Genomic DNA, 852,116 nt, shown 5'->3' with positions numbered 1-852,116 from the left:
TACCACGCAGACTTTATATCTGGTAAGCACTCTACCCCCATTCATCTCGCTCTTCTCTGCACTACCACACACACACACACACACACACACACACAGACACACACACACACACTCACACACCCACACACACACAGGAACATAGAGCAAAATATTCTGAATGGTCAGGGGCAGTCATTGCCTTCCCCAGCCTGTCCCAGCCACTGCCTGGAAATCTGCCTGCTGTCTAGAGCTCCATTCCCAGGGCCCATCCTACAGTCTCCAGGGCCCTGGGCCTGGTAGGAGCTACTGGGCTCTAATCTGGGGCAGAGGCCTCTAGCTGGAGCTCTGGGGGTCCACCCCTCTCCCAGGGCAAGCTACTCGCCTACATTTAATGCACGCAGGCACCACGTGGCCCGTGGCTCTCAGAGCTCCCCGCAGGACCCTGAGGACATTTCTCACCCCCGCTCACGTGGTCTCAGTCTCTGGAAAACCCTTCCCTTCCCTTGATCTCCTTTGGGAAATTCTTCCTGTAGAAGGAATAAAACCTCCTTGCTTTCAATATGACACCATCCCTAGACAAACAATCTTCTTTCAAAGTACATTCCACTTGTCAAGATATTTTTCAACAGGGCCTTCAACTCATGGGGCTTCTCTTTCCACTTTGGTAAAAGAGGCCAAGCAACTCATGGGTCTCTCTCAGCATCCTTGCATCCTTCACATCCCCCACCTCATGACCCCAGGGAAAGATCCAAGAGAATAAGAGAGAAATCGGGATCTGAGAAAAGCTGCACCTCTAGGTCTGTGCAAGCAGGATGCAGCCTGCTATGAGTCCAACAAAGCTCCAGGCCCGGCTGCCCCAGGAGAGAGTCCTCAGACCAGCGGAGCTGACCTCCCATCTCCCAGGGGGCATCTGGCCGTTCTGTGCCGTCTCACACCACAGGGACCCTCTGGATAGATACGGCAGCATCAGTGAGACAAGGTCTCTCGCTCCCTGCTTCACAGGTGACACGTTCTCAGTCCCCCGCTTCCTAGAGAAGCTTCAGTTTGGCAGAAACCCATGTGCCCCAGACAAGTTGCCCCCCACATACCTCCTCCATTCTCGGCAGTTTCCTGGGACTCTTCATTTTCCAGATGTTTCCTCTTTTGTCGCCGTTCCATCGTACCAACTAGAAGTCTCCCTTAGAAGATGCCTCAAGAGATGTCCAACTCCTCCTCTTCCCTACAGGTTGGCCCTTCTTGGCTCTTGGGCAATCCGTTGAAATGATTCAATACAAATAAAAATGGTCAAGTCTCCTAAATGGCTGAAAAACTTGTACCACTTAGTGAACCAGCAGTACTGCCTAGTGCTCACCAGGGCTGTTATGTTTGCAAGGTTGCCAGGCGCACAGTGGAATTCTGTGACCTCAGTGATGACATCAGAGCATTCGGTGGACCTAGGTTGAGCACAGTGTCTGCAGTAGCACAGGCCCCATTTTCAAGAACAATTCCTTTTTCCCAGCCGAAGCTTTCCCGTGAAAGGGAAAGGTTCATACCGTATCTATTATATATTGTATCATACCATGTCTATTATAAAATTCACATTTTGATTGGAGATCTTTTAATGTCTTTTCTAGAGAGATTTAATATGAATATTTTAAATGGTCTCCAGTTTCCCACTGGATTATTGACATTTTAAACTCTGCACTTCAATTTTCCCTCAATACGTGTAATTTTGTCACGGCTATTTCTGTACTTAAAGATGAGGAACTATATAACTGATTTCTTCATTTTTTCCCCATCTCTTTCCAAGGTACTGCATTTGATTGTGTCTTGCAACTGAGTGAAAAATGCTAGTCCTTGAGTCAGGACATTGGGCCCTTTAGCAAGTAACTCAACCTATCTGGGCTTCAGCTTCTGTATGTGCGATCAAGAGGCTTGGACTAGCTGACTTTTCAAATGCTGTGTTTCTTTGATTCACTCTCACTTACTGATCTGCTCCTTCAGAAGAGGGTCTGTTCTCATAAAGTAACAACAGTCTTTTCCTAACCTTGGGTTGGGCGGAGTTTATCTGTTCGTACTCAGTTTGTTAGTTATATTGCCTTCTACATATGCTTAGCTCTGAATAATTTATATGGCTCTTGTGACAATTTTTAGATCTTCTTTTTTTATTATTTTTCTTTTACAGATTCTAATTTGTTATCGCCAGTGTAGAGGAGCCTGATTGACTTTTAAAATTTATTGATCTTGTATGTGTGTGCCTTGTTGAACCGTCTTATTAGTTCCTGCTAGTTTATCTGTGGGTTCTTTTGGGTCTCCTAGATAAATGAGCATATTAAATGTAAATAATGTGTTCTTTGGATAAAGTTTATTTTCTTGCATCTCTATGTATAGAAACAATATGTTGAATTGATTTAAATATTTAAATACTTACATACCTGTTATCACAATCTAACATTCTTTATCTTATTTTCTTTCAATCAATATTATGTTTTCAAGATTTATCCACGTGAATCCATATAGATCTAGGTCTTTGATTTTTGACTGTTTGATATTATTTGATCCCATGCATATAGCATCATTTATTTTCCATTCAAGCATTATTGGACAATTGGATTGTTTCCCTCCCTTCTCTAGAACAAACAACATTTCCTAGAATATCCCTGAAGATGTCTGACAGTCGAGAAGGGCCAGGCTGCCCGAAGGATTGCTACTTGCTTTTAGCCACCTTCCAACAGGCCGTCTCCAGCCAGCAATTTGAAGCACAGCTGAAATGAGAACTGCCCCAAATGTGAAGATCTTAGGAGCTTCCTAGAAGGTGGGAGGTTAATGATAGGCATCCTGCTGGGATCCCAGGGGAGTCTGAGCTGGCCTGAAGCTCATCTTCCTCCTCCACCTCTCAAGAGAAATGTGGAGGAAAGAAGACTTCAAAAACTGTGAGCAGGCAGAGGGAGAGATATTGGGGGCCGAAGCTGTAACTGAGGTCTTGGAGTGGGCTGTGAGCACGCAGAGCCTCTAGAGAGCCAGGCTCTGCCTTCTGAGAACTTCTCCCCTAAGGCTGCTCATAATTCACGTGATACCAGCCATATAGAGCCGACTTGGCCCACACTGTCACAGAAAGCCTTATCAGAATCTCTTCTTCTTCATACACTCTTGTGTCTGTTACTTGGTTATTGCCTTTGGTACTCCACTGATGTGAACCACAGTCGCCGGGGGATGGAGGACACTAGTGACCCATCTTGCTCTGTGGCCTCCGTCCACAGCTTGAGGGTAAGGGAAGAGGCCAAATGAAGGTCAAGAAGGAAAGATGGAGTTTGAAGAGAAGACCTGAGTTAAGGGTGTCTTCTCAAGTCCTGATGACTGAAATGTAGCTCCAGTACCTGAAGTCCTGCTTGTTCTCAAGGCTGACCGCGGGGCTGGGTGCACTCAGTGAAGGAACCGTATACACTTAGTATTTCCTTGCTTGCTCACACTTGCCCTCCTCTGATACACACTCTGCAAGACTGACCTTCCCCTGAAACAACTTTCCACCTGCTACTGTCATCTCATGAACATTTGCTTCCCCTTCCTAGTGCCCCCCTAGAATGCCATTGCAGCCAATTCATAATTTGATAATTATGTTGCTTACCATAGTCTCAGCAACTTCTGATAAATTTTATTCACTTTATTCCATAGTCTTCACCCATCAATCATCTTCCTTAACTTCCTAGCTGCAGGTTAAACCATTCGGCATCATTACTTTTTCTTTCTCTTCTTTGCCAAATCCTTTCTATCTTTTAAGGTCTTTTTCTTGTCTCTCTACCATCCTGCCTTCCTGAACTTCTTTTTTTTCCGTTTAAGTAACCTTTCAATCTCCTTCCCCAGTTTCCTCATAAACATTGAGAGTTTATTCCTCACACGTTAGACAGCGGTTTATGAATGGCCAGGCATAACGGACTCAGAATGAGTTGGCACCCCCTAGGTACCTGTCTTGCTGGGGAGCCACAGGTGAAGGGCTGGCTGCTGGACACATATTTGCATGGAGTCAGGCTGAGTGGCCTCAGGGTGTTTGCCCTGCACTTGTGTGTGTTTCTCCCTCGTTGGTTTCCTTGTCCAGCCACCTGTGACCTCCCTCCATCCAACCCAGGGAATCCTTCTCATCACAGGGGTAGGATGTTTGTCTCATTTTCCATCACATCCTTTCCCCAAAGTTTGGTTGTGAGTTGTTCCCATTCCAAAGACCTTTCCTCTTTGAAGAGAAAAGAGAACATCTTTTCTCTCCTTTCCTCTCACTTCACTTCTGCTCTATTATCTCCTCCGTCCAGAATGGCCCACTGACTCAGATGGGTGTAGATCCGAAGATGGCAAGAACTGCCAGCAATTCTGAGATAATAATACGGATGGATCAGGAAAACTTGAAAACCTTTATCCCGCCACATAAAAAAAAATTGCACTTCCAATGTATTCAGAGTCTCAGTGTAGAAACACAAATGATAGAGAAATTGAATGACACTCAAGTTTTTCTTTCCTCCTTTCCTGATTTATTCTAATCCTCCATGCTAACATGATGAACTATTTGTTAGGTAAAGTTTCAGACATTTTCTACCCATGCACACTTTTCTTCTTTTCACATAAGAGTGTGAACTAGGTCACTTTCAACATGCTGTGATTCTGTGATTCACTGTCTCCCACCGAGTCATCCACTGATCAAGTCATCTGTTTCACGGAGAACTATTTCCAATAGCTAATAGCCAATGTCTGTGGAGTGCTTACTCTGTGTCGGTTTCTTGTAAGTACTTTACAGATCATTTGTACAACGTACCCATGGACCAGGTACAATTATGACCCCCAAGTGACAGATAAGTGCAGATAAGTACAAATACATACAGAGGCCAAGTGACTTGCCCAAGACACTGGAGCAAATCAAAATCCATGCCTCTGTAAGCATTTTGCTCTATTGCCTCTGTCTGGGAGGCTTGATGATTTGGCAACTAAAACCTTAAATATCATGTTCCATTTTTATATCTGTGACACAAGCGTGGGGCTGTGATATGGGGTAACTAACCTGACTACTTTTGAAAACCCTTATGCACCTGGATGAAAGTAAGCCAGGGACTGCAAGCTATAGATTTAAGGTTTCCTACCAACTTTTAAAAATAGCTTCTTGAATGCAATTTACGTAGTGTCAAGTCTAGGATGTAGTCCAAATAGTAACAGAAAAATGGAGATATGTAGAAAAATACTTAAAGTTGACAAGTATTGGGAGTGTAGTATTTTGGGGGCCAGTGTGTAGACCACAGGAAAACTTGCTGTTTCCTTCCCAAAGGGAAGAGCCCTACGTTGCAACTGCCAAGGTCCCTGGGGCAGCAAGTGTGCTCACTGCCTAGTAAAGAAGCATCCTCAGTTTGATAGAATCATATGGGAGCCTTACATTTGGTTAGCAGTTCTACATTCTTGATGTAATAATATTTTCAGGGTGTGGGAGGGTATCAAGCTCTGAAAATACCCTTGGAGAGATTTGCTTATTAAGTTTGGCTTTTTCAATCTCCCTACTACTTCTTGACTAAACACCAGGCGGTTTCCTTCACTTTTCAGAACCATGTTGTTTTTCCCTTGTCTAATGAACTTTGAAATACTTTTGGATGAGCTATTAAGTTTGGGAGAAAATAAACATCTCTTTAAAATAAGGAAGATAATAACAATGACAAGTAGAAAAAGCTCTAAAACAGAGAATATCCTCCATTCTAGCCAATGACTGGGAGTGGAAGGTGCGTGCTCGCTGTCCAGGACGTAGAAATAAAAGCGGAGGAGGCGCTGAGGCGTCTCCTGGATCTCTATGAGCCTCCATCATTTCTGAAGGGTAGGGTTGACAGATAAAATATAGGCTGTTTAGTTAAATATGAATGTCAGAAAAACAACAAGTATATTTTTAAGATAAGTATGCCCCAAATAGTTCATAGGATCTACTTATACTAAAATTAATGACTTATTATTCATGTGAAGTTCAAGTTTAACTGGGTATCCTGTACTTTTATTTACTAAATCTGACAGCCCTACTGATGATCCACAATGGAGGCAGTTGAGGAGCGGTACATGCTGGCTCTCGGACAGTCAGAAATGGCTTCAGCAGATCCAGGTACAGTATGAAATTCTTTTTGGATGTAGCTCAGAAGCCATGGCCAGCCCTTGACTGCAAGTACTGCCTCGGGTTTCCCTGAGGTGGGGTAAGCCTTCCTCTTAATGGCCTTTTGGTAAGTCTGGAAGACCATATCCAAGGGGAGCCCCAAAGTCAGTTTCATCCTCACAACCATGTTTCCAATTCCTGGAATTGGCTGCATGTGACTCACAAGAGCTGAGGAGGTTTGTGGAAATTGGGAGTGTCATAGCTTGAACCCTTTGTAGGTAAAGTTTTGCTGTTGTGAGAGTTTTAACAGGAGCAATGTGAAAGACTCCAGGTCCCCAGGTAGAGAGAAATAATTCTACCTGTGTGTATGTGACAAGTCTCTAATTGTTCAGAGAGCAAGTATCTGGTCTTAGAAAGACTGATCCAAGCTTGGATGTTTCTGGTGACAAGGCAAGGTCCTGAGTTTCAAGTTCACTTTTATGGTTGAGGAGACAATAAGGTGGTCAGAAGGGAAATCATGGAGGAGACCTTGGCTTCATCCATTGTGCAGGCTTGTATATGTGGTTCTATGTAAATTGTGTTTCAAAGGTGGAGCTTGTTTACAACTATGAACATTCTCCGATGTGCTTTTTGGACCTTCATTCCCAGAGCGTGAGCAGTGCCGAGGCTCTAGAAATGCCATGGATATTCTGAGCTGTCAGTGGCATTTCCCACGTACTGTTCCCCTGGTGCCGCTCCTTGAAATGTCCAAAGGGATTATCATCTGTCTTGTGGCGGGTCCTAGCATTGTGAAAGGAAGCTGCTGCACCTGGCTCAGAGGATTTCGGATGTGGTGGGAGGAGGAGTAGTACTACGACTATAAATTGTATCACAGCATATCTATTCCATCTTGAGAGTGGGGTTGGGGGGTTATGAAGGGGGGCTTTTATTGTACTTTTATACACTGTACCCTTGAAACTAATTCAATTTTTTAAAATTAATTAATTTATTTTGGGCTGCATTGGGTCTTTGTTGCTGCTAGCGGGCATTCTCTAGTTGCAGTGAGCCGGGGCTCCTCTTGGCTGTGGTGCACGGGCTTCTCATTGCAGTGGCTTCTCTTGTTGCGGAGCATGGGCTCTAGGCACGCAGGCTTCCGTAGTCGTGGCACGTGGGCTCGGTTGATGTGGCACACGGGCTCTAGAGCGCAGGCTCTGTAGTTGTGGCCTGCGGGCTTAGTTACTCCGTGGCACGTGGGATCTTCCCAGACCAGGGCTCGAACCCACGTCCCCTGCATTCACAGGCATATTCTTAACTACTGCTCCACCAGGGAAGCCCAATAATTCAGTTTTTTATAAAGAGAAGATTCCTAATATTATTCCAAAATTTTAAAAATATGTAGTTGGATAACACTATGAAAAATTAACTGGTATATTCTTTTATTATTTCTCTTTGCTCCCTGGATTTTTTTTCCTCATCCAGTCAGCTAGGCACTGTGAGCTCACTGCATTAGGAAGGTAAAGACTCAGCAGAAATGAGGGAGAGAAAAAGAAAATTCTCAGCTTTGGAATGTTCACAACGGAGGCTACAGTTAAACAGGTGAGAATTCTGTGAACAAAAACTAAATGTCGTCTCAAATGCAAAAAAGTATTCTCTGCACTGGGAGGCAGGAGAGGGAGGGAGGGAAGGACTGAAGGAGAGAGATCAGTGTGGCCAGGGACATGGAAACTGTGCTTGAGGACGATATGCGCAGGAAGAGAATCAGAATCTGGAGAAGATTCAGCCTGCACGTGATCATTGCCTCCAGCCAGCACCCTCATCTCAGACGTTGGGAAATTCAGAGAGAGAGTGGGAGTACGTCAGCAGGGCCACGTGCAGAGTCTGTGTGGCAGGGGTTTTGGCCGTTCCCTATTTGTGAGGAGTCCCCAGCAATTTGCAGGCCTCTTCTGGAAAATGCAGGCGGACGTCTCTAGTGCTTATGTGAAAGCTTGTTCACAAACCTTGAAAGATACAGATGTAGCTGACAGATAGATGCATAGATAGAAAAATGTCATTAAATCAAAGCTCCAGGAAAGGTTTGGAAAATGCCCTTTATTGCATAGGACGCTTCTATGGTCATATGATGTTAGACTGAGTGCCGGTCCCTTCATCCTCCTTCAGACCACGGCATTCTGTCTGCTACTCTCCCGAGGGTCCTTTCTTCTCCCTGGAAGGGATAAAGCAAATGAGGTAGAACAGGAAGAGACAAGAAGCACTCCAAGCTCTGCTGGTCAGGGTTACCCTCCAGCATTGCCTTAATGCTCAGAGCCACACACACCACAGTGAGCTTGGCTCCAGATCAACTACCACGCCACGAAGGTTCTGGAACATTTCCATATCTCGGGGGACCTCATTTCCACGTGACTCTCTTTCCTATTCCCCTTTGTCACAGAAGGCTAGGTACAGTGGTCAGGGTGAGATCTCGGCTCAGGCCCAAGGCTCTCAGACCTCAAAGTTCTGGTCCTGCAAGGGCCCCTGTCCTCTCTTGAGACCACTCCTGGCTCTCTCTGCCGAGAAGGAGCTGCTGGCAGTACGTCCTCTAAGAGTTGAGGTCCATCGTGCAGACCCTGAGAAAACTCCTAGGAAAAGGCTCCACCTTCTTGTTTACGTCAACAGAGGTCAATGCCTTTGTTAGTGCTGGGTGTGTCCCATTTGATGCAACTGCAGAGCCATTAGGTCAACCAGCACATGTGTGCGGCCCCTTCCCTTAGACTCCTCTGGGCCCTCGTGACATAGGCTCAGAAGACTGCCAGCCTCAAGCCTTACCTCTTCCAAGGGACGGCCACACGGTCTTCCAGGATCTCCTGTCCCATGAATCTCAGTTGCTGTTTGGAACTCAAAGGAGAGAAAAGACCCTGCCTGCGTGGTCTCTTTGGGCTGGGGCCTTCCCCCGTGGGCTGCTCTCCCTCATTCTCCTTTTCTTCTTTCTTCTCTTCATCCTCCTCCTCCTCCTCCTCCTCGTTCCCCTCCTCCTCCTCCTCGTCCTCCTCCTCAGGGGTGCTCTCGGATTCCACATTGCCCATCCACTGGGCCATGTTGAGATGAAAGACACGGCAGCTGAAGCCCTGCAGGACGCCAAACTTCACGTGCTGCTGGAGGATCTCCAAGGTGGGGAAGACCCGGCAGCAGGCCATGCACCTGAAGCCGGTCTCCATGGTCAGCATCCAGTCCGCTGTCTTGGCGCTGGGTCTCTCCTCGATGGCAGGTGGCCCTGATGGGCTGCCTGGCTCTGCTCTTTCCTCATACTCTTTCTCCTCCCCAGTGGGCTTACTGTCAGACAGGAGGCTTTCGGTGGACACATCAGAAGAGGGGTCAGTCGCTACTGCGCACACATCCTCAGGAAGGGTCACTTCTTCTATCGTCAGCTGCTTTTCAGGCAACTCCAAGGGTTTCTTTGTCTTCCAGGAGACAGCGACACCCTTGTTCACTTGTACCTGCATGTAGTATATTTTCATGCCCCTTTCCTCTTTGTCTGGGTGCAGATAGTTCTTACAGGGTGAAGAGGGTGAGGAGGAGACACAGTGTGATGGGGAAGCGGTCTCTCCTTCTTCCTGATCCTGGGCTAGGGGTGGTCTAGGCTGGGCAGTGTCTCGATGAAATCTCCGGATTCCTGAAAAAGGAAATGAAAATCATAATAACATGCATGGGCCATGCCGGAAGCTGAGGGAGCAGGTGTGGTAGACGAGAGAGGGACATTGGCACGACATAGCTATGTCGTGAGCTTGGTGTCTGTTGGCCGTAGGACGGAGTGGTGTATCGGGTGTCATCTGTGGGCTTTTCATGTGCGTGGGGGGGGGATACTGGAGCGGTGTCTGTATACAGGGGTGTGGAGTATGGTGGTGAGGGCTGTAGTATGTGAGGGAGGCGGCTGGATGCGTGTACGACGAGGAGTGTGAGTTTGGGAATATCGGTGGTGCATTCCTTGTGGAATGGGGCTGTGGTGCAGGAGAGTACTGTGGAGCACGTGCTTGGGGTTGATGTGCACTGAGAAGGGCTGTGCCTGGAGGGCGCGTGTATGTGTGAGCTGTGTGCACCTGAGCTGGATGGTCCTGCTCTCAGGCTGGAGGTGTATGATGCAGAACTCTGTCCTTCTCTGGAAGCAAAGGCAAAGACAAAGCCTACATTTTCCTCTGAAGATGCTTAATCTGGTCCCTCTTCCCTCCACCTCAAGCCCAGACCTTTCCGGCCCCTGCTCCTTGACATCCCCACCATGGTAGTAGCAGTATTCACACACACACCCCCAGACTCAGCTGGCATCCACACCCTCGGAACTGCTCAGGCATCCTGCCCAGGCTCCTCCACAGAGGCCTCATCACCTCTGATGACCCTGGATTTCCTCTCAGCCTCCCTGGGATCTGTGTGCCTCCTGCCTCACAGCCAAGCACCCCCTCACCTGAGGAGCCCCGCGCCCTTACCAGCGTAGCTGAGCTTGCGCAGAGTAGAAGTACAGAAGAAGTATTTAGAGGCAGAGGAGACCTCCCCTGCCCCTGGGCTGCAGCCTTGGGCCACCACAGTGGATCCAAGCCGAGGGGGATCCTCTTGTGACTTTGAGAGTCCTGAGGGAGGAATGAAAGGCTCAGGGTGGGTTCATCAGTCCTCTGTCCACAAATATTTACTGAGTGTGTGACACGTGTCAGGTGCAGTGAATACACACAGTTGAGAGTGTGGTTGCCAGTGGATCCTCCAGGATTTAATTCCAATCAATACTTATTCTCTCACTGTCTAGTTGGTAATGTAGGCCTCGGTGGTGACTGTGAGTGTGTGGGAAGAGTGAGTGATGTGTATCAGTTAAGTCTGTGGTAAGTGTGGGGTTGGCATGGGGAGCACAGTGCAGACGTGTCTATCTGTGTCTGTGGCCTTTGTGTGCATGGTTTCTGTTCACAAGTCAGGAATTCTGGGACATGTAACTTTTCCTCATTACATGGTGTGGCTTGTATTTATGGTGCGTGTTCATTCATTCATTCACCAAGATTCAGTAAGCAGCTACTCCTGTGTATCCGGCACTCTTCCATTGTTGTAGTCTTTGGTAACGCTGCACATTCTAGTAGGGGAAGACACACACTAAACAAAACTACAATAAATATATAATACATCAGCTGGTGGTAAGTATATAAGGGTTGCCAGACTTAGCGAACAAGAATACAAGGCACCCAGTTAAATTTCAGTTTCAGATAAACCCAGAATAATTTTTTAGTGTAAGTATTCCCATGCAGTATTTGGCCTGACTTAGTTTTAGTGTAAGTATGGCCCATACAATATGTGGGACATACAGATACTGAAAAATTACATGTTGTTTATCTGGAATTCAAATTGAACTGGATAGCCCATATTTTCTCTGGGAATCCTGACATGGGTTACTGAGACTGTGGTTTACTGTGGTTTTTACAAAGCGGGTCTGGCATTACTCAAGAATGTGTTAAAAGTGTGGTGTGTATGACACGTGACTGGTTCTTATAGAGGTATTTAGAGATGGCTGAAGTTAGCTGTGTTTGTGCAAGAGTTGAGGAGATACATGTATATATAGTGTGTGTGTGTGTGTGTCCTATATATATAGTGTGTGTGTCTATATACATATCTCATCTCCAGCGTTTGGTGTTGGAGGAGAGGATTGTGATACAGGTGGGTTGTATGAGAACGTAGTATAGGAGGGATGCGTGTATATACCTCCATGTGCTGTGTGTGGTTTACTAAGGAAGTTATATGTGGGGTGTGTGATAGTTTTGCTGTATCAGAGTGTACATGTGTGTATGAGTTACTGTCTCATAAAACACCCCTAACAAGAATTCTGTATACACTCTTACGTACACCGAGTGTTAGCCTGGTCCAGGCAGGGTGACAAGAACTTTACCACGCAGACTTTATATCTGGTAAGCACTCTACCCCCATTCATCTCGCTCTTCTCTGCACTACCACACACACACACACACACACACACACACAGACACACACACACACACTCACACACCCACACACACACAGGAACATAGAGCAAAATATTCTGAATGGTCAGGGGCAGTCATTGCCTTCCCCAGCCTGTCCCAGCCACTGCCTGGAAATCTGCCTGCTGTCTAGAGCTCCATTCCCAGGGCCCATCCTACAGTCTCCAGGGCCCTGGGCCTGGTAGGAGCTACTGGGCTCTAATCTGGGGCAGAGGCCTCTAGCTGGAGCTCTGGGGGTCCACCCCTCTCCCAGGGCAAGCTACTCGCCTACATTTAATGCACGCAGGCACCACGTGGCCCGTGGCTCTCAGAGCTCCCCGCAGGACCCTGAGGACATTTCTCACCCCCGCTCACGTGGTCTCAGTCTCTGGAAAACCCTTCCCTTCCCTTGATCTCCTTTGGGAAATTCTTCCTGTAGAAGGAATAAAACCTCCTTGCTTTCAATATGACACCATCCCTAGACAAACAATCTTCTTTCAAAGTACATTCCACTTGTCAAGATATTTTTCAACAGGGCCTTCAACTCATGGGGCTTCTCTTTCCACTTTGGTAAAAGAGGCCAAGCAACTCATGGGTCTCTCTCAGCATCCTTGCATCCTTCACATCCCCCACCTCATGACCCCAGGGAAAGATCCAAGAGAATAAGAGAGAAATCGGGATCTGAGAAAAGCTGCACCTCTAGGTCTGTGCAAGCAGGATGCAGCCTGCTATGAGTCCAACAAAGCTCCAGGCCCGGCTGCCCCAGGAGAGAGTCCTCAGACCAGCGGAGCTGACCTCCCATCTCCCAGGGGGCATCTGGCCGTTCTGTGCCGTCTCACACCACAGGGACCCTCTGGATAGATACGGCAGCATCAGTGAGACAAGGTCTCTCGCTCCCTGCTTCACAGGTGACACGTTCTCAGTCCCCCGCTTCCTAGAGAAGCTTCAGTTTGGCAGAAACCCATGTGCCCCAGACAAGTTGCCCCCCACATACCTCCTCCATTCTCGGCAGTTTCCTGGGACTCTTCATTTTCCAGATGTTTCCTCTTTTGTCGCCGTTCCATCGTACCAACTAGAAGTCTCCCTTAGAAGATGCCTCAAGAGATGTCCAACTCCTCCTCTTCCCTACAGGTTGGCCCTTCTTGGCTCTTGGGCAATCCGTTGAAATGATTCAATACAAATAAAAATGGTCAAGTCTCCTAAATGGCTGAAAAACTTGTACCACTTAGTGAACCAGCAGTACTGCCTAGTGCTCACCAGGGCTGTTATGTTTGCAAGGTTGCCAGGCGCACAGTGGAATTCTGTGACCTCAGTGATGACATCAGAGCATTCGGTGGACCTAGGTTGAGCACAGTGTCTGCAGTAGCACAGGCCCCATTTTCAAGAACAATTCCTTTTTCCCAGCCGAAGCTTTCCCGTGAAAGGGAAAGGTTCATACCGTATCTATTATATATTGTATCATACCATGTCTATTATAAAATTCACATTTTGATTGGAGATCTTTTAATGTCTTTTCTAGAGAGATTTAATATGAATATTTTAAATGGTCTCCAGTTTCCCACTGGATTATTGACATTTTAAACTCTGCACTTCAATTTTCCCTCAATACGTGTAATTTTGTCACGGCTATTTCTGTACTTAAAGATGAGGAACTATATAACTGATTTCTTCATTTTTTCCCCATCTCTTTCCAAGGTACTGCATTTGATTGTGTCTTGCAACTGAGTGAAAAATGCTAGTCCTTGAGTCAGGACATTGGGCCCTTTAGCAAGTAACTCAACCTATCTGGGCTTCAGCTTCTGTATGTGCGATCAAGAGGCTTGGACTAGCTGACTTTTCAAATGCTGTGTTTCTTTGATTCACTCTCACTTACTGATCTGCTCCTTCAGAAGAGGGTCTGTTCTCATAAAGTAACAACAGTCTTTTCCTAACCTTGGGTTGGGCGGAGTTTATCTGTTCGTACTCAGTTTGTTAGTTATATTGCCTTCTACGTATGCTTAGCTCTGAATAATTTATATGGCTCTTGTGACAATTTTTAGATCTTCTTTTTTTATTATTTTTCTTTTACAGATTCTAATTTGTTATCGCCAGTGTAGAGGAGCCTGATTGACTTTTAAAATTTATTGATCTTGTATGTGTGTGCCTTGTTGAACCGTCTTATTAGTTCCTGCTAGTTTATCTGTGGGTTCTTTTGGGTCTCCTAGATAAATGAGCATATTAAATGTAAATAATGTGTTCTTTGGATAAAGTTTATTTTCTTGCATCTCTATGTATAGAAACAATATGTTGAATTGATTTAAATATTTAAATACTTACATACCTGTTATCACAATCTAACATTCTTTATCTTATTTTCTTTCAATCAATATTATGTTTTCAAGATTTATCCACGTGAATCCATATAGATCTAGGTCTTTGATTTTTGACTGTTTGATATTATTTGATCCCATGCATATAGCATCATTTATTTTCCATTCAAGCATTATTGGACAATTGGATTGTTTCCCTCCCTTCTCTAGAAAAAACAACATTTCCTAGAATATCCCTGAAGATGTCTGACAGTCGAGAAGGGCCAGGCTGCCCGAAGGATTGCTACTTGCTTTTAGCCACCTTCCAACAGGCCGTCTCCAGCCAGCAATTTGAAGCACAGCTGAAATGAGAACTGCCCCAAATGTGAAGATCTTAGGAGCTTCCTAGAAGGTGGGAGGTTAATGATAGGCATCCTGCTGGGATCCCAGGGGAGTCTGAGCTGGCCTGAAGCTCATCTTCCTCCTCCACCTCTCAAGAGAAATGTGGAGGAAAGAAGACTTCAAAAACTGTGAGCAGGCAGAGGGAGAGATATTGGGGGCCGAAGCTGTAACTGAGGTCTTGGAGTGGGCTGTGAGCACGCAGAGCCTCTAGAGAGCCAGGCTCTGCCTTCTGAGAACTTCTCCCCTAAGGCTGCTCATAATTCACGTGATACCAGCCATATAGAGCCGACTTGGCCCACACTGTCACAGAAAGCCTTATCAGAATCTCTTCTTCTTCATACACTCTTGTGTCTGTTACTTGGTTATTGCCTTTGGTACTCCACTGATGTGAACCACAGTCGCCGGGGGATGGAGGACACTAGTGACCCATCTTGCTCTGTGGCCTCCGTCCACAGCTTGAGGGTAAGGGAAGAGGCCAAATGAAGGTCAAGAAGGAAAGATGGAGTTTGAAGAGAAGACCTGAGTTAAGGGTGTCTTCTCAAGTCCTGATGACTGAAATGTAGCTCCAGTACCTGAAGTCCTGCTTGTTCTCAAGGCTGACCGCGGGGCTGGGTGCACTCAGTGAAGGAACCGTATACACTTAGTATTTCCTTGCTTGCTCACACTTGCCCTCCTCTGATACACCCTCTGCAAGACTGACCTTCCCCTGAAACAACTTTCCACCTGCCACTGTCATCTCATGAACATTTGCTTCCCCTTCCTAGTGCCCCCCTAGAATGCCATTGCAGCCAATTCATAATTTGATAATTATGTTGCTTACCATAGTCTCAGCAACTTCTGATAAATTTTATTCACTTTATTCCATAGTCTTCACCCATCAATCATCTTCCTTAACTTCCTAGCTGCAGGTTAAACCATTCGGCATCATTACTTTTTCTTTCTCTTCTTTGCCAAATCCTTTCTATCTTTTAAGGTCTTTTTCTTGTCTCTCTACCATCCTGCCTTCCTGAACTTCTTTTTTTTCCGTTTAAGTAACCTTTCAATCTCCTTCCCCAGTTTCCTCATAAACATTGAGAGTTTATTCCTCACACGTTAGACAGCGGTTTATGAATGGCCAGGCATAACGGACTCAGAATGAGTTGGCACCCCCTAGGTACCTGTCTTGCTGGGGAGCCACAGGTGAAGGGCTGGCTGCTGGACACATGTTTGCATGGAGTCAGGCTGAGTGGCCTCAGGGTGTTTGCCCTGCACTTGTGTGTGTTTCTCCCTCGTTGGTTTCCTTGTCCAGCCACCTGTGACCTCCCTCCATCCAACCCAGGGAATCCTTCTCATCACAGGGGTAGGATGTTTGTCTCATTTTCCATCACATCCTTTCCCCAAAGTTTGGTTGTGAGTTGTTCCCATTCCAAAGACCTTTCCTCTTTGAAGAGAAAAGAGAACATCTTTTCTCTCCTTTCCTCTCACTTCACTTCTGCTCTATTATCTCCTCCGTCCAGAATGGCCCACTGACTCAGATGGGTGTAGATCCGAAGATGGCAAGAACTGCCAGCAATTCTGAGATAATAATACGGATGGATCAGGAAAACTTGAAAACCTTTATCCCGCCACATAAAAAAAAATTGCACTTCCAATGTATTCAGAGTCTCAGTGTAGAAACACAAATGATAGAGAAATTGAATGACACTCAAGTTTTTCTTTCCTCCTTTCCTGATTTATTCTAATCCTCCATGCTAACATGATGAACTATTTGTTAGGTAAAGTTTCAGACATTTTCTACCCATGCACACTTTTCTTCTTTTCACATAAGAGTGTGAACTAGGTCACTTTCAACATGCTGTGATTCTGTGATTCACTGTCTCCCACCGAGTCATCCACTGATCAAGTCATCTGTTTCACGGAGAACTATTTCCAATAGCTAATAGCCAATGTCTGTGGAGTGCTTACTCTGTGTCGGTTTCTTGTAACTACTTTACAGATCATTTGTACAACGTACCCATGGACCAGGTACAATTATGACCCCCAAGTGACAGATAAGTGCAGATAAGTACAAATACATACAGAGGCCAAGTGACTTGCCCAAGACACTGGAGCAAATCAAAATCCATGCCTCTGTAAGCATTTTGCTCTATTGCCTCTGTCTGGGAGGCTTGATGATTTGGCAACTAAAACCTTAAATATCATGTTCCATTTTTATATCTGTGACACAAGCGTGGGGCTGTGATATGGGGTAACTAACCTGACTACTTTTGAAAACCCTTATGCACCTGGATGAAAGTAAGCCAGGGACTGCAAGCTATAGATTTAAGGTTTCCTACCAACTTTTAAAAATAGCTTCTTGAATGCAATTTACGTAGTGTCAAGTCTAGGATGTAGTCCAAATAGTAACAGAAAAATGGAGATATGTAGAAAAATACTTAAAGTTGACAAGTATTGGGAGTGTAGTATTTTGGGGGCCAGTGTGTAGACCACAGGAAAACTTGCTGTTTCCTTCCCAAAGGGAAGAGCCCTACGTTGCAACTGCCAAGGTCCCTGGGGCAGCAAGTGTGCTCACTGCCTAGTAAAGAAGCATCCTCAGTTTGATAGAATCATATGGGAGCCTTACATTTGGTTAGCAGTTCTACATTCTTGATGTAATAATATTTTCAGGGTGTGGGAGGGTATCAAGCTCTGAAAATACCCTTGGAGAGATTTGCTTATTAAGTTTGGCTTTTTCAATCTCCCTACTACTTCTTGACTAAACACCAGGCGGTTTCCTTCACTTTTCAGAACCATGTTGTTTTTCCCTTGTCTAATGAACTTTGAAATACTTTTGGATGAGCTATTAAGTTTGGGAGAAAATAAACATCTCTTTAAAATAAGGAAGATAATAACAATGACAAGTAGAAAAAGCTCTAAAACAGAGAATATCCTCCATTCTAGCCAATGACTGGGAGTGGAAGGTGCGTGCTCGCTGTCCAGGACGTAGAAATAAAAGCGGAGGAGGCGCTGAGGCGTCTCCTGGATCTCTATGAGCCTCCATCATTTCTGAAGGGTAGGGTTGACAGATAAAATATAGGCTGTTTAGTTAAATATGAATGTCAGAAAAACAACAAGTATATTTTTAAGATAAGTATGCCCCAAATAGTTCATAGGATCTACTTATACTAAAATTAATGACTTATTATTCATGTGAAGTTCAAGTTTAACTGGGTATCCTGTACTTTTATTTACTAAATCTGACAGCCCTACTGATGATCCACAATGGAGGCAGTTGAGGAGCGGTACATGCTGGCTCTCGGACAGTCAGAAATGGCTTCAGCAGATCCAGGTACAGTATGAAATTCTTTTTGGATGTAGCTCAGAAGCCATGGCCAGCCCTTGACTGCAAGTACTGCCTCGGGTTTCCCTGAGGTGGGGTAAGCCTTCCTCTTAATGGCCTTTTGGTAAGTCTGGAAGACCATATCCAAGGGGAGCCCCAAAGTCAGTTTCATCCTCACAACCATGTTTCCAATTCCTGGAATTGGCTGCATGTGACTCACAAGAGCTGAGGAGGTTTGTGGAAATTGGGAGTGTCATAGCTTGAACCCTTTGTAGGTAAAGTTTTGCTGTTGTGAGAGTTTTAACAGGAGCAATGTGAAAGACTCCAGGTCCCCAGGTAGAGAGAAATAATTCTACCTGTGTGTATGTGACAAGTCTCTAATTGTTCAGAGAGCAAGTATCTGGTCTTAGAAAGACTGATCCAAGCTTGGATGTTTCTGGTGACAAGGCAAGGTCCTGAGTTTCAAGTTCACTTTTATGGTTGAGGAGACAATAAGGTGGTCAGAAGGGAAATCATGGAGGAGACCTTGGCTTCATCCATTGTGCAGGCTTGTATATGTGGTTCTATGTAAATTGTGTTTCAAAGGTGGAGCTTGTTTACAACTATGAACATTCTCCGATGTGCTTTTTGGACCTTCATTCCCAGAGCGTGAGCAGTGCCGAGGCTCTAGAAATGCCATGGATATTCTGAGCTGTCAGTGGCATTTCCCACGTACTGTTCCCCTGGTGCCGCTCCTTGAAATGTCCAAAGGGATTATCATCTGTCTTGTGGCGGGTCCTAGCATTGTGAAAGGAAGCTGCTGCACCTGGCTCAGAGGATTTCGGATGTGGTGGGAGGAGGAGTAGTACTACGACTATAAATTGTATCACAGCATATCTATTCCATCTTGAGAGTGGGGTTGGGGGGTTATGAAGGGGGGCTTTTATTGTACTTTTATACACTGTACCCTTGAAACTAATTCAATTTTTTAAAATTAATTAATTTATTTTGGGCTGCATTGGGTCTTTGTTGCTGCTAGCGGGCATTCTCTAGTTGCAGTGAGCCGGGGCTCCTCTTGGCTGTGGTGCACGGGCTTCTCATTGCAGTGGCTTCTCTTGTTGCGGACCATGGGCTCTAGGCACGCAGGCTTCCGTAGTCGTGGCACGTGGGCTCGGTTGATGTGGCACACGGGCTCTAGAGCGCAGGCTCTGTAGTTGTGGCCTGCGGGCTTAGTTACTCCGTGGCACGTGGGATCTTCCCAGACCAGGGCTCGAACCCACGTCCCCTGCATTCACAGGCATATTCTTAACTACTGCTCCACCAGGGAAGCCCAATAATTCAGTTTTTTATAAAGAGAAGATTCCTAATATTATTCCAAAATTTTAAAAATATGTAGTTGGATAACACTATGAAAAATTAACTGGTATATTCTTTTATTATTTCTCTTTGCTCCCTGGATTTTTTTTCCTCATCCAGTCAGCTAGGCACTGTGAGCTCACTGCATTAGGAAGGTAAAGACTCAGCAGAAATGAGGGAGAGAAAAAGAAAATTCTCAGCTTTGGAATGTTCACAACGGAGGCTACAGTTAAACAGGTGAGAATTCTGTGAACAAAAACTAAATGTCGTCTCAAATGCAAAAAAGTATTCTCTGCACTGGGAGGCAGGAGAGGGAGGGAGGGAAGGACTGAAGGAGAGAGATCAGTGTGGCCAGGGACATGGAAACTGTGCTTGAGGACGATATGCGCAGGAAGAGAATCAGAATCTGGAGAAGATTCAGCCTGCACGTGATCATTGCCTCCAGCCAGCACCCTCATCTCAGACGTTGGGAAATTCAGAGAGAGAGTGGGAGTACGTCAGCAGGGCCACGTGCAGAGTCTGTGTGGCAGGGGTTTTGGCCGTTCCCTATTTGTGAGGAGTCCCCAGCAATTTGCAGGCCTCTTCTGGAAAATGCAGGCGGACGTCTCTAGTGCTTATGTGAAAGCTTGTTCACAAACCTTGAAAGATACAGATGTAGCTGACAGATAGATGCATAGATAGAAAAATGTCATTAAATCAAAGCTCCAGGAAAGGTTTGGAAAATGCCCTTTATTGCATAGGACGCTTCTATGGTCATATGATGTTAGACTGAGTGCCGGTCCCTTCATCCTCCTTCAGACCACGGCATTCTGTCTGCTACTCTCCCGAGGGTCCTTTCTTCTCCCTGGAAGGGATAAAGCAAATGAGGTAGAACAGGAAGAGACAAGAAGCACTCCAAGCTCTGCTGGTCAGGGTTACCCTCCAGCATTGCCTTAATGCTCAGAGCCACACACACCACAGTGAGCTTGGCTCCAGATCAACTACCACGCCACGAAGGTTCTGGAACATTTCCATATCTCGGGGGACCTCATTTCCACGTGACTCTCTTTCCTATTCCCCTTTGTCACAGAAGGCTAGGTACAGTGGTCAGGGTGAGATCTCGGCTCAGGCCCAAGGCTCTCAGACCTCAAAGTTCTGGTCCTGCAAGGGCCCCTGTCCTCTCTTGAGACCACTCCTGGCTCTCTCTGCCGAGAAGGAGCTGCTGGCAGTACGTCCTCTAAGAGTTGAGGTCCATCGTGCAGACCCTGAGAAAACTCCTAGGAAAAGGCTCCACCTTCTTGTTTACGTCAACAGAGGTCAATGCCTTTGTTAGTGCTGGGTGTGTCCCATTTGATGCAACTGCAGAGCCATTAGGTCAACCAGCACATGTGTGCGGCCCCTTCCCTTAGACTCCTCTGGGCCCTCGTGACATAGGCTCAGAAGACTGCCAGCCTCAAGCCTTACCTCTTCCAAGGGACGGCCACACGGTCTTCCAGGATCTCCTGTCCCATGAATCTCAGTTGCTGTTTGGAACTCAAAGGAGAGAAAAGACCCTGCCTGCGTGGTCTCTTTGGGCTGGGGCCTTCCCCCGTGGGCTGCTCTCCCTCATTCTCCTTTTCTTCTTTCTTCTCTTCATCCTCCTCCTCCTCCTCCTCCTCGTTCCCCTCCTCCTCCTCCTCGTCCTCCTCCTCAGGGGTGCTCTCGGATTCCACATTGCCCATCCACTGGGCCATGTTGAGATGAAAGACACGGCAGCTGAAGCCCTGCAGGACGCCAAACTTCACGTGCTGCTGGAGGATCTCCAAGGTGGGGAAGACCCGGCAGCAGGCCATGCACCTGAAGCCGGTCTCCATGGTCAGCATCCAGTCCGCTGTCTTGGCGCTGGGTCTCTCCTCGATGGCAGGTGGCCCTGATGGGCTGCCTGGCTCTGCTCTTTCCTCATACTCTTTCTCCTCCCCAGTGGGCTTACTGTCAGACAGGAGGCTTTCGGTGGACACATCAGAAGAGGGGTCAGTCGCTACTGCGCACACATCCTCAGGAAGGGTCACTTCTTCTATCGTCAGCTGCTTTTCAGGCAACTCCAAGGGTTTCTTTGTCTTCCAGGAGACAGCGACACCCTTGTTCACTTGTACCTGCATGTAGTATATTTTCATGCCCCTTTCCTCTTTGTCTGGGTGCAGATAGTTCTTACAGGGTGAAGAGGGTGAGGAGGAGACACAGTGTGATGGGGAAGCGGTCTCTCCTTCTTCCTGATCCTGGGCTAGGGGTGGTCTAGGCTGGGCAGTGTCTCGATGAAATCTCCGGATTCCTGAAAAAGGAAATGAAAATCATAATAACATGCATGGGCCATGCCGGAAGCTGAGGGAGCAGGTGTGGTAGACGAGAGAGGGACATTGGCACGACATAGCTATGTCGTGAGCTTGGTGTCTGTTGGCCGTAGGACGGAGTGGTGTATCGGGTGTCATCTGTGGGCTTTTCATGTGCGTGGGGGGGGGATACTGGAGCGGTGTCTGTATACAGGGGTGTGGAGTATGGTGGTGAGGGCTGTAGTATGTGAGGGATGCGGCTGGATGCGTGTACGACGAGGAGTGTGAGTTTGGGAATATCGGTGGTGCATTCCTTGTGGAATGGGGCTGTGGTGCAGGAGAGTACTGTGGAGCACGTGCTTGGGGTTGATGTGCACTGAGAAGGGCTGTGCCTGGAGGGCGCGTGTATGTGTGAGCTGTGTGCACCTGAGCTGGATGGTCCTGCTCTCAGGCTGGAGGTGTATGATGCAGAACTCTGTCCTTCTCTGGAAGCAAAGGCAAAGACAAAGCCTACATTTTCCTCTGAAGATGCTTAATCTGGTCCCTCTTCCCTCCACCTCAAGCCCAGACCTTTCCGGCCCCTGCTCCTTGACATCCCCACCATGGTAGTAGCAGTATTCACACACACACCCCCAGACTCAGCTGGCATCCACACCCTCGGAACTGCTCAGGCATCCTGCCCAGGCTCCTCCACAGAGGCCTCATCACCTCTGATGACCCTGGATTTCCTCTCAGCCTCCCTGGGATCTGTGTGCCTCCTGCCTCACAGCCAAGCACCCCCTCACCTGAGGAGCCCCGCGCCCTTACCAGCGTAGCTGAGCTTGCGCAGAGTAGAAGTACAGAAGAAGTATTTAGAGGCAGAGGAGACCTCCCCTGCCCCTGGGCTGCAGCCTTGGGCCACCACAGTGGATCCAAGCCGAGGGGGATCCTCTTGTGACTTTGAGAGTCCTGAGGGAGGAATGAAAGGCTCAGGGTGGGTTCATCAGTCCTCTGTCCACAAATATTTACTGAGTGTGTGACACGTGTCAGGTGCAGTGAATACACACAGTTGAGAGTGTGGTTGCCAGTGGATCCTCCAGGATTTAATTCCAATCAATACTTATTCTCTCACTGTCTAGTTGGTAATGTAGGCCTCGGTGGTGACTGTGAGTGTGTGGGAAGAGTGAGTGATGTGTATCAGTTAAGTCTGTGGTAAGTGTGGGGTTGGCATGGGGAGCACAGTGCAGACGTGTCTATCTGTGTCTGTGGCCTTTGTGTGCATGGTTTCTGTTCACAAGTCAGGAATTCTGGGACATGTAACTTTTCCTCATTACATGGTGTGGCTTGTATTTATGGTGCGTGTTCATTCATTCATTCACCAAGATTCAGTAAGCAGCTACTCCTGTGTATCCGGCACTCTTCCATTGTTGTAGTCTTTGGTAACGCTGCACATTCTAGTAGGGGAAGACACACACTAAACAAAACTACAATAAATATATAATACATCAGCTGGTGGTAAGTATATAAGGGTTGCCAGACTTAGCGAACAAGAATACAAGGCACCCAGTTAAATTTCAGTTTCAGATAAACCCAGAATAATTTTTTAGTGTAAGTATTCCCATGCAGTATTTGGCCTGACTTAGTTTTAGTGTAAGTATGGCCCATACAATATGTGGGACATACAGATACTGAAAAATTACATGTTGTTTATCTGGAATTCAAATTGAACTGGATAGCCCATATTTTCTCTGGGAATCCTGACATGGGTTACTGAGACTGTGGTTTACTGTGGTTTTTACAAAGCGGGTCTGGCATTACTCAAGAATGTGTTAAAAGTGTGGTGTGTATGACACGTGACTGGTTCTTATAGAGGTATTTAGAGATGGCTGAAGTTAGCTGTGTTTGTGCAAGAGTTGAGGAGATACATGTATATATAGTGTGTGTGTGTGTGTGTCCTATATATATAGTGTGTGTGTCTATATACATATCTCATCTCCAGCGTTTGGTGTTGGAGGAGAGGATTGTGATACAGGTGGGTTGTATGAGAACGTAGTATAGGAGGGATGCGTGTATATACCTCCATGTGCTGTGTGTGGTTTACTAAGGAAGTTATATGTGGGGTGTGTGATAGTTTTGCTGTATCAGAGTGTACATGGGTGTATGAGTTACTGTCTCATAAAACACCCCTAACAAGAATTCTGTATACACTCTTACGTACACCAAGTGTTAGCCTGGTCCAGGCAGGGTGACAAGAACTTTACCACGCAGACTTTATATCTGGTAAGCACTCTACCCCCATTCATCTCGCTCTTCTCTGCACTACCACACACACACACACACACACACACACACACAGACACACACACACACTCACACACCCACACACACACAGGAACATAGAGCAAAATATTCTGAATGGTCAGGGGCAGTCATTGCCTTCCCCAGCCTGTCCCAGCCACTGCCTGGAAATCTGCCTGCTGTCTAGAGCTCCATTCCCAGGGCCCATCCTACAGTCTCCAGGGCCCTGGGCCTGGTAGGAGCTACTGGGCTCTAATCTGGGGCAGAGGCCTCTAGCTGGAGCTCTGGGGGTCCACCCCTCTCCCAGGGCAAGCTACTCGCCTACATTTAATGCACGCAGGCACCACGTGGCCCGTGGCTCTCAGAGCTCCCCGCAGGACCCTGAGGACATTTCTCACCCCCGCTCACGTGGTCTCAGTCTCTGGAAAACCCTTCCCTTCCCTTGATCTCCTTTGGGAAATTCTTCCTGTAGAAGGAATAAAACCTCCTTGCTTTCAATATGACACCATCCCTAGACAAACAATCTTCTTTCAAAGTACATTCCACTTGTCAAGATATTTTTCAACAGGGCCTTCAACTCATGGGGCTTCTCTTTCCACTTTGGTAAAAGAGGCCAAGCAACTCATGGGTCTCTCTCAGCATCCTTGCATCCTTCACATCCCCCACCTCATGACCCCAGGGAAAGATCCAAGAGAATAAGAGAGAAATCGGGATCTGAGAAAAGCTGCACCTCTAGGTCTGTGCAAGCAGGATGCAGCCTGCTATGAGTCCAACAAAGCTCCAGGCCCGGCTGCCCCAGGAGAGAGTCCTCAGACCAGCGGAGCTGACCTCCCATCTCCCAGGGGGCATCTGGCCGTTCTGTGCCATCTCACACCACAGGGACCCTCTGGATAGATACGGCAGCATCAGTGAGACAAGGTCTCTCGCTCCCTGCTTCACAGGTGACACGTTCTCAGTCCCCCGCTTCCTAGAGAAGCTTCAGTTTGGCAGAAACCCATGTGCCCCAGACAAGTTGCCCCCCACATACCTCCTCCATTCTCGGCAGTTTCCTGGGACTCTTCATTTTCCAGATGTTTCCTCTTTTGTCGCCGTTCCATCGTACCAACTAGAAGTCTCCCTTAGAAGATGCCTCAAGAGATGTCCAACTCCTCCTCTTCCCTACAGGTTGGCCCTTCTTGGCTCTTGGGCAATCCGTTGAAATGATTCAATACAAATAAAAATGGTCAAGTCTCCTAAATGGCTGAAAAACTTGTACCACTTAGTGAACCAGCAGTACTGCCTAGTGCTCACCAGGGCTGTTATGTTTGCAAGGTTGCCAGGCGCACAGTGGAATTCTGTGACCTCAGTGATGACATCAGAGCATTCGGTGGACCTAGGTTGAGCACAGTGTCTGCAGTAGCACAGGCCCCATTTTCAAGAACAATTCCTTTTTCCCAGCCGAAGCTTTCCCGTGAAAGGGAAAGGTTCATACCGTATCTATTATATATTGTATCATACCATGTCTATTATAAAATTCACATTTTGATTGGAGATCTTTTAATGTCTTTTCTAGAGAGATTTAATATGAATATTTTAAATGGTCTCCAGTTTCCCACTGGATTATTGACATTTTAAACTCTGCACTTCAATTTTCCCTCAATACGTGTAATTTTGTCACGGCTATTTCTGTACTTAAAGATGAGGAACTATATAACTGATTTCTTCATTTTTTCCCCATCTCTTTCCAAGGTACTGCATTTGATTGTGTCTTGCAACTGAGTGAAAAATGCTAGTCCTTGAGTCAGGACATTGGGCCCTTTAGCAAGTAACTCAACCTATCTGGGCTTCAGCTTCTGTATGTGCGATCAAGAGGCTTGGACTAGCTGACTTTTCAAATGCTGTGTTTCTTTGATTCACTCTCACTTACTGATCTGCTCCTTCAGAAGAGGGTCTGTTCTCATAAAGTAACAACAGTCTTTTCCTAACCTTGGGTTGGGCGGAGTTTATCTGTTCGTACTCAGTTTGTTAGTTATATTGCCTTCTACGTATGCTTAGCTCTGAATAATTTATATGGCTCTTGTGACAATTTTTAGATCTTCTTTTTTTCTTATTTTTCTTTTACAGATTCTAATTTGTTATCGCCAGTGTAGAGGAGCCTGATTGACTTTTAAAATTTATTGATCTTGTATGTGTGTGCCTTGTTGAACCGTCTTATTAGTTCCTGCTAGTTTATCTGTGGGTTCTTTTGGGTCTCCTAGATAAATGAGCATATTAAATGTAAATAATGTGTTCTTTGGATAAAGTTTATTTTCTTGCATCTCTATGTATAGAAACAATATGTTGAATTGATTTAAATATTTAAATACTTACATACCTGTTATCACAATCTAACATTCTTTATCTTATTTTCTTTCAATCAATATTATGTTTTCAAGATTTATCCACGTGAATCCATATAGATCTAGGTCTTTGATTTTTGACTGTTTGATATTATTTGATCCCATGCATATAGCATCATTTATTTTCCATTCAAGCATTATTGGACAATTGGATTGTTTCCCTCCCTTCTCTAGAAAAAACAACATTTCCTAGAATATCCCTGAAGATGTCTGACAGTCGAGAAGGGCCAGGCTGCCCGAAGGATTGCTACTTGCTTTTAGCCACCTTCCAACAGGCCGTCTCCAGCCAGCAATTTGAAGCACAGCTGAAATGAGAACTGCCCCAAATGTGAAGATCTTAGGAGCTTCCTAGAAGGTGGGAGGTTAATGATAGGCATCCTGCTGGGATCCCAGGGGAGTCTGAGCTGGCCTGAAGCTCATCTTCCTCCTCCACCTCTCAAGAGAAATGTGGAGGAAAGAAGACTTCAAAAACTGTGAGCAGGCAGAGGGAGAGATATTGGGGGCCGAAGCTGTAACTGAGGTCTTGGAGTGGGCTGTGAGCACGCAGAGCCTCTAGAGAGCCAGGCTCTGCCTTCTGAGAACTTCTCCCCTAAGGCTGCTCATAATTCACGTGATACCAGCCATATAGAGCCGACTTGGCCCACACTGTCACAGAAAGCCTTATCAGAATCTCTTCTTCTTCATACACTCTTGTGTCTGTTACTTGGTTATTGCCTTTGGTACTCCACTGATGTGAACCACAGTCGCCGGGGGATGGAGGACACTAGTGACCCATCTTGCTCTGTGGCCTCCGTCCACAGCTTGAGGGTAAGGGAAGAGGCCAAATGAAGGTCAAGAAGGAAAGATGGAGTTTGAAGAGAAGACCTGAGTTAAGGGTGTCTTCTCAAGTCCTGATGACTGAAATGTAGCTCCAGTACCTGAAGTCCTGCTTGTTCTCAAGGCTGACCGCGGGGCTGGGTGCACTCAGTGAAGGAACCGTATACACTTAGTATTTCCTTGCTTGCTCACACTTGCCCTCCTCTGATACACCCTCTGCAAGACTGACCTTCCCCTGAAACAACTTTCCACCTGCTACTGTCATCTCATGAACATTTGCTTCCCCTTCCTAGTGCCCCCCTAGAATGCCATTGCAGCCAATTCATAATTTGATAATTATGTTGCTTACCATAGTCTCAGCAACTTCTGATAAATTTTATTCACTTTATTCCATAGTCTTCACCCATCAATCATCTTCCTTAACTTCCTAGCTGCAGGTTAAACCATTCGGCATCATTACTTTTTCTTTCTCTTCTTTGCCAAATCCTTTCTATCTTTTAAGGTCTTTTTCTTGTCTCTCTACCATCCTGCCTTCCTGAACTTCTTTTTTTTCCGTTTAAGTAACCTTTCAATGTCCTTCCCCAGTTTCCTCATAAACATTGAGAGTTTATTCCTCACACGTTAGACAGCGGTTTATGAATGGCCAGGCATAACGGACTCAGAATGAGTTGGCACCCCCTAGGTACCTGTCTTGCTGGGGAGCCACAGGTGAAGGGCTGGCTGCTGGACACATGTTTGCATGGAGTCAGGCTGAGTGGCCTCAGGGTGTTTGCCCTGCACTTGTGTGTGTTTCTCCCTCGTTGGTTTCCTTGTCCAGCCACCTGTGACCTCCCTCCATCCAACCCAGGGAATCCTTCTCATCACAGGGGTAGGATGTTTGTCTCATTTTCCATCACATCCTTTCCCCAAAGTTTGGTTGTGAGTTGTTCCCATTCCAAAGACCTTTCCTCTTTGAAGAGAAAAGAGAACATCTTTTCTCTCCTTTCCTCTCACTTCACTTCTGCTCTATTATCTCCTCCGTCCAGAATGGCCCACTGACTCAGATGGGTGTAGATCCGAAGATGGCAAGAACTGCCAGCAATTCTGAGATAATAATACGGATGGATCAGGAAAACTTGAAAACCTTTATCCCGCCACATAAAAAAAAATTGCACTTCCAATGTATTCAGAGTCTCAGTGTAGAAACACAAATGATAGAGAAATTGAATGACACTCAAGTTTTTCTTTCCTCCTTTCCTGATTTATTCTAATCCTCCATGCTAACATGATGAACTATTTGTTAGGTAAAGTTTCAGACATTTTCTACCCATGCACACTTTTCTTCTTTTCACATAAGAGTGTGAACTAGGTCACTTTCAACATGCTGTGATTCTGTGATTCACTGTCTCCCACCGAGTCATCCACTGATCAAGTCATCTGTTTCACGGAGAACTATTTCCAATAGCTAATAGCCAATGTCTGTGGAGTGCTTACTCTGTGTCGGTTTCTTGTAACTACTTTACAGATCATTTGTACAACGTACCCATGGACCAGGTACAATTATGACCCCCAAGTGACAGATAAGTGCAGATAAGTACAAATACATACAGAGGCCAAGTGACTTGCCCAAGACACTGGAGCAAATCAAAATCCATGCCTCTGTAAGCATTTTGCTCTATTGCCTCTGTCTGGGAGGCTTGATGATTTGGCAACTAAAACCTTAAATATCATGTTCCATTTTTATATCTGTGACACAAGCGTGGGGCTGTGATATGGGGTAACTAACCTGACTACTTTTGAAAACCCTTATGCACCTGGATGAAAGTAAGCCAGGGACTGCAAGCTATAGATTTAAGGTTTCCTACCAACTTTTAAAAATAGCTTCTTGAATGCAATTTACGTAGTGTCAAGTCTAGGATGTAGTCCAAATAGTAACAGAAAAATGGAGATATGTAGAAAAATACTTAAAGTTGACAAGTATTGGGAGTGTAGTATTTTGGGGGCCAGTGTGTAGACCACAGGAAAACTTGCTGTTTCCTTCCCAAAGGGAAGAGCCCTACGTTGCAACTGCCAAGGTCCCTGGGGCAGCAAGTGTGCTCACTGCCTAGTAAAGAAGCATCCTCAGTTTGATAGAATCATATGGGAGCCTTACATTTGGTTAGCAGTTCTACATTCTTGATGTAATAATATTTTCAGGGTGTGGGAGGGTATCAAGCTCTGAAAATACCCTTGGAGAGATTTGCTTATTAAGTTTGGCTTTTTCAATCTCCCTACTACTTCTTGACTAAACACCAGGCGGTTTCCTTCACTTTTCAGAACCATGTTGTTTTTCCCTTGTCTAATGAACTTTGAAATACTTTTGGATGAGCTATTAAGTTTGGGAGAAAATAAACATCTCTTTAAAATAAGGAAGATAATAACAATGACAAGTAGAAAAAGCTCTAAAACAGAGAATATCCTCCATTCTAGCCAATGACTGGGAGTGGAAGGTGCGTGCTCGCTGTCCAGGACGTAGAAATAAAAGCGGAGGAGGCGCTGAGGCGTCTCCTGGATCTCTATGAGCCTCCATCATTTCTGAAGGGTAGGGTTGACAGATAAAATATAGGCTGTTTAGTTAAATATGAATGTCAGAAAAACAACAAGTATATTTTTAAGATAAGTATGCCCCAAATAGTTCATAGGATCTACTTATACTAAAATTAATGACTTATTATTCATGTGAAGTTCAAGTTTAACTGGGTATCCTGTACTTTTATTTACTAAATCTGACAGCCCTACTGATGATCCACAATGGAGGCAGTTGAGGAGCGGTACATGCTGGCTCTCGGACAGTCAGAAATGGCTTCAGCAGATCCAGGTACAGTATGAAATTCTTTTTGGATGTAGCTCAGAAGCCATGGCCAGCCTTTGACTGCAAGTACTGCCTCGGGTTTCCCTGAGGTGGGGTAAGCCTTCCTCTTAATGGCCTTTTGGTAAGTCTGGAAGACCATATCCAAGGGGAGCCCCAAAGTCAGTTTCATCCTCACAACCATGTTTCCAATTCCTGGAATTGGCTGCATGTGACTCACAAGAGCTGAGGAGGTTTGTGGAAATTGGGAGTGTCATAGCTTGAACCCTTTGTAGGTAAAGTTTTGCTGTTGTGAGAGTTTTAACAGGAGCAATGTGAAAGACTCCAGGTCCCCAGGTAGAGAGAAATAATTCTACCTGTGTGTATGTGACAAGTCTCTAATTGTTCAGAGAGCAAGTATCTGGTCTTAGAAAGACTGATCCAAGCTTGGATGTTTCTGGTGACAAGGCAAGGTCCTGAGTTTCAAGTTCACTTTTATGGTTGAGGAGACAATAAGGTGGTCAGAAGGGAAATCATGGAGGAGACCTTGGCTTCATCCATTGTGCAGGCTTGTATATGTGGTTCTATGTAAATTGTGTTTCAAAGGTGGAGCTTGTTTACAACTATGAACATTCTCCGATGTGCTTTTTGGACCTTCATTCCCAGAGCGTGAGCAGTGCCGAGGCTCTAGAAATGCCATGGATATTCAGAGCTGTCAGTGGCATTTCCCACGTACTGTTCCCCTGGTGCCGCTCCTTGAAATGTCCAAAGGGATTATCATCTGTCTTGTGGCGGGTCCTAGCATTGTGAAAGGAAGCTGCTGCACCTGGCTCAGAGGATTTCGGATGTGGTGGGAGGAGTAGTAGTACTACGACTATAAATTGTATCACAGCATATCTATTCCATCTTGAGAGTGGGGTTGGGGGGTTATGAAGGGGGGCTTTTATTGTACTTTTATACACTGTACCCTTGAAACTAATTCAATTTTTTAAAATTAATTAATTTATTTTGGGCTGCATTGGGTCTTTGTTGCTGCTAGCGGGCGTTCTCTAGTTGCAGTGAGCCGGGGCTCCTCTTGGCTGTGGTGCACGGGCTTCTCATTGCAGTGGCTTCTCTTGTTGCGGACCATGGGCTCTAGGCACGCAGGCTTCCGTAGTCGTGGCACGTGGGCTCGGTTGATGTGGCACACGGGCTCTAGAGCGCAGGCTCTGTAGTTGTGGCCTGCGGGCTTAGTTACTCCGTGGCACGTGGGATCTTCCCAGACCAGGGCTCGAACCCACGTCCCCTGCATTCACAGGCATATTCTTAACTACTGCTCCACCAGGGAAGCCCAATAATTCAGTTTTTTATAAAGAGAAGATTCCTAATATTATTCCAAAATTTTAAAAATATGTAGTTGGATAACACTATGAAAAATTAACTGATATATTCTTTTATTATTTCTCTTTGCTCCCTGGATTTTTTTTCCTCATCCAGTCAGCTAGGCACTGTGAGCTCACTGCATTAGGAAGGTAAAGACTCAGCAGAAATGAGGGAGAGAAAAAGAAAATTCTCAGCTTTGGAATGTTCACAATGGAGGCTACAGTTAAACAGGTGAGAATTCTGTGAACAAAAACTAAATGTCGTCTCAAATGCAAAAAAGTATTCTCTGCACTGGGAGGCAGGAGAGGGAGGGAGGGAAGGACTGAAGGAGAGAGATCAGTGTGGCCAGGGACATGGAAACTGTGCTTGAGGACGATATGCCCAGGAAGAGAATCAGAATCTGGAGAAGATTCAGCCTGCACGTGATCATTGCCTCCAGCCAGCACCCTCATCTCAGACGTTGGGAAATTCAGAGAGAGAGTGGGAGTACGTCAGCAGGGCCACGTGCAGAGTCTGTGTGGCAGGGGTTTTGGCCGTTCCCTATTTGTGAGGAGTCCCCAGCAATTTGCAGGCCTCTTCTGGAAAATGCAGGCGGACGTCTCTAGTGCTTATGTGAAAGCTTGTTCACAAACCTTGAAAGATACAGATGTAGCTGACAGATAGATGCATAGATAGAAAAATGTCATTAAATCAAAGCTCCAGGAAAGGTTTGGAAAATGCCCTTTATTGCATAGGACGCTTCTATGGTCATATGATGTTAGACTGAGTGCCGGTCCCTTCATCCTCCTTCAGACCACGGCATTCTGTCTGCTACTCTCCCGAGGGTCCTTTCTTCTCCCTGGAAGGGATAAAGCAAATGAGGTAGAACAGGAAGAGACAAGAAGCACTCCAAGCTCTGCTGGTCAGGGTTACCCTCCAGCATTGCCTTAATGCTCAGAGCCATACACACCACAGTGAGCTTGGCTCCAGATCAACTACCACGCCACGAAGGTTCTGGAACATTTCCATATCTCGGGGGACCTCATTTCCACGTGACTCTCTTTCCTATTCCCCTTTGTCACAGAAGGCTAGGTACAGTGGTCAGGGTGAGATCTCGGCTCAGGCCCAAGGCTCTCAGACCTCAAAGTTCTGGTCCTGCAAGGGCCCCTGTCCTCTCTTGAGACCACTCCTGGCTCTCTCTGCCGAGAAGGAGCTGCTGGCAGTACGTCCTCTAAGAGTTGAGGTCCATCGTGCAGACCCTGAGAAAACTCCTAGGAAAAGGCTCCACCTTCTTGTTTACGTCAACAGAGGTCAATGCCTTTGTTAGTGCTGGGTGTGTCCCATTTGATGCAACTGCAGAGCCATTAGGTCAACCAGCACATGTGTGCGGCCCCTTCCCTTAGACTCCTCTGGGCCCTCGTGACATAGGCTCAGAAGACTGCCAGCCTCAAGCCTTACCTCTTCCAAGGGACGGCCACACCGTCTTCCAGGATCTTCTGTCCCATGAATCTCAGTTGCTGTTTGGAACTCAAAGGAGAGAAAAGACCCTGCCTGCGGGGTCTCTTTGGGCTGGGGCCTTCCCCCGTGGGCTGCTCTCCCTCATTCTCCTTTTCTTCTTGCTTCTCTTCATCCTCCTCCTCCTCCTCCTCCTCGTCCCCCTCCTCCTCCTCCTCGTCCTCCTCCTCAGGGGTGCTCTCGGATTCCACATTGCCCATCCACTGGGCCATGTTGAGATGAAAGACACGGCAGCTGAAGCCCTGCAGGACGCCGAACTTCACGTGCTGCTGGAGGATCTCCAAGGTGGGGAAGACCCGGCAGCAGGCCATGCACCTGAAGCCGGTTTCCATGGTCAGCATCCAGTCCGCTGTCTTGGCGCTGGGTCTCTCCTCGACGGCAGGTGGCCCTGATGGGCTGCCTGGCTCTGCTCTTTCCTCATACTCTTTCTCCTCCCCAGTGGGCTCACTGTCAGACAGGAGGCTTTCGGTGGACACATCAGAAGAGGGGTCAGTGGCTACTGCGCACACATCCTCAGGAAGGGTCACTTCTATCGTCAGCTGCTTTTCAGGCAACTCCAAGGGTTTCTTTGTCTTCCAGGAGACAGCGACACCCTTGTTCACTTGTACCTGCATGGAGTATATTTTCATGCCCCTTTCCTCTTTGTCTGGGTGCAGATAGTTCTTACAGGGTGAAGAGGGTGAGGAGGAGACACAGTGTGATGGGGAAGCGGTCTCTCCTTCTTCCTGATCCTGGGCTAGGGGTGGTCTAGGCTGGGCAGTGTCTCGATGAAATCTCCGGATTCCTGAAAAAGGAAATTAAGATCATAATAACATGCATGGGCCATGCCGGAAGCTGAGGGAGCAGGTGTGGTAGACGAGAGAGGGACATTGGCACGACATAGCTATGTCGTGAGCTTGGTGTCTGTTGGCCGTAGGACAGAGTGGTGTATCTGGTGTCATCTGTGGTCTTTTCATGTGCGTGGGGGGGGATACTGGAGCGGTGTCTGTATACAGGGGTGTGGAGTATGGTGGTGAGGGCTGTAGTATGTGAGGGATGCGGCTGGATGCGTGTACGACGAGGAGTGTGAGTTTGGGAATATCGGTGGTACATTCCTTGTGGAATGGGGCTGTGGTGCAGGAGAGTACTGTGGAGCACGTGCTTGGGGTTGATGTGCACTGAGAAGGGCTGTGCCTGGAGGGCGCGTGTATGTGTGAGCTGTGTGCACCTGAGCTGGATGGTCCTGCTCTCAGGCTGGAGGTGTATGATGCAGAACTCTGTCCTTCTCTGGAAGCAAAGGCAAAGACAAAGCCTACATTTTCCTCTGAAGATGCTTAATCTGGTCCCTCTTCCCTCCACCTCAAGCCCAGACCTTTCCGGCCCCTGCTCCTTGACTTCCCCACCATGGTAGTAGCAGTATTCACACACACACACCCAGACTCAGCTGGCATCCACACCCTCGGAACTGCTCAGGCATCCTGCCCAGGCTCCTCCACAGAGGCCTCATCACCTCTGATGACCCTGGATTTCCTCTCAGCCTCCCTGGGATCTGTGTGCCTCCTGCCTCACAGCCAAGCACACCCTCACCTGAGGAGCCCCGCGCCCTTACCAGCATAGCTGAGCTTGCGCAGAGTAGAAGTACAGAAGAAGTATTTAGAGGCAGAGGAGACCTCCCCTGCCCCTGGGCTGCGGCCTTGGGCCACCACAGTGGATCCAAGCCGAGGGGGATCCTCTTGTGACTTTGAGAGTCCTGAGGGAGGAATGAAAGGCTCAGGGTGGGTTCATCAGTCCTCTGTCCACAAATATTTACTGAGTGTGTGACACGTGTCAGGTGCAGTGAATACACACAGTTGAGAGTGTGGTTCCCAGTGGATCCTCCAGGATTTAATTCCAATCAATACTTATTCTCTCACTGTCTAGTTGGTAATGTAGGCCTCGGTGGTGACTGTGAGTGTGTGGGAAGAGTGAGTGATGTGTATCAGTTAAGTCTGTGGTAAGTGTGGGGTTGGCATAGGGAGCACAGTGCAGACGTGTCTATCTGTGTCTGTGGCCTTTGTGTGCATGGTTTCTGTTCACAAGTCAGGAATTCTGGGACATGTAACTTTTCCTCATTACATGGTGTGGCTTGTATTTATGGTGCGTGTTCATTCATTCATTCACCAAGATTCAGTAAGCAGCTACTCCTGTGTATCCGGCACTCTTCCATTGTTGTAGTCTTTGGTAACGCTGCACATTCTAGTAGGGGAAGACACACACTAAACAAAACTACAATAACTATATAATACATCAGCTGGTGGTAAGTATATAAGGGTTGCCAGACTTAGCGAACAAGAATACAAGGCACCCAGTTAAATTTCAGTTTCAGATAAACCCAGAATAATTTTTTAGTGTAAGTATTCCCATGCAGTATTTGGCCTGACTTAGTTTTAGTGTAAGTATGGCCCATACAATATGTGGGACATACGGATACTGAAAAATTACTTGTTGTTTATCTGGAATTCAAATTGAACTGGATAGCCCATATTTTCTCTGGGAATCCTGACATGGGTTACTGAGACTGTGGTTTACTGTGGTTTTTACAAAGCGCGTCTGGCATTACTCAAGAATGTGTTAAAAGTGTGGTGTGTATGACACGTGACTGGTTCTTATAGAGGTATTTAGAGATGGCTGAAGTTAGCTGTGTTTGTGCAAGAGTTGAGGAGATACATGTATATATAGTGTGTGTGTGTGTGTGTGTGTGTCCTATATATATAGTGTGTGTGTCTATATACATATCTCATCTCCAGCGTTTGGTGTTGGAGGAGAGGATTGTGATACAGGTGGGTTGTATGAGAACGTAGTATAGGAGGGATGCGTGTATATACCTCCATGTGCTGTGTGTGGTTTACTAAGGAAGTTATATGTGGGGTGTGTGATATTTTTGCTGTATCAGAGTGTACATGGGTGTATGAGTTACTGTCTCATAAAACACCCCTAACAAGAATTCTGTATACACTCTTACGTACACCGAGTGTTAGCCTGGTCCAGGCAGGGTGACAAGAACTTTACCACGCAGACTTTATATCTGGTAAGCACTCTACCCCCATTCATCTCGCTCTTCTCTGCACTACCACACACACACACACACACACACACACACACACACACACACACACTCACACACCCACACACACACAGGAACATAGAGCAAAATATTCTGAATGGTCAGGGGCAGTCATTGCCTTCCCCAGCCTGTCCCAGCCACTGCCTGGAAATCTGCCTGCTGTCTAGAGCTCCATTCCCAGGGCTCATCCTACAGTCTCCAGGGCCCTGGGCCTGGTAGGAGCTACTGGGCTCTAATCTGGGGCAGAGGCCTCTAGCTGGAGCTCTGGGGGTCCACCCCTCTCCCAGGGCAAGCTACTCGCCTACATTTAATGCACGCAGGCACCACGTGGCCCGTGGCTCTCAGAGCTCCCCGCAGGACCCTGAGGACATTTCTCACCCCCGCTCACGTGGTCTCAGTCTCTGGAAAACCCTTCCCTTCCCTTGATCTCCTTTGGGAAATTCTTCCTGTAGAAGGAATAAAACCTCCTTGCTTTCAATATGACACCATCCCTAGACAAACAATCTTCTTTCAAAGTACATTCCACTTGTCAAGATATTTTTCAACAGGGCCTTCAACTCATGGGGCTTCTCTTTCCACTTTGGTAAAAGAGGCCAAGCAACTCATGGGTCTCTCTCAGCATCCTTGCATCCTTCACATCCCCCACCTCATGACCCCAGGGAAAGATCCAAGAGAATAAGAGAGAAATCGGGATCTGAGAAAAGCTGCACCTCTAGGTCTGTGCAAGCAGGATGCAGCCTGCTGTGAGTCCAACAAAGCTCCAGGCCCGGCTGCCCCAGGAGAGAGTCCTCAGACCAGCGGAGCTGACCTCCCATCTCCCAGGGGGCATCTGGCCGTTCTGTGCCGTCTCACACCACAGGGACCCTCTGGATAGATACGGCAGCATCAGTGAGACAAGGTCTCTCGCTCCCTGCTTCACAGGTGACACGTTCTCAGTCCCCCGCTTCCTAGAGAAGCTTCAGTTTGGCAGAAACCCATGTGCCCCAGACAAGTTGCCCCCCACATACCTCCTCCATTCTCGGCAGTTTCCTGGGACTCTTCATTTTCCAGATGTTTCCTCTTTTGTCGCCGTTCCATCGTACCAACTAGAAGTCTCCCTTAGAAGATGCCTCAAGAGATGTCCAACTCCTCCTCTTCCCTACAGGTTGGCCCTTCTTGGCTCTTGGGCAATCCGTTGAAATGATTCAATACAAATAAAAATGGTCAAGTCTCCTAAATGGCTGAAAAACTTGTACCACTTAGTGAACCAGCAGTACTGCCTAGTGCTCACCAGGGCTGTTATGTTTGCAAGGTTGCCAGGCGCACAGTGGAATTCTGTGACCTCAGTGATGACATCAGAGCATTCGGTGGACCTAGGTTGAGCACAGTGTCTGCAGTAGCACAGGCCCCATTTTCAAGAACAATTCCTTTTTCCCAGCCGAAGCTTTCCCGTGAAAGGGAAAGGTTCATACCGTATCTATTATATATTGTATCATACCATGTCTATTATAAAATTCACATTTTGATTGGAGATCTTTTAATGTCTTTTCTAGAGAGATTTAATATGAATATTTTAAATGGTCTCCAGTTTCCCACTGGATTATTGACATTATAAACTCTGCACTTCAATTTTCCCTCAATACGTGTAATTTTGTCACGGCTATTTCTGTACTTAAAGATGAGGAACTATATAATTGATTTCTTCATTTTTTCCCCATCTCTTTCCAAGGTACTGCATTTGATTGTGTCTTGCAACTGAGTGAAAAATGCTAGTCCTTGAGTAAGGACATTGGGCCCTTTACCAAGTAACTCAACCTATCTGGGCTTCAGCTTCTGTATGTGCGATCAAGAGGCTTGGACTAGCTGACTTTTCAAATGCTGTGTTTCTTTGATTCACTCTCACTTACTGATCTGCTCCTTCAGAAGAGGGTCTGTTCTCATAAAGTAACAACAGTCTTTTCCTAACCTTGGGTTGGGCGGAGTTTATCTGTTCGTACTCAGTTTGTTAGTTATATTGCCTTCTACGTATGCTTAGCTCTGAATAATTTATATGGCCCTTGTGACAATTTTTAGATCTTCTTTTTTTATTATTTTTCTTTTACAGATTCTAATTTGTTATCGCCAGTGTAGAGGAGCCTGATTGACTTTTAAAATTTATTGATCTTGTATGTGTGTGCCTTGTTGAACCGTCTTATTAGTTCCTGCTAGTTTATCTGTGGGTTCTTTTGGGTCTCCTAGATAAATGAGCATATTAAATGTAAATAATGTGTTCTTTGGATAAAGTTTATTTTCTTGCATCTCTATGTATAGAAACAATATGTTGAATTGATTTAAATATTTAAATACTTACATACCTGTTATCACAATCTAACATTCTTTATCTTATTTTCTTTCAATCAATATTATGTTTTCAAGATTTATCCACGTGAATCCATATAGATCTAGGTCTTTGATTTTTGACTGTTTGATATTATTTGATCCCATGCATATAGCATCATTTATTTTCCATTCAAGCATTATTGGACAATTGGATTGTTTCCCTCCCTTCTCTAGAACAAACAACATTTCCTAGAATATCCCTGAAGATGTCTGACAGTCGAGAAGGGCCAGGCTGCCCGAAGGATTGCTACTTGCTTTTAGCCACCTTCCAACAGGCCGTCTCCAGCCAGCAATTTGAAGCACAGCTGAAATGAGAACTGCCCCAAATGTGAAGATCTTAAGAGCTTCCTAGAAGGTGGGAGGTTAATGATAGGCATCCTGCTGGTATCCCAGGGGAGTCTGAGCTGGCCTGAAGCTCATCTTCCTCCTCCACCTCTCAAGAGAAATGTGGAGGAAAGAAGACTTCAAAAACTGTGAGCAGGCAGAGGGAGAGATATTGGGGGCCGAAGCTGTAACTGAGGTCTTGGAGTGGGCTGTGAGCACGCAGAGCCTCTAGAGAGCCAGGCTCTGCCTTCTGAGAACTTCTCCCCTAAGGCTGCTCATAATTCACGTGATACCAGCCATATAGAGCCGACTTGGCCCACACTGTCACAGAAAGCCTTATCAGAATCTCTTCTTCTTCATACACTCTTGTGTCTGTTACTTGGTTATTGCCTTTGGTACTCCACTGATGTGAACCACAGTCGCCGGGGGATGGAGGACACTAGTGACCCATCTTGCTCTGTGGCCTCCGTCCACAGCTTGAGGGTAAGGGAAGAGGCCAAATGAAGGTCAAGAAGGAAAGATGGAGTTTCAAGAGAAGACCTGAGTTAAGGGTGTCTTCTCAAGTCCTGATGACTGAAATGTAGCTCCAGTACCTGAAGTCCTGCTTGTTCTCAAGGCTGACCGCGGGGCTGGGTGCACTCAGTGAAGGAACCGTATACACTTAGTATTTCCTTGCTTGCTCACACTTGCCCTCCTCTGATACACACTCTGCAAGACTGACCTTCCCCTGAAACAACTTTCCACCTGCTACTGTCATCTCATGAACATTTGCTTCCCCTTCCTAGTGCCCCCCTAGAATGCCATTGCAGCCAATTCATAATTTGATAATCATGCTGCTTACCATAGTCTCAGCAACTTCTGATAATTTTTATTCACTTTATTCCATAGTCTTCACCCATCAATCATCTTCCTTAACTTCCTAGCTGCAGGTTAACCCATTCGGAATCATTTCTTTTTCTTTCTCTTCTTTGGCAAATCCTTTCTATCTTTTAAGGTCTTTTTCTTGTCTCTCTACCATCCTGCCTTCCTGAACTTCTTTTTTTTCCGTTTAAGTAACCTTTCAATCTCCTTCCCCAGTTTCCTCATAAACATTGAGAGTTTATTCCTCACACGTTAGACAGCGGTTTATGAATGGCCAGGCATAACGGACTCAGAATGAGTTGGCACCCCCGAGGTACCTATCTTGCTGGGGAGCCACAGGTGAAGGGCTGGCTGCTGGACACATGTTTGCATGGAGTCAGGCTGAGTGGCCTCAGGGTGTTTGCCCTGCACTTGTGTGTGTTTCTCCCTCGTTGGTTTCCTTGTCCAGCCACCTGTGACCTCCCTCCATCCAGCCCAGGGAATCCTTCTCATCACAGGGGTAGGATGTTTGTCTCATTTTCCATCACATCCTTTCCCCAAAGTTTGGTTGTGAGTTGTTCCCATTCCAAAGACCTTTCCTCTTTGAAGAGAAAAGAGAACATCTTTTCTCTCCTTTCCTCTCACTTCACTTCTGCTCTATTATCTCCTCCGTCCAGAATGGCCCACTGACTCAGATGGGTGTAGATCCGAAGATGGCAAGAACTGCCAGCAATTCTGAGATAATAATACGGATGGATCAGGAAAACTTGAAAACCTTTATCCCGCCACGTTAAAAAAAATTGCACTTCCAGTGTATTCAGAGTCTCAGTGTAGAAACACAAATGATAGAGAAATTGAATGACACTCAAGTTTTTCCTTCCTCCTTTCCTGATTTATTCTAATCCTCCATGCTAACATGATGAACTATTTGTTAGGTAAAGTTTCAGACATTTTCTACCCATGCACACTTTTCTTCTTTTCACATAAGAGTGTGAACTAGGTCACTTTCAACATGCTGTGATTCTGTGATGCACTGTCTCCCACCGAGTCATCCACTGATAAAGTCATCTGTTTCACGGAGAACTATTTCCAATAGCTAATAGCCAATGTCTGTGGAGTGCTTACTCTGTGTCGGTTTCTTGTAACTACTTTACAGATCATTTGTACAACGTACCCATGGACCAGGTACAATTATGACCCCCAAGTGACAGATAAGTGCAGATAAGTACAAATACATACAGAGGCCAAGTGACTTGCCCAAGACACTGGAGCAAATCAAAATCCATGCCTCTGTAAGCATTTTGCTCTATTGCCTCTGTCTGGGAGGCTTGATGATTTGGCAACTAAAACCTTAAATATCATGTTCCATTTTTATATCTGTGACACAAGCGTGGGGCTGTGATATGGGGTAACTAACCTGACTACTTTTGAAAACCCTTATGCACCTGGATGAAAGTAAGCCAGGGACTGCAAGCTATAGATTTAAGGTTTCCTACCAACTTTTAAAAATAGCTTCTTGAATGCAATTTACGTAGTGTCAAGTCTAGGATGTAGTCCAAATAGTAACAGAAAAATGGAGATATGTAGAAAAATACTTAAAGTTGACAAGTATTGGGAGTGTAGTATTTTGGGGGCCAGTGTGTAGACCACAGGAAAACTTGCTGTTTCCTTCCCAAAGGGAAGAGCCCTACGTTGCAACTGCCAAGGTCCCTGGGGCAGCAAGTGTGCTCACTGCCTAGTAAAGAAGCATCCTCAGTTTGATAGAATCATATGGGAGCCTTACATTTGGTTAGCAGTTCTACATTCTTGATGTAATAATATTTTCAGGGTGTGGGAGGGTATCAAGCTCTGAAAATACCCTTGGAGAGATTTGTTTATTAAGTTTGGCTTTTTCAATCTCCCTACTACTTCTTGACTAAACACCAGGCGGTTTCCTTCACTTTTCAGAACCATGTTGTTTTTCCCTTGTCTAATGAACTTTGAAATACTTTTGGATGAGCTATTAAGTTTGGGAGAAAATAAACATCTCTTTAAAATAAGGAAGATAATAACAATGACAAGTAGAAAAAGCTCTAAAACAGAGAATATCCTCCATTCTAGCCAATGACTGGGAGTGGAAGGTGCGTGCTGACTGTCCAGGACGTAGAAATAAAAGCGGAGGAGGCGCTGAGGCGTCTCCTGGATCTCTATGAGCCTCCATCATTTCTGAAGGGTAGGGTTGACAGATAAAATATAGGCTGTTTAGTTAAATATGAATGTCAGAAAAACAACAAGTATATTTTTAAGATAAGTATGCCCCAAATAGTTCATAGGATCTACTTATACTAAAAATAATGACTTATTATTCATGTGAAGTTCAAGTTTAACTGGGTATCCTGTACTTTTATTTACTAAATCTGACAGCCCTACTGATGATCCACAATGGAGGCAGTTGAGGAGCGGTACATGCTGGCTCTCGGACAGTCAGAAATGGCTTCAGCAGATCCAGGTACAGTATGAAATTCTTTTTGGATGTAGCTCAGAAGCCATGGCCAGCCCTTGACTGCAAGTACTGCCTCGGGTTTCCCTGAGGTGGGGTAAGCCTTCCTCTTAATGGCCTTTTGGTAAGTCTGGAAGACCATATCCAAGGGGAGCCCCAAAGTCAGTTTCATCCTCACAACCATGTTTCCAATTCCTGGAATTGGCTGCATGTGACTCACAAGAGCTGAGGAGGTTTGTGGAAATTGGGAGTGTCATAGCTTGAACCCTTTGTAGGTAAAGTTTTGCTGTTGTGAGAGTTTTAACAGGAGCAATGTGAAAGACTCCAGGTCCCCAGGTAGAGAGAAATAATTCTACCTGTGTGTATGTGACAAGTCTCTAATAGTTCAGAGAGCAAGTATCTGGTCTTAGAAAGACTGATCCAAGCTTGGATGTTTCTGGTGACAAGGCAAGGTCCTGAGTTTCAAGTTCACTTTTATGGTTGAGGAGACAATAAGGTGGTCAGAAGGGAAATCATGGAGGAGACCTTGGCTTCATCCATTGTGCAGGCTTGTATATGTGGTTCTATGTAAATTGTGTTTCAAAGGTGGAGCTTGTTTACAACTATGAACATTCTCCAATGTGCTTTTTGGACCTTCATTCCAAGAGCGTGAGCAGTGCCGAGGCTCTAGAAATGCCATGGATATTCTGAGCTGTCAGTGGCATTTCCCACGTACTGTTCCCCTGGTGCCGCTCCTTGAAATGTCCAAAGGGATTATCCTCTGTCTTGTGGCGGGTCCTAGCATTGTGAAAGGAAGCTGCTGCACCTGGCTCAGAGGATTTCGGATGTGGTGGGAGGAGGAGTAGTACTACGACTATAAATTATATCACAGCATATCTATTCCATCTTGAGAGTGGGGTTGGGGGGTTATGAAGTGGGGCTTTTATTGTACTTTTATACACTGTACCCTTGAAACTAATTCAATTTTTTAAAATTAATTAATTTATTTTGGGCTGCATTGGGTCTTTGTTGCTGCTAGCGGGCGTTCTCTAGTTGCAGTGAGCCAGGGCTCCTCTTGGCTGTGGTGCACGGGCTTCTCATTGCAGTGGCTTCTCTTGTTGCGGAGCATGGGCTCTAGGCACGCAGGCTTCCGTAGTCGTGGCACGTGGGCTCGGTTGATGTGGCACACGGGCTCTAGAGCGCAGGCTCAGTAGTTGTGGCCTGCGGGCTTAGTTACTCCGTGGCACGTGGGATCTTCCCAGACCAGGGCTCGAACCCACGTCCCCTGCATTCACAGGCATATTCTTAACTACTGCTCCACCAGGGAAGCCCAATAATTCAGTTTTTTATAAAGAGAAGATTCCTAATATTATTCCAAAATTTTAAAAATATGTAGTTGGATAACACTATGAAAAATTAACTGATATATTCTTTTATTATTTCTCTTTGCTCCCTGGATTTTTTTTCCTCATCCAGTCAGCTAGGCACTGTGAGCTCACTGCATTAGGAAGGTAAAGACTCAGCAGAAATGAGGGAGAGAAAAAGAAAATTCTCAGCTTTGGAATGTTCACAACGGAGGCTACAGTTAAACAGGTGAGAATTCTGTGAACAAAAACTAAATGTCGTCTCAAATGCAAAAAAGTATTCTCTGCACTGGGAGGCAGGAGAGGGAGGGAGGGAAGGACTGAAGGAGAGAGATCAGTGTGGCCAGGGACATGGAAACTGTGCTTGAGGACGATATGCCCAGGAAGAGAATCAGAATCTGGAGAAGATTCAGCCTGCACGTGATCATTGCCTCCAGCCAGCACCCTCATCTCAGACGTTGGGAAATTCAGAGAGAGAGTGGGAGTACGTCAGCAGGGCCACGTGCAGAGTCTGTGTGGCAGGGGTTTTGGCCGTTCCCTATTTGTGAGGAGTCCCCAGCAATTTGCAGGCCTCTTCTGGAAAATGCAGGCGGACATCTCTAGTGCTTATGTGAAAGCTTGTTCACAAACCTTGAAAGATACAGATGTAGCTGACAGATAGATGCATAGATAGAAAAATGTCATTAAATCAAAGCTCCAGGAAAGGTTTGGAAAATGCCCTTTATTGCATAGGACGCTTCTATTGTCATATGATGTTAGACTGAGTGCCGGTCCCTTCATCCTCCTTCAGACCACGGCATTCTGTCTGCTACTCTCCCGAGGGTCCTTTCTTCTCCCTGGAAGGGATAAAGCAAATGAGGTAGAACAGGAAGAGACAAGAAGCACTCCAAGCTCTGCTGGTCAGGGTTACCCTCCAGCATTGCCTTAATGCTCAGAGCCACACACACCACAGTGAGCTTGGCTCCAGATCAACTACCACGCAACGAAGGTTCTGGAACATTTCCATATCTCGGGGGACCTCATTTCCACGTGACTCTCTTTCCTATTCCCCTTTGTCACAGAAGGCTAGGTCCAGTGGTCAGGGTGAGATCTCGGCTCAGGCCCAAGGCTCTCAGACCTCAAATTTCTGGTCCTGCAAGGGCCCCTGTCCTCTCTTGAGACCACTCCTGGCTCTCTCTGCCGAGAAGGAGCTGCTGGCAGTACGTCCTCTAAGAGTTGAGGTCCATCGTGCAGACCCTGAGAAAACTCCTAGGAAAAGGCTCCACCTTCTTGTTTACGTCAACAGAGGTCAATGCCTTTGTTAGTGCTGGGTGTGTCCCATTTGATGCAACTGCAGAGCCATTAGGTCAACCAGCACATGTGTGCGGCCCCTTCCCTTAGACTCCTCTGGGCCCTCGTGACATAGGCTCAGAAGACTGCCAGCCTCAAGCCTTACCTCTTCCAAGGGACGGCCACACCGTCTTCCAGGATCTTCTGTCCCATGAATCTCAGTTGCTGTTTGGAACTCAAAGGAGAGAAAAGACCCTGCCTGCGGGGTCTCTTTGGGCTGGGGCCTTCCCCCGTGGGCTGCTCTCCCTCATTCTCCTTTTCTTCTTGCTTCTCTTCATCCTCCTCCTCCTCCTCCTCCTCGTTCCCCTCCTCCTCCTCCTCGTCCTCCTCCTCAGGGGTGCTTTCGGATTCCACATTGCCCATCCACTGGGCCATGTTGAGATGAAAGACACGGCAGCTGAAGCCCTGCAGGACGCCAAACTTCACGTGCTGCTGGAGGATCTCCAATGTGGGGAAGACCCGGCAGCAGGCCATGCACCTGAAGCCGGTCTCCATGGTCAGCATCCAGTCCGCTGTCTTGGCGCTGGGTCTCTCCTCGACGGCAGGTGGCCCTGATGGGCTGCCAGGCTCTGCCCTTTCCTCATACTCTTTCTCCTCCCCAGTGGGCTCACTGTCAGACAGGAGGCTTTCGGTGGACACATCAGAAGAGGGGTCAGTGGCTACTGCGCACACATCCTCAGGAAGGGTCACTTCTTCTATCGTCAGCTGCTTTTCAGGCAACTCCAAGGGTTTCTTTGTCTTCCAGGAGACAGCGACACCCTTGTTCACTTGTACCTGCATGGAGTATATTTTCATGCCCCTTTCCTCTTTGTCTGGGTGCAGATAGTTCTTACAGGGTGAAGAGGGTGAGGAGGAGACACAGTGTGATGGGGAAGCGGTCTCTCCTTCTTCCTGATCCTGGGCTAGGGGTGGTCTAGGCTGGGCAGTGTCTCGATGAAATCTCCGGATTCCTGAAAAAGGAAATTAAGATCATAATAACATGCATGGGCCATGCCGGAAGCTGAGGGAGCAGGTGTGGTAGACGAGAGAGGGACATTGGCACGACATAGCTATGTCGTGAGCTTGGTGTCTGTTGGCCGTAGGACGGAGTGGTGTATCTGGTGTCATCTGTGGGCTTTTCATGTGCGTGGGGGGGGGATACTGGAGCGGTGTCTGTATACAGGGGTGTGGAGTATGGTGGTGAGGGCTGTAGTATGTGAGGGATGCGGCTGGATGCGTGTACGACAAGGAGTGTGAGTTTGGGAATATCGGTGGTGCATTCCTTGTGGAATGGGGCTGTGGTGCAGGAGAGTACTGTGGAGCACGTGCTTGGGGTTGATGTGCACTGAGAAGGGCTGTGCCTGGAGGGCGCGTGTATGTGTGAGCTGTGTACACCTGAGCTGGATGGTCCTGCTCTCAGGCTGGAGGTGTATGATGCAGAACTCTGTCCTTCTCTGGAAGCAAAGGCAAAGACAAAGCCTACATTTTCCTCTGAAGATGCTTAATCTGGTCCCTCTTCCCTCCACCTCAAGCCCAGACCTTTCCGGCCCCTGCTCCTTGACTTCCCCACCATGGTAGTAGCAGTATTCACACACACACACCCAGACTCAGCTGGCATCCACGCCCTCGGAACTGCTCAGGCATCCTGCCCAGGCTCCTCCACAGAGGCCTCATCACCTCTGATGACCCTGGATTTCCTCTCAGCCTCCCTGGGATCTGTGTGCCTCCTGCCTCACAGCCAAGCACCCCCTCACCTGAGGAGCCCCGCGCCCTTACCAGCGTAGCTGAGCTTGCGCAGTGTACAAGTACAGAAGAAGTATTTAGGGGCAGAGGAGACCTCCCCTGCCCCTGGGCTGCAGCCTTGGGCCACCACAGTGGATCCAAGCCGAGGGGGATCCTCTTGTGACTTCGAGAGTCCTGAGGGAGGAATGAAAGGCTCAGGGTGGGTTCATCAGTCCTCTGTCCACAAATATTTACTGAGTGTGTGACACGTGTCAGGTGCAGTGAATACACACAGTTGAGAGTGTGGTTCCCAGTGGATCCTCCAGGATTTAATTCCAATCAATACTTATTCTCTCACTGTCTAGTTGGTAATGTAGGCCTCGGTGGTGACTGTGAGTGTGTGGGAAGAGTGAGTGATGTGTATCAGTTAAGTCTGTGGTAAGTGTGGGGTTGGCATGGGGAGCACAGTGCAGACGTGTCTATCTGTGTCTGTGGCCTTTGTGTGCATGGTTTCTGTTCACAAGTCAGGAATTCTGGGACATGTAACTTTTCCTCATTACATGGTGTGGCTTGTATTTATGGTGCGTGTTCATTCATTCATTCACCAAGATTCAGTAAGCAGCTACTCCTGTGTATCCGGCACTCTTCCATTGTTGTAGTCTTTGGTAACGCTGCACATTCTAGTAGGGGAAGACACACACTAAACAAAACTACAATAACTATATAATACATCAGCTGGTGGTAAGTATATAAGGGTTGCCAGACTTAGCGAACAAGAATACAAGGCACCCAGTTAAATTTCAGTTTCAGATAAACCCAGAATAATTTTTTAGTGTAAGTATTCCCATGCAGTATTTGGCCTGACTTAGTTTTAGTGTAAGTAGGGCCCATACAATATGTGGGACATACGGATACTGAAAAATTACTTGTTGTTTATCTGGAATTCAAATTGAACTGGATAGCCCATATTTTCTCTGGGAATCCTGACATGGGTTACTGAGACTGTGGTTTACTGTGGTTTGTACAAAGCGGGTCTGGCATTACTCAAGAATGTGTTATAAGTGTGGTGTGTATGACACGTGACTGGTTCTTATAGAGGTATTTAGAGATGGCTGAAGTTAGCTGTGTTTGTGCAAGAGTTGAGGAAATACATGTATATATAGTGTGTGTGTGTGTGTGTCCTATATATATACTGTGTGTGTCTATATACATATCTCATCTCCAGCGTTTGGTGTTGGAGGAGAGGATTGTGATACAGGTGGGTTGTATGAGAACGTAGTATAGGAGGGATGCGTGTATATACCTCCATGTGCTGTGTGTGGTTTACTAAGGAAGTTATATGTGGGGTGTGTGATATTTTTGCTGTATCAGAGTGTACATGGGTGTATGAGTTACTGTCTCATAAAACACCCCTAACAAGAATTCTGTATACACTCTTACGTACACCGAGTGTTAGCCTGGTCCAGGCAGGGTGACAAGAACTTTACCACGCAGACTTTATATCTGGTAAGAACTCTACCCCCATTCATCTCGCTCTTCTCTGCACTACCACACACACACACACACACACACACACACAGACACACACACACACACTCACACACCCACAGACACACAGGAACATAGAGCAAAATATTCTGAATGGTCAGGGGCAGTCATTGCCTTCCCCAGCCTGTCCCAGCCACTGCCTGGAAATCTGCCTGCTGTCTAGAGCTCCATTCCCAGGGCCCATCCTATAGTCTCCAGGGCCCTGGGCCTGGTAGGAGCTACTGGGCTCTAATCTGGGGCAGAGGCCTCTAGCTGGAGCTCTGGGGGTCCACCCCTCTCCCAGGGCAAGCTACTCGCCTACATTTAATGCACGCAGGCACCACGTGGCCCGTGGCTCTCAGAGCTCCCCGCAGGACCCTGAGGACATTTCTCACCCCCGCTCACGTGGTCTCAGTCTCTGGAAAACCCTTCCCTTCCCTTGATCTCCTTTGGGAAATTCTTCCTGTAGAAGGAATAAAACCTCCTTGCTTTCAATATGACACCATCCCTAGACAAACAATCTTCTTTCAAAGTACATTCCACTTGTCAAGATATTTTTCAACAGGGCCTTCAACTCATGGGGCTTCTCTTTCCACTTTGGTAAAAGAGGCCAAGCAACTCATGGGTCTCTCTCAGCATCCTTGCATCCTTCACATCCCCCACCTCATGACCCCAGGGAAAGATCCAAGAGAATAAGAGAGAAATCGGGATCTGAGAAAAGCTGCACCTCTAGGTCTGTGCAAGCAGGATGCAGCCTGCTGTGAGTCCGACAAAGCTCCAGGCCCGGCTGCCCCAGGAGAGAGTCCTCAGACCAGCGGAGCTGACCTCCCATCTCCCAGGGGGCATCTGGCCGTTCTGTGCCGTCTCACACCACAGGGACCCTCTGGATAGATACGGCAGCATCAGTGAGACAAGGTCTCTCGCTCCCTGCTTCACAGGTGACACGTTCTCAGTCCCCCGCTTCCTAGAGAAGCTTCAGTTTGGCAGAAACCCATGTGCCCCAGACAAGTTGCCCCCCACATACCTCCTCCATTCTCGGCAGTTTCCTGGGACTCTTCATTTTCCAGATGTTTCCTCTTTTATCGCCGTTCCATCGTACCAACTAGAAGTCTCCCTTAGAAGATGCCTCAAGAGATGTCCAACTCCTCCTCTTCCCTACAGGTTGGCCCTTCTTGGCTCTTGGGCAATCCGTTGAAATGATTCAATACAAATAAAAATGGTCAAGTCTCCTAAATGGCTGAAAAACTTGTACCACTTAGTGAACCAGCAGTACTGCCTAGTGCTCACCAGGGCTGTTATGTTTGCAAGGTTGCCAGGCGCACAGTGGAATTCTGTGACCTCAGTGATGACATCAGAGCATTCGGTGGACCTAGGTTGAGCACAGTGTCTGCAGTAGCACAGGCCCCATTTTCAAGAACAATTCCTTTTTCCCAGCCGAAGCTTTCCCGTGAAAGGGAAAGGTTCATACCGTATCTATTATAAATTGTATCATACCATGTCTATTATAAAATTCACATTTTGATTGGAGATCTTTTAATGTCTTTTCTAGAGAGATTTAATATGAATATTTTAAATGGTCTCCAGTTTCCCACTGGATTATTGACATTTTAAACTCTGCACTTCAATTTTCCCTCAATACGTGTAATTTTGTCACGGCTCTTTCTGTACTTAAAGATGAGGAACTATATAATTGATTTCTTCATTTTTTCCCCATCTCTTTCCAAGGTACTGCATTTGATTGTGTCTTGCGACTGAGTGAAAAATGCTAGTCCTTGAGTCAGGACATTGGGCCCTTTAGCAAGTAACTCAACCTATCTGGGCTTCAGCTTCTGTATGTGCGATCAAGAGGCTTGGACTACCTGACTTTTCAAGTGCTGTGTTTCTTTGATTCACTCTCGCTTACTGATCTGCTCCTTCAGAAGAGGGTCTGTTCTCATAAAGTAACAACAGTCTTTTCCTAACCTTGGGTTGGGCGGAGTTTATCTGTTCGTACTCAGTTTGTTAGTTATATTGCCTTCTACGTATGCTTAGCTCTGAATAATTTATATGGCTCTTGTGACAATTTTTAGATCTTCTTTTTTTATTATTTTTCTTTTACAGATTCTAATTTGTTATCGCCAGTGTAGAGGAGCCTGATTGACTTTTAAAATTTATTGATCTTGTATGTGTGTGCCTTGTTGAACCGTCTTATTAGTTCCCGCTAGTTTATCTGTGGGTTCTTTTGGGTCTCCTAGATAAATGAGCATATTAAATGTAAATAATGTGTTCTTTGGATAAAGTTTATTTTCTTGCATCTCTATGTATAGAAACAATATGTTGAATTGATTTAAATATTTAAATACTTACATACCTGTTATCACAATCTAACATTCTTTATCTTATTTTCTTTCAATCAATATTATGTTTTCAAGATTTATCCACGTGAATCCATATAGATCTAGGTCTTTGATTTTTGACTGTTTGATATTATTTGATCCCATGCATATAGCATCATTTATTTTCCATTCAAGCATTATTGGACAATTGGATTGTTTCCCTCCCTTCTCTAGAACAAACAACATTTCCTAGAATATCCCTGAAGATGTCTGACAGTCGAGAAGGGCCAGGCTGCCCGAAGGATTGCTACTTGCTTTTAGCCACCTTCCAACAGGCCGTCTCCAGCCAGCAATTTGAAGCACAGCTGAAATGAGAACTGCCCCAAATGTGAAGATCTTAGGAGCTTCCTAGAAGGTGGGAGGTTAATGATAGGCATCCTGCTGGGATCCCAGGGGAGTCTGAGCTGGCCTGAAGCTCATCTTCCTCCTCCACCTCTCAAGAGAAATGTGGAGGAAAGAAGACTTCAAAAACTGTGAGCAGGCAGAGGGAGAGATATTGGGGGCCGAAGCTGTAACTGAGGTCTTGGAGTGGGCTGTGAGCACGCAGAGCCTCTAGAGAGCCAGGCTCTGCCTTCTGAGAACTTCTCCCCTAAGGCTGCTCATAATTCACGTGATACCAGCCATATAGAGCCGATTTGGCCCACACTGTCACAGAAAGCCTTATCAGAATCTCTTCTTCTTCATACACTCTTGTGTCTGTTACTTGGTTATTGCCTTTGGTACTCCACTGATGTGAACCACAGTCGCCGGGGGATGGAGGACACTAGTGACCCATCTTGCTCTGTGGCCTCCGTCCACAGCTTGAGGGTAAGGGAAGAGGCCAAATGAAGGTCAAGAAGGAAAGATGGAGTTTCAAGAGAAGACCTGAGTTAAGGGTGTCTTCTCAAGTCCTGATGACTGAAATGTAGCTCCAGTACCTGAAGTCCTGCTTGTTCTCAAGGCTGACTGCGGGGCTGGGTGCACTCAGTGAAGGAACCGTATACACTTAGTATTTCCTTGCTTGCTCACACTTGCCCTCCTCTGATACACACTCTGCAAGACTGACCTTCCCCTGAAACAACTTTCCACCTGCTACTGTCATCTCATGAACATTTGCTTCCCCTTCCTAGTGCCCCCCTAGAATGCCATTGCAGCCAATTCATAATTTGATAATCATGTTGCTTACCATAGTCTCAGCAACTTCTGATAAATTTTATTCACTTTATTCCATAATCTTCACCCATCAATCATCTTCCTTAACTTCCTAGCTGCAGGTTAACCCATTCGGCATCATTACTTTTTCTTTCTCTTCTTTGCCATATCCTTTCTATCTTTTAAGGTCTTTTTCTTGTCTCTCTACCATCCTGCCTTACTGAACTTCTTTTTTTTTCCGTTTAAGTAACCTTTCAATCTCCTTTCCCAGTTTCCTCATAAACATTGAGAGTTTATTCCTCACACGTTAGACAGCGGTTTATGAATGGCCAGGCATAACGGACTCAGAATGAGTTGGCACCCCCGAGGTACCTGTCTTGCTGGGGAGCCACAGGTGAAGGGCTGGCTGCTGGACACATGTTTGCATGGAGTCAGGCTGAGCGGCCTCAGGGTGTTTGCCCTGCACTTGTGTGTGTTTCTCCCTAGTTGGTTTCCTTGTCCAGCCACCTGTGACCTCCCTCCATCCAGCCCAAGGAATCCTTCTCATCACAGGGGTAGGATGTTTGTCTCATTTTCCATCACATCCTTTCCCCAAAGTTTGGTTGTGAGTTGTTCCCATTCCAAAGACCTTTCCTCTTTGAAGAGAAAAGAGAACATCTTTTCTCTCCTTTCCTCTCACTTCACTTCTGCTCTATTATCTTCTCCGTCCAGAATGGCCCACTGACTCAGATGGGTGTAGATCCGAAGATGGCAAGAACTGCCAGCAATTCTGAGATAATAATACGGATGGATCAGGAAAACTTGAAAACCTTTATCCCGCCACATTAAAAAAAATTGCACTTCCAATGTATTCAGAGTCTCAGTGTAGAAACACAAATGATAGAGAAATTGAATGACACTCAAGTTTTTCTTTCCTCCTTTCCTGATTTATTCTAATCCTCCATGCTAACATGATGAACTATTTGTTAGGTAAAGTTTCAGACATTTTCTACCCATGCACACTTTTCTTCTTTTCACATAAGAGTGTGAACTAGGTCACTTTCAACATGCTGTGATTCTGTGATTCACTGTCTCCCACCGAGTCATCCACTGATCAAGTCATCTGTTTCACGGAGAACTATTTCCAATAGCTAATAGCCAATGTCTGTGGAGTGCTTACTCTGTGTCGGTTTCTTGTAACTACTTTACAGATCATTTGTACAACGTACCCATGGACCAGGTACAATTATGACCCCCAAGTGACAGATAAGTGCAGATAAGTACAAATACATACAGAGGCCAAGTGACTTGCCCAAGACACTGGAGCAAATCAAAATCCATGCCTCTGTAAGCATTTTGCTCTATTGCCTCTGTCTGGGAGGCTTGATGATTTGGCAACTAAAACCTTAAATATCATGTTCCATTTTTATATCTGTGACACAAGCGTGGGGCTGTGATATGGGGTAACTAACCTGACTACTTTTGAAAACCCTTATGCACCTGGATGAAAGTAAGCCAGGGACTGCAAGCTATAGATTTAAGGTTTCCTACCAACTTTTAAAAATAGCTTCTTGAATGCAATTTACGTAGTGTCAAGTCTAGGATGTAGTCCAAATAGTAACAGAAAAATGGAGATATGTAGAAAAATACTTAAAGTTGACAAGTATTGGGAGTGTAGTATTTTGGGGGCCAGTGTGTAGACCACAGGAAAACTTGCTGTTTCCTTCCCAAAGGGAAGAGCCCTACGTTGCAACTGCCAAGGTCCCTGGGGCAGCAAGTGTGCTCACTGCCTAGTAAAGAAGCATCCTCAGTTTGATAGAATCATATGGGAGCCTTACATTTGGTTAGCAGTTCTACATTCTTGATGTAATAATATTTTCAGGGTGTGGGAGGGTATCAAGCTCTGAAAATACCCTTGGAGAGATTTGCTTATTAAGTTTGGCTTTTTCAATCTCCCTACTACTTCTTGACTAAACACCAGGCGGTTTCCTTCACTTTTCAGAACCATGTTGTTTTTCCCTTGTCTAATGAACTTTGAAATACTTTTGGATGAGCTATTAAGTTTGGGAGAAAATAAACATCTCTTTAAAATAAGGAAGATAATAACAATGACAAGTAGAAAAAGCTCTAAAACAGAGAATATCCTCCATTCTAGCCAATGACTGGGAGTGGAAGGTGCGTGCTCGCTGTCCAGGACGTAGAAATAAAAGCGGAGGAGGCGCTGAGGCGTCTCCTGGATCTCTATGAGCCTCCATCATTTCTGAAGGGTAGGGTTGACAGATAAAATAGAGGCTGTTTAGTTAAATATGAATGTCAGAAAAACAACAAGTATATTTTTAAGATAAGTATGCCCCAAATAGTTCATAGGATCTACTTATACTAAAATTAATGACTTATTATTCATGTGAAGTTCAAGTTTAACTGGGTATCCTGTACTTTTATTTACTAAATCTGACAGCCCTACTGATGATCCACAATGGAGGCAGTTGAGGAGCGGTACATGCTGGCTCTCGGACAGTCAGAAATGGCTTCAGCAGATCCAGGTACAGTATGAAATTCTTTTTGGATGTAGCTCAGAAGCCATGGCCAGCCCTTGACTGCAAGTACTGCCTCGGGTTTCCCTGAGGTGGGGTAAGCCTTCCTCTTAATGGCCTTTTGGTAAGTCTGGAAGACCATATCCAAGGGGAGCCCCAAAGTCAGTTTCATCCTCACAACCATGTTTCCAATTCCTGGAATTGGCTGCATGTGACTCACAAGAGCTGAGGAGGTTTGTGGAAATTGGGAGTGTCATAGCTTGAACCCTTTGTAGGTAAAGTTTTGCTGTTGTGAGAGTTTTAACAGGAGCAATGTGAAAGACTCCAGGTCCCCAGGTAGAGAGAAATAATTCTACCTGTGTGTATGTGACAAGTCTCTAATAGTTCAGAGAGCAAGTATCTGGTCTTAGAAAGACTGATCCAAGCTTGGATGTTTCTGGTGACAAGGCAAGGTCCTGAGTTTCAAGTTCACTTTTATGGTTGAGGAGACAATAAGGTGGTCAGAAGGGAAATCATGGAGGAGACCTTGGCTTCATCCATTGTGCAGGCTTGTATATGTGGTTCTATGTAAATTGTGTTTCAAAGGTGGAGCTTGTTTACAACTATGAACATTCTCCGATGTGCTTTTTGGACCTTCATTCCCAGAGCGTGAGCAGTGCCGAGGCTCTAGAAATGCCATGGATATTCTGAGCTGTCAGTGGCATTTCCCACGTACTGTTCCCCTGGTGCCGCTCCTTGAAATGTCCAAAGGGATTATCATCTGTCTTGTGGCGGGTCCTAGCATTGTGAAAGGAAGCTGCTGCACCTGGCTCAGAGGATTTCGGATGTGGTGGGAGGAGGAGTAGTACTACGACTATAAATTGTATCACAGCATATCTATTCCATCTTGAGAGTGGGGTTGGGGGGTTATGAAGGGGGGCTTTTATTGTACTTTTATACACTGTACCCTTGAAACTAATTCAATTTTTTAAAATTAATTAATTTATTTTGGGCTGCATTGGGTCTTTGTTGCTGCTAGCGGGCGTTCTCTAGTTGCAGTGAGCCGGGGATCCTCTTGGCTGTGGTGCACGGGCTTCTCATTGCAGTGGCTTCTCTTGTTGCGGATCATGGGCTCTAGGCACGCAGGCTTCCGTAGTCGTGGCACGTGGGCTCGGTTGATGTGGCACATGGGCTCTAGAGCGCAGGCTCAGTAGTTGTGGCCTGCGGGCTTAGTTACTCCGTGGCACGTGGGATCTTCCCAGACCAGGGCTCGAACCCACGTCCCCTGCATTCAAAGGCATATTCTTAACTACTGCTCCACCAGGGAAGCCCAATAATTCAGTTTTTTATAAAGAGAAGATTCCTAATATTATTCCAAAATTTTAAAAATATGTAGTTGGATAACACTATGAAAAATTAACTGATATATTCTTTTATTATTTCTCTTTGCTCCCTGGATTTTTTTTCCTCATCCAGTCAGCTAGGCACTGTGAGCTCACTGCATTAGGAAGGTAAAGACTCAGCAGAAATGAGGGAGAGAAAAAGAAAATTCTCAGCTTTGGAATGTTCACAACGGAGGCTACAGTTAAACAGGTGAGAATTCTGTGAACAAAAACTAAATGTCGTCTCAAATGCAAAAAAGTATTCTCTGCACTGGGAGGCAGGAGAGGGAGGGAGGGAAGGACTGAAGGAGAGAGATCAGTGTGGCCAGGGACATGGAAACTGTGCTTGAGGACGATATGCGCAGGAAGAGAATCAGAATCTGGAGAAGATTCAGCCTGCACGTGATCATTGCCTCCAGCCAGCACCCTCATCTCAGACGTTGGGAAATTCAGAGAGAGAGTGGGAGTACGTCAGCAGGGCCACGTGCAGAGTCTGTGTGGCAGGGGTTTTGGCCGTTCCCTATTTGTGAGGAGTCCCCAGCAATTTGCAGGCCTCTTCTGGAAAATGCAGGCGGACGTCTCTAGTGCTTATGTGAAAGCTTGTTCACAAACCTTGAAAGATACAGATGTAGCTGACAGATAGATGCATAGATAGAAAAATGTCATTAAATCAAAGCTCCAGGAAAGGTTTGGAAAATGCCCTTTATTGCATAGGACGCTTCTATTGTCATATGATGTTAGACTGAGTGCCGGTCCCTTCATCCTCCTTCAGACCACGGCATTCTGTCTGCTACTCTCCCGAGGGTCCTTTCTTCTCCCTGGAAGGGATAAAGCAAATGAGGTAGAACAGGAAGAGACAAGAAGCACTCCAAGCTCTGCTGGTCAGGGTTACCCTCCAGCATTGCCTTAATGCTCAGAGCCACACACACCACAGTGAGCTTGGCTCCAGATCAACTACCACGCCACGAAGGTTCTGGAACATTTCCATATCTCGGGGGACCTCATTTCCACGTGACTCTCTTTCCTATTCCCCTTTGTCACAGAAGGCTAGGTCCAGTGGTCAGGGTGAGATCTCGGCTCAGGCCCAAGGCTCTCAGACCTCAAAGTTCTGGTCCTGCAAGGGCCCCTGTCCTCTCTTGAGACCACTCCTGGCTCTCTCTGCCGAGAAGGAGCTGCTGGCAGTACGTCCTCTAAGAGTTGAGGTCCATCGTGCAGACCCTGAGAAAACTCCTAGGAAAAGGCTCCACCTTCTTGTTTACGTCAACAGAGGTCAATGCCTTTGTTAGTGCTGGGTGTGTGCCATTTGATGCAACTGCAGAGCCATTAGGTCAACCAGCACATGTGTGCGGCCCCTTCCCTTAGACTCCTCTGGGCCCTCGTGACATAGGCTCAGAAGACTGCCAGCCTCAAGCCTTACCTCTTCCAAGGGACGGCCACACCGTCTTCCAGGATCTTCTGTCCCATGAATCTCAGTTGCTGTTTGGAACTCAAAGGAGAGAAAAGACCCTGCCTGCGGGGTCTCTTTGGGCTGGGGCCTTCCCCCGTGGGCTGCTCTCCCTCATTCTCCTTTTCTTCTTGCTTCTCTTCATCCTCCTCCTCTTCCTCCTCCTCGTTCCCCTCCTCCTCCTCCTCGTCCTCCTCCTCAGGGGTGCTCTCGGATTCCACATTGCCCATCCACTGGGCCATGTTGAGATGAAAGACACGGCAGCTGAAGCCCTGCAGGACGCCAAATTTCACGTGCTGCTGGAGGATCTCCAAGGTGGGGAAGACCCGGCAGCAGGCCATGCACCTGAAGCCGGTCTCCATGGTCAGCACCCAGTCCGCTGTCTTGGCGCTGGGTCTCTCCTCGACGGCAGGTGGCCCTGATGGGCTGCCTGGCTCTGCTCTTTCCTCATACTCTTTCTCCTCCCCAGTGGGCTCACTGTCAGACAGGAGGCTTTCGGTGGACACATCAGAAGAGGGGTCAGTGGCTACTGCGCACACATCCTCAGGAAGGGTCACTTCTTCTATCGTCAGCTGCTTTTCAGGCAACTCCAAGGGTTTCTTTGTCTTCCAGGAGACAGCGACACCCTTGTTCACTTGTACCTGCATGTAGTATATTTTCATGCCCCTTTCCTCTTTGTCTGGGTGCAGATAGTTCTTACAGGGTGAAGAGGGTGAGGAGGAGACACAGTGTGATGGGGAAGCGGTCTCTCCTTCTTCCTGATCCTGGGCTAGGGGTGGTCTAGGCTGGGCAGTGTCTCGATGAAATCTCCGGATTCCTGAAAAAGGAAATTAAGATCATAATAACATGCATGGGCCATGCCGGAAGCTGAGGGAGCAGGTGTGTTAGACGAGAGAGGGACATTGGCATGACATAGCTATGTCGTGAGCTTGGTGTCTGTTGGCCGTAGGACGGAGTGGTGTATCTGGTGTCATCTGTGGGCTTTTCATGTGCGTGGGGGTGGATACTGGAGCGGTGTCTGTATACAGGGGTGTGGAGTATGGTGGTGAGGGCTGTAGTATGTGAGGGATGCGGCTGGATGCGTGTACGACGAGGAGTGTGAGTTTGGGAATATCGGTGGTGCATTCCTTGTGGAATGGGGCTGTGGTGCAGGAGAGTACTGTGGAGCACGTGCTTGGGGTTGATGTGCACTGAGAAGGGCTGTGCCTGGAGGGCGCGTGTATGTGTGAGCTGTGTACACCTGAGCTGGATGGTCCTGCTCTCAGGCTGGAGGTGTATGATGCAGAACTCTTTCCTTCTCTGGAAGCAAAGGCAAAGACAAAGCCTACATTTTCCTCTGAAGATGCTTAATCTGGTCCCTCTTCCCTCCACCTCAAGCCCAGACCTTTCCGGCCCCTGCTCCTTGACTTCCCCACCATGGTAGTAGCAGTATTCACACACACACACCCAGACTCAGCTGGCATCCACGCCCTCGGAACTGCTCAGGCATCCTGCCCAGGCTCCTCCACAGAGGTCTCATCACCTCTGATGACCCTGGATTTCCTCTCAGCCTCCCTGGGATCTGTGTGCCTCCTGCCTCACAGCCAAGCACCCCCTCACCTGAGGAGCCCCGCGCCCTTACCAGCGTAGCTGAGCTTGCGCAGTGTACAAGTACAGAAGAAGTATTTAGGGGCAGAGGAGACCTCCCCTGCCCCTGGGCTGCAGCCTTGGGCCACCACAGTGGATCCAAGCCGAGGGGGATCCTCTTGTGACTTCGAGAGTCCTGAGGGAGGAATGAAAGGCTCAGGGTGGGTTCATCAGTCCTCTGTCCACAAATATTTACTGAGTGTGTGACACGTGTCAGGTGCAGTGAATACACACAGTTGAGAGTGTGGTTCCCAGTGGATCCTCCAGGATTTAATTCCAATCAATACTTATTCTCTCACTGTCTAGTTGGTAATGTAGGCCTCGGTGGTGACTGTGAGTGTGTGGGAAGAGTGAGTGATGTGTATCAGTTAAGTCTGTGGTAAGTGTGGGGTTGGCATGGGGAGCACAGTGCAGACGTGTCTATCTGTGTCTGTGGCCTTTGTGTGCATGGTTTCTGTTCACAAGTCAGGAATTCTGGGACATGTAACTTATCCTCATTACATGGTGTGGCTTGTATTTATGGTGCGTGTTCATTCATTCATTCACCAAGATTCAGTAAGCAGCTACTCCTGTGTATCCGGCACTCTTCCATTGTTGTAGTCTTTGGTAACGCTGCACATTCTAGTAGGGGAAGACACACACTAAACAAAACTACAATAACTATATAATACATCAGCTGGTGGTAAGTATATAAGGGTTGCCAGACTTAGCGAACAAGAATACAAGGCACCCAGTTAAATTTCAGTTTCAGATAAACCCAGAATAATTTTTTAGTGTAAGTATTCCCATGCAGTATTTGGCCTGACTTAGTTTTAGTGTAAGTAGGGCCCATACAATATGTGGGACATACGGATACTGAAAAATTACTTGTTGTTTATCTGGAATTCAAATTGAACTGGGTAGCCCATATTTTCTCTGGGAATCCTGACATGGGTTACTGAGACTGTGGTTTACTGTGGTTTGTACAAAGCGGGTCTGGCATTACTCAAGAATGTGTTATAAGTGTGGTGTGTATGACACGTGACTGGTTCTTATAGAGGTATTTAGAGATGGCTGAAGTTAGCTGTGTTTGTGCAAGTGTTGAGGAGATACATGTATATATAGTGTGTGTGTGTGTGTGTCCTATATATATAGTGTGTGTGTCTATATACATATCTCATCTCCAGCGTTTGGTGTTGGAGGAGAGGATTGTGATACAGGTGGGTTGTATGAGAACGTAGTATAGGAGGGATGCGTGTATATACCTCAATGTGCTGTGTGTGGTTTACTAAGGGAGTTATATGTGGGGTGTGTGATATTTTTGCTGTATCAGAGTGTACATGGGTGTATGAGTTACTGTCTCATAAAACACCCCTAACAAGAATTCTGTATACACTCTTACGTACACCGAGTGTTAGCCTGGTCCAGGCAGGGTGACAAGAACTTTACCACGCAGACTTTATATCTGGTAAGCACTCTACCCCCATTCATCTCGCTCTTCTCTGCACTACCACACACACACACACACACACACACACAGACACACACACACACTCACACACCCACACACACACAGGAACATAGAGCAAAATATTCTGAATGGTCAGGGGCAGTCATTGCCTTCCCCAGCCTGTCCCAGCCACTGCCTGGAAATCTGCCTGCTGTCTAGAGCTCCATTCCCAGGGCCCATCCTACAGTCTCCAGGGCCCTGGGCCTGGTAGGAGCTACTGGGCTCTAATCTGGGGCAGAGGCCTCTAGCTGGAGCTCTGGGGGTCCACCCCTCTCCCAGGGCAAGCTACTCGCCTACATTTAATGCACGCAGGCACCACGTGGCCCGTGGCTCTCAGAGCTCCCCGCAGGACCCTGAGGACATTTCTCACCCCCGCTCACGTGGTCTCAGTCTCTGGAAAACCCTTCCCTTCCCTTGATCTCCTTTGGGAAATTCTTCCTGTAGAAGGAATAAAACCTCCTTGCTTTCAATATGACACCATCCCTAGACAAACAATCTTCTTTCAAAGTACATTCCACTTGTCAAGATATTTTTCAACAGGGCCTTCAACTCATGGGGCTTCTCTTTCCACTTTGGTAAAAGAGGCCAAGCAACTCATGGGTCTCTCTCAGCATCCTTGCATCCTTCACATCCCCCACCTCATGACCCCAGGGAAAGATCCAAGAGAATAAGAGAGAAATCGGGATCTGAGAAAAGCTGCACCTCTAGGTCTGTGCAAGCAGGATGCAGCCTGCTGTGAGTCCGACAAAGCTCCAGGCCCGGCTGCCCCAGGAGAGAGTCCTCAGACCAGCGGAGCTGACCTCCCATCTCCCAGGGGGCATCTGGCCGTTCTGTGCCGTCTCACACCACAGGGACCCTCTGGATAGATACGGCAGCATCAGTGAGACAAGGTCTCTCGCTCCCTGCTTCACAGGTGACACGTTCTCAGTCCCCCGCTTCCTAGAGAAGCTTCAGTTTGGCAGAAACCCATGTGCCCCAGACAAGTTGCCCCCCACATACCTCCTCCATTCTCGGCAGTTTCCTGGGACTCTTCATTTTCCAGATGTTTCCTCTTTTGTCGCCGTTCCATCGTACCAACTAGAAGTCTCCCTTAGAAGATGCCTCAAGAGATGTCCAACTCCTCCTCTTCCCTACAGGTTGGCCCTTCTTGGCTCTTGGGCAATCCGTTGAAATGATTCAATACAAATAAAAATGGTCAAGTCTCCTAAATGGCTGAAAAACTTGTACCACTTAGTGAACCAGCAGTACTGCCTAGTGCTCACCAGGGCTGTTATGTTTGCAAGGTTGCCAGGCGCACAGTGGAATTCTGTGACCTCAGTGATGACATCAGAGCATTCGGTGGACCTAGGTTGAGCACAGTGTCTGCAGTAGCACAGGCCCCATTTTCAAGAACAATTCCTTTTTCCCAGCCGAAGCTTTCCCGTGAAAGGGAAAGGTTCATACCGTATCTATTATATATTGTATCATACCATGTCTATTATAAAATTCACATTTTGATTGGAGATCTTTTAATGTCTTTTCTAGAGAGATTTAATATGAATATTTTAAATGGTCTCCAGTTTCCCACTGGATTATTGACATTTTAAACTCTGCACTTCAATTTTCCCTCAATACGTGTAATTTTGTCACGGCTCTTTCTGTACTTAAAGATGAGGAACTATATAATTGATTTCTTCATTTTTTCCCCATCTCTTTCCAAGGTACTGCATTTGATTGTGTCTTGCGACTGAGTGAAAAATGCTAGTCCTTGAGTCAGGACATTGGGCCCTTTACCAAGTAACTCAACCTATCTGGGCTTCAGCTTCTGTATGTGCGATCAAGAGGCTTGGACTAGCTGACTTTTCAAGTGCTGTGTTTCTTTGATTCACTCTCGCTTACTGATCTGCTCCTTCAGAAGAGGGTCTGTTCTCATAAAGTAACAACAGTCTTTTCCTAACCTTGGGTTGGGCGGAGTTTATCTGTTCGTACTCAGTTTGTTAGTTATATTGCCTTCTACGTATGCTTAGCTCTGAATAATTTATATGGCTCTTGTGACAATTTTTAGATCTTCTTTTTTTATTATTTTTCTTTTACAGATTCTAATTTGTTATCGCCAGTGTAGAGGAGCCTGATTGACTTTTAAAATTTATTGATCTTGTATGTGTGTGCCTTGTTGAACCGTCTTATTAGTTCCCGCTAGTTTATCTGTGGGTTCTTTTGGGTCTCCTAGATAAATGAGCATATTAAATGTAAATAATGTGTTCTTTGGATAAAGTTTATTTTCTTGCATCTCTATGTATAGAAACAATATGTTGAATTGATTTAAATATTTAAATACTTACATACCTGTTATCACAATCTAACATTCTTTATCTTATTTTCTTTCAATCAATATTATGTTTTCAAGATTTATCCACGTGAATCCATATAGATCTAGGTCTTTGATTTTTGACTGTTTGATATTATTTGATCCCATGCATATAGCATCATTTATTTTCCATTCAAGCATTATTGGACAATTGGATTGTTTCCCTCCCTTCTCTAGAACAAACAACATTTCCTAGAATATCCCTGAAGATGTCTGACAGTCGAGAAGGGCCAGGCTGCCCGAAGGATTGCTACTTGCTTTTAGCCACCTTCCAACAGGCCGTCTCCAGCCAGCAATTTGAAGCACAGCTGAAATGAGAACTGCCCCAAATGTGAAGATCTTAGGAGCTTCCTAGAAGGTGGGAGGTTAATGATAGGCATCCTGCTGGGATCCCAGGGGAGTCTGAGCTGGCCTGAAGCTCATCTTCCTCCTCCACCTCTCAAGAGAAATGTGGAGGAAAGAAGACTTCAAAAACTGTGAGCAGGCAGAGGGAGAGATATTGGGGGCCGAAGCTGTAACTGAGGTCTTGGAGTGGGCTGTGAGCACGCAGAGCCTCTAGAGAGCCAGGCTCTGCCTTCTGAGAACTTCTCCCCTAAGGCTGCTCATAATTCACGTGATACCAGCCATATAGAGCCGACTTGGCCCACACTGTCACAGAAAGCCTTATCAGAATCTCTTCTTCTTCATACACTCTTGTGTCTGTTACTTGGTTATTGCCTTTGGTACTCCACTGATGTGAACCACAGTCGCCGGGGGATGGAGGACACTAGTGACCCATCTTGCTCTGTGGCCTCCGTCCACAGCTTGAGGGTAAGGGAAGAGGCCAAATGAAGGTCAAGAAGGAAAGATGGAGTTTGAAGAGAAGACCTGAGTTAAGGGTGTCTTCTCAAGTCCTGATGACTGAAATGTAGCTCCAGTACCTGAAGTCCTGCTTGTTCTCAAGGCTGACTGCGGGGCTGGGTGCACTCAGTGAAGGAACCGTATACACTTAGTATTTCCTTGCTTGCTCACACTTGCCCTCCTCTGATACACACTCTGCAAGACTGACCTTCCCCTGAAACAACTTTCCACCTGCTACTGTCATCTCATGAACATTTGCTTCCCCTTCCTAGTGCCCCCCTAGAATGCCATTGCAGCCAATTCATAATTTGATAATCATGTTGCTTACCATAGTCTCAGCAACTTCTGATAAATTTTATTCACTTTATTCCATAATCTTCACCCATCAATCATCTTCCTTAACTTCCTAGCTGCAGGTTAACCCATTCGGCATCATTACTTTTTCTTTCTCTTCTTTGCCAAATCCTTTCTACCTTTTAAGGTCTTTTTCTTGTCTCTCTACCATCCTGCCTTCCTGAACTTCTTTTTTTTCCGTTTAAGTAACCTTTCAATCTCCTTTCCCAGTTTCCTCATAAACATTGAGAGTTTATTCCTCACACGTTAGACAGCGGTTTATGAATGGCCAGGCATAACGGACTCAGAATGAGTTGGCACCCCCGAGGTACCTGTCTTGCTGGGGAGCCACAGGTGAAGGGCTGGCTGCTGGACACATGTTTGCATGGAGTCAGGCTGAGCGGCCTCAGGGTGTTTGCCCTGCACTTGTGTGTGTTTCTCCCTAGTTGGTTTCCTTGTCCAGCCACCTGTGACCTCCCTCCATCCAGCCCAAGGAATCCTTCTCATCACAGGGGTAGGATGTTTGTCTCATTTTCCATCACATCCTTTCCCCAAAGTTTGGTTGTGAGTTGTTCCCATTCCAAAGACCTTTCCTCTTTGAAGAGAAAAGAGAACATCTTTTCTCTCCTTTCCTCTCACTTCACTTCTGCTCTATTATCTCCTCCGTCCAGAATGGCCCACTGACTCAGATGGGTGTAGATCCGAAGATGGCAAGAACTGCCAGCAATTCTGAGATAATAATACGGATGGATCAGGAAAACTTGAAAACCTTTATCCCGCCACATTAAAAAAAAATTGCACTTCCAATGTATTCAGAGTCTCAGTGTAGAAACACAAATGATAGAGAAATTGAATGACACTCAAGTTTTTCCTTCCTCCTTTCCTGATTTATTCTAATCCTCCATGCTAACATGATGAACTATTTGTTAGGTAAAGTTTCAGACATTTTCTACCCATGCACACTTTTCTTCTTTTCACATAAGAGTGTGAACTAGGTCACTTTCAACATGCTGTGATTCTGTGATTCACTGTCTCCCACCGAGTCATCCACTGATCAAGTCATCTGTTTCACGGAGAACTATTTCCAATAGCTAATAGCCAATGTCTGTGGAGTGCTTACTCTGTGTCGGTTTCTTGTAACTACTTTACAGATCATTTGTACAACGTACCCATGGACCAGGTACAATTATGACCCCCAAGTGACAGATAAGTGCAGATAAGTACAAATACATACAGAGGCCAAGTGACTTGCCCAAGACACTGGAGCAAATCAAAATCCATGCCTCTGTAAGCATTTTGCTCTATTGCCTCTGTCTGGGAGGCTTGATGATTTGGCAACTAAAACCTTAAATATCATGTTCCATTTTTATATCTGTGACACAAGCGTGGGGCTGTGATATGGGGTAACTAACCTGACTACTTTTGAAAACCCTTATGCACCTGGATGAAAGTAAGCCAGGGACTGCAAGCTATAGATTTAAGGTTTCCTACCAACTTTTAAAAATAGCTTCTTGAATGCAATTTACGTAGTGTCAAGTCTAGGATGTAGTCCAAATAGTAACAGAAAAATGGAGATATGTAGAAAAATACTTAAAGTTGACAAGTATTGGGAGTGTAGTATTTTGGGGGCCAGTGTGTAGACCACAGGAAAACTTGCTGTTTCCTTCCCAAAGGGAAGAGCCCTACGTTGCAACTGCCAAGGTCCCTGGGGCAGCAAGTGTGCTCACTGCCTAGTAAAGAAGCATCCTCAGTTTGATAGAATCATATGGGAGCCTTACATTTGGTTAGCAGTTCTACATTCTTGATGTAATAATATTTTCAGGGTGTGGGAGGGTATCAAGCTCTGAAAATACCCTTGGAGAGATTTGCTTATTAAGTTTGGCTTTTTCAATCTCCCTACTACTTCTTGACTAAACACCAGGCGGTTTCCTTCACTTTTCAGAACCATGTTGTTTTTCCCTTGTCTAATGAACTTTGAAATACTTTTGGATGAGCTATTAAGTTTGGGAGAAAATAAACATCTCTTTAAAATAAGGAAGATAATAACAATGACAAGTAGAAAAAGCTCTAAAACAGAGAATATCCTCCATTCTAGCCAATGACTGGGAGTGGAAGGTGCGTGCTCGCTGTCCAGGACGTAGAAATAAAAGCGGAGGAGGCGCTGAGGCGTCTCCTGGATCTCTATGAGCCTCCATCATTTCTGAAGGGTAGGGTTGACAGATAAAATATAGGCTGTTTAGTTAAATATGAATGTCAGAAAAACAACAAGTATATTTTTAAGATAAGTATGCCCCAAATAGTTCATAGGATCTACTTATACTAAAATTAATGACTTATTATTCATGTGAAGTTCAAGTTTAACTGGGTATCCTGTACTTTTATTTACTAAATCTGACAGCCCTACTGATGATCCACAATGGAGGCAGTTGAGGAGCGGTACATGCTGGCTCTCGGACAGTCAGAAATGGCTTCAGCAGATCCAGGTACAGTATGAAATTCTTTTTGGATGTAGCTCAGAAGCCATGGCCAGCCCTTGACTGCAAGTACTGCCTCGGGTTTCCCTGAGGTGGGGTAAGCCTTCCTCTTAATGGCCTTTTGGTAAGTCTGGAAGACCATATCCAAGGGGAGCCCCAAAGTCAGTTTCATCCTCACAACCATGTTTCCAATTCCTGGAATTGGCTGCATGTGACTCACAAGAGCTGAGGAGGTTTGTGGAAATTGGGAGTGTCATAGCTTGAACCCTTTGTAGGTAAAGTTTTGCTGTTGTGAGAGTTTTAACAGGAGCAATGTGAAAGACTCCAGGTCCCCAGGTAGAGAGAAATAATTCTACCTGTGTGTATGTGACAAGTCTCTAATAGTTCAGAGAGCAAGTATCTGGTCTTAGAAAGACTGATCCAAGCTTGGATGTTTCTGGTGACAAGGCAAGGTCCTGAGTTTCAAGTTCACTTTTATGGTTGAGGAGACAATAAGGTGGTCAGAAGGGAAATCATGGAGGAGACCTTGGCTTCATCCATTGTGCAGGCTTGTATATGTGGTTCTATGTAAATTGTGTTTCAAAGGTGGAGCTTGTTTACAACTATGAACATTCTCCGATGTGCTTTTTGGACCTTCATTCCCAGAGCGTGAGCAGTGCCGAGGCTCTAGAAATGCCATGGATATTCTGAGCTGTCAGTGGCGTTTCCCAGGTACTGTTCCCCTGGTGCCGCTCCTTGAAATGTCCAAAGGGATTATCATCTGTCTTGTGGCGGGTCCTAGCATTGTGAAAGGAAGCTGCTGCACCTGGCTCAGAGGATTTCGGATGTGGTGGGAGGAGGAGTAGTACTACGACTATAAATTGTATCACAGCATATCTATTCCATCTTGAGAGTGGGGTTGGGGGGTTATGAAGGGGGGCTTTTATTGTACTTTTATACACTGTACCCTTGAAACTAATTCAATTTTTTAAAATTAATTAATTTATTTTGGGCTGCATTGGGTCTTTGTTGCTGCTAGCGGGCGTTCTCTAGTTGCAGTGAGCCGGGGCTCCTCTTGGCTGTGGTGCACGGGCTTCTCATTGCAGTGGCTTCTCTTGTTGCGGACCATGGGCTCTAGGCACGCAGGCTTCCGTAGTCGTGGCACGTGGGCTCGGTTGATGTGGCACACGGGCTCTAGAGCGCAGGCTCAGTAGTTGTGGCCTGCGGGCTTAGTTACTCCGTGGCACGTGGGATCTTCCCAGACCAGGGCTCGAACCCACGTCCCCTGCATTCACAGGCATATTCTTAACTACTGCTCCACCAGGGAAGCCCAATAATTCAGTTTTTTATAAAGAGAAGATTCCTAATATTATTCCAAAATTTTAAAAATATGTAGTTGGATAACACTATGAAAAATTAACTGATATATTCTTTTATTATTTCTCTTTGCTCCCTGGATTTTTTTTTCCTCATCCAGTCAGCTAGGCACTGTGAGCTCACTGCATTAGGAAGGTAAAGACTCAGCAGAAATGAGGGAGAGAAAAAGAAAATTCTCAGCTTTGGAATGTTCACAACGGAGGCTACAGTTAAACAGGTGAGAATTCTGTGAACAAAAACTAAATGTCGTCTCAAATGCAAAAAAGTATTCTCTGCACTGGGAGGCAGGAGAGGGAGGGAGGGAAGGACTGAAGGAGAGAGATCAGTGTGGCCAGGGACATGGAAACTGTGCTTGAGGACGATATGCGCAGGAAGAGAATCAGAATCTGGAGAAGATTCAGCCTGCACGTGATCATTGCCTCCAGCCAGCACCCTCATCTCAGACGTTGGGAAATTCAGAGAGAGAGTGGGAGTACGTCAGCAGGGCCACGTGCAGAGTCTGTGTGGCAGGGGTTTTGGCCGTTCCCTATTTGTGAGGAGTCCCCAGCAATTTGCAGGCCTCTTCTGGAAAATGCAGGCGGACGTCTCTAGTGCTTATGTGAAAGCTTGTTCACAAACCTTGAAAGATACAGATGTAGCTGACAGATAGATGCATAGATAGAAAAATGTCATTAAATCAAAGCTCCAGGAAAGGTTTGGAAAATGCCCTTTATTGATTAGGACGCTTCTATTGTCATATGATGTTAGACTGAGTGCCGGTCCCTTCATCCTCCTTCAGACCACGGCATTCTGTCTGCTACTCTCCCGAGGGTCCTTTCTTCTCCCTGGAAGGGATAAAGCAAATGAGGTAGAACAGGAAGAGACAAGAAGCTCTCCAAGATCTGCTGGTCAGGGTTACCCTCCAGCATTGCCTTAATGCTCAGAGCCACACACACCACAGTGAGCTTGGCTCCAGATCAACTACCACGCCACGAAGGTTCTGGAACATTTCCATATCTCGGGGGAACTCATTTCCACGTGACTCTCTTTCCTATTCCCCTTTGTCACAGAAGGCTAGGTACAGTGGTCAGGGTGAGATCTCGGCTCAGGCCCAAGGCTCTCAGACCTCAAAGTTCTGGTCCTGCAAGGGCCCCTGTCCTCTCTTGAGACCACTCCTGGCTCTCTCTGCCGAGAAGGAGCTGCTGGCAGTACGTCCTCTAAGAGTTGAGGTCCATCGTGCAGACCCTGAGAAAACTCCTAGGAAAAGGCTCCACCTTCTTGTTTACGTCAACAGAGGTCAATGCCTTTGTTAGTGCTGGGTGTGTCCCATTTGATGCAACTGCAGAGCCATTAGGTCAACCAGCACATGTGTGCGGCCCCTTCCCTTAGACTCCTCTGGGCCCTCGTGACATAGGCTCAGAAGACTGCCAGCCTCAAGCCTTACCTCTTCCAAGGGACGGCCACACCGTCTTCCAGGATCTTCTGTCCCATGAATCTCAGTTGCTGTTTGGAACTCAAAGGAGAGAAAAGACCCTGCCTGCGGGGTCTCTTTGGGCTGGGGCCTTCCCCCGTGGGCTGCTCTCCCTCATTCTCCTTTTCTTCTTGCTTCTCTTCATCCTCCTCCTCTTCCTCCTCCTCGTCCCCCTCCTCCTCCTCCTCGTCCTCCTCCTCAGGGGTGCTCTCGGATTCCACATTGCCCATCCACTGGGCCATGTTGAGATGAAAGACACGGCAGCTGAAGCCCTGCAGGACGCCAAATTTCACGTGCTGCTGGAGGATCTCCAAGGTGGGGAAGACCCGGCAGCAGGCCATGCACCTGAAGCCGGTCTCCATGGTCAGCACCCAGTCCGCTGTCTTGGCGCTGGGTCTCTCCTCGACGGCAGGTGGCCCTGATGGGCCGCCTGGCTCTGCTCTTTCCTCATACTCTTTCTCCTCCCCAGTGGGCTCACTGTCAGACAGGAGGCTTTCGGTGGACACATCAGAAGAGGGGTCAGTGGCTACTGCGCACACATCCTCAGGAAGGGTCACTTCTTCTATCGTCAGCTGCTTTTCAGGCAACTCCAAGGGTTTCTTTGTCTTCCAGGAGACAGCGACACCCTTGTTCACTTGTACCTGCATGTAGTATATTTTCATGCCCCTTTCCTCTTTGTCTGGGTGCAGATAGTTCTTACAGGGTGAAGAGGGTGAGGAGGAGACACAGTGTGATGGGGAAGCGGTCTCTCCTTCTTCCTGATCCTGGGCTAGGGGTGGTCTAGGCTGGGCAGTGTCTCGATGAAATCTCCGGATTCCTGAAAAAGGAAATTAAGATCATAATAACATGCATGGGCCATGCCGGAAGCTGAGGGAGCAGGTGTGGTAGACGAGAGAGGGACATTGGCACGACATAGCTATGTTGTGAGCTTGGTGTCTGTTGGCCGTAGGACGGAGTGGTGTATCTGGTGTCATCTGTGGGCTTTTCATGTGCGTGGGGGGGGGATACTGGAGCGGTGTCTGTATACAGGGGTGTGGAGTATGGTGGTGAGGGCTGTAGTATGTGAGGGATGCGGCTGGATGCGTGTACGACGAGGAGTGTGAGTTTGGGAATATCGGTGGTGCATTCCTTGTGGAATGGGGCTGTGGTGCAGGAGAATACTGTGGAGCACGTGCTTGGGGTTGATGTGCACTGAGAAGGGCTGTGCCTGGAGGGCGCGTGTATGTGTGAGCTGTGTACACCTGAGCTGGATGGTCCTGCTCTCAGGCTGGAGGTGTATGATGCAGAACTCTTTCCTTCTCTGGAAGCAAAGGCAAAGACAAAGCCTACATTTTCCTCTGAAGATGCTTAATCTGGTCCCTCTTCCCTCCACCTCAAGCCCAGACCTTTCCGGCCCCTGCTCCTTGACTTCCCCACCATGGTAGTAGCAGTATTCACACACACACACCCAGACTCAGCTGGCATCCACGCCCTCGGAACTGCTCAGGCATCCTGCCCAGGCTCCTCCACAGAGGTCTCATCACCTCTGATGACCCTGGATTTCCTCTCAGCCTCCCTGGGATCTGTGTGCCTCCTGCCTCACAGCCAAGCATCCCCTCACCTGAGGAGCCCCGCGCCCTTACCAGCGTAGCTGAGCTTGCGCAGTGTAGAAGTACAGAAGAAGTATTTAGAGGCAGAGGAGACCTCCCCTGCCCCTGGGCTGCGGCCTTGGGCCACCACAGTGGATCCAAGCCGAGGGGGATCCTCTTGTGACTTCGAGAGTCCTGAGGGAGGAATGAAAGGCTCAGGGTGGGTTCATCAGTCCTCTGTCCACAAATATTTACTGAGTGTGTGACACGTGTCAGGTGCAGTGAATACACACAGTTGAGAGTGTGGTTCCCAGTGGATCCTCCAGGATTTAATTCCAATCAATACTTATTCTCTCACTGTCTAGTTGGTAATGTAGGCCTCGGTGGTGACTGTGAGTGTGTGGGAAGAGTGAGTGATGTGTATCAGTTAAGTCTGTGGTAAGTGTGGGGTTGGCATGGGGAGCACAGTGCAGACGTGTCTATCTGTGTCTGTGGCCTTTGTGTGCATGGTTTCTGTTCACAAGTCAGGAATTCTGGGACATGTAACTTTTCCTCATTACATGGTGTGGCTTGTATTTATGGTGCGTGTTCATTCATTCATTCACCAAGATTCAGTAAGCAGCTACTCCTGTGTATCCGGCACTCTTCCATTGTTGTAGTCTTTGGTAACGCTGCACATTCTAGTAGGGGAAGACACACACTAAACAAAACTACAATAACTATATAATACATCAGCTGGTGGTAAGTATATAAGGGTTGCCAGACTTAGCGAACAAGAATACAAGGCACCCAGTTAAATTTCAGTTTCAGATAAACCCAGAATAATTTTTTAGTGTAAGTATTCCCATGCAGTATTTGGCCTGACTTAGTTTTAGTGTAAGTAGGGCCCATACAATATGTGGGACATACGGATACTGAAAAATTACTTGTTGTTTATCTGGAATTCAAATTGAACTGGATAGCCCATATTTTCTCTGGCAATCCTGACATGGGTTACTGAGACTGTGGTTTACTGTGGTTTGTACAAAGCGGGTCTGGCATTACTCAAGAATGTGTTATAAGTGTGGTGTGTATGACACGTGACTGGTTCTTATAGAGGTATTTAGAGATGGCTGAAGATAGCTGTGTTTGTGCAAGTGTTGAGGAGATACATGTATATATAGTGTGTGTGTGTGTGTGTCCTATATATATAGTGTGTGTGTCTATATACATATCTCATCTCCAGCGTTTGGTGTTGGAGGAGAGGATTGTGATACAGGTGGGTTGTATGAGAACGTAGTATAGGAGGGATGCGTGTATATACCTCCATGTGCTGTGTGTGGTTTACTAAGGAAGTTGTATGTGGGGTGTGTGATATTTTTGCTGTATCAGAGTGTACATGGGTGTATGAGTTACTGTCTCATAAAACACCCCTAACAAGAATTCTGTATACACTCTTACGTACACCGAGTGTTAGCCTGGTCCAGGCAGGGTGACAAGAACTTTACCACGCAGACTTTATATCTGGTAAGCACTCTACCCCCATTCATCTCGCTCTTCTCTGCACTACCACACACACACACACACACACACACACAGACACACACACACACTCACACACCCACACACACACAGGAACATAGAGCAAAATATTCTGAATGGTCAGGGGCAGTCATTGCCTTCCCCAGCCTGTCCCAGCCACTGCCTGGAAATCTGCCTGCTGTCTAGAGCTCCATTCCCAGGGCCCATCCTACAGTCTCCAGGGCCCTGGGCCTGGTAGGAGCTACTGGGCTCTAATCTGGGGCAGAGGCCTCTAGCTGGAGCTCTGGGGGTCCACCCCTCTCCCAGGGCAAGCTACTCGCCTACATTTAATGCACGCAGGCACCACGTGGCCCGTGGCTCTCAGAGCTCCCCGCAGGACCCTGAGGACATTTCTCACCCCCGCTCACGTGGTCTCAGTCTCTGGAAAACCCTTCCCTTCCCTTGATCTCCTTTGGGAAATTCTTCCTGTAGAAGGAATAAAACCTCCTTGCTTTCAATATGACACCATCCCTAGACAAACAATCTTCTTTCAAAGTACATTCCACTTGTCAAGATATTTTTCAACAGGGCCTTCAACTCATGGGGCTTCTCTTTCCACTTTGGTAAAAGAGGCCAAGCAACTCATGGGTCTCTCTCAGCATCCTTGCATCCTTCACATCCCCCACCTCATGACCCCAGGGAAAGATCCAAGAGAATAAGAGAGAAATCGGGATCTGAGAAAAGCTGCACCTCTAGGTCTGTGCAAGCAGGATGCAGCCTGCTGTGAGTCCGACAAAGCTCCAGGCCCGGCTGCCCCAGGAGAGAGTCCTCAGACCAGCGGAGCTGACCTCCCATCTCCCAGGGGGCATCTGGCCGTTCTGTGCCGTCTCACACCACAGGGACCCTCTGGATAGATACGGCAGCATCAGTGAGACAAGGTCTCTCGCTCCCTGCTTCACAGGTGACACGTTCTCAGTCCCCCGCTTCCTAGAGAAGCTTCAGTTTGGCAGAAACCCATGTGCCCCAGACAAGTTGCCCCCCACATACCTCCTCCATTCTCGGCAGTTTCCTGGGACTCTTCATTTTCCAGATGTTTCCTCTTTTGTCGCCGTTCCATCGTACCAACTAGAAGTCTCCCTTAGAAGATGCCTCAAGAGATGTCCAACTCCTCCTCTTCCCTACAGGTTGGCCCTTCTTGGCTCTTGGGCAATCCGTTGAAATGATTCAATACAAATAAAAATGGTCAAGTCTCCTAAATGGCTGAAAAACTTGTACCACTTAGTGAACCAGCAGTACTGCCTAGTGCTCACCAGGGCTGTTATGTTTGCAAGGTTGCCAGGCGCACAGTGGAATTCTGTGACCTCAGTGATGACATCAGAGCATTCGGTGGACCTAGGTTGAGCACAGTGTCTGCAGTAGCACAGGCCCCATTTTCAAGAACAATTCCTTTTTCCCAGCCGAAGCTTTCCCGTGAAAGGGAAAGGTTCATACCGTATCTATTATATATTGTATCATACCATGTCTATTATAAAATTCACATTTTGATTGGAGATCTTTTAATGTCTTTTCTAGAGAGATTTAATATGAATATTTTAAATGGTCTCCAGTTTCCCACTGGATTATTGACATTTTAAACTCTGCACTTCAATTTTCCCTCAATACGTGTAATTTTGTCACGGCTCTTTCTGTACTTAAAGATGAGGAACTATATAATTGATTTCTTCATTTTTTCCCCATCTCTTTCCAAGGTACTGCATTTGATTGTGTCTTGCGACTGAGTGAAAAATGCTAGTCCTTGAGTCAGGACATTGGGCCCTTTACCAAGTAACTCAACCTATCTGGGCTTCAGCTTCTGTATGTGCGATCAAGAGGCTTGGACTAGCTGACTTTTCAAGTGCTGTGTTTCTTTGATTCACTCTCGCTTACTGATCTGCTCCTTCAGAAGAGGGTCTGTTCTCATAAAGTAACAACAGTCTTTTCCTAACCTTGGGTTGGGCGGAGTTTATCTGTTCGTACTCAGTTTGTTAGTTATATTGCCTTCTACGTATGCTTAGCTCTGAATAATTTATATGGCTCTTGTGACAATTTTTAGATCTTCTTTTTTTATTATTTTTCTTTTACAGATTCTAATTTGTTATCGCCAGTGTAGAGGAGCCTGATTGACTTTTAAAATTTATTGATCTTGTATGTGTGTGCCTTGTTGAACCGTCTTATTAGTTCCCGCTAGTTTATCTGTGGGTTCTTTTGGGTCTCCTAGATAAATGAGCATATTAAATGTAAATAATGTGTTCTTTGGATAAAGTTTATTTTCTTGCATCTCTATGTATAGAAACAATATGTTGAATTGATTTAAATATTTAAATACTTACATACCTGTTATCACAATCTAACATTCTTTATCTTATTTTCTTTCAATCAATATTATGTTTTCAAGATTTATCCACGTGAATCCATATAGATCTAGGTCTTTGATTTTTGACTGTTTGATATTATTTGATCCCATGCATATAGCATCATTTATTTTCCATTCAAGCATTATTGGACAATTGGATTGTTTCCCTCCCTTCTCTAGAACAAACAACATTTCCTAGAATATCCCTGAAGATGTCTGACAGTCGAGAAGGGCCAGGCTGCCCGAAGGATTGCTACTTGCTTTTAGCCACCTTCCAACAGGCCGTCTCCAGCCAGCAATTTGAAGCACAGCTGAAATGAGAACTGCCCCAAATGTGAAGATCTTAGGAGCTTCCTAGAAGGTGGGAGGTTAATGATAGGCATCCTGCTGGGATCCCAGGGGAGTCTGAGCTGGCCTGAAGCTCATCTTCCTCCTCCACCTCTCAAGAGAAATGTGGAGGAAAGAAGACTTCAAAAACTGTGAGCAGGCAGAGGGAGAGATATTGGGGGCCGAAGCTGTAACTGAGGTCTTGGAGTGGGCTGTGAGCACGCAGAGCCTCTAGAGAGCCAGGCTCTGCCTTCTGAGAACTTCTCCCCTAAGGCTGCTCATAATTCACGTGATACCAGCCATATAGAGCCGACTTGGCCCACACTGTCACAGAAAGCCTTATCAGAATCTCTTCTTCTTCATACACTCTTGTGTCTGTTACTTGGTTATTGCCTTTGGTACTCCACTGATGTGAACCACAGTCGCCGGGGGATGGAGGACACTAGTGACCCATCTTGCTCTGTGGCCTCCGTCCACAGCTTGAGGGTAAGGGAAGAGGCCAAATGAAGGTCAAGAAGGAAAGATGGAGTTTGAAGAGAAGACCTGAGTTAAGGGTGTCTTCTCAAGTCCTGATGACTGAAATGTAGCTCCAGTACCTGAAGTCCTGCTTGTTCTCAAGGCTGACTGCGGGGCTGGGTGCACTCAGTGAAGGAACCGTATACACTTAGTATTTCCTTGCTTGCTCACACTTGCCCTCCTCTGATACACACTCTGCAAGACTGACCTTCCCCTGAAACAACTTTCCACCTGCTACTGTCATCTCATGAACATTTGCTTCCCCTTCCTAGTGCCCCCCTAGAATGCCATTGCAGCCAATTCATAATTTGATAATCATGTTGCTTACCATAGTCTCAGCAACTTCTGATAAATTTTATTCACTTTATTCCATAATCTTCACCCATCAATCATCTTCCTTAACTTCCTAGCTGCAGGTTAACCCATTCGGCATCATTACTTTTTCTTTCTCTTCTTTGCCAAATCCTTTCTACCTTTTAAGGTCTTTTTCTTGTCTCTCTACCATCCTGCCTTCCTGAACTTCTTTTTTTTCCGTTTAAGTAACCTTTCAATCTCCTTTCCCAGTTTCCTCATAAACATTGAGAGTTTATTCCTCACACGTTAGACAGCGGTTTATGAATGGCCAGGCATAACGGACTCAGAATGAGTTGGCACCCCCGAGGTACCTGTCTTGCTGGGGAGCCACAGGTGAAGGGCTGGCTGCTGGACACATGTTTGCATGGAGTCAGGCTGAGCGGCCTCAGGGTGTTTGCCCTGCACTTGTGTGTGTTTCTCCCTAGTTGGTTTCCTTGTCCAGCCACCTGTGACCTCCCTCCATCCAGCCCAAGGAATCCTTCTCATCACAGGGGTAGGATGTTTGTCTCATTTTCCATCACATCCTTTCCCCAAAGTTTGGTTGTGAGTTGTTCCCATTCCAAAGACCTTTCCTCTTTGAAGAGAAAAGAGAACATCTTTTCTCTCCTTTCCTCTCACTTCACTTCTGCTCTATTATCTCCTCCGTCCAGAATGGCCCACTGACTCAGATGGGTGTAGATCCGAAGATGGCAAGAACTGCCAGCAATTCTGAGATAATAATACGGATGGATCAGGAAAACTTGAAAACCTTTATCCCGCCACATTAAAAAAAAATTGCACTTCCAATGTATTCAGAGTCTCAGTGTAGAAACACAAATGATAGAGAAATTGAATGACACTCAAGTTTTTCCTTCCTCCTTTCCTGATTTATTCTAATCCTCCATGCTAACATGATGAACTATTTGTTAGGTAAAGTTTCAGACATTTTCTACCCATGCACACTTTTCTTCTTTTCACATAAGAGTGTGAACTAGGTCACTTTCAACATGCTGTGATTCTGTGATTCACTGTCTCCCACCGAGTCATCCACTGATCAAGTCATCTGTTTCACGGAGAACTATTTCCAATAGCTAATAGCCAATGTCTGTGGAGTGCTTACTCTGTGTCGGTTTCTTGTAACTACTTTACAGATCATTTGTACAACGTACCCATGGACCAGGTACAATTATGACCCCCAAGTGACAGATAAGTGCAGATAAGTACAAATACATACAGAGGCCAAGTGACTTGCCCAAGACACTGGAGCAAATCAAAATCCATGCCTCTGTAAGCATTTTGCTCTATTGCCTCTGTCTGGGAGGCTTGATGATTTGGCAACTAAAACCTTAAATATCATGTTCCATTTTTATATCTGTGACACAAGCGTGGGGCTGTGATATGGGGTAACTAACCTGACTACTTTTGAAAACCCTTATGCACCTGGATGAAAGTAAGCCAGGGACTGCAAGCTATAGATTTAAGGTTTCCTACCAACTTTTAAAAATAGCTTCTTGAATGCAATTTACGTAGTGTCAAGTCTAGGATGTAGTCCAAATAGTAACAGAAAAATGGAGATATGTAGAAAAATACTTAAAGTTGACAAGTATTGGGAGTGTAGTATTTTGGGGGCCAGTGTGTAGACCACAGGAAAACTTGCTGTTTCCTTCCCAAAGGGAAGAGCCCTACGTTGCAACTGCCAAGGTCCCTGGGGCAGCAAGTGTGCTCACTGCCTAGTAAAGAAGCATCCTCAGTTTGATAGAATCATATGGGAGCCTTACATTTGGTTAGCAGTTCTACATTCTTGATGTAATAATATTTTCAGGGTGTGGGAGGGTATCAAGCTCTGAAAATACCCTTGGAGAGATTTGCTTATTAAGTTTGGCTTTTTCAATCTCCCTACTACTTCTTGACTAAACACCAGGCGGTTTCCTTCACTTTTCAGAACCATGTTGTTTTTCCCTTGTCTAATGAACTTTGAAATACTTTTGGATGAGCTATTAAGTTTGGGAGAAAATAAACATCTCTTTAAAATAAGGAAGATAATAACAATGACAAGTAGAAAAAGCTCTAAAACAGAGAATATCCTCCATTCTAGCCAATGACTGGGAGTGGAAGGTGCGTGCTCGCTGTCCAGGACGTAGAAATAAAAGCGGAGGAGGCGCTGAGGCGTCTCCTGGATCTCTATGAGCCTCCATCATTTCTGAAGGGTAGGGTTGACAGATAAAATATAGGCTGTTTAGTTAAATATGAATGTCAGAAAAACAACAAGTATATTTTTAAGATAAGTATGCCCCAAATAGTTCATAGGATCTACTTATACTAAAATTAATGACTTATTATTCATGTGAAGTTCAAGTTTAACTGGGTATCCTGTACTTTTATTTACTAAATCTGACAGCCCTACTGATGATCCACAATGGAGGCAGTTGAGGAGCGGTACATGCTGGCTCTCGGACAGTCAGAAATGGCTTCAGCAGATCCAGGTACAGTATGAAATTCTTTTTGGATGTAGCTCAGAAGCCATGGCCAGCCCTTGACTGCAAGTACTGCCTCGGGTTTCCCTGAGGTGGGGTAAGCCTTCCTCTTAATGGCCTTTTGGTAAGTCTGGAAGACCATATCCAAGGGGAGCCCCAAAGTCAGTTTCATCCTCACAACCATGTTTCCAATTCCTGGAATTGGCTGCATGTGACTCACAAGAGCTGAGGAGGTTTGTGGAAATTGGGAGTGTCATAGCTTGAACCCTTTGTAGGTAAAGTTTTGCTGTTGTGAGAGTTTTAACAGGAGCAATGTGAAAGACTCCAGGTCCCCAGGTAGAGAGAAATAATTCTACCTGTGTGTATGTGACAAGTCTCTAATAGTTCAGAGAGCAAGTATCTGGTCTTAGAAAGACTGATCCAAGCTTGGATGTTTCTGGTGACAAGGCAAGGTCCTGAGTTTCAAGTTCACTTTTATGGTTGAGGAGACAATAAGGTGGTCAGAAGGGAAATCATGGAGGAGACCTTGGCTTCATCCATTGTGCAGGCTTGTATATGTGGTTCTATGTAAATTGTGTTTCAAAGGTGGAGCTTGTTTACAACTATGAACATTCTCCGATGTGCTTTTTGGACCTTCATTCCCAGAGCGTGAGCAGTGCCGAGGCTCTAGAAATGCCATGGATATTCTGAGCTGTCAGTGGCGTTTCCCAGGTACTGTTCCCCTGGTGCCGCTCCTTGAAATGTCCAAAGGGATTATCATCTGTCTTGTGGCGGGTCCTAGCATTGTGAAAGGAAGCTGCTGCACCTGGCTCAGAGGATTTCGGATGTGGTGGGAGGAGGAGTAGTACTACGACTATAAATTGTATCACAGCATATCTATTCCATCTTGAGAGTGGGGTTGGGGGGTTATGAAGGGGGGCTTTTATTGTACTTTTATACACTGTACCCTTGAAACTAATTCAATTTTTTAAAATTAATTAATTTATTTTGGGCTGCATTGGGTCTTTGTTGCTGCTAGCGGGCGTTCTCTAGTTGCAGTGAGCCGGGGCTCCTCTTGGCTGTGGTGCACGGGCTTCTCATTGCAGTGGCTTCTCTTGTTGCGGACCATGGGCTCTAGGCACGCAGGCTTCCGTAGTCGTGGCACGTGGGCTCGGTTGATGTGGCACACGGGCTCTAGAGCGCAGGCTCAGTAGTTGTGGCCTGCGGGCTTAGTTACTCCGTGGCACGTGGGATCTTCCCAGACCAGGGCTCGAACCCACGTCCCCTGCATTCACAGGCATATTCTTAACTACTGCTCCACCAGGGAAGCCCAATAATTCAGTTTTTTATAAAGAGAAGATTCCTAATATTATTCCAAAATTTTAAAAATATGTAGTTGGATAACACTATGAAAAATTAACTGATATATTCTTTTATTATTTCTCTTTGCTCCCTGGATTTTTTTTCCTCATCCAGTCAGCTAGGCACTGTGAGCTCACTGCATTAGGAAGGTAAAGACTCAGCAGAAATGAGGGAGAGAAAAAGAAAATTCTCAGCTTTGGAATGTTCACAACGGAGGCTACAGTTAAACAGGTGAGAATTCTGTGAACAAAAACTAAATGTCGTCTCAAATGCAAAAAAGTATTCTCTGCACTGGGAGGCAGGAGAGGGAGGGAGGGAAGGACTGAAGGAGAGAGATCAGTGTGGCCAGGGACATGGAAACTGTGCTTGAGGAGGATATGCCCAGGAAGAGAATCAGAATCTGGAGAAGATTCAGCCTGCACGTGATCATTGCCTCCAGCCAGCACCCTCATCTCAGACGTTGGGAAATTCAGAGAGAGAGTGGGAGTACGTCAGCAGGGCCACGTGCAGAGTCTGTGTGGCAGGGGTTTTGGCCGTTCCCTATTTGTGAGGAGTCCCCAGCAATTTGCAGGCCTCTTCTGGAAAATGCAGGCGGACGTCTCTAGTGCTTATGTGAAAGCTTGTTCACAAACCTTGAAAGATACAGATGTAGCTGACAGATAGATGCATAGATAGAAAAATGTCATTAAATCAAAGCTCCAGGAAAGGTTTGGAAAATGCCCTTTATTGATTAGGACGCTTCTATTGTCATATGATGTTAGACTGAGTGCCGGTCCCTTCATCCTCCTTCAGACCACGGCATTCTGTCTGCTACTCTCCCGAGGGTCCTTTCTTCTCCCTGGAAGGGATAAAGCAAATGAGGTAGAACAGGAAGAGACAAGAAGCTCTCCAAGATCTGCTGGTCAGGGTTACCCTCCAGCATTGCCTTAATGCTCAGAGCCACACACACCACAGTGAGCTTGGCTCCAGATCAACTACCACGCCACGAAGGTTCTGGAACATTTCCATATCTCGGGGGAACTCATTTCCACGTGACTCTCTTTCCTATTCCCCTTTGTCACAGAAGGCTAGGTACAGTGGTCAGGGTGAGATCTCGGCTCAGGCCCAAGGCTCTCAGACCTCAAAGTTCTGGTCCTGCAAGGGCCCCTGTCCTCTCTTGAGACCACTCCTGGCTCTCTCTGCCGAGAAGGAGCTGCTGGCAGTACGTCCTCTAAGAGTTGAGGTCCATCGTGCAGACCCTGAGAAAACTCCTAGGAAAAGGCTCCACCTTCTTGTTTACGTCAACAGAGGTCAATGCCTTTGTTAGTGCTGGGTGTGTCCCATTTGATGCAACTGCAGAGCCATTAGGTCAACCAGCACATGTGTGCGGCCCCTTCCCTTAGACTCCTCTGGGCCCTCGTGACATAGGCTCAGAAGACTGCCAGCCTCAAGCCTTACCTCTTCCAAGGGACGGCCACACCGTCTTCCAGGATCTTCTGTCCCATGAATCTCAGTTGCTGTTTGGAACTCAAAGGAGAGAAAAGACCCTGCCTGCGGGGTCTCTTTGGGCTGGGGCCTTCCCCCGTGGGCTGCTCTCCCTCATTCTCCTTTTCTTCTTGCTTCTCTTCATCCTCCTCCTCTTCCTCCTCCTCGTCCCCCTCCTCCTCCTCCTCGTCCTCCTCCTCAGGGGTGCTCTCGGATTCCACATTGCCCATCCACTGGGCCATGTTGAGATGAAAGACACGGCAGCTGAAGCCCTGCAGGACGCCAAATTTCACGTGCTGCTGGAGGATCTCCAAGGTGGGGAAGACCCGGCAGCAGGCCATGCACCTGAAGCCGGTCTCCATGGTCAGCACCCAGTCCGCTGTCTTGGCGCTGGGTCTCTCCTCGACGGCAGGTGGCCCTGATGGGCCGCCTGGCTCTGCTCTTTCCTCATACTCTTTCTCCTCCCCAGTGGGCTCACTGTCAGACAGGAGGCTTTCGGTGGACACATCAGAAGAGGGGTCAGTGGCTACTGCGCACACATCCTCAGGAAGGGTCACTTCTTCTATCGTCAGCTGCTTTTCAGGCAACTCCAAGGGTTTCTTTGTCTTCCAGGAGACAGCGACACCCTTGTTCACTTGTACCTGCATGTAGTATATTTTCATGCCCCTTTCCTCTTTGTCTGGGTGCAGATAGTTCTTACAGGGTGAAGAGGGTGAGGAGGAGACACAGTGTGATGGGGAAGCGGTCTCTCCTTCTTCCTGATCCTGGGCTAGGGGTGGTCTAGGCTGGGCAGTGTCTCGATGAAATCTCCGGATTCCTGAAAAAGGAAATTAAGATCATAATAACATGCATGGGCCATGCCGGAAGCTGAGGGAGCAGGTGTGGTAGACGAGAGAGGGACATTGGCATGACATAGCTATGTTGTGAGCTTGGTGTCTGTTGGCCGTAGGACGGAGTGGTGTATCTGGTGTCATCTGTGGGCTTTTCATGTGCGTGGGGGTGGATACTGGAGCGGTGTCTGTATACAGGGGTGTGGAGTATGGTGGTGAGGGCTGTAGTATGTGAGGGATGCGGCTGGATGCGTGTACGACGAGGAGTGTGAGTTTGGGAATATCGGTGGTGCATTCCTTGTGGAATGGGGCTGTGGTGCAGGAGAGTACTGTGGAGCACGTGCTTGGGGTTGATGTGCACTGAGAAGGGCTGTGCCTGGAGGGCGCGTGTATGTGTGAGCTGTGTACACCTGAGCTGGATGGTCCTGCTCTCAGGCTGGAGGTGTATGATGCAGAACTCTTTCCTTCTCTGGAAGCAAAGGCAAAGACAAAGCCTACATTTTCCTCTGAAGATGCTTAATCTGGTCCCTCTTCCCTCCACCTCAAGCCCAGACCTTTCCGGCCCCTGCTCCTTGACTTCCCCACCATGGTAGTAGCAGTATTCACACACACACACCCAGACTCAGCTGGCATCCACGCCCTCGGAACTGCTCAGGCATCCTGCCCAGGCTCCTCCACAGAGGTCTCATCACCTCTGATGACCCTGGATTTCCTCTCAGCCTCCCTGGGATCTGTGTGCCTCCTGCCTCACAGCCAAGCATCCCCTCACCTGAGGAGCCCCGCGCCCTTACCAGCGTAGCTGAGCTTGCGCAGTGTAGAAGTACAGAAGAAGTATTTAGAGGCAGAGGAGACCTCCCCTGCCCCTGGGCTGCAGCCTTGGGCCACCACAGTGGATCCAAGCCGAGGGGGATCCTCTTGTGACTTCGAGAGTCCTGAGGGAGGAATGAAAGGCTCAGGGTGGGTTCATCAGTCCTCTGTCCACAAATATTTACTGAGTGTGTGACACGTGTCAGGTGCAGTGAATACACACAGTTGAGAGTGTGGTTCCCAGTGGATCCTCCAGGATTTAATTCCAATCAATACTTATTCTCTCACTGTCTAGTTGGTAATGTAGGCCTCGGTGGTGACTGTGAGTGTGTGGGAAGAGTGAGTGATGTGTATCAGTTAAGTCTGTGGTAAGTGTGGGGTTGGCATGGGGAGCACAGTGCAGACGTGTCTATCTGTGTCTGTGGCCTTTGTGTGCATGGTTTCTGTTCACAAGTCAGGAATTCTGGGACATGTAACTTTTCCTCATTACATGGTGTGGCTTGTATTTATGGTGCGTGTTCATTCATTCATTCACCAAGATTCAGTAAGCAGCTACTCCTGTGTATCCGGCACTCTTCCATTGTTGTAGTCTTTGGTAACGCTGCACATTCTAGTAGGGGAAGACACACACTAAACAAAACTACAATAACTATATAATACATCACCTGGTGGTAAGTATATAAGGGTTGCCAGACTTAGCGAACAAGAATACAAGGCACCCAGTTAAATTTCAGTTTCAGATAAACCCAGAATAATTTTTTAGTGTAAGTATTCCCATGCAGTATTTGGCCTGACTTAGTTTTAGTGTAAGTATGGCCCATACAATATGTGGGACATACGGATACTGAAAAATTACTTGTTGTTTATCTGGAATTCAAATTGAACTGGGTAGCCCATATTTTCTCTGGGAATCCTGACATGGGTTACTGAGACTGTGGTTTACTGTGGTTTGTACAAAGCGGGTCTGGCATTACTCAAGAATGTGTTATAAGTGTGGTGTGTATGACACGTGACTGGTTCTTATAGAGGTATTTAGAGATGGCTGAAGATAGCTGTGTTTGTGCAAGTGTTGAGGAGATACATGTATATATAGTGTGTGTGTGTGTGTGTCCTATATATATAGTGTGTGTGTCTATATACATATCTCATCTCCAGCGTTTGGTGTTGGAGGAGAGGATTGTGATACAGGTGGGTTGTATGAGAACGTAGTATAGGAGGGATGCGTGTATATACCTCAATGTGCTGTGTGTGGTTTACTAAGGGAGTTATATGTGGGGTGTGTGATATTTTTGCTGTATCAGAGTGTACATGGGTGTATGAGTTACTGTCTCATAAAACACCCCTAACAAGAATTCTGTATACACTCTTACGTACACCGAGTGTTAGCCTGGTCCAGGCAGGGTGACAAGAACTTTACCACGCAGACTTTATATCTGGTAAGCACTCTACCCCCATTCATCTCGCTCTTCTCTGCACTACCACACACACACACACACACACACACACACAGACACACACACACACTCACACACCCACACACACACAGGAACATAGAGCAAAATATTCTGAATGGTCAGGGGCAGTCATTGCCTTCCCCAGCCTGTCCCAGCCACTGCCTGGAAATCTGCCTGCTGTCTAGAGCTCCATTCCCAGGGCCCATCCTACAGTCTCCAGGGCCCTGGGCCTGGTAGGAGCTACTGGGCTCTAATCTGGGGCAGAGGCCTCTAGCTGGAGCTCTGGGGGTCCACCCCTCTCCCAGGGCAAGCTACTCGCCTACATTTAATGCACGCAGGCACCACGTGGCCCGTGGCTCTCAGAGCTCCCCGCAGGACCCTGAGGACATTTCTCACCCCCGCTCACGTGGTCTCAGTCTCTGGAAAACCCTTCCCTTCCCTTGATCTCCTTTGGGAAATTCTTCCTGTAGAAGGAATAAAACCTCCTTGCTTTCAATATGACACCATCCCTAGACAAACAATCTTCTTTCAAAGTACATTCCACTTGTCAAGATATTTTTCAACAGGGCCTTCAACTCATGGGGCTTCTCTTTCCACTTTGGTAAAAGAGGCCAAGCAACTCATGGGTCTCTCTCAGCATCCTTGCATCCTTCACATCCCCCACCTCATGACCCCAGGGAAAGATCCAAGAGAATAAGAGAGAAATCGGGATCTGAGAAAAGCTGCACCTCTAGGTCTGTGCAAGCAGGATGCAGCCTGCTGTGAGTCCGACAAAGCTCCAGGCCCGGCTGCCCCAGGAGAGAGTCCTCAGACCAGCGGAGCTGACCTCCCATCTCCCAGGGGGCATCTGGCCGTTCTGTGCCGTCTCACACCACAGGGACCCTCTGGATAGATACGGCAGCATCAGTGAGACAAGGTCTCTCGCTCCCTGCTTCACAGGTGACACGTTCTCAGTCCCCCGCTTCCTAGAGAAGCTTCAGTTTGGCAGAAACCCATGTGCCCCAGACAAGTTGCCCCCCACATACCTCCTCCATTCTCGGCAGTTTCCTGGGACTCTTCATTTTCCAGATGTTTCCTCTTTTGTCGCCGTTCCATCGTACCAACTAGAAGTCTCCCTTAGAAGATGCCTCAAGAGATGTCCAACTCCTCCTCTTCCCTACAGGTTGGCCCTTCTTGGCTCTTGGGCAATCCGTTGAAATGATTCAATACAAATAAAAATGGTCAAGTCTCCTAAATGGCTGAAAAACTTGTACCACTTAGTGAACCAGCAGTACTGCCTAGTGCTCACCAGGGCTGTTATGTTTGCAAGGTTGCCAGGCGCACAGTGGAATTCTGTGACCTCAGTGATGACATCAGAGCATTCGGTGGACCTAGGTTGAGCACAGTGTCTGCAGTAGCACAGGCCCCATTTTCAAGAACAATTCCTTTTTCCCAGCCGAAGCTTTCCCGTGAAAGGGAAAGGTTCATACCGTATCTATTATATATTGTATCATACCATGTCTATTATAAAATTCACATTTTGATTGGAGATCTTTTAATGTCTTTTCTAGAGAGATTTAATATGAATATTTTAAATGGTCTCCAGTTTCCCACTGGATTATTGACATTTTAAACTCTGCACTTCAATTTTCCCTCAATACGTGTAATTTTGTCACGGCTCTTTCTGTACTTAAAGATGAGGAACTATATAATTGATTTCTTCATTTTTTCCCCATCTCTTTCCAAGGTACTGCATTTGATTGTGTCTTGCGACTGAGTGAAAAATGCTAGTCCTTGAGTCAGGACATTGGGCCCTTTACCAAGTAACTCAACCTATCTGGGCTTCAGCTTCTGTATGTGCGATCAAGAGGCTTGGACTAGCTGACTTTTCAAGTGCTGTGTTTCTTTGATTCACTCTCGCTTACTGATCTGCTCCTTCAGAAGAGGGTCTGTTCTCATAAAGTAACAACAGTCTTTTCCTAACCTTGGGTTGGGCGGAGTTTATCTGTTCGTACTCAGTTTGTTAGTTATATTGCCTTCTACGTATGCTTAGCTCTGAATAATTTATATGGCTCTTGTGACAATTTTTAGATCTTCTTTTTTTATTATTTTTCTTTTACAGATTCTAATTTGTTATCGCCAGTGTAGAGGAGCCTGATTGACTTTTAAAATTTATTGATCTTGTATGTGTGTGCCTTGTTGAACCGTCTTATTAGTTCCCGCTAGTTTATCTGTGGGTTCTTTTGGGTCTCCTAGATAAATGAGCATATTAAATGTAAATAATGTGTTCTTTGGATAAAGTTTATTTTCTTGCATCTCTATGTATAGAAACAATATGTTGAATTGATTTAAATATTTAAATACTTACATACCTGTTATCACAATCTAACATTCTTTATCTTATTTTCTTTCAATCAATATTATGCTTTCCAGATTTATCCACGTGAATCCATATAGATCTAGGTCTTTGATTTTTGACTGTTTGATATTATTTGATCACATGCATATAGTATCATTTATTTTCCATTCAAGCATTATTGGACAATTGGATTGTTTCCCTCCCTTCTCTAGAACAAACAACATTTCCTAGAATATCCCTGAAGATGTCTGACAGTCGAGAAGGGCCAGGCTGCCCGAAGGATTGCTACTTGCTTTTAGCCACCTTCCAACAGGCCGTCTCCAGCCAGCAATTTGAAGCACAGCTGAAATGAGAACTGCCCCAAATGTGAAGATCTTAGGAGCTTCCTAGAAGGTGGGAGGTTAATGATAGGCATCCTGCTGGGATCCCAGGGGAGTCTGAGCTGGCCTGAAGCTCATCTTCCTCCTCCACCTCTCAAGAGAAATGTGGAGGAAAGAAGACTTCAAAAACTGTGAGCAGGCAGAGGGAGAGATATTGGGGGCCGAAGCTGTAACTGAGGTCTTGGAGTGGGCTGTGAGCACGCAGAGCCTCTAGAGAGCCAGGCTCTGCCTTCTGAGAACTTCTCCCCTAAGGCTGCTCATAATTCACGTGATACCAGCCATATAGAGCCGACTTGGCCCACACTGTCACAGAAAGCCTTATCAGAATCTCTTCTTCTTCATACACTCTTGTGTCTGTTACTTGGTTATTGCCTTTGGTACTCCACTGATGTGAACCACAGTCGCCGGGGGATGGAGGACACTAGTGACCCATCTTGCTCTGTGGCCTCCGTCCACAGCTTGAGGGTAAGGGAAGAGGCCAAATGAAGGTCAAGAAGGAAAGATGGAGTTTGAAGAGAAGACCTGAGTTAAGGGTGTCTTCTCAAGTCCTGATGACTGAAATGTAGCTCCAGTACCTGAAGTCCTGCTTGTTCTCAAGGCTGACTGCGGGGCTGGGTGCACTCAGTGAAGGAACCGTATACACTTAGTATTTCCTTGCTTGCTCACACTTGCCCTCCTCTGATACACACTCTGCAAGACTGACCTTCCCCTGAAACAACTTTCCACCTGCTACTGTCATCTCATGAACATTTGCTTCCCCTTCCTAGTGCCCCCCTAGAATGCCATTGCAGCCAATTCATAATTTGATAATCATGCTGCTTACCATAGTCTCAGCAACTTCTGATAAATTTTATTCACTTTATTCCATAGTCTTCACCCATCAATCATCTTCCTTAACTTCCTAGCTGCAGGTTAACCCATTCGGAATCATTTCTTTTTCTTTCTCTTCTTTGGCAAATCCTTTCTATCTTTTAAGGTCTTTTTCTTGTCTCTCTACCATCCTGCCTTCCTGAACTTCTTTTTTTTCCGTTTAAGTAACCTTTCAATCTCCTTCCCCAGTTTCCTCATAAACATTGAGAGTTTATTCCTCACACGTTAGACAGCGGTTTATGAATGGCCAGGCATAACGGACTCAGAATGAGTTGGCACCCCCGAGGTACCTGTCTTGCTGGGGAGCCACAGGTGAAGGGCTGGCTGCTGGACACATGTTTGCATGGAGTCAGGCTGAGTGGCCTCAGGGTGTTTGCCCTGCACTTGTGTGTGTTTCTCCCTAGTTGGTTTCCTTGTCCAGCCACCTGTGACCTCCCTCCATCCAGCCCAGGGAATCCTTCTCATCACAGGGGTAGGATGTTTGTCTCATTTTCCATCACATCCTTTCCCCAAAGTTTGGTTGTGAGTTGTTCCCATTCCAAAGACCTTTCCTCTTTGAAGAGAAAAGAGAACATCTTTTCTCTCCTTTCCTCTCACTTCACTTCTGCTCTATTATCTCCTCCGTCCAGAATGGCCCACTGACTCAGATGGGTGTAGATCCGAAGATGGCAAGAACTGCCAGCAATTCTGAGATAATAATACGGATGGATCAGGAAAACTTGAAAACCTTTATCCCGCCACATTAAAAAAAAATTGCACTTCCAATGTATTCAGAGTCTCAGTGTAGAAACACAAATGATAGAGAAATTGAATGACACTCAAGTTTTTCCTTCCTCCTTTCCTGATTTATTCTAATCCTCCATGCTAACATGATGAACTATTTGTTAGGTAAAGTTTCAGACATTTTCTACCCATGCACACTTTTCTTCTTTTCACATAAGAGTGTGAACTAGGTCACTTTCAACATGCTGTGATTCTGTGATTCACTGTCTCCCACCGAGTCATCCACTGATCAAGTCATCTGTTTCACGGAGAACTATTTCCAATAGCTAATAGCCAATGTCTGTGGAGTGCTTACTCTGTGTCGGTTTCTTGTAAGTACTTTACAGATCATTTGTACAACGTACCCATGGACCAGGTACAATTATGACCCCCAAGTGACAGATAAGTGCAGATAAGTACAAATACATACAGAGGCCAAGTGACTTGCCCAAGACACTGGAGCAAATCAAAATCCATGCCTCTGTAAGCATTTTGCTCTATTGCCTCTGTCTGGGAGGCTTGATGATTTGGCAACTAAAACCTTAAATATCATGTTCCATTTTTATATCTGTGACACAAGCGTGGGGCTGTGATATGGGGTAACTAACCTGACTACTTTTGAAAACCCTTATGCACCTGGATGAAAGTAAGCCAGGGACTGCAAGCTATAGATTTAAGGTTTCCTACCAACTTTTAAAAATAGCTTCTTGAATGCAATTTACGTAGTGTCAAGTCTAGGATGTAGTCCAAATAGTAACAGAAAAATGGAGATATGTAGAAAAATACTTAAAGTTGACAAGTATTGGGAGTGTAGTATTTTGGGGGCCAGTGTGTAGACCACAGGAAAACTTGCTGTTTCCTTCCCAAAGGGAAGAGCCCTACGTTGCAACTGCCAAGGTCCCTGGGGCAGCAAGTGTGCTCACTGCCTAGTAAAGAAGCATCCTCAGTTTGATAGAATCATATGGGAGCCTTACATTTGGTTAGCAGTTCTACATTCTTGATGTAATAATATTTTCAGGGTGTGGGAGGGTATCAAGCTCTGAAAATACCCTTGGAGAGATTTGCTTATTAAGTTTGGCTTTTTCAATCTCCCTACTACTTCTTGACTAAACACCAGGCGGTTTCCTTCACTTTTCAGAACCATGTTGTTTTTCCCTTGTCTAATGAACTTTGAAATACTTTTGGATGAGCTATTAAGTTTGGGAGAAAATAAACATCTCTTTAAAATAAGGAAGATAATAACAATGACAAGTAGAAAAAGCTCTAAAACAGAGAATATCCTCCATTCTAGCCAATGACTGGGAGTGGAAGGTGCGTGCTCGCTGTCCAGGACATAGAAATAAAAGCGGAGGAGGCGCTGAGGCGTCTCCTGGATCTCTATGAGCCTCCATCATTTCTGAAGGGTAGGGTTGACAGATAAAATATAGGCTGTTTAGTTAAATATGAATGTCAGAAAAACAACAAGTATATTTTTAAGATAAGTATGCCCCAAATAGTTCATAGGATCTACTTATACTAAAAATAATGACTTATTATTCATGTGAAGTTCAAGTTTAACTGGGTATCCTGTACTTTTATTTACTAAATCTGACAGCCCTACTGATGATCCACAATGGAGGCAGTTGAGGAGCGGTACATGCTGGCTCTCGGACAGTCAGAAATGGCTTCAGCAGATCCAGGTACAGTATGAAATTCTTTTTGGATGTAGCTCAGAAGCCATGGCCAGCCTTTGACTGCAAGTACTGCCTCGGGTTTCCCTGAGGTGGGGTAAGCCTTCCTCTTAATGGCCTTTTGGTAAGTCTGGAAGACCATATCCAAGGGGAGCCCCAAAGTCAGTTTCATCCTCACAACCATGTTTCCAATTCCTGGAATTGGCTGCATGTGACTCACAAGAGCTGAGGAGGTTTGTGGAAATTGGGAGTGTCATAGCTTGAACCCTTTGTAGGTAAAGTTTTGCTGTTGTGAGAGTTTTAACAGGAGCAATGTGAAAGACTCCAGGTCCCCAGGTAGAGAGAAATAATTCTACCTGTGTGTATGTGACAAGTCTCTAATAGTTCAGAGAGCAAGTATCTGGTCTTAGAAAGACTGATCCAAGCTTGGATGTTTCTGGTGACAAGGCAAGGTCCTGAGTTTCAAGTTCACTTTTATGGTTGAGGAGACAATAAGGTGGTCAGAAGGGAAATCATGGAGGAGACCCTGGCTTCATCCATTGTGCAGGCTTGTATATGTGGTTCTATGTAAATTGTGTTTCAAAGGTGGAGCTTGTTTACAACTATGAACATTCTCCGATGTGCTTTTTGGACCTTCATTCCCAGAGCGTGAGCAGTGCCGAGGCTCTAGAAATGCCATGGATATTCTGAGCTGTCAGTGGCGTTTCCCACGTACTGTTCCCCTGGTGCCGCTCCTTGAAATGTCCAAAGGGATTATCATCTGTCTTGTGGCGGGTCCTAGCATTGTGAAAGGAAGCTGCTGCACCTGGCTCAGAGGATTTCGGATGTGGTGGGAGGAGGAGTAGTACTACGACTATAAATTGTATCACAGCATATCTATTCCATCTTGAGAGTGGGGTTGGGGGGTTATGAAGGGGGGCTTTTATTGTACTTTTATACACTGTACCCTTGAAACTAATTCAATTTTTTAAAATTAATTAATTTATTTTGGGCTGCATTGGGTCTTTGTTGCTGCTAGCGGGCGTTCTCTAGTTGCAGTGAGCCGGGGCTCCTCTTGGCTGTGGTGCACGGGCTTCTCATTGCAGTGGCTTCTCTTGTTGCGGACCATGGGCTCTAGGCACGCAGGCTTCCGTAGTCGTGGCACGTGGGCTCGGTTGATGTGGCACACGGGCTCTAGAGCGCAGGCTCAGTAGTTGTGGCCTGCGGGCTTAGTTACTCCGTGGCACGTGGGATCTTCCCAGACCAGGGCTCGAACCCACGTCCCCTGCATTCACAGGCATATTCTTAACTACTGCTCCACCAGGGAAGCCCAATAATTCAGTTTTTTATAAAGAGAAGATTCCTAATATTATTCCAAAATTTTAAAAATATGTAGTTGGATAACACTATGAAAAATTAACTGATATATTCTTTTATTATTTCTCTTTGCTCCCTGGATTTTTTTTCCTCATCCAGTCAGCTAGGCACTGTGAGCTCACTGCATTAGGAAGGTAAAGACTCAGCAGAAATGAAGGAGAGAAAAAGAAAATTCTCAGCTTTGGAATGTTCACAACGGAGGCTACAGTTAAACAGGTGAGAATTCTGTGAACAAAAACTAAATGTCGTCTCAAATGCAAAAAAGTATTCTCTGCACTGGGAGGCAGGAGAGGGAGGGAGGGAAGGACTGAAGGAGAGAGATCAGTGTGGCCAGGGACATGGAAACTGTGCTTGAGGACGATATGCCCAGGAAGAGAATCAGAATCTGGAGAAGATTCAGCCTGCACGTGATCATTGCCTCCAGCCAGCACCCTCATCTCAGACGTTGGGAAATTCAGAGAGAGAGTGGGAGTACGTCAGCAGGGCCACGTGCAGAGTCTGTGTGGCAGGGGTTTTGGCCGTTCCCTATTTGTGAGGAGTCCCCAGCAATTTGCAGGCCTCTTCTGGAAAATGCAGGCGGACATCTCTAGTGCTTATGTGAAAGCTTGTTCACAAACCTTGAAAGATACAGATGTAGCTGACAGATAGATGCATAGATAGAAAAATGTCATTAAATCAAAGCTCCAGGAAAGGTTTGGAAAATGCCCTTTATTGCATAGGACGCTTCTATTGTCATATGATGTTAGACTGAGTGCCGGTCCCTTCATCCTCCTTCAGACCATGGCATTCTGTCTGCTACTCTCCCGAGGGTCCTTTCTTCTCCCTGGAAGGGATAAAGCAAATGAGGTAGAACAGGAAGAGACAAGAAGCACTCCAAGCTCTGCTTGTCAGGGTTACCCTCCAGCATTGCCTTAATGCTCAGAGCCACACACACCACAGTGAGCTTGCCTCCAGATCAACTACCACGCAACGAAGGTTCTGGAACATTTCCATATCTCGGCGGAACTCATTTCCACGTGACTCTCTTTCCTATTCCCCTTTGTCACAGAAGGCTAGGTCCAGTGGTCAGGGTGATATCTCGGCTCAGGCCCAAGGCTCTCAGACCTCAAAGTTCTGGTCCTGCAAGGGCCCCTGTCCTCTCTTGAGACCACTCCTGGCTCTCTCTGCCGAGAAGGAGCTGCTGGCAGTACGTCCTCTAAGAGTTGAGGTCCATCGTGCAGACCCTGAGAAAACTCCTAGGAAAAGGCTCCACCTTCTTGTTTACGTCAACAGAGGTCAATGCCTTTGTTAGTGCTGGGTGTGTCCCATTTGATGCAACTGCAGAGCCATTAGGTCAACCAGCACATGTGTGCGGCCCCTTCCCTTAGACTCCTCTGGGCCCTCGTGACATAGACTCAGAAGACTGCCAGCCTCAAGCCTTACCTCTTCCAAGGGACGGCCACACTGTCTTCCAGGATCTTCTGTCCCATGAATCTCAGTTGCTGTTTGGAACTCAAAGGAGAGAAAAGACCCTGGCTGCGGGGTCTCTTTGGGCTGGGGCCTTCCCCCGTGGGCTGCTCTCCCTCATTCTCCTTTTCTTCTTGCTTCTCTTCATCCTCCTCCTCCTCCTCCTCCTCCTCGTCCCCCTCCTCCTCCTCCTCGTCCTCCTCCTCAGGGGTGCTCTCGGATTCCACATTGCCCATCCACTGGGCCATGTTGAGATGAAAGACACGGCAGCTGAAGCCCTGCAGGACGCCAAACTTCACGTGCTGCTGGAGGATCTCCAAGGTGGGGAAGACCCGGCAGCAGGCCATGCACCTGAAGCCGGTCTCCATGGTCAGCATCCAGTCCGCTGTCTTGGCGCTGGGTCTCTCCTCGACGGCAGGTGGCCCTGATGGGCTGCCTGGCTCTGCTCTTTCCTCATACTCTTTCTCCTCCCCAGTGGGCTCACTGTCAGACAGGAGGCTTTCGGTGGACACATCAGAAGAGGGGTCAGTGGCTACTGCGCACACATCCTCAGGAAGGGTCACTTCTTCTATCGTCAGCTGCTTTTCAGGCAACTCCAAGGGTTTCTTTGTCTTCCAGGAGACAGCGACACCCTTGTTCACTTGTACCTGCATGTAGTATATTTTCATGCCCCTTTCCTCTTTGTCTGGGTGCAGATAGTTCTTACAGGGTGAAGAGGGTGAGGAGGAGACACAGTGTGATGGGGAAGCGGTCTCTCCTTCTTCCTGATCCTGGGCTAGGGGTGGTCTAGGCTGGGCAGTGTCTCGATGAAATCTCCGGATTCCTGAAAAAGGAAATTAAGATCATAATAACATGCATGGGCCATGCCGGAAGCTGAGGGAGCAGGTGTGGTAGACGAGAGAGGGACATTGGCACGACATAGCTATGTCGTGAGCTTGGTGTCTGTTGGCCGTAGGACGGAGTGGTGTATCGGGTGTCATCTGTGGTCTTTTCATGTGCGTGGGGGGGGGATACTGGAGCGGTGTCTGTATACAGGGGTGTGGAGTATGGTGGTGAGGGCTGTAGTATGTGAGGGATGTGGCTGGATGCGTGTACGACGAGGAGTGTGAGTTTGGGAATATCGGTGGTGCATTCCTTGTGGAATGGGGCTGTGGTGCAGGAGAGTACTGTGGAGCACGTGCTTGGGGTTGATGTGCACTGAGAAGGGCTGTGCCTGGAGGGCGCGTGTATGTGTGAGCTGTGTACACCTGAGCTGGATGGTCCTGCTCTCAGGCTGGAGGTGTATGATGCAGAACTCTGTCCTTCTCTGGAAGCAGAGGCAAAGACAAAGCCTACATTTTCCTCTGAAGATGCTTAATCTGGTCCCTCTTCCCTCCACCTCAAGCCCAGACCTTTCCGGCCCCTGCTCCTTGACTTCCCCACCATGGTAGTAGCAGTATTCACACACACACACCCAGACTCAGCTGGCATCCACGCCCTCGGAACTGCTCAGGCATCCTGCCCAGGCTCCTCCACAGAGGCCTCATCACCTCTGATGACCCTGGATTTCCTCTCAGCCTCCCTGGGATCTGTGTGCCTCCTGCCTCACAGCCAAGCACCCCCTCACCTGAGGAGCCCCGCGCCCTTACCAGCGTAGCTGAGCTTGCGCAGAGTAGAAGTACAGAAGAAGTATTTAGAGGCAGAGGAGACCTCCCCTGCCCCTGGGCTGCAGCCTTGGGCCACCACAGTGGATCCAAGTCGAGGGGGATCCTCTTGTGACTTCGAGAGTCCTGAGGGAGGAATGAAAGGCTCAGGGTGGGTTCATCAGTCCTCTGTCCACAAATATTTACTGAGTGTGTGACACGTGTCAGGTGCAGTGAATACACACAGTTGAGAGTGTGGTTGCCAGTGGATCCTCCAGGATTTAATTCCAATCAATACTTATTCTCTCACTGTCTAGTTGGTAATGTAGGCCTCGGTGGTGACTGTGAGTGTGTGGGAAGAGTGAGTGATGTGTATCAGTTAAGTCTGTGGTAAGTGTGGGGTTGGCATGGGGAGCACAGTGCAGACGTGTCTATCTGTGTCTTTGGCCTTTGTGTGCATGGTTTCTGTTCACAAGTCAGGAATTCTGGGACATGTAACTTTTCCTCATTACATGGTGTGGCTTGTATTTATGGTGCGTGTTCATTCATTCATTCACCAAGATTCAGTAAGCAGCTACTCCTCTGTATCCGGCACTCTTCCATTGTTGTAGTCTTTGGTAACGCTGCACATTCTAGTAGTGGAAGACACACACTAAACAAAACTACAATAAATATATAATACATCAGCTGGTGGTAAGTATATAAGGGTTGCCAGACTTAGCGAACAAGAATACAAGGCACCCAGTTAAATTTCAGTTTCAGATAAACCCAGAATAAATTTTTAGTGTAAGTATTCCCATGCAGTATTTGGCCTGACTTAGTTTTAGTGTAAGTAGGGCCCATACAATATGTGGGACATATGGATACTGAAAAATTACTTGTTGTTTATCTGGAATTCAAATTGAACTGGATAGCCCATATTTTCTCTGGCAATCCTGACATGGGTTACTGAGACTGTGGTTTACTGTGGTTTGTACAAAGCGGGTCTGGCATTACTCAAGAATGTGTTATAAGTGTGGTGTGTATGACACGTGCCTGGTTCTTACAGAGGTATTTAGAGATGGCTGAAGTTAGCTGTGTTTGTGCAAGAGTTGAGGAGATACATGTATATATAGTGTGTGTGTGTGTGTCCTATATATATAGTGTGTGTGTCTATATACATATCTCATCTCCAGCGTTTGGTGTTGGAGGAGAGGATTGTGATACAGGTGGGTTGTATGAGAACGTAGTATAGGAGGGATGCGTGTATATACCTCCATGTGCTGTGTGTGGTTTACTAAGGAAGTTATATGTGGGGTGTGTGATATTTTTGCTGTATCAGAGTGTACATGGGTGTATGAGTTGCTGTCTCATAAAACACCCCTAACAAGAATTCTGTATACACTCTTACGTACACCGAGTGTTAGCCTGGTCCAGGCAGGGTGACAAGAACTTTACCACGCAGACTTTATATCTGGTAAGCACTCTACCCCCATTCATCTCGCTCTTCTCTGCACTACCAAACACACACACACACACACACACACAGAGACACACACACACACTCACACACCCACACACACACAGGAACATAGAGCAAAATATTCTGAATGGTCAGGGGCAGTCATTGCCTTCCCCAGCCTGTCCCAGCCACTGCCTGGAAATCTGCCTGCTGTCTAGAGCTCCATTCCCAGGGCCCATCCTACAGTCTCCAGGGCCCTGGGCCTGGTAGGAGCTACTGGGCTCTAATCTGGGGCAGAGGCCTCTAGCTGGAGCTCTGGGGGTCCACCCCTCTCCCAGGGCAAGCTACTCGCCTACATTTAATGCACGCAGGCACCACGTGGCCCGTGGCTCTTAGAGCTCCCCGCAGGACCCTGAGGACATTTCTCACCCCCGCTCACGCGGTCTCAGTCTCTGGAAAACCCTTACCTTCCCTTGATCTCCTTTGGGAAATTCTTCCTGTAGAAGGAATAAAACCTCCTTGCTTTCAATATGACACCATCCCTAGACAAACAATCTTCATTCAAAGTACATTCCACTTGTCAAGATATTTTTCAACAGGGCCTTCAACTCATGGGGCTTCTCTTTCCACTTTGGTAAAAGAGGCCAAGCAACTCATGGGTCTCTCTCAGCATCCTTGCATCCTTCACATCCCCCACCTCATGACCCCAGGGAAAGATCCAAGAGAATAAGAGAGAAATCGGGATCTGAGAAAAGCTGCACCTCTAGGTCTGTGCAAGCAGGGTGCAGCCTGCTGTGAGTCCAACAAAGCTCCAGGCCCGGCTGCCCCAGGAGAGAGTCCTCAGACCAGCGGAGCTGACCTCCCATCTCCCAGGGGGCATCTGGCCGTTCTGTGCCGTCTCACACCACAGGGACCCTCTGGATAGATACGGCAGCATCAGTGAGACAAGGTCTCTCGCTCCCTGCTTCACAGGTGACACGTTCTCAGTCCCCCGCTTCCTAGAGAAGCTTCAGTTTGGCAGAAACCCATGTGCCCCAGACAAGTTGCCCCCCACATACCTCCTCCATTCTCGGCAGTTTCCTGGGACTCTTCATTTTCCAGATGTTTCCTCTTTTGTCGCCGTTCCATCGTACCAACTAGAAGTCTCCCTTAGAAGATGCCTCAAGAGATGTCCAACTCCTCCTCTTCCCTACAGGTTGGCCCTTCTTGGCTCTTGGGCAATCCGTTGAAATGATTCAATACAAATAAAAATGGTCAAGTCTCCTAAATGGCTGAAAAACTTGTACCACTTAGTGAACCAGCAGTACTGCCTAGTGCTCACCAGGGCTGTTATGTTTGCAAGGTTGCCAGGCGCACAGTGGAATTCTGTGACCTCAGTGATGACATCAGAGCATTCGGTGGACCTAGGTTGAGCACAGTGTCTGCAGTAGCACAGGCCCCATTTTCAAGAACAATTCCTTTTTCCCAGCCGAAGCTTTCCCGTGAAAGGGAAAGGTTCATACCGTATCTATTATACATTGTATCATACCATGTCTATTATAAAATTCACATTTTGATTGGAGATCTTTTAATGTCTTTTCTAGAGAGATTTAATATGAATATTTTAAATGGTCTCCAGTTTCCCACTGGATTATTGACATTTTAAACTCTGCACTTCAATTTTCCCTCAATACGTGTAATTTTGTCACGGCTATTTCTGTACTTAAAGATGAGGAACTATATAATTGATTTCTTCATTTTTTCCCCATCTCTTTCCAAGGTACTGCATTTGATTGTGTCTTGCAACTGAGTGAAAAATGCTAGTCCTTGAGTCAGGACATTGGGCCCTTTAGCAAGTAACTCAACCTATCTGGGCTTCAGCTTCTGTATGTGCGATCAAGAGGCTTGGACTAGCTGACTTTTCAAATGCTGTGTTTCTTTGATTCACTCTCACTTACTGATCTGCTCCTTCAGAAGAGGGTCTGTTCTCATAAAGTAACAACAGTCTTTTCCTAACCTTGGGTTGGGCGGAGTTTATCTGTTCGTACTCAGTTTGTTAGTTATATTGCCTTCTACGTATGCTTAGCTCTGAATAATTTATATGGCTCTTGTGACAATTTTTAGATCTTCTTTTTTATTATTTTTCTTTTACAGATTCTAATTTGTTATCGCCAGTGTAGAGGAGCCTGATTGACTTTTAAAATTTATTGATCTTGTATGTGTGTGCCTTGTTGAACCGTCTTATTAGTTCCTGCTAGTTTATCTGTGGGTTCTTTTGGGTCTCCTAGATAAATGAGCATATTAAATGTAAATAATGTGTTCTTTGGATAAAGTTTATTTTCTTGCATCTCTATGTATAGAAACAATATGTTGAATTGATTTAAATATTTAAATACTTACATACCTGTTATCACAATCTAACATTCTTTATCTTATTTTCTTTCAATCAATATTATGTTTTCAAGATTTATCCACGTGAATCCATATAGATCTAGGTCTTTGATTTTTGACTGTTTGATATTATTTGATCACATGCATATAGCATCATTTATTTTCCATTCAAGCATTATTGGACAATTGGATTGTTTCCCTCCCTTCTCTAGAACAAACAACATTTCCTAGAATATCCCTGAAGATGTCTGACAGTCGAGAAGGGCCAGGCTGCCCGAAGGATTGCTACTTGCTTTTAGCCACCTTCCAACAGGCCGTCTCCAGCCAGCAATTTGAAGCACAGCTGAAATGAGAACTGCCCCAAATGTGAAGATCTTAGGAGCTTCCTAGAAGGTGGGAGGTTAATGATAGGCATCCTGCTGGGATCCCAGGGGAGTCTGAGCTGGCCTGAAGCTCATCTTCCTCCTCCACCTCTCAAGAGAAATGTGGAGGAAAGAAGACTTCAAAAACTGTGAGCAGGCAGAGGGAGAGATATTGGGGGCCGAAGCTGTAACTGAGGTCTTGGAGTGGGCTGTGAGCACGCAGAGCCTCTAGAGAGCCAGGCTCTGCCTTCTGAGAACTTCTCCCCTAAGGCTGCTCATAATTCACGTGATACCAGCCATATAGAGCCGACTTGGCCCACACTGTCACAGAAAGCCTTATCAGAATCTCTTCTTCTTCATACACTCTTGTGTCTGTTACTTGGTTATTGCCTTTGGTACTCCACTGATGTGAACCACAGTCGCCGGGGGATGGAGGACACTAGTGACCCATCTTGCTCTGTGGCCTCCGTCCACAGCTTGAGGGTAAGGGAAGAGGCCAAATGAAGGTCAAGAAGGAAAGATGGAGTTTCAAGAGAAGACCTGAGTTAAGGGTGTCTTCTCAAGTCCTGATGACTGAAATGTAGCTCCAGTACCTGAAGTCCTGCTTGTTCTCAAGGCTGACCGCGGGGCTGGGTGCACTCAGTGAAGGAACCGTATACACTTAGTATTTCCTTGCTTGCTCACACTTGCCCTCCTCTGATACACACTCTGCAAGACTGACCTTCCCCTGAAACAACTTTCCACCTGCTACTGTCATATCATGAACATTTGCTTCCCCTTCCTAGTGCCCCCCTAGAATGCCATTGCAGCCAATTCATAATTTGATAATCATGTTGCTTACCATAGTCTCAGCAACTTCTGATAAATTTTATTCACTTTATTCCATAGTCTTCACCCATCAATCATCTTCCTTAACTTCCTAGCTGCAGGTTAACCCATTCGGCATCATTACTTTTTCTTTCTCTTCTTTGGCAAATCCTTTCTATCTTTTAAGGTCTTTTTCTTGTCTCTCTACCATCCTGCCTTCCTGAACTTCTTTTTTTTCCGTTTAAGTAACCTTTCAATCTCCTTCCCCAGTTTCCTCATAAACATTGAGAGTTTATTCCTCACACGTTAGACAGCGGTTTATGAATGGCCAGGCATAACGGACTCAGAATGAGTTGGCACCCCCGAGGTACCTGTCTTGCTGGGGAGCCACAGGTGAAGGGCTCTCTGCTGGACACATGTTTGCATGGAGTCAGGCTGAGTGGCCTCAGGGTGTTTGCCCTGCACTTGTGTGTGTTTCTCCCTAGTTGGTTTCCTTGTCCAGCCACCTGTGACCTCCCTCCATCCAGCCCAGGGAATCCTTCTCATCACAGGGGTAGGATGTTTGTCTCATTTTCCATCACATCCTTTCCCCAAAGTTTGGTTGTGAGTTGTTCCCATTCCAAAGACCTTTCCTCTTTGAAGAGAAAAGAGAACATCTTTTCTCTCCTTTCCTCTCACTTCACTTCTGCTCTATTATCTCCACCGTCCAGAATGGCCCACTGACTCAGATGGGTGTAGATCCGAAGATGGCAAGAACTGCCAGCAATTCTGAGATAATAATACAGATGGATCAGGAAAACTTGAAAACCTTTATCCCGCCACATTAAAAAAAATTGCACTTCCAATGTACTCAGAGTCTCAGTGTAGAAACACAAATGATAGAGAAATTGAATGACACTCAAGTTTTTCTTTCCTCCTTTCCTGATTTATTCTAATCCTCCATGCTAACATGATGAACTATTTGTTAGGTAAAGTTTCAGACATTTTCAACCCATGCACACTTTTCTTCTTTTCACATAAGAGTGTGAACTAGGTCACTTTCAACATGCTGTGATTCTGTGATTCACTGTCTCCCACCGAGTCATCCACTGATCAAGTCATCTGTTTCACGGAGAACTATTTCCAATAGCTAATAGCCAATGTCTGTGGAGTGCTTACTCTGTGTCGGTTTCTTGTAACTACTTTACAGATCATTTGTACAACGTACCCATGGACCAGGTACAATTATGACCCCCAAGTGACAGATAAGTGCAGATAAGTACAAATACATACAGAGGCCAAGTGACTTGCCCAAGACACTGGAGCAAATCAAAATCCATGCCTCTGTAAGCATTTTGCTCTATTGCCTCTGTCTGGGAGGCTTGATGATTTGGCAACTAAAACCTTAAATATCATGTTCCATTTTTATATCTGTGACACAAGCGTGGGGCTGTGATATGGGGTAACTAACCTGACTACTTTTGAAAACCCTTATGCACCTGGATGAAAGTAAGCCAGGGACTGCAAGCTATAGATTTAAGGTTTCCTACCAACTTTTAAAAAGAGCTTCTTGAATGCAATTTACGTAGTGTCAAGTCTAGGATGTAGTCCAAATAGTAACAGAAAAATGGAGATATGTAGAAAAATACTTAAAGTTGACAAGTATTGGGAGTGTAGTATTTTGGGGCCCAGTGTGTAGACCACAGGAAAACTTGCTGTTTCCTTCCCAAAGGGAAGAGCCCTACGTTGCAACTGCCAAGGTCCCTGGGGCAGCAAGTGTGCTCACTGCCTAGTAAAGAAGCATCCTCAGTTTGATAGAATCATATGGGAGCCTTACATTTGGTTAGCAGTTCTACATTCTTGATGTAATAATATTTTCAGGGTGTGGGAGGGTATCAAGCTCTGAAAATACCCTTGGAGAGATTTGCTTATTAAGTTTGGCTTTTTCAATCTCCCTACTACTTCTTGACTAAACACCAGGCGGTTTCCTTCACTTTTCAGAACCATGTTGTTTTTCCCTTGTCTAATGAACTTTGAAATACTTTTGGATGAGCTATTAAGTTTGGGAGAAAATAAACATCTCTTTAAAATAAGGAAGATAATAACAATGACAAGTAGAAAAAGCTCTAAAACAGAGACTATCCTCCATTCTAGCCAATGACTGGGAGTGGAAGGTGCGTGCTCGCTGTCCAGGACGTAGAAATAAAAGCGGAGGAGGCGCTGAGGCGTCTCCTGGATCTCTATGAGCCTCCATCATTTCTGAAGGGTAGGGTTGACAGATAAAATATAGGCTGTTTAGTTAAATATGAATGTCAGAAAAACAACAAGTATATTTTTAAGATAAGTATGCCCCAAATAGTTCATAGGATCTACTTATACTAAAAATAATGACTTATTATTCATGTGAAGTTCAAGTTTAACTGGGTATCCTGTACTTTTATTTACTAAATCTGACAGCCCTACTGATGATCCACAATGGAGGCAGTTGAGGAGCGGTACATGCTGGCTCTCGGACAGTCAGAAATGGCTTCAGCAGATCCAGGTACAGTATGAAATTCTTTTTGGATGTAGCTCAGAAGCCATGGCCAGCCCTTGACTGCAAGTACTGCCTCGGGTTTCCCTGAGGTGGGGTAAGCCTTCCTCTTAATGGCCTTTTGGTAAGTCTGGAAGACCATATCCAAGGGGAGCCCCAAAGTCAGTTTCATCCTCACAACCATGTTTCCAATTCCTGGAATTGGCTGCATGTGACTCACAAGAGCTGAGGAGGTTTGTGGAAATTGGGAGTGTCATAGCTTGAACCCTTTGTAGGTAAAGTTTTGCTGTTGTGAGAGTTTTAACAGGAGCAATGTGAAAGACTACAGGTCCCCAGGTAGAGAGAAATAATTCTACCTGTGTGTATGTGACAAGTCTCTAATAGTTCAGAGAGCAAGTATCTGGTCTTAGAAAGACTGATCCAAGCTTGGATGTTTCTGGTGACAAGGCAAGGTCCTGAGTTTCAAGTTCACTTTTATGGTTGAGGAGACAATAAGGTGGTCAGAAGGGAAATCATGGAGGAGACCTTGGCTTCATCCATTGTGCAGGCTTGTATATGTGGTTCTATGTAAATTGTGTTTCAAAGGTGGAGCTTGTTTACAACTATGAACATTCTCCGATGTGCTTTTTGGACCTTCATTCCCAGAGCGTGAGCAGTGCCGAGGCTCTAGAAATGCCATGGATATTCTGAGCTGTCAGTGGCATTTCCCAGGTACTGTTCCCCTGGTGCCGCTCCTTGAAATGTCCAAAGGGATTATCATCTGTCTTGTGGCGGGTCCTAGCATTGTGAAAGGAAGCTGCTGCACCTGGCTCAGAGGATTTCGGATGTGGTGGGAGGAGTAGTAGTACTACGACTATAAATTGTATCACAGCATATCTATTCCATCTTGAGAGTGGGGTTGGGGGGTTATGAAGGGGGGCTTTTATTGTACTTTTATACACTGTACCCTTGAAACTAATTCAATTTTTTAAAATTAATTAATTTATTTTGGGCTGCATTGGGTCTTTGTTGCTGCTAGCGGGCGTTCTCTAGTTGCAGTGAGCCGGGGCTCCTCTTGGCTGTGGTGCACGGGCTTCTCATTGCAGTGGCTTCTCTTGTTGCGGACCATGGGCTCTAGGCACGCAGGCTTCCGTAGTCGTGGCACGTGGGCTCGGTTGATGTGGCACACGGGCTCTAGAGCGCAGGCTCAGTAGTTGTGGCCTGCGGGCTTAGTTACTCCGTGGCACGTGGGATCTTCCCAGACCAGGGCTCGAACCCACGTCCCCTGCATTCACAGGCATATTCTTAACTACTGTTCCACCAGGGAAGCCCAATAATTCAGTTTTTTATAAAGAGAAGATTCCTAATATTATTCCAAAATTTTAAAAATATGTAGTTGGATAACACTATGAAAAATTAACTGATATATTCTTTTATTATTTCTCTTTGCTCCCTGGATTTTTTTTCCTCATCCAGTCAGCTAGGCACTGTGAGCTCACTGCATTAGGAAGGTAAAGACTCAGCAGAAATGAAGGAGAGAAAAAGAAAATTCTCAGCTTTGGAATGTTCACAACGGAGGCTACAGTTAAACAGGTGAGAATTCTGTGAACAAAAACTAAATGTCGTCTCAAATGCAAAAAAGTATTCTCTGCACTGGGAGGCAGGAGAGGGAGGGAGGGAAGGACTGAAGGAGAGAGATCAGTGTGGCCAGGGACATGGAAACTGTGCTTGAGGACGATATGCGCAGGAAGAGAATCAGAATCTGGAGAAGATTCAGCCTGCACGTGATCATTGCCTCCAGCCAGCACCCTCATCTCAGACGTTGGGAAATTCAGAGAGAGAGTGGGAGTACGTCAGCAGGGCCACGTGCAGAGTCTGTGTGGCAGGGGTTTTGGCCGTTCCCTATTTGTGAGGAGTCCCCAGCAATTTGCAGGCCTCTTCTGGAAAATGCAGGCGGACGTCTCTAGTGCTTATGTGAAAGCTTGTTCACAAACCTTGAAAGATACAGATGTAGCTGACAGATAGATGCATAGATAGAAAAATGTCATTAAATCAAAGCTCCAGGAAAGGTTTGGAAAATGCCCTTTATTGCATAGGACGCTTCTATTGTCATATGATGTTAGACTGAGTGCCGGTCCCTTCATCCTCCTTCAGACCACGGCATTCTGTCTGCTACTCTCCCGAGGGTCCTTTCTTCTCCCTGGAAGGGATAAAGCAAATGAGGTAGAACAGGAAGAGACAAGAAGCACTCCAAGCTCTGCTGGTCAGGGTTACCCTCCAGCATTGCCTTAATGCTCAGAGCCACACACACCACAGTGAGCTTGGCTCCAGATCAACTACCACGCAACGAAGGTTCTGGAACATTTCCATATCTCGGCGGAACTCATTTCCACGTGACTCTCTTTCCTATTCCCCTTTGTCACAGAAGGCTAGGTCCAGTGGTCAGGGTGAGATCTCGGCTCAGGCCCAAGGCTCTCAGACCTCAAAGTTCTGGTCCTGCAAGGGCCCCTGTCCTCTCTTGAGACCACTCCTGGCTCTCTCTGCCGAGAAGGAGCTGCTGGCAGTACGTCCTCTAAGAGTTGAGGTCCATCGTGCAGACCCTGAGAAAACTCCTAGGAAAAGGCTCCACCTTCTTGTTTACGTCAACAGAGGTCAATGCCTTTGTTAGTGCTGGGTGTGTCCCATTTGATGCAACTGCAGAGCCATTAGGTCAACCAGCACATGTGTGCGGCCCCTTCCCTTAGACTCCTCTGGGCCCTCGTGACATAGGCTCAGAAGACTGCCAGCCTCAAGCCTTACCTCTTCCAAGGGACGGCCACACCGTCTTCCAGGATCTTCTGTCCCATGAATCTCAGTTGCTGTTTGGAACTCAAAGGAGAGAAAAGACCCTGCCTGCGGGGTCTCTTTGGGCTGGGGCCTTCCCCCGTGGGCTGCTCTCCCTCATTCTCCTTTTCTTCTTGCTTCTCTTTATCCTCCTCCTCCTCCTCCTCCTCCTCGTCCCCCTCCTCCTCCTCCTCGTCCTCCTCCTCAGGGGTGCTCTCGGATTCCACATTGCCCATCCACTGGGCCATGTTGAGATGAAAGACACGGCAGCTGAAGCCCTGCAGGACGCCAAATTTCACGTGCTGCTGGAGGATCTCCAAGGTGGGGAAGACCCGGCAGCAGGCCGTGCACCTGAAGCCGGTCTCCATGGTCAGCATCCAGTCCGCTGTCTTGGCGCTGGGTCTCTCCTCGACGGCAGGTGGCCCTGATGGACTGCCTGGCTCTGCTCTTTCCTCATACTCTTTCTCCTCCCCAGTGGGCTCACTGTCAGACAGGAGGCTTTCGGTGGACACATCAGAAGAGGGGTCAGTGGCTACTGCGCACACATCCTCAGGAAGGGTCACTTCTTCTATCGTCAGCTGCTTTTCAGGCAACTCCAAGGGTTTCTTTGTCTTCCAGGAGACAGCGACACCCTTGTTCACTTGTACCTGCATGTAGTATATTTTCATGCCCCTTTCCTCTTTGTCTGGGTGCAGATAGTTCTTACAGGGTGAAGAGGGTGAGGAGGAGACACAGTGTGATGGGGAAGCGGTCTCTCCTTCTTCCTGATACTGGGCTAGGGGTGGTCTAGGCTGGGCAGTGTCTCGATGAAATCTCCGGATTCCTGAAAAAGGAAATTAAGATGATAATAACATGCATGGGCCATGCCGGAAGCTGAGGGAGCAGGTGTGGTAGACGAGAGAGGGACATTGGCACGACATAGCTATGTCGTGAGCTTGGTGTCTGTTGGCCGTAGGACGGAGTGGTGTATCTGGTGTCATCTGTGGTCTTTTCATGTGCGTGGGGGGGGATACTGGAGCGGTGTCTGTATACAGGGGTGTGGAGTATGGTGGTGAGGGCTGTAGTATGTGAGGGATGTGGCTGGATGCGTGTACGATGAGGAGTGTGTGTTTGGGAATATCGGTGGTGCATTCCTTGTGGAATGGGGCTGTGGTGCAGGAGAGTACTGTGGAGCACGTGCTTGTGTTTGATGTGCACTGAGAAGGGCTGTGCCTGGAGGGCGCGTGTATGTGTGAGCTGTGTACACCTGAGCTGGATGGTCCTGCTCTCAGGCTGGAGGTGTATGATGCAGAACTCTGTCCTTCTCTGGAAGCAAAGGCAAAGACAAAGCCTACATTTTCCTCTGAAGATGCTTAATCTGGTCCCTCTTCCCTCCACCTCAAGCCCAGACCTTTCCGGCCCCTGCTCCTTGACTTCCCCACCATGGTAGTAGCAGTATTCACACACACACACCCAGACTCAGCTGGCATCCATGCCCTCGGAACTGCTCAGGCATCCTGCCCAGGCTCCTCCACAGAGGCCTCATCACCTCTGATGACCCTGGATTTCCTCTCAGCCTCCCTGGGATCTGTGTGCCTCCTGCCTCACAGCCAAGCACCCCCTCACCTGAGGAGCCCCGCGCCCTTACCAGCGTAGCTGAGCTTGCGCAGAGTAGAAGTACAGAAGAAGTATTTAGAGGCAGAGGAGACCTCCCCTGCCCCTGGGCTGCAGCCTTGGGCCACCACAGTGGATCCAAGTCGAGGGGGATCCTCTTGTGACTTCGAGAGTCCTGAGGGAGGAATGAAAGGCTCAGGGTGGGTTCATCAGTCCTCTGTCCACAAATATTTACTGAGTGTGTGACACGTGTCATGTGCAGTGGATACACACAGTTGAGAGTGTGGTTCCCAGTGGATCCTCCAGGATTTAATTCCAATCAATACTTATTCTCTCACTGTCTAGTTGGTAATGTAGGCCTCGGTGGTGACTGTGAGTGTGTGGGAAGAGTGAGTGATGTGTATCAGTTAAGTCTGTGGTAAGTGTGGGGTTGGCATGGGGAGCACAGTGCAGACGTGTCTATCTGTGTCTGTGGCCTTTGTGTGCATGGTTTCTGTTCACAAGTCAGGAATTCTGGGACATGTAACTTTTCCTCATTACATGGTGTGGCTTGTATTTATGGTGCGTGTTCATTCATTCATTCACCAAGATTCAGTAAGCAGCTACTCCTGTGTATCCGGCACTCTTCCATTGTTGTAGTCTTTGGTAACGCTGCACATTCTAGTAGGGGAAGACACACACTAAACAAAACTACAATAACTATATAATACATCAGCTGGTGGTAAGTATATAAGGGTTGCCAGACTTAGCGAACAAGAATACAAGGCACCCAGTTAAATTTCAGTTTCAGATAAACCCAGAATAAATTTTTAGTGTAAGTATTCCCATGCAGTATTTGGCCTGACTTAGTTTTAGTGTAAGTAGGGCCCATACAATATGTGGGACATACGGATACTGAAAAATTACTTGTTGTTTATCTGGAATTCAAATTGAACTGGATAGCCCATATTTTCTCTGGCAATCCTGACATGGGTTACTGAGACTGTGGTTTACTGTGGTTTGTACAAAGCGCGTCTGGCATTACTCAAGAATGTGTTATAAGTGTGGTGTGTATGACACGTGCCTGGTTCTTACAGAGGTATTTAGAGATGGCTGAAGTTAGCTGTGTTTGTGCAAGAGTTGAGGAGATACATGTATATATAGTGTGTGTGTGTGTGTCCTATATATATAGTGTGTGTGTCTATATACATATCTCATCTCCAGCGTTTGGTGTTGGAGGAGAGGATTGTGATACAGGTGGGTTGTATGAGAACGTAGTATAGGAGGGATGCGTGTATATACCTCCATGTGCTGTGTGTGGTTTACTAAGGAAGTTATATGTGGGGTGTGTGATAATTTTCCTGTATCAGAGTGTACATGGGTGTATGAGTTGCTGTCTCATAAAACACCCCTAACAAGAATTCTGTATACACTCTTACGTACACCGAGTGTTAGCCTGGTCCAGGCAGGGTGACAAGAACTTTACCACGCAGACTTTATATCTGGTAAGCACTCTACCCCCATTCATCTCGCTCTTCTCTGCACTACCACACACACACACACACACACACACACAGAGACACACACACACACTCACACACCCACACACACACAGGAACATAGAGCAAAATATTCTGAATGGTCAGGGGCAGTCATTGCCTTCCCCAGCCTGTCCCAGCCACTGCCTGGAAATCTGCCTGCTGTCTAGAGCTCCATTCCCAGGGCCCATCCTACAGTCTCCAGGGCCCTGGGCCTGGTAGGAGCTACTGGGCTCTAATCTGGGGCAGAGGCCTCTAGCTGGAGCTCTGGGGGTCCACCCCTCTCCCAGGGCAAGCTACTCGCCTACATTTAATGCACGCAGGCACCACGTGGCCCGTGGCTCTCAGAGCTCCCCGCAGGACCCTGAGGACATTTCTCACCCCCGCTCACGTGGTCTCAGTCTCTGGAAAACCCTTCCCTTCCCTTGATCTCCTTTGGGAAATTCTTCCTGTAGAAGGAATAAAACCTCCTTGCTTTCAATATGACACCATCCCTAGACAAACAATCTTCTTTCAAAGTACATTCCACTTGTCAAGATATTTTTCAACAGGGCCTTCAACTCATGGGGCTTCTCTTTCCACTTTGGTAAAAGAGGCCAAGCAACTCATGGGTCTCTCTCAGCATCCTTGCATCCTTCACATCCCCCACCTCATGACCCCAGGGAAAGATCCAAGAGAATAAGAGAGAAATCGGGATCTGAGAAAAGCTGCACCTCTAGGTCTGTGCAAGCAGGATGCAGCCTGCTGTGAGTCCAACAAAGCTCCAGGCCCGGCTGCCCCAGGAGAGAGTCCTCAGACCAGCGGAGCTGACCTCCCATCTCCCAGGGCGCATCTGGCCGTTCTGTGCCGTCTCACACCACAGGGACCCTCTGGATAGATACGGCAGCATCAGTGAGACAAGGTCTCTCGCTCCCTGCTTCACAGGTGACACGTTCTCAGTCCCCCGCTTCCTAGAGAAGGTTCAGTTTGGCAGAAACCCATGTGCCCCAGACAAGTTGCCCCCCACATACCTCCTCCATTCTCGGCAGTTTCCTGGGACTCTTCATTTTCCAGATGTTTCCTCTTTTGTCGCCGTTCCATCGTACCAACTAGAAGTCTCCCTTAGAAGATGCCTCAAGAGTTGTCCAACTCCTCCTCTTCCCTACAGGTTGGCCCTTCTTGGCTCTTGGGCAATCCGTTGAAATGATTCAATACAAATAAAAATGGTCAAGTCTCCTAAATGGCTGAAAAACTTGTACCACTTAGTGAACCAGCAGTACTGCCTAGTGCTCACCAGGGCTGTTATGTTTGCAAGGTTGCCAGGCGCACAGTGGAATTCTGTGACCTCAGTGATGACATCAGAGCATTCGGTGGACCTAGGTTGAGCACAGTGTCTGCAGTAGCACAGGCCCCATTTTCAAGAACAATTCCTTTTTCCCAGCCGAAGCTTTCCCGTGAAAGGGAAAGGTTCATACCGTATCTATTATAAATTGTATCATACCATGTCTATTATAAAATTCACATTTTGATTGGAGATCTTTTAATGTCTTTTCTAGAGAGATTTAATATGAATATTTTAAATGGTCTCCAGTTTCCCACTGGATTATTGACATTTTAAACTCTGCACTTCAATTTTCCCTCAATACGTGTAATTTTGTCACGGCTATTTCTGTACTTAAAGATGAGGAACTATATAATTGATTTCTTCATTTTTTCCCCATCTCTTTCCAAGGTACTGCATTTGATTGTGTCTTGCAACTGAGTGAAAAATGCTAGTCCTTGAGTCAGGACATTGGGCCCTTTAGCAAGTAACTCAACCTATCTGGGCTTCAGCTTCTGTATGTGCGATCAAGAGGCTTGGACTAGCTGACTTTTCAAATGCTGTGTTTCTTTGATTCACTCTCACTTACTGATCTGCTCCTTCAGAAGAGGGTCTGTTCTCATAAAGTAACAACAGTCTTTTCCTAACCTTGGGTTGGGCGGAGTTTATCTGTTCGTACTCAGTTTGTTAGTTATATTGCCTTCTACGTATGCTTAGCTCTGAATAATTTATATGGCTCTTGTGACAATTTTTAGATCTTCTTTTTTTATTATTTTTCTTTTACAGATTCTAATTTGTTATCGCCAGTGTAGAGGAGCCTGATTGACTTTTAAAATTTATTGATCTTGTATGTGTGTGCCTTGTTGAACCGTCTTATTAGTTCCCGCTAGTTTATCTGTGGGTTCTTTTGGGTCTCCTAGATAAATGAGCATATTAAATGTAAATAATGTGTTCTTTGGATAAAGTTTATTTTCTTGCATCTCTATGTATAGAAACAATATGTTGAATTGATTTAAATATTTAAATACTTACATACCTGTTATCACAATCTAACATTCTTTATCTTATTTTCTTTCAATCAATATTATGTTTTCAAGATTTATCCACGTGAATCCATATAGATCTAGGTCTTTGATTTTTGACTGTTTGATATTATTTGATCACATGCATATAGCATCATTTATTTTCCATTCAAGCATTATTGGACAATTGGATTGTTTCCCTCCCTTCTCTAGAACAAACAACATTTCCTAGAATATCCCTGAAGATGTCTGACAGTCGAGAAGGGCCAGGCTGCCCGAAGGATTGCTACTTGCTTTTAGCCACCTTCCAACAGGCCGTCTCCAGCCAGCAATTTGAAGCACAGCTGAAATGAGAACTGCCCCAAATGTGAAGATCTTAAGAGCTTCGTAGAAGGTGGGAGGTTAATGATAGGCATCCTGCTGGGATCCCAGGGGAGTCTGAGCTGGCCTGAAGCTCATCTTCCTCCTCCACCTCTCAAGAGAAATGTGGAGGAAAGAAGACTTCAAAAACTGTGAGCAGGCAGAGGGAGAGATATTGGGGGCCGAAGCTGTAACTGAGGTCTTGGAGTGGGCTGTGAGCACGCAGAGCCTCTAGAGAGCCAGGCTCTGCCTTCTGAGAACTTCTCCCATAAGGCTGCTCATAATTCACGTGATACCAGCCATATAGAGACGACTTGGCCCACACTGTCACAGAAAGCCTTATCAGAATCTCTTCTTCTTCATACACTCTTGTGTCTGTTACTTGGTTATTGCCTTTGGTACTCCACTGATGTGAACCACAGTCGCCGGGGGATGGAGGACAGTAGTGACCCATCTTGCTCTGTGGCCTCCGTCCACAGCTTGAGGGTAAGGGAAGAGGCCAAATGAAGGTCAAGAAGGAAAGATGGAGTTTGAAGAGAAGACCTGAGTTAAGGGTGTCTTCTCAAGTCCTGATGACTGAAATGCAGCTCCAGTACCTGAAGTCCTGCTTGTTCTCAAGGCTGACTGCGGGGCTGGGTGCACTCAGTGAAGGAACCGTATACACTTAGTATTTCCTTGCTTGCTCACACTTGCCCTCCTCTGATACACACTCTGCAAGACTGACCTTCCCCTGAAACAACTTTCCACCTGCTACTGTCATCTCATGAACATTTGCTTCCCCTTCCTAGTGCCCCCCTAGAATGCCATTGCAGCCAATTCATAATTTGATAATCATGTTGCTTTCCATAGTCTCAGCAAATTCTGATAAATTTTATTCACTTTATTCCATAGTCTTCACCCATCAATCATCTTCCTTAACTTCCTAGCTGCAGGTTAACCCATTCGGCATCATTACTTTTTCTTTCTCTTCTTTGCCAAATCCTTTCTATCTTTTAAGGTCTTTTTCTTGTCTCTCTACCATCCTGCCTTCCTGAACTTCTTTTTTTTCCGTTTAAGTAACCTTTCAATCTCCTTCCCCAGTTTCCTCATAAACATTGAGAGTTTATTCCTCACACGTTAGACAGCGGTTTATGAATGGCCAGGCATAACGGACTCAGAATGAGTTGGCACCCCCGAGGTACCTGTCTTGCTGGGGAGCCACAGGTGAAGGGCTGGCTGCTGGACACTTGTTTGCATGGAGTCAGGCTGAGTGGCCTCAGGGTGTTTGCCCTGCACTTGTGTGTGTTTCTCCCTCGTTGGTTTCCTTGTCCAGCCACCTGTGACCTCCCTCCATCCAGCCCAGGGAATCCTTCTCATCACAGGGGTAGGATGTTTGTCTCATTTTCCATCACATCCTTTCCCCAAAGTTTGGTTGTGAGTTGTTCCCATTCCAAAGACCTTTCCTCTTTGAAGAGAAAAGAGAACATCTTTTCTCTCCTTTCCTCTCACTTCACTTCTGCTCTATTATCTCCTCCGTCCAGAATGGCCCACTGACTCAGATGGGTGTAGATCCGAAGATGGCAAGAACTGCCAGCAATTCTGAGATAATAATACGGATGGATCAGGAAAACTTGAAAACCTTTATCCCGCCACATTAAAAAAAATTGCACTTCCAATGTATTCAGAGTCTCAGTGTAGAAACACAAATGATAGAGAAATTGAATGACACTCAAGTTTTTCTTTCCTCCTTTCCTGATTTATTCTAATCCTCCATGCTAACATGATGAACTATTTGTTAGGTAAAGTTTCAGACATTTTCTACCCATGCACACTTTTCTTCTTTTCACATAAGAGTGTGAACTAGGTCACTTTCAACATGCTGTGATTCTGTGATTCACTGTCTCCCACCGAGTCATCCACTGATCAAGTCATCTGTTTCACGGAGAACTATTTCCAATAGCTAATAGCCAATGTCTGTGGAGTGCTTACTCTGTGTCGGTTTCTTGTAAGTACTTTACAGATCATTTGTACAACGTACCCATGGACCAGGTACAATTATGACCCCCAAGTGACAGATAAGTGCAGATAAGTACAAATACATACAGAGGCCAAGTGACTTGCCCAAGACACTGGAGCAAATCAAAATCCATGCCTCTGTAAGCATTTTGCTCTATTGCCTCTGTCTGGGAGGCTTGATGATTTGGCAACTAAAACCTTAAATATCATGTTCCATTTTTATATCTGTGACACAAGCGTGGGGCTGTGATATGGGGTAACTAACCTGACTACTTTTGAAAACCCTTATGCACCTGGATGAAAGTAAGCCAGGGACTGCAAGCTATAGATTTAAGGTTTCCTACCAACTTTTAAAAATAGCTTCTTGAATGCAATTTACGTAGTGTCAAGTCTAGGATGTAGTCCAAATAGTAACAGAAAAATGGAGATATGTAGAAAAATACTTAAAGTTGACAAGTATTGGGAGTGTAGTATTTTGGGGGCCAGTGTGTAGACCACAGGAAAACTTGCTGTTTCCTTCCCAAAGGGAAGAGCCCTACGTTGCAACTGCCAAGGTCCCTGGGGCAGCAAGTGTGCTCACTGCCTAGTAAAGAAGCATCCTCAGTTTGATAGAATCATATGGGAGCCTTACATTTGGTTAGCAGTTCTACATTCTTGATGTAATAATATTTTCAGGGTGTGGGAGGGTATCAAGCTCTGAAAATACCCTTGGAGAGATTTGCTTATTAAGTTTGGCTTTTTCAATCTCCCTACTACTTCTTGACTAAACACCAGGCGGTTTCCTTCACTTTTCAGAACCATGTTGTTTTTCCCTTGTCTAATGAACTTTGAAATACTTTTGGATGAGCTATTAAGTTTGGGAGAAAATAAACATCTCTTTAAAATAAGGAAGATAATAACAATGACAAGTAGAAAAAGCTCTAAAACAGAGAATATCCTCCATTCTAGCCAATGACTGGGAGTGGAAGGTGCGTGCTCGCTGTCCAGGACGTAGAAATAAAAGCGGAGGAGGCGCTGAGGCGTCTCCTGGATCTCTATGAGCCTCCATCATTTCTGAAGGGTAGGGTTGACAGATAAAATATAGGCTGTTTAGTTAAATATGAATGTCAGAAAAACAACAAGTATATTTTTAAGATAAGTATGCCCCAAATAGTTCATAGGATCTACTTATACTAAAATTAATGACTTATTATTCATGTGAAGTTCAAGTTTAACTGGGTATCCTGTACTTTTATTTACTAAATCTGACAGCCCTACTGATGATCCACAATGGAGGCAGTTGAGGAGCGGTACATGCTGGCTCTCGGACAGTCAGAAATGGCTTCAGCAGATCCAGGTACAGTATGAAATTCTTTTTGGATGTAGCTCAGAAGCCATGGCCAGCCCTTGACTGCAAGTACTGCCTCGGGTTTCCCTGAGGTGGGGTAAGCCTTCCTCTTAATGGCCTTTTGGTAAGTCTGGAAGACCATATCCAAGGGGAGCCCCAAAGTCAGTTTCATCCTCACAACCATGTTTCCAATTCCTGGAATTGGCTGCATGTGACTCACAAGAGCTGAGGAGGTTTGTGGAAATTGGGAGTGTCATAGCTTGAACCCTTTGTAGGTAAAGTTTTGCTGTTGTGAGAGTTTTAACAGGAGCAATGTGAAAGACTCCAGGTCCCCAGGTAGAGAGAAATAATTCTACCTGTGTGTATGTGACAAGTCTCTAATAGTTCAGAGAGCAAGTATCTGGTCTTAGAAAGACTGATCCAAGCTTGGATGTTTCTGGTGACAAGGCAAGGTCCTGAGTTTCAAGTTCACTTTTATGGTTGAGGAGACAATAAGGTGGTCAGAAGGGAAATCATGGAGGAGACCTTGGCTTCATCCATTGTGCAGGCTTGTATATGTGGTTCTATGTAAATTGTGTTTCAAAGGTGGAGCTTGTTTACAACTATGAACATTCTCCGATGTGCTTTTTGGACCTTCATTCCCAGAGCGTGAGCAGTGCCGAGGCTCTAGAAATGCCATGGATATTCTGAGCTGTCAGTGGCATTTCCCACGTACTGTTCCCCTGGTGCCGCTCCTTGAAATGTCCAAAGGGATTATCATCTGTCTTGTGGCGGGTCCTAGCATTGTGAAAGGAAGCTGCTGCACCTGGCTCAGAGGATTTTGGATGTGGTGGGAGGAGGAGTAGTACTACGACTATAAATTGTATCACAGCATATCTATTCCATCTTGAGAGTGGGGTTGGGGGGTTATGAAGGGGGGCTTTTATTGTACTTTTATACACTGTACCCTTGAAACTAATTCAATTTTTTAAAATTAATTTATTTATTTTGGGCTGCATTGGGTCTTTGTTGCTGCTAGCGGGCGTTCTCTAGTTGCAGTGAGCCGGGGCTCCTCTTGGCTGTGGTGCACGGGCTTCTCATTGCAGTGGCTTCTCTTGTTGCGGACCATGGGCTCTAGGCACGCAGGCTTCCGTAGTCGTGGCACGTGGGCTCGGTTGATGTGGCACACGGGCTCTAGAGCGCAGGCTCAGTAGTTGTGGCCTGCGGGCTTAGTTACTCCGTGGCACGTGGGATCTTCCCAGACCAGGGCTCGAACCCATGTCCCCTGCATTCACAGGCATATTCTTAACTACTGCTCCACCAGGGAAGCCCAATAATTCAGTTTTTTATAAAGAGAAGATTCCTAATATTATTCCAAAATTTTAAAAATATGTAGTTGGATAACACTATGAAAAATTAACTGGTATATTCTTTTATTATTTCTCTTTGCTCCCTGGATTTTTTTTCCTCATCCAGTCAGCTAGGCACTGTGAGCTCACTGCATTAGGAAGGTAAAGACTCAGCAGAAATGAGGGAGAGAAAAAGAAAATTCTCAGCTTTGGAATGTTCACAACGGAGGCTACAGTTAAACAGGTGAGAATTCTGTGAACAAAAACTAAATGTCGTCTCAAATGCAAAAAAGTATTCTCTGCACTGGGAGGCAGGAGAGGGAGGGAGGGAAGGACTGAAGGAGAGAGATCAGTGTGGCCAGGGACATGGAAACTGTGCTTGAGGACGATATGCCCAGGAAGAGAATCAGAATCTGGAGAAGATTCAGCCTGCACGTGATCATTGCCTCCAGCCAGCACCCTCATCTCAGACGTTGGGAAATTCAGAGAGAGAGTGGGAGTACGTCAGCAGGGCCACGTGCAGAGTCTGTGTGGCAGGGGTTTTGGCCGTTCCCTATTTGTGAGGAGTCCCCAGCAATTTGCAGGCCTCTTCTGGAAAATGCAGGCGGACGTCTCTAGTGCTTATGTGAAAGCTTGTTCACAAACCTTGAAAGATACAGATGTAGCTGACAGATAGATGCATAGATAGAAAAATGTCATTAAATCAAAGCTCCAGGAAAGGTTTGGAAAATGCCCTTTATTGCATAGGACGCTTCTATTGTCATATGATGTTAGACTGAGTGCCGGTCCCTTCATCCTCCTTCAGACCACGGCATTCTGTCTGCTACTCTCCCGAGGGTCCTTTCTTCTCCCTGGAAGGGATAAAGCAAATGAGGTAGAACAGGAAGAGACAAGAAGCACTCCAAGCTCTGCTGGTCAGGGTTACCCTCCAGCATTGCCTTAATGCTCAGAGCCACACACACCACAGTGAGCTTGGCTCCAGATCAACTACCACGCAACGAAGGTTCTGGAACATTTCCATATCTCGGCGGAACTCATTTCCACGTGACTCTCTTTCCTATTCCCCTTTGTCACAGAAGGCTAGGTCCAGTGGTCAGGGTGAGATCTCGGCTCAGGCCCAAGGCTCTCAGACCTCAAAGTTCTGGTCCTGCAAGGGCCCCTGTCCTCTCTTGAGACCACTCCTGGCTCTCTCTGCCGAGAAGGAGCTGCTGGCAGTACGTCCTCTAAGAGTTGAGGTCCATCGTGCAGACCCTGAGAAAACTCCTAGGAAAAGGCTCCACCTTCTTGTTTACGTCAACAGAGGTCAATGCCTTTGTTAGTGCTGGGTGTGTCCCATTTGATGCAACTGCAGAGCCATTAGGTCAACCAGCACATGTGTGCGGCCCCTTCCCTTAGACTCCTCTGGGCCCTCGTGACATAGGCTCAGAAGACTGCCAGCCTCAAGCCTTACCTCTTCCAAGGGACGGCCACACCGTCTTCCAGGATCTTCTGTCCCATGAATCTCAGTTGCTGTTTGGAACTCAAAGGAGAGAAAAGACCCTGCCTGCGGGGTCTCTTTGGGCTGGGGCCTTCCCCCGTGGGCTGCTCTCCCTCATTCTCCTTTTCTTCTTGCTTCTCTTCATCCTCCTCCTCCTCCTCCTCCTCGTCCCCCTCCTCCTCCTCCTCGTCCTCCTCCTCAGGGGTGCTCTCGGATTCCACATTGCCCATCCACTGGGCCATGTTGAGATGAAAGACACGGCAGCTGAAGCCCTGCAGGACGCCAAATTTCACGTGCCGCTGGAGGATCTCCAAGGTGGGGAAGACCCGGCAGCAGGCCATGCACCTGAAGCCGGTCTCCATGGTCAGCATCCAGTCCGCTGTCTTGGCGCTGGGTCTCTCCTCGACGGCAGGTGGCCCTGATGGGCTGTCTGGCTCTGCTCTTTCCTCATACTCTTTCTCCTCCCCAGTGGGCTCACTGTCAGACAGGAGGCTTTCGGTGGACACATCAGAAGAGGGGTCAGTGTCTACTGCGCACACATCCTCAGGAAGGGTCACTTCTTCTATCGTCAGCTGCTTTTCAGGCAACTCCAAGGGTTTCTTTGTCTTCCAGGATACAGCGACACCCTTGTTCACTTGTACCTGCATGTAGTATATTTTCATGCCCCTTTCCTCTTTGTCTGGGTGCAGATAGTTCTTACAGGGTGAAGAGGGTGAGGAGGAGACACAGTGTGATGGGGAAGCGGTCTCTCCTTCTTCCTGATCCTGGGCTAGGGGTGGTCTAGGCTGGGCAGTGTCTCGATGAAATCTCCGGATTCCTGAAAAAGGAAATTAAGATCATAATAACATGCATGGGCCATGCCGGAAGCTGAGGGAGCAGGTGTGGTAGACGAGAGAGGGACATTGGCACGACATAGCTATGTCGTGAGCTTGGTGTCTGTTGGCCGTAGGACGGAGTGGTGTATCGGGTGTCATCTGTGGTCTTTTCATGTGCGTGGGGGGGGGATACTGGAGCGGTGTCTGTATACAGGGGTGTGGAGTATGGTGGTGAGGGCTGTAGTATGTGAGGGATGCGGCTGGATGCGTGTACGACGAGGAGTGTGAGTTTGGGAATATCGGTGGTGCATTCCTTGTGGAATGGGGCTGTGGTGCAGGAGAGTACTGTGGAGCACGTGCTTGGGGTTGATGTGCACTGAGAAGGGCTGTGCCTGGAGGGCGCGTGTATGTGTGAGCTGTGTGCACCTGAGCTGGATGGTCCTGCTCTCAGGCTGGAGGTGTATGATGCAGAACTCTGTCCTTCTCTGGAAGCAAAGGCAAAGACAAAGCCTACATTTTCCTCTGAAGATGCTTAATCTGGTCCCTCTTCCCTCCACCTCAAGCCCAGACCTTTCCGGCCCCTGCTCCTTGACTTCCCCACCATGGTAGTAGCAGTATTCACACACACACACCCAGACTCAGCTGGCATCCACGCCCTCGGAACTGCTCAGGCATCCTGCCCAGGCTCCTCCACAGAGGCCTCATCACCTCTGATGACCCTGGATTTCCTCTCAGCCTCCCTGGGATCTGTGTGCCTCCTGCCTCACAGCCAAGCACCCCCTCACCTGAGGAGCCCCGCGCCCTTACCAGCGTAGCTGAGCTTGCGCAGAGTAGAAGTACAGAAGAAGTATTTAGAGGCAGAGGAGACCTCCCCTGCCCCTGGGCTGCAGCCTTGGGCCACCACAGTGGATCCAAGCCGAGGGGGATCCTCTTGTGACTTCGAGAGTCCTGAGGGAGGAATGAAAGGCTCAGGGTGGGTTCATCAGTCCTCTGTCCACAAATATTTACTGAGTGTGTGACACCTGTCAGGTGCAGTGAATACACACAGTTGAGAGTGTGGTTCCCAGTGGATCCTCCAGGATTTAATTCCAATCAATACTTATTCTCTCACTGTCTAGTTGGTAATGTAGGCCTCGGTGGTGACTGTGAGTGTGTGGGAAGAGTGAGTGATGTGTATCAGTTAAGTCTGTGGTAAGTGTGGGGTTGGCATGGGGAGCACAGTGCAGACGTGTCTATCTGTGTCTGTGGCCTTTGTGTGCATGGTTTCTGTTCACAAGTCAGGAATTCTGGGACATGTAACTTTTCCTCATTACATGGTGTGGCTTGTATTTATGGTGCGTGTTCATTCATTCATTCACCAAGATTCAGTAAGCAGCTACTCCTGTGTATCCGGCACTCTTCCATTGTTGTAGTCTTTGGTAACGCTGCACATTCTAGTAGGGGAAGACACACACTAAACAAAACTACAATAACTATATAATACATCAGCTGGTGGTAAGTATATAAGGGTTGCCAGACTTAGCGAACAAGAATACAAGGCACCCAGTTAAATTTCAGTTTCAGATAAACCCAGAATAATTTTTTAGTGTAAGTATTCCCATGCAGTATTTGGCCTGACTTAGTTTTAGTGTAAGTAGGGCCCATACAATATGTGGGACATACGGATACTGAAAAATTACTTGTTGTTTATCTGGAATTCAAATTGAACTGGATAGCCCATATTTTCTCTGGCAATCCTGACATGGGTTACTGAGACTGTGGTTTACTGTGGTTTGTACAAAGCGGGTCTGGCATTACTCAAGAATGTGTTATAAGTGTGGTGTGTATGACACGTGACTGGTTCTTATAGAGGTATTTAGAGATGGCTGAAGTTAGCTGTGTTTGTGCAAGAGTTGAGGAGATACATGTATATATAGGGTGTGTGTGTGTGTGTGTGTCCTATATATATAGTGTGTGTGTCTATATACATATCTCATCTCCAGCGTTTGGTGTTGGAGGAGAGGATTGTGATACAGGTGGGTTGTATGAGAACGTAGTATAGGAGGGATGCGTGTATATACCTCCATGTGCTGTGTGTGGTTTACTAAGGAAGTTATATGTGGGGTGTGTGATATTTTTGCTGTATCAGAGTGTACATGGGTGTATGAGTTACTGTCTCATAAAACACCCCTAACAAGAATTCTGTATACACTCTTACGTACACCGAGTGTCAGCCTGGTCCAGGCAGGGTGACAAGAACTTTACCACGCAGACTTTATATCTGGTAAGCACTCTACCCCCATTCATCTCGCTCTTCTCTGCACTACCACACACACACACACACACACACACAGACACACACACACACTCACACACCCCCACACACACAGGAACATAGAGCAAAATATTCTGAATGGTCAGGGGCAGTCATTGCCTTCCCCAGCCTGTCCCAGCCACTGCCTGGAAATCTGCCTGCTGTCTAGAGCTCCATTCCCAGGGCCCATCCTACAGTCTCCAGGGCCCTGGGCCTGGTAGGAGCTACTGGGCTCTAATCTGGGGCAGAGGCCTCTAGCTGGAGCTCTGGGGGTCCACCCCTCTCCCAGGGCAAGCTACTCGCCTACATTTAATGCACGCAGGCACCACGTGGCCCGTGGCTCTCAGAGCTCCCCGCAGGACCCTGAGGACATTTCTCACCCCCGCTCACGTGGTCTCAGTCTCTGGAAAACCCTTCCCTTCCCTTGATCTCCTTTGGGAAATTCTTCCTGTAGAAGGAATAAAACCTCCTTGCTTTCAATATGACACCATCCCTAGACAAACAATCTTCTTTCAAAGTACATTCCACTTGTCAAGATATTTTTCAACAGGGCCTTCAACTCATGGGGCTTCTCTTTCCACTTTGGTAAAAGAGGCCAAGCAACTCATGGGTCTCTCTCAGCATCCTTGCATCCTTCACATCCCCCACCTCATGACCCCAGGGAAAGATCCAAGAGAATAAGAGAGAAATCGGGATCTGAGAAAAGCTGCACCTCTAGGTCTGTGCAAGCAGGATGCAGCCTGCTGTGAGTCCAACAAAGCTCCAGGCCCGGCTGCCCCAGGAGAGAGTCCTCAGACCAGCGGAGCTGACCTCCCATCTCCCAGGGGGCATCTGGCCGTTCTGTGCCGTCTCACACCACAGGGACCCTCTGGATAGATACGGCAGCATCAGTGAGACAAGGTCTCTCGCTCCCTGCTTCACAGGTGACACGTTCTCAGTCCCCCGCTTCCTAGAGAAGCTTCAGTTTGGCAGAAACCCATGTGCCCCAGACAAGTTGCCCCCCACATACCTCCTCCATTCTCGGCAGTTTCCTGGGACTCTTCATTTTCCAGATGTTTCCTCTTTTGTCGCCGTTCCATCGTACCAACTAGAAGTCTCCCTTAGAAGATGCCTCAAGAGATGTCCAACTCCTCCTCTTCCCTACAGGTTGGCCCTTCTTGGCTCTTGGGCAATCCGTTGAAATGATTCAATACAAACAAAAATGGTCAAGTCTCCTAAATGGCTGAAAAACTTGTACCACTTAGTGAACCAGCAGTACTGCCTAGTGCTCACCAGGGCTGTTATGTTTGCAAGGTTGCCAGGCGCACAGTGGAATTCTGTGACCTCAGTGATGACATCAGAGCATTCGGTGGACCTAGGTTGAGCACAGTGTCTGCAGTAGCACAGGCCCCATTTTCAAGAACAATTCCTTTTTCCCAGCCGAAGCTTTCCCGTGAAAGGGAAAGGTTCATACCGTATCTATTATATATTGTATCATACCATGTCTATTATAAAATTCACATTTTGATTGGAGATCTTTTAATGTCTTTTCTAGAGAGATTTAATATGAATATTTTAAATGGTCTCCAGTTTCCCACTGGATTATTGACATTTTAAACTCTGCACTTCAATTTTCCCTCAATACGTGTAATTTTGTCACGGCTATTTCTGTACTTAAAGATGAGGAACTATATAATTGATTTCTTCATTTTTTCCCCATCTCTTTCCAAGGTACTGCATTTGATTGTGTCTTGCAACTGAGTGAAAAATGCTAGTCCTTGAGTAAGGACATTGGGCCCTTTACCAAGTAACTCAACCTATCTGGGCTTCAGCTTCTGTATGTGCGATCAAGAGGCTTGGACTAGCTGACTTTTCAAATGCTGTGTTTCTTTGATTCACTCTCACTTACTGATCTGCTCCTTAAGAAGAGGGTCTGTTCTCATAAAGTAAGAACAGTCTTTTCCTAACCTTGGGTTGGGCGGAGTTTATCTGTTCGTACTCAGTTTGTTAGTTATATTGCCTTCTACGTATGCTTAGCTCTGAATAATTTATATGGCTCTTGTGACAATTTTTAGATCTTCTTTTTTTATTATTTTTCTTTTACAGATTCTAATTTGTTATCGCCAGTGTAGAGGAGCCTGATTGACTTTTAAAATTTATTGATCTTGTATGTGTGTGCCTTGTTGAACCGTCTTATTAGTTCCCGCTAGTTTATCTGTGGGTTCTTTTGGGTCTCCTAGATAAATGAGCATATTAAATGTAAATAATGTGTTCTTTGGATAAAGTTTATTTTCTTGCATCTCTATGTATAGAAACAATATGTTGAATTGATTTAAATATTTAAATACTTACATACCTGTTATCACAATCTAACATTCTTTATCTTATTTTCTTTCAATCAATATTATGTTTTCAAGATTTATCCACGTGAATCCATATAGATCTAGGTCTTTGATTTTTGACTGTTTGATATTATTTGATCCCATGCATATAGCATCATTTATTTTCCATTCAAGCATTATTGGACAATTGGATTGTTTCCCTCCCTTCTCTAGAACAAACAACATTTCCTAGAATATCCCTGAAGATGTCTGACAGTCGAGAAGGGCCAGGCTGCCCGAAGGATTGCTACTTGCTTTTAGCCACCTTCCAACAGGCCGTCTCCAGCCAGCAATTTGAAGCACAGCTGAAATGAGAACTGCCCCAAATGTGAAGATCTTAAGAGCTTCGTAGAAGGTGGGAGGTTAATGATAGGCATCCTGCTGGGATCCCAGGGGAGTCTGAGCTGGCCTGAAGCTCATCTTCCTCCTCCACCTCTCAAGAGAAATGTGGAGGAAAGAAGACTTCAAAAACTGTGAGCAGGCAGAGGGAGAGATATTGGGGGCTGAAGCTGTAACTGAGGTCTTGGAGTGGGCTGTGAGCACGCAGAGCCTCTAGAGAGCCAGGCTCTGCCTTCTGAGAACTTCTCCCCTAAGGCTGCTCATAATTCACGTGATACCAGCCATATAGAGCCGACTTGGCCCACACTGTCACAGAAAGCCTTATCAGAATCTCTTCTTCTTCATACACTCTTGTGTCTGTTACTTGGTTATTGCCTTTGGTACTCCACTGATGTGAACCACAGTCGCCGGGGGATGGAGGACACTAGTGACCCATCTTGCTCTGTGGCCTCCGTCCACAGCTTGAGGGTAAGGGAAGAGGCCAAATGAAGGTCAAGAAGGAAAGATGGAGTTTGAAGAGAAGACCTGAGTTAAGGGTGTCTTCTCAAGTCCTGATGACTGAAATGTAGCTCCAGTACCTGAAGTCCTGCTTGTTCTCAAGGCTGACCGCGGGGCTGGGTGCACTCAGTGAAGGAACCGTATACACTTAGTATTTCCTTGCTTGCTCACACTTGCCCTCCTCTGATACACACTCTGCAAGACTGACCTTCCCCTGAAACAACTTTCCACCTGCTACTGTCATCTCATGAACATTTGCTTCCCCTTCCTAGTGCCCCCCTAGAATGCCATTGCAGCCAATTCATAATTTGATAATCATGTTGCTTTCCATAGTCTCAGCAAATTCTGATAAATTTTATTCACTTTATTCCATAGTCTTCACCCATCAATCATCTTCCTTAACTTCCTAGCTGCAGGTTAACCCATTCGGCATCATTACTTTTTCTTTCTCTTCTTTGCCAAATCCTTTCTATCTTTTAAGGTCTTTTTCTTGTCTCTCTACCATCCTGCCTTCCTGAACTTCTTTTTTTTCCGTTTAAGTAACCTTTCAATCTCCTTCCCCAGTTTCCTCATAAACATTGAGAGTTTATTCCTCACACGTTAGACAGCGGTTTATGAATGGCCAGGCATAACGGACTCAGAATGAGTTGGCACCCCCGAGGTACCTGTCTTGCTGGGGAGCCACAGGTGAAGGGCTGGCTGCTGGACACTTGTTTGCATGGAGTCAGGCTGAGTGGCCTCAGGGTGTTTGCCCTGCACTTGTGTGTGTTTCTCCCTCGTTGGTTTCCTTGTCCAGCCACCTGTGACCTCCCTCCATCCAACCCAGGGAATCCTTCTCATCACAGGGGTAGGATGTTTGTCTCATTTTCCATCACATCCTTTCCCCAAAGTTTGGTTGTGAGTTGTTCCCATTCCAAAGACCTTTCCTCTTTGAAGAGAAAAGAGAACATCTTTTCTCTCCTTTCCTCTCACTTCACTTCTGCTCTATTATCTCCTCCGTCCAGAGTGGCCCACTGACTCAGATGGGTGTAGATCCGAAGATGGCAAGAACTGCCAGCAATTCTGAGATAATAATACGGATGGATCAGGAAAACTTGAAAACCTTTATCCCGCCACATTAAAAAAAATTGCACTTCCAATGTATTCAGAGTCTCAGTGTAGAAACACAAATGATAGAGAAATTGAATGACACTCAAGTTTTTCTTTCCTCCTTTCCTGATTTATTCTAATCCTCCATGCTAACATGATGAACTATTTGTTAGGTAAAGTTTCAGACATTTTCTACCCATGCACACTTTTCTTCTTTTCACATAAGAGTGTGAACTAGGTCACTTTCAACATGCTGTGATTCTGTGATTCACTGTCTCCCACCGAGTCATCCACTGATCAAGTCATCTGTTTCACGGAGAACTATTTCCAATAGCTAATAGCCAATGTCTGTGGAGTGCTTACTCTGTGTCGGTTTCTTGTAAGTACTTTACAGATCATTTGTACAACGTACCCATGGACCAGGTACAATTATGACCCCCAAGTGACAGATAAGTGCAGATAAGTACAAATACATACAGAGGCCAAGTGACTTGCCCAAGACACTGGAGCAAATCAAAATCCATGCCTCTGTAAGCATTTTGCTCTATTGCCTCTGTCTGGGAGGCTTGATGATTTGGCAACTAAAACCTTAAATATCATGTTCCATTTTTATATCTGTGACACAAGCGTGGGGCTGTGATATGGGGTAACTAACCTGACTACTTTTGAAAACCCTTATGCACCTGGATGAAAGTAAGCCAGGGACTGCAAGCTATAGATTTAAGGTTTCCTACCAACTTTTAAAAATAGCTTCTTGAATGCAATTTACGTAGTGTCAAGTCTAGGATGTAGTCCAAATAGTAACAGAAAAATGGAGATATGTAGAAAAATACTTAAAGTTGACAAGTATTGGGAGTGTAGTATTTTGGGGGCCAGTGTGTAGACCACAGGAAAACTTGCTGTTTCCTTCCCAAAGGGAAGAGCCCTACGTTGCAACTGCCAAGGTCCCTGGGGCAGCAAGTGTGCTCACTGCCTAGTAAAGAAGCATCCTCAGTTTGATAGAATCATATGGGAGCCTTACATTTGGTTAGCAGTTCTACATTCTTGATGTAATAATATTTTCAGGGTGTGGGAGGGTATCAAGCTCTGAAAATACCCTTGGAGAGATTTGCTTATTAAGTTTGGCTTTTTCAATCTCCCTACTACTTCTTGACTAAACACCAGGCGGTTTCCTTCACTTTTCAGAACCATGTTGTTTTTCCCTTGTCTAATGAACTTTGAAATACTTTTGGATGAGCTATTAAGTTTGGGAGAAAATAAACATCTCTTTAAAATAAGGAAGATAATAACAATGACAAGTAGAAAAAGCTCTAAAACAGAGACTATCCTCCATTCTAGCCAATGACTGGGAGTGGAAGGTGCGTGCTCGCTGTCCAGGACGTAGAAATAAAAGCGGAGGAGGCGCTGAGGCGTCTCCTGGATCTCTATGAGCCTCCATCATTTCTGAAGGGTAGGGTTGACAGATAAAATATAGGCTGTTTAGTTAAATATGAATGTCAGAAAAACAACAAGTATATTTTTAAGATAAGTATGCCCCAAATAGTTCATAGGATCTACTTATACTAAAATTAATGACTTATTATTCATGTGAAGTTCAAGTTTAACTGGGTATCCTGTACTTTTATTTACTAAATCTGACAGCCCTACTGATGATCCACAATGGAGGCAGTTGAGGAGCGGTACATGCTGGCTCTCGGACAGTCAGAAATGGCTTCAGCAGATCCAGGTACAGTATGAAATTCTTTTTGGATGTAGCTCAGAAGCCATGGCCAGCCCTTGACTGCAAGTACTGCCTCGGGTTTCCCTGAGGTGGGGTAAGCCTTCCTCTTAATGGCCTTTTGGTAAGTCTGGAAGACCATATCCAAGGGGAGCCCCAAAGTCAGTTTCATCCTCACAACCATGTTTCCAATTCCTGGAATTGGCTGCATGTGACTCACAAGAGCTGAGGAGGTTTGTGGAAATTGGGAGTGTCATAGCTTGAACCCTTTGTAGGTAAAGTTTTGCTGTTGTGAGAGTTTTAACAGGAGCAATGTGAAAGACTCCAGGTCCCCAGGTAGAGAGAAATAATTCTACCTGTGTGTATGTGACAAGTCTCTAATAGTTCAGAGAGCAAGTATCTGGTCTTAGAAAGACTGATCCAAGCTTGGATGTTTCTGGTGACAAGGCAAGGTCCTGAGTTTCAAGTTCACTTTTATGGTTGAGGAGACAATAAGGTGGTCAGAAGGGAAATCATGGAGGAGACCTTGGCTTCATCCATTGTGCAGGCTTGTATATGTGGTTCTATGTAAATTGTGTTTCAAAGGTGGAGCTTGTTTACAACTATGAACATTCTCCGATGTGCTTTTTGGACCTTCATTCCCAGAGCGTGAGCAGTGCCGAGGCTCTAGAAATGCCATGGATATTCTGAGCTGTCAGTGGCATTTCCCACGTACTGTTCCCCTGGTGCCGCTCCTTGAAATGTCCAAAGGGATTATCATCTGTCTTGTGGCGGGTCCTAGCATTGTGAAAGGAAGCTGCTGCACCTGGCTCAGAGGATTTCGGATGTGGTGGGAGGAGGAGTAGTACTACGACTATAAATTGTATCACAGCATATCTATTCCATCTTGAGAGTGGGGTTGGGGGGTTATGAAGGGGGGCTTTTATTGTACTTTTATACACTGTACCCTTGAAACTAATTCAATTTTTTAAAATTAATTAATTTATTTTGGGCTGCATTGGGTCTTTGTTGCTGCTAGCGGGCGTTCTCTAGTTGCAGTGAGCCGGGGCTCCTCTTGGCTGTGGTGCACGGGCTTCTCATTGCAGTGGCTTCTCTTGTTGCGGACCATGGGCTCTAGGCACGCAGGCTTCCGTAGTCGTGGCACGTGGGCTCGGTTGATGTGGCACACGGGCTCTAGAGCGCAGGCTCAGTAGTTGTGGCCTGCGGGCTTAGTTACTCCGTGGCACGTGGGATCTTCCCAGACCAGGGCTCGAACCCATGTCCCCTGCATTCACAGGCATATTCTTAACTACTGCTCCACCAGGGAAGCCCAATAATTCAGTTTTTTATAAAGAGAAGATTCCTAATATTATTCCAAAATTTTAAAAATATGTAGTTGGATAACACTATGAAAAATTAACTGATATATTCTTTTATTATTTCTCTTTGCTCCCTGGATTTTTTTTCCTCATCCAGTCAGCTAGGCACTGTGAGCTCACTGCATTAGGAAGGTAAAGACTCAGCAGAAATGAGGGAGAGAAAAAGAAAATTCTCAGCTTTGGAATGTTCACAACAGAGGCTACAGTTAAACAGGTGAGAATTCTGTGAACAAAAACTAAATGTCGTCTCAAATGCAAAAAAGTATTCTCTGCACTGGGAGGCAGGAGAGGGAGGGAGGGAAGGACTGAAGGAGAGAGATCAGTGTGGCCAGGGACATGGAAACTGTGCTTGAGGACGATATGCCCAGGAAGAGAATCAGAATCTGGAGAAGATTCAGCCTTCACGTGATCATTGCCTCCAGCCAGCACCCTCATCTCAGACGTTGGGAAATTCAGAGAGAGAGTGGGAGTACGTCAGGAGGGCCACGTGCAGAGTCTGTGTGGCAGGGGTTTTGGCCGTTCCCTATTTGTGAGGAGTCCCCAGCAATTTGCAGGCCTCTTCTGGAAAATGCTGGCGGACGTCTCTAGTGCTTATGTGAAAGCTTGTTCACAAACCTTGAAAGATACAGATGTAGATGACAGATAGATGCATAGATAGAAAAATGTCATTAAATCAAAGCTCCAGGAAAGGTTTGGAAAATGCCCTTTATTGCATAGGACGCTTCTATTGTCATATGATGTTAGACTGAGTGCCGGTCCCTTCATCCTCCTTCAGACCACGGCATTCTGTCTGCTACTCTCCCGAGGGTCCTTTCTTCTCCCTGGAAGGGATAAAGCAAATGAGGTAGAACAGGAAGAGACAAGAAGCACTCCAAGCTCTGCTGGTCAGGGTTACCCTCCAGCATTGCCTTAATGCTCAGAGCCACACACACCACAGTGAGCTTGGCTCCAGATCAACTACCACGCCACGAAGGTTCTGGAACATTTCCATATCTCGGGGGAACTCATTTCCACGTGACTCTCTTTCCTATTCCCCTTTGTCACAGAAGGCTAGGTACAGTGGTCAGGGTGAGATCTCGGCTCAGGCCCAAGGCTCTCAGACCTCAAAGTTCTGGTCCTGCAAGGGCCCCTGTCCTCTCTTGAGACCACTCCTGGCTCTCTCTGCCGAGAAGGAGCTGCTGGCAGTACGTCCTCTAAGAGTTGAGGTCCATCGTGCAGACCCTGAGAAAACTCCTAGGAAAAGGCTCCACCTTCTTGTTTACGTCAACAGAGGTCAATGCCTTTGTTAGTGCTGGGTGTGTCCCATTTGATGCAACTGCAGAGCCATTAGGTCAACCAGCACATGTGTGCGGCCCCTTCCCTTAGACTCCTCTGGGCCCTCGTGACATAGGCTCAGAAGACTGCCAGCCTCAAGCCTTACCTCTTCCAAGGGACGGCCACACCGTCTTCCAGGATCTTCTGTCCCATGAATCTCAGTTGCTGTTTGGAACTCAAAGGAGAGAAAAGACCCTGCCTGCGGGGTCTCTTTGGGCTGGGGCCTTCCCCCGTGGGCTGCTCTCCCTCATTCTCCTTTTCTTCTTGCTTCTCTTCATCCTCCTCCTCCTCCTCCTCCTCGTTCCCCTCCTCCTCCTCCTCGTCCTCCTCCTCAGGGGTGCTCTCGGATTCCACATTGCCCATCCACTGGGCCATGTTGAGATGAAAGACACGGCAGCTGAAGCCCTGCAGGACGCCAAACTTCACGTGCTGCTGGAGGATCTCCAAGGTGGGGAAGACCCGGCAGCAGGCCATGCACCTGAAGCCGGTCTCCATGGTCAGCATCCAGTCCGCTGTCTTGGCGCTGGGTCTCTGCTCGACGGCAGGTGGCCCTGATGGGCTGCCTGGCTCTGCTCTTTCCTCATACTCTTTCTCCTCCCCAGTGGGCTCACTGTCAGACAGGAGGCTTTCGGTGGACACATCAGAAGAGGGGTCAGTGTCTACTGCACACACATCCTCAGGAAGGGTCACTTCTTCTATCGTCAGCTGCTTTTCAGGCAACTCCAAGGGTTTCTTTGTCTTCCAGGAGACAGCGACACCCTTGTTCACTTGTACCTGCATGTAGTATATTTTCATGCCCCTTTCCTCTTTGTCTGGGTGCAGATAGTTCTTACAGGGTGAAGAGGGTGAGGAGGAGACACAGTGTGATGGGGAAGCGGTCTCTCCTTCTTCCTGATCCTGGGCTAGGGGTGGTCTAGGCTGGGCAGTGTCTCGATGAAATCTCCGGATTCCTGAAAAAGGAAATTAAGATCATAATAACATGCATGGGCCATGCCGGAAGCTGAGGGAGCAGGTGTGGTAGACGAGAGAGGGACATTGGCACGACATAGCTATGTCGTGAGCTTGGTGTCTGTTGGCCGTAGGACGGAGTGGTGTATCTGGTGTCATCTGTGGGCTTTTCATGTGCGTGGGGGGGGATACTGGAGCGGTGTCTGTATACAGGGGTGTGGAGTATGGTGGTGAGGGCTGTAGTATGTGAGGGATGCGGCTGGATGCGTGTACGACGAGGAGTGTGAGTTTGGGAATATTGGTGGTGCATTCCTTGTGGAATGGGGCTGTGGTGCAGGAGAGTACTGTGGAGCACGTGCTTGGGGTTGATGTGCACTGAGAAGGGCTGTGCCTGGAGGGCGTGTGTATGTGTGAGCTGTGTGCACCTGAGCTGGATGGTCCTGCTCTCAGGCTGGAGGTGTATGATGCAGAACTCTGTCCTTCTCTGGAAGCAAAGGCAAAGACAAAGCCTACATTTTCCTCTGAAGATGCTTAATCTGGTCCCTCTTCCCTCCACCTCAAGCCCAGACCTTTCCGGCCCCTGCTCCTTGACTTCCCCACCATGGTAGTAGCAGTATTCACACACACACCCCCAGACTCAGCTGGCATCCACACCCTCGGAACTGCTCAGGCATCCTGCCCAGGCTCCTCCACAGAGGCCTCATCACCTCTGATGACCCTGGATTTCCTCTCAGCCTCCCTGGGATCTGTGTGCCTCCTGCCTCACAGCCAAGCACCCCCTCACCTGAGGAGCCCCGCGCCCTTACCAGCGTAGCTGAGCTTGCGCAGAGTAGAAGTACAGAAGAAGTATTTAGAGGCAGAGGAGACCTCCCCTGCCCCTGGGCTGCAGCCTTGGGCCACCACAGTGGATCCAAGCCGAGGGGGATCCTCTTGTGACTTCGAGAGTCCTGAGGGAGGAATGAAAGGCTCAGGGTGGGTTCATCAGTCCTCTGTCCACAAATATTTACTGAGTGTGTGACACCTGTCAGGTGCAGTGAATACACACAGTTGAGAGTGTGGTTCCCAGTGGATCCTCCAGGATTTAATTCCAATCAATACTTATTCTCTCACTGTCTAGTTGGTAATGTAGGCCTCGGTGGTGACTGTGAGTGTGTGGGAAGAGTGAGTGATGTGTATCAGTTAAGTCTGTGGTAAGTGTGGGGTTGGCATGGGGAGCACAGTGCAGACGTGTCTATCTGTGTCTGTGGCCTTTGTGTGCATGGTTTCTGTTCACAAGTCAGGAATTCTGGGACATGTAACCTTTCCTCATTACATGGTGTGGCTTGTATTTATGGTGCGTGTTCATTCATTCATTCACCAAGATTCAGTAAGCAGCTACTCCTGTATATCCGGCACTCTTCCATTGTTGTAGTCTTTGGTAACACTGCACATTCTAGTAGGGGAAGACACACACTAAACAAAACTACAATAAATAGATAATACATCAGCTGGTGGTAAGTATATAAGGGTTGCCAGACTTAGCGAACAAGAATACAAGGCACCCAGTTAAATTTCAGTTTCAGATAAACCCAGAATAATTTTTTAGTGTAAGTATTCCCATGCAGTATTTGGCCTGACTTAGTTTTAGTGTAAGTAGGGCCCATACAATATGTGGGACATACGGATACTGAAAAATTACTTGTTGTTTATCTGGAATTCAAATTGAACTGGATAGCCCATATTTTCTCTGGCAATCCTGACATGGGTTACTGAGACTGTGGTTTACTGTGGTTTGTACGAAGCGGGTCTGGCATTACTCAAGAATGTGTTATAAGTGTGGTGTGTATGACACGTGACTGGTTCTTATAGAGGTATTTAGAGATGGCTGAAGTTAGCTGTGTTTGTGCAAGAGTTGAGGAGATACATGTATATATAGGGTGTGTGTGTGTGTGTGTGTCCTATATATATAGTGTGTGTGTCTATATACATATCCCATCTCCAGCGTTTGGTGTTGGAGGAGAGGATTGTGATACAGGTGGGTTGTATGAGAACGTAGTATAGGAGGGATGCGTGTATATACCTCCATGTGCTGTGTGTGGTTTACTAAGGAAGTTATATGTGGGGTGTGTGATATTTTTGCTGTATCAGAGTGTACATGGGTGTATGAGTTACTGTCTCATAAAACACCCCTAACAAGAATTCTGTATACACTCTTACGTACACCGAGTGTCAGCCTGGTCCAGGCAGGGTGACAAGAACTTTACCACGCAGACTTTATATCTGGTAAGCACTCTACCCCCATTCATCTCGCTCTTCTCTGCACTACCACACACACACACACACACACACACACACACAGACACACACACACACTCACACACCCACACACACACAGGAACATAGAGCAAAATATTCTGAATGGTCAGGGGCAGTCATTGCCTTCCCCAGCCTGTCCCAGCCACTGCCTGGAAATCTGCCTGCTGTCTAGAGCTCCATTCCCAGGGCCCATCCTACAGTCTCCAGGGCCCTGGGCCTGGTAGGAGCTACTGGGCTCTAATCTGGGGCAGAGGCCTCTAGCTGGAGCTCTGGGGGTCCACCCCTCTCCCAGGGCAAGCTACTCGCCTACATTTAATGCACGCAGGCACCACGTGGCCCGTGGCTCTCAGAGCTCCCCGCAGGACCCTGAGGACATTTCTCACCCCCGCTCACGTGGTCTCAGTCTCTGGAAAACCCTTCCCTTCCCTTGATCTCCTTTGGGAAATTCTTCCTGTAGAAGGAATAAAACCTCCTTGCTTTCAATATGACACCATCCCTAGACAAACAATCTTCTTTCAAAGTACATTCCACTTGTCAAGATATTTTTCAACAGGGCCTTCAACTCATGGGGCTTCTCTTTCCACTTTGGTAAAAGAGGCCAAGCAACTCATGGGTCTCTCTCAGCATCCTTGCATCCTTCACATCCCCCACCTCATGACCCCAGGGAAAGATCCAAGAGAATAAGAGAGAAATCGGGATCTGAGAAAAGCTGCACCTCTAGGTCTGTGCAAGCAGGATGCAGCCTGCTGTGAGTCCAACAAAGCTCCAGGCCCGGCTGCCCCAGGAGAGAGTCCTCAGACCAGCGGAGCTGACCTCCCATCTCCCAGGGGGCATCTGGCCGTTCTGTGCCGTCTCACACCACAGGGACCCTCTGGATAGATACGGCAGCATCAGTGAGACAAGGTCTCTCGCTCCCTGCTTCACAGGTGACACGTTCTCAGTCCCCCGCTTCCTAGAGAAGCTTCAGTTTGGCAGAAACCCATGTGCCCCAGACAAGTTGCCCCCCACATACCTCCTCCATTCTCGGCAGTTTCCTGGGACTCTTCATTTTCCAGATGTTTCCTCTTTTGTCGCCGTTCCATCGTACCAACTAGAAGTCTCCCTTAGAAGATGCCTCAAGAGATGTCCAACTCCTCCTCTTCCCTACAGGTTGGCCCTTCTTGGCTCTTGGGCAATCCGTTGAAATGATTCAATACAAATAAAAATGGTCAAGTCTCCTAAATGGCTGAAAAACTTGTACCACTTAGTGAACCAGCAGTACTGCCTAGTGCTCACCAGGGCTGTTATGTTTGCAAGGTTGCCAGGCGCACAGTGGAATTCTGTGACCTCAGTGATGACATCAGAGCATTCGGTGGACCTAGGTTGAGCACAGTGTCTGCAGTAGCACAGGCCCCATTTTCAAGAACAATTCCTTTTTCCCAGCCGAAGCTTTCCCGTGAAAGGGAAAGGTTCATACCGTATCTATTATACATTGTATCATACCATGTCTATTATAAAATTCACATTTTGATTGGAGATCTTTTAATGTCTTTTCTAGAGAGATTTAATATGAATATTTTAAATGGTCTCCAGTTTCCCACTGGATTATTGACATTTTAAACTCTGCACTTCAATTTTCCCTCAATACGTGTAATTTTGTCACGGCTATTTCTGTACTTAAAGATGAGGAACTATATAATTGATTTCTTCATTTTTTCCCCATCTCTTTCCAAGGTACTGCATTTGATTGTGTCTTGCAACTGAGTGAAAAATGCTAGTCCTTGAGTCAGGACATTGGGCCCTTTAGCAAGTAACTCAACCTATCTGGGCTTCAGCTTCTGTATGTGCGATCAAGAGGCTTGGACTAGCTGACTTTTCAAATGCTGTGTTTCTTTGATTCACTCTCACTTACTGATCTGCTCCTTCAGAAGAGGGTCTGTTCTCATAAAGTAACAACAGTCTTTTCCTAACCTTGGGTTGGGCGGAGTTTATCTGTTCGTACTCAGTTTGTTAGTTATATTGCCTTCTACGTATGCTTAGCTCTGAATCATTTATATGGCTCTTGTGACAATTTTTAGATCTTCTTTTTTTATTATTTTTCTTTTACAGATTCTAATTTGTTATCGCCAGTGTAGAGGAGCCTGATTGACTTTTAAAATTTATTGATCTTGTATGTGTGTGCCTTGTTGAACCGTCTTATTAGTTCCTGCTAGTTTATCTGTGGGTTCTTTTGGGTCTCCTAGATAAATGAGCATATTAAATGTAAATAATGTGTTCTTTGGATAAAGTTTATTTTCTTGCATCTCTATGTATAGAAACAATATGTTGAATTGATTTAAATATTTAAATACTTACATACCTGTTATCACAATCTAACATTCTTTATCTTATTTTCTTTCAATCAATATTATGTTTTCAAGATTTATCCACGTGAATCCATATAGATCTAGGTCTTTGATTTTTGACTGTTTGATATTATTTGATCCCATGCATATAGCATCATTTATTTTCCATTCAAGCATTATTGGACAATTGGATTGTTTCCCTCCCTTCTCTAGAACAAACCACATTTCCTAGAATATCCCTGAAGATGTCTGACAGTCGAGATGGGCCAGGCTGCCTGAAGGATTGCTACTTGCTTTTAGCCACCTTCCAACAGGCCGTCTCCAGCCAGCAATTTGAAGCACAGCTGAAATGAGAACTGCCCCAAATGTGAAGATCTTAAGAGCTTCCTAGAAGGTGGGAGGTTAATGATAGGCATCCTGCTGGGATCCCAGGGGAGTCTGAGCTGGCCTGAAGCTCATCTTCCTCCTCCACCTCTCAAGAGAAATGTGGAGGAAAGAAGACTTCAAAAACTGTGAGCAGGCAGAGGGAGAGATATTGGGGGCCGAAGCTGTAACTGAGGTCTTGGAGTGGGCTGTGAGCACGCAGAGCCTATAGAGAGCCAGGCTCTGCCTTCTGAGAACTTCTCCCCTAAGGCTGCTCATAATTCACGTGATACCAGCCATATAGAGCCGACTTGGCCCACACTGTCACAGAAAGCCTTATCAGAATCTCTTCTTCTTCATACACTCTTGTGTCTGTTACTTGGTTATTGCCTTTGGTACTCCACTGATGTGAACCACAGTCGCCGGGGGATGGAGGACACTAGTGACCCATCTTGCTCTGTGGCCTCCGTCCACAGCTTGAGGGTAAGGGAAGAGGCCAAATGAAGGTCAAGAAGGAAAGATGGAGTTTGAAGAGAAGACCTGAGTTAAGGGTGTCTTCTCAAGTCCTGATGACTGAAATGTAGCTCCAGTACCTGAAGTCCTGCTTGTTCTCAAGGCTGACCGCGGGGCTGGGTGCACTCAGTGAAGGAACCGTATACACTTAGTATTTCCTTGCTTGCTCACACTTGCCCTCCTCTGATACACACTCTGCAAGACTGACCTTCCCCTGAAACAACTTTCCACCTGCTACTGTCATCTCATGAACATTTGCTTCCCCTTCCTAGTGCCCCCCTAGAATGCCATTGCAGCCAATTCATAATTTGATAATCATGTTGCTTTCCATAGTCTCAGCAACTTCTGATAAATTTTATTCACTTTATTCCATAGTCTTCACCCATCAATCATCTTCCTTAACTTCCTAGCTGCAGGTTAAACCATTCGGCATCATTACTTTTTCTTTCTCTTCTTTGCCAAATCCTTTCTATCTTTTAAGGTCTTTTTCTTGTCTCTCTACCATCCTGTCTTCCGGAACTTCTTTTTTTTCCGTTTAAGTAACCTTTCAATCTCCTTCCCCAGTTTCCTCATAAACATTGAGAGTTTATTCCTCACACGTTAGACAGCGGTTTATGAATGGCCAGGCATAACGGACTCAGAATGAGTTGGCACCCCCGAGGTACCTGTCTTGCTGGGGAGCCACAGGTGAAGGGCTGTCTGCTGGACACATGTTTGCATGGAGTCAGGCTGAGTGGCCTCAGGGTGTTTGCCCTGCACTTGTGTGTGTTTCTCCCTCGTTGGTTTCCTTGTCCAGCCACCTGTGACCTCCCTCCATCCAGCCCAGGGAATCCTTCTCATCACAGGGGTAGGATGTTTGTCTCATTTTCCATCACATCCTTTCCCCAAAGTTTGGTTGTGAGTTGTTCCCATTCCAAAGACCTTTCCTCTTTGAAGAGAAAAGAGAACATCTTTTCTCTCCTTTCCTCTCACTTCACTTCTGCTCTATTATCTCCTCCGTCCAGAATGGCCCACTGACTCAGATGGGTGTAGATCCGAAGATGGCAAGAACTGCCAGCAATTCTGAGATAATAATACGGATGGATCAGGAAAACTTGAAAACCTTTATCCCGCCACATTAAAAAAAATTGCACTTCCAATGTATTCAGAGTCTCAGTGTAGAAACACAAATGATAGAGAAATTGAATGACACTCAAGTTTTTCTTTCCTCCTTTCCTGATTTATTCTAATCCTCCATGCTAACATGATGAACTATTTGTTAGGTAAAGTTTCAGACATTTTCTACCCATGCACACTTTTCTTCTTTTCACATAAGAGTGTGAACTAGGTCACTTTCAACATGCTGTGATTCTGTGATTCACTGTCTCCCACCGAGTCATCCACTGATCAAGTCATCTGTTTCACGGAGAACTATTTCCAATAGCTAATAGCCAATGTCTGTGGAGTGCTTACTCTGTGTCGGTTTCTTGTAACTACTTTACAGATCATTTGTACAACGTTCCCATGGACCAGGTACAATTATGACCCCCAAGTGACAGATAAGTGCAGATAAGTACAAATACATACAGAGGCCAAGTGACTTGCCCAAGACACTGGAGCAAATCAAAATCAATGCCTCTGTAAGCATTTTGCTCTATTGCCTCTGTCTGGGAGGCTTGATGATTTGGCAACTAAAACCTTAAATATCATGTTCCATTTTTATATCTGTGACACAAGCGTGGGGCTGTGATATGGGGTAACTAACCTGACTACTTTTGAAAACCCTTATGCACCTGGATGAAAGTAAGCCAGGGACTGCAAGCTATAGATTTAAGTTTTCCTACCAACTTTTAAAAATAGCTTCTTGAATGCAATTTACGTAGTGTCAGGTCTAGGATGTAGTCCAAATAGTAACAGAAAAATGGAGATATGTAGAAAAATACTTAAAGTTGACAAGTATTGGGAGTGTAGTATTTTGGGGGCCAGTGTGTAGACCACAGGAAAACTTGCTGTTTCCTTCCCAAAGGGAAGAGCCCTACGTTGCAACTGCCAAGGTCCCTGGGGCAGCAAGTGTGCTCACTGCCTAGTAAAGAAGCATCCTCAGTTTGATAGAATCATATGGGAGCCTTACATTTGGTTAGCAGTTCTACATTCTTGATGTAATAATATTTTCAGGGTGTGGGAGGGTATCAAGCTCTGAAAATACCCTTGGAGAGATTTGCTTATTAAGTTTGGCTTTTTCAATCTCCCTACTACTTCTTGACTAAACACCAGGCGGTTTCCTTCACTTTTCAGAACCATGTTGTTTTTCCCTTGTCTAATGAACTTTGAAATACTTTTGGATGAGCTATTAAGTTTGGGAGAAAATAAACATCTCTTTAAAATAAGGAAGATAATAACAATGACAAGTAGAAAAAGCTCTAAAACAGAGAATATCCTCCATTCTAGCCAATGACTGGGAGTGGAAGGTGCGTGCTCGCTGTCCAGGACGTAGAAATAAAAGCGGAGGAGGCGCTGAGGCGTCTCCTGGATCTCTATGAGCCTCCATCATTTCTGAAGGGTAGGGTTGACAGATAAAATATAGGCTGTTTAGTTAAATATGAATGTCAGAAAAACAACAAGTATATTTTTAAGATAAGTATGCCCCAAATAGTTCATAGGATCTACTTATACTAAAATTAATGACTTATTATTCATGTGAAGTTCAAGTTTAACTGGGTATCCTGTACTTTTATTTACTAAATCTGACAGCCCTACTGATGATCCACAATGGAGGCAGTTGAGGAGCGGTACATGCTGGCTCTCGGACAGTCAGAAATGGCTTCAGCAGATCCAGGTACAGTATGAAATTCTTTTTGGATGTAGCTCAGAAGCCATGGCCAGCCCTTGACTGCAAGTACTGCCTCGGGTTTCCCTGAGGTGGGGTAAGCCTTCCTCTTAATGGCCTTTTGGTAAGTCTGGAAGACCATATCCAAGGGGAGCCCCAAAGTCAGTTTCATCCTCACAACCATGTTTCCAATTCCTGGAATTGGCTGCATGTGACTCACAAGAGCTGAGGAGGTTTGTGGAAATTGGGAGTGTCATAGCTTGAACCCTTTGTAGGTAAAGTTTTGCTGTTGTGAGAGTTTTAACAGGAGCAATGTGAAAGACTCCAGGTCCCCAGGTAGAGAGAAATAATTCTACCTGTGTGTATGTGACAAGTCTCTAATAGTTCAGAGAGCAAGTATCTGGTCTTAGAAAGACTGATCCAAGCTTGGATGTTTCTGGTGACAAGGCAAGGTCCTGAGTTTCAAGTTCACTTTTATGGTTGAGGAGACAATAAGGTGGTCAGAAGGGAAATCATGGAGGAGACCTTGGCTTCATCCATTGTGCAGGCTTGTATATGTGGTTCTATGTAAATTGTGTTTCAAAGGTGGAGCTTGTTTACAACTATGAACATTCTCCGATGTGCTTTTTGGACCTTCATTCCCAGAGCGTGAGCAGTGCCGAGGCTCTAGAAATGCCATGGATATTCTGAGCTGTCAGTGGCATTTCCCACGTACTGTTCCCCTGGTGCCGCTCCTTGAAATGTCCAAAGGGATTATCATCTGTCTTGTGGCGGGTCCTAGCATTGTGAAAGGAAGCTGCTGCACCTGGCTCAGAGGATTTCGGATGTGGTGGGAGGAGGAGTAGTACTACGACTATAAATTGTATCACAGCATATCTATTCCATCTTGAGAGTGGGGTTGGGGGGTTATGAAGGGGGGCTTTTATTGTACTTTTATACACTGTACCCTTGAAACTAATTCAATTTTTTAAAATTAATTAATTTATTTTGGGCTGCATTGGGTCTTTGTTGCTGCTAGCGGGCATTCTCTAGTTGCAGTGAGCCGGGGCTCCTCTTGGCTGTGGTGCACGGGCTTCTCATTGCAGTGGCTTCTCTTGTTGCGGACCATGGGCTCTAGGCACGCAGGCTTCCGTAGTCGTGGCACGTGGGCTCGGTTGATGTGGCACACGGGCTCTAGAGCGCAGGCTCAGTAGTTGTGGCCTGCGGGCTTAGTTACTCCGTGGCACGTGGGATCTTCCCAGACCAGGGCTCGAACCCATGTCCCCTGCATTCACAGGCATATTCTTAACTACTGCTCCACCAGGGAAGCCCAATAATTCAGTTTTTTATAAAGAGAAGATTCCTAATATTATTCCAAAATTTTAAAAATATGTAGTTGGATAACACTATGAAAAATTAACTGGTATATTCTTTTATTATTTCTCTTTGCTCCCTGGATTTTTTTTCCTCATCCAGTCAGCTAGGCACTGTGAGCTCACTGCATTAGGAAGGTAAAGACTCAGCAGAAATGAGGGAGAGAAAAAGAAAATTCTCAGCTTTGGAATGTTCACAACGGAGGCTACAGTTAAACAGGTGAGAATTCTGTGAACAAAAACTAAATGTCGTCTCAAATGCAAAAAAGTATTCTCTGCACTGGGAGGCAGGAGAGGGAGGGAGGGAAGGACTGAAGGAGAGAGATCAGTGTGGCCAGGGACATGGAAACTGTGCTTGAGGACGATATGCCCAGGAAGAGAATCAGAATCTGGAGAAGATTCAGCCTGCACGTGATCATTGCCTCCAGCCAGCACCCTCATCTCAGACGTTGTGAAATTCAGAGAGAGAGTGGGAGTACGTCAGCAGGGCCACGTGCAGAGTCTGTGTGGCAGGGGTTTTGGCCGTTCCCTATTTGTGAGGAGTCCCCAGCAATTTGCAGGCCTCTTCTGGAAAATGCTGGCGGACGTCTCTAGTGCTTATGTGAAAGCTTGTTCACAAACCTTGAAAGATACAGATGTAGATGACAGATAGATGCATAGATAGAAAAATGTCATTAAATCAAAGCTCCAGGAAAGGTTTGGAAAATGCCCTTTATTGCATAGGACGCTTCTATTGTCATATGATGTTAGACTGAGTGCCGGTCCCTTCATCCTCCTTCAGACCACGGCATTCTGTCTGCTACTCTCCCGAGGGTCCTTTCTTCTCCCTGGAAGGGATAAAGCAAATGAGGTAGAACAGGAAGAGACAAGAAGCACTCCAAGCTCTGCTGGTCAGGGTTACCCTCCAGCATTGCCTTAATGCTCAGAGCCACACACACCACAGTGAGCTTGGCTCCAGATCAACTACCACGCCACGAAGGTTCTGGAACATTTCCATATCTCGGGGGAACTCATTTCCACGTGACTCTCTTTCCTATTCCCCTTTGTCACAGAAGGCTAGGTACAGTGGTCAGGGTGAGATCTCGGCTCAGGCCCAAGGCTCTCAGACCTCAAAGTTCTGGTCCTGCAAGGGCCCCTGTCCTCTCTTGAGACCACTCCTGGCTCTCTCTGCCGAGAAGGAGCTGCTGGCAGTACGTCCTCTAAGAGTTGAGGTCCATCGTGCAGACCCTGAGAAAACTCCTAGGAAAAGGCTCCACCTTCTTGTTTACGTCAACAGAGGTCAATGCCTTTGTTAGTGCTGGGTGTGTCCCATTTGATGCAACTGCAGAGCCATTAGGTCAACCAGCACATGTGTGCGGCCCCTTCCCTTAGACTCCTCTGGGCCCTCGTGACATAGGCTCAGAAGACTGCCAGCCTCAAGCCTTACCTCTTCCAAGGGACGGCCACACCGTCTTCCAGGATCTTCTGTCCCATGAATCTCAGTTGCTGTTTGGAACTCAAAGGAGAGAAAAGACCCTGCCTGCGGGGTCTCTTTGGGCTGGGGCCTTCCCCCGTGGGCTGCTCTCCCTCATTCTCCTTTTCTTCTTGCTTCTCTTCATCCTCCTCCTCCTCCTTCTCCTCGTTCCCCTCCTCCTCCTCCTCGTCCTCCTCCTCAGGGGTGCTCTCGGATTCCACATTGCCCATCCACTGGGCCATGTTGAGATGAAAGACACGGCAGCTGAAGCCCTGCAGGACGCCAAACTTCACGTGCTGCTGGAGGATCTCCAAGGTGGAGAAGACCCGGCAGCAGGCCATGCACCTGAAGCCGGTCTCCATGGTCAGCATCCAGTCCGCTGTCTTGGCGCTGGGTCTCTCCTCGACGGCAGGTGGCCCTGATGGGCTGCCTGGCTCTGCTCTTTCCTCATACTCTTTCTCCTCCCCAGTGGGCTCACTGTCAGACAGGAGGCTTTCGGTGGACACATCAGAAGAGGGGTCAGTGGCTACTGCGCACACATCCTCAGGAAGGGTCACTTCTTCTATCGTCAGCTGCTTTTCAGGCAACTCCAAGGGTTTCTTTGTCTTCCAGGAGACAGCGACACCCTTGTTCACTTGTACCTGCATGTAGTATATTTTCATGCCCCTTTCCTCTTTGTCTGGGTGCAGATAGTTCTTACAGGGTGAAGAGGGTGAGGAGGAGACACAGTGTGATGGGGAAGCGGTCTCTCCTTCTTCCTGATCCTGGGCTAGGGGTGGTCTAGGATGGGCAGTGTCTCGATGAAATCTCCGGATTCCTGAAAAAGGAAATTAAGATCATAATAACATGCATGGGCCATGCCGGAAGCTGAGGGAGCAGGTGTGGTAGACGAGAGAGGGACATTGGCACGACATAGCTATGTCGTGAGCTTGGTGTCTGTTGGCCGTAGGACGGAGTGGTGTATCTGGTGTCATCTGTGGGCTTTTCATGTGCGTGGGGGGGGATACTGGAGCGGTGTCTGTATACAGGGGTGTGGAGTATGGTGAGAGGGCTGTAGTATGTGAGGGATGTGGCTGGATGCGTGTACGACGAGGAGTGTGAGTTTGGGAATATCGGTGGTGCATTCCTTGTGGAATGGGGCTGTGGTGCAGGAGAGTACTGTGGAGCACGTGCTTGGGGTTGATGTGCACTGAGAAGGGCTGTGCCTGGTGGGCGCGTGTATGTGTGAGCTGTGTGCACCTGAGCTGGATGGTCCTGCTCTCAGGCTGGAGGTGTATGATGCAGAACTCTGTCCTTCTCTGGAAGCAAAGGCAAAGACAAAGCCTACATTTTCCTCTGAAGATGCTTAATCTGGTCCCTCTTCCCTCCACCTCAAGCCCAGACCTTTCCGGCCCCTGCTCCTTGACTTCCCCACCATGGTAGTAGCAGTATTCACACACACACCCCCAGACTCAGCTGGCATCCACACCCTCGGAACTGCTCAGGCATCCTGCCCAGGCTCCTCCACAGAGGCCTCATCACCTCTGATGACCCTGGATTTCCTCTCAGCCTCCCTGGGATCTGTGTGCCTCCTGCCTCACAGCCAAGCACCCCCTCACCTGAGGAGCCCCGCACCCTTACCAGCGTAGCTGAGCTTGCGCAGAGTAGAAGTACAGAAGAAGTATTTAGAGGCAGAGGAGACCTCCCCTGCCCCTGGGCTGTGGCCTTGGGCCACCACAGTGGATCCAAGCCGAGGGGGATCCTCTTGTGACTTTGAGAGTCCTGAGGGAGGAATGAAAGGCTCAGGGTGGGTTCATCAGTCCTCTGTCCACAAATATTTACTGAGTGTGTGACACGTGTCAGGTGCAGTGAATACACACAGTTGAGAGTGTGGTTCCCAGTGGATCCTCCAGGATTTAATTCCAATCAATACTTATTCTCTCACTGTCTAGTTGGTAATGTAGGCCTCGGTGGTGACTGTGAGTGTGTGGGAAGAGTGAGTGATGTGTATCAGTTAAGTCTGTGGTAAGTGTGGGGTTGGCATGGGGAGCACAGTGCAGACGTGTCTATCTGTGTCTGTGGCCTTGGTGTGCATGGTTTCTGTTCACAAGTCAGGAATTCTGGGACATGTAACTTTTCCTCATTACATGGTGTGGCTTGTATTTATGGTGCGTGTTCATTCATTCATTCACCAAGATTCAGTAAGCAGCTACTCCTGTGTATCCGGCACTCTTCCATTGTTGTAGTCTTTGGTAACGCTGCACATTCTAGTAGGGGAAGACACACACTAAACAAAACTACAATAACTATATAATACATCAGCTGGTGGTAAGTATATAAGGGTTGCCAGACTTAGCGAACAAGAATACAAGGCACCCAGTTAAATTTCAGTTTCAGATAAACCCAGAATAATTTTTTAGTGTAAGTATTCCCATGCAGTATTTGGCCTGACTTAGTTTTAGTGTAAGTAGGGCCCATACAATATGTGGGACATACGGATACTGAAAAATTACTTGTTGTTTATCTGGAATTCAAATTGAACTGGATAGCCCATATTTTCTCTGGCAATCCTGACATGGGTTACTGAGACTGTGGTTTCCTGTGGTTTGTACAAAGCGGGTCTGGCATTACTCAAGAATGTGTTATAAGTGTGGTGTGTATGACACGTGACTGGTTCTTATAGAGGTATTTAGAGATGGCTGAAGTTAGCTGTGTTTGTGCAAGAGTTGAGGAGATACATGTATATATAGGGTGTGTGTGTGTGTGTGTGTCCTATATATATAGTGTGTGTGTCTATATACATATCTCATCTCCAGCGTTTGGTGTTGGAGGAGAGGATTGTGATACAGGTGGGTTGTATGAGAACGTAGTATAGGAGGGATGCGTGTATATACCTCCATGTGCTGTGTGTGGTTTACTAAGGAAGTTATATGTGGGGTGTGTGATATTTTTGCTGTATCAGAGTGTACATGGGTGTATGAGTTACTGTCTCATAAAACACCCCTAACAAGAATTCTGTATACACTCTTATGTACACCGAGTGTCAGCCTGGTCCAGGCAGGGTGACAAGAACTTTACCACGCAGACTTTATATCTGGTAAGCACTCTACCCCCATTCATCTCGCTCTTCTCTGCACTACCACACACACACACACACACACACAGACACACACACACACTCACACACCCACACACACACAGGAACATAGAGCAAAATATTCTGAATGGTCAGGGGCAGTCATTGCCTTCCCCAGCCTGTCCCAGCCACTGCCTGGAAATCTGCCTGCTGTCTAGAGCTCCATTCCCAGGGCCCATCCTACAGTCTCCAGGGCCCTGGGCCTGGTAGGAGCTACTGGGCTCTAATCTGGGGCAGAGGCCTCTAGCTGGAGCTCTGGGGTGACCACCCCTCTCCCAGGGCAAGCTACTCGCCTACATTTAATGCACGCAGGCACCACGTGGCCCGTGGCTCTCAGAGCTCCCCGCAGGACCCTGAGGACATTTCTCACCCCCGCTCACGTGGTCTCAGTCTCTGGAAAACCCTTCCCTTCCCTTGATCTCCTTTGGGAAATTCTTCCTGTAGAAGGAATAAAACCTCCTTGCTTTCAATATGACACCATCCCTAGACAAACAATCTTCTTTCAAAGTACATTCCACTTGTCAAGATATTTTTCAACAGGGCCTTCAACTCATGGGGCTTCTCTTTCCACTTTGGTAAAAGAGGCCAAGCAACTCATGGGTCTCTCTCAGCATCCTTGCATCCTTCACATCCCCCACCTCATGACCCCAGGGAAAGATCCAAGAGAATAAGAGAGAAATCGGGATCTGAGAAAAGCTGCACCTCTAGGTCTGTGCAAGCAGGATGCAGCCTGCTGTGAGTCCAACAAAGCTCCAGGCCCGGCTGCCCCAGGAGAGAGTCCTCAGACCAGCGGAGCTGACCTCCCATCTCCCAGGGGGAATCTGGCCGTTCTGTGCCGTCTCACACCACAGGGACCCTCTGGATAGATACGGCAGCATCAGTGAGACAAGGTCTCTCGCTCCCTGCTTCACAGGTGACACGTTCTCAGTCCCCCGCTTCCTAGAGAAGCTTCAGTTTGGCAGAAACCCATGTGCCCCAGACAAGTTGCCCCCCACATACCTCCTCCATTCTCGGCAGTTTCCTGGGACTCTTCATTTTCCAGATGTTTCCTCTTTTGTCGCCGTTCCATCGTACCAACTAGAAGTCTCCCTTAGAAGATGCCTCAAGAGATGTCCAACTCCTCCTCTTCCCTACAGGTTGGCCCTTCTTGGCTCTTGGGCAATCCGTTGAAATGATTCAATACAAATAAAAATGGTCAAGTCTCCTAAATGGCTGAAAAACTTGTACCACTTAGTGAACCAGCAGTACTGCCTAGTGCTCACCAGGGCTGTTATGTTTGCAAGGTTGCCAGGCGCACAGTGGAATTCTGTGACCTCAGTGATGACATCAGAACATTCGGTGGACCTAGGTTGAGCACAGTGTCTGCAGTCGCACAGGCCCCATTTTCAAGAACAATTCCTTTTTCCCAGCCGAAGCTTTCCCGTGAAAGGGAAAGGTTCATACCGTATCTATTATATATTGTATCATACCATGTCTATTATAAAATTCACATTTTGATTGGAGATCTTTTAATGTCTTTTCTAGAGAGATTTAATATGAATATTTTAAATGGTCTCCAGTTTCCCACTGGATTATTGACATTTTAAACTCTGCACTTCAATTTTCCCTCAATACGTGTAATTTTGTCACGGCTATTTCTGTACTTAAAGATGAGGAACTATATAATTGATTTCTTCATTTTTTCCCCATCTCTTTCCAAGGTACTGCATTTGATTGTGTCTTGCAACTGAGTGAAAAATGCTAGTCCTTGAGTAAGGACATTGGGCCCTTTAGCAAGTAACTCAACCTATCTGGGCTTCAGCTTCTGTATGTGCGATCAAGAGGCTTGGACTAGCTGACTTTTCAAATGCTGTGTTTCTTTGATTCACTCTCACTTACTGATCTGCTCCTTAAGAAGAGGGTCTGTTCTCATAAAGTAACAACAGTCTTTTCCTAACCTTGGGTTGGGCGGAGTTTATCTGTTCGTACTCAGTTTGTTAGTTATATTGCCTTCTACGTATGCTTAGCTCTGAATAATTTATATGGCTCTTGTGACAATTTTTAGATCTTCTTTTTTATTATTTTTCTTTTACAGATTCTAATTTGTTATCGCCAGTGTAGAGGAGCCTGATTGACTTTTAAAATTTATTGATCTTGTATGTGTGTGCCTTGTTGAACCGTCTTATTAGTTCCTGCTAGTTTATCTGTGGGTTCTTTTGGGTCTCCTAGATAAATGAGCATATTAAATGTAAATAATGTGTTCTTTGGATAAAGTTTATTTTCTTGCATCTCTATGTATAGAAACAATATGTTGAATTGATTTAAATATTTAAATACTTACATACCTGTTATCACAATCTAACATTCTTTATCTTATTTTCTTTCAATCAATATTATGTTTTCAAGATTTATCCACGTGAATCCATATAGATCTAGGTCTTTGATTTTTGACTGTTTGATATTATTTGATCACATGCATATAGCATCATTTATTTTCCATTCAAGCATTATTGGACAATTGGATTGTTTCCCTCCCTTCTCTAGAACAAACAACATTTCCTAGAATATCCCTGAAGATGTCTGACAGTCGAGAAGGGCCAGGCTGCCCGAAGGATTGCTACTTGCTTTTAGCCACCTTCCAACAGGCCGTCTCCAGCCAGCAATTTGAAGCACAGCTGAAATGAGAACTGCCCCAAATGTGAAGATCTTAAGAGCTTCCTAGAAGGTGGGAGGTTAATGATAGGCATCCTGCTGGGATCCCAGGGGAGTCTGAGCTGGCCTGAAGCTCATCTTCCTCCTCCACCTCTCAAGAGAAATGTGGAGGAAAGAAGACTTCAAAAACTGTGAGCAGGCAGAGGGAGAGATATTGGGGGCCGAAGCTGTAACTGAGGTCTTGGAGTGGGCTGTGAGCACGCAGAGCCTCTAGAGAGCCAGGCTCTGCCTTCTGAGAACTTCTCCCCTAAGGCTGCTCATAATTCACGTGATACCAGCCATATAGAGCCGACTTGGCCCACACTGTCACAGAAAGCCTTATCAGAATCTCTTCTTCTTCATACACTCTTGTGTCTGTTACTTGGTTATTGCCTTTGGTACTCCACTGATGTGAACCACAGTCGCCGGGGGATGGAGGACACTAGTGACCCATCTTGCTCTGTGGCCTCCGTCCACAGCTTGAGGGTAAGGGAAGAGGCCAAATGAGGGTCAAGAAGGAAAGATGGAGTTTGAAGAGAAGACCTGAGTTAAGGGTGTCTTCTCAAGTCCTGATGACTGAAATGTAGCTCCAGTACCTGAAGTCCTGCTTGTTCTCAAGGCTGACCGCGGGGCTGGGTGCACTCAGTGAAGGAACCGTATACACTTAGTATTTCCTTGCTTGCTCACACTTGCCCTCCTCTGATACACACTCTGCAAGACTGACCTTCCCCTGAAACAACTTTCCACCTGCTACTGTCATCTCATGAACATTTGCTTCCCCTTCCTAGTGCCCCCCTAGAATGCCATTGCAGCCAATTCATAATTTGATAATCATGTTGCTTTCCATAGTCTCAGCAACTTCTGATAAATTTTATTCACTTTATTCCATAGTCTTCACCCATCAATCATCTTCCTTAACTTCCTAGCTGCAGGTTAAACCATTCGGCATCATTACTTTTTCTTTCTCTTCTTTGGCAAATCCTTTCTATCTTTTAAGGTCTTTTTCTTGTCTCTCTACCATCCTGCCTTCCTGAACTTCTTTTTTTTCCGTTTAAGTAACCTTTCAATCTCCTTCCCCAGTTTCCTCATAAACATTGAGAGTTTATTCCTCACACGTTAGACAGCGGTTTATGAATGGCCAGGCATAACGGACTCAGAATGAGTTGGCACCCCCGAGGTACCTGTCTTGCTGGGGAGCCACAGGTGAAGGGCTGGCTGCTGGACACATGTTTGCATGGAGTCAGGCTGAGTGGCCTCAGGGTGTTTGCCCTGCACTTGTGTGTGTTTCTCTCTCGTTGGTTTCCTTGTCCAGCCACCTGTGACCTCCCTCCATCCAGCCCAGGGAATCCTTCTCATCACAGGGGTAGGATGTTTGTCTCATTTTCCATCACATCCTTTCCCCAAAGTTTGGTTGTGAGTTGTTCCCATTCCAAAGACCTTTCCTCTTTGAAGAGAAAAGAGAACATCTTTTCTCTCCTTTCCTCTCACTTCACTTCTGCTCTATTATCTCCTCCGTCCAGAATGGCCCACTGACTCAGATGGGTGTAGATCCGAAGATGGCAAGAACTGCCAGCAATTCTGAGATAATAATACGGATGGATCAGGAAAACTTGAAAACCTTTATCCCGCCACATTAAAAAAAATTGCACTTCCAATGTATTCAGAGTCTCAGTGTAGAAACACAAATGATAGAGAAATTGAATGACACTCAAGTTTTTCTTTCCTCCTTTCCTGATTTATTCTAATCCTCCATGCTAACATGATGAACTATTTGTTAGGTAAAGTTTCAGACATTTTCTACCCATGCACACTTTTCTTCTTTTCACATAAGAGTGTGAACTAGGTCACTTTCAACATGCTGTGATTCTGTGATTCACTGTCTCCCACCGAGTCATCCACTGATCAAGTCATCTGTTTCACGGAGAACTATTTCCAATAGCTAATAGCCAATGTCTGTGGAGTGCTTACTCTGTGTCGGTTTCTTGTAACTACTTTACAGATCATTTGTACAACGTACCCATGGACCAGGTACAATTATGACCCCCAAGTGACAGATAAGTGCAGATAAGTACAAATACATACAGAGGCCAAGTGACTTGCCCAAGACACTGGAGCAAATCAAAATCCATGCCTCTGTAAGCATTTTGCTCTATTGCCTCTGTCTGGGAGGCTTGATGATTTGGCAACTAAAACCTTAAATATCATGTTCCATTTTTATATCTGTGACACAAGCGTGGGGCTGTGATATGGGGTAACTAACCTGACTACTTTTGAAAACCCTTATGCACCTGGATGAAAGTAAGCCAGGGACTGCAAGCTATAGATTTAAGGTTTCCTACCAACTTTTAAAAATAGCTTCTTGAATGCAATTTACGTAGTGTCAAGTCTAGGATGTAGTCCAAATAGTAACAGAAAAATGGAGATATGTAGAAAAATACTTAAAGTTGACAAGTATTGGGAGTGTAGTATTTTGGGGGCCAGTGTGTAGACCACAGGAAAACTTGCTGTTTCCTTCCCAAAGGGAAGAGCCCTACGTTGCAACTGCCAAGGTCCCTGGGGCAGCAATTGTGCTCACTGCTTAGTAAAGAAGCATCCTCAGTTTGATAGAATCATATGGGAGCCTTACATTTGGTTAGCAGTTCTACATTCTTGATGTAATAATATTTTCAGGGTGTGGGAGGGTATCAAGCTCTGAAAATACCCTTGGAGAGATTTGCTTATTAAGTTTGGCTTTTTCAATCTCCCTACTACTTCTTGACTAAACACCAGGCGGTTTCCTTCACTTTTCAGAACCATGTTGTTTTTCCCTTGTCTAATGAACTTTGAAATACTTTTGGATGAGCTATTAAGTTTGGGAGAAAATAAACATCTCTTTAAAATAAGGAAGATAATAACAATGACAAGTAGAAAAAGCTCTAAAACAGAGAATATCCTCCATTCTAGCCAATGACTGGGAGTGGAAGGTGCGTGCTCGCTGTCCAGGACGTAGAAATAAAAGCGGAGGAGGCGCTGAGGCGTCTCCTGGATCTCTATGAGCCTCCATCATTTCTGAAGGGTAGGGTTGACAGATAAAATATAGGCTGTTTAGTTAAATATGAATGTCAGAAAAACAACAAGTATATTTTTAAGATAAGTATGCCCCAAATAGTTCATAGGATCTACTTATACTAAAATTAATGACTTATTATTCATGTGAAGTTCAAGTTTAACTGGGTATCCTGTACTTTTATTTACTAAATCTGACAGCCCTACTGATGATCCACAATGGAGGCAGTTGAGGAGCGGTACATGCTGGCTCTCGGACAGTCAGAAATGGCTTCAGCAGATCCAGGTACAGTATGAAATTCTTTTTGGATGTAGCTCAGAAGCCATGGCCAGCCCTTGACTGCAAGTACTGCCTCGGGTTTCCCTGAGGTGGGGTAAGCCTTCCTCTTAATGGCCTTTTGGTAAGTCTGGAAGACCATATCCAAGGGGAGCCCCAAAGTCAGTTTCATCCTCACAACCATGTTTCCAATTCCTGGAATTGGCTGCATGTGACTCACAAGAGCTGAGGAGGTTTGTGGAAATTGGGAGTGTCATAGCTTGAACCCTTTGTAGGTAAAGTTTTGCTGTTGTGAGAGTTTTAACAGGAGCAATGTGAAAGACTCCAGGTCCCCAGGTAGAGAGAAATAATTCTACCTGTGTGTATGTGACAAGTCTCTAATAGTTCAGAGAGCAAGTATCTGGTCTTAGAAAGACTGATCCAAGCTTGGATGTTTCTGGTGACAAGGCAAGGTCCTGAGTTTCAAGTTCACTTTTATGGTTGAGGAGACAATAAGGTGGTCAGAAGGGAAATCATGGAGGAGACCTTGGCTTCATCCATTGTGCAGGCTTGTATATGTGGTTCTATGTAAATTGTGTTTCAAAGGTGGAGCTTGTTTACAACTATGAACATTCTCCGATGTGCTTTTTGGACCTTCATTCCCAGAGCGTGAGCAGTGCCGAGGCTCTAGAAATGCCATGGATATTCTGAGCTGTCAGTGGCATTTCCCACGTACTGTTCCCCTGGTGCCGCTCCTTGAAATGTCCAAAGGGATTATCATCTGTCTTGTGGCGGGTCCTAGCATTGTGAAAGGAAGCTGCTGCACCTGGCTCAGAGGATTTCGGATGTGGTGGGAGGAGGAGTAGTACTACGACTATAAATTGTATCACAGCATATCTATTCCATCTTGAGAGTGGGGTTGGGGGGTTATGAAGGGGGGCTTTTATTGTACTTTTATACACTGTACCCTTGAAACTAATTCAATTTTTTAAAATTAATTAATTTATTTTGGGCTGCATTGGGTCTTTGTTGCTGCTAGCGGGCATTCTCTAGTTGCAGTGAGCCGGGGCTCCTCTTGGCTGTGGTGCACGGGCTTCTCATTGCAGTGGCTTCTCTTGTTGCGGACCATGGGCTCTAGGCACGCAGGCTTCCGTAGTCGTGGCACGTGGGCTCGGTTGATGTGGCACACGGGCTCTAGAGCGCAGGCTCAGTAGTTGTGGCCTGCGGGCTTAGTTACTCCGTGGCACGTGGGATCTTCCCAGACCAGGGCTCGAACCCATGTCCCCTGCATTCACAGGCATATTCTTAACTACTGCTCCACCAGGGAAGCCCAATAATTCAGTTTTTTATAAAGAGAAGATTCCTAATATTATTCCAAAATTTTAAAAATATGTAGTTGGATAACACTATGAAAAATTAACTGGTATATTCTTTTATTATTTCTCTTTGCTCCCTGGATTTTTTTTCCTCATCCAGTCAGCTAGGCACTGTGAGCTCACTGCATTAGGAAGGTAAAGACTCAGCAGAAATGAGGGAGAGAAAAAGAAAATTCTCAGCTTTGGAATGTTCACAACGGAGGCTACAGTTAAACAGGTGAGAATTCTGTGAACAAAAACTAAATGTCGTCTCAAATGCAAAAAAGTATTCTCTGCACTGGGAGGCAGGAGAGGGAGGGAGGGAAGGACTGAAGGAGAGAGATCAGTGTGGCCAGGGACATGGAAACTGTGCTTGAGGACGATATGCCCAGGAAGAGAATCAGAATCTGGAGAAGATTCAGCCTGCACGTGATCATTGCCTCCAGCCAGCACCCTCATCTCAGACGTTGTGAAATTCAGAGAGAGAGTGGGAGTACGTCAGCAGGGCCACGTGCAGAGTCTGTGTGGCAGGGGTTTTGGCCGTTCCCTATTTGTGAGGAGTCCCCAGCAATTTGCAGGCCTCTTCTGGAAAATGCTGGCGGACGTCTCTAGTGCTTATGTGAAAGCTTGTTCACAAACCTTGAAAGATACAGATGTAGATGACAGATAGATGCATAGATAGAAAAATGTCATTAAATCAAAGCTCCAGGAAAGGTTTGGAAAATGCCCTTTATTGCATAGGACGCTTCTATTGTCATATGATGTTAGACTGAGTGCCGGTCCCTTCATCCTCCTTCAGACCACGGCATTCTGTCTGCTACTCTCCCGAGGGTCCTTTCTTCTCCCTGGAAGGGATAAAGCAAATGAGGTAGAACAGGAAGAGACAAGAAGCACTCCAAGCTCTGCTGGTCAGGGTTACCCTCCAGCATTGCCTTAATGCTCAGAGCCACACACACCACAGTGAGCTTGGCTCCAGATCAACTACCACGCCACGAAGGTTCTGGAACATTTCCATATCTCGGGGGAACTCATTTCCACGTGACTCTCTTTCCTATTCCCCTTTGTCACAGAAGGCTAGGTACAGTGGTCAGGGTGAGATCTCGGCTCAGGCCCAAGGCTCTCAGACCTCAAAGTTCTGGTCCTGCAAGGGCCCCTGTCCTCTCTTGAGACCACTCCTGGCTCTCTCTGCCGAGAAGGAGCTGCTGGCAGTACGTCCTCTAAGAGTTGAGGTCCATCGTGCAGACCCTGAGAAAACTCCTAGGAAAAGGCTCCACCTTCTTGTTTACGTCAACAGAGGTCAATGCCTTTGTTAGTGCTGGGTGTGTCCCATTTGATGCAACTGCAGAGCCATTAGGTCAACCAGCACATGTGTGCGGCCCCTTCCCTTAGACTCCTCTGGGCCCTCGTGACATAGGCTCAGAAGACTGCCAGCCTCAAGCCTTACCTCTTCCAAGGGACGGCCACACCGTCTTCCAGGATCTTCTGTCCCATGAATCTCAGTTGCTGTTTGGAACTCAAAGGAGAGAAAAGACCCTGCCTGCGGGGTCTCTTTGGGCTGGGGCCTTCCCCCGTGGGCTGCTCTCCCTCATTCTCCTTTTCTTCTTGCTTCTCTTCATCCTCCTCCTCCTCCTTCTCCTCGTTCCCCTCCTCCTCCTCCTCGTCCTCCTCCTCAGGGGTGCTCTCGGATTCCACATTGCCCATCCACTGGGCCATGTTGAGATGAAAGACACGGCAGCTGAAGCCCTGCAGGACGCCAAACTTCACGTGCTGCTGGAGGATCTCCAAGGTGGAGAAGACCCGGCAGCAGGCCATGCACCTGAAGCCGGTCTCCATGGTCAGCATCCAGTCCGCTGTCTTGGCGCTGGGTCTCTCCTCGACGGCAGGTGGCCCTGATGGGCTGCCTGGCTCTGCTCTTTCCTCATACTCTTTCTCCTCCCCAGTGGGCTCACTGTCAGACAGGAGGCTTTCGGTGGACACATCAGAAGAGGGGTCAGTGGCTACTGCGCACACATCCTCAGGAAGGGTCACTTCTTCTATCGTCAGCTGCTTTTCAGGCAACTCCAAGGGTTTCTTTGTCTTCCAGGAGACAGCGACACCCTTGTTCACTTGTACCTGCATGTAGTATATTTTCATGCCCCTTTCCTCTTTGTCTGGGTGCAGATAGTTCTTACAGGGTGAAGAGGGTGAGGAGGAGACACAGTGTGATGGGGAAGCGGTCTCTCCTTCTTCCTGATCCTGGGCTAGGGGTGGTCTAGGATGGGCAGTGTCTCGATGAAATCTCCGGATTCCTGAAAAAGGAAATTAAGATCATAATAACATGCATGGGCCATGCCGGAAGCTGAGGGAGCAGGTGTGGTAGACGAGAGAGGGACATTGGCACGACATAGCTATGTCGTGAGCTTGGTGTCTGTTGGCCGTAGGACGGAGTGGTGTATCTGGTGTCATCTGTGGGCTTTTCATGTGCGTGGGGGGGGATACTGGAGCGGTGTCTGTATACAGGGGTGTGGAGTATGGTGAGAGGGCTGTAGTATGTGAGGGATGTGGCTGGATGCGTGTACGACGAGGAGTGTGAGTTTGGGAATATCGGTGGTGCATTCCTTGTGGAATGGGGCTGTGGTGCAGGAGAGTACTGTGGAGCACGTGCTTGGGGTTGATGTGCACTGAGAAGGGCTGTGCCTGGTGGGCGCGTGTATGTGTGAGCTGTGTGCACCTGAGCTGGATGGTCCTGCTCTCAGGCTGGAGGTGTATGATGCAGAACTCTGTCCTTCTCTGGAAGCAAAGGCAAAGACAAAGCCTACATTTTCCTCTGAAGATGCTTAATCTGGTCCCTCTTCCCTCCACCTCAAGCCCAGACCTTTCCGGCCCCTGCTCCTTGACTTCCCCACCATGGTAGTAGCAGTATTCACACACACACCCCCAGACTCAGCTGGCATCCACACCCTCGGAACTGCTCAGGCATCCTGCCCAGGCTCCTCCACAGAGGCCTCATCACCTCTGATGACCCTGGATTTCCTCTCAGCCTCCCTGGGATCTGTGTGCCTCCTGCCTCACAGCCAAGCACCCCCTCACCTGAGGAGCCCCGCACCCTTACCAGCGTAGCTGAGCTTGCGCAGAGTAGAAGTACAGAAGAAGTATTTAGAGGCAGAGGAGACCTCCCCTGCCCCTGGGCTGTGGCCTTGGGCCACCACAGTGGATCCAAGCCGAGGGGGATCCTCTTGTGACTTTGAGAGTCCTGAGGGAGGAATGAAAGGCTCAGGGTGGGTTCATCAGTCCTCTGTCCACAAATATTTACTGAGTGTGTGACACGTGTCAGGTGCAGTGAATACACACAGTTGAGAGTGTGGTTCCCAGTGGATCCTCCAGGATTTAATTCCAATCAATACTTATTCTCTCACTGTCTAGTTGGTAATGTAGGCCTCGGTGGTGACTGTGAGTGTGTGGGAAGAGTGAGTGATGTGTATCAGTTAAGTCTGTGGTAAGTGTGGGGTTGGCATGGGGAGCACAGTGCAGACGTGTCTATCTGTGTCTGTGGCCTTGGTGTGCATGGTTTCTGTTCACAAGTCAGGAATTCTGGGACATGTAACTTTTCCTCATTACATGGTGTGGCTTGTATTTATGGTGCGTGTTCATTCATTCATTCACCAAGATTCAGTAAGCAGCTACTCCTGTGTATCCGGCACTCTTCCATTGTTGTAGTCTTTGGTAACGCTGCACATTCTAGTAGGGGAAGACACACACTAAACAAAACTACAATAACTATATAATACATCAGCTGGTGGTAAGTATATAAGGGTTGCCAGACTTAGCGAACAAGAATACAAGGCACCCAGTTAAATTTCAGTTTCAGATAAACCCAGAATAATTTTTTAGTGTAAGTATTCCCATGCAGTATTTGGCCTGACTTAGTTTTAGTGTAAGTAGGGCCCATACAATATGTGGGACATACGGATACTGAAAAATTACTTGTTGTTTATCTGGAATTCAAATTGAACTGGATAGCCCATATTTTCTCTGGCAATCCTGACATGGGTTACTGAGACTGTGGTTTCCTGTGGTTTGTACAAAGCGGGTCTGGCATTACTCAAGAATGTGTTATAAGTGTGGTGTGTATGACACGTGACTGGTTCTTATAGAGGTATTTAGAGATGGCTGAAGTTAGCTGTGTTTGTGCAAGAGTTGAGGAGATACATGTATATATAGGGTGTGTGTGTGTGTGTGTGTCCTATATATATAGTGTGTGTGTCTATATACATATCTCATCTCCAGCGTTTGGTGTTGGAGGAGAGGATTGTGATACAGGTGGGTTGTATGAGAACGTAGTATAGGAGGGATGCGTGTATATACCTCCATGTGCTGTGTGTGGTTTACTAAGGAAGTTATATGTGGGGTGTGTGATATTTTTGCTGTATCAGAGTGTACATGGGTGTATGAGTTACTGTCTCATAAAACACCCCTAACAAGAATTCTGTATACACTCTTATGTACACCGAGTGTCAGCCTGGTCCAGGCAGGGTGACAAGAACTTTACCACGCAGACTTTATATCTGGTAAGCACTCTACCCCCATTCATCTCGCTCTTCTCTGCACTACCACACACACACACACACACACACAGACACACACACACACTCACACACCCACACACACACAGGAACATAGAGCAAAATATTCTGAATGGTCAGGGGCAGTCATTGCCTTCCCCAGCCTGTCCCAGCCACTGCCTGGAAATCTGCCTGCTGTCTAGAGCTCCATTCCCAGGGCCCATCCTACAGTCTCCAGGGCCCTGGGCCTGGTAGGAGCTACTGGGCTCTAATCTGGGGCAGAGGCCTCTAGCTGGAGCTCTGGGGTGACCACCCCTCTCCCAGGGCAAGCTACTCGCCTACATTTAATGCACGCAGGCACCACGTGGCCCGTGGCTCTCAGAGCTCCCCGCAGGACCCTGAGGACATTTCTCACCCCCGCTCACGTGGTCTCAGTCTCTGGAAAACCCTTCCCTTCCCTTGATCTCCTTTGGGAAATTCTTCCTGTAGAAGGAATAAAACCTCCTTGCTTTCAATATGACACCATCCCTAGACAAACAATCTTCTTTCAAAGTACATTCCACTTGTCAAGATATTTTTCAACAGGGCCTTCAACTCATGGGGCTTCTCTTTCCACTTTGGTAAAAGAGGCCAAGCAACTCATGGGTCTCTCTCAGCATCCTTGCATCCTTCACATCCCCCACCTCATGACCCCAGGGAAAGATCCAAGAGAATAAGAGAGAAATCGGGATCTGAGAAAAGCTGCACCTCTAGGTCTGTGCAAGCAGGATGCAGCCTGCTGTGAGTCCAACAAAGCTCCAGGCCCGGCTGCCCCAGGAGAGAGTCCTCAGACCAGCGGAGCTGACCTCCCATCTCCCAGGGGGAATCTGGCCGTTCTGTGCCGTCTCACACCACAGGGACCCTCTGGATAGATACGGCAGCATCAGTGAGACAAGGTCTCTCGCTCCCTGCTTCACAGGTGACACGTTCTCAGTCCCCCGCTTCCTAGAGAAGCTTCAGTTTGGCAGAAACCCATGTGCCCCAGACAAGTTGCCCCCCACATACCTCCTCCATTCTCGGCAGTTTCCTGGGACTCTTCATTTTCCAGATGTTTCCTCTTTTGTCGCCGTTCCATCGTACCAACTAGAAGTCTCCCTTAGAAGATGCCTCAAGAGATGTCCAACTCCTCCTCTTCCCTACAGGTTGGCCCTTCTTGGCTCTTGGGCAATCCGTTGAAATGATTCAATACAAATAAAAATGGTCAAGTCTCCTAAATGGCTGAAAAACTTGTACCACTTAGTGAACCAGCAGTACTGCCTAGTGCTCACCAGGGCTGTTATGTTTGCAAGGTTGCCAGGCGCACAGTGGAATTCTGTGACCTCAGTGATGACATCAGAACATTCGGTGGACCTAGGTTGAGCACAGTGTCTGCAGTCGCACAGGCCCCATTTTCAAGAACAATTCCTTTTTCCCAGCCGAAGCTTTCCCGTGAAAGGGAAAGGTTCATACCGTATCTATTATATATTGTATCATACCATGTCTATTATAAAATTCACATTTTGATTGGAGATCTTTTAATGTCTTTTCTAGAGAGATTTAATATGAATATTTTAAATGGTCTCCAGTTTCCCACTGGATTATTGACATTTTAAACTCTGCACTTCAATTTTCCCTCAATACGTGTAATTTTGTCACGGCTATTTCTGTACTTAAAGATGAGGAACTATATAATTGATTTCTTCATTTTTTCCCCATCTCTTTCCAAGGTACTGCATTTGATTGTGTCTTGCAACTGAGTGAAAAATGCTAGTCCTTGAGTAAGGACATTGGGCCCTTTAGCAAGTAACTCAACCTATCTGGGCTTCAGCTTCTGTATGTGCGATCAAGAGGCTTGGACTAGCTGACTTTTCAAATGCTGTGTTTCTTTGATTCACTCTCACTTACTGATCTGCTCCTTAAGAAGAGGGTCTGTTCTCATAAAGTAACAACAGTCTTTTCCTAACCTTGGGTTGGGCGGAGTTTATCTGTTCGTACTCAGTTTGTTAGTTATATTGCCTTCTACGTATGCTTAGCTCTGAATAATTTATATGGCTCTTGTGACAATTTTTAGATCTTCTTTTTTATTATTTTTCTTTTACAGATTCTAATTTGTTATCGCCAGTGTAGAGGAGCCTGATTGACTTTTAAAATTTATTGATCTTGTATGTGTGTGCCTTGTTGAACCGTCTTATTAGTTCCTGCTAGTTTATCTGTGGGTTCTTTTGGGTCTCCTAGATAAATGAGCATATTAAATGTAAATAATGTGTTCTTTGGATAAAGTTTATTTTCTTGCATCTCTATGTATAGAAACAATATGTTGAATTGATTTAAATATTTAAATACTTACATACCTGTTATCACAATCTAACATTCTTTATCTTATTTTCTTTCAATCAATATTATGTTTTCAAGATTTATCCACGTGAATCCATATAGATCTAGGTCTTTGATTTTTGACTGTTTGATATTATTTGATCACATGCATATAGCATCATTTATTTTCCATTCAAGCATTATTGGACAATTGGATTGTTTCCCTCCCTTCTCTAGAACAAACAACATTTCCTAGAATATCCCTGAAGATGTCTGACAGTCGAGAAGGGCCAGGCTGCCCGAAGGATTGCTACTTGCTTTTAGCCACCTTCCAACAGGCCGTCTCCAGCCAGCAATTTGAAGCACAGCTGAAATGAGAACTGCCCCAAATGTGAAGATCTTAAGAGCTTCCTAGAAGGTGGGAGGTTAATGATAGGCATCCTGCTGGGATCCCAGGGGAGTCTGAGCTGGCCTGAAGCTCATCTTCCTCCTCCACCTCTCAAGAGAAATGTGGAGGAAAGAAGACTTCAAAAACTGTGAGCAGGCAGAGGGAGAGATATTGGGGGCCGAAGCTGTAACTGAGGTCTTGGAGTGGGCTGTGAGCACGCAGAGCCTCTAGAGAGCCAGGCTCTGCCTTCTGAGAACTTCTCCCCTAAGGCTGCTCATAATTCACGTGATACCAGCCATATAGAGCCGACTTGGCCCACACTGTCACAGAAAGCCTTATCAGAATCTCTTCTTCTTCATACACTCTTGTGTCTGTTACTTGGTTATTGCCTTTGGTACTCCACTGATGTGAACCACAGTCGCCGGGGGATGGAGGACACTAGTGACCCATCTTGCTCTGTGGCCTCCGTCCACAGCTTGAGGGTAAGGGAAGAGGCCAAATGAGGGTCAAGAAGGAAAGATGGAGTTTGAAGAGAAGACCTGAGTTAAGGGTGTCTTCTCAAGTCCTGATGACTGAAATGTAGCTCCAGTACCTGAAGTCCTGCTTGTTCTCAAGGCTGACCGCGGGGCTGGGTGCACTCAGTGAAGGAACCGTATACACTTAGTATTTCCTTGCTTGCTCACACTTGCCCTCCTCTGATACACACTCTGCAAGACTGACCTTCCCCTGAAACAACTTTCCACCTGCTACTGTCATCTCATGAACATTTGCTTCCCCTTCCTAGTGCCCCCCTAGAATGCCATTGCAGCCAATTCATAATTTGATAATCATGTTGCTTTCCATAGTCTCAGCAACTTCTGATAAATTTTATTCACTTTATTCCATAGTCTTCACCCATCAATCATCTTCCTTAACTTCCTAGCTGCAGGTTAAACCATTCGGCATCATTACTTTTTCTTTCTCTTCTTTGGCAAATCCTTTCTATCTTTTAAGGTCTTTTTCTTGTCTCTCTACCATCCTGCCTTCCTGAACTTCTTTTTTTTCCGTTTAAGTAACCTTTCAATCTCCTTCCCCAGTTTCCTCATAAACATTGAGAGTTTATTCCTCACACGTTAGACAGCGGTTTATGAATGGCCAGGCATAACGGACTCAGAATGAGTTGGCACCCCCGAGGTACCTGTCTTGCTGGGGAGCCACAGGTGAAGGGCTGGCTGCTGGACACATGTTTGCATGGAGTCAGGCTGAGTGGCCTCAGGGTGTTTGCCCTGCACTTGTGTGTGTTTCTCTCTCGTTGGTTTCCTTGTCCAGCCACCTGTGACCTCCCTCCATCCAGCCCAGGGAATCCTTCTCATCACAGGGGTAGGATGTTTGTCTCATTTTCCATCACATCCTTTCCCCAAAGTTTGGTTGTGAGTTGTTCCCATTCCAAAGACCTTTCCTCTTTGAAGAGAAAAGAGAACATCTTTTCTCTCCTTTCCTCTCACTTCACTTCTGCTCTATTATCTCCTCCGTCCAGAATGGCCCACTGACTCAGATGGGTGTAGATCCGAAGATGGCAAGAACTGCCAGCAATTCTGAGATAATAATACGGATGGATCAGGAAAACTTGAAAACCTTTATCCCGCCACATTAAAAAAAATTGCACTTCCAATGTATTCAGAGTCTCAGTGTAGAAACACAAATGATAGAGAAATTGAATGACACTCAAGTTTTTCTTTCCTCCTTTCCTGATTTATTCTAATCCTCCATGCTAACATGATGAACTATTTGTTAGGTAAAGTTTCAGACATTTTCTACCCATGCACACTTTTCTTCTTTTCACATAAGAGTGTGAACTAGGTCACTTTCAACATGCTGTGATTCTGTGATTCACTGTCTCCCACCGAGTCATCCACTGATCAAGTCATCTGTTTCACGGAGAACTATTTCCAATAGCTAATAGCCAATGTCTGTGGAGTGCTTACTCTGTGTCGGTTTCTTGTAACTACTTTACAGATCATTTGTACAACGTACCCATGGACCAGGTACAATTATGACCCCCAAGTGACAGATAAGTGCAGATAAGTACAAATACATACAGAGGCCAAGTGACTTGCCCAAGACACTGGAGCAAATCAAAATCCATGCCTCTGTAAGCATTTTGCTCTATTGCCTCTGTCTGGGAGGCTTGATGATTTGGCAACTAAAACCTTAAATATCATGTTCCATTTTTATATCTGTGACACAAGCGTGGGGCTGTGATATGGGGTAACTAACCTGACTACTTTTGAAAACCCTTATGCACCTGGATGAAAGTAAGCCAGGGACTGCAAGCTATAGATTTAAGGTTTCCTACCAACTTTTAAAAATAGCTTCTTGAATGCAATTTACGTAGTGTCAAGTCTAGGATGTAGTCCAAATAGTAACAGAAAAATGGAGATATGTAGAAAAATACTTAAAGTTGACAAGTATTGGGAGTGTAGTATTTTGGGGGCCAGTGTGTAGACCACAGGAAAACTTGCTGTTTCCTTCCCAAAGGGAAGAGCCCTACGTTGCAACTGCCAAGGTCCCTGGGGCAGCAATTGTGCTCACTGCTTAGTAAAGAAGCATCCTCAGTTTGATAGAATCATATGGGAGCCTTACATTTGGTTAGCAGTTCTACATTCTTGATGTAATAATATTTTCAGGGTGTGGGAGGGTATCAAGCTCTGAAAATACCCTTGGAGAGATTTGCTTATTAAGTTTGGCTTTTTCAATCTCCCTACTACTTCTTGACTAAACACCAGGCGGTTTCCTTCACTTTTCAGAACCATGTTGTTTTTCCCTTGTCTAATGAACTTTGAAATACTTTTGGATGAGCTATTAAGTTTGGGAGAAAATAAACATCTCTTTAAAATAAGGAAGATAATAACAATGACAAGTAGAAAAAGCTCTAAAACAGAGAATATCCTCCATTCTAGCCAATGACTGGGAGTGGAAGGTGCGTGCTCGCTGTCCAGGACGTAGAAATAAAAGCGGAGGAGGCGCTGAGGCGTCTCCTGGATCTCTATGAGCCTCCATCATTTCTGAAGGGTAGGGTTGACAGATAAAATATAGGCTGTTTAGTTAAATATGAATGTCAGAAAAACAACAAGTATATTTTTAAGATAAGTATGCCCCAAATAGTTCATAGGATCTACTTATACTAAAATTAATGACTTATTATTCATGTGAAGTTCAAGTTTAACTGGGTATCCTGTACTTTTATTTACTAAATCTGACAGCCCTACTGATGATCCACAATGGAGGCAGTTGAGGAGCGGTACATGCTGGCTCTCGGACAGTCAGAAATGGCTTCAGCAGATCCAGGTACAGTATGAAATTCTTTTTGGATGTAGCTCAGAAGCCATGGCCAGCCCTTGACTGCAAGTACTGCCTCGGGTTTCCCTGAGGTGGGGTAAGCCTTCCTCTTAATGGCCTCTTGGTAAGTCTGGAAGACCATATCCAAGGGGAGCCCCAAAGTCAGTTTCATCCTCACAACCATGTTTCCAATTCCTGGAATTGGCTGCATGTGACTCACAAGAGCTGAGGAGGTTTGTGGAAATTGGGAGTGTCATAGCTTGAACCCTTTGTAGGTAAAGTTTTGCTGTTGTGAGAGTTTTAACAGGAGCAATGTGAAAGACTCCAGGTCCCCAGGTAGAGAGAAATAATTCTACCTGTGTGTATGTGACAAGTCTCTAATAGTTCAGAGAGCAAGTATCTGGTCTTAGAAAGACTGATCCAAGCTTGGATGTTTCTGGTGACAAGGCAAGGTCCTGAGTTTCAAGTTCACTTTTATGGTTGAGGAGACAATAAGGTGGTCAGAAGGGAAATCATGGAGGAGACCTTGGCTTCATCCATTGTGCAGGCTTGTATATGTGGTTCTATGTAAATTGTGTTTCAAAGGTGGAGCTTGTTTACAACTATGAACATTCTCCGATGTGCTTTTTGGACCTTCATTCCCAGAGCGTGAGCAGTGCCGAGGCTCTAGAAATGCCATGGATATTCTGAGCTGTCAGTGGCATTTCCCACGTACTGTTCCCCTGGTGCCGCTCCTTGAAATGTCCAAAGGGATTATCATCTGTCTTGTGGCGGGTCCTAGCATTGTGAAAGGAAGCTGCTGCACCTGGCTCAGAGGATTTCGGATGTGGTGGGAGGAGGAGTAGTACTACGACTATAAATTGTATCACAGCATATCTATTCCATCTTGAGAGTGGGGTTGGGGGGTTATGAAGGGGGGCTTTTATTGTACTTTTATACACTGTACCCTTGAAACTAATTCAATTTTTTAAAATTAATTAATTTATTTTGGGCTGCATTGGGTCTTTGTTGCTGCTAGCGGGCATTCTCTAGTTGCAGTGAGCCGGGGCTCCTCTTGGCTGTGGTGCACGGGCTTCTCATTGCAGTGGCTTCTCTTGTTGCGGACCATGGGCTCTAGGCACGCAGGCTTCCGTAGTCGTGGCACGTGGGCTCGGTTGATGTGGCACACGGGCTCTAGAGCGCAGGCTCAGTAGTTGTGGCCTGCGGGCTTAGTTACTCCGTGGCACGTGGGATCTTCCCAGACCAGGGCTCGAACCCATGTCCCCTGCATTCACAGGCATATTCTTAACTACTGCTCCACCAGGGAAGCCCAATAATTCAGTTTTTTATAAAGAGAAGATTCCTAATATTATTCCAAAATTTTAAAAATATGTAGTTGGATAACACTATGAAAAATTAACTGATATATTCTTTTATTATTTCTCTTTGCTCCCTGGATTTTTTTTCCTCATCCAGTCAGCTAGGCACTGTGAGCTCACTGCATTAGGAAGGTAAAGACTCAGCAGAAATGAGGGAGAGAAAAAGAAAATTCTCAGCTTTGGAATGTTCACAACGGAGGCTACAGTTAAACAGGTGAGAATTCTGTGAACAAAAACTAAATGTCGTCTCAAATGCAAAAAAGTATTCTCTGCACTGGGAGGCAGGAGAGGGAGGGAGGGAAGGACTGAAGGAGAGAGATCAGTGTGGCCAGGGACTTGGAAACTGTGCTTGAGGACGATATGCCCAGGAAGAGAATCAGAATCTGGAGAAGATTCAGCCTTCACGTGATCATTGCCTCCAGCCAGCACCCTCATCTCAGACGTTGGGAAATTCAGAGAGAGAGTGGGAGTACGTCAGCAGGGCCACGTGCAGAGTCTGTGTGGCAGGGGTTTTGGCCGTTCCCTATTTGTGAGGAGTCCCCAGCAATTTGCAGGCCTCTTCTGGAAAATGCTGGCGGACGTCTCTAGTGCTTATGTGAAAGCTTGTTCACAAACCTTGAAAGATACAGATGTAGCTGACAGATAGATGCATAGATAGAAAAATGTCATTAAATCAAAGCTCCAGGAAAGGTTTGGAAAATGCCCTTTATTGCATAGGACGCTTCTATTGTCATATGATGTTAGACTGAGTGCCGGTCCCTTCATCCTCCTTCAGACCACGGCATTCTGTCTGCTACTCTCCCGAGGGTCCTTTCTTCTCCCTGGAAGGGATAAAGCAAATGAGGTAGAACAGGAAGAGACAAGAAGCACTCCAAGCTCTGCTGGTCAGGGTTACCCTCCAGCATTGCCTTAATGCTCAGAGCCACACACACCACAGTGAGCTTGGCTCCAGATCAACTACCACGCCACGAAGGTTCTGGAACATTTCCATATCTCGGGGGAACTCATTTCCACGTGACTCTCTTTCCTATTCCCCTTTGTCACAGAAGGCTAGGTCCAGTGGTCAGGGTGAGATCTCGGCTCAGGCCCAAGGCTCTCAGACCTCAAAGTTCTGGTCCTGCAAGGGCCCCTGTCCTCTCTTGAGACCACTCCTGGCTCTCTCTGCCGAGAAGGAGCTGCTGGCAGTACGTCCTCTAAGAGTTGAGGTCCATCGTGCAGACCCTGAGAAAACTCCTAGGAAAAGGCTCCACCTTCTTGTTTACGTCAACAGAGGTCAATGCCTTTGTTAGTGCTGGGTGTGTCCCATTTGATGCAACTGCAGAGCCATTAGGTCAACCAGCACATGTGTGCGGCCCCTTCCCTTAGACTCCTCTGGGCCCTCGTGACATAGGCTCAGAAGACTGCCAGCCTCAAGCCTTACCTCTTCCAAGGGACGGCCACACCGTCTTCCAGGATCTTCTGTCCCATGAATCTCAGTTGCTGTTTGGAACTCAAAGGAGAGAAAAGACCCTGCCTGCGGGGTCTCTTTGGGCTGGGGCCTTCCCCCGTGGGCTGCTCTCCCTCATTCTCCTTTTCTTCTTGCTTCTCTTCATCCTCCTCCTCCTCCTTCTCATCGTTCCCCTCCTCCTCCTCCTCGTCCTCCTCCTCAGGGGTGCTCTCGGATTCCACATTGCCCATCCACTGGGCCATGTTGAGATGAAAGACACGGCAGCTGAAGCCCTGCAGGACGCCAAACTTCACGTGCTGCTGGAGGATCTCCAAGGTGGAGAAGACCCGGCAGCAGGCCATGCACCTGAAGCCGGTCTCCATGGTCAGCATCCAGTCCGCTGTCTTGGCGCTGGGTCTCTCCTCGACGGCAGGTGGCCCTGATGGGCTGCCTGGCTCTGCTCTTTCCTCATACTCTTTCTCCTCCCCAGTGGGCTCACTGTCAGACAGGAGGCTTTCGGTGGACACATCAGAAGAGGGGTCAGTGGCTACTGCGCACACATCCTCAGGAAGGGTCACTTCTTCTATCGTCAGCTGCTTTTCAGGCAACTCCAAGGGTTTCTTTGTCTTCCAGGAGACAGCGACACCCTTGTTCACTTGTACCTGCATGTAGTATATTTTCATGCCCTTTCCTCTTTGTCTGGGTGCAGATAGTTCTTACAGGGTGAAGAGGGTGAGGAGGAGACACAGTGTGATGGGGAAGCGGTCTCTCCTTCTTCCTGATCCTGGGCTAGGGGTGGTCTAGGCTGGGCAGTGTCTCGATGAAATCTCCGGATTCCTGAAAAAGGAAATGAAAATCATAATAACATGCATGGGCCATGCCAGAAGCTGAGGGAGCAGGTGTGGTAGACGAGAGAGGGACATTGGCACGACATAGCTATGTCGTGAGCTTGGTGTCTGTTGGCCATAGGACGGAGTGGTGTATCGGGTGTCATCTGTGGTCTTTTCATGTGCGTGGGGGGGGATACTGGAGCGGTGTCTGTATACAGGGGTGTGGAGTATGGTGGTGAGGGCTGTAGTATGTGAGGGATGCGGCTGGATGCGTGTACGACGAGGAGTGTGAGTTTGGGAATATCGGTGGTGCATTCCTTGTGGAATGGGGCTGTGGTGCAGGAGAGTACTGTGGAGCACGTGCTTGGGGTTGATGTGCACTGAGAAGGGCTGTGCCTGGAGGGCGCGTGTATGTGTGAGCTGTGTGCACCTGAGCTGGATGGTCCTGCTCTCAGGCTGGAGGTGTATGATGCAGAACTCTGTCCTTCTCTGGAAGCAAAGGCAAAGACAAAGCCTACATTTTCCTCTGAAGATGCTTAATCTGGTCCCTCTTCCCTCCACCTCAAGCCCAGACCTTTCCGGCCCCTGCTCCTTGACTTCCGCACCATGGTAGTAGCAGTATTCACACACACACCCCCAGACTCAGCTGGCATCCACACCCTCGGAACTGCTCAGGCATCCTGCCCAGGCTCCTCCACAGAGGCCTCATCACCTCTGATGACCCTGGATTTCCTCTCAGCCTCCCTGGGATCTGTGTGCCTCCTGCCTCACAGCCAAGCACCCCCTCACCTGAGGAGCCCCGCGCCCTTACCAGCGTAGCTGAGCTTGCGCAGAGTAGAAGTACAGAAGAAGTATTTAGAGGCAGAGGAGACCTCCCCTGCCCCTGGGCTGCGGCCTTGGGCCACCACAGTGGATCCAAGCCGAGGGGGATCCTCTTGTGACTTTGAGAGTCCTGAGGGAGGAATGAAAGGCTCAGGGTGGGTTCATCAGTCCTCTGTCCACAAATATTTACTGAGTGTGTGACACGTGTCAGGTGCAGTGAATACACACAGTTGAGAGTGTGGTTCCCAGTGGATCCTCCAGGATTTAATTCCAATCAATACTTATTCTCTCACTGTCTAGTTGGTAATGTAGGCCTCGGTGGTGACTGTGAGTGTGTGGGAAGAGTGAGTGATGTGTATCAGTTAAGTCTGTGGTAAGTGTGGGGTTGGCATGGGGAGCACAGTGCAGACGTGTCTATCTGTGTCTGTGGCCTTTGTGTGCATGGTTTCTGTTCACAAGTCAGGAATTCTGGGACATGTAACTTTTCCTCATTACATGGTGTGGCTTGTATTTATGGTGCGTGTTCATTCATTCATTCACCAAGATTCAGTAAGCAGCTACTCCTGTGTATCCGGCACTCTTCCATTGTTGTAGTCTTTGGTAACGCTGCACATTCTAGTAGGGGAAGACACACACTAAACAAAACTATAATAAATATATAATACATCAGCTGGTGGTAAGTATATAAGGGCTGCCAGACTTAGCGAACAAGAATACAAGGCACCCAGTTAAATTTCAGTTTCAGATAAACCCAGAATAATTTTTTAGTGTAAGTATTCCCATGCAGTATTTGGCCTGACTTAGTTTTAGTGTAAGTAGGGCCCATACAATATGTGGGACATACGGATACTGAAAAATTACTTGTTGTTTATCTGGAATTCAAATTGAACTGGATAGCCCATATTTTCTCTGGCAATCCTGACATGGGTTACTGAGACTGTGGTTTACTGTGGTTTGTACAAAGCGGGTCTGGCATTACTCAAGAATGTGTTATAAGTGTGGTGTGTATGACACGTGACTGGTTCTTATAGAGGTATTTAGAGATGGCTGAAGTTAGCTGTGTTTGTGCAAGAGTTGAGGAGATACATGTATATATAGGGTGTGTGTGTGTGTGTGTGTCCTATATATATAGTGTGTGTGTCTATATACATATCTCATCTCCAGCGTTTGGTGTTGGAGGAGAGGATTGTGATACAGGTGGGTTGTATGAGAACGTAGTATAGGAGGGATGCGTGTATATACCTCCATGTGCTGTGTGTGGTTTACTAAGGAAGTTATATGTGGGGTGTGTGATATTTTTGCTGTATCAGAGTGTACATGGGTGTATGAGTTACTGTCTCATAAAACACCCCTAACAAGAATTCTGTATACACTCTTATGTACACCGAGTGTCAGCCTGGTCCAGGCAGGGTGACAAGAACTTTACCACGCAGACTTTATATCTGGTAAGCACTCTACCCCCATTCATCTCGCTCTTCTCTGCACTACCACACACACAAACACACACACACAGACACACACACACACTCACACACCCACACACACACAGGAACATAGAGCAAAATATTCTGAATGGTCAGGGGCAGTCATTGCCTTCCCCAGCCTGTCCCAGCCACTGCCTGGAAATCTGCCTGCTGTCTAGAGCTCCATTCCCAGGGCCCATCCTACAGTCTCCAGGGCCCTGGGCCTGGTAGGAGCTACTGGGCTCTAATCTGGGGCAGAGGCCTCTAGCTGGAGCTCTGGGGTGACCACCCCTCTCCCAGGGCAAGCTACTCGCCTACATTTAATGCACGCAGGCACCACGTGGCCCGTGGCTCTCAGAGCTCCCCGCAGGACCCTGAGGACATTTCTCACCCCCGCTCACGTGGTCTCAGTCTCTGGAAAACCCTTCCCTTCCCTTGATCTCCTTTGGGAAATTCTTCCTGTAGAAGGAATAAAACCTCCTTGCTTTCAATATGACACCATCCCTAGACAAACAATCTTCTTTCAAAGTACATTCCACTTGTCAAGATATTTTTCAACAGGGCCTTCAACTCATGGGGCTTCTCTTTCCACTTTGGTAAAAGAGGCCAAGCAACTCATGGGTCTCTCTCAGCATCCTTGCATCCTTCACATCCCCCACCTCATGACCCCAGGGAAAGATCCAAGAGAATAAGAGAGAAATCGGGATCTGAGAAAAGCTGCACCTCTAGGTCTGTGCAAGCAGGATGCAGCCTGCTGTGAGTCCAACAAAGCTCCAGGCCCGGCTGCCCCAGGAGAGGGTCCTCAGACCAGCGGAGCTGACCTCCCATCTCCCAGGGGGCATCTGGCCGTTCTGTGCCGTCTCACACCACAGGGACCCTCTGGATAGATACGGCAGCATCAGTGAGACAAGGTCTCTCGCTCCCTGCTTCACAGGTGACACGTTCTCAGTCCCCCGCTTCCTAGAGAAGGTTCAGTTTGGCAGAAACCCATGTGCCCCAGACAAGTTGCCCCCCACATACCTCCTCCATTCTCGGCAGTTTCCTGGGACTCTTCATTTTCCAGATGTTTCCTCTTTTGTCGCCGTTCCATCGTACCAACTAGAAGTCTCCCTTAGAAGATGCCTCAAGAGATGCCCAACTCCTCCTCTTCCCTACAGGTTGGCCCTTCTTGGCTCTTGGGCAATCCGTTGAAATGATTCAATACAAATAAAAATGGTCAAGTCTCCTAAATGGCTGAAAAACTTGTACCACTTAGTGAACCAGCAGTACTGCCTAGTGCTCACCAGGGCTGTTATGTTTGCAAGGTTGCCAGGCGCACAGTGGAATTCTGTGACCTCAGTGATGACATCAGAGCATTCGGTGGACCTAGGTTGAGCACAGTGTCTGCAGTAGCACAGGCCCCATTTTCAAGAACAATTCCTTTTTCCCAGCCGAAGCTTTCCCGTGAAAGGGAAAGGTTCATACCGTATCTATTATAAATTGTATCATACCATGTCTATTATAAAATTCACATTTTGATTGGAGATCTTTTAATGTCTTTTCTAGAGAGATTGAATATGAATATTTTAAATGGTCTCCAGTTTCCCACTGGATTATTGACATTTTAAACTCTGCACTTCAATTTTCCCTCAATACGTGTAATTTTGTCACGGCTATTTCTGTACTTAAAGATGAGGAACTATATAATTGATTTCTTCATTTTTTCCCCATCTCTTTCCAAGGTACTGCATTTGATTGTGTCTTGCAACTGAGTGAAAAATGCTAGTCCTTGAGTAAGGACATTGGGCCCTTTAGCAAGTAACTCAACCTATCTGGGTTTCAGCTTCTGTATGTGCGATCAAGAGGCTTGGACTAGCTGACTTTTCAAATGCTGTGTTTCTTTGATTCACTCTCACTTACTGATCTGCTCCTTAAGAAGAGGGTCTGTTCTCATAAAGTAACAACAGTCTTTTCCTAACCTTGGGTTGGGCGGAGTTTATCTGTTCGTACTCAGTTTGTTAGTTATATTGCCTTCTACGTATGCTTAGCTCTGAATAATTTATATGGCTCTTGTGACAATTTTTAGATCTTCTTTTTTATTATTTTTCTTTTACAGATTCTAATTTGTTATCGCCAGTGTAGAGGAGCCTGATTGACTTTTAAAATTTATTGATCTTGTATGTGTGTGCCTTGTTGAACCGTCTTATTAGTTCCTGCTAGTTTATCTGTGGGTTCTTTTGGGTCTCCTAGATAAATGAGCATATTAAATGTAAATAATGTGTTCTTTGGATAAAGTTTATTTTCTTGCATCTCTATGTATAGAAACAATATGTTGAATTGATTTAAATATTTAAATACTTACATACCTGTTATCACAATCTAACATTCTTTATCTTATTTTCTTTCAATCAATATTATGTTTTCAAGATTTATCCACGTGAATCCATATAGATCTAGGTCTTTGATTTTTGACTGTTTGATATTATTTGATCACATGCATATAGCATCATTTATTTTCCATTCAAGCATTATTGGACAATTGGATTGTTTCCCTCCCTTCTCTAGAACAAACAACATTTCCTAGAATATCCCTGAAGATGTCTGACAGTCGAGAAGGGCCAGGCTGCCCGAAGGATTGCTACTTGCTTTTAGCCACCTTCCAACAGGCCGTCTCCAGCCAGCAATTTGAAGCACAGCTGAAATGAGAACTGCCCCAAATGTGAAGATCTTAAGAGCTTCCTAGAAGGTGGGAGGTTAATGATAGGCATCCTGCTGGGATCACAGGGGAGTCTGAGCTGGCCTGAAGCTCATCTTCCTCCTCCACCTCTCAAGAGAAATGTGGAGGAAAGAAGACTTCAAAAACTGTGAGCAGGCAGAGGGAGAGATATTGGGGGCCGAAGCTGTAACTGAGGTCTTGGAGTGGGCTGTGAGCACGCAGAGCCTCTAGAGAGCCAGGCTCTGCCTTCTGAGAACTTCTCCCCTAAGGCTGCTCATAATTCACGTGATACCAGCCATATAGAGCCGACTTGGCCCACACTGTCACAGAAAGCCTTATCAGAATCTCTTCTTCTTCATACACTCTTGTGTCTGTTACTTGGTTATTGCCTTTGGTACTCCACTGATGTGAACCACAGTCGCCGGGGGATGGAGGACACTAGTGACCCATCTTGCTCTGTGGCCTCCGTCCACAGCTTGAGGGTAAGGGAAGAGGCCAAATGAAGGTCAAGAAGGAAAGATGGAGTTTCAAGAGAAGACCTGAGTTAAGGGTGTCTTCTCAAGTCCTGATGACTGAAATGTAGCTCCAGTACCTGAAGTCCTGCTTGTTCTCAAGGCTGACCGCGGGGCTGGGTGCACTCAGTGAAGGAACCGTATACACTTAGTATTTCCTTGCTTGCTCACACTTGCCCTCCTCTGATACACACTCTGCAAGACTGACCTTCCCCTGAAACAACTTTCCACCTGCTACTGTCATCTCATGAACATTTGCTTCCCCTTCCTAGTGCCCCCCTAGAATGCCATTGCAGCCAATTCATAATTTGATAATCATGTTGCTTTCCATAATCTCAGCAACTTCTGATAAATTTTATTCACTTTATTCCATAGTCTTCACCCATCAATCATCTTCCTTAACTTCCTAGCTGCAGGTTAAACCATTCGGCATCATTACTTTTTCTTTCTCTTCTTTGGCAAATCCTTTCTATCTTTTAAGGTCTTTTTCTTGTCTCTCTACCATCCTGCCTTCCTGAACTTCTTTTTTTCCGTTTAAGTAACCTTTCAATCTCCTTCCCCAGTTTCCTCATAAACATTGAGAGTTTATTCCTCACACGTTAGACAGCGGTTTATGAATGGCCAGGCATAACGGACTCAGAATGAGTTGGCACCCCCGAGGTACCTGTCTTGCTGGGGAGCCACAGGTGAAGGGCTGGCTGCTGGACACATGTTTGCATGGAGTCAGGCTGAGTGGCCTCAGGGTGTTTGCCCTGCACTTGTGTGTGTTTCTCCCTCGTTGGTTTCCTTGTCCAGCCACCTGTGACCTCCCTCCATCCAGCCCAGGGAATCCTTCTCATCACAGGGGTAGGATGTTTGTCTCATTTTCCATCACATCCTTTCCCCAAAGTTTGGTTGTGAGTTGTTCCCATTCCAAAGACCTTTCCTCTTTGAAGAGAAAAGAGAACATCTTTTCTCTCCTTTCCTCTCACTTCACTTCTGCTCTATTATCTCCTCCGTCCAGAATGGCCCACTGACTCAGATGGGTGTAGATCCGAAGATGGCAAGAACTGCCAGCAATTCTGAGATAATAATACGGATGGATCAGGAAAACTTGAAAACCTTTATCCCGCCACATTAAAAAAAATTGCACTTCCAATGTATTCAGAGTCTCAGTGTAGAAACACAAATGATAGAGAAATTGAATGACACTCAAGTTTTTCTTTCCTCCTTTCCTGATTTATTCTAATCCTCCATGCTAACATGATGAACTATTTGTTAGGTAAAGTTTCAGACATTTTCTACCCATGCACACTTTTCTTCTTTTCACATAAGAGTGTGAACTAGGTCACTTTCAACATGCTGTGATTCTGTGATTCACTGTCTCCCACCGAGTCATCCACTGATCAAGTCATCTGTTTCACGGAGAACTATTTCCAATAGCTAATAGCCAATGTCTGTGGAGTGCTTACTCTGTGTCGGTTTCTTGTAAGTACTTTACAGATCATTTGTACAACGTACCCATGGACCAGGTACAATTATGACCCCCAAGTGACAGATAAGTGCAGATAAGTACAAATACATACAGAGGCCAAGTGACTTGCCCAAGACACTGGAGCAAATCAAAATCCATGCCTCTGTAAGCATTTTGCTCTATTGCCTCTGTCTGGGAGGCTTGATGATTTGGCAACTAAAACCTTAAATATCATGTTCCATTTTTATATCTGTGACACAAGCGTGGGGCTGTGATATGGGGTAACTAACCTGACTACTTTTGAAAACCCTTATGCACCTGGATGAAAGTAAGCCAGGGACTGCAAGCTATAGATTTAAGGTTTCCTACCAACTTTTAAAAATAGCTTCTTGAATGCAATTTACGAAGTGTCAGGTCTAGGATGTAGTCCAAATAGTAACAGAAAAATGGAGATATGTAGAAAAATACTTAAAGTTGACAAGTATTGGGAGTGTAGTATTTTGGGGGCCAGTGTGTAGACCACAGGAAAACTTGCTGTTTCCTTCCCAAAGGGAAGAGCCCTACGTTGCAACTGCCAAGGTCCCTGGGGCAGCAATTGTGCTCACTGCTTAGTAAAGAAGCATCCTCAGTTTGATAGAATCATATGGGAGCCTTACATTTGGTTAGCAGTTCTACATTCTTGATGTAATAATATTTTCAGGGTGTGGGAGGGTATCAAGCTCTGAAAATACCCTTGGAGAGATTTGCTTATTAAGTTTGGCTTTTTCAATCTCCCTACTACTTCTTGACTAAACACCAGGCGGTTTCCTTCACTTTTCAGAACCATGTTGTTTTTCCCTTGTCTAATGAACTTTGAAATACTTTTGGATGAGCTATTAAGTTTGGGAGAAAATAAACATCTCTTTAAAATAAGGAAGATAATAACAATGACAAGTAGAAAAAGCTCTAAAACAGAGAATATCCTCCATTCTAGCCAATGACTGGGAGTGGAAGGTGCGTGCTCGCTGTCCAGGACGTAGAAATAAAAGCGGAGGAGGCGCTGAGGCGTCTCCTGGATCTCTATGAGCCTCCATCATTTCTGAAGGGTAGGGTTGACAGATAAAATATAGGCTGTTTAGTTAAATATGAATGTCAGAAAAACAACAAGTATATTTTTAAGATAAGTATGCCCCAAATAGTTCATAGGATCTACTTATACTAAAATTAATGACTTATTATTCATGTGAAGTTCAAGTTTAACTGGGTATCCTGTACTTTTATTTACTAAATCTGACAGCCCTACTGATGATCCACAATGGAGGCAGTTGAGGAGCGGTACATGCTGGCTCTCGGACAGTCAGAAATGGCTTCAGCAGATCCAGGTACAGTATGAAATTCTTTTTGGATGTAGCTCAGAAGCCATGGCCAGCCCTTGACTGCAAGTACTGCCTCGGGTTTCCCTGAGGTGGGGTAAGCCTTCCTCTTAATGGCCTTTTGGTAAGTCTGGAAGACCATATCCAAGGGGAGCCCCAAAGTCAGTTTCATCCTCACAACCATGTTTCCAATTCCTGGAATTGGCTGCATGTGACTCACAAGAGCTGAGGAGGTTTGTGGAAATTGGGAGTGTCATAGCTTGAACCCTTTGTAGGTAAAGTTTTGCTGTTGTGAGAGTTTTAACAGGAGCAATGTGAAAGACTCCAGGTCCCCAGGTAGAGAGAAATAATTCTACCTGTGTGTATGTGACAAGTCTCTAATAGTTCAGAGAGCAAGTATCTGGTCTTAGAAAGACTGATCCAAGCTTGGATGTTTCTGGTGACAAGGCAAGGTCCTGAGTTTCAAGTTCACTTTTATGGTTGAGGAGACAATAAGGTGGTCAGAAGGGAAATCATGGAGGAGACCTTGGCTTCATCCATTGTGCAGGCTTGTATATGTGGTTCTATGTAAATTGTGTTTCAAAGGTGGAGCTTGTTTACAACTATGAACATTCTCCGATGTGCTTTTTGGACCTTCATTCCCAGAGCGTGAGCAGTGCCGAGGCTCTAGAAATGCCATGGATATTCTGAGCTGTCAGTGGCATTTCCCACGTACTGTTCCCCTGGTGCCGCTCCTTGAAATGTCCAAAGGGATTATCATCTGTCTTGTGGCGGGTCCTAGCATTGTGAAAGGAAGCTGCTGCACCTGGCTCAGAGGATTTCGGATGTGGTGGGAGGAGGAGTAGTACTACGACTATAAATTGTATCACAGCATATCTATTCCATCTTGAGAGTGGGGTTGGGGGGTTATGAAGGGGGGCTTTTATTGTACTTTTATACACTGTACCCTTGAAACTAATTCAATTTTTTAAAATTAATTAATTTATTTTGGGCTGCATTGGGTCTTTGTTGCTGCTAGCGGGCGTTCTCTAGTTGCAGTGAGCCGGGGCTCCTCTTGGCTGTGGTGCACGGGCTTCTCATTGCAGTGGCTTCTCTTGTTGCGGACCATGGGCTCTAGGCACGCAGGCTTCCGTAGTCGTGGCACGTGGGCTCGGTTGATGTGGCACACGGGCTCTAGAGCGCAGGCTCAGTAGTTGTGGCCTGCGGGCTTAGTTACTCCGTGGCACGTGGGATCTTCCCAGACCAGGGCTCGAACCCATGTCCCCTGCATTCACAGGCATATTCTTAACTACTGCTCCACCAGGGAAGCCCAATAATTCAGTTTTTTATAAAGAGAAGATTCCTAATATTATTCCAAAATTTTAAAAATATGTAGTTGGATAACACTATGAAAAATTAACTGATATATTCTTTTATTATTTCTCTTTGCTCCCTGGATTTTTTTTCCTCATCCAGTCAGCTAGGCACTGTGAGCTCACTGCATTAGGAAGGTAAAGACTCAGCAGAAATGAGGGAGAGAAAAAGAAAATTCTCAGCTTTGGAATGTTCACAACGGAGGCTACAGTTAAACAGGTGAGAATTCTGTGAACAAAAACTAAATGTCGTCTCAAATGCAAAAAAGTATTCTCTGCACTGGGAGGCAGGAGAGGGAGGGAGGGAAGGACTGAAGGAGAGAGATCAGTGTGGCCAGGGACTTGGAAACTGTGCTTGAGGACGATATGCCCAGGAAGAGAATCAGAATCTGGAGAAGATTCAGCCTTCACGTGATCATTGCCTCCAGCCAGCACCCTCATCTCAGACGTTGGGAAATTCAGAGAGAGAGTGGGAGTACGTCAGCAGGGCCACGTGCAGAGTCTGTGTGGCAGGGGTTTTGGCCGTTCCCTATTTGTGAGGAGTCCCCAGCAATTTGCAGGCCTCTTCTGGAAAATGCTGGCGGACGTCTCTAGTGCTTATGTGAAAGCTTGTTCACAAACCTTGAAAGATACAGATGTAGCTGACAGATAGATGCATAGATAGAAAAATGTCATTAAATCAAAGCTCCAGGAAAGGTTTGGAAAATGCCCTTTATTGCATAGGACGCTTCTATTGTCATATGATGTTAGACTGAGTGCCGGTCCCTTCATCCTCCTTCAGACCACGGCATTCTGTCTGCTACTCTCCCGAGGGTCCTTTCTTCTCCCTGGAAGGGATAAAGCAAATGAGGTAGAACAGGAAGAGACAAGAAGCACTCCAAGCTCTGCTGGTCAGGGTTACCCTCCAGCATTGCCTTAATGCTCAGAGCCACACACACCACAGTGAGCTTGGCTCCAGATCAACTACCACGCCACGAAGGTTCTGGAACATTTCCATATCTCGGGGGAACTCATTTCCACGTGACTCTCTTTCCTATTCCCCTTTGTCACAGAAGGCTAGGTCCAGTGGTCAGGGTGAGATCTCGGCTCAGGCCCAAGGCTCTCAGACCTCAAAGTTCTGGTCCTGCAAGGGCCCCTGTCCTCTCTTGAGACCACTCCTGGCTCTCTCTGCCGAGAAGGAGCTGCTGGCAGTACGTCCTCTAAGAGTTGAGGTCCATCGTGCAGACCCTGAGAAAACTCCTAGGAAAAGGCTCCACCTTCTTGTTTACGTCAACAGAGGTCAATGCCTTTGTTAGTGCTGGGTGTGTCCCATTTGATGCAACTGCAGAGCCATTAGGTCAACCAGCACATGTGTGCGGCCCCTTCCCTTAGACTCCTCTGGGCCCTCGTGACATAGGCTCAGAAGACTGCCAGCCTCAAGCCTTACCTCTTCCAAGGGACGGCCACACCGTCTTCCAGGATCTTCTGTCCCATGAATCTCAGTTGCTGTTTGGAACTCAAAGGAGAGAAAAGACCCTGCCTGCGGGGTCTCTTTGGGCTGGGGCCTTCCCCCGTGGGCTGCTCTCCCTCATTCTCCTTTTCTTCTTGCTTCTCTTCATCCTCCTCCTCCTCCTTCTCCTCGTTCCCCTCCTCCTCCTCCTCGTCCTCCTCCTCAGGGGTGCTCTCGGATTCCACATTGCCCATCCACTGGGCCATGTTGAGATGAAAGACACGGCAGCTGAAGCCCTGCAGGACGCCAAACTTCACGTGCTGCTGGAGGATCTCCAAGGTGGAGAAGACCCGGCAGCAGGCCATGCACCTGAAGCCGGTCTCCATGGTCAGCATCCAGTCCGCTGTCTTGGCGCTGGGTCTCTCCTCGACGGCAGGTGGCCCTGATGGGCTGCCTGGCTCTGCTCTTTCCTCATACTCTTTCTCCTCCCCAGTGGGCTCACTGTCAGACAGGAGGCTTTCGGTGGACACATCAGAAGAGGGGTCAGTGGCTACTGCGCACACATCCTCAGGAAGGGTCACTTCTTCTATCGTCAGCTGCTTTTCAGGCAACTCCAAGGGTTTCTTTGTCTTCCAGGAGACAGCGACACCCTTGTTCACTTGTACCTGCATGTAGTATATTTTCATGCCCTTTCCTCTTTGTCTGGGTGCAGATAGTTCTTACAGGGTGAAGAGGGTGAGGAGGAGACACAGTGTGATGGGGAAGCGGTCTCTCCTTCTTCCTGATCCTGGGCTAGGGGTGGTCTAGGCTGGGCAGTGTCTCGATGAAATCTCCGGATTCCTGAAAAAGGAAATGAAAATCATAATAACATGCATGGGCCATGCCAGAAGCTGAGGGAGCAGGTGTGGTAGACGAGAGAGGGACATTGGCACGACATAGCTATGTCGTGAGCTTGGTGTCTGTTGGCCATAGGACGGAGTGGTGTATCGGGTGTCATCTGTGGTCTTTTCATGTGCGTGGGGGGGGATACTGGAGCGGTGTCTGTATACAGGGGTGTGGAGTATGGTGGTGAGGGCTGTAGTATGTGAGGGATGCGGCTGGATGCGTGTACGACGAGGAGTGTGAGTTTGGGAATATCGGTGGTGCATTCCTTGTGGAATGGGGCTGTGGTGCAGGAGAGTACTGTGGAGCACGTGCTTGGGGTTGATGTGCACTGAGAAGGGCTGTGCCTGGAGGGCGCGTGTATGTGTGAGCTGTGTGCACCTGAGCTGGATGGTCCTGCTCTCAGGCTGGAGGTGTATGATGCAGAACTCTGTCCTTCTCTGGAAGCAAAGGCAAAGACAAAGCCTACATTTTCCTCTGAAGATGCTTAATCTGGTCCCTCTTCCCTCCACCTCAAGCCCAGACCTTTCCGGCCCCTGCTCCTTGACTTCCGCACCATGGTAGTAGCAGTATTCACACACACACCCCCAGACTCAGCTGGCATCCACACCCTCGGAACTGCTCAGGCATCCTGCCCAGGCTCCTCCACAGAGGCCTCATCACCTCTGATGACCCTGGATTTCCTCTCAGCCTCCCTGGGATCTGTGTGCCTCCTGCCTCACAGCCAAGCACCCCCTCACCTGAGGAGCCCCGCGCCCTTACCAGCGTAGCTGAGCTTGCGCAGAGTAGAAGTACAGAAGAAGTATTTAGAGGCAGAGGAGACCTCCCCTGCCCCTGGGCTGCGGCCTTGGGCCACCACAGTGGATCCAAGCCGAGGGGGATCCTCTTGTGACTTTGAGAGTCCTGAGGGAGGAATGAAAGGCTCAGGGTGGGTTCATCAGTCCTCTGTCCACAAATATTTACTGAGTGTGTGACACGTGTCAGGTGCAGTGAATACACACAGTTGAGAGTGTGGTTCCCAGTGGATCCTCCAGGATTTAATTCCAATCAATACTTATTCTCTCACTGTCTAGTTGGTAATGTAGGCCTCGGTGGTGACTGTGAGTGTGTGGGAAGAGTGAGTGATGTGTATCAGTTAAGTCTGTGGTAAGTGTGGGGTTGGCATGGGGAGCACAGTGCAGACGTGTCTATCTGTGTCTGTGGCCTTTGTGTGCATGGTTTCTGTTCACAAGTCAGGAATTCTGGGACATGTAACTTTTCCTCATTACATGGTGTGGCTTGTATTTATGGTGCGTGTTCATTCATTCATTCACCAAGATTCAGTAAGCAGCTACTCCTGTGTATCCGGCACTCTTCCATTGTTGTAGTCTTTGGTAACGCTGCACATTCTAGTAGGGGAAGACACACACTAAACAAAACTATAATAAATATATAATACATCAGCTGGTGGTAAGTATATAAGGGCTGCCAGACTTAGCGAACAAGAATACAAGGCACCCAGTTAAATTTCAGTTTCAGATAAACCCAGAATAATTTTTTAGTGTAAGTATTCCCATGCAGTATTTGGCCTGACTTAGTTTTAGTGTAAGTAGGGCCCATACAATATGTGGGACATACGGATACTGAAAAATTACTTGTTGTTTATCTGGAATTCAAATTGAACTGGATAGCCCATATTTTCTCTGGCAATCCTGACATGGGTTACTGAGACTGTGGTTTACTGTGGTTTGTACAAAGCGGGTCTGGCATTACTCAAGAATGTGTTATAAGTGTGGTGTGTATGACACGTGACTGGTTCTTATAGAGGTATTTAGAGATGGCTGAAGTTAGCTGTGTTTGTGCAAGAGTTGAGGAGATACATGTATATATAGGGTGTGTGTGTGTGTGTGTGTCCTATATATATAGTGTGTGTGTCTATATACATATCTCATCTCCAGCGTTTGGTGTTGGAGGAGAGGATTGTGATACAGGTGGGTTGTATGAGAACGTAGTATAGGAGGGATGCGTGTATATACCTCCATGTGCTGTGTGTGGTTTACTAAGGAAGTTATATGTGGGGTGTGTGATATTTTTGCTGTATCAGAGTGTACATGGGTGTATGAGTTACTGTCTCATAAAACACCCCTAACAAGAATTCTGTATACACTCTTATGTACACCGAGTGTCAGCCTGGTCCAGGCAGGGTGACAAGAACTTTACCACGCAGACTTTATATCTGGTAAGCACTCTACCCCCATTCATCTCGCTCTTCTCTGCACTACCACACACACAAACACACACACACAGACACACACACACACTCACACACCCACACACACACAGGAACATAGAGCAAAATATTCTGAATGGTCAGGGGCAGTCATTGCCTTCCCCAGCCTGTCCCAGCCACTGCCTGGAAATCTGCCTGCTGTCTAGAGCTCCATTCCCAGGGCCCATCCTACAGTCTCCAGGGCCCTGGGCCTGGTAGGAGCTACTGGGCTCTAATCTGGGGCAGAGGCCTCTAGCTGGAGCTCTGGGGTGACCACCCCTCTCCCAGGGCAAGCTACTCGCCTACATTTAATGCACGCAGGCACCACGTGGCCCGTGGCTCTCAGAGCTCCCCGCAGGACCCTGAGGACATTTCTCACCCCCGCTCACGTGGTCTCAGTCTCTGGAAAACCCTTCCCTTCCCTTGATCTCCTTTGGGAAATTCTTCCTGTAGAAGGAATAAAACCTCCTTGCTTTCAATATGACACCATCCCTAGACAAACAATCTTCTTTCAAAGTACATTCCACTTGTCAAGATATTTTTCAACAGGGCCTTCAACTCATGGGGCTTCTCTTTCCACTTTGGTAAAAGAGGCCAAGCAACTCATGGGTCTCTCTCAGCATCCTTGCATCCTTCACATCCCCCACCTCATGACCCCAGGGAAAGATCCAAGAGAATAAGAGAGAAATCGGGATCTGAGAAAAGCTGCACCTCTAGGTCTGTGCAAGCAGGATGCAGCCTGCTGTGAGTCCAACAAAGCTCCAGGCCCGGCTGCCCCAGGAGAGGGTCCTCAGACCAGCGGAGCTGACCTCCCATCTCCCAGGGGGCATCTGGCCGTTCTGTGCCGTCTCACACCACAGGGACCCTCTGGATAGATACGGCAGCATCAGTGAGACAAGGTCTCTCGCTCCCTGCTTCACAGGTGACACGTTCTCAGTCCCCCGCTTCCTAGAGAAGGTTCAGTTTGGCAGAAACCCATGTGCCCCAGACAAGTTGCCCCCCACATACCTCCTCCATTCTCGGCAGTTTCCTGGGACTCTTCATTTTCCAGATGTTTCCTCTTTTGTCGCCGTTCCATCGTACCAACTAGAAGTCTCCCTTAGAAGATGCCTCAAGAGATGCCCAACTCCTCCTCTTCCCTACAGGTTGGCCCTTCTTGGCTCTTGGGCAATCCGTTGAAATGATTCAATACAAATAAAAATGGTCAAGTCTCCTAAATGGCTGAAAAACTTGTACCACTTAGTGAACCAGCAGTACTGCCTAGTGCTCACCAGGGCTGTTATGTTTGCAAGGTTGCCAGGCGCACAGTGGAATTCTGTGACCTCAGTGATGACATCAGAGCATTCGGTGGACCTAGGTTGAGCACAGTGTCTGCAGTAGCACAGGCCCCATTTTCAAGAACAATTCCTTTTTCCCAGCCGAAGCTTTCCCGTGAAAGGGAAAGGTTCATACCGTATCTATTATAAATTGTATCATACCATGTCTATTATAAAATTCACATTTTGATTGGAGATCTTTTAATGTCTTTTCTAGAGAGATTTAATATGAATATTTTAAATGGTCTCCAGTTTCCCACTGGATTATTGACATTTTAAACTCTGCACTTCAATTTTCCCTCAATACGTGTAATTTTGTCACGGCTATTTCTGTACTTAAAGATGAGGAACTATATAATTGATTTCTTCATTTTTTCCCCATCTCTTTCCAAGGTACTGCATTTGATTGTGTCTTGCAACTGAGTGAAAAATGCTAGTCCTTGAGTAAGGACATTGGGCCCTTTAGCAAGTAACTCAACCTATCTGGGTTTCAGCTTCTGTATGTGCGATCAAGAGGCTTGGACTAGCTGACTTTTCAAATGCTGTGTTTCTTTGATTCACTCTCACTTACTGATCTGCTCCTTAAGAAGAGGGTCTGTTCTCATAAAGTAACAACAGTCTTTTCCTAACCTTGGGTTGGGCGGAGTTTATCTGTTCGTACTCAGTTTGTTAGTTATATTGCCTTCTACGTATGCTTAGCTCTGAATAATTTATATGGCTCTTGTGACAATTTTTAGATCTTCTTTTTTATTATTTTTCTTTTACAGATTCTAATTTGTTATCGCCAGTGTAGAGGAGCCTGATTGACTTTTAAAATTTATTGATCTTGTATGTGTGTGCCTTGTTGAACCGTCTTATTAGTTCCTGCTAGTTTATCTGTGGGTTCTTTTGGGTCTCCTAGATAAATGAGCATATTAAATGTAAATAATGTGTTCTTTGGATAAAGTTTATTTTCTTGCATCTCTATGTATAGAAACAATATGTTGAATTGATTTAAATATTTAAATACTTACATACCTGTTATCACAATCTAACATTCTTTATCTTATTTTCTTTCAATCAATATTATGTTTTCAAGATTTATCCACGTGAATCCATATAGATCTAGGTCTTTGATTTTTGACTGTTTGATATTATTTGATCACATGCATATAGCATCATTTATTTTCCATTCAAGCATTATTGGACAATTGGATTGTTTCCCTCCCTTCTCTAGAACAAACAACATTTCCTAGAATATCCCTGAAGATGTCTGACAGTCGAGAAGGGCCAGGCTGCCCGAAGGATTGCTACTTGCTTTTAGCCACCTTCCAACAGGCCGTCTCCAGCCAGCAATTTGAAGCACAGCTGAAATGAGAACTGCCCCAAATGTGAAGATCTTAAGAGCTTCCTAGAAGGTGGGAGGTTAATGATAGGCATCCTGCTGGGATCACAGGGGAGTCTGAGCTGGCCTGAAGCTCATCTTCCTCCTCCACCTCTCAAGAGAAATGTGGAGGAAAGAAGACTTCAAAAACTGTGAGCAGGCAGAGGGAGAGATATTGGGGGCCGAAGCTGTAACTGAGGTCTTGGAGTGGGCTGTGAGCACGCAGAGCCTCTAGAGAGCCAGGCTCTGCCTTCTGAGAACTTCTCCCCTAAGGCTGCTCATAATTCACGTGATACCAGCCATATAGAGCCGACTTGGCCCACACTGTCACAGAAAGCCTTATCAGAATCTCTTCTTCTTCATACACTCTTGTGTCTGTTACTTGGTTATTGCCTTTGGTACTCCACTGATGTGAACCACAGTCGCCGGGGGATGGAGGACACTAGTGACCCATCTTGCTCTGTGGCCTCCGTCCACAGCTTGAGGGTAAGGGAAGAGGCCAAATGAAGGTCAAGAAGGAAAGATGGAGTTTCAAGAGAAGACCTGAGTTAAGGGTGTCTTCTCAAGTCCTGATGACTGAAATGTAGCTCCAGTACCTGAAGTCCTGCTTGTTCTCAAGGCTGACCGCGGGGCTGGGTGCACTCAGTGAAGGAACCGTATACACTTAGTATTTCCTTGCTTGCTCACACTTGCCCTCCTCTGATACACACTCTGCAAGACTGACCTTCCCCTGAAACAACTTTCCACCTGCTACTGTCATCTCATGAACATTTGCTTCCCCTTCCTAGTGCCCCCCTAGAATGCCATTGCAGCCAATTCATAATTTGATAATCATGTTGCTTTCCATAATCTCAGCAACTTCTGATAAATTTTATTCACTTTATTCCATAGTCTTCACCCATCAATCATCTTCCTTAACTTCCTAGCTGCAGGTTAAACCATTCGGCATCATTACTTTTTCTTTCTCTTCTTTGGCAAATCCTTTCTATCTTTTAAGGTCTTTTTCTTGTCTCTCTACCATCCTGCCTTCCTGAACTTCTTTTTTTCCGTTTAAGTAACCTTTCAATCTCCTTCCCCAGTTTCCTCATAAACATTGAGAGTTTATTCCTCACACGTTAGACAGCGGTTTATGAATGGCCAGGCATAACGGACTCAGAATGAGTTGGCACCCCCGAGGTACCTGTCTTGCTGGGGAGCCACAGGTGAAGGGCTGGCTGCTGGACACATGTTTGCATGGAGTCAGGCTGAGTGGCCTCAGGGTGTTTGCCCTGCACTTGTGTGTGTTTCTCCCTCGTTGGTTTCCTTGTCCAGCCACCTGTGACCTCCCTCCATCCAGCCCAGGGAATCCTTCTCATCACAGGGGTAGGATGTTTGTCTCATTTTCCATCACATCCTTTCCCCAAAGTTTGGTTGTGAGTTGTTCCCATTCCAAAGACCTTTCCTCTTTGAAGAGAAAAGAGAACATCTTTTCTCTCCTTTCCTCTCACTTCACTTCTGCTCTATTATCTCCTCCGTCCAGAATGGCCCACTGACTCAGATGGGTGTAGATCCGAAGATGGCAAGAACTGCCAGCAATTCTGAGATAATAATACGGATGGATCAGGAAAACTTGAAAACCTTTATCCCGCCACATTAAAAAAAATTGCACTTCCAATGTATTCAGAGTCTCAGTGTAGAAACACAAATGATAGAGAAATTGAATGACACTCAAGTTTTTCTTTCCTCCTTTCCTGATTTATTCTAATCCTCCATGCTAACATGATGAACTATTTGTTAGGTAAAGTTTCAGACATTTTCTACCCATGCACACTTTTCTTCTTTTCACATAAGAGTGTGAACTAGGTCACTTTCAACATGCTGTGATTCTGTGATTCACTGTCTCCCACCGAGTCATCCACTGATCAAGTCATCTGTTTCACGGAGAACTATTTCCAATAGCTAATAGCCAATGTCTGTGGAGTGCTTACTCTGTGTCGGTTTCTTGTAAGTACTTTACAGATCATTTGTACAACGTACCCATGGACCAGGTACAATTATGACCCCCAAGTGACAGATAAGTGCAGATAAGTACAAATACATACAGAGGCCAAGTGACTTGCCCAAGACACTGGAGCAAATCAAAATCCATGCCTCTGTAAGCATTTTGCTCTATTGCCTCTGTCTGGGAGGCTTGATGATTTGGCAACTAAAACCTTAAATATCATGTTCCATTTTTATATCTGTGACACAAGCGTGGGGCTGTGATATGGGGTAACTAACCTGACTACTTTTGAAAACCCTTATGCACCTGGATGAAAGTAAGCCAGGGACTGCAAGCTATAGATTTAAGGTTTCCTACCAACTTTTAAAAATAGCTTCTTGAATGCAATTTACGAAGTGTCAGGTCTAGGATGTAGTCCAAATAGTAACAGAAAAATGGAGATATGTAGAAAAATACTTAAAGTTGACAAGTATTGGGAGTGTAGTATTTTGGGGGCCAGTGTGTAGACCACAGGAAAACTTGCTGTTTCCTTCCCAAAGGGAAGAGCCCTACGTTGCAACTGCCAAGGTCCCTGGGGCAGCAATTGTGCTCACTGCTTAGTAAAGAAGCATCCTCAGTTTGATAGAATCATATGGGAGCCTTACATTTGGTTAGCAGTTCTACATTCTTGATGTAATAATATTTTCAGGGTGTGGGAGGGTATCAAGCTCTGAAAATACCCTTGGAGAGATTTGCTTATTAAGTTTGGCTTTTTCAATCTCCCTACTACTTCTTGACTAAACACCAGGCGGTTTCCTTCACTTTTCAGAACCATGTTGTTTTTCCCTTGTCTAATGAACTTTGAAATACTTTTGGATGAGCTATTAAGTTTGGGAGAAAATAAACATCTCTTTAAAATAAGGAAGATAATAACAATGACAAGTAGAAAAAGCTCTAAAACAGAGAATATCCTCCATTCTAGCCAATGACTGGGAGTGGAAGGTGCGTGCTCGCTGTCCAGGACGTAGAAATAAAAGCGGAGGAGGCGCTGAGGCGTCTCCTGGATCTCTATGAGCCTCCATCATTTCTGAAGGGTAGGGTTGACAGATAAAATATAGGCTGTTTAGTTAAATATGAATGTCAGAAAAACAACAAGTATATTTTTAAGATAAGTATGCCCCAAATAGTTCATAGGATCTACTTATACTAAAATTAATGACTTATTATTCATGTGAAGTTCAAGTTTAACTGGGTATCCTGTACTTTTATTTACTAAATCTGACAGCCCTACTGATGATCCACAATGGAGGCAGTTGAGGAGCGGTACATGCTGGCTCTCGGACAGTCAGAAATGGCTTCAGCAGATCCAGGTACAGTATGAAATTCTTTTTGGATGTAGCTCAGAAGCCATGGCCAGCCCTTGACTGCAAGTACTGCCTCGGGTTTCCCTGAGGTGGGGTAAGCCTTCCTCTTAATGGCCTTTTGGTAAGTCTGGAAGACCATATCCAAGGGGAGCCCCAAAGTCAGTTTCATCCTCACAACCATGTTTCCAATTCCTGGAATTGGCTGCATGTGACTCACAAGAGCTGAGGAGGTTTGTGGAAATTGGGAGTGTCATAGCTTGAACCCTTTGTAGGTAAAGTTTTGCTGTTGTGAGAGTTTTAACAGGAGCAATGTGAAAGACTCCAGGTCCCCAGGTAGAGAGAAATAATTCTACCTGTGTGTATGTGACAAGTCTCTAATAGTTCAGAGAGCAAGTATCTGGTCTTAGAAAGACTGATCCAAGCTTGGATGTTTCTGGTGACAAGGCAAGGTCCTGAGTTTCAAGTTCACTTTTATGGTTGAGGAGACAATAAGGTGGTCAGAAGGGAAATCATGGAGGAGACCTTGGCTTCATCCATTGTGCAGGCTTGTATATGTGGTTCTATGTAAATTGTGTTTCAAAGGTGGAGCTTGTTTACAACTATGAACATTCTCCGATGTGCTTTTTGGACCTTCATTCCCAGAGCGTGAGCAGTGCCGAGGCTCTAGAAATGCCATGGATATTCTGAGCTGTCAGTGGCATTTCCCACGTACTGTTCCCCTGGTGCCGCTCCTTGAAATGTCCAAAGGGATTATCATCTGTCTTGTGGCGGGTCCTAGCATTGTGAAAGGAAGCTGCTGCACCTGGCTCAGAGGATTTCGGATGTGGTGGGAGGAGGAGTAGTACTACGACTATAAATTGTATCACAGCATATCTATTCCATCTTGAGAGTGGGGTTGGGGGGTTATGAAGGGGGGCTTTTATTGTACTTTTATACACTGTACCCTTGAAACTAATTCAATTTTTTAAAATTAATTAATTTATTTTGGGCTGCATTGGGTCTTTGTTGCTGCTAGCGGGCGTTCTCTAGTTGCAGTGAGCCGGGGCTCCTCTTGGCTGTGGTGCACGGGCTTCTCATTGCAGTGGCTTCTCTTGTTGCGGACCATGGGCTCTAGGCACGCAGGCTTCCGTAGTCGTGGCACGTGGGCTCGGTTGATGTGGCACACGGGCTCTAGAGCGCAGGCTCAGTAGTTGTGGCCTGCGGGCTTAGTTACTCCGTGGCACGTGGGATCTTCCCAGACCAGGGCTCGAACCCATGTCCCCTGCATTCACAGGCATATTCTTAACTACTGCTCCACCAGGGAAGCCCAATAATTCAGTTTTTTATAAAGAGAAGATTCCTAATATTATTCCAAAATTTTAAAAATATGTAGTTGGATAACACTATGAAAAATTAACTGATATATTCTTTTATTATTTCTCTTTGCTCCCTGGATTTTTTTTCCTCATCCAGTCAGCTAGGCACTGTGAGCTCACTGCATTAGGAAGGTAAAGACTCAGCAGAAATGAGGGAGAGAAAAAGAAAATTCTCAGCTTTGGAATGTTCACAACGGAGGCTACAGTTAAACAGGTGAGAATTCTGTGAACAAAAACTAAATGTCGTCTCAAATGCAAAAAAGTATTCTCTGCACTGGGAGGCAGGAGAGGGAGGGAGGGAAGGACTGAAGGAGAGAGATCAGTGTGGCCAGGGACATGGAAACTGTGCTTGAGGACGATATGCCCAGGAAGAGAATCAGAATCTGGAGAAGATTCAGCCTTCACGTGATCATTGCCTCCAGCCAGCACCCTCATCTCAGACGTTGGGAAATTCAGAGAGAGAGTGGGAGTACGTCAGCAGGGCCACGTGCAGAGTCTGTGTGGCAGGGGTTTTGGCCGTTCCCTATTTGTGAGGAGTCCCCAGCAATTTGCAGGCCTCTTCTGGAAAATGCTGGCGGACGTCTCTAGTGCTTATGTGAAAGCTTGTTCACAAACCTTGAAAGATACAGATGTAGATGACAGATAGATGCATAGATAGAAAAATGTCATTAAATCAAAGCTCCAGGAAAGGTTTGGAAAATGCCCTTTATTGCATAGGACGCTTCTATTGTCATATGATGTTAGACTGAGTGCCGGTCCCTTCATCCTCCTTCAGACCACGGCATTCTGTCTGCTACTCTCCCGAGGGTCCTTTCTTCTCCCTGGAAGGGATAAAGCAAATGAGGTAGAACAGGAAGAGACAAGAAGCACTCCAAGCTCTGCTGGTCAGGGTTACCCTCCAGCATTGCCTTAATGCTCAGAGCCACACACACCACAGTGAGCTTGGCTCCAGATCAACTACCACGCCACGAAGGTTCTGGAACATTTCCATATCTCGGGGGAACTCATTTCCACGTGACTCTCTTTCCTATTCCCCTTTGTCACAGAAGGCTAGGTACAGTGGTCAGGGTGAGATCTCGGCTCAGGCCCAAGGCTCTCAGACCTCAAAGTTCTGGTCCTGCAAGGGCCCCTGTCCTCTCTTGAGACCACTCCTGGCTCTCTCTGCCGAGAAGGAGCTGCTGGCAGTACGTCCTCTAAGAGTTGAGGTCCATCGTGCAGACCCTGAGAAAACTCCTAGGAAAAGGCTCCACCTTCTTGTTTACGTCAACAGAGGTCAATGCCTTTGTTAGTGCTGGGTGTGTCCCATTTGATGCAACTGCAGAGCCATTAGGTCAACCAGCACATGTGTGCGGCCCCTTCCCTTAGACTCCTCTGGGCCCTCGTGACATAGGCTCAGAAGACTGCCAGCCTCAAGCCTTACCTCTTCCAAGGGACGGCCACACCGTCTTCCAGGATCTTCTGTCCCATGAATCTCAGTTGCTGTTTGGAACTCAAAGGAGAGAAAAGACCCTGCCTGCGGGGTCTCTTTGGGCTGGGGCCTTCCCCCGTGGGCTGCTCTCCCTCATTCTCCTTTTCTTCTTGCTTCTCTTCATCCTCCTCCTCCTCCTTCTCCTCGTTCCCCTCCTCCTCCTCCTCGTCCTCCTCCTCAGGGGTGCTCTCGGATTCCACATTGCCCATCCACTGGGCCATGTTGAGATGAAAGACACGGCAGCTGAAGCCCTGCAGGACGCCAAACTTCACGTGCTGCTGGAGGATCTCCAAGGTGGAGAAGACCCGGCAGCAGGCCATGCACCTGAAGCCGGTCTCCATGGTCAGCATCCAGTCCGCTGTCTTGGCGCTGGGTCTCTCCTCGACGGCAGGTGGCCCTGATGGGCTGCCTGGCTCTGCTCTTTCCTCATACTCTTTCTCCTCCCCAGTGGGCTCACTGTCAGACAGGAGGCTTTCGGTGGACACATCAGAAGAGGGGTCAGTGGCTACTGCGCACACATCCTCAGGAAGGGTCACTTCTTCTATCGTCAGCTGCTTTTCAGGCAACTCCAAGGGTTTCTTTGTCTTCCAGGAGACAGCGACACCCTTGTTCACTTGTACCTGCATGTAGTATATTTTCATGCCCTTTCCTCTTTGTCTGGGTGCAGATAGTTCTTACAGGGTGAAGAGGGTGAGGAGGAGACACAGTGTGATGGGGAAGCGGTCTCTCCTTCTTCCTGATCCTGGGCTAGGGGTGGTCTAGGCTGGGCAGTGTCTCGATGAAATCTCCGGATTCCTGAAAAAGGAAATGAAAATCATAATAACATGCATGGGCCATGCCAGAAGCTGAGAGAGCAGGTGTGGTAGACGAGAGAGGGACATTGGCACGACATAGCTATGTCGTGAGCTTGGTGTCTGTTGGCCATAGGACGGAGTGGTGTATCGGGTGTCATCTGTGGTCTTTTCATGTGCGTGGGGGGGGATACTGGAGCGGTGTCTGTATACAGTGGTGTGGAGTATGGTGGTGAGGGCTGTAGTATGTGAGGGATGCGGCTGGATGCGTGTACGACGAGGAGTGTGAGTTTGGGAATATCGGTGGTGCATTCCTTGTGGAATGGGGCTGTGGTGCAGGAGAGTACTGTGGAGCACGTGCTTGGGGTTGATGTGCACTGAGAAGGGCTGTGCCTGGAGGGCGCGTGTATGTGTGAGCTGTGTGCACCTGAGCTGGATGGTCCTGCTCTCAGGCTGGAGGTGTATGATGCAGAACTCTGTCCTTCTCTGGAAGCAAAGGCAAAGACAAAGCCTACATTTTCCTCTGAAGATGCTTAATCTGGTCCCTCTTCCCTCCACCTCAAGCCCAGACCTTTCCGGCCCCTGCTCCTTGACTTCCGCACCATGGTAGTAGCAGTATTCACACACACACCCCCAGACTCAGCTGGCATCCACACCCTCGGAACTGCTCAGGCATCCTGCCCAGGCTCCTCCACAGAGGCCTCATCACCTCTGATGACCCTGGATTTCCTCTCAGCCTCCCTGGGATCTGTGTGCCTCCTGCCTCACAGCCAAGCACCCCCTCACCTGAGGAGCCCCGCGCCCTTACCAGCGTAGCTGAGCTTGCGCAGAGTAGAAGTACAGAAGAAGTATTTAGAGGCAGAGGAGACCTCCCCTGCCCCTGGGCTGCGGCCTTGGGCCACCACAGTGGATCCAAGCCGAGGGGGATCCTCTTGTGACTTTGAGAGTCCTGAGGGAGGAATGAAAGGCTCAGGGTGGGTTCATCAGTCCTCTGTCCACAAATATTTACTGAGTGTGTGACACGTGTCAGGTGCAGTGAATACACACAGTTGAGAGTGTGGTTCCCAGTGGATCCTCCAGGATTTAATTCCAATCAATACTTATTCTCTCACTGTCTAGTTGGTAATGTAGGCCTCGGTGGTGACTGTGAGTGTGTGGGAAGAGTGAGTGATGTGTATCAGTTAAGTCTGTGGTAAGTGTGGGGTTGGCATGGGGAGCACAGTGCAGACGTGTCTATCTGTGTCTGTGGCCTTTGTGTGCATGGTTTCTGTTCACAAGTCAGGAATTCTGGGACATGTAACTTTTCCTCATTACATGGTGTGGCTTGTATTTATGGTGCGTGTTCATTCATTCATTCACCAAGATTCAGTAAGCAGCTACTCCTGTGTATCCGGCACTCTTCCATTGTTGTAGTCTTTGGTAACGCTGCACATTCTAGTAGGGGAAGACACACACTAAACAAAACTACAATAAATATATAATACATCAGCTGGTGGTAAGTATATAAGGGTTGCCAGACTTAGCGAACAAGAATACAAGGCACCCAGTTAAATTTCAGTTTCAGATAAACCCAGAATAATTTTTTAGTGTAAGTATTCCCATGCAGTATTTGGCCTGACTTAGTTTTAGTGTAAGTAGGGCCCATACAATATGTGGGACATACGGATACTGAAAAATTACTTGTTGTTTATCTGGAATTCAAATTGAACTGGATAGCCCATATTTTCTCTGGCAATCCTGACATGGGTTACTGAGACTGTGGTTTACTGTGGTTTGTACAAAGCGGGTCTGGCATTACTCAAGAATGTGTTATAAGTGTGGTGTGTATGACACGTGACTGGTTCTTATAGAGGTATTTAGAGATGGCTGAAGTTAGCTGTGTTTGTGCAAGAGTTGAGGAGATACATGTATATATAGGGTGTGTGTGTGTGTGTGTGTCCTATATATATAGTGTGTGTGTCTATATACATATCTCATCTCCAGCGTTTGGTGTTGGAGGAGAGGATTGTGATACAGGTGGGTTGTATGAGAACGTAGTATAGGAGGGATGCGTGTATATACCTCCATGTGCTGTGTGTGGTTTACTAAGGAAGTTATATGTGGGGTGTGTGATATTTTTGCTGTATCAGAGTGTACATGGGTGTATGAGTTACTGTCTCATAAAACACCCCTAACAAGAATTCTGTATACACTCTTATGTACACCGAGTGTCAGCCTGGTCCAGGCAGGGTGACAAGAACTTTACCACGCAGACTTTATATCTGGTAAGCACTCTACCCCCATTCATCTCGCTCTTCTCTGCACTACCACACACACACACACACACACACAGACACACACACACACTCACACACACACACACACACAGGAACATAGAGCAAAATATTCTGAATGGTCAGGGGCAGTCATTGCCTTCCCCAGCCTGCCCCAGCCACTGCCTGGAAATCTGCCTGCTGTCTAGAGCTCCATTCCCAGGGCCCATCCTACAGTCTCCAGGGCCCTGGGCCTGGTAGGAGCTACTGGGCTCTAATCTGGGGCAGAGGCCTCTAGCTGGAGCTCTGGGGTGACCACCCCTCTCCCAGGGCAAGCTACTCGCCTACATTTAATGCACGCAGGCACCACGTGGCCCGTGGCTCTCAGAGCTCCCCGCAGGACCCTGAGGACATTTCTCACCCCCGCTCACGTGGTCTCAGTCTCTGGAAAACCCTTCCCTTCCCTTGATCTCCTTTGGGAAATTCTTCCTGTAGAAGGAATAAAACCTCCTTGCTTTCAATATGACACCATCCCTAGACAAACAATCTTCTTTCAAAGTACATTCCACTTGTCAAGATATTTTTCAACAGGGCCTTCAACTCATGGGGCTTCTCTTTCCACTTTGGTAAAAGAGGCCAAGCAACTCATGGGTCTCTCTCAGCATCCTTGCATCCTTCACATCCCCCACCTCATGACCCCAGGGAAAGATCCAAGAGAATAAGAGAGAAATCGGGATCTGAGAAAAGCTGCACCTCTAGGTCTGTGCAAGCAGGATGCAGCCTGCTGTGAGTCCAACAAAGCTCCAGGCCCGGCTGCCCCAGGAGAGAGTCCTCAGACCAGCGGAGCTGACCTCCCATCTCCCAGGGGGCATCTGGCCGTTCTGTGCCGTCTCACACCACAGGGACCCTCTGGATAGATACGGCAGCATCAGTGAGACAAGGTCTCTCGCTCCCTGCTTCACAGGTGACACGTTCTCAGTCCCCCGCTTCCTAGAGAAGGTTCAGTTTGGCAGAAACCCATGTGCCCCAGACAAGTTGCCCCCCACATACCTCCTCCATTCTCGGCAGTTTCCTGGGACTCTTCATTTTCCAGATGTTTCCTCTTTTGTCGCCGTTCCATCGTACCAACTAGAAGTCTCCCTTAGAAGATGCCTCAAGAGATGCCCAACTCCTCCTCTTCCCTACAGGTTGGCCCTTCTTGGCTCTTGGGCAATCCGTTGAAATGATTCAATACAAATAAAAATGGTCAAGTCTCCTAAATGGCTGAAAAACTTGTACCACTTAGTGAACCAGCAGTACTGCCTAGTGCTCACCAGGGCTGTTATGTTTGCAAGGTTGCCAGGCGCACAGTGGAATTCTGTGACCTCAGTGATGACATCAGAGCATTCGGTGGACCTAGGTTGAGCACAGTGTCTGCAGTAGCACAGGCCCCATTTTCAAGAACAATTCCTTTTTCCCAGCCGAAGCTTTCCCGTGAAAGGGAAAGGTTCATACCGTATCTATTATATATTGTATCATACCATGTCTATTATAAAATTCACATTTTGATTGGAGATCTTTTAATGTCTTTTCTAGAGAGATTTAATATGAATATTTTAAATGGTCTCCAGTTTCCCACTGGATTATTGACATTTTAAACTCTGCACTTCAATTTTCCCTCAATACGTGTAATTTTGTCACGGCTATTTCTGTACTTAAAGATGAGGAACTATATAATTGATTTCTTCATTTTTTCCCCATCTCTTTCCAAGGTACTGCATTTGATTGTGTCTTGCAACTGAGTGAAAAATGCTAGTCCTTGAGTAAGGACATTGGGCCCTTTAGCAAGTAACTCAACCTATCTGGGTTTCAGCTTCTGTATGTGCGATCAAGAGGCTTGGACTAGCTGACTTTTCAAATGCTGTGTTTCTTTGATTCACTCTCACTTACTGATCTGCTCCTTCAGAAGAGGGTCTGTTCTCATAAAGTAACAACAGTCTTTTCCTAACCTTGGGTTGGGCGGAGTTTATCTGTTCGTACTCAGTTTGTTAGTTATATTGCCTTCTACGTATGCTTAGCTCTGAATCATTTATATGGCTCTTGTGACAATTTTTAGATCTTCTTTTTTTATTATTTTTCTTTTACAGATTCTAATTTGTTATCGCCAGTGTAGAGGAGCCTGATTGACTTTTAAAATTTATTGATCTTGTATGTGTGTGCCTTGTTGAACCGTCTTATTAGTTCCCGCTAGTTTATCTGTGGGTTCTTTTGGGTCTCCTAGATAAATGAGCATATTAAATGTAAATAATGTGTTCTTTGGATAAAGTTTATTTTCTTGCATCTCTATGTATAGAAACAATATGTTGAATTGATTTAAATATTTAAATACTTACATACCTGTTATCACAATCTAACATTCTTTATCTTATTTTCTTTCAATCAATATTATGTTTTCAAGATTTATCCACGTGAATCCATATAGATCTAGGTCTTTGATTTTTGACTGTTTGATATTATTTGATCCCATGCATATAGCATCATTTATTTTCCATTCAAGCATTATTGGACAATTGGATTGTTTCCCTCCCTTCTCTAGAACAAACAACATTTCCTAGAATATCCCTGAAGATGTCTGACAGTCGAGAAGGGCCAGGCTGCCCGAAGGATTGCTACTTGCTTTTAGCCACCTTCCAACAGGCCGTCTCCAGCCAGCAATTTGAAGCACAGCTGAAAGGAGAACTGCCCCAAATGTGAAGATCTTAGGAGCTTCCTAGAAGGTGGGAGGTTAATGATAGGCATCCTGCTGGGATCCCATGGGAGTCTGAGCTGGCCTGAAGCTCATCTTCCTCCTCCACCTCTCAAGAGAAATGTGGAGGAAAGAAGACTTCAAAAACTGTGAGCAGGCAGAGGGAGAGATATTGGGGGCCGAAGCTGTAACTGAGGTCTTGGAGTGGGCTGTGAGCACGCAGAGCCTCTAGAGAGCCAGGCTCTGCCTTCTGAGAACTTCTCCCCTAAGGCTGCTCATAATTCACGTGATACCAGCCATATAGAGCCGACTTGGCCCACACTGTCACAGAAAGCCTTATCAGAATCTCTTCTTCTTCATACACTCTTGTGTCTGTTACTTGGTTATTGCCTTTGGTACTCCACTGATGTGAACCACAGTCGCCGGGGGATGGAGGACACTAGTGACCCATCTTGCTCTGTGGCCTCCGTCCACAGCTTGAGGGTAAGGGAAGAGGCCAAATGAGGGTCAAGAAGGAAAGATGGAGTTTGAAGAGAAGACCTGAGTTAAGGGTGTCTTCTCAAGTCCTGATGACTGAAATGTAGCTCCAGTACCTGAAGTCCTGCTTGTTCTCAAGGCTGACCGCGGGGCTGGGTGCACTCAGTGAAGGAACCGTATACACTTAGTATTTCCTTGCTTGCTCACACTTGCCCTCCTCTGATACACACTCTGCAAGACTGACCTTCCCCTGAAACAACTTTCCACCTGCTACTGTCATCTCATGAACATTTGCTTCCCCTTCCTAGTGCCCCCCTAGAATGCCATTGCAGCCAATTCATAATTTGATAATCATGTTGCTTTCCATAGTCTCAGCAACTTCTGATAAATTTTATTCACTTTATTCCATAGTCTTCACCCATCAATCATCTTCCTTAACTTCCTAGCTGCAGGTTAAACCATTCGGCATCATTACTTTTTCTTTCTCTTCTTTGGCAAATCCTTTCTATCTTTTAAGGTCTTTTTCTTGTCTCTCTACCATCCTGCCTTCCTGAACTTCTTTTTTTTCCGTTTAAGTAACCTTTCAATCTCCTTCCCCAGTTTCCTCATAAACATTGAGAGTTTATTCCTCACACGTTAGACAGCGGTTTATGAATGGCCAGGCATAACGGACTCAGAATGAGTTGGCACCCCCGAGGTACCTGTCTTGCTGGGGAGCCACAGGTGAAGGGCTGGCTGCTGGACACATGTTTGCATGGAGTCAGGCTGAGTGGCCTCAGGGTGTTTGCCCTGCACTTGTGTGTGTTTCTCCCTCGTTGGTTTCCTTGTCCAGCCACCTGTGACCTCCCTCCATCCAGCCCAGGGAATCCTTCTCATCACAGGGGTAGGATGTTTGTCTCATTTTCCATCACATCCTTTCCCCAAAGTTTGGTTGTGAGTTGTTCCCATTCCAAAGACCTTTCCTCTTTGAAGAGAAAAGAGAACATCTTTTCTCTCCTTTCCTCTCACTTCACTTCTGCTCTATTATCTCCTCCGTCCAGAATGGCCCACTGACTCAGATGGGTGTAGATCCGAAGATGGCAAGAACTGCCAGCAATTCTGAGATAATAATACGGATGGATCAGGAAAACTTGAAAACCTTTATCCCGCCACATTAAAAAAAATTGCACTTCCAATGTATTCAGAGTCTCAGTGTAGAAACACAAATGATAGAGAAAGTGAATGACACTCAAGTTTTTCTTTCCTCCTTTCCTGATTTATTCTAATCCTCCATGCTAACATGATGAACTATTTGTTAGGTAAAGTTTCAGACATTTTCTACCCATGCACACTTTTCTTCTTTTCACATAAGAGTGTGAACTAGGTCACTTTCAACATGCTGTGATTCTGTGATTCCCTGTCTCCCACCGAGTCATCCACTGATCAAGTCATCTGTTTCACGGAGAACTATTTCCAATAGCTAATAGCCAATGTCTGTGGAGTGCTTACTCTGTGTCGGTTTCTTGTAACTACTTTACAGATCATTTGTACAACGTACCCATGGACCAGGTACAATTATGACCCCCAAGTGACAGATAAGTGCAGATAAGTACAAATACATACAGAGGCCAAGTGACTTGCCCAAGACACTGGAGCAAATCAAAATCCATGCCTCTGTAAGCATTTTGCTCTATTGCCTCTGTCTGGGAGGCTTGATGATTTGGCAACTAAAACCTTAAATATCATGTTCCATTTTTATATCTGTGACACAAGCGTGGGGCTGTGATATGGGGTAACTAACCTGACTACTTTTGAAAACCCTTATGCACCTGGATGAAAGTAAGCCAGGGACTGCAAGCTATAGATTTAAGGTTTCCTACCAACTTTTAAAAATAGCTTCTTGAATGCAATTTACGTAGTGTCAGGTCTAGGATGTAGTCCAAATAGTAACAGAAAAATGGAGATATGTAGAAAAATACTTAAAGTTGACAAGTATTGGGAGTGTAGTATTTTGGGGGCCAGTGTGTAGACCACAGGAAAACTTGCTGTTTCCTTCCCAAAGGGAAGAGCCCTACGTTGCAACTGCCAAGGTCCCTGGGGCAGCAATTGTGCTCACTGCTTAGTAAAGAAGCATCCTCAGTTTGATAGAATCATATGGGAGCCTTACATTTGGTTAGCAGTTCTACATTCTTGATGTAATAATATTTTCAGGGTGTGGGAGGGTATCAAGCTCTGAAAATACCCTTGGAGAGATTTGCTTATTAAGTTTGGCTTTTTCAATCTCCCTACTACTTCTTGACTAAACACCAGGCGGTTTCCTTCACTTTTCAGAACCATGTTGTTTTTCCCTTGTCTAATGAACTTTGAAATACTTTTGGATGAGCTATTAAGTTTGGGAGAAAATAAACATCTCTTTAAAATAAGGAAGATAATAACAATGACAAGTAGAAAAAGCTCTAAAACAGAGAATATCCTCCATTCTAGCCAATGACTGGGAGTGGAAGGTGCGTGCTCGCTGTCCAGGACGTAGAAATAAAAGCGGAGGAGGCGCTGAGGCGTCTCCTGGATCTCTATGAGCCTCCATCATTTCTGAAGGGTAGGGTTGACAGATAAAATATAGGCTGTTTAGTTAAATATGAATGTCAGAAAAACAACAAGTATATTTTTAAGATAAGTATGCCCCAAATAGTTCATAGGATCTACTTATACTAAAATTAATGACTTATTATTCATGTGAAGTTCAAGTTTAACTGGGTATCCTGTACTTTTATTTACTAAATCTGACAGCCCTACTGATGATCCACAATGGAGGCAGTTGAGGAGCGGTACATGCTGGCTCTCGGACAGTCAGAAATGGCTTCAGCAGATCCAGGTACAGTATGAAATTCTTTTTGGATGTAGCTCAGAAGCCACGGCCAGCCCTTGACTGCAAGTACTGCCTCGGGTTTCCCTGAGGTGGGGTAAGCCTTCCTCTTAATGGCCTTTTGGTAAGTCTGGAAGACCATATCCAAGGGGAGCCCCAAAGTCAGTTTCATCCTCACAACCATGTTTCCAATTCCTGGAATTGGCTGCATGTGACTCACAAGAGCTGAGGAGGTTTGTGGAAATTGGGAGTGTCATAGCTTGAACCCTTTGTAGGTAAAGTTTTGCTGTTGTGAGAGTTTTAACAGGAGCAATGTGAAAGACTCCAGGTCCCCAGGTAGAGAGAAATAATTCTACCTGTGTGTATGTGACAAGTCTCTAATAGTTCAGAGAGCAAGTATCTGGTCTTAGAAAGACTGATCCAAGCTTGGATGTTTCTGGTGACAAGGCAAGGTCCTGAGTTTCAAGTTCACTTTTATGGTTGAGGAGACAATAAGGTGGTCAGAAGGGAAATCATGGAGGAGACCTTGGCTTCATCCATTGTGCAGGCTTGTATATGTGGTTCTATGTAAATTGTGTTTCAAAGGTGGAGCTTGTTTACAACTATGAACATTCTCCGATGTGCTTTTTGGACCTTCATTCCCAGAGCGTGAGCAGTGCCGAGGCTCTAGAAATGCCATGGATATTCTGAGCTGTCAGTGGCATTTCCCACGTACTGTTCCCCTGGTGCCGCTCCTTGAAATGTCCAAAGGGATTATCATCTGTCTTGTGGCGGGTCCTAGCATTGTGAAAGGAAGCTGCTGCACCTGGCTCAGAGGATTTCGGATGTGGTGGGAGGAGGAGTAGTACTACGACTATAAATTGTATCACAGCATATCTATTCCATCTTGAGAGTGGGGTTGGGGGGTTATGAAGGGGGGCTTTTATTGTACTTTTATACACTGTACCCTTGAAACTAATTCAATTTTTTTAAATTAATTAATTTATTTTGGGCTGCATTGGGTCTTTGTTGCTGCTAGCGGGCGTTCTCTAGTTGCAGTGAGCCGGGGCTCCTCTTGGCTGTGGTGCACGGGCTTCTCATTGCAGTGGCTTCTCTTGTTGCGGACCATGGGCTCTAGGCACGCAGGCTTCCGTAGTCGTGGCACGTGGGCTCGGTTGATGTGGCACACGGGCTCTAGAGCGCAGGCTCAGTAGTTGTGGCCTGCGGGCTTAGTTACTCCGTGGCACGTGGGATCTTCCCAGACCAGGGCTCGAACCCATGTCCCCTGCATTCACAGGCATATTCTTAACTACTGCTCCACCAGGGAAGCCCAATAATTCAGTTTTTTATAAAGAGAAGATTCCTAATATTATTCCAAAATTTTAAAAATATGTAGTTGGATAACACTATGAAAAATTAACTGATATATTCTTTTATTATTTCTCTTTGCTCCCTGGATTTTTTTTCCTCATCCAGTCAGCTAGGCACTGTGAGCTCACTGCATTAGGAAGGTAAAGACTCAGCAGAAATGAGGGAGAGAAAAAGAAAATTCTCAGCTTTGGAATGTTCACAACGGAGGCTACAGTTAAACAGGTGAGAATTCTGTGAACAAAAACTAAATGTCGTCTCAAATGCAAAAAAGTATTCTCTGCACTGGGAGGCAGGAGAGGGAGGGAGGGAAGGACTGAAGGAGAGAGATCAGTGTGGCCAGGGACATGGAAACTGTGCTTGAGGACGATATGCCCAGGAAGAGAATCAGAATCTGGAGAAGATTCAGCCTGCACGTGATCATTGCCTCCAGCCAGCACCCTCATCTCAGACGTTGGGAAATTCAGAGAGAGAGTGGGAGTACGTCAGCAGGGCCACGTGCAGAGTCTGTGTGGCAGGGGTTTTGGCCGTTCCCTATTTGTGAGGAGTCCCCAGCAATTTGCAGGCCTCTTCTGGAAAATGCTGGCGGACGTCTCTAGTGCTTATGTGAAAGCTTGTTCACAAACCTTGAAAGATACAGATGTAGATGACAGATAGATGCATAGATAGAAAAATGTCATTAAATCAAAGCTCCAGGAAAGGTTTGGAAAATGCCCTTTATTGCATAGGACGCTTCTATTGTCATATGATGTTAGACTGAGTGCCGGTCCCTTCATCCTCCTTCAGACCACGGCATTCTGTCTGCTACTCTCCCGAGGGTCCTTTCTTCTCCCTGGAAGGGATAAAGCAAATGAGGTAGAACAGGAAGAGACAAGAAGCACTCCAAGCTCTGCTGGTCAGGGTTACCCTCCAGCATTGCCTTAATGCTCAGAGCCACACACACCACAGTGAGCTTGGCTCCAGGTCAACTACCACGCCACGAAGGTTCTGGAACATTTCCATATCTCGGGGGAACTCATTTCCACGTGACTCTCTTTCCTATTCCCCTTTGTCACAGAAGGCTAGGTACAGTGGTCAGGGTGAGATCTCGGCTCAGGCCCAAGGCTCTCAGACCTCAAAGTTCTGGTCCTGCAAGGGCCCCTGTCCTCTCTTGAGACCACTCCTGGCTCTCTCTGCCGAGAAGGAGCTGCTGGCAGTACGTCCTCTAAGAGTTGAGGTCCATCGTGCAGACCCTGAGAAAACTCCTAGGAAAAGGCTCCACCTTCTTGTTTACGTCAACAGAGGTCAATGCCTTTGTTAGTGCTGGGTGTGTCCCATTTGATGCAACTGCAGAGCCATTAGGTCAACCAGCACATGTGTGCGGCCCCTTCCCTTAGACTCCTCTGGGCCCTCGTGACATAGGCTCAGAAGACTGCCAGCCTCAAGCCTTACCTCTTCCAAGGGACGGCCACACCGTCTTCCAGGATCTTCTGTCCCATGAATCTCAGTTGCTGTTTGGAACTCAAAGGAGAGAAAAGACCCTGCCTGCGGGGTCTCTTTGGGCTGGGGCCTTCCCCCGTGGGCTGCTCTCCCTCATTCTCCTTTTCTTCTTGCTTCTCTTCATCCTCCTCCTCCTCCTTCTCCTCGTTCCCCTCCTCCTCCTCCTCGTCCTCCTCCTCAGGGGTGCTCTCGGATTCCACATTGCCCATCCACTGGGCCATGTTGAGATGAAAGACACGGCAGCTGAAGCCCTGCAGGACGCCAAACTTCACGTGCTGCTGGAGGATCTCCAAGGTGGAGAAGACCCGGCAGCAGGCCATGCACCTGAAGCCGGTCTCCATGGTCAGCATCCAGTCCGCTGTCTTGGCGCTGGGTCTCTCCTCGACGGCAGGTGGCCCTGATGGGCTGCCTGGCTCTGCTCTTTCCTCATACTCTTTCTCCTCCCCAGTGGGCTCACTGTCAGACAGGAGGCTTTCGGTGGACACATCAGAAGAGGGGTCAGTGGCTACTGCGCACACATCCTCAGGAAGGGTCACTTCTTCTATCGTCAGCTGCTTTTCAGGCAACTCCAAGGGTTTCTTTGTCTTCCAGGAGACAGCGACACCCTTGTTCACTTGTACCTGCATGTAGTATATTTTCATGCCCTTTCCTCTTTGTCTGGGTGCAGATAGTTCTTACAGGGTGAAGAGGGTGAGGAGGAGACACAGTGTGATGGGGAAGCGGTCTCTCCTTCTTCCTGATCCTGGGCTAGGGGTGGTCTAGGCTGGGCAGTGTCTCGATGAAATCTCCGGATTCCTGAAAAAGGAAATGAAAATCATAATAACATGCATGGGACATGCCGGAAGCTGAGGGAGCAGGTGTGGTAGACGAGAGAGGGACATTGGCACGACATAGCTATGTCGTGAGCTTGGTGTCTGTTGGCCATAGGACGGAGTGGTGTATCGGGTGTCATCTGTGGTCTTTTCATGTGCGTGGGGGGGGATACTGGAGCGGTGTCTGTATACAGGGGTGTGGAGTATGGTGGTGAGGGCTGTAGTATGTGAGGGATGCGGCTGGATGCGTGTACGACGAGGAGTGTGAGTTTGGGAATATCGGTGGTGCATTCCTTGTGGAATGGGGCTGTGGTGCAGGAGAGTACTGTGGAGCACGTGCTTGGGGTTGATGTGCACTGAGAAGGGCTGTGCCTGGAGGGCGCGTGTATGTGTGAGCTGTGTGCACCTGAGCTGGATGGTCCTGCTCTCAGGCTGGAGGTGTATGATGCAGAACTCTGTCCTTCTCTGGAAGCAAAGGCAAAGACAAAGCCTACATTTTCCTCTGAAGATGCTTAATCTGGTCCCTCTTCCCTCCACCTCAAGCCCAGACCTTTCCGGCCCCTGCTCCTTGACTTCCGCACCATGGTAGTAGCAGTATTCACACACACACACCCAGACTCAGCTGGCATCCACACCCTCGGAACTGCTCAGGCATCCTGCCCAGGATCCTCCACAGAGGCCTCATCACCTCTGATGACCCTGGATTTCCTCTCAGCCTCCCTGGGATCTGTGTGCCTCCTGCCTCACAGCCAAGCACCCCCTCACCTGAGGAGCCCCGCGCCCTTACCAGCGTAGCTGAGCTTGCGCAGAGTAGAAGTACAGAAGAAGTATTTAGAGGCAGAGGAGACCTCCCCTGCCCCTGGGCTGCAGCCTTGGGCCACCACAGTGGATCCAAGCCGAGGGGGATCCTCTTGTGACTTTGAGAGTCCTGAGGGAGGAATGAAAGGCTCAGGGTGGGTTCATCAGTCCTCTGTCCACAAATATTTACTGAGTGTGTGACACGTGTCAGGTGCAGTGAATACACACAGTTGAGAGTGTGGTTGCCAGTGGATCCTCCAGGATTTAATTCCAATCAATACTTATTCTCTCACTGTCTAGTTGGTAATGTAGGCCTCGGTGGTGACTGTGAGTGTGTGGGAAGAGTGAGTGATGTGTATCAGTTAAGTCTGTGGTAAGTGTGGGGTTGGCATGGGGAGCACAGTGCAGACGTGTCTATCTGTGTCTGTGGCCTTTGTGTGCATGGTTTCTGTTCACAAGTCAGGAATTCTGGGACATGTAACTTTTCCTCATTACATGGTGTGGCTTGTATTTATGGTGCGTGTTCATTCATTCATTCACCAAGATTCAGTAAGCAGCTACTCCTGTGTATCCGGCACTCTTCCATTGTTGTAGTCTTTGGTAACGCTGCACATTCTAGTAGGGGAAGACACACACTAAACAAAACTACAATAAATATATAATACATCAGCTGGTGGTAAGTATATAAGGGTTGCCAGACTTAGCGAACAAGAATACAAGGCACCCAGTTAAATTTCAGTTTCAGATAAACCCAGAATAATTTTTTAGTGTAAGTATTCCCATGCAGTATTTGGCCTGACTTAGTTTTAGTGTAAGTAGGGCCCATACAATATGTGGGACATACGGATACTGAAAAATTACTTGTTGTTTATCTGGAATTCAAATTGAACTGGATAGCCCATATTTTCTCTGGCAATCCTGACATGGGTTACTGAGACTGTGGTTTACTGTGGTTTGTACGAAGCGGGTCTGGCATTACTCAAGAATGTGTTATAAGTGTGGTGTGTATGACACGTGACTGGTTCTTATAGAGGTATTTAGAGATGGCTGAAGTTAGCTGTGTTTGTGCAAGAGTTGAGGAGATACATGTATATATAGGGTGTGTGTGTGTGTGTGTGTCCTATATATATAGTGTGTGTGTCTATATACATATCTCATCTCCAGCGTTTGGTGTTGGAGGAGAGGATTGTGATACAGGTGGGTTGTATGAGAACGTAGTATAGGAGGGATGCGTGTATATACCTCCATGTGCTGTGTGTGGTTTACTAAGGAAGTTATATGTGGGGTGTGTGATATTTTTGCTGTATCAGAGTGTACATGGGTGTATGAGTTACTGTCTCATAAAACACCCCTAACAAGAATTCTGTATACACTCTTACGTACACCGAGTGTCAGCCTGGTCCAGGCAGGGTGACAAGAACTTTACCACGCAGACTTTATATCTGGTAAGCACTCTACCCCCATTCATCTCGCTCTTCTCTGCACTACCACACACACACACACACACACACACACAGACACACACACACACACTCACACACCCACACACACACAGGAACATAGAGCAAAATATTCTGAATGGTCAGGGGCAGTCATTGCCTTCCCCAGCCTGTCCCAGCCACTGCCTGGAAATCTGCCTGCTGTCTAGAGCTCCATTCCCAGGGCCCATCCTACAGTCTCCAGGGCCCTGGGCCTGGTAGGAGCTACTGGGCTCTAATCTGGGGCAGAGGCCTCTAGCTGGAGCTCTGGGGGTCCACCCCTCTCCCAGGGCAAGCTACTCGCCTACATTTAATGCACGCAGGCACCACGTGGCCCGTGGCTCTCAGAGCTCCCCGCAGGACCCTGAGGACATTTCTCACCCCCGCTCACGTGGTCTCAGTCTCTGGAAAACCCTTCCCTTCCCTTGATCTCCTTTGGGAAATTCTTCCTGTAGAAGGAATAAAACCTCCTTGCTTTCAATATGACACCATCCCTAGACAAACAATCTTCTTTCAAAGTACATTCCACTTGTCAAGATATTTTTCAACAGGGCCTTCAACTCATGGGGCTTCTCTTTCCACTTTGGTAAAAGAGGCCAAGCAACTCATGGGTCTCTCTCAGCATCCTTGCATCCTTCACATCCCCCACCTCATGACCCCAGGGAAAGATCCAAGAGAATAAGAGAGAAATCGGGATCTGAGAAAAGCTGCACCTCTAGGTCTGTGCAAGCAGGATGCAGCCTGCTGTGAGTCCAACAAAGCTCCAGGCCCGGCTGCCCCAGGAGAGAGTCCTCAGACCAGCGGAGCTGACCTCCCATCTCCCAGGGGGCATCTGGCCGTTCTGTGCCGTCTCACACCACAGGGACCCTCTGGATAGATACGGCAGCATCAGTGAGACAAGGTCTCTCGCTCCCTGCTTCACAGGTGACACGTTCTCAGTCCCCCGCTTCCTAGAGAAGGTTCAGTTTGGCAGAAACCCATGTGCCCCAGACAAGTTGCCCCCCACATACCTCCTCCATTCTCGGCAGTTTCCTGGGACTCTTCATTTTCCAGATGTTTCCTCTTTTGTCGCCGTTCCATCGTACCAACTAGAAGTCTCCCTTAGAAGATGCCTCAAGAGATGTCCAACTCCTCCTCTTCCCAACAGGTTGGCCCTTCTTGGCTCTTGGGCAATCCGTTGAAATGATTCAATACAAATAAAAATGGTCAAGTCTCCTAAATGGCTGAAAAACTTGTACCACTTAGTGAACCAGCAGTACTGCCTAGTGCTCACCAGGGCTGTTATGTTTGCAAGGTTGCCAGGCGCACAGTGGAATTCTGTGACCTCAGTGATGACATCAGAGCATTCGGTGGACCTAGGTTGAGCACAGTGCCTGCAGTAGCACAGGCCCCATTTTCAAGAACAATTCCTTTTTCCCAGCCGAAGCTTTCCCGTGAAAGGGAAAGGTTCATACCGTATCTATTATATATTGTATCATACCATGTCTATTATAAAATTCACATTTTGATTGGAGATCTTTTAATGTCTTTTCTAGAGAGATTTAATATGAATATTTTAAATGGTCTCCAGTTTCCCACTGGATTATTGACATTTTAAACTCTGCACTTCAATTTTCCCTCAATACGTGTAATTTTGTCACGGCTATTTCTGTACTTAAAGATGAGGAACTATATAATTGATTTCTTCATTTTTTCCCCATCTCTTTCCAAGGTACTGCATTTGATTGTGTCTTGCAACTGAGTGAAAAATGCTAGTCCTTGAGTAAGGACATTGGGCCCTTTAGCAAGTAACTCAACCTATCTGGGTTTCAGCTTCTGTATGTGCGATCAAGAGGCTTGGACTAGCTGACTTTTCAAATGCTGTGTTTCTTTGATTCACTCTCACTTAATGATCTGCTCCTTCAGAAGAGGGTCTGTTCTCATAAAGTAACAACAGTCTTTTCCTAACCTTGGGTTGGGCGGAGTTTATCTGTTCGTACTCAGTTTGTTAGTTATATTGCCTTCTACGTATGCTTAGCTCTGAATCATTTATATGGCTCTTGTGACAATTTTTAGATCTTCTTTTTTTATTATTTTTCTTTTACAGATTCTAATTTGTTATCGCCAGTGTAGAGGAGCCTGATTGACTTTTAAAATTTATTGATCTTGTATGTGTGTGCCTTGTTGAACCGTCTTATTAGTTCCCGCTAGTTTATCTGTGGGTTCTTTTGGGTCTCCTAGATAAATGAGCATATTAAATGTAAATAATGTGTTCTTTGGATAAAGTTTATTTTCTTGCATCTCTATGTATAGAAACAATATGTTGAATTGATTTAAATATTTAAATACTTACATACCTGTTATCACAATCTAACATTCTTTATCTTATTTTCTTTCAATCAATATTATGTTTTCAAGATTTATCCACGTGAATCCATATAGATCTAGGTCTTTGATTTTTGACTGTTTGATATTATTTGATCACATGCATATAGCATCATTTATTTTCCATTCAAGCATTATTGGACAATTGGATTGTTTCCCTCCCTTCTCTAGAACAAACAACATTTCCTAGAATATCCCTGAAGATGTCTGACAGTCGAGAAGGGCCAGGCTGCCCGAAGGATTGCTACTTGCTTTTAGCCACCTTCCAACAGGCCGTCTCCAGCCAGCAATTTGAAGCACAGCTGAAAGGAGAACTGCCCCAAATGTGAAGATCTTAGGAGCTTCCTAGAAGGTGGGAGGTTAATGATAGGCATCCTGCTGGGATCCCATGGGAGTCTGAGCTGGCCTGAAGCTCATCTTCCTCCTCCACCTCTCAAGAGAAATGTGGAGGAAAGAAGACTTCAAAAACTGTGAGCAGGCAGAGGGAGAGATATTGGGGGCCGAAGCTGTAACTGAGGTCTTGGAGTGGGCTGTGAGCACGCAGAGCCTCTAGAGAGCCAGGCTCTGCCTTCTGAGAACTTCTCCCCTAAGGCTGCTCATAATTCACGTGATACCAGCCATATAGAGCCGACTTGGCCCACGCTGTCACAGAAAGCCTTATCAGAATCTCTTCTTCTTCATACACTCTTGTGTCTGTTACTTGGTTATTGCCATTGGTACTCCACTGATGTGAACCACAGTCGCCAGGGGATGGAGGACACTAGTGACCCATCTTGCTCTGTGGCCTCCGTCCACAGCTTGAGGGTAAGGGAAGAGGCCAAATGAAGGTCAAGAAGGAAAGATGGAGTTTCAAGAGAAGACCGGAGTTAAGGGTGTCTTCTCAAGTCCTGATGACTGAAATGTAGCTCCAGTACCTGAAGTCCTGCTTGTTCTCAAGGCTGACCGCGGGGCTGGGTGCACTCAGTGAAGGAACCATATACACTTAGTATTTCCTTGCTTGCTCACACTTGCCCTCCTCTGATACACACTCTGCAAGACTGACCTTCCCCTGAAACAACTTTCCACCTGCTACTGTCATCTCATGAACATTTGCTTCCCCTTCCTAGTGCCCCCCTAGAATGCCATTGCAGCCAATTCATAATTTGATAATCATGTTGCTTACCATAGTCTCAGCAACTTCTGATAAATTTTATTCACTTTATTCCATAGTCTTCACGCATCAATCATCTTCCTTAACTTCCTAGCTGCAGGTTAACCCATTCGGCATCATTACTTTTTCTTTCTCTTCTTTGGCAAATCCTTTCTATCTTTTAAGGTCTTTTTCTTGTCTCTCTACCATCCTGCCTCCCTGAACTTCTTTTATTTCCGTTTAAGTATCCTTTCAATCTCCTTCCCCAGTTTCCTCATAAACATTGAGAGTTTATTCCTCACACGTTAGACAGCGGTTTATGAATGGCCAGGCATAACGGACTCAGAATGAGTTGGCACCCCCGAGGTACCTGTCTTGCTGGGGAGCCACAGGTGAAGGGCTGGCTGCTGGACACATGTTTGCATGGAGTCAGGCTGAGTGGCCTCAGGGTGTTTGCCCTGCACTTGTGTGTGTTTCTCCCTCGTTGGTTTCCTTGTCCAGCCACCTGTGACCTCCCTCCATCCAGCCCAGGGAATCCTTCTCATCACAGGGGTAGGATGTTTGTCTCATTTTCCATCACATCCTTTCCCCAAAGTTTGGTTGTGAGTTGTTCCCATTCCAAAGACCTTTCCTCTTTGAAGAGAAAAGAGAACATCTTTTCTCTCCTTTCCTCTCACTTCACTTCTGCTCTATTATCTCCTCCGTCCAGAATGGCCCACTGACTCAGATGGGTGTAGATCCGAAGATGGCAAGAACTGCCAGCAATTCTGAGATAATAATACGGATGGATCAGGAAAACTTGAAAACCTTTATCCCGCCACATTAAAAAAAATTGCACTTCCAATGTATTCAGAGTCTCAGTGTAGAAACACAAATGATAGAGAAATTGAATGACACTCAAGTTTTTCTTTCCTCCTTTCCTGATTTATTCTAATCCTCCATGCTAACATGATGAACTATTTGTTAGGTAAAGTTTCAGACATTTTCTACCCATGCACACTTTTCTTCTTTTCACATAAGAGTGTGAACTAGGTCACTTTCAACATGCTGTGATTCTGTGATTCACTGTCTCCCACCGAGTCATCCACTGATCAAGTCATCTGTTTCACGGAGAACTATTTCCAATAGCTAATAGCCAATGTCTGTGGAGTGCTTACTCTGTGTCGGTTTCTTGTAAGTACTTTACAGATCATTTGTACAACGTACCCATGGACCAGGTACAATTATGACCCCCAAGTGACAGATAAGTGCAGATAAGTACAAATACATACAGAGGCCAAGTGACTTGCCCAAGACACTGGAGCAAATCAAAATCCATGCCTCTGTAAGCATTTTGCTCTATTGCCTCTGTCTGGGAGGCTTGATGATTTGGCAACTAAAACCTTAAATATCATGTTCCATTTTTATATCTGTGACACAAGCGTGGGGCTGTGATATGGGGTAACTAACCTGACTACTTTTGAAAACCCTTATGCACCTGGATGAAAGTAAGCCAGGGACTGCAAGCTATAGATTTAAGGTTTCCTACCAACTTTTAAAAATAGCTTCTTGAATGCAATTTACGTAGTGTCAAGTCTAGGATGTAGTCCAAATAGTAACAGAAAAATGGAGATATGTAGAAAAATACTTAAAGTTGACAAGTATTGGGAGTGTAGTATTTTGGGGGCCAGTGTGTAGACCACAGGAAAACTTGCTGTTTCCTTCCCAAAGGGAAGAGCCCTACGTTGCAACTGCCAAGGTCCCTGGGGCAGCAAGTGTGCTCACTGCCTAGTAAAGAAGCATCCTCAGTTTGATAGAATCATATGGGAGCCTTACATTTGGTTAGCAGTTCTACATTCTTGATGTAATAATATTTTCAGGGTGTGGGAGGATATCAAGCTCTGAAAATACCCTTGGAGAGATTTGCTTATTAAGTTTGGCTTTTTCAATCTCCCTACTACTTCTTGACTAAACACCAGGCGGTTTCCTTCACTTTTCAGAACCATGTTGTTTTTCCCTTGTCTAATGAACTTTGAAATACTTTTGGATGAGCTATTAAGTTTGGGAGAAAATAAACATCTCTTTAAAATAAGGAAGATAATAACAATGACAAGTAGAAAAAGCTCTAAAACAGAGAATATCCTCCATTCTAGCCAATGACTGGGAGTGGAAGGTGCGTGCTGGCTGTCCAGGACGAAGAAATAAAAGCGGAGGAGGCACTGAGGCGTCTCCTGGATCTCTATGAGCCTCCATCATTTCTGAAGGGTAGTGTTGACAGATAAAATATAGGCTGTTTAGTTAAATATGAATGTCAGAAAAACAACAAGTATATTTTTAAGATAAGATGCCCCAAATAGTTCATAGGATCTACGTATACTAAAAATAATGACTTATTATTCATGTGAAGTTCAAGTTTAACTGGGTATCCTGTACTTTTATTTACTAAATCTGACAGCCCTACTGATGATCCACAATGGAAGCAGTTGAGGAGCGGTACATGCTGGCTCTCGGACAGTCAGAAATGGCTTCAGCAGATCCAGGTACAGTATGAAATTCTTTTTGGATGTAGCTCAGAAGCCATGGCCAGCCCTTGACTGCAAGTACTGCCTCGGGTTTCCCTGAGGTGGGGTAAGCCTTCCTCTTAATGGCCTATTGGTAAGTCTGGAAGACCATATCCAAGGGGAGCCCCAAGGTCAGTTTCATCCTCACCACCATGTTTCCAATTCCTGGAATTGGCTGCATGTGACTCACAAGAGCTGAGGAGGTTTGTGGAAATTGGGAGTGTCATAGCTTGAACCCTTTGTAGGTAAAGTTTTGCTGTTGTGAGAGTTTTAACAGGAGCAATGTGAAAGACTCCAGGTCCCCAGGTAGAGAGAAATAATTCTACCTGTGTGTATGTGACAAGTCTCTAATAGTTCAGAGAGCAAGTATCTGGTCTTAGAAAGACTGATCCAAGCTTGGATGTTTCTGGTGACAAGGCAAGGTCCTGAGTTTCAAGTTCACTTTTATGGTTGAGGAGACAATAAGGTGGTCAGAAGGGAAATCATGGAGGAGACCTTGGCTTCATCCATTGTGCAGGCTTGTATATGTGGTTCTATGTAAATTGTGTTTCAAAGGTGGAGCTTGTTTACAACTATGAACATTCTCCGATGTGCTTTTTGGACCTTCATTCCCAGAGCGTGAGCAGTGCCGAGGCTCTAGAAATGCCATGGATATTCTGAGCTGTCAGTGGCATTTCCCACGTACTGTTCCCCTGGTGCCGCTCCTTGAAATGTCCAAAGGGATTATCATCTGTCTTGTGGCGGGTCCTAGCATTGTGAAAGGAAGCTGCTGCACCTGGCTCAGAGGATTTCGGATGTGGTGGGAGGAGGAGTAGTACTACGACTATAAATTGTATCACAGCATATCTATTCCATCTTGAGAGTGGGGTTGGGGGGTTATGAAGGGGGGCTTTTATTGTACTTTTATACACTGTACCCTTGAGACTAATTCAATTTTTTAAAATTAATTAATTTATTTTGGGCTGCATTGGGTCTTTGTTGCTGCTAGCGGGCGTTCTCTAGTTGCAGTGAGCCGGGGCTCCTCTTGGCTGTGGTTCACGGGCTTCTCATTGCAGTGGCTTCTCTTGTTGTGGACCATGGGCTCTAGGCACGCAGGCTTCCGTAGTCGTGGCACATGGGTTCGGTTGATGTGGCACACGGGCTCTAGAGCGCAGGGTCTGTAGTTGTGGCCTGCGGGCTTAGTTACTCCGTGGCATGTGGGATCTTCCCAGACCAGGGCTCGAACCCACGTCCCCTGCATTCACAGGCATATTCTTAACTACTGCTCCACCAGGGAAGCCCAATAATTCAGTTTTTTATAAAGAGAAGATTCCTAATATTATTCCAAAATTTTAAAAATATGTAGTTGGATAACACTATGAAAAATTAACTGATATATTCTTTTATTATTTCTCTTTGCTCCCTGGATTTTTTTTCCTCATCCAGTCAGCTAGGCACTGTGAGCTCACTGCATTAGGAAGGTAAAGACTCAGCAGAAATGAGGGAGAGAAAAAGAAAATTCTCAGCTTTGGAATGTTCACAACGGAGGCTACAGTTAAACAGGTGAGAATTCTGTGAACAAAAACTAAATGTCGTCTCAAATGCAAAAAAGTATTCTCTGCACTGGGAGGCAGGAGAGGGAGGGAGGGAAGGACTGAAGGAGAGAGATCAGTGTGGCCAGGGACATGGAAACTGTGCTTGAGGACGATATGCCCAGGAAGAGAATCAGAATCTGGAGAAGATTCAGCCTGCACGTGATCATTGCCTCCAGCCAGCACCCTCATCTCAGACGTTGGGAAATTCAGAGAGAGAGTGGGAGTACGTCAGCAGGGCCACGTGCAGAGTCTGTGTGGCAGGGGTTTTGGCCGTTCCCTATTTGTGAGGAGTCCCCAGCAATTTGCAGGCCTCTTCTGGAAAATGCAGGCGGACGTCTCTAGTGCTTATGTGAAAGCTTGTTCACAAACCTTGAAAGATACAGATGTAGCTGACAGATAGATGCATAGATAGAAAAATGTCATTAAATCAAAGCTCCAGGAAAGGTTTGGAAAATGCCCTTTATTGCATAGGACGCTTCTATTGTCATATGATGTTAGACTGAGTGCCGGTCCCTTCATCCTCCTTCAGACCACGGCATTCTGTCTGCTACTCTCCCGAGGGTCCTTTCTTCTCCCTGGAAGGGATAAAGCAAATGAGGTAGAACAGGAAGAGACAAGAAGCACTCCAAGCTCTGCTGGTCAGGGTTACCCTCCAGCATTGCCTTAATGCTCAGAGCCACACACACCACAGTGAGCTTGGCTCCAGATCAACTACCACGCCACGAAGGTTCTGGAACATTTCCATATCTCGGGGGACCTCGTTTCCACGTGACTCTCTTTCCTATTCCCCTTTGTCACAGAAGGCTAGGTCCAGTGGTCAGGGTGAGATCTCGGCTCAGGCCCAAGGCTCTCAGACCTCAAAGTTCTGGTCCTGCAAGGGCCCCTGTCCTCTCTTGAGACCACTCCTGGCTCTCTCTGCCGAGAAGGAGCTGCTGGCAGTACGTCCTCTAAGAGTTGAGGTCCATCGTGCAGACCCTGAGAAAACTCCTAGGAAAAGGCTCCACCTTCTTGTTTACGTCAACAGAGGTCAATGCCTTTGTTAGTGCTGGGTGTGTCCCATTTGATGCAACTGCAGAGCCATTAGGTCAACCAGCACATGTGTGCGGCCCCTTCCCTTAGACTCCTCTGGGCCCTCGTGACATAGGCTCAGAAGACTGCCAGCCTCAAGCCTTACCTCTTCCAAGGGACGGCCACACCGTCTTCCAGGATCTTCTGTCCCATGAATCTCAGTTGCTGTTTGGAACTCAAAGGAGAGAAAAGACCCTGCCTGCGGGGTCTCTTTGGGCTGGGGCCTTCCCCCGTGGGCTGCTCTCCCTCATTCTCCTTTTCTTCTTGCTTCTCTTCATCCTCCTCCTCCTCCTCCTCCTCCTCGTTCTCCTCCTCCTCCTCCTCGTCCTCCTCCTCATGCGTGCTCTCGGATTCCACATTGCCCATCCACTGGGCCATGTTGAGATGAAAGACACGGCAGCTGAAGCCCTGCAGGACACTGAACTTCACGTGCTGCTGGAGGATCTCCAAGGTGGGGAAGACCCGGCAGCAGGCCATGCACCTGAAGCCGGTCTCCATGGTCAGCATCCAGTCCGCTGTCTTGGCGCTGGGTCTCTCCTCGACGGCAGGTGGCCCTGATGGGCTGCCTGGCTCTGCCCTTTCCTCATACTCTTTCTCCTCCCCAGTGGGCTCACTGTCAGACAGGAGGCTTTCGGTGGACACATCAGAAGAGGGGTCAGTGGCTACTGCACACACATCCTCAGGAAGGGTCACTTCTTCTATCGTCAGCTGCTTTTCAGGCAACTCCAAGGGTTTCTTTGTCTTCCAGGAGACAGCGACACCCTTGTTCACTTGTACCTGCATGGAGTATATTTTCATGCCCCTTTCCTCTTTGTCTGGGTGCAGATAGTTCTTACAGGGTGAAGAGGGTGAGGAGGAGACACAGTGTGATGGGGAAGCGGTCTCTCCTTCTTCCTGATCCTGGGCTAGGGGTGGTCTAGGCTGGGCAGTGTCTCGATGAAATCTCCGGATTCCTGAAAAAGGAAATGAAAATCATAATAACATGCATGGGCCATGCCGGAAGCTGAGGGAGCAGGTGTGGTAGACGAGAGAGGGACATTGGCACGACATAGCTATGTCGTGAGCTTGGTGTCTGTTGGCCGTAGGACGGAGTGGTGTATCTGGTGTCATCTGTGGGCTTTTCATGTGCGTGGGGGGGGGATACTGGAGCGGTGTCTGTATACAGGGGTGTGGAGTATGGTGGTGAGGGCTGTAGTATGTGAGGGATGCGGCTGGATGCGTGTACGACGAGGAGTGTGAGTTTGGGAATATCGGTGGTGCATTCCTTGTGGAATGGGGCTGTGGTGCAGGAGAGTACTGTGGAGCACGTGCTTGGGGTTGATGTGCACTGAGAAGGGCTGTGCCTGGAGGGCGCGTGTATGTGTGAGCTGTGTGGACCTGAGCTGGATGGTCCTGCTCTCAGGCTGGAGGTGTATGATGCAGAACTCTGTCCTTCTCTGGAAGCAAAGGCAAAGACAAAGCCTATATTTTCCTCTGAAGATGCTTAATCTGGTCCCTCTTCCCTCCACCTCAAGCCCAGACCTTTCCGGCCCCTGCTCCTTGACTTCCCCACCATGGTAGTAGCAGTATTCACACACAGACACCCAGATTCAGCTGGCATCCATGCCCTCGGAACAGCTCAGCCATCCTGCCCAGGCTCCTCCACAGAACCCTCATCACCTCTGATGACCCTGGATTTCCTCTCAGCCTCCCTGTGATCTGTGTGCCTCCTGCCTCACAGCCAAGCACCCCCTCACCTGAGGAGCCCCGCGCCCTTACCGGTGTAGCTGAGCTTGCACAGAGTAGAAGTACAGAAGAAGTATTTAGAGGCAGAGGATATTTCCCCTGCCCCTGGGCTGCAGCCTTGGGCCACCACAGTGGATCCAAGCCGAGGGGGATCCTCTCGTGAATTCGAGATTCCTGAGGGAGGAATGAAAGGCTCAGGGTGGGTTCATCAGTCCTCTGTCCACAAATATTTACTGAGTGTGTGACACGTGTCAGGTGCAGTGAATACACACAGTTGAGAGTGTGGTTCCCAGTGGATCCTCCAGGATTTAATTCCAATCAATACTTATTCTCTCACTGTCTAGTTGGTAATGTAGGCCTCGGTGGTGACTGTGAGTGTGTGGGAAGAGTGAGTGATGTGTATCAGTTAAGTCTGTGGTAAGTGTGGGGTTGGCATGGGGAGCACAGTGCAGACGTGTCTATCTGTGTCTGTGGCCTTGGTGTGCATGGTTTCTGTTCACAAGTCAGGAATTCTGGGACATGTAACTTTTCCTCATTACATGGTGTGGCTTGTATTTATGGTGCATGTTCATTCATTCATTCACCAAGATTCAGTAAGCAGCTACTCCTGTGTATCCGGCACTCTTCCATTGTTGTAGTCTTTGGTAACGCTGCACATTCTAGTAGGGGAAGACACACACTAAACAAAACTACAATAACTATATAATACACCAGCTGGTGGTAAGTATATAAGGGTTGCCAGACTTAGCGAACAAGAATACAAGGCACCCAGTTAAATTTCAGTTTCAGATAAACCCAGAATAATTTTTTAGTGTAAGTATTCCCATGCAGTATTTGGCCTGACTTAGTTTTAGTGTAAGTAGGGCCCATACAATATGTGGGACATACGGATACTGAAAAATTACTTGTTGTTTATCTGGAATTCAAATTGAACTGGATAGCCCATATTTTCTCTGGCAATCCTGACATGGGTTACTGAGACTGTGGTTTACTGTGGTTTGTACAAAGCGGGTCTGGCATTACTCAAGAATGTGTTACAAGTGTGGTGTGTATGACACGTGACTGGATCTTACAGAGGTGTTTAGCGATGGCTGAAGTTAGCTGTGTTTGTGCAAGAGTTGAGGAGATACATGTATATATAGTGTGTGTGTGTGTGTGTGTGTGTGTCCTATATATATAGTGTGTGTGTCTATATACATATCTCATCTCCAGCGTTTGGTGTTGGAGGAGAGGATTGTGATACAGGTGGGTTGTATGAGAACGTAGTACAGGAGGGATCCGTGTATATACCTCCATGTGCTGTGTGTGGTTTACTAAGGAAGTTATATGTGGGGTGTGTGATATTTTTGCTGCATCAGAGTGTACATGGGTGTATGAGTTACTGTCTCATAAAACACCCCTAACAAGAATTCTGTATACACTCTTACGTACACCGAGTGTCAGCCAGGTCCAGGCAGGGTGACAAGAACTTTACCATGCAGACTTTATATCTGGTAAGCACTCTAACCCCATTCATCTCGCTCTTCTCTGCACTACCACACACACACACACAGACACACACACACACACAAACACACAGGAACATAGATCAAAATATTCTGAATGGTCAGGTGCAGTCATTGCCTTCCCCAGCCTGTCCCAGCCACTGCCTGGAAATCTGCCTGCTGTGTAGAGCTCCATTCCCAGGGCCCATCCTACAGTCTCCAGGGCCCTGGGCCTGGTAGGAGCTACTGGGCTCTAATCTGGGGCAGAGGCCTCTAGCTGGAGCTCTGGGGTGACAACCCCTCCCCCAGGGCAAGCTACTCGCCTACATTTAATGCACGCAGGCACCACGTGGCCGGTGGCTCTCAGCTCCCCACAGGACCCTGAGGACATTTCTCACCCCCGCTCACGTGGTCTCAGTCTCTGGAAAACCCTTCCCTTCCCTTGATCTCCTTTGGGAAATTCTTCCTGTTGAAGGAATAAATCCTCCTTGCTTTCAATATGACACCATCCCTAGACAAACAATCTTCTTTCAAAGTACATTCCACTTGTCAAGATATTTTCAACAGGGCCTTCAACTCATGGGGCTTCTCTTTCCACTTTGGTAAAAGAGGCCAAGCAACTCATGGGTCTCTCTCAGCATCCTTGCATCCTTCACATCCCCCACCTCATGACCCCAGGGAAAGATCCAAGAGAATAAGAGAGAAAACGGGGACTGAGAAAAGCTGCACCTCTAGGTCTGTGCAAGCAGGATGCAGCCTGCTGTGAGTCCGACAAAGCTCCAGGCCTGGCTGCGCTAGGAGAGAGTCCTCAGACCAGCGGAGCTGACCTCCCATCTCCCAGGGGGCATCTGGCCGTTCTGTGCCGTCTCACACCAAAGGGGACCTCCGGATAGATACGGCAGCATCAGTGAGACAAGGTCTCTCGCTCCCTGCTTCACAGGTGACACGTTCTCAGTCCCCCGCTTCCTAGAGAAGGTTCAGTTTGGCAGAAACCCATGTGCCCCAGACAAGTTGCCCCCCACATACCTCCTCCGTTCTCGGCAGTTTCCTGGGACTCTTCATTTTCCAGATGTTTCCTCTTTTGTCGCCGTTCCATCGTACCAACTAGAAGTCTCCCTTAGAAGATGCCTCAAGAGATGTCCAACTCCTCCTCTTCCCTACAGGTTGGCCCTTCTTGGCTCTTGGGCAATCCGTTGAAATGATTCAATACAAATAAAAATGGTCAAGTCTCCTAAATGGCTGAAAAACTTGTACCACTTAGTGAACCAGCAGTACTGCCTAGTGCTCACCAGCGCTGTTATGTTTGCAAGGTTGCCAGGCACACAGTGGAATTCTGTGACCTCAGTGCTGACATCAGAGCATTCGGTGGACCTAGGTTGAGCACAGTGTCTGCAGTAGCACAGGCCCCATTTTCAAGAACAATTCCTTTTTCCCAGCTGAACCTTTCCCGTGAAAGGGAAAGGTTCATAACTTATTTATTATAAATTGTATCATACCATGTCTATTATAAAATTCACATTTTGATTGGAGATCTTTTAAAGTCTTTTCTAGAGAGATTTAATATGAATATTTTAAATGGTCTCCAGTTTCCCACTGGATTATTGACATTTTAAACTCTGCACTTCAATTTTCCCTCAATACGTGTAATTTTGTCATGGCTATTTCTGTACTTAAAGATGAGGAACTATATACTTGATTTCTTCATTTTTTCCCCATCTCTTTCCAAGGTACTGCATTTGATTGTGTCTTGCGACTGAGTGAAAAATGCTAGTCCTTGAGTCAAGACATTGGGCCCTTTAGCAAGTAACTCAACCTATCTGGGCTTCAGCTTCTGTATGTGCGATCAAGAGGCTTGGACTAGCTGACTTTTCAAATGCTGTGTTTCTTTGATTCACTCTCACTTACTGATCTGCTCCTTAAGAAGAGGGTCTGTTCTCATAAAGTAACAACAGTCTTTTCCTAACCTTGGGTTGGGCGGAGTTTAACTGTTCGTACTCAGTTTGTTAGTTATATTGCCTTCTATGTATGCTTAGCTCTAAATAATTTATATGGCTCTTGTGACAATTTTTAGATCTTCTTTTTTTCTTATTTTCTTTTACAGTTTCTAATTTGTTATCGCCAGTGTAGAGGAGCCTGATTGAGTTTTAAAATTTATTGATCTTGTATGTGTGTGCCTTGTTGAACCGTCTTATTAGTTCCCGCTAGTTTATCTGTGGGTTCTTTTGGGTCTCCTAGATAAATGAGCATATTAAATGTAAATAATGTGTTCTTTGGATAAAGTTTATTTTCTTGCATCTCTCTATATAGAAGCAATATGTTGAATTGATTTAAATATTTAAATACTTACATACCTGTTATCACAATCTAACATTCTTTATCTTATTTTCTTTCAATCAATATTATGTTTTCAAGATTTATCCACGTGAATCCATATAGATCTAGGTCTTTGATTTTTGACTGTTTGATATTATTTGATCACATGCATATAGCATCATTTATTTTCCATTCAAGCATTATTGGACAATTGGATTGTTTCCCTCCCTTCTCTAGAACAAACAATATTTCCTAGAATATCCCTGAAGATGTCTGACAGTCGAGAAGGGCCAGGCTGCCCGAAGGATTGCTACTTGCTTTTAGCCACCTTCCAACAGGCCGTCTCCAGCCAGCAATTTGAAGCACAGCTGAAATGAGAACTGCCCCAAATGTGAAGATCTTAGGAGCTTCCTAGAAGGTGGGAGGTTAATGATAGGCATCCTGCTGGGATCCCAGGGGAGTCTGAGCTGGCCTGAAGCTCATCTTCCTCCTCCACCTCTCAAGAGAAATGTGGAGGAAAGGAGACTTCAAAAACTGTGAGCAGGCAGAGGGAGAGATATTGGGGGCCGAAGCTGTAACTGAGGTCTTGGAGTGGGCTGTGAGCACGCAGAGCCTCTAGAGAGCCAGGCTCTGCCTTCTGAGGACTTCTCCCCTAAGGCTGCTCATAATTCACGTGATACTAGCCATATAGAGCCGACTTGGCCCACACTGTCACAGAAAGCCTTATCAGAATCTCTTCTTCTTCATACACTCTTGTGTCTGTTACTTGGTTATTGCCTTTGGTACTCCACTGATGTGAACCACAGTCTCGGTGGGATGGAGGACACTAGTGACCCATCTTGCTCTGTGGCCTCAGTCCACAGCTTGAGGGTAAGGGAAGAGGCCAAATGAAGGTTAAGAAGGAAAGATGGAGTTTGAAGAGAAGACCTGAGTTAAGGGTGTCTTCTCAAGTCCTGATGACTGAAATGTAGCTCCAGTACCTGAAGTCCTGCTTGTTCTCAAGGCAGACCGCGGGGCTGGGTGCACTCAGTGAAGGAACTGTATACACTTAGTATTTCCTTGCTTGCTCACACTTGCCCTCCTCTGATACACCCTCTGCAAGACTGGTCTTCCCCTGAAACAACTTTCCACCTGCTACTGTCATCTCATGAACATTTGCTTCCCCTTCCTAGTGCCCCCCTAGAATGCCATTGCAGCCAATTCATAATTTGATAATCATGCTTCTTACCATAGTCTCAGCAACTTCTGATAAATTGTATTCACTTTATTCCATAGTCTTCACCCATCAATAATCTTCCTTAACTTCCTAGCCGCAGGTTAACCCATTTGGAATCTTTTCTTTTTCTTTCTCTTCTTTGACAAATCCTTTCTATTTTTTAAGGTCTTTTTCTTGTCTCTCTACCATCCTGCCTTCCTGAACTTCTTTTTTTTCCATTTAAGTAACCTTTCAATCTCCTTCCCCAGTTTCCTCATAAACATTGAGAGTTTATTCCTCACACGTTAGACAGCGGTTTATGAATTGCCAGGCATAATGGACTCAGAATGAGTTGGCAACCCCGAGGTACCTGTCTTGCTGGGGAGCCACAGGTGAAGGGCTGGCTGCTGGACACATGTTTGCATGGAGTCAGGCTGAGTGGCCTCAGGGTGTTTGCCCTGCACTTGTGTGTGTTTCTCCCTAGTTGGTTTCCTTGTCCAGCCACCTGTGACCTCCCTCCATCCAGCCCAGGGAATCCTTCTCATCACAGGGGTAGGATGTTTGTCTCATTTTCCATCACATCCTTTCCCCAAAGTTTGGTTGTGAGTTGTTCCCATTCCAAAGACCTTTCCTCTTTGAAGAGAAAAGAGAAAATCTTTTCTCTCCTTTCCTCTCACTTCACTTCTGCTCTATTATCTCCTCCGTCCAGAATGGCCCACTGACTCACATGGGTGTAGATCCGAAGATGGCAAGAACTGCCAGCAATTCTGAGATAATAATACGGATGGATCAGGAAAACTTGAAAACATTTATCCCGCCACATTAAAAAAATTTGCACTTCCAGTGTATTCAGAGTCTCAGTGTAGAAACACAAATGATAGAGAAATTGAATGACACTCAAATTTTTCTTTCCTCCTTTCCTGATTTATTCTAATCCTCCATGCTAACATGATGAACTATTTGTTAGGTAAAGTTTCAGACATTTTCTACCCATGCACACTTTTCTTCTTTTCACATAAGAGTGTGAACTAGGTCACTTTCAACATGCTGTGATTCTGTGATTCACTGTCTCCCACCGTGTCATCCACTGATAAAGTCATCTGTTTCACGGAGAACTATTTCCAATAGCTAATAGCCAATGTCTGTGGAGTGCTTACTCTGTCTCGGTTTCTTGTAACTACCTTACAGATCATTGGTACAACGAACCCATGGACCAGGTACAATTATGACCCCCAAGTGACAGATAAGTGCAGATAAGTACAAATAAATACAGAGGCCAAGTGACTTGCCCAAGACACTGGAGCAAATCAAAATCCATGCCTCTGTAATCATTTTGCTCTATTGCCTCTGTCTGGGAGGCTTGATGATTTGGCAAATAAAACCTTAAATAGCATGTTCCATTTTTATATCTGTGACACAAGCGTGGGGCTGTGATATGGGGTAACTAACCTGACTACTTTTGAAAACCCTTATGCACCTGGATGAAAGTAAGCCAGGGACTGCAAGCTATAGATTTAAGGTTTCTTACCAACTTTTAAAAATAGCTTCTTGAATGCAATTTACGTAGTGTCAAGTCTAGGATGTAGTCCAAATAGTAACAGAAAAATGGAGATATGTAGAAAAATACTTAAAGTTGACAAGTATTGGGAGTGTAGTATTTTGGGGGCCAGTGTGTAGACCACAGGAAAACTTGCTGTTTCCATCCCAAAGGGAAGAGCCCTACGTTGCAACTGCCAAGGTCCCTGGGGCAGTAAGTGTGCTCACTGCTTAGTAAAGAAGCATCCTCAGTTTGATAGAATCATATGGGAGCCTTACATTTGGTTAGCAGTTCTACATTCTTGATGTAATAATATTTTCAGGGTGTGGGAGGGTATCAAGCTCTGAAAATACCCTTGGAGAGATTTGCTTATTAAGTTTGGCTTTTTCAATCTCCCTACTACTTCTTGACTAAACACCAGGCGGTTTCCTTCACTTTTCAGAACCATGTTGTTTTTTCCCTTGCCTAATGAACTTTGAAATACTTTTGGATGATCTATTAAGTTTGGGAAAAAACAAACATCTCTTTAAAGTAAGGAAGATAATAACAATGACAAGTAGAAAAAGCTCTAAAACAGAGAATATCCTCCATTCTAGCCAATGACTGGGAGTGGAAAGTGCGTGCTCGCTGTCCAGGATGTAGAAATAAAAGCTGAGGAGGCGCTGAGGCGTCTCCTGGATCTCTATGAGCCTCCATCATTTCTGAAGGGTAGGGTTGACAGATAAAATATAGGCTGTTTAGTTAAATATGAATGTCAGAAAAACAACAAGTATATTTTTAAGATAAGTATGCCCCAAATAGTTCATAGGATCTACTTATACTAAAAATAATGACTTATTATTCATGTGAAGTTCAAGTTTAAATGGGTATCCTGTACTTTTATTTACTAAATCTGACAGCCCTACTGATGATCCACAATGGAGGCAGTTGAGGAGCGGCACATGCTGGCTCTCGGACAGTCAGAAATGGCTTCAGCAGATCCAGGTACAGTATGAAATTCTTTTTGGATGTAGCTCAGAAGCCATGGCCAGCCCTTGACTGCAAGTACTGCCTCGGGTTTCCCTGAGGTGGGGTAAACCTTCCTCTTAATGGCCTTTTGGTAAGTCTGGAAGACCATATCCAAGGGGAGCCCCAAAGTCAGTTTCATCCTCACAACCATGTTTCCAATTCCTGGAATTGGCTGCATGTGACTCACAAGAGCTGAGGAGATTTGTGGAAATTGGGAGTGTCATAGCTTGAACCCTTTGTAGGTAAAGTTTTGGTGTTCTGAGAGTTTTAACAGGAGCAATGTGAAAGACTCCAGGTCCCCAGGTAGATAGAAATAATCCTGTTCTACTTCTGTGTATGTGACAAGTCTCTAATAGTTCAGAGAGCAAGTATCTGGTCTTAGAAAGACTGATCCAAGCTTGGATGTTTCTGGCGACAAGGCAAGGTCCTGAGTTTCAAGTTCACCTTTTATGGTTGAGGAGACAATAAGGTGGTCAGAAGGGAAATCATGGAGGAGACCTTGGCTTCATCCATTGTGCAGGCTTGTATATGTGGTTCTATGTAGATTGTGTTTCAAAGTTGGAGCTTGTTTACAACTATGAACATTCTCCGATGTGCTTTTTGGACTTTCATTCCCAGAGCGTGAGCAGTGCCGAGGCTCTAGAAATGCCATGGATACTCTGAGCTGTCAGTGGCATTTCCCAGGTACTGTTCCCCTGGTGCCGCTCTTAGAAATGTCCGAAGGGATTATCATCTGTCTTGTGGCGGGTCCTAGCATTGTGAAATTAAGCTGCTGCACCTGGCTCAGAGGATTTCGGATGCGGTGGGAGGAGTAGTAGTACTACGACTATAAATTGTATCACAGCATATCTATTCCATCTTGAGAGTGGGGTTGGGGGGTTATGAAGGGGGGCTTTTATTGTACTTTTATACACTGTACCCTTGAAACTAATTCAATTTTTTAAAATTAATTAATTTATTTTGGGCTGCATTGGGTCTTTGTTGCTGCTAGCGGGCGTTCTCTAGTTGCAGTGAGCCGGGGCTCCTCTTGGCTGCGGTGCACAGGCTTCTCATTGCAGTGGCTTCTCTTGTTGCGGAGCATGGGCTCTAGGCACGCAGGCTTCCGTAGTCGTGGCACGTGGGCTCGGTTGATGTGGCAAACGGGCTCTAGAGTGCAGGCTCAGTAGTTGTGGCGCGCGGGCTTAGTTACTCCGTGGCACGTGGGATCTTCCCAGGCCAGGGCTCGAACCCATGTCCCCTGCATTCGCAGGCATATTCTTAACTACCGCTCCACCAGGGAAGCCCAATAATTCAGTTTTTTATAAAGAGATGTTTCCTAATATTATTCCAAAATTTTAAAAATATGTAGTTGGATAACACTATGAAAAATTAACTGATATATTCTTTTATTATTTCTCTTTGCTCCCTGGATTTTTTTTTCCTCATCCAGTCAGCTAGGCACTGTGAGCTCACTGCATTAGGAAGGGAAAGACTCAGCAGAAATGAGGGAGAAAAAAAGAAAATTCTCAGCTTTGGAATGTTCACAACGGAGGCCACAGTAGAAGACGTGAGAATTCTGTGAACAAAAAATAAATGTCGTCTCAAATGCAAAAAAGTATTCTCTGCACTGGGAGGCAGGAGAGGGAGGGAGGGAAGGACTGAAGGAGAGAGATCAGTGTGGCCAGGGACATGGAAACTGTGCTTGAGGACGATAGGCCCAGGAAGAGAATCAGAATCTGGAGAAGGTTCAGCCTGCCCATGATCATTGCCTCCAGCCAGCACCCTCATCTCAGACGTTGGGAAATTCAGAGAGAGAGTGGGAGTACGTCAGCAGGGCCACGCGCAGAGTCTGTGTGGCAGGGGTTGTGGCCGTTCCCTATTTGTGAGGAGTCCCCAGCAATTTGCAGGCCTCTTCTGGAAAATGCTGGCGGACGTCTCTAGTGCTTATGTGAAAGCTTGTTCACAAACCTTGAAAGATACAGATGTAGCTGACAGATAGATGCATAGATAGAAAAATGTCATTAAATCAAAGCTCCAGGAAAGGTTTGGAAAATGCCCTTTATTGCATAGGACGCTTCTATTGTCATATGATGTTAGACTGAGTGCCGGTCCCTTCATCCTCCTTCAGACCACGGCATTCTGTCTGCTACTCTCCCGAGGGTCCTTTCTTCTCCCTGGAAGGGATAAAGCAAATGAGGTAGAACAGGAAGAGACAAGAAGCACTCCAAGCTCTGCTGGTCAGGGTTACCCTCCAGCATTGCCTTAATGCTCAGAGCCACACACACCACAGTGAGCTTGGCTCCAGATCAACTACCACGCCACGAAGGTTCTGGAACATTTCCATATCTCGGGGGACCTCATTTCCACGTGACTCTCTTTCCTATTCCCCTTTGTCACAGAAGGCTAGGTCCAGTGGTCAGGGTGAGATCTCGGCTCAGGCCCAAGGCTCTCAGACCTCAAAGTTCTGGTCCTGCAAGGGCCCCTGTCCTCTCTTGAGACCACTCCTGGCTCTCTCTGCCGAGAAGGAACTGCTGGCAGTACGTCCTCTAAGAGTTGAGGTCCATCGTGCAGACCCTGAGAAAACTCCTAGGAAAAGGCTCCACCTTCTTGTTTACGTCAACAGAGGTCAATGCCTTTGTTAGTGCTGGGTGTGTCCCATTTGATGCAACTGCAGAGCCATTAGGTCAACCAGCACATGTGTGCGGCCCCTTCCCTTAGACTCCTCTGGGCCCTCGTGACATAGGCTCAGAAGACTGCCAGCCTCAAGCGTTACCTCTTCCAAGGGACAGCCACACCGTCTTCCAGGATCTTCTGTCCCATGAATCTCAGTTGCTGTTTGGAACTCAAAGGAGAGAAAAGACCCTGCCTGCGGGGTCTCTTTGGGCTGGGGCCTTCCCCCGTGGGCTGCTCTCCCTCATTCTCCTTTTCTTCTTGCTCCTCTTCATCCTCCTCCTCCTCCTCCTCCTCCTCGTTCTCCTCTTCCTCCTCCTCGTCCGCCTCCTCAGGCGTGCTCTCGGATTCCACATTGCCCATCCACTGGGCCATGTTGAGATGAAAGACACGGCAGCTGAAGCCCTGCAGGACACTGAACTTCACGTGCTGCTGGAGGATCTCCAAGGTGGGGAAGACCCGGCAGCAGGCCATGCACCTGAAGCCGGTCTCCATGGTCAGCATCCAGTCCGCTGTCTTGGCGCTGGGTCTCTCCTCGACGGCAGGTGGCCCTAATGGCTGCCTGGCTCTGCCTTTTCCTCATTCTCTTTCTCCTCCCCAGTGGGCTCACTGTCAGACAGGAGGCTTTCGGTGGACACATCAGAAGAGGGGTCAGTGGCTACTGCACACACATCCTCAGGAAAAGTCACTTCTTCTATCGTCAGCTGCTTTTCAGGCAACTCCAAGGGTTTCTTTGTCTTCCAGGAGACAGCGACACCCTTGTTCACTTGTACCTGCATGGAGTATATTTTCATGCCCCTTTCCTCTTTGTCTGGGTGCAGATAGTTCTTACAGGGTGAAGAGGGTGAGGAGGAGACACAGTGTGATGGGGAAGCGGTCTCTCCTTCTTCCTGATCCTGGGCTAGGGGTGGTCTAGGCTGGGCAGTGTCTCGATGAAATCTCCGGATTCCTGAAAAAGGAAATGAAAATCATAATAACATGCATGGGCCATGCCGGAAGCTGAGGGAGCAGGTGTGGTAGACGAGAGAGGGACATTGGCATGACATAGCTATGTCGTGAGCTTGGTGTCTGTTGGCCGTAGGACGGAGTGGTGTATCTGGTGTCATCTGTGGGCTTTTCATGTGCGTGGTGGGGGATACTGGAGAGGTGTCTGTATACAGGGGTGTGGAGTATGGTGGTGAGGGCTGTAGTATGTGAGGGATGCGGCTGGATGCGTGTACGATGAGGAGTGTGAGTTTGGGAATATCGGTGGTGCATTCCTTGTGGAATGGGGCTGTGGTGCAGGAGAGTACTGTGGAGCACGTGCTTGGGGTTGATGTGCACTGAGAAGGGCTGTGCCTGGAGGGCGCGTGTATGTGTGAGCTGTGTACACCTGAGCTGGATGGTCCTGCTCTCTGGCTGGAGGTGTATGATGCAGAACTCTGTCCTTCTCTGGAAGCAAAGGCAAAGACAAAGCCTACATTTTCCTCTGAAGATGCTTAATCTGGTCCCTCTTCCCTCCACCTCAAGCCCAGACCTTTCCGGCCCCTGCTCCTTGACTTCCCCACCATGGTAGTAGCAGTATTCACACACACACCCCCAGACTCAGCTGGCATTCATGCCCTCGGAACAGCTCAGGCATCCTGCCCAGGCTCCTCCACAGAGCCCTCATCACCTCTGATGACCCTGGATTTCCTCTCAGCCTCCCTGGGATCTGTGTGCCTCCTGCCTCACAGCCAAGCACCCCCTCACCTGAGGAGCCCCGCGCCCTTACCAGCGTAGCTGAGCTTGCGCAGAGTAGAAGTACAGAAGAAGTATTTAGAGGCAGAGGATATTTCCCCTGCCCCTGGGCTGCAGCCTTGGACCACCACAGTGGATCCAAGGCGAGGGGGATCCTCTCGTGACTTCGAGGTTCCTGAGGGAGGAATGAAAGGCTCAGGGTGGGTTCATCAGTCCTCTGTCCACAGATATTTACTGAGTGTGTGACACGTGTCAGGTGCAGTGAATACACACAGTTGAGAGTGTTGTTCCCAGTTGATCCTCCAGGATTTAATTCCAATCAATACTTATTCTCTCACTGTCTAGTTGGTAATGTAGGCCTCGGTGGTGACTGTGAGTGTGTGGGAAGAGTGAGTGATGTGTATCAGTTAAGTCTGTGGTAAGTGTGGGGTTGGCATGGGGAGCAGAGTGTAGACGTGTCTATCTGTGTCTGTGGCCTTTGTGTGCATGGTTTCTGTTCACAAGTCAGGAATTCTGGGACATGTAACTTTTCCTCATTACATGGTGTGGCTTGTATTTATGGTGCGTGTTCATTCATTCATTCACCAAGATTCAGTAAGCAGCTACTCCTGTGTATCCGGCACTCTTCCATTGTTGTAGTCTTTGGTAACGCTGCACATTCTAGTAGGGGAAGACACACACTAAACAAAACTACAATAAATATATAATACATCAGCTGGTGGTAAGTATATAAGGGTTGCCAGACTTAGCGAACAAGAATACAAGGCACCCAGTTAAATTTCAGTTTCAGATAAACCCAGAATAATTTTTTAGTGTAAGTATTCCCATGCAGTATTTGTTCTTACTTAGTTTTAGTGTAAGTATGACCAATACAATATGTGGGACATACGGATACTGAAAAATTACTTGTTGTTTATCTGGAATTCAAATTGAACTGGATAGCCCATATTTTCTCTGGCAATCCTGACATGGGTTACTGAGACTGTGGTTTACTGTGGTTTGTACAAAGCGGGTCTGGCATTACTCAAGAATGTGTTATAAGTGTGGTGTGTATGACACGTGACTGGTTCTTATAGAGGTATTTAGAGATGGCTGAAGTTAGCTGTGTTTGGGCAAGAGTTGAGGAGATACATATATATATATATATATATATATATATATATATATATATATATATATATATATATATATATATAGTGTGAGTGTGTGTGTCCTATATATATAGTGTGTGTGTCTATATACATATCTCATCTCCAGCGTTTGGTGTTGGAGGAGAGGATTGTGATACATGTGGGTTGTATGAGAACGTAGTACAGGAGGGATCCGTGTATATACCTCCATGTGCTGTGTGTGGTTTACTAAGGAAGTTATATGTGTGTTGTGTGATATTTTTGCTGCATCAGAGTGTACATGGGTGCATGAGTTACTGTCTCATAAAACACCCCTAACAAGAATTCTGTATACACTCTTAGGTACACCGAGTGTCAGGCAGGTCCAGGCAGGGTGACAAGAACTTTACCAAGCAGACTTTATATCTGGTAAGCACTCTACCCCCATTCATCTCGCTCTTCTCTGCACTACCACACACACACACACAGACACACACACACACAAACACACAGGAACATAGAGCAAAATATTCTGAATGGTCAGGTGCAGTCATTGCCTTCCCCAGCCTGTCCCAGCTACTGCCTGGAAATCTGCCTGCTGTCTAGAGCTCCATTCCCAGGGCCCATCCTACAGTCTCCAGGGCCCTGGGCCTGGTAGGAGCTACTGGGCTCTAATCTGGGGCAGAGGCCTCTAGCTGGAGCTCTGGGGTGACCACCCCTCTCCCAGGGCAAGCTACTCGCCTACATTTAATGCACGCAGGCACCACGTGGCCCGTGGCTCTCAGCTCCCCACAGGACCCTGAGGACATTTCTCACCCCCACTCACGCGGTCTCAGTCTCTGGAAAACCCTTCTCTTCCCTTGATCTCCTTTGGGAAATTCTTCCTGTTGAAGGAATAAATCCTCCTTGCTTTCAATATGACACCATCCCTAGACAAACAATCTTCTTTCAAAGTACATTCCACTTGTCAAGATATTTTTCAACAGGGCCTTCAACTCATGGGGTTTCTCTTTCCACTTTGGTAAAAGAGGCCAAGCAACTCATGGGTCTCTCTCAGCATCCTTGCATCCTTCACATCCCCCACCTCATGACCCCAGGCAAAGATCCAAGAGAATAAGAGAGAAATCGGGGACTGAGAAAAGCTGCACCTCTCGGTCTGTGCAAGCAGGATGCAGCCTGCTGTGAGTTCGACAAAGCTCCAGGCCCGGCTGCCCCAGGAGAGAGTCCTCAGACCAGCGGAGCTGACCTCCCATCTCCCAGGGGGCATCTGGCCGTTTTGTGCCGTCTCACACCACAGGGGCCCTCCAGATAGATACGGCAGCATCAGTGAGACAAGGTCTCTCGCTCCCTGCTTCACAGGTGACACGTTCTCAGTCCCCCGCTTCCTAGAGAAGGTTCAGTTTGGCAGAAACCCATGTGCCCCAGACAAGTTGCCCCCCACATACCTCCTCCGTTCTCGGCAGTTTCCTGGGACTCTTCATTTTCCAGATGTTTCCTCTTTTGTCGCCGTTCCATCGTACCAACTAGAAGTCTCCCTTAGAAGATGCCTCAAGAGATGTCCAACTCCTCCTCTTCCCTACAGGTTGGCCCTTCTTGGCTCTTGGGCAATCCGTTGAAATGATTCAATACAAACAAAAATAGTCAAGTCTCCTAAATGGCTGAAAAACTTGTACCACTTAGTGAACCAGCAGTACTGCCTAGTGCTCACCAGGGCTGTTATGTTTGCAAGGTTGCCAGGCACACAGTGGAATTCTGTGACCTCAGTGCTGACATCAGAGCATTCGGTGGACCTAGGTTGAGCACAGTGTCTGCAGTAGCACAGGCCCCATTTTCAAGAACAATTCCTTTTTCCCAGCCGAACCTTTCCCGTGAAAGGGAAAGGTTCATACCTTATCTATTATAAATTGTATCATACCATGTCTATTATAAAATTCACATTTTGATTGGAGATCTTTTAAAGTCTTTTCTAGAGAGATTTAATATGAATATTTTAAATGGTCTCCAGTTTCCCTGTGGATTATTGACATTTTAAACTCTGCACTTCAATTTTCCCTCAATACGTGTAATTTTGTCACGGCTCTTTCTGTACTTAAAGATGAGGAACTATATAATTGATTTCTTCATTTTTTCCCCATCTCTTTCCAAGGTACTGCATTTGATTGTGTCTTGCGACTGAGTGAAAAATGCTAGTCCTTGAGTCAGGACTTTGGGCCCTTTAGCAAGTAACTCAACCTATCTGGGCTTCAGCTTCTGTATGTGCGATCAAGAGGCTTGGACTAGCTGACTTTTCAAATGCTGTGTTTCTTTGATTCACTCTCACTTACTGATCTGCTCCTTAAGAAGAGGGTCTGTTCTCATAAAGTAACAACAGTCTTTTCCTAACCTTGGGTTGGTCGGAGTTTATCTGTTCGTACTCAGTTTGTTAGTTATATTGCCTTCTATGTATGCTTAGCTCTAAATAATTTATATGGCTCTTGTGACAATTTTTAGATCTTCTTTTTTTCTTATTTTTCTTTTACAGATTCTAATTTGTTATCGCCAGTGTAGAGGAGCCTGATTGACTTTTAAAATTTATTGATCTTGTATGTGTGTTCCTTGTTGAACCGTCTTATTAGTTCCTGCTAGTTTATCTGTGGGTTCTTTTGGGTCTCCTAGATAAATGAGCATATTAAATGTAAATAATGTGTTCTTTGGATAAAGTTTATTTTCTTGCATCTCTCTATATAGAAGCAATATGTTGAATTGATTTAAATATTTAAATACTTACATACCTGTTATCACAATCTAACATTCTTTATCTTATTTTCTTTCAATCAATATTATGTTTTCAAGTTTTATCCACGTGAATCCATATAGATCTAGGTCTTTGATTTTTGACTGTTTGATATTATTTGATCCCATGCATATAGCATCATTTATTTTCCATTCAAGCATTATTGGACAATTGGATTGTTTCCCTCCCTTCTCTAGAACAAACCACATTTCCTAGAATATCCCTGAAGATGTCTGACAGTCGAGATGGGCCAGGCTGCCTGAAGGATTGCTACTTGCTTTTAGCCACCTTCCAACAGGCCGTCTCCAGCCAGCAATTTGAAGCACAGCTGAAATGAGAACTGCCCCAAATGTGAAGATCTTAAGAGCTTCCTAGAAGGTGGGAGGTTAATGATAGGCATCCTGCTGGGATCCCAGGGGAGTCTGAGCTGGCCTGAAGCTCATCTTCCTCCTCCACCTCTCAAGAGAAATGTGGAGGAAAGAAGACTTCAAAAACTGTGAGCAGGCAGAGGGAGAGATATTGGGGGCCGAAGCTGTAACTGAGGTCTTGGAGTGGGCTGTGAGCACGCAGAGCCTCTAGAGAGCCAGGCTCTGCCTTCTGAGAACTTCTCCCCTAAGGCTGCTCATAATTCACGTGATACCAGCCATATAGAGCCGACTTGGCCCACACTGTCACAGAAAGCCTTATCAGAATCTCTTCTTCTTCATACACTCTTGTGTCTGTTACTTGGTTATTGCCTTTGGTACTCCACTGATGTGAACCACAGTCGCCGGGGGATGGAGGACACTAGTGACCCATCTTGCTCTGTGGCCTCCGTCCACAGCTTGAGGGTAAGGGAAGAGGCCAAATGAAGGTCAAGAAGGAAAGATGGAGTTTGAAGAGAAGACCTGAGTTAAGGGTGTCTTCTCAAGTCTTGATGACTGAAATGTAGCTCCAGTACCTGAAGTCCTGCTTGTTCTCAAGGCTGACCATGGGGCTGGGTGCACTCAGTGAAGGAACCGTATACACTTAGTATTTCCTTGCTTGCTCACACTTGCCCTCCTCTGATACACCCTCTGCAAGACTGATCTTCCCCTGAAACAACTTTCTACCTGCCACTGTCATCTCATGAACATTTGCTTCCCCTTCCTAGTGTCCCCCTAGAATGCCATTGCAGCCAATTCATAATTTGATAATCATGCTGCTTAGCATATTCTCAGCAACTTCTGATAAATTTTATTCACTTTATTCCATAGTCTTCACACATCAATAATCTTCCTTAACTTCCTAGCTGCAGGTTAACCCATTCGGATTCATTTCTTTTTCTTTCTCTTCTTTGGCAAATCCTTTCTATCTTTTAAGGTCTTTTTCTTGTCTCTCTACCATCCTGCCTTCCTGAACTTCTTTTTTTTCCGTTTAAGTAACCTTTCAATCTCCTTCCCCAGTTTCCTCATAAACATTGAGAGTTTATTCCTCACACGTTAGACAGTGGTTTATGAATGGCCAGGCATAATGGACTCAGAATGAGTTGGCACCCCCGAGGTAACTGTCTTGCTGGGGAGCCACAGGTGAAGGGCTGGCTGCTGGACACATGTTTGCATGGAGTCAGGCTGAGTGGCCTCAGGGTGTTTGCCCTGCACTTGTGTGTGTTTCTCCCTAGTTGGGTTCCTTGTCCAGCCACCTGTGACCTCCCTCCATCCAGCCCAGGGAATCCTTCTCATCACAGGGATAGGATGTTTGTCTCATTTTCCATCACATCCTTTCCCCAAAGTTTGGTTGTGAGTTGTTCCCATTCCAAAGACCTTTCCTCTTTGAAGAGAAAAGAGAAAATCTTTTCTCTCCTTTCCTCTCACTTCACTTCTGCTCTATTATCTCCTCCGTCCAGAATGGCCCACTGACTCACATGGGTGAAGATCAGAAGATGGCAAGAACTGCCAGCAATTCTGAGATAATAATACGGATGGATCAGGAAAACTTGAAAACCTTTATCCCGCCACATTAAAAAAAATTGCACTTCCAGTGTATTCAGAGTCTCAGTGTAGAAACACAAATGATAGAGAAATTGAATGACACTCAAGTTTTTCTTTCCTCCTTTCCTGATTTATTCTAATCCTCCATGCTAACATGATGAACTATTTGTTAGGTAAAGTTTCAGACATTTTCTACCCATGCACACTTTTCTTCTTTTCACATAAGAGTGTGAACTAGGTCACTTTCAACATGCTGTGATTCTGTGATGCACTGTCTCCCACCGAGTCATCCACTGATCAAGTCATCTGTTTCACGGAGAACTATTTCCAATAGCTAATAGCCAATGTCTGTGGAGTGCTTACTCTGTGTCGGTTTCTTGTAACTACTTTACAGATCATTTGTACAACGTACCCATGGACCAGGTACAATTATGACCCCCAAGTGACAGATAAGTGCAGATAAGTACAAATACATACAGAGGCCAAGTGACTTGCCCAAGACACTGGAGCAAATCAAAATCCATGCCTCTGTAATCATTTTGCTCTATTGCCTCTGTCTGGGAGGCTTGATGATTTGGCAACTAAAACCTTAAATATCATGTTCCATTTTTATATCTGTGACACAAGCGTGGGGCTGTGATATGGGGTAACTAACCTGACTACTTTTGAAAACCCTTATGCACCTGGATGAAAGTAAGCCAGGGACTGCAAGCTATACATTTAAGGTTTCCTACCAACTTTTAAAAATAGCTTCTTGAATGCAATTTACGTAGTGTCAAGTCTAGGATGCAGTCCAAATAGCAACAGAAAAATGGAGATATGTAGAAAAATACTTAAAGTTGACAAGTATTGGGAGTGTAGTATTTTGGGGGCCAGTGTGTAGACCACAGGAAAACTTGCTGTTTCCATCCCAAAGGGAAGATCCCTACGTTGCCACTGCCAAGGTCCCTGGGGCAGCAAGTGTGCTCACTGCTTACTAAAGAAGCATCCTCAGTTTGATAGAATCATATGGGAGCCTTACATTTGGTTAGCAGTTCTACATTCTTGATGTAATAATATTTTCAGGGTGTGGGAGGGTATCAATCTCTGAAAATACCCTTGGAGAGATTTGCTTATTATGTTTGGCTTTTTCTATCTCCCTACTACTTCTTGACTAAACACCAGGCGGTTTCCTTCACTTTTCAGAACCATGTTGTTTTTTCCCTTGTCTAATGAACTTTGAAATACTTTTGGATGAGCTATTAAGTTTGGGAGAAAAGAAACATCTCTTTAAAATAAGGAAGATAATAACAATGACAAGTAGAAAAAGCTCTAAAACAGAGAATATCCTCCATTCTAGCCAATGACTGGGAATGGAAGGTGCGTGCTCCCTGTCCAGGACGTAGAAATAAAAGCTGAGGAGGCGCTGAGGCATCTCCTGGATCTCTATGAGCCTCCATCATTTCTGAAGGGTAGGGTTGACAGATAAAATGTAGGCTGTTTAGTTAAATATGAATGTCAGAAAAACAACAAGTATATTTTTAAGATAAGTATGCCCCAAATAGTTCATAGGATCTACTTATACTAAAAATAATGACTTATTATTCATGTGAAGTTCAAGTTTAACTGGGTATCCTGTACTTTTATTTACTAAATCTGACAGCCCTACTGATGATCCACAATGGAGGCAGTTGAGGAGCGGTACATGCTGGCTCTCGGACAGTCAGAAATGGCTTCAGCTGATCCAGGTACAGTATGAAATTCTTTTTGGATGTAGCTCAGAAGCCATGGCCAGCCCTTGACTGCAAGTACTGCCTCGGGTTTCCCTGAGGTGGGGTAAGCCTTCCTCTTAATGGCCTTTTGGTAAGTCTGGAAGACCATATCCAAGGGGAGCCCCAAAGTCAGTTTCATCCTCACAACCATGTTTCCAATTCCTGGAATTGGCTGCATGTGACTCACAAGAGCTGAGGAGGTTTGTGGAAATTGGGAGTGTCATAGCTTGAACCCTTTGTAGGTAAAGTTTTGCTGTTGTGAGAGTTTTAACAGGAGCAATGTGAAAGACTCCAGGTCCCCAGGTAGAGAGAAATAATCCTGTTCTACCTGTGTGTATGTGACAAGTCTCTAATAGTTCAGAGAGCAAGTATCTGGTCTTAGAAAGACTGATCCAAGCTTGGATGTTTCTGGTGACAAGGCAAGGTCCTGAGTTTCAAGTTCACTTTTATGGTTGAGGAGACAATAAGGTGGTCAGAAGGGAAATCATGGAGGAGACCTTGGCTTCATCCATTGTGCAGGCTTGTATATGTGGTTCTATGTAGATTGTGTTTCAAAGGTGGAGCTTGTTTACAACTATGGACATTGTCCGATGTGCTTTTTGGACCTTCATTCCCAGAGCGTGAGCAGTGCCGAGGCTCTAGAAATGCCATGGATATTCTGAGCTGTCAGTGGCATTTCCCATGTATTGTTGCCTTGTGCCGCTCCTTGAAATGTCCAAAGGGATTATCATCCGTCTTGGGGCGGGTCCTAGCATTGTGAAAGGAAGCTGCTGCACCTGGCTCAGAGGATTTCGGATGTGGTGGGAGGAGTAGTAGTACTACGACTATAAATTGTATCACAGCATATCTATTCCATCTTGAGAGTGGGGTTGGGGGGTTATGAAGGGGGGCTTTTATTGTACTTTTATACATTGTACCCTTGAAACTAATTCAATTTTTTAAAATTAATTAATTTATTTTGGGCTGCATTGGGTCTTTGTTGCTGCTAGCGGGCGTTCTCTAGTTGCAGTGAGCCGGGGCTCCTCTTGGCTGTGGTGCACGGGCTTCTCATTGCAGTGGCTTCTCTTGTTGCGGAGCATGGGCTCTAGGCACGCAGGCTTCCGTAGTTGTGGCACGTGGGCTCGGTTGATGTGGCACATGGGCTCTAGAGCGCAGGATCAGTAGTTGTGGCGTGCGGGTTTAGTTACTCCGTGGCACCTGGGATCTTCCCAGACCAGGGCTCGAACCCATGTCCCCTGCATTCACAGGCATATTCTTAACTACTGCTCCACCAGGGAAGCCTAATAATTCAGTTTTTTATAAAGAGAAGATTCCTAATATTATTCCAAAATTTTAAAAATATGTAGTTGGATAACACTATGAAAAATTAACTGATATATTCTTTTATTATTTCTCTTTGCTCCCTTGATTTTTTTTCCTCATCCAGTCAGCTAGGCACTGTGAGCTCACTGCATTAGGAAGGTAAAGACTCAGCAGAAATGAGGGAGAAAAAAAGAAAATTCTCAGCTTTGGAATGTTCACAACGGAGGCCACAGTAAAACAGGTGAGAATTCTGTGAACAAAAAATAAATGTCTCAAATGCAAAAAAGTATTCTCTGCACTGGGAGGCAGGAGAGGGAGGGAGGGAAGGACTGAAGGAGAGAGATCATTGTGGCCAGGGACTTGGAAACTGTGCTTGAGGACGATATGCCCAGGAAGAGAATCAGAATCTGGAGAAGATTCAGCCTGCACGTGATCATTGCCTCCAGCCAGCACCCTCATCTCAGACGTTGTGAAATTCAGAGAGAGAGTGGGAGTACGTCAGGAGGGCCACGCGCAGAGTCTGTGTGGCAGGGGTTGTGGCCGTACCTTATTTGTGAGGAGTCCCCAGCAATTTGCAGGCCTCTTCTGGAAAATGCTGGCGGACGTCTCTAGTGCTTATGTGAAAGCTTGTTCACAAACCTTGAAAGACACAGATGTAGATGACAGATAGATGCATAGATAGAAAAATGTCATTGAATAAAAGCTCCAGGAAAGGTTTGGAAAATGCCCTTTATTGCATAGGACGCTTCTATTGTCATATGATGTTAGACTGAGTGCCGGTCCCTTCATCCTCCTTCAGACCACGGCATTCTGTCTGCTACTCTCCCGAGGGTCCTTTCTTCTCCCTGGAAGGGATAAAGCAAATGAGGTAGAACAGGAAGAGACAAGAAGCACTCCAAGCTCTGCTGGTCAGGGTTACCCTCCAGCATTGCCTTAATGCTCAGAGCCACACACACCACAGTGAGCTTGGCTCCAGATCAACTACCACGCCACGAAGGTTCTGGAACATTTCCATATCTCGGGGGACCTCGTTTCCACCTGACTCTCTTTCCTATTCCCCTTTGTCACAGAAGGCTAGGTCCAGTGGTCAGGGTGAGATCTCGGCTCAGGCCCAAGGCTCTCAGACCTCAAAGTTCTGGTCCTGCAAGGGCCCCTGTCCTCTCTTGAGACCACTCCTGGCTCTCTCTGCCGAGAAGGAGCTGCTGGCAGTACGTCCTCTAAGAGTTGAGGTCCATCGTGCAGACCCTGAGAAAACTCCTAGGAAAAGGCTCCACTTTCTTGTTTACGTCAACAGAGGTCAATGCCTTTGTTAGTGCTGGGTGTGTCCCATTTGATGCAACTGCAGAGCCATTAGGTAAACCAGCACATGTGTGCGGCCCCTTCCCTTAGACTCCTCTGGGCCCTCATGGCATAGGCCCAGAAGACTGCCAGCCTCAAACCTTACCTATTCCAAGGGACGGCCACACCATCTTCCAGGATCTTCTGTCCCATGAAACTCAGTTGCTGTTTGGAATTCAAAGGAGAGAAGAGTCACTGCCTGCGGGGTCTCTTTGGGCTGGGGCCTTCCCCCGTGGGCTGCTCTCCCTCATTCTCCTTTTCTTCTTGCTTCTCTTCATCCTCCTCCTCCTCCTCTTCCTCCTCCTCCTCCTCCTCCTCGTTCTCCTCCTCCTCCTCCTCGTTCTCATCCTCAGGGTTGCTCTCGGATTCCACATTGCCCATCCACTGGGCCATGGTGAGATGAAAGACACGGCAGCTGAAGCCCTGCAGTGCGCTGAACTTAAGGTGCTGCTGGAGGATCTCCTAGGTGGGGAAAACCTGGCAGCAGGCCATGCACCTGAAGCCGGTCTCCATGGTCAGCATCCAGTCCGCTGTCTTTGCGCTGGGTCTCTCCTCAACGGCAGGTGGCCCTGATGGGCTGTCTGGCTCTGCTCTTTCCTCATACTCTTTCTCCTCCCCAGTGGGCTCACTGTCAGACAGGAGGCTTTCGGTGGACACATCAGAAGAGGGGTCAGTGGCTACTGCGCACACATCCTCAGGAAGGGTCACTTCTTCTATCGTCAGCTGCTTTTCAGGCAACTCCAAGGGTTTCTTTGTCTTCCAGGAGACAGCGACACCCTTGTTCACTTGTACCTGCATGGAGTATATTTTCATGCCCCTTTCCTCTTTGTCTGGGTGCAGATAGTTCTTACAGGGTGAAGAGGGTGAGGAGGAGACACAGTGTGATGGGGAAGCAGTCTCTCCTTCTTCCTGATCCTGGGCTAGGGGTGGTCTAGGATGGGCAGTGTCTCGATGAAATCTCCGGATTCCTGAAAAAGGAAATGAAAATCATAATAACATGCATGGGCCATGCCGGAAGCTGAGGGAGCAGGTGTGGTAGATGAGAGAGGGACATTGGCACGACATAGCTATGTCGTGAGCTTGGTGTCTGTTTCCGTAGGACGGAGTGGTGTATCTGGTGTCATCAGTGGGCTTTTCATGTGCGTGGTGGGGGATACTGGAGCGGTGTCTGTATACAGGGGTGTGGAGTATGGTGGTGAGGGCTGTAGTATGTGAGGGATGCGGCTGGATGCGTGTACGACGAGGAGTGTGAGTTTGGGAATATCGGTGGTGCATTCCTTGTGGAATGGGGCTGTGGTGCAGGAGAGTACTGTGGAGCACGTGCTTGGGGTTGATGTGCACTGAGAAGGGCTGTGCCTGGAGGGCGCGTGTATGTGTGAGCTGTGTACACCTGAGCTGGATGGTCCTGCTCTCAGGCTGGAGGTGTATGATGCAGAACTCTGTCCTTCTCTGGAAGCAAAGGCAAAGACAAAGCCTACATTTTCCTCTGAAGATGCTTAATCTGGTCCCTCTTCCCTCCACCTCAAGCCCAGACCTTTCCGGCCCCTGCTCCTTGACTTCCCCACCATGGTAGTAGCAGTATTCACACACACACACCCAGACTCAGCTGGCATCCATGCCCTCGGAACAGCTCAGGCATCCTGCCCAGGCTCCTCCACAGAGCCCTCATCACTTCTGATGACCCTGGATTTCCTCTCAGCCTCCCTGGGATCTGTGTGCCTCCTGCCTCACAGCCAAGCACCCCCTCACCTGAGGAGCCCCACGCCCTTACCAGCGTAGTTGAGCTTGCGCAGAGTAGAAGTACAGAAGAAGTATTTAGAGGCAGAGGAGACCTCCCCTGCCCCTGGGCTGCAGCCTTGGGCCACCACAGTGGATCCAAGCCGAGGGGGATCCTCTTGTGACTTCGAGAGTCCTGAGGGAGGAATGAAAGGCTCAGGGTGGGTTCATCAGTCCTCTGTCCACAGATATTTACTGAGTGTGTGACACGTGTCAGGTGCAGTGAATACACACAGTTGAGAGTGTGGTTCCCAGTGGATCCTCCAGGATTTAATTCCAATCAATACTTATTCTCTCACTGTCTAGTTGGTAATGTAGGCCTCGGTGGTGACTGTGAGTGTGTGGGAAGAGTGAGTGATGTGTATCAGTTAAGTCTGTGGTAAGTGTGGGGTTGACATGGGGAGCACAGTGCAGACGTGTCTATCTGTGTCTGTGGCCTTTGTGTGCATGGTTTCTGTTCACAAGTCAGGAATTCTGGGACATGTAACTTTTCCTCATTACATGGTGTGGCTTGTATTTATGGTGCGTGTTCATTCATTCATTCACCAAGATTCAGTAAGCAGCTACTCCTGTGTATCCGGCACTCTTCCATTGTTGTAGTCTTTGGTAACGCTGCACATTCTAGTAGGGGAAGACACACACTAAACAAAACTACAATAAATATATAACACATCAGCTGGTGGTAAGTATATAAGGGTTGCCAGACTTAGCGAACAAGAATACAAGGCACCCAGTTAAATTTCAGTTTCAGATAAACCCAGAATAATTTTTTAGTGTAAGTATTCCCATGCAGTATTTGGCCTGACTTAGTTTTAGTGTAAGTAGGGCCCATACAATATGTGGGACATACGGATACTGAAAAATTAAATGTTTATCTGGAATTCAAATTGAACTGGATAGCCCATATTTTCTCTGGCAATCCTGACATGGGTTACTGAGACTGTGGTTTCCTGTGGTTTGTACAAAGCGGGTCTGGCATTACTCAAGAATGTGTTATAAGTGTGGTGTGTATGACACGTGACTGGTTCTTACAGAGGTATTTAGAGATGGCTGAAGTTAGCTGTGTTTGTGCAAGAGTTGAGGAAATAGATGTATATATAGTGTGTGTGTGTGTGTGTGTTTGTCCTATATATATAGTGTGTGTGTCTATATACATATCTCATCTCCAGCGTTTGGTGTTGGAGGAGAGGATTGTGATACAGGTGGGTTGTATGAGAACGTAGTATAGGAGGGATGCGTGTATATACCTCCATGTGCTGTGTGTGGTTTACTAAGGAAGTTATATGTGGGGTGTGTGATATTTTTGCTGTATCAGAGTGTACATGGGTGTATGAGTTACTGTCTCATAAAACACCCCTAACAAGAATTCTGTATATACTCTTATGTACACCGAGTGTCAGCCTGGTCCAGGCAGGGTGACAAGAACTTTACCACGCAGACTTTATATCTGGTAAGCACTCTACCCCCATTCATCTCGCTCTTCTCTGCACTACCACACACACACACGCACACACACACACACACACACAGTCACTCTCTCACACACAAACACACAGGAACATAGAGCAAAATATTCTGAATGGTCAGGGGCAGTCATTGCCTTCCCCAGCCTGTCCCAGCCACTGCCTGGAAATCTGCCTGCTGTCTAGAGCTCCATTCCCAGGGCCCATCCTACAGACTCCAGGGCCCTGGGCCTGGTAGGAGCTACTGGGCTCTAATCTGGGGCAGAGGCCTCTAGCTGGAGCTCTGGGTTGACCACCCCTCTCCCAGGGCAAGCTACTCGCCTACAGTTAATGCACGCAGACACCACGTGGCCCGTGGCTCTCAGAGCTCCCCGCAGGACCCTGAGGACATTTCTCACCCCCGCTCACGCGGTCTCAGTCTCTGGAAAACCCTTCCCTTCCCTTGATCTCCTTTGGGAAATTCTTCCTGTTGAAGGAATTAAACCTCCTTGCTTTCAATATGACACCATCCCTAGACAAACAATCTTCTTTCAAAGTACATTCCACTTGTCAAGATATTTTTCACCAGGGCCTTCAACTCATGGGGCTTCTCTTTCCACTTTGGTAAAAGAGGCCAAGCAACTCATGGGTCTCTCTCAGCATCCTTGCATCCTTCACATCCCCCACCTCATGACCCCAGGGAAAGATCCAAGAGAATAAGAGAGAAATCGGGGACTGAGAAAAGCTGCACCTCTTGGTCTGTGCAAGCAGGATGCAGCCTGCTGTGAGTCCGACAAAGCTCCATGCCCGGCTGCCCCAGGAGAGAGTCCTCAGACCAGCGGAGCTGACCTACCCTCTCCCAGGGGGCATCTGGCCGTTCTGTGCCATCTCACACCACAGGGACCCACCGGATAGATACGGCAGCATCAGTGAGACAAGGTCTCTCGCTCCCTGCTTCACAGGTGACACGTTCTCAGTCCCCCGCTTCCTAGAGAAGCTTCAGTTTGGCAGAAACCCATGTGCCCCAGACAAGTTGCCCCCCACATACCTCCTCCATTCTCGGCAGTTTCCTGGGACTCTTCATTTTCCAGATGTTTCCTCTTTTGTCGCCATTCCATCGTACCAACTAGAAGTCTCCCTTAGAAGATGCCTCAAGAGATGTCCAACTCCTCCTCTTCCCTACAGGTTGGCCCTTCTTGGCTCTTGGGCAATCCATTGAAATGATTCAATACAAATATAAATGGTCAAGTCTCCTAAATGGCTGAAAAACTTGTACCACTTAGTGAACCAGCAGTACTGCCTAGTGCTCACCAGGGCTGTTATGTTTGCAAGGTTGCCAGGCGCACAGTGGAATTCTGTGACCTCAGTGATGACATCAGAGCATTCGGTGGACCTAGGTTGAGCACAGTGTCAGCAGTAGCACACGCCCCATTTTCAAGAACAATTCCTTTTCCCCAGCCGAACCTTTCCCGTGAAAGGGAAAGGTTCATACCTTATCTGCTATAAATTGTATCATACCATGTCTATTATAAAATTCACATTTTGATTGAAGATCTTTTAATGTCTTTTCTAGAGAGATTTAATATGAATATTTTAAATGGTCTCCAGTTTCCCTGTGGATTATTGACATTTTAAACTCTGCACTTCAATTTTCCCTCAATACGTGTAATATTGTCACGGCTATTTCTGTACTTAAAGATGAGGAACTATATACTTGATTTCTTCATTTTTTCCCCATCTCTTTCCAAGGTACTGCATTTGATTGTGTCTTGCGACTGAGTGAAAAATGCTAGTCCTTGAGTCAGGACATTGGGCCCTTTAGCAAGTAACTCAACCTATCTGGGCTTCAGCTTCTGTCTGTGCAATCGAGAGGCTTGGCCTAGCTGACTTTTCAAATGCTGTGTTTCTTTGATTCACTCTCACTTACTGATCTGCTACTTAAGAAGAGGGCCTGTTCTCATAAAGTAAGAACAGCGGTTTTTTAATCCTTGGGTTGGGCGGAGTTTAAGTGGTCTTACTCAGTTTGTTAGTTATATTTACTTTTACGTATGCTTAGCTCTAAATAATTTATATGGCTCTTGTGACAATTTTTAGATCTTCTTTTTTTCTTATTTTCTTTTACAGTTTCTAATTTATTATCGCCAGTGTAGAGGAGCCTGATTGAGTTTTAAAATTTATTGATCTTGTATGTGTGTGCCTTGTTGAACTGTCTTATTAGTTCCTGCTACTTTATCTGTGGGTTCTCTTGGGTCTCCTAAATAAATGAACATATTAAATGTAAATAATGTGTTCTTTGGATAAAGTTTATTTTCTTGCATCTCTATATATAGAAGCAATATGTTGAATTGATTTAAATATTTAAATACTTACATCCCTGTTATCACAATCTAAGATTGTTTATCTTATTTTCTTTCAATCAATATTATCTTTTCAAGATTTATCCACATCAGTCCATATAGATCTAGGTCTTTGATTTTTGACTGTTTGATATTATTTCATCAAATGCGTATAGCATCATTTATTTTCCATTCAAGCATTATTGGACAATTGGATTGTTTCCCTCCCTTCTCTAGAACAAACAACGTTTCCTAGAATATCCCTGAAGATGTCTGACAGTCGACAAAGTCCAGGCTACCCGAAGATTCCTACTTGCTTTTAGCCACCTTCCAACAGGCCATCTCCAGCCAGCAATTTGAAGCACAGATGAAATGAAACCTCCCCCAAGTGTGGAGATTTTAGGAGCTTCCTAGAAGGTGGGAGGTTCATGATAGGCATCCTGCTGGGATCCCAGGGGAGTCTGAGCTGGCCTGAACCTCATCTTCCTCCCCCACCTGTCAAGAGAAATGTGGAGGAAAGAAGACTTCAAAAACTCTGAGTAGGCAGAGGGAGAGAGATTGGTGGCCGAAGCTGCAACTGAGGTCTTGGAGGGGGCTGTGAGGACGCAGAGCCTCTAGGGAGCCAGGCTCTGCCTTCTGAGCACTTCTCCCCTAAGGCTGCTCATCCTTCAGGTGATAGCAGGCATATACAGCCGACTCGGCCCACACTGTCACAGAAAGCCTTATCAGAATCTCTTCGTCTTCATACACTCTTGTGTCTGTTACTTGGTTATTGCCTTCGGTACTCCACTGATGTAAAGCACAGTCGCTAGGGGATGGAGGACACTAGTGACCCATCTTGCCCTTGTGTCCTTAGTCCACAGCTTGAGGGTAAGGGAAGAGGCCAAATGAAGGTCAAGAAGGAAAGATGGAGTTTGAAGAGAAGACCTGAGTTAAGGGTGTCTTCTCAAGTCTTGATGAATGAAATGTAAATGAATGTAAATGAACTGATCGTTGGTTTCTTATTCACCACATTTCCGTCTAGGTTTTGATGTGATTGTCTCCCAAGGGTTTTAGCATTACTTTCATCAAGACTTCTTAAGTAGAGAAAAGAGGCTGTTTGAAGTAGATTACTTTTGTCAAGTTCTCTATCTCCTTACTCCTCTCTGGCCTGAGATAAAAAGAAAAAAATTATTTGTTGAAATCTGGTAATTTCATCAAACATATTTATTCAACGACTGACTTGCACACTTTTTCCTAGCGGTGGATTGAAAAATTGATTTTCAAAGTGAAGTTGCTGAGTACATATCAAAACATAGAACGTGCATCCCTTTGATATAGAACTCACAGAATAGGACCTTATAATTAGGAAATTCAAATAGAAAAGGTGAGTAGCATGTCAATGTTACTAAATTTTGTAAAAGTGAAATATTCAATAGGAATGTCTTTATATTTTAAGATAGTTATGTAATAACAGGTCTGTTAAAATGATGGCTTAAACTTAATGACAGAAGCATGTAACAGTTTAATGTATTTTAGGTAGGTACATCACATACCTTAATCAAACATGTATGTGTGTGTGTTAATGCATCCTATCATCTGTAAAGGGATATTCACCCTTATGTAAACAGTGGCAAGGTTTTCAGGGATTTTTTCCACATGTAACTTCCATATTTTAAATTTTTCATTGAGCATCAATTTTCCAGTAAAATACTGTTACTTTTATAGTAACATAGGTAGTAAAATAATGTAAAATATAATATTAAAAATTACTAAGAACATATTAATCCCTCACAGTAAGAAATCCTATCATCATGAGGTCTACATATATATGGCCAAAATTAAGGAATAGACCTCTAGAAATCAGTTATAAAAAGAAAAAATGTATATGGTTATTCAAAGATACAGAATAGTAGTCAGTGTAACGGTCTATTTATAATTAATGCATTTGAAGTTTAGGATAAATCCATGCAGCCCAGAATATTCTGTTTTAATTCCAACAGTAGAAATTTACACATCCTAGTTCTCCTCATCAGGCTTCCTTACTGGGTGAATGGATGGATAGCTCGGGGTACCGGCTTGTCCTTTCAAGTGCTTGGTCTGACTGGAGAAGTAGCTGGGTCGTTCCAGACACTATGACACACAGAACCATTAGCTGTGGGAAAAAAGGAATTTACCCCCCAAAAAACTTTTTTAAATTGTTTACAAAGTAACAGTGATTGGGCAAATCCTGAAGATAGAGAGTGGAAATAGGTAAGTTTTAGTGGTAAAATTTATCAACGATTCCCTAAGGAAAAATGTGCATAGGGAAGAAACCTAGAATGATGGGAACAAGTTGTTAAGGAGGAGGTTTGCATACCATTTCCTACTTCTTAGTCATTTCACTGATGTTTAACACTTACTTGGTTAAAGGGCTTTACTCAGCAAAAGATGTATTTAATGTGAGAGGCAGGTTTCCAAGATTGGTTTCCTAGACCACACCTTCACATGTGTATGTAAAGTCCATGCTACCTCAAATTGCATTGCATTAGATGTCAGAAATCCTAGGGCTTTCTTGTTTGGTTTGGTTTGGTAGCTATCAAACCACCAACTCTCAAGGTAATTTGTAGTTTAGTGAGTTAAGTCAAGGGCTGGAAAACTACCTCCTGTGAGCCCAACCTGGCTCATTGCCTTTAAAGCTTTATTGGAACATAAAAGCTCTTTATTGGCCCATCCATTTATTTACCATCTTTGAGTGTTTCCCATTGTGCTGACAGTGTTCAGTGGTTGTGACGAGCACTGATGGCCCACAAAACCTAAACTATTTACTTTCTGGCCCTTGAGAGAAAAAGTCTGTTGATCCCCTGTGGTAAGCCCAAAAGGTTTGTCTCTGTAAGTGAAAGACCACAAGTAGAGCAGAACTTAGACTTGGTTCAGTGAGGATTCCAGAGAGGTTTCCTTTTTGATTCTCATATCTGCCCTTCTGGTTGACCTTGTTCTTTAGTTTGGTTCAAAGACAGTGGTAGCAACTAGGGACTACCTGTTTCTTTCTTCACATTCAATGAAAGAGCTGCTCTTCCATTCTTAGTGTTGAGTAGTTCACAACTCACTCCCAGTGCATGGCTTCCTCTAACCTTGACTCCCACCTATGCTAAAGACTAAATCTTTAGCTTTGTATCCAGTTCCATTGGCCTTTGTAGGGCCTTCAGTTTCAACTCCCAGTTGATAGCTTGAGCTCGAAATCTGTTTTTACCGTTGGGGATTTTCTGTCTTAGCTTTGAGCTTGGCTACATAGCAACACTTTGGGGGACTTGTTATAATCAGCATTTCTATCTTTCTTTCCTTCCTTTTTATTTATTTATTTTTTTAAGGGGATCCAAAGTCAAATTCAGTCAGTGGCTGAATGAAAACACATTGATTCACAACCTTGTAGATTCTCTTATGTCCTAGGGCATCAGTGGGAAGGAGTAGAATCCTGGAAATTTGAGGTGGAAATACATGGGCAGATTCCAACAAAGCTGAGGCCTGTGACCTCTGACCTGTGACCTCTTAGATGAGCCTGCTGAGCTATTAGAAGGAAGTCTGCCTCTACTCTGAGATAGTTTCCTTGCAGGGGTCTGTGGATCCTCAAGACTTGCCTCCACTACCTCTCGTTTTTCCAGACCTAGTAATCAGACTAGAGTCCTTGAAATGGGGATGGGAGCAGGGAAGGGGTGGGTACCCACCAGGTATAAAGGATGACCATGAGGAGACACTATCTGCTAAAATAAGGAATTGTATAATTTATATCAATAGAAACCTGAGAAATAATGTGTGTGGATTTTGTAGGTATTGAAGCAGGTGGGAGTAATGTAATATTGGGTTAGGCTGGATTTGTTGATACGAGTGCATTCAACACCCATTCCAGACTCAGCGTGTTAGCTTGGCTACCTGGGAATGCCTTCAACAGTTTGCTCAAATGACTGACACCTGTACCCAAAGTTAGCGTATGCTAAAGTCAAAATGCCAGGACTTTCTAAGTATGTTGTAGCAAAATTTCTTGACGTTGGCATGACTGACATTTTGAACTGGATAGCTCTTTGTTGTTGGGAGCTGTCCTGTGCAATGTAAGATGGGCCAGTGGCACATACTCTTCCCTGCCACCCTAGTTGTAACAATAAAAAGTGCCTTGAGGGCTTCCCTGGTGGCGCAGTGATGGAGAGTCCGCCTGCCGATGCAGGGGACACGGGTTTGTGCCCCGGTCCGGGAAGATCCCACATGCCGCGGGGCAGCTGGGCCCGTGAGCCATGGCTGCTGAGCCTGCGCGTCCAGAGCCTGTGCTCTGCAACGGGAGAGACCACAACAGTGAGAGGCCTGCGTACCAAAAAAAAAAAAAAAAAGTGCCTTGATACATCCATGTGCACCAGCCACGTGGGGCTCATTCATAACAGCTCCTTAAAGAAAAAAGTCTCAAGGGGCATACCTGGTGGCGCAGTGGTTGAGAGTCCGCCTGCTGATGCAGGGGACATGGGTCCGTGCCAGGGCCCGGGAAGATCCCACATGCCGTGGAGCAGCTAGGCCCGTGAGCCACGGCCACTGAGCCTGTGCATCCGGAGCTTGTGCTCCACAACAGGAGAGGCCACAACAGTGAGAGGCCCGTGTACCACACACACAAAAAAATGTCTCAAGACACTGCCACATATTTCCTGGGAGGGGGGACCAAAAGTGTCCCCAGCTGAGAACCACCACTGTAGAAGGTTTACAAAGGCATAGGAATGCCAGACCACTGGAGTGGGTTTATCACATAAGATCTGCTCACCCAAACCCCCTATGTGCCCTGGGAGGGCTCAGAGGACACTTCCTTGGCCAGAAGTTTAAGAAACGTATTGGTGAGGGGAGCGTTAGCAGTCTTGGAATGCTCTGTAGCTGCTCTTCTCTGCAGGCCAGGAATGAGAGGGAAATTATGTCATCATAATGGGCTCCCTAAATTCAGTGAGGCTAATGGGATCGTGGGGCATCATGGGTCAAGTGGAAACACTTCATTGGCAGAGATAAAGTGAGCGTGTTTTTCACAATGAACAGCAAAATGAAAGGGCTCATTAGAATGCTTTGATACACAGAGATTTTTTATATTTGCTCATGTGCTATCTCTAGGGCTGAAATAAATGGGAAGTCTACTAATACCCTACTTGATTTGAATCAGGAGAAAAGCTCTAGGTCTGATGAACATGTCTGACCGGAATCAACATGGGAGTTGTGCTCCCTCAGCCAATTCGATAACATGAGTCAGTTCCCATTTCCAGAGCATCTTGAATGAAGGGCAGGCCGGGTCCCCTTGAGGGAGAATATACCCTGGTTTACTACCAACTATCCCGAGGGTGCTTTCTTCTCCCTGGAAGGGATAAAACAACTGAGGTAGAACAGGAAGAGACAAGAAGCACTCCAAGCTCTGCTGGTCAGGGTTACCCTCCAGCGTTGCCTTAATGCTCAGAGCCACACACACCACAGTGAGCTTGGCTCCAGATCAACTACCACGCAACGAAGGTTCTGGAACACTTCCATATCTCGGGGGACCTCATTTCCACGTGACTCTCTTTCATATTCCCCTTTGTCACAGAAGGCTAGGTCCAGTGGTCCGGGTGAGATCTCAGCTCAGGCCCAAGGCTCTCAGATCTCAAAGTTCTGGTCCTGCAAGGGCCACTGTCCTCTCTTCAGACCACTCCTGGCTCTCTCTCCCAACAAGGAGCTGCTGGTGGTACGTCCTCTAAGAGTTGAGGTCCATCGTGCAGACCCTGAGAAAACTCCTAGGAAAAGGCTCCACCTTCTTGTTTAAGTCAACAGAGCTCAATTCCTTTGAAAGTGCTGGGTGTGTCCCAAGTTGATGCAACTTCACAGCCATTAGATCAACCAGCACATGTGTGCGGCTCCTTCCCTTAGACTCCTCTGGGCCCTCGTGACATAGGCTCAGAAGACTGCCAGCCTCAAGCCTTACCTCTTCCAAGACCACACCGTTTCCAGGATCTTCTGTCCCATGAATCTCAGTTGCTGTGTGGAAATCAAAAGAGAGGAAAGAGCCTGCCTACGGGGTCTCATTGGGCTGGGGCCTTCTTGTTTCTCTTCCTCCTCCTCCTCGTCCTCCTTGTCCTCCTTGTCCTCCTCCTCGGGGTGATTTCGGATTCCACATTGCCCATCCACTGGGCCATGTTGAGATGAAAGATACGACAGCTGAAGCCCTCCAGGACGCCGCCCTTCACATGCTGCTGGAGGACCTCCAAGGTGGGGAAGACACGGCAGCAGGCCATGCACCTGAAGCCGGTCTCCATGGTCACCATCCAGTCCGGTGTCTTGGCCCTGGGTGTCTCCTCGATGGCAGGTGACCCTGATGGGCTGCCTGGCTCTGCCCTTTCCTCATACTCTTTCTCCTCCCCAGTGGGCTCACTGTCAGACAGGAGGTTTTCGGTGGACACATCAGAGGGGTAAGTGCCTACTGTGCACGCATCCTCAGGAAGGGTCACTTCTTCTATCCTCAGCTGCTTTTCAGGCAACTCCAAGGGTTTCTTTGTCTTCCAGGAGACAGCGACACCCTTGTTCACTTGTACCTGCATGTAGTATATTTTCATGCCCCTTTCCTCTTTGTCTGTGTGCAGATCGTTCTTACAGGGTGAAGAGGGTGAGGAGGAGACACAGTGTGATTGGGGAGCGGTCTCCCCTTTTTCCTGAACCTGGGCTAGGGGTGCGGTAGGCTGGGCAGTGTCTCGATGTGATATCCGGATTCCTGAAAAAGGAAATTAAAATCATAATAACATGCATGGGCCATACCAGAAGCTGAGGGAGCAGGTGTGGTAGACGGGAGAGGGACATTTGCATGACGTAGCTATGTCGTGAGCTTGGTGTCTGTTGGCCGTAGGAGGCAGTGGTGTATCTGGTGTCATCTGTGGGCTTTTTTCTGCATGTTGGGGGATACTGGAGCTGTGTCTGTATACACGGGTGTGGAGTACGGTGGTGAGGACTGTGGTATGTGAGGGATGCAGATGGATGCGTGTATGACGAGGAGTGTGAGTTTGGGAATATCGGTGGTGCATTCCTTGTGGAATGGGGCGGTGGTGCAGGAGGAGAGTACTGTGGATCATGTGCTTGGGGTTCATGTGTGCACTGAGAAGGGCTGTGCTTGGAGGGCGCATGTGTGTGTGAGCTGTGTGGACCTGAGCTGGATGGTGCTGCTCTCAGGCTGGAGGTCTATGATGCAGAACTCTGTCCTTCTCTGGAAGCAAAGGCAAAGAGAAACCCTACATTTTCCTCTGAAGATGCTTAATCTGGTCCCTCTTCCCTCCACCTCAAGTCCAGACCTTTCCGGCCCCTGCTCCTTGACTTCCGCACCATGGTAGTACCAGGATTGACACCCGCCCCCCACCCCTGACTCAGCTGGGATCCACGCCGTCGTAACAGCTCAGCCATCCTGCCCAGGCTCCTCTACAGAGCCCTCATCACCTCTGATGACCCTGGGTTTCCTCTCCGCCTCCCTGGGATCTGTGTGCCTCCTGCCTCACAGCCAAGCACCCCCTCACCTGAGGAGCCCCGTGCCCTTACCGGCGTACATGAGCTTGCACGGAGAAGAAGCACAGGAGAAGTGTTTAGGGGCAGAGGAGACCTCCCCTGCCCCTGGGCTGCAGCCTTGGGCCACCACAGTGGATCCAAGGTGAGGGGGATCCTCTTGTGACTTCGAGATTCCTGAGGGAGGAATGAAAGGCTCAGGGTGGGTTCATCAGTCCTCTGTCCACCGATATTTACTGAGTGTGTGACACGTGTCAGGTGCAGTGAATACACACAGTTGAGAGTGTGGTTCCCAGTGGATCCTCCAGGATTTAATTCCAATCAATACTTATTCTCTCACTGTCTAGTTGGTAATGTAGGCCTCGGTGGTGACTGTGAGTGTGTGGGAAGAGTGAGTGATGTGTATCAGTTAAGTCTGTGGTAAGTGTGGGGTTGGCATGGGGAGCACAGTGCAGACGTGTCTATCTGTGTCTGTGGCCTTTGTGTGCATGGTTTCTGTTCACAAGTCAGGAATTCTGGGACATGTAACTTTTCCTCATTACATGGTGTGGCTTGTATTTATGGTGTGTGTTCATTCATTCATTCACCAAGATTCAGTAAGCTGCTACTCCTGAGTATCTGGCACTCTTCCATTGTTCTAGTCTCTGGTAATGCTGCACATTCTAGTAGTGGAAGACACAGACTAAACAAAAATACAATAAATATATAATACCTGAGCTGCTGGTAAGTATATAAGGGTTGCCAAACTAAGCGAAGAAAAATACAGGGCACCCAGTTAAATTTCAGTTTCAGATAAACCCAGAATAATTTTTTAGTGTAAGTATTCCCATGCAGTATTTGGTCTTACTTACTTTTAGTGTAAGTATGGCCCATACAATATATGGGACATACGGATACAGAAAAAATACTTGTTGTTTATCTGGAATTCAAATTGAACTGGATAGCCCATATTTTATCTGGCAACCCTGACATGGGTTACTGAGACTGTGGTTTACTGTGATTTGTACAAAGCGGGTCTGGCATTACTCAAGAATGTGTTATAAGTGTGGTGTGTATGACACGTGACTGGCTCTTATAGAGGTACTTAGCGATGGCTGAAGTTAGCTGTTTTTGTGCGAGAGTAGAGCAGATACATATATATATAATGTGTGTGTGTGTGTGTCCTATATATATAGTGTGTGTGTCTATATACATATCTCATCTCCAGCGTTTGGTGTTGGAGGAGAGGATTGTGATACAGGTGGGTTGTATGAGAACGTAGTATAGGAGGGATGCATGTATATACCTCCATGTGCTGTGTGTGGTTTACTAAGGAAGTTATATGTGGGGTGTGTGATATTTTTGCTGTATCAGAGTGTACATGGGTGTATGAGTTTCTGTCTCATAAAACACCCCTAACAAGAATTCTGTATTCACTCTTACGTACACCGAGTGTCACCCACGTCCAGGCAGCGTGACAAGAACTTTACCACGCAGACTTTATATCTGATAAGCACTCTAACCCCATTCATCCTGCTCATCTCTGCACTATGACACACACACACACACAGACACAGTCACACACACACACACACAGGAACATAGAGCAAAATATTGTGAATGGTTAGGGGCAGTCATTGTCTTCCCCCGCCTGTCCCAGCCACTGCCTGAAAATCTGCCTGCTGTCTAGACCTCCATTGCCAGGGCCCACCCTATAGTCTCCAGTGTCCTGGGCCTGGTAGGAGCTACTGGGCTCTAATCTGGGGCAGAGACCTCTAGCTGGAACTCTCGTGTGAGCACCCGCGCCCAGGGCAAGCTACTCGCCTACATTTAATGCACGCAGGCACCCCGTGGCCCGTGGCTCTCAGAGCTCCCCGCAGGACCATGAGGACATTTCTCACCCCCGCCAACATGGTCTCAGTCTCTGGAAAACCCTTCCCTTCCCTTGATCTCCTTTGGGCAATTCTTCCTGTTGAAGGAATAAAACCTCCTTGCTTTCAATATGACACCATCCCTAGACAAACAATCTTCTTTCGAACTGCATTCCTTTTGTCAAGATACTTTTCCACAGGGCCTTCAACTCATGGGGCTTCTCTTTCCACTTTGGTAAAAGAGGCCAAGCAACTCATGGGTCTCTCTCAGCATCCTTGCATCCTTCACATCCCCCACCTCATGACCCCAGGGAAAGATCCAAGAGCATAAGAGAGAAATCGGGGACTGAGAAAAGCTGCACCTCTAGGTCTGTGCAAGCAGGATGCAGCCTGCTGTGAGTCCGACAAAGCTCCAGGCCCCGCAGCCCCAGGAGAGAGTGTCCAGACCAGCGGAGCTGACCTCCCATCTCCCAGGGGCATCTGGCCGTTCTGTGCCGTCTCACACCACAGGGACGATCCGGATGGCTACGGCAGCATCAGTGAGACGAGGTCTTTCGCTCCCTGCTTCACAGGTGACACGTTCTCTGTCCCCCCCATCCTAGAGAAGGTTTAGTTTGGCAGAAACCCATGTGCCCCAGCAAGTTGCCCCCCACATACCTCCTCCGTTCTCGGCAGTTTCCTGGGACTCTTCATTTTCCAGATGTTTCCTCTTTTGTCGCCGTTTCATGGTACCAACTAGAAGTCTCCCTTAGAAGATGTCTCAAGAGATGTCCAACTCCTCCTTTTCCCTACAGGTTGGCCCTTGTTGGCTCTTGGGCAATCCGTTGAAATGATTCAATACAAACAAAAATAGTCAAGTCTCCTAAAAGGCTGAAAAACTTGTACCGCTTAGTGAACCAGCAGTACTGCCTAGTGCTCACCAGGGCTGTTATGTTTGCAAGGTTGCCAGGCGCACAGTAGGATTCTGTGACCTCAATGATGACATCAGAGCATTCTGTGGACCTAGGTTGAGCACAGTGTCTGCAATAGCACAGGCCCCGTTTTCAAGAACAATTCCTGTTTCCCAGCCGAAGCTTTCCCATGAAAGGGAAAGGTTCATACCATATCTATTATAAGTTGTATCATACCATATCTATTATAAAATGAACATTTTGATTGGAGATCTTTTAATGTCTTTTATAGAGAGATTTAATATGAATATTTTAAATGGTCTCCACTTTCCCTGTGGATTATTGACATTTTAAACACTGCACTTCAATTTTCCCTCAATACGTGTAATTTTGTCACAGCTGTTTCTGTACTTAAAGATGAGTAAGTATATAATTGATTTCTTCATTTTTTCCCATCTCTTTCCAAGGTACTGAATTTGATTGTGTCTTATGAATGAGTGAAAAATGCTAGTCCTTCAGTCAGGACATTGCGCCCTTTACCAAGTAACTCAACCTGTCTGGGCTTCAGCTTCTGTCTGTGCGATCGAGAGGCTTGGCCTAGTTGACTTTTCAAATGCTGTGTTTCTTTGATTCACTCTCACGGACTGATCTGCTACTTAGGAAGAGGGCGTGTTCTCATAAAGTAAGAACAGTCGTTTTCTAATCCTTGGGTTGGGCGGAGTTTAAGTGGTCGTACTCAGTTTGTCAGTTTTATTTACTTTTATGTATGCTTAGTTCTAAGTAATTTATATGGCTCTTGTGACAATTTTTAGATCTTATTTTTTTCTTACTTTCTTTTACAGTTTCTAATTTGCTATCGCCAGTATAGAGGAGCGTGAGTGACTTTTAAAATTTATTGATCTTGTATGTGTGTTCCTTGTTGAACTGTCTTATTAGTTCCTGCTAGTTTATCTGTGGGTTCTTTTGGGTTTCCTAGATAAATGAACATATTAAATGTAAATAATGTGTTCATTGGATAAAGTTTATTTTCTTGCATCTATATATATAGAAGCAATATGTTGAATTGATTTAAATATTTAAATACTTACATACCTGTTATCATAATCTAAGATTCTTTATCTTATTTTCTTTCAATCAATATTATGTTTTCAAGATTTATTCACATCAGTCCATATAGATCTAGGTCTTTTATTTTTGACTGTTTGGTATTATTTCATCACATTCGTATAGCATCATTTATTTTCCATTCAAGCATTATTGAACAATTGGATTGTTTCCCTCCCTTCTCTAAAACAAGCAATGTTTCCTAGAATACCCCTGAAGATGTCTGACAGTCGAGAAGGGCCAGGCTGCCCAAAGGTTCCTACTTGCTTTTAGCCACCTTTCAACAGGCCATCTCCAGCCAGCAATTTGAAGCACTGATGAAATGAAAACTCCCCCAAGTGTGGAGATCTTAGGAGCTTCCTAGAAGGTGGGAGGTTCATGATAGGCATCCTTCTGGGATCCCAGGGGAGTCTGAGCTGGCCTGAAGCTCATCTTCCTCCTGCACCTCTCAAGAGAAATGTGGAGGAAAGAAGACTTCAAAAACTGTGAGCAGGCAGAGGGAGAGAGATTGGGGGCCGAAGCTGTAACTGAGGTCTTGGAGAGGGCTGTGAGGACGCAGAGCCTGTAGAGAGCCAGGCTCTGCCTTCTGAGCACTTCTCCCCTAAGGCTGCTCATCATTCAGGTGATAGCAGGCATATACAGCCAACTCGGCCCACAGAAAGCCTTATCAGAATCTCTTCTTCTTCATACACTCTTGTGTCTGTTACTTGGTTATTGCCTTTGGTACTCCACTGATGTGAACCACAGTCGCCATGGGATGGAAGACACTAGTGACCCATCTTGCTCTGTGGCCTCAGTCCACAGCTTGAGGGTAAGGGAAGAGGCCAAATGAAGGTCAAGAAGGAAAGATGGAGTTTGAAGAGAAGACCTGAGTTAAGCGTGTCTTCTCAAGTCTTGATGACTGAAATGTAGCTCCAGTACCTGAAGTCCTGCTTGTTCTCAAGGCTGACCACGGGGCTGGGTGCACTCAGTGAAGGAATCGTATACAATTAGTATTTCCTTGCTTGCTCACACTTGCCCTCCTCTGATACACCCTCTGCAAGACTGATCTTCCCCTGAAACAACTTTCCACCTGCCACTGTCATCTCATGAACATTTGTTTTCCCTTCCTAGTGCCCCCCTAGAATGCCATTGCAGCCAATTCATAATTTGATAATCATGCTGCTGACCATAGTCTCAGCAACTTCTGATAAATTTTATTCACTTTATTCCATAGTCTTCACCCATCAATAATCTTCCTTAACTTCCTAGCTGCAGGTTAACCCATTCGGAATCATTTCTTTTTCTTTCTCTTCTTTGGCAAATCCTTTCTATCTTTTAAGGTCTTTTTCTTGTCTCTCTACCATCCTGCCTTCCTGAACTTCTTTTTTTTCCGTTTAAGTAACCTTTCAATCTCCTTCCCCAACTTCCTCATAAACATTTAGAGTTTATTCCTCACAAGTTAGACAGCGGTTTATGAATGGGCAGGCATAATGGACTCAGAATGAGTTGGCACCACCGTGGTACCTGTCTTGCTGGGGAGCCACAGGTGAAGGGCCCACGTCAAAATAGCAGCTTTCAAACTTTTTTCCCCCCAGTGATTGATTCCTTTTACAAATATAATTTTCTCTAGAACTCCAAAGTATAAACTATATTATGAAAATACTGATTTGACAGGCAGGTAGCTGAAAATGGTAATGGACTGCTGTGTGCTCTCAGGACACTCTGCAGTTATTATTTACCCAGAAACCCATGGGAGGTATAGTAAGAAATCCCATTTCAAAATTGCATCACCAACAATGCCTAACTACTGCCTGTATTTTTTTTTTCATTTTTATATTTTGCGGTACTCGGGCCTCTCACTGCTGTGGCCTCTCCCTTTGCGGAGCACAGGCTCCGGACGCGCAGGCTCAGCGGCCATGGCTCACGGGCCTAGCCGCTCTGCGGCATGTGGGATCTTCCCAGACCGGGGCACAAATGCGCATCCCCTGCATCGGCAGGCGGACTCTCAACCACTGCGCCACCAGGGAAGCCCTTGTATTTCTTATCATAAGCATCAAAGTCAGGGAAGAAGCACACAAAACTTCTAATAAGTACTAAAAGATTTATAACTAAGTAATATTAAAACATTATCTGTTAGAAATTAGTTATTGAGTAATTGACTATTATGTGATAAGACTGGGTTCCAGGTAGATGAGTCTGAATTTTACATGGTATAGAAATTGGAGGGGCATGTTATTGTAGAAGTGGGTTACTGATAGGGGAAAACGGAATTCTCTTATTATATAAATCTTAGAGAAGGGACAGTTTACCGTGATAAACTTAGATGATATGTACTTAGCCAATTGTACCAATAGGCCAGTCTGTGCGATGTTCAAGGAACATGGATGTTCCATTCTCTGAGGTCCTATCCAGTTGCATGAAACCCAGAATGGTGTCTCATCTAACCCTTTATGATCCTGAAAACTGTTTGTCACCCTGAAAATCCAGCATGATTCCCCAACATGATTGCAAAATCTGCCATTAATCAAGCAGCCCTTGTAACCTGGCTCTAGCAGTTTCTCACTATACCACTAGCACCATCTTGCCTCATTGCCCAAAGGTTGCATGATAAGACTAGGTACTGCACATGCCCCATATGGACTGGTTTAGCATGTAGGCTTTGACAAAGGCTTTCACAGACATGAGGACTTGATTACACATCTTTAGAAATGAGAGCAAACCAGGTACTGCTGTTTTAAAAAAATGACCAGGGCCAATCTACACACTTACTAATCAATAACATATTTAAAGTAAGGTCATTTATATACACACATTTGGTAGGAGTCTTACACTGAGATTTGCAGACAAGAATGAGTTAACCAGACATGCCTTGCAAGGGGGTTCACCAAAATGTGTTAAAACCTAATATATATCACTTGTGAGTCAGTGACTCCTAGAATATTCCCACAGTGTTAAAATATACATTAAAAATAAAAAATTTGGACTAAATTATTTGTATGTAACACCTGAAACAACTATGCAGAATTTTAGGGCTTCTAGAAACATAGCTTAAAAATAAATCCTAAAATGAGGTCCCTGGCTTGGAGAATTTGGATTATTGCCATTTTACCAATGGAGAAAAAGCAAACAAATCAAAAAATGACTTAGGCATGATTACATAGTAACTCAATGGCAGGCCTGAAGAGTGGAACTCAGGGTTTCTGTGCTGAAATCCAGGAATCCAATGAGCTAAACTTCCAGGAAGTAGAGTATAGCACTGAAGTTCCAGACGACAGCTATATCATTGAGTTTGGTGTAAAATAAAATTCATTTCATTCAAGTGAGAACTGTTAGTTGCTCAAAAATAATATTGGGATATAACTTCCTATTACTTTGACTTTGCTCCTAATCCATGTCTGATGGCTTGGTAATGATAAAAAATCAAAGTGTAAAGTTATGTGCAGGAATACTCATTAGACTTGGAGGACAGAACCAGTAATGGGAAGGAATTGTAGGCTACTGTCTTAGGCTGTGAAGTCATTCATAATAAGCTTCTTATTAGCTTTTGGGCCACCATGTTGTACTGAATATCAAGCGTTAATCAACTCAGCTTGTAGACTGTAAAGTGTCTATAGGAAACAGTGTCATTTGATTTTCCCTAAAGTGATGCTGAAGCACATTGGCAATAGATTAACATTTTAAAGGACCATCATTTAAAGAAATGCTTTTCCTCAAAGAGTGAAATTCAGAACAACCTATTCTAGCCTTAAAGTTCGGATGGCTCTTTGTTTGCATCCAACTTCATTCTGATGGAAAATTTTGGACAGTCCCCTTCCCTCATTGTGGAGAGTCAGGGGGAGCTCAGATAAGGTGTTCGCCTTGAAAATGCATGATGAAGTTTGTGTAGTGAAGGAAGATGTAGGGGTGAGTATTCACTAAAGGCATTTAGTTTTCTCATTCAGAAGATAAGTTCAGATTTTCCCAAAAGGTAGGAAAAGATCTAGAAATGGAAGACAAAGCTGAGAGTAGAAGTAGGACAATGTGAGATCAGGTGGGCATGGAGCATGGAAGGATCTCTTTTTCTCTTTGTTGATTTTCAACTGGTTTATTGGCTTTATTGGTGTATTAGTTTTGGAGAGAAGGTGTGAATGTAGGCTTTGTGTATGTACAATCTTCTCATTTCCTTTTACTGAGAATCTCTGGTACAGGGTGGGATTAGGATCAGTGATAGTGGGTATGAGTCAGCAGAGGAACAGATCTCAAGAAATAGTTCAATTGAAGCATTTTAATAACGAACTAATAATTTCATAAGAAGATAGGGCATGTTTCAGCCCACAAAGGGAATATTTTATTGAAAAATACACTCTCTCCATAGTATGTGCTTGTACCCACTGGGGTAATTCTGGGAGTTAGATAATGCTTTGAAGTTAGTTGGGTGGTTTGAAGGTTTCTACCACTCTGTTCCTGAAAAGGTGTTTTTCATCTTTCTTTTGGATAATAATGCTTACAGGCTTTGTAGAGTAGATACAATGATGCAGAATAAACTCAATAGATAGAACAAATAGGTAGCTAAAATACCTCTCAATGGAAGGGGACCAAATGCATTGTGAATAACCAAGTGTTCATTTTATTCCAAGGAGGGGGTTGGGTAAATGACCCTGGTTCTGTGCCAGATGTTGTTTCAAAACTGGAGCTAGTGGCGATGGAGTCTTGCTGTGTCACTTCAGAAAGGACGTGTTGACTACCATTGTCAGTCTATCTGGTGACAGTCTTTGTCGTCATTCGCCACAGCCGAGAAGGCAGGCGTCTCACACAAAGTTGTTTAGTTGACAGATGTTTCTTGCGTGGAAGCTCCGAGTTAGCTACCTTTGTAGAGTTTCCTATCCAGCTCAAGCTGGGACTATAGGAACCATTCAGCAAATGAACACTGACTCTACCAGCTGTTCCATCTACAGCACACGGAGGCTTTTCAGCTTGTCTGAAGCCTGGTACAATTTGTCTGCACAGGTGCTGCAGGTGGAAAGGTATTTTAGACTCTCATTAATGCTGGCATTTCACTAGAGGCATTCAAGCCTCCCAGAGCTGGAAAGGGTTGCACTCTTAAATGTTAGGATTCAAAGGACATTCAGATCTTAAGGAGAGAAGCAGGGACATGTAGGCAATGGCCCTCTTTGTTTATAATGTCTCCTTGGTTTCTGAACTCATTCAGTGTTTTGTCCTCCCCTGCCGCTCTGGATGCTGCCGTGCCAGATTCATTAACTGATTAACCCCCCTTTTCATTTTCATGTGAAATGATTCTAACGTTTAAGTAATGAACCCTGGTCTCACTGGTGTGCTGCTGACCTTGGGCTTGTTTTGAGTTTGCTAGCTGGCTGCAGTTTACTCTTCAAGCCTTGCCTAAAGTTATCATTCTGTGATGAGATATGAAGAAAATCGGTTAGAAATGGTCCAAAAGACTGAACCAATACAGGAATGGATGATTTTTTTTCACCCAAACAGAGACGGAAGAGAGGGAAGTAGGATAACTGCATCTTGGTGGGACATGGCATGTCTGAAGTGAGTGGGAAAGGGAGACGAATATGGAAATTCTTTAGCCCTTGCAGTAGAGACTGGGGGTAGAGGGATAGCTTTAAGTTCCCTTTAGTTTATTTAAGAAATGATTTTATCCTCACATCTGAATGGTCTGAGTACAAATCCAAGTTAATTACAGTGGAACCCGTTGGACTCCTGATGTTATGGTGGGAGTCCTATACCTGCTTTATGAGTTGGCTGCATAAGATGGGTCTTCGATTCTATTCTGTGTTTCTGTTAGAAAGGATGTTAGGATAGTGACGTATCTTAGGGGTATCAGTGCATTGTGCTGTGATACTCCTTCTTTTCTTTCCTTCTCTCCCCACCTTCTTCCTTCTCCTCAGCACATATAGAAGCCAGAAATGTCCTAACCTCTTTTTACCTTCAATTTTTAAAACATTGGCCCTGTCCCTGGCTCTGTGCCAGGTAATGTTGATTCATTACCCCATTTAATATCCTCAGCAAGCAGCAGAAGTAAGCATTATCAGCACCATGTTACAGACAGAAAATTGAGGCTCAGAGAGGTAACGACACTAATGTCAGGTCATGTAACTAATAAGTGATAAGGCTGAGATTCAGATCCATATCTCACTACAAAAGCCACCTTTCCCCCACATGACTGATGTGCATTGACTTTCAATCCGTGTTTTCTTTAAAAAACTTTGGAGAGAGACCAAGTCCTTGACTTGGGTTAGAAAGGAGTTTCATAGACCTGAATCTCAAAATGCTTAAATTACTGAAATAACAAACAGTAAGAAGTCCAGACCTTCTCCACATTTGGAATCGTTGTTCTTCCCATAGTCTTGTGTCTGTTTCATCAAATATGAGTTGATTATGTTTCAATAAGAAAGGCCACTGAAACATAAAGCTGGGTGATTTAAAGTCATCTTTCGAGGCTTGACAGTCAGTGAATGTTTTATTCTCCTCTGTTGCTATGTCACAAGGACAAACGTAGATCTGATTATAAAATGCAATTGTGTTCCTCTCCGTATTCTACACAGAAAGTGTTATTAAGCCGTGGTGACCTTTACTCACAAGAAACGTGGTTGGCGAGTCACAGAAAGTGTGAGCAATTGCTCCCCCATGAAGCCCTGCTCCTGTGAATGGAGAGACGTCTTTCGGTAAAATGTAGCCATCTGGGAGGATTTAGGAAGGTTGAATACTGAGAAGTAAAGTGATGTGGGTCTTACGGATGGTTGTTGTGAAGTAGATCATTTGTCTAAATCCCAAACCCTGAAATGGCTATCTCTATGAAATGGAACATAGCTTTTATGATATGAATATTCAGTGACCTGACATCAATAAAAAGAGGAATAAAAAGAAGAAAAGCACATAGGTCAATTACATTTTTCCCACCTGGAGAGGTCTTTGCCGCTGAAGCTTGGCATGTCTCTGGACGCAGAGCATCCTTCTGGTGTGTGCTTCAGGCATTGTGCACAGGTGTCTGGTTCCCATTGTGCTGCCAGTGGGCTGGGGGGCCACTTGCTGATGGAGCTCATTGGCAGCTCTTTGTGTATCTTCCTGCTCCCACGAAGCATCATGTCTTTGTCTTCTTCCCTCACTGCCTACCTCAGGCACAGCAGGGGGATTGGATCCTCTAGCACCACCATGAACTTGAGAGCTTTGCCTCTGCTCTTAAATCTTGCCAAAAGCTTAATTGACACGTTTTCTTGAAAATTCTTTTTTACGTTATAACTAAATCTTTTGGAGCTTTTTCCAGGTTCCTTTGTTGGAGCTTTCTCTTACTTGCTGTGAATTTGCTCTTAGTTCTCAATTCGTGGAAGTATCAAATTTGGTCTGTCTTTTATTCATGGTTAATTTTACATTATTCATTATCCGTTGATATTGTAACTCCTTTAAGCATATTTAATGGTGGTACACGTCATGCCAAACACGTCTGAGTTTCTCAGATCCATCTGAAGCAGAGAGGATGAAAAAAAAATCAGCATCTTCACTTTTCCAGAGGAAGGGGGGCCAGACCTTCTAATATTGTAAAATGTGTGAAATCATTGCTGTCTCCAACCGCAAGATTGTTTCAGCATCCATGAGGCAATTTTATGTGTTTTTGGAATGAGATCCTTTAGTTTCTCTCTGTATTACATTTAGTGTCTGATAAACAGTCCCTACTGTCTACACTTTTGTCCTGTTAGTAGTCTAAAGACTTCATTCTCACAAACTGTACCAGTTGACTTTTATCTCCCCTGTTATAATAAGTAGTTTGATGTCTGTTATAAGTAGCCTTGCCAGTAATGTTCGAGAATCATCAGGTTCACTAAAATCCCTTTGGGCTGAAATGTTTTCAGTATTCCTGCTCACCTCATTGTGTTCAACCAGCCCTTCTAAGCTTTCTTTAATGTTTCCATTGATTTCCTTCCTAAGTCACAGTCCCTATGACCAGTCCTGCCATTGCAGGTGCACTCAGAGTTCACCCTGGTGGATCACAGGTTCTCATGTCTATCAAATGAAGTGGGATGATATTGTAAAGAAGAAATACGTTAAGTCCGTATGGCTGGCATCTCATGAAACTCACTTGGCATGTGGGCTAACATGCTTTCATGATTTTATAGTCTTTGTTTTTAAAAAATGTTTGAAAACATTGTGGTAAAATATACATAACATGTAATTTACCATTTTAACCATTTTATAAAAAGGTATACACTTCAGTGGCATTCACACTGTTGTGCAACCATCACTACTATCCACTTCGAGGACTTTTTTCATCTCGTAAGATGGGAACCCGGTACTCATTAAACAATAACTCCTCTTTCCTCCCTTCCCCCAGCCCCTGGCAACTAGCATTCTACTTTCTGTCTCTATGAATTTGACTATTCTAGGTATCGTGTATAGGTGAGGTAATATACAGTATTTGTCCTTTTGGGACTGGCTTATTTCACTTCACATACTATCTTCAAGGTTCATCCATGTTGTAGCATGTGTCAGAATTTCTTTCCTTTTTAAGGTTGCATAATACTTCACGCTAGGTGTATACCACATTTTCTTTATCCATGCATGCGTTGGTGCACAATTGGGTTGTTTCCTCCTTTTGGCTATTGTGAATACTACTGCTATGAATGTGGGTGGGCAAATATCTTTTCACATCCTTGCTTTCAATTCTTTTGGGTATATATCCAAAAGTGGAATTGTTGGATCAGATAGTAATCCTATTTTTAATTTTTTGAGGAACTGCCATACTACTTTCCACAGTGTTGCACTGTTTTATATTCCCACCAGCAGCGCACAAGAGTTCCGATTTCTCCGCATCTTCACCAATAGTTATTTTCCGTTTTTTTGATAATAACCATTCTGACGAATGGGAAGTGGTGTCTCACTGTGGTTTTGATTTGTATTTCCCTAATATTAGAGATGTAAAGCCATCTCTTCATGCACTTATTAGATATTTGTATATTTTCTTGGAAGAAATTCCTATTCAAGTCCTTTGCCCATTTTTAAATTGAGTTGTTTGTTTGTTTTGTTGTTGAGTTGTAGGAGTTCTGTTTATATTCTTGATATTAACCCTTTGTCAGACATATAATTTGCAAATATTTTGTTTCATTCCAAGAGCTGCCTTTTCACTTTGTTGATAGTACAAAAGTTGGATGCATAAAAGTTTTAAATTTTGATATAGTCCAATTTACCTATTTTTTTCTTTGGCTGCTTCTGCAGCCTTTGTCTTTTTAGATTCAATCTTTTATAGTGTTTTTATCTTGAAAGAATAATCTTGGTTATTTTACTCTTTCCTCAAGATTCATGTTATAGACCTTTACTTAACCTCACTGCTAAGCATGCTTTTCATTCTCACAGACACTAAAATCTAGCCTGGAGTGATGCTCCACGTGGAAGGTGAGTGGGCAGGCTGCAAGGGACCTTACATCCCCATGCTTTTACTTAGGCTTTCTCTAGGTTGAAGTTGTGTTATAAACAATAACGTATGATTTGGTTTGTTGGATAGCCTCAGAATTCCACTTTCTTTTCCATCCATGTATTCACTGTTCATTGGTGCTTGTATTTTCTATTTGTGCAGTTACTTTTCTATTAGTGTTATCTGAAAAATTAATGAGTATTCTAGATACCCTCATCTAGGTCAGGGTTTTTTTAACTTCTTTCTTTAAAGCACTTGAACCCCTTTTCTAACAAAAGCTTAAGTAGAAGCTCAATACAGTGGGTAAGAGCAGTGGTTACTCAGGAGCAGGGAATGAAGATGTTCAGCTCACTGCTTTCCCTCCTCCAGCCCTTGAACCTTTCCCTTTGAACCTGGATGGAGGCTCTGTGGAGCCGAGTTTGCTCAGGACAGAAAAGCCTGTTGATAAGGCAGGAGATGAATTACAGTCATTCACTTCCCACTTCTCCAGTCCTACTTACATCAAAGCAATTCAACTTTTGTATGGTAAATGTATTTAGGAATCCATGTACTATTCAGCTTAAACTACAGGGTTCTCTCAAACTGGAAATCAAATAAACAAACATCCCCCCACCCCCTCAAAACAACCAGGTTTCTCTGCCTGAAATTGTTGTTCAGAAACCTCCAATCGACTTTACTGACCAAAACGATAACCCACACATGCCAAGGACTTGTAACCATGATACATGATACACTTCTTGGGACACCCCATTGTGCATAGTGACCCATTTTATTGATGAGTATTTCACATAGGAAGATTCAAAAGCCAGAGGAGAGTCCCCTGGTAAGGAGGCCACCTACTGAGACACAGGAAACTTAATTTTGATCCACAGACATTTTAAACTAGAAAGGAACTTGGAGATCGGTAGCCCAAGAGGCAGCAAGAGTGGTGTGTTTGGTTTGCACAGAATTTAAAAAATTAGTTGCCAGCATTAAAAAAAAAAACCAGCAGTGTTTATATAAACATTACAAATAAAGATAAAAATCTTGATTTTAGCCTGTCTTGGAAAAATCATAACATGTGACACTAGGCCCATGGTCCTGTATGGCACTGATGAATTACAGGAGGCCTTTAAAAACTCCCAGTGTCGGGCTTCCTTGGTGGCGCAGTGGTTGAGAGTCCGCCTGCCGATGCAGGGGACACGGGTTCGTGCCCCGGTCTGGGAAGATCCCACATGCCATGGAGCGGCTAGGCCCGTGAGCCATGGCCGCTGAGCCTGCGCCTCTGGAGCCTGTGCTCCGCAACGGGAGAGGCCACAACAGCGAGAGGCCCGTGTACCGCAAAAAAAAATTTAATAAAATAAAATAAAATCCCAGTGTCCAGTCTGCATCCCAGACAAATTAAATGATATTCTCTGTGGTTAGCACTCAGACGTCAGTATATATTTAAAAAATTGTACTAAAAACACATGACAGTGATTATCATCTAAGTCATTTTAAGCGTACAGTTTAGTGTTTTAAGTGTATTCACATTGTTGTGCAACAGACTTCTAGAACTTTTTCATCTTGCAGAACTGAAGCTCGATACCCATTAAACACTAATTCCCCCACCCTCCTTCTTCCAGCCCTTCCTTGGCAACCACTTTTCTACTTTCTGTTTCTATGATTTTGAGTACTCTACATACTTCATATGAGAGGAATCATACAGTATTTGTCCTTTTGTGACTGGCTTATTTTGCTTAGCATCATGTCCTGAGGATTCATCCATGTTGTAGCATTTGACAGGATTCCCTTCTTTTTTTTTAAGGCTGTATAATATTTCATTGTTTGTATGTCCATTCATCTGTGAAGGAATATTTTGTTTGCTTCCACCTCCTGACTATTGTGGATAATGTTGCAGAGTGTGCAGATTTATTTCTGAGATCCTGCTTTGAATTATTTTGCATATAAACCCAGAAGTGGGATTGCTGGATCATATGGTAATTTTATTTTTAATTTTTTGAGGAACTTCTGTACTATTTTCTATAGTGGCTGCACCATTTCTCATTCCCAGCAAGAGGGCACAGGGTTCTAACCTCTCCGTGTCCTCTCCAACACTTGTTATTTCTGTTCTTTTGACAGTGGCCATCCCAATGGGTGTGAGATAATGTCTCATTGTGGCCTTGATTTGCATTTCTCTTAAGTTTAGTGATGTTGAGCATCTTTTCATATGCTTGTTGGCCATTTGTATATCTTCACTGGAGACTTGTCTATTCAAGTTCTTTGCACTTAAAAAATCAGTTATTTGTGGGTTTTTTTGTTGAGTTGTGGAAGTTCCTCAGATATTTTGGATATTAATCCCACATTAGATATAAGATTTTCAAATATTTTTTCCCATTCCAATAGGTTGCCTTGTCATTCTGTTGATTGTTTCCTTACCTGCATGGAAGTTTTAAAATTTGATGTAGTCCTATTTGTCTACTTTTGCATTGTTGTATGTGCTTTTAGTATCGTATCCCAGAAATTATTGCCAAATGTAATGTCCTAAAATTTTTACCCTATGCTTGCTTCTAGGAGTTTTATAGTTTTGGTCCTGTACTTCTTTCTTTCTTTTTTTTTTTGCGGTATGCGGGCCTCTCATTGTTGTGGCCTGTCCTGTTGTGGAGCACAGGCTCCACATGCGCAGGCTCAGCAGCCATGGCTCATGGGCCTAGCCGCTCCACGGCATGTGGGATCGTCCTGGACCAGGGGAACGAACCCATGTCCCCTGCATCAGCAGGTGGACTCTCAACCACTGCGCCACAGGGAACCCCTGTACTTCGTTCTTTAATTTATTCTTTTGCAAGTAGATATCCAGTTTTCCAATATCATTTGTTGAAGAGATTGTGTTTTCCCCATTGTGTATTTTTGGCACCTTTGTCAAAAATCGTTTGGCCATATAAGCAAGGGTTAATTTCTAGGCTCTCTACTCTGTTAAACTGGTCTAAATGTTTTTCTACAAGTACCATACCACTTTGATTGCTGTTGCTTTGTACTGTGTTTTGAAATCAGGAAGTGTGAGGCTTCTAACTTTGTTCTTTTACAAGATTGTTATGGCTACTTGAGGCTCCATAAGAATCATAAGATATTTTTCTGCTACTGGGATTTTGATCGGAATTGCATTCAATTTGTAGATTTCTTTGGGTAGCGTGGCCATTTTAACGATATTCCAATCCTTGAGCATGGGATGTCTTTCCATTTATATACAAATACAATCTTCCTTGATATCTTTAAGCAGTGTGTTGTAGTTTTCAATGTACAAGTTCTTCCCCTTCTTGGCTAATTTTATACCTAAGCATTTTCTCCTTCTTGATGCTGCTGTAAGTGAGATTATTTTCTTAATTCTCTTTCAGATTGATCATTGTTAATGTATAAAAATGCAACTGCATTGTGTTTGTTAATTTTGTATTCTGCAACTTTGCTAAAATTATTTCTTGGGTTCAGCAGGTTTGTTTGTGTGTGTGTGTGTGTGTGTAATCTTTAGGAATTTTTGTGCCTAATATGTCATCTGTAAACAGAGGTCATTTTACTTCTTCCTTTCAAATTTGGATGCCTTTTATTTTTTTGTGTGTCTGATTTCTCTGGCTAGGACATTTAGTACTATGTTGAATAGTAGTGATGAGAGTGGGTATCTTTTCCGTCTTCCTGGTCTTAGAGGAAAAGCTTTAAGTCTTTCACTGCCGAGTATGACGTTAGCTGTTGGTTTTTCATATATGGCTTTTATTATGTTGAAGTACTTTCCTTCTATTAATAGTTCACTGTGTTTTTATCAGGAAAGGGTATTAAACTTTTGTCAAATGTTTTTTCTACATCAGTTGATATAATCACGTGGTTTTGTCTTTCCTTCTGTTAATTTGCTGTATTACAATGATTGATTTTCATATGTTTCATCATCACTGCATTTCATTTGGGCATGGTATATAGTACTTTTGTTTTTTTTTTTTTTTGCAGTATGTGGGCCTCTCACTGTTGTGGCCTCTCCCGTTGCGGAGCACAGGCTCCGGACGCACAGGCCCAGCGGCCATGGCTCACGGGCCCAGCCGCTCCGCGGCACGTGGGATCCTCCCAGACCGGGGCACGAACCCGCCTCCCCTGCATCGGCAGGCGGACGCTCAACCACCGCGCCACCAGGGAAGCCCGTATAGTACTTTTAATGTGCTGTTAAATTCAGTTCTCAAACTTTTTGGGGTTGTGAATCCCATTGAGAATCTATGAAAGACATAGACTCTCTCTCGGGTAAATGAATTTCAGCACATAGAGTATTTTAGAAATAACTTGGAAGGCTTCGTAGAGTGCCCGGAAGTTCTTCTTGGGGTCCTCTAAGGACAACTAACCTTTGTTGTCTGATTACCATGCTAAGAACTATGTGATGCATGTTACCTGAGTCATCTCAATTAATTCCAGCAATGACCTGATGAGACAGGTTCTATGTTATACTCATTCTATAAGATGAGGAAATGGAGGAAGTAAGCAGAGGAGCTGAGATGAAAACCTAGACAGTCTGGTGCCAGAGCTGGAGACCCATGGAGTTCAGTTTGAGACCCCTTGGTTTGGAGAATTTGATTTGATTCTAGGCTGAATTCTAATCTGAAGGAGCATCAAGAGTATTGGACAATTATGGGGGTTCTGAGTCACCAAGGGACTCAACGGTGTGATCCATAGATCAGCAGCTTTTGACATCACCTGAGTGCTTGTTACAAATGCAAGCACTCAGTTAACACCCCAGAACTCTAGAATTTTAACAAGATCCTTCAGGAGATTTGTGTGCACATTAAAGTTTGAGAAGCATTGGCTTAGGCCCTGCAGCATTAACAATTTTGACACCCTCTGAGACCATTTCGAACTTAAAATTAAATTTTTGGTAGCTTTGGGTGATGTTGCTTATTGGTTCCTGGTGAACTGACTGATAGTGATGGTTGTGGGGAAGGTGATATCGGGAGAGGTGGAGTCAGCCCTAAATGAGCGTGTGTGACAGCAACATACTTGCACCCAGTATGTCCCCCTTCTCCGAGGTCACTGTAAGATCTCTTTCGAATATTCTTTTAAAATGATAGCATTCTAGAATCGAGAAACAAATGGATGAAAGTGCCATTCTCACTTGTTAGCTGCATGCCTTCCAGCAGCACAGGCTGATTCTGGGTAGTACTAGGCTATGGAGAGCCATCAAAGCTTCAAAAGGAAAAGCTTTCATCTCTCGTGAATATTTCCTGCCAGGCACCATTGCTGTGGTGGGTCTTTAAGGACCAGTGGGGGTGTGTCACTCCTGGGGAGCAGGTGTCCTCTGAGCTGATTGCCTGCGGCCCCCTCCTGATACCCTTACTCTATGACCCGATTTCTGACCTCCAATGTTGGCTATTGTCTTAGAGCCCTGCTCAGCTTTGGCGTCAGTGCCTCCCTTGGAATCAATTGCCTCTTGGATTGTTAGCATCTTCAGTTGGATTCTGCAAGTAATCCCTTTCTTGTTTTTGAACTATAATAAGTTGAACTTCCTATGGCTAAGTGATGGCATATCCCTAAGCCAGAGCTTTTACCAAGCAGTAGTTCTTACACTCAGATCTCTCCTCATGTGGGACCTTCTTTGTCATCGAGAGCAGTCATTATGATTAATTCAGAGGATCACAGGAAAGGACTTTTTTTAACCCTTTCAGGTACATTCTGGAATGTAGGAACATCCTGTAGAATAGTGAGGTTAAATGAGTACAGTGTCCTCACAGACAGGCTTTTTTGATGAGACCTCGAGTCCAGCAAAGAGTTTGTAGTTAATTTAATAGGTTCTGGGATAGAGATTGGACCTTTGTGATGATGAGTGAAGAGATTATCATTTGGGTACTAGGAGAGCTGTGTGTGCTTTTCTTTCTCTGAGCGTGGAGCGTGAAATCTATTTAGAGGTGCAACCATGAGCCCCAAATGAGAAGTCTCTTAGAACAAGAAACAAAAAAGGCACCGCTAATCATTGTGATTCCTGTACCGAGAGTGCTCTGTGAAAGTGGTGCTAAGAATTCCCCTTTACAAGCATCATATGTCAGTAGATTTTAAAGTTCAGTACAACTTCCTCAACTGATACAGCTGGAGGACACACTGTTTCAGAATGTTTAAGATGGGGTTCTATATTTGAGGTAACTAGACGGGGAACACAGAGAGAAAATTGAAATTATAGACATCGATATGATTACCACTGAAGTATATTGATATTTGGCATGGAAATATTATCCCCTAAAGTGCAAGGAAATGCACATCCTGGACATGAGACAAACACAGATACCATTGAATATGTGGGTCCTGAGAATTTTGCTTTTCCTTTAATTACTCATTTGAAACAAGTGATGACTGAAAGAGTAGGCAATATGTAGTCAGCTCTTCAGCTGGGGGAATATTTCAGTGTGAGATGTGGATCCATTAAGGTCTTTTGATGTGTAGATTAATTTTTTTTATTAATTAACCATTGTGCAGAAGTCAGAGCAAATGGCTGTTTTCCACAGGAATAGAGGAACCAGTGCAAACCTTGGAAATGTCAATGTGCCAACCACCTTGAAAAGGTTGTTCAATGGAAGGTCTTTTTTAAAAGAAATTTCGGTATAGTTGATGTACAATATTATATAAGTTATGATGTAGTGTTTCACGATTTTTAAAGGTTATCCTCATTGACACTTATCATAAAATATTGGCTATATCAATGGGAGATCCTAAATTGCAAGTTTACTTACAGTGCCTGGGAATGTTTCTTCATTGGGAAACACCTAATATAATTAAACTAAACTAAATTAATTCATACTCGGCTTAGTTCCAAAGAAGAGTCAAGCTGTTACAGATGTTGCTTTCCTAAAACATAGGATAATTCAAGGTTGCCTAAGGAGACAAAGTGCATCAGTTGTGGAATCATCTATGTGTCATCTGCTGATGTTTCACTAGTGATCATTGAATCATTCAGAATTCTATAAACAATATTCTTCCACCAGGGTAAAGAAGTCCGCACTGCAGTTCACTGTTTCTTGGCAGTTGTGAAAAATGCAATCGGAGAAGTTGTCAGGGACCTTAATTAAAGCTCCCTGAGTGAATCTTTTGCATATGCAAATTATCCTCACTGGAGAAGCCTCTGTTTACATACTGAAGGGTCTGACAAATACTGATTGCAACTGTCCGTGTATTTTGGGGTGTTTGTCTCAAGTACCACAAACACGTTTATTCTGGTGATATTCTGAAGGGAATGGTATGAAAATAAACTCTCTAATGTTTCACAAGCTGATGTGTCAGCAGCCTTGAAATTGAGAAAAATGAGCTTTGAAAGGAAGAAATGGGTGTAGTTGGAGCAGGTGATTGGGGACCAGGAACAAGGGAAAGATAAAACATCAGTGAGTCACAGTGGTGGAAGGGCACTGACATTTTAATGGAAGAGAGTCCAAGAAAAAAGGAAATTAGAGAAACAAAGATAAATGAACAGAGAAGAAGTATTTGTCAATTTTTTCATCAGGATTTAAACTTTTTAAAAAGTATTTTTCTTTCCTTTTTGCGTTAATGTTCATAAGCACTTGTTGATGCAACTGGCACTGTGCTAGATGCTTTATTTTAAATTTTATTATTACAGCCCTGTGAGGAGGCTAATAGTGTTTAAATGTGTTTAATAATGATTAAATGTGTGAGCCCTAGAGTTTGATCGTCTGGGGTTGGAATACCTGAGGTGTCACCTATTGGCTCTATGATCTTGGGCATAGTAAGCTTTTTGTACCCCAGTTTCTTCATCTGCAGAATAGTGGCAATAATAATAATATATAATAATTATTATTATTAATAATAGAATACCAACATTATCATAGTATTATGATATACTATATAACTATATATTATTATTAACCTAATCTCTTAATATTATTATATTAGTAATACTATTATTATTATGAATATTATTATTACTATATCTCGCTTTCCGGGCGGCTGGGACGCAGGTGGGCCTGGCGGGTCCGCGCGGCCTCGGGGCCGGAACCCGGGGTCCCCGCCCACCCCAGCGTCCGCCGCGCGCCCGCCGCGCGCCGAGCCCCACGCCCCGCGCTTCCGTCCTGGGTCGCGGTGGCCGGAGGCGCATCCGGGTCCGCGGGACAGGCAGGCGCCGAGGTCGCTTGTGTTGGGGGTAGTGGTGCGGCGAGGATCCGGCGCCTCCGCGGAGCATGGCGGGTCGGGGGCTGGGGGCGCCGCGCCTTGCTCTGCCCTCCGCACTTTCCCGGCTCTGAAGCCTCGAGAATACGGCCAGGCAGCGGTAGTTGAACGGGGAGTTTGCCTGCTGGGAACTAGGGGCCTGCTGGGGTCTCAGTTCTTGGCTGGCCCCGAACACGAGGTTGCCAAGCGTGTGACGGCAGCAGGTAGGAGTGAGCCGCTGGTGCAGTGATGAGCAGGGAAGGAAGGACACTGGCTGTTGGCCTGTGAACCTAGACAAGAATGACCAGCCAACACAATCCAGACCAAGGTCCGTGGGCCCAGCTCGGTCCTGTGCGGCTGGTCAGTGGAATAGACCTGCAGGTGTGGCTCTTGTCACTCTAGGGCTGGCTTCAGGACAGATGAGGCCAGGGAACCGTCCTGGATTCTCCAGGAGGGTGCTCCGGAGTGGAGCCGGGGGGGGTGTTTGCCCGGCTCAGCACGGTGGCCACGCACGTCCAGTCTGCCGGCAAGGGCAGTGGGGAGCCGGGGGAAGTCATGGCCTTGGGAGTCTCCTCCTGCTGTAAAAGAACCCGCAGGCTTATAAAATAACTTTTGTGTGGAACGTTGGTGGGTTGAAAAGCAGTTCTGTGTGCTTTTCCCCCTTGGTGTGGATCAGCAGTGCTGAGGCAGCAGGCGTGACACAGAAGTGTGAGCAGAGAGCGTCTGGAATCCCCGAGCTCCAGGGAAACTAGAGGCGACAGCCAGCCTAGTGAAGAGGACAGGAGCTGGGGGCGGGGGCGCTGGCAGCAGCCCAGCAGGCGCCCCTCGTCTCAGGGCCCTAGTCCTGGATCCAGCCGGGTGGTCAGGGGAGCTGCAAGGTCTTCTGGGTGAGCAGAGCCCACAGTCCTGAGCTGTTCTTCGCTGTGTTTGCGTCGTCTCCCCCCATCCAAGGGGAGAAATCTAGATGAGGTTTAAGAATCAGTGCTTTAAGAATGTGGATCTCATAGGTGAAACCTCGGAACACATGTTTTCAGCACAAGGTGTTAAAGTGAATGGAAGGATTCAATGCCTTTTCCAGGAGAGTGTCTCCATGTGGGCAGAATTAGAGAATAAATGGGTCTTGAATTAAATATATATATATATATATATATATATATATATATATATATATATATATATATATATATATCTCATAAGGTTACGGTGAGGATTAGAAGGTTAACATATGCAAAGAGTGTACACATGGAAGCACTCAATAATGACTGGCCATTGTTATTACCATTTATATTAATATTCCAGTTAAGTGGTTGAGCATCAGAAGAATCAAGTCACATTCTTAAGGTACACCAGTTAGTTTGAGACCCAGTTGAATGTGACTTTAGTGCCTGTGCTTTTAATCACATCCCATAAGGAGACAGCAGAGCTATTTTCTAACTGCAATGTTAACTGACTCTTTTTTAAGTTACTTAAACTCTCTGATTTTGTTTGGGTTCCCCCCTAAAGCAGATTCTATGACAAGGGCTTGATGAATGGTCCCTAGGGAATGTGATTTTTCTTGAAGTGTATATTAACGATTTATTAATTAACGACTGTAGCCAAATCTGATAAAGCAGGATAAGCACAGCAGATTGGGAAGAGTGGAACAGGGAAGAAAGGAAGCCAATCCAAGGATGCAGTTTTAAGAGGGTGGCCGGGTGCAGCTGGGGCTCAATGCTAGCAGGGCCGCACTGGAGTTATACAGAATATGCCTCAGAATCGTCCACCAGGGATGGGGAAAGGTGAGTGTTTATTTCCCAGTTCCTATCCTATGTTAATCAAGCGTTGCTCCAGGGGTGTTAATTTCCTTGTACTTACAGTTTTGCACATGACCCATCACAGCCCAGAATCTCAGTGGACAGAGAAGCTTGGGCCAGAAAGCAAGTGACGGGCAGTGCAGCAGAGGTGTGTCATTTTGTCAAAGGTTATATCTGCGGCACAGCTGGTTGCCACAGCCATTTGAGCAAAGCCGTGCGCCAAGGGGTTATAAAGGTGTTTAGCACCTTCTGCCTACAGGAATACACATATTGATTCCATGAGATATTTGCTTCACGTTTGCATAGGTAAATTTTCTGTCATTCACACTCAGTTATTGAGGTGATTCAATGAGATGTGTGTACAAGTGCTCTGAAAGCTATGTCATGTAGACTATTACACTACCCATGTGATATTGAGATCTCCAAAGCTGAAGGTCAAGCAGTGGTTGAACAATTTTTTTAACCCATTAGTCTGTAGGTACTTTTGAACTCAATACCTCTCATTTCATGTAAGTAATAAACCTTTCATACCTTCTTGTTGTGTGTCATCAGTCTTGACTTTCCAACCAGATTTTGGGTGGGGGGTTTATTCTGTTTCTTCAGAGTGGTTACAACACAGAGAAATCTGGATTTCAGCCGAAAAAAAATCACCTCAAGACCGCAACAGGGCATACTTCACTGAATTCCAAACTGATTGCTGATGTGATCCTTTGGATTGGAAAAGTCCAAACAGTTCATCTGCCCCATCCCTGGTCATTTGGCTACTGGCTGTCTTGGATGCTGGACCCTAATATTCTAAGGTAAAAATAGAAGAGCAGAGAATAAAAGTTTATGCTGACTAGGTTAAAATCTGAGCCAGTCTGGTACTTTCTGTCTTGAGTGGAAATCAATCTGTGTTCTAGTTTCAGAGCTAAAATACAGTTATGAAATGTTGAATTTTCTTTTTTAAAAAAATATCTGTCTGTCTATTTATTTGGCTGTGCCAGGTCTTAGTTGTGACCTGCAGAGTCTTTGTTGCAGCGTGTGGGATCTTTTAATTGCGGCATGCGGGATCTAGTTCCCTGACCAGGGATTGAACCTGGGGCCCCCGCACTGGGAGCAAAGAATCTCAACCGCTGGACCACCAGGGAAGTCCCGAAATGTTGAATTTTCAATGTTATTTTTCTGCTTTGTGTTTGAATTCTCACTTCTTCACTTACCTGCTGTGGGATGTTGGTCACATTACTTCACCTCTTTGGGCTTCAATTTCCTCATTGCAAACTTGAGATAATAGTAAATCCAAAGAACTGTTACGAGGATGACTGTAATGTGTTTGGAACATAAAGACATTCAATTCATGTTAGCTGCTAATATTATTGTTATTATCATTATATGTTTTGACAAAGATCTGTAGGTTTATTTTTTGAGTGTTTAAATGTAATGGTTATTTCTATTAATTGAATTTAGTGATGAGCTGCTCTAATCTGACATTTTTATGAAATACAGAGGCTCTTAGAATTATCTTGATGTCTTGACTGAGAGAGAAGTTTAAATGCTTTTGACCCTCTGGGGAGCCCTCTGACATCATGAAATCACATATCCTTTCTAAAGTTGATTTTCTAAACAGAAAATTGATAGCCCGGTCCATAACTGATTTAGAAACAATTGGAAAATGTCAGGTAACTTGCAAAGGAATAATGATTTTGCTGCTGCTACTGTGTATTAATAGAGGTTGTTTCCCACTTAAAGAGCTGGAAGTGCCTTGTGTTCTTATTCCAGGTACTTGACATGTACCCTGTGAAGGTGATTTGGGCACACATGGTACCTATGTAACAGATCTCTATCTCATAGACTTATGTAAAAGAATGTAAGTGTAGCCCAGTGTAATAGTCTGACCGCATTTGTAAAGCATTTTAATTAATTTATTTTGATTTTTTAAAATTAAAAATACTTTTAAAAATTTAAATTTTTTTCTATTTTTAACGATTTTTAAATTAAACAAATTTTAAAAATATTTTAGATTTTATTTACTTTAAATTTTATCTGACCCCATTTATTTGATGTTTGCTGACATCTTAAACCTCATCCTTCCCTCCTCCCCTTGTGCCCCACTTCCGGGAAATCTGATAAGAAAGTCTGAGTGAGGGCTTCCCTGGTGGCGCCAGTGGTTGAGAGTCTGCCTGCCTATGCAGGGGATGCGGGTTCATGCCCCGGTCCGGGAAGATGCCACATGCCGTGGAGCGGCTGGGCCCGTGAGCCATGGCCGCTGAGCCTGCGTGTCCGGAGCCTGTGCTCCGCGACGGGAGAGGCCACAACAGTGAGAGGCCTGCATACCACACACACACAAAAAAAAAAAACAGAAAAAAAAAGAAAGTCTGAGTGCTTCCACCTTTGGTGTTGATGGGAAGTTCAAGCCACACAAGCCCCTGCCTGTGCACAGAGGCCCTCATACCAGCCTCACCCTCTAACCACCATAAAAGCCCCCGCAGGTCTTCTTCCAGCTCTCACAAACCATTTTCAGTCCAGCTTATGAAGACTACCCTGCTCTCCCCAGAAAGCCTCATTAAGTAAGTAATAAACCTTTCATACCCTCTTCCTGTGTGTCATCAGTCTTGACATTCCAACCAAATTTGGGGTGGGAGATCCATTCTGTTTCATCAGAGTGGTTACAACGCACAGATATTGGCGTGTACTGAAAGGAACCAGGGTTTCTTGGAGAACTAAGTCCAGGTTTGGGGCAAGGACAATACAAGGTAAGTCTGGGATATCTTGTCATACTGTAAAGCAGGGAAGTGCTCCAAGACTAATGGGATCATGTCAAAAGAATAACAGAAGCCAGGATGAAGGGGCTTCCACTTGTCAAAATGGGACAATTTGAGCATTGAAAAGAATAATGATGGTACGAGATTATATCACATTGAACATAAATCTAGAGTGATAGAAAGAAGAGGGGAAAGAGAGGGAGAGAGAAGAAATAAGTAGGAAAGCTCTTCTTTACAGAAGATTATAGTAAATGTAGAAAAAGGAGAGAATTTTTTTAAAAATCACCATTTTGCACCTGAATGCAATTCAAGCAAAGATCATCAAAGAATACTAAAACTTTTGAGTAAAATGTTGTTGGAGGTGGCAAGAGGTATTATCCCATGGATTATGTGTTTCCATTGCCAAGGAAAATTAACCTTTAGAATAGATACCTGACACAATGGGAGGCATACAGTGTCCCCTGTGTGCTATGTAGTACTTATGCCAAAATATTTAACCTGATTCTTGTGGTGAAGAACAATTAAATATAGAATGTGGGGCATAATATAGGACAACTGTCCTGAATTTTTCAATGTTGTGAAGATAGAAACAGAAACAAAAAGAATGCTCTTCAGGAAAAGATGTAAGATACTAAAAGACAGGGCTTCCCTGGTGGCGCAGTGGTTGGGAGTCCGCCTGCCCATGCAGGGGACACGGGTTCGTGCCCTGGTCTGGGAAGATCCCACATGCCGTGGAGCGGCTAGGCCTGTGAGCAATGGCCGCTGAGCCTGCGCGTCTGGAGCCTGTGCTCCGCAACAGGAGAGGCCACAACAGTGAGAGGCCCGTGTACAGCAAAAAAAAAAAAAAAGATAAGATACTAAAAGACATAATCAAAGGCAATGTGTGAACCTTGATTTGACCCTAGATTGAAAAAGTAAAACAATTAAAAAAAACAATTTTGGTCAACTGGGGAAATTTGAATGTGGATATATGAAAGTGATACTCTGAATATATAGGAGAACACTCATTCTTAGCAGATGTGTGATATTTAGGGATGAACTGTCATGGTGTCTGGAACTTATTTTCAAATGGTAGAGCAAGAAAGTATATATATATATATATATATATATTTTTTTTTTTTTTTTTTTTTTTTTTTTTTGCGGTACACGGGCCTCTCACTGTTGTGGCCTCTCCCATTGCGGAGCACAGTCTCCACACGTGCAGGCTCAGCGGCCACGGCCCACAAGCCCAGCCCCTCTGCGGCATGTGGGATCTTCCCGGACCAGGGCATGAACCCGCGTCCCCTGCATCGGCAGGCGGACTCTCAACCACTGCGCCACCAGGGAAGCCCTGAGTATATAATTTTGAAAAGCTCCTCCCATCCAAGGAGTTTCTTCAGACCCCGAGGAAAAGTCTCTAGTTGGGAGGGGAGATGTTTTCCCGTACATGTATTGAGCACCTCATATGTAACAGGTGCAAGTCACCATTCAAAGCGTCCTTTATGTGTGTCATTTAATCCTTATTGATGATAACACACACTTGTATAGAACTTCCTCTGTGCCAGACTCTGTTCTAATTAGTTTACATACATTCACCCATTTAAATCCTCATCACGAAGTGTATGAAGTTGGTAATATAATGATCTTCCTTTTGCAGGTGACCACTGAACCTTAAAGGAGAAACAAACATAGTGCCCTATGGCCCAGGGCTGATCTCAATATTCATAAACCAGCACAGGACAATCACCTTCTCTTGACAGATGAGGAAGATGGGGCTCTAACAGGCTAAGGAAAACTGCCCACAGTCACAGAACAAGTAAATAGCACACTTGGAAATCAAACTCACGTCTGATTTGTTCCAGAGCCCCCATTCTTTCCATTTTGCTGCTTTGCCTCCCAGAGACGTTTTTGCTTTGTCATAAACCGCAGAGCAGAGTGTGGCACTTTCAACGAAGGAAGAGTTTGCCAAATGAAAAGCAGATTAATGAGATATTTGGGATGCTTTGCAGTAAATAAATCTCTTTCAGAATTCTCATGTTCTCCCACTCACATCGTTAAAGCCATAACAGTAACAATTACCTCAGCCTGGTTGAGGCCGTGTGGGAGTGTCTGTCGCCCTGGGAAGACACTGGGGACCCACAAAACTTTCCTTGAGCTGACTGAGCCATAGGTCAGAAATTGGATATATCAGAGGTTGGCTTTCCCCGTCAGAGCCTCGTCTTGCCCCTCCTGTTTCTGGCTGTGTCTTGAAACGCGGTTACCTGAGGAGAGGAATAGAGCTTAAAGTTGGGTCAACATTAAGAATATTAGAAATGTCAATGTCAACCTGTTCTCCGAGACTTAGAGCACCATTTGAACACGATTGCCCGAGACTTGAGTAGAGTCTATCTTTTTTCTTTTTAATAATAGGTAATCTTAGCTATTCCCTGGGAATTAAAAAATACCCCTTTGAAACTGAGAGGCCAGAGCAGAAATGTAATTATTTCTAGATGATACACAACTGAATTTAAAGCCAAATGCTCGCATTTATATTCAAGAGGAATGTGTGTCTACTTAACGCTGGTGTTGAGGGTCTGGGGGATGTGAAGACAAGCAAGTCCCAGGCCCTTTGTCTAAGAGCTGGGAATCTACTAAGGGAAATGGGGTGTAAGCTGTAATAATCTGTGCTGCGAGGGGAAATGTAGCATTTACTGCCCATCCGCCACAGGCCAGGCATTGTGTCAAGTACTTTATACAAGGCCATGGCAAGATGGATGTATTAGCCCCATTTCTAGGGGAGGAAAGCAAGACTCAGAGTAAGTTGTCCTGGGCCAACAGCACTTTATGAATATGGCTGAGATTCAGACTCAGGTGACTCTAATGACAGACCTGCACTCTTTCCCCTAGGATTTGCTGTTAATTAGGCAGGATCCACTTAATGGTCTAACGTATTAGGTATCCTTCATGGGATTTAAAGATTCACGAAATTAGCTCACCGAGTTGCATAACGTTTTGAGATGACAATTTTTGACGTGGGGTATTTTTTTTTCTTTCTTTTTTTTTTTTTTTGTGGTACGCGGGCCTCTCACTGTTGTGGCCTCTCCCGTTGCGGAGCACAGGCTCCGGACGTGCAAGCTCAGCGGCCATGGCTCACGGGCCCAGCCGCTCCGTGGCATGTGGGATCTTCCCGGACCGGGGCATGAACCCGTGTCCCCTGCGTCGGCAGGCGTACTCTCAACCACTGCGCCACCGGGGAAGCCCCTGACCTGGGGTATTTTGAGGAGTCTTGGGCGAATCAAATAATTTTCAGCTTTTTCCAAGGAAAGTACAAAACAGAAAACTTTACCCATTTCTTGTGCTTTTATGTTGGTGGGGTGAGGCTTATGGATGGTCTTTGGGTGAGGGATAGAAGAGGTCTGGATAACCCAGATAGCTCCATTACTTGGTGAGAAATAATGGTTTTGAAGTATGACTTGGCTACTTTAAAGTGGCTGTATCAGCTCAGTAGGAGTTAGCAGTTTGATGTGGCTACCAAAAAGCCAGTCTTAAGAGAAGTATCTCTGGTGGGGGAGGTAAGAACCCCACTCTACTTTGCCTTGGTCAGACCTTAGTTGGAATACTGTGTTAAGTTCTGGGGACTGTAGACTAAGATAAATCTAAAGCAACTAGGACCCACATTCAGGAGAAAGTTTGGATCACAATGAGGAAATGAAATCTGGACGTTTAGGGAAATAGGGCTGTGCAGCTGAAGAAAAGACTTGAAGGGCTGAGATAACAGTCTTCAAATATTAGAAGGATTGTCTTGTGGAAGAGGAATGTTGATTTTTTTTCTCTGTGGCCCTAAAAGATGCAACCAGAAGCCACAGGCTCTGGGGAAGTGGATTTGTCCTTACAAGGAAGAATTTTTTGTTCTATCTGCCTAAATATGTTTTATCTGCCTAAATATGTTGAGTTTTGCTGTTGTTTTAGAAAGTGGTGGATTCCCAGTCCCTGAAGGTCCTAGGACATGTGCCAAGTAATTACTTGGTGGAGCCATGGCAGAGGAAATTCAAAGGTGGATTGGATTTCACAAGCATCAAAGTCCTTCCCAACCCTGAGCATCTCAGTACCTGTGGACTGTCCTTCCAGGCTTTGCCTCCACCTTTGTCACTAGGGTTGGGGTATGTTTTGGGGGGATGGATAGATGGATGGGTGACGGGGAATAGGAAGAATGTACAATGACAAAGCAGTTACTTGGTCCATTCAAGTTTGGTCTGCCATTTTTAAATTTTGCCTTTCCTATATACTCATTTGCTTGCCCTAAACTCTGGGCACCTGGAGGCCTTTGCTGTAACTGCTTGTGATCCTCAACATCGTACCCCATCTCATGCAATTGGGTTCTTATAAATGTTATTTGACAGTGATTTTTATCAGGTATCAAGTATTGTCAGGCTCCAATAGTAAGCGAATCTAACTTCGCTGTATGTACAAACGCTAGGTCTGTAAAGCTTGTGGCTGCCTCCCCTCTCTGGGGAAAGACAGAACCTGAATTCTTTTCCAAATTTCAGTGAGATGGAAATTTTGGGACACCCATGAGACAGAGAACCAGTCAAAGGGCTTCACACTTAAAAGTAGCCTTAAAAATTACCCATATGCCAGTTGCACTACTCCCAGCCCCCCCCGTCAGGTAGCAATCTTCAACTGTTTTGAAAGATCTCTAGCTCTTTTTATCCAATTAAGGACTGAAAGTGATTGACAGAAGGTTTTTGCTCATAGTCTACAGCTGAACTCTTGTGTCAACAGTAAATATTCCAGCAGAAGGAGTGGGGGTTTGATCATTTTACTGCTTTCTGCAGGGCAGACTCTGTGGGCTCATGGCAACATCTAATCTTCAGTGACCCCAGTTGTCACACCCAGGAGTAGGTTTCTCTCTAATCCTTTTCAGAGCTATGAACAGCAGGGAAACATGATTTATAGACCAAGAGGCATTTTCATCATGGGATTTGTGAGCATTTCATATCCCTTTCCTCATTATGGATACACTGCCCATCCTTTGGAAGAGACACTAAGGTGTTGGTCAGATCCTGTTAACCTCATTTACTTCCATGAATTCATGTCAAGTGTATTATGTTCATGGAGGAGATTTTCAAAACCCTACCAAATGGGGTTAGAGGAAGATGGGGCTAACTTCAGATGACTTCTTTAGGCCAGAGGTTTTCCTAGGCACCAGTAATCATCTGATTCTGCTTTCTAAGGCTGCTTCCCTTACTTACAATTCATACATAGAAGCTAAGTCCTTGATGCAAAGATGTTCTTTACAGCTGTGGGTTTTACCTCAATCTCTGGGCTCCTTTAAAAATAAACTTCGAATATTCTTCTCAACCCTAGTTATTTGAACTCTCTGAGTCTCAGCTCAGTTTATTAACATGATTAATTTGCAGTGGATCTCTGTGTCTTATGTCCTTAATACATTGCTTCACACAGGGGCACCAGCTCAGGAAGATTTTGTCTGTTGCAAATTTATGAGGAAGTTGAATATTTATTTTTAGTACTTTTTCACCACCTCCCCAACATCTACCTCCTGATCAGATACCATTTCTTCTTCTTCCTGTCTCTACATTTCCAATGCCATTAAAAAATGGCCCAATTCTCAGCCTGTTTTCCCCTAGTCCTTGCTAAAACAGTGGCTGATGATGGTGTAAGTTAAGGCACCACTTCTCATGAGGTTACTTGTATTTTAATAAAAATCTTTGAAGGGTAAACATTCAAAGTCCTGATTCTCTATGGTTAAATTTTAGGGAGTGTAAAAAATAGTTTTAGATGGAGACGAAGGGAGTTGGGTGGATTACACAGGACATGGGATGAACAGGGCTGTCACTTTTTTTGTTTTTTGCGGTACGCGGGCCTCTCACTGTTGTGGCCTCTCCCGTTGCGGAGCACAGTCTCCGGACGTGCAGGCCCAGCGGCCATGGCTCACGGGCCCAGCGGCTCCGCGGCATGCGGGATGCTCCCGGACCGGGGCACGAACCCGTGTCCCCTGCATCGGCAGGCGGACTCCCAACCACTGCGCCACCAGGGAAGCCCGAGGGCTGTCACTTTTGTTCAGTTACATGAACATGGTGACAGGCAAGCATAAATGCAGAGATGGCATTCCTGTGCTGGTATGGGGAAAAGGAAGAGAGGCCACTGGTCAGGACATTGTTTTGCCTAGGGAGGAAGAAGATCCAGTACTTTGGTAATTTATTTAAGCTTTTGTTTTTTTTTTGCGGGATAGAGGAGCAAGTAGGGGAGCTCATACTTGAAGCCGAATCCGGCCTCCATACCCTGACACTGAATTAAATCTCAAGACAGAGTTGTGGGTGAAGTAGAAAAGAATAGCTTTATTGCTTTGCCAGGCAAAGGGGGCTAGAGCAGGCGATTGCCCTCAAAACTCTGTGTCCCTGACCTGGAGAGGGTAGTGAGGAGTTTTATAGTAATCGTTCAAAGAGGAGAGCATGATCAGCTCATGGACATTTCTCTGATTGGTTGGTGGTGTGGTAAGTGGGTGTCAGCATCATCAACCTTACGGTTCCAACTGGTTCTGGGGTCTGCGTGTTTGTGGGTAGCACACCATTAACTTCTCCCACCTAGTGGGGGTTTCAGTATCTGCAAAACAGCTCAAAGATATTGTTATGTGTATCCCTTAAGGGGGAACCAAGACCCTGCCCGAAGGCTGCACTAGTGTTTCTTTTGACTATTCCTCCCTTGTCTCGCATCCCCTCCCTTCTCTAATTAGCAACTGTTTGAACCTGCTCCTTGGAACTCAGGGAAGGTCATGGAGGCTGAATGAAGCCTATTTCCTGTAATCAAGAAATGGGGGACACCGATACAGGCTTTGTGCCCAGGAGCCCACAGGGTCCTGCTAGGGATCATCCTCAGTGCAAGGAGATGTGGAAAATCCAGAGATAAGGAATCATGGCCTCTTACTTTCCAAGGGCTCCTACTCTATGTTGTGGGGGAAATCAGACGCATTCATTAAGAGTCTGCCCGATTGAAGGATGTGAAAAGAGTTATCACAGAGGTACAACTAACATGCTGGGAAAATGTGTGGTCCATTCTCACTGGGATATCTGGAAGGGCTTCCTGTAGAAAGTGGGATTTTAATTGAACTTAAAAACAATTTGTACTTTGAAAAATTATGCTCTTGAAAGAAATGAGTTGAGCAAGCGCCTGTCCTCTGATGGAGGGAGAGAAGTCTGGCCTAGTTGAGTGGAGGCGGGAAGGTGAGTGTTACGCTTAGTCTGGAAAACTCGGCAGGGTCTTCAACCCTACGGGGCTTTGAACGTTCGGTTGACTCTTTTCGGTTTTCTTCTTCTCGCACTGGGAAGCCATTTAAGATTTAAGCAGGGGAATAATATTCTTAAAGAAAATAACTATGACCAGGATGAATTGAAGGGAGGGAGAAACGACATACTCATTTACCTACAATTTGGGGAAGAGAGGAAGATTATCTCTAATTCATTAGATGTGCATTGTATCAGCAGGAGGGAAATAAGCAGCATATCTTGATACACAAATCCTCCTCCCATATATGCATTCTTTTTCACCAGGGAGCAAGTATTTGGCAGCCAAGTTATCTTTAAAGTAATAATAAGAAAGCTATTTGGAATAAATGTTTCAGAACCATTTGTTACTTTACACAGACCTATGAGCAAGTAGGATTGAGCTAAAGCATTTACAGTGGTATGTGGTTCTGCAGGGGCCGCCACCCTATTATATATACTTATATCTTGGCTAAACTCCAGCTGTTGCCACTGCTATTAGTCAAAGAACTGAAGTGTCAACGAGCTAATCAAAATAACAAAGTGGGAGTCAAGAGTTTTTCCGCCTGTTTCCTAAAGTCTTAGGAAGATTGTTTCCTTTTTATTCCTTATATTCAGAACATAAAAGCCTCCCAGACATCTAATCTTTACTAGGTCAAACATTTCAAAAGGCAGTGGGATTATTTTCCAGTTGCTTTTCAGTTTAAGGCAAGTGTTTTAGGGGCTTCCAAAGCCTCCCTCCTGAATCCATTTATGAAAAAAAAAAAAACAAAAACAAAAAATGAAAGGCATTATTAACCCAACTACATTGTCTTGGTGTAAAAATCCTAACATATAGCATAGTGGGCAAAGGTTCTGAATCATGACCTAAGAGATGTGAGTTCTAGACCCAGTTTTGTGAATGCATAGCTTGGTGGTTTTGTCAAGTCTCCTATTTAACAGGGAGGGATTAGAATTTTTCTGTATCGTTTCTGTACTATTCAGTAGTATTGTTCACAATTACTTTTGCCTAAGGAGTTTAGAAAATGGAGAGACACATGATAATGTTGCAGGAAGAGGGACCTCTTCCAGGGCCCAAGAGTGGGCTCTTGTCTACCACTCAGAAAAGAATTTTCTGAGGAGACACACGTGCTGACAAAGCAACAGACTTTATTGGGAAGGGGGTGTCCGGGTGCAGAGCAGGAGGGGAAGGGAACCCAGGAGAACTGCTCTGCCATGTGGCTCGCAGTCTCAGGTTTTATGGTGATGGGGTTAGTTTCTGGGTTGTCTCCGGCCAGTCATTCTGACTCAGGATCCTTTCTGGTGGTGCACACATTGCTCAGCTAAGATAGGTTCCAGAGAGAAGGATTCTGGGAGGTTGGTAGGACATATGGACAGGAGTCTCCTCTCTCCTTTTGACCTTTCCCTAATTCTTCCGGTTGGTGGTAGTTGGTTAGTTCCGCGTTCCTTACCAGGACCTCCTGTTTTAAGATAACTCGTGAAAGTGGTTACTGTCGGGCCTGGTCAGGGCAGGCAGTTTTGGGCAGTGGTTTCCCTAAAAATAAGATTGTGGTCAACAATTTTGGGTGGAAGTGATGTGTGTTACTTTTGGGCGAGAACTCACACTGCCAGTGTGAGGCTCCAGAATTCTTTCTCTCTACAAAGATGACTGAGAGAGGTGGCTTTGTCAAGCTGGGGGCAGGAATAAGGAAAACGAAGAGCAGAACCCCTAGGCAGCCCATGATGGGCATGTACAACGAGCGGGAAATGAAACTTTGTTGTTTTAAACCACTGAGATTTGGAGGAATTATTCAAGCTTATTCCTTTTTGTTTGTTTGTTTGTTTGTTTGTTTTGCAATATGCGGGCCTCTCACTGCTGTGAGAGGAAGATAATAACAATGACAAGTAGCAAAACCTCTAAAATGGAGACTATACTCCATTATAGCAAATTAATGGGAGTGGGAAGCTCGGGCTCACAGTCCAGGACATAGAAATAAAAGCTGAGGATGCTCTGAGGCATCTCTTGGATCTCTATAAGCCTCCAGCATTTCTGCTGAGTAGGGTTGACAGATAAAATATAGGCTCTTCAGTTAAATATGAATGTCAGAAAAACAACGAGTACAGTTTTAAGGTAAGTATGCCCCAAATAGTTCATAGGATCTACTTATACTAAAAGTGATGACTTATTATCCATGTGAAGTTCAAGTTTAACTGGGTATCCTGTATTTTTATTTAGTAAAGGTGACAGCCCTACTGATGATCCACAATGAAGGCAGTTCAGGAACGGTACATGCTGGCTCTTGGACAGTCAAAAATGGCATCAGCAGATCCAGGTACAGTATGAAATTCTTTTTGGATGTAGCTCAGAAGCCATGGCCAGCCCTTGACTGCAAGTACTGCCTCGGGTTTCCCTGAGGTGGGGTAAACCTTCCTCTTAATGGCCTTTTAGTAAGTCTGGAAGACCATATCCAAGGGGAGCCCCAAAGTCAGTTTCATCCTCACAACCATGTGTCCAATTCCTGGAATTGGCTGCATGTGACTCACAAGAGCTGAGGAGGTTTGTGAAAATTGGGAGTGTCATAGCTTGAACCCTTTGTAGGTAAAGTTTTGGTGCTCTGAGAGTTTTAACAGGAGCAATGTGAAAGACTCCAGGTCCCCAGGGAGATAGAAACAATCCTGTTTTACTTCTGTGTATGTGACAAGTCTCTAATAGTTCACAGAGCAAATATCTGCTCTTAGAAAGACTGATCCAAGCTTGGATGTTTCTGGTGGCAAGGCAAGGCCGTGAGTCTGAAGTTGAACTTTTATGGTTGAGGAGACAATAAGGTGGTTAGAAGGTCAATCATGGAGGAGACGTTGGCTTCATCCATTGTGCAGGCTTGTATATGTGGTTCTATGTAGATTGTGTTTCAAAGGTGGAGCTTGTTTACAACTATGAACATTCTCCGATGTGCTTTTTGGAACTTCATTCCCAGAGCGTGAGCAGTGCCGAGGCTCTAGAAATGCCATGGATATTCTGAGCTGTCAGTGGCATTTCCCAGGTACTGTTCCCCTGGTGCCGCTCCTTGAAATGTCCAAAGGGATTATCATCTGTCTTGTGGCGGGTCCTAGCATTGTGAAAGGAAGCTGCTGCACCTGGCTCAGAGGATTTCGGATGTGGTGGGAGGAGTAGTAGTACTACGACTATAAATTGTATCACAGCATATCTATTCCATCTTGAGAGTGGGGTTGGGGGGTTATGCAGGGGGGCTTTTATTGTACTTTTATACATTGTACCCTTGAAACTAATTCAATTTTTTTAAATTAATTAATTTATTTTGGGCTGCATTGGGTCTTGTTGATGCTAGCGGGCGTTCTCTAGTTGCAGAGAGCGGGGGCTACTCTTGGCTGTGGTGCACGGGCTTCTCATTGCAGTGGCTTCTCTTGTTGCGGAGCATGGGCTCTAGGCATGCAGGCTTCTGTAGTTGTGGCACGTGGGCTCGGTAGATGTGGCACACGGGCTCTAGAGCGCAGGCTCAGTAGTTGTGGCGCGTGGGGTTTGTTACTCCATGGCACGTTGGATCTTCCCACACCAGGGCTCGAACCCATGTCCCCTGTATTCCCAGGCATATTCTTAACCCCTGCTCCCCCAGGGAGGCCCAATAATTCAGATTTTTATAAAGAGAAGATTCCTAATATTATTCCAAAATTTTAAAAATATGTAGTTGGATAACACTATGAAAAATTAACTGATATATTCTTTTTTTATTTCTCTTTGCTCCCTGGATTTTTTTCCTGATCCAGTCAGCTAGGCACTGTGAGTTCACTGCATTAGGAAGGTAAAGACTCATCAGAAATGAGGGAGAAAAAAAGAAAATTCTCAGGTTTGGAATGTTCAAAACAGAGGCCACAGTAGAACAGGTGAGAATTCTGTGAACAAAAAATAAATGTCGTCTCAAATGCAAAAAAGTATTCTCTGCACTGGGAGGCAGGAGAGGGAGGGAGGGAAGGACTGAAGGAGAGAGATCAGTGTGGCCAGGGACATGGAAACTGCTTGAGGACGATATGCCCAGGAAGAGAATCAGAATCTGGAGAAGATTCAGCCTGCACGGGATCTTTGCCTCCAGCCAGCACCCTCATGTCAGACCTCGGGAAATTCAGAGAGAGTGGGAGGAAGTCAGGAGGTCCACGCGCAGAGTCTGTGTGGCAGGGATAGTTGCCATTCCCTATTTGTGAGAAGTCCCCAGCAATTCCCTGGCCTCCTTCTGGAAAATGCTGGCGGACGTCTGAAGCGCTTATGTGAAAGCTTGTTCACAAACCTTGAAAGATACAGATGTAGCTGACAGATAGATGCATAGATAGAAAAATGTCATTAAATAAAAGCTCCAGGAAAGGTTTGGAAAATGCCCTTTATTGCATAGGACGTTCCTATTGTCATATGTTGTTAGACTGAGTGCCGGTCCCTGCATCCTCCTTCAGACCATGGCATTCTGTCTGCTACGCTCCCGAGGGTCCTTTCTTCTCCCTGGAAGGGATAAAGCAAATGAGGTAGAACAGGAAGAGACAAGAAGCACTCCAAGCTCTGCTGGTCAGGGTTACCCTCCAGCATTGCCTTAATGCTCAGAGCCACACACACCACAGTGAGCTTGGCTCCAGATCAACTACCACGCAACGAAGGTTCTGGAACATTTCCATATCTCGGGGGACCTCATTTCCACGTGACTCTCTTTCCTAGTCCCCTTTGTCACAGAAGGCTAGGTACAGTGGTCAGGGTGAGATCTCGGCTCAGGCCCAAGGCTCTCAGACCTCAAAGTTCTGGTCCTGCAAGGGCCCCTGTCCTCTCTTGAGACCACTCCTGGCTCTCTCTGCCGAGAAGGAGCTGCTGGCAGTACGTCCTCTAAGAGTTGAGGTCCATCGTGCAGACCCTGAGAAAACTCCTAGGAAAAGGCTCCACCTTCTTGTTTATGTCAAGAGAGGTCAATGCCTTTGTTAGTGCTGGGTGTGTCCCATTTGATGCAACTGCAGAGCCATTAGGTAAACCAGCACATGTGTGTGGCCCCTTCCCTTAGACTCCTCTGGGCCCTCGTGACATAGGCTCAGAAGACTGCCAGCCTCAAGCCTTACCTCTTCCAAGGGATGGCCACACCGTCTTCCAGGATCTTCGGTCCCATGAATCTCAGTTGCTGTTTGGAACTCAAAGGAGAGAAAAGACCCTGCCTGCGGGGTCTCTTTGGGCTGGGGCCTTCCCCCGTGTGCTGCTCTCCCTCATTCTCCTTTTCTTCTTGCTTCTCTTCCTCCTCCTCCTCCTCCTCCTCCTCCTCCTCCTCCTCCTCAGGGGTGCTCTCGGATTGCACATTGCCCATCCACTGGGCCATGTTGAGATGAAAGACACGGCAGCTGAAGCCCTGCAGGACGCCGAACTTCACGTGCTGCTGGAGGATCTCCAAGGTGGGGAAGACCCGGCAGCAGGCCATGCACCTGAAGCCGGTCTCCATGGTAAGCATCCAGTCCGCTGTCTTGGCGCTGGGTCTCTCCTCGACGGCAGGTGGCCCTGATGGGCTGCCTGGCTCTGCCCTTTCCTCATACTCTTTCTCCTCCCCAGTGGGCTCACTGTCAGACAGGAGGCTTTCGGTGGACACATCAGAAGAGGGGTCAGTGTCTACTGCACACACATCCTCAGGAAGGGTCACTTCTTCTATCGTCAGCTGCTTTTCAGGCAACTCCAAGGGTTTCTTTGTCTTCCAGGAGACAGCGACACCCTTGTTCACTTGTACCTGCATGTAGTATATTTTCATGCCCCTTTCCTCTTTGTCTGGGTGCAGATAGTTCTTACAGGGTGAAGAGGGTGAGGAGGAGACACAGTGTAATGGGGAAGCGGTCTCTCCTTCTTCCTGATCCTGGGATAGGGGTGGTCTAGGCTGGGCAGTGTCTCGATGAAATCTCCGGATTCCTGAAAAAGGAAATGAAAATCATAATAACATGCATGGGCCATGCTGGAAGCTGAGGGAGCAGGTGTGGTAGACGAGAGAGGGACATTGGCACGACATAGCTATGTCGTGAGCTTGGTGTCTGTTGGCCGTAGGACGGAGTGGTGTATCGGGTGTCATCTGTGGGCTTTTCATGTGCATGGAGGTGGGATACTGGAGCGGTGTCTGTATACAGGGCTGTGGAGTATGGTGGTGAGGGCTGCAGTATGTGAGGGATGCGGCTGGATGAGTGTACGACGAGGAGTGTGAGTTTGGGAATATCGGTGGTGCATTCCTTGTGGAACGGGGCTGTGGTGCAGGAGAGTACTGTGGAGCACGTGCTTGGGGTTGATGTGCACTGAGAAGGGCTGTGCCTGGAGGGCGCGTGTATGTGTGAGCTGTGTACACCTGAGCTGGATGGTCCTGCTCTCAGGCTGGAGGTGTATGATGCAGAACTCTGTCCTTCTCTGGAAGCAAAGGCAAAGACAAAGCCTACATTTTCCTCTGAAGATGCTTAATCTGGTCCCTCTTCCCTCCACCTCAAGCCCAGACCTTTCCGGCCCCTGCTCCTTGACTTCCCCACCATGGTAGTAGCAGTATTCACGCACAGACACCCAGATTCAGCTGGCATCCATGCCCTCGGAACAGCTCAGCCATCCTGCCCAGGCTCCTCCACAGAGCCCTCATCACCTCTGATGACCCTGGATTTCCTCTCAGCCTCCCTGGGATCTGTGTGCCTCCTGCCTCACAGCCAAGCACCCCCTCACATGAGGAGCCCCGCGCCCTTACCAGCGTAGCTGAGCTTGCGCAGAGTAGAAGTACAGAAGAAGTATTTAGAGGCAGAGGAGACCTCCCCTGCACCTGGGCTGCAGCCTTGGGCCACCACAGTGGATCCAAGCCGAGGGGGATCCTCTTGTGACTTCGAGATTCCTGAGGGAGGAATGAAAGGCTCAGGGTGGGTTCATCAGTCCTCTGTCCACAAATATTTACTGAGTGTGTGACACGTGTCAAGTGCAGTGAATACACACATTTGAGTGTGGTTCCCAGTGGATCCTCCAGGATTTAATTCCAATCAATACTTATTCTCTCACTGTCTAGTTGGTAATGTAGGCCTCGGTGGTGACTGTGAGTGTGTGGGAAGAGTGAGTGATGTGTATCAGTTAAGTCTGTGGTAAGTGTGGGGTTGGCATGGGGAGCACAGTGCAGACGTGTCTATCTGTGTCTGTGGCCTTTGTGTGCATGGTTTCTGTTCACAAGTCAGGAATTCTGGGACATGTAACTTTTCCTCATTACATGGTGTGGCTTGTATTTATGGTGTGTGTTCATTCATTCATTCACCAAGATTCAGTAAGCAGCTACTCCTGTGTATCCGGCACTCTTCCATTGTTGTAGTCTTTGGTAATGCTGCACATTCTAGTAGGGGAAGACACACACTAAACAAAACTACAATAAATATATAATACATCAGCCGGTGGTAAGTATATAAGGGTTGCCAGACTTAGCGAACAAGAATACAAGGCACCCAGTTAAATTTCAGTTTCAGATAAACCCAGAATAATTTTTTAGTGTAAATATTCCCATGCAGTATTTGGTCTGACTTAGTATTAGTGTAAGTATGGACCATACAATATGTGGGACATACGGATACTGAAAAATTACTTGTTGTTTATCTGGAATTCAAATTGAACTGGATAGCCCATATTTTCTCTGGGAATCCTGACATGGGTTACTGAGACTGTGGTTTACTGTGGTTTGTACAAAGCGGGTCTGGCATTACTCAAGAATGTGTTATAAGGGTGGTGTGTATGACACGTGACTGGTTCTTATAGAGGTATTTAGAGATGGCTGAAGTTAGCTGTGTTTGTGCAAGAGTTGAGGAGATACATGTATATATAGTGTGTGTGTGTGTGTGTGTGTGTGTCCTATATATATAGTGTGTGTGTCTATATATATATCTCATCTCCAGCGTTTGGTGTTGGAGGAGAGGATTGTGATACAGGTGGTTTGTATGAGAACGTAGTATAGGAGGGATGCGTGTATATACCTGCATGTGCTGTGTGTGGTTTACTAAGGAAGTTATATGTGGGGTGTGTGATATTTTTGCTGTATTAGAGTGTACATGGGTTTATGAGATTCTGTCTCATAAAACACCCCTAACAAGAATTCTGTATACACTCTTACGTACACCGAGTGTCAGCCAGGTCCAGGCAGGGTGAGAAGAACTTTACCACGCAGACTTTATATCTGGTAAGCACTCTACCCCCATTCATCTCGCTCTTCTCTGCACTACCACACACACACACGCACACACACACACACACACACACTCACTCTCTCACACACACACACACAGGAACATAGAGCAAAATATTCTGAATGGTCAGGGGCAGTCATTGCCTTCCCCAGCCTGTCCCAGCCACTGCCTGGAAATCTGCCTGCTGTCTAGAGCTCCATTCCCAGGGCCCATCCTACAGTCTCCAGGGCCCTGGGCCTGGTAGGAGCTACTGAGCTCTAATCTGGGGCAGAGGCCTCTAGCTGGAGCTCTGGGGTGACCACCCCTCTCCCAGGGCAAGCTACTCGCCTACATTTAATGCATGCAGGCACCACGTGGCCCGTGGCTCTCAGAGCCCCCCGCAGGACACTGAGGCCCTTTCTCACCCCCGCTCATGCGGTCTCAGTCTCTGGAAAACCCTTCCCTTCCCTTGATCTCCTTTGGGAAATTCTTCCTGTTGAAGGAATAAATCCTCCTTGCTTTCAATATGACACCATCCCTAGACAAACAATCTTCTTTCAAAGTGCATTCCACTTGTCAAGATATTTTTCAACAGGGCCTTCAACTCATGGGGCTTCTCTTTCCACTTTGGTTAAAGAGGCCAAGCAACTCATGGGTCTCTCTCAGCATCCTTGCATCCTTCACATCCCCCACCTCATGACCCCAGGGAAAGATCCAAGAGAATAAGAGAGAAATCGGGGACTGAGAAAAGCTGCACCTCTAGGTCTGTGCAAGCAGGATGCAGCCTGCTGTGAGTCCGACAAACCTCCAGGCCGGGCTGCCTCAGGAGAGAGTCCTCAGACCAGCGGAGCTGACCTCCCATCTCCCAGGGGGCATCTGGCCGTTCTGTGCCGTCTCACACCACAGGGGACCTCCCGATAGATATGGCAGCATCAGGGAGATAAGGTCTCTCGCTCCCTGCTTCACAGGTGACACGTTCTCAGTCCCCCGCTTCCTAGAGAAGGTTCAGTTTGGCAGAAACCCATGTGCCCCAGACAAGTTGCCCCCCACATACCTCCTCCGTTCTCGGTAGTTTCCTGGGACTCTTCATTTTCCAGATGTTTCCTCTTTTGTCGCCGTTCCATCGTACCAACTAGAAGTCTCCCTTAGAAGATGCCTCAAGAGATGTCCAACTCCTCCTCTTCCCTACAGGTTGGCCCTTCTTGGCTCTTGGGCAATCCGTTGAAATGATTCAATACAAATAAAAATGGTCAAGTCTCCTAAATGGCTGAAAAACTTGTACCACTTAGTGAACCAGCAGTACTGCTTAGTGCTCACCAGGGCTGTTATGTTTGCAAGGTTGCCAGGCGCACAGTGGAATTCTGTGACCTCAGTGATGACATCAGAGCATTCGGTGGACCTAGGTTGAGCACAGTGTCTGCAGTAGCACACGCCCCATTTTCAAGAACATTTCCTTTTTCCCAGCTGAAGCTTTCCCGTGAAAGGGAAAGGTTCATACCATATCTATTATAAATTGTATCATACCATGTCTATTATAAAATTCACATTTTGATTGGAGATCTTTTAATGTCTTTTCTAGAGAGATTTAATATGAATATTTTAAATGGTCTCCAGTTTCCCTGTGGATTATTGACATTTTAAACTCTGCACTTCAATTTTCCCTCAATACGTGTAATTTTGTCATGGCTATTTCTGTACTTAAAGATGAGGAACTATATAATTGATTTCTTCATTTTTTCCCCATCTCTTTCCAAGGTACTGCATTTGATTGTGTCTTGCGACTGAGTGAAAAATGCTAGTCCTTGAGTCAGGACATTGGGCACTTTAGCAAGTAACTCAAACTATCTGGGCTTCAGCTTCTGCATGTGCGATCAAGAGGCTTGGACTAGCTGACTTTTCAAATGCTGGGTTTCTTTGATTCACTCTCACTTACAGATCTGCTCCTTAAGAAGAGGGTCTGTTCTCATAAAGTAACAACAGTCTTTTCCTAACCTTGGGTTGGGCGGAGTTTATCTGTTCGTACTCAGTTTGTCAGTTTTATTGCCTTCTACATATGCTTAGCTCTAAATAATTTATATGGCTCTTGTGACTATTTTTAGATCTTTTTTTTTCTTATTTTTCTTTTACAGTTTCTAATTTGTTATCGCCAGTGTAGAGGAGCCTGATTGACTTTTAAAATTTATTGATCTTGTATGTGTGTGCCTTGTTGAACCGTCTTATTAGTTCCTGCTAGTTTATCTGTGGGTACATTTGGGTCTCCTAGATAAATGAGCATATTAAATGTAAATAATGTGTTCTTTGGATAAAGTTTATTTTCTTGCATCTCTATATATAGAAGCAATATGTTGAATTGATTTAAATATTTAAATACTTACATACCTGTTATCACAATCTAACATTCTTTATCTTATTTTCTTTCACTCAATATTATGTTTTCAAGATTTATCCACGTGAATCCATATAGATCTAGGTCTTTGATTTTTGACTGTTTGATATTATTTGATCACATGCATATAGCATCATTTATTTTCCATTCAAGCATTATTGGACAATTGGATTGTTTCCCTCCCTTCTCTAGAACAAACAACATTTCCTAGAATATCCCTGAAGATGTCTGACAGTCGAGAAGGGCCAGGCTGCCCGAAGGATTGCTACTTGCTTTTAGCCACCTTCCAACAGGCCGTCTCCAGCCAGCAATTTGAAGCACCGCTGAAATGAGAACTGCCCCAAATATGAAGATCTTAGGAGCTTCCTAGAAGGTGGGAGGTTAATGATAGGCATCCTGCTGGGATCCCAAGGCAGTCTGAGCTGGCCTGAAGCTCATCTTCCTCCTCCACATCTCAAGAGAAATGTGGAGGAAAGAAGACTTCAAAAACTGTGAGCAGGCAGAGGGAGAGATATTGGGGGCCAAAGCTGTAACTGAGGTCTTGGAGTGGGCTGTGAGCACGCAGAGCCTCTAGAGAGCCAGGCTCTGCCTTCTGAGAACTTCTCCCCTAAGGCTGCTCATAATTCACGTGATACCAGCCATATAGAGCCGACTTGGCCCACACTGTCACACAAAGCCTTATCAGAATCTCTTCTTCTTCATACACTCTTGTGTCTGTTACTTGGTTATTGCCTTTGGTACTCCACTGATGTGAACCACAGTCGCCAGGGTATGGAGGACACTAGTGACCCATCTTGCTCTGTGGCCTCCGTCCACAGCTTGAGGGTAAGGGAAGAGGCCAAATGAAGGTCAAGAATGAAAGATGGAGTTTGAAGAGAAGACCTGAGTTAAGGGTGTCTTCTCAAATCCTGATTACTGAAATGTAGCTCCAATACCTGAAGTCCTGCTTGTTCTCAAGGCTGACCGCGGGGCTGGGTGCACTCAGTGAAGGAACCGTATACACTTAGTATTTCCTTGCTTGCTCACACTTGCCCTCCTCTGATACACCCTCTGCAAGACTGATCTTCCCCTGAAACAACTTTCCACCTGCCACTGTCATCTCATGAACATTTGCTTCCCCTTCCTAGTGTCCCCCTAGAATGCCATTGCAGCCAATTCATAATTTGATAATCATGCTGCTTACCATAGTCTCAGCAACTTCTGATAAATTTTATTCACTTTATTCCATAGTCTTCACCCATCAATAATCTTCCTTAACTTCCTAGCTGCAGGTTAACCCATTCGGAATCATTTCTTTTTCTTTCTCTTCTTTGACAAATCCTTTCTATCTTTTAAGGTCATTTTCTTGTCTCTCTACCATCTTGCCTTCATGAACTCTTTTTTTTTTTTTTTCGTTTATGTAACCTTTCAATCTCCTTCCCCAATTTCCTCATAAACATTGAGAGTTCATTCCTCACCCGTTAGACAGCGGTTTATGAATGGCCAGGCATAATGGACTCAGAATGAGTTGGCAACCCCGAGGTACCTGTCTTGCTGGGGAGCCACAGGTGAAGGGCTGTCTGCTGGACACATGTTTGCATGGAGTCAGGCTGAGTGGCCTCAGGGTGTTTGCCCTGCACTTGTGTGTGTTTCTCCCTAGTTGGTTTCCTTGTCCAGCCACCTGTGACCTCCCTCCATCCAGCCCAGGGAATCCTTCTCATCACAGGGGTAGGATGTTTGTCTCATTTTCCATCACATCCTTTCCCCAAAGTTTGGTTGTGAGTTGTTCCCATTCCAAAGACCTTTCCTCTTTGAAGAGAAAAGAGAAAATCTTTTCTCTCCTTTCCTCTCACTTCACTTCTGCTCTATTATCTCCTCCATCCAGAATGGCCCACTGACTCACATGGGTGTAGATCCGAAGATGGCAAGAACTGCCAGCAATTCTGAGATAATAATACGGATGGATCAGGAAAACTTGAAAACCTTTATCCCGCCACATTAAAAAAAATTGCACTTCCAGTGTATTCAGAGTCTCAGTGTATTAACACAAATGATAGAGAAATTGAATGACACTCAAGTTTTTCTTTCCTCCTTTCCTGATTTATTCTAATCTTCCATGCTAACATGATGAACTATTTGTTAGGTAAAGTTTCAGACATTTTCTACCCATGCACACTTTTCTTCTTTTCACATAAGAGTGTGAACTAGGTCACTTTCAACATGCTGTGATTCTGTGATGCACTGTCTCCCACCGAGTCATCCACTGATAAAGTCATCTGTTTCACGGAGAACTATTTCCAATAGCTAATAGCCAATGTCTGTGGAGTGCTTACTCTGTGTCGGTTTCTTGTAACTACTTTACAGATCATTTGTACAACGTACCCATGGACCAGGTACAATTATGACCCCCAAGTGACAGATAAGTGCAGATAAGTACACATAAATACAGAGGCCAAGCGACTTGCCCAAGACACTGGAGCAAATCAAAATCCATGCCTCTGTAATCATTTTGCTCTATTGCCTCTGTCTGGGACGCTTGATGATTTGGCAAATAAAACCTTAAATAGCATGTTCCATTTTTATATCTGTGACACAAGCGTGGGGCTGTGATATGGGGTAACTAACCTGACTACTTTTGAAAACCCTTATGCACCTGGATGAAAGTAAGCCAGGGACTGCAAGCTATAGATTTAAGGTTTCCTACCAACTTTTAAAAATAGCTTCTTGAATGCAATTTACGTAGTGTCAAGTCTAGGATGTAGTCCAAATAGTAACAGAAAAATGGAGATATGTAGAAAAATACTTAAAGTTGACAAGTATTGGGAGTGTAGTGTTTTGGGGGCCAGTGTGTCGACCACAGGAAAACTTGCTGTTTCCATCCCAAAGGGAAGAGCCGTACGTTGCAACTGCCAAGGTCCCTGGGGCAGCAAGTGTGCTCACTGCTTAGTAAAGAAGCATCCTCAGTTTGATAGAATCATATGGGAGCCTTACATTTGGTTAGCAGATCTACCTTCTTGATGTAATAATATTTTCAGGGTGTGGGAGGGTATCAAGCTCTGAAAATACCCTTGGAGAGATTTGCTTATTAAGTTTGGCTTTTTCAATCTCCCTACTACTTCTTGACTAAACACCAGGCGGTTTCCTTCACTTTTCAGAACCATGTTGTTTTTCCCTTGTCTAATGAACTTTGAAATACTTTTGGATGAGCTATTAAGTTTGGGAGAAAATAAACATCTCTTTAAAATAAGGAAGATAATAACAATGACAAGTAGAAAAAGCTCTAAAACAGAGAATATCCTCCATTCTAGCCAAAGACTGGGAGTGGAAGGTGCGTGCTCGCTGTCCAGGACGTAGAAATAAAAGCTGAGGAGGCGCTGAGGCGTCTCCCGGATCTCTATGAGCCTCCATCATTTCTGAAGGGTAGGGTTGACAGATAAAATAGAGGCTGTTTAGTTAAATATGAATGTCAGAAAAACAACAAGTATATTTTTAAGATAAGTATGCCCCAAATAGTTTATAGGATCTACTTATACTAAAAATAATGACTTATTATTCATGTGAAGTTCAAGTTTAACTGGGTATCCTGTACTTTTATTTACTAAATCTGACAGGCCTACTGATGATCCACAATGGAGGCAGTTGAGGAGCGGTACATGCTGGCTCTCGGACAGTCAGAAATGGCTTCAGCAGATCCAGGTACAGTATGAAATTCTTTTTGGATGTAGCTCAGAAGCCATGGCCAGCCCTTGACTGCAAGTACTGCCTCGGGTTTCCCTGAGGTGGGGTAAACCTTCCTCTTAATGGCCTTTTGGTAAGTCTGGAAGACCATATCCAAGGGGAGCCCCAAAGTCAGTTTCATCCTCACAACCATGTTTCCAATTCCTGGAATTGGCTGCATGTGACTCACAAGAGCTGAGGAGGTTTGTGGAAATTGGGAGTGTCATAGCTTGAACCCTTTGTAGGTAAAGTTTTGTTGTTGTGAGAGTTTTAACAGGAGCAATGTGAAAGACTCCAGGTCCCCAGGTAGATAGAAATAATCCTGTTCTACCTGTGTGTATGTGACAAGTCTCTAATAGTTCAGAGAGCAAGTATCTGGTCTTAGAAAGACTGATCCAAGCTTGGATGTTTCTGGCGACAAGGCAAGGTCCTGAGTTTCAAGTTCACCTTTTATGGTTGAGGAGACAATAAGGTGGTCAGAAGGGAAATCATGGAGGAGACCTAGGCTTCATCCATTGTGCAGGCTTGTATATGTGGTTCTATGTAGATTGTGTTTCATAGGTGGAGCTTGTTTACAACTATGAACATTCTCCGATGTGCTTTTTGGACCTTCATTCCCAGAGCGAGAGAAGTGCCGAGGCTCTAGAAATGCCATGGATATTCTGAGCTGTCAGTGGCATTTCCCAGGTACTGCTCCCCTGGTGCCGCTCCTTGAAATGTCCAAAGGGATTATCATCTGTCTTGTGGCGGGTCCTAGCATTGTGAAATGAAGCTGCTGCACCTGGCTCAGAGGATTTCGGATGTGGTGGGAGGAGTAGTAGTACTACGACTATAAATTGTATCACAGCATATCTATTCCATCTGGAGAGTGGGGTTGGGGGGTTATGAAGGGGGGCTTTTATTGTACTTTTATACATTGTACCCTTGAAACTAATTCAATTTTTTAAAATTAATTAATTTATTTTGGGCTGCATTGGGTCTTTGTTGCTGCTAGCGGGCGTTCTCTAGTTGCAGTGAGCCGGGGCTCTTCTTGGCTGTGGTGCACGGGCTTCTCATTGCAGTGGCTTCTCTTGTTGCGGAGCATGGGCTCTAGGCACGCAGGCTTCCGTAGTCGTGGCACGTGGGCTCGGTTGATGTGGCACACGGGCTCTAGAGCGCAGGGTCAATAGTTGTGGCGCGCGGGCTTAGTTTCTCCGTGGCACGTGGGATCTTCCCAGACCAGGGCTCGAACCCATGTCCCCTGCATTCGCAGGCATATTCTTAACTACTGCTCCACCAGGGAAGCCCAATAATTCAGTTTTTTATAATGAGAAGGTTCCTAATATTATTCCAAAATTTTAAAAATATGTAGTTGGATAACACTATGAAAAATGAACTGATATATTCTTTTATTATGTCTCTTTGCTCCCTGGATTTTTTTTCCTCATCCAGTCAGCTAGGCACTGTGAGCTCACTGCATTAGGAAGGTAAAGACTCAGAAGAAATGAGGGAGAAAAAAGAAAATTCTCAGCTTTGGAATGTTCACAACGGAGGCCACAGTAAAACAGGTGAGAATTCTGTGAACAAAAAATAAATGTCGTCTCAAATGCAAAAAAGTATTCTCTGCACTGGGAGGCAGGAGAGGGAGGGAGGGAAGGACTGAAGGAGAGAGATCAGTGTGGCCAGGGACATGGAAACTGTGCTTGAGGACGATAGGCCCAGGAAGAGTATCAGAATCTGGAGAAGGTTCAGCCTGCACGTGATCATTGCCTCCAGCCAGCACCCTCATCTCAGACGTTGGGAAATTCAGAGAGAGAGTGGGAGTACGTCAGGAGGGCCACGCACAGAGTCTGTGTGGCAGGGGTTGTGGCTGTTCCCTGTTTGTGAGGAGTCCCCAGCAATTTGCAGGCCTCTTCTGGAAAATGCTGGTGGACGTCTCTAGTGCTTATGTGAAAGATTGTTCACATACCTTGAAAGATACAGATGTAGATGACAGATAGATGCATAGATAGAAAAATGTCATTAAATCAAAGCTCCAGGAAAGGTTTGGAAAATGCCCTTTATTGCATAGGACGCTTCTATTGTCATATGATGTTAGACTGAGTGCCGGTCCCTTCATCCTCCTTCAGACCACGGCATTCTGTCTGCTACTCTCCCGAGGGTCCTTTCTTCTCCCTGGAAGGGATAAAACAACTGAGGTAGAACAGGAAGAGACAAGAAGCTCTCCAAGCTCTGCTCGTCAGGGTTACCCTCCAGCATTGCCTTAATGTTCAGAGCCACACACACCACAGTGAGCTTGGCTCCAGATCAACTACCACGCAACGAAGGTTCTGGAACATTTCCATATCTCGGGGGACCTCATTTCCACGTGACTCTCTTTCCTATTCCCCTTTGTCACAGAAGGCTAGGTCCAGTGGTCAGGGTGAGATCTCGGCTCAGGCCCAAGTCTCTCAGACCTCAAAGTTCTGGTCCTGCAAGGGCCCCTGTCCTCTCTTGAGACCACTCCTGGCTCTCTCTGCCGAGAAGGAGCTGCTGGCAGTACGTCCTCTAAGAGTTGAGGTCCATCATGCAGACCCTGAGTAAACTCCTAGGAAAAGGCTCCACCTTCTTGTTTACATCAACAGAGGTCAATGCCTTTGTTAGTGCTGGGTGTGTCCCATTTGATGCAACTGCAGAGCCATTAGGTCAACCAGCACATGTGTGCGGCCCCTTCCCTTAGACTCCTCTGGGCCCTCGTGACATAGGCTCAGAAGACTGCCAGCCTCAAGCCTTACCTCTTCCAAGGGACGGCCACACCGTCTTCCAGGATCTTCTGTCCCATGAATCTCAGTTGCTGTTTGGAATTCAAAGGAGAGAAAAGACCCTGCCTGAGGGGTCTCTTTGGGCTGGGGCCTTCCCCCGTGGGCTGCTCTCCCTCATTCTCCTTTTCTTCTTGCTTCTCTTCATCCTCCTCCTCCTCCTCCTCCTCCTCCTCCTCAGGGGTGCTCTCAGATTCCAGATTGCCCATCCACTGGGCCATGTTGAGATGAAAGACACGGCAGCTGAAGCCCTGCAGGACACCGAACTTCATGTGCTCCTGGAGGATCTCCAAGGTGGGGAAGACCCGGCGGCAGGCCATGCACCTGAAGCCGGTCTCCATGTTCAGCATCCAGTCCGCTGTCTTGGCGCTGGGTCCCTCCTCGACGGCAGGTGACCCTGATGGTCTGCCTGGCTCTGCGCTTTCCTCATACTCTTTCTCCTCCCCAGTGGGCTCACTGTCAGACAGGAGGCTTTCGGTGAACACATCAGAGGGGCAAGTGCCTACTGGGCACGCATCCTCAGGAAGGGTCACTTCTTCTATCGTCAGCTGCTTTTCAGGCAACTCCAAGGGTTTCTTTGTCTTCCAGGAGACAGCGACACCCTTGTTCACTTGTACCTGCATGTAGTATATTTTCATGCCCCTTTCCTCTTTGTCTGGGTGCAGATTGTCCTTACAGGGTGAAGAGAGTAAGGAGGAGACACAGTGTGATGGGGGAGCAGTCTCCCCTTCTTCCTGAACGTGGGCTAGGGTTGCTGTAGGCCAGGCAGTGTCTCGAAATCTCCGCATTCCTGAAAAAGGAAATTAAAACCATAATAACATGCATGGGCCATGCCGGAAGTGAGGGAGCAAGTGTGGTAGACGAGAGAGGGACATTTGCATGATGTAGCTATGTCGTGAGCTTGGTGTCTGTTGGCTGTAGGATGGAGCGGTGTATCTGGTGTCATCTGTGGGCATTTCATGTGCGTGGGGGGGATACTGGAGCGGTGTCTGTATACAGGGGTGTGGAGTATGGTGGTGAGGGCTGTGGTATGTGAGGGATGCGGCTGGATGCGTGTACGACGAGGAGTGTGATTTTGGTAATATCGGTGGTGCATTACTTGTGGAATGGGGCTGTGGTGCTTGGGGTTTATGTGTGCTCTGAGAAGGGCTGTGCCTGGAGGGCAGATGTATGTGTGAGCTGTGTGGACCTGAGCTGGATGGTCCTGCTCTAAGGCTGGATGTGTATGATGCAGAAATCTGTCCTTCTCTGGAAGCAAAGGCAAAGACCAAGCCTGCATTTTCCTCTGAGGATGCTTAATCTGGTCCCTCTTCCCTCCACCTCAAGCCCAGACCTTTCCGGCCCCTGCTCCTTGACTTCCCCTCCATGGTAGTAGCAGTATTCACACCGCCCCCACAGACTCAGCTGGCATCCACACCCTCGGAACAGCTCAGCCATCCTGCCCAGGCTCCTCCACAGAGCCCTCATCACCTCTGATGACCCTGGATTTCCTCTCAGCCTCCCTGGGATCCTTGTGCCACCTGCCTCACAGCCAAGCACCCCCTCACCTGAGGAGCCCCCCACCCTTACCAGCGTAGCTGAGGTTGCGTGGAGTAGAAGTACAGAAGAAGTATTTAGAGGCAGAGGAGACCTCCCCTGCCCCTGGGCTGCAGCCTTGGGCCACCACAGTGGATCCAAGCCGAGGGGGATCCTCTTGTGACTTCGAGATTCCTGAGGGAGGAATGAAAGGCTCAGGGTGGGTTCATCAGTCCTCTGTCCACAAATATTTACTGAGTGTGTGACACGTGTCAGGTGCAGTGAATACACACAGTTGAGAGTGTGGTTCCCAGTGGATCCTCCAGGATTTAATTCCAATCAATACTTATTCTCTCACTGTCTAGTTGGTAATGTAGGCCTCGGTGGTGACTGTGAGTGTGTGGGAAGAGTGAGTGATGTGTATCAGTTAAGTTTGTGGTAAGTGTGGGGTTGGCATGGGGAGCACAGTGCAGACGTGTCTATCTGTGTCTGTGGCCTTTGTGTGCATGGTTTCTGTTCACAAGTCAGGAATTCTGGGACATGTAACTTTTCCTCATTACATGGTGTGGCTTGTATTTATGGTGCGTGTTCATTCATTCATTCACCAAGATTCAGTAAGCAGCTACTCCTGTGTATCCGGCACTCTTCCATTGTTGTAGTCTTTGGTAACGCTGCACATTCTAGTAGGGGAAGACACACACTAAACAAAACTACAATAAATATATAATACATCAGCTGATGGTAAATATATAAGGGTTGCCAGACTTAGTGAACAAGAATACAAGGCACCCAGTTAAATTTCAGTTTCAGATAAACCCAGAATAATTTTTTAGTGTAAGTATTCCCATGCAGTATTTGTTCTTACTTAGTTTTACTCTAAGTAGGGCCCATACAATATTTGGGACATACTGATACTGAAAAATTACTTGTTCTTTATCTGGAATTCAAATTAAACTGGATAGCCCATATTTTCTCTGGCAATCCTGACATGGGTTACTGAGACTGTGGTTTACTGTGGTTTATACAAAGCGGGTGTGGCATTAATCAAGAATGTGTTACAAGTGTGGTGTGTATGACACGTGACTGGTTCTTACAGAGGTATTTGGTGATGGCTGAAGTTAGCTGAGTTTGTGCGAGAGTTGTGGAGATACATATATATATATATAGTGTGTGTGTGTTTGTCCTATATATATAGTGTGTGTGTCTATATACATATCTCATCTCCAGCGTTTGGTGTTGGAGGAGAGGATTGTGATATAGGTGGGTTGTATGAGAACGTAGTATAGGAGGGATGCGTGTATATACCTCCATGTGTCGTGTTTGGTTTACTAAGGGAGTTATATGTGGTGTGTGTGATATTTTTGCTGTATCAGAGTGTACATGGGTGTATGAGTTACTGTCTCATAAAACACCCCTAACAAGAATTCTGTATACACTCTTACGTACACCGAGTGTCAGCTAGGTCAGGCAGGGTGACAAGAAATTTACCACGCACACTTTATATCTGGTAAGCACTCTACCCCCATTCATCTTGCTCTTCTCTGCACTACCACACACACACACACACACACACACACACACACACACACACACAGGAACATAGAGCAAAATATTCTGAATGGTCAGGGGCAGTCATTGCCTTCCCCAGCCTGTCCCAGCCACTGCCTGAAAGTCTGCCTGCTGTCTAGAGCTCCATTCCCAGGGCCCATCCTACAGACTCCAGGGCCCTGGGCCTGGTAGGAGCTACTGGGCTCTAATCTGGGGCAGAGGCCTCTAGCTGGAGCTCTGGGGTGACCACCCATCTCCCAGGGCAAGCTACTCGCCTCCATTTAATGCACGCAGAAACCACGTGGGCCGTGGCTCTCAGAGCTCCCCGCAGGACCCTGAGGACATTTCTCACCCCTGCCCATGCGGTCTCAGTCTCTGGAAAACCCTTCCCTTCCCTTGATCTCCTTTGGGAAATTCTTCCTGTTGAAGGAACAAATCCTCCTTGCTTTCAATATGACACCATCCCTAGACAAACAATCTTCTTTCAAAGTGCATTCCACTTGTCAAGATATTTTTCAACAGGGCCTTCAACTCATGGGGCTTCTCTTTCCACTTTGGTAAAAGAGGCCAAGCAACTCATGGGTCTCTCTCAGCATCCTTGCATCCTTCACATCCCCCACCTCATGACCCCAGGGAAAGATCCAAGAGAATAAGAGAGAAATCGGGGACTGAGAAAAGCTGCACCTCTAGGTCTGTGCAAGCAGGATGCAGCCTGCTGTGAGTCCGACAAAGCTCCAGGCCCGGCTGCCCCAGGAGAGAGTCCTCAGACCAGAGGAGCTGACCTCCCATCTCCCAGGGGACATCAGGCCGTCTGTGCCGTCTCACACCACAGGGACCCTCCGGATAGATACGGCAGCATCAGTGAGACAAGGTCTCTCGCTCCCTGCTTCACAGGTGACACGTTCTCAGTCCCCCGCTTCCTAGAGAATGTTCAGTTTGGCAGTAACCCATGTGCCCCAGCCATGTTGCCCCCCACATACCTCCTCCGTTCTCGGCAGTTTCCTGGGACTCTTCATTTTCCAGATGTTTCCTCTTTTGTCGCCGTTTCATCGTACCAACTAGAAGTCTCCCTTAGAAGATGCCTCAAGAGATGTCCAACTCCTCCTCTTCCCTACAGGTTGGCCCTTCTTGGCTCTTGGGCAATCCGTTGAAATGATTCAATACAAATAAAAATGGTCAAGTCTCCTAAATGGCTGAAAAACTTGTACCACTTAGTGAACCAGCAGTACTGCCTAGTGCTCACCAGGGCTGTTATGTTTGCAAGGTTGCCAGGCGCACAGTGGAATTCTGTGACCTCAGTGATGACATCAGAGCATTCGGTGGACCTAGGTTGAGCACAGTGTCTGCAATAGCACAGGCCCCATTTTCAAGAACAATTCCTTTTTCCCAGCCGAACCTTTCCCGTGAAATTGAAAGGTTCATACCATATCTATTATAAATTGTATCATACCATGTCTATTATAAAGTTCACATTTTGTTTGTAGATCTTATAATGTCTTTTCTAGAGAGATTTAATATGAATATTTTAAATGGTCTCCAGTTTCCCTGTGGATTATTGACATTTTAAACTCTGCACTTCAATTTTCCCTCAATACGTGTAATTTTGTCACGGCTATTTCTGTACTTAAAGATGAGGAACTATATACTTGATTTCTTCATTTTTTCCCCATCTCTTTCCAAGTTACTGCATTTGATTGTGTCTTGCGACTGAGTCAAAAATGCTAGTCCTTGAGTCAGGACATTGGGCCCTTTACCAAGTAACTCAACCTATCTGGGCTTCAGCTTCTGTATGTGCGATCAAGAGGCTTGGACTAGCTGACTTTTCAAATGCTGTGTTTCGTTGATTCAGTCTCACTTACTGATCTGCTCCTTAAGAAGAGGGTCTGTTCTCATAAAGTAACAACAGTCTTTTCCTAACCTTGGGTTGGGCGGAGTTTAACTGTTCGTACTCAGTTTGTTAGTTATATTGCCTTCTACATATGCTTAGCTCTAAATAATTTATATTGCTCTTGTGACAATTTTTAGATCTTCTTTTTTTTCTTATTTTCTTTTACAGTTTCTAATTTGTTATCGCCAGTGTAGAGGAGCCTGATTGAGTTTTAAAATTTATTGATCTTGTATGTGTGTGCCTTGTTGAACCGTCTTATTAGTTCCTGCTAGTTTATCTGTGGGTTCTTTTGGGTCTCCTAGATAAATGCGCATATTAAATGTAAATAATGTGTTCTTTGGATAAATTTTATTTTCTTGCATCTCTATATATAGAAGCAATATTTTGAATTGAATTAAATAGTTAAATACTTTCATACCTGTTATGACAATCTAACATTCTTTATCTTATCTTATTTTCTTTCAATCAATGTTATGTTTTAAAGATTTATAAACGTGAATCCGTATAGATCTAGGTCTTTGATTTTTGACTGTTTGATATTATTTGATCACATGCATATAGCATCATTTATTTTCCATTCAAGCATTATTGGACAATTGGATTGTTTCCTTCCCTTCTCTAGAACAAACAACATTTCCTAGAATATCCCTGAAGATGTCTGACAGTCGAGAAGGGCCAGGCTGCCCGAAGGATTGCTACTTGCCTTTAGCCACCTTCCAACAGGCCATCTCCAGCCAGCAATTTGAAGCACAGCTGAAATGAAAACTCCCCCAAATGTGGAGATGTTAGGAGCTTCATAGAAGGTGGGAGGTTAATGATAGGCATCCTGCTGGGATCCCAGGGGAGTCTGAGCTGGCCTGAAGCTCATCTTCCTCCTCCACCTCTCAAGAGAAATGTGGAGGAAAGAAGACTTCAAAAACTCTGAGTAGGCAGATGGAGAGAGATTTGGGGCCGAAGCTGTAACTGAGGTCTTGGAGTGGGCTGTGAGGACACAGAGCCTCTAGAGAGCCAGGCTCTGCCTTCTGAGAACTTCTCCCCTAAGGCTGCTCATAATTCAGGTGATACCAGCCATATAGATCCGACTTGGCCCACACTGTCACAGAAAGCCTTATCAGAATCTCTTCTTCTTCATACACTCTTGTGTCTGTTACTTGGTTATTGCCTTTGGTACTGCACTGATGTGAACCACAGTCGCCAGGTGATGGAGGACAGTAGTGATCCATCTTGCTCTGTGGCCTCCGTCCACAGCTTGATGGTAAGGGAAGAGGCCAAATGAAGGTCAAGAAGGAAAGATGGAGTTTGAAGAGAAGACCTGAGTTAACGGTGTCTTCTCAAGTCTTGATGTATGAAATGTAGCTCCAGTACCTGAAGTCCTGCTTGTTCTCAAGGCTGACCACGGGGCTGGGTGCACTCAGTGAAGGAACCGTATACACTTAGTATTTCCTTGCTTGCTCACACTTGCCCTCCTCTGATACACCCTCTGCAAGACTGATCTTCCCCTGAAACCACTTTCCACCTGCTACTGTCATCTCAGGATCATTTGCTTCCCCTTCCTAGCGCCCCCCTAGTATGCCATTGCAGCCAATTCATAATTTGATAATGATGCTTCTTACCATATTCTCAGCAATTTCGGATAAATTTTATTCGCTTTATTCCATAGTCTTCACCCATCAATAATCTTCCTTAACTTCCTAGCTGCAGGTTAACCCATTCGGAATCATTGCTATTTCTTTCTCTTCTTTGGCAAATCCTTTCTATCTTTTAATGTTTTTTTCTTGTCTCTCTACCATCCTGCCTTCCTGAACTTCTTTTTTTTCCGTTTAAGTAACCTTTCAATCTCCTTCCCCAATTTCCTCATAAACATTGAGAGTTTATTCCTCACACGTTAGACCGCGGTTTATGAATGGCCTGGCATAATGGACTCAGAATGAGTTGACACCCCCGAGGTACCTGTCTTGCTGGGGAGCCACAGGTGAAGGGCTGTCTGCTGGACACATGTTTGCATGGAGTCAGGCTGAGTGGCCTCAGGGTGTTTACTCTGCACTTGTGTGCGTTTCTCGCTAGTTGGTTTCCTTGTCCAGCCACCTGTGACCTCCCTCCATCCAGCCCAGGGAATCCTTCTCATCACAGGTTTAGGATGTTTGTCTCCTTTTCCATCACATCCTTTCCCCAAAGTTGGGTTGTGAGTTGTTCCCATTCCAAAGACCTTTCCTCTTTGAAGAGAAAAGAGAAAATCTTTTCTCTCCTTTCCTCTCACTTCACTTCTGCTCTATTATCTCCTCCGTCCAGAATGGCCCACTGACTCACATGGGTGTAGATCCGAAGATGGCAAGAAATGCCAGCAATTCTGAAATAATAATACGGATGTATCAGGAGAACTTGAAAACCTTTATCCCGCCACATTAAAAAAAATTGCACTTCCAGTGTATTCAGAGTCTCAGTGTAGAAACACAAATGATAGAGAAATTGAATGACACTCAAGTTTTTCTTTCCTCCTTTCCTGATTTATTCTAATCCTCAAAGTTAACATGATGAACTATTTGTTATGTAAACTTTCAGACATTTTCTACCCATGCACACTTTTCTTTTTTTCACATAAGAGTGTGAACTAGGTCACTTTCAACTTGCTGTGATTCTGTGATTCACTGTCTCCCACCGAGTCATCCACTGATAAAGTCATCTGTTTCATGGAGAAAGATTTCCAATAGCTAATAGCCAATGTCTGTGGAGTGCTTACTCTGTGTCAGTTTCTTGTAACTACTTTACAGATCTTTTGTACAACGTACCCATGAAACAGGTACGATTATAACCCCCAAGTGACAGATAAGTGTAGATAAGTACAAATAAATACAGAGGCCTAGTGACTTGCCCAAGACACTGGGAAGGGCTTCATGTGGAGCCTGAACCTCGACATGCATCGGAAGGTCCCCACAGGAGAGAAACCATATACGTGTGGGGAGCGTGGTAAGCACTTCAGTCAGGCCTCAAGTCTTCAGCTTCATCAGAGCATCCACACTGGAGAGAAGCCATACAGATGTGATGTGTGTGGTAAAGTCTTTAGTCGGTGTTCACAGCTTCAGTATCACAGGCGAGTTCATACAGGGGAGAAACCTTACCAGTGTGAGACGTGTGGTAAAAGCTTCAGTTGGTGCTCCAATCCTATAAGTCATCACAAAATGCATACTGGGGATACATTTTATGAAAGCAGCGAGAGTGGTAAGAACATCAAGGAACCGTCAGAGGATAGAAGTTCTACAAAATGTTGTTTTCAAAAAACTCACGTGCAACGTGAATTCTTGCAAGCGTCAGGTCTCATAGGAGAGAAAGTATTTTAAATTAGTTGGTGTTGAAGCAGTAGCTAAACAGATCCTAGTGTTCAGCAGAGCACACAGCAGAGATCCCTTCTGAGTGGTGCAGTAAGGGCTGCATTCAGAACTTTGACATTTATCAGATGTCACTTAGGAGATAGCACTTAGAAAGGAAAAGAGTTTGGTCTGGGCTTTAACAAAAGTGTAAGGATGAGCTAGTCAAAATTGATTTCCATGAGAATGTGCGCTCCATGAGGGCAGGGACTTGGCTGCTGAATCTACACAACCTTATCATTGACTAGTGCTTTTAGGTGTGCTCAGTACTTGTGTTTTAATTAAACCAAAAGGGGGAAATGTATAATATATGAAAGTTGTATCCAGATGGGGAAACCTGCAAAATAAAATTAATTCAGGACATGAACTTTTGTTGAAATACTGAAAACCACTGCAGAAAACCAATCTGCAATATATATTTTTTTAATTTATTTTTGGCTGCCTTGGGTCTTTATTGCTGCACGCAGGCTTTCTCTAGTTGCAGTGAGTGGGGGCTACTTTTCATTGCAGTGTGTGGGCTTCTCATTGCAGTGGCTTCTCTTTGTGGAGCACGGGCTCTAGGTGTGCAGGCTTCAGTAGTTGTGGCACGCGGCTGAGCTGCTGTGCAGCATGTGGGATCTTCCTGGACCAGGGCTCAAACCCGTGTCCCCTGCATTGGCAGGCAGATTCTTAACCACTACGCCACCAGGGAAGGGAAGCCCCCCAGTCTTCAATATTAATATGCTATTAGCCTATCGCAACTGGCTCCTTGCCTCCCGCAGCCTCTGTTCTCAAGTTGGGTGGTTATTTGAGACCCCGTCTAGTTTTCCAAGGACTGTGTTCAGTAGAAATTGAACTACTTTGTGATTTTTTTTTCTGATGGTACAGAGTGAAAAAACATGATTAACTTTGCAACAACAGTAACTGCATGGTATACAATTGATTTTTTGTCTGTCAATATTAAGGCAGGGTTTACTGTAACACTTTGAAAGTGTCACAAAAATTGTTTGTCCCTAGAAAAAAAATTTTTAGTTGACCTTGAACTTACTGATTTCTAATTCTCTGCATTTTCATCCAGACTTTGAAATGTTTGCCTTCTAATTATTGTAGCATTTCTTCTAAACTTCTCAGGTAGGGGCTATGCCATATTCTTCCCCCACATCCATGAGGCAAATACCCAGAAAACTTGTAGGAATTTGATAAAATTATCCAGTGTATTATTGAGACAAGACTGACATTTATGTGCTTTTCCCTATTGGTTGCAGTAAAGCATGGTTTCAGGAAAGGAGTATATATATCAGAATATATTAGATCTCTTTGATTTAGAAATCATAGAATTGGAAGTTATTGATTATGAGATTAAAATACCAAAAAGATGAACACCACATCAATGATGTCACTAAATTTTTTAATGGAAATTAGTGTACAGCTGTAAGAATTTGAGTTTTGATAGATTCCTATATTAATCTGAAGCCGGTAAAATGATGACAGGGACTTCCCTGGTGGTACAGTGGCTAAGAATTCGCCTGCCAATGCAGGGGACACGGGTTCGAGCCCTGGTCCAGGAAGATCCCACATGCTGTGGAGCAACTAAGCCCGTGTGCCACAACTACTGAGGCTGTGTGCCACAACAACTGAAGCCTACGTGCTTAGAGCCTGTGCTCCGCAACAAGAGAAGCCACTGCAATGAGAAGCCCGCGCACCGCAATGAAGAGTAGCCCACACTCACTGCAACTAGAGAAAGCCCGCACGCAGCAACGAAGACCCAATGCAGCCAAAAATAAATTAATTAAATAAAAATTTATTTTAAAAATTTATGACATATCATAATCGCAGGAGATACACAATATGGGCTTTGAGAGGTCACAGATTGTAGCCTTCATAGTATAATCAACCATAAATCTTTGTTAGTGTTTGTGTATGTGTGCATGTGCACACATGTATGTGTACATGCATAAGATCATGTGTAAAGGGATACTCTTCCAGAGTGGTTTTCCTAGGCAAGGAGCATTTTGTGATATTTTTCCATTTTATAACTTCATGTTATATTTTTTTCATTGAATAGTGGGTATTGCCAAAGCAGGAAATTATTTTAATAGAATTTGAAAAAGTATTAAATAATTATCCCTTGCAGTTAAGACCTCATATGATTGTTCTATATTGTCATAAGGCATATAAGATCAAAATTATGGTATGAACTCTGGAAGCCAATTTCAAAAACAAAACAGTTCTCAGATTATTTTGCATACACAGAAAAATTCATGAGTTTCAACAGTTGAAGCTTTATTATTTATGCTGTGCTTTAACTACAGATCCATAATAGGGAGAGGGAAAATCCTGGAGCTAGAAACAAAAGTGGATATACCTACATTGTGGAGGTTTAAAAAAAAAAGTCTCTCTTGTTGAAAAGATGCACATGAGGAGAGAACTGAGCATAATAGCAGAGGACCCTCTGGATGTGGAACCAGTAAGGACAAAGCAGGTTTGGATGGCATTCCATACGCAGACCAATGGTGGTATTTTTAATATAGTTGGTTAAAGGGCTTTATTTAGCAAGTTACAGTTGACCCTTGAACAATATGGGTTTGAACTGGGCAGGTCCACTTATATGCAGGGTTTTTTTTAATAGTAATTACTACAGTACTACATGATCTGTGGTTGGTTGAACCCATGGTTGCAGAATTGCAGATACAGAGGAACCACGGATATGGAAGTCTGACCATAAGTTATTTATACAGATCTGTCTACCCATCCATCCATCCGTCCACCCATCTGTAGAGAGAGAGAGGGAGTGAGTGCACGTGCTAGGTATTTACAGAAGTAGATATGGAAGTGCGAGGATATACAAACACACACATGTGCATGTGATGTATATAAGCATGTATATCCACGTTTCTATTTCAGGGCTGGAGCAAGGAAAGTGTAGAATGATCCTGGAGAAAATTTACTGTGCCAGAAAGTAGGAAAGAGTGGTGGGACGTGTAAAAAGATCCAGCTTGAAGAGACTCACACTGGGTAAATCTGAGCAATTTGACCCTAAAATAAATAATTATCATACAGAATATGAATAAAAAAAGAGGAAGGGAGGGAAGGAAGGGCTCTCATAATAGAATGCCAAACCATAAATATATAGAAGGAATGACGTAATGTAAAAATCATTATTTACAACCATCATAGTAATGATAGGTTCTGGCAAGAGTAATCAATGAATTATAAAACTACTGGTTGAAAGTTTACAAGGAGCAGGATGCTACAAAACCCAAAATATCTCTCCACAAAGTATTGATCACAACAAGAAATAGAGTAGGTATAAATTTGGTGAACACTACCTTAGCCAAGAGGTGAACATTATCAATAACAGAACAAACGAACGTTTTAGATCTCTGGGGTATGATATACTGAGAAGGACGCAACGTTGCTTCAGTATTATTTCTGACAGAAATAAACAACCCGATCTTATCACAAGGAAGCATCCACGTTGAGAGTCTCCTGTTTCACAGTTATGACCACAGGGAGCATAACTGGCCAAAGGTCCCAGCTGCTGCTCTTAAATCCATCACCACGTTTGCCTGGAGGCCGGCCTTGCCCCTGATTGCTCCTAGTCAGCACAGCAGGGATCCTAAGGCAGGCCATTTCTTGGAGACCAGGATTCCTCTGTCCAGTGACCTTCTTTCAAGGACTCTGACAGCCTTGAAGGATTTTACGTAGATGACAAGGCAGTCTCGGATGATTTACCAAATCTTTCTTCCAAATCTTCACTCAGGGTCAGACTTGCACTATGCGCTGATAGTTCTGCCAGCCTTCCAGAGCTCCCTGCCATTTTCTCTCCGATGTTTCCCCTAATGAAATATTTGTTCATTAAAGTCTTTCTCAGCACTTTGCCGTCTAGTTCTTGGAGGACCAGGACAAACCCCAAACCCTAGAAGCATCCCTTTTTGGCTCTTTCTAGTAACCTTCCTTTCCATATGGTAGCCACTAGTTTGTAATGGTGTAGATTCACTTAGCCTATTTTGTACTTGATATAAATGGAGTCATGTAATAGGTGCTATTTTGTGTTGGCTTCATTTGCTCCACAGTATATCCATGACATTTATCCATATTGATGGGAGTGGATACCGTTGATTCATTTTCATTGGTGGATATTATTGCAGTGTGTAAACATATCAAAATCTATTTATTAATCCCATTATTGGTGGGTATTGGGTACTTCCCCATTCTTGGCTATCACAGTTAGTGGTGATGTGAGCAATCTAGAATGTGCCTTGTGCACTTGTTTGAGGGATATTTCTATGGGTGGAACCAAAGGGTTATAGGGTATATGTTCAACTTTGGTAGATACAGTTGACCCTTGAAGAATGCATGGGCATGAGGGATGCATCTGAGTCTTTTATTCCATAGATGTTTTTAAAATCTCTCTCACTTTTGGCCAAAGAGTGCTGCGTTTGGGTTTACGGTGTTTCTTAACTTTGAAATAGTCTAATTTTTCAATTTTTTCTTTCACAGTTGGTGATTTTTTTGGTCTTAAGAAATTCTTCCTACTCCAAGGCAAAAAGGCTGTTATCTTACGTTTCTTTCCTAAAGCATCATTGTTTACTTTTCAAATTTAAGTCTGCAGATCTTCTGGAATTTATATTTTTATATCCTTTGCAGTAATGATTAATATTTTTCCCATATGGATATCCAGCTGACTGAGAACCAATAGTTGACCCTTGGACAACATGGGTTTAAACTACACAAGTGCACTTATACGAGGATTTTTTTTTTTTTTAAAGAAGATGTTGTGGGTAGGAGTTTATTAATTAATTTATTTATTTTTGCTGTGTGCTCTTCGTTTCTGTGCGAGGGCTTTCTCCAGTTGTGGCAAGTGGGGGCCACTCTTCATCACGGTGCGCGGGCCTCTCATTATGGCGGCCTCTCTTGTTGCAGAGCACAGGCTCCAGACGCGCAGGCTCAGTAGTTGTGGCTCACGGGCCTAGTTGCTCCATGGCATGTGGGATCCTCCCAGACCAGGGCTCGAACCCGTGTCCCCTGCATTAGCAGGCAGATTCTCAACCACTGCGCCACCAGGGAAGCCCGAGGATTTTTTTTTTAATAGTAAATACTGCACTACTACACGATCCAACGTTGGTTCAATCCTCAGATGCAGAATTGCCGATTATGGAGGAACCATGTACGTACAGAGGACTGGCTATAAGTTATACTTGGATTTTCAACTTAGCAGAGGGTTGGCACCCCTAACCCCCTTGAACCCTAGTTCAAGGATCAACTGTATTAACAAGAGTTCTTTCCCCTCTCTGCTGCAGTGTTTTCTTTTCTTTCTTTTTTCTTTTGGCCGTGCTGCGTGGCTTGCAGGATCTCAGTTCCCTGACCAGGGATTGAACCAGGGTCACCACAGTGAAAGCACCAAATCCTTACCACTAGACCACCAGGGAGTTCCCTGCAGTGTTTTCTTTTTACACGTTGTTATAATGTCTGTTTCAACATGGATTTTGATGTGTATTATCTTGTCTATCCTTGAGCAAACACCAGACTATCTTATATTGTAGATTTATAGTAAGATTTAATGTGACTCATATCTTTCTTTTCATTCTTCTTTCAGATTGTCCCAGCTCTTCTTTTATTTTTTATTTTTATGTTTTTTTAGATGTTGGGGGTAGGAGTTTATTTACTTATTTTTGCTGTGTTGGGTCTTCGTTTCTGTGCGAGGGCTTTCTTTAGTTGTGGCAAGCGGGGGCCACTCTTCATCGTGGGGGCCACTCTTCATCATGGTGCGTGGGCCTCACTATCACGGCTTCTTGTTGGGGAGCACAGGCTCCAGACGCGCAGGCTCAGTACGTGGCTCACGGGCCTAGTTGCTCCGTGGCATGTGGGATCTTCCCAGACCAAGGCTCAAACCCGTGTCCCCTGCATTAGCAGGCAGATTCTCAACCACTGCGCCACCAGGGAAGCCCCCAGCTCTTCTTGTAGCTCTTTGCTTTCCCACATAATATTTGTAAACATCTCATCAATTTCCAAGGGAAAAAATGCTGATGTTTTTATTGGGGTTTGATTGAGCCTATAGATCATTTTGAGGATTACTGATATCTTTGTAATATTGAACCTTCAAGCCATGAATATCACTATTTTTAAGAATTTCTCTTGGAGAAAAATAAAAGTGGATCCCATGTAATAAAATGTACATAAATAGACTCCAAAATATTTAAAGGACCTACATGTGAAAGATAAGTCTAGAAAGTTAATTTTTAAAAGGTAGAAATATATTTTTTCACCTGAGGAGTTTCAGAAGCACAGATATGAAGAAATTATTGGTTGATTATCTTATAATTAAAGATTTCTATTCCATGAAGAACACAATAGAAAAATTTTAGAAACACGTGCCCAATTAGGAAAGGATACTTGTAATTGGTAAAACTGAAAAGGTATTAATAATCAGAATATGTAATAGAAATGAGGAAGAAAAAGATAGCATCCACATTAGAAAATGGGGCAAAAGTTGTAAGTAGACACTTATAGATGAAGCTACCAAGCATTTGAAAAAAAGATCAAACTTATTAGAAATCAGAGAAATTTAACTAAAACAAGATACTACTATACATTTAATACACTAGCAAAATGGTGATGAGTCGTCCAAATGAAGGTAAGTAGTTGCACAAAAACCTGACGTGCAACTCTTTGATAATCTGGACTGGTGTAGCCGTTCAGGAAGTCAATCTGGCTATATTATTAAGGTATACATATTTGCTATGAAATAATTTCCCTCGGGTATGTACTCCAAAGAAATTCTCAGATACGTCTATAAACAAATGTAAGAAGATGTTTATTTTATTATCATTGGCATGGCAGTTGGAAGAGTACAGGTAAAATGTGGGTGCAGAAAATGGAACTCTATGAAACAAATTAGATAGATGGGTGAATGTTTTTTTGTTTGTTTGTTTTTCTGCGGTACGTGGGCCTCTCGCTGTTGTGGCCTCTCCCGCTGCGGAGCACAGGCTCCGGACGTGCAGGCTCAGCAGCCATGGCTCACGGGCCCAGCTGCTCCACAGCATGTGGGATTTTCCCAGACTGGGGCGTGAACCCGCGTCCCCTGCATCGGCAGGCAGACTCTCAACCACTGTGCCACCAGGGAAGCCTGGATGGGTGAATCTTAAAAATATACTCCTGAATGAAGGAAATAAACACCAGAATGAATTTTATGACACAATATTATTTATATGAATTGAAACTATACACAAGTGCACATTTTGCACAAGAACACACCCAAAAGAAAACACATCAAACAAATTAGAATGGTAGCTTACGGGGTAGAGAAGGGAGTGGAGGGTGCCATAGGGAACAGGAGGTGAATAAATAAAACTTAATCATGTTACCGTATTTCATCATGCTATATCCAGGATTTCACTTTACTTGTAGTGGAAAGAAATCCTGTGTGCTATGTTGGCTTAAGTCAGGAATAGTTCTTGGAGGATATTCTCCTGAAAGAATTTGGAACACATTTTTGAAAAAATCTTTGTTTATACTATGGATGATCTTTTTTTGTTTGTTTTGTTTGTTTCTTTAATTTCTGTTTTGTGGGGGTGTGTGGGATCTACTTTATTTTGTATTTCATTCATCTGATCTTATATTTTTCCATCTGCCTTCTTCAGTTTTATTATTCATTTATTAATTTCCTGAAATGGATGTTTTCTGAATCAATTTTCAACTTCCTTTCTACTTTGTTTTGTTTTGTTTTGTTTTTGTTTTCCTTGCTGTACGCGGGCCTCTCACTGTTGTGGCCTCTCCCGTTGCGGAGCACAGGCTCCGGACGCCCAGGCTCAGCGGCCATGGCTCACGGGCCCAGCCGCTCCGTGGTATGTGGGAACTTCCCGGACCAGGGCACAAGCCCGTGTCCCCTGCATCGGCAGGCGGACTCTCAACCACTGCGCCACCAGGGAAGCCCCCCTTTCTACTTTAATATATGCTTTTAAGGCTCAACATTTCCCTCTATGTATGTGTTCAAATCTCCAGATCCAATTATGAATTTGAATGTTTCTCTTCATGGTTCTGTCAATGTTTGCTTTATAAAGTATCAGCTGAAGTTATTAGTTTCTGAGAATTTGAAACTTTTATGACTGTGAAGTGTCCCTCCGTATGTCAAGTAATGCTTTTTCCTTCCCCTTAAAGTTCACTTGGTCAAATAGCAATGTCACAGATTTTATAATTACAGAAATAACTTGAGACCTAGGATGTTGATGTCTGTCTCTAGAAAGGATTTTCCCTTGCTTCTGCACGGGTTGTAAGATGCTAACAAAACACGTTCACCTTTACACAATTTCAGGGAATGAGGTGTTTTGGCGTTTGGCTTCAGTCCCTGCCAAAGAAAGCCCAGTTTCCTTCTCCCCTTATTCCAATGGTGAAACTCTTTGGGGTTTACCAGGAAGCCTTCGTGGCTGGTAATGCTTTTATGTCGCTTAGCCTCTGGAAGACGTCCAAAATTCTACTGAGTTTGTACGCCTTTCAATGAACAGAATCTACACTCTTCTGAGGCCTACACAGTAGAACGGCAAGACGGCCTGAGACCTTCTCAGGGATTCCGGAAAGTGAAAACCAGAGTGAAAACATGTAGTCCAGAGCTCGTGCCGGTAGACACCCCCGCACCCACCCTTGCATTCTGGGACATGTAGTCCAGAGCTCGTAAACTCGTGTAGTCCCATATACTGCAGCTACAGTAACGCCTCGCTGTAAAGGTTTACCCGCGGAATTCTGGGAAATGTGGTCCAGGAGTTCCGGGTTAGTCGCAGGCACTTCCGCCCCAGGAGGACACGCAGCAGCCATGTTTTGCCTGATGACGGTGTTTCAGGTCCGCTCTTCACGACCCATTCAAGCTTCCCCTTTGCAGACCTTTCATTTGGGGAGAAAGAGGAGGAGCGGCTAAAAGCGGAGGTTTGAGGGCCTGGAGTGGTGATGTACGTCCCGCGGGCGGAGCTTCTTTGCGTTTGGTAACGTACCCGGGATGGGGTGGGCTCAGGTCGTGCCTCCTGGGGTTTGAGGGTCTCCCCGGTTTTCTTCACCCCTAACCTGACCCCGTCCCCCACCTATGAGCTAGCCCTACCGCTTCATACGGCGTCACACTGGGTGAGTTGCTTAACTCCTCTGTGCCTCCGTTGCTGTTCGGTAAAAGGGGGGAAAAAGGAACGCCTTGTTAATATAGTGTTGTGAGAAGAAACGAGATAGCACAAGTAAAAGGTCTACAACTGCCTGATACATTGTTGGTATTAATACTACGCTAATTCGGGAGGCACCCATTTCGCAGCGGGATTCTGTGAGCCCAGGAAGCTGAATTGTCCTGGACTCCTGGCCTGTTTTGGGAGGAGAGGACTTGTAGCTGGTACGGGGGCGGAAGGGGGTGCGGTATGAATTAGTGGGGATGGAAACACAGCCCTGGTATTTCACAGTCTCCTTTCCTTCCCCAGCCCTGGCTTCTCACAAAGCACTGCACGGAGGAAGAGGCAACAGAGCCCCACGTGAGTAGGACTTGGCATTCTTCTCCTTAAGGTATTCCTATAAATTGTAGAACGTATGAGACATGGGTAACGATGATAACTGAGCCTTGGTCACTAATTTCCATTCTAAAAGCTTTATGCAAATGAACACTTTTCCATCAGGCGGTGGCTCTGTGAATTGGTACTGCTGTTTTCTCTACTTTAAGGCTGAGGAGCTGGGGGCAGGGAACACAACCCTGTTGGCCCATCCTCACCCAGATGGTAGGAGGCAGAGCTGGGGTTGGGACCCAGGCAGTTTGAGTCCAGCAGCTGAGTTTGCTAATCCCTTTGGTATATTCTCTTTGAGCATAGGGTACTGGCTAGAATCATATCATGAAAGGAGGTCGGGACTTAATTGTGGGGACCTTGAGAGCAAGGTGTAGGCTATTTTATGAGTTTTTAAGATAGTTTTCTCAACTGGGTCATTTATTTTATTTCAAATAATATGTATATCATAGAAGTAGCATAATCATTATGGAAAAATGCAGATATATACATAAAGAAAAATTTTAATTATCTGTAACTTTAGGATGTAAAGATACCAGTTGTTAATGTTTTCGTGCCTTTTTGTCTGGTTACTCTTTGTGTATGTTTCTGTGTAGTGGAGGCTGTTTTTTGTGGGACTGATGTTACACTGCAGGGCTACTCAAATTGTGGTCCACAGACCAGCGGCCTTGGCATCACTTGGATAGAAGTGCCCAGCCTTGAGCCCCATTCGAGACCTTCTGATTTATAATTTCTGCGTAGGGGGTCCAGGAGGCTGCGTTCCAACAAGATCCCGCAGTAATTCACATGCACCTGAAAATTCGAGAAGCTCAAGAGAGGGTCTTTTCTGGAAACTGAGGCCGAGGAAATTGACCCTGCTGGATGTCACAGATAAAACTGAGCTGGATTCACCAAAGGCCTACTTAGTCCAATGATTTTATTCCCCCACTAATTATTGTCAACTGTCAGGGCCCCTTTCAGAATCCTGAATTGAGCAGAAGACAGCTAGCAAGTGTAGAGTCAAAATGGAGGTCGTTAGAAGTTGTGACGATATCTCTCTCCCAAGCTTTGGGGAGTGGAATCATTGCCATCTTTTGTACTAGATCGAACCCGGGCCCCCTGCATTGGGAATGTGGAGTCTTATCCACTGCACCACCAGGGAAGTCTCCCATTTATTTCTTAAACTTTCCTATATTTATAATGATATAATTACAATTCAGATTCCTGTCTTTTTTTCATTTGAATTAGGTATGGACTGTCAAACTATTTTTTACTGTTGTTGCAGAATCCTGGCTTTTATTAGTTCTCTTTACCTCTGTGCATAATTGTCAAAAGGGTACTTCCTGTTTAAAAAGAAACTTAACGTCTTTTTATACCTTTTGTAAAAAGTTGTCCATGTCAATTTAAATATTATTGTTGCAGTCACAAAATCTTTAGGAAGACAAGCAGAGATTTTCGGAAGTCTATAAAGACTCTCACATAACAGGGCAACAACGTAGGACCTCCACATGTCTGACAGTCTTCTGTTGGTAGAAATCACATCTCTAAGGATAATTTCTCACTAAAATATCATCTGCTTTACCGCAGTTGCTAAGAAATAAGAAACCCTGACAGTGGTGTTCTCAGAGCTTCCTACCTTATGACGATCTCACGAGGTGGATGCCCGTGTTCTCCCCTACTGGCAGAGGACAGAACTGAGGCGAAGAGATGTGAATAACTTGCCCAGGGTGACACTGCTCGTGAATGGCGTAGCCTGATCAGAGCCCATGCATATTGACTCCAAAACCTACTCTGACTTACATGGTCTCTGTTTACACCATACCCAGAATAAGAATGACCCCTGTGGAAGCTGCAGGCACCCTGTGAGGGGGCCACTGTGTATGGCTGGGCAGGTCATTCCTCACACAGCCACTGAGGGGGTTCACGGGGGCATCTGGTATCTGCGTGGGGCTCTGCTCATCAAGCATAGTCAGCTGTAGCCACCCCGAGGACTGGGAGCCTTGGTAATTCACAATGAGCACCACGTGGGTTAGTGACTTCTTTTTCTTTAAACCAGTTTCCAGTTTGACTTCTTCTTTCCCTGTCTGTCTTGCTAGGACTCTGCACTGCCCCAGAAGGAGAGAGAAAATGAGCACATTCCAGGTGAGTAGAGCTTGCCTTTCTTGCTGTTAAAAACGCCATTTTTGTACTCAGGTTGGACACAGGTTTTCCTCCTTTTTTCTTTTTCTTTTTTTTTTTTTTGATTGGAGTATAGTTGATTTACAATGTATTAATTTCAGGTGTACAGCAAAGTGATTCAGTTATACATATATATACATATATTTTCAGATTCTTTTCCCTTATAGGTTATTACGAAATATTGGGTATAGTTCCATATGGGTTTTCTCTTTCAAGGAGAGTCTAAGCATATGAGGAACTGAGTGTGCCATGTGTGCTTTTTTTAAAATTCCTGTTAAATGTAATTGGTTTCGGTTTTAATTTGTTTTATTTCATCATTTTTTAATTTTACAAGTAAAAGAAAAATTAAGGGAAATGAAGGACATCTTCCAGTCTACTGCTTACCTGCTTACAAATTAGCTGCTTTTATATTTCTGTAATCTCTTCATCATATGTATTCATGGATGTGTATTTGTATTTATAACATAGATACAGTTTTAAATTGTTTTTTTCATTTAATACTAGCTAACATTCACTTTTAATTGTTTTATCATGTTCCTGCAAACTTATGCACCTATTTTTTTTTTTCTGGTATGCGGGCCTCTCACTGTTGTGGCCTCTCCCGTTGCGGGGCACAGGCTCCGGACGCGCAGGCTCAGCGGCCGTGGATCACGGGCCCAGCTGCTCCGCGGCATGTGGGATCTTCCCGGACCGGGGCACGAACCCGTGTCCCCTGCATCGGCAGGCGGACTCTCAACCACTGCGCCACCAGGGGAGCCCTGCACCTATTTTTTAAACTATGCTTTATTCACAGACATTTAGTTTAAAGACTTCTCCTGTTTCAGGAGCACTACAGTGACGGTTTTCCTGATTTAACCTGTTTCTCAAAATATCTGTTCTGAAGAATATTGCCCCTTTTTGCCCTTAACATAGTAGGTTTAGGTATTCAGAATTTAAGAGGTATGTTTTACATGTGGTGCCTTGGATGTTTTTTGGTAGAATATCCAAATACGGCAGAGCACAGCAGGATCAAACTGCTGCTTCACGCAGAAAAAGTCATGTATTGTTAGAAGTTTTCTCTCGACCAGAGTTAGATTCAGTCTTCCCCATGCTTGAGTCAGACCCTTTGTGTATTTTATTTACTGGTTTGTTTCTTTTTCCATCTTATATTTTTTTCTAATCAGAGTAATACATGACCTTAGTTGAAAAAGTCCAGTGGTACTTAAAGCACTTGTCACTGCATAGACAGCTCAGAACAGTTGTATAAAGAGGTGCTTGGTTTCATCTTTGTTTTAAATATAAAGAATCGGGGTTGTGAGAAAAGGAGGAACCAACTCAGACTCACCCAGAAAACCAAGGGTCTGGAGTCAGAGTATTGCATTCAAGCGAAAGACAGGAACGGGGAAAGAGAGAGTTTTCATTCAGAGACCTGGCACGGCCTTTTGGTTAGTTTCCACATATAACACTCCTTCTCAGCTGGTTCCCACCTCAGTGAGAAAGCAGGTGCCATCAAATACTGCCAGGACTAAATTGGTAACTGTTTCTGGGGCACTTGGCAATAATAATTAAAGAGTGAAAGCTTTTTAGTTCAGGATCCAGTGGTTAGAATTCTAGGGAGTTTACTTATGAGTTGTCTGAGAGCCCCAGGTAAATACACAAAGCTTTCTCTTTCATAGCTGCACGTCCGGTGAGGCTGAGGAAAGTCAGTGTGTGGCATTGGCAGGATGGAAGGAGGGGGTGCTGGGAAGTCTGCACACCTCACAGGAGCCGGAGCAACTTCCCATCCTCCTCGTCTCCTCGGGGCTGCCCCTCTTCCACTGGCCACTGGGTATAAGATTGAGGTGGTGTTGTTTGTCGTAGGAGGCGGTGACCTTCAAGGACGTGGCCGTGGCCTTCACAGAGGAGGAGCTGGGGCTGCTGGACTCGGCCCAGAGGAAGCTGTACCAGGATGTGATGGTGGAAAACTTCCGGAACCTGGTCTCAGTGGGTGAGGACAGCCTTTCTCTGCGAGTGTCTTTGTGACCTTGGTGTTTCAAGGCTTTGGGCCTCTTGAGGTGGTTCCCTGAGTTTGGGGACCAGACTTTTGCAATTCCTGTGGGACACGAGAGGATGTCTCTGGTCTTTCCAAACAGTGTGTTTCAGGTCCTTTTCAATTATTTTGTAAAAGAACTGTAAATCGACAGTATCTTGCTGTACCTTGTGTATTCTTCTTCAGATTTCCCTCCCCGCCATTAGTGGATCATAAAGCCAATTTATTGAGCCCTACGTGTGATTTTTTAATGAAATAAAATAGTATAGAAAATATCAGAGTTTCTTAGGAAGAGTACAACACATTGCAGCAGAAACTCTGGGCGATGGCATGAGTGGTGTGAGAGCCAGTGGGAACAGATTTCATGAAAGGAGACATTGGTTAGATATAGGTCATTCAAGCTTCGTTTTAGTAATGTATACTTTTCTACCTGTGTATCTAGGTTGTGAAATAAATGCTGTTTCTTCAGTGGGTCGTGATACAAAGTTTGAAAAACACAGCTTTCAATACCTTGAATATGCAGTTGGAACTCAAATTTCTAGTAAACTTTCGCTCTAGCCCGTTCATGTGAACTTGTGACTTTGCATGTTCTCATTCTTCAAACGAGATACAAAACATATAGAAAGAGAAGAGAGGCTTTGGTTGATGAATTCAGCAACCCAGATAGAAATTTAGGTGAGAACCAAGCAGCCGTGAGTTCCTGTGGTTAGCTCTCTATCTGTTTTGCTTCTCACCAGCCCTGTGCTGCCCATCACCTGGTCCCAGTTGGAAATCTCTTTCCAGGATTATTGCATAGTCTTTGTACTGGTCACCTGTTGCCACCCTTCTACTCCCACAGTTTGTTCTTTAGGTGGCAAAGTGATCTTTTGTAACTTTAAGTCAGGTTATGTTCTTGTTTCAAAATTCTCTTGTGGCTTCTTTTACTTAGAATAAAAACCACTTAAAGTGGCTTCTAGAGCCTTCTGTGGGCTGCTGTTCGTTCTCCACCACCTCCCTGAATACACCACCTCTCCTCCCTCTTACCCTATCTTTTCCAGACCTGCAAAGGATGCTTCTGCCACAGAGCCTTTTCCTGGTCCTTCTCTCTGCCTGGAATACTCTTTCACCTGTAATCTTTTAGGCCTCTACTTCTTTCAGTCAGTCACCTTAAAGATGAGGAGGTGGCTGTCCTCTGACCACCCTATGGAAAATACAGTCCTCTCTTTCTTACTCTCTCTGCCCTGCCTTGTTTTGTCTCTAAGCGTTTCACTCATGTACATTTTGTTCACCCGTTTCTCACCTCTCTGTCTTCCACTGGAGGGTAATCCAGGAGTGCAGGAGGAATTCGGGCTGTTATATGTTTATTGCTCACTAGCCTCAGTGCTTAGCATAGTCTTGGTACATGACAGGAACTCTTAAATATTTCTTGAATAAACGAATGAGTTAATGGATAGAGAAATTAGCCTTCCATGAAAATAGCTAGTAGGCGGTGAACAAATCCGAGTGAATAAGGGATATTGCTAAATGTTTTTTTGTCTTCAAATGAATTCCTAGCCTAATTCTAACTTCTCAGGTGCCCATGATGTGTGTATGTGTGTGTTTGCCTTTCTGTACAAGTTGGCCCTCATCAACTTGCACAAAAAATATGTATAGAACCTGTAATTATAACCAAACTGAGTAAAATGCTTTCCCTGTGACTTTCCTTGAGCTCTCAGTAGCAGAGCAAATTCATTTGGGGAGGAAATAGTGTTTGGAATGAGGATTCTTATGTCTACTTCTTAGGTAACCCTCCCATAGAAGGAAAGAAATTTCTATTTCCTTATCCCTTATACCAGGGGAGAACAGGTCTCAGAAAACAGCCAGCTGGTGAGTTAGCCTTTCCCTTAAAAGATTTGCCCCGCTGCGTCCCATTTGCCTCCTCCAAAGCCCACCTCACTAATAAGAAATCGATCTTTGTTAGCTCTACAAACATTTTGTGTGTGTGTGTGTGTGTGCATTTGTATGTACCTTGTAGAAGGCATTTTAGATAATGTCACCTTGAGTGCTTTGATCATTCTTTAATAGTTTCTAGTCTGTTTCTTCTCAATACTTATCACAGGCTATGGAATTTATTCCCAGCTCACTCATAAAGCCCATTCTTCACTTTGGAACTCATTCTTGTTAAAGACCAATGTATCTGTGTCCAAAAATTTTCCATGCTGTTTTTAAAGAGACAGCATTCTTCCCTAGCCTCTAAATTTTGACTCCTGCTTGGCAGGGGGAGTGGAGGAACATATTAGGCAGCACAAATGCCTGAGAAGGATCCAGTGCATAGGTCTTCATGCTCTTTTTTAACCCCACTGATTCTTAGACCCTTTTTTAAAATTAATTAATTGTTGGTTGCATTGGGTCTTCGTTGCTGCATATGGGCTTTTCTCTAGTTGTGGTGAGTGGGAGCAGCTCTTGGTTGTGGTGCGCAGGCTTCTCATTGCAGTGGCTTCTCTTGTTTCAGAGCACGGTCTCTAGGAACGTGGGATTCAGTAGTTGTGGCACGTGGGCTCAGTAGTTGTGGCTCATGGGCTTAGTTGCTCTGCGGCATGTGGGATCTTCCCGGACCAGGGCTCGAACCTGTGTCCCCTGCACTGGCAGGCAGATTATTAACCACTGTGCCACCGGGGCAGTCCCGGTTTTTAGCCCCTTTCATATCCTCCTCAGCACTAACCCCCTTGGTGTGCTGCCGCCTCGGGTGCAGCCTTTCAACTTAAGCAAAACTGTACTTTCCAGTCCTTTTCCTGTATCTGATACCTGACTTGTAAAAGCTGTTTCGCTTCTCTGACTTGGTTCAAACTTAACCTGGGATTCAGAATTGTAGAGAATCCTAGAAATCAAACTGAGTTCACCTGTGCATGCATTTCTTGAGCCCTGACTAACTGCTAGGCACTGTTAAAGCTGTGAGCACAGCAAAATGCTTGTCTTTATTGATACTGTGTTATGGTAGGAATGACATGTAATTTTTGAAAGATGATTTAAATAGTATGTCAGAGTAGTCATTTGGTTTTAAATGGGTTTCATTAATGCTAAGTATTTGGGAGTTTAACAGACCATCTCTTGGTTTCTGTTAGTATATAAACCAGAGAACTTCATTTGTCGTGCGAAAGATAAGCTGAACCATCCTGAGGCTCATTAAAGTCTCACACTGTGTCTTAAGTGTAAAATCTTGAATCTTTGAACAAAGCTTTCACGTGTCCACATCTCTGAATTCTCTGTCCTTCTAGAAGAAAACAATCAAAGTGAGTTGAGGGCCGTTCAAGACAGAGGATCACGTGAAGAGCTTGCCTGCTGGCAAATCTGGCAACAAATTGCAAATGACTTAACCAGATGCCAAGACTCCATGATAAATAGTTGTCAGTTCCACAAACAAGGTGATTCCCCCTGCCAGATTGGGGCAGGACTCTATTCAAATTTCTGAAGGTGAGAACCGTATATGAAATGATAAAGCAGGTGATCCCAGTAGTACTGGAAATGCAAGGCTTGCAACTTTGAGAGCCCAGGATTCTTGGAGGAAAACTTCATTGGCTGAGTCACAGAATGATCAGAATAGACACCAGCAAATTTCCATGAAAAATAAACTGTGTCAGTGTAAAGAGGATGTTGACACCATCAGTTGGATTTCACACCACCTTGATGCTCATGGAGTACACAAGGGTCAAAAATCTTACGGCTACAGTGATTATAGAAAAGATAGCACGAGGGTTTCAACACTGGATCAGAATACCATGATTCACACAGGACAAAAACCTTACCAGTGTAATGAACGTAAAGAAACCTTCACCGACCTCTCCACCTTTGATCTTCACCAGCAATTGCACTCAAAAGAGAAGTCTCATACGTGCAGTGAGTGTGGAAAAGGCTTCCGTTACAGCTCGGTTCTTCATATTCATCAGAGAGTTCACGCGGGAGGAAAACATAGTGAGTGTGATGAGTGTGGCAAGGAGTTCAGTCAGAGCTCACAGCTGCAGACTCCTCAGAAAGTCCACACTGTAGAGAAACCATTCAAATGTGGGGAATGTGGGAAAGGCTTCAGCCGTAGGTCAGCACTTAACTATTCATTGTAAAGTCCACACGGGAGAGGAACCTTATAATTGTGAGGAGTGTGGGAGGGCCTTCAGTCAGGCCTCTCACCTTCAGGACCATCAGAGAGTCCACACTGGGGAGAAACCATTCAAATGTGACACATGTGATAAGAGCTTCAGTCGGAATTCACACCTTCAGTCCCATCAGAGAGTCCATACGGGAGAGAAACCGTACAAATGTGAGGAGTGTGGGAAGGGCTTCATTTGTAGCTCAAATCTATACATTCATCAGAGGGTCCACACAGGAGAAAAACCCTACAAATGTGAGGAATGTGGGAAAGGCTTTAGTCGGCCTTCAAGTCTTCAGGCCCATCAGGGAGTCCACACTGGAGAGAAATCATACATACGTAATGTGTGTGGTAAAGGCTTTACTCTGAGTTCAAACCTTCAGGCACATCAAAGAGTCCATACAGGAGAGAAACCATACACATGTAATGAGTGTGGGAAGAGCTTCAGGAGGAACTCCCATTATCAAGTTCATCTGGTTGTCCACACAGGGGAGAAGCCCTATAAATGTGAGGTATGTGGGAAGGGCTTCCGTCAGAGTTCATATCTTCAAATCCATCAGAAGGCCCACAGTGTAGAGAAACCTTACAAGTGTGAGGAGTGTGGGCAGGGCTTCAATCAGAGTTCACGACTTCAGATCCACCAGCTGATCCATACCGGTGAGAAACCATACAAATGTGAAGAGTGTGGGAAGGGATTCAGTCGTAGAGCAGATCTTAAAATTCATTGCAGAATCCACACCGGAGAGAAACCGTATAATTGTGAGGAGTGTGGGAAAGTCTTCAGGCAGGCTTCAAATCTTCTGGCCCATGAGAGAGTCCACAGCAGAGAAAAACCATTCAAATGTGAAGAGTGTGGGAAGAGCTTTGGTCGGAGTTCACACCTTCAAGCCCATCAAAAAGTCCACACTGGAGAAAAGCCATACAAATGTGAGGAGTGTGGGAAGGGCTTCAAGTGGAGCCTGAACCTCGACATGCATCAGAGGGTCCACACAGGAGAGAAACCATATAAGTGTGGGGAGTGTGGGAAGCACTTCATTCAGGCCTCAAGTCTTCAGCTTCATCAAAGCGTCCACACTGGAGAGAAGCCGTACAGATGTGACAGATGCAGTAAGGTCTTCAGTCGGCCTTCACAGCTACAGTCTCATCAAAGAGTGCACACAGGGGAGAAGCCTTACAAGTGTGAGACCTGTGGTAAGAGCTTCAGTTGGCGCTCCAGTCTAACAGTTCATCACAGAATCCATGCTGCTGATAAATCCTATAAAAGTGAGAGGAGTGGTAAGACCATCAGAGAGCCCACACACGAGAAAAGTTCCATAAAATGAGTAAAACAAAAACAAAAACAACTCAGGTGTCATGTGAATTCTTCCCGTCATCAAGTTCAAAAGAAAAAAAAAAATCATTTGTTTCATTAAAGTCGGTGTTTCAGCCATAGCTCAACATGTCCCAGTAGTCAGGAGGCCACACGGCAGAGAACTCTGGTAAATGGTGTAGTAAGTTGGAACTTTGACCTCTATTAAATATTAGGGGAGAAGCCTTAGTGTGAGTTTTAGCAGGCCTTGTACAAAAGTATGATGAACATGCCAAAATGTATGCCCATTACAACGTAAATGCCACGAATGCAGCGACGTTTGTTCTGAATCTACAGTCTGAACATTGTCAGCTACTTTGTAGGTGCTCGATATTTGTTCAGTTAATGAATGAGGAAAAACTTTTTGAAAATTATGTTGCAATCCCCTCCAAAATTTCATAAAAATTTGTATTCAGAGCAGTTAACCTAAATCTGGCCTTAAAAGTAATTCAGGGAGACAAAAATTTGAAGTGTTAGAAAACCACTCAGTATTGCAATTTGTAATATTAATGTGGCATCGTCCTGTTATGATGAGCTCCATTTGTCTCCCCCCAGCCTCGCTTCAAGTTGGATCTTATCTTGGACTTCGTCTATCTAATATTCTGTGAATCTTATACAGTACAAATTTAGTTATCTTTTGTGACAGTATAGACTTACTGAAAATGGATTGTTCATCTTGCAATACAGAAAGCATACTGTTGACCCTTTTTTCAAGAATGTCAAGGCAGAGGTTTAAGTGTCAGAAAGAGTTACTAATGACAGTGACAGAGGACAAACATTTCTTAGTAAATGAACTGATCGTTGGTTTCTTATTCACCACATTTCCGTCTAGGTTTTGATGTGATTGTCTCCCAAGGGTTTTAGCATTACTTTCATCAAGACTTCTTAAGTAGAGAAAAGAGGCTGTTTGAAGTAGATTACTTTTGTCAAGTTCTCTATCTCCTTACTCCTCTCTGGACTGAGATAAAAAGAAAAAAATTATTTGTTGAAATCTGGTAATTTCATCAAACATATTTATTCAATGACTGACTTGCACACTTTTTCCTAGCGGTGGATTGAAAAATTGATTTTCAAAGTGAAGTTGCTGAGTACATATCAAAACATAGAACGTGCGTCCCTTTGATATAGAAATCACAGAATAGGACCTTATAATTAGGAAATTCAAATAGAAAAGGTGAGTAGCATGTCAATGTTACTAAATTTTGTAAAAGTGAAATATTCAATAGGAATGTCTTTATATTTTAAGATAGTTATGTAATAACAGGTCTGTTAAAATGATGGCTTAAACTTAATGACAGAAGCATGTAACAGTTTAATGTATTTTAGGTAGGTACATCACATACCTTAATCAAACATGTATGTGTGTGTGTTAATGCATCCTATCATCTGTAAAGGGATATTCACCCTTAGGTAAACAGTGGCAAGATTTTCAGGGATTTTTTCCACATGTAACTTCCATATTTTAAATTTTTCATTGAGCATCAATTTTCCAGTAAAATACTGTTACTTTTATAGTAACATAGGTAGTAAAATAATGTAAAATATAATATTAAAAATTACTAAGAACATATTAATCCCTCACAGTAAGAAATCCTATCATCATGAGGTATACATATATATGGCCAAAATTAAGGAATAGACCTCTAGAAATCAGTTATAAAAAGAAAAAATGTATATGGTTATTCAAAGATACAGAATAGTAGTCAGTGTAACGGTCTATTTATAATTAATGCATTTGAAGTTTAGGATAAATCCATGCAGCCCAGAATATTCTGTTTTAATTCCAACAGTAGAAATTTACACATCCTAGTTCTCCTCATCAGGCTTCCTTACTGGGTGAATGGATGGATAGCTCGGGGTACCGGCTTGTCCTTTCAAGTGCTTGGTCTGACTGGAGAAGTAGCTGGGTCGCTCCAGACACTATGACACGGAGAACCATTAGCTGTGGGGAAAAAGGAACTTACCCCCCAAAAAAACTTTTTAAAATTGTTTACAAAGTAACAGTGATTGGGCAAATCCTGAAGATAGTGGAAATAGGTAAGTTTTAGAGGTAAAATTTATCAACGATTCCCTAAGGAAAAATGTGCATAGGGAAGAAACCTAGAATGATGGGAACAAGTTGTTAAGGAGGAGGTTTGAATACCATTTCCTACTTCTTAGTCATTTCACTGATGTTTAACACTTACTTGGTTAAAGGGCTTTACTCAGCAAAAGATGTATTTAATGTGAGAGGCAGGTTTCCAAGATTGGTTTCCTAGACCACACCTTCACATGTGTATGTAAATTCCATGCTACCTCAAATTGCATTGAATTAGACGTCAGAAATCCTAGGGCTTTCTTGTTTGGTTTGGTTTGGTAGATATCAAACCACCAACTCTCAAGGTAATTTGTAGTTTAGTGAGTTAAGTCAAGGGCTGGAAAACTACCTCCTGTGAGCCCAACCTGGCTCATTGCCTTTAAAGCTTTATTGGAACATAAAAGCTCTTTATTGGCCCATCCATTTATTTACCATCTTTGAGTGTTTCCCATTGTGCTGACAGTGTTCAGTGGTTGTGACGAGCACTGATGGCCCACAAAACCTAAACTATTTACTTTCTGGCCCTTGAGAGAAAAAGTCTGTTGATCCCCTGTGGTAAGCCCAAAAGGTTTGTCTCTGTAAGTGAAAGACCACAAGTAGAGCAGAACTTAGACTTGGTTCAGTGAGGATTCCAGAGAGGTTTCCTTTTTGATTCTCATATCTGCCCTTCTGGTTGACCTTGTTCTTTAGTTTGGTTCAAAGACAGTGGTAGCAACTAGGGACTACCTGTTTCTTTCTTCACATTCAATGAAAGAGCTGCTCTTCCATTCTTAGTGTTGAGTAGTTCACAACTCACTCCCAGTGCATGGCTTCCTCTAACCTTGACTCCCACCTATGCTAAAGACTAAATCTTTAGCTTTGTATCCAGTTCCATTGGCCTTTGTAGGGCCTTCAGTTTCAACTCCCAGTTGATAGCTTGAGCTCAAAATCTGTTTTTACCGTTGGGGATTTTCTGTCTTAGCTTTGAGCTTGGCTACATAGCAACACTTTGGGGGACTTGTTATAATCAGCATTTCTATCTTTCTTTCCTTCCTTTTTATTTATTTATTTTTTTAAGGGGATCCAAAGTCAAATTCAGTCAGTGGCTGAATGACAACACATTGATTCACAACCTTGTAGATTCTCTTATGTCCTAGGGCATCAGTGGGAAGGAGTAGAATCCTGGAAATTTGAGGTGGAAATACATGGGCAGATTCCAACAAAGCTGAGGCCTGTGACCTCTGACCTGTGACCTCTTAGTTGAGCCTGCTGTGCTATTAGAAGGAAGTCTGCCTCTACTCTGAGATAGTTTCCTTGCAGGGGTCTGTGGATCCTCAAGACTTGCCTCCACTACCTCTCGTTTTTCCAGACCTAGTAATCAGACTAGAGTCCTTGAAATGGGGACGGGAGCAGGGAAGGGGTGGGTACCCACCGGGTATAAAGGATGACCATGAGGAGACACTCTCTGCTAAAATAAGGAATTGTATGATTTATATCAATAGAAACCTGAGAAATAATGTGTGTGGATTTTGTAGGTATTGAAGCAGGTGGGAGTAATGTAATATTGGGTTAGGCTGGATTTGTTGATACGAGTGCATTCAACACCCATTCCAGACTCAGCGTGTTAGCTTGGCTACCTGGGAATGCCTTCAACAGTTTGCTCAAATGACTGACACCTGTACCCAAAGTTAGCGTATGCTAAAGTCAAAATGCCAGGACTTTCTAAGTATGTTGTAGCAAAATTTCTTGACGTTGGCATGACTGACATTTTGAACTGGATAGCTCTTTGTTGTTGGGAGCTGCCCTGTGCAATGTAAGATGGGCCAGTGGCACATACTCTTCCCTGCCACCCTAGTTGTAACAATAAAAAGTGCCTTGAGGGCTTCCCTGGTGGCGCAGTGATGGAGAGTCCGCCTGCCGATGCAGGGGACACGGGTTTGTGCCCCGGTCCGGGAAGATCCCACATGCCGCGGGGCAGCTGGGCCCGTGAGCCATGGCCGCTGAGCCTGTGCGTCCGGAGCCTGTGCTTCGCAACGGGAGAGACCACAACAGTGAGAGGCCCACATACCAAAAAAAAAAAAAAAAAGTGCCTTGATACATCCGTGTGCACCAGCCACGTGGGGCTCATTCATAACACAGCTCCTTAAAGAAAAAAGTCTCAAGGGGCATCCCCGGTGGCGCAGTGGTTGAGAGTCCGCCTGCCGATGCAGGGGACATGGGTCCGTGCCAGGGCCCGGGAAGATCCCACATGCCGTGGAGCAGCTAGGCCCGTGAGCCACGGCCACTGAGCCTGTGCGTCCGGAGCTTGTGCTCCACAACAGGAGAGGCCACAACAGTGAGAGGCCCGCATTCCACACACACAAAAAAAAGTCTCAAGACACTGCCACATATTTCCTGGGAGGGGGGACCAAAAGTGTCCCCAGCTGAGAACCACCATTGTAGAAGGTTTACAAAGGCATAGGAATGCCAGACCACTGGAGTGGGTTTATCACATAAGATCTGCTCACCCAAACCCCCTATGTGCCCTGGGAGGGCTCAGAGGACACTTCCTTTGCCAGAGGTTTAAGAAACGTATTGGTGAGAGGAGCGTTAGCAGTCTTGGAATGCTCTGTAGCTGCTCTTCTCTGCAGGCCAGGAATGAGAGGGAAAGTATGTCATCATAATGGGCTCCCTAAATTCAGTGAGGCTAATGGGATCGTGGGGCATCATGGGTCAAGTGGAAACACTTCATTGGCAGAGATAAAGTGAGCGTGTTTTTCACAATGAACAGCAAAATGAAAGGGCTCATTAGAATGCTTTGATACACAGAGATTTTTTATATTTGCTCATGTGCTATCTCTAGGGCTGAAATAATTGGGAAGTCTACTAATACCCTACTTGATTTGAATCAGGAGAAAAGCTCTAGGTCTGATGAACATGTCTGACCGGAATCAACATGGGAGTTGTGCTCCCTCAGCCATTTCGATAACATGAGTCAGTTCCCATTTCCAGAGCATCTTGAATGAAGGGCAGGCCGGGTCCCCTTGAGGGAGGATATACCCTGGTTTACTACCAACTATCCCGAGGGTGCTTTCTTCTCCCTGGAAGGGATAAAACAACTGAGGTAGAACAGGAAGAGACAAGAAGCTCTCCAAGCTCTGCTGGTCAGGGTTACCCTCCAGCGTTGCCTTAATGCTCAGAGCCACACACACCACAGTGAGCTTGGCTCCAGATCAACTACCACGCAACGAAGGTGCTGGAACATTTCCATATCTCGGGGGACCTCATTTCCACGTGACTCTCTTTCCTATTCCCCTTTGTCACAGAAGGCTAGGTCCAGTGGTCCGGGTGAGATCTCAGCTCAGGCCCAAGGCTCTCAGACCTCAAAGTTCTGGTCCTGCAAGGGCCCCTGTCCTCTCTTGAGACCACTCCTGGCTCTCTCTGCCGAGAAGGAGCTGCTGGCAGTACGTCCTCTAAGAGTTGAGGTCCATCGTGCAGACCCTGAGAAAACTCCTAGGAAAAGGCTCCACCTTCTTGTTTACGTCAACAGAGGTCAATGCCTTTGTTAGTGCTGGGTGTGTCCCATTTGATGCAACTGCAGAGCCATTAGGTCAACCAGCACATGTGTGCGGCCCCTTCCCTTAGACTCCTCTGGGCCCTCGTGACATAGGCTCAGAAGACTGCCAGCCTCAAGCCTTACCTCTTCCAAGACCACACCGTCTCCAGGATCTTCTGTCCCATGAATCTCAGTTGCTGTGTGGAAATCAAAAGAGAGGAAAGAGCCTGCCTACGGGGTCTCTTTGGGCTGGGGCCTTCTTGCTTCTCTTCCTCCTCCTCCTCGTCCTCCTCGTCCTCCTTGTCCTCCTCCTCGGGGTGATTTCGGATTCCACATTGCCCATCCACTGGGCCATGTTGAGATGAAAGATACGGCAGCTGAAGCCCTCCAGGACGCCGCACTTCACGTGCTGCTGGAGGACCTCCAATGTGGGGAAGACCCGGCAGCAGGCCATGCACCTGAAGCCAGTCTCCATGGTCACCATCCAGTCCGGTGTCTTGGCCCTGGGTGTCTCCTCGACGGCAGGTGACCCTGATGGGCTGCCTGGCTCTGCCCCTTCCTCATACTCTTTCTCCTCCCCAGTGGGCTCACTGTCAGACAGGAGGTTTTCGGTGGACACATCAGAGGGGTAAGTGCCTACTGTGCACGCATCCTCAGGAAGGGTCACTTCTTCTATCGTCAGCTGCTTTTCAGGCAACTCCAAGGGTTTGTTTGTCTTCCAGGAGACAGCGACACCCTTGTTCACTTGTACCTGCATGTAGTATATTTTCATGCCCCTTTCCTCTTTGTCTGTGTGCAGATCGTTCTTACAGGGTGAAGAGGGTGAGGAGGAGACACAGTGTGATGGGGGAGCGGTCTCCCCTTTTTCCTGAACCTGGGCTAGGGGTGCGGTAGGCTGGGCAGTGTCTCGATGTGATCTCCGGATTCCTGAAAAAGGAAATTATTAACATAATAACATGCATGGGCCATGCCGGAAGCTGAGGGAGCAGGTGTGTTAGACGAGAGAGGGACATTGGCACGGAATAGCTATGTTGTGAGCTTGGTGTCTGTTGGCCGTAGGAGGCAGTGGTGTATCTGGTGTCATCTGTGGGCTTTTTTCTGCGTGTTGGGGGATACTGGAGCGGTGTCTGTATACACGGGTGTGGAGTACAGTGGTGAGGACTGTGGTATGTGAGGGATGCGGATGGATGCGTGTATGATGAGGAGTGTGAGTTTGGGAATATCGGTGGTGCATTCCTTGTGGAATGGGGCGGTGGTGCAGGAGGAGAGTACTGTGGATCACGTGCTTGGGGTTCATGTGTGCACTGAGAAGGGCTGTGCCTGGAGGGCGCATGTGTGTGTGAGCTGTGTGGACCTGAGCTGGATGGTCCTGCTCTCAGGCTGGAGGACTATGATGCAGAACTCTGTCCTTCTCTGGAAGCAAAGGCAAAGAGAAACCCTACATTTTCCTCTGAAGATGCTTAATCTGGTCCCTCTTCCCTCCACCTCAAGTCCAGACCTTTCCGGCCCCTGCTCCTTGACTTCCCCACCATGGTAGTACCAGGATTCACACCCGCCCCCCACCCCTGACACAGCTGGCATCCACGCCCTCGTAACAGCTCAGCCATCCTGCCCAGGCTCCTCCACAGAGCCCTCATCACCTCTGATGACCCTGGGTTTCCTCTCAGCCTCCCTGGGATCTGTGTGCCTCCTGCCTCACAGCCAAGCACCCCCTCACCTGAGGAGCCCCACGCCCTTACCGGCATAGATGAGCCTGCGCGGAGAAGAAGCACAGGAGAAGTGTTTAGGGGCAGAGGAGACCTCCCCTGCCCCTGGGCTGCAGCCTTGGGCCACCACAGTGGATCCAAGGTGAGGGGGATCCTCTTGTGACTTCGAGATTCCTGAGGGAGGAATGAAAGGCTCAGGGTGGGTTCATCAGTTCGCTGTCCACAAATATTTACTGAGTGTGTGACACGTCTCAGGTGCAGTGAATACACACAGTTGAGAGTGTGGTTCCCAGTGGATCCTCCAGGATTTAATTCCAATCAATACTTATTCTCTCACTGTCTAGTTGGTAATGTAGGCCTCGGTGGTGACTGTGAGTATGTGGGAAGAGTGAGTGATGTGTATCAGTTAAGTCTGTGGTAAGTGTGGGGTTAGCATCGGGAGCACGGTGCAGATGTGTCTTATCTGTGTCTGTGGACTTTGTGTGCATGGTTTCTGTTCACAAGTCAGGAATTCTGGGACATGTAACTTTTCCTCATTACATGGTGTGGCTTGTATTTATGGTGTGTGTTCATTCATTCATTCACCAAGATTCAGTAAGCAGCTACTCCTGTGTATCCGGCACTCTTCCATTGTTCTAGTCTCTGGTAATGCTGCACATTCTAGTAGTGGAAGACACAGACTAAACAAAAATACAATAAATATATAATACCTGAGCTGCTGGTAAGTATATAAGGGTTGCCAAACTAAGCGAAGAAAAATACAGGGCACCCAGTTAAATTTCAGTTTCAGATAAACCCAGAATAATTTTTTAGTGTAAGTATTCCCATGCAGTATTTGGCCTGACTTAGTTTTAGTGTAAGTATGGCCCATACAATATTTGGGACATACTGATACTGAAAAATTACTTGTTGTTTATCTGGAATTCAAATTGAACTGGATAGCCCATATTTTCTCTGGCAACCCTGACATGGGTTACTGAGACTGTGGTTTACTGTGGTTTGTACAAAGCGGGTCTGGCATTACTCAAGAATGTGTTACAAGTGTGGTGTGTATGACACGTGACTGGTTCTTATAGAGGTATTTAGCGATGGCTGAAGTTAGCTGTGTTTGTGCGACAGTTGAGCAGATACATGTATATATAGTGTGTCTGTGTGTGTGTGTCCTATATATATAGTGTGTGTGTCTATATACATATCTCATCTCCAGCGTTTGGTGTTGGAGGACAGGATTGTGGTACAGATGGGTTGTATGAGAACGTAGTATAGGAGGGATGCGTGTATATACCTCTATGTGCTGTGTGTGGTTTACTAAGGAAGTTATATGTGGGGTGTGTGATATTTTTGCTGTATCAGAGTGTACATGGGTGTATGAGTTACTGTCTCATAAAACACCCCTAACAAGAATTCTGTATTCACTCTTATGTACACCGAGTGTCACCCACGTCCAGGCAGGGTGACAAGAATTTTACCACGCAGACTTTATATCTGATAAGCACTCTACCCCCATTCATCCTGCTAATCTCTGCACTATGACACACACACACACACACACACAGATACAGTCACACACACACACACAGAAACATAGAGAAAAATATTCTGAATGGCTAGGGGCAGTCATTGCCTTCCCCAGCCTGTCCCAGCCACTGCCTGGAAATCTGCCTGCTGTCTAGACCTCCATTGCCAGGGCCCACCCTACAGTCTCAAGTGTCCTGGGCCTGGTAGGAGCTACTGGGCTCTAATCTCGGGCAGAGGCCTCTAGCTGGAACTCTGGTGTGAGCACCTGCGCCCAGGGCAAGCTACTCGCCTACATTTAATGCACGCAGGCACCCCGTGGCCCGTGGCTCTCAGAGCTCCCCGCAGGACCCTGAGGACATTTCTCACCCCCGCTCACGCGGTCTCAGTCTCTGGAAAACCCTTCCCTTCCCTTGATCTCCTTTGGGAAATTCTTCCTGTTGAAGGAATAAAACCTCCTTGCTTTCAATATGACACCATCCCTTGACAAACAATCTTCTTTCGAACTGCATTCCACTTGTCAAGATACTTTTCAACAGGGCCTTCAACTCATGGGGCTTCTCTTTCCACTTTGGTAAAAGAGGCCAAGCAACTCATGGGTCTCTCTCAGCATCCTTGCATCCTTCACATCCCCCACCTCATGACCCCAGGGAAAGATCCAAGAGCATAAGAGAGAAATCGGGGATTGAGAAAAGATGCAACTCTAGGTCTGTGCAAGCAGGATGCAGCCTGCTGTGAGTCCGACAAAGCTCCAGGCCCGGCAGCCCCAGGAGAGAGCCCCCAGACCAGCAGAGCTGACCTCCCATCTCCCAGGGGCATCTGGCCGTTCTGTGCCGTCTCACACCACAGGGACGCTTCGGATGGATTTGGCAGCCTCAGTGAGACGAGGTCTCTCGCTCCCTGCTTCACAGGTGACACGTTCTCAGTCCCCCCCATCCTAGAGAAGGTTTAGTTTGGCAGAAACCCATGTGCCCCAGCAAGTTGCCCCCCACATACCTCCTCCGTTCTCGGCAGTTTCTTGGGACTCTTCATTTTCCAGATGTTTCCTCTTTTGTCGCCGTTTCATGGTACCAACTAGAAGTCTCCCTTAGAAGATGCCTCAAGAGATGTCCAACTCCTCCTCTTTCCTACAGGTTGGCCCTTCTTGGCTCTTGGGCAATCCGTTGAAATGATTCAATACAAACAAAAATAGTCAAGTCTCCTAAATGGCTGAAAAACTTGTACCACTTAGTGAACCAGCAGTACTGCCTAGTGCTCACCAGGGCTGTTATGTTTGCAAAGTTGCCAGGCGCACAGTGGAATTCCGTGACCGCAGTGAGGACATCAGAGCATTCGGTGGACCTAGGTTGAGCACAGTGTCTGCAATAGCACAGGCCCCGTTTTCAAGAACAATTCCTGTTTCCCAGCCGAAGCTTTCCCGTGAAAGGGAAAGGTTCATACCATATCTATTATAAGTTGTATCATACCATATCTATTATAAAATGAACATTTTGAGTGGAGATCTTTTAATGTCTTTTATATAGAGATTTAATATGAATATTTTAAATGGTCTCCAGTTTCCCTGTGGATTATTGACATTTTAAACTCTGCACTTCAATTTTCCCTCAATACGTGTAATTTTGTCACAGCTATTTCTGTACTTAAAGATGAGTAACTATATAATTGATTTCTTCATTTTTTCCCATCTCTTTCCAAGGTACTGAATTTGATTGTTTCTTATGAATGAGTGAAAAATGCTAGTCCTTGAGTCAGGACATTGGGCCTTTTACCAAGTAACTCAACCTGTCTGGGCTTCAGCTTCTGTCTGTGCGATCGAGAGGCTTGGCCTAGTTGACTTTTCAAATGCTGTGTTTCTTTGATTCACTCTCACGTACTGATCTGCTACTTAGGAAGAGGGCGTGTTCTCATAAAGTAAGAACAGTCGTTTTCTAATCCTTGGGTTGGGCGGAGTTTAAGTGGTCGTACTCAGTTTGTCAGTTTTATTTACTTTTACGTATGCTTAGTTCTAAGTAATTTATATGGCTCTTGTGAAAATTTTTAGATCTTATTTTTTCTTATTTTCTTTTACAGTTTCTAATTTGCTATGTCCAGTATAGAGGAGCGTGATTGACTTTTAAAATTTATTCATCTTGTATGTGTGTGCCTTGTTGAACCGTCTTATTAGTTCCTGCTAGTTTATCGGTGGGTTCTTTTGGGTTTCCTAGATAAATGAACATATTAAATGTAAATAATGTGTTCATTGGATAAAGTTTATTTTCTTGCATCTCTATATATAGAAGCAATATGTTGAATTGATTTAAATATTTAAATACTTACATACCTGTTATCATAATCTAACATTCTTTATCTTATTTTCTTTCAAACAATATAATGTTTTCAAGATTTATCCACGTGAATCCATATAGATCTAGGTCTTTTATTTTTGACTGTTTGGTATTATTTCATCACATTCGTATAGCATCATTTATTTTCCATTCAAGCATTATTGGACAATTGGATTGTTTCCCTCCCTTCTCTAAAACAAGCAATGTTTCCTAGAATATCCCTGAAGATGTCTGACAGTCGAGAAGGGCCAGGCTGCCCAAAGGTTCCTACTTGCTTTTAGCCACCTTTCAACAGGCCATCTCCAGCCAGCAATTTGAAGCACTGATGAAATGAAAACTCCCCCAAGTGTGGAGATCTTAGGAGCTTCCTAGAAGGTGGGAGGTTAATGATAGGCATCCTGCTGGGATCCCAGGGGAGTCTGAGCTTGCCTGAAGCTCATCTTCCTCCTTCACCTCTCAAGAGAAATGTGGAGGAAAGAAGACTTCAAAAACTGTGAGTAGGCAGAGGGAGAGAGATTGGTGGCCGAAGCTGCAACTGAGGTCTTCGAGTAGCCTGTGAGGACGCAGAGCCTGTAGAGAGCCAGGCTCTGCCTTCTGAGCACTTCGCCCCTAAGGCTGCTCATCATTCAGGTGATAGCAGGCATATACAGCCAACTCGGCCCACACTGTCACAGAAAGCCTTATCAGAATCTCTTCTTCTTCATACACTCTTGTGTCTGTTACTTGGTTATTGCCTTTGGTACTCCACTGATGTGAACCACAGTCGCCAGGGGATGGAGGACACTAGTGACCCGTCTTGCTCTGTGGCCTCAGTGCAGAGCTTGAGGGTAAGGGAAGAGGCCAAATGAAGGTCAAGAAGGAAAGATGGAGTTTGAAGAGAAGACCTGAGTTAAGGGTGTCTTCTCAAGTGTTGATGACTGAAATGTAGCTCCAGTACCTGAAGTCCTGCTTGTTCTCAAGGCTGACCACGGGGCTGGGTGCACTCAGTGAACGAATCGTATACAATTAGTATTTCCTTGTTTGCTCACACTTGCCCTCCTCTGATACACCCTCTGCAAGACTGATCTTCCCCTGAAACAACTTTCCACCTGCCACTGTCATCTCATGAACATTTGCTTCCCCTTCCTAGTGTCCCCCTAGAATGCCATTGCAGCCAATCATAATTTGATAATCATGCTGCTTACCATAGTCTCAGCAACTTCTGATAAATTTTATTCACTTTATTCCATAGTCTTCACCCATCAATCATCTTCCTTAACTTCCTAGCTGCAGGTTAACCCATTCGGAATCATTTCTTTTTCTTTCTCTTCTTTGGCAAATCCTTTCTATCTTTTAAGGTCTTTTTTTTTTGTCTCTCTACCATCCTGCCTTCCTGAAATTCTTTTTTTTCCGTTTAAGTAACCTTTCAATCTCCTTCCCCAACTTCCTCATAAACATTTAGAGTTTATTCCTCACACGTTAGACAGCAGTTTATGAATGGGCAGGCATAATGGACTCAGAATGAGTTGGCACTCCCGAGGTACCTGACTTGCTGCGGAGCCACAGGTGAAGGGCTGTCTGCTGGACACATGTTTGCATGGAGTCAGGCTGAGTGGCCTCGGGGTGTTTGCTCTGCACTTGTGTGTGTTTCTCCCTAGTTGGTTTCCTTGTCCAGCCACCTGTGACCTCCCTCCATCCAGCCCAGTGAATCCTTCTCATCACAGGGGTAGGATGTTTGTCTCATTTTCCATCACATCCTTTCCCCAAAGTTTGGTTGTGAGTTGTTCCCATTCCAAAGACGTTTCCTCTTTGAAGAGAAAAGAGAAAATCTTTTCTCTCCTTTTTTCTCACTTCACTTCTGCTCTATTATCTCCTCCGTCCAGAATGGCCCCCTGACTCAAATGTCTGTAGATCCGAAGATGGCAAGAAATGCCAGCAATTCTGAGATAATAATACGGATGGATCAGGAAAACTTGAAAACCTTTATCCCGCCACATTAAAAAAAATTGCACTTCCAGTGTATTCAGAGTCTCTGTGTAGAAACACAAATGATGTAGAAATTGAATTACACTCAAGTTTTGCTTTCCTCCTTTCCTGATTTATTCTAATCCTCAAAGATACCATGATGAACTATTTGTTATGTAAACTTTCAGACATTTTCTACACATGCACACTTTTCTTTTTTTCACATAAGAGTGTGAACTAGGTCACTTTCAACATGCTGTGATTCTGTGATTCACTGTCTCCCACCGAGTCATCCACTGATAAAGTCATCTGTTTCATGGAGAAATATTTCCAGTAGCTAATAGCCAATGTCTGTGGAGTGCTTACTCTGTGTCGGTATCTTCTAACTACTTTACAGTTAATTTGTACAACATACCCATGGACCAGGTACAATTATGACCCCCAAGTGACAGATAAGTGCAGATAAGTACAAATAAATACAGAGGCCAAGTGACTTGCTCAAGACACTGGAGCAAATCAAAATCCATGCCTCTGTAATCATTTTGCTCTATTGCCTCTGTCTGGGAGGCTTGATGATTTGGCAACTAAAACCTTAAATATCATGTTCCATTTTCATATCTGTGACACAAGCGTGGGACTGTGATACGGGGTAACTAACCTGAGTACTTTTGAAAACCCTTATGCACCTGGATGAAAGTAAGCCAGGGACTGCAAGCTATAGATTTTTGATTTCCTACCAACTTTTAAAAATAGCTTCTTGAATGCAATTTATGTAATGTCAAGCCTAGGATGTAGTCCAAATAGTAACAGAAAAATGAAGATATGCAGAAAAATACTTAAATTTGACAAGTATTGAGACTGTAGTATTTTTGGGGCCAGTGCGAAGACCACAGGAAAACTTGCTGTTTCCATCCCAAAGGGAAGAGCTCTGTGTTTCAACTGCCAAGGTCCCTGGGGCAGCAAGTGGGCTCACTGCTTACTAAAGAAGCATCCTCAGTTTGATAGAATCATATGGGAGCCTTACATTTGGTTAGCAGGTTCTACCTTCTTGATGTAATAATATTTTCAGGGTGTGGGAGGGTATCAAGCTCTGAAAATACCCTTGGAGAGATTTGCTTATTAAGTTTGGCTTTTTCAATCTCCCTAATACTTCTTTACTAAGCACCAGGCGGCTTCCTTCGCTTGTCAGAATCATGTTGTTTTTCCCTTGTCGAATGAACTTCCAAATACTTTTGGATGAGGTATTAACTTTGGAAAAAAATATACATCTCTTTAAAATAAGGAAGATAATTACAATGACAAGTAGAAAAGACTCTAAAATGGAGAATATACGCCATTACAGGCAATTAAGGGGAGTGGGAAGCTCGGGCTCACTGTCCAGGACATAGAAATAAAAGCTGAGGATGCTCTGAGGCATCTCTTGGATCTCTATAAGCCTCCATCGTTTCTGCTGAGTAGGGTTGACAGATAAAATAGAGGCTCTTCAGTTAAATATGAATGTCAGAAAAACAACGAGTACATTTTTAAGATAAGTATGCCCCAAATAGTACATAGGATCTACTTAAACTAAAAGTGATGACTTACTATTCATGTGAAGTTCAAGTTTAACTGGGTATCCTGTATTTTTATTTAGTAAATCTGACAGCCCTACTGATCATCCACAATGGAGGCAGTTCAGGAACGGTACATGCTGGCTCTCGGACAGTCAGAAATGGCTCCAGCAGATCCAGGTACAGTATGAAATTCTTTTTGGATGTAGCTCAGAAGCCATGGCCAGCCCTTGACTGCAAGTACTGCCTCGGGTTTCCCTGAGGTGGGGTAAACCTTCCTCTTAATGGCCTTTTGGTAAGTCTGGAAGACCATATCCAAGGGGAGCCCCAAAGTCAGTTTCATCCTCACAACCATGTTTCCAATTCCTGGAATTGGCTGCATATGACTCACAAGAGCTGAGGAGGTTTGTGAAAATTGGGAGTGTCATAGCTTGAACCCTTTGTAGGTAAAGTTTTGGTGCTCTGAGAGTTTTAACAGGAGCAATGTGAAAGACTCCAGGTCCCCAGGTAGATAGAAATAATCCTGTTCTACCTGGGTGTATGTGACAAGTCTCTAGTAGCTCACAGAGCAAATATCTGGTCTTGGAAAGACTGATCCAAGCTTGGATGTTTCTGGTGACAAGGCAAGGTCGTGAGTTTGAAGTTCACCTTTTATGGTTGCGGAGACAATAAGGTTGTCAGAAGGGCAATCATGGAGGCGACGTTGGCTTCATCCATTGTGCAGGCTTGTATATTTGGTTCTATGTAGATTGTGTTTCAAAGGTGGAGCTTGTTTACAATTATGAACATTCTCTGACATGCTTTTTGGACCTTCATTCCTAGAGCGAGAGCAGTGCCGAGGTTCTAGAAATGCCCTGGATATTCTGAGCTGTCAATGGCCTGTCCCAGGTACTGTTCCCTTGGTGCTGCTCCTTGAAATGTGCAAAGGGATTATCATCTGTTTTGTGGTGGGTCCTAGCATTGTGAAAGGAAGCTGCTGCTCCTGGCTCAGAGGATTTGGGATGTGGTTGGAGTAGATGGGCCAAATTTAGGTAACTGGTGTTACTATAGACAAGGACAACAAATTATTGGAAGTGGTGTTGTCTGGGATGGGAATGATGTTGCAATTTCACAAATGCTCCAGGACCAAGGAAGTCAACCAGAAGTACTGGGATTGTTTTAGGTTGCAGGTAAGGGACAGAGGGATGGACTAGAGATTGAGCTCATACAGCTGGTTAGTGTGTTGTTCATTCGTTCATTCATTCATTCATTCATCCAACACGTATTTACTGAGTTACTATCATGTGTCAGTTAGTCTGTTAGGTTTTGTGATACGATAGTGAAGGAAACAACTTCTCGGTCTTTAAGGAGTGTATAGTTCAGTCAGAGAGACTGATAAAGAAATAGGTAATTACAACATAGGAAATAAGTCATTTGATAGAGGAAGTAGGTGTTTGTGGGTGTAAACAGGAGGGTAAATTTAACTAAGTCCAGTTGTGGAGGTAGGGAATGGGAGACCCAGAGGGACTTCTTGAACGAAGTGATAGTGGAGATCAGCAGGGTGAGTAGCAATTTTCCAGGACCTTCCCAGGCAAAGATGGAAGGAAGGAAGGAAGTTTCAGGCAGAGGGACCACTCTGTACAAAATCCTTAAGATAAAGAGGATATTGTATGTTCTTCAGCATGGCTGGGACATGAACTCTGAGAAAGGGGGTTGATAGGAGATATGGCTGGAACGAGAGCCATGGCTCTGTCATTTAGACTTTGTTCTGTAATCAATGGGGATTCATTGAAGGTGAAGGCAGAGGAGTGCCTCCATCAGACTGTGTCCTAGAAAAGCCACTTAGGTGACTGTGTATAGGGTGGGTTTAACTGAGCATGAGCGTGGACAGTAAGCTCAAATTTTTCTGTGTGGGACCAGTGTCACACATGGGACTATGTAGGGCACCAGATTCAATGGGGCAATGAATGTTTTTTGGTTTTTTCCTCCTTTTTTATATGAGGCTAGGCAGATGATGCCATGCCTTCGTTCCATTAAGAGCAATGTGAAATCAGTGAAATCTCCTAAGATTCTGCAAGGCAGATTTTTCTTTGTATGATTTTAAATTCCCTCAAGACCTGAAAGGGCCATTGCTGTAGAAAAGGGGTCTGGTACATGTAACACCTGGATGGAAATAACAGCTTATGGGAAAACATGGAATTTGAGGAATTCTGGGGCAGGATGCTGGAAGTAGATGACTGCAAAAGGCCTTTCCAAGTCACAGCCTTATAGCTCCTGGTCCTCTTTACCTTCTCCTCTTCCTGACCCCAACCTCATGAGGATGAAAGTGTACTCTAGAGACCTTTGATCAAATCCTGCCCACAACAGTCTGTGGTTTGAAAGTTACAAAATTCCCTGAGAATTGGTAAGCTCTCTATCTTCCTCATTAGTCATTTAGTACCATTTATAATTTCCAAACAGCTACTGTTTCTAGAGCCCTTGCTTTCCATTTCTGAGTGTGTTTTGTCATTATTCTTTTTGATCTTGAAAATGTAATCTTTAACAAACCACCAATTAACCATGAAATGTCACTGCAGCAAAACATCAGTATTCTCCATGGGGTTTGTTGTACTTGGATTTGACCTTCATTGTTCATTCTTGGACTGTCTTCCCAGTTTGTGGCTTATTTGGATTCGCATTTCTTCTTTTTGTTGATTACTTGAAAGCTTTTGTGTAGAAATTAAGCTGGTAAAATAACATAGAAGGCTTTTCCCCTATGATAGTCCCTTTCTTTTGATACCAGTAATTAAAAGTGTGCTGTGATAGCATTAGAGGACTTAAAGTTTGAAGGTTTTAAGAATGACTTGGAGACTCAGGAGTGAAAAGGGACTAATACAAGTGAGCATGAATTATTATTTTGCTCAAAATACTATTTAAAAGAGATTAGAATTTAGGTTTATTGAAGAAAATGGTTATATTTGAGCTATTTGAAGTTCTAACAGTCAGATATTCTTTGAAAATCTATTTTAAAGTTCTAACTGGTGATCGTAGAATAAAATTGCCACTTGATGGAATGTGGAATGTGAAGAGGTGAAAGAAAAGTCAGACTGGAATGATGCTACAAAAAAAGAAACTTCCCATCATGACCAGGCAGAGCAAATGGAAATCAGGTGGGAAAGGACATAGAAGCAGAGATGGTTTTGTGATTCCTGGAGCCTGCAGCCCTTTGAAAGTGCTAACCACCATGGGGCAGGTGCAGAGCACCAAATGAGAGCCTCTCGTAAAAGTCCACGCGGCAGAGATGACAGGGGCACCAGGTGGGAAGTCTCTCCATGTTTGGTACACAGGCTGGAATTTCCAAGATATGAAGACACAGGTCTTTCTCTGAAAGGGGAGGACTGTGACGTTTTTTAGATAGAATTTCCAGAGCTAATGACATACTCAAGCTAAAGAAAATATATCTGTCCATCTAGGGACGCTGAAAACAGTGGGAGGCAGAAAGAGAAAATATTTTGGCAACTGAGAGACCTGGGCTGGTGTCTGTTACTTGAGTAAATTACTTAATGCCCCTGAGTCCAGCTTCCTCATCTATAAACTGGTGATGTACTAATAAGATTGTTGTGGGCATTAAATGAGATCATGGACGTTGGGCCATTGGTACAGTACCTGGCACATAAGAACTGTTTAATAAATGGAAACCAGCACTCATTATTCAAATGATAAGAATAGTGCATCTCAGGCTCTTGTTGAGAGAGGTTTCTTATTATCTATTCTAATTGCTAAGATGACTTGTGAAGCCCTCTGAATTTGCATTTGCCAGTTGCCTGCTATTGGCAATTTGTTCAATGTCCCTCCTATATTTCTTAGACCCTACCATTTTGTGCATGTGGCAAACTTTCAATTGCCATTATTTGGCATTTTCCAGCCCAGGAACTTCTGAAGCTGTTGAAGTCTGCTCTGCCTGTGTAGATGGCAGGAAGGAAGTGAGGGGAATTAATAGCTTCCCAGCAGCAGTCCTCAACCAAGGACTGATGGGAGTGGGCATCTAAATGCCCCAGCTCCCTGGCCCTTCAAGTTGGAAGCTTGTGTTTCCCAGAGTTTGTCTGTGGATTACCTCCACTTTTCCACACTATTACCTGGCTATAACACAGTATTTAATGCTTGCCTTCTCTTCCCTATCTCACTTTCCTATTGGAGTTTCTTCCATTTCTCATATTAACTATTTGAACTGGAATGTTTATGACTGGGTTTGATTCTGGGAGAACCCATAGGAAGTCATTTTCTTGAGAGAAAACAGTTGTCAAGTTGCCTTCTATGAAAAGATATTAAATAATAGAAAAACTTAAGCTTTCTTTATGGTCGATTCATTTTTCCCTATGCACATTAATTGGCTACAGTATTGTTTAAATAATGATATAATATAGAAGTGATACAAAAAGCAAAAGGACACTGCTGATTTTAGAATATTTGTTTTCATGTTAAGCATCTAAGACACATCAGTTATGTGAAATGAAAACATGATGACCCAAAACCTATGGGATGCAGCAACTGCAGTTCTAAGAGGGAAGTTTATAGCGATACAATCCTACCTCAAGAAACAGGAAAAATCTCAAATAAACAACCTAACCTTACACCTAAAGCAATTAGAGAAAGAAAAACAAAAAAGCCCCAAAGTTAGCAAAAGGAAAGAAATCATTAAGATCACATCAGAAATAAACAAAAAAGAAATGAAGGAAACAGTAGCAAAGATCAATAAAACTATAAGCTGGTTCTTTGAGAAGAGAAGCCAAATTGATAAACCATTAGTCAGACTCATCAGGAAAAAAAGGGAGAAGATGCAAATCAACAGTTAGAAATGAAGAAGAAGTAACAACTGACACTGCAGAAATACAAAGGATCGTGAGAGATGACTACAAGCAACTCTATGCCAATAAAATGGACAACCTGGAAGAAATGGACAAATTATTAGAAAAGCATAACCTTCCGAGACCGAACCAGGAAGGAATAGAAAATATAAACAGACCAATCACAAGTGCTGAAATTGAGACTGTGATTAAAAATCTTCCAAGAAACAAAAGCCCAGGACCAGACGGCTTCACAGGCAACTTCTGTCAAACATTTAGAGAAGAGCTAACACGTCTCCTTCTCAAACTCTTCCAAAATGTAGCAGAAGGAGCAACACTCCCAAACTCATTCTACAAGGCCACCATCACCCTGATACCAAAACCAGAAAAATATGTCACATTGATAGAAAACTACAGGCCAATATCATTGATGAACAGAGATGAAAAAATCCTCAACAAAATACTAGCAAACAGAATCCAGCAGCACATTAAAAGGATCATACACCACGATCAAGTGGGGTTTATCCCAGGATGCAAGGATTCTTCAATATACACAAATCAATCATTGTGATAAATCATATTAACAAATTGAAGGAGCAAAACAATATGATCATCTCAAGAGATGCAGAAAAAGCTTTTGACAAAATTCAACACCCATTTATGATAAAAAGCATCCAGAAACTAGGCATAGAGGGAACTTACCTCAGTATAATAAAGGCCATGTATGACAAACCCATAGCTAACATTGTTCTCAATGGTGAGAAACTGAAACCCTTTCCTCTAAGATCAGGAACAAGACAAGGTTGTCCACTCTCACCACTATTATTCAACATAGTTTTGGAAGTTTTAGCCGCAGCAATCAGAGGAGAAAAAGAAATAAAAGGAATCCAAATTGGAAAAGAAGTAAAGCTGTCACTGTTTGCAGATGACATGCTACTTTACATAGAGAATCCTAAAGATGCTACCAGAAAACTACTAGAGCTAATCAACGAATTTGGTAAAGTAGCAGGATACAAAATGGGCAGAAACCTCTTGCATTCCTGTACACTAATGATGAAAAATCTGAAAGAGCAATGAAGGAAACACTCCCATTTACCATGGCAACAAAAAGAATAAAATACCTAGGAATAAACCTACCTAAGGAGACAAAAGACCTGTATGCAGAAAAGTGTAAGACACTGATGAAAGGAATGAAAGATGATTCAAATAGATGGAGAGGAATACCATGTTCTTGGATTGGAAGAATCAACATTGTGAAAATGACTATACGACCCAAAGCAATCTACAGATTCAGTGCAATTCCCATCAAACTAGCAATGGCATTTTTCACAGAACTAGAACAAACATTTTCACAATTTGTATGGAAACACAAAAGACCCTGAATAGCCAAAGCAATGTTGAGAAAGAAAAACGAGCTGGAGGAATCAGGCTCCCAGACTTCATACTATACTACAAAGCTACAGTAATCAAGACAGTATGGTACTGGCACAAAAACAGAAATATAGATCAGTGGAACAGGACAGAAAGCCCGGAGATAAAGCCACGCACATATGGTCACCTTATTTTTGAGAAAGGAGGCAAGAATACACAATGGAAAAAAGAGAGCCTCTTCTATAAGTGGTGCTGAGAAAACTGGACAGCTACATGTTAAAGAATGAAATTAGAACAGTCCCTAACACCATACGAAAAAGAAAGTCAAAATGGATTAATGACCTAAATATACAGCCAGACACTATAAAACTCTTCAAGGAAAACATAGGCAGAACAGCCTATGACATAAATCACAGCAAGATCCTTTTTGACCCACCTCCTAGAGAAATGGAAATAAAAATAAACAAATGGGACCTAATGAAACGTAAAAGCTTTTGCACATCAAAAGAAACCCTAAACAAGATGAAAAGACCACCCTCAGAATGGGAGAAAATATTTGCAAACGAAGCAACTGACAAAGGATCAATCTCCAAAATTCACAAACATCTCATGCAACTCAATATCAAAAAAACAAAGAACCCAATCCAAAAATGGGCAGAAGGCCTAAATAGACATTTCTCCAAAGAAGATATAGAGATTGCCCAGAAACACATGAAAGAATGCTCAACATCACTAATCATTAGAGAAATGCAAATCAAAGCTACAATGAGGTATCACCTCACACCACTCAGGATGGCCATCATCAAAAAATCTACAAACCGTAAATGCTGCAGAGGCTGTGGAGAAAAGGGAAGCCTCTTGCACTGTTGTTGGGAATGTAAATTGATACAGCCACTATGGAGGTCAGTATGGAGGTTCCTTAAAAAACTAAAAATAGAGCTACCATACGACTCAGCAATCCCACTACTGGGCATATACCCTGAGAAAACCATAATTCAAAAAGAGTCATGTGCCACAATGTTCATTGCAACTCTATTTACAACAGCCAGGGTATGGAAGCAATCTATGTGTCCATCGATAGATGAATGGATAAAGAAGATGTGGCACATATATACAATGGAATATTACTCAGCCATAAAAAGAAACAAAATTGAGTTATTTGTAGTGAGGTGAATGGAGCTAGAGACTGCTATACAGCGTGAAGTAAGTCTGAAAGAGAAAAATAAATACCCTATGCTAACACGTATATATGGTATCTAAAAAAAAAAAGGTTCTGAAGAACCTAGGGGCAGGATAGGAATAAAGACACAGATGTGGAGAATGGACTTGAGGACACGGGGAGTGGGAAGGGTAAGCTGGGATGAAGTGAGAGAGAGGCATGGACATATATACACTACCAAATGTGAAATAGATAGCTAGTGGGAAGCGGCCGCATAGCACAGGGAGATCAGCTCGGTGCTTTGTTACCACCTAGAGGGGTGGGATAGGGAGAGTGGGAGGGAGACACAAGAGGGAGGAGATATGGTGATATATGTATATATATAGCTGATTCACTTTTTAATAAAGCATGAACTAACACACCATTTTAAAGTAAGTATAACCCAATAAAGATGTTAAAAAAGAAAAGAAAAGAAAAGATTGAATCTGACCAGAACCCATGTGTAATCACAGCTCGGCGTTTAACAACTGGTTTAATTCCTTATCATAAATATACAACCAGGCCAGAGGCATCCAATATTTATAATAAATATCAGTGACATGATAGTATCATCATGAGACCTCTGTGTATTCTTTCTGATTCAGATGAAACCCAAATTTTCTGTCTCCCCACAAAACTTACTTTTTCTATTTTCATGCATTGACTGCATAATTGATTTTGGAGAGCTGTTCCATCTGTGTTTTGAGTTGGGCTGAAGTAAGCAGTCTCCCTCTCAGTGGGTATGCCTACTCATAACTCAGACAAAATACAACATGGAATACACGTTGGATGTTTTGGTTTTATCTATCAGGTTGATTTACAAATGATGCCAGCGGTTGTATCGTCAAAATAGCAGCTTTCAAACTTTTTCCCCCCCAGTGATTGATTCCTTTTACAAATATAATTTTCTCTAGAACTCCATAGTATAAACTATATTATGAAAATACTGATGTGACAGGCAGGTAGCTGAAAATGGTAATGGACTGCTGTGTGCTCTCAGGACACTCTGCAGTTATTATTTACCCAGAAACCCATGGGAGGTATAGTAAGAAATCCCATTTCAAAATTGCATCACCAACAATGCCTAACTACTGCTTGTATTTTTTTTTTTTCATTTTTATATTTTGCGGTACGCGGGCCTCTCACTGCTGTGGCCTCTCCCTTTGTGGAGCACAGGCTCCGGACGCGCAGGCTCAGCAGCCATGGCTCACGGGCATAGCCGCTCTGCGGCATGTGGGATCTTCGCAGACCGGGGCACAAGTGCGCATCCCCTGCATCGGCAGGCGGACTCTCAACCACTGCGCCACCAGGGAAGCCCTTGTATTTCTTTTTTTTTTTTTTTTGCGGTATGCGGGCCTCTCACTGTTGTGGCCTCCCCCGTTGCGGTGCACAGGCTCCGGATGCGCAGGCCCAGCGGCCATGGCTCACGGGCCCAGCCACTCCGCGGCATATGGGATCATCCCAGACCGGGGCACGAACCCGTATCCCCTGCATCGGCAGGCGGACTCTCAACCACTGTGCCACTAGGGAGGCCCAGCCCTTGTATTTCTTATCATAAGCATCAAAGTCAGGGAAGAAGCACACAAAACTTCTAATAAGTACTAAAAGATTTATAACTAAGTAATATTAAAACATTATCTGTTAGAAATTAGTTATTGAGTAATTGACTATTATGTGATAAGACTGGGTTCCAGGTAGATGAGTCTGAATTTTACATGGTATAGAAATTGGAGGGGCATGTTATTGTAGAAGTGGGTTACTGATAGGGGAAAACGGAATTCTCTTATTATATAAATCTTAGAGAAGGGACAGTTTACCGTGATAAACTTAGATGATATGTACTTAGCCAATTGTACCAATAGGCCAGTCTGTGCGATGTTCAAGGAACATGGATTTTCCATTCTCTGAGGTCCTATCCAGTTGCATGAAACCCAGAATGGTGTCTCATCTAACCCTTTATGATCCTGAAAACTGTTTGTCACCCTGAAAATCCAGCATGATTCCCCAACATGATTGCAAAATCTGCCATTAATCAAGCAGCCCTTGTAACCTGGCTCTAGCAGTTTCTCACTATACCACTAGCACCATCTTGCCTCATTGCCCAAAGGTTGCATGATAAGACTAGGTACTGCACATGCCCCATATGGACTGGTTTAGCATGTAGGCTTTGACAAAGGCTTTCACAGACATGAGGACTTGATTACACATCTTTAGAAATGAGAGCAAACCAGGTACTGCTGTTTTAAAAAAATGACCAGGGCCAATCTACACACTTACTAATCAATAACATATTTAAAGTAAGGTCATTTATATACACACATTTGGTAGGAGTCTTACACTGAGATTTGCAGACAAGAATGAGTTAACCAGACATGCCTTGCAAGGGGGTTCACCAAAATGTGTTAAAACCTAATATATATCACTTGTGAGTCAGTGACTCCTAGAATATTCCCACAGTGTTAAAATATACACTAAAAATAAAAAATTTGGACTAAATTATTTGTATGTAACACCTGAAACAACTATGCAGAATTTTAGGGCTTCTAGAAACATAGCTTAAAAATAAATCCTAAAATGAGGTCCCTGGCTTGGAGAATTTGGATTATTGCCATTTTACCAATGGAGAAAAAGCAAACAAATCAAAAAATGACTTAGGCATGATTACATAGTAACTCAATGGCAGGCCTGAAGAGTGGAACTCAGGGTTTCTGTGCTGAAATCCAGGAATCCAATGAGCTAAACTTCCAGGAAGTAGAGTATAGCACTGAAGTTCCAGACGACAGCTATATCATTGAGTTTGGTGTAAAATAAAATTCATTTCATTCAAGTGAGAACTGTTAGTTGCTCAAAAATAATATTGGGATATAACTTCCTATTACTTTGACTTTGCTCCTAATCCATGTCTGATGGCTTGGTAATGATAAAAATTCAAAGTGTAAAGTTATGTGCAGGAATACTCATTAGACTTGGAGGACAGAACCAGTAATGGGAAGGAATTGTAGGCTACTGTCTTAGGCTGTGAAGTCATTCATAATAAGCTTCTTATTAGCTTTTGGGCCACCATGTTGTACTGAATATCAAGCGTTGATCACCTCAGCTTGTAGACTGTAAAGTGTCTATAGGAAACAGAGTGTCATTTGATTTTCCCTAAAGTGATGCTGAAGCACATTGGCAATAGATTAACATTTTAAAGGACCATCCTTTAAAGAAATGCTTTTCCTCAAAGAGTGAAATTCAGAACAACCTATTCTAGCCTTAAAGTTCGGATGGCTCTTTGTTTGCATCCAACTTCATTCTGATGGGAAATTTTGGACAGTCCCCTTCCCTCATTGTGGAGAGTCAGGGGGAGCTCAGATAAGGTGCTTGCCTTGAAAATGCATGGTGAAGTTTGTGTAGTGAAGGAAGATGTAGGGGTGAGTATTCACTAAAGGCATTTAGTTTTCTCATTCAGAAGATAAGTTCAGATTTTCCCAAAAGGTAGGAAAAGATCTAGAAATGGAAGACAAAGCTGAGAGTAGAAGTAGGACAATGTGAGATCACGTGGGCATGGAGCATGGAAGGATCTCTTTTTCTCTTTGTTGATTTTCAACTGGTTTATTGGCTTTATTGGTGTATTAGTTTTGGAGAGAAGGTGTGAACGTAGGCTTTGTGTATGTACAATCTTCTCGTTTCCTTTTACTGAGAATCTCTGGTACAGGGTGGGATTAGGATCAGTGATAGTGGGTATGAGTCAGCAGAGGAACAGATCTCAAGAAATAGTTCAATTGAAGAATTTTAATAATGAACTAATAATTTCATAAGAAGATAGGGCATGTTTCAGCCCACAAAGGGAATATTTTATTGAAAAATACACTCTCTCCATAGTATGTGCTTGTACCCACTGGGGTAATTCTGGGAGTTAGATAATGCTTTGAAGTTAGTTGGGTGGTTTGAAGGTTTCTACCACTCTGTTCCTGAAAAGGTGTTTTTCATCTTTCTTTTGGATAATAGTGCTTACAGGCTTTGTAGAGTAGATACAATGATGCAGAATAAACTCAATAGATAGAACAAATAGGTAGCTAAAATACCTCTCAATGGAAGGGGACCAAATGCATTGTGAATAACCAAGTGTTCATTTTATTCCAAGGAGGGGGTTGGGTAAATGACCCTGGTTCTGTGCCAGATGTTGTTTAACAACTGGAGCTAGTGGCGATGGAGTCTTGCTGTGTCACTTCAGAAAGGACGCGTTGACTACCATTGTCAGTCTATCTGGTGGCAGTCTTTGTCGTCATTCGCCACAGCCGAGAAGGCAGGCGTCTCACACAAAGTTGTTTAGTTGACAGATGTTTCTTGCGTGGAAGCTCCGAGTTAGCTACCTTTGTAGAGTTTCCTATCCAGCTCAAGCTGGGACTACAGGAACCATTCAGCAAATGAACACTGACTCTACCAGCTGTTCCATCTACAGCACACGGAGGCTTTTCAGCTTGTCTGAAGCCTGGTACAATTTGTCTGCACAGGTGCTGCAGGTGGAAAGGTATATTAGACTCTCATTAATGCTGGCATTTCACTAGAGGCATTCAAGCCTCCCAGAGCTGGAAAGGGTTGCACTCTTAAATGTTAGGATTCAAAGGACATTCAGATCTTAAGGAGAGAAGCAGGGACATGTAGGCAATGGCCCTCTTTGTTTATAATGTCTCCTTGGTTTCTGAACTCATTCAGTGTTTTGTCCTCCCCTGCCGCTCTGGATGCTGCCGTGCCAGATTCATTAACTGATTAACCCCCCTTTTCATTTTCATGTGAAATGATTCTAACGTTTAAGTAATGAACCCTGGTCTCACTGGTGTGCTGCTGACCTTGGGCTTGTTTTGAATTTGCTAGCTGGCTGCAGTTTACTCTTCAAGCCTTGCCTAAAGTTATCATTCTGTGATGAGATATGAAGAAAATCGGTTAGAAATGGTCCAAAAGACTGAACCAATACAGGAATGGATGATTTTTTTTTCACCCAAACAGAGACGGAAGAGAGGGAAGTAGGATAACTGCATCTTGGTGGGACATGGCATGTCTGAAGTGAGTGGGAAAGGGAGACGAATATGGAAATTCTTTAGCCCTTGCAGTAGAGACTGGGGGTAGAGGGATAGCTTTAAGTTCCCTTTAGTTTATTTAAGAAATGATTTTATCCTCACATCTGAATGGTCTGAGTACAAATCCAAGTTAATTACAGTGGAACCCGTTGGACTCCTGATGTTATGGTGGGAGTCCTATACCTGCTTTATGAGTTGGCTGCATAAGATGGGTCTTCGATTCTATTCTGTGTTTCTGTTAGAAAGGATGTTAGGATAGTGACGTATCTTAGGGGTATCAGTGCATTGTGCTGTGATACTCCTTCTTTTCTTTCCTTCTCTCCCCACCTTCTTCCTTCTCCTCAGCACATATAGAAGCCAGAAATGTCCTAACCTCTTTTTACCTTCAATTTTTAAAACATTGGCCCTGTCCCTGGCTCTGTGCCAGGTAATGTTGATTCATTACCCCATTTAATATCCTCAGCAAGCAGCAGAAGTAAGCATTATCAGCACCATGTTACAGACAGAAAATTGAGGCTCAGAGAGGTAACGACACTAATGTCAGGTCATGTAACTAATAAGTGATAAGGCTGAGATTCAGATCCATATCTCACTACAAAAGCCGCCTTTCCCCCACATGACTGATGTGCATTGACTTTCAATCCGTGTTTTCTTTAAAAAACTTTGGAGAGAGACCAAGTCCTTGACTTGGGTTAGAAAGGAGTTTCATAGACCTGAATCTCAAAATGCTTAAATTACTGAAATAACAAACAGTAAGAAGTCCAGACCTTCTCCACATTTGGAATCGTTGTTCTTCCCATAGTCTTGTGTCTGTTTCATCAAATATGAGTTGATTATGTTTCAATAAGAAAGGCCACTGAAACATAAAGCTGGGTGATTTAAAGTCATCTTTCGAGGCTTGACAGTCAGTGAATGTTTTATTCTCCTCTGTTGCTATGTCACAAGGACAAACGTAGATCTGATTATAAAATGCAATTGTGTTCCTCTCCGTATTCTACACAGAAAGTGTTATTAAGCCGTGGTGACCTTTACTCACAAGAAACGTGGTTGGCGAGTCACAGAAAGTGTGAACAGTTGCTCCCCCATGAAGCCCTGCTCCTGTGAATGGAGAGACGTCTTTTGGTAAAATGTAGCCATCTGGGAGGATTTAGGAAGGTTGAATACTGAGAAGTAAAGTGATGTGGGTCTTACGGATGGTTGTTGTGAAGTAGATCATTTGTCTAAATCCCAAACCCTGAAATGGCTATCTCTGTGAAATGGAACATAGCTTTTATGATATGAATATTCAGTGACCTGACATCAATAAAAAGAGGAATGAAAAGAAGAAAAGCACATAGGTCAATTACATTTTTCCCACCTGGAGAGGTCTTTGCCGCTGAAGCTTGGCATGTCTCTGGACGCAGAGCATCCTTCTGGTGTGTGCTTCAGGCATTGTGCGCAGGTGTCTGGTTCCCATTGTGCTGCCAGTGGGCTGGGGGGCCACTTGCTGATGGAGCTCATTGGCAGCTCTTTGTGTATCTTCCTGCTCCCACGAAGCATCATGTCTTTATCTTCTTCCCTCACTGCCTACCTCAGGCACAGCAGGGGGATTGGATCCTCTAGCACCACCATGAACTTGAGAGCTTTGCCTCTGCTCTTAAATCTTGCCAAAAGCTTAATTGACACGTTTTCTTGAAAATTCTTTTTTACGTTATAACTGAATCTTTTGGAGCTTTTTCCAGGTTCCTTTGTTGGAGCTTTCTCTTACTTGCTGTGAATTTGCTCTTAGTTCTCAATTCGTGGAAGTATCAAATTTGGTCTGTCTTTTATTCATGGTTAATTTTACGTTATTCATTATCCGTTGATATTGTAACTCCTTTAAGCATATTTAATGGTGGTACACGTCATGCCAAACACGTCTGAGTTTCTCAGATCCATCTGAAGCAGAGAGGATGAAAAAAAAATCAGCATCTTCACTTTTCCAGAGGAAGGGGGGCCAGACCTTCTAATATTGTAAAATGTGTGAAATCATTGCTGTCTCCAACCGCAAGATTGTTTCAGCATCCATGAGGCAATTTTATGTGTTTTTGGAATGAGATCCTTTAGTTTCTCTCTGTATTACATTTAGTGTCTGATAAACAGTCCCTACTGTCTACACTTTTGTCCTGTTAGTAGTCTAAAGACTTCATTCTCACAAACTGTACCAGTTGACTTTTATCTCCCCTGTTATAATAAGTAGTTTGATGTCTGTTATAAGTAGCCTTGCCAGTAATGTTCGAGAATCATCAGGTTCACTAAAATCCCTTTGGGCTGAAATGTTTTCAGTATTCCTGCTCACCTCATTGTGTTCAACCAGCCCTTCTAAGCTTTCTTTAATGTTTCCATTGATTTCCTTCCTAAGTCACAGTCCCTATGACCAGTCCTGCCATTGCAGGTGCACTCAGAGTTCACCCTGGTGGATCACAGGTTCTCATGTCTATCAAATGAAGTGGGATGATATTGTAAAGAAGAAATACGTTAAGTCCGTATGGCTGGCATCTCATGAAACTCACTTGGCATGTGGGCTAACATGCTTTCATGATTTTATAGTCTTTGTTTTTAAAAAATGTTTGAAAACATTGTGGTAAAATATACATAACATGTAATTTACCATTTTAACCATTTTATAAAGAGGTATACACTTCAGTGGCATTCACACTGTTGTGCAACCATCACTACTATCCACTTCGAGGACTTTTTTCATCTCGTAAGATGGGAACCCGGTACTCATTAAACAATAACTCCTCTTTCCTCCCTTCCCCCAGCCCCTGGCAACTATCATTCTACTTTCTGTCTCTATGAATTTGACTCTTCTAGGTATCGTGTATAGGTGAGGTAATATACAGTATTTGTCCTTTTGTGACTGGCTTATTTCACTTCACATACTATCTTCAAGGTTCATCCATGTTGTAGCATGTGTCAGAATTTCTTTCCTTTTTAAGGTTGCATAATACTTCACGCTAGGTGTATACCACATTTTCTTTATCCATGCATGCGTTGGTGCACAATTGGGTTGTTTCCTCCTTTTGGCTATTGTGAATACTACTGCTATGAATGTGGGTGGGCAAATATCTTTTCACATCCTTGCTTTCAATTCTTTTGGGTATATATCCAAAAGTGGAATTGTTGGATCAGATAGTAATCCTATTTTTAATTTTTTGAGGAACTGCCACACTACTTTCCACAGTGTTGCACTGTTTTATATTCCCACCAGCAGCGCACAAGAGTTCCGATTTCTCCGCATCTTCACCAATAGTTATTTTCCGTTTTTTTGATAATAACCATTCTGACGAATGGGAAGTGGTGTCTCACTGTGGTTTTGATTTGTATTTCCCTAATATTAGAGATGTAAAGCCATCTCTTCATGCGCTTATTAGATATTTGTATATTTTCTTGGAAGAAATTCCTATTCAAGTCCTTTGCCCATTTTTAAATTGAGTTGTTTGTTTGTTTTGTTGTTGAGTTGTAGGAGTTCTGTTTATATTCTTGATATTAACCCTTTGTCAGACATATAATTCGCAAATATTTTGTTTCATTCCAAGAGCTGCCTTTTCACTTTGTTGATAGTACAAAAGTTGGATGCATAAAAGTTTTAAATTTTGATATAGTCCAATTTACCTATTTTTTTTTCTTTGGCTGCTTCTGCAGCCTTTGTCTTTTTAGATTCAATCTTTTATAGTGTTTTTATCTTGAAAGAATAATCTTGGTTATTTTACTCTTTCCTCAAGATTCATGTTATAGACCTTTACTTAACCTCACTGCTAAGCATGCTTTTCACTCTCACAGACACTAAAATCTAGCCTGGAGTGTTGCTCCACGCGGAAGGTGAGTGGGCAGGCTGCAAGGGACCTTACATCCCCATGCTTTTACTTAGGCTTTCTCTAGGTTGAAGTTGTGTTATAAACAATAACGTATGATTTGGTTTGTTGGATAGCCTCAGAATTCCACTTTCTTTTCCATCCATGTATTCACTGTTCATTGGTGCTTGTATTTTCTATTTGTGCAGTTACTTTTCTATTAGTGTTATCTGAAAAATTAATGAGTATTCTAGATACCCTCATCTAGGTCAGGGTTTTTTTAACTTCTTTCTTTAAAGCACTTGAACCCCTTTTCTAACAAAAGCTTAAGTAGAAGCTCAGTACAGTGGGTAAGAGCAGTGGTTACTCAGGAGCAGGGAATGAAGATGTTCAGCTCACTGCTTTCCCTCCTCCAGCCCTTGAACCTTTCCCTTTGAACCTGGATGGAGGCTCTGTGGAGCCGAGTTTGCTCAGGACAGAAAAGCCTGTTGATAAGGCAGGAGATGAATTACAGTCATTCACTTCCCACTTCTCCAGTCCTACTTACATCAAAGCCATTCAACTTTTGTATGGTAAATGTATTTAGGAATCCATGTACTATTCAGCTTAAACTACAGGGTTCTCTCAAACTGGAAATCAAATAAACAAACATCCCCCCACCCCCTCAAAACAACCAGGTTTCTCTGCCTGAAATTGTTGTTCAGAAACCTCCAATCGACTTTACTGACCAAAACGATAACCCACACATGCCAAGGACTTGTAACCATGATACATGATACACTTCTTGGGACACCCCATTGTGCATAGTGACCCATTTTATTGATGAGTATTTCACATAGGAAGATTCAAAAGCCAGAGGAGAGTCCCCTGGTAAGGAGGCCACCTACTGAGACACAGGAAACTTAATTTTGATCCACAGACATTTTAAACTAGAAAGGAACTTGGAGATCGGTAGCCCAAGAGGCAGCAAGAGTGGTGTGTTTGGTTTGCACAGAATTTAAAAAGTTAGTTGCCAGCGTTAAAAAAAAAAACAGCAGTGTTTATATAAACATTACAAATAAAGATAAAAATCTTGATTTTAGCCTGTCTTGGAAAAATCATAACATGTGACACTAGGCCCATGGTCCTGTATGGCACTGATGAATTACAGGAGGCCTTTAAAAACTCCCAGTGTCGGGCTTCCTTGGTGGCGCAGTGGTTGAGAGTCCGCCTGCCGATGCAGGGGACACGGGTTCGTGCCCCGGTCCGGGAAGATCCCACATGCCATGGAGCGGCTGGGCCCGTGAGCCATGGCCACTGAGCCTGCGCCTCTGGAGCCTGTGCTCCGCAACGGGAGAGGCCACAACAGCGAGAGGCCCGCGTACCACAAAAAAAAATTAAAAAAAATAAAATAAAATCCCAGTGTCCAGTCTGCATCCCAGACAAATTAAATGATATTCTCTGTGGTTAGCACTCAGATGTCAGTATATTTTTAAAAAATTGTACTAAAAACACATGACAGTGATTATCATCTAAGTCATTTTAAGCGTACAGTTTAGTGTTTTAAGTGTTTTCACATTGTTGTGCAACAGACTTCTAGAACTTTTTCATCTTGCAGAACTGAAGCTCGATACCCATTAAACACTAATTCCCCCACCCTCCTTCTTCCAGCCCTTCCTTGGCAACCACTTTTCTACTTTCTGTTTCTATGATTTTGAGTACTCTACATACTTCATATGAGAGGAATCATACAGTATTTGTCCTTTTGTGACTGGCTTATTTTGCTTAGCATCATGTCCTGAGGATTCATCCATGTTGTAGCATTTGACAGGATTCCCTTCTTTTTTTTTAAGGCTGTATAATATTTCATTGTTTGTATGTCCATTCATCTGTGAAGGAATATTTTGTTTGCTTCCACCTCCTGACTATTGTGGATAATGTTGCAGAGTGTGCAGATTTATTTCTGAGATCCTGCTTTGAATTATTTTGCATATAAACCCAGAAGTGGGATTGCTGGATCATATGGTAATTTTATTTTTAATTTTTTGAGGAACTTCTGTACTATTTTCTATAGTGGCTGCACCATTTCTCATTCCCAGCAAGAGGGCACAGGGTTCTAACCTCTCCGTGTCCTCTCCAACACTTGTTATTTCTGTTCTTTTGACAGTGGCCATCCCAATGGGTGTGAGATAATGTCTCATTGTGGCCTTGATTTGCATTTCTCTTAAGTTTAGTGATGTTGAGCATCTTTTCATATGCTTGTTGGCCATTTGTATATCTTCACTGGAGACTTGTCTATTCAAGTTCTTTGCACTTAAAAAATCAGTTATTTGTGGGTTTTCTTGTTGAGTTGTGGAAGTTCCTCAGATATTTTGGATATTAATCCCACATTAGATATAAGATTTTCAAATATTTTTTCCCATTCCAATAGGTTGCCTTGTCATTCTGTTGATTGTTTCCTTACCTGCATGGAAGTTTTAAAATTTGATGTAGTCCTATTTGTCTACTTTTGCATTGTTGTATGTGCTTTTAGTATCGTATCCCAGAAATTATTGCCAAATGTAATGTCCTAAAATTTTTACCCTATGCTTGCTTCTAGGAGTTTTATAGTTTTGGTCCTGTACTTCTTTCTTTCTTTTTTTTTTTTGCGGTACGCGGGCCTCTCATTGTTGTGGCCTGTCCTGTTGTGGAGCACAGGCTCCACATGCACAGGCTCAGCAGCCATGGCTCATGGGCCTAGCCGCTCCGCGGCATGTGGGATCGTCCTGGACCAGGGGAACGAACCCATGTCCCCTGCATCAGCAGGTGGACTCTCAACCACTGCACCACAGGGAACCCCTGTACTTCGTTCTTTAATTTATTCTTTTGCAAGTAGATATCCAGTTTTCCAATATCATTTGTTGAAGAGATTGTGTTTTCCCCATTGTGTATTTTTGGCACCTTTGTCAAAAATCGTTTGGCCATATAAGCAAGGGTTAATTTCTAGGCTCTCTACTCTGTTAAACTGGTCTAAATGTTTTTCTACAAGTACCATACCACTTTGATTGCTGTTGCTTTGTACTGTGTTTTGAAATCAGGAAGTGTGAGGCTTCTAACTTTGTTCTTTTACAAGATTGTTATGGCTACTTGAGGCTCCATAAGAATCATAAGATATTTTTCTGCTACTGGGATTTTGATCGGAATTGCATTCAATTTGTAGATTTCTTTGGGTAGCGTGGCCATTTTAACGATATTCCAATCCTTGAGCATGGGATGTCTTTCCATTTATATACAAATACAATCTTCCTTGATATCTTTAAGCAGTGTGTTGTAGTTTTCAATGTACAAGTTCTTCCCCTTCTTGGCTAATTTTATACCTAAGCATTTTCTCCTTCTTGATGCTGCTGTAAGTGAGATTATTTTCTTAATTCTCTTTCAGATTGATCATTGTTAATGTATAAAAATGCAACTGCATTGTGTTTGTTAATTTTGTATTCTGCAACTTTGCTAAAATTATTTCTTGGGTTCAGCAGGTTTGTTTGTGTGTGTGTGTGTGTGTGTAATCTTTAGGAATTTTTGTGCCTAATATGTCATCTGTAAACAGAGGTCATTTTACTTCTTCCTTTCAAATTTGGATGCCTTTTATTTTTTTGTGTGTCTGATTTCTCTGGCTAGGACATTTAGTACTATGTTGAATAGTAGTGATGAGAGTGGGTATCTTTTCCGTCTTCCTGGTCTTAGAGGAAAAGCTTTAAGTCTTTCACTGCCGAGTATGACGTTAGCTGTTGGTTTTTCATATATGGCTTTTATTATGTTGAAGTACTTTCCTTCTATTAATAGTTCACTGTGTTTTTATCAGGAAAGGGTATTAAACTTTTGTCAAATGTTTTTTCTACATCAGTTGATATAATCACGTGGTTTTGTCTTTCCTTCTGTTAATTTGCTGTATTACAATGATTGATTTTCATATGTTTCATCATCACTGCATTTCATTTGGGCATGGTATATAGTACTTTTTTTTTTTTTTTTTTTTTTTGCAGTATGTGGGCCTCTCACTGTTGTGGCCTCTCCCGTTGCGGAGCACAGCCTCCGGACGCACAGGCCCAGCGGCCATGGCTCACGGGCCCAGCCGCTCCGCGGCACGTGGGATCCTCCCAGACCGGGGCACGAACCCGCCTCCCCTGCATCAGCAGGCGGACGCTCAACCACCGCGCCACCAGGGAAGCCCGTATAGTACTTTTAATGTGCTGTTAAATTCAGTTCTCAAACTTTTTGGGGTTGTGAATCCCATTGAGAATCTATGAAAGACATAGACTCTCTCTCGGGTAAATGAATTTCAGCACATAGAGTATTTTAGAAATAACTTGGAAGGCTTCGTAGAGTGCCCGGAAGTTCTTCTTGGGGTCCTCTAAGGACAACTAACCTTTGTTGTCTGATTACCATGCTAAGAACTATGTGATGCATGTTACCTGAGTCATCTCAATTAATTCCAGCAATGACCTGATGAGACAGGTTCTATGTTATACTCATTCTATAAGATGAGGAAATGGAGGAAGTAAGCAGAGGAGCTGAGATGAAAACCTAGACAGTCTGGTGCCAGAGCTGGAGACCCATGGAGTTCAGTTTGAGACTCCTTGGTTTGGAGAATTTGATTTGATTCTAGGCTGAATTCTAATCTGAAGGAGCATCAAGAGTATTGGACAATTATGGGGGTTCTGAGTCACCAAGGGACTCAACGGTGTGATCCATAGATCAGCAGCTTTTGACATCACCTGAGTGCTTGTTACAAATGCAAGCACTCAGTTAACACCCCAGAACTCTAGAATTTTAACAAGATCCTTCAGGAGATTTGTGTGCACATTAAAGTTTGAGAAGCATTGGCTTAGGCCCTGCAGCATTAACAATTTTGACACCCTCTGAGACCATTTCGAACTTAAAATTAAATTTTTGGTAGCTTTGGGTGATGTTGCTTATTGGTTCCTGGTGAACTGACTGATAGTGATGGTTGTGGGGAAGGTGATATCGGGAGAGGTGGAGTCAGCCCTAAATGAGCGTGTGTGACAGCAACATACTTGCACCCAGTATGTCCCCCTTCTCCGAGGTCACTGTAAGATCTCTTTCGAATATTCTTTTAAAATGATAGCATTCTAGAATCGAGAAACAAATGGATGAAAGTGCCATTCTCACTTGTTAGCTGCATGCCTTCCAGCAGCACAGGCTGATTCTGGGTAGTACTAGGCTATGGAGAGCCATCAAAGCTTCAAAAGGAAAAGCTTTCATCTCTCGTGAATATTTCCTGCCAGGCACCATTGCTGTGGTGGGTCTTTAAGGACCAGTGGGGGTGTGTCACTCCTGGGGAGCAGGTGTCCTCTGAGCTGATTGCCTGCGGCCCCCTCCTGATACCCTTACTCTATGACCCGATTTCTGACCTCCAATGTTGGCTATTGTCTTAGAGCCCTGCTCAGCTTTGGCGTCAGTGCCTCCCTTGGAATCAATTGCCTCTTGGATTGTTAGCATCTTCAGTTGGATTCTGCAAGTAATCCCTTTCTTGTTTTTGAACTATAATAAGTTGAACTTCCTATGGCTAAGTGATGGCATATCCCTAAGCCAGAGCTTTTACCAAGCAGTAGTTCTTACACTCAGATCTCTCCTCATGTGGGACCTTCTTTGTCATCGAGAGCAGTCATTATGATTAATTCAGAGGATCACAGGAAAGGACTTTTTTTAACCCTTTCAGGTACATTCTGGAATGTAGGAACATCCTGTAGAATAGTGAGGTTAAATGAGTACAGTGTCCTCACAGACAGGCTTTTTTGATGAGACCTCGAGTCCAGCAAAGAGTTTGTAGTTAATTTAATAGGTTCTGGGATAGAGATTGGACCTTTGTGATGATGAGTGAAGAGATTATCATTTGGGTACTAGGAGAGCTGTGTGTGCTTTTCTTTCTCTGAGCGTGGAGCGTGAAATCTATTTAGAGGTGCAACCATGAGCCCCAAATGAGAAGTCTCTTAGAACAAGAAACAAAAAAGGCACCGCTAATCATTGTGATTCCTGTACCGAGAGTGCTCTGTGAAAGTGGTGCTAAGAATTCCCCTTTACAAGCATCATATGTCAGTAGATTTTAAAGTTCAGTACAACTTCCTCAACTGATACAGCTGGAGGACACACTGTTTCAGAATGTTTAAGATGGGGTTCTATATTTGAGGTAACTAGACGGGGAACACAGAGAGAAAATTGAAATTATAGACATCGATATGATTACCACTGAAGTATATTGATATTTGGCATGGAAATATTATCCCCTAAAGTGCAAGGAAATGCACATCCTGGACATGAGACAAACACAGATACCATTGAATATGTGGGTCCTGAGAATTTTGCTTTTCCTTTAATTACTCATTTGAAACAAGTGATGACTGAAAGAGTAGGCAATATGTAGTCAGCTCTTCAGCTGGGGGAATATTTCAGTGTGAGATGTGGATCCATTAAGGTCTTTTGATGTGTAGATTAATTTTTTTTATTAATTAACCATTGTGCAGAAGTCAGAGCAAATGGCTGTTTTCCACAGGAATAGAGGAACCAGTGCAAACCTTGGAAATGTCAATGTGCCAACCACCTTGAAAAGGTTGTTCAATGGAAGGTCTTTTTTAAAAGAAATTTCGGTATAGTTGATGTACAATATTATATAAGTTATGATGTAGTGTTTCACGATTTTTAAAGGTTATCCTCATTGACACTTATCATAAAATATTGGCTATATCAATGGGAGATCCTAAATTGCAAGTTTACTTACAGTGCCTGGGAATGTTTCTTCATTGGGAAACACCTAATATAATTAAACTAAACTAAATTAATTCATACTCGGCTTAGTTCCAAAGAAGAGTCAAGCTGTTACAGATGTTGCTTTCCTAAAACATAGGATAATTCAAGGTTGCCTAAGGAGACAAAGTGCATCAGTTGTGGAATCATCTATGTGTCATCTGCTGATGTTTCACTAGTGATCATTGAATCATTCAGAATTCTATAAACAATATTCTTCCACCAGGGTAAAGAAGTCCGCACTGCAGTTCACTGTTTCTTGGCAGTTGTGAAAAATGCAATCGGAGAAGTTGTCAGGGACCTTAATTAAAGCTCCCTGAGTGAATCTTTTGCATATGCAAATTATCCTCACTGGAGAAGCCTCTGTTTACATACTGAAGGGTCTGACAAATACTGATTGCAACTGTCCGTGTATTTTGGGGTGTTTGTCTCAAGTACCACAAACACGTTTATTCTGGTGATATTCTGAAGGGAATGGTATGAAAATAAACTCTCTAATGTTTCACAAGCTGATGTGTCAGCAGCCTTGAAATTGAGAAAAATGAGCTTTGAAAGGAAGAAATGGGTGTAGTTGGAGCAGGTGATTGGGGACCAGGAACAAGGGAAAGATAAAACATCAGTGAGTCACAGTGGTGGAAGGGCACTGACATTTTAATGGAAGAGAGTCCAAGAAAAAAGGAAATTAGAGAAACAAAGATAAATGAACAGAGAAGAAGTATTTGTCAACTTTTTCATCAGGATTTAAACTTTTTAAAAAGTATTTTTCTTTCCTTTTTGCGTTAATGTTCATAAGCACTTGTTGATGCAACTGGCACTGTGCTAGATGCTTTATTTTAAATTTTATTATTACAGCCCTGTGAGGAGGCTAATAGTGTTTAAATGTGTTTAATAATGATTAAATGTGTGAGCCCTAGAGTTTGATCGTCTGGGGTTGGAATACCTGAGGTGTCACCTATTGGCTCTATGATCTTGGGCATAGTAAGCTTTTTGTACCCCAGTTTCTTCATCTGCAGAATAGTGGCAATAATAATAATATATAATAATTATTATTATTAATAATAGAATACCAACATTATCATAGTATTATGATATACTATATAACTATATATTATTATTAACCTAATCTCTTAATATTATTATATTAGTAATACTATTATTATTATGAATATTATTATTACTATATCTCGCTTTCCGGGCGGCTGGGACGCAGGTGGGCCTGGCGGGTCCGCGCGGCCTCGGGGCCGGAACCCGGGGTCCCCGCCCACCCCAGCGTCCGCCGCGCGCCCGCCGCGCGCCGAGCCCCACGCCCCGCGCTTCCGTCCTGGGTCGCGGTGGCCGGAGGCGCATCCGGGTCCGCGGGACAGGCAGGCGCCGAGGTCGCTTGTGTTGGGGGTAGTGGTGCGGCGAGGATCCGGCGCCTCCGCGGAGCATGGCGGGTCGGGGGCTGGGGGCGCCGCGCCTTGCTCTGCCCTCCGCACTTTCCCGGCTCTGAAGCCTCGAGAATACGGCCAGGCAGCGGTAGTTGAACGGGGAGTTTGCCTGCTGGGAACTAGGGGCCTGCTGGGGTCTCAGTTCTTGGCTGGCCCCGAACACGAGGTTGCCAAGCGTGTGACGGCAGCAGGTAGGAGTGAGCCGCTGGTGCAGTGATGAGCAGGGAAGGAAGGACACTGGCTGTTGGCCTGTGAACCTAGACAAGAATGACCAGCCAACACAATCCAGACCAAGGTCCGTGGGCCCAGCTCGGTCCTGTGCGGCTGGTCAGTGGAATAGACCTGCAGGTGTGGCTCTTGTCACTCTAGGGCTGGCTTCAGGACAGATGAGGCCAGGGAACCGTCCTGGATTCTCCAGGAGGGTGCTCCGGAGTGGAGCCGGGGGGGGTGTTTGCCCGGCTCAGCACGGTGGCCACGCACGTCCAGTCTGCCGGCAAGGGCAGTGGGGAGCCGGGGGAAGTCATGGCCTTGGGAGTCTCCTCCTGCTGTAAAAGAACCCGCAGGCTTATAAAATAACTTTTGTGTGGAACGTTGGTGGGTTGAAAAGCAGTTCTGTGTGCTTTTCCCCCTTGGTGTGGATCAGCAGTGCTGAGGCAGCAGGCGTGACACAGAAGTGTGAGCGGAGAGCGTCTGGAATCCCCGAGCTCCAGGGAAACTAGAGGCGACAGCCAGCCTAGTGAAGAGGACAGGAGCTGGGGGCGGGGGCGCTGGCAGCAGCCCAGCAGGCGCCCCTCGTCTCAGGGCCCTAGTCCTGGATCCAGCCGGGTGGTCAGGGGAGCTGCAAGGTCTTCTGGGTGAGCAGAGCCCACAGTCCTGAGCTGTTCTTCGCTGTGTTTGCGTCGTCTCCCCCCATCCAAGGGGAGAAATCTAGATGAGGTTTAAGAATCAGTGCTTTAAGAATGTGGATCTCATAGGTGAAACCTCGGAACACATGTTTTCAGCACAAGGTGTTAAAGTGAATGGAAGGATTCAATGCCTTTTCCAGGAGAGTGTCTCCATGTGGGCAGAATTAGAGAATAAATGGGTCTTGAATTAAATATATATATATATATATATATATATATATATATATATATATATATATATATATATATATCTCATAAGGTTACGGTGAGGATTAGAAGGTTAACATATGCAAAGAGTGTACACATGGAAGCACTCAATAATGACTGGCCATTGTTATTACCATTTATATTAATATTCCAGTTAAGTGGTTGAGCATCAGAAGAATCAAGTCACATTCTTAAGGTACACCAGTTAGTTTGAGACCCAGTTGAATGTGACTTTAGTGCCTGTGCTTTTAATCACATCCCATAAGGAGACAGCAGAGCTATTTTCTAACTGCAACGTTAACTGACTCTTTTTTAAGTTACTTAAACTCTCTGATTTTGTTTGGGTTCCCCCCTAAAGCAGATTCTATGACAAGGGCTTGATGAATGGTCCCTAGGGAATGTGATTTTTCTTGAAGTGTATATTAACGATTTAGTAATTAACGACTGTAGCCAAATCTGATAAAGCAGGATAAGCACAGCAGATTGGGAAGAGTGGAACAGGGAAGAAAGGAAGCCAATCCAAGGATGCAGTTTTAAGAGGGTGGCCGGGTGCAGCTGGGGCTCAATGCTAGCAGGGCCGCACTGGAGTTATACAGAATATGCCTCAGAATCGTCCACCAGGGATGGGGAAAGGTGAGTGTTTATTTCCCAGTTCCTATCCTATGTTAATCAAGCGTTGCTCCAGGGGTGTTAATTTCCTTGTACTTACAGTTTTGCACATGACCCATCACAGCCCAGAATCTCAGTGGACAGAGAAGCTTGGGCCAGAAAGCAAGTGACGGGCAGTGCAGCAGAGGTGTGTCATTTTGTCAAAGGTTATATCTGCGGCACAGCTGGTTGCCACAGCCATTTGAGCAAAGCCGTGCGCCAAGGGGTTATAAAGGTGTTTAGCACCTTCTGCCTACAGGAATACACATATTGATTCCATGAGATATTTGCTTCACGTTTGCATAGGTAAATTTTCTGTCATTCACACTCAGTTATTGAGGTGATTCAATGAGATGTGTGTACAAGTGCTCTGAAAGCTATGTCATGTAGACTATTACACTACCCATGTGATATTGAGATCTCCAAAGCTGAAGGTCAAGCAGTGGTTGAACAATTTTTTTAACCCATTAGTCTGTAGGTACTTTTGAACTCAATACCTCTCATTTCATGTAAGTAATAAACCTTTCATACCTTCTTGTTGTGTGTCATCAGTCTTGACTTTCCAACCAGATTTTGGGTGGGGGGTTTATTCTGTTTCTTCAGAGTGGTTACAACACAGAGAAATCTGGATTTCAGCCGAAAAAAAATCACCTCAAGACCGCAACAGGGCATACTTCACTGAATTCCAAACTGATTGCTGATGTGATCCTTTGGATTGGAAAAGTCCAAACAGTTCATCTGCCCCATCCCTGGTCATTTGGCTACTGGCTGTCTTGGATGCTGGACCCTAATATTCTAAGGTAAAAATAGAAGAGCAGAGAATAAAAGTTTATGCTGACTAGGTTAAAATCTGAGCCAGTCTGGTACTTTCTGTCTTGAGTGGAAATCAATCTGTGTTCTAGTTTCAGAGCTAAAATACAGTTATGAAATGTTGAATTTTCTTTTTTAAAAAAATATCTATCTGTCTGTCTATTTATTTGGCTGTGCCAGGTCTTAGTTGTGACCTGCAGAGTCTTTGTTGCAGCGTGTGGGATCTTTTAATTGCGGCATGCGGGATCTAGTTCCCTGACCAGGGATTGAACCTGGGGCCCCCGCACTGGGAGCAAAGAATCTCAACCGCTGGACCACCAGGGAAGTCCCGAAATGTTGAATTTTCAATGTTATTTTTCTGCTTTGTGTTTGAATTCTCACTTCTTCACTTACCTGCTGTGGGATGTTGGTCACATTACTTCACCTCTTTGGGCTTCAATTTCCTCATTGCAAACTTGAGATAATAGTAAATCCAAAGAACTGTTACGAGGATGACTGTAATGTGTTTGGAACATAAAGACATTCAATTCATGTTAGCTGCTAATATTATTGTTATTATCATTATATGTTTTGACAAAGATCTGTAGGTTTATTTTTTGAGTGTTTAAATGTAATGGTTATTTCTATTAATTGAATTTAGTGATGAGCTGCTCTAATCTGACATTTTTATGAAATACAGAGGCTCTTAGAATTATCTTGATGTCTTGACTGAGAGAGAAGTTTAAATGCTTTTGACCCTCTGGGGAGCCCTCTGACATCATGAAATCACATATCCTTTCTAAAGTTGATTTTCTAAACAGAAAATTGATAGCCCGGTCCATAACTGATTTAGAAACAATTGGAAAATGTCAGGTAACTTGCAAAGGAATAATGATTTTGCTGCTGCTACTGTGTATTAATAGAGGTTGTTTCCCACTTAAAGAGCTGGAAGTGCCTTGTGTTCTTATTCCAGGTACTTGACATGTACCCTGTGAAGGTGATTTGGGCACACATGGTACCTATGTAACAGATCTCTATCTCATAGACTTATGTAAAAGAATGTAAGTGTAGCCCAGTGTAATAGTCTGACCGCATTTGTAAAGCATTTTAATTAATTTATTTTGATTTTTTAAAATTAAAAATACTTTTAAAAATTTAAAATTTTTTCTATTTTTAACGATTTTTAAATTAAACAAATTTTAAAAATATTTTAGATTTTATTTACTTTAAATTTTATCTGACCCCATTTATTTGATGTTTGCTGACATCTTAAACCTCATCCTTCCCTCCTCCCCTTGTGCCCCACTTCCGGGAAATCTGATAAGAAAGTCTGAGTGAGGGCTTCCCTGGTGGCGCCAGTGGTTGAGAGTCTGCCTGCCTATGCAGGGGATGCGGGTTCATGCCCCGGTCTGGGAAGATGCCACATGCCGTGGAGCGGCTGGGCCCGTGAGCCATGGCCGCTGAGCCTGCGTGTCCGGAGCCTGTGCTCCGCGACGGGAGAGGCCACAACAGTGAGAGGCCTGCATACCACACACACACACAAAAAAAAAAAAACAGAAAAAAAAAGAAAGTCTGAGTGCTTCCACCTTTGGTGTTGATGGGAAGTTCAAGCCACACAAGCCCCTGCCTGTGCACAGAGGCCCTCATACCAGCCTCACCCTCTAACCACCATAAAAGCCCCCGCAGGTCTTCTTCCAGCTCTCACAAACCATTTTCAGTCCAGCTTATGAAGACTACCCTGCTCTCCCCAGAAAGCCTCATTAAGTAAGTAATAAACCTTTCATACCCTCTTCCTGTGTGTCATCAGTCTTGACATTCCAACCAAATTTGGGGTGGGAGATCCATTCTGTTTCATCAGAGTGGTTACAACGCACAGATATTGGCGTGTACTGAAAGGAACCAGGGTTTCTTGGAGAACTAAGTCCAGGTTTGGGGCAAGGACAATACAAGGTAAGTCTGGGATATCTTGTCATACTGTAAAGCAGGGAAGTGCTCCAAGACTAATGGGATCATGTCAAAAGAATAACAGAAGCCAGGATGAAGGGGCTTCCACTTGTCAAAATGGGACAATTTGAGCATTGAAAAGAATAATGATGGTACGAGATTATATCACATTGAACATAAATCTAGAGTGATAGAAAGAAGAGGGGAAAGAGAGGGAGAGAGAAGAAATAAGTAGGAAAGCTCTTCTTTACAGAAGATTATAGTAAATGTAGAAAAAGGAGAGAATTTTTTTAAAAATCACCATTTTGCACCTGAATGCAATTCAAGCAAAGATCATCAAAGAATACTAAAACTTTTGAGTAAAATGTTGTTGGAGGTGGCAAGAGGTATTATCCCATGGATTATGTGTTTCCATTGCCAAGGAAAATTAACCTTTAGAATAGATACCTGACACAATGGGAGGCATACAGTGTCCCCTGTGTGCTATGTAGTACTTATGCCAAAATATTTAACCTGATTCTTGTGGTGAAGAACAATTAAATATAGAATGTGGGGCATAATATAGGACAACTGTCCTGAATTTTTCAATGTTGTGAAGATAGAAACAGAAACAAAAAGAATGCTCTTCAGGAAAAGATGTAAGATACTAAAAGACAGGGCTTCCCTGGTGGCGCAGTGGTTGGGAGTCCGCCTGCCCATGCAGGGGACACGGGTTCGTGCCCTGGTCTGGGAAGATCCCACATGCCGTGGAGCGGCTAGGCCTGTGAGCAATGGCCGCTGAGCCTGCGCGTCTGGAGCCTGTGCTCCGCAACAGGAGAGGCCACAACAGTGAGAGGCCCGTGTACAGCAAAAAAAAAAAAAAAGATAAGATACTAAAAGACATAATCAAAGGCAATGTGTGAACCTTGATTTGACCCTAGATTGAAAAAGTAAAACAATTAAAAAAAACAATTTTGGTCAACTGGGGAAATTTGAATGTGGATATATGAAAGTGATACTCTGAATATATAGGAGAACACTCATTCTTAGCAGATGTGTGATATTTAGGAATGAACTGTCATGGTGTCTGGAACTTATTTTCAAATGGTAGAGCAAGAAAGTATATATATATATATATATATATATATATATATATATATATATATATATATATATATATATATATTTTTTTTTTTTTTTTTTTTTTTTTTTTTTTTGCGGTACACGGGCCTCTCACTGTTGTGGCCTCTCCCGTTGCGGAGCACAGTCTCCACACGTGCAGGCTCAGCGGCCACGGCCCACGGGCCCAGCCCCTCTGCGGCATGTGGGATCTTCCCGGACCAGGGCATGAACCCGCGTCCCCTGCATCGGCAGGCGGACTCTCAACCACTGCGCCACCAGGGAAGCCCTGAGTATATAATTTTGAAAAGCTCCTCCCATCCAAGGAGTTTCTTCAGACCCCGAGGAAAAGTCTCTAGTTGGGAGGGGAGATGTTTTCCCGTACATGTATTGAGCACCTCATATGAAACAGGTGCAAGTCACCATTCAAAGCGTCCTTTATGTGTGTCATTTAATCCTTATTGATGATAACACACACTTGTATAGAACTTCCTCTGTGCCAGACTCTGTTCTAATTAGTTTACATACATTCACCCATTTAAATCCTCATCACGAAGTGTATGAAGTTGGTAATATAATGATCTTCCTTTTGCAGGTGACCACTGAACCTTAAAGGAGAAACAAACATAGTGCCCTACGGCCCAGGGCTGATCTCAATATTCATAAACCAGCACAGGACAATCACCTTCTCTTGACAGATGAGGAAGATGGGGCTCTAACAGGCTAAGGAAAACTGCCCACAGTCACAGAACAAGTAAATAGCACACTTGGAAATCAAACTCACGTCTGATTTGTTCCAGAGCCCCCATTCTTTCCATTTTGCTGCTTTGCCTCCCAGAGACGTTTTTGCTTTGTCATAAACCGCAGAGCAGAGTGTGGCACTTTCAACGAAGGAAGAGTTTGCCAAATGAAAAGCAGATTAATGAGATATTTGGGATGCTTTGCAGTAAATAAATCTCTTTCAGAATTCTCATGTTCTCCCACTCACATCGTTAAAGCCATAACAGTAACAATTACCTCAGCCTGGTTGAGGCCGTGTGGGAGTGTCTGTCGCCCTGGGAAGACACTGGGGACCCACAAAACTTTCCTTGAGCTGACTGAGCCATAGGTCAGAAATTGGATATATCAGAGGTTGGCTTTCCCCGTCAGAGCCTCGTCTTGCCCCTCCTGTTTCTGGCTGTGTCTTGAAACGCGGTTACCTGAGGAGAGGAATAGAGCTTAAAGTTGGGTCAACATTAAGAATATTAGAAATGTCAATGTCAACCTGTTCTCCGAGACTTAGAGCACCATTTGAACACGATTGCCCGAGACTTGAGTAGAGTCTATCTTTTTTCTTTTTAATAATAGGTAATCTTAGCTATTCCCTGGGAATTAAAAAATACCCCTTTGAAACTGAGAGGCCAGAGCAGAAATGTAATTATTTCTAGATGATACACAACTGAATTTAAAGCCAAATGCTCGCATTTATATTCAAGAGGAATGTGTGTCTACTTAACGCTGGTGTTGAGGGTCTGGGGGATGTGAAGACAAGCAAGTCCCAGGCCCTTTGTCTAAGAGCTGGGAATCTACTAAGGGAAATGGGGTGTAAGCTGTAATAATCTGTGCTGCGAGGGGAAACGTAGCATTTACTGCCCATCCGCCACAGGCCAGGCATTGTGTCAAGTACTTTATACAAGGCCATGGCAAGATGGATGTATTAGCCCCATTTCTAGGGGAGGAAAGCAAGACTCAGAGTAAGTTGTCCTGGGCCAACAGCACTTTATGAATATGGCTGAGATTCAGACTCAGGTGACTCTAATGACAGACCTGCACTCTTTCCCCTAGGATTTGCTGTTAATTAGGCAGGATCCACTTAATGGTCTAACGTATTAGGTATCCTTCATGGGATTTAAAGATTCACGAAATTAGCTCACCGAGTTGCATAACGTTTTGAGATGACAATTTTTGACGTGGGGTATTTTTTTTTCTTTCTTTTTTTTTTTTTTTTTTGTGGTACGCGGGCCTCTCACTGTTGTGGCCTCTCCCGTTGCGGAGCACAGGCTCCGGACGTGCAAGCTCAGCGGCCATGGCTCACGGGCCCAGCCGCTCCGCGGCATGTGGGATCTTCCCGGACCGGGGCATGAACCCGTGTCCCCTGCGTCGGCAGGCGTACTCTCAACCACTGCGCCACCGGGGAAGCCCCTGACCTGGGGTATTTTGAGGAGTCTTGGGCGAATCAAATAATTTTCAGCTTTTTCCAAGGAAAGTACAAAACAGAAAACTTTACCCATTTCTTGTGCTTTTATGTTGGTGGGGTGAGGCTTATGGATGGTCTTTGGGTGAGGGATAGAAGAGGTCTGGATAACCCAGATAGCTCCATTACTTGGTGAGAAATAATGGTTTTGAAGTATGACTTGGCTACTTTAAAGTGGCTGTATCAGCTCAGTAGGAGTTAGCAGTTTGATGTGGCTACCAAAAAGCCAGTCTTAAGAGAAGTATCTCTGGTGGGGGAGGTAAGAACCCCACTCTACTTTGCCTTGGTCAGACCTTAGTTGGAATACTGTGTTAAGTTCTGGGGACTGTAGACTAAGATAAATCTAAAGCAACTAGGACCCACATTCAGGAGAAAGTTTGGATCACAATGAGGAAATGAAATCTGGACGTTTAGGGAAATAGGGCTGTGCAGCTGAAGAAAAGACTTGAAGGGCTGAGATAACAGTCTTCAAATATTAGAAGGATTGTCTTGTGGAAGAGGAATGTTGATTTTTTTTTCTCTGTGGCCCTAAAAGATGCAACCAGAAGCCACAGGCTCTGGGGAAGTGGATTTGTCCTTACAAGGAAGAATTTTTTGTTCTATCTGCCTAAATATGTTTTATCTGCCTAAATATGTTGAGTTTTGCTGTTGTTTTAGAAAGTGGTGGATTCCCAGTCCCTGAAGGTCCTAGGACATGTGCCAAGTAATTACTTGGTGGAGCCATGGCAGAGGAAATTCAAAGGTACCGTGGATTGGATTTCACAAGCATCAAAGTCCTTCCCAACCCTGAGCATCTCAGTACCTGTGGACTGTCCTTCCAGGCTTTGCCTCCACCTTTGTCACTAGGGTTGGGGTATGTTTTGGGGGGATGGATAGATGGATGGGTGACGGGGAATAGGAAGAATGTACAATGACAAAGCAGTTACTTGGTCCATTCAAGTTTGGTCTGCCATTTTTAAATTTTGCCTTTCCTATATACTCATTTGCTTGCCCTAAACTCTGGGCACCTGGAGGCCTTTGCTGTAACTGCTTGTGATCCTCAACATCGTACCCCATCTCATGCAATTGGGTTCTTATAAATGTTATTTGACAGTGATTTTTATCAGGTATCAAGTATTGTCAGGCTCCAATAGTAAGCGAATCTAACTTCGCTGTATGTACAAACGCTAGGTCTGTAAAGCTTGTGGCTGCCTCCCCTCTCTGGGGAAAGACAGAACCTGAATTCTTTTCCAAATTTCAGTGAGATGGAAATTTTGGGACACCCATGAGACAGAGAACCAGTCAAAGGGCTTCACACTTAAAAGTAGCCTTAAAAATTACCCATACGCCAGTTGCACTACTCCCAGCCCCCCCCCCCCGTCAGGTAGCAATCTTCAACTGTTTTGAAAGATCTCTAGCTCTTTTTATCCAATTAAGGACTGAAAGTGATTGACAGAAGGTTTTTGCTCATAGTCTACAGCTGAACTCTTGTGTCAACAGTAAATATTCCAGCAGAAGGAGTGGGGGTTTGATCATTTTACTGCTTTCTGCAGGGCAGACTCTGTGGGCTCATGGCAACATCTAATCTTCAGTGACCCCAGTTGTCACACCCAGGAGTAGGTTTCTCTCTAATCCTTTTCAGAGCTATGAACAGCAGGGAAACATGATTTATAGACCAAGAGGCATTTTCATCATGGGATTTGTGAGCATTTCATATCCCTTTCCTCATTATGGATACACTGCCCATCCTTTGGAAGAGACACTAAGGTGTTGGTCAGATCCTGTTAACCTCATTTACTTCCATGAATTCATGTCAAGTGTATTATGTTCATGGAGGAGATTTTCAAAACCCTACCAAATGGGGTTAGAGGAAGATGGGGCTAACTTCAGATGACTTCTTTAGGCCAGAGGTTTTCCTAGGCACCAGTAATCATCTGATTCTGCTTTCTAAGGCTGCTTCCCTTACTTACAATTCATACATAGAAGCTAAGTCCTTGATGCAAAGATGTTCTTTACAGCTGTGGGTTTTACCTCAATCTCTGGGCTCCTTTAAAAATAAACTTCGAATATTCTTCTCAACCCTAGTTATTTGAACTCTCTGAGTCTCAGCTCAGTTTATTAACATGATTAATTTGCAGTGGATCTCTGTGGCTTATGTCCTTAATACATTGCTTCACACAGGGGCACCAGCTCAGGAAGATTTTGTCTGTTGCAAATTTATGAGGAAGTTGAATATTTATTTTTAGTACTTTTTCACCACCTCCCCAACATCTACCTCCTGATCAGATACCATTTCTTCTTCTTCCTGTCTCTACATTTCCAATGCCATTAAAAAATGGCCCAATTCTCAGCCTGTTTTCCCCTAGTCCTTGCTAAAACAGTGGCTGATGATGGTGTAAGTTAAGGCACCACTTCTCATGAGGTTACTTGTATTTTAATAAAAATCTTTGAAGGGTAAACATTCAAAGTCCTGATTCTCTATGGTTAAATTTTAGGGAGTGTAAAAAATAGTTTTAGATGGAGACGAAGGGAGTTGGGTGGATTACACAGGACATGGGATGAACAGGGCTGTCACTTTTTTTGTTTTTTGCGGTACGCGGGCCTCTCACTGTTGTGGCCTCTCCCGTTGCGGAGCACAGTCTCCGGACGTGCAGGCCCAGCGGCCATGGCTCACGGGCCCAGCGGCTCCGCGGCATGCGGGATGCTCCCGGACCGGGGCACGAACCCGTGTCCCCTGCATCGGCAGGTGGACTCCCAACCACTGCGCCACCAGGGAAGCCCGAGGGCTGTCACTTTTGTTCAGTTACATGAACATGGTGACAGGCAAGCATAAATGCAGAGATGGCATTCCTGTGCTGGTATGGGGAAAAGGAAGAGAGGCCACTGGTCAGGACATTGTTTTGCCTAGGGAGGAAGAAGATCCAGTACTTTGGTAATTTATTTAAGCTTTTGTTTTTTTTTTTGCGGGATAGAGGAGCAAGTAGGGGAGCTCATACTTGAAGCCGAATCCGGCCTCCATACCCTGACACTGAATTAAATCTCAAGACAGAGTTGTGGGTGAAGTAGAAAAGAATAGCTTTATTGCTTTGCCAGGCAAAGGGGGCTAGAGCAGGCGATTGCCCTCAAAACTCTGTGTCCCTGACCTGGAGAGGGTAGTGAGGAGTTTTATAGTAATCGTTCAAAGAGGAGAGCATGATCAGCTCATGGACATTTCTCTGATTGGTTGGTGGTGTGGTAAGTGGGTGTCAGCATCATCAACCTTACGGTTCCAACTGGTTCTGGGGTCTGCGTGTTTGTGGGTAGCACACCATTAACTTCTCCCACCTAGTGGGGGTTTCAGTATCTGCAAAACAGCTCAAAGATATTGTTATGTGTATCCCTTAAGGGGGAACCAAGACCCTGCCCGAAGGCTGCACTAGTGTTTCTTTTGACTATTCCTCCCTTGTCTCGCATCCCCTCTCTTCTCTAATTAGCAACTGATTGAACCTGCTCCTTGGAACTCAGGGAAGGTCATGGAGGCTGAATGAAGCCTATTTCCTGTAATCAAGAAATGGGGGACACCGATACAGGCTTTGTGCCCAGGAGCCCACAGGGTCCTGCTAGGGATCATCCTCAGTGCAAGGAGATGTGGAAAATCCAGAGATAAGGAATCATGGCCTCTTACTTTCCAAGGGCTCCTACTCTATGTTGTGGGGGAAATCAGACGCATTCATTAAGAGTCTGCCCGATTGAAGGATGTGAAAAGAGTTATCACAGAGGTACAACTAACATGCTGGGAAAATGTGTGGTCCATTCTCACTGGGATATCTGGAAGGGCTTCCTGTAGAAAGTGGGATTTTAATTGAACTTAAAAACAATTTGTACTTTGAAAAATTATACTCTTGAAAGAACTGAGTTGAGCAAGCACCTGTCCTCTGATGGAGGGAGGGAAGTCTGGCCTAGTTGAGTGGAGGTGGGAAGGTGAGTGTTACGCTTAGTCTGGAAAACTCGGCAGGGTCTTCAACCCTACGGGGCTTTGAACGTTCGGTTGACTCTTTTCGGTTTTCTTCTTCTCGCATTGGGAAGCCATTTAAGATTTAAGCAGGGGAACAATATTCTTAAAGAAAATAACTATGACCAGGATGAATTGAAGGGAGGGAGAAACGACATACTCATTTATCTACAATTTGGGGAAGAGAGGAAGATTATCTCTAATTCATTAGATGTGCATTGTATCAGCAGGAGGGAAATAAGCAGCATATCTTGATACATAAATCCTCCTCCCATATATGCATTCTTTTTCACCAGGGAGCAAGTATTTGGCAGCCAAGTTATCTTTAAAGTAATAATAAGAAAGCTATTTGGAATAAATGTTTCAGAACCAGTTGTTACTTTGCACAGACCTATGAGCAAGTAGGATTGAGCTAAAGCATTTACAGTGGTATGTGGTTCTGCAGGGGCCGCCACCCTATTATATATACTTATATCTTGGCTAAACTCCAGCTGTTGCCACTGCTATTAGTCAAAGAACTGAAGTGTCAACGAGCTAATCAAAATAGCAAAGTGGGAGTCAAGAGTTTTTCCGCCTGTTTCCTAAAGTCTTAGGAAGATTGTTTCCTTTTTATTCCTTATATTCAGAACATAAAAGCCTCCCAGACATCTAATCTTTACTAGGTCAAACATTTCAAAAGGCAGTGGGATTATTTTCCACTTGCTTTTCAGTTTAAGGCAAGTGTTTTAGGGGCTTCCAAAGCCTCCCTCCTGAATCCATTTATGAAAAAAAAACAAAAACAAAAAATGAAAGGCATTATTAACCCAACTACATTGTCTTGGTGTAAAAATCCTAACATATAGCATAGTGGGAAAAGGTTCTGAATCATGACCTAAGAGATGTGAGTTCTAGACCCAGTTTTGTGAATGCATAGCTTGGTGGTTTTGTCAAGTCTCCTATTTAACAGGGAGGGATTAGAATTTTTCTGTATGGTTTCTGTACTATTCAGTAGTATTGTTCACAATTACTTTTGCCTAAGGAGTTTAGAAAATGGAGAGACACATGATACTGTTGCAGGAAGAGGGACCTCTTCCAGGGCCCAAGAGTGGGCTCTTGTCTACCACTCAGAAAAGAATTTTCTGAGGAGACACACGTGCTGACAAAGCAACAGACTTTATTGGGAAGGGGTGTCCGGGTGCAGAGCAGGAGGGGAAGGGAACCCAGGAGAACTGCTCTGCCATGTGGCTCGCAGTCTCAGGTTTTATGGTGATGGGGTTAGTTTCTGGGTTGTCTCCGGCCAGTCATTCTGACTCAGGATCCTTTCTGGTGGTGCACACATTGCTCAGCTAAGATAGGTTCCAGAGAGAAGGATTCTGGGAGGTGGGTAGGACATATGGACAGGAGTCTCCTCTCTCCTTTTGACCTTTCCCTAATTCTTCCGGTTGGTGGTAGTTGGTTAGTTCCGCGTTCCTTACCAGGACCTCCTGTTTTAAGATAACTCGTGAAAGTGGTTACTGTCGGGCCTGGTCAGGGCAGGCAGTTTTGGGCAGTGGTTTCCCTAAAAATAAGATTGTGGTCAACAATTTTGGGTGGAAGTGATGTGTGTTACTTTTGGGCGAGAACTCACACTGCCAGTGTGAGGCTCCAGAATTCTTTCTCTCTACAAAGATGACTGAGAGAGGTGGCTTTGTCAAGCTCGGGGCAGGAATAAGGAAAACGAAGAGCAGAACTCCTAGGCAGCCCATGATGGGCATGTACAACGAGCGGGAAATGAACCTTTGTTGTTTTAAACCACTGAGATTTGGAGGAATTATTCAAGATTATTCTTTTTTGTTTGTTTGTTTGTTTGTTTGTTTTGCAATATACGGGCCTCTCACTGCTGTGAGAGGAAGATAATAACAATGACAAGTAGCAAAACCTCTAAAATGGAGACTATACTCCATTATAGCCAATTAATGGGAGTGGGAAGCTCGGGCTCACTGTCCAGGACATAGAAATAAAAGCTGAGGATGCTCTGAGGCATCTCTTGGACCTCTATAAGCCTCCATCATTTCTGCTGAGTAGGGATGACAGATAAAATATAGGCTCTTCAGTTAAATATGAATGTCAGAAAAACAACGAGTACATTTTTAAGGTAAGTATGCCCCAAATAGTACATAGGATCTACTTATACTAAAAGTGATGACTTATTATTCATGTGAAGTTCAAGTTTAACTGGGTATCCTGTATTTTTATTTAGTAAAGGTGACAGCCCTACTGATGATCCACAATGGAGGCAGTTCAGGAACGGTACATGCTGGCTCTCGGACAGTCAGAAATGGCATCAGCAGATGCAGGTACAGTATGAAATTCTTTTTGGATGTAGCTCAGAAGCCATGGCCAGCCCGTGACTGCAAGTACTGCCTCGGGTTTCCCTGAGGTGGGGTAAACCTTCCTCTTAATGGCCTTTTGGTATGTCTGGAAGACCATATCCAAGGGGGGCCCCAAAGTCAGTTTCATCCTCACAACCATGTTTCCAATTCCTGGAATTGGCTGCATGTGACTCACAAGAGCTGAGGAGGTTTGTGGAAATTGGGAGTGTCATAGCTTGAACCCTTTGTAGGTAAAGTTTTGGTGCTCTGAGAGTTTTAACAGGAGCAATGTGAAAGACTCCAGGTCCCCAGGTAGATAGAAACAATCCTGTTCTACCTGTGTGTATGTGACAAGTCTCTAATAGTTCACAGAGCAAATATCTGGTCTTAGAAAGACTGATCCAAGCTTGGATGTTTCTGGTGACAAGGCAAGGTCCTGAGTTTCAAGTTCACTTTTATGGTTGAGGAGACAATAAGGTGGTCAGAAGGGAAATCATGGAGGAGACCTTGGCTTCATCCATTGTGCAGGCTTGTATATTTGGTTCTATCTAGATTGTGTTTCAAAGGTGGAGCTTGTTTACAACTATGAACATTCTCTGACATGCTTTTTGGACGTTCATACCCAGAGCTAGAGCAGTGCCGAGGCTCTAGAAATGCCATGGATATTCTGAGCTGTCAGTGGCATTTCCCCGGTACTGTTCCCCTGGTGCCGCTCCTTGAAATGTCCAAAGGGATTATCATCTGTCTTGTGGCGGGTCCTAGCATTGTGAACGGAAGCTGCTGCACCTGGCTCAGAGGATTTCGGATGTGGTGGGAGGAGTAGTAGTACTACGACTATAAATTGTATCACAGCATATCTATTCCATCTTGAGAGTGGGGTTGGGGGGTTATGAAGGGGGGCTTTTATTGTACTTTTATACATTGTACCCTTGAAACTAATTCAATTTTTTAAAATTAATTAATTTATTTTGGGCTGCATTGGGTCTTTGTTGCTGCTAGCGGGCGTTCCCTAGTTGCAGTTAACGGGGATTACTCTTGGCTGTGGTGCACGGGCTTCTCATTGCAGTGGCTTCTCTTGTTGCGGAGCATGGGCTCTAGGCACGCAGGCTTCCGTAGTCGTGGCACGTGGGCTCAGTAGTTGTGACACACGGGCTCTAGAGCGCTGGCTCAGTAGTTGTGGCGCGCGGGCTTAGTTTCTCCGTGGCACGTGGGATCTTCCCAGACCAGTGCTCGAACCCATTTCCCCTGCATTCGCAGGCATATTCTTAACCACTGCTCCACCTGGGAAGCCCGATAATTCAGTTTTTTATAAAGAGTATGTTCCTAATATTATTCCAAAATTTTAAAAATATGTAGTTGGATAACACTATGAAAAATTAACTGATATATTCTTTTATTATTTCTCTTTGCTCCCTGGATCTTTTTCCCCATCCAGTCAGCTAGGCACTCTGAGTTCACTGCATTAGGAAGGTAAAGACTCAGCAGAAATGAGGGAGAAAAAAAGAAAAGTCTCAGCTTTGGAATGTTCACAACGGAGGCCACAGTAGAACAGGTGAGAATTCTGTGAACAAAAAATAAATGTCATCTCAAATGCAAAAAAGTATTCTCTGCACTGGGAGGCAGGAGAGGGAGGGAGGGAAGGACTGAAGGAGAGAGATCAGTGTGGCCAGGGACATGGAGACTGTGCTTGAGGACGATATGCCCAGGAAGAGAATCAGAATCTGGAGAAGGTTCAGCCTGCACGTGATCATTGCCTCCAGCCAGCACCCTCATCTCAGACGTTGGGAAATTCAGAGAGAGAGTGGGAGTACGTCAGCAGGGCCACGTGCAGAGTCTGTGTGGCAGGGGTTTTGGCCGTTCCCTATTTGTGAGGAGTCCCCAGCAATTTGCAGGCCTCTTCTGGAAAATGCTGGCGGACGTCTCTAGTGCTTATGTGAAAGCTTGTTCACAAACCTTGAAAGATACAGATGTAGCTGACAGATAGATGCATAGATAGAAAAATGTCATTAAATCAAAGCTCCAGGAAAGGTTTGGAAAATGCCCTTTATTGCATAGGACGCTTCTATTGTCATATGATGTTAGACTGAGTGCCGGTCCCTTCATCCTCCTTCAGACCACGGCATTCTGTCTGCTACTCTCCCGAGGGTCCTTTCTTCTCCCTGAAAGGGATAAAGCAAATGAGGTAGAACAGGAAGAGACAAGAAGCACTCCAAGCTCTGCTGGTCAGGGTTACCCTCCAGCATTGCCTTAATGCTCAGAGCCACACACACCACAGTGAGCTTGGCTCCAGATCAACTACCACGCCACGAAGGTTCTGGAACATTTCCATATCTCGGGGGACCTCATTTCCACGTGACTCTCTTTCCTATTCCCCTTTGTCACAGAAGGCTAGGTCCAGTGGTCAGGGTGAGATCTCGGCTCAGGCCCAAGGCTCTCAGACCTCAAAGTTCTGGTCCTGCAAGGGCCCCTGTCCTCTCTTGAGACCACTCCTGGCTCTCTCTGCCGAGAAGGAGCTGCTGGCAGTACGTCCTCTAAGAGTTGAGGTCCATCGTGCAGACCCTGAGAAAACTCCTAGGAAAAGGCTCCACCTTCTTGTTTACGTCAACAGAGGTCAATGCCTTTGTTAGTGCTGGGTGTGTCCCATTTGATGCAACTGCAGAGCCATTAGGTAAACCAGCACATGTGTGCGGCCCCTTCCCTTAGACTCCTCTGGGCCCTCGTGACATAGGCTCAGAAGACTGCCAGCCTCAAGCCTTACCTCTTCCAAGGGACGGCCACACCGTCTTCCAGGATCTTCTGTCCCATGAATCTCAGTTGCTGTTTGGAACTCAAAGGAGAGAAAAGACCCTGCCTGCGGGGTCTCTTTGGGCTGGGGCCTTCCCCCGTGGGCTGCTCTCCCTCATTCTCCTTTTCTTCTTGCTTCTCTTCATCCTCCTCCTCCTCCTCCTCCTCCTCTACCTCCTCGTTCTCCTCCTCGTCCTCCTCCTCAGGGGTGCTCACGGATTCCACATTGCCCATCCACTGGGCCATGTTGAGATGAAAGACACGGCAGCTGAATCCCTGCAGGACGCCGAACTTCACGTGCTGCTGGAGGATCTCCAAGGTGGGGAAGACCCGGCAGCAGGCCATGCACCTGAAGCCGGTCTCCATGGTCAGCATCCTGTCCGCTGTCTTGGCGCTGGGTCTCTCCTCGACGGCAGGTGGCCCTGATGGGCTGCCTGGCTCTGCCCTTTCCTCATACTCTTTCTCCTCCCCAGTGGGCTCACTGTCAGACAGGAGGCTTTCGGTGGACACATCAGAAGAGGGGTCAGTGGCTACTGCACACACATCCTCAGGAAGGGTCACTTCTTCTATCCTCAGCTGCTTTTCAGGCAACTCCAAGGGTTTCTTTGTCTTCCAGGAGACAGCGACACCCTTGTTCACTTGTACCTGCATGTAGTATATTTTCATGCCCCTTTCCTCTTTGTCTGGGTGCAGATAGTTCTTACAGGGTGAAGAGGGTGAGGAGGAGACACAGTGTGATGGGGAAGCGGTCTCTCCTTCTTCCTGATCCTGGGCTAGGGGTGGTCTAGGCTGGGCAGTGTCTCAATGAAATCTCCGGATTCCTGAAAAAGGAAATGAAAATCATAATAACATGCATGGGCCATGCCGGAAGCTGAGGGAGCAGGTGTGGTAGACGAGAGAGGGACATTGGCACGACATAGCTATGTCGTGAGCTTGGTGTCTGTTGGCCGTAGGACGGAGTGGTGTATCTGGTGTCATCTGTGGGCTTTTCATGTGCGTGGGGGGGGATACTGGAGTGGTGTCTGTATACAGGGGTGTGGAGTATGGTGGTGAGGGCTGTAGTATGTGAGGGATGCGGCTGGATGCGTGTACGACGAGGAGTGTGAGTTTGGGAATATCGGTGGTGCATTCCTTGTGGAATGGGGCTGTGGTGCAGGAGAGTACTGTGGAGCACCTGCTTGGGGTTGATGTGCACTGAGAAGGGCTGTGCCTGGAGGGCGCGTGTATGTGTGAGCTGTGTGCACCTGAGCTGGATGGTCCTGCTCTCAGGCTGGAGGTGTATGATGCAGAACTCTGTCCTTCTCTGGAAGCAAAGGCAAAGACAAAGCCTACATTTTCCTCTGAAGATGCTTAATCTGGTCCCTCTTCCCTCCACCTCAAGCCCAGACCTTTCCGGCCCCTGCTCCTTGACTTCCCCACCATGGTAGTAGCAGTATTCACACACACACACCCAGAATCAGATGGCATCCACGCCCTCGGAACAGCTCAGCCATCCTGCCCAAGCTCCTCCACAGAGCCCTCATCACCTCTGATGACCCTGGATTTCCTCTCAGCCTCCCTGGGATCTGTGTGCCTCCTGCGTCACAGCCAAGCACCCCCTCATCTGAGGAGCCCCGCGCCCTTACCAGCGTAGCTGAGCTTGCGCAGAGTAGAAGTACAGAAGAAGTATTTAGAGGCAGAGGAGACCTCCCCTGCCCCTGGGCTGCAGCCTTGGGCCACCACAGTGGATCCAAGCCGAGGGGGATCCTCTGGTGACTTCGAGATTCCTGAGGGAGGAATGAAAGCCTCAGGGTGGGTTCATCAGTCCTCTGTCCACAAATATTTACTGAGTGTGTGACACGTGTCAGGTGCAGTGAATACACACAGTTGAGAGTGTGGTTCCCAGTGGATCCTCCAGGATTTAATTCCAATCAATACTTATTCTCTCACTGTCTAGTTGGTAATGTAGGCCTCGGTGGTGACTGTGAGTGTGTGGGAAGAGTGAGTGATGTGTATCAGTTAAGTCTGTGGTAAGTGTGGGGTTGGCATGGGGAGCACAGTGCAGACGTGTCTATCTGTGTCTGTGGCCTTTGTGTGCATGGTTTCTGTTCACAAGTCAGGAATTCTGGGACATGTAACTTTTCCTCATTACATGGTGTGGCTTGTATTTATGGTGCGTGTTCATTCATTCATTCACCAAGATTCAGTAAGCAGCTACTCCTGTGTATCCGGCACTCTTCCATTGTTGTAGTCTTTGGTAACGCTGCACATTCTAGTAGGGGAAGACACACACTAAACAAAACTACAATAACTATATAATACATCAGCTGGTGGTAAGTATATAAGGGTTGCCAGACTTAGCGAACAAGAATACAAGGCACCCAGTTAAATTTCAGTTTCAGATAAACCCAGAATAATTTTTTAGTGTAAGTATTCCCATGCAGTATTTGGCCTGACTTAGTTTTAGTGTAAGTAGGGCCCATACAATATGTGGGACATACGGATACTGAAAAATTACTTGTTGTTTATCTGGAATTCAAATTGAACTGGATAGCCCATATTTTCTCTGGCAATCCTGACATGGGTTACTGAGACTGTGGTTTACTGTGGTTTGTACAAAGCGGGTCTGGCATTACTCAAGAATGTGTTATAAGTGTGGTGTGTATGACACGTGACTGGTTCTTATAGAGGTATTTAGAGATGGCTGAAGTTAGCTGTGTTTGTGCAAGAGTTGAGGAGATACATGTATATATAGTGTGTGTGTGTGTGTGTCCTATATATATAGTGTGTGTGTCTATATACATATCTCATCTCCAGCGTTTGGTGTTGGAGGAGAGGATTGTGATACAGGTGGGTTGTATGAGAACGTAGTATAGGAGGGATGCGTGTATATACCTCCATGTGCTGTGTGTGGTTTACTAAGGAAGTTATATGTGGTGTGTGTGATATTTTTGCTGTATCAGAGTGTACATGGGTGTATGAGTTACTGTCTCATAAAACACCCCTAACAAGAATTCTGTATACACTCTTACGTACACCGAGTGTTAGCCTGGTCCAGGCAGGGTGACAAGAACTTTACCACGCAGACTTTATATCTGGTAAGCACTCTACCCCCATTCATCTCGCTCTTCTCTGCACTACCACACACACACACACACACACACACACACAGACACACACACACACTCACACACCCACACACACACAGGAACATAGAGCAAAATATTCTGAATGGTCAGGGGCAGTCATTGCCTTCCCCAGCCTGTCCCAGCCACTGCCTGGAAATCTGCCTGCTGTCTAGAGCTCCATTCCCAGGGCCCATCCTACAGTCTCCAGGGCCCTGGGCCTGGTAGGAGCTACTGGGCTCTAATCTGGGGCAGAGGCCTCTAGCTGGAGCTCTGGGGGTCCACCCCTCTCCCAGGGCAAGCTACTCGCCTACATTTAATGCACGCAGGCACCACGTGGCCCGTGGCTCTCAGAGCTCCCCGCAGGACCCTGAGGACATTTCTCACCCCCGCTCACATGGTCTCAGTCTCTGGAAAACCCTTCCCTTCCCTTGATCTCCTTTGGGAAATTCTTCCTGTAGAAGGAATAAAACCTCCTTGCTTTCAATATGACACCATCCCTAGACAAACAATCTTTTTCAAAGTACATTCCACTTGTCAAGATATTTTTCAACAGGGCCTTCAACTCATGGGGCTTCTCTTTCCACTTTGGTAAAAGAGGCCAAGCAACTCATGGGTCTCTCTCAGCATCCTTGCATCCTTCACATCCCCCACCTCATGACCCCAGGGAAAGATCCAAGTGAATAAGAGAGAAATCGGGATCTGAGAAAAGCTGCACCTCTAGGTCTGTGCAAGCAGGATGCAGCCTGCTGTGAGTCCAACAAAGCTCCAGGCCCGGCTGCCCCAGGAGAGAGTCCTCAGACCAGCGGAGCTGACCTCCCATCTCCCAGGGGGCATCTGGCCGTTCTGTGCCATCTCACACCACAGGGACCCTCTGGATAGATACGGCAGCATCAGTGAGACAAGGTCTCTCGCTCCCTGCTTCACAGGTGACACGTTCTCAGTCCCCCGCTTCCTAGAGAAGGTTCAGTTTGGCAGAAACCCATGTGCCCCAGACAAGTTGCCCCCCACATACCTCCTCCATTCTCGGCAGTTTCCTGGGACTCTTCATTTTCCAGATGTTTCCTCTTTTGTCGCCGTTCCATCGTACCAACTAGAAGTCTCCCTTAGAAGATGCCTCAAGAGATGTCCAACTCCTCCTCTTCCCTACAGGTTCGCCCTTCTTGGCTCTTGGGCAATCCGTTGAAATGATTCAATACAAATAAAAATGGTCAAGTCTCCTAAATGGCTGAAAAACTTGTACCACTTAGTGAACCAGCAGTACTGCCTAGTGCTCACCAGGGCTGTTATGTTTGCAAGGTTGCCAGGCGCACAGTGGAATTCTGTGACCTCAGTGATGACATCAGAGCATTCGGTGGACCTAGGTTGAGCACAGTGTCTGCAGTAGCACAGGCCCCATTTTCAAGAACAATTCCTTTTTCCCAGCCGAAGCTTTCCCGTGAAAGGGAAAGGTTCATACCGTATCTATTATAAATTGTATCATACCATGTCTATTATAAAATTCACATTTTGATTGGAGATCTTTTAATGTCTTTTCTAGAGAGATTTAATATGAATATTTTAAATGGTCTCCAGTTTCCCTGTGGATTATTGACATTTTAAACTCTGCACTTCAATTTTCCCTCAATACGTGTAATTTTGTCACGGCTATTTCTGTACTTAAAGATGAGGAACTATATAATTGATTTCTTCATTTTTTCCCCATCTCTTTCCAAGGTACTGCATTTGATTGTGTCTTGCAACTGAGTGAAAAATGCTAGTCCTTGAGTAAGGACATTGGGCCCTTTACCAAGTAACTCAACCTATCTGGGCTTCAGCTTCTGTATGTGCGATCAAGAGGCTTGGACTAGCTGACTTTTCAAATGCTGTGTTTCTTTGATTCACTCTCACTTACTGATCTGCTCCTTCAGAAGAGGGTCTGTTCTCATAAAGTAACAACAGTCTTTTCCTAACCTTGGGTTGGGCGGAGTTTATCTGTTCGTACTCAGTTTGTTAGTTATATTGCCTTCTACGTATGCTTAGCTCTGAATAATTTATATGGCTCTTGTGACAATTTTTAGATCTTCTTTTTTTCTTATTTTTCTTTTACAGATTCTAATTTGTTATCGCCAGTGTAGAGGAGCCTGATTGACTTTTAAAATTTATTGATCTTGTATGTGTGTGCCTTGTTGAACCGTCTTATTAGTTCCCGCTAGTTTATCTGTGGGTTCTTTTGGGTCTCCTAGATAAATGAGCATATTAAATGTAAATAATGTGTTCTTTGCATAAAGTTTATTTTCTTGCATCTCTATGTATAGAAACAATATGTTGAATTGATTTAAATATTTAAATACTTACATACCTGTTATCACAATCTAACATTCTTTATCTTATTTTCTTTCAATCAATATTATGTTTTCAAGATTTATCCACGTGAATCCATATAGATCTAGGTCTTTGATTTTTGACTGTTTGATATTATTTGATCCCATGCATATAGCATCATTTATTTTCCATTCAAGCATTATTGGACAATTGGATTGTTTCCCTCCCTTCTCTAGAACAAACAACATTTCCTAGAATATCCCTGAAGATGTCTGACAGTCGAGAAGGGCCAGGCTGCCCGAAGGATTGCTACTTGCTTTTAGCCACCTTCCAACAGGCCGTCTCCAGCCAGCAATTTGAAGCACAGCTGAAATGAGAACTGCCCCAAATGTGAAGATCTTAGGAGCTTCCTAGAAGGTGGGAGGTTAATGATAGGCATCCTGCTGGGATCCCAGGGGAGTCTGAGCTGGCCTGAAGCTCATCTTCCTCCTCCACCTCTCAAGAGAAATGTGGAGGAAAGAAGACTTCAAAAACTGTGAGCAGGCAGAGGGAGAGATATTGGGGGCCGAAGCTGTAACTGAGGTCTTGGAGTGGGCTGTGAGCACGCAGAGCCTCTAGAGAGCCAGGCTCTGCCTTCTGAGAACTTCTCCCCTAAGGCTGCTCATAATTCACGTGATACCAGCCATATAGAGCCGACTTGGCCCACACTGTCACAGAAAGCCTTATCAGAATCTCTTCTTCTTCATACACTCTTGTGTCTGTTACTTGGTTATTGCCTTTGGTACTCCACTGATGTGAACCACAGTCGCCGGGGGATGGAGGACACTAGTGACCCATCTTGCTCTGTGGCCTCCGTCCACAGCTTGAGGGTAAGAGAAGAGGCCAAATGAAGGTCAAGAAGGAAAGAGGGAGTTTCAAGAGAAGACCTGAGTTAAGGGTGTCTTCTCAAGTCCTGCTGACTGAAATGTAGCTCCAGTACCTGAAGTCCTGCTTGTTCTCAAGGCTGACCGCGGGGCTGGGTGCACTCAGTGAAGGAACCGTATACACTTAGTATTTCCTTGCTTGCTCACACTTGCCCTCCTCTGATACACACTCTGCAAGACTGACCTTCCCCTGAAACAACTTTCCACCTGCTACTGTCATCTCATGAACATTTGCTTCCCCTTCCTAGTGCCCCCCTAGAATGCCATTGCAGCCAATTCATAATTTGATAATCATGTTGCTTACCATAGTCTCAGCAACTTCTGATAAATTTTATTCACTTTATTCCATAGTCTTCACCCATCAATCATCTTCCTTAACTTCCTAGCTGCAGGTTAACCCATTCGGAATCATTTCTTTTTCTTTCTCTTCTTTGACAAATCCTTTCTATCTTTTAAGGTCTTTTTCTTGTCTCTCTACCATCCTGCCTTCCTGAACTTCTTTTTTTTCCGTTTAAGTAACCTTTCAATCTCCTTCCCCAGTTTCCTCATAAACATTGAGAGTTTATTCCTCACACGTTAGACAGCGGTTTATGAATGGCCAGGCATAACGGACTCAGAATGAGTTGGCACCCCCGAGGTACCTGTCTTGCTGGGGAGCCACAGGTGAAGGGCTGGCTGCTGGACACATGTTTGCATGGAGTCAGGCTGAGTGGCCTCAGGGTGTTTGCCCTGCACTTGTGTGTGTTTCTCCCTAGTTGGTTTCCTTGTCCAGCCACCTGTGACCTCCCTCCATCCAGCCCAGGGAATCCTTCTCATCACAGGGGTAGGATGTTTGTCTCATTTTCCATCACATCCTTTCCCCAAAGTTTGGTTGTGAGTTGTTCCCATTCCAAAGACCTTTCCTCTTTGAAGAGAAAAGAGAACATCTTTTCTCTCCTTTCCTCTCACTTCACTTCTGCTCTATTATCTCCTCCGTCCAGAATGGCCCACTGACTCACATGGGTGTAGATCCGAAGATGGCAAGAACTGCCAGCAATTCTGAGATAATAATACGGATGGATCAGGAAAACTTGAAAACCTTTATCCCGCCACATTAAAAAAAAATTGCACTTCCAATGTATTCAGAGTCTCAGTGTAGAAACACAAATGATAGAGAAATTGAATGACACTCAAGTTTTTCCTTCCTCCTTTCCTGATTTATTCTAATCCTCCATGCTAACATGATGAACTATTTGTTAGGTAAAGTTTCAGACATTTTCTACCCATGCACACTTTTCTTCTTTTCACATAAGAGTGTGAACTAGGTCACTTTCAACATGCTGTGATTCTGTGATTCCCTGTCTCCCACCGAGTCATCCACTGATCAAGTCATCTGTTTCACGGAGAACTATTTCCAATAGCTAATAGCCAATGTCTGTGGAGTGCTTACTCTGTGTCGGTTTCTTGTAACTACTTTACAGATCATTTGTACAACGTACCCATGGACCAGGTACAATTATGACCCCCAAGTGACAGATAAGTGCAGATAAGTACAAATACATACAGAGGCCAAGTGACTTGCCCAAGACACTGGAGCAAATCAAAATCCATGCCTCTGTAAGCATTTTGCTCTATTGCCTCTGTCTGGGAGGCTTGATGATTTGGCAACTAAAACCTTAAATATCATGTTCCATTTTTATATCTGTGACACAAGCGTGGGGCTGTGATATGGGGTAACTAACCTGAGTACTTTTGAAAACCCTTATGCACCTGGATGAAAGTAAGCCAGGGACTGCAAGCTATAGATTTAAGGTTTCCTACCAACTTTTAAAAATAGCTTCTTGAATGCAATTTACGTAGTGTCAAGTCTAGGATGTAGTCCAAATAGTAACAGAAAAATGGACATATGTAGAAAAATACTTAAAGTTGACAAGTATTGGGAGTGTAGTATTTTTGTGGCCAGCGTGTAGACCACAGGAAAACTTGCTGTTTCCATCCCAAAGGGAAGAGCCCTACGTTGCAACTGCCAAGGTCCCTGGGGCAGCAAGTGTGCTCACTGCTTAGTAAAGAAGCATCCTCAGTTTGATAGAATCATATGGGAGCCTTACATTTGGTTAGCAGTTCTACATTCTTGATGTAATAATATTTTCAGGGTGTGGGAGGGTATCAAGCTCTGAAAATACCCTTGGAGAGATTTGCTTATTAAGTTTGGCTTTTTCAATCTCCCTACTACTTCTTGACTAAACACCAGGCGGTTTCCTTCACTTTTCAGAACCATGTTGTTTTTCCCTTGTCTAATGAACTTTGAAATACTTTTGGATGAGCTATTAAGTTTGGGAGAAAATAAACATCTCTTTAAAATAAGGAAGATAATAACAATGACAAGTAGAAAAAGCTCTAAAACAGAGAATATCCTCCATTCTAGCCAATGACTGGGAGTGGAAGGTGCGTGCTCGCTGTCCAGGACGTAGAAATAAAAGCGGAGGAGGCGCTGAGGCGTCTCCTGGATCTCTATGAGCCTCCATCATTTCTGAAGGGTAGGGTTGACAGATAAAATATAGGCTGTTTAGTTAAATATGAATGTCAGAAAAACAACAAGTATATTTTTAAGATAAGTATGCCCCAAATAGTTCATAGGATCTACTTATACTAAAAATAATGACTTATTATTCATGTGAAGTTCAAGTTTAACTGGGTATCCTGTACTTTTATTTACTAAATCTGACAGCCCTACTGATGATCCACAATGGAGGCAGTTGAGGAGCGGTACATGCTGGCTCTCGGACAGTCAGAAATGGCTTCAGCAGATCCAGGTACAGTATGAAATTCTTTTTGGATGTAGCTCAGAAGCCATGGCCAGCCCTTGACTGCAAGTACTGCCTCGGGTTTCCCTGAGGTGGGGTAAGCCTTCCTCTTAATGGCCTTTTGGTAAGTCTGGAAGACCATATCCAAGGGGAGCCCCAAAGTCAGTTTCATCCTCACAACCATGTTTCCAATTCCTGGAATTGGCTGCATGTGACTCACAAGAGCTGAGGAGGTTTGTGGAAATTGGGAGTGTCATAGCTTGAACCCTTTGTAGGTAAAGTTTTGCTGTTGTGAGAGTTTTAACAGGAGCAATGTGAAAGACTCCAGGTCCCCAGGTAGAGAGAAATAATTCTACCTGTGTGTATGTGACAAGTCTCTAATAGTTCAGAGAGCAAGTATCTGGTCTTAGAAAGACTGATCCAAGCTTGGATGTTTCTGGTGACAAGGCAAGGTCCTGAGTTTCAAGTTCACTTTTATGGTTGAGGAGACAATAAGGTGGTCAGAAGGGAAATCATGGAGGAGACCTTGGCTTCATCCATTGTGCAGGCTTGTATATGTGGTTCTATGTAAATTGTGTTTCAAAGGTGGAGCTTGTTTACAACTATGAACATTCTCCGATGTGCTTTTTGGACCTTCATTCCCAGAGCGTGAGCAGTGCCGAGGCTCTAGAAATGCCATGGATATTCTGAGCTGTCAGTGGCATTTCCCACGTACTGTTCCCCTGGTGCCGCTCCTTGAAATGTCCAAAGGGATTATCATCTGTCTTGTGGCGGGTCCTAGCATTGTGAAAGGAAGCTGCTGCACCTGGCTCAGAGGATTTCGGATGTGGTGGGAGTAGGAGTAGTACTACGACTATAAATTGTATCACAGCATATCTATTCCATCTTGAGAGTGGGGTTGGGGGGTTATGAAGGGGGGCTTTTATTGTACTTTTATACACTGTACCCTTGAAACTAATTCAATTTTTTAAAATTAATTAATTTATTTTGGGCTGCATTGGGTCTTTGTTGCTGCTAGCGGGCGTTCTCTAGTTGCAGTGAGCCGGGGCTCCTCTTGGCTGTGGTGCACGGGCTTCTCATTGCAGTGGCTTCTCTTGTTGCGGACCATGGGCTCTAGGCATGCAGGCTTCCGTAGTCGTGGCACGTGGGCTCGGTTGATGTGGCACACGGGCTCTAGAGCGCAGGCTCAGTAGTTGTGGCCTGCGGGCTTAGTTACTCCGTGGCACGTGGGATCTTCCCAGACCAGGGCTCGAACCCACGTCCCCTGCATTCACAGGCATATTCTTAACTACTGCTCCACCAGGGAAGCCCAATAATTCAGTTTTTTATAAAGAGAAGATTCCTAATATTATTCCAAAATTTTAAAAATATGTAGTTGGATAACACTATGAAAAATTAACTGATATATTCTTTTATTATTTCTCTTTGCTCCCTGGATTTTTTTTCCTCATCCAGTCAGCTAGGCACTGTGAGCTCACTGCATTAGGAAGGTAAAGACTCAGCAGAAATGAGGGAGAGAAAAAGAAAATTCTCAGCTTTGGAATGTTCACAACGGAGGCTACAGTTAAACAGGTGAGAATTCTGTGAACAAAAACTAAATGTCGTCTCAAATGCAAAAAAGTATTCTCTGCACTGGGAGGCAGGAGAGGGAGGGAGGGAAGGACTGAAGGAGAGAGATCAGTGTGGCCAGGGACATGGAAACTGTGCTTGAGGACGATATGCCCAGGAAGAGAATCAGAATCTGGAGAAGATTCAGCCTGCACGTGATCATTGCCTCCAGCCAGCACCCTCATCTCAGACGTTGGGAAATTCAGAGATAGAGTGGGAGTACGTCAGCAGGGCCACGTGCAGAGTCTGTGTGGCAGGGGTTTTGGCCGTTCCCTATTTGTGAGGAGTCCCCAGCAATTTGCAGGCCTCTTCTGGAAAATGCAGGCGGACGTCTCTAGTGCTTATGTGAAAGCTTGTTCACAAACCTTGAAAGATACAGATGTAGCTGACAGATAGATGCATAGATAGAAAAATGTCATTAAATCAAAGCTCCAGGAAAGGTTTGGAAAATGCCCTTTATTGCATAGGACGCTTCTATTGTCATATGATGTTAGACTGAGTGCCGGTCCCTTCATCCTCCTTCAGACCACGGCATTCTGTCTGCTACTCTCCCGAGGGTCCTTTCTTCTCCCTGGAAGGGATAAAGCAAATGAGGTAGAACAGGAAGAGACAAGAAGCACTCCAAGCTCTGCTGGTCAGGGTTACCCTCCAGCATTGCCTTAATGCTCAGAGCCACACACACCACAGTGAGCTTGGCTCCAGATCAACTACCACGCAACGAAGGTTCTGGAACATTTCCATATCTCGGCGGAACTCATTTCCACGTGACTCTCTTTCCTATTCCCCTTTGTCACAGAAGGCTAGGTACAGTGGTCAGGGTGAGATCGCGGCTCAGGCCCAAGGCTCTCAGACCTCAAAGTTCTGGTCCTGCAAGGGCCCCTGTCCTCTCTTGAGACCACTCCTGGCTCTCTCTGCCGAGAAGGAGCTGCTGGCAGTACGTCCTCTAAGAGTTGAGGTCCATCGTGCAGACCCTGAGAAAACTCCTAGGAAAAGGCTCCACCTTCTTGTTTACGTCAACAGAGGTCAATGCCTTTGTTAGTGCTGGGTGTGTCCCATTTGATGCAACTGCAGAGCCATTAGGTCAACCAGCACATGTGTGCGGCCCCTTCCCTTAGACTCCTCTGGGCCCTCGTGACATAGGCTCAGAAGACTGCCAGCCTCAAGCCTTACCTCTTCCAAGGGACGGCCACACCGTCTTCCAGGATCTTCTGTCCCATGAATCTCAGTTGCTGTTTGGAACTCAAAGGAGAGAAAAGACCCTGCCTGCGGGGTCTCTTTGGGCTGGGGCCTTCCCCCGTGGGCTGCTCTCCCTCATTCTCCTTTTCTTCTTGCTTCTCTTCATCCTCCTCCTCCTCCTCCTCCTCGTTCCCCTCCTCCTCCTCCTCGTCCTCCTCCTCAGGGGTGCTCTCGGATTCCACATTGCCCATCCACTGGGCCATGTTGAGATGAAAGACACGGCAGCTGAAGCCCTGCAGGACGCCAAAATTCACGTGCTGCTGGAGGATCTCCAAGGTGGGGAAGACCCGGCAGCAGGCCATGCACCTGAAGCCGGTCTCCATGGTCAGCATCCAGTCCGCTGTCTTGGCGCTGGGTCTCTCCTCGATGGCAGGTGGCCCTGATGGGCTGCCTGGCTCTGCTCTTTCCTCATACTCTTTCTCCTCCCCAGTGGGCTCACTGTCAGACAGGAGGCTTTCGGTGGACACATCAGAAGAGGGGTCAGTCGCTACTGCGCACACATCCTCAGGAAGGGTCACTTCTTCTATCGTCAGCTGCTTTTCAGGCAACTCCAAGGGTTTCTTTGTCTTCCAGGAGACAGCGACACCCTTGTTCACTTGTACCTGCATGTAGTATATTTTCATGCCCCTTTCCTCTTTGTCTGGGTCCAGATAGTTCTTACAGGGTGAAGAGGGTGAGGAGGAGACACAGTGTGATGGGGAAGCGGTCTCTCCTTCTTCCTGATCCTGGGCTAGGGGTGGTCTAGGCTGGGCAGTGTCTCGATGAAATCTCCAGATTCCTGAAAAAGGAAATTAAGATCATAATAACATGCATGGGCCATGCCGGAAGCTGAGGGAGCAGGTGTGGTAGATGAGAGAGGGACATTGGCACGACATAGCTATGTCGTGAGCTTGGTGTCTGTTGGCCGTAGGAGGCAGTGGTGTATCTGGTGTCATCTGTGGGCTTTTCATGTGCGTGGGGGGGGATACTGGAGCGGTGTCTGTATACAGGGGTGTGGAGTATGGTGGTGAGGGCTGTAGTATGTGAGGGATGCGGCTGGATGCGTGTACGACAAGGAGTGTGAGTTTGGGAATATCGGTGGTGCATTCCTTGTGGAATGGGGCTGTGGTGCAGGAGAGTACTGTGGAGCACGTGCTTGGGGTTGATGTGCACTGAGAAGGGCTGTGCCTGGAGGGCGCGTGTATGTGTGAGCTGTGTACACCTGAGCTGGATGGTCCTGCTCTCAGGCTGGAGGTGTATGATGCAGAACTCTGTCCTTCTCTGGAAGCAAAGGCAAAGACAAAGCCTACATTTTCCTCTGAAGATGCTTAATCTGGTCCCTCTTCCCTCCACCTCAAGCCCAGACCTTTCCGGCCCCTGCTCCTTGACTTCCCCACCATGGTAGTAGCAGTATTCACACACACACCCCCAGACTCAGCTGGCATCCACGCCCTCGGAGCAGCTCAGGCATCCTGCCCAGGCTCCTCCACAGAGGCCTCATCACCATGGATGACCCTGGATTTCCTCTCAGCCTCCCTGGGATCTGTGTGCCTCCTGCCTCACAGCCAAGCACCCCCTCACCTGAGGAGCCCCGCGCCCTTACCAGCGTAGCTGAGCTTGTGCAGAGTAGAAGTACAGAAGAAGTATTTAGAGGCAGAGGAGACCTCCCCTGCCCCTGGGCTGCAGCCTTGGGCCACCACAGTGGATCCAAGCCGAGGGGGATCCTCTTGTGACTTCGAGAGTCCTGAGGGAGGAATGAAAGGCTCAGGGTGGGTTCATCAGTCCTCTGTCCACAAATATTTACTGAGTGTGTGACACGTGTCAGGTGCAGTGAATACACACAGTTGAGAGTGTGGTTCCCAGTGGATCCTCCAGGATTTAATTCCAATCAATACTTATTCTCTCACTGTCTAGTTGGTAATGTAGGCCTCGGTGGTGACTGTGAGTGTGTGGGAAGAGTGAGTGATGTGTATCAGTTAAGTCTGTGGTAAGTGTGGGGTTGGCATGGGGAGCACAGTGCAGACGTGTCTATCTGTGTCTGTGGCCTTTGTGTGCATGGTTTCTGTTCACAAGTCAGGAATTCTGGGACATGTAACTTTTCCTCATTACATGGTGTGGCTTGTATTTATGGTGCGTGTTCATTCATTCATTCACCAAGATTCAGTAAGCAGCTACTCCTGTGTATCCGGCACTCTTCCATTGTTGTAGTCTTTGGTAACGCTGCACATTCTAGTAGGGGAAGACACACACTAAACAAAACTACAATAACTATATAATACATCAGCTGGTGGTAAGTATATAAGGGTTGCCAGACTTAGCGAACAAGAATACAAGGCACCCAGTTAAATTTCAGTTTCAGATAAACCCAGAATAATTTTTTAGTGTAAGTATTCCCATGCAGTATTTGGCCTGACTTAGTTTTAGTGTAAGTAGGGCCCATACAATATGTGGGACATACGGATACTGAAAAATTACTTGTTGTTTATCTGGAATTCAAATTGAACTGGATAGCCCATATTTTCTCTGGCAATCCTGACATGGGTTACTGAGACTGTGGTTTCCTGTGGTTTGTACAAAGCGGGTCTGGCATTACTCAAGAATGTGTTATAAGTGTGGTGTGTATGACACGTGACTGGTTCTTATAGAGGTATTTAGAGATGGCTGAAGTTAGCTGTGTTTGTGCAAGAGTTGAGGAGATACATGTATATATAGTGTGTGTGTGTGTGTGTCCTATATATATAGTGTGTGTGTCTATATACATATCTCATCTCCAGCGTTTGGTGTTGGAGGAGAGGATTGTGATACAGGTGGGTTGTATGAGAACGTAGTATAGGAGGGATGCGTGTATATACCTCCATGTGCTGTGTGTGGTTTACTAAGGAAGTTATATGTGGGGTGTGTGATATTTTTGCTGTATCAGAGTGTACATGGGTGTATGAGTTACTGTCTCATAAAACACCCCTAACAAGAATTCTGTATACACTCTTACGTACACCGAGTGTTAGCCTGGTCCAGGCAGGGTGACAAGAACTTTACCACGCAGACTTTATATCTGGTAAGCACTCTACCCCCATTCATCTCGCTCTTCTCTGCACTACCACACACACACACACACACACACACACACAGACACACACACACACTCACACACCCACACACACACAGGAACATAGAGCAAAATATTCTGAATGGTCAGGGGCAGTCATTGCCTTCCCCAGCCTGTCCCAGCCACTGCCTGGAAATCTGCCTGCTGTCTAGAGCTCCATTCCCAGGGCCCATCCTACAGTCTCCAGGGCCCTGGGCCTGGTAGGAGCTACTGGGCTCTAATCTGGGGCAGAGGCCTCTAGCTGGAGCTCTGGGGGTCCACCCCTCTCCCAGGGCAAGCTACTCGCCTACATTTAATGCACGCAGGCACCACGTGGCCCGTGGCTCTCAGAGCTCCCCGCAGGACCCTGAGGACATTTCTCACCCCCGCTCACATGGTCTCAGTCTCTGGAAAACCCTTCCCTTCCCTTGATCTCCTTTGGGAAATTCTTCCTGTAGAAGGAATAAAACCTCCTTGCTTTCAATATGACACCATCCCTAGACAAACAATCTTTTTCAAAGTACATTCCACTTGTCAAGATATTTTTCAACAGGGCCTTCAACTCATGGGGCTTCTCTTTCCACTTTGGTAAAAGAGGCCAAGCAACTCATGGGTCTCTCTCAGCATCCTTGCATCCTTCACATCCCCCACCTCATGACCCCAGGGAAAGATCCAAGTGAATAAGAGAGAAATCGGGATCTGAGAAAAGCTGCACCTCTAGGTCTGTGCAAGCAGGATGCAGCCTGCTGTGAGTCCAACAAAGCTCCAGGCCCGGCTGCCCCAGGAGAGAGTCCTCAGACCAGCGGAGCTGACCTCCCATCTCCCAGGGGGCATCTGGCCGTTCTGTGCCATCTCACACCACAGGGACCCTCTGGATAGATACGGCAGCATCAGTGAGACAAGGTCTCTCGCTCCCTGCTTCACAGGTGACACGTTCTCAGTCCCCCGCTTCCTAGAGAAGGTTCAGTTTGGCAGAAACCCATGTGCCCCAGACAAGTTGCCCCCCACATACCTCCTCCATTCTCGGCAGTTTCCTGGGACTCTTCATTTTCCAGATGTTTCCTCTTTTGTCGCCGTTCCATCGTACCAACTAGAAGTCTCCCTTAGAAGATGCCTCAAGAGATGTCCAACTCCTCCTCTTCCCTACAGGTTCGCCCTTCTTGGCTCTTGGGCAATCCGTTGAAATGATTCAATACAAATAAAAATGGTCAAGTCTCCTAAATGGCTGAAAAACTTGTACCACTTAGTGAACCAGCAGTACTGCCTAGTGCTCACCAGGGCTGTTATGTTTGCAAGGTTGCCAGGCGCACAGTGGAATTCTGTGACCTCAGTGATGACATCAGAGCATTCGGTGGACCTAGGTTGAGCACAGTGTCTGCAGTAACACAGGCCCCATTTTCAAGAACAATTCCTTTTTCCCAGCCGAAGCTTTCCCGTGAAAGGGAAAGGTTCATACCGTATCTATTATAAATTGTATCATACCATGTCTATTATAAAATTCACATTTTGATTGGAGATCTTTTAATGTCTTTTCTAGAGAGATTTAATATGAATATTTTAAATGGTCTCCAGTTTCCCACTGGATTATTGACATTTTAAACTCTGCACTTCAATTTTCCCTCAATACGTGTAATTTTGTCACGGCTATTTCTGTACTTAAAGATGAGGAACTATATAATTGATTTCTTCATTTTTTCCCCATCTCTTTCCAAGGTACTGCATTTGATTGTGTCTTGCAACTGAGTGAAAAATGCTAGTCCTTGAGTAAGGACATTGGGCCCTTTACCAAGTAACTCAACCTATCTGGGCTTCAGCTTCTGTATGTGCGATCAAGAGGCTTGGACTAGCTGACTTTTCAAATGCTGTGTTTCTTTGATTCACTCTCACTTACTGATCTGCTCCTTCAGAAGAGGGTCTGTTCTCATAAAGTAACAACAGTCTTTTCCTAACCTTGGGTTGGGCGGAGTTTATCTGTTCGTACTCAGTTTGTTAGTTATATTGCCTTCTACGTATGCTTAGCTCTGAATAATTTATATGGCTCTTGTGACAATTTTTAGATCTTCTTTTTTTCTTATTTTTCTTTTACAGATTCTAATTTGTTATCGCCAGTGTAGAGGAGCCTGATTGACTTTTAAAATTTATTGATCTTGTATGTGTGTGCCTTGTTGAACCGTCTTATTAGTTCCCGCTAGTTTATCTGTGGGTTCTTTTGGGTCTCCTAGATAAATGAGCATATTAAATGTAAATAATGTGTTCTTTGCATAAAGTTTATTTTCTTGCATCTCTATGTATAGAAACAATATGTTGAATTGATTTAAATATTTAAATACTTACATACCTGTTATCACAATCTAACATTCTTTATCTTATTTTCTTTCAATCAATATTATGTTTTCAAGATTTATCCACGTGAATCCATATAGATCTAGGTCTTTGATTTTTGACTGTTTGATATTATTTGATCACATGCATATAGCATCATTTATTTTCCATTCAAGCATTATTGGACAATTGGATTGTTTCCCTCCCTTCTCTAGAACAAACAACATTTCCTAGAATATCCCTGAAGATGTCTGACAGTCGAGAAGGGCCAGGCTGCCCGAAGGATTGCTACTTGCTTTTAGCCACCTTCCAACAGGCCGTCTCCAGCCAGCAATTTGAAGCACAGCTGAAATGAGAACTGCCCCAAATGTGAAGATCTTAGGAGCTTCCTAGAAGGTGGGAGGTTAATGATAGGCATCCTGCTGGGATCCCAGGGGAGTCTGAGCTGGCCTGAAGCTCATCTTCCTCCTCCACCTCTCAAGAGAAATGTGGAGGAAAGAAGACTTCAAAAACTGTGAGCAGGCAGAGGGAGAGATATTGGGGGCCGAAGCTGTAACTGAGGTCTTGGAGTGGGCTGTGAGCACGCAGAGCCTCTAGAGAGCCAGGCTCTGCCTTCTGAGAACTTCTCCCCTAAGGCTGCTCATAATTCACGTGATACCAGCCATATAGAGCCGACTTGGCCCACACTGTCACAGAAAGCCTTATCAGAATCTCTTCTTCTTCATACACTCTTGTGTCTGTTACTTGGTTATTGCCTTTGGTACTCCACTGATGGGAACCACAGTCGCCGGGGGATGGAGGACACTAGTGACCCATCTTGCTCTGTGGCCTCCGTCCACAGCTTGAGGGTAAGAGAAGAGGCCAAATGAAGGTCAAGAAGGAAAGAGGGAGTTTCAAGAGAAGACCTGAGTTAAGGGTGTCTTCTCAAGTCCTGCTGACTGAAATGTAGCTCCAGTACCTGAAGTCCTGCTTGTTCTCAAGGCTGACCGCGGGGCTGGGTGCACTCAGTGAAGGAACCGTATACACTTAGTATTTCCTTGCTTGCTCACACTTGCCCTCCTCTGATACACACTCTGCAAGACTGACCTTCCCCTGAAACAACTTTCCACCTGCTACTGTCATCTCATGAACATTTGCTTCCCCTTCCTAGTGCCCCCCTAGAATGCCATTGCAGCCAATTCATAATTTGATAATCATGTTGCTTACCATAGTCTCAGCAACTTCTGATAAATTTTATTCACTTTATTCCATAGTCTTCACCCATCAATCATCTTCCTTAACTTCCTAGCTGCAGGTTAACCCATTCGGAATCATTTCTTTTTCTTTCTCTTCTTTGACAAATCCTTTCTATCTTTTAAGGTCTTTTTCTTGTCTCTCTACCATCCTGCCTTCCTGAACTTCTTTTTTTTCCGTTTAAGTAACCTTTCAATCTCCTTCCCCAGTTTCCTCATAAACATTGAGAGTTTATTCCTCACACGTTAGACAGCGGTTTATGAATGGCCAGGCATAACGGACTCAGAATGAGTTGGCACCCCCGAGGTACCTGTCTTGCTGGGGAGCCACAGGTGAAGGGCTGGCTGCTGGACACATGTTTGCATGGAGTCAGGCTGAGTGGCCTCAGGGTGTTTGCCCTGCACTTGTGTGTGTTTCTCCCTAGTTGGTTTCCTTGTCCAGCCACCTGTGACCTCCCTCCATCCAGCCCAGGGAATCCTTCTCATCACAGGGGTAGGATGTTTGTCTCATTTTCCATCACATCCTTTCCCCAAAGTTTGGTTGTGAGTTGTTCCCATTCCAAAGACCTTTCCTCTTTGAAGAGAAAAGAGAACATCTTTTCTCTCCTTTCCTCTCACTTCACTTCTGCTCTATTATCTCCTCCGTCCAGAATGGCCCACTGACTCAGATGGATGTAGATCCGAAGATGGCAAGAACTGCCAGCAATTCTGAGATAATAATACGGATGGATCAGGAAAACTTGAAAACCTTTATCCCGCCACATTAAAAAAAAATTGCACTTCCAATGTATTCAGAGTCTCAGTGTAGAAACACAAATGATAGAGAAATTGAATGACACTCAAGTTTTTCCTTCCTCCTTTCCTGATTTATTCTAATCCTCCATGCTAACATGATGAACTATTTGTTAGGTAAAGTTTCAGACATTTTCTACCCATGCACACTTTTCTTCTTTTCACATAAGAGTGTGAACTAGGTCACTTTCAACATGCTGTGATTCTGTGATTCACTGTCTCCCACCGAGTCATCCACTGATCAAGTCATCTGTTTCACGGAGAACTATTTCCAATAGCTAATAGCCAATGTCTGTGGAGTGCTTACTCTGTGTCGGTTTCTTGTAACTACTTTACAGATCATTTGTACAACGTACCCATGGACCAGGTACAATTATGACCCCCAAGTGACAGATAAGTGCAGATAAGTACAAATACATACAGAGGCCAAGTGACTTGCCCAAGACACTGGAGCAAATCAAAATCCATGCCTCTGTAAGCATTTTGCTCTATTGCCTCTGTCTGGGAGGCTTGATGATTTGGCAACTAAAACCTTAAATATCATGTTCCATTTTTATATCTGTGACACAAGCGTGGGGCTGTGATATGGGGTAACTAACCTGACTACTTTTGAAAACCCTTATGCACCTGGATGAAAGTAAGCCAGGGACTGCAAGCTATAGATTTAAGGTTTCCTACCAACTTTTAAAAATAGCTTCTTGAATGCAATTTACGTAGTGTCAAGTCTAGGATGTAGTCCAAATAGTAACAGAAAAATGGAGATATGTAGAAAAATACTTAAAGTTGACAAGTATTGGGAGTGTAGTATTTTGGGGGCCAGTGTGTAGACCACAGGAAAACTTGCTGTTTCCTTCCCAAAGGGAAGAGCCCTACGTTGCAACTGCCAAGGTCCCTGGGGCAGCAAGTGTGCTCACTGCCTAGTAAAGAAGCATCCTCAGTTTGATAGAATCATATGGGAGCCTTACATTTGGTTAGCAGTTCTACATTCTTGATGTAATAATATTTTCAGGGTGTGGGAGGGTATCAAGCTCTGAAAATACCCTTGGAGAGATTTGCTTATTAAGTTTGGCTTTTTCAATCTCCCTACTACTTCTTGACTAAACACCAGGCGGTTTCCTTCACTTTTCAGAACCATGTTGTTTTTCCCTTGTCTAATGAACTTTGAAATACTTTTGGATGAGCTATTAAGTTTGGGAGAAAATAAACATCTCTTTAAAATAAGGAAGATAACAACAATGACAAGTAGAAAAAGCTCTAAAACAGAGAATATCCTCCATTCTAGCCAATGACTGGGAGTGGAAGGTGCATGCTCGCTGTCCAGGACGTAGAAATAAAAGCGGAGGAGGCGCTGAGGCGTCTCCTGGATCTCTATGAGCCTCCATCATTTCTGAAGGGTAGGGTTGACAGATAAAATATAGACTGTTTAGTTAAATAGGAATGTCAGAAAAACAACAAGTATATTTTTAAGATAAGTATGCCCCAAATAGTTCATAGGATCTACTTATACTAAAAATAATGACTTATTATTCATGTGAAGTTCAAGTTTAACTGGGTATCCTGTACTTTTATTTACTAAATCTGACAGCCCTACTGATGATCCACAATGGAGGCAGTTGAGGAGCGGTACATGCTGGCTCTCGGACAGTCAGAAATGGCTTCAGCAGATCCAGGTACAGTATGAAATTCTTTTTGGATGTAGCTCAGAAGCCATGGCCAGCCCTTGACTGCAAGTACTGCCTCGGGTTTCCCTGAGGTGGGGTAAGCCTTCCTCTTAATGGCCTTTTGGTAAGTCTGGAAGACCATATCCAAGGGGAGCCCCAAAGTCAGTTTCATCCTCACAACCATGTTTCCAATTCCTGGAATTGGCTGCATGTGACTCACAAGAGCTGAGGAGGTTTGTGGAAATTGGGAGTGTCATAGCTTGAACCCTTTGTAGGTAAAGTTTTGCTGTTGTGAGAGTTTTAACAGGAGCAATGTGAAAGACTCCAGGTCCCCAGGTAGAGAGAAATAATTCTACCTGTGTGTATGTGACAAGTCTCTAATAGTTCAGAGAGCAAGTATCTGGTCTTAGAAAGACTGATCCAAGCTTGGATGTTTCTGGTGACAAGGCAAGGTCCTGAGTTTCAAGTTCACTTTTATGGTTGAGGAGACAATAAGGTGGTCAGAAGGGAAATCATGGAGGAGACCTTGGCTTCATCCATTGTGCAGGCTTGTATATGTGGTTCTATGTAAATTGTGTTTCAAAGGTGGAGCTTGTTTACAACTATGAACATTCTCCGATGTGCTTTTTGGACCTTCATTCCCAGAGCGTGAGCAGTGCCGAGGCTCTAGAAATGCCATGGATATTCTGAGCTGTCAGTGGCATTTCCCACGTACTGTTCCCCTGGTGCCGCTCCTTGAAATGTCCAAAGGGATTATCATCTGTCTTGTGGCGGGTCCTAGCATTGTGAAAGGAAGCTGCTGCACCTGGCTCAGAGGATTTCGGATGTGGTGGGAGGAGGAGTAGTACTACGACTATAAATTGTATCACAGCATATCTATTCCATCTTGAGAGTGGGGTTGGGGGGTTATGAAGGGGGGCTTTTATTGTACTTTTATACACTGTACCCTTGAAACTAATTCAATTTTTTAAAATTAATTAATTTATTTTGGGCTGCATTGGGTCTTTGTTGCTGCTAGCGGGCGTTCTCTAGTTGCAGTGAGCCGGGGCTCCTCTTGGCTGTGGTGCACGGGCTTCTCATTGCAGTGGCTTCTCTTGTTGCGGACCATGGGCTCTAGGCACGCAGGCTTCCGTAGTCGTGGCACGTGGGCTCGGTTGATGTGGCACACGGGCTCTAGAGCGCAGGCTCTGTAGTTGTGGCCTGCGGGCTTAGTTACTCCGTGGCACGTGGGATCTTCCCAGACCAGGGCTCGAACCCACGTCCCCTGCATTCACAGGCATATTCTTAACTACTGCTCCACCAGGGAAGCCCAATAATTCAGTTTTTTATAAAGAGAAGATTCCTAATATTATTCCAAAATTTTAAAAATATGTAGTTGGATAACACTATGAAAAATTAACTGATATATTCTTTTATTATTTCTCTTTGCTCCCTGGATTTTTTTTCCTCATCCAGTCAGCTAGGCACTGTGAGCTCACTGCATTAGGAAGGTAAAGACTCAGCAGAAATGAGGGAGAGAAAAAGAAAAGTCTCAGCTTTGGAATGTTCACAACGGAGGCTACAGTTAAACAGGTGAGAATTCTGTGAACAAAAACTAAATGTCGTCTCAAATGCAAAAAAGTATTCTCTGCACTGGGAGGCAGGAGAGGGAGGGAGGGAAGGACTGAAGGAGAGAGATCAGTGTGGCCAGGGACATGGAAACTGTGCTTGAGGACGATATGCCCAGGAAGAGAATCAGAATCTGGAGAAGATTCAGCCTGCACGTGATCATTGCCTCCAGCCAGCACCCTCATCTCAGACGTTGGGAAATTCAGAGAGAGAGTGGGAGTACGTCAGCAGGGCCACGTGCAGAGTCTGTGTGGCAGGGGTTTTGGCCGTTCCCTATTTGTGAGGAGTCCCCAGCAATTTGCAGGCCTCTTCTGGAAAATGCAGGCGGACGTCTCTAGTGCTTATGTGAAAGCTTGTTCACAAACCTTGAAAGATACAGATGTAGCTGACAGATAGATGCATAGATAGAAAAATGTCATTAAATCAAAGCTCCAGGAAAGGTTTGGAAAATGCCCTTTATTGCATAGGACGCTTCTATTGTCATATGATGTTAGACTGAGTGCCGGTCCCTTCATCCTCCTTCAGACCACGGCATTCTGTCTGCTACTCTCCCGAGGGTCCTTTCTTCTCCCTGGAAGGGATAAAGCAAATGAGGTAGAACAGGAAGAGACAAGAAGCACTCCAAGCTCTGCTGGTCAGGGTTACCCTCCAGCATTGCCTTAATGCTCAGAGCCACACACACCACAGTGAGCTTGGCTCCAGATCAACTACCACGCAACGAAGGTTCTGGAACATTTCCATATCTCGGCGGAACTCATTTCCACGTGACTCTCTTTCCTATTCCCCTTTGTCACAGAAGGCTAGGTACAGTGGTCAGGGTGAGATCTCGGCTCAGGCCCAAGGCTCTCAGACCTCAAAGTTCTGGTCCTGCAAGGGCCCCTGTCCTCTCTTGAGACCACTCCTGGCTCTCTCTGCTGAGAAGGAGCTGCTGGCAGTACGTCCTCTAAGAGTTGAGGTCCATCGTGCAGACCCTGAGAAAACTCCTAGGAAAAGGCTCCACCTTCTTGTTTACGTCAACAGAGGTCAATGCCTTTGTTAGTGCTGGGTGTGTCCCATTTGATGCAACTGCAGAGCCATTAGGTCAACCAGCACATGTGTGCGGCCCCTTCCCTTAGACTCCTCTTGGCCCTCGTGACATAGGCTCAGAAGACTGCCAGCCTCAAGCCTTACCTCTTCCAAGGGATGGCCACACCGTCTTCCAGGATCTTCTGTCCCATGAATCTCAGTTGCTGTTTGGAACTCAAAGGAGAGAAAAGACCCTGCCTGCGGGGTCTCTTTGGGCTGGGGCCTTCCCCCGTGGGCTGCTCTCCCTCATTCTCCTTTTCTTCTTGCTTCTCTTCATTCTCCTCCTCCTCCTCCTCCTCGTTCCCCTCCTCCTCCTCCTCGTCCTCCTCCTCAGGGGTGCTTTCGGATTCCACATTACCCATCCACTGGGCCATGTTGAGATGAAAGACACGGCAGCTGAAGCCCTGCAGGACGCCAAATTTCACGTGCTGCTGGAGGATCTCCAAGGTGGGGAAGACCCGGCAGCAGGCCATGCACCTGAAGCCGGTCTCCATGGTCAGCATCCAGTCCGCTGTCTTGGCGCTGGGTCTCTCCTTGACGGCAGGTGGCCCTGATGGGCTGCCTGGCTCTGCCCTTTCCTCATACTCTTTCTCCTCCCCAGTGGGCTCACTGTCAGACAGGAGGCTTTCGGTGGACACATCAGAAGAGGGGTCAGTGGCTACTGCGCACACATCCTCAGGAAGGGTCACTTCTTCTATCGTCAGCTGCTTTTCAGGCAACTCCAAGGGTTTCTTTGTCTTCCAGGAGACAGCGACACCCTTGTTCACTTGTACCTGCATGTAGTATATTTTCATGCCCCTTTCCTCTTTGTCTGGGTGCAGATAGTTCTTACAGGGTGAAGAGGGTGAGGAGGAGACACAGTGTGATGGGGAAGCGGTCTCTCCTTCTTCCTGATCCTGGGCTAGGGGTGGTCTAGGCTGGGCAGTGTCTCGATGAAATCTCTGGATTCCTGAAAAAGGAAATTAAGATCATAATAACATGCATGGGCCATGCCGGAAGCTGAGGGAGCAGGTGTGGTAGACGAGAGAGGGACATTGGCACGACATAGCTATGTCGTGATCTTGGTGTCTGTTGGCCGTAGGACGGAGTGGTGTATCTGGTGTCATCTGTGGGCTTTTCATGTGCGTTGTGGGGGATACTGGAGCGGTGTCTGTATACAGTGGTGTGGAGTATGGTGGTGAGGGCTGTAGTATGTGAGGGATGCGGCTGGATGCGTGTACGACAAGGAGTGTGAGTTTGGGAATATCGGTGGTGCATTCCTTGTGGAATGGGGCTGTGGTGCAGGAGAGTACTGTGGAGCACGTGCTTGGGGTTGATGTGCACTGAGAAGGGCTGTGCCTGGAGGGCGCGTGTATGTGTGAGCTGTGTACACCTGAGCTGGATGGTCCTGCTCTCAGGCTGGAGGTGTATGATGCAGAACTCTGTCCTTCTCTGGAAGCAAAGGCAAAGACAAAGCCTACATTTTCCTCTGAAGATGCTTAATCTGGTCCCTCTTCCCTCCACCTCAAGCCCAGACCTTTCCGGCCCCTGCTCCTTGACTTCCCCACCATGGTAGTAGCAGTATTCACACACACACACCCAGACTCAGCTGGCATCCACGCCCTCGGAACTGCTCAGGCATCCTGCCCAGGCTCCTCCATAGAGGCCTCATCACCTCTGATGACCCTGGATTTCCTCTCAGCCTCCCTGGGATCTGTGTGCCTCCTGCCTCACAGCCAAGCACCCCCTCACCTGAGGAGCCCCGCGCCCTTACCAGCGTAGCTGAGCTTGCGCAGAGTAGAAGTACAGAAGAAGTATTTAGAGGCAGAGGAGACCTCCCCTGCCCCTGGGCTGCAGCCTTGGGCCACCACAGTGGATCCAAGCCGAGGGGGATCCTCTTGTGACTTTGAGAGTCCTGAGGGAGGAATGAAAGCCTCAGGGTGGGTTCATCAGTCCTCTGTCCACAAATATTTACTGAGTGTGTGACACGTGTCAGGTGCAGTGAATACACACAGTTGAGAGTGTGGTTCCCAGTGGATCCTCCAGGATTTAATTCCAATCAATACTTATTCTCTCACTGTCTAGTTGGTAATGTAGGCCTCGGTGGTGACTGTGAGTGTGTGGGAAGAGTGAGTGATGTGTATCAGTTAAGTCTGTGGTAAGTGTGGGGTTGGCATGGGGAGCACAGTGCAGACGTGTCTATCTGTGTCTGTGGCCTTTGTGTGCATGGTTTCTGTTCACAAGTCAGGAATTCTGGGACATGTAACTTTTCCTCATTACATGGTGTGGCTTGTATTTATGGTGCGTGTTCATTCATTCATTCACCAAGATTCAGTAAGCAGCTACTCCTGTGTATCCGGCACTCTTCCATTGTTGTAGTCTTTGGTAACGCTGCACATTCTAGTAGGGGAAGACACACACTAAACAAAACTACAATAACTATATAATACATCAGCTGGTGGTAAGTATATAAGGGTTGCCAGACTTAGCGAACAAGAATACAAGGCACCCAGTTAAATTTCAGTTTCAGATAAACCCAGAATAATTTTTTAGTGTAAGTATTCCCATGCAGTATTTGGCCTGACTTAGTTTTAGTGTAAGTAGGGCCCATACAATATGTGGGACATACGGATACTGAAAAATTACTTGTTGTTTATCTGGAATTCAAATTGAACTGGATAGCCCATATTTTCTCTGGCAATCCTGACATGGGTTACTGAGACTGTGGTTTACTGTGGTTTGTACAAAGCGGGTCTGGCATTACTCAAGAATGTGTTATAAGTGTGGTGTGTATGACACGTGACTGGTTCTTATAGAGGTATTTAGAGATGGCTGAAGTTAGCTGTGTTTGTGCAAGAGTTGAGGAGATACATGTATATATAGTGTGTGTGTGTGTGTGTCCTATATATATAGTGTGTGTGTCTATATACATATCTCATCTCCAGCGTTTGGTGTTGGAGGAGAGGATTGTGATACAGGTGGGTTGTATGAGAACGTAGTATAGGAGGGATGCGTGTATATACCTCCATGTGCTGTGTGTGGTTTACTAAGGAAGTTATATGTGGTGTGTGTGATATTTTTGCTGTATCAGGGTGTACATGGGTGTATGAGTTACTGTCTCATAAAACACCCCTAACAAGAATTCTGTATACACTCTTACGTACACCGAGTGTTAGCCTGGTCCAGGCAGGGTGACAAGAACTTTACCACGCAGACTTTATATCTGGTAAGCACTCTACCCCCATTCATCTCGCTCTTCTCTGCACTACCACACACACACACACACACACACACACACAGACACACACACACACTCACACACCCACACACACACAGGAACATAGAGCAAAATATTCTGAATGGTCAGGGGCAGTCATTGCCTTCCCCAGCCTGTCCCAGCCACTGCCTGGAAATCTGCCTGCTGTCTAGAGCTCCATTCCCAGGGCCCATCCTACAGTCTCCAGGGCCCTGGGCCTGGTAGGAGCTACTGGGCTCTAATCTGGGGCAGAGGCCTCTAGCTGGAGCTCTGGGGGTCCACCCCTCTCCCAGGGCAAGCTACTCGCCTACATTTAATGCACGCAGGCACCACGTGGCCCGTGGCTCTCAGAGCTCCCCGCAGGACCCTGAGGACATTTCTCACCCCCGCTCACATGGTCTCAGTCTCTGGAAAACCCTTCCCTTCCCTTGATCTCCTTTGGGAAATTCTTCCTGTAGAAGGAATAAAACCTCCTTGCTTTCAATATGACACCATCCCTAGACAAACAATCTTTTTCAAAGTACATTCCACTTGTCAAGATATTTTTCAACAGGGCCTTCAACTCATGGGGCTTCTCTTTCCACTTTGGTAAAAGAGGCCAAGCAACTCATGGGTCTCTCTCAGCATCCTTGCATCCTTCACATCCCCCACCTCATGACCCCAGGGAAAGATCCAAGTGAATAAGAGAGAAATCGGGATCTGAGAAAAGCTGCACCTCTAGGTCTGTGCAAGCAGGATGCAGCCTGCTGTGAGTCCAACAAAGCTCCAGGCCCGGCTGCCCCAGGAGAGAGTCCTCAGACCAGCGGAGCTGACCTCCCATCTCCCAGGGGGCATCTGGCCGTTCTGTGCCATCTCACACCACAGGGACCCTCTGGATAGATACGGCAGCATCAGTGAGACAAGGTCTCTCGCTCCCTGCTTCACAGGTGACACGTTCTCAGTCCCCCGCTTCCTAGAGAAGGTTCAGTTTGGCAGAAACCCATGTGCCCCAGACAAGTTGCCCCCCACATACCTCCTCCATTCTCGGCAGTTTCCTGGGACTCTTCATTTTCCAGATGTTTCCTCTTTTGTCGCCGTTCCATCGTACCAACTAGAAGTCTCCCTTAGAAGATGCCTCAAGAGATGTCCAACTCCTCCTCTTCCCTACAGGTTCGCCCTTCTTGGCTCTTGGGCAATCCGTTGAAATGATTCAATACAAATAAAAATGGTCAAGTCTCCTAAATGGCTGAAAAACTTGTACCACTTAGTGAACCAGCAGTACTGCCTAGTGCTCACCAGGGCTGTTATGTTTGCAAGGTTGCCAGGCGCACAGTGGAATTCTGTGACCTCAGTGATGACATCAGAGCATTCGGTGGACCTAGGTTGAGCACAGTGTCTGCAGTAACACAGGCCCCATTTTCAAGAACAATTCCTTTTTCCCAGCCGAAGCTTTCCCGTGAAAGGGAAAGGTTCATACCGTATCTATTATAAATTGTATCATACCATGTCTATTATAAAATTCACATTTTGATTGGAGATCTTTTAATGTCTTTTCTAGAGAGATTTAATATGAATATTTTAAATGGTCTCCAGTTTCCCACTGGATTATTGACATTTTAAACTCTGCACTTCAATTTTCCCTCAATACGTGTAATTTTGTCACGGCTATTTCTGTACTTAAAGATGAGGAACTATATAATTGATTTCTTCATTTTTTCCCCATCTCTTTCCAAGGTACTGCATTTGATTGTGTCTTGCAACTGAGTGAAAAATGCTAGTCCTTGAGTCAGGACATTGGGCCCTTTACCAAGTAACTCAACCTATCTGGGCTTCAGCTTCTGTATGTGCGATCAAGAGGCTTGGACTAGCTGACTTTTCAAATGCTGTGTTTCTTTGATTCACTCTCACTTACTGATCTGCTCCTTCAGAAGAGGGTCTGTTCTCATAAAGTAACAACAGTCTTTTCCTAACCTTGGGTTGGGCGGAGTTTATCTGTTCGTACTCAGTTTGTTAGTTATATTGCCTTCTACGTATGCTTAGCTCTGAATAATTTATATGGCTCTTGTGACAATTTTTAGATCTTCTTTTTTTCTTATTTTTCTTTTACAGATTCTAATTTGTTATCGCCAGTGTAGAGGAGCCTGATTGACTTTTAAAATTTATTGATCTTGTATGTGTGTGCCTTGTTGAACCGTCTTATTAGTTCCCGCTAGTTTATCTGTGGGTTCTTTTGGGTCTCCTAGATAAATGAGCATATTAAATGTAAATAATGTGTTCTTTGCATAAAGTTTATTTTCTTGCATCTCTATGTATAGAAACAATATGTTGAATTGATTTAAATATTTAAATACTTACATACCTGTTATCACAATCTAACATTCTTTATCTTATTTTCTTTCAATCAATATTATGTTTTCAAGATTTATCCACGTGAATCCATATAGATCTAGGTCTTTGATTTTTGACTGTTTGATATTATTTGATCACATGCATATAGCATCATTTATTTTCCATTCAAGCATTATTGGACAATTGGATTGTTTCCCTCCCTTCTCTAGAACAAACAACATTTCCTAGAATATCCCTGAAGATGTCTGACAGTCGAGAAGGGCCAGGCTGCCCGAAGGATTGCTACTTGCTTTTAGCCACCTTCCAACAGGCCGTCTCCAGCCAGCAATTTGAAGCACAGCTGAAATGAGAACTGCCCCAAATGTGAAGATCTTAGGAGCTTCCTAGAAGGTGGGAGGTTAATGATAGGCATCCTGCTGGGATCCCAGGGGAGTCTGAGCTGGCCTGAAGCTCATCTTCCTCCTCCACCTCTCAAGAGAAATGTGGAGGAAAGAAGACTTCAAAAACTGTGAGCAGGCAGAGGGAGAGATATTGGGGGCCGAAGCTGTAACTGAGGTCTTGGAGTGGGCTGTGAGCACGCAGAGCCTCTAGAGAGCCAGGCTCTGCCTTCTGAGAACTTCTCCCCTAAGGCTGCTCATAATTCACGTGATACCAGCCATATAGAGCCGACTTGGCCCACACTGTCACAGAAAGCCTTATCAGAATCTCTTCTTCTTCATACACTCTTGTGTCTGTTACTTGGTTATTGCCTTTGGTACTCCACTGATGGGAACCACAGTCGCCGGGGGATGGAGGACACTAGTGACCCATCTTGCTCTGTGGCCTCCGTCCACAGCTTGAGGGTAAGAGAAGAGGCCAAATGAAGGTCAAGAAGGAAAGAGGGAGTTTCAAGAGAAGACCTGAGTTAAGGGTGTCTTCTCAAGTCCTGCTGACTGAAATGTAGCTCCAGTACCTGAAGTCCTGCTTGTTCTCAAGGCTGACCGCGGGGCTGGGTGCACTCAGTGAAGGAACCGTATACACTTAGTATTTCCTTGCTTGCTCACACTTGCCCTCCTCTGATACACACTCTGCAAGACTGACCTTCCCCTGAAACAACTTTCCACCTGCTACTGTCATCTCATGAACATTTGCTTCCCCTTCCTAGTGCCCCCCTAGAATGCCATTGCAGCCAATTCATAATTTGATAATCATGTTGCTTACCATAGTCTCAGCAACTTCTGATAAATTTTATTCACTTTATTCCATAGTCTTCACCCATCAATCATCTTCCTTAACTTCCTAGCTGCAGGTTAACCCATTCGGAATCATTTCTTTTTCTTTCTCTTCTTTGCCAAATCCTTTCTATCTTTTAAGGTCTTTTTCTTGTCTCTCTACCATCCTGCCTTCCTGAACTTCTTTTTTTTCCGTTTAAGTAACCTTTCAATCTCCTTCCCCAGTTTCCTCATAAACATTGAGAGTTTATTCCTCACACGTTAGACAGCGGTTTATGAATGGCCAGGCATAACGGACTCAGAATGAGTTGGCACCCCCGAGGTACCTGTCTTGCTGGGGAGCCACAGGTGAAGGGCTGGCTGCTGGACACATGTTTGCATGGAGTCAGGCTGAGTGGCCTCAGGGTGTTTGCCCTGCACTTGTGTGTGTTTCTCCCTAGTTGGTTTCCTTGTCCAGCCACCTGTGACCTCCCTCCATCCAGCCCAGGGAATCCTTCTCATCACAGGGGTAGGATGTTTGTCTCATTTTCCATCACATCCTTTCCCCAAAGTTTGGTTGTGAGTTGTTCCCATTCCAAAGACCTTTCCTCTTTGAAGAGAAAAGAGAACATCTTTTCTCTCCTTTCCTCTCACTTCACTTCTGCTCTATTATCTCCTCCGTCCAGAATGGCCCACTGACTCAGATGGATGTAGATCCGAAGATGGCAAGAACTGCCAGCAATTCTGAGATAATAATACGGATGGATCAGGAAAACTTGAAAACCTTTATCCCGCCACATTAAAAAAAAATTGCACTTCCAATGTATTCAGAGTCTCAGTGTAGAAACACAAATGATAGAGAAATTGAATGACACTCAAGTTTTTCCTTCCTCCTTTCCTGATTTATTCTAATCCTCCATGCTAACATGATGAACTATTTGTTAGGTAAAGTTTCAGACATTTTCTACCCATGCACACTTTTCTTCTTTTCACATAAGAGTGTGAACTAGGTCACTTTCAACATGCTGTGATTCTGTGATTCACTGTCTCCCACCGAGTCATCCACTGATCAAGTCATCTGTTTCACGGAGAACTATTTCCAATAGCTAATAGCCAATGTCTGTGGAGTGCTTACTCTGTGTCGGTTTCTTGTAACTACTTTACAGATCATTTGTACAACGTACCCATGGACCAGGTACAATTATGACCCCCAAGTGACAGATAAGTGCAGATAAGTACAAATACATACAGAGGCCAAGTGACTTGCCCAAGACACTGGAGCAAATCAAAATCCATGCCTCTGTAAGCATTTTGCTCTATTGCCTCTGTCTGGGAGGCTTGATGATTTGGCAACTAAAACCTTAAATATCATGTTCCATTTTTATATCTGTGACACAAGCGTGGGGCTGTGATATGGGGTAACTAACCTGACTACTTTTGAAAACCCTTATGCACCTGGATGAAAGTAAGCCAGGGACTGCAAGCTATAGATTTAAGGTTTCCTACCAACTTTTAAAAATAGCTTCTTGAATGCAATTTACGTAGTGTCAAGTCTAGGATGTAGTCCAAATAGTAACAGAAAAATGGAGATATGTAGAAAAATACTTAAAGTTGACAAGTATTGGGAGTGTAGTATTTTGGGGGCCAGTGTGTAGACCACAGGAAAACTTGCTGTTTCCTTCCCAAAGGGAAGAGCCCTACGTTGCAACTGCCAAGGTCCCTGGGGCAGCAAGTGTGCTCACTGCCTAGTAAAGAAGCATCCTCAGTTTGATAGAATCATATGGGAGCCTTACATTTGGTTAGCAGTTCTACATTCTTGATGTAATAATATTTTCAGGGTGTGGGAGGGTATCAAGCTCTGAAAATACCCTTGGAGAGATTTGCTTATTAAGTTTGGCTTTTTCAATCTCCCTACTACTTCTTGACTAAACACCAGGCGGTTTCCTTCACTTTTCAGAACCATGTTGTTTTTCCCTTGTCTAATGAACTTTGAAATACTTTTGGATGAGCTATTAAGTTTGGGAGAAAATAAACATCTCTTTAAAATAAGGAAGATAACAACAATGACAAGTAGAAAAAGCTCTAAAACAGAGAATATCCTCCATTCTAGCCAATGACTGGGAGTGGAAGGTGCATGCTCGCTGTCCAGGACGTAGAAATAAAAGCGGAGGAGGCGCTGAGGCGTCTCCTGGATCTCTATGAGCCTCCATCATTTCTGAAGGGTAGGGTTGACAGATAAAATATAGACTGTTTAGTTAAATAGGAATGTCAGAAAAACAACAAGTATATTTTTAAGATAAGTATGCCCCAAATAGTTCATAGGATCTACTTATACTAAAAATAATGACTTATTATTCATGTGAAGTTCAAGTTTAACTGGGTATCCTGTACTTTTATTTACTAAATCTGACAGCCCTACTGATGATCCACAATGGAGGCAGTTGAGGAGCGGTACATGCTGGCTCTCGGACAGTCAGAAATGGCTTCAGCAGATCCAGGTACAGTATGAAATTCTTTTTGGATGTAGCTCAGAAGCCATGGCCAGCCCTTGACTGCAAGTACTGCCTCGGGTTTCCCTGAGGTGGGGTAAGCCTTCCTCTTAATGGCCTTTTGGTAAGTCTGGAAGACCATATCCAAGGGGAGCCCCAAAGTCAGTTTCATCCTCACAACCATGTTTCCAATTCCTGGAATTGGCTGCATGTGACTCACAAGAGCTGAGGAGGTTTGTGGAAATTGGGAGTGTCATAGCTTGAACCCTTTGTAGGTAAAGTTTTGCTGTTGTGAGAGTTTTAACAGGAGCAATGTGAAAGACTCCAGGTCCCCAGGTAGAGAGAAATAATTCTACCTGTGTGTATGTGACAAGTCTCTAATAGTTCAGAGAGCAAGTATCTGGTCTTAGAAAGACTGATCCAAGCTTGGATGTTTCTGGTGACAAGGCAAGGTCCTGAGTTTCAAGTTCACTTTTATGGTTGAGGAGACAATAAGGTGGTCAGAAGGGAAATCATGGAGGAGACCTTGGCTTCATCCATTGTGCAGGCTTGTATATGTGGTTCTATGTAAATTGTGTTTCAAAGGTGGAGCTTGTTTACAACTATGAACATTCTCCGATGTGCTTTTTGGACCTTCATTCCCAGAGCGTGAGCAGTGCCGAGGCTCTAGAAATGCCATGGATATTCTGAGCTGTCAGTGGCATTTCCCACGTACTGTTCCCCTGGTGCCGCTCCTTGAAATGTCCAAAGGGATTATCATCTGTCTTGTGGCGGGTCCTAGCATTGTGAAAGGAAGCTGCTGCACCTGGCTCAGAGGATTTCGGATGTGGTGGGAGGAGGAGTAGTACTACGACTATAAATTGTATCACAGCATATCTATTCCATCTTGAGAGTGGGGTTGGGGGGTTATGAAGGGGGGCTTTTATTGTACTTTTATACACTGTACCCTTGAAACTAATTCAATTTTTTAAAATTAATTAATTTATTTTGGGCTGCATTGGGTCTTTGTTGCTGCTAGCGGGCGTTCTCTAGTTGCAGTGAGCCGGGGCTCCTCTTGGCTGTGGTGCACGGGCTTCTCATTGCAGTGGCTTCTCTTGTTGCGGACCATGGGCTCTAGGCACGCAGGCTTCCGTAGTCGTGGCACGTGGGCTCGGTTGATGTGGCACACGGGCTCTAGAGCGCAGGCTCTGTAGTTGTGGCCTGCGGGCTTAGTTACTCCGTGGCACGTGGGATCTTCCCAGACCAGGGCTCGAACCCACGTCCCCTGCATTCACAGGCATATTCTTAACTACTGCTCCACCAGGGAAGCCCAATAATTCAGTTTTTTATAAAGAGAAGATTCCTAATATTATTCCAAAATTTTAAAAATATGTAGTTGGATAACACTATGAAAAATTAACTGATATATTCTTTTATTATTTCTCTTTGCTCCCTGGATTTTTTTTCCTCATCCAGTCAGCTAGGCACTGTGAGCTCACTGCATTAGGAAGGTAAAGACTCAGCAGAAATGAGGGAGAGAAAAAGAAAAGTCTCAGCTTTGGAATGTTCACAACGGAGGCTACAGTTAAACAGGTGAGAATTCTGTGAACAAAAACTAAATGTCGTCTCAAATGCAAAAAAGTATTCTCTGCACTGGGAGGCAGGAGAGGGAGGGAGGGAAGGACTGAAGGAGAGAGATCAGTGTGGCCAGGGACATGGAAACTGTGCTTGAGGACGATATGCCCAGGAAGAGAATCAGAATCTGGAGAAGATTCAGCCTGCACGTGATCATTGCCTCCAGCCAGCACCCTCATCTCAGACGTTGGGAAATTCAGAGAGAGAGTGGGAGTACGTCAGCAGGGCCACGTGCAGAGTCTGTGTGGCAGGGGTTTTGGCCGTTCCCTATTTGTGAGGAGTCCCCAGCAATTTGCAGGCCTCTTCTGGAAAATGCAGGCGGACGTCTCTAGTGCTTATGTGAAAGCTTGTTCACAAACCTTGAAAGATACAGATGTAGCTGACAGATAGATGCATAGATAGAAAAATGTCATTAAATCAAAGCTCCAGGAAAGGTTTGGAAAATGCCCTTTATTGCATAGGACGCTTCTATTGTCATATGATGTTAGACTGAGTGCCGGTCCCTTCATCCTCCTTCAGACCACGGCATTCTGTCTGCTACTCTCCCGAGGGTCCTTTCTTCTCCCTGGAAGGGATAAAGCAAATGAGGTAGAACAGGAAGAGACAAGAAGCACTCCAAGCTCTGCTGGTCAGGGTTACCCTCCAGCATTGCCTTAATGCTCAGAGCCACACACACCACAGTGAGCTTGGCTCCAGATCAACTACCACGCAACGAAGGTTCTGGAACATTTCCATATCTCGGCGGAACTCATTTCCACGTGACTCTCTTTCCTATTCCCCTTTGTCACAGAAGGCTAGGTACAGTGGTCAGGGTGAGATCTCGGCTCAGGCCCAAGGCTCTCAGACCTCAAAGTTCTGGTCCTGCAAGGGCCCCTGTCCTCTCTTGAGACCACTCCTGGCTCTCTCTGCTGAGAAGGAGCTGCTGGCAGTACGTCCTCTAAGAGTTGAGGTCCATCGTGCAGACCCTGAGAAAACTCCTAGGAAAAGGCTCCACCTTCTTGTTTACGTCAACAGAGGTCAATGCCTTTGTTAGTGCTGGGTGTGTCCCATTTGATGCAACTGCAGAGCCATTAGGTCAACCAGCACATGTGTGCGGCCCCTTCCCTTAGACTCCTCTTGGCCCTCGTGACATAGGCTCAGAAGACTGCCAGCCTCAAGCCTTACCTCTTCCAAGGGATGGCCACACCGTCTTCCAGGATCTTCTGTCCCATGAATCTCAGTTGCTGTTTGGAACTCAAAGGAGAGAAAAGACCCTGCCTGCGGGGTCTCTTTGGGCTGGGGCCTTCCCCCGTGGGCTGCTCTCCCTCATTCTCCTTTTCTTCTTGCTTCTCTTCATTCTCCTCCTCCTCCTCCTCCTCGTTCCCCTCCTCCTCCTCCTCGTCCTCCTCCTCAGGGGTGCTTTCGGATTCCACATTACCCATCCACTGGGCCATGTTGAGATGAAAGACACGGCAGCTGAAGCCCTGCAGGACGCCAAATTTCACGTGCTGCTGGAGGATCTCCAAGGTGGGGAAGACCCGGCAGCAGGCCATGCACCTGAAGCCGGTCTCCATGGTCAGCATCCAGTCCGCTGTCTTGGCGCTGGGTCTCTCCTTGACGGCAGGTGGCCCTGATGGGCTGCCTGGCTCTGCCCTTTCCTCATACTCTTTCTCCTCCCCAGTGGGCTCACTGTCAGACAGGAGGCTTTCGGTGGACACATCAGAAGAGGGGTCAGTGGCTACTGCGCACACATCCTCAGGAAGGGTCACTTCTTCTATCGTCAGCTGCTTTTCAGGCAACTCCAAGGGTTTCTTTGTCTTCCAGGAGACAGCGACACCCTTGTTCACTTGTACCTGCATGTAGTATATTTTCATGCCCCTTTCCTCTTTGTCTGGGTGCAGATAGTTCTTACAGGGTGAAGAGGGTGAGGAGGAGACACAGTGTGATGGGGAAGCGGTCTCTCCTTCTTCCTGATCCTGGGCTAGGGGTGGTCTAGGCTGGGCAGTGTCTCGATGAAATCTCTGGATTCCTGAAAAAGGAAATTAAGATCATAATAACATGCATGGGCCATGCCGGAAGCTGAGGGAGCAGGTGTGGTAGACGAGAGAGGGACATTGGCACGACATAGCTATGTCGTGATCTTGGTGTCTGTTGGCCGTAGGACGGAGTGGTGTATCTGGTGTCATCTGTGGGCTTTTCATGTGCGTTGTGGGGGATACTGGAGCGGTGTCTGTATACAGTGGTGTGGAGTATGGTGGTGAGGGCTGTAGTATGTGAGGGATGCGGCTGGATGCGTGTACGACAAGGAGTGTGAGTTTGGGAATATCGGTGGTGCATTCCTTGTGGAATGGGGCTGTGGTGCAGGAGAGTACTGTGGAGCACGTGCTTGGGGTTGATGTGCACTGAGAAGGGCTGTGCCTGGAGGGCGCGTGTATGTGTGAGCTGTGTACACCTGAGCTGGATGGTCCTGCTCTCAGGCTGGAGGTGTATGATGCAGAACTCTGTCCTTCTCTGGAAGCAAAGGCAAAGACAAAGCCTACATTTTCCTCTGAAGATGCTTAATCTGGTCCCTCTTCCCTCCACCTCAAGCCCAGACCTTTCCGGCCCCTGCTCCTTGACTTCCCCACCATGGTAGTAGCAGTATTCACACACACACACCCAGACTCAGCTGGCATCCACGCCCTCGGAACTGCTCAGGCATCCTGCCCAGGCTCCTCCATAGAGGCCTCATCACCTCTGATGACCCTGGATTTCCTCTCAGCCTCCCTGGGATCTGTGTGCCTCCTGCCTCACAGCCAAGCACCCCCTCACCTGAGGAGCCCCGCGCCCTTACCAGCGTAGCTGAGCTTGCGCAGAGTAGAAGTACAGAAGAAGTATTTAGAGGCAGAGGAGACCTCCCCTGCCCCTGGGCTGCAGCCTTGGGCCACCACAGTGGATCCAAGCCGAGGGGGATCCTCTTGTGACTTTGAGAGTCCTGAGGGAGGAATGAAAGCCTCAGGGTGGGTTCATCAGTCCTCTGTCCACAAATATTTACTGAGTGTGTGACACGTGTCAGGTGCAGTGAATACACACAGTTGAGAGTGTGGTTCCCAGTGGATCCTCCAGGATTTAATTCCAATCAATACTTATTCTCTCACTGTCTAGTTGGTAATGTAGGCCTCGGTGGTGACTGTGAGTGTGTGGGAAGAGTGAGTGATGTGTATCAGTTAAGTCTGTGGTAAGTGTGGGGTTGGCATGGGGAGCACAGTGCAGACGTGTCTATCTGTGTCTGTGGCCTTTGTGTGCATGGTTTCTGTTCACAAGTCAGGAATTCTGGGACATGTAACTTTTCCTCATTACATGGTGTGGCTTGTATTTATGGTGCGTGTTCATTCATTCATTCACCAAGATTCAGTAAGCAGCTACTCCTGTGTATCCGGCACTCTTCCATTGTTGTAGTCTTTGGTAACGCTGCACATTCTAGTAGGGGAAGACACACACTAAACAAAACTACAATAACTATATAATACATCAGCTGGTGGTAAGTATATAAGGGTTGCCAGACTTAGCGAACAAGAATACAAGGCACCCAGTTAAATTTCAGTTTCAGATAAACCCAGAATAATTTTTTAGTGTAAGTATTCCCATGCAGTATTTGGCCTGACTTAGTTTTAGTGTAAGTAGGGCCCATACAATATGTGGGACATACGGATACTGAAAAATTACTTGTTGTTTATCTGGAATTCAAATTGAACTGGATAGCCCATATTTTCTCTGGCAATCCTGACATGGGTTACTGAGACTGTGGTTTACTGTGGTTTGTACAAAGCGGGTCTGGCATTACTCAAGAATGTGTTATAAGTGTGGTGTGTATGACACGTGACTGGTTCTTATAGAGGTATTTAGAGATGGCTGAAGTTAGCTGTGTTTGTGCAAGAGTTGAGGAGATACATGTATATATAGTGTGTGTGTGTGTGTGTCCTATATATATAGTGTGTGTGTCTATATACATATCTCATCTCCAGCGTTTGGTGTTGGAGGAGAGGATTGTGATACAGGTGGGTTGTATGAGAACGTAGTATAGGAGGGATGCGTGTATATACCTCCATGTGCTGTGTGTGGTTTACTAAGGAAGTTATATGTGGTGTGTGTGATATTTTTGCTGTATCAGGGTGTACATGGGTGTATGAGTTACTGTCTCATAAAACACCCCTAACAAGAATTCTGTATACACTCTTACGTACACCGAGTGTTAGCCTGGTCCAGGCAGGGTGACAAGAACTTTACCACGCAGACTTTATATCTGGTAAGCACTCTACCCCCATTCATCTCGCTCTTCTCTGCACTACCACACACACACACACACACACACACACACAGACACACACACACACTCACACACCCACACACACACAGGAACATAGAGCAAAATATTCTGAATGGTCAGGGGCAGTCATTGCCTTCCCCAGCCTGTCCCAGCCACTGCCTGGAAATCTGCCTGCTGTCTAGAGCTCCATTCCCAGGGCCCATCCTACAGTCTCCAGGGCCCTGGGTCTGGTAGGAGCTACTGGGCTCTAATCTGGGGCAGAGGCCTCTAGCTGGAGCTCTGGGGGTCCACCCCTCTCCCAGGGCAAGCTACTCGCCTACATTTAATGCACGCAGGCACCACGTGGCCCGTGGCTCTCAGAGCTCCCCGCAGGACCCTGAGGACATTTCTCACCCCCGCTCACATGGTCTCAGTCTCTGGAAAACCCTTCCCTTCCCTTGATCTCCTTTGGGAAATTCTTCCTGTAGAAGGAATAAAACCTCCTTGCTTTCAATATGACACCATCCCTAGACAAACAATCTTTTTCAAAGTACATTCCACTTGTCAAGATATTTTTCAACAGGGCCTTCAACTCATGGGGCTTCTCTTTCCACTTTGGTAAAAGAGGCCAAGCAACTCATGGGTCTCTCTCAGCATCCTTGCATCCTTCACATCCCCCACCTCATGACCCCAGGGAAAGATCCAAGTGAATAAGAGAGAAATCGGGATCTGAGAAAAGCTGCACCTCTAGGTCTGTGCAAGCAGGATGCAGCCTGCTGTGAGTCCAACAAAGCTCCAGGCCCGGCTGCCCCAGGAGAGAGTCCTCAGACCAGCGGAGCTGACCTCCCATCTCCCAGGGGGCATCTGGCCGTTCTGTGCCATCTCACACCACAGGGACCCTCTGGATAGATACGGCAGCATCAGTGAGACAAGGTCTCTCGCTCCCTGCTTCACAGGTGACACGTTCTCAGTCCCCCGCTTCCTAGAGAAGGTTCAGTTTGGCAGAAACCCATGTGCCCCAGACAAGTTGCCCCCCACATACCTCCTCCATTCTCGGCAGTTTCCTGGGACTCTTCATTTTCCAGATGTTTCCTCTTTTGTCGCCGTTCCATCGTACCAACTAGAAGTCTCCCTTAGAAGATGCCTCAAGAGATGTCCAACTCCTCCTCTTCCCTACAGGTTGGCCCTTCTTGGCTCTTGGGCAATCCGTTGAAATGATTCAATACAAATAAAAATGGTCAAGTCTCCTAAATGGCTGAAAAACTTGTACCACTTAGTGAACCAGCAGTACTGCCTAGTGCTCACCAGGGCTGTTATGTTTGCAAGGTTGCCAGGCGCACAGTGGAATTCTGTGACCTCAGTGATGACATCAGAGCATTCGGTGGACCTAGGTTGAGCACAGTGTCTGCAGTAGCACAGGCCCCATTTTCAAGAACAATTCCTTTTTCCCAGCCGAAGCTTTCCCGTGAAAGGGAAAGGTTCATACCGTATCTATTATAAATTGTATCATACCATGTCTATTATAAAATTCACATTTTGATTGGAGATCTTTTAATGTCTTTTCTAGAGAGATTTAATATGAATATTTTAAATGGTCTCCAGTTTCCCTGTGGATTATTGACATTTTAAACTCTGCACTTCAATTTTCCCTCAATACGTGTAATTTTGTCACGGCTATTTCTGTACTTAAAGATGAGGAACTATATAATTGATTTCTTCATTTTTTCCCCATCTCTTTCCAAGGTACTGCATTTGATTGTGTCTTGCAACTGAGTGAAAAATGCTAGTCCTTGAGTAAGGACATTGGGCCCTTTACCAAGTAACTCAACCTATCTGGGCTTCAGCTTCTGTATGTGCGATCAAGAGGCTTGGACTAGCTGACTTTTCAAATGCTGTGTTTCTTTGATTCACTCTCACTTACTGATCTGCTCCTTCAGAAGAGGGTCTGTTCTCATAAAGTAACAACAGTCTTTTCCTAACCTTGGGTTGGGCGGAGTTTATCTGTTCGTACTCAGTTTGTTAGTTATATTGCCTTCTACGTATGCTTAGCTCTGAATAATTTATATGGCTCTTGTGACAATTTTTAGATCTTCTTTTTTTCTTATTTTTCTTTTACAGATTCTAATTTGTTATCGCCAGTGTAGAGGAGCCTGATTGACTTTTAAAATTTATTGATCTTGTATGTGTGTGCCTTGTTGAACCGTCTTATTAGTTCCCGCTAGTTTATCTGTGGGTTCTTTTGGGTCTCCTAGATAAATGAGCATATTAAATGTAAATAATGTGTTCTTTGCATAAAGTTTATTTTCTTGCATCTCTATGTATAGAAACAATATGTTGAATTGATTTAAATATTTAAATACTTACATACCTGTTATCACAATCTAACATTCTTTATCTTATTTTCTTTCAATCAATATTATGTTTTCAAGATTTATCCACGTGAATCCATATAGATCTAGGTCTTTGATTTTTGACTGTTTGATATTATTTGATCACATGCATATAGCATCATTTATTTTCCATTCAAGCATTATTGGACAATTGGATTGTTTCCCTCCCTTCTCTAGAACAAACAACATTTCCTAGAATATCCCTGAAGATGTCTGACAGTCGAGAAGGGCCAGGCTGCCCGAAGGATTGCTACTTGCTTTTAGCCACCTTCCAACAGGCCGTCTCCAGCCAGCAATTTGAAGCACAGCTGAAATGAGAACTGCCCCAAATGTGAAGATCTTAGGAGCTTCCTAGAAGGTGGGAGGTTAATGATAGGCATCCTGCTGGGATCCCAGGGGAGTCTGAGCTGGCCTGAAGCTCATCTTCCTCCTCCACCTCTCAAGAGAAATGTGGAGGAAAGAAGACTTCAAAAACTGTGAGCAGGCAGAGGGAGAGATATTGGGGGCCGAAGCTGTAACTGAGGTCTTGGAGTGGGCTGTGAGCACGCAGAGCCTCTAGAGAGCCAGGCTCTGCCTTCTGAGAACTTCTCCCCTAAGGCTGCTCATAATTCACGTGATACCAGCCATATAGAGCCGACTTGGCCCACACTGTCACAGAAAGCCTTATCAGAATCTCTTCTTCTTCATACACTCTTGTGTCTGTTACTTGGTTATTGCCTTTGGTACTCCACTGATGTGAACCACAGTCGCCGGGGGATGGAGGACACTAGTGACCCATCTTGCTCTGTGGCCTCCGTCCACAGCTTGAGGGTAAGAGAAGAGGCCAAATGAAGGTCAAGAAGGAAAGAGGGAGTTTCAAGAGAAGACCTGAGTTAAGGGTGTCTTCTCAAGTCCTGCTGACTGAAATGTAGCTCCAGTACCTGAAGTCCTGCTTGTTCTCAAGGCTGACCGCGGGGCTGGGTGCACTCAGTGAAGGAACCGTATACACTTAGTATTTCCTTGCTTGCTCACACTTGCCCTCCTCTGATACACACTCTGCAAGACTGACCTTCCCCTGAAACAACTTTCCACCTGCTACTGTCATCTCATGAACATTTGCTTCCCCTTCCTAGTGCCCCCCTAGAATGCCATTGCAGCCAATTCATAATTTGATAATCATGTTGCTTACCATAGTCTCAGCAACTTCTGATAAATTTTATTCACTTTATTCCATAGTCTTCACCCATCAATCATCTTCCTTAACTTCCTAGCTGCAGGTTAACCCATTCGGAATCATTTCTTTTTCTTTCTCTTCTTTGACAAATCCTTTCTATCTTTTAAGGTCTTTTTCTTGTCTCTCTACCATCCTGCCTTCCTGAACTTCTTTTTTTTCCGTTTAAGTAACCTTTCAATCTCCTTCCCCAGTTTCCTCATAAACATTGAGAGTTTATTCCTCACACGTTAGACAGCGGTTTATGAATGGCCAGGCATAACGGACTCAGAATGAGTTGGCACCCCCGAGGTACCTGTCTTGCTGGGGAGCCACAGGTGAAGGGCTGGCTGCTGGACACATGTTTGCATGGAGTCAGGCTGAGTGGCCTCAGGGTGTTTGCCCTGCACTTGTGTGTGTTTCTCCCTAGTTGGTTTCCTTGTCCAGCCACCTGTGACCTCCCTCCATCCAGCCCAGGGAATCCTTCTCATCACAGGGGTAGGATGTTTGTCTCATTTTCCATCACATACTTTCCCCAAAGTTTGGTTGTGAGTTGTTCCCATTCCAAAGACCTTTCCTCTTTGAAGAGAAAAGAGAACATCTTTTCTCTCCTTTCCTCTCACTTCACTTCTGCTCTATTATCTCCTCCGTCCAGAATGGCCCACTGACTCAGATGGGTGTAGATCCGAAGATGGCAAGAACTGCCAGCAATTCTGAGATAATAATACGGATGGATCAGGAAAACTTGAAAACCTTTATCCCGCCACATTAAAAAAAATTGCACTTCCAATGTATTCAGAGTCTCAGTGTAGAAACACAAATGATAGAGAAATTGAATGACACTCAAGTTTTTCTTTCCTCCTTTCCTGATTTATTCTAATCCTCCATGCTAACATGATGAACTATTTGTTAGGTAAAGTTTCAGACATTTTCTACCCATGCACACTTTTCTTCTTTTCACATAAGAGTGTGAACTAGGTCACTTTCAACATGCTGTGATTCTGTGATTCACTGTCTCCCACCGAGTCATCCACTGATCAAGTCATCTGTTTCACGGAGAACTATTTCCAATAGCTAATAGCCAATGTCTGTGGAGTGCTTACTCTGTGTCGGTTTCTTGTAACTACTTTACAGATCATTTGTACAACGTACCCATGGACCAGGTACAATTATGACCCCCAAGTGACAGATAAGTGCAGATAAGTACAAATACATACAGAGGCCAAGTGACTTGCCCAAGACACTGGAGCAAATCAAAATCCATGCCTCTGTAAGCATTTTGCTCTATTGCCTCTGTCTGGGAGGCTTGATGATTTGGCAACTAAAACCTTAAATATCATGTTCCATTTTTATATCTGTGACACAAGCGTGGGGCTGTGATATGGGGTAACTAACCTGAGTACTTTTGAAAACCCTTATGCACCTGGATGAAAGTAAGCCAGGGACTGCAAGCTATAGATTTAAGGTTTCCTACCAACTTTTAAAAATAGCTTCTTGAATGCAATTTACGTAGTGTCAAGTCTAGGATGTAGTCCAAATAGTAACAGAAAAATGGACATATGTAGAAAAATACTTAAAGTTGACAAGTATTGGGAGTGTAGTATTTTTGTGGCCAGCGTGTAGACCACAGGAAAACTTGCTGTTTCCATCCCAAAGGGAAGAGCCCTACGTTGCAACTGCCAAGGTCCCTGGGGCAGCAAGTGTGCTCACTGCTTAGTAAAGAAGCATCCTCAGTTTGATAGAATCATATGGGAGCCTTACATTTGGTTAGCAGTTCTACATTCTTGATGTAATAATATTTTCAGGGTGTGGGAGGGTATCAAGCTCTGAAAATACCCTTGGAGAGATTTGCTTATTAAGTTTGGCTTTTTCAATCTCCCTACTACTTCTTGACTAAACACCAGGCGGTTTCCTTCACTTTTCAGAACCATGTTGTTTTTCCCTTGTCTAATGAACTTTGAAATACTTTTGGATGAGCTATTAAGTTTGGGAGAAAATAAACATCTCTTTAAAATAAGGAAGATAATAACAATGACAAGTAGAAAAAGCTCTAAAACAGAGAATATCCTCCATTCTAGCCAATGACTGGGAGTGGAAGGTGCGTGCTCGCTGTCCAGGACGTAGAAATAAAAGCGGAGGAGGCGCTGAGGCGTCTCCTGGATCTCTATGAGCCTCCATCATTTCTGAAGGGTAGGGTTGACAGATAAAATATAGGCTGTTTAGTTAAATATGAATGTCAGAAAAACAACAAGTATATTTTTAAGATAAGTATGCCCCAAATAGTTCATAGGATCTACTTATACTAAAAATAATGACTTATTATTCATGTGAAGTTCAAGTTTAACTGGGTATCCTGTACTTTTATTTACTAAATCTGACAGCCCTACTGATGATCCACAATGGAGGCAGTTGAGGAGCGGTACATGCTGGCTCTCGGACAGTCAGAAATGGCTTCAGCAGATCCAGGTACAGTATGAAATTCTTTTTGGATGTAGCTCAGAAGCCATGGCCAGCCCTTGACTGCAAGTACTGCCTCGGGTTTCCCTGAGGTGGGGTAAGCCTTCCTCTTAATGGCCTTTTGGTAAGTCTGGAAGACCATATCCAAGGGGAGCCCCAAAGTCAGTTTCATCCTCACAACCATGTTTCCAATTCCTGGAATTGGCTGCATGTGACTCACAAGAGCTGAGGAGGTTTGTGGAAATTGGGAGTGTCATAGCTTGAACCCTTTGTAGGTAAAGTTTTGCTGTTGTGAGAGTTTTAACAGGAGCAATGTGAAAGACTCCAGGTCCCCAGGTAGAGAGAAATAATTCTACCTGTGTGTATGTGACAAGTCTCTAATAGTTCAGAGAGCAAGTATCTGGTCTTAGAAAGACTGATCCAAGCTTGGATGTTTCTGGTGACAAGGCAAGGTCCTGAGTTTCAAGTTCACTTTTATGGTTGAGGAGACAATAAGGTGGTCAGAAGGGAAATCATGGAGGAGACCTTGGCTTCATCCATTGTGCAGGCTTGTATATGTGGTTCTATGTAAATTGTGTTTCAAAGGTGGAGCTTGTTTACAACTATGAACATTCTCCGATGTGCTTTTTGGACCTTCATTCCCAGAGCGTGAGCAGTGCCGAGGCTCTAGAAATGCCATGGATATTCTGAGCTGTCAGTGGCATTTCCCACGTACTGTTCCCCTGGTGCCGCTCCTTGAAATGTCCAAAGGGATTATCATCTGTCTTGTGGCGGGTCCTAGCATTGTGAAAGGAAGCTGCTGCACCTGGCTCAGAGGATTTCGGATGTGGTGGGAGTAGGAGTAGTACTACGACTATAAATTGTATCACAGCATATCTATTCCATCTTGAGAGTGGGGTTGGGGGGTTATGAAGGGGGGATTTTATTGTACTTTTATACACTGTACCCTTGAAACTAATTCAATTTTTTAAAATTAATTAATTTATTTTGGGCTGCATTGGGTCTTTGTTGCTGCTAGCGGGCGTTCTCTAGTTGCAGTGAGCCGGGGCTCCTCTTGGCTGTGGTGCACGGGCTTCTCATTGCAGTGGCTTCTCTTGTTGCGGACCATGGGCTCTAGGCATGCAGGCTTCCGTAGTCGTGGCACGTGGGCTCGGTTGATGTGGCACACGGGCTCTAGAGCGCAGGCTCAGTAGTTGTGGCCTGCGGGCTTAGTTACTCCGTGGCACGTGGGATCTTCCCAGACCAGGGCTCGAACCCACGTCCCCTGCATTCACAGGCATATTCTTAACTACTGCTCCACCAGGGAAGCCCAATAATTCAGTTTTTTATAAAGAGAAGATTCCTAATATTATTCCAAAATTTTAAAAATATGTAGTTGGATAACACTATGAAAAATTAACTGATATATTCTTTTATTATTTCTCTTTGCTCCCTGGATTTTTTTTCCTCATCCAGTCAGCTAGGCACTGTGAGCTCACTGCATTAGGAAGGTAAAGACTCAGCAGAAATGAGGGAGAGAAAAAGAAAATTCTCAGCTTTGGAATGTTCACAACGGAGGCTACAGTTAAACAGGTGAGAATTCTGTGAACAAAAACTAAATGTCGAATCAAATGCAAAAAAGTATTCTCTGCACTGGGAGGCAGGAGAGGGAGGGAGGGAAGGACTGAAGGAGAGAGATCAGTGTGGCCAGGGACATGGAAACTGTGCTTGAGGACGATATGCCCAGGAAGAGAAACAGAATCTGGAGTAGATTCAGCCTGCACGTGATCATTGCCTCCAGCCAGCACCCTCATCTCAGACGTTGGGAAATTCAGAGATAGAGTGGGAGTACGTCAGCAGGGCCACGTGCAGAGTCTGTGTGGCAGGGGTTTTGGCCGTTCCCTATTTGTGAGGAGTCCCCAGCAATTTGCAGGCCTCTTCTGGAAAATGCAGGCGGACGTCTCTAGTGCTTATGTGAAAGCTTGTTCACAAACCTTGAAAGATACAGATGTAGCTGACAGATAGATGCATAGATAGAAAAATGTCATTAAATCAAAGCTCCAGGAAAGGTTTGGAAAATGCCCTTTATTGCATAGGACGCTTCTATTGTCATATGATGTTAGACTGAGTGCCGGTCCCTTCATCCTCCTTCAGACCACGGCATTCTGTCTGCTACTCTCCCAAGGGTCCTTTCTTCTCCCTGGAAGGGATAAAGCAAATGAGGTAGAACAGGAAGAGACAAGAAGCACTCCAAGCTCTGCTGGTCAGGGTTACCCTCCAGCATTGCCTTAATGCTCAGAGCCACACACACCACAGTGAGCTTGGCTCCAGATCAACTACCATGCAACGAAGGTTCTGGAACATTTCCATATCTCGGCGGAACTCATTTCCACGTGACTCTCTTTCATATTCCCCTTTGTCACAGAAGGCTAGGTACAGTGGTCAGGGTGAGATCGCGGCTCAGGCCCAAGGCTCTCAGACCTCAAAGTTCTGGTCCTGCAAGGGCCCCTGTCCTCTCTTGAGACCACTCCTGGCTCTCTCTGCCGAGAAGGAGCTGCTGGCAGTACGTCCTCTAAGAGTTGAGGTCCATCGTGCAGACCCTGAGAAAACTCCTAGGAAAAGGCTCCACCTTCTTGTTTACGTCAACAGAGGTCAATGCCTTTGTTAGTGCTGGGTGTGTCCCATTTGATGCAACTGCAGAGCCATTAGGTCAACCAGCACATGTGTGCGGCCCCTTCCCTTAGACTCCTCTGGGCCCTCGTGACATAGGCTCAGAAGACTGCCAGCCTCAAGCCTTACCTCTTCCAAGGGACGGCCACACCGTCTTCCAGGATCTTCTGTCCCATGAATCTCAGTTGCTGTTTGGAACTCAAAGGAGAGAAAAGACCCTGCCTGCGGGGTCTCTTTGGGCTGGGGCCTTCCCCCGTGGGCTGCTCTCCCTCATTCTCCTTTTCTTCTTGCTTCTCTTCATCCTCCTCCTCCTCCTCCTCCTCGTCCCCCTCCTCCTCCTCCTCGTCCTCCTCCTCAGGGGTGCTCTCGGATTCCACATTGCCCATCCACTGGGCCATGTTGAGATGAAAGACACGGCAGCTGAAGCCCTGCAGGACGCCAAACTTCACGTGCTGCTGGAGGATCTCCAAGGTGGGGAAGACCCGGCAGCAGGCCATGCACCTGAAGCCGGTCTCCATGGTCAGCATCCAGTCCGCTGTCTTGGCGCTGGGTCTCTCCTCGATGGCAGGTGGCCCTGATGGGCTGCCTGGCTCTGCTCTTTCCTCATACTCTTTCTCCTCCCCAGTGGGCTCACTGTCAGACAGGAGGCTTTCGGTGGACACATCAGAAGAGGGGTCAGTCGCTACTGCGCACACATCCTCAGGAAGGGTCACTTCTTCTATCGTCAGCTGCTTTTCAGGCAACTCCAAGGGTTTCTTTGTCTTCCAGGAGACAGCGACACCCTTGTTCACTTGTACCTGCATGTAGTATATTTTCATGCCCCTTTCCTCTTTGTCTGGGTCCAGATAGTTCTTACAGGGTGAAGAGGGTGAGGAGGAGACACAGTGTGATGGGGAAGCGGTCTCTCCTTCTTCCTGATCCTGGGCTAGGGGTGGTCTAGGCTGGGCAGTGTCTCGATGAAATCTCCAGATTCCTGAAAAAGGAAATTAAGATCATAATAACATGCATGGGCCATGCCGGAAGCTGAGGGAGCAGGTGTGGTAGATGAGAGAGGGACATTGGCACGACATAGCTATGTCGTGAGCTTGGTGTCTGTTGGCCGTAGGACGGAGTGGTGTATCTGGTGTCATCTGTGGGCTTTTCATGTGCGTGGGGGGGGATACTGGAGCGGTGTCTGTATACAGGGGTGTGGAGTATGGTGGTGAGGGCTGTAGTATGTGAGGGATGCGGCTGGATGCGTGTACGACAAGGAGTGTGAGTTTGGGAATATCGGTGGTGCATTCCTTGTGGAATGGGGCTGTGGTGCAGGAGAGTACTGTGGAGCACGTGCTTGGGGTTGATGTGCACTGAGAAGGGCTGTGCCTGGAGGGCGCGTGTATGTGTGAGCTGTGTACACCTGAGCTGGATGGTCCTGCTCTCAGGCTGGAGGTGTATGATGCAGAACTCTGTCCTTCTCTGGAAGCAAAGGCAAAGACAAAGCCTACATTTTCCTCTGAAGATGCTTAATCTGGTCCCTCTTCCCTCCACCTCAAGCCCAGACCTTTCCGGCCCCTGCTCCTTGACTTCCCCACCATGGTAGTAGCAGTATTCACACACACACCCCCAGACTCAGCTGGCATCCACGCCCTCGGAACAGCTCAGGCATCCTGCCCAGGCTCCTCCACAGAGGCCTCATCACCATGGATGACCCTGGATTTCCTCTCAGCCTCCCTGGGATCTGTGTGCCTCCTGCCTCACAGCCAAGCACCCCCTCACCTGAGGAGCCCCGCGCCCTTACCAGCGTAGCTGAGCTTGTGCAGAGTAGAAGTACAGAAGAAGTATTTAGAGGCAGAGGAGACCTCCCCTGCCCCTGGGCTGCAGCCTTGGGCCACCACAGTGGATCCAAGCCGAGGGGGATCCTCTTGTGACTTCGAGAGTCCTGAGGGAGGAATGAAAGGCTCAGGGTGGGTTCATCAGTCCTCTGTCCACAAATATTTACTGAGTGTGTGACACGTGTCAGGTGCAGTGAATACACACAGTTGAGAGTGTGGTTCCCAGTGGATCCTCCAGGATTTAATTCCAATCAATACTTATTCTCTCACTGTCTAGTTGGTAATGTAGGCCTCGGTGGTGACTGTGAGTGTGTGGGAAGAGTGAGTGATGTGTATCAGTTAAGTCTGTGGTAAGTGTGGGGTTGGCATGGGGAGCACAGTGCAGACGTGTCTATCTGTGTCTGTGGCCTTTGTGTGCATGGTTTCTGTTCACAAGTCAGGAATTCTGGGACATGTAACTTTTCCTCATTACATGGTGTGGCTTGTATTTATGGTGCGTGTTCATTCATTCATTCACCAAGATTCAGTAAGCAGCTACTCCTGTGTATCCGGCACTCTTCCATTGTTGTAGTCTTTGGTAACGCTGCACATTCTAGTAGGGGAAGACACACACTAAACAAAACTACAATAACTATATAATACATCAGCTGGTGGTAAGTATATAAGGGTTGCCAGACTTAGCGAACAAGAATACAAGGCACCCAGTTAAATTTCAGTTTCAGATAAACCCAGAATAAATTTTTAGTGTAAGTATTCCCATGCAGTATTTGGCCTGACTTAGTTTTAGTGTAAGTAGGGCCCATACAATATGTGGGACATACGGATACTGAAAAATTACTTGTTGTTTATCTGGAATTCAAATTGAACTGGATAGCCCATATTTTCTCTGGCAATCCTGACATGGGTTACTGAGACTGTGGTTTACTGTGGTTTGTACAAAGCGGGTCTGGCATTACTAAAGAATGTGTTATAAGTGTGGTGTGTATGACACGTGACTGGTTCTTATAGAGGTATTTAGAGATGGCTGAAGTTAGCTGTGTTTGTGCAAGAGTTGAGGAGATACATGTATATATAGGGTGTGTGTGTGTGTGTGTGTCCTATATATATAGTGTGTGTGTCTATATACATATCTCATCTCCAGCGTTTGGTGTTGGAGGAGAGGATTGTGATACAGGTGGGTTGTATGAGAACGTAGTATAGGAGGGATGCGTGTATATACCTCCATGTGCTGTGTGTGGTTTACTAAGGAAGTTATATGTGGGGTGTGTGATATTTTTGCTGTATCAGAGTGTACATGGGTGTATGAGTTACTGTCTCATAAAACACCCCTAACAAGAATTCTGTATACACTCTTACGTACACCGAGTGTTAGCCTGGTCCAGGCAGGGTGACAAGAACTTTACCACGCAGACTTTATATCTGGTAAGCACTCTACCCCCATTCATCTCGCTCTTCTCTGCACTACCACACACACACACACACACACACACACACAGACACACAGACACACACACACACTCACACACCCACACACACACAGGAACATAGAGCAAAATATTCTGAATGGTCAGGGGCAGTCATTGCCTTCCCCAGCCTGTCCCAGCCACTGCCTGGAAATCTGCCTGCTGTCTAGAGCTCCATTCCCAGGGCCCATCCTACAGTCTCCAGGGCCCTGGGCCTGGTAGGAGCTACTGGGCTCTAATCTGGGGCAGAGGCCTCTAGCTGGAGCTCTGGGGGTCCACCCCTCTCCCAGGGCAAGCTACTCGCCTACATTTAATGCACGCAGGCACCACGTGGCCCGTGGCTCTCAGAGCTCCCCGCAGGACCCTGAGGACATTTCTCACCCCCGCTCACGTGGTCTCAGTCTCTGGAAAACCCTTCCCTTCCCTTGATCTCCTTTGGGAAATTCTTCCTGTAGAAGGAATAAAACCTCCTTGCTTTCAATATGACACCATCCCTAGACAAACAATCTTCTTTCAAAGTACATTCCACTTGTCAAGATATTTTTCAACAGGGCCTTCAACTCATGGGGCTTCTCTTTCCACTTTGGTAAAAGAGGCCAAGCAACTCATGGGTCTCTCTCAGCATCCTTGCATCCTTCACATCCCCCACCTCATGACCCCAGGGAAAGATCCAAGAGAATAAGAGAGAAATCGGGATCTGAGAAAAGCTGCACCTCTAGGTCTGTGCAAGCAGGATGCAGCCTGCTGTGAGTCCAACAAAGCTCCAGGCCCGGCTGCCCCAGGAGAGAGTCCTCAGACCAGCGGAGCTGACCTCCCATCTCCCACGGGGCATCTGGCCGTTCTGTGCCGTCTCACACCACAGGGACCCTCTGGATAGATACGGCAGCATCAGTGAGACAAGGTCTCTCGCTCCCTGCTTCACAGGTGACACGTTCTCAGTCCCCCGCTTCCTAGAGAAGGTTCAGTTTGGCAGAAACCCATGTGCCCCAGACAAGTTGCCCCCCACATACCTCCTCCATTCTCGGCAGTTTCCTGGGACTCTTCATTTTCCAGATGTTTCCTCTTTTGTCGCCGTTCCATCGTACCAACTAGAAGTCTCCCTTAGAAGATGCCTCAAGAGATGTCCAACTCCTCCTCTTCCCTACAGGTTGGCCCTTCTTGGCTCTTGGGCAATCCGTTGAAATGATTCAATACAAATAAAAATGGTCAAGTCTCCTAAATGGCTGAAAAACTTGTACCACTTAGTGAACCAGCAGTACTGCCTAGTGCTCACCAGGGCTGTTATGTTTGCAAGGTTGCCAGGCGCACAGTGGAATTCTGTGACCTCAGTGATGACATCAGAGCATTCGGTGGACCTAGGTTGAGCACAGTGTCTGCAGTAGCACAGGCCCCATTTTCAAGAACAATTCCTTTTTCCCAGCCGAAGCTTTCCCGTGAAAGGGAAAGGTTCATACCGTATCTATTATAAATTGTATCATACCATGTCTATTATAAAATTCACATTTTGATTGGAGATCTTTTAATGTCTTTTCTAGAGAGATTTAATATGAATATTTTAAATGGTCTCCAGTTTCCCACTGGATTATTGACATTTTAAACTCTGCACTTCAATTTTCCCTCAATACGTGTAATTTTGTCACGGCTATTTCTGTACTTAAAGATGAGGAACTATATAATTGATTTCTTCATTTTTTCCCCATCTCTTTCCAAGGTACTGCATTTGATTGTGTCTTGCAACTGAGTGAAAAATGCTAGTCCTTGAGTCAGGACATTGGGCCCTTTAGCAAGTAACTCAACCTATCTGGGCTTCAGCTTCTGTATGTGCGATCAAGAGGCTTGGACTAGCTGACTTTTCAAATGCTGTGTTTCTTTGATTCACTCTCACTTACTGATCTGCTCCTTCAGAAGAGGGTCTGTTCTCATAAAGTAACAACAGTCTTTTCCTAACCTTGGGTTGGGCGGAGTTTATCTGTTCGTACTCAGTTTGTTAGTTATATTGCCTTCTACGTATGCTTAGCTCTGAATAATTTATATGGCTCTTGTGACAATTTTTAGATCTTCTTTTTTTCTTATTTTTCTTTTACAGATTCTAATTTGTTATCGCCAGTGTAGAGGAGCCTGATTGACTTTTAAAATTTATTGATCTTGTATGTGTGTGCCTTGTTGAACCGTCTTATTAGTTCCCGCTAGTTTATCTGTGGGTTCTTTTGGGTCTCCTAGATAAATGAGCATATTAAATGTAAATAATGTGTTCTTTGGATAAAGTTTATTTTCTTGCATCTCTATGTATAGAAACAATATGTTGAATTGATTTAAATATTTAAATACTTACATACCTGTTATCACAATCTAACATTCTTTATCTTATTTTCTTTCAATCAATATTATGCTTTCCAGATTTATCCACGTGAATCCATATAGATCTAGGTCTTTGATTTTTGACTGTTTGATATTATTTGATCACATGCATATAGTATCATTTATTTTCCATTCAAGCATTATTGGACAATTGGATTGTTTCCCTCCCTTCTCTAGAACAAACAACATTTCCTAGAATATCCCTGAAGATGTCTGACAGTCGAGAAGGGCCAGGATGCCCGAAGGATTGCTACTTGCTTTTAGCCACCTTCCAACAGGCCGTCTCCAGCCAGCAATTTGAAGCACAGCTGAAATGAGAACTGCCCCAAATGTGAAGATCTTAGGAGCTTCCTAGAAGGTGGGAGGTTAATGACAGGCATCCTGCTGGGATCCCAGGGGAGTCTGAGCTGGCCTGAAGCTCATCTTCCTCCTCCACCTCTCAAGAGAAATGTGGAGGAAAGAAGACTTCAAAAACTGTGAGCAGGCAGAGGGAGAGATATTGGGGGCCGAAGCTGTAACTGAGGTCTTGGAGTGGGCTGTGAGCACGCAGAGCCTCTAGAGAGCCAGGCTCTGCCTTCTGAGAACTTCTCCCCTAAGGCTGCTCATAATTCACGTGATACCAGCCATATAGAGCCGACTTGGCCCACACTGTCACAGAAAGCCTTATCAGAATCTCTTCTTCTTCATACACTCTTGTGTCTGTTACTTGGTTATTGCCTTTGGTACTCCACTGATGTGAACCACAGTCGCCGGGGGATGGAGGACACTAGTGACCCATCTTGCTCTGTGGCCTCCGTCCACAGCTTGAGGGTAAGGGAAGAGGCCAAATGAAGGTCAAGAAGGAAAGATGGAGTTTGAAGAGAAGACCTGAGTTAAGGGTGTCTTCTCAAGTCCTGATGACTGAAATGTAGCTCCAGTACCTGAAGTCCTGCTTGTTCTCAAGGCTGACCGCGGGGCTGGGTGCACTCAGTGAAGGAACCGTATACACTTAGTATTTCCTTGCTTGCTCACACTTGCCCTCCTCTGATACACACTCTGCAAGACTGACCTTCCCCTGAAACAACTTTCCACCTGCTACTGTCATCTCATGAACATTTGCTTCCCCTTCCAAGTGCCCCCCTAGAATGCCATTGCAGCCAATTCATAATTTGATAATCATGTTGCTTACCATAGTCTCAGCAACTTCTGATAAATTTTATTCACTTTATTCCATAGTCTTCACCCATCAATCATCTTCCTTAACTTCCTAGCTGCAGGTTAACCCATTCGGAATCATTTCTTTTTCTTTCTCTTCTTTGCCAAATCCTTTCTATCTTTTAAGGTCTTTTTCTTGTCTCTCTACCATCCTGCCTTCCTGAACTTCTTTTTTTTTCCGTTTAAGTAACCTTTCAATCTCCTTCCCCAGTTTCCTCATAAACATTGAGAGTTTATTCCTCACACGTTAGACAGCGGTTTATGAATGGCCAGGCATAACGGACTCAGAATGAGTTGGCACCCCCGAGGTACCTGTCTTGCTGGGGAGCCACAGGTGAAGGGCTGGCTGCTGGACACATGTTTGCATGGAGTCAGGCTGAGTGGCCTCAGGGTGTTTGCCCTGCACTTGTGTGTGTTTCTCCCTAGTTGGTTTCCTTGTCCAGCCACCTGTGACCTCCCTCCATCCAGCCCAGGGAATCCTTCTCATCACAGGGGTAGGATGTTTGTCTCATTTTCCATCACATACTTTCCCCAAAGTTTGGTTGTGAGTTGTGCCCATTCCAAAGACCTTTCCTCTTTGAAGAGAAAAGAGAACATCTTTTCTCTCCTTTCCTCTCACTTCACTTCTGCTCTATTATCTCCTCCGTCCAGAATGGCTCACTGACTCACATGGGTGTAGATCCGAAGATGGCAAGAACTGCCAGCAATTCTGAGATAATAATACGGATGGATCAGGAAAACTTGAAAACCTTTATCCCGCCACATAAAAAAAAATTGCACTTCCAATGTATTCAGAGTCTCAGTGTAGAAACACAAATGATAGAGAAATTGAATGACACTCAAGTTTTTCTTTCCTCCTTTCCTGATTTATTCTAATCCTCCATGCTAACATGATGAACTATTTGTTAGGTAAAGTTTCAGACATTTTCTACCCATGCACACTTTTCTTCTTTTCACATAAGAGTGTGAACTAGGTCACTTTCAACATGCTGTGATTCTGTGATTCACTGTCTCCCACCGAGTCATCCACTGATCAAGTCATCTGTTTCACGGAGAACTATTTCCAATAGCTAATAGCCAATGTCTGTGGAGTGCTTACTCTGTGTCGGTTTCTTGTAACTACTTTACAGATCATTTGTACAACGTACCCATGGACCAGGTACAATTATGACCCCCAAGTGACAGATAAGTGCAGATAAGTACAAATACATACAGAGGCCAAGTGACTTGCCCAAGACACTGGAGCAAATCAAAATCCATGCCTCTGTAAGCATTTTGCTCTATTGCCTCTGTCTGGGAGGCTTGATGATTTGGCAACTAAAACCTTAAATATCATGTTCCATTTTTATATCTGTGACACAAGCGTGGGGCTGTGATATGGGGTAACTAACCTGACTACTTTTGAAAACCCTTATGCACCTGGATGAAAGTAAGCCAGGGACTGCAAGCTATAGATTTAAGGTTTCCTACCAACTTTTAAAAATAGCTTCTTGAATGCAATTTACGTAGTGTCAAGTCTAGGATGTAGTCCAAATAGTAACAGAAAAATGGAGATATGTAGAAAAATACTTAAAGTTGACAAGTATTGGGAGTGTAGTATTTTGGGGGCCAGTGTGTAGACCACAGGAAAACTTGCTGTTTCCTTCCCAAAGGGAAGAGCCCTACGTTGCAACTGCCAAGGTCCCTGGGGCAGCAAGTGTGCTCACTGCCTAGTAAAGAAGCATCCTCAGTTTGATAGAATCATATGGGAGCCTTACATTTGGTTAGCAGTTCTACATTCTTGATGTAATAATATTTTCAGGGTGTGGGAGGGTATCAAGCTCTGAAAATACCCTTGGAGAGATTTGCTTATTAAGTTTGGCTTTTTCAATCTCCCTACTACTTCTTGACTAAACACCAGGCGGTTTCCTTCACTTTTCAGAACCATGTTGTTTTTCCCTTGTCTAATGAACTTTGAAATACTTTTGGATGAGCTATTAAGTTTGGGAGAAAATAAACATCTCTTTAAAATAAGGAAGATAATAACAATGACAAGTAGAAAAAGCTCTAAAACAGAGAATATCCTCCATTCTAGCCAATGACTGGGAGTGGAAGGTGCGTGCTCGCTGTCCAGGACGTAGAAATAAAAGCGGAGGAGGCGCTGAGGCGTCTCCTGGATCTCTATGAGCCTCCATCATTTCTGAAGGGTAGGGTTGACAGATAAAATAGAGGCTGTTTAGTTAAATATGAATGTCAGAAAAACAACAAGTATATTTTTAAGATAAGTATGCCCCAAATAGTTCATAGGATCTACTTATACTAAAAATAATGACTTATTATTCATGTGAAGTTCAAGTTTAACTGGGTATCCTGTACTTTTATTTACTAAATCTGACAGCCCTACTGATGATCCACAGTGGAGGCAGTTGAGGAGCGGTACATGCTGGCTCTCGGACAGTCAGAAATGGCTTCAGCAGATCCAGGTACAGTATGAAATTCTTTTTGGATGTAGCTCAGAAGCCATGGCCAGCCCTTGACTGCAAGTACTGCCTCGGGTTTCCCTGAGGTGGGGTAAGCCTTCCTCTTAATGGCCTTTTGGTAAGTCTGGAAGACCATATCCAAGGGGAGCCCCAAAGTCAGTTTCATCCTCACAACCATGTTTCCAATTCCTGGAATTGGCTGCATGTGACTCACAAGAGCTGAGGAGGTTTGTGGAAATTGGGAGTGTCATAGCTTGAACCCTTTGTAGGTAAAGTTTTGCTGTTGTGAGAGTTTTAACAGGAGCAATGTGAAAGACTCCAGGTCCCCAGGTAGAGAGAAATAATTCTACCTGTGTGTATGTGACAAGTCTCTAATAGTTCAGAGAGCAAGTATCTGGTCTTAGAAAGACTGATCCAAGCTTGGATGTTTCTGGTGACAAGGCAAGGTCCTGAGTTTCAAGTTCACTTTTATGGTTGAGGAGACAATAAGGTGGTCAGAAGGGAAATCATGGAGGAGACCTTGGCTTCATCCATTGTGCAGGCTTGTATATGTGGTTCTATGTAAATTGTGTTTCAAAGGTGGAGCTTGTTTACAACTATGGACATTCTCCGATGTGCTTTTTGGACCTTCATTCCCAGAGCGTGAGCAGTGCCGAGGCTCTAGAAATGCCATGGATATTCTGAGCTGTCAGTGGCATTTCCCACGTACTGTTCCCCTGGTGCCGCTCCTTGAAATGTCCAAAGGGATTATCATCTGTCTTGTGGCGGGTCCTAGCATTGTGAAAGGAAGCTGCTGCACCTGGCTCAGAGGATTTCGGATGTGGTGGGAGGAGGTGTAGTACTACGACTATAAATTGTATCACAACATATCTATTCCATCTTGAGAGTGGGGTTGGGGGGTTATGAAGGGGGGCTTTTATTGTACTTTTATACACTGTACCCTTGAAACTAATTCAATTTTTTAAAATTAATTAATTTATTTTGGGCTGCATTGGGTCTTTGTTGCTGCTAGCGGGCGTTCTCTAGTTGCAGTGAGCCGGGGCTCCTCTTGGCTGTGGTGCACGGGCTTCTCATTGCAGTGGCTTCTCTTGTTGCGGAGCATGGGCTCTAGGCACGCAGGCTTCCGTAGTCGTGGCACGTGGGCTCGGTTGATGTGGCACACGGGCTCTAGAGCGCAGGCTCAGTAGTTGTGGCCTGCGGGCTTAGTTACTCCGTGGCACGTGGGATCTTCCCAGACCAGGGCTCGAACCCACGTCCCCTGCATTCACAGGCATATTCTTAACTACTGCTCCACCAGGGAAGCCCAATAATTCAGTTTTTTATAAAGAGAAGATTCCTAATATTATTCCAAAATTTTAAAAATATGTAGTTGGATAACACTATGAAAAATTAACTGATATATTCTTTTATTATTTCTCTTTGCTCCCTGGATTTTTTTTCCTCATCCAGTCAGCTAGGCACTGTGAGCTCACTGCATTAGGAAGGTAAAGACTCAGCAGAAATGAGGGAGAGAAAAAGAAAAGTCTCAGCTTTGGAATGTTCACAACGGAGGCTACAGTTAAACAGGTGAGAATTCTGTGAACAAAAACTAAATGTCGTCTCAAATGCAAAAAAGTATTCTCTGCACTGAGAGGCAGGAGAGGGAGGGAGGGAAGGACTGAAGGAGAGAGATCAGTGTGGCCAGGGACATGGAAACTGTGCTTGAGGACGATATGCCCAGGAAGAGAATCAGAATCTGGAGAAGATTCAGCCTGCACGTGATCATTGCCTCCAGCCAGCACCCTCATCTCAGACGTTGGGAAATTCAGAGAGAGAGTGGGAGTACGTCAGCAGGGCCACGTGCAGAGTCTGTGTGGCAGGGGTTTTGGCCGTTCCCTATTTGTGAGGAGTCCCCAGCAATTTGCAGGCCTCTTCTGGAAAATGCAGGCGGACGTCTCTAGTGCTTATGTGAAAGCTTGTTCACAAACCTTGAAAGATACAGATGTAGCTGACAGATAGATGCATAGATAGAAAAATGTCATTAAATCAAAGCTCCAGGAAAGGTTTGGAAAATGCCCTTTATTGCATAGGACGCTTCTATTGTCATATGATGTTAGACTGAGTGCCGGTCCCTTCATCCTCCTTCAGACCACGGCATTCTGTCTGCTACTCTCCCGAGGGTCCTTTCTTCTCCCTGGAAGGGATAAAGCAAATGAGGTAGAACAGGAAGAGACAAGAAGCACTCCAAGCTCTGCTGGTCAGGGTTACCCTCCAGCATTGCCTTAATGCTCAGAGCCACACACACCACAGTGAGCTTGGCTCCAGATCAACTACCACGCAACGAAGGTTCTGGAACATTTCCATATCTCGGCGGAACTCATTTCCACGTGACTCTCTTTCCTATTCCCCTTTGTCACAGAAGGCTAGGTCCAGTGGTCAGGGTGAGATCTCGGCTCAGGCCCAAGGCTCTCAGACCTCAAAGTTCTGGTCCTGCAAGGGCCCCTGTCCTCTCTTGAGACCACTCCTGGCTCTCTCTGCCGAGAAGGAGCTGCTGGCAGTACGTCCTCTAAGAGTTGAGGTCCATCGTGCAGACCCTGAGAAAACTCCTAGGAAAAGGCTCCACCTTCTTGTTTACGTCAACAGAGGTCAATGCCTTTGTTAGTGCTGGGTGTGTCCCATTTGATGCAACTGCAGAGCCATTAGGTCAACCAGCACATGTGTGCGGCCCCTTCCCTTAGACTCCTCTGGGCCCTCGTGACATAGGCTCAGAAGACTGCCAGCCTCAAGCCTTACCTCTTCCAAGGGACGGCCACACCGTCTTCCAGGATCTTCTGTCCCATGAATCTCAGTTGCTGTTTGGAACTCAAAGGAGAGAAAAGACCCTGCCTGCGGGGTCTCTTTGGGCTGGGGCCTTCCCCCGTGGGCTGCTCTCCCTCATTCTCCTTTTCTTCTTGCTTCTCTTCATCCTCCTCCTCCTCCTCCTCCTCGTCCCCCTCCTCCTCCTCCTCGTCCTCCTCCTCAGGGGTGCTCTCGGATTCCACATTGCCCATCCACTGGGCCATGTTGAGATGAAAGACACGGCAGCTGAAGCCCTGCAGGACGCCAAACTTCACGTGCTGCTGGAGGATCTCCAAGGTGGGGAAGACCCGGCAGCAGGCCATGCACCTGAAGCCGGTCTCCATGGTCAGCATCCAGTCCGCTGTCTTGGCGCTGGGTCTCTCCTCGACGGCAGGTGGCCCTGATGGGCTGCCTGGCTCTGCTCTTTCCTCATACTCTTTCTCCTCCCCAGTGGGCTCACTGTCAGACAGGAGGCTTTCGGTGGACACATCAGAAGAGGGGTCAGTGGCTACTGCGCACACATCCTCAGGAAGGGTCACTTCTTCTATCGTCAGCTGCTTTTCAGGCAACTCCAAGGGTTTCTTTGTCTTCCAGGAGACAGCGACACCCTTGTTCACTTGTACCTGCATGTAGTATATTTTCATGCCCCTTTCCTCTTTGTCTGGGTGCAGATAGTTCTTACAGGGTGAAGAGGGTGAGGAGGAGACACAGTGTGATGGGGAAGCGGTCTCTCCTTCTTCCTGATCCTGGGCTAGGGGTGGTCTAGGCTGGGCAGTGTCTCGATGAAATCTCCGGATTCCTGAAAAAGGAAATTAAGATCATAATAACATGCATGGGCCATGCCGGAAGCTGAGGGAGCAGGTGTGGTAGATGAGAGAGGGACATTGGCACGACATAGCTATGTCGTGAGCTTGGTGTCTGTTGGCCGTAGGATGGAGTGGTGTATCGGGTGTCATCTGTGGTCTTTTCATGTGCGTGGGGGGGGGATACTGGAGCGGTGTCTGTATACAGGGGTGTGGAGTATGGTGGTGAGGGCTGTAGTATGTGAGGGATGCGGCTGGATGCGTGTACGACGAGGAGTGTGAGTTTGGGAATATCGGTGGTGCATTCCTTGTGGAATGGGGCTGTGGTGCAGGAGAGTACTGTGGAGCACGTGCTTGGGGTTGATGTGCACTGAGAAGGGCTGTGCCTGGAGGGCACGTGTATGTGTGAGCTGTGTGCACCTGAGCTGGATGGTCCTGCTCTCAGGCTGGAGGTGTATGATGCAGAACTCTGTCCTTCTCTGGAAGCAAAGGCAAAGACAAAGCCTACATTTTCCTCTGAAGATGCTTAATCTGGTCCCTCTTCCCTCCACCTCAAGCCCAGACCTTTCCGGCCCCTGCTCCTTGACTTCCCCACCATGGTAGTAGCAGTATTCACACACACACCCACAGACTCAGCTGGCATCCACACCCTCGGAACTGCTCAGGCATCCTGCCCAGGCTCCTCCACAGAGGCCTCATCACCATGGATGACCCTGGATTTCCTCTCAGCCTCCCTGGGATCTGTGTGCCTCCTGCCTCACAGCCAAGCACCCCCTCACCTGAGGAGCCCCGCGCCCTTACCAGCGTAGCTGAGCTTGCGCAGAGTAGAAGTACAGAAGAAGTATTTAGAGGCAGAGGAGACCTCCCCTGCCCCTGGGCTGCAGCCTTGGGCCACCACAGTGGATCCAAGCCGAGGGGGATCCTCTTGTGACTTTGAGAGTCCTGAGGGAGGAATGAAAGGCTCAGGGTGGGTTCATCAGTCCTCTGTCCACAAATATTTACTGAGTGTGTGACACGTGTCAGGTGCAGTGAATACACACAGTTGAGAGTGTGGTTCCCAGTGGATCCTCCAGGATTTAATTCCAATCAATACTTATTCTCTCACTGTCTAGTTGGTAATGTAGGCCTCGGTGGTGACTGTGAGTGTGTGGGAAGAGTGAGTGATGTGTATCAGTTAAGTCTGTGGTAAGTGTGGGGTTGGCATGGGGAGCACAGTGCAGACGTGTCTATCTGTGTCTGTGGCCTTTGTGTGCATGGTTTCTGTTCACAAGTCAGGAATTCTGGGACATGTAACTTTTCCTCATTACATGGTGTGGCTTGTATTTATGGTGCGTGTTCATTCATTCATTCACCAAGATTCAGTAAGCAGCTACTCCTGTGTATCCGGCACTCTTCCATTGTTGTAGTCTTTGGTAACGCTGCACATTCTAGTAGGGGAAGACACACACTAAACAAAACTACAATAACTATATAATACATCAGCTGGTGGTAAGTATATAAGGGTTGCCAGACTTAGCGAACAAGAATACAAGGCACCCAGTTAAATTTCAGTTTCAGATAAACCCAGAATAATTTTTTAGTGTAAGTATTCCCATGCAGTATTTGGCCTGACTTAGTTTTAGTGTAAGTAGGGCCCATACAATATGTGGGACATACGGATACTGAAAAATTACTTGTTGTTTATCTGGAATTCAAATTGAACTGGATAGCCCATATTTTCTCTGGCAATCCTGACATGGGTTACTGAGACTGTGGTTTCCTGTGGTTTGTACAAAGCGGGTCTGGCATTACTCAAGAATGTGTTATAAGTGTGGTGTGTATGACACGTGACTGGTTCTTATAGAGGTATTTAGAGATGGCTGAAGTTAGCTGTGTTTGTGCAAGAGTTGAGGAGATACATGTATATATAGTGTGTGTGTGTGTGTGTCCTATATATATAGTGTGTGTGTCTATATACATATCTCATCTCCAGCGTTTGGTGTTGGAGGAGAGGATTGTGATACAGGTGGGTTGTATGAGAACGTAGTATAGGAGGGATGCGTGTATATACCTCCATGTGCTGTGTGTGGTTTACTAAGGAAGTTATATGTGGGGTGTGTGATATTTTTGCTGTATCAGAGTGTACATGGGTGTATGAGTTACTGTCTCATAAAACACCCCTAACAAGAATTCTGTATACACTCTTACGTACACCGAGTGTTAGCCTGGTCCAGGCAGGGTGACAAGAACTTTACCACGCAGACTTTATATCTGGTAAGCACTCTACCCCCATTCATCTCGCTCTTCTCTGCACTACCACACACACACACACACACACACACACACACACACACACAGACACACACACACACTCACACACCCACACACACACAGGAACATAGAGCAAAATATTCTGAATGGTCAGGGGCAGTCATTGCCTTCCCCAGCCTGTCCCAGCCACTGCCTGGAAATCTGCCTGCTGTCTAGAGCTCCATTCCCAGGGCCCATCCTACAGTCTCCAGGGCCCTGGGCCTGGTAGGAGCTACTGGGCTCTAATCTGGGGCAGAGGCCTCTAGCTGGAGCTCTGGGGGTCCACCCCTCTCCCAGGGCAAGCTACTCGCCTACATTTAATGCACGCAGACACCACGTGGCCCGTGGCTCTCAGAGCTCCCCGCAGGACCCTGAGGACATTTCTCACCCCCGCTCACGTGGTCTCAGTCTCTGGAAAACCCTTCCCTTCCCTTGATCTCCTTTGGGAAATTCTTCCTGTAGAAGGAATAAAACCTCCTTGCTTTCAATATGACACCATCCCTAGACAAACAATCTTCTTTCAAAGTACATTCCACTTGTCAAGATATTTTTCAACAGGGCCTTCAACTCATGGGGCTTCTCTTTCCACTTTGGTAAAAGAGGCCAAGCAACTCATGGGTCTCTCTCAGCATCCTTGCATCCTTCACATCCCCCACCTCATGACCCCAGGGAAAGATCCAAGAGAATAAGAGAGAAATCGGGATCTGAGAAAAGCTGCACCTCTAGGTCTGTGCAAGCAGGATGCAGCCTGCTGTGAGTCCAACAAAGCTCCAGGCCCGGCTGCCCCAGGAGAGAGTCCTCAGACCAGCGGAGCTGACCTCCCATCTCCCACGGGGCATCTGGCCGTTCTGTGCCGTCTCACACCACAGGGACCCTCTGGATAGATACGGCAGCATCAGTGAGACAAGGTCTCTCGCTCCCTGCTTCACAGGTGACACGTTCTCAGTCCCCCGCTTCCTAGAGAAGGTTCAGTTTGGCAGAAACCCATGTGCCCCAGACAAGTTGCCCCCCACATACCTCCTCCATTCTCGGCAGTTTCCTGGGACTCTTCATTTTCCAGATGTTTCCTCTTTTGTCGCCGTTCCATCGTACCAACTAGAAGTCTCCCTTAGAAGATGCCTCAAGAGATGTCCAACTCCTCCTCTTCCCTACAGGTTGGCCCTTCTTGGCTCTTGGGCAATCCGTTGAAATGATTCAATACAAATAAAAATGGTCAAGTCTCCTAAATGGCTGAAAAACTTGTACCACTTAGTGAACCAGCAGTACTGCCTAGTGCTCACCAGGGCTGTTATGTTTGCAAGGTTGCCAGGCGCACAGTGGAATTCTGTGACCTCAGTGATGACATCAGAGCATTCGGTGGACCTAGGTTGAACACAGTGTCTGCAGTAGCACAGGCCCCATTTTCAAGAACAATTCCTTTTTCCCAGCCGAAGCTTTCCCGTGAAAGGGAAAGGTTCATACCGTATCTATTATAAATTGTATCATACCATGTCTATTATAAAATTCATATTTTGATTGGAGATCTTTTAATGTCTTTTCTAGAGAGATTTAATATGAATATTTTAAATGGTCTCCAGTTTCCCACTGGATTATTGACATTTTAAACTCTGCACTTCAATTTTCCCTCAATACGTGTAATTTTGTCACGGCTATTTCTGTACTTAAAGATGAGGAACTATATAATTGATTTCTTCATTTTTTCCCCATCTCTTTCCAAGGTACTGCATTTGATTGTGTCTTGCAACTGAGTGAAAAATGCTAGTCCTTGAGTCAGGACATTGGGCCCTTTAGCAAGTAACTCAACCTATCTGGGCTTCAGCTTCTGTATGTGCGATCAAGAGGCTTGGACTAGCTGACTTTTCAAATGCTGTGTTTCTTTGATTCACTCTCACTTACTGATCTGCTCCTTCAGAAGAGGGTCTGTTCTCATAAAGTAACAACAGTCTTTTCCTAACCTTGGGTTGGGCGGAGTTTATCTGTTCGTACTCAGTTTGTTAGTTATATTGCCTTCTACGTATGCTTAGCTCTGAATAATTTATATGGCTCTTGTGACAATTTTTAGATCTTCTTTTTTTCTTATTTTTCTTTTACAGATTCTAATTTGTTATCGCCAGTGTAGAGGAGCCTGATTGACTTTTAAAATTTATTGATCTTGTATGTGTGTGCCTTGTTGAACCGTCTTATTAGTTCCCGCTAGTTTATCTGTGGGTTCTTTGGGGTCTCCTAGATAAATGAGCATATTAAATGTAAATAATGTGTTCTTTGCATAAAGTTTATTTTCTTGCATCTCTATGTATAGAAACAATATGTTGAATTGATTTAAATATTTAAATACTTACATACCTGTTATCACAATCTAACATTCTTTATCTTATTTTCTTTCAATCAATATTATGTTTTCAAGTTTTATCCACGTGAATCCATATAGATCTAGGTCTTTGATTTTTGACTGTTTGATATTATTTGATCCCATGCATATAGCATCATTTATTTTCCATTCAAGCATTATTGGACAATTGGATTGTTTCCCTCCCTTCTCTAGAACAAACAACATTTCCTAGAATATCCCTGAAGATGTCTGACAGTCGAGAAGGGCCAGGCTGCCCGAAGGATTGCTACTTGCTTTTAGCCACCTTCCAACAGGCCGTCTCCAGCCAGCAATTTGAAGCACAGCTGAAATGAGAACTGCCCCAAATGTGAAGATCTTAAGAGCTTCCTAGAAGGTGGGAGGTTAATGATAGGCATCCTGCTGGGATCCCAGGGGAGTCTGAGCTGGCCTGAAGCTCATCTTCCTCCTCCACCTCTCAAGAGAAATGTGGAGGAAAGAAGACTTCAAAAACTGTGAGCAGGCAGAGGGAGAGATATTGGGGGCCGAAGCTGTAACTGAGGTCTTGGAGTGGGCTGTGAGCACGCAGAGCCTCTAGAGAGCCAGGCTCAGCCTTCTGAGAACTTCTCCCCTAAGGCTGCTCATAATTCACGTGATACCAGCCATATAGAGCCGACTTGGCCCACACTGTCACAGAAAGCCTTATCAGAATCTCTTCTTCTTCATACACTCTTGTGTCTGTTACTTGGTTATTGCCTTTGGTACTCCACTGATGTGAACCACAGTCGCCGGGGGATGGAGGACACTAGTGACCCATCTTGCTCTGTGGCCTCCGTCCACAGCTTGAGGGTAAGGGAAGAGGCCAAATGAAGGTCAAGAAGGAAAGATGGAGTTTGAAGAGAAGACCTGAGTTAAGGGTGTCTTCTCAAGTCCTGATGACTGAAATGTAGCTCCAGTACCTGAAGTCCTGCTTGTTCTCAAGGCTGACCGCGGGGCTGGGTGCACTCAGTGAAGGAACCGTATACACTTAGTATTTCCTTGCTTGCTCACACTTGCCCTCCTCTGATACACACTCTGCAAGACTGACCTTCCCCTGAAACAACTTTCCACCTGCTACTGTCATCTCATGAACATTTGCTTCCCCTTCCTAGTGCCCCCCTAGAATGCCATTACAGCCAATTCATAATTTGATAATCATGTTGCTTACCATAGTCTCAGCAACTTCTGATAAATTTTATTCACTTTATTCCATAGTCTTCACCCATCAATCATCTTCCTTAACTTCCTAGCTGCAGGTTAACCCATTCGGCATCATTACTTTTTCTTTCTCTTCTTTGGCAAATCCTTTCTATCTTTTAGGGTCTTTTTCTTGTCTCTCTACCATCCTGCCTTCCTGAACTTCTTTTTTTTCCGTTTAAGTAACCTTTCAATCTCCTTCCCCAGTTTCCTCATAAACATTGAGAGTTTATTCCTCACACGTTAGACAGCGGTTTATGAATGGCCAGGCATAACGGACTCAGAATGAGTTGGCACCCCCGAGGTACCTGTCTTGCTGGGGAGCCACAGGTGAAGGGCTGGCTGCTGGACACATGTTTGCATGGAGTCAGGCTGAGTGGCCTCAGGGTGTTTGCCCTGCACTTGTGTGTGTTTCTCCCTAGTTGGTTTCCTTGTCCAGCCACCTGTGACCTCCCTCCATCCAGCCCAGGGAATCCTTCTCATCACAGGGGTAGGATGTTTGTCTCATTTTCCATCACATCCTTTCCCCAAAGTTTGGTTGTGAGTTGTTCCCATTCCAAAGACCTTTCCTCTTTGAAGAGAAAAGAGAACATCTTTTCTCTCCTTTCCTCTCACTTCACTTCTGCTCTATTATCTCCTCCGTCCAGAATGGCCCACTGACTCACATGGGTGTAGATCCGAAGATGGCAAGAACTGCCAGCAATTCTGAGATAATAATACGGATGGATCAGGAAAACTTGAAAACCTTTATCCCGCCACATTAAAAAAAAATTGCACTTCCAATGTATTCAGAGTCTCAGTGTAGAAACACAAATGATAGAGAAATTGAATGACACTCAAGTTTTTCCTTCCTCCTTTCCTGATTTATTCTAATCCTCCATGCTAACATGATGAACTATTTGTTAGGTAAAGTTTCAGACATTTTCTACCCATGCACACTTTTCTTCTTTTCACATAAGAGTGTGAACTAGGTCACTTTCAACATGCTGTGATTCTGTGATTCACTGTCTCCCACCGAGTCATCCACTGATCAAGTCATCTGTTTCACGGAGAACTATTTCCAATAGCTAATAGCCAATGTCTGTGGAGTGCTTACTCTGTGTCGGTTTCTTGTAACTACTTTACAGATCATTTGTACAACGTACCCATGGACCAGGTACAATTATGACCCCCAAGTGACAGATAAGTGCAGATAAGTACAAATACATACAGAGGCCAAGTGACTTGCCCAAGACACTGGAGCAAATCAAAATCCATGCCTCTGTAAGCATTTTGCTCTATTGCCTCTGTCTGGGAGGCTTGATGATTTGGCAACTAAAACCTTAAATATCATGTTCCATTTTTATATCTGTGACACAAGCGTGGGGCTGTGATATGGGGTAACTAACCTGAGTACTTTTGAAAACCCTTATGCACCTGGATGAAAGTAAGCCAGGGACTGCAAGCTATAGATTTAAGGTTTCCTACCAACTTTTAAAAATAGCTTCTTGAATGCAATTTACGTAGTGTCAAGTCTAGGATGTAGTCCAAATAGTAACAGAAAAATGGAGATATGTAGAAAAATACTTAAAGTTGACAAGTATTGGGAGTGTAGTATTTTGGGGGCCAGTGTGTAGACCACAGGAAAACTTGCTGTTTCCTTCCCAAAGGGAAGAGCCCTACGTTGCAACTGCCAAGGTCCCTGGGGCAGCAAGTGTGCTCACTGCCTAGTAAAGAAGCATCCTCAGTTTGATAGAATCATATGGGAGCCTTACATTTGGTTAGCAGTTCTACATTCTTGATGTAATAATATTTTCAGGGTGTGGGAGGGTATCAAGCTCTGAAAATACCCTTGGAGAGATTTGCTTATTAAGTTTGGCTTTTTCAATCTCCCTACTACTTCTTGACTAAACACCAGGCGGTTTCCTTCACTTTTCAGAACCATGTTGTTTTTCCCTTGTCTAATGAACTTTGAAATACTTTTGGATGAGCTATTAAGTTTGGGAGAAAATAAACATCTCTTTAAAATAAGGAAGATAATAACAATGACAAGTAGAAAAAGCTCTAAAACAGAGAATATCCTCCATTCTAGCCAATGACTGGGAGTGGAAGGTGCGTGCTCGCTGTCCAGGACGTAGAAATAAAAGCGGAGGAGGCGCTGAGGCGTCTCCTGGATCTCTATGAGCCTCCATCATTTCTGAAGGGTATGGTTGACAGATAAAATAGAGGCTGTTTAGTTAAATATGAATGTCAGAAAAACAACAAGTATATTTTTAAGATAAGTATGCCCCAAATAGTTCATAGGATCTACTTATACTAAAAATAATGACTTATTATTCATGTGAAGTTCAAGTTTAACTGGGTATCCTGTACTTTTATTGACTAAATCTGACAGCCCTACTGATGATCCACAGTGGAGGCAGTTGAGGAGCGGTACATGCTGGCTCTCGGACAGTCAGAAATGGCTTCAGCAGATCCAGGTACAGTATGAAATTCTTTTTGGATGTAGCTCAGAAGCCATGGCCAGCCCTTGACTGCAAGTACTGCCTCGGGTTTCCCTGAGGTGGGGTAAGCCTTCCTCTTAATGGCCTTTTGGTAAGTCTGGAAGACCATATCCAAGGGGAGCCCCAAAGTCAGTTTCATCCTCACAACCATGTTTCCAATTCCTGGAATTGGCTGCATGTGACTCACAAGAGCTGAGGAGGTTTGTGGAAATTGGGAGTGTCATAGCTTGAACCCTTTGTAGGTAAAGTTTTGCTGTTGTGAGAGTTTTAACAGGAGCAATGTGAAAGACTCCAGGTCCCCAGGTAGAGAGAAATAATTCTACCTGTGTGTATGTGACAAGTCTCTAATAGTTCAGAGAGCAAGTATCTGGTCTTAGAAAGACTGATCCAAGCTTGGATGTTTCTGGTGACAAGGCAAGGTCCTGAGTTTCAAGTTCACTTTTATGGTTGAGGAGACAATAAGGTGGTCAGAAGGGAAATCATGGAGGAGACCTTGGCTTCATCCATTGTGCAGGCTTGTATATGTGGTTCTATGTAAATTGTGTTTCAAAGGTGGAGCTTGTTTACAACTATGGACATTCTCCGATGTGCTTTTTGGACCTTCATTCCCAGAGCGTGAGCAGTGCCGAGGCTCTAGAAATGCCATGGATATTCTGAGCTGTCAGTGGCATTTCCCACGTACTGTTCCCCTGGTGCCGCTCCTTGAAATGTCCAAAGGGATTATCATCTGTCTTGTGGCGGGTCCTAGCATTGTGAAAGGAAGCTGCTGCACCTGGCTCAGAGGATTTCGGATGTGGTGGGAGGAGGAGTAGTACTACGACTATAAATTGTATCACAACATATCTATTCCATCTTGAGAGTGGGGTTGGGGGGTTATGAAGGGGGGCTTTTATTGTACTTTTATACACTGTACCCTTGAAACTAATTCAATTTTTTAAAATTAATTAATTTATTTTGGGCTGCATTGGGTCTTTGTTGCTGCTAGCGGGCGTTCTCTAGTTGCAGTGAGCCGGGGCTCCTCTTGGCTGTGGTGCACGGGCTTCTCATTGCAGTGGCTTCTCTTGTTGCGGAGCATGGGCTCTAGGCACGCAGGCTTCCGTAGTCGTGGCACGTGGGCTCGGTTGATGTGGCACACGGGCTCTAGAGCGCAGGCTCAGTAGTTGTGGCCTGCGGGCTTAGTTACTCCGTGGCACGTGGGATCTTCCCAGACCAGGGCTCGAACCCACGTCCCCTGCATTCACAGGCATATTCTTAACTACTGCTCCACCAGGGAAGCCCAATAATTCAGTTTTTTATAAAGAGAAGATTCCTAATATTATTCCAAAATTTTAAAAATATGTAGTTGGATAACACTATGAAAAATTAACTGATATATTCTTTTATTATTTCTCTTTGCTCCCTGGATTTTTTTTCCTCATCCAGTCAGCTAGGCACTGTGAGCTCACTGCATTAGGAAGGTAAAGACTCAGCAGAAATGAGGGAGAGAAAAAGAAAAGTCTCAGCTTTGGAATGTTCACAACGGAGGCTACAGTTAAACAGGTGAGAATTCTGTGAACAAAAACTAAATGTCGTCTCAAATGCAAAAAAGTATTCTCTGCACTGAGAGGCAGGAGAGGGAGGGAGGGAAGGACTGAAGGAGAGAGATCAGTGTGGCCAGGGACATGGAAACTGTGCTTGAGGACGATATGCCCAGGAAGAGAATCAGAATCTGGAGAAGATTCAGCCTGCACGTGATCATTGCCTCCAGCCAGCACCCTCATCTCAGACGTTGGGAAATTCAGAGAGAGAGTGGGAGTACGTCAGCAGGGCCACGTGCAGAGTCTGTGTGGCAGGGGTTTTGGCCGTTCCCTATTTGTGAGGAGTCCCCAGCAATTTGCAGGCCTCTTCTGGAAAATGCAGGCGGACGTCTCTAGTGCTTATGTGAAAGCTTGTTCACAAACCTTGAAAGATACAGATGTAGCTGACAGATAGATGCATAGATAGAAAAATGTCATTAAATCAAAGCTCCAGGAAAGGTTTGGAAAATGCCCTTTATTGCATAGGACGCTTCTATTGTCATATGATGTTAGACTGAGTGCCGGTCCCTTCATCCTCCTTCAGACCACGGCATTCTGTCTGCTACTCTCCCGAGGGTCCTTTCTTCTCCCTGGAAGGGATAAAGCAAATGAGGTAGAACAGGAAGAGACAAGAAGCACTCCAAGCTCTGCTGGTCAGGGTTACCCTCCAGCATTGCCTTAATGCTCAGAGCCACACAGACCACAGTGAGCTTGGCTCCAGATCAACTACCACGCCACGAAGGTTCTGGAACATTTCCATATCTCGGCGGAACTCATTTCCACGTGACTCTCTTTCCTATTCCCCTTTGTCACAGAAGGCTAGGTCCAGTGGTCAGGGTGAGATCTCGGCTCAGGCCCAAGGCTCTCAGACCTCAAAGTTCTGGTCCTGCAAGGGCCCCTGTCCTCTCTTGAGACCACTCCTGGCTCTCTCTGCCGAGAAGGAGCTGCTGGCAGTACGTCCTCTAAGAGTTGAGGTCCATCGTGCAGACCCTGAGAAAACTCCTAGGAAAAGGCTCCACCTTCTTGTTTACGTCAACAGAGGTCAATGCCTTTGTTAGTGCTGGGTGTGTCCCATTTGATGCAACTGCAGAGCCATTAGGTCAACCAGCACATGTGTGCGGCCCCTTCCCTTAGACTCCTCTGGGCCCTCGTGACATAGGCTCAGAAGACTGCCAGCCTCAAGCCTTACCTCTTCCAAGGGACGGCCACACCGTCTTCCAGGATCTTCTGTCCCATGAATCTCAGTTGCTGTTTGGAACTCAAAGGAGAGAAAAGACCCTGCCTGCGGGGTCTCTTTGGCCTGGGGCCTTCCCCCGTGGGCTGCTCTCCCTCATTCTCCTTTTCTTCTTGCTTCTCTTCATCCTCCTCCTCCTCCTCCTCCTCGTCCCCCTCCTCCTCCTCCTCGTCCTCCTCCTCAGGGGTGCTCTCGGATTCCACATTGCCCATCCACTGGGCCATGTTGAGATGAAAGACACGGCAGCTGAAGCCCTGCAGGACGCCAAACTTCACGTGCTGCTGGAGGATCTCCAAGGTGGGGAAGACCCGGCAGCAGGCCATGCACCTGAAGCCGGTCTCCATGGTCAGCATCCAGTCCGCTGTCTTGGCGCTGGGTCTCTCCTCGACGGCAGGTGGCCCTGATGGGCTGCCTGGCTCTGCTCTTTCCTCATACTCTTTCTCCTCCCCAGTGGGCTCACTGTCAGACAGGAGGCTTTCGGTGGACACATCAGAAGAGGGGTCAGTGGCTACTGCGCACACATCCTCAGGAAGGGTCACTTCTTCTATCGTCAGCTGCTTTTCAGGCAACTCCAAGGGTTTCTTTGTCTTCCAGGAGACAGCGACACCCTTGTTCACTTGTACCTGCATGTAGTATATTTTCATGCCCCTTTCCTCTTTGTCTGGGTGCAGATAGTTCTTACAGGGTGAAGAGGGTGAGGAGGAGACACAGTGTGATGGGGAAGCGGTCTCTCCTTCTTCCTGATCCTGGGCTAGGGGTGGTCTAGGCTGGGCAGTGTCTCGATGAAATCTCCGGATTCCTGAAAAAGGAAATTAAGATCATAATAACATGCATGGGCCATGCCGGAAGCTGAGGGAGCAGGTGTGGTAGACGAGAGAGGGACATTGGCACGACATAGCTATGTCGTGAGCTTGGTGTCTGTTGGCCGTAGGATGGAGTGGTGTATCGGGTGTCATCTGTGGTCTTTTCATGTGCGTGGGGGGGGGATACTGGAGCGGTGTCTGTATACAGGGGTGTGGAGTATGGTGGTGAGGGCTGTAGTATGTGAGGGATGCGGCTGGATGCGTGTACGACGAGGAGTGTGAGTTTGGGAATATCGGTGGTGCATTCCTTGTGGAATGGGGCTGTGGTGCAGGAGAGTACTGTGGAGCACGTGCTTGGGGTTGATGTGCACTGAGAAGGGCTGTGCCTGGAGGGCACGTGTATGTGTGAGCTGTGTGCACCTGAGCTGGATGGTCCTGCTCTCAGGCTGGAGGTGTATGATGCAGAACTCTGTCCTTCTCTGGAAGCAAAGGCAAAGACAAAGCCTACATTTTCCTCTGAAGATGTTTAATCTGGTCCCTCTTCCCTCCACCTCAAGCCCAGACCTTTCCGGCCCCTGCTCCTTGACTTCCCCACCATGGTAGTAGCAGTATTCACACACACACCCACAGACTCAGCTGGCATCCACACCCTCGGAACTGCTCAGGCATCCTGCCCAGGCTCCTCCACAGAGGCCTCATCACCTCTGATGACCCTGGATTTCCTCTCAGCCTCCCTGGGATCTGTGTGCCTCCTGCCTCACAGCCAAGCACCCCCTCACCTGAGGAGCCCCGCGCCCTTACCAGCGTAGCTGAGCTTGCGCAGAGTAGAAGTACAGAAGAAGTATTTAGAGGCAGAGGAGACCTCCCCTGCCCCTGGGCTGCAGCCTTGGGCCACCACAGTGGATCCAAGCCGAGGGGGATCCTCTTGTGACTTTGAGAGTCCTGAGGGAGGAATGAAAGGCTCAGGGTGGGTTCATCAGTCCTCTGTCCACAAATATTTACTGAGTGTGTGACACGTGTCAGGTGCAGTGAATACACACAGTTGAGAGTGTGGTTCCCAGTGGATCCTCCAGGATTTAATTCCAATCAATACTTATTCTCTCACTGTCTAGTTGGTAATGTAGGCCTCGGTGGTGACTGTGAGTGTGTGGGAAGAGTGAGTGATGTGTATCAGTTAAGTCTGTGGTAAGTGTGGGGTTGGCATGGGGAGCACAGTGCAGACGTGTCTATCTGTGTCTGTGGCCTTTGTGTGCATGGTTTCTGTTCACAAGTCAGGAATTCTGGGACATGTAACTTTTCCTCATTACATGGTGTGGCTTGTATTTATGGTGCGTGTTCATTCATTCATTCACCAAGATTCAGTAAGCAGCTACTCCTGTGTATCCGGCACTCTTCCATTGTTGTAGTCTTTGGTAACGCTGCACATTCTAGTAGGGGAAGACACACACTAAACAAAACTACAATAAATATATAATACATCAGCTGGTGGTAAGTATATAAGGGTTGCCAGACTTAGCGAACAAGAATACAAGGCACCCAGTTAAATTTCAGTTTCAGATAAACCCAGAATAATTTTTTAGTGTAAGTATTCCCATGCAGTATTTGGCCTGACTTAGTTTTAGTTTAAGTAGGGCCCATACAATATGTGGGACATACGGATACTGAAAAATTACTTGTTGTTTATCTGGAATTCAAATTGAACTGGATAGCCCATATTTTCTCTGGCAATCCTGACATGGGTTACTGAGACTGTGGTTTCCTGTGGTTTGTACAAAGCGGGTCTGGCATTACTCAAGAATGTGTTATAAGTGTGGTGTGTATGACACGTGACTGGTTCTTATAGAGGTATTTAGAGATGGCTGAAGTTAGCTGTGTTTGTGCAAGAGTTGAGGAGATACATGTATATATAGTGTGTGTGTGTGTGTGTCCTATATATATAGTGTGTGTGTCTATATACATATCTCATCTCCAGCGTTTGGTGTTGGAGGAGAGGATTGTGATACAGGTGGGTTGTATGAGAATGTAGTATAGGAGGGATGCGTGTATATACCTCCATGTGCTGTGTGTGGTTTACTAAGGAAGTTATATGTGGGGTGTGTGATATTTTTGCTGTATCAGAGTGTACATGGGTGTATGAGTTACTGTCTCATAAAACACCCCTAACAAGAATTCTGTATACACTCTTACGTACACCGAGTGTTAGCCTGGTCCAGGCAGGGTGACAAGAACTTTACCACGCAGACTTTATATCTGGTAAGCACTCTACCCCCATTCATCTCGCTCTTCTCTGCACTACCACACACACACACACACACACACACACACACACACAGACACACACACACACTCACACACCCACACACACACAGGAACATAGAGCAAAATATTCTGAATGGTCAGGGGCAGTCATTGCCTTCCCCAGCCTGTCCCAGCCACTGCCTGGAAATCTGCCTGCTGTCTAGAGCTCCATTCCCAGGGCCCATCCTACAGTCTCCAGGGCCCTGGGCCTGGTAGGAGCTACTGGGCTCTAATCTGGGGCAGAGGCCTCTAGCTGGAGCTCTGGGGGTCCACCCCTCTCCCAGGGCAAGCTACTCGCCTACATTTAATGCACGCAGACACCACGTGGCCCGTGGCTCTCAGAGCTCCCCGCAGGACCCTGAGGACATTTCTCACCCCCGCTCACGTGGTCTCAGTCTCTGGAAAACCCTTCCCTTCCCTTGATCTCCTTTGGGAAATTCTTCCTGTAGAAGGAATAAAACCTCCTTGCTTTCAATATGACACCATCCCTAGACAAACAATCTTCTTTCAAAGTACATTCCACTTGTCAAGATATTTTTCAACAGGGCCTTCAACTCATGGGGCTTCTCTTTCCACTTTGGTAAAAGAGGCCAAGCAACTCATGGGTCTCTCTCAGCATCCTTGCATCCTTCACATCCCCCACCTCATGACCCCAGGGAAAGATCCAAGAGAATAAGAGAGAAATCGGGATCTGAGAAAAGCTGCACCTCTAGGTCTGTGCAAGCAGGATGCAGCCTGCTGTGAGTCCAACAAAGCTCCAGGCCCGGCTGCCCCAGGACAGAGTCCTCAGACCAGCGGAGCTGACCTCCCATCTCCCACGGGGCATCTGGCCGTTCTGTGCCGTCTCACACCACAGGGACCCTCTGGATAGATACGGCAGCATCAGTGAGACAAGGTCTCTCGCTCCCTGCTTCACAGGTGACACGTTCTCAGTCCCCCGCTTCCTAGAGAAGGTTCAGTTTGGCAGAAACCCATGTGCCCCAGACAAGTTGCCCCCCACATACCTCCTCCATTCTCGGCAGTTTCCTGGGACTCTTCATTTTCCAGATGTTTCCTCTTTTGTCGCCGTTCCATCGTACCAACTAGAAGTCTCCCTTAGAAGATGCCTCAAGAGATGTCCAACTCCTCCTCTTCCCTACAGGTTGGCCCTTCTTGGCTCTTGGGCAATCCGTTGAAATGATTCAATACAAATAAAAATGGTCAAGTCTCCTAAATGGCTGAAAAACTTGTACCACTTAGTGAACCAGCAGTACTGCCTAGTGCTCACCAGGGCTGTTATGTTTGCAAGGTTGCCAGGCGCACAGTGGAATTCTGTGACCTCAGTGATGACATCAGAGCATTCGGTGGACCTAGGTTGAGCACAGTGTCTGCAGTAGCACAGGCCCCATTTTCAAGAACAATTCCTTTTTCCCAGCCGAAGCTTTCCCGTGAAAGGGAAAGGTTCATACCGTATCTATTATAAATTGTATCATACCATGTCTATTATAAAATTCACATTTTGATTGGAGATCTTTTAATGTCTTTTCTAGAGAGATTTAATATGAATATTTTAAATGGTCTCCAGTTTCCCACTGGATTATTGACATTTTAAACTCTGCACTTCAATTTTCCCTCAATACGTGTAATTTTGTCACGGCTATTTCTGTACTTAAAGATGAGGAACTATATAATTGATTTCTTCATTTTTTCCCCATCTCTTTCCAAGGTACTGCATTTGATTGTGTCTTGCAACTGAGTGAAAAATGCTAGTCCTTGAGTCAGGACATTGGGCCCTTTAGCAAGTAACTCAACCTATCTGGGCTTCAGCTTCTGTATGTGCGATCAAGAGGCTTGGACTAGCTGACTTTTCAAATGCTGTGTTTCTTTGATTCACTCTCACTTACTGATCTGCTCCTTCAGAAGAGGGTCTGTTCTCATAAAGTAACAACAGTCTTTTCCTAACCTTGGGTTGGGCGGAGTTTATCTGTTCGTACTCAGTTTGTTAGTTATATTGCCTTCTACGTATGCTTAGCTCTGAATAATTTATATGGCTCTTGTGACAATTTTTAGATCTTCTTTTTTTCTTATTTTTCTTTTACAGATTCTAATTTGTTATCGCCAGTGTAGAGGAGCCTGATTGACTTTTAAAATTTATTGATCTTGTATGTGTGTGCCTTGTTGAACCGTCTTATTAGTTCCCGCTAGTTTATCTGTGGGTTCTTTTGGGTCTCCTAGATAAATGAGCATATTAAATGTAAATAATGTGTTCTTTGCATAAAGTTTATTTTCTTGCATCTCTATGTATAGAAACAATATGTTGAATTGATTTAAATATTTAAATACTTACATACCTGTTATCACAATCTAACATTCTTTATCTTATTTTCTTTCAATCAATATTATGTTTTCAAGATTTATCCACGTGAATCCATATAGATCTAGGTCTTTGATTTTTGACTGTTTGATATTATTTGATCCCATGCATATAGCATCATTTATTTTCCATTCAAGCATTATTGGACAATTGGATTGTTTCCCTCCCTTCTCTAGAACAAACAACATTTCCTAGAATATCCCTGAAGATGTCTGACAGTCGAGAAGGGCCAGGCTGCCCGAAGGATTGCTACTTGCTTTTAGCCACCTTCCAACAGGCCGTCTCCAGCCAGCAATTTGAAGCACAGCTGAAATGAGAACTGCCCCAAATGTGAAGATCTTAAGAGCTTCCTAGAAGGTGGGAGGTTAATGATAGGCATCCTGCTGGGATCCCAGGGGAGTCTGAGCTGGCCTGAAGCTCATCTTCCTCCTCCACCTCTCAAGAGAAATGTGGAGGAAAGAAGACTTCAAAAACTGTGAGCAGGCAGAGGGAGAGATATTGGGGGCCGAAGCTGTAACTGAGGTCTTGGAGTGGGCTGTGAGCACGCAGAGCCTCTAGAGAGCCAGGCTCAGCCTTCTGAGAACTTCTCCCCTAAGGCTGCTCATAATTCACGTGATACCAGCCATATAGAGCCGACTTGGCCCACACTGTCACAGAAAGCCTTATCAGAATCTCTTCTTCTTCATACACTCTTGTGTCTGTTACTTGGTTATTGCCTTTGGTACTCCACTGATGTGAACCACAGTCGCCGGGGGATGGAGGACACTAGTGACCCATCTTGCTCTGTGGCCTCCGTCCACAGCTTGAGGGTAAGGGAAGAGGCCAAATGAAGGTCAAGAAGGAAAGATGGAGTTTGAAGAGAAGACCTGAGTTAAGGGTGTCTTCTCAAGTCCTGATGACTGAAATGTAGCTCCAGTACCTGAAGTCCTGCTTGTTCTCAAGGCTGACCGCGGGGCTGGGTGCACTCAGTGAAGGAACCGTATACACTTAGTATTTCCTTGCTTGCTCACACTTGCCCTCCTCTGATACACACTCTGCAAGACTGACCTTCCCCTGAAACAACTTTCCACCTGCTACTGTCATCTCATGAACATTTGCTTCCCCTTCCTAGTGCCCCCCTAGAATGCCATTACAGCCAATTCATAATTTGATAATCATGTTGCTTACCATAGTCTCAGCAACTTCTGATAAATTTTATTCACTTTATTCCATAGTCTTCACCCATCAATCATCTTCCTTAACTTCCTAGCTGCAGGTTAACCCATTCGGCATCATTACTTTTTCTTTCTCTTCTTTGGCAAATCCTTTCTATCTTTTAGGGTCTTTTTCTTGTCTCTCTACCATCCTGCCTTCCTGAACTTCTTTTTTTTCCGTTTAAGTAACCTTTCAATCTCCTTCCCCAGTTTCCTCATAAACATTGAGAGTTTATTCCTCACACGTTAGACAGCGGTTTATGAATGGCCAGGCATAACGGACTCAGAATGAGTTGGCACCCCCGAGGTACCTGTCTTGCTGGGGAGCCACAGGTGAAGGGCTGGCTGCTGGACACATGTTTGCATGGAGTCAGGCTGAGTGGCCTCAGGGTGTTTGCCCTGCACTTGTGTGTGTTTCTCCCTAGTTGGTTTCCTTGTCCAGCCACCTGTGACCTCCCTCCATCCAGCCCAGGGAATCCTTCTCATCACAGGGGTAGGATGTTTGTCTCATTTTCCATCACATCCTTTCCCCAAAGTTTGGTTGTGAGTTGTTCCCATTCCAAAGACCTTTCCTCTTTGAAGAGAAAAGAGAACATCTTTTCTCTCCTTTCCTCTCACTTCACTTCTGCTCTATTATCTCCTCCGTCCAGAATGGCCCACTGACTCACATGGGTGTAGATCCGAAGATGGCAAGAACTGCCAGCAATTCTGAGATAATAATACGGATGGATCAGGAAAACTTGAAAACCTTTATCCCGCCACATTAAAAAAAAATTGCACTTCCAATGTATTCAGAGTCTCAGTGTAGAAACACAAATGATAGAGAAATTGAATGACACTCAAGTTTTTCCTTCCTCCTTTCCTGATTTATTCTAATCCTCCATGCTAACATGATGAACTATTTGTTAGGTAAAGTTTCAGACATTTTCTACCCATGCACACTTTTCTTCTTTTCACATAAGAGTGTGAACTAGGTCACTTTCAACATGCTGTGATTCTGTGATTCACTGTCTCCCACCGAGTCATCCACTGATAAAGTCATCTGTTTCACGGAGAACTATTTCCAATAGCTAATAGCCAATGTCTGTGGAGTGCTTACTCTGTGTCGGTTTCTTGTAACTACTTTACAGATCATTTGTACAACGTACCCATGGACCAGGTACAATTATGACCCCCAAGTGACAGATAAGTGCAGATAAGTACAAATACATACAGAGGCCAAGTGACTTGCCCAAGACACTGGAGCAAATCAAAATCCATGCCTCTGTAAGCATTTTGCTCTATTGCCTCTGTCTGGGAGGCTTGATGATTTGGCAACTAAAACCTTAAATATCATGTTCCATTTTTATATCTGTGACACAAGCGTGGGGCTGTGATATGGGGTAACTAACCTGAGTACTTTTGAAAACCCTTATGCACCTGGATGAAAGTAAGCCAGGGACTGCAAGCTATAGATTTAAGGTTTCCTACCAACTTTTAAAAATAGCTTCTTGAATGCAATTTACGTAGTGTCAAGTCTAGGATGTAGTCCAAATAGTAACAGAAAAATGGAGATATGTAGAAAAATACTTAAAGTTGACAAGTATTGGGAGTGTAGTATTTTGGGGGCCAGTGTGTAGACCACAGGAAAACTTGCTGTTTCCATCCCAAAGGGAAGAGCCCTACGTTGCAACTGCCAAGGTCCCTGGGGCAGCAAGTGTGCTCACTGCTTCGTAAAGAAGCATCCTCAGTTTGATAGAATCATATGGGAGCCTTACATTTGGTTAGCAGTTCTACATTCTTGATGTAATAATATTTTCAGGGTGTGGGAGGGTATCAAGCTCTGAAAATACCCTTGGAGAGATCTGCTTATTAAGTTTGGCTTTTTCAATCTCCCTACTACTTCTTGACTAAACACCAGGCGGTTTCCTTCACTTTTCAGAACCATGTTGTTTTTCCCTTGTCTAATGAGCTTTGAAATACTTTTGGATGAGCTATTAAGTTTGGGAGAAAATAAACATCTCTTTAAAATAAGGAAGATAATAACAATGACAAGTAGAAAAAGCTCTAAAACAGAGAATATCCTCCATTCTAGCCAATGACTGGGAGTGGAAGGTGCGTGCTCGCTGTCCAGGACGTAGAAATAAAAGCTGAGGAGGCGCTGAGGCATCTCCTGGATCTCTATGAGCCTCTATCATTTCTGCTGAGTAGGGTTGACCCATAAAATATAGGCTGTTTAGTTAAATATGAATGTTTGAAAAACAACGAGTACATTTTGAAGATAAGTATGCCACAAATAGTTCATAGGATCTACTTATACTAAAAATAATGACTTATTATTCATGTGAAGTTCAAGTTTAACTGGGTATCCTGTACTTTTATTTACTAAATCTGACAGCCCTACTGATGATCCACAATGGAGGCAGTTGAGGAGCGGTACATGCTGGCTCTCGGACAGTCAGAAATGGCTTCAGCAGATCCAGGTACAGTATGAAATTCTTTTTGGATGTAGCTCAGAAGCCATGGCCAGCCCTTGACTGCAAGTACTGCCTCGGGTTTCCCTGAGGTGGGGTAAGCCTTCCTCTTAATGGCCTTTTGGTAAGTCTGGAAGACCATATCCAAGGGGAGCCCCAAAGTCAGTTTCATCCTCACAACCATGTTTCCAATTCCTGGAATTGGCTGCATGTGACTCACAAGAGCTGAGGAGGTTTGTGGAAATTGGGAGTGTCATAGCTTGAACCCTTTGTAGGTAAAGTTTTGCTGTTGTGAGAGTTTTAACAGGAGCAATGTGAAAGACTCCAGGTCCCCAGGTAGAGAGAAATAATTCTACCTGTGTGTATGTGACAAGTCTCTAATAGTTCAGAGAGCAAGTATCTGGTCTTAGAAAGACTGATCCAAGCTTGGATGTTTCTGGTGACAAGGCAAGGTCCTGAGTTTCAAGTTCACTTTTATGGTTGAGGAGACAATAAGGTGGTCAGAAGGGAAATCATGGAGGAGACCTTGGCTTCATCCATTGTGCAGGCTTGTATATGTGGTTCTATGTAAATTGTGTTTCAAAGGTGGAGCTTGTTTACAACTATGGACATTCTCCGATGTGCTTTTTGGACCTTCATTCCCAGAGCGTGAGCAGTGCCGAGGCTCTAGAAATGCCATGGATATTCTGAGCTGTCAGTGGCATTTCCCACGTACTGTTCCCCTGGTGCCGCTCCTTGAAATGTCCAAAGGGATTATCATCTGTCTTGTGGCGGGTCCTAGCATTGTGAAAGGAAGCTGCTGCACCTGGCTCAGAGGATTTCGGATGTGGTGGGAGGAGGAGTAGTACTACGACTATAAATTGTATCACAGCATATCTATTCCATCTTGAGAGTGGGGTTGGGGGGTTATGAAGGGGGGCTTTTATTGTACTTTTATACACTGTACCCTTGAAACTAATTCAATTTTTTAAAATTAATTAATTTATTTTGGGCTGCATTGGGTCTTTGTTGCTGCTAGCGGGCGTTCTCTAGTTGCAGTGAGCCGGGGCTCCTCTTGGCTGTGGTGCACGGGCTTCTCATTGCAGTGGCTTCTCTTGTTGCGGAGCATGGGCTCTAGGCACGCAGGCTTCCGTAGTCGTGGCACGTGGGCTCGGTTGATGTGGCACACGGGCTCTAGAGCGCAGGCTCAGTAGTTGTGGCCTGCGGGCTTAGTTACTCCGTGACACGTGGGATCTTCCCAGACCAGGGCTCGAACCCACGTCCCCTGCATTCACAGGCATATTCTTAACTACCGCTCCACCAGGGAAGCCCAATGATTCAGTTTTTTATAAAGAGAAGTTTCCTAATATTATTCCAAAATTTTAAAAATATGTAGTTGGATAACACTATGAAAAATTAACTGATATATTCTTTTATTATTTCTCTTTGCTCCCTGGATTTTTTTTCCTCATCCAGTCAGCTAGGCACTGTGAGCTCACTGCATTAGGAAGGTAAAGACTCAGCAGAAATGAGGGAGAGAAAAAGAAAAGTCTCAGCTTTGGAATGTTCACAACGGAGGCTACAGTTAAACAGGTGAGAATTCTGTGAACAAAAACTAAATGTCGTCTCAAATGCAAAAAAGTATTCTCTGCACTGGGAGGCAGGAGAGGGAGGGAGGGAAGGACTGAAGGAGAGAGATCAGTGTGGCCAGGGACATGGAAACTGTGCTTGAGGACGATAGGCCCAGGAAGAGAATCAGAATCTGGAGAAGGTTCAGCCTGCACGTGATCATTGCCTCCAGCCAGCACCCTCATCTCAGACGTTGGGAAATTCAGAGAGAGAGTGGGAGTACGTCAGGAGGGCCACGCGCAGAGTCTGTGTGGCAGGGGTTGTGGCCGTTCCCTATTTGTGAGGAGTCCCCAGCAATTTGCAGGCCTCTTCTGGAAAATGCTGGCGGACGTCTCTAGTGCTTATGTGAAAGCTTGTTCACAAACCTTGAAAGATACAGATGTAGCTGACAGATAGATGCATAGATAGAAAAATGTCATTAAATCAAAGCTCCAGGAAAGGTTTGGAAAATGCCCTTTATTGCATAGGACGCTTCTATTGTCATATGATGTTAGACTGAGTGCCGGTCCCTTCATCCTCCTTCAGACCACGGCATTCTGTCTGCTACTCTCCCGAGGGTCCTTTCTTCTCCCTGGAAGGGATAAAGCAAATGAGGTAGAACAGGAAGAGACAAGAAGCACTCCAAGCTCTGCTGGTCAGGGTTACCCTCCAGCATTGCCTTAATGCTCAGAGCCACACACACCACAGTGAGCTTGGCTCCAGATCAACTACCACGCAACGAAGGTTCTGGAACATTTCCATATCTCGGCGGAACTCATTTCCACGTGACTCTCTTTCCTATTCCCCTTTGTCACAGAAGGCTAGGTCCAGTGGTCAGGGTGAGATCTCGGCTCAGGCCCAAGGCTCTCAGACCTCAAAGTTCTGGTCCTGCAAGGGCCCCTGTCCTCTCTTGAGACCACTCCTGGCTCTCTCTGCCGAGAAGGAGCTGCTGGCAGTACGTCCTCTAAGAGTTGAGGTCCATCGTGCAGACCCTGAGAAAACTCCTAGGAAAAGGCTCCACCTTCTTGTTTACGTCAACAGAGGTCAATGCCTTTGTTAGTGCTGGGTGTGTCCCATTTGATGCAACTGCAGAGCCATTAGGTCAACCAGCACATGTGTGCGGCCCCTTCCCTTAGACTCCTCTGGGCCCTCGTGACATAGGCTCAGAAGACTGCCAGCCTCAAGCCTTACCTCTTCCAAGGGACGGCCACACCGTCTTCCAGGATCTTCTGTCCCATGAATCTCAGTTGCTGTTTGGAACTCAAAGGAGAGAAAAGACCCTGCCTGCGGGGTCTCTTTGGGCTGGGGCCTTCCCCCGTGGGCTGCTCTCCCTCATTCTCCTTTTCTTCTTGCTTCTCTTCATCCTCCTCCTCCTCCTCCTCCTCGTCCCCCTCCTCCTCCTCCTCGTCCTCCTCCTCAGGGGTGCTCTCGGATTCCACATTGCCCATCCACTGGGCCATGTTGAGATGAAAGACACGGCAGCTGAAGCCCTGCAGGACGCCAAACTTCACGTGCTGCTGGAGGATCTCCAAGGTGGGGAAGACCCGGCAGCAGGCCATGCACCTGAAGCCGGTCTCCATGGTCAGCATCCAGTCCGCTGTCTTGGCGCTGGGTCTCTCCTCGACGGCAGGTGGCCCTGATGGGCTGCCTGGCTCTGCCCTTTCCTCATACTCTTTCTCCTCCCCAGTGGGCTCACTGTCAGACAGGAGGCTTTCGGTGGACACATCAGAAGAGGGGTCAGTGGCTACTGCGCACACATCCTCAGGAAGGGTCACTTCTTCTATCGTCAGCTGCTTTTCAGGCAACTCCAAGGGTTTCTTTGTCTTCCAGGAGACAGCGACACCCTTGTTCACTTGTACCTGCATGTAGTATATTTTCATGCCCCTTTCCTCTTTGTCTGGGTGCAGATAGTTCTTACAGGGTGAAGAGGGTGAGGAGGAGACACAGTGTGATGGGGAAGCGGTCTCTCCTTCTTCCTGATCCTGGGCTAGGGGTGGTCTAGGCTGGGCAGTGTCTCGATGAAATCTCCGGATTCCTGAAAAAGGAAATGAAAATCATAATAACATGCATGGGCCATGCCGGAAGCTGAGGGAGCAGGTGTGGTAGACGAGAGAGGGACATTGGCACGACATAGCTATGTCGTGAGCTTGGTGTCTGTTGGCCGTAGGACGGAGTGGTGTATCGGGTGTCATCTGTGGTCTTTTCATGTGCGTGGGGGGGGGATACTGGAGCGGTGTCTGTATACAGGGGTGTGGAGTATGGTGGTGAGGGCTGTAGTATGTGAGGGATGCGGCTGGATGCGTGTACGACGAGGAGTGTGAGTTTGGGAATATCGGTGGTGCATTCCTTGTGGAATGGGGCTGTGGTGCAGGAGAGTACTGTGGAGCACGTGCTTGGGGTTGATGTGCACTGAGAAGGGCTGTGCCTGGAGGGCACGTGTATGTGTGAGCTGTGTGCACCTGAGCTGGATGGTCCTGCTCTCAGGCTGGAGGTGTATGATGCAGAACTCTGTCCTTCTCTGGAAGCAAAGGCAAAGACAAAGCCTACATTTTCCTCTGAAGATGCTTAATCTGGTCCCTCTTCCCTCCACCTCAAGCCCAGACCTTTCCGGCCCCTGCTCCTTGACTTCCCCACCATGGTAGTAGCAGTATTCACACACACACCCACAGACTCAGCTGGCATCCACACCCTCGGAACTGCTCAGGCATCCTGCCCAGGCTCCTCCACAGAGGCCTCATCACCTCTGATGACCCTGGATTTCCTCTCAGCCTCCCTGGGATCTGTGTGCCTCCTGCCTCACAGCCAAGCACCCCCTCACCTGAGGAGCCCCGCGCCCTTACCAGCGTAGCTGAGCTTGCGCAGAGTAGAAGTACAGAAGAAGTATTTAGAGGCAGAGGAGACCTCCCCTGCCCCTGGGCTGCAGCCTTGGGCCACCACAGTGGATCCAAGCCGAGGGGGATCCTCTTGTGACTTTGAGAGTCCTGAGGGAGGAATGAAAGGCTCAGGGTGGGTTCATCAGTCCTCTGTCCACACATATTTACTGAGTGTGTGACACGTGTCAGGTGCAGTGAATACACACAGTTGAGAGTGTGGTTCCCAGTGGATCCTCCAGGATTTAATTCCAATCAATACTTATTCTCTCACTGTCTAGTTGGTAATGTAGGCCTCAGTGGTGACTGTGAGTGTGTGGGAAGAGTGAGTGATGTGTATCAGTTAAGTCTGTGGTAAGTGTGGGGTTGGCATGGGGAGCACAGTGCAGACGTGTCTATCTGTGTCTGTGGCCTTTGTGTGCATGGTTTCTGTTCACAAGTCAGGAATTCTGGGACATGTAACTTTTCCTCATTACATGGTGTGGCTTGTATTTATGGTGCGTGTTCATTCATTCATTCACCAAGATTCAGTAAGCAGCTACTCCTGTGTATCCGGCACTCTTCCATTGTTGTAGTCTTTGGTAACGCTGCACATTCTAGTAGGGGAAGACACACACTAAACAAAACTACAATAACTATATAATACATCAGCTGGTGGTAAGTATATAAGGGTTGCCAGACATAGCGAACAAGAATACAAGGCACCCAGTTAAATTTCAGTTTCAGATAAACCCAGAATAATTTTTTAGTGTAAGTATTCCCATGCAGTATTTGGCCTGACTTAGTTTTAGTTTAAGTAGGGCCCATACAATATGTGGGACATACGGATACTGAAAAATTACTTGTTGTTTATCTGGAATTCAAATTGAACTGGATAGCCCATATTTTCTCTGGCAATCCTGACATGGGTTACTGAGACTGTGGTTTCCTGTGGTTTGTACAAAGCGGGTCTGGCATTACTCAAGAATGTGTTATAAGTGTGGTGTGTATGACACGTGACTGGTTCTTATAGAGGTATTTAGAGATGGCTGAAGTTAGCTGTGTTTGTGCAAGAGTTGAGGAGATACATGTATATATAGTGTGTGTGTGTGTGTGTCCTATATATATAGTGTGTGTGTCTATATACATATCTCATCTCCAGCGTTTGGTGTTGGAGGAGAGGATTGTGATACAGGTGGGTTGATTGAGAACGTAGTATAGGAGGGATGCGTGTATATACCTCCATGTGCTGTGTGTGGTTTACTAAGGAAGTTATATGTGGGGTGTGTGATATTTTTGCTGTATCAGAGTGTACATGGGTGTATGAGTTACTGTCTCATAAAAAACCCCTAACAAGAATTCTGTATACACTCTTCCGTACACCGAGTGTCAGCCATGTCGAGGCAGGGTGAGAAGAACTTTACCACGCAGACTTTATATCTGGTAAGCACTCTACCCCCATTCATCTCGCTCTTCTCTGCACTACCACACACACACACACACACACACACACACACACACACAGACACACACACACACTCACACACCCACACACACACAGGAACATAGAGCAAAATATTCTGAATGGTCAGGGGCAGTCATTGCCTTCCCCAGCCTGTCCCAGCCACTGCCTGGAAATCTGCCTGCTGTCTAGAGCTCCATTCCCAGGGCCCATCCTACAGTCTCCAGGGCCCTGGGCCTGGTAGGAGCTACTGGGCTCTAATCTGGGGCAGAGGCCTCTAGCTGGAGCTCTGGGGGTCCACCCCTCTCCCAGGGCAAGCTACTCGCCTACATTTAATGCACGCAGGCACCACGTGGCCCGTGGCTCTCAGAGCTCCCCGCAGGACCCTGAGGACATTTCTCACCCCCGCTCACGTGGTCTCAGTCTCTGGAAAACCCTTCCCTTCCCTTGATCTCCTTTGGGAAATTCTTCCTGTAGAAGGAATAAAACCTCCTTGCTTTCAATATGACACCATCCCTAGACAAACAATCTTCTTTCAAAGTACATTCCACTTGTCAAGATATTTTTCAACAGGGCCTTCAACTCATGGGGCTTCTCTTTCCACTTTGGTAAAAGAGGCCAAGCAACTCATGGGTCTCTCTCAGCATCCTTGCATCCTTCACATCCCCCACCTCATGACCCCAGGGAAAGATCCAAGAGAATAAGAGAGAAATCGGGATCTGAGAAAAGCTGCACCTCTAGGTCTGTGCAAGCAGGATGCAGCCTGCTGTGAGTCCAACAAAGCTCCAGGCCCGGCTGCCCCAGGAGAGAGTCCTCAGACCAGCGGAGCTGACCTCCCATCTCCCACGGGGCATCTGGCCGTTCTGTGCCGTCTCACACCACAGGGACCCTCTGGATAGATACGGCAGCATCAGTGAGACAAGGTCTCTCGCTCCCTGCTTCACAGGTGACACGTTCTCAGTCCCCCGCTTCCTAGAGAAGGTTCAGTTTGGCAGAAACCCATGTGCCCCAGACAAGTTGCCCCCCACATACCTCCTCCATTCTCGGCAGTTTCCTGGGACTCTTCATTTTCCAGATGTTTCCTCTTTTGTCGCCGTTCCATCGTACCAACTAGAAGTCTCCCTTAGAAGATGCCTCAAGAGATGTCCAACTCCTCCTCTTCCCTACAGGTTGGCCCTTCTTGGCTCTTGGGCAATCCGTTGAAATGATTCAATACAAATAAAAATGGTCAAGTCTCCTAAATGGCTGAAAAACTTGTACCACTTAGTGAACCAGCAGTACTGCCTAGTGCTCACCAGGGCTGTTATGTTTGCAAGGTTGCCAGGCGCACAGTGGAATTCTGTGACCTCAGTGATGACATCAGAGCATTCGGTGGACCTAGGTTGAGCACAGTGTCTGCAGTAGCACAGGCCCCATTTTCAAGAACAATTCCTTTTTCCCAGCTGAAGCTTTCCCGTGAAAGGGAAAGGTTCATACCGTATCTATTATAAATTGTATCATACCATGTCTATTATAAAATTCATATTTTGATTGGAGATCTTTTAATGTCTTTTCTAGAGAGATTTAATATGAATATTTTAAATGGTCTCCAGTTTCCCACTGGATTATTGACATTTTAAACTCTGCACTTCAATTTTCCCTCAATACGTGTAATTTTGTCACGGCTATTTCTGTACTTAAAGATGAGGAACTATATAATTGATTTCTTCATTTTTTCCCCATCTCTTTCCAAGGTACTGCATTTGATTGTGTCTTGCAACTGAGTGAAAAATGCTAGTCCTTGAGTCAGGACATTGGGCCCTTTAGCAAGTAACTCAACCTATCTGGGCTTCAGCTTCTGTATGTGCGATCAAGAGGCTTGGACTAGCTGACTTTTCAAATGCTGTGTTTCTTTGATTCACTCTCACTTACTGATCTGCTCCTTCAGAAGAGGGTCTGTTCTCATAAAGTAACAACAGTCTTTTCCTAACCTTGGGTTGGGCGGAGTTTATCTGTTCGTACTCAGTTTGTTAGTTATATTGCCTTCTACGTATGCTTAGCTCTGAATAATTTATATGGCTCTTGTGACAATTTTTAGATCTTCTTTTTTTCTTATTTTTCTTTTACAGATTCTAATTTGTTATCGCCAGTGTAGAGGAGCCTGATTGACTTTTAAAATTTATTGATCTTGTATGTGTGTGCCTTGTTGAACCGTCTTATTAGTTCCCGCTAGTTTATCTGTGGGTTCTTTTGGGTCTCCTAGATAAATGAGCATATTAAATGTAAATAATGTGTTCTTTGCATAAAGTTTATTTTCTTGCATCTCTATGTATAGAAACAATATGTTGAATTGATTTAAATATTTAAATACTTACATACCTGTTATCACAATCTAACATTCTTTATCTTATTTTCTTTCAATCAATATTATGTTTTCAAGTTTTATCCACGTGAATCCATATAGATCTAGGTCTTTGATTTTTGACTGTTTGATATTATTTGATCCCATGCATATAGCATCATTTATTTTCCATTCAAGCATTATTGGACAATTGGATTGTTTCCCTCCCTTCTCTAGAACAAACAACATTTCCTAGAATATCCCTGAAGATGTCTGACAGTCGAGAAGGGCCAGGCTGCCCGAAGGATTGCTACTTGCTTTTAGCCACCTTCCAACAGGCCGTCTCCAGCCAGCAATTTGAAGCACAGCTGAAATGAGAACTGCCCCAAATGTGAAGATCTTAAGAGCTTCCTAGAAGGTGGGAGGTTAATGATAGGCATCCTGCTGGGATCCCAGGGGAGTCTGAGCTGGCCTGAAGCTCATCTTCCTCCTCCACCTCTCAAGAGAAATGTGGAGGAAAGAAGACTTCAAAAACTGTGAGCAGGCAGAGGGAGAGATATTGGGGGCCGAAGCTGTAACTGAGGTCTTGGAGTGGGCTGTGAGCACGCAGAGCCTCTAGAGAGCCAGGCTCAGCCTTCTGAGAACTTCTCCCCTAAGGCTGCTCATAATTCACGTGATACCAGCCATATAGAGCCGACTTGGCCCACACTGTCACAGAAAGCCTTATCAGAATCTCTTCTTCTTCATACACTCTTGTGTCTGTTACTTGGTTATTGCCTTTGGTACTCCACTGATGTGAACCACAGTCGCCGGGGGATGGAGGACACTAGTGACCCATCTTGCTCTGTGGCCTCCGTCCACAGCTTGAGGGTAAGGGAAGAGGCCAAATGAAGGTCAAGAAGGAAAGATGGAGTTTGAAGAGAAGACCTGAGTTAAGGGTGTCTTCTCAAGTCCTGATGACTGAAATGTAGCTCCAGTACCTGAAGTCCTGCTTGTTCTCAAGGCTGACCGCGGGGCTGGGTGCACTCAGTGAAGGAACCGTATACACTTAGTATTTCCTTGCTTGCTCACACTTGCCCTCCTCTGATACACACTCTGCAAGACTGACCTTCCCCTGAAACAACTTTCCACCTGCTACTGTCATCTCATGAACATTTGCTTCCCCTTCCTAGTGCCCCCCTAGAATGCCATTACAGCCAATCCATAATTTGATAATCATGTTGCTTACCATAGTCTCAGCAACTTCTGATAAATTTTATTCACTTTATTCCATAGTCTTCACCCATCAATCATCTTCCTTAACTTCCTAGCTGCAGGTTAACCCACTCGGCATCATTACTTTTTCTTTCTCTTCTTTGGCAAATCCTTTCTATCTTTTAGGGTCTTTTTCTTGTCTCTCTACCATCCTGCCTTCCTGAACTTCTTTTTTTTCCGTTTAAGTAACCTTTCAATCTCCTTCCCCAGTTTCCTCATAAACATTGAGAGTTTATTCCTCACACGTTAGACAGCGGTTTATGAATGGCCAGGCATAACGGACTCAGAATGAGTTGGCACCCCCGAGGTACCTGTCTTGCTGGGGAGCCACAGGTGAAGGGCTGGCTGCTGGACACCTGTTTGCATGGAGTCAGGCTGAGTGGCCTCAGGGTGTTTGCCCTGCACTTGTGTGTGTTTCTCCCTAGTTGGTTTCCTTGTCCAGCCACCTGTGACCTCCCTCCATCCAGCCCAGGGAATCCTTCTCATCACAGGGGTAGGATGTTTGTCTCATTTTCCATCACATCCTTTCCCCAAAGTTTGGTTGTGAGTTGTTCCCATTCCAAAGACCTTTCCTCTTTGAAGAGAAAAGAGAACATCTTTTCTCTCCTTTCCTCTCACTTCACTTCTGCTCTATTATCTCCTCCGTCCAGAATGGCCCACTGACTCACATGGGTGTAGATCCGAAGATGGCAAGAACTGCCAGCAATTCTGAGATAATAATACGGATGGATCAGGAAAACTTGAAAACCTTTATCCCGCCACATTAAAAAAAAATTGCACTTCCAATGTATTCAGAGTCTCAGTGTAGAAACACAAATGATAGAGAAATTGAATGACACTCAAGTTTTTCCTTCCTCCTTTCCTGATTTATTCTAATCCTCCATGCTAACATGATGAACTATTTGTTAGGTAAAGTTTCAGACATTTTCTACCCATGCACACTTTTCTTCTTTTCACATAAGAGTGTGAACTAGGTCACTTTCAACATGCTGTGATTCTGTGATTCACTGTCTCCCACCGAGTCATCCACTGATCAAGTCATCTGTTTCACGGAGAACTATTTCCAATAGCTAATAGCCAATGTCTGTGGAGTGCTTACTCTGTGTCGGTTTCTTGTAACTACTTTACAGATCATTTGTACAAAGTACCCATGGACCAGGTACAATTATGACCCCCAAGTGACAGATAAGTGCAGATAAGTACAAATACATACAGAGGCCAAGTGACTTGCCCAAGACACTGGAGCAAATCAAAATCCATGCCTCTGTAAGCATTTTGCTCTATTGCCTCTGTCTGGGAGGCTTGATGATTTGGCAACTAAAACCTTAAATATCATGTTCCATTTTTATATCTGTGACACAAGCGTGGGGCTGTGATATGGGGTAACTAACCTGAGTACTTTTGAAAACCCTTATGCACCTGGATGAAAGTAAGCCAGGGACTGCAAGCTATAGATTTAAGGTTTCCTACCAACTTTTAAAAATAGCTTCTTGAATGCAATTTACGTAGTGTCAAGTCTAGGATGTAGTCCAAATAGTAACAGAAAAATGGAGATATGTAGAAAAATACTTAAAGTTGACAAGTATTGGGAGTGTAGTATTTTGGGGGCCAGTGTGTAGACCACAGGAAAACTTGCTGTTTCCATCCCAAAGGGAAGAGCCCTACGTTGCAACTGCCAAGGTCCCTGGGGCAGCAAGTGTGCTCACTGCTTCGTAAAGAAGCATCCTCAGTTTGATAGAATCATATGGGAGCCTTACATTTGGTTAGCAGTTCTACATTCTTGATGTAATAATATTTTCAGGGTGTGGGAGGGTATCAAGCTCTGAAAATACCCTTGGAGAGATCTGCTTATTAAGTTTGGCTTTTTCAATCTCCCTACTACTTCTTGACTAAACACCAGGCGGTTTCCTTCACTTTTCAGAACCATGTTGTTTTTCCCTTGTCTAATGAGCTTTGAAATACTTTTGGATGAGCTATTAAGTTTGGGAAAAAATAAACATCTCTTTAAAATAAGGAAGATAATAACAATGACAAGTAGAAAAAGCTCTAAAACAGAGAATATCCTCCATTCTAGCCAATGACTGGGAGTGGAAGGTGCGTGCTCGCTGTCCAGGACGTAGAAATAAAAGCTGAGGAGGCGCTGAGGCATCTCCTGGATCTCTATGAGCCTCTATCATTTCTGCTGAGTAGGGTTGACCCATAAAATATAGGCTGTTTAGTTAAATATGAATGTTTGAAAAACAACGAGTACATTTTGAAGATAAGTATGCCACAAATAGTTCATAGGATCTACTTATACTAAAAATAATGACTTATTATTCATGTGAAGTTCAAGTTTAACTGGGTATCCTGTACTTTTATTTACTAAATCTGACAGCCCTACTGATGATCCACAATGGAGGCAGTTGAGGAGCGGTACATGCTGGCTCTCGGACAGTCAGAAATGGCTTCAGCAGATCCAGGTACAGTATGAAATTCTTTTTGGATGTAGCTCAGAAGCCATGGCCAGCCCTTGACTGCAAGTACTGCCTCGGGTTTCCCTGAGGTGGGGTAAGCCTTCCTCTTAATGGCCTTTTGGTAAGTCTGGAAGACCATATCCAAGGGGAGCCCCAAAGTCAGTTTCATCCTCACAACCATGTTTCCAATTCCTGGAATTGGCTGCATGTGACTCACAAGAGCTGAGGAGGTTTGTGGAAATTGGGAGTGTCATAGCTTGAACCCTTTGTAGGTAAAGTTTTGCTGTTGTGAGAGTTTTAACAGGAGCAATGTGAAAGACTCCAGGTCCCCAGGTAGAGAGAAATAATTCTACCTGTGTGTATGTGACAAGTCTCTAATAGTTCAGAGAGCAAGTATCTGGTCTTAGAAAGACTGATCCAAGCTTGGATGTTTCTGGTGACAAGGCAAGGTCCTGAGTTTCAAGTTCACTTTTATGGTTGAGGAGACAATAAGGTGGTCAGAAGGGAAATCATGGAGGAGACCTTGGCTTCATCCATTGTGCAGGCTTGTATATGTGGTTCTATGTAAATTGTGTTTCAAAGGTGGAGCTTGTTTACAACTATGAACATTCTCCGATGTGCTTTTTGGACCTTCATTCCCAGAGCGTGAGCAGTGCCGAGGCTCTAGAAATGCCATGGATATTCTGAGCTGTCAGTGGCATTTCCCACGTACTGTTCCCCTGGTGCCGCTCCTTGAAATGTCCAAAGGGATTATCATCTGTCTTGTGGCGGGTCCTAGCATTGTGAAAGGAAGCTGCTGCACCTGGCTCAGAGGATTTCGGATGTGGTGGGAGGAGGAGTAGTACTACGACTATAAATTGTATCACAGCATATCTATTCCATCTTGAGAGTGGGGTTGGGGGGTTATGAAGGGGGGCTTTTATTGTACTTTTATACACTGTACCCTTGAAACTAATTCAATTTTTTAAAATTAATTAATTTATTTTGGGCTGCATTGGGTCTTTGTTGCTGCTAGCGGGCGTTCTCTAGTTGCAGTGAGCCGGGGCTCCTCTTGGCTGTGGTGCACGGGCTTCTCATTGCAGTGGCTTCTCTTGTTGCGGACCATGGGCTCTAGGCACGCAGGCTTCCGTAGTCGTGGCACGTGGGCTCGGTTGATGTGGCACACGGGCTCTAGAGCGCAGGCTCAGTAGTTGTGGCCTGCGGGCTTAGTTACTCCGTGGCACGTGGGATCTTCCCAGACCAGGGCTCGAACCCACGTCCCCTGCATTCACAGGCATATTCTTAACTACTGCTCCACCAGGGAAGCCCAATAATTCAGTTTTTTATAAAGAGAAGATTCCTAATATTATTCCAAAATTTTAAAAATATGTAGTTGGATAACACTATGAAAAATTAACTGATATATTCTTTTATTATTTCTCTTTGCTCCCTGGATTTTTTTTCCTCATCCAGTCAGCTAGGCACTGTGAGCTCACTGCATTAGGAAGGTAAAGACTCAGCAGAAATGAGGGAGAGAAAAAGAAAATTCTCAGCTTTGGAATGTTCACAACGGAGGCTACAGTTAAACAGGTGAGAATTCTGTGAACAAAAACTAAATGTCGTCTCAAATGCAAAAAAGTATTCTCTGCACTGGGAGGCAGGAGAGGGAGGGAGGGAAGGACTGAAGGAGAGAGATCAGTGTGGCCAGGGACATGGAAACTGTGCTTGAGGACGATATGCCCAGGAAGAGAATCAGAATCTGGAGAAGATTCAGCCTGCACGTGATCATTGCCTCCAGCCAGCACCCTCATCTCAGACGTTGGGAAATTCAGAGAGAGAGTGGGAGTACGTCAGCAGGGCCACGTGCAGAGTCTGTGTGGCAGGGGTTTTGGCCGTTCCCTATTTGTGAGGAGTCCCCAGCAATTTGCAGGCCTCTTCTGGAAAATGCAGGCGGACGTCTCTAGTGCTTATGTGAAAGCTTGTTCACAAACCTTGAAAGATACAGATGTAGCTGACAGATAGATGCATAGATAGAAAAATGTCATTAAATCAAAGCTCCAGGAAAGGTTTGGAAAATGCCCTTTATTGCATAGGACGCTTCTATTGTCATATGATGTTAGACTGAGTGCCGGTCCCTTCATCCTCCTTCAGACCACGGCATTCTGTCTGCTACTCTCCCGAGGGTCCTTTCTTCTCCCTGGAAGGGATAAAGCAAATGAGGTAGAACAGGAAGAGACAAGAAGCACTCCAAGCTCTGCTGGTCAGGGTTACCCTCCAGCATTGCCTTAATGCTCAGAGCCACACACACCACAGTGAGCTTGGCTCCAGATCAACTACCACGCCACGAAGGTTCTGGAACATTTCCATATCTCGGCGGAACTCATTTCCACGTGACTCTCTTTCCTATTCCCCTTTGTCACAGAAGGCTAGGTCCAGTGGTCAGGGTGAGATCTCGGCTCAGGCCCAAGGCTCTCAGACCTCAAAGTTCTGGTCCTGCAAGGGCCCCTGTCCTCTCTTGAGACCACTCCTGGCTCTCTCTGCCGAGAAGGAGCTGCTGGCAGTACGTCCTCTAAGAGTTGAGGTCCATCGTGCAGACCCTGAGAAAACTCCTAGGAAAAGGCTCCACCTTCTTGTTTACGTCAACAGAGGTCAATGCCTTTGTTAGTGCTGGGTGTGTCCCATTTGATGCAACTGCAGAGCCATTAGGTCAACCAGCACATGTGTGCGGCCCCTTCCCTTAGACTCCTCTGGGCCCTCGTGACATAGGCTCAGAAGACTGCCAGCCTCAAGCCTTACCTCTTCCAAGGGACGGCCACACCGTCTTCCAGGATCTTCTGTCCCATGAATCTCAGTTGCTGTTTGGAACTCAAAGGAGAGAAAAGACCCTGCCTGCGGGGTCTCTTTGGGCTGGGGCCTTCCCCCGTGGGCTGCTCTCCCTCATTCTCCTTTTCTTCTTGCTTCTCTTCATCCTCCTCCTCCTCCTCCTCCTCGTCCCCCTCCTCCTCCTCCTCGTCCTCCTCCTCAGGGGTGCTCTCGGATTCCACATTGCCCATCCACTGGGCCATGTTGAGATGAAAGACACGGCAGCTGAAGCCCTGCAGGACGCCAAACTTCACGTGCTGCTGGAGGATCTCCAAGGTGGGGAAGACCCGGCAGCAGGCCATGCACCTGAAGCCGGTCTCCATGGTCAGCATCCAGTCCGCTGTCTTGGCGCTGGGTCTCTCCTCGACGGCAGGTGGCCCTGATGGGCTGCCTGGCTCTGCTCTTTCCTCATACTCTTTCTCCTCCCCAGTGGGCTCACTGTCAGACAGGAGGCTTTCGGTGGACACATCAGAAGAGGGGTCAGTGGCTACTGCGCACACATCCTCAGGAAGGGTCACTTCTTCTATCGTCAGCTGCTTTTCAGGCAACTCCAAGGGTTTCTTTGTCTTCCAGGAGACAGCGACACCCTTGTTCACTTGTACCTGCATGTAGTATATTTTCATGCCCCTTTCCTCTTTGTCTGGGTGCAGATAGTTCTTACAGGGTGAAGAGGGTGAGGAGGAGACACAGTGTGATGGGGAAGCGGTCTCTCCTTCTTCCTGATCCTGGGCTAGGGGTGGTCTAGGCTGGGCAGTGTCTCGATGAAATCTCCGGATTCCTGAAAAAGGAAATTAAGATCATAATAACATGCATGGGCCATGCCGGAAGCTGAGGGAGCAGGTGTGGTAGACGAGAGAGGGACATTGGCACGACATAGCTATGTCGTGAGCTTGGTGTCTGTTGGCCGTAGGACGGAGTGGTGTATCGGGTGTCATCTGTGGTCTTTTCATGTGCGTGGGGGGGGGATACTGGAGCGGTGTCTGTATACAGGGGTGTGGAGTATGGTGGTGAGGGCTGTAGTATGTGAGGGATGCGGCTGGATGCGTGTACGACGAGGAGTGTGAGTTTGGGAATATCGGTGGTGCATTCCTTGTGGAATGGGGCTGTGGTGCAGGAGAGTACTGTGGAGCACGTGCTTGCGGTTGATGTGCACTGAGAAGGGCTGTGCCTGGAGGGCACGTGTATGTGTGAGCTGTGTGCACCTGAGCTGGATGGTCCTGCTCTCAGGCTGGAGGTGTATGATGCAGAACTCTGTCCTTCTCTGGAAGCAAAGGCAAAGACAAAGCCTACATTTTCCTCTGAAGATGCTTAATCTGGTCCCTCTTCCCTCCAGCTCAAGCCCAGACCTTTCCGGCCCCTGCTCCTTGACTTCCCCACCATGGTAGTAGCAGTATTCACACACACACCCACAGACTCAGCTGGCATCCACACCCTCGGAACTGCTCAGGCATCCTGCCCAGGCTCCTCCACAGAGGCCTCATCACCTCTGATGACCCTGGATTTCCTCTCAGCCTCCCTGGGATCTGTGTGCCTCCTGCCTCACAGCCAAGCACCCCCTCACCTGAGGAGCCCCGCGCCCTTACCAGCGTAGCTGAGCTTGCGCAGAGTAGAAGTACAGAAGAAGTATTTAGAGGCAGAGGAGACCTCCCCTGCCCCTGGGCTGCAGCCTTGGGCCACCACAGTGGATCCAAGCCGAGGGGGATCCTCTTGTGACTTTGAGAGTCCTGAGGGAGGAATGAAAGGCTCAGGGTGGGTTCATCAGTCCTCTGTCCACAAATATTTACTGAGTGTGTGACACGTGTCAGGTGCAGTGAATACACACAGTTGAGAGTGTGGTTCCCAGTGGATCCTCCAGGATTTAATTCCAATCAATACTTATTCTCTCACTGTCTAGTTGGTAATGTAGGCCTCGGTGGTGACTGTGAGTGTGTGGGAAGAGTGAGTGATGTGTATCAGTTAAGTCTGTGGTAAGTGTGGGGTTGGCATGGGGAGCACAGTGCAGACGTGTCTATCTGTGTCTGTGGCCTTTGTGTGCATGGTTTCTGTTCACAAGTCAGGAATTCTGGGACATGTAACTTATCCTCATTACATGGTGTGGCTTGTATTTATGGTGCGTGTTCATTCATTCATTCACCAAGATTCAGTAAGCAGCTACTCCTGTGTATCCGGCACTCTTCCATTGTTGTAGTCTTTGGTAACGCTGCACATTCTAGTAGGGGAAGACACACACTAAACAAAACTACAATAACTATATAATACATCAGCTGGTGGTAAGTATATAAGGGTTGCCAGACTTAGCGAACAAGAATACAAGGCACCCAGTTAAATTTCAGTTTCAGATAAACCCAGAATAATTTTTTAGTGTAAGTATTCCCATGCAGTATTTGGCCTGACTTAGTTTTAGTGTAAGTAGGGCCCATACAATATGTGGGACATACGGATACTGAAAAATTACTTGTTGTTTATCTGGAATTCAAATTGAACTGGATAGCCCATATTTTCTCTGGGAATCCTGACATGGGTTACTGAGACTGTGGTTTACTGTGGTTTGTACAAAGCGGGTCTGGCATTACTCAAGAATGTGTTATAAGTGTGGTGTGTATGACACGTGACTGGTTCTTATAGAGGTATTTAGAGATGGCTGAAGTTAGCTGTGTTTGTGCAAGAGTTGAGGAGATACATGTATATATAGTGTGTGTGTGTGTGTGTCCTATATATATAGTGTGTGTGTCTATATACATATCTCATCTCCAGCGTTTGGTGTTGGAGGAGAGGATTGTGATACAGGTGGGTTGTATGAGAACGTAGTATAGGAGGGATGCGTGTATATACCTCCATGTGCTGTGTGTGGTTTACTAAGGAAGTTATATGTGGGGTGTGTGATATTTTTGCTGTATCAGAGTGTACATGGGTGTATGAGTTACTGTCTCATAAAACACCCCTAACAAGAATTCTGTATACACTCTTCCGTACACCGAGTGTCAGCCATGTCGAGGCAGGGTGAGAAGAACTTTACCACGCAGACTTTATATCTGGTAAGCACTCTACCACCATTCATCTCGCTCTTCTCTGCACTACCACACACACACACACACACACACACACACACTCACACACCCACACACACACAGGAACATAGAGCAAAATATTCTGAATGGTCAGGGGCAGTCATTGCCTTTCCCAGCCTGTCCCAGCCACTGCCTGGAAATCTGCCCGCTGTCTAGAGCTCCATTCCCAGGGCCCATCCTACAGTCTCCTGGGCCCTAGGCCTGGTAGGAGCTACTGGGCTCTAATCTGGGGCAGAGGCCTCTAGCTGGAGCTGTGGGGTGACCACCCCTCTCCCAGGGCAAGCTACTCGCCTACATTTAATGCACACAGGCACCACGTGGCCCGTGGCTCTCAGAGCTCCCCGCAGGACCCTGAGGACATTTCTCACCCCCGCTCACGCGGTCTCAGTCTCTGGAAAACCCTTCCCTTCCCTTGATCTCCTTTGGGAAATTCTTCCTGTTGAAGGAATAAAACCTCCTTGCTTTCAATATGACACCATCCCTAGACAAACAATCTTTTTCAAAGTACATTCCACTTGTCAAGATATTTTTCAACAGGGCCTTCAACTCATGGGGCTTCTCTTTCCACTTTGGTAAAAGAGGCCAAGCAACTCATGGGTCTCTCTCAGCATCCTTGCATCCTTCCCATTCGCCACCTCATGACCCCAGGGAAAGATCCAAGAGAATAAGAGAGAAATCGGGGACTGAGAAAAGCTGCACCTCTAGGTCTGTGCAAGCCGGATGCAGCCTGCTGTGAGTCCGACAAAGCTCCAGGCCCGGCTGCCCCAGGAGAGAGTCCTCAGACCAGCGGAGCTGACCTCCCCTCTCCCAGGTGGCATGTGGCCGTTCTATGCCGTCTCACACCACAGGGGCCCACCGGATGGATACGACAGCATCAGTGAGACAAGGTCTCTTGCTCCCTGCTTCACAGGTGACACGTTCTCAGTCCCCCGCTTCCTAGAGAAGCTTCAGTTTGGCAGAAACCCATGTGCCCCAGACAAGTTGCCCCCCACATACCTCCTCCGTTCTCGGCAGTTTCCTGGGACTCTTCATTTTCCAGATGTTTCCTCTTTTGTCGCCGTTCCATCGTACCAACTAGAAGTCTTCCTTAGAAGATGCCTCAAGAGATGTCCAACTCCTCCTCTTCCCTACAGGTTGGCCCTTCTTGGCACTTGGGCAATCCGTTGAAATGATTCAATACAAACAAAAATAGTCAAGTCTCCTAAATGGCTGAAAAACTTGTACCACTTAGTGAACCAGCAGTACTGCCTAGTGCTCACCAGGGCTGTTATGTTTGCAAGGTTGCCAGGCGCACAGTGGAATTCTGTGACCTCAGTGATGACATCAGAGCATTCGGTGGACCTAGGTTGAGCATAGTGTCTGCAGTAGCACAGGCCCCATTTTCAAGAACATTTCCTTTTTCCCAGCCGAACCTTTACCGTGAAAGGTAAAGGTTCATACCATGTCTATTATAAATTGTATCATACCATGTCTAATATAAAATTCACACTTTGATTGGACATCTTTTAATGTCTTATCTAGAGAGATATAATATGAATATTTTAAATGGTCTCCAGTTTCCCTGTGGATTATTGACATTTTAAACTCTGCACTTCAATTTTCCCTCAATACGTGTAATTTTGTCATGGCTATTTCTGTACTTAAAGATGAGGAACTATATAATTGATTTCTTCATTTTTTCCCCATCTCTTTCCAAGGTACTGCATTTGATTGTGTCTTGCAACTGAGTGAAAAATGCTAGTCCTTGAGTCAGGACATTGGGCCCTTTAGCAAGTAACTCAACCTATCTGGGCTTCAGCTTCTGTATGTGCGATCAAGAGGCTTGGACTAGCTGACTTTTCAAATGCTGTGTTTCTTTGATTCACTCTCACTTACTGATCTGCTCCTTCAGAAGAGGGTCTGTTCTCATAAAGTAACAACAGTCTTTTCCTAACCTTGGGTTGGCCGGAGTTTAACTGTCCGTACTCAGTTTGTTAGTTATATTGCCTTCTACGTATGCTTAGCTCTAAATAATTTATATGGCTCTTGTGACTATTTTTAGATCTTCTTTTTTTCTTATTTTCTTTTACAGTTTCTAATTTGTTATCGCCAGTGTAGAAGAGCCTGATTGATTTTTAAAATTTATTGATCTTGTATGTGTGTGCCTTGTTGAACCGTCTTATTAGTTCCTGCTACTTTATCTGTGGGTTCTTTTGGGTCTCCTAGATAAATGAGCATATTAAATGTAAATAATGTGTTCTTTGGATAAAGTTTATTTTCTTGCATCTATATATATAGAAGCAATATGTTGAATTGATTTAAATATTTAAATACTTACATACCTGTTATCACAATCTAACGTTCTTTATCTTATTTTCTTTCAATCTATATTATGTTTTCAAGATTTATAAACGTGAATCCGTACAGATCTAGGTCTTTGATTTTTGACTGTTTGATATTATTTCATCACACACGTATATCATCATTTATTTTCCATTCAAGCATTATTGGACAATTGGATTGTTTCCCTCCCTTCTCTAGAACAAACAACGTTTCCTAGAATATCCCTGAAGATGTCTGACAGTCGGGAAGGGCCAGGCTGCCCGAAGGATTGCTCCTTGCCTTTAGCCACCTTCCAACATGCCATCTCCAGCCAGCAATTTGAAGCACAGCTGAAATGAAAACTCCCCCAAATGTGAAGATCTTAGGAGCTTCCTAGAAGGTGGGAGGTTAATGATAGGCATCCTGCTGGGATCCCAGGGGAGTCTGAGCTGGCCTGAAGCTCATCTTCCTCCTCCACATCTCAAGAGAAATGTGGAGGAAAGATGACTTCAAAAACTGTGAGTAGGCAGAGGGAGAGAGATTGGGGGCCGAAGCTGTAACTGAGGTCTTGGAGTGGGCTGTGAGCACGCAGAGCCTCTAGAGAGCCAGGCTCTGCCTTCTGAGAACTTCTCCCCTAAGGCTGCTCATAATTCACGTGATACCAGCCATATAGATCCGACTTGGCCCACACTGTCACAGAAAGCCTTATCAGAATCTCTTCTTCTTCATACACTCTTGTGTCTGTTACTTGGTTATTGCCTTTGGTGCTCCACTGATGTGAACCACAGTCTCTCGGGGATGGAGGACACTAGTGATCCATCTTGCTCTGTGGCCTCAGTCCACAGCTTGAGGGTAAGGGAAGAGGACAAATGAAGGTCAAGAAGGAACGATGGAGTTTGAAGAGAAGACCTGAGTTAAGTGTGTCTTCTCAAGTCTTGATGACTGAAATGTAGCTCCAGTACCTGAAGTCCTGCTTGTTCTCAAGTCTGACCACGGGGCTGGGTGCACTCAGTGAAGGAACCGTATACACTTAGTATTTCCTTGGTTGCTCACACTTGCCCTACTCTGATACACCCTCTGCAAGACTGATCTTCCCCTGAAACAACTTTCCACCTGCTACTGTCATCTCAGGAACATTTGCTTCCCCTTCCTAGTGCTCCCCTAGAATGCCATTGCAGCCAATTCATAATTTGATAATCATGCTGCTTACCATATTCTCAGCAATTTCGGATAAATTTTTTTCGCTTTATTCCATAGTCTTCCCCCATCAATAATCTTCCTTAACTTCCTAGCTGCAGGTAAACCCATTCGGAATCATTTCTTTTTCTTTCTCTTCTTTGGCAAATCCTTTCTATCTTTTAAGGTCTTTTTCTTGTCTCTCTACCATCCTGCCTTCCTGAACTTCTTTTTTTTCGTTTAAGTAACTTTTCAATCTCCTTCCCCAATTTCCTCATACACATTGAGAGTTTATTCCTCACACGTTAGACAGCGGTTTATGAATGGCCAGGCATAATGGACTCAGAATGAGTTGGCACCCCCGAGGTACCTGTCTTGCTGGGGAGCCACAGGTGAAGGGCTGTCTGCTGGACATATGTTTGCATGGAGTCAGGCTGAGTGGCCTCAGGGTGTTTACTCTGCCCTTGTGTGTGTTTCTCGCTAGTTGGTTTCCTCGCCAGCCACCTGTGACCTCCCTCCATCCAGCCCAGGTAATCCTTCTCATCACAGGGGTAGGATATTTGTCTCGTTTTCCATCACATCCTTTCCCCAAAGTTTGGTTGTGAGTTGTTCCCATTCCAAAGACCTTTCCTCTTTGAAGAGAAAAGAGAACATCTTTTCTCTCCTTTCCTCTCACTTCACTTCTGCTCTATTATCTCCTCCGTCCAGAATGGCCCTCTGACTCACATGGGTGTAGATCCGAAGATGGCAAGAAATGCCAGCAATTCTGAAAGAACAATATGGATGTATCAGGAGAACTTGAAAACCTTTATCCCGCCACATTAAAAAAAATTGCACTTCCAGTGTATTCAGAGTCTCAGTGTAGAAACACAAATGATAGAGAAATTGAATTACACTCAAGTTTTTCTTTCCTCCTTTCCTGATTTATTCTAATCCTCAAAGTTAACATGATGAACTATTTGTTTTGTAAAGTTTCAGACATTTTCTACCCATGCACACTTTTCTTTTTTTCACATAAGAGTGTGAACTAGGTCACTTTCAACATGCTGTGATTCTGTGATTCACTGTCTCCCACCGAGTCATCCACTGATAAAGTCATCTGTTTCATGGAGATATATTTCCAATAGCTAATAGCCAGTGTCTGTGGAGCGCTTACTCTGTGTCAGTTTCTTGTAACTACTTTACAGATGTTTTGTACAACGTACCCATGGACCAGGTACAATTATAACCCCCAAGTGACAGATAAGTGTAGATAAATACAAATAAATACAGAGGCCAAGTGACTTGCCCAAGACACTGGGAAGGGCTTCATGTGGAGCCTGAACCTCGACATGCATCGGAATGTCCCCACAGGAGAGAAACCATATAAGTGTGGGGAGCATGGTAAGCACTTCAGTCAGGCCTCAAGTCTTCAGCTTCATCAGAGCATCCACACTGGAGAGAAGCCGTACAGATATGATGTGTGTGGTAAAGTCTTTAGTCGGTGTTCACAGCTTCAGTATCACAGGCGAGTTTATACAGGGGAGAAATCTTACCAGTGTGAGACGTGTGGTAAAAGCTTCAGTTGGCGCTCCAATCTTATAAGTCATCACAAAATGCATACTGGGGATACATTTTATGAAAGCAGCGAGAGTGGTAAGAACATCAAGGAACTGTCAGAGGATAGAAGTTCTACAAAATGTTGTTTTCAAAAAACTCACGTGAAACGTGAATTCTTGCAAGCGTCAGGTCTCATAGGAGAGAAAGTATTTTAAATTAGTTGGTGTTGAAGCAGTAGCTAAACAGATCCTAGTGTTCAGCAGAGCACACAGCAGAGATCCCTTCTGAGTGGTGCAGTAAGGGCTGCATTCAGAACTTTGACATTTATCAGATGTCACTTAGGAGATAGCACTTAGAAAGGAAAAGAGTTTGGTCTGGGCTTTAACAAAAGTGTAAGGATGAGCTAGTCAAAATTGATGTCCATGAGAATGTGCACTCCATGAGGGCAGGGACTTGGCTGCTGAATCTACACAACCTTATCATTGACTAGTGCTTTTAGGTGTGCTCAGTACTTGTGTTTTAAATAAACCAAAAGGGGGAAATGTATAATATATGAAAGTTGTATCCAGATGGGGAAACCTGCAAAATAAAATTAATTCAGGACATGAACTTTTGTTGAAATACTGAAAACCACTGCAGAAAACCAATCTGCAATATATATTTTTTTAATTCATTTTTGGCTGCCTTGGGTCTTTATTGCTGCACGCAGGCTTTCTCTAGTTGCAGTGAGTGGGGGCTACTTTTCATTGCAGTGTGTGGGCTTCTCATTGCAGTGGCTTCTCTTTGTGGAGCACGGGCTCTAGGTGTGCAGGCTTCAGTAGTTGTGGCACGCGGCTGAGCTGCTGTGCAGCATGTGGGATCTTCCTGGACCAGGGCTCAAACCCGTGTCCCCTGCATTGGCAGGCAGATTCTTAACCACTACGCCACCAGGGAAGGGAAGCCCCCCAGTCTTCAATATTAATATGCTATTAGCCTATCGCAACTGACTCCTTGCCTCCCGCAGCCTCTGTTCTCAAGTTGGGTGGTTATTTGAGACCCCGTCTAGTTTTCCAAGGACTGTGTTCAGTAGAAATTGAACTACCTTGTGATTTTTTTTTTCTGAAGGTACAGAGTGAAAAAACATGATTAACTTTGCAACAACAGTAACTGCATGGTATACAATTGATTTTTTGTCTGTCAATATTAAGGCAGGGTTTACTGTAACACTTTGAAAGTGTCACAAAAATTGTTTGTCCCTAGAAAAAAAAAATTTTAGTTGACCTTGAACTTACTGATTTCTAATTCTCTGCATTTTCATCCAGACTTTGAAATGTTTGCCTTCTAATTATTGTAGCATTTCTTCTAAACTTCTCAGGTAGGGGCTATGCCATATTCTTCCCCCACATCCATGAGGCAAATACCCAGAAAACTTGTAGGAATTTGATAAAATTATCCAGTGTATTATTGAGACAAGACTGACATTTATGTGCTTTTCCCTATTGGTTGCAGTAAAGCATGGTTTCAGGAAAGGAGTATATATATCAGAATATATTAGATCTCTTTGATTTAGAAATCATAGAATTGGAAGTTATTGATTATGAGATTAAAATACCAAAAAGATGAACACCACATCAATGATGTCACTAAATTTTTTAATGGAAATTAGTGTACAGCTGTAAGAATTTGAGTTTTGATAGATTCCTATATTAATCTGAAGCCGGTAAAATGATGACAGGGACTTCCCTGGTGGTACAGTGGCTAAGAATTCGCCTGCCAATGCAGGGGACACGGGTTCGAGCCCTGGTCCAGGAAGATCCCACATGCTGTGGAGCAACTAAGCCCGTGTGCCACAACTACTGAGGCTGTGTGCCACAACAACTGAAGCCTACGTGCTTAGAGCCTGTGCTCCGCAACAAGAGAAGCCACTGCAATGAGAAGCCCGCGCACCGCAACGAAGAGTAGCCCACACTCACTGCAACTAGAGAAAGCCCGCACGCAGCAACGAAGACCCAATGCAGCCAAAAATAAATTAATTAAATAAAAAATTTATTTTAAAAACTTATGACATATCATAATCGCAGGAGATACACAATATGGGCTTTGAGAGGTCACAGATTGTAGCCTTCATAGTATAATCAACCATAAATCTTTGTTAGTGTTTGTGTATGTGTGCATGTGCACACATGTATGTGTACATGCATAAGATCATGTGTAAAGGGATACTCTTCCAGAGTGGTTTTCCTAGGCAAGGAGCATTTTGTGATATTTTTCCATTTTATAACTTCATGTTATATTTTTTTCATTGAATAGTGGGTATTGCCAAAGCAGGAAATTATTTTAATAGAATTTGAAAAAGTATTAAATAATTATCCCTTGCAGTTAAGACCTCATATGATTGTTCTATATTGTCATAAGGCATATAAGATCAAAATTATGGTATGAACTCTGGAAGCCAATTCCAAAAACAAAACAGTTCTCAGATTATTTTGCATACACAGAAAAATTCATGAGTTTCAACAGTTGAAGCTTTATTATTTATGCTGTGCTTTAACTACAGATCCATAATAGGGAGAGGGAAAATCCTGGAGCTAGAAACAAAAGTGGATATACCTACATTGTGGAGGTTTAAAAAAAAATGTTTCTCTTGTTGAAAAGATGCACATGAGGAGAGAACTGAGCATAATAGCAGAGGACCCTCTGGATGTGGAACCAGTGAGGACAAAGCAGGTTTGGATGGCATTCCATACGCAGACCAATGGTGGTATTTTTAATATAGTTGGTTAAAGGGCTTTATTTAGCAAGTTACAGTTGACCCTTGAACAATATGGGTTTGAACTGGGCAGGTCCACTTATATGCAGGGTTTTTTTTTTTAATAGTAATTACTACAGTACTACATGATCTGTGGTTGGTTGAACACATGGTTGCAGAATTGCAGATACAGAGGAACCACGGATATGGAAGTCTGACCATAAGTTATTTATACAGATCTGTCTACCCATCCATCCATCCGTCCACCCATCTGTAGAGAGAGAGAGGGAGTGAGTGCACGTGCTAGGTATTTACAGAAGTAGATATGGAAGTGCGAGGATATACAAACACACACATGTGTATGTGATGTATATAAGCATGTATATCCACGTTTCTATTTCAGGGCTGGAGCAAGGAAAGTGTAGAATGATCCTGGAGAAAATTTACTGTGCCAGAAAGTAGGAAAGAGTGGTGGGACGTGTAAAAAGATCCAGCTTGAAGAGACTCACACTGGGTAAATCTGAGCAATTTGACCATAAAATAAATAATTATCATACAGAATATGAATAAAAAAAGAGGAAGGGAGGGAAGGAAGGGCTCTCATAATAGAATGCCAAACCATAAATATATAGAAGGAATGACGTAATGTAAAAATCATTATTTACAACCATCATAGTAATGATAGGTTCTGGCAAGAGTAATCAATGAATTATAAAACTACTGGTTGAAAGTTTACAAGGAGCAGGATGCTACAAAACCCAAAATATCTCTCCACAAAGTATTGATCACAACAAGAAATACAGTAGGTATAAATTTGGTGAACACTACCTTAGCCAAGAGGTGAACATTATCAATAACAGAACAAACGAACGTTTTAGATCTCTGGGGTATGATATACTGAGAAGGACGCAACGTTGCTTCAGTATTATTTCTGACAGAAATAAACAACCTGATCTTATCACAAGGAAGCATCCACGTTGAGAGTCTCCTGTTTCACAGTTATGACCACAGGGAGCATAACTGGCCAAAGGTCCCAGCTGCTGCTCTTAAATCCATCACCACGTTTGCCTGGAGGCCGGCCTTGCCCCTGATTGCTCCTAGTCAGCACAGCAGGGATCCTAAGGCAGGCCATTTCTTGGAGACCAGGATTCCTCTGTCCAGTGACCTTCTTTCAAGGACTCTGACAGCCTTGAAGGATTTTACGTAGATGACAAGGCAGTCTCGGATGATTTACCAAATCTTTCTTCCAAATCTTCACTCAGGGTCAGACTTGCACTATGCGCTGATAGTTCTGCCAGCCTTCCAGAGCTCCCTGCCATTTTCTCTCCGATGTTTCCCCTAATGAAATATTTGTTCATTAAAGTCTTTCTCAGCACTTTGCCGTCTAGTTCTTGGAGGACCAGGACAAACCCCAAACCCTAGAAGCATCCCTTTTTGGCTCTTTCTAGTAACCTTCCTTTCCATATGGTAGCCACTAGTTTGTAATGGTGTAGATTCACTTAGCCTATTTTGTACTTGATATAAATGGAGTCATGTAATAGGTGCTATTTTGTGTTGGCTTCATTTGCTCCACAGTATATCCATGACATTTATCCATATTGATGGGAGTGGATACCGTTGATTCATTTTCATTGGTGGATATTATTGCAGTGTGTAAACATATCAAAATCTATTTATTAATCCCATTATTGGTGGGTATTGGGTACTTCCCCATTCTTGGCTATCACAGTTAGTGGTGATGTGAGCAATCTAGAATGTGCCTTGTGCACTTGTTTGAGGGATATTTCTATGGGTGGAACCAAAGGGTTATAGGGTATATGTTCAACTTTGGTAGATACAGTTGACCCTTGAAGAATGCATGGGCATGAGGGATGCATCTGAGTCTTTTATTCCATAGATGTTTTTAAAATCTCTCTCACTTTTGGCCCAAGAGTGCTGCGTTTGGGTTTACGGTGTTTCTTAACTTTGAAATAGTCTAATTTTTCAATTTTTTCTTTCACAGTTGGTGATTTTTTTGGTCTTAAGAAATTCTTCCTACTCCAAGGCAAAAAGGCTGTTATCTTACGTTTCTTTCCTAAAGCATCATTGATTACTTTTCAAATTTAAGTCTGCAGATCTTCTGGAATTTATATTTTTATATCCTATGCAGTAATGATTAATATTTTTCCCATATGGATATCCAGCTGACTGAGAACCAAGAGTTGACCATTGGACAACATGGGTTTAAACTACACAAGTGCACTTATACGAGGATTTTTTTTAATAGTAAATACTGCACTACTACACGATCCAAGGTTGGTTCAATCCTCAGATGCAGAATTGCCGATTATGGAGGAACCATGTACGTACAGAGGACTGGCTATAAGTTATACTTGGATTTTCAACTTAGCAGAGGGTTGGCACCCCTAACCCCCTTGAACCCTAGTTCAAGGATCAACTGTATTAGCAAGAGTTCTTTCCCCTCTCTGCTGCAGTGTTTTCTTTTCTTTCTTGTTTCTTTTGGCCGTGCTGCGTGGCTTGCAGGATCTCAGTTCCCTGACCAGGGATTGAACCAGGGTCACCACAGTGAAAGCGCCAAATCCTTACCACTAGACCACCAGGGAGCTCCCTGCAGTGTTTTCTTTTTACACGTTGTTATAATGTCTGTTTCAACATGGATTTTGATGTGTATTATCTTGTCTATCCTTGAGCAAACACCAGACTATCTTATATTGTAGATTTATAGTAAGATTTAATGTGACTCATATCTTTCTTTTCATTCTTCTTTCAGATTGTCCCAGCTCTTCTTTTATTTTTTATTTTTATGTTTTTTTAGATGTTGGGGGTAGGAGTTTCTTTACTTATTTTTGCTGTGTTGGGTCTTCGTTTCTGTGCGAGGGCTTTCTTTAGTTGTGGCAAGCGGGGGCCACTATTCATCGTGGTGCGTGGGCCTCACTATCACGGCCTCTTGTTGGGGAGCACAGGCTCCAGACGTGCAGGCTCAGTACGTGGCTCAGGGGCCTAGTTGCTCCGTGGCATGTGGGATCTTCCCAGACCAGGGCTCAAACCCGTGTCCCCTGCATTAGCAGGCAGATTCTCAACCACTGCGCCACCAGGGAAGCCCCCAGCTCTTCTTGTAGCTCTTTGCTTTCCCACATAATATTTGTAAACATCTCATCAATTTCCAAGGGAAAAAATGCTGATGTTTTTATTGGGGTTTGATTGAGCCTATAGATCATTTTGAGGATTACTGATATCTTTGTAATATTGAATCTTCAAGCCATGAATATCACTATTTTTAAGAATTTCTCTTGGAGAAAAATAAAAGTGGATCCCATGTAATAAAATGTACATAAATAGACTCCAAAATATTTAAAGGACCTACATGTGAAAGATAAGTCTAGAAAGTTAATTTTTAAAAGGTAGAAATATATTTTTTCACCTGAGGAGTTTCAGAAGCACAGATATTAAGAAATTATTGGTTGATTATCTTATAATTAAAGATTTCTATTCCATGAAGAACACAATAGAAAAATTTTAGAAACACGTGCCCAATTAGGAAAGGATACTTGTAATTGGTAAAACTGAAAAGGTATTAATAATCAGAATATGTAATAGAAATGAGGAAGAAAAAGATAGCATCCACATTAGAAAATGGGGCAAAAGTTGTAAGTAGACACTTATAGATGAAGCTACCAAGCATTTGAAAAAAAGATCAAACTTATTAGAAATCAGAGAAATTTAACTAAAACAAGATACTACTATACATTTAATACACTAGCAAAATGGTGATGAGTCGTCCAAATGAAGGTAAGTGGTTGCACAAAAACCTGACGTGCAACTCTTTGGTAATCTGGACTGGTGTAGCCGTTCAGGAAGTCAATCTGGCTATATTATTAAGGTATACATATTTGCTATGAAATAATTTCCCTCGGGTATGTACTCCAAAGAAATTCTCAGATACGTCTATAAACAAATGCAAGAAGATGTTTATTTTATTATCATTGGCATGGCAGTTGGAAGAGTACAGGTAAAATGTGGGTGCAGAAAATGGAACTCTATGAAACAAATTAGATAGATGGGTGAATGTTTTTTTTGTTTGTTTGTTTTTCTGCGGTACGTGGGCCTCTCGCTGTTGTGGCCTCTCCCGCTGCGGAGCACAGGCTCCGGACGTGCAGGCTCAGCAGCCATGGCTCACGGGCCCAGCTGCTCCACAGCATGTGGGATTTTCCCAGACTGGGGCGTGAACCCGCGTCCCCTGCATTGGCAGGCAGACTCTCAACCACTGTGCCACCAGGGAAGCCTGGATGGGTGAATCTTAAAAATATACTCCTGAATGAAGGAAATAAACACCAGAATGAATTTTATGACACAATATTATTTATATGAATTGAAACTATACACAAGTGCACATTTTGCACAAGAACACACCCAAAAGAAAACACATCAAACAAATTAGAATGGTAGCTTACGGGGTAGAGAAGGGAGTGGAGGGTGCCATAGGGAACAAGAGGTGAATAAATAAAACTTAATCATGTTACCGTATTTCATCATGCTATATCCAAGATTTCACTTTACTTGTAGTGGAAAGAAATCCTGTGTGCTATGTTGGCTTAAGTCAAGAATAGTTCTTGGAGGATATTTTCCTGAAAGAATTTGGAACACATTTTTGAAAAAATCTTTGTTTATACTATGGATGATCTTTTTTTGTTTGTTTTGTTTGTTTCTTTAATTTCTGTTTTGTGGGTGTGTGTGGGATCTACTTTATTTTGTATTTCATTCATCTGATCTTATATTTTTCCATCTGCCTTCTTCAGTTTTATTATTCATTTATTAATTTCCTGAAATGGATGTTTTCTGAATCAATTTTCAACTTCCTTTCTACTTTGTTTTGTTTTGTTTTGTTTTTGTTTTCCTTGCTGTACGCGGGCCTCTCACTGTTGTGGCCTCTCCCGTTGCGGAGCACAGGCTCCGGACGCCCAGGCTCAGCGGCCATGGCTCACGGGCCCAGCCGCTCCGTGGTATGTGGGATCTTCCCGGACCAGGGCACGAGCCCGTGTCCCCTGCATCGGCAGGCGGACTCTCAACCACTGCGCCACCAGGGAAGCCCCCCTTTCTACTTTAATATATGCTTTTAAGGCTCAACATTTCCCTCTATGTATGTGTTCCAATCTCCAGATCCAATTATGAATTTGAATGTTTCTCTTCATGGTTCTGTCAATGTTTGCTTTATAAAGTATCAGCTGAAGTTATTAGTTTCTGAGAATTTGAAACTTTTATGACTGTGAAGTGTCCCTCCGTATGTTAAGTAATGCTTTTTCCTTCCCCTTAAAGTTCACTTGGTCAAATAGCAATGTCACAGATTTTATAATTACAGAAATAACTTGAGACCTAGGATGTTGATGTCTGTCTCTAGAAAGGATTTTCCCTTGCTTCTGCACGGGTTGTAAGATGCTAACAAAACACGTTCACCTTTACACAATTTCAGGGAATGAGGTGTTTTGGCGTTTGGCTTCAGTCCCTGCCAAAGAAAGCCCAGTTTCCTTCTCCCCTTATTCCAATGGTGAAACTCTTTGGGGTTTACCAGGAAGCCTTCGTGGCTGGTAATGCTTTTATGTCGCTTAGCCTCTGGAAGACGTCCAAAATTCTACTGAGTTTGTACGCCTTTCAATGAACAGAATCTACACTCTTCTGAGGCCTACACAGTAGAACGGCAAGACGGCCTGAGACCTTCTCAGGGATTCCGGAAAGTGAAAACCAGAGTGAAAACATGTAGTCCAGAGCTCGTGCCGGTAGACACCCCCGCACCCACCCTTGCATTCTGGGACATGTAGTCCAGAGCTCGTAAACTCGTGTAGTCCCATATACTGCAGCTACAGTAACGCCTCGCTGTAAAGGTTTACCCGCGGAATTCTGGGAAATGTGGTCCAGGAGTTCCGGGTTAGTCGCAGGCACTTCCGCCCCAGGAGGACACGCAGCAGCCATGTTTTGCCTGATGACGGTGTTTCAGGTCCGCTCTTCACGACCCATTCAAGCTTCCCCTTTGCAGACCTTTCATTTGGGGAGAAAGAGGAGGAGCGGCTAAAAGCGGAGGTTTGAGGGCCTGGAGTGGTGATGTACGTCCCGCGGGCGGAGCTTCTTTGCGTTTGGTAACGTACCCGGGATGGGGTGGGCTCAGGTCGTGCCTCCTGGGGTTTGAGGGTCTCCCCGGTTTTCTTCACCCCTAACCTGACCCCGTCCCCCACCTATGAGCTAGCCCTACCGCTTCATACGGCGTCACACTGGGTGAGTTGCTTAACTCCTCTGTGCCTCCGTTGCTGTTCGGTAAAAGGGGGGAAAAAGGAACGCCTTGTTAATATAGTGTTGTGAGAAGAAACGAGATAGCACAAGTAAAAGGTCTACAACTGCCTGATACATGGTTGGTATTAATACTACGCTAATTCGGGAGGCACCCATTTCGCAGCGGGATTCTGTGAGCCCAGGAAGCTGAATTGTCCTGGACTCCTGGCCTGTTTTGGGAGGAGAGGACTTGTAGCTGGTACGGGGGCGGAAGGGGGTGCGGTATGAATTAGTGGGGATGGAAACACAGCCCTGGTATTTCACAGTCTCCTTTCCTTCCCCAGCCCTGGCTTCTCACAAAGCACTGCACGGAGGAAGAGGCAACAGAGCCCCACGTGAGTAGGACTTGGCATTCTTCTCCTTAAGGTATTCCTATAAATTGTAGAACGTATGAGACATGGGTAACGATGATAACTGAGCCTTGGTCACTAATTTCCATTCTAAAAGCTTTATGCAAATGAACACTTTTCCATCAGGCGGTGGCTCTGTGAATTGGTACTGCTGTTTTCTCTACTTTAAGGCTGAGGAGCTGGGGGCAGGGAACACAACCCTGTTGGCCCATCCTCACCCAGATGGTAGGAGGCAGAGCTGGGGTTGGGACCCAGGCAGTTTGAGTCCAGCAGCTGAGTTTGCTAATCCCTTTGGTATATTCTCTTCGAGCATAGGGAACTGGCTAGAATCATATCATGAAAGGAGGTCGGGACTTAATTGTGGGGACCTTGAGAGCAAGGTTTAGGCTATTTTATGAGTTTTTAAGATAGTTTTCTCAACTGGGTCATTTATTTTATTTCAAATAATATGTATATCATAGAAGTAGCATAATCATTATGGAAAAATGCAGATATATACATAAAGAAAAATTTTAATTATCTGTAACTTTAGGATGTAAAGATACCAGTTGTTAATGTTTTAGTGCCTTTTTGTCTGGTTACTCTTTGTGTATGTTTCTGTGTAGTGGAGGCTGTTTTTTGTGGGACTGATGTTACACTGCAGGGCTACTCAAATTGTGGTCCACAAACCAGCGGCCTTGGCATCACTTGGATAGAAATGCCCAGCCTTGAGCCCCATTCGAGACCTTCTGATTTATAATTTCTGCGTAGGGGGTCCAGGAGGCTGCGTTCCAACAAGATCCCGCAGTAATTCACATGCACGTGAAAATTCGAGAAGCTCAAGAGAGGGTCTTTTCTGGAAACTGAGGCCGAGGAAATTGACCCTGCTGGATGTCACAGATAAAACTGAGCTGGATTCACCAAAGGCCTACTTAGTCCAATGACTTTATTCCCCCACTAATTATTGTCAACTGTCAGGGCCCCTTTCAGAATCCTGAATTGAGCAGAAGACAGCTAGCAAGTGTAGAGTCAAAATGGAGGTCGTTAGAAGTTGTGAAGATACCTCGCTCCCAAGCTTTGGGGAGTGGAATCATTGCCATCTTTTGTACTAGATCGAACCCGGGCCCCCTGCATTGGGAATGTGGAGTCTTATCCACTGCACCACCAGGGAAGTCTCCCATTTATTTCTTAAACTTTCCTATATTTATAATGATATAATTACAATTCAGATTCCTGTCTTTTTTTCATTTGAATTAGGTATGGACTGTCAAACTATTTTTTACTGTTGTTGCAGAATCCTGGCTTTTATTAGTTCTCTTTACCTCTGTGCATAATTGTCAAAAGGGTACTTCCTGTTTAAAAGGAAACTTAACGTCTTTTTATACCTTTTGTAAAAAGTTGTCCATATCAATTTAAATATTATTGTTGCAGTCACAAAATCTTTAGGAAGACAAGCAGAGATTTTCAGAAGTCTATAAAGACTCTCACATAACAGGGCAACAACGTATGACCTCCACATGTCTGACAGTCTTCTGTTGGTAGAAATCACATCTCTAAGGATAATTTCTCACTAAAATATCATCTGCTTTACCGCAGTTGCTAAGAAATAAGAAACCCTGACAGTGGTGTTCTCAGAGCTTCCTACCTTATGACGATCTCACGAGGTGGATGCCCGTGTTCTCCCCTACTGGCAGAGGACAGAACTGAGGCGAAGAGATGTGAATAACTTGCCCAGGGTGACACTGCTCGTGAATGGCGTAGCCTGATCAGAGCCCACGCATATTGACTCCAAAACCTACTCTGACTTACATGGTCTCTGTTTACACCATACCCAGAATAAGAATGACCCCTGTGGAAGCTGCAGGCACCCTGTGAGGGGGCCACTGTGTATGGCTGGGCAGGTCATTCCTCACACAGCCACTGAGGGGGTTCACGGGGGCATCTGGTATCTGCGTGGGGCTCTGCTCATCAAGCATAATCAGCTGTAGCCACCCCGAGGACTGGGAGCCTTGGTAATTCACAATGAGCACCACGTGGGTTAGTGACTTCTTTTTCTTTAAACCAGTTTCCAGTTTGACTTCTTCTTTCCCTGTCTGTCTTGCTAGGACTCTGCACTGCCCCAGAAGGAGAGAGAAAATGAGCACATTCCAGGTGAGTAGAGCTTGCCTTTCTTGCTGTTAAAAACGCCATTTTTGTACTCAGGTTGGACACAGGTTTTCCTCTTTTTTTTTTTTTGACATTTTTATTTTTTTATTTTTTTTTTTAAATTATTTTATTTATTTATTTATTTTATTAGTTTCTGCTTTATAACAAAGTGAATCAGTCATACATATACATCTGTTCCCACATCCCTTCCCTCATGCATCTCCCTCCCTCCCACCCTCCCCATCCCACCCCTCCAGGCGGTCACAAAGCACCGAGCTGATCTCCCTTTGCTCTGCGGCTGCTTCCCACTATCTATCTACCTTACACTTGGTAGTGTATATATGTCCATGCCTCTCTTTCGCTTTGTCACAGCTTACCCTTCCCCCTCCCCATATCCACAAGTCCATTCTCAAGTAGGTCTGTGTCTTTATTCCCGTTTTACCCCTAGGTCCTTCATGACTTTTTTTTTTTTTTTTTAATTCCGTATATATGTGTTAGCATACGGTATTTGTCTTTCTCTTTCTGACTTACTTCACTCTGTATGACAGACTCTAGGTCTATCCACCTCATTACAAATAGCTCAGTTTCGTTTCTTTTTATGGCTGAGTAATATTCCATTGTATATATGTGCCACATCTTCTTTATCCATTCATCCGATGATGGACACTTAGGTTGTTTCCAGCTCCGGGCTATTGTGAATAGAGCTGCAATGAACATTTTGGTACATGTCTCTTTTTGAATTATGGTTTTCTCAGGGTATATGCCTAGTAGTGGGATTGCTGGGTCATATGGTAGTTCTATTTTTAGTTTTTTAAGGAACCTCCATACTGTTCTCCATAGTGGCTGTACCAATTCACATTCCCACCAGCAGTGCAAGAGTGTTCCCTTTTCTCCACACCCTCTCCAGCATTTATTGTTTCTAGATTTCTTGATGATGGCCATTCTGACTGGTGTGAGATGATATCTCATTGTAGTTTTGATTTGCATTTCTCTAATGATTAATGATGTTGAGCATTCTTTCATGTGTTTGTTGGCAGCCTGTATATCTTCTTTGGAGAAATACCTATTTAAGTCTTCTGCCCATTTTTGGATTGGGTTGTTTGTTTTTTTGCTATTGAGCTGCATGAGCTGTTTATAAATTTTGGAGATTAATCCTTTGTCAGTTGCTTCATTTGCAAATATTTTCTCCCATTCTGAGGGTTGTCTTTTGGTCTTGTTTATGGTTTCCTTTGCTGTGCAAAAGCTTTGAAGTTTCATTAGGTCCCATGTGTTTATCTTTGTTTTTATTTCCATTTCTCTAGGAGGTGGGTCCAAAAGGATCTTGCTGTGATTTATGTCATAGAGTGTTCTACCTATGTTTTCTTCTAAGAGTTTGATAGTTTCTGGCCTTACATTTAGGTCTTTAATCCATTTTGAGCTTATTTTTGTGTATGGTGTTAGGGAATGATCTAATCTCAAACTTTTACATGTCCCTGTCCAGTTTTCCCAGCACCACTTATTGAAGAGGCTGTCCTTTCTCCACTGTACATTCCTGCCTCCTTTATCAAAGATAAGTTGGCCATATGTGCGTGGGTTTATCTCTGGGCTTTCTATCCTGATCCACTGATCTATCTTTCTGTTTTTATGCCAGTACCACGCTGTCTTGATTACTGTAGCTTTGTAGTATAGTCTGAAGTCAGGGAGCCTGATTCCTCCAGCCCCGTTTTTCGTTCTCAAGATTGCTTTGGCTATTCGGGGTCTTTTGTTTTTCCAAACAAATTTTGAAATTTTTTGTTCTAGTTCTGTGAAAAATGCCACTGGTAGTTTGATAGGGATTGCATTGAACCTGTAGATTGCTTTGGGTAGTAGAGTCATTTTCACAATATTGATTCTTCCAATCCAGGAGCATGGTATATCTCTCCATCTATTTGTATCATCTTTAATTTCTTTCATCAGTGTCTTATAATTTTCTGCAAACAGGTCTTTTGTCTCCTTAGGTAGGTTTATTCCTAGATATTTTATTCTTTTTGTTGCAATGGTAAATGGGAGTGTTTTCTTGATTTCATTTTCAGATTTTTCATCATTAGTGTACAGGAATGCCAGAGATTTCTGTACATTAATTTTGTATCCTGCTACTTTACCAAATTCATTGATTAGCTCTAGTAGTTTTTTGGTAGCATCTTTAGGATTCTCTATGTATAGTATCATGTCATCTGCAAACAGTGACAGCTTTACTTCTTCTTTTCCAACTTGGATTCCTTTTATTTCCTTTTTTTCTCTGATTGCTGTGGCTAAAACTTCCAAAACTATGTTGAATAAGAGTGGTGAGAGTGGGCAGCCTTGTCTTGTTCCTGATCTTAGTGGAAATGGTTTCAGTTTTTCACCATTGAGGACAATGTTGGCTGTGGGTTTGTCATATATGGCCTTTATTATGTTGAGGAAAGTTCCCTCTATGCCTACTTTCTGCAGGGTTTTTATCATAAATGGGTGTTGAATTTTGTCGAAAGCTTTCTCTGCATCTATTGAGATGATCATATGGTTTTTCTCCTTCAACTTGTTAATATGGTGTATCACATTGATTGATTTGCGTATATTGAAGAATCCTTGCATTCCTGGAATAAACCCCACTTGATCATGGTGTATGATCCTTTTAATGTGCTGTTGGATTCTGTTTGCTAGTATTTTGTTGAGGATTTTTGCATCTATGTTCATCAGTGATATTGGCCTGTAGTTTTCTTTCTTTGTGACATCCTTGCCTGGTTTTGGTATCAAGGTGATGGTGGCCTCGTAGAATGAGTTTGGGAGTGTTCCTTCCTCTGATATTGTTTGGAAGAGTTTGAGAAGGATGGGTGTTAGCTCTTCTCTAAATGTTTGATAGAATTCGCCTGTGAAGCCATCTGGTCCTGGGCTTTTGTTTGATGGAAGATTTTTAATCACAGTTTCAATTTCAGTGCTTGTGATTGGTCTATTCATATTTTCTATTTCTTCCTGAGTCAGTCTTGGCAGGTTGTGCATTTCTAAGAATTTGTCCATCTCTTCCAGGTTGTCCATTTTATGGGCATAGAGTTGCTTATAGTAATCTCTCATGATCTTTTGTATTTCTGCAGTGTCAGTTGTTACTTCTCCTTTTTCATTTCTAATTCTATTGATTTGAGTCTTCTCCCTTCTTTTCTTGATGAGTCTGGCTAATGGTTTATCAATTTTGTTTATCTTCTCAAAGAACCAGCTTTTAGTTTTATTGATCTTTGCTATCGTTTCCTTCATTTCTTTTTCATTTATTTCTGATCTGATTTTTATGATTTCTTTCCTTCTGCTAACTTTGGGATGTTTTTGTTCTTCTTTCTCTAATTGCTTTAGGTGCAAGGTTAGGTTGTTTATTCGAGATGTTTCCTGTTTCTTAAGGTGGGATTGTATTGCTATAAACTTCCCTCTTAGAACTGCTTTTGCTGCATCCCATAGGTTTTGGGTTGTCGTGTCTCCATTGTCATTTGTTTCTAGGTATTTTTTGATTTCCTCTTTGACTTCTTCAGTTATCACTTCGTTATTAAGTAGTGTATTGTTTAGCCTCCATGTGTTTGTATTTTTTACAAATCTTTTCCTGTAATTGATATCTAGTCTCATAGCATTGTGGTCAGAAAAGATACTTGATACAATTTCAATTTTCTTAAATTTACCAAGGCTTGATTTGTGACCCAAGATGTGATCTATCCTGGAGAATGTTCCATGAGCACTTGAGAAAAATGTGTATTCTGTTGTTTTTGGATGGAATGTCCTATAAATATCAATTAAGTCCATCTTGTTTAATGTATCATTTAAAGCTTGTGTTTCCTTATTTATTTTCATTTTGGAAGATCTGTCCATTGGTGAAAGTGGGGTGTTAAAGTCCCCTACTATGATTGTGTTACTGTCGATTTCTCCTTTTATGGCTGTTAGTATTTGCCTTATGTATTGAGGTGCTCCTATGTTGGGTGCATAAATATTTACAATTGTTATATCTTCTTCTTGGATCGATCCCTTGATCATTATGTAGTGTCCTTCTTTGTCTCTTCTAGTAGTCTTTATTTTAAAGTCTATTTTGTCTGATATGAGAATTGCTACTCCAGCTTTCTTTTGGTTTCCATTTGCATGGAAATGGAACCAGTCTCATCAAAGAGTGCACACAGGGGAGAAGCCTTACAAGTGTGAGACCTGTGGTAAGAGCTTCAGTTGGCGCTCCAGTCTAACAGTTCATCACAGAATCCATGCTGCTGATAAATCCTATAAAAGTGAGAGGAGTGGTAAGACCATCAGAGAGCCCACACACGAGAAAAGTTCCATAAAATGAGTAAAACAAAAACAAAAACAACTCAGGTGTCATGTGAATTCTTCCAGTCATCAAGTTCAAAAGAAAAAAAAATCATTTGTTTCATTAAAGTCGGTGTTTCAGCCATAGCTCAACATGTCCCAGTAGTCAGGAGGCCACACGGCAGAGAACTCTGGTAAATGGTGTAGTAAGTTGGAACTTTGACCTCTATTAAATATTAGGGGAGAAGCCTTAGTGTGAGTTTTAGCAGGCCTTGTACAAAAGTATGATGAACATGCCAAAATGTATGCCCATTACAACGTAAATTCCACGAATGCAGCGACGTTTGTTCTGAATCTACAGTCTGAACATTGTCAGCTACTTTGTAGGTGCTCGATATTTGTTCAGTTAATGAATGAGGAAAAACTTTTTGAAAATTATGTTGCAATCCCCTCCAAAATTTCATAAAAATTTGTATTCAGAGCAGTTAACCTAAATCTGGCCTTAAAAGTAATTCAGGGAGACAAAAATTTGAAGTGTTAGAAAACCACTCAGTATTGCAATTTGTAATATTAATGTGGCATCGTCCTGTTATGATGAGCTCCATTTGTCTCCCCCCAGCCTCGCTTCAAGTTGGATCTTATCTTGGACTTTGTCTATCTAATATTCTGTGAATCTTATACAGTACAAATTTAGTTATCTTTTGTGACAGTATAGACTTACTGAAAATGGATTGTTCATCTTGCAATACAGAAAGCATACTGTTGACCCTTTTTTCAGGAATGTCAAGGCAGAGGTTTAAGTGTCAGAAAGAGTTACTAATGACAGTGACAGAGGACAAACATTTCTTAGTAAATGAACTGATCGTTGGTTTCTTATTCACCACATTTCCGTCCAGGTTTTGATGTGATTGTCTCCCAAGGGTTTTAGCATTACTTTCATCAAGACTTCTTAAGTAGAGAAAAGAGGCTGTTTGAAGTAGATTACTTTTGTCAAGTTCTCTATCTCCTTACTCCTCTCTGGCCTGAGATAAAAAGAAAAAAATTATTTGTTGAAATCTGGTAATTTCATCAAACATATTTATTCAACGACTGACTTGCACACTTTTTCCTAGCGGTGGATTGAAAAATTGATTTTCAAAGTGAAGTTGCTGAGTACATATCAAAACATAGAACGTGCGTCCCTTTGATATAGAAATCACAGAATAGGACCTTATAATTAGGAAATTCAAATAGAAAAGGTGAGTAGCATGTCAATGTTACTAAATTTTGTAAAAGTGAAATATTCAATAGGATTGTCTTTATATTTTAAGATAGTTATGTAATAACAGGTCTGTTAAAATGATGGCTTAAACTTAATGACAGAAGCATGTAACAGTTTAATGTATTTTAGGTAGGTACATCACATACCTTAATCAAACATGTATGTGTGTGTGTTAATGCATCCTATCATCTGTAAAGGGATATTCACCCTTCGGTAAACAGTGGCAAGATTTTCAGGGATTTCTTCCACATGTAACTTCCATATTTTAAATTTTTCATTGAGCATCAATTTTCCAGTAAAATACTGTTACTTTTATAGTAACATAGGTAGTAAAATAATGTAAAATATAATATTAAAAATTACTAAGAACATATTAATCCCTCACAGTAAGAAATCCTATCATCATGAGGTATACATATATATGGCCAAAATTAAGGAATAGACCTCTAGAAATCAGTTATAAAAAGAAAAAAATGTATATGGTTATTCAAAGATACAGAATAGTAGTCAGTGTAACGGTCTATTTATAATTAATGCATTTGAAGTTTAGGATAAATCCATGCAGCCCAGAATATTCTGTTTTAATTCCAACAGTAGAAATTTACACATCCTAGTTCTCCTCATCAGGCTTCCTTACTGGGTGAATGGATGGATAGCTCGGGGTACCGGCTTGTCCTTTCAAGTGCTTGGTCTGACTGGAGAAGTAGCTGGGTCGCTCCAGACACTATGACACAGAGAACCATTAGCTGTGGGGAAAAAGGAACTTACCCCCCAAAAAAACTTTTTAAAATTGTTTACAAAGTAACAGTGATTGGGCAAATCCTGAAGATAGAGAGTGGAAATAGGTAAGTTTTAGAGGTAAAATTTATCAACGATTCCCTAAGGAAAAATGTGCATAGGGAAGAAACCTCGAATGATGGGAACAAGTTGCTAAGGAGGAGGTTTGCATACCATTTCCTACTTCTTAGTCATTTCACTGATGTTTAACACTTACTTGGTTAAAGGGCTTTACTCAGCAAAAGATGTATTTAATGTGAGAGGCAGGTTTCCAAGATTGGTTTCCTAGACCACACCTTCACATGTGTATGTAAAGTCCATGCTACCTCAAATTGCACTGCATTAGATGTCAGAAATCCTAGGGCTTTCTTGTTTGGTTTGGTTTGGTAGCTATCAAACCACCAACTCTCAAGGTAATTTGTAGTTTAGTGAGTTAAGTCAAGGGCTGGAAAACTACCTCCTGTGAGCCCAACCTGGCTCATTGCCTTTAAAGCTTTATTGGAACATAAAAGCTCTTTATTGGCCCATCCATTTATTTACCATCTTTGAGTGTTTCCCATTGTGCTGACAGTGTTCAGTGGTTGTGACGAGCACTGATGGCCCACAAAACCTAAACTATTTACTTTCTGGCCCTTGAGAGAAAAAGTCTGTTGATCCCCTGTGGTAAGCCCAAAAGGTTTGTCTCTGTAAGTGAAAGACCACAAGTAGAGCAGAACTTAGACTTGGTTCAGTGAGGATTCCAGAGAGGTTTCCTTTTTGATTCTCATATCTGCCCTTCTGGTTGACCTTGTTCTTTAGTTTGGTTCAAAGACAGTGGTAGCAACTAGGGACTACCTGTTTCTTTCTTCACATTCAATGAAAGAGCTGCTCTTCCATTCTTAGTGTTGAGTAGTTCACAACTCACTCCCAGTGCATGGCTTCCTCTAACCTTGACTCCCACCTATGCTAAAGACTAAATCTTTAGCTTTGTATCCAGTTCCATTGGCCTTTGTAGGGCCTTCAGTTTCAACTCCCAGTTGATAGCTTGAGCTCGAAATCTGTTTTTACCGTTGGGGATTTTCTGTCTTAGCTTTGAGCTTGGCTACATAGCAACACTTTGGGGGACTTGTTATAATCAGCATTTCTATCTTTCTTTCCTTCCTTTTTATTTATTTATTTTTTTAAGGGGATCCAAAGTCAAATTCAGTCAGTGGCTGAATGACAACACATTGATTCACAACCTTGTAGATTCTCTTATGTCCTAGGGCATCAGTGGGAAGGAGTAGAATCCTGGAAATTTGAGGTGGAAATACATGGGCAGATTCCAACAAAGCTGAGGCCTGTGACCTCTGACCTGTGACCTCTTAGTTGAGCCTGCTGTGCTATTAGAAGGAAGTCTGCCTCTACTCTGAGATAGTTTCCTTGCAGGGGTCTGTGGATCCTCAAGACTTGCCTCCACTACCTCTCGTTTTTCCAGACCTAGTAATCAGACTAGAGTCCTTGAAATGGGGACGGGAGCAGGGAAGGGGTGGGTACCCACCGGGTATAAAGGATGACCATGAGGAGACACTCTCTGCTAAAATAAGGAATTGTATAATTTATATCAATAGAAACCTGAGAAATAATGTGTGTGGATTTTGTAGGTATTGAAGCAGGTGGGAGTAATGTAATATTGGGTTAGGCTGGATTTGTTGATACGAGTGCATTCAACACCCATTCCAGACTCAGCGTGTTAGCTTGGCTACCTGGGAATGCCTTCAACAGTTTGCTCAAATGACTGACACCTGTACCCAAAGTTAGCGTATGCTAAAGTCAAAATGCCAGGACTTTCTAAGTATGTTGTAGCAAAATTTCTTGACGTTGGCATGACTGACATTTTGAACTGGATAGCTCTTTGTTGTTGGGAGCTGTCCTGTGCAATGTAAGATGGGCCAGTGGCACATACTCTTCCCTGCCACCCTAGTTGTAACAATAAAAAGTGCCTTGAGGGCTTCCCTGGTGGCACAGTGATGGAGAGTCCGCCTGCCGATGCAGGGGACACGGGTTTGTGCCCCGGTCCGGGAAGATCCCACATGCCGCGGGGCAGCTGGGCCCGTGAGCCATGGCCGCTGAGCCTGTGCGTCCGGAGCCTGTGCTTCGCAACGGGAGAGACCACAACAGTGAGAGGCCCACATACCAAAAAAAAAAAAAAAGTGCCTTGATACATCCGTGTGCACCAGCCACGTGGGGCTCATTCATAACACAGCTCCTTAAAGAAAAAAGTCTCAAGGGGCATCCCCGGTGGCGCAGTGGTTGAGAGTCCGCCTGCCGATGCAGGGGACATGGGTCCGTGCCAGGGCCCGGGAAGATCCCACATGCCGTGGAGCAGCTAGGCCCGTGAGCCACGGCCACTGAGCCTGTGCGTCCGGAGCTTGTGCTCCACAACAGGAGAGGCCACAACAGTGAGAGGCCTGCATACCACAAAAAAAAAAAAAGTCTCAAGACACTGCCACATATTTCCTGGGAGGGGGGACCAAAAGTGTCCCCAGCTGAGAACCACCATTGTAGAAGGTTTACAAAGGCATAGGAATGCCAGACCACTGGAGTGGGTTTATCACATAAGATCTGCTCACCCAAACCCCCTATGTGCCCTGGGAGGGCTCAGAGGACACTTCCTTTGCCAGAGGTTTAAGAAACGTATTGGTGAGAGGAGCGTTAGCAGTCTTGGAATGCTCTGTAGCTGCTCTTCTCTGCAGGCCAGGAATGAGAGGGAAATTATGTCATCATAATGGGCTCCCTAAATTCAGTGAGGCTAATGGGATCGTGGGGCATCATGGGTCAAGTGGAAACACTTCATTGGCAGAGATAAAGTGAGCGTGTTTTTCACAATGAACAGCAAAATGAAAGGGCTCATTAGAATGCTTTGATACACAGAGATTTTTTATATTTGCTCATGTGCTATCTCTAGGGCTGAAATAAATGGGAAGTCTACTAATACCCTACTTGATTTGAATCAGGAGAAAAGCTCTAGGTCTGATGAACATGTCTGACCGGAATCAACATGGGAGTTGTGCTCCCTCAGCCAATTCGATAACATGAGTCAGTTCCCATTTCCAGAGCATCTTGAATGAAGGGCAGGCCGTGTCCCCTTGAGGGAGGATATACCCTGGTTTACTACCAACTATCCCGAGGGTGCTTTCTTCTCCCTGGAAGGGATAAAACAACTGAGGTAGAACAGGAAGAGACAAGAAGCTCTCCAAGATCTGCTGGTCAGGGTTACCCTCCAGCGTTGCCTTAATGCTCAGAGCCACACACACCACAGTGAGCTTGGCTCCAGATCAACTACCACGCCACGAAGTTTCTGGAACATTTCCATATCTCGGGGGACCTCATTTCCACGTGACTCTCTTTCCTATTCCCCTTTGTCACAGAAGGCTAGGTCCAGTGGTCCGGGTGAGATCTCAGCTCAGGCCCAAGGCTCTCAGACCTCAAAGTTCTGGTCCTGCAAGGGCCCCTGTCCTCTCTTGAGACCACTCCTGGCTCTCTCTGCCGAGAAGGAGCTGCTGGCAGTACGTCCTCTAAGAGTTGAGGTCCATCGTGCAGACCCTGAGAAAACTCCTAGGAAAAGGCTCCACCTTCTTGTTTAAGTCAACAGAGCTCAATTCCTTTGGAAGTGCTGCGTGTGTCCCATTTGATGCAACTTCAGAGCCATTAGGTAAACCAGCACATGTGTGTGGCCCCTTCCCTTAGACTCCTCTGGGCCCTCGTGACATAGGCTCATAAGACTGCCAGCCTCAAGCCTTACCTCTTCCAAGACCACACCGTCTCCAGGATCTTCTGTCCCATGAATCTCAGTTGCTGTGTGGAAATCAAAAGAGAGGAAAGAGCCTGCCTACGGGGTCTCTTTGGGCTGGGGCCTTCTTGCTTCTCTTCCTCCTCCTCCTCGTCCTCCTCGTCCTCCTTGTCCTCCTCCTCGGGGTGATTTCGGATTCCACATTGCCCATCCAGTGGGCCATGTTGAGATGAAAGATACGGCAGCTGAAGCCCTCCAGGACGCCGCCCTTCACGTGCTGCTGGAGGACCTCCAAGGTGGGGAAGACCCAGCAGCAGGCCATGCACCTGAAGCCGGTCTCCATGGTCACCATCCAGTCCGGTGTCTTGGCCCTGGGTGTCTCCTCGACGGCAGGTGACCCTGATGGGCTGCCTGGCTCTGCCGTTTCCTCATACTCTTTCTCCTCCCCAGTGGGCTCACTGTCAGACAGGAGGTTTTCGGTGGACACATCAGAGGGGTAAGTGCCTACTGTGCACGCATCCTCAGGAAGGGTCACTTCTTCTATCGTCAGCTGCTTTTCAGGCAACTCCAAGGGTTTGTTTGTCTTCCAGGAGACAGCGACACCCTTGTTCACTTGTACCTGCATGTAGTATATTTTCATGCCCCTTTCCTCTTTGTCTGTGTGCAGATCGTTCTTACAGGGTGAAGAGGGTGAGGAGGAGACACAGTGTGATGGGGGAGCGGTCTCCCCTTTTTCCTGAACCTGGGCTAGGGGTGCGGTAGGCTGGGCAGTGTCTCGATGTGATCTCCGGATTCCTGAAAAAGGAAATTAAAAACATAATAACATGCATGGGCCATGCCAGAAGCTGAGGGAGCAGGTGTGGTAGACGAGAGAGGGACACTTGCATGACGTAGCTATGTCATGAGCTTGGTGTCTGTTGGCCGTAGGAGGCAGTGGTGTATCTGGTGTCATCTGTGGGCTTTTTTCTGCGTGTTGGGGGATACTGGAGCGGTGTCTGTATACACGGGTGTGGAGTACAGTGGTGAGGACTGTGGTATGTGAGGGATGCGGATGGATGCGTGTATGATGAGGAGTGTGAGTTTGGGAATATCGGTGGTGCATTCCTTGTGGAATGGGGCGGTGGTGCAGGAGGAGAGTACTGTGGATCACGTGCTTGGGGTTCATGTGTGCACTGAGAAGGGCTGTGCCTGGAGGGCGCATGTGTGTGTGAGCTGTGTGGACCTGAGCTGGATGGTGCTGCTCTCAGGCTGGAGGTGTATGATGCAGAACTCTGTCCTTCTCTGGAAGCAAAGGCAAAGAGAAACCCTACATTTTCCTCTGAAGATGCTTAATCTGGTCCCTCTTCCCTCCACCTCAAGTCCAGACCTTTCCGGCCCCTGCTCCTTGACTTCCCCACCATGGTAGTACCAGGATTGACACCCGCCCCCCACCCCTGACTCAGGTGGGATCCACGCCCTCGTAACAGCTCAGCCATCCTGCCCAGGCTCCTCCACAGAGCCCTCATCACCTCTGATGACCCTGGGTTTCCTCTCAGCCTCCCTGGGATCTGTGTGCCTCCTGCCTCACAGCCAAGCACCCCCTCACCTGAGGAGCCCCGCGCCCTTACCGGCGTAGATGAGCTTGTGCGGAGAAGAAGCACAGGAGAAGTGTTTAGGGGCAGAGGAGACCTCCCCTGCCCCTGGGCTGCAGCCTTGGGCCACCACAGTGGATCCAAGCCGAGGGGGATCCTCTTGTGACTTCGAGATTCCTGAGGGAGGAATGAAAGGCTCAGGGTGGGTTCATCAGTCCTCTGTCCACAAATATTTACTGAGTGTGTGACACGTGTCAGGTGCAGTGAATACACACAGTTGAGAGTGTGGTTCCCAGTGTATACTCCAGGATTTAATTCCAATCAGTACTTACTCTGTCACTGTCTTGTTGGTAATGTCGGCCTCGGTGGTGACTGTGAGTATGTGGGAAGAGTGAGTGATGTGTATCAGTTAAGTCTGTGGTAAGTGTGGGGTTAGCATGGGGAGCACGGTGGAGATGTGTCTTATCTGTGTCTGTGGCCTTTGTGTGCATGGGTTCTGTTCACAAGTCTGCAATTCTGGGACATGTAACTTTTCCTCATTACATGGTGGGGCTTGTATTTATGGTGTGTGTTCATTCATTCATTCACCAAGATTCAGTAAGCAGCTACTCCTGTGTATCTGGCACTCTTCCATTGTTCTAGTCTCTGGTAATGCTGCACATTCTAGTAGTGGAAGACACAGACTAAACAAAAATACATTAAATATATAATACCTGAGCTGCTGGTAAGTATATAAGGGTTGCCAAACTAAGCAAAGAAAAATACAGGGCACCCAGTTAAATTTCAGTTTCAGATAAACCCAGAATAATTTTTTAGTGTAAGTATTCCCATGCGGTATTTGGTCTTACTTACTTTTAGTGTAAGTATGGCCCGTACAATATTTGGGACATACAGATACTGAAAAATTACTTGTTGTTTATCTGGAATTCAAATTGAACTGGATAGCCCATATTTTATCTGGCAACCCTGACATGGGTTACTGAGACTGTGGTTTACTGTGGTTTGTACAAAGCGGGTCTGGCATTACTCAAGAATGTGTTATAAGTGTGGTGTGTATGACACGTGACTGGTTCTTATAGAGGTATTTAGAGATGGCTGAAGTTAGCTGTGTTTGTGCGAGAGTTGAGCAGATACATAAATATATAGTGTGTGTGTGTGTGTGTCCTATATATATAGTGTGTGTGTCTATATACATATCTCATCTCCAGCGTTTGGTGTTGGAGGACAGGATTGTGGTACAGATGGGTTGTATGAGAACGTAGTATAGGAGGGATGCGTGTATATACCTCCATGTGCTGTGTGTGGTTTACTAAGGAAGTTATATGTGGGGTGAGTGATATTTTTGCTGTATCAGAGTGTACATGGGTGTATGAGTTACTGTCTCATAAAACACCCCTAACAAGAATTCTGTATTCACTCTTACGTACACCGAGTGTCACCCACGTCCAGGCAGGGTGACAAGAACTTTACCACGCAGACTTTATATCTGATAAGCACTCTACCCCCATTCATCCTGCTCATCTCTGCACTATGACACACACACACGCACAGACACAGTCTCACACACACACACACAGAAACATAGAGAAAAATATTCAGAATGGTTAGGGGCAGTCATTGCCTTCCCCAGCCTGTCCCAGCCACTGCCTGAAAATCTGCCTGCTGTCTAGACCTCCATTGCCAGGGCCCACCCTATAGTCTCCAGTGTCCTGGGCCTGGTAGGAGCTACTGGGCTCTAATCTGGGGCAGAGGCCTCTAGCTGGAACTCTGAGGTGAGCACTCCCGCCCAGGGCATGCTACTCACCTACATTTAATGCACGCAGGCACCCCGTGGCCCGTGGCTCTCAGAGCTCCCCGCAGGACCATGAGGACCTTTCTCACCCCCGCCCACGCGGTCTCAGTCTCTGGAAAACCCTTCCCTTCCCTTGATCTCCTTTGGGAAATTCTTCCTGTTGAAGGAATAAATCCTCCTTGCTTTCAATATGACACCATCCCTAGACAAACAATCTTCTTTCAAAGTGCATTCCATTGTCAAGATATTTTTCAACAGGGCCTTCAACTCATGGGGCTTCTCTTTCCACTTTGGTAAAAGAGGCCAAGCAACTCATGGGTCTCTCTCAGCATCCTTGCATCCTTCACATCCCCCACCTCATGACCCCAGGGAAAGATCCAAGAGAATAAGAGAGAAATCGGGAACTGAGAAAAGCTGCACCTCTAGGTCTGTGCAAGCAGGATGCAGCCTGCTGTGAGACCGACAAAGCTCCAGGCCCGGCTGCCCCAGGAGAGAGTCCTCAGACCAGCGGAGCTGACCTCCCATCTCCCAGGGGCATCTGGCCGTTCTGTGCCGTCTCACACCACAGGGACGCTCCGGATGGATACGGGAGCATCAGTGAGACGAGGTCTCTCGCTACCTGCTTCACAGGTGACACGTTCTCAGTCCCCCCCATCCTAGAGAAGGTTTAGTTTGGCAGAAACCCATGTGCCCCAGACAAGTTGCCCCCCACAGACCTCCTCCATTCTCGGCAGTTTCCTGGGACTCTTCATTTTCCAGATGTTTCCTCTTTTGTCGCCGTTTCATGGTACTAACTAGAAGTCTCCCTTAGAAGATGCCTCAAGAGATGTCCAACTCCTCCTCTTCCCTACAGGTTGGCCCTTCTTGGCTCTTGGGCAATCCGTTGAAATGATTCAATACAAACAGCCTAAATGGCTGAAAAACTTGTACCACTTAGTGAACCAGCAGTACTGCCTAGTGCTCACCAGGGCTGTTATGTTTGCAAGGTTGCCAGGCGCACAGTGGAATACTGTGACCTCAGTGATGACATCAGAGCATTCGGTGGACCTAGGTTGAGCACAGTGTCTGCAGTAGCACAGGCCCCATTTTCAAGAACAATTCCTTTTTCCCAGCCGAAGCTTTCCCGTGAAAGGGAAAGGTTCATACCATATCTATTATAAATTGTATCATACCATGTCTATTATAAAATTCACATTTTGATTGGAGATCTTTTAATGTCTTTTCTAGAGAGATTTAATATGAATATTTTAAATGGTCTCCAGTTTCCCTGTGGATTATTGACATTTTAAACTCTGCACTTCAATTTTCCCTCAATACGTGTAATTTTGTCACGGCTATTTCTGTACTTAAAGATGAGGAACTATATAATTGATTTCTTCATTTTTTCCCCATCTCTTTCCAAGGTACTGCATTTGATTGTGTCTTGCGGATGAGTGAAAAATGCTAGTCCTTGAGTCAGGACATTTGGCCCTTTACCAAGTAACTCAACTTATCTGGGCTTCAGCTTCTGTATGTGCGATCAAGAGGCTTGGACTAGCTGACTTTTCAAATGCTGTGTTTCTTTGATTCACTCTCACTTACTGATCTGCTCCTTAAGAAGAGGGTCTGTTCTCATAAAGTAACAACAGTCTTTTCCTAACCTTGGGTTGGGCGGACTTTAACTGTTCGTACTCAGTTTGTTAGTTATATTGCCTTCTATGTATGCTTAGCTCTAAATAATTTATATGGTTCTTGTGACAATTTTTAGATCTTTTTTTCTTATTTTCTTTTACAGTTTCTAATTTGTTATCGCCAGTGTAGAGGAGCCTGATTGACTTTTAAAATTTATTGATCTTGTATGTGTGTGCCTTGTTGAACCGTCTTATTAGTTCCTGCTAATTTATCTGTGGGTTCTTTTGGGTCTCCTAAATAAATGAGCATATTAAATGTAAATAATGTGTTCTTTGGATAAAGTTTATTTTCTTGCATCTCTCTATATAGAAGCAATATGTTGAATTGATTTAAATATTTAAATACTTACATACCTGTTATCACAATCTAACATTCTTTATCTTATTTTCTTTCAACCAATATTATGTTTTCAAGATTTATCCACGTGAATCCATATAGATCTAGGTCTTTGATTTTTGACTGTTTGATATTATTTGATCACATGCATATAGCATCATTTATTTTCCATTCAAGCATTATTGGACAATTGGATTGTTTCCCTCCCTTCTCTAGAACAAACAATATTTCCTAGAATATCCCTGAAGATGTCTGACAGTCGAGAAGGGCCAGGCTGCCCGAAGGATTGCTACTTGCTTTTAGCCACCTTCCAACAGGCCGTCTCCAGCCAGCAATTTGAAGCACAGCTGAAATGAGAACTGCCCCAAATGTGAAGATCTTAGGAGCTTCCTAGAAGGTGGGAGGTTAATGATAGGCATCCTGCTGGGATCCCAGGGGAGTCTGAGCTGGCCTGAAGCTCATCTTCCTCCTCCACCTCTCAAGAGAAATGTGGAGGAAAGGAGACTTCAAAAACTGTGAGCAGGCAGAGGGAGAGATATTGGGGGCCGAAGCTGTAACTGAGGTCTTGGAGTGGGCTGTGAGCATGCAGAGCCTCTAGAGAGCCAGGCTCTGCCTTCTGAGGACTTCTCCCCTAAGGCTGCTCATAATTCACGTGATACCAGCCATATAGAGCCGACTTGGCCCACACTGTCACAGAAAGCCTTATCAGAATCTCTTCTTCTTCATACACTCTTGTGTCTGTTACTTGGTTATTGCCTTTGGTGCTCCACTGATGTGAACCAGAGTCGCCGGGGGATGGAGGACACTAGTGACCCATCTTGCTCTGTGGCCTCAGTCCACAGCTTGAGGGTAAGGGAAGAGGCCAAATGAAGGTTAAGAAGGAAAGATGGAGTTTGAAGAGAAGACCTGAGTTAAGGGTGTCTTCTCAAGTCCTGTTGACTGAAATGTAGCTCCAGTACCTGAAGTCCTGCTTGTTCTCAAGGCTGACCGCGGGGCTGGGTGCACTCAGTGAAGGAACCGTATACACTTAGTATTTCCTTGCTTGCTCACACTTGCCCTCCTCTGATACACCCTCTGCAAGACTGATATTCCCCTGAAACAACTTTCCACCTGCTACTGTCATCTCATGAACATTTGCTTCCCCTTCCTAGTGCCCCCCTAGAATGCCATTGCAGCCAATTCATAATTTGATAATCATGCTTCTTACCATAGTCTCAGCAACTTCTGATAAATTTTATTCACTTTATTCCATAGTCTTCACCCATCAATAATCTTCCTTAACTTCCTAGCTGCAGGTTAACCCATTTGGAATCTTTTCTTTTTCGTTCCCTTCTTTGGCAAATCCTTTCTATTTTTTAAGGTCTTTTTCTTGTCTCTCTACCATCCTGCCTTCCTGAACTTCTTTTTTTTCCGTTTAAGTAACCTTTCAATCTCCTTCCCCAGTTTCCTCATAAACATTGAGAGTTTATTCCTCACACGTTAGACAGCGGTTTATGAATGGCCAGGCATAATGGACTCAGAATGAGTTGGCAACCACGAGGTACCTGTCTTGCTGGGGAGCCACAGGTGAAGGGCTGGCTGCTGGACACATGTTTGCATGGAGTCAGGCTGAGTGGCCTCAGGGTGTTTGCCCTGCACTTGTGTGTGTTTCTCCCTAGTTGGTTTCCTTGTCCAGCCACCTGTGACCTCCCTCCATCCAGCCCAGGGAATCCTTCTCATCACAGGGGTACGATGTTTGTCTCATTTTCCATCACATCCTTTCCCCAAAGTTTGGTTGTGAGTTGTTCCCATTCCAAAGACCTTTCCTCTTTGAAGAGAAAAGAGAAAATCTTTTCTCTCCTTTCCTCTCACTTCACTTCTGCTCTATTATCTCCTCCGTCCAGAATGGCCCACTGACTCACATGGGTGTAGATCCGAAGATGGCAAGAACTGCCAGCAATTCTGAGATAATAATACGGATGGATCAGGAAAACTTGAAAACCTTTATCCCGCCACATTAAAAAAAAATGCACTTCCAGTGTATTCAGAGTCTCAGTGTAGAAACACAAATGATAGAGAAATTGAATTACACTCAAGTTTTTCTTTCCTCCTTTCCTGATTTATTCTAATCCTCCATGCTAACATGATGAACTATTTGTTAGGTAAAGTTTCAGACATTTTCTACCCATGCACACTTTTCTTCTTTTCACATAAGAGTGTGAACTAGGTCACTTTCAACATGCTGTGATTCTGTGATTCACTGTCTCCCACCGAGTCATCCACTGATAAAGTCATCTGTGTCACGGAGAACTATTTCCAATAGCTAATAGCCAATGTCTGTGGAGTGCTTACTCTGTGTCGGTTTCTTGTAACTACTTTACAGATCATTTGTACAACCTACCCATGGACCAGGTACAATTATGACCCCCAAGAGACAGATAAGTGCAGATAAGTACAAATAAATAGAGAGGCCAAGTGACTTGCCCAAGACACTGGAGCAAATCAAAATCCATGCCTCTGTAATCATTTTGCTCTATTGCCTCTGTCTGGGAGGCTTGATGATTTGGCAAATAAAACCTTAAATATCATGTTCCATTTTTATATCTGTGACACAAGCGTGGGGCTGTGATATGGGGTAACTAACCTGACTACTTTTGAAAACCCTTATGCACCTGGATGAAAGTAAGCCAGGGACTGAAAGCTATAGATTTAAGGTTTCCTACCAACTTTTAAAAATAGCTTCTTGAATGCAATTTACGTAGTGTCAAGTCTAGGATGTAGTCCAAATAGTAACAGAAAAATGGAGATATGTAGAAAAATACTTAAAGTTGACAAGTATTGGGAGTGTAGTATTTTGGGGGCCAGTGTGTAGACCACAGGAAAACTTGCTGTTTCCATCCCAAAGGGAAGAGCCCTACGTTGCAACTGCCAAGGTCCCTGGGGCAGCAAGTGTGCTCACTGCTTAGTAAAGAAGCATCCTCAGTTTGATAGAATCATATGGGAGCCTTACATTTGGTTAGCAGTTCTACATTCTTGATGTAATAATATTTTCAGGGTGTGGGAGGGTATCAAGCTCTGAAAATACCCTTGGAGAGATTTGCTTATTAAGTTTGGCTTTTTCAATCTCCCTACTACTTCTTGACTAAACACCAGGCGGTTTCCTTCACTTTTCAGAACCATGTTGTTTTTTCCCTTGCCTAATGAACTTTGAAATACTTTTGGATGAGCTATTAAGTTTGGGAAAAAACAAACATCTCTTTAAACTAAGGAAGATAATAACAATGACAAGTAGAAAAAGCTCTAAAACAGAGAATATCCTCCATTCTAGCCAATGACTGGGAGTGGAAGGTGCGTGCTCGCTGTCCAGGACGTAGAAATAAAAGCTGAGGGGGCGCTGAGGCGTCTCCTGGATCTCTATGAGCCTCCATCATTTCTGAAGGGTAGGGTTGACAGATAACATATAGGCTGTTTAGTTAAATATGAATGTCAGAAAAACAACAAGTATATTTTTAAGATAAGTATGCCCCAAATAGTTCATAGGATCTACTTATACTAAAAATAATGACTTATTATTCATGTGAAGTTCAAGTTTAAATGGGTATCCTGTACTTTTATTTACTAAATCTGACAGCCCTACTGTTGATCCACAATGGAGGCAGTTGAGGAGCGGCACATGCTGGCTCTCGGACAGTCAGAAATGGCTTCAGCAGATCCAGGTACAGTATGAAATTCTTTTTGGATGTAGCTCAGAAGCCATGGCCAGCCCTTGACTGCAAGTACTGCCTCGGGTTTCCCTGAGGTGGGGTAAACCTTCCTCTTAATGGCCTTTTGGTAAGTCTGGAAGACCATATCCAAGGGGAGCCCCAAAGTCAGTTTCATCCTCACAACCATGTTTCCAATTCCTGGAATTGGCTGCATGTGACTCACAAGAGCTGAGGAGGTTTGTGGAAATTGGGAGTGTCATAGCTTGAACCCTTTGTAGGTAAAGTTTTGCTGTTGTGAGAGTTTTAACAGGAGCAATGTGAAAGACTCCAGGTCCCCAGGTAGATAGAAATAATCCTGTTCTACTTCTGTGTATGTGACAAGTCTCTAATAGTTCAGAGAGCAAGTATCTGGTCTTAGAAAGACTGATCCAAGCTTGGATGTTTCTGGCGACAAGGCAAGGTCCTGAGTTTCAAGTTCACCTTTTATGGTTGAGGAGACAATAAGGTGGTCAGAAGGGAAATCATGGAGGAGACCTTGGCTTCATCCATTGTGCAGGCTTGTATATGTGGTTCTATGTAGATTGTGTTTCAAATGTGGAGCTTGTTTACAACTATGAACATTCTCCGATGTGCTTTTTGGACTTTCATTCCCAGAGCGAGAGCAGTGCCGAGGCTCTAGAATGCCATGGATATTCTGAGCTGTCAGTGGCATTTCCCAGGAACTGTTCCCCTGGAGCCGCTCTTAGAAATGTCCGAAGGGATTATCATCTGTCTTGTGGCGGGTCCTAGCATTGTGAAATGAAGCTGCTGCACCTGGCTCAGAGGATTTCGGATGTGGTGGGAGGAGTAGTAGTACTACGACTATAAATTGTATCACAGCATATCTATTCCATCTTGAGAGTGGGGTTGGGGGGTTATGAAGGGGGGCTTTTATTGTACTTTTTTACATTGTACCCTTGAAACTAATTCAATTTTTTAAAATTAATTAATTTATTTTGGGCTGCATTGGGTCTTTGTTGCTGCTAGCGGGCGTTCTCTAGTTGCAGTGCGCCGGGGCTCCTCTTGGCTGCGGTGCACGGGCTTCTCATTGCAGTGGCTTCTCTTGTTGCGGAGCATGGGCTCTAGGCACGCAGTCTTCCGTAGTCGTGGCACGTGGGCTCGGTTGATGTGGCACACGGGCTCTAGAGCGCAGGCTCAGTAGTTGTGGCCTGCGGGCTTAGTTACTCCGTGGCACGTGGGATCTTCCCAGGCCACGGCTCGAACCCATGTCCCCTGCATTCGCAGGCATATTCTTAACTACCGCTCCACCAGGGAAGCCCAATGATTCAGTTTTTTATAAAGAGAAGTTTCCTAATATTATTCCAAAATTTTAAAAATATGTAGTTGGATAACACTATGAAAAATTAACTGATATATTCTTTTATTATTTCTCTTTGCTCCCTGGATATTTTTTCCTCATCCAGTCAGCTAGGCACTGTGAGCTCACTGCATTAGGAAGGTAAAGACTCAGCAGAAATGAGGGAGAAAAAAAGAAAATTCTCAGCTTTGGAATGTTCACAACGGAGGCCACAGTAGAACAGGTGAGAATTCTGTGAACAAAAACTAAATGTCGTCTCAAATGCAAAAAAGTATTCTCTGCACTGGGAGGCAGGAGAGGGAGGGAGGGAAGGACTGAAGGAGAGAGATCAGTGTGGCCAGGGACATGGAAACTGTGCTTGAGGACGATAGGCCCAGGAAGAGAATCAGAATCTGGAGAAGGTTCAGCCTGCACGTGATCATTGCCTCCAGCCAGCACCCTCATCTCAGACGTTGGGAAATTCAGAGAGAGAGTGGGAGTACGTCAGGAGGGCCACGCGCAGAGTCTGTGTGGCAGGGGTTGTGGCCGTTCCCTATTTGTGAGGAGTCCCCAGCAATTTGCAGGCCTCTTCTGGAAAATGCTGGCGGACGTCTCTAGTGCTTATGTGAAAGCTTGTTCACAAACCTTGAAAGATACAGATGTAGCTGACAGATAGATGCATAGATAGAAAAATGTCATTAAATCAAAGCTCCAGGAAAGGTTTGGAAAATGCCCTTTATTGCATAGGATGCTTCTATTGTCATATGATGTTAGACTGAGTGCCGGTCCCTTCATCCTCCTTCAGACCACGGCATTCTGTCTGCTACTCTCCCGAGGGTCCTTTCTTCTCCCTGGAAGGGATAAAGCAAATGAGGTAGAACAGGAAGAGACAAGAAGCACTCCAAGCTCTGCTGGTCAGGGTTACCCTCCAGCATTGCCTTAATGCTCAGAGCCACACACACCACAGTGAGCTTGGCTCCAGATCAACTACCACGCCACGAAGGTTCTGGAACATTTCCATATCTCGGGGGACCTCATTTCCACGTGACTCTCTTTCCTATTCCCCTTTGTCACAGAAGGCTAGGTCCAGTGGTCAGGGTGAGATCTCGGCTCAGGCCCAAGGCTCTCAGACCTCAAAGTTCTGGTCCTGCAAGGGCCCCTGTCCTCTCTTGAGACCACTCCTGGCTCTCTCTGCCGAGAAGGAGCTGCTGGCAGTACGTCCTCTAAGAGTTGAGGTCCATCGTGCAGACCCTGAGAAAACTCCTAGGAAAAGGCTCCACCTTCTTGTTTACGTCAACAGAGGTCAATGCCTTTGTTAGTGCTGGGTGTGTCCCATTTGATGCAACTGCAGAGCCATTAGGTCAACCAGCACATGTGTGCGGCCCCTTCCCTTAGACTCCTCTGGGCCCTCGTGACATAGGCTCAGAAGACTGCCAGCCTCAAGCCTTACCTCTTCCAAGGGACGGCCACACCGTCTTCCAGGATCTTCGGTCCCATGAATCTCAGTTGCTGTTTGGAACTCAAAGGAGAGAAAAGACCCTGCCTGCGGGGTCTCTTTGGGCTGGGGCCTTCCCCCGTGGGCTGCTCTCCCTCATTCTCCTTTTCTTCTTGCTTCTCTTCATCCTCCTCCTCCTCCTCCTCCTCCTCATGCGTGCTCTCGGATTCCACATTGCCCATCCACTGGGCCATGTTGAGATGAAAGACACGGCAGCTGAAGCCCTGCAGGATGCCGAACTTCATGTGCTGCTGGAGGATCTCCAAGGTGGGGAAGATCCGGCAGCAGGCCATGCACCTGAAGCTAGTCTCCATGGTCAGCATCCAGTCCGCTGTCTTGGCGCTGGGTCTCTCCTCGACAGCAGGTGGCCCTGATGGGCTGCCTGGCTCTGCCCTTTCCTCATACTCTTTCTCCTCCCCAGTGGGCTCACTGTCAGACAGGAGGCTTTTGGTGGACACATCAGAAGAGGGGTCAGTGGCTACTGCGCACACATCCTCAGGAAGGGTCACTTCTTCTATCGTCAGCTGCTTTTCAGGCAACTCCAAGGGTTTCTTTGTCTTCCAGGAGACAGCGACACCCTTGTTCACTTGTACCTGCATGTAGTATATTTTCATGCCCCTTTCCTCTTTGTCTGGGTGCAGATAGTTCTTACAGGGTGAAGAGGGTGAGGAGGAGACACAGTGTGATGGGGAAGCGGTCTCTCCTTCTTCCTGATCCTGGGCTAGGGTTGGTCTAGGCTGGGCAGTGTCTCGATGAAATCTCCGGATTCCTGAAAAAGGAAATGAAAATCATAATAACATGCATGGGCCATGCCGGAAGCTGAGGGAGCAGGTGTGGTAGACGAGAGAGGGACATTGGCACGACATAGCTATGTCGTGAGCTTGGTGTCTGTTGGCCGTAGGACGGAGTGGTGTATCGGGTGTCATCTGTGGGCTTTTAATGTGCGTGGGGGGGTATACTGGAGCGGTGTCTATATACAGGGGTGTGGAGTATGGTGGTGAGGGCTGTAGTATGTGAGGGATGCGGCTGGATGCGTGTACGACGAGGAGTGTGAGTTTGGGAATATCGGTGGTGCATTCCTTGTGGAATGGGGCTGTGGTGCAGGAGAGTACTGTGGAGCACGTGCTTGCGGTTGATGTGCACTGAGAAGGGCTGTGCCTGGAGGGCACGTGTATGTGTGAGCTGTGTACACCTGAGCTGGATGGTCCTGCTCTCAGGCTGGAGGTGTATGATGCAGAACTCTGTCCTTCTCTGGAAGCAAAGGCAAAGACAAAGCCTACATTTTCCTCTGAAGATGCTTAATCTGGTCCCTCTTCCCTCCACCTCAAGCCCAGACCTTTCCGGCCCCTGCTTCTTGACTTCCCCACCATGGTAGTAGCAGTATTCACACACACACTCCCAGACTCAGCTGGCATCCATGCCCTCGGAACAGCTCAGCCATCCTGCCCAGGCTCCTCCACAGAGCCCTCATCACCTCTGATGACCCTGGATTTCCTCTCAGCCTCCCTGGGATCTGTGTGCCTCCTGCCTCACAGCCAAGCACCCCCTCACCTGAGGAGCCCCGCGCCCTTACCAGCGTAGCTGAGCTTGCGCAGAGTAGAAGTACAGAAGAAGTATTTAGAGGCAGAGGAGACCTCCCCTGCCCCTGGGCTGCAGCCTTGGGCCACCACAGTGGATCCAAGCCGAGGGGGATCCTCTTGTGACTTCGAGATTCCTGAGGGAGGAATGAAAGGCTCAGGGTGGGTTCATCAGTCCTCTGTCCACAGATATTTACTGAGTGTGTGACACGTGTCAGGTGCAGTGGATACACACAGTTGAGAGTGTGGTTCCCAGTGGATCCTCCAGGATTTAATTCCAATCAATACTTATTCTCTCACTGTCTAGTTGGTAATGTAGGCCTCGGTGGTGACTGTGAGTGTGTGGGAAGAGTGAGTGATGTGTATCAGTTAAGTCTGTGGTAAGTGTGGGGTTGGCATGGGGAGCACAGTGCAGACGTGTCTATCTGTGTCTGTGGCCTTTGTGTGCATGGTTTCTGTTCACAAGTCAGGAATTCTGGGACATGTACCTTTTCCTCATTACATGGTGTGGCTTGTATTTATGGTGCGTGTTCATTCATTCATTCACCAAGATTCAGTAAGCAGCTACTCCTGTGTATCCGGCACTCTTCCATTGTTGTAGTCTTTGGTAACGCTGCACATTCTAGTAGGGGAAGACACACACTGAACAAAACTACAATAAATATATAATACATCAGCTGGTGGTAAGTATATAAGGGTTGCCAGACTTAGCGAACAAGAATACAAGGCACCCAGTTAAATTTCAGTTTCAGATAAACCCAGAATAATTTTTTAGTGTAAGTATTCCCATGCAGTATTTGGCCTGACTTAGTTTTAGTGTAAGTAGGGCCCATACAATATGTGGGACATACGGATACTGAAAAATTACTTGTTGTTTATCTGGAATTCAAATTGAACTGGATAGCCCATATTTTCTCTGGCAATCCTGACATGGGTTACTGAGACTGTGGTTTCCTGTGGTTTGTACAAAGCGGGTCTGGCATTACTCAAGAATGTGTTATAAGGGTGGTGTGTATGACACGTGACTGGTTCTTACAGAGGTATTTAGAGATGGCTGAAGTTAGCTGTGTTTGTGCAAGAGTTGAGGAAATACATGTATATATATAGTGTGTGTGTGTGTGTGTCCTATATATATAGTGTGTGTGTCTATATACATATCTCATCTCCAGCGTTTGGTGTTGGAGGAGAGGATTGTGATACAGGTGGGTTGTATGAGAACGTAGTATAGGAGGGATGCGTGTATATACCTCCATGTGCTGTGTGTGGTTTAATAAGGAAGTTATATGTGGGGTGTGTGATATTTTTGCTGTATCAGAGTGTACATGTGTGTATGAGTTACTGTCTCATAAAACACCCCTAACAAGAATTCTGTATACACTCCTAGGTACGCCGAATGTCAGCCAGCTCCAGGCAGGGTGACAAGAACTTTACCACACAGATGTTATATCTGGTAAGCACTCTACCCCCATTCATCTCGCTCTTCTCTGCACTACCACACACACACACGCACACACACACACACACACACTCACTCTCTCTCACACACACACACAGGAACATAGAGCAAAATATTCTGAATGGTCAGGGGCAGTCATTGCCTTCCCCAGCCTGTCCCAGCCACTGCCTGGAAATCTGCCTGCTGTCTAGAGCTCCATTCCCAGGGCCCATCCTACAGTCTCCAGGGCCCTGGGCCTGGTAGGAGCTACTGGGCTCTAATCTGGGGCAGAGGCCTCTAGCTGGAGCTCTGGGGTGACCACCCCTCTCCCAGGGCAAGCTACTCGCCTACATTTAATGCACGCAGGCACCACGTGGCCCGTGGCTCTCAGAGCTCCCCACAGGACCCTGAGGCCATTTCTCACCCCCGCTCACGTGGTCTCAGTCTCTGGAAAACCCTTCCCTTCCCTTGATCTCCTTTGGGAAATTCTTCCTGTTGAAGGAATAAATCCTCCTTGCTTTCAATATGACACCATCCCTAGACAAACAATCTTCTTTCAAAGTGCATTCCACTTGTCAAGATATTTTTCAACAGGGCCTTCAACTCATGGGGCTTCTCTTTCCACTTTGGTAAAAGAGGCCAAGCAACTCATGGGTCTCTCTCAGCATCCTTGCATCCTTCACATCCCCCACCTCATGTCCCCAGGGAAAGATCCAAGAGAATAAGAGAGAAATCGGGGATTGAGAAAAGCTGCATCTCTAGGTCTGTGCAAGCAGGATGCAGCCTGCTGTGAGTCTGACAAAGCTCCAGGCCCGGCTGCCCCAGGAAAGAGTCCTCAGACCAGCGGAGCTGACCTCCCATCTCCCAGGGGGCATCTGGCCATTCTGTGCCATCTCACACCACAGGGACCCTCCGGATAGATACGGAAGCATCAGTGAGACAAGGTCTCTCGCTCCCTGCTTCACAGGTGACACGTTCTCAGTCCCCCGCTTCCTAGAGAAGGTTCAGTTTGGCAGAAACCCATGTGCCCCAGACAAGTTGCCCCCCACATACCTCCTCCGTTCTCGGCAGTTTCCTGGGACTCTTCATTTTCCAGATGTTTCCTCTTTTGTCGCCGTTCCATCGTACCAACTAGAAGTCTCCCTTAGAAGATGCCTCAAGAGATGTCCAACTCCTCCTCTTCCCTACAGGTTGGCCCTTCTTGGCTCTTGGGCAATCCGTTGAAATGATTCAATACAAATAAAAATGGTCAAGTCTCCTAAATGGCTGAAAAACTTGTCCACTTAGTGAACCAGCAGTACTGCCTAGTGCTCACCAGGGCTGTTATGTTTGCAAGGTTGCCAGGCGCACAGTGGAATTCTGTGACCTCAGTGATGACATCAGAGCATTCGGTGGACCTAGGTTGAGCACAGTGTCTGCAGTAGCACAGGCCCCATTTTCAAGAACAATTCCTTTTTCCCAGCCGAAGCTTTCCCTTTGAAATAGAAAGGTTCATACCATATCTATTATAAATTGTATCATACCATGTCTATTATAAAATTCACATTTTGATTGGAGATCTTTTAATGTCTTTTCTAGAGAGATTTAATATGAATATTTTAAATGGTTTCCAGTTTCCCTGTGGATTATTGACATTTTAAACTCTGCACTTCAATTTTCCCTCAATACGTGTAATTTTGTCACGGCTCTTTCTGTACTTAAAGATGAGGAACTATCTAATTGATTTCTTCATTTTTTCCCCATCTCTTTCCAAGGTACTGCATTTGATTGTGTCTTGCGACTGAGTGAAAAATGCTAGACCTTGAGTCAGGACATTGGGCCCTTTAGCAAATAACTCAACCTATCTGGGCTTCAGCTTCTGTATGTGCGATCAAGAGGCTTGGACTAGCTGACTTTTCAAATGCTGTGTTTCTTTGATTCACTCTCACTTACTGATCTGCTCCGTAAGAAGAGGGTCTGTTCTCATAAAGTAACAACAGTCTTTTCCTAACCTTGGGTTGGGCAGAGTTTATCTGTTCGTACTCAGTTTGTTAGTTATATTGCCTTCTACGTATGCTTAGCTCTAAATAATTTATATGGCTCTTGTGACAATTTTTAGATCTTCTTTTTTTCTTATTTTCTTTTACAGTTTCTAATTTGTTATCGCCGGTGTAGAAGAGCCTGATTGACTTATAAAATTTATTGATCTTGTATGTGTGTGCCTTGTTGAACCGTCTTATTAGTTCCTGCTAGTTTATCTGTGGGTTCTTTTGGGTCTCCTAGATAAATGAGCATATTAAATGTAAATAATGTGTTCTTTGGATAAAGTTTATTTTCTTGCATCTCTATGTATAGAAGCAATATGTTGAATTGATTTAAATATTTAAATATTATATACCTGTTATCACAATCTAACATTCTTTATCTTATTTTCTTTCAATCAATATTATGTTTTCAAGATTTATCCACGTGAATCCATATAGATCTAGGTCTTTGATTTTTGACTGTTTGATATTATTTGATCACATGCATATAGCATCATTTATTTTCCATTCAAGCATTATTGGACAATTGGATTGTTTCCCTCCCTTCTGTAGAACAAACAACACTTCCTAGAATATCCCTGAAGATGTCTGACAGTCGAGAAGGGCCAGGCTGCCCGAAGGACTGCTACTTGCTTTTTGCCACGTTCCAACAGGCCGTCTCCAGCCAGCAATTTGAAGCACAGCTGAAATGAGAACTGCCCCAAATGTGAAGATCTTAGGAGCTTCCTAGAAGGTGGGAGGTTAATGATAGGCATCCTGCTGGGATCCCAGGGGAGTCTGAGCTGGCCTGAAGCTCATCTTCCTCCTCCACCTCTCAAGAGAAATGTGGAGGAAAGAAGACTTCAAAAACTGTGAGCAGGCAGAGGGAGAGATATTGGGGGCCGAAGCTGTAACTGAGGTCTTGGAGTGGGCTGTGAGCACGCAGAGCCTCTAGAGAGCCAGGCTCTGCCTTCTGAGGACTTCTCCCCTAAGGCTGCTCATAATTCACGTGATACCAGCCATATAGAGCCGACTTGGCCCACACTGTCACAGAAAGCCTTATCAGAATCTCTTCTTCTTCATACACTCTTGTGTCTGTTACTTGGTTATAGCCTTTGGTGCTCCACTGATGTGAACCAGAGTCGCCGGGGGATGGAGGATACTAGTGACCCATCTTGCTCTGTGGCCTCCGTCCACAGCTTGAGGGTAAGGGAAGAGGCCAAATGAAGGTTAAGAAGGAAAGAAGGGGTTTGAAGAGTAGACCTGAGTTAAGGGTGTCTTCTCAAGTCCTGATGACTGAAATGTAGCTCCAGTACCTGAAGTCCTGCTTGTTCTCAAGGCTGACCGCGGGGCTGGGTGCACTCAGTGAAGGAACCGTATACACTTAGTACTTCCTTGCTTGCTCACACTTTCCCTCCTCTGATACACCCTCTGCAAGACTGATCTTCCCCTGAAACATCTTTCCACCTGCTACTGTCATCTCATGAACATTTGCTTCCCCTTCCTAGTGTCCCCCTAGAATGCCATTGCAGCCAATTCATAATTTGATAATCATGCTGCATCTTCAGAGGAAAATGTAGGCTTTGTCTTTGCCTTTGCTTCCAGAGAAGGAAAGAGTTCTGCATCATACACCTCCAGCCTGAGAGCAGGACCATCCAGCTCAGGTGTACACAGCTCACACATACACGCGCCCTCCAGGCACAGCCCTTCTCAGTGCACATCAACCCCAAGCAGGTGCTCCACAGTACTCTCCTGCACCACAGCCCCATTCCACAAGGAATGCACCACCGATATTCCCAAACTCACACTCCTCGTCGTACACGCATCCAGCCGCATCCCTCACATACTACAGCCCTCACCACCATACTCCACACCCCTGTATACAGACACCGCTCCAGTATCCCCCCCCACGCACATGAAAAGCCCACAGATGACACCAGATACACCACTCTGTCCTACGGCCAACAGACACCAAGCTCACGACATAGCTATGTCGTGCCAATGTCCCTCTCTCGTCTACCACACCTGCTCCCTCAGCTTCCGGCATGGCCCATGCATGTTATTATGATTTTCATTTCCTTTTTCAGGAATCCGGAGATTTCATCGAGACACTGCCCAGCCTAGACCACCCCTAGCCCAGGATCAGGAAGAAGGAGAGACCGCTTCCCCATCACACTGTGTCTCCTCCTCACCCTCTTCACCCTGTAAGAACTATCTGCACCCAGACAAAGAGGAAAGGGGCATGAAAATATACTACATGCAGGTACAAGTGAACAAGGGTGTCGCTGTCTCCTGGAAGACAAAGAAACACTTGGAGTTGCCTGCAAAGCAGCTGACGATAGAAGAAGTGACCCTTCCTGAGGATGTGTGTGCAGTAGCCACTGACCCCTCTTCTGATGTGTCCACCGAAAGCCTCCTGTCTGACAGTGAGCCCACTGGGGAGGCGAAAGAGTATGAGGAAAGGGCAGAGCCAGGCAGCCCATCAGGGCCACCTGCCGTCGAGGAGAGACCCATCGCCAAGACAGCGGACTGGATGCTGACCATGGAGACCGGCTTCAGGTGCATGACCTGCTGCCGGGTCTTCCCCACCTTGGAGATCCTCCAGCAGCACGTGAAGTTTAGTGTCCTGCAGGGCTTCAGCTGCCGTGTCTTTCATCTCAACATGGCCCAGTGGATGGGCAATGTGGAATCCGAGAGCACGCATGAGGAGGAGGACGAAGAGGTGGAGGAGGAGAACGAGGAGGAGGAGGAGGAGGAGGAGGAGGAGGAGGAGGATGAAGAGAAGCAAGAAGAAAAGGAGAATGAAGGAGAGCAGCCCACGTGGGAAGGCCCCAGCACAAAGAGACCCCGCAGGCAGGGTCTTTTCTCTCCTTTGAGTTCCAAACAGCAACTGAGATTCATGGGACAGAAGATCCTGGAAGACGGTGTGGCCGTCCCTTGGAAGAGGTAAGGCTTGAGGCTGGCAGTCTTCTGAGCCTACGTCACGAGGGCCCAGAGGAGTCTAAGGGAAGGGGCCGCACACATGTGCTGGTTGACCTAATGGCTCTGCAGTTGCATCAAATGGGACACACCCAGCACTAACAAAGGCATTGACCTCTGTTGACGTAAACAAGAAGGTGGAGCCTTTTCCTAGGAGTTTTCTCAGGGTCTGCACGATGGACCTCAACTCTTAGAGGACGTACTGCCAGCAGCTCCTTCTCGGCAGAGAGAGCCAGGAGTGGTCTCAAGAGAGGACAGGGGCCCTTGCAGGACCAGAACTTTGAGGTCTGAGAGCCTTGGGCCTGAGCCGAGATCTCACCCTGACCACTGGACCTAGCCTTCTGTGACAAAGGGGAATAGGAAAGAGAGTCACGTGGAAATGAGGTCCCCCGAGATATGGAAATGTTCCAGAACCTTCGTGGCGTGGTAGTTGATCTGGAGCCAAGCTCACTGTGGTGTGTGTGGCTCTGAGCATTAAGGCAATGCTGGAGGGTAACCCTGACCAGCAGAGCTTGGAGTGCTTCTTGTCTCTTCCTGTTCTACCTCATTTGCTTTATCCCTTCCAGGGAGAAGAAAGGACCCTCGGGAGAGTAGCAGACAGAATGCCGTGGTCTGAAGGAGGATGAAGGGACCGGCACTCAGTCTAACATCATATGACAATAGAAGCATCCTATGCAATAAAGGGCATTTTCCAAACCTTTCCTGGAGCTTTGATTTAATGACATTTTTCTATCTATGCATCTATCTGTCAGCTACATCTGTATCTTTCAAGGTTTGTGAACAAGCTTTCACATAAGCACTAGAGACGTCCGCCAGCATTTTCCAGAAGAGGCCTGCAAATTGCTGGGGACTCCTCACAAATAGGGAACGGCCACAACCCCTGCCACACAGACTCTGCGCGTGGCCCTCCTGACGTACTCCCACTCTCTCTCTGAATTTCCCAACGTCTGAGATGAGGGTGCTGGCTGGAGCAATGATCACGTGCAGGCTGAATCTTCTCCAGATTCTGATTCTCTTCCTGGGCCTATCGTCCTCAAGCACAGTCTCCATGTCCCTGGCCACACTGATCTCTCTCCTTCAGTCCTTCCCTCCCTCCCTCTCCTGCCTCCCAGTGCAGAGAATACTTTTTTTGCATTTGAGACGACATTTATTTTTTGTTCACAGAATTCTCACCTCTTCTACTGTGGCCTCCGTTGTGAACATTCCAAAGCTGAGACTTTTCTTTTTATCTCCCTCATTTCTGCTGTGTCTTTACCTTGCTTATGCAGTGAACTCAGAGTGCCTAGCTGACTGGATGGGGAAAAAGATCCAGGGAGCAAAGAGAAATAATAAAAGAATATATCAGTTAATTTTTCATAGTGTTATCCAACTACATATTTTTAAAATTTTGGAATAATATTAGGAATATTCTCTTTATAGAAAACTGAATTATCGGGCTTCCCTGGTGGGGCAGTGGTTAAGAATATGCCTGCGAATGCAGGGGACATGGGTTCGAGCCCTGGTCTGGGAAGATCCCACGTGCCACGGAGTAACTAAGCCCGCACGCCACAACTACTGAGCCTGCGCTCTAGAGCCCATTTGTCACAACTACTGAGCCCACGTGCCACAACTACGGAAGCCTGCGTGCCTAGAGACCATGCTCCGCAACAAGAGAAGCCACTGCAATGAGAAGCCCGTGCACCGCAGCCAAGAGGAGCCCCGGCGCACTGCAACTAGAGAACGCCCGCTAGCAGCAACAAAGACCCAATGCAGCCCAAAATAAATTAATTAATTTAAAAAAATTGAATTAGTTTCAAGGGTACAATGTATAAACGTACAATAAAAGCCCCCCTTCATAACCCCCCAACCCCACTCTCAAGATGGAATAGATATGCTGTGATACAATTTATAGCCGTAGTACTACTACTCCTCCCACCACATCCGAAATCCTCTGAGCCAGGTGCAGCAGCTTCATTTCACAATGCTAGGACCCGCCACAAGACAGATGATAATCCCTTTGGATATTTCAAGTAGTGGCACCAGGGGAACAGTACATGGGAAATGCCACTGACAGCTCAGAATATCCATGGCATTTCTAGAGCCTCGGCACTGCTCTCGCTCTGGGAATGAAGGTCCAAAAAGCACATCGGAGAATGTTCATAGTTGTAAACAAGCTCCACCTTTGAAACACAATCTACATAGAACCACATATACAAGCCTGCACAATGGATGAAGCCAAGGTCTCCTCCATGATTTCCCTTCTGACCACCTTATTGTCTCCTCAACCATAAAAGGTGAACTTGAAACTCAGGACCTTGCCTTGTCGCCAGAAACATCCAAGCTTGGATCAGTCTTTCTAAGACCAGATACTTGCTCTCTGAACTATTAGAGACTTGTCACATACACACAGGTAGAACAGGATTATTTCTATCTACCTGGGGACCTGGAGTCTTTCACATTGCTCCTGTTAAAACTCTCACAACAGCAAAACTTTACCTACAAAGGGTTCAAGCTATGACACTCCCAATTTCCACAAACCTCCTCAGCTCTTGTGAGTCACATGCAGCCAATTCCAGGAATTGGAAACATGGTTGTGAGGATGAAACTGACTTTGGGGCTCCCCTTGGATATGGTCTTCCAGACTTACCAAAAGGCCATTAAGAGGAAGGCTTACCCCACCTCAGGGAAACCCGAGGCAGTACTTGCAGTCAAGGGCTGGCCATGGCTTCTGAGCTACATCCAAAAAGAATTTCATACTGTACCTGGATCTGCTGAAGCCATTTCTGACTGTCCGAGAGCCAGCATGTACCGCTCCTCAACTGCCTCCATTGTGGATCATCAGTAGGGCTGTCAGATTTAGTAAATAAAAGTACAGGATACCCAGTTAAACTTGAACTTCACATGAATAATAAGTCATTATTTTTAGTATAAGTAGATCCTATGAACTATTTGGGGCATACTTATCTTAAAAGTATACTTGTTGTTTTTCTGACATTCATATTTATCTAAACAGCCTATATTTTATCTGTCAACCCTACCCTTCAGAAATGATGGAGGCTCATAGAGATCCAGGAGACGCCTCAGCGCCTCCTCAGCTTTTATTTCTACGTCCTGGACAGCGAGCACGTACCTTCCACTCCCAGTCATTGGCTAGAATGGAGGATATTCTCTGTTTTAGAGCTTTTTCTACTTGTCATTGTTATTATCTTCCTTATTTTAAAGAGATGTTTATTTTCTCCCAAACTTAATAGCTCATCCAAAAGTATTTCAAAGTTCATTAGACAAGGGAAAAACAACATGGTTCTGAAAAGTGAAGGAAACCGTCTGGTGTTTAGTCAAGAAGTAGTAGGGAGATTGAAAAAGCCAAACTTAATAAGCAAATCTCTCCAAGGGTATTTTCAGAGCTTGATACCCTCCCACACCCTGAAAATATTATTACATCAAGAATGTAGAACTGCTAACCAAATGTAAGGCTCCCATATGATTCTATCAAACTGAGGATGCTTCTTTACTAAGCAGTGAGCACACTTGCTGCCCCAGGGACCTTGGCAGTTGCAACGTAGGGCTCTTCCCTTTGGGATGGAAACAGCAAGTTTTCCTGTGGTCTACACACTGGCCCCCAAAATACTACACTCCCAATACTTGTCAACTTTAAGTATTTTTCTACATATCTCCATTTTTCTGTTACTATTTGGACTACATCCTAGACTTGACACTACGTAAATTGCATTCAAGAAGCTATTTTTAAAAGTTGGTAGGAAACCTTAAATCTATAGCTTGCAGTCCCTGGCTTACTTTCATCCAGGTGCATAAGGGTTTTCAAAAGTAGTCAGGTTAGTTACCCCATATCACAGCCCCACGCTTGTGTCACAGGTATAAAAATGGAACATGCTATTTAAGGTTTTATTTGCCAAATCATCAAGCCTCCCAGACAGAGGCAATAGAGCAAAATGATTACAGAGGCATGGATTTTGATTTGCTCCAGTGTCTTGGGCAAGTCACTTGGCCTCTGTATTTATTTGTACTTATCTGCACTTATCTGTCACTTGGGGGTCATAATTGTACCTGGTCCATGGGTACGTTGTACCAATGATCTGTAAAGTAGTTACAAGAAACCGACACAGAGTAAGCACTCCACAGACATTGGCTATTAGCTATTGGAAATAGTTCTCCGTGAAACAGATGACTTTATCAGTGGATGACACGGTGGGAGACAGTGAATCACAGAATCACAGCATGTTGAAAGTGACCTAGTTCACACTCTTATGTGAAAAGAAGAAAAGTGTGCATGGGTAGAAAATGTCTGAAACTTTACCTAACAAATAGTTCATCATGTTAGCATGGAAGATTAGAAAAAATCAGGAAAGGAGGAAAGAAAAACTTGAGTGTCATTCAATTTCTCTATCATTTGTGTTTCTACACTGAGACTCTGAATACATTGGAAGTGCAAATTTTTTTAATGTGGCGGGATAAAGGTTTTCAAGTTTTCCTGATCCATCCATATTATTATCTCAGAATTGCTGGCAGTTCTTGCCATCTTCGGATCTACACCCATGTGAGTCAGTGGGCCATTCTGGACGGAGGAGATAATAGAGCAGAAGTGAAGTGAGAGGAAAGGAGAGAAAAGATGTTCTCTTTTCTCTTCAAAGAGGAAAGGTCTTTGGAATGGGAACAACTCACAACCAAACTTTGGGGAAAGGATGTGATGGAAAATGAGACAAACATCCTACCCCTGTGATGAGAAGGATTCCCTGGGCTGGATGGAGGGAGGTCACAGGTGGCTGGACAAGGAAACCAACTAGGGAGAAACACACACAAGTGCAGGGCAAACACCCTGAGGCCACTCAGCCTGACTCCATGCAAACATGTGTCCAGCAGACAGCCCTTCACCTGTGGCTCCCCAGCAAGACAGGTACCTCGGGGTTGCCAACTCATTCTGAGTCCATTATGCCTGGCCATTCATAAACCGCTGTCTAACGTGTGAGGAATAAACTCTCAATATTTATGAGGAAATTGGGGAAGGAGATTGAAAGGTTATATAAACGAAAAAAAAAAAAGAGTTCACGAAGGCAAGATGGTAGAGAGACAAGAAAAAGACCTTAAAAGATAGAAAGGATTTGCCAAAGAAGAGAAAGAAAAAGAAATGATTCCGAATGGGTTAACCTGCAGCTAGGAAGTTAAGGAAGATTATTGATGGGTGAAGACTATGGAATAAAGTGAATAAAATTTATCAGAAGTTGCTGAGAATATGGTAAGCAGCATGATTATCAAATTATGAATTGGCTGCAATGGCATTCTAGGTGGACACTAGGAAGGGGAAGCAAATGTTCATGAGATAACAGTGGCAGGTGGAAAGTTGTTTCAGGGGAAGATCAGTCTTGCAGAGGGTGTATCAGAGGAGGGCAAGTGTGAGCAAGCAAGGAAATACTAAGTGTATACGGTTCCTTCACTGAGTGCACCCAGCCCCGCGGTCAGCCTTGAGAACAAGCAGGACTTCAGGTACTGGAGCTACATTTCAGTCATCAGGACTTGAGAAGACACCCTTAACTCAGGTCTTCTCTTCAAACTCCATCTTTCCTTCTTAACCTTCATTTGGCCTCTTCCCTTACCCTCAAGCTGTGGACTGAGGCCACAGAGCAAGATGGGTCACTAGTGTCCTCCATCCCCCGGCGACTGTTGTTCACATCAGTGGAGTACCAAAGGCAATAACCAAGTAACAGACACAAGAGTGTATGAAGAAGAAGAGATTCTGATAAGGCTTTCTGTGACAGTGTGGGCCAAGTCGGCTCTATATGGCTGGTATCACGTGAATTATGAGCAGCCATAGGGGAGAAGTCCTCAGAAGGCAGAGCCTGGCTCTCTAGAGGCTCTGCGTGCTCACAGCCCACTCCAAGACCTCAGTTACAGCTTCGGCCCCCAATATCTCTCCCTCTGCCTGCTCACAGTTTTTGAAGTCTCCTTTCCTCCACATTTCTCTTGAGAGGTGGAGGAGGAAGATGAGCTTCAGGCCAGCTCAGACTCCCCTGGGATCCCAGCAGGATGCCTATCATTAACCTCCCACCTTCTAGGAAGCTCCTAAGATCTTCACATTTGGGGCAGTTCTCATTTCAGCTGTGCTTCAAATTGCTGGCTGGAGACGGCCTGTTGGAACGTGGCAAAAAGCAAGTAGCAGTCCTTCGGGCAGCCTGGCCCTTCTCGACTGTCAGACATCTTCAGGGATATTCTAGGAAATATTGTTTGTTCTAGAGAAGGGAGGGAAACAATCCAATTGTCCAATAATGCTTGAATGGAAAATAAATGATGCTATATGCATGTGATCAAATAATATCAAACAGTCAAAAATCAAAGACCTAGATCTATATGGATTCACGTGGATAAATCTTGAAAACATAATATTGGTTGAAAGAAAATAAGATAAAGAATGTTAGATTGTGATAACAGGTATGTAAGTATTTAAATATTTAAATCAATTCAACATATTGCTTCTATATAGAGAGATGCAAGAAAATAAACTTTATCCAAAGAACACATTATTTACATTTAATATGCTCATTTATTTAGGAAACCCTAAAGAATCCTCAGATAAACTAGCAGGAACTAATAAGACGGTTCAACAAGGCACACACATACAAGATCAATAAATTTTAAAAGTCAATCAGGCTCCTCTACACTGGCGATAACAAATTAGAAACTGTAAAAGAAAATAAGAAAAAAAGAAGATCTAAAAATTGTCACAAGAGCCATATAAATTATTTAGAGCTAAGCATACATAGAAGGCAATATAACTAACAAACTGAGTACGAACAGTTAAACTCCGCCCAACCCAAGGTTAGGAAAAGACTGTTGTTACTTTATGAGAACAGACCCTCTTCTTAAGGAGCAGATCAGTAAGTGAGAGTGAATCAAAGAAACACAGCATTTGAAAAGTCAGCTAGTCCAAGCCTCTTGATCGCACATACAGAAGCTGAAGCCCAGATAGTTTGAGTTACTTGGTAAAGGGCCCAATGTCCTGACTCAAGGACTAGCATTTTTCACTCAGTCGCAAGACACAATCAAATGCAGTACCTTGGAAAGAGATGGGGAAAAAATGAAGAAATCAAGTATATAGTTCCTCATCTTTAAGTACAGAAATAGCCGTGACAAAATTACACGTATTGAGGGAAAATTGAAGTGCAGAGTTTAAAATGTCAATAATCCACAGGGAAACTGGAGACCATTTAAAATATTCATATTAAATCTCTCTAGAAAAGACATTAAAAGATCTCCAATCAAAATGTGAATTTTATAATAGACATGGTATGATACAATTTATAATAGATAAGGTATGAACCTTTCCCTTTCACGGGAAAGGTTCGGCTGGGAAAAAGGAATTGTTCTTGAAAATGGGGCGTGTGCTACTGCAGACACTGTGCTCAACCTAGGTCCACCGAATGCTCTGATGTCATCACTGAGGTCACAGAATTCCACTGTGTGCCTGGCAACCTTGCAAACATAACAGCCCTGGTGATCACTAGGCAGTACTGCTGGTTCACTAAGTGGTACAAGTTTTTCAGCCATTTAGGAGACTTGACTATTTTTGTTTGTATTGAATCATTTCAACGGATTGCCCAAGAGCCAAGAAGGGCCAACCTGTAGGGAAGAGGAGGAGTTGGACATCTCTTGAGGCATCTTCTAAGGGAGACTTCTAGTTGGTACGATGGAACGGCGACAAAAGAGGAAACATCTGGAAAATGAAGAGTCCCAGGAAACTGCCGAGAACGGAGGAGGTATGTGGGAGGCAACTTGTCTGGGGCACATGGCTTTCTGCCAAACTGAACCTTCTCTAGGAAGCGGGGGACTGAGAACGTGTCACCTGTGAAGCAGGGAGCGAGAGACCTTGTCTCACTGATGCTGCCGTATCTATCTGGAGGGCCCCTGTGGTGTGAGACGGCACAGAACGGCCAGATGCCCCCTGGGAGATGGGAGGTCAGCTCCGCTGGTCTGAGGACTCTTTCCTGGGGCAGCCAGGCCTGGAGCTTTGTTGGACTCACAGCAGGCTGCATCCTGCTTGCACAGACCTAGAGGTGCAGCTTTTCTCAGTCCCCGATTTCTCTCTTATTCTCTTGGATCTTTCCCTGGGGACATGAGGTGGGGGATGTGAAGGATGCAAGGATGCTGAGAGAGACCCATGAGTTGCTTGGCCTCTTTTACCAAAGTGGAAAGAGAAGCCCCATGAGTTGAAGGCCCTGTTGAAAAATATTTTGACAAGTGGAATGTACTTTGAAAGAAGATTGTTTGTCTAGGGATGGTGTCATATTGAAAGCAAGGAGGATTTATTCCTTCAACAGGAAGAATTTCCCAAAGGAGATCAAGGGAAGGGAAGCGTTTTCCAGAGACTGAGACCGCGTGAGCGGGGGTGAGAAATGTCCTCAGGGTCCTGTGGGGAGCTGAGAGCCATGGGCCACGTGGTGCCTGTGTGCATTAAATGTAGGCGAGTAGCTTGCCCTGGGAGAGGGGTGGTCACCCCAGAGCTCCAGCTAGAGGCCTCTGCCCCAGATTAGAGCCCAGTAGCTCCTACCAGGCCCAGGGCCCTGGAGACTGTAGGATGGGCCCTGGGAATGGAGCTCTAGACAGCAGGCAGATTTCCAGGCAGTGGCTGGGACATGCTGGGGAAGGCAATGACTGCACCTGACCATTCAGAATAGTTTGCTCTATGTTCCTGTGTGTTTGTGTGTGTGTGTGTGTCTGTGTGTGTGTGTGTGGTAGTGCAGAGAAGAGCGAGATGAATGGGGTTAGAGTGCTTACCAGATATAAAGTCTGCATGGTAAAGTTCTTGTCACCCTGCCTGGACCTGGCTGACACTCGGTGTACGTAAGAGTGTATACAGAATTCTTGTTAGGGGTGTTTTATGAGACAGTAACTCATACACCCATGTACACTCTGATGCAGCAAAAATATCACACACCCCACATATAACTTCCTTAGTAAACCACACACAGCACATGGAGGTATATACACGGATCCCTCCTGTACTACGTTCTCATACAACCCACCTGTATCACAATCCTCTCCTCAAACACCAAACGCTGGAGATGAGATATGTATATAGACACACACAGTATATATATAGGACACACACACACACACACACACTATATATACATGTATCTCCTCAACTCTTGCACAAACACAGCTAACTTCAGCCATCGCTAAATACCTCTGTAAGATCCAGTCAAGTGTCATACACACCACACTTGTAACACATTCTTGAGTAATGCCAGACCCGCTTTGTACAAACCCCAGTAAACCACAGTCTCAGTAACCCATGTCAGGATTGCCAGAGAAAATATGGGCTATCCAGTTCAATTTGAATTCCAGATAAACAACAAGTAATTTTTCAGTATCCGTATGTCCCACATATTGTATGGGTCATACTTACACTAAAACTAAGTAAGAACAAATACTGCATGGGAATACTTACACTAAAAATTATTCTGGGATTATCTGAAAGTGAAATTTAACTGGGTGCCTTGTATTCTTGTTTGCTAAGTCTGGCAACACTTATATACTTACCACCAGCTGATGTATTATATATTTATTGTAGTTTTGTTTAGTGTGTGTCTTCCCCTACTACAATGTGCAGCGTTACCAAAGACTACAACAATGGAAGAGTGCCGGATACACAGGAGTAGCTGCTTACTGAATCTTGGTGAATGAATGAATGAACACGCACCATAAATACAAGCCACACCATGTAATGAGGAAAAGTTACATGTCCCAGAATTCCTGACTTGTGAAAAGAAAAAATGCACACAAAGGCCACAGACACAGATAGACACGTCTGCACTGTGCTCCCCATGCCAACCCCACACTTACCACAGACTTAACTGATACACATCACTCACTCTTCCCACACACTCACAGTCACCACCGAGGCCTTCATTACCAACTAGACAGTGAGAGAATAAGTATTGATTGGAATTAAATCCTGGAGGATCCACTGGGAACCACACTCTCAACTGTGTGTATTCACTGCACCTGACACGTGTCACACACTCAGTAAATATTTGTGGACAGAGGACTGATGAACCCAACCTGAGCCTTTCATTCCTCCCTCAGGAATCTCGAAGTCACGAGAGGATCCCCCTCGGCTTGGATCCACTGTGGTGGCCCAAGGCTGCAGCCCAGGGGCAGGGGAGGTCTCCTCTGCCTCTAAATACTTCTTCTGTACTTCTACTCTGCGCAAGCTCAGCTACGCTGGTAAGGGCGCGGGGCTCCTCAGGTGAGGGGGTGCTTGGCTGTGAGGCAGGAGGCACACAGATCCCAGGGAGGCTGAGAGGAAATCCAGGGTCATCAGAGGTGATGAGGGTTCTGTGGAGGAGCCTGGGCAGGATGGCTGAGCTGTTACGAGGGCATGGATGCCAGCTGAATCTGGGTGTCTGTGTGTGAATACTGCTACTACCATGGTGGGGAAGTCAAGGAGCAGGGGCCGGAAAGGTCTGGGCTTGAGGTGGAGGGAAGAGGGACCAGATTAAGCATCTTCAGAGGAAAATGTAGGCTTTGTCTTTGCCTTTGCTTCCAGAGAAGGACAGAGTTCTGCATCATACACCTCCAGCCTGAGAGCAGGACCATCCAGCTCAGGTCCACACAGCTCACACATACACGCGCCCTCCAGGCACAGCCCTTCTCAGTGCACATCAACCCCAAGCACGTGCTCCACAGTACTCTCCTGCACCACAGCCCCATTCCACAAGGAATGCACCACCGATATTCCCAAACTCACACTCCTCGTCGTACACGCATCCAGCCGCATCCCTCACATACTACAGCCCTCACCACCATACTCCACACCCCTGTATACAGACACCGCTCCAGTATCCCCCCCCACGCACATGAAAAGCCCACAGATGACACCAGATACACCACTCTGTCCTACGGCCAACAGACACCAAGCTCACGACATAGCTATGTCGTGCCAATGTCCCTCTCTCGTCTACCACACCTGCTCCCTCAGCTTCCGGCATGGCCCATGCATGTTATTATGATTTTCATTTCCTTTTTCAGGAATCCGGAGATTTCATCGAGACACTGCCCAGCCTAGACCACCCCTAGCCCAGGATCAGGAAGAAGGAGAGACCGCTTCCCCATCACACTGTGTCTCCTCCTCACCCTCTTCACCCTGTAAGAACTATCTGCACCCAGACAAAGAGGAAAGGGGCATGAAAATATACTACATGCAGGTACAAGTGAACAAGGGTGTCGCTGTCTCCTGGAAGACAAAGAAACACTTGGAGTTGCCTGCAAAGCAGCTGACGATAGAAGAAGTGACCCTTCCTGAGGATGTGTGTGCAGTAGCCACTGACCCCTCTTCTGATGTGTCCACCGAAAGCCTCCTGTCTGACAGTGAGCCCACTGGGGAGGCGAAAGAGTATGAGGAAAGGGCAGAGCCAGGCAGCCCATCAGGGCCACCTGCCGTCGAGGAGAGACCCATCGCCAAGACAGCGGACTGGATGCTGACCATGGAGACCGGCTTCAGGTGCATGACCTGCTGCCGGGTCTTCCCCACCTTGGAGATCCTCCAGCAGCACGTGAAGTTTAGTGTCCTGCAGGGCTTCAGCTGCCGTGTCTTTCATCTCAACATGGCCCAGTGGATGGGCAATGTGGAATCCGAGAGCACGCATGAGGAGGAGGACGAGGAGGTGGAGGAGGAGAACGAGGAGGAGGAGGAGGAGGAGGAGGAGGAGGAGGAGGATGAAGAGAAGCAAGAAGAAAAGGAGAATGAAGGAGAGCAGCCCACGTGGGAAGGCCCCAGCACAAAGAGACCCCGCAGGCAGGGTCTTTTCTCTCCTTTGAGTTCCAAACAGCAACTGAGATTCATGGGACAGAAGATCCTGGAAGACGGTGTGGCCGTCCCTTGGAAGAGGTAAGGCTTGAGGCTGGCAGTCTTCTGAGCCTACGTCACGAGGGCCCAGAGGAGTCTAAGGGAAGGGGCCGCACACATGTGCTGGTTGACCTAATGGCTCTGCAGTTGCATCAAATGGGACACACCCAGCACTAACAAAGGCATTGACCTCTGTTGACGTAAACAAGAAGGTGGAGCCTTTTCCTAGGAGTTTTCTCAGGGTCTGCACGATGGACCTCAACTCTTAGAGGACGTACTGCCAGCAGCTCCTTCTCGGCAGAGAGAGCCAGGAGTGGTCTCAAGAGAGGACAGGGGCCCTTGCAGGACCAGAACTTTGAGGTCTGAGAGCCTTGGGCCTGAGCCGAGATCTCACCCTGACCACTGGACCTAGCCTTCTGTGACAAAGGGGAATAGGAAAGAGAGTCACGTGGAAATGAGGTCCCCCGAGATATGGAAATGTTCCAGAACCTTCGTGGCGTGGTAGTTGATCTGGAGCCAAGCTCACTGTGGTGTGTGTGGCTCTGAGCATTAAGGCAATGCTGGAGGGTAACCCTGACCAGCAGAGCTTGGAGTGCTTCTTGTCTCTTCCTGTTCTACCTCATTTGCTTTATCCCTTCCAGGGAGAAGAAAGGACCCTCGGGAGAGTAGCAGACAGAATGCCGTGGTCTGAAGGAGGATGAAGGGACCGGCACTCAGTCTAACATCATATGACAATAGAAGCATCCTATGCAATAAAGGGCATTTTCCAAACCTTTCCTGGAGCTTTGATTTAATGACATTTTTCTATCTATGCATCTATCTGTCAGCTACATCTGTATCTTTCAAGGTTTGTGAACAAGCTTTCACATAAGCACTAGAGACGTCCGCCAGCATTTTCCAGAAGAGGCCTGCAAATTGCTGGGGACTCCTCACAAATAGGGAACGGCCACAACCCCTGCCACACAGACTCTGCGCGTGGCCCTCCTGACGTACTCCCACTCTCTCTCTGAATTTCCCAACGTCTGAGATGAGGGTGCTGGCTGGAGCAATGATCACGTGCAGGCTGAATCTTCTCCAGATTCTGATTCTCTTCCTGGGCCTATCGTCCTCAAGCACAGTCTCCATGTCCCTGGCCACACTGATCTCTCTCCTTCAGTCCTTCCCTCCCTCCCTCTCCTGCCTCCCAGTGCAGAGAATACTTTTTTTGCATTTGAGACGACATTTATTTTTTGTTCACAGAATTCTCACCTCTTCTACTGTGGCCTCCGTTGTGAACATTCCAAAGCTGAGACTTTTCTTTTTATCTCCCTCATTTCTGCTGTGTCTTTACCTTGCTTATGCAGTGAACTCAGAGTGCCTAGCTGACTGGATGGGGAAAAAGATCCAGGGAGCAAAGAGAAATAATAAAAGAATATATCAGTTAATTTTTCATAGTGTTATCCAACTACATATTTTTAAAATTTTGGAATAATATTAGGAATATTCTCTTTATAAAAAACTGAATTATCGGGCTTCCCTGGTGGGGCAGTGGTTAAGAATATGCCTGCGAATGCAGGGGACATGGGTTCGAGCCCTGGCCTGGGAAGATCCCACGTGCCACGGAGTTACTAAGCCCGCGCGCCACAACTACTGAGCCTGCGCTCTAGAGCCCATTTGTCACAACTACTGAGCCCACGTGCCACAACTACGGAAGCCTGCGTGCCTAGAGCCCATGCTCCGCAACAAGAGAAGCCACTGCAATGAGAAGCCCGTGCACCACAGCCACGAGTAGCCCCCGCTCACTGAAACTAGAGAACGCCCGCTAGCAGCAACAAAGACCCAATGCAGCCCAAAATAAATTAATTAATTTAAAAAAATTGAATTAGTTTCAAGGGTACAATGTATAAACGTACAATAAAAGCCCCCCTTCATAACCCCCCAACCCCACTCTCAAGATGGAATAGATATGCTGTGATACAATTTATAGCCGTAGTACTACTACTCCTCCCACCACATCCGAAATCCTCTGAGCCAGGTGCAGCAACTACCTTTCACAATGCTAGGACCCGCCACAAGACAGATGATAATCCCTTTGGACATTTCAAGGAGCGGCACAAGGCAACAGTACCTGGGAAATGCCACTGACAGCTCAGAATATCCATGGCATTTCTAGAGCCTCGGCACTGCTCACGCTCTGGGAATGAGGGTCCAAAAAGCACATCGGAGAATGTTCATAGTTGTAAACAAGCTCCACCTTTGAAACACAATCTACATAGAACCACATATACAAGCCTGCACAATGGATGAAGCCAAGGTCTCCTCCATGATTTCCCTTCTGACCACCTTATTGTCTCCTCAACCATAAAAGGTGAACTTGAAACTCAGGACCTTGCCTTGTCACCAGAAACATCCAAGCTTGGATCAGTCTTTCTAAGACCAGATACTTGCTCTCTGAACTATTAGAGACTTGTCACATACACACAGGTAGAACAGGATTATTTCTATCTACCTGGGGACCTGGAGTCTTTCACATTGCTCCTGTTAAAACTCTCACAACAGCAAAACTTTACCTACAAAGGGTTCAAGCTATGACACTCCCAATTTCCACAAACCTCCTCAGCTCTTGTGAGTCACATGCAGCCAATTCCAGGAATTGGAAACATGGTTGTGAGGATGAAACTGACTTTGGGGCTCCCCTTGGATATGGTCTTCCAGACTTACCAAAAGGCCATTAAGAGGAAGGTTTACCCCACCTCAGGGAAACCCGAGGCAGTACTTGCAGTCAAGGGCTGGCCATGGCTTCTGAGCTACATCCAAAAAGAATTTCATACTGTACCTGGATCTGCTGAAGCCATTTCTGACTGTCCGAGAGCCAGCATGTACCGCTCCTCAACTGCCTCCATTGTGGATCATCAGTAGGGCTGTCAGATTTAGTAAATAAAAGTACAGGATACTCAGTTAAACTTGAACTTCACATGAATAATAAGTCATTATTTTTAGTATAAGTACATCCTATGAACTATTTGGGGCATACTTATCTTAAAAATATACTTGTTGTTTTTCTGACATTTATATTTAACTAAACAGCCTATATTTTATCTGTCAACCCTACCCTTCAGAAATGATGGAGGCTCATAGAGATCCAGGAGATGCCTCAGCGCCTCCTCAGCTTTTATTTCTATGTCCTGGACAGCGAGCACGCACGTTCCACTCCCAGTCATTGGCTAGAATGGAGGATATTCTCTGTTTTAGAGCTTTTTCTACTTGTCATTGTTATTATCTTCCTTAGTTTAAAGAGATGTTTGTTTTTTCCCAAACTTAATAGCTCATCCAAAAGTATTTCAAAGTTCATTAGACAAGGGAAAAAACAACATGGTTCTGAAAAGTGAAGGAAACCGCCTGGTGTTTAGTCAAGAAGTAGTAGGGAGATTGAAAAAGCCAAACTTAATAAGCAAATCTCTCCAAGGGTATTTTCAGAGCTTGATACCCTCCCACACCCTGAAAATATTATTACATCAAGAATGTAGAACTGCTAACCAAATGTAAGGCTCCCATATGATTCTATCAAACTGAGGATGCTTCTTTACTAAGCAGTGAGCACACTTGCTGCCCCAGGGACCTTGGCAGTTGCAACGTAGGGCTCTTCCCTTTGGGATGGAAACAGCAAGTTTTCCTGTGGTCTACACACTGGCCCCCAAAATACTACACTCCCAATACTTGTCAACTTTAAGTATTTTTCTACATATGTCCATTTTTCTGTTACTATTTGGACTACATCCTAGACTTGACACTACGTAAATTGCATTCAAGAAGCTATTTTTAAAAGTTGGTAGGAAACCTTAAATCTATAGCTTGCAGTCCCTGGCTTACTTTCATCCAGGTGCATAAGGGTTTTCAAAAGTAGTCAGGTTAGTTACCCCATATCACAGCCCCACGCTTGTGTCACAGATATAAAAATGGAACATGATATTTAAGGTTTTAGTTGCCAAATCATTAAGCCTCCCAGACAGAGGCAATAGAGCAAAATGATTACAGAGGCATGGATTTTGATTTGCTCCAGTGTCTTGGGCAAGTCACTTGGCCTCTGTATTTATTTGTACTTATCTGCACTTATCTGTCTCTTTGGGGTCATAATTGTACCTGGTCCATGGGTACGTTGTACAAATGATCTGTAAAGTAGTTACAAGAAACCGACACAGAGTAAGCACTCCACAGACATTGGCTATTAGCTATTGGAAATAGTTCTCCGTGACACAGATGACTTTATCAGTGGATGACTCGGTGGGAGACAGTGCATCACAGAATCACAGCATGTTGAAAGTGACCTAGTTCACACTCTTATGTGAAAAGAAGAAAAGTGTGCATGGGTAGAAAATGTCTGAAACTTTACCTAACAAATAGTACATCATGTAGCATGGAGGATTAGAATAAATCAGGAAAGGAGGAAAGAAAAACTTGAGTGTCATTCAATTTCTCTATCATTTGTGTTTCTACACTGACACTCTGAATACACTGGAAGTGCAAATTTTTTTAATGTGGCGGGATAAAGGTTTTCAAGTTTTCCTGATCCATCCGTATTATTATCTCAGAATTGCTGGCAGTTCTTGCCATCTTCGGATCTACACCCATGTGAGTCAGTGGGCCATTCTGGACGGAGGAGATAATAGAGCAGAAGTGAAGTGAGAGGAAAGGAGAGAAAAGATGTTCTCTTTTCTCTTCAAAGAGGAAAGGTCTTTGGAATGGGAACAACTCACAACCAAACTTTGGGGAAAGGATGTGATGGAAAATGAGACAAACATCCTACCCCTGTGATGAGAAGGATTCCCTGGGCTGGATGGAGGGAGGTCACAGGTGGCTGGACAAGGAAACCAACTAGGGAGAAACACACACAAGTGCAGGGCAAACACCCTGAGGCCACTCAGCCTGACTCCATGCAAACATGTGTCCAGCAGACAGCCCTTCACCTGTGGCTCCCCAGCAAGACAGGTACCTCTGGGGTGCCAACTCATTCTGAGTCCGTTATGCCTGGGCATTCATAAACCTCTGTCTAACGTGTGAGGAATAAACTCTCAATGTTTATGAGGAAACTGGGGAAGGAGATTGAAAGGTTACTTAAACGGAAAAAAAAAAGAAGTTCAGGAAGGCAGGATGGTAGAGAGACAAGAAAAAGACCTTAAAAGATACAAAGTATTTGTCAAAGAAGAGAAAGAAAAAGAAATGATTCCAAATGGGTTAACCTGCAGCTAGGAAGTTAAGGAAGATTATTGATGGGTGAAGACTATGGAATAAAGTGAATAAAATTTATCAGAAGTTGCTGAGACTATGGTAAGAAGCATGATTATCAAATTATGAATTGGCTGCAATGGCATTCTAGGGGGACACTAGGAAGGGGAAGCAAATGTTCATGAGATGACAGTAGCAGGTGGAAAGATGTTTCAGGGGAAGATCAGTCTTGCAGAGTGTGTATCAGAGGAGGGCAAGTGTGAGCAAGCAAGGAAATACTAAGTGTATACGGTTCCTTCACTGAGTGCACCCAGCCCCGCGGTCAGCCTTGAGAACAAGCAGGACTTCAGGTACTGGAGCTACATTTCAGTCAACAGGACTTGAGAAGACACCCTTAACTCAGGTCTTCTCTTCAAACTCCATCTTTCCTTCTTGACCTTCATTTGGCCTCTTCCCTTACCCTCAAGCTGTGGACTGAGGCCACAGAGCAAGATGGGTCACTAGTGTCCTCCATCCCCCGGCGACTCTGGTTCACATCAGTGGAGTACCAAAGCTAATAACCAAGTAACAGACACAAGAGTGTATGAAGAAGAAGAGATTCTGATAAGGCTTTCTGTGACAGTGTGGGCCAAGTCGGCTCTATATGGCTGGTGTCACGTGAATTATGAGCAGCCTTAGGGGAGAAGTCCTCAGAAGGCAGAGCCTGGCTCTCTAGAGGCTCTGCATGCTCACAGCCCACTCCAAGACCTCAGTTACAGCTTCGGCCCCCAATATCTCTCCCTCTGCCTGCTCACAGTTTTTGAAGTCTTCTTTCCTCCACATTTCTCTTGAGAGGTGGAGGAGGAAGATGAGCTTCAGGCCAGCTCAGACTCCCCTGGGATCCCAGCAGGATGCCTATCATTAACCTCCCACCTTCTAGGAAGCTCCTAAGATCTTCACATTTGGGGCAGTTCTCATTTCAGCTGTGCTTCAAATTGCTGGCTGGAGACGGCCTGTTGGAACGTGGCAAAAAGCAAGTAGCAGTCCTTCGGGCAGCCTGGCCCTTCTCGACTGTCAGACATCTTCAGGGATATTCTAGGAAATGTTGTTTGTTCTAGAGAAGGGAGGGAAACAATCCAATTGTCCAATAATGCTTGAATGGAAAATAAATGATGCTATATGCATGTGATCAAATAATATCAAACAGTCAAAAATCAAAGACCTAGATCTATATGGATTCACGTGGATAAATCTTGAAAACATAATATTGATTGAAAGAAAATAAGATAAAGAATGTTAGATTGTGATAACAGGTATGTAATATTTAAATATTTAAATCAATTCAACATATTGCTTCTATACATAGAGATGCAAGAAAATAAACTTTATCCAAAGAACACATTATTTACATTTAATATGCTCATTTATCTAGGAGACCCAAAAGAACCCACAGATAAACTAGCGGGAACTAATAAGACGGTTCAACAAGGCACACACATACAAGATCAATAAATTTTAAAAGTCAATCAGGCTCTTCTACACCGGCGATAACAAATTAGAAACTGTAAAAGAAAATAAGAAAAAAAGAAGATCTAAAAATTGTCACAAGAGCTATATAAATTATTTAGAGCTAAGCATACGTAGAAGGCAATATAACTAACAAACTGAGTACGAACAGATAAACTCCGCCCAACCCAAGGTTAGGAAAAGACTGTTGTTACTTTATGAGAACAGACCCACTTCTTACGGAGCAGATCAGTAAGTGAGAGTGAATCAAAGCAACACAGCATTTGAAAAGTCAGCTAGTCCAAGCCTCTTGATCGCACATACAGAAGCTGAAGCCCAGATAGGTTGAGTTATTTGCTAAAGGGCCCAATGTCCTGACTCAAGGACTAGCATTTTTCACTCAGTCGCAAGACACAATCAAATGCAGTACCTTGGAAAGAGATGGGGAAAAAATGAAGAAATCAATTATATAGTTCCTCATCTTTAAGTACAGAAATAGCCGTGACAAAATTACACGTATTGAGGGAAAATTGAAGTGCAGAGTTTAAAATGTCAATAATCCACAGGGAAACTGGAGACCATTTAAAATATTCATATTAAATCTCTCTAGAAAAGACATTAAAAGATCTCCAATCAAAATATGAATTTTATAATAGACATGGTATGATACAATTTATAATAGATACGGTATGAACCTTTCCCTTTCACGGGAAAGCTTCGGCTGGGAAAAAGGAATTGTTCTTGAAAATGGGGCGTGTGCTACTGCAGACACTGTGCTCAACCTAGGTCCACCGAATGCTCTGATGTCATCACTGAGGTCACAGAATTCCACTGTGCGCCTGGCAACCTTGCAAACATAACAGCCCTGGTGAGCACTAGGCAGTACTGCTGGTTCACTAAGTGGTACAAGTTTTTCAGCCATTTAGGAGACTTGACCATTTTATTTGTATTGAATCATTTCAACGGATTGCCCAAGAGCCAAGAAGGGCCAACCTGTAGGGAAGAGGAGGAGTTGGACATCTCTTGAGGCATCTTCTAAGGGAGACTTCTAGTTGGTACGATGGAACGGCGACAAAAGAGGAAACATCTGGAAAATGAAGAGTCCCAGGAAACTGCCGAGAACGGAGGAGGTATGTGGGGGGCAACTTGTCTGGGGCACATGGGTTTCTGCCAAACTGAACCTTCTCTAGGAAGCGGGGGACTGAGAACGTGTCACCTGTGAAGCAGGGAACGAGAGACCTTGTCTCACTGATGTTGCCGTATCTATCCGGAGGGTCCCTGTGGTGTGAGACGGCACAGAATGGCCAGATGCCCCCTGGGAGATGGGAGGTCAGCTCCGCTGGTCTGAGGACTCTCTCCTGGGGCAGCCGGGCCTGGAGCTTTGTCGGACTCACAGCAGGCTGCATCCTGCTTGCACAGACCTAGAGATGCAGCTTTTCTCAGTCCCCGATTTCTCTCTTATTCTCTTGGATCTTTCCCTGGGGACATGAGGTGGGGGATGTGAAGGATGCAAGGATGCTGAGAGAGACCCATGAGTTGCTTGGCCTCTTTTACCAAAGTGGAAAGAGAAGCCCCATGAGTTGAAGGCCCTGTTGAAAAATATCTTGACAAGTGGAATGCACTTTGAAAGAAGATTGTTTGTCTATGGATGGTGTCATATTGAAAGCAAGGAGGATTTATTCCTTCAACAGGAAGAATTTCCCAAAGGAGATCAAGGGAAGGGAAGGTTTTCCAGAGAGTGAGACCGCTTGAGCGGGGGTGAGAAATGTCCTCAGGGTCCTGCGGGGAGCTCTGAGAGCCACGGGCCACGTGGTGCCTGCGTGCATTAAATGTAGGCGAGTAGCTTGGCCTGGGAGAGGGGTGGTCACCCCAGAGCTCCAGCTAGAGGCCTCTGCCCCAGATTAGAGCCCAGTAGCTCCTACCAGGCCCAGGGCCCTGGAGACTGTAGGATGGGCCCTGGGAATGGAGCTCTAGACAGCAGGCAGATTTCCAGGCAGTGGCTGGGACAGGCTGGGGAAGGCAATGACTGCCCCTGACCATTCAGAATATTTTGCTCTATGTTCCTGTGTGTTTGTGTGTGAGAGAGTGACTGTGTGTGTGTGTGTGTGTGCGTGTGTGTGTGTGGTAGTGCAGAGAAGAGCGAGATGAATGGGGGTAGAGTGCTTACCAGATATAACATCTGTGTGGTAAAGTTCTTGTCACCCTGCCTGGAGCTGGCTGACACTCGGCGTACCTAGGAGTGTATACAGAATTCTTGTTAGGGGTGTTTTAGGAGACAGTAACTCATACACCCATGTACACTCTGATACAGCAAAAATATCACACACCCCACATATAACTTCCTTATTAAACCACACACAGCACATGGAGGTATATACACGCATCCCTCCTATACTACGTTCTCATACAACCCACCTGTATCACAATCCTCTCCTCCAACCCCAAACGCTGGAGATGAGATATGTATATAGACACACAGACTATATATATAGGACACACACACACACACACACGCTATATATACATGTATTTCCTCAACTCTTGCACAAACACAGCTAACTCCAGCCATCTCTAAATACCTCTGTAAGAACCAGTCACGTGTCATACACACCACCCTTATAACACATTCTTGAGTAATGCCAGACCCGCTTTGTACAAACCACAGGAAACCACAGTCTCAGTAACCCATGTCAGGATTGCCAGAGAAAATATGGGCTATCCAGTTCAATTTGAATTCCAGATAAACAACAAGTAATTTTTCAGTATCCGTATGTCCCACATATTGTATGGGCCCTACTTACACTAAAACTAAGTCAGGCCAAATACTGCATGGGAATACTTACACTAAAAAATTATTCTGGGTTTATCTGAAACTGAAATTTAACTGGGTGCCTTGTATTCTTGTTCGCTAAGTCTGGCAACCCTTATATACTTACCACCAGCTGATGTATTATATATTTATTGTAGTTTTGTTCAGTGTGTGTCTTCCCCTACTAGAATGTGCAGCGTTACCAAAGACTACAACAATGGAAGAGTGCCGGATACACAGGAGTAGCTGCTTACTGAATCTTGGTGAATGAATGAATGAACACGCACCATAAATACAAGCCACACCATGTAATGAGGAAAAGTTACATGTCCCAGAATTCCTGACTTGTGAACAGAAACCATGCACACAAAGGCCACAGACACAGATAGACACGTCTGCACTGTGCTCCCCATGCCAACCCCACACTTACCACAGACTTAACTGATACACATCACTCACTCTTCCCACACACTCACAGTCACCACCGAGGCCTACATTACCAACTAGACAGTGAGAGAATAAGTATTGATTGGAATTAAATCCTGGAGGATCCACTGGGAACCACACTCTCAACTGTGTGTATCCACTGCACCTGACACGTGTCACACACTCAGTAAATATCTGTGGACAGAGGACTGATGAACCCACCCTGAGCCTTTCATTCCTCCCTCAGGAATCTCGAAGTCACAAGAGGATCCCCCTCGGCTTGGATCCACTGTGGTGGCCCAAGGCTGCAGCCCAGGGGCAGGGGAGGTCTCCTCTGCCTCTAAATACTTCTTCTGTACTTCTACTCTGCGCAAGCTCAGCTACGCTGGTAAGGGCGCGGGGCTCCTCAGGTGAGGGGGTGCTTGGCTGTGAGGCAGGAGGCACACAGATCCCAGGGAGGCTGAGAGGAAATCCAGGGTCATCAGAGGTGATGAGGGCTCTGTGGAGGAGCCTGGGCAGGATGGCTGAGCTGTTCCGAGGGCATGGATGCCAGCTGAGTCTGGGAGTGTGTGTGTGAATACTGCTACTACCATGGTGGGGAAGTCAAGAAGCAGGGGCCGGAAAGGTCTGGGCTTGAGGTGGAGGGAAGAGGGACCAGATTAAGCATCTTCAGAGGAAAATGTAGGCTTTGTCTTTGCCTTTGCTTCCAGAGAAGGACAGAGTTCTGCATTATACACCTCCAGCCTGAGAGCAGGACCATCCAGCTCAGGTCCACACAGCTCACACATACACGTGCCCTCCAGGCACAGCCCTTCTCAGTGCACATCAACCCCAAGCACGTGCTCCACAGTACTCTCCTGCACCACAGCCCCATTCCACAAGGAATGCACCACCGATATTCCCAAACTCACACTCCTCGTCGTACACGCATCCAGCCGCATCCCTCACATACTACAGCCCTCACCACCATACTCCACAACCCTGTATATAGACACCGCTCCAGTATACACCCCCACGCACATTAAAAGCCCACAGATGACACCCGATACACCACTCCGTCCTACGGCCCACAGACACCAAGCTCACGACATAGCTATGTCGTGCCAATGTCCCTCTCTCGTCTACCACACCTGCTCCCTCAGCTTCCGGCATGGCCCATGCATGTTATTATGATTTTCATTTCCTTTTTCAGGAATCCGGAGATTTCATCGAGACACTGCCCAGCCTAGACCACCCCTAGCCCAGGATCAGAAAGAAGGAGAGACCGCTTCCCCATCACACTGTGTCTCCTCCTCACCCTCTTCACCCTGTAAGAACTATCTGCACCCAGACAAAGAGGAAAGGGGCATGAAAATATACTACATGCAGGTACAAGTGAACAAGGGTGTCGCTGTCTCCTGGAAGACAAAGAAACCCTTGGAGTTGCCTGAAAAGCAGCTGACGATAGAAGAAGTGACCCTTCCTGAGGATGTGTGCGCAGTAGCCACTGACCCCTCTTCTGATGTGTCCACCAAAAGCCTCCTGTCTGACAGTGAGCCCACTGGGGAGGAGAAAGAGTATGAGGAAAGGGCAGAGCCAGGCAGCCCATCAGGGCCACCTGCTGTCGAGGAGAGACCCAGCGCCAAGACAGCAGACTGGATGCTGACCATGGAGACTAGCTTCAGGTCCATGGCTTGCTGCCGGGTCTTCCCCACCTTGGAGATCCTCCAGCAGCACGTGAAGTTCGGCGTCCTGCAGGGCTTCAGCTCCCGTGTCTTTCATCTCAACATGGCCCAGTGGATGGGCAATGTGGAATCCGAGAGCACCCCTGAGGAGGAGGAGGAGGAGGAGGAGGAGGAGGAGGAGGAGGAGGAGGATGAAGAGAAGCAAGAAGAAAAGGAGAATGAGGGAGAGCAGCCCACGGGGGAAGGCCCCAGCCCAAAGAGACCCCGCAGGCAGGGTCTTTTCTCTCCTTTGAGTTCCAAACAGCAACTGAGATTCATGGGACAGAAGATCCTGGAAGACGGTGTGGCCGTCCCTTGGAAGAGGTAAGGCTTGAGGCTGGCAGTCTTCTGAGCCTATGTCACAAAGGCCCAGAGGAGTCTAAGGGAAGGGGCCGCACACATGTGCTGGTTGACCTAATGGCTCTGCAGTTGCATCAAATGGGACACACCCAGCACTAACAAAGGCATTGACCTCTGTTGACGTAAACAAGAAGGTGGAGCCTTTTCCTAGGAGTTTTCTCAGGGTCTGCACGATGGACCTCAACTCTTAGAGGACGTACTGCCAGCAGCTCCTTCTCGGCAGAGAGAGCCAGGAGTGGTCTCAAGAGAGGACAGGGGCCCTTGCAGGACCAGAACTTTGAGGTCTGAGAGCCTTGGGCCTGAGCCAAGATCTCACCCTGACCACTGGACCTAGCCTTCTGTGACAAAGGGGAATAGGAAAGAGAGTCACGTGGAAATGAGGTCCCCCGAGATATGGAAATGTTCCAGAACCTTCGTGGCGTGGTAGTTGATCTGGAGCCAAGCTCACTGTGGTGTGTGTGGCTCTGAGCATTAAGGCAATGCTGGAGGGTAACCCTGACCAGCAGAGCTTGGAGTGCTTCTTGTCTCTTCCTGTTCTACCTCATTTGCTTTATCCCTTCCAGGGAGAAGAAAGGACCCTCGGGAGAGTAGCAGACAGAATGCCGTGGTCTGAAGGAGGATGAAGGGACCGGCACTCAGTCTAACATCATATGACAATAGAAGCGTCCTATGCAATAAAGGGCATTTTCCAAACCTTTCCTGGAGCTTTGATTTAATGACATTTTTCTATCTATGCATCTATCTGTCAGCTACATCTGTATCTTTCAAGGTTTGTGAACAAGCTTTCACATAAGCACTAGAGACGTCCGCCAGCATTTTCCAGAAGAGGCCTGCAAATTGCTGGGGACTCCTCACAAATAGGGAACGGCCACAACCCCTGCCACACAGACTCTGCGCGTGGCCCTCCTGACGTACTCCCACTCTCTCTCTGAATTTCCCAACGTCTGAGATGAGGGTGCTGGCTGGAGGCAATGATCACGTGCAGGCTGAACCTTCTCCAGATTCTGATACTCTTCCTGGGCCTATCGTCCTCAAGCACAGTTTCCATGTCCCTGGCCACACTGATCTCTCTCCTTCAGTCCTTCCCTCCCTCCCTCTCCTGCCTCCCAGTGCAGAGAATACATTTTTGCATTTGAGACGACATTTATTTTTTGTTCACAGAATTCTCACCTCTTCTACTGTGGCCTCCGTTGTGAACATTCCAAAGCTGAGAATTTTCTTTTTTTCTCCCTCATTTCTGCTGAGTCTTTACCTTCCTAATGCAGTGAGCTCACAGTGCCTAGCTGACTGGATGAGGAAAAAAAATCCAGGGAGCAAAGAGAAATAATAAAAGAATATATCAGTTAATTTTTCATAGTGTTATCCAACTACATATTTTTAAAATTTTGGAATAATATTAGGAAACTTCTCTTTATAAAAAACTGAATTATTGGGCTTCCCTGGTGGAGCGGAAGTTAAGAATATGCCTGCGAATGCAGGGGACATGGGTTCGAGCCCTGGCCTGGGAAGATCCCACGTGCCACGGAGTAACTAAGCCCGCGCGCCACAACTACTGAGCCTGCGCTCTAGAGCCCGTGTGCCACATCAACCGAGCCCACGTGCCACGACTACGGAAGCCTGCGTGCCTAGAGCCCATGCTCCGCAACAAGAGAAGCCACTGCAATGAGAAGCCCGTGCACCGCAGCCAAGAGGAGCCCCGGCTCACTGCAACTAGAGAACGCCCGCTAGCAGCAACAAAGACCCAATGCAGCCCAAAATAAATTAATTAATTTTAAAAAATTGAATTAGTTTCAAGGGTACAATGTAAAAAAGTACAATAAAAGCCCCCCTTCATAACCCCCCAACCCCACTCTCAAGATGGAATAGATATGCTGTGATACAATTTATAGTCGTAGTACTACTACTCCTCCCACCACATCCGAAGTCCTCTGAGCCAGGTGCAGCAGCTTCCTTTCACAATGCTAGGACCCGCCACAAGACAGATGATAATCCCTTCGGACATTTCTAAGAGCGGCACCAGGGGAACAGTACCTGGGAAATGCCACTGACAGCTCAGAATATCCATGGCATTTCTAGAGCCTCGGCACTGCACTCGCTCTGGGAATGAAAGTCCAAAAAGCACATCGGAGAATGTTCATAGTTGTAAACAAGCTCCACCTTTGAAACACAATCTACATAGAACCACATATACAAGCCTGCACAATGGATGAAGCCAAGGTCTCCTCCATGATTTCCCTTCTGACCACGTTATTGTCTCCTCAACCATAAAAGGTGAACTTGAAACTCAGGACCTTGCCTTGTCGCCAGAAACATCCAAGCTTGGATCAGTCTTTCTAAGACCAGATACTTGCTCTCTGAACTATTAGAGACTTGTCACATACACAGAAGTAGAACAGGATTATTTCTATCTACCTGGGGACCTGGAGTCTTTCACATTGCTCCTGTTAAAACTCTCACAACAGCAAAACTTTACCTACAAAGGGTTCAAGCTATGACACTCCCAATTTCCACAAACCTCCTCAGCTCTTGTGAGTCACATGCAGCCAATTCCAGGAATTGGAAACATGGTTGTGAGGATGAAACTGACTTTGGGGCTCCCCTTGGATATGGTCTTCCAGACTTACCAAAAGGCCATTAAGAGGAAGGTTTACCCCACCTCAGGGAAACCCGAGGCAGTACTTGCAGTCAAGGGCTGGCCATGGCTTCTGAGCTACATCCAAAAAGAATTTCATACTGTACCTGGATCTGCTGAAGCCATTTCTGACTGTCCGAGAGCCAGCATGTGCCGCTCCTCAACTGCCTCCATTGTGGATCATCAGTAGGGCTGTCAGATTTAGTAAATAAAAGTACAGGATACCCAGTTAAACTTGAACTTCACATGAATAATAAGTCATTATTTTTAGTATAAGTAGATCCTATGAACTATTTGGGGCATACTTATCTTAAAAATATACTTGTTGTTTTTCTGACATTCATATTTATCTAAACAGCCTATATTTTATCTGTCAACCCTACCCTTCAGAAATGATGGAGGCTCATAGAGATCCAGGAGACGCCTCAGCGCCTCCTCAGCTTTTATTTCTACGTCCTGGACAGCGAGCACGCACCTTCCACTCCCAGTCATTGGCTAGAATGGAGGATATTCTCTGTTTTAGAGCTTTTTCTACTTGTCATTGTTATTATCTTCCTTAGTTTAAAGAGATGTTTGTTTTTTCCCAAACTTAATAGCTCATCCAAAAGTATTTCAAAGTTCATTAGACAAGGGAAAAAACAACATGGTTCTGAAAAGTGAAGGAAACCGCCTGGTGTTTAGTCAAGAAGTAGTAGGGAGATTGAAAAAGCCAAACTTAATAAGCAAATCTCTCCAAGGGTATTTTCAGAGCTTGATACCCTCCCACACCCTGAAAATATTATTACATCAAGAATGTAGAACTGCTAACCAAATGTAAGGCTCCCATATGATTCTATCAAACTGAGGATGCTTCTTTACTAAGCAGTGAGCACACTTGCTGCCCCAGGGACCTTGGCAGTTGCAACGTAGGGCTCTTCCCTTTGGGATGGAAACAGCAAGTTTTCCTGTGGTCTACACACTGGCCCCCAAAATACTACACTCCCAATACTTGTCAACTTTAAGTATTTTTCTACATATGTCCATTTTTCTGTTACTATTTGGACTACATCCTAGACTTGACACTACGTAAATTGCATTCAAGAAGCTATTTTTAAAAGTTGGTAGGAAACCTTAAATCTATAACTTGCAGTCCCTGGCTTACTTTCATCCAGGTGCATAAGGGTTTTCAAAAGTACTCAGGTTAGTTACCCCATATCACAGCCCCACGCTTGTGTCACAGGTATAAAAATGGAACATGCTATTTAAGGTTTTATTTGCCAAATCATCAAGCCTCCCAGACAGAGGCAATAGAGCAAAATGATTACAGAGGCATGGATTTTGATTTGCTCCAGTGTCTTGGGCAAGTCACTTGGCCTCTGTATTTATTTGTACTTATCTGCACTTATCTGTCACTTGGGGGTCATAATTGTACCTGGTCCATGGGTACGTTGTACCAATGATCTGTAAGGTAGTTACAAGAAACCGACACAGAGTAAGCACTCCACAGACATTGGCTATTAGCTATTGGAAATAGTTCTCCGTGAAACAGATGACTTTATCAGTGGATGACACGGTGGGAGACAGTGAATCACAGAATCACAGCATGTTGAAAGTGACCTAGTTCACACTCTTATGTGAAAAGAAGAAAAGTGTGCATGGGTAGAAAATGTCTGAAACATTACCTAACAAATAGTTCATCATGTTAGCATGGAGGATTAGAATAAATCAGGAAAGGAGGAAAGAAAAACTTGAGTGTCATTCAATTTCTCTATCATTTGTGTTTCTACACTGAGACTCTGAATACACTGGAAGTGCAAATTTTTTTAATGTGGCGGGATAAAGGTTTTCAAGTTTTCCTGATCCATCCATATTATTATCTCAGAACTGCTGGCAGTTCTTGCCATCTTCGGATCTACACCCATGTGAGTCAGTGGGCCATTCTGGACGGAGGAGATAATAGAGCAGAAGTGAAGTGAGAGGAAAGGAGAGAAAAGATTTTCTCTTTTCTCTTCAAAGAGGAAAGGTCTTTGGAATGGGAACAACTCACAACCAAACTTTGGGGAAAGGATGTGATGGAAAATGAGACAAACATCCTACCCCTGTGATGAGAAGGATTCCCTGGGCTGGATGGAGGGAGGTCACAGGTGGCTGGACAAGGAAACCAACTAGGGAGAAACACACACAAGTGCAGGGCAAACACCCTGAGGCCACTCAGCCTGACTCCATGCAAACATGTGTCCAGCAGACAGCCCTTCACCTGTGGCTCCCCAGCAAGACAGGTACCTCGGTGTTGCCAACTCATTCTGAGTCCGTTATGACTGGCCATTCATAAACCGCTGTCTAACGTGTGAGGAATAAACTCTCAATGTTTATGAGGAAATTGGGGAAGGAGATTGAAAGGTTACATAAAGGAAAAAAAAAAAAAAGAGTTCACGAAGGCAAGATGGTAGAGAGACAAGAAAAAGACCTTAAAATATAGAAAGGATTTGCCAAAGAAGAGAAAGAAAAAGAAATGATTCCGAATGGGTTAACCTGCAGCTAGGAAGTTAAGGAAGATTATTGATGGGTGAAGACTATGGAATAAAGTGAATAAAATTTATCAGAAGTTGCTGAGAATATGGTAAGCAGCATGATTATCAAATTATGAATTGGCTGCAATGGCATTCTAGGGGGACACTAGGAAGGGGAAGCAAATGTTCATGAGATGACAGTGGCAGGTGGAAAGTTGTTTCAGGGGAAGATCAGTCTTGCAGAGGGTGTATCAGAGGAGGGCAAGTGTGAGCAAGCAAGGAAATACTAAGTGTATACGGTTCTTTCACTGAGTGCACCCAGCCCTGCGGTCAGCCTTGAGAACAAGCAGGACTTCAGGTACTGGAGCTACATTTCAGTCAACAGGACTTGAGAAGACACCCTTAACTCAGGTCTTCTCTTCAAACTCCATCTTTCCTTCTTAACCTTCATTTGGCCTCTTCCCTTACCCTCAAGCTGTGGACTGAGGCCACAGAGCAAGATGGGTCACTAGTGTCCTCCATCCCCCGGCGACTCTGGTTCACATCAGTGGAGTACCAAAGGCAATAACCAAGTAACAGACACAAGAGTGTATGAAGAAGAAGAGATTCTGATAAGGCTTTCTGTGACAGTGTGGGCCAAGTCGGCTCTATATGGCTGGTATCACGTGAATTATGAGCAGCCTTAGGGGAGAAGTCCTCAGAAGGCAGAGCCTGGCTCTCTAGAGGCTCTGCGTGCTCACAGCCCACTCCAAGACCTCAGTTACAGCTTCGGCCCCCAATATCTCTCCCTCTGCCTGCTCACAGTTTTTGAAGTCTTCTTTCCTCCACATTTCTCTTGAGAGGTGGAGGAGGAAGATGAGCTTCAGGCCAGCTCAGACTCCCCTGGGATCCCAGCAGGATGCCTATCATGAACCTCCCACCTTCTAGGAAGCTCCTAAGATCTTCACATTTGGGGCAGTTCTCATTTCAGCTGTGCTTCAAATTGCTGGCTGGAGACGGCCTGTTGGAAGGTGGCTAAAAGCAAGTAGCAATCCTTCGGGCAGCCTGGCCCTTCTCGACTGTCAGACATCTTCAGGGATATTCTAGGAAATATTGTTTGTTCTAGAGAAGGGAGGGAAACAATCCAATTGTCCAATAATGCTTGAATGGAAAATAAATGATGCTATATGCATGTGATCAAATAATATCAAACAGTCAAAAATCAAAGACCTAGATCTATATGGATTCACGTGGATAAATCTTGAAAACATAATATTGATTGAAAGAAAATAAGATAAAGAATGTTAGATTGTGATAACAGGTATGTAAGTATTTAAATATTAAAATCAATTCAACATATTGCTTCTATATAGAGAGATGCAAGAAAATAAACTTTATCCAAAGAACACATTATTTACATTTAATATGCTCATTTATTTAGGAGACCCAAAAGAACCCACAGATAAACTAGCAGGAACTAATAAGACGGTTCAACAAGGCACACACATACAAGATCAAGAAATTTTAAAACTCAATCAGGCTCCTCTACACTGGCGATAACAAATTAGAAACTGTAAAAGAAAATAAGAAAAAAAGAAGATCTAAAAATAGTCACAAGAGCCATATAAATTATTTAGAGCTAAGCATACATAGAAGGCAATATAAGTAACAAACTGAGTACGAACAGTTAAACTCCGCCCAACCCAAGGTTAGGAAAAGACTGTTGTTACTTTATGAGAACAGACCCTCTTCTTACGGAGCAGATCAGTAAGTGAGAGTGAATCAAAGAAACACAGCATTTGAAAAGTCAGCTAGTCCAAGCTTCTTGATCGCACATACAGAAGCTGAAGCCCAGATAGGTTGAGTTACTTGGTAAAGGGCCCAATGTCCTGACTCAAGGACTAGCATTTTTCACTCAGTCGCAAGACACAATCAAATGCAGTACCTTGGAAAGAGATGGGGAAAAAATGAAGAAATCAAGTATATAGTTCCTCATCTTTAAGTACAGAAATAGCCGTGACAAAATTACACGTATTGAGGGAAAATTGAAGTGCAGAGTTTAAAATGTCAATAATCCACAGGGAAACTGGAGACCATTTAAAATATTCATATTAAATCTCTCTAGAAAAGACATTAAAAGATCTCCAATCAAAATGTGAATTTTATAATAGACATGGTATGATACAATTTATAATAGATAAGGTATGAACCTTTCCCTTTCACGGGAAAGGTTCGGCTGGGAAAAAGGAATTGTTCTTGAAAATGGGGCCTGTGCTACTGCAGACACTGTGCTCAACCTAGGTCCACCGAATGCTCTGATGTCAGCACTGAGGTCACAGAATTCCACTGTGTGCCTGGCAACCTTGCAAATATAACAGCCCTGGTGATCACTAGGCAGTACTGCTGGTTCACTAAGTGGTACAAGTTTTTCAGCCATTTAGGAGACTTGACTATTTTTGTTTGTATTGAATCATTTCAATGGATTGCCCAAGAGCCAAGAAGGGCCAACCTGTAGGGAAGAGGAGGAGTTGGACATCTCTTGAGGCATCTTCTAAGGGAGACTTCTAGTTGGTACGATGGAACGGCGACAAAAGAGGAAACATCTGGAAAATGAAGAGTCCCAGGAAACTGCCGAGAACGGAGGAGGTATGTGGGGGGCAACTTGTCTGGGGCACATGGGTTTCTGCCAAACTGAACCTTCTCTAGGAAGCGGGGGACTGAGAACGTGTCACCTGTGAAGCAGGGAGCGAGAGACCTTGTCTCACTGATGCTGCCGTATCTATCTGGAGGGCCCCTGTGGTGTGAGACGGCACAGAACGGCCAGATGCCCCCTGGGAGATGGGAGGTCAGCTCCGCTGGTCTGAGGACTCTCTCCTGGGGCAGCCGGGCCTGGAGCTTTGTCGGACTCACAGCAGGCTGCATCCTGCTTGCACAGACCTAGAGGTGCAGCTTTTCTCAGTCCCCGATTTCTCTCTTATTCTCTTGGATCTTTCCCTGGGGTCATGAGGTGGGGGATGTGAAGGATGCAAGGATGCTGAGAGAGACCCATGAGTTGCTTGGCCTCTTTTACCAAAGTGGAAAGAGAAGCCCCATGAGTTGAAGGCCCTGTTGAAAAATATCTTGACAAGTGGAATGTACTTTGAAAGAAGATTGTTTGTCTAGGGATGGTGTCATATTGAAAGCAAGGAGGATTTATTCCTTCAACAGGAAGAATTTCCCAAAGGAGATCAAGGGAAGGGAAGCGTTTTCCAGAGACTGAGACCGCGTGAGCGGGGGTGAGAAATGTCCTCAGGGTCCTGTGGGGAGCTGAGAGCCACGGGCCACGTGGTGCCTGTGTGCATTAAACGTAGGCGAGTAGCTTGCCCTGGGAGAGGGGTGGTCACCCCAGAGCTCCAGGTAGAGGCCTCTGCCCCAGATTAGAGCCCAGTAGCTCCTACCAGGCCCAGGGCCCTGGAGACTGTAGGATGGGCCCTGGGAATGGAGCTCTACACAGCAGGCAGATTTCCAGGCAGTGGCTGGAACAGGCTGGGGAAGGCAATGACTGCACCTGACCATTCAGAATATTTTGCTCTATGTTCCTGTGTGTTTGTGTGTGTGTGTGTGTCTGTGTGTGTGTGTGTGGTAGTGCAGAGAAGAGCGAGATGAATGGGGTTAGAGTGCTTACCAGATATAAAGTCTGCATGGTAAAGTTCTTGTCACCCTGCCTGGACCTGGCTGACACTCGGTGTACGTAAGAGTGTATACAGAATTGTTGTTAGGGGTGTTTTATGAGACAGTAACTCATACACCCATGTACACTCTGATGCAGCAAAAATATCACACACCCCACATATAACTTCCTTAGTAAACCACACACAGCACATGGAGGTATATACACGGATCCCTCCTGTACTACGTTCTCATACAACCCACCTGTATCACAATCCTCTCCTCCAACACCAAACGCTGGAGATGAGATATGTATATAGACACACACACTATATATATAGGACACACACACACACACACACACACACACTATATATACATGTATCTCCTCAACTCTTGCACAAACACAGCTAACTTCAGCCATCGCTAAATACCACTGTAAGATCCAGTCACGTGTCATACACACCACACTTGTAACACATTCTTGAGTAATGCCAGACCCGCTTTGTACAAACCACAGTAAACCACAGTCTCAGTAACCCATGTCAGGATTGCCAGAGAAAATATGGGCTATCCAGTTCAATTTGAATTCCAGATAAACAACAAGTAAGTTTTCAGTATCCGTATGTCCCACATATTGTATGGGCCCTACTTACACTAAAACTAAGTAAGAACAAATACTGCATGGGAATACTTACACTAAAAATTATTCTGGGTTTTTCTGAAACTGAAATTTAACTGGGTGCCTTGTATTCTTGTTCGCTAAGTCTGGCAACCCTTATATACTTACCACCAGCTGATGTATTATATAGTTATTGTAGTTTTGTTTAGTGTGTGTCTTCCCCTACTAGAATGTGCAGCGTTACCAAAGACTACAACAATGGAAGAGTGCCGGATACACAGGAGTAGCTGCTTACTGAATCTTGGTGAATGAATGAATGAACACGCACCATAAATACAAGCCACACCATGTAATGAGGAAAAGGTACATGTCCCAGAATTCCTGACTTGTGAACAGAAACCATGCACACAAAGGCCACAGACACAGATAGACACGTCTGCACTGTGCTCCCCATGCCAACCCCACACTTACCACAGACTTAACTGATACACATCACTCACTCTTCCCACACACTCACAGTCACCACCGAGGCCTTCATTACCAACTAGACAGTGAGAGAATAAGTATTGATTGGAATTAAATCCTGGAGGATCCACTGGGAACCACACTCTCAACTGTGTGTATTCACTGCACCTGACACGTGTCACACACTCAGTAAATATTTGTGGACAGAGGACTGATGAACCCACCCTGAGCCTTTCATTCCTCCCTCAGGAATCTCGAATTCACGAGAGGATCCCCCTCGACTTGGATCCACTGTGGTGGCCCAAGGCTGCAGCCCAGGGGCAGGGGAGGTCTCCTCTGCCTCTAAAGACTTCTTCTGTACTTCTACTCTGCACAAGCTCAGCTACGCTGGTAAGGGCTCGGGGCTCCTCAGGTGAGGGGGTGCTTGGCTGTGAGGCAGGAGGCACACAGATCCCAGGGAGGCTGAGAGGAAATCCAGGGTCATCAGAGGTGATGAGGGCTCTGTGGAGGAGCCTGGGCAGGATGGCTGAGCTGTTCCGAGGGCATGGATGCCAGCTGAGTCTGGGAGTGTGTGTGTGAATACTGCTACTACCATGGTGGGGAAGTCAAGAAGCAGGGGCCGGAAAGGTCTGGGCTTGAGGTGGAGGGAAGAGGGACCAGATTAAGCATCTTCAGAGGAAAATGTAGGCTTTGTCTTTGCCTTTGCTTCCAGAGAAGGACAGAGTTCTGCATTATACACCTCCAGCCTGAGAGCAGGACCATCCAGCTCAGGTCCACACAGCTCACACATAAACGCGCCCTCCAGGCACAGCCCTTCTCAGTGCACATCAACCCCAAGCACGTGCTCCACAGTACTCTCCTGCACCACAGCCCCATTCCACAAGGAATGCACCACCGATATTCCCAAACTCACACTCCTCGTCGTACACGCATCCAGCCGCATCCCTCACATACTACAGCCCTCACCACCATACTCCACACCCCTGTATACAGACACTGCTCCAGTATCCCCCCCCCACGCACATGAAAAGCCCACAGATGACACCAGATACACCACTCCGTCCTACGGCCAACAGACACCAAGGTCACGACATAGCTATGTCATGCCAATGTCCCTCTCTCGTCTACCACACCTGCTCCCTCAGCTTCCGGCATGGCCCATGCATGTTTTTATGATCTTAATTTCCTTTTTCAGGAATCCGGAGATTTCATCGAGACACTGCCCAGCCTAGACCACCCCTAGCCCAGGATCAGGAAGAAGGAGAGACCGCTTCCCCATCACACTGTGTCTCCTCCTCACCCTCTTCACCCTGTAAGAACTATCTGCACCCAGACAAAGAGGAAAGGGGCATGAAAATATACTACATGCAGGTACAAGTGAACAAGGGTGTCGCTGTCTCCTGGAAGACAAACAAACCCTTGGAGTTGCCTGAAAAGCAGCTGACGATAGAAGAAGTGACCCTTCCTGAGCATGTGTGTGCGGTAGCCACTGACCCCTCTTCTGATGTGTCCACCGAAAGCCTCCTGTCTGACAGTGAGCCCACTGGGGAGGAGAAAGAGTATGAGAAAAGGGCAGAGCCAGGCAGCCCATCAGGGCCACCTGCCGTCGAGGAGAGACCCAGCGCCAAGACAGCGGACTGGATGCTGACCATGGAGACCGGCTTCAGGTGCATGGCCTGCTGCCGGGTCTTCCCCACCTTGGAGATCTTCCAGCAGCACGTGAAGTTTAGTGTCCTGCAGGGCTTCAGCTGCCGTGTCTTTCATCTCAACATGGCCCAGTGGATGGGCAATGTGGAATCCGAGAGCATGCATGAGGAGGAGGACGAGGAGGAGGAGGAGGAGAACGAGGAGGAGGAGGAGGAGGAGGAGGAGGAGGAGGAGGATGAAGAGAAGCAAGAAGAAAAGGAGAATGAGGGAGAGCAGCCCACGGGGGAAGGCCCCAGCCCAAAGAGACCCCGCAGGCAGGGTCTTTTCTCTCCTTTGAGTTCCAAACAGCAACTGAGATTCATGGGACAGAAGATCCTGGAAGACGGTGTGGCCGTCCCTTGGAAGAGGTAAGGCTTGAGGCTGGCAGTCTTCTGAGCCTATGTCACGAGGGCCCAGAGGAGTCTAAGGGAAGGGGCCGCACACATGTGCTGGTTGACCTAATGGCTCTGCAGTTGCATCAAATGGGACACACCCAGCACTAACAAAGGCATTGACCTCTGTTGACGTAAACAAGAAGGTGGAGCCTTTTCCTAGGAGTTTTCTCAGGGTCTGCACGATGGACCTCAACTCTTAGAGGACATACTGCCAGCAGCTCCTTCTCGGCAGAGAGAGCCAGGAGTGGTCTCAAGAGAGGACAGGGGCCCTTGCAGGACCAGAACTTTGAGGTCTGAGAGCCTTGGGCCTGAGCCGAGATCTCACCCTGACCACTGGACCTAGCCTTCTGTGACAAAGGGGAATAGGAAAGAGAGTCACGTGGAAATGAGGTCCCCCGAGATATGGAAATGTTCCAGAACCTTCGTGGCGTGGTAGTTGATCTGGAGCCAAGCTCACTCTGGTGTGTGTGGCTCTGAGCATTAAGGCAATGCTGGAGGGTAACCCTGACCAGCAGAGCTTGGAGTGCTTCTTGTCTCTTCCTGTTCTACCTCATTTGCTTTATCCCTTCCAGGGAGAAGAAAGGACCCTCGGGAGAGTAGCAGACAGAATGCCGTGGTCTGAAGGAGGATGAAGGGACCGGCACTCAGTCTAACATCATATGACAATAGAAGCATCCTATGCAATAAAGGGCATTTTCCAAACCTTTCCTGGAGCTTTTATTTAATGACATTTTTCTATCTATGCATCTATCTGTCAGCTACATCTGTATCTTTCAAGGTTTGTGAACAAGCTTTCACATAAGCACTAGAGACGTCCGCCAGCATTTTCCAGAAGAGGCCTGCAAATTGCTGGGGACTCCTCACAAATAGGGAACGGCCACAACCCCTGCCACACAGACTATGCGCGTGGCCCTCCTGACGTACTCCCACTCTCTCTCTGAATTTCCCAACGTCTGAGATGAGGGTGCTGGCTGGAGGCAATGATCACATGCAGGCTGAATCTTCTCCAGATTCTGATTCTCTTCCTGGGCATATCGTCCTCAAGCACAGTCTCCATGTCCCTGGCCACACTGATCTCTCTCCTTCAGTCCTTCCCTCCCTCCCTCTCCTGCCTCCCAGTGCAGAGAATACTTTTTTGCATTTGAGACGACATTTAATTTTTGTTCACAGAATTCTCACCTCTTCTACTGTGGCCTCCGTTGTGAATATTCCAAAGCTGAGACTTTTCTTTTTATCTCCCTCATTTCTGCTGTGTCTTTACCTTGCTAATGCAGTGAACTCAGAGTGCCTAGCTGACTGGATGGGGAAAAAGATCCAGGGAGCAAAGAGAAATAATAAAAGAATATATCAGTTAATTTTTCATAGTGTTATCCAACTACATATTTTTAAAATTTTGGAATAATATTAGGAATATTCTCTTTATAGAAAACTGAATTATCGGGCTTCCCTGGTGGGGCAGTGGTTAAGAATATGCCTGCGAATGCAGGGGACATGGGTTCGAGCCCTGGTCTGGGAAGATCCCACGTGCCACGGAGTAACTAAGCCCGCACGCCACAACTACTGAGCCTGCGCTCTAGAGCCCATTTGTCACAACTACTGAGCCCACGTGCCGCAACTACGGAAGCCTGCGTGCCTAGAGACCATGCTCCGCAACAAGAGAAGCCACTGCAATGAGAAGCCCGTGCACCGCAGCCAAGAGTAGCCCCCGCTCACTGCAACTAGAGAACGCCCGCTAGCAGCAACAAAGACCCAATGCAGCCCAAAATAAATAAATTAATTTTAAAAAATTGAATTAGTTTCAAGGGTACAATGTATAAAAGTACAATAAAAGCCCCCCTTCATAACCCCCCAACCCCACTCTCAAGATGGAATAGATATGCTGTGATACAATTTATAGTCGTAGTACTACTACTCCTCCCACCACATCCGAAATCCTCTGAGCCAGGTGCAGCAACTACCTTTCACAATGCTAGGACCCGCCACAAGACAGATGATAAACCCTTTGGACATTTCAAGGAGCGGCACAAGGCAACAGTACCTGGGAAATGCCACTGACAGCTCAGAATATCCATGGCATTTCTAGAGCCTCGGCACTGCTCACGCTCTGGGAATGAGGGTCCAAAAAGCACATCGGAGAATGTTCATAGTTGTAAACAAGCTCCACCTTTGAAACACAATTTACATAGAACCACATATACAAGCCTGCACAATGGATGAAGCCAAGGTCTCCTCCATGATTTCCCTTCTGACCACCTTATTGTCTCCTCAACCATAAAAGGTGAACTTGAAACTCAGGACCTTGCCTTGTCACCAGAAACATCCAAGCTTGGATCAGTCTTTCTAAGAACAGATACTTGCTCTCTGAACTATTAGAGACTTGTCACATACACACAGGTAGAACAGGATTATTTCTATCTACCTGGGGACCTGGAGTCTTTCACATTGCTCCTGTTAAAACTCTCACAACAGCAAAACTTTACCTACAAAGGATTCAAGCTATGACACTCCGAATTTCCACAAACCTCCTCAGCTCTTGTGAGTCACATGCAGCCAATTCCAGGAATTGGAAACATGGTTGTGAGGATGAAACTGACTGTGGGGCTCCCCTTGGATATGGTCTTCCAGACTTACCAAAAGGCCATTAAGAGGAAGGTTTACCCCACCTCAGGGAAACCCGAGGCAGTACTTGCAGTCAAGGGCTGGCCATGGCTTCTGAGCTACATCCAAAAAGAATTTCATACTGTACCTGGATCTGCTGAAGCCATTTCTGACTGTCCGAGAGCCAGCATGTACCGCTCCTCAACTGCCTCCATTGTGGATCATCAGTAGGGCTGTCAGATTTAGTAAATAAAAGTACAGGATACTCAGTTAAACTTGAACTTCACATGAATAATAAGTCATTATTTTTAGTATAAGTAGATCCTATGAACTATTTGGGGCATACTTATCTTAAAAATATACTTGTTGTTTTTCTGACATTCATATTTAACTAAACAGCCTATATTTTATCTGTCAACCCTACCCTTCAGAAATGATGGAGGCTCATAGAGATCCAGGAGACGCCTCAGCGCCTCCTCAGCTTTTATTTCTATGTCCTGGACAGCGAGCACGCACCTTCCACTCCCAGTCATTGGCTAGAATGGAGGATATTCTCTGTTTTAGAGCTTTTTCTACTTGTCATTGTTATTATCTTCCTTAGTTTAAAGAGATGTTTGTTTTTTCCCAAACTTAATAGCTCATCCAAAAGTATTTCAAAGTTCATTAGACAAGGGAAAAAACAACATGGTTCTGAAAAGTGAAGGAAACCGCCTGGTGTTTAGTCAAGAAGTAGTAGGGAGATTGAAAAAGCCAAACTTAATAAGCAAATCTCTCCAAGGGTATTTTCAGAGCTTGATACCCTCCCACACCCTGAAAATATTATTACATCAAGAATGTAGAACTGCTAACCAAATGTAAGGCTCCCATATGATTCTATCAAACTGAGGATGCTTCTTTACTAAGCAGTGAGCACACTTGCTGTCCCAGGGACCTTGGCAGTTGCAACGTAGGGCTCTTCCCTTTGGGATGGAAACAGCAAGTTTTCCTGTGGTCTACACACTGGCCCCCAAAATACTACACTCCCAATACTTGTCAACTTTAAGTATTTTTCTACATATCTCCATTTTTCTGTTACTATTTGGACTACATCCTAGACTTGACACTACGTAAATTGCATTCAAGAAGCTATTTTTAAAAGTTGGTAAGAAACCTTAAATCTATAGCTTGCAGTCCCTGGCTTACTTTCATCCAGGTGCATAAGGGTTTTCAAAAGTAGTCAGGTTAGTTACCCCATATCACAGCCCCACGCTTGTGTCACAGATATAAAAATGGAACATGATATTTAAGGTTTTAGTTGCCAAATCATCAAGCCTCCCAGACAGAGGCAATAGAGCAAAATGATTACAGAGGCATGGATTTTGATTTGCTCCAGTGTCTTGGGCAAGTCGCTTGGCCTCTGTATTTATGTGTACTTATCTGCACTTATCTGTCACTTGGGGGTCATAATTGTACCTGGTCCATGGGTACGTTGTACAAATGATCTGTAAAGTAGTTACAAGAAACCGACACAGAGTAAGCACTCCACAGACATTGGCTATTAGCTATTGGAAATAGTTCTCCGTGAAACAGATGACTTTATCAGTGGATGACTCGGTGGGAGACAGTGCATCACAGAATCACAGCATGTTGAAAGTGACCTAGTTCACACTCTTATGTGAAAAGAAGAAAAGTGTGCATGGGTAGAAAATGTCTGAAACTTTACCTAACAAATAGTTCATCATGTTAGCATGGAAGATTAGAATAAATCAGGAAAGGAGGAAAGAAAAACTTGAGTGTCATTCAATTTCTCTATCATTTGTGTTAATACACTGAGACTCTGAATACACTGGAAGTGCAATTTTTTTTAATGTGGCGGGATAAAGGTTTTCAAGTTTTCCTGATCCATCCGTATTATTATCTCAGAATTGCTGGCAGTTCTTGCCATCTTCGGATCTACACCCATGTGAGTCAGTGAGCCATTCTGGACGGAGGAGATAATAGAGCAGAAGTGAAGTGAGAGGAAAGGAGAGAAAAGATTTTCTCTTTTCTCTTCAAAGAGGAAAGGTCTTTGGAATGGGAACAACTCACAACCAAACTTTGGGGAAAGGATGTGATGGAAAATGAGACAAACATCCTACCCCTGTGATGAGAAGGATTCCCTGGGCTGGATGGAGGGAGGTCACAGGTGGCTGGACAAGGAAACCAACTAGGGAGAAACACACACAAGTGCAGGGCAAACACCCTGAGGCCACTCAGCCTGACTCCATGCAAACATGTGTCCAGCAGCCAGCCCTTCACCTGTGGCTCCCCAGCAAGACAGGTACCTCTGGGGTGCCAACTCATTCTGAGTCCGTTATGCCTGGGCATTCATAAACCTCTGTCTAACGTGTGAGGAATAAACTCTCAATGATTATGAGGAAACTGGGGAAGGAGATTGAAAGGTTACTTAAACGGAAAAAAAAAGAAGTTCAGGAAGGCAGGATGGTACAGAGACAAGAAAAAGACCTTAAAAGATACAAAGTATTTGTCAAAGAAGAGAAAGAAAAAGAAATGATTCCAAATGGGTTAACCTGCAGCTAGGAAGTTAAGGAAGATTATTGATGGGTGAAGACTATGGAATAAAGTGAATAAAATTTATCAGAAGTTGCTGAGACTATGGTAAGAAGCATGATTATCAAATTATGAATTGGCTGCAATGGCATTCTAGGGGGACACTAGGAAGGGGAAGCAAATGTTCATGAGATGACAGTAGCAGGTGGAAAGATGTTTCAGGGGAAGATCAGTCTTGCAGAGGGTGTATCAGAGGAGGGCAAGTGTGAGCAAGCAAGGAAGTACTAAGTGTATACGGTTCCTTCACTGAGTGCACCCAGCCCCGCGGTCAGCCTTGAGAACAAGCAGGACTTCAGGTACTGGAGCTACATTTCAGTCATCAGGACTTGAGAAGACACCCTTAACTCAGGTCTTCTCTTCAAACTCCATCTTTCCTTCTTGACCTTCATTTGGCCTCTTCCCTTACCCTCAAGCTGTGGACTGAGGCCACAGAGCAAGATGGGTCACTAGTATCCTCCATCCCCCGGCGACTCTGGTTCACATCAGTGGAGCACCAAAGGCTATAACCAAGTAACAGACACAAGAGTGTATGAAGAAGAAGAGATTCTGATAAGGCTTTCTGTGACAGTGTGGGCCAAGTCGGCTCTATATGGCTGGTATCACGTGAATTATGAGCAGCCTTAGGGGAGAAGTCCTCAGAAGGCAGAGCCTGGCTCTCTAGAGGCTCTGCGTGCTCACAGCCCACTCCAAGACCTCAGTTACAGCTTCGGCCCCCAATATCTCTCCCTCTGCCTGCTCACAGTTTTTGAAGTCTTCTTTCCTCCACATTTCTCTTGAGAGGTGGAGGAGGAAGATGAGCTTCAGGCCAGCTCAGACTCCCCTGGGATCCCAGCAGGATGCCTATCATTAACCTCCCACCTTCTAGGAAGCTCCTAAGATCTTCACATTTGGGGCAGTTCTCATTTCAGCTGTGCTTCAAATTGCTGGCTGGAGACGGCCCGTTGGAACGTGGCAAAAAGCAAGTAGCAGTCCTTCGGGCAGCCTGGCCCTTCTCGACTGTCAGACATCTTCAGGGATATTCTAGGAAATGTTGTTTGTTCTAGAGAAGGGAGGGAAACAATCCAATTGTCCAATAATGCTTGAATGGAAAATAAATGATGCTATATGCATGTGATCAAATAATATCAAACAGTCAAAAATCAAAGACCTAGATCTATATGGATTCACGTGGATAAATCTTGAAAACATAATATTGATTGAAAGAAAATAAGATAAAGAATGTTAGATTGTGATAACAGGTATGTAATATTTAAATATTTAAATCAATTCAACATATTGCTTCTATACATAGAGATGCAAGAAAATAAATTTTATCCAAAGAACACATTATTTACATTTAATATGCTCATTTATCTAGGAGACCCAAAAGAACCCACAGATAAACTAGCAGGAACTAATAAGACGGTTCAACAAGGCACACACATACAAGATCAATAAATTTTAGAAGTCAATCAGGCTCTTCTACACCGGCGATAACAAATTAGAAACTGTAAAAGAAAATAAGAAAAAAAGAAGATCTAAAAATTGTCACAAGAGCCATATAAATTATTTAGAGCTAAGCATACGTAGAAGGCAATATAACTAACAAACTGAGTACGAACAGATAAACTCCGCCCAACCCAAGGTTAGGAAAAGACTGTTGTTACTTTATGAGAACAGACCCTCTTCTTACGGAGCAGATCAGTAAGTGAGAGTGAATCAAAGAAACACAGCATTTGAAAAGTCAGCTAGTCCAAGCCTCTTGATCGCACATACAGAAGCTGAAGCCCAGATAGGTTGAGTTATTTGCTAAAGGGCCCAATGTCCTGACTCAAGGACTAGCATTTTTCACTCAGTCGCAAGACACAATCAAATGCAGTACCTTGGAAAGAGATGGGGAAAAAATGAAGAAATCAAGTATATAGTTCCTCATCTTTAAGTACAGAAATAGCCGTGACAAAATTACACGTATTGAGGGAAAATTGAAGTGCAGAGTTTAAAATGTCAATAATCCACAGGGAAACTGGAGACCATTTAAAATATTCATATTAAATCTCTCTAGAAAAGACATTAAAAGATCTCCAATCAAAATGTGAATTTTATAATAGACATGGTATGATACAATTTATAATAGATATGGTATGAACCTTTCTATTTCAAAGGGAAAGCTTCGGCTGGGAAAAAGGAATTGTTCTTGAAAATGGGGCGTGTGCTACTGCAGACACTGTGCTCAACCTAGGTCCACCGAATGCTCTGATGTCATCACTGAGGTCACAGTATTCCACTGTGCGCCTGGCAACCTTGCAAACATAACAGCCCTGGTGAGCACTAGGCAGTACTGCTGGTTCACTAAGTGGACAAGATTTTCAGCCATTTAGGAGACTTGACCATTTTTATTTGTATTGAATCATTTCAACGGATTGCCCAAGAGCCAAGAAGGGCCAACCTGTAGGGAAGAGGAGGAGTTGGACATCTCTTGAGGCATCTTCTAAGGGAGACTTCTAGTTGGTACGATGGTACGGCAACAAAAGAGGAAACATCTGGAAAATGAAGAGTCCCAGGAAACTGCCGAGAACGGAGGAGGTATGTGGGGGGCAACTTGTCTGGGGCACATGGGTTTCTGCCAAACTGAACCTTCTCTAGGAAGCGGGGGACTGAGAACGTGTCACCTGTGAAGCAGGGAGCGAGAGACCTTGTCTCACTGATGCTGCCGTATCTATCCGGAGGGTCCCTGTGGTGTGAGATGGCACAGAATGGCCAGATGCCCCCTGGGAGATGGGAGGTCAGCTCCGCTGGTCTGAGGACTCTCTCCTGGGGCAGCCGGGCCTGGAGCATTGTCGGACTCACAGCAGGCTGCATCCTGCTTGCACAGACCTAGAGATGCAGCTGTTCTCAGTCCCCGATTTCTCTCTTATTCTCTTGGATCTTTCCCTGGGGACATGAGGTGGGGGATGTGAAGGATGCAAGGATGCTGAGAGAGACCCATGAGTTGCTTGGCCTCTTTTACCAAAGTGGAAAGAGAAGCCCCATGAGTTGAAGGCCCTGTTGAAAAATATCTTGACAAGTGGAATGCACTTTGAAAGAAGATTGTTTGTCTAGGGATGGTGTCATATTGAAAGCAAGGAGGATTTATTCCTTCAACAGGAAGAATTTCCCAAAGGAGATCAAGGGAAGGGAAGGGTTTTCCAGAGAGTGAGACCGCGTGAGCGGGGGTGAGAAATGGCCTCAGTGTCCTGCGGGGAGCTCTGAGAGCCACGGGCCACGTGGTGCCGGCGTGCATTAAATGTAGGCGAGTAGCCTGCCCTGGGAGAGGGGTGGTCACCCCAGAGCTCCAGCTAGAGGCCTCTGCCCCAGATTAGAGCCCAGTAGCTCCTACCAGGCCCAGGGCCCTGGAGACTGTAGGATGGGCCCTGGGAATGGAGCTCTAGACAGCAGGCAGATTTCCAGGCAGTGGCTGGGACAGGCTGGGGAAGGCAATGACTGCCCCTGACCATTCAGAATATTTTGCTCTATGTTCCTGTGTGTGTGTGTGTGAGAGAGTGAGTGTGTGTGTGTGTGTGTGTGTGCGTGTGTGTGTGTGGTAGTGCAGAGAAGAGCGAGATGAATGGGGGTAGAGTGCTTACCAGATATAACATCTGTTTGGTAAAATTCTTGTCACCCTGCCTGGAGCTGGCTGACACTCGGCGTACCTAGGAGTGTATACAGAATTCTTGTTAGGGTTGTTTTATGAGACAGTAACTCATACACCCATGTACACTCTGATACAGCAAAAATATCACACACCCCACAAATAACTTCCTTATTGAACCACACACAGCACATGGAGGTATATACACGAATCCCTCCTATACTACGTTCTCATACAACCCACCTGTATCACAATCCTCTCCTCCAACCCCAAACGCTGGAGATGAGATATGTATATAGACACACACACTATATATATAGGACACACACACACACACACACTATATATACATGTATTTCCTCAACTCTTGCACAAACACAGCTAACTTCAGCCATCTCTAAATACCTCTGTAAGAACCAGTCACGTGTCATACACACCACCCTTATAACACATTCTTGAGTAATGCCAGACCCGCTTTGTACAAACCACAGGAAACCACAGTCTCAGTAACCCATGTCAGGATTGCCAGAGAAAATATGGGCTATCCAGTTCAATTTGAATTCCAGATAAACAACAAGTAATTTTTCAGTATCCGTATGTCCCACATATTGTATGGGCCCTACTTACACTAAAACTAAGTCAGGCCAAATACTGCATGGGAATACTTACACTAGAAAATTATTCTGGGTTTATCTGAAACTGAAATTTAACTGGGTGCCTTGTATTCTTGTTCGCTAAGTCTGGCAACCCTTATATATTTACCATCAGCTGATGTATTATCTATTTATTGTAGTTTTGTTCAGTGTGTGTCTTCCCCTACTAGAATGTGCAGCGTTACCAAAGACTACAACAATGGAAGATTGCCGGATACACAGGAGTAGCTGCTTACTGAATCTTGGTGAATGAATGAATGAACATGCACCATAAATACAAGCCACACCATGTAATGAGGAAAAGTTACATGTCCCAGAATTCCTGACTTGTGAACAGAAACCATGCACACAAAGGCCACAGACACAGATAGACACGTCTGCACTGTGCTCCCCATGCCAACCCCACACTTACCACAGACTTAACTGATACACATCACTCACTCTTCCCACACACTCACAGTCACCACCAAGGCCTACATTACCAACTAGACAGTGAGAGAATAAGTATTGATTGGAATTAAATCCTGGAGGATCCACTGGGAACCACACTCTCAACTGTGTGTATCCACTGCACCTGACACGTGTCACACACTCATTAAATATCTGTGGACAGAGGACTGATGAACCCACCCTGAGCCTTTCATTCCTCCCTCAGGAATCTCGAAGTCACAAGAGGATCCCCCTCGGCTTGGATCCACTGTGGTGGCCCAAGGCTGCAGCCCAGGGGCAGGGGAGGACTCCTCTGCCTCTAAATACTTCTTCTGTACTTCTACTCTGTGCAAGCTCAGCTACGCTGGTAAGGGCGCGGGGCTCCTCAGGTGAGGGGGTGCTTGGCTGTGAGGCAGGAGGCACACAGATCCCAGGGAGGCTGAGAGGAAATCCAGGGTCATCAGAGGTGACGAGGGCTCTGTGGAGGAGCCTGGGCAGGATGCCTGAGCTGTTCCGAGGGCATGGATGCCAGCTGAGTCTGGGAGTGTGTGTGTGAATACTACTACTACCATGGTGGGGAAGTCAAGGAGCAGGGGCCGGAAAGGTCTGGGCTTGAGGTGGAGGGAAGAGGGACCAGATTAAGCATCTTCAGAGGAAAATGTAGGCTTTGTCTTTGCCTTTGCTTCCAGAGAAGGACAGGGTTCTGCATTATACACCTCCAGCCTGAGAGCAGGACCATCCAGCTCAGTTGTACACAGCTCACACATACACGTGCCCTCAAGGCACAGCTCTTCTCAGTGCACATCAACCCCAAGCACGTGCTCCACAGTACTCTCCTGCACCACAGCCCCATTCCACAAGGAATGCACCACCGATATTCCCAAACTCACACTCCTCGTCGTACACGCATCCAGCCGCATCCCTCACATACTACAGCCCTCACCACCATACTCCACACCCCTGTATATAGACACCGCTCCAGTATCCCCCCCCCACGCACATTAAAAGCCCACAGATGACACCAGATACACCACTCCGTCCTACGGCCAACAGACACCAAGCTCACGACATAGCTATGTCGTGCCAATGTCCCTCTCTCGTCTACCACACCTGCTCCCTCAGCTTCCGGCATGGCCCATGCATGTTATTATGATTTTCATTTCCTTTTTCAGGAATCCGGAGATTTCATCGAGACACTGCCCAGCCTAGACCACCCCTAGCCCAAGATCAGGAAGAAGGAGAGACCGCTTCCCCATCACACTGTGTCTCCTCCTCACCCTCTTCACCCTGTAAGAACTATCTGCACCCAGACAAAGAGGAAAGGGGCATGAAAATATACTACATGCAGGTACAAGTGAACAAGGGTGTCGCTGTCTCCTGGAAGACAAAGAAACCCTTGGAGTTGCCTGAAAAGCAGCTGACGATAGAAGAAGTGACCCTTCCTGAGGATGTGTGCGCAGTAGCCACTGACCCCTCTTCTGATGTGTCCACCGAAAGCCTCCTGTCTGACAGTGAGCCCACTGGGGAGGAGAAAGAGTATGAGGAAAGGGCAGAGCCAGGCAGCCCATCAGGGCCACCTGCTGTTGAGGAGAGACCCAGCGCCAAGACAGCAGACTGGATGCTGACCATGGAGACTAGCTTCAGGTGCATGGCTTGCTGCCGGGTCTTCCCCACCTTGGAGATCCTCCAGCAGCACGTGAATTTCGGCGTCCTGCAGGGCTTCAGCTCCCGTGTCTTTCATCTCAACATGGCCCAGTGGATGGGCAATGTGGAATCCGAGAGCACCCCTGAGGAGTAGGAGGAGGAGGAGGAGGAGGAGGAGGAGGAGGAGGAGGATGAAGAGAAGCAAGAAGAAAAGGAGAATGAGGGAGAGCAGCCCACGGGGGAAGGCCCCAGCCCAAGAGACCCCGCAGGCAGGGTCTTTTCTCTCCTTTGAGTTCCAAACAGCAACTGAGATTCATGGGACAGAAGATCCTGGAAGACGGTGTGGCCGTCCCTTGGAAGAGGTAAGGCTTGAGGCTGGCAGTCTTCTGAGCCTATGTCACGAGGGCCCAGAGGAGTCTAAGGGAAGGGGCCGCACACATGTGCTGGTTGACCTAATGGCTCTGCAGTTGCATCAAATGGGACACACCCAGCACTAACAAAGGCATTGACCTCTGTTGACGTAAACAAGAAGGTGGAGCCTTTTCCTAGGAGTTTTCTCAGGGTCTGCACGATGGACCTCAACTCTTAGAGGACGTACTGCCAGCAGCTCCTTCTCGGCAGAGAGAGCCAGGAGTGGTCTCAAGAGAGGACAGGGGCCCTTGCAGGACCAGAACTTTGAGGTCTGAGAGCCTTGGGCCTGAGCCGAGATCTCACCCTGACCACTGGACCTAGCCTTCTGTGACAAAGGGGAATAGGAAAGAGAGTCACGTGGAAATGAGGTCCCCCGAGATATGGAAATGTTCCAGAACCTTCGTGGCGTGGTAGTTGATCTGGAGCCAAGCTCACTGTGGTGTGTGTGGCTCTGAGCATTAAGGCAATGCTGGAGGGTAACCCTGACCAGCAGAGCTTGGAGTGCTTCTTGTCTCTTCCTGTTCTACCTCATTTGCTTTATCCCTTCCAGGGAGAAGAAAGGACCCTCGGGAGAGTAGCAGACAGAATGCCGTGGTCTGAAGGAGGATGAAGGGACCGGCACTCAGTCTAACATCATATGACAATAGAAGCATCCTATGCAATAAAGGGCATTTTCCAAACCTTTCCTGGAGCTTTTATTTAATGACATTTTTCTATCTATGCATCTATCTGTCAGCTACATCTGTATCTTTCAAGGTTTGTGAACAAGCTTTCACATAAGCACTAGAGACGTCCGCCAGCATTTTCCAGAAGAGGCCTGCAAATTGCTGGGGACTCCTCACAAATAGGGAACGGCCACAACCCCTGCCACACAGACTATGCGCGTGGCCCTCCTGACGTACTCCCACTCTCTCTCTGAATTTCCCAACGTCTGAGATGAGGGTGCTGGCTGGAGGCAATGATCACATGCAGGCTGAAACTTCTCCAGATTCTGATTCTCTTCCTGGGCCTATCGTCCTCAAGCACAGTCTCCATGTCCCTGGCCACACTGATCTCTCTCCTTCAGTCCTTCCCTCCCTCCCTCTCCTGCCTCCCAGTGCAGAGAATACTTTTTTGCATTTGAGACGACATTTAGTTTTTGTTCACAGAATTCTCACCTCTTCTACTGTGGCCTCCGTTGTGAACATTCCAAAGCTGAGAATTTTCTTTTTTTCTCCCTCATTTCTGCTGAGTCTTTACCTTCCTAATGCAGTGAGCTCACAGTGCCTAGCTGACTGGATGAGGAAAAAAAATCCAGGGAGCAAAGAGAAATAATAAAAGAATATATCAGTTAATTTTTCATAGTGTTATCCAACTACATATTTTTAAAATTTTGGAATAATATTAGGAAACTTCTCTTTATAAAAAACTGAATTATTGGGCTTCCCTGGTGGAGCGGTAGTTAAGAATATGCCTGCGAATGCAGGGGACATGGGTTCGAGCCCTGGCCTGGGAAGATCCCACGTGCCACGGAGTAACTAAGCCCACGCGGCACAACTACTGAGCCTGCGCTCTAGAGCCTGGGTGCCACATCAACCGAGCCCACGTGCCACGACTACGGAAGCCTGCGTGCCTAGAGCCCATGCTCCACAACAAGAGAAGACACTTCAATGAGAAGCCCGTGCACCGCAGCCAAGAGGAGCCACGGCGCACTGCAACTAGAGAACGCCCGCTAGCAGCAACAAAGACCCAATGCAGCCCAAAATAAATTAATTAATTTAAAAAAATTGAATTACTTTCAAGGGTACAATGTATAAAAGTACAATAAAAGCCCCCCTTCATAACCCCCCAACCCCACTCTCAAGATGGAATAGATATGCTGTGATACAATTTATAGTCGTAGTACTACTACTCCTCCCACCACATCCGAAATCCTCTGAGCCAGGTGCAGCAACTACCTTTCACAATGCTAGGACCCGCCACAAGACAGATGATAATCCCTTTGGACATTTCAAGGAGCGGCACAAGGCAACAGTACCTGGGAAATGCCACTGACAGCTCAGAATATCCATGGCATTTCTAGAGCCTCGGCACTGCTCACGCTCTGGGAATGAGGGTCCAATAAGCACATCGGAGAATGTTCATAGTTGTAAACAAGCTCCACCTTTGAAACACAATTTACATAGAACCACATATACAAGCCTGCACAATGGATGAAGCCTAGGTCTCCTCCATGATTTCCCTTCTGACCACCTTATTGTCTCCTCAACCATAAAAGGTGAACTTGAAACTCAGGACCTTGCCTTGTCACCAGAAACATCCAAGCTTGGATCAGTCTTTCTAAGACCAGATACTTGCTCTCTGAACTATTAGAGACTTGTCACATACACACAGGTAGAACAGGATTATTTCTATCTACCTGGGGACCTGGAGTCTTTCACATTGCTCCTGTTAAAACTCTCACAACAGCAAAACTTTACCTACAAAGGGTTCAAGCTATGACACTCCCAATTTCCACAAACCTCCTCAGCTCTTGTGAGTCACATGCAGCCAATTCCAGGAATTGGAAACATGGTTGTGAGGATGAAACTGACTATGGGGCTCCCCTTGGATATGGTCTTCCAGACTTACCAAAAGGCCATTAAGAGGAAGGTTTACCCCACCTCAGGGAAACCCGAGACAGTACTTGCAGTCAAGGGCTGGCCATGGCTTCTGAGCTACATCCAAAAAGAATTTCATACTGTACCTGGATCTGCTGAAGCCATTTCTGACTGTCCGAGAGCCAGCATGTACCGCTCCTCAACTGCCTCCATTGTGGATCATCAGTAGGGCTGTCAGATTTAGTAAATAAAAGTACAGGATACCCAGTTAAACTTGAACTTCACATGAATAATAAGTCATTATTTTTAGTATAAGTAGATCCTATGAACTATTTGGGGCATACTTATCTTAAAAATATACTTGTTGTTTTTCTGACATTCATATTTATCTAAACAGCCTATATTTTATCTGTCAACCCTACCCTTCAGAAATGATGGAGGCTCATAGAGATCCAGGAGACGCCTCAGCGCCTCCTCAGCTTTTATTTCTACGTCCTGGACAGCGAGCACGCACCTTCCACTCCCAGTCATTGGCTAGAATGGAGGATATTCTCTGTTTTAGAGCTTTTTCTACTTGTCATTGTTATTATCTTCCTTATTTTAAAGAGATGTTTCTTTTCTCCCAAACTTAATAGCTCATCCAAAAGTATTTCAAAGCTCATTAGACAAGGGAAAAACAACATGGTTCTGAAAAGTGAAGGAAACCGCCTGGTGTTTAGTCAAGAAGTAGTAGGGAGTTTGAAAAAGCCAAACTTAATAAGCAGATCTCTCCAAGGGTATTTTCAGAGCTTGATACCCTCCCACACCCTGAAAATATTATTACATCAAGAATGTAGAACTGCTAACCAAATGTAAGGCTCCCATATGATTCTATCAAACTGAGGATGCTTCTTTACTAAGCAGTGAGCACACTTGCTGCCCCAGGGACCTTGGCAGTTGCAACGTAGGGCTCTTCCCTTTGGGATGGAAACAGCAAGTTTTCCTGTGGTCTACACGCTGGCCACAAAAATACTACACTCCCAATACTTGTCAACTTTAAGTATTTTTCTACATATCTCCGTTTTTCTGTTACTATTTGGACTACATCCTAGACTTGACATTACATAAATTGCACTCAAGAAGCTATTTTTAAAAGTTGGTAGGAAACCTTAAATCTATAGCTTGCAGTCCCTGGCTTACTTTCATCCAGGTGCATAAGGGTTTTCAAAAGTAGTCAGGTTAGTTACCCCGTATCACAGCCCCACGCTTGTGTCACAGATATAAAAATGGAACATGATATTTAAGGTTATAGTTGCCAAATCATCAAGCCTCCCACACAGAGGCCATAGAGCAAAATGATTACAGAGGCATGGATTTTGATTTGCTCCAGTGTCTTGGGCAAGTCGCTTAGCCTCTGTATTTATTTGTACTTATCTGCACTTATCTGTCACTTGGGGGTCATAACTGTACCTGGTCCACGGGTACTTTGTACAAATGATCTGTAAAGTAGTTACAAGAAACCGACACAGAGTAAGCACTCCACAGACATTGGCTATTAGCTATGGAAATATTTCTCCATGAAACAGATGACTTTATCCTTGGATGACTCGGTGGGAGACAGTGAATCACAGAATCACAGCATGTTGAAAGTGACCTAGTTCACACTCTTATGTGAAAAGAAGAAAAGTGTGCATGGGTAGAAAATGTCTGAAACTTTACACAACAAAGAGTTCATCATGTTAACTTGGAGGACTAGAATAAATCAGGAAAGGAGGAAAGAAAAACTTGAGTGTCATTCAATTTCTCTATCATTTGTGTTTCTACACTGAGACTCTGAATACACTGGAAGTGCAATTTTTTTTAATGTGGCGGGATAAAGGTTTTCAAGTTTTCCTGATCCATCCGTATTATTATCTCAGAATTGCTGGCAGTTCTTGCCATCTTTGGATGTACACCCATGTGAGTCAGTGGGCCATTCTGGACGGAGAAGATAATAGAGCAGAAGTGAAGTGAGAGAAAAGGAGAGACAAGATTTTCTCTTTTCTCTTCAAAGAGGAAAGGTCTTTGGAATGGGAACAACTCACAACCAAACTTTGGGGAAAGGATGTGATGGAAAATGAGACAAACATCCTACCCCTGTGATGAGAAGGATTCCCTGGGCTGGATGGAGGGAGGTCACAGGTGGCTGGACAAGGAAACCAACTAGAGAGAAACACACACAAGTGCAGAGCAAACACCCTGAGGCCACTCAGCCTGACTCCATGCAAACATATGTCCAGCAGACAGCCCTTCACCTGTGGCTCCCCAGCAAGACAGGTACCTCGGGGTTGCCAATTCATTCTGAGTCCCTTATGCCTGGGCATTCATAAACCTCTGTCTAACGTGTGAGGAATAAACTCTCAATGATTATGAGGAAACTGGGGAAGGAGATTGAAAGGTTACTTAAACGGAAAAAAAAAGAAGTTCAGGAAGGCAGGATGGTAGAGAGACAAGAAAAAGACCTTAAAAGATAGAAAGGATTTGCCAAAGAAGAGAAAGAAAAAGAAGTGATTCCAAATGGGTTAACCTGCAGCTAGGAAGTTAAGGAAGATTATTGATGGGTGAAGACTATGGAATAAAGTGAATAAAATTTATCAGAAGTTGCTGAGAATATGGTAAGCAGCATGATTATCAAATTATGAATTGGCTGCAATGGCATTCTAGGGGGACACTAGGAAGGGGAAGCAAATGTTCATGAGATGACAGTGGCAGGTGGAAAGTTGTTTCAGGGGAAGATCAGTCTTGCAGAGGGTGTATCAGAGGAGGGCAAGTGTGAGCAAGCAAGGAAATACTAAGTGTATACGGTTCCTTCACTGAGTGCACCCAGCCCCGCGGTCAGCCTTGAGAAAAAGCAGGACTTCAGGTACTGGAGCTACATTTCAGTCATCAGGACTTGAGAAGACACCCTTAACTCAGGTCTTCTCTTCAAACTCCATCTTTCCTTCTAGACCTTCATTTGGCCTCTTCCCTTACCCTCAAGCTGTGGACTGAGGCCACAGAGCAAGATGGGTCACTAGTGTCCTCCATCCCCTGGCGACTGTGGTTCACATCAGTGGAGTACCAAAGGCAATAACCAAGTAACAGACACAAGAGTGTATGAAGAAGAAGAGATTCTGATAAGGCTTTCTGTGACAGTGTGGGCCAAGTCGGCTCTATATGGCTGGTATCACGTGAATTATGAGCAGCCTTAGGGGAGAAGTCCTCAGAAGGCAGAGCCTGGCTCTCTAGAGGCTCTGCGTGCTCACAGCCCACTCCAAGACCTCAGTTACAGCTTCGGCCCCCAATATCTCTCCCTCTGCCTGCTCACAGTTTTTGAAGTCTTCTTTCCTCCACATTTCTCTTGAGAGGTGGAGGAGGAAGATGAGCTTCAGGCCAGCTCAGACTCCCCTGGGATCCCAGCAGGATGCCTATCATTAACCTCCCACCTTCTAGGAAGCTCCTAAGATCTTCACATTTGGGGCAGTTCTCATTTCAGCGGTGCTTCAAATTGCTGGCTGGAGACGGCCTGTTGGAAGGTGGCTAAAAGCAAGTAGCAATCCTTCGGGCAGCCTGGCCCTTCTCGACTGTCAGACATCTTCAGGGATATTCTAGGAAATGTTGTTTGTTCTAGAGAAGGGAGGGAAACAATCCAATTGTCCAATAATGCTTGAATGGAAAATAAATGATGCTATATGCATGTGATCAAATAATATCAAACAGTCAAAAATCAAAGACCTAGATCTATATGGATTCACATGGATAAATCTTGAAAACATAATATTGATTGAAAGAAAATAAGATAAAGAATGTTAGATTGTGATAACAGGTATGTAAGTATTTAAATATTTAAATCAATTCAACATATTGCTTGTATATATATAGTTGCAAGAAAATAAACTTTATCCAAAGAACACATTATTTACATTTAATATGCTCATTTATCTAGGAGACCCAAAAGAACCCACAGATAAACTAGCAGGAACTAATAAGGGTCCATCAAGGCACACACATACAAGATCAATAAATTTTAAAAGTCAGTCAGGCTCCTCTACACTGGCGATAACAAATTAGAAACTGTAAAAGAAAATAAGAAAAAAAGATCTAAAAATTGTCACAAGAACCATATAAATTATTTAGAGCTAAGCATATGTAGAAGGCAATATAACTAACAAACTGAGTACGAACAGTTAAAGTCCGCCCAACCCAAGGTTAGGAAAAGACTGTTGTTACTTTATGAGAACAGACCCTCTTCTTAAGGAGCAGATCAGTAAGTGAGAGTGAATCAAAGAAACACAGCATTTGAAAAGTCAGCTAGTCCAAGCCTCTTGATCGCACATACAGAAGCTGAAGCCCAGATAAGTTGAGTTACTTGGTAAAGGGCCCAATGTCCTGACTCAAGGACTAGCATTTTTCACTCAGTCGCAAGACACAATCAAATGCAGTACCTTGGAAAGAGATGGGGAAAAAATGAAGAAATCAATTATATAGGTCCTCATCTTTAAGTACAGAAATAGCCGTGACAAAATTACACGTATTGAGGGAAAATTGAAGTGCAGAGTTTAAAATGTCAATAATCCACAGGGAAACTGGAGACCATTTAAAATATTCATATTAAATTTCTCTAGAAAAGACATTAAAAGATCTCCAATCAAAATGTGAATTTTATAATAGACATGGTATGATACAATTTATAATAGATATGGTATGAACCTTTCCCTTTCATGGGAAAGCTTCGGCTGGGAAAAAGGAATTGTTCTTGAAAATGGGGCCTGTGCTACTGCAGACACTGTGCTCAACCTAGGTCCACCGAATGCTCTGATGTCATCACTGAGGTCACAGTATTCCACTGTGCGCCTGGCAACCTTGCAAACATAACAGCCCTGGTGAGCACTAGGCAGTACTGCTGGTTCACTAAGTGGTACAAGTTTTTCAGCCATTTAGGCTGTTTGTATTGAATCATTTCAACGGATTGCCCAAGAGCCAAGAAGGGCCAACCTGTAGGGAAGAGGAGGAGTTGGACATCTCTTGAGGCATCTTCTAAGGGAGACTTCTAGTTGGTACCATGAAACGGCGACAAAAGAGGAAACATCTGGAAAATGAAGAGTCCCAGGAAACTGCCGAGAACGGAGGAGGTATGTGGGGGGCAACTTGTCTGGGGCACATGGGTTTCTGCCAAACTAAACTTTCTCTAGGATGGGGGGGACTGAGAACGTGTCACCTGTGAAGCAGGTAGCGAGAGACCTCGTCTCACTGATGCTGCCGTATCCATCCGGAGCGTCCCTGTGGTGTGAGACGGCACAGAACGGCCAGATGCCCCTGGGAGATGGGAGGTCAGCTCCGCTGGTCTGGCGACACTCTCCTGGGGCTGGCGGGCCTGGAGCTTTGTCGATCTCACAGCAGGCTGCATCCTGCTTGCACAGACCTAGAGGTGCAGCTTTTCTCAGTCCCCGATTTCTCCCTTATGCTCTTGGATCTTTCCCTGGGGTCATGAAGTGGGGGATGTGAAGGATGCAAGGATGCTGAGAGAGACCCATGAGTTGCTTGGCCTCTTTTACTAAAGTGGAAAGAGAAGCCCCATGAGTTGAAGGCCATGTTGAAAAGTATCTTGACAAGTGGATTGCAGTTCGAAAGAAGAGTGTTTGTCTAGGGATGATGTCATATTGAAAGCAAGGAGGTTTTATTCCTTCAACAGGAAGAATTGCCCAAAGGAGATCAAGGGAAGGGAAGGGTTTTCCAGAGACTGAGACCACGTGGGCGGGGGTGAGAAAGGTCCTCATGGTCCTGCGGGGAGCTCTGAGAGCCACGGGCCACGTGGTGCCTGCGTGCATTAAATGTAGGTGAGTAGCATGCCCTGGGCGGGAGTGCTCACCTCAGAGTTCCAGCTAGAGGCCTCTGCCCCAGATTAGAGCCCTGTAGCTCCTACCAGGCCCAGGACACTGGAGACTGTAGGGTGGGCCCTGGCAATGGAGGTCTAGACAGCAAGCAGATTTTCAGGCAGTGGCTGGGACAGGCTGGGGAAGGCAATGACTGCCCCTAACCATTCTGAATATTTTTCTCTATGTTTCTGTGTGTGTGTGTGTGACTGTGTCTGTGCGTGTGTGTGTGTCATAGTGCAGAGATGAGCAGGATGAATGGGGGTAGAGTGCTTATCAGATATAAAGTCTGCGTGGTAAAGTTCTTGTCACCCTGCCTGGACGTGGGTGACACTCGGTGTACGTAAGAGTGAATACAGAATTCTTGTTAGGGGTGTTTTATGAGACAGTAACTCATACACCCATGTACACTCTGATACAGCAAAAATATTACTCACCCCATATATAACTTCCTTAGTAAACCACACACAGCACATGGAGGTATATACACGCATCCCTCCTATACTACGTTCTCATACAACCCATCTGTACCACAATCCTGTCCTCCAACACCAAACGCTGGAGATGAGATATGTATATAGACACACACACTATATATATAGGACACACACACACACACACACTATATATATATGTATCTGCTCAACTCTCGCACAAACACAGCTAACTTCAGCCATCTCTAAATACCTCTATAAGAACCAGTCACGTGTCATACACACCACACTTATAACACATTCTTGAGTAATGCCAGACCCGCTTTGTACAAACCACAGTAAACCACAGTCTCAGTAACCCATGTCAGGGTTGCCAGATAAAATATGGGCTATCCAGTTCAATTTGAATTCCAGATAAACAACAAGTAATTTTTCAGTATCTGTATGTCCCAAATATTGTACGGGCCATACTTACACTAAAAGTAAGTAAGACCAAATACCGCATGGGAATACTTACACTAAAAAATTATTCTGGGTTTATCTGAAACTGAAATTTAACTGGGTGCCCTGTATTTTTCTTTGCTTAGTTTGGCAACCCTTATATACTTACCAGCAGCTCAGGTATTATATATTTAATGTATTTTTGTTTAGTCTGTGTCTTCCACTACTAGAATGTGCAGCATTACCAGAGACTAGAACAATGGAAGAGTGCCAGATACACAGGAGTAGCTGCTTACTGAATCTTGGTGAATGAATGAATGAACACACACCATAAATACAAGCCCCACCATGTAATGAGGAAAAGTTACATGTCCCAGAATTGCAGACTTGTGAACAGAACCCATGCACACAAAGGCCACAGACACAGATAAGACACATCTCCACCGTGCTCCCCATGCTAACCCCACACTTACCACAGACTTAACTGATACACATCACTCACTCTTCCCACATACTCACAGTCACCACCGAGGCCGACATTACCAACAAGACAGTGACAGAGTAAGTACTGATTGGAATTAAATCCTGGAGTATACACTGGGAACCACACTCTCAACTGTGTGTATTCACTGCACCTGACACGTGTCACACACTCAGTAAATATTTGTGGACAGAGGACTGATGAACCCACCCTGAGCCTTTCATTCCTCCCTCAGGAATCTCGAAGTCACAAGAGGATCCCCCTCGGCTTGGATCCACTGTGGTGGCCCAAGGCTGCAGCCCAGGGGCAGGGGAGGTCTCCTCTGCCCCAAAACACTTCTCCTGTGCTTCTTCTCCGCACAAGCTCATCTACGCCGGTAAGGGCGTGGGGCTCCTCAGGTGAGGGGGTGCTTGGCTGTGAGGCAGGAGGCACACAGATCCCAGGGAGGCTGAGAGGAAACCCAGGGTCATCAGAGGTGATGAGGGCTCTGTGGAGGAGCCTGGGCAGGATGGCTGAGCTGTTACGAGGGCGTGGATCCCAGCTGAGTCAGGGGTGGGGGGCGGGTGTCAATCCTGGTACTACCATGGTGGGGAAGTCAAGGAGCAGGGGCCGGAAAGGTCTGGACTTGAGGTGGAGGGAAGAGGGACCAGATTAAGCATCTTCAGAGGAAAATGTAGGGTTTCTCTTTGCCTTTGCTTCCAGAGAAGGACAGAGTTCTGCATCATAGACCTCCAGGCTGAGAGCAGCACCATCCAGCTCAGGTCCACACAGCTCACACACACATGCGCCCTCCAGGCACAGCCCTTCTCAGTGCACACATGAACCCCAAGCACGTGATCCACAGTACTCTCCTCCTGCACCACCGCCCCATTCCACAAGGAATGCACCACCGATATTCCCAAACTCACACTCCTCATCATACACGCATCCATCCGCATCCCTCACATACCACAGTCCTCACCACTGTACTCCACACCCGTGTATACAGACACCGCTCCAGTATCCCCCAACACGCAGAAAAAAGCCCACAGATGACACCAGATACACCACTGCCTCCTACGGCCAACAGACACCAAGCTCATGACATAGCTACGTCATGCAAGTGTCCCTCTCTCGTCTACCACACCTGCTCCCTCAGCTTCTGGCATGGCCCATGCATGTTATTATGTTTTTAATTTCCTTTTTCAGGAATCCGGAGATCACATCGAGACACTGCCCAGCCTACCGCACCCCTAGCCCAGGTTCAGGAAAAAGGGGAGACCGCTCCCCCATCACACTGTGTCTCCTCCTCACCCTCTTCACCCTGTAAGAACGATCTGCACACAGACAAAGAGGAAAGGGGCATGAAAATATACTACATGCAGGTACAAGTGAACAAGGGTGTAGCTGTCTCCTGGAAGACAAACCAACCCTTGGAGTTGCCTGAAAAGCAGCTGACGATAGAAGAAGTGACCCTTCCTGAGGATGCGTGCACAGTAGGCACTTACCCCTCTGATGTGTCCACCGAAAACCTCCTGTCTGACAGTGAGCCCACTGGGGAGGAGAAAGAGTATGAGGAAACGGCAGAGCCAGGCAGCCCATCAGGGTCACCTGCCGTCGAGGAGACACCCAGGGCCAAGACACCGGACTGGATGGTGACCATGGAGACCGGCTTCAGGTGCATGGCCTGCTGCCGGGTCTTCCCCACCTTGGAGGTCCTCCAGCAGCACGTGAAGGGCGGCGTCCTGGAGGGCTTCAGCTGCCGTATCTTTCATCTCAACATGGCCCACTGGATGGGCAATGTGGAATCCGAAATCACCCCGAGGAGGAGGACAAGGAGGACGAGGAGGACGAGGAGGAGGAGGAAGAGAAGCAAGAAGGCCCCAGCCCAAAGAGACCCTGTAGGCAGGCTCTTTCCTCTCTTTTGATTTCCACACAGCAACTGAGATTCATGGGACAGAAGATCCTGGAGACGGTGTGGTCTTGGAAGAGGTAAGGCTTGAGGCTGGCAGTCTTCTGAGCCTATGTCACGAGGGCCCAGAGGAGTCTAAGGGAAGGGGCCACACACATGTGCTGGTTTACCTAATGGCTCTGAAGTTGCATCAAATGGGACACACCCAGCACTTCCAAAGGAATTGAGCTCTGTTGACTTAAACAAGAAGGTGGAGCCTTTTCCTAGGAGTTTTCTCAGGGTCTGCACGATGGACCTCAACTCTTAGAGGACGTACTGCCAGCAGCTCCTTCTCGGCAGAGAGAGCCAGGAGTGGTCTCAAGAGAGGACAGGGGCCCTTGCAGGACCAGAACTTTGAGGTCTGAGAGCCTTGGGCCTGAGCTGAGATCTCACCCGGACCACTGGACCTAGCCTTCTGTGACAAAGGGGAATAGGAAAGAGAGTCACGTGGAAATGAGGTCCCCCGAGATATGGAAATGTTCCAGAAACTTCGTGGCGTGGTAGTTGATCTGGAGCCAAGCTCACTGTGGTGTGTGTGGCTCTGAGCATTAAGGCAACGCTGGAGGGTAACCCTGACCAGCAGATCTTGGAGAGCTTCTTGTCTCTTCCTGTTCTACCTCAGTTGTTTTATCCCTTCCAGGGAGAAGAAAGCACCCTCGGGATAGTTGGTAGTAAACCAGGGTATATCCTCCCTCAAGGGGACACGGCCTGCCCTTCATTCAAGATGCTCTGGAAATGGGAACTGACTCATGTTATCGAATTGGCTGAGGGAGCACAACTCCCATGTTGATTCCGGTCAGACATGTTCATCAGACCTAGAGCTTTTCTCCTGATTCAAATCAAGTAGGGTATTAGTAGACTTCCCATTTATTTCAGCCCTAGAGATAGCACATGAGCAAATATAAAAAATCTCTGTGTATCAAAGCATTCTAATGAGCCCTTTCATTTTGCTGTTCATTGTGAAAAACACGCTCACTTTATCTCTGCCAATGAAGTGTTTCCACTTGACCCATGATGCCCCACGATCCCATTAGCCTCACTGAATTTAGGGAGCCCATTATGATGACATAATTTCCCTCTCATTCCTGGCCTGCAGAGAAGAGCAGCTACAGAGCATTCCAAGACTGCTAACGCTCCTCTCACCAATACGTTTCTTAAACCTCTGGCAAAGGAAGTGTCCTCTGAGCCCTCCCAGGGCACATAGGGGGTTTGGGTGAGCAGATCTTATGTGATAAACCCACTCCAGTGGTCTGGCATTCCTATGCCTTTGTAAACCTTCTACAATGGTGGTTCTCAGCTGGGGACACTTTTGGTCCCCCCTCCCAGGAAATATGTGGCAGTGTCTTGAGACTTTTTTTTGTGTGTGTGTGGTATGCAGGCCTCTCACTGTTGTGGCCTCTCCTGTTGTGGAGCACAAGCTCCGGACGCACAGGCTCAGTGGCCGTGGCTCACGGGCCTAGCTGCTCCACGGCATGTGGGATCTTCCCGGGCCCTGGCACGGACCCATGTCCCCTGCATCGGCAGGCGGACTCTCAACCACTGCGCCACCGGGGATGCCCCTTGAGACTTTTTTCTTTAAGGAGCTGTGTTATGAATGAGCCCCACGTGGCTGGTGCACACGGATGTATCAAGGCACTTTTTTTTTTTTTTGGTATGTGGGCCTCTCACTGTTGTGGTCTCTCCCGTTGCGAAGCACAGGCTCCGGACGCACAGGCTCAGCGGCCATGGCTCACGGGCCCAGCTGCCCCGCGGCATGTGGGATCTTCCCGGACCGGGGCACAAACCCGTGTCCCCTGCATCGGCAGGCGGACTCTCCATCACTGTGCCACCAGGGAAGCCCTCAAGGCACTTTTTATTGTTACAACTAGGGTGGCAGGGAAGAGTATGTGCCACTGGCCCATCTTACATTGCACAGGACAGCTCCCAACAACAAAGAGCTATCCAGTTCAAAATGTCAGTCATGCCAACGTCAAGAAATTTTGCTACAACATACTTAGAAAGTCCTGGCATTTTGACTTTAGCATACACTAACTTTGGGTACAGGTGTCAGTCATTTGAGCAAACTGTTGAAGGCATTCCCAGGTAGCCAAGCTAACACGCTGAGTCTGGAATGGGTGTTGAATGCACTCGTATCAACAAATCCAGCCTAACCCAATATTACATTACTCCCACCTGCTTCAATACCTACAAAATCCACACACATTATTTCTCAGGTTTCTATTGATATAAATTATACAATTCCTTATTTTAGCAGAGAGTGTCTCCTCATGGTCATCCTTTATACCCGGTGGGTACCCACCCCTTCCCTGCTCCCGTCCCCATTTCAAGGACTCTAGTCTGATTACTAGGTCTGGAAAAACGAGAGGTAGTGGAGGCAAGTCTTGAGGATCCACAGACCCCTGCAAGGAAACTATCTCAGAGTAGAGGCAGACTTCCTTCTAATAGCACAGCAGGCTCAACTAAGAGGTCACAGGTCAGAGGTCACAGGCCTCAGCTTTGTTGGAATCTGCCCATGTATTTCCACCTCAAATTTCCAGGATTCTACTCCTTCCCACTGATGCCCTAGGACATAAGAGAATCTACAAGGTTGTGAATCAATGTGTTGTCATTCAGCCACTGACTGAATTTGACTTTGGATCCCCTTAAAAAAATAAATAAATAAAAAGGAAGGAAAGAAAGATAGAAATGCTGATTATAACAAGTCCCCCAAAGTGTTGCTATGTAGCCAAGCTCAAAGCTAAGACAGAAAATCCCCAACGGTAAAAACAGATTTCGAGCTCAAGCTATCAACTGGGAGTTGAAACTGAAGGCCCTACAAAGGCCAATGGAACTGGATACAAAGCTAAAGATTTAGTCTTTAGCATAGGTGGGAGTCAAGGTTAGAGGAAGCCATGCACTGGGAGTGAGTTGTGAACTACTCAACACTAAGAATGGAAGAGCAGCTCTTTCATTGAATGTGAAGAAAGAAACAGGTAGTTCCTAGTTGCTACCACTGTCTTTGAACCAAACTAAAGAACAAGGTCAACCAGAAGGGCAGATATGAGAATCAAAAAGGAAACCTCTCTGGAATCCTCACTGAACCAAGTCTAAGTTCTGCTCTACTTGTGGTCTTTCACTTACAGAGACAAACCTTTTGGGCTTACCACAGGGGATCAACAGACTTTTTCTCTCAAGGGCCAGAAAGTAAATAGTTTAGGTTTTGTGGGCCCTCAGTGCTCGTCACAACCACTGAACACTGTCAGCACAATGGGAAACACTCAAAGATGGTAAATAAATGGATGGGCCAATAAAGAGCTTTTATGTTCCAATAAAGCTTTAAAGGCAATGAGCCAGGTTGGGCTCACAGGAGGTAGTTTTCCAGCCCTTGACTTAACTCACTAAACTACAAATTACCTTGAGAGTTGGTGGTTTGATAGCTACCAAACCAAACCAAACAAGAAAGCCCTAGGATTTCTGACATCTAATGCAATGCAATTTGAGGTAGCATGGACTTTACATACACATGTGAAGGTGTGGTCTAGGAAACCAATCTTGGAAACCTGCCTCTCACATTAAATACATCTTTTGCTGAGTAAAGCCCTTTAACCAAGTAAGTGTTAAACATCAGTGAAATGACTAAGAAGTAGGAAATGGTATGCAAACCTCCTCCTTAGCAACTTGTTCCCATCATTCTAGGTTTCTTCCCTATGCACATTTTTCCTTAGGGAATCGTTGATAAATTTTACCTCTAAAACTTACCTATTTCCACTCTCTATCTTCAGGATTTGCCCAATCACTGTTACTTTGTAAACAATTTTAAAAAGTTTTTTTGGGGGGTAAGTTCCTTTTTCCACACAGCTAATGGTTCTCTGTGTCATAGTGTCTGGAGCGACCCAGCTACTTCTCCAGTCAGACCAAGCACTTGAAAGGACAAGCCGGTACCCCGAGCTATCCATCCATTCACCCAGTAAGGAAGCCTGATGAGGAGAACTAGGATGTGTAAATTTCTACTGTTGGAATTAAAACAGAATATTCTGGGCTGCATGGATTTATCCTAAACTTCAAATGCATTAATTATAAATAGACCGTTACACTGACTACTATTCTCTATCTTTGAATAACCATATACATTTTTTCTTTTTATAACTGATTTCTAGAGGTCTATTCCTTAATTTTGGCCATATATATGTAGACCTCATGATGATAGGATTTCTTACTGTGAGGGATTAATATGTTCTTAGTAATTTTTAATATTATATTTTACATTATTTTACTACCTATGTTACTATAAAAGTAACAGTATTTTACTGGAAAATTGATGCTCAATGAAAAATTTAAAATATGGAAGTTACATGTGGAAAAAATCCCTGAAAATCTTGCCACTGTTTACCTAAGGGTGAATATCCCTTTACAGATGATAGGACGCATTAACACACACACATACATGTTTGATTAAGGTATGTGATGTACCTACCTAAAATACATTAAACTGTTACATGCTTCTGTCATTAAGTTTAAGCCATCATTTTAACAGACCTGTTATTACATAACTATCTTAAAATATAAAGACATTCCTATTGAATATTTCACTTTTACAAAATTTAGTAACATTGACATGCTACTCACCTTTTCTATTTGAATTTCCTAATTATAAGGTCCTATTCTGTGATTTCTATATCAAAGGGACGCACGTTCTATGTTTTGATATGTACTCAGCAACTTCACTTTGAAAATCAATTTTTCAATCCACCGCTAGGAAAAAGTGTGCAAGTCAGTCGTTGAATAAATATGTTTGATGAAATTACCAGATTTCAACAAATAATTTTTTTCTTTTTATCTCAGGCCAGAGAGGAGTAAGGAGATAGAGAACTTGACAAAAGTAATCTACTTCAAACAGCCTCTTTTCTCTACTTAAGAAGTCTTGATGAAAGTAATGCTAAAACCCTTGGGAGACAATCACATCAAAACCTAGACGGAAATGTGGTGAATAAGAAACCAACGATCAGTTCATTTACTAAGAAATGTTTGTCCTCTGTCACTGTCATTAGTAACTCTTTCTGACACTTAAACCTCTGCCTTGACATTCTTGAAAAAAGGGTCAACAGTATGCTTTCTGTATTGCAAGATGAACAATCCATTTTCAGTAAGTCTATACTGTCACAAAAGATAACTAAATTTGTACTGTATAAGATTCACAGAATATTAGATAGACGAAGTCCAAGATAAGATCCAACTTGAAGCGAGGCTGGGGGGAGACAAATGGAGCTCATCATAACAGGACGATGCCACATTAATATTACAAATTGCAATACTGAGTGGTTTTCTAACACTTCAAATTTTTGTCTCCCTGAATTACTTTTAAGGCCAGATTTAGGTTAACTGCTCTGAATACAAATTTTTATGAAATTTTGGAGGGGATTGCAACATAATTTTCAAAAAGTTTTTCCTCATTCATTAACTGAACAAATATCGAGCACCTACAAAGTAGCTGACAATGTTCAGACTGTAGATTCAGAACAAACGTCGCTGCATTCATGGAATTTACGTTGTAATGGGCATACATTTTGGCATGTTCATCATACTTTTGTACAAGGCCTGCTAAAACTCACACTAAGGCTTCTCCCCTAATATTTAATAGAGGTCAAAGTTCCAACTTACTACACCATTTACCAGAGTTCTCTGCCGTGTGGCCTCCTGACTACTGGGACATGTTGAGCTATGGCTGAAACACCGACTTTAATGAAACAAATGATTTTTTTTTTCTTTTGAACTTGATGACTGGAAGAATTCACATGACACCTGAGTTGTTTTTGTTTTTGTTTTACTCATTTTATGGAACTTTTCTCGTGTGTGGGCTCTCTGATGGTCTTACCACTCCTCTCACTTTTATAGGATTTATCAGCAGCATGGATTCTGTGATGAACTGTTAGACTGGAGCGCCAACTGAAGCTCTTACCACAGGTCTCACACTTGTAAGGCTTCTCCCCTGTGTGCACTCTTTGATGAGACTGTAGCTGTGAAGGCCGACTGAAGACCTTACTGCATCTGTCACATCTGTACGGCTTCTCTCCAGTGTGGACGCTTTGATGAAGCTGAAGACTTGAGGCCTGAATGAAGTGCTTCCCACACTCCCCACACTTATATGGTTTCTCTCCTGTGTGGACCCTCTGATGCATGTCGAGGTTCAGGCTCCACTTGAAGCCCTTCCCACACTCCTCACATTTGTATGGCTTTTCTCCAGTGTGGACTTTTTGATGGGCTTGAAGGTGTGAACTCCGACCAAAGCTCTTCCCACACTCTTCACATTTGAATGGTTTTTCTCTGCTGTGGACTCTCTCATGGGCCAGAAGATTTGAGGCCTGCCTGAAGACTTTCCCACACTCCTCACAATTATACGGTTTCTCTCCGGTGTGGATTCTGCAATGAATTTTAAGATCTGCTCTACGACTGAATCCCTTCCCACACTCTTCACATTTGTATGGTTTCTCACCGGTATGGATCAGCTGGTGGATCTGAAGTCGTGAACTCTGATTGAAGCCCTGCCCACACTCCTCACACTTGTAAGGTTTCTCTACACTGTGGGCCTTCTGATGGATTTGAAGATATGAACTCTGACGGAAGCCCTTCCCACATACCTCACATTTATAGGGCTTCTCCCCTGTGTGGACAACCAGATGAACTTGATAATGGGAGTTCCTCCTGAAGCTCTTCCCACACTCATTACATGTGTATGGTTTCTCTCCTGTATGGACTCTTTGATGTGCCTGAAGGTTTGAACTCAGAGTAAAGCCTTTACCACACACATTGCGTATGTATGATTTCTCTCCAGTGTGGACTCCCTGATGGGCCTGAAGACTTGAAGGCCGACTAAAGCCTTTCCCACATTCCTCACATTTGTAGGGTTTTTCTCCTGTGTGGACCCTCTGATGAATGTATAGATTTGAGCTAGAAATGAAGCCCTTCCCACACTCCTCACATTTGTACGGTTTCTCTCCCGTATGGACTCTCTGATGGGACTGAAGTTGTGAATTCCGACTGAAGCTCTTATCACATGTGTCACATTTGAATGGTTTCTCCCCAGTGTGGACTCTCTGATGGTCCTGAAGGTGAGAGGCCTGACTGAAGGCCCTCCCACACTCCTCACAATTACAAGGTTTCTCTCCCGTGTGGACTTTACAATGAATAGTTAAGTGCTGACCTACGGCTGAAGCCTTTCCCACATTCCCCACATTTGAATGGTTTCTCTACAGTGTGGACTTTCTGAGGAGTCTGCAGCTGTGAGCTCTGACTGAACTCCTTGCCACACTCATCACACTCACTATGTTTTCCTCCCGCGTGAACTCTCTGATGAATATGAAGAACCGAGCTGTAACGGAAGCCTTTTCCACACTCACTGCACGTATGAGACTTCTCTTTTGAGTGCAATTGCTGGTGAAGATCAAAGGTGGAGAGGTCGGTGAAGGTTTCTTTACGTTCATTACACTGGTAAGGTTTTTGTCCTGTGTGAATCATGGTATTCTGATCCAGTGTTGAAACCCTCGTGCTATCTTTTCTATAATCACTGTAGCCGTAAGATTTTTGACCCTTGTGTACTCCATGAGCATCAAGGTGGTGTGAAATCCAACTGATGGTGTCAACATCCTCTTTACACTGACACCGTTTATTTTTCATGGAAATTTGCTGGTGTCTATTCTGATCATTCTGTGACTCAGCCAATGAAGTTTTCCTCCAAGAATCCTGGGCTCTCAAAGTTGCAAGCCTTGCATTTCCAGTACTACTGGGATCACCTGCTTTATCATTTCATAGACGGTTCTCATCTTCAGAAATTTGAATAGAGTCCTGCCCCAATCTGGCAGGGGGAATCACCTTGTTTGTGGAACTGACAACTATTTATCATGGAGTCTTGGCATCTGGTTAAGTCATTTGCAATTTGTTGCCAGATTTGCCAGCAGGCAAGCTCTTCACGTGATCCTCTGTCTTGAACGGCCCTCAACTCACTTTGATTGTTTTCTTCTAGAAGGACAGAGAATTCAGAGATGTGGACACGTGAAAGCTTTGTTCAAAGATTCAAGATTTTACACTTAAGACACAGTGTGAGACTTTAATGAGCCTCAGGATGGTTCAGCTTATCTTTCGCACGACAAATGAAGTTCTCTGGTTTATATACTAACAGAAACCAAGAGATGGTCTGTTAAACTCCCAAATACTTAGCATTAATGAAACCCATTTAAAACCAAATGACTACTCTGACATACTATTTAAATCATCTTTCAAAAATTACATGTCATTCCTACCATAACACAGTATCAATAAAGACAAGCATTTTGCTGTGCTCACAGCTTTAACAGTGCCTAGCAGTTAGTCAGGGCTCAAGAAATGCATGCACAGGTGAACTCAGTTTGATTTCTAGGATTCTCTACAATTCTGAATCCCAGGTTAAGTTTGAACCAAGTCAGAGAAGCGAAACAGCTTTTACAAGTCAGGTATCAGATACAGGAAAAGGACTGGAAAGTACAGTTTTGCTTAAGTTGAAAGGCTGCACCCGAGGCGGCAGCACACCAAGGGGGTTAGTGCTGAGGAGGATATGAAAGGGGCTAAAAACCGGGACTGCCCCGGTGGCACAGTGGTTAATAATCTGCCTGCCAGTGCAGGGGACACAGGTTCGAGCCCTGGTCCGGGAAGATCCCACATGCCGCAGAGCAACTAAGCCCGTGAGCCACAACTACTGAGCCCACGTGCCACAACTACTGAAGCCCACGTTCCTAGAGACCGTGCTCTGAAACAAGAGAAGCCACTGCAATGAGAAGCCTGCGCACCACAACCAAGAGCTGCTCCCACTCACCACAACTAGAGAAAAGCCCATATGCAGCAACAAAGACCCAATGCAACCAACAATTAATTAATTTTAAAAAAGGGTCTAAGAATCAGTGGGGTTAAAAAAGAGCATGAAGACCTATGCACTGGATCCTTCTCAGGCATTTGTGCTGCCTAATATGTTCCTCCACTCCCCCTGCCAAGCAGGAGTCAAAATTTAGAGGCTAGGGAAGAATGCTGTCTCTTTAAAAACAGCATGGGAAATTTTTGGACACAGATACATTGGTCTTTAACAAGAATGAGTTCCAAAGTGAAGAATGGGCTTTATGAGTGAGCTGGGAATAAATTCCATAGCCTGTGATAAGTATTGAGAAGAAACAGACTAGAAACTATTGAAGAATGATCAAAGCACTCAAGGTGACATTATCTAAAATGCCTTCTACAAGGTACATACAAATGCACACACACACACACACAAAATGTTTGTAGAGCTAACAAAGATCGATTTCTTATTAGTGAGGTGGGCTTTGGAGGAGGCAAATGGGACGCAGCGGGGCAAATCTTTTAAGGGAAAGGCTAACTCACCAGCTGGCTGTTTTCTGAGACCTGTTCTCCCCTGGTATAAGGGATAAGGAAATAGAAATTTCTTTCCTTCTATGGGAGGGTTACCTAAGAAGTAGACATAAGAATCCTCATTCCAAACACTATTTCCTCCCCAAATGAATTTGCTCTGCTACTGAGAGCTCAAGGAAAGTCACAGGGAAAGCATTTTACTCAGTTTGGTTATAATTACAGGTTCTATACATATTTTTTGTGCAAGTTGATGAGGGCCAACTTGTACAGAAAGGCAAACACACACATACACACATCATGGGCACCTGAGAAGTTAGAATTAGGCTAGGAATTCATTTGAAGACAAAAAAAACATTTAGCAATATCCCTTATTCACTCGGATTTGTTCACCGCCTACTAGCTATTTTCATGGAAGGCTAATTTCTCTATCCATTAACTCATTCGTTTATTCAAGAAATATTTAAGAGTTCCTGTCATGTACCAAGACTATGCTAAGCACTGAGGCTAGTGAGCAATAAACATATAACAGCCCGAATTCCTCCTGCACTCCTGGATTACCCTCCAGTGGAAGACAGAGAGGTGAGAAACAGGTGAACAAAATGTACATGAGTGAAACGCTTAGAGACAAAACAAGGCAGGGCAGAGAGAGTAAGAAAGAGAGGACTGTATTTTCCATAGGGTGGTCAGAGGACAGCCACCTCCTCATCTTTAAGGTGACTGACTGAAAGAAGTAGAGGCCTAAAAGATTACAGGTGAAAGAGTATTCCAGGCAGAGAGAAGGACCAGGAAAAGGCTCTGTGGCAGAAGCATCCTTTGCAGGTCTGGAAAAGATAGGGTAAGAGGGAGGAGAGGTGGTGTATTCAGGGAGGTGGTGGAGAACGAACAGCAGCCCACAGAAGGCTCTAGAAGCCACTTTAAGTGGTTTTTATTCTAAGTAAAAGAAGCCACAAGAGAATTTTGAAACAAGAACATAACCTGACTTAAAGTTACAAAAGATCACTTTGCCACCTAAAGAACAAACTGTGGGAGGAGAAGGGTGGCAACAGGTGACCAGTACAAAGACTATGCAATAATCCTGGAAAGAGATTTCCAACTGGGACCAGGTGATGGACAGCACAGGGCTGGTGAGAAGCAAAACAGATAGAGAGCTAACCACAGGAACTCACGGCTGCTTGGTTCTCACCTAAATTTCTATCTGGGTTGCTGAATTCATCAACCAAAGCCTCTCTTCTCTTTCTATATGTTTTGTATCTCGTTTGAAGAATGAGAACATGCAAAGTCACAAGTTCACATGAACGGGCTAGAGCGAAAGTTTACTAGAAATTTGAGTTCCAACTGCATATTCAAGGTATTGAAAGCTGTGTTTTTCAAACTTTGTATCACGACCCCCTGAAGAAACAGCATTTATTTCACAACCTAGATACACAGGTAGAAAAGTATACATTACTAAAACGAAGCTTGAATGACCTATATCTAACCAATGTCTCCTTTCATGAAATCTGTTCCCACTGGCTCTCACACCACTCATGCCATCGCCCAGAGTTTCTGCTGCAATGTGTTGTACTCTTCCTAAGAAACTCTGATATTTCCTATACTATTTTATTTCATTAAAAAATCACACGTAGGGCTCAATAAATTGGCTTTATGATCCACTAATGGCGGGGAGGGAAATCTGAAGAAGAATACACAAGGTACAGCAAGATACTGTCGATTTACAGTTCTTTTACAAAATAATTGAAAAGGACCTGAAACACACTGTTTGGAAAGACCAGAGACATCCTCTCGTGTCCCACAGGAATTGCAAAAGTCTGGTCCCCAAACTCAGGGAACCACCTCAAGAGGCCCAAAGCCTTGAAACACCAAGGTCACAAAGACACTCGCAGAGAAAGGCTGTCCTCACCCACTGAGACCAGGTTCCGGAAGTTTTCCACCATCACATCCTGGTACAGCTTCCTCTGGGCCGAGTCCAGCAGCCCCAGCTCCTCCTCTGTGAAGGCCACGGCCACGTCCTTGAAGGTCACCGCCTCCTACGACAAACAACACCACCTCAATCTTATACCCAGTGGCCAGTGGAAGAGGGGCAGCCCCGAGGAGACGAGGAGGATGGGAAGTTGCTCCGGCTCCTGTGAGGTGTGCAGACTTCCCAGCACCCCCTCCTTCCATCCTGCCAATGCCACACACTGACTTTCCTCAGCCTCACCGGACGTGCAGCTATGAAAGAGAAAGCTTTGTGTATTTACCTGGGGCTCTCAGACAACTCATAAGTAAACTCCCTAGAATTCTAACCACTGGATCCTGAACTAAAAAGCTTTCACTCTTTAATTATTATTGCCAAGTGCCCCAGAAACAGTTACCAATTTAGTCCTGGCAGTATTTGATGGCACCTGCTTTCTCACTGAGGTGGGAACCAGCTGAGAAGGAGTGTTATATGTGGAAACTAACCAAAAGGCCGTGCCAGGTCTCTGAATGAAAACTCTCTCTTTCCCCGTTCCTGTCTTTCGCTTGAATGCAATACTCTGACTCCAGACCCTTGGTTTTCTGGGTGAGTCTGAGTTGGTTCCTCCTTTTTTCACAACCCCGATTCTTTATATTTAAAACAAAGATGAAACCAAGCACCTCTTTATACAATTGTTCTGAGCTGTCTATGCAGTGACAAGTGCTTTAAGTACCACTGGACTTTTTCAACTAAGGTCATGTATTACTCTGATTAGAAAAAAATATAAGATGGAAAAAGAAACAAACCAGTAAATAAAATACACAAAGGGTCTGACTCAAGCATGGGGAAGACTGAATCTAACTCTGGTCGTGAGAAAACTTCTAACAATACATGACTTTTTCTGCGTGAAGCAGCAGTTTGATCCTGCTGTGCTCTGCCGTATTTGGATATTCTACCAAAAAACATCCAAGGCACCACATGTAAAACATACCTCTTAAATTCTGAATACCTAAACCTACTATGTTAAGGGCAAAAAGGGGCAATATTCTTCAGAACAGATATTTTGAGAAACAGGTTAAATCAGGAAAACCGTCACTGTAGTGCTCCTGAAACAGGAGAAGTCTTTAAACTAAATGTCTGTGAATAAAGAATAGTTTAAAAAATAGGTGCAGGGCTCCCCTGGTGGCGCAGTGGTTGAGAGTCCGCCTGCCGATGCAGGGGACACGGGTTCGTGCCCCGGTCCGGGAAGATCCCACATGCCGCGGAGCAGCTGGGCCCGTGAGCCACGGCCGCTGAGCCTGCGCGTCCGGAGCCTGTGCCCCGCAACGGGAGAGGCCACAACAGTGAGAGGCCCGCATACCAGAAAAAAAAAAAAAGGTGCATAAGTTTGCAGGAACATGATAAAGCAATTAAAAGTGAACGTTAGCTAGTATTAAATGAAAAAAACAATTTAAAACTGTATCTATGTTATAAATACAAATACACATCCATGAATACATATGATGGAGAGATTACAGAAATATAAAAGCAGCTAATTTGTAAGCAGGTAAGCAGTAGACTGGAAGATGTCCTTCATTTCCCTTAATTTTTCTTTTACTTGTAAAATAAAAAAAGATGAAATAAAACAAAAATTAAAACCGAAACCAATTAAATTTAACAGGAATTTTTAAAAAAAGCACACATGGCACACTCAGGTCCTCATATGCTTAGACTCTCCTTGAAAGAGAAAACCCATATGGAACTATACCCAATATTTCGTAATAACCTATAAGGGAAAAGAATCTGAAAATACATGTACATATATGTATAACTGAATCACTTTGCTGTACACCTGAAATTAATACATTGTAAATCAACTATACTCCAATCAAAAAAAAAAAAAAAGAAAAAGAAAAAAAAAGAGGAAAACCTGTGTCCAACCTGAGTACAAAAATGGCGTTTTTAACAGCAAGAAAGGCAAGCTCTACTCACCTGGAATGTGCTCATTTTCTCTCTCCTTCTGGGGCAGTGCAGAGTCCTAGCAAGACAGACAGGGAAAGAAGAAGTCAAACTGGAAACTGGTTTAAAGAAAAAGAAGTCACTAACCCACGTGGTGCTCATTGTGAATTACCAAGGCTCCCAGTCCTCGGGGTGGCTACAGCTGATTATGCTTGATGAGCAGAGCCCCACGCAGATACCAGATGCCCCCGTGAACCCCCTCAGTGGCTGTGTGAGGAATGACCTGCCCAGCCATACACAGTGGCCCCCTCACAGGGTGCCTGCAGCTTCCACAGGGGTCATTCTTATTCTGGGTATGGTGTAAACAGAGACCATGTAAGTCAGAGTAGGTTTTGGAGTCAATATGCGTGGGCTCTGATCAGGCTACGCCATTCACGAGCAGTGTCACCCTGGGCAAGTTATTCACATCTCTTCGCCTCAGTTCTGTCCTCTGCCAGTAGGGGAGAACACGGGCATCCACCTCGTGAGATCGTCATAAGGTAGGAAGCTCTGAGAACACCACTGTCAGGGTTTCTTATTTCTTAGCAACTGCGGTAAAGCAGATGATATTTTAGTGAGAAATTATCCTTAGAGATGTGATTTCTACCAACAGAAGACTGTCAGACATGTGGAGGTCCTACGTTGTTGCCCTGTTATGTGAGAGTCTTTATAGACTTCTGAAAATCTCTGCTTGTCTTCCTAAAGATTTTGTGACTGCAACAATAATATTTAAATTGACATGGACAACTTTTTACAAAAGGTATAAAAAGACGTTAAGTTTCCTTTTAAACAGGAAGTACCCTTTTGACAATTATGCACAGAGGTAAAGAGAACTAATAAAAGCCAGGATTCTGCAACAACAGTAAAAAATAGTTTGACAGTCCATACCTAATTCAAATGAAAAAAAGACAGGAATCTGAATTGTAATTATATCATTATAAATATAGGAAAGTTTAAGAAATAAATGGGAGACTTCCCTGGTGGTGCAGTGGATAAGACTCCACATTCCCAATGCAGGGGGCCCGGGTTCGATCTAGTACAAAAGATGGCAATGATTCCACTCCCCAAAGCTTGGGAGCGAGGTATCTTCACAACTTCTAACGACCTCCATTTTGACTCTACACTTGCTAGCTGTCTTCTGCTCAATTCAGGATTCTGAAAGGGGCCCTGACAGTTGACAATAATTAGTGGGGGAATAAAATCATTGGACTAAGTAGGCCTTGGTGAATCCAGCTCAGTTTTATCTGTGACATCCAGCAGGGTCAATTTCCTCGGCCTCAGTTTCCAGAAAAGACCCTCTCTTGAGCTTCTCGAATTTTCACGTGCATGTGAATTACTGCGGGATCTTGTTGGAACGCAGCCTCCTGGACCCCCTACGCAGAAATTATAAATCAGAAGGTCTCGAATGGGGCTCAAGGCTGGGCATTTCTATCCAAGTGATGCCAAGGCCGCTGGTTTGTGGACCACAATTTGAGTAGCCCTGCAGTGTAACATCAGTCCCACAAAAAACAGCCTCCACTACACAGAAACATACACAAAGAGTAACCAGACAAAAAGGCACGAAAACATTAACAACTGGTATCTTTACATCCTAAAGTTACAGATAATTAAAATTTTTCTTTATGTATATATCTGCATTTTTCCATAATGATTATGCTACTTCTATGATATACATATTATTTGAAATAAAATAAATGACCCAGTTGAGAAAACTATCTTAAAAACTCATAAAATAGCCTAAACCTTGCTCTCAAGGTCCCCACAATTAAGTCCCGACCTCCTTTCATGATATGATTCTAGCCAGTTCCCTATGCTCAAAGAGAATATACCAAAGGGATTAGCAAACTCAGCTGCTGGACTCAAACTGCCTGGGTCCCAACCCCAGCTCTGCCTCCTACCATCTGGGTGAGGATGGGCCAACAGGGTTGTGTTCCCTGCCCCCAGCTCCTCAGCCTTAAAGTAGAGAAAACAGCAGTACCAATTCACAGAGCCACCGCCTGATGGAAAAGTGTTCATTTGCATAAAGCTTTTAGAATGGAAATTAGTGACCAAGGCTCAGTTATCATCGTTACCCATGTCTCATACGTTCTACAATTTATAGGAATACCTTAAGGAGAAGAATGCCAAGTCCTACTCACGTGGGGCTCTGTTGCCTCTTCCTCCGTGCAGTGCTTTGTGAGAAGCCAGGGCTGGGGAAGGAAAGGAGACTGTGAAATACCAGGGCTGTGTTTCCATCCCCACTAATTCATACCGCACCCCCTTCCGCCCCCGTACCAGCTACAAGTCCTCTCCTCCCAAAACAGGCCAGGAGTCCAGGACAATTCAGCTTCCTGGGCTCACAGAATCCCGCTGCGAAATGGGTGCCTCCCGAATTAGCGTAGTATTAATACCAACCATGTATCAGGCAGTTGTAGACCTTTTACTTGTGCTATCTCGTTTCTTCTCACAACACTATATTAACAAGGCGTTCCTTTTTCCCCCCTTTTACCGAACAGCAACCGAGGCACAGAGGAGTTAAGCAACTCACCCAGTGTGACGCCGTATGAAGCGGTAGGGCTAGCTCATAGGTGGGGGACGGGGTCAGGTTAGGGGTGAAGAAAACCGGGGAGACCCTCAAACCCCAGGAGGCACGACCTGAGCCCACCCCATCCCGGGTACGTTACCAAACGCAAAGAAGCTCCGCCCGCGGGGCGTACATCACCACTCCAGGCCCTCAAACCTCCGCTTTTAGCCGCTCCTCCTCTTTCTCCCCAAACGAAAGGTCTGCAAAGGGGAAGCTTGAATGGGTCGTGAAGAGCGGACCTGAAACACCGTCATCAGGCAAAACATGGCTGCTGCGTGTCCTCCTGGGGCGGAAGTGCCTGCGACTAACCCGGAACTCCTGGACCATATTTCCCAGAATTCCGCGGGTAAACCTTTACAGCGAGGCGTTACTGTAGCTGCAGTATATGGGACTACACGAGTTTACGAGCTCTGGACTACATGTCCCAGAATGCAAGGGTGGTTGCGGGGGTGTCTACCGGCACGAGCTCTGGACTACATGTTTTCACTCTGGTTTTCACTTTCCGGAATCCCTGAGAAGGTCTCAGGCCGTCTTGCCGTTCTACTGTGTAGGCCTCAGAAGAGTGTAGATTCTGTTCATTGAAAGGCGTACAAACTCAGTAGAATTTTGGACGTCTTCCAGAGGCTAAGCGACATAAAAGCATTACCAGCCACGAAGGCTTCCTGGTAAACCCCAAAGAGTTTCACCATTGGAATAAGGGGAGAAGGAAACTGGGCTTTCTTTGGCAGGGACTGAAGCCAAACGCCAAAACACCTCATTCCCTGAAATTGTGTAAAGGTGAACGTGTTTTGTTAGCATCTTACAACCCGTGCAGAAGCAAGGGAAAATCCTTTCTAGAGACAGACATCAACATCCTAGGTCTCAAGTTATTTCTGTAATTATAAAATCTGTGACATTGCTATTTGACCAAGTGAACTTTAAGGGGAAGGAAAAAGCATTACTTGACATACGGAGGGACACTTCACAGTCATAAAAGTTTCAAATTCTCAGAAACTAATAACTTCAGCTGATACTTTATAAAGCAAACATTGACAGAACCATGAAGAGAAACATTCAAATTCATAATTGGATCTGGAGATTTGAACACATACATAGAGGGAAATGTTGAGCCTTAAAAGCATATATTAAAGTAGAAAGGGGGGCTTCCCTGGTGGCGCAGTGGTTGAGAGTCCGCCTGCCGATGCAGGGGACACGGGCTTGTGCCCTGGTCCGGGAAGATCCCACATACCACGGAGCGGCTGGGCCCGTGAGCCATGGCCGCTGAGCCTGGGCGTCCGGAGCCTGTGCTCCGCAACGGGAGAGGCCACAACAGTGAGAGGCCCGCGTACAGCAAGGAAAACAAAAACAAAACAAAACAAAACAAAGTAGAAAGGAAGTTGAAAATTGATTCAGAAAACATCCATTTCAGGAAATTAATAAATGAATAATAAAACTGAAGAAGGCAGATGGAAAAATATAAGATCAGATGAATGAAATACAAAATAAAGTAGATCCCACACACCCCCACAAAACAGAAATTAAAGAAACAAACAAAACAAACAAAAAAAGATCATCCATAGTATAAACAAAGATTTTTTCAAAAATGTGTTCCAAATTCTTTCAGGAGAATATCCTCCAAGAACTATTCCTGACTTAAGCCAACATAGCACACAGGATTTCTTTCCACTACAAGTAAAGTGAAATCTTGGATATAGCATGATGAAATACGGTAACATGATTAAGTTTTATTTATTCACCTCCTGTTCCCTATGGCACCCTCCACTCCCTTCTCTACCCCGTAAGCTACCATTCTAATTTGTTTGATGTGTTTTCTTTTGGGTGTGTTCTTGTGCAAAATGTGCACTTGTGTATAGTTTCAATTCATATAAATAATATTGTGTCATAAAATTCATTCTGGTGTTTATTTCCTTCATTCAGGAGTATATTTTTAAGATTCACCCATCCAGGCTTCCCTGGTGGCACAGTGGTTGAGAGTCTGCCTGCCGATGCAGGGGACGCGGGTTCACGCCCCAGTCTGGGAAAATCCCACATGCCGTGGAGCGGCTGGGCCCGTGAGCCATGGCTGCTGAGCCTGCACGTCCGGAGCCTGTGCTCCGCAGCGGGAGAGGCCACAACAGCGAGAGGCCCACGTACCGCAGAAAAACATACAAACAAAAAAACATTCACCCATCTATCTAATTTGTTTCATAGAGTTCCATTTTCTGCACCCACATTTTACCTGTACTCTTCCAACTGCCATGCCAATGATAATAAAATAAACATCTTCTTACATTTGTTTATAGACGTATCTGAGAATTTCTTTGGAGTACATACCCGAGGGAAATTATTTCATAGCAAATATGTATACCTTAATAATATAGCCAGATTGACTTCCTGAACGGCTACACCAGTCCAGATTATCAAAGAGTTGCACGTCAGGTTTTTGTGCAACTACTTACCTTCATTTGGACGACTCATCACCATTTTGCTAGTGTATTAAATGTATAGTAGTATCTTGTTTTAGTTAAATTTCTCTGATTTCTAATAAGTTTGATCTTTTTTTCAAATGCTTGGTAGCTTCATCTATAAGTGTCTACTTACAACTTTTGCCCCATTTTCTAATGTGGATGCTATCTTTTTCTTCCTCATTTCTATTACATATTCTGATTATTAATACCTTTTCAGTTTTACCAATTACAAGTATCCTTTCCTAATTGGGCACGTGTTTCTAAAATTTTTCTATTGTGTTCTTCATGGAATAGAAATCTTTAATTATAAGATAATCAACCAATAATTTCTTAATATCTGTGCTTCTGAAACTCCTCAGGTGAAAAAATATATTTCTACCTTTTAAAAATTAACTTTCTAGACTTATCTTTCACATGTAGGTCCTTTAAATATTTTGGAGTCTATTTATGTACATTTTATTACATGGGATCCACTTTTATTTTTCTCCAAGAGAAATTCTTAAAAATAGTGATATTCATGGCTTGAAGGTTCAATATTACAAAGATATCAGTAATCCTCAAAATGATCTATAGGCTCAATCAAACCCCAATAAAAACATCAGCATTTTTTCCCTTGGAAATTGATGAGATGTTTACAAATATTATGTGGGAAAGCAAAGAGCTACAATAAGAGCTGGGGGCTTCCCTGGTGGCGCAGTGGTTGAGAATCTGCCTGCTAATGCAGGGGACACGGGTTTGAGCCCTGGTCTGGGAAGATCCCACATGCCACGGAGCAACTAGGCCCGTGAGCCACGTACTGAGCCTGCGCGTCTGGAGCCTGTGCTCCACAACAAGAGGCCATGATAGTGAGGCCCATGCACCACGATGAAGAGTGGCCCCCGCTTGCCACAACTAAAGAAAGCCCTCGCACAGAAACGAAGACCCAACACAGCAAAAATAAGTAAATAAACTCCTACCCCCAACATCTAAAAAAACATAAAAATAAAAAATAAAAGAAGAGCTGGGACAATCTGAAAGAAGAATGAAATGAAAGATATGAGTCACATTAAATCTTACTATAAATCTACAATATAAGATAGTCTGGTGTTTGCTCAAGGATAGACAAGATAATAGACATCAAAATCCATGTTGAAACAGACATTATAACAACGTGTAAAAAGAAAACACTGCAGGGAACTCCCTGGTGGTCTAGTGGTAAGGATTTGGTGCTTTCACTGTGGTGACCCTGGTTCAATCCCTGGTCAGGGAACTGAGATCCTGCAAGCCACGCAGCACGGCCAAAAGAAAAAAGAAAGAAAAGAAAACACTGCAGCAGAGAGGGGAAAGAACTCTTGTTAATACAGTTGATCCTTGAACTAGGGTTCAAGGGGGTTAGGGGTGCCAACCCTCTGCTAAGTTGAAAATCCAAGTATAACTTATAGCCAGTCCTGTGTACGTACATGGTTCCTCCATAATCGGCAATTCTGCATCTGAGGATTGAACCAACGTTGGATCGTGTAGTAGTGCAGTATTTACTATTAAAAAAAAAATCCTCGGGCTTCCCTGGTGGCGCAGTGGTTGAGAATCTGCCTGCTAATGCAGGGGACACGGGTTCGAGCCCTGGTCTGGGAGGATCCCACATGCCATGGAGCAACTAGGCCCGTGAGCCACAACTACTGAGCCTGCGCGTCTGGAGCCTGTGCTCTGCAACAAGAGAGGCCGCCATAATGAGAGGCCCGCACACCGTGATGAAGAGTGGCCCCCACTTGCCACAACTGGAGAAAGCCCTCGCACAGAAACGAAGAGCACACAGCAAAAATAAATAAATTAATTAATAAACTCCTACCCACAACATCTTCTTTAAAAAAAAAAAAAATCCTCGTATAAGTGCACTTGTGTAGTTTAAACCCATGTTGTCCAAGGGTCAACTATTGGTTCTCAGTCAGCTGGATATCCATATGGGAAAAATATTAATCATTACTGCAAAGGATATAAAAATATAAATTCCAGAAGATCTGCAGACTTAAATTTGAAAAGTAAACAATGATGCTTTAGGAAAGAAACGTAAGATAACAGCCTTTTTGCCTTGGAGTAGGAAGAATTTCTTAAGACCAAAAAAATCACCAACTGTGAAAGAAAAAATTGAAAAATTAGACTATTTCAAAGTTAAGAAACACCGTAAACCCAAACGCAGCACTCTTTGGCCAAAAGTGAGAGAGATTTTAAAAACATCTATGGAATAAAAGACTCAGATGCATCCCTCATGCCCATGCATTCTTCAAGGGTCAACTGTATCTACCAAAGTTGAACATATACCCTATAACCCTTTGGTTCCACCCATAGAAATATCCCTCAAACAAGTGCACAAGGCACATTCTAGATTGCTCACATCACCACTAACTGTGATAGCCAAGAATGGGGAAGTACCCAATACCCACCAATAATGGGATTAATAAATAGATTTTGATATGTTTACACACTGCAATAATATCCACCAATGAAAATGAATCAACGGTATCCACTCCCATCAATATGGATAAATGTCATGGATATACTGTGGAGCAAATGAAGCCAACACAAAATAGCACCTATTACATGACTCCATTTATATCAAGTACAAAATAGGCTAAGTGAATCTACACCATTACAAACTAGTGGCTACCATATGGAAAGGAAGGTTACTAGAAAGAGCCAAAAAGGGATGCTTCTAGGGTTTGGGGTTTGTCCTGGTCCTCCAAGAACTAGACGGCAAAGTGCTGAGAAAGACTTTAATGAACAAATATTTCATTAGGGGAAACATCGGAGAGAAAATGGCAGGGAGCTCTGGAAGGCTGGCAGAACTATCAGCGCATAGTGCAAGTCTGACCCTGAGTGAAGATTTGGAAGAAAGATTTGGTAAATCATCCGAGACTGCCTTGTCATCTACGTAAAATCCTTCAAGGCTGTCAGAGTCCTTGAAAGAAGGTCACTGGACAGAGGAATCCTGGTCTCCAAGAAATGGCCTGCCTTAGGATCCCTGCTGTGCTGACTAGGAGCAATCAGGGGCAAGGCCGGCCTCCAGGCAAACGTGGTGATGGATTTAAGAGCAGCAGCTGGGACCTTTGGCCAGTTATGCTCCCTGTGGTCATAACTGTGAAACAGGAGACTCTCAACGTGGATGCTTCCTTGTGATAAGATCGGGTTGTTTATTTCTGTCAGAAATAATACTGAAGCAACGTTGCGTCCTTCTCAGTATATCATACCCCAGAGATCTAAAACGTTCGTTTGTTCTGTTATTGATAATGTTCACCTCTTGGCTAAGGTAGTGTTCACCAAATTTATACCTACTCTATTTCTTGTTGTGATCAATACTTTGTGGAGAGATATTTTGGGTTTTGTAGCATCCTGCTCCTTGTAAACTTTCAACCAGTAGTTTTATAATTCATTGATTACTCTTGCCAGAACCTATCATTACTATGATGGTTGTAAATAATGATTTTTACATTACGTCATTCCTTCTATATATTTATGGTTTGGCATTCTATTATGAGAGCCCTTCCTTCCCTCCCTTCCTCTTTTTTTATTCATATTCTGTATGATAATTATTTATTTTAGGGTCAAATTGCTCAGATTTACCCAGTGTGAGTCTCTTCAAGCTGGATCTTTTTACACGTCCCACCACTCTTTCCTACTTTCTGGCACAGTAAATTTTCTCCAGGATCATTCTACACTTTCCTTGCTCCAGCCCTGAAATAGAAACGTGGATATACATGCTTATATACATCACATGCACATGTGTGTGTTTGTATATCCTCGCACTTCCATATCTACTTCTGTAAATACCTAGCACGTGCACTCACTCCCTCTCTCTCTCTACAGATGGGTGGACGGATGGATGGATGGGTAGACAGATCTGTATAAATAACTTATGGTCAGACTTCCATATCCGTGGTTCCTCTGTATCTGCAATTCTGCAACCATGGGTTCAACCAACCACAGATCATGTAGTACTGTAGTAATTACTATTAAAAAAAACCCTGCATATAAGTGGACCTGCCCAGTTCAAACCCATATTGTTCAAGGGTCAACTGTAACTTGCTAAATAAAGCCCTTTAACCAACTATATTAAAAATACCACCATTGGTCTGCGTATGGAATGCCATCCAAACCTGCTTTGTCCTTACTGGTTCCACATCCAGAGGGTCCTCTGCTATTATGCTCAGTTCTCTCCTCATGTGCATCTTTTCAACAAGAGAGACTTTTTTTTTAAACCTCCACAATGTAGGTATATCCACTTTTGTTTCTAGCTCCAGGATTTTCCCTCTCCCTATTATGGATCTGTAGTTAAAGCACAGCATAAATAATAAAGCTTCAACTGTTGAAACTCATGAATTTTTCTGTGTATGCAAAATAATCTGAGAACTGTTTTGTTTTTGGAATTGGCTTCCAGAGTTCATACCATAATTTTGATCTTATATGCCTTATGACAATATAGAACAATCATATGAGGTCTTAACTGCAAGGGATAATTATTTAATACTTTTTCAAATTCTATTAAAATAATTTCCTGCTTTGGCAATACCCACTATTCAATGAAAAAAATATAACATGAAGTTATAAAATGGAAAAATATCACAAAATGCTCCTTGCCTAGGAAAACCACTCTGGAAGAGTATCCCTTTACACATGATCTTATGCATGTACACATACATGTGTGCACATGCACACATACACAAACACTAACAAAGATTTATGGTTGATTATACTATGAAGGCTACAATCTGTGACCTCTCAAAGCCCATATTGTGTATCTCCTGCGATTATGATATGTCATAAATTTTTAAAATAAATTTTTATTTAATTTATTTATTTTTGGCTGCATTGGGTCTTCGTTGCTGCGTGCGGGCTTTCTCTAGTTGCAGTGAGTGTGGGCTACTCTTCATTGCGGTGCGCGGGCTTCTCATTGCAGTGGCTTCTCTTGTTGCGGAGCACAGGCTCTAAGCACGTAGGCTTCAGTTGTTGTGGCACACAGCCTCAGTAGTTGTGGCACACGGGCTTAGTTGCTCCACAGCATGTGGGATCTTCCTGGACCAGGGCTCGAACCCGTGTCCCCTGCATTGGCAGGCGAATTCTTAGCCACTGTACCACCAGGGAAGTCCCTGTCATCATTTTACCGGCTTCAGATTAATATAGGAATCTATCAAAACTCAAATTCTTACAGCTGTACACTAATTTCCATTAAAAAATTTAGTGACATCATTGATGTGGTGTTCATCTTTTTGGTATTTTAATCTCATAATCAATAACTTCCAATTCTATGATTTCTAAATCAAAGAGATCTAATATATTCTGATATATATACTCCTTTCCTGAAACCATGCTTTACTGCAACCAATAGGGAAAAGCACATAAATGTCAGTCTTGTCTCAATAATACACTGGATAATTTTATCAAATTCCTACAAGTTTTCTGGGTATTTGCCTCATGGATGTGGGGGAAGAATATGGCATAGCCCCTACCTGAGAAGTTTAGAAGAAATGCTACAATAATTAGAAGGCAAACATTTCAAAGTCTGGATGAAAATGCAGAGAATTAGAAATCAGTAAGTTCAAGGTCAACTAAAAATTTTTTTTCTAGGGACAAACAATTTTTGTGACACTTTCAAAGTGTTACAGTAAACCCTGCCTTAATATTGACAGACAAAAAATCAATTGTATACCATGCAGTTACTGTTGTTGCAAAGTTAATCATGTTTTTTCACTCTGTACTATCAGAAAAAAAATCACAAAGTAGTTCAATTTCTACTGAACACAGTCCTTGGAAAACTAGACGGGGTCTCAAATAACCACCCAACTTGAGAACAGAGGCTGCGGGAGGCAAGGAGCCAGTTGCGATAGGCTAATAGCATATTAATATTGAAGACTGGGGGGCTTCCCTTCCCTGGTGGCGTAGTGGTTAAGAATCTGCCTGCCAATGCAGGGGACACGGGTTTGAGCCCTGGTCCAGGAAGATCCCACATGCTGCACAGCAGCTCAGCCGCGTGCCACAACTACTGAAGCCTGCACACCTAGAGCCCGTGCTCCACAAAGAGAAGCCACTGCAATGAGAAGCCCACACACTGCAATGAAAAGTAGCCCCCACTCACTGCAACTAGAGAAAGCCTGCGTGCAGCAATAAAGACCCAAGGCAGCCAAAAATAAATTAAAAAAATATATATTGCAGATTGGTTTTCTGCAGTGGTTTTCAGTATTTCAACAAAAGTTCATGTCCTGAATTAATTTTATTTTGCAGGTTTCCCCATCTGGATACAACTTTCATATATTATACATTTCCCCCTTTTGGTTTATTTAAAACACAAGTACTGAGCACACCTAAAAGCACTAGTCAATGATAAGGTTGTGTAGATTCAGCAGCCAAGTCCCTGCCCTCATGGAGCGCACATTCTCATGGAAATCAATTTTGACTAGCTCATCCTTACACTTTTGTTAAAGCCCAGACCAAACTCTTTTCCTTTCTAAGTGCTATCTCCTAAGTGACATCTGATAAATGTCAAAGTTCTGAATGCAGCCCTTACTGCACCACTCAGAAGGGATCTCTGCTGTGTGCTCTGCTGAACACTAGGATCTGTTTAGCTACTGCTTCAACACCAACTAATTTAAAATACTTTCTCTCCTATGAGACCTGACGCTTGCAAGAATTCACGTTGCACGTGAGTTTTTTGAAAACAACATTTTGTAGAACTTCTATCCTCTGACGGTTCCTTGATGTTCTTACCACTCTCGCTGCTTTCATAAAATGTATCCCCAGTATGCATTTTGTGATGACTTATAAGATTGGAGCACCAACTGAAGCTTTTACCACACGTCTCACACTGGTAAGGTTTCTCCCCTGTATGAACTCGCCTGTGATACTGAAGCTGTGAACACCGACTAAAGACTTTACCACACACATCACATCTGTATGGCTTCTCTCCAGTGTGGATGCTCTGATGAAGCTGAAGACTTGAGGCCTGACTGAAGTGCTTACCACGCTCCCCACACGTATATGGTTTCTCTCCTGTGGGGACCTTCCGATGCATGTCGAGGTTCAGGCTCCACATGAAGCCCTTCCCAGTGTCTTGGGCAAGTCACTAGGCCTCTGTATTTATTTGTACTTATCTACACTTATCTGTCACTTGGGGGTTATAATTGTACCTGTTTCATGGGTACGTTGTACAAAAGATCTGTAAAGTAGTTACAAGAAACTGACACAGAGTAAGCACTCCACAGACATTGGCTATTAGCTATTGGAAATCTTTCTCCATGAAACAGATGACTTTATCAGTGGATGACTCGGTGGGAGACAGTGAATCACAGAATCACAGCAAGTTGAAAGTGACCTAGTTCACACTCTTATGTGAAAAAAAGAAAAGTGTGCATGGGTAGAAAATGTCTGAAAGTTTACATAACAAATAGTTCATCATGTTAACTTTGAGGATTAGAATAAATCAGGAAAGGAGGAAAGAAAAACTTGAGTGTCATTCAATTTCTCTATCATTTGTGTTTCTACACTGAGACTCTGAATACACTGGAAGTGCAATTTTTTTTAATGTGGCGGGATAAAAGTTTTCAAGTTCTCCTGATACATCCGTATTATTATTTCAGAATTGCTGGCATTTCTTGCCATCTTCGGATCTACACCCATGTGAGTCAGTGGGCCATTCTGGACGGAGGAGATAATAGAGCAGAAGTGAAGTGAGAGGAAAGGAGAGAAAAGATTTTCTCTTTTCTCTTCAAAGAGGAAAGGTCTTTGGAATGGGAACAACTCACAACCCAACTTTGGGGAAAGGATGTGATGGAAAAGGAGACAAACATCCTAAACCTGTGATGAGAAGGATTCCCTGGGCTGGATGGAGGGAGGTCACAGGTGGCTGGACAAGGAAACCAACTAGCGAGAAACGCACACAAGTGCAGAGTAAACACCCTGAGGCCACTCAGCCTGACTCCATGCAAACATATGTCCAGCAGACAGCCCTTCACCTGTGGCTCCCCAGCAAGACAGGTACCTCGGGGGTGTCAACTCATTCTGAGTCCATTATGCCAGGCCATTCATAAACCGCGGTCTAACGTGTGAGGAATAAACTCTCAATGTTTATGAGGAAATTGGGGAAGGAGATTGAAAGGTTACTTAAACGGAAAAAAAAGAAGTTCAGGAAGGCAGGATGGTAGAGAGACAAGAAAAAAACATTAAAAGATAGAAAGGATTTGCCAAAGAAGAGAAAGAAATAGCAATGATTCCGAATGGGTTAACCTTCAGCTAGGAAGTTAAGGAAGATTATTGATGGGTGAAGACTATGGAATAAAGCGAATAAAATTTATCCGAAATTGCTGAGAATATGGTAAGAAGCATCATTATCAAATTATGAATTGGCTGCAATGGCATACTAGGGGGGCGCTAGGAAGGGGAAGCAAATGATCCTGAGATGACAGTAGCAGGTGGAAAGTGGTTTCAGGGGAAGATCAGTCTTGCAGAGGGTGTATCAGAGGAGGGCAAGTGTGAGCAAGCAAGGAAATACTAAGTGTATACGGTTCCTTCACTGAGTGCACCCAGCCCCGCGGTCAGCCTTGAGAACAAGCAGGACTTCAGGTACTGGAGCTACATTTCATACATCAAGACTTGAGAAGACACCGTTAACTCAGGTCTTCTCTTCAAACTCCATCTTTCCTTCTTGACCTTCATTTGGCCTCTTCCCTTACCCTCAAGCTGTGGACGGAGGCCACAGAACAAGATGGATCACTACTGTCCTCCATCACCTGGCGACTGTGGTTCACATCAGTGCAGTACCAAAGGCAATAACCAAGTAACAGACACAAGAGTGTATGAAGAAGAAGAGATTCTGATAAGGCTTTCTGTGACAGTGTGGGCCAAGTCGGATCTATATGGCTGGTATCACCTGAATTATGAGCAGCCTTAGGGGAGAAGTTCTCAGAAGGCAGAGCCTGGCTCTCTAGAGGCTCTGTGTCCTCACAGCCCACTCCAAGACCTCAGTTACAGCTTCGGCCCCAAATCTCTCTCCATCTGCCTACTCAGAGTTTTTGAAGTCTTCTTTCCTCCACATTTCTCTTGAGAGGTGGAGGAGGAAGATGAGCTTCAGGCCAGCTCAGACTCCCCTGGGATCCCAGCAGGATGCCTATCATTAACCTCCCACCTTCTAGGAAGCTCCTAACATCTCCACATTTGGGGGAGTGTTCATTTCAGCTGTGCTTCAAATTGATGGCTGGAGATGGCCTGTTGGAAGGTGGCTAAAGGCAAGTAGCAATCCTTCGGGCAGCCTGGCCCTTCTCGACTGTCAGACATCTTCAGGGATATTCTAGGAAATGTTGTTTGTTCTAGAGAAGGGAAGGAAACAATCCAATTGTCCAATAATGCTTGAATGGAAAATAAATGATGCTATATGCATGTGATCAAATAATATCAAACAGTCAAAAATCAAAGACCTAGATCTATACGGATTCACGTTTATAAATCTTTAAAACATAACATTGATTGAAAGAAAATAAGATAAGATAAAGAATGTTAGATTGTCATAACAGGTATGAAAGTATTTAACTATTTAATTCAATTCAAAATATTGCTTCTATATATAGAGATGCAAGAAAATAAAATTTATCCAAAGAACACATTATTTACACATAATATGCGCATTTATCTAGGAGACCCAAAAGAACCCACAGATAAACTAGCAGGAACTAATAAGACGGTTCAACAAGGCACACACATACAAGATCAATAAATTTTAAAAGTCAATCAGGCTCCTCTACACTGGCGATAACAAATTAGAAACTGTAAAAGAAAATAAGAAAAAAAAGAAGATCTAAAAATTGTCACAAGAGCAATATAAATTATTTAGAGCTAAGCATATGTAGAAGGCAATATAAATAACAAACTGAATACGAACAGTTAAACTCCGCCCAACCCAAGGTTAGGAAAAGACTGTTGTTACTTTATGAGAACAGACCCTCTTCTTAAGGAGCAGATCAGTAAGTGAGACTGAATCAACGAAACACAGCATTTGAAAAGTCAGCTAGTCCAAGCCTCTTGATCGCACATACAGAAGCTGAAGCCCAGATAGGTTGAGTTACTTGGTAAAGGGCCCAATGTCCTGACTCAAGGACTAGCATTTTTGACTCAGTCGCAAGACACAATCAAATGCAGTACCTTGGAAAGAGATGGGGAAAAAATGAAGAAATCAAGTATATAGTTCCTCATCTTTAAGTACAGAAATAGCCGTGACAAAATTACACGTATTGAGGGAAAATTGAAGTGCAGAGTTTAAAATGTCAATAATCCACAGGGAAACTGGAGACCATTTAAAATATTCATATTAAATCTCTCTAGAAAAGACATTATAAGATCTACAAACAAAATGTGAACTTTATAATAGACATGGTATGATACAATTTATAATAGATATGGTATGAACCTTTCCCTTTCACGGGAAAGGTTCGGCTGGGAAAAAGGAATTGTTCTTGAAAATGGGGCCTGTGCTACTGCAGACACTGTGCTCAACCTAGGTCCACCGAATGCTCTGATGTCATCACTGAGGTCACAGAATTCCACTGTGCGCCTGGCAACCTTGCAAACATAACAGCCCTGGTGAGCACTAGGCAGTACTGCTGGTTCACTAAGTGGTACAAGTTTTTCAGCCATTTAGGAGACTTGACCATTTTTATTTGTATTGAATCATTTCAACGGATTGCCCAAGAGCCAAGAAGGGCCAACCTGTAGGGAAGAGGAGGAGTTGGACATCTCTTGAGGCATCTTCTAAGGGAGACTTCTAGTTGGTACGATGGAACGGCGACAAAAGAGGAAACATCTGGAAAATGAAGAGTCCCAGGAAACTGCCGAGAACGGAGGAGGTATGTGGGGGGCAACATGGCTGGGGCACATGGGTTACTGCCAAACTGAACCTTCTCTAGGAAGCGGGGGACTGAGAACGTGTCACCTGTGAAGCAGGGAGCGAGAGACCTTGTCTCACTGATGCTGCCGTATCTATCCGGAGGGTCCCTGTGGTGTGAGACGGCACAGACGGCCAGATGTCCCCTGGGAGATGGGAGGTCAGCTCCTCTGGTCTGAGGACTCTCTCCTGGGGCAGCCGGGCCTGGAGCTTTGTCGGACTCACAGCAGGCTGCATCCTGCTTGCACAGACCTAGAGGTGCAGCTTTTCTCAGTCCCCGATTTCTCTCTTATTCTCTTGGATCTTTCCCTGGGGTCATGAGGTGGGGGATGTGAAGGATGCAGGGATGCTGAGAGAGACCCATGAGTTGCTTGGCCTCTTTTACCAAAGTGGAAAGAGAAGCCCCATGAGTTGAAGGCCCTGTTGAAAAATATCTTGACAAGTGGAATGCACTTTGAAAGAAGATTGTTTGTCTAGGGATGGTGTCATATTGAAAGCAAGGAGGATTTATTCCTTCAACAGGAAGAATTTCCCAAAGGAGATCAAGGGAAGGGAAGGGTTTTCCAGAGACTGAGACCGCATGGGCAGGGGTGAGAAATGTCCTCAGGGTCCTGCGGGGAGCTCTGAGAGCCACGGCCCACGTGGTTTCTGTGTGCATTAAATGGAGGCGAGTAGCTTGCCCTGGGGGATGGGTGGTCACCCCAGAGCTCCAGCTAGAGGCCTCTGCCCCAGATTAGAGCCCAGTAGCTCCTACCAGGCCCAGGGCCCTGGAGTCTGTAGGATGGGCCCTGGGAATGGAGCTCTAGACAGCAGGCATACTTTCAGGCAGTGGCTGGGACAGGCTGGGGAAGGCAATGCCTGCCCCTGACCATTCAGAATATTTTGCTCTATGTTCCTGTGTGTATGTGTGTGTGTGTGTGTGTGTGTGTGTGTGTGTGTGTGTGTGGTAGTGCAGAGAAGAGCAAGATGAATGGGGGTAGAGTGCTTACCAGATATAAAGTGTGCGTGGTAAATTTCTTGTCACCCTGCCTGACCTGTCTGACACTCGGTGTACGTAAGAGTGTATACAGAATTCTTGTTAGGGGTGTTTTATGAGACAGTAACTCATACACCCATGTACACTCTGATACAGCAAAAATATCACACACACCACATATAACTCCCTTAGTAAACCAAACACGACACATGGAGGTATATACACGCATCCCTCCTATACTACGTTCTCATACAACCCACCTATATCACAATCCTCTCCTCCAACACCAAACGCTGGAGATGAGATATGTATATAGACACACACACTATATATATAGGACAAACACACACACACTATATATATATATATGTATCTCCACAACTCTCGCACAAACTCAGCTAACTTCAGCCATCACCAAATACCTCTGTAAGAACCAGTCACGTGTCATACACACCACACTTGTAACACATTCTTGATTAATGCCACACCCGCTTTGTATAAACCACAGTAAACCACAGTCTCAGTAACCCATGTCAGGATTGCCAGAGAAAATATGGGCTATCCAGTTCAATTTGAATTCCAGATAAAGAACAAGTAATTTTTCAGTATCAGTATGTCCCAAATATTGTATGGGCCCTACTTACAGTAAAACTAAGTAAGAACAAATACTGCATGGGAATACTTACACTAAAAAATTATTCTGGGTTTATCTGAAATTGAAATTTAACTGGGTGCCTTGTATTCTTGTTCACTAAGTCTGGCAACCCTTATATATTTACCATCAGCTGATGTATTATATATTTATTGTAGTTTTGTTTAGTGTGTGTCTTCCCCTACTAGAATGTGCAGCGTTACCAAAGACTACAACAATGCAAGAGTGCCGGATACACAGGAGTAGCTGCTTACTGAATCTTGGTGAATGAATGAATGAACACGCACCATAAATACAAGCCACACCATGTAATGAGGAAAAGTTACATGTCCCAGAATTCCTGACTTGTGAACAGAAACCATGCACACAAAGGCCACAGACACAGATAGACACGTCTGCACTGTGCTCCCCATGCCAACCCCACACTTACCACAGACTTAACTGATACACATCACTCACTCTTCCCACACACTCACAGTCACCACCGAGGCCTACATTACCAACTAGACAGTGAGAGAATAAGTATTGATTGGAATTAAATCCTGGAGGATCCACTGGGAACCACACTCTCAACTGTGTGTATTCACTGCACCTGACACGTGTCACACACTCAGTAAATATTTGTGGACAGAGGACTGATGAACCCACCCTGAGCCTTTCATTCCTCCCTCAGGAATCTCGAAGTCACAAGAGGATCCCCCTCGGCTTGGATCCACTGTGGTGGCCCAAGGCTGCAGCCCAGGGGCAGGGGAGGTCTCCTCTGCCTCTAAATACTTCTTCTGTACTTCTACTCCACGCAACCTCAGCTACGCTGGTAAGGGTGGGGGGCTCCTCAGGTGAGGGCGTGCTTGGCTGTGAGGCAGGTGGCACAAGGATCCCAGGGAGGCTGAGAGGAAATCCAGGGTCATCAGAGGTGATGAGGGCTCTGTGGAGGAGCCTGGGCAGGATGGCTGAGCTGTTCCGAGGGTGTGGATGACAGCTGAGTCTGTGGGGGCGGTGTGAATACTGCTACTACCATGGAGGGGAAGTCAAGGAGCAGGGGCCGGAAAGGTCTGGGCTTGAGGTGGAGGGAAGAGGGACCAGATTAAGCATCCTCAGAGGAAAATGTAGGCTTTGTCTTTGCCTTTGCTTCCAGAGAAGGACAGAGTTCTGCATCATACACATCCAGCCTTAGAGCAGGACCATCCAGCTCAGGTCCACACAGCTCACACATACATCTGCCCTCCAGGCACAGCCCTTCTCAGAGCACACATAAACCCCAAGCACCACAGCCCCATTCCACAAGTAATGCACCACCGATATTACCAAAATCACACTCCTCGTCGTACACGCATCCAGCCGCATCCCTCACATACCACAGCCCTCACCACCATACTCCACACCCCTGTATACAGACACCGCTCCAGTATCCCCCCCACGCACATGAAATGCCCACAGATGACACCAGATACACCGCTCCATCCTACAGCCAACAGACACCAAGCTCACGACATAGCTACATCATGCAAATGTCCCTCTCTCGTCTACCACACTTGCTCCCTCACTTCCGGCATGGCCCATGCATGTTATTATGGTTTTAATTTCCTTTTTCAGGAATGCGGAGATTTCGAGACACTGCCTGGCCTACAGCACCCCTAGCCCACGTTCAGGAAGAAGGGGAGACTGCTCCCCCATCACACTGTGTCTCCTCCTTACTCTCTTCACCCTGTAAGGACTATCTGCACCCAGACAAAGAGGAAAGGGGCATGAAAATATACTACATGCAGGTACAAGTGAACAAGGGTGTCGCTGTCTCCTGGAAGACAAAGAAACCCTTGGAGTTGCCTGAAAAGCAGCTGACGATAGAAGAAGTGACCCTTCCTGAGGATGCGTGCCCAGTAGGCACTTGCCCCTCTGATGTGTTCACCGAAAGCCTCCTGTCTGACAGTGAGCCCACTGGGGAGGAGAAAGAGTATGAGGAAAGCGCAGTGCCAGGCAGACCATCAGGGTCACCTGCCGTCGAGGAGGGACCCAGCGCCAAGACAGCGGACTGGATGCTGACCATGGAGACCGGCTTCAGGTGCGTGGCCTGCCGCCGGGTCTTCCCCACCTTGGAGATCCTCCAGGAGCACATGAAGTTCGGTGTCCTGCAGGGCTTCAGCTGCCGTGTCTTTCATCTCAACATGGCCCAGTGGATGGGCAATCTGGAATCTGAGAGCACCCCTGAGGAGGAGGAGGAGGAGGAGGAGGAGGAGGATGAAGAGAAGCAAGAAGAAAAGGAGAATGAGGGAGAGCAGCCCACGGGGGAAGGCCCCAGCCCAAAGAGACCCCTCAGGCAGGGTCTTTTCTCTCCTTTGAATTCCAAACAGCAACTGAGATTCATGGGACAGAAGATCCTGGAAGACGGTGTGGCCGTCCCTTGGAAGAGGTAAGGCTTGAGGCTGGCAGTCTTCTGAGCCTATGTCACGAGGGCCCAGAGGAGTCTAAGGGAAGGGGCCGCACACATGTGCTGGTTGACCTAATGGCTCTGCAGTTGCATCAAATGGGACACACCCAGCACTAACAAAGGCATTGACCTCTGTTGACGTAAACAAGAAGGTGGAGCCTTTTCCTAGGAGTTTACTCAGGGTCTGCACGATGGACCTCAACTCTTAGAGGACGTACTGCCAGCAGCTCTTTCTCGGCAGAGAGAGCCAGGAGTGGTCTCAAGAGAGGACAGGGGCCCTTGCAGGACCAGAACTTTGAGGTCTGAGAGACTTGGGCCTGAGCCGAGATCTCACCCTGACCACTGTACCTAGCCTTCTGTGACAAAGGGGAATAGGAAAGAGAGTCACGTGGAAATGAGGTCCCCCGAGATATGGAAATGTTCCAGAACCTTCGTTGCGTGGTAGTTGATCTGGAGCCAAGCTCACTGTGGTGTGTGTGGCTCTGAACATTAAGGCAATGCTGGAGGGTAACCCTGACGAGCAGAGCTTGGAGAGCTTCTTGTCTCTTCCTGTTCTACCTCAGTTGTTTTATCCCTTCCAGGGAGAAGAAAGGACCCTCGGGAGAGTAGCAGACAGAATGCCGTGGTCTGAAGGAGGATGAAGGGACCGGCACTCAGTCTAACATCATATGACAATAGAAGCGTCCTATGCAATAAAGGGCATTTTCCAAACCTTTCCTGGAGCTTTTATTTAATGACATGTTTCTATCTATGCATCTATCTGTCATCTACATCTGTATCTTTCAAGGTATGTGAACAATCTTTCACATAAGCACTAGAGACGTCCACCAGAATTTTCCAGAAGAGGCCTGCAAATTGCTGGGGACTCCTCACAAACAGGGAACGGCCACAACCCCTGCCACACAGACTCTGTGCGTGGCCCTCCTGACGTACTCCCACTCTCTCTCTGAATTTCCCAACGTCTGAGATGAGGGTGCTGGCTGGAGGCAATGATCACGTGCAGGCTGAACCTTCTCCAGATTCTGATACTCTTCCTGGGCCTATCGTCCTCAAGCACAGTTTCCATGTCCCTGGCCACACTGATCTCTCTCCTTCAGTCCTTCCCTCCCTCCCTCTCCTGCCTCCCAGTGCAGAGAATACTTTTTTGCATTTGAGACGACATTTATTTTTTGTTCACAGAATTCTCACCTGTTTTACTGTGGCCTCCGTTGTGAACATTCCAAAGCTGAGAATTTTCTTTTTTCTCCCTCATTTCTTCTGAGTCTTTACCTTCCTAATGCAGTGAGCTCACAGTGCCTAGCTGACTGGATGAGGAAAAAAAATCCAGGGAGCAAAGAGACATAATAAAAGAATATATCAGTTCATTTTTCATAGTGTTATCCAACTACATATTTTTAAAATTTTGGAATAATATTAGGAACCTTCTCATTATAAAAAACTGAATTATTGGGCTTCCCTGGTGGAGCAGTAGTTAAGAATATGCCTGCGAATGCAGGGGACATGGGTTCGAGCCCTGGTCTGGGAAGATCCCACGTGCCACGGAGAAACTAAGCCCGCGCGCCACAACTATTGACCCTGCGCTCTAGAGCCCGTGTGCCACATCAACCGAGCCCACGTGCCACGACTACGGAAGCCTGCGTGCCTAGAGCCCATGCTCCGCAACAAGAGAAGCCACTGCAATGAGAAGCCCGTGCACCACAGCCAAGAAGAGCCCCGGCTCACTGCAACTAGAGAACGCCCGCTAGCAGCAACAAAGACCCAATGCAGCCCAAAATAAATTAATTAATTTTAAAAAATTGAATTAGTTTCAAGGGTACAATGTATAAAAGTACAATAAAAGCCCCCCTTCATAACCCCCCAACCCCACTCTCCAGATGGAATAGATATGCTGTGATACAATTTATAGTCGTAGTACTACTACTCCTCCAACCACATCCGAAATCCTCTGAGCCAGGTGCAGCAGCTTCATTTCACAATGCTAGGACCCGCCACAAGACAGATGATAATCCCTTTGGACATTTCAAGGAGCGGCACCAGGGGAGCAGTACCTGGGAAATGCCACTGACAGCTCAGAATATCCATGGCATTTCTAGAGCCTCGGCACTGCTCTCGCTCTGGGAATGAAGGTCCAAAAAGCACATCGGAGAATGTTCATAGTTGTAAACAAGCTCCACCTTTGAAACACAATCTACATAGAACCACATATACAAGCCTGCACAATGGATGAAGCCTAGGTCTCCTCCATGATTTCCCTTCTGACCACCTTATTGTCTCCTCAACCATAAAAGGTGAACTTGAAACTCAGGACCTTGCCTTGTCGCCAGAAACATCCAAGCTTGGATCAGTCTTTCTAAGACCAGATACTTGCTCTCTGAACTATTAGAGACTTGTCACATACACACAGGTAGAACAGGATTATTTCTATCTACCTGGGGACCTGGAGTCTTTCACATTGCTCCTGTTAAAACTCTCACAACAACAAATTTTTACCTACAAAGGGTTCAAGCTATGACACTCCCAATTTCCACAAACCTCCTCAGCTCTTGTGAGTCACATGCAGCCAATTCCAGGAATTGGAAACATGGTTGTGAGGATGAAACTGACTGTGGGGCTCCCCTTGAATATGGTCTTCCAGACTTACCAAAAGGCCATTAAGAGGAAGGTTTACCCCACCTCAGGGAAACCCGAGGCAGTACTTGCAGTCAAGGGCTGGCCATGGCTTCTGAGCTACATCCAAAAAGAATTTCATACTGTACCTGGATCTGCTGAAGCCATTTCTGACTGTCCGAGAGCCAGCATGTACCGCTCCTCAACTGCCTCCATTGTGGATCATCAGTAGGCCTGTCAGATTTAGTAAATAAAAGTACAGGATACCCAGTTAAACTTGAACTTCACATGAATAATAAGTCATTATTTTTAGTATAAGTAGATCCTATAAACTATTTGGGGCATACTTATCTTAAAAATATACTTGTTGTTTTTCTGACATTCATATTTAACTAAACAGCCTCTATTTTATCTGTCAACCCTACCCTTCAGAAATGATGGAGGCTCATAGAGATCCAGGAGACGCCTCAGCGCCTCCTCAGCTTTTATTTCTACGTCCTGGACAGCGAGCACGCACCTTCCACTCCCAGTCTTTGGCTAGAATGGAGGATATTCTCTGTTTTAGAGCTTTTTCTACTTGTCATTGTTATTATCTTCCTTAGTTTAAAGAGATGTTTATTTTCTTCCAAACTTAATAGCTCATCCAAAAGTATTTCAAAGTTCATTAGACAAGGGAAAAACAACATGGTTCTGAAAAGTGAAGGAAACCGCCTGGTGTTTAGTCAAGAAGTAGTAGGGAGATTGAAAAAGCCAAACTTAATAAGCAAATCTCTCCAAGGGTATTTTCAGAGCTTGATACCCTCCCACACCCTGAAAATATTATTACATCAAGAAGGTAGAACTGCTAACCAAATGTAAGGCTCCCATATGATTCTATCAAACTGAGGATGCTTCTTTACTGAGCAGTGAGCACACTTGCTGCCCCAGGGACCTTGGCAGTTGCAACGTACGGCTCTTCCCTTTGGGATGGAAACAGCAAGTTTTCCTGTGGTCTACACACTGGCCCCCAAAACACTACACTCCCAATACTTGTCAACTTTAAGTATTTTTCTACATATGTCCATTTTTCTGTTACTATTTGGACTACATCCTAGACTTGACACTACGTAAATTGCATTCAAGAAGCTATTTTTAAAAGTTGGTAGGAAACCTTAAATCTATAGCTTGCAGTCCCTGGCTTACTTTCATCCAGGTGCATAAGGGTTTTCAAAAGTAGTCAGGTTAGTTACCCCATATCACAGCCCCACGCTTGTGTCACAGATATAAAAATGGAACATGATATTTAAGGTTTTAGTTGCCAAATCATCAAGCCTCCCAGACAGAGGCAATAGAGCAAAATGATTACAGAGGCATGGATTTTGATTTGCTCCAGTGTCTTGGGCAAGTCGCTTGGCCTCTGTATTTATGTGTACTTATCTGCACTTATCTGTCACTTGGGGGTCATAATTGTACCTGGTCCATGGGTACGTTGTACAAATGATCTGTAAAGTAGTTACAAGAAACCGACACAGAGTAAGCACTCCACAGACATTGGCAATTAGCTATTGGAAATAGTTCTCCGTGAAACAGATGACTTTATCAGTGGATGACTCGGTGGGAGACAGTGCATCACAGAATCACAGCATGTTGAAAGTGACCTAGTTCACACTCTTATGTGAAAAGAAGAAAAGTGTGCATGGGTAGAAAATGTCTGAAACTTTACCTAACAAATAGTTCATCATGTTAGCATGGAAGATTAGAATAAATCAGGAAAGGAGGAAAGAAAAACTTGAGTGTCATTCAATTTCTCTATCATTTGTGTTAATACACTGAGACTCTGAATACACTGGAAGTGCAATTTTTTTTAATGTGGCGGGATAAAGGTTTTCAAGTTTTCCTGATCCATCCGTATTATTATCTCAGAATTGCTGGCAGTTCTTGCCATCTTCGGATCTACACCCATGTGAGTCAGTGAGCCATTCTGGACGGAGGAGATAATAGAGCAGAAGTGAAGTGAGAGGAAAGGAGAGAAAAGATTTTCTCTTTTCTCTTCAAAGAGGAAAGGTCTTTGGAATGGGAACAACTCACAACCAAACTTTGGGGAAAGGATGTGATGGAAAATGAGACAAACATCCTACCCCTGTAATGAGAAGGATTCCCTGGGCTGGATGGAGGGAGGTCACAGGTGGCTGGACAAGGAAACCAACTAGGGAGAAACACACACAAGTGCAGGGCAAACACCCTGAGGCCACTCAGCCTGACTCCATGCAAACATGTGTCCAGCAGACAGCCCTTCACCTGTGGCTCCCCAGCAAGACAGGTACCTCGGGGGTGCCAACTCATTCTGAGTCCATTATGCCTGGCCATTCATAAACCGCTGTCTAACGGGTGAGGAATGAACTCTCAATGTTTATGAGGAAATTGGGGAAGGAGATTGAAAGGTTACATAAACGAAAAAAAAAATAGAGTTCAGGAAGGCAAGATGGTAGAGAGACAAGAAAATGACCTTAAAAGATAGAAAGGATTTGTCAAAGAAGAGAAAGAAAAAGAAATGATTCCGAATGGGTTAACCTGCAGCTAGGAAGTTAAGGAAGATTATTGATGGGTGAAGACTATGGAATAAAGTGAATAAAATTTATCAGAAGTTGCTGAGACTATGGTAAGCAGCATGATTATCAAATTATGAATTGGCTGCAATGGCATTCTAGGGGGACACTAGGAAGGGGAAGCAAATGTTCATGAGATTACAGTGGCAGGTGGAAAGTTGTTTCAGGGGAAGATCAGTCTTGCAGAGGGTGTATCAGAGGAGGGCAAGTGTGAGCAAGCAAGGAAATACTAAGTGTATACGGTTCCTTCACTGAGTGCACCCAGCCCCGCGGTCAGCCTTGAGAACAAGCAGGACTTCAGGTATTGGAGCTACATTTCAGTCATCAGGATTTGAGAAGACACCCTTAACTCAGGTCTTCTCTTCAAACTCCATCTTTCATTCTTGACCTTCATTTGGCCTCTTCCCTTACCCTCAAGCTGTGGACGGAGGCCACAGAGCAAGATGGATCACTACTGTCCTCCATCACCTGGCGACTGTGGTTCACATCAGTGCAGTACCAAAGGCAATAACCAAGTAACAGACACAAGAGTGTATGAAGAAGAAGAGATTCTGATAAGGCTTTGTGTGACAGTGTGGGCCAAGTCGGATCTATATGGCTGGTATCACCTGAATTATGAGCAGCCTTAGGGGAGAAGTTCTCAGAAGGCAGAGCCTGGCTCTCTAGAGGCTCTGCGTGCTCACAGCCCACTCCAAGACCTCAGTTACAGCTTCGGCCCCCAATATCTCTCCCTCTGCCTGCTCACAGTTTTTGAAGTCTTCTTTCCTCCACATTTCTCTTGAGATGTGGAGGAGGAAGATGAGCTTCAGGCCAGCTCAGACTGCCTTGGGATCCCAGCAGGATGCCTATCATTAACCTCCCACCTTCTAGGAAGCTCCTAAGATCTTCACATTTGGGGCAGTTCTCATTTCAGCGGTGCTTCAAATTGCTGGCTGGAGACGGCCTGTTGGAAGGTGGCTAAAAGCAAGTAGCAATCCTTCGGGCAGCCTGGCCCTTCTCGACTGTCAGACATCTTCAGGGATATTCTAGGAAATGTTGTTTGTTCTAGAGAAGGGAGGGAAACAATCCAATTGTCCAATAATGCTTGAATGGAAAATAAATGATGCTATATGCATGTGATCAAATAATATCAAACAGTCAAAAATCAAAGACCTAGATCTATATGGATTCACGTGGATAAATCTTGAAAACATAATATTGATTGAAAGAAAATAAGATAAAGAATGTTAGATTGTGATAACAGGTATGTAAGTATTTAAATATTTAAATCAATTCAACATATTGCTTCTATATATAGAGATGCAAGAAAATAAACTTTATCCAAAGAACACATTATTTACATTTAATATGCTCATTTATCTAGGAGACCCAAATGTACCCACAGATAAACTAGCAGGAACTAATAAGACGGTTCAACAAGGCACACACATACAAGATCAATAAATTTTAAAAGTCAATCAGGCTCCTCTACACTGGCGATAACAAATTAGAAACTGTAAAAGAAAAATAAGAAAAAAAAAGATCTAAAAATAGTCACAAGAGCCATATAAATTATTTAGAGCTAAGCATATGTAGAAGGCAATAAAACTAACAAACTGAGTACGAACAGATAAACTCCGCCCAACCCAAGGTTAGGAAAAGACTGTTGTTACTTTATGAGAACAGACCCTCTTCTTAAGGAGCAGATCTGTAAGTGAGAGTGAATCAAAGAAACACAGCATTTGAAAAGTCAGCTAGTCCAAGCCTCTTGATCGCACATACAGAAGCTGAAGCCCAGATAGGTTGAGTTACTTGCTAAAGTGCCCAATGTCCTGACTCAAGGACTAGCATTTTTCACTCAGTCGCAAGACACAATCAAATGCAGTACCTTGGAAAGAGATGGGGAAAAAATGAAGAAATCAATTATATAGTTCCTCATCTTTAAGTACAGAAATAGCCATGACAAAATTACACGTATTGAGGGAAAATTGAAGTGCAGAGTTTAAAATGTCAATAATCCACAGGGAAACTGGAGACCATTTAAAATATTCATATTAAATCTCTCTAGAAAAGACATTAAAAGATCTCCAATCAAAATATGAATTTTATAATAGACATGGTATGATACAATTTATAATAGATATGGTATGAACCTTTCCCTTTCACGGGAAAGCTTCAGCTGGGAAAAAGGAATTGTTCTTGAAAATGGGGCGTGTGCTACTGCAGACACTGTGCTCAACCTAGGTCCACCGAATGCTCTGATGTCCTCACTGAGGTCACAGAATTCCACTGTGCGCCTGGCAACCTTGCAAACATAACAGCCCTGGTGAGCACTAGGCAGTACTGCTGGTTCACTAAGTGGTACAAGTTTTTCAGCCATTTAGGAGACTTGACCATTTTTATTTGTATTGAATCATTTCAACGGATTGCCCAAGAGCCAAGAAGGGCCAACCTGTAGGGAAGAGGAGGAGTTGGACATCTCTTGAGGCATCTTCTAAGGGAGACTTCTAGTTGGTACGATGGAACGGCGAAAAAAGAGGAAACATCTGGAAAATGAAGAGTCCCAGGAAACTACCGAGAACGGAGGAGGTATGTGGGGGGCAACTTCTCTGGGGCACATGGGTTTCTGCCAAACTGAACCTTCTCTAGGAAGCGGGGGACTGAGAACGTGTCACCTGTGAAGCAGGGAGCGAGAGACCTTATCTCACTGATGCTGCCATATCTATCGGGAGGGCCCCTGTGGTGTGAGACGGCACAGAACGGCCAGATGCCCCCTGGGAGATGGGAGGTCAGCTCCGCTGGTCTGAGGACTCTCTCCTGAGGCAGCCCGGCCTGGAGGTTTGTCGGACTCACAGCAGGCTGCATCCTGCTTGCACAGACCTAGAGGTGCAGCTTTTCTCAGTCCCCGATTTCTCTCTTATTCTCTTGGATCTTTCCCTGGGGTCATGAGGTGGGGGATGTGAAGGATGCAAGGATGCTGAGAGAGACCCATGAGTTGCTTGGCCTCTTTTACCAAAGTGGAAAGAGAAGCCCCATGAGTTGAAGGCCCTGTTGAAAAATATCTTGACAAGTGGAATGCACTTTGAAAGAAGATTGTTTGTCTAGGGATGGTGTCATATTGAAAGCAAGGAGGATTTATTCCTTCAACAGGAAGAATTTCCCAAAGGAGATCAAGGGAAGGGAACGTTTTCCAGAGACTGAGACCGCGTGAGCGGGGGTGAGAAAGGGCCTCAGTGTCCTGCGGGGGGCTCTGAGAGCCACGGGCCACGTGGTGCCTGCATGCATTAAATGTAGGCGAGTAGCTTGCCCTGGGAGAGGGGTGGTCACCCCAGAGCTCCAGCTAGAGGCCTCTGCCCCAGATTAGAGCTCAGTAGCTCCTACCAGGCCCAGGGCCCTGGAGACTGTAGGATGGGCCCTGGGAATGGAGCTCTAGACAGCAGGCAGATTTCCAGGCAGTGGCTGGGACAGGCTGGGGAAGGCAATGACTGCCCCTGACCATTCAGAATATTTTGCTCTATGTTCCTGTGTGTGTGTGTGTGAGAGAGTGAGTGTGTGTGTGTGTGTGTGTGTGCGTGTGTGTGTGTGGTAGTGCAGAGAAGAGAGAGATGAATGGGGGTAGAGTGCTTACCAGATATAAAGTCTGCGTGGTAAAGTTCTTCTCACCCTGCCTGGACCTGGCTGACACTCGGTGTACGTAAGAGTGTATACAGAATTCTTGTTAGGGGTGTTTTATGAGACAGTATCTCATAAACCCATGTACACTCTAATACAGCAAAAATATCACACACCCCACATATAACTTCCTTAGTAAACCACACACAGCACATGCAGGTATATACATGCATCCCTCCTATATTACGTTCTCATACAAACCACCTGTATCACAATCCTCTCCTCCAACACCAAACGCTGGAGATGAGATATATATATAGACACACACACTATATATATAGGACACACACACACACACACACACACTATATATACATGTATTTCCTCAACTCTTGCACAAACACAGCTAACTTCAGCCATCTCTAAATACCTCTGTAAGAACCAGTCACGTGTCATACACACCACCCTTATAACACATTCTTGAGTAATGCCAGACCCGCTTTGTACAAACCACAGTAAACCACAGTCTCAGTAACCCATGTCAGGATTGCCAGAGAAAATATGGGCTATCCAGTTCAATTTGAATTCCAGATAAACAACAAGTAATTTTTCAGTATCCGTATGTCCCACATATTGTATGGTCCATACTTACACTAATACTAAGTCAGACCAAATACTGCATGGGAATACTTACACTAAAAAATTATTCTGGGTTTATCTGAAACTGAAATTTAACTGGGTGCCTTGTATTCTTGTTCGCTAAGTCTGGCAACCCTTATATACTTACCACCGGCTGATGTATTATATATTTATTGTAGTTTTGTTTAGTGTGTGTCTTCCCCTACTAGAATGTGCAGCATTACCAAAGACTACAACAATGGAAGAGTGCCGGATACACAGGAGTAGCTGCTTACTGAATCTTGGTGAATGAATGAATGAACACGCACCATAAATACAAGCCACACCATGTAATGAGGAAAAGTTACATGTCCCAGAATTCCTGACTTGTGAACAGAAACCATGCACACAAAGGCCACAGACACAGATAGACACGTCTGCACTGTGCTCCCCATGCCAACCCCACACTTACCACAGACTTAACTGATACACATCACTCACTCTTCCCACACACTCACAGTCACCACCGAGGCCTACATTACCAACTAGACAGTGAGAGAATAAGTATTGATTGGAATTAAATCCTGGAGGATCCACTGGGAACCACACTCAACTGTGTGTATTCACTGCACTTGACACGTGTCACACACTCAGTAAATATTTGTGGACAGAGGACTGATGAACCCACCCTGAGCCTTTCATTCCTCCCTCAGGAATCTCGAAGTCACAAGAGGATCCCCCTCGGCTTGGATCCACTGTGGTGGCCCAAGGCTGCAGCCCAGGGGCAGGGGAGGTCTCCTCTGCCTCTAAATACTTCTTCTGTACTTCTACTCTGTGCAAGCTCAGCTACGCTGGTAAGGGCGCGGGGCTCCTCAGGTGAGGGGGTGCTTGGCTGTGAGGCAGGAGGCACACAGATCCCAGGGAGGCTGAGAGGAAATCCAGGGTCATCAGAGGTGATGAGGGCTCTGTGGAGGAGCCTGGGCAGGATGGCTGAGCTGTTCCGAGGGCATGGATGCCAGCTGAATCTGGGTGTCTGTGCGTGAATCCTGCTACTACCATGGTGGGGAAGTCAAGGAGCAGGGGCCGGAAAGGTCTGGGCTTGAGGTGGAGGGAAGAGGGACCAGATTAAGCATCTTCAGAGGAAAATGTAGGCTTTGTCTTTGCCTTTGCTTCCAGAGAAGGACAGAGTTCTGCATCATACACCTCCAGCCTGAGAGCAGGACCATCCAGCTCAGGTGTACACAGCTCACACATACACGCGCCCTCCAGGCACAGCCCTTCTCAGTGCACATCAACCCCAAGCACGTGCTCCACAGTACTCTCCTGCACCACAGCCCCGTTCCACAAGGAATGCACCACCGATATTCCCAAACTCACACTCCTCGTCGTACACTCATCCAGCCGCATCCCTCATATACTGCAGCCCTCACCACCATACTCCACACCCCTGTATACAGACAGCGCTCCAGTATCCCACCTCCATGCACATGAAAAGCCCACAGATGACACCCGATACACCACTCCTTCCTACGGCCAACAGACACCAAGCTCACGACATAGCTATTTCGTGCCAATGTCCCTCTCTCGTCTACCACACCTGCTCCCTCAGCTTCCAGCATGGCCCATGCATGTTATTATGATTTTAATTTCCTTTTTCAGGAATCCGGAGATTTCATCGAGACACTGCCCAGCCTAGACCACCCCTAGGCCAGGATCAGGAAGAAGGAGAGACCGCTTCCCCATCACACTGTGTCTCCTCCTCACCCTCTTCACCCTGTAAGAACTATCTGCACCCAGACAAATAGGAAAGGGGCATGAAAATATACTACATGCAGGTACAAGTGAACAAGGGTGTCGCTGTCTCCTGGAAGACAAAGAAACCCTTGGAGTTGCCTGAAAAGCAGCTGAGGATAGAAGAAGTGACCCTTCCTGAGGATGTGTGTGCAGTAGACACTGACCCCTCTTCTGATGTGTCCACCGAAAGCCTCCTGTCTGACAGTGAGCCCACTGGGGAGGAGAAAGAGTATGAGGAAAGGGCAGAGCCAGGCAGCCCATCAGGGCCACCTGCCGTCGAGGAGAGACCCAGCGCCAAGACAGCGGACTTGATGATTACCATGGAGACCGGCTTCAGGTGCATGGCCTGCTGCCGTGTCTTCCCCACCTTGGAGATCCTCCAGCAGCACGTGAAGTTCGGCGTCCTGCAGGGCTTCAGCTGCCGTGTCTTTCATCTCAACATGGCCCAGTGGATGGGCAATGTGGAATCCGAGAGCACCCCTGAGGAGGAGGAGGAGGAGGAGGAGGAGGAGGAAGAGAAGCAAGAAGAAAAGGAGAATGAGGGAGAGCAGCACCCGGGGGAAGGCCCCAGCCCAAAGAGACCCCGCAGGCAGGGTCTTTTCTCTCCTTTGAGTTCCAAACAGCAACTGAGATTCATGGGACCGAAGATCCTGGAAGACGGTGTGGCCATCCCTTGGAAGAGGTAAGGCTTGAGGCTGGCAGTCTTCTGAGCCTATGTCACGAGGGCCCAGAGGAGTCTAAGGGAAGGGGCCACACACATGTGCTGGTTTACCTAATGGCTCTGCAGTTGCATCAAATGGGACACACCCAGCACTTCCAAAGACATTGAACTCTCTTGACATAAACAAGAAGGTGGAGCCTTTTCCTAGGAGTTTTCTCAGGGTCTGCACGATGGACCTCAACTCTTAGAGGACGTACTGCCAGCAGCTCCTTCTCGGCAGAGAGAGCCAGGAGTGGTCTCAAGAGAGGACAGGGGCCCTTGCAGGACCAGAACTTTGAGGTCTGAGAGCCTTGGGCCTGAGCCGAGATCTCACCCTGACCACTGGACCTAGCCTTCTGTGACAAAGGGGAATAGGAAAGAGAGTCAGGTGGAAATGAGGTCCCCCGAGATATGGAAATGTTCCAGAACCTTCGTTGCGTGGTAGTTGATCTGGAGCCAAGCTCACTGTGGTGTGTGTGGCTCTGAGCATTAAGGCAATGCTGGAGGGTAACCCTGACCAGCAGAGCTTGGAGTGCTTCTTGTCTCTTCCTGTTCTACCTCATTTGCTTTATCCCTTCCAGGGAGAAGAAAGGACCCTCGGGAGCGTAGCAGACAGAATGCCATGGTCTGAAGGAGGATGCAGGGACCGGCACTCAGTCTAACAACATATGACAATAGGAACGTCCTATGCAATAAAGGGCATTTTCCAAACCTTTCCTGGAGCTTTTATTTAATGACATTTTTCTATCTATGCATCTATCTGTCAGCTACATCTGTATCTTTCAAGGTTTGTGAACAAGCTTTCACATAAGCGCTTCAGACGTCCGCCAGCATTTTCCAGAAGGAGGCCAGGGAATTGCTGGGGACTTCTCACAAATAGGGAATGGCAACAATCCCTGCCACACAGACTCTGCGCGTGGCCCTCCTGACTTCCTCCCACTCTCTCTGAATTTCCCGAGGTCTGACATGAGGGTGCTGGCTGGAGGCAATGATCCCGTGCAGGCTGAATCTTCTCCAGATTCTGATTCTCTTCCTGGGCATATCGTCCTCAAGCACAGTTTCCATGTCCCTGGCCACACTGATCTCTCTCCTTCAGTCCTTCCCTCCCTCCCTCTCCTGCCTCCCAGTGAAGAGAATACTTTTTTGCATTTGAGACGACATTTATTTTTTGTTCACAGAATTCTCACCTGTTCTACTGTGGCCTCTGTTTTGAACATTCCAAACCTGAGAATTTTCTTTTTTTCTCCCTCATTTCTGATGAGTCTTTACCTTCCTAATGCAGTGAACTCACAGTGCCTAGCTGACTGGATGAGGAAAAAAATCCAGGGAGCAAAGAGAAATAAAAAAAGAATATATCAGTTAATTTTTCATAGTGTTATCCAACTACATATTTTTAAAATTTTGGAATAATATTAGGAATCTTCTCTTTATAAAAATCTGAATTATTGGGCCTCCCTGGGGGAGCAGGGGTTAAGAATATGCCTGGGAATACAGGGGACATGGGTTCGAGCCCTGGTGTGGGAAGATCCAACGTGCCATGGAGTAACAAACCCCACGCGCCACAACTACAGAGCCTGCGCTCTAGAGCCCGTGTGCCACATCTACCGAGCCCACGTGCCACAACTACAGAAGCCTGCATGCCTAGAGCCCATGCTCCGCAACAAGAGAAGCCACTGCAATGAGAAGCCCGTGCACCACAGCCAAGAGTAGCCCCCGCTCTCTGCAACTAGAGAACGCCCGCTAGCATCAACAAGACCCAATGCAGCCCAAAATAAATTAATTAATTTAAAAATATTGAATTAGTTTCAAGGGTACAATGTATAAAAGTACAATAAAAGCCCCCCTTCATAACCCCCCAACCCCACTCTCAAGATGGAATAGATATGCTGTGATACAATTTATAGTCGTAGTACTACTACTCCTCCCACCACATCCGAAATCCTCTGAGCCAGGTGCAGCAGCTTCCTTTCACAATGCTAGGACCCGCCACAAGACAGATGATAATCCCTTTGGACATTTCAAGGAGCGGCACCAGGGGAACAGTACCTGGGAAATGCCACTGACAGCTCAGAATATCCATGGCATTTCTAGAGCCTCGGCACGGCTCACGCTCTGGGAATGAAGGTCCAAAAAGCACATCGGAGAATGTTCATAGTTGTAAACAAGCTCCACCTTTGAAACACAATCTACATAGTACCACATATACAAGTCTGCACAATGGATGAAGCCAACGTCTCCTCCATGATTGACCTTCTAACCACCTTATTGTCTCCTCAACCATAAAAGTTCAACTTCAGACTCACGGCCTTGCCTTGCCACCAGAAACATCCAAGCTTGGATCAGTCTTTCTAAGAGCAGATATTTGCTCTGTGAACTATTAGAGACTTGTCACATACACAGAAGTAAAACAGGATTGTTTCTATCTACCTGGGGACCTGGAGTCTTTCACATTGCTCCTGTTAAAACTCTCAGAGCACCAAAACTTTACCTACAAAGGGTTCAAGCTATGACACTCCCAATTTTCACAAACCTCCTCAGCTCTTGTGAGTCACATGCAGCCAATTCCAGGAACTGGACACATGGTTGTGAGGATGAAACTGACTTTGGGGCTCCCCTTGGATATGGTCTTCCAGACTTACCAAAAGGCCATTAAGAGGAAGGTTTACCCCACCTCAGGGAAACCCGAGGCAGTACTTGCAGTCAAGGGCTGGCCATGGCTTCTGAGCTACATCCAAAAAGAATTTCATACTGTACCTGGATCTGCTGATGCCATTTTTGACTGTCCAAGAGCCAGCATGTACCGTTCCTGAACTGCCTTCATTGTGGATCATCAGTAGGGCTGTCACCTTTACTAAATAAAAATACAGGATACCCAGTTAAACTTGAACTTCACATGGATAATAAGTCATCACTTTTAGTATAAGTAGATCCTATGAACTATTTGGGGCATACTTACCTTAAAACTGTACTCGTTGTTTTTCTGACATTCATATTTAACTGAAGAGCCTATATTTTATCTGTCAACCCTACTCAGCAGAAATGCTGGAGGCTTATAGAGATCCAAGAGATGCCTCAGAGCATCCTCAGCTTTTATTTCTATGTCCTGGACAGTGAGCCCGAGCTTCCCACTCCCATTAATTTGCTATAATGGAGTATAGTCTCCATTTTAGAGGTTTTGCTACTTGTCATTGTTATTATCTTCCTCTCACAGCAGTGAGAGGCCGGCATATTGCAAAACAAACAAACAAACAAACAAACAAAAAGGAATAAGCTTGAATAATTCCTCCAAATCTCAGTGGTTTAAAACAACAAAGTTTCATTTCCCGCTCGTTGTACATGCCCATCATGGGCTGCCTAGGAGTTCTGCTCTTCGTTTTCCTTATTCCTGCCCCCAGCTTGACAAAGCCACCTCTCTCAGTCATCTTTGTAGAGAGAAAGAATTCTGGAGCCTCACACTGGCAGTGTGAGTTCTCGCCCAAAAGTAACACACATCACTTCCACCCAAAATTGTTGACCACAATCTTATTTTTAGGGAAACCACTGCCCAAAACTGCCTGCCCTGACCAGGCCCGACAGTAACCACTTTCACGAGTTATCTTAAAACAGGAGGTCCTGGTAAGGAACGCGGAACTAACCAACTACCACCAACCGGAAGAATTAGGGAAAGGTCAAAAGGAGAGAGGAGACGCCTGTCCATATGTCCTACCAACCTCCCAGAATCCTTCTCTCTGGAACCTATCTTAGCTGAGCAATGTGTGCACCACCAGAAAGGATCCTGAGTCAGAATGACTGGCCAGAGACAACCCAGAAACTAACCCCATCACCATAAAACCTGAGACTGCGAGCCACATGGCAGAGCAGTTCTCCTGGGTTCCCTTCCCCTCCTGCTCTGCACCCGGACACCCCCTTCCCAATAAAGTCTGTTGCTTTGTCAGCACGTGTGTCTCCTCAGAAAATTCTTTTCTGAGTGGTAGACAAGAGCCCACTCTTGGGCCCTGGAAGAGGTCCCTCTTCCTGCAACATTATCATGTGTCTCTCCATTTTCTAAACTCCTTAGGCAAAAGTAATTGTGAACAATACTACTGAATAGTACAGAAACCATACAGAAAAATTCTAATCCCTCCCTGTTAAATAGGAGACTTGACAAAACCACCAAGCTATGCATTCACAAAACTGGGTCTAGAACTCACATCTCTTAGGTCATGATTCAGAACCTTTTCCCACTATGCTATATGTTAGGATTTTTACACCAAGACAATGTAGTTGGGTTAATAATGCCTTTCATTTTTTGTTTTTGTTTTTTTTTTCATAAATGGATTCAGGAGGGAGGCTTTGGAAGCCCCTAAAACACTTGCCTTAAACTGAAAAGCAACTGGAAAATAATCCCACTGCCTTTTGAAATGTTTGACCTAGTAAAGATTAGATGTCTGGGAGGCTTTTATGTTCTGAATATAAGGAATAAAAAGGAAACAATCTTCCTAAGACTTTAGGAAACAGGCGGAAAAACTCTTGACTCCCACTTTGTTATTTTGATTAGCTCGTTGACACTTCAGTTCTTTGACTAATAGCAGTGGCAACAGCTGGAGTTTAGCCAAGATATAAGTATATATAATAGGGTGGCGGCCCCTGCAGAACCACATACCACTGTAAATGCTTTAGCTCAATCCTACTTGCTCATAGGTCTGTGTAAAGTAACAAATGGTTCTGAAACATTTATTCCAAATAGCTTTCTTATTATTACTTTAAAGATAACTTGGCTGCCAAATACTTGCTCCCTGGTGAAAAAGAATGCATATATGGGAGGAGGATTTGTGTATCAAGATATGCTGCTTATTTCCCTCCTGCTGATACAATGCACATCTAATGAATTAGAGATAATCTTCCTCTCTTCCCCAAATTGTAGGTAAATGAGTATGTCGTTTCTCCCTCCCTTCAATTCATCCTGGTCATAGTTATTTTCTTTAAGAATATTATTCCCCTGCTTAAATCTTAAATGGCTTCCCAGTGCGAGAAGAAGAAAACCGAAAAGAGTCAACCGAACGTTCAAAGCCCCGTAGGGTTGAAGACCCTGCCGAGTTTTCCAGACTAAGCGTAACACTCACCTTCCCGCCTCCACTCAACTAGGCCAGACTTCTCTCCCTCCATCAGAGGACAGGCGCTTGCTCAACTCATTTCTTTCAAGAGCATAATTTTTCAAAGTACAAATTGTTTTTAAGTTCAATTAAAATCCCACTTTCTACAGGAAGCCCTTCCAGATATCCCAGTGAGAATGGACCACACATTTTCCCAGCATGTTAGTTGTACCTCTGTGATAACTCTTTTCACATCCTTCAATCGGGCAGACTCTTAATGAATGCGTCTGATTTCCCCCACAACATAGAGTAGGAGCCCTTGGAAAGTAAGAGGCCATGATTCCTTATCTCTGGATTTTCCACATCTCCTTGCACTGAGGATGATCCCTAGCAGGACCCTGTGGGCTCCTGGGCACAAAGCCTGTATCGGTGTCCCCCATTTCTTGATTACAGGAAATAGGCTTCATTCAGCCTCCATGACCTTCCCTGAGTTCCAAGGAGCAGGTTCAAACAGTTGCTAATTAGAGAAGGGAGGGGATGCGAGACAAGGGAGGAATAGTCAAAAGAAACACTAGTGCAGCCTTCGGGCAGGGTCTTGGTTCCCCCTTAAGGGATACACATAACAATATCTTTGAGCTGTTTTGCAGATACTGAAACCCCCACTAGGTGGAAGAAGTTAATGGTGTGCTACCCACAAACACGCAGACCCCAGAACCAGTTGGAACTGTAAGGTTGATGATGCTGACACCCACTTACCACACCACCAACCAATCAGAGAAATGTCCATGAGCTGATCATGCTCTCCTCTTTGAACGATTACTATAAAACTCCTCACTACCCTCTCCAGGTCAGGGACACAGAGTTTTGAGGGCAATCGCCTGCTCTAGCCCCCTTTGCCTGGCAAAGCAATAAAGCTATTCTTTTCTACTTCACCCACAACTCTGTCTTGAGATTTAATTCTGTGTCAGGGTATGGAGGCCGGATTCGGCTTCAAGTATGAGCTCCCCTACTTGCTCCTCTATCCCGCAAAAAAAAAACAAAAGCTTAAATAAATTACCAAAGTACTGGATCTTCTTCCTCCCTAGGCAAAACAATGTCCTGACCAGTGGCCTCTCTTCCTTTTCCCCATACCAGCACAGGAATGCCATCTCTGCATTTATGCTTGCCTGTCACCATGTTCATGTAACTGAACAAAAGTGACAGCCCTCGGGCTTCCCTGGTGGCGCAGTGGTTGGGAGTCCGCCTGCCGATGCAGGGGACACGGGTTCGTGCCCCGGTCCGGGAGCATCCCGCATGCCGCGGAGCCGCTGGGCCCGTGAGCCATGGCCGCTGGGCCTGCACGTCCGGAGACTGTGCTCCGCAACGGGAGAGGCCACAACAGTGAGAAGCCCGCGTACCGCAAAAAACAAAAAAAGTGACAGCCCTGTTCATCCCATGTCCTGTGTAATCCACCCAACTCCCTTCGTCTCCATCTAAAACTATTTTTTACACTCCCTAAAATTTAACCATAGAGAATCAGGACTTTGAATGTTTACCCTTCAAAGATTTTTATTAAAATACAAGTAACCTCATGAGAAGTGGTGCCTTAACTTACACCATCATCAGCCACTGTTTTAGCAAGGACTAGGGGAAAACAGGCTGAGAATTGGGCCATTTTTTAATGGCATTGGAAATGTAGAGACAGGAAGAAGAAGAAATGGTATCTGATCAGGAGGTAGATGTTGGGGAGGTGGTGAAAAAGTACTAAAAATAAATATTCAACTTCCTCATAAATTTGCAACAGACAAAATCTTCCTGAGCTGGTGCCCCTGTGTGAAGCAATGTATTAAGGACATAAGCCACAGAGATCCACTGCAAATTAATCATGTTAATAAACTGAGCTGAGACTCAGAGAGTTCAAATAACTAGGGTTGAGAAGAATATTCGAAGTTTATTTTTAAAGGAGCCCAGAGATTGAGGTAAAACCCACAGCTGTAAAGAACATCTTTGCATCAAGGACTTAGCTTCTATGTATGAATTGTAAGTAAGGGAAGCAGCCTTAGAAAGCAGAATCAGATGATTACTGGTGCCTAGGAAAACCTCTGGCCTAAAGAAGTCATCTGAAGTTAGCCCCATCTTCCTCTAACCCCATTTGGTAGGGTTTTGAAAATCTCCTCCATGAACATAATACACTTGACATGAATTCATGGAAGTAAATGAGGTTAACAGGATCTGACCAACACCTTAGTGTCTCTTCCAAAGGATGGGCAGTGTATCCATAATGAGGAAAGGGATATGAAATGCTCACAAATCCCATGATGAAAATGCCTCTTGGTCTATAAATCATGTTTCCCTGCTGTTCATAGCTCTGAAAAGGATTAGAGAGAAACCTACTCCTGGGTGTGACAACTGGGGTCACTGAAGATTAGATGTTGCCATGAGCCCACAGAGTCTGCCCTGCAGAAAGCAGTAAAATGATCAAACCCCCACTCCTTCTGCTGGAATATTTACTGTTGACACAAGAGTTCAGCTGTAGACTATGAGCAAAAACCTTCTGTCAATCACTTTCAGTCCTTAATTGGATAAAAAGAGCTAGAGATCTTTCAAAACAGTTGAAGATTGCTACCTGACGGGGGGGGCTGGGAGTAGTGCAACTGGCATATGGGTAATTTTTAAGGCTACTTTTAAGTGTGAAGCCCTTTGACTGGTTCTCTGTCTCATGGGTGTCCCAAAATTTCCATCTCACTGAAATTTGGAAAAGAATTCAGGTTCTGTCTTTCCCCAGAGAGGGGAGGCAGCCACAAGCTTTACAGACCTAGCGTTTGTACATACAGCGAAGTTAGATTCGCTTACTATTGGAGCCTGACAATACTTGATACCTGATAAAAATCACTGTCAAATAACATTTATAAGAACCCAATTGCATGAGATGGGGTACGATGTTGAGGATCACAAGCAGTTACAGCAAAGGCCTCCAGGTGCCCAGAGTTTAGGGCAAGCAAATGAGTATATAGGAAAGGCAAAATTTAAAAATGGCAGACCAAACTTGAATGGACCAAGTAACTGCTTTGTCATTGTACATTCTTCCTATTCCCCGTCACCCATCCATCTATCCATCCCCCCAAAACATACCCCAACCCTAGTGACAAAGGTGGAGGCAAAGCCTGGAAGGACAGTCCACAGGTACTGAGATGCTCAGGGTTGGGAAGGACTTTGATGCTTGTGAAATCCAATCCACGGTACCTTTGAATTTCCTCTGCCATGGCTCCACCAAGTAATTACTTGGCACATGTCCTAGGACCTTCAGGGACTGGGAATCCACCACTTTCTAAAACAACAGCAAAACTCAACATATTTAGGCAGATAAAACATATTTAGGCAGATAGAACAAAAAATTCTTCCTTGTAAGGACAAATCCACTTCCCCAGAGCCTGTGGCTTCTGGTTGCATCTTTTAGGGCCACAGAGAAAAAAAAATCAACATTCCTCTTCCACAAGACAATCCTTCTAATATTTGAAGACTGTTATCTCAGCCCTTCAAGTCTTTTCTTCAGCTGCACAGCCCTATTTCCCTAAACGTCCAGATTTCATTTCCTCATTGTGATCCAAACTTTCTCCTGAATGTGGGTCCTAGTTGCTTTAGATTTATCTTAGTCTACAGTCCCCAGAACTTAACACAGTATTCCAACTAAGGTCTGACCAAGGCAAAGTAGAGTGGGGTTCTTACCTCCCCCACCAGAGATACTTCTCTTAAGACTGGCTTTTTGGTAGCCACATCAAACTGCTAACTCCTACTGAGCTGATACAGCCACTTTAAAGTAGCCAAGTCATACTTCAAAACCATTATTTCTCACCAAGTAATGGAGCTATCTGGGTTATCCAGACCTCTTCTATCCCTCACCCAAAGACCATCCATAAGCCTCACCCCACCAACATAAAAGCACAAGAAATGGGTAAAGTTTTCTGTTTTGTACTTTCCTTGGAAAAAGCTGAAAATTATTTGATTCGCCCAAGACTCCTCAAAATACCCCAGGTCAGGGGCTTCCCCGGTGGCGCAGTGGTTGAGAGTACGCCTGCCGACGCAGGGGACACGGGTTCATGCCCCGGTCCGGGAAGATCCCACATGCCGCGGAGCGGCTGGGCCCGTGAGCCATGGCCGCTGAGCTTGCACGTCCGGAGCCTGTGCTCCGCAACGGGAGAGGCCACAACAGTGAGAGGCCCGCGTACCACAAAAAAAAAAAAAAAAAAAAGAAAGAAAAAAAAATACCCCACGTCAAAAATTGTCATCTCAAAACGTTATGCAACTCGGTGAGCTAATTTCGTGAATCTTTAAATCCCATGAAGGATACCTAATACGTTAGACCATTAAGTGGATCCTGCCTAATTAACAGCAAATCCTAGGGGAAAGAGTGCAGGTCTGTCATTAGAGTCACCTGAGTCTGAATCTCAGCCATATTCATAAAGTGCTGTTGGCCCAGGACAACTTACTCTGAGTCTTGCTTTCCTCCCCTAGAAATGGGGCTAATACATCCATCTTGCCATGGCCTTGTATAAAGTACTTGACACAATGCCTGGCCTGTGGCGGATGGGCAGTAAATGCTACGTTTCCCCTCGCAGCACAGATTATTACAGCTTACACCCCATTTCCCTTAGTAGATTCCCAGCTCTTAGACAAAGGGCCCGGGACTTGCTTGTCTTCACATCCCCCAGACCCTCAACACCAGCGTTAAGTAGACACACATTCCTCTTGAATATAAATGCGAGCATTTGGCTTTAAATTCAGTTGTGTATCATCTAGAAATAATTACATTTCTGCTCTGGCCTCTCAGTTTCAAAGGGGTATTTTTTAATTCCCAGGGAATAGCTAAGATTACCTATTATTAAAAAGAAAAAAGATAGACTCTACTCAAGTCTCGGGCAATCGTGTTCAAATGGTGCTCTAAGTCTCGGAGAACAGGTTGACATTGACATTTCTAATATTCTTAATGTTGACCCAACTTTAAGCTCTATTCCTCTCCTCAGGTAACCGCGTTTCAAGACACAGCCAGAAACAGGAGGGGCAAGACGAGGCTCTGACGGGGAAAGCCAACCTCTGATATATCCAATTTCTGACCTATGGCTCAGTCAGCTCAAGGAAAGTTTTGTGGGTCCCCAGTGTCTTCCCAGGGCGACAGACACTCCCACACGGCCTCAACCAGGCTGAGGTAATTGTTACTGTTATGGCTTTAACGATGTGAGTGGGAGAACATGAGAATTCTGAAAGAGATTTATTTACTGCAAAGCATCCCAAATATCTCATTAATCTGCTTTTCATTTGGCAAACTCTTCCTTCGTTGAAAGTGCCACACTCTGCTCTGCGGTTTATGACAAAGCAAAAACGTCTCTGGGAGGCAAAGCAGCAAAATGGAAAGAATGGGGGCTCTGGAACAAATCAGACGTGAGTTTGATTTCCAAGTGTGCTATTTACTTGTTCTGTGACTGTGGGCAGTTTTCCTTAGCCTGTTAGAGCCCCATCTTCCTCATCTGTCAAGAGAAGGTGATTGTCCTGTGCTGGTTTATGAATATTGAGATCAGCCCTGGGCCATAGGGCACTATGTTTGTTTCTCCTTTAAGGTTCAGTGGTCACCTGCAAAAGGAAGATCATTATATTACCAACTTCATACACTTCGTGATGAGGATTTAAATGGGTGAATGTATGTAAACTAATTAGAACAGAGTCTGGCACAGAGGAAGTTCTATACAAGTGTGTGTTATCATCAATAAGGATTAAATGACACACATAAAGGACGCTTTGAATGGTGACTTGCACCTGTTACATATGAGGTGCTCAATACATGTACGGGAAAACATCTCCCCTCCCAACTAGAGACTTTTCCTCGGGGTCTGAAGAAACTCCTTGGATGGGAGGAGCTTTTCAAAATTATATACTCAGGGCTTCCCTGGTGGCGCAGTGGTTGAGAGTCCGCCTGCCGATGCAGGGGACGCGGGTTCATGCCCTGGTCCGGGAAGATCCCACATGCCGCAGAGGGGCTGGGCCCGTGGGCCGTGGCCGCTGAGCCTGCACGTGTGGAGACTGTGCTCCGCAATGGGAGAGGCCACAACAGTGAGAGGCCCGTGTACCGCAAAAAAAAAAAAAAAAAAAAAAAAATATATATATATATATATATATATGTATATATATATATATATATATATATATATATATATATATATATATATATATATATATATATATATATATACTTTCTTGCTCTACCATTTGAAAATAAGTTCCAGACACCATGACAGTTCATCCCTAAATATCACACATCTGCTAAGAATGAGTGTTCTCCTATATATTCAGAGTATCACTTTCATATATCCACATTCAAATTTCCCCAGTTGACCAAAATTGTTTTTTTTAATTGTTTTACTTTTTCAATCTAGGGTCAAATCAAGGTTCACACATTGCCTTTGATTATGTCTTTTAGTATCTTATCTTTTTTTTTTTTTTGCTGTACACGGGCCTCTCACTGTTGTGGCCTCTCCTGTTGCGGAGCACAGGCTCCAGACGCGCAGGCTCAGCGGCCATTGCTCACAGGCCTAGCCGCTCCACGGCATGTGGGATCTTCCCAGACCAGGGCACGAACCCGTGTCCCCTGCATGGGCAGGCGGACTCCCAACCACTGCGCCACCAGGGAAGCCCTGTCTTTTAGTATCTTACATCTTTTCCTGAAGAGCATTCTTTTTGTTTCTGTTTCTATCTTCACAACATTGAAAAATTCAGGACAGTTGTCCTATATTATGCCCCACATTCTATATTTAATTGTTCTTCACCACAAGAATCAGGTTAAATATTTTGGCATAAGTACTACATAGCACACAGGGGACACTGTATGCCTCCCATTGTGTCAGGTATCTATTCTAAAGGTTAATTTTCCTTGGCAATGGAAACACATAATCCATGGGATAATACCTCTTGCCACCTCCAACAACATTTTACTCAAAAGTTTTAGTATTCTTTGATGATCTTTGCTTGAATTGCATTCAGGTGCAAAATGGTGATTTTTAAAAAAATTCTCTCCTTTTTCTACATTTACTATAATCTTCTGTAAAGAAGAGCTTTCCTACTTATTTCTTCTCTCTCCCTCTCTTTCCCCTCTTCTTTCTATCACTCTAGATTTATGTTCAATGTGATATAATCTCGTACCATCATTATTCTTTTCAATGCTCAAATTGTCCCATTTTGACAAGTGGAAGCCCCTTCATCCTGGCTTCTGTTATTCTTTTGACATGATCCCATTAGTCTTGGAGCACTTCCCTGCTTTACAGTATGACAAGATATCCCAGACTTACCTTGTATTGTCCTTGCCCCAAACCTGGACTTAGTTCTCCAAGAAACCCTGGTTCCTTTCAGTACACGCCAATATCTGTGCGTTGTAACCACTCTGATGAAACAGAATGGATCTCCCACCCCAAATTTGGTTGGAATGTCAAGACTGATGACACACAGGAAGAGGGTATGAAAGGTTTATTACTTACTTAATGAGGCTTTCTGGGGAGAGCAGGGTAGTCTTCATAAGCTGGACTGAAAATGGTTTGTGAGAGCTGGAAGAAGACCTGCGGGGGCTTTTATGGTGGTTAGAGGGTGAGGCTGGTATGAGGGCCTCTGTGCACAGGCAGGGGCTTGTGTGGCTTGAACTTCCCATCAACACCAAAGGTGGAAGCACTCAGACTTTCTTTTTTTTTCTGTTTTTTTTTTTTTGTGTGTGTGTGTGTGGTATGCAGGCCTCTCACTGTTGTGGCCTCTCCCGTCGCGGAGCACAGGCTCCGGACACGCAGGCTCAGCGGCCATGGCTCACGGGCCCAGCCGCTCCACGGCATGTGGCATCTTCCCGGACCGGGGCATGAACCCGCATCCCCTGCATAGGCAGGCAGACTCTCAACCACTGGCGCCACCAGGGAAGCCCTCACTCAGACTTTCTTATCAGATTTCCCGGAAGTGGGGCACAAGGGGAGGAGGGAAGGATGAGGTTTAAGATGTCAGCAAACATCAAATAAATGGGGTCAGATAAAATTTAAAGTAAATAAAATCTAAAATATTTTTAAAATTTGTTTAATTTAAAAATCGTTAAAAATAGAAAAAATTTTAAATTTTTAGAAGTATTTTTAATTTTAAAAAATCAAAATAAATTAATTAAAATGCTTTACAAATGCGGTCAGACTATTACACTGGGCTACACTTACATTCTTTTACATAAGTCTATGAGATAGAGATCTGTTACATAGGTACCATGTGTGCCCAAATCACCTTCACAGGGTACATGTCAAGTACCTGGAATAAGAACACAAGGCACTTCCAGCTCTTTAAGTGGGAAACAACCTCTATTAATACACAGTAGCAGCAGCAAAATCATTATTCCTTTGCAAGTTACCTGACATTTTCCAATTGTTTCTAAATCAGTTATGGACCGGGCTATCAATTTTCTGTTTAGAAAATCAACTTTAGAAAGGATATGTGATTTCATGATGTCAGAGGGCTCCCCAGAGGGTCAAAAGCATTTAAACTTCTCTCTCAGTCAAGACATCAAGATAATTCTAAGAGCCTCTGTATTTCATAAAAATGTCAGATTAGAGCAGCTCATCACTAAATTCAATTAATAGAAATAACCATTACATTTAAACACTCAAAAAATAAACCTACAGATCTTTGTCAAAACATATAATGATAATAACAATAATATTAGCAGCTAACATGAATTGAATGTCTTTATGTTCCAAACACATTACAGTCATCCTCGTAACAGTTCTTTGGATTTACTATTATCTCAAGTTTGCAATGAGGAAATTGAAGCCCAAAGAGGTGAAGTAATGTGACCAACATCCCACAGCAGGTAAGTGAAGAAGTGAGAATTCAAACACAAAGCAGAAAAATAACATTGAAAATTCAACATTTTGGGACTTCCCTGGTGGTCCAGCGGTTGAGATTCTTTGCTCCCAGTGCGGGGGCCCCAGGTTCAATCCCTGGTCAGGGAACTAGATCCCGCATGCCGCAATTAAAAGATCCCACACGCTGCAACAAAGACTCTGCAGGTCACAACTAAGACCTGGCACAGCCAAATAAATAGACAGACAGATAGATATTTTTTTAAAAAAGAAAATTCAACATTTCATAACTGTATTTTAGCTCTGAAACTAGAACACAGATTGATTTCCACTCAAGACAGAAAGTACCAGACTGGCTCAGATTTTAACCTAGTCAGCATAAACTTTTATTCTCTGCTCTTCTATTTTTACCTTAGAATATTAGGGTCCAGCATCCAAGACAGCCAGTAGCCAAATGACCAGGGATGGGGCAGATGAACTGTTTGGACTTTTCCAATCCAAAGGATCACATCAGCAATCAGTTTGGAATTCAGTGAAGTATGCCCTGTTGCGGTCTTGAGGTGATTTTTTTTCGGCTGAAATCCAGATTTCTCTGTGTTGTAACCACTCTGAAGAAACAGAATAAACCCCCCACCCAAAATCTGGTTGGAAAGTCAAGACTGATGACACACAACAAGAAGGTATGAAAGGTTTATTACTTACATGAAATGAGAGGTATTGAGTTCAAAAGTACCTACAGACTAATGGGTTAAAAAAATTGTTCAACCACTGCTTGACCTTCAGCTTTGGAGATCTCAATATCACATGGGTAGTGTAATAGTCTACATGACATAGCTTTCAGAGCACTTGTACACACATCTCATTGAATCACCTCAATAACTGAGTGTGAATGACAGAAAATTTACCTATGCAAACGTGAAGCAAATATCTCATGGAATCAATATGTGTATTCCTGTAGGCAGAAGGTGCTAAACACCTTTATAACCCCTTGGCGCACGGCTTTGCTCAAATGGCTGTGGCAACCAGCTGTGCCGCAGATATAACCTTTGACAAAATGACACACCTCTGCTGCACTGCCCGTCACTTGCTTTCTGGCCCAAGCTTCTCTGTCCACTGAGATTCTGGGCTGTGATGGGTCATGTGCAAAACTGTAAGTACAAGGAAATTAACACCCCTGGAGCAACGCTTGATTAACATAGGATAGGAACTGGGAAATAAACACTCACCTTTCCCCATCCCTGGTGGACGATTCTGAGGCATATTCTGTATAACTCCAGTGCGGCCCTGCTAGCATTGAGCCCCAGCTGCACCCGGCCACCCTCTTAAAACTGCATCCTTGGATTGGCTTCCTTTCTTCCCTGTTCCACTCTTCCCAATCTGCTGTGCTTATCCTGCTTTATCAGATTTGGCTACAGTCGTTAATTACTAAATCGTTAATATACACTTCAAGAAAAATCACATTCCCTAGGGACCATTCATCAAGCCCTTGTCATAGAATCTGCTTTAGGGGGGAACCCAAACAAAATCAGAGAGTTTAAGTAACTTAAAAAAGAGTCAGTTAACGTTGCAGTTAGAAAATAGCTCTGCTGTCTCCTTATGGGATGTGATTAAAAGCACAGGCACTAAAGTCACATTCAACTGGGTCTCAAACTAACTGGTGTACCTTAAGAATGTGACTTGATTCTTCTGATGCTCAACCACTTAACTGGAATATTAATATAAATGGTAATAACAATGGCCAGTCATTATTGAGTGCTTCCATGTGTACACTCTTTGCATATGTTAACCTTCTAATCCTCACCGTAACCTTATGATATATATATATATATATATATATATATATATATATATATATATATATATATATTTAATTCAAGACCCATTTATTCTCTAATTCTGCCCACATGGAGACACTCTCCTGGAAAAGGCATTGAATCCTTCCATTCACTTTAACACCTTGTGCTGAAAACATGTGTTCCGAGGTTTCACCTATGAGATCCACATTCTTAAAGCACTGATTCTTAAACCTCATCTAGATTTCTCCCCTTGGATGGGGGGAGACGACGCAAACACAGCGAAGAACAGCTCAGGACTGTGGGCTCTGCTCACCCAGAAGACCTTGCAGCTCCCCTGACCACCCGGCTGGATCCAGGACTAGGGCCCTGAGACGAGGGGCGCCTGCTGGGCTGCTGCCAGCGCCCCCGCCCCCAGCTCCTGTCCTCTTCACTAGGCTGGCTGTCGCCTCTAGTTTCCCTGGAGCTCGGGGATTCCAGACGCTCTCCGCTCACACTTCTGTGTCACGCCTGCTGCCTCAGCACTGCTGATCCACACCAAGGGGGAAAAGCACACAGAACTGCTTTTCAACCCACCAACGTTCCACACAAAAGTTATTTTATAAGCCTGCGGGTTCTTTTACAGCAGGAGGAGACTCCCAAGGCCATGACTTCCCCCGGCTCCCCACTGCCCTTGCCGGCAGACTGGACGTGCGTGGCCACCGTGCTGAGCCGGGCAAACACCCCCCCCGGCTCCACTCCGGAGCACCCTCCTGGAGAATCCAGGACGGTTCCCTGGCCTCATCTGTCCTGAAGCCAGCCCTAGAGTGACAAGAGCCACACCTGCAGGTCTATTCCACTGACCAGCCGCACAGGACCGAGCTGGGCCCACGGACCTTGGTCTGGATTGTGTTGGCTGGTCATTCTTGTCTAGGTTCACAGGCCAACAGCCAGTGTCCTTCCTTCCCTGCTCATCACTGCACCAGCGGCTCACTCCTACCTGCTGCCGTCACACGCTTGGCAACCTCGTGTTCGGGGCCAGCCAAGAACTGAGACCCCAGCAGGCCCCTAGTTCCCAGCAGGCAAACTCCCCGTTCAACTACCGCTGCCTGGCCGTATTCTCGAGGCTTCAGAGCCGGGAAAGTGCGGAGGGCAGAGCAAGGCGCGGCGCCCCCAGCCCCCGACCCGCCATGCTCCGCGGAGGCGCCGGATCCTCGCCGCACCACTACCCCCAACACAAGCGACCTCGGCGCCTGCCTGTCCCGCGGACCCGGATGCGCCTCCGGCCACCGCGACCCAGGACGGAAGCGCGGGGCGTGGGGCTCGGCGCGCGGCGGGCGCGCGGCGGACGCTGGGGTGGGCGGGGACCCCGGGTTCCGGCCCCGAGGCCGCGCGGACCCGCCAGGCCCACCTGCGTCCCAGCCGCCCGGAAAGCGAGATATAGTAATAATAATATTCATAATAATAATAGTATTACTAATATAATAATATTAAGAGATTAGGTTAATAATAATATATAGTTATATAGTATATCATAATACTATGATAATGTTGGTATTCTATTATTAATAATAATAATTATTATATATTATTATTATTGCCACTATTCTGCAGATGAAGAAACTGGGGTACAAAAAGCTTACTATGCCCAAGATCATAGAGCCAATAGGTGACACCTCAGGTATTCCAACCCCAGACGATCAAACTCTAGGGCTCACACATTTAATCATTATTAAACACATTTAAACACTATTAGCCTCCTCACAGGGCTGTAATAATAAAATTTAAAATAAAGCATCTAGCACAGTGCCAGTTGCATCAACAAGTGCTTATGAACATTAACGCAAAAAGGAAAGAAAAATACTTTTTAAAAAGTTTAAATCCTGATGAAAAAGTTGACAAATACTTCTTCTCTGTTCATTTATCTTTGTTTCTCTAATTTCCTTTTTTCTTGGACTCTCTTCCATTAAAATGTCAGTGCCCTTCCACCACTGTGACTCACTGATGTTTTATCTTTCCCTTGTTCCTGGTCCCCAATCACCTGCTCCAACTACACCCATTTCTTCCTTTCAAAGCTCATTTTTCTCAATTTCAAGGCTGCTGACACATCAGCTTGTGAAACATTAGAGAGTTTATTTTCATACCATTCCCTTCAGAATATCACCAGAATAAACGTGTTTGTGGTACTTGAGACAAACACCCCAAAATACACGGACAGTTGCAATCAGTATTTGTCAGACCCTTCAGTATGTAAACAGAGGCTTCTCCAGTGAGGATAATTTGCATATGCAAAAGATTCACTCAGGGAGCTTTAATTAAGGTCCCTGACAACTTCTCCGATTGCATTTTTCACAACTGCCAAGAAACAGTGAACTGCAGTGCGGACTTCTTTACCCTGGTGGAAGAATATTGTTTATAGAATTCTGAATGATTCAATGATCACTAGTGAAACATCAGCAGATGACACATAGATGATTCCACAACTGATGCACTTTGTCTCCTTAGGCAACCTTGAATTATCCTATGTTTTAGGAAAGCAACATCTGTAACAGCTTGACTCTTCTTTGGAACTAAGCCGAGTATGAATTAATTTAGTTTAGTTTAATTATATTAGGTGTTTCCCAATGAAGAAACATTCCCAGGCACTGTAAGTAAACTTGCAATTTAGGATCTCCCATTGATATAGCCAATATTTTATGATAAGTGTCAATGAGGATAACCTTTAAAAATCGTGAAACACTACATCATAACTTATAAAATATTGTACATCAACTATACCGAAATTTCTTTTAAAAAAGACCTTCCATTGAACAACCTTTTCAAGGTGGTTGGCACATTGACATTTCCAAGGTTTGCACTGGTTCCTCTATTCCTGTGGAAAACAGCCATTTGCTCTGACTTCTGCACAATGGTTAATTAATAAAAAAAATTAATCTACACATCAAAAGACCTTAATGGATCCACATCTCACACTGAAATATTCCCCCAGCTGAAGAGCTGACTACATATTGCCTACTCTTTCAGTCATCACTTGTTTCAAATGAGTAATTAAAGGAAAAGCAAAATTCTCAGGACCCACATATTCAATGGTATCTGTGTTTGTCTCATGTCCAGGATGTGCATTTCCTTGCACTTTAGGGGATAATATTTCCATGCCAAATATCAATATACTTCAGTGGTAATCATATCGATGTCTATAATTTCAATTTTCTCTCTGTGTTCCCCGTCTAGTTACCTCAAATATAGAACCCCATCTTAAACATTCTGAAACAGTGTGTCCTCCAGCTGTATCAGTTGAGGAAGTTGTACTGAACTTTAAAATCTACTGACATATGATGCTTGTAAAGGGGAATTCTTAGCACCACTTTCACAGAGCACTCTCGGTACAGGAATCACAATGATTAGCGGTGCCTTTTTTGTTTCTTGTTCTAAGAGACTTCTCATTTGGGGCTCATGGTTGCACCTCTAAATAGATTTCACGCTCCACGCTCAGAGAAAGAAAAGCACACACAGCTCTCCTAGTACCCAAATGATAATCTCTTCACTCATCATCACAAAGGTCCAATCTCTATCCCAGAACCTATTAAATTAACTACAAACTCTTTGCTGGACTCGAGGTCTCATCAAAAAAGCCTGTCTGTGAGGACACTGTACTCATTTAACCTCACTATTCTACAGGATGTTCCTACATTCCAGAATGTACCTGAAAGGGTTAAAAAAAGTCCTTTCCTGTGATCCTCTGAATTAATCATAATGACTGCTCTCGATGACAAAGAAGGTCCCACATGAGGAGAGATCTGAGTGTAAGAACTACTGCTTGGTAAAAGCTCTGGCTTAGGGATATGCCATCACTTAGCCATAGGAAGTTCAACTTATTATAGTTCAAAAACAAGAAAGGGATTACTTGCAGAATCCAACTGAAGATGCTAACAATCCAAGAGGCAATTGATTCCAAGGGAGGCACTGACGCCAAAGCTGAGCAGGGCTCTAAGACAATAGCCAACATTGGAGGTCAGAAATCGGGTCATAGAGTAAGGGTATCAGGAGGGGGCCGCAGGCAATCAGCTCAGAGGACACCTGCTCCCCAGGAGTGACACACCCCCACTGGTCCTTAAAGACCCACCACAGCAATGGTGCCTGGCAGGAAATATTCACGAGAGATGAAAGCTTTTCCTTTTGAAGCTTTGATGGCTCTCCATAGCCTAGTACTACCCAGAATCAGCCTGTGCTGCTGGAAGGCATGCAGCTAACAAGTGAGAATGGCACTTTCATCCATTTGTTTCTCGATTCTAGAATGCTATCATTTTAAAAGAATATTCGAAAGAGATCTTACAGTGACCTCGGAGAAGGGGGACATACTGGGTGCAAGTATGTTGCTGTCACACACGCTCATTTAGGGCTGACTCCACCTCTCCCGATATCACCTTCCCCACAACCATCACTATCAGTCAGTTCACCAGGAACCAATAAGCAACATCACCCAAAGCTACCAAAAATTTAATTTTAAGTTCGAAATGGTCTCAGAGGGTGTCAAAATTGTTAATGCTGCAGGGCCTAAGCCAATGCTTCTCAAACTTTAATGTGCACACAAATCTCCTGAAGGATCTTGTTAAAATTCTAGAGTTCTGGGGTGTTAACTGAGTGCTTGCATTTGTAACAAGCACTCAGGTGATGTCAAAAGCTGCTGATCTATGGATCACACCGTTGAGTCCCTTGGTGACTCAGAACCCCCATAATTGTCCAATACTCTTGATGCTCCTTCAGATTAGAATTCAGCCTAGAATCAAATCAAATTCTCCAAACCAAGGGGTCTCAAACTGAACTCCATGGGTCTCCAGCTCTGGCACCAGACTGTCTAGGTTTTCATCTCAGCTCCTCTGCTTACTTCCTCCATTTCCTCATCTTATAGAATGAGTATAACATAGAACCTGTCTCATCAGGTCATTGCTGGAATTAATTGAGATGACTCAGGTAACATGCATCACATAGTTCTTAGCATGGTAATCAGACAACAAAGGTTAGTTGTCCTTAGAGGACCCCAAGAAGAACTTCCGGGCACTCTACGAAGCCTTCCAAGTTATTTCTAAAATACTCTATGTGCTGAAATTCATTTACCCGAGAGAGAGTCTATGTCTTTCATAGATTCTCAATGGGATTCACAACCCCAAAAAGTTTGAGAACTGAATTTAACAGCACATTAAAAGTACTATACGGGCTTCCCTGGTGGCGCGGTGGTTGAGCGTCCGCCTGCTGATGCAGGGGAGGCGGGTTCGTGCCCCGGTCTGGGAGGATCCCACGTGCCGCGGAGCAGCTGGGCCCGTGAGCCATGGCCGCTGGGCCTGTGCGTCCGGAGCCTGTGCTCCGCAACGGGAGAGGCCACAACAGTGAGAGGCCCACATACTGCAAAAAAAAAAACAAAACAAAAGTACTATATACCATGCCCAAATGAAATGCAGTGATGATGAAACATATGAAAATCAATCATTGTAATACAGCAAATTAACAGAAGGAAAGACAAAACCACGTGATTATATCAACTGATGTAGAAAAAACATTTGACAAAAGTTTAATACCCTTTCCTGATAAAAACACAGTGAACTATTAATAGAAGGAAAGTACTTCAACATAATAAAAGCCATATATGAAAAACCAACAGCTAACGTCATACTCGGCAGTGAAAGACTTAAAGCTTTTCCTCTAAGACCAGGAAGACGGAAAAGATACCCACTCTCATCACTACTATTCAACATAGTACTAAATGTCCTAGCCAGAGAAATCAGACACACAAAAAAATAAAAGGCATCCAAATTTGAAAGGAAGAAGTAAAATGACCTCTGTTTACAGATGACATATTAGGCACAAAAATTCCTAAAGATTACACACACACACACCCACACAAACAAACCTGCTGAACCCAAGAAATAATTTTAGTAAAGTTGCAGAATACAAAATTAACAAACACAATGCAGTTGCATTTTTATACATTAACAATGATCAATCTGAAAGAGAATTAAGAAAATAATCTCACTTACAGCAGCATCAAGAAGGAGAAAATGCTTAGGTATAAAATTAGCCAAGAAGGGGAAGAACTTGTACATTGAAAACTACAACACACTGCTTAAAGATATCAAGGAAGATTGTATTTGTATATAAATGGAAAGACATCCCATGCTCAAGGATTGGAATATCGTTAAAATGGCCACGCTACCCAAAGAAATCTACAAATTGAATGCAATTCCGATCAAAATCCCAGTAGCAGAAAAATATCTTATGATTCTTATGGAGCCTCAAGTAGCCATAACAATCTTGTAAAAGAACAAAGTTAGAAGCCTCACACTTCCTGATTTCAAAACACAGTACAAAGCAACAGCAATCAAAGTGGTATGGTACTTGTAGAAAAACATTTAGACCAGTTTAACAGAGTAGAGAGCCTAGAAATTAACCCTTGCTTATATGGCCAAACGATTTTTGACAAAGGTGCCAAAAATACACAATGGGGAAAACACAATCTCTTCAACAAATGATATTGGAAAACTGGATATCTACTTGCAAAAGAATAAATTAAAGAACGAAGTACAGGGGTTCCCTGTGGCGCAGTGGTTGAGAGTCCACCTGCTGATGCAGGGGACATGGGTTCGTTCCCCTGGTCCAGGACGATCCCACATGCCGTGGAGCGGCTAGGCCCATGAGCCATGGCTGCTGAGCCTGCGCATGTGGAGCCTGTGCTCCACAACAGGACAGGCCACAACAATGAGAGGCCCGCATACCGCAAAAAAAAAAAGAAAGAAAGAAGTACAGGACCAAAACTATAAAACTCCTAGAAGCAAGCATAGGGTAAAAATTTTAGGACATTACATTTGGCAATAATTTCTGGGATACGATACTAAAAGCACATACAACAATGCAAAAGTAGACAAATAGGACTACATCAAATTTTAAAACTTCCATGCAGGTAAGGAAACAATCAACAGAATGACAAGGCAACCTATTGGAATGGGAAAAAATATTTGAAAATCTTATATCTAATGTGGGATTAATATCCAAAATATCTGAGGAACTTCCACAACTCAACAAGAAAACCCACAAATAACTGATTTTTTAAGTGCAAAGAACTTGAATAGACAAGTCTCCAGTGAAGATATACAAATGGCCAACAAGCATATGAAAAGATGCTCAACATCACTAAACTTAAGAGAAATGCAAATCAAGGCCACAATGAGACATTATCTCACACCCATTGGGATGGCCACTGTCAAAAGAACAGAAATAACAAGTGTTGGAGAGGACACGGAGAGGTTAGAACCCTGTGCCCTCTTGCTGGGAATGAGAAATGGTGCAGCCACTATAGAAAATAGTACAGAAGTTCCTCAAAAAATTAAAAATAAAATTACCATATGATCCAGCAATCCCACTTCTGGGTTTATATGCAAAATAATTCAAAGCAGGATCTCAGAAATAAATCTGCACACTCTGCAACATTATCCACAATAGTCAGGAGGTGGAAGCAAACAAAATATTCCTTCACAGATGAATGGACATACAAACAATGAAATATTATACAGCCTTAAAAAAAAAGAAGGGAATCCTGTCAAATGCTACAACATGGATGAATCCTCAGGACATGATGCTAAGCAAAATAAGCCAGTCACAAAAGGACAAATACTGTATGATTCCTCTCATATGAAGTATGTAGAGTACTCAAAATCATAGAAACAGAAAGTAGAAAAGTGGTTGCCAAGGAAGGGCTGGAAGAAGGAGGGTGGGGGAATTAGTGTTTAATGGGTATCGAGCTTCAGTTCTGCAAGATGAAAAAGTTCTAGAAGTCTGTTGCACAACAATGTGAATACACTTAAAACACTAAACTGTACGCTTAAAATGACTTAGATGATAATCACTGTCATGTGTTTTTAGTACAATTTTTTAAATATATACTGACGTCTGAGTGCTAACCACAGAGAATATCATTTAATTTGTCTGGGATGCAGACTGGACACTGGGATTTTATTTTATTTTATTAAATTTTTTTTTGCGGTACGCGGGCCTCTCGCTGTTGTGGCCTCTCCCGTTGCGGAGCACAGGCTCCAGAGGCGCAGGCTCAGCGGCCATGGCTCACGGGCCTAGCCGCTCCATGGCATGTGGGATCTTCCCAGACCGGGGCACGAACCCGTGTCCCCTGCATCGGCAGGCGGACTCTCAACCACTGCGCCACCAAGGAAGCCCGACACTGGGAGTTTTTAAAGGCCTCCTGTAATTCATCAGTGCCATACAGGACCATGGGCCTAGTGTCACATGTTATGATTTTTCCAAGACAGGCTAAAATCAAGATTTTTATCTTTATTTGTAATGTTTATATAAACACTGCTGGTTTTTTTTTTAATGCTGGCAACTAATTTTTTAAATTCTGTGCAAACCAAACACACCACTCTTGCTGCCTCTTGGGCTACCGATCTCCAAGTTCCTTTCTAGTTTAAAATGTCTGTGGATCAAAATTAAGTTTCCTGTGTCTCAGTAGGTGGCCTCCTTACCAGGGGACTCTCCTCTGGCTTTTGAATCTTCCTATGTGAAATACTCATCAATAAAATGGGTCACTATGCACAATGGGGTGTCCCAAGAAGTGTATCATGTATCATGGTTACAAGTCCTTGGCATGTGTGGGTTATCGTTTTGGTCAGTAAAGTCGATTGGAGGTTTCTGAACAACAATTTCAGGCAGAGAAACCTGGTTGTTTTGAGGGGGTGGGGGGATGTTTGTTTATTTGATTTCCAGTTTGAGAGAACCCTGTAGTTTAAGCTGAATAGTACATGGATTCCTAAATACATTTACCATACAAAAGTTGAATTGCTTTGATGTAAGTAGGACTGGAGAAGTGGGAAGTGAATGACTGTAATTCATCTCCTGCCTTATCAACAGGCTTTTCTGTCCTGAGCAAACTCGGCTCCACAGAGCCTCCATCCAGGTTCAAAGGGAAAGGTTCAAGGGCTGGAGGAGGGAAAGCAGTGAGCTGAACATCTTCATTCCCTGCTCCTGAGTAACCACTGCTCTTACCCACTGTATTGAGCTTCTACTTAAGCTTTTGTTAGAAAAGGGGTTCAAGTGCTTTAAAGAAAGAAGTTAAAAAAACCCTGAACTAGATGAGGGTATCTAGAATACTCATTAATTTTTCAGATAACACTAATAGAAAAGTAACTGCACAAATAGAAAATACAAGCACCAATGAACAGTGAATACATGGATGGAAAAGAAAGTGGAATTCTGAGGCTATCCAACAAACCAAATCATACGTTATTGTTTATAACACAACTTCAACCTAGAGAAAGCCTAAGTAAAAGCATGGGGATGTAAGGTCCCTTGCAGCCTGCCCACTCACCTTCCGCGTGGAGCAACACTCCAGGCTAGATTTTAGTGTCTGTGAGAATGAAAAGCATGCTTAGCAGTGAGGTTAAGTAAAGGTCTATAACATGAATCTTGAGGAAAGAGTAAAATAACCAAGATTATTCTTTCAAGATAAAAACACTATAAAAGATTGAATCTAAAAAGACAAAGGCTGCAGAAGCAGCCAAAGAAAAAAATATGTAAATTGGACTATATCAAAATTTAAAACTTTTATGCATCCAACTTTTGTACTATCAACAAAGTGAAAAGGCAGCTCTTGGAATGAAACAAAATATTTGCAAATTATATGTCTGACAAAGGGTTAATATCAAGAATATAAACAGAACTCCTACAACTCAACAACAAAACAAACAAACAACTCAATTTAAAAATGGGCAAAGGACTTGAATAGGAATTTCTTCCAAGAAAATATACAAATATCTAATAAGTGCATGAAGAGATGGCTTTACATCTCTAATATTAGGGAAATACAAATCAAAACCACAGTGAGACACCACTTCCCATTCGTCAGAATGGTTATTATCAAAAAAACGGAAAATAACTATTGGTGAAGATGCGGAGAAATCGGAACTCTTGTGTGCTGCTGGTGGGAATATAAAACAGTGCAACACTGTGGAAAGTAGTATGGCAGTTCCTCAAAAAATTAAAAATAAGATTACTATCTGATCCAACAATTCCACTTTTGGATATATACCCAAAAGAATTGAAAGCAAGGATGTGAAAAGATATTTGCCCACCCACATTCATAGCAGTAGTATTCACAATAGCCAAAAGGAGGAAACAACCCAATTGTGCACCAACGCATGCATGGATAAAGAAAATGTGGTATACACCTAGCGTGAAGTATTATGCAACCTTAAAAAGGAAAGAAATTCTGACACATGCTACAACATGGATGAACCTTGAAGATAGTATGTGAAGTGAAATAAGCCAGTCCCAAAAGGACAAATACTGTATATTACCTCACCTATACACGATACCTAGAATAGTCAAATTCATAGAGACAGAAAGTAGAATGCTAGTTGCCAGGGGCTGGGGGAAGGGAGGAAAGAGGAGTTATTGTTTAATGAGTACCGGGTTCCCATCTTACGAGATGAAAAAAGTCCTCGAAGTGGATAGTAGTGATGGTTGCACAACAGTGTGAATGCCACTGAAGTGTATACCTTTTTATAAAATGGTTAAAATGGTAAATTACATGTTATGTATATTTTACCACAATGTTTTCAAACATTTTTTAAAAACAAAGACTATAAAATCATGAAAGCATGTTAGCCCACATGCCAAGTGAGTTTCATGAGATGCCAGCCATACGGACTTAACGTATTTCTTCTTTACAATATCATCCCACTTCATTTGATAGACATGAGAACCTGTGATCCACCAGGGTGAACTCTGAGTGCACCTGCAATGGCAGGACTGGTCATAGGGACTGTGACTTAGGAAGGAAATCAATGGAAACATTAAAGAAAGCTTAGAAGGGCTGGTTGAACACAATGAGGTGAGCAGGAATACTGAAAACATTTCAGCCCAAAGGGATTTTAGTGAACCTGATGATTCTCGAACATTACTGGCAAGGCTACTTATAACAGACATCAAACTACTTATTATAACAGGGGAGATAAAAGTCAACTGGTACAGTTTGTGAGAATGAAGTCTTTAGACTACTAACAGGACAAAAGTGTAGACAGTAGGGACTGTTTATCAGACACTAAATGTAATACAGAGAGAAACTAAAGGATCTCATTCCAAAAACACATAAAATTGCCTCATGGATGCTGAAACAATCTTGCGGTTGGAGACAGCAATGATTTCACACATTTTACAATATTAGAAGGTCTGGCCCCCCTTCCTCTGGAAAAGTGAAGATGCTGATTTTTTTTTCATCCTCTCTGCTTCAGATGGATCTGAGAAACTCAGACGTGTTTGGCATGACGTGTACCACCATTAAATATGCTTAAAGGAGTTACAATATCAACGGATAATGAATAACGTAAAATTAACCATGAATAAAAGACAGACCAAATTTGATACTTCCACGAATTGAGAACTAAGAGCAAATTCACAGCAAGTAAGAGAAAGCTCCAACAAAGGAACCTGGAAAAAGCTCCAAAAGATTTAGTTATAACGTAAAAAAGAATTTTCAAGAAAACGTGTCAATTAAGCTTTTGGCAAGATTTAAGAGCAGAGGCAAAGCTCTCAAGTTCATGGTGGTGCTAGAGGATCCAATCCCCCTGCTGTGCCTGAGGTAGGCAGTGAGGGAAGAAGATAAAGACATGATGCTTCGTGGGAGCAGGAAGATACACAAAGAGCTGCCAATGAGCTCCATCAGCAAGTGGCCCCCCAGCCCACTGGCAGCACAATGGGAACCAGACACCTGCGCACAATGCCTGAAGCACACACCAGAAGGATGCTCTGCGTCCAGAGACATGCCAAGCTTCAGCGGCAAAGACCTCTCCAGGTGGGAAAAATGTAATTGACCTATGTGCTTTTCTTCTTTTTATTCCTCTTTTTATTGATGTCAGGTCACTGAATATTCATATCATAAAAGCTATGTTCCATTTCATAGAGATAGCCATTTCAGGGTTTGGGATTTAGACAAATGATCTACTTCACAACAACCATCGGTAAGACCCACATCACTTTACTTCTCAGTATTCAACCTTCCTAAATCCTCCCAGATGGCTACATTTTACCAAAAGACGTCTCTCCATTCACAGGAGCAGGGCTTCATGGGGGAGCAATTGCTCACACTTTCTGTGACTCGCCAACCACGTTTCTTGTGAGTAAAGGTCACCACGGCTTAATAACACTTTCTGTGTAGAATACGGAGAGGAACACAATTGCATTTTATAATCAGATCTACGTTTGTCCTTGTGACATAGCAACAGAGGAGAATAAAACATTCACTGACTGTCAAGCCTCGAAAGATGACTTTAAATCACCCAGCTTTATGTTTCAGTGGCCTTTCTTATTGAAACATAATCAACTCATATTTGATGAAACAGACACAAGACTATGGGAAGAACAACGATTCCAAATGTGGAGAAGGTCTGGACTTCATACTGTTTGTTATTTCAGTAATTTAAGCATTTTGAGATTCAGGTCTATGAAACTCCTTTCTAACCCAAGTCAAGGACATGGTCTCTCTCCAAAGGTTTTTAAAGAAAACACGGATTGAAAGTCAATGCACATCAGTCATGTGGGGGAAAGGTGGCTTTTGTAGTGAGATATGGATCTGAATCTCAGCCTTATCACTTATTAGTTACATGACCTGACATTAGTGTCGTTACCTCTCTGAGCCTCAATTTTCTGTCTGTAACATGGTGCTGATAATGCTTACTTCTGCTGCTTGCTGAGGATATTAAATGGGGTAATGAATCAACATTACCTGGCACAGAGCCAGGGACAGGGCCAATGTTTTAAAAATTGAAGGTAAAAAGAGGTTAGGACATTTCTGGCTTCTATATGTGCTGAGGAGAAGGAAGAAGGTGGGGAGAGAAGGAAAGAAAAGAAGGAGTATCACAGCACAATGCACTGATACCCCTAAGATACGTCACTATCCTAACATCCTTTCTAACAGAAACACAGAATAGAATCGAAGACCCATCTTATGCAGCCAACTCATAAAGCAGGTATAGGACTCCCACCATAACATCAGGAGTCCAACGGGTTCCACTGTAATTAACTTGGATTTGTACTCAGACCATTCAGATGTGAGGATAAAATCATTTCTTAAATAAACTAAAGGGAACTTAAAGCTATCCCTCTATCCCCAGTCTCTACTGCAAGGGCTAAAGAATTTCCATATTCGTCTCCCTTTCCCACTCACTTCAGACATGCCATGTCCCACCAAGATGCAGTTATCCTACTTCCCTCTCTTCCGTCTCTGTTTGGGTGAAAAAAAATCATCCATTCCTGTATTGGTTCAGTCTTTTGGACCATTTCTAACCGATTTTCTTCATATCTCATCACAGAATGATAACTTTAGGCAAGGCTTGAAGAGTAAACTGCAGCCAGCTAGCAAATTCAAAACAAGCCCAAGGTCAGCAGCACACCAGTGAGACCAGGGTTCATTACTTAAACGTTAGAATCATTTCACATGAAAATGAAAAGGGGGGTTAATCAGTTAATGAATCTGGCACGGCAGCATCCAGAGCGGCAGGGGAGGACAAAACACTGAATGAGTTCAGAAACCAAGGAGACATTATAAACAAAGAGGGCCATTGCCTACATGTCCCTGCTTCTCTCCTTAAGATCTGAATGTCCTTTGAATCCTAACATTTAAGAGTGCAACCCTTTCCAGCTCTGGGAGGCTTGAATGCCTCTAGTGAAATGCCAGCATTAATGAGAGTCTAAAATACCTTTCCACCTGCAGCACCTGTGCAGACAAATTGTACCAGGCTTCAGACAAGCTGAAAAGCCTCCGTGTGCTGTAGATGGAACAGCTGGTAGAGTCAGTGTTCATTTGCTGAATGGTTCCTATAGTCCCAGCTTGAGCTGGATAGGAAACTCTACAAAGGTAGCTAACTCGGAGCTTCCACGCAAGAAACATCTGTCAACTAAACAACTTTGTGTGAGACGCCTGCCTTCTCGGCTGTGGCGAATGACGACAAAGACTGTCACCAGATAGACTGACAATGGTAGTCAACACATCCTTTCTGAAGTGACACAGCAAGACTCCATCGCCACTAGCTCCAGTTTTGAAACAACATCTGGCACAGAACCAGGGTCATTTACCCAACCCCCTCCTTGGAATAAAATGAACACTTGGTTATTCACAATGCATTTGGTCCCCTTCCATTGAGAGGTATTTTAGCTACCTATTTGTTCTATCTATTGAGTTTATTCTGCATCATTGTATCTACTCTACAAAGCCTGTAAGCATTATTATCCAAAAGAAAGATGAAAAACACCTTTTCAGGAACAGAGTGGTAGAAACCTTCAAACCACCCAACTAACTTCAAAGCATTATCTAACTCCCAGAATTACCCCAGTGGGTACAAGCACATACTATGGAGAGAGTGTATTTTTCAATAAAATATTCCCTTTGTGGGCTGAAACATGCCCTATCTTCTTATGAAATTATTAGTTCGTTATTAAAATGCTTCAATTGAACTATTTCTTGAGATCTGTTCCTCTGCTGACTCATACCCACTATCACTGATCCTAATCCCACCCTGTACCAGAGATTCTCAGTAAAAGGAAATGAGAAGATTGTACATACACAAAGCCTACATTCACACCTTCTCTCCAAAACTAATACACCAATAAAGCCAATAAACCAGTTGAAAATCAACAAAGAGAAAAAGAGATCCTTCCATGCTCCATGCCCACCTGATCTCACATTGTCCTACTTCTACTCTCAGCTTTGTCTTCCATTTCTAGATCTTTTCCTACCTTTTGGGAAAATCTGAACTTATCTTCTGAATGAGAAAACTAAATGCCTTTAGTGAATACTCACCCCTACATCTTCCTTCACTACACAAACTTCATCATGCATTTTCAAGGCGAACACCTTATCTGAGCTCCCCCTGACTCTCCACAATGAGGGAAGGGGACTGTCCAAAATTTTCCATCAGAATGAAGTTGGATGCAAACAAAGAGCCATCCGAACTTTAAGGCTAGAATAGGTTGTTCTGAATTTCACTCTTTGAGGAAAAGCATTTCTTTAAATGATGGTCCTTTAAAATGTTAATCTATTGCCAATGTGCTTCAGCATCACTTTAGGGAAAATCAAATGACACTGTTTCCTATAGACACTTTACAGTCTACAAGCTGAGTTGATTAACGCTTGATATTCAGTACAACATGGTGGCCCAAAAGCTAATAAGAAGCTTATTATGAATGACTTCACAGCCTAAGACAGTAGCCTACAATTCCTTCCCATTACTGGTTCTGTCCTCCAAGTCTAATGAGTATTCCTGCACATAACTTTACACTTTGATTTTTTATCATTACCAAGCCATCAGACATGGATTAGGAGCAAAGTCAAAGTAATAGGAAGTTATATCCCAATATTATTTTTGAGCAACTAACAGTTCTCACTTGAATGAAATGAATTTTATTTTACACCAAACTCAATGATATAGCTGTCGTCTGGAACTTCAGTGCTATACTCTACTTCCTGGAAGTTTAGCTCATTGGATTCCTGGATTTCAGCACAGAAACCCTGAGTTCCACTCTTCAGGCCTGCCATTGAGTTACTATGTAATCATGCCTAAGTCATTTTTTGATTTGTTTGCTTTTTCTCCATTGGTAAAATGGCAATAATCCAAATTCTCCAAGCCAGGGACCTCATTTTAGGATTTATTTTTAAGCTATGTTTCTAGAAGCCCTAAAATTCTGCATAGTTGTTTCAGGTGTTACATACAAATAATTTAGTCCAAATTTTTTATTTTTAGTGTATATTTTAACACTGTGGGAATATTCTAGGAGTCACTGACTCACAAGTGATATATATTAGGTTTTAACACATTTTGGTGAACCCCCTTGCAAGGCATGTCTGGTTAACTCATTCTTGTCTGCAAATCTCAGTGTAAGACTCCTACCAAATGTGTGTATATAAATGACCTTACTTTAAATATGTTATTGATTAGTAAGTGTGTAGATTGGCCCTGGTCATTTTTTTAAAACAGCAGTACCTGGTTTGCTCTCATTTCTAAAGATGTGTAATCAAGTCCTCATGTCTGTGAAAGCCTTTGTCAAAGCCTACATGCTAAACCAGTCCATATGGGGCATGTGCAGTACCTAGTCTTATCATGCAACCTTTGGGCAATGAGGCAAGATGGTGCTAGTGGTATAGTGAGAAACTGCTAGAGCCAGGTTACAAGGGCTGCTTGATTAATGGCAGATTTTGCAATCATGTTGGGGAATCATGCTGGATTTTCAGGGTGACAAACAGTTTTCAGGATCATAAAGGGTTAGATGAGACACCATTCTGGGTTTCATGCAACTGGATAGGACCTCAGAGAATGGAAAATCCATGTTCCTTGAACATCGCACAGACTGGCCTATTGGTACAATTGGCTAAGTACATATCATCTAAGTTTATCACGGTAAACTGTCCCTTCTCTAAGATTTATATAATAAGAGAATTCCGTTTTCCCCTATCAGTAACCCACTTCTACAATAACATGCCCCTCCAATTTCTATACCATGTAAAATTCAGACTCATCTACCTGGAACCCAGTCTTATCACATAATAGTCAATTACTCAATAACTAATTTCTAACAGATAATGTTTTAATATTACTTAGTTATAAATCTTTTAGTACTTATTAGAAGTTTTGTGTGCTTCTTCCCTGACTTTGATGCTTATGATAAGAAATACAAGGGCTTCCCTGGTGGCGCAGTGGTTGAGAGTCCGCCTGCCGATGCAGGGGATGCGCATTTGTGCCCCGGTCTGGGAAGATCCCACATGCCGCAGAGCGGCTAGGCCCGTGAGCCATGGCCGCTGAGCCTGCGCGTCCGGAGCCTGTGCTCCGCAAAGGGAGAGGCCACAGCAGTGAGAGGCCCGAGTACCGCAAAATATAAAAATGAAAAAAAAAATACAGGCAGTAGTTAGGCATTGTTGGTGATGCAATTTTGAAATGGGATTTCTTACTATACCTCCCATCAGTTTCTGGGTAAATAATAACTGCAGAGTGTCCTGAGAGCACACAGCAGTCCATTACCATTTTCAGATACCTGCCTGTCAAATCAGTATTTTCATAATATAGTTTATACTTTGGAGTTCTAGAGAAAATTATATTTGTAAAAGGAATCAATCACTGGGGGGAAAAAAGTTTGAAAGCTGCTATTTTGACGCGGGCCCTTCACCTGTGGCTCCCCAGCAAGACAGGTACCACGGTGGTGCCAACTCATTCTGAGTCCATTATGCCTGTCCATTCATAAACCGCTGTCTAACTTGTGAGGAATAAACTCTAAATGTTTATGAGGAAGTTGGGGAAGGAGATTGAAAGGTTACTTAAACGGAAAAAAAAGAAGTTCAGGAAGGCAGGATGGTAGAGAGACAAGAAAAAGACCTTAAAAGATGGAAAGGATTTGCCAAAGAAGAGAAAGAAAAAGAAATGATTCCGAATGGGTTAACCTGCAGCTAGGAAGTTAAGGAAGATTATTGATGGGTGAAGACTATGGAATAAAGTGAATAAAATGTATCAGAAGTTGCTGAGACTATGGTAAGCAGCATGATTATCAAATTATGAATTGGCTGCAATGGCATTCTAGGGGGGCACTAGGAAGGGAAAACAAATGTTCATGAGATGACAGTGGCAGGTGGAAAGTTGTTTCAGGGGAAGATCAGTCTTGCAGAGGGTGTATCAGAGGAGGGCAAGTGTGAGCAAGCAAGGAAATACTAATTGTATACGATTCCTTCACTGAGTGCACCCAGCCCCATGGTCAGCCTTGAGAACAAGCAGGACTTCAGATACTGGAGCTACATTTCAGTCATCAAGACTTGAGAAGACACCCTTAACTCAGGTCTTCTCTTCAAACTCCATCTTTCCTTCTTGACCTTCATTTGGCCTCTTCCCTTACCCTCAAGCTGTAGACTGAGGCCACAGAGCAAGATGGGTCACTAGTGTCTTCCATCCCATGGCGACTGTGGTTCACATCAGTGGAGTACCAAAGGCAATAACCAAGTAACAGACACAAGAGTGTATGAAGAAGAAGAGATTCTGATAAGGCTTTCTGTGGGCCGAGTTGGCTGTATATGCCTGCTATCACCTGAATGATGAGCAGCCTTAGGGGAGAAGTGCTCAGAAGGCAGGGCCTGGCTCTCTACAGGCTCTGCGTCCTCACAGCCCACTCCAAGACCTCAGTTGCAGCTTCGGCCCCCAATCTCTCTCCCTCTGCCTGCTCACAGTTTTTGAAGTCTTCTTTCCTCCACATTTCTCTTGAGAGGTGAAGGAGGAAGATGAGCTTCAGGCCAGCTCAGACTCCCCTGGGATCCCAGAAGGATGCCTATCATGAACCCCCCACCTTCTAGGAAGCTCCTAAGATCTCCACACTTGGGGGAGTTTCCATTTCATCAGTGCTTCAAATTTCTGGCTGGAGATGGCCTGTTGAAAGGTGGCTAAAAGCAAGTAGGAACCTTTGGGCAGCCTGGCCCTTCTAGACTGTCAGACATCTTCAGGGATATTCTAGGAAACATTGCTTGTTTTAGAGAAGGGAGGGAAACAATCCAATTGTTCAATAATGCTTGAATGGAAAATAAATGATGCTATACGAATGTGATGAAATAATACCAAACAGTCAAAAATAAAAGACCTAGATCTATATGGACTAATGTGAATAAATCTTGAAAACATAATATTGTTTGAAAGAAAATAAGATAAATAATCTTAGATTATGATAACATGTATGTAAGTATTTAAATATTTAAATCAATTCAACATATTGCTTCTATATATATAGATGCAAGAAAATAAACTTTATCCAATGAACACATTATTTACATTTAATATGTTCATTTATCTAGGAAACCCAAAAGAACCCACAGATAAACTAGCAGGAACTAATAAGACGGTTCAACAAGGAACACACATACAAGATCAATAAATTTTAAAAGTCAATCACGCTCCTCTATACTGGCGATAGCAAATTAGAAACTGTAAAAGAAAGTAAGAAAAAAATAAGATCTAAAAATTGTCACAAGAGCCATATAAATTAGTTAGAATTAAGCATACGTAAAAGTAAATAAAACTGACAAACTGAGTACGACCACTTAAACTCCGCCCAACCCAAGGATTAGAAAACGACTGTTCTTACTTTATGAGAACACGCCCTCTTCCTAAGTAGCAGATCAGTCCGTGAGAGTGAATCAAAGAAACACAGCATTTGAAAAGTCAACTAGGCCAAGCCTCTCGATCGCACAGACAGAAGCTGAAGCCCAGACAGGTTGAGTTACTTGGTAAAGGGCGCAATGTCCTGACTGAAGGACTAGCATTTTTCACTCATTCATAAGACACAATCAAATTCAGTACCTTGGAAAGAGATGGGAAAAAATGAAGAAATCAATTATATACTTACTCATCTTTAAGTACAGAAACAGCTGTGACAAAATTACACGTATTGAGGGAAAATTGAAGTGCAGTGTTTAAAATGTCAATAATCCACAGGGAAAGTGGAGACCATTTAAAATATTCATATTAAATCTCTCTAGAAAAGACATTAAAAGATCTCCACTCAAAATGTTCATTTTATAATAGATATGGTATGATACAACTTATAATAGATATGGTATGAACCTTTCCCTTTCACGGGAAAGCTTCGGCTGGGAAACAGGAATTGTTCTTGAAAACGGGGCCTGTGCTATTGCAGACACTGTGCTCAACCTAGGTCCACAGAATGCTCTGATGTCATCATTGAGGTCACAGAATCCTACTGTGCGCCTGGCAACCTTGCAAACATAACAGCCCTGGTGAGCACTAGGCAGTACTGCTGGTTCACTAAGCGGTACAAGTTTTTCAGCCTCTTAGGAGACTTGACTATTTTTGTTTGTATTGAATCATTTCAACGGATTGCCCAAGAGCCAACAAGGGCCAACCTGTAGGGAAGAGGAGGAGTTGGACATCTCTTGAGACATCTTCTAAGGGAGACTTCTAGTTGGTACCATGAAACGGCGACAAAAGAGGAAACATCTGGAAAATGAAGAGTCCCAGGAAACTGCCGAGAACGGAGGAGGTATGTGGGGGGCAACTTGCTGGGGCACATGGGTTTCTGCCAAACTAAACCTTCTCTAGGATCGGGGGGACAGAGAACGTGTCACCTGTGAAGCAGGGAGCGAAAGACCTCGTCTCACTGATGCTGCCATAGCCATCTGGATCGTCCCTGTGGTGTGAGACGGCACAGAACGGCCAAATGCCCCTGGGAGATGGGAGGTCAGCTCCGCTGGTCTGGACACTCTCTCCTGGGGCTGCGGGGCCTGGAGCTTTGTCGGACTCACAGCAGGCTGCATCCTGCTTGCACAGACCTAGAGGTGCAGCTTTTCTCAGTCCCCGATTTCTCTCTTATTCTCTTGGATCTTTCCCTGGGGTCATGAGGTGGGGGATGTGAAGGATGCAAGGATGCTGAGAGAGACCCATGAGTTGCTTGGCCTCTTTTACCAAAGTGGAAAGAGAAGCCCCATGAGTTGAAGGCCCTGTGGAAAAGTATCTTGACAAAAGGAATGCAGTTCGAAAGAAGATTGTTTGTCTAGGGATGGTGTCATATTGAAAGCAAGGAGGTTTTATTCCTTCAACAGGAAGAATTGCCCAAAGGAGATCAAGGGAAGGGAAGGGTTTTCCAGAGACTGAGACCATGTGGGCGGGGGTGAGAAATGTCCTCATGGTCCTGCGGGGAGCTCTGAGAGCCACGGGCCACGGGGTGCCTGCGTGCATTAAATGTAGCCGAGTAGCTTGCCCTGGTCGGGGGTGCTCACACGAGAGTTCCAGCTAGAGGTCTCTGCCCCAGATTAGAGCCCAGTAGCTCCTACCAGGCCCAGGACACTGGAGACTATAGGGTGGGCCTTGGCAATGGAGGTCTAGACAGCAGGCAGATTTTCAGGCAGTGGCTGGGACAGGCGGGGGAAGACAATGACTGCCCCTAACCATTCAGAATATTTTTCTCTATGTTTCTGTGTGTGTGTGTGTGTGTGACTGTGTCTGTGTGTGTGTGTGTGTCATAGTGCAGAGATGAGCAGGATGAATGGGGTTAGAGTGCTTATCAGATATAAAGTCTGTGTGGTAAAGTTCTTGTCACGCTGCCTGGACGTGGGTGACACTCGGTGTACGTAAGAGTGAATACAGAATTCTTGTTAGGGGTGTTTTATGAGACAGAAACTCATACACCCATGTACACTCTGATACAGCAAAAATATCACACACCCCACATATAACTTCCTTAGTAAACCACACACAGCACATGGAGGTATATACACGCATCCCTCCTATACTACGTTCTCATACAACCCATCTGTACCACAATCCTCTCCTCCAACACCAAACGCTGGAGATGAGATATGTATATAGACACACACACTATATATATAGGACACACACACACACACACTATATATATATGTATCTGCTCTACTCTCGCACAAAAACAGCAAACTTCAGCCATCGCTAAGTACCTCTATAAGAGCCAGTCACGTGTCATACACACCACACTTATAACACATTCTTGAGTAATGCCAGACCCGCTTTGTACAAACCACAGTAAACCACAGTCTCAGTAACCCATGTCAGGGTTGCCAGATAAAATAAGGGCTATCCAGTTCAATTTGAATTCCAGATAAACAACAAGTATTTTTTCTATATCCGTATGTCCCATATATTGTATGGGCCATACTTACACTAAAAGTAAGTAAGACCAAATACTGCATGGGAATACTTACACTAAAAAATTATGCTGGGTTTATCTGAAACTGAAATTTAACTGGGTGCCCTGTCTTTTTCTTCGCCTTGTTTGGCAACCCTTATATACTTACCAGCAGCTCAGGTATTATATATTTATTGTATTTTTGTTTAGTCTGTGTCTTCCACTACTAGAATATGCAGCATTACCAGAGACTAGAACAATGGAAGAGTGCCAGATACTCAGGAGTAGCTGCTTACTGAATCTTGGTGAATGAATGAATGAACACACACCATAAATACAAGCCACACCATGTAATGAGGAAAAGTTACATGTCCCAGAATTCCTGACTTGTGAACAGAAACCATGCACACAAAGGCCACAGACACAGATAGACACGTCTGCACTGTGCTCCCCATGCCAACCCCACACTTACCACAGACTTAACTGATACACATCACTCACTCTTCCCACACACTCACAGTCACCACCGAGGCCTACATTACCAACTAGACAGTGAGAGAATAAGTATTGATTGGAATTAAATCCTGGAGGATCCACTGGGAACCACACTCTCAACTGTGTGTATTCACTGCACCTGACACGTGTCACACACTCAGTAAATATTTGTGGACAGAGGACTGATGAACCCACCCTGAGCCTTTCATTCCTCCCTCAGGAATCTCGAAGTCACAAGAGGATCCCCCTCACCTTGGATCCACTGTGGTGGCCCAAGGCTGCAGCCCAGGGGCAGGGGAGGTCTCCTCTGCCCCTAAACACTTCTCCTGTGCTTCTTCTCCGTGCAAGCTCATGTACGCCGGTAAGGGCACGGGGCTCCTCAGGTGAGGGGGTGCTTGGCTGTGAGGCAGGAGGCACACAGATCCCAGGGAGGCGGAGAGGAAACCCAGGGTCATCAGAGGTGATGAGGGCTCTGTAGAGGAGCCTGGGCAGGATGGCTGAGCTGTTACGACGGCGTGGATCCCAGCTGAGTCAGGGGTGGGGGGCGGGTGTCAATCCTGGTACTACCATGGTGGGGAAGTCAAGGAGCAGGGGCCGGAAAGGTCTGGACTTGAGGTGGAGGGAAGAGGGACCAGATTAAGCATCTTCAGAGGAAAATGTAGGGTTTCTCTTTGCCTTTGCTTCCAGAGAAGGACAGAGTTCTGCATCATAGACCTCCAGCCTGAGAGCAGCACCATCCAGCTCAGGTCCACGCAGCTCACACACACATGCGCCCTCCAGGCACAGCCCTTCTCAGTGCACACATGAACCCCAAGCACATGATCCACAGTACTCTCCTCCTGCACCACCGCCCCATTCCACAAGGAAAGCACCACCGATATTCCCAAACTCACACTCCTCGTCATACACGCATCCATCTGCATCCCTCACATACCACAGTCCTCACCACCGTACTCCACACCCGTGTATACAGACACAGCTCCAGTATCCCCCAACATGCAGAAAAAAGCCCACAGATGACACCAGATACACCACTGCCTCCTACGGCCAACAGACACCAAGCTCACGACATAGCTATGTCATGCAAATGTCCCTCTCCCGTCTACCACACCTGCTCCCTCAGCTTCTGGTATGGCCCATGCATGTTATTATGATTTTAATTTCCTTTTTCAGGAATCCGGATATCACATCGAGACACTGCCCAGCCTACCGCACCCCTAGCCCAGGTTCAGGAAAAAGGGGAGACCGCTCCCCAATCACACTGTGTCTCCTCCTCACCCTCTTCACCCTGTAAGAACGATCTGCACACAGACAAAGAGGAAAGGGGCATGAAAATATACTACATGCAGGTACAAGTGAACAAGGGTGTCGCTGTCTCCTGGAAGACAAAGAAACCCTTGGAGTTGCCTGAAAAGCAGCTGAGGATAGAAGAAGTGACCCTTCCTGAGGATGCGTGCACAGTAGGCACTTACCCCTCTGATGTGTCCACCGAAAACCTCCTGTCTGACAGTGAGCCCACTGGGGAGGAGAAAGAGTATGAGGAAAGGGCAGAGCCAGGCAGCCCATCAGGGTCACCTGCCGTCGAGGAGACACCCAGGGCCAAGACACCGGACTGGATGGTGACCATGGAGACCGGCTTCAGGTGCATGGCCTGCTGCCGTGTCTTCCCCACCTTGGAGGTCCTCCAGCAGCATGTGAAGGGCGGCGTCCTGGAGGGCTTCAGCTGTCGTATCTTTCATCTCAACATGGCCCAGTGGATGGGCAATGTGGAATCCGAAATCACCCCGAGGAGGAGGACAAGGAGGACGAGGAGGACGAGGAGGAGGAGGAAGAGAAACAAGAAGGCCCCAGCCCAATGAGACCCCGTAGGCAGGCTCTCTCCTCTCTTTTGATTTCCACACAGCAACTGAGATTCATGGGACAGAAGATCCTGGAGACGGTGTGGTCTTGGAAGAGGTAAGGCTTGAGGCTGGCAGTCTTCTGAGCCTATGTCACGAGGGCCCAGAGGAGTCTAAGGGAAGGAGCCGCACACATGTGCTGGTTGATCTAATGGCTCTGAAGTTGCATCAACTTGGGACACACCCAGCACTTCCAAAGGAATTGAGCTCTGTTGACTTAAACAAGAAGGTGGAGCCTTTTCCTAGGAGTTTTCTCAGGGTCTGCACGATGGACCTCAACTCTTAGAGGACGTACCACCAGCAGCTCCTTTTTGGGAGAGAGAGCCAGGAGTGGTCTCAAGAGAGGACAGGGGCCCTTGCAGGACCAGAACTTTGAGGTCTGAGAGCCTTGCGCCTGAGCTGAGATCTCACCCGGACCACTGGACCTAGCCTTCTGTGACAAAGGGGAATATGAAAGAGAGTCACGTGGAAATGAGGTCCCCCGAGATATGGAAGTGTTCCAGAACCTTCGTTGCGTGGTAGTTGATCTGGAGCCAAGCTCACTGTGGTGTGTGTGGCTCTGAGCATTAAGGCAACGCTGGAGGGTAACCCTGACCAGCAGAGCTTGGAGTGCTTCTTGTCTCTTCCTGTTCTACCTCAGTTGTTTTATCCCTTCCAGGGAGAAGAAAGCACCCTCGGGACAGTTGGTAGTAAACCAGGGTATATTCTCCCTCAAGGGGACCCGGCCTGCCCTTCATTCAAGATGCTCTGGAAATGGGAACTGACTCATGTTATCGAATTGGCTGAGGGAGCACAACTCCCATGTTGATTCCGGTCAGACATGTTCATCAGACCTAGAGCTTTTCTCCTGATTCAAATCAAGTAGGGTATTAGTAGACTTCCCATTTATTTCAGCCCTAGAGATAGCACATGAGCAAATATAAAAAATCTCTGTGTATCAAAGCATTCTAATGAGCCCTTTCATTTTGCTGTTCATTGTGAAAAACACGCTCACTTTATCTCTGCCAATGAAGTGTTTCCACTTGACCCATGATGCCCCACGATCCCATTAGCCTCACTGAATTTAGGGAGCCCATTATGATGACATAATTTCCCTCTCATTCCTGGCCTGCAGAGAAGAGCAGCTACAGAGCATTCCAAGACTGCTAACGCTCCCCTCACCAATACGTTTCTTAAACCTCTGGCAAAGGAAATGTCCTTTGAGCCCTCCCAGGGCACATAGGGGGTTTGGGTGAGCAGATCTTATGTGATAAATCCACTCCAGTGGTCTGGCATTCCTATGCCTTTGTAAACCTTCTACAGTGGTGGTTCTCAGCTGGGGACACTTTTGGTCCCCCCTCCCAGGAAATATGTGGCAGTGTCTTGAGACATTTTTTTTTTTTTTTTGTGGTACACGGGCCTCTCACTGTTGTGGCCTCTCCTGTTGTGGAGCACAAGCTCCGGACGCACAGGCTCAGTGGCCGTGGCTCACGGGCCTAGCTGCTCCACGGCATGTGGGATCTTCCCGGGCCCTGGCACGGACCCATGTCCCCTGCATCAGCAGGCGGACTCTCAACCACTGCGCCACCAGGGATGCCCCTTGAGACTTTTTTCTTTAAGGAGCTGTGTTATGAATGAGCCCCACGTGGCTGGTGCACACGGATGTATCAAGGCACTTTTTTTTTTTTTTTTTTTGGTACGCAGGCCTCTCACTGTTGTGCTCTCTCCCGTTGCAGAGCACGGGCTCTGGACGCGCAGGCTCAGCAGCCATGGCTCACGGGCCCAGCTGCCCCGCGGCATGTGGGATCTTCCCGGACCGGGGCACAAACCCGTGTCCCCTGCATCGGCAGGCGGACTCTCCATCACTGCGCCACCAGGGAAGCCCTCAAGGCACTTTTTATTGTTACAACTAGGGTGGCAGGGAAGAGTATGTGCCACTGGCCCATCTTACATTGCACAGGACAGCTCCCAACAACAAAGAGCTATCCAGTTCAAAATGTCAGTCATGCCAACGTCAAGAAATTTTGCTACAACATACTTAGAAAGTCCTGGCATTTTGACTTTAGCATACGCTAACTTTGGGTACAGGTGTCAGTCATTTGAGCAAACTGTTGAAGGCATTCCCAGGTAGCCAAGCTAACACGCTGAGTCTGGAATTGGTGTTGAATGCACTCGTATCAACAAATCCAGCCTAACCCAATATTACATTACTCCCACCTGCTTCAATACCTACAAAATCCACACACATTATTTCTCAGGTTTCTATTGATATAAATTATACAATTCCTTATTTTAGCAGATAGTGTCTCCTCATGGTCATCCTTTATACCTGGTGGGTACCCACCCCTTCCCTGCTCCCGTCCCCATTTCAAGGACTCTAGTCTGATTACTAGGTCTGGAAAAACGAGAGGTAGTGGAGGCAAGTCTTGAGGATCCACAGACCCCTGCAAGGAAACTATCTCAGAGTAGAGGCAGACTTCCTTCTAATAGCTCAGCAGGCTCATCTAAGAGGTCACAGGTCAGAGGTCACAGGCCTCAGCTTTGTTGGAATCTGCCCATGTATTTCCACCTCAAATTTCCAGGATTCTACTCCTTCCCACTGATGCCCTAGGACATAAGAGAATCTACAAGGTTGTGAATCAATGTGTTGTCATTCAGCCACTGACTGAATTTGACTTTGGATCCCCTTAAAAAAATAAATAAATAAAAAGGAAGGAAAGAAAGATAGAAATGCTGATTATAACAAGTCCCCCAAAGTGTTGCTATGTAGCCAAGCTCAAAGCTAAGACAGAAAATCCCCAACGGTAAAAACAGATTTCGAGCTCAAGCTATCAACTGGGAGTTGAAACTGAAGGCCCTACAAAGGCCAATGGAACTGGATACAAAGCTAAAGATTTAGTCTTTAGCATAGGTGGGAGTCAAGGTTAGAGGAAGCCATGCACTGGGAGTGAGTTGTGAACTACTCAACACTAAGAATGGAAGAGCAGCTCTTTCATTGAATGTGAAGAAAGAAACAGGTAGTCCCTAGTTGCTACCACTGTCTTTGAACCAAACTAAAGAACAAGGTCAACCAGAAGGGCAGATATGAGAATCAAAAAGGAAACCTCTCTGGAATCCTCACTGAACCAAGTCTAAGTTCTGCTCTACTTGTGGTCTTTCACTTACAGAGACAAACCTTTTGGGCTTACCACAGGGGATCAACAGACTTTTTCTCTCAAGGGCCAGAAAGTAAATAGTTTAGGTTTTGTGGGCCATCAGTGCTCGTCACAACCACTGAACACTGTCAGCACAATGGGAAACACTCAAAGATGGTAAATAAATGGATGGGCCAATAAAGAGCTTTTATGTTCCAATAAAGCTTTAAAGGCAATGAGCCAGGTTGGGCTCACAGGAGGTAGTTTTCCAGCCCTTGACTTAACTCACTAAACTACAAATTACCTTGAGAGTTGGTGGTTTGATAGCTACCAAACCAAACCAAACAAGAAAGCCCTAGGATTTCTGACATCTAATGCAGTGCAATTTGAGGTAGCATGGACTTTACATACACATGTGAAGGTGTGGTCTAGGAAACCAATCTTGGAAACCTGCCTCTCACATTAAATACATCTTTTGCTGAGTAAAGCCCTTTAACCAAGTAAGTGTTAAACATCAGTGAAATGACTAAGAAGTAGGAAATGGTATGCAAACCTCCTCCTTAACAACTTGTTCCCATCATTCTAGGTTTCTTCCCTATGCACATTTTTCTTTAGGGAATCGTTGATAAATTTTACCTCTAAAACTTACCTATTTCCACTCTCTATCTTCAGGATTTGCCCAATCACTGTTACTTTGTAAACAATTTAAAAAAGTTTTTTTGGGGGGTAAATTCCTTTTTTCCCACAGCTAATGGTTCTGTGTGTCATAGTGTCTGGAACGACCCAGCTACTTCTCCAGTCAGACCAAGCACTTGAAAGGACAAGCCGGTACCCCGAGCTATCCATCCATTCACCCAGTAAGGAAGCCTGATGAGGAGAACTAGGATGTGTAAATTTCTACTGTTGGAATTAAAACAGAATATTCTGGGCTGCATGGATTTATCCTAAACTTCAAATGCATTAATTATAAATAGACCGTTACACTGACTACTATTCTGTATCTTTGAATAACCATATACATTTTTTCTTTTTATAACTGATTTCTAGAGGTCTATTCCTTAATTTTGGCCATATATATGTATACCTCATGATGATAGGATTTCTTACTGTGAGGGATTAATATGTTCTTAGTAATTTTTAATATTATATTTTACATTATTTTACTACCTATGTTACTATAAAAGTAACAGTATTTTACTGGAAAATTGATGCTCAATGAAAAATTTAAAATATGGAAGTTACATGTGGAAGAAATCCCTGAAAATCTTGCCACTGTTTACCTAAGGGTGAATATCCCTTTACAGATGATAGGACGCATTAACACACACACATACATGTTTGATTAAGGTATGTGATGTACCTACCTAAAATACATTAAACTGTTACATGCTTCTGTCATTAAGTTTAAGCCATCATTTTAACAGACCTGTTATTACATAACTATCTTAAAATATAAAGACATTCCTATTGAATATTTCACTTTTACAAAATTTAGTAACATTGACAGGCTACTCACCTTTTCTATTTGAATTTCCTAATTATAAGGTCCTATTCTGTGATTTCTATATCAAAGGGACGCACGTTCTATGTTTTGATATGTACTCAGCAACTTCACTTTGAAAATCAATTTTTCAATCCACCGCTAGGAAAAAGTGTGCAAGTCAGTCGTTGAATAAATATGTTTGATGAAATTACCAGATTTCAACAAATATTTTTTTTCTTTTTATCTCAGGCCAGAGAGGAGTAAGGAGATAGAGAACTTGACAAAAGTAATCTACTTCAAACAGCCTCTTTTCTCTACTTAAGAAGTCTTGATGAAAGTAATGCTAAAACCCTTGGGAGACAATCACATCAAAACCTAGACGGAAATGTGGTGAATAAGAAACCAACGATCAGTTCATTTACATTCATTTACATTTCATTCATCAAGACTTGAGAAGACACCCTTAACTCAGGTCTTCTCTTCAAACTCCATCTTTCCTTCTTGACCTTCATTTGGCCTCTTCCCTTACCCTCAAGCTTTGGACTAAGGACACAAGGGCAAGATGGGTCACTAGTGTCCTCCATCCCCTAGCGACTGTGCTTCACATCAGTGGAGTACCGAAGGCAATAACCAAGTAACAGACACAAGAGTGTATGAAGACGAAGAGATTCTGATAAGGCTTTCTGTGACAGTGTGGGCCAAGTCGGCTGTATATGCCTGCTATCACCTGAAGGATGAGCAGCCTTAGGGGAGAAGTGCTCAGAAGGCAGAGCCTGGCTCTCTACAGGCTCTGCATCCTCACAGCCCCCTCCAAGACCTCAGTTGCAGCTTCGGCCACCAATCTCTCTCCCTCTGCCTACTCAGAGTTTTTGAAGTCTTCTTTCCTCCACATTTCTCTTGAGAGGTGGGGGAGGAAGATGAGGTTCAGGCCAGCTCAGACTCCCCTGGGATCCCAGCAGGATGCCTATCATGAACCTCCCACCTTCTAGGAAGCTCCTAAAATCTCCACACTTGGGGGAGGTTTCACTTCATCTGTGCTTCAAATTGCTGGCTGGAGATGGCCTGTTGGAAGGTGGCTAAAAGCAAGTAGGAATCTTCGGGTAGCCTGGACTTTCTCGACTGTCAGACATCTTCACGGATATTCTAGGAAACGTTGTTTGTTCTAGAGAAGGGAGGGAAACAATCCAATTGTCCAATAATGCTTGAATGGAAAATAAATGATGCTATACGCATTTGATGAAATAATATCAAACAGTCAAAAATCAAAAACCTAGATCTATATGGACTGATGTGGATAAATCTTGAAAAGATAATATTGATTGAAAGAAAATAAGATAAAGAATCTTAGATTATGATAACAGGTATGTAAGTATTTAAATATTTAAATCAATTCAACATATTGCTTCTATATATAGAGATGCAAGAAAATAAACTTTATCCAAAGAACACATTATTTACATTTAATATGTTCATTTATTTAGGAGACCCAAGAGAACCCACAGATAAACTAGCAGGAACTAATAAGACAGTTCAACAAGGCACACACATACAAGATCAATAAATTTTAAAAATCAATCAGGCTCCTCTACACTGGCGATAATAAATTAGAAACTGTAAAAGAAAATAAGAAAAAAAGAAGATCTAAAAATTGTCACAAGAGCCATATAAATTATTTAGAGCTAAGCATACGTAAAAGTAAATATAACTAACAAACTGAGTACGAACACTTAAACTCCGCCCAACCCAAGGATTAAAAAACCGCTGTTCTTACTTTATGAGAACAGGCCCTCTTCGTAAGTAGCAGATCAGTAAGTGAGAGTGAATCAAAGAAACACAGCATTTGAAAAGTCAGCTAGGCCAAGCCTCTCGATCGCACAGACAGAAGCTGAAGCCCAGATAGGTTGAGTTACTTGCTAAAGGGCCCAATGTCCTGACTCAAGGACTAGCATTTTTGACTCAGTCGCAAGACACAATCAAATGCAGTACCTTGGAAAGAGATGGGGAAAAAATGAAGAAATCAAGTATATAGTTCCTCATCTTTAAGTACAGAAATAGCCGTGACAAAATTACACGTATTGAGGGAAAATTGAAGTGCAGAGTTTAAAATGTCAATAATCCACAGGGAAACTGGAGACCATTTAAAATATTCATATTAAATCTCTCTAGAAAAGACATTAAAAGATCTCCAATCAAAATGTGAATTTTATAATAGACATGGTATGATACAATTTATAGTAGATAAGGTATGAACCTTTCCCTTTCACGGGAAAGGTTCGGCTGGGGAAAAGGAATTGTTCTTGAAAATGGGGCCTGTGCTACTGCAGACACTGTGCTCAACCTAGGTCCACCGAATGCTCTGATGTCATCACTGAGGTCACAGAATTCCACTGTGCGCCTGGCAACCTTGCAAACATAACAGCCCTGGTGAGCACTAGGCAGTACTGCTGGTTCACTAAGTGGTACAAGTTTTTCAGCCATTTAGGAGACTTGACCATTTTTATTTGTATTGAATCATTTCAATGGATTGCCCAAGAGCCAAGAAGGGCCAACCTGTAGGGAAGAGGAGGAGTTGGACATCTCTTGAGGCATCTTCTAAGGGAGACTTCTAGTTGGTACGATGGAACAGCGACAAAAGAGGAAACATCTGGAAAATGAAGAGTCCCAGGAAACTGCCGAGAACGGAGGAGGTATGTGGGGGGCAACTTGTCTGGGGCACATGGGTTTCTGCCAAACTGAAGCTTCTCTAGGAAGCGGAGGACTGAGAACGTGTCACCTTTGAAGCAGGGAGCGAGAGACCTTGTCTCACTGATGCTGCCGTATCTATCCGGAGGGTCCCTGTGGTGTGAGATGGCACAGAACGGCCAGATGCCCCCTGGGAGAGGGGAGGTCAGCTCCGCTGGTCTGAGTACTCTCTCCTGGGGCAGCCGGGCCTGGAGCTTTGTCGGACTCACAGCAGGCTGCATCCTGCTTGCACAGACCTAGAGATGCAGCTTTTCTCAGTCCCCGATTTCTCTCTTATTCTCTTGGATCTTTCCCTGGGGACATGAGGTGGGGGATGTGAAGGATGCAAGGATGCTGAGAGAGACCCATGAGTTGCTTGGCCTCTTTTACCAAAGTGGAAAGAGAAGCCCCATGAGTTGAAGGCCCTGGTTAAAAAATATCTTGACAAGTGGAATGTACTTTGAAAGAAGATTGTTTGTCTAGGGATGGTGTCATATTGAAAGCAAGGATGTTTTATTCCTTCAACAGGAAGAATTTCCCAAAGGAGATCAAGGGAAGGGAAGGGTTTTCCAGAGACTGAGACCGAGTGAGCGGGGGTGAGAAATGTCCTCAGGGTCCTGCGGGGAGCTCTGAGAGCCACGGGCCACGTGGTGCCTGCGTGCATTAAATGTAGGCGAGTAGCTTGCCCTGGGAGAGGGGTGGTCAACCCAGAGCTCCAGCTAGAGGCCTCTGCCCCAGATTAGAGCCCAGTAGCTCCTACCAGGCCCAGGGCCCTGGAGACTGTAGGATGGGCCCTGGGAATGGAGCTCTAGACAGCAGGCAGATTTCCAGGCAGTGGCTGGGACAGGCTGGGGAAGGCAATGACTGCCCCTGACCATTCAGAATATTTTGCTCTATGTTCCTGTGTGGGTGTGGGTGTGAGTGTGTGTGTGTGTGTGTGTGTGTGTGTGTGTGTGGTAGTGCAGAGAAGAGTGAGATGAATGGGGGTAGAGTGCTTACCAGATATAACATCTGTGTGGTAAAGTTCTTGTCACCCTGCCTGGACCTGGATGAAACTCGGCGTACCTAGGAGTGTATACAGAATTCTTGTTAGGGGTGTTTTATGAGACAGTAACTCATACACCCATGTACACTCTGATACAGCAAAAATATCACACACCCCACATATAACTTCCTTATTAAACCACACACAGCACATGGAGGTATATACAAGCATCCCTCCTATACTACGTTCTCATACAACCCACCTGTATCACAATCCTCTCCTCCAACACCAAACGCTGGAGATGAGATATGTATATAGACACACACACTATATATATAGGACAAACACACACACACACACACACTATATATACATCTATCTCCTCAACTCTTGCACAAACACAGCTAACTTCAGCCATCTCTAAATACCTCTATAAGAACCAGTCACGTGTCATACACACCACACTTATAACACATTCTTGAGTAATGCCAGACCCGCTTTGTACAAACCACAGTAAACCACAGTCTCAGTAACCCATGTCAGGATTGCCAGAGAAAATATGGGCTATCCAGTTCAATTTGAATTCCAGATAAACAACAAGTAATTTTTCAGTATCCGTATGTCCCACATATTGTATGGGCCATACTTACACTAAAACTAAGTCAGGCCAAAGACTGCATGGGAATACTTGCACTAAAAAATTATTCTGGGTTTATCTGAAACTGAAATTTAACTGGGTGCCTTGTATTCTTGTTCGCTAAGTCTGGCAACCCTTATATACTTACCACCAGCTGATGTGTTATATATTTATTGTAGTTTTGTTTAGTGTGTGTCTTCCCCTACTAGAATGTGCAGCGTTACCAAAGACTACAACAATGGAAGAGTGCCGGATACACAGGAGTAGCTGCTTACTGAATCTTGGTGAATGAATGAATGAACACGCACCATAAATACAAGCCACACCATGTAATGAGGAAAAGTTACATGTCCCAGAATTCCTGACTTGTGAACAGAAATCATGCACACAAAGGCCACAGACACAGATAGACACGTCTGCACTGTGCTCCCCATGTCAACCCCACACTTACCACAGACTTAACTGATACACATCACTCACTCTTCCCACACACTCACAGTCACCACCGAGGCCTACATTACCAACTAGACAGTGAGAGAATAAGTATTGATTGGAATTAAATCCTGGAGGATCCACTGGGAACCATACTCTCAACTGTGTGTATTCACTGCACCTGACACGTGTCACACACTCAGTAAATATCTGTGGACAGAGGACTGATGAACCCACCCTGAGCCTTTCATTCCTCCCTCAGGAATCTCGAAGTCACAAGAGGATCCCCCTCGGCTTGGATCCACTGTGGTGGCCCAAGGCTGCAGCCCAGGGGCAGGGGAGGTCTCCTCTGCCTCTAAATACTTCTTCTGTACTTCTACTCTGAGCAAGCTCAACTACGCTGGTAAGGGCGTGGGGCTCCTCAGGTGAGGGGGTGCTTGGCTGTGAGGCAGGAGGCACACAGATCCCAGGGAGGCTGAGAGGAAATCCAGGGTCATCAGAGGTGATGAGGGCTCTGTGGAAGAGCCTGGGCAGGATGCCTGAGCTGTTCCGAGGGCATGGATGCCAGCTGAGTCTGGGTGTGTGTGTGTGAATACTGCTACTACCATGGTGGGGAAGTCAAGGAGCAGGGGCCGGAAAGGTCTGGGCTTGAGGTGGAGGGAAGAGGGACCAGATTAAGCATCTTCAGAGGAAAATGTAGGCTTTGTCTTTGCCTTTGCTTCCAGAGAGGGACAGAGTTCTGCATCATACACCTCCAGCCTGAGAGCAGGACCATCCAGCTCAGGTGTACACAGCTCACACATACACGCACCCTCCAGGCACAGCCCTTCTCAGTGCACATCAACCCCAAGCACGTGCTCCACAGTACTCTCCTGCACCACAGCCCCATTCCACAAGGAATGCACCACCGATATTCCCAAACTCACACTCCTCGTCGTACACGCATCCAGCCGCATCCCTCACATACTACAGCCCTCACCACCATACTCCACAACCCTGTATACAGACACCGCTCCAGTATCCCCCACCACGCACATGAAAAGCCCACAGATGACACCAGATACACCACTCCGTCCTACGGAAAAAGACACCAAGCTCACGACATAGCTATGTCGTGCCAATGTCCCTCTCTCATCTACCACACCTGCTCCCTCAGCTTCCGGCATGGCCCATGCATGTTATTATGATTTTCATTTCGTTTTTCAGGAATCCGGAGATTTCATCGAGACACTGCCCAGCCTAGACCACCCCTAGCCCAGGATCAGGAAGAAGGAGAGACCGCTTCCCCATCACACTGTGTCTCCTCCTCACCCTCTTCACCCTGTAAGAACTATCTGGACCCAGACAAAGAGGAAAGGGGCATGAAAATATACTACATGCAGGTACAAGTGAACAAGGGTGTCGCTGTCTCCTGGAAGACAAAGAAACCCTTGGAGTTGCCTGAAAAGCAGCTGACGATAGAAGAAGTGACCCTTCCTGAGGATGTGTGTGCAGTAGACACTGACCCCTCTTCTGATGTGTCCACCGAAAGCCTCCTGTCTGACAGTGAGCCCACTGGGGAGGAGAAAGAGTATGAGGAAAGAGCAGAGCCAGACAGCCCATCAGGGCCACCTGCCGTCCAGGAGAGACCCAGCACAAAGACAGCGGACTGGATGCTGACCATGGATACTGGCTTCAGGTGCATGGCCTGCTGCCAGGTCTTCCCCACCTTGGAGATCCTCCAGCAGCACCTTAAGTTCAGCGCCCTGCAGGGCTTCAGCTGCCGTGTCTTTCATCTCACCATGGCCCAGTGGATGGGCAATGTGGAATCCGAGAGCAACCCTGAGGATGAGAACGAGGAGGAGGAGGAGGAGAACGAGGAGGAGGAGGAGGAGGAGGAAGAGGAGGAGGAGGAGGATGAAGAGAAGCAAGAAGAAAAGGAGAATGAGGGAGAGCAGACCACGGGGGAAGGCCCCAGCCCAAAGAGACCCCGCAGGCAGGGTCTTTTCTCTCCTTTGAATTCCAAACAGCAACTGAGATTCATGGGACAGAAGATCCTGGAATATGGTGTGGCCGTCCCTTGGAATAGGTAAGGCTTGAGGCTGGCAGTCTTCTGGGCCTATGTCATGAGGGCCCAGAGGAGTCTAAGGGAAGGGGCCGCACACATGTGCTGGTTGACCTAATGGCTCTGCAGTTGCATCAAATGGGACACACCCAGCACTAACAAAGGCATTGACCTCTGTTGACGTAAACAAGAAGGTGGAGCCTTTTCCTAGGAGTTTTCTCAGGGTCTGCACGATGGACCTCAACTCTTAGAGGACGTACTGCCAGCAGCTCCTTCTCGGCAGAGAGAGCCAGGAGTGGTCTCAAGAGAGGACAGGGGCCCTTGCAGGACCAGAACTTTGAGGTCTGAGAGCCTTGGGCCTGAGCCGAGATCTCACCCTGACCACTGGACCTAGCCTTCTGTGACAAAGGGGAATAGGAAAGAGAGTCACGTGGAAATGAGGTCCCCCGAGATATGGAAATGTTCCAGAACCTTCGTGGCGTGGTAGTTGATCTGGAGCCAAGCTCACTGTGGTGTGTGTGGCTCTGAGCATTAAGGCAATGCTGGAGGGTAACCCTGACCAGCAGAGCTTGGAGTGCTTCTTGTCTCTTCCTGTTCTACCTCATTTGCTTTATCCCTTCCAGGGAGAAGAAAGGACCCTCGGGAGAGTAGCAGACAGAATGCCGTGGTCTGAAGGAGGATGAAGGGACCGGCACTCAGTCTAACATCATATGACAATAGAAGCGTCCTATGCAATAAAGGGCATTTTCCAAACCTTTCCTGGAGCTTTTATTCAATGACATTTTTCTATCTATGCATCTATCTGTCATCTACATCTGTGTCTTTCAAGGTTTGTGAACAAGCTTTCACATAAGCACTAGAGACGTCCGCCAGCATTTTCCAGAAGAGGCCTGCAAATTGCTGGGGACTCCTCACAAATAGGGAACGGCCACAACCCCTGCCACACAGACTCTGCGCGTGGCCCTCCTGACGTACTCCCACTCTCTCTCTGAATTTCCCAACGTCTGAGATGAGGGTGCTGGCTGGAGGCAATGATCACGTGCAGGCTGAATCTTCTCCAGATTCTGATTCTCTTCCTGGGCATATCGTCCTCAAGCACAGTTTCCAAGTCCCTGGCCACACTGATCTCTCTCCTTCAGTCCTTCCCTCCCTCCCTCTCCTGCCTCCCAGTGCAGAGAATACTTTTTTGCATTTGAGACATTTATTTTTTGTTCACAAATTCTCACCTGTTTTACTGTGTCCTCCGTTGTGAACATTCCAAAGCTGAGACTTTTCTTTTTTTCTCCCTCATTTCTGCTGAGTCTTTACCTTCCTAATGCAGTGAGCTCACAGTGCCTAGCTGACTGGATGAGGAAAAAAAATCCAGGGAGCAAAGAGAAATAATAAAAGAATATATCAGTTAATTTTTCATAGTGTTATCCAACTACATATTTTTAAAATTTTGGAATAATATTAGGAATCTTCTCTTTATAAAAAACTGAATTATTAGGCTTCCCTGGTGGAGCAGTAGTTAAGAATATGCCTGTGAATGCAGGGGACATGGGTTCGAGCCCTGGTCTGGGAAGATCCCAGGTGCCACGGAGTAACTAAACCCGGACGCCACAACTACTGAGCCTGCGCTCTAGAGCCCGTGTGCCACATCAACCGAGCCCACGTGCCACAACTACGGAAGCCTGCGTGCCTAGAGCCCATGCTCCGCAACAAGAGAAGCCACTGCAATGAGAAGCCCGTGCACCACAACCAAGAGGAACCCCGGCTCACTGCAACTAGAGAACGCCCGCTAGCAGCAACAAAGACCCAATGCAGCCCAAAATAAATTAATTAATTTTAAAAAATTGAATTAGTTTCAAGGGTACAATGTATAAAAGTACAATAAAAGCCCCCCTTCATAACCCCCCAACCCCACTCTCAAGATGGAATAGATATGCTGTGATACAATTTATAGTCGTAGTACTACTACTCCTCCCACCACATCCGAAATCCTCTGAGCCAGGTGCAGCAGCTTCCTTTCACAATGCTAGGACCCGCCACAAGACAGATGATAATCCCTTTGGACATTTCTAAGAGCGGCTCCAGGGGAACAGTACCTGGGAAATGCCACTGACAGCTCAGAATATCCATGGCATTCTAGAGCCTCGGCACTGCTCTCGCTCTGGGAATGAAAGTCCAAAAAGCACATCGGAGAATGTTCATAGTTGTAAACAAGCTCCACCTTTGAAACACAATTTACATAGAACCACATATACAAGCCTGCACAATGGATGAAGCCAAGGTCTCCTGCATGATTTCCCTTCTGACCACCTTATTGTCTCCTCAACCATAAAAGGTGAACTTCAAACTCACGACCTTGCCTTGTCACCAGAAACATCCAAGCTTGTATCAGTCTTTCTAAGACCAGATACTTGCTCTCTGAACTATTAGAGACTTGTCACATACACACAGGTAGAACAGGATTATTTCTCTCTACCTGGGGACCTGGAGTCTTTCACAGTGCTCCTGTTAAATCTCTCACAACAGCAAAACTTTACCTACAAAGGGTTCAAGCTATGACACTCCCAATTTCCACAAACCTCCTCAGCTCTTGTGAGTCACATGCAGCCAATTCCAGGAATTGGAAACATGGTTGTGAGGATGAAACTGACTTTGGGGCTCCCCTTGGATATGGTCTTCCAGACTTACCAAAAGGCCATAAAGAGGAAGGTTTACCCCACCTCAGGGAAACCCGAGGCAGTACTTGCAGTCAAGGGCTGGCCATGGCTTCTGAGCTACATCCAAAAATAATTTCATACTGTACCTGGATCTGCTGAAGCCATTTCTGACTGTCCGAGAGCCAGCATGTACCGCTCCTCAACTGCCTCCATTGTGGATCATCAGTAGGGCTGTCAGATTTAGTAAATAAAAGTACAGGATACCCAGTTAAACTTGAACTTCACATGAATAATAAGTCATTATTTTTAGTATAAGTAGATCCTATGAACTATTTGGGGCATACTTATCTTAAAAATATACTTGTTGTTTTTCTGACATTCATATTTAACTAAACAGCCTATATTTTATCTGTCAACCCTACCCTTCAGAAATGATGGAGGCTCATAGAGATCCAGGAGATGCCTCAGCGCCTCCTCAGCTTTTATTTCTATGTCCTGGACAGCGAGCACGAACCTTCCACTCCCAGTCATTGGCTAGAATGGAGGATATTCTCTGTTTTAGAGCTTTTTCTACTTGTCATTGTTATTATCTTCCTTAGTTTAAAGAGATGTTTGTTTTTTCCCAAACTTAATAGCTCATCCAAAAGTATTTCAAAGTTCATTAGACAAGGGAAAAAACAACATGGTTCTGAAAAGTGAAGGAAACCGCCTGGTGTTTAGTCAAGAAGTAGTAGGGAGATTGAAAAAGCCAAACTTAATAAGCAAATCTCTCCAAGGGTATTTTCAGAGCTTGATACCCTCCCACACCCTGAAAATATTATTACATCAAGAATGTAGAACTGCTAACCAAATGTAAGGCTCCCATATGATTCTATCAAACTGAGGATGCTTCTTTACTAAGCAGTGAGCACACTTGCTGCCCCAGGGACCTTGGCAGTTGCAACGTAGGGCTCTTCCCTTTGGGATGGAAACAGCAAGTTTTCCTGTGGTCTACACACTGGCCCCCAAAATACTACACTCCCAATACTTGTCAACTTTAAGTATTTTTCTACATATCTCCATTTTTCTGTTACTATTTGGACTACATCCTAGACTTGACACTACGTAAATTGCATTCAAGAAGCTATTTTTAAAAGTTGGTAGGAAACCTTAAATCTATAGCTTGCAGTCCCTGGCTTACTTTCATCCAGGTGCATAAGGGTTTTCAAAAGTAGTCAGGTTAGTTACCCCATATCACAGCCCCACGCTGGTGTCACAGGTATAAAAATGGAACATGATATTTAAGGTTTTAGTTGCCAAATCATCAAGCCTCCCAGACAGAGGCAATAGAGCAAAACGATTACAGAGGCATGGATTTTGATTTGCTCCAGTGTCTTGGGCAAGTCACTTGGCCTCTGTATTTATTTGGACTTATCAACACTTATCTGTCACTTGGGGGTCATAATTGTACCTGGTCCATGGGAACGTTGTACAAATGATCTGTAAAGTAGTTACAAGAAACCGACACAGAGTAAGCACTCCACAGACATTGGCTATTAGCTATTGGAAATAGTTCTCCGTGAAACAGATGACTTTATCAGTGGATGACTCGGTGGGAGACAGTGAATCACAGAATCACAGCATGTGGAAAGTGACCTAGTTCACACTCTTATGTGAAAAGAAGAAAAGTGTGCATGGGTAGAAAATGTCTGAAACTTTACCTAACAAATAGTTCATCATGTTAGCATGGAGGATTAGAATAAATCAGGAAAGGAGCAAAGAAATACTTGAGTGTCATTCAATTTCTCTATCATTTGTGTTTCTCCACTGAGACTCTGAATACACTGGAAGTGCAATTTTTTTTAATGTGGCGGGATAAAGGTTTTCAAGTTTTCCTGATCCATCCGTATTATTATCTCAGAATTGCTGGCGGTTCTTGCCATCTTCGGATCTACACCCATCTGAGTCAGTGGGCCATTCTGGCCGGAGGAGATAATAGAGCAGAAGTGAAGTGAGAGGAAAGGAGAGAAAAGATGTTCTCTTTTCTCTTCAAAGAGGAAAGGTCTTTGGAATGGGAACAACTCACAACCAAACTTTGGGGAAAGGATGTGATGGAAAATGAGACAAACATCCTATCCCTGTGATGAGAAGGATTCCCTGGGCTGGATGGAGGGAGGTCACAGGTGGCTGGACAAGGAAACCAACTAGGGAGAAACACACACAAGTGCAGGGCAAACACCCTGAGGCCACTCAGCCTGACTCCATGCAAACATGTTTCCAGCAGACAGCCCTTCACCTGTGGCTCCCCAGCAAGAAAGGTACCTCGGGGGTGCCAACTCATTCTGAGTCCGTTATGCCTGGCCATTCATAAACCGCTGTCTAACGTGTGAGGAATAAACTCTCAATGTTTATGAGGAAACTGGGGAAGTGTAGAAACACAGCTTTCAATACCTTGAATATGCAGTTGGAACTCAAATTTCTAGTAAACTTTCGCTCTAGCCCGTTCATGTGAACTTGTGACTTTGCATGTTCTCATTCTTCAAACGAGATACAAAACATATAGAAAGAGAAGAGAGGCTTTGGTTGATGAATTCAGCAACCCAGATAGAAATTTAGGTGAGAACCAAGCAGCCGTGAGTTCCTGTGGTTAGCTCTCTATCTGTTTTGCTTCTCACCAGCCCTGTGCTGTCCATCACCTGGTCCCAGTTGGAAATCTCTTTCCAGGATTATTGCATAGTCTTTGTACTGGTCACCTGTTGCCACCCTTCTCCTCCCACAGTTTGTTCTTTAGGTGGCAAAGTGATCTTTTGTAACTTTAAGTCAGGTTATGTTCTTGTTTCAAAATTCTCTTGTGGCTTCTTTTACTTAGAATAAAAACCACTTAAAGTGGCTTCTAGAGCCTTCTGTGGGCTGCTGTTCGTTCTCCACCACCTCCCTGAATACACCACCTCTCCTCCCTCTTACCCTATCTTTTCCAGACCTGCAAAGGATGCTTCTGCCACAGAGCCTTTTCCTGGTCCTTCTCTCTGCCTGGAATACTCTTTCACCTGTAATCTTTTAGGCCTCTACTTCTTTCAGTCAGTCACCTTAAAGATGAGGAGGTGGCTGTCCTCTGACCACCCTATGGAAAATACAGTCCTCTCTTTCTTACTCTCTCTGCCCTGCCTTGTTTTGTCTCTAAGCGTTTCACTCATGTACATTTTGTTCACCTGTTTCTCACCTCTCTGTCTTCCACTGGAGGGTAATCCAGGAGTGCAGGAGGAATTCGGGCTGTTATATGTTTATTGCTCACTAGCCTCAGTGCTTAGCATAGTCTTGGTACATGACAGGAACTCTTAAATATTTCTTGAATAAACGAATGAGTTAATGGATAGAGAAATTAGCCTTCCATGAAAATAGCTAGTAGGCGGTGAACAAATCCGAGTGAATAAGGGATATTGCTAAATGTTTTTTTGTCTTCAAATGAATTCCTAGCCTAATTCTAACTTCTCAGGTGCCCATGATGTGTGTATGTGTGTGTTTGCCTTTCTGTACAAGTTGGCCCTCATCAACTTGCACAAAAAATATGTATAGAACCTGTAATTATAACCAAACTGAGTAAAATGCTTTCCCTGTGACTTTCCTTGAGCTCTCAGTAGCAGAGCAAATTCATTTGGGGAGGAAATAGTGTTTGGAATGAGGATTCTTATGTCTACTTCTTAGGTAACCCTCCCATAGAAGGAAAGAAATTTCTATTTCCTTATCCCTTATACCAGGGGAGAACAGGTCTCAGAAAACAGCCAGCTGGTGAGTTAGCCTTTCCCTTAAAAGATTTGCCCCGCTGCGTCCCATTTGCCTCCTCCAAAGCCCACCTCACTAATAAGAAATCGATCTTTGTTAGCTCTACAAACATTTTGTGTGTGTGTGTGTGTGCATTTGTATGTACCTTGTAGAAGGCATTTTAGATAATGTCACCTTGAGTGCTTTGATCATTCTTCAATAGTTTCTAGTCTGTTTCTTCTCAATACTTATCACAGGCTATGGAATTTATTCCCAGCTCACTCATAAAGCCCATTCTTCACTTTGGAACTCATTCTTGTTAAAGACCAATGTATCTGTGTCCAAAAATTTCCCATGCTGTTTTTAAAGAGACAGCATTCTTCCCTAGCCTCTAAATTTTGACTCCTGCTTGGCAGGGGGAGTGGAGGAACATATTAGGCAGCACAAATGCCTGAGAAGGATCCAGTGCATAGGTCTTCATGCTCTTTTTTAACCCCACTGATTCTTAGACCCTTTTTTAAAATTAATTAATTGTTGGTTGCATTGGGTCTTTGTTGCTGCATATGGGCTTTTCTCTAGTTGTGGTGAGTGGGAGCAGCTCTTGGTTGTGGTGCGCAGGCTTCTCATTGCAGTGGCTTCTCTTGTTTCAGAGCACGGTCTCTAGGAACGTGGGCTTCAGTAGTTGTGGCACGTGGGCTCAGTAGTTGTGGCTCACGGGCTTAGTTGCTCTGCGGCATGTGGGATCTTCCTGGACCAGGGCTCGAACCTGTGTCCCCTGCACTGGCAGGCAGATTATTAACCACTGTGCCACCGGGGCAGTCCCGGTTTTTAGCCCCTTTCATATCCTCCTCAGCACTAACCCCCTTGGTGTGCTGCCGCCTCGGGTGCAGCCTTTCAACTTAAGCAAAACTGTACTTTCCAGTCCTTTTCCTGTATCTGATACCTGACTTGTAAAAGCTGTTTCGCTTCTCTGACTTGGTTCAAACTTAACCTGGGATTCAGAATTGTAGAGAATCCTAGAAATCAAACTGAGTTCACCTGTGCATGCATTTCTTGAGCCCTGACTAACTGCTAGGCACTGTTAAAGCTGTGAGCACAGCAAAATGCTTGTCTTTATTGATACTGTGTTATGGTAGGAATGACATGTAATTTTTGAAAGATGATTTAAATAGTATGTCAGAGTAGTCATTTGGTTTTAAATGGGTTTCATTAATGCTAAGTATTTGGGAGTTTAACAGACCATCTCTTGGTTTCTGTTAGTATATAAACCAGAGAACTTCATTTGTCGTGCGAAAGATAAGCTGAACCATCCTGAGGCTCATTAAAGTCTCACACTGTGTCTTAAGTGTAAAATCTTGAATCTTTGAACAAAGCTTTCACGTGTCCACATCTCTGAATTCTCTGTCCTTCTAGAAGAAAACAATCAAAGTGAGTTGAGGGCCGTTCAAGACAGAGGATCACGTGAAGAGCTTGCCTGCTGGCAAATCTGGCAACAAATTGCAAATGACTTAACCAGATGCCAAGACTCCATGATAAATAGTTGTCAGTTCCACAAACAAGGTGATTCCCCCTGCCAGATTGGGGCAGGACTCTATTCAAATTTCTGAAGATGAGAACCGTCTATGAAATGATAAAGCAGGTGATCCCAGTAGTACTGGAAATGCAAGGCTTGCAACTTTGAGAGCCCAGGATTCTTGGAGGAAAACTTCATTGGCTGAGTCACAGAATGATCAGAATAGACACCAGCAAATTTCCATGAAAAATAAACGGTGTCAGTGTAAAGAGGATGTTGACACCATCAGTTGGATTTCACACCACCTTGATGCTCATGGAGTACACAAGGGTCAAAAATCTTACGGCTACAGTGATTATAGAAAAGATAGCACGAGGGTTTCAACACTGGATCAGAATACCATGATTCACACAGGACAAAAACCTTACCAGTGTAATGAACGTAAAGAAACCTTCACCGACCTCTCCACCTTTGATCTTCACCAGCAATTGCACTCAAAAGAGAAGTCTCATACGTGCAGTGAGTGTGGAAAAGGCTTCCGTTACAGCTCGGTTCTTCATATTCATCAGAGAGTTCACGCGGGAGGAAAACATAGTGAGTGTGATGAGTGTGGCAAGGAGTTCAGTCAGAGCTCACAGCTGCAGACTCCTCAGAAAGTCCACACTGTAGAGAAACCATTCAAATGTGGGGAATGTGGGAAAGGCTTCAGCCGTAGGTCAGCACTTAACTATTCATTGTAAAGTCCACACGGGAGAGAAACCTTGTAATTGTGAGGAGTGTGGGAGGGCCTTCAGTCAGGCCTCTCACCTTCAGGACCATCAGAGAGTCCACACTGGGGAGAAACCATTCAAATGTGACACATGTGATAAGAGCTTCAGTCGGAATTCACAACTTCAGTCCCATCAGAGAGTCCATACGGGAGAGAAACCGTACAAATGTGAGGAGTGTGGGAAGGGCTTCATTTCTAGCTCAAATCTATACATTCATCAGAGGGTCCACACAGGAGAAAAACCCTACAAATGTGAGGAATGTGGGAAAGGCTTTAGTCGGCCTTCAAGTCTTCAGGCCCATCAGGGAGTCCACACTGGAGAGAAATCATACATACGCAATGTGTGTGGTAAAGGCTTTACTCTGAGTTCAAACCTTCAGGCACATCAAAGAGTCCATACAGGAGAGAAACCATACACATGTAATGAGTGTGGGAAGAGCTTCAGGAGGAACTCCCATTATCAAGTTCATCTGGTTGTCCACACAGGGGAGAAGCCCTATAAATGTGAGGTATGTGGGAAGGGCTTCCGTCAGAGTTCATATCTTCAAATCCATCAGAAGGCCCACAGTGTAGAGAAACCTTACAAGTGTGAGGAGTGTGGGCAGGGCTTCAATCAGAGTTCACGACTTCAGATCCACCAGCTGATCCATACCGGTGAGAAACCATACAAATGTGAAGAGTGTGGGAAGGGATTCAGTCGTAGAGCAGATCTTAAAATTCATTGCAGAATCCACACCGGAGAGAAACCGTATAATTGTGAGGAGTGTGGGAAAGTCTTCAGGCAGGCCTCAAATCTTCTGGCCCATGAGAGAGTCCACAGCAGAGAAAAACCATTCAAATGTGAAGAGTGTGGGAAGAGCTTTGGTCGGAGTTCACACCTTCAAGCCCATCAAAAAGTCCACACTGGAGAAAAGCCATACAAATGTGAGGAGTGTGGGAAGGGCTTCAAGTGGAGCCTGAACCTCGACATGCATCAGAGGGTCCACACAGGAGAGAAACCATATAAGTGTGGGGAGTGTGGGAAGCACTTCATTCAGGCCTCAAGTCTTCAGCTTCATCAAAGCGTCCACACTGGAGAGAAGCCGTACAGATGTGACAGATGCAGTAAGGTCTTCAGTCGGCCTTCACAGCTACAGTCTCATCAAAGAGTGCACACAGGGGAGAAGCCTTACAAGTGTGAGACCTGTGGTAAGAGCTTCAGTTGGCGCTCCAGTCTAACAGTTCATCACAGAATCCATGCTGCTGATAAATCCTATAAAAGTGAGAGGAGTGGTAAGACCATCAGAGAGCCCACACACGAGAAAAGTTCCATAAAATGAGTAAAACAAAAACAAAAACAACTCAGGTGTCATGTGAATTCTTCCAGTCATCAAGTTCAAAAGAAAAAAAAAATCATTTGTTTCATTAAAGTCGGTGTTTCAGCCATAGCTCAACATGTCCCAGTAGTCAGGAGGCCACACGGCAGAGAACTCTGGTAAATGGTGTAGTAAGTTGGAACTTTGACCTCTATTAAATATTAGGGGAGAAGCCTTAGTGTGAGTTTTAGCAGGCCTTGTACAAAAGTATGATGAACATGCCAAAATGTATGCCCATTACAACGTAAATTCCATGAATGCAGCGACGTTTGTTCTGAATCTACAGTCTGAACATTGTCAGCTACTTTGTAGGTGCTCGATATTTGTTCAGTTAATGAATGAGGAAAAACTTTTTGAAAATTATGTTGCAATCCCCTCCAAAATTTCATAAAAATTTGTATTCAGAGCAGTTAACCTAAATCTGGCCTTAAAAGTAATTCAGGGAGACAAAAATTTGAAGTGTTAGAAAACCACTCAGTATTGCAATTTGTAATATTAATGTGGCATCGTCCTGTTATGATGAGCTCCATTTGTCTCCCCCCAGCCTCGCTTCAAGTTGGATCTTATCTTGGACTTCGTCTATCTAATATTCTGTGAATCTTATACAGTACAAATTTAGTTATCTTTTGTGACAGTATAGACTTACTGAAAATGGATTGTTCATCTTGCAATACAGAAAGCATACTGTTGACCCTTTTTTCAAGAATGTCAAGGCAGAGGTTTAAGTGTCAGAAAGAGTTACTAATGACAGTGACAGAGGACAAACATTTCTTAGTAAATGAACTGATCGTTGGTTTCTTATTCACCACATTTCCGTCTAGGTTTTGATGTGATTGTCTCCCAAGGGTTTTAGCATTACTTTCATCAAGACTTCTTAAGTAGAGAAAAGAGGCTGTTTGAAGTAGATTACTTTTGTCAAGTTCTCTATCTCCTTACTCCTCTCTGGCCTGAGATAAAAAGAAAAAAATTATTTGTTGAAATCTGGTAATTTCATCAAACATATTTATTCAACGACTGACTTGCACACTTTTTCCTAGCGGTGGATTGAAAAATTGATTTTCAAAGTGAAGTTGCTGAGTACATATCAAAACATAGAACGTGCGTCCCTTTGATATAGAAATCACAGAATAGGACCTTATAATTAGGAAATTCAAATAGAAAAGGTGAGTAGCATGTCAATGTTACTAAATTTTGTAAAAGTGAAATATTCAATAGGAATGTCTTTATATTTTAAGATAGTTATGTAATAACAGGTCTGTTAAAATGATGGCTTAAACTTAATGACAGAAGCATGTAACAGTTTAATGTATTTTAGGTAGGTACATCACATACCTTAATCAAACATGTATGTGTGTGTGTTAATGCGTCCTATCATCTGTAAAGGGATATTCACCCTTAGGTAAACAGTGGCAAGATTTTCAGGGATTTTTTCCACATGTAACTTCCATATTTTAAATTTTTCATTGAGCATCAATTTTCCAGTAAAATACTGTTACTTTTATAGTAACATAGGTAGTAAAATAATGTAAAATATAATATTAAAAATTACTAAGAACATATTAATCCCTCACAGTAAGAAATCCTATCATCATGAGGTATACATATATATGGCCAAAATTAAGGAATAGACCTCTAGAAATCAGTTATAAAAAGAAAAAATGTATATGGTTATTCAAAGATACAGAATAGTAGTCAGTGTAACGGTCTATTTATAATTAATGCATTTGAAGTTTAGGATAAATCCATGCAGCCCAGAATATTCTGTTTTAATTCCAACAGTAGAAATTTACACATCCTAGTTATCCTCATCAGGCTTCCTTACTGGGTGAATGGATGGATAGCTCGGGGTACCGGCTTGTCCTTTCAAGTGCTTGGTCTGACTGGAGAAGTAGCTGGGTCGCTCCAGACACTATGACACAGAGAACCATTAGCTGTGTGGAAAAAGGAACTTACCCCCCAAAAAAACTTTTTAAAATTGTTTACAAAGTAACAGTGATTGGGCAAATCCTGAAGATAGAGAGTGGAAATAGGTAAGTTTTAGAGGTAAAATTTATCAACGATTCCCTAAGGAAAAATGTGCATAGGGAAGAAACCTAGAATGATGGGAACAAGTTGCTAAGGAGGAGGTTTGCATACCATTTCCTACTTCTTAGTCATTTCACTGATGTTTAACACTTACTTGGTTAAAGGGCTTTACTCAGCAAAAGATGTATTTAATGTGAGAGGCAGGTTTCCAAGATTGGTTTCCTAGACCACACCTTCACATGTGTATGTAAAGTCCATGCTACCTCAAATTGCATTGCATTAGATGTCAGAAATCCTAGGGCTTTCTTGTTTGGTTTGGTTTGGTAGCTATCAAACCACCAACTCTCAAGGTAATTTGTAGTTTAGTGAGTTAAGTCAAGGGCTGGAAAACTACCTCCTGTGAGCCCAACCTGGCTCATTGCCTTTAAAGCTTTATTGGAACATAAAAGCTCTTTATTGGCCCATCCATTTATTTACCATCTTTGAGTGTTTCCCATTGTGCTGACAGTGTTCAGTGGTTGTGACGAGCACTGATGGCCCACAAAACCTAAACTATTTACTTTCTGGCCCTTGAGAGAAAAAGTCTGTTGATCCCCTGTGGTAAGCCCAAAAGGTTTGTCTCTGTAAGTGAAAGACCACAAGTAGAGCAGAACTTAGACTTGGTTCAGTGAGGATTCCAGAGAGGTTTCCTTTCTGATTCTCATATCTGCCCTTCTGGTTGACCTTGTTCTTTAGTTTGGTTCAAAGACAGTGGTAGCAACTAGGGACTACCTGTTTCTTTCTTCACATTCAATGAAAGAGCTGCTCTTCCATTCTTAGTGTTGAGTAGTTCACAACTCACTCCCAGTGCATGGCTTCCTCTAACCTTGACTCCCACCTATGCTAAAGACTAAATCTTTAGCTTTGTATCCAGTTCCATTGGCCTTTGTAGGGCCTTCAGTTTCAACTCCCAGTTGATAGCTTGAGCTCGAAATCTGTTTTTACCGTTGGGGATTTTCTGTCTTAGCTTTGAGCTTGGCTACATAGCAACACTTTGGGGGACTTGTTATAATCAGCATTTCTATCTTTCTTTCCTTCCTTTTTATTTATTTATTTTTTTAAGGGGATCCAAAGTCAAATTCAGTCAGTGGCTGAATGACAACACATTGATTCACAACCTTGTAGATTCTCTTATGTCCTAGGGCATCAGTGGGAAGGAGTAGAATCCTGGAAATTTGAGGTGGAAATACATGGGCAGATTCCAACAAAGCTGAGGCCTGTGACCTCTGACCTGTGACCTCTTAGTTGAGCCTGCTGTGTTATTAGAAGGAAGTCTGCCTCTACTCTGAGATAGTTTCCTTGCAGGGGTCTGTGGATCCTCAAGACTTGCCTCCACTACCTCTCGTTTTTCCAGACCTAGTAATCAGACTAGAGTCCTTGAAATGGGGACGGGAGCAGGGAAGGGGTGGGTACCCACCGGGTATAAAGGATGACCATGAGGAGACACTCTCTGCTAAAATAAGGAATTGTATAATTTATATCAATAGAAACCTGAGAAATAATGTGTGTGGATTTTGTAGGTATTGAAGCAGGTGGGAGTAATGTAATATTGGGTTAGGCTGGATTTGTTGATACGAGTGCATTCAACACCCATTCCAGACTCAGCGTGTTAGCTTGGCTACCTGGGAATGCCTTCAACAGTTTGCTCAAATGACTGACACCTGTACCCAAAGTTAGCGTATGCTAAAGTCAAAATGCCAGGACTTTCTAAGTATGTTGTAGCAAAATTTCTTGACGTTGGCATGACTGACATTTTGAACTGGATAGCTCTTTGTTGTTGGGAGCTGTCCTGTGCAATGTAAGATGGGCCAGTGGCACATACTCTTCCCTGCCACCCTAGTTGTAACAATAAAAAGTGCCTTGAGGGCTTCCCTGGTGGCGCAGTGATGGAGAGTCCGCCTGCCGATGCAGGGGACACGGGTTTGTGCCCCGGTCCGGGAAGATCCCACATGCCGCGGGGCAGCTGGGCCCGTGAGCCATGGCCGCTGAGCCTGTGCGTCCGGAGCCTGTGCTTCGCAACGGGAGAGACCACAACAGTGAGAGGCCCACATACCAAAAAAAAAAAAAAAGTGCCTTGATACATCCGTGTGCACCAGCCACGTGGGGCTCATTCATAACACAGCTCCTTAAAGAAAAAAGTCTCAAGGGGCATCCCCGGTGGCACAGTGGTTGAGAGTCCGCCTGCCGATGCAGGGGACATGGGTCCGTGCCAGGGCCCGGGAAGATCCCACATGCCGTGGAGCAGCTAGGCCCGTGAGCCACGGCCACTGAGCCTGTGCGTCCGGAGCTTGTGCTCCACAACAGGAGAGGCCACAACAGTGAGAGGCCTGCATACCACAAAAAAAAAAAAAGTCTCAAGACACTGCCACATATTTCCTGGGAGGGGGGACCAAAAGTGTCCCCAGCTGAGAACCACCATTGTAGAAGGTTTACAAAGGCATAGGAATGCCAGACCACTGGAGTGGGTTTATCACATAAGATCTGCTCACCCAAACCCCCTATGTGCCCTGGGAGGGCTCAGAGGACACTTCCTTTGCCAGAGGTTTAAGAAACGTATTGGTGAGGGGAGCGTTAGCAGTCTTGGAATGCTCTGTAGCTGCTCTTCTCTGCAGGCCAGGAATGAGAGGGAAATTATGTCATCATAATGGGCTCCCTAAATTCAGTGAGGCTAATGGGATCGTGGGGCATCATGGGTCAAGTGGAAACACTTCATTGGCAGAGATAAAGTGAGCGTGTTTTTCACAATGAACAGCAAAATGAAAGGGCTCATTAGAATGCTTTGATACACAGAGATTTTTTATATTTGCTCATGTGCTATCTCTAGGGCTGAAATAAATGGGAAGTCTACTAATACCCTACTTGATTTGAATCAGGAGAAAAGCTCTAGGTCTGATGAACATGTCTGACCGGAATCAACATGGGAGTTGTGCTCCCTCAGCCAATTCGATAACATGAGTCAGTTCCCATTTCCAGAGCATCTTGAATGAAGGGCAGGCCGTGTCCCCTTGAGGGAGGATATACCCTGGTTTACTACCAACTATCCCGAGGGTGCTTTCTTCTCCCTGGAAGGGATAAAACAACTGAGGTAGAACAGGAAGAGACAAGAAGCTCTCCAAGATCTGCTGGTCAGGGTTACCCTCCAGCGTTGCCTTAATGCTCAGAGCCACACACACCACAGTGAGCTTGGCTCCAGATCAACTACCACGCCACGAAGTTTCTGGAACATTTCCATATCTCGGGGGACCTCATTTCCACGTGACTCTCTTTCCTATTCCCCTTTGTCACAGAAGGCTAGGTCCAGTGGTCCGGGTGAGATCTCAGCTCAGGCCCAAGGCTCTCAGACCTCAAAGTTCTGGTCCTGCAAGGGCCCCTGTCCTCTCTTGAGACCACTCCTGGCTCTCTCTGCCGAGAAGGAGCTGCTGGCAGTACGTCCTCTAAGAGTTGAGGTCCATCGTGCAGACCCTGAGAAAACTCCTAGGAAAAGGCTCCACCTTCTTGTTTAAGTCAACAGAGCTCAATTCCTTTGGAAGTGCTGGGTGTGTCCCATTTGATGCAACTTCAGAGCCATTAGGTAAACCAGCACATGTGTGTGGCCCCTTCCCTTAGACTCCTCTGGGCCCTCGTGACATAGGCTCAGAAGACTGCCAGCCTCAAGCCTTACCTCTTCCAAGACCACACCGTCTCCAGGATCTTCTGTCCCATGAATCTCAGTTGCTGTGTGGAAATCAAAAGAGAGGAAAGAGCCTGCCTACAGGGTCTCTTTGGGCTGGGGCCTTCTTGCTTCTCTTCCTCCTCCTCCTCGTCCTCCTCGTCCTCCTTGTCCTCCTCCTCGGGGTGATTTCGGATTCCACATTGCCCATCCAGTGGGCCATGTTGAGATGAAAGATACGGCAGCTGAAGCCCTCCAGGACGCCGCCCTTCACGTGCTGCTGGAGGACCTCCAAGGTGGGGAAGACCCGGCAGCAGGCCATGCACCTGAAGCCGGTCTCCATGGTCACCATCCAGTCCGGTGTCTTGGCCCTGGGTGTCTCCTCGACGGCAGGTGACCCTGATGGGCTGCCTGGCTCTGCCGTTTCCTCATACTCTTTCTCCTCCCCAGTGGGCTCACTGTCAGACAGGAGGTTTTCGGTGGACACATCAGAGGGGTAAGTGCCTACTGTGCACGCATCCTCAGGAAGGGTCACTTCTTCTATCGTCAGCTGCTTTTCAGGCAACTCCAAGGGTTGGTTTGTCTTCCAGGAGACAGCTACACCCTTGTTCACTTGTACCTGCATGTAGTATATTTTCATGCCCCTTTCCTCTTTGTCTGTGTGCAGATCGTTCTTACAGGGTGAAGAGGGTGAGGAGGAGACACAGTGTGATGGGGGAGCGGTCTCCCCTTTTTCCTGAACCTGGGCTAGGGGTGCGGTAGGCTGGGCAGTGTCTCGATGTGATCTCCGGATTCCTGAAAAAGGAAATTAAAAACATAATAACATGCATGGGCCATGCCAGAAGCTGAGGGAGCAGGTGTGGTAGACGAGAGAGGGACACTTGCATGACGTAGCTATGTCATGAGCTTGGTGTCTGTTGGCCGTAGGAGGCAGTGGTGTATCTGGTGTCATCTGTGGGCTTTTTTCTGCGTGTTGGGGGATACTGGAGCGGTGTCTGTATACACGGGTGTGGAGTACAGTGGTGAGGACTGTGGTATGTGAGGGATGCGGATGGATGCGTGTATGATGAGGAGTGTGAGTTTGGGAATATCGGTGGTGCATTCCTTGTGGAATGGGGCGGTGGTGCAGGAGGAGAGTACTGTGGATCACGTGCTTGGGGTTCATGTGTGCACTGAGAAGGGCTGTGCCTGGAGGGCGCATGTGTGTGTGAGCTGTGTGGACCTGAGCTGGATGGTGCTGCTCTCAGCCTGGAGGTCTATGATGCAGAACTCTGTCCTTCTCTGGAAGCAAAGGCAAAGAGAAACCCTACATTTTCCTCTGAAGATGCTTAATCTGGTCCCTCTTCCCTCCACCTCAAGTCCAGACCTTTCCGGCCCCTGCTCCTTGACTTCCCCACCATGGTAGTACCAGGATTGACACCCGCCCCCCACCCCTGACTCAGCTGGGATCCACGCCCTCGTAACAGCTCAGCCATCCTGCCCAGGCTCCTCCACAGAGCCCTCATCACCTCTGATGACCCTGGGTTTCCTCTCAGCCTCCCTGGGATCTGTGTGCCTCCTGCCTCACAGCCAAGCACCCGCTCACCTGAGGAGCCCCGCGCCCTTACCGGCGTAGATGAGCTTGTGCGGAGAAGAAGCACAGGAGAAGTGTTTAGGGGCAGAGGAGACCTCCCCTGCCCCTGGGCTGCAGCCTTGGGCCACCACAGTGGATCCAAGCCGAGGGGGATCCTCTTGTGACTTCGAGATTCCTGAGGGAGGAATGAAAGGCTCAGGGTGGGATCATCAGTCCTCTGTCCACAAATATTTACTGAGTGTGTGACACGTGTCAGGTGCAGTGAATACACACAGTTGAGAGTGTGGTTCCCAGTGTATACTCCAGGATTTAATTCCAATCAGTACTTACTCTGTCACTGTCTTGTTGGTAATGTAGGCCTCGGTGGTGACTGTGAGTATGTGGGAAGAGTGAGTGATGTGTATCAGTTAAGTCTGTGGTAAGTGTGGGGTTAGCATGGGGAGCACGGTGCAGATGTGTCTTATCTGTGTCTGTGGCCTTTGTGTGCATGGGTTCTGTTCACAAGTCTGCAATTCTGGGACATGTAACTTTTCCTCATTACATGGTGGGGCTTGTATTTATGGTGTGTGTTCATTCATTCATTCACCAAGATTCAGTAAGCAGCTACTCCTGTGTATCTGGCACTCTTCCATTGTTCTAGTCTCTGGTAATGCTGCACATTCTAGTAGTGGAAGACACAGACTAAACAAAAATACAATAAATATATAATACCTGAGCTGCTGGTAAGTATATAAGGGTTGCCAAACTAAGCAAAGAAAAATACAGGGCACCCAGTTAAATTTCAGTTTCAGATAAACCCAGAATAATTTTTTAGTGTAAGTATTCCCATGCAGTATTTGGTCTTACTTACTTTTAGTGTAAGTATGGCCCGTACAATATTTGCGACATACAGATACTGAAAAATTACTTGTTGTTTATCTGGAATTCAAATTGAACTGGATAGCCCATATTTTATCTGGCAACACTGACATGGGTTACTGAGACTGTGGTTTACTGTGGTTTGTACAAAGCGGGTCTGGCATTACTCAAGAATGTGTTATAAGTGTGGTGTGTATGACACGTGACTGGTTCTTATAGAGGTATTTAGAGATGGCTGAAGTTAGCTGTGTTTGTGCGAGAGTTGAGGAGATACATGTATATATAGTGTGTGTGTGTGTGTGTGTGTGTCCTATATATATAGTGTGTGTGTCTATATACATATCTCATCTCCAGCGTTTGGTGTTGGAGGACAGGATTGTGGTACAGATGGGTTGTATGAGAACGTAGTATAGGAGGGATGCGTGTATATACCTCCATGTGCTGTGTGTGGTTTACTAAGGAAGTTATATGTGGGGTGAGTGATATTTTTGCTGTATCAGAGTGTACATGGGTGTATGAGTTACGGTCTCATAAAACACCCCTAACAAGAATTCTGTATTCACTCTTACGTACACCGAGTGTCACCCACGTCCAGGCAGGGTGACAAGAACTTTACCACGCAGACTTTATATCTGATAAGCACTCTACCCCCATTCATCCTGCTCATCTCTGCACTATGACACACACACACGCACAGACACAGTCACACACACACACACAGAAACATAGAGAAAAATATTCAGAATGGTAAGGGGCAGTCATTGCCTTCCCCAGCCTGTCCCAGCCACTGCCTGAAAATCTGCCTGCTGTCTAGACCTCCATTGCCAGGGCCCACCCTACAGTCTCCAGTGTCCTGGGCCTGGTAGGAGCTACTGGGCTCTAATCTGGGGCAGAGGCCTCTAGCTGGAACTCTGAGGTGAGCACTGCCGCCCAGGGCATGCTACTCACCTACATTTAATGCACGCAGGCACCCCGTGGCCCGTGGCTCTCAGAGCTCCCCGCAGGACCATGAGGACCTTTCTCACCCCCGCCCACGTGGTCTCAGTCTCTGGAAAACCCTTCCCTTCCCTTGATCTCCTTTGGGCAATTCTTCCTGTTGAAGGAATAAAACCTCCTTGCTTTCAATATGACATCATCCCTAGACAAACACTCTTCTTTCGAACTGCAATCCACTTGTCAAGATACTTTTCAACATGGCCTTCAACTCATGGGGCTTCTCTTTCCACTTTAGTAAAAGAGGCCAAGCAACTCATGGGTCTCTCTCAGCATCCTTGCATCCTTCACATCCCCCACTTCATGACCCCAGGGAAAGATCCAAGAGCATAAGGGAGAAATCGGGGACTGAGAAAAGCTGCACCTCTAGGTCTCTGCAAGCAGGATGCAGCCTGCTGTGAGATCGACAAAGCTCCAGGCCCGCCAGCCCCAGGAGAGAGTCGCCAGACCAGCGGAGCTGACCTCCCATCTCCCAGGGGCATCTGGCCGTTCTGTGCCGTCTCACACCACAGGGACGCTCCGGATGGATACGGCAGCATCAGTGAGACGAGGTCTCTCGCTACCTGCTTCACAGGTGACACGTTCTCAGTCCCCCCCATCCTAGAGAAGGTTTAGTTTGGCAGAAACCCATGTGCCCCAGACAAGTTGCCCCCCACATACCTCCTCCGTTCTCGGCAGTTTCCTGGGACTCTTCATTTTCCAGATGTTTCCTCTTTTGTCGCCGTTTCATGGTACCAACTAGAAGTCTCCCTTAGAAGATGCCTCAAGAGATGTCCAACTCCTCCTCTTCCCTACAGGTTGGCCCTTCTTGGCTCTTGGGCAATCCGTTGAAATGATTCAATACAAACAGCCTAAATGGCTGAAAAACTTGTACCACTTAGTGAACCAGCAGTACTGCCTAGTGCTCACCAGGGCTGTTATGTTTGCAAGGTTGCCAGGCGCACAGTGGAATACTGTGACCTCAGTGATGACATCAGAGCATTCGGTGGACCTAGGTTGAGCACAGTGTCTGCAGTAGCACAGGCCCCATTTTCAAGAACAATTCCTTTTTCCCAGCCGAAGCTTTCCCGTGAAAGGGAAAGGTTCATACCATATCTATTATAAATTGTATCATACCATGTCTATTATAAAATTCACATTTTGATTGGAGATCTTTTAATGTCTTTTCTAGAGAGATTTAATATGAATATTTTAAATGGTCTCCAGTTTCCCTGTGGATTATTGACATTTTAAACTCTGCACTTCAATTTTCCCTCAATACGTGTAATTTTGTCACGGCTATTTCTGTACTTAAAGATGAGGAACTATATAATTGATTTCTTCATTTTTTCCCCATCTCTTTCCAAGGTACTGCATTTGATTGTGTCTTGCGACTGAGTGAAAAATGCTAGTCCTTGAGTAAGGACATTGGGCCCTTTACCAAGTAACTCAACCTATCTGGGCTTCAGCTTCTGTATGTGCGATCAAGAGGCTTGGACTAGCTGACTTTTCAAATGCTGTGTTTCTTTGATTCACTCTCACTTACTGATCTGCTCCTTAAGAAGAGGGTCTGTTCTCATAAAGTAACAACAGTCTTTTCCTAACCTTGGGTTGGGCGGACTTTAACTGTTCGTACTCAGTTTGTTAGTTATATTGCCTTCTACATATGCTTAGCTCTAAATAATTTATATGGTTCTTGTGACAATTTTTGATCTGTTTTTCTTATTTCCTTTTACAGTTTCTAATTTGTTATCGCCAGTGTAGAGGAGCCTGATGGACTTTTAAAATTTATTGATCTTGTATGTGTGTGCCTTGATGGACCGTCTTATTAGTTCCTGCTAGTTTATCTGTGGGTTCTTTTGGGTCTCCTAGATAAATGAGCATATTAAATGTAAATAATGTGTTCTTTGGATAAAGTTTATTTTCTTGCAACTATATATATACAAGCAATATGTTGAATTGATTTAAATATTTAAATACTTACATACCTGTTATCACAATCTAACATTCTTTATCTTATTTTCTTTCAATCAATATTATGTTTTCAAGATTTATCCATGTGAATCCATATAGATCTAGGTCTTTGATTTTTGACTGTTTGATATTATTTGATCACATGCATATAGCATCATTTATTTTCCATTCAAGCATTATTGGACAATTGGATTGTTTCCCTCCCTTCTCTAGAACAAACAACATTTCCTAGAATATCCCTGAAGATGTCTGACAGTCGAGAAGGGCCAGGCTGCCCGAAGGATTGCTACTTGCTTTTAGCCACCTTCCAACAGGCCGTCTCCAGCCAGCAATTTGAAGCACCGCTGAAATGAGAACTGCCCCAAATGTGAAGATCTTAGGAGCTTCCTAGAAGGTGGGAGGTTAATGATAGGCATCCTGCTGGGATCCCAGGGGAGTCTGAGCTGGCCTGAAGCTCATCTTCCTCCTCCACCTCTCAAGAGAAATGTGGAGGAAAGAAGACTTCAAAAACTGTGAGCAGGCAGAGGGAGAGATATTGGGGGCCGAAGCTGTAACTGAGGTCTTGGAGTGGGCTGTGAGCACGCAGAGCCTCTAGAGAGCCAGGCTCTGCCTTCTGAGGACTTCTCCCCTAAGGCTGCTCATAATTCACGTGATACCAGCCATATAGAGCCGACTTGGCCCACACTGTCACAGAAAGCCTTATCAGAATCTCTTCTTCTTCATACACTCTTGTGTCTGTTACTTGGTTATTGCCTTTGGTACTCCACTGATGTGAACCACAGTCGCCAGGGGATGGAGGACACTAGTGACCCATCTTGCTCTGTGGCCTCAGTCCACAGCTTGAGGGTAAGGGAAGAGGCCAAATGAAGGTCTAGAAGGAAAGATGGAGTTTGAAGAGAAGACCTGAGTTAAGGGTGTCTTCTCAAGTCCTGATGACTGAAATGTAGCTCCAGTACCTGAAGTCCTGCTTGTTCTCAAGGCTGACCGCGGGGCTGGGTGCACTCAGTGAAGGAACCGTATACACTTAGTATTTCCTTGCTTGCTCACACTTGCCCTCCTCTGATACACCCTCTGCAAGACTGATCTTCCCCTGAAACAACTTTCCACCTGCCACTGTCATCTCATGAACATTTGCTTCCCCTTCCTAGTGTCCCCCTAGAATGCCATTGCAGCCAATTCATAATTTGATAATCATGCTGCTTACCATATTCTCAGCAACTTCTGATAAATTTTATTCACTTTATTCCATAGTCTTCACCCATCAATAATCTTCCTTAACTTCCTAGCTGCAGGTTAACCCATTTGGAATCACTTCTTTTTCTTTCTCTTCTTTGGCAAATCCTTTCTATCTTTTAAGGTCTTTTTCTTGTCTCTCTACCATCCTGCCTTCCTGAACTTCTTTTTTTCCGTTTATGTAACCTTTCAATCTCCTTCCCCAATTTCCTCATAAACATTGAGAGTTTATTCCTCACACGTTAGACAGTGGTTTATGAATGGCCAGGCATAAGGGACTCAGAATGAATTGGCAACCCCGAGGTACCTGTCTTGCTGGGGAGCCACAGGTGAAGGGCTGTCTGCTGGACATATGTTTGCATGGAGTCAGGCTGAGTGGCCTCAGGGTGTTTGCTCTGCACTTGTGTGTGTTTCTCTCTAGTTGGTTTCCTTGTCCAGCCACCTGTGACCTCCCTCCATCCAGCCCAGGGAATCCTTCTCATCACAGGGGTAGGATGTTTGTCTCATTTTCCATCACATCCTTTCCCCAAAGTTTGTTTGTGAGTTGTTCCCATTCCAAAGACCTTTCCTCTTTGAAGAGAAAAGAGAAAATCTTGTCTCTCCTTTTCTCTCACTTCACTTCTGCTCTATTATCTTCTCCGTCCAGAATGGCCCACTGACTCACATGGGTGTACATCCAAAGATGGCAAGAACTGCCAGCAATTCTGAGATAATAATACGGATGGATCAGGAAAACTTGAAAACCTTTATCCCGCCACATTAAAAAAAATTGCACTTCCAGTGTATTCAGAGTCTCAGTGTAGAAACACAAATGATAGAGAAATTGAATGACACTCAAGTTTTTCTTTCCTCCTTTCCTGATTTATTCTAGTCCTCCAAGTTAACATGATGAACTCTTTGTTGTGTAAAGTTTCAGACATTTTCTACCCATGCACACTTTTCTTCTTTTCACATAAGAGTGTGAACTAGGTCACTTTCAACATGCTGTGATTCTGTGATTCCCTGTCTCCCACCGAGTCATCCAAGGATAAAGTCATCTGTTTCATGGAGAAATATTTCCATAGCTAATAGCCAATGTCTGTGGAGTGCTTACTCTGTGTCGGTTTCTTGTAACTACTTTACAGATCATTTGTACAAAGTACCCGTGGACCAGGTACAGTTATGACCCCCAAGTGACAGATAAGTGCAGATAAGTACAAATAAATACAGAGGCTAAGCGACTTGCCCAAGACACTGGAGCAAATCAAAATCCATGCCTCTGTAATCATTTTGCTCTATGGCCTCTGTCTGGGAGGCTTGATGATTTGGCAACTAAAACCTTAAATATCATGTTCCATTTTTATACCTGTGACACAAGCGTGGGGCTGTGATACGGTGTAACTAACCTGACAACTTTTGAAAACCCTTATGCACCTGGATGAAAGTAAGCCAGGGACTGCAAGCTATAGATTTAAGGTTTCCTACCAACTTTTAAAAATAGCTTCTTGAGTGCAATTTATGTAATGTCAAGTCTAGGATGTAGTCCAAATAGTAACAGAAAAACGGAGATATGTAGAAAAATACTTAAAGTTGACAAGTATTGGGAGTGTAGTATTTTTGTGGCCAGCGTGTAGACCACAGGAAAACTTGCTGTTTCCATTCCAAAGGGAAGAGCCCAACGTTGCAACTGCCAAGGTCCCTGGGGCAGCAAGTGTGCTCACTGCTTAGTAAAGAAGCATCCTCAGTTTGATAGAATCATATGGGAGCCTTACATTTGGTTAGCAGTTCTACATTCTTGATGTAATAATATTTTCAGGGTGTGGGAGGGTATCAAGCTCTGAAAATACCCTTGGAGAGATCTGCTTATTAAGTTTGCCTTTTTCAATCTCCCTACTACTTCTTGACTAAACACCAGGCGGTTTCCTTCACTTTTCAGAACCATGTTGTATTTCCCTTGTCTAATGAGCTTTGAAATACTTTTTGATGAGCTATTAAGTTTGGGAGAAAAGAAACATCTCTTTAAAATAAGGAAGACAATAACAATGACAAGTAGAAAAAGCTCTAAAACAGAGAATATCCTCCATTCTAGCCAATGACTGGGAGTGGAAGGTGCGTGCTCGCTGTCCAGGACGTAGAAATAAAAGCTGAGGAGGCGCTGAGGCGTCTCCTGGATCTCTATGAGCCTCCATCATTTCTGAAGGGTAGGGTTGACGGATAAAATATAGGCTGTTTAGATAAATATGAATGTCAGAAAAACAACAAGTATATTTTTAAGATAAGTATGCCCCAAATAGTTCATAGGATCTACTTATACTAAAAATAATGACTTATTATTCATGTGAAGTTCAAGTTTAACTGGGTATCCTGTACTTTTATTTACTAAATCTGACAGCCCTACTGATGATCCACAATGGAGGCAGTTGAGGAGCGGTACATGCTGGCTCTCGGACAGTCAGAAATGGCTTCAGCAGATCCAGGTACAGTATGAAATTCTTTTTGGATGTAGCTCAGAAGCCATGGCCAGCCCTTGACTGCAAGTACTGCCTCGGGTTTCCCTGAGGTGGGGTAAACCTTCCTCTTAATGGCCTTTTGGTAAGTCTGGAAGACCATATCCAAGGGGAGCCCCAAAGTCAGTTTCATCCTCACAACCATGTTTCCAATTCCTGGAATTGGCTGCATGTGACTCACAAGAGCTGAGGAGGTTTGTGGAAATTGGGAGTGTCATAGCTTGAACCCTTTGTAGGTAAAGTTTTGCTGTTGTGAGAGTTTTAACAGGAGCAATGTGAAAGACTCCAGGTCCCCAGGTAGATAGAAATAATCCTGTTCTACCTGTGTGTATGTGACAAGTCTCTAATAGTTCAGAGAGCAAGTATCTGGTCTTAGAAAGACTGATCCAAGCTTGGATGTTTCTGGCGACAAGGCAAGGTCCTGAGTTTCAAGTTCACCTTTTATGGTTGAGGAGACAATAAGGTGGTCAGAAGGGAAATCATGGAGGAGACCTTGGCTTCATCCATTGTGCAGGCTTGTATATGTGGTTCTATGTAGATTGTGTTTCAAAGGTGGAGCTTGTTTACAACTATGAACATTCTCCGATGTGCTTTTTGGACCTTCATTCCCAGAGCGTGAGCAGTGCCGAGGCTCTAGAAATGCCATGGATATTCTGAGCTGTCAGTGGAATTTCCCACGTACTGTTCCCCTGGTGCCGCTCCTTGAAATGTCCAAAGGGATTATCATCTGTCTTGTGGCGGGTCCTAGCATTGTGAAAGGTAGTTGCTGCACCTGGCTCAGAGGATTTCGGATGCGGTGGGAGGAGTAGTAGTACTACGACTATAAATTGTATCACAGCATATCTATTCCATCTTGAGAGTGGGGTTGGGGGGTTATGAAGGGGGGCTTTTATTGTACTTTTATACATTGTACCCTTGAAACTAATTCAATTTTTTTAAATTAATTAATTTATTTTGGGCTGCAGTGGGTCTTTGTTGCTGCTAGCGGGCGTTCTCTAGTTGCAGTGCGCCGGGGCTCCTCTTGGCTGCGGTGCACGGGCTTCTCATTGCAGTGGCTTCTCTTGTTGTGGAGCATGGGCTCTAGGCACGCAGGCTTCCATAGTCGTGGCACGTGGGCTCGGTTGATGTGGCACACGGGCTCTAGAGCACAGGCTCTGTAGTTGTGGCGCGCGGGTTTAGTTACTCCGTGGCACGTGGGATCTTCCCAGGCCAGGGCTCGAACCCATGTCCCCTGCATTCGCAGGCATATTCTTAACTACCACTCCACCAGGGAAGCCCAATAATTCAGTTTTTTATAAAGAGAAGTTTCCTAATATTATTCCAAAATTTTAAAAATATGTAGTTGGATAACACTATGAAAAATTAACTGATATATTCTTTTATTATTTCTCTTTGCTCCCTGGATTTTTTTTCCTCATCCAGTCAGCTAGGCACTGTGAGCTCACTGCATTAGGAAGGTAAAGACTCAGCAGAAATGAGGGAGAAAAAAAGAAAATTCTCAGCTTTGGAATGTTCACAACGGAGGCCACAGTAGAAGAGGTGAGAATTCTGTGAACAAAAAATAAATGTCGTCTCAAATGCAAAAAAGTATTCTCTGCACTGGGAGGCAGGAGAGGGAGGGAGGGAAGGACTGAAGGAGAGAGATCAGTGTGGCCAGGGACATGGAAACTGTGCTTGAGGACGATAGGCCCAGGAAGAGAATCAGAATCTGGAGAAGATTCAGCCTGCACGTGATCATTGCCTCCAGCCAGCACCCTCATCTCAGACGTTGGGAAATTCAGAGAGAGAGTGGGAGTACGTCAGGAGGGCCACGCGCAGAGTCTGTGTGGCAGGGGTTGTGGCCGTTCCCTATTTGTGAGGAGTCCCCAGCAATTTGCAGGCCTCTTCTGGAAAATGCTGGCGGACGTCTCTAGTGCTTATGTGAAAGCTTGTTCACAAACCTTGAAAGATACAGATGTAGCTGACAGATAGATGCATAGATAGAAAAATGTCATTAAATCAAAGCTCCAGGAAAGGTTTGGAAAATGCCCTTTATTGCATAGGACGCTTCTATTGTCATATGATGTTAGACTGAGTGCCGGTCCCTTCATCCTCCTTCAGACCACGGCATTCTGTCTGCTACTCTCCCGAGGGTCCTTTCTTCTCCCTGGAAGGGATAAAGCAAATGAGGTAGAACAGGAAGAGACAAGAAGCACTCCAAGCTCTGCTGGTCAGGGTTACCCTCCAGCATTGCCTTAATGCTCAGAGCCACACACACCACAGTGAGCTTGGCTCCAGATCAACTACCACGCCACGAAGGTTCTGGAACATTTCCATATCTCGGGGGACCTCATTTCCACGTGACTCTCTTTCCTATTCCCCTTTGTCACAGAAGGCTAGGTCCAGTGGTCAGGGTGAGATCTCGGCTCAGGCCCAAGGCTCTCAGACCTCAAAGTTCTGGTCCTGCAAGGGCCCCTGTCCTCTCTTGAGACCACTCCTGGCTCTCTCTGCCGAGAAGGAGCTGCTGGCAGTACGTCCTCTAAGAGTTGAGGTCCATCGTGCAGACCCTGAGAAAACTCCTAGGAAAAGGCTCCACCTTCTTGTTTACGTCAACAGAGGTCAATGCCTTTGTTAGTGCTGGGTGTGTCCCATTTGATGCAACTGCAGAGCCATTAGGTCAACCAGCACATGTGTGCGGCCCCTTCCCTTAGACTCCTCTGGGCCCTCGTGACATAGGCTCAGAAGACTGCCAGCCTCAAGCCTTACCTCTTCCAAGGGACGGCCACACCGTCTTCCAGGATCTTCTGTCCCATGAATCTCAGTTGCTGTTTGGAACTCAAAGGAGAGAAAAGACCCTGCCTGCGGGGTCTCTTGGGCTGGGGCCTTCCCCCGTGGGCTGCTCTCCCTCATTCTCATTTTCTTCTTGCTTCTCTTCATCCTCCTCCTCCTCCTCGTTCTCATCCTCAGGGGTGCTCTCGGATTCCACATTGCCCATCCACTGGGCCATGTTGAGATGAAAGACACGGGAGCTGAAGCCCTGCAGGACGCCGAACTTCACGTGCTGCTGGAGGATCTCCAAGGTGGGGAAGACCCGGCAGCAAGCCATGCACCTGAAGCTAGTCTCCATGGTCAGCATCCAGTCGGCTGTCTTGGCGCTGGGTCTCTCCTCGACAGCAGGTGGCCCTGATGGGCTGCCTGGCTCTGCCCTTTCCTCATACTCTTTCTCCTCCCCAGTGGGCTCACTGTCAGACAGGAGGCTTTTGGTGGACACATCAGAAGAGGGGTCAGTGGCTACTGCGCACACATCCTCAGGAAGGGTCACTTCTTCTATCGTCAGCTGCTTTTCAGGCAACTCCAAGGGTTTCTTTGTCTTCCAGGAGACAGCGACACCCTTGTTCACTTGTACCTGCATGTAGTATATTTTCATGCCCCTTTCCTCTTTGTCTGGGTGCAGATAGTTCTTACAGGGTGAAGAGGGTGAGGAGGAGACACAGTGTGATGGGGAAGCGGTCTCTCCTTCTTCCTGATCTTGGGCTAGGTGTGGTCTAGGCTGGGCAGTGTCTCGATGAAATCTCCGGATTCCTGAAAAAGGAAATGAAAATCATAATAACATGCATGGGCCATGCCGGAAGCTGAGGGAGCAGGTGTGGTAGACGAGAGAGGGACATTGGCACGACATAGCTATGTCGTGAGCTTGGTGTCTGTTGGCCGTAGGACGGAGTGGTGTATCTGGTGTCATCTGTGGGCTTTTAATGTGCGTGGGGGGGGATACTGGAGCGGTGTCTATATACAGGGGTGTGGAGTATGGTGGTGAGGGCTGTAGTATGAGAGGGATGCGGCTGGATGCGTGTACGACGAGGAGTGTGAGTTTGGGAATATCGGTGGTGCATTCCTTGTGGAATGGGGCTGTGGTGCAGGAGAGTACTGTGGAGCACGTGCTTGGGGTTGATGTGCACTGAGAAGAGCTGTGCCTGGAGGGCACGTGTATGTGTGAGCTGTGTACACCTGAGCTGGATGGTCCTGCTCTCAGGCTGGAGGTGTATAATGCAGAACTCTGTCCTTCTCTGGAAGCAAAGGCAAAGACAAAGCCTACATTTTCCTCTGAAGATGCTTAATCTGGTCCCTCTTCCCTCCACCTCAAGCCCAGACCTTTCCGGCCCCTGCTCCTTGACTTCCCCACCATGGTAGTAGTAGTATTCACACACACACTCCCAGACTCAGCTGGCATCCATGCCCTCGGAACAGCTCATGCATCCTGCCCAGGCTCCTCCACAGAGCCCTCATCACCTCTGATGACCCTGGATTTCCTCTCAGCCTCCCTGGGATCTGTGTGCCTCCTGCCTCACAGCCAAGCAACCCCTCACCTGAGGAGCCCCGCGCCCTTACCAGCGTAGCTGAGCTTGCACAGAGTAGAAGTACAGAAGAAGTATTTAGAGGCAGAGGAGACCTCCCCTGCCCCTGGGCTGCAGCCTTGGGCCACCACAGTGGATCCAAGCCGAGGGGGATCCTCTTGTGACTTCGAGATTCCTGAGGGAGGAATGAAAGGCTCAGGGTGGGTTCATCAGTCCTCTGTCCACAGATATTTACTGAGTGTGTGACACGTGTCAGGTGCAGTGGATACACACAGTTGAGAGTGTGGTTCCCAGTGGATCCTCCAGGATTTAATTCCAATCAATACTTATTCTCTCACTGTCTAGTTGGTAATGTAGGCCTTGGTGGTGACTGTGAGTGTGTGGGAAGAGTGAGTGATGTGTATCAGTTAAGTCTGTGGTAAGTGTGGGGTTGGCATGGGGAGCACAGTGCAGACGTGTCTATCTGTGTCTGTGGCCTTTGTGTGCATGGTTTCTGTTCACAAGTCAGGAATTCTGGGACATGTAACTTTTCCTCATTACATGGTGTGGCTTGTATTTATGGTGCATGTTCATTCATTCATTCACCAAGATTCAGTAAGCAGCTACTCCTGTGTATCCGGCAATCTTCCATTGTTGTAGTCTTTGGTAACGCTGCACATTCTAGTAGGGGAAGACACACACTGAACAAAACTACAATAAATATATAATATATCAGCTGATGGTAAATATATAAGGGTTGCCAGACTTAGCGAACAAGAATACAAGGCACCCAGTTAAATTTCAGTTTCAGATAAACCCAGAATAATTTTTTAGTGTAAGTATTCCCATGCAGTATTTGGCCTGACTTAGTTTTAGTGTAAGTAGGGCCCATACAATATGTGGGACATACGGATACTGAAAAATTACTTGTTGTTTATCTGGAATTCAAATTGAACTGGATAGCCCATATTTTCTCTGACAATCCTGACATAGGTTACTGAGACTGTGGTTTCCTGTGGTTTGTACAAAGCGGGTCTGGCATTACTCAAGAATGTGTTATAAGGGTGGTGTATATGACACGTGACTAGTTCTTACAGAGGTATTTAGAGATGGCTGAAGTTAGCTGTGTTTGTGCAAGAGTTGAGGAAATACATGTATATATAGTGTGTGTGTGTGTGTGTGTCCTATATATATAGTGTGTGTGTCTATATACATATCTCATCTCCAGCGTTTGGGGTTGGAGGAGAGGATTGTGATACAGGTGGGTTTTATGAGAACGTAGTATAGGAGGGATGCGTGTATATACCTCCATGTGCTGTGTGTGGTTTAATAAGGAAGTTATTTGTGGGGTGTGTGATATTTTTGCTGTATCAGAGTGTACATGGGTGTATGAGTTACTGTCTCATAAAACACCCCTAACAAGAATTCTGTATACACTCCTAGGTACGCCGAGTGTCAGCCAGCTCCAGGCAGGGTGACAAGAACTTTACCAAACAGATGTTATATCTGGTAAGCACTCTACCCCCATTCATCTCGCTCTTCTCTGCACTACCACACACACACACGCACACACACACACACACACACTCACTCTCTCTCACACACACACACAGGAACATAGAGCAAAATATTCTGAATGGTCAGGGGCAGTCATTGCCTTCCCCAGCCTGTCCCAGCCACTGCCTGGAAATCTGCCTGCTGTCTAGAGCTCCATTCCCAGGGCCCATCCTACAGTCTCCAGGGCCCTGGGCCTGGTAGGAGCTACTGGGCTCTAATCTGGGGCAGAGGCCTCTAGCTGGAGCTCTGGGGTGACCACCCCTCTCCCAGGGCAAGCTACTCGCCTACATTTAATGCACGCAGGCACCACGTGGCCCGTGGCTCTCAGAGCTCCCCGCAGGACCCTGAGGACATTTCTCACCCCCGCTCACGCGGTCTCAGTCTCTGGAAAACCCTTCCCTTCCCTTGATCTCCTTTGGGAAATTCTTCCTGTTGAAGGAATAAATCCTCCTTGCTTTCAATATGACACCATCCCTAGACAAACAATCTTCTTTCAAAGTGCATTCCACTTGTCAAGATATTTTTCAACAGGGCCTTCAACTCATGGGGCTTCTCTTTCCACTTTGGTAAAAGAGGCCAAGCAACTCATGGGTCTCTCTCAGCATCCTTGCATCCTTCACATCCCCCACCTCATGTCCCCAGGGAAAGATCCAAGAGAATAAGAGAGAAATCGGGGTCTGAGAAAAGCTGCAACTCTAGGTCTGTGCAAGCAGGATGCAGCCTGCTGTGAGTCCGACAAAGCTCCAGGCCCGGCTGCCCCAAGAGAGAGTCCTCAGACCAGCGGAGCTGACCTCCCATCTCCCAGGGGGCATCTGGCCATTCTGTGCCATCTCACACCACAGGGACCCTCCGGATAGATACAGCAGCATCAGTGAGACAAGGTCTCTCGCTCCCTGCTTCACAGGTGACACGTTCTCAGTCCCCCGCTTCCTAGAGAAGCTTCAGTTTGGCAGAAACCCATGTGCCCCAGACAAGTTGCCCCCCACATACCTCCTCCGTTCTCAGCAGTTTCCTGGGACTCTTCATTTTCCAGATGTTTCCTCTTTTGTCGCCGTTCCATCGTACCAACTAGAAGTCTCCCTTAGAAGATGCCTCAAGAGATGTCCAACTCCTCCTCTTCCCTACAGGTTGGCCCTTCTTTGCTCTTGGGCAATCCGTTGAAATGATTCAATACAAATAAAAATGGTCAAGTCTCCTAAATGGCTGAAAAACTTGTACCACTTAGTGAACCAGCAGTACTGCCTAGTGCTCACCAGGGCTGTTATGTTTGCAAGGTTGCCAGGCGCACAGTGGAATTCTGTGACCTCAGTGCTGACATCAGAGCATTCGGTGGACCTAGGTTGAGCACAGTGTCTGCAGTAGCACAGGCCCCATTTTCAAGAACAATTCCTTTTTCCCAGCTGAAGCTTTCCCGTGAAAGGGAAAGGTTCATACCATATCTATTATAAATTGTATCATACCATGTCTATTATAAAATTCACATTTTGATTGGAGATCTTTTAATGTCTTTTCTAGAGAGATTTAATATGAATATTTTAAATGGTCTCCAGTTTCCCTGTGGATTATTGACATTTTAAACTCTGCACTTCAATTTTCCCTCAATACGTGTAATTTTGTCACGGCTATTTCTGTACTTAAAGATGAGGAACTATCTAATTGATTTCTTCATTTTTTCCCCATCTCTTTCCAAGGTACTGCATTTGATTGTGTCTTGCGACTGAGTGAAAAATGCTAGTCCTTGAGTCAGGACATTGGGCCCTTTAGCAAATAACTCAACCTATCTGGGCTTCAGCTTCTCTATGTGCGATCAAGAGGCTTGGACTAGCTGACTTTTCAAATGCTGTGTTTCTTTGATTCACTCTCACTTACTGATCTGCTCCGTAAGAAGAGGGTCTGTTCTCATAAAGTAACAACAGTCTTTTCCTAACCTTGGGTTGGGCGGAGTTTATCTGTTCGTACTCAGTTTGTTAGTTATATTGCCTTCTACGTATGCTTAGCTCTAAATAATTTATATGGCTCTTGTGACAATTTTTAGATCTTCTTTTTTTCTTATTTTCTTTTACAGTTTCTAATTTGTTATCGCCGGTGTAGAAGAGCCTGATTGACTTTTAAAATTTATTGATCTTGTATGTGTGTGCCTTGTTGAACCGTCTTATTAGCTCCTGCTAGTTTATCTGTGGGTTCTTTTGGGTCTCCTAGATAAATGAGCATATTAAATGTAAATAATGTGTTCTTTGGATAAAGTTTATTTTCTTGCATCTCTATGTATAGAAGCAATATGTTGAATTGATTTAAATATTTAAATATTACATACCTGTTATCACAATCTAACATTCTTTATCTTATTTTCTTTCAATCAATATTATGTTTTCAAGATTTATCCACGTGAATCCATATAGATCTAGGTCTTTGATTTTTGACTGTTTGATATTATTTGATCACATGCATATAGCATCATTTATTTTCCATTCAAGCATTATTGGACAATTGGATTGTTTCCCTCCCTTCTCTAGAACAAACAACATTTCCTAGAATATCCCTGAAGATGTCTGACAGTCGAGAAGGGCCAGGCTGCCCGAAGGACTGCTACTTGCTTTTTGCCACGTTCCAACAGGCCGTCTCCAGCCAGCAATTTGAAGCACAGCTGAAATGAGAACTGCCCCAAATGTGAAGATCTTAGGAGCTTCCTAGAAGGTGGGAGGTTAATGATAGGCATCCTACTGGGATCCCAGGGGAGTCTGAGCTGGCCTGAAGCTCATCTTCCTCCTCCACCTCTCAAGAGAAATGTGGAGGAAAGAAGACTTCAAAAACTGTGAGCAGGCAGAGGGAGAGATATTGGGGGCCGAAGCTGTAACTGAGGTCTTGGAGTGGGCTGTGAGCACGCAGAGCCTCTAGAGAGCCAGGCTCTGCCTTCTGAGGACTTCTCCCCTAAGGCTGCTCATAATTCACGTGATACCAGCCATATAGAGCCGACTTGGCCCACACTGTCACAGAAAGCCTTATCAGAATCTCTTCTTCTTCATACACTCTTGTGTCTGTTACTTGGTTATTGCCTTTGGTGCTCCACTGATGTGAACCAGAGTCGCCGGGGGATGGCGGACACTAGTGACCCATCTTGCTCTGTGGCCTCAGTCCACAGCTTGAGGGTAAGGGAAGAGGCCAAATGAAGGTCAAGAAGGAAAGATGGAGTTTGAAGAGAAGACCTGAGTTAAGGGTGTCTTCTCAAGTCCTGATGACTGAAATGTAGCTCCAGTACCTGAAGTCCTGCTTGTTCTCAAGGCTGACCGCGGGGCTGGGTGCACCAGTGAAGGAACCGTATACACTTAGTATTTCCTTGCTTGCTCACACTTGCCCTCCTCTGATACACACTCTGCAAGACTGATCTTCCCCTGAAACATCTTTTCACCTGCTACTGTCATCTCATGAACATTTGCTTCCCCTTCCTAGTGTCCCCCTAGAATGCCATTGCAGCCAATTCATAATTTGATAATCATGCTTCTTACCATAGTCTCAGCACCTTCTGATAAATTTTATTCACTTTATTCCATAGTCTTCACCCATCAATAATCTTCCTTAACTTCCTAGCTGCAGGTTAACCCATTTGGAATCATTTCTTTTTCTTTCTCTTCTTTGACAAATCCTTTCTATCTTTTAAGGTCTTTTTCTTGTCTCTGTACCATCCTGCCTTCCTGAACTTCTTTTTTTTTTCCGTTTAAGTAACCTTTCAATCTCCTTCCCCAGTTTCCTCATAAACATTGAGAGTTTATTCCTCACACGTTAGACAGTGGTTTATGAATGGCCAGGCATAACGGACTCAGAATGAGTTGGCACCCCGGAGGTACCTGTCTTGCTGGGGAGCCACAGGTGAAGGGCTGTCTGCTGGACACATGTTTGCATGGAGTCAGGCTGAGTGGCCTCAGGGTGTTTGCCCTGCACTTGTGTGTGTTTCTCCCTAGTTGGTTTCCTTGTCCAGCCACCTGTGACCTCCCTCCATCCAGCCCAGGGAATCCTTCTCATCACAGGGGTAGGATGTTTGTCTCATTTTCCATCACATCCTTTCCCCAAAGTTTGGTTGTGAGTTGTTCCCATTCCAAAGACCTTTCCTCTTTGAAGAGAAAAGAGAAAATCTTTTTTCTCCTTTCCTCTCACTTCACTTCTGCTCTATTATCTCCTCCGTCCAGAATGGCCCACTGACTCACATGGGTGTAGATCCGAAGATGGCAAGAACTGCCAGCAATTCTGAGATAATAATACAGATGGATCAGGAAAACTTGAAAACCTTTATCCCGTCACATTAAAAAAAATTGCACTTCCAGTGTATTCAGAGTCTCAGTGTAGAAACACAAATGATAGAGAAATTGAATGACACTCAAGTTTTTCTTTCCTCCTTTCCTGATTTATTCTAATCCTCCATGCTAACATGATGAACTATTTGTTAGGTAAAGTTTCAGACATTTTCTACCCATGCACACTTTTCTTCTTTTCACATAAGAGTGTGAACTAGGTCACTTTCAACATGCTGTGATTCTGTGATGCACTGTCTCCCACCGAGTCATCCACTGATAAAGTCATCTGTTTCACGGAAAACTATTTCCAATAGCTAATAGCCAATGTCTGTGGAGTGCTTACTCTGTGTCGGTTTCTTGTAACTACTTTACAGATCATTTGTACAACGTACCCATGGACCAGGTACAATTATGACCCCCAAGAGACAGATAAGTGCAGATAAGTACAAATAAATACAGAGGCCAAGTGACTTGCCCAAGACACTGGAGCAAATCAAAATCCATGCCTCTGTAATCGTTTTGCTCTATTGCCTCTGTCTGGGAGGCTTGATGATTTGGCAACTAAAACCTTAAATATCATGTTCCATTTTTATATCTGTGACACAAGCGTGGGGCTGTGATATGGGGTAACTAACCTGACTACTTTTGAAAACCCTTATGCACCTGGATGAAAGTAAGCCAGGGACTGCAAGCTATAGATTTAAGGTTTCCTACCAACTTTTAAAAATAGCTTCTTGAATGCAATTTACGTAGTGTGAAGTCTAGGATGTAGTCCAAATAGTAACAGAAAAATGGAGATATGTAGAAAAATACTTAAAGTTGACAAGTATTGGGAGTGTAGTATTTTGGGGGCCAGTGTGTAGACCACAGGAAAACTTGCTGTTTCCATCCCAAAGGGAAGAGCCCTACGTTGCAACTGCCAAGGTCCCTGGGGCAGCAAGTGTGCTCACTGCTTAGTAAAGAAGCATCCTCAGTTTGATAGAATCATATGGGAGCCTTACATTTGGTTAGCAGTTCTACATTCTTGATGTAATAATATTTTCAGGGTGTGGGAGGGTATCAAGCTCTGAAAATACCCTTGGAGAGATTTGCTTATTAAGTTTGGCTTTTTCAATCTCCCTACTACTTCTTGACTAAACACCAGGCGGTTTCCTTCACTTTTCAGAACCATGTTGTTTTTTCCCTTGTCTAATGAACTTTGAAATACTTTTGGATGAGCTATTAAGTTTGGGAAAAAACAAACATCTCTTTAAACTAAGGAAGATAATAACAATGACAAGTAGAAAAAGCTCTAAAACAGAGAATATCCTCCATTCTAGCCAATGACTGGGAGTGGAAGGTTCGTGCTCGCTGTCCAGGACATAGAAATAAAAGCTGAGGAGGCGCTGAGGCATCTCCTGGATCTCTATGAGCCTCCATCATTTCTGAAGGGTAGGGTTGACAGATAAAATATAGGCTGTTTAGTTAAATATGAATGTCAGAAAAACAACAAGTATATTTTTAAGATAAGTATGCCCCAAATAGTTCATAGGATCTACTTATACTAAAAATAATGACTTATTATTCATGTGAAGTTCAAGTTTAACTGAGTATCCTGTACTTTTATTTACTAAATCTGACAGCCCTACTGATGATCCACAATGGAGGCAGTTGAGGAGCGGTACATGCTGGCTCTCGGACAGTCAGAAATGGCTTCAGCAGATCCAGGTACAGTATGAAATTCTTTTTGGATGTAGCTCAGAAGCCATGGCCAGCCCTTGACTGCAAGTACTGCCTCGGGTTTCCCTGAGGTGGGGTAAACCTTCCTCTTAATGGCCTTTAGGTAAGTCTGGAAGACCATATCCAAGGGGAGCCCCAAAGTCAGTTTCATCCTCACAACCATGTTTCCAATTCCTGGAATTGGCTGCATGTGACTCACAAGAGCTGAGGAGGTTTGTGGAAATTGGGAGTGTCATAGCTTGAACCCTTTGTAGGTAAAGTTTTGCTGTTGTGAGAGTTTTAACAGGAGCAATGTGAAAGACTCCAGGTCCCCAGGTAGATAGAAGTAATCCTGTTCTACCTGTGTGTATGTGACAAGTCTCTAATAGTTCAGAGAGCAAGTATCTGGTCTTAGAAAGACTGATCCAAGCTTGGATGTTTCTGGTGACAAGGCAAGGTCCTGAGTTTCAAGTTCACCTTTTATGGTTGAGGAGACAATAAGGTGGTCAGAAGGGAAATCATGGAGGAGACCTAGGCTTCATCCATTGTGCAGGCTTGTATATGTGGTTCTATGTAAATTGTGTTTCAAAGGTGGAGCTTGTTTACAACTATGAACATTCTCCGATGTGCTTTTTGGACCTTCATTCCCAGAGTGTGAGCAGTGCCGAGGCTCTAGAAATGCCATGGATATTCTGAGCTGTCAGTGGCATTTCCCACGTACTGTTGCCTTGTGCCGCTCCTTGAAATGTCCAAAGGGATTATCATCTGTCTTGTGGCGGGTCCTAGCATTGTGAAAGGTAGTTGCTGCACCTGGCTCAGAGGATTTCGGATGTGGTGGGAGGAGTAGTAGTACTACGACTATAAATTGTATCACAGCATATCTATTCCATCTTGAGAGTGGGGTTGGGGGGTTATGAAGGGGGGCTTTTATTGTACTTTTTTACATTGTACCCTTGAAACTAATTCAATTTTTTAAAATTAATTAATTTATTTTGGGCTGCATTGGGTCTTTGTTGCTGCTAGCGGGCGTTCTCTAGTTGCAGTGCGCCGGGGCTCCTCTTGGCTGCGGTGCACGGGCTTCTCATTGCAGTGGCTTCTCTTGTTGCGGAGCATGGGCTCTAGGCACGCTGTCTTCCGTAGTCGTGGCACGTGGGCTCGGTTGATGTGGCACACGGGATCTAGAGCGCAGGCTCAGTCGTTGTGGCGCGCGGGGTTAGTTACTCCGTGGCACGTGGGATCTTCCCAGGCCAGGTCTCGAACCCATGTCCCCTGCATTCGCAGGCATATTCTTAACTACCGCTCCACCAGGGAAGCCCAATGATTCAGTTTTTTATAAAGAGAAGTTTCCTAATATTATTCCAAAATTTTAAAATATGTAGTTGGATAACCCTATGAAAAATTAACTGATATATTCTTTTATTATTTCTCTTTGCTCCCTGGATATTTTTTCCTCATCCAGTCAGCTAGGCACTGTGAGCTCACTGCATTAGGAAGGTAAAGACTCAGCAGAAATGAGGGAGAAAAAAAGAAAATTCTCAGCTTTGGAATGTTCACAACGGAGGCCACAGTAGAAGAGGTGAGAATTCTGTGAACAAAAAATAAATGTCGTCTCAAATGCAAAAAAGTATTCTCTGCACTGGGAGGCAGGAGAGGGAGGGAGGGAAGGACTGAAGGAGAGAGATCAGTGTGGCCAGGGACATGGAAACTGTGCTTGAGGACGATAGGCCCAGGAAGAGAATCAGAATCTGGAGAAGGTTCAGCCTGCACGTGATCATTGCCTCCAGCCAGCACCCTCATCTCAGACGTTGGGAAATTCAGAGAGAGAGTGGGAGTACGTCAGGAGGGCCACGCGCAGAGTCTGTGTGGCAGGGGTTGTGGCCGTTCCCTATTTGTGAGGAGTCCCCAGCAATTTGCAGGCCTCTTCTGGAAAATGCTGGCGGACGTCTCTAGTGCTTATGTGAAAGCTTGTTCACAAACCTTGAAAGATACAGATGTAGCTGACAGATAGATGCATAGATAGAAAAATGTCATTAAATCAAAGCTCCAGGAAAGGTTTGGAAAATGTCCTTTATTGCATAGGATGCTTCTATTGTCATATGATGTTAGACTGAGTGCCGGTCCCTTCATCCTCCTTCAGACCACGACATTCTGTCTGCTACTCTCCCGAGGGTCCTTTCTTCTCCCTGGAAGGGATAAAGCAAATGAGGTAGAACAGGAAGAGACAAGAAGCACTCCAAGCTCTGCTGGTCAGGGTTACCCTCCAGCATTGCCTTAATGCTCAGAGCCACACACACCACAGTGAGCTTGGCTCCAGATCAACTACCACGCCACGAATGTTCTGGAACATTTCCATATCTCGGGGGACCTCATTTCCACATGACTCTCTTTCCTATTCCCCTTTGTCACAGAAGGCTAGGTCCAGTGGTCAGGGTGAGATCTCGGCTCAGGCCCAAGGCTCTCAGACCTCAAAGTTCTGGTCCTGCAAGGGCCCCTGTCCTCTCTTGAGACCACTCCTGGCTCTCTCTGCCAAGAAGGAGCTGCTGGCAGTACGTCCTCTAAGAGTTGAGGTCCATCGTGCAGACCCTGAGAAAACTCCTAGGAAAAGGCTCCACCTTCTTGTTTACGTCAACAGAGGTCAATGCCTTTGTTAGTGCTGGGTGTGTCCCATTTGATGCAACTGCAGAGCCATTAGGTCAACCAGCACATGTGTGCGGCCCCTTCCCTTAGACTCCTCTGGGCCCTCGTGACATAGGCTCAGAAGACTGCCAGCCTCAAGCCTTACCTCTTCCAAGGGACGGCCACACCGTCTTCCAGGATCTTCTGTCCCATGAATCTCAGTTGCTGTTTGGAACTCAAAGGAGAGAAAAGACCCTGCCTGCGGGGTCTCTTTGGGCTGGGGCCTTCCCCCGTGGGCTGCTCTCCCTCATTCTCCTTTTCTTCTTGCTTCTCTTCATCCTCCTCCTCCTCCTCCTCGTCCTCCTCCTCCTCCTCCTCGTCCTCCTCCTCATGCGTGCTCTCGGATTCCACATTGCCCATCCACTGGGCCATGTTGAGATGAAAGACACGGCAGCTGAAGCCCTGCAGGACGCCGAACTTCACGTGCTGCTGGAGGATCTCCAAGGTGGGGAAGATCCGGCAGCAGGCCATGCACATGAAGCTAGTCTCCATGGTCAGCATCCAGTCCGCTGTCTTGGCGCTGGGTCTCTCCTCGACAGCAGGTGGCCCTGATGGGCTGCCTGGCTCTGCCCTTTCCTCATACTCTTTCTCCTCCCCAGTGGGCTCACTGTCAGACAGGAGGCTTTTGGTGGACACATCAGAAGAGGGGTCAGTGGCTACTGCGCACACATCCTCAGGAAGGGTCACTTCTTCTATCGTCAGCTGCTTTTCAGGCAACTCCAAGGGTTTCTTTGTCTTCCAGGAGACAGCGACACCCTTGTTCACTTGTACCTGCATGTAGTATATTTTCATGCCCCTTTCCTCTTTGTCTGGGTGCAGATAGTTCTTACAGGGTGAAGAGGGTGAGGAGGAGACACAGTGTGATGGGGAAGCGGTCTCTCCTTCTTCCTGATCCTGGGCTAGGGTTGGTCTAGGCTGGGCAGTGTCTCGATGAAATCTCCGGATTCCTGAAAAAGGAAATGAAAATCATAATAACATGCATGGGCCATGCCAGAAGCTGAGGGAGCAGGTGTGGTAGACGAGAGAGGGACATTGGCACGACATAGCTATGTCGTGAGCTTGGTGTCTGTTGGCCTTAGGACAGAGTGGTGTATCGGGTGTCATCTGTGGGCTTTTAATGTGCGTGGGGGGGTATACTGGAGCGGTGTCTATATACAGTGGTGTGGAGTATGGTGGTGAGGGCTGTAGTATGTGAGGGATGCGGCTGGATGCGTGTACGACGAGGAGTGTGAGTTTGGGAATATCGGTGGTGCATTCCTTGTGGAATGGGGCTGTGGTGCAGGAGAGTACTGTGGAGCACGTGCTTGGGGTTGATGTGCACTGAGAAGGGCTGTGCCTGGAGGGCACGTGTATGTGTGAGCTGTGTACACCTGAGCTGGATGGTCCTGCTCTCAGGCTGGAGGTGTATGATGCAGAACTCTGTCCTTCTCTGGAAGCAAAGGCAAAGACAAAGCCTACATTTTCCTCTGAAGATGCTTAATCTGGTCCCTCTTCCCTCCACCTCAAGCCCAGACCTTTCCGGCCCCTGCTTCTTGACTTCCCCACCATGGTAGTAGCAGTATTCACACACACACTCCCAGACTCAGCTGGCATCCATGCCCTCGGAACAGCTCAGCCATCCTGCCCAGGCTCCTCCACAGAGCCCTCATCACCTCTGATGACCCTGGATTTCCTCTCAGCCTCCCTGGGATCTGTGTGCCTCCTGCCTCACAGCCAAGCACCCCCTCACCTGAGGAGCCCCGTGCCCTTACCAGCGTAGCTGAGCTTGCGCAGAGTAGAAGTACAGAAGAAGTATTTAGAGGCAGAGGAGACCTCCCTTGCCCCTGGGCTGCAGCCTTGGGCCACCACAGTGGATCCAAGCCGAGGGGGATCCTCTTGTGACTTCGAGATTCCTGAGGGAGGAATGAAAGGCTCAGGGTGGGTTCATCAGTCCTCTGTCCACAGATATTTACTGAGTGTGTGACACGTGTCAGGTGCAGTGGATACACACAGTTGAGAGTGTGGTTCCCAGTGGATCCTCCAGGATTTAATTCCAATCAATACTTATTCTCTCACTGTCTAGTTGGTAATGTAGGCCTCGGTGGTGACTGTGAGTGTGTGGGAAGAGTGAGTGATGTGTATCAGTTAAGTCTGTGGTAAGTGTGGGGTTGGCATGGGGAGCACAGTGCAGACGTGTCTATCTGTGTCTGTGGCCTTTGTGTGCATGGTTTCTGTTCACAAGTCAGGAATTCTGGGACATGTAACTTTTCCTCATTACATGGTGTGGCTTGTATTTATGGTGCGTGTTCATTCATTCATTCACCAAGATTCAGTAAGCAGCTACTCCTGTGTATCCGGCACTCTTCCATTGTTGTAGTCTTTGGTAACGCTGCACATTCTAGTAGGGGAAGACACACACTGAACAAAACTACAATAAATATATAATACATCAGCTGGTGGTAAGTATATAAGGGTTGCCAGACTTAGCGAACAAGAATACAAGGCACCCAGTTAAATTTCAGTTTCAGATAAACCCAGAATAATTTTTTAGTGTAAGTATTCCCATGCAGTATTTGGCCTGACTTAGTTTTAGTGTAAGTAGGGCCCATACAATATGTGGGACATACGGATACTGAAAAATTACTTGTTGTTTATCTGGAATTCAAATTGAACTGGATAGCCCATATTTTCTCTGGCAATCCTGACATGTGTTACTGAGACTGTGGTTTCCTGTGGTTTGTACAAAGCGGGTCTGGCATTACTCAAGAATGTGTTATAAGGGTGGTGTGTATGACACGTGACTGGTTCTTACAGAGGTATTTAGAGATGGCTGGAGTTAGCTGTGTTTGTGCAAGAGTTGAGGAAATACATGTATATATAGTGTGTGTGTGTGTGTGTGTGTCCTATATATATAGTCTGTGTGTCTATATACATATCTCATCTCCAGCGTTTGGGGTTGGAGGAGAGGATTGTGATACAGGTGGGTTGTATGAGAACGTAGTATAGGAGGGATGCGTGTATATACCTCCATGTGCTGTGTGTGGTTTAATAAGGAAGTTATATGTGGGGTGTGTGATATTTTTGCTGTATCAGAGTGTACATGGGTGTATGAGTTACTGTCTCATAAAACACCCCTAACAAGAATTCTGTATACACTCCTAGGTACGCCGAGTGTCAGCCAGCTCCAGGCAGGGTGACAAGAACTTTACCACACAGATGTTATATCTGGTAAACACTCTACCCCCATTCATCTCGCTCTTCTCTGCACTACCACACACACACACGCACACACACACACACACACACTCACTCTCTCTCACACACACACACAGGAACATAGAGCAAAATATTCTGAATGGTCAGGGGCAGTCATTGCCTTCCCCAGCCTGTCCCAGCCACTGCCTGGAAATCTGCCTGCTGTCTAGAGCTCCATTCCCAGGGCCCATCCTACAGTCTCCAGGGCCCTGGGCCTGGTAGGAGCTACTGGGCTCTAATCTGGGGCAGAGGCCTCTAGCTGGAGCTCTGGGGTGACCACCCCTCTCCCAGGGCAAGCTACTCGCCTACATTTAATGCACGCAGGCACCACGTGGCCCGTGGCTCTCAGAGCTCCCCGCAGGACCCTGAGGACATTTCTCACCCCCGCTCACGCGGTCTCAGTCTCTGGAAAACCCTTCCCTTCCCTTGATCTCCTTTGGGAAATTCTTCCTGTTGAAGGAATAAATCCTCCTTGCTTTCAATATGACACCATCCCTAGACAAACAATCTTCTTTCAAAGTGCATTCCACTTGTCAAGATATTTTTCAACAGGGCCTTCAACTCATGGGGCTTCTCTTTCCACTTTGGTAAAAGAGGCCAAGCAACTCATGGGTCTCTCTCAGCATCCTTGCATCCTTCACATCCCCCACCTCATGTCCCCAGGGAAAGATCCAAGAGAATAAGAGAGAAATCGGGGACTGAGAAAAGCTGCATCTCTAGGTCTGTGCAAGCAGGATGCAGCCTGCTGTGAGTCCGACAAAGCTCCAGGCCCGGCTGCCCCAGGAAAGAGTCCTCAGACCAGCGGAGCTGACCTCCCATCTCCCAGGGGGCATCTGGCCATTCTGTGCCATCTCACACCACAGGGACCCTCCGGATAGATACGGCAGCATCAGTGAGACAAGGTCTCTCGCTCCCTGCTTCACAGGTGACACGTTCTCAGTCCCCCGCTTCCTAGAGAAGCTTCAGTTTGGCAGAAACCCATGTGCCCCAGACAAGTTGCCCCCCACATACCTCCTCCGTTCTCGGCAGTTTCCTGGGACTCTTCATTTTCCAGATGTTTCCTCTTTTGTCGCCGTTCCATCGTACCAACTAGAAGTCTCCCTTAGAAGATGCCTCAAGAGATGTCCAACTCCTCCTCTTCCCTACAGGTTGGCTCTTCTTGGCTCTTGGGCAATCCGTTGAAATGATTCAATACAAATAAAAATGGTCAAGTCTCCTAAATGGCTGAAAAACTTGTCCACTTAGTGAACCAGCAGTACTGCCTAGTGCTCACCAGGGCTGTTATGTTTGCAAGGTTGCCAGGCGCACAGTGGAATTCTGTGACCTCAGTGATGACATCAGAGCATTCGGTGGACCTAGGTTGAGCACAGTGTCTGCAGTAGCACAGGCCCCATTTTCAAGAACAATTCCTTTTTCCCAGCCGAAGCTTTCCCTTTGAAATAGAAAGGTTCATGCCATATCTATTATAAATTGTATCATACCATGTCTATTATAAAATTCACATTTTGATTGGAGATCTTTTAATGTCTTTTCTAGAGAGATTTAATATGAATATTTTAAATGGTCTCCAGTTTCCCTGTGGATTATTGACATTTTAAACTCTGCACTTCAATTTTCCCTCAATACGTGTAATTTTGTCACGGCTATTTCTGTACTTAAAGATGAGGAACTATCTAATTGATTTCTTCATTTTTTCCCCATCTCTTTCCAAGGTACTGCATTTGATTGTGTCTTGCGACTGAGTGAAAAATGCTAGTCCTTGAGTCAGGACATTGGGCCCTTTAGCAAATAACTCAACCTATCTGGGCTTCAGCTTCTCTATGTGCGATCAAGAGGCTTGGACTAGCTGACTTTTCAAATGCTGTGTTTCTTTGATTCACTCTCACTTACTGATCTGCTCCTTAAGAAGAGGGTCTGTTCTCATAAAGTAACAACAGTCTTTTCCTAACCTTGTGTTGGGCGGAGTTTATCTGTTCGTACTCAGTTTGTTAGTTATATTGCCTTCTACGTATGCTTAGCTCTAAATAATTTATATGGCTCTTGTGACAATTTTTAGATCTTCTTTTTTTCTTATTTTCTTTTACAGTTTCTAATTTGTTATCGCCGGTGTAGAAGAGCCTGATTGACTTCTAAAATTTATTGATCTTGTATGTGTGTGCCTTGTTGAACCGTCTTATTAGTTCCTGCTAGTTTATCTGTGGGTTCTTTTGGGTCTCCTAGATAAATGAGCATATTAAATGTAAATAATGTGTTCTTTGGATAAAGTTTATTTTCTTGCATCTCTATGTATAGAAGCAATATGTTGAATTGATTTAAATATTTAAATATTACATACCTGTTATCACAATCTAACATTCTTTATCTTATTTTCTTTCAATCAATATTATGTTTTCAAGATTTATCCACGTGAATCCATATAGATCTAGGTCTTTGATTTTTGACTGTTTGATATTATTTGATCACATGCATATAGCATCATTTATTTTCCATTCAAGCATTATTGGACAATTGGATTGTTTCCCTCCCTTCTCTAGAACAAACAACATTTCCTAGAATATCCCTGAAGATGTCTGACAGTCGAGAAGGGCCAGGCTGCCCGAAGGACTGCTACTTGCTTTTTGCCACGTTCCAACAGGCCGTCTCCAGCCAGCAATTTGAAGCACAGCTGAAATGAGAACTGCCCCAAATGTGAAGATCTTAGGAGCTTCCTAGAAGGTGGGAGGTTAATGATAGGCATCCTGCTGGGATCCCAGGGGAGTCTGAGCTGGCCTGAAGCTCATCTTCCTCCTCCACCTCTCAAGAGAAATGTGGAGGAAAGAAGACTTCAAAAACTGTGAGCAGGCAGAGGGAGAGATATTGGGGGCCGAAGCTGTAACTGAGGTCTTGGAGTGGGCTGTGAGCACGCAGAGCCTCTAGAGAGCCAGGCTCTGCCTTCTGAGGACTTCTCCCCTAAGGCTGCTCATAATTCACGTGATACCAGCCATATAGAGCCGACTTGGCCCACACTGTCACAGAAAGCCTTATCAGAATCTCTTCTTCTTCATACACTCTTGTGTCTGTTACTTGGTTATAGCCTTTGGTGCTCCACTGATGTGAACCAGAGCCGCCGGGGGATGGAGGATACTAGTGACCCATCTTGCTCTGTGGCCTCCGTCCACAGCTTGAGGGTAAGGGAAGAGGCCAAATGAAGGTCAAGAAGGAAAGATGGAGTTTGAAGAGAAGACCTGAGTTAAGGGTGTCTTCTCAAGTCCTGATGACTGAAATGTAGCTCCAGTACCTGAAGTCCTGCTTGTTCTCAAGGCTGACCGCGGGGCTGGGTGCACTCAGTGAAGGAACCGTATACACTTAGTATTTCCTTGCTTGCTCACACTTGCCCTCCTCTGATACACACTCTGCAAGACTGATCTTCCCCTGAAACATCTTTCCACCTGCTACTGTCATCTCATGAACATTTGCTTCCCCTTCCTAGTGTCCCCCTAGAATGCCATTGCAGCCAATTCATAATTTGATAATCATGCTTCTTACCATAGTCTCAGCAACCTCTGATAAATTTTATTCACTTTATTCCATAGTCTTCACCCATCAATAATCTTCCTTAACTTCCTAGCTGCAGGTTAACCCATTTGGAATCATTTCTTTTTCTTTCTCTTCTTTGACAAATACTTTGTATCTTTTAAGGTCTTTTTCTTGTCTCTGTACCATCCTGCCTTCCTGAACTTCTTTTTTTTTCCGTTTAAGTAACCTTTCAATCTCCTTCCCCAGTTTCCTCATAATCATTGAGAGTTTATTCCTCACACGTTAGACAGAGGTTTATGAATGCCCAGGCATAACGGACTCAGAATGAGTTGGCACCCCAGAGGTACCTGTCTTGCTGGGGAGCCACAGGTGAAGGGCTGTCTGCTGGACACATGTTTGCATGGAGTCAGGCTGAGTGGCCTCAGGGTGTTTGCCCTGCAGTTGTGTGTGTTTCTCCCTAGTTGGTTTCCTTGTCCAGCCACCTGTGACCTCCCTCCATCCAGCCCAGGGAATCCTTCTCATCACAGGGGTAGGATGTTTGTCTCATTTTCCATCACATCCTTTCCCCAAAGTTTGGTTGTGAGTTGTTCCCATTCCAAAGACCTTTCCTCTTTGAAGAGAAAAGAGAAAATCTTTTCTCTCCTTTCCTCTCACTTCACTTCTGCTCTATTATCTCCTCCGTCCAGAATGGCCCACTGACTCACATGGGTGTAGATCCGAAGATGGCAAGAACTGCCAGCAATTCTGAGATAATAATACAGATGGATCAGGAAAACTTGAAAACCTTTATCCCGCCACATTAAAAAAAATTGCACTTCCAGTGTATTCAGAGTCTCAGTGTAGAAACACAAATGATAGAGAAATTGAATGACACTCAAGTTTTTCTTTCCTCCTTTCCTGATTTATTCTAATCCTCCATGCTAACATGATGAACTATTTGTTAGGTAAAGTTTCAGACATTTTCTACCCATGCACACTTTTCTTCTTTTCACATAAGAGTGTGAACTAGGTCACTTTCAACATGCTGTGATTCTGTGATGCACTGTCTCCCACCGAGTCATCCACTGATAAAGTCATCTGTTTCACGGAGAACTATTTCCAATAGCTAATAGCCAATGTCTGTGGAGTGCTTACTCTGTGTCGGTTTCTTGTAACTACTTTACAGATCATTTGTACAACGTACCCATGGACCAGGTACAATTATGACCCCCAAGAGACAGATAAGTGCAGATAAGTACAAATAAATAGAGAGGCCAAGTGAATTGCCCAAGACACTGGAGCAAATCAAAATCCATGCCTCTGTAATCATTTTGCTCTATTGCCTCTGTCTGGGAGGCTTGATGATTTGGCAACTAAAACCTTAAATATCATGTTCCATTTTTATACCTGTGACACCAGCGTGGGGCTGTGATATGGGGTAACTAACCTGACTACTTTTGAAAACCCTTATGCACCTGGATGAAAGTAAGCCAGGGACTGCAAGCTATAGATTTAAGGTTTCCTACCAACTTTTAAAAATAGCTTCTTGAATGCAATTTACGTAGTGTCAAGTCTAGGATGTAGTCCAAATAGTAACAGAAAAATGGAGATATGTAGAAAAATACTTAAAGTTGACAAGTATTGGGAGTGTAGTATTTTGGGGGCCAGTGTGTAGACCACAGGAAAACTTGCTGTTTCCATCCCAAAGGGAAGAGCCCTACGTTGCAACTGCCAAGGTCCCTGGGGCAGCAAGTGTGCTCACTGCTTAGTAAAGAAGCATCCTCAGTTTGATAGAATCATATGGGAGCCTTACATTTGGTTAGCAGTTCTACATTCTTGATGTAATAATATTTTCAGGGTGTGGGAGGGTATCAAGCTCTGAAAATACCCTTGGAGAGATTTGCTTATTAAGTTTGGCTTTTTCAATCTCCCTACTACTTCTTGACTAAACACCAGGCGGTTTCCTTCACTTTTCAGAACCATGTTGTTTTTTCCCTTGTCTAATGAACTTTGAAATACTTTTGGATGAGCTATTAAGTTTGGGAAAAAACAAACATCTCTTTAAACTAAGGAAGATAATAACAATGACAAGTAGAAAAAGCTCTAAAACAGAGAATATCCTCCATTCTAGCCAATGACTGGGAGTGGAAGGTTCGTGCTCGCTGTCCAGGACATAGAAATAAAAGCTGAGGAGGCGCTGAGGCATCTCCTGGATCTCTATGAGCCTCCATCATTTCTGAAGGGTAGGGTTGACAGATAAAATATAGGCTGTTTAGTTAAATATGAATGTCAGAAAAACAACAAGTATATTTTTAAGATAAGTATGCCCCAAATAGTTCATAGGATCTACTTATACTAAAAATAATGACTTATTATTCATGTGAAGTTCAAGTTTAACTGAGTATCCTGTACTTTTATTTACTAAATCTGACAGCCCTACTGATGATCCACAATGGAGGCAGTTGAGGAGCGGTACATGCTGGCTCTCGGACAGTCAGAAATGGCTTCAGCAGATCCAGGTACAGTATGAAATTCTTTTTGGATGTAGCTCAGAAGCCATGGCCAGCCCTTGACTGCAAGTACTGCCTCGGGTTTCCCTGAGGTGGGGTAAACCTTCCTCTTAATGGCCTTTTGGTAAGTCTGGAAGACCATATCCAAGGGGAGCCCCAAAGTCAGTTTCATCCTCACAACCATGTTTCCAATTCCTGGAATTGGCTGCATGTGACTCACAAGAGCTGAGGAGGTTTGTGGAAATTGGGAGTGTCATAGCTTGAACCCTTTGTAGGTAAAGTTTTGCTGTTGTGAGAGTTTTAACAGGAGCAATGTGAAAGACTCCAGGTCCCCAGGTAGATAGAAATAATCCTGTTCTACCTGTGTGTATGTGACAAGTCTCTAATAGTTCAGAGAGCAAGTATCTGGTCTTAGAAAGACTGATCCAAGCTTGGATGTTTCTGGTGACAAGGCAAGGTCCTGAGTTTCAAGTTCACCTTTTATGGTTGAGGAGACAATAAGGTGGTCAGAAGGGAAATCATGGAGGAGACCTTGGCTTCATCCATTGTGCAGGCTTGTATATGTGGTTCTATGTAAATTGTGTTTCAAAGGTGGAGCTTGTTTACAACTATGAACATTCTCCGATGTGCTTTTTGGACCCTCATTCCCAGAGCGTGAGCAGTGCCGAGGCTCTAGAAATGCCATGGATATTCTGAGCTGTCAGTGGCATTTCCCAGGTACTGTTGCCTTGTGCCGCTCCTTGAAATGTCCAAAGGGATTATCATCTGTCTTGTGGAGGGTCCTAGCATTGTGAAAGGTAGTTGCTGCACCTGGCTCAGAGGATTTCGGATGTGGTGGGAGGAGTAGTAGTACTACGACTATAAATTGTATCACAGCATATCTATTCCATCTTGAGAGTGGGGTTGGGGGGTTATGAAGGGGGGCTTTTATTGTACTTTTATACATTGTACCCTTGAAACTAATTCAATTTTTTTAAATTAATTAATTTATTTTGGGCTGCATTGGGTCTTTGTTGCTGCTAGCGGGCGTTCTCTAGTTGCAGTGAGCGGGGGCTACTCTTGGCTGTGGTGCACGGGCTTCTCATTGCAGTGGCTTTTCTTGTTGCGGAGCATGGGTTCTAGGCACGCAGGCTTCCGTAGTTGTGGCACGTGGGCTCAGTAGTTGTGACAAATGGGCTCTAGAGCGCAGGCTCAGTCGTTGTGGCGTGCGGGCTTAGTTACTCCGTGGCACGTGGGATCTTCCCAGACCAGGGCTCGAACCCATGTCCCCTGCATTCGCAGGCATATTCTTAACTACCGCTCCACCAGGGAAGCCCAATAATTCAGTTTTTTATAAAGAGAAGTTTCCTAATATTATTCCAAAATTTTAAAAATATGTAGTTGGATAACACTATGAAAAATTAACTGATATATTCTTTTATTATTTCTCTTTGCTCCCTGGATTTTTTTTCCTCATCCAGTCAGCTAGGCACTGTGAGCTCACTGCATTAGGAAGGTAAAGACTCAGCAGAAATGAGGGAGAAAAAAAGAAAATTCTCAGCTTTGGAATGTTCACAACGGAGGCCACAGTAGAAGAGGTGAGAATTCTGTGAACAAAAAATAAATGTCGTCTCAAATGCAAAAAAGTATTCTCTGCACTGGGAGGCAGGAGAGGGAGGGAGGGAAGGACTGAAGGAGAGAGATCAGTGTGGCCAGGGACATGGAAACTGTGCTTGAGGACGATAGGCCCAGGAAGAGAATCAGAATCTGGAGAAGGTTCAGCCTGCACGTGATCATTGCCTCCAGCCAGCACCCTCATCTCAGACGTTGGGAAATTCAGAGAGAGAGTGGGAGTACGTCAGGAGGGCCACGCGCAGAGTCTGTGTGGCAGGGGTTGTGGCCGTTCCCTATTTGTGAGGAGTCCCCAGCAATTTGCAGGCCTCTTCTGGAAAATGCTGGCGGACGTCTCTAGTGCTTATGTGAAAGCTTGTTCACAAACCTTGAAAGATACAGATGTAGCTGACAGATAGATGCATAGATAGAAAAATGTCATTAAATCAAAGCTCCAGGAAAGGTTTGGAAAATGCCCTTTATTGCATAGGATGCTTCTATTGTCATATGATGTTAGACTGAGTGCCGGTCCCTTCATCCTCCTTCAGACCACGGCATTCTGTCTGCTACTCTCCCGAGGGTCCTTTCTTCTCCCTGGAAGGGATAAAGCAAATGAGGTAGAACAGGAAGAGACAAGAAGCACTCCAAGCTCTGCTGGTCAGGGTTACCCTCCAGCATTGCCTTAATGCTCAGAGCCACACACACCACAGTGAGCTTGGCTCCAGATCAACTACCACGCCACGAAGGTTCTGGAACATTTCCATATCTCGGGGGACCTCATTTCCACGTGACTCTCTTTCCTATTCCCCTTTGTCACAGAAGGCTAGGTCCAGTGGTCAGGGTGAGATCTCGGCTCAGGCCCAAGGCTCTCAGACCTCAAAGTTCTGGTCCTGCAAGGGCCCCTGTCCTCTCTTGAGACCACTCCTGGCTCTCTCTGCCGAGAAGGAGCTGCTGGCAGTACGTCCTCTAAGAGTTGAGGTCCATCGTGCAGACCCTGAGAAAACTCCTAGGAAAAGGCTCCACCTTCTTGTTTACGTCAACAGAGGTCAATGCCTTTGTTAGTGCTGGGTGTGTCCCATTTGATGCAACTGCAGAGCTATTAGGTCAACCAGCACATGTGTGCGGCCCCTTCCCTTAGACTCCTCTGGGCCCTCGTGACATAGGCTCAGAAGACTGCCAGCCTCAAGCCTTACCTCTTCCAAGGGACGGCCACACCGTCTTCCAGGATCTTCTGTCCCATGAATCTCAGTTGCTGTTTGGAACTCAAAGGAGAGAAAAGACCCTGCCTGCGGGGTCTCTTTGGCCTGGGGCCTTCCCCCGTGGGCTGCTCTCCCTCATTCTCCTTTTCTTCTTGCTTCTCTTCATCCTCCTCCTCCTCCTCATCCTCCTCCTCCTCCTCCTCCTCCTCAGGGGTGCTCTCGGATTCCACATTGCCCATCCACTGGGCCATGTTGAGATGAAAGACACGGGAGCTGAAGCCCTGCAGGACGCCGAACTTCACGTGCTGCTGGAGGATCTCCAAGGTGGGGAAGACCCGGCAGCAAGCCATGCACCTGAAGCTAGTCTCCATGGTCAGCATCCAGTCTGCTGTCTTGGCGCTGGGTCTCTCCTCGACAGCAGGTGGCCCTGATGGGCTGCCTGGCTCTGCCCTTTCCTCATATTCTTTCTCCTCCCCAGTGGGCTCACTGTCAGACAGGAGGATTTTGGTGGACACATCAGAAGAGGGGTCAGTGGCTACTGCGCACACATCCTCAGGAAGGGTCACTTCTTCTATCGTCAGCTGCTTTTCAGGCAACTCCAAGGGTTTCTTTGTCTTCCAGGAGACAGCGACACCCTTGTTCACTTGTACCTGCATGTAGTATATTTTCATGCCCCTTTCCTCTTTGTCTGGGTGCAGATAGTTCTTACAGGGTGAAGAGGGTGAGGAGGAGACACAGTGTGATGGGGAAGCGGTCTCTCCTTCTTCCTGATCCTGGGCTAGGGGTGGTCTAGGCTGGGCAGTGTCTTGATGAAATCTCCGGATTCCTGAAAAAGGAAATGAAAATCATAATAACATGCATGGGCCATGCCGGAAGCTGAGGGAGCAGGTGTGGTAGACGAGAGAGGGACATTGGCACGACATAGCTATGTCGTGAGCTTGGTGTCTGTTGGCCGTAGGACGGAGTGGTGTATCTGGTGTCATCTGTGGGCTTTTAATGTGCGTGGGGGGGGGATACTGGAGCGGTGTCTATATACAGGGGTGTGGAGTATGGTGGTGAGGGCTGTAGTATGTGAGGGATGCGGCTGGATGCGTGTACGACGAGGAGTGTGAGTTTGGGAATATCGGTGGTGCATTCCTTGTGGAATGGGGCTGTGGTGCAGGAGAGTACTGTGGAGCACGTGCTTGGGGTTGATGTGCACTGAGAAGAGCTGTGCATGGAGGGCACGTGTATGTGTGAGCTGTGTGCACCTGAGCTGGATGGTCCTGCTCTCAGGCTGGAGGTGTATAATGCAGAACTCTGTCCTTCTCTGGAAGCAAAGGCAAAGACAAAGCCTACATTTTCCTCTGAAGATGCTTAATCTGGTCCCTCTTCCCTCCACCTCAAGCCCAGACCTTTCCGGCCCCTGCTCCTTGACTTCCCCACCATGGTAGTAGCAGTATTCACACACACACTCCCAGACTCAGCTGGCATCCATGCCCTCGGAACAGCTCAGACATCCTGCCCAGGCTCCTCCACAGAGCCCTCATCACCTCTGATGACCCTGGATTTCCTCTCAGCCTCCCTGGGATCTGTGTGCCTCCTGCCTCACAGCCAAGCACCCCCTCACCTGAGGAGCCCCGCGCCCTTACCAGCGTAGCTGAGCTTGCACAGAGTAGAAGTACAGAAAAAGTATTTAGAGGCAGAGGAGACCTCCCCTGCCCCTGGGCTGCAGCCTTGGGCCACCACAGTGGATCCAAGCCGAGGGGGATCCTCTTGTGACTTCGAGATTCCTGAGGGAGGAATGAAAGGCTCAGGGTGGGTTCATCAGTCCTCTGTCCACAGATATTTACTGAGTGTGTGACACGTGTCAGGTGCAGTGGATACACACAGTTGAGAGTGTGGTTCCCAGTGGATCCTCCAGGATTTAATTCCAATCAATACTTATTCTCTCACTGTCTAGTAGGTAATGTAGGCCTCGGTGGTGACTGTGAGTGTGTGGGAAGAGTGAGTGATGTGTATCAGTTAAGTCTGTGGTAAGTGTGGGGTTGGCATGGGGAGCACAGTGCAGACGTGTCTATCTGTGTCTGTGGCCTTGGTGTGCATGGTTTCTGTTCACAAGACAGGAATTCTGGGACATGTAACTTTTCCTCATTACATGGTGTGGCTTGTATTTATGGTGCGTGTTCATTCATTCATTCACCAAGATTCAGTAAGCAGCTACTCCTGTGTATCCGGCACTCTTCCATTGTTGTAGTCTTTGGTAACGCTGCACATTCTAGTAGGGGAAGACACACACTGAACAAAACTACAATAAATATATAATACATCAGCTGATGGTAAATATATAAGGGTTGCCAGACTTAGCGAACAAGAATACAAGGCACCCAGTTAAATTTCAGTTTCAGATAAACCCAGAATAATTTTTTAGTGTAAGTATTCCCATGCAGTATTTGGCCTGACTTAGTTTTAGTGTAAGTAGGGCCCATACAATATGTGGGACATACGGATACTGAAAAATTACTTGTTGTTTATCTGGAATTCAAATTGAACTGGATAGCCCATATTTTCTCTGGCAATCCTGACATGGGTTACTGAGACTGTGGTTTCCTGTGGTTTGTACAAAGCGGGTCTGGCATTACTCAAGAATGTGTTATAAGGGTGGTGTGTATGACACGTGACTGGTTCTTACAGAGGTATTTAGAGATGGCTGAAGTTAGCTGTGTTTGTGCAAGAGTTGAGGAGATACATGTATATATAGTGTGTGTGTGTGTGTGTCCTATATATATAGTGTGTGTGTCTATATACATATCTCATCTCCAGCGTTTGGGGTTGGAGGAGAGGATTGTGATACAGGTGGGTTGTATGAGAACGTAGTATAGGAGGGATGCGTGTATATACCTCCATGTGCTGTGTGTGGTTTAATAAGGAAGTTATATGTGGGGTGTGTGATATTTTTGCTGTATCAGAGTGTACATGGGTGTATGAGTTACTGTCTCATAAAACACCCCTAACAAGAATTCTGTATACACTCCTAGGTACGCCGAGTGTCAGCCAGCTCCAGGCAGGGTGACAAGAACTTTACCACACAGATGTTATATCTGGTAAACACTCTACCCCCATTCATCTCGCTCTTCTCTGCACTACCACACACACACACGCACACACACACACACACACTCACTCTCTCTCACACACACACACAGGAACATAGAGCAAAATATTCTGAATGGTCAGGGGCAGTCATTGCCTTCCCCAGCCTGTCCCAGCCACTGCCTGGAAATCTGCCTGCTGTCTAGAGCTCCATTCCCAGGGCCCATCCTACAGTCTCCAGGGCCCTGGGCCTGGTAGGAGCTACTGGGCTCTAATCTGGGGCAGAGGCCTCTAGCTGGAGCTCTGGGGTGACCACCCCTCTCCCAGGGCAAGCTACTCGCCTACATTTAATGCACGCAGGCACCACGTGGCCCGTGGCTCTCAGAGCTCCCCGCAGGACCCTGAGGACATTTCTCACCCCCGCTCACGCGGTCTCAGTCTCTGGAAAACCCTTCCCTTCCCTTGATCTCCTTTGGGAAATTCTTCCTGTTGAAGGAATAAATCCTCCTTGCTTTCAATATGACACCATCCCTAGACAAACAATCTTCTTTCAAAGTGCATTCCACTTGTCAAGATATTTTTCAACAGGGCCTTCAACTCATGGGGCTTCTCTTTCCACTTTGGTAAAAGAGGCCAAGCAACTCATGGGTCTCTCTCAGCATCCTTGCATCCTTCACATCCCCCACCTCATGTCCCCAGGGAAAGATCCAAGAGAATAAGAGAGAAATCGGGGACTGAGAAAAGCTGCATCTCTAGGTCTGTGCAAGCAGGATGCAGCCTGCTGTGAGTCCGACAAAGCTCCAGGCCCGGCTGCCCCAGGAAAGAGTCCTCAGACCAGCGGAGCTGACCTCCCATCTCCCAGGGGGCATCTGGCCATTCTGTGCCATCTCACACCACAGGGACCCTCCGGATAGATACGGCAGCATCAGTGAGACAAGGTCTCTCGCTCCCTGCTTCACAGGTGACACGTTCTCAGTCCCCCGCTTCCTAGAGAAGCTTCAGTTTGGCAGAAACCCATGTGCCCCAGACAAGTTGCCCCCCACATACCTCCTCCGTTCTCGGCAGTTTCCTGGGACTCTTCATTTTCCAGATGTTTCCTCTTTTGTCGCCGTTCCATCGTACCAACTAGAAGTCTCCCTTAGAAGATGCCTCAAGAGATGTCCAACTCCTCCTCTTCCCTACAGGTTGGCCCTTCTTGGCTCTTGGGCAATCCGTTGAAATGATTCAATACAAATAAAAATGGTCAAGTCTCCTAAATGGCTGAAAAACTTGTCCACTTAGTGAACCAGCAGTACTGCCTAGTGCTCACCAGGGCTGTTATGTTTGCAAGGTTGCCAGGCGCACAGTGGAATTCTGTGACCTCAGTGATGACATCAGAGCATTCGGTGGACCTAGGTTGAGCACAGTGTCTGCAGTAGCACAGGCCCCATTTTCAAGAACAATTCCTTTTTCCCAGCCGAAGCTTTCCCTTTGAAATAGAAAGGTTCATGCCATATCTATTATAAATTGTATCATACCATGTCTATTATAAAATTCACATTTTGATTGGAGATCTTTTAATGTCTTTTCTAGAGAGATTTAATATGAATATTTTAAATGGTCTCCAGTTTCCCTGTGGATTATTGACATTTTAAACTCTGCACTTCAATTTTCCCTCAATACGTGTAATTTTGTCACGGCTATTTCTGTACTTAAAGATGAGGAACTATCTAATTGATTTCTTCATTTTTTCCCCATCTCTTTCCAAGGTACTGCATTTGATTGTGTCTTGCGACTGAGTGAAAAATGCTAGTCCTTGAGTCAGGACATTGGGCCCTTTAGCAAATAACTCAACCTATCTGGGCTTCAGCTTCTCTATGTGCGATCAAGAGGCTTGGACTAGCTGACTTTTCAAATGCTGTGTTTCTTTGATTCACTCTCACTTACTGATCTGCTCCTTAAGAAGAGGGTCTGTTCTCATAAAGTAACAACAGTCTTTTCCTAACCTTGTGTTGGGCGGAGTTTATCTGTTCGTACTCAGTTTGTTAGTTATATTGCCTTCTACGTATGCTTAGCTCTAAATAATTTATATGGCTCTTGTGACAATTTTTAGATCTTCTTTTTTTCTTATTTTCTTTTACAGTTTCTAATTTGTTATCGCCAGTGTAGAAGAGCCTGATTGACTTCTAAAATTTATTGATCTTGTATGTGTGTGCCTTGTTGAACCGTCTTATTAGTTCCTGCTAGTTTATCTGTGGGTTCTTTTGGGTCTCCTAGATAAATGAGCATATTAAATGTAAATAATGTGTTCTTTGGATAAAGTTTATTTTCTTGCATCTCTATGTATAGAAGCAATATGTTGAATTGATTTAAATATTTAAATATTACATACCTGTTATCACAATCTAACATTCTTTATCTTATTTTCTTTCAATCAATATTATGTTTTCAAGATTTATCCACGTGAATCCATATAGATCTAGGTCTTTGATTTTTGACTGTTTGATATTATTTGATCACATGCATATAGCATCATTTATTTTCCATTCAAGCATTATTGGACAATTGGATTGTTTCCCTCCCTTCTCTAGAACAAACAACATTTCCTAGAATATCCCTGAAGATGTCTGACAGTCGAGAAGGGCCAGGCTGCCCGAAGGACTGCTACTTGCTTTTTGCCACGTTCCAACAGGCCGTCTCCAGCCAGCAATTTGAAGCACAGCTGAAATGAGAACTGCCCCAAATGTGAAGATCTGAGGAGCTTCCTAGAAGGTGGGAGGTTAATGATAGGCATCCTGCTGGGATCCCAGGGGAGTCTGAGCTGGCCTGAAGCTCATCTTCCTCCTCCACCTCTCAAGAGAAATGTGGAGGAAAGAAGACTTCAAAAACTGTGAACAGGCAGAGGGAGAGATATTGGGGGCCGAAGCTGTAACTGAGGTCTTGGAGTGGGCTGTGAGCACGCAGAGCCTCTAGAGAGCCAGGCTCTGCCTTCTGAGGATTTCTCCCCTAAGGCTGCTCATAATTCACGTGATACCAGCCATATAGAGCCGACTTGGCCCACACTGTCACAGAAAGCCTTATCAGAATCTCTTCTTCTTCATACACTCTTGTGTCTTTTACTTGGTTATTGCCTTTGGTGCTCCACTGATGTGAACCAGAGTCGCCGGGGGATGGAGGACACTAGTGACCCATCTTGCTCTGTGGCCTCAGTCCACAGCTTGAGGGTAAGGGAAGAGGCCAAATGAAGGTCAAGAAGGAAAGATGGAGTTTGAAGAGAAGACCTGAGTTAAGGGTGTCTTCTCAAGTCCTGATGACTGAAATGTAGCTCCAGTACCTGAAGTCCTGCTTGTTCTCAAGGCTGACCGCGGGGCTGGGTGCACTCAGTGAAGGAACCGTATACACTTAGTATTTCCTTGCTTGCTCACACTTGCCCTCCTCTGATACACACTCTGCAAGACTGATCTTCCCCTGAAACATCTTTCCACCTGCTACTGTCATCTCATGAACATTTGCTTCCCCTTCCTAGTGTCCCCCTAGAATGCCATTGCAGCCAATTCATAATTTGATAATCATGCTTCTTACCATAGTCTCAGCAACTTCTGATAAATTTTATTCACTTTATTCCATAGTCTTCACCCATCAATAATCTTCCTTAACTTCCTAGCTGCAGGTTAACCCATTTGGAATCATTTCTTTTTCTTTCTCTTCTTTGACAAATCCTTTCTTTCTTTTAAGGTCTTTTTCTTGTCTCTGTACCATCCTGCCTTCCTGAACTTCTTTTTTTTTCCGTTTAAGTAACCTTTCAATCTCCTTCCCCAGTTTCCTCATAAACATTGAGAGTTTATTCCTCACACGTTAGACAGAGGTTTATGAATGCCCAGGCATAACGGACTCAGAATGAGTTGGCACCCCAGAGGTACCTGTCTTGCTGGGGAGCCACAGGTGAAGGGCTGGCTGCTGGACACATGTTTGCATGGAGTCAGGCTGAGTGGCCTCAGGGTGTTTGCCCTGCACTTGTGTGTGTTTCTCCCTAGTTGGTTTCCTTGTCCAGCCACCTGTGACCTCCCTCCATCCAGCCCAGGGAATCCTTCTCATCACAGGGGTAGGATGTTTGTCTCATTTTCCATCACATCCTTTCCCCAAAGTTTGGTTGTGAGTTGTTCCCATTCCAAAGACCTTTCCTCTTTGAAGAGAAAAGAGAACATCTTTTCTCTCCTTTCCTCTCACTTCACTTCTGCTCTATTATCTCCTCCGTCCAGAATGGCCCACTGACTCACATGGGTGTAGATCCGAAGATGGCAAGAACTGCCAGCAATTCTGAGATAATAATACGGATGGATCAGGAAAACTTGAAAACCTTTATCCCGCCACATTAAAAAAATTTGCACTTCCAGTGTATTCAGAGTCTCAGTGTAGAAACACAAATGATAGAGAAATTGAATGACACTCAAGTTTTTCTTTCCTCCTTTCCTGATTTATTCTAATCCTCCATGCTAACATGATGAACTATTTGTTAGGTAAAGTTTCAGACATTTTCTACCCATGCACACTTTTCTTCTTTTCACATAAGAGTGTGAACTAGGTCACTTTCAACATGCTGTGATTCTGTGATGCACTGTCTCCCACCGAGTCATCCACTGATAAAGTCATCTGTGTCACGGAGAACTATTTCCAATAGCTAATAGCCAATGTCTGTGGAGTGCTTACTCTGTGTCGGTTTCTTGTAACTACTTTACAGATCATTTGTACAACGTACCCATGGACCAGGTACAATTATGACCCCCAAGAGACAGATAAGTGCAGATAAGTACAAATAAATAGAGAGGCCAAGTGAATTGCCCAAGACACTGGAGCAAATCAAAATCCATGCCTCTGTAATCATTTTGCTGTATTGCCTCTGTCTGGGAGGCTTGATGATTTGGCAACTAAAACCTTAAATATCATGTTCCATTTTTATATCTGTGACACAAGCGTGGGGCTGTGATATGGGGTAACTAACCTGACTACTTTTGAAAACCCTTATGCACCTGGATGAAAGTAAGCCAGGGACTGCAAGCTATAGATTTAAGGTTTCCTACCAACTTTTAAAAATAGCTTCTTGAATGCAATTTACGTAGTGTCAAGTCTAGGATGTAGTCCAAATAGTAACAGAAAAATGGAGATATGTAGAAAAATACTTAAAGTTGACAAGTATTGGGAGTGTAGTATTTTGGGGGCCAGTGTGTAGACCACAGGAAAACTTGCTGTTTCCATCCCAAAGGGAAGAGCCCTACGTTGCAACTGCCAAGGTCCCTGGGGCAGCAAGTGTGCTCACTGCTTAGTAAAGAAGCATCCTCAGTTTGATAGAATCATATGGGAGCCTTACATTTGGTTAGCAGTTCTACATTCTTGATGTAATAATATTTTCAGGGTGTGGGAGGGTATCAAGCTCTGAAAATACCCTTGGAGAGATTTGCTTATTAAGTTTGGCTTTTTCAATCTCCCTACTACTTCTTGACTAAACACCAGGCGGTTTCCTTCACTTTTCAGAACCATGTTGTTTTTTTCCCTTGCCTAATGAACTTTGAAATACTTTTGGATGAGCTATTAAGTTTGGGAAAAAACAAACATCTCTTTAAACTAAGGAAGATAATAACAATGACAAGTAGAAAAAGCTCTAAAACAGAGAATATCCTCCATTCTAGCCAATGACTGGGAGTGGAAGGTGCGTGCTCGCTGTCCAGGACGTAGAAATAAAAGCTGAGGGGGCGCTGAGGCGTCTCCTGGATCTCTATGAGCCTCCATCATTTCTGAAGGGTAGGGTTGACAGATAAAATAGAGGCTGTTTAGTTAAATATGAATGTCAGAAAAACAACAAGTATATTTTTAAGATAAGTATGCCCCAAATAGTTCATAGGATCTACTTATACTAAAAATAATGACTTATTATTCATGTGAAGTTCAAGTTTAAATGGGTATCCTGTACTTTTATTTACTAAATCTGACAGCACTACTGATGATCCACAATGGAGGCAGTTGAGGAGTGGCACATGCTGGCTCTCGGACAGTCAGAAATGGCTTCAGCAGATCCAGGTACAGTATGAAATTCTTTTTGGATGTAGCTCAGAAGCCATGGCCAGCCCTTGACTGCAAGTACTGCCTCGGGTTTCCCTGAGGTGGGGTAAACCTTCCTCTTAATGGCCTTTTGGTAAGTCTGGAAGACCATATCCAAGGGGAGCCCCAAAGTCAGTTTCATCCTCACAACCATGTTTCCAATTCCTGGAATTGGCTGCATGTGACTCACAAGAGCTGAGGAGGTTTGTGGAAATTGGGAGTGTCATAGCTTGAACCCTTTGTAGGTAAAGTTTTGCTGTTGTGAGAGTTTTAACAGGAGCACTGTGAAAGACTCCAGGTCCCCAGGTAGATAGAAATAAACCTGTTCTACTTCTGTGTATGTGACAAGTCTCTAATAGTTCAGAGAGCAAGTATCTGGTCTTAGAAAGACTGATCCAAGCTTGGATGTTTCTGGCGACAAGGCAAGGTCCTGAGTTTCAAGTTCACCTTTTATGGTTGAGGAGACAATAAGGTGGTCAGAAGGGAAATCATGGAGGAGACCTTGGCTTCATCCATTGTGCAGGCTTGTATATGTGGTTCTATGTAGATTGTGTTTCAAATGTGGAGCTTGTTTACAACTATGAACATTCTCCGATGTGCTTTTTGGACTTTCATTCCCAGAGCGAGAGCAGTGCCGAGGCTCTAGAATGCCATGGATATTCTGAGCTGTCAGTGGCATTTCCCAGGTACTGTTCCCCTGGAGCCGCTCTTAGAAATGTCCGAAGGGATTATCATCTGTCTTGTGGCGGGTCCTAGCATTGTGAAATGAAGCTGCTGCACCTGGCTCAGAGGATTTCGGATGTGGTGGGAGGAGTAGTAGTACTACGACTATAAATTGTATCACAGCATATCTATTCCATCTTGAGAGTGGGGTTGGGGGGTTATGAAGGGGGGCTTTTATTGTACTTTTTTACATTGTACCCTTGAAACTAATTCAATTTTTTAAAATTAATTAATTTATTTTGGGCTGCATTGGGTCTTTGTTGCTGCTAGCGGGCGTTCTCTAGTTGCAGTGCGCCGGGGCTCCTCTTGGCTGCGGTGCACGGGCTTCTCATTGCAGTGGCTTCTCTTGTTGCGGAGCATGGGCTCTAGGCACGCTGTCTTCCGTAGTCGTGGCACGTGGGCTCGGTTGATGTGGCACACGGGATCTAGAGCGCAGGCTCAGTCGTTGTGGCGCGCGGGGTTAGTTACTCCGTGGCACGTGGGATCTTCCCAGGCCAGGGCTCGAACCCATGTCCCCTGCATTCGCAGGCATATTCTTAACTAGCGCTCCACCAGGGAAGCCCAATGATTCAGTTTTTTATAAAGAGAAGTTTCCTAATATTATTCCAAAATTTTAAAATATGTAGTTGGATAACCCTATGAAAAATTAACTGATATATTCTTTTATTATTTCTCTTTGCTCCCTGGATATTTTTTCCTCATCCAGTCAGCTAGGCACTGTGAGCTCACTGCATTAGGAAGGTAAAGACTCAGCAGAAATGAGGGAGAAAAAAAGAAAATTCTCAGCTTTGGATTGTTCACAACGGAGGCCACAGTAGAAGAGGTGAGAATTCTGTGAACAAAAAATAAATGTCGTCTCAAATGCAAAAAAGTATTCTCTGCACTGGGAGGCAGGAGAGGGAGGGAGGGAAGGACTGAAGGAGAGAGATCAGTGTGGCCAGGGACATGGAAACTGTGCTTGAGGACGATAGGCCCAGGAAGAGAATCAGAATCTGGAGAAGGTTCAGCCTGCACGTGATCATTGCCTCCAGCCAGCACCCTCATCTCAGACGTTGGGAAATTCAGAGAGAGAGTGGGAGTACGTCAGGAGGGCCACGCGCAGAGTCTGTGTGGCAGGGGTTGTGGCCGTTCCCTATTTGTGAGGAGTCCCCAGCAATTTGCAGGCCTCTTCTGGAAAATGCTGGCGGACGTCTCTAGTGCTTATGTGAAAGCTTGTTCACAAACCTTGAAAGATACAGATGTAGCTGACAGATAGATGCATAGATAGAAAAATGTCATTAAATCAAAGCTCCAGGAAAGGTTTGGAAAATGTCCTTTATTGCATAGGATGCTTCTATTGTCATATGATGTTAGACTGAGTGCCGGTCCCTTCATCCTCCTTCAGACCACGACATTCTGTCTGCTACTCTCCCGAGGGTCCTTTCTTCTCCCTGGAAGGGATAAAGCAAATGAGGTAGAACAGGAAGAGACAAGAAGCACTCCAAGCTCTGCTGGTCAGGGTTACCCTCCAGCATTGCCTTAATGCTCAGAGCCACACACACCACAGTGAGCTTGGCTCCAGATCAACTACCACGCCACGAATGTTCTGGAACATTTCCATATCTCGGGGGACCTCATTTCCACATGACTCTCTTTCCTATTCCCCTTTGTCACAGAAGGCTAGGTCCAGTGGTCAGGGTGAGATCTCGGCTCAGGCCCAAGGCTCTCAGACCTCAAAGTTCTGGTCCTGCAAGGGCCCCTGTCCTCTCTTGAGACCACTCCTGGCTCTCTCTGCCGAGAAGGAGCTGCTGGCAGTACGTCCTCTAAGAGTTGAGGTCCATCGTGCAGACCCTGAGAAAACTCCTAGGAAAAGGCTCCACCTTCTTGTTTACGTCAACAGAGGTCAATGCCTTTGTTAGTGCTGGGTGTGTCCCATTTGATGCAACTGCAGAGCCATTAGGTCAACCAGCACATGTGTGCGGCCCCTTCCCTTAGACTCCTCTGGGCCCTCGTGACATAGGCTCAGAAGACTGCCAGCCTCAAGCCTTACCTCTTCCAAGGGACGGCCACACCGTCTTCCAGGATCTTCTGTCCCATGAATCTCAGTTGCTGTTTGGAACTCAAAGGAGAGAAAAGACCCTGCCTGCGGGGTCTCTTTGGGCTGGGGCCTTCCCCCGTGGGCTGCTCTCCCTCATTCTCCTTTTCTTCTTGCTTCTCTTCATCCTCCTCCTCCTCCTCCTCGTCCTCCTCCTCCTCCTCCTCGTCCTCCTCCTCATGCGTGCTCTCGGATTCCACATTGCCCATCCACTGGGCCATGTTGAGATGAAAGACACGGCAGCTGAAGCCCTGCAGGACGCCGAACTTCACGTGCTGCTGGAGGATCTCCAAGGTGGGGAAGATCCGGCAGCAGGCCATGCACATGAAGCTAGTCTCCATGGTCAGCATCCAGTCCGCTGTCTTGGCGCTGGGTCTCTCCTCGACAGCAGGTGGCCCTGATGGGCTGCCTGGCTCTGCCCTTTCCTCATACTCTTTCTCCTCCCCAGTGGGCTCACTGTCAGACAGGAGGCTTTTGGTGGACACATCAGAAGAGGGGTCAGTGGCTACTGCGCACACATCCTCAGGAAGGGTCACTTCTTCTATCGTCAGCTGCTTTTCAGGCAACTCCAAGGGTTTCTTTGTCTTCCAGGAGACAGCGACACCCTTGTTCACTTGTACCTGCATGTAGTATATTTTCATGCCCCTTTCCTCTTTGTCTGGGTGCAGATAGTTCTTACAGGGTGAAGAGGGTGAGGAGGAGACACAGTGTGATGGGGAAGCGGTCTCTCCTTCTTCCTGATCCTGGGCTAGGGTTGGTCTAGGCTGGGCAGTGTCTCGATGAAATCTCCGGATTCCTGAAAAAGGAAATGAAAATCATAATAACATGCATGGGCCATGCCGGAAGCTGAGGGAGCAGGTGTGGTAGACGAGAGAGGGACATTGGCACGACATAGCTATGTCGTGAGCTTGGTGTCTGTTGGCCTTAGGACAGAGTGGTGTATCGGGTGTCATCTGTGGGCTTTTAATGTGCGTGGGGGGGTATACTGGAGCGGTGTCTATATACAGTGGTGTGGAGTATGGTGGTGAGGGCTGTAGTATGTGAGGGATGCGGCTGGATGCGTGTACGACGAGGAGTGTGAGTTTGGGAATATCGGTGGTGCATTCCTTGTGGAATGGGGCTGTGGTGCAGGAGAGTACTGTGGAGCACGTGCTTGGGGTTGATGTGCACTGAGAAGGGCTGTGCCTGGAGGGCACGTGTATGTGTGAGCTGTGTACACCTGAGCTGGATGGTCCTGCTCTCAGGCTGGAGGTGTATGATGCAGAACTCTGTCCTTCTCTGGAAGCAAAGGCAAAGACAAAGCCTACATTTTCCTCTGAAGATGCTTAATCTGGTCCCTCTTCCCTCCACCTCAAGCCCAGACCTTTCCGGCCCCTGCTTCTTGACTTCCCCACCATGGTAGTAGCAGTATTCACACACACACTCCCAGACTCAGCTGGCATCCATGCCCTCGGAACAGCTCAGCCATCCTGCCCAGGCTCCTCCACAGAGCCCTCATCACCTCTGATGACCCTGGATTTCCTCTCAGCCTCCCTGGGATCTGTGTGCCTCCTGCCTCACAGCCAAGCACCCCCTCACCTGAGGAGCCCCGCGCCCTTACCAGCGTAGCTGAGCTTGCGCAGAGTAGAAGTACAGAAGAAGTATTTAGAGGCAGAGGAGACCTCCCTTGCCCCTGGGCTGCAGCCTTGGGCCACCACAGTGGATCCAAGCCGAGGGGGATCCTCTTGTGACTTCGAGATTCCTGAGGGAGGAATGAAAGGCTCAGGGTGGGTTCATCAGTCCTCTGTCCACAGATATTTACTGAGTGTGTGACACGTGTCAGGTGCAGTGGATACACACAGTTGAGAGTGTGGTTCCCAGTGGATCCTCCAGGATTTAATTCCAATCAATACTTATTCTCTCACTGTCTAGTTGGTAATGTAGGCCTCGGTGGTGACTGTGAGTGTGTGGGAAGAGTGAGTGATGTGTATCAGTTAAGTCTGTGGTAAGTGTGGGGTTGGCATGGGGAGCACAGTGCAGACGTGTCTATCTGTGTCTGTGGCCTTTGTGTGCATGGTTTCTGTTCACAAGTCAGGAATTCTGGGACATGTAACTTTTCCTCATTACATGGTGTGGCTTGTATTTATGGTGCGTGTTCATTCATTCATTCACCAAGATTCAGTAAGCAGCTACTCCTGTGTATCCGGCACTCTTCCATTGTTGTAGTCTTTGGTAACGCTGCACATTCTAGTAGGGGAAGACACACACTGAACAAAACTACAATAAATATATAATACATCAGCTGGTGGTAAGTATATAAGGGTTGCCAGACTTAGCGAACAAGAATACAAGGCACCCAGTTAAATTTCAGTTTCAGATAAACCCAGAATAATTTTTTAGTGTAAGTATTCCCATGCAGTATTTGGCCTGACTTAGTTTTAGTGTAAGTAGGGCCCATACAATATGTGGGACATACGGATACTGAAAAATTACTTGTTGTTTATCTGGAATTCAAATTGAACTGGATAGCCCATATTTTCTCTGGCAATCCTGACATGTGTTACTGAGACTGTGGTTTCCTGTGGTTTGTACAAAGCGGGTCTGGCATTACTCAAGAATGTGTTATAAGGGTGGTGTGTATGACACGTGACTGGTTCTTACAGAGGTATTTAGAGATGGCTGGAGTTAGCTGTGTTTGTGCAAGAGTTGAGGAAATACATGTATATATAGTGTGTGTGTGTGTGTGTGTGTGTCCTATATATATAGTCTGTGTGTCTATATACATATCTCATCTCCAGCGTTTGGGGTTGGAGGAGAGGATTGTGATACAGGTGGGTTGTATGAGAACGTAGTATAGGAGGGATGCGTGTATATACCTCCATGTGCTGTGTGTGGTTTAATAAGGAAGTTATATGTGGGGTGTGTGATATTTTTGCTGTATCAGAGTGTACATGGGTGTATGAGTTACTGTCTCATAAAACACCCCTAACAAGAATTCTGTATACACTCCTAGGTACGCCGAGTGTCAGCCAGCTCCAGGCAGGGTGACAAGAACTTTACCACACAGATGTTATATCTGGTAAACACTCTACCCCCATTCATCTCGCTCTTCTCTGCACTACCACACACACACACGCACACACACACACACACACTCACTCTCTCTCACACACACACACAGGAACATAGAGCAAAATATTCTGAATGGTCAGGGGCAGTCATTGCCTTCCCCAGCCTGTCCCAGCCACTGCCTGGAAATCTGCCTGCTGTCTAGAGCTCCATTCCCAGGGCCCATCCTACAGTCTCCAGGGCCCTGGGCCTGGTAGGAGCTACTGGGCTCTAATCTGGGGCAGAGGCCTCTAGCTGGAGCTCTGGGGTGACCACCCCTCTCCCAGGGCAAGCTACTCGCCTACATTTAATGCACGCAGGCACCACGTGGCCCGTGGCTCTCAGAGCTCCCCGCAGGACCCTGAGGACATTTCTCACCCCCGCTCACGCGGTCTCAGTCTCTGGAAAACCCTTCCCTTCCCTTGATCTCCTTTGGGAAATTCTTCCTGTTGAAGGAATAAATCCTCCTTGCTTTCAATATGACACCATCCCTAGACAAACAATCTTCTTTCAAAGTGCATTCCACTTGTCAAGATATTTTTCAACAGGGCCTTCAACTCATGGGGCTTCTCTTTCCACTTTGGTAAAAGAGGCCAAGCAACTCATGGGTCTCTCTCAGCATCCTTGCATCCTTCACATCCCCCACCTCATGTCCCCAGGGAAAGATCCAAGAGAATAAGAGAGAAATCGGGGACTGAGAAAAGCTGCATCTCTAGGTCTGTGCAAGCAGGATGCAGCCTGCTGTGAGTCCGACAAAGCTCCAGGCCCGGCTGCCCCAGGAAAGAGTCCTCAGACCAGCGGAGCTGACCTCCCATCTCCCAGGGGGCATCTGGCCATTCTGTGCCATCTCACACCACAGGGACCCTCCGGATAGATACGGCAGCATCAGTGAGACAAGGTCTCTCGCTCCCTGCTTCACAGGTGACACGTTCTCAGTCCCCCGCTTCCTAGAGAAGCTTCAGTTTGGCAGAAACCCATGTGCCCCAGACAAGTTGCCCCCCACATACCTCCTCCGTTCTCGGCAGTTTCCTGGGACTCTTCATTTTCCAGATGTTTCCTCTTTTGTCGCCGTTCCATCGTACCAACTAGAAGTCTCCCTTAGAAGATGCCTCAAGAGATGTCCAACTCCTCCTCTTCCCTACAGGTTGGCCCTTCTTGGCTCTTGGGCAATCCGTTGAAATGATTCAATACAAATAAAAATGGTCAAGTCTCCTAAATGGCTGAAAAACTTGTCCACTTAGTGAACCAGCAGTACTGCCTAGTGCTCACCAGGGCTGTTATGTTTGCAAGGTTGCCAGGCGCACAGTGGAATTCTGTGACCTCAGTGATGACATCAGAGCATTCGGTGGACCTAGGTTGAGCACAGTGTCTGCAGTAGCACAGGCCCCATTTTCAAGAACAATTCCTTTTTCCCAGCCGAAGCTTTCCCTTTGAAATAGAAAGGTTCATGCCATATCTATTATAAATTGTATCATACCATGTCTATTATAAAATTCACATTTTGATTGGAGATCTTTTAATGTCTTTTCTAGAGAGATTTAATATGAATATTTTAAATGGTCTCCAGTTTCCCTGTGGATTATTGACATTTTAAACTCTGCACTTCAATTTTCCCTCAATACGTGTAATTTTGTCACGGCTATTTCTGTACTTAAAGATGAGGAACTATCTAATTGATTTCTTCATTTTTTCCCCATCTCTTTCCAAGGTACTGCATTTGATTGTGTCTTGCGACTGAGTGAAAAATGCTAGTCCTTGAGTCAGGACATTGGGCCCTTTAGCAAATAACTCAACCTATCTGGGCTTCAGCTTCTCTATGTGCGATCAAGAGGCTTGGACTAGCTGACTTTTCAAATGCTGTGTTTCTTTGATTCACTCTCACTTACTGATCTGCTCCTTAAGAAGAGGGTCTGTTCTCATAAAGTAACAACAGTCTTTTCCTAACCTTGTGTTGGGCGGAGTTTATCTGTTCGTACTCAGTTTGTTAGTTATATTGCCTTCTACGTATGCTTAGCTCTAAATAATTTATATGGCTCTTGTGACAATTTTTAGATCTTCTTTTTTTCTTATTTTCTTTTACAGTTTCTAATTTGTTATCGCCGGTGTAGAAGAGCCTGATTGACTTCTAAAATTTATTGATCTTGTATGTGTGTGCCTTGTTGAACCGTCTTATTAGTTCCTGCTAGTTTATCTGTGGGTTCTTTTGGGTCTCCTAGATAAATGAGCATATTAAATGTAAATAATGTGTTCTTTGGATAAAGTTTATTTTCTTGCATCTCTATGTATAGAAGCAATATGTTGAATTGATTTAAATATTTAAATATTACATACCTGTTATCACAATCTAACATTCTTTATCTTATTTTCTTTCAATCAATATTATGTTTTCAAGATTTATCCACGTGAATCCATATAGATCTAGGTCTTTGATTTTTGACTGTTTGATATTATTTGATCACATGCATATAGCATCATTTATTTTCCATTCAAGCATTATTGGACAATTGGATTGTTTCCCTCCCTTCTCTAGAACAAACAACATTTCCTAGAATATCCCTGAAGATGTCTGACAGTCGAGAAGGGCCAGGCTGCCCGAAGGACTGCTACTTGCTTTTTGCCACGTTCCAACAGGCCGTCTCCAGCCAGCAATTTGAAGCACAGCTGAAATGAGAACTGCCCCAAATGTGAAGATCTTAGGAGCTTCCTAGAAGGTGGGAGGTTAATGATAGGCATCCTACTGGGATCCCAGGGGAGTCTGAGCTGGCCTGAAGCTCATCTTCCTCCTCCACCTCTCAAGAGAAATGTGGAGGAAAGAAGACTTCAAAAACTGTGAGCAGGCAGAGGGAGAGATATTGGGGGCCGAAGCTGTAACTGAGGTCTTGGAGTGGGCTGTGAGCACGCAGAGCCTCTAGAGAGCCAGGCTCTGCCTTCTGAGGACTTCTCCCCTAAGGCTGCTCATAATTCACGTGATACCAGCCATATAGAGCCGACTTGGCCCACACTGTCACAGAAAGCCTTATCAGAATCTCTTCTTCTTCATACACTCTTGTGTCTGTTACTTGGTTATAGCCTTTGGTGCTCCACTGATGTGAACCAGAGCCGCCGGGGGATGGAGGATACTAGTGACCCATCTTGCTCTGTGGCCTCAGTCCACAGCTTGAGGGTAAGGGAAGAGGCCAAATAAAGGTCAAGAAGGAAAGATGGAGTTTGAAGAGAAGACCTGAGTTAAGGGTGTCTTCTCAAGTCCTGATGACTGAAATGTAGCTCCAGTAACTGAAGTCCTGCTTGTTCTCAAGGCTGACCGCGGGGCTGGGTGCACTCAGTGAAGGAACCGTATACACTTAGTATTTCCTTGCTTGCTCACACTTGCCCTCCTCTGATACACACTCTGCAAGACTGATCTTCCCCTGAAACATCTTTCCACCTGCTACTGTCATCTCATGAACATTTGCTTCCCCTTCCTAGTGTCCCCCTAGAATGCCATTGCAGCCAATTCATAATTTGATAATCATGCTTCTTACCATAGTCTCAGCAACCTCTGATAAATTTTATTCACTTTATTCCATAGTCTTCACCCATCAATAATCTTCCTTAACTTCCTAGCTGCAGGTTAACCCATTTGGAATCATTTCTTTTTCTTTCTCTTCTTTGACAAATACTTTGTATCTTTTAAGGTCTTTTTCTTGTCTCTGTACCATCCTGCCTTCCTGAACTTCTTTTTTTTTCCGTTTAAGTAACCTTTCAATCTCCTTCCCCAGTTTCCTCATAATCATTGAGAGTTTATTCCTCACACGTTAGACAGAGGTTTATGAATGCCCAGGCATAACGGACTCAGAATGAGTTGGCACCCCAGAGGTACCTGTCTTGCTGGGGAGCCACAGGTGAAGGGCTGTCTGCTGGACACATGTTTGCATGGAGTCAGGCTGAGTGGCCTCAGGGTGTTTGCCCTGCACTTGTGTGTGTTTCTCCCTAGTTGGTTTCCTTGTCCAGCCACCTGTGACCTCCCTCCATCCAGCCCAGGGAATCCTTCTCATCACAGGGGTAGGATGTTTGTCTCATTTTCCATCACATCCTTTCCCCAAAGTTTGGTTGTGAGTTGTTCCCATTCCAAAGACCTTTCCTCTTTGAAGAGAAAAGAGAAAATCTTTTCTCTCCTTTCCTCTCACTTCACTTCTGCTCTATTATCTCCTCCGTCCAGAATGGCCCACTGACTCACATGGGTGTAGATCCGAAGATGGCAAGAACTGCCAGCAATTCTGAGATAATAATACAGATGGATCAGGAAAACTTGAAAACCTTTATCCCGCCACATTAAAAAAAATTGCACTTCCAGTGTATTCAGAGTCTCAGTGTAGAAACACAAATGATAGAGAAATTGAATGACACTCAAGTTTTTCTTTCCTCCTTTCCTGATTTATTCTAATCCTCCATGCTAACATGATGAACTATTTGTTAGGTAAAGTTTCAGACATTTTCTACCCATGCACACTTTTCTTCTTTTCACATAAGAGTGTGAACTAGGTCACTTTCAACATGCTGTGATTCTGTGATTCCCTGTCTGCCACCGAGTCATCCACTGATAAAGTCATCTGTGTCACGGAGAACTATTTCCAATAGCTAATAGCCAATGTCTGTGGAGTGCTTACTCTGTGTCGGTTTCTTGTAACTACTTTACAGATCATTTGTACAACGTACCCATGGACCAGGTACAATTATGACCCCCAAGAGACAGATAAGTGCAGATAAGTACAAATAAATAGAGAGGCCAAGTGAATTGCCCAAGACACTGGAGCAAATCAAAATCCATGCCTCTGTAATCATTTTGCTGTATTGCCTCTGTCTGGGAGGCTTGATGATTTGGCAACTAAAACCTTAAATATCATGTTCCATTTTTATATCTGTGACACAAGCGTGGGGCTGTGATATGGGGTAACTAACCTGACTACTTTTGAAAACCCTTATGCACCTGGATGAAAGTAAGCCAGGGACTGCAAGCTATAGATTTAAGGTTTCCTACCAACTTTTAAAAATAGCTTCTTGAATGCAATTTACGTAGTGTCAAGTCTAGGATGTAGTCCAAATAGTAACAGAAAAATGGAGATATGTAGAAAAATACTTAAAGTTGACAAGTATTGGGAGTGTAGTATTTTGGGGGCCAGTGTGTAGACCACAGGAAAACTTGCTGTTTCCATCCCAAAGGGAAGAGCCCTACGTTGCAACTGCCAAGGTCCCTGGGGCAGCAAGTGTGCTCACTGCTTAGTAAAGAAGCATCCTCAGTTTGATAGAATCATATGGGAGCCTTACATTTGGTTAGCAGTTCTACATTCTTGATGTAATAATATTTTCAGGGTGTGGGAGGGTATCAAGCTCTGAAAATACCCTTGGAGAGATTTGCTTATTAAGTTTGGCTTTTTCAATCTCCCTACTACTTCTTGACTAAACACCAGGCGGTTTCCTTCACTTTTCAGAACCATGTTGTTTTTTTCCCTTGCCTAATGAACTTTGAAATACTTTTGGATGAGCTATTAAGTTTGGGAAAAAACAAACATCTCTTTAAACTAAGGAAGATAATAACAATGACAAGTAGAAAAAGCTCTAAAACAGAGAATATCCTCCATTCTAGCCAATGACTGGGAGTGGAAGGTGCGTGCTCGCTGTCCAGGACGTAGAAATAAAAGCTGAGGGGGCGCTGAGGCGTCTCCTGGATCTCTATGAGCCTCCATCATTTCTGAAGGGTAGGGTTGACAGATAAAATAGAGGCTGTTTAGTTAAATATGAATGTCAGAAAAACAACAAGTATATTTTTAAGATAAGTATGCCCCAAATAGTTCATAGGATCTACTTATACTAAAAATAATGACTTATTATTCATGTGAAGTTCAAGTTTAAATGGGTATCCTGTACTTTTATTTACTAAATCTGACAGCACTACTGATGATCCACAATGGAGGCAGTTGAGGAGTGGCACATGCTGGCTCTCGGACAGTCAGAAATGGCTTCAGCAGATCCAGGTACAGTATGAAATTCTTTTTGGATGTAGCTCAGAAGCCATGGCCAGCCCTTGACTGCAAGTACTGCCTCGGGTTTCCCTGAGGTGGGGTAAACCTTCCTCTTAATGGCCTTTTGGTAAGTCTGGAAGACCATATCCAAGGGGAGCCCCAAAGTCAGTTTCATCCTCACAACCATGTTTCCAATTCCTGGAATTGGCTGCATGTGACTCACAAGAGCTGAGGAGGTTTGTGGAAATTGGGAGTGTCATAGCTTGAACCCTTTGTAGGTAAAGTTTTGCTGTTGTGAGAGTTTTAACAGGAGCACTGTGAAAGACTCCAGGTCCCCAGGTAGATAGAAATAAACCTGTTCTACTTCTGTGTATGTGACAAGTCTCTAATAGTTCAGAGAGCAAGTATCTGGTCTTAGAAAGACTGATCCAAGCTTGGATGTTTCTGGCGACAAGGCAAGGTCCTGAGTTTCAAGTTCACCTTTTATGGTTGAGGAGACAATAAGGTGGTCAGAAGGGAAATCATGGAGGAGACCTTGGCTTCATCCATTGTGCAGGCTTGTATATGTGGTTCTATGTAGATTGTGTTTCAAATGTGGAGCTTGTTTACAACTATGAACATTCTCCGATGTGCTTTTTGGACTTTCATTCCCAGAGCGAGAGCAGTGCCGAGGCTCTAGAATGCCATGGATATTCTGAGCTGTCAGTGGCATTTCCCAGGTACTGTTCCCCTGGAGCCGCTCTTAGAAATGTCCGAAGGGATTATCATCTGTCTTGTGGCGGGTCCTAGCATTGTGAAATGAAGCTGCTGCACCTGGCTCAGAGGATTTCGGATGTGGTGGGAGGAGTAGTAGTACTACGACTATAAATTGTATCACAGCATATCTATTCCATCTTGAGAGTGGGGTTGGGGGGTTATGAAGGGGGGCTTTTATTGTACTTTTTTACATTGTACCCTTGAAACTAATTCAATTTTTTAAAATTAATTAATTTATTTTGGGCTGCATTGGGTCTTTGTTGCTGCTAGCGGGCGTTCTCTAGTTGCAGTGCGCCGGGGCTCCTCTTGGCTGCGGTGCACGGGCTTCTCATTGCAGTGGCTTCTCTTGTTGCGGAGCATGGGCTCTAGGCACGCTGTCTTCCGTAGTCGTGGCACGTGGGCTCGGTTGATGTGGCACACGGGATCTAGAGCGCAGGCTCAGTCGTTGTGGCGCGCGGGGTTAGTTACTCCGTGGCACGTGGGATCTTCCCAGGCCAGGGCTCGAACCCATGTCCCCTGCATTCGCAGGCATATTCTTAACTAGCGCTCCACCAGGGAAGCCCAATGATTCAGTTTTTTATAAAGAGAAGTTTCCTAATATTATTCCAAAATTTTAAAATATGTAGTTGGATAACCCTATGAAAAATTAACTGATATATTCTTTTATTATTTCTCTTTGCTCCCTGGATATTTTTTCCTCATCCAGTCAGCTAGGCACTGTGAGCTCACTGCATTAGGAAGGTAAAGACTCAGCAGAAATGAGGGAGAAAAAAAGAAAATTCTCAGCTTTGGATTGTTCACAACGGAGGCCACAGTAGAAGAGGTGAGAATTCTGTGAACAAAAAATAAATGTCGTCTCAAATGCAAAAAAGTATTCTCTGCACTGGGAGGCAGGAGAGGGAGGGAGGGAAGGACTGAAGGAGAGAGATCAGTGTGGCCAGGGACATGGAAACTGTGCTTGAGGACGATAGGCCCAGGAAGAGAATCAGAATCTGGAGAAGGTTCAGCCTGCACGTGATCATTGCCTCCAGCCAGCACCCTCATCTCAGACGTTGGGAAATTCAGAGAGAGAGTGGGAGTACGTCAGGAGGGCCACGCGCAGAGTCTGTGTGGCAGGGGTTGTGGCCGTTCCCTATTTGTGAGGAGTCCCCAGCAATTTGCAGGCCTCTTCTGGAAAATGCTGGCGGACGTCTCTAGTGCTTATGTGAAAGCTTGTTCACAAACCTTGAAAGATACAGATGTAGCTGACAGATAGATGCATAGATAGAAAAATGTCATTAAATCAAAGCTCCAGGAAAGGTTTGGAAAATGTCCTTTATTGCATAGGATGCTTCTATTGTCATATGATGTTAGACTGAGTGCCGGTCCCTTCATCCTCCTTCAGACCACGACATTCTGTCTGCTACTCTCCCGAGGGTCCTTTCTTCTCCCTGGAAGGGATAAAGCAAATGAGGTAGAACAGGAAGAGACAAGAAGCACTCCAAGCTCTGCTGGTCAGGGTTACCCTCCAGCATTGCCTTAATGCTCAGAGCCACACACACCACAGTGAGCTTGGCTCCAGATCAACTACCACGCCACGAATGTTCTGGAACATTTCCATATCTCGGGGGACCTCATTTCCACATGACTCTCTTTCCTATTCCCCTTTGTCACAGAAGGCTAGGTCCAGTGGTCAGGGTGAGATCTCGGCTCAGGCCCAAGGCTCTCAGACCTCAAAGTTCTGGTCCTGCAAGGGCCCCTGTCCTCTCTTGAGACCACTCCTGGCTCTCTCTGCCGAGAAGGAGCTGCTGGCAGTACGTCCTCTAAGAGTTGAGGTCCATCGTGCAGACCCTGAGAAAACTCCTAGGAAAAGGCTCCACCTTCTTGTTTACGTCAACAGAGGTCAATGCCTTTGTTAGTGCTGGGTGTGTCCCATTTGATGCAACTGCAGAGCCATTAGGTCAACCAGCACATGTGTGCGGCCCCTTCCCTTAGACTCCTCTGGGCCCTCGTGACATAGGCTCAGAAGACTGCCAGCCTCAAGCCTTACCTCTTCCAAGGGACGGCCACACCGTCTTCCAGGATCTTCTGTCCCATGAATCTCAGTTGCTGTTTGGAACTCAAAGGAGAGAAAAGACCCTGCCTGCGGGGTCTCTTTGGGCTGGGGCCTTCCCCCGTGGGCTGCTCTCCCTCATTCTCCTTTTCTTCTTGCTTCTCTTCATCCTCCTCCTCCTCCTCCTCGTCCTCCTCCTCCTCCTCCTCGTCCTCCTCCTCATGCGTGCTCTCGGATTCCACATTGCCCATCCACTGGGCCATGTTGAGATGAAAGACACGGCAGCTGAAGCCCTGCAGGACGCCGAACTTCACGTGCTGCTGGAGGATCTCCAAGGTGGGGAAGATCCGGCAGCAGGCCATGCACATGAAGCTAGTCTCCATGGTCAGCATCCAGTCCGCTGTCTTGGCGCTGGGTCTCTCCTCGACAGCAGGTGGCCCTGATGGGCTGCCTGGCTCTGCCCTTTCCTCATACTCTTTCTCCTCCCCAGTGGGCTCACTGTCAGACAGGAGGCTTTTGGTGGACACATCAGAAGAGGGGTCAGTGGCTACTGCGCACACATCCTCAGGAAGGGTCACTTCTTCTATCGTCAGCTGCTTTTCAGGCAACTCCAAGGGTTTCTTTGTCTTCCAGGAGACAGCGACACCCTTGTTCACTTGTACCTGCATGTAGTATATTTTCATGCCCCTTTCCTCTTTGTCTGGGTGCAGATAGTTCTTACAGGGTGAAGAGGGTGAGGAGGAGACACAGTGTGATGGGGAAGCGGTCTCTCCTTCTTCCTGATCCTGGGCTAGGGTTGGTCTAGGCTGGGCAGTGTCTCGATGAAATCTCCGGATTCCTGAAAAAGGAAATGAAAATCATAATAACATGCATGGGCCATGCCGGAAGCTGAGGGAGCAGGTGTGGTAGACGAGAGAGGGACATTGGCACGACATAGCTATGTCGTGAGCTTGGTGTCTGTTGGCCTTAGGACAGAGTGGTGTATCGGGTGTCATCTGTGGGCTTTTAATGTGCGTGGGGGGGTATACTGGAGCGGTGTCTATATACAGTGGTGTGGAGTATGGTGGTGAGGGCTGTAGTATGTGAGGGATGCGGCTGGATGCGTGTACGACGAGGAGTGTGAGTTTGGGAATATCGGTGGTGCATTCCTTGTGGAATGGGGCTGTGGTGCAGGAGAGTACTGTGGAGCACGTGCTTGGGGTTGATGTGCACTGAGAAGGGCTGTGCCTGGAGGGCACGTGTATGTGTGAGCTGTGTACACCTGAGCTGGATGGTCCTGCTCTCAGGCTGGAGGTGTATGATGCAGAACTCTGTCCTTCTCTGGAAGCAAAGGCAAAGACAAAGCCTACATTTTCCTCTGAAGATGCTTAATCTGGTCCCTCTTCCCTCCACCTCAAGCCCAGACCTTTCCGGCCCCTGCTTCTTGACTTCCCCACCATGGTAGTAGCAGTATTCACACACACACTCCCAGACTCAGCTGGCATCCATGCCCTCGGAACAGCTCAGCCATCCTGCCCAGGCTCCTCCACAGAGCCCTCATCACCTCTGATGACCCTGGATTTCCTCTCAGCCTCCCTGGGATCTGTGTGCCTCCTGCCTCACAGCCAAGCACCCCCTCACCTGAGGAGCCCCGCGCCCTTACCAGCGTAGCTGAGCTTGCGCAGAGTAGAAGTACAGAAGAAGTATTTAGAGGCAGAGGAGACCTCCCTTGCCCCTGGGCTGCAGCCTTGGGCCACCACAGTGGATCCAAGCCGAGGGGGATCCTCTTGTGACTTCGAGATTCCTGAGGGAGGAATGAAAGGCTCAGGGTGGGTTCATCAGTCCTCTGTCCACAGATATTTACTGAGTGTGTGACACGTGTCAGGTGCAGTGGATACACACAGTTGAGAGTGTGGTTCCCAGTGGATCCTCCAGGATTTAATTCCAATCAATACTTATTCTCTCACTGTCTAGTTGGTAATGTAGGCCTCGGTGGTGACTGTGAGTGTGTGGGAAGAGTGAGTGATGTGTATCAGTTAAGTCTGTGGTAAGTGTGGGGTTGGCATGGGGAGCACAGTGCAGACGTGTCTATCTGTGTCTGTGGCCTTTGTGTGCATGGTTTCTGTTCACAAGTCAGGAATTCTGGGACATGTAACTTTTCCTCATTACATGGTGTGGCTTGTATTTATGGTGCGTGTTCATTCATTCATTCACCAAGATTCAGTAAGCAGCTACTCCTGTGTATCCGGCACTCTTCCATTGTTGTAGTCTTTGGTAACGCTGCACATTCTAGTAGGGGAAGACACACACTGAACAAAACTACAATAAATATATAATACATCAGCTGGTGGTAAGTATATAAGGGTTGCCAGACTTAGCGAACAAGAATACAAGGCACCCAGTTAAATTTCAGTTTCAGATAAACCCAGAATAATTTTTTAGTGTAAGTATTCCCATGCAGTATTTGGCCTGACTTAGTTTTAGTGTAAGTAGGGCCCATACAATATGTGGGACATACGGATACTGAAAAATTACTTGTTGTTTATCTGGAATTCAAATTGAACTGGATAGCCCATATTTTCTCTGGCAATCCTGACATGTGTTACTGAGACTGTGGTTTCCTGTGGTTTGTACAAAGCGGGTCTGGCATTACTCAAGAATGTGTTATAAGGGTGGTGTGTATGACACGTGACTGGTTCTTACAGAGGTATTTAGAGATGGCTGGAGTTAGCTGTGTTTGTGCAAGAGTTGAGGAAATACATGTATATATAGTGTGTGTGTGTGTGTGTGTGTGTCCTATATATATAGTCTGTGTGTCTATATACATATCTCATCTCCAGCGTTTGGGGTTGGAGGAGAGGATTGTGATACAGGTGGGTTGTATGAGAACGTAGTATAGGAGGGATGCGTGTATATACCTCCATGTGCTGTGTGTGGTTTAATAAGGAAGTTATATGTGGGGTGTGTGATATTTTTGCTGTATCAGAGTGTACATGGGTGTATGAGTTACTGTCTCATAAAACACCCCTAACAAGAATTCTGTATACACTCCTAGGTACGCCGAGTGTCAGCCAGCTCCAGGCAGGGTGACAAGAACTTTACCACACAGATGTTATATCTGGTAAACACTCTACCCCCATTCATCTCGCTCTTCTCTGCACTACCACACACACACACGCACACACACACACACACACTCACTCTCTCTCACACACACACACAGGAACATAGAGCAAAATATTCTGAATGGTCAGGGGCAGTCATTGCCTTCCCCAGCCTGTCCCAGCCACTGCCTGGAAATCTGCCTGCTGTCTAGAGCTCCATTCCCAGGGCCCATCCTACAGTCTCCAGGGCCCTGGGCCTGGTAGGAGCTACTGGGCTCTAATCTGGGGCAGAGGCCTCTAGCTGGAGCTCTGGGGTGACCACCCCTCTCCCAGGGCAAGCTACTCGCCTACATTTAATGCACGCAGGCACCACGTGGCCCGTGGCTCTCAGAGCTCCCCGCAGGACCCTGAGGACATTTCTCACCCCCGCTCACGCGGTCTCAGTCTCTGGAAAACCCTTCCCTTCCCTTGATCTCCTTTGGGAAATTCTTCCTGTTGAAGGAATAAATCCTCCTTGCTTTCAATATGACACCATCCCTAGACAAACAATCTTCTTTCAAAGTGCATTCCACTTGTCAAGATATTTTTCAACAGGGCCTTCAACTCATGGGGCTTCTCTTTCCACTTTGGTAAAAGAGGCCAAGCAACTCATGGGTCTCTCTCAGCATCCTTGCATCCTTCACATCCCCCACCTCATGTCCCCAGGGAAAGATCCAAGAGAATAAGAGAGAAATCGGGGACTGAGAAAAGCTGCATCTCTAGGTCTGTGCAAGCAGGATGCAGCCTGCTGTGAGTCCGACAAAGCTCCAGGCCCGGCTGCCCCAGGAAAGAGTCCTCAGACCAGCGGAGCTGACCTCCCATCTCCCAGGGGGCATCTGGCCATTCTGTGCCATCTCACACCACAGGGACCCTCCGGATAGATACGGCAGCATCAGTGAGACAAGGTCTCTCGCTCCCTGCTTCACAGGTGACACGTTCTCAGTCCCCCGCTTCCTAGAGAAGCTTCAGTTTGGCAGAAACCCATGTGCCCCAGACAAGTTGCCCCCCACATACCTCCTCCGTTCTCGGCAGTTTCCTGGGACTCTTCATTTTCCAGATGTTTCCTCTTTTGTCGCCGTTCCATCGTACCAACTAGAAGTCTCCCTTAGAAGATGCCTCAAGAGATGTCCAACTCCTCCTCTTCCCTACAGGTTGGCCCTTCTTGGCTCTTGGGCAATCCGTTGAAATGATTCAATACAAATAAAAATGGTCAAGTCTCCTAAATGGCTGAAAAACTTGTCCACTTAGTGAACCAGCAGTACTGCCTAGTGCTCACCAGGGCTGTTATGTTTGCAAGGTTGCCAGGCGCACAGTGGAATTCTGTGACCTCAGTGATGACATCAGAGCATTCGGTGGACCTAGGTTGAGCACAGTGTCTGCAGTAGCACAGGCCCCATTTTCAAGAACAATTCCTTTTTCCCAGCCGAAGCTTTCCCTTTGAAATAGAAAGGTTCATGCCATATCTATTATAAATTGTATCATACCATGTCTATTATAAAATTCACATTTTGATTGGAGATCTTTTAATGTCTTTTCTAGAGAGATTTAATATGAATATTTTAAATGGTCTCCAGTTTCCCTGTGGATTATTGACATTTTAAACTCTGCACTTCAATTTTCCCTCAATACGTGTAATTTTGTCACGGCTATTTCTGTACTTAAAGATGAGGAACTATCTAATTGATTTCTTCATTTTTTCCCCATCTCTTTCCAAGGTACTGCATTTGATTGTGTCTTGCGACTGAGTGAAAAATGCTAGTCCTTGAGTCAGGACATTGGGCCCTTTAGCAAATAACTCAACCTATCTGGGCTTCAGCTTCTCTATGTGCGATCAAGAGGCTTGGACTAGCTGACTTTTCAAATGCTGTGTTTCTTTGATTCACTCTCACTTACTGATCTGCTCCTTAAGAAGAGGGTCTGTTCTCATAAAGTAACAACAGTCTTTTCCTAACCTTGTGTTGGGCGGAGTTTATCTGTTCGTACTCAGTTTGTTAGTTATATTGCCTTCTACGTATGCTTAGCTCTAAATAATTTATATGGCTCTTGTGACAATTTTTAGATCTTCTTTTTTTCTTATTTTCTTTTACAGTTTCTAATTTGTTATCGCCGGTGTAGAAGAGCCTGATTGACTTCTAAAATTTATTGATCTTGTATGTGTGTGCCTTGTTGAACCGTCTTATTAGTTCCTGCTAGTTTATCTGTGGGTTCTTTTGGGTCTCCTAGATAAATGAGCATATTAAATGTAAATAATGTGTTCTTTGGATAAAGTTTATTTTCTTGCATCTCTATGTATAGAAGCAATATGTTGAATTGATTTAAATATTTAAATATTACATACCTGTTATCACAATCTAACATTCTTTATCTTATTTTCTTTCAATCAATATTATGTTTTCAAGATTTATCCACGTGAATCCATATAGATCTAGGTCTTTGATTTTTGACTGTTTGATATTATTTGATCACATGCATATAGCATCATTTATTTTCCATTCAAGCATTATTGGACAATTGGATTGTTTCCCTCCCTTCTCTAGAACAAACAACATTTCCTAGAATATCCCTGAAGATGTCTGACAGTCGAGAAGGGCCAGGCTGCCCGAAGGACTGCTACTTGCTTTTTGCCACGTTCCAACAGGCCGTCTCCAGCCAGCAATTTGAAGCACAGCTGAAATGAGAACTGCCCCAAATGTGAAGATCTTAGGAGCTTCCTAGAAGGTGGGAGGTTAATGATAGGCATCCTACTGGGATCCCAGGGGAGTCTGAGCTGGCCTGAAGCTCATCTTCCTCCTCCACCTCTCAAGAGAAATGTGGAGGAAAGAAGACTTCAAAAACTGTGAGCAGGCAGAGGGAGAGATATTGGGGGCCGAAGCTGTAACTGAGGTCTTGGAGTGGGCTGTGAGCACGCAGAGCCTCTAGAGAGCCAGGCTCTGCCTTCTGAGGACTTCTCCCCTAAGGCTGCTCATAATTCACGTGATACCAGCCATATAGAGCCGACTTGGCCCACACTGTCACAGAAAGCCTTATCAGAATCTCTTCTTCTTCATACACTCTTGTGTCTGTTACTTGGTTATAGCCTTTGGTGCTCCACTGATGTGAACCAGAGCCGCCGGGGGATGGAGGATACTAGTGACCCATCTTGCTCTGTGGCCTCAGTCCACAGCTTGAGGGTAAGGGAAGAGGCCAAATAAAGGTCAAGAAGGAAAGATGGAGTTTGAAGAGAAGACCTGAGTTAAGGGTGTCTTCTCAAGTCCTGATGACTGAAATGTAGCTCCAGTAACTGAAGTCCTGCTTGTTCTCAAGGCTGACCGCGGGGCTGGGTGCACTCAGTGAAGGAACCGTATACACTTAGTATTTCCTTGCTTGCTCACACTTGCCCTCCTCTGATACACACTCTGCAAGACTGATCTTCCCCTGAAACATCTTTCCACCTGCTACTGTCATCTCATGAACATTTGCTTCCCCTTCCTAGTGTCCCCCTAGAATGCCATTGCAGCCAATTCATAATTTGATAATCATGCTTCTTACCATAGTCTCAGCAACCTCTGATAAATTTTATTCACTTTATTCCATAGTCTTCACCCATCAATAATCTTCCTTAACTTCCTAGCTGCAGGTTAACCCATTTGGAATCATTTCTTTTTCTTTCTCTTCTTTGACAAATACTTTGTATCTTTTAAGGTCTTTTTCTTGTCTCTGTACCATCCTGCCTTCCTGAACTTCTTTTTTTTTCCGTTTAAGTAACCTTTCAATCTCCTTCCCCAGTTTCCTCATAATCATTGAGAGTTTATTCCTCACACGTTAGACAGAGGTTTATGAATGCCCAGGCATAACGGACTCAGAATGAGTTGGCACCCCAGAGGTACCTGTCTTGCTGGGGAGCCACAGGTGAAGGGCTGTCTGCTGGACACATGTTTGCATGGAGTCAGGCTGAGTGGCCTCAGGGTGTTTGCCCTGCACTTGTGTGTGTTTCTCCCTAGTTGGTTTCCTTGTCCAGCCACCTGTGACCTCCCTCCATCCAGCCCAGGGAATCCTTCTCATCACAGGGGTAGGATGTTTGTCTCATTTTCCATCACATCCTTTCCCCAAAGTTTGGTTGTGAGTTGTTCCCATTCCAAAGACCTTTCCTCTTTGAAGAGAAAAGAGAAAATCTTTTCTCTCCTTTCCTCTCACTTCACTTCTGCTCTATTATCTCCTCCGTCCAGAATGGCCCACTGACTCACATGGGTGTAGATCCGAAGATGGCAAGAACTGCCAGCAATTCTGAGATAATAATACAGATGGATCAGGAAAACTTGAAAACCTTTATCCCGCCACATTAAAAAAAATTGCACTTCCAGTGTATTCAGAGTCTCAGTGTAGAAACACAAATGATAGAGAAATTGAATGACACTCAAGTTTTTCTTTCCTCCTTTCCTGATTTATTCTAATCCTCCATGCTAACATGATGAACTATTTGTTAGGTAAAGTTTCAGACATTTTCTACCCATGCACACTTTTCTTCTTTTCACATAAGAGTGTGAACTAGGTCACTTTCAACATGCTGTGATTCTGTGATGCACTGTCTCCCACCGAGTCATCCACTGATAAAGTCATCTGTTTCACGGAGAACTATTTCCAATAGCTAATAGCCAATGTCTGTGGAGTGCTTACTCTGTGTCGGTTTCTTGTAACTACTTTACAGATCATTTGTACAACGTACCCATGGACCAGGTACAATTATGACCCCCAAGAGACAGATAAGTGCAGATAAGTACAAATAAATAGAGAGGCCAAGTGACTTGCCCAAGACACTGGAGCAAATCAAAATCCATGCCTCTGTAATCATTTTGCTCTATTGCCTCTGTCTGGGAGGCTTGATGATTTGGCAACTAAAACCTTAAATATCATGTTCCATTTTTATACCTGTGACACCAGCGTGGGGCTGTGATATGGGGTAACTAACCTGACTACTTTTGAAAACCCTTATGCACCTGGATGAAAGTAAGCCAGGGACTGCAAGCTATAGATTTAAGGTTTCCTACCAACTTTTAAAAATAGCTTCTTGAATGCAATTTACGTAGTGTCAAGTCTAGGATGTAGTCCAAATAGTAACAGAAAAATGGAGATATGTAGAAAAATACTTAAAGTTGACAAGTATTGGGAGTGTAGTATTTTGGGGGCCAGTGTGTAGACCACAGGAAAACTTGCTGTTTCCATCCCAAAGGGAAGAGCCCTACGTTGCAACTGCCAAGGTCCCTGGGGCAGCAAGTGTGCTCACTGCTTAGTAAAGAAGCATCCTCAGTTTGATAGAATCATATGGGAGCCTTACATTTGGTTAGCAGTTCTACATTCTTGATGTAATAATATTTTCAGGGTGTGGGAGGGTATCAAGCTCTGAAAATACCCTTGGAGAGATTTGCTTATTAAGTTTGGCTTTTTCAATCTCCCTACTACTTCTTGACTAAACACCAGGCGGTTTCCTTCACTTTTCAGAACCATGTTGTTTTTTCCCTTGTCTAATGAACTTTGAAATACTTTTGGATGAGCTATTAAGTTTGGGAAAAAACAAACATCTCTTTAAACTAAGGAAGATAATAACAATGACAAGTAGAAAAAGCTCTAAAACAGAGAATATCCTCCATTCTAGCCAATGACTGGGAGTGGAAGGTTCGTGCTCGCTGTCCAGGACATAGAAATAAAAGCTGAGGAGGCGCTGAGGCATCTCCTGGATCTCTATGAGCCTCCATCATTTCTGAAGGGTAGGGTTGACAGATAAAATATAGGCTGTTTAGTTAAATATGAATGTCAGAAAAACAACAAGTATATTTTTAAGATAAGTATGCCCCAAATAGTTCATAGGATCTACTTATACTAAAAATAATGACTTATTATTCATGTGAAGTTCAAGTTTAACTGAGTATCCTGTACTTTTATTTACTAAATCTGACAGCCCTACTGATGATCCACAATGGAGGCAGTTGAGGAGCGGTACATGCTGGCTCTCGGACAGTCAGAAATGGCTTCAGCAGATCCAGGTACAGTATGAAATTCTTTTTGGATGTAGCTCAGAAGCCATGGCCAGCCCTTGACTGCAAGTACTGCCTCGGGTTTCCCTGAGGTGGGGTAAACCTTCCTCTTAATGGCCTTTTGGTAAGTCTGGAAGACCATATCCAAGGGGAGCCCCAAAGTCAGTTTCATCCTCACAACCATGTTTCCAATTCCTGGAATTGGCTGCATGTGACTCACAAGAGCTGAGGAGGTTTGTGGAAATTGGGAGTGTCATAGCTTGAACCCTTTGTAGGTAAAGTTTTGCTGTTGTGAGAGTTTTAACAGGAGCAATGTGAAAGACTCCAGGTCCCCAGGTAGATAGAAATAATCCTGTTCTACCTGTGTGTATGTGACAAGTCTCTAATAGTTCAGAGAGCAAGTATCTGGTCTTAGAAAGACTGATCCAAGCTTGGATGTTTCTGGTGACAAGGCAAGGTCCTGAGTTTCAAGTTCACCTTTTATGGTTGAGGAGACAATAAGGTGGTCAGAAGGGAAATCATGGAGGAGACCTTGGCTTCATCCATTGTGCAGGCTTGTATATGTGGTTCTATGTAAATTGTGTTTCAAAGGTGGAGCTTGTTTACAACTATGAACATTCTCCGATGTGCTTTTTGGACCCTCATTCCCAGAGCGTGAGCAGTGCCGAGGCTCTAGAAATGCCATGGATATTCTGAGCTGTCAGTGGCATTTCCCAGGTACTGTTGCCTTGTGCCGCTCCTTGAAATGTCCAAAGGGATTATCATCTGTCTTGTGGAGGGTCCTAGCATTGTGAAAGGTAGTTGCTGCACCTGGCTCAGAGGATTTCGGATGTGGTGGGAGGAGTAGTAGTACTACGACTATAAATTGTATCACAGCATATCTATTCCATCTTGAGAGTGGGGTTGGGGGGTTATGAAGGGGGGCTTTTATTGTACTTTTATACATTGTACCCTTGAAACTAATTCAATTTTTTTAAATTAATTAATTTATTTTGGGCTGCATTGGGTCTTTGTTGCTGCTAGCGGGCGTTCTCTAGTTGCAGTGAGCGGGGGCTACTCTTGGCTGTGGTGCACGGGCTTCTCATTGCAGTGGCTTTTCTTGTTGCGGAGCATGGGTTCTAGGCACGCAGGCTTCCGTAGTTGTGGCACGTGGGCTCAGTAGTTGTGACAAATGGGCTCTAGAGCGCAGGCTCAGTCGTTGTGGCGTGCGGGCTTAGTTACTCCGTGGCACGTGGGATCTTCCCAGACCAGGGCTCGAACCCATGTCCCCTGCATTCGCAGGCATATTCTTAACTACCGCTCCACCAGGGAAGCCCAATAATTCAGTTTTTTATAAAGAGAAGTTTCCTAATATTATTCCAAAATTTTAAAAATATGTAGTTGGATAACACTATGAAAAATTAACTGATATATTCTTTTATTATTTCTCTTTGCTCCCTGGATTTTTTTTCCTCATCCAGTCAGCTAGGCACTGTGAGCTCACTGCATTAGGAAGGTAAAGACTCAGCAGAAATGAGGGAGAAAAAAAGAAAATTCTCAGCTTTGGAATGTTCACAACGGAGGCCACAGTAGAAGAGGTGAGAATTCTGTGAACAAAAAATAAATGTCGTCTCAAATGCAAAAATGTATTCTCTGCACTGGGAGGCAGGAGAGGGAGGGAGGGAAGGACTGAAGGAGAGAGATCAGTGTGGCCAGGGACATGGAAACTGTGCTTGAGGACGATAGGCCCAGGAAGAGAATCAGAATCTGGAGAAGGTTCAGCCTGCACGTGATCATTGCCTCCAGCCAGCACCCTCATCTCAGACGTTGGGAAATTCAGAGAGAGAGTGGGAGTACGTCAGGAGGGCCACGCGCAGAGTCTGTGTGGCAGGGGTTGTGGCCGTTCCCTATTTGTGAGGAGTCCCCAGCAATTTGCAGGCCTCTTCTGGAAAATGCTGGCGGACGTCTCTAGTGCTTATGTGAAAGCTTGTTCACAAACCTTGAAAGATACAGATGTAGCTGACAGATAGATGCATAGATAGAAAAATGTCATTAAATCAAAGCTCCAGGAAAGGTTTGGAAAATGCCCTTTATTGCATAGGATGCTTCTATTGTCATATGATGTTAGACTGAGTGCCGGTCCCTTCATCCTCCTTCAGACCACGGCATTCTGTCTGCTACTCTCCCGAGGGTCCTTTCTTCTCCCTGGAAGGGATAAAGCAAATGAGGTAGAACAGGAAGAGACAAGAAGCACTCCAAGCTCTGCTGGTCAGGGTTACCCTCCAGCAATTCCTTAATGCTCAGAGCCACACACACCACAGTGAGCTTGGCTCCAGATCAACTACCACGCCACGAATGTTCTGGAACATTTCCATATCTCGGGGGACCTCATTTCCACGTGACTCTCTTTCCTATTCCCCTTTGTCACAGAAGGCTAGGTCCAGTGGTCAGGGTGAGATCTCGGCTCAGGCCCAAGGCTCTCAGACCTCAAAGTTCTGGTCCTGCAAGGGCCCCTGTCCTCTCTTGAGACCACTCCTGGCTCTCTCTGCCGAGAAGGAGCTGCTGGCAGTACGTCCTCTAAGAGTTGAGGTCCATCGTGCAGACCGTGAGAAAACTCCTAGGAAAAGGCTCCACCTTCTTGTTTACGTCAACAGAGGTCAATGCCTTTGTTAGTGCTGGGTGTGTCCCATTTGATGCAACTGCAGAGCCATTAGGTCAACCAGCACATGTGTGCGGCCCCTTCCCTTAGACTCCTCTGGGCCCTCGTGACATAGGCTCAGAAGACTGCCAGCCTCAAGCCTTACCTCTTCCAAGGGACGGCCACACCGTCTTCCAGGATCTTCTGTCCCATGAATCTCAGTTGCTGTTTGGAACTCAAAGGAGAGAAAAGACCCTGCCTGCGGGGTCTCTTTGGCCTGGGGCCTTCCCCCGTGGGCTGCTCTCCCTCATTCTCCTTTTCTTCTTGCTTCTCTTCATCCTCCTCCTCCTCCTCCTCCTCCTCCTCCTCCTCCTCCTCCTCCTCCTCCTCAGGGGTGCTCTCGGATTCCACATTGCCCATCCACTGGGCCATGTTGAGATGAAAGACACGGGAGCTGAAGCCCTGCAGGACGCCGAACTTCACGTGCTGCTGGAGGATCTCCAAGGTGGGGAAGACCCGGCAGCAAGCCATGCACCTGAAGCTAGTCTCCATAGTCAGCATCCAGTCTGCTGTCTTGGCGCTGGGTCTCTCCTCGACAGCAGGTGGCCCTGATGGGCTGCCTGGCTCCGCCCTTTCCTCATACTCTTTCTCCTCCCCAGTGGGCTCACTGTCAGACAGGAGGCTTTTGGTGGACACATCAGAAGAGGGGTCAGTGGCTACTGCGCACACATCCTCAGGAAGGGTCACTTCTTCTATCGTCAGCTGCTTTTCAGGCAACCCCAAGGGTTTCTTTGTCTTCCAGGAGACAGCGACACCCTTGTTCACTTGTACCTGCATGTAGTATATTTTCATGCCCCTTTCCTCTTTGTCTGGGTGCAGATAGTTCTTACAGGGTGAAGAGGGTGAGGAGGAGACACAGTGTGATGGGGAAGCGGTCTCTCCTTCTTCCTGATCCTGGGCTAGGGGTGGTCTAGGCTGGGCAGTGTCTTGATGAAATCTCCGGATTCCTGAAAAAGGAAATGAAAATCATAATAACATGCATGGGCCATGCCGGAAGCTGAGGGAGCAGGTGTGGTAGACGAGAGAGGGACATTGGCACGACATAGCTATGTCGTGAGCTTGGTGTCTGTTGGCCGTAGGACGGAGTGGTGTATCTGGTGTCATCTGTGGGCTTTTAATGTGCGTGGGGGGGATACTGGAGCGGTGTCTATATACAGGGGTGTGGAGTATGGTGGTGAGGGCTGTAGTATGTGAGGGATGCGGCTGGATGCGTGTACGACGAGGAGTGTGAGTTTGGGAATATCGGTGGTGCATTCCTTGTGGAATGGGGCTGTGGTGCAGGAGAGTACTGTGGAGCACGTGCTTGGGGTTGATGTGCACTGAGAAGAGCTGTGCCTGGAGGGCACGTGTATGTGTGAGCTGTGTACACCTGAGCTGGATGGTCCTGCTCTCAGGCTGGAGGTGTATAATGCAGAACTCTGTCCTTCTCTGGAAGCAAAGGCAAAGACAAAGCTTACATTTTCCTCTGAAGATGCTTAATCTGGTCCCTCTTCCCTCCACCTCAAGCCCAGACCTTTCCGGCCCCTGCTTCTTGACTTCCCCACCATGGTAGTAGCAGTATTCACACACACACTCCCAGACTCAGCTGGCATCCATGCCCTCGGAACAGCTCAGACATCCTGCCCAGGCTCCTCCACAGAGCCCTCATCACCTCTGATGACCCTGGATTTCCTCTCAGCCTCCCTGGGATCTGTGTGCCTCCTGCCTCACAGCCAAGCACCCCCTCACCTGAGGAGCCCCGCGCCCTTACCAGCGTAGCTGAGCTTGCACAGAGTAGAAGTACAGAAAAAGTATTTAGAGGCAGAGGAGACCTCCCCTGCCCCTGGGCTGCAGCCTTGGGCCACCACAGTGGATCCAAGCCGAGGGGGATCCTCTTGTGACTTCGAGATTCCTGAGGGAGGAATGAAAGGCTCAGGGTGGGTTCATCAGTCCTCTGTCCACAGATATTTACTGAGTGTGTGACACGTGTCAGGTGCAGTGGATACACACAGTTGAGAGTGTGGTTCCCAGTGGATCCTCCAGGATTTAATTCCAATCAATACTTATTCTCTCACTGTCTAGTAGGTAATGTAGGCCTCGGTGGTGACTGTGAGTGTGTGGGAAGAATGAGTGATGTGTATCAGTTAAGTCTGTGGTAAGTGTGGGGTTGGCATGGGGAGCACAGTGCAGACGTGTCTATCTGTGTCTGTGGCCTTGGTGTGCATGGTTTCTGTTCACAAGACAGGAATTCTGGGACATGTAACTTTTCCTCATTACATGGTGTGGCTTGTATTTATGGTGCGTGTTCATTCATTCATTCACCAACATTCAGTAAGCAGCTACTCCTGTGTATCCGGCACTCTTCCATTGTTGTAGTCTTTGGTAACGCTGCACATTCTAGTAGGGGAAGACACACACTGAACAAAACTACAATAAATATATAATACATCAGCTGATGGTAAATATATAAGGGTTGCCAGACTTAGCGAACAAGAATACAAGGCACCCAGTTAAATTTCAGTTTCAGATAAACCCAGAATAATTTTTTAGTGTAAGTATTCCCATGCAGTATTTGGCCTGACTTAGTTTTAGTGTAAGTAGGGCCCATACAATATGTGGGACATACGGATACTGAAAAATTACTTGTTGTTTATCTGGAATTCAAATTGAACTGGATAGCCCATATTTTCTCTGGCAATCCTGACATGGGTTACTGAGACTGTGGTTTCCTGTGGTTTGTACAAAGCGGGTCTGGCATTACTCAAGAATGTGTTATAAGGGTGGTGTGTATGACACGTGACTGGTTCTTACAGAGGTATTTAGAGATGGCTGAAGTTAGCTGTGTTTGTGCAAGAGTTGAGGAGATACATGTATATATAGTGTGTGTGTGTGTGTGTCCTATATATATAGTGTGTGTGTCTATATACATATCTCATCTCCAGCGTTTGGGGTTGGAGGAGAGGATTGTGATACAGGTGGGTTGTATGAGAACGTAGTATAGGAGGGATGCGTGTATATACCTCCATGTGCTGTGTGTGGTTTAATAAGGAAGTTATTTGTGGGGTGTGTGACATTTTTGCTGTATCAGAGTGTACATGGGTGTATGAGTTACTGTCTCCTAAAACACCCCTAACAAGAATTCTGTATACACTCCTAGGTACGCCGAGTGTCAGCCAGCTCCAGGCAGGGTGACAAGAACTTTACCATCAGATGTTATATCTGGTAAACACTCTACCCCCATTCATCTCGCTCTTCTCTGCACTACCACACACACACACGCACACACACACACACACACTCACTCTCTCACACACACACACACAGGAACATAGAGCAAAATATTCCGAATGGTCAGGGGCAGTCATTGCCTTCCCCAGCCTGTCCCAGCCACTGCCTGGAAATCTGCCTGCTGTCTAGAGCTCCATTCCCAGGGCCCATCCTACAGTCTCCAGGGCCCTGGGCCTGGTAGGAGCTACTGGGCTCTAATCTGGGGCAGAGGCCTCTAGCTGGAGCTCTGGGGTGACCACCCCTCTCCCAGGGCAAGCTACTCGCCTACATTTAATGCACGCAGGCACCACGTGGCCCGTGGCTCTCAGAGCTCCCCGCAGGACCCTGAGGACATTTCTCACCCCCGCTCACGCGGTCTCAGTCTCTGGAAAACCCTTCCCTTCCCTTGATCTCCTTTGGGAAATTCTTCCTGTTGAAGGAATAAATCCTCCTTGCTTTCAATATGACACCATCCCTAGACAAACAATCTTCTTTCAAAGTGCATTCCACTTGTCAAGATATTTTTCAACAGGGCCTTCAACTCATGGGGCTTCTCTTTCCACTTTGGTAAAAGAGGCCAAGCAACTCATGGGTCTCTCTCAGCATCCTTGCATCCTTCACATCCCCCACCTCATGTCCCCAGGGAAAGATCCAAGAGAATAAGAGAGAAATCGGGGACTGAGAAAAGCTGCATCTCTAGGTCTGTGCAAGCAGGATGCAGCCTGCTGTGAGTCCGACAAAGCTCCAGGCCCGGCTGCCCCAGGAAAGAGTCCTCAGACCAGCGGAGCTGACCTCCCATCTCCCAGGGGGCATCTGGCCATTCTGTGCCATCTCACACCACAGGGACCCTCCGGATAGATACGGCAGCATCAGTGAGACAAGGTCTCTCGCTCCCTGCTTCACAGGTGACACGTTCTCAGTCCCCCGCTTCCTAGAGAAGCTTCAGTTTGGCAGAAACCCATGTGCCCCAGACAAGTTGCCCCCCACATACCTCCTCCGTTCTCGGCAGTTTCCTGGGACTCTTCATTTTCCAGATGTTTCCTCTTTTGTCGCCGTTCCATCGTACCAACTAGAAGTCTCCCTTAGAAGATGCCTCAAGAGATGTCCAACTCCTCCTCTTCCCTACAGGTTGGCCCTTCTTGGCTCTTGGGCAATCCGTTGAAATGATTCAATACAAATAAAAATGGTCAAGTCTCCTAAATGGCTGAAAAACTTGTCCACTTAGTGAACCAGCAGTACTGCCTAGTGCTCACCAGGGCTGTTATGTTTGCAAGGTTGCCAGGCGCACAGTGGAATTCTGTGACCTCAGTGATGACATCAGAGCATTCGGTGGACCTAGGTTGAGCACAGTGTCTGCAGTAGCACAGGCCCCATTTTCAAGAACAATTCCTTTTTCCCAGCCGAAGCTTTCCCTTTGAAATAGAAAGGTTCATGCCATATCTATTATAAATTGTATCATACCATGTCTATTATAAAATTCACATTTTGATTGGAGATCTTTTAATGTCTTTTCTAGAGAGATTTAATATGAATATTTTAAATGGTCTCCAGTTTCCCTGTGGATTATTGACATTTTAAACTCTGCACTTCAATTTTCCCTCAATACGTGTAATTTTGTCACGGCTATTTCTGTACTTAAAGATGAGGAACTATCTAATTGATTTCTTCATTTTTTCCCCATCTCTTTCCAAGGTACTGCATTTGATTGTGTCTTGCGACTGAGTGAAAAATGCTAGTCCTTGAGTCAGGACATTGGGCCCTTTAGCAAATAACTCAACCTATCTGGGCTTCAGCTTCTCTATGTGCGATCAAGAGGCTTGGACTAGCTGACTTTTCAAATGCTGTGTTTCTTTGATTCACTCTCACTTACTGATCTGCTCCTTAAGAAGAGGGTCTGTTCTCATAAAGTAACAACAGTCTTTTCCTAACCTTGTGTTGGGCGGAGTTTATCTGTTCGTACTCAGTTTGTTAGTTATATTGCCTTCTACGTATGCTTAGCTCTAAATAATTTATATGGCTCTTGTGACAATTTTTAGATCTTCTTTTTTTCTTATTTTCTTTTACAGTTTCTAATTTGTTATCGCCGGTGTAGAAGAGCCTGATTGACTTCTAAAATTTATTGATCTTGTATGTGTGTGCCTTGTTGAACCGTCTTATTAGTTCCTGCTAGTTTATCTGTGGGTTCTTTTGGGTCTCCTAGATAAATGAGCATATTAAATGTAAATAATGTGTTCTTTGGATAAAGTTTATTTTCTTGCATCTCTATGTATAGAAGCAATATGTTGAATTGATTTAAATATTTAAATATTACATACCTGTTATCACAATCTAACATTCTTTATCTTATTTTCTTTCAATCAATATTATGTTTTCAAGATTTATCCACGTGAATCCATATAGATCTAGGTCTTTGATTTTTGACTGTTTGATATTATTTGATCACATGCATATAGCATCATTTATTTTCCATTCAAGCATTATTGGACAATTGGATTGTTTCCCTCCCTTCTCTAGAACAAACAACATTTCCTAGAATATCCCTGAAGATGTCTGACAGTCGAGAAGGGCCAGGCTGCCCGAAGGACTGCTACTTGCTTTTTGCCACGTTCCAACAGGCCGTCTCCAGCCAGCAATTTGAAGCACAGCTGAAATGAGAACTGCCCCAAATGTGAAGATCTTAGGAGCTTCCTAGAAGGTGGGAGGTTAATGATAGGCATCCTGCTGGGATCCCAGGGGAGTCTGAGCTGGCCTGAAGCTCATCTTCCTCCTCCACCTCTCAAGAGAAATGTGGAGGAAAGAAGACTTCAAAAACTGTGAGCAGGCAGAGGGAGAGATATTGGGGGCCGAAGCTGTAACTGAGGTCTTGGAGTGGGCTGTGAGCACGCAGAGCCTCTAGAGAGCCAGGCTCTGCCTTCTGAGGACTTCTCCCCTAAGGCTGCTCATAATTCACGTGATACCAGCCATATAGAGCCGACTTGGCCCACACTGTCACAGAAAGCCTTATCAGAATCTCTTCTTCTTCATACACTCTTGTGTCTGTTACTTGGTTATAGCCTTTGGTGCTCCACTGATGTGAACCAGAGCCGCCGGGGGATGGAGGATACTAGTGACCCATCTTGCTCTGTGGCCTCAGTCCACAGCTTGAGGGTAAGGGAAGAGGCCAAATGAAGGTCAAGAAGGAAAGATGGAGTTTGAAGAGAAGACCTGAGTTAAGGGTGTCTTCTCAAGTCCTGATGACTGAAATGTAGCTCCAGTACCTGAAGTCCTGCTTGTTCTCAAGGCTGACCGCGGGGCTGGGTGCACTCAGTGAAGGAACCGTATACACTTAGTATTTCCTTGCTTGCTCACACTTGCCCTCCTCTGATACACACTCTGCAAGACTGATCTTCCCCTGAAACATCTTTCCACCTGCTACTGTCATCTCATGAACATTTGCTTCCCCTTCCTAGTGTCCCCCTAGAATGCCATTGCAGCCAATTCATAATTTGATAATCATGCTTCTTACCATAGTCTCAGCAACCTCTGATAAATTTTATTCACTTTATTCCATAGTCTTCACCCATCAATAATCTTCCTTAACTTCCTAGCTGCAGGTTAACCCATTTGGAATCATTTCTTTTTCTTTCTCTTCTTTGACAAATACTTTGTATCTTTTAAGGTCTTTTTCTTGTCTCTGTACCATCCTGCCTTCCTGAACTTCTTTTTTTTTCCGTTTAAGTAACCTTTCAATCTCCTTCCCCAGTTTCCTCATAATCATTGAGAGTTTATTCCTCACACGTTAGACAGAGGTTTATGAATGCCCAGGCATAACGGACTCAGAATGAGTTGGCACCCCAGAGGTACCTGTCTTGCTGGGGAGCCACAGGTGAAGGGCTGTCTGCTGGACACATGTTTGCATGGAGTCAGGCTGAGTGGCCTCAGGGTGTTTGCCCTGCAGTTGTGTGTGTTTCTCCCTAGTTGGTTTCCTTGTCCAGCCACCTGTGACCTCCCTCCATCCAGCCCAGGGAATCCTTCTCATCACAGGGGTAGGATGTTTGTCTCATTTTCCATCACATCCTTTCCCCAAAGTTTGGTTGTGAGTTGTTCCCATTCCAAAGACCTTTCCTCTTTGAAGAGAAAAGAGAAAATCTTTTCTCTCCTTTCCTCTCACTTCACTTCTGCTCTATTATCTCCTCCGTCCAGAATGGCCCACTGACTCACATGGGTGTAGATCCGAAGATGGCAAGAACTGCCAGCAATTCTGAGATAATAATACAGATGGATCAGGAAAACTTGAAAACCTTTATCCCGCCACATTAAAAAAAATTGCACTTCCAGTGTATTCAGAGTCTCAGTGTAGAAACACAAATGATAGAGAAATTGAATGACACTCAAGTTTTTCTTTCCTCCTTTCCTGATTTATTCTAATCCTCCATGCTAACATGATGAACTATTTGTTAGGTAAAGTTTCAGACATTTTCTACCCATGCACACTTTTCTTCTTTTCACATAAGAGTGTGAACTAGGTCACTTTCAACATGCTGTGATTCTGTGATGCACTGTCTCCCACCGAGTCATCCACTGATAAAGTCATCTGTTTCACGGAGAACTATTTCCAATAGCTAATAGCCAATGTCTGTGGAGTGCTTACTCTGTGTCGGTTTCTTGTAACTACTTTACAGATCATTTGTACAACGTACCCATGGACCAGGTACAATTATGACCCCCAAGAGACAGATAAGTGCAGATAAGTACAAATAAATAGAGAGGCCAAGTGACTTGCCCAAGACACTGGAGCAAATCAAAATCCATGCCTCTGTAATCATTTTGCTCTATTGCCTCTGTCTGGGAGGCTTGATGATTTGGCAACTAAAACCTTAAATATCATGTTCCATTTTTATACCTGTGACACCAGCGTGGGGCTGTGATATGGGGTAACTAACCTGACTACTTTTGAAAACCCTTATGCACCTGGATGAAAGTAAGCCAGGGACTGCAAGCTATAGATTTAAGGTTTCCTACCAACTTTTAAAAATAGCTTCTTGAATGCAATTTACGTAGTGTCAAGTCTAGGATGTAGTCCAAATAGTAACAGAAAAATGGAGATATGTAGAAAAATACTTAAAGTTGACAAGTATTGGGAGTGTAGTATTTTGGGGGCCAGTGTGTAGACCACAGGAAAACTTGCTGTTTCCATCCCAAAGGGAAGAGCCCTACGTTGCAACTGCCAAGGTCCCTGGGGCAGCAAGTGTGCTCACTGCTTAGTAAAGAAGCATCCTCAGTTTGATAGAATCATATGGGAGCCTTACATTTGGTTAGCAGTTCTACATTCTTGATGTAATAATATTTTCAGGGTGTGGGAGGGTATCAAGCTCTGAAAATACCCTTGGAGAGATTTGCTTATTAAGTTTGGCTTTTTCAATCTCCCTACTACTTCTTGACTAAACACCAGGCGGTTTCCTTCACTTTTCAGAACCATGTTGTTTTTTCCCTTGTCTAATGAACTTTGAAATACTTTTGGATGAGCTATTAAGTTTGGGAAAAAACAAACATCTCTTTAAACTAAGGAAGATAATAACAATGACAAGTAGAAAAAGCTCTAAAACAGAGAATATCCTCCATTCTAGCCAATGACTGGGAGTGGAAGGTTCGTGCTCGCTGTCCAGGACATAGAAATAAAAGCTGAGGAGGCGCTGAGGCATCTCCTGGATCTCTATGAGCCTCCATCATTTCTGAAGGGTAGGGTTGACAGATAAAATATAGGCTGTTTAGTTAAATATGAATGTCAGAAAAACAACAAGTATATTTTTAAGATAAGTATGCCCCAAATAGTTCATAGGATCTACTTATACTAAAAATAATGACTTATTATTCATGTGAAGTTCAAGTTTAACTGAGTATCCTGTACTTTTATTTACTAAATCTGACAGCCCTACTGATGATCCACAATGGAGGCAGTTGAGGAGCGGTACATGCTGGCTCTCGGACAGTCAGAAATGGCTTCAGCAGATCCAGGTACAGTATGAAATTCTTTTTGGATGTAGCTCAGAAGCCATGGCCAGCCCTTGACTGCAAGTACTGCCTCGGGTTTCCCTGAGGTGGGGTAAACCTTCCTCTTAATGGCCTTTTGGTAAGTCTGGAAGACCATATCCAAGGGGAGCCCCAAAGTCAGTTTCATCCTCACAACCATGTTTCCAATTCCTGGAATTGGCTGCATGTGACTCACAAGAGCTGAGGAGGTTTGTGGAAATTGGGAGTGTCATAGCTTGAACCCTTTGTAGGTAAAGTTTTGCTGTTGTGAGAGTTTTAACAGGAGCAATGTGAAAGACTCCAGGTCCCCAGGTAGATAGAAATAATCCTGTTCTACCTGTGTGTATGTGACAAGTCTCTAATAGTTCAGAGAGCAAGTATCTGGTCTTAGAAAGACTGATCCAAGCTTGGATGTTTCTGGTGACAAGGCAAGGTCCTGAGTTTCAAGTTCACCTTTTATGGTTGAGGAGACAATAAGGTGGTCAGAAGGGAAATCATGGAGGAGACCTTGGCTTCATCCATTGTGCAGGCTTGTATATGTGGTTCTATGTAAATTGTGTTTCAAAGGTGGAGCTTGTTTACAACTATAAACATTCTCCGATGTGCTTTTTGGACCCTCATTCCCAGAGCGTGAGCAGTGCCGAGGCTCTAGAAATGCCATGGATATTCTGAGCTGTCAGTGGCATTTCCCAGGTACTGTTGCCTTGTGCCGCTCCTTGAAATGTCCAAAGGGATTATCATCTGTCTTGTGGAGGGTCCTAGCATTGTGAAAGGTAGTTGCTGCACCTGGCTCAGAGGATTTCGGATGTGGTGGGAGGAGTAGTAGTACTACGACTATAAATTGTATCACAGCATATCTATTCCATCTTGAGAGTGGGGTTGGGGGGTTATGAAGGGGGGCTTTTATTGTACTTTTATACATTGTACCCTTGAAACTAATTCAATTTTTTTAAATTAATTAATTTATTTTGGGCTGCATTGGGTCTTTGTTGCTGCTAGCGGGCGTTCTCTAGTTGCAGTGAGCGGGGGCTACTCTTGGCTGTGGTGCACGGGCTTCTCATTGCAGTGGCTTTTCTTGTTGCGGAGCATGGGTTCTAGGCACGCAGGCTTCCGTAGTTGTGGCACGTGGGCTCAGTAGTTGTGACAAATGGGCTCTAGAGCGCAGGTTCAGTCGTTGTGCCGTGCGGGCTTAGTTACTCCGTGGCACGTGGGATCTTCCCAGACCAGGGCTCGAACCCATGTCCCCTGCATTCGCAGGCATATTCTTAACTACCGCTCCACCAGGGAAGCCCAATAATTCAGTTTTTTATAAAGAGAAGTTTCCTAATATTATTCCAAAATTTTAAAAATATGTAGTTGGATAACACTATGAAAAATTAACTGATATATTCTTTTATTATTTCTCTTTGCTCCCTGGATTTTTTTTCCTCATCCAGTCAGCTAGGCACTGTGAGCTCACTGCATTAGGAAGGTAAAGACTCAGCAGAAATGAGGGAGAAAAAAAGAAAATTCTCAGCTTTGGAATGTTCACAACGGAGGCCACAGTAGAAGAGGTGAGAATTCTGTGAACAAAAAATAAATGTCGTCTCAAATGCAAAAAAGTATTCTCTGCACTGGGAGGCAGGAGAGGGAGGGAGGGAAGGACTGAAGGAGAGAGATCAGTGTGGCCAGGGACATGGAAACTGTGCTTGAGGACGATAGGCCCAGGAAGAGAATCAGAATCTGGAGAAGGTTCAGCCTGCACGTGATCATTGCCTCCAGCCAGCACCCTCATCTCAGACGTTGGGAAATTCAGAGAGAGAGTGGGAGTACGTCAGGAGGGCCACGCGCAGAGTCTGTGTGGCAGGGGTTGTGGCCGTTCCCTATTTGTGAGGAGTCCCCAGCAATTTGCAGGCCTCTTCTGGAAAATGCTGGCGGACGTCTCTAGTGCTTATGTGAAAGCTTGTTCACAAACCTTGAAAGATACAGATGTAGCTGACAGATAGATGCATAGATAGAAAAATGTCATTAAATCAAAGCTCCAGGAAAGGTTTGGAAAATGCCCTTTATTGCATAGGATGCTTCTATTGTCATATGATGTTAGACTGAGTGCCGGTCCCTTCATCCTCCTTCAGACCACGGCATTCTGTCTGCTACTCTCCCGAGGGTCCTTTCTTCTCCCTGGAAGGGATAAAGCAAATGAGGTAGAACAGGAAGAGACAAGAAGCACTCCAAGCTCTGCTGGTCAGGGTTACCCTCCAGCAATTCCTTAATGCTCAGAGCCACACACACCACAGTGAGCTTGGCTCCAGATCAACTACCACGCCACGAATGTTCTGGAACATTTCCATATCTCGGGGGACCTCATTTCCACGTGACTCTCTTTCCTATTCCCCTTTGTCACAGAAGGCTAGGTCCAGTGGTCAGGGTGAGATCTCGGCTCAGGCCCAAGGCTCTCAGACCTCAAAGTTCTGGTCCTGCAAGGGCCCCTGTCCTCTCTTGAGACCACTCCTGGCTCTCTCTGCCGAGAAGGAGCTGCTGGCAGTACGTCCTCTAAGAGTTGAGGTCCATCGTGCAGACCGTGAGAAAACTCCTAGGAAAAGGCTCCACCTTCTTGTTTACGTCAACAGAGGTCAATGCCTTTGTTAGTGCTGGGTGTGTCCCATTTGATGCAACTGCAGAGCCATTAGGTCAACCAGCACATGTGTGCGGCCCCTTCCCTTAGACTCCTCTGGGCCCTCGTGACATAGGCTCAGAAGACTGCCAGCCTCAAGCCTTACCTCTTCCAAGGGACGGCCACACCGTCTTCCAGGATCTTCTGTCCCATGAATCTCAGTTGCTGTTTGGAACTCAAAGGAGAGAAAAGACCCTGCCTGCGGGGTCTCTTTGGCCTGGGGCCTTCCCCCGTGGGCTGCTCTCCCTCATTCTCCTTTTCTTCTTGCTTCTCTTCATCCTCCTCCTCCTCCTCCTCCTCCTCCTCCTCCTCCTCCTCCTCCTCCTCCTCAGGGGTGCTCTCGGATTCCACATTGCCCATCCACTGGGCCATGTTGAGATGAAAGACACGGGAGCTGAAGCCCTGCAGGACGCCGAACTTCACGTGCTGCTGGAGGATCTCCAAGGTGGGGAAGACCCGGCAGCAAGCCATGCACCTGAAGCTAGTCTCCATGGTCAGCATCCATTCTGCTGTCTTGGCGCTGGGTCTCTCCTCGACAGCAGGTGGCCCTGATGGGCTGCCTGGCTCTGCCCTTTCCTCATACTCTTTCTCCTCCCCAGTGGGCTCACTGTCAGACAGGAGGCTTTTGGTGGACACATCAGAAGAGGGGTCAGTGGCTACTGCGCACACATCCTCAGGAAGGGTCACTTCTTCTATCGTCAGCTGCTTTTCAGGCAACCCCAAGGGTTTCTTTGTCTTCCAGGAGACAGCGACACCCTTGTTCACTTGTACCTGCATGTAGTATATTTTCATGCCCCTTTCCTCTTTGTCTGGGTGCAGATAGTTCTTACAGGGTGAAGAGGGTGAGGAGGAGACACAGTGTGATGGGGAAGCGGTCTCTCCTTCTTCCTGATCCTGGGCTAAGGGTGGTCTAGGCTGGGCAGTGTCTTGATGAAATCTCCGGATTCCTGAAAAAGGAAATGAAAATCATAATAACATGCATGGGCCATGCCGGAAGCTGAGGGAGCAGGTGTGGTAGACGAGAGAGGGACATTGGCACGACATAGCTATGTCGTGAGCTTGGTGTCTGTTGGCCGTAGGACGGAGTGGTGTATCTGGTGTCATCTGTGGGCTTTTAATGTGCGTGGGGGGGGATACTGGAGCGGTGTCTATATACAGGGGTGTGGAGTATGGTGGTGAGGGCTGTAGTATGTGAGGGATGCGGCTGGATGCGTGTACGACGAGGAGTGTGAGTTTGGGAATATCGGTGGTGCATTCCTTGTGGAATGGGGCTGTGGTGCAGGAGAGTACTGTGGAGCACGTGCTTGGGGTTGATGTGCACTGAGAAGAGCTGTGCCTGGAGGGCACGTGTATGTGTGAGCTGTGTACACCTGAGCTGGATGGTCCTGCTCTCAGGCTGGAGGTGTATAATGCAGAACTCTGTCCTTCTCTGGAAGCAAAGGCAAAGACAAAGCCTACATTTTCCTCTGAAGATGCTTAATCTGGTCCCTCTTCCCTCCACCTCAAGCCCAGACCTTTCCAGCCCCTGCTCCTTGACTTCCCCACCATGGTAGTAGCAGTATTCACACACACACTCCCAGACTCAGCTGGCATCCATGCCCTCGGAACAGCTCAGACATCCTGCCCAGGCTCCTCCACAGAGCCCTCATCACCTCTGATGACCCTGGATTTCCTCTCAGCCTCCCTGGGATCTGTGTGCCTCCTGCCTCACAGCCAAGCACCCCCTCACCTGAGGAGCCCCGCGCCCTTACCAGCGTAGCTGAGCTTGCACAGAGTAGAAGTACAGAAAAAGTATTTAGAGGCAGAGGAGACCTCCCCTGCCCCTGGGCTGCAGCCTTGGGCCACCACAGTGGATCCAAGCCGAGGGGGATCCTCTTGTGACTTCGAGATTCCTGAGGGAGGAATGAAAGGCTCAGGGTGGGTTCATCAGTCCTCTGTCCACAGATATTTACTGAGTGTGTGACACGTGTCAGGTGCAGTGGATACACACAGTTGAGAGTGTGGTTCCCAGTGGATCCTCCAGGATTTAATTCCAATCAATACTTATTCTCTCACTGTCTAGTAGGTAATGTAGGCCTCGGTGGTGACTGTGAGTGTGTGGGAAGAGTGAGTGATGTGTATCAGTTAAGTCTGTGGTAAGTGTGGGGTTGGCATGGGGAGCACAGTGCAGACGTGTCTATCTGTGTCTGTGGCCTTGGTGTGCATGGTTTCTGTTCACAAGACAGGAATTCTGGGACATGTAACTTTTCCTCATTACATGGTGTGGCTTGTATTTATGGTGCGTGTTCATTCATTCATTCACCAAGATTCAGTAAGCAGCTACTCCTGTGTATCCGGCACTCTTCCATTGTTGTAGTCTTTGGTAACGCTGCACATTCTAGTAGGGGAAGACACACACTGAACAAAACTACAATAAATATATAATACATCAGCTGATGGTAAATATATAAGGGTTGCCAGACTTAGCGAACAAGAATACAAGGCACCCAGTTAAATTTCAGTTTCAGATAAACCCAGAATAATTTTTTAGTGTAAGTATTCCCATGCAGTATTTGGCCTGACTTAGTTTTAGTGTAAGTAGGGCCCATACAATATGTGGGACATACGGATACTGAAAAATTACTTGTTGTTTATCTGGAATTCAAATTGAACTGGATAGCCCATATTTTCTCTGGCAATCCTGACATGGGTTACTGAGACTGTGGTTTCCTGTGGTTTGTACAAAGCGGGTCTGGCATTACTCAAGAATGTGTTATAAGGGTGGTGTGTATGACACGTGACTGGTTCTTACAGAGGTATTTAGAGATGGCTGAAGTTAGCTGTGTTTGTGCAAGAGTTGAGGAGATACATGTATATATAGTGTGTGTGTGTGTGTGTCCTATATATATAGTGTGTGTGTCTATATACATATCTCATCTCCAGCGTTTGGGGTTGGAGGAGAGGATTGTGATACAGGTGGGTTGTATGAGAACGTAGTATAGGAGGGATGCGTGTATATACCTCCATGTGCTGTGTGTGGTTTAATAAGGAAGTTATTTGTGGGGTGTGTGACATTTTTGCTGTATCAGAGTGTACATGGGTGTATGAGTTACTGTCTCCTAAATCACCCCTAACAAGAATTCTGTATACACTCCTAGGTACGCCGAGTGTCAGCCAGCTCCAGGCAGGGTGACAAGAACTTTACCAAACAGATGTTATATCTGGTAAGCACTCTACCCCCATTCATCTCGCTCTTCTCTGCACTACCACACACACACACGCACACACACACACACACACTCACTCTCTCACACACACACACACAGGAACATAGAGCAAAATATTCCGAATGGTCAGGGGCAGTCATTGCCTTCCCCAGCCTGTCCCAGCCACTGCCTGGAAATCTGCCTGCTGTCTAGAGCTCCATTCCCAGGGCCCATCCTACAGTCTCCAGGGCCCTGGGCCTGGTAGGAGCTACTGGGCTCTAATCTGGGGCAGAGGCCTCTAGCTGGAGCTCTGGGGTGACCACCCCTCTCCCAGGGCAAGCTACTCGCCTACATTTAATGCACACAGGCACCACGTGGCCCGTGGCTCTCAGAGCTCCCTGCAGGACCCTGAGGACATTTCTCACCCCCGCTCACGCGGTCTCAGTCTCTGGAAAACCCTTCCCTTCCCTTGATCTCCTTTGGGAAATTCTTCCTGTTGAAGGAATAAATCCTCCTTGCTTTCAATATGACACCATCCCTAGACAAACAATCTTCTTTCAAAGTGCATTCCACTTGTCAAGATATTTTTCAACAGGGCCTTCAACTCATGGGGCTTCTCTTTCCACTTTGGTAAAAGAGGCCAAGCAACTCATGGGTCTCTCTCAGCATCCTTGCATCCTTCACATCCCCCACCTCATGTCCCCAGGGAAAGATCCAAGAGAATAAGAGAGAAATCGGGGACTGAGAAAAGCTGCATCTCTAGGTCTGTGCAAGCAGGATGCAGCCTGCTGTGAGTCCGACAAAGCTCCAGGCCCGGCTGCCCCAGGAAAGAGTCCTCAGACCAGCGGAGCTGACCTCCCATCTCCCAGGGGGCATCTGGCCATTCTGTGCCATCTCACACCACAGGGACCCTCCGGATAGATACGGCAGCATCAGTGAGACAAGGTCTCTCGCTCCCTGCTTCACAGGTGACACGTTCTCAGTCCCCCGCTTCCTAGAGAAGCTTCAGTTTGGCAGAAACCCATGTGCCCCAGACAAGTTGCCCCCCACATACCTCCTCCGTTCTCAGCAGTTTCCTGGGACTCTTCATTTTCCAGATGTTTCCTCTTTTGTCGCCGTTCCATCGTACCAACTAGAAGTCTCCCTTAGAAGATGCCTCAAGAGATGTCCAACTCCTCCTCTTCCCTACAGGTTGGCCCTTCTTGGCTCTTGGGCAATCCGTTGAAATGATTCAATACAAATAAAAATGGTCAAGTCTCCTAAATGGCTGAAAAACTTGTACCACTTAGTGAACCAGCAGTACTGCCTAGTGCTCACCAGGGCTGTTATGTTTGCAAGGTTGCCAGGCGCACAGTGGAATTCTGTGACCTCAGTGATGACATCAGAGCATTCGGTGGACCTAGGTTGAGCACAGTGTCTGCAGTAGCACACGCCCCATTTTCAAGAACAATTCCTTTTTCCCAGCCGAAGTTTCCCGTGAAATAGAAAGGTTCATACCATATCTATTATAAATTGTATCATACCATGTCTATTATAAAATTCACATTTTGTTTGGAGATCTTTTAATGTCTTTTCTAGAGAAATTTAATATGAATATTTTAAATGGTCTCCAGTTTCCCTGTGGATTATTGACATTTTAAACTCTGCACTTCAATTTTCCCTCAATACGTGTAATTTTGTCACGGCTATTTCTGTACTTAAAGATGAGGAACTATCTAATTGATTTCTTCATTTTTTCCCCATCTCTTTCCAAGGTACTGCATTTGATTGTGTCTTGCGACTGAGTGAAAAATGCTAGTCCTTGAGTCAGGACATTGGGCCCTTTACCAAGTAACTCAACCTATCTGGGCTTCAGCTTCTGTATGTGCGATCAAGAGGCTTGGACTAGCTGACTTTTCAAATGCTGTGTTTCTTTGATTCACTCTCACTTACTGATCTGCTCCGTAAGAAGAGGGTCTGTTCTCATAAAGTAACAACAGTCTTTTCCTAACCTGGGGTTGGGCGGAGTTTATCTGTTCGTACTCAGTTTGTTAGTTATATTGCCTTCTACGTATGCTTAGCTCTAAATAATTTATATGGCTCTTGTGACAATTTTTAGATCTTCATTTTTTCTTATTTTCTTTTACAGTTTCTAATTTGTTATCACCGGTGTAGAAGAGCCTGATTGACTTCTAAAATTTATTGATCTTGTATGTGTGTGCCTTGTTGAACCGTCTTATTAGCTCCTGCTAGTTTATCTGTGGGTTCTTTTGGGTCTCCTAGATAAATGAGCATATTAAATGTAAATAATGTGTTCTTTGGATAAAGTTTATTTTCTTGCATCTCTATGTATAGAAGCAATATGTTGAATTGATTTAAATATTTAAATATTACATACCTGTTATCACAATCTAACATTCTTTATCTTATTTTCTTTCAATCAATATTATGTTTTCAAGATTTATCCACGTGAATCCATATAGATCTAGGTCTTTGATTTTTGACTGTTTGATATTATTTGATCACATGCATATAGCATCATTTATTTTCCATTCAAGCATTTTTGGACAATTGGATTGTTTCCCTCCCTTCTCTAGAACAAACAACATTTCCTAGAATATCCCTGAAGATGTCTGACAGTCGAGAAGGGCCAGGCTGCCCGAAGGACTGCTACTTGCTTTTTGCCACGTTCCAACAGGCCGTCTCCAGCCAGCAATTTGAAGCACAGCTGAAATGAGAACTGCCCCAAATGTGAAGATCTGAGGAGCTTCCTAGAAGGTGGGAGGTTAATGATAGGCATCCTGCTGGGATCCCAGGGGAGTCTGAGCTGGCCTGAAGCTCATCTTCCTCCTCCACCTCTCAAGAGAAATGTGGAGGAAAGAAGACTTCAAAAACTGTGAACAGGCAGAGGGAGAGATATTGGGGGCCGAAGCTGTAACTGAGGTCTTGGAGTGGGCTGTGAGCACGCAGAGCCTCTAGAGAGCCAGGCTCTGCCTTCTGAGGATTTCTCCCCTAAGGCTGCTCATAATTCACGTGATACCAGCCATATAGAGCCGACTTGGCCCACACTGTCACAGAAAGCCTTATCAGAATCTCTTCTTCTTCATACACTCTTGTGTCTTTTACTTGGTTATTGCCTTTGGTGCTCCACTGATGTGAACCAGAGTCGCCGGGGGATGGAGGACACTAGTGACCCATCTTGCTCTGTGGCCTCAGTCCACAGCTTGAGGGTAAGGGAAGAGGCCAAATGAAGGTCAAGAAGGAAAGATGGAGTTTGAAGAGAAGACCTGAGTTAAGGGTGTCTTCTCAAGTCCTGATGACTGAAATGTAGCTCCAGTACCTGAAGTCCTGCTTGTTCTCAAGGCTGACCGCGGGGCTGGGTGCACTCAGTGAAGGAACCGTATACACTTAGTATTTCCTTGCTTGCTCACACTTGCCCTCCTCTGATACACACTCTGCAAGACTGATCTTCCCCTGAAACATCTTTCCACCTGCTACTGTCATCTCATGAACATTTGCTTCCCCTTCCTAGTGTCCCCCTAGAATGCCATTGCAGCCAATTCATAATTTGATAATCATGCTTCTTACCATAGTCTCAGCAACTTCTGATAAATTTTATTCACTTTATTCCATAGTCTTCACCCATCAATAATCTTCCTTAACTTCCTAGCTGCAGGTTAACCCATTTGGAATCATTTCTTTTTCTTTCTCTTCTTTGACAAATCCTTTCTTTCTTTTAAGGTCTTTTTCTTGTCTCTGTACCATCCTTCCTTCCTGAACTTCTTTTTTTTTCCGTTTAAGTAACCTTTCAATCTCCTTCCCCAGTTTCCTCATAAACATTGAGAGTTTATTCCTCACACGTTAGACAGAGGTTTATGAATGCCCAGGCATAACGGACTCAGAATGAGTTGGCACCCCAGAGGTACCTGTCTTGCTGGGGAGCCACAGGTGAAGGGCTGGCTGCTGGGCACATGTTTGCATGGAGTCAGGCTGAGTGGCCTCAGGGTGTTTGCCCTGCACTTGTGTGTGTTTCTCCCTAGTTGGTTTCCTTGTCCAGCCACCTGTGACCTCCCTCCATCCAGCCCAGGGAATCCTTCTCATCACAGGGGTAGGATGTTTGTCTCATTTTCCATCACATCCTTTCCCCAAAGTTTGGTTGTGAGTTGTTCCCATTCCAAAGACCTTTCCTCTTTGAAGAGAAAAGAGAAAATCTTTTCTCTCCTTTCCTCTCACTTCACTTCTGCTCTATTATCTCCTCCGTCCAGAATGGCTCACTGACTCACATGGGTGTAGATCCGAAGATGGCAAGAACTGCCAGCAATTCTGAGATAATAATACGGATGGATCAGGAAAACTTGAAAACCTTTATCCCGCCACATTAAAAAAAATTGCACTTCCAGTGTATTCAGAGTCTCAGTGTAGAAACACAAATGATAGAGAAATTGAATGACACTCAAGTTTTTCTTTCCTCCTTTCCTGATTTATTCTAATCCTCCATGCTAACATGATGAACTATTTGTTAGGTAAAGTTTCAGACATTTTCTACCCATGCACACTTTTCTTCTTTTCACATAAGAGTGTGAACTAGGTCACTTTCAACATGCTGTGATTCTGTGATGCACTGTCTCCCACCGAGTCATCCACTGATAAAGTCATCTGTTTCACGGAGAACTATTTCCAATAGCTAATAGCCAATGTCTGTGGAGTGCTTACTCTGTGTCGGTTTCTTGTAACTACTTTACAGATCATTTGTACAACGTACCCATGGACCAGGTACAATTATGACCCCCAAGAGACAGATAAGTGCAGATAAGTACAAATAAATACAGAGGCCAAGTGACTTGCCCAAGACACTGGAGCAAATCAAAATCCATGCCTCTGTAATCATTTTTCTCTATTGCCTCTGTCTGGGAGGCTTGATGATTTGGCAACTAAAACCTTAAATATCATGTTCCATTTTTATACCTGTGACACCAGCGTGGGGCTGTGATATGGGGTAACTAACCTGACTACTTTTGAAAACCCTTATGCACCTGGATGAAAGTAAGCCAGGGACTGCAAGCTATAGATTTAAGGTTTCCTACCAACTTTTAAAAATAGCTTCTTGAATGCAATTTACGTAGTGTCAAGTCTAGGATGTAGTCCAAATAGTAACAGAAAAATGGAGATATGTAGAAAAATACTTAAAGTTGACAAGTATTGGGAGTGTAGTATTTTGGGGGCCAGTGTGTAGACCACAGGAAAACTTGCTGTTTCCATCCCAAAGGGAAGAGCCCTACGTTGCAACTGCCAAGGTCCCTGGGGCAGCAAGTGTGCTCACTGCTTAGTAAAGAAGCATCCTCAGTTTGATAGAATCATATGGGAGCCTTACATTTGGTTAGCAGTTCTACATTCTTGATGTAATAATATTTTCAGGGTGTGGGAGGGTATCAAGCTCTGAAAATACCCTTGGAGAGATTTGCTTATTAAGTTTGGCTTTTTCAATCTCCCTACTACTTCTTGACTAAACACCAGGCGGTTTCCTTCACTTTTCAGAACCATGTTGTTTTTTTCCCTTGCCTAATGAACTTTGAAATACTTTTGGATGAGCTATTAAGTTTGGGAAAAAACAAACATCTCTTTAAACTAAGGAAGATAATAACAATGACAAGTAGAAAAAGCTCTAAAACAGAGAATATCCTCCATTCTAGCCAATGACTGGGAGTGGAAGGTGCGTGCTCGCTGTCCAGGACGTAGAAATAAAAGCTGAGGGGGCGCTGAGGCGTCTCCTGGATCTCTATGAGCCTCCATCATTTCTGAAGGGTAGGGTTGACAGATAAAATAGAGGCTGTTTAGTTAAATATGAATGTCAGAAAAACAACAAGTATATTTTTAAGATAAGTATGCCCCAAATAGTTCATAGGATCTACTTATACTAAAAATAATGACTTATTATTCATGTGAAGTTCAAGTTTAAATGGGTATCCTGTACTTTTATTTACTAAATCTGACAGCACTACTGATGATCCACAATGGAGGCAGTTGAGGAGCGGCACATGCTGGCTCTCGGACAGTCAGAAATGGCTTCAGCAGATCCAGGTACAGTATGAAATTCTTTTTGGATGTAGCTCAGAAGCCATGGCCAGCCCTTGACTGCAAGTACTGCCTCGGGTTTCCCTGAGGTGGGGTAAACCTTCCTCTTAATGGCCTTTTGGTAAGTCTGGAAGACCATATCCAAGGGGAGCCCCAAAGTCAGTTTCATCCTCACAACCATGTTTCCAATTCCTGGAATTGGCTGCATGTGACTCACAAGAGCTGAGGAGGTTTGTGGAAATTGGGAGTGTCATAGCTTGAACCCTTTGTAGGTAAAGTTTTGCTGTTGTGAGAGTTTTAACAGGAGCACTGTGAAAGACTCCAGGTCCCCAGGTAGATAGAAATAATCCTGTTCTACTTCTGTGTATGTGACAAGTCTCTAATAGTTCAGAGAGCAAGTATCTGGTCTTAGAAAGACTGATCCAAGCTTGGATGTTTCTGGCGACAAGGCAAGGTCCTGAGTTTCAAGTTCACCTTTTATGGTTGAGGAGACAATAAGGTGGTCAGAAGGGAAATCATGGAGGAGACCTTGGCTTCATCCATTGTGCAGGCTTGTATATGTGGTTCTATGTAGATTGTGTTTCAAATGTGGAGCTTGTTTACAACTATGAACATTCTCCGATGTGCTTTTTGGACTTTCATTCCCAGAGCGAGAGCAGTGCCGAGGCTCTAGAATGCCATGGATATTCTGAGCTGTCAGTGGCATTTCCCAGGTACTGTTCCCCTGGAGCCGCTCTTAGAAATGTCCGAAGGGATTATCATCTGTCTTGTGGCGGGTCCTAGCATTGTGAAATGAAGCTGCTGCACCTGGCTCAGAGGATTTCGGATGTGGTGGGAGGAGTAGTAGTACTACGACTATAAATTGTATCACAGCATATCTATTCCATCTTGAGAGTGGGGTTGGGGGGTTATGAAGGGGGGCTTTTATTGTACTTTTTTACATTGTACCCTTGAAACTAATTCAATTTTTTAAAATTAATTAATTTATTTTGGGCTGCATTGGGTCTTTGTTGCTGCTAGCGGGCGTTCTCTAGTTGCAGTGCGCCGGGGCTCCTCTTGGCTGCGGTGCACGGGCTTCTCATTGCAGTGGCTTCTCTTGTTGCGGAGCATGGGCTCTAGGCACGCTGTCTTCCGTAGTCGTGGCACGTGGGCTCGGTTGATGTGGCACACGGGATCTAGAGCGCAGGCTCAGTCGTTGTGGCGCGCGGGGTTAGTTACTCCGTGGCACGTGGGATCTTCCCAGGCCAGGGCTCGAACCCATGTCCCCTGCATTCGCAGGCATATTCTTAACTACCGCTCCACCAGGGAAGCCCAATGATTCAGTTTTTTATAAAGAGAAGTTTCCTAATATTATTCCAAAATTTTAAAATATGTAGTTGGATAACCCTATGAAAAATTAACTGATATATTCTTTTATTATTTCTCTTTGCTCCCTGGATATTTTTTCCTCATCCAGTCAGCTAGGCACTGTGAGCTCACTGCATTAGGAAGGTAAAGACTCAGCAGAAATGAGGGAGAAAAAAAGAAAATTCTCAGCTTTGGATTGTTCACAACGGAGGCCACAGTAGAAGAGGTGAGAATTCTGTGAACAAAAAATAAATGTCGTCTCAAATGCAAAAAAGTATTCTCTGCACTGGGAGGCAGGAGAGGGAGGGAGGGAAGGACTGAAGGAGAGAGATCAGTGTGGCCAGGGACATGGAAACTGTGCTTGAGGACGATAGGCCCAGGAAGAGAATCAGAATCTGGAGAAGGTTCAGCCTGCACGTGATCATTGCCTCCAGCCAGCACCCTCATCTCAGACGTTGGGAAATTCAGAGAGAGAGTGGGAGTACGTCAGGAGGGCCACGCGCAGAGTCTGTGTGGCAGGGGTTGTGGCCGTTCCCTATTTGTGAGGAGTCCCCAGCAATTTGCAGGCCTCTTCTGGAAAATGCTGGCGGACGTCTCTAGTGCTTATGTGAAAGCTTGTTCACAAACCTTGAAAGATACAGATGTAGCTGACAGATAGATGCATAGATAGAAAAATGTCATTAAATAAAAGCTCCAGGAAAGGTTTGGAAAATGTCCTTTATTGCATAGGATGCTTCTATTGTCATATGATGTTAGACTGAGTGCCAGTCCCTTCATCCTCCTTCAGACCACGACATTCTGTCTGCTACTCTCCCGAGGGTCCTTTCTTCTCCCTGGAAGGGATAAAGCAAATGAGGTAGAACAGGAAGAGACAAGAAGCACTCCAAGCTCTGCTGGTCAGGGTTACCCTCCAGCATTGCCTTAATGCTCAGAGCCACACACACCACAGTGAGCTTGGCTCCAGATCAACTACCACGCCACGAATGTTCTGGAACATTTCCATATCTCGGGGGACCTCATTTCCACATGACTCTCTTTCCTATTCCCCTTTGTCACAGAAGGCTAGGTCCAGTGGTCAGGGTGAGATCTCGGCTCAGGCCCAAGGCTCTCAGACCTCAAAGTTCTGGTCCTGCAAGGGCCCCTGTCCTCTCTTGAGACCACTCCTGGCTCTCTCTGCCGAGAAGGAGCTGCTGGCAGTACGTCCTCTAAGAGTTGAGGTCCATCGTGCAGACCCTGAGAAAACTCCTAGGAAAAGGCTCCACCTTCTTGTTTACGTCAACAGAGGTCAATGCCTTTGTTAGTGCTGGGTGTGTCCCATTTGATGCAACTGCAGAGCCATTAGGTCAACCAGCACATGTGTGCGGCCCCTTCCCTTAGACTCCTCTGGGCCCTCGTGACATAGGCTCAGAAGACTGCCAGCCTCAAGCCTTACCTCTTCCAAGGGACGGCCACACCGTCTTCCAGGATCTTCTGTCCCATGAATCTCAGTTGCTGTTTGGAACTCAAAGGAGAGAAAAGACCCTGCCTGCGGGGTCTCTTTGGGCTGGGGCCTTCCCCCGTGGGCTGCTCTCCCTCATTCTCCTTTTCTTCTTGCTTCTCTTCATCCTCCTCCTCCTCCTCCTCGTCCTCCTCCTCCTCCTCCTCGTCCTCCTCCTCATGCGTGCTCTCGGATTCCACATTGCCCATCCACTGGGCCATGTTGAGATGAAAGACACGGCAGCTGAAGCCCTGCAGGACGCCGAACTTCACGTGCTGCTGGAGGATCTCCAAGGTGGGGAAGATCCGGCAGCAGGCCATGCACATGAAGCTAGTCTCCATGGTCAGCATCCAGTCCGCTGTCTTGGCGCTGGGTCTCTCCTCGACAGCAGGTGGCCCTGATGGGCTGCCTGGCTCTGCCCTTTCCTCATACTCTTTCTCCTCCCCAGTGGGCTCACTGTCAGACAGGAGGCTTTTGGTGGACACATCAGAAGAGGGGTCAGTGGCTACTGCGCACACATCCTCAGGAAGGGTCACTTCTTCTATCGTCAGCTGCTTTTCAGGCAACTCCAAGGGTTTCTTTGTCTTCCAGGAGACAGCGACACCCTTGTTCACTTGTACCTGCATGTAGTATATTTTCATGCCCCTTTCCTCTTTGTCTGGGTGCAGATAGTTCTTACAGGGTGAAGAGGGTGAGGAGGAGACACAGTGTGATGGGGAAGCAGTCTCTCCTTCTTCCTGATCCTGGGCTAGGGTTGGTCTAGGCTGGGCAGTGTCTCGATGAAATCTCCGGATTCCTGAAAAAGGAAATGAAAATCATAATAACATGCATGGGCCATGCCGGAAGCTGAGGGAGCAGGTGTGGTAGACGAGAGAGGGACATTGGCACGACATAGCTATGTCGTGAGCTTGGTGTCTGTTGGCCTTAGGACAGAGTGGTGTATCGGGTGTCATCTGTGGGCTTTTAATGTGCGTGGGGGGGTATACTGGAGCGGTGTCTATATACAGTGGTGTGGAGTATGGTGGTGAGGGCTGTAGTATGTGAGGGATGCGGCTGGATGCGTGTACGACGAGGAGTGTGAGTTTGGGAATATCGGTGGTGCATTCCTTGTGGAATGGGGCTGTGGTGCAGGAGAGTACTGTGGAGCACGTGCTTGGGGTTGATGTGCACTGAGAAGGGCTGTGCCTGGAGGGCACGTGTATGTGTGAGCTGTGTACACCTGAGCTGGATGGTCCTGCTCTCAGGCTGGAGGTGTATGATGCAGAACTCTGTCCTTCTCTGGAAGCAAAGGCAAAGACAAAGCCTACATTTTCCTCTGAAGATGCTTAATCTGGTCCCTCTTCCCTCCACCTCAAGCCCAGACCTTTCCGGCCCCTGCTTCTTGACTTCCCCACCATGGTAGTAGCAGTATTCACACACACACTCCCAGACTCAGCTGGCATCCATGCCCTCGGAACAGCTCAGCCATCCTGCCCAGGCTCCTCCACAGAGCCCTCATCACCTCTGATGACCCTGGATTTCCTCTCAGCCTCCCTGGGATCTGTGTGCCTCCTGCCTCACAGCCAAGCACCCCCTCACCTGAGGAGCCCCGCGCCCTTACCAGCGTAGCTGAGCTTGCGCAGAGTAGAAGTACAGAAGAAGTATTTAGAGGCAGAGGAGACCTCCCTTGCCCCTGGGCTGCAGCCTTGGGCCACCACAGTGGATCCAAGCCGAGGGGGATCCTCTTGTGACTTCGAGATTCCTGAGGGAGGAATGAAAGGCTCAGGGTGGGTTCATCAGTCCTCTGTCCACAGATATTTACTGAGTGTGTGACACGTGTCAGGTGCAGTGGATACACACAGTTGAGAGTGTGGTTCCCAGTGGATCCTCCAGGATTTAATTCCAATCAATACTTATTCTCTCACTGTCTAGTTGGTAATGTAGGCCTCGGTGGTGACTGTGAGTGTGTGGGAAGAGTGAGTGATGTGTATCAGTTAAGTCTGTGGTAAGTGTGGGGTTGGCATGGGGAGCACAGTGCAGACGTGTCTATCTGTGTCTGTGGCCTTTGTGTGCATGGTTTCTGTTCACAAGTCAGGAATTCTGGGACATGTAACTTTTCCTCATTACATGGTGTGGCTTGTATTTATGGTGCGTGTTCATTCATTCATTCACCAAGATTCAGTAAGCAGCTACTCCTGTGTATCCGGCACTCTTCCATTGTTGTAGTCTTTGGTAACGCTGCACATTCTAGTAGGGGAAGACACACACTGAACAAAACTACAATAAATATATAATACATCAGCTGGTGGTAAGTATATAAGGGTTGCCAGACTTAGCGAACAAGAATACAAGGCACCCAGTTAAATTTCAGTTTCAGATAAACCCAGAATAATTTTTTAGTGTAAGTATTCCCATGCAGTATTTGGCCTGACTTAGTTTTAGTGTAAGTAGGGCCCATACAATATGTGGGACATACGGATACTGAAAAATTACTTGTTGTTTATCTGGAATTCAAATTGAACTGGATAGCCCATATTTTCTCTGGCAATCCTGACATGTGTTACTGAGACTGTGGTTTCCTGTGGTTTGTACAAAGCGGGTCTGGCATTACTCAAGAATGTGTTATAAGGGTGGTGTGTATGACACGTGACTGGTTCTTACAGAGGTATTTAGAGATGGCTGGAGTTAGCTGTGTTTGTGCAAGAGTTGAGGAAATACATGTATATATAGTGTGTGTGTGTGTGTGTGTGTCCTATATATATAGTCTGTGTGTCTATATACATATCTCATCTCCAGCGTTTGGGGTTGGAGGAGAGGATTGTGATACAGGTGGGTTGTATGAGAACGTAGTATAGGAGGGATGCGTGTATATACCTCCATGTGCTGTGTGTGGTTTAATAAGGAAGTTATATGTGGGGTGTGTGATATTTTTGCTGTATCAGAGTGTACATGGGTGTATGAGTTACTGTCTCATAAAACACCCCTAACAAGAATTCTGTATACACTCCTAGGTACGCCGAGTGTCAGCCAGCTCCAGGCAGGGTGACAAGAACTTTACCACACAGATGTTATATCTGGTAAACACTCTACCCCCATTCATCTCGCTCTTCTCTGCACTACCACACACACACACGCACACACACACACACACACACTCACTCTCTCTCACACACACACACAGGAACATAGAGCAAAATATTCTGAATGGTCAGGGGCAGTCATTGCCTTCCCCAGCCTGTCCCAGCCACTGCCTGGAAATCTGCCTGCTGTCTAGAGCTCCATTCCCAGGGCCCATCCTACAGTCTCCAGGGCCCTGGGCCTGGTAGGAGCTACTGGGCTCTAATCTGGGGCAGAGGCCTCTAGCTGGAGCTCTGGGGTGACCACCCCTCTCCCAGGGCAAGCTACTCGCCTACATTTAATGCACGCAGGCACCACGTGGCCCGTGGCTCTCAGAGCTCCCCGCAGGACCCTGAGGACATTTCTCACCCCCGCTCACGCGGTCTCAGTCTCTGGAAAACCCTTCCCTTCCCTTGATCTCCTTTGGGAAATTCTTCCTGTTGAAGGAATAAATCCTCCTTGCTTTCAATATGACACCATCCCTAGACAAACAATCTTCTTTCAAAGTGCATTCCACTTGTCAAGATATTTTTCAACAGGGCCTTCAACTCATGGGGCTTCTCTTTCCACTTTGGTAAAAGAGGCCAAGCAACTCATGGGTCTCTCTCAGCATCCTTGCATCCTTCACATCCCCCACCTCATGTCCCCAGGGAAAGATCCAAGAGAATAAGAGAGAAATCGGGGACTGAGAAAAGCTGCATCTCTAGGTCTGTGCAAGCAGGATGCAGCCTGCTGTGAGTCCGACAAAGCTCCAGGCCCGGCTGCCCCAGGAAAGAGTCCTCAGACCAGCGGAGCTGACCTCCCATCTCCCAGGGGGCATCTGGCCATTCTGTGCCATCTCACACCACAGGGACCCTCCGGATAGATACGGCAGCATCAGTGAGACAAGGTCTCTCGCTCCCTGCTTCACAGGTGACACGTTCTCAGTCCCCCGCTTCCTAGAGAAGCTTCAGTTTGGCAGAAACCCATGTGCCCCAGACAAGTTGCCCCCCACATACCTCCTCCGTTCTCGGCAGTTTCCTGGGACTCTTCATTTTCCAGATGTTTCCTCTTTTGTCGCCATTCCATCGTACCAACTAGAAGTCTCCCTTAGAAGATGCCTCAAGAGATGTCCAACTCCTCCTCTTCCCTACAGGTTGGCCCTTCTTGGCTCTTGGGCAATCCGTTGAAATGATTCAATACAAATAAAAATGGTCAAGTCTCCTAAATGGCTGAAAAACTTGTCCACTTAGTGAACCAGCAGTACTGCCTAGTGCTCACCAGGGCTGTTATGTTTGCAAGGTTGCCAGGCGCACAGTGGAATTCTGTGACCTCAGTGATGACATCAGAGCATTCGGTGGACCTAGGTTGAGCACAGTGTCTGCAGTAGCACAGGCCCCATTTTCAAGAACAATTCCTTTTTCCCAGCCGAAGCTTTCCCTTTGAAATAGAAAGGTTCATGCCATATCTATTATAAATTGTATCATACCATGTCTATTATAAAATTCACATTTTGATTGGAGATCTTTTAATGTCTTTTCTAGAGAGATTTAATATGAATATTTTAAATGGTCTCCAGTTTCCCTGTGGATTATTGACATTTTAAACTCTGCACTTCAATTTTCCCTCAATACGTGTAATTTTGTCACGGCTATTTCTGTACTTAAAGATGAGGAACTATCTAATTGATTTCTTCATTTTTTCCCCATCTCTTTCCAAGGTACTGCATTTGATTGTGTCTTGCGACTGAGTGAAAAATGCTAGTCCTTGAGTCAGGACATTGGGCCCTTTAGCAAATAACTCAACCTATCTGGGCTTCAGCTTCTCTATGTGCGATCAAGAGGCTTGGACTAGCTGACTTTTCAAATGCTGTGTTTCTTTGATTCACTCTCACTTACTGATCTGCTCCTTAAGAAGAGGGTCTGTTCTCATAAAGTAACAACAGTCTTTTCCTAACCTGGGGTTGGGCGGAGTTTATCTGTTCGTACTCAGTTTGTTAGTTATATTGCCTTCTACGTATGCTTAGCTCTAAATAATTTATATGGCTCTTGTGACAATTTTTAGATCTTCTTTTTTTCTTATTTTCTTTTACAGTTTCTAATTTGTTATCGCCGGTGTAGAAGAGCCTGATTGACTTCTAAAATTTATTGATCTTGTATGTGTGTGCCTTGTTGAACCGTCTTATTAGTTCCTGCTAGTTTATCTGTGGGTTCTTTTGGGTCTCCTAGATAAATGAGCATATTAAATGTAAATAATGTGTTCTTTGGATAAAGTTTATTTTCTTGCATCTCTATGTATAGAAGCAATATGTTGAATTGATTTAAATATTTAAATATTACATACCTGTTATCACAATCTAACATTCTTTATCTTATTTTCTTTCAATCAATATTATGTTTTCAAGATTTATCCACGTGAATCCATATAGATCTAGGTCTTTGATTTTTGACTGTTTGATATTATTTGATCACATGCATATAGCATCATTTATTTTCCATTCAAGCATTTTTGGACAATTGGATTGTTTCCCTCCCTTCTCTAGAACAAACAACATTTCCTAGAATATCCCTGAAGATGTCTGACAGTCGAGAAGGGCCAGGCTGCCCGAAGGACTGCTACTTGCTTTTTGCCACGTTCCAACAGGCCGTCTCCAGCCAGCAATTTGAAGCACAGCTGAAATGAGAACTGCCCCAAATGTGAAGATCTGAGGAGCTTCCTAGAAGGTGGGAGGTTAATGATAGGCATCCTGCTGGGATCCCAGGGGAGTCTGAGCTGGCCTGAAGCTCATCTTCCTCCTCCACCTCTCAAGAGAAATGTGGAGGAAAGAAGACTTCAAAAACTGTGAGCAGGCAGAGGGAGAGATATTGGGGGCCGAAGCTGTAACTGAGGTCTTGGAGTGGGCTGTGAGCACGCAGAGCCTCTAGAGAGCCAGGCTCTGCCTTCTGAGGACTTCTCCCCTAAGGCTGCTCATAATTCACGTGATACCAGCCATATAGAGCCGACTTGGCCCACACTGTCACAGAAAGCCTTATCAGAATCTCTTCTTCTTCATACACTCTTGTGTCTGTTACTTGGTTATAGCCTTTGGTGCTCCACTGATGTGAACCAGAGCCGCCGGGGGATGGAGGATACTAGTGACCCATCTTGCTCTGTGGCCTCAGTCCACAGCTTGAGGGTAAGGGAAGAGGCCAAATGAAGGTCAAGAAGGAAAGATGGAGTTTGAAGAGAAGACCTGAGTTAAGGGTGTCTTCTCAAGTCCTGATGACTGAAATGTAGCTCCAGTACCTGAAGTCCTGCTTGTTCTCAAGGCTGACCGCGGGGCTGGGTGCACTCAGTGAAGGAACCGTATACACTTAGTATTTCCTTGCTTGCTCACACTTGCCCTCCTCTGATACACACTCTGCAAGACTGATCTTCCCCTGAAACATCTTTCCACCTGCTACTGTCATCTCATGAACATTTGCTTCCCCTTCCTAGTGTCCCCCTAGAATGCCATTGCAGCCAATTCATAATTTGATAATCATGCTTCTTACCATAGTCTCAGCAACCTCTGATAAATTTTATTCACTTTATTCCATAGTCTTCACCCATCAATAATCTTCCTTAACTTCCTAGCTGCAGGTTAACCCATTTGGAATCATTTCTTTTTCTTTCTCTTCTTTGACAAATACTTTGTATCTTTTAAGGTCTTTTTCTTGTCTCTGTACCATCCTGCCTTCCTGAACTTCTTTTTTTTTCCGTTTAAGTAACCTTTCAATCTCCTTCCCCAGTTTCCTCATAAACATTGAGAGTTTATTCCTCACACGTTAGACAGAGGTTTATGAATGCCCAGGCATAACGGACTCAGAATGAGTTGGCACCCCAGAGGTACCTGTCTTGCTGGGGAGCCACAGGTGAAGGGCTGGCTGCTGGACACATGTTTGCATGGAGTCAGGCTGAGTGGCCTCAGGGTGTTTGCCCTGCAGTTGTGTGTGTTTCTCCCTAGTTGGTTTCCTTGTCCAGCCACCTGTGACCTCCCTCCATCCAGCCCAGGGAATCCTTCTCATCACAGGGGTAGGATGTTTGTCTCATTTTCCATCACATCCTTTCCCCAAAGTTTGGTTGTGAGTTGTTCCCATTCCAAAGACCTTTCCTCTTTGAAGAGAAAAGAGAAAATCTTTTCTCTCCTTTCCTCTCACTTCACTTCTGCTCTATTATCTCCTCCGTCCAGAATGGCCCACTGACTCACATGGGTGTAGATCCGAAGATGGCAAGAACTGCCAGCAATTCTGAGATAATAATACGGATGGATCAGGAAAACTTGAAAACCTTTATCCCGCCACATTAAAAAAAATTGCACTTCCAGTGTATTCAGAGTCTCAGTGTAGAAACACAAATGATAGAGAAATTGAATGACACTCAAGTTTTTCTTTCCTCCTTTCCTGATTTATTCTAATCCTCCATGCTAACATGATGAACTATTTGTTAGGTAAAGTTTCAGACATTTTCTACCCATGCACACTTTTCTTCTTTTCACATAAGAGTGTGAACTAGGTCACTTTCAACATGCTGTGATTCTGTGATGCACTGTCTCCCACCGAGTCATCCACTGATAAAGTCATCTGTTTCACGGAGAACTATTTCCAATAGCTAATAGCCAATGTCTGTGGAGTGCTTACTCTGTGTCGGTTTCTTGTAACTACTTTACAGATCATTTGTACAACGTACCCATGGACCAGGTACAATTATGACCCCCAAGAGACAGATAAGTGCAGATAAGTACAAATAAATAGAGAGGCCAAGTGACTTGCCCAAGACACTGGAGCAAATCAAAATCCATGCCTCTGTAATCATTTTGCTCTATTGCCTCTGTCTGGGAGGCTTGATGATTTGGCAACTAAAACCTTAAATATCATGTTCCATTTTTATACCTGTGACACCAGCGTGGGGCTGTGATATGGGGTAACTAACCTGACTACTTTTGAAAACCCTTATGCACCTGGATGAAAGTAAGCCAGGGACTGCAAGCTATAGATTTAAGGTTTCCTACCAACTTTTAAAAATAGCTTCTTGAATGCAATTTACGTAGTGTCAAGTCTAGGATGTAGTCCAAATAGTAACAGAAAAATGGAGATATGTAGAAAAATACTTAAAGTTGACAAGTATTGGGAGTGTAGTATTTTGGGGGCCAGTGTGTAGACCACAGGAAAACTTGCTGTTTCCATCCCAAAGGGAAGAGCCCTACGTTGCAACTGCCAAGGTCCCTGGGGCAGCAAGTGTGCTCACTGCTTAGTAAAGAAGCATCCTCAGTTTGATAGAATCATATGGGAGCCTTACATTTGGTTAGCAGTTCTACATTCTTGATGTAATAATATTTTCAGGGTGTGGGAGGGTATCAAGCTCTGAAAATACCCTTGGAGAGATTTGCTTATTAAGTTTGGCTTTTTCAATCTCCCTACTACTTCTTGACTAAACACCAGGCGGTTTCCTTCACTTTTCAGAACCATGTTGTTTTTTCCCTTGTCTAATGAACTTTGAAATACTTTTGGATGAGCTATTAAGTTTGGGAAAAAACAAACATCTCTTTAAACTAAGGAAGATAATAACAATGACAAGTAGAAAAAGCTCTAAAACAGAGAATATCCTCCATTCTAGCCAATGACTGGGAGTGGAAGGTTCGTGCTCGCTGTCCAGGACATAGAAATAAAAGCTGAGGAGGCGCTGAGGCATCTCCTGGATCTCTATGAGCCTCCATCATTTCTGAAGGGTAGGGTTGACAGATAAAATATAGGCTGTTTAGTTAAATATGAATGTCAGAAAAACAACAAGTATATTTTTAAGATAAGTATGCCCCAAATAGTTCATAGGATCTACTTATACTAAAAATAATGACTTATTATTCATGTGAAGTTCAAGTTTAACTGAGTATCCTGTACTTTTATTTACTAAATCTGACAGCCCTACTGATGATCCACAATGGAGGCAGTTGAGGAGCGGTACATGCTGGCTCTCGGACAGTCAGAAATGGCTTCAGCAGATCCAGGTACAGTATGAAATTCTTTTTGGATGTAGCTCAGAAGCCATGGCCAGGCCTTGACTGCAAGTACTGCCTCGGGTTTCCCTGAGGTGGGGTAAACCTTCCTCTTAATGGCCTTTTGGTAAGTCTGGAAGACCATATCCAAGGGGAGCCCCAAAGTCAGTTTCATCCTCACAACCATGTTTCCAATTCCTGGAATTGGCTGCATGTGACTCACAAGAGCTGAGGAGGTTTGTGGAAATTGGGAGTGTCATAGCTTGAACCCTTTGTAGGTAAAGTTTTGCTGTTGTGAGAGTTTTAACAGGAGCAATGTGAAAGACTCCAGGTCCCCAGGTAGATAGAAATAATCCTGTTCTACCTGTGTGTATGTGACAAGTCTCTAATAGTTCAGAGAGCAAGTATCTGGTCTTAGAAAGACTGATCCAAGCTTGGATGTTTCTGGTGACAAGGCAAGGTCCTGAGTTTCAAGTTCACCTTTTATGGTTGAGGAGACAATAAGGTGGTCAGAAGGGAAATCATGGAGGAGACCTTGGCTTCATCCATTGTGCAGGCTTGTATATGTGGTTCTATGTAAATTGTGTTTCAAAGGTGGAGCTTGTTTACAACTATGAACATTCTCCGATGTGCTTTTTGGACCCTCATTCCCAGAGCGTGAGCAGTGCCGAGGCTCTAGAAATGCCATGGATATTCTGAGCTGTCAGTGGCATTTCCCAGGTACTGTTGCCTTGTGCCGCTCCTTGAAATGTCCAAAGGGATTATCATCTGTCTTGTGGAGGGTCCTAGCATTGTGAAAGGTAGTTGCTGCACCTGGCTCAGAGGATTTCGGATGTGGTGGGAGGAGTAGTAGTACTACGACTATAAATTGTATCACAGCATATCTATTCCATCTTGAGAGTGGGGTTGGGGGGTTATGAAGGGGGGCTTTTATTGTACTTTTATACATTGTACCCTTGAAACTAATTCAATTTTTTTAAATTAATTAATTTATTTTGGGCTGCATTGGGTCTTTGTTGCTGCTAGCGGGCGTTCTCTAGTTGCAGTGAGCGGGGGCTACTCTTGGCTGTGGTGCACGGGCTTCTCATTGCAGTGGCTTTTCTTGTTGCGGAGCATGGGTTCTAGGCACGCAGGCTTCCGTAGTTGTGGCACGTGGGCTCAGTAGTTGTGACAAATGGGCTCTAGAGCGCAGGCTCAGTCGTTGTGGCGTGCGGGCTTAGTTACTCCGTGGCACGTGGGATCTTCCCAGACCAGGGCTCGAACCCATGTCCCCTGCATTCGCAGGCATATTCTTAACTACCGCTCCACCAGGGAAGCCCAATAATTCAGTTTTTTATAAAGAGAAGTTTCCTAATATTATTCCAAAATTTTAAAAATATGTAGTTGGATAACACTATGAAAAATTAACTGATATATTCTTTTATTATTTCTCTTTGCTCCCTGGATTTTTTTTCCTCATCCAGTCAGCTAGGCACTGTGAGCTCACTGCATTAGGAAGGTAAAGACTCAGCAGAAATGAGGGAGAAAAAAAGAAAATTCTCAGCTTTGGAATGTTCACAACGGAGGCCACAGTAGAAGAGGTGAGAATTCTGTGAACAAAAAATAAATGTCGTCTCAAATGCAAAAATGTATTCTCTGCACTGGGAGGCAGGAGAGGGAGGGAGGGAAGGACTGAAGGAGAGAGATCAGTGTGGCCAGGGACATGGAAACTGTGCTTGAGGACGATAGGCCCAGGAAGAGAATCAGAATCTGGAGAAGATTCAGCCTGCACGGGATCATTGCCTCCAGCCAGCACCCTCATGTCAGACCTCGGGAAATTCAGAGAGAGAGTGGGAGTACGTCAGGAGGGCCACGCGCAGAGTCTGTGTGGCAGGGGTTGTGGCCGTTCCCTATTTGTGAGGAGTCCCCAGCAATTTGCAGGCCTCTTCTGGAAAATGCTGGCGGACGTCTCTAGTGCTTATGTGAAAGCTTGTTCACAAACCTTGAAAGATACAGATGTAGCTGACAGATAGATGCATAGATAGAAAAATGTCATTAAATCAAAGCTCCAGGAAAGGTTTGGAAAATGCCCTTTATTGCATAGGATGCTTCTATTGTCATATGATGTTAGACTGAGTGCCGGTCCCTTCATCCTCCTTCAGACCACGGCATTCTGTCTGCTACTCTCCCGAGGGTCCTTTCTTCTCCCTGGAAGGGATAAAGCAAATGAGGTAGAACAGGAAGAGACAAGAAGCACTCCAAGCTCTGCTGGTCAGGGTTACCCTCCAGCAATTCCTTAATGCTCAGAGCCACACACACCACAGTGAGCTTGGCTCCAGATCAACTACCACGCCACGAATGTTCTGGAACATTTCCATATCTTGGGGGACCTCATTTCCACGTGACTCTCTTTCCTATTCCCCTTTGTCACAGAAGGCTAGGTCCAGTGGTCAGGGTGAGATCTCGGCTCAGGCCCAAGGCTCTCAGACCTCAAAGTTCTGGTCCTGCAAGGGCCCCTGTCCTCTCTTGAGACCACTCCTGGCTCTCTCTGCCGAGAAGGAGCTGCTGGCAGTACGTCCTCTAAGAGTTGAGGTCCATCGTGCAGACCCTGAGAAAACTCCTAGGAAAAGGCTCCACCTTCTTGTTTACGTCAACAGAGGTCAATGCCTTTGTTAGTGCTGGGTGTGTCCCATTTGATGCAACTGCAGAGCCATTAGGTCAACCAGCACATGTGTGCGGCCCCTTCCCTTAGACTCCTCTGGGCCCTCGTGACATAGGCTCAGAAGACTGCCAGCCTCAAGCCTTACCTCTTCCAAGGGACGGCCACACCGTCTTCCAGGATCTTCTGTCCCATGAATCTCAGTTGCTGTTTGGAACTCAAAGGAGAGAAAAGACCCTGCCTGCGGGGTCTCTTTGGGCTGGGGCCTTCCCCCGTGGGCTGCTCTCCCTCATTCTCCTTTTCTTCTTGCTTCTCTTCATCCTCCTCCTCCTCCTCCTCGTCCTCCTCCTCCTCCTCCTCGTCCTCCTCCTCATGCGTGCTCTCGGATTCCACATTGCCCATCCACTGGGCCATGTTGAGATGAAAGACACGGCAGCTGAAGCCCTGCAGGACGCCGAACTTCACGTGCTGCTGGAGGATCTCCAAGGTGGGGAAGATCCGGCAGCAGGCCATGCACATGAAGCTAGTCTCCATGGTCAGCATCCAGTCCGCTGTCTTGGCGCTGGGTCTCTCCTCGACAGCAGGTGGCCCTGATGGGCTGCCTGGCTCTGCCCTTTCCTCATACTCTTTCTCCTCCCCAGTGGGCTCACTGTCAGACAGGAGGCTTTTGGTGGACACATCAGAAGAGGGGTCAGTGGCTACTGCGCACACATCCTCAGGAAGGGTCACTTCTTCTATCGTCAGCTGCTTTTCAGGCAACTCCAAGGGTTTCTTTGTCTTCCAGGAGACAGCGACACCCTTGTTCACTTGTACCTGCATGTAGTATATTTTCATGCCCCTTTCCTCTTTGTCTGGGTGCAGATAGTTCTTACAGGGTGAAGAGGGTGAGGAGGAGACACAGTGTGATGGGGAAGCGGTCTCTCCTTCTTCCTGATCCTGGGCTAGGGTTGGTCTAGGCTGGGCAGTGTCTCGATGAAATCTCCGGATTCCTGAAAAAGGAAATGAAAATCATAATAACATGCATGGGCCATGCCGGAAGCTGAGGGAGCAGGTGTGGTAGACGAGAGAGGGACATTGGCACGACATAGCTATGTCGTGAGCTTGGTGTCTGTTGGCCTTAGGACGGAGTGGTGTATCGGGTGTCATCTGTGGGCTTTTAATGTGCGTGGGGGGGTATACTGGAGCGGTGTCTATATACAGTGGTGTGGAGTATGGTGGTGAGGGCTGTAGTATGTGAGGGATGCGGCTGGATGCGTGTACGACGAGGAGTGTGAGTTTGGGAATATCGGTGGTGCATTCCTTGTGGAATGGGGCTGTGGTGCAGGAGAGTACTGTGGAGCACGTGCTTGGGGTTGATGTGCACTGAGAAGGGCTGTGCCTGGAGGGCACGTGTATGTGTGAGCTGTGTACACCTGAGCTGGATGGTCCTGCTCTCAGGCTGGAGGTGTATGATGCAGAACTCTGTCCTTCTCTGGAAGCAAAGGCAAAGACAAAGCCTACATTTTCCTCTGAAGATGCTTAATCTGGTCCCTCTTCCCTCCACCTCAAGCCCAGACCTTTCCGGCCCCTGCTTCTTGACTTCCCCACCATGGTAGTAGCAGTATTCACACACACACTCCCAGACTCAGCTGGCATCCATGCCCTCGGAACAGCTCAGCCATCCTGCCCAGGCTCCTCCACAGAGCCCTCATCACCTCTGATGACCCTGGATTTCCTCTCAGCCTCCCTGGGATCTGTGTGCCTCCTGCCTCACAGCCAAGCACCCCCTCACCTGAGGAGCCCCGCGCCCTTACCAGCGTAGCTGAGCTTGCGCAGAGTAGAAGTACAGAAGAAGTATTTAGAGGCAGAGGAGACCTCCCTTGCCCCTGGGCTGCAGCCTTGGGCCACCACAGTGGATCCAAGCCGAGGGGGATCCTCTTGTGACTTCGAGATTCCTGAGGGAGGAATGAAAGGCTCAGGGTGGGTTCATCAGTCCTCTGTCCACAGATATTTACTGAGTGTGTGACACGTGTCAGGTGCAGTGGATACACACAGTTGAGAGTGTGGTTCCCAGTGGATCCTCCAGGATTTAATTCCAATCAATACTTATTCTCTCACTGTCTAGTTGGTAATGTAGGCCTCGGTGGTGACTGTGAGTGTGTGGGAAGAGTGAGTGATGTGTATCAGTTAAGTCTGTGGTAAGTGTGGGGTTGGCATGGGGAGCACAGTGCAGACGTGTCTATCTGTGTCTGTGGCCTTTGTGTGCATGGTTTCTGTTCACAAGTCAGGAATTCTGGGACATGTAACTTTTCCTCATTACATGGTGTGGCTTGTATTTATGGTGCGTGTTCATTCATTCATTCACCAAGATTCAGTAAGCAGCTACTCCTGTGTATCCGGCACTCTTCCATTGTTGTAGTCTTTGGTAACGCTGCACATTCTAGTAGGGGAAGACACACACTGAACAAAACTACAATAAATATATAATACATCAGCTGGTGGTAAGTATATAAGGGTTGCCAGACTTAGCGAACAAGAATACAAGGCACCCAGTTAAATTTCAGTTTCAGATAAACCCAGAATAATTTTTTAGTGTAAGTATTCCCATGCAGTATTTGGCCTGACTTAGTTTTAGTGTAAGTAGGGCCCATACAATATGTGGGACATACGGATACTGAAAAATTACTTGTTGTTTATCTGGAATTCAAATTGAACTGGATAGCCCATATTTTCTCTGGCAATCCTGACATGTGTTACTGAGACTGTGGTTTCCTGTGGTTTGTACAAAGCGGGTCTGGCATTACTCAAGAATGTGTTATAAGGGTGGTGTGTATGACACGTGACTGGTTCTTACAGAGGTATTTAGAGATGGCTGGAGTTAGCTGTGTTTGTGCAAGAGTTGAGGAAATACATGTATATATAGTGTGTGTGTGTGTGTGTGTGTGTCCTATATATATAGTCTGTGTGTCTATATACATATCTCATCTCCAGCGTTTGGGGTTGGAGGAGAGGATTGTGATACAGGTGGGTTGTATGAGAACGTAGTATAGGAGGGATGCGTGTATATACCTCCATGTGCTGTGTGTGGTTTAATAAGGAAGTTATATGTGGGGTGTGTGATATTTTTGCTGTATCAGAGTGTACATGGGTGTATGAGTTACTGTCTCATAAAACACCCCTAACAAGAATTCTGTATACACTCCTAGGTACGCCGAGTGTCAGCCAGCTCCAGGCAGGGTGACAAGAACTTTACCACACAGATGTTATATCTGGTAAACACTCTACCCCCATTCATCTCGCTCTTCTCTGCACTACCACACACACACACGCACACACACACACACACACACTCACTCTCTCTCACACACACACACAGGAACATAGAGCAAAATATTCTGAATGGTCAGGGGCAGTCATTGCCTTCTCCAGCCTGTCCCAGCCACTGCCTGGAAATCTGCCTGCTGTCTAGAGCTCCATTCCCAGGGCCCATCCTACAGTCTCCAGGGCCCTGGGCCTGGTAGGAGCTACTGGGCTCTAATCTGGGGCAGAGGCCTCTAGCTGGAGCTCTGGGGTGACCACCCCTCTCCCAGGGCAAGCTACTCGCCTACATTTAATGCACGCAGGCACCACGTGGCCCGTGGCTCTCAGAGCTCCCCGCAGGACCCTGAGGACATTTCTCACCCCCGCTCACGCGGTCTCAGTCTCTGGAAAACCCTTCCCTTCCCTTGATCTCCTTTGGGAAATTCTTCCTGTTGAAGGAATAAATCCTCCTTGCTTTCAATATGACACCATCCCTAGACAAACAATCTTCTTTCAAAGTGCATTCCACTTGTCAAGATATTTTTCAACAGGGCCTTCAACTCATGGGGCTTCTCTTTCCACTTTGGTAAAAGAGGCCAAGCAACTCATGGGTCTCTCTCAGCATCCTTGCATCCTTCACATCCCCCACCTCATGTCCCCAGGGAAAGATCCAAGAGAATAAGAGAGAAATCGGGGACTGAGAAAAGCTGCATCTCTAGGTCTGTGCAAGCAGGATGCAGCCTGCTGTGAGTCCGACAAAGCTCCAGGCCCGGCTGCCCCAGGAAAGAGTCCTCAGACCAGCGGAGCTGACCTCCCATCTCCCAGGGGGCATCTGGCCATTCTGTGCCATCTCACACCACAGGGACCCTCCGGATAGATACGGCAGCATCAGTGAGACAAGGTCTCTCGCTCCCTGCTTCACAGGTGACACGTTCTCAGTCCCCCGCTTCCTAGAGAAGCTTCAGTTTGGCAGAAACCCATGTGCCCCAGACAAGTTGCCCCCCACATACCTCCTCCGTTCTCGGCAGTTTCCTGGGACTCTTCATTTTCCAGATGTTTCCTCTTTTGTCGCCGTTCCATCGTACCAACTAGAAGTCTCCCTTAGAAGATGCCTCAAGAGATGTCCAACTCCTCCTCTTCCCTACAGGTTGGCCCTTCTTGGCTCTTGGGCAATCCGTTGAAATGATTCAATACAAATAAAAATGGTCAAGTCTCCTAAATGGCTGAAAAACTTGTCCACTTAGTGAACCAGCAGTACTGCCTAGTGCTCACCAGGGCTGTTATGTTTGCAAGGTTGCCAGGCGCACAGTGGAATTCTGTGACCTCAGTGATGACATCAGAGCATTCGGTGGACCTAGGTTGAGCACAGTGTCTGCAGTAGCACAGGCCCCATTTTCAAGAACAATTCCTTTTTCCCAGCCGAAGCTTTCCCTTTGAAATAGAAAGGTTCATGCCATATCTATTATAAATTGTATCATACCATGTCTATTATAAAATTCACATTTTGATTGGAGATCTTTTAATGTCTTTTCTAGAGAGATTTAATATGAATATTTTAAATGGTCTCCAGTTTCCCTGTGGATTATTGACATTTTAAACTCTGCACTTCAATTTTCCCTCAATACGTGTAATTTTGTCACGGCTATTTCTGTACTTAAAGATGAGGAACTATCTAATTGATTTCTTCATTTTTTCCCCATCTCTTTCCAAGGTACTGCATTTGATTGTGTCTTGCGACTGAGTGAAAAATGCTAGTCCTTGAGTCAGGACATTGGGCCCTTTAGCAAATAACTCAACCTATCTGGGCTTCAGCTTCTCTATGTGCGATCAAGAGGCTTGGACTAGCTGACTTTTCAAATGCTGTGTTTCTTTGATTCACTCTCACTTACTGATCTGCTCCTTAAGAAGAGGGTCTGTTCTCATAAAGTAACAACAGTCTTTTCCTAACCTTGTGTTGGGCGGAGTTTATCTGTTCGTACTCAGTTTGTTAGTTATATTGCCTTCTACGTATGCTTAGCTCTAAATAATTTATATGGCTCTTGTGACAATTTTTAGATCTTCTTTTTTTCTTATTTTCTTTTACAGTTTCTAATTTGTTATCGCCAGTGTAGAAGAGCCTGATTGACTTCTAAAATTTATTGATCTTGTATGTGTGTGCCTTGTTGAACCGTCTTATTAGTTCCTGCTAGTTTATCTGTGGGTTCTTTTGGGTCTCCTAGATAAATGAGCATATTAAATGTAAATAATGTGTTCTTTGGATAAAGTTTATTTTCTTGCATCTCTATGTATAGAAGCAATATGTTGAATTGATTTAAATATTTAAATATTACATACCTGTTATCACAATCTAACATTCTTTATCTTATTTTCTTTCAATCAATATTATGTTTTCAAGATTTATCCACGTGAATCCATATAGATCTAGGTCTTTGATTTTTGACTGTTTGATATTATTTGATCACATGCATATAGCATCATTTATTTTCCATTCAAGCATTATTGGACAATTGGATTGTTTCCCTCCCTTCTCTAGAACAAACAACATTTCCTAGAATATCCCTGAAGATGTCTGACAGTCGAGAAGGGCCAGGCTGCCCGAAGGACTGCTACTTGCTTTTTGCCACGTTCCAACAGGCCGTCTCCAGCCAGCAATTTGAAGCACAGCTGAAATGAGAACTGCCCCAAATGTGAAGATCTGAGGAGCTTCCTAGAAGGTGGGAGGTTAATGATAGGCATCCTGCTGGGATCCCAGGGGAGTCTGAGCTGGCCTGAAGCTCATCTTCCTCCTCCACCTCTCAAGAGAAATGTGGAGGAAAGAAGACTTCAAAAACTGTGAACAGGCAGAGGGAGAGATATTGGGGGCCGAAGCTGTAACTGAGGTCTTGGAGTGGGCTGTGAGCACGCAGAGCCTCTAGAGAGCCAGGCTCTGCCTTCTGAGGATTTCTCCCCTAAGGCTGCTCATAATTCACGTGATACCAGCCATATAGAGCCGACTTGGCCCACACTGTCACAGAAAGCCTTATCAGAATCTCTTCTTCTTCATACACTCTTGTGTCTTTTACTTGGTTATTGCCTTTGGTGCTCCACTGATGTGAACCAGAGTCGCCGGGGGATGGAGGACACTAGTGACCCATCTTGCTCTGTGGCCTCAGTCCACAGCTTGAGGGTAAGGGAAGAGGCCAAATGAAGGTCAAGAAGGAAAGATGGAGTTTGAAGAGAAGACCTGAGTTAAGGGTGTCTTCTCAAGTCCTGATGACTGAAATGTAGCTCCAGTACCTGAAGTCCTGCTTGTTCTCAAGGCTGACCGCGGGGCTGGGTGCACTCAGTGAAGGAACCGTATACACTTAGTATTTCCTTGCTTGCTCACACTTGCCCTCCTCTGATACACACTCTGCAAGACTGATCTTCCCCTGAAACATCTTTCCACCTGCTACTGTCATCTCATGAACATTTGCTTCCCCTTCCTAGTGTCCCCCTAGAATGCCATTGCAGCCAATTCATAATTTGATAATCATGCTTCTTACCATAGTCTCAGCAACTTCTGATAAATTTTATTCACTTTATTCCATAGTCTTCACCCATCAATAATCTTCCTTAACTTCCTAGCTGCAGGTTAACCCATTTGGAATCATTTCTTTTTCTTTCTCTTCTTTGACAAATCCTTTCTTTCTTTTAAGGTCTTTTTCTTGTCTCTGTACCATCCTTCCTTCCTGAACTTCTTTTTTTTTCCGTTTAAGTAACCTTTCAATCTCCTTCCCCAGTTTCCTCATAAACATTGAGAGTTTATTCCTCACACGTTAGACAGAGGTTTATGAATGCCCAGGCATAACGGACTCAGAATGAGTTGGCACCCCAGAGGTACCTGTCTTGCTGGGGAGCCACAGGTGAAGGGCTGGCTGCTGGACACATGTTTGCATGGAGTCAGGCTGAGTGGCCTCAGGGTGTTTGCCCTGCACTTGTGTGTGTTTCTCCCTAGTTGGTTTCCTTGTCCAGCCACCTGTGACCTCCCTCCATCCAGCCCAGGGAATCCTTCTCATCACAGGGGTAGGATGTTTGTCTCATTTTCCATCACATCCTTTCCCCAAAGTTTGTTTGTGAGTTGTTCCCATTCCAAAGACCTTTCCTCTTTGAAGAGAAAAGAGAAAATCTTTTCTCTCCTTTCCTCTCACTTCACTTCTGCTCTATTATCTCCTCCGTCCAGAATGGCCCACTGACTCACATGGGTGTAGATCCGAAGATGGCAAGAACTGCCAGCAATTCTGAGATAATAATACGGATGGATCAGGAAAACTTGAAAACCTTTATCCCGCCACATTAAAAAAATTTGCACTTCCAGTGTATTCAGAGTCTCAGTGTAGAAACACAAATGATAGAGAAATTGAATGACACTCAAGTTTTTCTTTCCTCCTTTCCTGATTTATTCTAATCCTCCATGCTAACATGATGAACTATTTGTTAGGTAAAGTTTCAGACATTTTCTACCCATGCACACTTTTCTTCTTTTCACATAAGAGTGTGAACTAGGTCACTTTCAACATGCTGTGATTCTGTGATGCACTGTCTCCCACCGAGTCATCCACTGATAAAGTCATCTGTGTCACGGAGAACTATTTCCAATAGCTAATAGCCAATGTCTGTGGAGTGCTTACTCTGTGTCGGTTTCTTGTAACTACTTTACAGATCATTTGTACAACGTACCCATGGACCAGGTACAATTATGACCCCCAAGAGACAGATAAGTGCAGATAAGTACAAATAAATAGAGAGGCCAAGTGAATTGCCCAAGACACTGGAGCAAATCAAAATCCATGCCTCTGTAATCATTTTGCTGTATTGCCTCTGTCTGGGAGGCTTGATGATTTGGCAACTAAAACCTTAAATATCATGTTCCATTTTTATATCTGTGACACAAGCGTGGGGCTGTGATATGGGGTAACTAACCTGACTACTTTTGAAAACCCTTATGCACCTGGATGAAAGTAAGCCAGGGACTGCAAGCTATAGATTTAAGGTTTCCTACCAACTTTTAAAAATAGCTTCTTGAATGCAATTTACGTAGTGTCAAGTCTAGGATGTAGTCCAAATAGTAACAGAAAAATGGAGATATGTAGAAAAATACTTAAAGTTGACAAGTATTGGGAGTGTAGTATTTTGGGGGCCAGTGTGTAGACCACAGGAAAACTTGCTGTTTCCATCCCAAAGGGAAGAGCCCTACGTTGCAACTGCCAAGGTCCCTGGGGCAGCAAGTGTGCTCACTGCTTAGTAAAGAAGCATCCTCAGTTTGATAGAATCATATGGGAGCCTTACATTTGGTTAGCAGTTCTACATTCTTGATGTAATAATATTTTCAGGGTGTGGGAGGGTATCAAGCTCTGAAAATACCCTTGGAGAGATTTGCTTATTAAGTTTGGCTTTTTCAATCTCCCTACTACTTCTTGACTAAACACCAGGCGGTTTCCTTCACTTTTCAGAACCATGTTGTTTTTTTCCCTTGCCTAATGAACTTTGAAATACTTTTGGATGAGCTATTAAGTTTGGGAAAAAACAAACATCTCTTTAAACTAAGGAAGATAATAACAATGACAAGTAGAAAAAGCTCTAAAACAGAGAATATCCTCCATTCTAGCCAATGACTGGGAGTGGAAGGTGCGTGCTCGCTGTCCAGGACGTAGAAATAAAAGCTGAGGGGGCGCTGAGGCGTCTCCTGGATCTCTATGAGCCTCCATCATTTCTGAAGGGTAGGGTTGACAGATAAAATAGAGGCTGTTTAGTTAAATATTAATGTCAGAAAAACAACAAGTATATTTTTAAGATAAGTATGCCCCAAATAGTTCATAGGATCTACTTATACTAAAAATAATGACTTATTATTCATGTGAAGTTCAAGTTTAAATGGGTATCCTGTACTTTTATTTACTAAATCTGACAGCACTACTGATGATCCACAATGGAGGCAGTTGAGGAGTGGCACATGCTGGCTCTCGGACAGTCAGAAATGGCTTCAGCAGATCCAGGTACAGTATGAAATTCTTTTTGGATGTAGCTCAGAAGCCATGGTCAGCCCTTGACTGCAAGTACTGCCTCGGGTTTCCCTGAGGTGGGGTAAACCTTCCTCTTAATGGCCTTTTGGTAAGTCTGGAAGACCATATCCAAGGGGAGCCCCAAAGTCAGTTTCATCCTCACAACCATGTTTCCAATTCCTGGAATTGGCTGCATGTGACTCACAAGAGCTGAGGAGGTTTGTGGAAATTGGGAGTGTCATAGCTTGAACCCTTTGTAGGTAAAGTTTTGCTGTTGTGAGAGTTTTAACAGGAGCACTGTGAAAGACTCCAGGTCCCCAGGTAGATAGAAATAATCCTGTTCTACTTCTGTGTATGTGACAAGTCTCTAATAGTTCAGAGAGCAAGTATCTGGTCTTAGAAAGACTGATCCAAGCTTGGATGTTTCTGGCGACAAGGCAAGGTCCTGAGTTTCAAGTTCACCTTTTATGGTTGAGGAGACAATAAGGTGGTCAGAAGGGAAATCATGGAGGAGACCTTGGCTTCATCCATTGTGCAGGCTTGTATATGTGGTTCTATGTAGATTGTGTTTCAAATGTGGAGCTTGTTTACAACTATGAACATTCTCCGATGTGCTTTTTGGACTTTCATTCCCAGAGCGAGAGCAGTGCCGAGGCTCTAGAATGCCATGGATATTCTGAGCTGTCAGTGGCATTTCCCAGGTACTGTTCCCCTGGAGCCGCTCTTAGAAATGTCCGAAGGGATTATCATCTGTCTTGTGGCGGGTCCTAGCATTGTGAAATGAAGCTGCTGCACCTGGCTCAGAGGATTTCGGATGTGGTGGGAGGAGTAGTAGTACTACGACTATAAATTGTATCACAGCATATCTATTCCATCTTGAGAGTGGGGTTGGGGGGTTATGAAGGGGGGCTTTTATTGTACTTTTTTACATTGTACCCTTGAAACTAATTCAATTTTTTAAAATTAATTAATTTATTTTGGGCTGCATTGGGTCTTTGTTGCTGCTAGCGGGCGTTCTCTAGTTGCAGTGCGCCGGGGCTCCTCTTGGCTGCGGTGCACGGGCTTCTCATTGCAGTGGCTTCTCTTGTTGCGGAGCATGGGCTCTAGGCACGCTGTCTTCCGTAGTCGTGGCACGTGGGCTCGGTTGATGTGGCACACGGGATCTAGAGCGCAGGCTCAGTCGTTGTGGCGCGCGGGGTTAGTTACTCCGTGGCACGTGGGATCTTCCCAGGCCAGGGCTCGAACCCATGTCCCCTGCATTCGCAGGCATATTCTTAACTAGCGCTCCACCAGGGAAGCCCAATGATTCAGTTTTTTATAAAGAGAAGTTTCCTAATATTATTCCAAAATTTTAAAATATGTAGTTGGATAACCCTATGAAAAATTAACTGATATATTCTTTTATTATTTCTCTTTGCTCCCTGGATATTTTTTCCTCATCCAGTCAGCTAGGCACTGTGAGCTCACTGCATTAGGAAGGTAAAGACTCAGCAGAAATGAGGGAGAAAAAAAGAAAATTCTCAGCTTTGGATTGTTCACAACGGAGGCCACAGTAGAAGAGGTGAGAATTCTGTGAACAAAAAATAAATGTCGTCTCAAATGCAAAAAAGTATTCTCTGCACTGGGAGGCAGGAGAGGGAGGGAGGGAAGGACTGAAGGAGAGAGATCAGTGTGGCCAGGGACATGGAAACTGTGCTTGAGGACGATAGGCCCAGGAAGAGAATCAGAATCTGGAGAAGGTTCAGCCTGCACGTGATCATTGCCTCCAGCCAGCACCCTCATCTCAGACGTTGGGAAATTCAGAGAGAGAGTGGGAGTACGTCAGGAGGGCCACGCGAAGAGTCTGTGTGGCAGGGGTTGTGGCCGTTCCCTATTTGTGAGGAGTCCCCAGCAATTTGCAGGCCTCTTCTGGAAAATGCTGGCGGACGTCTCTAGTGCTTATGTGAAAGCTTGTTCACAAACCTTGAAAGATACAGATGTAGCTGACAGATAGATGCATAGATAGAAAAATGTCATTAAATCAAAGCTCCAGGAAAGGTTTGGAAAATGTCCTTTATTGCATAGGATGCTTCTATTGTCATATGATGTTAGACTGAGTGCCGGTCCCTTCATCCTCCTTCAGACCACGACATTCTGTCTGCTACTCTCCCGAGGGTCCTTTCTTCTCCCTGGAAGGGATAAAGCAAATGAGGTAGAACAGGAAGAGACAAGAAGCACTCCAAGCTCTGCTGGTCAGGGTTACCCTCCAGCATTGCCTTAATGCTCAGAGCCACACACACCACAGTGAGCTTGGCTCCAGATCAACTACCACGCCACGAATGTTCTGGAACATTTCCATATCTCGGGGGACCTCATTTCCACATGACTCTCTTTCCTATTCCCCTTTGTCACAGAAGGCTAGGTCCAGTGGTCAGGGTGAGATCTCGGCTCAGGCCCAAGGCTCTCAGACCTCAAAGTTCTGGTCCTGCAAGGGCCCCTGTCCTCTCTTGAGACCACTCCTGGCTCTCTCTGCCGAGAAGGAGCTGCTGGCAGTACGTCCTCTAAGAGTTGAGGTCCATCGTGCAGACCCTGAGAAAACTCCTAGGAAAAGGCTCCACCTTCTTGTTTACGTCAACAGAGGTCAATGCCTTTGTTAGTGCTGGGTGTGTCCCATTTGATGCAACTGCAGAGCCATTAGGTCAACCAGCACATGTGTGCGGCCCCTTCCCTTAGACTCCTCTGGGCCCTCGTGACATAGGCTCAGAAGACTGCCAGCCTCAAGCCTTACCTCTTCCAAGGGACGGCCACACCGTCTTCCAGGATCTTCTGTCCCATGAATCTCAGTTGCTGTTTGGAACTCAAAGGAGAGAAAAGACCCTGCCTGCGGGGTCTCTTTGGGCTGGGGCCTTCCCCCGTGGGCTGCTCTCCCTCATTCTCCTTTTCTTCTTGCTTCTCTTCATCCTCCTCCTCCTCCTCCTCGTCCTCCTCCTCCTCCTCCTCGTCCTCCTCCTCATGCGTGCTCTCGGATTCCACATTGCCCATCCACTGGGCCATGTTGAGATGAAAGACACGGCAGCTGAAGCCCTGCAGGACGCCGAACTTCACGTGCTGCTGGAGGATCTCCAAGGTGGGGAAGATCCGGCAGCAGGCCATGCACATGAAGCTAGTCTCCATGGTCAGCATCCAGTCCGCTGTCTTGGCGCTGGGTCTCTCCTCGACAGCAGGTGGCCCTGATGGGCTGCCTGGCTCTGCCCTTTCCTCATACTCTTTCTCCTCCCCAGTGGGCTCACTGTCAGACAGGAGGCTTTTGGTGGACACATCAGAAGAGGGGTCAGTGGCTACTGCGCACACATCCTCAGGAAGGGTCACTTCTTCTATCGTCAGCTGCTTTTCAGGCAACTCCAAGGGTTTCTTTGTCTTCCAGGAGACAGCGACACCCTTGTTCACTTGTACCTGCATGTAGTATATTTTCATGCCCCTTTCCTCTTTGTCTGGGTGCAGATAGTTCTTACAGGGTGAAGAGGGTGAGGAGGAGACACAGTGTGATGGGGAAGCGGTCTCTCCTTCTTCCTGATCCTGGGCTAGGGTTGGTCTAGGCTGGGCAGTGTCTCGATGAAATCTCCGGATTCCTGAAAAAGGAAATGAAAATCATAATAACATGCATGGGCCATGCCGGAAGCTGAGGGAGCAGGTGTGGTAGACGAGAGAGGGACATTGGCACGACATAGCTATGTCGTGAGCTTGGTGTCTGTTGGCCTTAGGACAGAGTGGTGTATCGGGTGTCATCTGTGGGCTTTTAATGTGCGTGGGGGGGTATACTGGAGCGGTGTCTATATACAGTGGTGTGGAGTATGGTGGTGAGGGCTGTAGTATGTGAGGGATGCGGCTGGATGCGTGTACGACGAGGAGTGTGAGTTTGGGAATATCGGTGGTGCATTCCTTGTGGAATGGGGCTGTGGTGCAGGAGAGTACTGTGGAGCACGTGCTTGGGGTTGATGTGCACTGAGAAGGGCTGTGCCTGGAGGGCACGTGTATGTGTGAGCTGTGTACACCTGAGCTGGATGGTCCTGCTCTCAGGCTGGAGGTGTATGATGCAGAACTCTGTCCTTCTCTGGAAGCAAAGGCAAAGACAAAGCCTACATTTTCCTCTGAAGATGCTTAATCTGGTCCCTCTTCCCTCCACCTCAAGCCCAGACCTTTCCGGCCCCTGCTTCTTGACTTCCCCACCATGGTAGTAGCAGTATTCACACACACACTCCCAGACTCAGCTGGCATCCATGCCCTCGGAACAGCTCAGCCATCCTGCCCAGGCTCCTCCACAGAGCCCTCATCACCTCTGATGACCCTGGATTTCCTCTCAGCCTCCCTGGGATCTGTGTGCCTCCTGCCTCACAGCCAAGCACCCCCTCACCTGAGGAGCCCCGCGCCCTTACCAGCGTAGCTGAGCTTGCGCAGAGTAGAAGTACAGAAGAAGTATTTAGAGGCAGAGGAGACCTCCCCTGCCCCTGGGCTGCAGCCTTGGGCCACCACAGTGGATCCAAGCCGAGGGGGATCCTCTTGTGACTTCGAGATTCCTGAGGGAGGAATGAAAGGCTCAGGGTGGGTTCATCAGTCCTCTGTCCACAGATATTTACTGAGTGTGTGACACGTGTCAGGTGCAGTGGATACACACAGTTGAGAGTGTGGTTCCCAGTGGATCCTCCAGGATTTAATTCCAATCAATACTTATTCTCTCACTGTCTAGTTGGTAATGTAGGCCTCGGTGGTGACTGTGAGTGTGTGGGAAGAGTGAGTGATGTGTATCAGTTAAGTCTGTGGTAAGTGTGGGGTTGGCATGGGGAGCACAGTGCAGACGTGTCTATCTGTGTCTGTGGCCTTTGTGTGCATGGTTTCTGTTCACAAGTCAGGAATTCTGGGACATGTAACTTTTCCTCATTACATGGTGTGGCTTGTATTTATGGTGCGTGTTCATTCATTCATTCACCAAGATTCAGTAAGCAGCTACTCCTGTGTATCCGGCACTCTTCCATTGTTGTAGTCTTTGGTAACGCTGCACATTCTAGTAGGGGAAGACACACACTGAACAAAACTACAATAAATATATAATACATCAGCTGGTGGTAAGTATATAAGGGTTGCCAGACTTAGCGAACAAGAATACAAGGCACCCAGTTAAATTTCAGTTTCAGATAAACCCAGAATAATTTTTTAGTGTAAGTATTCCCATGCAGTATTTGGCCTGACTTAGTTTTAGTGTAAGTAGGGCCCATACAATATGTGGGACATACGGATACTGAAAAATTACTTGTTGTTTATCTGGAATTCAAATTGAACTGGATAGCCCATATTTTCTCTGGCAATCCTGACATGTGTTACTGAGACTGTGGTTTCCTGTGGTTTGTACAAAGCGGGTCTGGCATTACTCAAGAATGTGTTATAAGGGTGGTGTGTATGACACGTGACTGGTTCTTACAGAGGTATTTAGAGATGGCTGGAGTTAGCTGTGTTTGTGCAAGAGTTGAGGAAATACATGTATATATAGTGTGTGTGTGTGTGTGTGTGTGTCCTATATATATAGTCTGTGTGTCTATATACATATCTCATCTCCAGCGTTTGGGGTTGGAGGAGAGGATTGTGATACAGGTGGGTTGTATGAGAACGTAGTATAGGAGGGATGCGTGTATATACCTCCATGTGCTGTGTGTGGTTTAATAAGGAAGTTATATGTGGGGTGTGTGATATTTTTGCTGTATCAGAGTGTACATGGGTGTATGAGTTACTGTCTCATAAAACACCCCTAACAAGAATTCTGTATACACTCCTAGGTACGCCGAGTGTCAGCCAGCTCCAGGCAGGGTGACAAGAACTTTACCACACAGATGTTATATCTGGTAAACACTCTACCCCCATTCATCTCGCTCTTCTCTGCACTACCACACACACACACGCACACACACACACACACACTCACTCTCTCTCACACACACACACAGGAACATAGAGCAAAATATTCTGAATGGTCAGGGGCAGTCATTGCCTTCCCCAGCCTGTCCCAGCCACTGCCTGGAAATCTGCCTGCTGTCTAGAGCTCCATTCCCAGGGCCCATCCTACAGTCTCCAGGGCCCTGGGCCTGGTAGGAGCTACTGGGCTCTAATCTGGGGCAGAGGCCTCTAGCTGGAGCTCTGGGGTGACCACCCCTCTCCCAGGGCAAGCTACTCGCCTACATTTAATGCACGCAGGCACCACGTGGCCCGTGGCTCTCAGAGCTCCCCGCAGGACCCTGAGGACATTTCTCACCCCCGCTCACGCGGTCTCAGTCTCTGGAAAACCCTTCCCTTCCCTTGATCTCCTTTGGGAAATTCTTCCTGTTGAAGGAATAAATCCTCCTTGCTTTCAATATGACACCATCCCTAGACAAACAATCTTCTTTCAAAGTGCATTCCACTTGTCAAGATATTTTTCAACAGGGCCTTCAACTCATGGGGCTTCTCTTTCCACTTTGGTAAAAGAGGCCAAGCAACTCATGGGTCTCTCTCAGCATCCTTGCATCCTTCACATCCCCCACCTCATGTCCCCAGGGAAAGATCCAAGAGAATAAGAGAGAAATCGGGGACTGAGAAAAGCTGCATCTCTAGGTCTGTGCAAGCAGGATGCAGCCTGCTGTGAGTCCGACAAAGCTCCAGGCCCGGCTGCCCCAGGAAAGAGTCCTCAGACCAGCGGAGCTGACCTCCCATCTCCCAGGGGGCATCTGGCCATTCTGTGCCATCTCACACCACAGGGACCCTCCGGATAGATACGGCAGCATCAGTGAGACAAGGTCTCTCGCTCCCTGCTTCACAGGTGACACGTTCTCAGTCCCCCGCTTCCTAGAGAAGCTTCAGTTTGGCAGAAACCCATGTGCCCCAGACAAGTTGCCCCCCACATACCTCCTCCGTTCTCGGCAGTTTCCTGGGACTCTTCATTTTCCAGATGTTTCCTCTTTTGTCGCCGTTCCATCGTACCAACTAGAAGTCTCCCTTAGAAGATGCCTCAAGAGATGTCCAACTCCTCCTCTTCCCTACAGGTTGGCCCTTCTTGGCTCTTGGGCAATCCGTTGAAATGATTCAATACAAATAAAAATGGTCAAGTCTCCTAAATGGCTGAAAAACTTGTCCACTTAGTGAACCAGCAGTACTGCCTAGTGCTCACCAGGGCTGTTATGTTTGCAAGGTTGCCAGGCGCACAGTGGAATTCTGTGACCTCAGTGATGACATCAGAGCATTCGGTGGACCTAGGTTGAGCACAGTGTCTGCAGTAGCACAGGCCCCATTTTCAAGAACAATTCCTTTTTCCCAGCCGAAGCTTTCCCTTTGAAATAGAAAGGTTCATGCCATATCTATTATAAATTGTATCATACCATGTCTATTATAAAATTCACATTTTGATTGGAGATCTTTTAATGTCTTTTCTAGAGAGATTTAATATGAATATTTTAAATGGTCTCCAGTTTCCCTGTGGATTATTGACATTTTAAACTCTGCACTTCAATTTTCCCTCAATACGTGTAATTTTGTCACGGCTATTTCTGTACTTAAAGATGAGGAACTATCTAATTGATTTCTTCATTTTTTCCCCATCTCTTTCCAAGGTACTGCATTTGATTGTGTCTTGCGACTGAGTGAAAAATGCTAGTCCTTGAGTCAGGACATTGGGCCCTTTAGCAAATAACTCAACCTATCTGGGCTTCAGCTTCTCTATGTGCGATCAAGAGGCTTGGACTAGCTGACTTTTCAAATGCTGTGTTTCTTTGATTCACTCTCACTTACTGATCTGCTCCTTAAGAAGAGGGTCTGTTCTCATAAAGTAACAACAGTCTTTTCCTAACCTTGTGTTGGGCGGAGTTTATCTGTTCGTACTCAGTTTGTTAGTTATATTGCCTTCTACGTATGCTTAGCTCTAAATAATTTATATGGCTCTTGTGACAATTTTTAGATCTTCTTTTTTTCTTATTTTCTTTTACAGTTTCTAATTTGTTATCGCCGGTGTAGAAGAGCCTGATTGACTTCTAAAATTTATTGATCTTGTATGTGTGTGCCTTGTTGAACCGTCTTATTAGTTCCTGCTAGTTTATCTGTGGGTTCTTTTGGGTCTCCTAGATAAATGAGCATATTAAATGTAAATAATGTGTTCTTTGGATAAAGTTTATTTTCTTGCATCTCTATGTATAGAAGCAATATGTTGAATTGATTTAAATATTTAAATATTACATACCTGTTATCACAATCTAACATTCTTTATCTTATTTTCTTTCAATCAATATTATGTTTTCAAGATTTATCCACGTGAATCCATATAGATCTAGGTCTTTGATTTTTGACTGTTTGATATTATTTGATCACATGCATATAGCATCATTTATTTTCCATTCAAGCATTATTGGACAATTGGATTGTTTCCCTCCCTTCTCTAGAACAAACAACATTTCCTAGAATATCCCTGAAGATGTCTGACAGTCGAGAAGGGCCAGGCTGCCCGAAGGACTGCTACTTGCTTTTTGCCACGTTCCAACAGGCCGTCTCCAGCCAGCAATTTGAAGCACAGCTGAAATGAGAACTGCCCCAAATGTGAAGATCTTAGGAGCTTCCTAGAAGGTGGGAGGTTAATGATAGGCATCCTACTGGGATCACAGGGGAGTCTGAGCTGGCCTGAAGCTCATCTTCCTCCTCCACCTCTCAAGAGAAATGTGGAGGAAAGAAGACTTCAAAAACTGTGAGCAGGCAGAGGGAGAGATATTGGGGGCCGAAGCTGTAACTGAGGTCTTGGAGTGGGCTGTGAGCACGCAGAGCCTCTAGAGAGCCAGGCTCTGCCTTCTGAGGACTTCTCCCCTAAGGCTGCTCATAATTCACGTGATACCAGCCATATAGAGCCGACTTGGCCCACACTGTCACAGAAAGCCTTATCAGAATCTCTTCTTCTTCATACACTCTTGTGTCTGTTACTTGGTTATAGCCTTTGGTGCTCCACTGATGTGAACCAGAGCCGCCGGGGGATGGAGGATACTAGTGACCCATCTTGCTCTGTGGCCTCAGTCCACAGCTTGAGGGTAAGGGAAGAGGCCAAATGAAGGTCAAGAAGGAAAGATGGAGTTTGAAGAGAAGACCTGAGTTAAGGGTGTCTTCTCAAGTCCTGATGACTGAAATGTAGCTCCAGTACCTGAAGTCCTGCTTGTTCTCAAGGCTGACCGCGGGGCTGGGTGCACTCAGTGAAGGAACCGTATACACTTAGTATTTCCTTGCTTGCTCACACTTGCCCTCCTCTGATACACACTCTGCAAGACTGATCTTCCCCTGAAACATCTTTCCACCTGCTACTGTCATCTCATGAACATTTGCTTCCCCTTCCTAGTGTCCCCCTAGAATGCCATTGCAGCCAATTCATAATTTGATAATCATGCTTCTTACCATAGTCTCAGCAACTTCTGATAAATTTTATTCACTTTATTCCATAGTCTTCACCCATCAATAATCTTCCTTAACTTCCTAGCTGCAGGTTAACCCATTTGGAATCATTTCTTTTTCTTTCTCTTCTTTGACAAATCCTTTCTTTCTTTTAAGGTCTTTTTCTTGTCTCTGTACCATCCTTCCTTCCTGAACTTCTTTTTTTTTCCGTTTAAGTAACCTTTCAATCTCCTTCCCCAGTTTCCTCATAAACATTGAGAGTTTATTCCTCACACGTTAGACAGAGGTTTATGAATGCCCAGGCATAACGGACTCAGAATGAGTTGGCACCCCAGAGGTACCTGTCTTGCTGGGGAGCCACAGGTGAAGGGCTGGCTGCTGGACACATGTTTGCATGGAGTCAGGCTGAGTGGCCTCAGGGTGTTTGCCCTGCACTTGTGTGTGTTTCTCCCTAGTTGGTTTCCTTGTCCAGCCACCTGTGACCTCCCTCCATCCAGCCCAGGGAATCCTTCTCATCACAGGGGTAGGATGTTTGTCTCATTTTCCATCACATCCTTTCCCCAAAGTTTGGTTGTGAGTTGTTCCCATTCCAAAGACCTTTCCTCTTTGAAGAGAAAAGAGAAAATCTTTTCTCTCCTTTCCTCTCACTTCACTTCTGCTCTATTATCTCCTCCGTCCAGAATGGCTCACTGACTCACATGGGTGTAGATCCGAAGATGGCAAGAACTGCCAGCAATTCTGAGATAATAATACGGATGGATCAGGAAAACTTGAAAACCTTTATCCCGCCACATTAAAAAAAATTGCACTTCCAGTGTATTCAGAGTCTCAGTGTAGAAACACAAATGATAGAGAAATTGAATGACACTCAAGTTTTTCTTTCCTCCTTTCCTGATTTATTCTAATCCTCCATGCTAACATGATGAACTATTTGTTAGGTAAAGTTTCAGACATTTTCTACCCATGCACACTTTTCTTCTTTTCACATAAGAGTGTGAACTAGGTCACTTTCAACATGCTGTGATTCTGTGATGCACTGTCTCCCACCGAGTCATCCACTGATCAAGTCATCTGTTTCACGGAGAACTATTTCCAATAGCTAATAGCCAATGTCTGTGGAGTGCTTACTCTGTGTCGGTTTCTTGTAACTACTTTACAGATCATTTGTACAACGTACCCATGGACCAGGTACAATTATGACCCCCAAGAGACAGATAAGTGCAGATAAGTACAAATAAATAGAGAGGCCAAGTGACTTGCCCAAGACACTGGAGCAAATCAAAATCCATGCCTCTGTAATCATTTTGCTCTATTGCCTCTGTCTGGGAGGCTTGATGATTTGGCAACTAAAACCTTAAATATCATGTTCCATTTTTATACCTGTGACACCAGCGTGGGGCTGTGATATGGGGTAACTAACCTGACTACTTTTGAAAACCCTTATGCACCTGGATGAAAGTAAGCCAGGGACTGCAAGCTATAGATTTAAGGTTTCCTACCAACTTTTAAAAATAGCTTCTTGAATGCAATTTACGTAGTGTCAAGTCTAGGATGTAGTCCAAATAGTAACAGAAAAATGGAGATATGTAGAAAAATACTTAAAGTTGACAAGTATTGGGAGTGTAGTATTTTGGGGGCCAGTGTGTAGACCACAGGAAAACTTGCTGTTTCCATCCCAAAGGGAAGAGCCCTACGTTGCAACTGCCAAGGTCCCTGGGGCAGCAAGTGTGCTCACTGCTTAGTAAAGAAGCATCCTCAGTTTGATAGAATCATATGGGAGCCTTACATTTGGTTAGCAGTTCTACATTCTTGATGTAATAATATTTTCAGGGTGTGGGAGGGTATCAAGCTCTGAAAATACCCTTGGAGAGATTTGCTTATTAAGTTTGGCTTTTTCAATCTCCCTACTACTTCTTGACTAAACACCAGGCGGTTTCCTTCACTTTTCAGAACCATGTTGTTTTTTCCCTTGTCTAATGAACTTTGAAATACTTTTGGATGAGCTATTAAGTTTGGGAAAAAACAAACATCTCTTTAAACTAAGGAAGATAATAACAATGACAAGTAGAAAAAGCTCTAAAACAGAGAATATCCTCCATTCTAGCCAATGACTGGGAGTGGAAGGTTCGTGCTCGCTGTCCAGGACATAGAAATAAAAGCTGAGGAGGCGCTGAGGCATCTCCTGGATCTCTATGAGCCTCCATCATTTCTGAAGGGTAGGGTTGACAGATAAAATATAGGCTGTTTAGTTAAATATGAATGTCAGAAAAACAACAAGTATATTTTTAAGATAAGTATGCCCCAAATAGTTCATAGGATCTACTTATACTAAAAATAATGACTTATTATTCATGTGAAGTTCAAGTTTAACTGAGTATCCTGTACTTTTATTTACTAAATCTGACAGCCCTACTGATGATCCACAATGGAGGCAGTTGAGGAGCGGTACATGCTGGCTCTCGGACAGTCAGAAATGGCTTCAGCAGATCCAGGTACAGTATGAAATTCTTTTTGGATGTAGCTCAGAAGCCATGGCCAGCCCTTGACTGCAAGTACTGCCTCGGGTTTCCCTGAGGTGGGGTAAACCTTCCTCTTAATGGCCTTTTGGTAAGTCTGGAAGACCATATCCAAGGGGAGCCCCAAAGTCAGTTTCATCCTCACAACCATGTTTCCAATTCCTGGAATTGGCTGCATGTGACTCACAAGAGCTGAGGAGGTTTGTGGAAATTGGGAGTGTCATAGCTTGAACCCTTTGTAGGTAAAGTTTTGCTGTTGTGAGAGTTTTAACAGGAGCAATGTGAAAGACTCCAGGTCCCCAGGTAGATAGAAATAATCCTGTTCTACCTGTGTGTATGTGACAAGTCTCTAATAGTTCAGAGAGCAAGTATCTGGTCTTAGAAAGACTGATCCAAGCTTGGATGTTTCTGGTGACAAGGCAAGGTCCTGAGTTTCAAGTTCACCTTTTATGGTTGAGGAGACAATAAGGTGGTCAGAAGGGAAATCATGCAGGAGACCTTGGCTTCATCCATTGTGCAGGCTTGTATATGTGGTTCTATGTAAATTGTGTTTCAAAGGTGGAGCTTGTTTACAACTATGAACATTCTCCGATGTGCTTTTTGGACCCTCATTCCCAGAGCGTGAGCAGTGCCGAGGCTCTAGAAATGCCATGGATATTCTGAGCTGTCAGTGGCATTTCCCAGGTACTGTTGCCTTGTGCCGCTCCTTGAAATGTCCAAAGGGATTATCATCTGTCTTGTGGAGGGTCCTAGCATTGTGAAAGGTAGTTGCTGCACCTGGCTCAGAAGATTTCGGATGTGGTGGGAGGAGTAGTAGTACTACGACTATAAATTGTATCACAGCATATCTATTCCATCTTGAGAGTGGGGTTGGGGGGTTATGAAGGGGGGCTTTTATTGTACTTTTATACATTGTACCCTTGAAACTAATTCAATTTTTTTAAATTAATTAATTTATTTTGGGCTGCATTGGGTCTTTGTTGCTGCTAGCGGGCGTTCTCTAGTTGCAGTGAGCGGGGGCTACTCTTGGCTGTGGTGCACGGACTTCTCATTGCAGTGGCTTTTCTTGTTGCGGAGCATGGGTTCTAGGCACGCAGGCTTCCGTAGTTGTGGCACGTGGGCTCAGTAGTTGTGACAAATGGGCTCCAGAGCGCAGGCTCAGTCGTTGTGGCGTGCGGGCTTAGTTACTCCGTGGCACGTGGGATCTTCCCAGACCAGGGCTCGAATCCATGTCCCCTGCATTCGCAGGCATATTCTTAACTACCGCTCCACCAGGGAAGCCCAATAATTCAGTTTTTTATAAAGAGAAGTTTCCTAATATTATTCCAAAATTTTAAAAATATGTAGTTGGATAACACTATGAAAAATTAACTGATATATTCTTTTATTATTTCTCTTTGCTCCCTGGATTTTTTTTCCTCATCCAGTCAGCTAGGCACTGTGAGCTCACTGCATTAGGAAGGTAAAGACTCAGCAGAAATGAGGGAGAAAAAAAGAAAATTCTCAGCTTTGGAATGTTCACAACGGAGGCCACAGTAGAAGAGGTGAGAATTCTGTGAACAAAAAATAAATGTCGTCTCAAATGCAAAAATGTATTCTCTGCACTGGGAGGCAGGAGAGGGAGGGAGGGAAGGACTGAAGGAGAGAGATCAGTGTGGCCAGGGACATGGAAACTGTGCTTGAGGACGATAGGCCCAGGAAGAGAATCAGAATCTGGAGAAGGTTCAGCCTGCACGTGATCATTGCCTCCAGCCAGCACCCTCATCTCAGACGTTGGGAAATTCAGAGAGAGAGTGGGAGTACGTCAGGAGGGCCACGCGCAGAGTCTGTGTGGCAGGGGTTGTGGCCGTTCCCTATTTGTGAGGAGTCCCCAGCAATTTGCAGGCCTCTTCTGGAAAATGCTGGCGGACGTCTCTAGTGCTTATGTGAAAGCTTGTTCACAAACCTTGAAAGATACAGATGTAGCTGACAGATAGATGCATAGATAGAAAAATGTCATTAAATCAAAGCTCCAGGAAAGGTTTGGAAAATGCCCTTTATTGCATAGGATGCTTCTATTGTCATATGATGTTAGACTGAGTGCCGGTCCCTTCATCCTCCTTCAGACCACGGCATTCTGTCTGCTACTCTCCCGAGGGTCCTTTCTTCTCCCTGGAAGGGATAAAGCAAATGAGGTAGAACAGGAAGAGACAAGAAGCACTCCAAGCTCTGCTGGTCAGGGTTACCCTCCAGCAATTCCTTAATGCTCAGAGCCACACACACCACAGTGAGCTTGGCTCCAGATCAACTACCACGCCACGAATGTTCTGGAACATTTCCATATCTCGGGGGACCTCATTTCCACGTGACTCTCTTTCCTATTCCCCTTTGTCACAGAAGGCTAGGTCCAGTGGTCAGGGTGAGATCTCGGCTCAGGCCCAAGGCTCTCAGACCTCAAAGTTCTGGTCCTGCAAGGGCCCCTGTCCTCTCTTGAGACCACTCCTGGCTCTCTCTGCCGAGAAGGAGCTGCTGGCAGTACGTCCTCTAAGAGTTGAGGTCCATCGTGCAGACCCTGAGAAAACTCCTAGGAAAAGGCTCCACCTTCTTGTTTACGTCAACAGAGGTCAATGCCTTTGTTAGTGCTGGGTGTGTCCCATTTGATGCAACTGCAGAGCCATTAGGTCAACCAGCACATGTGTGCGGCCCCTTCCCTTAGACTCCTCTGGGCCCTCGTGACATAGGCTCAGAAGACTGCCAGCCTCAAGCCTTACCTCTTCCAAGGGACGGCCACACCGTCTTCCAGGATCTTCTGTCCCATGAATCTCAGTTGCTGTTTGGAACTCAAAGGAGAGAAAAGACCCTGCCTGCGGGGTCTCTTTGGGCTGGGGCCTTCCCCCGTGGGCTGCTCTCCCTCATTCTCCTTTTCTTCTTGCTTCTCTTCATCCTCCTCCTCCTCCTCCTCGTCCTCCTCCTCCTCCTCCTCGTCCTCCTCCTCATGCGTGCTCTCGGATTCCACATTGCCCATCCACTGGGCCATGTTGAGATGAAAGACACGGCAGCTGAAGCCCTGCAGGACGCCGAACTTCACGTGCTGCTGGAGGATCTCCAAGGTGGGGAAGATCCGGCAGCAGGCCATGCACATGAAGCTAGTCTCCATGGTCAGCATCCAGTCCGCTGTCTTGGCGCTGGGTCTCTCCTCGACAGCAGGTGGCCCTGATGGGCTGCCTGGCTCTGCCCTTTCCTCATACTCTTTCTCCTCCCCAGTGGGCTCACTGTCAGACAGGAGGCTTTTGGTGGACACATCAGAAGAGGGGTCAGTGGCTACTGCGCACACATCCTCAGGAAGGGTCACTTCTTCTATCGTCAGCTGCTTTTCAGGCAACTCCAAGGGTTTCTTTGTCTTCCAGGAGACAGCGACACCCTTGTTCACTTGTACCTGCATGTAGTATATTTTCATGCCCCTTTCCTCTTTGTCTGGGTGCAGATAGTTCTTACAGGGTGAAGAGGGTGAGGAGGAGACACAGTGTGATGGGGAAGCGGTCTCTCCTTCTTCCGGATCCTGGGCTAGGGTTGGTCTAGGCTGGGCAGTGTCTCGATGAAATCTCCGGATTCCTGAAAAAGGAAATGAAAATCATAATAACATGCATGGGCCATGCCGGAAGCTGAGGGAGCAGGTGTGGTAGACGAGAGAGGGACATTGGCACGACATAGCTATGTCGTGAGCTTGGTGTCTGTTGGCCTTAGGACAGAGTGGTGTATCGGGTGTCATCTGTGGGCTTTTAATGTGCGTGGGGGGGTATACTGGAGCGGTGTCTATATACAGTGGTGTGGAGTATGGTGGTGAGGGCTGTAGTATGTGAGGGATGCGGCTGGATGCGTGTACGACGAGGAGTGTGAGTTTGGGAATATCGGTGGTGCATTCCTTGTGGAATGGGGCTGTGGTGCAGGAGAGTACTGTGGAGCACGTGCTTGGGGTTGATGTGCACTGAGAAGGGCTGTGCCTGGAGGGCACGTGTATGTGTGAGCTGTGTACACCTGAGCTGGATGGTCCTGCTCTCAGGCTGGAGGTGTATGATGCAGAACTCTGTCCTTCTCTGGAAGCAAAGGCAAAGACAAAGCCTACATTTTCCTCTGAAGATGCTTAATCTGGTCCCTCTTCCCTCCACCTCAAGCCCAGACCTTTCCGGCCCCTGCTTCTTGACTTCCCCACCATGGTAGTAGCAGTATTCACACACACACTCCCAGACTCAGCTGGCATCCATGCCCTCGGAACAGCTCAGCCATCCTGCCCAGGCTCCTCCACAGAGCCCTCATCACCTCTGATGACCCTGGATTTCCTCTCAGCCTCCCTGGGATCTGTGTGCCTCCTGCCTCACAGCCAAGCACCCCCTCACCTGAGGAGCCCCGCGCCCTTACCAGCGTAGCTGAGCTTGCGCAGAGTAGAAGTACAGAAGAAGTATTTAGAGGCAGAGGAGACCTCCCTTGCCCCTGGGCTGCAGCCTTGGGCCACCACAGTGGATCCAAGCCGAGGGGGATCCTCTTGTGACTTCGAGATTCCTGAGGGAGGAATGAAAGGCTCAGGGTGGGTTCATCAGTCCTCTGTCCACAGATATTTACTGAGTGTGTGACACGTGTCAGGTGCAGTGGATACACACAGTTGAGAGTGTGGTTCCCAGTGGATCCTCCAGGATTTAATTCCAATCAATACTTATTCTCTCACTGTCTAGTTGGTAATGTAGGCCTCGGTGGTGACTGTGAGTGTGTGGGAAGAGTGAGTGATGTGTATCAGTTAAGTCTGTGGTAAGTGTGGGGTTGGCATGGGGAGCACAGTGCAGACGTGTCTATCTGTGTCTGTGGCCTTTGTGTGCATGGTTTCTGTTCACAAGTCAGGAATTCTGGGACATGTAACTTTTCCTCATTACATGGTGTGGCTTGTATTTATGGTGCGTGTTCATTCATTCATTCACCAAGATTCAGTAAGCAGCTACTCCTGTGTATCCGGCACTCTTCCATTGTTGTAGTCTTTGGTAACGCTGCACATTCTAGTAGGGGAAGACACACACTGAACAAAACTACAATAAATATATAATACATCAGCTGGTGGTAAGTATATAAGGGTTGCCAGACTTAGCGAACAAGAATACAAGGCACCCAGTTAAATTTCAGTTTCAGATAAACCCAGAATAATTTTTTAGTGTAAGTATTCCCATGCAGTATTTGGCCTGACTTAGTTTTAGTGTAAGTAGGGCCCATACAATATGTGGGACATACGGATACTGAAAAATTACTTGTTGTTTATCTGGAATTCAAATTGAACTGGATAGCCCATATTTTCTCTGGCAATCCTGACATGTGTTACTGAGACTGTGGTTTCCTGTGGTTTGTACAAAGCGGGTCTGGCATTACTCAAGAATGTGTTATAAGGGTGGTGTGTATGACACGTGACTGGTTCTTACAGAGGTATTTAGAGATGGCTGGAGTTAGCTGTGTTTGTGCAAGAGTTGAGGAAATACATGTATATATAGTGTGTGTGTGTGTGTGTGTGTGTCCTATATATATAGTCTGTGTGTCTATATACATATCTCATCTCCAGCGTTTGGGGTTGGAGGAGAGGATTGTGATACAGGTGGGTTGTATGAGAACGTAGTATAGGAGGGATGCGTGTATATACCTCCATGTGCTGTGTGTGGTTTAATAAGGAAGTTATATGTGGGGTGTGTGATATTTTTGCTGTATCAGAGTGTACATGGGTGTATGAGTTACTGTCTCATAAAACACCCCTAACAAGAATTCTGTATACACTCCTAGGTACGCCGAGTGTCAGCCAGCTCCAGGCAGGGTGACAAGAACTTTACCACACAGATGTTATATCTGGTAAACACTCTACCCCCATTCATCTCGCTCTTCTCTGCACTACCACACACACACACGCACACACACACACACACACTCACTCTCTCTCACACACACACACAGGAACATAGAGCAAAATATTCTGAATGGTCAGGGGCAGTCATTGCCTTCCCCAGCCTGTCCCAGCCACTGCCTGGAAATCTGCCTGCTGTCTAGAGCTCCATTCCCAGGGCCCATCCTACAGTCTCCAGGGCCCTGGGCCTGGTAGGAGCTACTGGGCTCTAATCTGGGGCAGAGGCCTCTAGCTGGAGCTCTGGGGTGACCACCCCTCTCCCAGGGCAAGCTACTCGCCTACATTTAATGCACGCAGGCACCACGTGGCCCGTGGCTCTCAGAGCTCCCCGCAGGACCCTGAGGACATTTCTCACCCCCGCTCACGCGGTCTCAGTCTCTGGAAAACCCTTCCCTTCCCTTGATCTCCTTTGGGAAATTCTTCCTGTTGAAGGAATAAATCCTCCTTGCTTTCAATATGACACCATCCCTAGACAAACAATCTTCTTTCAAAGTGCATTCCACTTGTCAAGATATTTTTCAACAGGGCCTTCAACTCATGGGGCTTCTCTTTCCACTTTGGTAAAAGAGGCCAAGCAACTCATGGGTCTCTCTCAGCATCCTTGCATCCTTCACATCCCCCACCTCATGTCCCCAGGGAAAGATCCAAGAGAATAAGAGAGAAATCGGGGACTGAGAAAAGCTGCATCTCTAGGTCTGTGCAAGCAGGATGCAGCCTGCTGTGAGTCCGACAAAGCTCCAGGCCCGGCTGCCCCAGGAAAGAGTCCTCAGACCAGCGGAGCTGACCTCCCATCTCCCAGGGGGCATCTGGCCATTCTGTGCCATCTCACACCACAGGGACCCTCCGGATAGATACGGCAGCATCAGTGAGACAAGGTCTCTCGCTCCCTGCTTCACAGGTGACACGTTCTCAGTCCCCCGCTTCCTAGAGAAGCTTCAGTTTGGCAGAAACCCATGTGCCCCAGACAAGTTGCCCCCCACATACCTCCTCCGTTCTCGGCAGTTTCCTGGGACTCTTCATTTTCCAGATGTTTCCTCTTTTGTCGCCGTTCCATCGTACCAACTAGAAGTCTCCCTTAGAAGATGCCTCAAGAGATGTCCAACTCCTCCTCTTCCCTACAGGTTGGCCCTTCTTGGCTCTTGGGCAATCCGTTGAAATGATTCAATACAAATAAAAATGGTCAAGTCTCCTAAATGGCTGAAAAACTTGTCCACTTAGTGAACCAGCAGTACTGCCTAGTGCTCACCAGGGCTGTTATGTTTGCAAGGTTGCCAGGCGCACAGTGGAATTCTGTGACCTCAGTGATGACATCAGAGCATTCGGTGGACCTAGGTTGAGCACAGTGTCTGCAGTAGCACAGGCCCCATTTTCAAGAACAATTCCTTTTTCCCAGCCGAAGCTTTCCCTTTGAAATAGAAAGGTTCATGCCATATCTATTATAAATTGTATCATACCATGTCTATTATAAAATTCACATTTTGATTGGAGATCTTTTAATGTCTTTTCTAGAGAGATTTAATATGAATATTTTAAATGGTCTCCAGTTTCCCTGTGGATTATTGACATTTTAAACTCTGCACTTCAATTTTCCCTCAATACGTGTAATTTTGTCACGGCTATTTCTGTACTTAAAGATGAGGAACTATCTAATTGATTTCTTCATTTTTTCCCCATCTCTTTCCAAGGTACTGCATTTGATTGTGTCTTGCGACTGAGTGAAAAATGCTAGTCCTTGAGTCAGGACATTGGGCCCTTTAGCAAATAACTCAACCTATCTGGGCTTCAGCTTCTCTATGTGCGATCAAGAGGCTTGGACTAGCTGACTTTTCAAATGCTGTGTTTCTTTGATTCACTCTCACTTACTGATCTGCTCCTTAAGAAGAGGGTCTGTTCTCATAAAGTAACAACAGTCTTTTCCTAACCTTGTGTTGGGCGGAGTTTATCTGTTCGTACTCAGTTTGTTAGTTATATTGCCTTCTACGTATGCTTAGCTCTAAATAATTTATATGGCTCTTGTGACAATTTTTAGATCTTCTTTTTTTCTTATTTTCTTTTACAGTTTCTAATTTGTTATCGCCGGTGTAGAAGAGCCTGATTGACTTCTAAAATTTATTGATCTTGTATGTGTGTGCCTTGTTGAACCGTCTTATTAGTTCCTGCTAGTTTATCTGTGGGTTCTTTTGGGTCTCCTAGATAAATGAGCATATTAAATGTAAATAATGTGTTCTTTGGATAAAGTTTATTTTCTTGCATCTCTATGTATAGAAGCAATATGTTGAATTGATTTAAATATTTAAATATTACATACCTGTTATCACAATCTAACATTCTTTATCTTATTTTCTTTCAATCAATATTATGTTTTCAAGATTTATCCACGTGAATCCATATAGATCTAGGTCTTTGATTTTTGACTGTTTGATATTATTTGATCACATGCATATAGCATCATTTATTTTCCATTCAAGCATTATTGGACAATTGGATTGTTTCCCTCCCTTCTCTAGAACAAACAACATTTCCTAGAATATCCCTGAAGATGTCTGACAGTCGAGAAGGGCCAGGCTGCCCGAAGGACTGCTACTTGCTTTTTGCCACGTTCCAACAGGCCGTCTCCAGCCAGCAATTTGAAGCACAGCTGAAATGAGAACTGCCCCAAATGTGAAGATCTGAGGAGCTTCCTAGAAGGTGGGAGGTTAATGATAGGCATCCTGCTGGGATCCCAGGGGAGTCTGAGCTGGCCTGAAGCTCATCTTCCTCCTCCACCTCTCAAGAGAAATGTGGAGGAAAGAAGACTTCAAAAACTGTGAGCAGGCAGAGGGAGAGATATTGGGGGCCGAAGCTGTAACTGAGGTCTTGGAGTGGGCTGTGAGCACGCAGAGCCTCTAGAGAGCCAGGCTCTGCCTTCTGAGGACTTCTCCCCTAAGGCTGCTCATAATTCACGTGATACCAGCCATATAGAGCCGACTTGGCCCACACTGTCACAGAAAGCCTTATCAGAATCTCTTCTTCTTCATACACTCTTGTGTCTGTTACTTGGTTATAGCCTTTGGTGCTCCACTGATGTGAACCAGAGCCACCGGGGGATGGAGGATACTAGTGACCCATCTTGCTCTGTGGCCTCAGTCCACAGCTTGAGGGTAAGGGAAGAGGCCAAATGAAGGTCAAGAAGGAAAGATGGAGTTTGAAGAGAAGACCTGAGTTAAGGGTGTCTTCTCAAGTCCTGATGACTGAAATGTAGCTCCAGTACCTGAAGTCCTGCTTGTTCTCAAGGCTGACCGCGGGGCTGGGTGCACTCAGTGAAGGAACCGTATACACTTAGTATTTCCTTGCTTGCTCACACTTGCCCTCCTCTGATACACACTCTGCAAGACTGATCTTCCCCTGAAACATCTTTCCACCTGCTACTGTCATCTCATGAACATTTGCTTCCCCTTCCTAGTGTCCCCCTAGAATGCCATTGCAGCCAATTCATAATTTGATAATCATGCTTCTTACCATAGTCTCAGCAACCTCTGATAAATTTTATTCACTTTATTCCATAGTCTTCACCCATCAATAATCTTCCTTAACTTCCTAGCTGCAGGTTAACCCATTTGGAATCATTTCTTTTTCTTTCTCTTCTTTGACAAATACTTTGTATCTTTTAAGGTCTTTTTCTTGTCTCTGTACCATCCTTCCTTCCTGAACTTCTTTTTTTTTCCGTTTAAGTAACCTTTCAATCTCCTTCCCCAGTTTCCTCATAAACATTGAGAGTTTATTCCTCACACGTTAGACAGAGGTTTATGAATGCCCAGGCATAACGGACTCAGAATGAGTTGGCACCCCAGAGGTACCTGTCTTGCTGGGGAGCCACAGGTGAAGGGCTGGCTGCTGGACACATGTTTGCATGGAGTCAGGCTGAGTGGCCTCAGGGTGTTTGCCCTGCACTTGTGTGTGTTTCTCCCTAGTTGGTTTCCTTGTCCAGCCACCTGTGACCTCCCTCCATCCAGCCCAGGGAATCCTTCTCATCACAGGGGTAGGATGTTTGTCTCATTTTCCATCACATCCTTTCCCCAAAGTTTGGTTGTGAGTTGTTCCCATTCCAAAGACCTTTCCTCTTTGAAGAGAAAAGAGAAAATCTTTTCTCTCCTTTCCTCTCACTTCACTTCTGCTCTATTATCTCCTCCGTCCAGAATGGCTCACTGACTCACATGGGTGTAGATCCGAAGATGGCAAGAACTGCCAGCAATTCTGAGATAATAATACGGATGGATCAGGAAAACTTGAAAACCTTTATCCCGCCACATTAAAAAAAATTGCACTTCCAGTGTATTCAGAGTCTCAGTGTAGAAACACAAATGATAGAGAAATTGAATGACACTCAAGTTTTTCTTTCCTCCTTTCCTGATTTATTCTAATCCTCCATGCTAACATGATGAACTATTTGTTAGGTAAAGTTTCAGACATTTTCTACCCATGCACACTTTTCTTCTTTTCACATAAGAGTGTGAACTAGGTCACTTTCAACATGCTGTGATTCTGTGATGCACTGTCTCCCACCGAGTCATCCACTGATAAAGTCATCTGTTTCACGGAGAACTATTTCCAATAGCTAATAGCCAATGTCTGTGGAGTGCTTACTCTGTGTCGGTTTCTTGTAACTACTTTACAGATCATTTGTACAACGTACCCATGGACCAGGTACAATTATGACCCCCAAGAGACAGATAAGTGCAGATAAGTACAAATAAATAGAGAGGCCAAGTGACTTGCCCAAGACACTGGAGCAAATCAAAATCCATGCCTCTGTAATCATTTTGCTCTATTGCCTCTGTCTGGGAGGCTTGATGATTTGGCAACTAAAACCTTAAATATCATGTTCCATTTTTATACCTGTGACACCAGCGTGGGGCTGTGATATGGGGTAACTAACCTGACTACTTTTGAAAACCCTTATGCACCTGGATGAAAGTAAGCCAGGGACTGCAAGCTATAGATTTAAGGTTTCCTACCAACTTTTAAAAATAGCTTCTTGAATGCAATTTACGTAGTGTCAAGTCTAGGATGTAGTCCAAATAGTAACAGAAAAATGGAGATATGTAGAAAAATACTTAAAGTTGACAAGTATTGGGAGTGTAGTATTTTGGGGGCCAGTGTGTAGACCACAGGAAAACTTGCTGTTTCCATCCCAAAGGGAAGAGCCCTACGTTGCAACTGCCAAGGTCCCTGGGGCAGCAAGTGTGCTCACTGCTTAGTAAAGAAGCATCCTCAGTTTGATAGAATCATATGGGAGCCTTACATTTGGTTAGCAGTTCTACATTCTTGATGTAATAATATTTTCAGGGTGTGGGAGGGTATCAAGCTCTGAAAATACCCTTGGAGAGATTTGCTTATTAAGTTTGGCTTTTTCAATCTCCCTACTACTTCTTGACTAAACACCAGGCGGTTTCCTTCACTTTTCAGAACCATGTTGTTTTTTCCCTTGTCTAATGAACTTTGAAATACTTTTGGATGAGCTATTAAGTTTGGGAAAAAACAAACATCTCTTTAAACTAAGGAAGATAATAACAATGACAAGTAGAAAAAGCTCTAAAACAGAGAATATCCTCCATTCTAGCCAATGACTGGGAGTGGAAGGTTCGTGCTCGCTGTCCAGGACATAGAAATAAAAGCTGAGGAGGCGCTGAGGCATCTCCTGGATCTCTATGAGCCTCCATCATTTCTGAAGGGTAGGGTTGACAGATAAAATATAGGCTGTTTAGTTAAATATGAATGTCAGAAAAACAACAAGTATATTTTTAAGATAAGTATGCCCCAAATAGTTCATAGGATCTACTTATACTAAAAATAATGACTTATTATTCATGTGAAGTTCAAGTTTAACTGAGTATCCTGTACTTTTATTTACTAAATCTGACAGCCCTACTGATGATCCACAATGGAGGCAGTTGAGGAGCGGTACATGCTGGCTCTCGGACAGTCAGAAATGGCTTCAGCAGATCCAGGTACAGTATGAAATTCTTTTTGGATGTAGCTCAGAAGCCATGGCCAGCCCTTGACTGCAAGTACTGCCTCGGGTTTCCCTGAGGTGGGGTAAACCTTCCTCTTAATGGCCTTTTGGTAAGTCTGGAAGACCATATCCAAGGGGAGCCCCAAAGTCAGTTTCATCCTCACAACCATGTTTCCAATTCCTGGAATTGGCTGCATGTGACTCACAAGAGCTGAGGAGGTTTGTGGAAATTGGGAGTGTCATAGCTTGAACCCTTTGTAGGTAAAGTTTTGCTGTTGTGAGAGTTTTAACAGGAGCAATGTGAAAGACTCCAGGTCCCCAGGTAGATAGAAATAATCCTGTTCTACCTGTGTGTATGTGACAAGTCTCTAATAGTTCAGAGAGCAAGTATCTGGTCTTAGAAAGACTGATCCAAGCTTGGATGTTTCTGGTGACAAGGCAAGGTCCTGAGTTTCAAGTTCACCTTTTATGGTTGAGGAGACAATAAGGTGGTCAGAAGGGAAATCATGGAGGAGACCTTGGCTTCATCCATTGTGCAGGCTTGTATATGTGGTTCTATGTAAATTGTGTTTCAAAGGTGGAGCTTGTTTACAACTATGAACATTCTCCGATGTGCTTTTTGGACCCTCATTCCCAGAGCGTGAGCAGTGCCGAGGCTCTAGAAATGCCATGGATATTCTGAGCTGTCAGTGGCATTTCCCAGGTACTGTTGCCTTGTGCCGCTCCTTGAAATGTCCAAAGGGATTATCATCTGTCTTGTGGAGGGTCCTAGCATTGTGAAAGGTAGTTGCTGCACCTGGCTCAGAGGATTTCGGATGTGGTGGGAGGAGTAGTAGTACTACGACTATAAATTGTATCACAGCATATCTATTCCATCTTGAGAGTGGGGTTGGGGGGTTATGAAGGGGGGCTTTTATTGTACTTTTATACATTGTACCCTTGAAACTAATTCAATTTTTTTAAATTAATTAATTTATTTTGGGCTGCATTGGGTCTTTGTTGCTGCTAGCGGGCGTTCTCTAGTTGCAGTGAGCGGGGGCTACTCTTGGCTGTGGTGCACGGGCTTCTCATTGCAGTGGCTTTTCTTGTTGCGGAGCATGGGTTCTAGGCACGCAGGCTTCCGTAGTTGTGGCACGTGGGCTCAGTAGTTGTGACAAATGGGCTCTAGAGCGCAGGCTCAGTAGTTGTGGCGCGCGGGCTTAGTTACTCCGTGGCACGTGGGATCTTCCCAGACCAGGGCTCGAACCCATGTCCCCTGCATTCGCAGGCATATTCTTAACTACCGCTCCACCAGGGAAGCCCAATAATTCAGTTTTTTATAAAGAGAAGTTTCCTAATATTATTCCAAAATTTTAAAAATATGTAGTTGGATAACACTATGAAAAATTAACTGATATATTCTTTTATTATTTCTCTTTGCTCCCTGGATTTTTTTTCCTCATCCAGTCAGCTAGGCACTGTGAGCTCACTGCATTAGGAAGGTAAAGACTCAGCAGAAATGAGGGAGAAAAAAAGAAAATTCTCAGCTTTGGAATGTTCACAACGGAGGCCACAGTAGAAGAGGTGAGAATTCTGTGAACAAAAAATAAATGTCGTCTCAAATGCAAAAAAGTATTCTCTGCACTGGGAGGCAGGAGAGGGAGGGAGGGAAGGACTGAAGGAGAGAGATCAGTGTGGCCAGGGACATGGAAACTGTGCTTGAGGACGATAGGCCCAGGAAGAGAATCAGAATCTGGAGAAGGTTCAGCCTGCACGTGATCATTGCCTCCAGCCAGCACCCTCATCTCAGACGTTGGGAAATTCAGAGAGAGAGTGGGAGTACGTCAGGAGGGCCACGCGCAGAGTCTGTGTGGCAGGGGTTGTGGCCGTTCCCTATTTGTGAGGAGTCCCCAGCAATTTGCAGGCCTCTTCTGGAAAATGCTGGCGGACGTCTCTAGTGCTTATGTGAAAGCTTGTTCACAAACCTTGAAAGATACAGATGTAGCTGACAGATAGATGCATAGATAGAAAAATGTCATTAAATCAAAGCTCCAGGAAAGGTTTGGAAAATGCCCTTTATTGTATAGGATGCTTCTATTGTCATATGATGTTAGACTGAGTGCCGGTCCCTTCATCCTCCTTCAGACCACGGCATTCTGTCTGCTACTCTCCCGAGGGTCCTTTCTTCTCCCTGGAAGGGATAAAGCAAATGAGGTAGAACAGGAAGAGACAAGAAGCACTCCAAGCTCTGCTGGTCAGGGTTACCCTCCAGCAATTCCTTAATGCTCAGAGCCACACACACCACAGTGAGCTTGGCTCCAGATCAACTACCACGCCACGAAGGTTCTGGAACATTTCCATATCTCGGGGGACCTCATTTCCACGTGACTCTCTTTCCTATTCCCCTTTGTCACAGAAGGCTAGGTCCAGTGGTCAGGGTGAGATCTCGGCTCAGGCCCAAGGCTCTCAGACCTCAAAGTTCTGGTCCTGCAAGGGCCCCTGTCCTCTCTTGAGACCACTCCTGGCTCTCTCTGCCGAGAAGGAGCTGCTGGCAGTACGTCCTCTAAGAGTTGAGGTCCATCGTGCAGACCCTGAGAAAACTCCTAGGAAAAGGCTCCACCTTCTTGTTTACGTCAACAGAGGTCAATGCCTTTGTTAGTGCTGGGTGTGTCCCATTTGATGCAACTGCAGAGCCATTAGGTCAACCAGCACATGTGTGCGGCCCCTTCCCTTAGACTCCTCTGGGCCCTCGTGACATAGGCTCAGAAGACTGCCAGCCTCAAGCCTTACCTCTTCCAAGGGACGGCCACACCGTCTTCCAGGATCTTCTGTCCCATGAATCTCAGTTGCTGTTTGGAACTCAAAGGAGAGAAAAGACCCTTCCTGCGGGGTCTCTTTGGCCTGGGGCCTTCCCCCGTGGGCTGCTCTCCCTCATTCTCCTTTTCTTCTTGCTTCTCTTCATCCTCCTCCTCCTCCTCCTCCTCCTCCTCCTCCTCCTCCTCCTCCTCCTCCTCCTCAGGGGTGCTCTCGGATTCCACATTGCCCATCCACTGGGCCATGTTGAGATGAAAGACACGGGAGCTGAAGCCCTGCAGGACGCCGAACTTCACGTGCTGCTGGAGGATCTCCAAGGTGGGGAAGACCCGGCAGCAAGCCATGCACCTGAAGCTAGTCTCCATGGTCAGCATCCAGTCTGCTGTCTTGGCGCTGGGTCTCTCCTCGACAGCAGGTGGCCCTGATGGGCTGCCTGGCTCTGCCCTTTCCTCATATTCTTTCTCCTCCCCAGTGGGCTCACTGTCAGACAGGAGGATTTTGGTGGACACATCAGAAGAGGGGTCAGTGGCTACTGCGCACACATCCTCAGGAAGGGTCACTTCTTCTATCGTCAGCTGCTTTTCAGGCAACTCCAAGGGTTTCTTTGTCTTCCAGGAGACAGCGACACCCTTGTTCACTTGTACCTGCATGTAGTATATTTTCATGCCCCTTTCCTCTTTGTCTGGGTGCAGATAGTTCTTACAGGGTGAAGAGGGTGAGGAGGAGACACAGTGTGATGGGGAAGCGGTCTCTCCTTCTTCCTGATCCTGGGCTAGGGGTGGTCTAGGCTGGGCAGTGTCTTGATGAAATCTCCGGATTCCTGAAAAAGGAAATGAAAATCATAATAACATGCATGGGCCATGCCGGAAGCTGAGGGAGCAGGTGTGGTAGACGAGAGAGGGACATTGGCACGACATAGCTATGTCGTGAGCTTGGTGTCTGTTGGCCGTAGGACGGAGTGGTGTATCTGGTGTCATCTGTGGGCTTTTAATGTGCGTGGGGGGGTATACTGGAGCGGTGTCTATATACAGGGGTGTGGAGTATGGTGGTGAGGGCTGTAGTATGTGAGGGATGCGGCTGGATGCGTGTACGACGAGGAGTGTGAGTTTGGGAATATCGGTGGTGCATTCCTTGTGGAATGGGGCTGTGGTGCAGGAGAGTACTGTGGAGCACGTGCTTGGGGTTGATGTGCACTGAGAAGAGCTGTGCATGGAGGGCACGTGTATGTGTGAGCTGCGTGCACCTGAGCTGGATGGTCCTGCTCTCAGGCTGGAGGTGTATGATGCAGAACTCTGTCCTTCTCTGGAAGCAAAGGCAAAGACAAAGCCTACATTTTCCTCTGAAGATGCTTAATCTGGTCCCTCTTCCCTCCACCTCAAGCCCAGACCTTTCCGGCCCCTGCTCCTTGACTTCCCCACCATGGTAGTAGCAGTATTCACACACACACTCCCAGACTCAGCTGGCATCCATGCCCTCGGAACAGCTCAGACATCCTGCCCAGGCTCCTCCACAGAGCCCTCATCACCTCTGATGACCCTGGATTTCCTCTCAGCCTCCCTGGGATCTGTGTGCCTCCTGCCTCACAGCCAAGCACCCCCTCACCTGAGGAGCCCCGCGCCCTTACCAGCGTAGCTGAGCTTGCACAGAGTAGAAGTACAGAAAAAGTATTTAGAGGCAGAGGAGACCTCCCCTGCCCCTGGGCTGCAGCCTTGGGCCACCACAGTGGATCCAAGCCGAGGGGGATCCTCTTGTGACTTCGAGATTCCTGAGGGAGGAATGAAAGGCTCAGGGTGGGTTCATCAGTCCTCTGTCCACAGATATTTACTGAGTGTGTGACACGTGTCAGGTGCAGTGGATACACACAGTTGAGAGTGTGGTTCCCAGTGGATCCTCCAGGATTTAATTCCAATCAATACTTATTCTCTCACTGTCTAGTAGGTAATGTAGGCCTCGGTGGTGACTGTGAGTGTGTGGGAAGAGTGAGTGATGTGTATCAGTTAAGTCTGTGGTAAGTGTGGGGTTGGCATGGGGAGCACAGTGCAGACGTGTCTATCTGTGTCTGTGGCCTTGGTGTGCATGGTTTCTGTTCACAAGACAGGAATTCTGGGACATGTAACTTTTCCTCATTACATGGTGTGGCTTGTATTTATGGTGCGTGTTCATTCATTCATTCACCAAGATTCAGTAAGCAGCTACTCCTGTGTATCCGGCACTCTTCCATTGTTGTAGTCTTTGGTAACGCTGCACATTCTAGTAGGGGAAGACACACACTGAACAAAACTACAATAAATATATAATACATCAGCTGATGGTAAATATATAAGGGTTGCCAGACTTAGCGAACAAGAATACAAGGCACCCAGTTAAATTTCAGTTTCAGATAAACCCAGAATAATTTTTTAGTGTAAGTATTCCCATGCAGTATTTGGCCTGACTTAGTTTTAGTGTAAGTAGGGCCCATACAATATGTGGGACATACGGATACTGAAAAATTACTTGTTGTTTATCTGGAATTCAAATTGAACTGGATAGCCCATATTTTCTCTGGCAATCCTGACATGGGTTACTGAGACTGTGGTTTCCTGTGGTTTGTACAAAGCGGGTCTGGCATTACTCAAGAATGTGTTATAAGGGTGGTGTGTATGACACGTGACTGGTTCTTACAGAGGTATTTAGAGATGGCTGAAGTTAGCTGTGTTTGTGCAAGAGTTGAGGAGATACATGTATATATAGTGTGTGTGTGTGTGTGTCCTATATATATAGTGTGTGTGTCTATATACATATCTCATCTCCAGCGTTTGGGGTTGGAGGAGAGGATTGTGATACAGGTGGGTTGTATGAGAACGTAGTATAGGAGGGATGCGTGTATATACCTCCATGTGCTGTGTGTGGTTTAATAAGGAAGTTATTTGTGGGGTGTGTGACATTTTTGCTGTATCAGAGTGTACATGGGTGTATGAGTTACTGTCTCCTAAAACACCCCTAACAAGAATTCTGTATACACTCCTAGGTACGCCGAGTGTCAGCCAGCTCCAGGCAGGGTGACAAGAACTTTACCAAACAGATGTTATATCTGGTAAGCACTCTACCCCCATTCATCTCGCTCTTCTCTGCACTACCACACACACACACGCACACACACACACACACACTCACTCTCTCACACACACACACACAGGAACATAGAGCAAAATATTCCGAATGGTCAGGGGCAGTCATTGCCTTCCCCAGCCTGTCCCAGCCACTGCCTGGAAATCTGCCTGCTGTCTAGAGCTCCATTCCCAGGGCCCATCCTACAGTCTCCAGGGCCCTGGGCCTGGTAGGAGCTACTGGGCTCTAATCTGGGGCAGAGGCCTCTAGCTGGAGCTCTGGGGTGACCACCCCTCTCCCAGGGCAAGCTACTCGCCTACATTTAATGCACGCAGGCACCACGTGGCCCGTGGCTCTCAGAGCTCCCCGCAGGACCCTGAGGACATTTCTCACCCCCGCTCACGCGGTCTCAGTCTCTGGAAAACCCTTCCCTTCCCTTGATCTCCTTTGGGAAATTCTTCCTGTTGAAGGAATAAATCCTCCTTGCTTTCAATATGACACCATCCCTAGACAAACAATCTTCTTTCAAAGTGCATTCCACTTGTCAAGATATTTTTCAACAGGGCCTTCAACTCATGGGGCTTCTCTTTCCACTTTGGTAAAAGAGGCCAAGCAACTCATGGGTCTCTCTCAGCATCCTTGCATCCTTCACATCCCCCACCTCATGTCCCCAGGGAAAGATCCAAGAGAATAAGAGAGAAATCGGGGACTGAGAAAAGCTGCATCTCTAGGTCTGTGCAAGCAGGATGCAGCCTGCTGTGAGTCCGACAAAGCTCCAGGCCCGGCTGCCCCAGGAAAGAGTCCTCAGACCAGCGGAGCTGACCTCCCATCTCCCAGGGGGCATCTGGCCATTCTGTGCCATCTCACACCACAGGGACCCTCCGGATAGATACGGCAGCATCAGTGAGACCAGGTCTCTCGCTCCCTGCTTCACAGGTGACACGTTCTCAGTCCCCCGCTTCCTAGAGAAGCTTCAGTTTGGCAGAAACCCATGTGCCCCAGACAAGTTGCCCCCCACATACCTCCTCCGTTCTCAGCAGTTTCCTGGGACTCTTCATTTTCCAGATGTTTCCTCTTTTGTCGCCGTTCCATCGTACCAACTAGAAGTCTCCCTTAGAAGATGCCTCAAGAGATGTCCAACTCCTCCTCTTCCCTACAGGTTGGCCCTTCTTGGCTCTTGGGCAATCCGTTGAAATGATTCAATACAAATAAAAATGGTCAAGTCTCCTAAATGGCTGAAAAACTTGTACCACTTAGTGAACCAGCAGTACTGCCTAGTGCTCACCAGGGCTGTTATGTTTGCAAGGTTGCCAGGCGCACAGTGGAATTCTGTGACCTCAGTGATGACATCAGAGCATTCGGTGGACCTAGGTTGAGCACAGTGTCTGCAGTAGCACACGCCCCATTTTCAAGAACAATTCCTTTTTCCCAGCCGAAGTTTCCCGTGAAATAGAAAGGTTCATACCATATCTATTATAAATTGTATCATACCATGTCTATTATAAAATTCACATTTTGATTGGAGATCTTTTAATGTCTTTTCTAGAGAAATTTAATATGAATATTTTAAATGGTCTCCAGTTTCCCTGTGGATTATTGACATTTTAAACTCTGCACTTCAATTTTCCCTCAATACGTGTAATTTTGTCACGGCTATTTCTGTACTTAAAGATGAGGAACTATCTAATTGATTTCTTCATTTTTTCCCCATCTCTTTCCAAGGTACTGCATTTGATTGTGTCTTGCGACTGAGTGAAAAATGCTAGTCCTTGAGTCAGGACATTGGGCCCTTTACCAAGTAACTCAACCTATCTGGGCTTCAGCTTCTGTATGTGCGATCAAGAGGCTTGGACTAGCTGACTTTTCAAATGCTGTGTTTCTTTGATTCACTCTCACTTACTGATCTGCTCCGTAAGAAGAGGGTCTGTTCTCATAAAGTTACAACAGTCTTTTCCTAACCTGGGGTTGGGCGGAGTTTATCTGTTCGTACTCAGTTTGTTAGTTATATTGCCTTTTACGTATGCTTAGCTCTAAATAATTTATATGGCTCTTGTGACAATGTTTAGATCTTCATTTTTTCTTATTTTCTTTTACAGTTTCTAATTTGTTATCACCGGTGTAGAAGAGCCTGATTGACTTCTAAAATTTATTGATCTTGTATGTGTGTGCCTTGTTGAACCGTCTTATTAGCTCCTGCTAGTTTATCTGTGGGTTCTTTTGGGTCTCCTAGATAAATGAGCATATTAAATGTAAATAATGTGTTCTTTGGATAAAGTTTATTTTCTTGCATCTCTATGTATAGAAGCAATATGTTGAATTGATTTAAATATTTAAATATTACATACCTGTTATCACAATCTAACATTCTTTATCTTATTTTCTTTCAATCAATATTATGTTTTCAAGATTTATCCACGTGAATCCATATAGATCTAGGTCTTTGATTTTTGACTGTTTGATATTATTTGATCACATGCATATAGCATCATTTATTTTCCATTCAAGCATTTTTGGACAATTGGATTGTTTCCCTCCCTTCTCTAGAACAAACAACATTTCCTAGAATATCCCTGAAGATGTCTGACAGTCGAGAAGGGCCAGGCTGCCCGAAGGACTGCTACTTGCTTTTTGCCACGTTCCAACAGGCCGTCTCCAGCCAGCAATTTGAAGCACAGCTGAAATGAGAACTGCCCCAAATGTGAAGATCTGAGGAGCTTCCTAGAAGGTGGGAGGTTAATGATAGGCATCCTGCTGGGATCCCAGGGGAGTCTGAGCTGGCCTGAAGCTCGTCTTCCTCCTCTACCTCTCAAGAGAAATGTGGAGGAAAGAAGACTTCAAAAACTGTGAACAGGCAGAGGGAGAGATATTGGGGGCCGAAGCTGTAACTGAGGTCTTGGAGTGGGCTGTGAGCACGCAGAGCCTCTAGAGAGCCAGGCTCTGCCTTCTGAGGATTTCTCCCCTAAGGCTGCTCATAATTCACGTGATACCAGCCATATAGAGCCGACTTGGCCCACACTGTCACAGAAAGCCTTATCAGAATCTCTTCTTCTTCATACACTCTTGTGTCTTTTACTTGGTTATTGCCTTTGGTGCTCCACTGATGTGAACCAGAGTCGCCGGGGGATGGAGGACACTAGTGACCCATCTTGCTCTGTGGCCTCAGTCCACAGCTTGAGGGTAAGGGAAGAGGCCAAATGAAGGTCAAGAAGGAAAGATGGAGTTTGAAGAGAAGACCTGAGTTAAGGGTGTCTTCTCAAGTCCTGATGACTGAAATGTAGCTCCAGTACCTGAAGTCCTGCTTGTTCTCAAGGCTGACCGCGGGGCTGGGTGCACTCAGTGAAGGAACCGTATACACTTAGTATTTCCTTGCTTGCTCACACTTGCCCTCCTCTGATACACACTCTGCAAGACTGATCTTCCCCTGAAACATCTTTCCACCTGCTACTGTCATCTCATGAACATTTGCTTCCCCTTCCTAGTGTCCCCCTAGAATGCCATTGCAGCCAATTCATAATTTGATAATCATGCTTCTTACCATAGTCTCAGCAACTTCTGATAAATTTTATTCACTTTATTCCATAGTCTTCACCCATCAATAATCTTCCTTAACTTCCTAGCTGCAGGTTAACCCATTTGGAATCATTTCTTTTTCTTTCTCTTCTTTGACAAATCCTTTCTTTCTTTTAAGGTCTTTTTCTTGTCTCTGTACCATCCTTCCTTCCTGAACTTCTTTTTTTTTCCGTTTAAGTAACCTTTCAATCTCCTTCCCCAGTTTCCTCATAAACATTGAGAGTTTATTCCTCACACGTTAGACAGAGGTTTATGAATGCCCAGGCATAACGGACTCAGAATGAGTTGGCACCCCAGAGGTACCTGTCTTGCTGGGGAGCCACAGGTGAAGGGCTGGCTGCTGGACACATGTTTGCATGGAGTCAGGCTGAGTGGCCTCAGGGTGTTTGCCCTGCACTTGTGTGTGTTTCTCCCTAGTTGGTTTCCTTGTCCAGCCACCTGTGACCTCCCTCCATCCAGCCCAGGGAATCCTTCTCATCACAGGGGTAGGATGTTTGTCTCATTTTCCATCACATCCTTTCCCCAAAGTTTGGTTGTGAGTTGTTCCCATTCCAAAGACCTTTCCTCTTTGAAGAGAAAAGAGAAAATCTTTTCTCTCCTTTCCTCTCACTTCACTTCTGCTCTATTATCTCCTCCGTCCAGAATGGCTCACTGACTCACATGGGTGTAGATCCGAAGATGGCAAGAACTGCCAGCAATTCTGAGATAATAATACAGATGGATCAGGAAAACTTGAAAACCTTTATCCCGCCACATTAAAAAAAATTGCACTTCCAGTGTATTCAGAGTCTCAGTGTAGAAACACAAATGATAGAGAAATTGAATGACACTCAAGTTTTTCTTTCCTCCTTTCCTGATTTATTCTAATCCTCCATGCTAACATGATGAACTATTTGTTAGGTAAAGTTTCAGACATTTTCTACCCATGCACACTTTTCTTCTTTTCACATAAGAGTGTGAACTAGGTCACTTTCAACATGCTGTGATTCTGTGATGCACTGTCTCCCACCGAGTCATCCACTGATAAAGTCATCTGTTTCACGGAGAACTATTTCCAATAGCTAATAGCCAATGTCTGTGGAGTGCTTACTCTGTGTCGGTTTCTTGTAACTACTTTACAGATCATTTGTACAACGTACCCATGGACCAGGTACAATTATGACCCCCAAGAGACAGATAAGTGAAGATAAGTACAAATAAATAGAGAGGCCAAGTGACTTGCCCAAGACACTGGAGCAAATCAAAATCCATGCCTCTGTAATCATTTTTCTCTATTGCCTCTGTCTGGGAGGCTTGATGATTTGGCAACTAAAACCTTAAATATCATGTTCCATTTTTATATCTGTGACACAAGCGTGGGGCTGTGATATGGGGTAACTAACCTGACTACTTTTGAAAACCCTTATGCACCTGGATGAAAGTAAGCCAGGGACTGCAAGCTATAGATTTAAGGTTTCCTACCAACTTTTAAAAATAGCTTCTTGAATGCAATTTACGTAGTGTCAAGTCTAGGATGTAGTCCAAATAGTAACAGAAAAATGGAGATATGTAGAAAAATACTTAAAGTTGACAAGTATTGGGAGTGTAGTATTTTGGGGGCCAGTGTGTAGACCACAGGAAAACTTGCTGTTTCCATCCCAAAGGGAAGAGCCCTACGTTGCAACTGCCAAGGTCCCTGGGGCAGCAAGTGTGCTCACTGCTTAGTAAAGAAGCATCCTCAGTTTGATAGAATCATATGGGAGCCTTACATTTGGTTAGCAGTTCTACATTCTTGATGTAATAATATTTTCAGGGTGTGGGAGGGTATCAAGCTCTGAAAATACCCTTGGAGAGATTTGCTTATTAAGTTTGGCTTTTTCAATCTCCCTACTACTTCTTGACTAAACACCAGGCGGTTTCCTTCACTTTTCAGAACCATGTTGTTTTTTCCCTTGTCTAATGAACTTTGAAATACTTTTGGATGAGCTATTAAGTTTGGGAAAAAACAAACATCTCTTTAAACTAAGGAAGATAATAACAATGACAAGTAGAAAAAGCTCTAAAACAGAGAATATCCTCCATTCTAGCCAATGACTGGGAGTGGAAGGTTCGTGCTCGCTGTCCAGGACATAGAAATAAAAGGTGAGGAGGCGCTGAGGCATCTCCTGGATCTCTATGAGCCTCCATCATTTCTGAAGGGTAGGGTTGACAGATAAAATATAGGCTGTTTAGTTAAATATGAATGTCAGAAAAACAACAAGTATATTTTTAAGATAAGTATGCCCCAAATAGTTCATAGGATCTACTTATACTAAAAATAATGACTTATTATTCATGTGAAGTTCAAGTTTAACTGAGTATCCTGTACTTTTATTTACTAAATCTGACAGCCCTACTGATGATCCACAATGGAGGCAGTTGAGGAGCGGTACATGCTGGCTCTCGGACAGTCAGAAATGGCTTCAGCAGATCCAGGTACAGTATGAAATTCTTTTTGGATGTAGCTCAGAAGCCATGGCCAGGCCTTGACTGCAAGTACTGCCTCGGGTTTCCCTGAGGTGGGGTAAACCTTCCTCTTAATGGCCTTTTGGTAAGTCTGGAAGACCATATCCAAGGGGAGCCCCAAAGTCAGTTTCATCCTCACAACCATGTTTCCAATTCCTGGAATTGGCTGCATGTGACTCACAAGAGCTGAGGAGGTTTGTGGAAATTGGGAGTGTCATAGCTTGAACCCTTTGTAGGTAAAGTTTTGCTGTTGTGAGAGTTTTAACAGGAGCAATGTGAAAGACTCCAGGTCCCCAGGTAGATAGAAATAATCCTGTTCTACCTGTGTGTATGTGACAAGTCTCTAATAGTTCAGAGAGCAAGTATCTGGTCTTAGAAAGACTGATCCAAGCTTGGATGTTTCTGGTGACAAGGCAAGGTCCTGAGTTTCAAGTTCACCTTTTATGGTTGAGGAGACAATAAGGTGGTCAGAAGGGAAATCATGGAGGAGACCTTGGCTTCATCCATTGTGCAGGCTTGTATATGTGGTTCTATGTAAATTGTGTTTCAAAGGTGGAGCTTGTTTACAACTATGAACATTCTCCGATGTGCTTTTTGGACCCTCATTCCCAGAGCGTGAGCAGTGCCGAGGCTCTAGAAATGCCATGGATATTCTGAGCTGTCAGTGGCATTTCCCAGGTACTGTTGCCTTGTGCCGCTCCTTGAAATGTCCAAAGGGATTATCATCTGTCTTGTGGCGGGTCCTAGCATTGTGAAAGGTAGTTGCTGCACCTGGCTCAGAGGATTTCGGATGCGGTGGGAGGAGTAGTAGTACTACGACTATAAATTGTATCACAGCATATCTATTCCATCTTGAGAGTGGGATTGGGGGGTTATGAAGGGTGGCTTTTATTGTACTTTTATACATTGTACCCTTGAAACTAATTCAATTTTTTTATATTAATTAATTTATTTTGGGCTGCATTGGGTCTTTGTTGCTGCTAGCGGGCGTTCTCTAGTTGCAGTGAGCGGGGGCTACTCTTGGCTGTGGTGCACGGGCTTCTCATTGCAGTGGCTTCTCTTGTTGCGGAGCATGGGCTCTAGGCACGCAGGCTTCCGTAGTTGTGGCACGTGGGCTCAGTAGTTGTGACAAATGGGCTCTAGAGCGCAGGCTCAGTAGTTGTGGCGTGCGGGCTTAGTTACTCCGTGGCACGTGGGATCTTCCCAGACCAGGGCTCGAACCCATGTCCCCTGCATTCGCAGGCATATTCTTAACCACTGCCCCACCAGGGAAGCCCGATAATTCAGTTTTTTATAAAGAGAATATTCCTAATATTATTCCAAAATTTTAAAAATATGTAGTTGGATAACACTATGAAAAATTAACTGATATATTCTTTTATTATTTCTCTTTGCTCCCTGGATCTTTTCCCCCATCCAGTCACCTAGGCACTCTGAGTTCACTGCATTAGCAAGGTAAAGACACAGCAGAAATGAGGGAGGTAAAAAGAAAAGTCTCAGCTTTGGAATGTTCACAACGGAGGCCACAGTAGAAGAGGTGAGAATTCTGTGAACAAAAAATAAATGTCGTCTCAAATGCAAAAAAGTATTCTCTGCACTGGGAGGCAGGAGAGGGAGGGAGGGAAGGACTGAAGGAGAGAGATCAGTGTGGCCAGGGACATGGAGACTGTGCTTGAGGACGATATGCCCAGGAAGAGAATCAGAATCTGGAGAAGATTCAGCCTGCATGTGATCATTGCCTCCAGCCAGCACCCTCATCTCCTCTTGGGAAATTCAGAGAGAGAGTGGGAGTACGTCAGGAGGGCCACGCGCAGAGTCTGTGTGGCAGGGGTTGTGGCCGTTCCCTATTTGTGAGGAGTCCCCAGCAATTTGCAGGCCTCTTCTGGAAAATGCTGGCGGACGTCTCTAGTGCTTATGTGAAAGCTTGTT

At 45.5% G+C, this 852,116-nt stretch overlaps 3 protein-coding genes and 5 long non-coding RNA genes across 16 annotated transcripts; 3 read left to right on the top strand and 5 right to left on the bottom strand.

The window, feature by feature from the left end:
* Positions 1-220,176: 220,176 nt before the first annotated feature.
* LOC309797351 lies at positions 220,177-222,057 on the top strand. The gene is made up of 3 exons (XR_014292605.1): positions 220,177-220,535; positions 221,178-221,243; positions 221,989-222,057. It is a non-coding gene; the product is annotated as an uncharacterized lncRNA (long non-coding RNA).
* A 1,306-nt stretch (positions 222,058-223,363) lies between these two features.
* LOC309797348 (protein FAM170A-like) lies at positions 223,364-250,768 on the bottom strand (the record flags this gene model as incomplete). The annotated part of the gene is made up of 5 exons (XM_082645936.1): positions 223,364-223,380; positions 223,430-223,511; positions 246,823-247,415; positions 248,228-248,368; positions 250,699-250,768. The coding sequence occupies 5 exons, from the start codon at positions 250,766-250,768 to the stop codon at positions 223,364-223,366; spliced, it is 903 nt and encodes a 300-aa protein (XP_082502062.1).
* A 34,689-nt stretch (positions 250,769-285,457) lies between these two features.
* On the bottom strand, positions 285,458-804,284 carry LOC309797347 (protein FAM170A-like; the record flags this gene model as incomplete). The annotated part of the gene is made up of 4 exons (XM_082645935.1): positions 285,458-285,479; positions 286,567-286,709; positions 698,435-698,952; positions 804,266-804,284. The coding sequence occupies 4 exons, from the start codon at positions 804,282-804,284 to the stop codon at positions 285,458-285,460; spliced, it is 702 nt and encodes a 233-aa protein (XP_082502061.1).
* LOC309797350 (uncharacterized protein) lies at positions 315,482-392,374 on the top strand. Of its 8 annotated transcripts, none has more exons than XM_082645940.1 (7): positions 315,482-315,572; positions 316,080-316,130; positions 318,230-318,275; positions 320,151-320,277; positions 340,480-340,576; positions 378,862-378,958; positions 380,409-380,520. In XM_082645940.1, exons 3-7 carry the CDS (start codon positions 318,261-318,263, stop codon positions 380,445-380,447), a joined length of 375 nt encoding a protein of 124 aa, XP_082502066.1. In that variant the 5' UTR covers positions 315,482-315,572; positions 316,080-316,130; positions 318,230-318,260; the 3' UTR covers positions 380,448-380,520. The 8 variants fall into 8 exon arrangements, 6 of the variants coding, with proteins under 6 accessions (XP_082502066.1, XP_082502064.1, XP_082502063.1 ...); XM_082645938.1 differs by lacking the exon at positions 380,409-380,520 and adding an exon at positions 392,327-392,374 and having other exon boundaries at positions 315,505-315,605; XM_082645937.1 differs by having other exon boundaries at positions 315,505-315,605.
* On the top strand, positions 494,002-497,799 carry LOC309797352. The gene is made up of 3 exons (XR_014292606.1): positions 494,002-494,102; positions 494,577-494,627; positions 496,727-497,799. It is a non-coding gene; the product is annotated as an uncharacterized lncRNA (long non-coding RNA).
* LOC309797354 lies at positions 546,201-620,581 on the bottom strand. Of its 2 annotated transcripts, none has more exons than XR_014292607.1 (3): positions 620,527-620,581; positions 547,390-547,455; positions 546,201-546,438 (listed from the first exon to the last, which is right to left on the bottom strand). It is a non-coding gene; the product is annotated as an uncharacterized lncRNA (long non-coding RNA). The 2 variants fall into 2 exon arrangements; XR_014292608.1 differs by lacking the exons at positions 546,201-546,438; positions 620,527-620,581 and adding exons at positions 546,487-546,643; positions 551,691-551,792.
* On the bottom strand, positions 599,386-602,142 carry LOC309797356. The gene is made up of 3 exons (XR_014292610.1): positions 602,078-602,142; positions 601,520-601,570; positions 599,386-599,421 (listed from the first exon to the last, which is right to left on the bottom strand). It is a non-coding gene; the product is annotated as an uncharacterized lncRNA (long non-coding RNA).
* LOC309797355 lies at positions 678,222-683,689 on the bottom strand. The gene is made up of 3 exons (XR_014292609.1): positions 683,648-683,689; positions 679,323-679,388; positions 678,222-678,375 (listed from the first exon to the last, which is right to left on the bottom strand). It is a non-coding gene; the product is annotated as an uncharacterized lncRNA (long non-coding RNA).
* Positions 804,285-852,116: the final 47,832 nt, after the last annotated feature.

This window comes from Mesoplodon mirus (genome assembly GCF_964341445.2).
Source record: "Mesoplodon mirus genome assembly, contig: HAP1_SCAFFOLD_330, whole genome shotgun sequence".
NCBI classification, from domain to species: domain Eukaryota; kingdom Metazoa; phylum Chordata; class Mammalia; order Artiodactyla; family Ziphiidae; genus Mesoplodon; species Mesoplodon mirus.
Note: the sequence above shows the minus strand (reverse complement) of the source record. Positions and strands in the feature narration are given on the sequence as shown.

Excerpts from the sequence above, each read along its gene's own strand:
- LOC309797350 (XM_082645938.1), top strand. The coding sequence starts at position 315,571 with ATGTACGTCCCGCGGGCGGAGCTTCTTTGCGTTTG. Across the intron at positions 318,276-320,150 it reads AGAAAATGAGCACATTCCAG|GAGGCGGTGACCTTCAAGGA; the intron begins GTGAGTAGAGCT and ends TGTTTGTCGTAG. Across the intron at positions 378,959-392,326 it reads AATGGCATCAGCAGATGCAG|TCAGCTAGGCACTGTGAGCT; the intron begins GTACAGTATGAA and ends TTCCTCATCCAG.